The sequence below is a fragment of the Rhynchophorus ferrugineus genome, unplaced genomic scaffold (genome assembly GCF_030347505.1).
Source record: "Rhynchophorus ferrugineus isolate W39M unplaced genomic scaffold, kcgeb_rfMv2 rfM2, whole genome shotgun sequence".
Classification (NCBI taxonomy): domain Eukaryota; kingdom Metazoa; phylum Arthropoda; class Insecta; order Coleoptera; family Curculionidae; genus Rhynchophorus; species Rhynchophorus ferrugineus.
This window is the reverse complement of record NW_027472581.1, coordinates 25,748,233-26,901,665: the sequence shown is the minus strand read 5'-3', so window position 1 is coordinate 26,901,665 and position 1,153,433 is coordinate 25,748,233. Positions and strand designations below refer to the sequence as shown.

The 1,153,433-nt window shown below is 31.6% G+C and overlaps 4 protein-coding genes and 3 long non-coding RNA genes across 13 annotated transcripts; 4 read left to right on the top strand and 3 right to left on the bottom strand.

Annotated features, from left to right (window-relative positions):
- The first annotated feature begins 204,745 nt into the window (after positions 1-204,745).
- Positions 204,746-416,370, top strand: LOC143191711 (UNC93-like protein). Of its 3 annotated transcripts, none has more exons than XM_076397069.1 (7): positions 204,746-204,908; positions 371,785-372,054; positions 376,327-376,613; positions 381,825-382,104; positions 396,039-396,198; positions 406,220-406,487; positions 415,385-416,370. In XM_076397069.1, exons 1-7 carry the CDS (start codon positions 204,865-204,867, stop codon positions 415,666-415,668), a joined length of 1,593 nt encoding a protein of 530 aa, XP_076253184.1. In that variant the 5' UTR covers positions 204,746-204,864; the 3' UTR covers positions 415,669-416,370. The 3 variants fall into 3 exon arrangements, with proteins under 3 accessions (XP_076253184.1, XP_076253185.1, XP_076253186.1); XM_076397070.1 differs by lacking the exon at positions 204,746-204,908 and adding an exon at positions 330,711-330,973; XM_076397071.1 differs by lacking the exon at positions 204,746-204,908 and adding an exon at positions 330,747-330,954.
- A 12,317-nt stretch (positions 416,371-428,687) lies between these two features.
- Positions 428,688-444,859, bottom strand: LOC143191703 (juvenile hormone esterase). The gene is made up of 11 exons (XM_076397064.1): positions 444,705-444,859; positions 444,511-444,639; positions 435,221-435,364; positions 435,021-435,171; positions 434,704-434,963; positions 432,837-432,959; positions 429,710-429,881; positions 429,483-429,658; positions 429,286-429,433; positions 429,091-429,226; positions 428,688-429,037 (listed from the first exon to the last, which is right to left on the bottom strand). Exons 1-11 carry the CDS (start codon positions 444,762-444,764, stop codon positions 428,851-428,853), a joined length of 1,686 nt encoding a protein of 561 aa, XP_076253179.1. The 5' UTR covers positions 444,765-444,859; the 3' UTR covers positions 428,688-428,850.
- An 11,587-nt stretch (positions 444,860-456,446) lies between these two features.
- LOC143190275 (uncharacterized) lies at positions 456,447-1,079,524 on the bottom strand. 2 transcript variants are annotated; one of them, XR_013004201.1, is made up of 13 exons: positions 1,079,192-1,079,520; positions 820,867-820,894; positions 729,479-729,608; positions 611,342-611,483; positions 590,493-590,560; positions 553,993-554,244; positions 531,855-532,097; positions 516,630-516,852; positions 490,962-491,107; positions 469,895-470,212; positions 458,956-459,162; positions 458,275-458,877; positions 456,456-458,195 (listed from the first exon to the last, which is right to left on the bottom strand). XR_013004201.1 is itself a non-coding variant. In XM_076394480.1 (12 exons), exons 3-12 carry the CDS (start codon positions 729,555-729,557, stop codon positions 458,777-458,779), a joined length of 1,779 nt encoding a protein of 592 aa, XP_076250595.1. In that variant the 5' UTR covers positions 729,558-729,608; positions 820,867-820,894; positions 1,079,192-1,079,524; the 3' UTR covers positions 456,447-458,776. The 2 variants fall into 2 exon arrangements, 1 of the variants encoding a protein (XP_076250595.1); XM_076394480.1 differs by having other exon boundaries at positions 456,447-458,877; positions 1,079,192-1,079,524.
- Positions 605,634-606,348, top strand: LOC143191735 (uncharacterized). Of its 2 annotated transcripts, none has more exons than XR_013004606.1 (3): positions 605,634-605,859; positions 605,952-606,133; positions 606,185-606,348. It is a non-coding gene; the product is annotated as an uncharacterized LOC143191735 (long non-coding RNA). The 2 variants fall into 2 exon arrangements; XR_013004607.1 differs by having other exon boundaries at positions 606,174-606,348.
- LOC143191702 (uncharacterized) lies at positions 649,813-650,720 on the bottom strand. 2 transcript variants are annotated; one of them, XR_013004597.1, is made up of 4 exons: positions 650,579-650,720; positions 650,285-650,427; positions 650,045-650,222; positions 649,813-649,989 (listed from the first exon to the last, which is right to left on the bottom strand). It is a non-coding gene; the product is annotated as an uncharacterized LOC143191702 (long non-coding RNA). The 2 variants fall into 2 exon arrangements; XR_013004596.1 differs by having other exon boundaries at positions 650,285-650,454; positions 650,579-650,686.
- LOC143191981 (uncharacterized) lies at positions 896,485-898,393 on the top strand. The gene is made up of 3 exons (XR_013004684.1): positions 896,485-896,532; positions 897,736-897,822; positions 898,123-898,393. It is a non-coding gene; the product is annotated as an uncharacterized LOC143191981 (long non-coding RNA).
- A 45,300-nt stretch (positions 1,079,525-1,124,824) lies between the features above and the next one.
- Positions 1,124,825-1,146,991, top strand: LOC143190274 (acyl-CoA synthetase short-chain family member 3, mitochondrial). Of its 2 annotated transcripts, none has more exons than XM_076394479.1 (12): positions 1,124,825-1,124,977; positions 1,129,422-1,129,584; positions 1,129,644-1,129,788; positions 1,129,847-1,129,991; positions 1,134,147-1,134,243; positions 1,134,297-1,134,508; positions 1,137,372-1,137,600; positions 1,137,652-1,137,962; positions 1,138,023-1,138,168; positions 1,138,226-1,138,448; positions 1,145,609-1,145,784; positions 1,146,833-1,146,991. In XM_076394479.1, the coding sequence occupies exons 1-12, from the start codon at positions 1,124,947-1,124,949 to the stop codon at positions 1,146,908-1,146,910; spliced, it is 1,956 nt and encodes a 651-aa protein (XP_076250594.1). In that variant the 5' UTR covers positions 1,124,825-1,124,946; the 3' UTR covers positions 1,146,911-1,146,991. The 2 variants fall into 2 exon arrangements, with proteins under 2 accessions (XP_076250594.1, XP_076250593.1); XM_076394478.1 differs by lacking the exon at positions 1,124,825-1,124,977 and adding an exon at positions 1,129,254-1,129,366.
- The last annotated feature ends 6,442 nt before the right edge of the window (positions 1,146,992-1,153,433 follow it).

Sequence of the window (1,153,433 nt, the reverse complement as noted above, 5' to 3'; positions counted from 1 at the left end):
AGTAAATTTCAAATCGCCGCGGTTTTTATTGAAAACATTTTTTGAGCGTTGCAGCTGCCCTGGATATTAGTACGGACACGGTCACTAAAATATCTCAAAAAATTAAAAACAATATAACCTTAAATTCGCCAAAAATAAACCGTCTTTATGCGAAACAGGTGACGAATTCAGATAGATGATTCAGATTCAGATGTTAGCTGTGTCAGAGATCAAATATACGAAATTTATAAAAACAGTAAGTAGTTAAGTAGTTAAATCGAAGCATAATAAAATCATTTCAGAGAAAATTGTTAGTCCGGAAAGTCTTCATAAAAACCAAAAGATATACAGCTATTTTAGGAATGTAGAACACCCCTTCATAGACTGTTGGATAATATGCGATTTAAGTCGTGTAAAGAGAACCTATCAAGGAGTTTAATGAAACTTTCAGGATTGCCTTAAAAGAATACAATTTTTAAAAACATAACAATATCAAAAAGGTAAAAGTTGGAATAACCATGGATTAGGTTTTGTTAGTCACAACATTTATTAATAATTCATTGCGGACATATAGTTCTTCATGCTGGATATAGGAATGGTTTTTCTCCTGGTGCAGAATTTGTGTTCTCCTTTAAGTCCAAGGGTAACTGCCATGGAGAAATGAGCCATAAATTGTTTTCGCAGTAGTTTGAAAATTAGCTTTTAAAGAACTTTTTGGAACTATCAGTTACTGTTATGTACAATGCATTGTACTACACTATACTCGCAGTGTATGAAAATAACACCCTCGGTTTGTGTGAGCTCAATCAGACACAATGAAGAAGAAATTGATTTGTAGAATGAAAGAAAATTTGTAGAAAGTGGTAGAATCTTGAGCAAGTTTTTTGATAGATTGTAAATAAACAGCTTAGTTATTAACTTGATTAGTGTTTCTGAAAGCGACAGTGATTAAATAAAACTTTATGAATGTTGTTTTATGATTCAAAGCTGACAATTACCAAGAGAGGGTGATGAAAGAGGAAACAACTAAACGTCAGTATAGAATTAATATACTTAATTAATTATTAAAAATTTAATAATAATAATGATTATTAATTAATATAGTTATTGGAAATTGTATTATAGAGTGTGAAAGCTTTATTAGCATGTATGTTATTGTTCAGTATATACATGAACATTTGGTTAAAATATGTGAGGAGAGGAATAACACTAACCGTTTTGCAGATATGGCAAATGCATTGAGGAGAATACAGAGATTGAATGTAGTTTTATTAAGAAAGATGTATACAGGTAGGTTGGTTGCTAACAGGACTAACTAAGGCGAAATATAGTAAAATCCTAATGTCTTTGCAAGGAAACATTGCATCGAAAGAAATAAGAACTAAGCATAAATGGTTATTATGCTCTCTAATGAAATAAAATGCATTGGTAAGATATACGATTGTTAATTAGGTGGATTAGGCATTTGGAAAATACCACTACATAAAAAAGCGCATCTAGAACTTTACATATACTATTGTGAAAAAAAGTTCAATGTGTATATAATAAAACAACACTGAGCTATAAATTGTGACTGTTGTTTGCTTATTGTGACTATAATTAATTGTAGTTTTAAATTGTTCGCTAATATATGTATTAGATGTATTATAATGTTACAATAAATTATAATACATAAAATTTTTGTTTCATTATTTTATTTAGATTAGAATTTTGTTATATATTAGAGCCAAAATGTACTAAAACCTAGAGTAGCTGCGGCAATATTGCGACGTTTTGACAGATCACGTGTGTCACTACAGTTTTGAATGGACTACACATCAGTTTTTCAATTAACACTTTTCTCAAATTAATGTTGACTACAAAATCCATTTTTGGCGCTTGTATACATTTTTTATAAATTCTACTGAAAATTAAGCAGGGACAATAAATCAGGGCTGGAACAATCGAAATGTAATTGAGACTAAGGGTAAAAAATATATGAACAAATACAAATAAATTGACTAATTTATATGAGTAGTTGAACTAACATCCAAAACGAAAAAGTACATAAAAGCTCTCAGAACTAGGATGGAAGTTCGGATAATTTAGTAAGTCATTGATCTCTTCTAAAGAGGGGTTTTAGTTTATTCTAAGCTGCGCAGAGGTAGGGAGCGCATATACTTTATTTTGTAACTATTGTTTAATATTTTATATGTTCATATGATTTCGGTAAATTAAAATTTCGGAGAAATTTAGCCCTATGGAATTGATAAGAGATAATCAAACAAGTTACAATAGTAAAGAAAGTGCTGGGAACTCACTTATATACTAGTAAAGATATTAATATAAAAATTATCACTATTATAAAATAATTTAAACTAAATGCTAATTAAAATGTACATTTTAATAATTGAGCGATATAATTTTGTTTAACCACTACATGAAAATTGGGAATCATTTGAAAATTAAGTCATTTTCTATTAGAAAATATTATTGCAAATCTTTAAAAAAAAACAGAGTGGAATACACCATATTTATATAGAGTTTTTATTGATATGATATTATATATATGATTAATATGTTTACAACAAGTCCATGCACCATATTTACATAAACACATCACGTTGAAATATTTTTAGAAAAAGTGCATAAACCATCATAACAGAAAGACTTGATATTATCTAATATTATTTACAAAAAGTCTAGAAACAATAGTTCTGCATGTAATTGATCAAAATCAAAACAAAATCTTTATCTCGCACACCATACATCATTATTTTTACATAACAGTAATGTATATACCTATACTATTTTATAAGAATATATTCTTTTTCCCTTTTTTATTTCATTCCTCCACCTTCAGAGTAGTAGTCATTAGATTGTTAGGGTGTCATTGATGATTAAAATTATATGTTTCACTTGGTCGGTTCAGGTCCACTTTACTGGAAAATTTGAACTTTTCAAAGTATCGTTTTCCACTATACTTGCATCGTGCAAAATCTTATCTATTTTTTTCTATTATTCTAAGTTAACTCTCATCAGCTTTGCCTCAACAACTACTAGTAACTTCACCTATGAAAGAAAAATTAAATCATTACTAAAATATATCATGATAGAGGAAAATATCCCATTTTTATTAGTTACCGTAAAATTTTGCTACTATTTTCACGGACATACCCCAGTAATTAATCGACTATTGAACTGATTATTTTTTAATTCACGTATTGTACATTTACTAACCTACAATGAATGAATGGTTAATTACAACAAAATATGCATAAAAGTTGTAATTACTTTTAATATTATTTCTAGTACAATTGTAAAGTTCTAGTTCTCGTTCTTTCATACCATTTGAAATGTATTTATTTGAGAAAAGAGAATAATTTTCTTGTTTGCGTCTTGTTATCGTCTTGAAATATGCAGCTATCGGGGTGAAATGTTGGCAAATGTTGACTTCTACTGGATATCCAAAATGTTTGGTTATAAATTTGGCGGATAATATTCTCACTATAAAAAAAGTTGATACTACTTGGATATTTTAACATTATTTTTATTAATTTAACCTAACATTCCGTAATTACCTTTGTTCCTCCATGTTGTATAATCAATGTGTGTTACAATACTAATAATAAATTGCCGATTATACACTATGGGTGGGGAAAGAGAGATCGCAATATAGCCGGTTGTGCACATGGACCAATTCCCTGTAGTTTACCGTATTTTGCACCGACAAAGCTGATTTCAAAGTCTTCAAATAGAGGCACAAGAAGCAACGTAGTCCAGCTTCACGTTTATTCAGCACAACAACATGAAAATGGAGGCAAAAAATGATGAAAGATGAGAAATAGCCTTGATACTATAAAGCTTATTCGAGCTGCCTTTAGTTTAACGACTTAAACAAAATTTAATGACTCTCCACAGAGTTCTCGTTCAGATAACGAAGGCTTTTATGGTGAGGAAGAGGTCATTGTAGACGCAGATGATACCGATGGAAAGTAGCAATGAATAATAATGTGCGAGAAGTTGATTCCACCGAGTACATGTTAGTCTTATCCAAAAATTGTCCAGAAAAAAAAACAACGACAAAAATCCGGAAACTAAGAGATAATGGGAACTAATTATAAATTAATAAATAAGTTAATCTCATGAACTCCATGGAGTTTTGAAAATATCTTTAATAGGACGACTATAAATTAGCTGGAACTATAAAATGGAACCGAATGTGCAATGTACTCCAAATAATGGGCAGATCTTGTTTGGGCGATTTACCCGCGATTTCGGTTCATTAAATAATAAACTGTATTTTGAACTGTTTATGCACTTTATTCACATATTTTAATTTCTACACGCTGCATATGTTATCTTAGATGCCTACATTCTTGTTCTATCTCTTAGTGCTTACTTTTTTGCCGCTTGTATACTAACTTAACCTAACTTTTTGCAACTGTCAAACACTACAGCTAATTATATCGAGGACATTGGAACTATCTTACCCATCGAAGAAAAAACTATTGCCCATCGACGTGTAAATCATATATAATTAAATGCTTCTTTACATATGAAGACGCAACAAATTTAATGAACAGTATTAATTACTTTTCACAATTTAAAAAATCATCAAGCAAATTCAGAAGATGTATTTAAGCTTAACCCTTAAATACAATTTAATAATTTAATATAGCGTAGCTATATGAAATATGGGTAAGGGTATTGGAAAAATATGATCGAGTGTGTTCCTGGATTTGCAGATTAAATAAAAAGAAGAAAGTTAGGAATACAAACCACGGCCTTCATAGATTAAAAAAGATCGGTTTAATGTTGGCAGTAGTTCGAGAAAGACTCTTGCCATCTGCAATATCAAATAAAATATTTAAATCAATATTTGATTACTTTAGTTTGTAATTCAAACAAATTTAGTAAATAGCTGCGTTGGTTTATTGGTTTTTTTTATTTGTATACTGTATTACTTTGATCATAGTGAGTCGTAAAAATCGTACATTTTTATTATGCCTTACACCAGTGCTAACTATCAATAAAGGAATTTACTTGTTCAATTAAAAAATTGACAAATTAAATCAAAGCTTAACCCTTAGGATGATTTTTTAATTTCATTTATTATCAGATAAATACCATTTTACTAACGCGGCGATCTAAACTACCTTGTAATGTTACTCGAAATTAGTGGGTATTCCTGTCCAAAAAAAAAACGATTGCTTTTATGTCATATTTTCAAAACTCATCTTTAAAAATATGCCTTTAGGACAATTTTTCAAAATTTGATTTGTTATCGATAGACGTTTTAACGAAGTGGCATATAGAACTGAAACTTTAAAGGCATTTTTGCCGAAACTACTTTTTTCGAGATGGTTGACATGCTATTTCTTGCTTCATTGCTTTGATACCGTAGAAAAATATATAGAAAATATCTACACCAACTTTTGAATAAATCAGTTTTGTGGAATTTAAGATATCTTGTCACCAATCTCCTCGAAAGAAGAGGGGGTACTACAATATCCCTTAAAACGTCAGCTAACTTTTCAGGCTTGCGAATTATAATATATGAATGTTACAAATACTAATTTAGATTGAGCAAAAATTTAAAATATACACAAAAAGGCAGCAAGAAATATATGTTTTTTGGAAAAGCTAGGAAAGCCAAATTTAGAAAATATTCAGGAGAAAGGAGAAGATCGAATTATTTTTTGGGAAAATTTATGGAACATATTTAATAATTTATGCTATTAGCGACATCTTTTGTGAATCATTTGATACATGTTGCCTCATTCCAAATAATTATTACATAACCTAAAATAACTATTAAGTTCGAGGGCTTTTTCATTTCTCTACATAAAATTAGGGATGCAGAAAAAATATCGATATATCGACGTTTTCTGAAGAAGATATCGTTAGTTTGGCTGATATTTTTTTGTCTGATATATCGGTATATCGATATTTTTTAGCCGATATTTTTCTATATGTTTTCAGAATAAATTAATTACAATTTTTAATAAACCTTTAAAATTCGTATTTAATTTCAAATGTTTATTCCTTATGATATTTAGGAAAAATATATATTTTTTAGGCTAATATTTCACTATTTCTAATTTTTCTTAAAAATATCGAAATATGTTATTGTAAAATATCGATATTTTTTATGATTATAAAATATTGATTTATTTTTCTTCCGATGTATCGATAGTTTATTAAAAATTTCCAAAACGATATATCGACTTTTTTTTAAATATCAATCTATCGAAATATCGATATTTTTTGGGTTACCAACACCCCTTAATAAAATAACATTTTTTTATTTATAATTGAACATTTAGATATCATTTCATTGAGTTATTCAGTATATACATACGTTAATACTGGAATGTTCGAACCTGCAATTCTGACATTCCTTATTTTAGTTTCTTGATTTGAATAAATCTGCTGTTGAAGTCTACTAAATACGTTTAGAGACTTATGATGAAGCTGCTCTTCATATTTCACGTGTCAGTTTTAGTTTCAACGATTTAGAGTGGAGATTTTAACGTCAATGAAAAGGAACGCCTTGAAGGAAAATAGTTGGAAGACAATGAATTGCAAGACTTGCTGGGCGGAAATCCTAGTAGAACTCCTAACAATCTTTCAGAAAGATATTTGTATTTTAAAATCTCCTTTTTACCAACAAGGTTTTATCTGAACTGGTCTTACAGTTTAACGGGAGCTCCGAACCATGGTCCTCGGCATTAAGCCTACCAACTAGCCAGGGACCATCTTGAAAACCATCCCAGAAGACATCCGGTCTTACCCAGCCTAGTTACTGGCGTTACTGGTATGGTAATTTCTTGTCAGATTTTCCACTGTTTCCTATAAAGACATTTACAATTACAATCACAAATATAAAGTATATCCATGCCCCATCAGGATTCGAAGTCGATTCCACGACTATTGCAACAGCAGGAGGACCGTTCCATCGCCTTGAGCACTGCGCCAACGAAGCTTGCTCAGAAATAATTATTGTTCAACTTAGTACATGACAAATTAATTGTTGACACAGTGTCAATGACAAGCAATGGTCTAGAGATAAATGTAATGCAAAGTAATCGAAGATTTATAAATTGAAAAAGCAGCTCAAATCTAAAGAACCCTATATAGCTCAGCAGTTGGTTAACAAGAAAATATTTCAATAGCGTATTGTGAGTGACGCTGCTAAAACTGAATAAACTGTTACAGTAGATAACTACCGATTTCAACTCAACTAAGTTAAAATTCAGCTCAAAGGTCTAGAACGTTTGTTAGTCCTGCAAAGTTATTTGCTTGCTATAAACTTTTTCTCTGGATACAGTGGGAACAGCAAAGCATAGAATATAACGAGTTGTTTAAGCCGAATAAAATGTTACTGCAGATATTTGGTAATAACGTATTCTCCCAAAAAAAAGCAGATGTAAAGTAATTTTTTTGCATGACAACTATATAATGTGGCACTTTGAATAGGAAATTGTGTCAGTGAAGCCCCTTACTTGAATCAGAACTCGAAAGGAATGATTTTTCATTAAATAACAGGGAATATGGCCGAGAAATCTAATATGCCAAACTCACTGTCTAAAAGGATTTGAAACAAACTTGGAATTTATTTTATTGAAGTCCGCATTTATAAGTGATCCTAAAAATATTTGGTGCCTCTCATCTACAAATATCTTCAAACTACAAAAGTAAAATAAAAGCCTCTTACTTCGATCAACATTCAAAAGGAAGAAAGCCGGAATAGAGATAATACTAATACTTGTCGACTTCTTTAATTTCATATTATTTATAGTAAGTAAAGGTCTTGTAGGTTTTATGGTTTATCTTACAATAAGGAACTATAGGGACGAGAAACCTCCTATGCCAAAGTCACTATGATTTTACTAAAGTCAGCATTTACAAGTGCGTATAAATATATTTGGTGCTTCTCATTTACAAATATCTTCAAACTAAAGAACTAAAATTACTTCGACCCCTTACTTCGACCAAAATTCGGAAGGAAGAAAACAGGAAATTAATATTCGGCGTCTTCTTTCGTTTCGCCTTATTTGTAGTCCTAACAAAAGTCTTGTTGGTGTTTTGCTTTATCAAACAACAATGAAATATATGTACTTGGAGCCCCCTATATATACAGATCAATCAGAGTTTTTTTAGACGTGATTCCTTGAAACAGGCAATGGTTAATGATCAAAAGTAACGAGTTTAAGTCAGAGGAAACAGCAAACGTTTCCCCAGGTGGGATTCGAACGGAACCGATCATTCTTATTCCGCAAACGATCGAACCGTGCAAAACACTCATCGAAACCATTTACGACCAATTTCCAGCTCGACAGGGTTAAACACAAGTTCGAAAACTTTTTACGTCTATAAATTTGTCGAGCGCGCTCGGTTAGTATGCCGTCCGGGTAGTTTCCCCGTCACGTTCGTTCGCTCGATGTGCGAAACGTCTCCTGTGTTTAGATATGCCGCCGTCGAGGTCGAACTTGTATGTAGATAAAGGATGTTGATTTTTGTTGGCCGATAGATAAAGGCATAAAAAAATTGAATGTGACGTTGAAGACAATAAATAAAAAAAATGACGGAGGGAACAAATTTCGTTATGTTAAGTAATAAATGAATGTCGTTTCTTTTGAAAGATAATAAATGGTTCAGTCTAAAATGTCGTATAATATTTCGACATACAGTCTCTCCAATGAAACAGGCAATTTGTTTTTATTACTTAAATCTTATATTAGATATGCTTAGTACATTCTTATTTAACAAATTAATATATTACTGTTTTACTTGCATTAATACACAAGCAAGGCGAGTGCGTGAAAATCATAAATAAAACTTATATACTTAAGCTAGAGTTAAGAATAATCTTATACGCTAAACCGTTTCATGTGGTTTGATTCACATCAATCTTCTGTATTCCCTGCGAGTTATTCAGTATCTATATTGCATCCACGTTGTTTTAATTTAGCAATCTTGTTTCATATTTGAAGGCGAAATCTTGGATCACTTCGTGTATCCCTTTGATTTCCAGGTTATTGAGAAGCCCTTTATTGGTAACGTAAAAATAAGCATTATTAATTAGTCGTAAAACCTTGTTTTGGGTACGTTTGGTCACTAGTTGGTTTGATATTTTAGTGCAACCCCATATTTAGACCCCATAGGTCCAAATCAGCATTATGATTGACTGATAAACCAATCTCTGTGATTTTAGGTCAAGTTGAGAGTATCTTCCGACCAATCAGTTTAGTTGCATGGCTTTCATTCTTATCTTCCCAGCATTTTGTCTAACATGATATGCCTGTTTATCCTAAGGTATTTAGCTCATTCTGAGAGAGGAACCGGTCATCTGTCAAGTGATTAAGTTTTCGTAATTTTGCTGGGATATAAAATTAACATGGCCAGATTAGGTCCCATTAACCAGTATTTACATGCTCTACTCCATTTGTAGACATGGTTGACCACTATTTGTGCTTTCTCTACAGCTCTAGGTAGAGATACATCTTTTGCCATTACAACTGTGTCGTCAGCAAACGTTCCAAGTACTTTGTTGTTGAGATATTAAAAGTATAGAGCATATATAGGAGTGGTTCAAAGACAATACCCTGTCGCATTCTAGCCGAAATAGGTTTGAAATGTTGAGAATGCCCACTCAAGAAATCAAGAATATTGGAAAGAGACATAAGCCAGACTCCATTATCATGTAGATATCGCAGTAATATAACTCTTGGAAAACACCATAATTACACCAAAGACTAACATAGGATAGATGGATATTTACCTGGATGTAAGTATACAAGGATGTAAGTTGGCAACGTCTAGTAATAATGTAAAAAATAAATTACAAAGAAAATTAGCGAAACTCATTTTAAGAGGTACTTTTCTAACCTAATTTTTGTTGGATGATCTTTAGGCCAAACGAAAAGAGCTCGTAGCAATCTATTCATGGGTCGTAAGTTGAAACAGATTTCAAGGCAGATTTGATAAGATTTTGTTAAAGGTATCACCTAATTTATATCCATAAAATATTCCTCTTTTTTCCGGCACCATAAAATAAATAAAAATAATATACACTAAAACTTTTAACTTACTTATAGAAAATATTAATTTTACTTATATTATTTCTGGAACCTTCTATTGACGATCTCTTTAGTGCATATTCCAGAACTGTAAAATAGTGTCTACAACAAATTCTCATTCTTTATTATTATTAAACGTACATGATTTCACTTCATATTATATAATAGGTACTAGGCAAATTGACACTAATATTGATATTATACAAATTTAATACAGTCCATGAAAGAATTTTATATAATACTCTTTACATTCTCTGTCGTTATGTAAACATTTAATTTAAGATATAAGTTGTTCTTTGATTTAACCACATTAACACAAATTGGTCATAGTAAATTTTTTGGAGATTGTATGCTTGATATGCTATTTCATAGATAGATTTATTATTAGTATTACGTAGTTTAATAAAACATAATAATTAGAAAATACAGTCTTTGGATGATGACTGAGAGATGAAAAGGGGAGAGAGGGAAAAAAAATTGCTTTAAAAATTTCCTTTAAGCAATTTGCAACATCCAGTAAAACCTCATAGACACTTGAAAAGAATTGACGTATTGAATTGCAAACAATACTACCAGAATTAAGTACATATATATATATATATATATATATATATATATATATATAATAACAAGTCTTAAAAATTTATATTTAAGGAAAGTTTGAGGATTATTTCAACTAAATAAAACTAAAACGATAATATAAGAAATAGAATTTTTTATTCTCCAAAATAAATTATCTGAACAATAATTATTTATAGCAAATATAAGTAGGGTCTCTTGAATATCTTCATTATTTATCATTTTTTGCGTTACTCGGGCGCCAGAAAGTACACGAGCTTATGTAGTGTGGAAAGAAAGGAGACGGTATAAAAAGATACCGATCCTTTAAAACAAATTGGAAGCGGTTTGGGCAGCGCCGAATTTTTCTATTATTTTGTCAACTGGCACGCTCATTAATCTTTCACCAAAACAGTTATCTCGCCCGTTTTTTTTGCCGAATCCGCAGCTGCCTTAGGCGTTGGCTTTCCACCGCTCACTGTGAAAAGAACAAGAGAATTACATCAGTCACAGTGACGTGTCCAAATTTGTCCAGTCGCAGATTGCTGTTGTCACTTCGCTAGCGAGATCTTCTTTCAATTATGCAAAAAACATCAGTAGTTAGAAAGTAGAAAGTAGTCTTAGAGACCCTCTTAGCTATATATATTATAAATATTTGACTTTTTCTCACTAATAATATAGCATTGTTGGAAATAATGTAATAGCAGAAATAAATATGTGGAGAATAAACTCATAAGGCTTCTCATTTGAATGTTTAAAATTATTAATTTTTCCGTCGATACATGGTAAAATATTACTGCATAACTACCATATAAATTCTTCATAGCTACCACTGTGCAACATTTTTTATGTAGTGAATGTTCTGAATATTCTATATATGTGAATGATTGAGGGAATTTATGTTTCCAAATTACAATTGACTTTTATTTATCTGGTGAATTTAAACATTTGAAATGACCAATATTCCGATAGAATTGAATTTAAGTCTTTGGGTTGAACATTATGAAATCCCTATCGATTCGACATCAACTCTTAGAATCGCAATACCTCAGAAATCGCAACTCGCGAAGAAAAAGTATAAAAACCATTTTTGTAGATAATTTTATTGTCAACAATTTTGATCTAAACTGTTTTTTGAAAAACTCACCATTGACCAGAAATATCCAATAACGGAAAATTTTGATATTAGACCGGTTTGGAATGGTGAGGACTTTGGTTTTATTCGAATGGTACATATGTTTTTCGGAGATATTCGTTCCCTCTTCCACCTGAACGGTTAATTTTGTCAAAATTTTAGACAAGCATGTCCAAACAATTATAATCTACGAGTCTGACTTTCTTCCTTATCTGTGATTGCCACAATTTCAACGAATCAGTGATATATCAATAAGAATAGCACAATAACATCAGTCATCTTGTTGATATAGCTTCTAAATCAGTTTATATATTTTTCCTTTGATTCCCTTTTCCCTGCTCCAAAATGTTCCATCAATATTTAGCTTTTGCAAGCAAAATATTTAGTTTCTGATGTAATTTTTTCGAAAAATGTTCAGGTTATTAGGACTATTAATGCGCGATTTCGGTTCACCAAATATTTAGTTATATTGTTTGTGTTAATGTGATATTTAGCTTTAGAAAATAATGATCTATGCTTTATATAAATATTTATGACTGCCTCAACTATAATTACTACGATACCATGAAATTACTTAAACGTGGTAGGTTGTATCTGATGTTTTCCCTAATTTCTTTGTATTATGTTAAAGAATTTTTTTTGTTTCCTATTTGCCAACTACAATACCAGCTAGATTATACCTACTGTTTAACATGATCTCCAAACTGCGGTCTTCAGGTTTAAGTCTACCGACTGGCAACTGAATTTAGAAACTATTGCAGAGGACATTCGGTATTACGCAGTCTGGTTGTTAGAGTGGCTGAGATTATTTTTCTTGGGGGATTTTGCACTCTTGTTTTATGGACGATGGCATTTCTATATAGACGAAATATAAATCTACAACTATGATAACATACTTTACAACAAAGCAGGATTTGAACTTGTTACATAAGTACAAGAAAGTTTGTTGTTTGTAGTTACCATAGCATCGGAGCCAAAAAAAAGAAAGAATCTTGCTTAACCAGGATTCCTAATTACTAATTGTAAATTAAATAGTAAGTCTTTCAATACTGAGTATGTACATAATTAAATTAATATACATAACATATAGTTATCTACAGAACCTTTTTGTAAACTTATCCAAAGGGAATATATGACCGCAAGTTCAATGTTGGACTCAGGGGAGTGAGAAGTTTAAAAAGCGGAAACTATAGCACGTGTTTCTCCACAAATTATATTATTTCTACTAAAATTCTTCTGAAACAGGTAAATATGTACTTTGAAATTGGGGCAGATAGAAACCACACTTTTTAATACCAAAAAAGCCAAGAACTATAGGCATATATGGTAATATTACAAGAAAAAATTGTTGAATATTCTTTTATAATTCTGCTGTTATTTTGCTATGAAACAGTTCCAGAAATATATTTTATTTTATTAATGAATATGTTGATATCTATATCTTACTTTGTGTACACCTAATATAAATTAATTGTTATCTAACTCATTTAGTTTGCCCACGGCTGTACTTTAGGTTTGAGATTGTTGATTTTGTATCTGATTTTCCATAGATCACACTGTAATAAACGACATGCGTCAACATCTCCTCAAAATTATCAGACCTGGGAAGGATTCTCAGGTATCTTTATGGGATATTTTTAAGTACAGCCAATTAGTAGGTTTAATATTGATGACAGATGATATACAGTTACCAAACTCCAGATAGTTTAGGTGGTAAAAAAGAAAAAACATAATAAAACAGAGTTGAAATTGTTTCATAGTATTTTATTTGTTAAATGGAATGAATAAAATTATTATTATAGTATTAGAGATATTAAACCACATATTTTTATATATAGAATATAAATCTAAACGAGGGCGTGATAATGGCCATAAGTAACAAAATAAATACTTTCTAGGTCACAATAGCAGTCGATAATCCCATCGGTATAGATCAAATTAATGGTCCTGAAAGATTATAGATGATCCTAATCCACGTACATCTACCGTAATATATTAAAACTGCTACATTTTAAAGTGTTCACATGGTTCCGGAAGCCGATATGTATATCTCTTTATATTCCGGATCGATTTATTATTTTTACGGTTGATCATAATTTGATCGAAAGGGGATTACACGGTATTATAGCCATCACGGTTGCGGGAGACTAAAAATCGAAATTAACATGCAAATGGAACAATCAGGGGAAGATTGATGGTGGCCAATGAAAATGCACAACTGAATTAACAGACGTTTTTTTTAAATTTATATTTCCTTTGGTTTGAACGATATGTATGAAGGTGAGTTTATTATAATTTATATGCATATTTTTTGACGTATTAACGGTCGACCGAAATAAAGAAGCAATTAAAAAAAATTATTTTGACAAAATTTACTTATTATATTCAAGATTTTAAGTTATTGTTAAACCTCAGTTTCTTTGCTATGAAATAAAAGCAATTCTAGGGTAAATTGTAAATTTTGTTTTAAACATTGTATTTCGTTTAATTTTTACAGATATTCCTAAGAATATAATAACTAATTCCATTTTTAGTATATTTGATAGATAGTGTATGAAGCCTGAATATTAATTTTTGAATTATACAAATGGATTTTTTCACATTAAGACTCTCTAATTAAAACAAAAATTAGATTTTCCTAAAAGAAGCTTAACTCTTAAACTGTTTCACAAACAATTAATAAATATATGCTTCATTTTCTCGTACATGTATACGTACATGTCAATAATCTTTTACCTTTTATGTTTATATGGAGAATTGCATAGTGATTAATTAAAATATGTATTACAGATGAAATAACTACTATATTTCATACGGTGTTCTCGTAAATATTTTAAATAGTTTCTAATGGCATCTGGATACTATCAATATTTCTCTCAATAATACTATTGTTCGTCTTCAAAACAAATTATAATGATATTTTAAAATATACCCGTTAGATGTTCATATAAATATGGGAATTTTGAAATTCAAAAATTATGTTTTACGAAACATATTAATAATGTTCATAAACACAGTTTTTTATAAATTCCGATAGTTTTTCTTTCATAGTCATAGGAGCATCTCTATGTGATATATATTTAGTTTTGTGTAATTTTATGCTGGCCGTTTATATTAATATATATAAAAGGCATGTAGTGAATATTTGATAGTTGTTGCAGGACACAATTCCTTTTAGTTTTCTAATGCTTGAATGTAGAGTAACAGAAATACTGAGTTTGGCTTATTTATTATTTATGGTAAAACGCATAAATCTAACGTATACATTAGAGTAGAGAAACAGATAGTATGACTTAAATAAGTCAACTGTTGTTTCTATTTGGCGATTTTGTCGTTGCCTATTGTGTCTTTCCAACCTCCACAGCCATTTTAAAAATAAGTTGTTTAGTTTAATATACATATAATTCTGTGTAGTGTAATAATTATTTTTATTTGATAATATTTCGACTATCCTTGTTCAATTTTTTTAAATATTGGATCATACTAAAGTATGACGCATCCGCTATCAAGACGATTTCATTAAAATGAGTAAATATTTTTTTAAATATATATATATATATATATATATATATATATATATATATATATATATATATATATATATATATGGGTAACATAAATATATCTTTATGCTTCTATACATCATTCAAACTAATCACATATATTTTCTTCTTGAATCATAAAAGTAATTTAAAATGAAATAATTTGAAAATAATAATTCATTTACAAGAAAAATCAATAAAATTAACATTTATTTGTTTTTAATGGCCAAACTTAGCACACTGTTAGGTAATCTTATGATATTTGTTAAACATAAATTGATTATATGTTGAACATAAATGTTATTCCTTTTATAAATTTCTTTAACAGAGAACATATTCTGAACACAATTTAAGACCTACAAATTAACAAACTTAAAACGAAAATATTTATAATTTTTTTTTAATTTGAAAATTAAATAACTTGTTATAGAAGAAAATATCAGATTGTGAAAGCATTTCAATATCCATGATCATATAAACGTTTACATATATTTATACCATACCTTCAATTTTTTATTTAGCCGGCTCGGTTGGCGCCGTGGTATAGGCGTCAGGATGTTGCAATACTCGCGGGTTCGAATGTTGCTGGAGCATGGTCGTGAATGTATGTTTGTGATGTTTAATATTTGTGATTGTCCCAACGAGATGATCATGATGATAAGAGTGCAAAATGCGACAATGAAAATGACTCCAGTTACGCCAGTAACCTGGCTGGGTAAGAGCGGATGACTTCTGGGGTAATTTCTAAGTTGGTCACTCTCTAATAGGTAGGATTAATTCCGAGGACCGTGGTTCGGAGACCACGTTAAACTGTAGGTCCAGTCCAGATAAACCCTGGTTAGTAAAATGGCACTTTATTTTATATTAATATTTTATATATAATAATTATAAAAATAAGGAACAGACATAAGGATTTAATAAGAATAATAATCAAGAGTTTCACTAGGTAGTGTGTGTGGTGAAATATCGAAGCTACTTAAGTAGCAGATCAAAATCTATTGGCTCTCGAATCTATGCAATTGAATATATTTGGTCATATAATATACTTTACAAGAATTTTTACTTAGTTCTCAATCCGCTAAATGTGCAAGATAACAGCGAAGGGTGTAGGGTAAAAAGTAAAATGGAATTTTTTAGCCGAAATGTATGGGCAAAAAAAATTTAAATGAAATATTTTCAAAATTTTGAACGTAATTAATTTTACTTCAGTATAATACACTGGTGGTCCTTGTACTAAAAAAAATAATTAGATTTATCATTCAGTTAATTTTATTCAAGAGTATATATATATATATATATATATATATATATATATATATATATATATATATATATATATATATATATATATATACCGAAAAGTTGTAACTAATATTTCTGTTTTTATTTACGATGTGCTCCAACATTGCTATAGCTAATATAATTCCACTGACAAAGAAATTTCGACATGAATGAATATTTTTTTATTCGTAATAATTAATTTAGAAAAAAAACTCAAAATATTTCTGGCGAATGTTCCAAATAGCAAATTTAATTATACTACGCCAACATTCCTTCATATATTTAAGCAATTTTTTATACGTGAAATATAGTCCTGCAAGGAAAAAAGCTGACCGTCTAAATCCTTTTAATTAATGTGGGACCCAAGGCCCGACCTCCGACGATCACAGTAGCTAATTGCCGTCAAACATCTACGTTAACCATTAATCTTTTCCCAAACTAATCTGGTCAGATACTGAGAGTGAACCCTTGAATAAATCGGGTAGCTATCGACAGGTCAAACATCATATTCGGTCAGTGAACTTGAAAAAGGAGAAAATCGTTTAATGAAATAAACTTGCCTGCATGATGGGAGTAAAAAGTTTGTCGACAATGTTTTCTTGAATATTTTAAGGGTTTAAGTTTATTAGGTAAGCTTGTTCGATATATCCACAACCCTTTCCAGCCACAGCAGTGGATCTATCCTTAAGGTTTGTAACAGGTCAATTGAAAAGTAGCTCAGCCTACAATAGCAAAATAAATTTTTTTGTCAAAATAATTTTTTTATTCAAAATATTTCCTTCTAAGTGTGATACAGTACCTCGAGTGATCCTCCAACTTTTCGATACCATTTTTGTAGTACGATTTGTTCTTCGTTTCAAAATAGGCCTCAGATTCGGCGATCGCCTCTTCATTAGACGAAAATTTGTTCCCAGTCAGCATTCTTTTGAGCTGGACTTCAGAGTGAAATGATGGGGCCATGTTTCATCCATTGTCACATATCGATGCAAAAACTCAGGTTTACTAAGCTTGATCATCTTCAGACACTGCTCCGAATCATCAACTAGTCGTTGTTCTTGGTCAAAAAAAGGAAATACATATTAGAAGGTATTGGAAGGTAGGTAACACTTTTAGAGAAAACATAATTTTTCTTTTCAAAAGCTTTTCTCGATATTGCATTCCTTTTATTGAATAAGCTTAGTATAATTTTAAATATGAACAAAGCAGTTTTGTTGTCGCAGCGGTAACGGTCCTTCTGCTCTTACGATAGTCGCGATTTCTAATGCGGCTGGGACGTGGTCGTAAATTTATGTTTGTTGTTGTTTAACATTTATGATTGTCCTTAGGCAAGAGTGTAAAATCCGACCATGAAAATCCCATTCGCATCAGTAACCAGGCTGGGTGACACCGGATGTCTTCTGGGATGATTTCTAACTTAGTCACTCGTCAGTCGGTAGGCTTAACGCCGAGGACCGTGGTTCGAAGCCTACGTTAAACTGTTGGTGCAGTCCTGATAAACCCTCGTTGGTAAAAGGAGACTTTAAAATATATATGTAAAGAAATGTAAATAAATTTGTTGGGAGATAAATCCGCCATTACGTATTTCCACAAATAAAAATTTAGTTCATTCTAAAATTAGTTCAATGGCTTATCTGTATCCATCTGATCTCGAGTTGTCGTACAGTTTTACGTTGGTTACAAAGCGGTAAGCAAGCGAGAAGTAATTCATCAAACAACTTTGTTTTGATACAGTTAGATTACCAATCGGTTTGATGACTTAATGCAACAACATACTTGTATCCCGTAAGCCTAAATAGACTTTCTTACGGATTGATTAACCAGTTGCATATTTTGCTATTTGTTTAGCAAGATGTATTATTAAACTAACATCGAGATGGATACCAAGGTGTTTCGCTGATTTTGCTTAAGGAATTGAACATCATGCGAATCATTAATTAATTTTCTGTCTTTTCGTCGTAACGCAAAATTAACACGGGCAGATTTGGAGCTATCCAGCTGTATTTTCTACATTCTAGTCAATTTGTAGATCTTGTTGAAAGCCTTTTTTAGTTTTTATATTGTACTTGGCGGAACTATATAATTTTCGATAAAGGAATATTCGATATATAGAATATAGATATAGAAGCGGTCCTATGAAATGGTCTTCGATACTGTTAAAGAGAATAACTGTCCCCTGACTAGTCCAGAAATATTGTGGGCCATTATGTATTTTCTTTAAATTACTTTTCAATAATCAGTTAGCTTCTCAGACTATTTGGACATATTTTGCTCCAGCGAGAGAGGCCTGTATGTAAAACCTGGCTTTTTTGTCGATTTGTCAGGTTTGAAATTTCAAGTTAAGTGAAGAATTGTTGGTGAATTAACAAGCATTAGATTTTGGACTCCTCTCAGTCGATATACTTTATAAATTGTCAATGTAAAAGGCCAGTAGGCTGTTTACCAGTGATTGTCGGTACCATTGGCGGTCCACGGTAAGTAGATAGAGGAACGAAACGAAATAAAAGCATCTATTTGTATTTATTTTTTGCTTAAAATAATATGCGAAAAAAACATCAAAATAATGTGATTATTTAAACTTAAGGCGCAGTTGATAAACTAACAAGTTTTTATCTATATTATGGCGCTTATTAGAATTTTACAACTCTATCTTTAATATTAGCAGAAAATTCATTAAAGTGAGTTATAGCGATGTTTTAATACCTTAATCTACCAAATAATCTTAATCTAAATGTATTCAAATGTGTTGGACATAGTGCAAATAATATGTTTGAGGGTCACTTGATCACAAGATATTGCTTTAAGAACTTGGGTAATTTTGTACCGACTAAATGTTGTCCAATTAAATGGAGATCAAGTTAAAAATTTGCATACATATTAGAAGTTGTAGTTACAACAGAAAATACGAAACAATACAAAAAGTGTAAGCTTTCATCGCGCATTGTTCCTCGACAAGTTTGCTATGTATTTTCATCGGATTGAGAAATTAAATTTTACGGGAAAACTTTGTTAGTTCTTAGTTGGAGGAAAGTTTTCCTGTTAGCTAGTATTACTTTACTGTGTTCCTTATTTTGCTGAATGTTAGTTAACGTAAATATTTGTAAATATTTTAAAAGGTATTACAATAAGCGATGGATACATATTTATATTTCTACATCCCTTATTTATTTGTACGTGTTTATATATTTTAATTATATTGACTTAATAATATATTGAAAGACTCTTTAAAGGTTTAGGTTCTATATATATTATATGTATATATATTATATATATACTATATGTATTCTAATATATTCTTTAATTTACAATTACAATTATTGAAAAAATTACTACAATATATAATGTGTCCCATCATTCTACACAACATTGTTCCATCTTAATAATGATACTAGTTTAGTTAATTCCATTATTGATCCATTTTCCCACTTCTTTAATATTTTAACCCCGTGCCAAGCCATGCTGCATCGATATGACCCAATAACAATCAGAATCTGCCACGTTCGGTGAGTTCGGCAGAATATCCATCACAACAGTGAAAACGTGTAACCGAGCGTTCTCAAGTAGAAGCATACATCTTGCAGATTCTACCATATGCAGTGAAACGCCTTATAACCACGAATATTTCACTTCGGTGAAAATCGAAGAGGAACCTCTTTTTCTTGTCTGGTAAAAAATTAAACCGTGACGTTGAAAAGGTTGACATTGCATGTAAATATCTCCAAATAGTTGATTTATCAACTGCTAAAATATACAAACATTCCTTGAGAGTTTGAGGTTAGTATTCGATCAATAGTCTTCTCATTCAATCATTGTCCGTTAAAATGTGCGCTTTGCAATATTGTTATTGGCTTTTGGCCGACTTTTGTATCTAAAGCAATCAAAAGGTAAGTAGTGCTCCGTATAACATTACCTTTGGTAAGTTTTTCTCTGAATTTATATTTTATTAATGATTCGATGCGATTACGTTAAACATTAAACTATTCAATATTGGTGAGGCTTTGAACACGGCTCCAAGAATATGTAGAGAGATGCTAACGTTTTTATTGCATTCCACATATTCCCAGAGAGAGATAACAGCTATTGCTACAGATTCAAAGCCTGCCGTCAGTCGAATTAAAATTAAAATTGATAATAAAAAAGTTTCTTGTGGCAAATTATATTGTAAAAAATCATCACACCTCGTACAGCTGTCACTAAAATCGTAAAAAGAGGGTTTCTCATTTGACTACGATAATAAATATAAATAAAAAAAATAAAAATGAGAACTTCCTTGAACAACACAATTAGTCAACAACGATTTTGTAATATTTATTCTATTAATTTACATGTGTGCTTTTCCGATGAATCAACCTTCCAAATTTTAATTAATAAAAGTTCGAGTTTTGTAGGACGACGCCCTGGTACACAGTTCTACGCCGATTGCCTTGTAGAAGGGGTTAAACTCTTGGTTAGAGTCATGGTGTGGTTTATTTTATGAGTCAAGAGCATGGAACACTTATACATTGTAGAGTAGTAGAGCAGAAGACTTAGGTAGTAGCCACTTCAAAATGCATCCTTATCTCACATCCACCTTCATTTAGGTAACATTAGTCTTCTGAAGGCATCTAAAATCCATTGAATTCTGGCTAGCTTCAAGAACTTGATTTAATTCATTGCTAACATTGCTATCAGCACCCTTCAAGGGGCAGAATTTTATGAAGGAATAAATTCCATCTTAAACTGAGATGGAATGACAGAACATGAATTTATTGATGAAATAAAAATTGTAAAAATATTTTCTTTATCGATTTTCATCCAGACATGATTATTATAGTTCAATAAAAGTTCTTTTTTTGTGTGTGTTTTTTAAGCTAAGTTAGTTAGATTTTATTCTACTGATGCCATTAAACACGTGATGGATTTTAATGGCCGACACTTCGTCATTTTTATTAGGAACCAAAAGGTCGGCTGGCGGGAAAAAATAGATGTTTTCTGTTTTATCTCGTCGCCGCAGCCACTAACACCGAATCGATAGAATGATATAAGAGCGCCATTTCGTTGACAGTTTTCCAATCGTATAGTCTTTATTTGTCAGCGTATCGAGAAAATGAAAATCAGCTTCCCTTTTTTCTACTCTATTGATATATACAAATACGTTTAGTCTCGGATGGAAAATTTCCACGCAAACAGAACACGATAAAATACGACCGATATTATTTTAGTGTATTGGAGCATGGCGCGAGATTTCTTCGCTGAATTGTGTCACTTTGTTAGTAAACAAATCACAATAGTTTCAGAATAAATCATACAAACATTGTGAACTAATACGTAATTTCAAGATATTATATACTAGAAGCTGCAACTCTCTCCTGCTTCCTCATAAGAACCACAATTAATGAAATCTGGACTTACATGTGATTAATAACAACGAATAACAACGAACTTTCAGAAGAGCAAATTGTTGAAATTATGGAAAGCAGCACAAATAATGAAGATGATACTTGAAGAAGATTTTGTCAACTGCCCATCCATTATACGATTTGGTTTTGGACGTGAATCCTTCACTGGAAAGGAAGGAAGTTTGATAATTGTCTAGAGGGTTTACTGCAACCATATAAAGAAGCGCAAGAAAATAATGAAGAAGCTAACAGTCTTTTTATTTTTTTAAAATAAACCTTTTTTAATCACTTTTTGATTTTCTACGTATAAGTAAACGTAACTATGTGAATTGCGCACTATAGGTGTATTTTTGCTATTTCATGTTTTAATCAACAACTAAGTAAAAATATTTTTTATATTTACGTACATATGTACATAGATTGTTCTTCATTAATGAATACCGGCCAAACAGTCAAATGTGCGCGATGATAGTGAAGTGCGTAGGCTCAAACGCAAACTACCATACGAACTTATTAAAAAACACTTAGAGTGAAATTTAATAATTTCGAGAATAACTTAGACTTTCAAATACGTTAGAATAGTATCTAGAATAAGATTTAGATTATAAGTTATATAGCAGATCACTTACTGAAGTAATCTTCTACATGTTAGGATGGTTATATTGTATAACGGAAATCAAACAATAATACTTATTGCCCATGGGCAGATTGTTGACGTTCTAAGAGATTAATAATAACAAAATTACATGCTTTTTCCGTTTCAATTCGTACATATCCTGGACCCCTCTCCAGCCGTGGTTTGACCAACCGCTGCCATCTTATCAGAACCTAACTCCCGCGGATAATGTACGATGAAAACATACTGAAACATGTCAAACATATCTACATGTAAAAATAACAAGCAATTAACCAAACCAAACACTCCTGTACCTACATTATTTTCTCATATTTCATATCTAAAATAAATAGTACAGCTCATTAAATACAGCAATTTTTATAATGTGGTCCCTTATTTACCTAGTTTATACTTTAGTCATTGGATACAACACCAAAGTTTTACTAGAATAAAAGTTTTGTAACATATACTTACTTAATTATTTCACCAAAACTGACGATTTCTTGCTAAATGTTGGCGCATATTTTCGTCCGTCACGCTACGTTAGCTAAACCCTAAATAACTGTTAGAAAATCCAAGCAATTGTTCTATGAAGATTAGTGAGAGTACACTCCAATATTCTCAGAATTATTTGTGCCATTAATTTGTCAATAGTACACAAATGTCTAAATGTTTCGGAAATAATAAACTGGAAGCTGAAGCTGCGTTATGAATAGAATCCTAGAGATATCGAGAGATACGTTTTAGTTATATTATGACCTGCTAAATCAAAAAAAAAATATAAAAAAAAGGATTCATTTTCGCACTCCAGCGTTTCAAGACCATATAAGAAGAATACACCTAGCTGGTTCTACCAAAAAGACAGCAACACCTTGAAAATGCTATTTTGATTCATTTTGTATCGTAGCCAATGTCTCTCTTTTTAGACGTTTCCCATCTCAAGTAAACGTTTCGAAATAATTGACTTATAAACTGCTAAGGTATGCAAACATTCCTTGAGAGTTTGATAGATAATTCTTATTTGTATTGTGACTTGATACTTAAATAAAAAGATGAAGAAAGGAATTTTCTGCCGAATTATAATTGACGAGAAGACATTCATCTGTTTCAGCTACATAAAGTCTTCCAGACTGGAAAAAATCCAGTCTGTCACCAATATCAGTTTTATAGCGAAATATTCATGGCTCTAAACAGGATGTGAACTTGGTGGTCAAAAACTGATGGGACATATTTGGAGAGAATAAGATGGGAAATAATATCATATTCACTCCTCTGATGTCGCTCGTTATTCTGCCACATTGTGCATAGCCTTTCGGAGTAGAAGATCACCAGCAGTCCTGTGAGGAACCCACAAAATAAACTGATGTATTGAGGCTTTCCGATAAAGCATTCGTTTCGTTCCGTATAGGTAGAAGAAAGTAGCATGAACAATATATTTAATGACGCTTTTTCCGATTTTTATTTAAACTGTTAACGATACATGTTATATGTTATACTTTATTTTTTAATTAAAATATCTGTAGCGAACTAACATGGATGGTATTAATTTGTTTTAAATTAAGTTCAGTTGAAATGTTTTATACAATAAATAATTAAGCTCCTAATATAGCGTTCGAAATTTATTCCATTTGTTCGGTATATAAAATAAAGCACTAATTAACCGGAAATAATCAATGTAGATTTCGTTACATTTCAGTCCCCGTATTTCAATTTATTTTATGAAACACTTTGAGATAGTAGGCGGTATAAATTGCCGCTGTTAGAATAGTACTTTCTATAGAAACACTGGCAATAAACTCTGGATTAGTAAGAATTCGTGATCATAAAATTTTAGTTATATTTCAGGTAGCTATTCTGGCTGAAAATTGCATTCTTTTATATGACGGGAATAGAGTTTTAGGGTTATGCACGGGGAATTATAACAGTATTGCGTGGTTGTTTTGCTGCTCTTTATTTTTTGCAACGTCTCTATTAAATGTTTATGCATGAAGCATTTTAGCATTTATATATCTAGGTTTTAATATTTTCACTGGTCATTTTAGTTGATTTTCAAAAGTTTATGGTTTAATAAAGGCAACGCTTTAATTACTGGTAAAGCTGTAAAATTATAGAAACGCATTAAGTATAACTTTAGAATGTGAATTATAGATTACCACTAGCTATATTTATTATCAACAAAGCCTAGTTAGCGCTTATCCTAAATGCATCCTTAATATTGTAGGGATATATGAGAATCAATAGAAGTTCTCGATATTTGATCATAAATATCAAAAGCTAATGCGTCATACGTAATGGGTCAGTCAATATTAATCTTTTTTGACCTAATCTTCAAACAGGGTTTTCAGTGAGTTAACTTAATTTATGGTAAAAACTATGTTATTTGGGATATCCGAAGCAGTCTTATCATTTTCAGTAAATACATAATTATGAAATTGCCACATAATTATTCCCATTTTATCATCTTATAAACATATTTTCCTCATTATTTTACTACACGCGAGACAACAAGCGAGAAATTAAAAGATTGAAGTAAATCAAACCACACGAACAAGTTTAGTGTATACGTTTATTTTTAAGTTTAGCACAAGTAGAATAGTTTTATTCGAATTTGGGAAATACATACTGATATATTAATCCCGTACACGCCATTCTTGTATATTATGCAAGTACATCAGAACAGTATTAATAAATTAATATGTGATAGAAGATTGTACTAAGCATATCGAATGTAACTATTTTTAAAAAAATACTAGAATATTTTCCTAAAAAAAGACAATATTGATTAGGCGTTAGTGATAGATGATAAATATCTTTTACATAAAAAATTCTTCATTAGTTGATATTCTGAAACTCAAATGATTCTCGAAATATATATCTTACTTAAAAATGAAGAAAAAGGAATGTTTAATGAATAAAGATTAAATAGACTAGAACGCACACAAAACACCAAAATCTGGACGATAGTCTTGGTTGACCTCTTTGAACCACGCTTTGAAACTGCATCCTTATAAAATTCTGTTTATGTAAAAATTAAGACCTTAGGATGCAAAGATGAAGTTCGCCTTCGTAAACCTGATAATTAAATGTTTTCCAATATTTATCAACGTCTTGTTGTTAGATGCACACATAAATAAGCTGAACAAACGCTATTACAATACAGCGAATCCAAAATGCAAAACTATCGAAAATATATTATCGATTATTAGTTTAAATTATATAGTTTATATTTGGGCAATATTGCATTTGTGAAATAAATTCCCAAAACGTATATTCTTGTAACTAAAAACATATTTTGCATACAAAGTTTTTTCATGTTAATCAATCCAGTAAATATAACTTTGATACTCAAAGAAGAATAAAAAAGAAGACAGAAAAGAAGTTTTAAAAGAAGTTTTAGTTTTGTTGTTGGTTTGTTATATCACTTTAACACATGAAGTACTTGTAGTCTGTTCTAGCTTCGTTAAAAACTCTATTCCTATTTTGCTATATGCTGTATGTAATTTACGCCAAGGTAAGTAACTTTTATTAATAAATTTTCCATTAAGAAACAAACATAGATTGTCTACAAAACTATGAGGTTGTGTATTTATAAATGATAAAGTTAGCTATCGCAGAATCAACAACAGCGCATGAGATTATACAAGCTACTGACGTTTAAATTTCAGGCAGAATATTATAACTTATTTGGACAATATAAAACTTTTAAAGTTATATACTATTATTTTCGGTGTTTGTTAAAATAAGTACTATACATGCATATAATTCATTTTCAAAGTAAAGCTTAGAGATGTTATTGTTAACGAACATGGGTATATTAGAGTAGCATAGAGATAAGGTTTAACACTCTATAATAATTTCTTAGATACAAATCAAAAATACATAACGATAGGTCATAACATGCTTTTCAGCAAAGTGCAGATTTTAGCCATATCAACTATATTATATTAGAAGTAAATATCTAGAAGGTGTTAAGGTATATTAATATCAAAATAATCACAACATACAAAAGGATTATAAAAATATTCGTAGCAGGTGAAACATCCTTTCAGTTTTTTAACTATTCAATGGAAATTGAAGAATCAGGTGAAGTACTCAGTCTTGACAGAGAGTTTCTTAAGAGCCACCTGATCTAGAGATGTTAAAAAACAATCTGAAGATCCAAACTATAACAATTATAGAGTCGGCTAAATAATAAACCTGACCCCAATCATGAAACCAACAATTTGGATATAAATGACAATTTGAATATATATTAGGTTCTTACATGCATTCTGCTGCTTTTCTGCTTATCATCGCTAGTCACGTCTTTTTTTGCCTAGAACTCACGAAACCATTTCAGTCATTTTCCATCATGCGTAAACTTGTGATGTGCTAAGATGTCTGAAAATCCCTTGAGGATTTCGTCCAATAAGTCTTGCCTTTTATTGTCAATTCATCGGTATTCCGTTGCTAGCCCATCTTTCTCATTAACATTATAAATGAGCAATTTTAAATCATTCATAAAAACTATCAATTGGAATACGATGGATCAGTATCACCTTTCCACAGATTTTACTTTTGTCGATGGTCTTTGGCAGCATATTTCATCAAATCAAATAACAAAAGTAATGAGTTCCATGATTAGCGTATATACATACACACTAAATAATTCAATTATATTAATTAAAAAGCTGTTATTATATACAGGTAAATGAAAAAAAAATATAATAAGTTAGCAGTTATTTGATATTTATATAGGTTATAAAATATGAAAAGTTTTGAAACTCAAAAAATATGAATTTGCTTTATCTGTAATACCTGCGTCCTAATGAGACCGCCACAAAGATGTACGTGGCCGTTTTGCGGTCTGGACAGCTTTTAGGTTAATAAAATCGTCCTTGAGTATTGATTGAATTGCCCGCCACTTTGTGTTTGAAGATCTCCAAAATGGCACTTTTTCTACTCAAATTTACTGCCAATAGTCACGGTTAAATAATTGTACTATTACAATTCGCATTTGGTGGCTGTTCACTTTAAACTGCAAGCTTCTGACAAAATTCCACTAGAGTGTACTAAATAAGAGCAACCTCAGTTCGCTTTCGGCGACCTTACACCTTGAAAGATAATGGATGTGCCGGGAATCCACAGACTGGGAGTGTTTTTTAAAGCTTGAAAGTTTCTTGGTAAGAATAGTTTATACCTAGCGCTTTAGAGTACCTTTAATCCACCTTTTGTAATCTTATGGATTACAGCTGCGATTATGTTACCCAAACTCCACTTAGCTACACCAAGGAATGATTTGAGTAACTGTAGAATAATGGACAATCCGACATCAACCTGTCTTCATTTATTCATAATGAATTTAATTTCGGTTTATTGAATGAATTCAAAAGAGAATTGAATGGTTTAGAACACAACAATTATTAAATTACTTTAAAAACTGTTTTATTCAGAGACATAACAGGCGAGCTGTTGAACGGTCATACGAAACGACACTAATGGATTTTGTACAAAACAGAGAAACCATCTCACTCAATCACCATTCAGGTAGTAACCGTTAGATTCTATAACATATATTGCCACCTCACATGTTCACCAATAGATATCGTTCATAGAAATGCAAGTAATCCCTAATACAACATCAAAGAACATTGCGTGTATTGAAGTGAGAGGTAATTACAATAAGAAACCAATTATATATTACTAATGAAAATGTCGTTTCTTGTCAATACCAGATGTTTTTCAATCAGCTCTCCTATGCTAATTAATTCAGCTAAACTGTTAATTACTAAGATTGATTAATACGTAAACTGGCGTAAAGTCACTAAGACTACACGTTCCAATAACAAGTTTTTCAGAATCTACATTTTATCGGCTAATTCGAGAAGGTGCCCTGGAAAATAATTTGCCAGTCGCAACATATTGATTCTATCAGAGTACGAGACGTGCCTCACGTTCAAATCTAAGACAAATAACATTTTCGATTGGCCTAGATTAAAGAAGATTCTTACTGCTTAATTGATTTTACTGGCTCTATATCCAATAAAGCCGTAATTATTTTTTGTGGCCGATTCTAGTCCGCAAACTTGGGCTTGAGTATCATTCCTACATGTTCGTTATAGAAATATATATAAAAATTGATCTTTTGTACTAGTATACAGTCTTAGTATAATTTATGTTATAAAATATGTCGTATTTTATAAAACTGAATTTGCTATTGAAATAAAACCGCCAATTCATGTCACAGATGACGTCAAATATCCTGCCAAATTCAGTTTGTAACAACGTATTCGTTTTATACCCGGAGCAGATTTTTTCCTTCTCATTTTACTGATTAGTGTACTCTAATCAAAAGGAAATATAAAGCTGCCTGATGGGTCATAAATTTTTTGATTTGTTTGATATTTTGATTTTGCTTTTGATACATCTACAATTGTTGTTTAATATTTGTGATTACACTGATTGAATATTCCAAAGCCATTAATTAATCAGAATCAGGAACTGATCGCATCTCTAATCGGTTACTTAGAACGGGAATGAGATAATGTGGGCTTGTCAGTAAAATGCTTTAAAGAAATTATATAGAGTATTGATATATATGTAATACATATATAGTCAATTCAAAATAGCAGTGACACGAGTGTCAATATGTGTATGTCTAAAGTTGTATATTCGTTTTACAGTCAGACAGTATCATCCTTGTCATTTTATTCTTTTTAAAAAGACATAGAATGCTGGTAGAGAAGTTCGAACGTGTAAAGGAATGAGCCTGCAAAAGGCTCATTCCTGAAAATTGAAATGAAAATCTTTAAAATATTTTAATTACGGATTATTAACCAGCAAACGTTGTTTTAACCCTTTCTTTTAATAAATTTGAAATTGCCACGGTTTTTATTGAAAATGTTTTTTGCGCCTTGCAGCTGCAATGTATATTAGTATGGACACGGCCACTAAAATATTTCGAAAATTAAAGAACAATATAACCTTAAATTCGCCAAAGAGAAACCGTGTTTGTGCGAAACAAGTGACGAATCAAGATCAGCTTGTTTTTTCAATCGAGACATAATTTAATAAAATTATTTAGGCGAAAATTGTTAGTCTGGAAATTATCCATAAAAATTCAAAAGATATACAGGCTATTTGAGAGATGTAGTACATCCGTTCATACATTGATGGATAATGTAGGATTTAAGTGCTGTAAAGATAACCCACGAATGGGTTTGATGGAACTTCCAGAGATTGCTTTTAAGAGAATACAATTTTTAAATCATATTACAAAATTAAGGAAGAAATATATCAATTTATATATTTAAATGAGTCATGAATATTTCAGAAAGGTACATTGGGGTGCTCATGATGATAATAAATATAGTGTAAAGGCAACAAAAGTTGATGGAATAAGGTAAATGTTGGAATAACTATCGATTAGGTTTTATTAGTCATAACATTTATTTACCACAGACATATGAAATGAACGATAACTTGATTGTACATTGGTGGTGAAAATCCCAACACGTGCACCAACAAATGCTGCAATTAATGAATTTCTTAATGTTTACAAAATAAGTCGTTTATAAAATAAGCAAATCATGTTAAAGAATGAACTATTTCAAATTGTTCCTCGGTAAATATAAATGAAATATTTAATTGCATTTTATGTAATTTACTTTTTTAGAAATAAGCCTGAAAAAAGATATATAATACATCAGATTACTAAATTATATGGCCACGGAGTATTACATCTTCCTCCTTATCACTGCTGTTTTAATCCAATTGACTTGATACGGGGTACTGCAAAGAATTATTATAATAGATATTCAGGTCAAGGAGGATATTTTAACCAGAATTTATGGAAAGAGGCATTGTTGAAAATAGCAACTTTGGTTTGTGTGAGCTCGATCAGACACATTGAAGAATAAATTGACAAATGGTAGAATCTTGAGCAAGTTTTTGATAGAGTGGAAATAAACAGCTTAGTTATACACTTGATTAGTGTTTTTGAAAGTGACAGTGATTGAATAAAATCATATGAATGTTGGTTCCACCAACTAAAGGTCAGTATACAATTAATATACTTTAGTTTTAGGGAACTGTATTATATATTGGGAAAGCTTTATGAGCATGTGTGTTATTGTTCAGAATATACATAAACGTTTGGTTAACATGTATGAGGAGTGAAATAACACGAACTATTTTGCAGATATGGCAAATGCATTAAGGAGTATGCAGTGATTAAATGTAGTTTTATCAAGAAAGATGTACACAGATAGTAACAGGACAAACTAAAGAGAAATAAAGTAATATAATAATGATTTTATTAGAATACAATGCATCGAAAGAAACAAGAACTCATCAAAAAACATAAATATGCTCTCTAATGAAAGTAAAATACATTACTTAGATATACAATTGTTAATGATGTGGATATCGGAGGATATCACTACATAAAAAGAAATTCGCTTATACTAGGGTGGAAAAAAGTTTAATGTATATATAATAAAACAACTGTAACCTATAAATTGTTGTGGCTGTATAATTAATTGGAGTTATAAGTTCTTCGGTAACATATGCATTTGATGTATTATAATTTTAAAATATATTATATTTAATAGAATATTTGTTCAATTACTTTATTTATATTAAAGTTGTGTTATATGTCAGAGTCAAAATGTACTAAAACACAGAATAGCTGCGGCAAAATTGCGACGTTTCCCATGTCATTGCTATTTTGAACTGACTACTTTTTATTGGAAATATATTTGAACGTTTTGAACACATATAGTTAGTATATATATATATATATATATATGAGCCTACAGCTGAAAGAACTAGAGAATAAGATGCCTTAAAAATCCCTCAAGCTATTACATTTTGTCAGCTAGACGGATTTTTTTAAATTTATTTATTTAATTTTTATTAATCGTTGCCAATTAACCTATATTTTGTCTTCACAATAACTTAAATCTTGGTCTATATATCTAAGAGGACCCATCGACCCTATCTTTGCATCTGGTGTAATAATAAATGTTTTTCTATTGTACTACACTTCGCAAAATCAATGGTTTAATCATTCTGAATGTGTGTCCTGTTCTAGTGTTATCCAAGAGTTGTAATGCTTCAATATTGATATGAGAATGGATTGGGATTCTCTTGATTTTCTGACGGGATCTGAAGGTCTCGATGTAAATAATCAGTCCTATAGTATCTGGTAAACCTATAATATTTCTCAGGACTTTGTTCTGGAAAATTTGTATTTATATAACTTTTCGCAGAACTTCCCCATAATTGAATTCCGTATATCCATAATCCGTCCTGTAATTTATTATGTGCTGATAATTGTAATTTTCTTCCAAAAATTCTAATAAATTTTCTTATATTGGAAATCTAGTTCTTCCATTTTCTTTTCACACACACACACACACACACACACACATATATATATATATATATATATATATATATATATATATATATATATATATATATATATATTTATCGATATCGCATATCCTTATCCGGGAAATATTTTTACAGATTTTCAATGTATCGAATAATGAAGGTACTATACTATACTTGGAAGTAAAAGGAAAGTTTAAGGAAAGGTTGAGTGGAGGAAGTTGGATTGCTATACTTTTTGAAGAAAAAAGAGATAAATACAATTCATTTCTGTGAAATAATTGTGGTTAAAATGGTGGCGTATCAAATCAAATGATACAAAATATAACCATGTGACATTCACATTTTATAGAAGAACATGTCCCTCTATACAACTGAATTATTATGAACTTCCGCAAACAAACAACATTATATATCTAGGAATGCATTTCAATGGACGTTTGACATGGAAAAAACATATAGTGACAAAACGCACACAGCTTGGGCTTAAACTAAACCAAAATGTATTAGCTGGTAGGGCGTAAATCTAAATTATCATTAGATAACAAGATTTTTCTCTATAAGTCAATATTTAGGCCCATTTGGACCTATGGTATTGAACTGTGGGGTACCGCTAGCTAATCTATCATAGATATCCTCCAGAGGTTCCAGAATAAAGTGTTGCGAGCCATTGTCGATGCCCCGAATTACGTATCCAACAAACTGATTCAGCACGATATCCCCATAGAACCCAGAACGAGTGTGATTCGAAGTGTTGGTGCGTAGTACTTTGAATGACAATGTAGTGCATAGACTCAAACGCAAACTACCGACAGCTTGTGTATCTTTAAAACTTATTTGACGATGTTCTTATAAAAAGCGAAATATTGTTAAAAAAAGTGATATCCGATTCCCCTCCAAATGAATTAATAGTTTATATATATATATATATATATATATATATATATATATATAGAATATCTCTAAATTTATATATTAACAAGTTTTTTTCAATATTTTTGTTAAATGATACATGGGGTGCCTTTCCCAAATCTTGCACATATATTTTAAATCATCTCTTATACTTAATTTTAAAATCATTCATCATCATTTTCCAAGGGTAACAGAAATACTATGATTTGTGAAAATGTATATATTATGATGAAATGACCATGCAAAAGTTATTGCTAGGCATCTACAAATTTGTATATTTAATATTATTTATAACTAATTCAAATATTGGGTCAATTATATATGGGAAAATTAAATAAATCACCTGAAAATATAACTAATTTTTGCGGAATAAAATAAAACTAAAATTCATTACAGAATAAAACTATTCTATTTTTTATATATAATGGACTTCCTTTTCATTACGTGGAATACGGTTATAATTGTATAAATTAGCTTTTGAATCGGATTCATACAAAAGAAGGGTAAAATTGCTTCAACCTGCGAAATATTGCCGAGGAAACAATGGAACGTTATTAAAACATCGACCCGACAACTTTTCATTGTGTGGAAATATAAAACGAAATGAACAGCAAAACGATTTTTTGCTCGATTCAAATTATTTTGCGTAATTGAAATATATTTTAGGCACAAGGGCATTGATTTAAAAATCAAAATCAATCGCTAAGGAAATTAATTACTTATACAGTTGTCTCTTTGATTTCTCCTTGAAATAATAATACTTACAATTTTGTTTTTACTTGAAATTGCGTTACCTGAAAAAGAAAATGTAGTTACAATTTATGGTCTAGATAAATACAACGTATCGATATTTTTATTATTTATCAAATATGTTATAATTAAAGTAATACTTATTATTTCACATTGAAACGTCCATTACCAATGATAAAATCATATCCCCTCTTTTGGACAAAATGTAACACGGAAATTAATTAACACGCAATATATATGCAACACCTTAACATTGAAAAATTACGTAAACTTGGGAAATTAATTGGGTAATTGTATTTGTTTAATAATATATCTACTAGTAAAAGGGATGGGAAAGTTTTGTCCTTGTCCAGTGTCTTTTTCCATTTCGAGAATCTCTTGTAATTGTAGAGGTTCGTGTTTTGTTTTGTTGAGATTTGCAATGACCACCTGTCGGTAATATAATCATTATTAATACTTAGCTAAAGCTTGGAGAAAAGTTGTTAGCTGAAACAATATTTAATTTTATTCTTCATTCAGATTTGATTGTAATTCCTGTATATTAAAGCATAAAATCATATTCTTTAAGGACAAATTTGCAATTTTAGTATTTGTGAATTTTTAATACAGCCGATATTGGTTTCAATCGACCAGCATATCCAAACTATTAAATTTTATTAAAACTAAAATTCTGTAAATATAATCCATCAGCCGGCTCGGTTGGCGTAGTGGTAAAGGAGACAGGACGGTCCTCCTATTGTTGCGACAGTGGCGCATGGGGTTGCTTAACATTAGTGATTGTCCTTCGGTATGAGTGCAAAATCTAACGAGGAAAATATCCCAGACACGGCAGTAACCAGGCTGGATAAAAGCGGATGTTTTCTGGAATGATTTCTAAGTTGGTCACTCGGTAGTCTGTAGGCTTAAAGCCGAGGACCGTGGTTCGCAGCCCACGTTAAACTGTATCTGGTTCAGTCCAGATAAACCTCAGTTGTTAAAAGGAGAGGATATTTTTAAAAAATTCTCAAGTTTATTAATTTTAGTATAGAGTACCTTCTCTTCGATTTATTAAACCTGGTTTTACTAGGTTTGTTGTCTTATTATTTTAGTGCGTATCTTAAGTGTGTAAGGCATATGTCGCTAAATAAAATAAAATATTATTTAGATACAAAATTAAAATCTGAAAGCTGATCAACTATTGTTTGTTATGATATCTTATTGGGTGCTCATATGTTTTAACATCATTTTTCACTGTAAAAGTTATTTATTGAAAACACTGCTGAAGTATATTTATATAGTCCAAAAAAAATTCCCATTATTCTAGCTACATGTCGATACCGTGCTGAAAGAGCTACTGGCTATATATACTAATGGCATGCCAACGAAGTAAAATTGCATTAATTTTTTCATGCAGGATGATAACTTTGCAGTTTTAATTTACTATTAACGATCTTTTCTGTAACAGAACGTGATTAAATATTCTAAATTGACAATATGTCCAGTAATATTTTCATTAGGTTTTAGCAGTCTCTAAAAAACTAAACCTTGTTGATTCCACTCTATCTACAGAAAACAATATGAGCACAAAAATACCATTTCACTGTTCATATCGACAGCTCTTCCGGATTAACTTATGATATTTTGCATTTGGAATTATCTCGGGAGACAACACGGATTTTGTAATACTCAGCTACAGAACCGCCGTTATATGCAAGCAACGGTTAAGTAGTAAAGCCGCCCAATATAGAAAATGTTCGGAATTAAATTGTCATTTAATTTGTGTGGTAGCCATGTTCCTTCCTTATGGATTTTTACTATCGCATGCAAGAGTCCTTAAAATTTTTGAGCTAGGTTTTCGCCCAATAAATCTTTTCTTCGACGTTTTTTTGCCAACCATGCCGTTCTTTGTCATTGAAGAAACAAAATTACCTCTTTTCTGTTATTCAATATAACTCTGACAATTGAGATGTGACGATGGAGCATCGCTATGCGTTTTAAGATGTGTTTGATAGCCTTAGATGACAAATTTCTTAAAATTAATCAAAAAAATCAATGAGGATATTAATTTAATTTTATTAAAGTTACCAAATTGAAAACCATTATTTTATGCAGAAAATTATTAAAACCATCGTATTTAATAGCAATGTTAAATCAGCTACCTTAACACATATTTTCTCCGTCATATAAAACTCTTCAAAATACATCTAACCAAATATTGGTTATTAAAAGTCCCGATATTTATGCATTACTATTTTAAAGAATATACCTTGTAAAGATTGTAGTATCATGAATGATCGTTATATTATCCCTGCTAGCATATTAGACAAATGAAATTAGACAAAATGAAAATGAAATTGAGAAATTGTTTGACTTCGCTGGCTGCCTTTAAAATATTAATTAAATTATTTTAATCGTCTCCAGACAATGAACTAACATAGGGAGACTACCTATGAAAGTATCAAAAGTTATTAACTTCTTAAGAGGAAAAGATTTGTTGGAATTCCTTTCCATTTCATTGTGTAATATTTAGCTTTGTCTTTATTTCATTGACAATTATTCATATCAAGGATATATTTTTTTGCAACCATTCACTTACTCTATATATAATTGAAATTGACTAGTATATAAATGACAAAATTACCAAGACAAGCGCCTTCTTTCGATTACTGATGAGGGAGTCGATAATATAATAGTCCATTATAATGCGACGGAGCGCTTAGTGTTCTTTCGTTTAATGAAGACTAACTGTTCCGAAATAGAATTTAATGACGATTCTACTTGAAATGCATAACGTATTTTTAATTACCAATACTAAAATAGGTCGTTAATATCACATAAATTAAAAATTGGAGTTTAATATATTCCTTTAATAAACTGAATAAACCAAACACATTTATATAGTGGAATTAAATATTGAATTGGCAGACATATCAATACTAATTTTAAACACCTAAAGCCTAAAACTAACTTAATGATTTTAAAATTAGGCACGTCATTTATAGGTGTAATTAAAAATAAGTAGATAGATAACAATGATAAAGTTAAAATGGATAATATTATGTTCTTGCATATATTCTAATAATTTTTTAAAAAGCTATTTATAGGGAAAAAATAACAATTTGTGGGGTAACCATTATTCTTCCTTTCATATGTTACCCATCGCACATAAATATGGTAAATAAGTTGATTCATCAATAGCTCAGTTACCGGAAAGTCCATTAAGAGTACGAGTTGGAAATTTGTTTTATTTAGTCTTGAAATTCATAGTTTTCGAGCTATTTCGGTCGTCCATGTAAAATTTTAATTAAATCGTTAAATAGAAAATAAAAGTTGCCATATAAAGATATATTAGCATAATCATAGATTTCCAAAATTGTTTGATTGGCTTTGAAAATAGATTCTTTCAAATGGATCAACGCAGGTAATGAATTTTTAAAACAAAATAATATAAAAAATAATATTAAATGGAAAAATCATCGAAATTAATAGATCAGTTAGGTTGTCTAACAGATCTCTACTATTACAGTTCTTTTATATTAATATGCATTTAATTTATAGTAGTTAAATGAATGAACCACAAGTTTAGAACATGACAAAAATATGTCCAATATATCTAATAGTATATAGTATATTAAGCCTATAATATATCCTCCAATTTATCTAAAGTTTGAACTAACAATGATAACATTTTAAAATTTTAATTAAAGCAAAAACAACATAGAATATTATATATCGAATAACGAGATCTGGAATAATAACGAGCAAATTTCAATTCTTTTTTGGATTATTCTTTTAGGAAATTTATTCTATATAAAGGTTTTATAGTAGCCTCCTATCGGCTACGTCTACATCACCCAATTTAGCATATATACAGAAATACTTCGGCTAATATGTTACAATATCCTAGGCTAAGATTGTGCTACGAGGAAACAGGTTACACGTTAAATATGGAAATTATGATGACTCAAATTAGCGGTCACGAGGATCCTAATCCAGACACTTTCAGTATTATTTCAGTGTTACTCAATTTTATATTTTGGGGTAAATAGATATGGCTCGATGAATGAAACATAGCTCTTTGGGGTAAGATATATGGCTCGGTGAATGGAGGTAAAACGAAATGAAACAGTGGTGTTTACATTATGTTACCGTTATTCATTGAAGTAATATAAAAATGTGGAAAAAATACAAAATAGATAAAATGGATGGCAGTGGTGTTACCTGTTGACGAGGCTTGGGCAGTCGATGGTGGCACGTCTAAACCAAACGATAGTTGAATACTGAATGATTGGAAATACCCTTCAATAACATCCCAGATAAACGTCTCGGGGTTGTCAGCTATTCGTTATCGGGTTCTGGTTGGTGTTGCTGGCACTCCGCCGGTGTTCAACATCTGGGATTATATTTGTGGGCATTTTTTAGACCGTTATTCCACTATGTAAAATTCGACATGCCTCAAGGTCGCTACAATGTGAATATGATACCAATTAATTAAATACATTGAATTGAAAGGTCTATTTAACATTCTATGTTCAGCAAACGCTTGTTCAGGAATTCAATGTAACTGCAAGCTTTGAAAGTAATTATTCTATTGAAAAGAACCAACATAAACCCAAAAGTTGTTACTTCGCAATAACAAAGAACAATGAAAACTAATTAAATTTAACTGTAACAATCCTGAAACTAGCAACAATTGGCAAAACCAGAAGCCATCAAACTTTTCTTATAACCTGCTACAAACAGAAAGTAACTCACGAACTGTATAGTAGGAAAATTTAACTCGTAAACTATATTTCAGCTATTCCAACGTTACACGTTTTAGATATTATCATCTTCATTTACGAACACCTTAGCTAAAATTTAACTTCTGGTTGCATTGGGGTCTTAATATTTTTAGAGGTGACGTTATTATTACGGTAGATAGTATCTTATTCTCGTAGTGTTATTACTTACTTACAATTTTATAAGTAGCATAATGCTTTCCTCTCACTGTATGATATTTAGGTCTTTATGGAATGGATTTTAAGTTCTAAATATGTCAATAGGTTAGTGTTTGGAATTGTAATTTTCAGTCCACGTGCAAAAGGCTGTTAACATTTTTTATAATTTTTAATAGTATTTACTTCTGAATAATTTCATGTGACAATAGTAAATGCATTTCTAAATAAAGTTCTTCCCGAATATTTCGGGTCGTCAAGTGTTAAAATGACTGTTGCATACAATATTAGCTGTTATGAAATGGTTTTATATAATTTTAATTAGGATACGTGGGATACATTCAACAAAGAAGAAAACAATAGATAAATGAGAGCCATAGAAGACAAACTAAAAATGAGCTGTATGCAAAGGCGAGATCTAAATAAATAAGTAAAAGCAATGTAATTTTACTTACAAATTTTGGTAAAGAAATTATTGTTTTAATCAGCCTGATGTATTTATTGCTTTTGTATATATATTTTAGGTGAGAAATATGGATAAAAGATAAGGACTATTTGCATACGCAGAAGACATGTAACGCCTTTTAAAGCGTTAATCTTAAAAAAATGTGATCTTAAATTAATTCTAATTAACGATGTTAACATATTATAATTTTTCATTATTATAGTTTCAGAATATCAAAATAATATAAATTTAAGCCTTTACTTACATTTACATTAATGAAAATTTTCTTGAATCAATTTGTTTTCCAGCATATCTGTTTGTTTTGAGGAATTCAGAAAACATAAAGTTACTTATGCTTCATGTAAAATCGAATCGTTAGACATTCAGTTTCAAAGATGTCGAATTATGGAAGCTTCTTAAGAGATTTAATTTCTTTATCTTCATTTTAAAAATTGTTGATAAGTTAAAATGTATCGAAGTTTTTTATTGAATTATTCAAGTTATTTCCCAACTGCCAGATTTACCAGATTATATCTTTTATAAGGATAATATGCTACATAAATTTTCAAAGTATTAAAATGACCATCTCCATATATGGAACAGAGAGCTTTTAGTAGTTTAGTAGATTTTGTTATTATATCGTTACATTTTCCACGTTTTTATTATTAAGCAATTGCGAAAAGTTTTGCACAGATGTCTTTTACCGCCATTTTCGGAATTATAATGACTCTTGGCCAAACATTTAAAAAAAAAAGCAAAATTACACTTCACAAGAGGTTATCATTAAATTTTCCTATAACAATAACCTCATCCCTTTATATGGGAAATAATGATTATCCTTCTATCTCTCATCGTTTTATTTAACAATTAAACTTTCGCATTTTCATAAAAATTACTAAGTATGAAATATTTTTTTCATGATTTTCATTATTCCTTTCAATGTTTCATAACTATAATAGGTTAAGGCAAGAACAAACCCATTCGTGTTCAAAGGGCCAATAATTTCTCTTCTCTTTTATATTTCCGTCATATCTGAAATTCCTTTATGGCTTGGGAGGCTCATATAACCATCTTTGTTGAGGCAGGAGGCTTTACAATGGCGAGTCCTATATATTATTTAGAGGAAATCTGGAGATTTGCCAATTGATTTCCACGTAAATTAATACTGGTAAAAGGAAGAGAACATTGATAACGGCTGTCGGAAAAGGTACATAAAAACCGTAGCTACTATAGTTGTGAAAATAAAACATCCTTTTGAACTTTTCGAGTTCTACATTTTTACGTTTTTTTTCCAGTTGGTTTAATTTCGTGAATAAATGCGAATATTTAGTCGGGCCTTGATTATTCAGTCTGGAAAATAAATGCCATTCTTTTTTATTCGTAGGATGTATTTTTAATTATTATATTATAAAAGTCATATTTTATCGAAAAAAACATATTTTTTTATTTACCAAAAAATAATTATTCAGTTAAGTAAAACAATGGCTGAAAATTTATTTTAATCTTATCAGTTATATATTTTATTGCAGTGCTTCCTATAGTTAAATAATTTATCGTACAATAACCTGTAAAAATTGTTAAAATGTTGCTTAATCAATTCGATAATCTAAGATTGGATGAAATATTCTATCATTCATACGAAAATTTATTAGTATACTCTTTTGGATCAATCGAAAGCAATAGTTCCAATTGTCCAATCCAATCTGCTTATAAAATTTTAAAAAAATGTTAAAGCATAGCTTCTTAGAAATAACGTATACTTTTCCGATAATATTCCTTGTACACAGTTTTGTTCGATGGAGGGAATTCATAATTACTAACATCAGTTAAAATATTAATAACATTGTATGTGAATAAAAACGATATCATAAATATGTTCACATTCAGAACTACTGCTATAAAGCACCAAGACATGTAATGCAGACGACGGTGCGAGCTAAATCAAAATATTAATCAAACAGATAAAATGAGAAATTCTTTAACGCAAATCAAGTATATATGAATAAGAAATGTGACCATCTGCAAATCAATTTCCGAGAGATGGATTCTCTTACTTGTTCTTACTCAACAAGCTAATACTGTACAAAAAGTAAAAATCTTGTAGGCCGTATTGATACGTGATATCCAATTATAGAGACATAATATTGAAATGAACAATTTCTAAATTTAACTAAAATTATTATACAACTATAATTAAATAAAGTTTTAGTTGTTTGTGTTAGTAGATGGGGAAAGTTAATGGAATTTTAAAGGGATCTTTTACATATAATTTCGGGCAATTAAGATAATATTATAAACATATATTAAATTTAACTAGTCAAATTTAGCTAACAATAATTTCTATCCACTAAAATGACCGCTGAATAATGCAATCTATTAGTAAATAAGAAGATGAAGAGAGTAAATGAGAGCTCAGTGTCCAAGCTTCAGAAAATGAAAGCTAATATTGAATAAGTAGATAATGAACCAAACAGTAATTTGTGTGTAGTTTGATGTAGAGGAAACTCTAAACTATACTTAGCCAAAAAGCAGGAAACTGAGGACCCAATGCACATAAAGAAACCAATTCTTAAATTTGACAATTAATATACTAAAAAGTATATAATAAGACTTTATGTTTCCAAGTTAATTTATTTTACTTGAATTTTTCATTCTATTTAAAGTTCTTTTAGTGTTTTAAGTTAAGGGCGATTGCTGTCCTTACAAGTAGCAACTAAAAAACTTTCCCAATGTTTTAAGATATTGATAGAATTAAGTGCAAGGTTTGAGAACAATGAGTCTACCTAACACGGACAATGCTTCAAAGCTATGAAAATCAATGTGTAACATTCTTGCTGTCAAGATTGTATTTTATGAAAGATGTACTTATTGATATAAATGTTTAAGGAATGGCGATCTGATCTTAGTGAATTTTGACGCGCTTTTGTCAACTTAGCTAGGAGCCCTATAAAAAAGAAAAATGTTAAAATCGTGAAAAGTTAGTCCTGTTTACAACCAATAAATTGAACAATCATCATCACAAATCTAGAGCCCTTAAATCTTGCACTGCACGCTACTGCTGGTCCTGCAGGACTTCAAATATTCTCCACTACATTTGCTGGTAGATCTCGCCACATTTGCCGGTAGATCACAACTATTCTGACTTCGGACAGTATTTTCTCTTATTCCGATCGATTTCTATGATCTCGACAATTCCACCAAAAAGTTTAGATTTTGTTTCAGGAGAATGTGAGGCATACGTTTACCTTTCATTAGACAGGTATTCCCAAGCCATTGTGGTCTGCCTCTTCGAAGGTATTGCTCAATTTGTCCTTAATTTGCATTGGGTATTATATTTGTAAATACCTCAAACTTATTGATAACAGACTGTAATAGTGCCCAAGTCTGGTGTCTATATAAGAGGAAGGAGTGGTTTTTCGTCTTGATTTTACAGTTTCCTCATTTTTACACGCCATCTATGAGAAGTGAAAGCTCTTGCAGCTTGTCGGTCTTATTAATTCAGTAATATATGCTACTTTCTTCTCCTGCATTACTGACTCCTGATACTGACTAGCGATCGGTTCAAATTCAAATAATGATTTAGCCCTCACTGACGTTGAAATTAACATTTCTTTGTTAATTCAGAAGCATTACTTGGCATATTAAAATTCTTGATGATGTTTCATATGCAAACTACATTATGGGGAATGCTAATAAGCCTTAAAATATGTTTTTTCATACCTCGGTCGAAAGTACGTACTTTCGCCCCTAACAACAGGAAACAAAGTGAAACATTTACTCTCTGTGACAAGTACACCCGCGCCATCTATAATGGCGGCAGGAAAGAATTTCTTATGCGTATTTATACTCGTAACTAGGGACTATGTATACTGTCGCTATAACAAATTATTTACCGCTGTCATTAACGTTGCTACCTCTAACCTGAAAAATCAACATCAATTTTGTTTGATCGCCACTTGATTCAATAATCCAGAAAAAATTAACACTACGTTATCATCAAATGAATCCATCTAATGAAATTTTGATGCAGAAGCGCGATTGATAATAAATATACTTATAATAGATAATAATAAACGTTGCCGAAGAAGTCTGTTGATGTCGGGGGCAAGCATCAAAAACATGCTCATCAAAATTAAAAATTAAAATAATAATGTACTTTCGACCGGCTATGAAAAAAAAATTGTATACACCACAGAGGCCAAAAGTTGAAATCATGACCAGCAGGGCCGAAAATCCAACTTTCGTCCCTTGTGATGTAATATACTAATTTACCTACTCTACATCAAAAAGCTATGTAGAGATTATATTCAATTGGCGAACACTGCTTTTTATCTCAAATGGATTTGCCATATCAATTTTGCTTGCACGTAGGCTATGGAATAAACATATGATGCCTAAGGAACTTTAAAACATTTTAAGGGTATATCTTCAACTTTTAAATCTGCTGAGAAAACGAGAACTAGTGTTTAGAGTCGAGTTAATTATTATTACAAACAATAGCTACTTTATTAGAAGTTATTTAAAAATAAATGTCCTACTTAATATACATATAATAGGTCGCCATAATTTTAATGTAGTAGTGAGGTTTAACGCAAAAAAGTACGAAACCGTGTAACAAATTTGTAAATGAAAGTAATCCCTTGAGTGGTTTTTGGGAAGCCAATTTATGCACAATAGAATGTGAAAAGGGACAACCGCAAAAGGCTTAGTCCGGAATTACCGTCGAATTTGGGTCGCAGACGGTAAGTGCAATCGAGTTCGAGAGGTCGTTAAGGATGATAAATCTATTTCGATGGCTTTAATTCGGCATATCTAGTTGTATATTGTTTTGTCGGATGCAGTACGAGCTACAAACATTGCACAGGAACTAATCGGAAATTCTCCATTTTGTAGCTAAGGAACATTAGTAATTAACGTTATTGTTCGTAGGGCTGTAAATTGTTGCACTGTTATATGAGTGGAAATTCAAGGAATGTTTCTAGTTCTAAATTAAATATTTCTAAAAAAAGATTTTTATTTTAGTAGCATTTTTATTTTTACTAGTGTAATATATACAGCTTTAAAGGTTTCTCCACTAACTCAACAGTACAGCCACAACCAATATTATCATCTGACAAGTGATGTTTATATCACAAATTTTGAATCTCTTCACTGTTTATATTCCCATAACGTTTAATCAAGATAGATGGGTATAACCTGAAGAGGGTGTAAGGAACTTTGCGGACTTACATTCAATTTTGCACATATATTTGGTGCATATACAATATGGTTTTATGCGGATCCCTCAGCAGTTGTTTCATATTGCAAACAAATCCTTTATATAGGTGGTACAAAGAGACCTCTGTGATTTAAAAAAAAAACAAGTATAATTTCAAATTAGTTAATTTCAAGTATCACAAAGTAAAATTGGTTACCCATCAGCAACATAATATTTGGATAGCTCCAGGCGCTTACATGAAAATTTGGAGCAATATATATTCACAAAAATATTTCCCATCGTTTTCTTTATTTTTTTTTCCAATTTTCTGGCAACATGGCGATACCGTTGTGCAATAACGTTACTGTTATTATTAATTAATTAATCTATTAATTCACTGCAAACATTTGTCGTCCTGAATAATCAGCTTCTATGTCCGCTATTTCGCTTTACTAATGATCAGATTTTGTGGAAATTTTAGCTCGGTTTTCGTCCTCTAATATATTGTCTTCGATATTTTTTAGTCGGCCTTTCTTTGTCAACGATATTAAAATCACCAATTTTAAATCGTTGTTATAAAAATGTCGAAAAGTCTAGAAATATATTCCATATTTTCCAGATTGGATAGGTTGCTTAATCGTGATTTACATTGACACTTCTCATGTTTACCAAGAGATATTGCTGATCAAAATACATATGTAAACCTAATATTACCAATTAATAGTCACTTTTTAATTGAAAATCTGATTCAATATTATTTGAAGAGAATTTGTAGTTTAATCCATTAATTTCCGTAACTCTAAGGTCACTTTATTAAATAAAAGTTTGGAGGTTTTAGTTACGTAAACATACACTGAAGTCAGAAGACATATCGAAAGGTAGAAAGTGTGAAGTTAATTATCGGGGTGCGTTAAATGATCATAGAAATTTATTATAAATTTTTATTTGTTATGTGACCAAGTGGTTTTGCAACATTACGATGTTCTATCATACTTCCGTAATTCCGCAAAAATTGACTTAACTATTTAAATGGAAAACCGCCGTACTTTTTAGATATAGGTTCGATTTTATATCGACGACATAAGGCTTGTTTGAGAAGAACTGCTCGATAAATGGTAATTGCAAAAATTGGGTGTGTTCAGATAGTGACAAGAAATGACGTGGATTTATGAAACCAAAAAAAGGAATACCTAATAAATAAACGGGCCCAATTGATTTTCTTTTCATAAATAGTAAGCACACAAAACCCAGTAAAAAACAACAGTTGTTTCTTAAAAGCAAACTAAACTTGAGAGAAGTTGGTTGAAGAAGAATGGCATTTTAAGCAAATGATTGCCTATACTAATGTAATAACAGTGTAATGGTTCTTCTAAAAAAACATGGTTAGTTCTTATTATAGTTGTTCTTAGCATAGATGCTCAAGCTATTAAGTTATCTGGGTCCCTTCAGAAAATGAGGAAAACCAGTCACAGAATATAAATGATTGCCGATCAATATAATATTAGCTCTCTAAAATTAAACAAAGGAGTACATGGATTTTTCTAGAAATTTCTTTCGAGAGGTGACCTATTACTAGTAGTAACGTTATGTTTCTGGTTTCTAGTTCTGGCAATAATTTAAAGCTTATTACTTAAAAGAATATCATTGACCCAAATAGTGTTAATAGTAAGAAAAATAAATTAATACTATTTTAAAGTATTTTAAATAATAACAGGTCAATGGAAGAGTCTCCGGCCTACCATAGTAAAACACATTTTTTGGCAAAATTAGTTTTTTTTATTCCCTTTAAGGGTGATATACTGATTATAGTGACCCTCCAAATTTTCGATACCATTTTTGAATGAAGAGGTGTATTCGGTGAAAATTTCTTCCCAGCGAGCATTCTTTTGAGATTTGAGAACTGGGGGCCAGATCTGAAGAATACGGTGGATGAGGAAGCAATTCGAAGCCCAATTAATGGATTTTTTGCTATCGCTTTCGCTGACTTGTGACACGGTGAATTGTCTTGGTGAAGCAGCACTTTCTTTTTCTTCAAATGCGGCCTTATTTCGGCGACATCGTCCTTCAAGCGGTTCAAAAACGCTATGTAATAGTCGCTGTTGATGATTCTTCCTTTTTTAAGGTAGTCAATGAAAATTATTCCATGCGCATCGCAAATTACAGACGCTATAACCTTGCCAGCCGACTCTTGCGTTTTCCCACGCTTTGAAGCGGATTCATCGTGTGCAGTCCACTCGGATAACTGTCGGTTGGACTTCGGAGTGAAATGATGGAGCCATGTTTCATCCATTATTACATATCGATGCAAAAACTCGGATTTATTACGCTTTTTCATCTTCAAACACTGCTCCGAATCAACAACTCTTGTTTTTTGGTCAAAAGTGAGCTCGCGCGGCACCCGCTTTGCTCAAAGCTTTCTTATACCAAAATATTCGGGAATGATATGATGTACACGTTCAGTTGATATCTTTGGAGTATTTCCTATTTCATCCAGTTTCAGTTTACGGTCATTCAAAATCATTTTGTGGATTTTTAATGTTTTCGTCGGTAACAACCTTTTCAAGGCGTCCACTGCATTCAACGTCTTCGATGCTCATTTTACCACGTCTAAACTTAACATACCAATCCTTGATGGTTCATTTTCCTGGGCAGTCTCCGGAACTCGACATCAAGCCTAGTTTTTGGTTCATCTGTATGTTTTCCCTTCAAACATAATATTTTGTCAACAAGCGAAATTCCTTTTTATCAATTTTTTTTTCACAATAACAAATGTTGCTATTCAAACTCACACAAAATGCTATAATTCACTAACTAACGATCCGAGAGCTCTCAGATTTATACAGGCATCTTTTGATGGTTAAGGCTAGTTACAAAATATAATTAGGATTTAATTCTAGTAGCGGCATCTATGTGTGAGGTCGGGGACGTTACAATTGACCTGTTAAAGCATAAACGTGTTGAGCCATCATTTCCTTTTAAAACAGCTATAATCTTTCGAGGAATAATTTATACCAAATCCGTTTATTATTGTAACGATGTTGACTATGGAATTCTGCTCTTCTAAGCCTATTTTAAAACTCCTCATGATCGTTCATTTATGTTGGGATCCGGCGATTTTTCTGACTAAGGAATATGTTTGGTAATATTTTCATGCTCCTCAAACGACGACTGCATTTTTTTGGCTGTGTGTATGGGCGCATTATCATCTTGGAATATGTCACTGTGTGGTAGTATTGAGGATGTCGAGATGTTCATTCTCAATAATCTGGGTACTGATGTAAATGAGGGAGCACTGAAATTTTATTGTGATCCAGTCACAATTCTTTTTTTTTTCTGTATCTCTGTTAGTTAATTTTGGGCTTGGCCCATAATATTTCACCATGTTTTCGTGAAACGTTTAACAGTTCAGCTTTTTTCGTCATTGATTCACCCACTAACCGAGCACTAACGATTTTCCCTCTTTTGGAATCTGCGAGATCACACATTTCACCAATCTCTTGTTTTAACTATCCCCAAAACAAAGAGCACCAGATTTGGCACAGCTTCATTTAGATCTCAGCTCTAGGTTTGTTTATCTTCACAGAACAGTACTTATCTTTTGATAAAATACAAATTAGAAATATGGTAGTTTTAGTGAGATATACGAGTAATTACAAATCATAATCATCAACATTGTATACTAATAAAAATAAATTAACTATCAGTAATAAAATTTAACAATAAATTTTTAAAGACATATATGGGTTTAGTAAGAAAAACTCAATATATAATTAACAATTTAGTGAAATTTTAAGTTACATTGATCTAGAACTCTACGTACTTCAATAACATGTATCATTATAATTGAATCGTTGGTATTCCGCGAACACAACGCAATATATTTCTGGCTGGTTAGTCTCATTAGGAATAATTTCGCTTTGATTAAACCACTTCCTCTTAATGGGAAACAATGTTAGGCAAAAGCGAAATGTGTTAATTTATTATGAGATCCCCTAATAGGTACATATATATAGAGAGAGTAGCAACGCGATATTAACCAATTAGTACAGGTGTTCTCTATCTAAAGCAGATTACATTCATTTCATAATAATAAACCAAAGAGCTTTCAGAGCGATATACGTTACACTGTAACAATTAAGGATACTGTTGTGTTATATGAAATGGAAAGAACAGAAAACAGACATTTGGATTTTTGGCTTACATACATGGCGACTAATACGTTACTGGATATTATAAGAAATATGGTGTAGGGGTGTGGTGTTTGGTTACGTGATATGACGAGTAAAGCGTTTATAATACAAAGCAGTTTACATGAAAATAGAACTTAATGGGTAGTATCATTCGTACCAACAATTAACCAATTTTTATGAAACAACAATTCTTCGTTCTTCATCACTCTAATTGGATTATTATAAATTAAATTTGGTGAATCTTTGAAGTATGTCAATATTTCGATGTTTCTTAATCCTAAATACCAATAACTATACATTCGATATCATGACATGTTATGTTCAAAAAATATTTATTTACTTTTTAATAGTTATTTGGATTCACTTGCTTGTAAGACAATGTTTAAAACAGCTTTGTCAACGAATTATACTGAAAAAAAATTAAATAATTTTAGATATAGTGGGGCACTAATACCTAACGGCACAAATTAACTATACATCCTCCGAAGGGTTTTCTCGCTTGTTGTTCTCTTAAAATCAATGAGAACGCGTACAATCAGAAGGAAACAAGGTAAAGGTTATAGTTACATAAGACTTTTAGGGTTTTTAGCAAAGAAGATTTGACCAGAAAAAGTTTTCTGTTTCTCGAAGAATGTGTTAGAAACGCCAATAAACAATTTAATGTCGTCCTTTGAACTTTCTTGTCATACCATAATACATTTCAGGGACTATTAGATGATTTCAAGGCAAGATTGACTCCTAATAATATCATCTGCTTCCATCATCTTCAGCTACACACTATCAGTCAAACACTGGTTGTGTAATTTACTAAATACATAATAGTATTTTTCAAGATATCAGTACAATTCAGTCAGTCCCAAAATCTGTTTCATAACATTAAAATAAATCGAATATCTCAACTGTATTACTTAGTAGTATTATACAACAATTACGAGTTGGTTCTAAATTTTAAAAGTGGAAACAAACGGCTATAGATGTCATAAATGTCGAATGTACTGCCAAGTACAGTGTGTAAAAACGTAAAATTCATTTTATGGTAAACTCTTATCGGATTATTTTTCTTCCTCATTTTACCAGTTAGCAGTACTCTAAGTAATGGTAATGATGCTTTGGAACATATAAACGATTCAGTCATTAAAATACGATTGGCGTTGGTGTTGGTCCACAAAGTTCAAAACAATAATGATAACTATTAGGGGTTATAAATATTTTGGCGCCTAGTTTCTGCATATTCCAGCTGTACTAAATGCTAATATAAAGAAACAAAGTGCCCACATACAAAGCGTACAACAAATCACCTTTATATTAGCTCCATTCGAAATCCAATTTATAAAATATATAGTGAGTTTTAAAATGAAACAGTCAATGAATAGTTTTTTTATATGATATGTTTATTTTAGAAGAAAAACTGTTACATCGGGAAGTATACGTAGAAAGCTCTTTAAAAGCATATGATTTAAAGGTAAAAGATAACCTACAAAGAGACCTAATAGAACTTTAAAACATTTAAAAGACCAGCATTTTCAAATGCATATAATAAAATTAAGGAGGCTTTGTTAATTGAACTTATGTGTCCATACGAGACGGGTATTTCAAAATGGAACATGGAGCCACTCCTGACAAAACACTAATAATGACTGTGAAGACAATAAATGTAGATAGAAAAAGGTAAAAGTCAGAATACTAGATTTTGCTAGTAATAATAATTTTTAATATTTCATTGAAAATATATGATTGTTTACGATGAAAGGCATGACTTTATTACTGGAGATTAGTTAGTGTTTTGCAAGTCGATACATTTTTATAAGTCAATTATATGTATGGGTTTTATGTAACTTACTTTTTTAGGAACAAGTTTCAAAAAGGTAAGTTCCATCAGATAGACACAAATCCACAATTGGTGGAATAATGAACAAGAACAATCAGAACAATCGATAGATTAGGAGTTAACAATTTCTGATAGTAAAAGTCTGACAGTGACTGAACTAAATTTATTTTTGTTGTGGGTTTATGGCTCACTGCTGATAACTTACTATCAAAATAGAATGTAGAAAATCTTTTATAAATTGGGAAAGGTTTTTGTGCTTAGATATGTCTGAAATTATTTAAAATTTATGAGGAGGCATATTTAATAGTGTTTTACATATATGGCAAATGTATAAAGGAGAAAACAGTGATTAAATCTTATTTTATTAAGAAAACTTTACACAGATAGAAATAGAGAAAACTAAGGAGAAATATAGTGATGTCATAGTGACTTGATAAGAACTTGAAGGTAAAAATAATGAAGGAAACAAGAAGTAAACGTAAGACCATAAATACACTCCCTAATGAAGGTAAAATACATTATATAAATATACAATCGTTAATTAGGCAAGCAGAAGACACCACTACAAAAAGAGCACTTGGGACTGTACCTCATAGGTCGTGTGGAAAATAGTTCGATATAAATATAATAAAGCATCTCTAATCTACAAATTATTGGATCTATACAATTGTAGTTTAAGTCATTCGATAATGTACGCATTAGATATAATATACTGTTAAAATAAATTATATTGTATAACGTTATTTCTGTTTCCTTATTTTGTATACATTAGTATTTTGTTATGTCAGAGTCCAAATAAACCAAAAATTTAATTTATTACGGCAACATTGGCACGTTGTAATATTATATATTTTGATGATAATATTGTTTGGCTGCTTTATTGTAAAGACTATAGTTTATCTTCGGTTCTGTTATATATTATTGTCCGGATAGATTTTCTCTATTTTAATATATTCAACTAGCTAGTGTTTCAATGATAGATTTGCACAATATTTTACGTAAAAGTCTCATAAAGGCTATACAGATGTTAGAATAAGAAGTATCCTCTTAACAAATTCAAACCTTATAACACATATTTAGTTATTTCAAATATTCACCACTTACGTTTTATTTAATCTACGCATTTTTGAGTATCCTGCTGTTAGAATATCAACAGGTTCTATAATTATACATTCAAAAAAATTGGATAAAAGTATAATCTTATAGTAGACTTCAGAAAATCGATACTATGGTCGAGAAAGTTTTCTTGCTTCGAATCTTCTATCGGATTATGCTAATTCGGCATCGTTTAATGTGGAGATTATGACGTATCACGCACAAGTTTTCATGCAAATGAATCGGGATCGGTCACGTTCCAAACCGATAAACGTTTCGCTGACGTAGGCGAGAGATATTTTTTCTTCGTCATGTTGAGTTAGGGTGAGCCTGGAGCGGTTCTCCGGTTACACACCTGAGACTATCCCGTATTACCTGCTCTTTTTTTCTTCTCGTCTGTTTTAATAACAGTTTGTTACGGCTACACGGAAAGCTTTTATTCTAAATATTAGTTTCATGGGTATTAACTATATTTTTCATTTAAACCGGACACAGGAGCTATTAACAGGAGACGCGCATACTCATTAAATTCATAATGTTAAGTTTAATATCGTAATTTATTTCATTATATTAGAATGTTGTTTTATATCGTTTTATAGGCTTTATCGAAATTTTTGTATTAAAAGCAAAACTCTAAGTGCAATGTATATAAATAATTATAATATAAGTACTATATAAATTCATATAACAGAACGACAAACCCATCTTAATTATTAAGTGCTCTGATGTATTCTGATCATTTATTAACTATAGGAAGGTCTTTATTGAAAAACGGGTGCAGTAGTTACTGTTCAAATCAAATTTTCCATAACGTTCTCCCTTCATTCTGTCAATAAGGCAATCAGAGGGTGCTACATCTGGTGAGTATATAGTGCGTGGAAATACTCCCAACATGAGCTGAAACAGTGTTTATATTACGCGTCGTACAACATGTGTCAAAATGATGACTCTGCATCTGTTTCTCTTGGACAATTAACTTCGATATATATCCGCAGCAACAGTATCGTTCGATTTATACAACTTGTAATATACCAGACCGCTTCGGTGTTGATGTGGGTGGCTCCCGTAGACTCTTACTTCTTGCACTTCAAATTCTCTTAGTATATCCACTTTTCATCGCCAGTCACAATACGCCATGTAAAATGTCTGAAACCCGTTCATTTATCAATCGGTGAGCTGTCTTGAACACACTAGGTGTTCGTTCAATCAATTTTTCTATTCATTATTTTCGAACATTTTTGGTCATTCAGTCGTCTTGATGTTATCGAGATCAAAATCACCATTTTATAAATCTTTGAAATGGAAACCAAAAATTCGGATATAACACAACAGCAGCATCATCATAAATTGCTAAAAGTATTTAATGTGCTTCGGCATCACATTTCTTCAAATCAAATCACAAAAGTAATGATTACCATCCGTATATATTGAGTAACCTAATAATATTACATAGAAAACGGTTATTTTGTATAGAAAACTACCAAACCTGGTATGCGTTAAATTATATTATGGTAAACTATTCAATACAGTGAAATTATTATTTACGAATAAAGACGAAAACGTTCTAGTCGGTTTTAAATTCTACGGGATTGAGATTTGAACTTGAGGCAAAAATTTTAAAACGATTAATAAAAATATGTACATAGAACGTACACATTGTCATCATCGGTCGTACACCATCATATGAACAGTGTAGATTCGAAATTCGAAATCGTATTGACAGTGTTGTCCTGTCGTCTCGCAACTTTTATAGCACTATTGTCAACTGGATCACCAATCATAATAAAAGCAATCTAATCAAGAGTTGGTGTATTTAATCTGTCAGCATGTTCTCCTAATGGTACTTTTCCTGCTTTGATGATGCTTTTATAGTTATCATTTTGCAATTGTAGAGAGAAATAACCTAATCCACATGGTATTATTAACAAGAATTCAACAATTGACCAGGTCCACAGAATAACATTTGTTATTAAAAAAGCCTACGAAAGTAAAAAAATATGCTCAGCTATATTCTTAGATGTAACACAAGCCTTCGATAAGGTTTGGCATGAAGGCCTTGTTCATCAGCTATAGAAAATCTTTCCAGCCAGAAAGTTTAGAGTTAAACAAGAAGAAGTTTACTCTACAAGAAAAGAAGCTAAAGCAGGTGTACCACATGGAAGTGTACTGGGACCAATGCTTTATCTACTATATATTTGTGATATCCACAAATGGAGAATACTACAATGGCTACATTTGCTGATGATATCGTGATTATAGCTGTCGCAGACAAAAGTGATGAAGCCACGTGAATATTCCAACAGGCAAATGACAATATAAATAAATGGACACAAGCTTGGAAAATAAGATTTAACGAAAGTATATCTGTGCATGTGCAGCACCAATAATATTAAATAATATTATCATTCCATATAGCAACTACGCTAAATATCTCGGAATGATTCTTGATGCAAAACTTCTCTGGAAGGAACATATAAAGAAGAAAAGAAAAAAATGGAATGAAGTATAGGAAAATATATTGGCTAGTTGGATGAAAATCAAAATAATCAGTACATAATAAGTGGCTATTATTTAAGCAAATAGTGAAACCTATATTGACATACAGAGTTAAATTGTGGGTATGTTCTGCAAAGAGTAACATAAATAAAATACAATTTTTTCAGAATAAAGTCCTGAGAAGTATTGTGGGCTCAACTCAATACTACAGGACTGACTACCTTCATCGAGACGTTCAGATGCCCACATTCACTCAAGAAATCAAAAGAATTGCAAGGGGGCATAAGGAGAGACCCCAGTCTTAAGAGAATATTGAAATATTGCAACTTTTGGATACCACCAGAGCAGGATACAGATCAGAAACCGTCTGATCTTGTGTAGTGTTGTGTAATGAGGTGCATGTAATAAAAAATACAGCAGAGACATGTGTAAATATTATTTAATCAGAGAATGAGATAGAGCCGATGGGTCTTCCTAGTTATATATCTAGTTTCTAGTTTCATTGGGAAATGTTAAAGCCTGACATATTTGATCCATTGCGCCGATAACAATTTTTGAATGCGCAACAAATAATGCACTTGTTAATGAGCATCTAGTGCACTCTCTCAATCGTTCTTGTACTCGTTCTGTAGATATATGTTGTTCACGCGATCGTCGCGATATTCTTGTGCCGGTCTCTCTTCTGTCCTGATTCTTTCAACACGTTTGCGTTATGCCTCTCTGTTCCGCGCATTGCTGATGTTAGATAAAAAAATGATAACTAACTCTACACCGTCATCTATTAGAATCTTGTATAGCTCCTATATAATTATAACTCTTTGTCATAGTCAGTAGCTATCATTTTTGTAATAAGGCGAACTTGTATAGAAATATCGAAATAGCATCAAGCAGACGCTTTTGGCATGCCTTTGTGTTTCGAATCTCGAGTGTAAAAATATGTAAATTTCTTTTAATCAATTTAATTTCTTCGATTTGTAGTAGCTTACAATAGCCTCCTTCGTCATTAAAACAACTGCCTAATATGTAACCAGCTGCTATAAATAATTATTTCGCACCCAAGTTGATCTGCGGATCTTAGAATTTTGCTCACGTATAATTACAGTTACAAACATAAATGTGCATCCAGATCTGGGCTCAATTATAATATTAAGGCTACTATGCTATTTGAATAATATAAATATTATTGACAAAAACTCTAATTACAATATTTTTGCGGCGCCTCAAGGAAAATCATAGCTTACTAATGTTAACAGCTATATCTATCTGAGAGAATAAGTTTTCATAAGTTAGAATATATCTAGAAAATATAACCGAAGATATCGGCCTTAGAAAATAACCAATTGGAAAGCGGACATGATCAATGCATCCTAGCAAGGTCAATTTGAAATATTTATTCGTCTAAAATGCGGCTATCTGGTCAAAGTAATTTATCACCATCAGATAAACGACGCGATGTAATAAATCAAGATTACATCCCATGTAAGACATCAATTTCATTGCGATTGCATAGCTCGAGACCAGACCTCTAATCATTTGAAACAGGAAAAGTACGAAGCTAGATGTTTCGTTATTTGGTTTTAGTTTTATCATGTTTAGTTTTGTCAATTTCTTTGGCAAATATATCACGTCTTTAGGATGTCTTAAAGTTGAAATTTCCAAGGGCACAATTAAGGGAAATTAACAAAGGTACAATAGAAAAGTATTGATATGTTAAAATCTTATGAAATATACTTCATATATTGTTATGCACGGCTTTCACCGAAAGCGTGAGAATGTGATATTGTATATATAGTTTAAATAAGTATTTTAATATAGGAAAACGGCGGAAAGAAACACTGATTTAAGAGCAAAGTAACAAGTGTAATATAAAAGAAAACCAGAAAAGTTGCTTAAATAAAAACAAGCACCTAATATGTTGCATATACCATATTGATAAAACATATTTAGAAAATAACAATCTACCGTAAAAAAATTATAACAATATTGGAGAAGAAATGAACTATATATCTAGTCAGTTCAAAACAGCAGTGATACAAGTGTCAATATCTATCTGTCTAAAGTTGTAACTTCGTTATACAGTCAGACAATATTATCCTTGTCATTTTATTATAATTAAAAAAGAGATGCTGTAAATTAATATACATTAATTGTAGGGAATTGTATTAGAGAGTGTGAAAGCTTTATGAGCATGCGTGTTATTGTTCGGAATAGACATGAACATTTGGTTAACTTGTATGAGGAGACAAATAATACTAACTCTTTTGCAGATATGGCAAATACATTAACGAGAATGCAGTGGTTAAATGTACTTTTTATACAAAAACGCGCCTAGAGCCCAAAAATCATAGACAAAAGTTCATTGTATATATAATAAAACAACTGTAACATATAAATTATTGTGGCTCTAAAATTAGTTGTGGATTTAAGTTCTTCGATAATATATGCATTAGATGTACTATAATGTTAAAATAAACTCCCAGTTGCATCGGCGACATTGCGACGTTTTGACAGGTCTCCCGTGTCACTGCTATTTTGATATATATAATTATAATTTTCATATATATATATATATATATATATATATATATATATATATATATACTGAAATAACTGAAAAATATTTTTAATTGACTACACTTTTGGTTTTTTTATGGCAATAAACTTTTAAATCAATATAGGGTCATATTTTTTGTTAGATAACCAGTAATTACATCTACGTAAATCCTCATTCCAATATTTATTACTTCTTTATTACGTCAATTATTCTGTGTCCCCTCTAAACCCGTGTAATCCGTAAATATATGGTTTGCGTTATACATTTTATTGATCTATTCTTGTTTTGTAGGATGTTTCATGTTTTATTCATTTTTAAAGTTATTTATAGATTTTTATCTTTAGGGTACAGTGTGGCCATTATATAAAATATTTTTATTTATAACCTTTTCTGAAAAATCCACCGGGACGTTATTCGACATTGTACTAATTGGTGAATTGTCTAATGAGTAAGCAGTCTTATTCTACTTGGTTGATAGTATAACTAGTATAAATATAAATAAGAAGAAATGAAAATTAAAACACGGTTACTTAAAGGGCTTGCAACGTCGTGCCTACTGGGCTATCCACCGAGCTTAAAATAATTGAATTAATTAGCAAATCGTACAGATTGTATCGTTTCACATATATCAAATCACAATATGCTTTATAGAATTATTATAAAATACAAAATAGATAGCCTAATTGCATTCTCTAAAACTAAAACTAAAAAATAACCATATTAATTTGAAGTTTAATTACGCTCTTAGAAACAACGTTAAAACAGAAATTGATAAGCTTTTGCACAGCTTGTCATACATTTTATTTGAACACCAAAAGCTGATAACAGAAAATCATGTTCTTTCTATACTTACACAGAGCGTGTTGTACTTGCTTTGGTTTCACTATACATTTTGTACGGGTACAAATATAATTTATATTTTATTGTAGTAATTTTGCATTTTAATTGTTAAATGATTCAAACAAGTTGTGTATTTTCGAACCAAAGCAGAAAATTGTTAGAGCAATGGAATTAAATATTGCAAGGTGGGAACCAGCCGGTGTAATTAAAATATCAGTAGCTTATTCTCAGCAATAAAACCATTTTTTATATTATTTAGTGTAATTAGTGCACTGTTGGGGTTAATAGCTCTGTTGACAGAATCAGAATTTAGGCCTCATTTATTTGGGTTTTTATGTATATGAGTCCCTAACAATTTTCTTCTTTTTTTCAATTAGCATAACATATAAAAAAATATTTTTAATATAATATGATGGAGTAGTGGTGCAAGAGTACGTGAAGTCAGTATAAATTTCTGCAAGATTCGATTGTTAACCAAACAAACGAGGATAGGTTTATAACTGATTATTTATTGCTGTCTACTGCTGAACGACAATATTTACTCAAAATACTCAAAACTATATATTAATTAGATTCAAGCTTTCATAAAGTGTCGAACTGCTCATCTTGTTTCTTGTACATTAAATAGCTCAATGGACTATGCTTTATCAGGTAACATACATATTTGATTGATTGTGATTATATTAAAGTTTTTATAGCTTCGGTTGTCTGTTTTATACCTAACAGAAATTTAAAACATTTCGAACCATACCTCCTATGTCAAGTAAGCATAACTAACCAAACAGATTTCTGGTCTAAGAATACATAGAAGAACTTAATATGTTGAAGCATGACTAAATACAGATTTTGTAAAGTACTTGACGAACTATTACCGTTGAACGTACTTCCTAATGTTTACTAACTACTAAATTCTACTTATGAACTATGTCTTTAAGGCTACTATTAAAATAAATTTCAGGATGACAATATATGCATTTCAATTACTCCAATATTACATGATATTTTGATCCAAAACCAAGTACACATTTTATTCTACAGAGCTGCTAAAAGTTTAAGGCAATCGAACCTCCGTCATCGAATTTATATGGTTTTAACCTTCTTTTGTGTTGTAATTAGTGCCAATTATGAAAAATAAAATTTTTTATAGCCCTGCCAAATACATTTGCGTCTGTATCTTCAAATTATCATCATAAAATTTTTCAGTAGGTTTACCATCGATACAGTTTTGAATTCTTTTGAATTCTTATAGTAAACGCAGCATAGCATAGCAATATATAGCACTTGGTTACAATAATACTACCCTCACAGTCCTCAACCCGCAATTGTGCTGTCATTCGGTACTCTTTAGAGTTATTACTTGCATTTATTAATTCTGTTGCCATGTGTTATCCTGATAGTTTTTTACTTGTTCTTCAATATTCTACCACATTCATTTGTTAATGGGTCTGAAATACTAACCTACTTCAATTCAATAAAAATTCTAATTTTTTATTTAAAATTATTGTTTTTAATAATCTCTATATTTTCTGATATACACAGAAGAAGAATCGGATTATCTTAGGGAACTATCGTAATGAAGAGTTGGAAATGTAACTTTTTGTAAATCCAATAAATGGGAATATTTTCAACGAAATTTATTAATAGCTTTATTTCTGATAGCGAGTTTTGATTATGTAAACCTATCGCTAGCTAGCCTTAGAGTTTGTTACTGAGAGGCGTAGAAAAAAGAGAGCACCATCCCCAAAATAGGATTTTGAATGTTTCCATAAAAGGGATATTAGCTATATAGATGTAAAGGAACAAAGGGATGAGTGAATATTCCTATATAACTCCAAGCTGAAAATGACTGGCAGAGCTAAAAAAGGGTCAGCGACTTTCACTTGATATGACTGGTTCTCCACGTATTGTTTTATCAGATTTACAATATTATCGAGTATTTTAAACTTTAGTGCCTTGAAAATTGTACTTTGATGCCACACATTAACAAAAACTCTGGTGAGGTCCCAGAAAAATGATCTCATGAAGTCCGTGTTATGGCAAGTGTTTCTTTATTTGTCCTGACAATCTCGCAGCTTGAAGGATTGATAACTATTTGGCTCAAAATCTAATTGTCATTGTTGTCGAAAAAGAAATTAATAACAAAACTCAATAGATTTATTCTTCCTGACTCACCATGAGCATAATAATGTTACTCGATATCAATTGACATTTTCCATATCCATTTTCATATCGACAAACACCGGAATAAATCGCACCAAACAAAACAAGTAGAAAGGAACAACAAACGCCATTTTACTTTCGCGCCGCAAAACAAACATAGTTATCCGCTTCGGCGGAATTATTTTCTGAATCCAAAACGTCAATTCGAATGCAAATTGATCAATTTGCTGTATACCCTTTAATGTTTCCATTATTTGTTTTTTTTTGAGGTGCTTGTATTTTTACACATGGTCGATTTTATATTTGGAAACGTTATGTCATTCCTAACGAAAAGTGGCTATTGTCTTATTTCTGAAGCTATTTACATAATTCATTCAAGTATAAGTACGTAAGTATTTTAATTGATACATGACTTTTGAATATTATGTTTTCTGTGCTATGTTATAACTTTGTTGAGTTACGAGTTATTTCATTATGTTAGTCATTATATACACTTGGTTACTTGGACACTTGGTGTCATTTTCAGTAATTGTTTTACATATTAGAGTAATATTACAAATACACTTTCTACTTTTTAATAAACTATGAAGATGTGAAAGAAGTTGTTCCTATCAAAGTTTTTAAAATGTTTTATCTTCGAGCATTAATGTTAGGCTCTGCAAATTTTTACCACTTAGATAGTTACTTTCTAGATAAAACTATTTATTCCGAGTATGAAGCGGAAAAGATATAGTGGGTGACGAGAAATCGAGTAAGGCATAATTACATTACTACAATATTTCAACCTCACAAGATTATGCAGCACAACTATCACCTTTGCTGAAGATACCGCAATATTAGGATTTATCGAGACTGCGGATAACTCAACAGTTAAACTCTAATATGCTCTCAATAAATTTGCTATCTGAACTAAAAATGTCGAATGAAATTTAAGGAATCAAAATAAACTCGCATAGATTTCACAAACAAGAGGAACGTATCTTTATTGAGAGCGTTATATACCAACAAAGGAAGATACCTTGACATGATCCTGGATATAAAAAAAGAAAATACATGTTATAAACTCATCATCAAGTTCAGGAAAGTGTAGTGGGTTGGTTAGGCACTAGCCTGTAACTTCTCAAATTCAAAAATCCTAAAGTGTAAAGTAAACTATGAACGTTCCTTGGTATGTATGCATTTGCTAGATCCATTAACATCTTGAAATTGACACTATGAGAAGATCACAGACCCACAAACTCCAAAGCCTCATCAACACAGAAACGCCTAGATTTCTAAATGAGCATAATGTCATTAGGCATTTCAAAGGAGAAGAAAACATATATTCTTACGAATCATAGAATTAGACATCTAGTTAAACATACATTGTACGGTTAAAGCTGGTTATGTTCCACACCAGTAACCTTTTGTTGGTAAAGTTGGTAGACCTATATTTGAGCTTCTCTTGGATCCAGTTTATTACTTTATCACCACCAAATTTCTTTATAGTCTGTTTTTTATAGCTTCTCTCTGGCATACCTGCAGGTACTTACAGCAAATCAGCCATATTACTCCATATATACTCTTTTTTGCCTCTAAAGAATCTGTTGTAGTTATATGGTGCTAATATTTCTATACGTTGCTTTGAATACAATATGTTTGTTTATATATCAAATCTCCGCACATATTTTCTCGAAAGTTTGATGGAGCGGCAGGGCATAATTATTTGTATATCTTGCGCCGATTATTCAGTATTATGTATGAATTAAATCTAATAGTCGGTGATTTGGTTATTTTTTTACATTATTAGCCTCATTCTTTTGAGCAATATTTTCTTTAAAACATTCGACATAACAAACGGAAATATTACCATCTTATCGAATATATTATTTAATAAAGAAATAGGTATGTAAGATTTTACATCATCCAGTTGCTTATTAGGTTTTGGTATTATAATCACTTGTGCCTCTTTCTAATATGCACAGTTTAGATAGTTTTGGATTTTCTGTTGTCTTTGATTAAGGTAATATACTTTAATTAAGACGTTCATGAAAGAGCTTCGATTTTTGTTGGTTATCTCTGATTCATGGTCCATATACGACTTGCTTCGTATATGGAATTTAAAAGTTATAAGTAACGAATCGACTGAAAATGATTATCCACTATTAAAGCCATTAAACAATTACTGTGAATGATAAATAGTAAAATATTTTTGACTGTTTTTATGGCAATAATATGCAAAATTTCGGTTAGTCTCTCGATTTTTCTTAAAAAATATTTCCTTCCAATAATAAATAAAGCATCTATATTATTGAGAAAAGCTCTAAGCTATTACTGTGCAATCATTTAAAATTATGTCATGGATTTTTTTTCCACGATTAGGTTTATGTTTTATATTTATTTTTATTTATTTTTATTTATTTTTATTTATTTTTATTTATTTTTATTTATTTTTATTTATTTTTATTTATTTTTATTTATTTTTATTTATTTTTATTTATTTTTATTTATTTTTATTTATTATTTATGGTTATTATGCATCTTTAGTATTTAAGTTTTTTTAAGTTTAATTTATTGTCCATATTTATTATAGAATATTATATAAAAATAGCCATTAACATATTAAAATACGATAAAACATTTGCGGGGAATTATTACACCATCATAGAAAAATTCAATTCCTTTTTACAGAACCACGAAACATTCAAATGTAAAAGTAATTTTACTTCATTTAAAATGAAATTATAAATTTCATGTTAATAATATTCAGTAATTATTTATTTCCTTTTCTTTTTTAAAGTTAGTACGTGAAGAAATTTGTACATATCTGTCGCGCTCATACTACCGTTGCAAAAAATAAGCACATATAAAATTAACTGCTCCAAGCAATTATCTCCGTCCTTTCCTTTTTCACAATTTATACAGGGAAGAGTCCGTACATCTTCGTCTGACATCACGAATTAATTAAAACATTCGAACCGTGCATAACATTTATTATTTTTATTGGCTAGTTTTTGACTATCGACGGTTTCGACCGTTTTGCTACTATCGACTGTTTCGACTATTTTCAACCGATAGTTCCCAGTTCTAGTTACAAGCGTCTTAAAAATCATATTAGATTGTAGAGAAAGATAGATTGTAGTAAGAAAGCGTTATAACGGAGGTTGTTTAATTTATTCCTCTGGTTCCACAAGAATATTATTTGAGTATTTTACGTTAATTATGTAAAGCTGTTCGACAATATCTTGTTTTCTCGAGTATTTTTCAAACAATTATATAATCTGTATGATTTAGATCCGTCGGACATTTAACTCTTTAATAAATTTAAAAAAACTTCTTTGACGACATAACTTTGCGTCGATTATGGCGTTACATATGACAAAATTATTTAAAAATAGTATTCAGTTATTGAAAATTGGAATATTAAAAATGAAGTATATACATGGAAACAATAGTGTTTACGCTATGTGCTTTCTAAAACAGGGCTTATTTATTCGAATTTTGTTCATGGCGCCAATATAATATTGTCAATATCGGCACAGAGAAAGGGCAAAATATAGAGTGAGAGGGAGGAACTTCACTTTAACGAAACTGTTTTTCTTCTTCTAAATTTATTCTCAATCAAGTTTCGAAGCATATAATAAAGTATATCTCAATGTACCGAGCGTATATAAACGAAAAGTTTCAGTGCACAGTCCCAATTCCGTCAATATATTTAGTTTCATGGCAAATCGCGAACCAGATAAATAACAGTTGTCACAAAACAAACGATAGTCTACCGAAAGAAAAAAAGCAAAGCGATTCAGGAAAATGGTATAAGACAAGTCTCCTAGCGATGATTTTACATCGGAATTGTCCGCTGATATTTGAAACCGTATTTCCGACTAAGACCCAAACAATGGTCTGCGTTTTATTGTTTTACTAACAGTTTGGACATTTAATGGCTCCAGTTTTTCTAGTTTATGTGCTTTAAAACAAAGTTTTTACGAATGTGGAACGATAATAAAATAGACAACACATTTTCGGTTCGGCAAGAACTTTAAGAATGATGGATGAATCCCGGGGAACGTTAATGTCGTTTTTCGACTGGAAAAAGGAAAATCTAAGAAAAGATGAGATGCTTGTCAAATGTACGATTGCAGACGCGAAAAAAACTAGGTATTTTCTTCTGGATAGCAGAATCGAAAGTTTGTATAGTTTATAAATCAGTTATAGTTCAAACATTATTATTAATGGGATTTATAGCTTAGCTGGGGCACATCTGCAGGTATTTACAGAAAATCAGCATATTACTCCATACATAATCTTGTTTGCCATTAAAGAATCTTTTGTAGTTATATGGTGCTAATATTTCTATATGTCACTTTAAAGACAATTTGTTTATATATGTTGTCAAATCTGTGTCAAAATTGTGTCTGGATTAAATCTAGTAGTCGGTGATTTGGTTATTCTTTTTTATTATTGGCGTTGATCAATATTTTCTTTAAAACATTCGATATAACAACCGGAAATATTACCTTCGGATCGAATACATTATTTAATAAAGAAATAGGGTTGTAGGATTTTACATCATTCAGTTGCTTATTAGATTTCAGTAATATAATCACTTCCGCCACTTCCTAATATGCGGGTACTTTGCAAAGTTTCGATAATTTTGAATTTTTTGTTGTTTTCGACTGAGGTAATATGCTTTAATAAGATGTTCATGAATGAGCTTAGATTTTTGTTGGTTATCTCTGATTCATCGTCCATATATAGCTTCCTTGTTTCATGTAAGTTAAATATTATAAGCATCTTAATAAGCATTTTAAAGAGATTGTAGTAAGATAGAGTTATAAGGGAGATTGAATTAAACACATAGATTGATAATTATATTAAAAGATAATTATATTAAACACATGTTATTAAAATACATCTGTGACCAGAACATACAGACCAGACCGGACAGTAGGATATGAATTTTCAGGTTAATTAATTTATTCCTCCGGTTCTACAAGAATATTATTTGAGTGTTTTACGTTGATTATGTAAAGCTGTTGGCCTCAAGAGATAATTATATTAATTATATCTTATTAAAATACATCTGTGACCAGAAAATAGTAGGACATGAATTTTCATAAATAGGTTAATTAGTTTATTCCTCTAGTTCCATAAGAATATTATTGGAATATTTTACGTTGATTATGTAAAGCTGTTGGCCTCAAGAGACCAGAATTATAGATCGATAGTTCTCGTTTTTTACACACTAATAATACTACTTCTAATGTAATATTAGTCCTTCGATTTTTTTAAAGCAATTATACCATCTGTATGATTTAGACTCGTGAGACATTTGATTATTCAAGAAATTAAAAAAGTTTCTTCAAGGATATAATTTTGCGTCGATTATGGTGTTACCTAATCATCTACAAATAGTATTCAGCAACTGGGAACTGGAATATTAATAATGATAAAGTATATACATGGAAATAATAATCTTTACGCTGCGGACATTTTAAAAGAGACCGTACTTCGTATTCGAATTTTGTCCATGGCGCCAATGTAATATCACCAATATCGACACAGAGAAAAGGAGAAATAGAGAATGAGAGAGAGGAACTTCACTTTATCAAAAAACGCAATTTATATTATCCGGAACGAAACTGTTTTTCTTCTTCTAAATTTCTTCTCAATCAAGTTTCGAAGTATATAATAAAGTTTATCTGAACGTACCGAGCGTATATAAACGAAAAGTTTCAGTGTACTGTACCAATTCCGTCAATATATTTAGTTTCAGGGCAAATCGCGAACCAGATAAATAACAGTTGTCACAAAACAAACGATGGTCTACCGAAAGGAAGAAAAAAGCAAAGCGATTCAGGAAAATGGTATAAGACAAGTCTCCTAGCGATTATTTTACATCGGAATTGTCCGCTGATATTTGAAACAGTATTTCCGGTTAAGACCCTAACAATAGTCTGTGTTTTATTGTTTTACTAACAGTTTGGACATTTAATGGCTCCAGTTTTTCTAGTTTATGTGCTTTAAAACAAAGTTTTTACGAATGTGGAACGATAATAAAATAGACAACACATTTTCGGTTCGGCAAGAACTTTAAGAATGATGGATGAATCCCGGGGAACATTAATGTCGTTTTTCGACTGGAAAAAGGAAAATCTAAGAAAAGATGAGATGCTTGTCAAACGTACGATTGCAGACGCGAAAAAACTAGGTATTTTCTTCGAATCGAATGTCTCAATAGCTTACAGATCAATTATAGTTCAAATGCTATTATTAATGGGATTTATTTCTGGAGTTGAAGTGAAAATTATTATAAATTAGTTTATTAGTTATGAAATAGTTTTATTAATTTTATTAATTTTTTATTGTTTAACGCGTCACGCAAATATTTATTACGGTAAATATTATACACATGACGTGTAGAAGGTCACTTTACTGTATTCATATGTTATTGTAAATCTTGCTCTAAAGTCTATAAATGTGCGTTATTCAGATTGTGTGGTTCTAAATGTTATAGCTCACGCATCTCAATGTTATTACGGATATTTAACTGATCATCAAGCGTATTGGGAAGCATTGGTACTTTATCGAAGCTCACTAACACAGTATCTTACACTATTTACACGTTATGAATTTGGAATTATATCACTGCATTAGAGACGTAGTATGGAGCATTGACTATACACAACATTTTATTTTGGGGGCAGTTGATATTTGGCTATACTTTCTTTGCTAAAAGCACCCCGTAATCGGTTCTAGTTGCACACTCAGATATTTAGCTTACGCTACCAGAGAACAATGGGTATGGCACCAAAATCGTCTTAGTAGTATGGGTAGGTACATAAAAGGTCCTTAGTCTGGAAAATATAACGTCATACTGAAAACCGCTGTTTCTTTAAATTTTCGATATTGGTGAAAAATATATACACTTTTATCCATTTGATAATTATCAGGCCTAACATGAATTTTAAAGCATTTACATCAGATGGCGTTACTGTGTATACATTTTCTTGAAGTATGAGCAAAATTTGAGAATGTATTGGAATTGGTTAGGAGTAAATCGCATTTGCGGTAAGTTTTACTCCCTTACATCAATTTGAACAAAAAGGCGGCCGAAGGTCATCAATCACTGTGTGATGTTTATGTCAAATATGGTGCATCAAATTTAATATATGAATACTGGTTTAGAGGCTTTGAAAGTGGTAGTTTTTACCTTTACTGTATGAAGAATATGCAAAGTTTTTAGGATTAACACAAGGAAATATTGCCAATTGCTTGAAGAATGTAGAAATTATTTAAAAACTTTGATATTTGGTGCTTTGTACACTAAAGCCGAAATACATTAAAAGGCGTTTCCTCATGTGTGAAATGCTGCTTCAACGGCAAAATTGGAAAGGTTTTTTGCACTGTATTGTTACTGGAAATTGAAATTGTATCTACTACGACAGTCTAGAGAGAAAATAATCCATCTGATCACAAACATTCTCGCAGCTAACGCATCGTATTTAGTAGTATCAGTTTGTTGTGGTATATTATGAGCTGCTAAAACGTAATGAAACTATCAACGAGGTTTGCTATCGACTAGAGTTAATGCGTTTCAGCCGAAGACTGGCCGAAACATGACCGGATTGCGAAAAACCAGCAACATTGTTATTCTTAAGTCTTACAGCGCTCAACCACATGTTGCATAACCGGTGAAAACCCACTTGAAAACATTAAAACGGGAAGTGTTACCCACCCGCTGTATTGAAGATGACTATTTGTTCCCACATATACGTTGTGACTTATCTGTGCAACTTAGAAAGATACCAAAATATGAGTCGATTCTTGGATAACTTCAAAAGATACATTGTTCTTTCGAGATGGAATCCATAAATTACCTGTCACATGGAAAAAAGTAGAGGCTATCGATGGACTATATTTAGAAAAAAGTTCATTTTACCGAATTTTCAACAAAGTTTCAAATTAAAAATATCCTTGAAACTAATATATGGGCCTAATATATCTACTTTTTTTTAACAAGCCTAAAACTTACAGCTCATTTTGTTTTGTGCAAACTTCGACAATCAATGGTTTTTATAGTATTATCATTATATGTGCGTTATAGGATCAGTCATGACTATACCTTATAAAGCAAACTCTTTAGAAATCATAATGATCACGCAATGTTCTCACTCCCAATATTCATTGTTTAATTACTATAAACTGACGTCCTATATTAGTGACGAGCCTCTTGACTCAAATTTTAATCTTGAAATGTATATAAATAAATCTGATTTTTTTAAAAACCTAATTTCCTGAGAAACAGTAAAAAAAACACCTTTTAATAAAAAAAACATCATTAGTTCTCTCACCATGATCATGACTCTTGGGATTTAACTTTATATAAGCTGATGTGTTCTGTTCATCTTTATAATCGCTGTTGGACATTGATTATTACAGGTATATTTCTTGAATAACTGGTATAAAATTAAAATTTTTCTGACCTTACTAAATTATAAGCAATTTAAAAGTATATCATTGAAATGGACTGTTGGTTGCCTGAACGGTTCAGGGACCAAATATTTAAGATTACAATATATTAATATTTAAGAGCCAGATTTGATATGTGTTTAGAACTTCTAATCAAAAAAGATTATAAAGAAGAGTTAATTGATGCTCTCAAATAGCGACGAAATATAGTAGCAAATATTTTTTTAAATTAATATTTATAAACTAGTGGAAGTTAATTTGTAATTACAAATTGCCTCAAAATTATAGATGTTTCGTAAACGTTTAATAAAGCAAACATCATAAATATATACAGGAAATTATATAGAAATATATATTTAGCAAAGCAATGCTTACAAGTGTATAATTAATTTAAACATAGTTTTAAGAACCTAGATTTTAAATACGAAACTTATTTTATAAAAATGAAGAATAGTCATAAAAGTCTTGCTGATTTAATGTACATTGGTTTTAATATATGGAAGAACAAGGGTACGTGTAGATTGTAAGGTTAAATTTTTAAAAGTTATTAAATCCAACAGCATCAATTTTATGTATAGTGGGAAAATTAGCTACCTAATTTATAACACATCATTTTCAACGACATCGAATAGGTGTAAAAGTATGCCAAAATTTAATGATAACAAGAATAGAGAAGAAGATGATTCTTGTTGTGTTGGAAGTAGTCAATTCATTAATGAGGTTTGTCATTAAAAAATACTGATAATAATTAGACATTTATTTTAAACATGATATATTTTATCAATAATATAATTTATATTTTCTATAGCTTTATAGTGATAGCTGGAATTTGTTGAGAGTGATAGTCGAAGAATGTGAAATTCAGGGAATCACAGAGGAAGAAATTAGACAGGAATTTGCTAGGATACAAGAACTCTGGTAGAAGAAATTGAACACGTGGGGAGATATACCATGAAATAATTAAATTTGCTAGCAAATGTAGACCTGTAAGAAATAAAAAAATATAATACTATCACTGGCACCTTAATAATCTAATGACAAACAATGAAAAGAGAACCCATATTTATATAAGAGTACAAGTAAAAATAATGATGTATTGGCTGGAGATTTTTTTAAGCTTAAAAGTACGATCACTCATTCGTCTTAGGCTAGTAAATGTATAATATGTTAACCGAAAGCTCGAGGTAGTCAATTCATTAATGGGTTTTGTGGATCAAGGATAGTAACAACAATTGCAGTAGGGATAGTAGTTGATCATATTTGGACATTTTTAAGACAATTTCAATGCTCTAATATATTTTGGTGGCTTTTTCGTTTGGTTTTATCTATATTGGACGGATTTATTCTAAACGATTTCGGTCTTGTATATGGTTCTCGGAGTTTATGTTAATTGTTCAAATATATAAATTAATTTAAATACGGTGTTTATATAAATATAAAAATAATGGACATAGGGTAATTATATTCTTATTATTATATTTTATTCAATAATTTTTTAAATAAAATATATTTAATTCAAAAATTTTCCAATATTTATATCCTCCCTTATATACAGTTTCAAGACCAAATCAAATATTTATTAAATTTGTGTATATTTATTTCAGAAAAATAATTTATATATAAAAAATGGGTAAGTAAATGAAGCGGTATATACGCATTTTCAAAAATAAATGGAGCCCAATATGCGCCGAATCGCCGAATACTTGTTACCTAATGTATCCTAATGAAGAGCCCTAATACACTTCTTTGTGATAGGCCGAGATAAAAATTTTCTCTTTAGATAGTATTTTTCTACACTCATTAATTTTTTGCCATGTGTAATACTGATAGTATTTTGTACTTCATTCTAATATTTCCTCTTATTATGATTACCCTAAGGTTTATGTTAATTCTTACAGCCATTAAATTATGACCAGTAGACCAGTAGTAGAGTGACTAATATATAACTTAATGAAGAATACGTATTTCTATAAAATATTGAATCATACTTTGTGTCTTATTTTATAAATATAGGCTATAGTCGTAGACATCGTCGATATATTCCTAATCAATTCTTTAGTTTTTTTATATTATTGGCAACAAAATCTGATTTTGTAACTATGAAATATAAAAACACTACAAGCTTCTGTTTGGTGCTTTATGGGGGGATTTTAAAATTGCTGATTTGCTATCCTTGCTATCCTGGAAGACATTAGAAGACAATTATTTCATAATTGTTTCTGTGTATTAAACTCATTTTATTATACATTCACAGGTAATATAATATTAAGAATTATTCTTGAAAATAATATAAAAATGGATTTGCTTCACACGTTTCCCTTATACTTTTTTAAAACTGCTTTTTTTGATTTATATATTTCGGTTTTCAATATAAAATGTATCAACTTTGTTAATGGGAATGATTTAATTATCCTGATGAACGTGTTTAATTCATTCGGATACTTGAGGTCGCAGTGCATATGCATTTACGAAATTTAAATAAAAACAAAATAAAATGAGTTCATTTGAATGTCCACTTATTCCATACGATTCAACTCTAATTCACAAACAACAAATAGAAACCAAAAAATACAGTTTCTCGTATGTTTTCATATTAGCGTTACCATTTTTATGTATCCTTTATTTCGAAAACTGAATCAATAACAGTATAATAGTTTAATACTCGTTTGTTTTTTTTATTTATGTGTTGTAAGACAAAGACTTTATTAATGACAGACTACAATAAAAATACGAAATTTTCTCTTGAAAATAATATAGAAAATGATTGATGAATCTTCCGTAACGATTATATAGTTTTTTTCGTGAAAGAAATTAAATATCTGAGAAGTGAGCTGAAGTTGATGGCACTAAGTTCAGAGGTAAAAACGGGTATTGGAAGCCGACACTTCCTATAGATTTAATCGGAAATTAGAAATGAATCAGATATAAATCAAGTATAACAAAAACAATATTTGTAAAAAAAACAAGATTAAGATATTTTATATATAATAAAGTTTCGAAAATGTGATAATGGCGAATTAAAAGCAAATGTGTTATATATAGGGCCCTGCATAAATAATTATAAGTATAAATTACTTTTATAAGAAGATACTAAGGCATGCTTGGAATGAAATAATCGTTGAATGGAAATCAATACGGTGACTATTATTATCAGATATTAAGCCTCCTTGAGTTACTGATATTAATTCTCAAATTCTTTTTCTGGCTATCCATTTGCCGCAGTAACGTTAATGTCACATGATTAGGTATACATCGTTTTAGTTGTTATTAAAAAATAAAAGAAGTAGTGAATATATAAAACTATTTATACAGATTTTGATTTAGACCATCAAAGACAGATCCATACCATCAAAACTTTCGTATTTTCTATAGCTTGTTAATTTCATGTTGTTATATTTCTTCATCATGGAGGGATATACAATGAAAAGTAGACTCAAATTTTTTGAACATCAGTTCAAGATGGAAACGTGTGCGCTTGCGCAGAGCTTGTCAGAAGACTGCTTCCTCTCTCAGAGTTTACTAACACAAGCAAATATGAATGCGCATGCGCTAGAATGCGTCGGATTAAGAACTCATAGACTCATAGAACTCATAACTTTATCAATCAAATATGATACATGCCACATGGTTTTTGAATTGCTGACTATTTCCATCTCGAATACTAATGAAAACAAAAATGTACAGATTTTTGGCTAGAAACCTTAGCGGAAAGTTTTAACACAATCGAATCAAAACTTATGGTACACATTGACGACAAACAAGCGAGGATTGATTTTTATAAATTAGATAAAATGGCAAAAATAGTTTCGTCAAGCAGACCCTTACAAGCTTAAAAGTTGTAAGAATCAACTGATTTAAAACCTTATATTTTCATTAATGACAATATGAACATTTATAACCGATTTTATAATGGTTTAGGAAATATATAGTAATGCGTCCTAAAATGTATAATAACAGTTCGAGTTAATTAGCCCGAAATGTATCTGACAATACATAAATAAAATGGAGAGCACTACCGCCAAATTGGTAAAATATTAATTGTTATTCTCTTCAAAGACGAATTAGCTAAATTCAGATATTTCATGCCTGTGATTATGGAAATCATTAAGCTAATGGACGGGATATTATTGGGGACAGTTAATAATTATCTGGTCAGTAACTTCAGTGATTAACAATATTTCCAGTTAATAGCTACCAAATATTACTGATTTATTATAGTATAATTTCCGCAAATAAGGCATCATTTAATCGGTCCAAATAAGAAAATAATTTTTTATTCTACATTAAGTACATCAACTACTGTGCTTTAAGAGTTTTTTTATTTTTGCAGGATTTTCTATCCACCGGAAACTATTGACTATTCCGAGTGTTTTCCAACAATTCGACATTATTTGTATGTATCACAGTCATTAAATCCAACATATTTTTTCTACAGCACTTATTACAACATATTGATGTCATATTTCAGTATCATACTATATCAACAATTAATGTTCAATCAACATACTAAAATCTATTCTGTGTTATATCTTCGAATTTACTGTTACAAATCAACAGTATTTTAATTATATTGATATTTTTATTTATTTTCCTTAAAATTTTAACTCTTTCTATAATATGTATCTTATTGTTGTACATTTATACAGTTCAGTGCTATAATTTATATGGTACACTGTTTGGAAGCAATGACTCGATTTAGCGCATGCGCACAGTGGGCTATAATGGGTTCTTTTACTAAAAAAAATTAAATTTACATATTCAATGGACATTAAATGAACATCAAATGTTAATTGAACTTTTTATCAATCCAGTGAAAACAACAAAAATTCTAGAATATTTATATTTTGTGTCGGAAGCGCATATAGGTTTAATAAGGTTAAATTTTCAAAAGTTATAAAATCCACAGAGTACCAATTTTGTTTATAGTGAGAATGATAGCAGCCAAATTTGTAACAAACACAAAACATTACAGGCGACTTCAAATAGGAATCAACTGAAGCAAAAATTTCATCTCAAAATAGCTGCAAATTTCAAAAATTTTAACAAAAAAAAAGAGAAGAAAATTATTCTTGTGTTCAAATTTTAAAAATTCCAAAGGGTACGAGAGAAAAGACTACTATAAATTATACTTATACTTAAATACTATAAATTATTATATAAATTGTACTAGAAGTAATACTAAAGATAATTATTGATTTTATAGACATTTTGTTGCAACTAAGCACCCCGGCACCAATTTGTCCATCAAGAGTAGTTACAAGAATTGCAGTAACGGGAGAAAATAAGACATTTACTTTAATGATGATATATTTTAGTAGTGACTTATTTTTTCTTTTATAGATGTGTAGGTGTAAAATAAGAGAATGAGAAATTAGACAAAATTTTAAAGCATGCAAGAATTGTTGCGAACAATACTTCGGAAATATTATATCTACTAACAAAATTCGACATGAATCGAATCGAAAAACAAATAGCAATAACCATCAATGACATGATCTTTAATGATCTAATGGCTACTTCTCTGAAAGTGGAAGAGTGGAACAAACAAGGAAAAAATTTTTTATATAAGAGAATATGTAAATAATGTATTGCTTAGTAAAAATAGTAATGTATTGTCTAGAGACTTATTTCAACTGAAAAGTAAGATGTTCTACGAGTTGAAGATTTTGCTTAGGATTACATGAATGCCATATGAAAATAATATTAAATAGTATCAAGTCTTTATGTCAAGATGATGCATGGACATTTTGTAAAAATCTTTCAATATAATCTCTTTATGTTAATATAGTTCATTGACTTGATCCAAATAAATTTCAATGTTTTTTCTATATAGGTGATTTTATATATATAAAATACTTTGTAAGCCTCAGTTTTTATTTAAGATTTTTGCAATAAAATTTTCTAATAATATATTTTTTTAAATGCCATATTTTTCCAAGTTTCCTTGCACTTGCAGTTATTAAAATGTGTATATAATTCCACGGTTAAATATTTAATTTTAGTTTTATATATTACACTTTTGACGCATGGTATTTAATTTAAAATATTTTACAAAAAAAAAATGATATTACTAAAATATTACCACTTTTTTCACTATCATAATATATATTTTACTATAACTTAACCATAACTAATTTCATGTTTTTATATTTCTCCATCACGGAGCGATATGCAAAGAAAAGTCTCAAATTTTTTAAACATCGGTTTCAAATTAAAATTGAGAATGAAGTTTGAGTTGTCCGAAAGACTGCTTCATCTCTCAGAGTTTACTAGTACAAATAAATAAGAATGCGCATGCACTAGAATCAATCATTCTTTCTAAGCTGTCTATGTTCTAGTGTATTAGTCCATTTAGATAAAATTTAAAACGACTTACTATTAGTTGTGAAAATAAGTTGTAAAATGAGAGCGGAAAGAACATACCTACTTTCGCTTTTATTAAGAACTCATTCGAGATTATGTTAATGCAGACTTCAAAAATTCCACGATGTACATTTTAATCCGATGGAAGGTGCTGGTTGTGATAATAGCCAGAGAAATTTCGAGAACTGTGTTGATTTTGAAAAGCCCTGAACGACGAAGAAGTGTAGAGCATACTATTTGTCTGGTAGCTTCCCATCAGTAAAAAAAAAGCTGAGAGCCATAGATTTTCGCTTGGTATCATATCTAAACACATCGTCATAAAAATTCGTACTTTGAACCACACTTATTCCTAATATTTAACATTTATTAAACTAATAATTGAAATATCATGAAATTTAGGCAGACATTACATAAATATTTATACAACGGCATCACACCGTTTACTTTGTTTGATATTAAGCTGTTAACTATCAAAATATACCATCCAACTATCCTACAACAATAAATATGTTATAAAACCGCTGGTATTCTGGATCAATTCACGTAATAAATTTAACAGTAAAGCACGAGGCCTACATAAATAACAATTCCCAGCAAAACAAACGAGACGTCTTTGAGGACGACGTAGAAAATGGAAAAGGCAAAAAGAAATAGGGAAAGCACTAAAAGACAGATAACCCTGAGCAGACATTGGCACTATATTTTCAAAAATAATGTCTGCCATCCATCGAACTATTTCAACTATTTTACAAGCAAGAAAAAACGTCATATATTTCCTTGAACGTTCCCGATTTCAATACCGGGATATAATTCAATTTTAAACAGACAAATCCAACGAACAAGGTTCTTGCACAATAATCAGTAATAACTTTATAGCTTAAAAAGTTATATTTCTTATGAAATTGAAGTCATAAGATTCAAATTACTCTCAATTAACATTATAGCTTGATTTGGTTGTTAGTGTGATAAAGAGAACGGGACAGTCTTCCTAATATTGCGATAGTCGCGAGTTCGAATCCCGTCTTTAATGTTTTAATGTCCTTATTCAGTGATTGAAACTGTGCACATATGCAAGTTCGCAAAATGGCTGTCATGTTGGTAACCAGGCAGGGTAGAACTGATGCTAAGGACGTAATTCGGAACCCATGTTTAGACTAAGTCTAACTTGCATAATTCTAAATTGGTCAAAAGAAAACTGAATTACAACTTAAAAAACTGCAACACATGGACAATACATCCTCAATCGTTTTTCTAATCCATATTTATCAGTGTATTTATTATATATTGCATAGTTTTGGAAATCAGACATAAAATATTTAAACGAATTTTATCAACTAATTAATTGCAATTCAATCTCTTCCGATAATTCAAATCATATATATTAGTGGGTGTTTGCATGTATTTTGATCAGCGATATATACCAGGTGTAAAATGGAAAAAAAAATTATTCGATATATTTGATAACATGCACTTTGCCTGTCTGCCAAACAATTTATGGATGCCATCTAAAAAAACTGTTTGTCCTCTGAACAAAACCATTCATTGAACCATATTCTAACTTCTTCGAAATTGGCGAAGTGCTGCTCTGCAAGCGCGTATTCTATTGATGCGAAAAGATAATAGTCGGACGAGGCAAGGTCTGGAGTGTACGGCGGATGCGATAATATGCTCCATCTAAGTACTTTTAGCGCCTCTTTGACTGGTTTTGTTTATGAGACAATTCTGGGCGATTTAGCAACAACGCATGGTTCAAATTGATCTTCTTTGGCAGTAGCGACCACTATTAACTGTTTCATCAAATTTCAACAGTTTTGTAATACACCACGCCACTCAGGTCTCGCTAAACACAGCGTATTGCCTTGCGACCAAAACAGTTTGACCTTGGAGTCAATGGACCGGCTTCAAGGACTGATAACCATTTTTTAAGCTTAGGGATTTTCCATTTGCCTGTTTCAATATAAATCCACCGTTTTTTTGGCTTTTTCCCACCATATTATTCAGAAATGACTTCCGGTCACAGAGATGACTTTAAGGTATATGAGATGACTTTGAGGTTAAGGGTATTCTGTTTTTAGGGTCATTGTAATTTAAGTCAGTAGAGCGTACGGTATACGCCTGTCATTTTTCAATGGTGTGAAACTTATTATCATTCAGTCATTTTTCGTTAAAATGCAAGCATTGAAATAATGTTGTCGTATTGCCCAGATATTGAAATTTCATTACTTTTAACCGACAACAATCAAAATGTAACTAATGTTCCGTATAATAATACTTTCGCTTTGTTTTCTCTGTGAACATTTTATTAATGGCTCGACGTAATTGCCTCACATTTTTAGGTTTTTAGGATGGGTAAGGATTTGGGCATGTTTATAAGAAAATGTAGCGAGATACAGACATTGCTACTGCACTGCACACATTCCCATAAATTAATTTACAGGTGTGCTTTTCCGACAAAGTTATTTTGTAAGACGATGCCCTGGTGAGGAACTCCACGTTGATTGCCTGTAGAGAGGATTAAACACCTGGTTAGTGTTACGGTTTGATCAGTTATCACAGCCAATCGGCATAGCGTGTCTATACATTGTAGAAGGGTCAGGGAAACAATACCAAGCGAGTACTAGACACCCAGTTACAACCGCATATCAACGAATGGTTCCCTGACGATGACAACTACATATTTGTGCATTATTCGACATCGTGTCAGAAGTATTACTGTATATTGAGAACTTTTCGGTGACAACAAAAAAAAAGCTATTTTACCTTGTCCAGGGAATTCACCAGCCATTAATCTCATAGAAAACATATGAGAACTCATGTGATTGCAAAGGAAGTTGTTAAGACAAGCAGCAGTTAATTGAAACTCTCATTAGTAATTGGCATCAAAATTCCAGGCATATGCCAATACGTATATTGAGAGCATGCCCCGATGTGAAGAAGCCTTTACGGCAGCAAAGTTTATCAATGATATTAAAATTACTAAAACGAAGATTATAAAACTCTTTTTTATATTTTTGGTAGTTTTTATGATCATAGTATATAACTAATACAAATAAGAACATACAAGAGACCCCTAACTAATCAATTGTTATAGAAATCCAATTAAAGCAGAAAATTAATTAATATCAATATTGTTCTTAATAATTTGACCACTCACGATATATTCTAGCTTTTAGTACAAATTGTATGTTATATAAATGGGAAAAAATGCTAAGTTAAATTTGAATCCTTTTTTGAAAATTCAAGGATATTTTGGTAACGAAGAAAGATTTCGATGGGGTCGCGCAATTTGTACATCACTAGAGATCAGATATTTTAGAGACATATCTGTCCCTAGATCATCATCATTAACTCTTAGTTGATGTCTCAACTCATTACAATAAAATATATTTTTGAAATTTGGTTCTAGAATTAATTTATGTTATAATAAAGTGTGAGTGAGTGGCACTGATCTAGCAGAAATTATCAATGTGGCCACGAGTGTCTTTTATTATATAAACTTTGACTCAAAGATAAAATATATTTCCACTTCAATACATGTCAAAACTTAACCATCTGCAATATATACAATAATTATACCATCCTAAAGTGTTAACTTACCAAGCCCCCAGAGGCTACTAAACCAGATCTGTTGTAATATTCGCTGTTATCTCGTCATTTCAATTGAACCGCAATTCCTTTTACAATTGTTTTAATGGGAGAAACTTGGATCATTTCCATCGTAAAATTAACAAAACTTTATGTATTTCTTTAGAGTTCAACTTTAATGTTTATAATTCAACGAATTGTACATGTTACTTATATTATTTAATGGTCTGAAGATAATTAGTTAAACCACATTATTGCATGCGAAATAGATAATATTATATTAACAATTACAATCGCGGCGAAAATATTTTACAGGAGCAGCTTTCATATTTTGGAATTGTGATACTGAGGTATTTATGAACAGTTAATATAATAATTAATTATAGGTTTAATATTGCCTGAGCTGTATTTTTGAAGACTACATAATATTCTGATAATGACATACTTTTATGGTAGTTTCTTGCATAAGTGTGTGTCTGTGCTTCATTAGATGTAGTATTGTATATTTCTTCAATTCATAAATAGTTATGCCCAGCCAAATACATGAATTTTTACCTTAAATATTCTCACAATATGGACAACTGCCAAAAAAAAGAGATCTTCATAGCTCCATAGGTTCTATTGAAGCCACAGCAATATAAGCCACTTTAAGAAGAAATATTTCACTTATTATGTGTCGGTTTCGCATATTTGTATTCGAAGAAATAAGGAAGAATTAATCCAGCTAAAATAGACACCAAAGTAACTGTTGAATAATATGTATCTTTAAATATCCTTCAAAAATGAAAATTAGATGTTACCCTCATATAGTGATATTTTTTAGAAGTGCCAATATTTACCGCACAGTTGGCGCGAAAATTAAATTTTTCATAAATTTTGGGACATCCTTTATAAAGCAGCCCTTGTGCTCAAATTGTTTTATGTGCGTAACAAAGGAGACTTAAATGTAAAATATTTGGCTGGTTGCTTCGTACTTTTCAAAGCATTCCGCGCAGCAATAATGTTGTACTTTAGTTTTTTCTGCTAACAAATGGCTTTGTGCCATTATTTTATTTTTAGGTTACTCTGCAGGTATTTCTTTGCGAATAAATATATTCGGTTCAAAATTAAAAAAGCCCTATTTCAAGTTGTTTCAAGTTGTGTCGGTGTATTTGAAATTACATAAACAGTATAATATATAATACTTCTATTTTTAGTAGATGTAACAATACAGGTTACACCAGACTTTGAAAAAGAATTTCTGATTTCCCTTTTAAATTTGAATGATTCTTAGAAATATGTCAGATACTTTTTTGTTTCATGTGACAATCAGAAATTTCAAAGAAATATACCTAAAATGTATAAAGACGTCCATTCTAACCTATGCATGCTCCTTTTACCACTTTTTTAACATCTTTATCACAATAATATTTCTTTTAACAGTTGTTTTTTTAAGTTTTACAATATTAAATATTGAAAGAAACCACTGAGGGGTATTTCAATTTACTGGAAGTGCGACTTTCTCTATGAAATTAAATTGGATCCTTTTTTAACAAATTTCATTATCATATATAAATTTATCAGAAAATGTATTGTTGCACATCATAAAGTTAGTATCAAATAATGGACTATGACAGAAATTGACGTGTCAACGGGCAAAATTACTTTTAGATTCTAAGAAAAATGATGGTAACAACCTATTGGTTGGCTCCTGAATTGAAATTAACCTTTAATTTCAAGAACACTACCAAGTTTACAAAACTTTTTCACTTCAAAACAGTGTCCCAGCCAAGCCAGTTTATATCTATTTATATCTTTGTCTAGTTCAATTCGAGCTGCGATAGTGTAGTTCTATGCCATTGATATTGGAAGCGCCCTTTCTGAATCCTTGAAGTCAAACAGGTGGTTGATATATGAACAAGTAGTTCCCCAATATCTCTCTAAAAATATTCTATACGCTTCGGTAGTAGATTTTTTTAAGCCACACAATAAAACCAATTAATGTCGTATATTACATTTTGAGCCTTGTATTACTAGCGTCTGTATACGCTAAATAAATCAAAATTACTAAATCAAAAACTTTCATTTTGTAAGAAATTAATCGAAGAAAATAATTGAATTTAATATTTAGGCCAGGTTACTTTATAGTTATGTATAATCTGTCTAAAATAGCAGTAAACTCACAGCATGAAGATGTATAATGTATTGCCTATCCCAATTTGTAAGTTAGTTTTAATATAATACTTTCTCATTTTATTTTATTTAAAAACAGATACAATGCTGGCTGATGCACTAGAACGTATAACAGAATGTAACCGTATCTATAAAATTCGTCTACCTGTAAAATATCTGTGAAATTCTTCCCACCATTAGTCATATAAGCAAAATAAGAACTTACAAACCGGCAAACGTTATTTTGGCACTTTGCTTGTTCTGATAAATTTCAAATCGCCGCTTAATATTTGTGATTATTCTGATTGAAAATTCCGAAGCCAATAAATAGTCAGTCAGTCAAAATTAAGGTAGAATTTTTATTTCAATTTGCGCCTAGATATTTAAAAATGAAAAGTGGAGAATAAAAAAAGCAAAAAGACAAGAAAATTTGGATTGAAAAGGGTACAAGTTAGAGTACCATTCTATATTATATATATCATTTATACATAACATTTTGATTAGGTCTTGTTAATCATAATATCTTTAATGGTCGATTGCAAGCATATTGTTTTTTTGTACTAGAAACAAGAATAATTTTGTTCCATGAGTAGTGTTAGTGTAGAGTGTTAGGAAGAAACTAATCCAAAAAGCGACTACAATCAACCATATATTTTTGCTTTGGTTTGAACATCAGCTAATAAAGAACTAGGAGCAACTGTCAGTTATTGTTATTTCCAATGCGCTATGTCATAGTACACTGGTGGGAAATAGCCAAGATCAAGGGGATTAGCAAAGCCTATAATTAATGAATGTATTGCATAATATAAATGAAATTTTGAAGATATTAACGAGAAATAGGCTTAAAAGATTATGCAATTATCACTGAGCAGCATGACTGCAGAGCGTTACGTGATTCTGAAAATAAATATTATCTGCAGCAACACCCTTCTCTTTGGATGAACCCTATCAGGCACACAGAAGAAGAAATTTCTAAATGGTTGTATTGTGACAAATATGCGAATGACATAAAAGATGACAGGGAACGAATGAAGAATTCTTTATGTGGGATTATAATTAAACTAGCAGTTACCAGGACAGGACGATGAAAGGGGAAACAACCAAATAGTAGCATATAATTAATATAGAATACCTATAAAACATCACACTATAGAAAATCTCTTACGAGCATAGATATGTGTGTAAATGTTCAGAATTTACCTGAGAACTTGGTTGAAATGTATGTGGAGAGAATGACTACTCTTTTGCAGATATGGCAAATACATTAGGGATAATGCAGGAATTACATTTGATTTTATCAAGAAATATGTATAGAGCTAGTAACAGAAGAAGCTAAGGAGAAATACAGAGATGTCAGAATGACTTAACCACTAATTAGGTGGACTAGGCCTCATGGAGATGCTATTGGTGGTTTAGCAAAGAGTTCAATGGAAATAAACAACTTACAAACTATTGTGACCGTTTAATTAAGTGTAGTTTAAGCCCTTCGGGAATATATGCATTAGATATATTATAATGCTATCACATACTTCCATTTGTACATAACTGTATATGACAGAGAAATATATTAAATGACAGCTATCACCAAAATATTTATTATATATGGAAATGGGAAATATTTCATTGAAATGATTTCACTAAATAAAAATTAAAATGAATCTCTGTAATAGTTTTGAAAGCATAAACTACAGTAATAATATAAATTATATAATAGAATCAAAATTAAATATGCTAGAGCATACCAGACACATGGAATGCTAAGAAATATTAATGGCATGAAACTGAATGTCTCTATAACAGAACTGAATAATTTATTCAAACTATAAATGCGAATAACCTACAACAAAGTTCTATTAAAGCAAAAACGTGCCAAGGGGAAACGTCACGAAATTAGTACTATTCGCCGGATTGTCTTAATGGACTGTAACTATATTATTCATTTATCTAACTCAGTTAAAATAACGTACTTCAAGTTGCTAAATAGCAATTTGGGATATATACGACTCCAATTCCAGATCGCATTAGATCGTTTCAAATGGCTTTTTCCTCCTTAGGACTTTCTGTCCAGCGTTTTCAAAGACGGATCGTTGTTTTCTGAGAATTGTTATTTATGTGGGTTCCGTGCTCTCTAGATAAATTTATTATCCTTATTGATCTCCATCCTACCCCTAGTTATAACGTCTTTATTGCCCGATATCAAATTATTAGATATCCAAATAGAATATCGGAGAATATTGATAAATAAAACTTAGCATTTATTTTCATTGTTGGATTTTTTGATAGATGGTTGTATTGTAGGCACAATTATTATAATAATGTTATATTTTTTTACCACCAAAACTTGATCTAATATTTTTTTGCTGGTAAAAAATTATTTTTGATATCTATGTGAACTATTTTTTCTTAAATTATTCTCAGCGCATTTTTCTTTAACAATCGACAAATTTTACACTTGATTTTTTTTTTTCAGAATATTGATTTCGTAAAGACGCTCTGGACAATAGTGAATACGGTATGTGTATAGGTTTTCCGCTATCTTTTCGTCATTTTATTACATTACCAATCTATTAGCAATGAAAAGCAGGTAAATATTGTTAGCATATTCATCTGTCTTATCTTCTAAATTACTTGATATTTTCCTTGGATGCCTGAATTTATTCTGATCATTATATCACCTCCAATGAGATTTTTTTAGAATAATTAGTACCCTACATATCAATCAAAATATATAATAATTCGTCTTATATTTTTAGTAACATTACGATATTGTGTCGGAAATGACAAGGTAGATTGAAAAACTATGTTATTGATGTTTGATGCAAACTGCATTAATCTGAATAAGTAAAAATTCGAAGGCGCTGTATCTGAACAGAACTTCCTTTTGGAGTTGCCACAGTTTATCCTTTGTAATGTTTGTGATCTGTAGTTATTCAAGGGGATGGCATTGCATCTGTTAATCGGTATTGCTGCAAATGGTCTCTTTTTCAACAATAGTTAATTCAGTTTGTTCAATTGACGTCGTTAAATCTGTAATAACAGTTTCAAGTGCACACCACAACTTTTTGTCCAAGAATATCCCGCTTCAGTGTAGATGTGGATGTCTCTCCTGGTCTGATACATTACTTTTCGGCATTTAGAATCGCTATTGTAGATCCATTTTTCATCCCCATACAATACCTCAAAGAAAACTCTTCGCTTTTTGTTTGGCAATTAATACATTTAGGAAATTATATGAAATAGTTCGAAGATGCATTTTCAGTTAATTCGTATATTAGCTGTAAATAAATAATTCATCCGCTAATATGAACTTTAAATATTCTTTGAGCATTTTGGCTGGGTTTCCATTCAATAAATCTTCCAACTTACTTACATCAAACTTTCTTCATTCTTCGAGGCTTTCTTGGTCCCAGACAACAAAATCCGCTTTTAAACTGTCGGTAGCTAATCCGATACTTGGGATATAATACAACATAACGATAAGTTATCATAACAGAAAGTAAAATATTTGATTGTCAGCAAGTTTATTCAATTCAAAAGCACCTAATATTTATTGCGTTGTTTATTCTTCGCTTAGTTGTTGTCAGTATGCCAACTTTGTCTCAGTATCTTTTGAATATCCCTGGATATGTTTAGAGATTTTTCATTCGATTGAGCGAGTAAATTTGAATTGCAATGTTGGCAATGAAAATAAGAATAAAACTAACTTCTGTTTTACGAATTACTTAATTTAACTCTGTTAAACTAATAGACAAGTTACTATATACTGATTCTACATGGTTATGGTTAGATTTAGTGAATTCCAGTGGGTAATGAGAAATAGTTTAGTATAAGCAGAAGTAGCTATATTAACAATTGACATAACTACTCTTTAAATTCTAGTGCCTTCGAAACAACTGATTTTAGTATTCGCTTTTGATTAGAATAAGTAAATAAACTTGAACCCGGCACCTAATAACATAATTAAATATTTCTAACGCTTCGATACACCATTAAGGTCTATAGATTTTTTTGATGTATTAATTAATGGATCTTGCTGTATACCTATCTACATTTCAATAAACGTCATAAGATAATGGACAAAGTGTTACGTTCTTCAGTTTTTCTTAAGCCCTATTGTTCGCATTCATAGGGATTTATTTTGTGTTACTAACATAAAGTAACACTTCCTTACTTATCTAAAACAGAAGAACTAACTAGTTAACCGAAATATGCCTCGATATAATGTAGTGAAATTTAACCAAAGGAAATATAGAAAATTATTGAAAAAATTTTGATTAATATATATTATAGCAATTTTTCTCAGCAAATAACTGGCGTGGCACTTCTTTTTGGTAAAATAAAATATTTCTGAAGTAAATTGAAATAAGTTTTATATATAACTTATTATACTTAATACTTATATGAAATTTAATCACACCAATACATATATACATTTAAAAATTGCGACTAATTTTACATAATCATGTTAGAATGACAGTAATAATATATTAGCGATTGTAATTAATTTACGAATAATAGCATTTAAATTTAACAGATTATCTATGATGGGAAACAGATAGTTTAACGACAACTTAATCGCTGTTTATGATAAATTGTGCGAGGTTTAAATCAAAACTAAACATATTAAAGCCTTCCGAGCATATGGCTCCATTTTACGCGAAATAAATCATTAAATTTCACTTATACCGAGCAGGCATTCAATTTCGTTCTCATCGTCTTTACAATTTACTTCAATATATCACATACGAAATTGGTTACCTTGAGAACGAGACCGGAAATAATCTGCGGCAGTAATTTTGTTGGTAATATTTGTCGATTGCCTTTGTAAACTAATTAAAATTTTATAGTTCACTTGTCACATCAGTGAGGTCTCCTTAGTTACGATGTTTTAACATTTTTTACTTGGTAGTTGTTGTAGTTATTTTTACAAATGGCTTACTCAACCATATATAAAACATATAGAGATAACAGGCCAATTGAAAACTCCGCTGCCCATAGTAAAACACATTTTTTGGCAAAATTATTTTTTTTTATTCAACATAATTCTCTTCAAGGTTGATACACTGATTATAGCGACTCTCTAACTTTTCGATACCATTTTTGTAGCACGATTTGTCCTTTGCTTCAAAATAGGCCTCAGTTTCGCCGATCAACTCTCATCGAAAACAATTTATTCCAGCGAGCATTCGTTTGAGATCTAAGAACAGGAAATAGTTGCTGGGGGCCAGATCTGGAGAATACAATGGATGAGGAAGCATTTCGAATCCCGATTTTGCCATAGTTTTCACTGACTTGTAAAACGGTGCATTGTCTTGGTGAAGAAGCACTTCCATTTTCTTCAAATGCGGCCGTTTTTCAGCGATTTCGTCCTTCAAACGGTCCAATAATGCTATGTAATAGTCACTGTTAATGGTCCTTCCCATTTCAAGGTTGTCAATGAAAATTATTCCATGCGCATCCCTACAGCAATACAGATTCTATAAGCTTGCCAGCCGACTATTGCGTTTCCCACGCTTTGGAGTGAAATGGTGGAGCCATGTTTCATCCATTAGCACATATCGATGTGAAAACTCGGGATTATTATGATTGATCATCTCCAAATACTGCTCCGAATCATCAACTCGTCGTTGTTTTTGGTCAGAGGTGAGCTCGCGCCTTCTTTGCACGGAACTTTCTCATACCCAAATATTCGTAAATGATATGATGTACACGTTCAGTTGATATCTTCAAAGTGTCTGCTATTTCACTTAATTTCAGTTTACGGTCATTCAAAATCAATAGTGATTTTTTTATATTTTCGTCGTTAACAACCTCTTTTGGGCGTCCACTGCGTTCACCGTCTTCGGTGCTCATTTCACCACGTGTAAATTTAGCATACCAATCCTTGATGGTTGATTTTCATACGGCAGTGTACGGAAAATTGGTATCAAGCCAAGTTTTTGCGTCAACTTTATTTTTTTCCTTCAAAAAACAATGTTCTATCAACAAGCGACGTTCCTTTCTTATATTTAAATTTATACACGCACTTGCATCTATACGTCAACCGTGGACTTGTCAATTTATCTGTTAAATCCATTTAATCCATTTGAAATATGGTAATATGTAGGTAATAATACGTAAGTGAAATAATATATATATATATATATATAAATATATATATCTATAAGTATATATATATATATATATATACACAAATTTGTTCATCTCAAACATTTGTAATACTATTTATTTTCTCCATCCATCAGCAAAAGCAGTACCTAATTATTATTTTTCTTCATAACATTATCTTTTAATCAATATGTTGTGCACAATTAAATTTCTCAAAAAAGCTCCACTATTTGCTGACATAATATAACATAACATAACATATCTGATCGAGAATTTACGTTATATTAGCGATTTTACATTATTTACAAGTCCCAATAAATAATATCTAGATGATAGTACATAATAGCAGAATCATTAAAATATTTGAAACAATTCTTTCTTGCAATATTATTATATATTAATAAGTCCATTTAGTTCTTAATCTTTTTTGGAGTTATACGCTCTGGTTCTTGTCTGCATGAAGTTGAGGGCACATATACTTTTTTTCAAAAGTATCTGTTGAAAAACACGTGATATAAAAAGGAAAATTTTCACTTAAAAATTATATTAAGATAACCTGGCGCTATTCCTGGCTAAGGTCAAGTAGTTACCATACAAGATCTCTAATATACGAGTAGTTATTGACGATATATTGTGAAGTCTTCATTTTAGCTGTACTAGTGTCATGATATTGTATGCCATGTACATGCATGGTCGCAGGAAAGTCTATTTTAGTATGCTGTGGGACTTTAGTTCAATTTAAATTCAAATACGGTTTTAGTCTAGATAACATGTCTACTTTATGGCGAGCGGAAAATAAAAATTATGGTAAGAAACAGCGGAGCGGAATATAATGTAAAATTTTACATTTTCGTGTCAAAACCGGAACAAAATGTCTCTTTGATAATAATATCGTGTATTTGTGCCTCTATCCCAATCTTTACAGAGAAGAATTAATTTAAAGAAATTTATTTTAAGTGTTAACATAAACTGAATCTAAATATTGTCTGTATACTATTCTAGTATTTTGGAAAATGCAAATAATTTTATGTCCTTTGCCATGACATTATTTAATATGATTTTCTAATTCGAGAAATAAGCTTAGAACGGGCTTTGAAATTAAAGATTGAATATTTAAATATTTGGATAGATTTAGAATAGATTTAATTGGAATTTATATATATATATATATATATATATATTAAACCAATATTATACCAATTATGGGTTTATCTGGACTGGGCCTAAAGTTTAACGTGGGTTCCGAACCACGGTCCTCAGCATTAAGCCTACCGACTGGCGAGTGACTAACTTTAGATATCATCCCAGAAGACATTCGGTCTTACCCAGCCTGGTTACTGGCGTGACTGGGATCATTTTCCTTGTCAGATTTTACACTCTTGCCTAGAACATTCACAAATTTTAAGCAATCACAAACCCAAATTTACGACCATGCCCCAGCAGGATTCGAACTCGCGGCTATCGCAACAGAAGGAGGACCGTCCCAACGCCTTTACCACGGCGCCACTAAGCTGGCTTTAATTGGAATTGTATGCACATAAATATACATTACAGATGATTAAGTTTCATGAATGTACAATATTTGTAGTTATACATTATATTATTAACTATATATATTGACTGCTGCCTCGAATATCGGAACTGCTCGTAAATCCTGTTGAAATATTCCAAACATCATCCAAATTAAAGAAAAACCGAATGTGATAATTATTTCACTTTAATGAAATGCTTTATGCTTTAAAAATGCTTTAATTCACAAATATTGATGTAACATATGTTAACAAAAATATTTTCCATAACTTTCAATAATGTTTTTCTTATTTTTGTGGTATAAGAAAAAAATCCGATATATTCAGGAGTTCCGCAAGGTAGTGTACTGGGTCCAGTACTGTATCTTCTGTATATGACTGATCTACCCACCGCAAAAATAACTACTGTGGCAACATATGCAGACGATACAGCAATCTTAGCATCCCATAAAGATCCAGTCATAGAATCAATAAACCTACAAACCCACCTGGAGCAAATACAATTATGATTGAAGACATGATGCATTAAAGCCAATGAAACAAAATCCAGGCATATAACGTTTACCCTGCGTAGAAGAACATGTCCGCCAGTGAATATCAATCATCGTCAGCCCCCCAAGCAGAGCATGTTAAATGTATAGGTATGCACTTGGATCGACACCTAACATGAAAGAAGCATATACTCTCTAAACGGAAACAATTGGGACTAAAATTATACCAAATGTATTGGCTCATCGGGCGCAAATCCAAGTTATCATTAGATAACAAAGTATTGCTGTATGAGTCTATACTCAAGCCCATTTGGGCATATGGAATCCAACTATGGGGTACCGCTAGCAATTCTACTATATACATCATTCAACGGTTCCAAAATAAGGGGTTGCGTGTCATTGTTGATGCTCCATACTATATTTCAAATAAAGTGATACAACGCGATATTCTTCTAGAACCTATAACGAGTGTAATTCAACGTGTTTGTATGAAGTACTTTGAAAGAGTGTCAGTGCATCCCAATGTACTCGCTAATCAGCTAAATATGCGACGTGATAGTGAAGTGCGTAGACTAAAGCGTTTAACACCACCTGATCTGATTACTGGATATATGTAGACTTTAGAATAAGCTTTAGAATAAGACTAATTAATTAAGATAATATTTTATACAGAAGATTGCTTAATGAAGTGATTTTCTGCATGCCATGTGTATATAATATAGACATAAGAAATACTTATTGCCAATAGGGCAGATTGTGGACTCACGAAGAGTAATAAAAAAAAATTGTGGTATCAGTGTTTGGCAACGCTCTAATAATCAATGAATTTTCACACATCTTCAGAATTTCAAAACCGTATACATATCAATCCATGCTTCCTCGATATGAACAAAGGATAATAAGAAGGCGCCATGTCTAGTTTGACTTTTTATGCCTTTGAACGTGGAGATATCAATGAATTTGATTCGTGTAGATATCTCCTGCTCTAACCCATGACTTTGTGTGTCTGGAATTGTCGTAGTAGATCCAAATTTCAGTTACATGGGCAACTTCCTTTTATCGCCTTGTCAGCAATGAAACTGTTATATTTGATACGTTTCGATAGCTAATTTTATTTTAAGGCCTCTGGAATAACAAAACAGCATTAAATGGAAAATTGTTATCTTTTGTACAGAAATGTGCACTGAATTTAATAATTGAGTTAAGTTGTTTAAGATTTGGTTAGATTAATATTTTTTTACAATTTTGCAACTATATATCTCTGATATCTTAATATACAGATAAATCTTGATTTGTTCGTAAAAAAAGTTACGATGCTCAAGAGTAATAGGTCAGTGTGTGGCAGCCTCTCATATCACATAAGCTTCAAGTTAAATCTGATGTTGAATTTTCAACGTTTATATTCGTTTATTGTATTGTATTGGGCCCCAAATTCACCATTTAAAGAAAATGTTAAATGTAAAGCATCGTATTTAAAGAGACCTCACTTATGTGATAAGTGAACTATAAAATTTTAATTACTTTACAAAGGCAATCGACAAATATTAATGACAAAATTACTGCCGCAGATTGTTTCTGGTCTCGTTCTCCAGGTAACCAATTTCGTATGTGATATATTGAAGTAAATTGTAAAGACGATGAGAGCGAAATTGATTGCCGGCTCGGTATAAGTGAAATTTAATGATTTATTTCGCTTAAAATGGAGCCATATGCTTGGAAGGCTTTAATATGTTTAGTTTTGATTTAAACCTCGCACAATTTATCATAAACAACGTTTAAGTTGTCGTTAAAATATCTGTTTCCCATCGTAGATTATCTAATAATTTTAAGTGTTATTATTCGTAAATTCATTACAATCGCTGATATATTATTACTGTTATTCTAACATGATTTAATAAAATTAGTCGGTAATTTTAAATTAATACATGTATTGGAATGAGTAAATTTAATATAAGTATTATGTACAATAAGTTTTGAAACCTATAGTGTTTAAAAGAAAACTTACTACAATTTACTTCAGTTATTACAGTTAGAATTATTTGCTGAGGAAAATTTATATATACAATAACACTTAAGAAAAAACAACAATTTGACAATTTTTAAATATTACACAAGTTTTTTATTATATTTTATAATATTTTTTATATATTTTTATATTTCATATATTTTTTAGTATTATTTTATAATATTTGAGGCAATAACAAAATAGAATTTGAACATAGATTATTAGTTGTCAGATTAGATATTGCTTTTTAAAATAATTTAAAAATGTAGCATTTACATAACATATTTTATCAAAATATAATTAATTCGTTTCCCCTATTATATAAATATTATTTTTAATTTTAATTTATAATTTCGCCCTATAGTAAATAATCTAGATTTGCGCGCCCCCGAGTGGTTGGGATGAACAAAATTTGGCTAAAAGTTTCTAGTCTATTTATTCTGTGTATGAAAGTACCTAGTGTAGATAGCAAATTGATATAACATGCTGGTGAACATTTCACCTGAGGATTTAATCATTTGCAGTCATAAAACGAACGAAGAATGTTGTATAGCAAGAAATATTTTATTTTATTACTAACTAATTTTATAGCCTACACATCACAGAAATCGGGTATAATAACACAGTCATTACATTTAGTCACAGTCATCAGTGTATGATCATTAATGTTTTGAAGAATTTATCTGATATTTGATAGCAGTGTCGACCAGTACCAACACAAATAGAATTTTACAAACTGATTCGATTACATGTTCCGAGTATAAAGCGAATATTACATTTTTACAAACTGCATGTGGTAGTATATTCGACGTAACCTATGACATTTGCTATATTATTGGAATGACTCTATGTTTCGCCCAGAAAACGTATCAGCTATATTGCATACGATCAGTAGTTTCAATTTTGTTTCTTCATATTTTCCCTAAATATCCCTAGATCAAGTATATCCATTACTCATCTCTTCATTTATATTTTTCTCTTGTTTATTGTAACATATTAAAGCATTATATAACTTTATTTCTTCATTTATATTTTTCTTTTATTTCTTGTAATATATTAGAGCACTACATAACTTAATACCACACTTAGCAATACAATTTTATATACTCTCTAAACTCTAAATAATGCAATACTCTAAATAGTTTTATAATAATTTGTCTTTGTGTTTACCTTTATAATACTTTTTAATTAACAGATTATAATATTAAAGTATACTCGACTCTATTGTTTATTTATATACTGTACCCTCCTCAAAGATTTAAATAATATCTAATTTTATATAATATCTAATTCTATATCTGTTTCCCATTGACTTACTACTTGATCTTACAATTATTAGAAAAATAATATATAATATACGGTCATTATCTATTTAACATTACAACATAAAAACTGGTCTCTAATTTGTTTTAGAATAATATGTTATTATTATTTGTTCTTTTTTAATACTTACGAAACATTATTTACAGCATTTTTTACGTACAATATTTGTACTATATTTGTTTTCATTTGGCCTTTTCCGGTAATTCCTACCAATCTTACATTATTTATTCATCTTACAATTATTAGCGTAATAAATGTATAATATCCTGGCATTATTTGTTATATACATTTTTGCACGTTAAAATATAAACGAAAATATTAACGGAACCATTACAGGACGAATTTACAGTGGAATCTTCCCTGTCATATATCTTTATTTCCAATTTAACGAGACGGCTCACGAATCTACCGAGACCAAATTATAATGAAAAGCATCCAATCTGCACATTTATAAGTCATCAAGTTGAGAAATTAATCCTGTGTCTGTTTTTATAGTTATTAAAAGTTTCCCATTTCACGCATTGCTGCCTCCGTAATAAAACCATATTTTACAGTTGTCGAATAAGCATTAAATTTTACTACACAGCTAAATACGTAGAGTCTCTTTATTATTCTGTTAACGGATTTCATGAACTTTTAGCAATTAATATCGGGTAAATTGGGCGACAACTGAAACATGCTTTATGGCAAGTTAAGGACTAGTCTAATTTGTACTTGTCGATCAAACTATCCGTATTCTTATTGTGAAGTTGAGTGTTTTTAGCCTATCACTGAAAGTTTAACGAATAATATGAACATATTAAAAAAATCGAATATTCAGTTCAGCTAGATTTCTGGCCCTTGAGCAAAAACATAAAGTTGCAGCAAAATTCATTTCAGTAATGACTGTGTTTTTGTTTCAGAGGGTTTTTTCTACTATCCTTGTATTATTAATGTAATGTGGAAAAAAAGGAAGAATCAGAACCGTCTAGGCTATGGGGCAACTTGTATTCAATCTCAAAAATTTAATATGCTGAAAACGCAGATATTGTTATTCTTCAATAAGTTTCCATATTTTTTAAAATGAACATGAAATCATAGGCAAGTTAACATACTTGCAGAAGACACACTGATTGCAAGATTTTGAGTTTTAGGGAAATAGCATAGAATTACTTATAAAATTAAAATAATTAAAAGGATTTTGTGAAATTGATGCAAAGTTTATGTTCAACTTTCGTTAATAAATGCTTTTTTATATAAAAATATTTCATATATAGTTAATTTATATACTCTTTATATAAATCAAAAACATGTTACTGAGCATTAGTGCTTGCATTAGTGATAGGATAAGGAGAATTCACAAACCATTCGTGAATTATATACATTCAATTTATTGCAGGGGTGCCTTCGCCATTTACTAAACAGTTTTAATAATATTTGGAGGCTGTTAATATTGGTTTCATTAATACGCTACGAGCTTAGTTTAACTATGTCGGTTGCAGAATTTATATTGATAGTTAAATATATAACCGCCAGATGAAATACTTTGACAACATTCCATAAATTTTATATTTCTTAACCATAACAATTACTTATACTTTTTATTATTATGTAAGAAGTTACATGCATATTCCCTTAGATATAGTTATGTAGGCTATGTAGTCTTTGGTCAAATAAATAGTTTGCATAGAAGTGACATAAAAAGTACAAACTTGCAAAACATGTATTTTGAAAAGAGATATCTTCTAATGTGGAGAGATCCCAACGAATAATTTCAAATGGGTTTAGTTTGGTGTAGTTATTTTAGACTATGGAAGAGTAATTAGTGAGAGCGAGTGTATTTTATAATTTAAAGTGTTGAATTTCAGTTTAGATATATTCCTAAATTTACTGCGACATTAAACTGTTAAACATTAATGAATCATTAATAAGTAATTAAATAATTTTTAAAAAATATTTTAAAAACCTTGTCAAAATTTCACGTCTAGGACATTAAGTTCTTTTAAGATTAGAACGCACTTTAGTGTACTCGTGTAATTTTTCTACTTATTTTGATATTAATCAATTTATTTTAGTTATGATGATGGAATTAATAGAAGAGATTTATAAAAGAAACTTAACAAACTTGAATAAATTGCAGTCACTTTTCGATTACTAGGCGACTAGAGAAAATAAATTAAGAATAAGTAATGATTAACTAACTTCACAGTAAAATAAATAAACAGAGGTGTGAGCAAATTTTCAGTTATCTTTGATTAAAATTCTTTGACTAATCTATGATCTACACTCATACCCATAGGTAAATCTACTGCTTGTCTACTCTAATGCTTGTGGCAAATTCTACATGTTTTTCTCCATAGCCGCATTAAGTGATTTATTTAAGATGCGATATTCAGTGCACGATTGAGGAAAAAATCCAGAGCCATATATTACAAAGCTTTGGACAAGTCTTGTCATGTGAAAGGTGAACTAATTCCACATACTCACGACCAAATCGACCTTTCGACTGGAAGACTTTAACAGCTGCGATAAAAACCATAGGTCAGGGTCATATAAAGCGACTTGACAGACAGGAATCTAACATTATCGGAGACCACAACTATTACAGCTGATCGCCAACGGTGGCTAGATTTAGTTAAGAACATTCGAAGTCCTACTTGTTCCAATAGTAATCGTACTGGTTAAAAAGTTGACCATCTTCCCGAACACTATGGATTGATGATGATGATTTCTACATACGATAACATTTAAATAGAGACTTATCTACTGTATAAAGTACTACATCATTTACTAAATCATGAGCAGTAATTTTTAGCAATAGCCAGAGACATTGGTTTCTAGATATGGGGTTGCTCTTTCACTGGTAGTAAAATATCTCTCTAAAAAGAGATACTAGACAAATTAAATGATCTATTCTTAATATGTCGGTCTATAAATTAATATGGTGCTTTAACTTTCTTTAACGCCAATTATCATTAGGAATATATGCCTATCTAGAAAATATCTTGTGCTTTAAATGCCATACTTACCATACGTTTACTTGCCATAATAGAGAGGGTCGTTAAGAATGGAGCATGAATTACCACTCTCACATAAAGAATTAAATATTTATATTTTTTATTTAATCATGTTTTAAATTAAGTTTTTGGTCATTATGTTCATTCACTGTAAAAATCATAATCGATCTCAGTAAACCATTAATTCAAAACAAACTAGTTCTAACAGAAAATATAACTTCAGAGACTATTATACATTATAAATAGTATATATAATACGTTTGATATAGTTTTCTAATGGTTGTTATTATAAAATAAGTTACGGTGAAAAATTTGCGTATTGTTATTTGAAAAATCATTGAGATCAATTTTATGAATAAAAAACATAGAATGCGGAAAATTATATACGCAATTTTTACATTCAGGTAAATATCTTGTAACAAGATTCGAAAGTTAACCAAACCTAAACGGAATTATTCAGCGTTTTAAACCATTTATCTAACGAAAGAAAAACACGGAACGGAAAGAGAATAAATTCGTTTTAGATTTGGCTCCATAAGCATTGTAAAAGCTTAGGTCGATTTAATAAAAACACTTTAGATGCTTTTACACAACCCCCCTGTTTGTTTACCTGGTTAGCGTGGAAAAAGCTCGGGAAATATCTAATTTGGAATAGTGAATCGCTCTTATTTTTCGTCCCCCTTTTTATATCTGTTCAAGTGTTTAGATTTCCAGCAATAACACATGCTAATGGATCGCTGATGTGACAGTTCCCAAAAAAATTAAGGAGTCTAATCTGGTTTTAAGACCTATATATATAGAATATTTTAAGATATAGATTTCTTAATTTCAGGTACGTTTCTAATATATGTTAATATTCTATAGAATTTTTGATTATTAGAGGATGTGTTGTCTTAACAAAAAAAAATTTAATATTTTCTTCGACTATTTCTAAAAAAATTATTTCTTCGAAGGTGAATTATTATATTATAGGACTTCTGTGCCTCAGAATATTTTACCTAATAATCAGGGAGCCAAAATCAAGATTAATCCAGAATAATGATGCACCAAGTCCATTTAAACACCTTTTAAAGCCCCAATCAAATGTGTTTTTCTGTATTTTTAGTACTGTATTATCAGTACGTTACTGGTTGAGCGTTACAACATTATATGACCCAAAATTTCATCAATCAAAAGGATTCGACTTAATATCTTCGAGTAGAACAACTGTGATGATTGCCATTCATTTAATAAACGGGAATTGGCAATACGCGATAATTGGTAGCATGCGGTCCGATGGTATAAAAGACCAGAACGGCTACGTCCCTATCTATCTTTCCAATTGTGGATTCCTTATTCTTAACCATATGAAATTTGTACCAAATAAATAAACTCTCACCGAAAATGGAAAAAACAAATATAAAGTTAGTTAGGTTTTAGTATGTAAAATGAATATAAAATTAAAATGCCTAATAGGTCAATTGGAAAGTCTCCGGCCTACCATAGTAAAATAAATTTCTTTAACAATTTTTTCAACATAAATCCGGTCTGTTTATATGTGAACTGCACATGTATAGATTTACTTTCATTAATTTTTATTTTCCAAGCTTGTGTCCAATTATTTATATTGTCACTTGCCTGTTGTAAATTTTGTAAAGCTTCTTCACTTTTGTCTCCGACAGCTACGATCATCAGCAAATGTAGCCATTGTAATATTTTCAATTTGTGGTATATAACAAGTGTAGAGTAGATAAATCATTGGTCCCAGTACTTCCTTGTGGTACACCTTTAGCTTTTTTTATTGTACGGTAAGTTTCTTCTTGTTTGACTCTAAACATTCTGGTTGTAATGTATGATTTTAGTAGTTCAGTGTGTTATTTTGGTAGCATTTTCTGTAATTGTTGAACAAGGGCTTCATGCCAAACCTTATCGAAGGCTTATGCTACATCTAAGAATATAGCTGAGCATACTGTTTTCTTTCGTAGGCTTTTTCAATAACATCTATTATTTTTTGGACCTGGTCAATAGTTGAGTGCTTGTTAATATACCCAAATTGGTGTGATGGTATTAGGCTTTTTCTCTCTATAATCAATATTAATAAGCAAAAAAATATTATTATTTTATGTAAAGGGATGTGAAACCCTTAAATTTAATAGTTAGGTTATTTAACAGTTGTAAATTTTGGTGCTACTTATTCTGACAAATTAATGTTGCTAATCCAAATACATGAAATCACCTAATACCCATAAAAGTGGATTATAAATTTCTTATAGCAAAACGTAAGAAAGCACACTAAATATTATTTAATTTTATAGTTTTAGCACATCACATTTATTAGTTTATAATATGTAAAATATCGGTAATAATTATCCAAACATCTTGGATATTCCAAGCATCTAACTATTCACAAGATATAAATTATGTTTAGATCCAATTTAAATTAAAACCATCTTGGCTTGTATAATATTTTCGTACAATACAGAGTCGCAAATATCAATAAAAATATGTTTGTCCTTCAGCAGTAAATTTGCACAATACGATTTGCTACTGTAAAAGCATTTTTGATACGAAATCTGACATTTCATATGTTTTATAATAGTCGAATAACGACTTTCGATTTTTCAATAAGCAATTTAATTTTTTTATACATATTGTATTATCATATAACAACAACACCTTTTACATATTTTATAGAACACAAAAATTTAAATGAATAATTCGAGTCGGACTGACTAAAATTAGAATATTTTGTTTTGAAATATTTATTAGTTAAATTTATGTATAGCATTTACATAAACGATATAATAAAAATCAAATTTCCCAAGATTGCCTAATAATTCTACACACCCTAAGCGTCAAAAATATTAAAATACCTTTTTTTTACCACATAAAAACCATATATAATGGAAAAGTGCCTTTTAATATTTTCTGTGATACGCCGCTTGATGGATATGGATTTTTACTGTAAGTGATAAAGTAAATATCACCGCAAAAGTGGCTATAAAAACATTGGCTAAAAATTTTCCATGTTGGGAATTAGCAGAATTTAAATAGACCGTGCTTTAATTTTAACATGCTTTCTTCTGAAATTAAAATAGTTATTGCCAACAATGTTATATAATGCCCTTCAAATAAAACATCCAATGAATATCATAGATGAAGTCGAATGTATTTCCACATTCAGTTTGTAAAAATGTTTTTATTTTTAACTCAGAACGCTTTTTTCCTTCTCATTTTAATGATTAATATATCTCAAGTTAAAAAGAGACAGAATGTGTCTGATGCTGCAAATCATGTAACCGAATCAATCTCTAAAATTCGATTTGTGTTGGTAATGGTTGGTTTTATTGTTATATGTCCGCAAAATTGTTTCAAACATTAATGATAATAATTAGAGTTTATAAACCGGCAAGCGTTATTTTAGCGCTTGTTTTAAAAATATTATATTTTATACTTATTATATAACATATACATTATATCAATATTATTATTTATATATTCTACAAATATTAAACTGCTCTGTAATATTTGTGATTACTTCGATTGAAAATGTAAAAGCCATTAAATAGTCAGTCAGGAACTTATCTTGTCTCAGTTATTTCGAACAAGAATGACATAATGGGACCCCATTTCTGCCAGGAAAACATAGGGATATGCAGCTTTTTAGGGCACGTAAGGGTAATCTTCGTACACTGTTAGGAACCATAGGATTTTAACGCTGCAAAAATAACCCATGATGGAACCAGGTCTAATGGAAATTTGAAACATTGCTTTTAAAATAATAATAATTTCAATGCCTAAAGTAAATTTAAAGAATATTTATTATTTTAATTTATGTATCTAGACGAGACATGAATATTTCAAAATAGAATATTTGGCCACTTTTGACAGAACACTAATAAGGAATGTAATTACAACAAAAGTGGATGGCGAAATACAAAAGTTAGAATAACGTTTTATTACGCTTTTTGGACAGTTATGGCTTAATTCCTAGAGCTGAGTTAATATTTTCTTCACTTGGAATATATATCTTTAATATGTGCTTCATGTAATTTAATTTTAGCAGCAGGCCTGAAAATAGTTACACTGTAGAAAGAAACATGGTCTGCATTAATACATTCGGTTTGGATAAACACATTTAGGCAGACAGATAAAAAATTTAATAATTGGTGGTATTGTGAACAAGTATAACGACGAGTATATAATTAATATAAGATAACTGTTGAAAATCACAAATAACAGACAAAACTAAAAGTAAATGCAGTGACATCAAAATGACTTGACAAGGAATCACAGGAACGAAATAAACATACTTTGATATACAATTGTTAATTAGGTGGATTAGGCCTCCAGGGGATACCACTACATAAAAAGGCGCCTAGGACTCTACCTCATAGGTGGCGTGGATAAGAGTTTAATGTAAAGATAATAAAAAAAATCTAGTCCACAACTAACTATTGTGGCTGTTTAGTTAACTGTACCCTATGTCCTACAACAATGCGTTAAATATACTATAAATTTAAAATAAACTTTTATTGTTTGGTCTGTCAGAATGAAGGAAATCTTAAATTTGATGAAGCAACAATGCGACATTGTTACGTCATAAAATTTAATGACGTGCATTGGCTGATTTGTTTGAAGGACTATGTTGTTTTTGTTTACTATAATATTCTACTTCTCCAAACCGACGTGATGATTCTTTTTATTCGAAAATATAGCGTAATTTGAATTTATTTAAGAGTAAATTTCGTAATTTATATATAATAAGAAAATATACTTACAAATCCGATGATATATACAAGTAACATTACAAGAGATAATCAGAAGGATAATATGGTTGACATGATGGTAGAATAGAACCCATTTAGGAGTTAATCCCATATAAATAATAATTAATAGCCCATATAAATTCGAAGCGAAATCGCTTTTTTATAACCGGTTTTTATATACTCGCACATTTTAATTAGGAACAACTGCTAAAATTGATAAAACTGTTGATATATGCCCTAAATACGGAAGAATCAAACATGAAATTTCGACAGTCGACACTTTTGTTAGATTTTGAGATATCTGCTGTCGAAGCCTATCAGATTTATACAAGAAATTATGATGATGTTGCCCGATAATAATAAAAACTCCAATAAACTGCCTCCAAACCTTTGGATGGACTGGAAAATCTACGAAAGATGGGAAAACCGTATCCGTTTTATTACTACGAATTACGGAAGATTCCAGTTCAAACAGTTTCAATAACCAGGTTTTTTATTTGCCAGGTAACAAAAAAAGCGTCGTCTTGCTGTACGTATGGTGTAGGTGTATCAAAGTTGTGAATGGTACTGAAGGACACTGTGTCGTGCCCAGCGTAATCACCAAACATAGCGTCTTCTGACTACTGCTTGTTTAGATCGATGCAGCATGGTTTGGCACACAGTTTAGAAATGCTGAAGTAGTCCGAAAATGGATGGATCATTTGATCATTGCAACAACAACATGGTTTTTTCGATATGATATCGTTACCTGCTGTCGTCACCTACCAGAAAATGGCGGAAAATATATTTATTAATATATAATTGCACCAGTTTTTGTGAATAAATGCTTTTGTGCGAACACCTTGTGTTTAATTCCCAACTGAAAACACTTTAGTTTTTGATATAGTTTAGTTAGTAAACGATTTATACTCTACCTAAATATACTTGACACTGAGTAGATTACTCACACTCTACTCAATGAAACAACTATATTAAACCATACTGCAATAAGTAGAAGTTAATCGGTTGTAACTAATTTTGAACGAACAAGATAACAAGGAAGGAAGCAACTAATATTCGTATTTTTTATTTCATCAAATTATTAATTTTCATTAATTTTGAAAATTATGAACTCCACATGCATCAGAATTTGGAACGAAGCTTCAATATTACTTCTTAGGCGAAACCAAATTAGAATTGAAGAACAGCGAAATGCTGATTTTTGTTTCATAGAGGAAGAAACTCTGGGAAAAATTGCTTTTGATGTAGAAGAACCAAAAGTCGTAAATACTGTACGCGCTGCAACCACTGTCCTCCACATTAAGCCTGTCGACTGACCAGTGACCAACTTAGAGACCATTCCAAAAGATAACCGGACATACCCAGCTTGGTTACTTTCGTAACTCATATAGTTATTTGTTGTCAGATTTTATGCTATAACATAGAGATTTTTACAGCTACATTAATAAACGTGAAGTACATTTATTACCAGCGAGATTCATTCCCACGACTCTCGCAACAGCAGAAGGACCACTCTATACCTTTTAACCCCTTAATATTTAAGGTGATTTCTTTTATAAATGGTCCGACAGTTTTTGAAACCAATTATCAAATACTTGTATATAGTATACAAATAGTATTTTTTCGAAATAGTGCCAAAAGCATAAATTGACCTTGTTGCGTATGTAACAAGGCATCACTTTGATCAACTTTTGTTCTCGATACCATGGGAAGCCACAATACATATTTATCTATGAACACTTGGTAATTGATGACAAAAATTAGTCCAATTAGCCCTAAATTAGCGACAACATTTAGACACAATCAGATCTGACAATTTCAGGTTTTATTTACTTTTTGCCGGATATGCTTCTCTTCTCTGCGAGCTGAACATAACAAGAAGTTAGAAGCAGGCGATCGACTAAAATAGATTCCCTATGTTCGGTTTTATTACTTTTTATGGTTTACGGCAAATAATCTAAGAAAGCAGCAGATAAAATCTATATAACATGATCATAAAATTGTATATTGTGTTCCATATGGAAGCTAGTACTAGTTGTAGTTATCTTTTCCAAAAATCTCTATCAATTTTTATTTATTAAATAATTAATTTCACTGACAATTACTAACTATAATTATTTTGCTATATAATAAGAGGTCGCGAAATATACTTATCGTTGTGCTTAGTTAGTCATGAAGTGCTCTGAACCAGCAGAGTTTTTGTTTTGAGATTACATCTAAACAATTCTTGAGCAAAATTTAAAATAAATTTTCCTTTTCTGAAACTTTCGTGCAAGACAAAACCGAATAAAAATATTAAAAATATTTATATTTGATCCCTTCGTTTTTTAGTTTGTAAAATACAATCATTTTCTGATTTTCTAACAAATAAATAATTGACTAATGAAAGATAATGAAACAACAGTGAGGAAGTACTTTTCTTTAAGAAAACTAATGATGCTATTAAAAATTTAATTTCAAAGGATGTTTCAAATAATATTCAGAAAGGTTTTATAGATAGTAAAAGCCTAATGTATAAAACATTAAGATATCCAAGAGATAAACATTTTTATGATTGGGTGATATTACTGAGGTTGACGACTTGTATACATAATTTTGAGGATAATAATGTACCCTTAACAATATACTCCTGTGTATACTTGAATCATAACTATCAAAAAACCCTACGATAAAAATTGCTTTCAGAACCAGTTTATACATCTTTAGAATAGTGATTATAATTAAATATAAAATATGTCTGTTAAACGCAACAGAAACTATTTGTTGTCTGTCAAATGTCAATATCAAAATATATACCTGAAGATGTATATTTTTGTGGACATATAGATAGGCTTAAAAATAATACGTTATGTGTGAAAATTGGGTTGTTGCGCCCTAAATCGAACGATTTAATTCGATTTTGAATAGAGCACTATTGAATCAGGTGTGTGCGGACGCATAAAATTGGACGAGGAACGAAGAATATTAAGCAAGGATCGTAAAAACCATATAGGCTCTTACAGTAATAGTGGCCCGTCAAAGGTTAGCAGTAGATCCTTGTAAGTTCGAAGTAATATATTCTCTCCTGGAATCACATATGTATGAGATATGTATCTCATCGTAAGTTATTCACAAGTTTAATATTCACTATTTTGTAGAAAGGCACATCACAGTAATCGTTCAAAACTTTTACCATCAATGTATCTTAAACTACATAGTATAATTCTTCATCAGTTTATGCTACTTAATATGATTTTACAAGTCTTTAATTTTATACTGTTTTGTAATTTAACTATTTGAAATTAATAAGTGAGTTCCTTTATTATTTTTTTATATATAGTCATATTAAATTTCTAAACCCGCATACTAATCCTGATACTCTGAATACTAAAGACATAGCACGTGTCAATTTATACTTACTTAACCCGCACCTGTCTCCAACTTTTTCCAATAACAAAAAGAAAACAAGAACTTGTTTTAAGTTTGTTTTGATTTCGTGGCGAAATTTTGACAAAGAAAAATGTAATAATATTAAGACTGTTATTTTTCGAGTGTTCGCTGTATCGGCTTACGACTTTTGTAATTTTGTTTTTACTTGATTTTCGTCTGATATCGAAAAAAACATTTTAAAAATAATATCATCGATTGGCTTGTTCATAGAACTTTGGGGAAATACGACACAAGTGAAAGTAAGCGAAAACATAATTTTAACAAAATGGAAAAGTGTAACATAAAATATCTTTGAACGTATTAATTGTTCTTTTAACTTCCTATTAGGAATATATTTCTTCTTCTACTTCTTAATTTAAAATATTTTAAGGATAAAATTATTTAGAATATTATTATATAGTATTAAATATATAATATATAATTAATATATCAAATATGAATATATGACTGTTGTATAACAGAACAAATGATGATAATTTGAAACAATTACTGTTGCGTTACATACTTTCAAAAATCTTAAATCGAAAATGTTATGTTCTTAAGTTAAACTTGATGAGTTATTGAGTTATAAAACTATGTAATTATAATATTTATGCACAATTATTTTACTTATTTATATAATTTTTAACTAATCATTAATTCTTTCCACTCACCCTTAAACTCTCAAAATATAGTTAGACTAACAATATTTTGATTTATCTACACCACATATAAGTTACTCACACAAATCATTACAACTTATATATGTAACGCAATAATATAGCAAGGCTTTTTGTTGTTATTGATGTTATGTTAAGGATTTTTTAAATTATATCAACTCATTAATATAGGTTGAGAACAAACTTATTGAGAGACTAATTATATCATGTAATATATTAAAGTAATATAGTAATGTAAATTAATTATACAATATACTAGGCAAATATATTACTTTTATAAAGTGAGATTCACACATACAACAATTATGAGAGTTTCAGTAAACGACCAAATGGTTAAGACTTGTAGAATTTTTACAAGAAGGGGTATTCCTCGGAACGGTAGTTGAAAATTCCAAAAAACGTAATACGATAATTGATTTTTGAAAAGCGTAATTCGTATACCAGAATTATATTTGAATTTATTAATTGTTCTTTTAAAATTTGAGTGTAAATGTGTTATACAACTTAATTAGAGACCGTTACATTAATGATAAATTATTCATTACATTGGAATTACTGGCTATTTAGTAGCAAGTGGTTAAAGGTGACACGAATGTCCTCTTAAAATAAATTCAACTTAGAATCCCATATGACGTGAATGTACTTTATGTTATTGTAATTAGAAATGGCTCTGGGCTATACTGTAATATCCGCCAAGTATAATCATCTTAGTCACGCCAGTAACTACGATGGGTAAGAAGAGATGTCGTTCGTAATGATTACTAAGTTTACTATTGACCAGCCAGTATGCTTAATGGAGTCCAGATAAACTTTAGTTTATAAAAAAAATCTAATTTTGTTACCTTATCAACGTAACTTTCTATAAATTAGGGTCGATTTGAGCTAGACCTACTACTGAGCCCGGGCTCCAACCACGACTATCAGCATTAAGCCTACCAACTAGTCAGAAAAATTACAACAGGCAAGTGACAATATAAATAATTGGACACAAGCTTGGAAAATGGAATTAATGGAAGTAAATCTGTACATGTGCAGTTCACCTATAAACAGGCCGTACAAGCACCAATAACATTAAATTATACTACCATTTCAGATAGCAATAACGCTAAATATCTCGGAATGAATCTCGATGCAAAACTTCGCTGGAACGAGCATATAAAGAAGAAAAGAAAAGAACTGAAATTGAAATATAGGAAAATGTACTGGCTAATTGGAAGAAAATCACAATTATCAGTATATAATAAATTGCTATTATATAAGCAAATATTGAAACGTATTTGGACGTACGGATATCAATTATGGGGATGTTCTGCAAACACTAATAAAATAAACATTTTTCAGAACAAAGTCCTGAGAGGTATTGTGGGTGCACCCAAATACTATAGGACTGATTACATACATCGAGACCTTCAGATACCCACAGTCAGTCAAGAAATCAGGAGAAATGCAAGGGGCATGAGGAAAGGCTCCATTCTTATACCAATATTGAAATATTGCAACTTTTGAATAACACCAGAACAGGACACAGACTTTAAAGAATCAAACCATCTGATCTTGTGTAGTGTTGTTTAGTGAGGTGCATATATTAAAAAATTAAGCAGTGACATGTATAGACATTCTTTCACCAGAGACTGAGTTAGGGCCGATGGGTCCTCCTAGTTATATACCTAGATTTAAGTTAGCATAAAGACAAATTGTAGGTTCGACGGAAACGACTTGTAACAATATATTAATTAAATAATAAAAAAAACTTCTGAATCATTTCACAAGACAACTGGTTTTACACAGTCTGATTCACGGCGTAAATAGAAGGCATATCCTTTTTCAGATTTTGTATTGTCTTCCTTATGGTACGCATTTACAAATACAGCCACAAATATAAAACACATCCATGCCCTGGTTGGCCTTAACTATAATAACTACCTAGCTGACAAACTATAATTTTAACAAAAAAGTGAACAGAAATGCTTAATAAAGAAAGGCTTGCAAAATTTTGGTTGATTAAAATTTAAATGAGTTAATGTTTTTATGAATAAAAAATAATATATTTAAGAGTTAATATTATTTTGCACAATAAAAAGTTTTCAGTTTTAGTATTAAAAAGAACATAACATAAAAACTACATTAAATCAGATAAATTAATAATATCAATAAACTAATTTTTGTATTAACTTTTGATATATAAGTAAAAATAAACTTAGTTTACTGAATATACTTCATTAATTTAATTAGGCTTACTTAGATTTAGTCATAACTGTAGATAATATTAAATTAAATTATAATTTATCAACAACAAATTAAATTTATTCCAGCATATTATTACTAAGTAATTAAATGATTGAAGGGACTTTTGTTTTCCAATATTGAACTTATATTGATAATGGAATAATAGAGCAAGGTATTTAAAAAAAAATTATTAAGTAATTCTGTAATTATATACTCTCATTAATACGGTTGGCTAAGTAAGCTTTGCTTGTATAAGAGAACAAATAATAAATTAAATGCAATAATATAGGAATATTTTTAGAAATCATTGTAATTAATTATTAATTATTCTGATAAGCTAATATTATTTATCTGCATTTTAGTAGCTTTCATTTAAAATTAAAATTACAACAACCATTAATATGGGATTACTAACATATTGAGAGAGTAATTATTTTATATTTCAATGAATTTATTTTAGTTATATTACAAGGCAAATATAAAAAATATTATAAAAATATCAATGTGCGAATCATATACCCTAAAATTATGAAAATGTTAATAAAGTAAAAAAATATTTAAGGCGTGTTGATTTTCTTAAATAATCCATCTCGAACCAAAGTGAAACAAAACTTGCCTTTTAAAAAGCGGAATTTTTCTATCGCTCAATCAAAAACCACTTCACTAAAAAAAGTTCCCCGAGTTAAAATCGCCACAAAACTCGGACGCAGAAAAAATCGAATAAGAACCACCGGGACCCGCAAAAAGTTCGCAAAAGTTTCGATATGACCGCGTGAACTCACGCAAAAAGCTCCAACAGCGACCGACCGTTAAAGGAAAGATCGAAACGCTCACTGGTCCTGCGAACGAGATTTCACAGGAGTACGCAAACTGGTCCGGCACAGAATCCTGCGCTGAAAAGTTGTACGGCAGCGGTGGCGGTTGACGTTTTTTTTTGTTTTCTTCCAACGGACTATTTCTCGGTCAGGAGTTGCGATACAAAAGGGTTTGTGATTGGTGGGGTAAACGGTTTTACCCATCGGATTCAACCTTCGTCACAAATAATAAATATTGACGGCATCAACAATTTTTTCTTTGTTTGGTTCGGCAATTTTTCGCTATAGATTAATGAAAAAGATTTCGGAAAAGACACGGGGGATTTTTCTACGTAATTGATGGGTCAAGGGAAGCTGCTCGAGAGAGTCTGATTTATATTGTTAGAGAAAATAAAATACTACACCTCGATATAAGAACAAAAATACTACTTATTACACATATGTAGCCTAATTATAACTAAAATAATTATTTGAATATAATTTCCACTGACTAGATGATATAGTCCTAATTGTTAACAATTGTTACTAGACTGAGAAAATGAAGTGGATAAAATTACAAAACTTCCTAAATAAAGCAGAACTCACGTCATAATAACGCTTAGTGCAATTTGTAAATTTATTTATAGAATTTTTTCAAAATTTCGAATCGCTGCTTAATATATGTGATTTCTTTGATTGACTTCGAAGACTCGGTCTCCAATTAGTTATTTCGAACTGGAACGAGACAAAAGGCCCCCCGTACCGGCTTGGTGGTGCAGTGGTAAAGGCGATAGGACGGTCCTCCTACTGTTGCTATAGCCGCGGGTTCGAATCCTGCTGGGGAATGGTCATGAATTTAGGTTTGTGATTGTTTAAAGTTTGTGACTGTCCTAGGCAATAGTGTAAAATCCGACAAGGAAAACGATCCCAGTCACCCCAGTAACCAGGCCGGGTAAGACCGGATGTCTTCTGGCATGATTTCTAAAGTTAGTCACTCGCCAGTCGGTAAGCTTAATGCTGAGGACCATGGTTCGGAGCCCGCGTTAAACTGTAGGTTCAGTCCAGATAAACGTCTAGTTGGTAAAAGGAAACTTTAAAATATATTTAAAAAAGGGAGCTAACTCTTGCCAGTATAATTCGTAGAGGTAAATAATGATACTCTAAAATATTAAGTTGCTGGGATTTTTGTTCAAAATATTTTCTCACGTAATATTATGTGCGCTGCAGCTGCAGTAATTAAGAACAACTTAATAATTAACTTGTACAGCGATAATGATAGTGACGGTGATTGTAGGATCTGTACGCTGGAACAAGTACTCTGGAAATACAGCAAACGAGGGAAACAAGAACAAAACATGAGAAGAAAATATATGAAAACAAAATATATCAAATTATTTATAAAATTGTGAATTAGATAGATTAAGCCTCCAGAAGATATAACTATATACAATATAAACGCGGATAAAGCTCAACTATATACGTGCTGTAAAAAAGAGTTCAATGTGAATGCAATAAAATAATGTAAATAAATACAAACTGTCGACAAAATACCTTTTTGATATACTGTAATGTTAAAATAAGTTATGTTTTATAACATTTTTTGCTTGACTTTATTTATGTTTGAATTTTGTTTTATGCCGCAGCAAAAATAAACAAAAACCCAATATCAATGTGGCACTTACTATGAAATTTTGATGCAATATATTATGATGATGTCAGTTCGCTGTTATTTTGAAAGGAATATATATTGGGTACATTTCAGTTAAGTGGCTGCCGCGATTGGCTTACCAGTAACTTATTTTTGGAACTGAATTTATAACACCCTGTTAATTACTAATTTCACAAATATATGAATGGATATGTGTGTGAAAGCTCCTTCAATCCAACTGATAACACATCTGTACTGAACGTAAAAAATTCATCATATCAGTACTGGGAGCTTTGGGATGTTGGACCTATATAATACACTAAAGTATTAACCAAAAAATTAATTAAGGTTTGTTTGTTTGTAGTGTATTCAGTTTTTGCCATGATGCTGTTAATAACAATAATTTCACCATATGGATTACTGAAACACAGACAGTTGGTAACAGATGATAGATTTTATTGTAAGTAGCCAAGTGTATGCAACCATCGAAAAAGATTTCCAGCGGTTGAAGTTAAAATGTTTGTGTGGATTTTACAATGATTTCACAACAGTTCAGCACTTGGCAAGTTATCGTAAACTTCGTGATAACCTATTTCAAATCACTTAAATGGGAAGCTCTAGCTTATTACCAATTCTCAACTGACTCTTGCTCTTTTGTCTTTAAAATTCTTTTGTGCCACGTCACAAGGTTGATCTGAACAAAATTTCTATAATCCTTCAAATGAAACAGTCAATGCAAGTCATAGATGACGGCGAATATACTGCAAAACTCATTTTATAAATATGTAACATTCGATTTAAATCCAGAACCGATGTTTCCGTCTCATTTTACCCTAGCTGAAAGGAGCTAGAATGCTGTCTGATGCGTCAGAACATGTAATCGAATCAATCTATAAAATTCGGTTTGTATTGGTGCTGGTCGACCCAAATATTAATGATAATTATTAGAGATTATAAATCGACAAACGTTAAAAAAAAGTTCAATTTGCGGCGTGTTGACGTCTTAAATTTTTATGACGTGCATTGGGTGTTATGTCTATTGAATAAACTACATTTTGGTGTATGTTTTCAATATTTGAAAAAATCCATCAATATAATTTTTTGTTATGTTTAATGAAAATAAAATTTTAATGTTGCTACTAATATAGAAATTAAACTAAATATTCCTTGCATGTAACAATATTTCATTTAGAATAATGAAATGGATTTCATTTAGAAAAAGAAATTACCTAAATTAGGTGTCTTTGAAGTAATATATTGTCTCAATTGAAATCTGATGAATATACTGGATAGTTTAGCAATTCTTAACCCATGTGTGTACCCGTGAAACACGTTTTGTGCTTCGATGAATATGGTCCTTTTTATTTGGACTGAATATCAAATCCGAATAATATTTGCAGGTGATCGTTTCAGTCTTTTCAGTATAATCAATATGAATAACATGGCGCGTATCCCACAAACCTGTAGCCATGACTTTCTTGGTAGTCAGGCACAATTTGGCCTTCCTACTTTTCTGCACATCTAGAAAACCCCACTTTTTTCATTGGTTCTAAGCCTCTGGTGTTTTGTTATTCTTCTTCACACTCTGGCTCAATATCGTCAAACACTCCTTTAAAGAGGCTTTACTGTTGAGCATACGGTTGAATGAAAGCAATCATTGCACGCAATAGCGCGAAGAGGTTTTTCATATCGACATATTTATATAAAGTATGACATTTCCGCTCAGTTAAGATTACCACCGTCTCAGTCATCTCACGTCATTCTGTTTTCATTCTCTAATTTTTCAGTATAACGGACGACCTGAATATTTCAGCGCAGAGTCACCATAATATCTATCAGGCCTTCCTTTACTTTCTGTGATTTTTGGTTTTTGCTGAAAATAATACTGGATCAACATACTAAATCACTTTTTTGGACTTTTAAAAAATTATTGAAGATTGCCTGCTATTAAACATAAACTAAATAATGCAGCCTGATTCAAATTTTAAAACTTTAATTCGCTTTAACTTACTGCAGGTAAAATATAAAAAATCAATGAATTATCAAACTGCCATCTTACTAACAGCACATTTTACAAATAATATGAAAAGTTGTTGTAACCAAAAAATTAACTGTGTTTACAAAATAATTAATTGTTATAATTCAGGCTTTGTGATCAATAGCTGTTATTGTTGCTGTTTATTTTTTGTATCGCTATATGTTTTTAGGCTTATACTTCAATAAATCAAAATTCCAAGACCGTATGATCGACTACTGCCATTATTAACTAAATCATGTCATAAACAGGACTTCATTTAATGTTCAGCACGTGTTTAATTGATTACACTCCTAAGCTATAGTTATCCCGCTAATCCTAAAAAAGTATTAATTATTTTGATCTTAATATGATGCCACATCATATTAAGATGATGTATATTCGTCAAAGTATTAAACTTGACGCTCCAAGAATCTACTGTTTTGCACATGTCTAATAAATATGTATACGCTGAAAACGACTTTCTGAGATAACATGAAGCAAGAAGCAATTATTTTAATCTCTGAATTTAGAAAAAAAAACTTCTCTTCTCATAAGGATTAAGAGAAACGATATAAAATGAACTTTATAACGAAGATGTCAATCATGTTTATTTAAAAATGCCCATTTAAAAAATCAAAATTATGTTAAAAAAAAAGCAACGTATTTTGTTCTGCTAAAAAATGACTACTTTTAACAATTATTTACCATAAATGTTTGCAACTACTCTAATAATTTGTTCACTTTAAAAAGGCCTTTTTAGCAACTTCTTGGAACCGTTTCAAAATATTCATGTTGGTTTATCGGTAATTCAATCTTCCTTCCGTTTTCATATATCTTCTTCATTTAAACACCGTGTGCCGGTAAAACTTACTTTTTTGGTTATAAGTTATTTATTAAAATAGTCTAATTTAAATGACAAGTATATTAGATTATCGTAGCCTAAGGCTATTACTAATACACTTATGTAATGATGTTAAAGACGGTAGAAAGTGTACATAACATGGACTAAAATTTGTTAATATAAAGATATTTAGATTTACTGTTGATGATATTGACTCGAGAGAGTGTATTGATGCCACTTGTACTATTGCCTTCGTAAAATTCTCAGCAACTTTTAAACTCGGCTTGTTAACGCCTCCTTGCAAGATTTATGAATGAAAACTTTTGGTTTCTGGTTTGCTTTCTATTCGATTCATAGTTTAGATTAACATTCATAGTTAACTTGATTAGTCCCACCTGGATCTTGGTTGTTTCACCACGTACTTGGTGAAACAACGTGGTAACCGAAAGGTACTATCTTCGAGAAGTACACTGGGTCGGACATAATTTCCAATACAAGCTTCAAGCTTCAGCAGTGTTCCCTCTTGCAGTATGTAGCGGAGCATTGGCAGAATAGAGGATGATAAGCGATTCAGTTTTAAAATATTCTTCTTCAGTGTGCATATGAAAATCTCTCCTGAAGACACGGTTTGTTATGCTTCAAATTCTTTAATTGACACTCACAATACGCTTCAGAGAAATTCTCTTCTTGTATTTAATGGCTGATAAATAATAACTGAAATTCCAGTTAACAGTTGCTAAAGTATAAATGATTATAAAATCGTAACACTAGTATTTTCTATGATCAAGGATATTTGTGAAGCATTTAATTGCACTAGAATTTATAAGGGGCGCAATATTTGTCGGAAACTACGATAAGAAATTATATATAGAATAATAGACAATATTTTTGCATTATATATACACTATTTATACTCTAAGCCCTCCTGTTTGTGTCATTCATTTATTTTATTTATTATTCGGTATATATACTATATGTTTCACCCCGTACTTTTTCATATATATTTTAAAGTCTCCTTTACGGACAAGGGTTTATCTGGACTGGACCTACTGTTTAACGTGGGCTCCGAAACATGGTCCTCGGTATTAAGCCTGTGGCGACCGCCACGACCCTTTAGGCCACCACCAATTCACCATCAACAACTACAAAGGTTGGCAACGCCGGTGGATTGGTACCATGCAGTTCCAGGGTATAAAAGACCATCAGAACGATGTCTCGCTCTCTTTTCTTATCACCGTCCCCCTGTAACAGTACCACTTCCACGGCGCTACCGTACTTCCTTCACCTTAACCTAATATCCTGTCAATTCTCCCATCGACCACATGTATCAATCGTATGTTAGAATAAACAACTTTGATTCAACCAGTGTTTTTAGTTCCCGTGCAAATTCCTTCCAAAAATAGTAGTGAGTGTTCTGATAAATAATCGCAGCGGCAGCCACACATTTCGACCGACCGACCGATCCGACGAACATTCCTACAAGCCTACCGATTTTCCTTGTCGGGTTTTGCACGTAGGATAATCAAAAACATTAAACAATCACGAACCTAAATTTACGGCCATGTCTCAGCAGGATTTGAACCTACGACTATCGCAACAGTAGGTGGACCGTCCTGTCGCCTTTACCACTGCGCCAACCAAGGTGGCCGGAACTGTTTTATAGTTGCGAAATCACGACAATCGTTAAAGCGAGAAAAAAAATTGACAAATTAAAGAATATAATGCTATATATATTACGTAGATTCTACTATATTTTGTCATGTTAATTATTGTCATAACAAATTAAAGTTGTATACCGGAGTAAACTAATATTTTGTTTTATAAATAAATTCCGATCAGACCGTAGATTAATATAATAAAAACAAATATAACTAATGCAGAAAATAAAAATATATTAAATACCTATACCTATGTAAAAAATATAACTATCTGATTTATGAAACTTGTTCAGTTTGAAACAAAAACGTTAAATGTAATTGTTTTATCCTTAATTATAAGCACATCACTAGTCATATATCAAACTCATTTTCCTAGGTATCAATAGACAGTTTTCAGAACAACTAGAACCTTTTCAGTTGCGTAATGAAATATACATAAATATTACTTAACTAATACGTAACTTTCCAAACATATTATTTTTATAACTATATATAAAATGTTAACACTTCAGCAAATTAATCACAAGACCCACATATCTTTTACAACCTAGGCCTTTAAACTTGAACACATTTACATCGTGAGTTCATTTCAAAATGACACTACTATAATCACGGTAACCCTAGTATGCTGAAGGTCACTATAAATTAACAAAAGCATAAGAAATAATATATAAATAGCAGAAGGTTTTAATATATTGCAGACTGTAATTTAAATAAACCATTCTATGTAATTATAGCAATTTTTCGTTTAATATATAATAGATAACTTAGCGTTGGGGATGGCAGAATTTCAGCTAAAGAAGGGGGAAAGTTTAATAAAGAAATAATTAGATAGTTTTTCCCGTTTTAGTTCATCGTTAACTATTCGACAAAACTAGTTAGGGGAGAGTTCTTATACAAGAAGTTTTATTAAGATTATTCTTTTCCGTGAGGCTTAAACTTATAAAGTAAAAGGAGATGTTTTGTACAAAGTCTAGTTTTAGATTTGCAGCTCATTTCTTTTGTTTAATAGTAACTTTAAAATTATTTCGCTCTGAAGAGATTTTAGTTGAAAGGAGGATTAAATTTAGTTTTAAAAGTCTTATTATGTGTATGAGACATAAAAGTAGATATATAAAAAATAATCGTATTAACTTTTTAAATTAATTCAGTGCTCCTCAAACGCCAAGAAACTGTACAATTGTATATAAAATATTATAAATATAATGTTTTTGTTATTTCGTGAGTGTTATTTCACCCTGATGATTTAGTTCTTACACAAAACTGCTGGATTCGGAATAAAATTATAATAAGCTGGGATACATATATATATATATATATATATATATATATATATATATATATATATATATATGTATATATATATATATATATATATATATATATATATATGTATATATATATATATATATATATATATATATATGTATATATATATATATATATATATATATATATATATATATATATATATATATGTATATATATATATATATATATATATATATATATATATATGTATATATATATATAGAATACGTTAGGATACTATCTACTAGATAAGTTTATTCAGCAGATAATGACGTACACGTTCAGTTGATATCTTTATAGTGTCTGCTATTTCATTCAATTTTAATTTACGGTTATTCAAAATCATTTTATGGATTTTTAAATATTTTCGTCGGTAACAACCTCTTTTGGGGCGTCCACTGTGTTCAACCACTTCGGTACTCATTTCACCACGTCTAAACTTAGCATACCAATCCTTGATGGTTGATTTTCCTGGGGCAGTGTCCAGAAACTCAGCACCCAGCCACGTTTTTGCTTCAACTGTATTTTTTCCATTCAAAAAACAATATTTTATCAACACGCAAAATTCGTTTTTATCAATTTTTTTAACAATAACAAAAGTTGCTTCACTCAAAATGCTATGATTGACAAACTAATGATACGACAACTGTCAAATTTATACAAACATCTTTCGAGGGTTGTAGCTAACTAAAAGCATTCATTTAATTCTAGTAGCGCCATCTATGTGTCAGGCCGTATATACTGCCAAGCAATATATATTGCCAGCAAAATCCAAGGAGGAGGTGCAAGTATTCTAAAATATCTCACTAACAATCTCCAATATATGTAAACAAAATCAAAAACTGCTGATTTTATACGCAATATAAGGAACACTTTCCCTCTCATAAAACATTTTCCTCCAATCACATATTGCCAGTTCCAAGAACATATCCATGAACAAACATCCAGGGCCTCTATGATGTGCTTATTACCTTTTACTTTAGCCAGCATTCACAAGGAACTTGATAATAAGACACTTGTCAACATGTCAGTGAAACCTTCTATCTGGTTTATATATGTGGAAGACACCTTTGGCTTTTATGATTGTGGAGGGGATAAACTCAACTTGTTCTCGATTTACCTAAATTCTTAACATCCGAACATCTTCCTTCTTCAACTTCATGATGGAAACCGAGAATTGTTCCGTAATTCCTTTCTTGAACATTCTAGTTAGTCGAAATTAGTATATCAAAGATGAATGCTCATACAGATAGATACAGTCTACGTCTTGCCATCAACCATGCCGTTTTTAAAATATTTACAGCTTGAGGGATATAAATGAAAATATCAGGAAGGTATCAAAAAACAGTGTAAAATTAAAATACGAAATTGTTTTTGTGATCCATTGTTTTGAAAATAACAAAAGTTGCACGATGTAGTATTATGTACCACAAATGTGGAACTCTACTCTAAACTTATGAGTAGAATATCATGAAATTTTAATGGATTTCTATTGATGGTTATTACTAACTGAAACAGCAGTGAATGCAATAAAACTAGGACCACCTATCTGTTCGGTCCGGGGCTTTCCAGTCTATGTGTTATGTCATAAAAGTAGACATTCTCCCCGAGGATCAACCATGGATTGATGAAAATGAAGCCTTACCACTAGCGATTAGGGCTGCTCTCAACCTCTCAAATGTATTTATATTGTTTTTTTTTATCTTTTTTAATAAATCAGCATTAATTATTTAATGTATTACTCCACCTCTCAAATGTATTTGTATTGTTTTTTTGTCTTTTTTAATATATCAGAATTAATTATTTAATGTGTTGCTCCAACTTGGGTATGGTTAACTAACACCAATTAGAAAGCTTCGTACTGGATTTTTTTTAAGTATACATTGAAATATTTAAGCAGTTCATCTCTATAAAAGAAGTGTGCGCTAAACATGTTCGGGAATCCTGAAACTCAACGGTAAGAACGGAATAACCCGAAACCGTTACGTTCATCGAAAATTTAGCAGCAATTGCGGTGAATTGCAATTCTACGTACTCTCAACAGCTTTGTTTTCGACAGCCCTAATAAATATTTCAGCGACGATCGCCTTAAAAATGAATTGATTCAGTTTAAAGATTGTTAAATTCTTCGCTATTGGGTATAGTAAGGAGAATTCAGGTGCTACATATTTTTTGTTAAATTGTGGGTTAGTTTTTCATTTAAATGAGAATATCAAGATAAAAAATTATAAAATGGAACTAATTAACATAAGCTGTGAGCAGATTTATTACTAAAGTTTTAGTAATATCTAGTTTAATGCTTTTCAATATGTGCTTCAATTAAATAATTTAATAATAACGAACAGGTAAGTTAGGTAATGTGAAGAGTTTAATATAGCAAAAACTTATTTTACTTTAGAACCTATTCTATTTCACGGAACTAAATTGATTGATTGAATTGAAATTGTTCAACGACAACACAAAATAATACTGAGTATTTAAATATATCGTAATATAACACGACGTGCAATTCATCACACTAGGACCGTATCAGTCGCACGCGATAACAGATGTACGTTAGACACTATTATTATGAATAATATTGTTCTAAGTGATAATAAGTACGAATTATTAACTACTTTATTCCTGCTTATATTGTCCACGGGATGTTTTCTGGTACTGGTTGATTTTGGTGTTTTACTTTTAAAATAAGTTAAGGCCAGCATATAGAGGCTGGCTAATATCATTTCTCAAATACTAATATAATAGATACTCTACACATATTTCAAAATGACATTCAATATTTCTTGAGAGAAGGATTTTTAAATAAGAATAATTTTAAAATAACAAATACGTATAAAAATCCTTTATAAATATGCATTTTGGTTTTATTTTGACTATCACAACATAAACAATTAAAAAATATTCATCCTATCCAACAATACGACATCACATATATAAAATTTTTTTGTTGTAACGTAGTTTGCCGCGTCCGAAACTCTACAGTGCGTGCCAAACTGGAATAGTTAACAATTATTTATTTTGCATGTTAATTGACATTTGAATGAAATATTTTTAAAACAAAAAGAAATTATATGTTTTAGCAATGTGAGAATATACTAAAATTTTAAGTTATTAAATATAATGTATGTAAATCATATACCATTAATTAAACAAAATTTTCTATTCTTACACTTAAAATGAAGATATATATAAAATGGCCCTATACTATCTAGCTTTAATTTCTTTTTATTTTCTCATCCGCCAAAACCTATGTAGATATTTTTGTTATTGCAGGGTTCTGTTAAGGAAGCTCCAGACTATATTTAAAAATACTGGCATAAATTTGTTAGTTAATATAAAATCAAGATATAACATAATTCACTAATAAATTAAGATATTGTTTTGACATTACCAAATAAGGCCCAAATTCTTCATATCAAAAGAATCTATAGATAAACACGCCAAAATTTTTTGTATACAAACCTCTCATTTTATTACCCCTAAATAAACGTTACAATTATATTTCAAATCATTTTGAGTAATCTATCGAAGGCCAAACAATTGCTGATTTCAATATCCAACTTGTAGCCTTATTTTTTTTATCTATTGGTTAAGGCAAAAGATCTGTGTATTTCCTTATGTATTTCAATTAAATTATCATTATAGATTATAGACTTGCTACTTAAATTGTATTTAAGTACATTTACATTACATTACTACTTTAACAATATACAATGAACTACGAAGATACTAGGAAAATTTAAACAATTAAAGAGCAATTTGGTAATTTTCTCATTTTAGATATTGTCAAATATATAGAAAATGTTTTTTAGACCTATATTCTATAATCACTTAACCAAACGTTCTAATTTCAGAAGCTATATTAGAAAAATAATCCATTTATTGCACATACATTTATTAATTTGATTGAAGTTAATAATTATTTTTAAGGATTGCTGTGATTTATTGTTTTTATAATTGCCAGCGATATTGAATTAATTATATGAACAAGGATATAAACCTCATTTAACTGAAATGCATTTTGGAAAAATTATGGAACGAGTAAACGTCAATTGAAACAAACTTGGAGAAGCAGCATTTCATTAAAAGAATCGTAAAGTTTGTTCCGAGGCACTGACTTCGATTGGATGCGATCCGAATGTATTGGGTAATATAAAACCGATTCTTTGTGATTTTTTCCAGTGGAAGTTCATTTATTTCAGAGAAACCTGATATAATTTTTATCAATAGTTCCAAACCGCTGTAAGTCACTGGAAATTTACTGTTCGTACAACGGTATTTACGGACAGTCAACTGATAATGTCGGTGCTCTAGTTTGAAAAGAGTTTGGCTCTTTGGAGTTCCACTTATAAACAATTTATTTGAACAGATTGTTTGTTGACGGGATAATATCGGAGAAATAAATTCTCATTAATCTTTTACGGTCAAATTACGACTTTTGGAAAATTGAGGAAAATGCCGCATTTCTTTAATCTACATTCATATGCATTGTCATGTTTACAAATATAATCTCATATATCAATATATAGAAGAGGACAACAGGAAAAGAGGGACATATGCGTCAAAGTTATTGATATCCATTATTCGAGTGATAAAAACTCGCATGTACTGCCAACATTTGGGTCCTGGTGCGTAAATATGTGGTTGCCTACCGTTGACGTAGCGGTCATACTGATATCGAATATATTACAGTATCTGCCGTAAATCTAATAAATATCAATAAATAATATGTTTAATTAATTTAAGTATTCTCTCAGTTTTTTAAGTAGAAATCTACCTGTCTATTTAGCTATTCCTAATTTTCAAGATTATAGCTGAAAATACCGTTGAATAACATGCACCCTAAAGACGTTTTGAGAGAAATAAGAACCTCCAAGGAATAAAAAATACCAGCTTATAATTTTATCCACTCAATTCCCTTGAAAAATCTTCTAAAAATCGACACAATATCTCCCAGGACAATGGAAAATCATGGTAGTCGTAATGGTGCCCATATCAGGCAAATTACCACAGGATTAGACCTCGTATACATCCATAAGCCTCAAACCAATAATTGATAAAATAATGGAAAAATATGAACGATACAACAACACAAACAACACAATTAACGGTAAGCAATTTGGATTTGGTGAGGCAAATACATCGCACTGTAGACACCATGGGTAGATGCCTGAAAAATTGACTGTACTGCTCTGCTGCCTTTTTGGACATAAGCTCTGGAGAAGAAACTAAACATTACGCCTCCACCTTCATATAACTTATATTCATAAATCTATATATATTCATCCAAAATCAATCGAAGGAATTTAAGGATTAAATATAATTATGAATATTCTTCTTTGCACGAAATACGCCAGAGTATCCCACAGGGCGGCGTACTGCGACCAATATTGTACCAGATATACACCGCGGACCTTCCAACTACTGAGGACACAATAAGTGCGACCTATGCTGCATTTTCCTCTTTACTTGAAGATTAACTTGCACATCTGGACTAAGCGGAAACAGCTTGATAGCAGGTTCCGTAGTTTGCATTGGTTAAAAGGTGTGCCTAAACTCCCATTTAGGCAATAAGAGCAAAATGATGAAACAGATTGTGATAGCGCAAAACAAAGAACGAAGAATATAGAGGAAAATCTGCCTGGTAGCGCTACACTATTACAGCATGGACCACTTATTGTTGCGGTGGGTTCGAGCTCGAAGCTATATTTAATAATTGTCAATTGTTAAATAATATAAATATTTTATAGATATCTTCCTAAAATTACGTTCGGAGACTAGTTTTGGTTATGAGAAATTACACTCATTAGCCAACTGATTAGCAGTCAAAACATATTTTGAATTAATTGAATGCAATATGTACAGTCGGATTAACCGAATATGACTTGAGGATTATGTGGCCTTATCTAACGTGGTTATTGGTGCGCTATGTTTTATGTTTTATATCACGATATGTTTTAGACTTCAATTTTTAAATAAGCAAGAACATCAATTCCCATAGGCAGATGCAAAGCTTGAATGGTTTTTAGGGAGACGAAAGCAGAATACAAGCTATCCTTTTTCGTCAGCGATATACTGTAGAACAATTAAAAAAAAATTAATTCTTGAATAGTCGACAGTAAGACAATATTATCCTTCTAATTTTATTCTACTTAAAAAGAGATAGACTGTTGTTAGAGAAGTTCGATCATGTAACCGAAAGGGCTAGCAAAAGTTTTCCGTTTGTCAAACGTATGTAAATCCTTCAAAATATTATAATTACGGGTTATAAAGAGGTAAACGTTGTTTTAACGCTGTGTTTTAATAAATTGCAAGTCGCCGGGGTTTCTATCGAAAATATATTTGCCAGTTGCAGCTATACTGACTATTAGTACGGGCACGGTTACTAAAATATCTCCAAAAATAAAAAAAAACAATATAACCTAAAATTCACTAAACGCGAAACGTGTTTATGCGAAACAGGTGACGAATCAAGATCAGCTTGTTGTACAAAACAATAAACAGTTTTTTTCAATCGAAACATCATTTAGTACAATTACTTCAGAAAAAATTTTTAGTCTAGAAAGTATCCATAGAAAGCCAAAACATATACAGCTTTTTGAGAGATGTACAATCTCTGGATGGATCTCTTCATACACTGTTGGGTAATATAGGATTTAAGTGGTGTAAAGATAACCCACCAAGGGGTTTAATGGAACTTCCAGTGACTGCTTTTAAAAAAATACAATTTTTAAAAACTAATAACAAAATCAAGGAAGAATTATTATATCAATTTACATATTTATATGAGACATAAATATTTCAGAGTGGTACATTGGTGCATAGAATCATAGCAAGATGATAATAAATATAGTGTAAAGACAGCAAAAGTTGATGGAAAAAGTTAAACGTTGGAATAACTATGGATTAGGTTTTGTTAGCCATAATATTTATGAATAATTCATTGCAGATATATAGTTCTTTATGTTAGAAACAAGAATGGTTTTATTCCTGGTGCAGAATTAGTGTCTTCCTCTATGGTTGATTACCATGGAGAAATGAGTCATAACGTGTTTTTGCAGTAGTTTGAAAATCAGCTTTTAAAGAACTTGGAGGAACCATTAGTTATTGTTATATAAAATCCCATATCTACCATATCTACCATATATATAGTATACTGGTGGGGAAAAACCCAACAAGTATATCAACAAAGAATGCTATTAAGGAATGGCTTAAGATTCCAGGAAATCATGTTAAGGAATGAACTATTTTAAATTGTTGGTAATATATATATATATATATATATATATATATATATATATATATATATATATATATATATATATATATATATATATATATATATATTATATATATATATATATATATTATATATATATATATATATATATATATATATATATATATTATATATATATATATATATTATATATATATATATATATATATATATATATATATGAAAAAAGTTCAATGTATAGATAATAAAACGACTCTAACCTATAAATTATTGTGGCTGTATAATTAATTGTAGTTTTAAGTTCTCGATAATACATGCGTTGGATATACTATAATTTTAAAATAAATTATAATATATAACTTTTTGGTTTCATTATTTTATTTATATTTAAAAAAAATTTTATGAATAATTTTTATTAATTTTGTTATATATGAGAGCCAAATTGTACTGAAGTTGCTGCGGCAGCTTTACCTCGTTTTAACAGGTCTCCCGTGTCATTACTGTTTTAAATAGACTATATATGTTCTTTTATGAAATTGTTGCTGACCGAAATAAGCCAAATTAAGACAGCCACAATTCAAATTTTTAAACTTAATAGACAGAAATAAATCGACTACAAACGAGAAACAAAGACAATTTGAAAGTAAAAGCAGCAGAGAGAGCCAAAATAAAAACAAACAAAAATAATCCTCACTAATTTAGAGCGAAATATTTACGAAACCACGAATTATTCCCATCTTAGATTTGGATCTCTTTTAATTTCCATCGCAGGAATTCTCCTCCGGAATGGAATGTCATTAGGAATCCAATTATCGTTTCCTCTATTGTATGATTCTTCAATTTCCATTCGATGGGCGATAATGTAGAAAAACACACCCTAGAAATAATACATGTATTTATTAATTCATTTTTATTGCGTCAGTATTATTTTGTTTAGAGATAATGCGCTAGTTATTTACTATGGATTTAAAATCAAAATGAGCATCACATAAATCTAATTCTTCCAGATATCCGGTTAACTTGTGTCCATAACAACTGAAAGAAAAAACAGTAGTCATGAATGCAAAATTAGAAAGTTCATGAAAATTTCCCGTTATATGCTGCAGACTGATAATACTCATTGTATGTTTTGTACAACAAATTGATTGAAAAATTCCTCTTTATTAATACATTTTAATTAAAAAATAACTTTACAATTATGAATAAAATTTCAAACTGTAGTATCCGATATATTAAGAGTGTCGAAGATAGATTATCTACTGGTTTTCATTCTATGCTAGTACCGAAATATATATATTTATAAAGACTTTAAATGATTATTTTCTTCTTTATTATAAACTTTGGATTATTTCTGCGCATTTATTTATATCCCATTTCATACACTCGATGAATATTGATGCGATAAAAAATAGTAAGATTTAAAAACCATAGTGTGATACATTTTGAATTATTGCGTTTCTGCAAAGCAGATAAAAAGCAATATTTGGTTGAAAAATTATGTGCCTATTTTTTTTGCTTTTTCATCACCATAATGCCTCTTTTCACAGAGTACTTATCCTTAGCTACATTTTTATAGGGAAAATGCCTAATTTGCTCATTTATTTACATAATTTAAATATAAAAAAATGCTTCAGAAACATCGTCCTTTATCAGTTGGTAATATTAAACTCCAACCAGAAAAGGCTATAAGGACCATCCCAGAAATTGAAGTCCAGAATTGTCTCAGACATTGGGAAAGACATTGGCATAAATTCATTATATCCATAGGGTATACTTTTAAAAGTGTTCAAGTGAATTTGAAAGTATATCTGCTATTAGGTTTACTTCAAAAACATACTATATTTTGTTTGTAGTATTTTTTTCCAATTACGTCAACTAATCATGGATGGTTAGAATAATATTAGTCCTTAAAGAGAAATCCGATCCTTTTTTAAATATGATGGTCAATGCATTACAAACCAGTTACTATTTGTCATTCAAAAATATTTCACCATCATAGGATATCCAATAAATTGCTAGCATCATATAAGTAATTAACTAGCCTCAAAATCCTTACGCTTAAAAAATATGATAAAAAATGGCCTTCAAGCTACAGATGTTTAAATCTTTTAAACACCACACTAAAACTTACAACATGTTCTAGAAAACAAAATTTACAACATAATGTCGTTAGCAGAAGAACACACAACAACAATTGCATTAATAATAAATATATATACATATATATATATATATATATATATATATATATATATATATATATATATATATATATAATTATAATATAAAATAATAAATAAATCCAAGACAATGTCAATAAAAATCTATAAGAAGCCAATCATATTCAATCTAGAATAAATGGGTTAGTATCTGAACAAATATCTGTGGCTGTTCAACATCGTTATAGATTAAGTAATATGAACCATATCATTACCGGTAACGAATCGTACCAAATCTAAAGAGATGTAATTTAACTCTACTGCATAATTACTTTATATGAGGATATGACTGATAATTAAGCGCACAAGTGAAGAGAATTTAAAGTGGTCTTTAAAGAGTTTGGTCCAGGTTGTTAACAAATGGCGTGAGTACATAAGTGCAATGGTTGATCGAGAAATAGTCACAATTGTACGAGAAAAATTATTATTAAGACTCAAGAGTGTGGAACACTTCTAGGAAACGATGGAGCGACAACTTAGCAGTGAAATAAGCAGAGAAAGTACAAAAATAAACATGCGACTAGCTTACGTCAAAGAAAGACCTTTGGTCTAATGAATGACTCTTTCAAATTAATTCTCATCACACATGTGTTCTTAAAACCTCAAACCATGCAGTTTTGTTTGCTTATGTACCTTTTAAAATGCAGATAAGACGCATATGTTGGTCAGTTTTCCGGGAAAATCCACTAAATTATATTTCAATGTGTTAATCGCTTTACAATCTTTGTGATCTCTCAGATATTGTTTCACGTTTCACCAATGCCTCGCGATAATCATATCATACACCAAACATGGTAAAAATCATCAGCCAAGAGGAATACTGCACGAAACCCAACGTTAACTGGCAGAGACCAACGAACAATACCTTTTATATCAACTAAAATTTTAACAATAAAAAAAATAATATCATTTTGTGTTGTTTGTGATTTCAAAATTAAATTACGAACATTTGTTGCTCGTACCGACTTCATATTGATCAGTGGTGGTAGTTAAAATAATATTGTAATATTGGTTTCTGTAGGAATACAGCCAAATTGTGTTATATATAGTAGAATATAAAATACGTGCAGTAGATAGGTTAAATAAGGTTTTTATTATTTAGATATTTTTATTTTATTTAGTTATTACAATGATTATCATGTATATATTGGAATCTAAAATGTTTTTTTTTAGTGAATTATATGTTTTATCAAATTCGTATTTCCATTGCTATATTAATTAGTCCACTATGTAATCAATGCTCATACCATTTTGTACATATAATACACTTTTGTTGAAATATTTTAATTTTAAAGAGTTAAATATAATATGCATACGCTAAAAACGGTTTATTAACTAATATATTTTTTTATTAAATATAAATATATATTTTTTTATTATTCTCCTGGAAGGTGAAAAATCTGCCCGTGGGCAATAAGTATTATGATATGATTTCAGTTATATAATATAATTATCCTGACATGTAGAAGATCACTTCAGTAAGTGATCTATTGTACAACTTATAACCTACATCTCATTCTAAATACTATTCTATCTTATTTTAATGTCAATCCTTAATCTATCCTAACTCTATCTATAACTTATTCTAAGAAATATTCTAGCTTATTCTAGAGATTATTAAATCTCACTCTATGTTTCACTTAATTAGTTCGTATGGTAGTTTGCGTTTGAGTCTATGCACTACACTGCCATCGCGCACATTTGACTCTTTGGCGCGTACATTGGAATGCACTAACAATCTTTCAAAGTAATTCGCAATAACAATCCGAAACACACTTGTTATGGGTTCTATGGGGATAATCCGCTAAATCGGTTTGTCGGACACGTAATATGGGGCATCGACGATGACTCGCAACACTTTATTCTGGATAATTTAGAGGAATTTATGTTATATTTGCTAGTAGTACCCCACAGTTCAATACCATAGATGCAAATAGGCCTAAGTATTGCCTTATATAGTAAAATCTTGTTGTCAAATGATAAATTTACGCCTTATCAGCCACTACATTTGGTTTAGTTTAACCCCAAGCTGTTTACGTTTTGTCACTATATGTTTTTCCATGTCAAATGTCGATCGAAATGGATTTCCAGATTTTTAACCTTATCTGCTTGCGGAAGTTCATCATTATTTAATTTTACTGAGGGACATCTTCTTCTACAAAGAGTGAATGTCATATTGGTAGATTTTGTCTCATTTGCTTTGATATGCCACGTCTGCAACCATAATTCGACTTTGTTGAGATGACGTTGGAGGTTTCTTGTGGCTGATATTGGATCATCTTGTGATGATAAAACCGCTGTGTAGGTCAGTGTATTCGCCACCCTGTTTGATAATAATCCAATAATAATACCATTTGAAAGACAATTGAATGAAGGGAATTGAAAATACATTTGAAAATTCGTGTTAAGAGTCAACGTTAAGTCAACTATGTTATTTTCTTCTGTAGCAGATGCTTCAGACGGGTACGGATTAAATACTGTTTTTAAATGTTTGAAGAAAAATTCCGCTTTATCTTTATTTATCCCAGCCCAGGTATTTTTGCCAATTTTAATGGATGGATTATGTTTTTGAGGTTTTTAAATCTTTTTTGTTAGTATCCAGAGAGAATATAGAATATGTAGTTGCATCTGTTAGCATCAGTTGGTTTTCTAAATACTTTTGAATTCCTTCATTTTGTTCCTTATTTATTAGCTCTTTCAGCTTTTTTATGGCCTTGTCGAATTTTCTCTTCTTTTCTTCTGTTCTGATTTGTTGCCAGGTTTTTCGCAGTATTCTATTTTCGGCAATTTTTTGTTTAATTGTAGATGAAATATAATTAAACTTTTAATATATCACGCTATTAGGTGTTGCGTATCATGCGGCCTCTTGTATTTCACAGTATTTCTGTGTCTCTTTCTGTTTTAAGAGGTAAATTTAGAGATATTAAACTAAATGGTCTAATTTCTCTCTAAATAATGGCCAGTTAGTTTCGATTTTATGCAAAGTCGGTGGTTTTGTTTTGTTGAGAATATTTGAGTTCATAATAACTGATGAGTGATCTGGTGATAGATCGAAGCATGATTCAGCTTTGCACGTATTGGTGTCAATATTTTTTTATCACAAAAGTCTATAATATCGGGATTTTCATTTCTTTCTGACGGACATATATAATAAAATATGATATAACCCAATATTCCTATAATAACTTTATAACTAAGCAAGATTTTATATTACTTCAAAGGACTTTACGATATTCCAAATTACATTCTTTAAAATATACTTAGACTAGCATACATCTGCGTCAGAGATATACATCACCCGAATTTTCATCTTCGATCATTTTGGGCTCATGGATTTGAGATATATCGGAAAACGTTACGTTGCGAAAATTTTCTGGCTTATTCAGATTGTCTCATACCGACGTTACAATGTCTGATATAAGGCACACAAAGTTTTTATGGCAGATTTCACCAAACTTACAAAAGTTATATGTGCTTCCGAAGTACCAAGAAAAGTAACTGTAGAGATAAAGTAAGAACAGCATGGATTATTTAGATTTATTTTAAGAAATATTGGAAATGTAACAGAAAAGATTTGTGAACTAACGTCTTTTTTTATGTAAGCAATAATTATAGAATAATATAATTTATGTAGAGACTCAGATAAAATTGTTATATTATATTTATAATAAATCTTACATAATTGTAAAATAAATCTAAAGCAACTTTTGTGAAGAGCATAATAATGATAATGATTACCGAGAATAGAGTTGAAATATGTAGGGACTGGATGGTAGAGCATACTTCATAAATATATTATAGGTTTAGTACGTTGGAATTTTCTTTTCGAATTGGAAAATATTGTAACTATTCCTTGGCCAACACTTAATAATAAAACAGTTTGTTCCAGTTAGCGTCGTTTGGCGCAACACATATTCTACAGTGCCATTTCATGACCACTTTCCATGAAAATTCCTTGACCATAAAAACATTTTGATAACATTCAAATTTGTACCAGAAATGTGTTAACAAAATGTTAAACAATTTCAGATAAAAGTACCAATTCATCACTTATTTGAAGCGCTGTAACCATTATCAGTTATAGATGATGGATTTATTACGTTTTTGATGGGTAAACTGTATGCGGAAATTGATAAGCGCTGTGCTCAGAATCCAACAGTTAGAATTACAACCTAAAAATTATTGTAGTTAGATTGTAGTAGTTGTTTAAATTATTCGATAATATATGCATTAGATATACTATAATTTTAAATTAAAGTCTACATATATTTGATAATATTTTTGATTTTTAATTTTTTTTAACTAGAATTTTATTATATGTCAAAGACAAACTGAAGAGTATCGAAGAATTCTAATGGAAATTCTAGATATTGCTTTCAAAAAAAGGAAAAAAAAAGCATATAACACAATCAAAAAACTTGTTATTTCAATTTGTGTATTTATTTGAGACATGGATATTTTGGAACGGAACCAATATACAGAACAGTCACTCATGGCACGATGAAATAAAAATAGTGTTAAGGCAATTAAAGTTGGTGGAAGAAGGTAAACGTAAGAATAACATTTATTAATAATTTATTGAAGGTATTGTGCTTCATGCTGAAAACAGGAGAGGTTTATAGCACCTTCGGTTCAGATGACCTCGATGTAACACATTGAACAAGAAATTGAGAAAAAATGGTCCCCTGACTTATTCACTTGAGTGAAACTTTCTGAATATGGGAATATGAATCAATGCTAATTATTTCCAAGAGAGGGTAATGAGAGTGGACAAAATGACTTGATAAGGAAGCACACCATCGAAGAAAACAAGAACTAAACGTAAAAAGGTACATATACCCTCTAAAGAGAGTAAAATATATTATTTGAATATACAGTTGCTAAATAGGTAGATTAGGCCTCCAGGGGGATACCACTACATAAAAAAAAACGTCTAGAACCCAACCTCAGGGGTGGTGTGGAAAAGAGTTCAGTATAAATATAATAATATAATATTATAACCTATAAATTATTGTAGATGGATTGTAGAGTTGTTTAAATTATTCGAATACATATGCATTAGATGTACTATAATTTTAAAATAAACTCTACATATATTTGATAACATTTTTGTTTCCTTAATTTTTTTAAACTAGAATTTTGTTATATGTCAAAGACAAACTGAACTAAAACTGAAATTTGGTACAGCAACATTGCGACCTCTTTACGACATAAATTTAGATGACGTACGTTCAGACCAACTTTGGATAAACTATATAGAAAAGCTCAGAATGGAGCCTTAAAATTTTTATTTTAGTCATTTATTACTTTTGTTTTTGATTTCATTACAATTTGATAATTTTAACATCGCGATTTAATTGAGTGCTATTCAATCAAATTAAGCAATAAATATTGGAACTACTGCGATAATCCGATGAGTTAGTCCAGGTGGATTATTATTACATATTAAGGCTGAAGCGGAATAGATATACTATATATAAAGAATGAAGTATGTGCACCAGGTGGTTTCAGTAAGGTATACTGCATTACGAGGTGCTAAAATCGAATAAAACGACAGATAACTACCAATGTTAATTGAACAAACACTGAACGACGTATTGTAGTAAAAAGAGCAGCAATAGTGAGTTAAATATAAAAAGTCATCCACTTGTCTCACGCTCGGCCACATATTACAAAAATTGTGAATAATGTTCCAGCTCGAATGGGCAGTTCTTCCGAACCCGGCATACTCACCATATATAGCGTCTTCTAATTACCACTTGTTTAGATTAATGCAGCGGTTTGGACAATGGATCGATGAATGAATTGCTGGGAAAAAAAACATTTTTATTTCCGAAAAGTTAAAGTAGAAGTAGGACATTATAGCTCTTATGAAATTATACATACTACAACAGCTTGATTCTATTTCGTAGTGGTAGTCTTGGCGAACATTTTCTAAAAAGTAGTTTTAAAATATAAAGCCATAACAACAAGAAGCTATTTATATTATTCCTATTGATCATCATTTTAAACCAAAACAAATAAATATTTTTTAGAAAGAAAAAAAATTACTCAATAATGTGATAAGCTTTCAGAGGAACTTTCTTATGGTTAACATCCAAACGACACACAACATTTGGAGGGACAAGATTCAATTCAAACACAAAATGAATATATTTATTAGTATTTTTAACAAAAGGTTTAAATACCTTCATAAATCTTATGAAACAAAAGGCACGTTTTTATTTAATTTTCATATTTATAATGGGAAAAAGATTGTTAATATTATATTTGAGGCAGTATTATGACGGGGCCGTAAAAATGCTAACAAGTCTTTTACTGTTTCCGCCGGTACTTTCGTTTTTATTGAGTTGACCAAGCTCTTTATTCCCCCCGCTTATAATATTTAAGCATTTATTTCAAAGCCCGTAATTAAAAAGCTGCGAGGAAGGAAAGAAAAAATCGGTGAAGAGACCGAATATAAATTCTTAATATTAAAAAAGTTTTAGAACGTGCGAAAATAATGTTACTTTTGTTGTACGGTTATGTAGGAAACAACGTAAAATTTAACACATTTTTATTATCTTCGTTATAACACCTTATTAAAATTAAATTCGCATTAAAATAATGAAATATAGCCTCATAAACTCGAAGTGTTTAACAAACTTTGAAAGTTCAGCGCACAGAATAAGGTCCTTTAATAATAATTCTAATATAAAAGAAGATTATTTAACAACATTAAGGGAATATAGCGCTTCCATAGTCTTTATCTTTCTATATTTATGTTTGGAATTGTATAAATCTCTTGAAATTTTATTATTGATCACAAATATTAATTAATTTATTAATAAGTGCATAGGCTAATATAATAAGAATATTAAAATTAAAACAAGAAAATAGTATTATTTGTGTTCTTACAGCAATATTATGTTTATAGGAGAAATCAATTTATATTTCCGTATTAAATGTTTGAGTTCTATACAGAAGGTTACTTAGAGACTGGCTTCGTACCCAAGAAAACGAATATTTTTGAGAATTTTTTTCCTAATTTTCAGCGTTTTAAAAGTGTCTTTGATATCAGCGACAATATACGATCTGGAGGATCAAATATGTCCAAACACAACAAGTGCAATGCTTATTGACCGAAAATAAAACTCCCAAAAAAAATCAGGCGACTTTTTGTGTACATAAATCAACTGTTCTCAAAACTTAATATAATATCGGAACAATCCAAAGGAAAGAAAAGCGGACTGGAAATTCCATTTGGAGTCATTTCAATATCGCAGTTTTATTTCGCAAAATACAAATTACATAATGTGACTGGCGATGAACAGCTTAGAAATATATAGGGGGATTCTCACAGTTTCTCGTATTACGAGCTACTAAAACAAGCGAATAATAGACCAAAATAAATCTTGCATGAGAACTCTAGGGCTCAAGTTGTAAAACTGTTCCAGCTGAAATCGGAAGTTCTTTCGCACCCAGGGTACTAACTAGACATATAACCTTATAATTCACGTGCATTATTCTTATTACTTATTCAACATTATTCCTTCAGCTACGGTACCGGTGTTGCCAGAAGGATGGGAAGAACATATGCGAATGAGGAGAAAATATTTTGATTCATATATAGCTCCTTAAGGCATGTCGAATTTTTCATCTTAGTATAGCGGCCTACAATACCCAGAAAATATTATCTCAGATGTTGAACATGTGCGAGGTGCCAGCTTCAACATCTACTAAACGATAGCGAAGATCTGGCAACTTTGAGATGTTTATCTGGGATTGCATTGAAGGATAATTTGGATTATTCAGTCACTGACCTCCGTTTAGTTCAGACGTCTCTTCAGGCAAATTATCCCCGATCCCTTTTATCATTTGTATTTCATCACATTTTATAATCAATAAATAACGGCCGCATAATACAACCACCATCATTTTATTGTGTCTTATCTCCCTTCAATGAGCTATATTACTAAAAATATATTTTGTATCATTCTTTCTATAAAAAGTCTTTTAAAATGAAAAATTGATCAGAATATATGCAAGCACTTGTCTAGTTATCTAGTTAAAATACCATTATTTAAAGATCTAGGAAAGCAATCCATTGAACTGATAATGTTATTAAAAGTTACTGAGCAGAATATCTGTTCATATTTACTGAAATATAAAAAAGGAATATCCAATTACTCCAGTTTCTTTTAGAACGATAACAAGACACTTATATATCTTGAAAGTACATAACGATTTATATATAGAAGGACACTCAGTAAACTCTTCATTTTAAAGAATGTCAAATGCAAGGTTGAAATATGTAAAAAAATATTGTCGAACAAAAAGTGAAATGACCAGTTAATGGTTGGTTCAACACTAAATATACAAAATCTAATTTTAAATATGATGTCGGTAACATTACAGCTTGCTTTATTTCTTGAGTTTCTTTGGATATGAAATGAGATCATTTATATAGCTTGAAATTGTTGTGACTGGTTTCAAACATACTTAGTATTCATATACCAAAAAACAGTTCAATAGACATAAAAAAACCTCGAAGATCATAAAATAAGGATTTCCAAGAAAATATGTTCTTCCAGATTAAATTTTTAATTATATTTATTTTCTTACTTTTTTGCTTATATTTAAGCAATCTTAAACTAAGTATTCTACACCATTGAATGCACTTTCCAATCAATGTAGGAATTACATATACATTATATTTTTCTCTAAATTAAACAGCACATGGATCCCACCTTACACAACTAGTTATTCAATATCTGATAACATTTGCTTAATGTTATGGTTATAGGCCAGATATAAGATTTCGAACCAAAACTTAATCAGCATATGATGGACATATTCCCACTGATACCTTCCACATGGAATTTTGTAACCTATTTAAAATGAAGTTCCTGTCTCTTCATTATCTGAGTATGCCCACTATTTTAGTGCACGGAGTTGGTTTATTACTTCGACATTTATATGTTTACGCAATCTTACTTGGTGTTTTTTTTCGCAAACCGTTCTATTTGTTTTTCTGCTGTTCCGTTATTGCGGAAGCTATATTAGCTGGAACAATACTTCTTTCTTCTGCGATTGTTTTGAGTCTTTTAATGCATAGTTTTTCAAAAGTTTAGAGATAACAGGTAAGAGGTTTATAGGACGATAAGAGAAGACCTTATCTTAGAGATTTGGGCCACTTTCCAAATGGTAGAAAAGTAATTCAGTCTTAACATGGCATTAAATATAAACGTTATTTTATGCACTTTTCTGAGAACTCTTATAGGATTCTTCCAGTATCTAAATCAAAACCAAGGGTTTATTAGCATTGATATCTTTAACCATTGTTTCGTTTAGTTTCTTAGCAGTAAATTTCTCATGTGGCAAATCTGTTTTTAATTGAGTGTTAAGAAAGTTAACTATGTTATTTTCTTCTTATTAATTATTAATTATTAATATTAAGGATTAAATACATTTATTAAAGGTTTAGAGAAAATGTCCGCTTCATCTTTATCACTCCTAGCCCAGGTATTATCAGGTTATCAATTTTAATGGCTAGATTTTGTTGTAGATTTTTTTAAATATTTTTTTGTTACTTTCCTGATGGAATATTCCGTTGCATCAGTTGGCGTTAAATTTTCAAAATGATTTTGGATTCCTTAATTTTGTTCGATATTTATTAGCTCTTTCAGCTCATTTGTTGCCTTGTTGAAACTTCTCTTGTTATTTACTGTTCTTATTTGATGCCATTTATTTCGCAGTTTTTCTTTTGAGCATTTTTTTCTTTAATTGTAGATGATATATAATTAAACTTTGGATTTGCCCAGAACACCTTTATACAGTGATACCAAGATGACTTGCCAAGTAAACACACCATCTAAGGAAACAAGAACTAAACGTAAAAAATAATTAACTACTCGAATGAAAGTAAAATACTCTACTCTACCTCATGGATGGTGTGGAAAAGAGTTTAATGAAAACAGAACAAATCTAACCTACAAACTATTATACCTGTGTTCTTAATTACAGTTTTAAATCCTTCGATAATATATGCATTAGAGATACTATAATGTAAAATAAATTATATTTGATAACATTTTTGTTCAATTATTTTATTTAGATTATCATTTTGTTGTATGTGCCAAACTGAATTAAAACTCAGAGTTGATGCGGCAACATTGTAATTGTTGGACGTCACAAATATCACGACGCATTACTAAAAAAACTTTGAATAGACTATATGTTATATTTCTGCACCATGATACAAAACGAAAGGGGAAATAGGAAATTTTCCCATAATACGATTTTTCTGATTGGAAACCTCATTTTAATATATTTCGCCTGCAGAATAATTGCAAAAAATCGACTCGTTTTATATCGTTGATTGCGAAACATCCTGATACTTCACCTCAGTATTGCGCCGCTCACTCTGGATGTATCATAACAAACGACGATGTTCTATTTTTTCTACTGTCATTGTCGTTCGCTTCATCTTCACAAACGAATATTCCGATACAGGAATACGTTTTTAAATTCAATATAATTTTATACACCTTGGGGATTTACATTGTATCAAGAGTTCAACGTGGGGGAGGGGTTAGGAGGGGGTTCGCGAAGGCAATTTCGAAATAAATGTATTTATTTATGATTTTGCCGAAGCGCTTTCTAAATATCTCGCCGACTAAATTGAATTAAAGCGGAAAAGAAAGAAAAAGAAAACGTGTAGTCTAATACAAAGTTAATGGGCTTTTTACGGATACTTTGTTTGGTTCGGCTTGTTATGATATGATGTTTTTATTAGTTCATTTCAGTGAGGCTGTGGTAATAAAAACATCACATTAAATAAGGTGACGGGTTTATATATAGTCACTAATTGTTCTGTATACTATCTATTAGGTATACAATTACATTTTTACAGATATTTCAGCTAATTTATTTCATATAAAAATGGTTGTTAAATAGTTATTTTAGACTATAATAAATTGAAATATTGTATATAATGTTCCTTAGAATTGCAGCCTTTTACAGATAACAGATTTATACTGCAGATTCGAGATTATTTCAGCTAAGCCACGTGGGCAGTAATTTTATATATATATGACGAAGCTGCATTTAATAAAATATAATAATTAGTCGCAATTACTTGTAACTAAATGATTTTATATCAGACATGCTTATCATAATATTTATTTATAACCGATTTTTATTATTTTAGCGACAGTCGCGGGTTTGAATTCTGCTGGGGCATGGTCGTAGCTCTATTTTTATGACTGTTTATATTGTAGTTATCGAAAAGACAAGAGTGCAAAATCCCACTAGGAAAGTTATCCTATTCACGCCCGCAACCAAATATCTGATGATCTCCACTCGTCAGTTGGCAGACTTAATGCCGAGGACCGTGGTTCGTAATTTGCGTTAAGCAGTAGGTCCAATCCAAATAAGTCGTGGGTGTTAAAAAAGAGAGAAAAGATAAGTTTAATTCATTAGTGTCGTTGTATGGTACTTGCATCAATGTACAAGCAAGACGAAGGTAAAATTAATACTAAACACTTAAACACTATACAAGTTTATATGGTTTGATTTGCTTCAATCTTCTGATTTCCTTCGCACTGTAGTGTAGCTTGTATTGTACTTCAACGTTGCTGCGATTCGGTAACCTTGTTTCAAATTTTAGTGCGAAATGTTGGATAACTTCATAAATCAATGTTTTCCAGGATGTCGTGCAGTTCTTCGTTGGTTACGTAGCACCAAGCCAATATTACCAATTACATTACTGCACAATTCTTCGATTTTGAGTCTGATGTGCTCCGCTTCTTGTCAAATCAATCTGCTATCGAGGTGCATGCCGCGGTATTTACCAATTGATAAAATTAGATTTATTCTTTTCGTTACAATGGAAAATGAATATGGACAGAGAGTTGTAAAGGCTTTGATCATCATAAAATAACAAATTATCAGGATTGATGTAGCCTTTTCTAGATGCGATGTACTTTCATGGTGCATTTTTTGAGGTATTTAGGGTACTTTTCAAGTTGGTATAACCCAATGTCGTTTGCAAGTCAATTAACGTTTATTTACGGTTATTACCCAAAAAACAAGCAATGATCGAGTTGCATTCAGAAGTTCCTTAAACCAAAACTAACCGGCCAAGTAAGTCAAATGTGAACGAAGGGACCATTGTCTATATTGATGTTCGTGGAATTTTATATCCGGAAGTTATTTACCCTGTAGTGATTGTCTGTGTGTACCTGTATACTTTGTGAGAAGATGTGCGTAGGATTAATCAGTTTTAGTATTCATCCTGTGATTTTTCACAATTACCAAGGAAAAAGAATACTAGATTAGGAAGCAGCTTGATGATTTAAAAGTGGTAAAAAAACGTTGTTAACCGAAAATATTATTTTGTTTAAATTTGTTATATTTGTTTAAATCAGTGAAAAAAACATTTGTAAAGTGCGATGTATATATAATAAGTAAATGTTCAACAAAATTCTGGATTACAATATTATATCTTATTAATTTAAGATTCTTTCTTAGGTTACTTGAATTTAATTTGATGAATGAATTAAATTTCGTCTTGTTGAATTGCCTCAAAAATATTTATTTATTGTATATATTTTGATCAGCGATGCCTATTGATGAAAATGTGAAACATCACTGTAAAAACTCATCAAATAACAGCTTGAAATTTAGAATTATTAAGTTTATCATTATATATATATATATATATATATATATATATATATATATATATATATATATATATATATATACGCTAGTCATGGAATGCTCAAAATTGCGATAGTATTTTCAAGAAATCTTCTGCCCAAATCCATCAAATGCTCTTAGAAACATATGGTGATGCAACACCATGATATCCCTCTTGTTGTTTTCGGTTTCGAAGATTTAGAGATGGTAATTTTGTTGTCAATTACTAACAATAATAATAACAAAGAAGGATGGAAGAACAAAAATGTTAGAATACAATGAAATGCAAGAATTGCAAGATAAACTAGGCGTTTAACAAGGCGGATAAACTATATCAACCTGGCGTTTATATGAGATGGATAAGATTCAAAAGACGAGGAAATGGCTACCAAACGAATAGACTAAAAATATTAATTCAAACAGTTTCAACGTTACTATTAAGTCATTAAGTGATATAATTCTTATATCCTTAATATCACTGGCTATGAATATCATGGGTTAATCTAGGAGAGCCATTCACATTGACACCGAAGTTGAATAGAGTCGTAGCCATAAAGACTTAATGTTCTTATGTTGGGATAATAGTAGTGTGATATATTACGACCAAACGTAACTGTTAATGTGGATGTCAGCCAACGTCAATTAAACTTAAAATTGAATTGTCGTTGCAACAAAGTTCACCAATAATGAGTAAGAGACGTAAATTAGCTTGCTTGGTAAAAAGTTGCAAAACATGTGAAGGATGAACATTTACAGCTCGAATAAGAAGTACTCAGGACACATATCGCCCTCTGGATTCCTCATACTCAGAGTGACGCAGCATGTGCGAAAACTGATCGATGATTTGATCTTTAGCAAGCCAACATCGTTCTTGCGATACTGCTGCATTGAATCGACATATGGCTAGAAAGGACATTTTCATTTATTTAAATTTATTAACTTTTATCAATGCAAAATGATCAAATGCATATCTATTAATAATCTAGTTAAGCAAAATCGTATAAATTTTGGTACAATTTAGGGTTACTGATAAGAACTATACTAATACCGGTAGCAACAATCCAGCTAAACGATAATTAGTAAACAACATCAAAATATAATTTTAATTAAATTAAAATTGAATATTTTTAATCATCAAAGAGCGCTTAAGCAATTTATTAATTATTAAAGAGCATCACTATTACAGATCGCTCAGAGTATCCTGTAGATATGTCATTTATGTAGCATCGCCACCATATATTGATGAAACCTTTATTTCCAATAATTTCATATTCTATAACATCCTAACACCACCTGAAGCTATTTTTAGTATTTTTTCGACACATCGTTATTATATGGAATGCTTCAGATTGAAAACCCATAAACGATCGTGCTTTTTTCTCTCTCCGGGGGTGAAATACATTTTTCGGGGCGAGTAATTTTTCATCGAAAAACATGATGCGGTTCGCATTTTCCAAATCATGCAGATGTCAGAGCCATTTCGCTTCCCCCATGACGATGTTTTCTTTTTCGTCCGCGTGATACCATAAATTTTTCGATTATTACAAGAATGCAAATGCTTGAATGCGCTGTAACCCGAGACAAATCGTCGCGTTTTATTGCCTACTTGATCACAATTTATGGCGACTTTTATATTTCATGGCTATATTCTAAAAAAATGGAGCACGCCATCTGTTATAGATTTAAATGGTGGCTGATTATTTTGTTTAGTAAATTAATAAAGTTACATTTCTTAACACTACAGTGCATTGTTGTTCATCTCACTATCTATATTTTATAAAGTCTACCTATATTACTTTTTTTTACATTATTTGCAATAATGCCATTATTTTTTATATATTTTATAAAATCTATTTTTTACCGAAGGTTCATCTGGACTGGACCTACAGTTTAACGTGGGCTCCGTACCACGGTCCTCGGCATTAAGCCTACCGACTAGCGAGTGACCAACTTAGAAATTCGGTCTTAGCCAGCCTGGTTACTGGCGTGACTGATCATTTTCCTTGTCGAATTCTACATTCTTGCCTAGGACATTCACAGATATTAAACACAAACACAAACATAAATTTACGACCGTGCCCTAGCAGGATTCGTGCCCGCTATATCGCAACAGTAGGTGGACCATACTGTCGCCTTTACCACTGCGCCAACCAAGCCGGCATTAATGCGAATTGATCTAAGCTGTACAGAAGTTTTTGGATGGCCTTCCGTAATTTCAATTTATTTATATGACCTCTGTTAAATATTCATCTAGTCGTATAGACCTCGATTTTATTGAAATGCCAAAGCCAACAAATAGTTAGAGTTGGAAACCGATTGGACTTTTATTCAGTTAGTTAATACAAACAGGAGCGATATAATTACTTTTCGTATTATAACATAACATTTGTAGGATTTTTAAGTTCATTAATTGTTGATTTCCCATCAGCAAATAAAAGAAGTTCTAATGTTGAAATTTCTGTGGTGATTTATCTTCAGATTTCTTTTTTTGAATTGCATTATGCCTAGAAATGGCCTACTTTTACTAAATAATGGACTTATAAAGTATGTGTAGTTTCAAATAAAAGCCGGTAGAAAAATAGAAAAAGTGTAAGACACATACTTACTTCGGATATGCAAGGATTAACCGAAAATAAATGCTGGCAATACATCTAGGAAGTTAAGGAATCGACATGCACACGGACAACATTCTGCCATATAAAAGTGAATAAACGTAAGAATAAACGAATATCTAGGCTGTGCACCAAGGCTTCAACGAACAGCTCCCCGTTCGCGGTCTTTTCTGGAGATACGGTTAGTATACCCAGACAGGATATGTTACTTGTCAGTCGTCTCCGGTTTTTGGCGCATGCGCACTATCCTGCACGCATACATTCTTTTCGAGTTGGTCGGTAAAACAACAACAAACAATCCAGGATATTTAGATTTTGGGTTTAATTAGTAATTCTAAAGTAATAGTAATTAAATTGTAATGTTATTCTTGGTGGTTTAACATACATTGGTTTTAAAATATGGAAGAATGAGGGTAAGTGCAGAATGTAAGGTTATATTTTTAAAAGTTATTAAATTATGTTATATTTAAACGTCATCATTTTTATATATAGTGAGAATGTTAAATTTATTACACATCGTCTTCAATGACATCGAATAGGTATCAACATATGCTAAAATTTAGTGAGAACAAGAAGAGAGAATACAATGATTCTTGTTGTGTTGGAAGTAGTCAAGTCATTAATGAGGTTTGTTCATGAAGAATAGTAGCAAAAATTGTAGTAACTGGTAATGATTAGACATTTATTTTAAACATAAAATATTTTTGTAATGATTTAAATTTTATTTTATAGGTAAGATGTAGCTAGAATATGTTGAGAGTGAAACTCGAAGAATATAAAATGCAGAGAAGAAGAAATTAGACAGCATTTTGCTAAGATGTAAGAAGAGAGAAAATACAGTGATACTATGAAATAATTAAATTTGCTAACAAAATAATGAAAAGGAACATATAATGCATTATTATATAACAATATAAGTAAAAAAAAACTGTTTTATAGAAATAATGATGTATTGACTGAGATTTCTTTCAGATCAAAAGTACGATAGTCCATTAATTTTAGGCTAGTAAATGTACAATACGTTAATCGAAAGCTTGAGGTAGTCATTAATGTAATTTGTGGATCAAGTATAGTACCGATCATAGTTGATCATATCTGGAGATTCTTAGAAGAATTTCATTGCTTTCATATATAGTGGTGGATTTTTCATTTGGATTTATGTATATAGGCTTGATTTGATCTAAACGGTTTTGGTCTTTTTTATGGTAATTTTTATTTATATGATTCTCGGCGATCTTGTTAATTGTTCAAATATATAAATTAATTTAAATATGGTGTTTTTATAAAAATAGAAAGGCATATATAAATTATTTTTATTATTTAAATTTTTTCAAAATTTTTTAAAATTATATGTGTTGTTTCAGAAAATGTTCAATGTTTATTTCCCTCTTTACATATAGTTTCAACATTAAATCAACTATTTATCAATTTTGTGTATATTTATTTATAAACAATAATGATATGAAATATGATGTTTTTAAAAAAACAGAATGACTAGACATATGTTAATTATTTATATTATATATTATATTATATTTAAATAAATTGTGTTATTTTCAAAATTTTACCATTTTTATTTACCTCCTGAACCTATTTACCTGCTTAAATATATTTTCGACATTAAATCTAATAGTCACCATAAAAATGTAAGTAAGCAAAGCTGTATGTAGGTATGCGCCAAACTCGGATTATTCTGTGTTTTAAAATTAAATGGAGCTCAATATGCGCATGCGCTAAATCCGGATATGACTGAGGAGTAACGTATCCTAGTACAAGCATGAACGAAGCTGCACGACCTTGAGTGAAGTGTCGCCACGGATTCAGCGAATAACTTTCTGTTCGTGGTATTTTCAGGTGATCCAAATCAACTAGTGGCGCGTTCAGTTATTCTGGAATAGCCTCGATCCCTATAAATCCATTGACGGTTTTCATCATTTGGTTCGGATGTATTTTCTTATGATAAGGAAGTAAATTCGATTGAAATTCAACTCGTTTGAAAATTATGATAAGAATATGGCAAAAAAGTTTTATGTTTATACAACCTTTGTATTCTATCTGTAAATTTCTGAAAAGATTTCATACATATACAATTCTGTAACGACTACGAAATAATCCAAAATTATCAGATGACATATTCAGTCCCAAGAGAATATAATGTATATGTGGAAATTTCACTATGAGGTAGACAATACAAAACCATAAATTAAGAATATTATCTTTATTTGGTGGCACAAAATGTACAATTGGAGTCATCGATAAGATAGAGACAAGAATTATATAGATTTGTATTTACTGTAAAGTGTATGATTATATTCTAGAAATATTATTACTATATTAATTTTATTATTAACTGGGTTTAAATTATCTCAGACAGAACGGCTAGGTAATATGAAAAAATAAAAGCTGACCAGTACAAGACAATTTCGATGGAAGAGCTACAGTCCTTATAAGAGGATATTATGCTAGTATCGTTTCAAATTATAAATTAAAAAATAAACTTTCTAACAAGCAGATTTTAGACTTAACTTGTGAAAATGAAGGAGTAATAGCTTGAAACCGAAGCGATATGATAAATGCCGTCTAAAGAATAACATAGCTAAGTGACTCTTTTCTAAAATTACTGTATTTAAAGAGTTTCACTTTATATTTTAGGTTGAAAATATGGTTTCTTTTTGAAAAGAAGCTAAAAATATATAGTTAAAAACATAAAACATATAGGTGGTTATAGTTTACATGTTTATATGTTAGTTGCATTTTAACATGTTTGTGTTGTTTTATGAATTAAATAATTATGACATTATTATATTATAGTATTTCCACAGATTATAATATACACAAACAATAATATATTGAAAAATAATGTTCCAGCAATCCTTGGCAAAATTAATTTTTTGTTATAAATAATTATTTTATAGAAGGTTTTTATTAAACATCTTTCTGTCGCCAGTTTTGAAATACTTTCCCATAATATTTGATAAGTTTTGTATTAAGCAGACCAATATATGTAAATCCCTTCAATGGAGATAAGAACAATAAGAACAAAAACCCTGATTATTATCACATTTTTTTTATTTTCATTTGGAAAATAGAAATCAAAGTGAAATATTATTTCAGATTTCATAACAAGGTTCTTGCAAGTAAAATATAAATATTATACTTTTTTATGTTTTTGATGAGGTCTTTATATATTTATATGTATTATTATTAATTATCAAGAGATATTAAACACATACTTATCATTCAAAAACATTTTTGTGGTAATAATTGAATTAGAAGGAAAAACAGGGATATTTTGTCGAAACCAAAAGCTATGCCATTCATACTCCCGCCAATTTTTCTCATTCTCACTCAAGTTTTTTGGCCCGATCCGTGGCTTCTAGACCAACGTTCGGTTCGTCGTCATGCAGCAAACACTGAAACAAAGCAATTGTCGTGCGCATTATCAATTTTCTCTGGAAATTTGCCTCGAATTCTCAGTACCCACCAATCGAAATGAATCCTTAGCCCCTCCGGTTCCTCTTTTCTGGAATGTCTGAATGTCTCTATATGTCTCTGCTACGACCATTTGGCGATTTTCATCATTTGATTCGGAGGCACTTAATATTTTGTTTATAACCATAGTTTAAATAACTGCTTAGCAAAGTGAAAAACCTTGTAAATCATTTTCTGGCCATATGTGGACAAGGTTTCTTGAGAAGCAACTTTTCTTTTATTTTTATATAATAGCTAACTTGTTAGCGTTGATAAGTAATATCAAATTATTGTAATATAAAAAACAAAGACCAGATTAGGAAGAAACTACCAATAATATTGCAGTCCAACTCCTTTGGAGAGCATGGTAAGAATATCCTATAAAATCTTTATGTTTATTCAACTTTAACATATTCTACTTGTAAATGATATTTCAAATATTTACAATACTGTAATGATTACAAAATAATTGAAAATCGTCAGAAGATATACTCAGCTTCAGGGGAAGAAAAGAGTGTATGGACATATGTGAAAATTTTATAATAAAACCATATATTAAATTTATTATCTCTGTTTGCTCTTTATAAAATTCATAGAATACTTCCAGAAAGATAAAGTGAAGTAGCAACCGACAATATTTGAATTTACAAAATTACTTAATATTCATTCATCGTCTTATACTATTCTAATATCGTATTTTTAAACAATAAAATATGGCGCGATAAAAGGCGAATTTAATAAAAAAGTTTTTAAGTAAAATTTACTTCGCCATAAACTTATTAACTTTTTGTAAAAGACCCTTATTAATTTCAGCTTCGTTAGGGCAGAAGAAAGAAATATTGTAAATAAGGGCGTGGAGATCGTGGAATTAAACGACCATCTTTAATTAGGCCCGGCGAACGTTAATTCGAATACATTCCTTCTTCCCCGGTGCGCTCTTGATGCGTTTTAATGTCCACCCATTTAAAGTTCTTGGAATTTGTTTGGAATTGTTGAAATAAAATCAATCCCCTATTCTATATCTAAAATCAATCATGAACGATATATAAACTGCATAAGTTAAGTACATGAATAATGAAAAAAGTTGTTAGAGGTGTTTTCAAAGTATTTTATACAAACGCTTTAGAATAATACTGTCCAATATTATCTGAACCAGTCAGTATCAGCTTAGAGAAATGAAAGTAATTTATTATTTATTTGTTAAAGTTGCAGTTTCATATATTTTATTATGCAGATGTTATACTCTATTCTTAATACATATATAGGTAAAAGATCATAAATACATTTATTATTATATTCGATTTTAAATATTTTTATAAATATTATTGTAATAATTATGATATTGCTGGCACCTAAATAGCTATATCCATTAGACAGCATTCAAAATTAGTTATAATGGTTGTACGAAACAAAAACTTGTTGAGTGTGGTTCATCTATTCATACTTCAACTACTTGAGGTACTAATAATTCTTACAAATATCAGATAAGGCATTATGAGATGTATTTATTAAGATATAGATAATTTAATATTCATAGGATATACGTAATCTGAAATGTTACAAGGTGTGAGGAAAAAGATAAAAATTGACTTCGGATATTTTTCTATTAGATATTTGCATATATTTTGATTAGATATATTCATTGGTGAAAATGCATAGGGTAAAAATAAACAACAACTAGTACAAACAAAAACTCAACATAAAATAACATTGTTTTATTTATTACTATTGAGCTATTCAGTCTACCTATACCATAGCTTTATTTGTTTAATTAGAAAAATTTCCTGCCAAAGCCCATAGGACATCAGTTTGACATCTTACCTTTATGATTATTCGTTGTATCACAATCGACACTCTTGTGTTCGGTGATCTTAAAGTGGTGATTATGGGAGTGAGGACCAAACATGCTCGAAGAAAATGAATTGCATGACTTATTCAACGGAAACCCGTATCAAACTCCCAAAGAACATTTAAACAGCTCATAGTTGATGAGTCAACGATTTTATAATGTGTACGTTCGATAGGAAATATGCAAAAGAGGAGAAAATAGCTACCACACAAGCTGACTGAATATTTTCAACAGCACTGTTTCATTAATTGAAATTAAATAAGAGTTTTGGTAGTATATATTGACTGACGATTGAAAGTATAGTCTATTAAAAACTGCAGTGAATCCAAGTGATCTGAATTGATGACGCAATATTGCCGCATCAACTCTGAGTTTTAGTATATTTTGACTTTGACATATAAGACAATTCTTATCTAAATTAAATAATTAAACACAAATGTTATCGAACGTAATTTATTTTAACATTATTATACATATAATGCACATATTGTCGAAGAACTTTAAACTACAATTAATTATTCAGCAACAATAATTTACATGTTAGAGTTATTTTAATATATTTACTTTTAACTTTTTCCTCTCCAGTCTCGGTAGGGTTCTGGGCGCAATTTTTGATGTGATGGTATCCCCGAAGGCCTAGTCGACCAAATGAATATTTGTATATCTGAGTAATTTTTTTACCTTCATTAGTGAGCATATTAACCTTTTATGCTTAGTTCCTGTTTCCTTCGATGCAATATTTCCTTGTAGAGTCATTTTGATATTACTGTGTTTCTCTTTAGTTTATTCTGTTATTATCTGTACACATCTTTCTTGATGTAACTAGATTTAATAACTACCTTCTCCTTAATGCATTTGCCATATGTGCAGAACAATTAGAACTATCTATTACTCTCCTCATTCACTTTAACTAAACGTTCATGTATATTCGGAACAATAACACACATGCACATAAATCTTTCACGCTCTATAAAACAATTTCTTACAGTTAAGCATATTAATAATATGGTGACTTTTAGTTATTTCCTTTTTCAACGTCTTGTTTTGGTAATTGCTAGCATTTATTCACAAATCAACATTCATGAGGTTTCATTCAATCACTGTCACTTTCATAATCATTACTGAAATAAATAACTAAGTTGTTCATTAGAAATCTATCAAAAACTTGCTTACGACTCCACCATTTGTCAATTTCTTCTTGTGTGTCTGATCGAGCTAATCCAAATCGAAGGTGTTATTGTCGACAATGTTCCATTCAATTATTCATCAATTAACAATTTCAAATAGTTCTTCTTTAACATGGTTTCCTCAAAACTTATTTGATGTACTTTAAAAAATTTCTTAATTGCAGCCTTTGTTGATGCACTTGATGGAATATTCTTCTCCAGTGACATGGTGTGTTCATAACAATAACTGATGATTCCTCAAGGTTCTTTAGAAGCTGATTTTCAAATCATTTGAAAAACAAGTTATGTTTCATTTCTCCACGGTAGTCGCCCTTGGACTTTGAATGAAACCTTTCCTGTTTCCAGCACGATATATGTCTGCAATAAATTATTAACAAATGAAAGCAAAACTAAACTAACTAGTTATTCGAACGTTCAGCAACTCCATCAACTTTTGTTGTCTTTACACTATATTTATTATCATCTTGCCATGAGTGACCGAATGTACCGTTCTGAAATATCCATGTCTCATCTAAATATACAAATTTAGTTAATAAATTTTCCTTGATTTTGTTATTTTTCTAAAAATTGTATTATTTTAAAAGCAATGTCTGCAAGTTCCATTAAAACATTTCGTGGGTTATATTTGCACCACTTAAATCCTATTTTACCCTGTGTATGAATGGAAGTTCTACATCCCTCAACTAGCTGTATACCTTCCAGCATTTTATGTATACTTTCCAGATTAATAATTTTCTCTGAAATAATTATATTAAATTATCTGTGGTTTGAAAAAAAACTACTTTCTGTTTTTATACTTTTCGTATATTTAAAATCTGATTCATAACATCAAGCTGATCTTGATTCATCACCCGTTTTGCATAAAGACGGTTTCGTTTGGTCATATTTAAATATATATTGTTTCTTATTTTTTGAGTTATTTTATTGACCGTGTTAATAATATCCACTGCAGACTCAACATGCTAAAAAATAATCATTCAATGTAATATAAACCGCGGCAATTAATATTTAAAAGTAAAAATGCGTACCTCTCTAACACATTGTACTGGCAAAAGGGGGTCGCTCCTGTTAGTATAAACTGATCACAGGCGCAATAGGGTTTTGACTCTAACTGTGTAACGGCCTCGGTATCTTATAACAAAGCGTTAAAACAACGCTTGCCAGTTTATAACCCGTAATTATATTTTCAAGAATGTTGCGTTTGTTAAAGGGACGACTTCTGCTTGGCTTACATGTTCGAACTTGCCATTCTATTTTTCTTATCTTGCCATTTAAATACAATAAAATGAGAAGCAAAATATTGTCTGGCTGTAAAACGAATTTACAACTTTCGACAGTCATATTGATGGCGTAGGTCATCACTATTTTGATTAGACTATAGATCTACTAACACATTCCCAAGTGCAGAAATGATTCATATCTCATATTATCCATATTACCTCATATATTCATATATTCATATATTCGTAGTCTAGGATAGTCATTCATATTAACATAAGCGGAATTTTTATAGGCATAGTTTTGTTGTTGTGATATGGCAAGTTTAGCACAATATGTAGTGTATTAGGAAAACATATGTAGTGCATTAAGAAAGAATGTATTGAACAAATTTAACGACATGTTGGAAATAAGGCCATCAACAGTGAGTCATGGACGCAAATTCATTCTCTTCCATAATAACGCTTCTCCACACATCGTTACAGATGTCAAAAATATAATGTTTTTGCTCGAATGGGTTCTAGCGTACACAGCATTGTCATCAGGCTTAGCGGCTTCTGTTCACATAGCATAATTTGGCTGGCACACGATTTCGTATGGAGCAAATTTGATTAATATATGCATTTTTAACGGGAAATAAAAAAACTATTATATACACAAGCGCCTAATAATGTAATAATATAATAAGTACCGATAGACTGAAAATTATTTCCTTTTATTTCATAACTACGTTTTTCTCTTGTACTTCTCGAATAATTTGTCAAAAAATCATCTCATAAAAGATTATCGCGAAATAACTGAATATTTATTTATTCAAATTGAATAGGAACATTGTCAATTTGATTCTTTGACTTTAAAGTATCGTCATCCTCTTCAGATATAGTTTGCACAGAGGGTTCTGTTTGCTTTAGATTAGAGACATCGAATGTTTTCAACCAGTCCGCCAATTTGCAGAGGCGTTGAGTTTATTCCGCGTCATGAATTTAAATGAAATTGATTGTAAATTTGATAAACTACAGCCAGGCGACACTTCAGCCTATCTTTGAATGAACATACGTAAAAGGGCTTTATAAATATTAAATTGATTTTCCTTAAGATGGGAATAATGGAACTAAGATTGCTTATGGAAATGTTGATCATTCATAAAATTAAGTTTCGAGGAAATATTTTGAAAAGCCCTTCGTCTGACATATTTGGTTTCTGTTTGTATTTTTACCTGAAACAATACTTTTAATTTACTTGAACAATTTTATTTAAGTTGTGAGCATAAGCTGTATCTATTATATAAAAGATCAATTTTTCAGTCCCGGGCCTGACACATAGATGGCGCTATTAAAATAAAATCCATATGATTATTAGTTAGCCAGCTGTCGACAGCTGTCAGATCATTAATTTGTGAATTGTAGCATTTTAAATGAAGCAAGTTTTGTTACTGTGAAAAAAATTGATAAAAAGAAATTTCGCATATTAATAAAATATTGCTTTCTGAAGGGAAAATATACAGTTGAAGCAAAAACTTGGTTTGATGCCGAGTTTCCAAACACTGCTCCAGAAAAATCAACCAGCAAGCATTGGTATGCTAAGTTTAGACGTGGTGAAATGAGCACCGAAGACGGGGAACGCAGTGGACGCCCAAAGGAGATTGTTACCGACGAAAACAATTAAAAAATCCTCAAAATGATTTTGAATTACTCTAAAGATATCAACTGAACGTGTACATCATATCATTCACGCATATTTGGGTATGAGAAAGCTCTGTGCAAAGTGGGTGCCGCGCGAGCTCACTTTTGACCAAAAACAACGACGAGTTGATGATTCGGAGCAGTGTTTGAAGATGACCAAGTGTAATAAATCCGAGTTTTTTCATCGATATGTGACAATGGATAAGAAATGGTTCCATCATTTCATTACGAAGTCAAATCGAGAGTCATCCAAGAGGACTGCACACGATGAACCCGCTTCAAAGGGTGGGAAATCGCAACAGTCGGCTGGCAAGGTTATCGCGTCTATATTTTGGGATGCACATGGAATAATTTTCACTGGCTACCTTGAAAAAAGGAAGACCATCAACAGCGACTATTATATAGTGATATTGGATCGTTTGGAGGGCGAAATCGCCGAATAGGGGCCGCATTTGGAGATAAAGTTAAGCTTCACCAAGAAAATGCACCGCGTCATAAGTTAGTGAAAACGATGGCAAAAATCCATGAATTAGGCTTCGAATTGCGTCCTCATCCACAGTATGCTCCAGATCCGGTCGCCAGAGAGAATTTCCTGTTCTCAGATCTCAAAAGAATGTTCACTGGGAAGAAATTTTGGTCGAATGAAGAGGTGATCGACGAAACTGAGGCCTATTTTGAAGCAAAGGACAAATCATACTACAAAAATTGTATTGAAACGTTGTAGGGTCACTATAATCAGTGTATCACCCTTAAAGGGAATTATGTTGAGTAAAAAAAACTAATTTTACCAAAAAAAATGTGTTTTACTATGATAGGCCGGGGACTTTTCAAGTAACCCATTATTATTCCAAATAAAAGTATCAAAACATATACATGTTTCACCACTTTGGCACGATAGAATAAGGGTGTAACATTCTTATAGAATAACATTCTTAAGAAAATTGACCATAATATTATCCCTGATCATAGCTCGCTTTGGGCATCATACGAATGTTTGCGAGTATTTTTAAAACATTCACATACTCAATAGCTTTGACCGAGCGATAACCTTTTGAACTTTTATGTTTCTATCCAAATTTCAACGGTATTCATTTGGAAGCTTTTGCTTAAATTTCGGTAAATTAGGTTAAAGATATATCTACAGCTACAGAATTTCTAAATCTGAAGTTCTCAAATTCCAATAATTCACGACTAGAGACCCTTTGAAAAAGTTCAGTCCGCATTTGGTGGCAATATATCTTGAACTGTTTCTTTCCAAGTTCAAGTGAGCTAGAGTTGGATTGTGTTTCTTACACTTCAATAAATAATATCAGGAATCCATGGACCATGGATATTTTTTATTTCATTTCAAGTTTCATTCTCTCAATATACGTATTTTTTAAAATTGACCTTATTCTCTTTTCACATATTCATTATAAATCTTTTCATAAGCTAATATCTAGACTGAGATTTTTTCCGTTGATTGTAATTTTTTTTCTATTTCGAAAACTAAGCATACTAAGGCATTTACAAGTATAATTAGGTATTGTTTGCATTTAAGTTGTCCTTTAAATTTTATTATACATATATACACCAATATAAAATGCCGAATAAATGCTTTTCATTAATTCCTAATTTTTATTAATATTTTATAATGTATTTTATATAATCGAATATGTATATATAACATATAATTCGAGAAAATTTGCTCTATATTTGAATTTCCTTTTTTGATTTCCACTTGATATACAATAGATTTGCTAACCATCATTTGATTGATTACTTGGCTTACATTTTTTGGTAACATGGTTTACAGCTTCATATTTGTAGCCTTCTTGTGTACCTAATATTTATAATATATAACAATTATTTATATAAAATTTTTTTCCGAATAAGAGAATTCTCAGATATGGTCACTAGTGTTCACTCGTAATAGAATTATTACTATATATGTAATATCATAGCAAATCGAAATATATCCTGTTCATTATGTCATATATTGGCTTTTAATTCGTAACTTTTTTTGTTTGGATAGATATTTTATTGGATAACACTTGGGATAAAAGAAATCTAAAAGTACATAACTGTCCTAATTTGTTACGATATCCCAGCTTAAAAGACTAGCAATCATGCTTAATCACTCACAAATTTTGATTATTACTTCTATAACTTCTACTACTTTTTGGGTTTAATAAATAAGTGAAAATATATTTAAAAAAATAACAAAACATATTTTTTGGCAATTGACATACATTTGGTAGTTATATATTGTTAGGTACAACATAAGATTTAAGGCAGTTAACATATATTATTTCTAAATAAAATTGGTATTTTGTAAAAGTCAAATGTACGTTGCTAATAACTGTTGAAGTGAATAGTAATGTAAGAAAGTAATAACTAGTTAAGTAGTAATAATAATAATACCAAAACCCTTACACATATCCATATTACACACGAATTGATAAAAAGAAATGTAAAATCTAATGCGGTAAGACATATTTCACGCGAAATTTTTATATTATTTTACCGGTCTATAGTCATTCAAAACTCTGTATATTTGATTTATTATTCTTAAAGGTTAAAAATAATTGCGTTGTTAAAAAAAATCATGGGAAGCACGTATGTTATTAGCGAGATGGTTATTTTTTCAGTTCTTAAACAATTAAACAGTAAAATATATTAAATTACGGTGTGAATATTGAAATAGCAAATTGCTTATTCTCGTTCATCGCTGTTGATCGATCGTTAGCTGCAGAGTGTTTTATATAAATTCCAATTAAAAAATAATATCCTGTTAGAGAAGCAGTTATTACTAGTTCAGAACTGACCGTCTTATAATTTTATTAGTTAACTGATCTATCTATAAATATATGTAAAATTTTTGGGCCTTATATAATTTAAGTCTTTTTCTTAAGTTTTAAAATTTATTTTGCCTACATTTAAACACTTCTATATTTGTTGTTTAATGCCCTTCTTTTATCTTTATTGGAAGGCTACCTGACCAAATAGTCATCGTTCTCTCAAAGGTTATTGCAAAGTAGCAGTCCCTTGTCATATAACCTTTTATATTTTTAGTCATATACTTATCTATCATCATTTTTTTATGCGATCACTTAACTAGATTTAAGTCTTAATTAATTCATCTAAACTCATGAACAAAGAAAATGAAATATTTAAATGTTTGCTTTATTCAATAATTTCTGGCTTGTAAAGAGATACAAACGTTGGTTTTATGCCATCACCTTTTCATAGAAGTAGTTTTTAGAAATTAATTGTTAGAAGAGAGAGGAAATAAAATCGATAAAATTATCTGTTTCTCTATTTCTGCAAATTCGCATTTCTCTAAAATCTACTGCATGTGCTGCTTCGGTTATTTAAAATGATTCTAAAAATACTTGAGATCGCACTTTCACCTTTCCTTGCGTTTAATTTATTAATTTGATATAATATATAAAAACTTAATATATAATTCATCAACAATATTTTCAATGTTACTACTCTTATTAATATTATATTTTTAAAATTAACAAACATTGATTTAATTGCTCTCTACACTTGTGGCGTCCAACTCGAACAAATAATTTTAACATTAAAAAATGTTAAAATATTCTTCTCCAGAATACTTTCAATAAATTATAAAGCAATCATATGAATTTGATAATGTTGGCCAACTTTATTAAATACACTTGTACTAATCTTGTTAAATCCAAATGTCATAAATTTTATAGCTGCTAATACAAATGAAAAAAAAATGTTTTCGTCCTTATAAATATATATTTTATCATATTTTTATGTTAATATATTCTAGTGTTTTAAATTTACAAAAATAATTCAAAATTAATAAATATATTCAAATATCTCTTGTTTACAAACTATAAAATAACGTAAAAGCGGCTCTAAATCTTTTTTAGGCCTTGTAATGTACAATTACAAGATTTGACAAAGGAAGTTTTCACATGTGCTAAATGTTAAAAATTAACTAGTTTTTATTGCGTTTATAGCATATCAAGTGTGTGTAAGTTATAAAGTATTGTGTCAATATATCCGGCAATCTATTCCCAACAACGCAGCTGCTGGTATTAAGCCTCCTCTTCAGTAACAATGATTTAGCCAAAAATGTAAATAATAACTATTTTCTATACTATATTCTATACTATTTCGTTTTAAAAGAAAAACTACGGCGAAGTATCTTGGTTTTTTGGTATCAAAAACAAGTAATAAATTTTTGACAGAACTTGAAGGGATTTGCATATTTTAAGAAAGCAATTTTTGCTTTTCCCAGATAACTAACTTTAATTATAAAAAAATAGAGATCGACCCTTTTCGGCCAGAATATTTCGGGCCAAAAAGTCGAAGAATTGTTGAAATTTAACAGCAATGAAAGGTTCCAAATATTTAGTATTTACAAACAAGGAAGGAGATTGAACTCTTTTGAAAATGAAATACTTTAATTTATGACGTAAACCTCTAATGACAAGAGAAAGAAGATGTTTAGGTTGTGTTAAAAATGTTAGAAGAAAGTTATTTAGTATACTCACTGGAAAACACAACCGACTTTAATTGATGTATTTAATTTGCCCACTGAAGAAAAAATAATCTAAACTTTTTCAAGAATACTATAAAATTAGTTCTTTTACTTACCCAGGCGAATTCTCGTTTGAGCGCATTGAAATAAATTAAAATCATATTTGGAATTCTAAAAAAGAAATGTATGTATTCTGCAAAACCGAACGGTATTTTCACCTTAGCAGAGTCGACGCAAGCAGAATTCATTCCTTAACCGAAGGATGAGAAAAAGTTGTAAATAGTCACATGTTTACATGTTTACTAATATTAGTTTTCAACTCAATTTAAATTAAAATAACTTTATTACATTTTAGAGCCTCTTTTTTACTCATTAGGGTAATATATATTTATATATTTTTCGATTACACCAGGATATTGTTTTTATTTACGCCAAATTAACTACTAAATTGCAACTACAAGCTCTATTTAAGAGGAACAGTTCTTTGGAATACTGGATAATTATCATTAAAAAGTAGTGCAATTTCAATTACTCCGGACACTTCAAAGAAACAAGTAATCTAACTAAGACCAATAAAGCCTTTGTACGCACGTCTCCCTTCAGAGAGAGGCCTAAGAGTCGTCTGGCTCTAGTTTATCGAATTTACAATCAATTTCATTTAAATTCCTGGCGCGGCATAAACTGAACGCCTCTACAAATTGACCGACTGGTTTCCAAACGCCCGGCGCTTCTACTAATCCGAAGCAAACAGAAACGTCTGTGTGGACGGTGTTTGAAGAGGACGCTGATAGTCGATACTCACCGAAATCAAATAATCAAATGGCTGGTGGATGGATTTATTTCAGTGTAATATTAGAACCTTAGAATTTTAAGATTTTTTGTACCACAATCTTAACTATACGCACAGCGATAAAATTAAAGTGGTAAAATTATAGTCCTTTGTACTAAACAATAACATTAGTATTAAGAGCATTTTCAAAATGATTGTTAATATAACAAGGCTCATAGATTGATGGGTTTTTTGAGTCTTGCAATTCTTATTTTATTTTATTTCAGGGTTCAATTTACCGTATCTGATCAGAACAAATGAGGGTTGAGGAGAGTAAACACTGTTGTAAATAATATACAATTTACCTTCTCTCTTCTTAGCATAAATCAATGAGAATTGAAATGGCTTACTAAATCGTATGTCTGGTTTAGCTGATGCCGATCCCGTCCTCCGACCCAACTGTTTTACAAAAAACTGACAAGACAGGTTCATTTTTATGTTAGTTTGTTCTCTGACGAAAATCACGATATGATTCCGAGTCCCTTTTTATTGTTGATTATTGGTTATTATCTTTACTTTCTTCTTCTGAAATTTGTTCCTGTTCTGACTATTCTCTGGTTAATTCTGATTCTCAATATAATAGCCGCTTTTGGAGGATAGTCTTCGGGGTTACTGGATTGGGATCGCCTCCGACAGGGAACTAATATGCGAACCATTTTATTTCTGATGTGTCAGTTTCTCGATGAATTTGGGTATTTCTGACAATGGAAACATTGTATCGAAGGAAACAAAAACTAAGCCTAAAAGGTAAATATGCTCTCTAGTGAAAGTTAAAGACATTGCACAGATATAAAATTGTCAATTGGGTGGATTAAGACTTCGGGGAATACCACTATATAAAAAAAACGTACCTAAAACTCCACCTATACTAGTGTGGGAAAAAGTTCAATGTAAACATAATAAAAAAACTATAAAACGTATAAATTATTGTGGGTGTATAATTAATTGTAGTTTAGTTCTTCGATAATATATGTATTAGATGTACTACAGTGTTAAAATGAATTATATTGGACAACATTTTTGGTTCATAAAATGTCATTTGGTTTTGACGTCATCGATCCAGATGACGTAGGTTCACTGCTGTTTTGAATGAATATATATCTGTTTCAGGGTAAATAAACCAAACACGAGAACTAATAAGGTAAACATATGAAAAAGGCGCATTTTAATTTTGATTATATTTCCTTTCATCCCTACGCATTATTTTAGAGAAGCATAATTTTTTCGGATTATCTGATTCCACTTACTATTTTCCTGGTACTCATTGTCTATGTAATTACCATTTTGGAAAAATGCATATGATGTTTGTTTTATATACTAGGGATTATTATTTTTATTTTAATTTGTGCGCTTGTTAAATAGTGAGGATTAGAACTAATTTTGTTCCCTTAGTATTCTTAGTTCTTAATTTTTAACTTTAATCTTCTTTTAGTTGATAATTTTATTGATCTATATAATAATACTAAACTGCAGAATTATTTATGACTACATAATAAAACCCAATATGACAAGAGAAATAAAACACCATTAAATCGATTTTTAATCCAATTCTCTCAAATTTCTTATCATCGAAACTTATTAACATTGACACTTAACTAGAAAACAAGTACCCTGACCTTCAAATAAAATAAGTCAAAAAGTTTATTAAATCTTTCACCGAAGAATAGGAAAGAAAATTATTAAATGACACTAAGTGGAACCAATGAGACAAATAGTTAAACCACATGAAATCATAGGAAGTTATAATTAGGAGTTCAAGTTAATTAATCTTTGATAAATGCATGTGTTTATATGCAGTTAAAAAATCCTAAATGTAGAAAATTAAACCCAAGGCTAGACTCTAACTTGGAAAAAAGCAATGTAACCCAGGAGCGTTTGAAAGAGAGAAAAAACAAAAAAAATATTCGTAATAAGATCTTTCATTAACGGACAAATATATAATATCACCATTACAAGCAAGAAAATAAATGAATTGGAGCGGACTTTTCAAAGAGAGAAGTTCTTAACTCGATACATCTTACATAATAAAGCAAATTTGTAGGGTCGAAGCATAAAAGCGAAACTTTGGAGAGGAATTCGTGGGGAGCGCAATACAAATAAAAGTTTTTATTGCTACTAGTCAACTATGTTTTAGTGCAATTTAAAGAGTTTTAGCCGCTCGATAAAATCCAGACATTCATAAACTCGCAATTATTTCGAACGGTCGACTAGATGGCTCTCTTCAACACTGACCAATTTGTGTTTAGTTGCCTGTTAAATTGGAGTAAATAACATAAAACTTAACAAACATCTTTCATAAAACTGCACTGAAAATAGTTGTTTCATAGCAAAATTAATATTATTGGAAAACACAATAAATCTTGTAGTATTTATAATTAGTTTTAGATAGTTTTTTTAATTGACACCATTTATTAGATATGTTTAGCACAATAGTAACTATAAATAATATATTGCTATATTTCATGTACAATTAGTTCGCAAGCAAGACTATATAAAACATCAATCAGTTTTCTTTTCATATTATTCTGAATAAAAGAGGATGCTGTTTGATAAGTTCGAACATGGAACTGAATAGACCTGCAAAAGTCGTCCGTTTACAAAATTCTTCAAAATATTATAATTACGTGTAATAAACATTACAGACAACGTCGATTTAGCGCTTTGTTTTAATATACTTCAAATCTCCGCGGTTTTTATTAAGAACAATTTTAGCTTGTTGCAGCTGCACTGAATTTTAATACGGACACGGTGGCTAAAATATCTCAAAAAATAAAAAACAATATAACCTTAACTTCATGAGAGAGAAACCCTCTCTATACGAAACGGGTGACGACCTATAGCTGTATCGGAGATCAAATATATATATATATATATATATATATATATATATATATATATATACGAAATGTATAAAAACCGTAAGTATGTTTTCAATCGAAACATAATTTAATAAAATTATTTCAAAAAAAATCCATAAAATTCTGAACGATATGCAGATGTTTGAGGGATGCAGAACACCCCTTCATACACTGTTGGGTAATATATACACCACTTACATCCTGGTGGTGTAAAGATGACCTAAGAAGGGGTTGGACCAATGGACTTCCAGACATTGCTTTTAAAAGAATGAAATTTTTAAGTACACATAACAAAATCCAGGCAGACATAAACGTTGGAATAACGATCGAGTAGGTTTTGCTAGTCATAACATTTATTAATAATTCATTGCAGATATATAGTTCTTCATGCTGGAAACAGAAATGGTTTTGTTCCTGCTGTACAATTAGCATTTTCCTCTAGGTCCAAGGGTGACTACCATGGAGATATGAATCACAACTTGTTTTGCAGTTCTTTCAAAATCAACTTTTAAAGAATTTGGAGGAACTATCAGTTATTGTTATGAACAATACACCGTACACTGGTGGAGAATTGGGATCTTCTCCAAGTGCATCAACAAAGAAATTATAATAGAAATAATCTTGAGAAAAGATACATAGTTATTGCCACAGAGTGTTACGTCTTCCTCCCTATCAGTGCATATTTAATCCAATTGAGTTTATATGGGGTATTGTAAAAAATTATTGCAATAGACATTCTGGTCGAGAAGGACATTTAAACTAGAACTGTCTGTGGGAAAAAGCATTATCGACAATAATACATACGGTTTGAGTGAGCTCGATCAGACACATTGAAGAAGAATTTGGCGAATGGTGAAACCGCGAGCAAGTTTTGGATAGGTTGGAAATAAACAGCTTAATTATTCACTTGAGTAGTGATTCTGAAAGTGACAGTGATTGAATAAAACTTTGTTAATGTCGGTTTATGTTTCAATGCTGACAATTACCAAGACATAGTTATGAAAGAGGAAAAAACTAAAGGTTAGTATATAATTAATATACTTCAACTGCAGTGAATTCTATTATAGAGTGTGAAAGCTTTATGTGCATGTATGTTATTGTTCAGAATATACATGAACGATTGTTTAAAGTGTATGAGAGGAGAAATAATGCTAACTGTTTTGCAGATATGGCAAATGCATTAAGGAAAATTAAGTGCATAAATATAGTGTTATCAAGAAATATATATACAGAAGGTAACAGAACAAACTTAGTAGAAATGCAGTTACATTAAAATTAATTTACATCGGGCGCAAATCCAAGTAATCACTAGATAACAAGGTATCGTTTTATGAGTCTATACTCAATCCTATCTGGTCATACGGAATCCAACTATGAGGTACCGCTAGCAAATCTAATATATCCACCAACGGCTCCAAAATAAAATGTTGCGTACCATTGTTGATTCTCCGTACTATGTTTCAAATGAAGTGATACAACGCGATATTCCTCTAGAACCCATAACGAGTGTAATTCAACGTGTTTGTATGAAGTAGTTCGAAAGAGTGTCAGTGCATCCCAATGCACTCACCCACTAATCAGCTAAATATGCGGCGTGATAGTGAAGCGCATAGACTAAAACATTTAACACCATCTGATCTGATTATTGGACAATACAGACTTTAGAATAAGCTTTAGAATAAGACTAATTAATTAAGATAGTATTTTATTCGGGAGATCACTTAATGAAGTGAGTTTCTATATGCCATGAATATATATCATATAAACATAAGTAATACTTATTGCGTATTGGGCAGATTGGGGAACCACTAAATGTAATATATAAATGAGTTTACAACATTGCATCGAATGGAACAAGAACTTAGCGTAAAATGTAAATATGCTTTTTAATGAAAATAATATATATTACTCAGATAAATAATTTAAATTAAATGGATTAGGCGAGTGAGTCCACTATATAAAAAATGCGCCTAGAATTGTATCTAGAACTCTACCTACCTATAAGTGTAATGAAACAGCTCTAACCTCTAAATGATTGTGGCTGTGTAATTTATAGTAGTTTTATTATATATTCAGATCACTTGGGTTCACTGCTGCTTTGAATAGGCTATATTTGCTGTTGTTTATTATTCCAACAATTGACAACAGTAAGCATGTTTTGTAATTTATTATCCCCTCGTAAACATGTTAACTGTGAGATGCGGCGAAATAGGCTACGCTTTTTTGTATCACTTGATGGATGCCCGATTACTCTACCAGAATTAGCTAAGTACCTCTGAACATATCTCGATGGTAGGCTAAATTGGAAACATCATATTACTCTACTGGTTAATCGAAAAATACTCTCAATTTTTTCTAAGGACCTATAGGAGGCGTATATGGTTTGCACTGAAACATCAACCCAACTACTAATCCAACGCAGCTAAAACAAAGTTCTACGATCAACTACCAATGCTTACCAATGACGATCTATACGATGACCTTTAAATCAAATAGATGTACGAAGCAATTCAAGATTTCGCCTTAAACATGAATTAAGTTTGTTAAATTACAGTAACGCTGAAGCAATATAGCTCAATTATTCTCCATTTCCTCCTTTTTAGGTACTCACTTAATTATATAATTTATTCGTTCTTCCATATCTTCTCTATCTCGTTCTTCAGCTTGTTTATTCAATTTCTAATCCAGTATTTTCCTTGATTTATTGCTTCTAATCTAGATCACCTTAGCTTCTTTGAACAGAAACCATTGAAGTCCTAATATAATTTATTGAATTTGTTTATTCCTTAATAATTTTTATTTTTAATTATTGGTTTAATTACTATCTTTTATAATCAAATTTATAAATTTCATTGTTTTGTATCTTATTGATTTCAAGGTTATCAGCAGAAGAGCCCCAGGTACTTCAAATAGCTTTGTTTTCTATTTGTTTCTTTTGTATTTTTTGTACCCTTTTTTCTTGTTTTATACTTCATTTTTGTGTTTCAACTTTGTAATTCATCTCTTGCATGTTATTTTTTGTTTACTAAGTTGAGTATCCACTTTTTAGATATAACTTTTTGTCAATATATTATATACCTGAGTTTTTATAACTGCCTGTCTTTTAGTATATTGTAACGTAGTGCCCTGGTATATTAACATTAATCCAATGGTGTAGGGTTTTTAGTTATCATCAACTTTAATTTTATCGACAATAACATAATCACCATAGTCACTCAAGTAATCAGACTGAGCAAGAGAGAAATAACGTCAACGTTGGTCACTCCCCAATGGGTAGGCTTCACGAATTGCCAAAAATTTATAGATATCGATGGAAAGTAGATAACTTATTAGCCATTAACTACTACAAAGTTATGGACGCTGATGCAATTAAAATATATAAACATATAATTATAAGTTTAATTTCTATATTCAGTAAAATTTCAGTTTTATCATAGTCATATCTCACAAACAATACTAGGTTGTCATTCTAGTGCGATTTTATATCAAAATTATTTTAAAATACAGAATATTTTTTCGTAATTATATTAAAGTTATCATTTAGTTTACATGTTATTATATATTTGCCTATCCTTGTATAATCCATTCATTTTCGTGTGCTCTAACATCGTTAATTATCATTTATCATCATTAAATGCTTCCTTGACCTGTATTATTTGATTTGTATTCGCAAGATGGATATTGGTAACCGATTTGTGTTCAATTAATCAAATACTGCTCAATCTATTCCGAGGTATAGTAGGAAATGCTATTTAGGATATCCGAAGCCTCCAAATCATTATTAGGTACTATAGCGTCATACTATTTTTCATAATTATAATGATGTATAGGCCTACAAGTATAATAGATTCTGTTTGTATTTAATGGCTTCGTGAAGTGGTAATATGTTTATCGTCAAGAAGTAGAGTGTATTTGTTCATATGTTGATTTCTTAAGTTTAGCGCTATGAACGATTTTTTTCTATCTAAAATTTAGGTAATTATAATTACTGAAATATATATTACAAATTTTGATCAGAATTAAATGATAGACCAAATGCCGAATTCGTTCAATGACTATCGCTAAGATATAATCTTATATCTTTCATTGAACAAACTCTAAGATATTTAACACCTGCCTCAAGAATTTCATTAGAGTATGATTATAAAATGAAGTAAAATGACAACTAGATTATGTTGGCCATGGGAAAAACAGACATTTAAGATCTAAACCAGACACTTATTGATGGCCAGCACATAGAGAGTTGAAACGCTCGACTGTGTATATTGTCTTGAACTCGAAGACCTGAAAGATGGTTCTGGAGAACCTGTTCCTATTTACCTTCCAGTCTCTTCTTTAGTTCTATTGACACGACGATTATAAACTCGACTTACGTTATATATATGACTCTGTAGTATTTTTAACAATAAAACAATCTAGTACTGATGACATCTGATCGTGAGACTAAACTCAGAGGGTACGGAAGATGGAGAAATTCGCAGAAGAATGAATAAAGCCTATTTTGAAATCACCCAATATAAAATTTAAAGCAATACGCCATAATAACGACCAAAACGTCTTCGAAACAATATTAAGTCCCATCTCAAGCTGTTAAAGCGAAGCATGGATCATGACAGAAATAATAAAAAACATGCTCAAAGTATTGGAAAGAATGTCATTGAGAAAGGTAACGGGGCGAATTAGGACAGTAACATTTGGAGAACTAAACCTAATCAAGAATTATATAATCTGTTTCAAGAACGCCCCCCCCCCCTCGCCGAATTATTCAGACTACAATGATTACAATGAGCAGGGCATCTAATAAGAATGGAAGACGAGAAGAAAAAGTTACCAAAAATAATTTTAGATAGCCAAATTTACGGAAAAAGGCCAGTAGGAATACCCCGGAAACGCTGGGAAGATGAAACTCAGAAAGATGCACGCGAGCTTCTGGGCATCCGAGTATGCAGGAGAGCGGCAGGAGATAGACATGCATGGAGGAAGAAAATAAAGAAGTCCAACACCCAGTTTGAGCTGTTGTCGCATGCGAATAAGAAGGCAATTGAGTGATGGATAACACAACGGTAACAGACTGAAAGTCTATAAAATAGTATTGTTAGTATATTAAAAACTAGCAGGCTAAGATTACCTTCTGCAACGATGCCGTTATATATATTCGACAAAGGAGCCTTCAACAAGTTCCTATTCGATTATTCGATGACTTAAACATTCATCCAACGAATACTGATCTTATATAAAACTAATATTGAATTACAAGCAAAATATCAAAGAAGCCGAGAACACCTATTTTGTACCGGTACTTGCTAAAAAAATTTCAGCACACATTCACATTCAACAATGTTTCATCCGGTATGTTGTTCAATATCCGTATATTCTTAATACTTTTGGTGAGAATTATCATTTTTCCAACAAAATTGGGTAAAATTAGTTTCGAATTTCCATTAAACTGTAATGAAACTGGTAAAGTTTTAAACACTAATTACCAACAAGACTTGGTTTGAATATCGGAATATATCGCAATATGAGTACGCATTCAAACTAAAATATCCCATTTCCGAGCAACCCTAAACAGAGAAACTAAATTTTGTAGTTCTAACGTATATTTTATCGATACCGGACCAAATCCATTTCAATTTATGACGGACTCGTCGATTATACGCGCCCTGTTATTGTCCAATTAAAAGGCTTGTCATTATGCGATAACTTTTAATTTTTGATTGTCTGGTCAATTAATATTGGCATAAAATGTTAATTAAATAAAATGAAATTTGGTGAACACCAGACTTATGCAATATTGGAATCAAAAGTGTATTATTTCTGGGACATTAAACTACTGCAGACAACATTTAGGGTTTATCTGAACAAGATCTACTGCTTAATGTAAGCTCCGAGACTAGTACTCGGTTTTAAGAGTGGCGAATAACTTATAGACCATCGAAGTGATCTTGTCTTAGCCAGCAAGGTTGCTGACGTGTCTGAGATGGGGTTTCTTGTCCAATTTTACCCAGACATAAATAAATTCACTATTAAATCTATTTTATCGCAGCAAGAGAGCTATCCCGTCACCTTGATCACCGCGAATTAAGCCTGAACAAATATTCGAAGCGGATCTTCAATCTGAGATTACATTTATAAAATGCATTAAAACCTTGAGTAGTTTTTTTCAATATAAACATAAAATAATTCTCAAGAATAATAATATTCAGAGGTTCAATATATATATAGACATAGATATTTCAATATGGAATACTAGGCTACCCTTGGTAAGAAGCTAGTAACAACAATGCAAAGGCAACAGAAGTTGATGGAAAAAGGTAAAAGTTTGAATAACATTAATTTTTTTAATAATGCATTGCAAACTATATTGTTAACAATCCAAGAAGGGGTTTAATGGAACTTCCAGAGATTGCTTTTAAAAGAATACCATTTTTAAAAAATTATAACAAAATCAAGAAAGAAATGTTACATCATTTGGTATATTTGGATGAGACATGAATATTTCGGAATGGTACATCGGGTCACTCATGGCAAGATAGTAATATATTTGGTGTAAAGACAATAAAAGTTAATGGAAAGAGGTAAACGTTGGACTAACTATCGATTAGGATTTATTAGTTATAACATTAATTCATAATTCATTGCAGACGTATGCTGGAATCTTCATGCTGGAAACAGGAATGCTTTTATTCCTTGAGCAGAGTTGGTGTTGATAAATGTTGACAATGATAAATACAGCTGGAACACTATGAGCACCATATTTAATGACATTCTATATTGCTGATAAGGAATCCTGGAATTTGTTGATGGAAGAAATTTTATTTTATATTCAATATGAATAGCGTTCTTTACATTTTTTACAACTAATCTAAAAATCAACCGAGACAAGATTATGTAATCATTCCTACTACTGCGTTGTATTTAATATGCTGAGAGTTTATCAATAAAATATATCCCAATTGCATGCAAACCACATAATCAAATTTAGAGACAGATTTCACTCGGTTAAATATAAACAGATTAGTACAATTTATAAATACAGCAACACAAAAGTATAGCACTCGCTAAGCCAAATATGCGCATTACCCTAAGTAGTTATATTATTTTACTTCTATCGACATACCTAACATACCTTTGTAACTTTAAATTTTTGTGTTTTCTATTTTATATACATATTTACACTTATATTTGTAATTTGTGCTCTAGCGGCCTTATTATTCGATTAGTCATGCCAAACAATTTTTTCAAGTTATATCATTCAGCAAGAGGTCTAATCAACAAAATAAGTTTGTGCGAGTGTTTAGCATATTGCATCAATTTTTAGTTTGGCAGACGCCCCTCATAGTCGTCTCTACAATATTTCTGAACAAATTCAACAGGACCAGTTTGGGAAACTGTGGGAAAATAAGGAAGACCTGATTCAACTAAAAATATCGTCGCTGTCTATGAAAGTGCACAGAACATCACAAGAAAGAAGTACAAGAAAGGTCCTTTGCAGTATACCCTTACAAAATCCCCTAGTCCTAAGTGTTCGAAATTGTAATGACCAGGACCACTTTTTCGCTGACTGAATCATATCGAAAATAATCCTAATATTGACTGAAAAATAATTTTTAACATTTAGGAGCATACATAGTTTATTGGTTGCTAGATCAACGAGATGGACAATTTGAGGGTATCAGTCATCTTCTTCACAGGTGAGGCAAGTTTTCTATTAGCATCATGCAATTTGACCGCCGAGTCTTTCTTATGCGAGGTTTTCTGAAGTCGCAAGTTAATGAGCATGAGTTTCAATCCACAGGTGCCTTCAAAGTTAACATAATTGATATGCAATCGCTGCAACTATCATCACCAGATCTATGAGGTTGGTCTATCAGAGATATATCTCTGATATTTATTTAATTATTTCCTACCATTTTATGTCCCAAGTGCTTCCTCGATAACAATTTATTAAGTGCGATTATATCCGAAAATGGCTTGATCGCTGGACCACCTTATTCTCAACTGACTTAACTAAGGATTATTAATAACTATAGCTAGTATTTTAAATAATAATTTCCGATTTTGAAGTCACTTTTAATGTAACTCGAAATGTGAATTCATTTTATTATGATATAGTCGCTTTCATCCATCTTAGGTACACGCTCTATTTCAATCAGATACCATTTCTAATCAGCTTTTCTGCTTCACTGAAATTTTACACAAAATTTAACTCTATATTATGTTGAGTGGAAATTATATATACTACACCACTATATATTTATAGATATTTATTGGGTTATGAATTTGGATATGTAGTTTTGCACGTAATATGGTGTAATAGTCCAAGTTTTAATTAAATTAACATACATCTCTGGATAAGTAAACTTATTGTCGTGATAGTAAGATGTTGAATTTGTTCATTAAACTAGACCAACTGGCAACAAGTTCATTACTTTTTTATTTACTTAATGTTCGATGTGTCATAACATTCCAAATGGATACTTTTTCTCATAAAGTAATACTAGAGGTTCCATGAAGTTTTTTATTTCAATTAAATCTAATACATGCCTTACAATGCATTAGAAATACTTAAATGAAATTTATTATTTCTACATATAACTCTACTATAAATTTGAATATACTTCGATATGTATTTTTATACCAAAAAAATTTATTTTTTAATTTTTGTTAATTTTAATTACTAAAAAGTTGCAATTATTAAATTACTAAAAATGTAATGAATACCGAAAATGCAATGTACATTTCATGATTAGTGTCAGTATTCACGGGATAAACTAGAAATAGTGAGTGGAAAACTAGCATCTCATAAAGGAAATAAAGTCTGTATAATTTAATAGTTGTTTTCAATAATACTGCGCGTTTTCGCCCATAGATATCGTTGAACAAACTACATGCAAGTACCTAATATTTATTATATTTATTACATTAAACAACGGCATTTACTAAAATATTTTCAGAACTGTATGATTAGAAAAAAGAGTGGTATGTTAATTTTGTGACCCTTTAATTATATCTATATAGTTAATGTGTAGCTTTTTTTCGCTAGTACCAACAAGATAAAATGACTAATGCTGCATGATTTATATAAATCGAAAATGTATAGTCAATCGATGAAACTCCAGGCTCCATATAAGAATTTAATTGACGAGAATAATGCAAAATATCTTAAAATATTATTTTATTAATTACATCGGATTTTTCAGTTGAGGTATTATACATTTGCGGAAGAAAAACGTTCGCGAAGTTATAAAATGTTTGTACCCACCCTTCAAACATTCAAACTGAGTGAACTCCAAACCGAGTTTCTCTTTAAAAGTTGTATCCTGGTGCATTAAAAGTTGGTTGTTTTATGATAAATATACAACCCTCTAAAGAGTTTAGCGAAACTTGGAAAGCGGAAAATAGTCCTATGTTTTTCCATTCCATCGTTCTGACAATTTAAATTCGAGTTAAATTTTTATAATAAAGTAGCAAAAATATATTTTTTTAAATTATTATTTAATTATTACATTGTTACTAGTCGTTTTCGACTAAGCTACAATTTGTCTTTGTGATAACTTAAATGTAGGTATATAACTAGGAGGACCCATCGGCTCAATCTCAGTCTCTGCTGAAATAAAATTTATAACTACATGTCACTGCTGTATTTTTATTATATGCACCTCACTACACAAGATGAAATGGTTTGATTTTGAGTCCTGCTCTGGTGGTATCCAAAAGTTGCAATACTTCAATATTCTCATGAGAATGCAGTCTCTCCTCAGGCCCCCTTGCAATTTTCTTGATTTCTTGACTGGCTGTGGGTATTTGAAGGTCTCGATGTAGGTAGGCAGTCCTGTAGTATTTACGTGCGCCCACAATACTTCTCAGGATTTTGTTCTAAAAAATTTGTATTTTGTTTATGTTAGTCTTTGCAGAATATTCCCATAATTGAACTCCGTATCTCCATAGAGGTTTCAACATTTGCTTATATAATAGCAATTTATTATGTACTGATAATTGTGATTTTCTTCCAATTAGCCAATATATTCACTACGAGATATTTGGCGTTGTTGCTATACAGAATGATGGTATTATTTAATATTATTAGTGCTTAGATGGTCCATGAAATGAAATGTAACCATCGTAATATTCTCCATTTATAATTTTCGTATGGCTTCGTCACTATTGTCTCTGATATTTTCTGTAGTTTATGAACAAGGTCTTCATGCCAAACCTTATTGAAGGCTTGTGCTACATCTAAGAATATGACTGAGCATACTTTTTTTACTTTCGTAAGCTTTTTCAATAACATCTGTTATTCTGTGTACCTGGTCAATTGTTGAATGCTTGTTAATAAACCCATGCTTGTGTGTTGGTATTAAGTTATGGTACCTATGTTAAGGTTGGTAACCTATGATCGGTTTTATTCTTTCCAACAGGACTTTTTCAAAAACTTACATATTAGAGATTCTATAGGATTTTATTTCGTTTGGTGACTTTCCAGGTTTTGGGATCATTATAATTTCCGCCTTCTTTTAAATACCTGGGACATATTTTAATCTAAATACTGTATTGATCAAGTTGGTGACTTTTATATTTCCCTTTTTTGGTAGTTGTTACAGTAATTCTTCTATTATTAAGTCATAACCTGGTGATTTCCTGAGATTAATGTCAGTTTTAATAACTTTGGTTAGTCAGCTTCTATGTTCGGCGAATTATATTCAATATTGCTTTCGTTTGGTTTAAAAGTTTATTCTAGATATCCAGCAAATACTTCTGCTTTTTGGCGATTGTCACGTGCCAAATTCCCACATAGGTCTCTTATAGGTGGACTGTGTAGACATGAGCGCTTTAGATATTTCGTAGCTCTTCAGAGCGAATAATCAGTTTCTTTATAATCTGTTCAATTTCCTAGATAGACATTTATGGATTTGTTTATTATTTAAAGTATTTCCCTTTTCAGTCTTTGGGTTATATTTTTTTAAGTTTTTTTATTTTCGGGTGTTCTGTTGTGTTGCCATTTTTTTCATAATTTTCGTTTTTCCCTTTCGTTTTGCTACCATTTCCTTCACTTCTTTTGAATAATTAATTCCTTTAGTTGTAATCTTAATTTCTGGTGTATTATTCCAAGTAGCTTGTTGAAAATTTAATTGTTGAGCAAAATTTAATTGTTCAGTTGTCTTGAGGTGTACATAGAGTTGAATTCGTTTGTTCAATTATTCAGTAAATCCTTCCCAGTCTGTTCTCTTGTTTGTTAACGTTTTGTTTCCTCCTTTCCTTATTATATTTTCGCTCAACGTCAATATCACTGTCATTTCTTACTATGGTCTTCTTGGTTTTCTTTCTAACAGGTCTGGGGTTTTCTCTTGATCAGTCGTCCAGTAAGTTAGTTTTCCAGTTGACATTATTGTCTTTAGTTCTAGTTATTCTGGATCCCCATCTTGTGTATTTTGCATTGAAATTGTCTTCAATTTTAAATTTTTCTCCCAGGTTGCTTAGGATATTCAAGTAATTGTAAAAATATAGTAACCGTTAATATTTAATATGCCCAATATAAATCATTGTTAATATTATACAAGGACATCTGAGAAGAAAATATATTAATAATTCTACTGTAATTTAATAGTCAACACTTATTATGTTGCATTGTTAATAAAATATTTCAGTTCAACCGCTTCAAAACTATTAACTCATTATCTTAATTCATCCCACCTATTCCGTGTACATATAGAGACGAAAACTATAGAGTCCGCATAGAGTTTGAATTACTGTATAAACGAAGCATTTAAATTAACCTTCCAGACAATATTGGCCATCTCTCTATAGTTACCGTGCCAAATGTGTGTTCAAGGATTAAATTGTTTATATAACAATATGCAGTTCGTGCATGTAGCGAACTTTGTCTAATACTCAACTAAACCCCGGGAAAGCTGTGCCCCGGACGCAGTTTACTGAACTAAATTTATTAATGTTGACATATAGATATGTCCGTTTTATTTTCAGTTTTACCAATCACATTTTAGGTATTTTTTAGAAACGTTATATTAATACCACTTATAATCTATATTTTTATTATAGTAATTGAGTAATTAATAATGCATTTGACATGAGTAATTGTGAATTGATATGTGATAAAGTGAATTGATAATGGATAGCAAACCGGTCCTAAATATGGATGAAGGTTCAAATCGCGATCTGAAATATAGTGAATTAGCGACCCGCTCCGGCTTCGCACGGGTGCAATGCTGATACTAAATTAAATACACTACAGAAAAAATATGAACGTTGTATATAAAAACATAGCGGCCCGCTCCGACTTTGCACGGGCATAAAATATATATGCCTATGTCACTCAATGAAAACATGATTAAAATCGATCCAGTATTTTTGGTTCATTCATTACTGCCCTTGGCCTGCACGCATTAAATTTGGAGTAAAACAATTCCTCTTCCCCTATACTTACTATGAAGATTTCCTGCTATCTTTGGAATATCTAAATTCATACAATTTTTATTACATTACACATTTTTAAACGCAAATTTTAAATTTGTAATATCTCCGAAAATATTTGTTTAATTTACATGCTGTAAGGAACCATATTGATCTATATTAATTGCACACTGTATTTAAGGTACTTAATTCGATAAGGATTAATGCCGTATTGCTTAAAATAGCTTCGTAAATAAGCCATTTTCTCACGTAAAAAGTAAACAATAAAAATGGTTAATGTGGGTTATCCCTAAAAGATAAACATATACCATCACGGACGTTTTTGTAGACCTTTTTATGGTGTACAATACTGTAGTACATTAATTTGATCTAACTCGTAGGGTTAGGCAGCGTTTTTGCTAATTGCTAAATAAGCCTAAAAAAATAGGTTAATTTACGACATCACGTTAGAAACCTCTAAAATTAGCAATGTTGCCTTAGTATATTATGCATGTATTATACATATAATCATTCCTCTTGAATCACTCTATCTACTGAAAAAAACCGCATCAAAATTCGTTGCGTAGTTTTAAAGATTTAAGCGCACATATGGATATAGGGACAGAAAAGGCGACTTTGTTTTATACTATGTAGTGATTAACATTATATGAGGTCAGAAAGATTGCAGCCGATCACCTACTAAGGAAAGATTTATTGGAAAATATTGGACGTTCTGCGGCGATATCAGCGGCTTGTTGGTTGAGAAGAAGAAAGTATCCCGAAGCACAAGCTATAAATTGAAGAAGGCGAGTCAATAATTCACCAATTAATCAATTATTAGGATTATATAAAATTTCCAATGTGTAAGGAATATCGATATTCTTGTGTAAAATCGTGTAAATGGCTATCGTGTGTCTTGTGTTCTCTTTGAAATGCTTACAAAAGTTATCATATAAAAATAAGAAAAACATGTTAGTTGCACTTTTATAATTTTTTCACTGTAATATAATTTTAGCTTTCATTCTTTACTAAGCATGTCTTCAACTTAGAGAAAAAAATATTTCAAAATAAAACTCAAAATAGGTCTACGGTATAGTCTATGAGTATAGTCAATTTTATTATATTTTGAAAAATAATAATTGACTACTAAATATTGTTGGTGCTGTAATTTCAGCATTATTTTTAAGATTTTGACCTCTGTATTAAATAAATATGTTGCCTTGATAGAAGAAGAACTTTTATATCCAAATAGTTCAAAGTTCGAATACCACACGATTCCCTAACAAAAGTCTAACCCCTTATCTTGAGATTTTTTTTTACCCATTTCTACTCCTTCCTATAAAGGGATATATATATATATATATATATATATATATATATATATATATATATATATATATATATATATATATATATATATATATATATATAATGATGATCAGCTGAAGGTAACTGTGTAATCTGCGAGTATGGCAAAACCTAGATAGAAGAGAACGATAAGTACACGGAAAAAAGAACATGGTGCTGTGTTAGTACTAATGTGTGAAATCAGCATTGCATCATGATCCCACAACCTGAAATTCGGTCACTCTCACTTTTTGTGTGTCTCATGGGGTTCATCCAGACTAAAGGTGTTATTGTAGACAATGCTTCTTTCCAGATATTCAAAAATATATTGCTTGTATATCCCTAACAAGTTAATTGAAAAGTCCCCAGCCTACCGTGGTAAAACACATTTTTTGGCAAAATTAGTTTACTTTTATTCAACCTAATTCATTTCAAGGGTGACGCAATGATTATGGCGACTCCCCAACTTTTCGATAACATTTTTGCAGTTCGATTGTTCCTTTGCTTCAAAATAGGCCTCAATTTCGCCCATGACCTCTTCATTCGAAGAAAATTTCTTCCCAGCGAGCACACTTTTGAAATCTGAGAACAGGAAATAGTCGCTGGGGGCCAGATCTGGATAATACGGTAGATGAAGAAGCAATCAGAAGCCCAACTCATGGATTTTTGATACGGTGCATTGTCTTGGTGAAGCAGCATTTTTTTTTCTTCAAATGTGGCTGTTTTTCAGCGATTTCGTCCTTGAAACGGTTTAATAACTCTATGGTCCTTCCTTTTCCAAGGTAGCCAATGATAATTATTCCATGCCTATGCCAAAATACAGACGCCATAACCTTACCACACTGGTGGAGAAAATCCCAACAAGAGCATCAACAAAAGCTACAATTAAGGAATGGCTTAATGTACATAAAATAAGTTTCGAGGAAACCAGGTTAGAGAATGGTCTATTTTAAATTCTTACTATTGCAACTTACTTTTATAATCTACTTTTTCAGAAATAAGCCTGAAAAAAGATTAATGGTAAGTCGAGATTAGTAAACGTTACGGCCCCACAGTATTACGTCTTCCTCCCTATCACTGTATATTTAATCAAATTGAGTTAATATGAGGTATTGCAAAGAATTCCTACAACAGACATTCAGGTCGAGGGAGATATTTCGAAAGAGGCATTGTCGAAAATAATACCTACGGTTTGTGTGAGCTCGATCAGACACATTGAAGAAGAAACTGGCAAATGGTGGAATCTTGACCAAATTTTTAATAGATTGGAAATAAACAGCTAAGTTTCTCACTTGATTAGTGTTTCTGAAAGTGACATTGATTGAATAAAACTTTATGAATGTTGGTTTATGATTCAATGACAAGTGACAATTACCAAGACAGAGTGATGAAAGAGGAAACATCTAAAAGGTCAGTATTCAATTAATATACTTCAACTGTACAAAATTGTATTATGGAGTGCGAAAGCTTTATGAGCATGTGTGTTATTGCTCAGAATATACACGAATATTTGGTTAAAATGTTTGAGGAGAAAAATAATACTAATATGTAGTTTTATCAAGAAAGATGTATATAGGTAGTAACGGGACAAACTAAGGAGAAATATAGTAATATCAAAATGACTTTACAAGGAAACATTACATGAAACAAGAACTAAGCGTAAAAGGTAAATATGTTCTCTAATGAAAGAAAAATACATTACTCAGATATACAATTGTTAATTAGGTGAATTAGGTCTTCGGGGGATACTAGTGCAAAGAAAAAACACACCTAGAACACTATCTATACTAGTGTGGAAAAAAGCACAATGTAAATATAACAAAAGAACTCTAACCTATAAATATTTATGGCTGTATAATTAATTCGATGTAGAATAATGTTAAAATAAATTATAATATATAACATTATTGTTTCATTATTTTATTTATATAAAAATACTGTTATATGTCAGAGCCAAAATGAAATAAAACTCAGAGTTGTTGCGGCAACATTCCCACGTTTTGACAGGTCACGTGCGTCACTATTGTTTTGAATAGACTATAGAATAAAATGAAAAGGAAGACATTGCCCGATTTTAAAATGAATTTGGAAATTGCTATAAGTAATACATTCCGCATCGTGATAAGGTGAGTTCACCGTTATTTTGAGTAGATTACAGTGTTTTTATTTTTCTATCTGTTTTCAAACATGTATGACATTTGTAGAACGAATTTTACTATGTGGGCGTAAATAAAAAATATAAATTATTATTAAAGGACATTTGTTAATTTCTTGTTACAAAAAATATATAGACAATAAAAACAAACATCATATAAAGTACTTACAAGCAACAATAAATCGATTAAACTAAAAGTAAACAGGAAAACATCGATTGAGGCGACACTTCTGAAAAGTACCTCAGCAACCAATTTTAGAGTATAAGAGTAAGATATAAAGGACGTTAAATCAGCCGTATAATTATTAAATGAATTATCGGCTAGGTTGGTTAACAACGGTGATGATACTGATAATTAAGGCCAATAGACTGGTAATTAAATTTATACGTCGGGTTGTTGAGTTTTCAATGTCGGTAGTGATAACAATGCCTAAACGTGTCATTAGAGAATAATGATGAAAAACAATAGCGATATCTGATAGCAATAAACTGTGCTTGGATGAAGTATGACATGTGCACACGGTACGAAGGGATACCACGCGACGTACCAGCTTATATCCTAACACTAACAATAATGACGTGCATTGTGATCAAGGGATAAAGCGCGAGATCTACGGTCACTAATGTTTGTAGGCCTCGCTAGGATTAAGCTGAATTTTTAAAATAAATAAACAAATTAACAAATGAACAGTACTGTTACTAGTGCACTCATTTCTCCAGCTCCAGCTATGATGGACCTACCGTGCGTACGAGGGAGAAAGCTAAAAGCCACACGCTAAATACGCTGCCATCAAGAGCCAGTAGAAACCACTTTCAGTGGCGTTTATGTATGCTTCAAATTATGCATAGATCATAACTATACACCAGAAACTTTGGCCACTTTGGCATTAGCCTTTGGTTAACTATTATCATTGATTGATAGTGATTATGAGTTGTAATAATTAAATAAATAAATAGCGGAGAATATAAAAATGAATAGATAACTGAATAGATAACTGAATAGATAACTGAATAGATAACTGAATAGATAACTGAATAGATAACTGAATAGATAACTGAATAGATAACTGAATAGATAACTGAATAGATAACTGAATAGATAACTGAATAGATAACTGAATAGATAACTGAATAGGTAAATAAATAGTTAAATGTAGAATTAAAATAAGAAGAAAATTGGAATACTCTGTGAAAAACTCAAAGTTTTGTAGAACTCGGGTTGTGCAGCATAAAACACTGTATAATCGGCAGGATTGAAAAACGTAGTTGCTCTGACGGTCGCAGCTGCATAAATGAACTTTCATAGAGCTTGAAAAGCCCCTGGGCATGATAAGTATCACATTTGGCAAATTCAGTTCAAGGGGGGCTAAACATGTTGCCAATTATGGCAATTGTTTTTGGTGCTGGATGTGTGCAAGGGTGGCAGATCCCAATCGAGCAGAGGTGACAACCCTGCTCTTTTAGTTTCTTTACCGGTATCTCAATTTTCCCAGAAACATAAAGCTCACCAATAAAATATCAAGTTACCCTTAAAATATGATCGATGTTTTATCGTTAATGTGAACTTTCTAACGGTCGATTCTAGGATTTCCAACTCCTCGAACTAAAAGTATCTCTTTTTTGTTCGTTTCTTTAGAGATTAATTTAAAAAATTATGTAAAAAATGTTTCGCTTTTACACATTGTACAAAAATGAAAGTGAATTGAAAGGAAATAGTTAAAAACTGTACAATAATGTTGTGTAAAAGGCTCCAAAATTCGATTCGACATAACAATTTTACATTTTAAACAGGTCATATTTACTGTACGTCTGAATTACATGACAGAACGATAAAATAAAACGGTGTTGTGATTATAAGACAGCAAAACAGTACATAGAATGAACTATAGCTTGCGCCTGGACGTGGCAGTTTATTATGGAATACTGGGCACAGGCTTGGATATTATTAAATCTGGATGGGGATCATAGTGTTGATTTAAACGTTCGGCCGATAAATCATCGTCGCTTCGGGCCTAGTTTTATTGTTTGTTTTATGTCAGCAATATTAATATTCTATTTTGCGGACGCTGTCGTTTCCCTTACATCTGCCGCCGAGTCGTATATTATGACTGCCAACCTTTTTGCTATCGCGTTTCGTTTTTTTTCCTTCTTCATCGTCGTTTCGTGGCGCGCTGGAAAACCCGAGGCTCCAGCTGAAAGCTGCAAGGCTTCCGTTGCTTGCTCGGTAGGTATTTCCGTTTGCTGAAAGTTTTAATACCGGAAATTGTGGCACGTTTAGACAAATACCGAGGGGAGAGGACGATTTTGATCTAAGGTTGATGACGCATCGAAAAGGGACCATCGGGGCCTCCCTTTATGTTTCGTTTTTATGTTTCAATCGTTCTCTCGGGTTTTGTTCGTGGGAAAAAGGTGAAAAACGCGAAAAATATTTTTCAAGGGAATAAAATTACGACACAAATCTGTACTATAATTTCCAAATTTTTTTAAAGAATTTTTCATTTAAATTATTTTTTCATTCAAGCCATTAATTTGTTTCAATTCTTCAACTGAAATAGTAACAGGTCAATTGAAAATTCCCCGGCCAACCATACATATTTTTTGGTATAATTAATAATTTTTACATAATTCCCTTCAAGAGCGATATACTGATTATAGCGACCGTCCATCTTTTCGATACCATTTTTGTAATACGAGTTGTCCTTTTCTTCAAAATAGGCTTCCGTTTTGGCGATCACCTCTTCATTGCACACAAATTTCTTCCCTGCGTACATTTTTTTGAGATCTGAGAAAATGAAATAGTCGCTGCGGGCCAGATCCGAGAAATACGGTGGATGAGGAAGCAATTAGAAGCCCAATTCATGGATTTTCGACACAGTTTATAGTCTTGGTTAAGCAGCACTATCTTTTTCTTCAAATACGGACGTTTTTCGTGTGCAGTTCACTCGGATGACTGTCGATTGGACTTCGGAGTGAAATGATAGAGTTATGTTTCATCCATTGTCACATATCTACTCAAAAACTCGGGTTTATTACTCTTGATCATCTTCAGACCCTGCTCCGAATCATCAACTCATCATTGTTCTTGGTCAAAAGAGCTTTCTCATACAGAAATATACGTGAATGATATGACGTACACGTTCAGTTGACATATTTAGACTGTCTGCTATGTCATTAAATTTCGACTAATGGTCATTCAAAATCATTTTGTTGATTTTTTTAATGTTTTCTTCGGCAACAACCTCTTTCGGGCGTCCATTGTGTTCACCGTCTTCGGTACTCATTTCACCATGTCTAAACTTAGCATATCAATCCTTGATGGTTGATTTTCCTAGGGCAGTGTCCGGAAACTCGGAATCAAGCCAAGTTTTTCTTTCAACTGTATTTTTTCCCTTCAAAAACAATATTTTATCAGCACGCGAAATTCCTTTCTATCTATTTTTTTTTCACAATACAAAAGTTGCTTCAATTAAAATGCTATAATTCAAAAACTAGTAATTCGACAGCTATCAAATGAATGCAAGCATCTTCTGAGGGTTAGGGCTAACTAAAAATATATGGATTTGATTCTAATAGCGCCATCTATGTGTCAGGCCGGGGACTTTTCAATTGACCTGTTATTTCTGGTTATTATATTTCATAATTTGTACCTGTATTTGCTCTATTATAATTACAAATATAATGTTAATTCAATTAAAAACATTAAATTCAATTTGAGATACTGAATAATAATATTGTTCAATCCGGATGCAGTTCAATCGTAACACGAAGAGTGGTCGGGATAATAGGATAATATTTCCTCTGATAGTGGTATCAGAATTTGGGAAAACGCTAGGTTTTGATTGGTTTTAATTAGAATTAATTATTATCTATAAAACTGGACAAAGAACCATCAACCAAATCCAATAAAACACCAAAACCTATATAATAACAATTTTTTTCAACGTTTTAAAAATAGTGATTCTGAAATCGAAGACAAAAACTTTCTGGACCAGCAATACACTTTGAAGACGAAGATTACTTAAAGAAACCATCAATAGAGATCGATGTCGATTACAATTGATGCGTTTAAGATAAGCACTGTTCCAAAAACAGCGAGGATCTGAGCAAAGACCCAACAATCTTATTCTCAAGCATGATAACGCTCGATCATATGTTGCAAAACCGGTAAATACTTGTTCTGGCATGTGAGTCGTAACCTACTTTCACGCTTCAAAAGTAGCTACTATACATGGACAATACTTTGAAAAAAAAATATAATGTTAACAAAGCTGTTAATTTCCTATGTAACATTTGTTCACGATTCCATCATTTATCAACTTCTTCTTCAATGTCTCCGAAGGTGTTATTAGCCATTTCTGTTTCCAGCATGAAGAACAATATATCTGCAATGAAGTATTAATAAATGTCATGACCAATAAAGTCTAATCAATTCCAACCAACCTATTCCAACGTTTAAATTTTTCCTTCAATTTTTGTTGGATTAACAATATTTTTCTTAACATCTTGCCATGAGTGACTGTTGGGTATATTGGTCCCATTCAGAAATACCCATGTGTCATCTAAATACATAAATAGAAATAATAAAAAAATAAAAATTTTATTATTTTAAAAGCAATGTCTGGGAGCTCCATTAGGCCTCTTCGTGGGTTATCTTTACACTATTTAAATCCTATATTACCCAACAAGTGAAGGGATGTTCTACATCCTTCAAGAGGCTGCATATGTCCTAAGCTTTCTATGGATAGAAATCTAGTTCTTTCCAGAGTAACAGTTTACTCTGAAATATTTGTATTAAATTATTTGTTATTGGCATCACTGTTTTCATACATTTCATATATTTGATCTCTGGTAGATTTAACATCAAGCTGATCTCAATTCGTCACCCGTTCCGTATGAGGACAAAATCCAAGAATATATTTTTCCTTTTTTGAGTTGTTTCAGTGCATCTATACTATTTTTCAGTGCATTTGCAACACGCTAAAAATATTTTCAATAAAACCGCATCAATTAAGTAATATTAAAAATGTAAAAATGCTTGCCTCTCTAACAAATTTTACTTACAAAAGCCCCACTTTTTATTACCTCGTTCCTGTTCGAAGTAACTTATTAGGGACGTAATGTGTTCTGTCTGGCTTCATCATTTTCAATCAGAGCTTATTATTACCCTTAAAACCTTTAAAACAACGTTTGGGGGTTAATAACCAGTAGTTATTATAACTAACATTTTGAAGATAACAACCGGATAACTTTTACAGACTGATTCGGTTACATGTTCGAACGTATCAGACGGCATTGTGTCTCTAACTTGAATAAAATGAGAAGGAAAATATTATCTGACTCTAAAACGAATTTACAAATTGCGGCAGGCAATACGTTAAACATCTTGATGAAGTGAGTTCAGTGTTATTTTAAATAGACTATACAGTGATAAAATCGTACTGGCCATAATTTTATACATATGGTTCCGTTTTCCATCATTGATCATTGAGCCTATCTCTGTTATTTAATAACGATTTTAATACTTAGTTGCAGGATGTATGTAGCTAAGCTTTGGGAGCTCATATCAACTTAGGCTTATCTAATTGAACTTGGACATATTAAGTATTCTAAAAATTAAAATATTTAATCACAGTATAAACTATGATAAAAATTTCAGATATTTTACTATGTTCGTCATTTACATTTAATGAATATATACTGTGAAAAGCATCAGGGAATAATTTCCGAAATCTTTATTTGAGAGCTTTTAAATCAAGAAATATATTTCTTTCGGTTAACTAAATGATAGTAAAGTTTTTATATACTCTATTAACAGACGAATATTGGGGGCTAGATGTTTGAACCATAATATTTGAGATAACAAAAATCATCATAACTGCATATTAACATTTAAGTTAATATAATTAATATTATCTAACAAATATCTTCTAACAGCTATGGTATAGAATTCTAGTCGAATTTCTATATGGTCTCCTCGAGAACCAATAATATTTCTCAAATTGGATATTTGTCTACTTAAATTAATCTGTAGCAATAGTATTAATATGTTCGTCTAAGTGATAAAGTTCCACAAGCTTGTTTTGTCTCTAATCCAATTTTCTTTAATTAATTACATTTTGGTGATACTCCTAGAAAAAATTAAGTGTTAACAGATTCTTTTTCACGAACCTTTGAATTGAATAAAGTAGAATATATAAACACGATCATATAATCAGTAGATTACAGGTAGTATTAATATGAGATCTCCATTTTTGCATAGATATTATTTTCCTGAATAGAATAAAGAGCATTTTATCTCATGAATTTCGCTCTTGGCTAGGAAAAAAACACTAATAAAATCACGAATCCCTTCCATAAATCTAGCAACCGTAACAAAACTGTTACCCGATTTATTTGCCTGTCCTACTAGCAAAACTCTAATTTGAATCGTAAATATCGCGCCGAATATTCATTGGATTTTGTGTTGCGGAAAAAGCAAATAAAATAAATAGTTAAATTTTAATTGGGACTTGAAGCAGTAGTTAGTAAATAAATCGATTCAAGAAAATCAAACTACAATGGTTCAATTTGTTTCATGTTTATTTTGTAGTCATTTATAATTAGTTGTAAAATAAATAGACTTAGTAAACTGACTATTTTAAAAAACAGATCTATTGTCCCTATCAATTGTTATATCTACAGTTTTATTCACTAGAAGAGACAACAATACCAAACAATGCAGCACATGTATAGTCTTAATTAAAAAAAACATTATGCCATTATTAAAATAAATAAAATTTGACGAATTTGATGCTTGTGGAATAATTTAAGTTACAATTTTTTGTTGAAAAGCCTTGTCCCCCCTATATTGTGTATCTAATATGGGTCGGACTAGATAGTCTATTCAAAGTTTTTTAGTAATGCATCGTGGATATTTGTGACGTCGAAACATTACAACGTTGCCGCATCAACTCTCAGTTTTAATTCAGTTGGCTTTGACATACAAAAAAAAATTAATCTAAATATAATAATTGAAAAAAATATTACCAAATATAATTTACTTTAACATTATACTATATCTAAAAACTACAGTTAATTATACTGCCACAAAAATTTATAGATAGGAGTTAAAACCTCTTATCACTCATGCTTTCAAGAAATTTGCTTACGTCTGACAGCTGGTCGCCGTCCGGTTGTCAGATGTACGCTAAATTATTCAAAATATTAGATATAATTATTACCGGTTAAACACCGGCAAACTTTATTTTAGCCCTTTATTTTGATAAATTTTAAGTCGCTCCGTAATATATCATATTACTTTGTTTTAAATTGCCGAAAACAATAGATATTCAGGGTCACAAATTGATTGCGGCTTTAGGTTAGGTTATTTTGAAAGGGAACAAGATAACGGAGGCCCACTTTTGCCGGTAAATTCCGTTAGAGAGGTAATTATTGATGATACTAAATAATATAAGTCTCTACAATTTTATTGAAAATGTTTTTTAGCGGGTTGTTGCCGTGATAAATATTACTGTGGGTACTGTGAATAACATAGCCTACAAAACGAAGAATAATACGTTAGATTCATACAAGAAAACCCGTCTACATACAAAGTGGGTGACGAATCTTCACCATCCACTGTAAGTACACAAACTATTTCATCTATATAAACATAATTTTAATTTAATTGATGGAAAAACACACATTACAATAGGGTTTTGTTGGTCATTATATTTATTAATAGTTAATTGCAGATATATTGCTGGTTGAGAAGGATATTCCATCAAAAACTGTTTGGATATGTGGAAGAAAACATTGTCAATTATAACACCTTCAGTTTGTATGAACTCGATAAGACATACAAAAAAAGTAATTGATAAATGGGAGGATCGTGAACATGTTTTAGACACATTAGAAATTAACAGTTTAGCGATTCAATTGGACAATGAGTCGTAAAGTAAAAGTGAATGAAGGAAACTTTCAGGATATGTGATAATGTTGTGCATTGCTGGAAATTCTTCAGACAGAGTGATAAGAGTGGTAACAACTAAAGGTTGCACATTAAAATGGTATTATAGGGCGTGAAAAATTTGTGTGCAGAGATATGATTGTAATTGTTCAACATTGAACATAAGCATTAGGTTAAAACGTATAAGGAGAGAATGAATGCTAACTGTTTTGTAGATATGGTAAATTAATTAGACAGAATTCAGTGATTAATTTTATCAAGAATGGTGTACACAGGCAATAGCAGAAGAAATAAAAATAGAGTGATATCAAAGTGACTTGCCAAGTAAACACACCATTGAAGGAAACAAGAACTAAAAGTAAAAAGGAAATATGCTCTCGAATGAAAGTAAAATACATTTCTCAGATATACAATTGCCAATTGTGAATTAGGCCTCCAGGGCGATAATATTACCTAAAAAAAAACGTGCCTAGAAACTCTACCTCATGGATAGTACGGAAAAGAGTTTAATATAAATAAAATAAATCTAACCTGCAAACTGTTATACCTGTGTTCTTAATTGTAGTTTTAAGTCCTTCGATAATATTTGTATTAGATGTACTCTGATGTTAAAATATTTGATAACATTTTTGTTTAATTATTTTATTTAGATTATAATTTTCTTGTATGTCAAAGCCAAACTGAACTAAAACTCAGAGTTGATTCGGCAACATTGTAATGTTTCGACTTCACAAGTATCCACGACGCATTACTAAAAGAACTTTGAATAGACTATATATATGATATAGTCCCATATATACATATTAGTTTATATCAGGCCAATTCACATGGAAGAACTAAGAAATCGAAGAATAAAGTGCTTAACGTATCAAGCTAAAGCACATGTACTACAAGAATATTCTCTACAAATTCGCTATCCATGATTGTGTACTATCCGATATTTGCACTATAATTTTGTCAAGACAAATATTTTATCAAAAAATCTCTATGAAGTTTTCGATGGATAACAAATGCTCTTTATACTAAGTCCTTCGACTTCAAAATTTATGTTCTCAATAAATAATAGTTAATCAGAACTACTCGTTTGTCGGAATACATTGAAATATTAAATGGACTCGTAAGTCTGAAACCATAAACTCTCTAATGGTTTCTTTCTTTTATATCGCTAAGATAATTTAAGCTTATAGCCTATTTCATTTTGTGACCAATTGATTTTTCTGTTATATCTTCTGCCCTGTAATGAAGTCATATTGATCTTTATGGTTTATAAACTTTTATTCCCTAAACTACATTCTGATATAAATATGTATATTTGGTGTAGTTATAGCCTATTTTTTATATTTGCATCAGGATGATATATTTCTAATTTTATTGTTAAAGATTTGTCTTCGTTGTTTATTGTACGTTTCCGTAATAGGGCATCTCAAATAAAATGTAATCGGTTTGATAAATAAATTTATGTACATGCTTATTCAATATAATTTAAGATTCAATATGAGCTACTAATTCTAGGAACACAAACTTTAAGAATAAAGTTCATAATAATCAAATTTTAGAATAATTTTGCATAGTTTGTAATTTTAAAAGTTACTGTATATTAAAAGGAAATGAGCAGAACTTTGCATGAGGTTTAAAAAAATGTTATCATATAACAAATCTTGAGGCCTGTGTGCAACTATAGGGTTAAACAAATAATTCTTATATCAATATGATCAAACTTATTAAAACAACGCCTTTTACAACATAGTTAACGACGGATGGTTTATTGGAAACGAGAACATTCTAAAAGACCTAAGTACCAACGGCCAGTAAAGAAATTAAACGCTATTCCGACAAACACCAAGTAATATTGCGTGCATATAATAACGCTACCTACTACGAGGATGGAGACCAGAATCCTTTGAAATAGAAAAAATCCCTTAATAGTGAAGCTAGTGTAAAAATTATACCGTGCTTTAAACTTATGTGGAGGGCAAATCTTAGACCCGAACTTAAGAACAATATTAAGTATAAATCACTAGATACTTCATAAGTAGTTATAATATGTTGTGCCTTGTGCTTTTAAATAAAAATATAGAACTATTCAAAACATATTATACTGATTAAAATAATGACACATATAACGGTTATTCCCAAGAAATGAGAAATGTGATCTCCATCTGCCGCCAGCTTGCCGAGAGGGTAATACTATAAAAACTCAACTCTTTCACAAAGAAAACAAAATCATACCTGAAGAACAATTCGGGTTTCGCGCTCACCTTTCATCCTTCCATGAGGCCACCTATCTGGCCGTACACATCCATCACGCTCTTGACTGCCTAACGTAAAAAGCTTGTAGCAGTCCTCCTGGATCTAACGAAAACTTTCTACAAGTCTATCATGATGATTTGATCGCAAAATGCGTGCGGCTAGGCCTTAAGACCTAAGCGCTCTCATTAAGTATTATCTATCGGACAGATCTTTCCAGGTCAAGATCAAGAAAACACTTTCCAGTCGAAAACAAATCGACACAGGGACGTCTCAAGGATCCTCGCTAGCCGAGAAAATAGCACATGGACTTCGCGTTTTACGCTGATGACACTGCTTTCTTCACGGCCTTCAGGCTCGAGGTTACCATTCAAAAAGGTTTACAGAAGCTGTTCGATCATGCGGTCAAGTGGTTCAAATTCTGGATGTTGCAAATCAACCCCCTGAAAACCCTGGCCATCATTTTTCGTACGTACGTACCTAGGTCTCCGCTTCGACCGACCGTTCGGTTTGCATTTTCAAATCCAGCTTTTCTGATCTTCTCTGATCTGCCCTTCTATCAGACTCCCCATCTCCATCAAATGTTAATTTTACAAGATGTTAATTGGGTCCATACTCCTCTCCGGATCCGATGTTTACTTTAAGTTTTTTTCATTCTACCAGGTGAAACGGCTTCAAGATATCCACTTTAAGCTCCTTAGGAGATACCTAAACGCTCCTTGGTTTGTCAGAAATAATCAAATACACATGGAAACTGACACTTCAGAAATCTAGTACTTCTTAACTCAATCCTTCCACAAACAACAACTGAGCTCAAGTTCTTCTGAAAACGCGCTTGTTCGCGAGCTGATGGACATGCTGGAAGCTTAGCACAACGTCGCCTCTAACGTCCCCTTTTCCAGACTCATTCGTGGCTGCAGTCATAACTTTTGCCCCCATAGGACAGCATCCAGACGTGTGTTAACTCAAGTTCGCGAATCTATATTTAGTTTCACTATCTCACACAGTGGTCAACTCTTTGAACGGTTTTGGTTTAGTGTACTGGTAAGCTCAGAGGCAGCCCCTTGAGCATAACCCGATCTAACTTGTCCGCTTGGTTTTAGACCAGAAAAATAAACAGATTAATATTTTTTCGCCAAACCAACTGACGAATATTTGGAATCAGAAATGATAAATAAACATACGACGGTCAAGGCACAATAATTGACAATAAAATGCATTAAATAGTGCATATTCATTACATTTCATACAACAGTAATTTATCTGGTTAAGTAAAAGTAAAATTTGACAATAGAATATAAACGTTTTCAGAATTATCTTCAATTCATGTATTTTAAATTATGCTAGCTGCTGCTCTGTTGTATATATAGATAAAATCGATGGCGAAGGATGTCGAGTTACTTACATCTTAGAAAAGTCCATGACGAAACCAAGGGAGACTGTGTGACTTTTTTGACAGTTTAGTTCAAATAGGTCATATGCTGGAATAAACAGTAATCAGAAGGAGCATGATCTAGAAAATGCGGTGAAATAGAGACACCCATTTTAATGTAGTACTATTTCCCATTTTATTATCTCCAAGTATATTTTCACCGATTTTCTAACATGTGATCGAGCGTTGTCATGCTGAGAAATAACACTGCTGTGTCTTTGTTCGAATTGGCTGTTTTTGGCACAGTGCTCAGATCAAACGCAATCAGTTATAGTCGACAGCGATCCCCAAATTTTTAGCGGTCCTGAGTGCTCTTTGTATTCGGTATTAAAATCACCACTTTTAAAATGACGATACCAGTATACACATGTTGAAATCGATGCAACATGGTTCCGATAAGTTTCACACATAATTTGATGACATTCAGTCGTCTTTTTCTTCAAACTGATATGAAAATGTAAAACTTGTAAACAAATACGATTTACTCGGTAGAAATTTGGACATTTTCACCATAGAGAGATTTTATTTTAGTCACACTTCGACGAAATGATACATACTGAAAAGTGAAGACTGCCGATGAGGTTTCAACCCCATTAGTTTATTAATTAGTTTATTAGTTTTAATGCACCATCTGTTATAAATTATTTTATAGGTCTAATATACCGTACCAACTGTTCTCAATAATGGCTTTTTAAAGTAAAAATATACCATAATAGATATTATCATAAATTAGAAAATAAAGAGATATTAACGATAAACGATACGCTAAATACGGATTAATGTATTATAATAAATTATAAAATATTTCTGCTTGCCAGCAAATACAGCTTCGTCCTAGTCGAAACTTATCTGCTAATGGGTTATTTCTAAGAAACTAGGTTATTTTCAAATAAAAGAAACAACGACACTTTAGAGAATACAGCAATGAATATTTAAGCTGGAGCTAAAATAACTACTTTTCCACAACAATAGGATTTGAGAAAATCAGCAAGCCAGATCTCCACCGGAACCATTAAGATAATACACCGAGTATTTCCTTTAAGCTTTTTCCATTAGGCTCTTACAAATATGAATGTAGTGCGGTATTCTCGATGCTTGTTATGTCATCTAGCGGTCTTCCTAATGTCCCTGTAATCTTTAAAAGTACATAATATTATACATTAAGAGAGGAAATGGGACAAGAAAAATATATCAATGTTACTCTCGTTTTCATACATCAATTAAAGTGCTTTTAGCTATATTGAGGCTACTACTGTAAGTACTATATACATTATACTGGTACTGTGGATTAATTTTTGGGATTTATAGTCAGTTGCGCAACTTGTACTACATGATATGCATTTAATAAAGGAGGCATATTTCCCAACTTCGATCTAAAATGTATGTTAATAAAAGATAGTTTTCAAATTATTTTACTCTCCCATTAAATATAAAGAAAATGTTATCGGAGGTTTTTAAAGAGAATACGTATTGAATTCGCTGGTTATTAATTAGTTTAAATTTTCAGTATAATTGATCTTGATATTCATGATCGTTAATTATAAGCAATTGCAAGCAATAACACTATCTGAAGGCATGTTTGTCGGCTTTAATATATTTATGCTATTGGGATAATTAACCTCGGGATAATTCGAACTTTAAATGTGTTTATATTTTATATTATTCTATTTTACTTCAATTAATACCCTAGTTGGTGTTCGCCAAGGAGTTGTCGTCTCTGAATTGCTTTTCGACATAGTAGTGAATGTAATTATATGTGTATAATGTTTGCTAATCATAGAGCGATATTCGCTGATATAGATATTAAGGAATCTAGCATTATTCATTCTAAAGGCATGTTTGTCGGCTTTAATATATTTATGCTATTGCGATTATCAACCTTGGGATAATTCTTACTTTAAATGTGTTTATATTTTATATTATTCTATTTTACTTCTATTAATATCCTAGTTGGTGTTCGCCAAGCAGTTTTCGTCTCTGAATTGATTTTCAATATAGTAGAAGATGTAATTATTCAATTCAAGTTCAAGAGGATGCGACAAAATGCTTGGTCGCTATAATTTTTGTTGATCGTAGCGCGATATTCGCTGATATAGATATTGAGTAATCTAGCATTATTCATGATTTAGCTCGTTTTGCATAGCCAACTGGCCGCAGACGGATCGTTTGCTAGTATAAATCACAACGGTACGCAGTTAAAGCAATTGCTTTAGTTCAAGTAGTTGGGATGAGCAGCTCCAGAGAAGAAAGTGGCATCTAGTGGTGAAACAATAAGCCGAATCTGTCAAGCTGCAAGAGTTTTTGTTTCTCTAATGGTGAGTACAGACTTGAATGAAGCGAACGTTCGGGGTCTGCGCGAGACCACGAGCAAGGGATCGGTATGGATTCGACGAAAATATTTCCGTTCGCGGTGATCAAAATCAATTCGTGGCGCGTTGGGTTCCTCTCGGAAAGTTTCGATCTCCATAAATAATTTGACGATTTTCATCGGTTGATTCCGAGACGTGTATTCGTTTGTTTATAACTATACTTTTCATAATGGCATGCCAAAATAAAATGTCTTGTGAATCCTTTTTCGACGGTATGTCCAGTGTTATTTTCCTGCTATTTCAAGTTTATTGCTAAAATAATATGTACCACCTAAGCGTATTTAAAAGAGTATCAAATTATTGTAGGTATGGCGGGTAACATAATAAACAAAGTTATGATAAAGACGCAAATACGAATTATATTGATATTCAACTGGTTTAAAGGTTATGGTAAGTATATGTCATAAAACTCTTATGTTTATACAACTTTAATATTATATTTATAGATTCCTGAAGAGATTTTAAATATTTAGAATTCTATAACGATAATGAAATAATTCAAAATCACCAGAAGATATATTCAGTTTCTAAAGAAAACAAACTATATGTGGAAATTTCACTATGAGATAGACATAATAAAACCTTAAATTAAGATTTTTACCTTTATTTGGTAGCACAAAATGTATAAATGAAGTTATTAGGCAATTCATCCTTCCATGATAGAGACGAGACGAAGAAGAAGAAAAACATGTATGAATTTGTATTTACTGCATGGTGTATGAATATATTCTAAATATTTTATTAGTATTTTGAGGGTGATATATTTGTTAACTAGGTTTAAATTATTTCAGACACAACGGCTAAGTAGAATGAAAGAATAAAAGCTGATAGGTGCAAGATGATTTGGATGGAAGAGCCACAGTCCTTATAAGAGGATATTATGCTAGTATCTGTTCAAATCATAAAGTAAAAAATAAACTTGCTAACAAGAACACTTGAGGCATATCTTGAAAAAACTGAAAGTGTCACACCTTGAAACTGCAGTGACATATCTTCTGCCTAAAGAATAACATAGGTTATTATAAAAAGCGATTGTTGAGTATAGTGCGATTAATAGGTGGTTATTTTTACATGTTGATAGGTTTGTCACATTTTAAAATGTTTGCATTGTTCTATAAATTAAGTAAAATTAGTACTAATATAACATTATGTTTTTTTTTCAATTGCTATTTCTAATATTTCCACAACTTATATATATGCATATAGGTAATAGAATAATATATCGGAAAATGATATTTCAACAACCCTTGCCAAACCTGGAATCCTTGACCGCGAACACGTATCAGAACAGAGTATTCTTCTGTATGTTCCAACATTTGGATACTGTTATAGTATGATAAATGTTAACTTGAAGTCTCACAAATAAATAAACAACGGTCACATCGTGAGGGCCACATATTATGATCGTATTCCCAAAGTAGTACTATAACCATATACATTAGGCTCTCATACTTACTGATTGTTTTGTTTAAAAATAAAATTCATAACATGTCTACACTCGTACATCCACTGTATATCTTGTAGGTGTTACGAGCGATTAATAGGTATTACTCTATACTTATGAAAAAATATACTCTTAAGAAGACCTTTTGCCGGCCTGGTTGGCGTAGTGGTAAATGCGACAGGATGGTCGTCCTGCTGTTGCCATAATCGTGGGTTCGAATACCGCTGGGGCATGGTTGTAAATTTGTGTTTGTGACTGTTTAGCTTTAATGATTGTCTTTAGGCAAAGTCCGACAAGAGACACGATCTCAGTCGCGACAGTAACCAGACTGGGTAAGACCTATGACTTCCGTGCCGTGATACGGAGTCCACGTTAAACTGTATGTCCAGTCTATATAAACCCTAGTTGGTAAAAATGGGACTTTAAAGTATACAAAAAATAATTAATTTTTAAGATACTGCTTTTAGATACTTTTTTAAAATTGCAAACCAATGTCAAATATGGTAAAAAAATTATGCATTTTTCAAAAAGGCCGTAATTTGGAAATGTTTTTTTTTTAATTTGCAGTATGAATAATTTTCAGACTCAGAATACCGATAAAGTTACAATCATGACAAAAAAGAGTCGCACTGTTTTTTAAGAGGCCATACTTTAATTAATAGGGGGTGTTATATTATAGACTGTGTGAGATCGTTACATATTAGATATATAAAGGTGCTAACAATACTGACAATTTGTTATGTCCACCACTTGTCACTTAAAAACAAACACATAACAGGAACATTACCATATGGGTATTATCGAATAACTAGCGACATACTACTTAACAGCTCCTTCCTCAAGAAAGTAACCAAACCTTTATTCGTGGTTACACCTTGAATTGGGCAGCTTTTTGGGCTTGGGCGGATCTTTGTCCATCAGCTTACCTTTGATGATCTTCTAAAGTGTAATCTATGCACTCGTTTTTTGAACATTGGGGTTGATTAATTCCAATAGTTTATGGCTGAGGAACTGAGCTACTTCTATCGAACTGTCGGGGGGACTTATATATATGCATATATGTAATAGAATAATATATCGGAAAATGATATTTCAACAACCTTAAACAAACTTGGAACCCTTGGCCGCGAACACGTATCAGAACAGAGTATCCTTCTGTATGTTCCAACATTTGGATACTGTTATAGTATGATATATATTAACTTAAAGTCGGACAAATGCGGCAACTAAGGCTTGAATCATTCGTTTAAGTTTAATACATCAGCGGTACGAGCTGTCACAGTGGCGAAATCAAACCTTACAATCAATCCTATGAAAGGACATAGATGAAGGTCATACAGAAAAATCTGAAAACTGAGAGACCAACATTGTTCGACACCAGAACAGTTGCGGCACATCACCTACTGTAGCGAGATATGGTGTAGAATAATCGAAATCCATCCGAGTCATCGACAGTAGTATATTGATTGAGAAGTAGCTTAGGATTGATGATATTAATGAATTTCGTTATATATTCCCTAGCAGTACTCTGTAGATCGTACTCCTAAATAAAGAGCTGCTTCATCCGCATATTGTAAGTTGTTGATATAACGCCAATTGACTCAGATACCTTCTTACATTTTCTTCTGATTGGGATCCTGGCAAAAATTGTTCATGTCTCACAGCTACTAAAGATTTTTATTGAATAACATTTTCATAATTTTAAATAATAAATCAAACTGTCGAAATTTTAATAGATGACTGCTCCATAAATGTAAATATGTATAGTGAAATAAAAAAATGTATAAATAACACACTTAAAAGCTTATTCTGGAGGGTTAAAACTACCACGTCTTTTATATGTTTCGCTCAATTTAAGCTCCATGAAACATGCCTGTTTATATTCCGGCTTTTATATCGCTGGTCCATGTTTTATGTTTCCGTTATGTATATTTTTTTCGTCGATATCCAGTTTTTTTTGTTATTGTTGTATTCGGTTAACCGAAATAGCTTGTTATTTATATGGTCTTGGCCGATATCGTAATATCCATTACGATCGTAAAATCTATATAACAACGCTGTGCTTTTGATGATGACTCATATCTTTAGATTTGGTAATAAAGCGAAAAACAATACGAAGGTTAGTTGTTTTAAATCTCTAGATGAAATTATTTTTTATCTTGATTTTGCTGTCATAATATCGAAACTTTAATAAAACGCAAACGTCATTTACGACCCTGATAGCTCTGGAAAAAGCTGTGCGTAAATGCCAAACTGAGAGATGTGATGGGTGAGGTGTCTAGACATAGAAGAGATTCATGTACGTTAAATTTGGACTGAGCTGGTAATGTCGTTGTCGGATGACCTTCTAATAAGTTACCACTTCTTTCATTTAGTGATTTAATTATATTGTCGCGATTGTTCTTACAATCGAAAATTGTTGTAAAATTATAAAGGTTACTGAAAAACTAGCGCAGCATCACCTACCGTATCACTATATTAGGATGACTTCAGTAACATAAAAATACACAGGAAAATTATATATAGAAAGACTTTGTGCTGACCGACCATTAACTTGGCATAAAACCATAAAACAAATACTATAAGATTATTGCAATAATATCCAATTAGTTGTTATTAATGAGATGTTCCTATAATGGAAATTTAATTAAAATAATAGACAAAACTGGTATCTTATCGCAGTGTCATCTACCGGGGCTTGTTGTTTTCTCGTTTAGAAGGAGTTCCTGCTAGAGCAGTAACCAGGCTGGATAAAACCGATTGCCTTTTGGAATGATCTCTAAGATGGTAATTTGCTTGTCAGTATGCTCAATGCCGCGTTTATTCGATGAATGTTGGATCGTTAACCGTTCCATATTTACTCAAAATATCAGAAAAAATATATTTAAAGGAGTTCACGAAGAAACAGAAGAACAGAAGACTATTGAAAGCTAGAGAAAATATCAAAGCTTTGTAGGAAACCATATTCCTAGAATTTCAATATTTTTAAGTTGCAGAAACATCTTCTAACCACCGTTTACAGCAGTTTGCATAACAGCACTGTAGTTCAAGCTATTCGCCAACTGAAGTTGCAGAAAAAATTATCTCTAAAAACTACTGGAATTTAGAAATGCTAAGTTGCAGAAAACCAGCAGGGATTTCAGGAGGAGGCTGTTAAGTAGAATATCGCTAGTTATTGTATAATACCCATATGGTAATGTTCCTGTTAAGTGTTTGTTTTCAAATGACAAGTGGTGGACATAACAAATTGACAGTATTGTTAGCACCTTCATATATCTAACATGTAACGATTTCACACAGTCTATAATATAACACCCTCTATTATTTGAAGTGTGGCCGCTTAAAAAGCAGTGCGATTTTTTTTGTCATGATTGTAACCTTATCGGTAATCTGAGTCTGAAAATTATTAATAATGGTATCCTACAAATTAAAAAAAAACAAAAAACATCTCCAAATTACGGCCTTTTTGAAAAATGTATAATTTTTTAACCCTATTTGGCATTGGTTTGGAATTTTAAAAAAGTAATTTAGCTCTGTATTTTGTTATAGTTTTACGTTGCATTATGAAGTAGGTGTGACCCACCGAATTCTAATTTTATCGACTCAGTAGAACTTGAAATATACCTTGAAAGTTTTGAATTTATATGCATATCACACTACAGCAATATCTTAAAAATTAATTATTTTTTATATATTTTAAATTCCCATTCTTACCAACTAGGGTTTATATAGACTGGACCTACAGTTTAACGTGGGCTCCGTACCACGGCACTTGGCAATAAACCTACCGACTGGCGAGTAATTAACTTTTAAGGCTATCCCAGAAGTCACAGGTCTTACCCAATCTGGTTACTGTCGCGACTGGGATCGTGTCTCTTGTCGGATTTTGCACCCTTGCCTAAGGAAAATCAAACAATCACAAACATACATTTACGACCACGCCCTAGCGGAATTCGAACCCACGACTATCGCAACAGCAGGATGACCATCCTGTCGCTTTTACCACTGCGCCAACCAAGCCGGCAAAAGGTCTTCTTAAGAGTATATTATTTCATAGGTATAGAATAATACCTATCAATCGCTCTTAAGCCCCAGTAGATCTTCAGTAGATATTCTAGTGATATACATGTTATGAACTTTATTTTTAAGCCAAACAATCAGTAAGTATCAGAGTCTAATGTGTATGGTTATGATACTACTTTGGGAATGCGATGATAATGTGTGACCCTCATGATGTGATCGTTGTTTATTTATTTACTTACAATATAACAGAGGAAAAGGCAAAGCACCACACCGTTACATAAAGAGAGGCTTGGGCATTCGACGGTGGCACGTCTGAACTGAAGAAATTCCAGTGAATTAAATGATCTTAAGTACCCTTCCGTAAAGTCCGAGATCAACCTTTTGGGGTTGGCAGATCTTCGTTGTTGTTCACTGGATATCGCTGCTGTCACGCCGCACGAGCTTAACATATGGGATAATATTCTGGGTATTTTGTAGGCAAATGCCTCAAAATCGTCACACTTATTATAGCACAAATAAGCTAATGTACGCAAAATAAACCTAAAGGTCTAAAATTAATATTTTACTAACTGGTGTGTTAAAAGGTCTTGCTTTTGAAATTCTTAATTAAAACACATAATTTGCGTTCATTGTAATTAAATCAGAGTGATACATGCAATCAACACAACGCAATACTATACAAGCGTGTATCCACACACATTCAAAAATGTCAATATAAAAAGAAACATAGAAAACAAAATATGTCTTACTATCACTATTATCTTATGGACACATTATTATATTTAGTATGGCTGTTTTAGTACAATATTTACTGAAATATTCCACTGTAATATTATGGAAAAGTTATTTGTTATTTAAATTCTACTACAATACAAATTCCCCCGTGTATCAATACAAACAGGTTTCCGATTTGAGATTTCCTTTAAGGAAAAGGGATTTTTCAATATTTTCATCGGTACCCCGAGCGATTGGGGCTCCGGATCGAATTTCAGCCTTTCTATAGATGCAAATAAATAAAAAGGTAATAATGTTTCATTTTTCATATGTATATATTTCTTTGGGAAAAGGATATTTTTAAAGGATAAGGGTAATGTACCATGAAAATCTTACGGGTTGACCAAGGGGATTACCAGCTAAAAGCAGACATAGAACCTGTTTCTTTTTCAAAACGATATGAACCAAAGTAATGGCATTGCTTCCATTATAAAGAAAAATATTTCTCGATACTTTTCTTGTATTATACATTTATATATTGTTTTTGTTATATATTTATAATGACGATAATTATTTAGCAATAATAGATGAAGACAAAATATTTCCAATTGCAGAGTAGAACAAATAGATCGACCTCAAATTAATATCTCACGGCGTAATAAGAAACATTAGAATTCAGGAAGTTCGAGAAGAAAGTGAAATAAATTATTGCAGCAAAATGTCGAATTGGCTAAACTGGAGGTATTAACGTAAACTAGGTATCCTTTGCATGCTACCACTACAATACTGCTATACTGCTGTCAATGCAGCAAAATAGTCTCTGCAATCATAGCTTACTACATTCCATCAGAAAATGCTAACAGGTCAATTCGTATACATTTTACACACTAAAATATTTTTGTTAGCGTTTTCCATTTTCGGTAAGAGAACAAATTTCATATGGTTAAAAATAAGGTGGGGATACCTGAGAAAGCGGGATAGGGACGTAGACATTCTGGTCTTTCATACCACCGGACTGCATGCTACCAATCATCGCGTATTGTTAATTCCCCTTTTTTGTAAATGAATGGAAATCATCACAGTTGTTCTACTTGAAGATGTTAACTCGAATCCTTTTGGTTGATGAAATTTTGTCTTATGCAATGATGTAACGCTCAACAAGTGACTTACTGGTTAAAAATACAGAAAAACACATTTCATTGGGGTTTTAAAAAGTATTTAAACGGACTTGGTGCATCATTATCCTGGATTAATCTTATTTTAGCTCCCTGATTATTAAGCGAAATATGCTGAACCTACAAAAGTCCTGTAATATAATACTTCACCTCCGAAAACATTTATTTAGAGATCTATAGAAATCGCAGATTCTATAGAAAATTCGTCGCAGAAAATTTTAACATTATTTTACAATACATACATCCTCTAATAATCAAAATTTCTTCCCAGCGAACATTCTTTTGAGATCTGAGAACAGGAAATAGTCACTGGGGACCAGATCTGGAGAATACGGTGATTGAGGAGGCAATTCGAATTGAAGGATTTTTGACACGGTGCCTTGGTGAAGCAGCACTTTCTTGTTCTTCAAATTCGGTCGTTTTTCGGCGATTTCGCCCTTCACACGGTCCAATAGCGCTATGTAATAGTCGCTGTTGATGGTCCTTCGTTTTTCAAGGTAGTTAATGAAAATTATTCTATGCGCATCCCAAAATATAGACAGTTCAGTTAAATACATATGCATATGCACATACATACAAGTTTTGGAGCGGGATCATCGTGTGCAATCCACTCGGATGACTGTCGATTGGATTTTGCTTTGGATCTTCGGTGCTCATGTCACCACGTCTAAACTTAGGATATCAATCCTTGATGGTTGCTTTTCCTGGGGCAGTATCCGCAAACTCGACATCAAGCCAAGTGTTTTCTTCCACTGTATTTTCTCTGTTCAAAAAGCAATATTTTATCAACACGCGAAATTTCTTTTTATCCATTTTTTTCAGAGTAATAAAAGTTGCTTCACTCAAAATGCTATATTTCACAAACCAATGATATGACAGCTGTCAAATTTATACATGCATCTTTTGAGGGCTAGGTCCAACTAAAAAACGTATGGATTTAATTCTAGTAACGCCATCTATGTGTGAGGTCGGGAACTTTTCAATTGACCTGTTACTAACAATTAAATCAAGGATTGTTGGCACAAAAGATACAATGATGTAACGAACAATTTATAGTTGGAAAGATCGCATTTTGACTACTGCTTTTTGAAAGGTAGTTATTTGGTATTATTCAATATCGATGCATTAATAAAAGTACACGAAAACCAATGGAAAGCTGAAGAAAAGAATACTTGAAAATCCAAAAGGTACCAAAATACCATGGACTAGTGTAAGGCGATAGTGAACTTGAAGAGGCAAGTTATGAAAACTGGGATGGTAACCAACTAGAAAAAGTCTTAATGATTTTATACATTCATTCATTAGTCATTCCAATTTGGAATAAAATGGAATAAATTCTTTAGGAGGCAAATACATATGTAGGTTTTTGCGGCCCAAGAACAAACTAACCTCATAACTGTATAGACTTATTCAATTAAATCGTTAAGTAAAATTAAATTATCTCCATGTAGAAATGTAATAGTTTTAATTATTATATAGCAGTTCTAATAGTTTAAGTTAAAAAAAATTGTATTATATTGTATTTGTATTTGAAGGTAGAACGTAGTAGTTTTGTTATAGCAAACCAATTGTATTTTTGTAATGATCTTTGTTTAAAAGGTTAATCAGGTTAAGTTGTTAGGTACATTTAAATTGAGATGGGGTATTAGATATATGACTAATGTCGATACAAGGGCCTATGAAAAAAGCTGAAGAACAACTAGTAGAGGGTGCTGCAATTTGTATCGAGGCTGTTCAAGGATGTACAAAAGTGCAGCAATGTAAATAAAGTTTCTCTTTTGTCCCAAATCCATATGTAGTGTTATTAATTCCGTCCCGTTCCGAATCATAAGTGATTAGTAACATTAACCTCCTACAACAAGGACGAGGTGAGTCAAGCTGTACTATTTAGCTGATTGAGTTTATTACATTCTCAATATTTTAATGGAATATGGTTTCAGCGACAGCAAGAGCTTCCAGGAAATGTTCAGCAGTTACTATGCCTAATTTTTTAGCGAGCTCATGATGATGTTCTTGTATTGAGCTTGTGAAAGTACTTCCCGCGTCGTTAATGTACAGTTTGTAGCCTCTCAGTGCCAATACTATCTGAGCCGAATTAAATAAATAATTAATTTTAAAACAGAAATAAACTTTTATACGTGAGGGAACAGAATTAACTGATTCTTAAACGATGAATATACGAAACAAAGTTGTTCAACCAATCAATGTTATAAAAATAACTACTAATGTATTAAATAATAAACTATCTATCCAGATGTGTTGTAATTTGATATTATATATTATGTAAATATTTTCAGAACTATATGATGTAAAACGAGTAAATCGTTAGTTTCAAGTAGGTTTAAAACATCAATTGCTTTGTTCTGACCATTCTAGAATATTTTATAATTTAAATAAAAAATTTACATCTAATGTTTTTTAAATCAAACTTTTGCAACATTGAAAAGTCATTAATATTCGCAAAAAACAAAATCCTATGTTACAATTTTGAGAAAATAAAAATAAGTTAACAATACTGGAAATATATACGACAAAATAAATGTATCTAAACATCAATTTGTATTAATTATTCCTGTAATTTTTTAAAATTCCTATGAATAATCTTATAACAAACAATAAACAAATCACAAATGATATTACGTTAATGTAATATTGTAAAATAAATAACATTAAATAATTGTTTGCATTTGTGAACGAGTCAAGGCAACGAAAGTTTAAACAAATTAAAAAAAAACATTTCTTTCAAATCGTGTGTTCGGCGAAAGTGAAAAGGTTAAATACTTTTAGATAACTTATGCATAATTTATAAACAATAAGTGATTATTATCTGCCTAACCCACATATTAATATCTTTGAGTTTTTTTTATTCGCAGAAAAATACGAGTAACGAAATAATCAAAAAAATTGAATCATATAGTTGTTTTGAATTGAATATGTTTGTTTATATTTCTACTTAACATAATGTTTCTTGTGTATATTGTAAATATATATCAAATTTTCTGATTAAATGTTTACTGCTTCATATTGCTTCTTTTTATTTACTTAGCCTAAACATTCTTGGGAAATAATTTTTTCGCCGGCTTGGTTGCCGCAGTGGTAAAGGCGTTAGACGGCCTACCTACTGTTGCGACAGTTTAATATTTGTCACTGAGGCAAGAGTGTAAAATCCGACAAGGAGAATGATCCTAGTCACGCCAGTAACCAGGCTGGGTAAGACCGGATGTCTTCTAAGTTCGTCACTCGCCAGTCGATAGGCTTAATGCCGAGGGCCGTGGTTCGGTGCCTACGTTAAACAGTAGGTCCAGTCCAGATAAACCCTCGTTGATTTTATGTTGATTAAGAATTTTCCATCTTTTTTATATTCATCTTTTGTAAAGCTTAACATTTTAAAGTAGGGTGATCCTTATTATATTTCAGAATCGCGCTCAATATGGTGATTCTATATGTTATAGTTTTTCATGTGATAATTTTTGTATTGAATTCATTTTTCAAAACAAGCTCTCTGAAATTGGTTACAACTGCTGAATTTTTAAAATTTTAAATAACAGGTCAATTGAAAAGTCTCCGGCCTATCATAGTAAAACACATTTTTTGGCAAAATTTTTTTTATTCAACATAATTCCCTTCAAGGGTATTACACTGATTATAGCGACACTCCAACTTTTCGATAACATTTTTGTAGTACGATTTGTCCTTTGCTTCAAAATATGCCTCAGTTTTGACGATCACCTCTTCATTCGCCGAAAATTTATTCCCAGCGAGCATTCTTTTGGATCTGAGAAAAGGAAATAGTCGCTGGAGGCCAGATCTGGAAAATACGAAGGATGAGGAAGCAATTCGAAGCCCAGTTCATGGATTTTTGCCATCGTTTTCACTGATTTGTGACACGGTGCATTGTCTTGGTAAAGCAGCACTTTCTTCTTCTTCAAATGGGGCCGTTTTTCGCCGATTTCGTCCTTCAAACGGTCCAATAACGCTATGTAATAGTGGCTGTTATTGGTCTTTCCTTTTTCAAGGTATTTAAAGTGAAAATTATTCCATGCGCATCTCAAAATACAGACGCTATAACATTGCCAGCCGACTGTTTATCGTGTGCAGTCCACTTGGATAACTATCGATTGGACTTGAACGGATTGGACGGAGTGAAATAATGGAGTTTGTTTGTTTGTTTCATCCATTGTCACATATCGACGCAAAAACTCGGGTTTATTACTCTTGATCAACTTCAAACACTACTCCGAATCATGAACTCGTGGTTGTTTTTGGTCAAAAGTGAGCTCGCGCGGCACACACTTTGCACAGGGTTTTCTCATAACCAAATATTCATGAATAATATGATATACACGTTCAGTTGATATCTCCAGAGTGTTTCCTATTTCATTCAATTTCAATTTAAGGTCATTCAAAATCATTTTATGGTTTTTAAAATGTTTTCGTCGATAACAACCTCTTTTGGGCGTCCATTGCATTCACCGTCTTCGGTGCTCATTTCACCAAGTCTAAACCTAGCATGCCAATCCTTGATGGTTGATTTTCCTGGGGTAGTGTCCGGAAACTTGGCACCAAGCCAAATTTTTGCTTTAACTGTATTTTTTTCCTTCAAAAAGCAATATTTTATCAACACGCGAAATATCTTTTATCCATTTTTTTTCACAATAATAAAAGTTACTTCACTCAAAATGCTATAATTCATAAACTAATGATCCGATAGCCCAAGTTCATACACGCATATTTTGAGGGTTAGGCCTAACTAAAAACATATGGATTTAATTCTAGTGGCGCAATCTATGTGTCGGGCCGGGGACTTTCAATTGACATGTTATTGATTTAAGCCTCTGCCAGATTGTTCTAATAACATAATCGTTACAATTCAGGACTTGACGACTCTCCTCACAAATAATAGACTAGTACGAAGATGGTGCTGTTACAAATAAAAAATAAAATAAGTTATAGAGAATGAGAAATTTGTAAATAGTCCAGGTTAGGTTAGATTTAGCTATTGCATTTTAATATTTACTACAATATCAGCTGTTACGCATGCGATGCAATGTAAAATAATGACAAGTATCCTAAGTGCATATAAATTCATTACTTTTTTATATTAACTAAAAAAAATGTGGGTAATTTTCCCGCATTGTGTATTGAAATCAATTGAATTGTTTTCAGAAAATGTGTTGATATTTATCTCAATAATAAAGGTAAATAACGGATACTCTTTCTTTTTCAGCTCTGAGTTGTTAAGGCGAGGTCTTCTTTTTTCTCCCCAATGTACACACATTATTTATATCTTTATGTTCCTTTTTTTTCGACCTCCCAAATGGATGAAAATTCCACAACAGGCGAAAAAACACGACAAACAAAAGCTTCCTCGTTGTTCCAGTTCGACATAAAGAAAAAATATCGTTTACGTTTAGTATTTTTTCTTCTACGTCCACTCCATTTCGGCCCACTGATAAAATAAATAAATGCGCATTGTTATATATAACGTTTGTTAAATAATTTTATATTTATCAAAGAAAATAGTTTATGACGAACGTTACTTCAAGGTAAGGTAATTTCTGTAACATTTCTTCTAGGGTTTTGAGGGCAATGGATTAAATAAATTGTATTGATGTTTAAAGGTACTAAATAATGTTCATGCAAAAATCATTATTTGAGAACTAACATGTTAAAAACTCAAACTAACCACCGACAGTAACAAATTATTAATGTGCATTGCATGAAAATTGGATTCAATTCAGTTGTTTTAAATGTTTTCAAGTGTTTTTATATTTTATTTCTTTCTTAATTCGATAAAGTCTATAAAATTGATTACAAAAATATAATCAAACGCCTTATTATAGGATATAAAACACATATCATCATAATTGGAAGGTTTGATTGAAAATATTATGCTCAAACAAGTCAAATACGAGTGTCACTATTTATAATTCGGGAATACAAAAAAAAACAAATAGTTAACATGCGAATATATTTTTATTATTTTTCAAAGTACTCGCCATGATGATCGATAAACTTTTGCATCCACTTAAACCAATTTTCAAAGCATTTATTCCATTCCGAATGAGGTATCTTCAAAATATGATTTGTGAACACTTCAATAGTTTCTTCGAGGAAGAAAATTGACCACGCAGTTTATTCTTCACGGATGGGAACAAAAAGAAGTCATTGGGTGCCAAGTCAGGGCTGTACGGCGGAGACCCATCAATTCTATGTTTTGAGTGTTCAAATAGTATCTTGTTTTGCACACGCCACCAACTTTTTACACAACCGAAATTCATTTCTTCTTTATGTAAAATAACACTATGCATACCGGGTAGAGGTAAATATTTCATTCTAATTTATCGGCGACATATCAAATATGTTTAGAAACGCATACATGACAAACTAACATTAATATTTATATATTAGACTAATTGAATTTGATTGTAAATTAACATATGTAAGCAATATTAAGCAAAACTTATTTATAATTTCGGCTATATGACCTATTTCAATAATTAGTCTTAATATAATTGCAAACTTGAAATTGAAATTATTGAAACTAATTAATAATTATAATTATTAATTAGTTTCAATAATGAAAATTTACAACGTATTTGCTTTATTATTAATTTCCAATTGATTTTTATATATCGGTTGTGAAACTTTTATGTTAGAATAGCAGCAAAATGTCACTATACACTAATCAATTTTAATTATATTCTACAGATAAAATCAAGGAAATGATATATATAAATATATTTCCAACTATTATGGTCATAATATTAATTTGTTATTAATAATACTTTAATACCTAATGCGTTCAATTTATAAAACAGTGATATTACTTGTTATATATACTGCTCGACAAAAGTATAGAACTTTATAGTTATATTTATTTATACTAAAATATTTAGTATTTTAAATTTCAAAGAAAGGTTTCAAATTTCTATTTTGCAAATGGTAATTATAAAAAAAACGTGTCGAAATTTTGAATTGATTTTCTTTTCTTTCATTGAAGGGATTTACATGTATTGATAATCTCCATAGTACAAAATTGTTGAAATAATATGGAAAAAGTTTTTCACAACAGGTGAGAGAAATTATGTTTAATAATAATCTCATATAAAATAATTATTAACAGCATGAAATTATTTTGTTTTAATTTTATGCTTATAGTTTATATGTTAACTATATTAACATGTAAAAATAACCACACATTAAACGCACTATATTAAATAATCGCTTCTTAGCTTCTTTCCAAAAAGAACTATATTGTCGACATAAAATATCAAGTAAAACTTATTAAACACAGTTGTTTCAGAGAAAAAAGTCACTCGCCTATGTTATTCTTTTTTCAACGTGTTACTCCTTCATTTTTGTCAAGATTTGTCTCATATGTACTTGTTATTAAGTTTATTTTTTACTTTATAATTTAAAAAGATACTAGCATAATATCCTCTTATAAGGACTGTGGCTCTTCCATCCAAATCATCTTGCGCTTGTCAGCTTTTAGTTTTTCATACTACTTAGCCATTGTGTCTGAAATAATTTAAACCCAATTAATAAATATTTCACCTTCAAAATAGTAATAAAATATATACAAAATACATCATGCAGTAAATACAAATCCATACCTGTTTATATAATTTCTGTCCCTATCATTGACGGATTAATTGCCTGATGACTCCATTTATACATTTTGTGCCACCATATAAAGGTAATATTCTTAATTTAAGGTTTTATTATGTCTATCTCATAGTGAAATTTATATATATACATTATTTTCTCTTGGGTCTGAATATATCTTCTGGTGATTTTGGATCACTTTGCAATGGTTACAGAATTGTAAATGATAAGCCGTATAAAAATAAGAGTTTTATCTTATGTAGGCTTACGCTGTCTATAGGCCGTAAGCAGTTGGGACGCGGCCTCCTCTGAATATTCCAAGAAATATGGAGATCCTCTCCTCACACCTAAGAATGTTGAGCCGCCGCCAAATCAGGGCAGTCTTGGCACGAGTGTGACCTGAGGAAGAAGGAAAAGCCCTAATCCAAGGGCAATTGAATAAGCTTCTGAGCTGGCTCCTCGAATAAACCATAGTAGAATCCAGTAGTTTTATTATAAAAACCACGTGGCCACCCTCCATTCTCACATGTTATATTCTTAGGTTAAACTTTAAACGAGTTGAATTTCAATATTATTCGTATTTTCTTCCTTATTATAACTTTGCTTATTATGTCACCGGTCATACTTACAATAAAGTGATAGTTTTTTAAAAACTATTAGACGGTACATATTATTTCAGCAATATGCATTGCTATTTAGGAAAGGAACACTACACGTACCGTCGAAAAATGATTTCAAACGATGAAAACCGTCAAATGATTTTTGGAGACCGAAACTTTCCGAGAGGAACCGATCGGCTTACGAATTGATTTGGATCACCGGGAACGGAGAGATTTTCTCCGAATTTTCGCGCAGGTGTTCGCGCAATCCCCGAACGTTCGCTTCGTTCAACTCTGTACTCACTGTAAGATACAGCGACGAATGTTCCGTTTTTAAAGTCATTTATGCAGGCTTACCACAATGCAGCGTCAATATCTAGGCATTAGACCCTAAAGCGAGAGAGAAAGATAAAATCCGGAGAGAATGTCCTAAAATATTCTGCAATAACAACATTTTCCTCTTCACTACCCCATATTAACACTTACTGCCCATTCCAAATTTAAAATATGAAATTTCCCAATGGACGCTTTATATTTTTGTAAATTTAGTATTTATTATTTTGTAATTTTCTTTGCGCCTCGATATGTTTTCCTTACATAAGATATTGTTAATAATAAAAATTAACGAAAGAAAATTGATTTTTTTTCGCCCGTGGTCGCCCCAAAACAGTATTTTTCTTGCATAGTTTATATAAATGTGCGATTTTCTGATGTTTCCATACTTTTTTAAATATATTTCAAAGGCACCTTTGTGGGTTTATCTGGACTGGACCGAAAGTACACGTTAAGACCTCGAACCACGGTCATCAGCATTAAGCCTACCGATTGGCAAGTGACCAACTTTTGAAGTCATCGCAGAGGACATCCGGTCTTACCCAGCCTGGTTACTGGCGTGACTGGGATCATTTTCCTTGTCGTATTATACACTCTCGCCTAGAACAATCACAAATTTTAAATAATCACAAACATAAATTTACGACCATGCCCCAGCAAGATTCGAACCCGCGGCTATCGCTAGAGTAGGAGGACCGTCCTATCGCCTTTACCACTGCGCCACCAAGCCGGCATCTCTATACATTTTGGGTATATTAGCAAAGGTAATTTAAAGTGGTAGAATATTAACGCTTACTTTTAAAAGCTGTAAATTGCAAACAGTGAATTGTCTTTTAATGATGTATCATTTTATATCAGGTTCCGGCAACGTCTCTGCTACTTCGCGGTCCCCATGGTATGCTTTTTATTAACACAAAAAATACCGGTTATTAATACATTGCCAAAAACTGTGTAGTATATCATTGCCGTTGACCCTTCTTAACCGTTTTTAAAATATCTTCGAAACTGTGGCTTGATAAGTAGAGGTAAGATGAAATTAAATGCTACATGGTGAGTTAATGTTACTGAATGTTTGCCAATAAAAATAAAATGGTAACTAATTGGACACTGTTCATAACATATGTAGCTGTGCAAGTTTTTTTTACTCATCTCTGCAGTCTTATTTATTTTCCTCATCCACCAGAACATGGGATACCTAATTATTATTACATTGTTCTTGCTCAAGGTATTGTGAATAATTAATAGTTTTAGAAAAGATCACCATTTGAATAATATAATATCTGAAATTATACGAGAATGTTCGTTAAATTTGGATTTGTACATTCTTTTGCCAAGAAATAAAAATGTCTAGAGATAGCTTTGCACAAGCGAATTAAAACAGGTTTCTCGTGACTTTACAGAACATTTGGATAATATAACATAATAGCAGTATCACAAAAATATATCCTAGCTATATGCTTGCAGTTTAAACTATTACCACATATACACTTTAACGTTTTTAAATATACGTTTTCAAAATATTTTTATTATAGTGGCTCTCATCAGTATGAAATTAAAGGCACATATTCATCTGTTCATGTTGTAATTTTCAATAAAACTCTATGTACTAGGTACCTCTAGGTATGTCCTTTGAAAATACTATTATATTTGTACTTACTTCTAGTTCTTTTAAAAAATTCTAATATGGGCTGAGCAACTGCTGATTTCAATATTTTACTTGTAGCCTTATTTTTCTTTTCGATAAGTTAAGAGGAATGATCTGTGAATATACACATATTATATATTTCAATTCAATTATTGATATAAATTTTAATGAAAGAATTAATATTAAAATTACATTTAGGAATTGCATTTTGGTGAAACAAAGATCTTCCACATTCCATATGGAGTCCATAACAACCTTGTCGGTCTGGAATGCAAAGAACAGGAAGGTTTCTGTTCGAAAGCTTGATCTCGAAGACCATAAGAGGTTTCCTGAAGTTTATAATTATTTACTTTTAAAAACCAATTCTGTGCTCAAGCAAAATCCTCTAGAAATTACTTAATTTTATTTGAACCTTAGCACTTAACTATCGCGTTTTACTAACACTCTTATTAAACAACGCTATTACTATGACGTTGCATTGAAATAAAAAATATTTACCTTAACTACTACAAAAATAATATTATAACAACATAACAATTCGCTCAAATTTATACCCAAAAATAGGAAAAAAAAACTAAAGAATATAACAAAATTAGAAAATTTAATATCAAAATAGAAAAAAGAAATATCCAGCCCTCTAGTGATTTAGAGGCGCAAAACATGGTTACAGGTGTACCCATTTAAATTCCCTTCTATATTTCTTTCTTTTGTAAGTGCACTATTTCAATTTACTTTCTCATGGTGCACAGAAGGGTAACTTATTTTTCCTATAGATCTAATAGATGATATACGAAAGGACTATGAATATATTCCATTATATAGAAAATCTATGGCATGGTTTTGGAGTATTTTACTAACATTTACATTCATTATCATTAATATCAATATGACATGAAATAAATAATCAATTTTAGTTATATTCAAATGAAAAAAACCAAGGATATGCCGTATATAATATATAATTTTCCCACTGTTATGGCCACTAAAGAAAATCGTTCCACACAAGTAGAATTATGACCGTGATATTTCCCATGCAGTTTCCGTTAAGACGAACCTTGGATACTATCGTAACATGATCATAAAAATAAATTTAAACTTATTGGAAATGGTGATACTCATTGTCTGCTTATACCACTACCACAAAGGCGAAAAGCCACCGCCAAAGAACGCATTTCTCAATCGATGAAAATCAACGGAACGGATGGAAGTGGCAAGGCCACTAAATCTTGCTTAGTTTCGATCGTCGGTAATTTTCTAATGCGAGCTCTAATGGTTCGCTAAGTAGGCGCTGGAAGCCATTCATCCTTATCGCGCGAAATAAGACAAGTGCCGAACCGATTTTGTTTTGGTTTGCCGGTGACAGTTAGTTGTACAAAAGCGTGCGCGATCGCAGTTTTCGTCACCTATCGCCAAAATGGTTTACACGATATCGGACAAAGTAGAAAAATGCGTCGAAATGTGAGTGTTACTCTTAGTTATCTGTTAATGAAATAGTTATATTTGAATAGTAATTAATAGTTATTTACACACTGATTTAAGAACTTCAAATTATTGGAATATTAAAAATATGACTATTAAATTACTAGTATTAAATCGCCTTATTATCAACTTTATATTAGGTTGTTAATAAACTAATAGCGTTTTGGTAAACAGTGTTTTAATTCTGTTGTGTTTATGAGTTTTGCCCCTGTGAAAACATCATTCGGATCACTAATGATTGGTCTGTGAAGAAGAAATGTAATCTTGAAGGATGATGTATATCGTGCGTTACAAAAAATATGCACAGAAATATGTGAAGTAAACTAATCATGTTACATATTCAGATGGTTATTTGGTTTATTCCTATCTTGGAATGAACTGAAACAGTCAGCTTCAGATGTTCTTGAAACCTCCTGCTCAATGCTCTTTCTATTGTCATATATTTACTGTAATTTATTGTAGTATATAGTATTTTTAACTGTATTAATTATTTTTAGATTTATTTAAAATTAATTTGGTGAAATTTTGTTTTATAATATTTAGTCAACTTATTAGTAGTTCAATTTTATACAGTAAATAAATTAGTAGCGGTTTAATGTAAACCGTTTTATTTCTGTTGTGTTTATGAATTGTGCTCGGTGAAGCATCATTCACAACAATAATGATTGGTGCGCAATGAAGAAGTGTAACATCAAATGCTGAAATACATCCTGAACTTTGAAAGAAGACAAAAATATATGAAAATAACTAATTACATTATTTATTCAGACGTTTGCTCAATGTTGGAGTGATCTATTTTATCCTCCCTAGGTAATTTTATTTAGTATTAATAATAAACTATCAATTATTAATGCTCTTTCAATTTTTTGAGGTTTATTATGTTTTTAGCTGAAATAATTTGTCTATGAGCTATGATTTAGCTTTATGATTATTATTAATTATGATTTTCATATTAATACAAAATATTATATTGGTCTATCTTCTTCCAGCGATCAATTTCAACCATAAGATTTTACTTGCCCTCAGAAGCGAGCCTAATATTTTCATTATTTTTTCTTAGTCGTGTAACTGGATATACGTAATGTTAAAAAGTCAGTTTCCCTATTATTTAATTAGAAAAATATAATTATTTTTTTACTGTAATTATTAAGATATTAAGAAATTATTATTTAAGTAATTCAATTGTAATAATTAATTGTGTATTTTTCTAAAGTAATTTTGTGAAACTTTGGTTACTAGTATTGAACCAACTTAACCTAAATTTACCATAAACAATTACCATAAACAAGATTTTTATGAGTAATGTTTTAATTCATTGTATTTATGAATTATAGTCTGGTTAAAACATCATTCCAAACATTAGTGATTTGTTCGTGATGTAACATTAAAAGCTTAAGTGTATCTTGCAGTTTAAGGAAAGACCGTACAAAGAGGACACGCAAAATATGCGAAGAAAACTAATCAGATTATTTATTCGGATGATTGGTTGATTTTTTGCTATTTTGGAATGAATTTAAACAGTCACCTTCATCATTATGTATGTACTATATATTTTATTGAAAATTCATCGTCATTCATTTTTATTTTCGTGTTCCTTCTTCCAGCGACCTATCTCAACCGTAAGTTTTTTCTTACCATCAGAACGAATAATTTAATTTTTTTCTTTGCCATTTAATCAAATATCTTTAATGCAATAATATGAACTACTCCTCTACAATTAATTCAAATATATATTTATTTTGATTTCAAGAAAATGTTTTAATTTTTGTCGAAGTTATTAATGGATTAAATCAAGATATTAAAATTGAATAATTATAATAATTAAAATAAGTTCAATATTGAATTATTAATTAATATTAAATTTTCTACAAGTTAGTTGTGATTTGGTGAATACCTTTTTATTTCTGTTGTGCTTATTAATTGTGTTCCATTGGAAATATCAATCGCAACATTAATGATTGATGCGTGATGAAAAAATATAATGTCGAAACCTGATGTATATCCTGTATTGTAAAAAATATACATAAATATATGGGGAAAAGCTAATCAGATTATTTATTAAGATATATGTTAGATTTATTGCTATCTTGGAATGAATTAAATTTGTCTCTTTCTGATGTTCTTCATAAGTTTTCTATACATGTTCGTTGTATCGCTAATAGCAAGTTTTATTTATTATTAATAACGTATTATCTGTTAATAAAGCTCATTTTGTCTTTGCATATCAAAATGTCTTGCTACCTAAGAATGTCAAAAAGATATCGATAATTTTGGGCCCGATATTTTTCGGTATTAAGAAAAGATAAGAAAAAAGTATCAATATGTTTAAAGAGGAGTATCAAACTTTTAGATGCAATTTAAAATTTTCGAAGGACAATGTGTAAGTTTTTTGAGACTTATCACTTTAAGATTATTGTGTGAATTACTGTCACTAAATATAGGATTGAATGAAAAGCAGCTTATTTACACGAAAATTGAAAACCTTTTTATTAAAAATATTGTCAAAAACTGGCTACTAATTTTGATAATATTTTTCGGATAAGAGACGAATCTGTCAGAAGAACTGGGTTTTTAACCGCTATCTACAAAATTAAATTTTATTTTACCTTCCCTATCAACTTAACTCCAATTAGACACTGGATAGCTATTTTCTTCCTTGCTTTACATTTTCTTTCACAAATCAACTTTCCATAGTTTACACTATTTGCGTGTTTTTAAAGGGATTAATTATTTTTCATCCGTAATCTTTTCCAGTTTGATAGAACATATAGAAGGGTCTTATTACATTGACTTTCTATTGCAATAATCGCGGGTTCAAATTGTGGTCTCTACGTCTGCAACCAGTCTGGGTAAGACCAGAAATATGTATGAGTGGTCTCTAAGTTAGTCAATTACCAATCGTAGTTCGAAGTCCACGTTATACGTTAGGGCTATTTGCTACTAGCCAAAATGTAAACTTTTTAGTTACCCCAGTTGTCCCTGGCTTTGCAAATCAAATTTGTTGTTTTAAAATCGCTAAAAGCACTTCAGATAAATTTGCTCGTCGTTCTTTTGTATTAAAATATTGAATGAAAATCCCATGTAAAATTTCATTGTTATTTATATTTAAATGTTACATGTTATTTACAAATTAAATGTAATAAAGTATAATACACAATAAGCACTGATTTAGGGGAAATATATACTTGGCGATAGCAATTGATTCCTCCACGCCTTTTTTTAGCCAACAACATTTTTAATAAGTAATAAAATTGTATTAATACTTGATAATAAAAACAAAATTTACTTGATATTATGTAATTATATAACTCGTTGGATATTTTTACAGCTTGATTGGAAAGTAAAATCTCAGGTCCCATATTGCCGAAACATATAGCACAATTAAATATCACGTAATTGTACACAACGAAATTTTCCACTTACGGCACTTATTTTTACATTATTTCCTAATAGGTTGAAATCAAAATATCAACTACCAGATTATAATTTTCGCTCGATTGCAACAACTGAATTTGACAAAATGTCGTAATAAAATTGCATCAAAACTACATATTATTTTTGTTCCAATTTACTGACGTAAACGTAAATTTCGATTTTGTTTGCCGAAAAATGACAATACCATTATTTCTATTATAACTGTTACTAGATTTTAAAATTAAATTAAACGAATTTTATTGATATATTATATAACAACTTAGAATAAATAGTTGTTCAATTATTTTTAAAATGTATACATGTTAATTCGTTAATTCTACAACTATTAATAGATGGATGTTTATTTTTTACTATTTTTAACCGACGTCGAAAACGGAGGAGGTTCTATGTTTGGCTGTATATCTTTTTTTTAACGTATGTTCGCGGATTTCTCCGCCAATTGTGGACCGAATTGGAAATATGGGTACAATGTTATTGCTGGGCTGATTGTGACGGAAAATCAGAAGTCGATCATTTCAAAAGCCATTCAGTTTGCTTTTTAAGTATTAACCATAGCGTATAGGACCTCGTAGAAATATTGTAGACAACTGCCTTCATGGTGTAATGGTTAAAGCGTTTAGCTCCTAAGCAGAGGTCGCGGATTTGATTCCCGACATTTTTGTTCTAGTTGTATTAGATCATTTGTCAAAGCACCTAAGCTAGGTTTTATTCCTATTTTCCCCATACGGACTGAAACTTTACTTGGCCTACCTGTTGTAATAATAAATGAAAAACTACGTAATTTATTGAGTAAATATCTAAAACTAGAAAGAGAAAAATACAATATTTTTAACCAAAAATTGAACCTACTTATCACTAAAAATTAAAAAATAACCACACTTAGATTTTTTACACAAAAAAATATTTTAAAATAAAATATATTCATAATACTCGTTGTAATAACTAAATAAAAATAAACAAAAACTTTATTTAGCCTATCTACTATACGTGTTTTATATTCAACTATATACACACAATTTAGCTTAATACCTACCTAAGCCTATTTATCTTTTTACAATATTATTTTAACTATTACCAACTGATCACTTTAATGTCGGTGTCCAGTCCAAACAACACAAAAATAATAATATAATTTTAATTATAAATAATATAAATAAAAATTCAATTACCAACAAAACAAATCCAAATTAATATGACTGTTTGGGTTTGGCGAACTATATATTTTCATATTGTTTTATATATTTTCTGTTTTTAATTTATTTTGTTACATAGGTTATATATAATACATAATCTCGTGCATAGTAATTATATACATTCATATATTAATAATTAATTAATTTTAAGTCTGCTTCTCACTGTCTTATCTGAACTGAAATGCGTATCTTTGGCTTTTAGCCACGATCATCGACATTAAATATATCAACTAGAGGGTAACCAAGTAAGAGGCTGTCCCAAAAAACATCTGGTCTTACCCAGCCTGGTTACTGGTGAGACGAATGTTGTACTCTCATATAGTCACTAACAAACATTTTGCTTCCTTTTTTACTGCGATAGATAGTTCTAATATCCTCAATAAATACTTCAGATATGATTATAAGATCCATTTTGGAGACCTTGACGGTTCATTTATCGTCATACCATTATCAAAGACCGACGTAAGTCTATTGTGAGGGAAGTGATGCTTGTCGATCTATGTAACGAATATGAAATGGCGATTTACAAATATATTGCACTAGAATCTATTGCTTTAGATTATTAGTATCTCAATTTTTATTTCACACATAAACCAACATTTTCCAATCTCTACAAGACCAACTGAAATATTTTCCTCCCATAGCGTTGCGTTATCCTCAATCCACAACTAATGGCATTGATGACGTGTAGATTTCACCAAATCTCGGCACTCTTGACGATGAGTTACTATGTGACTGTTTAATTTGACTTAAAAGTTCTTTTGTTTCTACATTTATTATTATATAATAGTTTTATCATAGTTTACAATATTTTATTATGATAGGTCTGTTTTCAGTAAAAAGTGCTGTCAAATTTGTCGAAAGGAATATTATTAATTGGCATATAATAACTTATTTGTAGTTTCATTATTTCATTTAAATAAAGATATCTTAATCTGATCTGCAGAGATGATTAAATAAGAATTGATTGGTTAACTTATAAAGAGAGCTCATGATGAATCAATATCGCAGGAGAAGACTATTTACCCCCAATAATGAAGTGCCCTTAAGACGAATAATTTACTCAAATAACGTAATAATAGTAAAATAATTTTCTTTTATTATAACTTATGTTAATATGCTTTATTTAACAATGTTACGATATTGTATTTTTAAGTCTCATTATTTTTTAGAAACAATAGTCCATCAAGAGTTATTCAACAAAAGTTATATAATGTAATACAGATGTCTGTCAACATCGAGGTTCTATATACTTTAGTACCTTCTGTACTAAAGCATTGTTAAATAAAGCATACTAATATAAATTATAATAAAATGAAATTATCTTATTATTATTACGTTATTTGAGTAAAATTAATCGTCTCAAGAGCCCTTCATTATTGGGAATAAAATAAAACGCTGCTATTGCTTCCAATCAATAAATAAATCAACAACAGAAAATCGCCAAAATATAACAATACATTTAAAATTTATATTAATAACTTAACATATGCAGGCGTTAGCAATTTTATGAAGGCTATAGATGGCAAACGTTCCTCTTTCACGTTAATAAGTAACTTTTATACGAATAAATTCTATACAACTATAAGTTTCTTAACCATCTGATTAGGAAAGTAATAGAAGACATAAAAATTAACTGATTGATTAAATAACTATAGTCAACATGGAGTACTACAGCTATTCATGAATAATTATTTAATGTAATATATAACGGTCGTCATGCGGCAGTTTAAAAGAAATATTTAACGGAGGTTAGTGGATAACCAAAAAGTGTTATAATAACAACATGTGCTGTTCCAGCCAGTCTGGAATAATAAAATTAGTTAATTAAATAAATAATAATTGAATAAATTAATATTATATAGTATATCTAACTAAACAGGCAATGCAACTCGCCATGTGGCCGCATAAACTTACAACATTTATACAAATGAATATCATTTATTATTTTAGTAACAACCAATATTAAATGCATAACTAAAATTAAAATATTTTTTTTTGTTGACGGGTGTCGTCATTTCCGACTATACAACAGAACTGTTATGACCTAAGGGGGACGGGGACAGACATAAAGTGTATATATAAAATAATAAATTAACAAAGCAATAAAATTAATAACACAAATAGGGGGGTTAAAAGAATAAATAGTGTATATACAATTTTAAAATAAACACAAAAAACAGGACTACAAACACAACCATAATGAAGTAGAGGCTCCATCCAGACTGCACACATCAGCACCCATACCAAAGTAGTATTAGTTATTTGACCAGTAATTCTAAACTTAGCATAGGCTAGATTCTATGGAGAAAATCAATCTCTCATAGAAATCCGAGGAGTCTGTCGTTATTTTCTCCTGTTAAGGCATTTTTAGAATTTTGCAGCCCATACTTAGTTCTAATCTGGGTGAGTCGTAGTCAGTCGTTCAATATGTGGTAGACTGAAATAGGGGCAGGTCAGTGGAAGTCATCAAGTGACCGTGCAAGAAACGAGAGTGGCCCAATCTCAGTCGATTCAAAGCTACGGCATAAGGACGAAGGGAAGGAACGCGAAGGGAGGAGAAAAAAATCAGCTTTAACCTCAAATAGCCAGTTGTGGTTTGCTATTCGTAAAGCAAGATACGAATAAAATATAATTATTAAATTACATATTACATTTGTATAATATCTAAATATAAATAATACGTTATTATCAATTAATTTAGTTTTATATTAAATAGGAATATGTTCGTAAGGAACGAAATTTTATCCAACAAAACAGGAGCCGTATCAATCGATCAATGTTTATTTAATTTCAAAACAAAAATAAAAAATAACTGCTTTAATATCGGTAATCTGTTAAATAATTTATTATTTACATTTACAACGACATCGGATATTTAATTAACAACGGTTCACGTTCTGTTACAAATTGAGAAAAACAAAACCTATGGAAAGTTTAATTAAAAGTGGCGCGTTTCTAGTGATTTAATGCTAAAAAATTGCACGTCATGTCCGTAGGGGGATCTGTCAAATTTGCTAGGCATCAATTCGGTAGCAATTCTAATTATTCCTGATTGATATTGTATCGGATGTGATCGACTGTTTTTTTAGTTATCGGAAGTTGGAGGATTGGCTTATCCGAACTGAAATAATTTTATAAATTCATATGAACATAACATAATAGAAGTCAGTTCATTCAATAGACAATTCTTCGTATTCATAACAGGTCAATCCCCGGCCTACTATAGTAAAATATATTTTTGTGCAAAATTAGTTGTTTTATTCAACATAATTCCTTTCAAGGGTGACACACTGATTATAGCGACCCTCCGACTTTTCGATACCATTTTTGTAGTACGATTTGCCCTTTGCTGCAAAATAGGCCTCAGTTTCGGCAATCGCCCCTTCATTCGACGAAAATTTCTTCCCAGCGAGCATTCTTTTGAGATCTGAGAACAGGAAGTAGTCGCTGGGGGCCAGATCTGAAGAAAGCGGTGGATGAAGAGGAAATTCGAAATCCAATTCATGGATTTTTGACACGATGCATTGACTTTGTGAAGCAGCACTTTCTTTTCTTAAAATGCGGCGGGTTTTTCGGTGATTTCGTCCTTAAAACGGTCCAATAACGTTATGTAATAGTCGCTGTTCCTTCCGTTTTCAAAACGCCATAATCTTGACAGCCGACTGTTGCGTTTCCCCACCCTTTGCATCGTGTGCATTCCACTCGGATGACTTGGAAATGATGGAGCCATATTTCATCCATTGTCACATATCGATGCAAAAACTTGGGTTTATTTAGCATGATCATCTTCAAACACTCCACCGAATCATCAACTCGTCATTGTTTTTAGTCAAAAGTGAGTTCGCGCGGCACCCACTTTGCACAGAGCTTTCTCTGTTGATGTAACGTTCAGTTGATATCTTTGGAGTGTCTGCTATTTCATTCGATTTCAATTTACGGTCATTCAAAATCATTTTGTGGATTTTTTAAATGTTTTCATCGGCAACAACCTTTTCGGCGTCCACTGCGTTCACCGTCTTCGGTGCTCATTTCACCACGTCTAAACTTAGCATACCAATCCTTGATGGTTGATTTTTATGGGGCAGTGTCCGGAAACTCGGCATCGAGCCAAGGTTTCGCTTCAACTGTATTTCTTTTCCCTTCAAAAAGCAATATTTTATCAACACGCGAAATTCCTTTTTATCCCTCTTTTTCACAATAACAAAAGTTGCTTCACTCAAAATGCTATAATCCACAAACTAATGATCCTACAGATGTCAAATTCATACACGCATCTTTTGAGGGTTAGGGCTAACTAAAAAACATATCGATTTCATTCTTGTAGAGCCTTCTATATGTCAGGCCGGGGACTTTTCAATTATTGCCAGAACTAAATATAATTCCCACAAAACTGACGATTTAATAGAACCATGGACGATTGCAATAATTTGTATATGAAGTAATTGTTTTGATAGCGCTAGACGTTTTGTATGGTTACAAGTCCTATCTATAAATTTTGTTATTAATTTTGTATTATAAGTTTATATGAGAATTGAGGATGGGCACGTGGTGAAGTGGTAGAAACTTACGTAATTATTTATGATTTATTCGAGTGATTGCCATTTACAATTGACAACACAGATACTCGTGGAAGCCCGGAGAAAGAAGAGACCCTCGGGTTTTTTTCCAGGTTCTGATGATGGTATTTGTGATGAAAAAGGTTTTGCGGGCGACAGAGACACTGGGTTACTACTTGGTTTGTTGTATTTGGTTTAGCTACCGGGATTTATGGATGGGTAGGGATTCGATCAGGTTGTTTTCGTGTTCTAAGGGCCCAAGGGAGAACCTCACACTGTGCATATTCGTGCAACTTTTCACGAATGGGATGCCTAATTCTAGATAGACTGTCGGGTATTTGTGTCAGGGTTTTTATACATCCAGCTCTATAATTGGGCCCTTGATTTAGGATGGGACTTGAGAGTTTTCTCTTTTGCTGCTGGGAATTCCATAATTCAGCGAATACGATACTGTTCGCAAAGACCAATTCAGATTGTTGGCATCGCTATTTGTTCTGATACAGGCTGGACGCTTACATATATGTTATATTCTTATAGGTATAGATGATGAGTGTAATAATACATCGATGGAAAGACCAAAACAAGTAATTTATGTACCTTTCATCGTTATTTTTTTTTAAATTCATTTTGCTTCTTGAATATATATTCCAAGAACTTAATTCTTGTTTCGGTTGTCAAATAATATGAAAAATTATATTTGATAACATGGATGGGTTTAATTTTAAATTTTACCTCAAAATATTGCTACAGTATTTGAACGCAAAGCAAATACAAGAAAATGGGTATCTAACAGTAAAACAATGATCGAACGAATGATCACATATTTCCAAGAAGACATAGAAAGCTATTAATTAGATACAAACCTTTAGAAAATCAAAGATCAGAAAAATATTATCAACTTAGGACCAGGCGTCTATATTGTCTTTTAAACTCTCCAACAACAATGATTTTATATCAAACGTAAAGAAAGGAACAAAAGGCTGGGAACTCTGTATTCCGAAACACTTATTCTTCTCAAAGGAATAGTGCTTTTAAATTTAAAAACCCAATAATTTAAAATTACACTCATAACATACATTATAGAAATAAACCGACAGTCGAACCAAAAATAGCGACTGAAAGAGTCGATAGCAAAAAGTAGTCAATTGCTAAACAGTCGATAGTTACCAACACTACTTACATTCAAATCCTTATATCGAGAGTATTTTCCGCTATTAATTTAAATTTAATATGAGAAATGCGGCATTTTATTTTTAAGCTTCTTGACCATCATTTAATGTAATAGTTATACAAGGAATAACAGTCCCATTTAAAAACAAATAATTATATGTTAATAATTATAAGATGTTTCTAATGATTCTGACCATCGTGGTGCATCAATTAAACAAGAAAATCAGAACTTTCCGCTAATAGTGTTCTGTCTGCTAATAATTTAACATGTTCGAATAAAAAAAGAGTTTAAAATAGATAAAATAATATATAATGAAAAGTAAATGATCATAATATTACTAAAGGAGTGTCGGGTAGTACAGTCGATTCCTATTTTTAAATATTTTTTAAGCCCGTAAAAATTAATTAAAAGTATAATTTATGATATTATTTATATAATAAAATATCACTAATGACATAGCGATTAATACATCAAGCTCTAACATATAAATTTAAATGGATACCGAACAAATTTAAATATACTGAATCCAATTCCTGTTTGCTCATTGGATGAACCGAAGTCGCTCGTACTGAAATTCCCATGAAAAATCCAAACGCTTCCGCAATTAAATTATCGTTTATTTTAACTGACGCTCGATAAAATAACGCGCATTGATCGAAAAATGTTAAAATAAATATTTATGGGCGTGGTATTGTATAATGAATGACAAAATGGAGAATATTCTACATGAAAAGCTGGCGGATTGATTTTCTACAACAATGACAAAACTGACGCACATACAAATAAAGCAACAAGCACCCTAACAGAATTTCCTCTTTAAAAGCTTTTCTATTATCAGTCAGGACACGTCCAATACTGATACTGTTATAGAGCTGTTGTCACTTAATTAGTGGTATGTTTAAACACGCCCTATTTTCAATTAGTGACTTAACATATTAACACTAATTTAATCTATTAAAGTAGTTGGTAAACTTAAATTATAGAATAGATAAATATTTTTAATTATAATTTTAGATGCATTGGCAGTAATGTTTTGCCATTACATATTTGATTGTTTTGGTTCTGCGAATATTTTTATACTTACATTTGTTTATAATAATTGGTTCCAGATAAATTACACAAAAATTACGTGTTGTGAGTATCGACATGAACGATAAATTAAGTAGGTTAGACTTGAAGAGCTTTTAAAAGCATTTCAAACAACAAAAATGTTATTAAATGTATCAAAGTTAAAGATGATACTTTCAAAATAAAATTATATTTTCTACGTGCAATTCTAAATATACCCAAAGCAATACGAACCTTTGATATATGCATAAAATTTCTTTCAAGCTAAAGTTTTCTGAATAGTTTTCAATATCATTTACCTATGATATCCGAATAGACTGAGCCTATAAATATCAATCAACATACGTTATTTATTCCAATTACGTTTTAGGTGGAAACCTGATCCACACTCGGTACTCCAAAGCCATGTGGTCTTTGGGTTTCTCCACTATCCCAAACCACGAAGAGAATACGAGATGCTCTAAATAATGGGACTAAAGGGGGTGTATAGGAAGGGACGAGAGCTTAAAACAATTGCTTATATTGACTTAAAATATACAGTATTCATAAAAACCTAAATTAATAACTGATATTCTATACAAAAAATCAAAATCACAGTCAAAAATCACAGTCAAAACATCTCAATGCAACTTCTAAAGAATTAAAGGTGTAGACCTATACAGGCAGACTTATCGTTTTCTTATCTAGTGTAAGCTGGTGAAATGATCTACCGTAAAAATATCCTAACGCAAAACCTTGTGGAGAAATAATGTTATCAATCCACGCATAAGGAAAGGAAAGGAATATTTCGCTTCGATGTCTATGCGGATGACTCTCCTGGACTAATCTATCACTTCTTGAGCTTGAGATTGTAGCACCATATCCGCTCCTCATGACAAGTCACATCAGTAAGGTATAGAAAAATCGCTGTGATATCTGGAAACATTCATTAGCTACTAGTCTGTCTGAAGGTTTTTTGAAAATGTTTGTCTTTTCATTGCTTTTTGGATATTTAGAGCATTCTTTGTCAATGATATTAATTAATTCAACTCTTTTAAGTTATTGAAATTAAAATTGACTATCAGGTTATGGGTGGCAGGTGACGAACCAGCGTCACCATAAATATCTAAAAGTATTTGGTGGACATCGGTACAAACATGAGCAATGACTGTCGAAAGTGTGATATTGGGTACGTTGATTAATGATTAACTCATTTACACTGAATAACTCAATAATACTGAATAGAAAACTGTCGAAGAAAACATCGAATTTAACATTTAGGATAAGTCCTTTTACAGTTGTTTACAGTTATACTTCGCATGTTCACCAATAGATATCAGTGACCAAAATAATTTAAAAAATGTCATTTGAACTTTACAAAAAAATAGCATCAACTTTTTCTGTTACCCGATATTAAATAAAATGCATTTTAAATTATTGGGTTTTAAATATATAGAGAAACGCCTTATATCGTCCAACTTGTATTTGATACACTGACTATTAATCAGTAACTCTTAATGATCTCTTAATTCAATTTAATTCTTCACGTTTCCAACCAAAAGCAATAATTTATTTCTTTAATCATGTGCTTCGAACAACTATCCGAACACATATATTTATAGACGGCCTCAAGATTAATAACCGCACATTTGAAACACGCGTCAGCAGCAGCCCGAGCCAAGATAATACCTTTCCGTTTGTTTCGAATTTCTATTTCTTCCAGGAGATTGAAATAAATCCATCCAATTTGGGAAATTGCAAATATTGATTTAGCAATTTATCTCGACGAAAGGCGTTAAGAGGTGTTACTTAATCAGCGTTAAATTTTACACAAAATTACGTTTTTGTTATTGCTGTCTAACTGAAGCAGTCGTTAAAAATATATGGGCAATAAATGTGGAGCTTTCCCGCTATTTTTGTACATACGATGATAACAATCACGTTAAAATCTAACGTGCTAAAATGTGTGTAAGTGAATTTTCTCATTCAATATATCCCGGTATACTTTATGTTCAAAAATTTTCCCAAATATACGTTTATGATATCAATTCAGTATTTCTTAGTCCAGTACATCTATCAATTTCGTATTATTTACACATTCTTCCATTCTTAACTCTGCTATGGGTAATCACAATTAGAACATTAAAAACTAGCCTTAAAAACTATCACATGAAAATAATATAAACAGTTGATAGTCGTAAAACAATCGAACTAGTTGATAGTAAAAAATGTGGTGACTGAAAATAGTAATTATATAATCATATTTCAGTCAAATGCACATTCTGTTTTTCTATTCGTAATAGTAGACAGAAGTGTACGAATTCCTTTGAGAGTGATTTTTAGGGAGACGAGTCAATTTTAGATAAATTTAAATTGGCAAGTTGCAGTGTAAAAAAGAAATTGAATAATGATTCCAAATATATTTAATAGTATTTTAATATTCGGAAAGTAACACACAGTAATATCACATAACACACACAGTAATATCACAATATAATAAACGTACTTTTTCTATTCCAACATGGCCCTATTTTTTTTGACAGTTACATGTACGACGGCCATGTACATATTTATTTTCAAAATTTCTTTCGGAAAGAAAAGGAGAAAGATAAATGACGTAATATATTACTTTCAAATTAGTTGTTTCATTTTGAATGATGTAAAATTGTATTTATATTTTACATATTTGACTTCATTGTTAAGAGGAATGGACTGTTAAGAAGTAGGATGACCACTAAATATTTGTATCGTATTTTCTTAAAAAATATTTTTCAGCTAAATCATTACACCCTTTTTAAATACAGTCATAATTTTATTTGTCGTTAATAAGGAATATTTTATTATTAGGAATATTATTGTTCGTTGAAACTTGAATGAAAGAAGTTTGAAAATTGAAAAGGCTTGAAGAAACAACGATAGACTAAGAACATTGAAAAAGTATCCATCTATCAAATTGTTGTTCTTTTTACTTTATTACATTAATAAATGATCTTGAAAATTACAGTTCCAAAATGCTGCTATATTAATTTACAACATATTGTTATTTACAACTATATTACAAACAAAATATGGAACTATATATATTACATATAAATCTATGTAAGCATAAATTCGGCATATTATTTTCAAGATCGTGGTTAGGATGACAAAGCCAAAACGTTAAAAATAAGTAAGACCGAAAATAAGGACTGAAAGTAGTTGTCTGAACCAGTATGTTAGATAGAAAAACATAATAAAACCAGTCGATCCGAAAATAGCGACTGAAATAGTCGATAGTTGTTTTCAGTCGACAATTCCCAACCCTAATTATAAGTGATTTTTACAATTATAAAATAGTTTTTGACTAAAACAAGCCAACGTTTCGCAACTGTTAGCGATTGAGTCTTCAGAATCGGAGCTCTGATTCTATCTATAAGCTCCACAATCAGATTACTCGATTAAAATAACTGAATTATCAAAAGCAAGGGGGCCTCTGGAATCTGGTTCGGATCTGACTAGGGCTCTATAAATCAAAGAATTCGTGATGTATAACTTTTGGAATGGCCGATAAGTTATTTCGTATAACAAATCCTCAAGGTATATGCATGTCTTTGTTGGTTTCCGCTCGAGAGGAATCTCGAGGTTGTACTTGGTCTCCATGGTGAATTGGATGTTTTGATGTTGAGAATTGAGGTGAGTAAGGAAATGGTTAAGTTTGTCAAGTGTTGTTCACATATCTACATTAAGTACAAGGGGTGCTTAATAGTGCTTTGTTTCTAAAATGTTCTATGGAAATGCATTTTTTGAATATCTATGAAAGGATTTAAGTATTTGGATATTTATCATGTGCTACGGCACCAGGTGCTTTTTCATAGACATTTTCTTGGAATTGGAAACAACTGGAGGGAGGATAGAGTTTTACGAAATGGAAAATGTTACTTGATATTATATATGATGTTGCTTGTTACTAGATATTTCCATGATTTTTCTCCGTTTTTTCTCTAAAATATCATTTCGTAAAAAGAGAGACTATCTCAAAACTAACAAGGATCCGCACTGTATTGGAACAGCAATGCTTTAATTTGATACGGATTGGGACCAATTAGTTTCTGCAGAATTTTAATTAAGTATATTAGCAAGATTTTAGGTCGATGGGTTCTCTGATGCCGCTGAAAAAAGGACGAAAAAGGATAGAAGGTATAAATTTTTTAATAAGTTAGGAATTTTATAATTTTTTTATTGGGCATGGTCGTAAATTTATGTTTGTGATTGTTTAAAATTTGTGAATGTTCTAGACAAGAGTGTAAAATCGGACAAGGAATCATAAGATCCCAGTCACGCCAGCCTAAGTAACCAGGCTGGGTAAGACCGGATGTCTTCTGGGATGATTTCTAAAGTTAGTCACTCGCCAGTCGGTAGGCTTAATGCTGAGGACCGTGATTCGGAGCCCACGTTAAACTTTAGGCCCAGGCCAGATAAACCCATAGTTGGTAAAAGAAGACTTTAAAATATATAAAAAATGTGAAATAAATTGTGAGAAGGATTGTAGAGGACGATGTAAATATTGGGATACAAATTTTAGGGTGGATTATATGGCTCGGTGAATGGAGGTAAGACGAAATGAAACAATTATGGTTAGATGATGTGATCGATTTATTTATTGATGTAATATAAAATGTGGAAAATACAAGTGATAAAAGGTATCGGCACGTCTGAACTGAACTATGGTTAGTGACTGAATGATCGAAAGTACCCCTCAATAATCTCCCGGATAAACGTCTCGGTGGTTGCCAGATATTCGTTTTAATGAGCTAGTTGGCGCTGCTGAACCCCTAGCTAAGTAAGTTAGAGCCCTATTAAGTTGGTCACGCGCCAGTCGATAGGTTTAATGCCGTGAACCATCGTTCGGTGTCAAATTTCAGAAGTTGGTCCAGTTCACACAAACCCTAGTTGGTAAAAAGGAGACTCTGAAATACAACAAAAAAAATTGTTAAATCTTCTATTTTATCCATCATTAATTTAGACTAAATCATTTTTTTAGATCCCAGTAAAAACATACTAACTAATTTTACTGTAACCATACTTTTTCTTTTCATTCAATGTATATATTCACTTTTTACTAAATCCAAAATGAGCTTCATCTAATAAAATAGCATAATAAATCTAAATAAAATGACATAATTTATTTCTCCGTTAATGTCTATAATCATTTTAAAAACGTATAAATGGTTTAGAATAGCCCATAAGTAATTGAGTTTGATTAAAATAAAGTTATTTTGAGAGATCTATTTATAAATTGAAAAAGTTAAACAAACAATCGCGCTCATTATGCTTAGAAACTTCTTGCAAATATTGATTCATTATGTCGAATTATATATATATATATATATATATATATATATATATATATATATATATATATACTTTAATGATGGAATTAATATCATGAACTTCGTTTTTTCAAGTACAAGCAGATTCATCTCGCTGAAACGAACAAGGAAAACAAGCAAAAAAAAACTATAAATATAATATAATTACGTACAGTTTGCTTTTAATCGAAAGTAAATCTGATATCAAATGGCAGAATGGAAAAAAAACAGAATATCTCGAATAGAGTTTTTGCGCAATAATATAATAACAATGAATAATAAATAAATTTAACTGCTTTATTTCACATAAAAATTATGATAACAATAATTGCAGTTATACTGTCAAGGCCATACGAATAATCAACTGATTATTTCGGTTGATGTATGTCGTGAAGATATTGATTTAGCTTTAGTGACAATGTGAGAAATATCCAATTTATGGAAGACCGTAAAACTTTTAAACGGTAATACTAAAATTGTTGCAAGCATAACTTTTAGGTTCTTGTATGCCCTCTCTTGTTTATTCAGTCTTTTGATCCCTACTGTGTTTATCTAGAGCTCATAAATTTTTTGTCACTTTATCCATGCATCAGTCTGACCATCAAAAGAAATATGCGTCCCAAATCTCCATTAATTTCTTAGATGCTTCCTTCATTATTTTAGTTCATATATATCAATTTTCGTAGTCATATTTTTTGTTTTATGGATCGTTATGTATTGTAAAAATAAGGTATTATCTGTATTATTTCTATAGAAAAACTACTTTAAATAATTTAATGCTTAAGAGTGTTAAAGATTTGATTCATTGCCGATTTGTCCATTGTCGTGGCTATTTAAGTACTTTAAGTACTTCATCAACTTCATTTGCACTCTCTGGATATCCTTGAACTATACAATTCTTAAGGATTCCATTTCTAAATTCTTTATTAATTCCATGGCAAGTCCGTCTACAAGTCTGGTTTACCATGTAGCGACCGCTACAACCCTTTAGGTCAACACGCATTCAAACATCAAAGTCACCAAGACGACGTTTCGCTCTCTTTTTTTTTCTCTACACCCTTGTAACAATATCACTTCCACATCGCTACCATACTTTCTTGATTAGGTTAGGTACCTAATATCCTGTCTATTCTGTCGTCGACCATATATCATTTAATATCCCAATAAATTAGTTTTTGTTCAATCAGTTTCCGTGCGAATTGCTTCCACAAAATAGTAGTGAGTGTTCAGGCAACCAATCGCATCGACAGCCACACAGTTGGACCGATCAGGCGAACGTTCCGACAAGTGGTGACTTTGACGTGATCTTTCGCAAAATTGGGTTTGGATTCGAGAATGGAGGGTACGTTCAACATGGTGTATTTTACGTAACCGTTATCTTTTAAAAAAAAATTCAATATTTTTAATGCGATTCTTTTTCGATTTTACTATTGTTCCTGCAATATTACATTCTTTCAAACATTTGTTTCTCATGAAATTTTATTTTACTGCTGGAACAATGAACATTAAATTTAATTTCATTATTTTTATTTCTTTTTTTTTAATTGTTTTTCCGAATTATATTTCTTCCATAATCTTTTGAATTCCTAGATATTTTGACATCAGCGTCTCGACTAGACATTTCTTTCGGCGCTATGTTTAAATCATAATGTTTTCCTTTGCTCGCATTCTCAATCATATTGGCAAACATTTTAATTTGAAAGGCTTTGGGTAGCTTCGGTCAGATACTATTGTTATTTGTTTTCTCTCGATTGCCATAACGTATGTGACTACGGATTAGTCACAAAGCAGCCCCAGAACTAGGTACCGATTGCAGTCACCGCAGACTCGTCATGTCTTCTCCGCGGTACCATAATTGTCAACGTCTCATAGTCGAAGAAAATAAGTTACCACGTCGTCGAACCATCGAACCTCCCACAGCGTCGATTACGGGAGCCCTGTTTGAAAAATAGTTTGTTTTCAACGTCCCCCATAGACCACGTTCAAATGCCAAAGCAACGGTATCTGTAGGACCGGAAGATATCAACAGCCATACTAGCGCACAACCACCGTACCGTATTTTTCGTCTTCTTTTCCATCCAAATGTTTTAAAAATCTTTTTATACCCCATACTTCAGTTGTGACAGGGGAGTATTGTAGCGACCTTAAGACATGTCGAATTTTACATCGTGGAATAACTGTCTACCAAAATACCCAGAAATATAATCCCAGATATGAAAACGAAAACGGGGTACTAGTAGCGCCAACTATGAAATAATAACTATTATCTGACAACCTCGAGACGTTTATCTGGGTGTTATTGAAGGGTTCTTTTGATCATTCAGTATCTAACTCTCGTTAAGTTCGGACGCGCCACCATCAACTGCCCAAGCCCCGTCCTCAGGTAACACTACTCCCAGCCCGTTGGATAAACATTTTGTAATTTCACCTTTTTCATAAAAAATTAATAAATAACGGTCACATAATATAAACACCACGGTTTCATTTCGTTTTACCTCTATTCACTGATCCATATCATTAACCCTAAAACCATATGGGTTATGGCATCGTCTCCAAGTCTACAGTTAGTTAAGGAATTGATCTTTATGCCTACAGATTGTTTTTTGTATAGCAGATTACAGTTAGTCTCTAGTTTATATCGGCATATCATAGTACTTGAAAGACTTAGAAATATTTATTAAAAATACGTTCCGCACACTTCCAGAAGTGCCTTATATGCTGATCAGTATAAGAAAATTTAACTGAATTGAACTGTTAAACTAATCAAATAAATCATTTTCTCCAAGCTCACAATAAACACATCCCAACTCTGCACTAAAAACATATTTCGTGAATAGTTGACTTAGTTTGGTTTATACTCATGCCAAAAATGAACGTCACAAATGCGTCACGCCGAAATTAAGCTGAGCTAATAATCTAAGAAAATGCAAATTCTGGTCCGGTAAAATTGATGCCAAAGCTACAGCACATTATTTAAGGATAATTATCGAAAATGAGGAAATTCTATATAAAAATATGAAACTGGTGGTAATATAAACACTATTTCTATAATACTAGAGATAAACATGTGATGTCATATTAGTGAGTTCATATACATATGAGTTCAATCAAAACAACATCATGGGCTGTGAATCGGAAAAAAATTTATCCATTTCTGCAGCGGATGGCCACTAGAGATGAAAAATTGGTCAATTACGATAACGTCAATCAAAACTTGTCATGGTGATTTAGCGCAAACGGTAGCCAAGCCAAAAATTGACTGTCAGCAAAATTTCGGATTGAAATGGCTCTATTATACTATCGAAGTACGAAAAGCTTTATTAGAAGCTTCCTCTGCACCCAACTTGTCTTCAATTCTTCAATTCATATCAAGTCTTCAATTTCATTCAAAAGCATAGATTTATTTTAAGTAGTCTATTATTATATTTAGATTCTTCGGACTCTCTAACACAAGCACTATACACTAACTGTCTTATAAGACAAGTTTACAAATTTCGGCCAACATTTGGACCCGAGGAGATGATAAAGATTCTTAACGTTATTTGAAGTTCTGAACTTAGCTCTTCAATTCGAGTGTCAGAATTGGTTCTAGTTTCCAAGTTCGCGCATGGTGACAGCAATGTAATCTTTTATAAGGACTGCCAGCTGACATTATTTGGAACATGCCTTGTGCTGGGATTGTGCTATATAATATGTGAATATGCAGAGACAATTCTGCAGGGTCAATTGTTACAGTTACACTCAAGGATATAGTGAAAATTGAAAGGCGATACAAGGATTTTGGACGAAGACTTGATGATGTTAATACATGAAACAGACCTCAAGTAATATAAAATACTCAATTAAATCTCTCTTCATTTCTAATTCATACTTTTTGTCGCGTTAGTTGTATTTTTTGTCAAAAAATGACCGCCAAAATAATGAATTTATTGAATGTTTTGTTAGAACCAATTTCAAAAAACTGGCAGCTGTTTTGGTTCAGTCAGAAATTTACTTTATAAACAGCTTTTGTACGCTTAAGTCCAAAATCGTGTATACTTGTGTAACCAAATACATTATCATACACCGCAGACACTCACGGCATCTTTTTAAACTACTAATCGTCGTTTGCCACCTATTATGTCATTCATCAAGTTAATCAACTTGCTTAGATATCTAACTCACTCATGTGAAAATACTCATAACTTAAGATAAAATAGGTATATAAGCTATTTATGTTAGTATAAATATTTCATAAAAGGATTTTCACTTAAAATTACTTAATATATTTACAATACATTAAATCTGTTAAATCTGTGAAGAAGAGAACTCTTATAATACGATGTATTATATCTTATACCACACCTGTACACTCAAGCTGTGATTTTCTAATTTCCTTGTCAATTTTCTTAGAATTAGACTAGTAACGCGAAAGCTGTAAACTTCATATTAAAACAGACTGACGTTCAATTACCTTAAAGTAAATTTATTCCATCCAACAACAAACACAGTTCAAATTACCTTTCGGCGTTAGACGGTATCAACTAGTAAACGTGTTTAATTTGCTCTTTAAAAAATTCGAAACTGAAAGACTGTCAAGCCGTAGATGTTGGAGTTTTGGTGGTGGCTTCGCGAAACCACGATCAGCCCCAGAAACGAAAGTTAACGGTTAATTAGATTGTTTAAATTGTTAATTAACCACCTAAAGGTTTGCTATAGGTACTGCTATTTAAATTCGTGTTAAACCGGTTCGCTTGATATCGCCGTGACAGTAAAATTGAAGTTATGACAAATAAATTAATGTTGTTAACAGACTCAGTCACTATTATTAAAAATTTCGTTTTATTAATTAATTGTTTTAATTTTTTAATAAAATAGGCTTTATATACATTATCATTCAAAAGTTTGGAAGCGTTTTATTTTTAGTTGACATAAAAAGAATACTGCAATCAATATCTAAATAAACATTTTGGTATTGTAGTTTATTATTTTTACAACTGTGCATATAACATAAGAAGAATCAACAAAATTTCTAATTTCTTATCAATCCGATATTTTGACGACCACAAAAGTTACTACACCGGCACTTGTTAATTGTTGCTGTTGTTTTCTTAGAATTGGCGGTTTTAGTCGTTCCTTTAATATTGAAAATGCGTTAGATATGCGTTTCCAGTTCCAAAAACTATTAGTATAGAATTTAATATGTTTCAGGAGATTCATGCAATGATTAGAATAATTACTTACAAAATGGAAAAAAGGAGACTAGTCTTTTGGATATAATATTCTTTTATATATTGAATATGTTATTGAAATATAACATTTTAAGTTATCGCTACTTAAAAAAGACACGACAAAAGCAGTTTCAGCTATAAATGTAAACAGCCAATTACTGCTAGCATGAGATGGGAACAAAAAACAACAATAACTAGTATTTGATTAGGCCGAAGTAGGCTTAAAAACATAAAAACAGAACAGGAAAATATGGAAACACGTTCTATGAACAAATTTGTCCAAATTATAAATTTTTGGATCTAATAAATGTTTTTATGCGTCGATCAAAAGACGAACTGCTAGAGAAGTCTGCACTGTGAAGATTATTAAGCATGATGATGATAACGTAATGATTTGGGAATACTGTTTTAACAACAAGTCTGGCCTTATTGACTGAATATGACTATCCAAAAATACTTCAGAAAAATCCGATTAATTCCAGAAGAAATGTAAGCGACCGAAGTTTTATTGTTCAACAACACAATAACCCTAAACATTTGTTAAAATGATGAAATGAAATGGGACCACAATCGACAAGCCTCTCTCCTATCGAATAAGAATGGAATGAACTTATTAGAAAAGTATGGAAGCTAAATGAAAGATACTGTATTATTAATTAAAATTAATTATTAAAGAAATTAAAATCAACAGCGTCATCTTGCGACTATCGCAACAATAGAGGGACAGTCCTGTCGCCTTTACCACTCTGCGAACAAAGCCGGCTCGCCACTTGTTTATTGGTATTGTTGATTTCTTTGCAATTCTAAGAGTAAAGAATATAAAAATGTTTTAATATATATTTAATTAGTTAATTAGTTTAGAGTTTATTAAATCATAACACATCCATTTTATTATCGCTTCTTTGTAATCACCTGTTTTCCAAACTTTTGTTTCGCTACAGTTCAAAGTTACCAAAATATTTATGACTTTACATTATACTACTCAGCATCAAATTTATATGTGTAATATTTATTATACAATAAGTGGTTTATGTAAGGTTTTTCAGTAAGACAGATTGTAGCGGCTGTGTTGTTTTAGTGCCCTTAATTCAACAAAAACAACTCTGCGGACAAGTAATGCTAATACCACAATTCATACTTATATTGGCAGATTTGTTTTTATAAATATTTGAATCAACATTAATCTAGTAAGGAAATAAATTAACTACCGTGAGTATTTTGTGTGCAATTTTGAGAAGTTAACAATAACTTATCCATAGATGATGATATTCTGCAAGTTTTACCACTGTTTTTAGTTCATAACTTATCTGACGTTAGAAAAGCACTTTTTTCAGAATAATAGGAATTCAAATCTAATATCCAGTTTTGAAAAAGTAATCAAATAAAGCGCATTGAAAATATTGTCCACTAGCCAATTCTTTGTGCCTTCATTTTAAATTTTCTAAATAAACTTAATGAAACTTGATTTTTAGGTGTTAGTTATTTGAATATTCTAGAGGCTTTAAATAAAGTAGAGCAGTCTCTGAAATTCAAAGTGTTGTAGTGCAGTAGTATATATAGTGCATATTAATTTCTAAGGATATAATTATATATTATTAGAAGGTTAATAACGTAGTAAATACACGAGCTTGTATATTATTTGTTATTTATAACAACATCTGACCTATATTAGCTTAATAATAAAAATCTCTTCATTGCCATCTAAAATTTAGCAGAAAATATATAATAATTTATACTCAGCACGCCCATAACTTGTTCTCATTTTTAACAGAACTATTTAGTGGTAAAAACCTGGTGCAGACCGGTATACGACATGATATATTATTTCACATGTTAAATGATTTCAATCTAAATTAAATTTATAGTAAAAGTTGGTATTATAGTAATCCAGTCAGCTTTGAGATTGTTGATAAATTAGATGTTTAATATTATAAACATCCCTTTTTACTATTATTTTAAATGATATTCCGATTCCCGGGTATTTATTTATTACAACCATGTATTTATCATCATATTCGTTATCATCCTGCTATATATTTTTTTTAAACTCGTGGTTTGATATAAGACTAATATTAATGTGCGAGAAAAAATCCTCTATTAAAATTTATTTATACTATATATCATGAATACACTTTCATAAACACTGGCTGCTTTCACAAAAAATTGAATTATCTTTCGTTTCTTTGGTTTTGAATTGATCTTTGGTACATTACTTATCGCAATTGAAAATGACAAAGTAAGTATTCGTAAGAGGTTGAATTTAGTCACTTTTCCATATTTAATTTTTATTAGTCGTAACATTTGGTTATACTATATCGTTGATTGCAAGTACTTGCTCTATATTGATATAATAGAACCCCCTTAAGATTTACAATTAGCCGAGACCCGCCTTGTCTCATAAAATATAAGGTGTATCTTTTTCGTTTTTATTCATATACTTTTTTACTCTAGTTTAATTGCTTTATTTGTCATAAACATTATGATATTAATAATAACAGTTATAATATCGAGACAATACGAATATTTAACTGATTGCTTCCATTGATGTATGTCGGGAACATATTGATTTAGCTTCAGTGACAATGTGAGAAATATCCAATTTATGGAAAACCGTAAAACTTTTAAACGGTAACGCTAAAATTGTTGCAAGCATAACTTTTACGTTCTTTTATGCCCTCTCGTGTCTATTCAATCTTCTGTTCCCTACTGTGTTTATCTAGAGCTCATAAATTTTTTGTCCCCTTATCCATGCATCAGTAAGACCATCAAAAGAAATATGCGTCCTAAATCTCCATTACTTTCTTAGATGCTTCCTTCATTGTTTTACTTCATAAATATCAATTTTCTTAGTCATATTTTTTGTTTTATGGATCGTTATATTATGTAAATGTATTTTGTATTAAATATTTTTAGTTTTTTTAATATACTGCCATCTTATAATGTTTCTTCTTTTATTGCTTTTTTACCTTTATAGAAAAACTTAAATAATTCATTTAGTTTTTCTCCAGTCTCTTCATGCTATCATTAATTTATAGACAAATTTCGGAGGAACTGATTATTACATTTGCCATTCAAAAGAACCGTTTAGAAAATTGTGATAGAAAGAATTGCACCTCGACAAATATGTTTAACACAATTCAATTTTTTACTGTACTGAAATGTATACAAGATATATATGTTTTTCTAAGTCTGTGTCTAAAGCATTTCATATATATTAAAATATTTGGAGATTGCTAATTCGTACCTAAGTCAACTGGAAATATTCACGATGATTTCTTGGAATTTTGATTATAATAATTTTGTTTATCCATATATCTCAGAGGCGTAAAAGTGTTGATTCTTTCCAATTTGTCCATTATCGTGGCTATTCAAGTCCTTTAAATGCTTCAGCAACTTCATATGCACTTTCTGGCCATAACTTTATAAATCTTACGCATTATTTTATTATTAATTCCATGGCAAGCCCGTCTTCAAGTCTGCTTTACCCTATGGAATATAGCACCATCGCGAAGCCTACAGTTAGTTAAGGAATTGATCTTTATGTCAACAGATTATTTTTTTGTATGACAAATCTCTTTAGTTAGCCTGTAGTTTGTATTGACATATTATAGTGCTCGAAAGACTTAAGAAATATTTATTAAAAATACGTTCCGCACACTTTCAGAAGTGTTTAATATGCTGGTCATTATAAAACCGGCCGAAAATAATTTAAGATAGTTCGGATGCGTTCGTCGATTAGCTGAAATAGCTCAGTGACTTTATACAAATCTTCACAAAAATATTACTTATAAATTGAACTGTTAAATAAATCAAACCGTTATATCCTCATTTGCGTGTCAGGAGGCCTATATGATTAATATTCCCCAAGTTCAAACTAAAAACATCCCGTCACACTAAAAACTATTTTGTGAATGTTCTGTGAATAGCTATATTAGGGCCCCCTTGAGATTTACAATAAGTTAAGACATGCCTTGCCCCATAAGAATGTAATAAGGTATACCATTTTCGTTTTTACTCATTTTTTTTTCTCTAGTTGGTTAAAATTAGAATTATTTTCTTATAAAAAATAATTAATTTCTTGTGCTGGTTAGTTTTGACAATATATAATTAAGATTGAATGTGAATGGAGTGAATTTTTAATTTGAATAACAAATGAAATGTATCTCAGTGGCATGTGTTCAAATAAGCAACATCATTTCAATTAAATCATATAGAAACATGTATAATAATGATAATATTTAGAAGAATTCTTCAAATCTATAAATAGTCGTTAAGATCAATATTATAAAATATAAGAATATGGTTTTGTCTTCATCGTTCTAAATCTCAAGATCAATGACAAATTATTATTATCATAATATAAAAAAGCACTTCATAAATATTTTAATATCCGTAAAGAAATCTATTGAAATAAAATTATTTTCTGATTTTTTTTATTTTCTCCTCTTCTGGCAGTTGATATACAATAAAATTTGAATAAAAATACAGTAAAAAGTTCGAATCTGTTCCAATATTATCAGATAATACTCGATAATACCACTATTTCTTATGGTGAATATTATATTCTGATGTACGGACGTCTGAGAGCAGCCCCTTTTATCCCTTTGTAGAAGCAATTCAATCTTTTTTATTTTTCCCGTTTTCTTTTGTTATGATAAAATAAATATAATACTTCGAATTTCATTTTTGTTAACTTTAAAATATTATCTTTGTTGAAATATTTATTAGCAGAATATAACGAAAACGGTTGCTAGATGTTATATATATATTAGTGTGGTCGACCATATGCACTCACAAAAGCTATGGCATTTTGAGTATATTCTTGTGTTTGATGCGAAGTATCAGTACATCGAAATATATAGATCATATCAATGTTTGATATCAATTGTTCCGTTTGTTTTCGTTACTGATGACAGCATCAGGTATATATAAACATTATTTTAATTATTTAATATATTAATGTAAATTACCACACAAATTAATGTAGCTCTCAAAATATGACATAAAAGGCTAAGTCAGCATATATCTGCGAGACCAGATAAATATATTAGTGTGATGGGAATTAAGTTCAGTTCATAGAGTAGTATATAGTGCTATCTAAATCCATATAATTGGAGAATTGTTTCATGTGGTCTTAACCATTTCATACATTCAAGGGAATACCATTTCGCTTGAGTTCATGGTTGGTTTAAATTATTATTACAGACACCTGTAAAGAAAATATTTTGTTTGGAAGGTATTTCATTGGTTGAGAATTTCATGTGGATCATGTGACTAACTCCTGACATTCTACTGATAAATTAAATCTAAGATAAAACCCAAGTGTGATTTCTTAAAAAAAACACATGTAAATAAAATTCTATATATACAAATACTATAAAATATAAGAATCCTAAAATATAAGATGTATATTGCATATATAATGTATATAATTAAAAAAATGTATTAAATATTAATATAAAAAAACCGTAACCGCATTGGGAACGTTTATTTCCTGGCAAATATAGTTAAATTTGTCTACAGCGCCTTCTCCCTTTTTTCATATTTCTTTGGTTCTATCAATTTAAATAATATATATTAATATTTCTGCATTTTTGATCCCTCATACTAAAAGCAGACCAAAACTCTCTCTATTAATATTCCATTTACTTGTTTAACACAAAAATGTATTGGGGCAAGTTATAAATATGTTTAAAATTTTAGCGGTTTATTCATTAAAACGGTTAAATTGTATGATATACGTTAAAATGGAAGAAACATACCAAAAAGTAATATTTTATAGAACCGCAACAAAAATATACAAAACTAGCGACCCGCCCCGGCTTCGCACGGGTGCAATGCTGATACTAAATTAAATACACTACAGAAAAAATATGAACGTTGTATATAAAAACATAGCGGCCCGCTCCGACTTTGCACGGGCATAAAATATATATGCCTATGTCACTCAATGAAAACATGATTAAAATCGATCCAGTATTTTTGGTTCATTCATTACTGCCCTTGGCCTGCACGCATTAAATTTGGAGTAAAACAATTCCTCTTCCCCTATACTAACTATGAAGATTTCCTGCTATCTTTGGAATATCTAAATTCATACAATTTTTATTACATTACACATTTTTAAAAGCAAATTTTAAATTTGTAATATCTCCGAAAATATTTGTTTAATTTACATGCTGTAAGGAGCCATATTGATCTATATTAATTGCACACTGTATTTAAGGTACTTAATTCGATAAGGATTAATGCCGTATTGCTTAAAATAGCTTCGTAAATAAGCCATTTTCTCACGTAAAAAGTAAACAATAAAAATGGTTAATGTGGGTTATCCCTAAAAGATAAACATATACCATGGCGGACTTTTTTGTAGACCTTTTTATGGTGTACAATACTGTAGTACATTAATTTGATCTAACTCGTAGTTATAGGCAGCGTTTTTGCTAATTGCTAAATAAGCCTTAAAAAATAGGTTAATTTACGACATCACGTTAGAAACCTCTAAAATTAGCAATGTTGCCTTAGTATATTATGCATGTATTATACATATAAGCCTTCCTCTTGAATCACTCTATCTATTGAAAAAAACCGCATCAAAATACGTTGCGTAGTTTTAAAGATTTAAGCGCACATAGGGATATAGGGACAGAAAAGGCGACTTTGTTTTATACTATGTAGTGATGTATGTAAATGTAATGTAGAATTAAATGCACAAAAAAGAGCATTAAGTTTTTTTTTAACATACTTGTTGAATAATTAATATATCTAGCTACGCTAGACCCAAAAAATATCCCACCTATCTCAGTTGTAGCTTTACACCAAAATATTGATTCAGGATCTTAAGAATTATGTCTTAAATCATTGTACATCATTTTACAACGCAATAAATTTTACACTATGTATTGAATGGCTTTGCACTAAAACTTTTCATAGTTTAGTTCTTTAGTTTCATGTTGTGGTTCTGTAAAAAAACAATATATCTACAACAGTGCTACGGCACAGAGATAGGTCCTTAATGTAGATAACTTGGGCTGTTTGGTTTGATTAATAAATCTTTAAAATAGGGCTGAAAATTTCTTCCAAGGAAAACGACGTCTCGTTATTTTATATTCGCATATTCAATAGATACACAACACATTTGAGAATGAAATACCTTCAACACCAAAGATACATTATAATCAAATTATAGTGTAACAAGTGTATATTATAGTAAAACAAAAAATAGCACATGTCCGCCAATCAAATGCCTTTGTAGGAGAATTCAAATGAACCAATCAAATGCATCCAAGAAGTGGTCTCAGTGTCTGCATTGGTGGGACCACGCAAAAAAGTTTCCCGATTTCACCTATTTAAGTTTTTTTTAAATATATTTTAAAGTCTCCTTTTACCAACTATGGGTTTATCTGGACTGGACCTAAAGTTTAACGTGGGCTCCGAACCACGGTCCTCAGCGTTAAGCCTACCGACTGGCGAGTAACCAATTTTAGAAATCATCCCAGAAGATATCCGGTCTTATCCAGCCTGGTTACTGGCGTGACTGGGATCACTTTCCTTGTCGGATTTTACACCCTTGCTTAGAACATTCAGAAATTTTAAACAATCACAAACATAAATTTACGGCCATGCCCCAGCAGGATTCGAACCCGCGGCTATCGCAGCAGTGGACCGTCCCTTCGCCTTTACCACTGCGCCACCAAGCCGGCACCTATTTAAGTTAATCCGCTATCTAAAATTCTACGGTTCAATTTAGCTCGATCCGTTGAAGACGTTTTACTTTTAATATTACAGATAGCCTATCATTATAATATAATATTTAATTTATTCTACGTATAGTAACCCCTATTATTGCAGCGGTTATTGTGAACGTACAAGTAATGTAAAAAATGATAGACGCAATTTGAAATCAAAAATAAATAAAAAAAAAACTCTCGAACCACATCGCAGCTACCAACCGGGTCTAATTGCGACTATAAACTATTCTCGATTCCTCAAAAATACATACAAAAAATTTGATTAAAATCGGCCCAACCTTTTAGGAGGATTTCAATTACATACACGCGGACAGTAGAATTATATATATAAAGATATCTACGGCTTAGTATAACTTTTTCTTTCAGAATAAAATTAATTTACAATTACAATAAAACTTTTAGCCAAGTCCGTTAGGAACTTTCTTCTTCTTTTATCGTTGATAGGCCGGCATATAAATACACCCCTAAACGTTCAGATATCCCGGAACGTGGCGTCCGATAAAATGATAATACCATATAATAATCCCGACGCCTAAGGTGAAAATCCATCCAGTTAAGTGTTTTCGGAAATGGGTAAAATTTCCCGTTGGAATATGAAATTTTAGACATTCCCGAGCATCAGGTGTAATATAATGGTTCCGCAATGGAAGACCCAAAATCCCTAAATTCCTAATTTTACATTCTGCCTATTTTGATTTTCTTATAGGCCCTATTGTACCGACTGGGTGATGTATATTTACTCAATCAGCATTTTGTAATATTGGAGTGAATTATAACAGATCATATAAAAAATTCTGGTTAAAACATGTTTTACTGGATAAGTACAATTAAGATACAATTTGCATGATGATGATGATGTAACATAATTCACTCTGATTGATGTTCCTCTAACCATGGTGGATTTTCAATAGTTATCTTATTGGATATTCAACTATACTGGCTTTACGGATGCTATTGAAAGTTACAATAATATCGAAATAGTGGATGAGTATATTTTATGGTAATGCTAGAAAATCTACTATTATAGTCAAGCATTTTCCTGGTATATTATGTTCTCAATTATATCACTAACCATCATAAGATATACTAAACTAAGTTATTCCTGGCTTTACTATTTGCTTCAAGTGCCATTTCATACAAAATTTCATCACAATTTTAACACATATCACCGTTTCTTTAAAATACCTGACTCTCTCACTAATTGTAGAGTTCGACTGCTAAACCTGAACCTAAAAAAAACTGAACAGACCTTAACGATTTTAGTACAGTATAAGCTTGAAATCAAATTGATACACGAAGTATCCAGGATAATGTTAAACATGAAAGAGAGTTTTCTAAATCACGCCTACGTTGAAGCAATACAACTACTACCACAAGTACTAGTACAGAACTTTTTTATTTTGTTTCTGTTTTATTTTTAAAGTCCATCAGCGTCTTGGGCTATTTAGGATCGGGTTACAATGTAATATTTAAATAAAGTATATAATAACATATAGTAATTACATAACATACGGTAAATAATACTAAACTAACAATATATCTATATATATATATATATATATATATATATATATATATATATATATATATATATAAACTATAAGACAAAGTAAAGACATTAGAATCGAAATAATACATAATTCAAATTGCAATAGAACATATTAACTGATTTCTCTGAAGATATCACAAGAGCTGTATCAATCCCACGGTCGTCCAAAACTTGATAAGCATGTCCAGGTGCTTGGGTTGGACCAGTCGCTTTAATGACCTTGGCATCCCGAGTTGCTGTGTTAGTATTTAAAGCTTTCTACAGTCCAGAAGCCTGTGCTTGACCCTCTATTGTATTTAACATAGATCACATAGTGAAGGGTCTCTTCTTTTAACAAAGGCTTATAGAGTAGTCAGCTATGTCCTACTCGCAACCGAGCAAGGATGCTCTGTTGGAACATGCTAAAGTTATTAATATTAAGAGATTGATGAAAGCCCCTTTTATTTCACACAATTTGTTATTTTCCATAAGGAGATCTCAATTTATTTGATCCAGTTTTTTGCGTAGAGTATCTATGTGTGTTTTAGCGTCTTCCTTGATAAATAGCACGCTTAGTTTAATTGAATCTTTCTTTCTTCGCTCGCCAAATAGTCAGCTCTTTCGTTACTGGATATTTCCCTCTAGTACAGAACTAGCAGAACAAATATATAAGTATGTAATATAAGTACAGTCTATCCAAAACAGCAATTAATTCTTACCTAGATTAATGAGGTGAAAATGTCGCAATGTTGCGGCCTTTAACTTTAACTTTTAGTTTACTTTGGTTTTGATATATAACAATATACTAATGTAAATAAAATAAAGTAACAAAAATTTTATAAAATATAATTTATGTTTAACTTTATAGTAGATATAATGCATATATTATCTACAGATTCAAACTCAAATTAATTATAAAGCCTCGATTGTTTATGGGTTATGGTTGTTTTATCATATTTAGATCAGACTATTTTTAAAACCACCTATGATATCCGCTGGAGGTGTAATCCATCTAATTAATAACTGGAGATCCAAGTAATGTACCTTACTTTCATTAGAGAGCACATTTCTTTTATGTTTAGTTCTTGATTCCCTCGTTGCTATTTCATTGTCAAGTCATTATAATATCACCGTATTTTATTATTATTTTCTTGATAAAATTATATTTAATGGCTGCGTTCATCCTAATATATTTCCCATATCTGCAAAATACAACCAATACTGCAAATAGTATTGATATATCTCTAAATAATTTTAACCAATTTCTCATATTTACAGCCTACAATACCATTTTTAGCAGTTATCTTAAATTAATTAATTACTTATTTTGTTTCTTTGTTTCTAGTTGTTTCCACTCTCATAAACCTGTCTTTACCTGTCTACTACCGTCATGGTTGAATCATAATCCAACATCCAGAAAATTTAATTCAATCACTGTTACTTTCAGAGCCACTATTCAAGTCGATGACTACAATGTTAATTTCTAATCTAAATTTAGTTAATAATTCCACCATTTGTCAATTTCAAACCAACCGAAGGGTTAGTAATAAGGTTATTAAAAACCATATTTCTTTCCACAACTCCAAACAGTTCCTGCATATATAACTGTCTCGACGCGCATGTCTATTACATTAACTCTTTGTCACATTAATCCCTACTATTCGATCTGACTGAATATACAGTGATAGGGAGGAAGATATTACACTCTGTGGCCATATTGTTAAGCCATCTGATCTTTTTATAGGCATAATTCTAAAAAAGTAATTGACGCAATTAAACATTTCATTCATATTAACCAAATAACAATTTAAAATATATCACTCCTCAACATGGCATTTTCGAAACTTAATTTATGTTATTCAAGTCATTCTTCAATTATAGCATTTGTCGGTTCTCTGATAACAGAATATTCAATATAGAATAGCCGTTATAGACACTCAAAATAATTCTACAGACCAAAAGAGTTTTGATATACGTAGGGTTAAATAGTTTGTAGTTTCTTGTTAATGAAAGAGATACTTTATATTCGAAATTTTCATGCGGCTGCAGTGTAGTGGTTGCATGATATAATATACTTTATTGTAAATAAGTTATGAGATGTTAAGAACTTCAAATTAAAGTAATTAAAATAATACTGGCTTAACGGCGATATAAAATGATGCTGAGGGTTATAGCTGTTATACGTATATTGCTAGATACACTCATTCTCTGTCACTCGTTACACCGTTCAATCTTAATACATAGCCCCATTTTCTCATTACATTCACGTGATGTAACAAATATTCCAATTCAATAATTTAATAATAGGCTAGTGTGCACACTAGGCATATCTGTCACAAGTCACTATTTATGGATCCTTTTTTATTTATAGCAACAGTATTTCAGAGATTGTTCTGTATTTTTTTCAAAAAGTAGCATATCTTCTGTTATAGGATAAAAACCGTAATGTGTACAGTTAACAAGTCTTTGGATGGTTTAGACATTCCTCCATGTTTAATACACACATGTATGTATATATATATATATATATATATATATATATATATATATATATATATAAATATTTATATATATATATACATATATAGTATATATATGCATGTATGTATATATATATATATATATGCATATAAATATATATATATATATATATATATATATATGTATATATATATATATATATATATATATATATAAATATATATATATATATATATATAAATATATATATATATATATATATATATATATATATATATATATGTATATATATATATATATATATATATATATATATATATATGTATGTATATATATATATATAACATTACATAACATTTTTAACACACCTAGTTAAATTACATTTACAATGGGTTTTGTTATGTTGTCCATGATATTAAGATACATAATATATTGGCATTATAAACGTCTTGTGAGATTAAAGGACCGGCAGCATTAATAGCGACATAACGTATGTCATATAGTAAATGAGTATTTGTTCTGTGACAGTACCCCATAATAAATTTTTATGTGCCTTTTACGAAAGCGTGTCTTATTCGCAAACGTTTTCAGACTAATTTAAACCAGGTTACCAAGTAAATTTAAGATTATTATTTTAGTAATTTGTGAGAAGGCGCTATCTAGGTCACGGTTCACTGACTCGAGCAGGATTTCAATATAGTCACTTAGAGTAAATTCGCAAAACGTTTCCATGGTTCAGCTAATTCGAGCGTGATTGTTTAATTAGATTTTATGCAGTTTTCCAGAAAAAATATGGGATTTTTAAATTAAATATTGTCAGTTAAATTATGTTACGGTGCGTTAGAAAAGTTAATCTGATAGCCAGATTTCAAACAAATAAAACGAATGAAGCGTCGTTATCAACTCTACAATTTCTAGTCTAGTAGTTTTTAATTTATATCTATTAATTTTAAATAATAGAGTCTATCTACTCTCTCATGTCAAATTGAACACCACTATGGAAAAATGCACTAGGCTCCAAGTATATTATGCTGTAGTTTGTGCTATCTGGGTCGCGGTTCACTGACTCGAGCGGGATTTGAATATAGTCACTTAGAGTAAGTTCGCAAAACGTTTCCATCGTTCAACTAATTCAGCGTGATTGTTTAATTAGATTTTATGTAGTTTTCAAGAAAAATATGGAATTTTTAAATTAAATATTGTCAATTAAATTATGTTACGGCGCGTTTTAAAAGTTAATCTGCTAGTCGGATTTTAAACAAATAAAACGAATGAAGCCTCGTTATCAACTCTACAATTTCTAGTCTAGTAGTTTTTAATTTATATCTATTAATTTTAAATAATAGGGTCTATCTATCCTCTCATGTCAAATTGTATACCACTATGGAAAAATGGACTAGGCTACCAAGTATATTATGCTGTAGTTTGTGCTATCTGGGTGACGGTTCACTGACTCTAACAGGACTTGAATATAATCACTTAGAGTACGTTCATTACTTCATTGATACATGCTGTCAGAACAAGATTCTTCGATTGATTACCAATGCCTATCGCTACATAACCAACGAAGAACTGCACGATGACCTGGAAATCAATTGGATTTGCGAAGTTATCCCAGATTTCGCCTTGAAACACGAAAGAAGATTACTAAATCATACTAACTTGGAAGCAATACAACTGCTGGACAGCGCGCAGAATGTCATGAGATTGAAGCGAACGTAACCATACGAACTTATAACGTAATATAAAGTGTATACCTCGCACACGTGTTGCTTGTGAATTAATCCAAGTACATAGGAAAAGTAGTAATAAATTAGTTGTAAATTAAGATTGTACTAAGCGTATCTGATAAAGATGTTATATAGAAAAAATATATTCCTGTAGTATTTAAATTTTATCCATATTTCTCACCAAAAATATATATTGCAAAAATAATAAATACACCAAGCTGATTAAAAGAATAATTTCTTCATAAATTTTTAAATAAAATTGCATCATTCTTTGCTTATTTATATCACTCTTTAATCCCTTGCATATAGCTCATCTTTAATTTGCCTTTATGGCTTCCGCTTATTTACTAATTTCTACTTTGTCTTATGTCCCACGTGGGAACCAACAACTCACCAGCAAACGAGGAATTAAAATTCTATGAACCATTTTTATAATAGTTAATATTCTTTGTAATAATTAATTAATGTTATTATTATTTAGTAATAATTATTATTAATATTAATGTTAATATTCATTTTAACTCTTGATGCACAAATCTAAGAAATACATTTTTTGAAGTAAACTGTAATAAATGACAAATCAATACCACCAAAAATATACAGAATACTTTTAATAACTTTAGATGAATTTTTAGAACAATAATATTTTGAGTACTATCAGTAATTAAGCAACAAAAATTACTCTTAGCTGATCTATTTTTACCAGACATCAAATTAAATCAAAAGCTGATTTCGAAATTCTAAAAATTATGCACAAATAAAACCGACGATTCTTGTTATTCCGAATTTTGAAAATCTATGTTGAAACTAAATTTTTGCTTATGTCGAGTTTTCCTTTCACAGCTTTATTTGTACCTTCTGATAAAACAGACACATTAATATGTTGTCTTTACAACAAATGTGGAACATAATTTTAATGTCTTAAATAATATTGGTTAAAGTGAAGTAACATCGTTTAATAACATAATGTTTTAACGCACTCGCTTTCCGTTTTAATATCGTTTTAAATGTAAAATTTGGGGCTATCGGCATTTTGTGGTACAACGTTGCCAGATTTTGATTTTATAAATTACGCTTACGGTTGATTTACGTACAACAGAAACGACGCAAAAGCTACCGTATTAAAGCTGGATTTGGCCGGGCGTGTTCAAGTGCCTAAAATGTTTGTTTATATATTTTGTGTCTCGGATCTGATAGCTATTCCTAGATTCTTGAATTGAGGGTAATTCGTTTTAATGGAGTTTATGTATTTGTTACATATATTACACAAAAATGTTAGACTTAATGTTCTTCCTCGGTAAAATTTTTAACCGTGCAAAATTCTATGCCGCCATATGCCCTTCTTTGCCTCACAAAGTGAAAATAAATTATCGCTAAGCCGATTAGTATATATAGTCTGTTCAAAGTTAATTTGTACATGCGTAATTTGTAAATTTTAACGTTATAGTACATTTAAAATCTACAGCTCATAACACAGCAACAATAGTTTATAGGTTAAAGTTATATCATCGTATCACTATTGCTTTCAAGAATTTTGTATACGTCTGACAACCGGACGACTTTGACAGGCTCATTCGTTTACGTATTCGAACTAATCAAATAGCATTATGTCTCTTTTTAACTAGAATGAAATGAGAAGGAAAATATTGTCTGATTGTAAAACGAAGTTAGAAATTGCAGCAGGCAATACCTTAAAAAACTTAATGAGGTATGCACAAAAAAATTTTCAATAGATTATTGATTTAGATCAATTTAGAACATTACGCCTTGGTGACGATTATCCATATTCATTAATTTATATTAATTGCATCAAAAAACTTGGCAAAAATGAAATAAATCATAAAATATATAGATATTTATTTATTTATACATTATAATAATTATTAGTGACCCCTAAGAGATACTTTAATTATTCCTCAATAACTTTCGTTGGTATTTCCGCATATTTTCACCAAGGTTTTGTAATATAAGTCATGTCATCCATAAAGCGCCTTTCAATTCAAATACATCATAAATAATGCCATGCTCGTCACCGAAGCTGTTAAATGTACTATGGAGATATCTGCACGCCATACTAAGCCTACTGACATTTTTATCTGAAGACGCAGAATGTTTTTCTGATAGAAATTTATTGCTCAACATATTTTTGGCTTTCCGCGACGAGAAAAATGAAAATTAGCATGCCGGAATTTCTGCCGGTATTATTTATCACTGTTCTTCGAATCGTTCCATGTATAAGATGTATTAATCACGAGGCGCCATTTTTGCTGTTACGGTTTTCAATGTGGCTTTTCAATGTTATCTCGTTTCAATTTCGTTCGGTCTGAGTGGAAAATTCGGCGTGCGATCTTCACGCCGCTGCTGAAAATGGTTTTTTTGATTGATTGGTGTCTAATAATTTTTCCACAGTTCCCATTGATTACGCCTCATTGGGAGATTAGTCTGTTCGGTCATTTTAAAGTGGTTCTTTTGACAGAGTTCGGTTTGTTGACACAAAATTAACGCTGAATATGCTACTTCCGCAAAAATAATCTTGTTAGAGAATTATAATAGATTAACGGCCACTGGGGACTTGGTCTTGGGAATTTATATTTAGCTTTATATTAATACTCTTCTTTGAGTATTTAATGAGAGAACTTTTATATCCGATGATGACGTAAGGTTTTTGGAAACTATAAAGTTCTTTCTCTTTCTCTTTGAGCGTATCGTCACATTACAATGCAACCAGCGAGCATCGTAGTTCGAGAGGTTGAATTTAAAAATCGTTTGTAACTTGAGAAATAGTGGAATTAATAAATTTGTACTGTGAGTATTTTAATTTACGTCCATGTGTTGCTGATATCATGGAAAATAAGTTGGAAATTTGAAGTTAGTGAATAGCTGGTGGTAATAAAGCATTTACACTACGAGAGCAATCGAAGAAGTTCTTCAATATCAGTAGCAGAACACAATTTTTTCACAACTGTTTACAAATCCGTTGATTTCAATACCTTTAATGCCTTAATGAACCAATTTTTTTAGGTTAAGTATGATATTTTCACTTAGGGAACATCTAAATCACCAAAAAGAAATTGTTAACTAATATATCATACTCTTCTAGCGATTTTATGAAATTCTTGAGTAAAGCGGAAGAGAGTGAGTGAAACTCTCCCACAGGTACATAGCAACAATAAAGTAACACTATGTAAGAAATAATAGGTTAAGATGTTAAAACCATAACAATGTAAAGCATTATAAAATCTGTTCACAGGTTTGTTCAAAACGTATTTATTTGGACAACATCGTGACATCGTTTTGTATCACTCTTTTTTTTGATATTCTTACTGTTTCTTTTTCGCAGAAATTATTAAGCGAGATCAAAATTAACTTATCCATTTAGACTTTCTTAAAAGGTAATAAACTGTTCTAGTCCTTGTGGTTCCTGTAGAAATGCAGAAACTGTTTATATTTTAAGTTCATATTTCAAGCTGTGCTCTATTCAATTTTTTTAATTTAGCCACATATATAAAAATATATCCAAAAGAATATCTGTCACATAAATATTAATTAACATTATTGAAAGCCCAAAAAAACGTCAATTTCGATTAAAGAATCATATCACGATAATCGTGGAAATATTAATAAGTTCAAACTACGACATAATTCAAAATTGCAAAATCCATTTTCCAGATCAGATCAGAACATTGAGGATGTGTTCAATAGATTCAACCATTTTTACCATATTTTCGATATTAAAAGAATAGTTTTTATTATGTAAAACTGGTTTTATCTAGGTATATTAAGTTAATATGATAATGTTAATGTTTGAAATAGTACGAACATTAGGATAGATTAGGCTTGTGAGTGATTATCCCTATAATTATGGAAATATTAATAAGCTAAAATACAATATCAATCAGAATTATTAAAAGTATTATGGCTATTATGTAATTAGAAAAATTAACAATTTTTAAAACTTTAAAAGGACAAAACGTGATCTTTCTACATATCTTATTTAGAATCATTAGAGGAAATATTTTCAGTTGACACAAAAAAGCTCTAAATATATCCATCTATAGAAATTATCTCAGAAGACATCCGGTCTTACCCAGCCTTGTTACTGGCGTGACTGGGATCATTTCCCTTGTCGAATTTTACACTCGTGTCTAAAACAAACTTTACACAATCACAAACATAAATTTACGACCATTCCCCAGCAGGATTCGAACCCGTGGCTATCGCAACTGTAGCAGGCCCGTTCTATCGCCTTTACCACTGCGCTACCAAGGCGTCTTTATATTCCTTATTAAATATCTCAAATCTTCTGTTCTTAGAATAAATTTTTTTTATTGTTAACAATCTTCAAGACATTCAATTTTACATAATTTTATTAAGCAAGAATATTGTTTTGTGCGAACTGTTTTTCATAAATTTTAAAATAATCAATAATCTTAAATTCAAATCGTATTCCTTAATATTTATGTTACGTATGTGTCGAGATATTTAATTTAGTTTTGAATAATTCTACTCTTGTGGATAGACATTACACGTGATTTTTATTTTTGCCTTTTTTAATTTTATATATGTTTTATTAACTTTTATAACAAGCCATCTTTTCATAGTTCTAGTAATGCTGGAATAATCGTAATAGTGATCCTGTGAAATAAAAAAAGAATATTTTTACTACCTATATTTACTGCATGCTTATTAACATCTAAAGAACACATAGAAAGAAACAAATTACAGGCTGATGAAGTGGTGGATGAGGGCGTCTCAGAAAAAAATGAATAAAAACAAGCCATTGAACTTGATTTCCAAAAATAAATTTTTAATCTAGAAAATTGCTATCATAAAAAGTAATAATTTTAAAAAAATAGTATAAAAATTGTTTTAAAATGTTCTAGTTTTACAATTTACAATAAAAGAATGCATAGAGATGGTTCGGACAAATTTCGAGTCAATCGAATAAGTTTTGGAAAAAGTTGTTTGGAAAAAAAACATGTTCACTAAAACAACTAAATCTCAGAAAATAATTAAACTTTTCAAAAATGTTATTAAGGGCATATAGGGGCTACGCTTGCAAATATGAAAGAAAACATCTATTTTTTCAATTTGTAGAGGAGCATCATCTGAAATTGATTGTAATTGCATAGCTTACATTTTTGCCTTATAAATTTAAAAGACTAATTTAAGGAATTCGATATAGGTCCAAAAGAAACAATGAATCTGCCATACAAAAGATAACGCTGCCACTAGATGTATGACCGTACATGATGAAATATCAAAGTGTATCTATTGATGACAATGTTCTCCCATTAGATTAAAACGAAACATTTATTATTTCGTTACCATTTTTTATAATATTTAAACCCTAATTTATAAATAATTAAATCACTATATGGTATTTTTTTGTGTACTATACCAATTAATTTTTAAAAAATGTTAAAGCCAGAATACCATCTCTGATAACCACGTTGAAAGATATTTCTCGTCTAGCCCGCGGCTCTAATTAAAAGAGAACTTTTTCTCTCTTCGCCAGGCGATCCATCTTTTTATCTTTTCCTTAATTTTGTCTTTTAAATTCGAGAATTTTTATGGCAAAGAAAAAATTGGCAATTTTACAAAAGTCTACGAAGAGAACCGTCTTTTCCGTTCTGTATCGCATTCGAACACAGAAAAACAAACGACAAATGTCGCAGCTTGTTAGCCAGCTCAAAACAAAAGACAAACAACGAAAAAACTTACTTTTGTTTTGCGCTTGAAAACGAAAAGTCTAGTCGGTTCGGAATCTTCTTAAGTTTCAGGAAATAGCTACTTGGCCATTAAAAGAATATTTAGAAAATAATAATATTTAGAAAAGAGTAAACAAATAAATAGGTGTTTATTAGGTTCAGTTATTAATTGTTTGACATATATTGATATGACATATATATATATATATATATATATATATATATATATATATATATATATATATATAAATTTAAATGAATTCCATTATATTTTAGATCATTTATTTAGAAAACTAAAATTAAATTATAATATAAAATTATTTATATTAATATTTGTTATTCTTATGTGAGCGTGTTAAATAAAGAATCAAATGGTAGGATAAATGACGAAGAGAAAGGCCTGTGAATTGTTCAACTTAAGGATTTAGGTGATGATGAATTTACAAGTGATGCTAAGTGAGAATCTACCACTCTGAAATAGATATTGATTGCCGAATTTCGAGAATGTATTGCAAAATTTAGATTAATTGTGTTGTTTGATTCTGCTTTGGTACAAAGTGGTACACTGCGCGCTTTTTTGTTGTGCTGACAATACACTTTCTTGTAAGCGTTAATAACGAGAATCTTCTTACTCGTTTGCTATGTACTTGCCTTCCTATCGTCGCTATGTTTAGGTTTAAAAAAATTCTCTGCCTGAATGATGGTAGGAAAAATTGCTTAATGCATACCTAACCGGAAATACCCACACGTAGGGTCGATTTGACCAGGTTATGTCGGCCTGCCTCAGGGCACACCCACTCCAAACACTCTTTTCAGCTGATCTTATAATAACTGCTGGGCCTATGATGACATCGGATTTGAAAATTTTACACCCATAGACAAATAACCTTCAGGAGGCAGAAGGACCCGACGGATCAAGATGAGACATCTAGCTGTAATACTGCGAACATGGATTAAGGAGCCGGGAAATTGGTCACCTGTTAAACAACGAGTGAAAACTGGCTACTGCTAGTTGAAGTCTAACAAATCGGTCAGGTACCGGATGAAGTTATTCTTAGAATCCTTTAACTAGGTATGAATATCTGGACCAATAGAATGTCAGCTTCCCGGTGAATTTGGGAGTTTAAGACGAGCCTGGGGACCTCATTTTGGGAGATGTGAAGTCGTTGTAAGTGATCTGTTGTAACAAACTTGATATAAACGCTAGATCCATATAAGAACGGATAGAATTAGCTTATTATACAACAACCACTTGACTGGTATGGAAAGCCTGTTGCATATGCAGAAGAACAAATTCAGAAGGATGGCTATTTATGAATCTGAATTTATGGAAACCAACCGAGCTTTCGGTAGAAAAATAGACATAGATAGGATTTCCTTGTTTGTTTAGTTCTTTAGTTTCTTATTTCGAGTGCCTGCAGGATAAGAACGAAAGCTTGCATATTTTTCGCGATACGTGTGTTTCATCTTATCCCAAATAAGCTTTTTTTTCACACCTAATAAATCGTTTAAAGATTGTCTAAATAAGTTAATAAGTTAGTCCGCCAAACTGACCGAATATACAAAGAAAGGGATAAATATTCATAACAAATTAAAAAATTAAAGGAAAGAAATAAATTTGACAATATAATTAAAATATTGTTGAGTCGTATTATTTAATATCTTCACAATTTTAGGATTTAACCAAGCTCGATTATACCGCATAATCTGAATAAATGTTAATTAGATGACATAAAGTTAGGAGAGGATGTGCGCGCTTTCATCTTCTAAATCTATTTTTCGCCTTCTAATTTTATTTTTACCCAAAAACTAAAAACTATTTAGCAGGAGAGAGTGCGCTTTAATACATTTTAAATATTTTCGTGATGTGGCTTAATTACATTTTAATTAATATCATCTCCCCAATGATAAATAAAATGTAAATAACATTGAGTTATATAGATGAAAATTTAATATGTTTATGCATGATGTATGTTACATATAAAACTGACTTTTTAACCTTTCCTTTTATAAATTCCTTATCTTACAAGTAGACAGATAAATCAACTAATTTATATTAATTTTAATTTTAATCATTAAATTAGTTCAAGGTTAACAAAATTTAACATACATAACGGCATAAACAGTTTTCAAGAATAGGTGGGGCAAAAGTCCCGCTACATTTTGCTCTAATCATTGTGTTGTGAAGAGATCCAAAGTTGATTATGGATAAATATACGCCGTAAGACCGAGCAGAAATAGTAACAATATTTATTGAAAATAATCGCTCCATTATTGCCTTTCAGCGGAAATTAAGTCAATGGTAGTGGGACTTTTGCCACACGCTATAATTACTGATGTTTTCATAGGTAATCGCTGTTTCCTATCCCCTTATGTAAATAAAAATATAATCGGCCCGTTACCGTAGTGAGTAGGTACATCATCATCACTTCATGGGTGAGACGTCAGGGGTTCATCAACATTTTTGGTGTTACGCACACGTTAATCTGTAGGTTCAGTTTGAATGAAGCAAATATGTTGTTTGAATTTAGCGGAATCATATAATTTTGTTCCAACTCTCTTTAAATTTATCTATAATGTGTTAGTGATATTCGTTATTTGATAAAAGAAACATATATTTGCACCTAGGTCTGCAACAAAATCTTCCAAAAGAAAGTTAGATATATCGTTATGTCTCACTCGTGGGGCTTTTTGCCACTTATTCAAAAAATTGTATGTAATATTATTAATTTCAAATCAACAGATGGTTTGTTTGGCACTCCTAGATAAACTTTATAAAAATTATTTTTGTGATTTTGAATACTAACATTGAATGAAAGTATAAAATGTTAGGGTCGCATATTATATTCTCATTAAGAATATTCCCATCAACCCAGAGAGTTTTCGGATGAGGAGTGGAGGTTTCAAGCCAAAAGAAAGAATAAAGGACTGATGTTGCTGTCTTTAAGTCGGAAATTGCTACAGATATGCAACTGCAACTTCCGTGGTGGCAAATCTGAGCTCTATTTAGCTGATCAAAATAAGCACAATTTGAATGCGTTAGTATTTCAGATATTATTGCTTCAAATCTTGCCAGAGTACCCGAATTGTAACGGAGTTTATACGAGAGATCCTTGTGCCCCAATTTTGAAGAATCAATATCAGTCTCATATAATATCAGTCAGCAGAAGTCATGACTTACTTGATTCGTTGAAGGATGTGTTCTTACCTGAAAACTTGCCCAAATTATTTAACATCCACAAAGAAATCGGTCTTAATGTTTCTAAAGTTTGTCTAAAGTCTGTTCCTTAAGTCTAATTTTAATCTGTCTATAGCCTAACATTACGATGACTTTTATCTATACAAAATGTTATTATTTATTTGATTGTCCCTATATCTGTTTTATCTCGATGTTTGTTGTGTATGTTTGTTATTGATCTATTTAATATTTTTTGTAATTCTAAACATTATAACTCTTAATTGGCTTATTGTTTTGGAATTTCTTGGAACGTGAAACTGTCGGAGGGTATTTAACCCCAGTTGTCGTTAATAAGTCTTAATCTGTGTTGATAGTTTTCAAAAAATGTGAAAGCGTTTTAAGACTGTAAACCAATAATAATAATCAATCATTTTTTTATTGCTTCTTTTATATCTACTGCTAAAATATTCCGTTTTATTTATTGATCAACCTGGTATGTATATAGATGAGAACAATATATCAAAAACAAAACTTTCATATAAAAGAAACTTTCTTGGTCGCACAATACGAGATGAAAAACAATGTCCTCGTTTATTTCCATTTGGGACGCATCGACTGGCGTCTACGCTGACACTGACAATGTAGGTCTAGTCATAATTCTATTACATCAAGACATATTTTTGTCATTCCGGACTATGGAAAGGGTAACGTTATGTATCAAAGATAGGGTAGGGATTCGGTAACGTTCGGGGGACAGTGAAAGGATATCAAAGAGAACGGACGACGTCTCAATGGCTGTATGGGGCTGTCTTTGTGTCATCAGGGTGGACGTTAAAGAGTAATGGGTGCGATTGAAAATATTTTGACGCAATTTGATTGCGATCGTAGATCCCTTTGCTTTACGGGTTCATTTACGAGGGGCATCAGAGGAGATCGTCTTCTTAATCGTATTAAAGATGAAACGACGTGGTGTGCGTTTAACGGGATGGAAAACATAAATGTTCTCCTTTCAAATTTGTAATTTTAAGGCATATTCTTGAGAACATCCTCCCTTAAATTACAGTTTTATCAACCTTTTAGATTTTCGGTTATTTATACCATTTTATGTTTTGTTTGGGTTCTTTAGATTTTTTTATTAGTGGCAGGAAATATAAAAATTAAATAAATAAAAACGAATTTAAATATTTATATCAAAAGTATAATTCAATTTCTATACTTTTATTGTTGAAGTTTTAATTTACATTTAAAATTTGAAGTATTTTTGCTGTCTTTTGTAGTTTTGAAAGGATCGGTTTCAAGGTACAGTTATTTAGTAAAAGAGTGAATTCACGTCATCTAAATTTATGACGTTAAAATTTCACAATGTTGCTGCATCAACTTTAAATTATAATTAATTTTGACCTTGACATATAAAAAAATTCTAACCTAAATATAATAATGAGACAAATAATATTATCAAATATTTTTTGTTTTAGCATTATATTTTATCTGATGCATATATTATCTCGTTGTTGTTCGAAGTAACTGTATAGAGACGCTATCTGTTTCTGACTTTATATAATGGCTTCGCCATTTTCAATCAGAATAATAATAAACAGCAGTTTGAAATGTATTAAAATAAAAAAATGCCGAACCGATATATGTCGGTTTATAATCTGAAATTATTATCTCTAATATTTTGAAGAATTTTGCAAAAGTTTAACAACCTGGCAAATTTTGTAGGCTGAGAATAGAATGATAAGGAAAATATTATCTGATTTTAAAACGAACTTAAAATAGACTATGACAGGTACATAATTTCTGAGCATAGAGTAGCTTATAATGATATTATATTCTATAAGAATTCAAAGGAATGCAACTTCAATCATAGCGACTTTATTTTGGATATCCCCGAATGTTTAAATGTGCAGAATTGCGAGAAGTGAACAAAGGCTTTAAGAAAATAACGTCCACATGGCAATTATTCAAATAACTATTTTCAAGAGTTTGCACTTAATGTGAAATGTTTAAAAACTTAGTAGATGATAGATGGCCGCACATGTGTTGACTGACCCCACCTAGGTCTTTGTATTTCAGTGATATCTAGCGATAATAATAACTCCTATAGAAATTGATAATAGAAAATTATGATGAATGATAAAAATATACCCAAATACAAAACCGAAAATATCGTATATAGATCCAAATCATTTTCAAGATCCACAGATCATTTTTTCACGTTAAATATACTTTTATTAAGGAAAATGAGTGAAATATATATTAAACCAAATATTTTCATTCATTTTATATCGCTTTATCTCTTATTTTTGCCAAGATGGCCATGCCGTGTCGGGATTTTTACATTTCATCAACAGTGCGCCAGCCAAATATTGTTACATCGATCTGGGCAAATCGTAATCAGAAGGCGCTACGTCTAGTGAGTAGGCTTAGGGCGGTCGATCTTTTTATTAGACTGTTTATCCTTCCCAGTTTTTCCTATTTTTTCATGTCATATGGTCGAATATTATCAAGAAAATAAACTTTGTTTCTGTTAATCATTGTTGCTAGCCTTTTTGTAACAATACGTGATTATTTTTTTTTAAGTTTAGTTTATTAAACTTACGTGGGTAGACGTATGCAATAATCTTGTTGATTCCACTGTATACACGCCAATATTTTATGGCTATGAAAATTCGACTTTGATATGTTACCCGTTAGGTTCACCAATATGTGTAAATGGCTGATCAAAGACACGCAAATACCTAATACATTACATATACAAATTTGTATAATATACATAATAAAACAATAAAAATATATTCCTTCTCACTTTTACGTTTTACAAATATTTATAAGCTATTATTTATTATCTAGTATATTTAGAATTACATGTTCAATAGTCAAAATAAAATAAATCTGCATAGATTTGTATTTATGTTTTTGCAATACTTTTGCTTAACAATATATAAAATAACCATGTTTAAAAAAGTTACTGTTATAATTTATATAAGCCACAGAAAATTATATATTTTCATCTGCTGATTGTGTGGTTATTGTCGGTTATAAAAATATTAAAACAATTAGTTAAACTGTAATTACATCAGATTAGATAATATATGCAAACATATGAAATCATAATAAATAGCTTTGTTATCTGTAAAATGTGAAGTTTTTTAAATGCTAAAGGTTTAAAGCATGTTCCAAGTTACCACAAAAATAATTATAACAATTTTAATATAAAACGGAAAATGTGGATAGATTTCCATGTTTTCTTTATTGGAACTGTATAATAAATCAACCAGGACTATCCAATCCAGAAGATTGATCGAGTTGAATGACTTGGATCAATCATCGCTTCTGGCAACTGGACACTTAAATACAGTCTGGCCTTAGTTGTTCCTCTGTTCCTCCCATCTGTCTAGCATATATTGATGGATAAGCTAGCTAAATTACGTTTATAGCTCTATGTTATATATATATATATATATATATATATATATATATATATATATATATATATATATATATATATATACATATATATATATATATGTATATATATATATACATATATATATATATATATATATATATATATATATGTATATATATATATATATATATATATAAATATATATATAAACATATAACAAAACAACTACTGTTTACTTAAAAAATCTGTTTTATTTTACGGAAAGAAGAGGACACTTGTTGAACGGCAATAGAATGCGACACTGTGGGTCTATCAGAAAAGAGACCAACCTGTCTCACTCGTTCACCATTCAGGTGATTTAAAATAGATCGCCAAGTAACCATGGCCTGTTACATACCGTTTATATATATGAAAGTATTTGATCAATTTTTTTTGTTTTATATAAGATACCCACTACCTTTTGATTTGAGGTGATTTTGCTAACAGATGTCACTAGGCTTAAGTATGCAATGTTATGATTTGACAAATATGCCATTTTCTTGTACTGACATCAAACTTCATAGCTATATATGTTATATTTTGCGTCATAGATTTATACCTCTTTGAAAATATCAAGTTTCATGCCTGAAACCGTGCATTTGTGACGCGCATTACTTTTCTAATTAAACCAAAAGTGTAAAGCTACTAAAAGTCATCGTTTGCTAGTAGAAACTTACAGTGGGCATGCTCTAACCCTAAAAACATGTCAATTTTCCAAAATCGAAAAGTGGTATTTCAGTGGTACTTGATTTCGATGTGCAAGATAAAGAACGTTGTGGTAGATCGAATAAATTTGAAGATGCTAAGCTGCAAGAGTTACTGAATAAAGACCTAACCGAAACTCAAAATAAGTAGAAGCGTTGAATACGTCCGGAAAAACTATTAGCGATGGGTTATGAGGAATGGGAAAAATCCAATAGATGGGAAGTTGTGATTCAAAAAGTCGGGTGTGAAACGCTGCTTTAAAGGTATGACCGGAAGTCATTTCTGCATTGGATAGTGACGGATGATGAAAAATGGATTTATTTTGGAAACCCTAGGCGCACACGTGTTTGATGGGACAAGAGTAGTGTAGTGTATACGAGATATTGAAATCTAGTGAATCGGTTAATAGTGATCGCTACCGCCAACAAATGATTAATTCAAATCATTCGTTGATAGGAAAACGTCGAGAATGGGTCCAAGGATACGGTAAAGTGATTTTACAGCACGATAACGCGCGGACCGGTGAAGCTTTTAAAGCACTTGGATGGGACACATTGTCGCGTCTGCCATACTCTCCAAACCTTGCCTCGTCCGACTATATTTTCTAACTGACTTTTCGCATCAATGGGACACGCGCTTCCAGAACAACACTTCGTCAATTTTGAAGAATTTAGAAAAACGACTACTTGAATTGTTTTGCTCAAAGGACAAAGCGTTTATTTTGGGGTAGCATACATAATATGTTTAAATGTATAGAATCAAATGGCCATCACTTTTAATACCTACATTTTTCCATATTCTTGAAAATTACGTCGTTTTTTTTTTTCGAGAAAACTGGTAATGAGATTTCGGTGCACATGGTATATATTGATTTAGATTGGATGCTTTAACATGATACTGATACGATAAGATATGACACAAAACTGCAAATGAAGAGACGGAGTATTAAAACATTATATATGCATGAAATATTCTAAATAGTTTTGAATATCTAATACAGAAATTTCTGTTAAGCAACCCAACCCCTAACTGTTTCTAAATTTGATGGTTTTAAAATTTTCGTTCATAAAAACGAAAACAGAATGGTTTCAAAGTGACTATTTTGATGTCAAGTATAGCCTGGAGGATCGAAATAGTTGGAAAATGTGTCACAGAAAGATTCGAAGATGTTTTAATTAATATGTATTAAACCAATATTTTCAATAAATGCCTATTTAAGTGAACAAAACATTACCGAAATATTTGCAAACACCTAATAGATATTAAGTTGTATATCGAATAAGGAGAATCTTAAAAGAAAATCTTATTTTTAAAATTAATAAATATGTAATGAAAGCAGTTTACCTTAATTAAATTACAATTACCATTAACTAACCATAACGTTGTTAACCTACAGGGATTAGACAGCCATTAACAGATTTAAATAAAGAGTACAAGGCTGAGCAACATGCAGATCTAATTATATACATATGCATGCCACATCTTCAACTAGGCAATATAAAAATGTTCCACCGCGCTTTACTTTTACTTCTTCGTTTGCTTGGATTCAGCCGACGATAATTGTTTACATTTTTCCTTAAGTGATTTAACAGCTGAAAGGCTGGAAAATTGTTCTTGCATAAGTTTCTTTTTTAATGTCGTTAGTCAGCATCAACAGTAATTCAATAATAATACATTTTACACTTTTAATTTCGAATTCTATGCCCGTTAAATTACTTTGTATTTAAAAAATGTGGTTAAGCTATGTAATGCAATTAGCGGTATGTACTAGACGATTGAAATGCTATTATATCGTGAGACTATTAATATTTTATTACTATATTGAAGCCTTACACAGCAAATAAAATAACAATATAAAAAAATTATAAACAACCTAATGCTACATTATTAGTTCTGATATAATGATCAATTGATATTAATAGACATCTTGCATTAATTAAAATAAATTTAATAGATGTGACGATGGAGATGTAACTCTTTTTTCTTATACTTTAAACTCTCATTTTTACCAACCAAGGGTTTTATCTACACATGAGATAGAAATTACGGTCCTTAGCATTAAGCTTACCGACTGGAGACTCAATATAACGTTAACCTATATGTAACGAAAACAGCTTTATTATCTATTAATTTATTTGGGTAGCATATTATTCAAGGCATTATCGGCGAAATAATGAAACAAACAATCTTGCACATTTTTTAAGTTTCATTGGCTAGCGCTAATGCCTCCAAACTATATACAAATAATATTATAGCGTATTTTATGACATAGTATATAAATAATTTATGCATAAAAAATAAATATCCATCATGTCATTCATAAAATGAAGCTGAAATTTGGTTAAAAATGCATTACTCTTAAGCAAGCAGTACTATAAACAATAGTGTCGATACACTTGAATACAACAGAAAAGAGGTCAGTTGATAATATAACTCATGCTATATAATATCAAGAAATGTAGCTTTAATCATGCCAGACTAATATATATATATATATATATATATATATATATATATATATATATATATATATATACTAGCGACCCGCCCCGGCTTCGCATGGGTGCAATGCTGATACTAAATTAAATACACTACAGAAAAAATATGAACGTTGTATATAAAAACATAGCGGCCCGCTACGACTTTGCACGGGCATAAAATATATATGCCTATGTCACTCAATGAAAACATGATTAAAATCGATCCAGTATTTTTGGTTCATTCATTACTGCCCTTGGCCTGCACGCATTAAATTTGGAGTAAAACAATTCCTCTTCCCCTATACTTACTATGAAGATTTCCTGCTATCTTTGGAATATCTAAATTCATACAATTTTTATTACATTACACATATTTAAACGCAAATTTTAAATTTGTAATATCTCCGAAAATATTTGTTTAATTTACATGCTGTAAGGAACCATATTGATCTATATTAATTGCACACTGTATTTAAGGTACTTAATTCGATAAGGATTAATGCCGTATTGCTTAAAATAGCTTCGTAAATAAGCCATTTTCTCACGTAAAAAGTAAACAATAAAAATGGTTAATGTGGGTTATCCCTAAAAGATAAACATATACCATCGCGGACTTTTTTGTAGACCTGTTTATAGTGTACAATACTGTAGTACATTAATTTGATCTAACTCGTAGGGTTAGGCAGCGTTTTTGCTAATTGCTAAATAAGCCTAAAAAAATAGGTTAATTTACGACATCACGTTAGAAACCTCTAAAATTAGCAATGTTGTCTTAGTATATTATGCATGTATTATACATATAAACCTTCCTCTTGAATCACTCTATCTATTGAAAAAACCGCATCAAAATCCGTTGTGTAGTTTTAAAGATTTAAGCGCATATAGGGATATAGGGACAGAAAAGGCGACATTGTTTTATACTATGTAGTGATATATATATATATATATATATATATATATATATATATATATATATATATATATATATATATATAGATATATAAATATATATTTACATATACCCCAGTCTTTAGAAATATATATATTTCCCAGTCGCCAGAAACTAGAAATTTGTGAACTGCATACACCGCTTGGATAGAATTGAAGAAAGATGGAAAAGGAATGCTGATATTAAGGATTATAATTAAATGAGGTTATTCGGCAATATATAACTTGTATCCATTAGTCAGACCATCATAACAAAGACAGGTCAAACATCTAACAAGAAAATGATATCATTTTTGTGGGAGTTAGCGGAAAGCATTATCACATAAAAGTAATATAAATTATCACATTTAGATGATAAAAAAAAGGATCTGGCCGTTCGTTAAATAATACACCAGTTTATTAATATCCACCCAAATTCTTTCGTTTAAACTGATTTTATTTACGAGATCAAGTCCCTGCAGTATAATCCAAAATAGTGGCATAAAAAATAGAATTGTTTTCCTTCAAGTAATTAGCGTTTCATTTATTATGCTTGATAGTTTCTGGACTAACCTTGTATCTTTATTAAACCGATTGATATTTTGACTTAATTCAATTACAGCCGCTAATGGATAATCAGATTTGTTATTGTCAGGATTTTTCGAGAATTGTTGACATTGTATTATTTCAAACAATCATTAACTAACATTACTTAATGGTTTTACTTTGTACTTATTTAATTATATGTACAATTAAAAATACAATAGATAACTAAATTAAGAATTTCAACTGTTAACAATTGTACTAAAATTTAACCGAATATTTCGGAATATTTAATTTCACGCAGATTCTTGATAGCTTTAAAGGTAATTAATTCTCAGAAGCTTTCAACATTACATTTATACTATTTTTTATATATTCTATTTTTTTAACCAGTAAAAATATCAAAACCAGCATATATAGGCTGTATCATGTGTCAAAATTTGACTAAACGTTTAATAGGCTCCAGCTTTTCTTTAAAGTTAAAGCCCCGTTACTGTTGCGTCTTTATATGTAAAAACGCTTTTATTATATATGATTTACACGTCGATAGGCAATATTTCTTTCTTCGATGGGTAAGATAGTTCCGGATGTCCTCGACGTAATTAGTTGTAATATTTGACATTTATAAAAAGTCAGGTTAAATTTAGAATCTAAGCGGAAAAACAGTAAGCATTAAAAAATAGAACAAGAATGTAAACATTTAAGGTAAGTTATGTAGTCTATGCAAATAAAAATAAGTGAAAAAAGTCCATAAATAGTTCAAAACATAGTTTATTATTTGATGAACCGAAATCGCGGGTTAAACGCCCCAACAGTTACTTTATTTAAATTTCTCTCTAAAATCGAAAATAAATCAACTTTCCTGTAGCCACAAATAATTCCACAGAAATAATTCCTTCATCATTTTCTTCATTTCAAAAATATTTTCGCATATCATAGTTGAATGAGGTTCAGTAACTTTTAGGTTACAATCCTATTATCCGATTAAAAATATATATACACTGAAAATAATGAGAATGCGAGATTACTTAAAGTTAATTGCAAAATTCCTCACACCCATACTTTTGTGGTAGGTCCTTATTCAGTGAGTTATACCTCAAAACACTATACTATACACCGAATTTCTCTAACAAAACTAACATGAACCAAGTTTCAATTGAAAATTAATCTATTGTTGAGAATACATATTAAGTGTCAATGTAAACAATTCCAAACCAAAGACTAGCCAAAGTGTTAAGATGCATAGATTTAATTCTACATTCAATAAAATTCATCAGCACGAATTAAAGAAAGATCATTATTCACATTGACACTGAAGCGAACTGTCATGGCCATGCATTTGGGTCAACAAAATGCAATATATTACGAGCTGTTCAGACCGATAGTTACTACAAATGCCTACCAACGTCAACTGAACAGATTATGCGTATAATAGAGGATACATTAAAACTCACCGTGGTCCAGTAGATTGACTATACTGCGCTGGCGTGCGTCTTCCCAGTGTTAGAAATATTAGAATATTCTCAGTATTGCTTGGAACGTCATAAGTAGGGCTATGTCTTATCTATAACCAAACTTCTGATATCGGCATAGTCTTAGAGGCGTAAGATATACTCTGTATTAGTTATTAAAATAAAGGCTAACGTTCATAAGTTTTATATTAAGCTATATATATAATATATATGTATATATAGTAAAAATGACTTAAAAAAACAGTTAGAACATGACATTAATTTACGAAACGTTTTAGAGTAGGTACAAAGAAAAATACAGCATAATAATAATTTTTTATATTATATTCATTTATATATTTTAAAATTTAATATCAATTTTAAATTATACATTAGAAGATATAAAACAATGAACCTTAACTATGCCATAAACTATTTACTAAATTACGATATGTTTGAATATACAATAATACAAACGTATTATATATAAATAAAATTTTATAACAACTTTTTTGTAGATACAGTCCTTTATACTTCTCACACTAATTACTAATTAATTACAATACAATTAAAGTTACAATAAAAAATTTTTCCAAATAAAGACAAGGTTAATATATTTCATGGAAAAAGGGCTTAACGTCTAAAAAACACCACCATAATTAATGAAATCAAGGACTCAAGTACCTAAAAACTCAATGATGTTAATATTTTGTGTTTTATTTTAGTATATATATAATTTTCAACTATTTTCTTTCATTTCTGCTTAGGTCTGCTTTTCTCTTCTTTAATATTTTGGCAGATTACTTTTCCTTATCAATTAATCATAGAGCTGTAGCAAGTACAATCATTCTCTAAATTACTACCTTTTCGGTATGCAATATTTTCTTGCACTTCTGCAAAGCCTATAAACTGGACGATTAATTGAAATTACTTAAATATATGTGAGAATAGAGAGTGGGCAGGTGGTTTTTATAATAAAACTACTGGATTCTATTACGGTTTATTCGATAAGCCAGCTCAGAAGATCATTCAATTGTCCTTTAATTAGGATTCTTCCTTCTTCGTCTGGTCATAGTCGTACCGAGACTGCCCTGATTTGGCGGTAGCTCAACATTATAAGGTGTGGGGACGGGATCTCCATATTTCTTGGAATATTCAAAGGAGGTCGCATCCCAACTGCTTACGGCCAATAAACGGCGTATGCTTCAAAATTCAATTGTCGATTATTATTCTGGGATTTATATTGGCTACTTGTATTTGCTTCAGCATTGAGTCTTATAACATTCTTAACAACAAAAACTTATATAGACAGACTCAAATAAATTTGTTGCCTGTAACCCTCCTTGACTTATCGTACCCTACCTAAAATTCTTTCGTAAGATAATAATCATATCGATAGTTTTATAGAAAATACTACCTTGATAATAACCTCTTATAGAGTGGTATATAAGCTTCTTGGCTTCTTATTTTCTAAGAAATTCTTTAAGCGCAATTTTTTTATCGCCCTGTGGCTTCCAACTTTCAAAGCCTTACAAATTCTTAAAATTAAATTAGATTATATAACATCTCTATTATGGATCCGACAAAGATGCTGCTAAAATTCAGTAAGTAAAAGTATGTATACTAAAGAATACTAAAATCATTAAATTGGAGATGCAGAGATTAAATTGCAGATTGTTATCGGTTTTAGTTGCGCAGCAAGCTCATGGTGAAATATTTCTTTCCCTTGCTATTAAGTACGTCATATTGCAAACTTGACATATTAATTTACGTTCACTGCCAAATTTAAGTCATTTAATGAATTTATCCTATTTGTAACAACTGAAACTATACCTACCTTTGACTCTATATTTGTAATCCCGTTAAAACGTTCAAATGTTAAACTAAAAGGCCTTCTTTTAAAGTCAAAAGGAACATCACAATATAACTTTAAAAATGCCATATCAAACGCTTTAATAGTTAAACAGATAAATACCCAACGTTTAATCAAATCAATACGGTATATCGCCATTTCTTTTGAGAAAAGCTTGGCTTGCAATACCATGCAGTGCCAAATGTAAGGGCAAGACTATATATTGTATTAAATACTAAAGAACGTATCTACTCTATTTTTTGTTAATTTTAATGTCAGGAAGTCTTTTTTTCTAAAATAAAATACGACCTTATAAGAAATAACCTAACAGTAAATTTGGCTACATCGACTTTTAGCATTCAGGCTTGCGGCGAGTAAATTGCGCCAACGAACATACGCATAGTTCCGAAACTACCAGAATCCACGGACCACGATGATTTTTAATGTATACTGTATAATAGTGATATATTGTTGAAAATAAGACTAGCGATATCAAGTAACAGACGCAAAATCATCCTCTTGAATAACAACGCTGAGCCGCACTTTTCAAGACTTGTAAAGAAAACACAGTTGAATCTCGAATGGAAAGTTTTGCCGCACCCATCGTACTCACCAGATATCTCTCCTCTGGTTGTTACTTGTTCAGATCAATGCAGCATGGCTTGGCTGGCACACAATTTCGAAATGCCAAGGGAGTTCGAGGATGAAGCAGTAATAGGATCGCTGTTAAACTAACACCGCTGTTTCGAAACGATATATAAGTGGGAAAAAGTTGCATTGTACCTGTTTTTCTCACTAATATTCTTATAATATCTAACAATCAATACTAAAATTATAATATCAAACTGGGAATTAAGCCGCTTTATAATTCAGGCGAAGTTGATATACAATCATATAAAAAAAGCGAATTGTACGTAATTTACATAAAACGGCGATTTTAAAAATACATAATTTTCTGGGAATCATTTATATCTGCAATCGTGATTCGCAATTTCGACGCATAAAGATCTGTAAAAGAAATTACGGCGCATACTTAGACCGAATTGTTCACGACAAGCAATAAAAATAAATTCACTATTTCGTAACCCTCAATTAGTGTCACGTCGATTGTAAATGGATCGTGTAGAAACCGAGTTAAAAAATTGTTTCGACCGCAGATCGGTTCTAGCGCAACATCATTTTTGCTTATTACGACCGTGATCGTGAGATTATACTGATATATTTACGCAATTTAAATACAAAAATATGATTTATTGTCAATTATTATTCTACGGCTACCACTAAGCTGATAATTTTGTGTTAAAATTTTATTATTGGCGGTATTTTGTACGAAAAGATTTTAAAAAACTATTCTAAATAACAAATTTAGTATGTTATGTTATAAAATTAAATAATACGTTTTTTCTTATCTCATTTATAATAAGTCAGACCTATTTAATTATTCATTATTAGTAAGTTAATAATTGCCGACGACACAGTTATCATTGCAAAATCTGTTTCTCTGGCTAAAGCTGTATAAAAGTATGCTGTAAAGTAACGCTCTACAGGATCTACAAGTGGACTAGAGACTAGAAAATACAGCTTAATAGCTCCAAATGTGTCCGTGATTATTTTGCGCTTGGGCCCACTCATCACTTGATCGATTCCTCAAGCAGTATCAGCTAAACACCTCGGAATATATCTCGATGGTAGGTTAAAATGGAAACATCATGCAGAACAAAAATCACAGTAGATTAGACTCAGAGCCAAACAACTTTACTGATTAGTCGGAAGATACTCTTAACGTGGCCTAAAATCAAATATATTGGTTTACCAGTCAATCATAAAGCCAATTTGAACATATGGGGTGCAAATATGGGGTTGCACTAAAACATCAAACCAGCTAGTATCCAACGCAACCAAAACAAAGTTTTACGATTAAGTGATCCAAGATTTCGCCTTAAAATACTGGACAACTACTGGGCAACACGCAGGATATCAGAAGACTAAAAAAGCGAACCAAACCACACTTGAACTTGTGTAGTATTGTTAAGTTTAGCTTAAGTTGATTGGTTTTATTTTAATTTTGGAAATACATACTGATGTATTAATCCCGTATGCGCCTCTCTTGTGTATTAATGCAAGGACAACAGAACAGCAGTAATGAATTAATTTATAAATTAAGCTTGTACTGAGTAATATATATATATATATATATATATATATATATATATATATATATATATATATATATATATATACTTACGAATTTGCCTGCTTTTCGATTATACAAGAATTCTATTGTTCTTGATTCTTGATTAATTCTCGATACCTCTTAGATTTTTGGTCTTCTTGATGTTTATGGTCCTCTACCAGGTCTAACTTCTGACACGTTTCGTTTGACCTCGGTACTTGAACCCCCATTATTCGAAACACACACAAAAAATTCAATTTTAAACGATTTCTTTAAATATAAATAATTAAATTGAATCGCAACATACTGTCTGCCTAGAACCATTAGGTTCAAAAAATAATAATAGCACAAATAATAGGAACATTTATAATTTTCCTAAAATTAAAACTACACAATTTTCTTAAACATATTTAAGTATGATTGCGTCGCAACATCAATTATTAGCAAATGTTACTACATCCCATAACATGAAGGTCTAACGTACCTAATATTTAATAATAAGGTGATGTCTAGGTTAAGTGAAAGAAATATCATTAGCGTTCACTGGAATAAATCAGATTCATTAACGCAATGATTACAAATTAATGGTTAATTTAAATAATGTGTTACTAACGTGTATAAATTTAATTTATTAGGGGATCAACTGTTCAGTCAGTGAAAATAAAGTAGTAGTAAATAAACTAAGGTTTTTAATAAGGATTTGCAATCAAAATAAGCAGGAGTGGCTATGGTGGTCTCTAGCTTCATATCTAGACTCTATAAAGCATAGATATGAAGTATATATAGATGAAATATTAGCTTCTTGGATGGAATCTATAAATAAAATAAAAATAAAATGTAAATCTGCTATAAACTCCATATAAATTAAATTCTGAATTCGGAAAGATATTGAAGCTATTTCAGTTAGGTTATCATATTTAAGCAAGTGCCTGTCACAATTGATCAGCCGAGAAGGCACAGGCTCATGATTCCTTGAATAATTAAAGTTTGAAAATCGTGGAAAGGATGATGACGTACGATAAAGTTAGTGTTATTGATTTCTTCGTTGATATTGTTTTGGTATTTGTATTTGTATTTGTAACTATAAGTTTTCTCTCGATGTTTGTTCATATGGAATAGTTAAAATCTGGTTTTCACCACACAAATCCACAAAATGATTTTGAATGACCGTAAATTGAAACTGAAGGAAATAGCAGACACTCAAAGATATCAATTGAACGTGTACATCCTATCATTCACGAATATTTGGATATGAGAAAGCTCTCTGCAAAGTGGGTGCCGCGCGAACTCATTTTTTACCAAAAACAACGACGAATTGATGATTCAGAGCAGTATTTGAATCGTTATAAACCCGAGTTTTTGCGTCGATATGTGACAATGGATGAAACATGGCTCCACCATTTCACTCCGAAGGCCAATCAACAGTCATCCGAGTGGACTGCACACGATGAACCCTCTCCAAAGCGTGGGAAAACGCAACAGTCAGCTGGCAAGGTTATGGCGTCAGTATTTTGGGATGCGCATGGAATAATTTTCCGTGGCTACCTTGAAAACGCAGTATCATCGACAGCGACTATTGCATAGCGTTATTGGACCGTTTGAAGGACGAAATCGCTGGAAAACGGCCGTATTTCAAAAAAAAAAGAAACTGCTACTTCACCAAGACAATGCACCTTATCACAAGTCAGTAAAGACGATGAAGAACGAATTGCTTCCTCATCTACCGTATTCTTCAGATCTGGCCCTCAGCGACTATTTCCTGCTCTCAGATCTCAAGACGATGCTCGCTGGCAAGAAATTTTCGTCGAATGAAGAGGTGATCGCCGAAACTGAGACCTATTTTGAAGCAAAGGACAAATCGTACTACAAAAATGGTATCGAAAAGTTGGAGGGTCACTATAATCAGTGTATCACCCTTGAAGGAAATTATGTTGAATAAAAAAAAACTAATTTTGCCAAAAAAAGTGTTTAACTATGGTAACTTTCCAATTAACCTGTTATTTAGTCAATAAACAAGGATCCGACCTAATTAAGTAATTCAACTCATACGGTACTGTTGCCAATGTTGATACGTTAAGTAGTTCGATCGAATAATACCAACACTCTAATAGCACTAATAATAAAACATATACAAAATTAAGAGATTATGAATTTATGTACGTAGTACATATATATTTTTTAATAATTACATCCTTTGCTATCTATCTATGTTCTTTTAGATAATTCCATGAATTATAATGTTCTTAGATTACTTTTTTCGGCCCATTCAATTTCCTCTTCTTGCTTTTTCTCTTTCTATCTCTGTTTCTTTTGAAATTTCGGGTATATTTTAAACACATTAAACTACGAAAAATAATTGAGTTTATAAAATAGAAGTAAGAACGTAAAATGAGAAATCACACAAAGAAACATGTACAATAAAATTCAAAATATAACTATTGGAACCTTTTTTATTTTAATTATATATTAAAATTGGAAACATTAAATTACACCTATAATTACATTATCTAGTTTTATTGAAAAAAAAAAGGAATAGCTTATAAACAATAACTATAGCTATCTATGAGAAATCTTGAAATAACGAACAATTAGAAATAACTCAATTAACTTTTTTAATATACATATAACGCCAGTTTCAAGTTCATTATAAATGACATTCAAATTAAAATGTAAATAAACACACTTTTAAAGTCATCATTTTTTATAAATACGATTTTAATTGCATCATATCTTCAGCAAAAAACCTTGAATCATATCTAAAATAGGAACAAATTAACGAACTAACAAATGTCTAGGTCAAGAGAAAGAATAATCTTCATAAACTCGAGCAGATTAGCAAAAATTAATGATTAAACAAACATGATGCGTTTCGAAATTTACGAGTATCTGGGCCAATGCTATCGATAATATATAGTTAATTTATATATTTTAACATTGCTCAATTATTGTTTGAAAAGGAAAATAAATCTACAGAGAAAAATGGTAATATTAAATTGCAGGATTATGTTATGAATCCATAATGAACTTTGGTTTTTATGTTATTATGTTAGGTGCTTGTGTATATTTCGATCAACGATATCTATTTGTAAGATGTAAATGCGAGGTATTAACGTAAATTAGCGCTAAACAACCGCACCTAACTGTTAAATTAGTTTTAAAATTTATTTATATAAAATATCGTGGATCCTGGATAAGGCCAAAATTACATGTTCGACATTCATTAGTTTTCTCAGTTGATTTGAAGATATCTTCTGTCTAAACTCGTTTTACACTTTTAGAAGCTTATGGTGTATGCCATATCCTAAATATCAGTTTTGGTTTTAACCATTTAAAAGTGGTCATTTGTATGTCACTGACACGGATTCGAAAAAAGTGTCAAGGCATTTAATTACAAAACAAAAAGGAGAAAGAATTGTTGTCAGACGCCAAAAATGCCATTTTAAACTATTTGAAAGCAGCGGTATCGTTGCTTGAGAGGAAAAAAGGCGAAGCGTGCTGTGAGTGGTGATAAACAGTAGATATACTATGACAAATTTGAAAGATCATCCAGGAGAGCTATCCATATCGACAAAGTAGCCGAATATACATGACCATCAATTACTGCAGCGCATTTAGTAGGACCAGCAAGGTGTTAAGAGCTGCTAAAACTGTTATTGCAGATATATACTGACGTCAAATGAATATTCTGAATAACCTACTGGTGACAAAAGAAACAGCAATAGCGAGTATTCTTACATGACACCGCTATGGGATTACATACAAGACTTAAGAGGTGTTGCATCTCGAAAGATGGAATAAAGCGATGAATGATGGAACATATTTTAACTCATGTTGTTCATAATTTATACATCTAATATATATATTTTTAAAGAAAAAATGCGTATTATTACATGACACCGCTATGGGATTACATACGTTGCAAGACTTAAGAGGTGTTGAATCTCGAATGACGGAATAAAGCGACGAATGATGGAACATATTTTAATTTATGTTGTACATAACTTATACTAATAAATGTATTTTTAAAGAAAAAATATCATAATATAATAAGAACCTAATATAGTCTATTCAAAACAGTAGTGACGCACGTCATCATTATGTGCCTGTCGAAAGTTGTAAATTCGTTTTACAGTCATACAGCATCTTCCTTCTCATTTTATTATATATAAAAAGAGATAGAGCGCTTTTAGAGAAGTTCGAACATGTAATCGAAGCAAAATTTTTCAAAATATTAAACCGGCAAAGGTTGTTTTAACGCTCTATTATTATACATATATATATATACATATATATATATATATATATATATATATATATATATATATATATATATAGATATTGAAAATTGTTTATCTGGAAAATATCCATAAAAAGCCAAAAGATATGTAGTTATTTGAAGGATGTAGAACATCCGTTCATACATTGTTGGGTAATTTATGGTTTAAGTGGTGTAAAGATAATAACAATTTTTAAAAACATATAACAAAATAAAGGAAGGTTTATTATATTAATTTGTATATTTAGGTGAGACATGAATGTTTCAGAATGGTATATTGGGTGGTGGGAAGATGATAATAAATATAGTGTAAAGACAACAAAAGTTGATGATAAAAGGTAAACTTTGGAATAACTATGGAGTAGATTTTGTTAGTCATAACATTTATTAATTATTCATTGCAGACATATAGTTCTTCATTCTGGAATTAGTACAGAATTAGTGTATTCCTCTAAGTCCAAGGGTGATTTGTTAGAAATGACTTGTTTTTGCACTAGTTTGAAAATCAGCTTTTAAAGAACTTGGAATAACCATCAACTATTGTTATGACAATACACAATATCATAGTATATTGGCGGAGAAGATCGGAAAAAGTGTATCAACAAAGGCTGCAATTAAGGAATAGTTTAAAATACAAAAAATAAGTTTGGAAGAAACCATGTTAAAGAATGATCTACTTTAAATTGTTGCTCGGTAAATATAAATGAAACATTTAATTGCATTTAATATAATTTACTTTTTAGAAATAAGCCTGGGAATATATACATGGTAGATTAGATTGCTGAACGTTATGACCACAGAGTATTGCGTCGTCCTCCCTAACATTGGATATGGGGCACTGCAAAGAATTATTACAATAGACATTCAGGTCGAGGAGGATATTCAAACCAGAACTGTCTGGATTTATGATTCAATGCTGGCAATTATCAAGACAGGGCGATGAAACAGAAAACAACTAAAGGTCAGTATACATCTAATATACTGTAACTGTAGGAAATTGTATTATAGAGTGTGAAAACTTTATGAGCATGTATGTTATTGTTCAGAATATATATGAACGTTTGATTAAAATGTATGAGGAGAGATATAATAGTAACTGTTTTGCAGATATAGCAAATGCATTAAGGATAATTCAGTAATCAAATGTAGTTTTATCAAGAAAGTTGTATACAGATAGTAACAGAACAAACTAAGGAGAAATATAGTAATATCAGGATGACTTTACAAGGAAACCTTGCATCGAAGGAAAGAAGAACTAAGCGTAAAAGGTAAATATGACATCTAATGAAAGTAAAATACCTTACTCAGATATACAAATGTTAATTAGGTGGATTAGGCCTTCGGGGGATACAACAACGTAAAAAAAACGCGCCTAGAACTCTAACACTGTGAACTCTGTTACCTATACTAGTGTGGAAAAAAGTTCTATGCAAATATATTAAAACAACTCTAACCTATAAATTATTGTGGCTGTATAATTATTTATAGTTTTAAGTTCTTCGATAATATATGCATTAGATGTAGTATAATGTTAAAATAAATTATAATACATAACAGCTTTGTTTCATTACTTTATTTAGATTAGAATTGTGTTGTATGTCAATGTCAAAATGTATTAAAATTCAGAGTTGCTGTAGCAATATTGCTACGCTTTGACAGGTCACGTGGGTATACTGCTTTGAATTGACTACATATCTATTATTCGTGGCAATATTTGTTTATACCAAGTGGAGAACGAAATAAATTTATAACAAAAAATAAACGTGTTCCAGGTAAGTTTCAACATTCCACCACCACATATTACTATAATGTAGTTCTTCACTCACGTTTACATATATTAAAATTCATATAATGCTTCGTTAATCTTTCAATTTCTAATTCCTCATATATCAAACTTTTTGTACACTTATTCCCTTTCCATGATTTGGTGTATTTTACATTTACCTCCTTTTTGTGTCGATACCTTCCTTTATCAATTCTGTAAATTCTTCATTTGGCAACAAGATATCAGATAAAATATAAAAGCGACTAAATTACAATTCTTCTTTATTTATTAACATTGAATTTGAAACGTTAATGAATGCTTTTCTACAATGAAGTGTCTTACTTAGCTTATCTATAGAGAAGTATAAGATTTGCAGTCTGTTTTCGGTCAACTAGCTTCTGCTCAACTTCAAATTTAAACAACAACAATTTTACTTTCATTTATCACACTATTCACACCATCGTTCTTACATATACAATTTCATTTATATATAACATAAGAAATAAAGAATCCAGCATCGAACCCTGTAGCATTCCTTATGTTGTGAGCTCTCTTCATGACATATTCTTACCTAATTTGACATTGATATTATATTCCCATGCAGGTATGAAGAAAACCGCCTCAGTACTTTCGTTGTATACTGTAATATTCCTTATTATTTATTATCAAGTATTGTGATTTCTATAACTGAAATACGAATTAAAGAATTTATTATCTTTATAATTTCTTCATACTTCATTGGAGCGAGTTTTTTTCCATTGCTAATGAATTCATACAACTTTCTGAAATCCAAAATATTGCTCTCACTATCTAATTATATACCCACTGTGTCTATTGTATACAATCTTGAAACTCTAATAATAATTAGACGCATTAATTTTTTAATAAGAGGAATTACCTGAACTTGAATTTAATTACGAAAATGCTTTATAAAACATATTATATGTTGTAATATCTATTCTAGATCCCGCAACCTACAAAAGAGTTTCCAGTTATTAAATATTAGACCTATAAATTAATTTTAAACACGTTTTCTTAATTTGAAGCTTAATAATGAGTATTCCTTATAATGTATTTTATTCCAAGGATTGTCCAGGGATAGCCGCTATTTTTTCTCATGTTTCTAACAATTTACGGATTCCATCTCGTGAAAAATGTATCCCTTGACAATATATACGGATAGACCCATTTTATGATACAAGCACATGTGAGACAGGACACGAGACATGCGTCAGAACAAGTAGCAACCAGAAGAAGAAAATACGGCGGGTGTGGTAACATTTCTCTTTCCCATTAATGTTCCAAATATGTTTTCAGCAGTTTTGCAACGCGTGGTCGAGTGTGGTCATGCTAAAATATAACGTTGTGTCTTTGCCCATTGTTGATCCCTATTGATACTCGAAGTATGGCTTTAAATACTCGTCTTCAATTTTGTTTTGGCTGTCCTGCAAGCTCTTTGATCTCGATGTCTAAATTGTCACTTTTAAATCGTCAAAACCATTATTCACATTATTGAAGTTAACAGGGCATGGTTACCGTAAACTTCATAGAGCATTCGACGACCTTCAGACACCATTTTCTTCAAATTGAAGTAGAAAAGTAAAACTTCCCGCAAATGCGATTTACTCGGCATAAATTCGGACATATTCTTTCAGACTGAAAACAATTTTATAGTGAAAATGAAGTCTGTTATTCAGGCTTCAACATGAAATTGGTTACAAATGTCCCGATTCTATTAGTATGCAAATCCTTTAAGATTAATTTATGGTCCTGATACTATAGATTAATGATTAAAAGAAAGTTGAAAATTAAATTGCAATAATTTTCATGGGTTACAAAATATGCCTAAAACTTTATAGTTAGTTTCTTCATGAACCTTTAAGCAAGAAGATTCTTTGATACATACATATCCATTAAAGTATTTAAATTTTGACAGAAACTCAAAACACTTAAATTTTGTATTATTTGCCCTTTAAATTCCTACTAACGTATTCTTTTAAATAAAAATTATTTAATAAACGTCCATAGGGTCAAATTAAAATTCGAAATTCTCATTTTGAAATGTGGGTGGCCTTTTCGTAAATAACTGAGATTCTTCAGTGTTTCCATTTCCACTTCCGGGGATTTTTCCAAAGCCATATAAAATCCTTAAAAGTCGTGGGCGCCATTCTTCGTCCTACCTAATACCACCTACATATGGGGCACAAGTTACCCGCCTAGATGAACTGGTGCTAAATTAGAGAGATTTTTTCCGCTCGAGTGTAAATTGTAATAAATGCCTTTTTATAGCGGCTTTGACTAAACGTAATTTCGTTCCTTTTCTGATAACGCCAAAAAAAGAACTGGATATCCATTTTTAATAAGTCAGTGGGAGGAACTGAGAGGATAAGGGAAACTTATAGCTTTAATCTTAGTGTTTATATTTTTATTATTTTGCGGTGGCCCTTGAATGACTCGAGATGATTTGTTTCCGAAATAATTGAACTAATTAGATAATTACTTTTTATAGTTTCACATATGATATACAATCATTTTGTTGTAGTACGGTTGTAAACAAAAATTCACATTAGCATAGCAGCATTTAGGAACTCTATGTTTCAATTTTATTTATTAATGTAATCGACTAAAAGGCTTTTTAAAAGAGAGAGAAAATACTTTAACTATATTTATATTACCTTGACAATTATTAGGAAATTTTTTTGAGTTTTTCGGACTTTTGTTCATGCTTCTTGAATGTTAAAACTTCTCCCAAAATGTTTCGCCGAATAATAATTTTAAAATATTCCCGGTTAACAATAAATAAAATTATTTTATTTAGAAATCAGTGGTGTAGTTAATAAATACTTGAGACGGAATCCAGAAGTTATTAATTTCCTTTTCATTTTCAACATTAGTACGAGAGGGAGTAAGAGTATACACAACTCCGTCTCACTAATGGCACGGTTGAGAAAAACAAAATACATTATAAACACACTTTCGAGTAAAATAGAAATAAAACAATTAAATTTACTATATCATGTCATTATTACTTTCCAAATAGAAAAATATTATGAAACTAATTTAAGATCATTATTTCATTCCTTTATTGTAAATTCAAAGTGATACTGATAATTGCAAAATTGATTTCACAGTACCTCTTGCCAATTTAATTTTCTTAAATTATCTTATTTCTACAGCACAGAGATCCAGACGACACTAAAATTCGACATGACCAAAATTTCATTCGTTTACATTACACATGCGTACCCTGAAAATTATTTTAAATCCGCCAGAGTCCAAACAATTGACAGAGAACCACCTGACTGAAACAGTCACATGATTGGAGTAATCCCATATCTCTTTTCTATGTGGTGTTTACGATTGAGTTATGGGTGGATAGTTTTGATTAGTAGTAGAAAAAGTAACATATATGGATAATTATGAATCTAATAATTTGATATAGTTTTTCTTTGTGAGTTATGTATGTAGGTAGATAATAATAAATTTTTGCTAAGTTTAGATTAATATTTTAAGGTTAAGTTACTCCCTACATTGTAATTTTATAGCTAGGAGATTTAAAGCTGTTAAAATAATTTACTAGCAGAAAATAAAAATCGAAACTTATTATTTAAAACGTGTTCGAAGGCCTTTCGGGAAGGGATTTTGTACAAAAACGCCTATTATAATTAAATAATTCTAATAAATAGAATCAAAATACAACTGGGTATAAAGCCATCATAATTGTAATATATAAGAAATTTTATGCTTAAGTATGTTTATTTTTCTACCCTAATTGCAGATATCGAAAATAGATTAAGATATAGCAAGTAATTATATAGCAATAGCTAATAGCTCTTCGGCATATTTAAATGAAAATCCAGTAAAGAAATGCCCGAAGAAAGGGAAACAAAAAGCGTCTTGTATAAAAAACATGTTATTGTTAGCTTTTGAAATTACCTATATTATTAATAAAAATAATAGTAAAATGAAACTATTTTAGTATTATTCTTATATTGTAAATATAAGTATTGCTTTATTAAAATTAAATATAATCAAAACTACTTATTAAAGAGTATGTTATCTCAATTTTATTTGAATATTCAGCACATAGACTAGATTTATCCTTAATTTAAATGTAGTGTAATGATTACACAAGATTTAGTGAACAAACAGATATTGTTTTAAACACTATCCTATAATACTTAATAATTGGTGTTTATGTATGTATGTTATTAATAGAAAATATAAATAAATAGACTATCAAAAACTGACTCTATAATAAAAAACTATAACACAAAATCCCTAATAGAACAGTTAACTTTTAAACAGACATTTTATAAAATATTTTTAACAAAAATATTGAACGGAGTTCAAAAAATAAATAAGGAACTCTCTAAAAATTAAAAAATAATCAAACATAGATTCTTAACACAAAAAGAAACATTTAAAAATTAAATATGTACATAATAATCGTTCTAATAACAAAATAAGAATAATTAAAAACTTTACTTAACCTATCTATTACACGTATTTTATATTTTACTATATACACACTATTTAGTTTAATACCTACCTAAAACTATGTATCTATTTTCAATATTATTTTAACTACTGCCAACTAACAACTTCCAAGTCGGTTCAGAACCCAAACAGTTATATTAATTTAGATTTGTTTTGTCGGTAATATCACAAAATTATGTTATTATTTTTTATTGTTTGAGCTGAGCCCCAACTTATTAGTTACAAACGCTTTAACCATTACACCATAGAAGCATTTGTCTACAATATTTCTGCGAGGTTTTGTATGCCATATTTAGTGCTTAAAATGTCAAACTAAATGTCTTTTGCATTGAACGACTGCAGATTTTCCATTCGGTCAGTTCATCAATAACATTATACACATGTAACCGATTATTTTAGATAAAAAATATGTGAAAATTTGTACGTGCCTTTGAAATTTGTGCGTTTCCCTCGACTTCCCCTCCTTGCCCCTCAACAGATCGTGATTTAATTCGGCAGGGCACTCTTTCGAATGAAAAAAGAATTTATAACTACGTACAGCCGAACATAGAACCTGCCCCTTTTTCGAAGTCGGTTAAAAAATTATTTTCAAGCAAAATATTTTGAGCGGCAACTTCGAAATAAGTATCGACTATCTATTCCACCATCTGACTGTCTGTCAACCGTTGGCGATAACACGAATTTAAACAAATTTCGAAAGTGCGCTTGTGCAGTATTAAGGAATGAAATTTTGACCGTGTCGAATTTTAGTATATCTCAGATATCCAAATAATTATGTCCGTCCTTTCCTCTCTCATAATTAATGTCGGAAGAAATTCGTATACCTTCGTCGCTTTATCACGAATGGAAAAAATATTCGGAGCGAGCACTTGATTGAAAGAGTAATTACTGTTTTCAATCGACTACTTTTTTGACCCTAGATGAGTTCCACTATTTTGTCACCATTTTCATAGCCTCTATTCAATATAAATAAAATTAATTTTGGGCGATATAAATATAAATGATTATTTGTGAAAAAATAGAATAGTATAGAATAATGGTATCTTGAGGGGGTGATCAATACCACAACAATACAATAAAATAGTTATTTTGAATTAATGTTTTTTTGCTACACGAATATAACCTCGATCAAGATTAGATTATATTATGTTATGGGTTCTTTAATAGAAAATATTCACTATAAATGGGTAAGATAATGCGTTTAACTCACGACAAAATAAAGGGCTTAATTGGATCCAGCTGGCTTTTATGGACTTGAGATTTTGCTGGGAATCTTGTTATAATCAATCGATATTCGATGTTAAAACGTTTCATCGGAATCGAATTAGAATTGTAATTTACTTTTAACATCCTTCGCAATATTGTGACTAAAATAAATATCACCAGCTGGTTATCGAAGGACAAAGGTTTATTTGTTTCTCAATAATGTTCTATTATTACACTATTTTAACCAATAACTACTCATTTTGAAATACTGCACGTTTTTCGAGCAACGGGAATTTTTTTATAGCAATGCAATCAATTTGTTTAATAGAGATAGGTGGACATCTGCAGATGCAAAACACGACTTTATGGCCTTAAATATTCCGCTTCTTTGTCGATGTGCATAACTCTCCTATACTAACCCATGACTTTTTGCACTTGTGATTGTCGTAGTATACCCACTTTTCATCACATTAAAAAAAACCTTCCTTAATTCCTAGCAGGCAATGAAACCGCGATGTTGAAACAATAGAAATAGCATTTTCAGTCAATTCGTGTGGTGGCAATTTTCCCTCATTTTAGATCTTTTCATAGTATATAAATATCTGGAAACAATTGACTCATTTTTTATTTCTCCAACCTGTTCTTTGTCATTGATGTCAGAATTACCAATCTTAAATTGCCGAAACCAAAATTTTTAAGAGTGAAAATAATGGTTAGCCTGTTAATCATTTTAATTGCATCAATCAGCTTACCGATCAATTTATCTCCACCATCTTAAAGTAATACTATTTTTTACATTAAATCTTCACAGATTTTGCTTAATTATTTGCTTTAATTCCTATACTTGTTCCAAGCGGACGTTGCTAAGAAGCCTACAAATATATACTAAGCGTATTCAGACCAAAAAATAGAAAGAAATTAATATAATCTGGTTATAATTCGAATAAATAACCAAATTCGCCAAGAAATTCTTAGACAATCTGATATTTACTAATTTAAAAATTGGGTGAAACAAATAGGTTCTTTGTTTGGTTACTGAACTAATTTTTATTTAATATAATACTAAAATGGTGCTTTTATTTAATTTTTAATTTTACGGCGTATTGGTAGATACAAAAAAAATTCTTGGATAGATGAAGCCTAATAACATTAATGTATTTTTGAGGAATCTAGACAACCATGTATCATTATGAGCGGTCATGATATTAGTTAATTGAACATGACCAAGCGAAGAAATATCACAACTTCCCAATTCGTTCATTAATCATTTCCATAAATAGAAACGTTAGAGAAGTATAATAAAAATAACAGTTGACAATACGCTAAAAAGAATCAACCACATTTTGGACAAGTAATACGATATATCAAATTATATAATATATAATGACTATCTATAATATAATCTTTAATATTGTTATAAATATTTTCATTTCATCATTTATTAATGTGCTAAGGTTAATCTATCTCCATCGTTTTTCTGGTTATGGATGCATTTTATTTTTTGTGATTGTAATTGTATTCTGACCTTATCAATAGTACAAAACACGACCGAAAATAACCAAAGCATCACCCTAGTAACCCGGGCTGTGTGAGACAGGAAGTTTTCAAGCTTCTTAATGCTGAGGGCCTTAGTTCGAAACACACGTTAGGTAGCAGATCCTATCCAAATAAACTCTAGTTCATGAGAAAGCAACTCTAAAATATATCTAAAAAAGTCTTCTTGTCACAAATTTTAGTTTCACAGTTGAAGCAATTTATTAATGGGAGAAAAATGTGTTCAATTATACAAGGCTTGAATTATTGGCTTTAATTTTAATCCATATAATATCTTGCATCACAAATTATTTACATTATTTATGTACTCAGCCGGAATTATTTATGACCCTTAAATGGATTTCTTTCACTATAAGGACTTAATAATAATAATTATAATTGCAATATTAATGACATTTCGTTGGGGATATGTTATAATCGAATGTTGTTCTAGTATCTTGAGGATCTCGAAGGATTTTTAATAAATGCGGTATATAAAGAATCTAGAGCATGCCTATATATACGTGCAATAACCTTACGTGCCTTAGTATCCCGTATTTTTTTTAAAACCGTAGTAGAAATACCAAGCTTTATACTTATTTTTGTTGGTTCTTTTATTCTTCCTACATATTTATTTATTTCGAATTACATTTATCTAAAAATTTAATGTAAACTTAATATATAATATGTGTAAATGTAATGTAATATTTCTCTTTATTAATACATTATCTTGCTTCACCATTTTGTCAAGCTTATTGTTGAAGGAATTATTAAAATATATATATTAATGTATAAAACTACTTATATTTTTAAATACACGTCAGTATTTTAGGTACCTATCAAATTAAGTAAAATTATAATATAGGTTATATAAAGATTTGATCAAAATAAATTTTTTATATATGGTGAATTAATTAAATGGTGAATGTCAGTTTTCACTGATTTTTTCACAAATAAGAACTTTTAAATCATTAATTATATCAAAAAGATTTTATAAATATTGATTAATTACTAGTATTTAACGTTTAATTTCATTAATTATTCTATAGCAAATTATTAATATTAGATATTAATATTTATTATTCATGTTTCGACGATAATATGGAGAAGGAACTTTAATTTAACATTAATGTATCATTATGTTTTTCATCAACACCCTCACATTTTAGCGAAAACATCTAATTATCAAGCAATTTATTCTAGTGTGATCAATCTATAACATGATCAAAATGTGTATTTCCGCATAAACAATCCCATCAATTCCTTTTACCCTAATCACCGCCGTCACAGGACGAAAACAATTCACCACTAAGCTATCAGAAAAATTCACATACCTCCTCATCCAGGATTACATATATATCACATCTGAGTGTTATAATAAACAATATTTAAGTAATAAATTAAAGTAATAAACAAAATTTAACTTCAATAACATTTCAGAAATTATTCCCGCAAATCCTATTAGATTACTTAAATTGTAGAGTTCTTTATACCGAATAATTTAAATCCTCTATAGGAGTTGCAATACATCATATATATTATAATCACTCTTTAGTATGCCTTCTGTTTCAACTATTTTTACAGCTAAAATGTTTACCGTTAAAAATATCCTAAACCTTAATAATAATCTTACTTAATAAACATGCCAAAATCTGACTTATATGCTCTGAATAGCTAAACTCACTGCAAACCTTAGTTTTCGTATTTTTACCACATCCAAAATTCATATAGTAGTGCACATTCTTGAATTATATAGTCTGATTATGCATGGACAAAACAACATCGTAGTATCCTGGATTCCCATCCACGAGGACATTCTTGGGAACGAACTATGGTAGCTGATAACCTCACCAACGCTATTAAAATCTAGTTTTAATTAGAAACACATCGTCATTTTACAATGACTTTATCTTCACACACCTTTATTTCTTTCCACAGTCTATTCCTTTCCCCGATCAATGATAGATAAGTTTGAAGAAATGGTTTTTTATAACAATCATCTCAATTAATAACAATTATTTGAGAAAAATATCTTTAGAATTATAACCTCCGGAAGGGTTTCAAAATTTCTGTCATATTTCGAGTAAAAAGTTCGATCTAAGGATGACCCTTATAAGATTCTCTTTTATCCTTTGACCAACAAGTTTATTTAAATCAAAAGTCCATTTTAATTTGCTCTTTTATTTCACATGAAAAAATATATACATTTTACGGCTCTAGAATACCCTATTGTGAAATAATAAAAATAATGAAAAATAAGCTTTACACAATTACAGAAGATTTAAAGGATTAGAATTAATATTAATTAACGTGTATTAACAGGTATTAATCAATTAATTAATTGAATATATTATAATTGCTAATAAATTGGCGAATGCGCCATGGTGAATAAATTTTTGCTTTACGTTGAAATATTTTCTGCTAATTATTCTACACACTGACTTGACATGTGTTGCACCTTTAACTGTTGTCGCTATGCCCCGAAGGCCTCTCAAACCCGCAAAACATTTTCCGCCCCCAAGAGAAAATAACACGAGCACGTCCGTTCAGGCCGATTTCTTCGCCGTCTCGCCCTTTCCCATTTTCGTCGGCGGTCGCCCCGCCGCTGTCCCGACCTGCCACCGCTGATGAAACAAAGTCGACGGTAGGGGTTAAGTAATTACGGTTCACGTCAGTGTGTGATTTCTCGCTCCAGTTCACTTATGCCTAAAAGAAAGGAAACGAAAGCTCAGCCATATTTCGATTTTCACAATCAGCTTCATTTTTTTAACGAAGTTATTTAGTGCCGTAGTTAGTTTTAAAGGTTTAATTTTTCTAAGAATAGCAGTTTTTATAAGAATATCTGTTTCCTTACATATTTTACAGTCTCCTTTTACCAACTATGGGTTTATCTGGACTGGACCTACTATTTAACGTGGGCTCCGAGTCACGGTCCTCGGCATTAAACCTACCAACTGGCGAGTGACCAACTCAGAAATAATCCCAGAAGATATCCACAGTCTTACCCAGCCTGGTTACTGTCGTGACTGGGATCTTTTTCTTTGTCGGATTTTACACTCTTGCCTAGGACAATCACAAATATTAAACAATTACAAACATGAATTTACGACCATGTCCTAGCAGGATTCGAACCCTCGGCCATCGCAACAGTAGGAGAACCGTCCTGTTGCCTTTATCACGGCGCCACCAAGCTGGCACATTTAATTTTAAGCAGCGTTTTTTAAGATTTTGTATTATTTTTGGCCATTCCCATATTGTTGGAATTTAATTAAAGAGTTATGGCAAGTTGGATTAAAAAAAAACGATTAAGAATAGCATTATTATGTAAAGTTACATATTACACCTTTTATAGAATATATAAATGTATTCTTTTTATCGGAAGGTAAAAACAGCTGTGAAAGAAAAAACCGACGTATGCGAAAATTTAATCCTAACATACAAACCGCCCACCCGCAAAACACTCACTATCACGAACCCGAAGCGACATCAGCAAAATACCATATGGTTCTAGCTGGTCACCATGGAATAAGAAAAAAAGTCTCGCTCTCTTTTCTTTTCTCTGCCCCCGTGTAACTGTACACTTCCACAGTGCTACCGTACTTCCTTTACCTTAACCTAATATCCTGTCCATTCTCCCATCGACTACATTATCATTCACTATCGAAATGAACAAGTTTTTATACAACTAGTGTTTTCAGTTGCCGTGCGAATTCCTTCCACAGAATAGTAGTGTGTCCGGACTCAATCGCATTAACAGCCACACATTCCGACCAACCAGACGAACATTCCTACACGAGAATAAAAACAGTTGTTTGTTCTCTTTATTTACACGGTATTTCGGCTGTCGCAAGCAATATTTTATAACCGCTAAGATGGTTGACAACGAACGGCCTTGAAGGCTAAGAAATTCGAAGACGATGAATTGCAGGACTTATAGGACAAAACCCAATTGAAAATCTCAAAGAACCATCAGACAACTTGGCGGCTGATAGGTCTATTGTTTTCAGATGTTTACATCTGATGGGAAAGTTCCAAAACTTTTATTACTTGTAGAAAATATAATTCTTACGCATTTTATCAATCATTTAAATATCATTAAGTGTTTTGAATTATTTTAATAATATGCATTCACCATTTTATTTTAATTCTTGTGAGTCAGCTTGTATAACACAAGCTATTAACACAGCAAACTATAACTCCTAAATAAATTTCCTAAACACTAAATATTAAATATTAAATTATCAAAGAATTCTACACATAACCAATTATATAATTACTATAATAACATTTAATTATATTATTAATAAATAATTCCTCCGCATTCACCATTTGGTCTCTAATGCCAAATGTAATATTTAATAATTTAATTCTTAAGGTTCCTTCGCTGTGGTATGTGACAACTTATTGGATTTTTTATATGCCATATTTTTTTATATAGTAGAAATGTGTGTTAAAGCTAATATGGTCTCATGAAATCTATAACCAGATTGTTTTGTGAGGTGTGAAGAGCTTCCTGCAAGATTGTTTACTTTAAACCACTATTCTTTTGACTTTCCTTCTTGTCTTTCAGTAATATAAACTTTTTGCCATAAATAGTTAAAATTTTAGATGCAGCAAAATTAGGTATACTTCTTCGGTCGTATACTAAAATAATTATATTTTAATTGGACAGTGAAACACCAGTTGGACTTAAGTATATAAGCTAATGTAAAAATTTTAAATATACCAAGCTTATACTGACTAGTACTTTAACTTAAGTTCTATAGTCTATGTGTCTTTTATTAGTACAGTATAGTCAAGGGAAACAAGTGATACTGTTAAACCCTCATATTCATACATAATCAAATTCATTATAATAAATTAATAAAAAGATATGGTACTATATTAGAACTTGGCCCTATTTTAAAATAACATATTGAACACCGCTTATGTGCCCACCCATGGTAGGACACATTTCGTTTCTTTTGAGCAACAAGTTTATTATTTATATTTATTTATTTATTTATGTTTATTTCAATCAAAATTACATTCTTGCAGGAAGCGAATAATAGTTTTCGAAATGGCTTTTACCCTTAATTTTTTACTATCACATATAATTTTTTTTTCATTGATGCATTTTCTTATGATTGTTTTATCATTGGTTTTTTATCATCATTTTTGTTTATTATCATAATGTAGATAGTGCCACTAATGTCTAATGTCTAAAGTCTTTACACCAAATTTCTCACTGCATTATGCACTTAATATTTTTAGAAAGGCATTCGAAATTTGGAATTAGTACAATTCAGCTGCTATATATCTGTAGCGACCTTGAGGCATGTCGAATTTTACATCATGGAATAACGGTGTACAAAATACCCAGAAATAATATCCCAGATGTTGAACACAGGTGGGGTGTCAGCAGCGCCAAATGGAACACGATAATGAATAGCTGGCAACCCCGAAAAGTTTATCTGGGAATTATTGAAGGCTACTTTGAATCATTCAGTTACTGACCAGTACTCCAGGTTACACCGCTGCCATTCATTTTATCTATTTTGTATATTCACCTCTTTTTATACAACTTCAATAAATAATGGCTACATAATAACGAAATCACCACTGTTTCATTTCGTTTTACCTCCATTCACTGAGCCTTAATCATTATCCTAAGTATGTAATATTAATAGTCACTACATTTGTCCCTGTAAAATATATTAAATTCCAATTTAATAAAAAACAGAAATCTATAAAATATTCATATTGCATACCGTTTGTATTGGAGATATGAAAGAAATATGGATGATTCGGAGCTTGTATGATTACGTATATTGAATATCGGCATGCTCTGAATTTTTCATACATCGCAATATTTTCAAAAACCAGAAAACAATTTTTTCATTTAATATAGTTTGTTTTAATTCGCTACTTTTTGTAATTATTTGTATTAGGCGATATACATTTAAATATTTAGTTTTTGTTAATGTTATATACCATTTGGTTTGGTACTAGTAGTAATAGTAGTTAAATTGTATGTTTTGTAATTTAACATTATATTGATAATGTTTGTGAAAATTAAATTACTTAGTTGTAGTTACAATTAAAATATTTATAGTTATCAATATTTAAACGTACATATAATTCCCATGATGCGTTGAAAATACCTATTAACGATTCATTCATTCTCACGATCTAGCATTGATCCAACATTAATATTCTAGTTCAATAGATTTCTAGCATCTACTAGTGATTATTTAGATGTTACCCAACATGAACCAACAGATGTAAAATATTCAGACATGATACAACTAACAAACAAACTTGTGCAAAAAGCCAGAAAATCTGAACAATTTGAAATTGTATTTATAATAAGACTAAAAGTGCCATAGATAATATAAAAAAATATGCTCAAAAATAGTAGGTGGCACTGAAAACAGAGAATGTAAAACAGTTGTTACTAAGCTTGCTATGTTTCCAGAAGGTTAACTAGGTAGGCTATTCACTAATCCAGGGAAAATTTAAAAAAGGCTGAATAGTTACTTTGAGGTATAAAAAGAAAAGAGGAGGTTTTAGATCTAAAACCAATAGCTAGGAAGGGTTAGGATTGGAATTTGTCGAAAGAATGGTGTTGGTTTAATTGGGGTTGGTTTAGTACCGAAGCAATCGTCGATACATTTTCTAACTTATCTTTTCAAAACCTTGTGCCAGTTAAGTTTGCTGTAACTATCTGGAGTCTAGCGAATGCGTAGGCGACAAATTTTTCCATTTGGGTTGCAACATTCTATCTTTCAAAACTTCCGTAACAACTCCATTGACACATTTGAAGTACTTATGTTAGGTCAGGTAGGGAAAAAGTTAGGTTATATTTAGCACAATTGTTTACTCCATTGATACTGGTCGCGTCGAACCTATAATTTGTTTTTACAATAACTTAAATCTAGGTATATGTCTAGAAAGACCCATCGGCCGTATTAGTCTATATTAGTCTCTCATATAATGATATTTATGTAATAACACTGCTGTTTCTTTCGTCATGTCTCTGCAATTCTGTTGATTTCCTGAGTGACAGTAATAGTACGTAATTAGATCTATACTACAGATGGTACATCTACAATACTTATCAGGACTTTATTCTGTAGTTTTTATGTAATTTTCCGGGAATATCTCCATATTTGAATTACGTTTGTCCATATAGATTTCAATACTTGCTTGTATAATAGCTATTATTGCTTTTCCTTCTGGTTTATATGTTTCTTCCAGCAAATGTTTGCATCAAGATTTATTCTGTGGTACTTGGTGTTGCTGTAATATGGAATGATAGTATATTTTATTGTTAGTGGTGTTTGTGCGGTCTTATTATATGTGAACTGCATATATAGAGATTTACTTCCGTTAGTTTTGATTTTCCTGGTTTGCATCCTATTATTTATATTTTCAGTTGTGTGTTATGTTTTTCGAAGGGTTTCTTAGCTATTATCCCCGATAGCAAGAATCGCAATATCATAAGCAAATATAGCAATCGGGATATTTTACGTTGCTGGTGTATTACATATGTAGAGTAGGTAATTAATTGATTTAAATACACTTCCTTGTGGTGCACTTGCTTTAGCTTCTTTTATTGTAGGGTAGATTTCCTCTCATTTGACTTAGCTATGTAAGATAGTGGTAATGTAAGATTTTGATAGTTCAGTGTGTTTATTCGGTAACATTTTCTGTCGCTTATGAAAAAGACCGTCATGCTGTACCTCGTCGCAGACTCGTGTTACTTCTGGGAATATAGCTGAACATACCGTTTTACCTTCATAGGATTCTTCAATAACATGTGTCATTTTAGGCACCTGGTCAATTGTTGAATGGTTGTTAATAACCCCAACTGGTATGTAAGTATTAGGATTTTTCTTTATATAATCGGTATTATCCCTTTCAACAGGTTTTTCAGATATTTTAGATATTACTGGTAACAATGAGAAAGGTCTATAAGTTTTTTTTTTATTTGGTGATTTTCCAGTTTTTGATATCTTAATAATCTCAGTCATCTTCCAAATATACGGGACATGTTTTAGTCGAAAAAATCTGTCTGGTAAGTTTTATAAATCCCTTTCCTGGTAGTTTTTGCAACTATTGTACTTATTATGTCAGAACCTGGTAATTTATTTAGATTAATATCGATTTTGATCACTTTTGTTTATCTTGGTTACTTTCCGTGTGACTTATTGAATTTTCACATTCTATTTCTGACAAACTATTTTCTAGAAGGTCAGCAAATACTTCCCCGTTTTGTTGATTGCTCTTTGCCCAATTTCCAAGTAGGTCTGTCATAGTCGGATTGTGTTTCATTGTCATCCGTTAGATTTCGCAGATAGTTGGATTTATTGGACATATTTGTTCCAGTATTTCGCATTTCTTTAGGTGATGGTGTTTAAAATATTTTTATTTCCACGTGTTCTATTTTATAGCCATTTTGTGCCGTAGCTTTCTTTTTCAGCCACTATTTCCACGATTTCTTTCGGATACTTAATTATTTTAAATGTACTATTAATATCTGAGGTATTATTCCAAGTAGCTTGTTAAATAATCACATCGAATATTTAGTTATGAGGCTTAGCACTTGTTTACCAATAAATTTCGCATTATCACCAATAGTTGACGCGAAAACTAAACGGAAATATCGGTGTACTAACAATATTCCTACTTAGAATTATTTAACCGAACAGGAACCAGAGACATTAATCCAGAGTATATACACAAACTGAGTAATTTAGAATTTTAATTCAGCTAGTAATTTTATTTTAAATTAAGGTCTAACGTCGAGCTAAGACCGCCAAGCAAACAGCGGCGGATTCGCAATCGGTAAACCCTTTAGGACTCCAGACTCATCAATATCGAGATACGATTTATTTTGCAGTGCTCGAAAGTGCTCCCTGATCCCCGAGCGGAACAAAGGGAATAGTCCGGGATAAAAAGTTTTTTTATACAGAGCGTGTCCGTCATTGTCGGATCCGTTGAAGTAATCGCGCCGTCTGACCGTGATGCCCCGAAATTCACTTCCTAAGTGAAATTACATCTGGGGCACGAAGGAAAGATAAAGGTCCGAAATGAATAACTGTCGAATCTTTTTCGCCGAAAAATATAGCCCTTTTCATCGATAAAACTTCGCTCTGGGGGGTACATGATGGGCCTTTTGTACTTGGCATCTTCTTTTTTTGATGCATTACACCTGAAATGAAAGATATTAACGATTCTAAGAACAAACCGAACAAAAGCAGATGGTTAGCAATTAAACACTCTTTAAGATAAGACACCAGAAGAAACGTATTAATTACTTTTTTATTTATATTAAATCTCTTTAGGGTAATTACTTTATTAATCCATTATTGCCATTCGTCGCCATGTAAACTACAATTTTACATTACAATAACTAGGCATATAAAAGGTCAATTGAAAAGTCCCCGGCCTACTATAGTAAAACACAGTTTTTTGCAAAATTGGTTTCTTATTCAACATAATTCCCTTCAAGGGTGATACACTGATTATAACGACCCTCCAACTTTTCGATATTACTTTTGTAGTACGATTTGTCCTTTGCTTAAAAATATGCCTCAGTTTCGGCGATCACCTTTTCATTCGACGAAAATGTCTTCCTAGCGAGCTTTCCTTTCAGATCTGAGAACAGGAAATAGTCACTGGGGGCCAGATCTGCAGAATACGGTGGATGAGGAAGCAATTCGAAGCCAAATTCATGAATTTTTGCCATCGTATTCACTGACTTGTGACACGGTGCTTTGTCTTGGTAAAGCAGCACTATCTTTTCGTAACAACCTCTTTTGGGCGTGCACTGCATTTCACCGGCCTCGGTGCTCATTTCACCATATACTTAGCATACCAATCCTTGATGGTTGATTTTCTTGGGGCAGTGTCCGGCAACTCGGCATCAAGCCAAGTTTTTACTTCAACTGTATTTTTTCCCTTCACAAAGCAATATTTTAGCAACAAGCGAAATTCATTTTTATTAATTTTTTTCACAATAACAAAAGTTGCTTCACTCAAAATGCTATTCACAAACTAATGATCCGAAAGCTGTCAAATTTATACACGCATCTTTTGAGGGCTAGGGCTAACTAAAAAACGTATGAATTTAATTCCAGTAGCGCCATCTATGTGTCAGGCCGGGGGCTTTTCAATTGACCTATTGTCTACTAAGACCCCTTTGTCCTTATGGTTACTTAATCCCTACAATAGTAATGTCGATATGTTGATATTGCGGTATTTTCTACTAAACTTCACTGCACACAAGACCAAACGGTTTTGTTCTTTTGAGTATGTGTTCTTGCAGAAATATTAACCAAGGGTGCATCTACGGTACCTCTTAGGATTTTGGTATGAAAATCTTGAATTTTACTTATATTGCTATTCGCGAAAGATCCCCATAACTCTTAAATATACAGTTCTGTATAGGTTTTAGGACTTATTAGGTAAAACAGCAACTTATTAAGTAAAAATAATTTAAATTTTCTTCCAATTAACTGCAATTTATTACTTTTCAATTATTTTTATTAAACCTACGAACGTGAATTTTCTAGATGCTTCTTCATTATTGTCTTTAACAACACATATTTCAATATCATCAGCAAATATAGCCATGGTAGTATCTTCCATTTGCGGTGTATTACATATCTAAAGTAGACAAGAAGTTGGCCTCAATACCTTTCCTACTATACCTAACATATTATAGTTTATTGGCTTATTGTAGGTAAAGCTTCCTCCTAATTTATTCTGACTGATATGTAAGAGTTTTATAGTTCAATATATTAATTTAGTTACAATTTTTGGGATTATTGGATGAGCCCCTCATGGTAAATCTTGTCGAAGGATTTCGAGACCTTTATATAGCTGAGTAGGTTTTTTATATTCGTAGGGTTTTGCAACGACGTCTATGGTTCTATGCACTAGTTCCACTGACAATTGTTGAACTGCCATTGAATGTTTATTTATAAAATCGAACCGATATCCAGATATTAGATTATTGCTTACAGTAATTGGTTTTAATCTTTTAAGTAATAGTTATTTGGTGGTTTTCCAAATATTCTGTTATAATATAGTAATTTTCTGTTAATAAATCATATTTAGTTCCTTTTTTGGTTAACGACTGTTAGGTAGTACACTAACGCTATTCCTTAAAGTAATTTAATAAATTAATTTACTAATATCTGGAGGTGATATAAATATTACTTATTTGTTCGTCCTCAGTTAATACTGATAATTGAATTTGTTTGTATATCAGTTTCTTGTTTTATGCAGGTACGCTCAAGTGTGTTTACTATATTTGAATAATTGCACAAAACCTGACCAATATGTGTATTAACTGGATTAATGAATGCATAACAATATAATTTTTATTCATTATCTGGCTATTTTGACTATGAAAATTTAATTTTATTCAATATATAATATTAGTATTTTAATGATACACTATTCCACCATTTCCTTCAACAGCATATGCCACCGAAAAAAGAAACACTGATATTAAGTGACCATTTCAAGATATTTTATTTGATTAAAGAGTAAATAAGAATACTTATGCTTTATTAGACACGTTCAATTTAGTTTATAATAATAGATAAAAACGACTTTTATAGTCGCCCAGTTCAGTAACGACAAATCACTATAAACTACTGAAATTAGAAAAAACCCTAACTGAAGACGTCTATGAACTACGATAGACGCAATTGAATCATGTATTCATCGTTTCCTTAAAAAGTCCGGAAAACATTACGTTTACAACATGATTTTGATCCATCTGTTTCATACATCAAAAAATTTGTAAAAACACACAAGCGAAAAATCTTACTCTTGCAATAACCAGTTATTCCATTCGTTTTTCCAATTCCAATGTTCTTTCAAAGATATTAACTTTTATTAAAAAATATGTATATATGTATATTTATATATATATATATATGTATATATATATATATATATATATATATATATATGTCATTAAATTTGGTTTTTAACAACTATTTGGTACTTTACAATTCATAAAGAAAGAAACGGATCTCGATGAACATTGTTAAGCCTGATTTTAAACTTACCATGTATTTTTCTGTTTTAGATAACATTATTTCAGTTTCACGACAGTGTCAAAGGCATCGCAATTATACATAAAAATTTGCCGACAATGTTGAGTTTTAATTATTATATTTGAAATAAAACAATCTTTTAAAAACCCATTTAACTTTATCGTATCAAAAACCTTTATTAAACAAAATCAGATTTATTAGTTTTGTTTTCAAGATTTATTAAATATTTTTTCATAAGAGAAATCCTTTCCCCCCCTGAATCCCCCGTTTTAAACTGTAAATCAGTGAACGATTCGAAAAAAGATATTTATGATATATGAGACCATGTTTTCGTGCTGTGAAAACGATTTTATAAATTAGGAGTTACCGTTTTGTTAAATATGATTTGTTGTATCGTTTTGAGCTTGTACTGCCGAGTACAGTGTTACTTTTTAAAGATATTATTCATTTTTAATGTTACTTAAATTGTTGCGTTTACGTCTCCGTTAATATATGTTGCTGTTTTTGTTCTTTTATTATTTGTTGTTTTGAATATTTTTTTTATGTATAGTTAATTAATTCTAAAGGATGTTTAATAAAATTAATGTTTTATTATTTTGAATTCTACATATAATTTAAGAAATTTTTCAGTGCTCTGATTAGTTTAAAAAACTCTAGTTTAACCAACTCAAAAGTTCCTTAAAATTCGCTTGAACCTAGCTCTTGAATTCTAATTACATCGAGAACACATTATTAAATATTATCAATTATTAATTAAGATAATTATTCATTATTATAAATAAATTATTTAGTAATGTAAAGTTGTAAAATATAAGCGCGCAACTTTTCCCGGCGTCTTGGGAACACGCACATAGCTGTTATTCATAAGAAAGGAGCAAAATCATCTCCATCAGACTACAAGCCCATCAGCCATTCTCAGTGCATCTCAAACGCATCAATTATAGTCGATAGCGATCCCTATTGCTAGTTTTATCGAGTAGTGCCTTCAGTTCCCAGTCTCCAAATTTTTTTGCTGCCAAAATATTTGTCTTCGATGTCAAAATCACTATTTTCAAAACGTCAAAATCAGTATTCACATGTTGAAACTAATCGAGTATAGTTGACATAAACTTCACATAAGATTCCCTGGCTTTCATCAAATTTTTATTTCAAAATTAGAACAGTAAAACTTCAGGTATACTTAAAAGTGAAGTCGGTTGAGGAGGCTTATATCGCAATATGCTATTGCCTACAAATATACCCCATGTCATTTAATGCACAATAACTCCATCTATTGTAAATCTTTTGAAATACATTTCCAGCAAATAAGAGAATACCTAGCAGATATTTCACAAAAATTAAACTGAAAGTGCTTACAGCGCATTATGCATATATTGTTACAATTAAGAAACATTCATGCTTTGAAAGAAAATCCTAATACGTGGATTCTGACATGTCTGGAGTGAGGAGTATGGTAGTTTGGGGTGTAAGGCTACCAAAGACCGCAAAAGATGTTACGAACTAACACAGGATGGAATTTGGGTACCACAGGTGTCAGGAAACAACTCACTTACTCAGGCGTAGACTGTTGGAATTCGACTGTTGAAGTCATCAAAACTTGGGAAACCATTCCGAAGTGGGCATACCACATGAAAATATTGCTTCAAAATAGTGCTATTCAAAAAATCATCAAGGTATATTGGTGGTCGAAGGTACAGGGGATAAAAATAATTTTGTCACAACTATAAGCTGCACAAACAGAAAAACAAAAATGTTATGTATGGTGATTTTAGGAGAGGGGAATTATATTACCACTGATACGGTCCCGGTTGTTCAAAATACAAGATGGTGTAAATGTGGTGTAGAGTCTTTAGACCACCATTATTACACCTACATCAAGTTTAAAGGTTGACAACACTTGTTACCATGCGGTTCCCGGCTTTAAAAGATCATCACGACGACGTCTCGCTCTCTTTCCAGTTTTCTCTTTTTGTCTACCCCTTGTAACAGTACCATTTCCATAGCGTATACCTGTACCACACCTGTGCTCCATTGAGGCATATTGAATGGACTAGCATTTTATACAGCGTCGCTTTCTGTGGGATTGGAAGTTTGCTTTTTCTGCAGAGTAGAGGAAATAGTAGGCTGTACACGCCATTTCCTTTGCAAATGGCGTGCTGAATTTGGGCTGACCAGTGAAATGCGGTCGAACTGGAGACCGTGGGTATGAAACTTTCTGGGGCCATGGGATAAGAATTTTATCAATTTGGAGGCGATAGATGCGGAACTACTTCTTGAGGTGGAACAGAATAGGATGAGTTTTGCTCAGGTTTATCTGCAGCCGCCAGAATTTGTACGATGTTATCGCTTAGTTTAGCTGTACTGGGAGTCTGTTGCGAATAGCGTTAGGACAGTAACTGGTTGTGAAGAAAGCGGTATCGTCTGCGTAAAATGCTGTGTGGGAAAGTTTGTAGAGCGGAAATCAGCCATGTAAAGGTTGAATAGTGCTGGGGATAGTGGAGGACCATGCGGGACTCCTGCGGAAATTTTTTTACAAGAGGAGATTGCGTCACCGATCTTCACCTGAAAGGACCTACCATCCAAGTATGAATCTATCAGGGATATTAGATCATTCGGTAGACCTAGCTGTTTCGCTTTAAATATTAGACCATGATGCCATACTTGAACGAAAGCTTTGGAGACATCTAAGAAGATCCGGTTTTTCGACCTCTTATCAGTGCCTGGTGGACAGTTGCTGCGACGCGGGAAGCTTCATGAAGGCATGAGTGTTTGGCACGGAAACCGAATTGTTCGTTCGGGATTATGTGATGTGCGCCTGTAAAATCGTTTAAAGCGTTTAATATCGCTTTTTCGCCAAGTTTGGAGAGTGAAATAATAAGGCTGATGGGCCTGTAGTCAGATGGAGTGGACTTGGCATTATTTTAGAAGTGACAGCGACAAGCGTATGTTTTCAGTTCCTTGGGAAATGCTTTAACGTCAGAATGCAGTTGATAGTGTTAGCAAGTTCAGATAGTTGCTTGCTAGTGAGGTTTTTTAGATGGTTTATTGTTATACCATCTGGGCCTGGAGCTTTTCTGGAGGACAGACGTTTTGTAGAGAGCTGAAGGTCTCTGATAGCTCTTCAAAAGATGAATTAACTGGGAGTATTGCCTCTATAGAGAGGGGATAGTGTCGTTTATGATGGATAATGGCTATTGAGGTGGGCCCAGAGAAGGATTGCATTTCGTATGGCTCTCGAGCATGTTTGCGAGGAGCTCAGCTTTTTCTGGATTTGTGAAGGCGATATCTGTAGAGGCCTTCAGTGGGGGCGTTCAGATTTTTCCCCATTACGCTTTTGGCGGCGCGCTAGAGATCATCTGGGGTAGCGGTGTTGTCTAGCTTTTGAAGAAATGAATCCTATTTCTTCTCATTCCGGGCTCTAACCCTGTCCCTGACCTCTCTGATTGAATGCTGCACCGTGCGTTTCTCCTTGGGATCCAGAGCGGCGTGACCTCTTCTCGCCAATCGGTTCTTGTGCCTGATCAGTTTTTTTATTTCTCTAGGGAGGTTAAATTGAAACGGTTTAGGGCTGCTTGTTTTAGTAGCTCTGTCTGCGGAATATCTAGAGTGAGTCTCGATACTGCATTTTCTAGATCGTCTGAAGAATTTATACTTGGGATAGGTCCGGTCCGTTGAAGCTCGAGTTGAAACAAACTCCAATCGGTGGTTTTCATCGGTTTAGGGACAACGGAACTCAGTGGAAAGTCGCTGATGGTGAGGAGGATTGGTCTGTGGTCGGAATCGAGATCTTATAGTACTTGCAGACCGGAAGCTTGATTCGAATTTTGGTAGATGAAAAAGTCAATTCTTGATTGTCGATTGTAGGAATAGCGAGTTGGTTCGCTTGGAGCAATTAGCCCAAGTTCCATCTCATCTATTATCCGGACGATGCCCTCATAAGCTGATAAAACATGTGCATTTCGGACTCTTAAGGTATTTCCGAAAATTCCACGATTTCGGGTCTTATTGATATTTATGGTTATGGACGCCACAAGGAGTCCTCTACAAGGTCTGCCATCTGACACGTTTCGTCTAGCCTCGGTACTTGAACTCTCGTTATCCGAAACACTCGACGACGAGCCGATGGAAATAATCTTAGTTGAACACATGTTCTTTTTACTTTGTATCTTTTTGACTGTGCAATTTCACCAGATGTTCAATATAATGTGAAATTATGTTTTGTACCAGGCTATAATTCTTTTTTAAAAGAATTCTACATTTAACGTAACTTACATCTTAGATGAATATCCTAACTATTAAAATAAAAAATTTGCGTCCCAACATATTGCCCGCCTTGAACCATTAGGTTCAAAATAATAATAATACTATTCCTAATCTTAAAACTACACAGTTTTCTTGAACTTACATAAATAATTACGTCGCAACAATCCATCAGAACATTCCACATAAAAGAGATATATCCGAACATTAACCAACAGAAACGAAACAATTCACCAAATTGCTTTCTGTTTATAATTTTATGACCGGCGTTAAGAAAAATATCTGCGGAAAAATATTCATTAAGGCACACTTCCACGCCTCTTTCTTGTTAGCACTGCCGAAAAAAGGGCACCAAAATAAATAAAGCGAGCAAATTCCACATTGCCCCCACCCGAAAGTTCGAAAATTAAAAGCGCCAGCTCGAAAATGAATTTAAATCGCCTCCTTAAAACTCAATCGACCATCTAGGCCTTAATTGTGAGACAACCGGGGCGTAGCACGGAGAAAAAAACCGAATAGATGGAGTACGAAAAGTAGGAGCAGCGGCAGCAACGGCCGAAGAAGGAGAAAAAAACGATCAAGAGATATTTATGAGCGGATTTGTTGACTTTGCTTTTCGTATATTGTTTTTTTTTGTGTGTGCGTTCGTGTTGTTTCGTTATTCGGCACGTTGGATCATCGATGCGACCGGAATTTAGATTTACGCCCGTCGTGGATATGTTCGCTTGGGTGTATGATTGCGGCAACCTATGCGGACAACTGATGGGTTCATATTACTAAACCGGAGAAACTAACGCGATAGTGGTTGGGACATTATGTTTCGCGCTGACATAGGTTCTAAAGACAATGATTTATGTTAAAGCAGTTAAAGTTTTTCACCACAGAGGAGTCTATGATCGGAACCAACGAGGTATACGGCGGACTGATCCTAAGTTTGTTTTCGAAACTTTGATTAATTTAATATTAACAATGCTACCAGTCTTTGGTAAAAATCATAGATTACTTTAATTGAACAAAAACAGTAAAAAATTATTTTGAAACGGATAACTTCAATTTTGAGGAAAAAAGTATATCTTTTATTTTGTAGGTTATTTAAACATGAAAATATAAAATTGTTTTAAGAAAAAAATTTAATCGACTTCAAAAAATAAATAGGGAACTCACTAAAGCGAAAAACGATCAAACTTAGATTTTTAATAAGAGTTATATTAAATAGATTAGCTTTGTTGGTAATTTAATTTTGTGTATATGTCACAAAGTTATATTATTATTTTTAAGAGTCTTCTTCAGGACTATTACAAGTATTCAACAATCACAATACTAAATTTACAACCTTATCCAGGCAGGATTCAAACCCACGACTACAGCAGCAGCAGGTGGACCGTCCTGTCGCCTTTACCACTGCGCCAACCAAGCCGGCATTAATGCTACTCTTTATTTATAATTTTTTATTATTTTTTGTGTTGTTTGGGCCCGGTTACTGACTTCAAACTGTTCAGTTGATAGTATTTAAAATAATATTGTAAATTGACAAATGGGTTTAAGTACGTATTAGGCTAAATTGTGTGTTTATATCACAATATAAAATACGTGTAGTATATAAGTTAATTAAGGTTTTTGTTTATTTTTATTTGGTTAATATAAATATTATTATGTACATATTTTGTTTTAAACGCTTTTATTTTGTTAAAAAATCTAAGTTTGATTATTTTTTTCTAGTTAGTTCTTTATTTATTTTTAGAAATCGCTTAAATTTTTTTGTTAAAAATATTTTATTTACCTTTTTTAGTGTTAGATATTCACTCAATAAATTACGCAGTTATTTTATTAACTATTACAATTTGTAGGCCAAGTAAGGAAAAATAGGAATAGAGAAAAAAGCGGGGTCCGCTACCGCTAGGACATAAAAATATTGGCTCCGCTGGGATTTGATGCTACAACCTCCGCATGTGAGTCGAACAATCTAATCGCTGCCCCATAGAACTACGGCTTCATATATAATATCTTTAGTAAAGTGTTAATATGTGAAAACATTCTACGTGCCTTTGAAATTTGAGGATTTCCATCGATTTTTCCGGATTCAGATCTTCATCATTCAGATCAGATCCCGACTTAGTTCCAAAACGGAATTTTGAAAATCGAAAAAAAAAACATAGAACTTCCTTCTTTTTGAAGGCGGTTAAAAACAAGATTAATTGACAAGAGTTATGTATTGGCACGTATCGTCAGAAAATTGTTGATTTATTATGACCGCTTCTGTGTTAAAAAAAATAGATGTAGGAAACAGTTTCCGTCGTACAAAGATATAATACCAGTTGAAGCAGTAGGAAGCGTATTTAAACAATCTTTTAGATTCTCACTGTTAGGAGATAGGCCATTAATTTGAGTATCACTAGAACGTGTCGTGTTGAAGTTTGATGAGATTATTTTTATTGTAATTCAATTAATTAAATCGATTTTGGATATACAAAATTTTTTGAAATAAGTCTTATGTTCAATGTAAGTCGAATCGTCTGATTTAAAACATTTAATTTTACTAGTTCAATTTGAATATATCCGGAGAAAGGGCACCGATACTCTCAGAAGCTCTAGAGTTTCCTTTCGGAAGATAATAGAATAAAATAACTTTAAAAACATACTACTGCGGCAGCATTAGCAGAGGACACGGCAATATTAGCATTGGGCACGGATTAGGTCATAAACATATTAAGCTTTATCTTTTTTTAGCATCTTAAGCATAATTTGCTTATGGTATCATGCCTTGGTGGTAGTAAAAACATGTATACTAGCTGAAAATTTGGCTTATTAAAATCAATGAAATAAATTCTACTGATATAACTCTTACCTGGAATGGAAAAACATACCCACCTATAAATATTAATAATTACTAATAATACCACCCCCTTAATGATTAGATATAATAATAATAGATATAAAAGTTTTTTCGACATTGCTGGCCCGCATTTTCAAAATCTAATAAACTTGATGCATATGCAAAAATAAAGCTAGAAAATTAACTTTAGAATACAAATCTTGCAAATACAACAGCATCGATTGATCTCAATTTCATCTAAATTTTAAACGATATGACGATAAAGGTGAATTAGACTTTTAGAAGAACGCCAAATACAAATGGCTATGGATCCCTTACTAATTGTTGTCACAAGTGTGCCTTCCAAATACCTTTCAAAGACAGAAGTTATAGTTTGTAATATTTTGTTATTTTATGGCTAATACAATATATTGGTTTTTTTAAATAGATGTATTATACAACAAATAAAAGCATAATTTTTATATTATAATACTATTTATTGGTATTTGACAGACAGAAAATTATATATAATAAATGGATGCTTGATACAAATAAAATGACTTGAATTTATCTATTTAAAACAAGAAATAGCGATATATCGGAATTCTAGATTGACGTATCGATATAGACTTAATTCGATATATACCGTTTTCAATGTACTCAGAGATCATTCAATGGCACCGGAAAAGGTGATGAGTGCTTTAATCTATGCTCTATATCTCCAATGAAGTGATACAGCGTTATAACCCTCTAGAAGCAATAATGAGTATAATGCAAGGTTTTAATGTTAAATATTTAGAAAGTGTCAATAGGCTTTCCTATCAGTTTGATGGTGAGTGATAACTGAAATTCGTAGAATAAAATGTTTACTACCATCCTATCTGATTTATTGGCGTATATAGATTTTAAGGCAAAATAAAGTAGAACAAAACATCAGCTCTAAAATATTTTTTATGGATCTACAAGATATGGTATTACTATGTATTAAAATCGCATCGGGTACATTTCTAACCAACTTTATGTTGAAGCCTCCCTGATACCCTTCACTTTTCAGTAAGCATAATTTCGTCGAAGTGTGAACAAAAAAACCATCCGTGCGTTGAAAATGTCTGAATGTGGGCCGAGTTAGTAGCATTTGCGAAAAGTTCTACTTTTTTACTTTAAGCAGCCCTTCTTATAAAGATGTACCGATTTTTCATAAGGCTTCAAAATCGTTTAAAACTAATTTATAGGTCTCCGTATTTTATAAAAAAATTTAGTTACTGATGTGATCTATATGTCATGTGTATAATAATAATCACTGTAAATGTTTAATGTTCAGTGGATACATTATTAAACCTCTAAATTATGTTAAATTAATTTTAATAATGGAGCATTTACGATTATTAATAATTTCTATTTCAACATCTGTAATTTCACACATCGAAAACCAAAACTAGAGAATAACACAAGACAGAGAGACAACGAAATTAACTCATAGCATTTTCGGTCGCGCGATGAGCGATTCTTTCTTAATGGAAAGCTATAAGCTGCTATTGATTAACGCGAACGGCATCAATTCCTGGGCGACATCTGCCTCCGCCATTACGGAAATTTACTTAATCGAATTGAAGGCGTCGTCGGTCCCCGCCACCGAACAGAGAAACATAATTTAGCGTTCGTGTTTACGAAGATGAATGAAATGTGTGCCCGTTGCCTGTCGGGATTTACCGAAATTACGTAATAACCCGTTCATAATCCTTGCATATGATCAGCATACGTTCATCTGAGCACAAAAACAAGTCACTATTTCAATATTTTGTGCGTAGTTTTCTTTGCGAGTTACACAAAGAAAAACTGGCATAGTTAAAAGATTATATTTACACTAAACTTGTTAATTTCGAAGATTATGAATGTTATTGAAAGGTTATGTGGGATGTATGTGGTCGTTGGTCCATCTGGACAGCTTATAGTTCTTTTAAAAATAGTTGCAGAGAATGAAAAAGCACTGCGTCTATTCAAATTTTAATGGTGTCCCTTTAGAATAGTTTTCCAAGTTTGGGTGATTCCAGATTCCAATATTCTACAGCTAAGAAATTAAGTTATTACAATACAGGTTCGGTGGCATCCTAAACTGCAAGTATCTGTCCAAATTCTAGTAGACTACGTTAATTCCAGCAACTTTAGTCCGCTGTTGGAGGCCTTACACTTTGAAATGTTGGATGAGGGGTGTATTTCAAAGGTTGGATGATTTATACTTCGTTTCTGGCTAGGGGCCTTTGAGCAGCTTTTATGTCTCTTTTATGATACATTAAGATATCGCGTAACTACAAAACGTTTGTCTATCCAATGTCAACCTATCTCCTTTTCTTGAAAATTAATTTGATTCTGCTTATATGAACGAATTTAAAAAAGAATAGCTACAATCTTCTTAGAATCCTATCGTCTGCACTAGCTATGAAATATGAAAAGAACTTAAACAAATAAAACTTTTAATTTATTATAAAGCTGTTACTTTTTAGGAAGAAAAGAACGATTTAAATGTATTCGAACATAAACTAAACTGCCTATGTCTAGACGCCTCACTAATGACGACCATTCCGTCACAGAAGCACCCCTTCATCTTCAGATAATCGGTTCATAATCCTTGCATACCATCAGCATACGTTAATGACAATAGCAAGTGGCAAAGGGAATTGTAAAATCAAAAACTGGCAAAGTGAAAAGATTATTTACAATAAATTTATTAATTACAAAGATAGACGGGTATATACGATTAGTGACGACAACATTCACACTGTCAAAGTTGCACCAACTGTGCGCCACTCCTTTGGCGAAGTAATTAAATTTTCTGTGTTACAAGAGACTGTGTATGTAGACCATGTGTATTCTGCGAGGACTGTAAAGGCTGTGAATTTCACACAGGTTCTTGGAGACTAAGAGGGGCAGATTAGACGGATACATTGAATTTTATTCCCCCTCGCTCCTCCCTTGAGTAACTTGTAACGAAAAATTAAGTTGGTTTAATTGTTTTCCTCGCAACCTGGCCAATAGTTATTTCTAGAAAGGGAAAGACCTATTCAATGATGATTTTCTTGTATCAGTAAAAATAAGCACACAAAAATTTTCCTGAAATTCACCTTTCCAATGGGATTTCAAGGTCAATGCGCTTCTCGGAAAATATTGGTTATTACACCAGTTTGAATGAATATATCTGGTCGACCCTATTCACTCACATAAATCATGTCGATTTATATATATTATTGCATATGACGCGAGCTACCAGTACATGATAATGTAATAATATATGCGGTAACGATGTTATTGATATCAGTTTTTCCATCTGCCTTAATGGTAATAATATTCTATATACCACTGTAAATTAGCACACAGTGTATAACACACAGTATATCCTATAAAAGGGCTAAGTTCGCAAATATCCATGACGCCGCAAGAATACATTAGTTTTATGAAACTAAATTTAGTTTATGTTGATCTGTTGAAGACGGTTAGTTTACTTTTAATTTTAAAATAATTCATATACATATTGTATAAATTTATTCTGCATACAGCAACCGCCAGTTGAAATATTAAAAAAAAAATGTAGAACTAGGTCAGCAGACGTTTATCTCAATATTAACCTCTACCTGGTCAAAGTACATCCGGGATTCTTTCATTCAGATCTGAAGATTAATACTAAACTCGACAAAACAAGTGAATGTGATTTTTCGAAAGGAACCTGGTAAAACCAAGTCGTATAGTTGAAGGCAACAATCCTTTCCTGGGTATTTCTGCGTCGTTTTTGAACAATATAATAGTTGAATATAGTTATAAATTATTGACAATTAGAACTTCCGACAAAAATACAATATAAAGCATGTGTTATTTATATTGATAATAAATTCAATGACATACGACCATTTGATCGTCCCAAGTTCTCAGAAAAATTCTATCGATCGGTCATCCGCCATATAGTCCTGGTTTGAGAACATATCACATTTCTGCCCATTTCAACAAAAATTACACGGTCAATTATTTTAGAAACCAGAAGGCCCTGGAAGGACCCTTTTAAAGTTGGTAAGTTGCTAGAAAAATAAATAGAATGCATGAAAATAAGGCATTAATTTTCACAAATCGTATTTTGAAAAATAGTAATTCAATTTTGACAGTTCAATTTGTTTATTATTATTAAACTAGAAATATATATAACAATTCTCGTAACCTTCATATTATCAGATATAAGTTATGACGTTGACCTGATATGCCCTAGTGTTGAAATCCCTTTTGTATAGTAATATTTATATGAAAGAGATAGATATATTTATGTCCTTAACCAAAACATGCAATGCTCAAAGATATAAAGTAATCATAGCATGCATTCACGTGATATCCCAGATTCCATCTATATGACTCAATAAATTCAAAGAATATATTTGTCTTTTGATCAAATCTGAGATCGCGACAATAATAATGAATCATAACGGAAGTATGTCAAATATTTCGTGGTGAAAAAAATTAGATATTCTGAAAGACATAGATATATATTTTCATATGATACGCATTTTAATCCGTCGCTGTATGACATGTTATATGTTATAAGGACAAAATTAGATACTTTAAGGATAAAAGAATTTTAATTCTGTAAACTGTTCTTAATAATTTCGTGCATGATCTAACAATACACTAAAATATATTTAGGAATTTTTACTCAATATACAGGTTATCCGGGTAATGATATGAAGCGGCCATATCGGAGTATATTAGTTCCAAATTATCCAGAAAAAAATATTATTAAAATTAATATATCTAAATCGGCCAAAACAAAAGCCCCGAAATTATTTGTAGTTGTTTTGTCTACTCTTCTCTAGAAGACGCAGCAGCTTGATGGCCACGACCTACCACAAAAGATTTTCTTGGTGTTTTGTTTTTTAAAGAAGTTCAGAAATATATGTACTTCACAAAGAGTTTACAGAAAAAGAAAATATATATTTTTCCAATTACAAGTTTTAAAACAATTGTCTTAAAAGTGTAATAGGTAAGGTTTGATGTCAAGATATTGTTTGAATATTGATAATATAATAGTCAGATATTGATCTATTGAACCCTATTATTTCTCCATATCATGTGTGAAACAAATTGTAGCTCATCAGAGTTCTGTTCGCTAATTCAGCTGCGAGTCTTCTTTTTGTTTTAATGGAGAACTTTTCATTTAAACTGAAATTAGGTTTGTCTACATTAAAAGATGGTGTTTCTCGTAAATTACTAAAAGTCGCTGCGAGAACGACATACTTTCTCATATTTAGTGGCCATTCTTAACCCAAAATCCTTGCTATATTTCATTATTTTATCTTTCAAACGGTTTGAAGGTTCTCCAACATTAAGAAGTGACAATAATTTTGCCGACTGCTTTCGATGACCTTTTGGAGTATCTAATCTAATGTCTATAAAATCAATAAAAATAAAAAATTTTATTGTAACATCTGCTAGTAAAAAAAAACTTTGTTAATCGCAATTCGCAGCAATTCAATTTTTTTTTGGAAATTCGATATATACTATGAATAATTTGTTGAAAAATCCTGGATGTGAAGCAAATTGATTTTTTTAAGTTTAAAATTCTCGAAGTTTTACACAAATTTAGATAGATAGATATGTCTAAACTGTAAAAAACCTAAGAGAACCTTCGCGGTGTTTTTAATCTATAACAACATGAAGTGTTTGTTAGCTTGATAAGAAATCAGTTCTATATTATGTAAAGAGAATACCAAATGATTTAGTCGAGATTCTTGGATTATGATGACATGTTATTTATTTAGTGACAAATGCTGTGTCCATCTATTCAAAAATAATACCAAAAATTTGAAAGCTAGATATTCAGGTTTTAGTTAATTTTGTCCTTGGATTGTGTGTTGGATTATAGTTAAAAAACTCTTGTTGTTGGATTAAAGTTAAAACTCCTCCACCATTATCAAATCGCTTTACCACAGATGTTTGCGATCAATCATTTTACAATAAAATAATATACATTTAAAATTAAGTATCAAAATTTGCTAAACCTTTAAAATATATAGTATTATAGAAGTAAGTCTTTCGTTTATTTATTCATATTTTTCCTCATACTGGCGGCACCTTTACTTGACTTACAACACATTGTAATACTTAATAAAATAACTGCATAATTTTTTGAGTAAATATCTAACACTAAAAATTTGAAACGATTTCAAAATTAAATCCATATATAAATCTAAAAAAAATAAATGGGTGGAAAAATAAATGGGTGCCGAGCCCAAACAATACAAAAATAATAATATAATTCTGTGACATATGCAATATTGTACAATAAATTGCAAATTACGAACCAAACGAATCTAATTTGCTGCTCGTACCGACTTCAAAGTGATTGGTCGGTAGTAGTTAAAATAATATTGTAAACAGATAAATAGGTTCAGGTAGGTATTAAACTAAATTGTGAGTATGTAGTAGAATATAAAATAAGTGTATGCCGGCTTAGTGGCGCAGCGGTAAAGGCGATAGGATGGTCCTCCTACTATTGCGATAGCCGCGGGTTCGAATCCTGCTGGAACATGGTCGTAAATGTATGTTTCTGATTGTTCAAAATTTGTGATTGTTCTAGGCAAGAGTGTAAAATCCGACAAGGACAATGATCCCACTCATGCCACTAATCAGGCTGGGTTAGAATGTCTTCTGGGATGATTTCTAAAGTTGGTCCTAATCGTTAAACTTTAGGTCCAATCCAGATAAACCCATAGTTGGTAAAAGGAGACTTTTTATTTTTATTATATATATATATATATATATATATATATATATATATATAAATATATACATATATATGTAACGACCTTGAGGAATGTCGAATTTTACATCGTGGAATAACGGTCTACAAAATACCCAGAAATATAATCCCAGATGTTGAACACGGACGGGGTGCCAGCAGCGCCAACTAGAACCCAATTACGAATAGCTGGCGGCAACCCCGAGACGTTTATCTGGTATGTTATTGAAGGGTATTGCGATTCATTCAGTGCTCAACCATCGTTTGGTTGATCGACTGCCCAAGCCTCGTCTCCAGGTAACACCGCTGCCATCCGTTTTATATAATTGTATTTTTCACATTTTTTTATATAGCCAATAAATAACGGTCACATAATGTAAACACTGTTTCATTTCGTTTTACCTCCATTCACCGAGCCACATCATTTACCCTAAATATATAAATACGTACGTATTTTTTTAGTTATTTCAACGATTATTATTTACGTTATTGTTACGTATGTTATTATTTAGTTAAAAATATTTTATTTTACATTATCAAGTCATAGCCCTGCATGATTTTATTTTGGATATAAAACCTTTTAAACTGGGCTGCAAGTTATTTTGTTTTTTACATTTTTTTATTCGAGCTATATGTACTCCCGGCTACAGTGGAAAATTTAAACACGTTCCGATAATGATAACGACAAATCCAGGGAAGATCGGAAACAAGTGATTTAATACTGTGCTGAACTAGCAGATATATAGAGCTTTCGATACAATAAAAATAATGTCAAAGCTATCTTCATTACTACGCTCAGATTAAAGTAAACAAAGAGATAGAGTAACGAAACAAAATAGATTGCTTTTTATTTTCTCGTTATAGAGTGGATTAATATTTAGACAAGATATTTTATATGACACGCTTCCTCGGTAATACAAGAATTGTTCTTGGTTATATATACATAAATATATATATATATATATATATATATATATATATATATATATATATATATATATATATATTTATGTATAAATAAATACGTACGTATTTTTTTAGTTATTACAACGATTATTATGTACGTTATTGTTATGTATGTTATTATTTAGTTAAAAATATTTTATTTTACATTATCTAGTCGTAGCACTGCATGATTTAATTTTGGATATAAAACCTTTTAAACTGGATTGCAAGTTATTTTGTTTTTTATATTTTTTTATTCGAGCTATATGTACTCCCGGCTACAGTGGAAAATTTAAACACTTTCCGATAATGATAACGACAAATCCACGAGGGGAGATCGGAGACAAGTGATTTAATACCGTGCGGAACTAGCAGATATATAAAGCTTTCGATACAATAAAAATAATGTCAAATGCTATCTTCACTAGTACGCTTAGATTAAAGTAAAGAAAGAGATAGAGTAACGAAACAAAATAGATTGCTTTTTATTTTCTCATTATAGAGTGGATTAATATTTAGACAAGATATTTTATTATATGCTACGCTGCCTCGGTAATACAAGAATTGTTCTTGGTTAATTATACATTATACTTGGTTATATATATATAAATATATATATATATATATATATATATATATATATATATATATATATATATATAACCAAGTATAATGTATAATTTAGTTACAAATATTTTATTTTACATTATCTAGTCGTAGCACTGCATGATTTTATTTTGGATATAAAACCTTTTAAACTGGGTTGCAAATTATTTTGTTTTTACATTTTTTTGTTCGAGCTATATGTGCTCCCGGCTACAGTGGAAAATTTAAACGATATTAAAATATCGATGTAAAAAAAAATTTAAACGCGTTCCGATAATGATAACGACAAATCCACGAGGGGAGATCGGAGACGAGTGATTTAATACTGTGCTGAACTAGCAGATATATAGAGCTTTCGATACAATAAAAATAATGCCAAATGCTATCTTCATTAGTACGCTCAGATTAAAGTAAACAAAGAGTAACGAAACATAATAGATTGCTTTTTATTTTCTCGTTATAGAGTGGATTAATATATAGACAAGATATTTTATTATGTGACACACTGCCTCGGTAATACAAGAATTGTTCTTGGTTAATTAACTCTATATCTAATTATTTAATCAACCGATTTAGTAGTAGAGTTGTTGACTCGCTCGCTTCGGTATTAAGGCGCAGCGGGTTTAAATGTCGCTGGGGCATGGATGTTTCGGTTTATCTAGGGAGAAATGTGTTAAATCCGTTAAGAAATAATAATCTTCTAATGCTGCGTACAGACCGGGACAACGAAAGCCAACGAATAGGTTCGTTGGGATATTTTTAGTTCTGTTTGGACGGTTTGACGACGGCTAACGAAGGTTTGTTGGCATTCGCTTGCAATCCGGTAGAGTGTCGGTAACATCAAAAGAAATGAACGGAATCGACGAATGCGGTGTAGACGGTAGGTACTATATATCAACAGCGAACGAAAGAATTAATGCTAGTACGTTTTTAGACGTAGTAGTGAATACATAGGTGTAAGCTAAAACTCTAAAACTAATAAAAACGCGGACCAGCACTGCATTCCGTGCCAGCGTCTCCCACTCCCCAAGTAGAGAACGGACACTAAGCCGAACAAGTTCGAACACGTTTCATACTACGGATGAACTATCACCGATCGCCGTCGTCAAACCGTCCAAACAGAACTAAAAATATCCCAACGAACTCATTCGTTGGCCCAGTCTGGGTTAGTTTAGTTGTTACAAGCTACACTGTAATCGCCACCACCGCTGAAAAATACAGATTCACGCCAAAAAACATTTGCTCCTGTTGTAACGAATGTTGAATGTATGTTCGGTATCCAACACCGAATTTCATTCGTTGGCCCCGTCTATACGCAGCATAAAATCGGATGTTGTCTGAGTCGGTCTTACCAACCTAATATAATCGCAGTTATATACTGAAAAATAAACGGTAATATTATATTTTTTTGGAAATTGAATATTATTTAATATATATTTAACATAATAACTCTAATATATACTATTAACTATAACTAAACTCTAATATATACTACAAAACGAAACGTTGATGTATATTAGAAACTACTTAATATAATATAATAGCTAATTTTTTCAATTGAAAAGTTTTCATGATGTTTTATATTTAATTTCCAACATATATTCCTGGCAAAATGACGATACTGTGTCGAAAGAACGATGCGACCACTCATTCATACATTTTTGTACTGCTTCAACATTTGGAAACATCTAAAACCTGTAATCAGTAGGCGCTATATTTAGTGAGTACTGTGGGTGAGGTAGAAATTCCCGTCCAAACTGCAGCAGTGTTTTCTTCACATCTCTTGTAACAAACTTTGCATTTTTGCAAAAATTCACAATTTCACACAATAGATTCTGTCAACAACAGTCAGGTTTGGTTGACAGATATCAATCTTGCTGATACCATCATATGCACAGAAAGAATATCCGCTGTGGTTTTCAATATGAGTATTTCTCAAACGCATACATTTTCGCGTTTGGAATTATCACAGCATATCTTGCAGCAGCTTGATTTCTTGATCACCAGTCGCATGACGCCACAAAAGCCCATTTTAGGCAAACAATGAAACAGCAATGTTAAAACGGTTTGGAATGATATATAAAAATGTAAACATCTGAACAACAGTTGAGTTATCAGCTGCTAAGCTGTCTGAAAGTTCTTTGAGGTTTTGTGTTTGGTTTCCATACAGTAAGTCTTCTCATTATCTGCTAACTTTTTTGGTCATCCAGGACGTTTTACGACAATGACATCAGCATTAATTGAAAGCGTTAAAAAATTGAAATGGGCCATTGGAGTATGGCGGAGTAGTATCACTATAAGTATCACTATAAGTTTGTAAATGTGTTTAATGAGCTTGGGCACAAGATTTCATCAAATTTAAAAAAAACAACAATATCTGCTGACTGAATGAAATATGTTATTTTATACAGATAAATGTTAAAGCCATCGAATTTAATAGTTAATTTAACAGTTGTTTACATTATATTTGGCATTTCAGCAATAGACATCCCAGATCAAAATGCATGAAAGCATCTAACAAATTAATTTGCTTAATTTTAATATCGTATTTATTGCTTTAGATACTCATTATAGATCCGATAACATTGTCCTAGATACATCTATAAATTGTACTTTTTGATGACATATAAACTAACAATAGAAATTCAATGAAAGAACATAGTTAAATTTTTGTTGACTACGATTGACCTATTTGTTGCAAAATAAGTAACAATGGAACCCAATATTATCAAAAATCCAATATTATGGCCAACCCAAACCAAAAATCATAGGATATATTACATAACAAATATCTCCGGATTTGGCGCATGCGCATATTGGGCTTCATTAATTTTTGAAACAGAGAATGATTTAAGTTTGGCGCTTGCGTATATACAGATTCCTTTACTTACTCCCTTTTATACATAAATTATTTTTTATAAATTAATATACACAAATTTGATAAATATTTGATATAATGATGAAACTATGTATAAGGAGGGAAATAAACAGTGAAAAATTTCTGAAAATACATTTTACTTAAAAAATTATTGAATAAAATGAAGTAATTAAAATATAATTAATATATAGCAAGGCTTTCTATATTTTTAAAAGCACCATAATTAAATTAATTTACATATTGCTACAATTAACATGAACTGAAAAAACCTTATACATAAACAAGACCAAAATCGTTTAGATCAAATCCAGCCAATATAGCTAAAACCAAATGAAAAAGCCACCACTATATATGAAAACAGTGAAATTTTCCTAAAGCTCTCCAATGATCCCATACTGCAATGTTTGCCACTATTCTTGATCCACAAACCCCATTAATGAATTAAGGACCTCGAGCTTTCGGTTAACATTATTGTTCATTTACTAGCCTAAACTAACTAATAGATAATTGTACTTTTAAGACATCCCCAGTGAATACATCATTATTTTTACAAAACAATAATTTATTTACCTATACTGTTATATAAAAATGCGTTCTCTTTTCCTTGTTTGTCATTAGATTATTAGGGTGTCCTTGATAGTTTTATATTTCGTTTACTTGATCCATGACTTTTTTTTAGCAACTATAGATGATTTTACTTTTAAGAAATCCCCAGTGAATACATCATTATTTTTGCAAAACAATAATTTATTTACCTATACTGTTATATAAAAATGAGTTCTCTTTTCCTTGTTTGTCATTAGATTATTAGGGTGTCCTTGATAGTTATATATTGCGTTTATTTGATCCTTGACTTTTTTTAGCAACTTTAATTATTTTATATTATCACTCTCCACTGTTCTTGCATCCTGACAAAATCCTGCCTAATTTCTTCTTATATTCTTTGACTTTCACTGTCAACAAATTTTAGCTATATTTCACCTATAAAATAAAAACTAAATCATTACTAAACTATATCAGATTTAAAATATATGTCTAGTTATTACCAGTTACTACAATTTTTGCTACTCTTCTTGATGGACAAACCTCATTAATGCATACTTCTTCTTCATACTACTTCTCTGTTCTTGTTATTATTAAATTTTGATATATGTTGATACCTGTTCGATGTCGTTGAAAATAATGTGTTATAAATTAGGCAGCTTAAATTCCCACTATATATAAAAATGATGCTGTTTGGATTTTATCATTTTAAAAATTTAACCTTACATTCTGCACTTACCCTTGTTCTTCCATATTTTAAAACCAATATATGTTAAACCACAAAAATAACACAAAAATTTAATTAATGTATAATTACTAATACTCGTTTTTAATCGAAAAATCAGTAAATTTAATAAACAACCTCTATAATTTATATTAATATTATATATTAACAAACCATTGTAAAAAATTATAATATCAGTTGTAAAAAGATGATTAACCTTGAACGCGTGCACAAATGAGTTGAACTAATTCTAGGAAACAATGTCTGCTTCTCCTTTTTAAAATGTTTATCTGCATTAAACTATAATTTTTAAACCAATTAACTGAAACAACAGTATACCGAAATAATAAAATATATTTCGTCAGTACAGGAAACAGTATTTCTGCAGAACTATATTTCATAGTTAGTCACCGTACTAGTTTGTATACTATATAAACCGAAACTACAAGGTAGTGTTACTTTCATTCATTTGGCCTAGACCTTGACGCTGTACGTAGATCGAATGCCAAGATATTTTCTCGGTTTTACTCCTTCGCTTCCGAATTATTTTTTTGTTTATAAGTGTAATTTTATATATACTATAATATTTCTTATGTTAGGCCTTTTTATCTCAGATACATAGTCCTAATCTTAATTTTTACACTGTTTATCGAGTTGCACTCTGAATTATTTTACTATATCTACAACACCGTATATATAATTATATATTTTTCGTTTTATTATTGATAATAATTTACTTGTATAACATAAAATCTGGTGCATCCCGGTTTACAATCATCGGGCATGAGGCATATGATTTTTCTGCTTACCTATTATATTATATCGTATATCTTGTTTTAAAAACTTAGCTGATATTGAAATCAGATAAATATTTATTGGGAAAAGTGACGATAAACGTTGCAAATATATTAGGTCTGAACAAAAGAGCATGCTAAAGAATATTTAATGAAATAAGATTTTAAAATTGTGAGAAAATATAGTTTGGAAATGTAATGATTTTGAAATTTGAATGATCTTCGAAATAATGAAATCTATGTATTTTAAAAAATGATAAGCTTTGTATCATCATTGGGGACAAACAGGTGGAGAGATCTAAATTTTGATTAGTCTTTTACAAATATAGGCAAAATAATTTAAATGTCTTAAATATATAACTAAAATTGTCTTCAAATATTTTTTGGGCAATACTCCATATCTTCTGAGAACATAATTTTAACACTAAAAACTGTGCATTGGTTGAAAAATAACTTATATATTAATTTTGTAATATGTATAAGTAGATATGTACAGAGGTAGAAAATACAGGTAATAAATAATATCGGTATAAAAAAATATAGACATGTATTAGTATTTACTGAATCTGATAAAATTTTAGATGTAACATTTACTAATATTTTATTATAATTGATACAATGATAAATTAATATACTAATTAACAATATATCCAGTCCATCCAGAAATTGTCCGTTGTTATCCAATTGGTATTCATCGTAACCAAATTAGTACTATAATAAATATTTAATCTAACCTAAACCCTCTAATCTATAAACTTATTCCAGTAGTACCGTTCTTAACATCTGTATAGTGCTCAAATCTCATCCTAAGAAATCAAAGGAAGCACAAATTTCTTTTAATTATTTTTAAGTGAAACGAGTAGAAATTTTTGTTACATTGTGCAAACCTAGAGCCACAATATGACACAAATTTTTGAACTAAAAAAACAACCTTAAGAGCATCATCCCTAAAAAAATATTTTTGAAGAAACCTTTTTCTGATTCACAAGGCTGACAAAATCCAAAGGTTAAAGGACAGGTCTTAAAATTTGAGCTATTACATAATGAAAAGGAAATAAATCTAAGCATAATCTCTTATTGTTCATTAATATTAATATTATTTTAAAAAAGTATATAAAGCATTTTTTATAGCTAACTTCTTGCTTAATGTAAATTTTATATAAGTATTGCGTAATATATCAGAAATGCAAGAGAGTTCATGGAGAATATAAAACAATGGATTGCTTATAAACTTTTGTTTTTATTTATAATAGTAAACTCCATATTTCGAAAACTATATGAAAAAAAACAATATTATGTAAGAAATTGTGCAGTATTGTAATAAATTAATTAAAATATAAACACCAACGAAGAACTGATTTATTTTTTATTAATAAATATTTCAAAATTATAAATTATTATAAAATTGAAATATTATGTATAGTAATGATCAATGCACTTGTTTTAGTACTGTCACGCTTAACACCTCTATAGTGCTCAAATCTCATCGACAGAAAATAAGAGAAGGACAAAATTTCTTTTAATGATTTTTAAGTAAAGGGAATATAAATTTTCGTTCCATTGTGCAGACCTAGAACCACAATATGACACGAATTTTTAAACTAAAAAAACAAACTTAATAGCAGCATCCATAAGAAAAAATATTTTTGAAGAAACCTTTTTCTGATTCACAAGGCTGACAATATCCAAAGGTTAAAGGACAGGTCTTAAAATTTCAGCTATTACATAATGAAAAGGAAATAAATCTAAAAATAATCTTCTATTGTTCGTTAATGTTAATATTATTTTAAAAGAGAATACAAGGCATATTTTATAGCTAACGTCTTGTTTAATGTAAATGTTTTATAAGTATTGCGTAATATATCAGAGAGAATCGATGGAGAATATAAAACAATGGAACTTATAATAGCAAAGGTTATATTTCGAAAATAATAGGAAATAGAACAATATTCTGTAAAAAATAGTGCAGTATTGTAACAAATTAATTTAAATATAAAATCCAACAAAGAAATAATTTATTTTACAATAATATAGATTTCAAAAATTATAAATTATTATAAAGTTGAAATGTTGTTTCTAGTAATGATACATATAAGTTTGCTTTAAATCAATTAGGATTTTTTATTAGAATCATATTTATGCAGATATGATATTAATGATGGCTATTAAGGATATTAATTTATCCATTAATTATTATCATTCAAGCACAACAAACATAAATTTACGGCTATACCCCTGCTGGATTTCAACCCGCGACTATAGAAGAGTAGTAAGCATCCTGTTGCCTTAACCACTGTGGCTATTAAGTCGCCTAGTTTCTGAATATAGTAGACTTCGATAATGTTTATCCTTATTATTTAAACGATTTCAAAGTATAAATTCAAAGATCCAAATAAGCTTTTCTATGAATAAAGTTCGCTAATATTTTCCTTCGACAGTGATGCTTTTTATTTTATAGAATCATAATAAATCTTTTAAAAATTTTACAAATTTGAAACTCAATTAATTTTTATAGCCTATTATTAATAAACGCTTATAAAGAAACTTAAATTTATCAAAATCTATCGCTCTTTTCAGTGCTCTATAATGAAAAATTCTAAGCTACCCTACAAGAAAACTGTTAAACCAAAGATGATAATTGTTATTAAAGGTGACAATAATTAAACCAAATCTGATCATGATGTTGCAGCAAAGTGAAGAGAATTTTAATGAATTACTAGTTTCCATTAATTATTTCTTGCTCCAAAAATGATGTTAGTGGAAAATTGAACTATATTACCTTGGTCAAAATAGTTTACAATTGAGCATACTGTTGAGTGTGAATACAATCATACTCTCAAAGATGATATATAAATTAACATCGAAATATCTAAAAAAAACTAATATCGAAAATAAGTTAACAAAATCCTAAGTAATTGCATATTCAAAGACATATTTCTCATGTACTACGAGCGCTTCTAGCACTTATATGATGCAGATCAATTCTTATAATTTCGTTATATGGGCAGTGCGGATGCAGAAATGTAATGATCAAAATTTTAAAAATATTATTGGATCGGATGTCATCAAATACACATAACATCATCAGGAGCTGATCATCAGAAACTTGCCGATAGCTGATCAAGTGACTCTTGTTATTGTTGGAGAAAATTTGAATAATTTGTGAATATCTGTGAAATGTGAATATTTCTGATAACTATTGTATAATACTAGACCGTCTTCATGGATTATATTGAATTTGGCTAGTAGGTAATGTTAATGCCAAACACCGTGGTAGAAACTTTGCTTTGAAACATATTTTTAAAGGATTTCCAAATTTTTATAATAGAGTGTTCATAGTTTAAAATAATAGCAGTCCTTTTCATTTAATGCCGTTAAACATCTGTCGCTATATCCCCAACATTTCATCGAATAAACGCACTTTAATATTTACTTCTTAGCTAGGACTTAAAAATATATATCAAAAATAAGTTAACAAAATTTTAAATGCTTGCAGATATAAGGACATATTTATCACCTACTAGGAGCGCTGTTACCATAACAAGATGCAGATCAGTTCTTGCAATTCAATTTTATGGACAGTTCGTGTGCAGAAATTGATAGGCGTTGTGCTCACAAGCCAATTTCACTATGTGCATATATTCTTATTATTATTTACACGGAATTTATAGAAAAAAATTGATGCAATATATATTAAATATACAATATATATCTAAAGAAGTGGTAATCCGAAGGCACTATACCTGATGAGTACAATTGTTGTGACAGAACTTGCCATTGGAGCAGCAACAAGAAGGATACAATAACTCTTTCAACTTGTGACCGAGCATTGTCATGTAAAAATATACTACAGAAATCTCTTCTCTTTTTCTTCATCGGAACAGCAATTTAGTGAATGTGTTGAAAACAATATTGGATTGGATACCATCCAACAGCCATAATGTCATCAGGAGATTTAACTTATCAACAGCCGATCAAGTGACTTGGTATTGTCGGAGAAATGTTGAAAGATTTGTAAATATCTGTGATACGTGAATATCCGTGATAACTATTGTATAATACTGGACGCCTGCCTTCATGGACACATTGAAATTGGCTAGTTGGTAATCTTAATGCCAAACACACTGGTAGAAACTCCGTTTTAAAACATATTTTTAAACGATTTCCAAATTTTTATAATAGACTGTTGATAGTTTAAAATAATAGCAGTCCTTTTCATTTAATGCCATTAAACATCCGTCGCTATATCCCCAATATTTCATCGAAAGAACGCTCTTTAATATTTATTTCTTCTTACTTTCAAACATATTTTTAAAGGATTTCCAAATTTTTAAAATAGACTGTTCATAGTTAAAAATAATAGCAGTCCTCTTCATTTAATGCCATTAAACATCCGTCGCTTTATCCCCAATATTTCATCGAAAGAACGCTCTTTAATATTTTTAAATCCTTTACTATTACGATCGACTGAGCGAGAAAACACTTTGAACGCTGCTGATAAAGTCACGACCAGCCCTTTAATAAAGCCAGTTCCCTACAAAAGATTTCGAACGTCAATCGGAACCCCGGCCGCCAGAAGATGCGCCTCGTACGACTACGGACGAATCCAATAACCGGAAACACTCCGAACGTAATCGTTATAGTCAACAAGTAATGTAAAGAGCCTTAAATCGAGATAAAGTACGATCTTACTCCGTTTAGCGACAGGCCAATATCGAGGATCGAATAAATATTTCTTTATTTATCATTCATTCGTTGTTTCGTGCAAATATTTAATTTATTATATCGCTTTGTTCGAATAACCGAATGATGCCTTGATTAAGAAAATTTATTGAATGGAAACTCCATTAGCTGTAGCGTAGAATTAAAAAGATATGATCGACAAAGAGGTTAAACTTTAACAGCAGAGAGAAGTTGAATTTTAAAGGGCAGTTCCTGGATGCTTGTACCGTACTTTTTATTAATATTCCGGGTTTGTCTTTAAAGGAGTTTCTTCATTTTCTAGTTACTGATTTGTGATTTGTGTGTTCTTACAAGTGTCAAAAAATCATGAAAATCAATGGATAACAAAAAATGAGTTATTGAAAAATATTTCCCATTATGCAAAATTCAAAAACAAGGAATCATTCCCGATTTTCTGTGAACATATATGTTTTCAAATTTGATTTTTTTTTATTAATTACATCTTACATTAGGTATGCTTAGTATAATCTTAATTTATAAATTAATTTATTATTACTGTTCTATTGTACTTACATTAATAGGCAAGCAAGGCGAGTACGGGATTAATATATCAGTATGTATTTCCCAAATTAAAATAAAATTAATATTTATACACAAAACAAGTTCGTGTAGTTTGATACGTTGCCTCCATGTTGCTGTGATTTAGCGACCTTATTTCATGTTTAAGGCGAAATCTTGGATCACTTATCCATTTGATTCTGAGGTCATCGTGTAGCTTTTCGTTGGTTACATATCGAGAAGCACTGGTAATTAATGGTAGAACGTTGGTTTGGTTGGTTATGATTGACTCTTTGATTGAATGAATCTCTTTGATTTTAGGTCAAGTTTATTTCAAGGTCAAGGGTATTTTCCGACTAACCAGTACAGTTGCTTGACTTTGAGTCTAATCCGCTCTGCTTTTTGTCTAACATGAGGTTTTCAATTTAAACCATCGAGGTATATTCCGAATTATTTAGTTGATTCTGATTGAGGAATCGGCTATCCGTCAAGTGATATAATAAGGTTTTTGTCATTTCGACACAACGTAAAATTAATTTCGACATATTTGTAACTATTAAACTGTATTTTCCAGTCTCTAGTCCATTTGTAAAGCTTGTTATACTTTGTTTTTTGCTTGTTTACTTATACATTCTCTATAGCTTTAGATAGAGATATATCTTTTGCATTATAACTGTGTCATCAGCAAATGTTCCAAGTACTGTTTCTCTTGTTGTTGGGATATTGGCAGTGTAAAACTGATACAGGAGTGTCTCTAAGATACTACCCTGTGGAAGCGCAGCCGAAATAGTGTTGAGAATGCCCCTTCGTGCGAGACTCTTTCGAAAAGATAAGATTTCAGCAGTCGACAGTAATGAGGCGGGAGCAATGTGCTCAATTTGTAGATTAATCCAATATTCCATATCCGCTGATAAGCTTGTTAGACGTCCTGGAATATTGAAGGGCAGTATCTCTTTTCTTCGAATGTCTTCTCAACAACCGCTGCTACTCTGTGCATTTGGTCGATTTTCGAATGGTGATTCCGACATTCAAAATAGGTATCTGGTAAATTTGATTAATGAAAATAAATGAAATATGGGATAGCTTGGTAGCCTCCGATCACGGATATTATTTATGTTTGTGGTTGGATGTAGGATGTTGTGTTACAAATAAATTACAAGATTTCAATATGCAAAAACCAATATGGTGATTATTTGCAATTGTCATAGGCCATGAAGCAGGAATTTAATAAGATAAAAATAACAATTTTGCCAGTAATCAGGCTGAACATGACTTAATACAAGCAGATAGGTTTATATATATATATATATATATATATATATATATATATATATATATATAATTAAATAAATTGGTCATAAATCACTGAATTTATAATATTTAAAAGACATTTTATTAAGTGCTTGCATATATTCTTATTATTATTTACAAGGAATTTATATAAAAAAATTGATGCAATATATATTAAATATACAATATATATCCAAAGAAGTGGTAATCCGAAGGCACTATACCTGATGAGTACACTTATTATGACAGAGCTTGCCATTGGAGCAGCAACAAGGTATCCTTCATAAGTTTTTCAACTTGTGACCGAGCATTGTCATGTAAAAATATGCTACAGAAATCGCTTTTCTTTTACGTGGCAAGAAATCAAACCGCAATACTTCGAAATAGTTAAATCAATTCCTGTGGAGGTTATTTTGTGCCCTTTTGGTTCATTCAAATCGCATATGATATAGGCTTTCATATACTGTAACTGATGACATGCCTATCAGTTAATTCTTAATTTTTTAACCAACTTTAATAAACAAGAAACCCATGTAATTAATTTTAAATTTATATTTATTATAATTTGAATAAATATTTACCTCACTTTTTACACAAGAAACGCTATTATTGAACAACATATTAATAATTACATTGATGATCTCATATTTTACATATTCAAGAATTAGAATTAATAGATTAACTTCTATTATTAGTTAACATTAAAAATGAAAAAGTTGTTATATAAATTCAGCCCTCGTGCCTTAAAGAGATACAAAATAAGACGAACGACTACATAACATAGAGTTAAAGCATGCAAAGGGATGACTAACTTTACAGATTTTGTTACTGTTAAAGCATGATAGCATAAAACGATGACCAACTTGTTAGATAAGAAGAAGAAGTTTGCGTTTACAGCTCTGGGGCTCTATTTTGCTGGGGCATGGTCATAAATTTATATTTGTGTTTTTTATAATTGTGATTGTCTAAAAGGCAAAAGTGAAAAATCTGGTGGAAAAATCAGGCTGGGTAAGTCCGGATGTCTTCTGGGATAATTTCTTGAAGTTAGTCTCCTGCCAGTCTATTGGCTTGATGCCGAGTATCGTGATTCGTAGCCCACGATACTACGGCTTATCGTGGGCTACGATAAACTCAGCCTAGATAAACTTTAATGACAACAGCAGGCAGAAAAATTTTATGTACAATAATTATATGGGCCAATTTTACCAAAAACCAACTAATCCCATATAGGAATTTTATATAAACTACTTCAGGTCAGGACCTTCCTTAAGCCTGAAAGAAGCGACTTAAAGATTAATGATGGATTTGCATTCCATCATATTCTCAACTTGTTCTCCAAATTACAGTTTACTTTACATTGGACTTGATATAAACGTTCTATAACTGATTACGCATTTTGTTATACTCTTTTATATCCTCTCGTTGACCCCTATCATTTTCAACTTAAACTATTGGAATTTTCACTACAATTTTTGGAGTAATAATTAATAATAATTAAGTTAAACTAAATTACCAGGATATATTATGAGCGTTAATTAAATTTAGAAGTTTTGTAACATACTTTATAATTTATTATGAAAATCGGCGTACGTTATTATTTATCGAAATATTGTGTATTGCTAATTTTTTTTTCCTATATTCTTTTTTTATATGTATTTATAGACATTTTAGATATAACTTATAAATTGGTAGCTAAATTAATATATAGTGAAATAATTGTAATTTTACGAAGTATATAGACAATATTATGTGCTCGTTAAGCTTTAATTGAATCTTTCATAAATGTTTTTTTTTAATAGACAAAATATGGCGCTGTCTAGATTTCAAATTTTGAAACTTGAAATGGTACGAGGGTAAGATAAAAAATTATTAATCTGGCACAGACAACACTTCACAGACACATGCTTCATATCCAACGAAGAATTTGAGAAGACCACAGAATATTTTCAGTACCTTCCATATTCTCATCTCTGTGAAAATATACTGATATTGGGGAAACGATTAACTAAGCATATTGAAGTCAAGGGATTAAATAGAAATATATTTTGTTGTTTTAAGTGAAAATCGCAGTCTTTCGTAAACAGGTGGAAAACTTCTCACTCAAACCTCCTACTTATTCGCTTACCTACAGTGATTTTATTTAATCTTAAACGAATGTTATCCACCTTGTTTAATGGTGTAAATGAGATTACGATGCGTTATCAGGTTTAAAACTATTTTCAAATATAAATCAAAATTAATTTATGTTTGTAGATGTTCGGTAAGAATGTTATATCTGACAGGAAACAACCATCAAAACATTCGCAAATGACGCGCAGTAGTTTAAAACATTTTACTTAAATCATATTCTTAAGAGAATTCATTAAAATTAATAAACAATTTTAATACTAACCAAATTATACTAAATTATCATATTGTTATTATAATTTAGTATATGCTAAATTTAAAAAAATCAGTTTATGTTTTACCTTCTAATGTATATACCTTTTTTTGCACTATATATTTTAAAAAAATCGTAAATATTACGTATATTGTGTTCCACCTTTGGTGTGTTCAGATAAAAAAAAATAACTGGTCAAGAATATTTCCAACAACCTATATATTGACCTTGCAAAATTAACTAGAGAGGAAAAAATGTAAATATATAAGCAACTGATACGTGCCATTGAATGCTGTTAGTATTTAATTGTTAACTTTGAGTTATTAGAAAGCTGACTTATTTTATAAGAAATCTTTTATTTCTGAAGCTACAGATAACAATCTCAATGTTAAGATCGAATATGGGTATTTGTTAATTATATACATTTTTAATATCGAATATACACCTACATACTCAAAATTAACATACCGGCATCTTCAGATGTTATTTTAATATTGTTTTTAATATTATTCACACTGAAACTTGTTTTATGTGTAAACTGTCCTATAAATTACTATTTATTGTGAGTGCTGTGTATTAGGGCAGTTCATGGAAATTATATTTATTTCAAAATTGAACTTATAATTTTAAGAGATAAAGTGTTGAAGGTGCAACTAATAAATTGGAAATGTTGAAAATATGAGATCTGACATTCGCCTACATGGTTCAAAGCTAAGTAAAAATCGCGTTTTTTATGTTTTGAATTTATCTATCGTTTTATATATTTTGAACAAGTGACATCGTATATAGATTCTTGATGTTCTTAATCTAAATCTTTTTAGGTAGTCTTTTGGACCTTCCTCTTTCCAAAAATACCTTATCCTGTCTTATCAAATATGCTGTAAGAAGCCTCACCAACTAAGTTTTCTCGTCTCTATGTATTCTTCTAAAGGTTCTATGTTGAGGTCATCTTATTTCAGTCTTTAAATTGCGTAAGATTGTCCATCCTAGTCGTTCTTCTCTTATTTCTGGCTTTACTATATTTTCAATTTGTATTCCCTGATATTTGAATGTATTTACTTGTTCTATTCTTACTTTTTCAACTTTTCTTGTAAGAGCCAAGGCTGTAAATTGTTATCAATGCATCCTCAATAAAAGGTACTTCCAACCTTTACATTTTTTATCATAATTTTATACCCTATGCAGACTTATCTTTTGGATATAACAGTTCTTAATTTTTTAAAATCGACATTCCATTATTTGTTCATACATTTTCATAGTAGTTCATAAAATATAAATTAATTAATAATGATATGAATTCTCGTATTGTCATTTTTAGTAAATTGTTCCACACATAGGTCCCTATGTCTTTCATTTCATGCAGTCCTAGATATTTGCGATATTTTTCCAATATTGTATCAAATTATCTCCATTTAATTGCCTTTAAGTGACGCAGTACACTTTTGTTGCTTTTATTAATAGAATTGTTTTAATGAAATTCTTGGAATATTTCTTATGTTTCATCCAAAGTTCGGTCAAAAAAAGTAAATTACCACGTTGTTGTCACTTTCCTCATTTAAATCATACAATTCTTCAGCTTATCATCTCGCACATGAGTTTAGGTTCCTAATGACTCTTGTCTTGAGTAATATCTTTTTTATACTTATCTCTCCCATTTATAGTCTAAGAGTTAGAAACGTTTATGGGAGAGAAGTTCAGGACTGATCTCAGTTGATAACTCTCGTCAGCACTCGGCCCGTCTAACTGGAGACAGAGGTTGCGTTTACCAGAGAACTTGCTTTTTATATATTTATATTTTATTTATATATATATATATATATATATATATATATATATATATATATATATATATATATATATATATATATATATATATATATATATATATATATATATATATATATATATATAAAAGAAAAGTATCATGAACAAGCTTGACAGTTTAAAAGTGCAGATAAAATTTTGCTTGGGTCCTTACACAAATCTAATAATTTTTGTCATATTTACCTCTATGTTTAATTATAATTTTAGCAATATTATTTTCTTCCTTTTAAACCATTTTATTCTACTACGCCTTTAAGTTTATATATATACCACCATCACAATTCGTTTGCTTAAGATAATTGAAATGTATCGAGGGAAGAAAATCTAATACCTACAGACCAATTTTTGAGTATATTATCAAGGATTCAACAATTGGTCAGGTGCATGGAATAATAGATGTAGTTGAAATAGCCTATGAAGTGTAAAAGGGTATGTTCAACTATATTATTATATGTATCAAAAATCATGCTCTATACGTGTGATATACCAGAAATGGATAATATTACGATGGCTACATTGCAATTCTTACTGTCGGAGGCGAGAGGAATAGACTATTATAACAAGCAAGTGGCAATATAAATTGGACTTTAACCTGGAAAAATAAAAATTAATGAAAAAAATCTATGGATGTGCATTTTATCAGACCGTATAAGTAGCAATAACAATAAATAATATTAACATTTCACATAGCAACAATGCTAAGAATCTCCGAATGAATCTTGATGCAAACCTTATCTGGATAGAAAATGTAAAAAATAAAAGGAGGGACCTTAAGTTCAAATCTAGGAAAATGTGTTGGCTAATTAGATGAAAATCACAATAATCAGTACATAATAAATTGAAATAAATCTGGCGAAGAAAAAGAAGAAAATGAAATATTGTTATATTGCTTAAGGATTAGTATTAATTGATATGGTTCTTGAGATATAATATATTATTGTAGCAGAGCTAATTCTAAAGATTGTTAAGATTTTTCGGTAAGTTTTATTTTTATTAACTTTTGATTAATTTCAAGTTTCATTAGTAAATGCAATTCTTAACAATGCACTAACCGAATATTGCAGGTAATAAATACGTTAGTTGGTGCGTTATTAGTTAAAATGAATGTTGCATAGAACATTAACAGTTATAAAACAGTGTCATATAACTAACTAATTTAATTCCTCATTTGTGGGGGAGTTTTAAAAAGTAACAGATAAATGAAAGCCATTGAAGATGAGCTATCTGCAAGGGCGAGATCGAAGAGTGAAATTAATAACCAAAGAACAACACTATTTTATTTAAACAATTAGGCAAAGAAATAATTCTTTCAATCAACCTGATGTATTTATTAATCTTGCAATATATATTTTAGATGAGATATATGGATAAAAGATAAGGAATATATGAATACATAAATGAAATATTGAAAATATGCAGGACTTAAAAGGACATTAACTACATTGTTTACATGTTGAAAGCAATATTAAGATTTTTAAAGATCAAAACAATTAGATATTTGACTATTATTCTTTAAAGATTCTATCAATTATTTGGATTATTTATTTTATAGACATAAGTTTTGGAATATAAATAACTAATTTTATGATTGTACAGACTGTAAATTAACATACATTTCTAAATTGTAAAAACTAAATATCCTAATTGTGTTCGTTATTGTTTTAATATACATGCTGATAACAAATATCTATTTCAAAAATATTATATGCATACATTTTTATTTTAATATACAAAAATATATCAGTTTATTTATTATTCAATACTTATGTTAATAATACAAGAGTAAAGGAATATTATGTATACTTAAATCTGATGCACTGAATGTGTTACAGATCTGATAATAATATTACTTTTTATGAAATCTTACCCTCTTATAATATTCTGTAATGTATTAATATTTTATATTACATGTACGGTGTATTAATATTATAGCTTTCATATATTTTAATATGCATTAATGTTAACATTATTAATATATTATAATAAAATAATTAAAAATTCAATAGGATTCACTAATTTATCTCTATATCCCTTCCTATTTAATTTTAATATATCCTCAATTATTGCGTCAGACATACTGAAAATTTTAATTAACTCCTCTAGTTTCTTTCACGTGATAATATAACCGATCTAAACTGGTTTTAATCTATACCGAAGCTCAAATCTGTTAAGGTCGGGTCTTTCGACTAGACTGATGAGTAGATGTAGGAAGAAAGTCTTTATTTTACAGTAGCATCAGCTCCACTTGAAAAGAATACGGCGGGCTTGAATTCTTCTGTTCTCATGAACTGTTGATTGTGATTCTTTGCAGAATAAGTTTAAATACTCAAATATAAGACCGAACAATTATCTGAATAACTTCAGTAGCTATGCTGGACAAGTTCGTTAATTTATAAGGGGACCTCTACTCACCATTTTGTAGACTTGTGTATGGTATGCAACTATATGCATGCTAGTCATAGTTAAATTCGACTGCGGTTACTATAATATTGAATGTTGCTGAAGTATTATCCATGCGATAATTTACATCACCTTCATATGCGTTCATAATTTTGTAAGTAATGTGGTAGAATATAATAAAAAATTATAATATAAAAAATATACTTATATGTTACTTTATGAAAGGATTATTTGTTTCCTGATTTTATTGTTATATCAAATCAATAATTACATATTGTTTTTAAGGTATTATATTTTTAGCTTTGCAATTTTTAAATAATGGCATCGTATAATTGGCATGCAAAGTAATTTATTGCCAACCATTCATTTATTTTAAAGCTGATCATTAACTGAATGCTGATGAACCAATATTAACTAACATTCATATTTACGACACATTAATAAATCAATTATAGGTGAGATCAGAATCTGTCGAGGAAATTCCAGTTTGTAATCGAATCTTTTTCTTGAAGAAATTTCTTAAATTGAATTTTTTTATGGGTCGACGACATTCAAGATTCAATGTCAGAGTTAATTATCGTTTTCAAAGATTTTAGTTAAAAGTTGTTTTGTAATCGTTCAATATTCTTTATTTGTACTTTATATGCTTATTTTAACTTTTTTAATTTAGCAATAATTTCTTATTGCTTTAATCTTATTGCAAGGTTATTAATATAATCGAACATTTATATGTTCCATAATTTATCCCAATAATCTTGCATCTTAACTAACAACAATTGATGTCCCACAACTGTGTCCCTTTGAGCAAGTGTTAAGTTGAAGTAGAGGTTGATATGAATTGATTCTATAGTATATCCAAAATTTTTTGTTCATGCGTCATCGAGATGTTTAATGTGTTGCCGGCAGCAACTTGCAAATTCGTTAGAGAATCAGACAATATTTTCCTGCTCATTTGTTCTAGTTAGAAAGAGATACAATGCTGTCTGATAAGTTCTGACAAGTAACCGAACTAGCCTGTCAAAGTCCAATTATCAAATGTAAGCAAAATTTTTCAAAACAATACCGATAAGTGGATATAAACCGACAAACGTTATTTTAATGCTTTGCTTGTTTTGATAAATTGTAAATCACTGAGTATTATTACTTTGATTAAAAATGCCAAAGCCAGGTAGAACAGATTGCGTCCCTAACCAGTTAATTTGAACAGGAACGAGATAGTGGAGGCCCCTCTTAGCAGTAAAATTCGTTAGAGAGGTAAGCATTTTTACTATAAAATATTAATTTACTGCGATTTTTATTGAAAATAATTTTTATCTTGATGCAAATGATGTTTAACGTCTTGCAGCTGCATTGAATATTATTATAGACACGGTCACTGAAACATATCGAAAAATAAAAAATATAATCTTGTATTTACCGAAAAAAACCACTCTCATACGAACCGGATGCAAATCAAGATCAGCTGGATGTTAGCTCTATCAGAGGTTAAACATATGGAATGTATAAAAGCACTGAGTAGTATTTCAATATACAACATTATTTAATACAATTATTTCAAAGAAAGCTATTAGGCTGAAAACTATTGAAGAGGTCTAATGGAACCTCTGAATAATGTTTTTAAAAGAGTACAAATTTTAAAAGCATATAATAAAATCAAAGAAGAATTATTATTTCAATGTGTGTATTTTGTTGAGATATGGATATTTCAGAAATGGACCAACATGGTCACTCATAGCACGATGATAATAAAAATAGTCTTATGACAACAAATGTGGATTGAAGAAGGCGAACGTTGGAATAACAATTGATTAGGTCCTATTAGACATAACATTTATTAATAATTCATTGCAGATATATTGTACTTGGACACAGGGTAACAGGAATGGAAAATAACGCTTTCGGTTTGGATGAACTCCGTCCGGCAGTTTGAAGAAGAATTTGTTAAATAATGGAGTTGTGAACAAATATTACATAGATTGGAAATTAATAGCTTGAATGAAACTTTCAGAATATTATATGAGACAATGAATTATATGAAATACTAAGGGTGAGTATATAATTAATATTGATAACTGTATTAAATGTAATTGTAGAGTATAATATATATATATATATATATATATATATATATATATATATATATATATATATATATATATATATATATTTTATAACATCTTTATTAGATACGCTTAGTATAATCTTAATTATTATCATTACAATTAATTTATTACTACTTTTCCTATGTGCTTGGATTAATTAACAAGCAAGACGAGTACGAGAAAATACATCAGTATGTATTCCTCAATTATAAAATTATAATTATTTATTAATTATTAATTTATAGCTATAGTTTACACTAATAATACACACTAAATGTTCACACAAGTTCGTATGACTTTGTTCGTTTCAGTCTCCTGACATCCTGTGCGCTGTCCAGCAGTTGTATTGCTTCCACGTTAGAATGATTTAGTAATCTTCTTTCGTGTTTCAAGGCGATATCCTGCACAAATTCGCAAATCCATTTGATTTCCAGGTCATCGTGCAGTTCTTCATTGGTTACATAGCGATAGGCATTGGTAATCAATCGAAGAATCTTGTTTTGACAATAAAATATATATGTGTGTAATTGTTCAGCATGTACATTAGTGTTTGGTTAAAATGTGCCAGAAGAGAAAGAATAGAAACTGCTTTGCACATATGGCAAATGCATTAAGGGCAATGCAGTAATTAAATCTAATTTTATCAAGGAATATGTGTGGTAGTGAACACTGTACCGAAGGATACAAGATCTAAGCGTAAAAGGTAAATATGCTCTCTAATGAAATTAGAATGTGTTACTTGGATATACGAATGTTAATTAGTTGGATTAGGCGTCCAAGGGATACAACTACAGACGCGCCTAGAACTCTAACCCATAGGTGGTCTGAGAAAGAATTTAATGTAAATATAATCAAACACAACCGTAACCTACAAACTATTATAACCATGTACTTGATTGTAGTTTTAAGTCCATCGATAATATATGTATTACATGTAACATAATGTTAAAATAAATTACATTTGATAACAGTATTTTTGTTTAATTATTTTATTCAGATTAGAATTTTGTTCTATGTCAAAACAAAACTGAACTAAAACTCACAGTTGATACAGCAACATTGCGATGTTTCGACGTCACAAATGGAGATGACGTATGCACAAAATAACTTTGGATAGACTGTATTTACAAATACTTAATTTACAATTTTTTTAAAGAAATAATTAATACATATACGTTTATGACAACTAAACAAATATTACAAAAAACATAATTATTTTTAGGTAAAAGAATAAAATTAATAAACAATCTGAAATTTTAGTCTGCCTTAACTAGCGTTTAGCATTATTTTCCAATGTGTACCCGTAAGTTACAAAGAATTAAAATGTCTCTGTTTAATTAGTCTTGTTAATATCTTCCTCCTTGTTATCATTCGCCTGTTTATCTTCGTTCCATCAATTAATATCAGCTGGGGTACAGCAATGTTGAGATTTATTATTTTCAATAAGTTAAGATCCAACCAGCCCAATAACGAGAATTCTACTACTCTTAAGGGAATATCGTAATTTTTGAGTAGTTCCTTGATTACAAGTATTCCCTGTCGTATACAAATGTATAACAACTTTACTCCTAGTGTCACCTGCTTCAAAGCCTCAGATATGATTTCAGGATTTTTGAAAAATAGAAATTTTCCGTGGTATATCTGGGTAAGCTTTATTATATTCTCGTTCAATAGTTATATATTACAACGTTACATAATATATTGATCATACATGATATTCTGGCCCACTGTTCGGCTAATTGAATTACATGCAGTGGCAGATACATGACAAAAGTTGACGAATGTTACTCTTTAGTTCGTGTTCTGGGGGTGACTATGTACATTATATAGCAGTAGCAAAGCTGTTATTCGAGGGCTTTCAATATTTGACCTACATATCAAATACATATGTATCTTTAAATTATAAAAAAACATTTGTGATTACAAAATCAAAGTATGACAATGGTGGAGGGACAAAACGTTTGTGAAACCATATCAGGAATATAATGTTTTTCATATAAGCGTTTTTTGAACGGATTTGTTGCTTTTCCTATTACTATTGGTTTTATATTATGTGAGGAATTAGCACTAGAACAAAGTAGAAATATTATTCGTTGTTCTTACGGCTCTTTACGGTCGAAGCAGATTTTTCAAATGATGCAGCATATATTTTTCCAATAAAAATCACTTTAATATGCATCGCAAATTTGTTTTATTCTTAAATCTGTGTGGTTAATTGTTTTCATAAATTTTTCTTTGAAAGGTTCTATTAATTTGGTTTGTGCTGATAATTTCTCACCAGATATAGAACAATTAGAACTGTAACCAATTATCACTAGCTACACCATTTTCTAGTCCTTCTTTGGGCTTCAAATATATTTATTCTTGGGTAACCTTTTGGAATAAAACATTAGATGGATTTGTCTTAAAAATGGAGACAACTTTATTAATGATTAACATAGTATCTGGTAGAACCCTATAGGCGCGTCGGCCACAGAGAAAAACACAACAAAAACATTTAAAATTAAAAACCAATGTAAAATATTTATAAAATTATTTAAATGTTTTTTTTATAATGTTTAACAAATATATTTAATTTTTTTGAAAGCATTTATAATACAAGCACTTCGATTCGTCAAAAAAATATCGGCCAAAAATATCGATATATCAATATATCGATATTTTTTGGGCATCCCTAGTACCCCGTAGCCAATGCGATGCAACACAAATACAAATATCAACACAAAATATACATATGCTGGAGGCTCTTGCGCAGAGTAAATTATTTATTTTTTATATTCGTGTATTTAATTCCTAACAACTGGGATTTTTTCCCACAATGTATAAACAAAAGTGAATCGGATGAAACGCTGACTCGATAACTTGATCTACTAATTTTATTTAAAATTCAGTGCACTAGTTCAACTACTCATAGTTCCCGTGCAAATTGTTAAACAACAGGTAGTCTTTGGCGGTGAACACTGACAATGTTGTATGTTGGTAACCAATTCAAATGCAAATGAAACGAATTTAAATTGCTCGACAATCAGTTCGAGTATAAATGTATCCGGCAAATATATACACGTCATTCGGAATAAATAGTACTTATTAAACTACACATTTCACATTTTTTGTTACAGAAATAATTATAAATGATGTTATAATGTTCTATAGTATTTGTCGTCCATCAAAGAAACCATGCGTCAATTACTTGATAAATATTTTATTATTTTATTTTAGTTAATTTTCTTAAACTTCAAAGCACTCTTTCAGATTATGGATTCCGTATTTAAGGAAATGTTTTACAAATGCTGTTATATATATTATGTGTGATTGTGATTGTGTATGCGTTTCCTAGTAAAAAAACAGATTTTTCTTTTGCAAATGCACCTGAAATCTAATTTTACTTCTTCTCTGATGGTAGAACTGTATTTCGTCATTATCTGTGGGTGTTACGTTTCGATAAGATAGCAACAGTTGGTGAGACCGCGGTTGACGAGGGCTCCGTATATGTACGGATTAAAAGGAGAAAATCGTGTAATTTTGTTAGAATAATAATTTAATTTATTTGTTTACTGTATATTAATGAAAAAAAATTTGTGGACATCTGTATTCTTAACGTCTTTCTGCGCTTGTTTATACGGTTGTGGTACCAATATTAAACTTCATACTTCGTACAATTGAAGGATGCAGTTCCAAAACGAAATCCTGCAGTTGATGAGATAGTAACTCTTATTTATTTTGTCTAAATTTAAGGACGTAGTTCACTTTCCAGCTAATTGTTGAGAAGTATCATCATTATTTGATTCATTATTTGTATTGCTGTCCAAAATTTCAGTGTGTTCCCAGTTCCTCTTTTGTGAGTTCATTGTCATTAGCGGCTAAATCTTCTTCAACATCTGTTGGCTGAAGATCTTTAAAACCTTTTCGATGTATTTGATGCATAACTTGTACAATTTAAGTCACTCCCTGCATCTTTAATAATGGTTATGTAATGAGCAACACGCAACGTAACAGTCAACGAAGGATCTGCTTGCATGCGTTGTAAGATACGAGTGAAAATGTAATGTTGTCATATAATGTTGTAGAAAATCTGCTATTGTACCCCGATATAATGGTTGCAGAAGTGAAGTTGTATTGAAAGGCAATACTTGTATTTTCACATTGGGGTCGATTAAATTTAAGGTTTCCGGCGCATTGTCGACAAGCAGAATTACCTTAAATGATAGTGACTTTGAAGGCAAATATTGGTACATTAATGTATTAAAATGACTGTCTCGGCATTCAATACTTTTCTTTTTTTATTTGAAGAAATCTGCTGCCAAGGCATATTAAACACTTAGAAACTTATGGCGATTTATTCCGTCATGTTCTAATTATTGGTTTTGATTTCTATGAGTTAGATGTAAATATTTTGAAATCAATGATAAATAACGACCTAGAGGAGCCAAAAAAGCTCGAAGGGAATACATTGATAGACTTATTGGGTAGGGAAACCCGGTTCAAATTCTAAGAAGGCTTTTAGATAGTTTAGCAGTTCATGAATCGACTATTTTCAATTTACCAGCGATAGAAATGGTTCAAAGGTCTAAAAATTTAGTTGTTTCTTGTACGACAATCCATATTAACACCCCAAAATAAACTATATCTATGCTTTGCAATTATCGAGTTTCTCAAAGATATTCAACATCAACATGAACAAGCATACCAAAACAAGTTCCCCGCAGTATTGTTTACGCCTCATGGTACATTATAAATGAAGATCTTTCACAAGGATCTAAGGGTACCAACGTTCAGCGAAAAACTTCAAAAGAGATTGCGGGAACATAAAATCATCGAAGTATCTTAGTTGAAAAAACAAAAATCCTCTGAACTAATATAGTTAAAACTAGGGGTGTCGACCGGTGAGAAAAATATTGATATCTCGATATTTTGACAAAATTATGGATATATCGATATATCGGAGGAAAAGAAATATCGATTTTTTGCAATAACTATGGTATTTTTTAAAAACCTTTAAAACTAAGTAACGATTATTAAAATATCGGAAATATCGGCTGAAAAAGTATTGATATAACGATATATCGGCCAAATATATTTTTTCGATATACCGATATATTGAAATTCTTTCGGCATCCCTAGTTAAAACTATGTCGAGTACACAGGTACCAATACATCCGTTAAATGCTAATTCAGTTTGGATCTGAAATAAGGCAATAAGGAAGATCTGAACTTTTTTAAAAATATGAAGGAAACACTAATAGTTGTGATTAATAACTAGTTGTAATATGTCTGCCAGCTGCTTTTCAATAATAACAAACTTATAATTTAAAAATATAATGATAATCAAATAAACATCGATTTATTATTAAATAGTTCTAAAATTTAGTATTTAAATTAAAATATAATGCTTAATCCATTAATCGATTTATGTGAATATAACTTCATACAAGGAGAAACATTTATTAATAACTAATAAAAAAGTGGGATGATTTTGGTGATTTTTGTCCTAGGGAAGATTGTCAAGATATATATATATATATATATATATATATATATATATATATATATATATATATATATTTATATATATATATATATATATAAAATATAACGACTATATGAATACATATATGAAGTAATGAAAATTTGCAGGAGTTAAATTGAAACTAACTATCTAATTTACCTGATAGAACACATAGGACAAAGAGACAACATTATAAATTTTTAACAGTACATTTGTAAACATTTTAAAGTATTGATAAATATTAAGGTGCAATGCAATAAGATATGAGACTAGATGACACATTATTCTTTGAAGATTCTATCAATTATTTGGATGATTTACTTTATAGACCTAAGTTTTGGAAATTCAAGATAATGATTATAAAGGCATTAATTTAACAAACATTTCCAACTTGCAAACAAATAAATATCCTAATTTTGTTCGTTTTACTTTAATATGCATCAATATTCAAATATCTATTTGAAAATCGCTTTATGCATATATTTTTTGTCTCAATTCATAACTTAAAAGCAAAAAGTGTTAATGTATAGTTATATTTGATACAGTGATTTTGTTACAGTTCTGAAACTAATCTCAATTGTGAAATCTTACTTTGTTATTATATTATAACATATATTGTATTAATATTTTATGTTACACGTACGGTGTATTAATATTTTAGCTCTCATATTATTTAATATCTTTTATTATGCAGATATTTATTATTATAAATAATGTTATGTATCAAATTTACTTTTAATCTTATATAGAAAATATTTTGAAAACAAGTTTTAGTAAAATGTCATTATTAAACAGAGTAAAATAAATGTCATGAGGGAAACATGGTTAACTTAATATAGAGTGGTTGTACCCCTAAGAAAAACTTAGAGTTAAGATATTGTTAAGGCAAGTTGTAGTTTATTCGGCAATGGCTACTAACAATGTAACAAATAAGTGATAAAAAAAATAGAAATATAAATAGGATCCTCTAATTCATCTTTATATCCCTTCCAATTTAATTTTAATATAACCTCAATTATTGCGTAAAAAATAAGAAAGATCTGAAATTATAGAACAATATGAATGAAACACTAATAGTTAGTTGTGATTAATAACTAGTCGTAATATGTCTACCATGTGATTTTCAATAAAAATATATATAATTAAAAAATATAGCAATGATCAAATAAACATCGATTTCTTTTTACGTAGTCCACAAATTTAGCGTTTAAATTAAAACATAATATTTAATCCAAATATAATGTAGGGAAGCAAGGACTTCAAATAAGGAGAAAAATTTATTCATAACTAATAAAAAAATGAGATGACATTGGTGATTTTTATAATTGGGCAGATTAATTAGAAACTACCACATCAATTTATTTACACCGAAATCAAGTAAATAACAGATCAACCAGTTTGGGGATTCCTGCATCGTCCAACGCCACCTTCCTTCCCAACCGACGTGATTTCTTTGTTTCGCGAATGGTGCATGTTATTCGTTCATCGGTTCGAAGTGCGCTCATAACAGAATCGTAAAAATACAATGATTTAATATAATCCGTTTCCTTCTGGTTGGGTGGAATAGAAGGGCGACAAAAGAAACCCAGTGGCCTTGTAACATGGCGCTTGTATCTCGCGAATAATATTTTTTAGTGATTGGGCTTCAGTAGCGTGGCAGCAGAGACTATTTTCCGTGTCCGACGGTGAGTGTGAATCGCTCAGGCTTTTTTCGCAAAATCGTGTGATTTTTTGTTCAGTAATAGCGAGAAATAAAGTTTATAGTTTATATGTAAGTAAATACAGCTTTCATGTTAATCCGCATTAACAATTTTAAATTTATATTTTTATGTATTATTTTATATGAATAATTTCATATAAACATTTTAAGACAGCATAATAATATATGAATCGAAAATTGGTTTTAGAAGAATCTATAACTAACTATTCAACAGTTCTTTAACGGTGTTTATCTAAAATAACGGCAACTATTTCGGGGTAATGCAATCACTTGAATTCTGTGTCTCCTTTTGAGTGGAGTTTTCAAAAAACAATACATCGCAAATCACGAAATATAAATGATAACAGTTATATATTAAGGGCTAAAATATTTTTATAATATTTAGCCTACATTATCGAAAGTATGTGGAGCTTCACTAAATATATATACAATTTTATTAATAGAAACACAATTCTCTTGTACTTTTTATAACTAAAATAGGTTCAGGTTTCATGTTCGAGTATAATTATAAAAAAACAGACAACTTTGTTTAAGTATTAGTAGAAGAATACGGCTTTCGCTTTATGAATATTAAATACAATAATTGCTCATTAATCTTCTTAAAATCTGCGCCATTATAAAATATATTTTATTCATAAATTTCTTTAAAATCTTCTGAAGTTGCAATGAAATTTAAGCCTAACACTCTAGAACTAAGTATCCCTTAACAAAATTATTAGAATATTACGTACAAATTGCAGTCTTTGATAATATGTGATTGTCACTTATTTGGACTTCATATATTGTTAATGAAACGTAAATTACCGTCAAAATAAATGCAGTAAATATAACATGTCTCGGTTTGTAAAAAAATCGTCGAAAGATGTTTTTTAATAGTTTGAGTTTTAAATAATACATAAAATATTTTTTCAAATGTTTAACCCACAAAGCATTCATAAAACAGTTTTGACAAAAATTTATAATTTTGTAAGTTTTTAATTATTTTTTTGCAAAATCCTAATATACATGTAATTGACACTGGGAGGTACAGTTTACAATTTAAGTGGTACTTTTAATACAAATCTTTCAAAAATTGAAAAATAATTTTGAACGCAAATCTTTCACTCATCTTCAGAACCTTAAACCTAAAGGTTTTTTAAAAATTATCTAATATTTTAAATATTTATAAATCAATAAAGATTTATATATAACTGAGTACATGTTTAATTAAATATTATATTTAAAGAAAGATTATGTAATCTCAATTTTAAGGTTCTTAATAATTTAAAATTTATTTTTTTAAACATAATAATCAATGTAGGCTGTACAAGCCCTTTAAGCTGTTTGTGGTTGAGTTTAGCATTTCAATAAGAAGCTCGTCATTTTAGTTCTGAGTATCCACAATGTTTATATTATAAGATATAAGATGTTTTAAAATTAAAATATAATAACCGAAAACATTTGCTTCCCTTAGACGTTATATTTTATTCAATCGTTTGGATTAGTTTTAGAACTTTTACATCAAAAACATAATAACCGTTCGAAGTTTGGGCCTAAGAGTTATTTGCGAGATATCTGTTTTGAAATATTTGTGGTGAAAATGTTTGAAGTTATAAGAAGATTAAAACAGAAAACGGGCAATACCTAAATAAAACAAGAATTAATGAAAGCGTACCCAATATCTGATGAATTAAAAATAATGAAGCAAATAGTAATTAAAAGCGAATGAGAGTTGATTAAAAATAATTAATTGAGGACTGTCAATATTCTTATAGTGGCTACCATTTTTCGGAAGAATTTGAAGATGAGTTTGTGGATCTAAATCTTAAGGTTATTTTATATAATCTATATATATATATATATATATATATATATATATATATATATATATATATATATCTATATATATATATATATATATATATATATATATATATATATATATATATATATATATATATATATCTATATATATATATATATATATATATATATATATATATATATATATATATATATATATATATATATATATATATATATCTATATCAAAATAATTATAGAACTATATCCACATTGATATTAATTCAGTAACAAGAAAAAAGAGAAAAACAAATAAGATTAGTAAAAAGAAGTTAAAATACAACAAAAAATATAGCTAGTATTTTTAGATGTCGAAACACGAAACATAAAATATAACCATATGTTCATTAACATAACGAATATTTGAGCTTAGGACATGAGCTTAAATCATTATGGACATAGAAAAGGTGTGGAGGTTAACTCAGATCCTTTTGTCATATTCTGAAAACAAATTATATTTAATAATATTGAATGTATACTATATTGTAGCAAAATATTTTATTTTAATATATTATAGTAGGAATATTAATTAGAATGCATTATTAAAAAATATATTCTGATATTTAGATTTTTATTAGAATTTAATTCGGTCTAGTTCCATCCTTTTCATATCTTGGATAAAATAAATATAATTCTTAAAAAGATAATGTTCAATGCATTAACTGTTTTATCTACAGCAGTACATAAATTACTTCAATTTAGTAGAAATATATTTAGATTTAATGCAGATGCTTCTACTACCTGAGGCTAATATTAATGTAACATTTTCGCTTTTTCAATATTCACTTATTATTCAGTGATTGACCACTTTGCATAACTAGGAGAAAAATACATGTTAAGGTATGCAAAACACCTGGATATTTAAATTTTAGCAGCTGCGGCATCAATTTATGCACTAGTTTTAAGATACTTTTTTATGTTTTGTTATATGGTCATAACTATTATTATTAAATGGGTTTAAAAACAAGGGTTTATTTGGACTGGACCTAGTGCTGCTTGACGTGTGCTCTAGCCTAGAGATCATCCCGGAAGACATCCGACCTAACTACTGGTAATCACAAACATAAAGTATTCAAAATTCTATGTTAAATATTTAATTTGTTTGCTGTGGATAAATGGTTTTAATGATTGGTTAGTTGAGGTCAGGTTTTCTTCATATACTAGGTAAATATATTAGCATTATTTAACTGGTCAAATATACCTCTCTCTATACTTCTCAATTATATTCATACACACAAAACATTGAAAAAAAGTTAACTAAATCATATATAAGATACATATAGATTATAATTAAAGTTTCGACACATTTTAAAATTATTTATTTACTATTTATTAAGAGCACTAAGTTTCAAATTGGCATAATTACAATACAGTCTGTCAACAGATTTTTTTTCCTTTAGAAACACATAAGCGATATTTTCCTGGGATTACACTAACTGAAGCTAAAAATTAACATCAATAATATGATTTACCAGAATAATGACTTAATCGGTTTATTCAAAAATCAAGACTTAACCAGTTATTAATACTGCTTTATTACAGATGTGGCACAACCTTGATATTCCCTAGAATTTTTGATTATATGCCTACGATTATTGAATATTTAAAAATGCCAGAAAACGATATATATCATATATTTCAATTATGTTAATATGTTAATCTAACTTGTACACTGTTGTTAAGGGTTCACAGAGAACCGAACACTAAATATTAACACAAAACGGGGATATTTTGACAAGATGTTTAGACGCATGAGAGGATATTTTTGGGAAGAAAATATGTCACAGAGTATGAATAATTTTCAAAATATGAATACTTTAGTGTGGAATAAACTCATTACATTAATTCCTCGAAAATGTGACGGTCTTTTTAAAAACTAATTAACATTCTTATATAACATCTGATTTTTTTCTAAACTTCATTTAATTTAACTGTTGCACGGTCCTATAAAAGTCTCTATACTTTGTGTTTCTACATTTTTAATTTTTTTTAATTATAAATTTTCTCTAATTTGTTACCATCAGAGTATTAAAATCATGAACAATTATATTCAATCCTGCATAAAACTGTTCGATTCTAGTCATAAAATATATTATTAATTATATTCAACAGCCTTACATAACAGCTGGAGGTCAAATCAAAGTCATGTTTTGATTTTAGTTCACACATTGACAAGTCACAATACCGCTACGGTCATTTTCCTTAAATTCTTTTGTTTAGCATTTTGCAATTGCAACATAAATATTACAATATTATTGTTTTCAAAGTAATTCTATTTTTCTATATATTGCTTTTCTTTTTAATTTACCAAACATAATTATATTTATTATACAATTTAAATGATTTCTCTGAATACATTATTTTAATATAAACATAATTTTTAAGCAGAAACAATACAAACCTAGTAAAACCCACGGAAGATTGTCTCATTCTTGGATGTCACTGAAAGGTTAATTGATGAATATTTGATATTTTGTGTAATATTAGAGTGATAATTTTGGAAGGTATCATAATCATGATGATGGTATCAACATTATGATTTCTTAATTTTGTAACGTACTACCTATGAATAATAATTAAAATTAATATAAATTATCCAATAATTTTTCACAACATTGTCATATTTGATATCATATTATTGAAGGAGCTCTCCTCAACCAAAATAAAATTTAAAATTTTTTTAAATTGTCTGTTGATTCTTTTGGACATGAAATCGTGCTGCCAGTATTATTACAGTCGAAATAAAATAATTATAAATATTTTTTTTCGTTTTTATTACTTGCTTAACATCAATTAATATTTCCTTTAATTAACCTTCGACTTTAAAGTTATAACTGAAACTAAAAACATTTTTAATTAACTTGATGCTTATTATTTTCGTTAGTTTATGTAAATAAATTCTTATTACATATGTTTTTGTTATTTCAAGAAATTATTTCACAAACATTGACATTTAGCGTTTTGAAATTGATTTTTGAAACTCCTCCGAAAGTATTAAATATAGTTTAAAATTACGTATATTTTTTAATTTGATAACTTCCCTCAACTGTGGGATATTATTTTATGCTTAAAATTAATTGCAATGGTTTTAAGGAACATGTTTTTGCATCACTGGAATGCAATTCTTGCATGTTTTTATTATATTGTGCACACAATATAGGTATGTAGGACGGTCCTCCTACTGTTGTGATACTCGCGGATTCGAATCCTGCAGGGGTATGATCGTAAAATTATTTGTGATTATTTTTAATACAGAAGGCAAGAGTGTGGATTTTAACAAGACAAAATGATCCCATTCACGCCAGTAATCAGGCTGTGTAAGACAGGATGTCAGTCAGTCACTCGTCAGTCGGTAGGGTAAATGCCGAGAGGTCCAGATAAACCCTAGCTGATAAAAAGGCGAATATAACAAAAAACTATGTGTAATATCTAATTTTTATTTTGCTCCATTAAACTAAAATGTCTTTATTATTAATTTCGTATTATAGATTTAACACAATATAATATGGAAAACATTTTAGGTTAGTATTTATATTTATGCCTATTTTGTAAAAGCAATCACTTCTTACATATTCACGACCATTTAACAATACAATATATCAGATGTGTTCGTCTGAATTTTGTAATGTACTAAGCACGCGATATAATTTTGCAACACTAATTACATAGTAGTGAGTAGGTAGTAAACAATTTAAATTGAAATATATATACAAGGTAATATAAAACAGTTGCATAATTTTCTAGATATTTAGGAAGTGAAATAGGCACATAAGAAGTATAACGATGGTTTTATATGATAATTTTTGGATCTTCGCCTGCCAATTTTCACTAGGTGATCTTCTGGTAAGACTCTATATGGAACGGGTTTTCCTAGTTTTGGTGACTCCCTATCCTAAAATACTACGGCTGAGAGACTGAGCTATTGATAACAATCGCTATCACTTTTGGGGGCCTTACACCCTGAACTGCCAGCTTCAGTCCAAATTGAAGTAAACTATGTTAGTTCAGAGCAACTTCAGTTCGTCTTAGCCTTGAACTGTGATACTAAGGGTATTTTTCACAAACTAAATATTTCCTAATTGGAATAGTTTATAACCTGAAGTCTTAGACCTCCTTAAATTCACCTTTTGTAACCTTTGATCTTCAGCTGTGATACTCTTGTTCAAATACCTTTTAGCTACACCAAGGAAAGCTCCTAATAAACACACAGTCCAAATAATGAGCCCCAAATAGATTTGTCGTATTTTAATAATATGTTAATTGCTATTTTTAAATAATTTATTATAAAAAATTTAGATAATACAATAAAACTTAATCAAAACCTAAAACCTAAAGATGTACAATAACCATAAATACTAAATAAAATCTAAATGTATACCTATATCATAGGAAAAAGCTAGTCCATGTCAACTACCAGACCCTTTTTTAATAAAATAAAAGTTACATTTATTATTAAATAGAAATATTTTTAAATTACAGTCCAAATATATAAACATGTTCAGCTTTTCTCAGGTGAGGCTGAGGTTTATAGGTATAGCAGAATTTTTTAAATGTAACTGATATAATTCAGGTTATATCATTTTATCAGCTTGTCAAAAATCCTATGGGTTTTCTAAACACACAATAGGTTTTTTTCTATGACTGCTTAATTTGTAGTGTTGTAATACCTGATGTATATATATAAGGAAGTATATATCAGCATTAGTAATAAATTAATTATTTCAAAAATATGTTAAAAAATTTAAAATATATTGAAGATAAATGGAAATAAAAAAAATTAAAAAACTACATAAAGAATTTTCACGAATGGATGGTCACAAATGTTAAACAATCACGAACAAAAAAACAATAGGAGGACTGTCCTGTCGCCTTTATCACTGCGAGAACTATGCCGGCTATAAAGGAATTGGGTACATCTAGTGATTATATCAAGAATGTTCTCTGTTTCATTACATTGATGAGGAATACGTTATAGCAAAATTTTTTATAGTGACCAGTGAAATACAAGGCTATATTTTTGTCTAGCAGTATATAATTATTATTAGTTATTCAAGTCAATAATTTCTTTCGAAGATACTACGCTATTCTTGAAAATATAAAAATATACCTGAAACTTGTATTGGAATTTCCTAATATTTTTTTAAGTGGAAGCGGAATCATTAATTCATTAACTAGTTTTGCAAACTGGTTTAATAATGTAATCCCACTAAAATTGCGAATATAAGAAATCTTGATTCAATATTGAATAAAAACTCTGTACTCTTTATGATTTTATAATTATCAGAAATTGTTAAAACTACAACAAACGACACAATATTTTATTTGGTGGAAAGGGTATTATTTTTATAAAAAGAATCGAAGTAAAATCACGAATGTTGTGTAAATTTTGTCAGATATTCGTTGGGACTTTATGTTAATATCTGAATACCCCGATGATTTTTACCTGCACAGGCCTAGAATATAAATGGCGTACTGGCATACAAATAGGTTTTCTAAAAATGGAATCCGTGTCACTTTATGCATCAAGACACTACAAGCAATAAAGTGTAAAGGAATATATGCCATTTGTGATAAATAAAAATGTATTAATATATTTTATTTTAATAACGAATGTTTTAAAGGGCTTGTACATATTAGATTATTATTTTTATCGTTTTAGTTTTTTTTTGAATTGAATGATTAACATAGCTCTCGAAAATTAATGGAAACCCTAGATACCTTATTTGGTAGTGTGAGAATTAGTTTGGCTATAAGTTGGTTTCAAGTTTCAGTACATGCACAATCGTTGAGTGAATGAAACAAAAATATGCTCTCTATATTAACTATTACATAAAGTGATTGACATCATCATCAATGTATAGCCGTCGCTCGTGCAGAGTGCTTACTTCTCACCCAATACTGTTGGTACCATTCGACTTCGGATATTCTTCGCTATATCTCGCTATAGTTTTCTGGCATCGTACAATGCTAGTCTCCTTTTTTTAGATCGGTTTCTATACTCTTTGTATATGTCTTTTTCGAAACAGTTCTTTGCGTCCTCTACCCAAAAGATCCATTTCACTAACCTTTCATTCAACAGACTATTGTAAACTCTGCACTAATTATTACATCTCAAACGAATAACTTCATTTCTAATACGACTTCAGAGAGAAGCAGAAATCAAGCTTACATATTTTAGTTTTAATGGTAATATTTCCTCTCTTTAACTCACAAATTTTAAACAAGCAAGAGTTTATGTATCTTGTTCTATTCGACTTATTATTTTAACAGTATATATCACATTCTTCTCCTACTCTACTGAATTGGTGTTCCTTGTAGGTTAAAATATGTACCTTCTATATTAAAAGGTGTATGTCTGTGATAATAATAGGTAAACCTTGTATAATATATATCGTAATTGTCGATATTTTACAACTTATTTTAAGAAAGTCGGCAGAACAGACGTTAGGAATACTAGAATCTTAATTATAAATAAAGGGTGATGTTGCCTAGAGAGTTTGCAGGATTCCTAGATCCTTATGTTAAAAATTAAGCACGAAGACTGCTGCTTGAGACTGACAGAAATAATGTGTTACAGGTTAGTGTACTAGGGTCGCGCTTTCACCTAATGTACACCGACGATTTTTCTGAGCTGCACCAGGAAAATTAATATTGCTAATATGTTTGTTATCTGTTATCCGTAAAGACCATCAGGAAACGACAACAAAATTGTAAGCAAATGAAAATGAAAGTAACAGTTAAACCAGACAATTTAGAATCAGACGAAATACAAATCAATATATTCCTACTGAAATAATATCCTAGTTCTATATGATGGATACTGAATATAAAGAATATATTGACTAATTGGTAGAAATGTTGTCGGTCTACCTACATTAAAATACTGCTGTACCAATAAATCCATACATACATGGCATCGAGATATGGGGTTGTGTGCCTAGAAGTTAAATCTGGATTTAATTTAGTAGTTTTAAGACAGGATGTTGATAAGTTCTGTTAGTATACGATGATTTTTATATAAACTTGAAAAAGACTATCATTAATCAGACCATTAATCATTTTAAAACGTCATGAACAAAAAATTCCGTCAACGTATCATTGTCGAGGTCACTTTCCCGACAGCCCAGATCAGACAAGATAACTCAATAGATATTATTAATAAATAAAAGGCATTATTATATACACAACGATATAACATATATTTATATATCGATATAACGACACGTGCCTTTGAAAGATATAAATTTAATTTTTTTACAATTTGTGCACAGATGAATTTTTATTCCGTATTTTACAATTTATATTAGTAATGTAGTAGTTTTGATAACCTTGCATATATTCATGTAGAACAACATTGTGGTTAGGCTATAATAATATCGGGAAAATATTTTTATAATTCTGTCGAGAATTTCTGAATGTATTTATCAAATTAAAGCAATGCTCACTAAATTATATAAAGCATAAATTTCTGATAGAAAACCAAAGAAAAATATGTTTATCAAAAAATAGAAATAGACTACAGCGAAAAAAAAAACGATGTACCAGATGAATGTTGCAAACTGAATACTACAAACTTAGCACAACAATATTATAAAATTTTTAAATACGAAAGATTCCAATTTTTTTCGTTTTCGGTTCGATTTTTTTGGTATTGATATATTATCAAGGCAGTGCTATAATTTACTTTTAGGGTTTCGATGAATGAAGGCAAAACGAAATGAAACAGTGGTGTTTACATTATGTGACCGTTATTTATTGAAGTAATATAAAAATGTGGAAAATACAAAATAGATAAAACGGATGACACGGGTGTTACCTGGTGAGGAGGCTAGGGCAGTCGATGGCTGCACATCTAAACCAAACGATGGTCGGGTACTGAATGATCGAAATACCCTTCAATAACATCCCAAATAAACGTCTCGGCGTTGCCAACTATTCGTTATCGTGTTCTAGTTGTCGCTGCTGGCACCCCGCCCGTGTTCAACATCTGAGCTTATATTTCTGGGTACTTTGTTGACCGTTATTCCACGATGTAAAATTCGACATGCCTCAATATTGCTATATAGTTTTCAAATAGTACTTTCAAAAATTGGAGATAAATTCTAAAGTAGTCACACCTTATATATGTGCCTACACATGCCAACTTCAGAATAATGTTTGTCATAATGTGATGTCAATCGCACATGAAATTATTTTGGGGTAAGTTTACAAAAACATATGAGCAACACAACATAATAGAAAACAAATGAGGGTGTTTCTTGAGATGAAACTGCGTTAAACATAATAAGCGGCCGAAAGTGGTAGTTCCGAACTCACATTAAATGTATTGTATAGGATTTACAAATAATTGAGGTGAACTTCGTGATAATCTACTACAATATTGCCAAAATTTCAATTCTCAAATACATTCTAGATAATATCTGAATTTAAATCAGAACTACACTATCCATATATAAACATAAAATGCTAAACAGTGTAAATCTACGGTTTTACGGATGATCGAAGAAATATTCTAGCTGGTCGACCTTGCTTCAGATCTAAGAAATGAAATATTTATATTGTAGGTTTTTAATATAACCAGTAAAATATTTTCCGTGAAGTACAAGTCTCTTAATAAAATTAATAATGTATGATTATTTAAAATTGACGGACACTCCTTTGTTTATTAATCACAAAATATACGATATAGTAATGGAAAAAAACTGATACACTTTTAACTATTTTATAAGTTGCTTATAAAATATGGTGAGATTTGTGCTATAAATGTATGATATAATGATAAAAAATTAATATATTCTAAAAAGGAATAACAAAAACAATTGATAGGAATATTATAATTTATTTATTTCGTATAACAAGTAAAATTCCACTAAATAAATCTTTGTTTTGCGGTTTTACGGGTGCACTCTTTACCACATTTTTATCTTTTATTTTTACTGATATTGAGAAAATTTCAGAGAAAACTTAACGTGGGTGACGGTGACCCTGAACTAGCTGAGGTCAAATGGAATTTATGGTAAACGCGTTCTATCTATTTTCAAATTCATTGCTTCTAAATATTAAGAATATTTATAAAAACAGTCTAATAATACCTATCAATCAATCCTTCAAGGTTATTACTCATACACCGTTTATTTTCATAACTCACTTTGCCAATTTACTGCAATGTTTACAGTTTAATTTTATATTTATTCCTTCTTACCTTTTAACTTTATTGTTGCTGAATCTTACATTTTCTGAAATGTTCATTGAACAGTTGTATTATTTTCACTTCGGTAATACTGCTTCCTGATCCAATGAATAATCGTTTATATTATTTTCTACAAAAGGCCGGGTTTATTTATGGAAACCCCTATAAATTGCCATTTATTGGGTTTTCCATACATTAACTATTACTGCAAATGCACTTACTGAAAATTAATATCTCGCTATCTACAATTGAGAATTCATATTGCTGCCATATATTGCCATAATTCAAGATCTGGATTAGAGTATCAAGCATTTCTGGTTAGCATAGCATAACGGGTAACTCTCTGGTTTCCACAATCACCAAATCTCAACAGAATTGAATCGTTATGGGGAGTTTTAGTTGAGATGAAGAATCCAATTTAGTTGAAGAAATTACAACATATTATTTTCCCATGAGTTGTCCGCTCACACTTTGTCATATACATATTATCCTAATACTAGAACAAATTTGATATGAGTAATGGTGACTTTGAAGTAGCTACAGCCAGACGAAATCTATATATAAGATTTCTATAAATGTACAGATTCATCGTCCCTCTAGTTAATAGCTATATCTATAGAAACCTAACAATATTTATTTAACCTTTCATGCTCTCATCCCAGTACTCAATATCAATTATTCATTAATTGATCTTTTTTAGCTTTCCTCTTTAACTTTCATTATTATTTCTCATAAACGGCAGTGTTTATTTTCATAATTTTAATTTAAAATTCATTTGTTTTTTCGATCATTTTGATTTTTGATCATTCTTATTATGGAAATATACTGTCTCTATCCTATTCAATATAACGTTTATCAAATGTATGTTAGACAATTAAATAAGATTTACTAAATTAATCATGTTTAACATACCATGAAAATTTAAATACTATGAAGTCTAAACTTTTAACATTAAATAATAATATGTATGTTTAAAAAAAATCACATCTTACCATATTCACTATTAATATTCCTGATTATTCGGTTACAGGAATGAAATCACTCACCAAAGTGTCCTGTTCTGCTATCGTTCATAACATACGATTTTTATAATATTTTTTATAGCATCAGGTATTCTAATTTTATTTAGATAAATAGTTCGTCAGCCATTAACATCGAATAGAAATCTATAACAACCATGCGTCTTAACTTTGCAGTAATAAGAAACATATAAACATATAAATATATACATATAATATATACTATATACATATATACGTATATGTATATATACATATATATATATATATATATACAGATAAAGAGAAAAGTCAAAGACTTAAATATAAACAATAGCATAACTTAGTCCATTTTTCCAAAACTTTTCTGCAAAAATGCAGAATTTCTTTTAAACCTTTAGAAGTTTTTCTCTTTTCCTTTTCATTTCTTCTTACTGAATTTTTATTACTTAACTACAGTATCTATATGGTAACTAAAATATGATAATACTATCTTTTGACATTCATTTCACAATAATAAACGAAATAAAAAGGAGCTTTTTACAACAAAACTGCCGAATCTGCTTAAGTTTTACGATCTTTATGAAAGTAAAGCACCCTGCACAGTAAAACAAAAATAGGAACTGTACCGTAAAAGTAAACTTCTGACCCAGTTTCACGCGAAGGTTTAATGTAAACCATTGATGTACATACAACAAAATCGCAGCAAGCCTTTATGAAATTTATAAACTAAAGAAATAAGAAATATATTTAACATATACAGTAAATATAAACAAAAATAATGTGCAAGATGTTTTAGACTAAAAAGTCTAATTTAAAAATATAATTATATATATACAAGATGCTATATTTGGACTCCCCCCTCAGAAAAAAATGTGGAAAAAAATACATATTTTAGTTTCATTCGGATAAGGTGGTTTCTTTCGCCAACGTATATACATGGGTTGAGTTCAATTGATTTGGTTAAATTGGTTTTAATATATCAAAATGGATCGTGAACTTGTCAATCCTACCTGGTAATAACACTGCTAATGAAGAAAGAGCATTTTTTGGAATACTATAATCGACTTTATATTATTTTAATTCAGAAATAGATATATTATATCTGAATTAGTCTAATTCTTTAGTTATTTTTAGCAGATAAAAAGAGAGACTGGCCTGCCAGTGATCCACAGTCAGGATTCAAAAAGTTTGTCATTCATCTAAACTCAAATATTATCAAATAAGAAGCAGAAAGAATTTAAAAGAAATTAAAGAAGAAATAGTGGACAAATCTCCTCTAGGTCAGAAGAAGTGCACATCAGTCTCTTCTATCGCCCAAAGAATATTATTGATGAGAGATAATTTATAATCATAAATAATGCAACAAAAAGGTAACAAACAAAAATGAGAAACGCAAAATATATTATTTAGTGTCAAAACAGAACCTTTTCTGAATTGTCAGTCTTTTAATAGTTATTGCAATTCATATTGAAATTTTTCTGGTCCAGTTACATTTGTATGTAGCAACATTCATGTTGTAAAATGAAATTAAAATGAATGAACTTATACATCATACATACAAAATAATGTTAACATTGAAAACTAAAATCCAAACTTAAAATTATATATTTTAGTCCAGTTTGTTTATGAATATAAAGAGAGGGTATATCCACATTTTTCATCAATATGTCAAAATCTGCCTTCACTTTTTATCTATTATCACTGAGCATGCTCTGGCCACTTAGGATCAAATCTTTCATCCTTGAACAATTGCACGTGTTGACTGGTCCTAACGTGCTAAAGGTACGTTCAATGCTACATGCTGTTGCAGGAATAGTTTGTACAATTTTCATTACCTTACATACCTTATATGAATAAGATGGGAGTAGCTAGAGCAATTGCGTCTGAAGAGATTCATTTAAAACCACATTACATGCTTTTTTTTTGTCGTACCATAGACACATAATAAAATTATGTAGAAGGCTTTCGCACAGGTTCTGTATATAATCTGCTATCGATAAAAATGCTGATCTGAATATCGCAATATTATCTGATATTATCTGAATAAAGCAAAATATGCAAAAAATATTTTCTGTGTCTTGAAGAAACTAGAAAATACTGAATTTATCATTTATCAAATATTCCAATAAATGCCCTGTTACTGCTAGAGAATGCACCTAATCGTTGCGAAATAATGCCACGAAATGTAAATCCTTTATTACAACCAATGGATAGAGCATAATAAGAGATACCAAACTATAGTACCGAGAGTCTCTATTTTCATCTATCTTATATATATATATATATATATATATATATATATATATATATATATATATATTAAATCTATATATATATATATATATATATATATATATATATATATATATATATATATATATATATTAAATTTTATATATTTTTTATATATTTTTTAATATTCTATATTTTTTAATTAATATATTAAATTAATTATTATCATTTGTCATCATATATATATATATATATATATATATATATATATATATATATATATACATACATATATATATATATATATATATATATATATATATATATATATTAAACATTTCTTTAAAAAGTAAATAAATTGAATCACTTAAATCACATTCTTTAATGTATAATATGAACCACACTTGGTTTGAATTAGTTCACATTTATTGGCGTCTCATATATAAGAAAACTAAACGTTCGCTCCTTTATATTTAACACGAGTCAACCTTAAAATTCAATAGGTAGAAATTGACCTGAATCTATAACCATAACGTTACATTATAAATCAAAACCCGTAGTATACTTTTACTACGCTTTTTTCTGTTCTCGTTCCCGAGGAAACAGATAACAATAACCGTGCAGTAAAAAAAGGAGGAAAGGAGTATAACTTTGAGTAGGTTTTCATTTTTAGAGCATATTCCTGCAAATTTTATAATACTAGTAAAAAAGAAACAACTATAACAGTACCATAAAATAGGAGTAGCTACAATAATCGACGAACTCCTTCGACCTGGATTTATGTAGAATTTTTATTAAATTGTAACAATTTTCTTCAGGTTGCTTATATCTATTCATAACATTTATATCAAAGCTGTAATTTTTAAATATCACAGAAATAAGTTATATGTTCTGTTATAAGATGACAATAATACGTTATTTATGTATGTAATTTTGATTCTTGATATACACTGTCATTGTTATTGTTATATATAAATATATATAAATATATTTTATATATTAATTATTAGGCGCTTGTATTTTGATCTTATAGGAATCGAACAGTCCTACAAGATCATATTCGGTCGGTCGGTCGGTCGGTCAGAATGTGTGGCTGTCGATGCGTTTGTTTGTCCGAAGACTTAATATTATTTTTGGAAGGAATTTGCACGAGAACTATAAACACTGGTTGAAGAAATATTTATTTATTTCTGTTTAAACTGATACATGTGGTCGATGGGGGAATGGACAGGATATTAGATTATGTGAAGGAAGTACGGTAGCACTGTGGAAGTGGTACTGTTACAAGGGGGTAGAGAAAAGAAAAGAGAGCAAGACGTTTTTTTTTTTCGTTTGCTAGAATGACAGAATGGGCGACAGAGACCCTGGATTACGACTGGGATGGTCGTAGTTTGCTTACTACCAGGATTTGTGGACGGGTAGGGATTTTATTAAGATGTTATGTTCTAACGTTTCTATGGAGAACCTCACACTGAGCATGTTTATGAAATTTTTCACAAACGGGATGCCTGATTCGAGATTTGTATATACGTTCCTCATAAACCATGCGACTCTGAGTTATGCACCGCACCGATTTTTTGGATTGGAACACTTGGAGTAGTTCAAGTTCTCTCTCCGAAACATACCTGCCTGTACCACACCTGTGCTCCATTGAGGCAGATTGGACGGACTAGCATTTTATACAGAGTCGCTTTATGTGGGATTGGGAGTTTGCTTTTTCTGCAGAGTAGAGGAAATAATAGGCTGTACACGCTATTTCCTTTGCAAATGACGTGCTGAATTTGGGCAGACCATTGGAAACTGCGGTCGAACTGGAGACCGGGGTATGAAAATTTCTGGAGCCATGGAATAGCGACTTTATCGATAAAGATGCGAGAGGTCGTTGTGATAGTCTGTTATAGCCGAGAACAGACGCTGCCAACTTTTGAACTTGGTGTAGGTTAATGCGGGGTGGCCTAAAGGGTCGTAGCGGTCGTTACATTTTTATAATATTCACTGATGAAAATGCGAAATATCAATACAAACACCTATTAAAATCGATGGTGTATAAAATAGTAGTTTTCAATTTAATATTATTGAGTCTTTCAAAACATAGAGAGCCGGTTTGGTGGCGCAGTGGTAAAGGTGATGGGACGGTCCTCCTACTGTTGTGATAGCCGCAGGTTTGAATCCTGCTCTGGCATGGTCGTAAATGAATGTTTGTGAATGTTTAAAATGTGCGAATATTCTAGGCAATAGTGTAAAATCCGACAAGGAAAATGACCCCAATCACGTCAGTAACCAGGCTGGGTAAGACCGGTTGTCTTCTGGAATAATTTCTACAGTTAGACTCGCCTGTCGGTAGGCTTAATGCTGAGGACCGTGGTTCGGAGTCCACGTTAAAGTTTAGGTCCAGTCCAGATAAACCCATAGTTGGTAAAAGGAAACTTACATCAAATTCTATTAAAAACTTGTGGTGCTGCTCTGTTGTTATGTTCTAATTACCGGTTTTGGTTTCAACAAAGGAAATATGGAGATTTTGATGTCAATTATGATAAAAGGAAACAAGCTGGGAGGCCAAAAATAGAGGAAATAAATTGCAAAACTTATTATACAAAAACCCAGGCAGAACTCTCAAAAAACTTTCAGACATGTGCTATAGGAAATATCAAAGTGAAGGAAAAATTATTACCACAAAACAGTTCAGTACGTTTCAGACAAAAACTGTGAAATCTACATTGTCGCAGTTTGAATGGAACGTTCTGCCGCATCCAGACGGCGCTATTTCTGATTACCGTTTGTTTAGATCTATTCAGCATGAAGTGGTTGGCAAACGATTTCGTAATTCTGAAGAGATCTAAATTGGATCGATAATAGAAACTCTATAGGTCACTAAATATAGATGTGAAGTCATACCTTACCACATCAAAATACGACCTGATACCTGGAATTCAAACGATGTCACGAAAATAACAATAATTGTAAAAACACTTGATAAAATAAATCCTATTTCTATAACAATTACATCTCTCATACAAATTTATTTTTACCACTGGTAAGAAGAGATAGGTAAGAATATTAAAATAAAACTCAATAAACCGAAAAAGGAAAAGCTTCTTTCGGTCTAATTATGAGCTGAACTTTTCTCTATCTCCTTTCAAATTTACATGATGCATGTTATTTGAGGGTAAATTGAGATATTTGCGAAATACGCTACAAAAAAGCGTTTATTATTTAATATTTACTAAAATACATAAATTTTAATTGAAACAAGAAACAAAAAGAACACTATGAAAAGAATAATCTTAGACTCTGCTGCGAAATTTTAATATTTTAAAATACCAAAGTACTTTTCACTTCTTGATGATCTCTTACATAAGAGACTCTTTGACGTGTTTCTTCTTAAGCACCTCTGAACATTCCCTGATGCGCACTATCAGTTTTCTAATTCGTATTTTTGAAAGCTTTTCGTATATATTAGCTTTTCTAATAATGAGTCTGTAATGAGTAATACGATCTTCAGGAATTAACCTGAAGTACTGGTCAAGGTACGTAACATTTTGCTGTTAGTTCCGATTCCTTATCAATTACATTTTCGTTTTTATTTTTGTCTTTAATTTGAAGAAGAACCCTTATTAACTTTTCTTTCCTGGAAACTGAGCGGTTGAAGAAGCAGATTAGAAAGCCGGATGGTTTCTTTGCTGACCAACATATGTATGTGCGTTGAATTCAATTGTTACTGGCCAATATATATACATAAATATTAATTAAATATAAAATTCTATATACATAAATAAAACAGCTAAACAAAAATAAACTCTCTGAAGACTTAATCCTCGGCCTTTTTCGTTGGTCTTAATATATCAAAATTGATAGGGAACTTGTCAATTCAACCTGGTAATAATAGGAACACTTTTGATGAAGAACACGAACATTTTTTGGAACATTATAATCGACTTTATATTATTTTATTTCAGAACTAGATATTTTATATCTGAGTTAGTGTAATTCTTTAGTTAATTTTAGCAGATAAAAAGAGAGAGTGGCCTGCCAGTGATTCACAGTCAGGATTCAAAAAGTTTGTCATTCATTTAAACTCAAATTTTAGCAAATAAAAAGCGGAAGGAAATTAAAAGAAACTAAAGAATAATTAGTGGAAAGTTCCTCCAAGCCAGAACAAGTGCACATCAGTCTCTTCTATTGTCCAAAGAATATTATTGTTGAGAGATAATTTATAGTCATAAATAATACAACAATTTGTCAATCTTTTAATAGGTATTGCAATTCAAATTGAAATTTTTCTGGTCTAGTTACATTTGTATGTAGCAACATTCACGTTATAAAATGAAATAATAAAATGAACTTATACATTATACATTCAAAATAATGTTAACATTGAAAACTAAAATCCAAACTTGATATGAAAATCCTAGCTTTAACCATGCAATACATAAAAATTGTTGTACAGATGTTTTGATTACTAAAAAGCACTAACATTGAAACTCAATTAATTCTTGGCGAAGACTGTAGATCGAATCCAAAAGAGTAATAAACTAGTCAATGTGTATATCTCTCGAAAAAATAAAATAAAGTATATTATTCTCAAATGAAGTTCGTATAAAGAAGATCCTCAAATCACTTGTATCTTTTGCAGCCACAGACCCTTAGTTCGTGCTCTACACAAGACAATATTTAAGGATGAAACGAAAATTTATTATTAATATAAATAAAAATTGATTAATCTACTTATCTTGTGCCTTTATTTAAACACAATACGATCCGAATATCAAGCAGGTTTTTATTTTGGATGTATAAGTCCCAAGGCAAAAATATCATAGCCATTACGATAACACGTTACGCGGTGAAACTTTTTGATATTTTCCCTTTGTTCTTCTTTTTCCAATGTAAAACCACTGGAAATAAATGCGTAACAATAAAAACCCTGAACTTTTTACATTTAATACTCTTATACGGAGGCTTTATGCCACTACTAACATTAAAGAAACCGCAATAAAAGGAAACCGAATGTATAAAACAAAAATATACTTTGACCTAGTTTTCAGTTATGATTCAGTCCGATTTAAAATTAATCCACTATACTCGAGACTTTCAACGACCTTTGTCCCTTCAAGATTTATGTTGTTTTTGTTAATAGAGTCTTAGATTTAAACCCACTTTGATACAAAATATGTTAAAAAATTAAGTCATATTATATTCTATAGTTTTAACATTTATCTACCCATCAAACACTTTTTAAATTTATAGTTATGCTGCTTCATCATATTCCAAATGCCAGTTTTCGTTACGGCGACATAAGCAAAATGAAATGGAAGCTCTTGCATGAAAACGCACGGCGGCTAGTTGTGAAAGATACACTGTTACAGCTGGAATAAGAAGTTTTGGTGCATATAGCGTAGTCGTCAGACCTAGGGCCATATGATCTCCACTTGTGTGAATTGATGTAGCATGGCTTGGCTGTTTCTTCATAAGTTACTTTCTAAAGCGAAAAAATTGCGAGAACACATGCAAGCACCAAATAAATTTTGAAAGACCTCAGAAAGATTTTATAACTTCCGTGTAGGACGTGAAAATCAAAATTATCACTACCACTTCTATCGAAAAAGATCTGTCTCTTTTGCAAGCAGCACTCGTTATGCTCTTGGTTTTATTCATGTTCATCGAATGAGTTTTCCACTATAAATTTTACTAAATTATAAATATTTAGCCAAAATATTGTTCATATTAAATAATAAAGAGAAAAACATAATAGTATCAGCTCTTATTATTTTTATTATATTTATATTTAGTAAAATTGACATCAAAATAAGTAATGAAATAAATCCAATTTTATTTAAAATTCCTAAAAATTTTCCGCATTCATTTAATGCTAAAAAATGTTAACAAAAACAAGTGCACATTTCTAGACAGTATAACACTTGAGAAAAATATTGTGTTATAAATTCAAAATTATTTATTTATTTAGTAAAATGAAAAAAAAAATCTCCTTTTTATCAGCGAGGGTTTATCTGGATTGGACCTACTGTTTAACGTGGGCTCCGAACCACGGTCGTAGGCATTAAACCTACCGACTGGTGAGTGACTAACTTAGAAATCCCACAAATATAAATTTACGAGGATTCGAACCTGCGAATATCGCAACAGCGGGTAGATCGTCCTGTCACTTTTACCACTGCATCGACCAAGCCGGCATTATTTATTTATTTTATTTAGTTATTTATTTATTCATACCTAGTATGGTTTAATTCTTGAAAATTTTAGAATAAGCAAGTATCTCAAAGAAGAAACTAATAAACGTATCTCGAATAAAAATTCCTACTTGTTTATTACCCTTATAGTATAAAGACAATCACAATTCAGTGTCACTTCATCTTTTCTTTTAGATAGATTCTAAATAGTTAGCGTCTGAGTTTCCTTTATTCGAAGCACAACCCCTTACATTTTTTCTATTTTTTTTTTGTGAGTAAGGCCATACTTTGAATCTCAACTTATTCTCCTATTAATTTATTACTATACTGCTATATTCTGATGGACAATAGTATTTTCGATGACTTCGGCAAATTAATACTGTCGATTCCCAAAAAAAATTAATTAATCTAATTTTGGTAAACGAAGAGCACATGAAGATCTTCCCAGAACAGTTATATGAGCAGTGTTGAAATACTACATACGAACTAACTGTATATCAAATGCAAAAAGTAAAAGTTATTTTTATATATATATTTTTAAAAGATTAGCGACCTTGGAAGTCACATGTTACACGTGACGCAAATCAAAGTTATAATAGTATGGTTCTTGCGACAGTTTGTATTTTCACATTTTAAACCATGGCTATTGTTCTATAATATCAGCGAAATATGTCAACAAAATTGTGATTGTTAAAATTATTAGGCGCTAAAACATTTTATACTGTTTTATATATATATATATATATATATATATATATATATATATATATATATAAATGTGATATATATATATATATATATATATATATAATTACGTCTAGCCATTTTAATTTTCAAAAATATTAAATTTCTATTTATAGATTCTTATTTCTTAAGCAACTAAAATAATTTCCGACTTAGTTGGCGGGGTAATCAAGACGATAGGACGGTCCTCTGACTGTCGCGATAGTCGCAGGTTCGAATACTGCTTGGACATGGTCGTAAATTTATGTTTGTGATAATCGAAAAGACAAAAGTGCAAAATCCTATAAGAAAAATGATCTCAGTCGTGCTAGTAACCACACTGAGTAACACCTCTTTTGGGGTGACTTATAAGTTGATGGTCACTCGCCAGTCGGTAGGTTTAGTGCCGAATACCAAAGTTCACAGACCACATTAAGTGGTATATACACTTCAGTTGGTAAAAAGACGACAGTAAAATATAACAAATAACTGAAATATTTGAAAAATCTATGCTGACCACATGCTACTCAAATAAAGGTATGAAAGGAGGAAAATCTTGAAAGGCGGACCTATCTGTTTTCTTTCTGTAAACACTAAGGACTGCAAGCTTTCAGTGGGAACTTGGAAGCTGTAAATTTCTGATATTGGTCTCAAATAGATTGTTGGAATCTTACGAATCGTAATCGCATTTAATTAGCTTCAGAGTGTTATTCTCACATTGTTAGCGATTCACCTAGAAATTATTAAGAATATGATAAAATATGATATTGATTAGAGCGACACAATAAGTAATAAAGAGCAATGTTCAATGTATAATCTTTATAATATAGTCTAGAAATTTGAAAAAATCGTTAAAGTAAAACAGTGAAACAATTTTTTTTAAATTAAATTTCGACTGTTTGAAAAAGTGAGGCATTTAAAATTATTTTATTAAAATATATGAGAAAAATTGATTTTACCGGCTTGTTTGGCGCAGTGGAAATGTGACAGGACGGTCCTCCTACTTTTGCGATAATCGGGGATTCGAATCCTGCTGGGGTATGGTTGTAAATGTATGTTTATGATCATTTAACAATTGTGATTGTCCTTAGGCAAGAGTGCAAAATCCAACAAGGAAAATGATCCCAGTCACACCAGTAACCAGACTTGTTAAGACCGGATGCCTTCTGGGATGATTTATAAGTTTCTAACTGGTCACGCAATATAAACCCTAGTTTGTAAAAAGGAGACTTTAAATTGTATATTAAAAAAATTGATTTTTTAAAATTTTTAGACTAGTAATTAATATTTCAAAACATATAATCGGGTGTAAGACACCTCAAATACTATAAATATACCCCATAGTTGAAATATACCGAAGTTGAATTATCATCTTCGAAATATTAGCTTCCTCATCTTTATAACTAAACCCATGCTTTGTTGTGCTATCAAGCACTTATTTTAGTCTTAATGTAAAAGATTTTATTATAATTCAATAATTTTTGAGTATTAAAATACCTAACAAAAGCAGGCTGGTCTCCATCACACTCTTTTATGTTCCATAAACATGATTTCTTGCCATATTTTTCTTTATATTGTCAAATTACATCTCTGAAATGTTCTATTTATTATTTTTCATGGAATATTTATTTTCGAAGTCAAGGATAAAAACGACAAATCGATATCGAATATCTCCGTGAGAGACAACCGAAATATGGCGTATTGAAAAACCAGTCCCCTTTTATTCAGCTTGACATATGGCAATAGCAAAAAAAATTATATATACGCACGAGATATATAATTTGAATATTTATAGTTCAAATATTTGCGAATAAATTTCCTTTAGATCAATGATATTTAAAAATCTGCAAATTTTTTATGCATGGTTAAATATTTAGTGATTACATTTTTATTAGCATATATAATATTTATTAAATATTAAAGATTATATATATATCGTATGATAAATCGCATGTTGTGATTTATATATTATTATTTAGTTGTATAATAAATTTTTAATTATTTTAGATTATTAACAGATTTTGAGGAATGAGTTCTGACTGGGTATTCGTCAAGTGAAATAATCAATCAGTTTTACCTTTTGTTGGATTTGGAACTACGAAGTTGCTTTTTCTAGTCTTTTGTCCATCTATGTATCTTAATAACTATTACTTGTTTTATTTTGATGGCTTTAGACAGAGATATATCGAAAAATAAATCGACGATCTGAATGACACCTTGTCTATTTATTTATCCTTTCTGTATCACAAAATTTAATGAGCAATCATACATATATGGACATTGTAATCTAAGATCCACTCTATAACAAGTATCGTAAATTATTTTGTTTACCGAATTCAGTTTAATTTTTATTAGATTAAATTCACAAATCAACATGTGATGAGGAACTTCTAGTTAACTTAGGTTCAAAATAAATCACGTATGAATACGCTGTAAAATAAAAAACAGATATATTTATTGCCACATTGTGTGTATGGCAACCTCTGATTTCACAATATTTTTGATATGAGTGAACGCTTCCCATACGGTATTTGACTTAGTTGTATAATTTGATACTATATTCTAGAATGGCTAAATATTTCTAAAAATCTTATTACTTTTATATAGTTACCAATTACTAATCTAGAAGATAATTGATAGATAAAAAAATCAATTTTAACAAATTTAATTACCAACATAACAATGTACTAGCAGACTTCTGTTATTATCTGTACTTATTATTTAGTACAGTAGCATACTTAGTACAGTTGATTTACCTTAATTAATATACAAGGTAGTCGATAATTTATACAGAAATAATATGAAACCTGTAGGAATATTTAAATTATATGTATACCATCTTTTTATTACTTGGTTATATAACAAAATTATTACATCAGTGTATCAAACATCTATGAAATCGCATATTTCTCGCCCCTGATCCTTCGCAATATATTTGGTGATTTTTTATTTTCTGTGCTAAACTAAAATAACATTAATGTATGCTAAAATGACTCAATTGAGGTTTATTGCAGCCAGACTGTTTTTTATATATACTAGGGGTTTATCTGGCCAGGACCTACAGTTTAATGTGGGCTCCGAACCATGGTCTTCGGCATTAAGCCTACCGACTGGCGAGTGACCAACTTTAGAAATAATCCCAGAAAACATCCGGTCTAACACAGCCTAGTTACTGGCGTGAATGTGATCATTTTCCTTGTTAGATTTTACATTCTTAAAAACACACGCACAGACACAATATTAAACAACCACAAGCATAAATTTACGCCCATACCCCAGCAGGATTCAGACCCGCGGCTATCGCAACAATAGGAGGACCGTCCTGTCCCATTTACCACTGCGCCACCAAGCCGGCCCCAGACAGTTTTTGATTTTTTCCGCTATTTTTTTAAATCAATCAATCAATCAATTGTGTTTTTACTGCAGTAATATTTTACATTTACTGGCTTTTACGCATAATACACATTACACTGTGTGACACAATTTTTCTAACATAAATAAGATTACGAATTTTCAATTCTTTACTCCATTGTTAAAAACGATATCTATCGATATTGTTATTTAATATCTCATATTTTTTAGTAATGGTATGAATACGATTTACGCTTAAATGTTGTATTACTCCACAATGACAGCTGATATTCTTCCATACCTAGCGCATATTCGGTTATTTTAAAAGAAACATAGGAAAACATGAAACTAATTTGAGACTTAAACAAATACAAACAATACAACCAGAAAGTTTGTGCCGATTAAAAAGTTGTTGCTGCATTGCTTGGACAAAAGGGAGGTTTCACGATACATTGTTGTTTTCTCTATTTGTGTGACAGTAGAGAAACCAAAAACCACTATGCAGTTAAAGATTGGCCAAAAGGAACTGACTTTGTTTGTGGCCAATCAAACGTTGAATATGAACCCCTTATTCTACAAGAAAATATGATCCTTCCACCCTTACATATGTAGAATGTAGAATGACTTTAAAAATATATTTCTTGCATTCACATTTTGATTTTTGTCCCTAATCTTGGAATGGTGAGCAACGAACAAGGTGAACGGTTTCATCAGGACATAAAACAGATAAATGAACTTTATCAAAGAAAATGGAATGCTAAAATGTTAGCCGGTTATTGCTGGTTTGTAATGAAACAGGATTGGCCTGTTCACAAGAGGAAAAGTTAATATTTCATTTCAATCAGAATTCAGAATATATGGCTCATGACTTCTATTGACCAGTTAAATCTGAGCTATTTTTATTCATTGTCTATTTGTAAATATACATACTACTTTTAAATTAATAGTATGATTAAATAAATATTATTGACATTTTTCATACTGTCTCTGTTTATTTATAGTATTTTGATTCATCATAACTTTGAGATAGTACCTGTTACAAAAAATCGGTTCAAGTTTTTGTGTTCAATGGTACACTTTGACAAAAATGGCAGACAAATTTAATATTATGTACGAGGGTCACTATTTATATTTCGGGAATTGGCAACGCTGATGTCATGTGAGTCTATCTGACGGTTGCATCGTAAAGTTTGACATTTTTGACGATATACTTACTCAGAACATTTCGTCGCATGGACGCTATTTGTTTATTTTATATTTAGTCGAAAGTTTCGTCTCAGCAAAAATGGGACTGAATCGTGAACATTTTCGTGCGATGATTTTTTTACGATTTTCGACGTGGATTATCACAAGAAGAGTGCATCAATCAACTTCATTTGACTTTTGGCGATAAAGCTCCATCAAAAACCACAGTGTGTCGCTGGTTTAGTGAATTCAACCGAGTTTCGTGAAGATCGTCCAAAATCGGCTGTTATGCCAGAAAACATCGATGCGGTGTTCGAAATGATTAAACAAGATCGTCATGTCACCTATGGTGAGATTGAGGCATCCCTAAGCATTAATTTCACCAGAATATATGCGATTTTAAATAAACACTTAGCTGTTCGAAAGTTATGTTCGCATTGAATCCCACACAATTTGACAATCGCTCAAAAAATAGGCTCGTGTCGATTGGTGCAAAGAAATGCTTAAGAAATTCAATCATGGTGCTTCGAAACATGTTTATAAAATCGTGATAGGTGATGAATCATGGATATATTCGTATGAGCCCGAAACTAAACAGCAGTTGACTGTATGGGTGTTCCAAGATGAATCAAATCCAATAAAAGTTGTTCGCGCACGAAGCACTTCAAAGGAAATGGTAACCTATTTCTTCGGGATAACTGGTCATATTACAACAGTGCCTCTAGAGGATCGTAGAACAGTAAAGTCTGATTGGTACACAACCATTTGTTTGCCAGAAGTCTTCGGTGAAATAAAGAAAGCAAACAAGAGACGCCGGATTGTTCTTCATTATTACAATGCGAGCTCTTACACATCGGCTCAAACAAGAGATTATTTGAGCACTCAGAACATCGAATTGGTGGGTCATCCGCCTTATAGCCCCGATTTAGCACCCAATGACTTCTTTTTGTTGCCATCCGTGAAGAATAAACTGCGTTGTCAATGGTTCTCATCGTCCGAAGAAGCTATTGAAGCGTTCAAAAGTTATGTTTTGAAGATATCTCATTCGGAATGGAATAAATGCTGTGAAAATTGGTTTAAGCGTATGCAAAAGTGTATCGATCATCGTGGTGAATACTTTGAAAAACAGTAAAAATATATTCGCAGCTTAACTATTTGTTTTCTTTCCTATTCCCGAAATATAAATAGTGACTCTCGTAACAACAATATTGTCGCAGTGTTAATATAGACTTTCAATATTTCAAGAATTTTTCCTCGCTTGTTAACTTTAATTTAAGGACAAAATTTAATTTAACTTATATGAATTACGTAATATAAACTAGGACATTCGGGACAAGTTTTTCTCAAAACAGGATACATTTAGGTCGTAGAAGGAACGAATTTCTTTCCGGCCTGAAACTTTTTTCCCAACTTTTTTCCAGTCGGCGACGTATCCAAAAACTATACGAACTACAGAAGCAAATTGTTTAGAAAGTTTTCCGAAAAGTATACGGTGTCCGACGTTTCAGAGACAAGACTCATAGTTCACCACCGTTCAGTAAAATGTGTCCTGCTATATGCTAAAGTTAACGTCAGCGGGATAGTGTTTTGTTATCTTGGTTAGATAACCCCCAAGGCCAACGTTTATAGAAGTTATTATGCTGGTGGTGGACTTAAGCTGGTATTTCGAAGTGAAATTTAATTAAAATATTCATGATGTATGTAATATAGAATCACAAAAATATTTAATTATAACAACATATGGTAGATATTCGAACAAGACGGATTTTTAAATATCAAGTGTCATTACTAAGATTTTTTTAGCAGAAACCAAAGAAAAATTAAAAATTCCCCATATTAAGTCAAATATCATCATAAACGTTACGAAACATTGACGTCACTGAACGTTTCCTAATCGGTAATTCCGCATTCAAAAATCCAAAATTTTAGAGCGTTTTACGTTTTATCTTAGATTACTCGGTTTTTAATGTTGTTCTATGAAACAATTTAACAAGGATTTGTCACAGTGAATAAATAAATTTGGCCGGAATCGAATCATCTATAATTTTTGTATTAAGGTGTCACTGTGACTCAGGTAATAATTTTTAAAACAAAGATATAAGAATTAGATATGCTTAGTATAACCTTGATTTACAAATTAATTTACTAGTACTGTTCTGTTGCACTTATTTGCATTAATACACAAGCAAGTAGAATAGTGGATTAATACATCAACATGTACTTCACAAATAAAAATAAAACTAAACTACTTAAGCTAAAGACGTTCATGTGGTTTGGTTCGATTCAATCCTCTTAAGTTCCTGCATGTTGTCCAGTTGCTACATTGCTTCCATGTTGCTGTAATTTAACAATCTGTAATTTCATATTTTCATGTAATCTTGCATCCTTTCATATATCCATTTGATTTCGATGTAATAGTGCTGCTTTTTGTTAGTTAGGTAGCGATGCGCATTAGTAATTAACCGTAGAACATTTTCTAGTCTCAAGTCCATTGATCTTCTTAACCCCTAATTATACTTTGTCTGGAGCCCTAGATCGATATACAACTTTTGCCATGATAACTGTGTCGTATATGTCCCAAGTTCATTTTGTTGTTCGGGTATCAGCAGTACAGACCACATACAAGAGTGGTCTCAAGACACTACCCTGTGGAACTCGAGCAAAAAAAGGTTTAAGTATTGAGAATGCCCCTTCTTGTGAGGCTCTAAAAACTAATAATAGACAATAATTCCGCAGTAGCAATTTGCTAATTTTATAGATTAATCTCAAATGCCATAAACTTCCAGGAATATTGCAGGGCGGTATTTCTTTTCTTCGAATACCTTTTCAACAACCGCTGTTACTCTATGCATTTAGTCGATTGTTGAGAGGTGGTTGCGAAATACAAACTGGTAGTCTTAAAATATAAATTTGGAGAAGAATAAGAACAAAAAATTACTACACTGGGCTAAAATAAACAAAACGTAATAAATCAGCAAAAACTAATGAAACTACCACTAATCTCGGAAACAATTAAAAAATAACTTTCAATAAAACAAATATATATGAAAATAAATACAAGCAACACTATCACATATCTAAAGAACAATGATCATACATGAAAAATAAGTATCTTTACTAGACCAAACACCTTTTTTGCGCACTATTCGATAAAATATTATTGGCATCAAATATTCCGTACTGGAAAATGTAACCTTTTAAATGGCAAAATTAAGACTAAGGAGACAGTGTTTTGTTATTTTTTTTTCATCGGTGGTGACCTTAAAACTTATATTCTTGTAACGTTGTTTTAATTAAAATTGTTTGTATTAATTTGAATTCATATTAGGTTTATTTATTGATTGTTGTCTCGTAACTAAATGGAACTAAAAGGTATAATTAACAACTCTGTTATTACAAGCTGATTGATTGCACGGTAATTAACATACCGTTTAAAATAATTCACTAGTTCGTTTCGATATCATCATCAATCCCTAGGTGGTACTCCGGAAGAGTGTCTACATCTCAACCAATATGCTGCTGTTGTTGTTGCAGACTTTCGTATATTCTTTTTAAAATTTTGTCAGTTTTGCGATAATTTTCAGCTACTTAGGTCTCGAGCAATGTTAGTATATTATTTTTTAGATAGTTCTTCATGATATTTTTGATGTAATTTTTTTTGAAGCTGACAAAAGATCGATTTCGCCAAAGAAGTTTGGGAGGAACTCATCGGCCTATTCGCTAGACATTTGCTAGACAGATCTAAACATCTAAACATCAAAACAAATCGGCCAAGAAATTTGTAGCATCATATTGAACACAACAAGATTGGTTGGATACAAGTCCTCGCATTCCAAAGAAGGACGAAAATTAATAAAAACGATAATAGTAGGTTTTGCGCATCTAATAAGTTATTCTATACACTGGCGGAGTACGAAAATCTTATCTGAACAACCGTGATTCGGTTTATATTCTTCGTGTTGTTTTCGGTTTATTTCTTTACGAACTCTGAAATATCTGTGATTTGTATAATTTTCTTACTTTTTCAAGAATTTAAATTTTTTTAATCTAACGGTACTCTCTTCCATCGCCAAATTTTCATAAGCAGAACATGAGGCTATTGATATAATATCGACCATGATCATTTCTGCTGTCTATTGGTCGGCTCCAGCAGTTTTATCGTAATTTGATGTTCTCATTGCAGTTCGATATTCCTCCACTATTGGCTCAAAATTCTATAAATTAATTTCCTAAGCCTAATGACACTAGCTGATTATTTGTAGATTATGATATCTTAATTCATTAATTATTTACTAAATATTTAAAAGAAAATATCTAAAAACGTATCAGAACTCATCAATATAGAGTTGTACATAACCAGTAAACTATTTGTTAAAGAAAAAGGGTAGATATTTTTCAGATATATCTCGTATGAATATTTACAATGTTCAATTGATGTTCGTCACTCTCCTTATACAATTTATCATTACAATTATCATACTAAATTTTGTATCCTAACCTTTATAAGTTATAGATGTGTTAATAATAGCTGGAGTGTCTCGAAGCCAATACAACATATTAATTTGTATAGATTATTATTGGGTATACGCGAATGGTTAAACATAATTATACAATCAAGTTTACCTAAGTTATAGTATTCTAAACTTTGAATAAGTTCACTAGTTCATAGCCGCGTCAGCTGTTCTCATTCTAATATTAACATTTTCGTAGTATTCCTTTAAAAGTGAAAATATCTACCAATATAAAAGATATTTATTATTAAACCGTGTAAAATTTAAAACTTATTGATTAATATAAAAAAATGAGATAATTTTTGTGGGTAGCAGAGGTATAAACAAATATGATGAGTAAAAATATTTAATCAAATTTTATATCTACCTATTGATTTTTAGATATTATAATTTAATATAATAATAGGAAACATATCGTCGAATTAAGAATCTCTTATTCATGATGACAATTTTAAATTATTCACAAATTCGCATTATGTAACCTTGTAATGTTACTTGTAATCTCCAATGCATAGCCAATATTGAGATCCGTGTAATGAACATCGCAGATATATCAGTAATTGTCTTATTAATTATTACCAGCTTACTTACTAAATATCTAATTGCAAATGATTTCTTTGAACTGTAATAGCAAATGTTGTAATACTCCAACCAAATTTAAATATTTTTGCATACAATTTTATTGCATAATATCAAACATGACAACTAAAAACTATTTTTAACTTATTATTTGAACCATATTACTAGTTATTTATTTTTTCAATTTTTATATAGTAATTTAATAACTTCTATCTTTTTTATATATATTTTAAATCTATTTTTACCAACTATGGGTTTATCTGGACTGGGCCTAAAGTCTAACGTGCCTCCGAACCATTAAGTCTACCGACTGGCGAGTGACCAACTTTAAAAATCATCCCAGAAGACATCCGGTCTTACCCAGCCTGGTTACTGATGTAATTGGGATTATTTTCCTTGTCGGATTTTACATTTTTGCCTAAAACATTCACAAATTTTAAACACACAAAAATAAATTTACGATCATGCCCCAACAGGATTCGAACCCGCGGCTATCGCAACGGTAGGAAGACCTTCCCATCGCCTTTACCACTGCGCCACTAAGCCGGCTAACTTCTATCTCTGGTATATGTTTTTCATATACAAGTTTATTCAAAATTAATACCGATAACCGAAATAAACGTATCATCAATTCAACATTTAATACATTTTTGCAACAGTTATTTATTTATCCACTATTATCCTATTTATCTATGTACAATATTATTTTAACCAATACCAACTGATCGCTCCGAAGTCGGTGACGAGCCTAAACAATACAAAAATAGTAATATAATTTTGTGACATATACATAAAATTTAATTGCGAACAAATCAAATCTCATTTAAAAGTTAAAATAATATTGTAAATAGATAAATAGGTTTAGGTAGGTATTAAGCTATATTGTGTGTATATAGTGGAATATAAAATACTAGTAGTAGATAGATTAAATAAAGTTTTTGCTTATTTTTATTTAGTTATTACAACAACTATTATGTAGATTTTTTTAAATTTTTTGTGTTAAGAATCTTGAGTTTAATTATTATTAAGTTTGATTATTATTTGCTTTTTGTTGAGCTCCTTATTTGTTTTTTTAAGTCGGTTCAATTTTCTTCTTAAAATTTGTTTTTCTCTCTATATTTATTGTCTGCTGTTAGTTGTAAAACATCTACCATTTTAATAAAATTTAACTTTCCAGCTACTATTCAATTATAAAAGTCTAGATTATATATGTACTGAATGCTCATATTTAATTTTGAAAATGTGTAAAAATTATCAATGGAAATAATTGTTAAACAACCTACACTAACTGTAATTCGATATCGTATAGTATTGTCCATTTATTCAATGGATACAAAAGATAAATATGGAGCGTTCAATATTATATTTCCGACATTCTTTACTTTTGTTGTTTGATTTAAACTTTTTGTTTGTAACCAAAAAGAACATCAAAAATTACACATAACTACAGAACTTAATAGAAACAGGTTTAGGTTATTAAGAACAGCACTTAATTAAAGTATATTTTCTACTTCATACTCTGATGGTTGCAGACTAAAAATCAGAGTATACTAGATTTTTTCAGTACTGAAATTATGCGGAAATAATTTATAATACCTATTAATTAGTATTGGTGTAGAATAAAACACAAAAAAAGGAAATCAACAATCAATTAAATAAAAGCTTCCTACTATTTAAAAATAAAATGTAAAATAACGAAATAAAAAATGTATAAATTTTATTTTGTTAAATTGACTTTAGTATTCAGAACATTTTTTTATTTAGGATAACTTTCAATCTTATTTGATTTTTATAATTATTAACTCATTCGGTCTACCCATGAAAACTTATGTTTTCTATTTATTGATGTCGATTTTTCGTTTATTATTTTTCATTTCATATAAAATAAAATGCATGCAAGTTAATATTCCTCTCGAACAATTCGAACAATTTGACCTTCAGTTAGAGTTTGATGTTAAATATTTGAAATTATTTGAAAATAAAATATTATTATCTTTACATTTAATTTCCTGTTCCTGTAAAAAAAACTAAACCAACAGTTTTATTAACATATTATATTTAAATAAATTAGAACTATAAAACATCTAAAAGCTAAATTTTATAAATAAAATTTCAGGAAATTTGAAAACCATATTATATATCAGATCAAATGCTCATATAAGGAAAGAGCAAGAATTTACTTTCTTATTATGTCTCATTTCGTGAATCTGATAAAGGTTAAACCTTTCCTACAATATTTTTCCTCCTCGTGGTATCAGCTTATATTTAGAAGGTCAAGCATGTCTTAAATTCTTTTCATAGGATTTTAGTTGGGTGCAGTTTTTATAGTTCTTATAAAATAGAAAACAATTTTTAACATAAACCTTCTTATATATTTGGATTAAAAGTGCAGCTCGTTTTTATAATATAAAAAAGAGGAAATTTATTTATCTTTCGGTAATTTAATTAAAGTACTTCTTTGGAGATATGAGGGGAAAATTAAATAACAAAATAAACATATTCTATTATTTATTTTTTCTTAAATATATTTTAAAGTCTCTTTTTTACCAACGAGGGTTTATCTGGACTGGACCTATTGTTTAATATGGGCTCCGAACCACTGTTCTCAGCATTAAGCCTACCGACTGGCGAGTGACCAACTTAGAAATCATCCCAGAAGACATCCGGTTTTACCAGCCTGGATCCAACAATCACAAACATAAATTTAGGACTATGCCTCAGTAGGATTCGTATCCGCGACCATAATAATAGTAGATGAACCGTCCTGTTGCCTTTACTACTGCGCCAACCAAGCCGGCATTTTATTATTTAGATATTAAAATATATCATAAAAGGATTTAAATACCGTAGGATGTGGATGTACTTGATGTTTGTTATTGTAATTGTTTACAAGCGTAAAATTCGACTAGGAATCCAGACGCCAGTAAATAGCGCGGATGACTATTTTTGATGCTTCCCCGGGTGTTAAATGTTTCGAGAAATCTGTCTTATCGGACGTTTCCCACGACGTTCGGTCATAGTTGGTCCGAGGTCTAAGACGTGTTCGAACTCGTTCGGCAGTATGATATTTAGTTACTGTTCTGTACTTGTGGAGTGGGAGGCCCTGGCATGGCATACGGTGTTGGACAGCGAAATAAATATCGATATTTCGTTATATCGATATTTCAAAAAAAATTCAATATATCATTTTCGATATTTAAAAATAATTTAAATATATTTTAAAATAATATCGAAAAATATCGCCTAAAAAAATATCGGCCCAAAATATCAATATTTTTTCTGCATCCCTAGTATGTATTACGGCATTACGTATATTATTATAATGGCTTAAAGCAGAGTTGAGAATTATAACGTATGTTTTCTAATTTGGATTGTTATTTAAATACATCCTGGCAATATTGGAAGTTAGATCACTCGTAAAGTGATATATGTGTAAATAAGTGAATAATCACTACATAGTATAAAACAAAGTCGCCTTTTCTGTCCCTATATCCCTATGTGCGCTTAAATCTTTAAAACTACGCAACGGATTTTGGTGCGGTTTTTTTCAATAGATAGAGTGATTCAAGAGGAAGGTTTATATGTATAATACATGCATAATATACTAAGGCAACATTGCTAATTTTAGAGGTTTCTAACGTGATGTCGTAAATTAACCTATTTTTTTAGGCTTATTTAGCAATTAGCAAAAACGCTGCCTAACCCTACGAGTTAGATCAAATTAATGTACTACAGTATTGTACACCATAAAAAGGTCTACAAAAAAGTCCGCGATGGTATATGTTTATCTTTTAGGGATAACCCACATTAACCATTTTTATTGTTTACTTTTTACGTGAGAAAATGGCTTATTTACGAAGCTATTTTAAGCAATACGGCATTAATCCTTATCGAATTAAGTACCTTAAATACAGTGTGCAATTAATACAGATCAATATGGTTCCTTACAGCATGTAAATTAAACAAATATTTTCGCAGATATTACAAATTTAAAATTTGCGTTTAAAAATGTGTAATGTAATAAAAATTGTATGAATTTAGATATTCCAAAGATAGCAGGAAATCTTCATAGTAAGTATAGGGGAAGAGGAATTGTTTTACTCCAAATTTAATGCGTGCCAAGGCCAAGGGCAGTAATGAATGAACCAAAAATACTGGATCGATTTTAATCATGTTTTCATTGAGTGACATAGGCATATATATGTTATGCCCGTGCAAAGTCGGAGCGGGCCGCTATGTTTTTATATACAACGTTCATATTTTTTCTGTATTTGTAATTTAGTATCAGCATTGCACCCGTGCGAAGCCGGGGCGGGTCACTAGTACTTATATATTTGTACTCGAAATGAAGAGCGAAGAATCATATACTCGTCCTTTACCAACACCATTGCCGACAGATCAACCTCCGAGGATAAACCTCAGTTGTTTGCTGCAGCAACAATTAAACACGCTGAAAGATGAACTAGAGCAGGTAGAACGTGGACAAAATAAGATATAACGGCTACCAACTGGACTTCTTCATCAAGGTTTACCAGGGGTACTTTGGGCACTAGGGCCTACTAAAGGAATTTAGGGTACCAAGGCTTTGCAGCTGAACTACGGGCAAATAACGGGGCTTCAGTATCTACGGGGTACCAGTTGGACTGCGAGCTACCAGATGGATTTCGGGTACTAGGTTTACTAGAATGACTTTGAGTTCTAAGGCTACTAGAAGGAGGACTTTGGGTACCGAGGCTGCCAGGAGGACTTCAGGTACCAAGGGCAAGACAAACATTACTATCAATAACCGATAACTTTTCAGAAGATCCTGGATCTTTGTACAAGTTCGAGATCGAACTCGTTCGAATCGAATCTAGAAGTTTTAGTTTTTGCTTACACCCATGTACCGATGGTTTGGTGCAGAGTTCAGAATTATGACGTTTTTTTTAATTAGGATTTTTATTTAAATACATACTGACACATGTTGAGATAGTAGTACGGGCTTCTATCCACTATTCTATTGTATTGAATAGAACCTTTAACATTTTGACGACGTTTTGCCAGAATCGCATCTGCCATCTTCAGGACTTGTTTCCTTTTGTTCTACTTTTCGTTGCACGAGCATAGTTGGTCACCTGCGTTACCGACGGTGGCTTAACTCTGCCGCTGGTTTCCAAGATATTGGTAGGCGCTGTGTATATAGAACAATATATTACATTTTCAACCGCTTAGAATGTATTTTCACCTTTATCGTAATAAATACTATAAGTTAAAGCATTTTTTTCTCCCTGCTGATGTCCACCATTGACTTGAGTTCAAACAAAACCCAGTCAACCATTCACATACCTGTTTAATAATCTTTAATAATATAAATTTTTTGCTGTTCAATGTCGGCTTTTTAATAGCATCTAGTTTAAACTGATCAGATTTACAGCGAGAAATTGTAGGTATTTATGTTGCATTTCAATTTAATTAAAAACTTACCAATTTTTGTTGGAAATAAATTGGCTTTCAAATCGGTTAATTTAAAACTTGTTTATTTGTGAATTTTACAGATGGTCGACGAGAGCATAGCCAAAATAATTAGATTAAGTGCAAAATTCTTGTAGAAATATAAAAGGGATAGGAAGAAGAGACAGTCAGTTGTACTGGACTTTGATACCCTAGGACCATGGTCCTCACGAATTGCCAGCCGTATAATCCCTAGTGCGCTTATATGTGGTGACCTAGGGAGTCGTAGTGGACTCTACAAGATAAAATTTATTGCAAACATCAGAGAAATTGCAACATTAATGATATTCATTTTGCTGGACCTAATAAAATATTTAAGTTGGGTCGCATTTGACATAATTTTTATAATATCAAGAGATGTGTTTATCATCGTATAATTAATTTAAGTAAGTTTATTAATGTAAGCAAAGAAAGCAAGCAAGTTAAAAAATTAAGCATCCGATATATCTAGTTTTACGCACCAGAAATATGGTATTTACATCCCAAATTACAAATCATTGCATATTCTGAATCTGATAGTTAAGCACATTAATAAAATATCCAATTCTGCAGCAAAAAAAACAACGATAAAAGTTGAGTGATGGAATACTGACCGAAAAATTGCCACTTGAACCCGACAAAGAATTTCGAGAGGTTTCATGACCCGCCATTTCCAGTCGTCGACCGATTGTTTGACTGAATACTATACGTTTGGAGATATTTTTATATGGTCGTATGTTATAAAATCTCATTTAATATCGTTCATTCAAAAACATAATTATTTTCCCAACATTGTTGTTTATTTCGTAGGCTCTCAAAGTACGCTGCATAAAAATATTTCTGTAGGAACATATTTTACTATGTAACAAGAAACTGTTTACTTCTTATATTCAATAGAGCATAAAATCGGCCAAGGTGATATGAGGTTGATCTCCCGCTATTAAAAAAAGTAAATAAATATGGTTTAAAATTAATCTGCAGTTTCTAAAAGAATCCTTATACTTGAGTTTACTTGATAATTGTAAATTAATGGCGAGTAAAAAAGTTAATAATTCACAAGATACAATATTACAAAAATTTCTCAAGCCGGTTTGGTGGCGCTGTGGTAAAGACGATAGGACGGTCCTCCTAGTGTTGCGATAGCCGCAGGTTCGAATACTACTGAGGCATGGCCGTAAATTTATGTTTATGATTGTTTAAAATTTGTGATTGTTCTAGGCAAGAGTGTAAAATCCGACAAGGAAAATGATCCCACTTACGCCAGAAACCAAGCTGGGGAAGACCGGATGTCTTCTGGGATGATTTCTAGAGTTGGTCACTCGCCAGTCGGTAGGCTTAATGCTGAAGACAGTGGTTCGGAACGCACGTTAAACTTTAGGCCCAGTCTAGATAAACCCATAGTTCGTAAAAGGACACTTTAAAATATATATAAACAAATTTTTCAACTTCAAAAGCAAGTCACTAAATACATTTTATCATTCTCTATAGTTGTATTCTTATTTACTACATAGAATCGCTTTGAGATAAAATTTATAGAACAAATTGTGTCATAGTATATTTTATTTACTTATTCCACAGAAACATGACCAAGATGTGACTACATTAAAATGAATGGAGAACACAGTAAAGTTCACCAATAAATACACTCACTCACAATGAACCAATAACATGTTTGGATAGGATTTTAACAAGGTTTTATAGAATATTATGCATCATTTTACAAATATAGAAAACAACTGCTACTGTAATTCTGATTCTGAATCAAACCTAACATTTTCAAGCTAATCATTGTCCCAATTACTGGAGGAAATTTAAAACATGTTGAGCAATATTGAAAAGTTAGAGGGGATGTAAATCCAGTTGCACCAAACAATTGTCCGGTTTCCCTCTTGGACGATTTTGTATTCGTTTACGTTTTGCGATTATATAGACGTTAATAAATATACAAAATCACTTATTTCTTAGAAAAGAAATCCAATTATGAAAAAAATCTTAGGCGGCATACTCATAGAGAAAAATTTCAAAACAAGAATTGGCAATAACAAGCAGCAAATTGCTCTCCAGTAAGGTAATAATAAATAATTAAGGCAGGATGTTTACGTTAGAACGCATTAACGTTAACTATAGAGGATGCTTTCTACATATTTTAATGCTCAAATCGCTTATATTTATGTGCTAAAACCACAGCAATCAGTTTGAACATCTCCCATATCGCACTTTACCATTCAGAAGAATACAAAGCCTGTAAAAACTGTTTGAATCGGACACGACTATCACCTCACGAGCCGACTCCAGAAGAACTCTTGTAAAACTGGTAGCTTTAATGATCTTTCACTCATTTTGAAATATTTATAATGACTGTAGAATGGTATCAGCTTTTAGCCTCTAAAGTAAGTTCTTGTTGAAGAAATGGCCACGAAAGTGTTTTAAAAACAATCTTTTCAGTTGCAGAAATAATTTTGATCGTGAACTGTTTATAAGGTGTTATAAAAATAAACACACATAATTATTACCTTTCGATTGAATTAGATGTATAAGTTCGTGATAAGGGCCCGGCTTAAACCGTTCCGAAACTACCGTAACGGTGCTACAGTATCAATTACCTTAATCCTAAAAAGGTACCTGCATGGGTGATATTTCACGTCCGTTATTGAAATGCTGCCACGAATAAAAATCATCATACATATCATTCATATTCAATGCCTATGTTATTTGAGAGTGAAGCACGTTCCGGAATGCTTTAAGGTTGCTCATATAATTATGCTAAAAAAACTGGAAAACTGACAAATCAAGTCGAATCTTATAGACCTATTTCCTGCAACCAGCGTTATCAAAATTATTAGAGAAACTATTCTTAAATCGTATTAACCCATTTATTGAAATACCAGATGCACAGTGCACAGAGTAATAGAGGTTGTTGAAGAAGAAAAAAGGCATTCGAAGAAAAGAAATACTTCCCTGCAATATTCCTGGATATCTCACAAGTTTTTCACCGGCTGTGGCCTTTGGGATTAATCAGCAAAATCAGCAAATTGCTACCTCGGAATTTCTGTCTTTTCTGACTGCTGCAAACATCTTTTCGAAAGAAGATTTAGTGTTTCGTATGAAGGGAAAACTTAAACCTATTTTGACTGGCGTTCCACAGTATCTTGGGACCTTTCCTATATCTTCTCTATTCTACTGATATGCCAACAGCGAGAGAAACAGTACTTTGAATATTTGCCGACAATATAGTTACCATGGCAAGAGATATATCTCTATCTAACTCTGTAAAAAAAGTACCAGTCAACAAGATCTACACATAGTCAGATACATAGGGAGATATAGAGACTAGTATATACAGCTTAGTAGCTTCAAATATGTCCATATTTATTATACCTTGAAGCGAAATGACAAAAACCTAATTATATCACTTGATGGATGCCTGATTCGTCAAGCAGAATCAGTTAAATACCTTATCATACATCCACCGAGATGTACTAATATAAACATTAATCTACCACCGGCTAGTTTAAATTGAAAACATTACGTAAGACAATAAGCAGAGCCAATTAGAGTCAAGGTCAAACAGCTGTACTGCTTAATCGGAAAATACTCTAACTTGTCCTAAAAGTAAATATTGTTTTCAGTTAATCATAAAGATAATTTTGACCCATGGGGTGCAAATATCTGGTTTGACCAAAATATCAAAGTAACCAGTAATCCAATGTAGTCTAAAGAAAATTATATGATTAATTACCAATGTTTATCGTTACATGACCAACGAAGAGGTGCATGATGATCTCGAAATCAATTGGATTTACGAGGTAATCCAAGATATGGCATTAAAACTTGAAAGAAGGTTGTTAAACCACAGCAAAGAAGAAGCAATACATCTACTGGAGAACACACATGAAGTGAGAAGATTGAAGCAAACCAAACTACACGAACTTTTTAGTTTTATTTTAATTTGGGAAATATATACTGAAGTATTAATCCAGTACTCACCTTGCTTGTCTATTAATAGAAGTACAAAAGAACAGTAGTAGTAAATTAACTCCTAATAGCTTGCTATTCGGCTATTCTCGCAGTCCAAATATATTTCATGAACAACTATTTTTATGAAATGAACAGGCAATAGCAGCTGCATAGAGTATTTAACGGCTCACTACATTGATTGTTACGGGAAATTAAAATTTCAAGGAACGTTGGATTAAGTGTCGAGGAAAATTAGCCTGAAAAATAAAATCATTTTTACAGTTTTGAATAAGTTTTAGTACTAAATAAGACTTAATTTTACATTATTGTAAGTAACTTTATTTTAGAACTTTTTGTATATTATATAATACATATAATATTTAGTTATCTTAGACATTAAACCTATTTACTCTAACCTTCTTATTCCAAAATTGAAAATAGTGTTATTCGCACTATTAAATTTAAATTGGTTGTGTTAATATTAACTTATGTATAGTTATATTTTACTCTATACATCCGAAACTAAATTGAATAAATTTTCCATCTAACAGATTATTTCCTACTTTACAGAACCAAAGCCGAAATGGACTCGAAATTTCAACCGGTTAAAACCGAGGACGACGACGAACGTCCCGTTTACGGGCCGAACGAATCCTGGAGAATATGGAAGAACGTCCTGGTAATAGGATTCGCCTTCATGATACACTTTACAGCGTTCTGGGGCGCGTCCAATCTGCAGAGCTCCATCAATTCCGAGGCGGCGCTGGGCACGTTCACGTTGGCCGCTATTTACGGGTCACTGATACTATCCAATATATTTTTGCCCGTTATCGTGATAAGGTGAGTTGCCGAACGTCGTTTGTATTCTATTTTACGCTGTGTTGCACGGGGACTCGCTATCGGGCATTTTTATTTGATTAAGACAAATGCTCTTGTTTCTCCTGGATGTATTATATTTAAATAATGAATCGAAATACATCAATAAGTAACATAGCATAAAAGTTATATAAATATTAATACGTAAGGGATGAATAGATACTAGTGATCTAAATTCTACCACAGTGTATCAAATATTAATCACATTTCTCCCATAATGGAATAAAAGGACCAAATTAACAATGATTTGTTACTGAAACTTGTTTTCCAAGTATTTTTAACATAAGATCAGAAGATTATCAATCAATATATTAATCAGAAGTCAGATTATTTTCCGAACTATAACAATTTTAGAGCATTAAATATAAATATAAATGCCCTTTTTACTTTTATATTATAAACATGAGAATGGAATAATAAATGAAGTATATTAACACAGATAATATATGAATACAAAAATATTGACATTGATATTTGACTTTCTGATGTCTGACAGTTTAATATGCTCTCTTATATAAAATGTGAGTGCTGTTATCCTATCACTTAACTTACAAGGAACTTAAAAGTAGCAGAGAAAGAACAGTTTCGGAAGAAATATATAAATTTCGAAGAAACTCAGCTGTTTTACGTTAGTGCAAATTTATTTATCTCTTAAATAAGCTTCTTAAGTATATATATTGTGTTTAATATACGAGATTTGATTGTGAGTTTAAATTTATTTTATATTCGGAAAGGACATTTTTTAAAATAAAATTGGCTAAAAAGTATAATAGTTATATATAAATATAGTAGTGTTGGGAAGTATCGACTGAAAACAGACGAAACAGTCGATAGTCGCAAAATAGTCGATAGTAAAGAATCAAATGCACGGTTCGACTGTTTTCTTCAATTCGTGATATCAGACCAAGGTGTACGAAGCCTTTTCTCTGTAAATTATGAGAGAGGAAAGGACGGAGATAATTGCTTGGAGCAGTTAATTTTTTATGTGTTTATATTTTCCAAAGTTGTATAGACGAGACGGATATGTACATATTCTATCACGTACTAACTTTAAAAAAGAAAGGGAAAAAGTAATTGCTGAATACTATTGACATGCAATTTATAACTTCATTTTAAACGAAGTAGAATTACTTTTATATTTGAATGTTCTGTGGATTTGTAAGAAGGAATGGAATTTTTCTATGGAATGGAATTTCTATGGATAATACCCCACAAATATTTTATCGTATTTTAATGTTAATTGCTCTTTTGAAATAATATACTATAAAAAATCTAGACAACACCATAGAACTTAAATAAAATCTAAAAACTTAAGATGTACAATAACCATAAAATCTAAATAAAAATTAAACATATACGTAACCATAGAAAAAAACTAATTCATGACATAATTAAAAACGATCGCACAATAAATACTAGAGCTTTTTTAAATAAAGTAAATGATTTATTTATTAGTGAACGGAAATATTTTCTAACAAAAATCGAGACAGTAATCGAAATAATATATATTATTGCCATAAAAATATTTTACTATTTATCATTCACAATTTTAATCTTTTTATCCTAGTACATTAACATTCTTGAAAAACATCATTCCAAATTGCTGGTATATACAAATATATTGTTATGTACAAGTAAACTACCAAAAAAATCATAAATCTATATATATTACATATAAATCTATATAAGACTAAGTTCGACATATTTTTTGTCAATGGAATGAAACTAGTAGAACCAAATATAGTAACTAAAAGTAGACGACTGAAACAGTCGATAGTAATTAGTAACAAAATCAGTCGGAAAATAGCGACTGAAAACAGTCGACAGAAACAGTCACTGGTAAAAAATTCTAAAATCAGTCAAACCCAAAATAGCTACTGAAACAGCCGATAGTAAAAAGTAGTCAATTAATAAACAGTCGATAGTCGATTTCGGTCGATAGTTCCCAATACTAAAATATACTATTCAAAAAAATTTAATCAAAATTAACCTATAGCATAATGGAAGATGATATTGATTGATTATTGTAGGCACACATTAATTTGTGAATATTACAAGTAGTAATAAATAACTCTAAATATTACCAGGTCATTTATTATATTATAATTGTACTTATAGGATAACATGCAATGATAGTTGATCAAGAAGTATTTATTCATGTCCAGTTTTAAGGATGCAGAAATACAGTTCAAAACTTATCAACTAGATAAGTGAACTTATAAACATAGAGTAATAGAGAGAAAGCTCAATTGGGGTCTCTGGAGAAAGGATTTGTTTTACCCAATATCTAGATGGGGTTATATCGGTCATTGAAGTAATCTGATTGGTCAATCATTCAAAGTCAATAAATCTCCATTATAGGCACCTGTAAGAGAGACATTTTACACTGAAGGCATTTGATGGGTTATTTGATAAGGTTTGCCACCTAACAGCTCTGACGTCACGTGTAATTGACCAATACAATTGAAATAAAAATAATTGAATTTATGACGCAAATTTATTAAATAAAATTCCTTTGGAATTGGTAGTAATAAACATATTTGTATTATATATATACATTTTGTTTTCTTATACTAAAAACAAGCTTTGTGTCATTCTCTGTTAAAATTCTATTTACCTGTGTTATGGTGCACCTTGTAATTTTAATACTCTATCTGTAAGATCTTTATGTGATGATTATTGTCGTGGCAATATCGCGAGATAATGTAAAACAGGCAGCTGAAAGACCTACTGACAGTATAATGTAACAATTCTCTGAGGAATGAGATATTGCCTTGCCTCATTTGTTGAGGTAATAATAATAAATGTCTTTGATAATTAATTTAGTCAGTTTGGGATTTTTAACATTATGAGCCATTTTTTAAAATCAGCCAAATACTTCTTTGAAGCAAAACGATTCTGAAATTCTTTACTATCTGGGTATCCGGGTAAAAAGCTCCTTCTAGATAAAGAATTAACTTTACTTCTTGCACTACCGAGTTATATATACTAACGAACTAATTACTTAATCTTTAAGCGTTATAAATACCGATATACTGAAAATGGAGCCCGAAATAAACAATAAACGCACTATAGAAACGAAGTGAGCCAATCAGACTCCTGGCGGCTCTTAGCATAACCATTAAAGCAAGTAATAAGTTAAAAGTTGCGAGCAAATCATCTAGATGTTGGACGTCGCGAAACATTTCCCCAAAATTTCCTATAAAGTTAAATCTCTATTACTTTGTGATGATAAATAACAATCTGAATTTTCTTTAATGATAACTTACTGGTTTTTTACTGGTTTCTGTCGGATTTCGAAATCTTGAAAAATTCCTCCGGTCCCCCTTTGTACTTTTTTCAGGTTATTTTGAAAAGCTCGCTTTTTTAGTTCCTTTAATCATATTTTGTACTCCAAAATATGCCGATTAAAAGTACTACTCGCTTTTTGAATTACCTCAAATAGTTTATGAGATATGACGCATTGTAATTTGGTAAATTTGCCTAACTGTCGGTTTCTCAGTACTCTGACTATAATGCGAAAATTGTAGGGAATAGAGACACGGGGGTGTCACCATAAGAATTACCACATATTTTTTAATAAACTGGCGAATTTTTACTGGTTTCTGTCGGATTTCGAAATCTTGAAAAATTCCTCCGGTCGCCCCTTTACACTTTTCTCAGGTAATTTTGAAAAGTTCGATTTTTTAGTTCTTTTAATCATATTTTGTATTCTAAAATGACTTTTTGTGATGGCTCCTTGATAGTGCAGACTGTGTCAGTGCCATTTTGGCATTAAGTTGATTTTTTAACATAATATAGATCATGTGTACTAGCTATCGATGTTGTTTTTATCAATATATCAAGTAAGGTAAACAAGTAATAGCCGGAACATTACTGAATACTGTAGAATCAAGTATAATAACTAATGATGCTAGATATAAACTAGATGAAGCACTAGATAACTAGATGTAAATACGTTATTTAATATAACACGTAGAGCTTCTACTATCAAATAGATTAAAGGTATTATATTTTTAGTTATTTGGAATATTTTCTGTTTTATAGGTAAAAGATTTAAAATCTTCAATTTTCTTTAAGAGTTCAAACAATTGATGTTCCTTATACTATGATTGTATTTTACACCTTTGTATATTTTATATACGGTTTGTCATTTTCTTAAAAAAAATTAATTTAATTTTATTGTCAGTTCCTTTCTAATATTTGTAATGAATTATAATGAATCTTTTTTTTTAGATGGTTGGGTGCCAAATGGGCTATTTCCCTGTCATTCGTTGCCTACATGCCATTCATCATTTCCCAGTTCTATCCCAGATTCTACACGATGATTCCAGCCGGATTAGCTGTTGGTTTTGGCGGAGGACCTTTGTGGTGTGCTAAATGTACATTCTTAACCATAGTTTCCGAAGCTTACTCAAAGGTGACTGGTATATCATCGGATATTGTAGTTACCAGATTCTTCGGTGTTTTCTTTATGTTCTACCAATTCTCACAAGTATGGGGAAACTTAATCAGTTCAGCAGGTAAGCATATATTTTATTTTCTCTCATTTTATAGAAAACTAATGACAAAAATTTCCAAACTATTTCAATAATTCCTTAGTAATTTGTGAATTCAATATAACTGTGAAATAAGTGATAAAACTTTGCACTTATCAGTGTATACTGATAGTGTTTTTAACTATAGTGGCCTAGATTTACCAAAATATATTTTACAATTTTTAAATATCTTTGTTGATAACATGTTTGTCAACATGTTTAATTTTAAGGTATTTTTGACGATAACCAATCATTTTTTCTCTTGACATATAACATTAGTTTCCTTTATTTCCTTAGTATTCATAAAATTCGCACTTTTATGAATTCAACGTGGTATAGATATTATATATATGAGTGATTTGGTACCTTTTTTTTTTGACAATCAAAAATACTCGGATTTATTTACGGAATATATATAAAGTTTACTACTTTCACAAGCATATAATTGAAAAATGAGTACAGAGTTTAAATGAGGAATGACTATTCGTTTAAGATCTTGTAGTAAAATAATTTTCAGTGATACTCTTAAGTAAAATAATAATTATTTAAGTGAAATAATACCTGTGGCAAGTTTTTTCTCATATGTACTTAAGTATTATAGAATAATTACATCATCACTTGCTAAATTACTTAAAATCAATTTATATTTGGTTTTGTTTCAACTCAAAGATATAATTGGGAGTTATAACAAGTTTTAGGGGTTTGCATGTATTCTGATTAATTATTCACTTTAAAGGGTATTTATTGCCGAAAATTGGAACAATATATATTTATCAAGATATATTCTATCATTCTCTATGATTTTTTTCGCACCAATATGAACAAGTAGTATATAGGAGCTGTAACAATTTATCATTTGCTCTTGGCACAGTTGATGTTTCTTACTCATTATCACAAATTCTTTTGCAACAATACGTCAGTCTCAATTTTATAATAGTCTTGTCTATATATACACATTAGTCAATCCCACAATAGTCAGATAAGAAAACAAGCTTGTCTATTCTTCTTTTTTAATGTTACCTCTTTAGTCTAGAGAGTTACAAATAAAACTAAACAGGCTGTTGATTGATCACCGTTAATTTACCTAGTCCTTCCTAATGAAACGAACTGAGAGATCTCTGTGTCCCAATTGTGAGCAACCAATGTCAGTCTCTCATATTTTAGTGAAATGCAGAAATTTATTAACTCTTAGGAGAATTCATGACATACTCATCCACTGAAGGATGTGTCATTGTCTCAAAATATTTCCCAATTGTTTGATTTCGCCAAAGAAATTGGTCTGTATTTTAAATTATAATTTTAACCTATACATAGCTTTATTTTTTAATGCCTATTATCTACACAAAATTTTAATATTTATTTTTGTGTCCAGATATTTGTTTATCTCGATGTTTTTTGTACAGGTTATGTTGATCTATTTAACGTTTTTTTTAATTCTAAGAACTAGAATTAAATCCATATGGTTTTAGTTAGCCCTAACCCTCAAAAGATGCGTGTATAAATTTGACAGCTATCAAAGCACTAGTTTGTTAATTATATCATTTTGAGTGAAGCAACTTTTGTTATTGTGAAAAAAATTAAAATATTTCTTTTTGAAGGTAAAAAATACAGTTGAAGCAAAAACTTGGCTTGACGCCGAATTTCTGGACACTGCACCAGGATAATCAACCATCAAGGATTGGTATGCTAAGTTTAAAGGTGGTGAAATGAGTATCGAAGACGATGAACTCAGTGGACACCCAAAAGATATTGTTACCGATGAAATTAATGCAGCGTCTCACAAGTCATTGAAAACGATGACAAAAATCCATGAATTGGGCTTTGAATTGCTTCCTCATTCACCATATTCTCCAGATCTGGCCCCCAGTGACTAGTTATTGTTATCAGATCTCAAAAGAATGCAAAGAACAAATCGTACTACAAAAATGGTATCGAAAAGTTGGGTCGCTATAATCAGTGTATTGAACGGAATTATGTTGAATAAAAAAATACTAATTTTGCCAAAAAAATGTGTTTTACTATGGTATGCTGGGGACTTTCGAATTGACCTGTTATACTGAATAGTTCAAGGGGATACTGATTATATTTAAGTGTTAAAACCACTTCGAATTTTCGATATCGCGGATTAAAGTATATGCAAGCACCTAATAATATTTTAACTCCCATATTCCGTTCTCTACGACACTACAGAAATAGTTCATGATTAAGTTGCGCAACTGTTATAACATTATTGACAATATAATTAAGCACAGAAATAATACACGTATAATTCCAAACATTTTCTTAATCGTGTCCGTGGTGACGGTTTCGCCAATATTAATTTTACCAAGAAGATTACCCACTTCAAAAGGACGTTCCCAAAGGATTCGGCCATATTACAAGATTAATTCCTGATTAATGATAAATAACTTCGTAGACATTTTTGATGGGAGTGGGCCGAAACTATGAGGGCCTAAAGGCAATCAATGGCCAAGTGCTTTGTGAGAGTTATTCGGGGTATCTGAAATAATATTTCGGAAAAGGCCCAGAATGTGGCAAGGAAAATGTTATGCTCCTTTATTCAGAATAATAAGATCAAATTTATATGGGTCAGCGTTATCTTTTTGTTTGCCTATAAATAGAGCTAACGATGATCATTTCTTTCGACTAATGTTCTTGTAATTTCGTGGAATATTTCATATAACATGTTGTTTTAAGTGTAATTAATTGATTAGCTTTGAAATCCACTAAAGGTTTTATGTTAAATTTTAAATAAACTGTATAACATTATTAAATGTATACCTGTATCAACGTTATTAAAAAGGATGGATTATTATTTCAAAGCGACTATTAGATTGATATCGGATCATAATCCTACACTCGGAAAGTTTTTTTCAGTCTCTGTCACTTTCTGAGTCATTGCTCATGTCACTTCAATAACTAAGTCATTAATTTTCACCTTTTCTCAATCCTCTTCAGTGTGTATGATGGAGTTCATCCAAACCGATGTTATTATTATAAGCAATGCTTCCAGACAATATCCAGAGAGTTGTCCTTGTATATCCTTCTTGACCTGCATGTTTATTGGAATAGTTCTTTGTCACACCCCATATCATTTCGACTAGTTTTGAATATGCAACGATAGGGAAGAGGTAATACTCTGTGGGTATATTGTTCAACCATCTAATTTACAATAAATGGTATAGTTATTGAAGCTATTTTAATCCTAATTTAATATTACACCATTAAAATGCTTTCGCAACAGTGCATAATAAGAAGTTTACATCCCCCGAAGAACTGTTCCTTTCTATTTTCTATGGATACCTTCTAAACTAACAGTTTCCTCCGAAATAATTTAATCTATTATGACTCTATTAAAAAAGCTACTCTGTTTTAATTCCAATACATCTGATAGGGGTAACATCAAGGTAATCACGCTTCGTGTAAAAACGGTCTATTTTCGGTGAATGTTTTTTTTTAATACAGAGTGCCGAAACTGCGTGTCCTGGCTTACAACCTTAATAAGTAATTATAATTATTTCATGAAGTATTACTGTAATATGTATAATTTTATAAAGTATTATTTAATAGTAATTATTATTAGTAATGTTTCGAAGAATTTTACCCACGTTTGGCATTCAGACAGATTTTGTAGGCTGATTCAGTTATATGTTCGAACCTATCAGAGACATATTTTCTGATTCTCATCAAAATTAACTTACAAATTGCTATAGGCAATACATTAAACATTGCGATGACATGAGTTTACTGTTATTTATAACAGGCTATATTTAGGTTAAAAATATTTTCCGCAAAATATAATAGTGGCGTAGTGAACTAAGTCAAAAACATCAAATCGTCTTCAATCGAATAGCACATCATCACAAATACTGGTTGAATTTAATACACTTATATAGTTTAAACCTAAGTATAGTTTCTCTTACGGGAAACTTTAGTTGTAGATAAAACAGATGGTTTTACAACTATTAGTTTCTTGCATGTATTATGATCAATTATATCTATTGGTGAAAAATATCAATGTGAATTATTCGGTGGCCTTGAAATGTCTCTACATAAAATAGCAACTTTTCACTTGCTATTGTTAAATTATTGCAGATACGCTCAATATTTCTTTTTCCTTACTTTTGTTGTTCGTCTAAAAATATGTTCTAGCGAAGTCTAGAACATATTTTTAAAAACTTCTAGAAACTTATACTAAGGCTACTCTACCATATTTCAGATATCTGTTATGGTTTTGCGATTTAAAAGTGGAAATCTTGATGTCCATAATAAAGAACGGCTTAGAGAACCAGAAATATGACGACAACGCTAACTAATTGTAAATGTTATTACACGAAACTCTAGTTCAAACACTCAAAGAACATTTCAATTTTCTGGAATCAACTGTTTCCAGATGTTTATAAATGATTGAAAAAGTCGAAAATGAGGAAATATTTCTGTCACACTATGCGACTCTGATGTGCTACGACAGTCCCAAGTGGAAAATGTAATCGGTTTGGTTAACCCAAAAGAACCCACGTCGCCAACTAAACGGAATACATATGACCATAAAGTATTACTCTGTATATGGTGAGATAGCAATGTGTAGTGCGTTACGACCTTTTAAAACCTAATGCAACTGTTGCTGCAAATATCTACCGACGTTAATTGAATTAATTTGAATAACATCTATCAATGTCGAAAAAAGTGGCTATTAAAATTATTTGCTTTATTATGCCAGACCAAACTATCAAATTGTGAGCCTTTACATCTGTAGCGACCTTGAGGCATGTCGAATTTTACATCGTGGAATAACGGTCCACAAAATACTCAGAAATATAATCCCAGATGTTGAACACGGGCGAGGTGCCAGCAGCGCCAACTAGAACCCGACAACGAATAGCTGGCGGCAACCCCGAGACGTTTATCTGGGATGTTATTGAGGGGCATTTAGACTGATTCAGTGCTCAACCCTCGTTTTGTTTAGACGTGCCACCATCGATTGCCCAAGCCTCGTCTCCAGGTAACACCGCTGCCATCCGTTTTATCTAATTGTATTTTTCACATTTTTATATAGCCAATATATAACGGTCACATAATGTAAACACCACTGTTTATTTCGTTTTACCTCCATTCACCGAGCCACATCATTTACCCTAAACATCAAAGCACATATTTAAGCTTCACTCAGCCAAAATTATTCTATATTCGTTTCAGTTCTGTCATCTGGAGATGCGTCATCAACGGTCGTTGCCCCAAACAGTACCACACTCAATAACGCTTCTGCCATTTTCGAGGATATAGTCAACATTACTACTTCTGTGAGAAACACAGGCGAAATCTGTGGAGCGAATTTCTGTCCGACTACCTCTCTAGAAGCTGTACCCAACTTTACGCCTCCATCCGCTTCAAAGATTAATACAATCTCTGGCATATACTTGGCCTGTATGATTCTAGCCAGTTTGACTGTAGCTCTGTTCGTGGATTCGGTATCGAGGTAAGTATACTCTTATACTTTTTACTACGTCCTTGTTAACTTACTGTTGCTAATAATATGTCAAATATATGACTTAGTTGTGCGGTGGTCAACGTAATGGGAGCACTGTAATATTATCGGGAATATCCAACTCAGGGCATGGATATTTTTTAATAAACTATAAAACTTCAATTAGACGAGATGTCTTCCGAATTGGACCCCTAGTTAACTGATAGCCAGGTGGTAGGCCTCTTTAAACAACAGGTCCAGTCCTCATAAATACGGCTCAGTAATCTTCGGTTTGACACCCCATACGTCCTGTATGAAATGTATTCAATTCAACTTCACTATAAAGGTAGTGAATACTATTCTATAGACGTCGAAATTTTAAGAACTGAGAACCACTCAGCATGCCAACCAATAAAAGTTTTTTCCCCAATAAAACAAAACTAAACACACTAAATTATACTTTCCCATTTTTGAAAACAAAACAAAAGTCGCTACACTAAAATAATTCTAATTTAATTTTTAATAAACAAAAAAGTCACTAAATTTTAGTCAGTCCCTTTACATGATCCGTAAATTCTAATGTGAATTGAGACTACGAAATCGACTATACGGATGCTACTGAACTAATTGCAAATCAATGGTTATATCCAGCAATGGGTTGATGACGGAATTACCTTTAGAAGTTTCACGACGAACTGATGACAAGTTATGAATGATAATAATGATACTGTATATTCATTATTCTCATAAAAATGGATTTCCTAATTAGTTTTCTATGGCTATTTTCGCCACCAATTAAATAAACACAAAAAATTTTAAAAAATAACTTGTTACACTAAAACGTATTTAACAAAGCATTATAATGGTCACTATCTTGACAATATACAAGGTGTTACAATGGTGATTACAATAACATTCGGCTATCAACTACGTCAACAACATATTTTTCGAGAGACTCTTAGGGAACGATATATTTCCAGTCAAGGCGCCGGCCTTTTTATCCAAAAAGTGTACATAGCCTTGCCATCGCCCAGTACCGATACCACGTCCGCCTAGATTAGCGAATGAGCCATCAGGTACCCTCTACGCAATTCGTTAACAATGATGTTCTATATTTTCTTACATTCGGCCATCCTGAGACGGTTCTGTTCTCAGAACTGTAAAAGCATAACATATATCAGTTTTCGATATATCAATATATTTCGTCAAAACAAATAAACAAATCCGCATAAAATAAATGCTCAAAAGTCAGCCATTGGAAACTGTCTCGAAATTTCAATCAAATTCTAGACAACTTCTAATATTATACTGCCGAAACCTTGCCCATGACTTTGCCATCTATCCGCTCATTCCTCCTAACCTATCAAACTGTCATCATATATCAATTCCAATAGTGACCTAATAAAAAAGTAGAATAGCTAATCAAAAACGTTTAACATTCATTGCATCAACAATTTCATCTGTATTGACCCGGCAACTGTCTCAATGATAGCTATGCCTGCACCTGCAAGGCATTCATTGATTCTAGGTCATTCCTGTAACCTAAGCCCATGGTGGCTCTATTTGACTATTGCACTCCCATGAGCGTCGGTACTACCTAATCCGTTTTGATTTCTTGCTCATCAATAATTACTAGCCTCGCAATGGCATGGCACCAGTCTGGTCCTCCAGGTCGCGTACTCAATTTTCGATCGAATTTTCGACTACCAATTCTTGCTTCTTAAATATCGCTAATCTCGGATTCGCTGAACAAACACAAACTTCATAATTTGGTGTCTCCATATTCACCTCTTCTTCACGAAGATCGTTCATAACTTTGATCTCTACCAGTCTTCTCATGATCCGATCATAATCACAACCATGTACTGTATGTATAAATAAACTGGCTATATGAATAAACTTCAATAGATTGCAAGTAATCAAATATCAAGTATCTCAAAATTAAATACTACACATTAAACTAACATTGTCTTGTCATTTCAAAATGATCTTATTGTTTTTTTTCAAAGTCACTTCGCATCATTGCTCATTAATTTGGTTAACGTTTCCAAACTATCCAAATAATTGTCCATTGTTCATTAATTTGGTTAACGTTTACAAACTGTCCAAATAATTGTCCATTAATTTTCAAAAATATTCACATCAAAGTTCTAGACATTTCTTTCACTGTTCGGTCTATTGACAATTCCAATTCCATCTATTTTCGTAATGCAGTTCCTATACGATCATCGTTAACATCACATGATTTATATAATCACCAACGTCAACGTAAATTAACTCACACTGCAGTTAAAGTTACAAAATTTTGGATAATATTTACTAAGTTTCTCCATCTCATGTCTTCACTAAGTCTCGCCATCTCGTCAATAGGTCACAAATGCCCTGCACCTCTTATACTTCAGATTGTTCTGTATGACCTCAATTCATCCAAAATATCACTTCACAATATTCAAGTTCTCCTTAACTCCTTATTCGACAGATGTATTCAACAAAGCATTTCAATATATTGCTGATATTCAACATCCAATTATCTTTACGAAAACTTTCAAACACTGGACGTAGTCATCGCAAATTCACATCGCAACTAAATCACATAAAGCACCGTTCTACATGAGTTTAAACAGGTGGTCTTTCTAGTCGTTGAACCACCAAACAGGATTTTACATAATGAATAATGTTGTTCTTAAAATGTCACAGTATAAGTCGTGTGGAAGTAAAGTCGTCTTCAACACATTGTAAATATTTACAAATATTTAACCAAACTTAGAAAATAAATCAATTAAAGTAAGAATATACATTTATTTTAATTTTTACTTCAAACAGATCCAAATCAGCAGCAATCCATTTGTTCTCTTCTTAAATAAGATACCATTTTTCCTTAATGGCATCATTCGAAGATATTAAATACACGATATTATCATCGTCAGCCATCAGTTTTCTATTCGGCAAATAACACGGCGATCACATATATTTTTTGTATTTTCTTGCAAATTATTGCAACAGATGTGTCTAGTGTTAAATTATAATTAAATGTAACGGTACTGATAATTAATATTACTGGTAGCTAATATTATGAGTTAATAATTGTACTCACAAGTACTTGTACTGACAATACCAACAGTGATCAACAACAATGATAGTTAATGACATAAATGGGATAATAAAATTCTAGAAAATAACGGCTCACGAAAAAGTATTAACAATATTATCATTTATGATAATAATATCGGCTACGTAATCCTGTAAATAAGAAGTAACATTAAGAAGTCGCATTATAATTGAAAGTCTTTTAAAGAGAAATGATCCAAAAATAAAAAAGGTCTAAATAATCCAATTACAAAATGAAATTATGTATAAGAAAGTCAATAGATGTCTTACTATTTGCGTTTGATGGATGCGATGCGTTTTAAGGAAAAAATATATAAAGAAAATGTGATAAAAAACCTGGTTCTTACATGTCTTTTCACTGGAATATTTTAACGTCTAAAATTAAATACTATACTTAATTCTACTGAAGTTTTCTTTCTTAGCACGTAACTCTTTTAATACCCAGCTATCGAAGAATTAACTTTAATTCGCACCTGATAATTTTCGTTTCATTAAACTTTTTGATCAAGATAAATCATTTAATAAAGGCACGGCGACAGAACACGATCGTTAGGCGATCTCCTCCTCGATCTCCTCATTTGTTTCTAATGACAAATGCATTTCCTTAGACGGAAAAAAATGATCCGATCCACTGCGAGAGATTAGAATGGAGAAATCGCTTTTTAAATTGCGCTGACTCGTTCTTATATTTCAGGCCGTTGAACATTGCGGTTCTTTTTGCCACGATTTCAACTTTAATATTGTGGCCTTTGTACGCGATACCGCTCTCTACCCTTGGTGCCCTTTTTATCAAAACCGTTGTTTCAATCTGATAATGTCGGTTTTGTGTTTGACTAATAAAATTATTTTGAAATGATTTTTCTTTAATTACGGGATTGGTTTATGTTACAACTGTTGCTCTAAACTGTACACTGAGTAATACAATTTAAGAACAAACATACTAAAAAGGATAATGTATAGTTCTATTAATAATACACTATTGGACAAAAATATTCTATATTTATTTTATATAAAATGTCTTTCAATCTTGTCGCTATAAGATGGTGCTACTAGAATTATATCCATATCCCTTTTAATTAGCCCTAACGTTCAAGAGATGCGTGTATAAATTTGACAGCTGTCGGATTAATAGTTTGTGAATTATAGCATTTTGAGTGAAGCAACTTTTGTTATTGTGAAAAGAATGGATAAAAAAGAATTTCGCGTGTTGATAAAATATTACTTTTTGAAGGGAAAAAATACAGTTGAAGCAAAAACTTAGCTCGATGCCGAGTTTCCGGACACTGCCCCAGGAAAATCAACCATCAAGGATTAGTACACTGAGTTTAGATGTGGTGAAATGAGCACCGAAGGCAATGAACGCAGTGGACGCCCAAAAGAGGTTGTTAAAACAACGACGAGTTGATGATTCGGAGCAGTGTTTGATGATGATCAAGCGTAATAAACCTGATTTTTTGCATCGATATGTGACAATGAATGAAACATGGCTCCATCATTTCACTCCGAAGTCCAATCGACAGTCATCCGAGTGAACTGCACACGATGAACCCCCTCCAAGCGTGGGAAAACGCAACAGTCGGCTGGCAAGGTTATGGCGTCCGTATTTTGGGATGCGCTTGGAATAATTTTCATTGACTACCTTTAAAAAGGAAAGACCATCAACAGCGACTATTACATAGCGTTATTGGACCATTTGAAGGACGAAATCGCCCAAAAACAAGACAATAGACCGTGTCTCAAAAGTGATTGAAAACGATTACAAAAATCCGTGAATTGGGCTTCGAATTGCTTCCTCATCCACCGTATTCTGCAGATCTGCCCCCCAGCGACTATTTCCTGTTCTCAGATCTCCAAAGAATGCTCGCTGGGAAGAAATTTTCGTCGAATGAAGAGGTGACCGTCGAAACAGAAGTCCATATTAAAGCCAAGGGCAAATCGTACTACAAAAATGGTATCGAAAAGTTGGAGGGTCTTGAAGGGAATTATGTTGAATTAAAAAACTAATTTTGCGAATATATGTGTTTTACTATGGTAGGCCGGTAGACTTTTCAAATGACCTGTTATTCAACGTTCTAATTAATTTAAAGACAGTTTTTCAACCATTTGTGATAAGTGAACATAAAAAATTATATTATTAATAATATTGTTCATCGCTAGGTTTTCGTTTTCTTCATTTTTTGAATAGGGCAAATCTCCCTACACCACGAAATACCAGAAAATGACTACTATATGAAATGAGAAATGGCCAAAGGACGGCAGTTGCAATGCTTGCCAACCAAATAAGAAAACATTTTCTAGGGCGTATTGTTGACTATGTGCGTATTGAATAGCCCATTGAACTGTTTGATGCACTAGAAACCAGACAGTGGCGGTTCGTGCATAAGCGCTGCAGTGCTGCAAAACTCACAAAAATAATAATGTAATCTCACTAAAATAACTTTAATAATGTTTTATTTGTTACCAAATCCTACTTAACATTCGCGAGCAGATGATAAAAAAAACTGCAATGGAAGTGCGAGCCACGGAATTAACATGCACCAGCAAAATATCCTACGATCGGTGGGCTACCGACTCACTGTCGCTTTTAGTTATCTGGGCAATACGATCGTGGTCTGCGAGCTCCTTCATATACCCCCGCGGCACTTCGCTTCCTCCTTTTCATTATTTACGGTCTAAAACAAGGCCGACATTTAAGTGGAAATTTCGCTGCATTTGGTCCAGCGTCATATGACCTGTATGTGATATCGGTTATCTGTATCGGAATTTTACGCAACTCATTAATAAATTAATAACTGTGACTACAGTAGTGGTCTTTAATTTAACTAATGTGATTTTTTTTTAGAAATATTTTATTACGAAGAATTACATTACCAGATATTATTATTGAGAAATTTGGTGCAAACAGAGCGAAAAGTTACACCCGTAAATTTAAAGTAAAAATAAATGTCTCTAATTTATTTATTTAAAAAATTAATGGATTTGTGGATCATCATGATTTGTGGATGTCAACAAGAAAATGCTTTGTACTGTTTTCCCTACTTACTTTTTGGTGGCCATATACCTTGAACAGATATAGGGATCACCGATCTAGAGAACTTAAATTTGAAACTGAGGACATGAAAACTCTAAAAATCCATCTTCATAATTGTATGGAATTTGCATAACAAGGGTGAATATTATGGCTCAATTAGTTCTATGAATTGGATAAATATATAAGTAAAATTAATATGTGTCAAAGAATTGGTATGTTTTATCAAAAATTATAAATTGCCTTCATCAAGCTGCCCCCGTCGCCGCAAGCATCCACCAGTCACTAAGAAAAGGTAGCAAAGCCATCTTTTTAAATGTTTCTAAAGATTTCGATCAAGTATAGCACAACGGTCTAATCTTCAAAGTAATCTACCTGATTGATTCATACTTGGACGGTAGATCCTTTTAAGTGAGGATCAATGATCCAATCTCCTCTCGAAAACAGATCTCCACAGGAATCCCTCAAGGTGCTCCACTAGCCCTCGCCCTGTTCAACCTTTTTATGGCTGATTTCCGACTCCACAAACATTCCAACAGGTTAACCGGACTAAAACTCAGGTTATTTTGTTCCACCGTAAGAAGGAGTTCCGTGCTTATCGCCTCCAAATAAAAAAATTCTTTATCCCCTGGCTCGATATACCTCGATCTCCAGTTCGACCGCAGGTTCCAATGGTCAGCCCACATCCAGCCAGCTATTTACAAAGGCAATGATATATACAGCAAACAAAAACTCAAACTTCTAATTCCCCAGAAGGCGGCTGTGTATAAGATGCCAGTCCAGCCAGTCTGCCTCTATGGAGCACAGGTGTGGTACAGGTACGTCTCCGAGAGACAACTTGCACTATTCCAAGTGTTTCAGTCCTAAACGGTCCACGCGTTACTCACTGCCTCATAGTTTATGAGTAACGTGAACATTCACCTCGAATCAGGCATCCCGTTCGGAAAACGTTTCACGAACATGCTCAATGAAAGGTTCTCCCTATACGCCCTAGAACACGATAACAATCTGACCAAATCCCTACCGATCCACAAACACCGGTAGCTAAGCCAACTACGACAGTCCTAGTTGTAGCCCAGGATCTCTGTCGCCCGCGTAATAAGAAAAGAAAATAAAAAGCTATCGAAAATTTTGAACGCAGTATTATTCATGTTCGAAATAATGTTGATAACACCATTAGTGAATCATCAGATATAACAAATCATGAGCAACTCGAAAATAAACGCAACCACCCAGGAAAGAGTAAATGTGATCACCGAATATTAGTTTTAGAGGTGTGTGCGGTTACAATAAATTGTGCAAAAGATCGATTTTATTTTAAAGAGCATCTAGCAGTTGTATCATTTTTATTTTTGGAGCCCTTTAGAAGTATTGCGGTAAATTTCTTATACTAATAACACTCACTTAGGTATGTTCATCTTATCCCACGCTTGATAAAGAACGATTACGAACTGAACTATCAGTTTTTTATTCAAGATATTATTGCAGATCATTAAATGGTGACTGTCTCTTCTAATTTTTTTATTATTAAACAATATTGAAGACACGTTGCAAGAGATTAGATAATTATTAGGAATGGTCGGAAAACCGAAATGTGATTCTCAACATTAATGTGCCTCAAAACGTTTCTCATAAATTGTATGTCCTAATATCGTTTAATTATTTTTTTTAAGAATTAATTTTTATTCTAGGATAAGTATATCACAAAGCAGTTTTTCAAAAACAGTCTATTATATGTAGTTGATTTCAAGAAAATATTCATCAACTCTAGGATGAATATTTTCCAAAACAATTATTTCATAGTCTGGTATTCTTGCATTAATATCGCATCCATATTTAGGAATATAACTGTTGATGCTCAAAAATTATTGTAATTAAATTTTAATAAAATTTTCTTATTAGACATTTTGTGTCCAAATTTTAGAGAACTAAACATTTTACATTGATCTTTGGTCGATGCGATAAGGAAAAAACCTTTTCTCCCCCCGCTCCCTTTGTTTCGCAATTTTACGCCCTTATTTCCGTTTTGATACAGGATTTCCCTTTCAATTTTCAATCTTTCATCTTTTTGTTCTGCTGAAAATTGTGGCTGTCATCGCGCGACAACTCTTTAAGTTTCCTAACAGTGAAATAATGTGTTGTTTCTTTCGCCTCAAGTTTTTGAAAACTATTTGTACGAAAGCGCGAAACGGAACACAGTTCACTAAATTTCCTTCTCTTGTCCGCATAAATCTGCCAATCACTCAGTAAAATATGTGTTTAATTTTCTTTATATAGATATTAATTTCATTTTAATATATATTTTGATTAATGAAACATTTTGTAGGCTTGTTGCTTTTATAGTCTGATTGAGTATTTTATTGTAAATCAATATGTTTAACAAAAAAGAGTCAGATTAATGTATTTTGCTAAATGTTTTATAGTATAAGTTAATAAAATAAATAAATCATTTTCTGTAAATTAAACAATTTCTAATTTTTTTCAATGATGAAATTCGATGAAATGTTGCTACAATTTAAGTGTAAATATACCAGCAGACCCGACAGATATTAACCTGTTCAATCATCGTTTACCGAGATATGAGTAATCAAGATTATAAATTATTTAAAATTTTGTTTAAATACACGTGCAGTTATTACACGTAAATATGATGTACATATTTGGTCGACCGTATGTGCGTGTGACATATTCAAAATTCATAGGGTCTTCAATATATTCTTGTATATGAAGCAGACTATAAGAATATGATGGAAGAATATATGCGCGAAAATTAAGGAAACAATTAAAGCCTGGCGATTTGAGAAATAAAACTCATTTCTAGCGGACCAAAGGCTGGATGGCCCTCCAACTTTCTGGCGATTTTCTAGAAGCCTTGCCGGGAAGGCGCAGTTATCGCCCACGAAAAGGTCGAGCTTCGTGCTAAAATTTATGAGGCCCATCTCCAAGCTTGCTGAAAGAGCCATTCTCTATGCTCTTAATGGTTTTACGAAGGCAAACAATGTCTTTCCAGATGAGTAATTCGGGTTCCGCGGCAAACACTCATCCGTTCATCAGGCCTATCGGCTGGGCGCAAAAATCAAGTGTGGTTTTAACCGACGTGAAGGCACTTAACTCCTAAGAACCTAACCAAAGCTTTTAACAAGGTTTGGCATGAAGACTTAATGGCGAAAAGCTTCGGTTAGGTCTACCCGATGACTTAACCACACTTATTAAATAAATTCTGCCAGGACGATCGTTCCAGGTGAAGATTCCCCCTTGCACCTGCTTTATTTAATCTTCTTCTTTCAGATATCTATAGACCACAAGTTGAAGCAGCTTTTTACGCAGAAGATGCTGCTTGCTTTGCTTCTTCAAGAGTAACACCGCATATCCAAAAGAGACTCCAAATTGAACTCGATGAGACGGTAGAGTGATTACAATTCTCGAGGTTGCAAGTACCACAGAAAACCCAAGTCATCTCCTTCGACAATAAGCGTTTCGCACCGAGCATTTCGCGTCTTAAAATCGGAAAGGCTCAAATTTCATGGTCAGAAGAAGCCACCTATCTCTTTCTTGTCTTCGATTAGAAGTTTAGTTTGTATGTGGAATTCCCAGATTAAAAGGTCCCTCCAGAAAGGTCAAGGTATTGTCAATCTGCAGTCCCCGCTCATCAACCGGGCTAGCAAGCTTCCTATTTTCCGTTCAAGATCCATCTATCTCAAATAAATCTCGCCTAGATAGGTGGAACCTCTTCAAGATTTTCAGAACAAAATTCTCAGTAAAATAATCAAATAAATCAATCAAACTTTATTACAGTTACCAACCGTGTCCACTACTTTCGAAACCACACAAAAAATTTCATCTAAACTGGCCCAACCATTTAGAAGGAGTTCAATTATATACACACGGACAAAATAATTGTATACATAAAGATAGTAGTTGGAATATATTCTCTATGTATACGGATGTCGCATTTTATATTTCGGGATTTGTTTTCAAAACAGTAATTATTCTGTGTTATCATATCAGTAAATCAGCCAATACCATAAATTATTGCAATTAGATTTTTTTCACGAATATTTTCAATAGATTAAAATCGAATCTAATATAACAGCAATATCGGTAGATTTTATATTAAAATATTATCATTAGTATTCCATTCATTACGGTATTTAATTTCGGACTATCTTGGTTAGTTTTTGAGAATGGTAAGAACTATATTACCCCAAATATTTGACATCGCAATCGTCGTTATTAAAATATCTTCCGCAATAAATGAACAAATTAAATAAGCGGACTTTTTCTATACAAGCTAACGGCTTCATGAAAAAATAATTCAAACACGGTATGGCCGGTAATATTTACTGGCTCTGACGTTTCAATTAAAAAACTGTCAACAACGAAATAAACCAAAAGCCTACGAAACAATATCTTTTCAGTCGTGCAAAACCGACCCATTTTAATAATTATCTTAATAGAATTGGTTTAAATTGATTTGCCTTAATCAATCAAATATTAGAATTACGTGTGAAGTTTTGGGTACTTAATCAATTTTTTTTTCTACTAATATTATTGATATTTATCATTATAAGCGTTTGGTTAACACAGTGGAGTCGGGAATGAAATCTATTTATTGTATGTATGTAACTAATTCGTTATAAAATAATATTTTCGAAATTTTATATTAATATGCATGTTTCCTTGTAAAATATATACACATAGAATGCGATCCCCCATGTATTAAGTTGTAAGCAAATTTTCCACGTCTGAGTCCTCAGAGTGTGAACATTTATGAGGAATTAAAAAAAAAATTATTTAAATATTGGTTAAAACGTGATTTTACTTAACATATTTTCAAAATTCAATGAAACATTATCTGGTCTGACAATTATTATGTTTAACAAATGTGAAAATTGTTTCTATTACCCTATAATATAAATTTAAATGCAGAATTTATGAAATTTTTATTATATATCTTTTTTATAAAATGTCCTTTGCAACTCCGTTAACTTTTCTCATCCACCAAAACAAAAACATTTCTTATTGCTATGTTGTGGGTATTCTTTGGACTATTTAAAAATACTATTTAAAAATAACAATTTAAAAATACGGGCATTTAACATGATTAAATATTGTATATAATTTAGATACTTAATAAAAAATCAATATATATATATATATAGATCATTCTTTAATAAATTAAAATAGATCCTGTCTATTGATATTATAACATTAGATAACAATTAGATAACTTAACATAATAGCAATAAAATCACATATTTGTCTGTCTCAAAATAATCTCCAAAAAAATCCATGTTTTATTTTTAAATTTTCAAATATTTCCATTTACTTTTTATTTTATTTATTACTTACTATTAATATATCTTATGATTTATTACTATTAAAAAACATATTCGTACTTCTAATTGCAGCTCTATTTTCTTTTTGACAGTTTAGGACAAAGCTGTGAATATACATATATTATGTACTTGTAAAGACTTAATTATTTAAATTACTGCTAGGTATTACATATTCCTTAATGCCCTTATAGATTTGGAAGATGCTGTCATCCGCTGACGACGTTGCATTAACATCATTTGGAATTTTTATTTTTGCTGCTATTATACTTCGTAACTTGTGAAAATACAGAGATAAAGATGCAAAGTCAACTCAAAGTGATTTTATTACGTTTGTGGATGTTATATGCTTGATAAACGTGCAAAAATCGTAACAAATGAACTCAAAGATACGTGTTTGAAGTATGAATTTACTCCAGTAAACACTGAGAAGACAAATTGTTTTGTAACGCATGCGGAACGAAGCCATACAAAATATATCCTTATAAAGTTATGGAGAAAATAGAAAAATTATTTAGATGATTACTAACACATGGGTTCAAAAGGCACGGGCCTTGTACACTGCTCATTTAGAAAACTGTTAAAATTTAATGATATTTTACCAATAAGTTTGTGGGTTATTGTGCTAAAAATTACACTACTTTATATGTGATATGTGATAATAGATGAAACATGGATCCATCAACAGCATCAACATCCAGCAACTGGTGATAGGCCTATTTTGAGGTAAAATATATATCGTTCTACAAAAGTGGTATTAAAATGTTAGAGAGGCACTGGAATGATTTTGTGGCTCTTGATGAAGATTACGTCTATGAATAAAGCCTATTTTTAAAAAATGCATTTTCTTTGTTACGCCTGGGACTCTTCAGCACATATGTTACCTTTACTCGATGAATATCGTCGGTATAAATGAAAGCAAACATAGTATAAATATCTTGATCTGACATTAATGTCGAAGCCAGTTGCACGTATGAATAGTGACATGTTGCCAATTTGTCCAAGTATAAGTGCAAAAATACCTTAAGAACTTCCTCTTTATCACCGGCCAGCAATGAAAGCGATTTCACGTATTTGAATTTATGAAGTATTGTTCAGAATTGCTTGCATCACTGTTACAGGAACATAAATACTAAGTAAGCAAAGAAGAATGCGAAAGTAAAATACGCCATATCTCTATATACAGTAATAGAAATCACATGATTTTACTATTCTTCAAAACAAAAAACGACATGTGTTTCTGCAATGATATCAAAGGTTTATTTGATGTGATGAATATTCAATATGGTTAAAATGAATGGCCTTTATCCACAAATGGATCTGAAGATAGTTCGAAAGCGCCTCTTCTTCATATTGGAAATAAAAATCCATCCATTCCAGTAGCTCGCGCAGTACAAACTAACGAATTTTAGAAATTTGTGCAATTTTAGCCAAGATCAAATACAATGAGCATCAATGGAAGATTTGTGGCAATCTTAAAGTTGAGGAATATATTCTACTTAATTTAAAAATATTAATTGAGTTACCTATTTATTACAGGTTATTGGTTAAATTTTTCTATTTTGAATATATGCCTGCAGTTGATCTTCTTTACGCGAGAGAGGTGTATCCCACGTGATATTCGGAAACTAATGGCTGACGCAAAGTTTTCAAAATATCTAACCCCTAATGAAACAGCAGTGTGGGCATCATTCAAAGTGTTAATCATAATTTTCTCGGTAATCACTAATTACCGGATTACAAGTTCGTAACCTAAAATTTATTGTAACATAACAACAAGATTCTTATCTTGATTTTTTTTCCCACAAAACGTGTACGAGCGAAAAACGAAAAGCGATACCAAGAATTTTGGGACGAAAGTATGGTGGGCGAACGCAGTTGTATCCTAATGCGTCAAATAGAACTAAGGCGATTTATATTTTTTAATTCAATAAATGGCCGTTAATGGCCAAAAATAGTAATTTTGTCCCCTCATTTATCTTGTAAAGAGCTTTTAATTGCTTAGGCCCAAAAAGGCATATACTTGTAATAATTATCTACATCTTTGTCTCAGAATTTTGCTCTTTATTAAGCAAGCATAAGTAATTAATATATTATGAGAAATCCTAATAAAGTTCCCATTAATAGAATTTTGCAAGACAGAGCCACCATAGCAATAAAAGTCATGCATATTTTATCACATAATATGATCTAAATAAAGTAATTTAATTTAATTTATTAAAGCACTGTTAACGGCAACATTTACTAAACTACACATATCAGTTACGCAAATTGAAACGAAACTTTCAGAAAGAATGTTTTTATCTGATTGATACCTGAAAACGTCGGATGTTTTGATCGAACCGAAAGAAAACGAAAACATTATCTAAAACAAAGCCCTACGTTGGTTTTCGCCACTTTCGACCATGTCACCACTATCTCATTTCGTTACTGAACTGATGCCGCTCTAAACTTTGCCAATTATCAATTTTCAGATACGACAAAGGAAGAAAAGGCAGCGGCAGCGGACTGTCCGGCATCAGACTACTGGCGGTTACTTTGAAACAACTGGCCAATCCTTATCAAATATTAATCTTGCCGATAACGATGTTTATTGGGGCCGAACAGGCCTTCATCGCCGCTGATTTCAATTCGGTAAGTATTGGTCAAGCGTAACGTTTTCCAGTTTTCACTCAGAAGTTTAATTAACGCCTTTGTTGAAGCTTATAATCATTTGTTGGTTTACATATTATTTTGTGTTATCAGTTATGTCATGTATATTCCGTGGATTCATACATTTTCGTCGTTAAAACATTAATATAATTGTTCATTTGCTTTATAACCATCCAAGTTTGTTTGTAGGTTGGCTTTTTATGTCTGGATTTGCAATCAAAACCAACTTAACGTTTTTAAAAATATATTCCAAGAAAATCAATACATTCCTAAAAATACTAAATCTATATATCCAGTTCCTGATTGAAACACCTCCAAAGTTGAAAAAAAAAGTTCGCTCCTACTATATCACCAACCTATATTCTAAAGGCACTTGGCATTGCGATACAAACCTTATCTCAAATCTTTTGGGTAGGTATTTTGTATCAGTTTTAAGAAATTATAGTACCTCCCAATCCCTGTTTGGCTTTGCCGGATACACATCCAACCTTTCAATCCACCCTAATATATAACCCATCATTCTCTCACTCTCTATCGCAGAACTATCATATTCCCTCCGTCTCCACCCTCTCTGCACTTCTGAACATGGTAACATTCCCTTAACCCAGATAAATCTTACTGCCAAATCCTTATCCTCCTACTGGATATTTATAATGAAATTTAGTCACTTTGTTCCTTTGTGTCCTCGTGGTCCAACTTTATCCTGATCCCAGTATAGAACAATGGAAACCACGGACATCTTTCTCAAGCTACCGTCGAACTTCCCTCACCGACCATTTATGTAAGGTGTTTGGTCAACTATGATCCTCAATTGTCTGTCTTAGTTCCTGGATACCCATTCATTAATATTCGATTTTCAGTGTAAATTTCGCTATGGTCAGTCAGTTAACTACTTGGTGGGCCTAGAAAATGACTCGAACAGAAAACACCTGCTGACATTATCAATGGATTTCCAAAATGCATTTGATAGAGTTACTAGGCCTTTGATCATCAACAAATTACATTGCTTAGATCATGGGTAACATCGCAGACTTTGTCAAGAACTTTTTCAGCAACAGATCATTTCGACTCATTTAGGGGGATTTTCTCTCTTTAACCTATCCGCTCCAGACTAGAATCGATCACTGTTCCAGTTATCTTTCAGTCTGGCGAAATAACACACAAAAATTCTCCAAGATATTATGAATATTAAAATTACTTTTTTTAAGCATTGGGAAATGTAATATATATTAAAAATAATTAATACCTGGAGACTATTTGGATGATATTTGATATTCCGGCGAACAGACCTATTGATCGCCAAAGGCCACTGTGTGAACCATTTCCAAGTAGATCACATTTTAGTCAAATAATATATACTGATCATTAAACACTACTGTACCATCGTCCTACTAACAATTTCGTACAATGGACGACTCTAAACTTGACACAATCTTCTCTATTTAGTAGTCTTGGGAACTATCGACTGTTTAGTAACTGGCTATTTTTTACTATTTCAGTCGCTATTTTTGGTTCGACTGATTTTACTACTTTTTACCAGTGAGTGTTTCAGTCGACTGTTTTCAGTCGCTATTTTCGGTCCGACTGATTTTGTTACTATTTACTATCGACTATTTCAGTCGTGTACTTTTAGTTACTATTTTTGGATCTACAAGTTCCATTTAACTGATTTTTCACGTTCTGGCTCTGTCATCCTAGTCTCGACCTTGATAAAAATATAACCAATTTATTCTTACATCGATTTATATGTAATATATAGTCACTTCAAAATAGCAATGACCTGGGAAACGTCGCAATATTGCCGTAGCTGCTCTGAGTTGTAGTGCATTTGGCTCTGACAAAACAAAATTTTAATATAAGTCAAATAATTGAACAAATATTCTATTAAATATAATTTATTTTAACATTATGAACAATCTAATACATATATTATCGAAGAACTTAAAACTACAATAAATTATACAGCCACAATAATTTATAGGTTAGAGTTGTTTGATTATACATTATATATACATACATGTTGATATACATACATACATTAAACTTTTTTCCGCACTGGTATAGATAGGGTTTTAGGCGCGTTTTTTTATGTAGTGGTATCCACAAGGCCACAAGGCCCAATCCACATAATTAACAATTGTATATCTGAGTAATATATTTTATTTACATTAGAGAGAATATTTATGTTTAATGCTTAGGTCTTGTTTCTTTCCATGCAATGTATCCTTGTAAAGTCATTATAATACTACTATATTTCCCTTTAGCTTGTCCTGTTAATATCTGTATATCTCTTTCTTGATAAAACTATATTTATCAATGAATTATCCTTAGTGCATTCGCCATATCTGCAAAATAGTTAGTGTTATTTCTCTCCTCATACATATTAACCAAACGTTCATATATATTCTGAATAATAACACACATGATCATAAAGCTTTCACACTCTATAATACAATTCCCTACAACTAAAGTATATTAATTGTATACTGACCTTTAGTGGTTTCCTCTTTCATCACCCTGTCTTGATCATCATTGAATCGTCAGCATTGAATCATAAACCAACATTCATGAAGTTTTATTCAAACACAGTGACTTTCAGAAGTACTAATCGAGTTACTAACTAAGCTATTTATTTCCAATCCATCAAAAACTTGTTCAAGATTCTACCATTGTCAATTTCTTCTTCAATGTGTCTGATCGAGCTCACACAAACGTAAGGTGCCCTTTTCAACAATGCCTCTTTCCATAAATCCAGACAGTTGTTTGAATATCCTCCTCGACCTGAAAATCTATTGTAATAATTCTTTGCAATACCACATATCAACTCAATTGGATTAAATATGCAGTGATAGGGTGGAAGATGGAATACTCTGTGGCCATAACATTCAGTAATCTGATGTGTTATGTTTGTTTTCTCAGGTTTATTTCTAAAAAAGTAAATAACATAAAATCTAATTAAATATTTCATTTATATTTATCGAGTAATAATTTAAAATAGTTCATTCTTTAACATGATTCCGTCGAAATTCGAATTGTATGTACTTGAAGCCATTCCTTAATTGCAGCCTTTGATTTTGAACTTGTTAGGATTTTCCAATTATCCAACAATGTATGAATGGATGTTCTACATCTCTCAAATAGCTGTATATCTTTTCGATCTTTGTGGATACTTTCCAGACCAACCGCGGGGATTTCAAATTTATTAAAACAAAGCGTTAAAACAACGTTTATCGGTTTATAATCCATAATTATAATATTTTGAAGAATTTTCTGAAGTTTGGCAAACGGGCAACTTTTGCTGGTTCATTTCATTACAGGTTCCAACTTTTCTAACAGCATTCTATGTCCTTTTAAAAAGAATAAAATGACAAGGATAGTATTGTCTGACTGTAAAACGAATATACAACTTTAAGCAGATATATATTGACACTCGTGTCACTGCTATTTTGAATTGACTATATACGGTTTTTTATTAGTTTGCTTGTAAATAACAATACATTGTATTTTAATTCAACAGCATTTTGGAACAATATTTTTGAAGATTGTTAATATAATAGTGTAAAAAGATTAAACTTGTGAATGATAAATAGTAAAATAATGTTGACTGTTTTTATGGCAATAATAGCTTTTTAGGGCTTATAGACTTGGCAGTACTGTTGTCAGAAGCCCACTTGTATTCCTGTTGGAAACTTAGAATTGCTAAACATAACCTTCTCCCTGGCATTTTGAAATGTAAGAGTCATTTGTGTTGTTTTTATTTGGGGGAAAAATTGGATTTTTGTGGCACTATATTTCATAACTTCCATAATAATCGTCCAATATCAGTTGTGTCAAAAATTCTCGATGCTGTACGTGATCTTAAAAACGTAACGTGACATACCGTTATATTGAAATATCCTTGGGTACGATAAGCATCAATAAGTTATTTCATTATTACTTGGAAGAAAAAAACTATTTTCGTGCATTGCAATCATTGTTCAATGTTGTTCAATGAATTGTTCAAAAATTGGAACGTACTAATTAAGAAGATGTTAAAAATATACTTTCAAGATACAGCAAAATCTCGGTACAACAACTACATAGATGACTAATCATAGATATTTCTATGAATCCAAGACCCAAACAAAATCAACTTTACGGGTGTACAAAGCCAAGCTGGCCAAAGCCCACAAAACTTGTTCGCTAAAGAAACCTATCGAAGCAAACAGTAGTATATTTCTGTAGTAACACCGGTCTAGTAGCGACAGTGGCTCTACATTAACGTATATAGTCAGTACTGAATGATATATGACCATTTGTTCACCAAAAAACCGGTTTATGAGTTTGAGTTCCTCAATCTGGATAGAAACAGTACTTTAAAAATAGATTCGACGCTACAGAAAAGTACAATGGTTTTTAGAGAAACTATTTTCAACGACAATAAATCCAATTTCGATCATTATTTGTTTTCTCATTATTTGACCAGAAATAAAAATAGTAACACTCATTATATATTGTTTTAGGTTATGTATAGCGATAATATGTTGTTTAATATACAAAACTGCTCTCGGCTAATCTAAAGATAGCGCTATCGAAAAACCGCTTTAGTTTTTATGAAAAACCACTTTTTGCCACCGTATGATGTATATAGTATTTGATGGTTACGATAACACTATATATAACCATAAGATAGCAAACGAATATGACTAAACACATCTGTATACAGAAATGTGTTGTATATTATAAATACTAAATTTCAGTACGTAGAGCGAGCGTAGATAAGACACTTAAAAAGAAATTTCTAGAGGGTATAAAGGACAGGTAAACAGAGTTCGTGATCAGATATCATGTTGCAGGTCAAGGGTAAATTCCGAGGCGAGAAGTCTGATAAACGGCGATGAAAGTTGTCAAAGAACGGCTTTCGTATACTCAAAATATGATGTATGAGAGTGAAGAGTTGCAACGAGCGCATTGCGGAATGCTCTTACTTCAGCAAATATGAATGAGAGCGGTAACCTTAAAGTTAAGACCGCGGTTAAATGAAAAAAATCATGTTTTATTGACCACAACCTGTTGCTATCTCCCATTAAGTCTCAGCTCATTTATTTAATTTGAATTCAATGTAAGAGTCTTATCTATGCATATCTTTGTATTGTATGATGTGTTGATAGTGAAGTTTCTAAAAGCTCTAAAAGCTAAAACAACCCCCTTTCTTATCATCTATTGGTAAGGTAGTCTAAATGAATTCCATTGTCAAATATAGCCACTGAAACCCATCTCATTCTCAGTGAAGGTAGAACGTGTCGACATCTGCCAGTGCCCATTGTATTGTATTGCCCATTGATAATAGAATGAAAATGTTTATAAACCATTTTAAATTAACTAACGCAAACCTTTTCTTACACAGAACACGTGGGAAAATGTAATATCTGGTTTTACTGGTTATTTTTATATATTAATATTTATATAATATAATTTTGCTTACTTGTTCATAAATATATTCACAGAAAAAAACAAAATAGCATACGGTTGGGGAAATTTGTATATACCTCACAATAAATTATTTTTAACACGTGTATAAAAAGCAAATAGCAATAACAATATTTACTAAGAAACAATAGTTGCACGAAATTTGTAAAATTATTATAATGTTATGAAAATACACATTTCTCAGATATACATTTCTCAGCATTCTTTGACCTATTTTAGATGACAGATTTACTAAAATTGAGACAGTGTACATAGTGCAATCGCAAACGCATTTAGCTCAACGTATGTTTTTCTTTTAAATGTGAATTTGATCTTTCTTATGACAAACGTCATAGTTTACCAGTTAAAAGCTATAGACCCAGATAATATCCAAAAGTTTTTTTTAGTTAAATTACTCAACTAAAAAGTATATTCGCACTAAAATTAACTATTAAATACGCTAATACATTAAATTCTTTAAACATTCCTAACTATTTCTATAATACATTAGCGGTATACTGTTCATAATGATACGTATTAAAATAATGAAACCATAAAAGAAAAGGAAATGTGGGTATAGTTAAGTATTGTTGCGTCGCAAGAAAGATGTAAAAATATATATATATATAATGGTATGATAAAGTATATATGCATAATTTTGAAGGTACATTTTTACATCTTTCTTGCGACGCAACAATACTTAACTATACTATTAACCCACATTTCCTTTTCTTTATATATATATATATATATATATATATATATATATATATATATATATATATATATATATATATATATATATATATATATATATATATAACTAAATATATATATATATATATATATATATATATATATATATATATATATAACTATAATATACTATATAACAATATATATATATATATATATATATATATATATATATATATAACTAAATATATATATATATATATATATATATATATATATATATATATATAATTGAAGAGTCCTTCAAGGGTGATTGTTAGATTATAGCGACCCTCCAACTTTTCGATACCATTTTTGTAGTACGATTTGTCCTTGTTTCGGTGATCACCTATTCATTCGACGATCATTTCTTCCCAGCTAGCATTCTTTTGAGATCTGAAAACAGGAAATAGTCACTGAGGGTCAGATTTGGAGAAAATGGTGGATAAGGAAGCAATTCAAATTCCAATTCATGGATTTTTGCCATAATTTTCACTGACTTGTGACACGGTGAATTGTCTTGGTGGAGCAGCACTTTCTTTTACTTCAAATGCGGTCGTTTTTCGCTGATTTCGTCCTACAAACGGCCCAATATCGCTATGTAATAATCGCTGTTGATGCTCCTTCCCTTTCAAGGTAGCCAATGAAAATTATTCTATGCGCATCCCAAAATACAGACGCCATAACCTTGCCAGCCGTTGTTTTTGGTCAAAACTCAGCTCGCGCGGCACCCACTTTGCACAGAGCTTTCTCATAACCAAATATTCGTGAATGATATGATGTACACGTTCAGTTGATATCTTTATAGTGTCTGCTATTTCATTCAATTTCAATTTAAGATCATTCAAAATCATTTTGTGGATTTTTTAAATGTTTTTGCCGATAACAACCTCTTTTGGGCGTCCACTGAGTTCACCCTCTTCGGTGCCCATTTCACCACGTCTGAACTTAGCATACCAATCCTTGATTGTTGATTTTGCTAGGGCGGTGTCTCGGAAACTCGACATCAAGTCAAGTTTTTGCTTCAACTGTATTTTTTCCCTTCAAAAACAATATTTTATCAACACGCGAAATTCCTTTTCATCCATTTTATTTCACAATTACAAAAGTTTCTTCACTCGAAATTATACTATCTCTAATTTATATAAGCATCTTTTGAGGGTTAGGGCTAACTTAACTAAAAAAACCTATGGATTTAATTCTAGTAGCGCCATCTATATGTCAGGCTGGGAACTTATCAATTGACCTGTTATAACTTAACAAAGTAATTGAAGCTATCGTTGTTATCGAACTATTTCAGTAATGATATTTTTTATATAAAGAACAGAAATTTTAAGTATATTAAGCTAAAACATAATAATCGTAATAGATACAAGAAACTTTAATATTATAATTATTTTCATTGTTAAGGTTAAGTGATTACAATCTTAAGAGTAATCGATATATTCAAAAAAAAATGATACTATTCTTGTAAGTCCGAAATATGGCTGAAACTCATCCTTTAAGTTCGTTTTTATTTTACAACGTTTTTCGTCCTGAACCCTTTAATAAAACGGCTCGTTCTATATTGCAACTTTCCAACATTTTTTGGGTCGGGAATTATGGTTTTCATAACATGTCAACCCTTAAAATTCATTGAAGCAGAAATATCATAATGCCGTTTCTTTTTCTATTTTTTATGGTTTAGAAATATTATTTCGAGTCCGGAGACGTAATTGGGTAATTCAAGAAACGTTGTGGTTTTGAGTTTTGTTAAAACCTTCCCTTTTTTGGTTCAGTTTCTAATTTTTTTTGGTCTCAATTACTATGTAGATGACTCGTTTCCCGTTATTTAAATAGTGTTCTTAAGTAATTGTGTTGTTTGATTTTGACTTAATAGTTTTCCTTATGACTTTCACTGAGCTGGACAGTTAATTTTTAATGTTTTTTTTACATTTGCAAGTACTCTTACACACAGATAAATAGTTTATTTTATAACAGAAAAAACTTGTTGGTAACGTACCAGCTCTAAAATATTTTCAGAATGTTTGATTTTAAGGCTGACTCCTTGAAAGTAACTACGAAAACTTTCATTCGACGTATATATTAAAACTATTTTAAAGTGTGTCTCTCGATTTGTTCTTGAGCAGCCGCATCTTAATTGAATAAAGTTAATTTCTGTACGATTTCGAAGGGAAATATGTAGAATCTACCTTAAGAGTCCTATTTTAAAAACTTAGAGAAAAATTGACAAATTAAGCATTCGAAAGTGTCGTATTATAGCTTTATTGTGATATTTCCTCTTCTTCATGCCTATCATCTTTTAAAAGCGGAAGCTCTTGCAGCTTTGTACTATTGTACAAACCTTTACTTTGGGTTTTATTTCAATCTTTATATAAGATAGTTGTATAAAGTCCAGAGAACCATTGAGACGGGCTAGGGCACGTAAAATGTACTATTCCCCCTTTTATATAGATCAGCACACTACCAAATTCCCATTAAACCAAAAAACTGCAGGTTTTTGAGAATCTTCGATGTTAATGATGATTCTTGGTACTCCATAATAGATTAGAAATAGCTAACGAGAAACTAATATATTATTGTGTCTGAGATCACAAACACAATCAAAGCAAAGGTCGTAAAAATAACTTTTTGGTATTAATAAATTATTTTTCTATTTATGTCTTGCTACTGTAATATCATGTCTTACATTTTACTACAGCCTCACTTCTCACTCTCATTCAGTCACTCAGCAGGACTTCCTTAATACTAACTATTTTTCTCCAAACATTAACATTTACATTAAAAAAAAACATTAATTTTTAACGCCCAAAACATCCAATAAAATTTTCATCAAGGAAAAATTATAATCTGGTAGATTTTAAGACTTAAGTGTGAAATTCATGGAATCATGTCTTTTTACTATAACGGGAGATTTCCTTCTCTTCTGCAGAATTTCTCTTATACATTCATCCCAGGTTCGCTTAGGTTTTTCTTCTTTTTTGCTTTCATATTCTCATTACCTGTCTTAAATCGTCTATGTGCTATCAATGTCCTCACCAAATGAGTTATATTCTTTCTGTATAGCCTTTAACATATTCAATATTGAATTCTATTCTTATGTATTTACTTCTCATCCTCTCCATGTTTGTTACACGCCTTACCCTTCTTAGATATTTCCTTTGTGCTGCTTGTACCTTACTTTTATACGTTCTTGATAATACCCATATCTAGCAATTGAATATTAGGGTTGGATTGTAAATTACTTTGTACACTTTCATTTAGGTTTTGCTTGATAGTTAATTTTTATTAAAGAATTAGCGAAGTATAAATTCATGCTTTTTTCAATTCTTGTGTTCATTTGCAATGCAAGTTCAATTGCAAGAAATATTTGGGTTTTTTTTGGAGGGGGGAGGTTTAATTGAAATTTCCACTCCAATTTGTTACAAATAGTAAAAGTCAAAATGGAATTTTTATATAGTTTTACTTTGATACTGTAGAAGAATATATAGAGAGGGCTCATGCGAAATTTCAAATAAATCGGTTCAATATAACTTGAGAGAGTATGCTAACCGCCTCGAAAGAAGTATCTTCGAGAAAAGTGTTTTTAAGTTTAATTTTGATACCGCGTGGTTAAAACAGCGACTATATCTCCGAAAATATTTTTTCTCTTTTTTGATTACTTCAAATTTCTACACTATAAATGTATAATAGTTTTCAGGATCAACAGATATATCTCATTGAATTTATTTCTTCAATTTTTGTTTATTTACAGTTATTTATAGATGAATTACCTTTATAATGTTAAAGCAGAATCTTATATATTTTTTCCATATTTTAGGCATTTGTTTCGTGCGGATGGGGTATTAGCAACATCGGCTTCGTCATGATTTGTTTCGGAGTGTGCAACGGTCTGGCGGCCATATTTATCGGTGGTATTATCAAGATCACTGGAAGGACTCCGGTCATTTGTCTGGCCCTATCACTGCACGTTGCCCTGATCGTCACTCTTTTAGTTTGGCGGCCGAGCGAGCAAGCCAAATTGACCTTCTTCATCATAGCCGGCCTATGGGGATTTTGCGATGCTATATGGCTAGTACAAATTAATTGTAAGTATAATTGATGTTCATCCCGATCTTTATTTCAATTATTTCAATCAAACTACTTTCTTAACTAAGTGTTTTCTTTGACGAATTTCTTTAAGGTGATTTTTCAGTATCGTTATTTTTTCTGTTATATTCTATCAGTTTTAAAATTAATGCCAAAAATACAAATTTCGTATAAACTGTGATTATAAATTATGCATTTTTACATTTTTACAAATATATTTAATGCGTTTACAAGATTTGAATCTATTTCTATCTATTTTTATCCTAAATCTATTTCTATTTTTTTTTTAATTATGAATATTACTTTCCATACTTATGCATATCACATATTAATAGTTATATAATACTATATTAATATCAATATTATGGTATTTTATATATCATAAGTCATAATTAATAATTTCAATTAATTATTTCATTTAAATAACATTTTAGTAAACTCAATAATTTTAGTAATTTTAAATTGATATTCCCTGAATTTACACGGGATAGATAAAATAATATGAACAGCAAGTAAACTAATACATTTTGTCGCATGTTAGCTGCGTTGAGGCTCATTTAGCGAAACCATTTCTGATCAACGCAACAAAACTGTTTAACCTTTTATGAGTGACAGTATCCACGGTAATGGCTGCATAACAAAATATTGTAAAACGTGGATTGTGGCCAGACAAAAATAGTACGGCGGTAGTTCCGCAAAGTTAACAGCCTTTGAAGCCAACGCCTAACTGCAAAGGAAGTGGCGCAACGATCAAAACAGCTGGATACTGGCTGATTGGAAGAATGTGGTATGGTCCAATGAATTATCTTTTACATTGTTTCACACAAACGGCCGGGTTTATGTATGGAGAACCCCAAAAGAAATCTGCGTTCCTGTACAGTCAAGCATGGGGGGTGTTCCCTAGCTAGTTCCCTCGCCAGACTTCAAGATAACCGAACTGTTAAACATTAATTGAATTAATTGAAGAGAACCTTATGTTAGTTACATATAAATGTGGTAGCCCTCAAATCTACTATAATCGATATTTAATTTGCAACACATCTATATATGAATTACTTATTAGTCACTTAACATAAATATGGAAATATAATATATCAGTATATTTTAAGAAGTTAAATTTAAAATTAGCTAATAAACCCTATAAAATTATATTTTCCAACAGGCCATACGCCCGATATGCCTTAAGTTTTTTTTGCCTGCGATAAGTTTTATTATATAGGAAAGCCAATTTTTTTTAATTCAATATTTAAAAAATTTGTAAGGGTTTACGAGCTGCTAAAAGGCAAACTTCGATAATATCTTGAAGCATTCGACATGATTTCTTATCCATAAATTTCTCCAAAACTTCATCACTTAATTTATTGTAGGTCCTTCTGGTAATTCTAGATAATTTTCACTTTACAAATCAAAATAATCACGGAACGCCCAAAAACACTCCATTGGATACAAAAACCGGTTAAGCTTAAAATGCATAAAATGGATTTACTTTTATGTTTTTTGGAATATCATTATTTAACCTTTATATAATCATACAACAGCACTCATGGATAGGCTACAACATCGTTATTGTCCAAGGCAGGAAAATATTTTGTAGTTTCTAAAACATCCCTTCCTTGATCATTCTTTGAGTTAGATTTTTAACGTTAGATACTTGTTATAACAGGTCAATTGAAAAGTATCCGGCCCACCATAGTAAAACCCAATTTTTTGGCAAAATTAGTTTTTTTTATTCAACATAATTCCCTTCAAGGGTGATACACCGATTATAGCGACCTTCCAACTTTTTAATAGCATTTTTGTAGTACGATTTGTCCTTTGCTTCAAAATAGGCCCCAGTTTCGGCGATCATCTTTTTATTCGACGACGTTCATCGTGTGCTTTCCTCTCCGATGACTGTCGATTGGACTTGGAAGTGAAATGATGGAGCCATGTTTTATCCATTCTCACATATCGACACAAAAACTCGAGTTTATTACTCTTGATCATCTTCAAACACTGCACCGAATTATCAACTCGCCGTTGTTTTTGGTCAAAACTGAGCTCGCGCGGCACCCACTTTGCCCTTTTCAGTTGATATCTTTAGAGTGTCTGCTATTTCATTCAATTTCAATTTGGATTCCATAATTTTTTGGATTTTTTCATCGGTAACAACCTCTTATAACCATTATAATGTTTTGATGAATATTCGTATTTTATTTACCAAACAATAAAGATATTCTTGCAAATCCACTACGATTCTACGCAAAATACGCTCAAGATGTGCTTACATTGAGTTGTGAAAGCAGAAGCTGTTCAAAGAAAGCGATGCTGATAGTGCTAGTTAATAGCTGACGTGAAGTATTGTGAGACGATGTGATCAAATCGTCGTTGAGTCAAATAAATAGAATTTCGAAATCGAATTATGCGGATGTGTTAATGATTAGTGAAACAAAAATGATGTTGCGATGAGAACTGGAAAATTAAATAAAATAAATATCCAAATGTCGAGTATTGAAACTGCAGAGACAAGTGAAAATTGATGCAATAGTCTAAAGAGCTCTTCAAAATAGCGGACGATAGTGATGCTCAGTGACGAACTGGAACCTAAAGACGAAAGCCACTACAGTGAAAGTGGACGTACGATCAATGAATTACCACTAAAGCCGAAGATGTTGATGTCGTGAAGTAATGGAGATGTTGGCTGGGGTCACAAGGCGTTTAGGCTAGGGAAAATATCGATATATCAATTTTGATATTTTAAAAAAATCTAGATATATCGATATATCTACCAATATATAAGTACCAACGATTTAAGTACCAAAAAAATCCTCTTAAATAAGGGCATATATTCAAAAAATATCAATATATTAATATTTTTTCGGCATCCCTAATTTAGGCTAGGAAGAATTATAACCGACACCAATACTGTCCGCTTGTTCTTTGAGCCGACATGGGTGACTTGATGATTGGTTGAGACCGATACTTTTTCGCTGAAGCACAAGTTGTTATGTGGAAAATCTTGGTATCCGTAACGCCTTCTGGAAAATCATGACCAACAGAAAATCACAAAGACGTTGGGGTGTAGAGAACAACCGTGACTGTTTATTATTTTAGTCGAGACGTAGTAATTATCGTTATTGGAGTTTAATTGAAGAATGAAAATTAGGAAATAGAACAACGTATTGTATTGAGTTCCTAAAAAAATGTTAAGATATCTGCTGATGCTAAGTCTGTATCGGCTGTGCAGTTTGATGTTTTACGAAATGCGAGAAAAGATTATCAAGATTAATAAGAACCGGTATGAGAGTACTTTAAAGTGTTTAGCGAGAACTCTGAGAAGTTTCAGTAAGAACCGTGTATAGTGAACGGTTAGTACAAGTACTCTAGCTAGAAAAAGACAATAAAGAAGTTTGGTGTTTTAATTAAAAATGAGTATCGTGGTTCAGAGGTAATTTCATATCTTGATTATGTGACCTAGCAAACGTAGTTAATAGACGAATGTTACTCTAATCATCTGTAATACCTTGCACATTGTCAAGATAGTGACTATTATAATGTTTTGTTGTGAATGTTTGGATTTTATTTATCAAGAAATAAAAGTATTTCACAATGTCAAATTTATCTAGAGTAATATTACTAAAACCGTGTTTATTTTAAACGTTCACCAGAGAATCGAAACTAAAGAACACGCATAAACTTAACAGCGATAATACGTCCCGTCATTTTTGTTAAAGCCCATCGGGATCGTAAAGTATTTTTATTCCCGAAATTTTAATAAATTCCCGCGTATTACGCTTCCCTACGTCGCTTTGTTACATTGAGTGGAATGTGTGTAGAAATGAAGATGATGATGAAACATTATGTCAGAACGTTGGCATTTTATGAGAGTTTCAGTGTTTTATTTTTATTTTGCCTGATATTACGATAAATTATTATATCGCGCTTTGTATGAGGTGAACAAAAAAGTTATAAACCGTACATTTCGCGTGATTGAAGGCATGATTTATGGTCTGAGTTTTTATTTTTAAGTTATCACATATCTCACTAAAAATGAATTATTAAATAAAATTCTTAAATTAATTTAAATTAACTCTCTTTTCTATGATATATAATTACAGGTGGACATCATTAAATAATGGACATTTTCTGTAATTTTAGTTTTATATAGTTTTATTTGAATTATTTTTAGTTAAAGTTCAGAAATTTTTCTGCAAGAAAGACTGTTCTTGACAATAGAGGCGTAACGTTTAGGTATATTTTCAAGTGGTATAAAAAGGAAATTTTATTTTTACTAGCAATTTTTATTGGATATTTATTATTCTTTATAGAATACATAAAATAAAGAAGTGAATAGTTTAAAAATCTGAAAAGTTACAGGCTGATGAAGTAGGGGGTCTCAAAAAATACTGCACCCTTATTGACACGATATATTCTCACTAATATGAAACCAAAAGAAAGAAAACTCTTAATCTAATAAAGTGGTACGATCGTACAAAGTAAAATGTCAAAAGAACTTTTTTCAACTAATTACGAATGTTTTAAATTTATCCCCCCCCCCCCATTTTTTACATTTCCGAATGTTTTCACAGAACGCCCAAAACACTCCATTGGATACAAAAAGCGGTTAAGCTTAAAATGCATAAAATGGATTTACTTTTATGTTTTTTGGAATATCATTATTTAACATTTATATAACCATACAACAGCACTCATGGCTGGATAGGCTACAACATCGTTATTGTCCAGGGCAGGAAAATATTTTGTAGTTTCTAAAACATCCCTTCCTTGATCATTCTTTGAGTTAGATTTTTAACGTTAGATACTTGTTATAACAGGTCAATTGAAAAGTATCCCGCCTACCATAGTAAAACCCAAACCAAAAGAAAGAAAACTCTTAATCTAATAAAGTGGTACAATCGTACAAAGTAAAATGTCAAAAAAACTTTTTCGACTAATTACGAATGTTTGAAATTTATTCACCATTTTTTACATTTCCGAATTTTTTAAAACTAGTAAATATCAAAATATTAGCTCTACTATATATGATAGAAGATGTATAATGAAGCCTGGCTCAAAAATAAATGTTAAATATATGAGTTCAGTAGAACTTGAGATATTATGTAAACCGCATTTAAAAAATTGTATCGAGATAAACGCGTTTTAAGTTTCGTTTTCAAATACTTCGGTTTAAATGATGCCTCATTAAAACAATTTCATCTCGGAAAATCCTCTTAAGTAAGAGCATATTTTTAAAATATTTTTTTTATTAACCTTAAGACTTAGACAATTTTCTCAATGGATAATAAGTCTTTCTTATGATAATTATTACGTATATGTAATGTAAACCACACCAGTAAATAATTTCTTATGCAGATTATTTTATGTATTCTATGAATGTGTATTTTTATGTGCCAAAAATTATCCAGTGGCATTTATAAATGTCAATCATATCAAGCTCGATTTACGAATTATTTTTACGATGAAATTTACGAATAAGTTTATATTAGTATTCCACTACTATTAGTTAATATTTAATTATTGTTGGTAATTTTCAGTCTATTTACTTTCTTAGTAACAACAGTACGGGAATAATGTTTATTTACGGCTGATTTTTTTTATTTGAATAAATAATTCATTTTTAATAAATAGTTTCGTTAATTTCTATGTTGATCAACACTCATCGTGTACTAACAGAAACTTGGTGACTCTTATTTATTGGCATATACTCTTTTAAGGCACGTGTTCCTTTATCGAATTAATGAAACTTTCTTCTGTAGACATCATAGAACTACTTGCTCAGCAATAATTAATTGATAAAAAACTACTATTAACTATTACTCTAAAAAATAGCTAACCGTTCAATAAAATGGAGACTAATGATGAAGTTTTTGTTGAAAAAAATTAAACAACAACGATGAATTCAGCAGACATAAACAGGTGTATTGATGTGGTCAATAGAACTGAAGCCTGTATTCATCAGTAAATAATCGGCTGCCTTAGCAGCTTATTTATACTGCATTCACCAAGCTTTATCCAATATTATTTTAAGTGATGAATAATATTACGAATAAATAGTTCATCAAATTTCCATAGTAAATCATTGTATATAAAAAGAATTATGTGAGTGAATTCTTTTGAAATCTAGAGGAATCAATCTGATATTATAAGAATTATTGCCGTGATGATAAATAAGAGTTATCCGTCTATACCTCTTGAAACAAGTAGCTTCATTCTAGCAATTTCTGATATGTTAATAACATATTGTTGACTTGTTGACTATTTGGTCCGAGGAAATTAATTCATAGAATAAGACATCAAATTTTACGCTCTACTATTTTTTGGTACCACTAAAGTAAAACTGAAAATAATTCGCTTTAAAAATAGCAAAAAAATGTTAAAGAAGATTACAGAAACTGTTAAAAATGTATTATTAGCTTCTAAGTAAATTATTTTACATACCTATGGCTAAAGCCGGACTTCAAAGGATTATTCTATAAATAAAACACACATTTTCGGTGCATTGAAAATATATGTAGCATTAAAATGCTAATAATATGCTTATATAGATTCAAGCTAGAAATTTTTTTAATAAACATGATCTATAAATCGACCAATTATATAAAGAAAATTCTGCAGAGGCCGATAATTAAGCCCTTGTCGACTTTCAATACTAATGAGCTCGAAAACTCGATGACATGGATTCGTTTAAAACGAAAATTGACCCATTTAATGAGCGGCAAGACAAAAAACGCCTAATGATGACTTTTTTTTCGACTTCTCTTAGCTTCAAGATCAGTTTTAGTTCATTTTCGACATTAATTGAAAACAATACCTAATATCTTTTTCATTATATTTTTAATCGTAGCGGCTATTTTATTATTAGGACGCTGATTTATTCAGGACTTCTGTGAAAGCTTTGTTAAGCCTTTGTTTTTATTAGTATGAAATTGTTTTTATGCAGTGGTAATATTTGTTAGTTTTCAACGTATGGTATATTGTCAACTATTATTTTTTTCCTATCAGCATTTCTATTCTATACCAAAATATATCCCAACGTTGACTCCCCTGTAGGTATTCTCAAAAAACTGAATATGCTGCTTGAACATACCATCTGGTCAATATGAACGAATATGTGTTGTACATTTACTTAATCGTAATCGTTGCGTTTGTTATTCGATATTGGTAGTACACAAAAGTAAGGGAGGCCGTGTACCATTTGAGTTTTTCTTCATTAGCGTATATATCGACTGAGTAACTCTGAAATTCTGAAGAGTAAACTACTACTGCAAGTAGGTAAAAGTCAACACCATCAAATTTAACAGTTAGACTAGGTACTTAACACTGATAATTTGCATTGTCACCACTAGATGTCGCTGACTATACATGAAAGTACTTTTAGGGTTCGGCGAAGGGAGGAAAAACGAAATGAAACTTTTATGGTTACATTATATGACCATTATTTCGTAATATTATAAAATATCATGAAAATAAAATAGATGAAATGTATGGCAGCATTGTTACCCAAAGGCGAGGCTTGGACAGTCAATGGTGGCACGTCTGGACTGAACGACGGTCAGTGACTGAATAATTGAATGTACATTTCAATAATGTCTCAGATAATCGTCTCAGGATCTTCCAGGCCAGATCTTCGTAATAATTTACCGGTTGCTCTGTTGGCACCCGGTACGTGTTGAACAGCTAGGATAGTATTGTTTGGGTATCTTCTAGGCCGCAATTCTAAGATGTAAAATTCCACATGCCTCAAGGTACTTACACACCTAATATATTTAAATCATTTGACACAACTGCTTCAGAAGAGTGCGGTGTGATTACGATTACGTTCAGCATCAAACTTCATTTTCGTTCTTATTATACGTTCGAAAAATTGTCAAGAATACTCGTATCCATCACAACTTATATACTAACTACGGTTCAGCCTTTTTATCGATATTTCTACACTTGCTGTGAATTGATGGAATATTTTGAATCATTAACCACCGTCTAATCTCATCTTTCAAATAGCATATGATAATTTGTTAGAAATAATACAGTAATACATCAATCAACCCAATTTTTGGTACCTTCCTATGATAAGAGATGCTGCAAAGAATATCCTGTGCTTTGCCTCGGCATAGATAGTAATCGGAAGAAAAAATATCCGGCGAATATGGAGAGTCTAGAGTCCAATTCAACTATTTTCACATAAATTATGAAACTAGGCGTTTTCATAATAGTCTCTTGCAAGTATTTTCATCAGTTCTGCTTTCGACTAGCATTGTTAGCATTTATTCGAAACCAAACCAAACAAAATAGACAAAAATCAAGGATATATGTGTTGATTTGAAATCTCCAGTTTCATAATAAATTATTTTAAATTAAGCAATTATGTTAAAATTTGTTGGTGGCACCGTCTTTTACAGAACGGCTATTTATACGCGTCATTTTATTACCTTCAATACATTTTATTAATAATATGATTGAATTCAAATTCTTAATACACAGTAAATATTACTGAAATTTGTTTGAAAACTTATTATGACAAATCTCTTGTTTTCACTACATCATAGACCTCACAAGATATAGTAAGTATATCATAAATATCACAGATATATTAAAAATATATCCTAAATCTAGTATCTAGTATGTTGCCTTAATTAATATCGTACTTGTGAGACCTTTGTTCAGACCATAATAATAATTAACATCATTTTTTGTTGGTAAATGATTACGCGAAATAATCGATTTTTTCAAATTTCTATACTAGAATACGCAATAATAATGTAAGATTTTTGTTGAATACTGATTTTTGTTATTCGGAGTCATATTTATATCAATTTATATCATCCCTTTATTAATTTTTCGTAAGTTACTGTTTTGTATAGTAACCTAACTAATGGTATAATATCACAATTTTCAGCACTGTATGGCATCTTATTCCCCGGCAAAGAAGAAGCATCCTATAGCAATTTCCGTCTGTGGGAATCGACCGGCTCAGTTATTACATACGCTTACAGTCCTTATTTATGTATCGACGTCAAACTCTACCTGCTCTTAGGACTTCTAATAATCGGCGCCATAGGTTACACCTGCGTCGAGGTAATTGAATGGAAAGGAAAACAGGAGGAGGACGATCTCGATGTAGGAAAAGGCCGGTTTACTTTGGTCAAGAGCCGGGAAAAAACAGCGGAAGTAGCTGAGTAATTATACAAAATAGAATTCTAGTTAAATGACTGATAAAAAAAATGTAAATAGGGAAAATGATTTAAAAAGTTGCATAATTTAGTTGCAGTTTTATTAATAACTAAATGAAAGCAACCAAGAATCATGATGGTATATATATATATATATATATATATATATATATATATATATATATATATATAAGTTCTTTTAATACTTTTATTGTTTATATATATTAAATGTATTTTAACGAAATAATTGTACTACATTTTACACGGATCATATTGGTCAATATTGATGATTTATTTCTACTTTCTATTGCAGAATATATAATAGTTTTATGGTAAATTTTGGAATACTATACATTTTAAAATTAAGAAGTATATCTTACAATACCCTGTTATGATATTGTGCATAATTTACTCATTAATGTTGACTAGTCTGTATAGTACCTTCATTATTTCTTGAAAGATTTATAATACTCTAACTATAAAACTATTTCTTTTATATATGTACCATTGAAATAAAAATGAATGTGTATTTTATTCAGTACCATGTATACTATATGTACAGACTTAAAAATATATATATTTATCTTCACTATATATGTCATAAATTGGTTATAAAAGGAGATATTTTCAGGTAATATTGTATTATTAGTTTTATAAAAGTGTACAATTATGTAGACTAATTAATTTGCAATAAAAAATACTTTTTACAGCATCGTTATCCTTTCATTCCGTTTCAAGAGACTGTCTACTTTTTAACCAATACCTTGATGTTTGTTTGGCAGAACCTCAAATATGTAAATATAAAGGAAAACGGAAACTAAAAGTTTAAAAATAATTTCGCGTCTTAATATTGGTTTGAGAAAGTTGTATTTGGGGTAGTTATTAGACAGTTGTTTCCACTGATCTAAATTCTAAAACTCAAATGAGATCGTCTATATATTCTTTAAAATAAAAAGTTTTTAAATAATCTAGAACACATCATTTATTTTCTCTTAAACGCTGGCCAATCGTTCTAAGAGAAATTTGAATTCAGGACTTATTTTCTTTATTTTTAATTTTGGTAACAATAAGTGAATGGATATAAAGTTCCTCTGGTTTGGATTTTTTAGTCAAAGATCATTAATATTGTAACAATTGTGTTTGTTTGCCAACAACACTTTTATTTAAATTACGTACTCCACTATTACTTTACTCCATACTTAAATGTATTTAAAATAATTTGTTTTCCTTGAATCGACAAAAACATTTTAAAAAAATTGCTAATAGGCTGCCAAAAATTCACAGCATTATATAATATAATATAATACAATGAGTTATGGCAAAAATGCTTTTTTATTTCATAACCTCTTCATTTTTGGGCTGTTTGTTTTTAATATATATAGAGCATATTTACGACAACGAAAATAATGGTTATCTATATCTATCTTATGTATTGCGTATGTTTTGGTTTACAATTATGAAAATGTTACATTAAAAGCGCATATTTTTTAGTGATATTGGATCAAATTGTAATCAAAATCAATGTCTTTTACATATTTTTGTAAACAGATTGTTTTTGTTTTAGAGGACATTCTTGCATAAGGATGTGAAATTATTGAAAAGTTGACATTTATGAAACGAATGAATCACAAAGAACACTATGTTAATGGAAGAATACAAGTAAGTGCATATTTGAAATACAAAAAGCTGAGCAGAACTGTATTTCTTAGTGGCAAGATACTCCTAACTTGATCTAAGATCATATATTGATATATCTATATTGATTTATTTCTCAATTATTACACCTATTTGGACCTACGGGATGCAATTATGGGGTTCCACTAGACCATCAACCGAACTAGTAATACAATGCTGCCAAAACAATGTTTTTAATTAATCACATAACCAATAAAGCACTGAACTTATCCTCTTGGCTCCTCTCAACACATGAAATTAATTTGAATTGAAAAATACATATCATATAAAACCGTTCATTATTTTTACATTTATATTAACTTATTTTTCGTTATATATTAGAGTATCCTTTTTACTAACTAGGCTTTAGCTGTTTAACGTCGGCTCCGAACCACGGTCGTCGGCATTAAACCTATCGATTCTCGAGTGACCAACTTTAGAAATCATCCCAGAAGACATCTGTCTTATCCAGCCTGGTTACTGATGTCGTTACTAATAATCATAAGTTTACCACCATGCCCCAGCAGGATTCGAACCAGTGACAAACACAACACTAAGAGGACCGTGCTGTCGTCTTTACCACTGCGGTAATCAAGCCGTCATATTTCTAATTTTTATTATTTGCCTTGTATTTATATAGTAAGGTTAAGTGTAATATACTGAGCTGATAGAGGGTGTGTTTTTAGTTTTAACACTGAACAATATATTAATGTTAAATATTCTAATTTTAAAAATATTGTCCTTTTTAATCTTCATTTTAATATTAAACTAAAAAAATTAGTAAGTATTAGAAATAATTGCCGCTAATTATTTTCTTTTATGCTAAATTAATGTTATACATAGTGGTTCAAAATTATTGATGAGCTTGAAATCAAATGGATTTACGAAGTTGTATAAGATATTGCTGTAAAATATGAAAAATTTACTAAATCACAACAATTGTTGTCAGACAGCTACTGGATAACGTACCGGAAATAAGAAGATTGAAGCGAACCACATCACAGGCGCTTGAATATTGGAACACAGGCACTTAAACCACAATATTAATGAGCGGGCAGTATAAAACAATTACCAATAGTAGTAATTTACTATATCTCGCGGAACATAATCAACAGTAGTGCACTAGATTTCGCCAAAGAGTCTAGAGGCACACAGAAAGTTTATTAGCGTATTCAGGTTTCATGGTTGAAGACATTCCTTGAGACCACCACCAATACCAAAGCGGTGCCTCTGTAACCTAAATAATCTACACTCTGTTAAAAAATGTTATGTCATGCTCTTCACAAATAGGGGACGGATTATCTTGTAGTGTGTCCTTGTTTCACTCGTGTGTCAGATTACGGTGGTCGATTGTCAACTGAGTGAACATGTCAATTTATGCCTGCTAACATTGGTCAGATTTAGGTCCTTATACAGTCCTCTTTCGAACTCTCACACTTTGTTTTCTCGCATGAGTTCACTTTAACTGTAGCAACTGCTTGAAGGGTCCTACAATATTAGGTTTAAACTGCAAGTTTAATGAAAACCAACTTAATATATATAGGAGATCCACTGCATTTTTGTGATGTATGATTCTAAATAAGTCAAAGGTCTTAAAGAAGACGTAAAGTATAGCGATGAACATTTCCATTATTATAGCAAGTTTGAATTGGCCATTCAGCACTAAACATATAAATATGAAACACTTCACTGTTTTGCGCGTCATTTTCGCTTAGTAGCCATGTTGACATTACCTGTATTGTTATATTTTTTTAGTATTTTAGTAAGATAAAAACTGTAAGCTCGGAGCGGATTTTAATTCGTCATTTTATCTCAGTTTAAAACAGATGAAAATCAATTTAATGCACCCGAAAATGTAATTGAATCGGTCAATAATATTTGTTTTGATTTAGGATGGTAATAGTAGTCCATATTGCCAAATCTCTGTAAAATTATTCAAAATATTAATGATAAAATCAGAGGCTATAAACCGAGAAACTTATTAGCGCTATGCTTGTTTTGATCGATCTATTTGACAACTTTGCGACAAGTTGACGTAATAAATTTTATTAACGTGAGTTGGCTGTTTATTGGACGGCGGTATGTGTACCGCTGAAGCGAACCCAATCAAAATTGATTCGATAGCCTGCAAAGGTACAGCTATTATCTACGCTGAAATTTTGTATGAATATTTACTACATTAAAACTAAATATCAAACAATCATCTAACAATAGATCGATAAATATATTAACTGTTACTTAAATATGTAATCCCAAAAAAAAAATTCAGGACGTATAAGTGCTCCATAGTCTGTCGATTTCTGCGGTACCTAAAAAAGTAGTATTAAAATTCTAAAATTATATTCAAAACAAGTTATTTCTTATTATTTTAAAATCCTGTTTACTATATTATCACAAAATATAATATAAAGTGAAGCAATTTTAAAACATTATATTACTATATTATCCCAGTTAAAGACAAAAAAAATTTAAATAGTTTCAGAAATAAGCAAGCATAATGTATGGTATAATAGTAAATAGCGTTGGTAATAAAACACACTGAAAAACTTATCTGAGGAGTAAAAAATAAAATAAAATACATATTTATTGAGATAATACGATTAGTTGACCTTAATAAAAAAGGACGCACGATATATTATGTCCACTCCAAGTCCGTTTTTTGCAGATTTAGTGATGTTTTTGTTTCTTGTTGGCTCCCCTCAGACGCAGGAAAACGACTTGAGTTGGAAAAGGGAGATCATGTAAAACTGTTCATTATTTTTATATTTTTATTTTTATTCTTTGCCTTGTATATCAGGCAAATATAGGGTGTATGATTTAATATTAACATTGACAGATATAATATTAAATATTTTAGTTTTTGTAATATTGGTTTTTTTAAATCTTTATTTTCAAATTACACTAAGAAATGAAGGAACAAAGACTTGAAACTTACTTCACTCATATATTGTATTTCTGAAAAATAGCACTAACCAATTTTTTCTCAAATTTTGACTGCTTCTTTTTAAAATAATTATAATTAATAATTATAATAATTAGCATGCAATAACTCACTATAGAAACACTTAAATATCAAAGAATGAGATTGGTCCTATCGAACGTAAAAACGTAAGAATCATTGCCCTAACTGGTGATAGCTCTGAAGTTGCAGCCACTCATGTGACCCCTGCCTCCGAAGGCCCAAAGTGTTTCATCACATAGATATCAAAAACAAGTGATAAACCTCCTACCATACAGGATACCCAACATCAAAATAAATTGCACATTGGCGACTTACAATAAACAATATTTAAATTCGTTAGTATTTTAGAGATCATTCCTTCAAATCTTATCCGAGTATCCGAATTGTGATGTCGTTTATAACAGGTCAATTTAAAAGTCCCCTGCCTACTATAGTAAAACACATTTTCTTGGAAAAATTAGTTATTTTAATTAAACATAATTCCTTTCAAGGGTGAGATACTGATTATAGCGACCCTCTAACTTTTCGATACCTTTTTGTAGTACCATTTGTCTTTTGGTTCAAAATAGGCCTCAGTTTCGACGATCTTCATTCGACGAAAATTTCTTCCCAGCGAGCATTCTTTTGAGATTTGAAAACAGAAAATAGTTGCTGGAGACCAGATCTGCAATCCATAGATTTTTGCCATCGTTTCCACTGACTTGTGACAAGGTGCATTGTCTTGGTGAAGCAGCATTTACTTATATCTTGACAAAACAACATCATATTTGTCTTGTTCCTCAGCGACGTGAATATACCGATAAATAAATTGATTAATTATAAATTCTTTATAATACAAGGATCTTTACTCATTTATAGATGGTAGGGTAGATAGCCTAGTGCAACTTAAGCGGGACTTGTTCGAAGAAGAAATCAAGCTTTGGCGCCTTTAAAAGAACTTCATTTCCCTTCCTACCCCTTTAGGGAATAGAGATTTGGAAGTAAAATCAAACTAACTACTGACTGGCTACTGTCATTTTACTCATTCCTTCTTAATGAATTGAACTGAGGGGCCTCTGTGTCCCAATTGGGAGAAACAGTCAGTCTCCCATGTCTGTTGGTGAAATGCAAAAATATATTAACTGTCGGAAGAATTAATAACTTATCTGATTCATTGAAGGATGTGTCATTGCCTCAAAATTTACCCAAATTGTTTGCCTCAAAAATATTCGTTCTGTATTTTCAATTGTAACCTTTACATAACTTTATCTTACGATGAGTTATCGATACAAAATTTTATTAGTTATTTGTTTTGTTTGTTATGTAGGTTTGGTTGTTCGTTTATTTAATCTTTTTTTATATTCTAAGCATTTTAACTGCTGATTGTCTTACTATTTTGGAACTCATTGGATTGCAGAGCTTACGGAGGGTACTTAGCATCAGTTTTATTCTTCAAGACGTAAATAACCCTTCAAAAGTTCGAATCTTTGACGAACTAGACTCTGATCATCCTCCGATCCTTCTCAAACTCGGAAACTGTGCCACCAATCAAGTCCACTCACAAAATTCAGGAAAAAGACCGGCTGGTAAAATTACCAACCTCTTCTCCTGGAATCCGATCCAATTCCGAACATTAACACACCAGAACAGCTCGAGGAAGCCGTACTCAAGCTAACTCGTGATATTCAGTCCGTTCACGAATCTGCCGCAATTAAAATTTCATCACAACGCCAACCTTGGAGAAACAACCTTCCCGCTTCTCTTAAACGTGAAATTCTCATTAAAAACGATTTATGTAGATTAGCTCGATTCACACTTCTGCACCAGACAAAATGCTGCAGACAAAATCGAGGCGAACAGAGCATGCAAGGGGGTAAGGGTGGCCGTCTCGACTTGGCGAGCAAAAGGGAACTAATTTCTCGCGGACCAGAAACCGGATAGCCCCCTTCCTTCTGGCGTGTCTCCAAATGCCTCATGGGGAAGGCGCACAATGACATCCCCCACTAAAGTCAGCGGTTATAGGAAATTTCGCAGTCAGTGGCCATGAAAAGTCGAGCTCCTTTTAGAGACCTACGAAGCTCGGATGAAATGCCTCCCACCCGCCGAAAACACTAAAGCTAAAGACAATGACACTGTCATAAACGAATTCAACTCCATCAAAAAACCAGTAACCCCAGCCATTCTTCTCAACCACTTCGTGTCTCCAATGTCTCTAGAGACTATGATCGGCACACCTCAAACCAAAAAATATCCAGGTTTCGACGGATTATCGATTACCCAGTTAAAAAAGACTACAGACCCATCAGTCTTCTCAGTGCCATTTCGAAGCTTGCCAAGAGGGCCATACTGTACGCTCTCAACTCTTTCATAATATGAAAAATTCAGCTTTCACGCTAACCACTCATCCGTCCATCAGGCTACCCGTCTGGCCGCACATATCCATCACGCTCTTGACCAACGAAAAAAACCTGACGACACTGATTTCTTCACAGGCGCCAGGTTGGAAGTTCCAATTTATGAACGTTTACAGAAGCAGCTCGATCATGCGGCCAAGTGGTTCAAATTCTGGAGGTTGCATATCAATATCCTGAAAATCCAGGCCATCATTTTCTATAAGAAGCGTTACGCATTGCGCGTCTCGCAACTTAAAATCGACACCGCAATAATTCCATGGTTATATAACGTCACGTACCTAGGTCTCCACTTCGACCGTTGGTTCGGTTGGCATTCCCAAATCCAGAAAGGTTCGGGGATAACAAACCTGCTATCTTCTCTGATATGCCCTTCTAACAGACTTCCTATCTCCATCAAATGCTTATTTTACAAGATGTTAATTCGGTCCGTACTCCTCTACGGATCTAATGTCTACTTCAAGTTTGTTACACCCAACCAGGTCAAACGGCTTCAAGTTTTCCAAAATAAGCTCCTCAGGAGAATATTAAACGCTCATGGTTTGTCAGAAATAATCAAATTCATAGGGAAACTGACACTTAAAAATCAAGCACTTCATCCGCAAACAACAAATCAGCTCAAGTTCTTCTGAAAACGCCCCCCCCCTCCTTTTTCCAGGCTGAAACGACCTTATCCGTCACTACAGTCATAACTTTTGCCCCCATACAACAGTATCCAGTTGTGTGTTAACTCAGGTTCGCAAATCAGTACAATCGCCGGGTCCTCGTACCCAATAACGGCTGCCCGATCAGCGGGTGCCATATCCCCAATTAGTATTTAGTAAATTTAGTAGCAGTAGCGATCCAGAGGGTTCAATTGTGAGGCGGTTTCGATTTAGTGTATTGGTAAGTCCAGAGGTAGTCCCACATAACCCGGTCCAACTTGCCACTCCAGGGCAAGTATCCGCGACCCGGTACGCGTCATGCATTCCACCGCCTGGTTTTAGGCCAGAACAAAAAAAATTTAGCATCAGTTTTCGTTAATAATTCTACGTTTGTGATAATCTCTAAAAGATTCTAAATCGTTGGGAGGATTCTATATAAATAATATTAATCAACCAATATTGTAATTATCTATGTATTAATATATTGCAAACTATAACCAGTGGCGCATTTCGTCTTGGGGGCCATCAGAAACAGCACCAAAATATAAAAAGTTGCGAGCACATCAAAGACCGATACTAATTTACTGATGGCTTAGAGGACTACAGGCGTAGATTGCTTAAGGCATCAATTAGTATTACTGACGACAACTTGATGTACAATGACTATTACCCTGTTACAAAACAAATATTATTAAGTTAATGGATTGTTGTCGAATTTCAACCATCCCGCGATCAATGGTAAATTATTAAAACGTTTATGTTATATAAAACTATAAGGACCAGCGTACAACAAAGGACAACAAACGATGTCCGTACATTGTGCTCCTGTCCACACAACACAAAAAGCGGTAAAAATTATCTTAAAAATTCGAAAACCTTTTTGCTCAGAGATCATCAATCATTGTTTCCACTTGTTCCAGCCGTTTGGTAATTATGCGGAATGTTTAAGTGGCCTCTCGAGTCGCATACAACGAACCTCAAAACCATATACATAAAAAACCTATTTGTCTTCTTCGGGTATCCGGTTTTTCGGTATCCGTTACCGTATATCATTTTCGAGATTGTTGAAGCGATTAAACGCAACGCCGAGCATCTCTATCGGGTGATGTGGCGTTTAAAATAGCAGGGAAGTCTTTACTTGTGATAATTTTCAATCTATACACAGCCTTGATGATTAATTATTCGCTATGAATCATTATATTCTATTAAAAATTATTATTACATACTATATGAAAATATCAAACATAGCTTGCGGTCAATCAGTTTTCGATAAAGAGCATCTTCAAGATTTCTTTAACTAATTAGAGCATCAAAAAAAGTTCAAATGCTTTAGAAAATGAAAATGCCTGAATAATAGCCAACTATAACTATAATCTATTTAAAATAGTAGTGAACCTACTTCATCTAAGTTGATGACATCAAAACGTCGTAATGTAAGCGCATTTACTTTGACTTTTAGTTTGTTTTAGCTTTGATATACCACTCTAATGTAATATATAATTGTAATATATATAAGTAACGAAAAAACATTTATAAAGTATAATTTATTTTAACATTATAGTAGGTTAGGATTATGTTTTATCATATTTACTTTTTCCAACCAACCACCTATGATATCTGTTGGAGGCCTATCCCACCTAATAAACTAAACAGTTGTATAACCAAGTCATATATTTTACTTTCCTTGAGACCTTCGAATATTTAGTTTTGTTTTTTTGTCCTTCTGCTGCCGTGTTTTCTTGTCGTCATTCTGATATCACTGTATTTCTTGTTAGGTTCTTTTGTTACTACCTGTGAACATTTTTTGAAATTAGATTTAATCACTGAATTCTCCCTAATGCATTTACCATTGGGATAGTATTCATTCTCTTCTCGTACATTTTAATCAAATACTTATAAATATTTTGAACAATTACACACATATCTATGCACATAAATCCTTAGCACTTGGCAATAGAATTTTCTACAGTTAAGGTATATTAATTATACTTCACCTCTTGTTTACACTCTCATCACCCTGTCTTCGTAGAGTCAGAATTGTATCATAATCCAAATCGGAGCACCTAGTTAAATCAATAATTAAGATCTTAATTTTCAATCTAGCACTAGTAATTCTTATGTATGTCTCACAAAGTTCATGACTTCAAACAGTGCTTGCTTGCATTTCTCGGTCTGTATGTCTATTGTAGTAATTATTTGCCACACCTCATAATAATTCGATAATATTGAATAAGCAGTCATAGGGAGGAAGCCGTTACACTCCGAGGCCATACTATTCAACCAACTGAACTATTATTTGGATTTTCTCTTTTATTACTATTTTTAGCATGTAGAACAATATATCTGCAATGAATTATATATATATATATATATATATATATATATATATATATATATATAGAGAGAGAGAGAGAGAGAGAGAGAGAGAGAGAGAGAGAGAGAGATCAAATTAATATGTCCACTTTATCGCTAGGTAGCTGTGAAAGGAAAATTCGACATATACGAAAAGTTCATCCTAAAATAGATTTAAAAAAAATCGGAATAAAAAGAACGGCAAGACATTGTTTGTTCCAAGATATATAGATTATTATATTTAGAATATGTAGAAATATTTTTATTGTGTTGCAAAGTCTCTGAAACTATATAATTTTGGATTTTGGATTGGAATAATGTGTCTACATACTTTGATGTTAGTTTTATTCAAAACTAGCGACCCGCCCCGGCTTCGCACGGGTGCAATGCCGATACTAAATTAAATACACTACAGAAAAAATATGAACGTTGTATATAAAAACATAGCGGCCCGCTCCGACTTTGCACGGGCATAAAATATATATGCCTATGTCACTCAATGAAAACATGATTAAAATCGATCCAGTACTTTTGGTTCATTCATTACTGCCCTTGGCCTGCACGCATTAAATTTGGAGTAAAACAATTCCTCTTCCCCTATACTTACTATGAAGATTTCCTGCTATCTTTGGAATATCTAAATTCATACAATTTTTATTACATTACACATTTTTAAACGCAAATTTTAAATTTGTAATATCTCCGAAAATATTTGTTTAATTTACATGCTGTAAGGAACCATATTGATCTATATTAATTGCACACTGTATTTAAGGTACTTAATTCGATAAGGATTAATGCCGTATTGCTTAAAATAGCTTCGTAAATAAGCCATTTTCTCACGTAAAATGTAAATAATAAAAATGGTTAATGTGGGTTATCCCTAAAAGATAAACATATACCATCGCGGACTTTTTTGTAGACCTTTTTATGGTGTACAATACTGTAGTACATTAATTTGATCTAACTCGTAGGGTTAGGTAGCGTTTTTGCTAATTGCTAAATAAGCCTAAAAAATAGGTTAATTTACGACATCACGTTAGAAACCTCTAAAATTAGCAATGTTGCCTTAGTATATTATGCATGTATTACACAAATAAACCTTCCTCTTGAATCACTCTATCTATTGAAAAAAACCGCATCAAAATCCGTTGCGTAGTTTTAAAGATTTAAGCGCACATAGGGATATAGGGACAGAAAAGGCGACTTTGTTTTATACTACGTAGTGATTAAATTTATGAAATGTATGAGAAAGTGAGTAGCTCTTTCATCATATACATAATTTAATACAATTCAGATGTTGTATCTTTGTATGGAAACTATTCATATAAAATTTCCAACACTTTGAGAGATATGTTTATATATATATATATATATATATATATATATATATATATATATATATATATATATATATATATATATATATATATGCCTTTCAATTTTAATTTAGCATCAGCAACAATTTATCGCACGATATATCGAGTTCACTCGAGAGCAGCATGTAATATAAATATAAATTATTCGCTATTTTATTCCTATATCCTCCCTATGACTGCTTATTCAATATTATCGAATTGTTATGAGGTGTGGCAAATAATTACTACAATAGACATACAGACCGAGAAATGCAAGCAAGCACTGTTTGAAGTCATGAACTTTGTGAGACATACATAAGAATTACTAGTGCTAGATTGAAAATTAAGATCTTAATTATTGATTTAACTAGGTGCTCCGATTTGGATTATGATACAATTCTGACTCTACGAAGACAGGGTGATGAGAGTGTAAACAAGAGGTGAAGTATAATTAATATACCTTAACTGTAGAAAATTCTATTGCCAAGTGCTAAGGATTTATGTGCATAGATATGTGTGTTATTGTTCAAAATATTTATAAGTATTTGATTAAAATGTACGAGAAGAGAATGAATACTATCCCAATGGTAAATGCATTAGGGAGAATTCAGTGATTAAATCTAATTTCAAAAAATGTTCACAGGTAGTAACAAAAGAACCTAACAAGAAATACAGTGATATCAGAATGACGACAAGAAAACACGGCAGCAGAAGGACAAAAAACCAAAACTAAATATTCGAAGGTCTCAAGGAAAGTAAAATATATGACTTGGTTATACAACTGTTTAGTTTATTAGGTGGGATAGGCCTCCAACAGATATCATAGGTGGTTGGTTGGAAAAAGTAAATATGATAAAACATAATCCTAACCTACTATAATGTTAAAATAAATTATACTTTATAAATGTTTTTTCGTTACTTATATATATTACAATTATATATTACATTAGAGTGGTATATCAAAGCTAAAACAAACTAAAAGTCAAAGTATATATATATATATATATATATATATATATATATATATATATATATATATATATATATATGTGCCTTTCAATTTTAATTTAGCATCAGCAACAATTTATCGCACGATATATCGAGTTCACTCGAGAGCAGCATGTAATATAAATATAAATTATTGTAATATAATATAAACATTTTCCTTCGCTATTTTATCTAAAACTGTAGATATTGAATGAAAATATTTATCTACTACATAAATTTTAAATACTTTAACTTTTAACTTTTAACATTTTAGTTACACATAACTAGTACAAAAAGCAGCTGGAATATTCACATAAGTAATACTAATTAAAATGTAGTTAAAGCTTTTTGCAGGTGTAAATAATTGAATGGCCCAATTTAATACATAAAAACAAAAGAAATCACATCCGCCATTTTATCAAGAAAATATAGCCAAATTTTACCTATTTTAATAGAATATGGGTTTATCTTTTTTATTACATGTGCAGCTTTTACTTCTAGCTTTGTATTTAAAATAAATTAAAATACTTGTTAAATGTACATTTAACATATTAAAATCCATTTAAATACTAATAATAATATTATATATTAATAAATTAGTAACATATATATATTACTACTATAATTATTTAAATTTTTTGTACCCTTTGTATTTATTTACATACTATTTACAATGTTTTCAAAAATACATAATATATAATTATGCATTATAATATAATATAATTTTTAAAACAATCCAAGCCAAATAAGTGCATACTAAAGATAAATGTTATTTCTAAACTATCACAGATTTTATATTTTGTTATTATATAATATTATAAAATATTAATAAATTAAATAAGGACCATTTGAATATTTTTTAAATATTTTCTCCCAAAATTCAAAATGCTGATTTCTAAAATTCTGGGATATCTGCAGACTCGAACTTATGTGCAAGTGTCTCGTTGTTTCCTTATTAAATTGAGGCCATTCTATGTTCTGAAGCAACTTATCGGGGTCTGGCGTAGGATTACTAAAATTTTCCTTTTTTTATTATTTGTTGCATCGCTCTATAAGTCGATATACCTATATTTAGCGAAGTTGGTCCAAAGTTTTGTTAGTCGTTGAGAAACTAGACGTTCTTCATCATTATTGAACTCTGGGGAACCTAACGTCATATTCCAGAGATAAAATAAATCTGTAGCATGTCCAACTCCTTTTACTGAAAATATAAACATATAAATTTAATATATGTTTAGTATTTTAACAATTTTTTATTACTTTCTGGGTTATAAATGGACTTGAATTTTAACCACCATTTTCCTAAAGATCCCTCATAATCATATACATAAAAATATACGGGAACAAAATTTGACATTAAAACAGCGGTTTTTGTTATCGGCCTCACGAACAAGTCATCTGTGAAGAACTAAAAATGATAATGATAATTAATATCCCAAAAACTTTACAGTACTTACCTCAGTAACTTCACTCATGCTTCCCAGAATAAAGGACTTGGATTTAAAATAATGTTCGATAACTCGACGACCAGCGAGACCTCTATCTTTAGGTGATTTTGCATTTACGGGATCACGTATTAGTAGACTCGGACTGATGTCGAATAAAATATAGAACAGTTTTGACGATTCGAGTTCTAAAAATATAGTGCATTCGCCAATTTGTCAAGAAAAATATTATTTAATACCTGCTGCTAAAAATTTTGCCTCCTGACTATTCACTCCCATAATAATGGGAACTTTCATAAAATCGCCAGCCATGAAAGCACGTAAGCTGTCTTTGGTGATTAATGCTCCTGGATAGTTGGGTTCGATTACTGGACCTAAAGGTCCGCCTTTGGTGACTGAATCAGGTGTATTCTAATGACACAACAAATTTACATGAATTAATGCACATCTTTTTTTTAATTTCTTGGGCAGATATGATATACCACAACCTCTATGAATTAAATCATATTTCTTCAATAAACATTCTAAAAAAACAAACGGTTTTATAATATGTACATAATTTTCTTATTATTATATTATCTATATCCATGTTAGTTCTATGCAATGGATCTTGTTCATTGTTTGGTTTCAATAACGGCGATCACTGTTTACATCCTCATAATTACTTTGTTCTCAACAGAATGAAAGCAAAATGTTGAGGGCAAGTCAAATACATCCAAGAAAAATAGTAGGTAAGCGTCAAACCCAAATTCATTACCAGAAATTATGGCTAATAGTAGTGTTGGAAACTCTCGACAGAAATTGACTATCGACTGTTTAGTAATTGACTACTTTTTACTATCGACTGTTTCAGTCGCTATTTTTGGTTCGACTGATTTTATTACTTTTTACTAGCGACTGTTTCAATAGACTGTTTTCAGTCGTAATTTTCGGTTCGACTGATTTTGTTATTATTTACTATCGACAATTACAGTAGTACTTTTAGTTATTATTTTTGGTTCTACTAGTTTCATTCGACTGATTTTTAAGGTTCTGGCTCTGTCGTCCTAGCCGAACCTTGTCAAAAATGTACCCAATTTAGGCTTACATAGATTTATATGTAATATATGTAGTTTTATATTTATTTTGGTAGTTTGCTTGTAAATAACAATATATTGTAAATTAATATAGCAGTATTTTAGAACGATATTTTTCAAGATTGTTAATGTAATAGGGTAAAAAGATTAAAATTGTGAATGATAAATAGAAAAATATTTTGAGTGTTTTTATGGTAATAATAGGTAATATTTCGATTTCACTCTGGATTTTTGTTAAAAAATATTTCCGTTCAATAATAAATAAAGCATTTATATAATTTCATTCAGATCATTTTTAATTATATCATGGATTAGTTTTTTTTGCTGTGATTAGGTATATGTTTTATTTTTATGTAGAACTTATGGTTATTGTACATCTTTAATTTTTAGGTTTTGTTTAAGTTATATTGTATTGTCTATTTTTATTATAGTACATTAACTAAAAATTGGAATTAGCACATTAAAATACAATAAAACTTTTTACAGATCCACAGAACATTCGAATATAAAAGTAATTCTACTTCGTTTAAAATTAAATTCTCGTCTCATACTAATACTAAGATACTAAGTGAACTGTATATGGCTGTACAGAATATATTCAATAGAAAAAATATTAAAAAGGATCATAAGAATAATAGATCTTTGCATGTATTTTTATTAGAGGTATCCATTAGTAAAATTGTAAAATATTAATGTGAAAGACCTTTCAACGCTGTTAATTAACTGTTAAATACAATAGTTTTGACATCTATATAAGTATCTATATAAAGAGTTCGAAGACATTGAATCGAGGAACTTACTGCACGAGAACCAGGCTCTAGCTTTTATAAAAATGTCAAACACTGTGACTGGTGATTATTACGATAATCCCAGGAGAATATTCATGACCCAGTATTGCGTTGTATATGGTGGGATCATAGAAAAAATAGAAATTTTACGGGATAGGCGACCTTGGAAAAATATTTTGCTTAGTTCAATCAACGGTAGCGCCGCGATCGCAAACTTTGATTGGCTAGTTTAAATTCCTGGAGACGCCACTAACATGAAACGTGATTGGTCGATCAAATTGTGTGAAGTCAGCATTTTATATGGGCGTCCATTTTTAAGTTTGTTGTTTGAATGTTTTGGTTTTTGTTTAGGTCAAGAAATCTTCGTTTTACGTTGTGCATATTTTCTGTTTTACATTAATTATTATGTAGTAATAATTTAAACATTGATCACGATGCATCCGTGTAGTAAAAGATGTAGTGTACCTGAGTGAAAACCTACTACCGAAATTAGACATCGTTTCCCAAATAATGATCTCGCTCTTTTCCAAAAATGTGTTGATACAAGTAAATAGTAGTAAGTTACCTGGATAACACATTACCAAGCGAAACATTGCCCCACTACTTACCATTGGAGTTGCACACCCCTGTTCATGCAGCATGTACTGTATTACGGGTCACTAAAACCGAATGGAACTGTTACTGTAGATCTCTACCTTCATCTATTCAACATTGAATGGGATTTGATCATTCACTTGTTCAAATCTATAGAAGCTGTGTTGACATGATATTGATACGATAAAGAACTGCTGAAAAGGATCGCAGCCAAATTTACATCGTTACTCGACACGGTGTCGCCTGGTTGCCAAAAGTATGAAAAGTTGTATAAAATATGTTAATGATAAATAAAATAACGAATTTAATAACTCTGATACCAGCAACTCTTTTTTGATAAGTTGTTCAATAGATCTCATCTGACTTATTTTTTGCTACGTTTTCAAATACTCATCCATAGAGGGTAATTTATTTTAATAAAATATTCAAAACAGAAATATGTCTTTAAATGAAATATGTATGATATATAAGAAAAATATATATAGCCTATCCAATTAAACAGCCAATGCACTCTATAAGTCACGTCGAATATATTGCCAGTTGCAGCTTGTAAAAATGTAAAATTAGTTTAAAATACGGAATAAATTTTCCATCTCATTTTATGCCAATTAAAAATAGATAGAGTGCTGTCTGGTGTGTTGGAACATGTAACCGAGTCAGCATATAAAATTCGATTTGAGTTGTCACTGGTGGATTATGTTGTAAAATTTTAAAAAGTTCTACATCATATTTGTTATATACACCGGCAAACTTGGTAAACCAAAAGTCAGAAATTTGATGCAACATTGCGACATGCCGAGATCATAGATTTTGATAACGTGCATTGGCTGTTTTGAATATACATTGACTAAACTTGCCAATTAAAATGACTTAGATCACACGTTTCCTTTATACATTTTAATACTTACTACTTTATATAACTTTATTAATATATTAGGATGTTTTAGGAGGTTTTTCTGCCTCAAGAAATCCATCAAAATTCTTGTACTGTTAGTCGTGATACCAAAAGCTGCACCCAAGTCAAAGGCAATCTATAACAGGAAAGATAGGAATTTCAAAATATGCATGTTACGACAGATTTCTAATAAATTCCGAATCGCTAAGTTGTTTTTAATTATTTTTTAATAATTTAGTTTCAGAGTTTAATATTAATTTAATTGCTATATTCGAAAAATATAAGCAAAATCAATTGTCGAGAGTAATTTCTACTGCATATACGAAACAGTAATAATACCGATCTTAATAAGTCTGCTCTTAGACTAAAAAATGTAGTAAAGGGGAGGCTATATTAGCTCAAATAAATGTTTATAAATTTTTGTGATTCTACCATTCATTTTCTACCAAACGTTAAGTATCACACATTTCAAAAAGTGGACCAAGAACGTAGTTTTGGTGAATAATCGAGCCAACGATTTCATAGAAGCGGTAATCAGCAATATTTTTGTATTTTATATACTTTAATTCTATTTAAAAATGGGTTAAAGTTCATATTCTCAAGATTTAGCTTTCTGTGATGGCAGGGGGTTCTTTCAATTTTAATCAAATTTATCAGTAATAGTATTATGGATTTTGTTTGACGGTATTCTACCATAGCACTTCAGGAATAGGATTCATAAATTGGAAGATCCCTGGGGGTAATCAACTGATCTGCTGTTTGATATTTCGTAAGATTTATTAATCGTTAGCTGACGAAACATATAAAGAGAATGTGAAAGTCCTACAAACATATTTCTTTTCACCAAGTTCTGATCATCATGTTGGGTTATATACTATACATTTTGAGATGACTATTATGGTAAACTAAAGATATACATACCGTCCGTAATAGTGATCACTGTAATTTTCTAATACCTGTAATTTACTTTATCATTAGCGTAACACAATAAGCGGTTTCACTTTTGTATGCGTCCTTCAATCATGAATCCACATCTTATAGGCAGAGTGAGTATTGAACTGATTACAAAAATATGCAAAAAACAATAAACTCACATATTCTTTAAAATACAGCCAAACAAATAGCATATACTGAACGATAATTCTCTGTAAAATGCATAAATCTACTGATACATGCAATTAGTTTATATTAATATTATGTTTACAAATTTTAAATATTACCAATTTATTTCTTTATGTTCTGTATTGGTACTCTTTTATTTTATTTGAATTAAGATGGCATAGAAGCGATTTATCTCAATAATATCTCAGAAGAGTAAAATGGTCCTTCAAACAGCTTCTAAACATTTAAGTAGTTTATTTTAACTATACTGGTAATAGAATAAGGATTTGAAAATAAATGCTATAAATATTCTTATAGTCTGTATTTGAGATAATTTCGTCAGCATTTTCGTTAAATTATTGCTGATCTACTATTTATATTTCCCTATTATGTATTTCCCAGGTCACATAATAATTTTTAGTTGCTAATTTTTAAATATATCAAAAATTATTTCAAATATTTATTTTATTTTTATTGCCTAATTATGATGATATCTTGGCATTGAAGAAATTCTTATAGTGGGATAAATATTAATAACATTTTAATGTGCATTTAAATCTTATAAAAATATTGAATTTAATTTAGCTTGAAATATATTAATTTGACGCTAATAATATAAATGTTAATGACGTAATTATGCAGTAAATTCCTTAACGCAAGGTCGGTGGTAAAAATATATTTTCTCTTCCTGATAGCATCAATAAAATATTGTATTTAAAACAGGAATTTTAGCTATTGATGATATTTGTCTTAAATTACTACTTTAATTAACGACGTACCTTTCTTGGGTTCCTATCCAAAGCCCAGTTGCACAATGGACTTCCGCTTTGCATTATAGCTCCACTAAATAAGCCTTCCGTCTGATTGGATATCAAAAGAAAACCAACAGCTGCTGCACCAGCGCTTTCGCCAAAAATCGTAACTTTTCCAGGATCTCCACCAAAACGTCGAATATTTCTTTTAATCCATCTCAAGGCCTCCACCTGATCTTTTAAGCCATAATTTCCTGGCGAATTCAAGTCATCGGTGGCAAGAAAACCTAGAGAGTATCGAAATCTCATCTTGGTCGTACAATTGAGTTCTATAAAAAACTTACCAAATATACTCAGCCGATAATTCAAAGTTACTACAATGACTTCGTTTTTAAGAAGGAACTCTGGACCATATAAAGTACTGTTTCCTTCTCTAAAACTTCCTCCGTAGAACCAAACCATTACCGGTAAATATTGTTCTATTTTTTGAGGATTCTAAAGTAAATATTTTATCCACAGATTAAAAAATATATTTGAAGATTACCTGTGACGTAAATACGTTTAGATATAGACAATTCTCATTTCCTATAACAGTATAAATAGATTTAGTTACTTGAACTTCAGGGCAAGATGGTTTAACTTTGGTCGCGTCTAACGTACCATTCCATTGTTTATAAGGTACAGGGTCCTGAAATATAGAAACAACAAACGGTTAAACATTAAAAGTACTTATACTAACAAACACAACTATGATTATAAAGACACTTGTTATTATGTTATATGAGGTGCTTGCATGTACTTTGATCGATAAACTTACGATGATGCTTTTCCGGCGTATGTCATTTGGATATTTTGGTCACATTGTTTTAAAAATTGTGATTTTGATGACAGTGACACTTAAATGACTGAAGGCAATGAATTGCCACACCTATAAGACGGAATCCCAGCTCAAACTCTTAAAGTACTTATTTACAGCTTTTTGGTTAATTAAGCAAATGTTTCCAGATTTTTACATGCGATGAGAAAGGCCCAAAATGTGAGAAAATGGTTGCAACACAAATTGACTGGGTTTCGGACGGTTCCACCATCGCTGTTCATTCCTTGCCAGGCAAAAAAGGAGGAGGAGTTTTCTTGGCATATTGTGACTGAATTATACAAGATTAACGGCATATTATTGTATTTTATTGGACGTTGCAAGAGTCGTTAATAATATGCTGTTGTAGTTACAAGAATAATATGTGTCTAATATTACTATGAAATGGAAAACACAGTATTCAAAGAAGTAGAGCTATTTGAAGTCCCATAATGATTCCTTCCAGCAATCACTAATCAATTGATCTACTTATTTAGTTATTTTGATAATACTAACGATAACCACATATCGAAGTTGGAGTATACGCGTTCAGGAAACGCGCAAAATTAACAGGTCAATTGGAAAGTCCTCGGCCTAACATAATAAAACACATTTTTTGACAAGAAGTAGTTTTTTTTATTCAATATAATTCCTTTCAAGGGTGATACACTGATTATCCAAATTTTCGACCCTCCAAATTTTCGATACCATTTTTGTAGTACGATTTGTCCTTTGCTTCAAAATAGGTCTCAGTTTCAACGATCGCCTCTTCATTCAACAGAAATTTCTTCGCGGCGAGCATTCTTTTGAGATCTGAGAACAGAAAATAATCGCTGGGGGCCAGATCTGGAGAATACGGCTGATGAGGAAATTCATGGATTTTTGCCATCGTTTTCACTGATTTGTGACACGGTGCATTGTCTTGGTGAAGCAGCACTTTCTTTTTCTTCAAATGCAGCCGTTTTTTGACGATTTCGTCATTCAAACTGTCTAATGACGCTATGTTATAGTCCCTGTTGATAGTCCTTCCTTTTCCAAGGTAGTCAATGAAAATTATTCCATGCGTATCCCAGCATAATCTAGCTAGCAGACTGTTGCGTTTTCTCACGTTTTGGAGCGGGTTCGTCGTGTGCAGTCCTCTCAGATGACTGTCGATTTGACTTCGGTGTGAAATATTGAAGTCATGTTTCATCCATGTCACATATCGACACAAAAACTCGGGTTTATTATGCTTGGTTATCTTCAAACACTGCTCTGAATCATCAACTTGTAGTTGTTTTTGGTCAAAAGTGAGCTCGCTTCAAAATCATTTTGTGAATGTTTTAATGTTTTTGTCAGTAAGGACCTCTTTTTGGCGTCCACTGCGTTCACCGTCTTCGGTGCTTTAAACTTAGCATACCAATCCTCGATGGTTGATTTTCCTCGGGCAGTGTCCAAAAACTCGGCATCAGGCCAAGTTTTTGCTTTAACTGTATAACCTTCAAAAAGAAATATTTTGTCAACTCGCGAAATTCCTTTTAATCCATTCTTTTCACAATCACAAAAGTTGCTTTACTCAAAATGCTGTAATTCGCAAACTAATGATCCGACAGCTGTCAAATTTATACATGCATCTTCTAAGGGTTAGTGCTAACTAAAAAACGTATGATTTTAATTCTAGTAGGACCATCTACGTGTTAGGCTGGGTTCTTTTCAATTGACCTGTTATATCAAATTACCGCAAGATCATGCTAATAGAATATTAAAGGGAGTAAATAACAGTGACCTTACGTCGTCGAGGTATTTAAGGTATTGCCTACCGTAAGTTGTAAATTCGTTCTAGAATCAGACAATGTTTTCCTTCCCATTTCATTATAGTCCAAAAGCGATAAAGTGTTGCCTGCTATGTTTAAACATGTAACCGAGTCAGCTTACAAAATTCGTCCCGTTTTCAAACGTCTGTAAAATTATTCAAAACATTAGTGCTTATAATTACAAATTATAAGCCGGCAAAATTTGTTTGGCACTTTGCCTATTTTGAAACATTTTAAATCGCTGTTTATAATTACTATGACTGAAAATGATGAAATAATTAAATAGTCAGAGTCAGAAACAAATTGTGTCTCTAATCAATTGTGTCTCCTCTTGCCAATAAAAGCATTAGAAATTTAAGTATTGACAGTGTTAAATACTAAGTTGCTGCGGTTTTTATTGAAAATATTTTTTTCGCATATAGTAGATGCACTGTAACTAAAATATCTTAAAAAATTATAAACAATATATTCTTGGATTGACCAAAAAGAAAAACAGTGACTGTTTAAAAAAATAATTATAATTTAATACAATTTATTAAAGGGAAACTGTTACTGTGGAAGGTATTCATATTCTTCTTAGACTGTTAAGAGGTCTATTGGAACTTCCAGATATTTCTATTTAAATAAGACAGTTTTCAAGAGCATATAATAAAGTCAATAAAGACTTCTTCAATTCAATTTGTGTATGCAGATGAGAGATCCATATTTCAAAATGGAACACAATATAAAAATAAAAAAGTGTAAAGACCGCAAAAATTAATAATATTTCTAATTTCAATATGCGAACCGCTTCTGAAGTGAACGTTACAGACTATGGTAGTGACATATGGCGAAGAAGTTGGTTGGTCAATGCATTGATTTGACTCTATGCTGTCAACAGGTAAAACGGTGAAGTACATCATCAGCAACAACGAGAATTGGTTATAAAATATTTTTACAAAAAAATTGAACCGACTTCAAAAAATGAATAACGAACTCACTCAAAATTAAACAATAGTGAAATTTAGATATTTAACACAAAAAAAAACGTTTTAAAATATTATATGTATATAATAAACCTTGTAATAACTCATTAAAAATCACTTTGAAGTCGGTGCCCAGCCGAAGCAGTTATATTAAGTTAGCTTTGTTTGATTGAAATTATATTATTTTTTTGTATTTGTTGAGTACTGGGCGTCGGTTTAATGTTTTTTTTTTGTAAAAATATTTCATTTTTCTCTTTTTAGCCTTAGATATTTACTCAATAAATTACGTTGTTATTTCGTTAAGTATTACAAATGCCTATTTCAAGTAATGGTGTAGCCTGTTGGAGGAAAAATAAGAATAAAGAAACAATGATAGAAAATAAAGAACGATTGGAGGTGATTTGACAAATGTTCTAACTAAACTAGAATAACAATAGAAAATTTGACGCGTGTGATCTGAAAACTCTAATCACTATAGCTTAAAGGCAGTTGCCTGCAATATTTCTACGGCTTCTCATATGATACTGCTTAAAAAGCAAACTGAACGGCTTTTTTCACTGAACGACTTTGGTAAGCAAACACTTATTAAAGACTCTTCAAAAACCCCTGAAGGGTATAGCGGTCCGCTCCCTGCTTCTCTATACTTCATTCACTAGTAACCGTTGAGTGAGTATCTGCCGTCACATCAGCTCAGAAATAACATTTTACACAAATATCTGATTATTTTAGATAGAAAATATGTGAAAACATGGTAGGTGCCTTTGAAATTTGAGGGTTTCCCTCGATTTCTCCGGATTCCACCATCAGATCCTGACTTGGTTCCAATGGGACCACCTCGAAAATGTACTCTTTCGGACAAAAAAAGATCTTGGAAAATCGGTTCACAACTGACGGAAATATCGGTGAACATAAATAAAAAAATATACAGTCGAACATTCTCCTTCTCCTTCAGAAACCTTCTCCTTTTTGAAGTCGGTTAAACACAAAAGGCATCTTCTTGTTCCATCACAATAACTCCAAACCAGTCTTCTCCAACTACCATACAAAATTTTGTTAATAATGCAAAGCTCGCTGCGAGGAAGTTTTATGTAAATCACTAGGTTCAGTGCTCATTATATGAACAAATTGTTCATTGAAACCCGAAAAAAAATATTTTTCTGTAATTTTCATTCTAATCTAACGTTAGTACTATATTGTATATAAACTACTGTGATAAAAATTAATATATAAGAATGTTAATGTTTTTATCATAACAAGTTAATCTTGAAAAAAAACACTAATTTTCCTAATTCACGGTCGATATATAAGTGGTTAAAATTTAATATGTAAATTTTATTCACAGTTAATTAATGATTTCCTGATTATGGCTTCTTCCTGTATTAGTATATTTTATTAACGGTATGATGGTTATGATTTATTTATTAGATTTATATTCTATTTTAATTTTAAATCTTGATACGGTATTTTAAATATAGGGACAAAATTAATCAAATTATTGCTAGAATATTAATTGTGCTAATGTATAACAAAACATAGCTTATTTAAATATTGAGTTAAATTGAGTTAAAAATGAGTTAAATTACGAAAACAATTATATAAAGCAATTTATATTTATGTACCAACTTTTCTTTTCGTAAAACTATACATTAAGAGACTAAAATTAATCGCAGAGGAGAGAAACATTATTCCAGACCATCAATTTGGCTTCCGTAATAAACACGGAACAACAGAACAATAGATTAGTCAACCAAATTAACAAAAATTTAAACGATAAAAAATATTGCTCCGCAGCATTTCTCGATATTTCTCAGGCCTTCGACAAGGTGTGGCACACTGGACTGCAAGTTAAATAGAAAAAGCTTTTGTCCCATACGCACTTTCAATTGCTGAAATTGTACCTCAGAGATAGACATTTTATTGTCAAACAGGGTGACGAATACATTGACCCACACCCCGTATATTCGGGTGTTCCGCAGGGCAGTTTTCTCGGCCCATTATTATATCTTATGTATACAGCTGACCTACCGACCTCAAGAAACATTACTGTTGCAACATATGCTGACGATACAGCGATTTTACCATCACACGAGGATCCAATATCAGCTACAAAGAACCTCCAACTTCATGTTAACAAAGTCGAATTGTGGTTGAAAACGTGGCGTATTAAAGCAAATGAGACAAAATCTACCCATATGACATTCATCCTTTGCAGTAGAACTTGTGCCTCAGTAATATTGAGTAACCATGAACTTCTGTAAGCAGACAACTTTAAATATCTGGAAATGCATTTTGATCAACGTCTGACTTGGAAAAAACATAGTGACAAAACGCAAACAGCGCGTAAATCTAAATTATCATTATATAACAAGGTTTTGCTGTATAACTCAATACTTAGGCCCATCTGGATCTATGGTATTGAACTATGGGGTACTGATAAAAATCTAACATAGATATCCTCCAGAGGTTCCAGAATAAAGTGTTGCGAGTCATCGTCGATGCCCCATATTACGTGTCCAAACTGATTCAACGCGATATCCCCATAGGTTATGGGTCCTGTGGAGTGTTATTCGAAGTGTTAGAGCAAAGTAGTCTGAAAGACTACTAGTGCATCCCAATGAACTCACCAAACAGTTAAATGTGTGCGATGACAGTCAAATGCTTAGGCTCAAATACAAACTACCATACGAACTGATTAATAAACACAATTGTAGATTGAAATTTTTTAGAAATAATTTCTAGAGTAAGTAAGAATAGTCATTAAAATAACTTAGGATAAACTTTAAAATATGTTAGAATAGTATCTAAAATAAGATTTAGAATATAAGTTGTACAGCAGATCACTTACTGGAGTGATCTTCTACATGTTAGGATGGATATATTATATAACGGAAAATGAAACAATAATACTTATTGTCCACGGGCAGATTGTTGACCTTGTAAGAGATCAATAAAAAAAAATTGTATCTTCATGTTTAAGGATAATAAATTATGGTAAACAATTATCTACTACTGGAGAATAGAAAATTGCGAACTTAAGAAACTACAGTAAAAGTCAATAGCCAATAGTAGATAGGGTTTGTAAATCATAGTTTGTAAAAAAACTTTTAGAAGTAGTCGGAAGCGATTAAGGTACCGATACCGTTAAGGAATGAATTTCAGAAATACATAAAACGTCAAAAATCGAAAATAATTTGGTCAACACCCTACTTGCTTCATATGCAAGATATTTGAAATCACTCAATTGGATTGATATGCAATCGACTACTGCAACAGTGGGGCACCGTCCTGCCGCCTTGAAACTGCGCCAACATAGTCGACTTATATATGTACGTTTTTTACACAGTGTATTAAAATGTATGAAGCTAATTATCAAACACTAGTATGGTTATCTTATACTATTAAATGCATCAGTTTTATTTGATTATTTAAAGATGAATGAATGAATTTTTAAATAAATTTTAAATACAATTGCTGTATTAATTGTAATTTAAATTGTATTTAAATTAAACTTGTGCTAGAAGTAATAAATAAATAAATTCATATAAAATTTCACCCCCTAATCAACGACATATTAATGTATTTATGGAGAATTGGCCTTGTATTTAATAAGTCAATCAGTATTTCGTAGATTTAGGCTAGATTTAATTACCCAGACAATGATAAAGACGGTGTTCTCAAGAAAGAATATTACCATTTCTGTTCCTTGCAAAATAGTTAATTGCTCTAAATTAATTAATTCTTAGCAAGAACAAGACAAATTTTTTACAATAATACCTATTCTAAAGAAGTTGGTAATATTTTTATTCAGGATTTATAATGATATATCACTTCTGAGACATTTTAAAATAGTAATAGTAATAGAAGGTAAAAAGTTCAACATGCATTAAGACGATGTTCCAAAGAAAGAAAATTAAAACTTCTAAGTTTATAGAAAATAGTAAAATTAATGCCGTTCCAGATAAATTAATTCCTGTCTAGTACCATATAAGAGAAATTGCGCCAAATAATAATACTTATTATAAAGGTTTTGGTAACATTTTTGATCAGGATTTAGAATTAATCGCAGCTGATACCTTCTAAAGTGCCATAAATATTTAAAAAATAATGTGTATTAAAATGATGTTCTAAAGAAAGATATTACGTTTTCTTTATTTTAAGTCTTATTTAATAAAGTAATATGTATATATATATATATATATATATATATATATATATATATATATATATATATATATATTAAAAATAAATATATATTTTAATTATTATAATGAGACAAATTGGGCGAAATAATAACACCTAAGATGAATTATAAAGACAACATTTTTATTCACAATTTATAATTAATCCAGGCTAACAGATTTTATATTATTTTATAATATTAATTAATTTTATTAGTAACTTCTGAAACGCTGGGCATACGAGAAGACTCATGTTTTTTGTGATGTCTAATTACTGAAGTAATTTTTGAAAATATAAATGGGTTGATAATAGTAATCAATAATCAAATAAAAAATATGTTTATCTAATGAAATTGAACTAACGGATTTATAAAAATTTATTTATTTTCTAATAAAAAATTTATTATTTAATAAAATATAATCAGAAAATACATAACAAAATAGTAGATTAAAAAGTATATACAAAATAGTAGATTTCCTATAATAAAAGACCAACCAGAGCGAATTACGACTATTATATATCTTCTTTTTATATTTTAGAGCCTCTTTTTCATCAACTAGGGTTAACCTGGACTGGACCTAAGCAGCTGGATATTAAGCCTATCGGACTGCCTAGTGACCAACTGGGATATTATACCAGAAGATATCCGGTCTTATTCAGCCTGATTACTGGTGCGAATAGGATAATTTTCCTTGCCGAATTTTTAACTCTCGCTTAAGAACAAATGTTACACAATCACAAACATAAATCTACGACCATGTCCCAGCCGGATTGGAACCCGCGACTATCGCATCATCAGGATGACCGTCCCGTCGTTTTTACCACCGCGCCAACCTAATCAGCATATTCACGTATCTTTTGTTAAAAAAATATATTATAAAATTACTCCGACCAACTAAAAAAGTCATTAGTCTAGAGAAGATATTGGTTTGATGAAATATTATCGTTTTTAATACTTATTCTAGATGTAAAAAAATACAATTTTTTGATCGATTTTATAGATATGTCGACATCTTTACAACAGTCAAGAATACAAAGGTCATTTTATTTTGTGTAAACCTCAACAATTTCTGGGTATACTTATAAGTTGATCATTTTGGCGCGAAGTTAAATCTTAAAAAATAAAATGCTGTTTTCCCTGCAAACTTTTTTTAGAGAGAAATTATATTTTTTAGAAACAATAAATAAATTAGAACATCATAAAAAAGTTTTTCATTATATATAGAATTAATTTCAAAATCATCAATTGAATATAAAATTCACATAAATTTTGAAATTGGTTACTAATCTATGTATCTCACATTTCAGAAAACTTACTGAAATCCAGTAATAGTATATTGAACAACAAAGTGCATGGAACTCTATAAGAAATATCCTTGTTATAGTTTTCAATAATCAACAACAACAAAAAATGGAGCAACTAAAGAATTTTGAACAACTAAAAATTTATTGAAAACTGAATATGCGCTCAATAATTTAAAATTGATGTATATGTATTCTTCTGAATTATGTATTAGTTTCCATAAATCTCGGAAATTTATTAATTAAATATTAATACAGTCTACATTAGTTTTAATTTCTCTAAATGTTTTTACCAATAGAATAATAGTTTAAATAAGAAATTTTCTTTGTTTTGGCCAACTAGATATTGGGTATTTCTCAATAATTAAGCATATAAATAAATATATATTTTAATATTAAAATTGGTTTCATAATTAACTATTTTAGCAATCTGAAAATACTTTATGGAAATAAATTAATACACAATTTAAGTGCTTTCGGCGTGGAGTAAAAAACAACTTGAGATGCTTTCCGTTCTTATTTGTTGAAATAAAGTGCTATGACATTAATACTTCAATTTTCATACTAAAATAACATATTTCGAAGATTATCTTTTCCCTTTTAACTCAAGCAATTATATATCTTAATATTAAATAACGGTATTAAACCTATATTTCATAGAGATTACTTCAAACTGATATACATTTCTCTATAATATTGAACATTAAATATAATTGATATATTTTTCCAAATTTCGACTTACCCGAAATCGCAACTCTCCAACGGGAGGTAACGCGTAAGGTATTCCTTGAAAATTGTAATACTCCTTGTTGTCTCCCAATGGCCTAATATCTCCCTTAAGAGCACCATTTTCAACATCAACAATAACCGACTAAAATCAAAATCGTTAAATAACAGAATGCGTAAGAAACAAAGCCTAAAACGCGCTGCCAATACCTGCGAAAAAGTTACATCAACGCATAACCGGACGCAAATTATAAAGGCCAATATCACCATTATATTACGTAAGGGAATGACAAGATATAGATAGTACTGATGACTCCGTCAGAGTAGCTGGTTTATTAAGCGGGTTTTAAGTATATTAGTATGCGGGTGACATTGACCATGATAGATAAATACTTAATAAGCGAATACCGATATTCCGAATTCGTTTTGTTACTAAAATTTATTAACAAAAGCATACGAATTTTTCCGTTACCTTGGTTGGAACACTTTTATTTATGAAGCGGATATTTCCGGTTTTAGCTATAGTTTAGCTAGAGTTGATTGTATATAAACAAACATATGACATACTGGTATGGAAAAAGGTCAAAATACATCATTAAATTAGTTTTAACCTCGTATGTTAAACTATCATGGAATTGAAATTATATTATTATACGAGGGTTCGATAATTAGTATCATAAATCGGAATTAATTCATAGGATTTGATTAAAGAGTAAATAATATTAACAATGTCGAATTAATCTCTTGTCCGAAAGATGAATAATAAGAGTTGTTCAAAAGATAACCGAAGCTGTGTACGTCATGCTATATAGTTTTATCTTTAGAGGTCTGACAATTAACAGTAAAAACGTGTTTCAAAAAATATTTAATTATATTTAACGGTATAACGCGCAGGAAATCAGAAGATTGAAGTGAACCAAACTACGCAAACTTGTTTAGTGTGTAAATGTATTCTTAATTAAGTAGTAAGTAAGTAACCTTAAGTAGTTTAGTCTTATTGTAATTTGAGAAATACTGATGTATTCATCCAGTATTCGCTTTGCTTGTTTATAACTGCAAGTAGAACAAGACATTAGTAAGAAACTGATTTGTAAATTAATATAAGATATTATTTATAAAATAATATAGATTTTAAAGCTATAATTCGTAAGATGACTTTGAGGATCTTAATTTATCATTTATTCACCCGTGTTCAAAATTATTATGTAAACCAAATATTTAGTCTATAACAGTGTGACGGGTTAGGTGAAAAATCGATTTGTCCGATAAAATATAATAAAATTAATTAAATAATAAAGTAATTAATTTGTTTCAAATATAAGTTTGTTCCTCGAACTCCTAAAAGATATGAATTTCTTGCACAATTATCATAATTTTTCTTATATTAATTATTAGCTTTGCAATATTCTAAGTCGGGTCAGAATAAGAATTCATCCTTCGCTATACAACAGTACTTTTGGATGACCTTGTTAGAAAAGTCCCCGGTTTAGTCAATAAAATATAATAGAAGTATTAAAAATATAAAATAATATTTTTTTAATATAGTTTCTCTCAAATAAGACTTACAGAATTCAAGGAGTCCTGAGTAAATTACCATATAGTATTTGTTCTTATAATAATATAATATTTTAAATGTGATCAAAATATGAAGGCAATTCTCGCTTCCCATCAGTACTTTGTTTTCCATCCTTTGGTTCGCAATATTTTAAGTTGGACCAAAAAGTGAAGTCAATTAATTCTTGCTTCCGATTAGAAATTTTTGATTACAGTATCATTCCAAAAGTGTTTTGTTTGGCAAGTAGTTTATCTTAAGTGAGAGTTAATGAATTGAGTGCGTCGTTATTTTTATAAATTTCTTGCACAATTATGAGTTTTGTTCTTATATTAACCATTTGATTTGCGATATATTTGGTTGAACCAAATAGTAAAGATTGGTCTGGATTCTCAATACTGCTATTTTGTAATGATATTAGACGAAAAACTCCCGGCTTTGCCACTAAAAATTAATAAATTAATAAACTAATTAATAAAAAAATATTTTTTTTTGTAAATTCGTGTAAGTTCTTTATTGAGTAAGATTTAATGGATTTAAGGCCTTTTTACATTTCTATGATTTTTTTGCAAAAGTAATAATCTTGATTCTTATTTATACAGTTCGCTTTGCATTATTTTGATATAAATAACACTGGCTTTTACACTATTTTAGGGTAATCATGAAGAAATATTACGTGCTGGTGTAAAATCTGGCAATAAATCTAACAAATGAACCAGCAATTCGGATCACCCCACTTTTATTATACCAAATTTTAGACTGCTTCTTCATTAGTGTTAGAATATCTGATCTAACCATGTCATCTAGTTTTTTTTAAGTAACTAGTAATGTTCGATACGGTCCTCAAAACGGATAACGTTTCTAAAATACAGTTTTGACTCAATACTTCATTATCCTAATCATACAAATTTACTACATATTTTTGGTAAACCGCGAGCTAGCTTATTTGGTATAAATTAGCCTTGGAAACTATCGAATAAAAACAGTCGAAACAGTCCATTGACGCAAATGGTCGAAGTAGTCTATAGTCAAAAAACTAACGACTGAAAATAGTAATAACTATTGCACGCTATTTCAAATGCACCCTTATACTGTTTTTCTATTCGTAATAACAGACGGAGATGTACAAATTCCTTCCCGTGTTAATTTCGAGAAAAGAAAATTGATATTGTATAATTCTATATTGGAAACTTGACTTAATTGTAAAAAGAAATGGAACAATGACCACTAAATATTTGTATCGTATTTTCTCAATCGATCTTTATAAACTATTTAACCATCGCACCCTTTTTAAATACAATAATAATTTTATTTATCGTTAATCAGGAGTATTTTAAGATTATTATTCGTCGAAGCTTCAATGAAAGATGTTTAACATACAGAAGACTTGAATGAACATTGAAAGACTTAGAAAATAAAAAAAGTCAATCAAAAAAAAAAATTAAATAGTTGCCAAGATAACATAAATACAGTCAAAATTATTTTACTATTTATCAATCAAAATATTGTTTTTACCCTACTACATTAATATATAATCTTGAAAAATCAAAAATGAAATGATAATCTGACAAAAAATAGTTCCAAAATGCTGCTGTTTTAATATATAATATATTGTGGTTTACAATCATACTACAAGAAGAACATAAGGCCATATATAGTACATATAAATCTATGCAATCATAAATTTGGAACATTAGTTTCAAGGTTAGGGCGGCAAAGTCAGAACTTTTCCAACCAACCGAATGAATCTAGTCGGATTGAAAATAGCAATTGAGTAATTAAACAGTTGATAGTCATTTTCCGTCAATAGTTCCCAACGCTAATATATATTTTCTCATATCTGATCCGTAGCGGCAGGGATGTCGGCTGGAAATATTGATATTTTGAAAAATATGGATATGGATATGTCGGCGAACAAAAAATGTAGAGACAAACCAAGCAAAATTCACTTGATGTTCGGGGGAGGAGTTAATCTCAAAATGACAGTCCTGTTATATATAAAGTTAATTCTCTCCTTTGTAACTATCGATAATTCTTTGAAAAAAATATCGAAAAATACCAATTCAAAAACTATCGATATATCGGTAGATCAAAACTTCTTGGGCATCTTAACTCTAGGGTTTCAAACTGCTATCTAATAGTCTAAGATAAATATTAAAAATATAAATATTTGATGACTGCATTTAACGTTTAAATAACTTAAGGAATATTATATATTATATAGATTAATTTGCAGCTTTTATGATTCTATATATTTTTGGACGCAATTGTATTTTCGAATATATTAAACCTCAATTCATCAATATTTCATGCTTAGTTTAGTTTACTTTAACTTTTTTATTTCCCTTGATCAAGGCGTGCATCAATAATTCATTGTAATTTTATTTCGTCGATAGATATTCTCCAATATTTTTGTTGCAATTTATATCTACATATGTATGTTCATGTCATGTCAAGGATGTCCCCATATATTTCTGAAATATGACGTACATATTAACCATTAACTATATTGAGAACCATGAACATATTTAATAGTCTTAACCTTGACTCAGTGAAAAATTATCATATGCGTAAAACTTTTAATTCATCCAGTAAGTAGTACGTTACTACCTCTACTTTATAGGACATGAGAAAGTTCTAAATATATACTATTGTAGATTTTATATTTAATAAGCAGTTAGTTCATTCACATTGCTGCCAAGTACGTCGTGATCATGAATCCTGACTTATACATGGATGTTTGTGTATTTATAGATAAACAAAGTTCCTTAGAATACACTCTGTGCAAATTGATACATTGAACATATTGCTTTAAAAATATTATAAATTACTATTATAAATTAATTTTAATGCTTTTACGACAGATGGTGTTACTCTATATAAAATCGTATCGGATTGGTGCGTTGAGAATCTCTGAATATGTACCGAGTAATACTACTTGAATAAAAAGGCGATTGAAAGTCATATAATGCTGTGTGAAGTTTATTGCAACGATGCGACGTTTTCAAAGTGGTGATTTTAACATCGAAGACAAACAACGTTCTGGGCAGCTCAATAAATTTGAAGACGAAGATTTAAAGATACACGACGAAACCATCATTGATGATCGTTATCAACTACGAATTGTTGTACCTCCAAAGATTATTTCGAGGTTGTACCCGTAAATTGCCTGGAAGATAGAAAACGCCGGAAGAAAATAATAGTTGCGACTATCGATGGACAATTCTTTGAATAAAATACCTTTCGTAATAAAGCTTCAAATAAAAAAATCGGTTAGAATTATTTTATAAGACCAATACAAATAGCAACAGTGAACTGATCTCGCCATTGTGTAACTTCGTCTTCGTCACACTTTTAATTTCACTTTGTTTAAAGCATTTTCATTAAAATTTGTATTCGTTGGCTTGATTGTGCAGTGGTTAAGGCGACAGGACTGTCCTACTCTTGCGATAGTTGCGAGTTCGAATCCCTCAGAGCAACAGTGGAAAATCCAACCAGGAATAACCATAACAGTCACGCCAGTAACTAAACTAGTTAAGACCGGATATCTTTTGGGATGGTCTCTAAGTTGGTCCCTGGCCAGTCGATCGACTTAATGCCGAAGACCGTGGTTCGAAGCCCACGTTAAATATTAGGTCCAGTCCAGATAAATGCTTGTTGGTAAAAAGAAGACTTTGAAATATTCAAAAAAAAACTTTATATTCTTTTAATGTATCGTCCTGTTGGACCCATAGTTGCATTAAATATTAATATATGATGTAAGTGTCAAGTGTTTCCATATCAACTGAATACAAGAAGCGACATGGCGACTGTGAAAGTTTCTTATTATCAGTACGAACTACAGTCTGCGATAGAACATCAAGTATGTACAATATATTGGGATCATGCATTGCGTAGAGACAAATGAGACAGCCACAACCACAAGACATTGTAGATGCTGATAAGAGAGATAACATTGTAATTAGGTGACCTCTGAAACAACAAGAAAATACAAACAAAAACTTCTAGAAAGACCAATTTGCCTTTCTAATATCTCAGTAAATCGCTTTGCTCGAATCTAATCAATCTGAATCTAATCTAAGTATAATAAAGCAGTCTAATATATAAAAATAAATAATTCTTATTTAGTAAATTCCTTAAATGAATATTTAAGTTGAATGAGTTTATTAATGATTGTAGGTTTCACATAATTGTTTTTAAGAAACACAGGAAAGCTTTATCTTAATTATTTATTTCAACATATATTAATTATCGATAATGTCAGCCGTAAGTAAGTAGTAAAGTTATAAAACATATATATTTAAATGTTTTCAGTTATAATTCAGGCCGCAGATAATTTATTTCTGGCTTATTGGGAAACAAAATTTATTGTTATTCCTGCAATTTCTATTTGTAAAGCAACTATTAATTGACATATATTTTTGCTGTTTGAGACACATATTCAATTACTTCAAAAATATTATTAGTACTATTTGTTATATTATATATATATTATTATATAGTATATATATATATATATATATATATATACATATATATATATATATATATATATATATATATATATATATATATATATATATATATACATATATATATATATATATATATATATATATATATATATATATATATATATATATATATATATTATATATAATATATAGATATACTGATATAGATAATGTATTAAATAACTTAAAATAACCTAGTCAATGACAAACAATATATGTTGATAATATGTGACGTTAACAGTTAATCAACCATATATAGAAAACAATATATGTATATTTAAACTAAATTGAGTTATTTAGAATACTGGCCTTACTTTCAGGACTGCAGAAAATGACAGCGTTATTAATGGTTTTATTTAAAAAGGTCAAGCTAGCTGTTTGTAGTTAGTTGTTAGAGGGAATAACTCTCAGTAGTTACATACTTTATATTGAGTCACTTACAAAGAATAATTTAATTATCTGAATGAGGATTAAATACATCCAGCTAGCTGTTTCTTGGATAATGCCGATCAACATGGCATTATGACAGTAACAAAGAATCACGCAAATAATATTTTATAATTATAATACAAGATAGATAGATTCTCAAAATAACATTTATTTTTAACTTGCAACTATGACTACTCGTTTAAACATCAAACTAAAAGAGGAGCTACGAAACTGTGACGTAACTTAGCGTTTCTTAACCAGCATTTCCAAATTGCATTATTTGAATATGTGTAACCTATTTGGTATGTTTCCATTTTATTAGGATTACTTATATAATTTTTAGTAGTTATGAAATTGGATTTGTTGCCAACAACACAAAAAAAAGGATTTTTAAATATTAATAACTTAATTTTTTACTGAGTCAAATATTTATCATTTGGTTTGGTTTATTTGGTTAAATATCAAAGTATTAAAACTTCCAATTAAGTGGCTATATTTAGTATTAGAATTTAAACATAATGTATGACATGATGAAATGTTGCTACCAGTTTTGTTTATTTCAGCTCCTCAGGATCATTATATAGTTAATGGTAGTAAATAACAATAAAAAAACTCTTTCGTTTGTGTGCTTTAAAAATAAATAGCCTTAGTTAGTTCATTAAGTATTTTTGCAAATTATGTGTTTAGATATGCTTTATATGCTTAGATATCTTATTATCTTAACACATGTTGGCTTAAATTAAATCTCTGCTTAGTTCCATTTACTTTACTTCAGTAACAACACTTGAGGTTATACACTAAGTATGTAAGTAAAATTCAAATGCTTGAAACTTCTGTCTGTCATAACAAACGCGTACCAGGTTGTTAATATTGATAAAACCACATTGTACGGCCAAACCTGTATCAGTTACCTTATTCTTGAGGATTAATTCATCTAACTATTTAACTGTAAGAAATTGGATATTTGATAGTATTAGCATTTCATAATGTAGCCATGATGAAACTTGATCGAGATATTCTGAAGGCTTCTATTTAGTTTTTTTTTGTTTAGTTTTTTCAGAACATAGGATAGTTCGGTTGTGTTGGAGCCCATCTTCTTCTATCTGGTTGGCATCAACCAGAAATTTTAAACAAATATATGATAACTCCATGAACAGTTGTAAAACTAAACCCAGTACATGATATTAAATGTATTATTTCTTATTATTTGGTAATTTTACGATGGCTTCATTTGCTGATGATACTGCGATTATAGCTCTCGGAGAAAATTGTAAAGAAGCCACACGAAAATTACAACAGGCAAGTGACAATATAAATAATTGGACACAAGCTTGGAAAATAAGAATTATTGAAGGTAAATCGTACAGTAATCGTGTAACGTGTGCAGTTCACCTATACAAGACCGTACAAAGACCCATAACATTACATAATACTATAATTCCTTATAGCAATAAATATCTCGGAATGAATCTCGATGCAAAACTTCGCTGGAAGGAAGATATAAAGAAGAAAAGGAAAGGACTGGAATTGAAATATAGGAAAATGTACTAGCTCATTGGAAAAAAATCACAATTATCAGTATATAATAAATTGCTATTACATAAGCAAATATTGAAACCTATATGGACATACGGAGTTTAATTATGGGGATGTTCTTCAAAGAGTCACATAAATAAGATACAAAGTTTTCAGAACAAAGTCCTGAGAGGTATTGTGGGTGCACACAAATACTATAGGACTGATTATCCACATCGAGACTTTCAGATGCCCACAGTCAGTCAAGAAATCAAGAGAATTGCAAGGGGGCATGAGGAAAGACTCCATTCTCATACCAATATTGAAATATTACAACTGTTGGATACCACCAGAACAGGATACAGACTCAAAAGAATCAAACCATCTGATCTTGTGTAGTCTTGTGTAGTGAGGTGCAAATATTAAAAAATTCAGCAGTGACATGTATAAATATTATTTCACCAGAGACTGAGATAGGGCCGATGGGCCCTCCTAGTTATATACCTAGATTTAAGTTATCATAAAAACAAATTGTAGGTTAGACGGAAAAGACTAGTAACAATATATTAATTAAATAATAAAAAAAAATTGGTATCTGACACAAGAGTAAATTTACTATTTGAATACACAATGAACAAAATAAGTGAAATCTAACCTGACATTTTGTTGGCAATGTTACTTACTTTGATACTATGTTTATGAAAAATACTAAATATTTTAAAATTAATAAAAACATTGACTGCCGATATACATTAGAATGCATAACTGTAACATAGGTTTATTAAAATAATATATAATTTGGTATTACAACCGTACAAAACGTTTAATGCCATTAAACTAACTTTTCTAACTAACTAACAATTTTCCAATAAACGCTTTTTCTACTACTTGTATTATTTGTAACCTTGTGATATAAGGGAAAGTTATTCTCGAGGCCAACAATAGCTAAAAGAAGACTAGTATACTTTATAAGTACAAATGAGTTGCTGCCTTGTAGCTAAACACATATTTTTTGTATCTTACGGTAATCAATTATAGCGAGATATTCAGAAACGCTAATATCAAACTCACATTTGTTGGTATATTTCACTATATCGTATCTAGTAAGTTCTTGTATTGATGGTAAGTTACCTCGCGATAATTTCCTTTTTGATAGCTTAATCAGACTTAATACATTATTTTTCGCTACTTTATACAACAATACATTTTCGATTCTTAATAATTTTACTCATCAATTCACTTAAATAAACACTTCCTTTTTAACACAAAAACAAAACTACCCTTTATTAATACCAACCAACTATATCAAATTTATTTAAATCTTCATATTATTTAAAAAGACGAATCATATTTTCAATTATCTATTGTCGATTTATGAATAAAATGACTTAAATATCATGCAATATTAAGAGGATAAGACTTTCACAATAGATGTTAAACAAGAATAACTGCTAACCTTCATTAATATATTTGTCACAAAAATTATATAACCTAAAATTCCTCTTCACTAAAAGGACAAATAAACATCTCCGATAATTAGGACCAAAACAAAGGAGAATTATTGGAAACAAATGCAATCAGCCCTGCAGGGCCCTGTAGCAGAAAATAGATAATGAAAAAACTTGAGAAACAAAGATTTTCAAAATTTAAAATGCGAATTGTGACAATAAACTAAATGAGATTTTTCAATAATAAATAAAACAATAATATGTATTATTGCTTTTTTATTTATTTTTATTAATTTACATGTTTAGTTACAACAATTGCATTTTGTCGAGTTAGACTATTTTACTTTGTGATTCTCTTTTAAATAGAACAATCAAGGCACCATTCATCTTTGGGTAAATATCTCATTCTCCCCCGAATTATTATTTGTAGGTAAGTATATGTTTATAATTAGTTGCTTTGGTCGTTATATTGTACAATAAATTAATGAATACCATCTAACATCGTTTGAATACATATATATCACAATAAAGGAAAATTGTTTAATTATTAACAAAAACTGAAGTAAGATATTTTAATAATACGAAATAATCTTGGACAAATATTTAAAGGAATTTAGAATCGAAGAGGATATGAGGTAATTTATTTCGTTGCATCAGTTTCAACCAGATGAAATGAGATATTTGACCCGTACATTTCCTGCCTTTTATTTTTTGTTGTCGATAGGTTTTCTTTATTAATCTTGTTTCGACTAGTTCTATTTTACATTGCTAAAATGCTATGTCATTGCCTAATATTTAAATTATACACAATATACAGAAATTTCATTATTTCATTTTTTAATGATTGCAAATCGCACATCTTTGTTTTTGCAATGCGACTCTGTAATCCCTCGAGCTGGAACGTGAATCTTATTCAGGCGCTTACTTTTTAATTGAGTTTAGTTAATTTGATTTGAAATTGAGTAGATATGTTAATTTTTTACTATATACCGATATATAATTGTGGTGTGAAGTTACAGAATCGCATTCGGTTAAAATGTTTGTTAAAAACCTACAAATTTATTGTAAAATACAAAAATATAACAACGGTACTTTCTCAAAGCGATAAAATGGTTCAAACTTTTTTTTGAGTATAACATAGGACCTATATAAAATCAGATCTGGTCTTAAATTTACGATATAAACTCACAGTAAGAATAGTGCATATAGCTAAATTAAAATGATTTTGATAACAGCTACATTAAAGAAATAATTGTCTATAGTATTTTCCATTCCAAGAAATTTTTCCCAATCTTTGTCTATTGCTGCTTTCAATGGCTTTCTACCATTAGATCTTAAAGATACATGAAGCATTACTTTCAGTGACTTGTTTCGCACTGTTAGTTATGTATTTCTAGTACTAGATATTGATATTGATATACATATTATAACTCCAAAACTTGAAAACCGTACGAGTAAAGAAAGTGGGGTTAACAATAATTTGGTAAGTGGAAAAGGAACTGGCAGACTAACGAGATATATTAAAATTATTTCTAAATAAGAAGACGAACGAAGCTGATTACCTCTATCAGCAAATTTCTAAGGGATTATTTCTCTTTATCTGGAGACTAAAAAACTAAAATTGTTTGCACTATTAAAGAGACAAATAAATACATTTAGTAAGCATTTAGTATAAAGTTTAAAAGCTTAGATTAAAAGCATTTAGTGTAAGATATGATTTAGTAACTCTTGATTTAGTGAACACTTGAACTCCAATTCCAAACCTGCTTCAAATGTATATATATAATAAGGTCTGTATTATATTTAAGAAATCAAGATAACCTTTAGTCACACAAATGATAGATATATCTAAATCAAATGGTTGGAAAATATATAAAGAAAAACAATTTAGAAAAACATAGATCAATTACTGTTTCAATTTATTTTTACTTTTGTTAACGGACTACTTGTTTGTATTTGTGAAAAATAATCCTATTCAGCATCCCACAAAAGCCACAGGAAATAGAGAGTAAGAATACGATGGGTGAGACAGCGACTCCAAAGATCTAAATAAGTTCAGAGGTTCATGAGTAAGTCAATAACACCAAATATTATCCTGACGTGCAAAGTGCAGCAAAAAGTTCTTTGCAAAAGTGGTTCCTTTGCTAATAAGATTGGGATACATTTTGCCAGAATTCAGTTACTATAAAGAGCAGGTATTTATATAGTTTAGGATTTAGGACCAGATCCATTATACCTATTGATTAAAAATTTCCTTTTCATCTAAAATTTTTTAAAACTTCAATACCTAACTTAATGTTAATCTAAAACAAAGCTGTAGGAATTAAAACTAATTATATTAGGCTAATATAGTTTTTGAGCTAGATGGTAATTTTTCTGTAAAAATATACAAGAAAACGAATACATTAATATAATCAAACACATTAGTCTTAACCTAAGGAAAAGGACCATTAGAAACAATGCTTCACGATTAGAAGGAAGATAGAGGAAATAGTTTTTTTTTGGTAAATGAGGTATTATTAATTGGGTACATTTTCGTTAGGATTACTTAAAGTCTACATTCCTATTATTTTATATCAATAGTAATATACAATGCTAAATCTATCATACGTTATTGCTTAGAAAGAAATAATATTCAAAAGTAAAAAAGATCAACGTCACTTATATTACTCTCATTTTTTTTCTTCATTTATTCATCTTCATTTTTCTTTTATCAAAAAACAACAAAAGTGTCCATATTGCTTCTGGTTCAAAAATATCACCCCTCGTCATCAGGATTCTCGAATATTACGTGCAAAAATATTTTATACATACTGCTTGTCTCGTATTTTATATTAAATCTTATTAGAGATTCTCTTTTTTGTTTTGTTTTAGAAACAAACGAACAAATCACAGTTTTCCTTTTATGGTTTCCAATAAATTGCTTAATAGTTAAATAAACGTATAATATTACGTGTATTGTGGCAGGTAATTTAATTAATGTGTTCTTGCTGATATGTTCAAAGCATTGCAGTATTTTACATTTTATTATTTTATAACGAACACAATATAATTTACTGTTTCTTCTTCTGGTATTGAATATAAGTATCCCATTACTGAATTGTTAATATTAAGTTAAGACATCAAAGGGACGTCACCATTATCTCTATTTTTGCCAAGCATCCCTATTTTCAACACACTAATTTACGAGAACATTCTATAACATAAATTAAATTTCTGAGATAACACAAATATCCAATAATTAATATATTTTAGTAGAAAAATAAAGTTTAATAATCACAAGGGCTGATTAGTTTTAATCATTCTAATTCAGCATTTAATTGAGTCCACTACATGACTGTCTAGAACATTTTGGAAAATAAAAATAAAACAACAACTAACAACCAACTCCCCAGGGCATTAAAAATACTTTGATGATGGCTCCTTTGTAAATATTTCATGGATTATTTTAAAGAAACACTAAACAATAAGATGCTTACACTAACAGATCAGCACCAGACGACAATTGAAGATCAAATATTAATGGAGGTTCTAATACATATAGAGAATCTAAAAAATAACATCAGAGATCTAGGTCCTCCAACGCTTAAGCTATGTCACGATCTACAACAAAAGGAGAACATAATAATCGAAGGTACCTATAACATTCAGTCAAAAGTTTTACTTAAAGTTCATCTAAAATTTAAACAATTTAAATAAATATGTAATAATGAAATTATACAGTTTATTTTATTGGTATTATTCCTTTAGCTAAATCAATTTGGAAAATAATATTGCTTGGTATAATAAAATGCACATTATACACTACCTGCCACAACAGAATTACAAATATAGCTAGTGCCTACCAAAACCGAAACAAACAAAGTAAGGAGGCTGGCTAAACTATGTTTGACGCCCGACAAATGATCCTAAATAGCCACCACAAATACATTGAGGGATACTACGCATCTAAATCTGACCCATTGTTTTCTGGTTTTTCAATTTTATAAATCACAGATTACAGTATGATAGTTGCCGCAGTTTAAAAACCTCTATAATTTTTCTTAGAAAGTTGTAGCAACCCTTAACAGCTATTTTATTCTTTTAATTTAATTATCATATAAAAATGGATTCGTATCGAATATGCACGTTTTGTTCGTTCGACTTTTGCTCACTCGTTTTTACGTTTCAAATAGTTAATCTATACTTGCCGAGATCTCTACCTCTCTCCCTCTCCCTAACTCTTCTTCATTTATATTTTTCTCTCTCTAAGTATTGGCCTGGAAATTTTAGAGTTAGCATTATGTTTAACAATTTTCTAATATTATAACAGTTTGCTGGGCTAAATAAATGAATATATTTGTTGAATTAAATGAGTAATTAACTCATTATTACAAAACAAGAGAGAACTATTTGTGTATGCATAATTGAAGATGATCACTGTTGTCTTCAGTTCTACATAAGTGAGTTGGGAGAGAAAAGTAAGTTTATTAACCATTAAGTGTAAACAAAGCATAAATCATGATCATTTAGTTGGTCAGCTATAATAAATTTTGAATAAAATAATCAAAGTAGTTGATATTGTGGTTCGTAGTTAACAATTAACTGAAAATTGGCGATACTAAAAAATACATTTATTAAAATGGTTGACTATTAATAATAGCGACTGAACAAATATTTAATTTATTCTGAAGAGTTTTAGTACAAATTAACGTGCATTTTCGAATCGAATATTATTTATATGTAACACAACCGTTTTCTTTTACAGTCTCATTCTTCTTATCCATGTTTTCTTCCATTACGTTTCAATTAATTTGTTAAAGTGTCTAAGTTTCTCTAAGTTGATCATCTAAAGATGACCTGCAGCCAGCTGAGTGTGTATGCCAAAACGATCATCTGCCAGACTGAGGTCAGTTGTGGAGAAGAGTTGACTTCTATGCATTGACCTAAAATAATTGAGTCATACACATTATCACGATCTTCATGATAATACTGTAATTAAATAGAAATAAAGATATTTTTACCTCGGTTTGTTAGATTGAACACTAAGTCACCACTAACGCCTGGTTCAATGAATCTGTTGCAGAAGCTGGCTGTGGAGAACGAAATGATGTTGGGTGATGTCTCTTTATACATGAAGCAGTATTTCTTCGAAAGATGCGTTCTACTCTGGGCTGTCGTTATCAGATAATTCGTACCGTTTTCTTCCCAACGTCCGTGACATGTATATGCTGAAAATTAAGAAAATCGATTGAATATTCGGAAATAATAAAAATATTAATTTTAGTAATATTTATAAAGAGTAATATAAATTGAAATTATATTGTTAGTGAACATAAAGTATTCACAATCATTCACAGTTTAAATACGTTCATGGAAATGAATCTGGATGGTCCCCAATGTTCAAATATCAAGGCTATTATTGCAAAAAAATTTTTATGTTATATCTTGCGGAACAAACTGATTAGTCAAAATGCAATCGATAGATGTTTTGTGTTTCAGAATCCTCCTTATGTACTGGATCCAGTACTGTATCTTCTGTCTAGGGCTGATCTGCTCACTACAAAAATAACTACTGTTGCAACATACGCAGACGACACAGCAATCTTGGCATCTCATGAAAGTCCGGTTACAGCTTCAATAAACTTACAAACCCACCCGGATCAAATACAATTATGGTTGAAGACATGGCGCATTAAAGTCAATGAAACAAAATCCACACATGTAATGTTTACCCTGCGTAGAAGAACATCTCCACCAGTGAATATCAATTATCGTCAACTCCCCCAAGCCGAGCAAGTTAAATATCTTGGTATGCATTTAAATCGACACCTAAACTGGAAGAAGTACATACTCTATAAACGAAAACAACTTCGACTGAAATTATATCAAATATATTGGCTCATCGGGTGCAAATTCAAGTTATCATTAGATAACAAGGTGTTGCTATATGAGTCTATACTCAAGCCTATTTGGTCATATGGAATCCAACTATAGGGTACCGCTAGCAAATCTAATATATCCATCATTCAACGGCTCCAAAATAAAGTGTTGCGTGCTCCGTACTATATTTCAAATAAAGTGATACAACACGGTATTCCTTTAGAACCTATAATGAGTGTAATTCAGCGTATTTGTGTGAAGTACTTCGAAAGAGTGTCAGTGCATCCCAATGTACTCGCTAATCAGCTAAATATGCGACGTCATAGTGAAGTGTGTAGACTAAAACGTTTAACACCACCTGATCTGATTACTAGACATATATAAACTTTAGAATAAACTTTAGAATAAGACTGATTAATTAAAATAATATTTTATACAGAAGATCGCTTAATGAAGTGATTTTATGCATGCCATGTAAATATAGTATAGACATAAGAAATACTTATTGCCTATAGAGTAGATTGTGGAATCACAAAGAGTAAAAAAAAAGAATTCTTCTTTAATTCAGAATTTTTATTTTCTCTCTTTCTAATTGTGTTAATTATGGTGGTATCCATAATAAGTTCAATAAGACCTAATATCAGTCAGAAATAATACTGTTTTATTGGAGTGCTTATCCTATATAGAAAAAAGCTTTTTGACTACCACAGGACATAGAAATATAAAATGTGAACTTAAATAGGCACATCCATAATCACGTTTTGCGCGTGTGAATCACTAAATGACAGAAGATGACAGGCTTCTATTCTTTGCTTCATTTTGAAATTTGATAGATTATGTTTAATATTCATACTTTTGTGTAAAATTTAAGAACGTTTGTTGTTATGGCGTTATTTTTGTAGCATTTAAGGTAAATATTTGTTTAAATGCAAAATCATAACCAGACTGTGGTTTTTCAAGATGTGCAGGTTCAATTAAAACTAGTTATTTTCCAAACGATTCTGCTCTGGACTAGATAGGGTTTTTCAAGTATACAATGATAAACTTCAGGAAACCTCTTATAATCTCCTGCATGAAGTTTTCAAACAGGAAAGTTTATTCTCTCTATTTCAGACCAGATTGTTGTGGACCCAAAGGCGAAACAACATTTCTTAACCAAGATGCGATTCCTAATTTTAATATAACATTTTTTCGTTAGAATCTACATTGAATTGTAATACCTGATATACATATATTCACAGTTTATATTATATATTCTTGTTTATATTTATTTATATTTTTCTTAATTTATCGAGAAGAAAATTATGACTACAAGTTAAATATTAAAATCAGCAATTGCTCAGCCCACACCTTATCATGCTGATAAGAACCAGACAGTATATCACCAAACAGACTAAGAACTAAGTGTTCTAAGTGTACTAAGTTGAAGCAAGAATTGTATATATGTAGATATATATATATATATATATATATATATATATTAAGATATATTACATAAATGCTATTTAACGGTACCAGGAACCTATTTTAATTCGTTTGTGCGCGAAATTATCTTTAGGTTTTCTTATTTTTTGACAAAAGAATATACTAAACTAAATTTAACGAATATTCTCATTCAGATGTTATGTCAGGAAAACGAAGATATTTTTTTAATATTTTCTGTTTTTGAGGCTCATTTGGATAATTTTTTAGTTGTTTGCAGTTTCACATCTTCGAATTTTTTCGGTATACCAGAACTTTTTTGTCATGAAGAGGGAAATCGAATTTTCGAATAGATTTATAACATTAGAGCATGCTCACCCCGTATGTTTCCACCAACAAAGGATTACTTGCAGCGGCTTATTTCTTTTGATTAAATAAGATAAATCATGCGCGCTGCAAAGGCATCCTTTTAGGCAAGAAATTTGACATTTTAAAAGAGGTATAACTCTATGACGGTGTTACTTTCGTAATATATAACATGTATAGCTTTCAGTATTGATGGTAATAGAAATAAATGACATACGTACCAAAACATAACATTGCATTCTAGCTATAATTAATACATCTATTAGAGAAACCGGTAATGACTTTCCGATACACCCGGTACATATTGTAGAACAATTTCGTACTATACTGGCATATTAAATGGAATAATATTAATAATAATTTTTGTTTCCAGTTATTGAAATATATAATTAATATTTTTTTTTACATATTGTAAGAATGATCTAAATTTAAAATTAAATAATGAATCGTCATGTATTAATAAAAATTTCATATTTTCCCGTGTCATATGCCTACACAAAAACTGTTAGTTATTTGATATATGATATATGACACTGGCAAAATATAAAAAATTAATAATTAATTTGCCCTGCTTAATTGAGGTGAGATTCCAGATAAATAAGCTGATACGACATTGACAGCTGTCGGATCATTAGTTTGTGAATTATAGGAATACAGAAAAAAATGTATAAAAAGGAATTTCACGTGTTGATGAAATATTGCTTTTTGAAGGGAAAAAATACAGTTGAAGCAAAAACTTGGCTTGATGCCGAGTTTCCGGACACTGCCCCAGGAAAATCAACCATCCAGGATTAGTACGCTAAGTTTAGACGTGGTGAAATAAGCACCGAAGACTGTGAAACGCGGTGGACGCCCAAAAGAGACCGACGAAAATATAAAAAAAAACAAAATGAATTTGTATGACCGTAAATTGAAATTTAGTAAAATAGCGGACACTTTAAAGATAACAACTTAACGTGTACATCATATTATTCACGAATATTTGGGTATGAGAAAGCTCTGTGCAAAGTGGGTGCCGCGCGAGCTCACTTTTAACCAAAAATAATGAGCAGTTGATGATACGGAGCAGTGTTTGAAGATGATCGAGCGTAGTAAATCCGAGTTCTTGCATCGATATGTGACAATAGAAGAAACATGGCTCCATCATTTCACTGCGAAGTCCAATCGACAGTCATCCGTGTGGACTGCACAGGATGAACCCACTCCAAAACATCACCCCTGTATTTTGGGACGCGCATGGAATAATTTTCATTGACTACCTTGAAAAAGGAAGAACCTTCAACAGTGATTATTACATAGCGTTATTGGTCTGTTTGAAGGACGAAATCGCCAAAAAACGGCCGCATTTCAAGAAAAAAAATGCTTCTTCACCAAGACGTTGCACCGTGTCACAAGTCAGTGAAAACGATGGCAGCAATCCATGATTTAGGCTTCGAATTGCTTCCTCGTCCACGGTATTTTCCAGATCAGGCCCCCAGCGACTATTTCCTGTCTTCAGATCTTAAAAGAATGCTCGCTGGGAAACGTTATTATATGAGAAAAGTGATAAAATCAATAAATCGTAGTCGAATTTCAACCACCGGGCGATTATTTGTAACAGGAATTGTAAAATGTTTAGAAAAATACTTAAATAAATAAAATCTAGGCCATTTGAATTCGACAGCTTATTCTCTATATTTCAACGAGTATATAGAGCGATCCTCGTATCTCTGCTCCACTGCAACGCCCATCCGAATTTTAAACATGTACGAGCCATCCGGTTGGGAAAACTCCGGCGAAAAAACTAACTGAACAACATCTCTCCATCGGAAATATTAATATTTCATCCACTCGACTCGTTCCCCGAAAAATAAAGAAAAATCGAACGTTCCCCCCGCATTCCCCCCGCGCCACCCCCTCGACCGCGGTTGTTTCGAGAGCGAGAGGGTGCGAGTATCGGGGCAAAAACCGTTATTTAAGACAGTTTTCCGGCCGCATCTTAAAGAATTCATAAAACGTCTTCCGTAACTAAAAAAGTTCCGGCACCCCGGAAACTTTCGCCGGCTTTTTACGGCACGACAGCCGCCGTTTGATAAATACAATGCCCATTTGTCCATTTAACCCTTCGGATTTTCTCCATTCTAAGTGGCTTTTTTAGCGCCTTCGATAAAACGTCCCCCGACTTTAAGCTCCGTCCTCGCCCAACTTTCTGAAGTAATGACGCACGATTTTTGTCTCCCGGAACGGGAAATCATCCGGGCGACGTTAAAATATCGCCCTTTGGATTTTGGACCGAGACTTAAACCATTACAGTTTTGTACATATATATATATATATATATATATATGTATATATATATATATATATATAAATAAATAAATATATATATATATATATATATATATATATATATATATATATATATATATATTTAAATATATATACAGTAAATATACAGGTAATAGTCGCTAGGGGCCAGATCTGGAGAACACCGTGGATGTGAATGCGTCCAATGCCATCGTTTTCGCTAACTTGTGACTCGGTGCATTGTCTTGGTGAAGCAAGACTTTCTTTTTCTTCAAATGCGCTTTGCGGGATTCCTGTAGAGATATGCTGCCGAAAGGAGACTGTATCGCCGATCTTTACTTGAAAGGGTCCAAGTATGAGTGCATTATTGAAACTAAGTCATCTGTTGGAAGCTGTTTAGAGCGTGTAATGTCGCTTTTTCGGCAAGTTTAGAAGTATGTTCGGAATTCCAATAGCGCCATTAAATAACTGTTCCAAAGATGGTAAGAGTAGGCGGTTTAGGTCTAGCGATCAGACGCTAATAATATACATAGGACAGATGCCGCACCTCACCTGTTTAAGGGTTTTAAATCCATGAATTCCAATTTCTTTGAAATATTTGAACCGTTTTGATAACTTCTTGTATAAATTATTAAATTATTATTAAATTAAATTTTAAAAAATAATATTTCTATTATACACTCTTTCATTAGCATAAATTTTCACAACAATGTTATTTAGTTCCCAAATCGCTATTGTTTATGTTATACGTTGTATTATTTTTATCATTATATAACATTTTCTTATTTTTAGGAAATGTCTCAACTTTAATTAACATCAACTAGATAACACAATCGTCTTTGGCAATAATCTGAAATACATATTATCTTAAATATAATCATAATCCCTTTCTAACTTCTTATTTCTTGTTTCTTTTATTTTTACTGGCTATATTAATATTAATTTTCAGTAGACATATTTTATTTCAGTGCGCAATTTTAAGCGTTATCAATGGTTACAATAATAACCGCATATTGTGCAGATTTCGTATAGGCATTTCTTCCATATGACGTATTGAATCTGATTTACCTTAGATTTTGTTTTCTCAAAATTTTTAAAACGTTCTAACAAAAATTCCTTTTCCCTCCTTTAGGATGAATTTAGCTCATCTGAAAGAGTTCCATCTTTTTGATTTAATTTTGAAACTTGACATATCGCTTTATGTCCTTTGTTGTTGTATATAGATGACTCAATGGTATCTATATTCACACAAACTAGTGTATCTCTCCTTTATTGTGGCTATAGACGCCTCTCAAATTGTCCAAATAAATCGTTTTAGGAAGAAAACTTGAAAAAATTGCATTTAATTAACATATAGTCAAAAAATACAAAAATATAAGTATTTGCTTTATAATATCAAAAATTCCATGAACAACAACTTGTAACACATTGGTTCCAGCGAAGTGTACCCGCAGCTTAAAATTGCTATGTTCACAGTGAACAAGAAGATTTACCAAGAGAGTGAAAACGAGATTTACCCACAAGATTCTCACAGAAGAGAAAGTGAGAACAAGAACAAAAAAGAAAAGTCAAGTGTCAACTGTCAAGAATCAAGAATAGTCATAACAATCAAGTGCCAAAAGTAGGCAGAGCAGAGCCAAGAATAAGAGTCAGAACAGAAACAAGCATCAAGAGGAACAGTAGAATTCTTATAAGTTATGTGTATAACTATCAGTTGGATCCGATGAGTGATTCGATAGTAGCCCAACAAAACAAATCATTTTGTAAGCCATTTCCGTTCTATTCTTAATTATTTTTACCATTAAGTAGCAATTTTGTATTCTTTCACTTTATATTTTTATTTGATTCATTTAAATAAATACACTCGTCTTTGTGCGAAGGCAAATAAATTGTATTTCATTTATAACATTGTTTCTCTCCTTTAGAACTCAGCATACCATGAATTTTATGTGGCCACCTATGTACACCTACAATACTGTTACTATAAAATTTAGAGATACCAATAAGAGATAACTTTTTTACTATTTTAATCCACCATATTAGCCCGATTGAGTACCCAGCGATTATTCCCCAATGTTTATGTAAATATTGTGTAATTATTATGATTGAAAAGAACATTTATGTTAAACCGTCAGTTTTAGATAAAAATTAATTTAAAAATATTTTAGCCATAAAAAATGTATCTTCTTAATTAATGGTGTTGCCCTCGTATACGATGTTAACAAAACATCAACTCGGTTTCACAATGTTATAAATATCATTCTAATTGGAATCTTTCAACGGGAAACAGAGATTTCAAGCGATTAATAATTCATAATATTCCGAGATTTGACTTTCATCCAAAACATGAAAAAAACAACGGACCCGAAAAGGGGACCGAATGCAATTTATTTCCATTTCCGCGACCGATTTTCTCCCAACTGATTCGTATACGTTTCCATTTAGGAAAACTTTGGGAAATATATATTAAACAGAGAGCCTAATTGAACTCGAAATCCATTAATAGACATCGTCGAATAAGTTGAAGGAGCATTTAATACTAATTAGCAGTAATGAAGTGATCTTCTGCTCTTCATAGAGCATTAATTAGGAGACTTAACGGGGGCATAAACTTCCGGTCCCGGTTGGTTGGAAACCAGGCCGAACGAATTGGCTAAAGTGCGACGAAGATTGCGAAAAATTGTTTTTCGGAGGGGAAATATTCCGGAACGGGTTCATTGAGAATAAATCAGAGTATACGAGGGCTGACCGAAAACTTTTTTTAACTACTCTTTATATATATAATACTTCTCTTCGTCTGTATGTAATTAAACTCCTCCTAAACGGTTGGCTCCATATTTTGGGAATAAGATTCTTTAATAAATTTAAATTAAACATTCTTGTAACTACATATATAATGATTAAGCTAAAAAGTACAATGGCTGATTAATAATTAATAATGAATTACATACAGCTACATAGACTGGACCTACTGTTTAACGCGAGCTCTGCATATTATTTAAAATGTAAAATTTATGGTAACTAATGAAGGTGGTAACGATAGAATATTTAGGTGTAAATTAATGAAAAACTGAATACGATAATAGAGAAGAAATAATTGCTTTTGCATTCAAAAATTAATTTCCTTGGAGATATTTTTATGTGTGCCACCAATATAACTACAGGAATGCTAACCTCTTGCAGCTCGAACTATAGCTCTAATAATCATTTATAGTATAGTCTATCCAAAGTTGCCGTGAAAATACGTCGTCAATATGTTTAATGCATTGCCTGCCGAAATTTGTAAACTCGTTTTAGGATCAGATAATATTTTCCTCTTCATTTTGTTCTAGTTAAAAAGAGACACAATGCTGTCTGATAAGTTCGAACATTTAATCGATCCGGCCTGTCAAAGTCCTCCGGTTGTCAAACGTATGCAAATTTCTTCAAAACAATGGTGATAAGAGATTATAAACCGGCAAACGTTCTTTTAACGATTTGCTTGCTTTTATAATAATATTTAATTTCTCGTTGCTTATTATTACCCCGATCAAAAATGCCGATACCAGACAAAATAGATTACGTCTCTAATCAGTTATCGAAATAACAGCAACGAGATAATAAAGTCTCCCTCTTGCCAAATATTCGTTGGAGAGGTAAGAATTTTTACTCTTAAATATTAAGTTGATGTGTTTTTGATTGAAAATATTTTAATGTGTTGCAGCTGCCCTGAATATTAGTACGGTCAATAAAATACCTCAGAAAATGAAAAATATCATCTGGGATTCACCGAAAAAAAAAAGGTCCTCATACCAAGCAGGTGACGAATGAAGATCAGCATGTTATTAGCTCTATCAGAGATCACATATATAGCTGTTGGAAACAAAAATAGTTAACAACACGTTCGGTTTTCATTAACTGGATCAGACATATTGAAGAAAAAATTTGACAAAAGATGAACTTGTTAACAAATGTTAGATCAATTAGAAGTTAATAGCTTAGTTATTCTCTAGAATACAAGGGCGATGAGAGTGGAAATAACTAAAGTTGAATATATGATTAATATACATTAACTGTAGTAAGTTGTATTGTAGAGTGTGAACGATTTATGAGCATAGATATATGTGTAATTGTTCAGAACTATACTTGAGCATTAACTTACAATGTATGAGGAGAGGATATACACTAACTATTTCGTAGATATGGTAAATACATTAGGAAGAATTCAGTGATTAATTTTATCAAGAATGGCGTACATAGGACTTGACGAAGAAATACACCATCGTCGGAAGCTGCTAAACAACAAAAGGTCAATATGCTCTTGAATGAAAGTAAAATACGCTCTTAAATGAAAGTAAAATATATTAGTTGGATATAAAATTGTTAATTAGGTGGATTAGGCCACCAGGGGGTACAACTACATAAAAGAACTAGCTTAGAATTATACATCATGGGTGGTGTGGAATGAATGAATATGAGCTCAATGTAAATATAATAAAACAACTCTAACCTATAAATTGTGGCTGTATAATTAAATGTACTTTAAATTATTCGATAATATATGCTGATGATGATGTAATATAATATTAAAATAAACTATCTATATATTTGATAAAATTTATGTGTCTTCAATTTATTTAAACTAGAAATTTGTTATATGTCAAAGCCAAACTAATCTAAAACTTTGATAGGGCAACCTTGGGACGCTTTGACATCATACATTTAAATGACGTATGTTCACGCCTACTTTGGACAAACTATACTATCAGTACAAAACAGTTATCTCCAGCAATTCATGTTATCGATACAGGATGTAAATTATTTTATGTTTAAAATCGTATGTCCTTGCTAGGATAAAATAATTATGTGTTCTTGCGACAGGCATGCTTTTTTTAATAATGGGATTGATTTATTGGTTATAAAACTTGTCATAAATTATCTTTAAATATTGACAAACAGTCGCGTTGTCAAATAATGTGGAAACTGCGTATTAGAGATATTTTTTGTCATTACATTTATGATAAACCTTGATATGACCCAATATAAATTGTTTATTCGGGTTTATGTTCATACATTTAATTCTCACGTCGAGAAGGCAAAAGCACATGTAGTTTGATGTTAATTTATTTTGGCTAATTTATATTTATTATTTTTAAGCATAAAATATTCTTGTTCAGGCAAATTGTATGCTATCTATCAAAATAACCAATAATCAGAAAGGACAATACACAATATTATAGACATTGAAAATATAGCAGAATTTTGAATTTAACTGTTTAAAAATATATTTTTATGATTTTTAGGAGTATTATTAAATTGCTAAATCACTTTATCTTCTTCTTCTTAAATCTTTATCTCTACTGATGGTACCTCATAATAAATTACTCGCAGTCGTCTCTAGTGTATCTTAACTTAAATACCTCAAATATTTGTACTACATGTTAGTAAAAACATTTAGTATTAACAATATCCTCAGTGTCATATTTAATAGAAAGCAGTGCTGTTTAAGTCTAGGTACATTAAGACAATACAACATATACATGAATTGAATATTTTTAATCGTCAAATTATTGATGGAAACATCACAATTTCACGGATGATTGTTATTCATACTGACAAAATATCTGATAATAAATATATATATATATATATATATATATATATATATATATATATATATATATATATATATATATCATCATGGACATATGCAAATGGAGCAAAAAAGCTATAAATCGACTATATGATTCTTCTACGGTGAACAATAGTCAAAACCAACAAAAGTTGTTCAACAGGAAGCACATCGAAGCAAATGATTGCCTAATGATTGCAAATGATACCGCTGATAAAAATACGCTATTATAAAGAAGGCGAATAGCTTGATTTGGTCTGTCGAATGAAAATTACTAATCCTTATTTGATTTAAATTTTTATACTTCTCTATGATGCCTAGTAGAGAAATTAGCAAACCGACGACTTCATAACCTAACTATTGTTACTTTTTAATTTTTATTGCCTAAATCTTACCTGTTATGATATCTGGTGTAGAACAATCCGTATTAAACTCCATGGTGTCCATTTTATTACAACCTACCACTAAACTCGTAAATGATCTACTATCACAGTTATTGTTCGAATCTACTCGTTTAACCCGACGAAATCTAGATATTTCGTCGGAAAACGGATCCACGATTTTCCTCAATTTATATCTTCTATCGTAATAAGGATCGTTATCTTCTTGCCGCACTCGTTTCGAATAGCTGCTGTCTTCCAATTGTATGATGTTGCTAATGTCAAATTTACCAACGAACGGGCATGGTTGTGTTGGTCTCTCTTGGGAATTTGCTGAAACACAAAATACAATATTTTTACATATATAAAATTACGAAACAAAAAAACACAACAAAATAAAATAATCTTCCTTTAAACATAAAACCTCAAAAATGTTGACTATAAATTTATGACACACTATATAAATTAAAATGCAGATGTTTGTTAAAACTGCCGCACTCCGCAGATTGTTCAATTCGGAAAGATTAAAATCTTTGAAGAAATGTTTTTGCTTTTAGGTATTTTAGTTGGTTTAGTCGTGACTTAAAATAGCTAGTAGTTTTTTTTCAATATAAGCCTATATAAATAAAATTAGTTCAGATGAAACTGTTAATATGGTAGGTATCAATAGAAATCAAATAAAAATTCGCGGGATGTGGAACATCAGACACTAGATTTAAATAAAGGCTTAACATAAGATTTCAACGATGTGAAGACTCACGAGGAGATCTACTGAAACTTCTAGACATTGCTCATGAGACAATAGCATTCTTAAGCATATTACTAAATCAAAGAAGTCTTGCTCTTTTAGTTTGGATATTTAGAGGAAACACTGATATTTCAAAATTAAACACAAAATAGAAATAGTGTATGGACAACAAAGGTAAATAGAAAAAGGTAAGAGTTAGAACAACATTTGATTAGGTTTTGTTAATCATAATATTTATTAATAATTTATTGCAGATATGTTGTTCTTCAAGCTGGAAACAGGAATGGTTTTATCCCCGGCACCGATATTGTGTTCTCCTCCAAGTCCAAGGGCGATTCTTCGAGAAATTAACCATAACAAGTTTTTGCTCTGGCATGAAAATCAGCTATTAACGGGCTCGGAGGAATCATCACTTATTGTTAGGAGCCCCGTATGCTGTTGAAAAAGATCCCAACAAGCATAGACAAAGGCTATAATTAAATAATGGCTTATAGCTTATACGGTAATTAAACTTTGAAGATATTATGCTCAAGACAGAAATATTTTAAATGATTATTCGGTAATGAAAAATGAATATCCCTGAAAAATGCATAGTAAATCAGATGGCTGAAATCTTTCATATCGATGACTACAGAGTATAATGTCAATCCAAACGAACTGATATAGAGTGTGGCAAATAATTATTACACATGGAGCTCAAGAAGGATATATAATCAGAAACTATCTGTATATGAGGAAAGAAACAGTGAAAGACACACTAAAATAACAATTGACAAATTATGGAATCGTGAACAAGTGTTAGATAGATTGGAAATTAATAGCCTAGTTATTGACTTGAATAATGACTGACAAAGCGACAGGACTGAAAATGAAATTTTCCGAATGTAAGATGAAAGTGAAGATGATGAAATGCTGATAAATACTGAGATAGAGTGGAAACAACTTAAAGGATGTATTTAATTAATATAATAACTGGATCACTGTGTACATTTTCGGAATAAACATGAGCATTTAGTGGGAATGTAATAGGAAAGAAGGGATACAAACTATTTTGCAGATATAGTAAGAAAGATGTATAAAAGTAGTAAACAGAAGAAATTTCTGGGATAAACAGTGATAACAAAATTACTTGATAAGCAAATACTTCAACGATACAAACAAGTGCTAAAGAAACAAATATATTACTTGGATATACAATTGTTAATTAGGTGGATAAGGCCTCAGGTGATACCAGTAATTAAAAAACATCTAGAACTCTAGCCCATAAGTGGTGTCGAAAACAGTTCACTGTAAATATGATAGAACAAAACTCTAAAACTATTGTGACTTAATAAGCTTAAGTCCTTGGATAATACATAATAAATTTTGTTTTATAACACTGTTTTTGTTGCATTACTATATTTAAATTAGAATTTTGTTATATGTTAAAGCCAAAATGAAATAAAACTCAAAGTTGATACGGCAACATTGCGACGTGAATTCACTGCTTTTTTGATTGGGCTATATTTGTTATAGGTGAAATATATTTTGCTGTGAATATCATGAATTCAGTCATGGAAGAAAAACTTAAAAAATATTCACTTGTGATTATTGCCTGATAATCATTCGCCAATATTGAGACGTGCTGGCGTCATAAATTTTGTTGACGTAACATACACTGGCTCTTTGGTTGCATAGAATATATTGATTAATTTTATTTTACAATAATTTTGACACAACTGACAAAGAGGGCCATTATAAAGAATTATAAAGATATAGATATTTATACTTAGAAAATGAAACATTAAATCTATTTAAATCATCATGGGTGACGAATTTCGTTCATATAGCCTAAGATTTTCACTTAAGCGATTAATTAATAGTGTATTTACGGTAATTACGATATCACATTACTATGATCGATGCTTATCGATCCATAGTCTGGTTATATCAACAAAGATGTACATGGTCTTAGGATAAAAACTTGTAAAACTTAGAGGTCATCTCTATTTCAGTGCTCATCCCCTTAATCGAACAGAACAACCCGTCAAGAAGTCATGAAACGGTTTTTAGTAACAGTTTTAATAAAAGAAGACAGAAGCCGGAACCAATCTCTGTCAAAATAAGTTATGTGTTAAATAAAGTTTTCAGGTTAACTATTCATAATTCAGGCAACTCCAGACAAATAGTTTCGCGCAAACTGCTCACCATCACTCGTTAAAAATAAATAATACATAATACTTCAAGGTTATAATATCTTACATTGGTATATTGATATTGGTCTTCAAACTGTTAAAATAGAAAGAACAAAAGCTGAAACATATTTAATGTGTATTAGTTTACATAAATGGTCTGTTGCCATTAATGATTTTCTGAGTTCATCAGCCTGCGGTACTGTAATAAAGGAATTTTTATAAAATGTAGACAATTAAAGCATAGGGTTTGGCGTAAAATGCATATTATAATATATTAGTTAGAACTAATTCAACTGTGTAATGTATTTATGTAAAATGTATTTATAGATATATCGAAATTCGACCACAATGTATTAAATTAATAATGTTCATCTCATTATAGAATAAAAGGACTAATTTAAAAGTGACATGTTATTAAAACTTGTTTTTCACAGAATTTGGATATAAGATCAGAACTGTATTTGATACATAACATAAATTAAAATAATAAATGTCTGTATGTTAAAACATATTAAAATAAATGGAAACAATCTCAAGAACTAACACTCACTAACATTATTTATATGGCTTATAATTAGCAATAATTTCCATTAACTTTCATTAATCAGTAAAGTATTAATAAGTGTAAATTACTATGTCACTGAAAATTATAACTATATATAATTACTACAACATTATTATCATTATCATAATTAAGATAATTTTCAGAAATGTCAAAAACTTTAGACCATCACATATAAGATCATGATCTTTTTTAGTGATTTATTGTAAACATAAGGATATAACAACAAATGAATTAATACATATTTGTATATTAAAACATGGATTGTATGAACAAAACACTTTTTAAGTAGATATTTGTCTTTAGCACGTATATTAAAAGAATAACGAGCACAATTAGGTAATTCACTTTTTATAATTTGAAAATGTATGTTAAAGGAATTTACTTACAATCATTAAATTAATAGTTTTCAAAAACTTAGGTCCATAAAGTAAATAATCGGAATAATTGATACAAGATCCAAAGAATAAATTGTTAACAATTCCTTATAATATATATAATAAATAATAAATGTCTTAATACAAATAAATGCTTTTATTGGATATTTAATTGTATCGTATATTACACAAAAATATTAGGCCTAAAAATTCTTCCTCGATATAAGCTTTAACAGTGTCCAAATTCATTCCTCCAAATGACCTCGTTCAAGAAGAGAGGCAAAATTAATGTACAGATGAATCTTTTCAAAAATACGTATTTCCTTTAGAATACATTTTATTTATGCACAACTTTCCCGAAGGAACAATCAAATATAAATATTTACAAGCAGTAACACACAATAAAACAGATATATTCATCGAATTTGAATATATATAAGAAATGTGGAGCATAGAGACAAGAATAAATAACTTAATTTTCGGTTCATAAACAACTGTCACTATGGAGTGCGACACTGCGCTAACGAGCCCGCCATTTTATAAATATTAAATTTGAACGGCTGTAACTTTTTGCTTGAATATTAATGAAGTGACGAAAATAAACGAAACTAAGTTCGTTGCATTTTAAATTTTTGCTATATCGGGATAGAGAATGGGGAAACAGTATTAATATTAATTTAAACAAAGTTTATTGTCACCGACGAAAGTTTAGAAACAATGTTTATTTTCAAAAGTTTCATATTGGTGGGAATATAACTATCTTAATATGTCGGTGTATCCTAGTTTAGAATATTCCATTTTAGATATTTTTTCAAGTAAAAAAACTTTTCTATCCATTTTTTATATGAGATCTATATAATAATTGCCTTAGCGAAAATGTGCCTCCCTTTTTGAGGAAAAGAGGAACTCCAAGAGGCTTGGTTGGCACGGTTAAAGCTTATACGGAAGATGAAATTGTAGTTCTAATTTTTTTGTAATATGTCCTATATGTATGTAATTTCCATTAAAAGAAAATACGCCTAAATCAAGCAACCAAGAATAACCGTCAGATAGGTGACACGTTTCTGTTGTAGGTAAATCGACCACGAACGTAGAATTTTACGTTGCGGCATAAATTTGGCAGCGCTGTATCACAAAAAAAATTTAATCAGAAGACAAGTCCTCACCTTTTTTATTTGTAAGTACATTAACACGGAAAGTGAATGAGTTCAGAAATAATTAAAGGATTTTGTTTTATTTTAAGCCCTTGTTGTTTAAGGTTTTGTCTTTCTTGAGGTTATTCCTGTATTGTTAGCACTATTAACGATTAAGAAAAGTATGCGAATCGCATAAAGATACATTTTACATTTTTTGTAGGTACAACAGATCAGTGGGTAGGTTTTATCGGAAAATATTCAACTGTGAAAGAAAACACGACTTTTCAGGCGAACATTTCATCCTAATATTGATTAACAAAATTCCAGAATAATAAATATCGCAGGTGCTCTGTTCACAAGCTATTTAGATTTTCAGGCAGTTTTTTCAGAATAATAATATAAACAAAAACCAATTCGTTTTAATTTTACGAATTTCAATAAATCTATTGAACTCAGAACAGCTAAGAAAAATTGTTCTTGCTTAAGAACTGGTAGTAATTGGTAAAGTTCTGGAGACCTGGTATACCATTGTATTAGAGGTAGTTGTAAAATGTATCAGGATTATTCTGTAAATTTTACTGCTATTAACTTCTAATCAATTTCAGGCTTTATCAGTAAATACATTTCGTAACAAGGGCGTAACCAAATATAAGTAATAAATATATAAATTTGTGCATCAAGAGTTAAGAAATATTTTAATTTCTCATTTGTTGGTGAGTTCTTAATACTCATGTGGGACACAGGACAAAGTAAAAAGTAGTAAATTAACAAACGATATGGAAGACGAAATAAAGATGAGCTATCTGAATTGGCCAGATTCCACAATATTACATAAAATAATACCTTTAAATAAATACATTTACTGACAGAAACATATATGACAGCTACTGTGTAAAAGTTTGGATAGTGAAATAAATTAGTAAATAACGATGCAATTTTATAGAAAAATGTAGGTAAAGAAACTATTCTTTTATGAAATAATCCTGGTTTTTTAATCAATTTACTATTTTTCAATATATTTTAAGTGAAAAATATGTATAAAAGATAAAAATTATATCAATACATAAAAGAAGTAATGAAAATATGTAGATAAAATGAAATTAACTACATACTTTGCTTAGATGGAAAATATGGAACAAATAGAATAAACTACGAGTTATTAACAATAATTTGTTAAATATTTTACACCGATGATAAATATTAAGTTGTTTAACCATTAATGCAATAAAACATGTAACTATACGAGAATTTATTCCTCCAACCTTCATTCCAGTTACTTGAATTATATATTTTATAGAGCTAAGTTTTGAGTTTATCTAAGTCAAGAGTTCAATTAATAATTGGGTTAACTCAATTCAGGTGGTAACCGCCCTTTTGGATCATTCCTATAGCTGGTACTCGAAGAAAAGCAGGTACGTGGCTTTCAGGCAAAAGAACATGATATTTCCAAGAAATTGTAGATCTAAAACGCTGTTATTTTGGAAGAACGTAACTTGATTAGTTTTGTGGTTAATGTCAGTAAAATGAAATGGCGCCTATAAGTTATGAAATGGAAACAACTGATTTACTTTAACCGCTGTTTTATTCAAAGAAAGAAGAGGCGACTTGTTAAACAGCAATTCAAAACAACACTGAGGGATTTTGTTTATTAGAAAACAGACCAAACCTATCCCACTTGTTCACAGTTCAGATGACTCTTATGACGATAGCCAGAGACGTAACGCATTATAAAACATCTTCCTTCTGAAGAAATGATCTTGAAGTTGTTGAAAATTGTTTTTTTATATATATAGATTGTACCTTCGTCTGCCAGTTTGCCTTTGAATGTTTTCGAGATGGCACTGTTTATACCCACATTTCTATGGCATCCCTGATCGGAATGGTTTTCCCAATTTAGATTACTTCAGATTCCCATAGTCTGCTACAATTCGTCTTTAGTGACCGTTCACCCTGAACTACAGCATCTATTTAAATTCCAGTCTACTGAATATTAATTGACAGCAACCTCTTGTGCTCTTAAACCTTGAACTGTGATGTGTGAACGAATTATGTTTTTTTTTAAGTTTGAATGTTTTTTACTCGGAATGGTGTATGGCTATGGTCTTTTGGGCACATTCAACCCACCTTTTGAGACCTTATAGCTTCAGCTGCAATGCTTTAGCGCGAACTCAAACTTAATTACACTAAATAGTGCTTCGAGTAACTAGGGATCAAGTGCGTCAACCTATGAATCCAACGTCAACCTATCTTCTTCTCGTGGTAATTAAGTTGATTATGGTTAAATTACGGATTGCGCCAGTCATAAAATGGAAAAGGATTTAACACAAGAATTATTATTGGCTTCTTATGGGCGAGACAACTTCTTGAATGAATGTTTTTATCTATTATCAAACAGACCAAACATGTATATACACCATTCATGTATATACAGCATATCAAATGAAGTATTGTTAAAAATTTATGTATTTGAAGTCAAAATTCACGAATTTTTCTTAAATGGAAATGGGAATCTTCAATTATGGTTTGAAGATACATGATAAAATTATTCTAAGAAAAACATTGAGTATGGAATAACGGCGGGAGATTTAAGAATCAATCGCAGCTAAGCAAAGAAAACAAAAAATTACGATATCGGTTCTTTAAAATACCACGCTTAAATTCATGAATTTTCATCAGCAATGAAATCCGATCTGGCCATATCGATGCAGGCTACAAAACAGGGCGGTAAATTAAACCGAACTTATTTATTCGAGGCAGTAATCCGACGATGTCTCCCGATACAATCCAATCTCACCGTTCTAATCTGTTTACGACACATCCTTTGATCTGCACAAGTCCATAATAATAAATAGCGAAAAAGAAATCTCGTGTATTGTTCCACGGAAGAACCCATAAAACGGGCCCACCCGCCCATCGGAACTAATGTAATGAACGGGATCGTCTTTGTCCCGTGGAACGTTTAAGCGACAAAAATGCTCGTTCCCTACGAACGGCAAATGTACGTCTTTCGTAATAAAAAAGCGCCTCGAAACTTTGTCGATGGTCCTCTTTTCATCTTAATCGTGCACTTAGGATAATTAGAGAGAAGGAATACTCGAAAAAGGGAGAACATCGAAAATTGACAACTATTCTGCGTCGCATTAACACGGAGACGAAGAAATGCGAAGAGACAAAGGAGGTGGAGGAGGAGTAGCGGAGGAGGAGAGAAGAGCCAATTTCGCGAGATGTCGGTGGCTTAAAGGGGTCATATTTTTCGTTATCAACTTCGAAGGTATCAATACAAATGAATAGGAAATAAGGGGAAAGCAAGATTCCAAAACTCGTATAATATGTCATTCTATTTATAGATCACGACTCATTCGAAGAGAATTGCATCTCTTGACACAATTATTAATCAAAAATATTATTAAGAATAGTAATACCAAAAATTCTATATATATTTCGAGAGCAAATGTTTTTAATAACAATCTGGTAAGTTAAAACTATTTGCTTTTATCCTAATTTCCTACGATTTTAAAACTACAAAGTACCTATTCTATGATAGACACTTTTGGCTTAACATCTATCTCACTGTTAATGTTCACTGAGTTTTATTTATAACTTTACGGAACTAGAACTTATCTAAGAAAACTATAAAATCTCAATATTGATGTATTTATGAAGCATCTGTTTATGACTTTAGGCATAGTATTGATCTTTGAGTTTACGGAAATGGGTTTCATTACGAACATTACAATCCCAGATTTGAACACCATAACTCTATACTAATTTTAAAGCGTATTGGTAATGTGAAAGCCCATTACATTCTGACAGGGCTGCATTATGTTCTTTTGTATTGCAGCTTGAATACTTTACATTTCTTCTTATCCTTTCCGTGACAGGGGGAGGTATATTAGGTACCCCAGATACGGTTTCTTTTTAATAGCTTTTCAAATGTTTTTTGTTTTAGTCTCACCGCATGGCCTGAAGCGTATTAAAATCCTACGTGCACAATGCATGTCTCATAATGAGACATAGAGAATATTCATGTGTTCGTTCAACTGGAATATGGTCATTTAGGATATTTATGGAAGTTATTGATATGGCTGCGCTAAATGCCTCAGTTGAAAAGTCCCCTGCCTGACACATAGATGGCGCTAATAGAATTAAATCCATATGCTGGTTAGTTAGCCCTAATCTTCAAAAGATGCCTGTATAAATTTGACAGCTGTCGGATTACTAGTTTGTGAATTATAGCATTTTGAGGGAAGCAACTTTTGTTATTGTGAAAATAAATGGATAAAAAGGAATTTCCCTCCGAAGTCGAATCGACAGGCATACGACTGGACTGCACACGATGAACCCGCTCCAAATCGTTTGTATTTTCGGATGCGCATCGAATAATTTTCATTGAATACCTTGAAAAAAAAGGACCATCAACAGCGATCATTACATAGCATTATTCGACCGTTTAAAGGACGAAATCGCCGGAAAACGGCCGCATTTGAAGAAAAAGGAAGTGCTGCTTTACCTAGACAATACACCGTGTCACAAGTCAGGGAAAAAGATGGCAAAAATCCATGAATCGAATTGCTTCATAATCTACTGTATTCTCCAGATCTGGCCCCTAGTTCCTACTATTTCCTGTTCTCAGGTCTCAAAAGAATGCTCGCTGGGAAGAAATTTTCGTTGAATGAAAAGGTGATCGAGGAACTGAGGCCTATTTTGAAGCAAAGGACAAATCGTACTACCAAAATGGTATCCCTTGAAGGGAATTATGTTGAATAAAAAAACAAATTTTGGCAAAAAAATGTGTTTTAGTTTGGGAGGCCGGGGACTTTTCAATTGACCTGTTAAGCGCATATATTGATTTAACGTCAAAATGAAAATGACTAAATATTTTCTTTAACAATAAACAAACTGTTCAAATTATTGACAGAGCTGTATTTCAATAACTATACAAAGATTCATACATAATTTACATAAGTTATTGAAGTGGTACAGTGGGTTACATATTTACCCCACACGGTCTGAAACATAATTTTTGTAGTACGGTTACAATATGGCATTAATCTAGGTTTTACATTATGACCATATTTGGCTGTATTTCCACACTGAACCATTTGATGATTTATATACACTGGTTTTTGCTGCGTTATTTTATTGGTGAAATAAGTATGCTATGATTTATCATTATATTTAGACAATAGCTGTTTATAATCTCTAACCTTAGTGTATTAGCAGATATAGCACTGGCCCGAAAACACCTCCCTGTGGCACACCTGTTTATGTTAACATTATGTTAGAATAGAGATATTTTTGTCCGATTCTAAAATTTTGATCAGGTATATATGACTCTAACATTTTTGGATGTCGATCAGGGAGCTAAAATCTTAGCTATCGTTAGTTAGCATATTGCTAATTTAACGTATTTATTGTATTGCTAAATGGATGAGTCATTTAATATACCGGATAATTAATATATATCCTGAATATGAATAAAAATGCAATTCTAACCATATAAAATTCTTATAGAGAAAGCTTTAGAAGACGCTGAATCCAGGCAACACAGACTAAATAACATAATATTCCATGGAAAAAATATGTAAAGAAGCTAAAATGCACATATTTGTTTGTAGATAACACTAGAGAAACACAATGCCTTTACATTTTCAGGGTAAGAAATGGTGACGGGTGTTTATAGAAGAAAAAACCCGCTAACTTTCCCTCACAGTAATACAAAGTGTAACTTTATCAAGTTAGGCACCTGTCTACCTCTTCAAATTATTGTAGAATCGGAATGCTTGCATTTTCCCCTTTAAGGGGAGATTTGTTGAGATTTTTTTTTGTTATATTTTAGTCTGTCTGTATTTGAGTTTCCATTTTACCAACGAAGGTTTGTCTAAAATGGACCTACTGTTTAACGTGGGCTCTGAACCACGATCCTCGACATTAAGCCTGCCAACTGGCCGGTGACCAACTTAGAGACTGGTATGGTCATTTTTGTCAGAATTTCCACTGTTGCATATAAAGACTTTTACAATTACAATCCCAAACTTAAAGTACATCCAACGGGATTCAAACCCGAGACTATCGCAACAGAAACCAACCAAACTAAACCAATGTTTCATAATTTTCTCGATTAAAAAGGATGACTATTTTGCGTGTTTTACTAGCTATTGCGGATTTTTAATGCTCACAGCAACAGTTTCATTCAGTTTTATTAGTTTGTAATACACTTCATCTTGCTGATTCGACTATACGCATTGCAAGACCCATGGCCATGGACGCCCCTAGACTAGCCCATGCATTTTTACGCTTGGGATTTTCCTTCTAGGTCTACTTCTCCTTACTAGTCACAATGCACCAATATGTTTTTTTGCCTGGTAAGCAATTAAATGTCAGTGTTGAAACGGTAGCATTTTCAATACCTCCGTATGGTACTTATTTTACCTTCGTTTATTCCTTCCCTTATATATAACTCATGGCAGGAAAATATCTGGAAACATTTGACTCAATAACTGTAAAGTTAATTGAAACTCTTTGCGAGTATGAGTTCCGTTTTAGTTCAATAAGTCTTGCAATTCATCTTCTTGAAACATTGTTGGTCTTTTGTGATTGACATTAAAATCACCACTTAACTCGTAAATTAATTCACTAACTAGTAAATACACTCACACTAGTAAATTAATAACTCGTTAAAATTAAATCTGATAATTGAAATATGGCGGAACAGTATCACCATAAGTGTTTGATGGATAATATAACATAACAGTGATCAAAATACTTGCAAAAACCTAATAGTAATTTATTGTTTAACTGATCCAATTAGCGGACAGAAGAATTTATAGATCAACATGAATACAGCTGAACCCAAACAGGGTCTTATTACATTATTTGGTAAATTATCTGTCGGGAATTGGCCTGTTTGATACTCCTACTAGAATTACCGAAACCCACTGTTTACATTCTAAATTATAACAAACAATCAACGCTATTTACCTATAATAAGCCTTAAGGTTATTTTGTGTATCCCTCATTCGGTGGCACTTCATATATTTATTATTGGTTTACGAATTTACCACGGATTAGATCAAATAGTATCCTAAACAAATAATTTGTACGATAGGCTATTAATCGATCGATTTTTGGGATTAGATCGGTGGCTTCGTATGGCACTGGATTAATTATGAAAGATGTGATGTTGTTGTTTAGGCTCATTCATATTAAAGAGGTCGTTGAGGTAAATGTTAAGTCTTTCAACAAGTTTTATCTTGATTAGTGTGTTGTTAAAATATATAAAAGTGAATATTAATACTTTCGGATATAAGCAAATATCGTTAAATTTTTAAATTTTTAACAATATAAAGGTGTTTAACAATTAATGTTATAAAATATGTGGCTATATAATATTTTATTGTTTGAACTTGTATCAATTATCTTGATTATCTATTATTTAGATCTACGTTATGAAAAATTAATAGTTAATTTCATAACTATTAATGCCATTGAAAAAGGGTTAGATAGTGTTCTTGATATAGTTATTTTAATATTTTCAAAATGTAGACTTTATATTCTATTAATTAATGTTACATATCAAGTGCATTTCTGATATTGAGAATACTGTGAAAACAAGGTTTAGTGAAACATATCATTTAAATTATCCCCTTTACTCTGTTATTTGACTTTCGACCACAGGGAGATCATTATATTTTATATATATTCTTCGATAGTCAAATTTATGTTAACAAAACGTGAAACTGTTGAAATAATGTTTCCGCCGGCCTATATTATTTCTACTGTTACTTGATCGACACCAGTTGTCTTACCATACTTTAATGATCCTTTTGATGTCTATAATACGTTTAATGTTGTCTTGAATAAATATTTCTGATATAAGAGTTATTGGCGGAGTTGTTAAATCCTATGTTGGGTCAAGATTGAAGAGCTGCATGAAAACTAAACTTCTATCGTTCGAGGTGTTGGTTTTGTGGGCTTACAAAGATTTCACAGACCTTGTTGAATGTTCATCTTGATATAATTACTATTGCTATCAATCTCTTTAGTGTTCAATGTCTATTATTCATATTGCGATGGACTTCTCAGTGAAATTGAAATCGGCAGTCACAACATTTCAGTAGACTTAATTTTTTAACTTTAACTTAATCAGGTTTTTGTCTTCTCCCTGTAACGCAAAATTGAGACTTCGAAATACAGATTTCGAGCTATTAAGTTATAATTTCTAGTTTCTAGTATATTTGTAGCTCTTGTGGCCTTCCACTTGTAGTTGCTCTATAGCATTAGGAAGAAATCCATCTGCTGCCATGATTATTGTGTCGCTAGCAAATTTTCCAAAAATGTTTATTTTATTGCCGAAATATTGGCTTCATACAGCAGATCCCAAGATACTAACGGTCAAACACATCACAGATCATATAATACCCTAAAGAACTACAGTGAATTTAAGAAATATTGAAGTTATACAGAAATCAGTTTTTTGTTATTCTTAGTCTTCCTTCGGTTTTAATCAACTGAATACTATGTTCTCAAACTGGATCTTATTCAAATTATATAGGCATTATTCACATATATCTTATTCAGCTTTATTAATTATCTTATAAATCAGGGAATAAAAAACATAGAAATATAATTGATCTAAATGGGTTAAATAAAACATTTCTAAAATGATACAAATTATTGAGTTATTTGGCAAGCGGGAGGGAAAACGGATAAAATATTTAGTTTACGAAGTTTGCATATAAAACTTACGAATATGCAGCTCTTTGAGAGATGTAAGTCATTCAGCTACACTATTAGACTATTATATATACTATTAGGAATTATAGGATTCAAATAGTGTACAGATAACCCACTAAGAGATCTAATGGAACTTTACGATATTACTGTTAAAAGAATACAATTTTCAAAAGCACATAATAAATAAACTTTACAATATTACCATTGGTTTCGATAAACTCCATCAGACAAACAGAAGAACAAATTGACAAATAGTGAAATTGTGAACAAGTGTTCGATAGAATAAAAATTAATAATTTGATAATTGACTAGAACAGTGATTCTGATTAGCGTGAGTAATTAGCTTATGGCCCAATACAGACAATTATAAACACAGAATGATAAGAGTATATAACTAAAATAGTATAACTACACAAAATCGTATTGTAGAGTTTGAAAGAATTGTATGCATAGACATATCTATAATTTTTGAGAATATACACGAGCATCTGGTTAGAATTTATGAGAAGGTAATTAATACTAATTGTTTTGCAGATATTGCAAACGCATTAGGGAGAATGCAGTAATTAAACCTAGTTTTATGAAGGATAATATATATATATATATATATATATATATATATATATATATATATATATATATATATATATATAGGTAGTAACAGAAGAAACTAAATAGTGTGTTATCAAAATGACTTGACAAGAAAACTCAGATTCGAAGGAAACAAGAACTATAAGTAGAAAGGTAAATATGCTTTCGAATGAAAGTATTTTGATATGCAAATCCTACTACATAGGTCGTCTGAGAAATCGTTCAATGAAAATATGACGAAAAAAATAACCTACAAGCTATTATGCCTATTTAATTAACTGTAAGTCCTCCAATGGCGTTTGCATTAGATGTATGATAATGTTCAAATAAATAATATTTTATAACGTTGCTTTTTTTTCATTATCTTATTTACATTCGTATTTTGTTATGTATGGGTTAAAATAAATCAAAACTTTGAACTGAAATATGATGATATATTTTGATGACGTGCATCAGCTATTTTATTGGAAAGTTTATATTTAGTGAAAATCGACAAGTTGTTTTTATTAACATAAATATTATGCGATAATACCTACATAAATGTTATATAATATAAATTTTAATAAAATACAGAAGCTGACACAGATAAAGCACAAAATCTTCATGGCCTAGACGCTTAATACATTTGACACATTATATCGCTGTTTAAATATGCTGTGAAGTATCGTCAACAGCGGCAGCGAGTTCGACGTTAAAAAAATATTTAATTACCGTCTCAGATAATCCCGAAGGAAAGTGTCCCTGCGTATTCGAGCACTCCAATTAACTAGTTGATCGTAAACAAAATATAAGTTTGCCCGACATTCGATATCGGCCTCTCGCGAAGTTTGTTTAGCGAAGTTTCGCTTTGAGACGTTTTCGATTTCGAACTATTTGCAGGTGTAAAGTGGCAATTAAAAAATTAATTAGCTAGAATGGAATCGGAGGTATAAATTACTCTAGAGCACTAATCAATTTGGAGTATTATTTATGATACGAGGTATAGTCGATATTAATAAACTTATGAGAACTATGAATTAATTTTGAGACAGTTACTACTCTAATTAAAATGTATTAAGTAAAATTATAAAATTTATTAAAATATAGCTTTTTATAAAATACATGTATAATTTTATAGAGAATGCGTCATTAAGAGAATGTTGCAAAACTTAAATTATTTTCGGAGATATAAATCTGCTGGCCTGATAAAAACCTATTATTTCAAGTTCTGCAGAACCGATCTGTTTGAAATTTTGTGAGAGCCTTCTCTATATATTCTTTTATTCTACCAAAGTAAAACGTAACATTTGACCTTTACTATGTTTAAAAAATTCGGGTATCTCCAAAGCTTCACCCGTAATTTGGCAAAAAAATGTTGTTTGACTGTTGTACGATAGCAGCTCTTTTTTATATTAAGAATTGTCTATTCTTTGACTTCATATTACCAGGTAGATATTAACAACGTTTTTGTTATACTCCCAACTGAATCAGCCCGTAACCCTTTAAATTTTTAATTTTCTCACTTAATTTCTATTATTGTTGGTATTGATAAGAAATAATATATATCTAGTGTAAAATCAAAACATTGTCTGATTTATTAAATTTTACTTGAAGAATTACTTAAAATGTATGCCTCAGGGCTAGACTTAAGATACCCCCTTAAGGAGTGAAATACATCTAAAAGGTTATTTATTTTGCTAAATTTATTTCGCTTCCCTTAAAATAATTCATCTCGAATTAAATAACGGTTATATCAACGTTTTCTCCTAATTTTTCAACGGTTCTTTATCTCGATATAAGGACTAATCTCGTCCGCCTCTCCAGAACGATGACACAATCAATTTTTTTGAGTTTTGAGAACTACCTGATTGTCAATAGCGTAAAATTACCTGATCAGTGAAAAAGTTGCGAAGATCTGTGAAATAAATGTGCAAAGCTTTTGATTATTGGACTTTTCCTTTTTTGTTATATTTTAAAGTCTCCTGTATATCAACTACTTCCTACCGACATGCGAGTGACCAACTTGTATATTATACAAGGAGACATCTGGTCTTACACAGTCTGGTAACTTGCGCGAATCACAAACATAAATTTATAACTATATCCCAGCAGGATTTGAACCCGCGACTCTCGCAATAGTAGGCAAAACACCAAAAACGGAAAAGCAGTATCAGGAAATTATGGATAAAAGGGATAGAATGCATATTATATGTGCATTTATAAAAGTGAGTAAATATTGAAATAAAATGGAACAAGATGCGTATAAAGTATTAACGAAAATCTTTTTATATCCAAAAGACCATGCCTGCCATTATGAACGGAAAATAATAATAGTTTAAATATCCACCCTGGTTTCTACGGTCGTGAATCCGAATAGTTTAATTTTAAATAATTGTTCCACATAGACAATTTTGAATTTGAGTAGAGACTTAGATTATATTGACTACAAGAGCACTGGGTAATTGATGTGGATTTACGATTTCAGCAAAAATCACAACAATATATCTGGCATGATCATATCCCACTTGTTTCATTCCACAATATGTAGTGTTATGCCACTGAAGCCACATGTTTTCCACGTTACGATAGTTCATATCAGTCGAAAGGGAAAGAAATAAAATTAATCTAGTAAAAGTAAGACCTAAAATCCGTACCAAACAGTAATTTTTGTGGATGTGTTGTCACGTGAATCTCGGACGAGTTGACTTAACCAATACTTATTTTAATAAACTTTTATCATTTGGGTTTGCTGCTCAATTGTGCAACTTGCAATTGAGGTTTGATATCAGTCACAATATAGCAACAGTATGAATATCTTACAGCTTAAACAGCATTACAGAACATGCAGGACACAACTTGCTGAAAAACTATATAAAACGATCGTTTATTGTTGTATCATGTTATAAGAAAGTTAAAGCGTGCCCTGCAGATAAGAATGTCCTCTGAAAGTAGTAGTGTAGTAGTAAACCTCAATGTGTTTGTCTTCACGAAAAAACGCTTTGCGTTTAGATGGGCAACGCCAGGCTTTTAATACCTATGTATCTATATTTCTTATTCAGGCATAGTATATATATATATATATATATATATATATATATATATATATATTGTACGATAGCAGCTCTTTTTTACATTAAGAATTGTCTATTCTTTGACTTCATATTACCAGGTAGATATTAACAACGTTTTTATTTAAATTTATTTTTTTTCGTTATACTCCCAACTGAATCAGCCCGTAACCCTTTAAATTTTTAATTTTCTCACTTAATTTCTATTATTGTTGGTATTGATAAGAAATAATATATATCTAGTGTAAAATCAAAACATTGTCTGATTTATTAAATTTTACTTGAAGAATTACTTAAAATGTATGCCTCAGGGCTAGACTTAAGATACCCCCTTAAGGAGTGAAATACATCTAAAAGGTTATTTATTTTGCTAAATTTATTTCGCTTCCCTTAAAATAATTCATCTCGAATTAAATAACGGTTATATCAACGTTTTCTCCTAATTTTTCAACGGTTCTTTATCTCGATATCAGGATTAACCTCGTCCGCCTCTCCAGAACGATGACACAACCAATTTTTTTAAGTTTTGAAAACTACCAGATTGTCAATAGCGTTAAATTACCTGAACAGTGAAAAAGTTGTGAAGATCTGTGAAATAAATGTGCAAAGCTTTTGATTATTGGACTTTTCCTTTTTTGTTATATTTTAAAGTCTCCTGTATATCAACTACTTCCTACCGACATGCGAGTGACCAACTTGTATATTATACAAGGAGACATCTGGTCTTACACTGCGTGGTAACTTGCGCGAATCACAAACGTAAATTTATAACTATATCCCAGCAGGATTTGAACCCGCGACTCTCGCAATAGTAGGCAAAACACCAAAAACGGAAAAGCAGTATCAGGAAATTATGGATAAAAGGGATAGAATGCATATTATATGTGCATTTATAAAAGTGAGTAAATATTGAAATAAAATGGAACAAGATGCGTATAAAGTATTAACGAAAATCTTTTTATATCCAAAAGACCATGCCTGCCATTATGAACGGAAAATAATAATAGTTTAAATATCCACCCTGGTTTCTACTGTCGTGAATCCGAATAGTTTAATTTTAAATAATTGTTCCACATAGACAATTTTGAATTTGACTAGAGACTTAGATTATATTGACTACAAGAGCACTGGGTAAATGTGGCTAATTGATGTGGATTTACGATTTCAGCAAAAATCACAACAATATATCTGGCATGATCATATCCCACTTGTTTCATTCCACAATATGTAGTGTTATGCCACTGAAGCCACATGTTTTCCACGTTACGATAGTTCATATCAGTCGAAAGGGAAAGAAATAAAATTAATCTAGTAAAAGTAAGACCTAAAATCCGTACCAAACAGTAATTTTTGTGGATGTGTTGTCACGTGAATCTCGGACGAGTTGACTTAACCAATACTTATTTTAATAAACTTTTATCATTTGGGTTTGCTGCTCAATTGTGCAACTTGCAATTGAGGTTTGATATCAGTCACAATATAGCAACAGTATGAATATCTTACAGCTTAAACAGCATTACAGAACATGCAGGACACAACTTGCTGAAAAACTATATAAAACGATCGTTTATTGTTGTATCATGTTATAAGAAAGTTAAAGCGTGCCCTGCAGATAAGAATGTCCTCTGAAAGTAGTAGTGTAGTAGTAAACCTCAATGTGTTTGTCTTCACGAAAAATCGCTTTGCGTTTAGATGGGCAACGCCAGGCTTTTAATACCTATGTATCTATATTTCTTATTCAGGCATAGTATATATATATATATATATATATATATATATATATATATATATATATGTATATTCGAATACAAAATCGGTAAAGAAGTATTGATGCATAATATAAATATATTTAATAAAATGAATAAATATGAACTCATCAAAAACAAGAACAGTTTTTTAGTTGTAAAAAATTATGCAATCCTCAGATCTAACAAGATCGAAGATTACTATCCATATCCATAACATAATATTAAATACACTGCGTTCCTGATAATTTCCTATGCTAAGTTAATTTTTATATGGCATAAGGAGTTAAGTGGGTCTGAACATGTAAAAAATCGATTTTATTATTAAATAATACAATTGACTGGAATATTCGCTTCTAGAGGCAACAAATTTTAAATTTATTAGTTGATTACTGCAATATTCATTGATAAAGTAGTAGTTTATTATGATATAAAACTAAGTGGACCTGACATATGGTGCACTGCAACCTGTTTCGAGTATGAAAAGTTCACAGTCCTGACGCCATTCAACTACGTGACGTTTTATCCAGCCCATTTATGAAGAACTTAGCAAAGAAGAGGGGTATGATGGTAGCCTTATATAGAATAATACTCAAAATTTGAACTAATTAATTCTAAAAATTACTTATACCTGGTGGTTCAAAAATTGAAATTGCTGCATTTGTCGCTGCTGGCGCAATTAACAAAAATATTTCGGCTTTATTGTCACGTTGCACGGTATGAATCTGAAATATGGTTGGAACAGCCACGTGTATGACCAAAAGGAATAAGAATCGCATACTTATAGCTGAACAAAGCTGACGCTTGAATCCGAAAAGCTAAATTCCAACACAAGCAAGAGCAAAAGATTCTTTGCATATTGCTGGTACAGAAAATTCGCTTTATGATGACAGAATCGATAATTTTATGTATGTTAAAAAATACGTATGCTATTTCAACCAAAAACTCTAATCGCGTTTTTCTTCAAACTATTTTTGAAGTCGATGCACATAATTTCACAAAAAATTACAAACCGGTCTTGTTCAAATTTAATTTTAACACATAAATTTTGCACAATTTTTAAAACAACATTGTCTAGTGCTTGAATGAAATATTCGTTCGGGCAAATTAGTATATGAAAGGTGATGAAAATTTAATTAAAAGAATAACTACATCGTAGAAGGATAGTGCTTTAAAATAGAATATCACGACTATTTTATTATATAAATATAGTTTATTCAAAGTAGCAGTGAACTCAAGTCATCTCAATTTAAAACGTTAAAACATTGCAATGTTGCCGCATTTAACTTTAACTTTTAGTTTATTCTACTTTTATATATTACAATATTCTAATGGCAATAAAATAATGAACCAAAGATGTTAATAAATATCATTTAATTTAACATTATAGTTCAATGTTCACTGCTACTTCGGATAGACTATATGTGACAGTGTTTGCACAAAACACACCACAAAAAATCGGAAATCTTGTCAAGTTAATGTAGGAAACAGATAATAATATGTACGAATTAGAAATAACGTAAAACGACTGAAATTAAATAAATTGTATTATATGTATTATACAATAGGATAAAGTTGATTTTTTTTTCACATTACTTTTTTTTCATATTATTTTTTGACGAAGCTCTATCCAGTTAAAAAGGACCAATAAATAAGAATGATATATCGGTGAACGTCTGGCTCCAGTTTCAGAAGCAGTAGCAGCAACACAGCAGCGCACAATTAAAACTGTTCGAAAGGAAACCGGCGATATTTCAAGTTGATTATCGCGCTAGTAAGCGTACCATCAAACCGAAATCAAATAAAAAGAAAATCAGGAAAAAACAACGTCCAGGCGGAACGAAAAGGAAAAACAAACCGGGACGAAAGAAGCGAACGAGAGAAAAAACGACATAGAGAAACAACAATAAATCTACGTGTCGGGCTGTTGGTGCCGACAAAAGCGAGCGATAATCATCATACTCACTGACTAACGTGACATACGGCAAATTGGTCCTGTTGAAAAAGGCCGGACTGCAGGCATCCTCCGGGCGCTTCGTCTGAGATCCAATTTGTATTTCAGCTACGTGGCCGTCTCGTCGATAGAACGACATGCAAGTGAAGCCGCTCTGGCTGTAATCAAACAAAAAAATCGGTCATTTTCATGTTATCCTTCATTTGCTACATTTAAAAATTATATTAAGGTATATATTGCAATTATTTTTTAAATTTAAAAACAAAATGAAACACATATTACACTATCAAGTATTTTTTCCTAAATATTGTTATTAAGCGGGTAGTCTAGTAAAGAAATTTGAAAAAATATCTATTTCTTCCTATTTTGAATTCTTAAAGGGTCAGAATATCTTCTTATGAGGATTTTTGCGAAATTTAAAATATTTCCGGAGAAAAAGCTTTTTTAGTGATGATAATTATCGTAACAAAGTAAAAAAAACAAACAATTTCTTACCCAAATTACGACTGCTCGAAAAAAAAATTATCATATTTTTTACCGATTTCTTTTAAATAGTAATAATCTAAATTTTTTTCCCGTTTTAATTTGATATCATAGAAGAATGCATAAAATTCGCATATGGTTCACACCAAAAATCAATAGAACTTGAGACGTAATGTCAACAGTCTTGAAAAAGTTTTGGAATCGTGTGATGGGTGAATAATACTTGATAATACGGTATTGTTAACTAATAATAACTTGGATTTGTGCCCGATAAGCCAATATATTTGATATAGTTTAAGTCCAAGTTATTTTCATTTAGCAAGTATGTGCTTCTTCCAGCTTAGGCATCGGTCTATATGCATTCTTATCTAATCTCTTAAAGAAGTTGACAATTATTGATATTCGCTGGTGGGCATATTCTTCTACGCAAAGTGAATGTTACATGAGGAGATTTTGTTTCTTTTGCACTAATACATCATGTCTTCAGTCACTGTTTATTTTATCAAGGTGTGTTTGGTGGTTTTCTGATACTGTTATTGGATCTTCGTGCTTAAGATTCGTGGTCGATAGATCGGCTGTGTATAGGACATTCAGTATCGAGTAAACTGCCTTGCGGAACTCCTGAACATATTCAAGTATATCAGTGAGTTCATCGTCTTGTTTTATACAGAAATATCTATCTATGAAGTAAGACTTTAATAATAAAATGTGGATGAGGGAGTAGTTTCTGTAATTTAATCTTCAAGCCTGTGTGTTATACTTAAAGGCTGAATACATAAAAGCTTGAGATATGTTCATCACTGCAGTCGAACAATATATTTTGGCATTTAAGTTGGTAATATCTTTGGCAGAGTATTTTGTTTACAAGTTTTGAAATTATTCCTATAGTCCCGTACCAATTACAACATTGATGTCCACAAAATTGTCCCTGGCCTAGCATAGTAAAACACATTTTTTGGCAATTTCATTTATTGAACATAATTCCCTTCAAGAATAATACACTGATTATAGCAACCAACTTTTTGATATCATTTTTGTAGTACGATTTGTCAGTTGCTTCAAAATAAGCGTCAGTCCACTCGAATGACTGTCGATTGGACTTCGGAGTGAAATGACGGAGACATGTTTCCTCCATTGTCACATATCGACGCAAAAACTCGGGTTTATTACGCTTGATCATCTTCAAACACTGCTCCAAATCATAAACTCGTCGTTGTTTTTGGTGAAAAGTGAGCTCACGTGGTACCCACTTTGCACCGAGCTTCCTCATACCCAAATATTCGTGAATTATATGATGTATACGTTCAGTTGATATTTTTAGAGTATCTGCTATTTCAATTCAATTTCAATTTACAGTAATTCAAAATCATTTTGTGGATTTTTAAAATGTTTTCGTCAGTAACAACCTCTTTTGGGCGTCCACTGCATTCACCTTGTTCGGTGCTCCTTTCACCACGTCTAAACTTAGCATACCTTGATGGTTGCTTTTCCTGGGGCAGTCTACGGAAACTGGGGATCAAGCCAAGTTTTTGCTTGAACCGTATTTTTTCCCTTCAAAAAGCAATATTTTATCAACACGCGACATTCCTTTTTACCAATTTTTTTCACAAATAATAATAGTTGCTTCACTCAAATTGTTATAATTCACAAAATATGATCCGACAGCTGTCAAATTTTTACACGTATCTTTTGAGGGTTTGGGCTAATAAAAAAACATATGAATTTAATTCTAGTAGCGCCATCTATGTGTTAGGCCGGGGACTTTTCAATTGACCTGTTAATTATTATATTATATTAAGCTTCTTTAGGTGTAATTTCTCAAAACCTTTCGAAATTATTGGTAATAAACTTATAGGCAGATAGGAGGCACGTGTAAAGCATTATTATGTTTGATACTTTCCATATACTAGGGAAATAATTCACTCGTAGTATTTCGTGAAATATAAATGTTAATAATTTTACACCCTTCTTTCATTAAATTCTTTCGGTTATTAAATTTTATCCGGGAGCTTATTTACAATGTATGCCCCTCATTATTGTTTGTTTAACTTCTCTAACAATAATCCTTTCATATGGCAGGTCCATTTGAAGTGCTGAATTTAGAAAGGTATAATTTTCTTTTCTTCGTCTTTGGATAGGTCAGACGGGAAAGGCTTAAATATATTTTTATTAAAAATGAATTAAATTAAAAATTTATTTAAAATATTAAATGAAACCTAATTATTTAACAAAATTACCTAAATAAAATTTTGAAAGTATTTTAATACAAAAATTGTATAACTTAAACGGTAAACTTAGAGTGTAAAATTCAGATAAGCTAAGATAATTATTAGGTTCTGATCTATTCTGATCTTTTCTTCCCACTAAAAATTAATTTATTGAGAAAAGTTGGTAAAGTTAAAAAATGGATTTCTCAACTTTTACCCAATTTTCTGACACTGTGGCGATATAATGATGTTGGCTTGTCAGTAATCCGATTCTTCATTATCTCGAAGCCGTATGCCAATCAAGTCGTGCTGCACTGATCTGAGAAAGTCGTAATTTATGTCTAGCCAGTACGCTGGATGCAACAACTTCCCATTCAAGCTGCAACAATTTATCGTTCACAACTCCTTCAAACATGTGGCCGAGCTTTGTCATGCAAAAATATGGCTTTGCGCCAGCGTCGGGTATATTGTGAAACACGTCGATTCATTTGTTCAACTAACGTCGCTAGACATCCGTTGTAACATCTTCTTTCTTTAATAGCAGCTTTTAATGCACTACACTTTTAATGCATACCACATGCATATGGTCATGAATGTTCCGTTTTAGTGTTGATGTGAATGATTGTTAGTGACTTTTCATCGCTATTTAAGAAAACCTTCTTTTCCATCCAACAAGCAATGCGATAACAAGCTGTGAAACTGTGATGTGGTACCCATTTTCAATCCTTTTGAATCTTTACTAACCCATTTAAATATTATTAAAACAGTAGATTCATCAAGTGGTAAGCTGTTTGAAAGATCACTGAAAATTCTTTTTTGATGAATTTCTGTTGTATTTTCTTCCAATAAGTCTTTCAATTTGGTGCCTTCGCACTTTTATAGTTCCCAGGTCGTTCTTTGCCATTTAGGATTCACTAAAATCACCGCCTTTAAATCGATGGAACCAAAAAACACAATATAATATGAAGAAATGCCAGAAGCATAAGTTTGTAAAAGTATTGTATTGGCTTCTATAGCAAATTTCGTCAATTCAAACAACTAAGGAAATTTGTAGTCCCGTCAAATTGACAGTGACCCCACGCCATCGAGATATTTAATGATGATATGCCTGATGATATACATGCTCATGTATACTCTGAACAAGTGTGCTTGATTAAAATGTATGGATAGAGAAAGAATACTGTTTTACAAATATGGCAAATGTATTAGAGAGAATGAAGGCAATGAGTAAATCTAGTTTTATCAAGAAATATGTATACAGGTAGAAACAGAACAAACTAAGGAGAAATACAGAGATATCTAAATGACTTTACAGGGAAACACTGTACCGAAGGCTAAAAAAACTAACCGTAAAGGGAAATATACTCTCTAATGAATATAAGAAACCTTACTTCTATATACAATTGTTAATTAGGTGGATTAGGCCCCCAGAAGATATTATTACATAAAAAAATACGCCTAGAACTTTACGTTATAGATACTGTGAAAAAGAGTTTAACGTAAATATAATAAAATACAACCCTGACCCACAAACTATTATTATTGTATAATTAATTGCAGTTTTAAGTCTTCCCATAATATATACATTAGATATAACTATAAGGTTAATATAAATTCAATTTGATACTAGTACTTCTGTTTCATAATTTCATTTAAATTAGAATTTTATTTTATGTCTAAGTTGATGAACTAAAATTAAGTTGATGCGATAACATTGCAATGTTTTGATGTCATCAATTCAGTTGACGTGAGTTCATTGTTTTATTAAACGGACTATATGTTGAAAATATTGTTTTGAGCCTTCCATATTTAGTTCTATAGTATTTAGTTAGAAAAACTCTTTAACACTAATTGGAAGACTTCTATTCTGAAGGTCACAACAATCGAATTCAACAAATTGCTTACATTGATACTTGATAATCGATAAAAATCGCTGACAAATATCTGGCAATATCTAATATATTATTAAAAATGAGTTTAATAAAAGTAGAAGCATATTCGTACAGTATAAGTTTACATACAACATTTTTCGCTTTTATTGGAAAAATAATTGTAAAATAATACTGGAACATGTATAGTTGGTTTAATTATAAATGAAATCTTTTCAAACAAATATATTTTCATTAGCGATAGGGCGCAGTACATTCCCAAATTTTATTTCAATTTTTATCAATTACACAAACGAGGCTCGCAAACGATTTATTTTTAAACATTGGACGCACTGTTATTCGACTTTATTATAACTTTTATTTCAACGGGCGTAATTGGAATGAATAGATTTTTCCCTACATGAAAAACAAATCATATAAATATGGTTTTTCATTCCTGTCGTGTTTATTTCAACTTAAAATATGTTTTTAAAAATGGCTCATTAAACGGTATTTTGTCAGCTGTTATTTTATCTGTAGTTGGTTTAATGTGTATTGAAGGTCATATAACAGCTGATCAATTAATCTTAAAACAAAAGCCTCATTCAACTTTTGTGAGCGTGGCTATTTAGTTTAGGTTAGTAGAAAGTAAATGCGTATCAAGGAAGAAAACCGCAACATTCAAAATAGCAATTAGCATATTAAAATACGACAAAAGGTTTGTGGGGTATTAATCCATTCCATAGAGAAATTTTATTCCTGTTTACAGATCCACAGAACATTCAAATATAAAAGTAATTCTACTTCGTTTAAAATGAAATAATTCAATTACATGTTAATAGACAAGGACTATCGAGTGTTTCCACTGCTTTCATTCGATAGTTCCCAACGCTACCATGTGGTATAAATATATATTTATAGTTTGTTTAAAGTAGCAGCGAACTTAGGTTTATGACGTCAAATCGTGGCAATGTTACAACGTTTAATCTTAACATTTTACGCATTTTAGTTTATTCATATTACAATCGGCTTAGCGAATATTTTTCCCCCGCTTTAGGGGAAAACACAAAATATAAAAACAAAACCCAGAAGGGGTACGGGCTAAGAGTTTAACTCGCCGACAAAAGTCCTAGGTTCGAATCTCGCTAAAGCTAAAAGTTTTTTAAAAAGTTTATAAAACATAATAAAGGATAGTGTCCTTTAACATTAAGTGAGTGTTTGACACACGACTATAAATAAATATATTTAATATAAACAAAAACAAATACTTTGGGCTCTAGACAACGCCCTGCCAGCTGCAACTCTTATACGGTAGATTATTTGACGTTTCTGTTGTGCGTAATGAAAGTTATTTCATTGTAAGCAATGTTATTTAAGGTTTTGTGTTAGTTTCAATTATTCCCGTATTGGTGGATTTATTAAAGGGTTATGACAAGTTTGGATAAAAACTATTAACATATGTAATATATATATATGACATGTATGTAATGTAAAAAATATGTTAAACATACTTAAAAATTTAATATGTAAAAATATTTCACTTTTTCAGTTTTCTTTGCTTAAAAGATATTTTGATTTTAGAAATCAGCTTTTGATTTAGTTTAATGTGTGACGGAGAAATAGAATAAAAGAGAAACTGTTCTTACTTAAGGACTTATTAATTGATCTGGTTTTGGTAACATAGAATATCAACATACTAGAGACTTCCTTCAAATGTTAGTGGTACCAACTTCAAATTTATTAACAAAGCGCTAACCAAATATTGTAGGTTATAAATACGTTAATGTGTACATCATAAGCAAAAATTAATGTTCCATAGAAAATTAACAGTTATAAAAGAGCTTCATGGAATTTTAGTTTCTCATTTGTTGGTGAGTTGTTAGTGTCCACCTGAGACATAAGAGAAATTAAAAAGCAATAGATAAATGAAAGCCATAGAAAACAGACTAAATATCAGCTATCTGCAGGAACATTTAAATTAAATCAGTTTTTTAATCAGCCTGATATATTTATATTTATGTGATTAATTCAATATTGTGGTTGAATTTTGGCCACAGGACAATCTAATACGAAATTTCTTTCTTATAACATCTTTATTAGATACGCTTAATACAATCTTAATTTACAATTAATTTATTACTACTTTTCCTATATACTTGGATTAATTCACAAGCAAGACGAGTGCGAGAAAAAACATTAATATATATTCCTCAATTATAAAATTATAATAACTTATAGCTATAGTTTACACTAAAGGTGTACACTTTAGTGTTCGTATCCTGCCATCCTGCCCGCTGTCCAGCAGTTGTACTGCTTTCACTTTAGTATGACTTAGTAATCTTCTTTCGTGTTTCAAGGCGAAATCTTGGATAACTTCGCAAATCCATTTGATTTCCAAATCACCGTGCAGTTCTTCATTGGTTACGTAGCGATGGGCATTTGTAATCGAAGAACCTTGTTTTGACAGCGTTGTATGACTAGTTGATTAGAATTTTTAGTGCAAACGCATATTTGCACCCGATAGGTCCAAATTGGCTTTATATTTCTATTACAGATCAACTTCTTTGATTTTAGATCAAGTTGAGACTATCTTCCGTATAGTTATAGTTATTTTCAGTATAGTTATTTTTTTGACTCTAATGTGTTTTACTTTTTGTCTAACGTGATGTCTCCAATTAAATGATGGATTAAGTTAAGATGGATTCCAAGGCATTTATCTGATCCTGCTTGAGGAATCGGGCATCTATTGAGTGATATAATTAAGTTTTTATTATTTCGCCGCAATGCAAAATTAACGTCGACAGATTTTCCAATATTTTGTCCATTTGTAGATTTTGTTGACTGCCACTTATACTTCTATTGCCGTAGGCAGAGATATATCTTTTGCCATAATAATTGTGTCGTCAACAAAGGTTCCAAGTAGTGTTTCTTTTCTTGTTGGAAGGTCAGCAGTGTAGACCAAATATAGGAGAGGTCCTAAGACGCTACCTTGTAGAACTCCAGTCGAAATCGTTTTATATGTCGAGAACGCCATTTCGTGCGATATTCTAAATTTTTTTCCGAAAAGATATGACTCCAGCAATTGACAATAACGTGGTAACAATTTGCTCGTCTTACAATCTAATACGAAATAACTAAACAAAGATTTTATAAAATATAATTTATTTTAACATTAATATATATCTAATGCATATATTATTGAAGGACCTAAACCACAGTTAATTAAATAGCCACAACAGTTCTTAGTTTAGAGTCGTTTTAATATATTTATATTTAAACTCCTTTATATACCATTTATTCCCCGTAAGGCTAAATTCACTTAATTAACAACTGTACATCTAAGTAATATATTTTATATTCATTAGAGAACATCTTTGCATTTTTATGGTTAGTTCCATTTTATTATTTTTTTATTTATTTATTTTTTGTTATAATATTTTAAAATATCCGTTTTACCAACAAGAATTTATCTGGACTGGATCTACGGTTTAATGTGCGTTCCGAAACGGTTCTAAACTACCAACTAGCCAGTGACCAACTTAGAGACCATACCAGAAGATATCCTGTCTTAACCAGCCTGGTAACTGGCGTGACTGGGATGGATATTCCTTGTCCCATTTTCCACTTTTGCATATTAAGACATTTATAGTTACAATCTTAAACATAAAGTACATCCATACACCAGCAGGATTCGAACCCGTGACTAATGCAACGGTAGAAGGACCGCCCTGTCGCCTTGACTACTGAAACCGGCATGTTTAGTTCTTGTTTCCTTCGCTGATGTGTTTGCTTGTCAAATCATTCTCAAACCACTGTTATATTTTTAACACAACGTATATGTATTGCCTATCCACTACTTACATTTTCATCCTACAAATACGAAATTCACGTGTTTGGACAATACTCAGGTCATACTTAATCTACACAAGTAATTCTTGTGATTTTTTATGCTATAATAACGTTCAATCTCCATTTGGTCCTCTCCGCTCAGATACAACACAGATGTTAATAGCTTTAATATGAAATTTAAAAATGTATTTAAATTTTTTTTAATTAAAGAAGTGATTGAATATAAAAATATATTCTCCTCTAACTTGCATTTTCGGTCAGTCATCGGTCGCCGGTAGAAACTTACATTGAGTATGTTCTAACTTTAAAAACATGTGAGGCTTGGTTCTGAAAAATCAAAATTATGTAGATAAAGTGAAACTAACTACATAATTTGCCTAGATAGATCTACCAATAAAATATGTAACTATATAACTATATTTATTCTTAGAATCTTTTATCAACTATTTTGGCATTTACTTTATAAATTAGATTTTGAGAAGTCAGTATTTAATTTAATAATTATTAATACATTACTTCAATATAATTTTTTTATTCTAAAAAATAAAAGGCCTAATTGTGTTTGTTATTGTTATAATTATTATACAAATATGTATTTGTTCACTTATTATTACATGTTTATGATTACAACATAAAATAAAATAGAAATCATATATACTTATATGTGATGCTCTGAAGTTGTTGTAATTCTGAAGGCAGTCTTATTCATGATTCTTTTTGTTCTTGAAATAGTTTGCATGTATTTTAATATACTAACATTTGATACTGTAATTAATATTATATATCAAATATATTGCTGATCTTATATTGGAAATATTGGCAGAACAAGTTCTGATAATATTAACTAAAACTAACATATCATTTTGTATCATATTCTCTTGAATTTATTATGAGAGAAACTTGATTAACTTTATAATCACAGGACGAACACTATCGGAGCACTAGTCACTCGAGGATCCAAAATCAGCCACAAGAATGGAGCTTTCTTGTTCACTTCATCTAGGCAAAGTCAAATTGAGGTTGAAAACTTGGCGAACAAAAGGAAATAAGACAAAATCTTACCACCCTTTATATGACCCACCTTTGTAAAAGGACTTGTTATATATCTGGGAATCCATTTTGGTCGAGGTTTGTCATGGAAAAAACATATAATGAGAAAAATAAATAGCTTGCTTTTAAACAGAGCCAAATGAATTGGCTGATAGGACATAAATCTAACTGATGTTTAGATAACAAGGTGTTGCTGTATAAGTCAATACTTAAGCCTCTTTGGAACCATGGTATTGAATTGTGGGGTAATATCAGCAAATCCAGATACTTCAGAGGTTTGAGAGTTTGAGTGTTTGAAGTATTGCGAGCTATCGCTGATGCTCCATATCTCGCTCAACTCCATCAAACACAGCACAACAACAGCGCGATTTCACCTTTGAACCCATAACGAGTGTGAGAAAAAGTATTGGTGAAAAGTACTATTAAAGACTGTCTTTGCTTCCCATGCAAAACATTTAAGTGTGCGCGATGATAGTAAAGTGTATGGGCTCAAATACATACTACTACACGAACTAATTAATAGAAACATAATGGCAGATATTACATTCCCTGGAATAATTTAGAATAAGTTAGAATAGCATCTAGAATAAGATCTAGATCATAATTTTGTACTGCAGATTACTTACTGAAGCGATGGAACGGAAATCATAAAAACATACTTATTGTACAGCTTATAGGGGTATATTGTTAAAGTTCTAAGAGGTTAATAAAAAAAATATTAATCATTAGTTAATATTTAAAATGAATCGTATCCTTAAAAAATAATGATGGAAAAAATGTTTTCCTCAGCATAATAAAATTACTCGTCAAATGTTAAAAACAACTTAAGCATAAAGAAACATATGTTGATACAAAAGGGCTTTTACGAGTAAATAAAACATCTCCAGTCAGCTTTATTTAGCGCGGAGGCATCGAAAATTATATCCCCTCGAAACAAACCATTTTCTCTGCGCTTCCAAAGCCAGAAAAACGAGAAAACGACACGAACCACGTGAAATATTATTCATTTTTCCGGCTACGGCAAAGCCCGAAAGGCGGCAACCCAATATACGCGTCTTTATTAAAAGATAACCGAAAATCTAAAAAGCGGCGTCGCTCTCTGCGCGAAATCTGCTCTTCGACATTGTGCCGCCGTTTCTTTGGAGCCGAACGACCGTCACGGAATAGGAGGGATCCGGAAAGACGGATCAAAAGAGCTTTATTCCGGTTCAATGCAACATCCACGTTATTAGAAAGTGAAGTTCATTACGGACGGGAATGATTTTGGGTAGGGGGCAGCCGCCATTGTCTGCCCGTCTTCTTGACTCATCGGCCTACATTTGTAATTATTATTTTGACGTTTTGTTTTCGCCCGCCTCGGAAGGGCGAACGTATCAAATATAAATTTGTTGAATGGACTCTAAATGTTCCGTACGGAATCCCAAATCGGACACGGAACAAAAGATATCAAAAAGGTTTCTTCTTCTTTTGTTTATTTTTAATTAATTAATTTCATTTGTTCGAAAGGGTACAAGAATAGGAGATCAAGCCTTGGAGCCTTAAAAGAACAAGTGGAAACTATCGCCTATTTAGTAATTTAGTAGACTACTTTTTACCATCGACTGTTTCGGTCGACTATTTTCAGTCACTATTTTCGATACGACTGGTTTCAATTTTCAATTTAAAGAGTCATTCGACTGGTTTTTAACGTTCTTTCGTTGCAATCCTAATACCGAAATTGTAAATAATATGCCAAATTCATGATTACATAGGTCATCAATATGTTTAATGTAACTCCTGCCGCAATTTGTAAATTAGTTTTAGAACCAGATATTAGTTTCCTTCTCATTTTAGTTTAGTTAAAAAGAGACACAATGCTGTCTAAGGGATTCGAACATGTAATTGAACCAGACTGTCAAAGTCGTCCGGGTCAAACGTTTCCAAAATTCTACAAGACAATACTATTTTAACGCTTTGCCGGTTTTGATAAATATCAAAACGCTGCTTAATATTACTCTGATTAAAAATTCCAATGAGAGACTCCAAAGGAGACAATGGAGGCACCTTCTTCCCTCAAAATTCGTTAGAGAGGTAAACATTTTTACTGTTAAATATTAGGTTGCTGCGGTTATTATACAAAATATGTTTAAAGTGTTGTAGCTGCACTGAATATTAGTCTGGGCACGGTCATTAAAATATCTCAAGAAATGAAAAATATCATCTTGGACACACAAATAAAAACATATATGTCCTCATACGAAGCGGGTGACGAATCAAGATCCGCTTGTTTTTAGCCTGATCAGAGATCAAATATATGAAATGTATAAAACCAGTGAGTAGTTTGTTTAATATTAATACAATTTAATACAATTATTTCAAAAGAAACTGTGTGGAAAGTAACCATAGACATCTTAGAGCTATGAGATATGGTCTTTGAGGCATATAGAACATCCCTTCCTACACTGTAAGGTAATATAGGATTTAAATGTTTTAAATATAACCAAAGAAGAGGTTTAATGAAACTGTAGGACTGTTTATCGGGTCGGTCGGTCGGTCGGTAAGAATATGTGGCTGTCTATGCGAAGAACTAAAAACACTGCTTGAAGAAATACTTGTTTATTTCTATTTAAATGAATTCATGTGGTCGACGGGAGAATGGACAGGATATTAAGTTAGATAGAGGAAGTACGGCAGCGCTGCGGAAGTGGCACTGCCACAAGGGGGCTGAGGAAAGAAAATAGAACGAGACGTTTTTTCTTTCACCAGATTGACCAGCTAGAACCAAATAGTTTTTATTACCGAGGTTTGTGAACGGGTAGTGATTTTACCAAGGTGTTGTCGTGTTCTAACGTTCCTATGGAGAACCTCACACTGAGCATATTTATGAAATTTTTCACAAACGGGATGCCTGATACGCACGGACTTTTTTGGATTGGAATACTTGTAGTAGTTCAAGTTGTCTCTCCGAAACATACCTGTACCACACCACACTGTGCTCCGTTGAGGCAGGCTGGATGGACAAGCATTTTATATCGCTTTCTGTGGGATTGGAAGTTTGCTTTTTCTGCAGAGTAGTGGAAATAGTATGCTCTACACGCCATTTCCTTTGCAAATGGCATGCTGTAGTGGGGCTGACCATTGGAATCTGCGGTCGAACGGGAGACCGAGGTATGAAACTTTCTGGAGTCATTAGGATTGGGACTTTATCGATTTGGAGACGATAGGCGCGGAACTCCTTCTTGCGGTGGAACAGAATAGCCTGAGTTTTGCTCGGGTTTATCTGTAGCCGCCAGAATTTATACCACGCTATCGCTTGGTTCAGCTGTACTTGGAGTATGTTACGGATAGCGTCGGGACAGTAACCGGTTGTGAAGAAAGCGGTATAATCTGCATAAAGTACTGTGTGGGAAACTTTGTAGAGCGGGAAATTAGCCATATAAAGGCTGAATAGGGCTGGGGCTAGTGGAAATCCTTACGGGACTACTGCGGAAATATGTTTATGAGAGAAGATTGCGTCACCGGTCCTCACTTGAAAGGGCCTACCGTCCAAGTATGAGTCTATCACGGATGTTAGAGCATTCGGTAGACCTAGTTGTTTCGCTTTAAATATTAGACCATGATGCCATACTTGATTGAAAGCTTTGGAAACATCTAAGAAGATGGCTCCAGTTTTTCGAACTTTTATCAGTGCCTGGTGGATTGCTGCTACAACGCGGGCAGCTCGATGGAGGCATGGGTATTTGGCGCGGAGACCGAATTGTTCAGTCGGGATTATGTGATCTGCGTCTGTGAAATCATTTAAAGCGTTTAATATCGCTTTTTTGGCAAGTTTGGAGATTGAACCAATCAGGCTAATGGGCCTGTAGTCAGATGGATTGGACTTGGCATCGTTTTAGGAATGACAGAGACAAGCGCGTGTTTCCAGTTTTTTTGGGAAATGCTTTAACTTCAGAATGGAGTTAATAATGTAATTTCTGATAGTTGCTTACTAGCAAGGTTTCTTAGATGGTTTGCTGTTATACCATCTGGGCCTGGCGCTTTTTTAGAAGACAGACATTTTACGGCGAGCTGAAGGTCTCTGGGAGAGAATATGCTCTTCAGAAGATGAACTGACTGGAAGTCTTTCCTCTTTAGAGAGGGGATAATGTCGTTTATAATGGATAATGTCTATTGAGGTGGGTCAAGAGATGAATTGCATTTTATTTGATTCTTGAACGCGTTAGCGAGGAGCTCGGCTTTTCCGAATTTGTGAAGACGATATCCGTAGAGGAATCAACCTTCATACGGGAGATTGCGTTCGAGTTTTTCCTCATTACTTTTGGCGGCGCGTCAGAGGTCATTTGGGGCAGTGGGCTTGCCTAGATTTTGAAGAAATTATTCCCATTTCTTCCCATTCCAGGCTCTAGCCCTATCCATGACTTCTCTGATTGCGCGCTGTGCCGTGAGTTTATCCTCGGGATCCAGAGAGACGCGAGCCCTTTCTCGCTAATCGGTTCTTGTACCTGATTAGTTCTTTTATTTCTATAGGGAGGGGATTAGACCAACTTTCATCTCAACTATTATCCCATCGATGCCCGCACTAGCAGTGTTTGGTCTGCTTGTGCTTCAAAGTGGATGGTGTGCCTTAAAATCACCCCGATGAATTTGAGGAGAACGAGACATCATCGAGGTGGTCTTTTATAGCCAGGAACCGTATGTTATCAATCTCCACCGGCGTTGCCAGGCGCCCTGGTAAACACAAGCCTTGTCGCCAGCCAGATAGGCCGGGTGCTGACCGAGGGAGTGAAAGAGATGAAATGTCAGAAGATCAGCTTACCCGAAATTCTCTCTCATAAACATTGCTAGCTCAAAGACTATAATATAGTTCATTCCTCAGGAATTGAATTTTGATTCAGGAGTAAAATCGCATTCATAACAATGAAATGACTCTTAAACTGACTAAAACGCCTTTTAAATATATTTAAAGCCGATTTCGAAAGTTTGTTTGTTCCATTGTTTTTCAAATATAATTCAATTTAATAATTATTCTATTATTATATTTTTATAAAAATTTTAAATTAATATGTTGTTGGTAATTAAAGTTATGTTGTATAAAATTATCTAACAACTCAGTATTTTTACATTTCGGACACTTGTATCTCCCCATACAACCCCAGACATCAAGAAAAAGCCTAAATATATATAATTAATCAAACACTCTTAAACCTCATATTATAGTAATAAACTGTATCTTGTATTTTTTGCGAAAGAGAGGAGTCCCGAAATTTTTTGCTACGATGTAATATTTCACGTTAGATTTTTCCCTTTCCGTAACAACGTCAACTCAACGAAATGTCCATAACAAACGACCATGAAAATCCCTTTTTTCGGTCCAGAACTTTATGCCCTCAACTTATTAATAAACTGGAGGCCCGTCGTAAAGGCTGTCTGTTACAGGAACACCCTTTTCCTAAATGAGAGACATATTGCGCTGAAAGCAAAAAAAACTACAAAAGCATTGTTTCTTTCGAATAAGTTCATTGGTAATATTGCCAGAAAATGTTAAGCAAAAAGATTTTCCTTGTTCATTTAACCGGATATATATATATATATATATATATATATATATATATGTATGTATATTCCCGTGGTTACTATATGTTGATTTATTATCCGTGCTTCGCTCCACTGCGTGAGTGTGAGAGTTTTACATAAAACGGGACAAATAGTAGCCGAAGGCTGTACGGTGGATGGATCAAAACTTAAACATCAAAAATCAAAACTTTGCTGTCAATCTATAACAATTTTTGGTTATTCACTAAAATGTGTGTGCTGTACCGTTGTTGCAACAATTATCGTACCGTTGGCTTGCAAATTAGTGGTCTCTTAAGCTTAATCAGGCTTCGACCAATATCTTTTTCGCATGTTATCGTTTCGGCAGCAGTTCAAAAACTATAAAATGTTTCACTGTTATTTTATGAGAAACCAAAGTATGGAATTGAAGTTTAAACGGTTCAAAGCTGTAGTGTAATTGTATACTCGATGCATTGCGATGTCATGATATATATGTTGGTGTACCTGGATGGATTTAAGCATTTCATCAATTTTTTCAACCATTGGCCGGTCAGCAAAAGTTTTATCATCGAAATTTCCGTAACGAAAATAACAAAACAGCTATAACCTTGGCTTACACCATCATCAAAAGCATCACGTAATATTCGATGAGATGAAGTAATAAATAGGAAAGAGTGAGGGGGAGAGACGCCGCCGTGCTATATGTGTATTCTTTGAACCGCAACGACACCAATCAGAAAATATTGAGAATTGAGAAGGGTGCCTTATATGGCCGTATGTAAAACAGTGTTTTAGTTTGTTCTTTTGCGGCTAAGTGGCTTAAAGTTTAAATTTAGCAGCAACGCTAAATTTAACATACTTAGCTTTCAGAAGACGGTTCTAGAAGAAATCGCGGAATATGTGTGTTTATATTTGGTGGCAACAATCAAGAAGTAACTGAATATTTTCGATAATTATGTACTTCCTATAGAAACAATTTGATTTATAAACGAAAATTTCAGTTTAATTTTCTTCGACAAAGCTTTTGTTGAAAGCGCCTCTTTCGAGTTGGATGCATTTTTCAACATTGGTGACAAAGCAAACTTAAAAAACCTATAAACTTACGTGTTCAATAATTTTATATTGTTAACGGTATTTTTATGGTTCTTTTTTAGTTAAATCTGAATATATCTCAGATATTGCATCCCAGGATATAGTACCATGTCAAAAAGAATACACAGCTTTCTTAGGGATCCTGCTCCATGTCAGAAATGGTTTTTAACTTTAAATAATGAAAACCTGCAATCTCTTGTCAGGTATTAAATAAGAACAAACGGTTTGTAGTGTACATTTTACACAGGCGGATTGCAAATCGAAATGTGGAAGAGCATTGCTAACAGGGATGTGGTTGCCAGTTGTTATTTAAATCGAAAACATTTTATAATGTTAACTATATGTAACTGATTTGAAAAATAGACACAACTTAACTTAACAAGCAGTCTGTCCAATCAATCAAGTCAATATATTATATCACCAAATGCCTGTATCTTTCAACACGATCAACTGTACTCAGCATTCTCAACAAGACGTGATTCTAATGATAATATAAAGGTGTTGTTAGTTTTGGTGGATGAGAAAAGTGAACAGAATAGCAATGGGTAAGAATGAAACATTTTTTATTGCAAGAACTAAATATAACACAGCTTATATGTATGACTTACAATCATATATTTGCAATAAATATTTTTCAAAAAAAAGGTTTAAAAAGGAGATTACAAAATAAATAGCCTTCAAACATATATATTGTGCTGTACTCTATATTGAGCTCAGTTATATTTAAGATAATAATAAATGTTCCATATTCAATATTTTATTAAACTTTGTATATTTAAAAGTATAAATTGTTTTTTGTAATTTTTATATTTTATCTTAAAATATTGTTAATATAATATATTAACATTTAATATCAATATATTTAATGTCAATATATTATATATTCTATGAATTTTCCTTAAAAATTATATTACTAATGTAAATTTTACATATACCTAAATAATATATATTTTTAAGGTTTTATGGCATTTTTATTTTTACTATTATTACTACAGCTATCATTATTACTGCTATTATTTTTATTAAAATATTTTAATTTTCCCGCTACTCCTATTGTCAGTCACGCCCTCTGGTTGCAAATGAATGCTAAACTTGTTCACAGGTGTGGGAGATACCCTTTTTATATCTCTATATTTTGTGATACCAATCCACTAGCGTTGTCAACCCCAGAATCCAGAATGGGTGTATTTGTGGCTGTCTGAAGAGTGGTGACCATCGATAGAAGTATGTAGGATTATTCGTTTGTTGTTTGTGGATTAGCTTTGTTCGTTTGTTCGAACATTCCCTACTATTTTGTGGTAATAATAAGTAATATTCACGGAAACAGGTAACACTAATTGATTTAAAATATGTTTATTTCGGTATTAAGTATTACATGTGGTCGATGGGAGGATGGACAAGGTGTTAGGATAGGTGAACTTTATAAGGAACGAAGGAAAAGTTATTTCGTGCCATATCAATGCTGTATGGAGGAAGATCCATTAATTCGACCTTTTAGTCAGTCAAGTAGGTGATTGTTTCTGTATGTTATAAATAACAATTTATAAACCACACACGAGAGAAACATCATTATTATACAATCAGCGAGCTACAAATGATATGTTGCCTACAGTCATGAACAAACCTAATGTAAAATAAACATTTTCTTAACATGTTGTTTGATTGTAGATCTCATGTTAGATACATCAACAATTTTATCTTCATATCCAGACTTGTGTTTTTTGTGATTAACTTGAACGTGTACTAAGTATCACAACGAAGTAACTCAAGTAACAGTCATTGAAAAGTCCCCGGCCCGATGCATATATGGCACTACTGGAATTAAATCCATATGTTTTTTAGTTAACCCTCAAAAGCTGAGCGTATAATTTTGTCAGCTGTTAATGTGAAAAAAAAATTGATAAAAAGGAATTTCGCGTGTTGATTAAATATTGCTTTTTGATAGGAAAAATACAGTTAAAGCATAAACTTGGTGTAAAGTGGGTGCCGCGCGAGCTCACTTTTGACCAAAAACAACGACGAGTTGATGATTCGGAACGGTGTCTTAATCAATCGTAATATATCCGAATTTTTGCGTCGACATGTGACAATGGATGAAACATGGCTCCATCATTTCACTCCGAAGTCCAATCGACAGTTATCTGAGTGGACTGCACACGGTGAATCCACTCCAAAGCGTGGAAAAACGCAACAATCGGCTGGCAAGGTTATGGCGTCCGTATTTTGTGATTCACATGGAATAATTTTTATTGACTACTTTGAAAAAGCAAGAACCATCAACAGCGACTATTACACAGCGTTATTGGATCGACGAAATCGCCAAAAAATGGCTGCAATTGAAGAAAAAGAAAGTGCTACTTCACCAAGACAATGCACCGTGTCACGAGTCAGTGAAAATGCTGCCAAAAATCCATAAATTGGACTTCAAATTGCTTCCTAATCCACCGTATGCTCCAGATCTGGCCCCCAGCGACTATTTCCTGTTCTCATATCTCAAAAGAATGGTCGCTGAAAAGAAATTTTCGTCGAATGATGAGGTGATCGAAGAACTGAGGCCTATTTGGAAGCAAAGGACAAATCGTACTACAAAAATGGCATCCCTTGAAGGGAATTATGTTGAATAAAAAACTAATTTTGCAAAAAAAGGTGTTTTACTATGGTAGGCCGGGGACTTTTCAATTGTTCTGTTATCAGCTGTTTTTATGCAAAAATGGAGTTACTCATATGGAATTTGCCTTATTTTTTACTTCATTCAGTAAAAAATCATCTTATTTTAACTATTTGATCTTCATATCGTGCTTGTAATCAGATTCAGATCAAATAGTAATCAGAGTAATATTTCTGGTTATAAAAGTTGATGTTTATTTCCTCAAATCTCTTTTATATAATATAATCTTATCGATTCAATCAGTTCCAATCAACGAGAATTGTAATATTATTTTCGGACTGAAATGGGTTTTTGTTCATGTTAAAAAAGGTATTTTTATATGGGTTATCAATTTTACGAGCATAAAAACAATTTCCCTTGGGTGGCGATAAATTCGTTATTAATTGAATTTATTAGAGATTTTGAATCAGCCGTAAAAAAAGGCGATGAAATGCTATAAATCCAAATTGGAAATATTAAACAATATATATTCTTTATCTCGATTTAATTATTAGGTACATTATGATCTAAGTGTAATAACTAATTTTAATTAGATTAATAGTACCTGGTGACCTAACAGTATTAAAAATGTGGAAGTAATTTATGCACAATATATCTATAAAAATATTTCGATCATCGTTCTACTTCAGCATTTGCTAATCTAATTTTCTATTTAATTTTATCAATAATATGTTTCTATTTAAACAATTTTTTATATAATTTTATTTAAGATTCGAAGGAAAGATATATATGAAATATATACAAGGCACTAATTACTTAAATTTCTTTATTATTTTTCAAGCAGTAGAAAGGAATGGCAACCGCACGCTAACATGTAAGATACTATAATTGATAATATAGCTGTATTTATTTCTCTTTTAATATATTTCAGTCGCAAGTCTCCTTTCTACCAACGAGGGTTTATTTGGACTGGACGTACAATTTAACGTAAGCTCCGAACCACATCCTCGGTATTAAACCTACCGACTGGCGCGTGACCAACTTAAAAATTATCCCAGAAGACATCCGGTCTTACCCAGCCTGGTTACTGGCGTGACTGGGAACATTTACCGCGTCGGATCTCTACTCCTGCCTTTGGAACAAGCACAATTTTAAAAAAACATAAATTTACGACCGTTACCCTGCAGGATTCGAATTTCCGACTATCGCAACCATAGGAGAACCTTTCTTTCGTTTAATAATAAACAAAAAATTAATTGATTTATTGTTGAAAATGTTCCATAGGTTTCCACGCGAACTGATTTTATAACTTGACAATAGCTAAGGTTTAAAATCTATAACATAGTACACTTGAACATAAATTTAACAACATTTGGAACATTTCTTAATATATATATATATATATATATATATATATATATATATATATATATATATATATATATAATTACTACTTATAATACATTAATTGGCAAGTTTAGTGTACAAAAATTGATAAACTTTTAGCATGAAGATTTCGAGGCATGGGTTATGGCGTGAGTTTAGCCTAGGCTTTCCTTTAGATGATTATGACATGTCTAAATATGACCTTTCAAATATTTCTATTCTTGACTAACCAATTTTAACTTAAGACATTATAATTTTATTATTACAAAAACTTCCCAAGATCTGATCGCAGAGATCTCTAATATATCATCTCCCTATATTTATTCGTAGAGATAAAAACCCATAATATTGACAAATGGCTTGTGGATGATGAATATAACAATATCCAGTCAGAGCAAATGCAGAAGTAATTCTTGAGAAAAGAATGGCATCTAAGTACGAATTATTTTTGGACATACCTATAAATATCTTTCCATTTTTTAACTATTTTCATTTATAAACTACGGTTTTTTGGCCATTTAGAAATTGACATGTTAACACTGTGATATTTTTCATGTAACATTTAATTTTTCATCGGAGTTAAAATTGAAAATCGCATTACTCTGCATTAAACAGCTTTACAAATTTGATTCTTTGAAATATTTGGGACGCGTATAATCCGCATGTTAAAAAATCGGTCGATGTTGGTTTTGGTGTAATCAGTGTTTTTCCTATTTATTTCGGTTATGTTTATTCAGAGAATCAGAACATATTGTTTAAAAATGTTAAAAATACTGATAATAAAATAAAATAAAAAAATATAAATATTGATAATAAAATAACGACGAATAATATAAAAATATTGATTATAAAATAACGGTATTACTGGAAGAGTCGAGAAACAGTACTCTTTCTTAGAAAACGCTTTGTATATGTATTTGTATGTATTGTCAATAAATAGCCGCCAATTTTTCCCATCTCTCAGGCAAGTTAAAGATTCCATTCTATTCCTTTGTATATTATTTTTTGGTATCCCCATAAAAAGTGACGCGCTACTCAGACATGTCACGACTCATCATCAGAAGGAGCAGAGTAACATAGTCGAATTGTGGTTGAAAACATGGCGTATCAATGCAAACTCAACAAAATCTACCCATGTGACATAGACCTTTTGTAGAAGGACTTGTCTACTAGCAAAAAATTAATAATTATGAATTCCCGCGAGCGGACAATGTTAAATATCTAGGAATGCATTTTGATCGACGCTTAACGTGAAGAAAACATATAATAACAGCTTGAGCTTAAACTAAACCAAATGTATTGACTGATAAGATGTACATCTAAGTTATCCTGAGATAACAAGGTATTACTGTATAAGTCAAAACTTAGGCTCATTTGGACTTATCGTATTGATCTGTGGGGTACTACTAACAAATCAAACATAGCTATCCATCAGAGGTTCCAGAATAAAGTATTGCGAGTAATCGTCGATACCCCATATTACGTCTCCAACAAACTATTTTAGTGCGATATCTTTTAGAACCCATAAAGAGTGTGATTCGAAGTGTTAGTGAAAAGTACTGTGAAAGACTGTTGATGCATTCCAATGCAATCGCTAAACAGTTAAATGTAAGCGATGACAGTAAACTGCGTAGGCTCAAACGTACACTGATTGATAGGCACATATATTGAGATATAATAATCTCGATAATAAGTTGTAATAGTCCCTAGAATAAGATTTAGATTATAATTTTGTACAGCAGATCTCTTACTGAAGCAATCTTCTACCTGTCAGTATACTTATATTGTATAACGGAAGTCATAAAAAATACTTACTGCCCACGAGCATAAGTTCTAAGACATTAATAAAAAAAATAGAAGAAACAAAGTATGGAGAATAAGGAGGATGGGATAGTACCTCCTATTTTAATGTTTCCAAGTAGGTTTTCAGCGGTCTGTCAGCTGGTCAGCAACATGTGATCGGGCTTTGTCATGATTAAGAATAACATTGATGTGCACATTACACCACTTACAAGACGATGCAAAAAGCAGTTGAAGCAGCATTTTACACACGACCAAACTGCTTTATTCTCTCTTGGCATCAATTTTATTCATATTTTAAATCGAACCAAACCAGTATTCACATGTTGAAATCGATGAAGCATGGTAGCTGCAAGCTCCATACAGTTTTCGGTGACCTTCGTCCGCCCTTTTCTCCAAATTAAAGTAAAAAAGTTCTCGTATGCTTATTTGGTACATATTTAAGCATTTTCAACGGAGTAGTGTAAGTAGAAATTATTTGATACCACCTTGAATTCAGGTTTTGTAGCAATGGATTGATTTGGAACTTACACAATTCAGAAAATAGAACTGAAAAAGTTAGATGACAAAAAGGAAAGTTATAAATAATAATATTCCAGAAATAATACGTTTAAAAATATTATATTATAAAAAAATATGTATGAGATTAAGATCAAAGAGGAACACGATTTTAAGACATATTCTGTAACCAACAACAACATATTAATCAACAGGCAAACATTCAACAAATAAAAGGTAAACTTAAATAAAAAAATATTAAAATTCAAAAAGTTATCAATTTTAAATGATAATGGAAATATTTTGTTCAAGAAGCATATTATTACATTGTACTCTATATGTTGCATTTATAACACCTTTTATGTTTTATGGGGGACAGGTGCTTGGATATCTCGTTAATTAGATACCGCAATTTGGCAACTTGATGACAGGTCATATTCGAAAACTTACCTTTATAGATAAATTTCTTAATCAGATTCTAAATTGACTTTACAATTTAATTAATTTAGTTCATTTTTATATTTTCTTTTATATGGCAATAATGAGGCTTTTTTCAACATCAAACAATTCAATTTTAATAATTTTTTAATTACATTATATTCAACTATGACGGTTTTGTACTGTTTCAATTTTATTTCATTATAATGAGTTTTGTATTAATTATTGTAAAATATCTAAAAAAATATTGAGTAAAACATTTTCGGTTATTTTATTTAGAACTTATAGAAAGTGGAATAAAAATGGTATGCCTCGTATTATATTTCAGCTTTCAAAATTATTCACATAGTGGATGATATGTACTATTTTTCTATCCGAAATACGCACAAGCAAATTGAAGTATTTTAATAATCAATAGATTTGCTCTAAACAATAAAACATTTAATTTTTATATTGAAAAATAGGTCTGCAATAGAATATTAGATTAAAATTGAAACCAGTCAGAGATTGCAAAGCAAACATTTCTCTTAGAATAAAATTATAACAGATATTATTATAGTATATTTAATAGGAGTATTGGAGAATATGTTGCTCCAATTTAAAAAACTATTTTATACATTTTAATAATAAAACTGTGTCACTGAAATCCCTCACTAGCCTTAAGAAAATTTAACAGATTAATAATATCTAGACATAATTAACGATCAAGAAAATAATGATGTATTTGCTGAACATCTGAATAAAATGTTCCGGACAGAGAATGTGAAAATTTGACTAATCAAAAAGACACGCCGCAATAAGTAACCAAAGAAATCACCTAGTTATGATCAATAGTAAGGCAATTGCTGCACAAACTACCAAGAAAGGGAATTATAAAACTCACTAACATGGCCGATGTAGCATTTAGAATAAAACATGTTCCAAACGTTCGGAAGATGTCTGAAATTATCAGAATCTCAAATCCTGGAAAATCACCAAATGATATAGGAGCCTATAGACCTATCTCACAGCTGCCAATAATATCTAGCTTAATGGAATACTACCTACTGAAAAGGATAAAATTGATTATAAGGAGAAAAAAACAAATACTTACACATCAGTTTGGGTTTGTTAACGAACATTTGATGATTGACCAGGTGTATAGAATAACAGATGTAAATGAATAAGCATATGAAGGTAAATAGTTATGCTCAGCTTTATTCTTAGCTATAGCACAAGCCTTTGCTAAGGCATGACATGACAGCCTTGTTCATAAGCTATAGAAAATTTTACCGAAACAATACACTGAACTATTGAATTCTTACATTGCAACCAGAATGTTTAGAATCAAACAGGAGGAAGCCCACTCTAAAATAAAAGAAGCTAACGCAGGTTCCGGAAGGAAATGAATTGTCTGATTGTCTGATTGAGTTTATTCAAGATCACAGTGAACACAAGTGATCAATTTGTTTAAGGTATTAATGTATTGCCTACTGCAAATTGTAAAATTGTTTTAGAGTAAGGCAATATTTTCTTTCTCATTTTATTCTAGTTAAAAAGAAACACAAAGCTGTCTGATAAATTCGGGTAACCGGTAAGTGCTAAGATTATTTCGAACAGGAACGAGATAATTTATAACTAATAACAGATAACACGTTCCAGTAAAATTCGTTAGAAAGATAAGCATTTTTACCGTAAAATATTAATTTGCAACGGTTTTTATTGAAAATATGTTCAGCGTGTTGGTGCAGCCCTTTATATTAGTATGTCACTGAAATATCTCATAAAAATGAAAAACATAATCTTGAATTCCGTGTAAAAATCCGTCCTTATACGAAGCAGGTACGAACCAAGATCAACTTAATGTTATCTCTATCAGCAATCAAATATATGATATGTAAAAAATACTGAGTATTCTATCAATAAAATTTAATACAATTATTTCAGAGGAAACTGTTCTGTTCAGTCTGAGAAATATCGAAGAAATCTAATGTAAGTTCCAGCTATTGCTTTTAAAAAATACAATTTTTAAAAGCATATAATAAAACGAAGGAAGTATTATTATTTCAATTTATGTTAATGATTGCCAATTTATGGTAAGATGATGATAAAATTAGTATTATGACAATAAAAGATTTTGGATAAAGTTAAACATTGGAATAACAATTGATTAAATCTTAATAGTCATAAAATTTATTAATAAATCATTGCAGATATATTGTACTTCATATTGGAAACAGGAATGGTTAATAACACTTTCGATTTGGATGAACTCGATCAAAAACATTGAAGAAAAACTTGACAAATGATGGAATTGTGAACAAATTAACAGGATGGCAAATTAACAGCTTAGTTATTCACTTCAATGAAACTGTTGCAACACTACAATGAAACTTTCTGAATATGAAATTATGGTTCAATACTACAATTCCCCCGGACAGAGAGACAAGATGATGAGAGTGGAAACAACTAATTATTATACGATAACTGTAGAAAATCTTATTGTAGAGTGTACAATATTTATATATGCACAGATATATGAGTATTTAGTCAGAATATCTATGAGCATTTGATAGAAAATGTGCCAGGAGGGAAATTAACTACAAACTATTATAACTGTGTAATTAATCGTAGTTTTAAGTCCTTCTATTAAAATAATTTATATATGATAACAATATTTTTGTTTAATTATGTTATTGATATTAGAATTTTGTTGAATGTCAAAGCCAAAATGAAAAAAAATTCAAAGTTGATGCAAAAACGTTTTTGGTCTTACTCGCGACTTTTATATAATAACATACATAACATATATACACATAAATATAGGGTACATAAACTTTATAAATTTTAGGAAATGTTTGACGTATAAGCATATATTATGAAAACTCACCAGCCCATTGTAAAATGAGTCACGAGCACGACGTGGCTGTCATCTCTGACGACGGGGTGCTTCACTTGCACGCACACGACCTTCATTTCCACGCCCGTGGAGTTGCTGATGCGGAGCGTCGAGTTGCGATGATGAAAACTGTAGCTGGCCGTATTATCCAGGGTGTGCCAGTGATTGTAGTTGGCGATCCATGAGGGAAATCGGCATTTGTTTATTGGCGGTGCTGCAACAATATATCCGACATTAATCATTTACACAGAACAATTTCTACATGCATTTAAATTATTTCATTTATATATACTCTTTATTATTATATACTATTCATTCATTCCGTAATTAAATATATATATATATATATATATATATATATATATATATATATATATATATAAGATGTCTGCGATATTTAATTTTCTGCAAAATTCCTTCGTTTCATTGTAGATCTAAAAGCCATAGGCATGAATTTGGGGTATGTTTAGTGTCATTTTATTATTGAAAAACGAAAAACGTATCCCTATCCCTATCTCAGATCTCCTGGAATTTATCTAGTAACTCTTAGAAAAACAAGCTAATAATATATATATTTAATGCCATATTTCGTCTAAATTAATTCCATAGCACAACTAAGTTGGCCCAAATCAATATTATTTTTAAATCAGGGAAAAAGTCTATTACCCGTGATATGCAAAGTTTTTGACAAACAAATACATCAAGAGAATCAGAAGAACTGTTACAATGAACACGCAAGTCGAGAAGAATATAAAAACAATAATTGTCTGGCTCTGAAGACAGAAGCATTATTTACAATAACACCTTTAGTTTGGATAACCCCATCAGACCGACTGTAGACGCAGCAGATAAATGGTGGAATCGTGAACCAGTGTTACATAGATTGGAAATTAACAACTTAGTTGTTGACTTCAATAAAATTCTTCTTTGAAAGTGACAGTGAGTTAATGAATTTTTCAGATGTGGAGTTATAATTCAATGTTGATAATTACCAAGAATTATAATTGAGTATATAATTAATATAGGATAACTGCAAAAAATCGTATTGTAGTGTAGGAAAGATTTATGTGTTAAACTATAATATTTAATTTATAAAACTTATATAACTATAATATATTAAACTATAATAATATAATTTATTTCTAACAGTTGTTTAAAATGGCCAAGTAGATATGATGATATCAAGATATGATTCAAAATTTCTTGTGCCTGAAATGAAAGAGCAAGGACTAGAGGACATGTTGTTTCAGCAAGATGAGGACACAGCACATATAGCTCGTTCAACAATTCAATTACTGAATGACGTTTTTCCACGAAGACTAATTTCTCGAAGTGTTGATTTAACATGGCCAGCCTGATCTCCGTATTTAAGAGTATAAACTTTTTCTTACAGGGTTTTTTTAAATCAAAACTTTATGTGAATAAGCCTCAAACGATTCAACATCTTAAAGACAATATTCGTCACGAAATTGAAATAATTCGGCCTCAGTTGGTGCAGGATGTCATGAAAAATGCTTTAAATAGAGTCGAAATTTGCATAGCGAATCGCGGTCACCATTTAGCCTATATAATTTTTCAATCATGACGAAAAAAACATGTAAAGACCAAATAAGGTTTTTATGAAAACTAAAATTTTCTTTGAGCAAAGTTATAAGCAATAAAAATGGTAGCGGTACTTTTCCCCACGATGTACTTGGCCACTGGGCCACTGGGCCTTGTATTTTGTAGTAAAATTTTTAAAAGAAAACTATTCACTAAAAATTAATCCCATATCATTTTTCAATTTTAAAGTTTTTCTAGAATTTTCTAAAATGTTTGGCCCAGTACGTGCAATATATCAATCGTAAAGGGAAGAGTTCGTACGATTCCATCGACCTCAATTTTATATGGCCGGTTATTACAACGAGAGCGGCTCTAAAACCGTCGACTCTAAATTCGAAATTAGACCGAATACGGCGAGGATAATTCGTCAGACGAGTGAAATTATCATATTTTTACATGTACATTCGTAAAGTTTTCGGCGCAATATAACGTTAGCATCGCGCGGCAATAAAAACTTTTAATCATTATTCGTCCGTTGTGCATCGAAATTCTAATTTGTCAACGAGCCCTGAAAATGTCTCTCTTGCGTAAAATCAAAAGACGCGATTTTTTTCTGTTTCCTACAACGCGACGGTGGCGGCGACCGGGGGCCGCGGCGGCGGGCGACGGGCCGGGCTCCGAGGTGGATTCGCTTTGATCCCCGTAGCGCAATCTGCATGAGCAAATTAAAATAAAAACCTCGGAGGCGGTTTTTCACTCGACTACGACGAAAAAAAAAACGAAAACATAGGTAGTCGTTAAAATTTAATAAGAGGGAGGGCTCATTAAAGCGTTTCTGTTTTTCGATTCTGCGGTGTTCGCGGAAGGATCTCGTTCGGCCCGGCGCCTAGCGGTTGAATTTTAAAACATCAGACTGATATGAATATCATTTGCTTACTAATTAATCTCTTTCGGTTCTCGTTTTTTTTTTCAATTCGGTTTCCGACTTTTCAGAGTTTATTTCGACCAGTTACAATCCATTTCAAATATATATCTATAGTCTATTCAAAATAACAGTATTCGTTAAACCATAAATTCTGTGAGTTCGTGTAAAATCGGAATTTGCAATCGGGAATAATCGCCGAACGATCACCATTTTTGGAAGGATGGAAGTCCAAAAGTAAGTGTCCTTTGATTTTTGATTGATTTTATTTAAATTATTTTGAATAAATTCAGCAAAATAAATATTACATTTATAGAGAGAACTTAGTTTGTTAATCCTGCAAGTTCCTAGGTATAATCCATTATTTCAACTAACGTTATGAAAATACATCTACAGTACGTCAGCCACCAGCTGGAGGTAGTCAATTCATTAATGGACTTTGTCCGTCAAGAATAATGACAAAAATTGCATTGACTGGTAACAATTATAACTATATTTTAGTCGTTATATGTTTTAGTAATAACATCTCTTTTAGGTGAAGTATCTGTTGAATATACTGAGACACATGTGGAGCATAAATATGAGATTTTTTACAAAAAATTGACAAAAGCCGAAGAGAATAAACTCAAAGATCAATTGACTGTAGGTGTAACTGTTGATACTTCAGTTAAAATACTCAAATTATCAGATTAAGTTATTACTTTTGGTATTACCTTCAAATTCACGTTTTGATTTTATATAGCATACATTTATTTATATTTAATGCTACCAATTTAGTCAGTTTCAATAAGTTATTTTAATAAAACAACTCGATGAGACGGTCCAGTGGTTACATTTTTGGAGGTTGCAGGTCAACCCGCAGAAAACCTAGGCCATGTTCTTCCACAAGAAGCGTTTTGCACCGAGCATTTCGTGTCTTTAACTCAAGAACGCCGAAATCCCATGGTTAGAAGAAGCCACCTATCTCGGTCTTGTCTTCGATCGCAAGTTTAGGTGGAATTCCCACATTAAAAGGTCTCTCCATAAAGGTCAAGGTATTATTAATTTGCTGTTCCCGTTTATCAACTGGGCCAGCAGGCTTCCCCTCTCTATAAAATCTCTTCTGTACATGATGCTGGTTCGATTCAGTCGTTCTATACGGCTCCAGTGTCTATCTAAAATACATCTCACCTAGCCAGGTGGAACGTCTTCAAGTCTTTCAAAACAAAATTCTCAGGAGAATAATCAATGCCCTCTGGTTCGTCAGGAACAATCAAATTCATAAAGAAACAGACGTCCCCCAAGTTCACGATTTTATATCCGAGGTCTACTCGAGATATTTCTCCACTCTTCGTCTCTCGGACAATAGATGTATTACCGAGCTGGCCGATAGTTTAGGCCAATAACTCATTCGGCTCTTCGTGGCCTTATTCTATCACAGTCGACACATCCCCGCCGTGCTCTAACTTCAAATTGTCTCGACCTTCTCCGGCGAGCGATTAACTCATGTACCGCAAGCAGCATGATGTGATAACGTCGCCACGTCCTTGCCTCGCCCTTGTGCCTCTTAACGGTATTACCGGTTACGAGCACCCTCCTTACTAACAGTAAGAAGTATCAGTTAAGGTCATTAGATCAGCTGATAGGGTGGGGTTTATTGGGCAGCCCAGAGGCAGTCTCAACATAACCAGTCCAACTCTCTTATTCCTGCGGGTCTTCCCAACCAGGTATCCGTTAACAGGATTCCCCTACCTGTTTCCAGGTCAAAAAAAAAAGTTATTTTAATAACTGAATTAGTTCATAACTGATATAAAGACAAGGGTAACCTCAAATATTCTAACAAAATCGTACATCAACATTCTTCAACAAAATTTTCATATATTTTAATTAAAATTCAATTAACCAAGTAGTTAATTTAAAATGCCCTTCTTTCTTTAAACATCATTAATATTTAATTACTAATCTAATACCCACTAGTAAACCCCACAGAAAACATTATGGAATAGCAGAAAATTTTTATTATAAGAAATCTAACCTCAACGATCTACTATGGCAAAAAAATTGATCGGCCATGAGTATACGATTATACCCGAAGTGCAATTACCCGAACGCACAAGGTCTGCATACTAAAGATTGCTCAAAATAACAGTGAACTCACGTCATAAAGATTTATAATGTATTGATTACTGCAGATTGTACAATAGTTTTAGACTTAGATATTATTTTCTTTCACATTTAATTCTATTTAAAATAGATAGAAGGCTGTCTGATGGGTTCGAATATATAACCGAATCATCCTGTAAAAGATGTCCGATTGTTAAACGTCTGCAAAATTCTTCAAAATGCTAATTACAATAAACATAGGTTATAAACCGGCAAACATTGTTTTAACACTTTGCTTGTTTTCATCAATTTTATATCGCTGCTTATTATTACTCAGTTTGAAAATGCCGAAGCTAGACAGAACAGATTCAGTTACTTCAACCATGCACTGCAAATGATGCAAATGAAATATCTCAAAAAATGAAAAATGTAATCTTGAATTCACCAAAGTAAGCAAGTTCTTATACGAAGAGGGTGACGAATCAAAGCCAGCTTGATGTCAGCCTATCAGAAATTTAATACAATTATATCAGAGAAAAATGTTAATCTGAAAAGTATCCATAGAAAGCTCAAAGATCTGCATAGCATATCTCCAATGCAGCTCTTTGAGGAATGTAGAGCATCCTTTCATAGACTATTAGGTAATATAGGATTTAAATTGTGTAAAGGTAACCCACGAAGAGGTCTATGTTAATGGAGCTTCCAGGCAAAATTACTTTCAGCCAGAAATAAACATATTGGGTTTAGTATATCATGTCATTGTTACTTTGAATATTAAAATAGGGTGAAATATATTTGGGATTATTATTCATCTCTTGTAAATTCTGAGTAAATTGTAAATACAAATTAATACCGAAGTATAAAGTTCATTTTACACTGCCATTTTCCAATTTAAAATTATTTAAAATGAACTGATCTTTACAATCTTTACATTTACGATCTTTACAATGGCAATCTAGAAATTAGTTTTACAAAAGTATAATTTGTTATTAATAGTTCATATCTTTGAACTTCTTAAAATATATATATATATATATATATATATATATATATATAAATATATATATATATATATATATATATATATATATATATATATATATATATATATATATATATACGCTTTCAATTAGCTATATTTATATTATCAGATATGGAACTTTGTTTAATCAAAAAGTTAGGCGGAGTGAAATATAAACATCTAGTCCATCTACCACTGCCGCCAAAAACGATGTAATTAAACTAGGATGCAAATTATAGTATGCTATTTTTAAGTGTCTCCGTATAAATATCTACGAATTATTAAAACAAACAAACAAATTTTTTAAACAATTTTGTATGTACAAAAAGACACAGGACAATAACTTTACAACACCATATAAGTCACCTCATCGATTATAGAGATTATAGAGATCAAGGTAATTGTTTCACCGTTATATCAATGCAATGTGTTTTTATAATTATTTTAGAGAACACACCCATGGCAGATAATTTATATGATTTTTATTATTATTGACAAAATATGGTATTATATATTTGAATATACTCAAAAATATCGCTTCTTAGACAAGCTTTCTAGCAAACAGGTTTCGTGGTCATGGTCTTAAATTAATGGCTAAATTAAAGGTTTCAGTGGGTGACTAAAAAACATAAACGAGAAAAGACAGATTGGCTTCAGAGCTGAGTACACATAACCAACATAAAATGCTATGATAAGCAATGATAAATTTAGTTCCTGAAGTGGGTTATCCAATGGTCTGCTGACGAATATATGAGAGGAGCAAGTCTTAAACAAAACTGTAATTCCGCACTCCAGATGTCCATTCGAACCTAAAATCTGCTGATAAATAATAATAATAATATAAGACTAGTAAATCTTGCAATACTAACATTTTATCTTTATAACCGTAAGTCTAACGGCATACAAAATTCTAACCTAGCACATATTAGTGGAGCAGTCGTCTGAATACAATTGAAGTAGTGGATAATTTAAAAAAACTAGCAAACGAAAGTGTTTCAACCTTCAAATGGCTTGAACAGCGATCGAAACAATTAAAAAATGTTAATGTTAATGTAAATGTTAATAAAAAATTCGATAAATTATTTAAATAATAATTAATAATTAAATAAGTAATAGATGCCAAGAAAATATAAATACACGAAAACATATTTTACAATAATAAATTATCTAGAAAAATCTTAAATTCCAAAACGATTCTATATTAATAATTGCTAAATAATTGATAGTCATTTTCAGTCGATAGTTCTCAACATTAGTATGTAGTATAATGGATTAATATATCTGATCAATCAAGCTTCTTTTGTTCAAATCTTAGATGCTAGGCAAGTTCTATGAAATGTGTAAATCTGAATTAAAAACCATAAAACCCTCACATTAAGCAACGAATTCATGAAATATTTATTAAAACACCCAATATATAAACCAACGTATCACAGGCCATCGGTATACCGTTCCAGACTCGCCCGTTCCGCGTGTTTTATGTTAAAACGTGGCCAGTTTTTATCCCCGATCTGTTATTTACCATTTTCCCGCAGGGCTAAACAATCTCGGAGATGGCCAGCCGTACCAGCAAGCAGAACTGTTGAAAAATATTCCGCTGAAATATTTAAAAGCCATAGCCAGCGGCCCGATACCAACTCTGCTGTTTTTTGTTGGTTTGTATCTGGAAAATCTTCATCAGCTGAAACGCTTCCTCAGCGGAAGCATTTTTTTTTAACTCTTGTAATCTCAATATTGATATAAAATTGTAAGCCGAACAAGCATCAGATTGGGCGTGATATATTTTTAGTTTTTATTATATTCTGTGGTTTTAATATTATTTTTTATGTTCTTTAATATGTTTTATTAAAACTATATTTTTCAACACAAATGGAAAATAACAGGTAGTCATATATTTCGTATAGTTATTGATAATAATATTAGTTTATTACTGTTTTTTAATTTAAAGCTTTAGTGTAAAAAATCGGTTCAATGTGTTTGAACCCAGTTATTATCCATCGAGAGACGCGAATTTTTTCCATCTTTCAGTCAATTTATGTGTTCCATTTCAACGAAACGATTTATCTTATGATTGGTGTTTTCATAATTAATGAAGTGTTGCTCAGACAGGTCACGCCTTATTTCTCAAAACAAGTTGCAATCAAAACGAGTAATGTGGTGTAGCACTTCCAATTTTATTGTTTCCAAGTACGTTTTCACAAGTTTTACAACATGTGATCGAGTGTTGTCATGCTAAAGAATAATATTTTTGTGCCTTTTCTAGTGTTGTGTCTGTTATTCGCAAAGTGCTCGGTTAAAACGCATAAATTATAGCCTATAGCGATCCCCATTGATGGTTTTTATCGAGTAGAGCCTTTAAAGTTCCGTTATCAATTTTTTTGACTATCGAGAATAGCCTTTGTCTTCGGTATCACAATCACCACCTTTAAAACGTCCAAATTAGTTTTCTAATATTGAAATCGATAGGATATGGTTGCCTTAAGCCACACACAGCATTCGATGACATTCAGCCGCGTTTTTCTACAAATTAAAATTGTAAAAAATAAAAAATTAGCTTCAATGCGATTTACTCGGTACAAATTTAGATATTTTCACTGAAACTGTTTTTTCACACTTCGATGAAATGAGATATATTAAAGAGTGAAGCTTGTCTCTGAGTCTGAACAACTGTATAGGATGCGATTTAAACCCTAACATCATTTGTTGTAAATCCTTCAAAATTAATATATTATGCCAAATAAATTAAGAGCCACTTACAACAATATCAATATGTTTATAATACACCAGCTGTAGCTACACATTAGTGCTCATCACTCTCATTAAATTAACAAATCAGAACGAGTACATTTCATCATTTCATCCCTGTTGATATCAAAATAATATTGCAGACACTAAGAGACGAGTATGATATAAGATATTCTGTGTGAGTCTCTACATAGTAAGCATTAATTGACGATATTTTAAAATATGTTTGTTCAGCGCCCACTGGTAATCTGTTATGCTGATGATGCTTCCATCTTTCTTTTCTCTCGATCGTCTGTCTCGTAGTACAATTAAATGTCTTAGTCAAAGGATTGAAATGTTAGATTCACTAAATTATCCTATAAAAAACTAAGCTGTGATTTTCTACGGTAACATTTTTTATTAAAACCAATCTACTGGATGAAAAATTTCCATTACTAGGGTTTGCAAAAAGTTACGGACTACGTACGACTTTATTTTGTACACCACCACCATCAAAATGTTTAGTTCAAATCGAGCAAGATACTTGAGACCACTGTTCCCTCTCATGGCAGATTAAGTGTTAAAATAGTGTCAATTAAAATACATGAGTATCAGGCAATGATTTTCAAAAATTTCAAAATTGCAAGTGTTTCAAACATTTATGATAATTATAAATATTACAATGTATGTCAGAGACAACCATATTCCTTGAGAAACAGAGGCGCCACTGATATGTGATTCGAAAGGAGCTTTCCGAATAAATAGTAACTTAAATCGATTCAACCTCACTCAGAGACCATAATGTTATATTGCGAAATATGCGTGCATAATTAGAAAAGCGTTCATGCCTCTCCCACTTTATCTTGTTCAGCAGGTCAGAAAAGCCCTTGACCAATCTTTTGGATTCGCTACAATAATTCCGAAATAAATCGGTGTAGCGACTTTGAAGCATGTCGAATTTTACATCGTGGAATAACGGTCTCTAAAATAGCTTATTCTCAACGTCGTCGATGGACCACATTCAAGTGACAAAGCGACGATGAAGCAACGGTATGTGTAGGACCGGAAGATATCAACAGCTGTACCAGATCGCAACCGTACCAACCACAACCGTTTCGATTTATCATATTTTTCAAAGCCCTTTTCATGCAGCACATTCTGTTTGGTATATAATTTTTTTTGTATTTGATATTTTTTCATAAATTTTTGTATTTTTGTTGCTTGGAGTAATTGTATGTAAAATTCTGGCAGGGGAGTATTGTAGCGACCTTGACGCATGTCGAATTTACATCGTGGAATAACAGTCTACAAAATACCCCGAAATATAATCCCAGATGTCGAACACGGGCGGGGTGCCAGCAGAACGCCAAATAGAACACGACAACGAATAGCTGGCGGTAACCCCGAGACGTTTATCAGGGAAGTTATTGAAGGGTATTTCCATTCATTGAGTGCTCAACCATCGTTTGGTTTAGACGTGCCACCATCGACTGCCCAAGCCTCGTCTCCAGGTAGCACCGCTGCCATCCATTTTATCATTTGTATTTTTATAGTTTCATATTATTTCAAAAAATAACGGTCACATAATGTAAACAAAACTGTTTCATTTCGTTTTACCTCCATTCACCGAGCCATATCATTTACCCTAAATCGGTTTCATCCAATTTTATACTGCAGATCCGATCAACAACCATCGCAAAAATAGATTAGATATTAAATTTGGCTTATTCAAGTTTTTCAATATACATTTGTTTCAATGTATAAACACAAATAAATCACAAGGTTAACACTATTTTAAAACCTTTTTTAATACTTAATCAGCACCTTTGCTATTAAACCTATCAATATCCTTGATGAAGGTCTCTCAAGTCATCTAAATACCTATACTACTTCAGAAAATATTAAATGACTTTTGACGAAAAGATCTTCCGACGAAAGATGGTTTCAATATAACATATCAATATCCGAGCAATCAAATTTTGCCTTCTCTTGGTACTTACAACGAAAACTGATATTTGCTGATTTGAAACCTAAGTTCAAACAAAAACTACAAAAGTATTGGATTGTTTTTTTGAAATGATTCACTTAGACGGAAAGATAGTGCCGAACATATTTTTAGATAGAATATAAAAATAAATATAGTCCTCCAAATTCAATTTCTAAAACCCTTACTAATTTAAATTTGTTATTAGTTAAAAAATTTAAAGCAGCAAACGTTATTTTGGCGTTGTCTGTTTAAGCAATTTCTAGATGCTGTTTCATATTTGTGATTACTCTGACTGAAAGTACCGAAGTCATTAACGAGTCAGAGTCAGGAACTGATTGAGTCTCTAGTGAGTTACTTCCAACAGGAACGAAATAATTGCCCCCCCCCCTCTTGCCATGCCACTATATAAAAACACGCCTAGAGGTCCAAGTCATGCAAACTCAACTCCAGCTCGTGGAAAAGAGTCCAATGTAAATATAATATAACAACCCTAACCTCAAAACGATTGTATTTGCTTAGTTAACTGTAGTTTAAGTCATTTAATAACATATGCATTAGATCTACAATAATATTAAATTAAATTATATTTTGTTAACATTATTCTTGTTTTCTTATTTAATTTATATTGTATATTGTAGTTTGTTAACATTGCGACATAATAAATTATGATGATGTGCATTTGTTGTTTTGAAATGACTATATCTCAAGTTCTACGAAGCTGACTTACTCGAAACACGGTGTGAATCATCTTTATACATTCTTCTATCATACAAATATATATATATAACAAAATATATTAATATAACAATATTTTTTTATTTTAAAATAATTCGCAAGTATCAAAAAATAGTAGAAAAAGATTCGTTTTTTCAAGTGCCCAAATTTGCCAAACAAAATTGTGTTTCTTTACTTGTACATCTTACTTCTTCGTTACTTTGTACTAAATGTACACAATGTATTTTTGGATTCTGATTATAAGAAAGCTTGCAATCGTTTCAAAGAGAACGCGGCCATTTTTTTACAGCATTTCATTTAATCATTAATAAACATCTAGTAAAAAGGTATTGCTTTTTTATTTCACTTGAAAAAATATCTAAAATTTCTTGCCTCTAGACTAGAAAACCTCCTTAATGTAACATACCTAAATGTTCTGATTATTTTTACCCATATTATAACTGAATTTTTAATAAGATTATGAAATAAGGCTGGTGAATTTTCAATCGATATTTGTAACGTTCTCCAGAGCTACACTATATTAGCAAATAAATTACAATAACGCAAATAAATGGGTAAAAGTATTTTTATTTTGTACTCCAAGTATAGCAATAACCATCCAGAAAGCATTCACTTCTACGACAGTAACAAATAAGGGTTTCTCGAGCATTTTTAAACATTGTTTAAATGCAAATGGCGTCTTCATTTATAACGTCGATTATTTTTTGAATAGATCCGACCATCTGAGATACGCCCCTCATGAATCTTGAAGCCGTAGCTCGGCGCCTGATGCGACTGTTGCACGTTTTCGCATTTTAATAAAGCGATTTTAATACCGCCATTATAGTCTATTACCTCTTTCTTCTCCCTATTGTTCATTGCACAAACGGACTAGACAAAAACGAACGAAATAAAAAGAAATCGTTAGCGTGTTTTTATTTTTATGTCTTTTACGATGGCGGGTTATTGTTTGGTACAATTAGGTAATATAAAAATACGATAATATATACTTGCAGTTGTACCTATTGGCGACAATGCGATGAATTAAAAGTTCCGGACGTAACAAAAAAACGCGTTTTTGTTCTCTCAGATGACTATTATTTTGATTCCGGAGTGAAGTGATTATTCCATATTTCATCTATAGTCACATATCGATGCAAAAATTCCGGTTTGTTACGTCTAAGCATATATAAATACTGCTAAGAATAACCAACACGTTCTTGTTTTTGGTCAACCGTGAGCAAAGCAGTGGCACCTATTTTGAACAGAGCTTTCTCATAGACAAATGCTCATTCAAACAAAACCAACACGTTGTTTTGATATCTTTACGATGTTAGCTAACTTACGCAACTTCACTTTTCTATAATTCAAAACGATTTTGTTGTTTTTTTGGTGTTTTCTGGTGTGACAGGCGCATTTAGACGTCCACTGCGTTATGTATCATTGGTGTCTTTACAACCACATTTGAAGTCAGCAAACTAATGTTTTAGTGTTGTTTCTAATGAAGCGGAGTCTCTGTAATAATTTTTAAGACATTGTTTTGCTTAAACAATATTTTTTTCCCATCAAGAAGCATCTCTGATCCATTATTTTGAAAATAACAAAAGTAGTGTCACTCTTAGCACAATAACTTACTTATGAGTAGAGTATCATAAAATTTGAACAGCTTTCTGTTGAAGGTTAGTACTAATTGAAAAGTGGTGAAAGCAACAAAGCTAGGGTCATCTATGTTCTAGGCCCGGGACTTTTCAGGCCATCTGTTAACTAATCCAACTAACCTAACCTAATAAAATATCAATTTTTTATATATTATTGAGTTACTCAGTATATACTGGCGCTAATATAGGAATTCTCGAAATTGTATCTGCACTGCTTTTCTTATTTGACATTAAAAAACCTGCTGTCCATGACCATCAAGTAGTTTTAAAAATGTATAGTAATGAGGTTGCTAATTATCAGATCTATTTTCCATGATTAAAAGGTGGTAATTTTTATTAGAAAGAATGACATGAATGACCAAAAAAGCGTGAAAACTAGACAGAAATCCAGCATTGTCATTGTCTTAAATATTTTTAGATTAATTATTATTTGGTATAACAATTTTCAAATTAGAAGTTAATGGCCTGTTTCGAGATATTTAGATATAATAGGAAATATCCGAAGAGAGGAAGAATGGCTACAATTTGATTAAAACAGATATTTCGATTGATTTCCACATCAATATTTAATTGCTTGTCAGACAAGCAAAGAAGTGTTTGCTGGGCCGCACTGCGACTGATGGTGAGAAGTGGATCCGCAACAATAATTCCATAAAATTGGCTTTACACAAAAGAACAAAAATACATTGGAATAATTGTGAAGGGTAGACTGTTACGTATCGAACAGAATGCTCCTACTGTACATCAGATATGGTTCCTTCAGATTAACATTTGTTCAGATCGAAGAAATATGGCTTGACTGTCAAACAGAAGCTGAGAGTACGAAAACGAATCGATGATTACACCTCCCCTAATACAATTAATCTTAACAGCTTAATAGCTCCAAATCTGTCCATGATAATTTTGTGTTGCAATCACATGACGCGTGACTGATTCCTCAAGCAAATTCAGACAAATACCTCGGAATATATCTCGGTGGTAGGTTAAACTGGAAAGATCACATTAGATAAGAAGTAGAGTAGATTGGACATAAAATCAAATAATTGTACTGTCTAATTGGAAAATTCTTTCAACTTGATCTAAAATCAAAGTGATTGATTTCATTAAGACGTTAAAACATCAGGCAATCTAAAGCTTCCAAAACAAAGTTCTACGATCAATTATCAATGCTTATCGTTATGTAACTAAAAAAAGGGCTGCCCAATGATCCCTAAGTTGAATGATCTTATGAACTGGCCCAAGATTTCGCCTTAAGACATGAAATAGTGTTGCTAAATCATAGCAACGTGCAGGAAATCTGAAGATTAAAGCGAACTAAACCACATGAACTTGTATAGTGTATAAATGTATTCTTAAGTTTAATATAAGTAGCTTAATTTTATTTTAATATGTCATTTTAAGTATTTTTAATTTTTATTATATTAATGCAAGTACAATACAACAGTAGTAATAAATTCTTTTGCAAATAAGATTCATGTTATAGATTTCTAGTTGTTCCAATATTTATCGGATTAGTTCGTGTCATATCGTTATTAGCAATTATTGATATATTTTATTGATTTCAACGTATTTTCCAATGTTAACTATACATTTCCCCATCACTCAAGAAGCAGAACAGTATTGTCTAAAATTAACATCTTCGGTTTGTGTGAACCCGATCAGATATACTGAAGAAGAAAGCAACAAATGATTGAAGAGTTTCAGATAGGTCGGCAATCAACAGTTTGCTTATTTAGTTAAATAGCAATTCCGAAAGTGACAGTGATTGAATGAAAGTTTCCAGATGTGAGATTATGGTCTAATGCTGACAGTTATCTAGACAGGGTGATGGCAGTGGGAACGAACAGAGGTATAATATTTATATAGGGTAGCATAGCTATGTGTGTTCAAAACATACATGAGCATTTGGTTAAAACATATGAGGAGAATATTACTAACTCTTCATTGAAGAGAATTCATTGATTATACCTAGTTTAATAAAAAAAATATACATACATGTAGTAACAGAATAAAACTTGACAAGGAGGACTTGACAAAGAAATACTGCACCGAAGGAAACATAAACTGAACATAAGTTGTAAATATGCTCTTTAATGAAAGTAAAATACATTACTTAGATATACAATTGTGGATTAGGATGTGGAAGATCAGGCCTACAGAGGATAACACTACATGAAAAATCCGCCAAGAACTGTACCTCATAACTGGAATGGCATGGAAAGGAGTTCAATGTAAATATAATTAAACACAACCCTAACCTACAAACTATTATGATTGAATAGTTAATTGTAGTTAAGCCCTACGATTACATGCATTAGATATACTATAATGTTAAAATAAATTAAATTTTATACCGTTATTTTTGCTTCATTATTTTATTTATATTTGAATTCTGTTATATGTCAAAAATATGAGCTAAAACTTAGAGTTGATGCAGCAACATTGCGACGTTTTAACGCTACCAATTTAGATGACGCGAGCTCAATCTTTTATTAAACAGGCTAAATGTATGAATCTCTGCAATACACTCGTTGTAATTAATTGCGAAAAAAACTGAACAAATTACCTCTTCTTAATGTCATGGTTCTGCTGCCTTCGGTGGCACTGAACAATCCATTACAGGTGGCGTCCCCACTCTGGGCCACCCTATAATCGACTCCGTCTGAATTCTCCGAGGAGGGGGTGGTTTTCTCGTAAACGAAACATCTGAACCGGTCCTCGTTGGACGTGACATGATGATGATGGATCTGACCGACCAAGTAGCGTACGCTGCCCTCTTTCCAAGATGCCAGGCACTGAAGTTCCTCAACTGAAAAAGACATAATCGGTGATTAATTAAAGGTATATTTTGATGACAAATTAAATCAGTCAACTGCATATATGGGGGGTGAGTAGATACAAGCTAGACATAGCAATTCTAATCGTTAGTAAAGTGTTACATTTTATAAATAAGGCTTTAAAAACTTCTGAGGGTTTGGTATTTTGTAAAAATTTTATTGAAAAATGTTACCAGTAATAATTGAATTTGGATGTCTTCACCAATGATAAGGTAGGTACTTCACCAATAATAAGGTACACAAGATAATGGTAAAAGATAGCTTCGTGGTTACTAACATTGTGTATATTTGAAGCGATACTATAATAAATATTTTAAGGCATTTTTGTATGCGTGTATTTGAGCGTATCCCAGCATGCTTTACATTCACAACAGGCTAGATGAAAAACTATTTTATGACAATTCTACGTATACTCTATCCAAAGAAGTCTTGTATTGCAATAGTCTATTGCAATTTGTAAATTCGTTTTATAATAAGACACTATTTCGCTTCTCATTTTATTCTAGTTAAAAAGAGACGCAATGCTGACTGATATGTTCGAACGTGTAACCGAACTAACCTGCCATAGTCATCTGGTTGTCAAACGTACGCAAAATTCTTCAGAACAACAGTGATAAGAGGTTATAAACCGGCAAACGTTATTTTAATGCTTTGCTTGTTTTGATAAATTTCAAATCGCTGCTTATTATTACTCTGATTGAAAATTCCGAAGCCAGACAGAACCGATTACGTCTCGAATCAGTTACTTTGAACAGGAGCCAGATATTGGAGGCCCCTTTTGTCAGTAAAATTCGTTACGGGCGTAAGCATTTTTACTGCAAATTCTTAATTTGCTGCGATTTTGGTTGAAAATATTTTTAGCGAGTTGCAGCTGCATTAACTATTAGTATGGACACTAAAATATCTCAAAGAATGAAAAATATAATCTTGAATTCAGTAAAAAAAACCGTCCAAAAAAAAGCGAGTGACGAATCAAGATCAGCTTGATGTTAGCTCTATCAGACAATAAGTATACGAAATTATTTCTGTATCTCTGTTTAGTTATTTTATTCAGATTAGAATTTCGTTGTATGTTAACGCTAAACTAAACTAACACTCAGAGTTAACATGGCAACATTCCGACATTTTGACATCACAAATTCAGATGAAGTACGTATAAAACTGCGTTACGTTACCTTGGATTGAATATATTTTGCTCTATCCAGAATTAAAGTTATTTCGGTAAAAAATGGATTTGACGACGTGACATAGTTATTTTGATAGCACTTTACGCTTTGTATGAGCACAGGTCTTATTTATAAAACATTTTAATAATTTTGCGTTATAATTAGACATTATAAGATGTATCAATAATATTAGGATACCTAATGTATTTACATATCGCTAAAAAATCCAAACAAGTTGTGTATTTTCGTTCCAAGACAGATAATTGTTAGAAAATGTGGTTAAAACCGACAAGGCTCGAACCAGTCGTTATTGTTATTGTTGTGATTTTTGTATAGCAATAAAACTATTCTAATGTATGTGTTTAATATTTTAAGTACTTTTAATTACATACAAAGTGTAATTAACATAATATCGAGGTAAATAACATTGTTGATAACATTTGAGTTTAAACATCGCTTATTTGGTTCATTGTGTAAACGAAAATGTTGCTCTTCTTTCAGTTGTTTTCATCACATAATATGGAAAAATATATTAATATAATAAGGTAAGCTTGGTTTTATAAGTGTGCATGAAATCAGTATATATTTCTAAAAGATTCAATTATCAACCAAACAGAAGAGCATGGGCTTTTAACTGAACTCACTGACCATTGCGATATCAAGATTATTTGAAATTATTTATCTGATTTGATTTCACTTTGGATTTCATAGTCACTAATCGACAATCGAGCAATTGCACACAGTAGCGGTTGTTGAAAATGCATGGGAAGAAAAGAAATTTGCATTGCAATGAAATGACAAAAACATTATTTTACATGACAGATATCCGATTCCGTAAGCAAAATCAGCTAAGTATGTCGGAATACATCTCGATAATAGGTTAAAGTGGAGATATCAGCTGCAAAGTCAAGGAACTGTACTGGTTAGTCGGAAGATACTTTCAAATTTATCTAAAATTAAAGAGACTGCATTATCAGTCAATCATAAAATCAATGGGGTTTGCACTAAAAGATTAAACGAATTAGTAATCCAACGTACCCAAAACTAATTTCTACAATTAATTACCGATGCTTATCGCTACGTATCCAACGAAGAGCTGAACGATGACCTGGAAATCAAATGGATACACGAAGTAATCCAAGATTTCGTCTTAAAATATCTACAATTAATTTATTACTACTTTTCCTATGTACTTGGATTAATTAACAAGCAAGACGAGTGCGAGAAAATACATCAGTATGTATTCCTCAATTATAAAATTATAATTATTTATTAATTATTAACTTATAGCTATAGTTTACACTAATAATACCCACTAAATGTTTACACAAGTTCGTATGGTTTTGTTCGTTTCAATCTCCTGACATCCTGCGCGCTGTCCAGCAGTATTATTTCGTGTTTCAAGGCGAAATCCTGCACAACTTCGCAAATCCATTTGATTTCCAAGTTCTTCATTGGTTACATAGCGATAGGCATTGGTAATCAATCGAAGAACCTTGTTTTGACAGCGCTGTATGACTAACTGATTTGAATTTTTAGTGCAACCCCATATTTGCACCCCATAGGACAAAATTGGCTTTATAATTGTATTGTAGATCAACCTCTTTGATTTTAGATCAAGTTGAGAGTATCTTCCGACTAACCAGTATAGTTGTTTTATTTTGGTTTTAATGTGTTTTGCTTTTTGTCTGACGTGATAATCTTAAAATATAAAATAAGATTGCTAAATCACAGAAACGTGTAAGCAATACAGCTACCGGACAACACGCCGGAAATCAGGAGACCGAAGAGAACCTAACCACACGAACTTGTTTCTCAATAGCGTATAACTATATTCTTATCTTTAGTTTAAGTACGTTAGTTTCATTTTAATTCGGGAAATACATACTGATGTATCTATCGCGTACACGCCTTGCTTGTATATTAATTCAAATACAACAGAACAGTAGTAATAAATTAATTTGTAAATTGTGATCGTACAAAGCATATCTAATGTAAGCTGTAAATGATTAAAAACCCCTAATTACAAAATTATTGAATGAGAGACATTTTTAAAGATTTGTTCGAACATCTAGTTTTTCCTCATTAACTTTTAGTAGACGATTAAAAAATGTAGATAGAAACATTGTTCATTAAAAGCTTTTTTGTTGCCATGTGAAAACCTAATGCGCCGCCAACTGTATGAATCGATAGTTAAAGTTTCGAAAAAATGTTTTCGGAAAACACATGGCAAAACTAATGGCGGTAGTTGGTGGAAAATGGAAAATCGATGGAACGCCACGCCATTGAAAATTAACCCATATTTTCGGGGAATTTATTTAGCGGCTATGGTCCGTCGTTAGCCGCGTTATCGTTCCCGCTCTAAAGCACTTTTTACCGCCCAATAAAATATTTATAACGTTCTGGAAGTTGGACCGGCCGCTTAAAACCGTATACTTACTTACGCTGAGTGGCGATCATATTGATAAGTACAACTTTAAACAAAGCCCCTGCATATTTTATAAATCAGCTTGTAAATTTAATGCTATGATAAATATGTCTCTTTTAACAGTGAATCTCGCAACACAGAAAATATTTTATGCAAGTGTAAAAGGGAGTTCTATCAAGCGCCAAGTTGTTTTGAAAACGTTCATCAATTTACTATGTGTACTTTATTAGAATTTTATAATATAATATTATTGCACAACATAAGACGATTTCAACTTTCCGTTTATGTAGTAATAATAGCAGATAATTTCAAGAAAATGTAAACATTTATTTATTCAAAATATATGTCATTGATTCAAAGTAAAAAAACAAACTGTTTGTCCTTTGAGAATAACCATTCATCAAGCCATTTCCTGGCTTGATCAAAATTGGCGAAGTACTGCTCTGCAATCGAGTATCGCATTGATGCAAGAAGTTGATAGTTGGACGATGAGAAATCTATAAAGTTTATGAAGTTAGATGGGTGTGATAATATGACCCATTCGAGAGCTTTAAACACTTTCTTCACCGGTTTTGCTTAATGATACCTCGATTTATCGTTCTGTAAAATCACTTTACTGTGCCTTTGGGATCATTTGGGCATTTTTCCATCAATGTATGCTTCAACTTCATAATTTCTTTCTAGCGTATTAAGGGAGAAGTATACACTTTCCACCAATTGTGGACTGATGATGATCATAATAATGTTAGTAAATAACTGCTATAACAGTTTGCATCTTGGAATGATTCTAATAAAATTAATACTAATGATTTTTTATTATTATTGACAACAAATATTTGGGTATTCTTGAAGAATTATTTGTGTGTTCATTGTATTCTGTTCAAATTCAATTTGAGTTCTATGGAATATTATTATTTTATCAAATTTCATTTATAAAATAGAACAAACTCATATAAAAATTCTAGTGGAAGTATTATGTATCGCATAAGGCAACAAACAAAGTAATTTTCTTGCTGAATTTTAGGTAAAATATGTGCTGAATGGGTCCTACACTCAAAAAGGTAATAATTTTGCTAAATTATTCTAAATTAATCACTAAATATAAGAAATCGGTTTGCTACAGTTATTTTGAATCGAAATATTTATTACTTATAATTGACCAAGAAATTGTTAATATCAGTTCCTTGAATACAGTAATTGTTTTCGTAAACTACCGTCATAGTGGTATAATATTAGGCTCATATTATCATTGAATAAATTGTAGGTAATGATTTGAAGGGAAAGATTCAGCTTTGTATTATGATATAATCAAAGTAATATATCCTCACTCAAAAATTCTAAAAATAATGATGAATTAATTGACACCTATGTCACATTATATGTTATTAGCCTGATTTAAGTCTCCTTCCTAGAAAAGATAATATCAGTTCCAGTAATGCGTTTGATTTTCTTCCTGATGATACAATTTTTTGGAACAAAATATGGCTTTTCTTATCATACAATAAAACAAACAGTTATTAACAATAACTTCTTTTTATTACTATTTTTAATATATAGATAAAAATAGTTAGTGTTAAATATTCATGACTGCTCGACTATTTCCATTTAATATTGTGTTATGTCGTTTTTCTTATTAGAAAATTTAGACGTGAACAGTGTCTGTTCGTTGGCACCATAAAATCGAATTATTTGCGAATATTCCTCACTTCGATAGCGATGTCTGCACAATCTTCAAGTCTAGAATTAATTAAAATGTTTACATAACCAGCGGGGTGACTGCTTTTAAAAGGGATTAAAATGTCATCGTTGTCGGGCCGTTATATATATATATATATATATATATATATATATATATATATAATTTAATTATATATATATATATATATATAATATAATTATATATATATATATATATAATATAATTATATATATATATATATATATATATATATATATAATATAATTATATATTTAAAATATAATAGCATGTTTATTTTACTGTTTTAATATTTTATATTTTTGGTATTTTTAAGCTCGTGTAAGAAGAATTAGAACAAGAGATGGCGTGGGGAGGTGAGAGAAAAACCTGAAGATGGCGGATGAGATTCCGCCGAAACGTTGTTAAAATATTAATGGTTCTAGGAGCAATGAAAGGACTTCTGAACTTATTTGTATTAAGTTTATTCATACGTATATCAAAAATTCCAGTCAATACATCATATATCACAGATATAATGTATTGTAATTTCTCAACATATTTGTATTAAGTTTATTTGTATGGACATCAAATACTACGAATAATTGATTGAGTATGGTGAAGCAATATAACAAAAAATATGTTTTTCATTATTACTCACTTATAAAATGTTAATTTATTTTTATATATAATATAAAAATACTGTAAACCAAATATTAAAAAAATTATGGGAGCTTACAATAATAACTCACTTTCATTTTCTAGTGGCGGTACGTTCTTTTTGAGTAGATTCATAGATGTCAAATTTATAACAAATTATTTTCAACCAAATCAAATAAGAATCAATATATGCCAAAATTTCTCCCCAAAATAGGAGCAGATCTCAAAAAAGAAAAGAAACAAAAGTTACTCTTGCTCTGTCGGAAGTACTTAATTCATTAATGAGGTTTGTCAATCAAGAAAAGTACCAAAAATAGCAGTAGGGAATGTTTTTATTGTTGTTGATTGATATAGATATTATTATATGAGTATTTTCATAGCTTTCATATATATATATATATATATATATATATATATATATATATATATATATATATATATATAAATATATATATAATTGATATGAAGGCGAAACATTAACGTTACAAGGCGTGAATTCCTAACTATATAAACTAATCTGTTGAAAAATGCCTCAACCATTCTGTTCATCAACTATCCGTCTGCACCCAACCTGCAGGTATCGCTGGCGCACCCCGAATAACAAGATCGCGAGGACGTTGCTGAAAAATATCCTCCCCCGGTCCGATTTAAACTTCCTGACCATAACTGATATTTATGCACGCCGCTCGGTTAGAACACCCACAGGTTCCCGCCCGTCGCCTGGGGACCGGCCATAAAATATTTCGCCCGAAGCTGAAGCTTAAGCAGAAATTTGTTTAGGTTCGTGCACTGAATTACCGACTTGCACAACTGACATAATTCAATTGTTCGCGGGTGCTATTTTATAATTAATTATTAGCTTATTAGTCATATTATTTCTTAACTAAAAAGTAGTGTTGGGAACTATAGACTGAAATCGACTGTTTAGTAATTGACTACTGTTTACTATAGACTGTTTCAGTCGTTATTTTTGGTTCGACTGATCTAATTATTTCTTGCCAGTGACTGTTTCAGTGGACTGTTTTCAGTCACTATTTTCGGTCCGATTGATTTTGTTACTATTTACTATCGACTATTTTAGTCATTAACTCATAGTTACTATTTTTAGTTCTACTGGTGAAACTCCGACTGATTTTTAATATAGTGGCTCTGTCGTCCTAGCCGCGGCCTTGACAAAAATGTACCCAATTTTTGCTCACATAGATTTATATATAATAAATATTTATATGTATATAGTATTGTTTTTTCTTTGGTAGTTTGCTTGTAACTAGAAATATATTGTATATGAGAATAGCAGATCTTTTTCAGGATTATTAATGTAATAGGATAAAAAGTTAAAAATTGTAAATGATAAATAGTAGAATACTTTTAATTGATTTTGTGACAACAGTAGGTATTATTTCGATTACTCTCTAGATTTTTGTTAAAAATATGGGATTAAAAAAAGGATTAAAAAAGCTCAAGTAGTTATTGTGTGATCATTTCTAATTATGTCATGAATTTTTTTATGATTAGGTATATATTTAATTTTTGTTTAGTATTTATGGATATTGTAGATATTTAGTTTTTAGTTTATGTTTAAGCTCTATTGCATTGTATATATTTTTAATAGTATATTATTTAAAAATAGCAATTAATATATTAAAATACAGTAAGACATTTGTGGAGTGTTATTGTATTCCACAGAAAAATTCAATTCCTTTTTAGAGGTCCACAGAATATTCAAATATAAAAATAATTGTACTTCGTTTACAATGAAATAAGTAACATCAGTCCTTTCCTCTCTCACAATTTATACAGAAAAGGGTTCGTACTTCTTGGTCTGACATCACGAATTAAAAATACAGTGGAGCAGTCATTTTAATCACTAGTTTTCATCATTTTTCATAATCATAAGTTTTTTCGCTAGTTTTATGACTATCGACTGTTTCGACTGTTTTTGGACTACCGATTGTTTCGACTGTTCTCAGTCGGTAGTTCCCAACGCTTTTGAAAGTTTTTTTGCAACATATACGATTATTGTGTTATAATCATAATTTCCATCAGGAAGTATAGTCTATGCAAAGTTGCTATGAACATATATCATTATACGTACGTTATTAAAAAGCTATCTGATGTATTCGAACGTGCAACCGAATCAGCCTATGAAAATCGCCCGCTTGTCAAATGTCTGCAAAATTCTTCAAAACATTAGTGATAATAATTCCTGGTTATAGACTGATAAATGTTGTTTTGGCGTTTTGCTTATTTTGACAAATTTCAAATTGCTGGTTTTATCATTCTGAGTGAAAATGCCGAAGAGTCAAGAACATATAACTAAATACCTCCAAATACATCTCAATATTAGGCTTAATTAGAAGGCTCATGTTAGTGAGCAGAGTGGCTTAGACTCAAAGTCAATCAACTGTACTGGTTAGTCGAAAGATACCCTCAACTTGACCTAAAATCAAAGAGATTGATTTAACAGTCAATTATAGAGGGCATTTGGAACCATGGGTTGTATTTAAATATCAAACTGATTAGTAATCCAACGGACCTGAAACAACGTTCTACGATTAATTAGCAATCGCTACGTAACCAACGAAGAGTTGCATGATGATCTCGGAAATCAAATGGATATAGGAACTGATCTAAGATTTCGTCTTAAAACATCAAGTAAGGATGCTAAATCGTAGCAACGTGCAAGTTTATTTTAGTCTAGGATATACATACTGAAATATTAATGCCGTACTCGCCCTAGTTCAGAGCAGTAGTAATAAATAAATTTGTAAATTAAGACTGTACTAAGCATATCTAATGTAATATGTAATTATTAAAAAAAAAACCATATTTAACAACCATTTCCATCCAAAATAATTCAATAATATACATTTAAAATTCCCCTATATCTTATACTCTCTTTTCTTTATATCCTACATCAAGAAAATCTACCAAACCTAATTCTTCCCGGGAATAAAATACACTTTTGAAATTCAAACCAGCGAAATTATAAAATGGCCGCCTAATTCCGAGAGCTCACGTCAGAGCGAGCAACGACGACCCGGTGCATACCACAAAAGAAAGAAAGCGGACTGTCAAATATAAAAGAAATCTAATTTTCCCTGCTCTGTCCCATTAATCATTACCAAAAAATATTCCTGCAACAACAACAACAGCGACAACGACAAAGCAAATACGATCCCGAATAAAAACCTCAAAATTCATAAAGGATCCCGACGCAGCATCTACAAATATTTAAATGGAATCCGTTTGTTTCCTAAACGAACTGAAACGAAATACAAAATCGAATTAGAAACGCGGATGATATAAAGGATCTCGATAACAAACGAAATCTTACAAAGAATTGTACCGTTAATAAGGTTGACTTGAGAGTTTTTCGTAATATTTATAGTTTTGTCAAGCAAATTAAATTATTTTAGTCTATATTGTTTGATTATAAGGAACGTATTATAAGGCTATGTATCTATTATTAGTTTTAATTTTTATATTATTATTCATTATGAAAATCTGATATATTATTGATAAAATAGATTGCTAGCCATTATGTTATTTTTTCAATATTTCAATCAGTACTTCTCATTAATGAAGAGAAATGTCTCTTAGCCACAACAATTTTCACAATTACCAATGAATATAAAAACACTAGCGTTGGAAACCAAAAGGACTATCGACTGTCTAGTAATTGACAACTGTTTACTATGAACTATTTCCTTCCTGTTTTTCTTAGTAATATAACAAAACAATGTACATTATTATATCAGTATATAAGAACTCAATTTTTGAATATTATTTATTAATGTAATGTATCTTGGCAACTATTAGATATTTCTTTAATTAACTCTGTCTCTCGATGCTTGTTCAATAGCTTTGAATGTTAATGTGTTCTTTCATTGAAGTTTTAACGAATAGTAACCTTAAATTGTTACTTATTAACGATAAATACAATCATTACTTTATATAAAGAGACACAAATATGACACAAATATTTAGGGGTAATTACTCACGTATGGCAGGATGAAAGAAAAGCAAAACATATCGGGAAACCATATTAGAATTATGCCTGCTATTAAGCCTACCCACTGGCAAGTAATCAACTTAAAGACCATCCCAGAAGATATTCGGTCTTACCCAGCTTGGTTACTAACCTGACTGGGACCGTTTTCCTTGTCGGATTTTACACTCTTGCCTAGGAAAATCACACTTATTAAACAAACACAAACTTAAATTCACGACCATGTCCCAGCAGGATTCGGACCCGCGACTATCGCAACATTAGGCTGACCGTCCTGTCGTCTTTACCACTGCGCCAACTAAAGCGGCAAGTTATTATTTTTGATAAATAATCACAGATACTAACATAAATGAAAATTGATATGTTATTTTTTGATATATTTTTTGAACCTTCGCCTTCCTCCAATACTAAAAAAAATGTTAACGATAATGGACTAGAATGATATAGAATAGTAATATAGTAATATCCTACTCAAAACTTTTTCTGTTCTTTCAAATTTTGGAGCTGTTTTACATAAAGTGTGAAGAATTTAATACAAATAGATATTTGCATATTTTTCTACCAATACATCAGTAAATATCAACGCAACTGATTATAAACTCTCTAAAAAATATTGATTCCTAACATGATAGGGTTGGTTCGTATATTTGAGTTGATTACACCAAATATTAATAAGTCTTTTAGAAATATGCTTTATAACTGACAAAGTGCTTTTTTGGGCCTATTATACCTATTATACCTCGATTCCATTTTTATTTTATAAACAACTAAATACTACTTCTGATTTTGAGACTTATTCCTAATAAGGAAAATAATTAAATGGACTCAAACGACATACAAAGAAAGAAATTAATTAAAATTTGAGGTTGTACACTTATTATATTAACAGTTTATAACAGTTAAACTAAATAGTTTATATAATAAAATATGATGATTCCGTAAACTCCTCATCATCTACATTTAATTTGCAGTTTTTTTATGATAATAAAAATAGTCAATTCGTCGATTAAATGAAACGCGTGTTCATCAGATGTTTTATTAGGTTTTATGACGAAACTATGGCTGTCAGATGACATCCGATCTAATGTTATTTTGAAAATATTGACTAAATGGTAGTTCTGATTAAATAAAATAGTTCTTGGAGAATCGTTCACTCCATTGATTCATTATTTCAACAAATATGAATACTACCTAAAAACTTTTATGATATAATATACATTAAACATAAAATTAGCCAAGTATTCATTAAACAATTAATCGAATGTTAGGCAGGAAGCGGTTAGAATCATTGCCCATCCCATAAACTAATAAGGTGATTCTGGTAGTGGGGGCAACTGCGGCAAATTTAATGTTTCATTGACAGAATATAACCAAGTAGATTCACAGCTGTATGCCTCCTATTGTAACTGATTTGTTGGCAATATAAAATATTTCCGGATAGTGGTAGAATGCTGCCCTTTTCCCAGATCACAGCAGATTACTCAGTCTGCGAAAATGTTATCTTATGGGGGGTACAGATATGAAGCGAATGATTTGAACATGGCACTCTGTTCATAGTCTTTTCTGATGATGGAAATTATTATTTAATGGTTTTCAACTTTCGGAGTGAAAGCACGTGTTTTTTTATAACCATACTTTTCAGAATGACTTAATAAAATGGCTTGTGAATCACTTTTCGACGGTATATGTACATGTGTTCTGTCTGCAATAAACGTTTCTTTCTGAAAAGAAACGTTTATTGCTGTACCGTATGGGCATTTATTAACGATCAACGATTATAACATATGTACAGGTACAAATATATATTAGTTATATGTTATTGACTAATTTAGAAACAACGGTCAAGTAGTATGAAAAAATACAAGACGACGATTAATATGGAGACTACAAGATGATTCGGGTGGAAGAGCCACAGTCTATATAAAAAACCATTATGTTAGTATCTTTTAAAACAACAAACTAAAAAATAAACTTTCTAATAAGCACATTGCGACATTCATTGGAGAAAATGGAGGAGTAGCATACTGATACCTCAGTGATGTGATAATTGCCAGCTCAAGAATAACATAAGAAAGTGACACTCTTCTAATATTTGTTTTATTTAATGGATCTTGCTCTATATTTTACCTCAAAAATATGCTAGTCTCAATGACCTTTTTGACTAAATATAAAACTAGAACAAAACTAGGAATGAAACTAGAAATATAAATAGAAATGATGGAAATGAAGGTAAGAAACGAATCGCTAAGTTAAGAAAGATATGTTGAGTGCAGTGTCGTCAATTGTTTTATGAATTAAATAAAATTAGTAGTAGTATGATATGATAGTGTTTCAACCTTTTTCTATTGCTATATGTTTTTTTTTGTTCTGACCTAAAACCAGGTGTTGGAATGCATGACGCATACCTGGTCGCGACGACTTGCCCTGGAGTGAGAAGTTGGACCGGGTTATGTGGGACTGCCTCTGGGCTTGACATTGCTATATGTGGAATTTGATAAATTTTCATATACGTTTGTAAAAAATAACATATTGAAAAATAATAATCCAACAATATTAAGAAAACTTAGTTTACATGTTTATTTTAGATTTATGAACAAAAATGTTTAATATGTTATTTCGTGTTTCAAAAACACCATTCCACCAACACTTTAATTTCAATCTTTCATGTTTTTAACAACACAACAGGTGCACCTGGAGTCCTGAAATTTGGCGTGGTTAAGGCTTACAAAGAGCTTTAATGAGCTCAAGGAGCCAGTAATAACCGTCAGATCGGTCACAAAATAAACAAACAAATATTTTAGGCTTTAGGCGAAACTCTGCCAGGTCCAATTCTTATAGGATAGGTTATTTCACACAAATCAATAATAGATGTTATAGAGTTAAAATCAAAATTTAACAATGTTGTAACGCAAAATGACGGCAGTAATTTTTAATCGGAATATAAATACGTAAATTTTTCAATCGAACAAATACTAAAGCGGAAACTGAGTGCGTTAACGTTATTATTAAACCAAGTTATTTAACTTTAAGCAGTGTCGTTTAATATTTTGTATTCCTCTAGGATATTCCCGTATTATAATAAAGATGTACTGGAATATTGCAGCCAATAAATAAATTAATTTGTACCCTAAGAATTCAAATGAATGAATTTAAAGTATCTTAACAATTATAAACTAGCTAGACTTTTAATTCCCTATCTAGTGGGCTGTTGTTAGTATTACGTATTACGGGGCCTAAGACTATGTAGAAAGCAGTAGATAAACCAAAGCCATAGAGCTATCTACAACGGTGAGATTAAATAGTGCAAAAATTAATACAAATAACAATACAATCTTATTTAAAAATATAGATAAAGAAAATATTCTTTTAATCGGCCCAGATATATTATTTTTGCAATATACATTATAGGTTATAAATATTGATAAAAGATAAGGACTATCTAAAATTATGAAAATATGCAGCAGCTATTATGTGTTATAAATAGATAGAAATATGAATTACTAACAATAAATTGGAAACATTTTAAAGCATAGATTATTCATTGAAATATTAAGGTATTTAATAATAAATATTATAAGATGTTAGACTATGCCATTTTATGGTTTGAATATTGTTTTAATTATTTGGATTATCTCCTTTATAAACCTAGTCAATAATTTAATAATTGTAAATACATTCCATTAAAATAAATTACCTAATTGTCTTCGTTATTGTTTTAATACACATGCTAAAATAAATTAACAATTTCAACATTGTTTTATTTATATGGTTCATTCTCTTGTTTAATACACAAATATGTATTACTTCATTTATTATTTCATATTTGTATTTCTAAAATAAAATTAAACAACTGATTATAGTTTCAAAATAATATTTATGATGATACTTTGTTATAATGTTCAGTGGTGTAGTAATTTAAACTTGTCAATAACAGGTCAATTGAAAAATCCCCGGCCTGACTCATAGATGACGCTAGTAGAACTAAATCTATACGTTTTTTAGTTAGCTCTAATCCTCAGAAAATGCGCGTATAAATTTGACAGCTGTCGGATTATTAGTTTGTAAATTATAGTATTTTGAGTGAAGCAACTTTTGTTATTGTGAAAAAAATGGATAAAAGGAATTTCGCGTGTGGATAAAATATTGTTTTTTCATGGGAAAAAATACAGTCGAAGAAAAAACTTTTCGAAGACACTGCCACAGAAAAATCAGCTAACAGGTATCGGTATGCTAAGTTTAGACGTGGTGAAATGAGCACCGAAAACGATGAACGCAATGGACGTCCAAAAGAGGTTGTTACCGACGAAAACATTAAAAAAAATCATAAAGTGATTTTGAGTGATCGTAAATTGAAACCGAATGAAATAGCAGACACTCTACAGATAAAAACTGAATGTGTACATGATATCGTTCACAAGTATTTGCGTATGAGAAAGCTCTGTGTAAAGTGTGTCGCGCGAGCTCACTTTTGGCTCACTCAAGCGTAAAAAAACCGAGTTTTTGCGTCGATATGTGACAATGGATTAAACACGGCTCCATTATTTCACTCCGAAGTCCAATCGACAGTCATCCGAGTGGACTGCACACGATGAACTAGCTCCAAAGCGTGGGAAAACGCAACAGTCGACTGGCAAGGTTATGGCGTCTATATTTTGGGATGCGCATGGAATAATTTTCCTTGAATACCTTGAGAAAGGAAGGACCATCAACAGCGACTATTACATAGCGTTATTGGGCCGTTTGAAGGACGAAATCGCCGTAAAACGGCCGCATTTGAAGAAAAAGAAAGTGCCGCCTCACCAGACAATGCACTGTGTCACGAGTCAGTGAAAACGATGAAAAAATCCATGAATTGAGCTTCGAATTGCTTCCTCATCCACCGTATTCTCCAGATCTGACCACCAGCGACCATTTTCTGTTCTCAGATCTCAAAAGAATGAGGAGAAGAGGTGATCGCCGAAATTGAGACCTATTTTGAAGCAAAGGACAAATCGTACTGCAAAAATGGTATAAAAAAGTTAGAGGGTCCCTATAATTAGTGACTCACCGTTGAAGGGAATTCTGTTGAATAAAACAAACTAATTTTGAAAAAAAAATTATTTTACTATGGTAGGCCGGGGACTTTTCAATTGAACTGTTACGTTTTTGAGTTAGTGAGTGTTAGTTATTGAGATAGTTGATTGTTTACATATATAATAAGATGTTTTAACATACAGATATTTATTATTTTAATTAATGTGTTATATATCAAATACATTTGTGGCTTTATATTGAAAAAACTATGAAAATAAGTTGTTATCGCTGTTGTAAAAGAAACATGATTAACTTAATGAATTGTGATTGAATTTGGGAAATAGGGAGATTGCTAGTAATATTAAAACCATGTTAAGATAATAATAATTTTATAGGTACATAGACAATATTTTAAGATTATTTTATGACAATAAACGTTCTTCAATTGACGGTCGTCCGTTGCGAAAAAAAAAATACTCAAGTTTTTCTACTACGCTTTTCCGTCGTAACAATCAGAAGAACGCAGTGTTTAACTGTGAAAAGTACCCATATAAAAAAACCATCTCGGTACTTAGAACTTTCCGCCGGAAACTTCGATGCTAATCCAACTTAAACTTTATACAGTCGAAGTTTTGCGGCCAAGTCACCGGGGTCTCCGCATAATGCCTCCAGAAAAGTGTAAGGAATAAAAACATTTTTGTTCGCGAACAACTTTAATTTTATTTTCGGGGGCTGCAGTTTCTTTTAAACAAAAGTTCCGACTAGTGCAAAGTTTCGGTCATTAACGTGTTTTCCTTGTTAAAATGGTTACACTCCGTCTAATGGATTAAAAAAATTGTCCCAGAACCCTAATACTATACAATGTAACGGAAGCTTTCTCTAAGTATCTCTTTACTGTTAACAACAATTTTAATAAAAACTATTTTTAAACTTAATTTTTCTTTTCCAATGACTCTCTTCTCAATATGCTCCTATAACTGTAATATAATTATCCGGATCTTACAGTAACAGAGCACAACCAATTATTTTTACTAGTAATAGACTAGTAGTCAAAATTCGACTACAATTTACTAAGTTTATTATGTTTCTCACATAATAGAATAAAGAGAATAATTACATGTTAGGTTACTAAAACTCGTTGTATTCTTTCAACGTATAATACTTTAATTAATATTATATAGGATATATAATATTTCAAGTAAGTTTCAATAATCAACAATGTATAAATATTATAACAAAATATCATGAATAAGATTATTTTAATAACAACATCAAAGCATAATATGTATATATGGTCCTTCTCTGCTGTTTTTATAAACATTAATATGGAATAATAAAAGAAATAACACATGATTGTATATTAAAATAGAAAATATATGAATAAGACAATTTTGAAATTGATATTTTACATTGGCACGTATATTAAGACAAAAACGAACACAATTACTTAATTAATTTTTACAATTTAAAAGTTAATATATTTAATAGAAATATATTTACATTAATTAAATCAAATATCAAATGTTAACTTCTCAAAACTTAGATGTATAAATTAAATTAGTCTTAAAGTAATTAATAATTAAACACCTTAATACTTATGAATGCTTTAAAATATTTAGAAAGTTATTGTTAATAATTCACAATTTCTTCTAGTGTTTTCCTATATATTTCATCCATGGAAATTATGTAATTAGTTTCATTTTAACTGCTGCATATGTTCATTGCTTTATTTTTGTATTCGCATAATCTTCATATTTTATCCAAACTTCTCACCTAAAATATATACTGAACATCAAACAATATGCCAGGCTGAATAAAAGCTACACTAATTTTAGCTCTTGAAGCTATTAACTGAAATATACGGCAAGTGCTTTGTTAGGAATTACATGATATAAATAAGAAATTAATACAATTAAAATTAACAGAAAAATCTGTATAACCTCTATAAGGACTTCAAATACATTACTATATCTACATAACCATATCAATTACTATCAATTCTAAAGCAAGAACAATTACCAAACTTAGCTGTTCTGTTTTCACCGACATTAAATTAAATCAAGAGCTGAAAAGTACACATCCAACAGTAAACAAACAGGAATTTCACGTGTTGTTAAAATATTGCTTTTTGAAGGGAAAAATTACAGTTGAAGCAAAACCTTGGCTTGATGCCGAGTTTTCGGATACTGCACCAAGAAAATCAACTATCAAGAATTGATATGCTAAGTTTACACGTGGTAAAATGAGCACCGAAGGCGGTAAACTCAGTGGACACACAAAAGAGGTTGTTACCGCCGAAAACATTTTAAAAATCTAAAATTTTGAATGGCCGTATATTGAATTAGAACGAAATAGTTGACACTCCAAAAATAACTGAACGTGTACATCATATCATTTACGAAAATTTGAGTATGAGAAAACTCTGTACAAAGTGGGCGCCGCGCGAGCTCACTTTTGGCCAAAAACAACGACGAGTTGATGATTCAGAGCAGTGTTTGAAGATGATCGAGCGTATTAAACTCGAGTTTTTGCGCCCATATGTGACAATGAATGAAACATGGCTTCATAATTCCATTTCAAAATCCATCACACAGACACGACTGCACACGAAAAACGCACTCCAAAGTGTGGGAGAAGGCAACAGTCGTGTAGCAAGGTTATAGTATCTGTATTTTGGGATGCGCATGGAATAATTTTCATTGACTACCTTGAAAAAGGAAGGACCATCAACAGTGACTATTACATAGCGTTATTGGACCGATTGAAAGACGAAATCGCCGGAAAACGGCCGCATTTGAAGAAAAAAGAAATGCTGCTTCACCAAAACTATGTACCGTGTCACAAGTCAGTGCAAATGATGGCAAAAATCCATGAATTTGGCTTCGAATTGCTTCCTCATCTATGATGGATTCTCCAGATTTGTCCCCAGCTATTATTTCCTGTTCTCAGATCTCAAAAGAATGCTCGCTGGGAAGAAATTTTCGTCGAATGAAGAGTTGATTGCCGAAACTGGAGCCTATTTTGAAGCAAAGGACAAATCGTACTACAAAAATGGTGTCAAAAATGTGGAGGGTTGCTATAATCAGTGTGTCACCCTTGAAGGGAGTTATGTTGAATAGAAAAAAAACTAATTTTGCCGAAAAAATATGTTTTACTATGCCGAGGCCGAGGACTTTTCAATTGACCTGTTACATTTCTATTTGCTTTACAAGACTTACAAAAACTTAAGTAAGTGTGTTAGATTAAAATTTCTATCAACCATTCTAAACGATTTTTTTATTCTTTAATTGTATTCTGTTCGAGTGTAATCACACAAGTCTGATTTAATTAATTACAAACGTTGTAAAACCTTTTTTCCAATTCGTAGCGCATAACGAAATTATATATAATGTCGTTGGAATCTCGCCCGCTATTAAATCCAAATAATATTAACATTTTAACAAAACGTCTGGCCCTAATCGAAAAATACGTCGAGTTAAAACGATTCGATAATTAATTTTCAATTTGATAACATTTTAACGTTATTTTGTCGGGTTAATTATAATTTGATTAATAACATTGATATGCGCGAGAGGTTTAGTGGGGTATTATGCGGGAACAATTGATACAATGGATTTTATATGTAGTCATTACTAAAATTACAGTACAGTGATATTTCCAAATCACCTATTCGGCAAAAATATTTAAAATAAATGTAAATTTAACATGTAAAATATTTAATTATTTTTAATAATCATACTTCATAGAGATTGAGATCTAAAAGTAACAATTTTGAGTAAGTTAATTGTTAGTATTTAGGGATGTATGGCTCAGTGAATGGGAGGTAGGACGAATTATACCAGTGATGGTTACATTATGTGACCGTTATATAAATTCAGAAAATATATTTAGAGAAATGAGGATGGCTGCGCTGTTCTACCTGAAGAAGACGGTGGGGCTCTTCTGGACTGAACAATATATCAGTGGCTGAATGATACAAAACACGCTAAATGGTCGTCGGTACTCAAGGAAAATAAGTTACGATGGTATCCGACCGAAGCAGCCTAAAGCCTTTAAAATTAAAATATCTGCCGATAAAACTGAAACTATGAGCTGAAGATTGCCAAAAGAATAAAATTTGTAAAAGAAATGGAAAAATTAGCATTCCACCATTAAAATTTTTAATGAGACTTTTAAATTTGTTTTATTGTTGGTGAGAAATACTGTGGTAACTAAACGGTGCGTCATGCGGTAACGCGTTTAGGATTCATACTTTTATTAAGAGCTGTTGAAAAGAAATAAAAATAATTTTCAGTTTGTGATAAGTGATGTGTTATTCAGTTAAGCTAAAGAGTTATTAGGAAAACTACAAATTATGCTGCTGTACAAAAATATGGCACACTTGTTAGGAGGGCTGTTTTGACTTAACAACAGTGGCATTTTTAAAACTAACCTGCGTGTTTAGTGCCTTACATGTAAGTATTATTTAACATCTATCTGAATATCTAAACATATTTACATAGCATTTCACAAAATAATTATTATTACTGTACAACTGATGCCACTAAATCTACCGCTATCCAAGAGGAAAATTTATGTTAAAACAAACATGTAAGAAGTAGGGTGTGATAATATATCTACAAGTTTAAAACAAAGTTTGAAAAAGCATGCTATATTTTTGCCAGGTATATGTTAAAATAAGTATACATGACTAATTATATGATAGTTCAGATAGTTAGGCCTACTTTTTATTTACAAATGTTACTTTTGCTAATTTTTGCCTAGTGACAGTGAGTTTCATTAATTTTTTTAAAATACACAAAGCAACTAGTTCCATCCTTAATAAAAATAGAAAATTCTTTAGGTGCATCTTTGATTTGCACTAGCTTAGAAGCTGTTAACTTATCGAGAGAATCAGTTTAAATGGAGCTTAAAACATATTTCTAGGAAAAACCATGATTGTAAACATTCAGTCACATACGGATAAATATTTTTCGCATGCTAAAGTTAGGATTAAATACAATAATTATACTTTTTTAGGTCAAAATAGATTTATACGATTATTCTGAGTATCACAGAATGAACACTACATCTAATGGCTTGTCAGTTTTGGACCCTGTACATTAACCTATTAAATTATTTATATAAAAGTCTTTAAAAGCAACTGTAACAACAGAATGTTAAACAGACACTTGTTATACTATGATGATTAACATGGAGATATTCTGAATTTAAATAAATAATATCATGGGTGCCACAGGATATTATGTTGGGGCCTTCCTTTTACCTGATATATAGCGATCATGTTCCTGGGTTGTGACATAATACATTAGCACTTTTGATAGTTATACTACTACAGTGGCTGTAGGTAAAGCCGCGAGAAACAGCAATTAAATTGCAAACGTCAGTAATATAGTTAAGGTTTAATAAATAAAAGAGAACAGACTTAATTTTTAAATTTAGATTTATACAGATAAGACTTGAATCAAGGAATGAATAATTGGTTTGAATGAGTCTAAATCTGTCTACGTCAATTTTACAGATATGAAAATTCAACAAATAATATGCAAATTATTGTAAGTGGTGTAACTTAGAGTAACATTGGATATTGGACAAATATATGGGAAGGCTCATATAAAAAAGAAGACAGGATAATTGGATATATTATGCATAAAAAACATTTGAATCAAAATTGTCTGCACTATCACTATGTCAAGGCACTTGGCAGTTTGGTCTCCGACAGAGATGATCGAATATGACGCTTAAAGTTGGCTAAACCTTTTGAATTGACATAATGTGATAAAAACAAAGCATAATAGAATGCTAAATGGTAGTCGGTACTCGAGAAAAACTAGTTATGACGGTATCCGACCAAAGCAGCCTAAAGCCTTTCAAATCAAAATATCTGCCGATAAGACTAAGACTGCGAGATAATGACATTAGTTTAGTTACCTACATGTTAAAAGCTTGTGTCAAAAATATATGTAAATGTAGATGTTTCAAAAGACTGCCAAAAAAGTAAAATTTGTAAAAGATATGGAAAAATTAAATGAAATTTATGAAACATCTTTGTTCCAGTACTAAAACTCAATTTAAAGATGAACAAAATCTTAGTCAAATCAAAACTGATTCAATGCTGACAATTTCCAAGGCTTTATGATGAGACTAGAAACAACTAAGGTGAGTAAATTAATATATGGTGGATGTAAGAAATTATAGTTTAGATTATGACAGATTTATGTGCATAGATATGTGTTTAATTGTTCAGAATATATATAATTGGTTAAAAAGTATAAGAAGAAAAATAATACTAATTCTTACAGAATGCATTATGATGCATATATGACTAAACTTTGTTTTAGCAAGGAAGATGTATTCAGGTATCAACAGAACAAACTAAGGAGATATACAGTGATATCAAGATAATTTTACAAGGAAACACTGCATCGAAGGAAACAAGAACAATACGTAATAAAAGTTAAATATGCTCTTTGATGAAACTAAATTATATTACTTGGATATACAATTATTAATTAAATGCATGAGGCCTCCAGGGAATAACAATACATAAAAAACAAGGTGTGAAAAAGAGTTTAATGTAAATATAATAAAACACAACCCTAACCTAGTGACTCTATAATTAATTTTAGTTTTAAGTCCTTCGATAATATATGTACATCTAGTGCTAAAATGTTGAAACAAATTATATTTCGTAACTGTTTAGTTTCATTGTTTTATTTAGATCGGCATTTTTTATATCAGATGCAAAATAATTGAAAACTGGAAGTTAATGCAGCAAAAATTCGATGTTTTCGATGATATCAATTCACTGTTTTATTGATCAGATTATATGTAACAATTTTGCCTAAATCGCTTAAAGACAAGAGCATATTTATATTGTTTAATATCTTACCTGTACTCTCCGAGCCGTAAATATCCGGACAAGCCTGGTAACTCAGCAGGAGTTTGCTGTCCTCGGTGCAGGTGTCAATGTTCGACACCGGCGAGCGACATTCACCGTGACCGCGATTGTACGTGAAGGTAAAGGGCCCCCGGAACGGACACTGGACGGGCGTGGCGTTCTCCCGGAACAGAGAATAAAGCAGAGCGTCGCCGGTTATCAGGCTGCAGAGGGTCGGCAGAGCGTCGCGGCTGTGACAGAAAGCTGAAACAACGATAATTATTCATATTTGTTTGTGAGAACTTATTGTTTTGTTTGTCGTCCTCTCTGGCTATTTTACGGCACCAGTTTAGAATTAATGACTATCCTATCGCGATAAAAATGGTTTCGCTCGAAGTTTCGTCAAAAAAAAACTTTTGAACGTTAATACATCAGAAACCCCTTGGTAACAGAAATAATTAAGTATGTATTTGTATGAAATATCAGTGAGATTATAGAGCTGCATATATAAAAATATGCACGAGTAATAGTGTAAATAATATTATTTTTTAAAAATACATACGGCTATGAAACCGATATATTTGAGAACTAACGATCGTAAAGCTTTAAAATATTTATCTTCCCCGAAACATTACACTTAGACATTTCATCATAATTTAAGCTATAATCATATTTATACTGATGATTTAAGTAATAACGATTCCCTCCAACTCGCCGCTGCTACTCCAACTGATCTCAAATCCCTTCGTGCTATTCAAAAATACTGCATTAAGAATGCCACTGGATCCCTTCCAATCCTCCAGTGTAATTACCTTGTGCACTCTCTCACCACACCTCTTTCATATTGTAGGGGCTTTCTCTCTTTCAATTGTTCTGCCATGTGACCTTCACTTGGAGTCATCCACCCGCCCTGGGCCATCTTATATCTCTATCATTCCATCCGAATCCCCCATATAATTGCTGATCTTCTTTCCAGGGCTGGAGTTGCCTTTTTGCAATCCCTCCGTATCCAGTAACCCAATTTTCCCCCTTGGACCTTCATACCCCCTTCATAAACATATTATAATGTTAATTTTATAGAGAAAATATTGTTCTTATCTCATTCGGTCCAAGTTCTGGGAACTTTTCGACTCTTATCCTGCCTTTGCAGTGTATTTGAAGTTGATAGTCAGGCATTCCATTCAAGCTCCCTGAAGTGTTTACGATACTCAAAGCTTTATTCTACATTACAATAAAATCATTCAAAGAATGGCTAATCCTTACCGATTCCGGAAATGACCTCGAATGTTTCCTGGTACAGAAATTCAACCATTCCCTGGTCACCGATTCACTTTAAATTCTCACATTGGCATACTGAGATAGTGAAGCTAAATAAGCAGCACCCTCCACACTTCACATCGCAAATGTTTTTACTGACCTTATTCTGTTCAATTCGGGTTTCAGCAAGAATGAGGTACAGCGTCGTTGGGCCCAGGAAGCCAACTATAACAAGCTCTTTGAAATTTAAACCGATTTTTTCTCCTCTCTTCACGTTCGTTCTCCTTGTCACCATGCCGTAGCTCTGAATCGACTGAGATTTGGCCACTGTCATTTCTCAAGTTTGAGACCGCCTGCTCACTGTGAGTTTTATCAAGTTGGTCTACCACAGACTAGACGACTGTTCAAGACTCATCCAGATTAGAACTATGAATGGGCTGCGAAACTTGTATGTACGCTACTTATACTTTTAGTCTAATTATATATCCGTCCAAATAACAAAAAAGTAATAATCACTCAATGACTCATTAGAGAATTATTTAAAAGAAACTAATTGAACATCATATAAGGGAGCTATGCGTGTAAGTAGCAATTTTAGCAACAGAACACATATTGTCATTACATTATCATTATAGATCCTGGTAAAAAATATTTCATTCGAAATTTGATAAAAAAATGGTTGAACATTATTACGTTGAAAGCCCAATAATAATCCAAACAACAAAATATATATTTGGATGAAATAACAATGAGATTATAAATCTGCATATAAGCAATTAAGTGCGTATAATAGTGTAAACAACTTAAGCAGCTATAAAAACGACATATATTCATATATTGTATATATTTAGATGTAATATAACTAAACCAAATACTAAAACAGAGACTTTAAAAATACAAAGCTGTTGGCATTATGTTATATCGATTAACATGCATATATTCGGAATTTATATAAATAAAAGCGCGAGAGATGAAACAGTAATTAAATAGCAAGTGTCAAGAATGAAGCTAAGATTAGAATCATGGAATGGAGAATCAGTTTGAATGAGTCTAAACCTATCTACATCAATTTTACGTTTTTGTTTGAATTTCGAATGAGTAAATTGCATTTGTTAAAAGTCTTACATTTTTATTTCAATTTGAAGAAAAAAACGACTAAAGGCTACCGTGCTCGCTCGATTTCAACATGTAAATACTGCTATCGAAGTTTAAAAAGAGGTGATCTTTACACGGAAGGTACAAAAGCGTTCTAAAAGATCAAAGAAATTTAAATATGAGAAATCGAAGGCATTACTCTATGATAACCTGTGTAAAACGCAAAAAGACTATGTAGAATTGTTGGGAGCAACATAACAAACCATCTTCAATCGCTTGAAGCACATGGGAATGATCCAAAACCTTGGATTTTTTGTATCATATGAAATCAAGCCAAGAGACACCGAAAGGTATTTGGTCATGAGTGAAATGCAGCTTCAACGGTAAAATCGGAACGATGCCCCAGCAGGATTCGAACCGGCAACTATCGCAACAGTTGGTGGGCCATCCTGTCGCCTTTACAACTGCGCCACCAAGTCGGCCGTTATAAATACTGATGACGTGCTTTGACTGTTATTGTTTTATTTATATTTTAAGGCCTATAGAGTTTCTACTTTATGACAAAAACAAGCGGATCACTCAAGTAGTGGTAATATAACATACGGCAGCCAAAGCTAGTTTTACAGAACTATTGACTAAATTTATGTAAGCTTTTAAATATATTTTACTGTTTCGTCTAAAGGTAAGATTTTCTTTTAAAAAACCTCTTAAGCTATAAAAACTGGCACCATCCCAGACGCATTTTCATTCATTTTCGAGTACGAACAGACAAGAAACGAAACGATACGCTCAAATTTATCATAAAAGCCAACCAGAACAAAAACTATAAAAAGAAAGGTGTCGATAAGGGAGCTGAGAAATTCCACGGCCAACGCTCTGGGATCACGCGTCATTTGTTTCTGTTTTTTTTTTCCTGCTGTTCTCATTCTGATCTCCAATAAAACGTTTTTTTTTCTTCGTAAAGAGGAGTCATCTGAAATGATTGTTTTCATTGATTTTCCATTACTTGGAATATACTGCTTATGCCTTATATCGATGGGAAATATTGGGCATTTATAACGTTTTTTTTTTTCGATTATTGATTCATACATATTTAAATGGATATTTCTATACTTCTATAATGAATATTTTGATGAATATATTTGGCATAAAACGTGTTTGCATCTAAATCAAATAATAAAAATCTGGCAACATTATAATAGTAGTCTATAGAAAAAGCAAACTATAATAAATAAAAACTAATAATTCTTTCATCATGAAAACAAAGTATGTCACAAATCCTTGTTTTCCTTAATAAATGTGCTCAGGGCAAATTTGCGATTCTAATTAGAGAAATTATATCAAAACAGCCTCGGCGAGTGAGAAAGTTAACTTGAGGACAACTCTAAGATCGACCTGAAACCTATAGATGGCTGATTTTTAATTCACAGTGACATTCTACGTATTCTGCTTTGAAAAGTATTTAGCTTGATTAATAATTATTGATTTCCCCTTTTTAAACCTCGCAGAGCTTGATGCTTGAGCTTGAGTCTAGTGCCACCACTAAAATTAACTAAAATACATTAGTTTCATCTCTGTAGAAGAAGGCGCTGTTTGTCACCGTGTGAACTTGACTCGGTGAATAGAGGTAAACCGCAATGAAACACTGTTTAGATTATGTGACCGTTATTTATTGAAGTAATATAAAAATGTGGAAAATACAAAATAAAAAAAACGGATGGCAGCGGTGTTACCTGGAGACGAGGCTTGGGCAGTCAATGGTGGCACGTCTAAACTAAACGATGGTCGGTAACTGAATGATTGGAAATAGCCTTCAATAACATCCCAGGCAAACGTCTCGGGGTTGCCAGCTATTCTTTATCGGGTTCTAGTTGGCGTTGCTGGTACCCCGCCCGTGTTCAACATCTGGAATTATATTTCTGGGTATTTTGTAGACCGTTATTCCACTATGTAAAATTCGACATGCCTCAAGGTCGCTACAGATTAAATGATTTAAATTTCAATTTTAACAATTTCAATGGACTGAAGAACATGGGAATAATTCAAAAGCTCGGACATTTTATGAGGTATGAATTGAAACCAAGTGATATTGAAATATTTTGATAAAAAATGAATCAACGTTAATATTGAATGTGCATAGCTCCAAGCTGCTTTGTATTAGGTGGCATCAGGCTTGGTGAAGTACACTAAGAGCTGTTAAAACACATGAACTTTTGAGCCAAGCACAATACTACAAACGACAGAAATACGTCCATAAATATTAATATCATTCTTCAATTCGCTTGATATCGATACATCATTATTTCTAGATATAATTCGTAAATTACCTGAAAGGTGAACATATGGGCCATCGATGGATAACACTTTAAATAAAATATATATTGGATGTAGGAATTCTTTTTCTATATAGATCCCTATAGAGTCGTCTCTATTGCTCTATGATAATATCTTGATATATTAAGATATCGAGTTTCTTTCATATTAAAACAAATAATTATGTTTAAATCAAATATTTACGAAACTAACACTAACGCTCATTAATCGAAATACATTTCATCTCTGTTTACTAATAATGAAGCAAACCGAATCCTTTCTGTGAAAGATTCTAAAGTGTATCCATTTTGCGCCGAACCGTTTATTTTAGATGGCTCGATCGACTGGATTTAGTTGGTAACAGACACGATATAAATAAAGTGTTTTTAACAAAACAATTGAATCGGCTTTAAAAAATAAATAAGAAACTCACTAAAAAGCGAAAAATAATCAAACGTTTTTACCCAAAAAAAGCGTTTTAAAATAAAACATGTACATAATAATTGTTGTATAACACGACTAAATAGAATTAAAAAAAATATATATCTATATATCTATTCACAATATTATTTTAACTACTACCAACTCATCACTTTGAAGTTGGTGTCGATTCCAAACTGTTATAATATATTTAGATTTGTTTTGTTTCTAATTTAATTTTGTATATGTCAAAAAAATTATAATATTATTTCTATATTATTCAATTATTATGTACATAGTTAGTTTTAGAACTTTTTTTGTCTTAAAAATCCAAGTTTGATTATTTTTTACTTTTTAGTGTCTTTATTTATTTTTTGAGGTCGATTCAATTTTTGGTTAAAAATATCTTCTTTTTCTCTTTTTAGTGTTAGATATTTATTCAGTGAATTAAGCAATTGTATCAAATATTGCAATGGCCGACTAAAGGAGCAGCCTGTATTAGGGAAAATAGGAATATAGAAACTATGATTTAAAATAAGAAACGCTTCAGGCCCCGGGGTTCGCTACCTAGCCTAGGTGATTTGACAAAAGTTCAAACCAAATTTAAACAACAACAACAGTCGTTCTCCCGCTGGGAATCGAAAGCATGACCTCCGCACGTAAGCCGAACGCTCTATTTACTACACCATTGAAGCAGTTGTATGCATTGTTTATCGGCTTTCCATATGATATGGTTAGTGCTTAAAATGCAAACAAAAAAAAGTTCAACTAAAACATTATAAACACATAACTGATTATTTTAGATAAATATATGCAGAAGCTTTGTAGGTGTCTTTGAAATTTGAGGATAAAAATCGACCCCCCCTCCTTTACCCCTCAGATACTGACTTAATTCCAATAGGACTACCTCGGAAGTGCACTCTTTCGAATAAAAACAATTGATGGAAAAATTGGCGAATATACATTAAAAAATATTAATCGAATTACAATACGAAGAATATACAATACAAACATAGAACCTACCCCTTTTTTGAAGTCGGTTAAAAAGGAGACCGACCTATTGTATAATTCAGCATTAATGTAATATTGCAGAACGGACTCATTGTCGACTAGTGTAAACAGTGTTGAATTTGAACTATTTTCGGTTTATACTAATTTAGGCTATTCTTGCATACTGATATATTAATAAATACGTTCAAATGGGACAAATATTTATTAATATAATTTTGTCCGTAACCGAATTATTTGATACTTTACAACAGATTTTTATAAACGTATCGTATGTTAGTTTATTTCGAACAAACTCATTAATACAAATCTAATTAATAATCTAATTGACGCCGAGTTTCCGGATACTGCCCCAGGAAAATCACCATCAAGGATTGGTGTGAAGTTCAGACATGATGAAATGAGCACCGAAGACGGTGAACGCAGTGGACGCCTAAAAGAGATTGTTACCGATGAAAACATTTAAAAAATCAACAAAATGATTATGAATGACCGTAAACTGAAATTGAATGAAACATCAGACACTCTAAAGATATCAACTGAACGTGTATATCATATCATTCACGAATATTTGGGTATGAGAAAGCTCTGTATATGCCGCGCGAGTTCACTTTGACCAAAAACAACGATGAATTGATGATTCATAGCAGTGTTTGAAGATGATCAAGCGTAATAAACCCGAGTTTTTGCATCCATATGTAATAGTCGATGAAACATGGCTCCATCATTTCACTCCGTAGTCCAATTGGCAGTTATCTGAGTGGACGGCACACGATGAACCCATTCCAAAGCGTGGGAAAACGCAACAGTCGGCTGGCAAGTTTATGGCGTCTGTAATTTTGAGTGGAATAATTTTCATTGACTACCTTGAAAAGGGAAAGACCATCAGCAGCGACTATTACATAGTGTTATTGAAAGAAAAACGGCCGCATCTGAAGAAAAAAAGTGCTTTCACAAGTCAGTGAAAAAAATAGTAATCCGTGAATTGGATTTCGAATTACTTCCTGATACATCGTATTCTTCAGATCTGACCAGGAGAATTTCTGTTCTCAGATCTCAAAAGAATGCTCGCTGGGAAGATATGTTCGTCAAATGAAGCCGAAACTAAGGCCTATTTCAAAGCAAAGGACAAATTGTACTACAAAAATGGTATCGAAAAGTTATAAGGTCGCTATAATCAGTGTATCACCCTTGAAGGGAATTATGTTGAATTAAAATAAAAAATAATTTTGCCAAAAAATGTGTTTTACTATGGTAGGCAGGGGACTTTTCAATTGACCTGATGACCTGTTGTTAATGAAGAAGATTACTGTATTGAAGGTAGCCGATGCTTCAGTATTGGGGAATCACGTTGCTAGTGAGAGATAGCCGAACACTCAGAGAAAAAACAAGCTATATTGTATTTCGTTTTTAACGGATGTACGTTAAGTTCTAGTCCATTTGCCAATACGGCTTCAAATTTTAAAAAAATCTTTTAAAACTAATTTATAGGCCTAATATTTAAATGTAGTATCTACACAAACCAGAGCTGTTTCATAATCATATTACGATCGTTTCTTTACAAAATTCAAAATCAAAGCACCCCATTTACTAATGGCAATAAATCTTAGACCTTAAAAACTAAGTTAATTTATTTGTCTTTTGTCAAGTGTCGGCGCGGCCTTTTGTGCGGACCGGCGACGCCATCAAACCACCAAAACACTTCATAATGAAATTGTTTTTCAACTTGTCAAACACAATTAACTCGATAACGCCACCCTACGTCGCTCGAGCTGCCTCCACGAGCTTTTGTTGCGTTTCTTTCCATCGATGATGCAGCCGCGAACGTGGCGAGAGGATGCCTTCGCCCGAACAACAAAAAAGATTTGTCAACGTATTGTTCGGCCATCGCCTATTTTTGGATGGCAATTTTACGAAACAACGCAATTTATCAAAATAGCTAAAGTGGATTTATTGTCGTCGGCGACATTGAAGGATGAGGCTTCACCGTCTCGTCCCGAAACCGCGTTCACGGATCCCGTTTGCTTTAAATTACGCAAACCTGCCGCGAAACGAATACTCAACCGTCTGGGGCACGTTAGTTTATTAATGTTTTAATTAAAATCCTTGTTCGCCACGTTCTAAAAATCTAATTGAATGGAGATTTAATTTCTGGAAAAGCTTAAATTGCATGAATTATTTAGTTGCCATCACACGTTGAAATTTAACGACTTCGTGATTCCGCTTCCCTACTTCCTTTCTACATGGAAATATCGTCTCTTTAAGTAATTTGGTAATTTATATGCGACGGTTAATATTGCGTGTATATAAACAGTATATTTTGGATTTCTAGATCATTAAATGAAGACGACACTAAAAAACTATACATCCATGAATATACAGGTTTCAGTTGGCTAGAACTCTACATGCGCACTTGTTCTAATCTAACCTGAGAGTTTTCACAACCACTCGTCCTTTCCTATATACGCCTTATTGTTTACCACAGTTATGGTTAGAAGTAATTTTTAGGTTAATCTTGTATTTACATTTTCTGTTGAGGTAAAATAATTATTTCATAGGCAAAATTAGGGACAGATAATGCGACTATAAGTGTATAAGGTATGAATTATTCGTAAATTATAATTTTCTAACATTAATTTTGTTAATTGCTATGCAACAAAGGATATATTTTTATGTTAAATAATATGGAAACAGAACTTATTTGCTGATTATAGTAAAGGTAAGAATGAAATATGATCATGATTGTATACCTTTTCTGTCTATTTGTTATTATACTTATATCTTTCTAATTTTACAGGTTTTTCAAAAGAAGAAAAAAGCTAAATGTTACAACGAAATGTCATGAATTTTTAGCATGGTGTATATATAAGGTGTACTTAATCGAAAGTGGCTGGAATAAATTGGTAACACAGGATTTGAAGCTTTCTGATTTATTATTTCTTTCCAAATATATAACTCCTCGGAGCATTGAAACATTTAAGAAATTTTATTGCAATAGATGAAATAAAACAAATAAGGAAAAGGTAATCTAAGCAATACATATTTAGAGATATACACACAAACCATATAAATAAAATATTTAAACAAAGATTTGAATCAATTTAACTTATCCTACATTTTCCTTTCGGATTACTTTTTTTGTTAAGATCTCTTAAACACAACCTCTGTTATTAACAATTTCTATTGGAGATTCTTAATTGACTGATTTTGAATCTGTAGTCTATTCTGTTATCGATGCCATTTTTTGTATTTTCTTCTTCTGCTTCTCATTGTGTGTTTTTTTTAGTATGATTTTTCTAATTTCTTGTCTTGCAATTTAGTCATTGTCGTCTCTCCCCGAGCACTAGCTACATTATCAGCAAAAGCATTAACGGCCATTATCTTCTCATACATGTATACCAAATTAACATGCTTGCACAAAGTATTCTTTATCGTATATTCTGGACAGCTACGGACATATCTATACACACAAATCTCACAAACTCTACAATACAAAACTTTACAACTATTCTCACAGATTTGATTGATATTTACATTGTATATTTTGTTGTAATATTTGAATTCAAATTTGCCTGAATTTTGTTGAACTGTATGTATTTTATACTTATTTTTTGTACGTTTTGCTCTCTTATGGGCCCTAGTAATTATACGGTCCTAATATATATTAGCTTCTGGTTTTTCAATGTTGAAAATCCTTTTCCAAATTATCAAATCTACCAGATCATCTAACGAATCTAATAGTTTTTCAACTGACACCCTAGCCTTCTTTCCTAGTGTATTTATCTTTAATAAATTGTTCAAAGATTCTATTACCATATTTGTATTGACTCGAAATACCGTTTGACATATCTGTAAAATCAGAACGATATAAATGTAACGAAAACATGTCCATATTTCATTCTTACCTTTACTATAATCTTAAATTCCATGTTATTTAACATAAAAATATACCCTTTGTACAATAGCAATCTACAAACTTAGTATTATAGAATGATAATATTTTACTAATTTTCTAACCTGCCCCTAATTTTGCCTATGAAATAGTTATATTACCTCAACAAATTATAAGTACAAAATTAACCTAAAAGTGACTTCTCACCACAACTGTGGTAAATAACAATACATAAATAAAACAAGGCGTATATAGAAAAGCACGCGTAGTTCTGAAAACTCTTAGTCTAGATTAGAACAAGTGCGCTTGTGCAGTTCTAGCCAATCGAAACTTGTATAGGCACGGATGTCTAGGATTTTTACTGTCGCCTATTAAGTCATGAGATACCATAACATTGCAAACAAGAAAATAAAAGTACAATCTTATAACTGTTGGTGATTCCTCTGGCTCCAGAGAGTCTCATATCTCGATCTCCAGTTCAACCGCAGATTTCAATGGTCTGCCCAAATCCAGCACGATATTTGCAAAGGAAATTGCGTGTACAGCCTATTATTTCCTCTACTCTGCAGAAAAAGCAAACTCCCAATCTCACAGAAAGCGACTCTGTATAAAATGCTAGTCCGTCCAATCTGCCTCAATGGAGCACAGGTGTGGTACAGGTATGTCTCGGAGAGAAAACTTGAACTACTCCAATTGTTCCAATCCAAAAAGTCCGTGCATTACTCAGAGCCCCATGGTTTATGAGGAACGTCAATACACACCTCGAATCATGCTCAGTGTGAGATTCTCCATAGGAACCTTAGAACACGATAACACCTTAACAAAATCCCTACCCGTCCACTGGTAGTAAGCAAACTACGACAGTCTCAGTCGTAACACAGGGTCTCTTTCGGCCGCAAAACAATCATATCCCGAACCTGAAGCGACATCAGCCGAAGACCATTTGGTTCTAGCAGGTCATTCTAGTAAACGAAAAAAAAATTTTTAAACTGTTGATAATAGCTACAAGGAAGAGAGAGAATGTTCATATTATTTTGTACTAGTTATGATATAATGATAGGTTTTAACAGCAGTTTTCTCAAGTAATTTTGATATTGCATGTAGCAGCGAAATAGGCATGTAAGATCCAATTACTTCTGCCGGTTTGTCAGGTTTTTAAGCATTATCATTCTAGCAATCTTAAGACATTCCAGAACATGGTTCAGCCTCAAACAGGTAATGAATATATAGGTCTGTATAGTTATTGATTCTTATGCCAGCTCCTTTAAAACCATGGGTAAAATATCATATATAGTTACATCGGCCTGATAAACGGGATTTATATCTGTTGTCAATTCTATATAATTCGGCTGGAATATGGTAACTAAATTTTCTCCGAAATATTCAGCTTTTCCATCTATTTTTATTAGGCGGTAGTCTAACAATAGGTCTTATAAATCTACGGGTTCCTTTCCATAGCGAGTACTATTTGTCTTCTTCCGGGCTTAATTCACTTATATATTATTCGAAGCAACTGTGTTTATAGCATTGTAATAAAATGCAGGTGTATTTTTTGTTATATATAGAGAGTTATTTCCCAGAAGGTAAAAACACGTTTTGACTCTACAAAGTTTGAGACAAAACTACATTTTTAAATGGCATTTAATTAAATCTAATTTATCTTAAATTAAATCATTATCTCTAAATAATCAACAAAATAATTAATATGTGTAAATCACTATGCCACTGAACATTATAGCAATGTGTCATAAGGAAGATTAGTTTCAGAACTATAACAACTTCAGAGGATCAAATATAAATATAGGTGAGCATCTGCTCCTTATCCCAATAAGTAGCCCGAATATAATCCTGGTTAGGTTCCTAGAAGAGTGTGGCGTAGGTCCAGTCCTTGCGTCACAGTTACAGATCGTCAGGTGGAGAGACTGGATCGATATCTGGTCAGGCCTTATCCGTTTATTTTATCGGACGTTCCCCACGGCAATCGGGCATAGTTAATCCGTAGTATGAAACGTGTTTGAACTTGTTCAGTTGAGTTTCGGTTCTGTACTTGTGGACTGGAATGCCCTGGTACGGAATGAATTGCTGGCCCGCGTTATTATAAGTTTTAGAGTTTTATGCTTACACCCATATATTGACGGCCTGGTACAGAGATTATATCGTCTGTTTTCTAATTTAGATCATTTTATTTAAGTACATCCTGACATGACTTCATGGGTTTAAAAGTATTTCATGCCTTTTCTTTATAAAATACCACGTGTCCATCCTCTATTCTCACATATACATGATCTTTCTTTACTTTTATATTAGACACATAAATATGTAGTAATAAAAGAAGAATGCATGTTTATATATTAAACCAGAGAATATATAAATAAAACTATTTTGAAATTGATATATGACTTTAGAATATATATTACCACAACACCGAATACAATCAAATAGTTTATTATTTACAATTTGGAAATGCAAATTTAATGGAATGTCACCTTCCTAATGAACAATCATTAAACTTACTATTGATTATTTTATTGTCAATAATATAAGACATTTTTATCAGATATAGTAAACAAAGTAAATTTAAAACCTTTCAATTGCACAGTACAAAAATCTCTTCCAGATAAGATATTAAAAATATTTTTAACAAAAAAATTGAAACGAATTCAAAAAATAAATAACGAACTCACTAAAAATTAAAAAATTATCATACTTAGATTTTTAAAACAAAAACATGCTTTAAAATAAAATATGTACATCATAATCGTTGTAATAGCTAAATAAAAATAAACGAAAATCCTGTTTGACCTACCTGCTACACGTTCTACTCATAAAAATATTCTACTATATAAACGCAATTTAGCTTAATATCTGTCTAAAATTATTTATCTATTTACAATATTATTTAAAGTAGTACCAACTGATTACTTTGAAGATGGTGCCTAGTAGCAAATTAGGTTTGTTTTGCTCCTAATTACATTTATGTGTATATGGCAAAATTTTATTATGCCAGCTTGGTTGGCGCAGTGATAAAGGCGACAAGACGCTCCTCCTACTGTTGCGATAGTTGCGGGTTCGAATCCTGCTGGGGCATGGTCGTAAATTTATGTTTCTGAATATTTAATATTTGTAAATGTCCTTAGGCAAGTGTGCAAAATCCGACAAGGAAAATGATCTCAGCCACTCCAGTAACCAGGCTGGGTAAGACGGGATTTCTTCTGGGATTATTTCTAAGTTGGTCACTTTTGTATCGGTAATAGTTATAGTAATATTGTAAACAGATAAATAAGTTTAGGTAGGTATTAAGCTAAATTGCGTATATATAGTCGAATATAAAATACATGTAGGTTAAATAGGTTAAATAATGCTTTTGTTCATCTTTATTTAGTTCTTACAACTGTTATTATGTACATATTTTATTTTAAGACACGTTTTTGTGTTAAAAATCTAAATTTTATTATTTTTTTTTTTTATAATTTATAGTTCCTTATTTTATAATTTCATATTTTATAGTTCCTTTATAGTTTAGAATTCCTTATATATATTTTGAAGTCGGTTAATTTTTTTTTTGTTAAAAATATTTTAATTTTCTCTTTTTAGTGTTAGATATTTACTTAATAAATATCGCAATTATTTTGTTAAGTATTACAATGGCTAGCCCTAGTAAAAGTGTAGTCCGTGTGAGGAAAAATCTGAATGAAGAAACAATGATTGTAAATAAGGAACGCTTCAGACCTTGGGGTCCGCTAATTAGTCTAGGTTATTTGACAAATTTTCGAACCCAACTAGAACAAAAAAAGACTGCTGCCTCCGTTCAGAATCGAACCCGCAACCTCCGATTATGAGCTTAATGTTCTAACGGGTGCATCATAGAAAAAGTTGCCTCCGTGGTTTCTACGACGTCGGATTTGAAATGGGTAGTGTTTAAAAAGCAAACTTAATGGCTTTTGCATTGAACGACTCCCGGTTTTTCGTCACATCAGATCAGCAGTAACACTATACCCAAATATTTGATTATTTTAGATAAAAAATATGTGGAAACTTTGTACGTGCCTTTAAAATTTGAGAGTTTCTTTCCATTTTCCCCCCTTACCACCAACAAATCATGATTTGATTTCAATGGAACATACATTAAAAAAATACATGCAGCCGAAAATAGAACCTCCTCCTTTTTCGAAGTCGGTTAAAAAATAAGAGCAAAGTGCGTAAGGAAATATAATTTTAACAGTGTAAGACTCAAAATTTGCTTTCAATATATTGTATTGTATTTACATTTTATAGAGCATCAAACATCAAAGAGCCAATCAATTCCTTTACGGCAAAATGAATTCCTTACAGGAGTTAAGGAGTTTAAGATAATGGAGATTTAAACTGATCAATCCAATTATTTGAATGGGCGATTCTAGCACCGTCTGGACATAATGAGTTTTTTTCTAGAAGCCTATTGAACTTCTTTTCTATTGCTCTATATTATCGAGTTTGTTCCCCATTTTAAAAAAATCTATTTTAGTTCAGAGATTAACGAAAGTAACATTAATGCTAATTAATCGAAATCCGTTTAAATCATCATTGTATACTAATATTGAAACGAGCCGAATCCATTCTGTTAACGATTCTAAACAGATTGGGTAAAGGTTAAACGGATCACAAAATGAAACAAAAGAATCGAACAAAAAAACACCACCCTCGGGCAACGTATCGACGAATTTCAAATATTCAAGTCAACAACTAACAATCCTTTTTATCCATTATTCTGCAAACAAACTGCAACGTAAAATTGAAAAATTCATGGAAAAACGCGGCTTTTTGCCGTGTTAGTGTATTTTTTTGCGCTAAATCGTTTATTGTAGATAGCTCGCTCGATCTGCATTAGTCGGTAGCAGACACGATCTACAAAAAAAGAGACCGACCTATTGAAAAATTCAGCTATAACGTAATGCTGTAGAACGGACTCATTGTCCACTAGTGTAAACAGTGTTGCATTTGAACTCTTTTCGGTTCATTTTAATTTAGGCAATTTGGCGGAATTTGCATCTGTGCTGTTCCCGCATACCGACCAACTTAATAAATACGTTCAGATGGGATCAATATTTATTAATATGATTTTGCAGTAACCGAGCTAATAGATACTTTCCAACGGATTTTTATAAACGTAATGTAACATAAAAGATAAGTTGAAAAGTCCCCGGCATGACATATAGATGGCGCTACTAGAATTAAACCCATATGTTTTTTAGTTAGCCCTAACCCTCAAAAGATGCGTGTATAAATTTGACAGCTATCGGATCATTGATTTGTGAATTATAGCATTTTGAGTGAAGCAACTTTTGTTATTGTGAAAAAAAATGATAAAAAGGAATTGTGTTGATAAAATATTGCTTTTTTTAAGGAAAAAATACAGTTTAAGCAAATGCTTGGCTTGATGTCGAGTTTCCGGATACTGTCTCTGGAAAATTAAACATCAAAACATTAAAAAAATCCACAAAATGATTTTGAATGACCGTAAAATGAAATTAAATGAAATAGCAAGCAGACACTCTAAAGATATCAACTGGACGTGTACATCATATCATTCATGAATGATTGAATCATGAATGATTCAATTTGAATATGAGAAAGTTCTGTGCAAAGTGGATGCCGCGAGAGATTTTGACCAAAAACAACGAGTTAATGATTCGGAGCAGTGTTTGAAGATGATCAATCGTAATAAACCCGAGTTTTTGCGTCGATATGTGACAATAGATTAAACGTGGCTCCACCATTTCAAACCGAAATCCAATCGACAGTCATCCGAGTGGACTGCAATAGTCGGCTAGCAAGGTTATGAGGTCTATATTTTGGGATGCTCATAGAATAATTTTCATTGACGACCTTGAAAAAGGAAGGACCATTACATCAACAGTGACTATAACATAGCGTTATTGAACCGTTCTAAGGAATCGCCGAAAAACGGTCGCATTTGATAAGCTAGAAAGTGCTGCTTCACCAAGACAATGCTCCGTATCGAAAATACATAAATTGGACTTCAAATTGCTTCCTCATCCACCGTATTCTCCAGATCTGGCCCCCAGCGACTATTTCCTGTACTCATATATCAAAAGAATGCTCGCTGGGAAGAATTTTTCATCGAATGAAGAGGTGACAAAGAGGTTTGAAGCAAAGGGCAAAACGTACTACAAAAATGGCATCGAAAACTTGGAAGGTCACTATAATCAGTATATCACCCTTGAAGGCAATTATGTTGGAATTATGACTATTCAATTGACCTGTTAACATAACATTTACACATAATATAACACGTTTATTTCAATCAAACTTATTAATAGAGTGAATTATTCATGTTATTATAATATTATTATTATAACTTTGGTTATTGGAAAAATTTAGTCTTCTACAACAAATACCATTAAGTTCGTCGTTATATAAAATTTATATTACAGAAATGATCACAGCTACCGTAAATGGGTAGCCAGTATTGGGGAACCAGGGTGCTGGTGAGAAATGGCCCACTGACCATAGAAACAAAATCAGCTAAAAATTATTTATAGAAATGTCTGTTGCCAAAGACTCAAAAAAAAAGAACAAGCTATATTGTTTTTATTTTCTAATGGCGGTACGATCCATAGAGTCGAGAGAGTGAAAACAAAAAATAGTATAATATTTTGATCTTGTAATGCATTAATAATTCTATTGGAATAATAATTAAGTTGCTGTATTATTCTTGATATTGTGCAAAATGTAAAGTTTATAAATTATAAAATCTAAACAGTATTAATTGTATTTTCAACGATACGAAACAGGAATCAATCTATGCTAAAATTTCTGCCCGAAATAGCAGCCTATTTTAAAACGATAAGAAGCTGAGGAAAAAGGTTCTTGTAATTCAAGTAAAAAAAAATTAAAGTTTATGACGGAAGTAATATAAAATTGTACTAAAATTAATTATTGCGTTTATATACATTTTGTTGCAATTAACTATCCATTCATTTCAGTAATTCCTAGTAACTTTTTAGTAAATCAAAAAGTCAATTAATTAATGAGGTTTACACATAGAGAAATAGATATTTAATTTCATAGGAAATTTTGGCGAAATGTTTCGCGACGTCCAATATGTAGATGTCGCTACGTTTAACATATTACTTGTTTTATTCGCTATGCTTAGAGCCGCGACGGATCTGATTGGTTCATTTCGTTCTATGGTTTGTTTATTTTGCACGCAATTTTCAATGTGCCCTATATTGATAACAGTGTGGTTAGCGTTTTATAACGTTTATAGATTAAATTATTATTTTATTTTATTACTATATACAAGTCGGTACTTAATGCATTCCCAGTCTAGGAAGTGTTGTGTGCCCGGATGCACAGTTAGTTAGGAAATGCATCATAGTTTTCCGTTAAAAAAGCGATCTTTAAGAAATGAGTAGAAATCATTAAAAATCCTAAACTGGTTGGGTAAAACGTGAAACAGATTTATGATTGTTACCATGTCAAATATTTTTGTGATACATTTCAACTTTCCTTTAACTGTTTATGAACAATTTTGTGATGGTGAGAATAATACGACGAGCCCAGAATATGTACAAATGGAAGTGAATCAAAATAAAATTATATAGAAAGAGTCAGTCACTAATTTCTGTTCATAATTGTTACTGTCCTATTATATTTATAGTGGCTATTTCCATCGATCCAGGTCCACAATCAAGGTGTTCGAAGCAAGTATCATCGACATTTGAACAAACTTCAGAAGGTAATGATAAAGTTTGTATTCATTCTGCCAGTATCCCCCTTTCTGGTCATTCTTACTGTTACTTGACTCTATAACTTCAGTCCAGATGTTCCTATAAGAGTAAACTAAATTTTACGTTGTACCGTAGTATACATCTCAGGTTATTTAGTAAAACTTTTTAAAAAAGAAATTGAGTATGATTTTTGTTTATATACAATTATGAATAAATCAGTAGACCCAGAAATTGAGACTGATTATATAGAGGCAAGGCAATATCTCGTGCTCCAAACTCTAACAAAATTGTTTTATTATACTGTCAGTAGGTCTTTGAGCTATGTCTTATTTTATTTAGCGATTTTGCCACGTCTATAATATAACACAATTTTGTAACACAAAATTTGAATTTAATTTAATAAATTTATTTCAGAAAAAAATTACTAATGAGCCAATCAAATGTCTTCACAGTAAAATATTTTTCTTAGAGGCGTCTATAATGGAGATTTAAATTGACCAATAAAATTACTTGAATGGCCCATTATGGCTCCCTCTGGATGTTGGGCAAAGCAATACTTTACGCCAGAGTCCCCTATTGAGTTGCATCTCTATTATTGTATAGGTTTACCCTTCGAGAATAGTAACAAAAACTGTAGTAACTGGTAATCATTAGACATTTATATTAATCATTATAACATGAATTCTAGTAATGATTTAATTTTTATTTTACAGCTGAGGTGTAAGTAAAATTTGTAGCGAGTGAAAATCGATGACAGTGAAATTAGAATAACAGAAAAAGAAATTAGGCATCATTTTTCCAAGATACAGTAATAGTGAAGAGTGTTACTTCAAGGAGAACTGGAGAAAAGATTATATATATCATCAACAGATGGGGTTCGAATAAACAAGACACATTACGATAAACGATACCCTAATGGTCTAATGGCTATATCCCCGAAGATGAAAGGGCGGAACAGACAAGGAAAAGAGAGTGCATTTTGATACAAGAGTATAGTTAAATAAATTATTGTTTTGTGAAAATAATAATATATTGACTGGAGACTACTATATGTCAACCAAAAGCTAGAGGTACGCAATTCAATAATTCGGTTTGCTGATCAGCAATGTACTTTATAACTACCAAAATTTTTTATATTGTTTATGTTTTGTAAGCATGGATCAAGTCATGCTTAAACCCAGAAAACACAAGGATCAGAAAGGTCTTACCAAAAGGTAGGGCAGCGTTTCGACGAAAAATAAATACAGTCGCCAAGTCTCTGATACTGGATCAATTCTAATATAAATGATTTTTATTAATTAAGATTGATTAATTAAACAGCATTAGTAGCTCTAATCAATCATTAATTATTCATTTTTATTTACAAATACCACCTGCCTGTCAATTCTCATATCAGAAATGGGATTCAAGGTAGGGATGCCGAAAAAATATTGATATATCGATATATTCCTGAAAAAATATCGATATATTTGTTCGATATGTATATATATCGATATATCTTGATATTTTTTCAAAAGAAATTAAATATAATTATTAATAAATCTTTTAAATAGGCACTTAATTAGGATACTTAATTAGGTACTAATAGGAATTACTAATTTTGGTATTTTATTTTAAATATTCGTTGAAAATATGCCTAAATTTTAAAATATTTAAAAAATACCGAGATTTCTTTGGACTATTGTTTCAATATTTTTATTTGCTATTAATACTATCGGTATATTTTTTGTCAAATATCAATATTTTTTATGGTTGTTATAAAAATTATCAAGATACAAGATACTTATTCTAGTGATAAATGTAAAAGTGTAAAAATTGTAATTGATGGAACAGAATTAAAAAATTAAGCGGAATTAATTTCTATATTTGAGTGAACTTAGGAAAAGTTGTAAATTATGATAATGCCTCTAAGAATAACTAAATAATGCCTTTTTGTTTTACACTAACCGATTCATGACATATAAAACCTTACGAAATATTCTATTTAATTATTGAATATCTTAGTTAAAATAAAAGTTTAATTTAGACTGAGTTAAGAGGCATTAATAAATATTTTAAATTGTTAAGAAGGATAATTATTTGAAATAAATATATATATTATATTAATAAATGAAGTCTAATTAACACTACGATGTTATTTTAAAGAAAAATTGAAATCCATAAGTGATTATTTGATGATGTTTATATTACGCATTTATTATAAAATGATTGTAGATTGAATAATTCGTTTGAAAACATTTTTGTCGCATTTTTCTTTAAAATATTAAGACGTTTCTATAGTTGATGTCAAAAGTAAACTTAACGCACAAATGAAATAATTAATAATCAATTAGATATTTTTATTAATCTATATTGGTTTTTTAATTAAGCAACATTAAGCAGCTTGTCGCCAACACACAATATGAATAATTTATCATTGTTAACATATAATTAATGGCGCCAATAATTATTGATTATTTCATCATTATAGGTCTCACACTCTATTTTCTCACATACTATTTTAATGTTACAACAATTATTAATGATATCCTGTTCAGTCAAGACCCATTTTAAATCATGGTTTTAGTTGTATTCAAATCATCACCTAGTAATATTTTTTTCAGAAATTCTACTATGTGCAAAGAAATACTTAATAAATTCAATCGCGGTGCTTCCAGAGACGTTTATAAAATCGTGACAGGTGACGAATCATGGATATATTCGTATGAGCTCGAAAGTAAGCAGCAGTCGACCTTATGGGTGTTCCAAGATGAACCAAATCCAACAAAAGTGGTTCGCGCACGAAGCACTTCAAAGAAAATGGTTGCCTGTTTCTTCGGGAAAACTGGTCATATTGCAACAGTGCCTCTATAGGATCGTAGAGCAGTCAATTCTGATTATTATACAACCACTTGTTTGCCTGAAGTCTTCGGTGAAATAAGGAAAATAAACAGAGACCCCGGATTGTTCTTCATAATGACAATGTGAGCTCTCACACATCGGCTCAAACAAGAGACCATTTGAGCACGCAAAACATCGAATTGATAGTTCATCCACCGTACAGCCCTGATTTGGCACCCAATGCCTTCTTTTTGCTCCCATCCGTGATGAATAAACTGCGTGGTCAACGATTTTCATCGCCCGAAGAAGCTATTAAAGCGTTCAAAAATCATGTTTTGAGGATATCTAATTCGGAATGGAATAAATGCTTTGAAAATTGGTTTAAGCGTATGCAAAAGTGTATCGATTATCGTAGCGAGTATTTTGAAAAACAATAAAAATATATTCGCAGCTTAACTATTTGTTTTTTTCCTATTCCCGAAATAATGACCCTCGTACGCATAAAAATAATAGATATTTCCTGTGCTCTTCATTTCCAAATATGTTTTAATATTAAAATAATCTTGTTTCATATTTGGTAATGTTGTAAAATTGTTATAGTAAGACTATTTAACAAAAAAAAAGTTATTTGGTTACGATACTTAAAAGCCGCTGTGGAACCTTATTCTATTTATTTAGTGTAATTTTTAAAATTTCAATCAACTTGCACAACAATCAATCTTAATCGAAATTTCAAAAATACAGAAACGCAAAAAAGCGTCTTCATGCTAGAGTCAAACGTCAATTTAAAAATTGTTTTATTTATGTATTCTCTGTTTTAACATGCAAACATGTGCTACTTTATTTATAATTCCATATTTATGTTTTTAACATAAAAGTAAAGAAAGGTCACGTATACTTGATGCTCCGAAGTTCTTAATAGTTCTGAACATAATCTTACCTAGCATAAATATGTTATATTGTTCGGTAGTGTAGTAATTTAAACTTAATAATATATTGTTAATTTTTGAAACTCAATAAAAAGAAGATTTAATTAAATATCTTATAAAATATATTAGTGAATGTTAATTTTGGAGATAGTTGACATATATTTTTTAATATATAGACATTTATTATTTTTACTAATGTTATATGTCAAGTAAATTTCTGATCGTATATTCAAAATATTGCCAAAACAAGTTTTAGCAATGTAAACATATCATTTTAAAATTATTTTCTTTATTATAAGATAAATATGATTAATTTAGAATAAATAAGGCAATCACTAGTTTTATATTATTATGTATGAAAAGCCGCTGGTATTTTATAACGATATTTGAAATATATCTAATATTCATTTTTTAAAGAAATATTTTTCGACATAGTAATGAAAATATGTTACGACATCACAATATTAATAATGAAGTTAAGTTCTAATGACAGAATAATTTTCTACATATAGAGTATATTGATATCTACTCTATCTACTTGTGTTTTTTATTATTTTACTGACCCTCCCCATATGCTATGATTCCGCCCTTATCTCATTGAAGACGTGTGAAAAATATCCAGAACCGCTGCTAACTTCCAAAACACAATCCGAAAAGTCTGATATTGGTATTTGCGTTGCGTATTTGAGCTGATCCTGTCGTGTATGTTTTTCGTCTGCTAGACGTTTATTATTTCTCGCTTCGTTTTCCTCTTACGCCATCGATGGTTCGCGCTGGCTCCACGCCTTTTGTCCTGCATGAGTTATGAGATGGTGTCGACCAGCTTAAGATAGGCTTATGGCGCGGTTTATTATTTTATGGTTAATGATTGTTTGTATTGAAGAAATTCATATTAAATCATATATGTTATAAATTGAAATGTGACATACTAAATAAATAAATGTATTCTTCACTATTATTCGGGGAACAAACTGCTGTAAAGTTAAATCTGTTGAAGTTTTATTTCTGTTACAAGTTTGCAAGTTTACATATGCGTAACAACGAAAACGCCTTTTTGGTTCAAAATTAATTCTTATTTCACCAACGTAGTCTCCATCAAGAGTCACAAAATCATTCCAGCGCCGCTCTAACATCACTTTTGTAGAACGACTTATCTCTTGCCCCAGAATAGGCCTCAGTTTCGATATCCTTATCACTCTAGCGATATTTCTTACCGCAGAGTATTCCTTGAGGTCTGCGAAGAGCCAGTAGTTGCTGAAAGCCATATCTGACGCGAATACGGTGGATGTAGGAGCAATTCAAAGTTCAATTCTTGTAGTTTTGCCATTATTATGATTCACTTGCGACACGGTACCTTGTCCTGAACCATTTTTATTTCTTAGTCAGAGTGACGAATACACTGACCTACACCCAAATATTCGGGTGTTCCGCAGGGCAATGTTCTTGGCCCATTGTTATATCTATTGTATACACCTGACCTACCGACCTCAAAAAACACTACTGTTGCAACATATGCTGACGATACATTTCATCATCACACAAGGATTCAATATCAGCCACAAGAAACCTCCAACTTCATCTTAACAAAGTCGAATTGCCCCTCAGGGACCTCAGAGATGTCCCTCGCTGATACGGTGTAAATCTGAATTATCACTAGATAACAAGGTTCTGCTATATAAGTCACACTTAGGCCCATTTGGACCTATGGTATTGAACTGTGGGGTACTACTAGCCAATCTAACATAATTATCCTCCAGAGGTTCCAGAATAAAGTATTGCAAGTCATCTTCGATGGCCCATATTACGTGTCCAACAAACTGATTCAGTACGATATCCCTTTAGAACCCATAAAAAGTGTGATTCAAAGTATTAGTGTGAAGTACCCTGAAAGACTACTAGTGCATCCCAATGCACTCGCCAAACAGTTAAATGTGCACGATGGTAGTGAATTGCGATATATACGAACTACTATATACGTGCTACTCTACGAACTGATTAATAGACATATAGAGTGAGATTTAATAATCTCTAGAATAAGTTAGAATAGTATCTATAATAAGATTTAGATAATTGTATAACATAACATCAGATCACATACTGAAGTGATCTTCTACATGTCTGCAACTACTACATCTGAAATCATATAATAATACTCATTGCCAGCGGGCAGATTTTTGAATTTCCAAGAGATTAATTTTAAAAAATTTCTTTGCCATATGCGGTCGTTTCTTTGCAATTTCTTCGGCCTTCAAATACTCTAATAACGCAATATAATATTGACTTTTTAAGATAGTCAATGAATATTGCACCATGCACATCCCAAAATACTGAAGCCATAACCTTTCTAGCTGATGTGCTTTCGGGCGCTTTGAGCGAGGCTGTTCACTCAGATGACGATCGTTTTGATTCCGGAGTGAAGTGATGTTTCATCCATTGTCACATATCGATGCAAAAATTCCGGTTTGTTACGTTTAAACATGGCCGAGCACCGTTCAGAATCCTCAACACGTTTTTGTTTTTGGTCAAAAGTGAGCAAACGCGGAACTTGAACTCACTTTGAACAGAGCTTTCTCATAGTCATCATCTCATACATGATTAAATAAAATTAGTAATAACACGAGATTATTGTATTTTTCCAACCTTTAGTTGCTATTTCCATATAATATATATATATAAAAATAGTGCTCCAACAACCCTTGGCAAACTTAATATATTTATGTTGCTAATAATTATTTTATATGAGATAATTATAAAATATCTTTTCTCTCGCCAGTTGTGAAATTCATTTCATATTATTTGACAAGTTTTAATTACCATTTGCAAAATAGAAATGTTAGATATTATTTCAGATTTCATAACAAGGTTCCTGCAAGTAAAATATAAATATTTTAGTTTTCATGTTTTTTATATGAAGTTTTTATATAATTATATATATTATTATTAATCATTAATAGATATTAACCAATATTTATCTTTCAAAAAGTCTTTATAGTAGTAATTACAATACATGAAAAACAGGGCTACTTTTCCGAAACCAAAACCTATGTCATTCATAATCCCGCAAATTTTTTCCACGATCGGTCAAATTTGTTGGCTCGATCCGCGGCTCCTGGAACAACGTCCTGTTCGTCATCAAGCGCTGAAAGTGATGTGGCGAACAGTGCAACTAAGCAAAGTGCATGCACACTACGACTTTGAACTAATTTTAAGACCTCTTATGGTGAGTACAGAGGTGAACGAAGCGAACGTTCGGAGTCTGCGCGAGAACCAGCGCGAAGATTCGGCATGGATTCGGCGAAAATCTCTCCTTTCCCGGTAATCCAAATCAATTCGTGGGGCGTTCAGTTCTTCTCGAAAACTTTCGGTCTCCAAAAATCAATTGACGATTTTCATCGTTTGGTTCGGAACCATGTATTCTTTTTTTTATAACAGTACTTTTCACAATGGCATGCCAAAATAAAAATCTTGTGAAAAATTTTTCGACGGTACGTGTAGTGTTCTTATAAAATGATCGAAAATCACTAGAAGATACATTCAATCCCAAGAGAAAGGAATGTATATGTGTAAATTTCACCTTTATATATTACCTTTATTCGGTGGCATAAAATGTATAGATGGAGTCATCAGACAATTCATCCGTCAATGTTGAGGACAGAAATTATATAAACAGGTATGAGTTTGTATTTGCTGCATGATATATTTTGTTAATATTTTGAAGGTGAAATATTTGTTATCTGGGTTTGAATTGTTTCAGATAAAATGGCTAAGTGGTATGAAAAAATAAAAGCCATTATAAGAGGATATTATGCTGGTATCTCTTCAAATTATAAAGTAAAAAACAGACTTGATAACAAGCACATTTGAGGCATATCTTGGACAAAAAATGAAGGAGTAAACCTTGAATCTAGTGATATATCTGTTGTATAAAGAATAACATAGGTAAATGACTCCTTTCTCTAAAACTACTGTGTTTAATGAGTTTTACTTTATATTTTAGGTCCAAAATATATTCTTTTTGGAAAGAAAGAAGCGATTGTTGAGTATAGTGCGTTTAATGATGATTTTTTGATGTATTTGTCACATATTGTTCAATGAATTAAATAAAATTAGTTGCTATTCTTTCACCAGTTGTGAAATACTATTAATGACACATAGAGTGAGATTTAATAATCTCTAGAATAAGTTAGAATACTCTTTAGAATAAGTTAGGATAGACTAAAATAAGTTAGAATAGTATCTATAATAAGATTTAGATAATATGTTAAACATCAGATAACTTTCTGAAGAACTCTTCAACATGTCTGCAACTACTACAACTAAAATCATATAATAATACTTATTGCCAGCGGGCAGATTTTTGAAGTTCTAAAAAATTAATTTTAAAAAATTTCTTTGTCATATGCGATCGTTTCTTCGCAATTTCGGCCTTCAAATACTCTAATAACACAATATATTATTGACTTTTTAAGATAGTCGATGAATATTGCACCATGCACATCCCAAAATACTGAAGCCATAATCTTTCTAGCTGATGTGCTTTCAGGCGAGGCTGTTCACTCAGATGACGATCGTTTTGATTCCGGAGTGAAGTGATGTTTCATCCATTGTCACATATCGATGCAAAAATTCCGGTTTGTTACGTTTAAACATGGCCGAGTACCGTTCAGAATCCTCAACACGTTTTTGTTTTTGGTCAAAAGTTAGCAAATGCGGTTAGATCGGTCAAATTTGTTGGCTGGATCCGCGGCTCCTGGAACAACGTTCTGTTCGTCATCAAGCGCTGAAAATTATGTGGTCAATAGTAGAACTAAGCAAAGTGCATGCACACTACGACTTTGAAGCAGTTTTGAGACCTCCTATGATGAATAAAAAGTTGAACGAAGCGAACGTTCGGGGTCTGCGCTAGAACCAGCGCGAAGATTCGGCGAAAATATCTCCGTTCGCGGTGATACAAATCGATTCGTAGGACGTTCGGTTCTTCTCGAAAACTTTCGGCCTCCAAAAATGATTCGACAATTTTCATCGTTTGGTTCGGAATCATATATTCTTTTGTTTATAACAGTAATTTTCAGAAATTATACAGACAAGTATGAGTTTGTATCGACTTCATGATATATTTTGTTAATATTTTGAAGGTGAAATATTTGTTATCTGGGTTTAAATTATTTCATTGCACATTGGCTAAGTGGTATGAAAAACTAAAAGTCAGTATAAGAGGATATTATGCTAGTAGATACTAGCATAATATTTGAAATTTGAATATTTAATATTGAAAAGATTCAAATTATCAAGTAAAAAATAGACTTAATAACAAGCACATTTGAGACATATCTTGGAAAAAATGAAGGAGTAAACCTTGAAACTAGTGATATATCTGTTGTGTAAAGAATAACATAGGTAAGTGACTCTTTTCTCTAAAACTACTGTGTTTAGTGAGTTTTACTTTATATTTTAGGTCCGACATATCGTTCTTTTTGGAAAGAAACTAAGAAGCGATTGTTGAGTGTAGTGCTTTTAATGGGTGGTAATTTTTACATGTTGATGTATTCGTCACATTTTGTTCTATGAATTAAATAACATTAGTTGCTATTCTTTCATCAGTTGTGAAATACTTTTTAGATATTATTTCACAAATTTTATACTATGGACAGTATCAACAAATGTAATTCCCTTCAGTGAAGGATAAGAAAAACAATTCATAATTTTGACACTTTTTTTGTAATTACCATTAGCAAAATAGAAATAAGTTAACCATTATTTCAGATTGCACAATAATATTCCTGCAAGTAAGATATAACTATTTTAATTTTTCGTATTTTTATGAGGTTTTTATATAATTATATGCATTATTAATTATTAATAGATATAAAACACATAATTATCATTCAAAGACATCTTTATAGTAACAATTAAATTATAAGGAAAAACAAAGTTATTTTCTTGATGCGAAAGCATATATAATTCATAATCCCGCCAATTCTTCAGATATTCGCTCAAATTTGTTGGCCAGATCCGCAGCTCCTGGAACTGCGTTCTGTTCGTCGCCAACCGCTGAAAGTCATTGTGGCGAACACGGGAACTAAGCAAACTGCATGCGCACTACCACTTTGCACCAATTTTGAAACCTGTTTAACACGATTGTTCGCCGCATTCAGTTCTGCTCATGCGCATTTTCAATTCTCCCACGAAATTCGCCCCGAATGCTCAGGTCTGTACCCACCATTAGGCATGAATATTCGCCGAATTCAGTTCTGCTAATGCGCATTTGCAATGTCCTCGCGAAATTCACCCCGAATGGTCAGGTCTGTACCCACAATTAGATTTCGCAGATAGTTGACATATTTGATTTTAAATTCCCCTATTTCCATTTTTAATATGACCTTGAATTTCTGTTTTAGCTTTTTTCATAAAATAATAATTGAATAAAATTTTACCTCCCAATATATAGCTGAACTTGCAAATAAATCCACAACTAATTATATTTTCCTTTTCTTATTATATCTTATTTCTGATTGCTAGAAGGTTTTAAATGATGCTCAAAATTATCGGCTAACAAATATCTCTATACTAAAATGTACATTTTAAAATATAATATTATAGAAACATTCTGAGTTGGAAATTCGGCTAATAAAACTAACGGGATAAACACGGTTTTCTACTTAATAAGACCTGTACTTCTCGATACAGTTTGCGTTTTCATATCAATGCACAGGCATTGATTTATCCTTTGTATTCGCATAAATAACACACGCGTTGTTGCTGAAAATAAAAAAGAGACCGGCCCAAAGCTCAGGGAATCTAATATTCTACAGGTTGTTGGGTACGGTGTGATTAATGGCCGAGTTGCATGTTGCGATATTATAAAACTTTTACCGAGGTAATATTTTCGGCAAACTTAATTACCGAGGCGGATTCCAAGTTTTCCAATATTTTTCTTGCAAATAGGCAAGCCATTAAGCACGATTCCGTGCAAACAACCCACTCGATGCCGCCGACGAAATATAAATAACCTGTGCAGCTCGCGGGACCGGCCAGATTTTATTTAATTGGCTCTTCGGACCCTTTGGTTTCTCTCAAATGATAAATATTTATCAAAGAGTTTCGGAAGGCCAAGGCCGTTTCTAGATCGGGAATGTTCAAGACGAGAATTTAATCAAATTAAATATTCAATCAAATACTGAGGTACCGTATACATTTCCTCGATTTTAGCCCAGTTTTTTTTTCAGCGTGCAAACTTATCCAATTTAGCACTTACTCACATTCAAACCGTCACTTAGACTCGCACATAGTCATGTTTTCATCTTTTATTTCATCATATAGGCCAGGCGCCAAAAGGGACGCAACTTGGTGAGGTTCTACTCGAGCATCGAGTTTTTCCTTAACTTAACCGATTTTTAATTCCTGAAGTCTATCAAAAATCGATATCATGGGTAAGTGGCTAGTTCTATCTAATGACAACAAACCTTGCTATAAAAAGCGATGAAAACATAAATTAATTTATTGTTTAATATTTACTTATATTAAATCTTATTTCCTGGAAACATATTTATTAAAATTGACCCTAGTATCATGTGGATCAATTTTAACGAAGTAAACAACGGATCCAATGTCCAGTGTTTATGGAAACCCATGTGGAAAGCAACTCTTTCTTTTCTTCTTTATATGTTCCTTCCAGCGAAGTATTGCATCAAGATTCATTCCGAGTTATTTAACGTTGTTGCTACATGGAATGATGTTATATATGTTTGAGGTGAACTGCACATGTACAGATTTACTTTCATTAATTCTTATTTTCCACGCTTGTGTACAATTATTTATATTTTTACTTGCCTGTTGTAATTTTCGTGATATTCGTAATACCATCGTAATATTCTCCATTGGTGGTACATCAGGTATCACAAGTGTAGAGTAGATAAAGGATTGGTCCTAGTACATTTCCTTATGGTACACCTGCTTTAGCTTCTTTTATTGTAAAGTAAGCTTTTTCTTGTTTGACCCTAAACATTCTGGTTGCAATGTATGGTTTAATAGTTCGGTGTGTTGTTTTGGTAGCATTTTCTGTAGTTTAAAAACAAGGCCTTCATGCCGAACATTATCGAAGGCTTGTGCTACATCTAAGATTCTGTAGAATTGTTACAAGTTCGTGGCGACATTTAATAAGTTAAAATTAAATAAAATTTATTTTAGAACAATTTCCAAATTTCTATTTTATATTTATAGGCTTTGCTTATGAAAAAAATATATATAAACTACACATAATACCTACCTAAATATTTTATACAAAACGTCAACAATTAAAAGACTAGCTTTCAAATAACTGTTGTAAAGTTACAGCGAATACTACGCATGTGCGTATGTACTACCATAAAAACGACATTCGACACTCTAATTCTTTCTCATGTTTATGTTTATGCTATGCTGAAATATTAAAAATTAAGAAAACCTACATTTTTCTAATATAAAAAAATCATATCGTAAAATCTACACATGATGAAAAAAATCGGCCAACGGGAATAGATTCAGAGCATTAAAATCTTCAGATATTATGGCATAATTTCGTGAAGGAGGATTTCGTTGCAAACCAGTGTAATTAATGCGTTTGCGATGGAATACGAGCACACAACAATGTTACTGTTTAGCATGACAACGCTAGGCGACATATTGCAAAACTGGTGTATTCTCCAGACCTGCATCCTTCTAATTACTATTTGTTACGATATATGAATCGTGACCTGTCTGAGTAGCCCTTTACTTTTTTGAGAAGATAGCAAAAAATAGTTCAATTCTTGGATAGCCTCTAATGATATCGTTATTTGATGGACCATGTTTTTAACAAAACACACCGTACCTATTTTCAACAATAAAACTTCAAATTAAGAAAACTAAAAACTACATACTAAAATAAACTAAAAGATAATTTGTAGGACTAATAATTATAGATTTTAGGTAGGTTAAAAAAAAGAGAAGAATTTGGAAGACTATATTGGATTAAATTTTATACTGTTCGAAAATTATTGAACAGACAAGAAATAAAGTCTACCTAAAAATAACAGTCCTAAAAAGTAAGTTTCCGTAAAAATTCGTGTTGCCATTTTGTTATATACAACTGATAAATCAAGATATATTGAAGCAGGAGAAGAACTCTTCTGATACGTCTTGATACGAATCCCTTGTGCCAGATTAAGTATTCATTAACAAGTAAATCACTTGCTGATCCAGAGACAATTTCGTATGAATCGTAACCTGCCTGAGTAGGCCTTTAATTTTTAAGAAGATAGCAAAAAATAGTTCAATTCTTGGATAGCCTCTAATGATATCGTTATTTGATAGACCATGTTTTGAACAAAATACACCGTACCTATTTTCAACAATAAAACTTCAAATTAAGAAAACTAAAAACTACATACTAAAATAAACTAAAAGATAATTTGTAGGACTAATAATTATAGATTTTAGGTAAGTTAAAAAAAAATGGAGAAGAATTTGGAAGACTATATTGGATTAAATTTATCAGACAAGGAACAAAGTCTACCTAAAAATAACAGTCCTAAAAAGTAAGTTTCCGTAAAAATTCGTATTGCCATTTTGTTATATACAACTGATAAATCAAGATATATTGAAGCAGGAGAAGAACTCTTCTGATACGTCTTGATACGAATCCCTTGTGCCAGATTAAGTCTTCATTAACAAGTAAATCACTTGCTGATCCAGAGACAATTTCGTATGAATCGTGACCTGCCTGAGTAGCCCTTTAATTTTTAAGAAGATAGCAAAAAATAGTTCAATTCTTGGATAGCCTCTAACGATATCGTTATTTGATGAAGCATGTTTTGAACAAAATACATCGTACCTATTTTCAACAATAACTTCAAATTAAGAAAACTAAAAACTACATACTAAAATAAACTAAAAGATAATTTGTAGGACTAACGATTATAGATTTTAGGTAGGTTAAAAACAAAGAGAAGAATTTGGAAGACTATATTGGATTAAATTTTATACTGTTCGAAAATTATTGAACAGAGAAGAAATAAAGTCGACCTAAAAATAACAGTCCTAAAAAGTAAGTTTCCGTAAAAATTCGTGTTGCCATTTTGTTATATACAACTGATAAATCAAGATATATTGAAGCAGGAGAAGAACTCTTCTGATACGTCTTGATACGAATCCCTTGTGCCAGATTAAGTCTTCATTAACAAGTAAATCACTTGCTGATCCAGAGACAATTTCATATGAATCGTGACCTGCCTGAGTAGCCCTTTAATTTTTAAGAAGATAGCAAAAAATAGTTCAATTCTTGGATAGCCTCTAACGATATCGTTATTTGATGAAGCATGTTTTGAACAAAATACATCGTACCTATTTTCAACAATAACTTCAAATTAAGAAAACTAAAAACTACATACTAAAATAAACTAAAAGATAATTTGTAGGACTAACAATTATAGATTTTAGGTAGGTTAAAAACAAAGAGAAGAATTTGGAAGACTATATTGGATTAAATTTTATACTGTTCGAAAATTATTGAACAGAGAAGAAATAAAGTCGACCTAAAAATAACAGTCCTAAAAAGTAAGTTTCCGTAAAAATTCGGGTTGCCATTTTGTTATATACAACTGATAAATCAAGATATATTAAAGCAGGAGAAGAACTCTTCTGATACGTCTTGATACGAATCCCTTGTGCCAGATTAAGTCTTCATTAACAAGTAAATCACTTGCTGATCCAGAGACAATTTCGTATGAATCGTGACCTGCCTGAGTAGCCCTTTAATTTTTAAGAAGATAGCAAAAAATAGTTCAATTCTTGGATAGCCTCTAATGATATCGTTATTTGATGGACCATGTTTTGAACAAAATACACCGTACCTATTTTCAACAATAAAACTTCAAATTAAGAAAACTAAAAACTACATACTAAAATAAACTAAAAGCTAATTTGTAGGACTAATAATTATAGATTTTAGGTAAGTTAAAAAAAATGGAGAAGAATTTGGAAGACTATATTGGATTAAATTTATCAGACAAGGAACAAAGTCTACCTAAAAATAACAGTCCTAAAAAGTAAGTTTCCGTAAAAATTCGTGTTGCCGTTTCGTTATATACAACTGATAAATCAAGATATATTGAAGCAGGAGAAGAACTCTTCTGATACGTCTTGATACGAATCCGTTGTGCCAGATTAAGTCTTCATTAACTAGTAAATCACTTGCTGATCCAGAGACAATTTCGTGGGTCGGTCTTAAAAAATCGAAAGTCCCTTTGGCAGGGCTCCATCTCCAAAACAAATTACGGCAATAATACCGACCGTAGACGAGCGGGTTATTTGCTCTCCAGGTTATTTACGGTCCACGGGTACGGGCAAAAAAGGTAACCCGAAGCGATATTACACGTTTTTAAACGGTTTTCTAATTGCTTCTGGGTGTGGAACGTTAACTGGGCACCGGAAAACGACGGATTGCATTAAATATGTAGACGGCAATTCCGAGGTGGAAAGCGAGCACTGAAGAAATAAACGCGCCGGAATCGGCAAAGGATTCCGCAATCCTACCGTTTTCGGATACTCGGTGGCGCAGTATCAGAAATCTGCATGTAAATTTTATATTAACGGTGACGCGGAAATATCAACGGAGAACCATTTTAGTTTTACCGGATAAACAACGAAAAGCTATTTACTGATAGATCTGGTTATATGTTAGTGAAAATTATATTTATACTTAAAGATAATGTTGACTTTCTTATCTTGTACAAGATTATCATGAATAAATAGAATTACTAAAGGCCAAGATGATCTATATTCATCCATAGTGAATAAACATGTTTATCTGGAAATCATCGATGTTCCAACATAAACATTATCGACATCAAACTCATCAGCTGGTAGTAGTTAAAATAATATTGTAAATAATAATCTGTCTGAAGTTGAGTATTCGTTTTACAGTCAGACAATATTATACTTCGCATTTTATACCATTTAAAAAGAGATAAAATGCTATTAGAGAAGTTCGATCATGTAACCAAAAGATCCTGCAAAAGTTGTCCGTTTGTCAAACGTCTGAAAAAATGTTGAAAATATCATAATTACGAGTTATAAAACGGCAAACGTTGTTTTACCGCTTTCTTTTAATAAATTGCAATTCGGGGTTTTTATTGAAAATGTTTTTTGCGCGTTGCAGCTACACTGATTATTAGTACGGACACGATCAATAAAATATATCAAAATAAAAAACAATATAACCTTAAATTCACCAAAAAGAAACCCTGTTATATATACTAAATGTAATAACCAGTAAGTAGTTTTTTCTATCTAAACATAATTTAATACAATTATTTCAGAGAAAATTGTTAGCCTGGAAAGTGTATATAAAAAGCCAAGACATATACAGCTATTTGATAGATGTACAACATCCCTTCATACACTGTTGACTAGTATAGGATTTAAGTGGTGTATAACCTTCAGAGGGGTTCAATGGAACTTCCAGAAATTGCTTTTAAAAGAATACAATTTTTAAAAACATATAACAAAATCAAGGACGAATTATTATATCAATTTATACATTTAAATGAGACATATTATATTTCAGAACGGTACGTTGGGTCGGTCATACCAAGATGATAATAAATATACTCTAAAGACAACAAAAGTTAATGAAAGAAGGTAAATGTCGGAATAACTATGGATTAGGTTTTGTTATTCATAACATTTATTAATAATTCATTGCAGGCATATACTTCTTCATTCTGGAAATAGGAATGGTTTAATTCCTGGCGCAGAATTAGTGTTTTCCTCTAAGTCCAAGGGCAACTACTATGGAGAAATGCACCATAACTTGACTTTGCAGTAGTTTGAAAATCAACTTTTAAAGAACGTGGAGGGAGCGTCAGTTATTATGTCTTCCTCCCAATCACCGCATATGTAATCAAATTGCGTTGATATGGGATATTACAAAAGACATTCAGGTAGAGAAGGATATTCAAACTGTTAATGTTAGATACTAGATGATGTTAGAACTTCATAACAGATAATTTCTAGAGACGCGATGCTTAGAATCACTACGTTTTTCTTATTCACTTTATACTACTGTCTTTTGTGCCACCCTGGTTGAGCTTCATCAAAGACAGTTTGTTCATAGAGTGTTCCAGTTTTCTCATTTTTAATTCTCATTTTTTATATATTAAATCCCCATTTATTGTGTTCATGTTATAGAGATTTATTTTTAAAATTAGGCCCAATATATATTATTGAAGGGGATTTTAATGTTAAACATACAGCCTGAGGTTCACGATTAATAACACCTGCAAAAGGAAACGAATTACTAGCAGCAATAACTATTAATTAATGTAAGTATCATTCTGGGCGTAAACCCACTTACTGGCCCACCGACAGTAAAAGAAACTATCTGACCAACTAGACTTTTATATTTCGAAAGGCATATCATCAAATCAAATACAAATCGAGAGCTTTTGCGAAAAAAGCCGAATCTTAAAAACAAATTTATTAACAGGGGCCCGTTTATACTTATAATGCAAGAACATATAACGTATTCCAACCGAGTGATAAAGAGTCTACAATAGATAAAAATCCTGTGTATCATGCCGGTGTAGCTGTAAATCAGATTCAATTCTAAAAAGGCTCAGGAGAAGCAAAAATCATGTGGAGATATACAATCAATGCCTGTTTGAGACTGAAGCATGTTTTGGAATTATTTAATGTTGCTCTAATAAATTTGCTTAAAAAAACTGATAAACTGACAGACTACCATCTTACAGGCCTGTTTCGCTGCTACCTGCGATATCAACATTATTTGAGAAACAGCAGGTAAGTCATTTATAGAAATAACAGATTTCCAATTTGCAGTTTGAAATCACCAGTCAACAATGGACCAAGCGCATAGATTGAAAGCGGTTGTTAAAAAAGCATTTGAAGAAAAGAAATAGTGCCCTGCAATATCACGTCGTCTCACAAGCTTTTGATCGGGTATGGCATTTGGGATTATATATAAAACGAGCAGATTGCTGCTGCCTAATTACTGTCGACTCCTGGAATTATATCATTTCGAAAAAAATAGAATAGAAAAAAGAATTTAGAGTCTTACATGAACGAGCAATCTCTACTTTCGGTTGGAGATCCACATATCCCTACAACAGAAGAAACTGAACATTTGCCGACGACCTAGTTTTCATGGCCAAAGATGTATATCTGTCTAAGGCTGTAGATAACGTACAAATAGCGGTCAACAAAATCTACAAATGGACTAGAGACATCTTAATTTTGCATTGCGGCAAAGTAACAAGAACATAATGATATCACTTGGCAGATGCCTGATTCCTTAAGTAGAATCAGCGAAATACCTTGGAATACATCTCGATGGTAGGTTAAAATACAAACCTAATAAATCAAGTCAGTCAATCGTAAAGCCAGTTTGCATCTATGGGGTTGCACTAAAATATCAAATCAACTAGTAACACAACGCAATCAAAACAAAGTTCTACGATTAATTGACAATGTTTATTGCCACGTAACCAACGAAAAGCTGCACGATGACCTCGAAATAAAATGTATATACGAAGTGGTCCAAGATTTCGTCTTAAAATATGAAACAAGATCGCTAAATCATAGCAACGTAGAAGCAGTACAGCTGTATTCTTAACTTTAACTTAACTAGTTTAGTTTAATTTTTATTTGGGAATACATAACTGACGTATTAATCTCGTACTTGACTTGATTGTCAAGTACAGAAAGGTAATAATAAATTAATTTGTAAATTTAAATTGTCCTAAGCATATCTGTTGTAAGCCGTAACGAATAAAAAAAAAGTTTACACATCACTGGGAATGAAAAATTATGTTAGAACAAGACAACATCCGACGACGACAACTAGATAATATGATTTCCATTATGAAATGCGATTATCCAAAACAAAAGCCCTTAGCTCGTTAATATTTAAGAACGGTATAAGTTCGAAGAATCATCAGAATTGGCCAACTGAAAACCCTCCGTTCTCTGACAGTTCTTTAATAATTTACAACTGACATGACTACTTACTTTCCTTATACTGTAGAACGTTTTCGTGTTTTTCATGGATTACTACGCAGCGATAGCAGGCGCGTTTCCTGTAACAAAAGAAAGTGGTAAAACATTGATGGATAAATATTTAATTAACAATAAAACTTTTTTTACTTTTTACTTTTTTTACGTTGGCCAAAATAATAGAAGTATGATTCAGACCGACCTAATTTATCATTTAGAGAAATGTGTTGGTGCGACGTTGTTCTTGTAGCACCTAATGTAAATATTATTTGTTTAAATGCTAAATCGTATTATTTTTCATATGATCGCATAGAGTATTATTTTTGAGGATGTGAAGGTTTATATTTTTTTTTATTAATCTCTTAGAAGGTCAAACATTTTCCCGTGGGCAATAGGCATTATTATATGATTTCCGTTATATAATATAACTATCCTGAGATGTTCTAGATCACTTCAGTAACTGATTTACTGTACAACTTGTGATCTAAATCTCATACTAGATACTATTCCAACCTATTGTAAAGTCTATCCTAACTTATTCTAAATATAATTTTGACCTATTTTAGATTTTATTAAATCTCACTCTATGTATCTATTAATCAGTTCATATGGTAGTTTGCGTATGAGCCTGAGGACTACACTGTCATCATACAAATTTAACTGTTTGGCGAGTACATTGGAATACACTAAAAGTCTTTCAGAGTACTTCGAACTAACACATCGAATCACACTCGTTATGGGTTCTAAGGGCATTCTAAGGTTCGCACTGAATAAGTTTGTTGGACACGTAATATGGGGCAATGAGAATGACTCGCAAAGCCTTATTTTGGAACCTCTGGAGGATATTTATGTTAGATTTGGTTATAGTACCCCATAATTTAATACCATAGGTCCAAGTGGGCCTAAGTATTGACTTATATAGCAAAACCTTGTTATTTATTGAAAATAAGTTAATTTAATATAAGTCAAACGTCGAAAAGTTAAAGTGCATTCCCAGATATTCAACGTTGTCTGCTTGCAGAAGTTCATGATTATTCAATTTTACTGATTGACATGTGCTTCTAAAAGGTGAATGTCACGTGGATAGATTTTGTTTGATATTTGCTTTGATACGTCACATTTTCAACCACAATTCGACTTTGTTAAAATGAAGCTGGAGGTCTCATATGAGTATTATTTTTGAGGATGTGAAGATTTATATATTTTTTTTATTAATCTCTTAGAAGATCAAAAATTTTCCCGTGGGCAATAGGCATTTTTATATGATTTCCGTTATATAATATAACAATCGTGAGATGTTCTAGATCATTTCAGTAAGTGATCTACTGTACAACTTATAATCTAAATCTCATACTAGATACTATTCCAACTTATTGTAAAGTCTATCCTAACTTATTCTAAATATTATTGTAATCTATTCTAGATTTTATTAAATCTCACTCTATGTGTCTATTAATCAGTTCATATGGTAGTTTGCGTATGAGCCTGAGGATTACACTGTCATCATACAAATTTAACTGTTTGGCGAGTATATTGGAATACACTAAAAGTCTTTCAGAGTACTTCGACTAACACTTCGAATCACACTCGTTGTGGGTTCTAAGGGCACTCTAAGGTTCGCACTGAATAAGTTTGTTGGACACGTAATATGGGGCAATGAGAATGACTCGCAAAGCCTCATTTTGGAACCTCTGGAGGATATTTATGTTAGATTTGGTTATAGTACCCCATAATTTAATACCATAGGTCCAAGTGGGCCTAAGTATTGACTTATATAGCAAAACCTTGTTATTTATTGAAAATAAGTTAATTTAATATAAGTCAAACGTCGAAAAGTTAAAGTGCATTCCCAGATATTCAACGTTGTCTGCTTGCAGAAGTTCATGATTATTCAATTTTACTGATTGACATGTGCTTCTAAAAGGTGAATGTCACGTGGATAGATTTTGTTTGATATTTGCTTTGATACGTCACATTTTCAACCACAATTCGACTTTGTTAAAATGAAGCTGGAGGTCTCATATGAGTATTATTTTTGAGGATGTGAAGATTTATATATTTTTTTTATTAATCTCTTAGAAGATCAAAAATTTTCCCGTGGGCAATAGGCATTTTTATATGATTTCCGTTATATAATATAACAATCCTGAGATGTTCTAGATCATTTCAGTAAGTGATCTACTGTACAACTTATAATCTAAATCTCATACTAGATACTATTCCAACTTATTGTAAAGTCTATCCTAACTTATTCTAAATATTATTGTAATCTATTCTAGATTTTATTAAATCTCACTCTATGTGTCTATTAATCAGTTCATATGGTAGTTTGCGTATGAGCCTGAGGATTACACTGTCATCATACAAATTTAACTGTTTGGCGAGTATATTGGAATACACTAAAAGTCTTTCAGAGTACTTCGACTAACACTTCGAATCACACTCGTTGTGGGTTCTAAGGGCACTCTAAGGTTCGCACTGAATAAGTTTGTTGGACACGTAATATGGGGCAATGAGAATGACTCGCAAAGCCTTATTTTGGAACCTCTGGAGGATATCTATGTTAGATTTGGTTATAGTATCCCACAATTCAATATCATAGGTCCAAACGAACCAAAAGTATTGACTTATACAGAAAAACCTTGTTATCTAATGATAATTTAAGTTAATTTAATATAAGTTAAACGTCGAAAAGTTAAAGTGCATTCCCAGATATTCAACGTTGTCTGCTTGCAGAAGTTCATGATTATTCAATTTTACCGATTGACATGTTCTTCTACAAAAGGTGAATGTCACATGAATAGATTTTGTTTGATATTAGCTTTGATACGCCACATTTTCAATCACAATTCAACTTTGTTAACATGAAGCTGGAGGTCTCTTGTTGCTGATATTGGATATTCGTGTGATGATAAAATTGGTGTTAGTGTTTCTTGAGGTAGGATATTGATTGTAAGTCAGCGTATTCGTCACCCTGTTTGACAATAAAACGTCTGTCTGTGAAGTATAATTTCAGCAGTTGAAGGTGCGTTTGGGACAAAAGCTTTTTCAATTTAACATACAGTCCCGTGTGCCATTACAGGAATGCATGTTTTTGTTAATTTGGTTGATTTATTTATGAATTTGTTCTGTTTTTCCGTGTTTATTACGGAAGCTAAATTAATGGTTTGAAATAATACGTCTCTCCTCTGCGATTATAATGCTAGGGTTCATATAAAATTATATTCTAAGCGATTTCGCTCAAGCTCGGGAACGGGTTTTAATAGTAAATAGTGAAACATTTCAGGATACTTCTTGCGATCTACATACAGTTTTCGAATATAATTGATTATTTTTTGAATTTCAGACCCACCAAATCTTGAAATGTGGAATACAATTGCTTAACCAATGTGCAATTCCTAATTGTAATGTTAGTAATTAAAATCTACTTTGGGGTATTTATCCGTGAATGGAGGTAAGACGAATCGAAACAGTTAGTTATGGAAGTTAGGAGCGGCGCTGGTTTACTTGAAGACGAGGCTTGGACAGTCGATCGTGGCACATCTGAAAACTGAACGATGGTCAGTCACTGAATTGTCCAAACTACCCTTCAATAATAACCGAAATTGACGTCTCGGGGTTACCAGATCTTCGTAATCGTTTACTGGTCGGCGCTGCTACACACCGTACGTGTTAAACATCTAGGATAATGTTTACTGGATGTATTCGTAGGCCAATATTCTAAGATGTAAAATTCGATATACCTCAAGGTCGATAAACTACATAAAATGTGTATATTCATAGATATTTTCCCTTAAGCTAATGAAAACAAATCATATAGACACAACTTAAGTATTAGTATCAGCAGTTAGTCAGTCCATTTTAAAATCTTCGAAAAGAATTAGAAGTAAGTACAAATGTCACACATTTGTTATTGTAAATTCAGAGGTTTAAAACTGACATTTATAACAATTTTTTCTCTGCGAATGCTTCGAAAGCAGATGGATCTCTGCCTTTACCGACATGTAAGACATGGCAACGTGATTCGATCAATGGACCAAAGAAGACTATTCTAGAACCATTCCGTGGTGCTGGCCTCGCCCATTTATGCTGACTTAGTATTTAATTGCTGCACAGGGCCGTATCTTGGATTATATACGAGAATTTAGTTGATAGAAACTAATGGAACCATTTATGATTTATTCGAGTGATGGACAATTTAAACTGTCGAGTTTTTTATTCATGGTGACCAGCTAGAATTAAAAGTATTTTGCTTCGGGTTCGGTATAGGGAGGTTTTGCGGGCGACAGTGGCCTTGAGATACGATGAAAGGAGAACCTCACACTGAGCATGTTCGTGAAGCTTGTTACAAACGGGACTCCTGATTCTAGGTGTGTGTATCCTCTGACTTTAGAAGGTATCATGCTTCTTACTCCAATTCGATTGTAGGTTCCAATGGTGATCCCAGCAGACTATATATACTATTCCCACTCCTCTGCACACAAATCAAACTCCAAATCCGCCAGAAAGCGACTCTCTATAGAATGCTAATCCGTCCAGTCTGACTTTACGGAGGACAAGTGTGGTACAGGTACGCTACTCCAAGTCCGCATATTACTCAATGTCCCATGATTTATGAGAAATAGGAACACACACACCTAGAATCAGATGTGGAAGGTTATTGCTAAACTGTTTTATTTATTGTAAAAGATTGTACATAACCAAATATAACGAAAATTATAATTCAAATATGGTCAGAAAATATCTATTTTTAAAATAATTGATTGTACACAACATCCTGAGCAAAAGCAATGCAATAAGAAAAAAAATAATAACGCGCTGCTTGTTCTGGTGGATCAAAAAAAGGTAAGAGAGCAACAATTGAAAATTTCTACATAATATGGATGGTGTCCAATAAAGTATCTATAAAATATATAAAAGAAGAAAAAGAGGTTCCAAAATTGTAACATGTATTTATTACAAATTGTTTTTTGATTTATAGTTTTTGTAGGCGGTGGCATTAGGGAAGCCAAGTATTGATTTGAAAGACTAATCTAAGGCCGAAAGGTAATCAGTAATACGCTTTGCGCACCCTCAGGTGGCTTAGAGGACTAAAATTTTGTTACAATTTTATACCGGGTCTCTCGTATTCTAAGTCTGTCTATTTTGTGGAATGAACGAAACTACGTCTGTTGGGTTTGCAAATTATTCAATAAAAGAGTATAGTATAACATAGTATTATTTGAATAAATATATCTATATAAAAATATATAGAGGATCATAATAGAGTGATAAAAAATAGACATATAATTTTTGCAATGGACATACAGTTCTACTACCGTCTAGCATCAAGTGTATCGATGAAATAGAAGGTTAGTTCTCCAACAACACAGTCTGTAGTGCCGCGGCCTCTGTTTTCCGTAGATTAAATGATCCGATCTTCAATTTTTGGCAAACTTTTTTAACCAACTGCAGCAATAAGAGACGCTTTCAATAATTTTGAACCCAGTATTATTCAAATTCGCAATAATATTGATTACATCATTAGTAAAGCATCATAAGCCACCAGAAAATAAACGCAACCGTCCAGGCAACAGTAAATTTGATCACCGACTTTCTGGTTTAAAGGTGTATCATATCACAACAAATTGTGCAAAAGATCGATTTCGTTTTAAAGGTAATGCAGTAGTTGCATCGCTTTTATTTTCAGGATACTTTAGAGAGTATTGCGGTAAATCTACTGAGTATAAACTCACCTCCTTATGTTGCTTTTATTCCACACTTGATGTAGGACGATTACGAACTGTCAGTTATTTATTCTACTATAATAATATTCTACATAATAATATATAATTCTACTATAGCTACTAATTAACAATAACAACTCCCATGACAACACCAGAGGCTAAGAGGTGTTTCTCAACACTAAGGAACATTAAATTTTTTAACATTACAGAACAACTTAAAATTTTTATCAGGAACCGCCACCGATATGTATAGACATATAGAAGATCGTAATAGAGTGATACTAAATAAATATATAACTTGTTTAATAGTATTCTGCTACCGTCTAGCACTTTGTGCTTAGGGTGTGGAAGTTTTTACGGCGTCTTTCGAGTCGTTAAATTATTGCCTCGGCCTAAAGTATTTCCGTGGAAAATGCAGTAACCCTTCACACCCTCGAGTAAATATTTAATTAACCATAAAACTTACGGCAACGACGGTGAGACTGCCGACCTGCAAAGTTTTAATAAAACATCGGCGGCGTCCAAGGAGCCGGGGTATAATGCTCGTGGAGAAAAGAGAGAAAGGGCAAAAAATCGGCCGAGGCCGAATCGCCTTTATTGAGACCAAAACGGTGTTGGCGAGAAATAAACCGCCACAGTTCTGATTTAATCCCACAGGTCGGCGGCGAAGGGACCCTCGGAGCACATTAGTGGGGAAAAGATGGTCGGAGTCGTTTTTTCGGCCGACCGATTAGATGGCGCCATGCGAAACTGTATTGCGAAAGAAACCATACCAAAGAAAATGGAGATACGTAAATAGCCGTTTTAGTATAATTTTATTCCATTTGTTTATTGCATTATACACCTAATAAGAAAGCAAACATGTACATATGCATATAGATATATAAATAATCCGTCCAAAACAGTAGTGAAATCACGCCATCACGACGTTAATCGGCCTAATATCCTGTCAATTCTCCCGTCGACCACATGTATCATTTAATATCGCAATAAGCAAATTTGTATTCAACCAGCAATTTCAATTCTCTTGTGACTTCCTGCCACAAAATAGTAGTGAGTGTTCGGACAAACAATCGCATAGACAGCCACACATTCCGACCGACAAACCAGACGTTTTCTGTCGAAGTGCCTAATAGATAAGCCAGCTCAACATAACTCGACAGGTGCTCGACACGATAGCACGAGGAACGGAACCCATCAACATCAAATAATCGACGTTATCCCAAAACGCGATAGACGAAAACCTCAGAAGCCCATCATGCATAACATCAAGACATGAACACCCTTGCATCACAAAACGAGACACGTACGGCACCACACTTATAGGTACCCTCAAACAAATCGGAACGCCCCAAGACGAACGACGTCTTGCTGCAACTTCGATTGCAGCTGATTCCGTAAAACTCGGTCAGGTTGGGATCCCCATCTCATAAGCAGTCCCTAGGCGATTCATTGCGTAACATTTAATATCGCAATAAACGAATGTTTTCAGTTCTCCTGTGAATTCCTTCCACAAAATAGTAGTGAGGATAGTCGAAAGAAAATAAAACTTCCATCGTCAAATGTATGTATCATATTTTAAAACTTTTTTTTTGTGTTATTGTTTTTAGCCACTATGTAAAATGAACATTTGCATTCGTATATTCAAATTGCCATCATAAAATTTTATAGTAGGTTTGCTATCGATACATTTTTTATTTGTATTATATATATGGCACTTGATATCAATAACATTGTTCTCACAGAGTGCAATTAGTGATTGTGCTATTATTGGGTAATCTTATAGTTGTTACCTGCACTTATTATTTTCTTATCAACTGTTATATTGATAATATATTTACCTAATATTCTTCAATATTCTAAAACATTTTATGGCTACTGTGTCTAGAATACTCACTCACTTCAATTCTGTAAAAATGTTAGTTTTTTTTGTTTAATTTATTACTTCCATTACTGTCACAAAGTACTTTAATAAGTTCCAGTCCAAATTTTTCGTTTATACTTTCTGTATGTTCTCATTTTTAAAATTTATTTTAATACAAGAATAATTAGCGGTTTAATTAATTAATATCCAAATAAAATTAAAGCGCGCCATGTTCAAAGGTTGTATTACAGAAATAATTATTGGGACATGATAAGTGCTGTCAATATTTCATATATCTGATAAAATCTTAGTAAAATTTCACTTTCCCAAAAATAAATTTGTCTCTCTATAGTACATTGTTATTATGAATCAACTAGTTTATTTATCTTGTTTTTTTATCAACTATTGGTTAACACCGCCACTCTTACTTAAGTAATAAGAGTAAAATCACTATCAAGCCAAATAGAGGGGGCTCTTTGGGCTCTTTGAGCATTGTCCTTAATAACGTTATCGACAGTTTCTACCTTCAGGTACTTACAGGTATATATTTCTATATATACGAAACTACTTTTTGATTTATATATATATATATATATATATATATATATATATATATATATTGCCTCGGGCTTGATATCAAACACAACCCTAACCTACAAACTATAATAACTTTGTACTTAATTGTAATTTTAAGTCCTTCAATAATATATGCATTCGATTTACTATAATGTGGAAACAAATTATATTTCATAACATTATTTCTGTTTAATTATTTATTTAGATTAGAATTTTGTATTTAATTATGTATCAACTCAAAGTTGATGCGTCAACATTGTGATTTCTTAAGGCCACAAATTTAGATAAGGTATCTACAAAAGTTTTTTAGATAGATTATACGCTGATTTATTTTGATTCATGTTGATACTCTAGCATTATATTTGAGAAATAACTGTTTGTAACTTTTCGGTTGATACAGTGTTGTTATCTCCAATTGCAATGATTGCAATGTCTTCTGCAAATATCATTTTCACTTAGTAGGCCTCAGTACTCACATACTTATATTTCCCTCAGACCCACATACTTATATTTCCCTCAAATCACAAAAAGCATATCCTTTTTTGGCTCTGAAGTATCGCTCAGTTATATATGACTCTAAAACGTTTATATATTGGTCAGGGAATAGCATTTTAATCTTATGTTTTAAACCCCTATGGCAAACTTTACCGAATTCTCGAGCAACATCTAAAATACTGCAGAACAAATGTTATTTTATTCTGGCCACTTTTCTATGACATAGACGATTCTGTCAGCCTAATCCCTGGCAGAACGTTGTTTCCTGAATAATCAAAAATAAGATGATTTTCCTCAACAATTTAATTTCAATCAAGTGGTCCTCAACAAAAGCTTTTATTTTAATTTTTTAATTATTTTGACATGGACCAGTGTGATACCTTCTACAGGTCTGGTACATTTCCGTACATTAGAGGATTTACTGTACAAGATAATTTTTTATTTCTTTTTTATCTTCAGTCAGTGTGACTAGTGGAATTTTCACCTTTACTTGTCCAATGACGAAGGGGGGCAGTGGGACGGCAGTAGTAATTAAGAAATTCACTTATGGTGATTTCATGTCTCTGTTGGGATATAATGGAAAGATAAAAATGATAATAAAAGGAAAAAAACATACAAACATGTACCATAATTGCACGGAGCCTAGCTCAGACTTATTAAAGACCACCGTTCGAAGTAAATAAAGTAGTTTGGAATAGATTTCGCTTCGAAACCCATAAAATTCGATCGAAAGTGAGTAATTTCACCATATTAGCTACCTTGCTCACAATACGCCAATACAGTCCTTAACCAATAGGCCCCGCGGCCATAAAACATCTCGAACTCGATCGTTAAAACCAAATTTTCAGACCCTCCCAATCCGAAATATATATACACGCACACAGGCCCAATACAGATCGACGAATTTATTTGCTTTTTGGGTCCGTCCTTGAACAATATTTCATACTCCCCACCGACTGCTGGCAAAGCTGCCAATAATTGAATTTTCCAGGGATATAAAACTGTTTTTGCGTGCCATCGCCACGGTACCTACGAGGTAAATCGAAAAGTTTACGGTTTGACACAGGGTTCAGTTGCCTCCTGGTCCTAATAGCTTCATAGCTCTCATTTGCCGTCGTATCGATCGGGATTCCCATGTCCGTTCATATAGTTTTCGACCACGTTTGTTCACGAAATAATGCGTATTATTAACAAAGTTTGACAGACCAATGGATACGGATAATTACTTCCCGAATACATTTCTGATTATGACAAGCCCCCTAAACAATAAACGATCACTTCTCCGATGTAGGATCCTGTATATAAATGAACTTGTGGATATATGGTTAAAATCTGTTTATAATTTAACTTATATTTGGATGACATAATACATACGTATGTATATCCGCAATTAAAATAAAACTAATAGATTTAAGCTAAATTTAAGAGTACACTTATACACTAAACAAGGTTTGGTTCGCTTTAATCTTCTGATATCGCGTGGGTTGTCTAGTATTCGTATTGCTTCCACGTTGCTGCGATTTAGCAACCTTTAGTTCATGTTTTAAGGCAAAATCTTGGATCAATTAGTATAATTGTTTGATTTCGAGGTCATCGCATAGCTCTTTGTTGGTTACGTGGCGTTAAGTATTGGTAATTAATCGGAGAACTTTGTTTTGGGTGCGCTAGATTACTAATGAGTTTGGTCCAAATATTTTAGTCCATAGGCACAAATCGGATTTATGCTTGATTGATAAACCAATTTATTTAAATTTAGATATAGTTGGGGGTATATTCCGACTAACAAGTACATTTACTTGACTTTGATGTACATACTTGTCTAATGTTGTGCTATTTGTCCAACATGATATTTCCAATTTAAACTACATTGTTATAGATTCAAATGTATTCAATACTATGATCATGTAAAATTACATTTATATTTTTTGCAGAGAGAAAAATGTGTATGTTCTATCACAAAGTATATTCAGTTATGAAAGAAAAGCACGGAAATTTCATACCATTATATATTAACATAATTGAAGAATATCAAGTATTTTTTGTTTCCGAGGAATTTACGTGTTCGCAAGCAGCTTGCAAGAGTTAACATTAATGTTGCAAAAAATTTAACTATTATAAAATAGCTTCTGATATGTTGGTGACTTGTTACCTGCAAGATAGTTACTGACATGACAGCTACTATTTTAAAGGTCGAAAAGAGAAATAAATAAGTAAAGAATATTGTAATTTTTATAAAAAATTTAGTTAAAGAAATTATTTGATCAAATAAGAATGAGATATTTATTGAAATGTGGAGAAATACGGACTAAAAATTATATGAACACATGAATGAAGAAATGAAAACATGCAGAAAAAATAAAACCAACTCCATAATATGTATGGATAGGATAAATAGAAGATATTATGAATTATTAACGGTAGTTAATTTTTAACTTATTCAACTATTTCAAACTGTTGATAAAATATTCGGTGATTAAAAATTAATGTAATAAAATATATAACAATATAACATTTTATTTTTTGAACCTTTTATCAATTATGTTAATTCTCGACTTTGTGTAACCAAGTTTTGAAAAGGCAGTAGTTCATTTAATGTTTGTAACTACATTCCTTTAATAATCATGTCTAAATTGAAAAAATAAAGCGGCATATTGTGTTTATTACTGTATTACAATAACAAACAATATGTAATAATTTCAAACGTGCTTTATTCATATAGTCTCTAGGAATAATCATATATACAATACTCCCACATAATTTTATTAAACATATTAACACAATGAAATATGCAACTATTTTATATATGTCAATTTACACTTTTAACTTTTTATCAATAATTCATTAATCAGTAAGTTATTAGATTAATTAATGTTTATAAATTCTTCTTTCTAAATTGTTGAATGTTGAATGTGTTTGAACATACAAAAATATATAATTATATAAGTTTAAGCATATTTAAAACGAATTTTAGCAAAATAATTCGTTTTAAATTATTCACAGTACTACATTATGCGAAAAAAGTGAATAACTTAATAAATTGAACGTAATTGGAATGAAGGAATTGCTAGTATGTGCCAATCAAATCAAATAGCATCATCATTTTCTAGCAACACATAACGTGTTGAAGTTATGATGTCGATTTTTTTTATTTGTACTTTGGTTAATTTGTTACACTTATGTATTCTCACTTTAAATGGTATGCTTATATTAGAAAATGATTAATAACATCCATCTCAAGCTGTAATTAATACTGAAATAAAAGTTCGAATACAATAAAAACAGAAGGTTGACAGGCGACAATAGGCGTTACGAAATAATTCCTCCGTTTTTCCCACTCTGTTACATTTTTTCCATGTGGCTTTTCTCTCGGATAAACGAAAATTTATTGGCAAACTGCCCAGGTTTGCTTCGCGTTATAATTAAAGCGATATGTACAAGATTTCATGCAATTCCAATTTGCATCGCAAACGATGAGGCCGTCAGAAACATAAACGGGTATAGTTCTTCCGGACAGTCCAGTTAATCTTTCAGTAATATTTAGAATAATCAGTGATTTCTTGTCTCACTCAGAATCTATCTTCTATATACCAACCTGATTAACCAAAATTTGGCGTGAAATTTGGCACGGTTAAAGCTTATACCGAAGAATTTTTAGGTCTAAAATGTTTGTGTAATATGCGATACAAATAGATAGGTTTCTATAGGAAAAGATTTGATCGGTAACACAAAATATATAACCAATATTCCGGCAACGTGGTACCGCAAAATTCTGGTTGGGAATTTTGAATCGTGGGACAAATCCTTCAATTTATTAAATTCATTTGAAACGATATAACAACGGGAATAGAGTTATGTTACTTTCGGTTATTCCTGTATTATTGTAACTATTAGAGAGTTTAGACTAGTTATTAGGCTAGTTTAGACAAATATCAATTAAGAATAATATGAACACGAAAAATATACTTTATATTTTTTGTAGAAAGAAGAAATTAATATGTCCGCTTTATCGGAATTTATATACAGCTGTGAGCTAAAAACTCGACATATACGAAAATGTTATCCCAACATAGATTAATAAATTTTGAGAATAACAGGAAATGTCTGTCCTCTTTGTTTACAAGATACTTAGAATTTCTCAATAATGCTTTTGATCTAATTTGATGACTGGCGAACAGAGAATGGCTAAGAGAAGTTGTTCTTGCTTAAGGAGTGACAGTAATTGGTATGGATCTGGATATCATCTCTATAATTTTACTATAGGTAACTCTAAAAGTTATTAAGGTTTTTCTGTATAGGTTATTGCTATTAACGTCTGATTCATTTTAGGTTCCTTTAACACTTGAGTAGTGATTCAGAAAGTGACAATGATTGAATAAAACTTTATATATGTTTGTTTGTGATTGAATGCTGACAATTACCAAGACAGGGTGATGAAAATGGAAACAACTATAGGTCAGTATATAATTAATATACTTTAACTGTAGGATTATAGAGTGTGAAAGCTTTAACATATATGGATGTGTGTTATTGTTCAGAATATACATGGATGTTCTTGGTTAAAATGTTTAAGTCGAAAAATAATACTAACTATTTTGCAGATATAGCAAATGCATTAAGGAGAATGCAGTGAATAAATCTAGTTATATAAAGAAAGATGTATATACGTAGTAACAGAACAAACTAAGGAGAAATATAATAATATCAAAATGACTTTACAAGGAAAAATTGCATCCAAGGAAACAAGAACTAAGGGTAAACGGCAAATATGCTCTCTAATGAATGTAAAATACATTACTCAGATATAGAATTGTTAAATTAATTATTAATTATTAAGGAATACGCCTTCGGAGGATACCACTACATAAAAAGACGCAACTAGAACTCGATTTACATTAGTGTGAAAAGTTCAACGTAAATATAATAAAACAACTCTAAACTATACATTATTTTGGCTGTAATAAATAATATTAGATTACAATTTTGTTTCATGTCAAAGTCAAAATACTAAAACACAGAGTTGATATGGGAACACTGTGACATCACGTGGGATCACTGTTGTTTTGAGTAGATTATATATAATTAATATAGGATAACTGTATGATAACATTTTACAGGGATATGTATATAATTGTTCAGAAAAGATGAGAATTCGGTTAAGATGAATGAGCAGAAAAAATAATATCTGTTTTGTAGAGATGACAATTTATCAGGAAATATGTATACAGATAGTAATGAAAGAAACTAAGCGGAAAAACAATGATATTAAAATGACTTGACAAGACAGCACTGCAACGAAGGAAACAAGAACTGAATGTAAAAGGTAAACATGCTCTCTAATGAAAGTAAAATGTATTCTAGATTACAAAATTGTTAATTAGGTGGATTGGGTTTTCAGGGCATATCTTACCAGAATTCTACCTCATAGGTTGTGTGGGAAATAGTTCAATGTAAACATAATAGAACACAAATCTAACTTACAAACTATACTGTTACTATATAAGCAACTGTAGTTTAAGTCCTTTGATAGTATATACATTAGACGTACAATAATATTAAAATAAATCATGATTGATTATCTTATTTAGATTAGAGTTATGTCAATTATATGTCAAAGCCAAAATGAACAAAAATTTGATGCGGCAAAGTTTTGACGTCATAAAATTAAATGACGTGAGTTCAGTGTTTTATTTAACTGGCTATAGTTCTAACTTGTACAGTAAATTACATGAGAATCCGAAAGAGATATTTTTCGTCGGTCCAGTTCAGTTTATTTTCGGCCATCGTTTGAGGTGAAGGGATGAGTGATGCAAAATGACGAATGGGAGGAGCACTAGCAGCCGAAAGGAGGAGAAAAAGATAATTGAAAGCCGCCAAAAGAAATGCGTTCGGTTCGGTTTTTCGATCTATTTTTTTATTCGTTTCTGAAGCGTCGTTCACAATGTAGGCAGAGCTAATAAAGGTTAAAAGAGATTTTCTAATTTGAGTAATTTGCGTGATGGATGGAACTTAGCGTTTCCTTTTCTTTTTTCGTCTTTTTCCTTTCATTTTCCCTTCGGATTTCGCCCTCGGGGATTAGAGGGGACCTCGCGTGCTTCCGTATTTTCGGTTCAACTTCTTTTTTCCTTCTTTTGTCTGTTCCTTTGCCAACTTTGATTTTTCTGACCGCCCTTTTAATTAACATATTTATAAGGGTTTAGTCCGTTGCATATGCAAATTAGAATTCCTTACAGTTCCGTGAGGTCTTTGTTTAAGTACCTTAATGTAAAATTAATTTTAGGAAACTAAGTGGTTAAGCTGGTATTTTTAAGGTTTGTGGAATAATCGTACTATTATATAGTATTTTATTTGCAAAACAAAACTTATATGTACTTATTTTTAGCAGTTATATTGATAAAAACTGCAACTTTAAAAAAAACATAATGTCACTTTATTTTAAAATATTATTTCAAAACGATATAGATAGTATTTGTGTCATATTACTGGGGACATGACAAAACTACAAGTTTTTTTATCATTGAGACATAGAAACAAAAATTGCATGTTAAATAAGATCTAATATTACGCAGAAATATAACCTAATTTCTTCGTTAATGCATTGAATGCACTGAAAAGGACATACTGTCAAGTGTCGATTTAGAAATACTCATATGTTGGCCAAAACTTGCATATAAAGAAATCTGTCAAGAAGTACAAGTATATCCTGATACTGCCATATTACTTGGTGAGTAAGTAATGTAGTCAAAAAGTCACAATAACAGCAAAATTTTACTTGTAATATTGAATTTCACTGCGTAATTTAATTTTGAGTTCTAGGGGTTTTGCGACTTAAAATAAAATTACACATCAAGAAGATGAATAACTGGGAATCTCTGCAAAGTTATCAACAATAGACGAATATAGTGTAGTTCATTAAAAATAAGAATATATAGAGTGAGACCAAGATGACTTAACAAGTAAACACATCATCGAAGGAAACAAGAACTAAATGTAAAAAGGTAAATATGCTCTCGAATGAAAGCAAAATATGTTTCTCAGTTGTTAATTAGGCCTCCAGGGGGACACCGCTATATAGAAAACGTGCCTAGAATCTCTACCTCATGGATGATGTGGAAAGGAGTTCAATGTAAACAAAACAAATCTAACCCACACACCATTATACCTGTGTTCTTAGTTCTGTAGTTTTAAGTTCTTCGATAACATATCTATTAGATGTACTGTAATATTAAAATAAATTATATTTGAGAACATTTTTGTTCAACTATTTTATTTAGAGTAGAATTTTCTTGTATGTCAAAGCTAAGCTGAACTAATACTCAGGGTTGATGCGGCAACATCGCAATGTTTCGACGTCACACATATCCATGACGCATCACTAAAAAAACTTTGAATAGACTAGTTATGTTTTTCGTTCCAAATTAGAAAACTATTTTTATGAAGACCCTTCTGATGTAGGTATTTACTATTTTAACTACTTTAGACGACTTTAAAAAAGTGGAGGTTCTATTTTAGGCTGTATATTTTTTTAATGTATGTTCGCTGATTTCTCCGTCAATTATGGACCTATTTTCAAAAATGTTTTATTCGAAAAAGTGCCCTTCCGAGGTGCTCTCATTTTATCCAAGTTAGGGTGAGATATATTATATATATACATATTTCTCATCAGATATTAGTGTGAAGTGTTAGTGCAGAACTGATATGACGAAAAATCGGAAGTAGTTCAGCGTAAAAGATATTTAGTTTGCTTTTTAAGCACTAACCATAACAAATTATAAGTCGTAGAAACATGGTAGACAACTGTTTCTAAGGTTTAATAGCTAGAACGCGGATCTCACATGCAGAGGTCACGGTTTCGATTCCCAACAGCAACTTTCTTTTTTCTAGTTTGGTTGGAACTTTTGTCAAATCCCTAGACTAGGTAGAGAGCCCCAGTGCCTGAAGCATTCCTTATTTTCAATCATTGTTGCTTTATTCCTATTTTGCGCCATTCGGACTTTTACTTGAGCTATCCACTGTAATACTTAATAAAATATCTGCGTAATTTAATGAGTGAATATCTAATACTAAATAGAGAAAAATAAAATATTTTTACAAAAAAACATTGAATCGGCTTCAAAAAATAAATAAGAAATTCACTAAAACGTAAATAATAATCAAACTTAGGCTATTAACAAAAAACAAACATTTTAAAATAAAATATGTACGTAATAACAAAATTAAAAAGGGACAAAACAAATCAAATTTAATTTAATTATTTGTGCACGGTAACAACTTCAAACTGATTTTTATTTAGTTATTACAAACATTTTTAGGTACATATTTTATTTTAAAATGTTTTTTTGTATGATAATAGCGTAAGTTTGATATTTTGTACATTTTATTGAGTTCCTTATTCATTTTTTGAAGTCGGTTCATTTTTTTTGTAATACTATTTTAATTATATCTAAAGAATCTCATAAATGTGACATCCAGGAGAATAACACGGTTGATAAAAATTGAGGTTAGGCCTCCTTTGTTTATTGTGTATATGAATCCTTGATAACTTTGTTCTTTTTTCAATTACCTAATAATATGAACAATATTTAATCAGGAATATGCAGTTATGCCTTATGGTAGTCAGAGGTTTCAAACAATGAATTCGAATCAAGTTCAGTAATGTATATGATAATTTAATACATTGAAGCAGGTCTACAGACACAAATTTTGTAAATTACATGTAGAAGTATTACATTTGTATGTGCTCTTACAAGTTTACAAGGATATTATTAAAATTACAGCTTGCATTGTCCATTTTAATTGTCCAAATATTACAACGTAAGATAGTTAAACATCACCGTTCTCGTGCTTGTCAACAGTACTTACGGAGTCTGTAAATATTGACCAGTGTAATCACCGAAAGGTTCACAAAGGGAACATACAGTACCAATAATATGTTAATTCACCCCATTCGACTAAACCACCTTAGTCATGTTGCACCATTGTGCAACATTACACCGATTTGTAATTAATTAATATACCTTCATACCATTCACAAATCATCGTATTCGGAAATAAAAGTCTTCCATAGTCCCAATTCCAAAGGGAAAATTGAAAATTGTAAGCCGTGACATTAAGATTTAAATAAAAATATAACGGCAAAGCCCATGTCATTTATAGATTTATGTGTTTAGATTGGTGGGAATCGGGCCACGCAATGGAATCAGCTGCTAGGATTTTACTAAAATGTCAGTAATCACAGCTAAAATTAAAATTCGCATTGGGAGCTATCGGTTGAAAATGACTATCGACTGTTTAGAAATTGGCTACTTTTTACTATCGACTGTTTAAGTCGCTATTTTCGGTCCAACTGATTTTACTACTTTTCTACTGATTCAGTTAACTACCTCAGCCGTTATTTTCCGTTTGACTGATTTATTATCGACTGTAGTCGTATACTTTTAGTTACTATTGTCAATATATTCTACTAGTTTCATTCAACTGATTTTTAATAACCTACTTCTGTTGTCCTAGCCGCGACATTAAAAACAATGTGCCGAAAGTATGTTAACATAGATTTATACGGAATATACATGGTTTTTTTTGTAGTTTGTTTGTAAATAATAATATATTGTACATTCATATAGTAGCATAAGGCAAAAAGAATAAAATTGTTAATGATAAATAGTAAAATACTTTTGACTGTTTGTATGCCAACAATAGGTAATATTACTGTTGGTTCACTTTTTTGTATCGATCTAACTCTCTCGATTTTTGTTCGAGCCTGTTGTTTGTTAAAACTTCCTTCTTGAAGTCTTGAAAACTAAATTCAGATTCGAAAGGTTCTGGAAATTGCATCGATTTACAGTTTTACAATTTTGAAAAAAGTGTCAAACATAAAGAGGCGATATACTAAGAATGTATTGACATCTGGAGATATTTTGATAAAAGTAGCTATAATGAAAGTAATAATTACACCAGGTACTACAACTTTACAAATTTGGAAGTATTTGGAAATGCCACTTATTGGGCGTTTAGAAAGCCCATTGGATATTTGGCAAGCTCATAAAATGATGAACTATATCAGTTACATTTAAAATATTCTGCTATAACCGCAATCGGATCGTGTTTTTTCAAAACCTTCCCAAAGTATTAACGATCGTCTCACGGGAGAAAAATTGAACATGATTATATTTTAGAACACTAATTTAAAAATATTTCCGTTCAATTATAAATGAAAGTTTTACTTTATTTAAAAAGGGTCTTGTAGTTATTATTGTTCGATCCTTTTTTGTTATGTTATGAATTAGTTTCTATTTAATATTTATGATTATTGTACATCTTTAGATTTTAGGTTTTATTTAAGTTCTACTGTATTCTCTATATTTATTATAATATGTTGTATAAAAATAGCAATTAAAATATTAATAAAATACAACAAAATATTTGGGGGTCATTATTCCATTCCTTTTATAGACTCATAGAACATTCAAATAGAAAAATAGTTCTACTTCATTTAAAACCAAATTATTCATTGTAACATAATAGTATTCAGCAATCATTTATTTCCCTTTTTTAAATTAGTAGACAATTCGTTTTTCATAAATTCAAATTAACACTAAAATATAAAATTAATTATCACTGCCAATTAACCATTTGAAGTGATTTAAAATAAACTGATTTGGAGCAATTCAGCAATTATCTCCGTCCTTTCCTCTCTCGCAATTTATACGGGAAGGAATTCGTATATCTTTGTCTGACATCACCAATGAAAAGAATAGCCCAACCGCGTATTTGTCTGAAAAAGTAATTACTATTAGCTACTTTTTTAACTATAGACTGTTTTGTGACTATCAACGGTTTCGACCAGATTCAGTCGAGAGTTCCCAACGCTAATTTAAATATTAATGATTATTCCAGAATGTTTCTATCCTATTTTATGAATATATTTTCGTCATTTCGTGTAACTATTTTCATGCCCTTATATGTAATAATATTTCAATAGTAAATATTTCATTTTGTCATTACCGATCATAGAGAAAAAAAAACCTAATACCACCACACCAGTTTGGGTTTATTAGCAAGTATTCAACAATTGACCAGGTCCACACAATAACAGATGTTATTAGAAAAGCCTACGAAAGTAAAAAATATGCTTCTTTATCTACTCTACACTTGTGATATACCACAAATGGAAAATATTACGATGGCTACATTTGCTGATAATACTGCGATTATAGCTATCGGAGACAATAGTGAAGAAGCCTCAGGAAAATTACAACTGGCAAGTGACAATATAAATAATTGGACACAAGCTTAGAAAATAAGAATTAATGAAAGTAAATCTATACATGTGCAGTTCACCTATAAACAGAACGCGCAAATATGAATAACATTAAATAATACTATTATTCCATATAGCAGCAACGCTAAATATCTCTGAATGAGTCTCGACGCAAAACTTCGCTGGAAGGAACATATAAAGAAGAAAAGAAAAGAACTGGAATTGAAATATAAGAAAATGTACTGGCTAATTGGAAGGAAATCACAATTATCAGTACATAATAAATTGCTATTATATAATCAAATACTGAAACCTATGTGGACATACGGAGTTCAATGATGGGATTGTTCTGCAAATACTAACAAAAATAAAATGCAAATTTTTCAGAACAAAGTCCTGAGAGGTATTGTGGGTGCACCTATAGGACTACAGGACAAATTACCTCCATAAAGACTTTCAGATACCCACAGTCAGTCAAGAAATCAAGAGAATTGCAAAGGGGCATGAGGAAAAACTCCATTTTTATGAGAATATTAAAATATTACAGCTTTTACATGCATGATACCACCAAAACAGGACACAGATTCAAAAGAATCAAACCATGTGATCTTGTGTAGTGTTGTGTACTGAGGTGCATCTAATAAAAAATACAGCAGTGACATGTATAAACATTATTTCACCAGAGACTGAAATAGGACCGATGGTTCCTCCTAATTATATACCTAGATTTATATTATCATACAAATAAATTGTAAGTTAGACGAAAACGACTAGTAACAATGTAAAAATTAAATAATAAAAAAAATTGTCATTAGTCATTACAATCAGAGACGATCCCGTAATAATAGAACGAAGACAGGCGAGACATTTCGACCGGAGCCCAATAAATCCCGACAAATCTCCTTAATAAAGCGACAATTCCACTTAAACTACGTTTAATACTTACTCGTCGACCATCAAAAATTTATCTCCATCGGATCCCAGACACCGACCCTTTGTGCTGAGCCGTGGTCCTTCGATGATAACAGGCACCCGCACTCCCGACTGAAACCAGGCACCTTCCCATTTCTCCGGGAAGTAACAGGTTCCTGGAATAAGGAAAGAAAATGAAAATAACAGTGATTAATGATGTCGTATTCATGGCGGATTTATAGAGCTTTTAACTTGTAAACGTCTAACGTTAGTACGTAAAAAACTCGTACTTTTATTATCGGAAAATAAATCGTTCGTAATTCAATTTTCTTTTTTGTGTTTAAAACAGCATTTTCGTATGCCGCAATCAAGCTATTACTAATAAATATCAGGCCTATAATTCAATTGAAAGATTTAAATCACAATATTATCGTTGCCATTTTATTCTATTTAAAAACAGATAGAATGCTGTTACAAAAGTTCGAACATGTAACGAAATGAGCCTGCAAAAGTTGTCCGTTTGCCAAACTTCTGAAAATTCTTCAACATATTATAATTACCGGTTATAAACCGGCAAACGTTATTTCAACGCTTTGTTTTAATAAATTTGAAATCGCCGCGGTTTTTATTGAAGATATTTTTTGCGCTTGCAGCTGCACTGTGTATTAGCACCGACACGGTCACTAAAATATCTCAAAAAATAAAAAACAATATAACCTTAAATTCGCCAAAAAGAAACCGTGTTTATGGGAGACAGATGATGAATCAAGATCAATCTTGTTGTTTCAGAGATCAAATATACGAAATGTATAAAACACTAAGTAGTTTTATCAATTGAAACATAATTTAATACAATTATTTCAGAGAAAATCGTTAGTCTGGAAAATATCCACAAAGATCCAAAAGATATACAGCTATTTGAGAGATGTAGAACATCCGTTCATACATTGTTGGATAATATAGGATTTAAGTGGTGTAAAGATAACTCACGAAGGGGTTTAATGGAACTTCCAGAGATTTCTTTTGAAAGAATACAATTATTAAAAACATATAACAAAACCAAGAAAGAATTATGTCAATTTATAAATTTAAAAGAGCCATGAATATTTCAGAATGATACATTGCGTTGCCATGGCAAGATGATAATAAATATAGTATAAAGACAACAAAGGTTCATGGAAAAAGGTAAATGTTGGAATAACTATCGATTAGGTTTTCTTAGTCATAACATTTATTAATAATTCATTGCAGACCTATAGTTCTTTATGCTGGAAACAGGAATGATTTTATTCCTGGTGCAGAATTAGTGTTTCTCTAAGTCCAAGGGTGACTACCATGAAGAAATGAACATAACTTGTCTTTGCGCTACTTTGAAAATCAGCTTTTAAAGAACTTCGATGAACCATCAGTTATTGTTATGTACAATACACCATATCTACCATGTATATTTATATGGCGGAGAAAATCTTAACAAGTTCATCAACAAAAGCTGCAATTAAGGAATGGGTTAAAGTAAAAGTAAAATAAAATAAGTTTCGAGGAAATCATGTTAAAGAATGAACTATTTCAAATTATTACTCGGTAAATATAAATGAAATATTTAATTCCATTTTATGTAATTTACTTTTTTAGAATTAAGCCTGAGAAAAGATACATAGTAGATCAGATTACTGAATGTTAAGGCCACAGAATATTATTTTTCCCACCCTATCACTGCATTTTAAATCCAAATGAGTTAATATGGGGTATTGCAAAGAACTATTACAATAGATATTCAGGTCAAGGAGGATATTCAAACCAGAACTGTCTGGATCTATGGAAAGAGGCCTTGTCGAAAATAACACCTTCGGTTTGTATGAGCTCGATCAGACATATTGAAGAAGAAATTGACAAATTGTAGAATCTTGAGCAAGTTTTTAATAGATTGGAAATAAATAGTTTGGTTATTAACTTGATTAGTATTTCTGAAAGTGACTGTGATTGAATAAAACTTTATGAATGTTGGTTTATGATTCAATGCTGACGATTATCATAATAGAGTGATGAAAAAGGAAACCACTAAATGTCAGTATACAATTAATATGCTTTAATTGTAGGGAATTGTATTATAGAGTGGGAAAGCTTTATGAGCATGTGCGTTATTGTTCAAAATATACATGAACGTTTGGTTAAAATGTATGAGTAGAGCAGCAATAACACTGTTTTTTTTTGTTGCAGATTTGACAAATGTATTAAGGAGAATGCACTGATTAAATATAGTTTTATCAAGAAAGATGTATACAGTTAGTAAGAGGACAAACAATACATTACTTAGATACATAAACAATACATTAGTAAAATACATTACTCAGATATACAATTGTTTATTAATTGGATTGGGCTTTCGGGGGATACCAGTACATACAAAAACGCACGTACCGATACTAGTGTAAAAAAAATCTCAATATATATATAATAAAACAACTCTAACCTAAAAATTATTGTGGCTTTAAAATTAATTGTAGTTTTAAGTTCTTCCGTAATAAATGCTTTGATGTACTATAATGTTAAAATAAATTATATTTAAAAAAATGTTTGTTCAATTATTTTATTTATATTAAAATTTTGTTATATGTTAGAGCCCAAGTGTACTAAAACCCAGAGTGGCTGTGGCAGCAGTGGGACGTTTCCCGTGTTACTGTTATTTTGAATTGACTATATATTTGTATAGATAATATACAAATCCGAATATTGTTACTGAAATCAAGCAAAGTAAAAGAAACAAAGCAGATATCTAGTTTAAGAATTCATAGGAGAATTTAATAAGTTAAAGCATGTCTGAACGCAAGTTGTTTAGTACCTGATGAAGTATTGCAGCTGCAAAAATCTTGTAAGTTTGTGAAACTATTAATAAATAATCTTCTAACTTAAAATGTGTCCATTTTCTTTGCGCTAATACGGGATACACTGTTTAGTTTTATACAGCTGCCAACAGTTCAATAAAACAAAAAAAATCCATAGTATATATAATTTAAACTTTTTTGTGTAGTGGTTATTACTTACTCAGAAAAATTAAATTTAAAGTAGCCCTGTAAAATGTATTTGCATCTGTAAATTATAATAAAATCATAATAAAATATTTATTTGTCTTCCAAATAAAAAAGCATACCAAGAGGTTGAAGCGTCGAAGCGCGGGTATGATGGATATGAAATGTCAAGTGCCGTCAATGTTTCTTAAACTTTCTGGTAGGTATTAGAGTGATATGGCCAATTTTTATTTTTTTTTAATTCGTTTTATTATAATCTTAGTAATAACAGTTATAATATAAAAATAAATATTTTTTAGGATATATTTATAATATGTTATTATTATAAATCAATATTTTTATAATTATTTGATAAAGCCCTCATTCATTTTATTCCTCTGATTCCTCTAGTTACTGGGCTAGATTAAAAACTTAATTTGCCAAAAACCTATATGGGCATACGGAGCGAGTTCATTCATATGATTTATGAGAAGAGACTACATTCTCATATCAATATCCAAGTAATACAAGTCTTTGATAAAACTAGAACAGGATGTGTCCTGTTCATTGACTGAAAAGTGTCAAACCATTTGATCTTGTGAGGTGTAGTGTAGTGAGGTGCATTTAATATAAACAAAACTGTTAATATATAAATATTATGTTAACTATATGACTCCTCTCGATACAAGGGCTAATTCCTATTATATAAAAAAGAAGGACAATAAGTAGTGGGCGTTGTAATTTGGCTCGAGGCTGTTTAAAATTTGCAAAAAAGACCAGCGATGCAAATAAATTTCGTCTCTTGTCCCAAAGCCATAAATGTTGTTTTTAATTCCATTCCATCAAGGTTATGGATACAGATTTTTTGGTAAAAATGAGAAGAAGCTGGGTGCTTTGAATGGAGATTGGAGGGGTATGGAGATGACGTAAAGTTCGAGTTCGGTAAGTAGTAAGATGACTGTATGCAAAAGATGGCAGAATTAAGTTATGGAGAACTAGAGAGTACTCAATGAGGGCCCTACCCTTTTTTACCCTAAAAAATACATTAGAACCATTGGAGAAGAGTTTAATAGTGCAGCTGTATGTAATATGCAAGGATCAGTGAAGCACTAGAGAACTAGAAACATACAGAATGGGACACTAAATAAAGATATCTACATAAGGAAATCAGAGGATTTAACTACTGAAATAAGGTACCAACAATTAAATTAAAATTAAGTCATTGCTTGCTAAGTTATATGTAAGATTATTGCTTGTTCACAAAAAAAAACCTATTGGGTTAATATTCAATGCTAATTAATTAACAGGAGTAATTAGCAGGCTTAATGGAAAGTATAAAATAAAGTAGATGTAGAATGCCTTCTTGAAATTAAATAGAAGGTATAGAAAAGATATTACACATTCATCAAAAATACATAATTAAACGACTACTCAAGAACACTGATTAATTTTAACATCAGCAGAAGTGAAGAAATAATTTAAGACGTACCCTATAGAAGACTAAAATGTAGCCTTATCTACTTTTCGTTAGTATAAGTTTAGACGTGGTGAAATGAGCACCGAAGACGGTGAACGCAGTGGACGACCAAAAGAGGTTGTTACCGACGAAAATATTAAAAAATCATTATTACATCATATATTTGGGTACGAGAAAGCTCTGTGCAAAGTGGGTGCCGCGCGAGCTCAGTTTTGACCAAAAACAACGACGAGTTGATGATTCGGAGCAGTATGAAGATGATCAAGCGTAATAGCCTCAAGTTTTTGCGTCGATATGTGACAATGGATGGGACATGGCTCCATCATTTCACTCCGAAGTCCACTCGATAGTCATCTGATTGGACTGCACACGATGAACCCGCTCCAAAGCGTGGGAAAACGCAACAGTCGGCTGGCCAGGTTATGACGTCTGTATTTTGGGATGCGCATGAAATAATTTTCATTGGCTATCTTGAAAAAGGAAGGACCATCAAAAGCGACTATTACATAGCGTTATTTATACCGTTTGAAGGACAAAACCGCTGAACAACGGCCGCATTTGAATAAAAAGAAAGTGCTGCTTCACCAAGACAATGCACCGTGTTACAAGTCAGTGAAAACGATTCGAGGTCCACTATATTCTCCAGATCTGTTCGGAAGAAATTTTCATCGAATGAAGAGGTGTATCCTTCGGTGAGAGATGGCATCACCCTTGAAGGGAATTATAAAAAAAAACGAATTTTTCCAAAACATATGTTTTAATATAGTAGGCCGGGGAATTTTCAATTGACCTGTATCAAGAACGTAATATATATGATTCATATCGATACTAGAACCAATTCATAGCATGTAGAAAAGATGAAGAATAATAAGCACAGGGTGTTGTAATTTATCTCGAGGCTGTTGAAAATACCGGCGATGAAATTAAAGTTTATCTCTTGTTCCAAAATCACATGTGGTATTAATTTCGTACCGTGCTGACTCATAAGTGATTCATAACACATTATTAGAGACTAAGATAGGGCCGATGGGTGTTCTTCGATATATTCGGATCTAAGCTACTGTAAAGATCAATTATAGGTTAGACGGCAACGACTAGTAACAATCTAATAAATACATAAAGAAATAACCATATGTATAAATTTATTTCGTACAACCGATTTCTACTAACTGATTTAATCTGTATATAATTTTTTGTTTCTAACGTGGGTCTGGCAATCAGTTACGTCACAAGTTATTCGAAGATGTAAATTTATACATATACGGAACAATTATTTCCCATAACGTCCCTGCTTCCATATAATAACGTGAAATTTATGGCAAAAATATGGCCGCGGTCCTACCCAAGCCGAATGATAAAAGATAATCGCCGCCATTTAAACCATACGTCGCAATTCCCCGAAGGCCGATCAGTTTCCCGACTAAATGCGTAACGATTTAAAGATATATTCATAAATAGGCCATAATAAACCATATTTAGCACGTATCTTCGCCCGTACGACGTCAGGAACCGCAGCAGAAAAGCCCTCCCGCAGGAAATGAGCTACCTACCAGCCATAGCCGTTATTACACTAGTTTCCTGCAAAGTTTGCAGTGTTGTCGGAATGCCGGCCTTTTGTTGCTTAAATTGAATGTCATCACACTAAATCGAATGCATTTAGATGTCGGTGGTGAAGGGACGACGACGGGAGGGGAGGGGGTGGCGATGTTGAGGCAGCATTCGGTTGTATTATTAAAGCCATTTAGTGTACGTATTATGGCGGTTTGATGGAAATAATTGGATATTCGAATGGTACGGCGGACTCAATGGAGTCTGACGAGGTGCGGACGAGGGAGAGAGGGAAAAAACGGCGAAAGGAAGTGCCACATAACGGGACTTGATTGTTTGCTTGTAACGGGGGAAATGGAAACCGATAATTGTTCCATGGATGGATTGAGACCGACGATTTTTGTCTCTTTATCCGGGTGATTTCGTTTTAGACTAGCTGAAATTAGAGCTTCTTTTATTTCGATGTCTTTGATTTAGCCTGATTGTATCGGCTTATATTAAATCAAATTCAATTTTAACGAGATATTAAATAAATTAATCTTCTAGAATTAGATGAATTTTCTAATACATCAGGTGCGCGGCTTATCAGATAGCCTTCTATAGATGTATTAAAATATATTCTTCTAATATTATAGTCCATTCAAAACAGCAGTGAACTCACGTCATCAATATGTACTTACCATAAATTTTAAATTCGTTGCGGAATCAAACAATATCTTCCTTCCCGTTTTATTCTATTTAAAGAGAGATAGAGTGCTGTCTGACAAGTTAGGACATTTAACCAAACCAGCCTGCCAAAGTTGTCTGTCTGTCAAACGTCTTCAAAATTCACAATATTAATTATAATAACTATAGTTTATAAACCACAAAATAAAGAAATATTCCTTTTTAAGTTACATAATCAATATTAGTCATTCTATGATATAAACTGGTAAACGTTATCTGAATGCTTTACATGTTTTGGTAAATTTTAAATGGCTGAGTATTATTACTCCGATTCAAAGTGCCAAAGCCAGCCATTTAAAGAGGTAAGGTAAAAGAGGTTTTTACAATTAATTATCAGAATGCTGTGGTATTTATTGAAAATATTTTTAACGTGTTACAGTTCTACTGAATATTAGTATCGACAAGGTCATTGAAATATCCCAAAACAATGAACAATATAATCTTAGATCCATCGAGAAGTGATCATCCTTATACGAACGGTGTGACGAATTAAGGTCATTGGTGGAAGCTTATCAGAAATCAAATATATGAAATCTGTGAAGAGAGTGAGTAGTGTTTTTAATATAAACATAACTAAATAAAATTATTTCATAACACTGTTAATCTGAAAAATATCCATAGAGAGCTTAGAGAAATGCAACTCTTTGAGGTATGTAGAGCATCCTTTCGTAAACTGTTAGGTAATATAGGATTTAAATGATGTAAAGATAACCTACGAAGAGGTTGAATTGAACTTCCAGACATTCAAGGAAGACTTATTATTTCACTATGTGTATTTTGATTAGTCACTCATGGCACGAGGATAATAAAGAAGATAATAAGATATAAATAATAAAAGGATAATAAGAAATTATTACAATAGAATGATTATGTTCTTAGTTATCCTCCGATAAGGACACGTTAGGAAATCTTTTTGGCAGCATTAGGAGTTACGGCATGAGAGAAAATTCTCTAGCGACACACCACTTTACAATTTACTGTTTAGATGGCGCGCATGTTCGTTTTGAAGGTTGTGGCTTGAGTATGTGATAGCTGTGTCCTTTACAAACAGTGTGGCATAGTTTTCGCCGGGAGCGCATGTTTCATTGCCATTCGTTTTTCAGTATGGGAGGCGATAAAAAGTTGCGCAGTTTGGTAGTGAGTGCATGAGTAAGGCTGCCGCGTTTAAATGGACCAAAGCATTAAAGGATGATCGCGAAAACGTCGAGAATGAGCCTCATGATCTTTGACCGCGAACCAGCATCACACCAGACAACATTCGGAGTGTAGAACAACTCTTTTTGGAAGACCGTAGCATGAATTCTCGAGACATTTTGGCTGAGCTCGGCATCAGTATTGGTACTGTACAATCTGTCATCCACGAACACCTTCAATATCGCAAAATAACGGCGCAATGGGTTCCTAAACTCTTGAACTTCGAGCAAAAATTTACGCGGTCGAAAGTTTGTCGTCGCTTGCTGACAGGATACGATGCGAAGGGGGAGGGTTTTTTAACGCGAATCTTCACGGGTACACTATTGAAGGCACTACTAATACGTACACTATTAATTGATCAAAACGGAAAGAGTGGAGGAAGAATGAGAAAGGGGCGCCAGTCAAACTGAAGACAACCAGGTCCGCGGATAAGGTTCTGTGTACGGTATTCTAGTACCGACGGGACGTGCCGTACGTTGATTTTCTGCACACCCAAAGTACCATTAGTGCTGCATACTACTCCAACATTGTGAAAATACATGTGAAACCCGCTTATCGCTCGAAACCGAGAATAGGATGGAAGGTATTGGAATACCCCCTACGGCCCAAATTTATCACCTTGCGGACACCACATGTTTGGACCACTGAAAGAAGATCTCGGAGGTCAAAGATTCAATACCGACGACGAGTTAGAGGAGTTCGTACGCACATGGCTGTCCGAGTTGGCGAAGAAGTTCTTCGATACCGGCATCAAAAAATTTCCGGAAAGAAGCACAAAATACGTAACTAGTGAGAGGAAATAACTAGAAAAACTGTACATTTTTTTATTTGTCTCAATCATATTTGAACCACTCTCGTACATAGTGAAGGACATCTGGATGACTTGAGGGGATTTTCTGCGAAAGAATATCTCGACATCCTCGCTGATAAAGTCCTAACTAGGATCGCTATATTGCTGTTAAACACTGACATGTTCCAAGGGGATAGTGTGTACCTTACACATAGCCAAAAGATACAGTCTTGTCTTGAGAAACATCAGAAAAACACTAAATATCTTCATTTGCCACACAGACCTCAACGTAATTGAATTGGTATGAGGGATTTTGATACTTTACGAACGTATTTCGCAAAGAATTTCAATTGTTTAAAAAGAAAAAAATCTTGAAACGTAATGTCGCTTGTTCATTATTTTAGTAATAGACCAACAATCTTAAAACATATAGTGTTAACAATTAAGTTATACCAACCTTGGGGCATGTTGAATTTTACATCGTAGAATAACGGTCTACAAAATACTCAGAAATATAATCCTAGATATTCCACACGCTCGGGGTGCCAGCACCGCCAACTGGAACACAATAACGAATAGCTGGCAACCCCGAGACGTTTATCTGGGATATTATTGAAGGGTATTTTGGATCATTCAGTAACTGATCATCGTTTGGTTTAGATGTGCCACCATCGACTGCCCAAGCTTCGTGATCTGCTAACACCGCTGCCAGCCGTTTTTTTAAATTGTATTTTCACATTTTTATATACTTCAATAAATAACGGTCACATAATGTAAACACTGTTTCATTTCGTGTTACCTCCATTCACCGAAACTCTAAAAAGTTAATTTTAAAACATCACAAGAAAGTGTTTTTAAACCTATTTGATAAGAATTATATTTTTTATGGTTAAGCTAATTAAATTTATTAAACGTTCTCAGATGGTTGAAATTCTAATTTAATTGTTCAATTAAAGACCTTTTACTTTTTTTCCTTTTCGCTATTAATTTAGAAAATTTCCAATTATTTTTGATTAAACATTAGCAATATTTGAAATACGTCAGCATTCTAGCATAAAAAGCAATCAATTGCAATTTTATAAATATATATGTGAGTGTAACTGTGATTAAATGTCTTGTTTAAGTTATAAAAATTCTCTGATTTTAAAAATCCTAGTGTTTAACTGTTTTAATATTCGATATTTTTGAAGCTTTTCTATTGTATTTGATTATATTGTTGGAACCATGAAAAAGGAAAATAAGCTTGAAACAAAAATTGTTATAAATAGTAAGAGGCCATGAAAAGTTAAAATATTTTACATTTTTGATAGTGGCAATAAATTATTGTCCCCGCATAATAAATTAACGTTAATGTCTAGCTAAAGATATGATGTGGATATTTCGTCGTAGGATAGCTCAATAAACTAATAAGATTATACACGTGCTCTCTCGTCTTTTCACAAAAGAACTATCTTCATCAAAATTCGTTTGTATTCCCTCAAACACCTTTTTCAAATTTATAACATACATGTTAAAGATTCTACCTTGGATTTTAAGAAAATTGATGAATTTGATTATTGAACAGCATATTGGTACAGATATAAGGGTATGCATGCTGAAGAAATAATACTAAACGAAATGGTTTTAGTAACATCATTTACATATGCCGTCATAGTAGAACCAGTTAAAAATTTTATTTAACATCATATAATCTTTCATTTCTCATTTAATTCTACAAAAAAAACCAATTCGTTGTTTTGCATAACAGAAGTATAACGGAACTTACAAACATTGCTTTTAAAACAATATCATTTTTAGAAGTATATAATAAAATTTAGGAATATTTTTCGACTGCTTTCATGATCGATATTACAGGAAATTAAGACAAATCGCAAAAGCTAAATACAACAATACATTGGTATAGACGTCGATATACGAGATTTAATTCAATCAAAAAAATACCGGTAGTGAAATCATTATAATTCTTTTTTTAAAATACACATTACTAACTTAATTTATTTTCGACCACTACGCGATCACTAGCCTTTTTATTAATGAATATCAATTAGTTGTAACTTCTAATGACAGCGAACTACACAAATAATTTAATAACCAATAAAAGACAAATCATCTAAACTATGAACGTTAACGACAGATCGTAGCAGGAAAAATCCACGAGGATTTAAATTTTACCTGGTAATAAAATTACTTATCAAAAACCTATTGCACAAAACGAGCCGCCATTTATATGCAAATTTATTTTTTAACTTTAAATGGTTTATGGAGTGAGTTTTATGGCTCCATAAAATGACTCTCGTGATGTAGCCGCGGATAAGCTACCCCAGGGGAACTATATAAAGATAGAATGTTCTATCTAATTAGTTATGTAAGTGGGATAGTGCCGTGTTACCTTAATGTGTAACGGTCGTACGTGTTATACGTTTAGACAAAAATAATCATGATTACGCAATATCTGTTTTTCTCCTTATATAACACAGCGCCTGGAATATTCCTGAGGTTATTAATACAAAAGGGCTTCTCATGTGTTAATATTAATTACATTTTTATATTTTATATAGCTTTTACATCGAAAATATGTCTGCAGAAAAGAACCTCGGCAGAAACCTGAAGAGAGCTGATGAATATATCCCCCCATCACATTGGTGGAGTCCTTGCAATTTGATTGAACTAAAATGCCACAGCCTGAATTGTTATAACCAAAAATCCTCGCAACTATTTCTCAAAACTTCACTCTTTATTAATATTTATACACGAGTTCAAAAGTCATAGTCAGAAGCAGCTTACTAATAATTTGCATAAATTCTATCTTCGGATTATATTGGTATTATTCCAAAAAAGGGTAAGCAACCAGCGACTTCCAACTACTTCCCAATCGGTCTTTTGACCTCGTCATTAGAAAAGATTAAGGAGTAAATCTGTTCGTTGTCACTAAAATTCCGAAAACGTAAAATTTTACTTCAGTTTGGAATTTAAGTAGCGCTGGAAACTATAGACTGAAACAACAATTAACGTTTTAGTAATTATCTATTTTTAACAGTATACGTTAAAAATCATTGTGGTCCGGAGATTCGCCTACTTTCGGAACTATTCGTATATTCGTCGGCGCAATCTACTCGTCGCAAGCCGAAATGCTAAAAGTCGCTGTTGCCAAATTTATAGCTAGGCAATTTGCTTTTGCTGTGAGGTATTTTATATTAGAAAAATAATACTTACTAAATTCAGAATTTCAGACATTCATTTTTATATTTTGTTTAGAGAAAAAATAAAGTAGGTAGATACGTTTTTTTAGTACTTAGTACAATATATAAACTTGCTCTTCGATTTGGCAACACTGCATGGTATTATAAGCCAAGTGTCTCTCAAAAGAAAGGGCAATGTATTAAAACGTTCGGTATGGCATTTTTAAAGTTATATTGTGATGTTCCTTTTTACTTAAAAAGAAGGCCTTTTAGTTTAACATTTCAGCATTTTAACAGGATTACAAATATGGAGAGTCAAAGGTAGGTTTAGTTCCTGTTGTTACAAATAGGTTAAATTCATTGAATGACTTTGATTTAGCAGTGAAAGTAAATTAATATGTTAAGTTTGTAATATGACATACTGAGTAGCAAGAGAAAGAAAGATTTCACCATGAGCTTGCTACACCACTAAAGCTGATAACAAGAAGGATAATCTGCCTTCAATGTGTCTCCAATTTAATGATTTTAGTATCCATACATACTTAATTTCGGCAGCATCTTTGTCGGATCCATAATATAGACGTTAAACAATCTAATCTATATTTTAAGAATTTGTAAGGCTTTGAAAGTTGGAAGCCACAGGACGATAATGAAAAAAAGATTGCTTAAAGAATTTCTAAGAAAACAAGAAGTCAAGAAGCGTATATACCACTGTATAAGGAGTTATCATCAAGGTAGTATTTTCCATCAACTATCGATATGATTATTATCTTACGAATGAATTTTAGATAGTGTAGAATAAGTCAAGAAGGGTTGCAGGCAAAACATTTAGTCATCATTTGAGTCTGTCTATATAAGTTTTTTTGTTAAGAATATTATAAGACTCAATATTGAAGCAAATATAAGTGGCCAATATGAATCCCAGGATAAAATTCGACAATTGAATTTTAACAAGGTAATAGGGAATTATATATTTAAGTAATTTCAATTAATTGTCCAGTTTATAGGCTTTGCAGAAGTGAAGTACCATTATTCCTGAATGTATACCATTATTCCTGAAAATATATATATGAATTTTTTTTTTTAATTTTGCAAGTTAATTACAATACAAGTTGCTTTATTGCAGCTTGTATTGTAATTAATTAGTAATTAGTGTGAGAAGTATAAAGGACTGTATCGACAAAAAAGTTATTATAAACTGTTATTTATATATAATACATTTGTAGTATTGCACATTTATTGTATATTCAAATATGTGGTAATTTAGTAAATAGTTTATGGCATAGTTAAGGTTCATTGTTTTATATCCTATAATTTATAATTTAAAATCAAAATTAAATTTTAAAATATATAAATGAATATAAAATAAAAATTTAATATTATGCTGTATTTTTCTTTTTACCCCTCTAAAATGTTTCTTAAATTAAATGTCATGTTCTTACTTTTTTTTATTCACTTTTACTGTATATACATATTTATGGTGTATATAGCTTAATATAATACTTATAAACATTGCCCTTTATTTCAATAACTAATATAGAGTATATTTTACGCCTGAAACACTTCTTATACTCGCCAATCGGTAAGCTTAATGCTGAGGACTGTGGTTCGGAGCCCACGTTAAACTATAGGTCCAGTCCAGATAAATCCATAGTTGGTAAAAGGAGACTTTAAAATGTATGTCAAATACTGCCCTGTCAAATATATTTGCATCTGTATTTTCGAATTGACATCATAATATTTGTTAGAGTCATCTAACCGAAAATACCGATAATACGCTTTCAGAACTATTTTGAACAAAGTATTTATAATATCTTAATACGCAAAAAACAAATATTTCTAATAATTCATTAAGGTTTTATTGCACCAATTCCAGCACCGATGTTCTGGCTTTTCCTCGTATAAATATGACGGCATTACTTCTTATTTAATTAAATTAGTAATTGTTTTGTTAAAGATTGGTTGAATATTTTCGTTAAGTTTTATGGAAAGGAAAAGTATCTTAAAGTAGTGACGGTCAAAGGAAAGATGCTCTTTGAAGTCAGAAACCTTTAACTACAAAGTGTTGCCCTTTCATACTTGCACATCTGAAAGGACTCTGGCACATAACTGTAGCTAATTGATTTGTAAGTAATTTGACGTAGTCTGCTCGCCAACATCGTTTTTAAAGGTCAATGAAATTTCTCATAGATATTAAATATCGAATGAACGATAATTAATTATAACTATAAATAATATAAGAGCTCATATAATGACAATAATTAGCGTGATAATAATGAGATTGAATTATATAATATATTAATAATAAATTTATTTTATGCATTTTTTATCTGATTCTTGTAAAGATTTTGCCGCTCTTTTCTTATATTATTATATTTTTTAAATATATTAGAAACATTAACAGGAATTATAACTGACTGAATATTCACAATTGACTGACTGATAGTGGCTAATTTTGGATGATCCCGGTTAGCATTGGGTAGGCTTCAGCTTCAATCTAATTTTGTTACGTTCCCGTACTTTACGTATTTACAAGGGATTAAACAAGCGAACAGAAAATCCTTCGAACTGTGACAGCCACTATTATTTTGAGCTGGAACTGGCGCTGATATGAGCCCTAATATCATTTAATTGTTTATATTTGGTATCCGGTATTTTTATATAGTAATTATTAATGTTATATTTATTATCATATATTTATTATCGTATTATATTTACATATTTTTACACAAAACCAAAAATTTTTCATGCAATATAATAACATTTACCTGCAATGTAATATTATTATCTCCCCGTTTGGTCACATCTTGGGTTAAAACATTATACCAAAAACTGATTGAAGTACATCTGAACTTCTGATCACATTCAACTGAACATTATAAAAAAAGGCGAAACTTCACTGCCAGGCACACAAAAACAGCGTCATAAACAAACAGTGGCTTATTGAAATAAATCAATCAAACTGCACTTGTGAGGACAAACGAACCAATCGACTGCAAAACGCCTCAAAAAAGTGGCCTGAGTGCCGACATTGGTCAGACCATACAAAACGATTCCCCAGCTTTGCTTATTTAAGTTAATCCGCCAGAAAATACCCTATAGTTTACTATTTTCAACGTAGCATTTGAATTGCTGAAAATATAAATCCTCCTTTAACCGTTGAATTCGTTTTGTAAAAGAATATTTATATTTAATTTTGAAAATAAAGAAAGTACCTTTTCATTTTCTTATCTATTTTATTTTTGTGCTATTAATTTGAATACATTAATTATAAACATGCAAGTTCATAATAGATAAAAATTATCGTTAAATTTTCAACGAGAACCTACTGTATCAATTTTGTAAAAAAACATATTCTTTGGTATCAACCAAAACTACCCAAATGCGTAGTCTTTACCCTAATTATCTGCCACTTGCGTTCAGAGAGTTTTATTGAATAAATTAAGTTGCGTTAACATCTTCTTAATTGTCGTAATATAAATATTAAGTCTATTTTTTTAATGTTGAATAATTTGGGTATTGGCGAATATATGACTTCAGAGAGTAAATTTATTCTTGATGTGGAAATAGAAAAATTGCGAAAGATAGGTAATAATAAAAAGGTAAATTATTAAGAGTAAAATAATATTATTATCTTTATGTATGTTTTGTTGTCATTAACCATTACTTAAACTAAAGTTATGAAAGTATATTCACAGTACTCCACCAGCTAGAGGAAATCAGTTCATTAATGAGGTTTACCCATCAAGAACAGTAGCAACCTGCAGTTATTGTTAACAATTAGAAATATATCTTAGTCCTTATACGTTTTAATAACAATTTATGTATAATGGGTGAGAAGTTAGTTAAATATATTGAGAGACATATGGGGCATGCATATGCAATACGTTACAAAATGTTGATAGAAGCCGAAGAGAATAAAGTCAAAGATCAACTAACTACAGCTCTAATAGTTGGTAAAATTTTACAGGCTGCTAGATTAGTATGAAATAATACTCTTGAAGAGATAACTGCAATAACAAGAGGAGGTTCTATATTCGACCGTATATATTTCTTTATTGTATGTATTTATTGTACTTTCGAGGTAGTCCCATTGAAACCAAGTGAGTATCTGATGGGGAAAACGGGGAAAAATCGAGGGAGGCCCTCAAATTTTAAAGGCACGTGAATAGTTTTCACGTATTTTTTTATCTAAAATAATCAGATATTTGTGTATAATGTTATTGCTGAACTGATGTAACGGATGACCGGAAGTTGCTTTTGCAAAAGCCATACAGATTGCTTTTTAAACACGTACCATATGAGAGGCCGCAGAAATATTGCAAGTAGTTGCTTCTATGACGTAACGGTTAGAGCGTTCAACTCACATGCGAAGGCCGCCGGTTTGATTTCCGACGAATAAAATAACTGCGTAATTTATTGAGTAAATATCTAACACTAAAAATAGAATAATAAAACATTTTTAACATGATAATTGAACCGACTCTATACACTCAAATCTGTAAGTATTTTATTCTCTATTATGAATCACATTTGTCAATAAATAAACTAATATTGGACCACATCTCTTTCTAAGAACAATTAATTCATATAACTCGACGTATTATTAATTAATCACGGATAATGCCAGTGTAGTACATAGCACGCCATTTAAAAAGCGATCGTGTCGCCAGGAGGCGCCAGTTTCTCCCCTAAACCATCGTCGGCACCGTCTCTTGTACAGGTAAATAAATACGAGTCAGGCCGATGTTTCGGATCGACGCAGACAAATGGCGAAAGATAATGTGCGTGAGATTGCAGGTGGTAGAGACAGAGGGTGAACGGCAGATCTGAAAAGGGTTGGAATTTAATGCGAAACGGTGGGGTTGACATTCGGCAAGGGGAGGTGAAAAAACGCGAGATTTATTATTTTATGTTCATTAAAGTAGATGAAATGGTAAAACAACGGTGATTGAAAGTGATATCTCGTATGTTATATAGCCGTATTTAGTAAAACAGCCCGCGAAAAAAGTTTTAAGAGCTCCTTAGATTTTGCGACCACTAATTTGTAATCTTTATGTTTTTTATTAAGAGAGCCAGGATAATTGTAGGGAAGAGAAATATTATTCCAGACCATCAATTTGGCTTCCGTAATAAACACGGAACAATAGAACAAATATATAGATTATGCAACCAAATTTAAAAAAACTTAAACGATAAAAAATATTGCTCCACTGCATTCCTCGATATTTTTCTGGCATTCGACAAGGTGTGACACATTGGACTGCATGTTAAATTGAAAAAGTTTTTGCCCCATACGTACTTTCAACTGCTGAAATCGTACCTCACAAATAGACATTTTATTGTTAAACAGAGTGACGAATACACTGATCTACACCCAATATATTCGGTAGTTTCGCAGGGCAGTGTTCTTGGCCCATTGTTATATCTATTGTATACAGCTGACCTACCGACTTCAAGACACACTACTATTGCAACATATGCTGACGATACAGCGGTTTTATCATCACACAAGCATCCAATTTCAGCGACAAGAAACCTCCAACTGCATCTTAACAAAGTCGAATTGTGGTTGAAAACGTGGCGTATGAAAGCAAATGAGACAAAATCTATCTATGTGACATTCACGCTTTGTAGAAGAACATGTCCCTCAGTAAAATTGAATGAATTGAATGCTATTGAACTGTGGAGTACTTCTAGCAAATCTAACATAGATATACTCCAAAGGTTCCAGAATAAAGTGTTGCGAGTCATCGTTGATGCCCCATATTACGTGTCCAACAAACTGATACAGCGCGATATCCCCATAGAACCCATAACGAGTGTGTTTAGTATCAGTGTCGGAGTATTAGTGCGATGTACTCTGAAAGAATATTAATGCATCCCAGTGCACTCACCAAACAGCTAAATGTGCGTGATGACAGTGAAGTACGTAGGCTTAAACGCAAACTACTATATTAGCTGATTAATAGACACATAAAGTGAGATTTAATAATCTCTAGAATAAGCTATAATACTATCTAGAATAATATTTAGATTAGGTTGTACAGTAGATCTTCTACATGTCAGGATAGTTATATTATATAACTGAAATCATATAATTATACTTATTACTCAAGGTCAGATTGTTGACCTTCTAGGACATTAATTTTTAAAAAATGTCTTTTGGATGTTCCGAATACAGACCACACCAGAATTCGACCATACGAGATTCTCCTTGGTTTATATTCAGTATCGGCACTTACGAAACACTTTTAAATTTTATGGAGCGGGAATAATAGACAGAACATTCACATGATATCCTCCTTTTCGTTTAGTTAATAGGGCCTCTAAATAATTTGTTGAATACAAACTACCTACAAAGAAATTGTCCGATAAAATTAAGAAATTATTGGATATACTGGAGGGACTTGTGGATAATGAATTATAGATTTAAGATAGAAATCCAAAATGCGAGTAATTACCAAGACACTGTGATTATTGAAAATAGCAAAGAAGGTCCAAGAACATTATATAGTAACTGAGAGTTCAGAAAATTCAGAAACTTTGTGACTATTCAACATCAATGATCCCTTAGGGATCTTTAGGAATCATTTCCCTGGTCATATTTCGTAATGTCTATAAAGGAGGTTGTTTATCTTTAAATTTACATTTTTTTCAAATTTCATTTATGAATATTTTGTTTTACTCTTAGTAGTTCCACAATCTGTCCAGATGGCAATACGTATTTGTTATGTTTATATTGTATATACATGGCATGTAGAAAATCACTTTTTTAAGTGATCTCATAATAGTCAGATCGGATGGTGATAGATGTTTTACTCTACGCACTTCACTGTCACTTAGCATATTTAGCTGATTAGCGATTACACTGGAATGCACTGACACTCTTTCGTAGCATTTCACAAAAACACGTTCAATTAAAATCGTTTTTGGTTCTAAAGGAATATCGCGTTATATCACATCATTTGAAACATATATTAGTATGGAGCATCGACAATGGCACGTAACACTTTATTTTGGAACCGTTGTTCCCCATTGTTACATTTCATATGACCAAATCGACTTGAGTATAGATTTGTACAATAATATCTTGTAATCTAATGATAACTTGGATTTGCGCCCGTTAAGCCAATACATTTGGTAGAGTTAAGTCCAAGTTGTTTTCGTTCCATTTGGCGAGTATGTTATTTATACTCTTTGTTAATAGTCATATACAATTACGAGATTGATTATTGAATCTTAAATGGTAGACTTTTACATACGAAGACTGGTACATTAAGTTTATAGAATATATCTCATTACACCTACATTAAGAATAAATCGAGTCTATCTACATTCGTTTGTGGAAATGACTACCAAACAAAAGTACGATATAAATAATTTAGTAATACATAAAATACACCTATGTTAAAATGATATTGAAGTAAACTATATAACATAAGATTTGTTTAATTTCTATTAGTAAAACTGTTTGAAATTCGACACAGATTTGTTCAAATGTATTGAATGCCTCAGGTTTTATATGTTCAACGATGATCATATATTTATTTTAAATGAAATTCATATTGCGTTCTTATTAAGCCTTATAATTAGTTCTAATGACAAATATTTTGTAAAACACAAAGGCATAACTAAATGAAATATTTAAGAATTATTTAAAAATTAATAATATAGATTTAGTATATTAATAATATAGTTGATATTAAAAATTAAGAATGGTTTATTATTTATATGCAAGATAAATTTTTCTGTTTCCTTTTTTTATGTTCCTTTACGGAATTTTCATATAAACCCATCGAACAAATATTGTTGTTTTTTAAAGTTACGATTTGTTGAGCTATTTACGAGAGCTGCAATTAAAGAAATTTATTAAACAATTCAGTTCAGCATCAATTTGTATTTAACAAACTTTAGTATAAGAATGTTGAAATATTACCAGTGTAGATAATTGAAATTGAAAATATTTTTTATTTGAAGACATTAAAAGTGCTTGTATTTAACTTTTTATCAAATAATTAAAATGAATAATGTGCATGCTTATAATTCTTTCTATCTATGTTCATGGATATTTTACCAGATAGACCGAGAAACGGTATGCGTCTAATATAACTAAATTCGTAAAAGTATTAGCCAATTTCGAAGTGAAGATTAAATATCAGTATTTGGTTTCTTCTTCTACTTAGTTCTTTTTTAATTTAATCTTTCTATTTAAAATATTAAAGTAAATATGTACTATTTTAAACTTGTTTTTTTTTAGTTCTTAGAACATAAGAAAAATGTATTGTGATTATGTACATACCGAATACGTCGCCATGACATAACCAGGAAATGAAAATTTGCAAAAAGCTAAATTGGAACAGTCCTTGTAACCAACCCCAATTTCAGATGTAATCAGTAACTTTCCCTCGTTAATAGTGGTAATCAAAAAACTACCCCCGATAAGTGAGTTACCGAAGACTACATATATTAATATAAGATAGTCATTGGACGTCTTAGTTTATAGAAGATATTTTATTTAAAATAAAAATTCTGCATATTATAGTGTTATTCAGCATATACTAGATTTAAAAAAAAAACAAATAATGAGAAAGTAGTTAAATAAATTTAAACATGATATTAGAATTATGAGTTGGTATATTATCAGAATGAGACTAATATTATGACAGTGGTTGATAAGATCAAAATATTGTGGTAAGCCATTGAAAAATGAATGGGGAAGTGGTTCTTTTCCTTACTAGGGTAATCAGCTTATGAAGAATTAGTTATGCAGTAATTAATTATTATATAACCCTCATACACTGATAGCTCTTTGCATTTATTTATTTGTTATTATCAATAATTTTTCAATCACAAAACTGCATTCTAGGTTTTAATTGATATAGTGACGGTTTCTTACATGTTTGTGCGAGGATATGTAATATATTATTATATGGAATATGTATATATATATATATATATATATATATATATATATATATATATATATATATATATATATATATATATTATTTTTAAATTAATTTTAAAAGAAAGAGGAAGATTAGTTTAAATATTAAAATTACATCGTAATTCCATTAATTATATTTTTCTAAAAGCGGAAATCGTTTTACTACTAGCTTTATGCTAAGGCTTTATTAAGGCATTCATTGACAACATACAAATAGTGCGTAAAAAACTACTAAAGAATTTACTACCTATTTTAGAGACCATAAAATAAAAATGTGATATATTTATAGGCCACTAAATATTATACTTCTATGTGCCAACTCTCGCAAAATATAAAATACTGCATTATTTTTTATTCATATTTTTGTACTTTAGTATAAATAAATTTAAGGGACATCAACCATTCAACAGTTTATGCTATATATATATGACTTAACATAAAGTCGATCAAATAAAACACTAAATAATATTTGAATTATGTATGTTCTTAAGCTATTTTGATCCTCATTTATATGCATATCATTTATTGTACTCAAACTATTTAAGTTATATCTACGTACGCTATATAGTACGTGCCAGTTGTCAATGTCAATTATCAACTCGTAGTTATAACTCAAATCGCTCTAATAGTTTCTAGAATCGTAAAAATCCTCAAATCGTTTTTTAAATGATTAAAGTGTTAGTCTCTCCTAATTAGTTTATCCCAATTAAGACACCATGAGAACGGTACGATTATTTTGGTGATTATAAATCTCAAAATACCCTTGTGGAGTGGTTAAAACTTAAAATCTATTGAACTGAATGTTGTAGTCGGTATCCATCGAGTCGGCTCAGCCAAATCAGACTGAATGGTGTGTCCAAATATCACCCTTGGTTGATGGTGGTTTTTTTATCATCGTCTTCTCTAATTCAAGTGATTCGAAACTGCACGGTGGTCCAACTTTATCTAATAAATAGGAATATCCATAAAATAATCTTTTCATCTCGCGTCCAACATAAAAACAAAGCTGAAGTAAATCAACAAAAATTCAGTATAACTATCCGGTAATACTGTAGCGACCGTTACAACACAAGTTCAAAGTTGTGCAACGTTGGTGGATTGGTACCATGTGGTTCCTGGCTATAAAAGACCACCACGACGATGTCTTACTCTCCCCAGTGTCTCTGTCGCCGGCACTCACTATCTCGAACCCGAAGCGATATCAGCGAAAGACCATTTGGTTCTAGCTGGTCATCATGGAATAAGGAAAAAAACGTCTCGCTCTCTTCTATCTTTACTCTACTCCCTTGTAACAGTACCATTTTCGTCGCGCTTCCGTACTTTATTTATCTAACCTAATATCCTGTCCATCATCTCGTCTACCACTTGTATCATTTAACATTGAAATAAACAAATGTTTGTTCAACAAGTGTTTTCAGTTTCCGTGCAAATTCCTTCCGCAAAGATAGTAATGACTGTTCGGACAAACAATCGCATCGACAGTCACACATTCCAATCGATTAGACGAACATTCCTACAATTTATTTGTCTAATTTTGTTTAACACAAAACCTTTTTGTAAATATTTTACTAAAACCGAAGAACACTTTTTGCATAATACAACAACACAATTTAAAAGATTTTTAAAATCTATTACTTTGTCTATTGCTAAAATCGATCAACAAAGGTTATTAACAAAAACTCAATATGTAATTTGTTAAAATAATAAGGCACAATTTCTTCAGGCACTTATATTTAGAGCGGTCTTTGCCCTAATAGGAGCAATATATAAAAACTAGTGGAAAATTTACTGCCTATTTTGGAGGTCATAAAATAAAAATGTGATATATTTATAGCCTAATAAATAATTTACATCTATATGGTAGCTTGTTTGATATATAAATTATTGGCGATATTTTTTCACCAAGGTATACTACTGAAAAAAAAACTCTACAGCAAAGGATCACGCTTTTCGAGATACGGTTGGATTTATTTGCAAAAATTAATTTATCACTTAGTTTTCTGCATCTGACGCACAGATATTTTAAAATAGAATCCTGTTTTTGTTGATTTTTATCAATTCGATTTTCTATGGCCAGCCACAGTACTTTGCAGACACACACAATTTCTGTAGTATGTGTAGTCTAGTTACGTTCAGTCTAGAAGTGTATTTTAGTTACATAAATAAAGAGTAAAGATATAATTAATTTTAAACATTTATTTATGAAAAAAAATTGTATTAAATTATATTTTAAACCAACTCAAATAAATTATCCTAAACAAAAATTGTGACAATTAGATTGACAAAGTTTCAACTTACGAAGATGATGAGCTTCAAATTGAATCAAGTCAAAATATAGCGCCATGATCAGATTTATTGAATTGTTCAATTTTTATTTGAACGAAGGTTACGTTTGTTATAAATGGTACCCTATATTATTCTTTGTAAACATTGATAACAATAATCCTATTACGTACTTGCTATGTGGGGTATTTAATAGACGGCTTTGTTTGTTGATTGGAAGATCGCGTTCTTGATTGTATTCTTGGTTGAGTATGTACGATTAGAACAAACACCGCTAGATATACTTTATCTTTTATGTTCTTCTTTTAACTTCTTCGTGGCGTATAGAATATATTTAAGTGTTCGAGAGTTTATTTATGTCAGGTTTATTTATGGCAACACAAATACTCGATACACATATGCACGTGAGCATCTGTCCTGTATCAGAACAAATAACGATAACAAAAAGCTGACTTGATCTTTGCTGTTAGTATGCTATTCCCCAGGAAACAAAAGGCTTTACAGAATGAAGTTCCTAACACTAAAAGAGAAAACTGCGAGTCCCGCCCTCAATCAAGGACCAAAGGATGGAGCTTGACTTATAAAAAGCCCAACACAGATACTCGACGGTGTTTTCGTTCTCCGGGCTTCCTCAAGTAGCTGTGTTGTCAACTGTAAATTGTCAATCACTCGAATAAATCATAAATAATTCTGTTGGTTTCCATCAGATTCAACACGTGCCCACCCTCAATTATCAAATGCATTAGTTCGGAACATTTAGATGTACTAATTTCTAAGATATCGGTTCTCTAACCGTAGAGTGTACACGACAAGTGCCAGAAGGAATACATTAACATTTCAAACGCTTGAAAGACCTCAGATGGTGTAAATAAACAGATTTATATTTACAATCTTGGAAACCAGTGAAGGTGAATCTCAGGGTACTTATGCGACTATAGTTTTATCGAGGCAAGGAAATCACCATTGAATAAGTTTTTCCCTCCCAGAAATAATTACTCAGAATCAGGTGGACAGAGAAATAGTTAAGCCGGTCTACTCTATCTGTACTAGGTACTCAAAGCGGGAGCTATGGGGCAATTTCCGTATAACTAATCACGAGTCTTCAGAAGAGTCTTCACGGGCCTTCAAGGAAATTCAGATATCTATTCAAGAGGGTGCACAGTTTGTTCCGCTTCATAGTTTTATTATTAATCTCTTGGAACGTCAACAATCTGCCCGTGGGCAATAAGTATTATGGTTTGATTTCTGTTATATAATATAAACATCCTAACATGTGGAAGATTACTTCAGTAAGTGATCTGCTGTACAATTTATAATCTAAATCTTATTCTAGATACTATTCTAATTTATTTAAAAGTCTATCCTAACTTATTACAATGACTATACTAACTTATTCTAGAAATTATTAAACTTCACTCTATGTGTTATTAACCAGGTATGGTAGTTTGCGTTTGAGCCTATGCACTTCAGTATCATCACCTTTGACTGTATGATTATCGTTAATTTTTCTCTTACAATCGGGAGGACAAAGACACACAAAACACCTGTTTCAGTAGCCCCACTTGATGAATGGTCATTAAATCTCTTGTTTCGATAAAATACGTACGCCTCAACATTCCCAGAGATTTGCGTTTACAGGATTTTCAAAACCAACGTAGTTCTTGATGTTTGTCTTAGTATTGTTACAATCGAGGACCTTCTTTTGATTTAAAATCACTAGGTGTTTCGTCTATATACTTTGTCTGAATGCCTATTTTCTCCTTTCTTTTGCCTCATCTTGTTTCATATTTTATAAGTCGTTTTAAATATTTTCTAATAGAGTTAGTAAATTATACCTATAAACTGTCTACCTTTACAAAAGAAAGGCATAATCTGAAACATCATAAAACAAAATTTACAATTTTGTATAGTAACAACAATATCTTGCAAAATGGAAACTGAAATTATGTAAAAATTATAGTTGCGATATATACCAAAAATTTATTTTTTGATAATCAAGAATAACCTGGAGAAACTACTAAGATATTTTGGGCGGAACAATAAAATAACAATGAAAATGTCAACTCGTAACAGAGCATTTAAGCACGATTATACAAAGACAAACGTTTGCTGTAACACTCAGCCGGAGTCCAAATAAATTTACCACGCTGCTCTTAATTACCTCAAATTTTTCGTCCTCGCTACGAACAATATCGCCCCGACAAAACTGCATCCGTTGTGTCGTTGCGTCCAATTGAAAAACGCGCTTTATGCTTAGACTGACTATACGATATTTAAAAAATGTTTTATATTCTGTAGCCGGCGTTTATTTATTAAAGCAGTGGTGTTATGTGCCTTCTGGATTTGGGAAATAGGACATTTACGCGAGAATAATGGGTCTCAGAACATGAATAAGTTTTAGTTAAAATAAATTCAACAGATACAATAAGTGAAATACGAGGTAGTGCTCATATAGGTTCAGTTTTTCAGTTGCCACATATACTGTGTTCAGTGTAAATGTTCATAATGTTATAAATTAGACAAAAGAAATTATTAAATATTATTTATAGTCCTTCGTATAAAATAGTCCTTCAGGTCACAGATGACGTCGAATGTACTGCCAATTCAGTTTGTGAAATCGCAAAATTCCTAAAACTACTACAACGACTAAAATTTATTAAATTTTATGAAATGTGTAAAAACAGTGTGTAGTTTTTCGATATAAACTTAGGGATATGCAGCATCCTATTATATCATCTCATTTTCATTTTATATCGTTTTATATCATATCACCAGTCATCCCTTTATATATTTTTACGAAACATACAATGTAAATGGTACTAAAATAACCCACGAGGAGGTCTAATGGAACTTTAAGACATTGTTTTTAAAATACTAATATAATAATAAGGATGATGTATTATTTCAAATTGTATTTATACAATATATATTTATCCAGACATGGATACAGATGATGATATGGATATTTCAAAAACTACTTTTGGGCCACTCTTGGCAAAACACTAATAAAGATTATAAAAACCACGAAAATTTGCTGAATAAAAATAATAGTTAGAATAACGTTTTATTAGGTTTTGTTAGTCGTAATATTTTTTAACAATTCCTTGTAAATATGTTTAATGTTTGTGGTGAAAATGGATATGGCTTTGTTCATCGAACTGAATAAGTGTTTTGTCGCGCAGTAAATACAAATTAAACATTAGTGTTTTATGTAATTTACTTTTAAAAAAAGCCTGAAAAAATTTATATTGAAAAAAGCGTTATCTACAATAATAAGACTTGAACAGTGATTCTGTTAGTGAAAGTGACAGTGAACAAAATTATGTTGTTATGGGCTCATTGTTGACAATTACAAACAGAATGTGATAAGAGCGAAAAAAACTATAGGGAGAATGCGTTTATTAAATAAAATGTATACAAGTAGTAACGGAACGAGCTAAGGAGAAATACAGTGATTTCAAAATGACTTGACAAGTAATCACAGGAACGAAGGAAAACGAACTAAACGTGTAAAGCCAAGTATGTTTTCTAATGAAAGTAAAATGCATTACATGGATGTTCAGTTGACAGTTATATGGGCTGGGCTTCCATGGACTAGCACGACATAAAAAACCTGCCTAGACCTTTACTTAAGGAGAAGGGTTTAATATAAATATTATAAAACAACTCTAAGTTACGAACTATTGTGCCTATATAATAAACTGTAGTTTAAGTCATTCAATAAAATATGCATTAGAGGTACTGTAATGTTAATATATTCAACTGATATCGTCCAACTATTAATGTATATGAGTCGAAATAAAGCAGAACTTAAATTTGATAACAGTGCGACGTTGTGACGTCATATATTTTGATGGCGAGCAAAGGCTGTTCGAATTAATATATCGAAATATAGACGCAAGCGTATATTTTGATTAGCGCTTTCTATATTGGTGACATTGCGAAGTATGAAACGCTTCTGGAATAACCTAGGTTCTAAATTTCATAGTTCTGACATTTCTCTTCATAATATTAAAATTAATCATGGAACATTCAAAATGGCATTTTTGCCGTTAACTTCTGTTATTTTATTTGCTGAAATCTACTGCGAGAGGCAATTAAACAGTTTTAAAAATTTATGGTGATGCTCCTGAGTCATATCGCAATTATCAGGTTCCGGTTTTGGCGTTTTACAACATCACAAATCAGTTTACAGTCAACAACAAAGAATTACCTAAACTGTTTAAAGACAACAAGCTATAAAGTTTGTTCGACGAAAACCGAAATAAAAGTATCAAAAACCGTCTACACAAATTAATAATTAATAAATCAATTTGTATCGTGTTATGATTGGTAATGAAAAGCGGAATCAGAACACATAAGATCCCAGCAATTTCAGCTTATTTAATGTGTAGCATAAAATTCTTTCCAGATATTTTCCATCTATTCTTATATATTGTTTTAATCAAAAGTAAGCAATATAAAACATTTAAGTAAAAGCAACTTTTAAGTAAACAGTAGAACTCTTTTTTTTAACCATCGTTTGAGAGATTGAATTTCATGTTGTAGATTATGTTATTCCAGCAAATTTCAACGAGTGTTCTGTCGTTTTCGCGACATTGATCGCTCGAATTTCAATTTTCCAATCCTCTAGTCTTTGTAAATTCTATGATCTGATTTCGAATGATGCAAAATGTAGAAGATTACGAAACTTTTTAGTCGACGCATGCTCGTTTTGGTAAAACTCTTATAGGCACAATCTGCTATTGAAAGAACTTGACTAGACTAAACTAACTAAGTAGTTTCCTCTTCGTCTACCACTTCTTCGATAGATCTCAAAGTGAATTGGCATTGGACCCCTTTTGTTGGTTTATTGTTGATAATTCATTTTTTGTCAGGGCTACTCACAGCTGACGGTCTCAGCTAGACTTTCTTGCGAATTAATGAAACACTTTACACTAGGTAACATGTTTGCTCTAATTACAATTTAAGTGAACCAAGGCAATTTTTTATATGGATTTTTCTAGCTAGACTACCTCTACCTCACGAGTTGTTTTTGATTTTTAAGCAATTTAAAATGAAAAAGTGAAACTTTAGAACACCTCAGTTGGAATTACTTATGGTGGCATGTATGTCAGACCTACTGCCAAAGTACCCTACATTTGCAATCACTTTCTCTTATAGCAAATGGTCTCATAAAGGTTTATCTATATCCCAAATAAGCCAGAAGTCATGTAGCTATCACAAATCTTGATCAAATACTGATCAACCGTATGTCGGAGAGACCAAAATACCGCCATAAAAGTCTTTCATCATACCTGTCTTTTTGAAAATGACTTTTAGAATTTTACAAACATATTTAACAATTTAATTTAATTTAACAACGTAATAAAAAACGAACCACTATATATTCAATAATAGTAATCACTTTTCGAATCCTTTAATATAAAAATCTCAGTAAAAAAAGGTTTCTATTCCTAATTACAAATAAGAATGATGCAGGAATCTAAACTTTTATCAAAATGCACATAAAGCGAATGAGATAAAATTTACCCAAGTAACATTCACGCTTTGTAGAAGAACATGTTCCGCAGACAGAGAACGTTAAATATCTGGGAATACATTTTGATAGACGTTTGACATGGAAAAAACATATAGTGATAAAACGCAAACAGCTTGGGCTGAAACTAAATCAAATGTATTGGCTGATAGGGCGTAAATCTAAATTACCTTTAAATAACAAGATTTTGCTCTATTAGTCAATACTTAGGCTCATTTGGACCTATGGTATTGAACTTTGGGGTAACTAGCAAATCTAACATAGATATATTTCAGAGTTTTCAGGATAAACTGTTCGTTGGTGCCCCATACTACATGTCCAACAAACCGATTCAGTACACATTATTAGTACATCCCAATGCACTCGCTAAACAGTTAAATGTGCGCGATAACAATGAAGTGCGTAGGATCAAACGCAATCTACCATACGTACTGATTAATAGACACATAAAGTGAGATTTGATAATCTCTAGAATAAGTTAGAATATGGTTATATTATATAACAGAAATCATATAATAATACTTATTGTCCACGGGCAGATTATTGATGTTCTAAGAGATAAATAAAAACAATGTACATATATATTTACATATATTTTGAACGCTGATGGAAACCATATATTTACAGGTTTTTCCTACATCTAAATATATGTTTTTCTAACATTTCGATTCCTAACCAGTACCAAGTTAAGTAAAACATAAAATGGTAAGAGAACAACAAAAATGTTTCTGAGTATTGTGAACACGAAGCACAAAATACGGAAATATTACGTAATAAGATAAACCCTGATAAATAATTCACATCGATAAAGCGATTTGTTGGTGAAACGGAGCGGATAAAGTAATTGACTTTTGCGATGTTGCTACGAGAGTAATAAAATTAATATTGTCAAAAGGGGGATCATGGATACCAAACAAAATCGTCCTCATCTCTGAAATATGGCTGGTGCACGTACGGCATTGCCTTCGCTCTCTCGTAAATCAAGGTATTTACTCCTGTTTCGGTGTGTTGGCGATATTTGCTGACAGTTCCTGTTTACAAATCTTGTTTTACCTCTCTTTGATTTGTCACCGATAGCTACTGATTTATTCCAGATGTTTTACGATCGTTTGGACCGTGACATTTGATTGGCATCAAAGCAGAGCAAAAGGTAAATATCATCGAGTTTATGTATTTTCGAATATGTCTAATTTCGGACTGATTCCACGCTATTTGGATTTGTCGCCGTTTTTCCATTTCCAAACGTAAAAATAAATTATTCCGTTTTGTGAACATCACGACTGACTTTTATTGTCTCTATTAATAATCGCGTTTAGAAACGTAAAAATCATTAACTTAGATACCTAAAAAGGATAAAAAGTATATATAAATTAATTTTCAAGGAATTACAACAGACGGTATTACTGTGTATTAAAGCACATTCGTTCATTTGTTAGCAACTTCATGTTGAAGTCTCAGTAAATAAAAAATATTTCAGTGCGTTAAAAATTTTTAATTTGTGGCCAGTACCTTTACCTTTTTACTTCGATTTGGAGAAAACGGCGGCGAAAGGTAATTGAATGCTGTGTGAAGGCTATGACAACTTAATGCCAGCTTAATCAATTTCAATATATGAACATTGATTTCGAGACTACAAAAGTGGTAATTTTGATACCACCGAAGACAAAGTGCGTTCTAGATAGCCAAAAAAAATCGAAAACAAGGATTTGCAAGCATTACTTGATGATGATCAATGTAAGCCGCAACAAGAATATACATAAATATTAGGAGTAACACCAGAAATTATTTACGAACAAGTAATGGGAATGGGAGTTAGCCAAACACTTGAAGAGAGATACAGAGACTTGAACAAGAGACTTTGAAAGGCGTTTGGACGTGTACGAACTGCTACTGAAACGCCAAAATCGGAAAGGCTTTTGACTGATGTTATTACTTGTGATGAAAAGTTAATCTATCAGGATAATCCAAAGCGAGAAATTCATGGAGGATACCTGGTCATGCTTCAACATTAAGAGCAACGATAAACATCCATGGCTTCAGGGTAATGTTTTGCGTTTCCTCGGATCAGCTTACTGTGGTATACAAAAACGTTATTCTTTAGCATGACAACGCTCGATCAAATGTTGCAATTTTGATGCGAAATTGCAAGAATCTGCCATTTTACAGAAGATGATGCCATGAACGTGAATTTAATATAACAAGCTAAAATGTTTTTCCTCATCATTATATATTCCAACTGGACAACCGTGCATATATATATATATATATATATATATATATATATATATATATATATATATATATATATATATATATATATATATATATATATATGCGTGTAAGCGTAATTTTGTTTTGAGCTAGACAAGTACCATTACCAAATATTTCTTTTCACCTTTAGATGGAAGATGGAAGAACGCTGACACTGAAGCAGGTAGAATGATAATAGCGTTGCAGAAGTTCAAGTCAGGTTACTCATTATAGGTTGCTGAAAAAGCGCTTTGTCATTGACGTCATTAAAATCTCAGGAATGATTAAAAAAACCAAATATCAATTTAAGCCTATAGACGTTAGTGTTATCATATAGTTATTTGGATTTCTTATAATAACCTAAAACAGAAAAATACACAGTGTTCTGGAATGAGATCTAATGTTGGTTCATCTGTAGTTAGTAGACTTAATACCAAAGAACGTGGTTCGGAGCCCACGTTGAGCGCTATATCCAGTCCAAATAAACCCTATATAGATTAGAAGTATATAGGTAAAAGACAGACCAGAAAATTAAAAAATCAACTATCTGCATCATTATAGCCTAGAAAAAAAAACAATCTATGGAAAATAGTCTGGAAACAATTATCTAAGATTCTAGATATCTAGATTTCAATAAATTAATATAGCCTGATATTGACAGTAAAAATATTAAATGTTCAGCGTAGTATTATTAATAAAAGTAATTTATAAATATAGTAAGAATAATTAAGCACACATTTTTGGTTTAACTATATTTATGAATTCAAAATTCTACAGAACCAAATTTCTCTTGGGCAAATATTAAAGGAAAACATTTATACATTTTATCTTTTTATTTTAAAATCGATGCATTTCATAGAACAAATTCAGGCAAATAATGAATACAGATGACTTTTATATTAGATGTCGAGCACTCCATCAGCATTGAATCAAGTGTAAAACGTAAATAATCTCGTAGTGTCAGCAAACCCGACACCATAAAAACGAAATTGATATCATAAAAAGACAATGTCGCTACAAAACATAAAAAAGCAATAAATAAGTTTAATAATTTTGGTCTGAAATTAAGGAGAAAGAATATTTCAATTGTTATAATCAATATCATTATTGAACCCTAGATAAAGATTCACATCACAAAATTATGTGTAATATATTTTATGCAAAAATTAATTAATATTTATAAGGTATTATGGTAGTACAAATGGCACTAAAACTTGTGAAAGCTGGCATTCTGTGATAATTCAGAGACATATTTAACTACACTTCTTTTCATAAAATAAAATAGAATTTTAAAGTAAACTAATATTTCTTGTGGTTTGAACCTTCTCATGTTTCATAACTCGCTTCAGTTAAGTAACCCCTTACCTAAATCAACTACGCAGACATTAATATTAAAATAGCAACGGTAAAGGCGATGGGACGGTCCTTCTACTGTTGCGATAGCCGCGGGTTCGAATCCTGCTTGGGCATGGTCGTAAATTTATGTTTGTGAGTATTTAAACTTTGTGATTGTACTAGGCAAGAATGTAAAATCCGACAAGGAAAATGATCCCAGTCCCGCCAGCAACCAGGCTGGGTAAGACCGGATGTCTTCTGGGATGATTTCTAAAGTTGCTCACTCGCCAGTCGGTAAGCTTAATGCTGACGACCGTGGTTCGGAGCCCACGTTAAACTTTAGGCCCAGTCCAGATAAACCCATTGTTGGAAAAAGGAGACTTTAATATTATTAAATGTATCCGCTTTATCGACTGTGTAGAAAAAAACCCCGACATGTGTGAACCAAAATAACATAATTAGATAGTATAATATAATAATTGTTAAATAATATAATAATATAAAATTCGAGTATAACAAGAATAGTATATGCTCTTTGTTTACAAAATGTTTAAAATTTCGAGATCAGCTTTATAGTTAATTTCATGTCTGATAAACGCAGAACGGCTAAAAAAATTATTCTGGCTCAAGAACTGATAGTAATACAGCTGAAGAGATAGTAAATTTTAGCGGTATTAACTTTTGGATTTCAGGTTTCTTTAGTAAAAGCGTTTCTTAAAAAAGCACTATCCGAATATTACGGGTAATAAATATATTAATTTGTGCACATAGAATTTTATCTATCTATATTTAGGAGCTATCTGGAAGGGTGAGATCTAAGAGTGGAATAAATATGCAAAGAACGATGCAATTTTATTTAAAAAAGAATGAAAAAATGTAGGTAAATTATTTATTCTTTTAATCACTCTAGTGTATTTGTTGTTTTTGCTATATTTATATATATTTTAGGTGAGAAATAAGGATAAAAGATAAAGACTATATGAATATTGTGTTCTTTATAAAATATCACATCCTAAAGGGCAAATGCTCTAGGAGCGGCATTAGAAGTCGCGTCCTGGTCGCGACGAATTTTTGTTATTGTCAGCTAGATTGTCTATGCCATTTTTTAATATTTCTTGGAGAACAAACTGCCGTAACATTGAGGTTTTATTCTGTTGAGTTTACATACATACATATGCAACAGAACGGCATTGTTGACGAACTGCGTAGAAAGCACCTACGTAGATCACTCATTCGTGGAGAGGAGGACGTGATATCGGAACCAGGCGATAGGAATGTTGAGATGTACACTTTTTTTGATACAAAGTAGAGTATGTTATTGACGTAGTTGATAGCCGATGTTATTGTAATCACCGTTGTAACATCAAGATAGTGACCATTATAATGTCTTGTTAAATATTTGCATTTTATTTATCAAGAAATAAAAGTATTTCTTACACATAAAATAATGAAAATATGCACCAGTTAAAAGGAAACTAATTTCACAATTTGCATGTAAGGAATACAACAAATAGAAGAAATTGTGGAATATTAACAGTTGAATTTGTACACAATTTAAATTTTTAAGATAAATGTTAAGGTGTTAAGGATTAAAATGATAATATATACCACTAAATGACATTTTATGCTTTGAACTTTATATCAATTATTTGAACTATTTACATTGTAGTCCTAAATTCTGAAAAAAACTATGGTTAATTAAATTATTACAAATATATTCCTCTAATATACGTCTCTAAGTTGTAAATAATTAATCATAAGTTGTAATAACAAATTCTTAGTGAGATAAAGGTCTAAAATAGTTTTTTCGTCTAACCCACATCCTGTAACGGTGACATCCGATCAGACCAAATATGTGTAACAACATCAATATTACACTATTATCTTTATCTAATTACTAGTATAAACATTTAGAGTATCGAACGTTCGTTGTTCCATAATTAAATTAATGCCATCAATTTAGAATCAATTCGCCATCGTGCAGCGGATTGGATGCATTTTCATTAGGGTGCATATTAAACAGCACACACTAGAAAGAAAATACAGCAAAAAAAGCGCCGACTCCACTCCATAAATTCCCCGCCGACACTGACATACGACCGGAAATAAATTTGTCGGCCGCCCCGTCAAAGAGCAAATGAAACCCACCGCAGAAAATCTAGAAAATGAAGTGGATTTTTAATTTAAACACTGTACATTTTGCCAATAATATAATGAATAAGCAACTGATAAAAAGTGAATCTATCAGGGTAATCCAAAGCGAAAAATTCATGGAGGCTACCTGGTCATGCATCAACATTCATGCATCAACAGCAATGATGAACATCCATAGCTTCAGGCTAATGTTTTGCATTTCCTGGGATCGGTATCAACTACAATGATACGTCCGAGAAAAAAAACCGGAATGCGAATAAAGACACAAAAACGTTATTCTTTAGCATGACAACGCTCGATCTCATGTTACAATTTTGATGCAAAATTGCAAGAATTTGCCATTTTACAGAAGATGATGCCATGAACATGAATTTAATATAACAAGCTAAAATGAAATAAAAAAACTAACTAACTTCCGTTTGTTTGTCAATATATAATTTTAATGTTAAAAATAGGCTTCATTTAGTTCGATACATTTATGTCAGTGATGCCTTCAATTTCCGAAATATATTTATTTTAATTATTTTAGTTTCTTACTTATCTATAAAGATACTTTATAGAATGATGTCATCAAGATCTCAATTATCTTAAAAAACACATCTATTGTGATTTTACTAAATTTTTAATAAAATAATGAATAACTTAAATTTAATTATAGACTTCCTTTGTTAGTCAATATTCAATTTTTATCTCGAAAACATGTATCATTTCGTCAATGCTACATTTATGTCGGTGATATTTTCAGTTTCTGAAGTATATTTATTTCATTTATTTAGGTTTTTTATTTATCTATAAAGGTAATTTAGATAAAAATATAATAAACTAGCTGACCCGACAGACTTCGTCCTGTTAAAAAGATTTGTAATGTGGCAGTTTTTGTGCCTACGTATTTTAAAAAATTCTCCTGAACAGAACCATCACCCTGGTGATAGGGCGTTGTGAATAAAAAATAATTAAATAAAACATATATAAGGATTGAAAAGTAAGTAATCGCTTTATTGTTAATCATGTGAATCATAATTATTATTATTATTATCATTGTAGTGCTTTGTGGTATACGATGTTTTTTGTTTGATTACCTGGCGCATAGATAAACAAATCTGATGGTTTTCCAACACGGGAACAGGCAACATACAATTGACCATGTGAGAAACATGGGTTTTCTAGATTAATACCACAAACACTTAATGATTGCCCCTGGGACTTGTTTATAGTCATAGCAAAAGCAAGCCGCACTGGAAACTGTAGTCGTTTAAACTCAAATGGCACATCAGTCGGAATCATTGGGATGCGCGGTATGAGAACATCTTCTCCTTTATACTTTCCTTTGAGTATAGTTGCTTCTATCACATTGTTTAGTAATTTTTTTATCGCTAACCGTGTACCGTTGCAAAGACGCGGTTGGTTGATATTTCGCAACATTATAACCACCGATCCAACCTATAATTGAAGATTGTGAGGTGGAAATCCTGACAAATCCAGCGAGTTTAAAAATTCCGGTGGATAGTTGACTACATCATCTTGATTAGTAGCCGAATCAACTGATTTATATATCCTCAATTCGCCTGTAATTTGTTCTTGAATTTTGAAATTTAATTCATTTACATCTATGTTTTTTGCAGCCAGTATAGCTCGTTCGCTCAACCAATCATGGTTTCTGTAATTTTGAGAAACTCAAAATATGACTGATATTAAAACCATACCTACCACCAACCAACAATTGCTTCAAAGAGTCGAAAAACAATTGTGTATTAAATCGCATCGGGTACATTTATAAACATCATTTTGAAACATCACATACTTCCTATATAGCATTTCGTCAAAGTATAAATAAAAAAGCTTTTCTTCGGGGAGTTTTACTGTAATTTGAAGAAAAAGGTTGATAAAGGTAACTACACTGCGTAAAGCTTATGGCAACCACGCTCCATCGATTTCATCACGTGAATACTGGTTTTAACGTTTTGAAAATAGTGAGTGTGACACACAAAGAGCGATCCGGACAAGAAATTGAACAAGTGAATTTGAAGGCATTATTCTGTGATGATCCATGTCATACTCAAGCAGAATATATACGTATATATAAATGCAAAACTTACGGAAATAACAAAAAAAGGCAATCCAATCCAACATTTTGAAGAACGTCGGTATGATCCAAAATCTTGGGTATTTAGTACTGTATAAACTGAAGCTAGGAGACATTGAAAGGTATTTGGTCATGTGTAAAATGCTGCTTCGAAGACAAAATATTAAAGGTTTTCTGGATCATATTGGTACTGGCTGAAAAATGGATCCGTTACGATAATTCGAAGCGAAAAAGATCATGGGGAACACTTGGTTATACGTCAACATTAACGCAAAGCTGAATATCCACGGCTCCTACATAAAGCTTGATATGATATACTATGAGCTTCTAAAATCTAACGAAATCAACAATGGGGATTGCTATGGACTTCAATTAATGTGCTTGAGCCGAGCACTGTGCGAAAAACATTTATAATACGAGCAAAGACAGGACAACGTCATTGTTAAGCCAGACAATGTCGCAAAACCGATGAAATCACACTGGGAATCATTAAATTGAAAAGTGCTACCACACCCACCGTATTCTTCAGACCTTGCTCCTTCCAATTACTACTTGTTCCCATATATAAGTCGTGACATGCCTGAGAAGCGGTTCTTTTTTATGTAAAAGTCAATAAATAGGTCGATTCACGGATAGCCTCAAGAGATTGGTAATAATCCGTAAATTGTCTGAAACATGACAAAAACTAGCGGCTATCGATGGACAATTGATTGCATAACACAAAATGAATTTTACGATTTTTTACACTAAAGATTTAATTAAAAAAATCATTTAGAATCAATGAATAGGCATAATAAATTATTTTTAGTTAAATAAAATAGATATACTTACTGGAAATTGAATGGATAATCTATTCAAAGTTTTTTTAGTTATGCGTCATGAATATTTGTGACGTCGTGTGAAAAAAAATTCTAATCTAAATAAAATAATTGAACACAAATGTTACCAAATATATTTTATTTTAACACTATAGTACATCTAATACATATATTATCGAAGGACTTGAAACTACAATTACGAACACATGTATAATAGTTTGTAGGTTAAATTTGTTTTGTTTACATTGAACTCTTTTCCACACTATCCATGAGGTAAAGTTTCTAGACGACTTTTCTTATATAGTGTTATCCCCCTGGAGGCCTAATCCACCTAATTAACAATTGTATACCTGAGAAACGTCTTACACTCGAGAGCATATATACATTGTACGTTTAGTTCTTGTTTCCTTTGATGGTGTGTTTACATGGCAAGTCATCTTGGTATCACTGTATTTTTATTTCTTCTGTTACTACCTGTGTACACCATTCTTGATAAAATTAATCACTAAATTCTGTCTAATGCATTTACCATATCTACAAAACAGTTAGTATTAATTATCTCCTCACACGTTCTAACCTAATGCTCATGTTTAATTTTGAACAATTCCAATCATATCTGTACACACAAATCTTTCATGCCCTACAATACCATTTACTACAGTTATATATAATTAATTATGTACCTTTAGTTGTTTCCATTTTCATCACTCTGTCTCAGGAATTTCCAGCATTGCACAGCATTATCACATATCCTGAAAGTTTCCTTCAGTCAGTTTCATTTTACGGCTCACAGTCCAATTCAATCACTAAACTGTTAATTTCCAATCTGTTTAAAACATGTTCACGATTCCACCACATCAATCATTTCCTTAGTATGTCTTATCGAGTTCATCCAAACCGAAGGTCTTATGGTTGATCTATTGATTTGATGAGTCTATACTCTTCCTTCCAGATATCCAAACAGTTTTTGATGGAATATCCTTCTCAATCAGCAATATATCTGCAATTAACTATTAATAAATATAATGATGAACAAAACCCAATTGAATGCTATAGTAACTTTTACCTTTTTCCATCAATTTTTATTGTCTTTACACTTTTTTGTTACTGCCTTGCCAAGAATGCCACAATGAACCATTTTGAAATATTCAAGTTTCTTATATTATTTTATGCCTTTAATAGAATTATTTTTAAGGTAATGTCTAGAAGTTCCATTAAACCTCTACGAGGGTTATCTTTACACCTTAAACCCTATGCTCTGTAAGAGTTCATGAAAGAATGTCTTATATCCCTCAAAAAGCTGCATGTCACTAATTCTTTTAGATATAATTTCCAGATAAAATTATTTTCTCTAAAATAATTTTATTAAATTATGTTTATATCGATGAAATAGTTTGTGTACTTACTGTTCTTATTCATTTCGTATATTTGGTCTCGATTAAAGCCAATATCAAGATGGTCAAGATTCGTCACCCACTTTGTATGTCTACGGGTTTTCTTGGGTGAATCTAAGGTATTATTCTTCATTTTGTAAGCGATGTTATTCACAGTACCCACAGTAATATTTAGCACGGCAGCAACCCGCTAAAAAACATTTTCAATAAAATTGTAGGGACTTATATTATTCAATATCATCAATAATTTACCTCTCCGTTATCTCGTTCCTTTTCGAAATAACCTATTAAAGCCGCAATCAATTTGTGATCCTGAATATCTATTGTTTTCCGCATTTTCACACAAAGTAATATGATATATTACAGAGCGACTTAAAATTTATGAAAATAAAGGGCTAAAATAATGTTTGCCGGTTTATAACCTGTAATAATTATAACTAATATTTTGAATAATTTAGCGTACGTCTGACAATCGGACAACGACCAGCTGTCAGACGTATGCAAAATTCTTGAAAGCAATACTGATAAAAAGTTTTTAACTCTTACCTATAAATTATGGTGGCTGCATAATTAACTGTAGTTTTTAGATATAGTATAATGTTAAAATAAATTTTATTTAGATTATAATTTTTTGTATGTCAAAGCCAAACTGAATTAAAACTCAGAGTTGATGCGGCAACATTGCAATGTTTCCACACCATAAATATCCACGAGGCATTACTAAAAAAACTTTTAATTAGTGTTGGGAACAATCGACTGAAATCGACTATCGACTGATCAGTTATTGACTACTTTTTACTATCGACTATTTCAGTCGCTATGTTTGGTTCGACTGTTTTTACTATTAACTGTTTTCAGTCGCTATTTTCGGTCCCACTGATTTTATTACTATTTACTGTCGACTGTTTTAGTTGATTACTTTTAGTTTTTATTTTCGGTTCTACTAGTTCATTCGACTAATTTTTAACATTCTGGCCTTCCGTCCTAGCCGCGACCTTGAAAGTAATGCGCCGAATTTATGCTTATATACATTTATATGTAATATATGTGGTTTTATGTTTTTTTTTGTAGTTTGTTTATGAACAACTATAAATTGTAAATTAATATAGCAGCATTTTGGAAAGATAGTTTTCGAGGGCAATAAAATAAAATTGTAAATAATAAATAGTAAGATACATTTGACTGGCATAATAGGTAATAGTTTGGGCTGATATAATAGGTAATACTTTTTTAACAAACTTTCACGATTTTTGTCCAAGCCTTTTGTTTGACAAAAATTGTTTCCTAAAATATTGAAAACTAAAATTAGGTACCAAAGGTTTCAGAAATTGCTTATACTACCACTGGAGAATATAAACACACTTAAAATTAACTGCTGCAAGCAATTATCTCCGACCTTTCTTATCTCACATTTTATACAGACAAGAATTCGTACATCTTCGTCTGACATCACGAATGGGACATAAGTCGAACCATGCATTTGACTGAAAATAGTAATTACTATTTTCAGGCGCTATTTTTTTGACTATCCACTGTATCGACTCTTTCGCGACTATCGACTGTTTTCAGTCGATAGTTCCCAACGCTACTTTTAATAGACTATAAGTTTTCTCTATATATTCGACTATCGTATCAGAGTTAAAAAAAACCAATAAAGATATTTTTTTGTTAAATTAGGGTTATTCGACAAAATGATATTTCTTTTCAAATAGCAAACACAAACAAAATGCAGAGTGTGTATAATAACGTATAAATAATATGTAACCTTCGAAGGGTCTGATTAAAAATGGACCTTCCAGGTTCTTGGTTTTTAACTGTCTTGATTCTCTACAAGTGTTTATTTGTACTAAAATACTGAATTGTGTATTCGACTACGTTGGATTTAAAAATAATACATTTGTTTTACAATAACTATATCGGTCAAAATAAAAGTCTCAAACATTCATATACCGCAAAACTCTTTCAAAAGCAGTCCCCATATACTACTAAAATAAGCGGGGCTTGACGTTCTCCATTTCAAATATTACCATTTCATATGGCTTATATTCCACCACAAACAGTCCTAAAATGGATCTAAAAATCATGCCATCGACATTTATTTTAGTCAACTTACGTATTAGAATATTTCGTCGTTGTATTACATATTTAAAAAATATTTTACTATGTTTCCTGGATTAGAATTGATTCAAATGAAAACAAATATTTTAAGAAGTTAGTTTACTCGAAAACTGTATAAACTTGATCTACAATCACTTGCTAACTAACTTAATAGATTAAATTAGTAAGAATGTCTAATGAATAGAATATAGAATTGCCAAAGCCAAAATAATTGTTTTTTAATTATCTTAATGGGTTCAATATGGTGACTTAAGGATTGGAATTTTATTTACCATATTTACTAAAGTTGAAAAAAATATCTGAAATATTTTTAAGAGCATATTCTTAGAGATAAGCTTTAGAAATGTGAAATTTGCTTGGAATACCCTGTTGGGGCGATTTACCCGCGATTTCGGTTCACAAATATTATACTGTATTTTGAACTGTTGTTAAGGACTTTATTCACTTATTTTAATTTCTACACACTGCACCTGTGATCTTAGATGCTAATATTCTTGTTCTATCTCTTAATGCTTACTTTCTTGCTGCTTATATACTAACTTAACCTAACTTTTTACAACTGTCAAACACTACAACTAATTACATCGAGGACATCGGAACTATCTTATCCATCGAAGAAAGAACTATTGCCCATCGACGTGTAAATTATATATAATTAAATGTTATAATTAAATTTTACATATAAAGACGCAACATACCCCTTGAAGATCCGTTTTACCTTGTAACTAAATAATTCTGTAGTTATAGTTTTGTTTTCCAACTGAAAAATAATACTTTATGGTTTATAATACAATAATTTTGAAATATATGCATTATATATTACCAGTAATGACACTGAAAATTATACAATAGGTTGAAGAAAGAACAATTTTGGTTTTAACTAATAGATACTAGTAGCACCTAATTAATGAAGTTGAAATATAACACGTTCGAAAGAAAAAAATCTGTACAGATTACAGTTATAAAGATAGTATCATTCAGTACTTAGTCGAGAGGTATAGCGACTAATGTAATTTTCAGGATGGTTCCAGTTTTGCTCATTTTGATTCCGAAAACGACTAACACATTGACTGAAGATGTTTGAATAGTTCCCCTCTAAAAAATGACCATAACATAGTGTTGAACCATTTATATAAATACTTGTCCCACAAATAATAAGCAATAAGATAATAAAATAACAGCTATTTTGCACATACAATATAACCAATACAAAGGCAAGTTAAGAACAAATGACTTATAGATGTAATAGTGAAATGTGGCTATATTTAAAATTAGAATTGAACAAGGAAGAGCTCCAAAACCAATAATTTTACTAAGACGAGTTAATATTTTATAAATTTGAAGGTAACCAATGCCTCAAGACTGTAGCTCGCATTCCAAGTTTTTTTTAATCATGAATAAATCTAAAATTTCAAAAACTTAAAGTGGTAAAACGTGCCAAAACATTATCGCCGAAAGGAAACAATGCTGCAAAAACCATCGTGCAACGATCTTAAAACCTGAACATTTGATTATTGGAATATATAGAGAGCCCAACAAAAAAGCTTATGATCTGGGTTGCCTACTTCCTACACTCAAGCATGATGGTGGTTCCGTTATAATTTGGGCGGCAATATCGTGGTGTTCAGATAGTATTCTCATTCACATCACTGGCCGGATTACTGCAAAGTAATATCTCGACATCCTCAATGAAATGCATGCCAGGAATATTATTAAACATATTCTCAGATTAGCTCAATCGCCGGCTTCAACATAATTAAGTTATTTTGTGGAGTCTTACGCTAGAGAGTAGAGAGTAGATTTTTATCTCCATCGTCCTTTGGGACAATATTCCAATAGGAAATGTTCAGACACTCTATGAGTTTACTACGCGAAGATATGTAGCTTAAAAGCGAATTGTAGCAGCTTATTTATAAATAAAAATTCTGTATATGGCAGATGTTCATATTGTTTTATCTATTGTTTAAATTGTTTGAGTTAATATTATGAATACATAATTTTTCAAAGTTATAATAGCAACAATAATATTTATCGTTGAAACGGAATCATATATTACCATATGGTTATTCGCATTTAGTTTCTTTTACTAATTAAGATTTGTACTTATTCAAAACTACAATTAATTCATACGGACTATATCTTATGCGAAATTTGAAATATATTGAATATTTGAAAGTACACATTATTTACGGAGTAATACATTTAATGGAAACCGAAATAAATTTCCTAGCAACACCGTAGAACATCGTAATTTTCCAACAAAATAAGTCATACATACGATACTATTTGAGGTTTGCCCTCCGCATGCCAAATATTACCATACCGGCCAGCCAGCGCTGCACTTCGAAAACTTTGACTATTAATCGGAGTGGCAAGTGTGCTTGAACGTAGAGGTAAACTTTTATTAAAATTCACTAAAAGCTGGCCAGAGTTGCTTACGCCAAAGAGCCACTCGACCGCTAGGATTGTGCGTTATCCTTTCCTTTTTTTTTCAGTCATCCCTCTAACGTAATGGTCCACGAATTTGTTTCAACTTGTATTTCAGTGACTTATTGTGCTGCCGTTTCTTTACGGCTTCCAAAATTACTTATTGCTTTTTGCTTAGTTGGAAGCAATCTTTGCAATCTAACGAAAATCAGAAAATTGTAGAATTTAGTGGCGCATAATTATTTGGTGCATTTTTTATGATTACCTTTTATTTTATAAAAACATGAAACAAATTGCCGTAATATAACACATGGACTGAAAAGTCCCGTGCCTTATACATAGATAGGGCTAGCTTTTTGTCATTCACCGCTTTTTCGATTAGTACTAACCTTCAAAAGAAAGCTGTTAAAATTTCATGATATTCTAGTCGTGAGTTATTGTGCTAAGAGTGGCCCTACTTTTATTACTTTCAAAACAATGGATCAAAAACAATTTCGTGTTTTAATTTTATACTGCTTCTTGATGGGAAAAATATCGCTCAAACGAATTAATGGCTTGAAAACTGTTACAACGGCTCCGCTCCATCAGACGCAATAATAAAACTTTGGTCCGCTGACTTCAAACGTGGTCGTAGAGACACCGATGATGCAGAATGCAGTGGACGTCCAGACAAATCCACAAATTCGCTTTAAATGATCGAACAATTGAGTGAATTACCTAAGTTCGTAAAGGTATTAAAAGAACGTGTTTGTTTTACATTGCATGAGTGTTTGACCATGAGAAAGTTTTGTACAAGTTGCATAATAAACCGATGAAACATGGATCCATGTGAGTGGGTAGCAACTGAGAACAGGCCTATTTTAAGGCAAAAGATAAATCGTTCTATAAAAGTAGTATTGAAATGTTAGAGCGGCGCCGGAATAATTGTGTGGCTCTTAATGGAGAATACGTTGATGAATAAAGCAAATTTTGAAGAAAAAGAATTCTGGTTTACTTTGTTACGCATAGGACTTTTCAGCTTTTGTGTTATATTAATTAGCGTTAAGCACTATTGAATGAAAATAGTAGACACAGTCGAACTAGTCGATACTAGCGACTGAAAATACTAATTACTCTTTCAGTCAAAACCACACTTCCACTGTTTTTATACACAGAGATAGCAGACGGATATGTACGAATTCGTTGCCGCACTCGCCGCAAAATATATATATACCGAAGTCGTTTAGATGGGAAAATACCGAGATAATTGTGTGATTCTCTGATAATTGTGTGATATTAATTCATTTCAAATAATTTTAAATTGGCAAGTTGCAGTATGAAAAAGAAATAATGATCCCAAATATATTTAGTCGTATTTTAATATTCGAAAAGTTACAATGACATAATATCATAAAAGTAATAAGTTTATTTCCATTTCGTTCAAACATGTGCTTAAATTTTTTTAACAGGAAAAATAGGAATAACAATGATTGAAAATAAGGAAAGTTTCAGACCCCGGGGTCCGCTATCTAGTCTAGGTGATTTGACAAATCTTCTAACTAAACTAGAACAGCAAAAAATTGTTCTCCGTGCCGGGGCTCGAACACACGACCTCCGTTTGGAAGCTAAACGGTGTAACTTGAATGTTAAACCGAGCACTGGATACTGGCAGCTAAAAGAGTTTAATAACAGCTGAATGAAGAACATAAAAAAACGATACGTGTCTTGTAACATCACTTACCTTGAGTGTAAGAAGTGTACTATTATTTCTTGGTAAATAAAATACAAATATTCAGCAAGACGTTATAATAATATATCTTGATAATATACAAGGTGTTACAACGGTGATTACAATAAGATTTGGCTAAGAACTACGTTAGCAACATACTCTTTGGGAGACTCTATGAAAACTATATGTATAGAGTATATATAGAGGTTTTACTTAAATAGGCGAAACCGAGGAAATGTTTTGCGTTGTCGGTTCAGTGCTGGCTCTGAGACCACTTTTTGATTGATTTATTTGAATTGGTCTACAAAGGCATTTGATTCGCTTATTTATATACGTGTTTTTCGTTTCAGTTTGTTTACATCGCCATTTATGTGTGTAGGTTATAAAATACAATTAGCATTTTTGTGTCTTAAATATAATCACGATTATTTGTATATAATATGTCTTCATCGTCAAAAGTGTTGTGTATCCAGTGTACATGCGGAAATAAAAACCTTTTTAGTTTTTAGGACGTAGTTTTCCTTAATGTAACAGAAGAAATCATGAAAATATTACACACAGTTTAAACACAAAATGTGTCCAAGTAAGACGATGGCAAAATGACATTGAAGGTAAATGTGATTATACTATATGAAAAGATTTTGTTACCCTTTAAAAAGTTGTTTGTAAAGTGCCACTAATTAAAAAACTAATTATTTTGCAGGGGTTCAATTACTTGACACAACTGTATATTGGTCAAGACAGTTATAATTAATATTTTAGCTTAAGGCTCCTCAACCGAGATAACCTTTTCAACAAGGATGTTAATAAAATATATTAATACAAAATTATCATGTCTGTATTATATTGTTAATAATAGATTCTAAGGCTGTATATTTGACTCCTCGATTTTACCATAAAAATCACAGCAATAATTTTGATATGTATCATACATTTTAATTTTTTGTTGCTAAGAATTGCTTTTTGGTATGTTTACTCCATTTTGACGTATATTGATTGAACCATTTTAATTATCGGTTCCATAATTTTCACAGTAGCATTGCAGTAATAATTATATCTCGTCTCAATTCATTTTTGTGTTGAACAAATAAGTAAAATATTAACAGACATACTTTCAGCTATGCTGCTCTGCTTTCAATATGAGGGAACAAAAAGAAGTTTAGAAAAGTTAGTTTAGAAAAGTTTAGAAAGTTTAGTGCATCTTATTTGAATTAATAACACTAAAGAAATAGAAAGAATTATATATTATATTTATATGGAATTTTATATTAATAAATGGTTTTGAAAAAATACATTTTGGTTTTATTTGAAATTTAATTGGTCACTAGAATGTGACGTCAAAGGCTAGTCACGCGATGCGTATGAAATGAAATGCTCTGCTGATAAATTTTTCCATTACAGGTACCTGTAATTGTAATTTAAACTAACCAATGAAATTCAGCGAAATAACATTCTCAGAGCCTTCCTGCTGAGACAACGAAAAATAATTATCAAATTAGTTGTATTAAGTTGTATATATTACTCTATGACTATATGATTTCAAGTCAAGGCGCCCGCCTTTCTATCCGTAAAGTGTACATCTTGGCATTTGCACTCTGTGCACTCTACGTATGTTAATACATTAACAATACCGTTCTGTCGTTTCTTACATGAGATCCAAAATCCAACAAAATTTATTTTTACTTGAAACTCTATAATAATCTGAACAACACTGGATCTAGAAACAGTTTTCGCATTAAATATAAAGTTCCTTAATATAACATAAAATTACTGGAAACTAACGCTGCTGATATTACTGGATAACCGACAGAGGAATCCGCCGAGTTTGGAAACTTTAACTATTAATGAAAGCGCCAAGTGTGTTCAAACACAGGAATAAGCCCTTATTAAAATTTACCAACAATTTGTTGAATATGTTTATCTACAGCGATCATATTTTAAGGATTACTTCTCAAGGCAGTTTTCGAATTACATAATCAAAAATTAATTGATATTTCGTTTTTATTTTTAATATGTTTGGCCAGGTCTTATTAGGACTAGTGTAGATAAACCAATTATTAGGTGCAGTATTCCTATTTATGTAATTTATAATTTATTATATTTGTTTGAATAAATAATGCTGTTTTTAAAGGGTTATATTATCTTAAATAGGTACTGGTATCATTATTATTTCTTATATGAAATGGCAATACAGTATACGCGCGTCATTTGTCAATCATAGGATGTTTCTTTTCATTTAGTTGTCCAGATATAATAATATCATTATATTTAGGCGACTTTGTATTTTAATTTCAATGAAATTTTCAACTTTTCAGGATGCCGTTATACTTTTAGATACGCCTGCAAAAAATGTAGAAAGATACAGATGTTTCTGCACTCTACAAATTCCCAGAAAGAGATAGAGGCTATTGCTACACTTTCGAAGTCTGTCGTCAATCTAGATAAAATTAAAGTAGACAATGAAAAGCTTCTTGAGGCAAATCGCACCGATCAAAAAATCAGAAACATCTGGCTCGAAATTCGTAAAAAGATTGTTATTCATTTGGCTATAGTAATAAACGACGATGGTGTATATATTTCGGAGAGGACAATAGCATATATTAAAAATCATCGTGGTCCGGAGTTACGGCTACTTTCGGAACCATTCGTATATTATTTTAGAAAAGTAATATATTTAACAGGATTTTCTGACATTAAATTTTATATTTTGTTTTGAAACAAAATACTAATAATAGGGTAGATACGTTTTTTTAGTATTTAGTACAATATATAGTCTTGCCCTTACATTTGGCAACACTGCATGGTATTGCAAGCCAAGCGTTTTTCAAAAGAAATGGCGATGTACCGCATTGCTTTGATTAAACGTTAGGCGTTCATTTGTTTAATTATTAACGCGTTTGATATGGAATTTTTAAAGTTATATTGTGATGTTCCTTTTTGCTTAAAAAGAAATATAAATAAAATATATTTATTAAATTATATAATTATATAATTAATTATATAATTAATTATATAATTAATTATATAATTATATAAATTAAATAATTTAAAATTTGCAGTGAAATTAAATTAATAGGTCAAGTTTGTAATATGACATACTTGGTAGCAAGAGAAAGAAAGATTTCACCATGAGCTTGCTGCACAACTAAAGCCCATAGCAAGAAGGATCATCTGCCCTCTCTGTGTCTCCAATTTAATGATTTTAGTATCCATACATACTGAATTTGTGTCGGCAGCATTTGGTCGGATCCATAATATAGATGTTAAACAATCTAATCTATATTTCAAGAATTTCTAAGGCTTTGAAAGTTGGAAGCCAGAAGACGATAAAGAAAAAAAATATTGCTTAAAGAATTTCTCAGAAAACAAGAAGTCAAAGAGCTCATATACCACTGTATAAGGAGTTACCATCTAGGTAGTATTTTCTATAAAGCTGTCGATATGATTATTATCTTGCGAATGAATTTTAGGTAGTGTACGAGAAGAAGGGTTAAAGGCAAAAAATTAGTTTGAGTCTGTCTATATAAGTTTTTTGTTAAGAATGTTATAGGACTCTATACTGAAGCAAATACAAGTAGCCAATATGAATCCCAGAATAATATTCGACAATTGAATTTTGACTAGGTGATGGGGAATTATATATTTAAGTAATTTCAATTAATCGTCCAGTTTATAGCTTTTGCAGAAGTACAGGAAAATATTGCAACCATTAATCCTGAAAAGGTAGCATAGTAGTAGCATAGATTGCACTTGCTTCAGCTATATGATTTATTGATAAGATTGAAGAAAATAGTTGTAGTTGTTTTACGTAATTTATAATTTAAAATTAATATTAAATTTTAAAATATATAAATGAATATAATATAAACATTTAGTCTTATACTGTATTTTTCTTTTTACCTCTAAATGTTTCCTAAATTAATGACATGTTCTTACTGTTTTTTATAGATGTGTACAGTATATATAGCTTAATATAAAACTTATTAACATTACCCTTTATTTTAATAACTAATACAGAGTATATTTTACGCTTCGAAGACTAACACTATGCGGATATCAGAAGTTTGGTTATTGATAACATACGGCTCTACTCATGACGTCCCAAGCAATACTGAGAATATTCAAATATTTCCCTCACTGGGGACGCGCGCGCCAGCGCAGTATAGTTAATCTACCGGACCACGATGATTTTTAATGTATCCTAAGGACATTACGAACGCTGTTGGTTGAGACGAATCTAATAGAGCCATGGCGTTTCAAAAAACACAGGTCTAACCGAGAGCATCAAAAAGAAACGACGCCAATGGACCACACAACATTTAAATAAGACTTTTGCAGGCTGGAGTTGTACAAGTAGGACTTTTTTGAGAAATGCAATCGATCAATAGCGATTTTCTAGTATTAATTGTATAATTTTCCGACGACAACCTTAACTAATTTTATTAATTTCTTCTGACCAGCAATGACAATTTCTAAATATTACATAAATAATTAAATTTGAATATCAAAGAGTCTATCAAAGAGTGGGAGGCGAATGATATTAAAATCAGATAAAAATATAATTGTAGCTAAAATAGTTGTAAAATTGTAACTGATGCTGTATTGGATGAAACACAAGCTAATTTAGGTAGTAGCAATTTGAAAAGCCTAAATTGACTATTTGATTGACTCATAGATTTATATAATATCCAACAAACAAACCAATTCAATTCCACAGGTAACATGAAAGTACGCTACTATAGCCATTAATTTTTATGTGTTTATTTATATTCTACACATAGTCTTGATACTTACCGATTTAAATTACATTAATTCGTCTTATTGAAGGTATTAAGAGGGGGTTTCCATGTTGTGTTTTGCATACAAAGAAGGTATTTTTTAGGGCTGCGTAATATATATTATTGAGTGATTTTGATGCTTGCGTCTTTATATATTGATATATAAATTATGTCTTACCTCACATGTTGTTTTTTATTCTCTTTTTCCTTTTAAAATTAAATTAAATTTATAAAGAGTAAATAACTTAGATAGGAGCTTAAAATAAGAAATAGTAACCTTAAATATGAACCTGAGTTTCAAGAGAGATTTTAGGTTAATTTATGAATTCTAGAATATATATTATACGAGGGTCACTATTTATATTTTGGGAAAAGAAAAAAACAAATGGTTAAGCTGCGAATATATTTTTGTTTTTTCTAATGAGGTATGTTCGAATGAGGTATGTTCAAAACATGATTTTTGAACGCTTCAATAACTTCTTCTGGCGATGAAAATCGTTGACCGCGCAGTTTATTCTTTACGAATGGGAATAAAAAGAATTAATAGCGACCATTGGGTGCCAAATCAGGGCTGGACAGCGGATGACCCATCAATTCGATGTTTTGAGTGCTCAAATAGTCTCTTGTTTGAGATGATGTGTGAGAGCTCGCACATGTTGTTTTTCTTATTTCACCAAAGACATCTGGCAAACAAATGGTTACGTACCAATCAGACTCATCATTTACTCTTCTACGATCCTCTAGAGGTACTGTTGCAATATGACCAGTTTTACCGAAAAAACAGGCCACAATTTTCTTTTAAGCGCTTCGTGGGCGAACAACTTTTGTTGATTTTTTTTCATCTTGGAACAACAATACAGTCGACTACTGTTTACTTTCGGGCTCATACGAATATGTCCATGATTCGTCACCTGTCATAATTTTATAAATAATAAATAATAATATAAATTCACTAAATCAGCGATACACGGTGGCTTTTGTTGGAGCTTCATCGCCAAAAGTTAAATTAAGTTGGTTAATGCACTCTTGTTGTGATAATCCACATAAAACCATAAAATCGCAAAAATCATCTCACGAAAATGTTTACGACTCAGTTCCAATTTTTGCCGAGACGAAATTTTTAACTAAATATAAAATAAACAAATAGCGTCCCTGCAATGTTCTGAGTATGTATATCGTCAAAAACGTTAGACTTTACAATGGAAATGTCAGATGGACTCACATGACAACAGTGCTGCCAATTCCCGAAATATAAATAGTGACCCTCGTACTCTTCAAGTATACGAATAGTTTAGAAGAGCTGTAACTTTAGTTTGTTATTGTATTATTTATGTATTGATAAATAATTACGTGTTGTTTTATTTCACGTTTTTCTTTGTAAAATTATTTAACAATGTAAAATATTTAAAAAAGTTTCTTCATATTAGATTTTTTATATTATAGGTCACGAAAAATATATAAAAGCATTTTAACTTGGTCTCTAACTAATTATTCTAGTCATATTACATTCTTCGTTATAATAATTTAGACCCGAACTCCAAGAAAATCTTCAAATTTTAATACCCTTATAATCTTTACCCCTGCACTGTTATATACTATTGCCGCCTCAATTAATAGTCAAACTTTCTAAACATTGTATGGTTCCGTACGTTCAGCAATCTGATGTGGCATTATTTGGAATGCAGAGAGTAAATCCAAAGTTATTTGATATGTATGACTTATTTTGGGATAGCTAGCAGTATTACAGCAAGCACAATGTTTATTTTATCCAGGCTAGTTACACAGACTATTATAATATAAATCCACTGTCTTTGAATTCAGCATTCCTTTCTTGATTTTAGATTAGTACAGAGAATGCGATTTTAAAATTAGCATATAAAATTACAAATTACAATTTACAATTATTTTTATGTAGGGAACACATATAATTATTTATTATATGCAGAAGAATTGCATTTAATGCAAGTTAAAATTACATATAATAATTTTATTTATTTTTTATTATAACAACCTAGTCAATTAATCAGTAAATAAGCTAACAGGTCAATTGAAAATTCGCCGGTCTGACACATAGATGGCGCTACTAGAATTTAATTAATTGATAAAATATTTCTCTTTAAAGGGAAAGAAATACAGTTGAAGCAAAAACTAGGCTTTATTCCGAGCTTCCGGGCGCTGAACCAGGAAAATCAACCATCAAGGATTGGTATGCTAAGTTTAGACGTGGTGAAACGAGCACCGAAGATGGTGAATGCAGTGGACGCCCTAAACAGGTTGTTACCGACGAAAATATTTAAAAAGTCCACAAAATGATTTTGAATGACAGTAAATTGAAATTGAATAAAATAACAGACACTTTAAAGATATCAACTGAAAGTGTATGTCAAGTCATTCACGAATATTTGGTTATGAGAAAGCTTTGTGCAAAGTGGGTGCCGCGCAAGCTCACTTTTGACTAAAAACAACGATGAGTTGATGATTCGGAGCAGTGTTTGAAGATGATCAAGCGTAATAAACTGGAGTTTTTGCATCGATATGTGAGAATAGATGAAACATGGCTCCATCATTTCAGTCCGAAGTCCAATCGACAGTCATCCGAGTGGACTGCACACTCCAAAGCTTGGGAAAAGGCAACTGTCGGCTAGCAAGGTTATGGCGTCTGTATTTTAGGATAGGCATGGAATCATTTTCATTGACAACCTTGAAAAAGGAAGGACCATCAACAGCGAGTATTACATAGCGTTATTGGACCGTTTGAAAGTCGAAATCGCCGAAATCGATGAAAAAGAAAGTGCTGCTTCACCAAGACAATGCACCGTGTCACAAATCAGTGAAAACGTTGGCATAAATCCAAGAATTGGGATTCGAATTTCTTCTTTATCCACTGTATTCTCCAGATCTGGCCCCCAGTGACTATTTCCTGTTCTCAGATATCAAAAGAATGCTCGTTTGGAAGAAATTTTCGTCGAATGAAGAGGTGATTGCCGAAACTGTACTACCAAAATGGTACCGTAAAGTTGGGGGAGCGCTATAAACAGTGTATCACCCTTGAAGGTGAGTATGTTGAATAAAAAAAAACTAATTTTGCCAGAAAAATGTGTTTTACTATGATAGGCCGGGGACTTTTCAATTGACGTGTAATTTCTTTATTTTAGTTTGCTACGATTTGCTTCTATAAGTACTTACCCTACGATAAAAACTTTCGACTTAATACCTATGTCACTGTTTTAAAATGCACTATTTCTACTTATAACTTGACTGAACTAGATAAAATGGTTTTACACTCTTTAATCTTCTGATTAAGCCAGCGTTACCTACAAGCTTGAGAACCACATCAGTGATATGGTTTGTGTCATTGGGCATAGTCATTGATAACCTTATTTATATGAATAGATAAGTAAGGTAATCAATATATTCTGAAATAAAACACTACATCATTTTGCATAGATGTATAATTAAAAAAATATGAATTGTTAATTTGATGAATATTTTAAACTAGTGATAAATATTAAGATGTTTAACGATTAATGGAATAAAATATGTAATTATATGACTATTTATTCAACCTAAGTTTTGAAAAATCATGAGTTTACTTGATGATTATAGATATATTACTTTAATGTAATTCTTGTATTGTAAAGAAAGTGTCTGTGTTTTCGTTATTGTTTTAATACATAGACAAGTATAACTCCATTTTCTATTCGATATTTATGTTTATAACTAAAAAGTAAATAAATAAAATATATACTATAAAATAAACATAAAATATGTTCTAATGTTATTCTACAGTTCTGAAAATGATCTTACTTGTAACTTTTATTATAATGTTCAATGGTGTAGTAGTTTAAATTAAACACTTTGAATATTAATAGAAATTAGAATAATTAAATTAAATTAAATAATTTAATTAAATCATAATTAATATTATATATCATATTCTGATATGATATTTTAGGGTAAATGATGTGGCTCGGTGAATGGAGGTAAATCGAAATGAAACAGTGGTGTTTACATGATGTGACCGTTATTTATTGACAATATAAAAAAAGATATGAAAAATACAAATAAATAAAACGGATGGCAGCGGAGTTACCTGAAGACGAGGCTTGGGCAGTCGATGGTGGCACGTCTAAACCAAACGAGGGTTGAGCACTGAATGAATGAAATACCCTTCAATAACATCCCAGATAAACGTCTCGGGGTTGCCGCCAGCTATTCGTTGTCGGGTTCCAGTTGGCACCCCGCCCGTGTTTAACATATGAGATTATATTTCTGGGTATTTTGTAGACCGTTATTCCACGATGTAAAATTCGACATGCCTCAATTCGCTACAATATTAAATATTTTGAAAACAAATTTTAGTACATTAACGTATTATTTTTAATATATAATATATTTTTATATGGAAAAAAACTCTATTATAGGAAAAACACGAATAATTTAATAAATTGTGATCGAATTTCGACCATAGACCGATCATCAATATGTATTAATCAGCCTAATATAGTAAAATTATCATCCATATTTTCGAGGATAAAATAATTGAAAGTAGAAGTGCGCATGTGCCACTTGCCAGCTACGTAGATCTTCTCATATTGGTGGCGTCTTGATCCACACATATACGTTAGTTTCGATTCCAAGCCCCGCCTGTTTTAAACGTATCGTTTGTACAACGAGACGGTGTTGCCAGCTTAAACGCTTGCACGAACAAAGAGTTATATTATATTACGGTTAAACTTTTATTATTCCCTGCATTTGTTTCCGTTAAGATTATAAGAAAATTATCTTCAAGTAAAATAAAAGGTTTGTTTTTAACCCCATTATATTATATAACTAATTTGCATGCAATATTAATTTATTTATAATTATATTGACGTCTGTAGGATAAGATTTTCTCACATAATAGGCATGATGACTAATTTTCAAAAACTACCATAGATACTTTATCCGGAATAAAAGCATATATATTTGCAAAAAGTAATATGGGTTAAAAAAAGTCGTTTGAAGTAGTCACTAAAATGCATTCTAATGTATATCGATAACAGAAGGTCCTCTAAAGTAATTATACATTAATAACAACTACAAATAAGGTGTTTATTTTGGTTCCAAAGCAAAAAAAAATTGCAAGATGCTGACCAGTCGTTATACCTTGAATTTCAGTAAGTAATTTATAATATAAGGATATTTTGATAAAGTTTGTTAAAGTTAAGACATTTAAGTATTTATTACTTTGGCTACTTTTAATTGTGCTTAAAATGCCGAAAAAATATCGAAAAATATGATTTGAAAATAATATCGATATTTTATTAGCTAATATTTTAAGGTATTTCTTAAACATTATAAAAAATCATTCACATATTTTTAATAAACCTTTAATATTGGTGCTCTTTTAAAAGAGTAGTGCTTTTATGAGTAGTGGTATTTAATGTTCATTAAAAATATTGCTATTTTTTCTTTTTAAAGTATTATATTATTTATTATTATTAAAATATTGCTTTATTTCACCATTTTAAATCTTCCAAAATAAACTCACAGTATTATTAAAAAATGAACGGATACTTTTCTATATTTACTGACTTGAAAACATTATAAAACATCGTATATAGTAATTCTGAGAAAATTATAATCAAGGACAAAATTAATACACTCGAATACCAAGAATATATAAAACAGCTCGAATAGGATCAGTTTCCGATAAATTTAAAGATTACGAAAACCACGGCTGTACGGTTCGGAAATGTTGATTAACCAACCCAGAACTGTAAGTACCCTCAAAATTAGCGGCAAACTTTTATTAAAATCCAGCGGAAATATTCAAATTTGATTGCGACCGATGTTCGGTTTGTGTATTTTTGCTTTTCTTTTTTTTCCTTCCCCTCGTCCACGTCGCCCCCTTCGCACACCCGCGCTCTTGCTGTTGCTGTCGCGATGACCGAAAAATGTATACCCGATCATATGTCAAAGTCGATCCGGCATTTACAAACTAGAGTATTTTTTGCTGTATTTTATATCGAGCAAAATAACTCTCTTGATACGCTAATATATTGGCTACGGCAAAATCCAATTCATGCGTTTTAAATTGTTTTTTATCGGAGTACTTTTCTATAGTCAATTCAATTTCGTGAAAAATAATTTTGGTAAAACTGAACGAGTTTAAAAGTCAGTTTTAACAATGACATGGCGCTCCAAGCATAGAAAATGGTTTCAGCTTCATAATTCTATTGTTACCGATCCATGATTGGTTGCGTCAGTTTGGCAAATTGTAAAGTTGGTAAATTATCAAACAAGGCTTTTAGGAAGTCCAGAACACATTCCTGGGTACCACCTCGTAGAGTTCACATCTATGCATTTTTTAGGTTCATTGTATCAGCTAATATATTGTTCACATTGACTTTGTTGTGATTATTTAAATAATAGTTCAATAGATGTGGCAAATCCGATTTATTAAGTTATAAATTATTCAGTTGTTGCCGTTTTATGAAAATAGAGTATGTTATACTGTAGTTTATATCGAGCAAAATAACTCGCTGTATACGCTAATATATTGGTTACGTCAAAATCTTATTAATTCGCTATAATAGTATCGCATCTATATACTATAGATAGTGTTGAATCGATGTACTTTTCTAAGGTCAATTCAATATTGAGAAAAATATCTTTTGTCAATCTGAACAAGTTTAAACTGCTGTTGAACGCAACGAGATGGCGCACTCAGCATAGAAAATGGTTTCAGCCTGTTAACTATGTTGTTAGCTACCCATGATTGGTTCCGTCAGTTTAGTCGAACAACCTAGCGTTCGTTTATTGGCCTAAATTATAAAACAAGGTTTTTGGGACGCCCAGAACACATTCCACGGTAGAACTCGACAGTTCACATCTATATTTTCTTAGTTTTACTTGTTTATTGCATAGCTCCTATTATTCATTGTCTTAGTTAATATATTGTTCACATTTTCTTTTTTGTAATTATTTAAATAAGAATTCAATAGATGTAGTAAATCCGCACGAGAATTTTCCTCTATTTTAAGTTTCTATCATTATAAATTTGCCGCTGCAAGATCTCAATTGTGTAAATTATATTGTTCTATTTATTGTTCATTTAAGGAAGAATTTTAGGCTTGCTTAGAATAATGGAAAAAATAAATCATTGGAATAAATCATAAAAAATTTTTCTTTGTTCAAGGTCAACAGTTGCCTACAAAATTCCTTGAAATATTAGTGAATTAGAGGTCACAAATCTCTTGTAGAAATATTCATCTGGTCGTCGGTCGGAATGTGTGGCTGTCGATGCGATTGTTTGTCCGGACACTCACTACTATTTTGTGGAAGGAATTCGCACTGGAACTGAAAAGACTGGTTAAATAAAAACTTGTTTATTTCGAAATTGAATGATACACGTGGTCGACGGGAGAGCGGACAGGATATTACGTTAGGTAGAGGAATTACGGTAGCGCTGTGGAAGTGTACAGTTACAAGGGGGTAGAGAAAAGAAAAGAGAGCAAGACGTCGTCGTGGTGTTCTTTTATAGCCGGGAACCGTTATGGTACCAATCCACCAGCGTTACCAATCTTTGACTTTGGTGTAGGTGAATGCGTTTTGGCCTAAAAGGTTGTAGCGGTCACTACACTCTTTTATAATTATTCGTATATTTTATTAAGTTATAAAAAATTCAATAAAATATTTGGTCATCTATCATAGTCGATTCGGCATGTACGAAACAGAGTATTTTGTGCTGTATTTTGCTGAAAAAAGTGAATCAGAATCAGTCATGATTCAGAACGAATCAGAAAGCGAAATTAGAATATTCTTAGTGCAGGGTCGAATGTTGTCTACAAAATTCCTCGAAACATTAGTTAATTAGTGGTCGTAAACCTCTTATATAATTATTAATATATTTTATTAAGTTATATAATATCAAGTTGTTGCTGTTTTATTGGAAATATCTTGAATGTGCTGAAATATGCATATTCGGTCATATGTCATAGTCGATGCGGTATTTACGAAATAGAGTATTTTTTGCTGTATTTTATGTCGAGCAAAATAACTCTCTTGGTACGCTGATAATTGGTTACGTTTAAAGGTAACTCATGCATTTTAAATTGTTTTTTTATCAGAATACTTTTCTAACATCAATTCTATTGTGCGAAAATTAATTTTGGTAAAGCTGAACGAGTTTAAAAGTTAGTTGAACATAATAAGATGGCGCTACAAATAAATAAAATGATTTCAGCTTCATAATTCTGTTCTTAGCGAACCCTGATTCGTTCCGTCAGTTTGGCCGGACTGTCTAGTCTTCCATAATTGTCGTGAATTATAAAACAAGGTTCTTGGTACATCCAGAACACATTCCTCAGTACCACTTCGTAGAGTTCGCATCTATATTTTCTTTATGATTACTTGTATTTTACTTCGTCTTTATTATTAATTGTTTTAGTTAATATATTGTTCACATATGCTTTGTTGAAATTCTCTAAAGAATAATTGAATATATGTGGTATAGCTACTCGAATATTATGGTGTATTTTAAATTTCTAACATTATAAAATTATAAGATCTGCAAGAGCATTATGAGATCTGCATCCTCTGCAAGTTCTCAGTTGTGTCAATCTGAATGTTATTTTTATAGCTCATATAAGCAAGAAACGTGTGTTTACTTAGAATAATGAAAACAATGAATCAGTATCGAAAGGGTGGAAATAATCAGTATGTGAAATTCAATTTTTGTTATAGGTCGACCTTGTTGCCAAATATCTACAAAATTCCTCCAAACATTAGTGAATTAGAGTTTATAAAACTATTATATAATTATATATATATTATATTAAGTTATAATATATTGAGTTGTTGTGGTTTTATTGAAATTATTTTCAATGTGTTGCAGCTGAATTTAATATTTATATATATTATGAAAAATGTATATTCGGTGATATGTTAAAGTCGATCGGTATTTAGGAAATAGAATATATTTTACTGTATTTTATATCGAACAAAATAACTCACCGGAGACGCTAATATATTGAGTACGTCAAAATGTAATTCATGCACTTTAAATATGTCTTCATGTCACGTCAATTCAATTTTGCGAAAAGTAACTTTTGTCAAACCGAACGAGTTTAAAAGTCAGTAGTACAAAACGAAATGGCGCACTCAGCATAGAAAATGGCTTCAGCGTCTTAACTCTATTGTTAGCGACTCATGATTGGTTCCGTCAGTTTGTCCGTACAGTGTAGACTTTCGTTATTGGATTAATGTATAAAACAAGGATGGGACGTCCAGAACACAATCTCGGTACCACTTCCTAGAGTTCACATTTATATTTTCTTAATGTTTAGTTGTTTATTGCGTCGCCTTTATTATTAGTTGTCTTAGTTAATATATTGTTCAGATTTTCTTGGTTGAAATTATTTAAAAAGAACTTAATATATATGATTAATCAGCTCGAGTATTTTTCTCTATTTTGAATTTCTAGTATTATAGTTTTGCTGCTGCAAAATCTTAGTTGTTTTAATCAAATAGTTCTTTATATATTATTTAGGCAAGAAACTTTTGTTGCCCTATATTAATGAAAAAGTCAATCAGTATCGAAACGGTGGAACGAATCAGTATGTGATATTCAGTTTCTGTTACTGGTCAACCCTGTTGTCAAATGTCTACAAAATTCGTCAAAACTTTAGTGAATTAAAGGTTATAAAACTCTTATATAATTATAAATATATTTTGTTAAGTTATATCAATTTATAAAATATTAAGTCGTTTGCGGTTTCATTTTTGCAGCTGCGTTAAATATTTCTATATATTATGAAAAATCTCTACCCGGTCATATGTTAAAAGTCGATCCGGCCTTTACGAAATAGAGTATTCTTTGCTATTTGCTGATGTACAATAATTCATAAAGTATACTTGTTGTAGAAAGAAATTGCTGATTTGCAAACGTTTTAACTCGGCCAATAATGGACGCGTCTTTCCGTGATAAATGGCTTCATGCTTTATGACGCCTCGGAACGACCAAAAACAAAAAGATACCATAAACTCCAGGAACAACAAGAAAATCAAATTAACAAATCCTAAAACAATTTCCCGCACAATACACGCTCCGAAAACAATCTTCTGATAAAACGCGGCCCGTAATAAAAGAGCGAGAAACCTAATCAGTCCGGATGTTGGTTTTTTTCTTCGGCTCTCCGTGTCCCTCCACGTCCCTCCCTCGCGCACGACTCTTCCCCGCCGTCGTTTCGCCGACTTGTCACATTGACCCCCCTTCCCCTTGCGGCCAGATTTACGTCGGCAGTGGGCCATCGGGAAAAAATCTAAATCGAAAACAGCGACGTTACTGTTGCGTGTCATAATATACTATACGTGTCAAAAACGTGTCAAAACGTCAATACGTGTCAAAACTATATGTGTCAAAAGTTGTAAATTCGTTTTACATTTAGACAATTTACTATTTAATATGACTATTTAAAAAGGATAGAACTCTGTTAGAGAAGTACGAACATGTAACCGAAAGAGCCAAACGTGTGCAAAATTCTTCAAAATATTACAATTGCGGGTTATAAACCGGAAAACGTTTTAACGCTTTGTTTTAATAAATTGCAAATTGCAATTGGCCCAAATATTTTATTGAAAATATTTTTTTGCACGTTGCAGCTGCACTGTATATTAGTACGGACACGGTCACTAAAATATCTCAAAAAATAAAAAACAATATAACCTTAAATACACCAAAAAGGAACCGTGTTTTTGCGAAACAGGTGACGATTCAAGATCACCTTGATGTTAGCTGTATCAGAGAACAAATATACGAAATGTATAAAAACATTAAGTACTTTTTTCCAGCGACACTTAATTTAATACAATTATTTCAGAGAAAATTGTTAGTCTGGAAACATCACTGCATCCTTCCATACACTGTTCGATAATATTAATCCTATATGTGGTGTAAAGATAACCCACGAAGTGTTTAATAGAACTTCCAGAGATTGCTTTCAAAATAATACAGTTTTTAAAAACATAACAAAATCAAGAAAACTTATTATATCAATTTATATATTTAAATGAGACATGAATATTTCAGAATGGTTCAGAATGGAATTTCAGATGGCTTGTGGCAAGATGATAATAAATATAGTGTAAAGACAACAAAAGTTGATGGGAAAAGCTAAACGTTGGAATAATTATGTATTAGGTTTTGTTAGTCATAACATTTAATAATAATTAATTGCAGACATATAGTTCTTCATGCTAAAAACAGGAATGGTTTTATTCCTGGTGCAGAATTAGTGTTTTCCTCTAAGTTCAATAATGACTACCATGGAGAAATGAACCATAACTTATCTTAGCAGAAGTTTGAAAATCAGCTTTTAATGAACTTGAAGGAATTATCAGTTAATGTTATGTACAATGCACCATACCTACGATATGTATAGTACACCTGTAGAGAAAATCCCAACAAGTGCATCAACAATGGTTGAAATTAAGGAATGGCTTAAAGTACATAAAATAAGTTTCGAGAGAAATATGAGATGCCAAATTATTAACAAAACATTTTCAACGACATTAAATAGGAATTAACATAAGTCAAAATGTTACCCCAAAATAGCTGCAGTTTTCAAAAATATAACAAAAAGCAGAGAAAAAATATTTTTCTTGTTCAAATAAAAAAAATATAAAGGATATCAGAGAAATAATATAACATGGGCTGAAAGGTCCCACACCCAACATATAGATGGCGATAGTTTCATTGCATTCACCAATTTTTCTGATTTGGTTTCAAGGGAACCATCTCGGAAAAAGAATTTTGAAAATCGGTCAACAGTTAACGGAGAAATCGGTGAGCATACATAAAAAATACAGTCAAACATTAAACCCCTAGTATTTTTGAGTGTCGGTAACATCAAAAGAAATAAATGGAATCGATGAATGCTGTGCGGACGGTAAGTATACTCGTATAACAGGTCAACTGAAAAGTCCTAACCCTGACAGAATTAATTCCATATGTGTTTTAGTTAGTCCTAACTCTCAAAAGACGCGTGTATAAATTTGTCGCATCATTAGTTTGTGAATTATAGCATTTTGAATGAAGCAACATTTGTTATTGTGAAAAAAAATGGATAAAAAATAAATTCGCGTGTTGATCAAATATTGCTTTTTGAAGGAAAAAACTACAGTTGAAGAAAATACTTGGCTTGATGCCGAGTTTCCGGAAACTGCCCCCGGAAAATCAACCATCAAGGATTGGTATGCTAAGTTTGGACGTGGTTGAATGCAGTGGACTCCCAAGAGAGGTTGTTACATTACAAACACATTACGACGAAAACATTTAAAAAACCCACAAAATAATTTTGAATAACCGTAAATTGAAACTGAATGAAATAGCAGACACTCTAAATATATCAACTGAGCGTCTATATCATATCATTCACGAATATTTGGGCATAAGAAAGCTCTGTGCAAGGTAGGCGCCGCGCGAGCTCAATTTTGACCAAAAACAACGACAAGTTGATGATTCGCAGCAGGGTTTGAAGAATATCAAGCGTAATAAACCCGAGTTTTTGCATCGATATGCGACAATGGATAAAACATGGCTGCATTATTTCACTCCGAAGTCTGCATCCGAGTGGACTGTACACGATGAACCCGCTCCAAAGAGTGGGAAAACGCAACAGTCGGCTAATAAGGTTATGGCGTTTGTATTTTGGGAGGGGCATGGAACAATTTTCCTTGACTACTTTGAAAAAGGAAGGACCATCAACAGCGACTATTACATAGCGTTATTGGACCGTTAGAAAGGACAAAAACTCTAAAAAAATGGCCGCATCTGAAGAAAAAGAAAGTGTTGCTTCACCAAGACAATGCACCGTATCAAAAATCCATGAATTGGCAATCGAATTGCTTCTTCATCCACCGTATCTGGCCCCCAACGACTATTTCCTGATCTCGGATATCAAAAGAATGCTCGCTGAGAAGAAATTTTCGTCGAATGAAGAGGTGATCGACGGAACTGAGGCCTATTTTGAAGCAAAGGACCAAACGTACTACTAAAATGGTATAGAAAAGTTGGAGGGTAGCTATAATCAGTGTATCACCCTTGAAGGAAGTTGGCAAAAAAATGTGTTTTACTATGGCAGGCCGGGGACTTTGATAGCCGGGATCAATTGATCTGTTACACCATAATCGCCTCCGTCGTTGAAAAATATTCATTTACGCCCAACGAACATTTGGTCCTAAAAAAATGCAATGTGTACGTTTCATCGAAGACCAACGAATGTTCGGCATCCAACGGCAAATCTCATTCTTTGGACCGGTCTGTACGCATCATTAGACAAACTTTTCACATTCATTCCCGCCCCCTTCGGCTAGAATTACGTGAGTAGTAGACTGTCGAGAAAAAATCTAGGTCGGAAACCGTGCCGTTATTTCTTCGCAGCTGGTACGGCAACGTATTTATCGTGTGATGCGTTTAATCTGGCCGTGATTCGATCGGTTTTAACGCGAGCGAACGGTCAATTCGAGATCCCGTGTCGGATTTACGCGGCGCAAACTGTCAGGCTGCGGCCGCTAAGTAGAGAACCGCCCGGGCTGGTAGATTTATTGCCCGATAGGGGATCAATTTGGCTCGGCGAACAATAAAAAACGGGCTCGGCAAGCTGACAAAACTCTAAGAAAGGATTTGAAGGCTTAGTTCATTATATAGAGCATGTACGATGGTAGAGCGGTATCCTTTCTACCTTGAATGTGTCTTGTAGCACATTGTAATGATTAAGTTACTGGTATGGTGTAACAGTTTGGGTGTAATTATATTTTTATATACATATGTTAATAGGTTTAGCGAAAAGGTTGTCTCCATTTTTGTTCTGTATTCACAAGGTATTTAAATTTTTGCAAGCAGAAATTTGAAAGGGAATTCATAGTATAAATTAATCAATTCATTTGAATTATAAGAAACACGATAAATTTTATAAATGATTTAAGACTGAACAGCTGTAAAAATGTATATTGACTCAAGAAATGATAGTAATTAGCAAAATGTCATAGTCACAGTCATTATACCAGAGGTATATGTAAAGATTTTTCTACTAATTTTATTTGTGTCCTTTCCCTATAAATTTCAGGTTTCATTAGTAACTGCATTTCAAAGCAATACGCTATGTTAGCGTCAAGTGGCTAATTATATAACAAATCATACTGATTAACAGACCAATTGAAAAGTCCCCGGCCTGACACATAGATTGCGCTACTAGAATTAAATCCATATGTTTTTTTAGTTAGACCTAACCCTCAAAAGATGCGTGTATAAACTTGATAGCTGTCAGATCATTAGTTTGTGAATTATAACATTTTAAGTGAAGCAACTTTTGTTATTGTGAAAAAAATGGATAAAAAGGAATTTCGCGTGTTGATAAAATATTCCTTTTTGAAGGGAAAAATACAGTTGAAGCAAAAACTTGGCTTGATGCCGAGTTTCCGGACACTGCCCCAGGAAAATCAACCATCAAGGATTGGCATGCTAAGTTTAGACGTGATGAGATGAGCACCGAAGACGGTGAATGCAGTGGACGCCCAAAAGAGGTTGTTACCGACGAAAACATTTAAAAATTTACAAAATGATTTTGAATTACCGTGAATTGAAATTGAATGAAATAGCAGACACTCTAAAGTTATCAACTGAACGTGTACATCATATCATTCACGAATATTTGGGTATGAGGAAGCTCTGTGCAAAGTGGGTACACTGCGAGCTCACTTTTGACCAAAAACAACGACGATTTGATGATTCGAAGCTGTGTTTGAAGATGATCAAGCGTAATTAACCCGAGTTCTTGCATCGATATGTGGCAATGGATGAAACATGACTACATCATTTCATTCCGAAGTCCAATTGACAGCCATCCGAGTGGACGATGGTACACGATAAATCAGCTACAAAGCGTGGGACGACGCTACAGTCGGCTGGCAAGGGCCATCAACAGCTACTATTACATGGCGTTGTTGGACCGCTGGCTCTCAAAAGAATTCTCGCTGGGAAGATATTTTCGCCGAATGAATAGGTGATCGCCGAAACTGAAGCCTATTTTGAAGCAAAGGATAAATCGTACCACAAAAATAGTATCGAAAAGTTGGAGGGTCGCTATAATCAGTCTCTCACCCTTGAAGGGAGTTATGTTAAATAAAAAAAATTAATTTTGCTAAAAAAAATTGTTTTACTATGGTAGGCCCGAGACTTTTCAATTGACTTGTTATATCATCTCGGATGACGTTATTTGATATATAAGTGACAGGATGTATATATTAACCCAAAGCCCCATTGGTGCTGAATTAGTGTTCATGTTATTGGAGATTTACGATAAGTTCAGGAAATCAAATCTGCCCCATTGATCAAAAAGACCCAAGTATTAACAAAAATCTAAGTATACGGAATCATTATCGTCTATGCCTTGTCGAGAACACTTCTCCTGTTTATAACGAAAAATATAACCTGCTACCTGAATATTGCAGGTAATACATACATTAGTTGATATATGAAGAATTAAAATCAGTCTGGCAAAGAATATTAACGATTAGATAAACACTTCATGACGTATTGATTCTTCTTTTGTATAAATATAATATAGACAATGAAGATTGCCTTAGAGGTGAATTAAAACACTTTTTATGAAATAATATCCAAAAAAAATTTGGATGTAAATCTTTACGGATTCATTTATTTATACTTACTTATGTATAATAGTTTTCTAGAAAATAAGGTTTTTATTAAAAAATAGTTTAAGTTTTAAAACTTACACAATTTACCATGATATTTCTTACAGATGTCGACAGTATGCAATGTTATGATTTGTCACATATGCCAATTTATTCTAACGACATCAAGTTTCAAAGCTATACATGTTATATTTTTCGAAAGAAACACCGTCGTAGTTTTGCACCTCTTTGAAAATGTCATGTTTTGTTCTTGCAATCGTGCGTTTGCGGTATGCGTTACTTTTATTATTCAATCAAAAAAAAAATTGTAGAAAATCATCGTTTGATGGTAGAAACTTACGATGATACGAAACATACTATATTCTTAAAGATATATGAGGCGTGGTTTCGAAAACTTTTAACTGGTAATTTCGATGTGCAAGACAAAGAATCATTATTAATTAAAATCATATTAATGTCGATGTGCGAGTAAGAAAAGAACAGTTATTTTGGGCTGGCATCCATACATTGCCTAACAGTTAAACAAGAAGTATAGAATCAAATGGTCAATACCTTAATTAAATACATTTTCTGTATTCTTGAATTATTCTTGTAGATTTTTCACTAATACAACAATAGCACTTATAAAGCAAAGTTAAGCAACATCGCCCATAAAAACAGTTAATTCTTTTCACCAACTCTGTATGATCTCACTCAACGTCTTTATGTGTTGTTCTGTGGCCTCGACTATGGCTGACGTCAGCAACTGACACGTGCAAAATTTTATTTGGCGAGTTTGGCTCGGTAATTAACCAGTCGTCTCATCGTGTGCGGATCTCCTGTTTTTGTGCCTCCGATGACCCATACAAGCCAGCTTCGACCAAATAAAAGCAAATTGTAAACAAACGCGCTAAATTCTTCGTATCGGCAAAAAGCCGCCGTGGTTCGTGACGCTTTAGGCGAGTTCAACTGACCGTAAACTAAGTGTATAACGGAATTACCAGGGGAGTCTCTGCATATAATTGTTTATTTTAAAGGGCTGAACACTATTTTGCTTTTCAGGTACTGTCTTTAATTAAATAAAATAATGACGTTCCGAATAGGCTGAATCAAGGAGTTGGTAGTAGTTGTCCTAAATCGTAAATCGCCTTAAAAAATCAGAAGCCTTGACGACAAGTATTGATATTTATTTTCGAAATTCTAAGTGAGTAAATAATACCGTTACGATGAAGCTTGAAGATTAATCTACTGTTATTTCACCGAAAACATTGCTCATCAAAATATACTCTGTGAACGCCCTGTGGTCGAAGTCATATTTTAGAGTAGAAAAATTAATTTAAATATGATATGTGTAAAACCGAGTTTCCTTTGTTTATATTTTATCGATTTTTTTTCTCATATTCTATTTATTATTTTCCATTTATTATCGCTAATTTATAATTCTCTATTAATTACTTTATACTTATTATTCTCTATTCATTATGTTGTATGTCTAAAACTAACACTCACTAACATTGTTTAAATTCGATTTAATTAAATCAAATTTTCATTAACTTTCAATAATCAACAAAGTATTAATATAAGTATTAATTATATTAGTAAAATTATTTTCAGAACTGTAACAACTTCAGAGATTTTTCTTTAATATTATGTTATACATAAACATTAGTATGGAATAATAAATGAAGTAACATAATACATATTTGTATATTAAAACGGAGAATATATGAATAAAACATTTTTGAAAATTATATTTGACTTTAACATGTATAATAAAATAATAACGAACACAATTAGGTAATTTATTTTTTACAATTTGGAATTCTATATTGAAGAATATATTTACAATTATAAAATTAACTATTAATTTTCCAAGGCTTAGGTCTATAAAGTAACTTAGGTCTATAGAGTAAATGATTAAACACCTTAAGATTTATCAATGCTTTAGAATGCTTACAAATGTTCTGATAATAATCCATAATGTCTTAATTTTCTCCCATGTATTCCATTTATGTAAATTATGTAGTTAATTTCATTTTAAATTCTGTATATTTTCATTACGTCCTTTGTATATTCATACAGTCCTTGTCTTTTATAGATATTTCCCACCTAAAATATATATTTCAAAGACAATAAAGACACCAAAGGAAGAAAAACTATGAAAATGTTTTAAAATTTATTTAATATTCTTTAATAGCGGTTTAACTTATGATGCACAAGTTAACGTATTTATTGCTTGAAATATTCGGTTAGTGCTTTGTTAAGAAATTCATTTGCTAATGAAATCTAAAATTACTTAGATATCAGTACCACTAAAATAACAAATTACATTTACAGAAAAATCTTAACAATCTTTAGTAAAATGATACACCACCAAACATCAATTTCAAATCAAAAGCTGATATCGAAAATCTAAATATCTTGTAAACATACGAAGAAAACATACGATTCTTGTTATTCTCTAGTAAGGATTTTAGCAGAATATCGTATTGTACCACTTCATTGGATACAAAATATGAACCATCGACAATGGCAGGCAACCTTTTGCTTTGATACAGTTGTATGACACTAGATAAAATTTTATCAAGTTGTGAAACAACTACATGAATATTAAACTGAGATAATTTTAATTTAATTTTAACTTCCCATTTCCATGTCATTAATTCTTATAAGTTAAAATATTAATGAAGTAATCAAAACTATATATTAATCAGCTTAGCGAAAATTTTGCTTGACACTGGACACCGTCAAATTTGGCACTGTTGAAGTAAATATCGGGGAAGAATTTTTAGATCTAACATTATTGTGTAATATGCGCTACAGATCTATAGACCTATAGACAGATATATTTCAATAAAACAAAAAACGCCCGAATCAAGCAACCAGGAATATCCGTCAGATAGTTAATTAAACAAAATACATGAACAAACTCAGCAGGTAGCTGCCTGGGATAAGAGTTTAACTTGTCGACAATAACGTACTAGGATCGAATTTCACTGGGGCTAAAGATTTTTAATAGTATTCGTTAAAGTTAAGTGAGTGCCGGTTTCAGTTCTTCCTGTTTTGTTGGAATTATTAGAGAATTATTTGGCATAGGCTACAGGTTCAAATTGGTTTTGTGATTAACTGATTAATCAATCTATTTCAATTTAGTTCAAGTTGCGAGTATCGTCGGACTAACTAGTACAGTTGCTTGACAGACTTTGAGTCTAATCTGCTCTGCTTTTTGTCTAACATGATATTTCCAATTTACCTACCATCGAGATGTATGTCGAGGTATTTGTCATTTCGCCACAGCACAAAATTAAAATTGGTAGATTCTAGTCCTTTTGAAGGTCTAGTTGACTGCTACTTATACTTTTTCTACAGCCTTAGATAGAAGCATTTCTTTTATCATAATATCTGAGTCGTCGGCAACTGTTCCAAGTACTGCTTCTTTGTTGATGCTGGGATATCAGCAGTGTTGAGCAAATACAGAGGACCTACAGATTCCCGAGCGAATATTAAAAATAAAAGTTCACCTAATTTAATTTTACTGACCGCGATTGCAGCTTTTGCATTACAAACACGTTCGGTTTTCAGAATAGAACTGTCGCGATACATATAGAGTTTAAACATATCCGATCAGCTTGTCAGCGTTAAAATCTGCTTCCCTGTCTATTCGGGAACAGACATAGCGTCATCGCTACGCACACCCACCAAACCTCCCCCCCGCCCCGACATACATACACCCTCGCGTTTATTTTCCAACAAAGATTTACCATTAGCGTAAGCGAAAATAATAATTTATGGATTCGGCTCGTTCTGCTCGATGCAAATACGACGGGTGTTTGTTGCAGCAGCACCAACACCAGCAGCAATAGCGGGATGTATCCTGCGCGTGAATTGTGCATACGATTATGACGACATGGAATATTTAGATTTCATTCCGTCTCGTTATGGTTCAGTTCAATCCTCTTAGCTGGATATAGCGAAAGATAAGGTTACATTCTGATGTGATATTTTTATTTAGAAATTTACTTTTATTTGCCAGACTCATTTATCTCCTTAACATTCTAAGAATGTTGAACTAGCTCTTTAAGTAACGTTGGGAACTATCGACTGAAAACAACTATCGACTGTTTAGTAATTAACTAGTTTCAGTTCTTTAAATTTCGTTTAAATTTAAGTTTTTACATAAATTGTAGTATTTTTTCGGTTGTATAGTCTAGGTGTCTAATTTATTAGACATTTAACTACATTTTATAATTTTTATAACATGGGAAAATAATTATGACTTAAGACGAAATATAATATCGCATGGTATCGAACGCCTGGTGACAACATGCCAACCAACAAAGTGTTATCTCATTGGCTCGCTGTCATGTGTTTCGGACAATTTTTTTCTTGTTCCATAATAACCATTTAGAACCAAATGGTCTTTTGCTTAAGTCGCTTTGCACCAGGAACGCTTCGTACGGAAACCGAATTGTTCGTTCGGTATTACGCCGTGTGCGTCTGTGAAACTATTTAAAGTGTGCAGTATATCCATAGTCAGATGGATTGGACTTGGTTTTCTGTTTCGGATAATACGGTTTTTTGCTTTGCTGGAAAAATCGTTTCCACTCCGATATTCTGAAAAATCGGGGTAGAGAAAAGGGTTTCTTGGAACAACCTTGTCCACCACCACCAAGAACTTAAGGCGGATCTTCAGCGGTAAAACACATTGATAAAAAAAGAATTGTTAACAGCATTTGAAAATAAGCATTGAACAAAAAAAGCATTGAAATATGTATTGTTAAAAGTTTCGTTAGAAGAATTGAAGAAAATATTTTTATAAGAATTGAAGAAAGTATTCTTATAAGAATTGAAGAAAGAATTCTTAACCGCATCGAAAATAAATATTGAACAAAAGAAGTATCAATAATTAGAACCAGTATAATTCTTGCCAATATTATCTAAAACCAAACTTTAGTTCTCAGTAAGTACATTCGATCTAAATCATATCCTTTTCCCATAACGTATTAATCAATCTCTTCTCTTCTCTAAATCTTTAAATTTACATAAATATTTTGTATTATTAATTTAAATAACAGAGAAAATAAAGTGTGTTTTATTTACATCCTTGTTTACTCTCCTACATCTCAACAGACTGTTTCAGTTGCTAATTCCAGTTCGATTTGACTATTTTTTACTATCGACTGTTTCAGTCGTATACTTTCAGATACCATTTTCTGGCCAACTAGTTTCTTTCGACTGATTTTTAACATTCGGACTTTGTCGTCCTAACCGCGACCTTGAAAATAATGTGTGTTTACTATGTGCTGTGTTAAATAATTTATGCCTATATAGATTTATATGTAATATATATGGTTCTATGTTTTGTTTGTAATATGATTGTAAATAATATTGTACATTAATACATATTGTATACAGAAGGCATTTGGAACTCAAATAATTTTTCAAGATTATTTATCAATGTAATAAAGTAAAAAGATTTACATTTTGATTGATAAATAGAAAAATAATTTTGATTGATTTTATATTAACTTGGAAACTATTGGGTCTTTTTTTCATTGACTCTTTCGATTTTTTACGTCTCTTGATGTATGTTTTAACACTTTGAATGTGAAAACTTTTATTAAATTTTTAACGAATAATTATATTCTTTATATTAACAACTTCATCATTGAAGATGCCGAGATATTAATAATGCGCAGTAATCAGGCTAGCGATGTGAATGAGAGGACCAGATGCATACCATGATATTACCGTTCAAACCATAACAGAACTTCCTCTATCTGCATGTAACAAGAAGTCCAGATCGTAGGCTTCTTTTGGGGATCTCTATATATATTAACGAGTGTAAACCCAACCTTCTGTAAGAAACAATATAAACAACGATTGATTGGACTACATCACATTCTTGTAATCATCAAATATCCAGGTTTTATGATTGTTACACTAATTCATTTACAGCTTACAATTGGATTCCTTTATAAAGGTTTCGAAAACGCAGTCTTTCTTTGAATATTAGCTTTTTGAAGCTCCCGCCATACTGTTTTTGTCGCGTTTGATTATACACGACTCAATACTAAAATGTTCACGTTTATTTTCTGTAAATGTCCTAATGGAAATACTTTTTTAAATACTTTAAATTGATATTTTCCAGATACTGAGTTTTAATTGCACTACAGAACATTTATTGGAAGTTCAAATCGGTTTTAGAACAAAAAATTTGTGGTTCAAAAACTAAAGTCTTTCAAAAATGTATTGTTTACTTTTAAAAGATGAATAATGAAGTTCTGTGAAAAATATTAAATTCATAATCTTCAGTTCAGAACTTTAAGAAAAAAATTGAAGCATGAAATCGAAGCACCACACAATATGTCATGTTTAAATATCAGGATAAGTATAACCAAGTTATTTAGTCAATATATTATTTATTATTTATAGTCAATAATTTATTATTTATAGTCAATAAGTTATTTATTTCCATTTTATGCATCTGCTTGATACAAGTTATTCCTGAACTTTTAAAAATTCAGGGATACAATATTTTCACGGCAATTTTTTTTTTTTTTTGATTTAAAGAAAATAAATGCCAATTTTTACTAAATACTCGCATACAATTGTGGTTATGCAGTCCTATCAGAACCTCTCAATAATTCTTTTTCAGCCGTTTAGATGTGACGATTTTATATTATATATTAATGCCCATAAACCCAGGCTAAACAAGTAAGCAACCTATAAACCAGATACTAGTAGATTAGTCAACAGTTGAAAACCATACGAGTTGATTTAATATGTCACTGCAATCGATCTGAGTTGATTAATAACAATTTCATGCAACAACAAGAATAAATGTAAATTAATCATAATTGATTAATTTTATTTTCATATAAGATTATTTATATTGTAAAAAATATTTAAAACTGAATTATATAATTTATATATTACAAACAGAATTTTAGGGGTGTTAAATTGCGAATTATTATAAGATATTTTTCTGTATTTCTTCTTATCTATGAGTGATGTTGAAAACTTATACTGAACACATTATATTAATAAAGACGAGAGGCTTTAGAAAAGCTGAAAAATAAGGAACGAACGAACTAAACCGTTTTAATAAACTCGTATCTGTTGCAATCAGTGCTCTTCAGCTTAACATTGCCTACTCTCCAAGTGGAAATAAGGTTCTCAATAACGCAAGATACACAAATACTTAAAAAATACGAAATTAAGAAAAGGATTCGTAAGTTCCTGATCTCGGTATAGATGTCTCTCCTGAATTTACCCACGACTCCTTGTGTCTGGGATTGTAGCAGTGGATACACTTATCATCATCAGTCAGAATACATAATAAAAAACTCCTCTTTTTGCCTGGCTTTTGTTATTGTGAAAAAAAAATGGATAAAAGGGAATTTCGCGTGTTGACAAAATATTGCTTTTTAAAGAGAAAAAATACAGTTGAAGCAAAAACTTGACTTGATACCGAGTTTCCGGAAACTGCCCCAGGAAAACCAACCATTAAAGATTGCTATGCTAAGTTTAGACATGGTGAAATCAGCACGGAAGACGGTGAACGCAGTAGACACCCAAAAGAGGTTGTTACCGACGAAAACATTTAAAAAATCTACAAAATGACTTTGAATGACCGTAAATTGACATTGACACTCTAAAGATATCAACCATATAACAAAAAAATAGAAATTTCACGGTATAGGCGACCTTGGGGAAATGTTTTGTTTAGTTCAATCAACTGTAGCGCTGCGATATGCGTGATTGGCTAGTTTAAATTCCTGGTGCCGCCATTAACATGAAATGTGATTGGTCGATCAAATTGTGTGAAATCAGCATTTTCTATGTTCGTCCATTTTTATGTTTGTTGTTTGTAGGTTATGGTTTTTGTTTGTATCACGAAATTTTCGTTTTACGTTGTGCATATTTTCTGTTTTACATTAATTTTTATAGAGTAATAATATAAAAATTGATGACAATGCGTCAGTGTAGTAAAAGATGTAGTGTACCGGGGTAAAATTCTACTACGGAAATTAGACATCGTTTCCCAAAGAATGATCTCGCTCCTTTCCAAAAATGGGTTGATCAAGTAAATAGTAGTAAGTTACCTGGATAAACCACAATGCAAATATATCACCGTCATGGTGTTTGTCATGGTCATTTTAGTGAAAAATTTAGAATTATCCTTCCTTCACGAACAGGTATTAGGGTAAATGCATATCCATCATTGGTTTTATCAGGTACATATAAAATTATCTATCTACTACATGTCTGTTTATATATTGTTTGTTTACAGAAAATCAAAACCTATTTATGAAGATGTTAGTGGTAATAAAATTCAATTAATCTACCAAGTTGTTCGTATGCTGTCAGTGGGATGTCTCTACATAAAGAAGTCTTACGAGAAGGTAATAATTAATATAAGTGGATAATTAGTAGTAATAAATACTACTTTTAATTGTAAAATATCCCTAAAATATTTGCAATACTTTAACTTTTTAGAACAATCAGTGTTCAATCATTTTATAGTAGAGGAATGATATATTTAAATTTGATCAACTTGTGTTTCAACTGTCCAATCCATAATGATTTTCAAGACCAAATTTTAAGTTATTATGAGGTGTGATTGTATTTTTGGTTTAATGAAGTTGGTGCAATATCAACAGGGAAGGATTTAAAGTTTACCTTCAATATATCAAGATAAGTTAGAACTCTAATAGATCCCATAAAATTGATGGCACTAAACATATATGGAAGGCGTTATAGAAGAATTATAGATATTTTAATATTGCCTAGAATAGAGTTCATAATTGTTTTTTTTTTGCTTTTTGTTTATATATATATTTATATTATTTACACTTTTGTATATTTGTATAGGACTTTATTTTAATAAATTAATTTTAAAATTTAAATTTGATTTTTATTTAAATACTATTGGCCAGTAAATGTGACGTCACAAAATAATCAGGCGAAATGGCAGACCAATCAAAGCAAAGTATTTTCCTTACAGGTTTCTACATAACTATTTGAAACTAACCAATCAAATTCGCGTTGTCAGCGCCGCCAATGATTGGACTAAGCGAAACTTTGCCCCACTACTTACCATTGCAGTTGCACACCCCTGATATCAACTGAACGTATACATCATATCATTCACGAATATTTGGATATAAGAAAGCTATGTGCAAAGTGAGCTCACTTTTGACCAAAAACAACGACAAGTTGATGATTCGGAGCAGTGTTTGAAGATGATCAAGCGTAATAAACCTGAGTTTTTGCATCGATATGTGACAATGAATGAAACATGATTCCATTATTTAACTCCGAAGTCCAATAGACAGACATCCGAGTGGAATGAACCCGGTCCAAAGCGTGGGAAAACGCAACAGTCGGCCGTTAAGGTTATGCCTCTGTATTTTGGAATGGGTATGGAATAATTTTTATTGATTACCTTGAAAATGGAAAGACCAACAACAGCGACTATTACATAGCGTTATTGGACCGTTTGAAGGGCAAAATCTTTAAAAAGCGGCCGCATTTGAAGAAAAGGAAAGTGCTGCTTCACCAAAACAATGCACTGTGTCACAAGTCAGTGAAAATGATGGCAAAAATCCATTAATTGGACTTCGAATTGCTTTCTTATCCACTGTATTCTTCAAATCTGGCCCAGCGACTATTTCCTGTTCTCAGATCTCAAAAGAATGCTCGCTGGGAATAATTTTTCGTCGAATGAAGAGGTGATCGCCGAAACTGAGGCTTGTTTTGAAGCAATGGACAAATCGTACTACAAAAATGGTATCGATAGCTTGGTGGTGCAGTGGTAAAGGCGATGGGATGGTCCTTCTACTGTTGCGATAGCCGCGGGTTCAAATCCTGTTCGGGCATGGTCGTAAATTTATGTTTGTGATTGTTTAAAATTTGTCAATGTTCTAGGCAAGAGTGTAAAATCCGACAAGGAAAATGATCCCAGTCACGCCAGTAACCAGGCTGGGTCAGACCGGATGTCTTCTGGGATGATTTCTAAAGTTGATCACTCGCCAGTCGGTAGGCTTAATGCTGAGGACCGTGGTTCCGAGTCCACGTTAAACTTTAGTCCCAGTCCATATATACCCAGAGTTGGTAAAACTTTTAAGAGACTTTAAAATACATTTAAAGAAATGGTATCGAGAAGTTAGAGTTAGAATTATGTTAAATAAAAAATAACTAATTTTGCCAAAAAATTTGTCTTATTCTGTAGGCCGGGGACTTTTCAATTGACCTGTTAATTAAATAAATAAGAATTTTTTTTATCATCTATGTTAATGTTATCACCTTCAAAGTAAGCTTCTGTATTTACAGTGCAGTTATACCACAATATTTCTGGAAGTCCTTTGGGATGAGCGCTTCTAGCGATCTTATCTATTGCCGCAAAATGACAACCTTCAGGTATTTTTTATATTCTGGAAGATAGGAAAGTCACAATTGGCCATGACTAACGAATATGGAGTGAACAACATATGATTTAGTAATTTTACTGCCATTCGAACAAATAAAATACGAAAAACTTCAAAAATGCCCATGTTTTTTGAACACACTTCGTATATATAAAAGAGAACTATAGATAAGAAAACAAAACCGCCATATTCAAACCAACGTTGTTCCTTCCCTTTAATTTAACCTTTCCCGCGTCAGCCCCGAAAAATATAACCGAAAAGTTCCGCTATATATTCCAGCGTCCGAAAAGTTTCTACTCATATCAAGAGAGCCATAAATAATTTTAAAAACAAACCGGGAATTGGAAGGTCCGGAGTCGGGAGATGAGAGACAAGAAACTGGTTGATGGCGCGAAAGTTGCGTAAATCATAGCCGATAGGAATCTGTCTTGGGTCAATAGTTTGAGGATATCCGAAAGGGGAATCGTATTGTCCGGTTTTATGGGTCCGACGTTGCCCGAAGGATTGTTTAAAGTGAATTAATTGGCTACAAAAAACCATGTTCAGGATTTGTAGGGGTTATAAATGACCACGGTTCCTTGGGACGCATTAGGGGGTCGCTCCCTGTTCTTTGCTTCTTGGACCTTTGATCCTATAAATTATGTTTTAACGGATAGTAATAAAAGACTTTCTTATTGAGCAGTTTAAAAAAAAATGTCAAAAACATAGAAGCTTTTTTTGATTACCATTATTCCGGAAATTCATATTGATGACATAATGAATTACATAAACAAAATCCATTCGAGCAATAGTTAATGTTAAGGTGTTTCGCAAATGTTAAGGAAAATATTTATAATAACATATTTTAGAGAGCATTACTTACTGAAGTGATTTTCTACATGCCCTGTATATAGTGCTGGGCCTATAGAAAAAAAAAGAAGATCGAAAGAATTTTAAAAAATATTTCTCCTATTTAAGTCCCCTTTTTACCAACGGGGGTTATCTGGAGTGGACCTACATTAAGCCTACCGACTGGTTAATGAACAACTTAGAGACCATCCCAAAAGACATCAGGATTTACCCAGCTCGATTACTGGCGTAATTGGGATGGTTATTCCTCGTCGAATTTTCGACTATTGCCTATAAAGACATTTACAATTATAATGACAAATATAAAATACATCCATGCACCAGCAGGATTTGAAACCGCGATTATCGCAATCTCTCGGATTATCATTTGTTGATGAACTTCTTTGACGATGTGTTTCTTGTGTGGTAAATCAATTTGAAATGGCGAATTTAGGAAGCTAGTAATTTTATTTTCATCATCTTTAGATAGCTCAGACGGGAAGGGTTTTAAGACATTTTAAATACTTAAATACAGAGAAGATATTGGCCATTTCTTTATTGCTTCTTGTCCGATTATTTTCGTCGGAGTGGATGTAGGAGTGTTACGCTGATGGGCCTTTTGAGATTTCGTGTTACCTTTCACAATGAATAATCTCTAGTGTTAATTGGTGTTAATTTTTTATTTTTTTCAATAAATTTTTTTGGTTTTGTTCATTTTGACTCAACTCTTTCAGCTCTTATTGCTTTATTAAATTTTCTTTTATTTTCTTCATTTCTTAGCTGTTCCCATAATTCTAAGTGGTAATTTTAAGTACTTCGAAAACATTTTTTTTATTAGTTAATTAATACATTGTTACTAGTTGTTTCCGTCTAACCTACAATTTGTTTTTATGCTGACTTAAATCTATGTATATAACTAGGAGGACCCATCGGACCTAACTCAGTCTCTGGTTAGATAAAGTTTATACATGTCACTGCTGAATTTTTTATTATATGCACCTCACTACACAATACTACATAAGAGCAGATGGTTTGATTCTTTTGAGTCTGTGCCCTTTTCTGATGGTATCCAAAAGTTGCTCTTGATTTCAATGATCTTTTGTTTCTTTGATCCAATTCTCTTGATTTCTTGACTGACGTGGGTATCTGAAGGTCTCGATGTAGGTAATCAGTCCTATAGTATTTGGGTGCACCCACAATACCTCTAAGGACAGTACATTTTCGTATATTTCAATTCCAGTTCTTTTCTTTTCTTCTTTATATGTTCCTTCCAGCGAAGTTTTACATCGAGATTCATTCCGAGATATTTAGCGTTGTTGCTATATGGAATGATAGTGTTATTTAATGTTATTGGTGCTTGTACGGTCTGTTTATAGATGAACTGTACATGTACAGATTTACTTTCATTAATTCTTAATCTCTTATTCTAAGCTTGTGTCCAATTATTTATATTGTCACTTGCCTGTTGTAATTTTCGTGAGGCTTATTCACTATTGTCTCCGACAACTATAATCGAAGTGTCATCAGCAAATGTAGCCGCCGTGATATTTTCCATTTGTGGTATATCACAAGTGTAAAGTAGATAAAGCATTGGTCCCAGTACACTTCCTTCGAAAATATTGAAAACAAAATTTAAAATGAAATATTTTACAGAGAGCATCACTTACCAAAGTACATGCCCTTTATATGGTGCTAGACATATAATTTAATTTAATTTTTTTCTTTAATTTGAGGCTCTATTGTCAAGACTCGGCACGATGCATTTTATTCAAAGTATTGTTCATCGATAGCCGCAACTTTTTCCCATATTTCAGGCAATTTAGGTATTCGACCTCGAAAGAACGATGCATCTTTTGAGGCCATTTTCTGTTATCTTCATAAAAAGTGAAGCTCAGACTGGTCATGCCTCATATATTGGAAAATGTAGTAATCTACAAAGGAACAAGGTCACACGACATACAAAGTAACACGACCTCATTTTAAATATTTTTAAATTAATTTATAAGCCTGATAATTGTCAGAAAGATTTATTAATTTACTCCAAAACGATCAAATAAATAATAACTTGAAATAAAACATTAACATAATTTCATATTATATTCATCTAGCAAATTAAATCTTCGTTAAAATAAAATTTAATTAAAAAGTTATATGTGGCATCATGGCAATACTCCACTCTGGCACAGAGTCAGATTTTAAATTTAAACGGTGATAAGTTTCTGTGAACCTTTTATGATAACTTACATCAAACTTTCGAAAAGATGATTGTAGACCCAAATGTAGAACATCATTACTTAACCAAAATGCAATTTCTAATAGTAAATTTTAATAGTAAGTCTTTTTCCGTAGATGCTTCTGAAGCAGACCAATATGTGCCTACAAATTCACGCTGAAAAAAACCAGATAGTATAGCATTAAAAATACTTAAAACTATATGTGAATTATAGCATTTTGAGTGAAGCAAGTTTCATTGTGAAAAAAATGGATAAAAAGGAATTCCGCGTATTAACAAAATATTGCTTTTTAAAGGGAAACATTACAGTTGAAGCAAAACATTACTTGATGACGAGTTTCTGAACACTGCCCCAGGAAAATCAACCATCAAGGATTGGAATGCTAATATTAGACATGGTGAAATGAGCACTGAAGACGGTGAACGCGTAAAGAGTTTGTTAACGATGAAAACATTAAAAAATTCACAAAATGATTTTGAATGACCGTAAATTGAAATTGAATGAAATCACTCTAAAGATCTAAGCAGACATTCTATAGATATAAACTGAACGTGTACATCATATAATTCAATGTGACAAAGGTTGAAATATGGCTTCATCATTTCACTCCGAAGTCCAACCGACAGTCATCCAAGTGGACTGTACACGCTCCAAAGCATGGGAAAACCTAACAGTGGGCTGGCAAGGTTATGACGTGTGTATTTTGGGATGCACATGGAATAATTTTCATTAACTACCTTAAAAAGGGAAGGACCATCAACAGCGACTATTACATAGCGTTATTCGATCCTTTGAAGGACGAAATCGCCGATAAACGGCCGCATTTGAAGAAAAAGAAAGTGCTGCTGCACCAAGACAATGCATCGTGTCAAAAATCTGTGAATTGGGCTTCGAATTGCTCCCTTATCCACCGTATGGTCCAGATCTGGACCTCAGTGACTATTTCTTGTTCTCAGATCTCAGAGGACAAATCGTACCACAAAAATAGTATCGAATAGTTGGAGGCTCGCTATAATCAATGTAATCACCCTTGAAGGGAATTATGCTGAATAAGAAAAACTAATTTTACCAAAAAAATTGTGTTTTACTATGGTAGGCCGGGGACTTTTCAATTGACCTGTTAGTATTGGAAAAATATTATTTTTAAGTACAATTTTTTAAATTTATAGCTTTTTTACTTTATAAGATTTAAAGTTACATCAATGTACAATTAGAAAGTAAATTTACAGTAGCCAGTTAAGATAATGTTTTGTATCGTGTTTTGAAAATATCTAGTCCAGATAAATTCTAGTTTATTAACAAGAGACTCCAAAAGATAGCACAAATATAAATACATAAAATATTATATTAATAACGAAGATGTCTTTTACATTACGGTTTTATTATTTTATTATTTGAATAAACAAAAATAACTGGCCGCTAACCAGTCATGTAGCATTATTAAATCACAGTCAAAATCAAATACGTAGTCCCCATCCACTTTGATACCTCACCATTATACACCCATCAATACAGGCGATAGATACTGAATAAAATCATCGGAATTGAGTGACATTATCTTGTCTCACACCTGACTGAATAAACTAAAAATATCAACAATGTTCGGTTCTCTTATTAACGATTTCCATAAAACCGAACGAACCGTCGAGGTGAAAAAGGGGACTGAAAAAGAGCGAGGCGGACAGAGACGGAGAGAGAGCGAGTGTTCGATTTACGTGACATAAGCAATTTCGGATTTTTCCATTTTTCCAATCAAAGCTGCTTTATTTTATGGGCGGTTTGCGATAATGGTAAAATGTACAACGCGGCGTTATCGGGCAGGGGGGATCTTACACCGTGTTAGGGCAGTGAACACGCAAAGCTAGCGCGTTCGCTTAAAAAAGAAATTGAGATTTAACGCAAACGAATTGTTGAGGCTTAAAAAATACACGACATAGGTCTGAACAGGGTTAGGTTAATGTACAAGGTACTAGTTCGTTGTTTTGTATATTTATACAATGTTTGCCACAAGTTTTATCTAAAATTTTCCATATCTAATAAGGGAGATGTCAACCAGTATCAACATATCAACAAAATACCTTTCTAAATAAGTTACCGTGCAAAAAAAATACACATCTATATCTGCCAATTTGGCTCCCAATTACAATTCCTTTTATGCGGTACGTTTCTACAATCAGGCAGTACTGCCTTTTTAAGACAACAGTAAAAGAACTGCACATGCGCATTAATTTCAAACCAGCTTGACAGGTTTTACAGTCACGTATTATATTTGCGATAGTTATGGTTTGGAAATAGTTTTTATTACGTAATAGGAAAAACTTGCAACCAGCAATGCAAAAATAGCGCTACTAGAACCAAATCCATATGTTTTTTAGTTAGCTCTATCCTTCAAAAGATGCGTGTATAAATTCGGCAGTGGTCGGATCATTAGTTAGTGAATTATAGCATTTTGAATGAAGCAACTTTTGTTATTGTGAAAAAAATGGATAAAAAGGAATTTCGCAAAAATTATTATTGCTTCAGAACTGATATTCTGGGCATATAATTTATCATTTTATTTGAAGTAATTATAATTATTATTAATATTTTATTGATTGTGCTGATACTAATTTCAAATGTATCTCAAATTTTCAAATTGTTTCAAAAGCTAAATAAAAAACGTTAATAGTAACTAAGGAGGATTTGATAGCGGAAAGAACTAATATAGAGAGTCAACAACTTGACAATATGACACCTATATTACCTTAAACTCTATCACATATTTCAATCATGGAATCAAGCGCATTCGCCATTTTCTAAATTATATGATATTACAATGTATGCATATTGTTCATACTTAATGAAGTCTTCATAGTTAGAGAACATGCAGAAATTATATTGATAATTTGACCTCTAAAAATCTAAATAATTTTGATATATATTGACAAGGCTTCATAACATATTGTTTTAAAAATGTGGTATGGTGTTTTATTATTTGTGTATATTTATTATGTGTGTATACTAATTTTTATATTAGGAAATCTGTTATTATTATGCATCTTTACATCAGAAAAATTCCGTTGCATGTGTTTTATACTATGTAGCCTTTGACTAAATAAAAAAGTCATATAGATTAAAAAATTAAGAGTAAGAGTGATTAAGAGACCTTATGAAATGTGAATAATTGTAAAAGGAATCTAACGAAGGATTTCAAGTGACTTTGTACTATTATTTATATATATAGTTCGTATTAACTTGAATCAAACGCTAATCAAGTGATACCATAGTATTTTCGAGAGTTTTACACTTACGAAGACACGCAATAATTTTTTTTAAATACAACTATAAATAAAGTTGAAAGAAATTTGAAATATATAGTTCTAACATGTTGTACATTTTACTGCTTTATGTGATTCCCTTCAAAACTACCTAAAATCACCTTGGATCTAACCTATTAATATCAACAATCTTTCAGACTTCAAGACACATATTGAGTAGCAATTCCAGAGTAGCTCTATCCGATTCGGTTTTAACATTCTCAATAGACTAGATGACTATTTTTGAAAACTTCGTTACGAAAATTCTTGATATTCACTTATCCCGGAATAAAGCTTATTTTTGCAAAAAAAATAATTTGAAAAAAAAATGATGTTTTTCAAAAAGTGCCAATTTAAATATGCGAACCAATGCTTGAAATTGGCGCGTAACGTAATTGCTTTGGTCGTACTGGACTGTTTGCATGGATATAGATCTTATTTATACTTTATTTGAAGATTTTTTTCTTATAATTTTACGTTATAATGCATATCGACGGTGACGGCATGCCACTAATGGAATTATACATTGCTAATAACTCCAAACTCCAAGTTGTGTATTTTCCTTCCAAATCAAAAAATTTAATTATATCTTACAAGAACGAAACCAGCCAATATAGTTCGAACATCGCTAATTTATTCACAGCAGAAAGGTCATACTAATGCAGGAGTTTACTATTTTAAGAGCCTTTAATTATTTCTAATATGTAATTAACGTAAAATGAAGGTAAGTAATACTGCTGTTAATATTTGAGGTAGATTTCAATTGTTTTGTTTATTGTGTATACGAGTCCATAATAACGTTGTTTTCTTTTAACTACCAGAAAATATAGAAGATTATATTTAATATATTGTGATTGCTTTAGTCGTGTAGTAACTCGTCGTTAAGTCGTGTTAGTAAGTGTGCATGAAGTCAATATATAATTCTACAAGATTCTCACTGAAAATTCACTGCTGTTCAGCACTGAACAACCATATATTCTCAAGATAAAAAGAAAAATATTAATTAAATCTAAGCCTTCAACAAGTATCAATGAAATTGCATTATGATTAGATTACACAACAAATTTGATTGAACATGTCACTGAAATCAAATAATGTAAAAGAGAAGATAAGAGAACCAAATATGTTAAAACATGTCTAAGTACAGACTTTGTAATGGACTTGATGAAGTATTTGAAGTTGTGCACGTGTTTATGATTTTGTAAGGCAATTATTAAAACAAACTTCAAAATTACAATTTGTGCCTTTTATTTACTCAAATATTACAAGATATTTTCAAGCAAATGTTCATTCTACAGAGCAGCTAATGGTTTACGAAACTCAAGCATTTATCATTAGTTGTTCATAATTTAAACCTTTTTTTGTTGTTGTTGGTATAAACTTGGTATAAACTATATAAAATGAATGTTTTAGTATCTCTTAGCAAATATAGGCCACTTGATTTCAATAATACTATTCTCATAGTTCCCAACTGGCGATTGTGCTATTATTGGGTTACTTTTCCCATAGTACCATATTTTAGTAGTCATTATCGAAGAATATATAGTGGGCAAATTTAGATTATTTGCCTTGATAAATCCCAGATTAAGTAATCTTAGTAATCCCACTTTTAAATTTAAATTATATTTTTCTTTAATTAATCTCTTAGAATAGTTATATAATAATAGTCTTACTTATATTATATAACTAACCTGACATATAGAAGATCGCTTCAGTGAGTGATCTGCTGCACAAAAGTATAATCTAAATTTTATTTTAGACACTATTACAACATATTCTAAAATCTACCCTATTTTATTCTAAAGAGTATTCTAACTTATTCTAGAGATTATTTGATCTCGTTCTATGTATCTATTAATCTAAATTAAAATAAAATCAATAATCTCTCTATGGTATATTATTATCATAAACCATTTTTTTGTGATTCTTTATTACAGTCATCTAGCCTTTTGAGTGAATTTAGAGTATTGACGGTTAGTTATTAAGTTAATGATGAAGTCTCAAATGTTTAAAGTCAAAAAGCAAAACTCGTATATATTATGTATATAATAATTACAAAACAATTTGCTTATTTTATTATACCAATATAAAGAAACCCCACAAGGCAAGCCAACTTTAATTCTTACGCTAAACAATATTTCTCGACATAAAAAATTCATGAGCATCATGGATTAAACTTCGTACAATACCGAGCAATTGGATAATGCAATAATGGAAATTTGGTGGGGATCGAAACAAAAAACAAGCAGGAGGGAAAAAAAGAATGAATGAAGGAGCAAATCATCAAATAAATTGATTTCATTTCGGGTAGCGCACAGGCCCGACATAAAATGTCGGTTTTCAATTTAAAAATGCGATCGCGGTGGTAAGTAAATAAAATAAAAATCCAAGATGCCGCAACACAATACGCCCAACAGCACAGGGTGGGTTCTTAACATAGCGCCATTCAATTTTTCGTTTTATTATCCGGCCTGCCATGATCGATTTAACTTTAAATTTTTCTTTTTTCTTGTTTGGGGAAAATGTGTAATACACCGCAGGTTCGTAAGCATTTTATATTTTTTGGTTTATATGGTAGTTTACTGAACTCCTCATGGTAACAGGATGGTTGCAATATTTTCCAGTTTTGGGATTTTTAGAAAATTATAACGTCGCGTATTATTTTTCGTTCATATATAAATTATATTTTGTGAAAAGTTTTTAAACCAAAAAAAAAAATTAAGAAACCATTTTGTATTATGGAAAGAAGCGGCGACTGGTTGAACGGCGATACAAGCGACACTGAGGGTATATGAGAAAACACATCAACCTGTATCATTCGTTCAAAAATTATATAGTTTTAAAACCCTATTAAATAAAGGGCCACAGGGATGTACTTGATCGTTGTTCCTTCTGGATAGGTTATATTTGTTATAAAAGTTACCCATATTTCCATGGTACCCATCTATGAAATAGTTCTCAAATTTCGGAGACTTCATGTTACAATAATCTACAGCTAAGGAAGTGAGCAACTGCAATCTTCCTTTGGTGGCCATTCATACTGATTTACAATCTTCTATTGAAATTTAAGTAGAGGATGTTAATTAACAGCAATTTTAGTCTTTAGTCACAGACTTTGGTGGACTTATACTTAGAACTGTAATACATGTGCAAGGAACCAACGGACTCGGAGTGCTTTTCAAAGTTTGAATATTTCTTACTTGGGACAGTTTATGGCTAGGGATTGTTGCATGTCTTCATTCCACCTTTTGTGATCTTAGAGCCACCCCAGTTAACTACAATAAGAAATGCTTTGAGTACAGCCTTATGATCTTCCTGGAATCCTACCGACTGGGCCAGTTATATTTTGTGAAAGTGTTTTAAATAAAAAACTATTAATTTCCTTGAAGAATTATTTTATTTTACGGAAAACAGAGGCGACTTGTTGAACTGATATACAAAGCGACACTAAATGTTCATTAAAAAACATACAAACCCGTCTCATTCGTTAAACAGTTAGGCAGTTTTAAAACAAATGACCGGATAGTCAGAGTCATATGACATAACATATATATTATAGCCTATATTACTTATACAAAATATAATACAGGCCATCAGTTACAGTCGACAGGAATTCATGATTTCAGTTTCATTAGTTTTTAAAATTTTAAAAACTAGTAAAATTCAGATCCCACCAAATACAGAAATGCAATTTAAAATTGAACAGTTCTCTTGAAAGGCAATAACATATTTCCACAAGCAAATCTTCCATTATTATTTTTTTATAAAAACATTTAATATACCAATATTGTATATATTGTATAATATGTTTTACATTATCCCATTATATTTTGCGCATTCACCAATTTCCTGAAAAATTTTAAAAATGTCTTCATAGCCTTAATATTTGTTTTATCAGTAGGTTATCAAAGTTTTATTATATTTTTGTGAGTTTATAGTATATACTATTTAAAGTTGTAAGCGTATAGTTTTGTAAGTTATTTTGATAGTTCCTAATTTAACCGCCAGATATCTCTAAAGATATAAATAACTGAGTTTTTCATTCCCAGTAGATCCTTTCAAGCAACTTGCCTACTGTACGTATGTCAATTTTCAACTGCATAAATATCTGCATGTATATTTTGCATTAAAAATATTTAATGAGAAAAATTGGTAAAAATTGTATTATTCCAAACATTTCCCAACAAGCTTTTCCTATCTTTCTGGCAGCATGGAGACACTATGTCGAAAGAAAGATATTGGATGCGATCCAATGACTGATCCAGTTCTACAATATTTCAAAACTATCTGCGAACCAAGCTATGTCGCATTGATCTGAACAAGTGATCATTCCCAACTTTCCACTGAATCTGCAACAGCCTATTCTTCACAACTCTTGCAACGTATGGACGAGTGCGGTCATGTAAGAGGATGATTTTGAGTCTTTAGTCTCTATTTCTGGACTTTTTACAATAATACACCATTTAATGTATTCAATCAACGCTGAATTATTGAATATATATTGGTATTGAAAATATTTTTTATTAAATAAATGTTAAATTCCTCTTATTTTGGATTTTTACTACCAAGAAGAGAAAACCAGCGCAAGCTCATTGATAGTCGTGTGATAATCATTGCATTCAGTGCTTAGTAACGATCAGTATCAGAAATGGTTCGCTTGTCTGTATTCTGGAAGTTTTGATATTAAAGTCTGGCCCGTCAATCGTTGAAAAAGTGGGTGAAAAGGTAGATCGACGAATTCTTCACACATATTCTTACTTCATCACTATGGAAATAAATATCAATTATGAAACAGTTTTGAACAATTTAAATTATACTTGACATCTAAATAAATTCTGTGTATGCATTCCACGTGAATTAACGCTAACATTTAGAAGATCTGGGTTTCTATTTGTGACCCGCTACTAAAACGAAACAAAATCGAGCCATTTTTGATGAAATGAATAATTACTTTCGACGAAGAAGTATCACGGTCAATATACTCATGTTATTAAATTTCAACACTTATGGGGCATATATTAAAATGTTATTAATATAAAAAGTAATATAGTTATAAGAGAAATATCGCTGTTATGATTGCCAACTTGCCTGTTGAGACATACGATGAACAGAGTTTTCGATTTTTATATAGAAAAAATTTAGTGAGTGATAAGAAATATATCTGAGTGTATTCCTGAATGAAAAACAAGAGCCTAACGCTGAAGTTGAGAGGCCCTAACTAAAATATTTAAAATATTTGAAATAATACAGTCTTAATGTAAATAATACAAATAAAAATTATATACCGATTTGTGATATCAAGCAGTATTAAATATATATTGATTAGTAAATATTTCAAGGCATTATCCAATGAACCCATGAATGGGAAACATTATCGTCTACAATTGATGCCTTTACACGATACACAAGCAAATATACAAGTATATTATTCTTCAGCATTACAGCACTAGACCATAATTTGTAAAATGGGTGGTAATATACTTGGAAATATGCTTTGAACCAATTATACCAGACTTTGTTCCTTCTGATTACTACTTGTTGATAACATTTTTTGACATGAACAATGAATTACCAGAGCAGCACTTCACTTATTATGAAGATGCCAAAAAGGACATTAATAGAATAAGCAAAGTATTTTTCTTTGGAAGATGTACAAGAGTAGTAGCTATGAATGGGAAATAGTCTGTTTAAAATACATACTCCCTATTGTTCGCAATAAAGTTTGAAATTAAAAAAATCCTTTAAAAATAATTTAGACCTATAATATGAAATGATTCATGTTATAATATATGCTATAATATTGAAATATTAGAAACAGGGAACCCTATAATTTTTCTTGTTATTCTCTATTGCGAAAACTGACAAGGAGATATGTGTTCGAGCAATCCGGAGATTTCTTTTGTTTACGCAAGTCTCAAATTTATGCGCATCCATATATCCACGTCAAAAGATATCCGATGTGTCTTTTTATTTCCACCCTTTTATAATACCACCCCACGCAACGCCAGCGAGTAATTTCCCCCTGTCCTCGTGCGATATATAATGTTCAAATTAGACCTAAGCAAACACACTTACTATCTGAAATGCGTCAGAAGCCAGCGCCAGGACAATACCCTCTGGAGACGTCGGCAGACTCGGATGGAATTCGGAGCTCGTCCCGCCGAGGATGACAATCAAATATGGCCCGCGAGGGGTCGGTCGGGCGAATTTGGGACGACGCGGGAACTATACTCCGTCGTCCTAAATCATCGTCGACATCCAGGGGTTGAAATGCTGCATTTTATAGTGAAGATTTGCGGTTGTATACGGATCTCTATGTTTACGCTTCTTTATTGCTTCGGAAGTTAGCTTAGATTTAGTTTACTTGATAGAAAATTGGGAGAATGGTTTTAAGTAATCATTATATAGTACTTTAAGATGTATAACTGTCCAGTGCTGTAGAAAGGGCACAAGTAGCGGTTAACAAAATCTACAAATAAACTGGAGACTGAAAAATACAGCGGATTGACAAAAACGTAATTATATCACTTGACGGATGTCCGATTCCTCATGCAGAATCAGCTGAATACCTCGGAGTATATCTCGATGGTAGGTTGAACTGGAAACATCATGTTAGATAAAAAGCCGAGCAGATTAGTCTCAGAGTCAAGCAAGTGTACTGGTTAGTCAGAAGGGACCCTCAACTTGACCCAAAATCAAAGAGATTGGTTTTCAGTCAATCACAAAGCCAATTTGGACCCATGTGTTGCAAATATGGGGCTGAACTAAGACACCGAACCAACTAGTAATCCAACGCACCCAAAACTCAGTTCTACGATTAATTACCAATGCTTATCGCTACGTATCCAAGGAAGAGCTGCACGATGGCCTCGAAATCAAATGGATACACGAAGTGATCCAAGATTTAACCTTGAAATATGAAATAAATTTGCTAAATCACAGCAACATGGAAGCAATACAGCTACTGGACAACACGCAGGAAATCTGTAGATTGAAGCTAACCAAACTACACGAACCTGTTTTGTATATAAGTGTATTTTTAACTTTAGCTTAAGTAGATTACTGTTATTTTAATTTAGGAGATACATACTTACGTACTAATCCCTTACTCGCCTTGCTTCTTTATTAATAAGTACAATAGTATATAGAATATAGTAGTTATAAATTCATTTGTAAATTAAGATTGTGCTAAACATATGTAATGTGAGATGTAGTTAATAAAAATAATATACAGGACTTTGTAAAGAAAAGAGTAACTAGAGATTGTTGGGCTGTTCAAATTAAATAAGAAATATTATGTAGGTGTTTTACATCGTTTATGGGAAGCTCTTCATCTCAAGAAACTGGAAAAATTTGCCAAAAACTATCGATTAGTTGACTGTCCTATAAAGCTATTATCGTTCTATTTTTGATTATCTATTCTACTCAAAATCCACTTAAAAACATGCAATTAAGTCAATTGAAGAAACTAGAACCAAACCTACGAATTCTATAACAAAGGTAATTTTGATTTCGATAATTGGTTATATGACAATGATGAAGCAAATAGCATAATTATGTTGTTCATAGTGAGAAATATGTAAAAAGAATGAAATATGTGTGGAATGTGGCCTTCCTAAATTATATACTACTATATATTTATATATTTATACTATATATTTATTTTACTATTTATTTTATTTATTTCTAATATTAATTTCTTTAGAGACATTTAGAAACCCTTTAGATTTAGGACTGATGATGTTTTTCTATTTACACATTATGAACATTTCAACTACTTTATTCATCTCATTTAGTACTCAGCGAAAGCCAACCATTCCGATTGTATTATTGGCATTCTGAAAGCAGATGGTATTCTTAATTTTATGGTCGTGAAAGGTTTTTTTCCGTCGTTACTCAGACAACCCTATTTCTTTTTGAATGACGAAAATAATTCCATGATGGTAAACGGATTTATTAGAAAATTTATTGAATCTTTCCCAAGGTCATGAGAGCATTTCCAAGCATTTATTAATTAACACATAATTTGTTTACAAAAGTGTGCATTGAGTTATTTATTTTGGGAGAAGTTGGCGTAATATATTTTAATAAAAAACATTTTTCCATCTTCCTGGTAACCTGTATGATGATTTGATGATGAATTATCAAATTTATTTTCGCACTTCTTCAGCATTAAAGAAACCGTACGTAAGCCCAGCCACGCTGAATCGATCTGCATAAGTCAGAGTTAGGAGGCGCTATATCTGGTGATCCAAGATGAGTGCAGGAAGTGGTCGTTCAGTTTGTCCAATTGATGTTGGTAGACATCTGCTGTAACAGTTTCATTTGGTGGCAATTTCAAGGCACTTTTCATCGCCAGTGACGATTCGCCACAGAAAACTTTTATTCATTTGCTTGGCTAAGCTGCCTGTATGTATTTCGACATATTTTAGTGTAAAGGCAAAGCATTGAATTGCAAGACATTTTGTTTTTTGTTCCTCCAGTCCGTTCCTTTCCTTGGACATTGGAATAACCATTTTTAAATTGTTAAAACTAAAATTGACAATTGACGTATGACGATGCGACATCACCATAGGCATATAAAATTATTTAGCGGAATCCGGTAGTATGTTTATTAATATTAAACAAGAAGTTATGAATGAGGAATATGCAATTTTTAACGTTTAATGATTAGTATCTGTAAGCACTGACTTAACAATACTAAAGGGGAAACATATTTTATGTATATAATTGTCAAAACCAGCGAGATTAGATTAACAGTTGTTATTTACATGCTACTTCGCCTTTTGTCATTATATTTTGCTGATTAAAGTATGAGCAAGCATCTAATATTTAATCTTAAAATTTGTCAATTATTATTAAGAATCAGAATTTTTTATATCTAAATATTTTTTTAGTAATTAAAACCTTCCAATCATACTATATTTCTAAACCAGAAAAAAAGAAAATTCTACCAAGAAAAGCTAAAAAATTCATAACGGTACGCTTTTAAGTAAATAAAACTGAGCCTAATTCGGAATAACTTTCGCGCTTTTTACTAGTGGCGATCGAATATAATTACATTAGGATCGCCCAATGACGCAAAAAAAAACAAAGAAAAACGAACAAAATAAGCCGTTACTGAAAATTTCTCGTTTTTCCTCCAAAAAAATTCGCTTTTCGTGTCAATTTTATTCAGTACTAATTTCAAAGTTTGTGACACGTAATCCATTCCACCCCCATTAGTCCTACGAAGGGGTGGAAAAAATGTAAACCCGGAGTAAAAAATACCTTTTCGCTGAACCCAGCTTGTTAAATCGTAACATATATTGGAATTATACTTTTAAAAGTTATATATATATATATATATATATATATATATATATATATATATATATACTCGTATTAATATATATAATATTGAAAAAAACTTAAACGTTAGTTTGACATATATAGGGAGTTCCTGAGAAAAGTCAGATTGAAAATATGGTTTGAGTCTTTGATCGAATCTATATTAATTTGCTAAAATAGATGATAAATAAATTTCGGAAAAAATATTATGCACCAAATGTAATCTACGTAACACCTGTACGTCCACCGTAACACCTATTTGGGGTATCTTCTTCCATCTTTACAAAATTCAATTCAAGCAAACTTTATCTCACCAATAACCAATAGCAGCCCCAAGAAACCTCTAAGTTCACCTTATAAAAGTCGAATTGTGGCTGAAAACGTGGTGAATCAAAGTAAATGAGACAAAATCCACCCATGTGACATTCTTATAGAAAAATATGTCCCTCAGTAAAATTGAATAATCATGAACTCCCGCAAGCAGACAACGTTAAATATCTGGGAATGAATTTTGATCGACATTTGACATGGGAAAAACATACAGTGACAAAACGCAAACAGTTTGGGGTTAAGTTAAATAAATAAACCAAACGTACTGGATAGGGCGTAAATCTAAATTATCATTAGATAACAAGGTTTTGTTATATAAGTCCATATTTAGGCCCATTTGGACCTATGGTATTGAACCGTGGGGTACTACTAGCAAATCTAATATAGCTATCCTCCAGAGGTTCCAAAATAAGGTGTTGAGAGTCAATGTCAATGCCCCATATTACGTGTCAAACAGACTGATTCAACGCGATATCTCGTTAGAAGCCACAATGAGTGTAATTCGGAGTGTTAGTGCGAAGTACTCTGAAAGACTATTAGTGCATTCAAATACACTCGCCAAACAGTTAATTGTGCGCGATGACAGTGTAGAGCATAGGCTCAAACGCCTAACTACCATACGAACTAATTAATAGACATATAGAGTGAGATTTAGTAATCTCTAGAATATGTTAAAATTGTTTTTAGAATAAGTTAGAATATACTTTAAAATAAGTTAGAATAGTATCTAGAATAAGATTTAGATAAGTTTTATAGCAGAAATCATATAATGATACTTATTGCAGATTGTTAACGTTCTAGGAGATTAATTAAAGAAAAGCAAACTTTATACAGAATATTAGTAGTTTTACGAGGAAAATTAGATTAAATAACGTTTTCTGCAGGAAAGATGCCGCCTTTAATTTTGATAGTTATTCAAGGCAGTAATACTGCAGATATTGGAGGGCAACTAACCAAAGATAGAAACATCAAACATTCACAACACATTTACACATACAAAAATTTTCAGGCCAAAGTAAACTGTTTGATATGTTTTGCTCTTTTATACATTCATTAAGAATTGTTTAAGTATTAATGATAAATATTTGAAAAGTTTCTTTGAAAATAAACAAAACCCGAAAAAACATACATTTTATTATATAAATAATTTTCTCTTGTTTAATCAAATAAATACATGTTAATGTTAATACAACTAAATAGTTATAAAATATAATGAATCGGGAGTGGATATGAGGTGTATAGTAAATATTATATGTGCCTGTAAGATAAAATATGCCAGTTAAGGCTTTCAAAAAATGTTATTTTGGAGATATTTCTAACTTATTGGACCAATTTTATGTTAAAAGTTTTGAAACAAACGTAAAAGTGAAAAATTATGCCTGAAGGAAAAAATGCAGTCATTGATTAATTAATATATTATTTTTATTTAACATCAATAATAATCAATAAATGTAACCTAAGAACAGCCCCAATAGTTGACAATATTGAGCTATGAAGAACTATAGGAGATGCTCTAATAAAGATTGTTCTAAACAAGAGGAGAGAGAAGAGATATCTATGTAATTATCTATACCTTACAATTACATTACATTACAGGCTCTTAGTTATTTTAGATATAATAATAATTTTATAGTCCAGATCTTACCCCGTCCGACAACCATTTATTCGTGTTTCTGAAAGACATTTTTGATTCTATAAAAGCTGATTTCAAAAATCCTTGTCAATATGACTTGGTTAACATTTTCGTCCAGAAATATTAGAAGTTTTACACTGACGAAATAACATTTTTACACGAAAGGTAAGTAAATGTTATCCAGCATAAGGGCATAAAATAGTACTTAAAAATATTCGTTTTGAAAACATGAAAAAAAAGAAACAAAATTATTTTTCGCCTACTCATTTTGTTTTAAATTTCACTTTATACCTGAAACTAATGAGACGATGAATGACAATATGTCTCGGGGAATTTTATATTATTTACGTATATCTTACAAAGTAACTGATAAAATTGTCCTTGTTCTGCAATTGTTCAAGAATTTGTTAACTTATTTCTGGTACAAATACAATTTTTTTAATGTTAGTGAAGAAGTTTTTAGACTCATTTCTCCATCTCAGAATGTAATGATCTTAATGTGTAGAGTGATGGGAATAAATGTGGCAGTTTTTCTCTTCCTCAGGCACAATATAACAGTAGATTCATACTTTTTTACTCCGTTACAATATAGTTAAACGATTGTTATTTACCCCATTATCACTAATTTGTTGGCAACATAATCTCTTTCTGAAAGATATTGTATATAACTATTGTATTCAACAATTATTATTTTCTGTATCTCGCTGGTCATCAGTTGGGTTAGCAGGTGAGTTAGCTCGTTAATAATAAAGTTAGAAGAAGTTCTTGAACGCTAAATTTAAACAATTGTGAAGTACATTTACAACGAATGTTTTACAATAAGCAGTCACTATATGTTTTAACTCTATTCTTGATATGTGTAAAAAAAATTACTGAGTTCAGATCAGTGTCATTGTCGATAAATATATATCCAATATTTAATATATTGTATATTCTAATCGCGAGTTGATAATAGTGGCCGGTATTTTTAATCAATATTCAATATTTTTTCACACAAATGAAATTTCGGAAAGCATCAATAAATATTTGACAACCAACAATAATGTCAATGCATTGCATAGAAAAAATAGAAATTTAACGGTATAGGCGACCTTGGGGAAATGTTTTGTTTAGTTCAATCAACTGTAGGGCTGCGATCGCAAATTGTGATTGGCTAGTTTAAATTCCTGGTGCCGTCACTAACGTGGAACGTGATTGGTCGATGAAATTGTGTGAAATCAGCATTTTCTATCGGCGTCCATTTTTAAATTTGTTGTTTGAAGGTTTTGGTTTTTGTTTAGATCAAGAAATCTTCGTTTTACGTTGTGCATATTTTCTGATATTGCGAATTGATGACAATGCGTCAGTGTAGTGAAAGATGTAGTATACCGGGGTAAAAATCTACTAAGGAAATTAGACATCGTTTCTCCCAGAATGATCTCGAAGTTACCTGGATAAACCACAATGCAAATATATCAACGTCATGGTGTCTGTCATGGACATTTTAGTGAAAAATTTAGAATTACGCTTCCTTCACGAACAGGTATTAGGGTAAATGCATAACCAACATTGTTTTTATCAGGTATATATAAAATTATCTATCTACTACATGTCTGTTTATTGTTTGTTTACAGAAAATCAAAACCTACTTATGAAGATGTTAGTAGTAATAAAATTCAATTAATCTACCAAGTTGTTTGTATGCTGTCAGTATGATGTCTCTACATAAAGAAGTCTTACAAGAAGGTAATAATTAAGTTAACTGGATAATTAGTAGTAATAAATACTGCTTTTAATTATAAAATATCCCTAAAATATTTGTAATACTTTAACTTTTTAGAACTATCAGTGTTCAATAATTTTATAGTAGAGCTATTTTATATTTAAATTTGATTGCCTTGTTAAGAAAATATTTGTTAATTGCTACTTTTAAGGGACTTATTACCTTAAAGAAATCTATTTTGTCTAAATTTACAAATAACTACATTTGTTTAACAAATCTCTACAAAGATTGCATAAAGAACTTTGTTAGATCTATTAGAGGTCATGGAGGTAAAAACATCCTTCACCTAGTATGTTCGAGAAATCTTTAAAAGGGCACATCATCACTTCAATTTTTTCACATCATTCTCCCGTAGAAAATTGTTAAAATGATGAACATGTTAGATAACTTATATTCTTTTTTAACGGGAGATCTAGTACCATTTGAAGTTGTTAAATCACCAATTGGGTCTATATTTTCAGTTCTTTCAGTTCCGGAGAACTTTGCTCTGAGAAAAACAAGAGTCTGATATTGTATTTTAGTCTTATTTCAAGCTATTTAAGAAAACTTCTGAAAAAGAGACAACATGCAATTTTTGTCTACATTTTATATTAAGTAGTTCCACAGATTAGATACTCTAAAATCTAAATATATTTTAAAGACAAATACATTTTTAGTATTTCAACTGTCCAATCCATAATGATTTTCAAGACCAAATTATAAAATTTTTAATTTTATTAAAAAATAAAATAATAATAATAATTTATAATTATAATTATAATTATAAATTATAATTATAATTATATTATAATTATAATTATAAATTATAATTATAATTATAAATTATAATTATAATTATATTATAATTATTATATATATTTATAATATTAATTTTATTTTATTTTATTTTTTTTTAATTTTTTGCATTGTTATCGTGAAAAAGACAGTGATAGTGATACTTTGTATGAGAATACAAAATAGTTTTTTACGATGTTTTATTTGGACTGGACTAACAGTATAACGTGGGCTCCGAATAACGGTCCTCGATATTAACCCTACCGACTGGCTAGTGACCAACTTAGAAATCAGCTCAAAAGACATTCGGTTATACACAGTATGATTTCTGGCGTGACTGTGATCATTTTCCTGGTGGGATTTTGCACTTTTCCCTAGGATAACTACAAATGTTAAACAATCGCAAATATGTATTTACGGCCATGCCTCAACAGGATTCGAACCCGCGACTATCGCAGCAGTTCGAGGACCGTTCTGCCGCCTTTACCAATGCGCCAACAAAACCAGCCACAAAATTATGGTTTCTAATATTTTTCTCGCAGTTATATCGTATTTTATCAATATATAAACTTTTTCTAGATATTCATAAATGCTCTAAAATCAAAATTATCTAAATTGATCCAACTGCTCTCGAGTTTTAGCGAGAGTAACGAACAGGAATTTATTTACAAAAAAAAATCCATATAGTGTTATATGTTACCCAACTTTACAGTTAGTTAATCACTTACACTCAAAATATATAAACCGTAAGTTTGAAACTGTATTTCCTTCAGATCATTCTTATCAGATCACACCAAACGGAATTTAAGCGACACGGGGAAAGAAGAGACGAGAAAAGAACAAACGACGAGGCCATAATAGTGATCGATGATCCCCCAGGGTCAGATTCAGTATTATCCCAGGTATATTTCCGTATTTTATACAGCAACCGCTTTATTTATAAATATATATATCGCATCGTAATCCCGCCAGATCGGAGTGAGCTGCGGGAAAGCAGGAAGGGGAGGCGAGAGAGCGATACTGAAAAAAAAGCAGTTAGAGATCACGAATTCATTCTACGGACATCGAAGCTCGAACGGAATTGATTCTGACGAAACAAAAATGATACATTATCGAACAATGGCCGACCCTCGATTCAAATCGTCTCCTTGTTAGAGGAAGGGATTAGACCATTATCCATCCACCCCTGGGCAATATCTGGTTGTCACGTCCGACCTTCCCCTACGCGCCGTCGTCAGTTTTTCGCTTTGTTCTTGGAATGAACAAATTTAGATTTTTGGTTTAGATTACGATTCGATATTATCTCGTTTCGGATTTGCGGTTACCGATGCGCCAACTTATTTTTTATTGTTACGGCCGATCGTTGAGTTAAACCATTCGGGAATATTATAGCGGACAGATTAGAAAATTTGTTATTATAAGACTTTATTGTTATCAACCATGAGACAAGACAATGTAGTGATGATTATTTGTTGTAAGGTAATATAATAGCCATTTAAAATCATCATCATCGGGATTGCCTTATTATTCCAGGCCAAACAATGGAAGCTTCTAGAGGATGTACTCACCATCTCTTACAAGAGAAAAGCTAAAAGGAAGCAATCTTACCAGATAATTTCTTACATACTGGTAGATGTTCTTTGAATAATTTGGAATATAAATATTACTAAAAAATATATAGTTATACTTTAAATGTCGTTAGAATATATATAATAAATATTTTCTTTACAACGAAGACAATATGAAGACATCATCATCGGGATTGCCTTATTATGCCAGGCAAAACCATGGAAGCTTCTGCAGGATATTCTCACTATATTTTACGAGCGAGAAGCTAAAAGGTAGTGTTGTTACTAATTAATTATTTGTATTCTGGTACATGTTCTTTGAATAATTTGTAAAATAGATATTATTAAAAAAAGAACAGTTACACTTTAAATGTTGTGAGCATATGTAATAAATATTTTCTTTAAAACGAAGACAATATTGCGATGATAATTTGAAATAAGGTAGAAACAAGTGTGTTGGTAATTATTTTAGTAATTTTCTCCGCCAAAGAAAATGTTTTTATTCAAAATATTTGCAATTTGATTATATACATTTTGCCTACCTCTCAGGAAATTTGTAGATGCCACACCAAAAAAAAAAAAATCTTCTTTCAGTTAAAGCTAAAACTAGGAACTCTTCATCGAGTCATTTTTCAATCAATCGAAAGGTGGTAGTCGGTTGGAGCCAGTTCGCGAGAGTACGACAGGCTTGTTAAAAATTCTCATTCAAATGATTTAAATCATTCTTTATATATATGAACTGTTAAATCACTTTATTATGTCTAAGAGTTCGTATTTGATTTTAATCTACTAAATCGTGTAATTCTTCAAGAGATTTCAACCTACAAATACGTTCTTTTTCATGATTGTTGAAAACCACCACACATTGGAATTTTTGAATATGGAGTATGCCTCCATCACACGATGACTTGCTTTTGATGAAACCATAGAAGCAATGTGTGCTGTAAATGCACATTTTAAGGTTCAGAAGTCACGATATTTTCAAAAAATTGCAGATCTATAATGTTGTAATTTTGGTAGAAAATAACTTGTGTGATTCTCAAGTCGATGCTAGTAGAATAAGTTGACATATTTATCAGTACATAGTAAACTTATATGCTAATGAAATCCATTATAATACAGTATTTATTAAAAATATAATGGTAATAAATTATATTCAAGATTAATGATTTATGTTCAATTCAAACGCCGTGCTTCGAGGGACGTTTATAAAATCGTGACAGGTGACCAATCATGGATATATTCGTATGAGTCCGAAAGTAAACAGCAGTCGACCGTATGGGTGTTCCAAGATGAATCAAATCCAACAAAATTTGTTCGCGCACGAAGCACTTCAAAGAAAATGGTGGCTTGTCTCTTCGGAAAAACTGGTCATATTGGAACAGTGCCTCTAGAGGATCTTAGAATAGTAAATTTTGATTGGTATACTACTATTTGTTTGCCAGAAGTCTTCGGTGAAATAAGGAAAACAAACCAGAGACGTGGGATTGTTCTTCATAATGACAATGCGAGCTCTCACAAATCGGCTCAAACAAGAGACTATTTCAGAACTCAAAACATTGAATTGATGGGTCATCGCCGTACAGCTCTGATTTGGCAACCAATGACTTCTTTTTGTTCCCATCCGTGAAGAATAAACTGCGTGGTCAACGATTTTCATCGCCCGAAGATCATGTTACGAAAAATCATGTTTTGAAGATACCTCATTCGGAATGGAATAAATGTTTTGAAAATTGGTTTAAACATATGCAAAAGTGTATCGATCATCGTGGTGAGTACCTTGAGAAACAATAAAAATATATATGCGCAGCTTAACTATTTGTTTTTTTTCCTCTTCCCGAAATATAAATAGTGAACCTGATATGTAACAGCAACTCAAAACCACCGTAACTGGCATTGCCTTATCGTCTAATGCAAAACAATAAAATCTTCTACAGTGTTATCTCAGGATCTTTTACAAGAGAAAAAAATAATATGCAGTGATCTTATGGGCTACTAATTAATTCATTGTAGGACAAACCATCTGGTGGAAATTGGACCGTAAATATTATCAAAAAAAAAGAACAATCACAAGTGTTGCTAGCATATATAATAAATATTTAACACTTTCTTTAAAATGAATGGGACAAGACAATATAAAGATGATAAGTAGTATATAAGGAATTTAAAATAATCATCACCCAGATTATGTTTAGGCAAAAATAAAATTGATGCTGCGAGGCATATTGCCCAATAATCTAAAGTTTGAAGAATATAAATAATGTTACATGCAAAAAAAACATATATAAATATTAAATTTAAACAATTATGATCTTGAAGACTATAATAAAAACAAGCAATCAATTTTGAAGTACCACGTTAGAAATCAGAATTTCGATAAATGATGTATTATTAAAAGCAATATGGTATTATTTATCCTAACAATGGATAAGACCATACTAAAATATAATTTAGTCACATTTAGTCAATGTTTTTTTTTAATTATTTAGAATGGGATGTACCTACTTAAATTTGTTTGTAAGACCTGCCTAATGTTTGTAAGATACACAACATTAATTTGTTCGAATTAGTTCACAGATATGATTCTTAAAACTACATTTGATAACGTAGTGGCACCAAATTTGATTTTAAAACACCGAAACTTATTTTAATGTTAGTAGTCATTTGCAATGCCCAACAATAAACATGTTTTGGTCTCAAAATGTTGATTATAAATGGTAATATTATTGCAGTAACAATGGATTACGAAACGAGACACGTAAGGCACCACACTTATAGGTACCCTCAAACAAATCGCAACGCCCCAAGACGAACGACGTCAAGTAAAACTCCTCGCTCAGGTTGGGATCCCCATCTCATAAGTAATCAATAAATTTTATTCAACCAATGTTTTCAGTTCTCGTGCAAATTGCTTCTTAAAATAGTAGTGAGTGTTCACACATTCCAACCGACCGACGGACCACACGAACATTCCTACATACAAATTTAACAGTAATAATTTTAGATAATATAGCTGAAAAATTAAACTATAAATTATTCTAAATTCTAAATAATTTATTATACTTTTTATGACAGTTCAAAACTCCCTGAGCCCTAGCTCTCAGTGATTTTAGCCTCAAAAAACTTGAAAGTTTTCGAAGACTAGGAGAACATATAATCAAGCAACCAAATGCCGTGAAATTTCGTATGAAACATTCAGTCAATCCGAAGCTAACTATACGTAAAAAGCGAAAAGCTATCAGAGAAAATCCAACTGGAAAATCTGCAATAAATATTAAAAATAGAAAAAATAAACACCCAGTTACTACTTATTCTAAATTTAATTTTAAATAATGAACCAAAAGTAGAAATATATTTTAATTATAGAATAATAATAGTATATTTTTCAAAATAAAATACCATATAAAATAGTATTATTCATGAAGATATCGACAGGAATAATATTTCGAAGAGAGAAAGGAGGAGACTTTGGACATTGGAGATATCAAAACTTGAATAACCATCCCGTAAAAAATAATTGAAATGCAGCCATAAACTATTTTGATGGAACAGTACGTTCCTTTACCTATAAACATGGATTTATCTAGACTGGATCAACTGCTTAACATGAGTGTCGTATCACAATATTTAAGATAGATTTCACACTCTTGTGGCTGATAAAAATTATAATCAATCAGCCGGATTGACTGGGATTCGAACCCGAGTCTATATCATCAGAATTAAAGCTATGTTACCAAGCCGTAAAATTAATATATTAGTTGCCTGCTTATAATTAATTAATTGACATTTATATAAAGTTCACTTATTTAAGTAACACATTTAAGTACCCTTACGAGAACGAGTAACGACTTCCACTATTTTATAGGAGCATACAAAATAGTTTCACCGAAATTTATTACCCGAACATACAGATAGCGAAAAGCTAAAATAAATTGCTTCAACTTTTATTGGCAATTGAATATGTTCAACGTCAATGAAATCCAATATCGACATGTGGATTTAATTTAGAACTATACTCTTGGTGAGTTTCGGTTTATAGGAAATAAAAAAAAGATTACAAAATTGGCTATTCCAGTCTACTGTAGTTAACACAAAAGGTATTTGTTCTTTGTTCATTTTAAATGTGGAAAATTATGTTATAACAACTTAATTAGAGGTCACGATATGTAGATTTTGAAAATTTGCTACCGAATTGAGGAAAAAACTATGAATTATTCCAAGGACTCTTTCTTTTATTCTTTCCTTTATAAATTTCATTGTTTCGTATTTGGGATAAAAATAAAGTTTTGTATTTATTATTAATTTATGGTATAATATAGTTGTATACGCATTAATTATTAACCTAAATTAAATTTCCACTTTTGTGGAATATTTTCAATATTATAGATAAAGTTAAAAATTATTGTTAGGAACAAAATATTGCTAATCAACACTTAGCCTAGTACATAGCCCTCATTTCTTTTATCAATAGGGATTAAAATAAGTTATTCAATAAGATGCTGCGTATCTTTTTCAATACTCCGTACGTTTTGTTGACAGTATAGTAGACAAAAACGTTTACATTTTTTATCCTTTAACGCAACTATCCAACTCACTCAAAAAATTTCCGTTTATTTTCTATAGAAAGCAACTAGCCCTTGAATTAGTAGCCCAAGCATTGTTAAAATTTATGATGAAAATATATGTTAATTCCATTGTTATTCTGCTGATTTCGAAATTTTAGTGTGATAGTTTTGAAGAAATGATTTCTAAGTAGAACATAAGAATAGCTTTAAGAGAATTAAAAACCAGATCTAGCCAACAAACCAAGCTAACTATCAAACAATATGCAATGTGGGAACTACGTTTTTGTATATTGTTATGTAATTTACTAATACAGAACTAAAGTGATTATTATAAACAACAATTAATCACGTTAATCTAAGCATAAGAAACACGCGGAATACGTATTACCAAAAATAATTCTATGCTGTCTAGCCCATATGAATAAAAAATTTTTAATATATTATAATTATAAATCAATACCAAGGAGAATACTAAAAGATGATTTCGGATCAAAAGTTTTATGGGCTATAGTTTTTTTACCAAACTATACTCTATTAAATCGGTTAGAAATTGTTAAGACCAATGGATTTCCAGGGTTTTGCTTGTTCTAACTGATCCAATATTAGAACTATATCGAATTTCATTATGCTCGATGATTACTAAGGTGTAATTATAATAACTGAGCGCAAAATAGACTTTAATAAGGAATATTATGAATAATATATAAAAGAATATACCATCCAGTTTCTTTCAAACTTAATTGGACATTTTTACATTCGAGAGTAAGACATTTGGTTAAATTTCTTGTCAAACTTACTGATTACAGATCAGCTTAATGGCGTTTATGATGCTGATATAAATATTCACAAACAAGTGGCCACAATTATATTTAAAAAGTCAAAACAACAAACATCTGCTTTGACCTATCCATATACTAGTAAAATAAATATATGTTATGAAATCTATAGACTTTAAAACAATTATTTTCATTTTACTTGAAAACTGTTTAATTATAAAAACTTTTTATTAACTATTTTTATAGTTTCTTGTTAGAATGACTGTACAATTAATGATAAACACTGTCGCTATTGCATCTCATAGATATGTGTAAGTATTCAACAACTATAAACATACTTACATTATGTACAGCTCTGTAGGACAACAAAAAATCACTTTCTGTAAATGTAAATAAAAGAGAGACTAGAGAGAGATTGATACTGACCTTATCCCACTACCCTATCTCCTCAGGGCGACATTTAGTTAGAGTCCTTTTTAAATTTTTCGACGCTGTTCGGAGTTTAGCAGAGCGGACATTGCTCTAGGGCAACCCCAAAAACTTTTTCCTGGTTATATTACTTTTTCCATCAGGATCCTTACTTATATTCCATGTACAATGTCCCACAATTTTCAGAAAAAAATTTAATATTATTATATTTTAGTCACTAGCAAAAGCCCGTATTTTAATATTCCCAGTTAAATTTTCTTAAATTAGTAAGCTCGCCATTAATTTTACAATGTTATTTTAATAACAATATTATTCTCAGCTTTTGAGATAATGTATTTTTAAATAAAAATCGTAAAAAAGTTTCCGGTTTACTAAATTAATTTATCCCCATATAACTCCAACCTGATACCACCATTATATAAAAGAGAATAGAATTATTATTAAAGATATTATCTCTTTTACATACAAATTATTTTTGATGTAACAAAATAGAAGTAATGGTCTCTCTCCACTGTACTTCTACTGTAATCAAAAGGAACTTAACATGACATGTACACAATTGTCACAAAACGAAGCGTTATCTGATATCATCTGACGTTTTGCAATTGTTGATTATAAACTGTTTCAGACCATTTTGCAATTTGACACGATTTACATCATTTACGGTAGAAAAGGTGTATCGGACAAAATATGAAATTAACTCGGGATCATTTTTCCCTTGAATTATCACTATGCATTATTGGTGCTTTTAATTCCTTATGTGGTGATAAGGCCCTAAGCTGTAGTACTGTAAAAACTAGTATAAGAAATGTAATCGTGGTGGATATATGGTGAATATGACAAAACTCAATAAGATATTGCATGATCATTTGGCCGTAAAGAATATTTCGCATGCAATCTCACATAATGCCATAAATGCTCAAAAAATTTCTCATACCTAATGGAGAGCTTTCTATAACATATATCAAAGTCCGCAAGACAAGCCAAAAGTTATGGGTACTACGAGTCACATATCAACAGGAGCATTAGGCAACACTATTTCTTTTCCAGAAGAGGCGAATTATCATTCTCTATCCATAACGATTATATCGCTCACATTTTAGCTGTAATTTTTGACGGGCCAAAAACATCGTATTGATGGGTTATCATCCACTGATACAGTTCTGATTCCGCACCCAGTAACATTTTTTATTCTTGCACATTAAAAACAAATTACATGGTCAAAGATTTTCGATATCTAGTTCAATGGGTTCAAAACCGATGTTTTACAGTTATGTCAGTTATTGTAGAAAAAATATTAGGAAAATTAATTTTTATGAATGACAAAGTGCATTAATTTTCATAGGCAATATTTCGAAAAAGACCACATGTTATTCTATTACTTTTATGAATATTTGTCATATAATAACTTTATAACAATAATAAATAGAAAAGTAATTCCCATACAATAAAAGAAACTACCGATTTTTCCAGGCTGTGATATAGTTGTTGAATATGGAATATGATATATTGAATGGATCTTCGCCTTTGATTTCACTATAAATATTTTTTTACGGCATATCCAAAAATCTGAGTTATGTCAAACGAACAAGGCGAAAATGTTATAATTTCAATAAAAATATAGCGGCGAACTATGTGGGTAATATATAGGGAGACGCATTATTGTCCTAAAACATCTGTTGTTTCCTTCCTCTTGGTAAGTGTACATGCAGGCAAACAACGCTTGATATTTAAATTATATTAGCCTTATAGTAGCTTTGTCATATCGGAAGGAATGTATAATACATACATCTTGCTATTTTCTAAACTCTAGATAGTACTGTATTATACAGTCTGTATTGTAGTTTTCTAAACATGATGCATGTTTTTATTTTAAGCTGATCAACTAATCAAATTAATTATACAATACAAGAGTTCTTAATAATATAATACAATTTATGTTGTGTTACTTTACTATTTGTATTATTTTTTATAATTAATCACTGATTGAATCCAAATTCCTCTACATACTTTAGTTTCAATTATATCATACGCATGTCAAAAATGACTTTCTACAGGCAAATGATATGAAACAAACTTTTGGATGCATATTGGAAAGTATGTTGGAATGGAGGGATGTGAAATGCGTTCCCACAAGAATAACATTCTTGCTGTTCAAGAAACAAATCTTAAAAGGTGCATCAAAATCCCTCTCAATTATATTTGCACTAAATGAGGTCATTTAGAATACACTTTTGTAACATTCAATATTCTGCAAGAAATACTTTAACATATTAATTGTTTTCCCATAATTAAGTGATTCAGTGATCGTTGTGATTTGCGGTAACTTTTCCCTCAGCAAAACATGATGTTGGTTGATCGAGTCAAAGTCTCAAAGCACTGCAATATTGATGAATGATGGTTATTCTTCTAAAATTGACTGAATTGTCACCGGCATAATCTATTGTTAAACGCAGGTAATTACTATACTTAACAGCCTGTTTTGCCGCCTCTCGCTGAGTTAAGTTAGGTCTCGTATGAGAAAATCACATTCTGTATACATCCAAACTTTGCGTACGTTCTTCTCTATTTTCATTATCTCAAAAGTTATGACGTCAAGGATATTTGGACGCCTCGTTAATGTCATTTTTTAATTAAATAAAATAGCACGATTATAAACTTCGAAACACTTCAGAGCTATCAGAAAAGAACAACCAGCACTAAACGTACCTTTTCTTATTGCGGGTATACGTTGTTAGTATACGTTTAACGAAATTTTATCACTTTCCTTTCATTCAGAAATTCAGAAATCCACATTCTGTATACCTCCAAACTTTGCGTACGTTCTTCTCTATTTTCATTATTTCAAAAGTTATGAAGTCAAGGATTTTTGGCCGCCTCATTAATGTCATTTTTTAATTAAATAAGATAGCACGATTATAAACTTCGAAACACTTCAGAGCTATTAGAAAAGAACAACCAGCACTAAACGTTACCTTTTCTTATTATATATATATATATATATATATATATATATATATATATATATATATATATATATATATATATATATATATATACGTTGTTAGTATACGTTTAACGGAATTATATCACTTTCCTTTAATCATACACATTGTCAATCAGTTTATATTAAAAACCATCTTTTATATATTAGTTTATTTGTTTATTTAATAGTGACGCTTCCTATATTGAATCCCTATATACCCAGAAGCCTATTAAAAAAAATTTAATCTGTGAGTGTCTCATCAACTGTCTTCTGTGTCACTCTCTTCAGATTACGAGATTTAGACGTAAAAAACTCCTTGGTACAGCTTATTAATATACAAACCTTGTCTTGACAATAATGAACACGATAAAAACTTTTCCAAATTGATACATTGGTTCTAAACTTATGCGCATGCATACATTTCCGCGAATCATATTTATTTATATAGATTTATACACATTCTTCTGGTTTATACCAATCTCCATTAAATCTATTTAAAATAAAACTAAAACCTTCAAAACACATTGTCGTTATTTTAAAAGTCCATTTGCTATCTACATAGTGAGAATTATTGCGGGAAAAAAGCAATAAAACAGCAAAAAAAGTTTTTCGTCCAACCTCGCAGCAAACTCGATTTGTTAAACTCGGAACAGCGTCGAAAAATTTAAAAAGGGCAGAGCTCTAATGTGGCCCAAAGGAGACGGGTTAATGGCATAAGGCCAGTTCCAATCCCTTTTGTCTGTCTCCTATTTACAGTTCTCGACAATACTGCGGTTTCCAGTTAACACTAACTTTTTCGGCTACAGTTATTTGTTTTATAACTCAATTAGTCCGAACTACATATAAAAAGGAACGTGAATATATCGACTGAAATGAGAAACAGTTACAACTGATCATTATGCTGGGAATTTTTAGAGGATACGGTAATACCAAATTAGAAGAATATAAAATTAGAGTAACGAAAGATACTTAATTATAAATCATTTCTAATAATAACAGAAGTAAAAAAGTTTCGGCATTTTAGAATTTTACTAATTATAATTATTAAATTTTTTAGATTTCGCCTTAAACAGTGAAATAAGGTTGCTAAGTCACAGCAATGTGGAAGCAATACAGCTAGTGGATAACACGAAGAAAATTAAAGGATAGAAGCGAACCAAACCACTTGAACTTGTTTAGTGTATAAGTGTATTCCTAACCTTTGCTTAATTAGATTAGTTTATTTTAATTAGGGAAATACATACTAATGTATTAATCCCGTACACCCCTTGTTTGTGTATTAATGCAAGTGCCACCGTAGTAATAGATTAATTTATAAATTAAGATTGTACTAAGGATTTCTAATGTAGGATACAAAGTAATATAGGCGACCGGACATTTTTTTTTTGACTGAATATCCGCGAAAAAATTCAGTTCAATTAAATTGAAATGTTTGTCACTCAGGACAATATATATAACTATAAACCCCAAGCAAGGGCTATAAGACCAACAGCATTGCCAGCTTGTGAGGAATTTCCCAATTTGCGGGAATATCATAGTGATTGGCGATTGGAATTCTGTAGCGATTTTGATATCTTATTACAAATATTTCAAGCGCTAACATTAAATTAGATTAAGATATGAAGAAAAAATATCGATGCCACTGTCAGGAATATAACCCAGGACCTCCGCTTGTGAGCTGAAAGCTTTACCCACTACACCATAGGGGCAGTTGCCTGCAATATTTCTACGGCTTTTCATATGATATGGTTAGAGCTTAAAGAGAAAACTGATCGGCATTTGCACTGAACAACATTCGATTTTTCGTCACATCAGTGTTTAATAATATTATACCCAAATATCTGACTATTTTAGATAAAAAAAATATGTGAAAATTTATATCTACCTCTGAAATTTCGCCATCAGAACCTGACTTGTTTCCAATAGAACTACCTCGGAAGTACACTTTTTCGAATAAACGAATAAATGACGGATTAATTGGCGAGCATTCTTAATATATATATATATATATATATATATATATATATATATATATATATATATATATATATATATATATATATAAAACTAAGCTAAAAAATCTGGTATATTGTTTTCATATACTTATTTAATAAAGGGTAAGTCTCATTGGCCATGTGTCCATTTTACTAATGTTTCTTTTGTAAGAAAATGTAGAACGGCATTGTTGAGGAATTATGTAAAGGGCACCTTATGATTCATAGACCAATCGAGGCGGACGTGGTATCAGGACTGGGCGATGGGAATGCTGATATATATATATATATATATATATATATATATATATATATATATATATATATATATATATATATATATATAAAACTAAGCTAAAAAATCTGGTATATTGTTTTCATATACTTATTTAATAAAGGGTAAGTCTCATTGGCCATGTGTCCATTTTACTAATGTTTCTTTTGTAAGAAAATGTAGAACGGCATTGTTGAGGAATTATGTAAAGGGCACCTTATGATTCATAGACCAATCGAGGCGGACGTGGTATCAGGACTGGGCGACGGGAATGCTGAGATGTATACTTTTGGATATAAATGCCGACGCCTTGACTGGAGATTATAGAGAGATTTAAGAGTTTCTCGAAGAGTATGTTGTTGACGTAAATGATAACCGAATGTTATTGTAATCACCGTTGTAATACTTTGAATAATATATTATCAAAATAGTGACCAATATAATTTTTTGCTGAATATTCGTATTTAATTTACCAAGAAATAAAAAGATTTCCTAGACTTTTTTCATTATCTCATAGTAATATACGTGGTGACTGGTGACTGAATAAATTCATAAACAATCTAAAACTATTTGGAAAATGACCAAATGAAATATTTTAATGCCCATTGTCTAACTAAGAAAAACCCTTCAATATACGGTGGTTCAATCCAATAAAACTCTTCATTTGAATATATTGTTCTTTTTAAATCGTATACAATCAATTATTGACAGACACAAATCTGAAATCGAAAGTGATTTTCGATTCTCCGCACAAAAGAGCGGGACCGAGAAAAAACAACAACGAACCGAACCCGAAAAAAAGCAGCCTTTGTGATTAATTACTCAATAAAACAGAGCTGTCGATAAACTGTGTCCCGGCACAAAACTACGTACGAAAAAAAATTGGGACCAAAGTTACGACAATCGTTCTATCTCCATATTTTTTCCCACATCGGCAATTACGGTGTCAATGCGGGATTGTCTCGTCTAGTTCTTTATCGAACTGAATATTTCAACACGTCGACTGAAAACTTTTAAGTCCGCACTTTGTTTTTGAGGACTACGTTTCATTCAATATAGCAATTCGGCCAAAAAGTCTTATAATTTTTTGGTAATCATACAGTGAATTACATTACTTTAATACTAAAATACAATCAAATAAATAATAGTGTTATTTTAAAAAAAAGTTTGAACGATAATCTAAAGCTACTATGCGAAATTGCCGCTTCTTTTAAATTGTATGATTTGTCACCATTGCGTAACTTCATTTATTATGTTCTAATTATTATCTAATATTTATTGCTATTAATTTCTCATACTCTATTATTTCTATTTATTATTCTTTATTCTTTATGCTCTACGTATTTATCCCTCTATCGCTATATATTTTATTCTATTCTATTTTATTATTTCTTCGACTTCGTCGTATATTCTTCATAATTCTTAAATCATGGCAAATGAAAGATAATAGTTTTATGGTTGCAAATATAAATCATAACTATTTTGTAATCTAAAAACTAACGTCAAAGTGGCTAAAATTATTGATGCATAGCTATGATTTCCAGAAACAAAACTAAAATCAGCCTATTTGATCCAGCAGACTAACGAACAGCATTTCGTTTTTATGTATTTATAGAATATATTAATTGATGAAGACCGTGAAGAGTTGAAACAACCTAAGTTAACTCTTAAGTATGATGGCTTTGACCTTAATCTACATAAAATAACAGTCCTCCATACAGTATCATTTAGATACTCAGTGAATGCAGACACTAACCGAATACCATCAAATACTTTTCGAAATCCATGGCGATGATGCTCCATTATATACCAGTTGTCGGGTTTGGTTTCAATGTTTCAACGAAGGTAGTAAGAATAAAAGATGAAAATCCATCTTAAAGTCCCAAAGAACTTTCAGCTGAAAGCTAATGAATGAACTGTTTTAAGGCATTCACATGCGATGGCCAAAATTACCAAACGGATTGATTGAAATTTATATTTTAAACCCTTTCAACATCGGGGTTTCAGTGGCTTTCAGACAAGAAAAATATTTTTCTGTATACAGTATAGTATACTTGTATTTGGTGTTTGTATGTGTGAAGTTTATTTATGTCAGATTTATTTACTACATTAAAAAATACTCGAAAGACATATGCATTAGTTCGGAATACTTAGATAAGCTATTTTCTAAGATATCAATCTTTTAAAAGTGTGAAACCTTATCTAGAAAACTAGGTGTATTTGGAAATGCGCAACATTTTCAAATAGGTCTTTCCCTCTCTATAAAGAAATACTAATCAGGTGGCGAGAAGAAGAGAGAAGCCATTCTACTTTCTCGGTAAAAGGTACCCAAGGGAGGAGCAATGAGGGATAAAATACGATGTATCCGTCAAATTAGAGACACTCTCCACAGCTTTTACATTGTCTTCATATAGTCTTTGTACAATACACACAATCTCCATTAACACAGAAAAATTAGACACTTGGAACAAGGAGACCACAATTGGTGCCACTTTGACAGTGTGATGTTGTGCGAGTTGTCGCCAGTAATAGTTCATACCCGTCGATCTCTATAATTAATAAGTTTTAGTGTAATTAAACTTTTTAACTTTACCAGTTTTTCTATTTATAATCGGGAAGAAATACACGGTACCACCATATTGTCAGAAAGACCGCAACAAATTGTATAAAATGATGAAAAATGTTTTAATTAATATATATTCTACTAATTATTCTTATATCTTTTAGAGTAAAGACATGCAAGCTGCTAATAAATAACATCATAGAAATATTATGGATAAAACTAAAAATTATCAAATATGTTGTATTTCTAGCCTGTTAATATACAAACAATCTTAATTGAAACAGTTCATCATCTGGATGCTGATCTTATAAACCCAAGACATAAAACTTTCCCTGAAACTATTTATATTATTCGAAGCGACAGGGACGGAATTTCAAATTAAACGGTCCCTTATCAGCGGGTAGCACCTGTTCGAGGTAGACGATAAAATTAAAACCCAAAAATCTCCATTTCTCCACCGACCGATCCGCAATCGAACAGGTCACGAGATGTAAACGGATTTAGGTCGCGCGGGTCCAAACTCCAACTCGTCCGAGATGATCATGGCATGAGTGAGGGGTGGCCATGACGGTCGGACGAATAACGGAACGGAGGAAAAAATCAGCCCTTAAACAACCGTCGATTTATTATGTAAAAAAGCAATCCGGAGACATGGTACTCGCTGAAACGGGATCGCATTTTAAATTATTTGGTTTGTGCGCCCGGGGGATTAGAGGGAGCGGAATCATTTCCATGACTTGAATTTGTTATTATCGTTATCAAATATTTTCTGGGTTTGATTTCTTTGTCTGTATACGGTAGGTTTTCTTTGTGCTTTTTGACAACAAAAAAGAGTAGTTGATATTGACCTACACACCAAACCAGATATACTAAAGTAAAATTCTAAGCTACAGACAACATTATTCATATATTATGAAAAAACGTTTTAATTAATTTTTCGGAATGCTTATATCAAATGCTATAGTTTACTATATGATCAACTGTGATTATTATGCTAGCATGTATGTTGATTTACCGTCTATTAATAAAATATTTTTAACAAGAAAAAATTAGCTGACTTCAGAAATTAAATAAGGTACCCACTTAAAATTAAAAAAAATACTCAAAACTGAATTTTAGCACAATAAAACCATATTAAAATAAAATATGTACATAATAATAGTTGTAATAACAAAATTAAAATAAACAAAGACCTTATTTAACTTATTTACTGCACGAATATTATATTCTACTATATACATAAAATTTAGCTTAATACCAACCTAAACCTAGTTATCTATTTACAATATTATTTTACCTACTACCAAGTGATCACTATGAAATCAGTGCCGAACATAAATAATTATATTTAATATAGATTTGATTTGTTATAAAATTAATTTTTTGTATATATCACAAAATTATATTATTTTTTTGTATTTTTTGGGCTCGGCATCGACTTCAAAGTAATCACTAGCTAGTAGTTAAAATAATTTTGTAAATTGATAAGTAGGTTTAGGTGGCCATTATGCTAAATTGTGTGTATATAGTAGAATATAAATTACATGTAGTAGATAGGTTAAATAAGGTTTTTGATTATTTTATTTAGTTATTACGGCGACTATTATGTACATATTTTATTTTAAAAGGTTTTTTTTTGTTAAAAATCTGAGTTTGATTATTTTCAAATTTTAAGTGAGTACCTCATTTATTTTTTGAAGTCGGGTCAATTCCTTTGTAAAAATATTTAATTTTTCTCTTTTTAGTGTTAGATATTCAATCAGTAAGTTGCACAATTATTTTATTTAATATTACAATGGGTATGCAAAGTAAAGGTGTAGCCCGTATGAGAAAAAGTAGAAATAAATAAACAATGATTGAAAATAAGGAGCGCTTCAGTCTCCGGGGTCCACTACCTAGCCTAGATAATATGACAAATGTTCAATTAAACAACAAACTAAACAACAACAAAAAACATTTGTCCTTGCTGTTCGGAATCGAACCCGCAACCTCCGTTTTGGAGCTAAATGCTTTAAAAATTACACCATAGAATCAGTTGTTTACACTATTTCTACTAGGGCTTATATGCTATAGTTAGTGCTTAAAAAGCAAAATGAATGATTTTTGCACTGAACGACTTCCGATTTTCCATCACATCAGCTCTGCATAACATTATACCAAAATATCTGATTATTTTAGATAAAAATTATGCGAAAACTTTGTACGTGCCCTTGAAATTTGAGCATTTCCCTCGGTTTCTCCCCCACTTCCCTCAACAGATCCTAATTTGGTGTCAATGAGACCACCTCGGACGTGTACTCTTTTGAATTTACCCCTTTTCTCTACTCCTTTGTAACAGTACCACTTCCACAGCGCTACCGTACTTCCTTTACCTAACCTAATATCCTGTCCATTCTCTCGTCGCCCACATGTATCAGTTTAAATCGAAATAAACAAGAATTTCTTCAACCGGTGTTTTTAGTTCCCGTGTGAATTACTTCCACAAAATGGTAGTGAGTGTTCGGAGAAAAAATCGCATCAACAGCCAAACATTCCGATCGATCGACTAGAAGAACATTACCTACAGTTAGTAACCCCGACGTGACTGAAGTGCCTAACAGGTAAACCAGCTCAACATAAGCCACTCGACAGGTGCTCGATACGTGCATGGAAGGATCCAACGAGGAACAGAACCCATCAACATCACATGGTCGACATTATACCAGGAGACTAACGCAATGGACGAAAACCATATAAGTCCATCATGCATAAAATCAACACATGAATACCCTTGCATTACGAAACGAGACACGTAAGGCACCACACTTATAGGTACCCTTTGCCTAATGACTCGAAGGATTTTAAAAAATCTCAACTAGTGGAACACATGGAACTGGTGAGGATTACTGTATGCTATAACAGGTCAATTGAGAAGTCCCCAGCTTATCATAGTAAAACACATGTTTTTGGCAAATTATTTTTTTTATTTAACATAATTCCCTTCAAGGGTGATACACTGATTATAGCGACCCTCCAACTTTTCGATACCATTTTTGTAGTACGATTTGTCCTTTGCTTCAAAATAGGCCTCAGTTTCGGCGATCACCTCTTTATCCGACGAAAATTTCTTCTCAGCGAGCATTTTTTGAGATATGAGAACAGGAAATAGCCGCTGGGAGCCAGATAGAGTACAGTGGATGAGGAAGCAATTCGAAGCCCATTTCATGAATGTTTGCAATCGTTTTCACTGACTTGTGATACGGTGAATTTTCTTGATAAAGTAGCATTTTCGGCGATTCAGACGTCCCAATAACACTATGGAATAGTCGCTGTTGAACTGTATTTTTTCCCTACAAAAAGCAATATTTTATCAACACGTGAAATTCCTTTTTATTTTTTCACAATAATAAAAGTTGCTTCACTCAAAATGCTAAAATTCACAAACTAATGATCCGACAGCTGTCAAATTTATACACGCATCTTTTGAGGGTTAGGGCTAACTAAAAACATATGGATTTAATTCCAGTAGTGCCATCTATGTGTCATGCCGGGGACTTTCCAACAGACCTGCTATATTTGATACATCCGAATTCGAAAGAACCCCAAGCACACAGAAAAGAAATTAAACGCGGCATAATGATAAAAAAACGGCATGACAAGCGAACAAAAACACTTTCAGACTACGGACATCAAACGGCGGGCCAGAAATTAATCTGCGGCCCGGCCGATAATAGAGCGCAAATTAAAACGAATAATCGGCCCCGTCTAATTGTCCGCTACGCGGAAACAAAACGTTTTCGAGTTTCTATTTAGCGGGACAATCCATTCCCGTCGTATTAAAATAGTCGAAATCCACCTCTGGCAGCCAATGACAAAGCCACACACATTTCGGCCGCAGGACCGCAAGTGCCATAAAGATTAGTGGTTTTGATGAATTCGCACTGGCCTAGCCCGGGCCCGGTATCATTTCGTCCGGGCCGTACATTTATTTTCATTGTGTTGTGCGCGTATAATGACGTCGAAGGGAGGTGCGCGGCGTCGAAGGGCGGTTGCGGGAGGCGGTGGTGGTTGAGGGGCGGCTCGACCGGCCCGCCCCGCTTCAGGATTATTAAATGACAGTGATTAATCGACGATTTTTTACTTCGCGACGGGATTATTTTCGCTTAATCACTCGACGGCTTAACTTTTTCCTCGATATAAATTAAAGACTCTATTGGTAGTCCGTCGTTTACTCTCTTCTTTTTCCTCTGGGCTTTTTTTTTGGCCTGGCAGAATATCCGTTTTCTGATTGGAGATTACGTCAGGAAAAAATTGCCTCAAACTGACTGGTTTGGCTGTGTTGATTTTTTTTTCATTAATAAAGACTTCATTGACGATATCGTTCAGAAACGTAGTGAAAATTTAATATCTCGAAAATGAGACTTGTTTAGATATTTATTTTACTTTTAAAGTTCCATTTTTTGAATAAATTAACAATTTATCAGTGATTATAAGTTCGCAGGTTCACTATTATTTGTGCATAGATCTGATATTTTTTTCTAATTGTGTAATCCAAATACTATTATGATTATTTCTGTTTTCTAGCCATAAAACTGCGTCAATGTACTTTTTTTTAGTTACCACTTGGACAGTCGTTCCGTAATTTAGCCAACATACAGAAAAAAATAACGCCTGAAAAACGCCTTGAAAAAAGTAGGGGTTTCGAAAAGACCACCGAAAAAAGGTACCAAGGAATAAAAAATATTATGAAATGTATCAAAAGAGGAAAAAAAGGAAAAAGATTGTGAACCAAATAACCCTCCGGGAAAAGCGAACAATAAGAAACGCACTTTAACTATTATATCGAGAGCGGCAATCTATACGCCAGATATTGTCGACCCAAAAACAAAAAAAAAACACAGACAATAACAAAGTATTAAAAACAGACTCAATTCGATATAGTGAACTAATATAAGGCTATGAGGGCAAAAAAGTAATCTTTACTGAGAAATATGCAATATTTTACACACATTGAATTGAAAAAGTGAATTCATTTTAAGGATTGAGATACAACAAAGATGTTGGATAAATTGAAGATTTTATTGTTAGTCCCTCGTTTACCTAAAACTGACTGGTGTGGCTGTTATTTCTTCTCTTTAATAAAGATTTTATTGGCGATGGTGTTTTGAAACGGAGTGGAAATTTAATATGTCGAAAATGAAGGTTGAATGAAAATATTTTACTGAATAGTCCAACAATTTATTATTATCATTATAAGTTCAGAGATAATTTGAACGTTTTCACGATAAAAAGAATTTTGATGATACGCATTGGCTGTTTATTGACTGTTATTCATGTTTTTCCATTATAGTTTTATAAAGACTATATTTGTTATTTATTGTACCAGGTATACCGGAAAGTGGTAACTGGATTTTCTAACAGATGTCGCTAAGCTTAAGTATTCAATATTATTATTTAACACATTTCTCATGTTTTCTACTGCCATCAAGCTTCAAAGCTATATATGTTCTATTTTGCGAAAGTAACACCGTCGTGGTTTTATACCTGTTTGAAAATGTCAAGTTTCGTGCCTGAATATGTGTCGTTTTTCTTATTTAATTAAAAGAAAAAAACCGCTGAATGTCGTCTTTCTCACAATACATGTCTCATCGTGAGAGATCGAGAATAGCCATGTGTTCGTTCAACTAAAAGCTTGCCATTTAGAATTTGTATGGAAATTATTTATGTGGCTGCACTCAATGCCCATATCATATATATTTTTTACAAATCCTTATTGGATATGTAATGACCCAAGTAGATGAGGAATTTTTGTTACAAAACTTGGCATAAGAATTTGCACTCCAAACCTTCCAAACAGCATAAATAGCAATAATTTTTACAAAACTGTAACAACAGCAAAATATTTATTACCTGCGAACAGCAATGTCACGATTCAAGAAAATCCTGCTAGAGACATTCAACATTATATAAATCAAAGATACAGCTTTTGTACCAGATCACGGGATAGAAACACTAAAATTTTGTGCAGTACATGTAAAAAACCCACTCAAAATGTTCACCAAAACAAACCTAAAACATTTTTATATCATGACTGTAGAAGTAATGATTAAATAATAATTTAATGTCATAATTAATATGTTTTTTAACAATAAACAAACTGTTTAAATTATTAGTTTTATTTTAATATTAATGCATAATAATACATAATGCATAATTTACATAAGTTATCGAAGTTTGACAGTGGGGTATCACATTTACCCTACACGGTCTCAGTGGGGTATCATATTTACTCCACACGGTCTGAAACGTAATTTTTGTAGCACGGTTCCGGAAACGTTAAAAGCGATAATGACTTTCCGGTACATCTAGTACTACTTAACTAAAATAAATTAAAATTTAAATTTGATGTCGCAACGTAGCGCTATAAGTTTTGATGATGTGCATTGGCTGTTATTCATATTCGCTTTTTAGAGTTTAAGGAATATATGTAAAATATATGATTTATGTCGATACAAGAGCCAATGTAGAAAAGAAGAAGAACAACTAGTAGAGGGCGCTGTAATTTCTATCGAGTCTGTTCAAAAATGTATAAAAGACCGGCGATGTAAATAAAATTTCTCTTTTGTTCCAAAGCAATTAATCCAAGTAATTCCGTTAAGCCCCGAATCATAAGTGATTCTTAAATTATAAACTACGGACTATATGTTTAACTATTCATTGTAAATAACAAGTTTACCTTAGCAAAATAAATCAGAAAGGAATTATCGATACACCACGTAAAAGAAAATCATAACACAAACTAAAATCTACAAATTTATATTTTAGTTTCAGCTTTTTAGTCAATGTTTTATACCGTCGTTTTACAATAAAATTATCATAGTATTGTCTCTATAAGGATTTAATTTAACTAATGTTTTAACGATTCTCATGACAATAAAACCGCCTCAGTACCACAAAAAAAATTCTAACCTAAAAATAATTACCTTGTTTAAACGTCGACGTAAATCTCACGGCGGATAGAAGAAAGAGGCAACGAAAGATGTCGGACCATCGAACATCCATAGCGACCGACTTTATTGCTGCTGGTTACATTTCGCCCCAGTCGCGCTGTTCCTGAAACAGAAAGAAAAAAGGAAACGGTGAGAATTAGAGCAAGAGCGAAGAGGGTAAAAGCGAGACGGAGACACGTCTGCTTAATAATTCAGAGTGAAAGACGGACCTGAGCGACGGTCGCCCAAGGCGGGCCAAGTTACATGCAACGAGAATGTTTGAATAGATGTTGGGATGAAAACAAAACAAAAAAAAATTATATGCGGGGATAAAAATAGAAAATGTGCTCCAGTTTTATAAAGACATGTAAGTTGAATACGCTGATGTTTTGTTTTATGGTAGAGGATTGCAGGAATTAAAAAAAAGGTTTAATGTAGGGAAAATTTTATTATTCTTATTTTTTATTTTTGATATGAAACTAATTCCTGACATGAAACTTTAAAAAACTAGCTTTAATATGCAATAACCTTGATTTATATATTTTTAATTCATATCATCCACTACAACCTTACAACAACGCAACCTTGACTTCTATATGTGTGATCAGTTTTCTTTTGTTGGCTACCTGAATGATGACCGAGTGAAACGGAGGGACATGTTTTCTAATAAATAAGAACCCCCAGTGTAGCTTTGTATCGCTGTTCAACCAGTCGCCTCTTCTATTCTTAAATAAATCTGTTTTTAAAGTGAATTAATAGTCTTTGTTATCTAAATTCTTTCACGTTTTATAACTGGCGCAATCGGTAGAACTACGAGGAGGTCATAACAACGCGGTTATCTTTTGAAATCATTTAATTAACCGGAATTAAATTAATTATCTAGAAAAGAGGACAGGTTAACATTGGTTAGGTAATGATTCCGCACTTATTCGAAGCGCTTCTTGGTATAGTTAAATAATATTCGAGCAAAAGTATAGCAACTGAAGCTGTAAAGACACAAAAGGTTGATTGAAGGTGCTCAACGATTCATAACTAAAATGTATTTCAAATAAGGAATATTCGAGTATTCCTTAGTTTCAAGTTCAAGATTACGGTTACCAAAGGCAGACTGACGTTCTTATGAATTATTAATCTACTGGAACTAGGACAGCAGCTTGCAGTTCAGGATGAACGGACATCAAAAGCGGATTGAAGTAAAACTTTTTCAGCCGTAAACTGTTGGAATCTGGAGTCATCAATATTTGTAATACCATTCCATACAGGGGTACCATGGAAATTTGTGTAGAAACAGTGCCATTTCGAATACCTTCCAAGGCCGCCAGTTCAGACGAAGATACAGTTAATACCGTTTCTATACCTGTAGCAGTTCCTTCAGTAAGGGTCTGTTTTCTAACAGATAAAAACCCTCCGTGTCCTTGAATCACCGTTCAACCAGTCGCCTCTTCTTCGCTTGAATTGTATGTTTTAATAAAAATGTCAATACTGTTTTTACATTATTAAAATATGTATGTTTATAATAAGTCTCTTGAGAAGTCCCTTCTCTTCTATGTATTCCTTATCTGTGCGTGGTTAAATATTGTGTCTATTTACTTTGAGGTATGATAGTGATTTAACATATAATATGATAACGGTGTTTTAGCGCTTATTGAAAGTCAGGATTTTCAATCATGGATGCCATCAAATGATGAGTATGAATTTATATTCTATTCAAAGTTTATGTGTATATGCGACATCAAGATGTTTTATGTATTGCCTGTCGCAATCTGTAAATTCGTTTTAGAATCAGACAATGTTTTCCTTTTCATTTTATTCTAGTTAAAAAGAGACCTGATGCTGTTTGATTAGTTCGAAAATGTAAACGAATGAGCCTGTCAATGTCGTCCAGTTGTATAGAGAGGTTATAACTCTAACCTATAAACTATTGTTTTTGTATAATTAACTGTATTGTTACATGTACTATAATGTTAAAAGTACAGTATAATTGATAACATTTTTGTTCAACTATTTTGTTTAGATTAGAATTTTGTTGTATGTCAAAGCCAAACTGTACTAAAACTCAGAGTTGATGCGGCAACATTGCGGAGTTTTGACGTCACAAATTTCGATGACGCATATACAACTAAACTTTGAATACATTATATATTGTTGTTTAAGTATAATTTAATAAAAATAGGATATTCTCAAATAACTTCAAATAATTTCAAGTTAAAAATCAATCAAACAATTCCTGAGTTTTTTGATATTTTGGAATATCGCTTTTCACTAACTAGGCTTTATCTGGACTGGGCCTACTGTTTAACGTAGGCTAGGAACCACTGTCTTCGGCATTGAGCCTATTGAATAAAGAATAATCAGCTTAGAAATCATGCCAGAAGACACCCGGTCTTACTTGTCATGATTAATGGCATAACGCGGATTATTTTTCTTGTCTGATTTTGCACTCTTGTCTTTTGGAAAAGCCAAGCCGGCTCATGACGCTCAAAAAGAACGAAAGCTATATATTAATTATATATTTTAATTTTTCATACAACACATTTTCATTCAATATTATTTTGAAAAAATGATTTATTATTGTACAACTTGACCCTATACTTTTGGCAATATGGCGACACCCGCTCAAAAAGATGAAGTTTGTTTCCTGTTTGATAGCGGTGCGGCGCGGACTTCTAAATTACTAGCCTGTTAACTGTTTGATAACTTGCTGGAAACTCATATTTACACCTCTGTGCCTGAAAATATAATAACAATGAAACATTATACATTTTACTAATAGAAGAAGAGATTAAATAATAATTATATATACATGGATAATAGTTACTTCAACATTCCAAAATTCTCAAAACCTTCGAATTCCACTCAGTCTCCAATTGGTCTCGATTAATATAATAGGTGTCAATTAAAGAAGCTGATTCTTAACTAAGAAACTAAAGCTGATAGAAAATAATTAAATTAAAAATAGGAAAGTAGTCTGATTATAGAAAAAAAAAATAATGATGTCATGTGCCATTGAACCATTGATTTGGAAGTCAAGTGGTCAGTCATGACGACACAGCTAGAAAAAGTTTGTTGGTTCTGTTCAAAAGTTTCTGTTAGATAAAATGACTTATTATTAATTTATTGATTTTATTTTATTCTAGTCATGTGTAATAAGTATTAAAATATGTCCACTTGATATATAAGAGTCTAAAATTTCATGATGCATATACATATTAATAATTATCAAGCAATACCTAACTATATCTAGCTTTCGAGCCGTATTTTTATTTCTTTTCGCAATATGTGTACTTCTATATGACGACTTGTATTTCAAGAAATTAATAAGTAATTTTACTAGTATGTAGACTCAAAAGAACCACATCCTATGATCTTGTGTAGTTGTATAGTGAAGTATACTAAATGATAAAAACACTGAAAAGTGATTTTTGTTTTATTTCAATTGTTTAGGGTCTGTATAACGCCTAGAAGGATTTATTAGTAACTATAAGATAAATATATAAACTATAAGATAGTCAGCAACGCCTGGTAATAATAAACTATTACATTTTTAAAAAAATTATATTTTAAAGTCTCCTTTTTACCAACTGGGGTTTATCTGGACTGGACCTACAGTTTAACGTGGGCTCCGAACCACGGTCTTCAGCATTAAGCTTACCGACTTTAAAAATAATCCCAGAAGATATCCGGTCTTACCCAGCCTAGTTACTGGCGTCACTGCGATCATTTTCCTTGTCGGATTTTACATTCTTGCCTAGGACAATCACAACCATAAATTTACGACCATGCCCCAGCAGAATTCGAACCCGCGGCTATCGCAATAGTAGGAGGATCGTCCTATCCTATCGCCTTTACCATTGCGCCACCAAGCGGGCATTTCTTTTTAATACAATATAGAATAATTATTTGTAAATAATCTCAAGAAAAATTTATTATGACTTGTATCAGATACCGTCGAATCGACCGGGTCCTCGGGTTTTATTATATGTCTTATTCAAATACCGAGGAAAATTCCGATAACAATTAGCGATCAAATTCTCTGCATGCTCAACATAGTCATGACGAATCAAACAACGCGGAAACCAATATAAACGAGCGTCACTCAAGTCAAGCAACACAACACGTTAATAAAAATATCCTGAAGGCAATAATACTTTTTTTATTAGCCCACTGCTCGGCTGCGAAGCCGAATGACGTTCCCCATCGAATCGACCTCTTGATGTAGACGTACTCAGACGTTACTTCCTTCGGCCGCCTCAAATCTCGAAGAGTGTGCCGTAATTTTTCCAGCTGTCCGACGCCCGCCGAAAAATCGATGGCGCACAAAGGGTGATCGTTAAAATTTTACCGGCTTCGACCCTTTTCAAGGCTGCCGGAACGACATTCCGCAAAACGCCGCTCTCTGACAACAGATCCGAACGAATTATTGCTCCGCTAATACGATCATTAAAATAATGAACTCTAACATGGCGGCGCTCTGTCATTGTCTAGGTTCCTTTTTTACCGAACTCACGGCCCCCGTCGAGGGTCATTCTCGATTTGTTAACTCAACCAAAATGATAAATTGATTTTCTTTTTTTTTTGTTAATGTATATATCTCTTCAATTAAGAATTAATCCGTTTAAACTGATGGATGACTTCTCTAAGGATAAAAAAAACCTTAGAGAGAATATTCATTGACGCTGCTAGAATTCAAGTTACATGTGGTCTTAAAGAGATTGGTTTATCAATCAGCCATAAAACTTATTTGAACCTATAGTCTATTCAAAACAGTAGTGACGCACATCATCAATATGTAATTATCGAGAGTTGTAAATTAGTTTTACAGTCAGACAATATCTTCCTCCTCATACTCCTATCTTCTTCAACTGGGAAGCGTTGTTTTAACGGTTTGTTTTAATACACTTCAAATCGCCGCTTGCTATTATTCTGGTTTAAGATACCTAAGCCATTACGAGTCAGTGTCAAAAACTTATTTAACGTTATTTCGAACCGGAATGAGGTAATGAAGTCCCAATCTTGCCAGTACGATGTTTTATAGAGGTAACCGTTTTTACTGTTAAATGTTAATTGCCACGGTTTGTATTGAAAACACTTTTAGCGTGTTGCAGCTATACTGAACATTAGTACGGATACGGTCACTAAAATATTTCAAAAAAAAAGAAACAATATAACCTTAAATTCACAAAGAAGAAGCCGTCTTTATTCGAAACGGCTGACGAATCAAGATCAGCTTGATGTTAGCTGTATCAGAGTTCAAATATACGAACTGTATAAAAATATTAAGTAGTTCTCGCAAATGAAACATAATTTAATACAATTATTTCAGAGAATTGTTAGTCTTGAATGTATCCATAAAAAGCTGAAAGATAAGCTTCATACACTGTTGAGTGATTTAAGATGGATTTAAATGGTGTAAAGACAACACACGAAGCGGTTTAATCGAACCTTCAGACGTTGCTTTTAAAATTATGTATCAATCTGTATCTATCAACTTATATGTTTAGATGAGACATGGATATTTCAGAATGGTACATTGGATGACTCATGGCAAAATGATAATAAATAAAGCGTAAAAACAAAAAAGTAAATTGATTAACATTTATTAATGATTCATTGCAGATATATAGTCCTTCATGCTGGAAATAGTTTTATGTATGTAACAGGTTTTATGGTGCATCAACAAAGACTAATTAAGGAACGGTTTAAAGCAAATAAAATAAGTTTTGAAGAAACCCTGTTAATGAATGAAATATTTCAAATTGTTACTTGGTAAATATAAATGAAAGAATTAATTGCATTTTATCTAATTTATGTTTTTAAAAATAAGCATGAGAAAAGATATATGGTAGATGCGATTACTAAAATGTTATGGCCCCAGAGTATTTACCCTTCCTCTCTATCAATGCATATCTAATTCAATTGAGTTGATATACGGTATTGCAAATAATTATTACAATAGACATTTAGGTCGAGAAGGACATTCCAACCAGGACTGTCTGGATTTATGGAAAAAAGCATAATCGCCAATAACATCTTAGGTTTGGAGAAGCTGGATCAGATACATTGAAAAAGAAATTGACAAATGGTGAAAGCATGAGCAAGTTTTCGATAGATTGTAAAAAAACAACTTAGTTATTTACCTGAGTAGTGATTCTCAAACTGATAGTTATTGAATAAAATTTTATGATTGTTTTTTATGATTCAATGTAGTCAATTATCAGGACAGGGTGATGAAAGAGGAAACAACTATAGGCCAACATATAATTAATAAATGTAGGAAATTGTATTATAGATTGTGAAAGCTTTATGTGCATGTGTGTTATTGTTCAGAATATACATGAATGTTTGGTTAAAATGGATAAGCAGAGAAATAATACTAACTGTTTTGCAGAGACGGCAAATATATTAACGAAAAAAACGCCGCTAAAACTTCACCTATACTAGTTTGGAAAAAAGATTAATATAAATATAATAAAACAACTGTAACCTATAAATTACTGTGGCTGTATAACTAATTACAGTTTTAAGCTATTTGATAATATGTGCACTAGATGTACTATAATGTTAAAATACATTATATTTTATACCATTATTTTTGTTTAATTATTTTAATTAGATTAAGATTTTGTTATTAGATTTAGATTATGTCAAAGTCAAAATGTAGTCAGAGTTGATGCGGCAGTACGTCACCAATTAAGAGCGCGTGAGTTCAGTGCGGTTTTGAATAGACTATATAGAGTGCAAATATGGGGTTGCACTAAAACATCACACCTACTAGTAATCCAATGTTGTAGAAGAAAGATTTACGATTAATAAGCCATGTTGCACGATGAATTCGAAAACATATTTACGAACTGATTCAAGGTTTCGACTTAAAACATGATATAAGGTGATTACTATCTATGAATATAGATTGGGTATTTTAATACTTATATTCTCAAAATAATCACAAAGAAGTTTATGTGTTATTGCTTATTAGTTTATTGGTTATGAGTTAAGCCTATTAGCAAGTTTTGTGTGTGGGAGAAAAGTGAAGTATCTTGTTTTTTAACATTTAAATTCGAACTTTTTAAACATTTAACATTTAATTTTACATTAAATATGACTCGAGTGAAGATTTTGAAATGTGGAAAAATAATACTGGAAGGAGAAGATACGTTAACGATGGTTTTATGAAAGGTGGGAAGTGTGTAAAGCTGTAAACTAAATATTTAAATATATTATCTTAGCTCTTGATTACCTATATATACATATACATTATTGCAAGTACAAACGAACAGTAATAACAAGTTAATTTGTAAATTAAAAATGTACTAAGCATATTTAGGATAAGATGCAATTAATTTAAAAATTGATATAATTTAATAATAACATAAAAAATCGAACTTCAGTGCGAATGCCAGGCGTCCTTATTTGTATCTTAAGTCTTTTGTGTGAATATAAGCATGAAACTATGGCGACCCAATGATAATAGTTCATAGCTAAGGAATTTTAATTACCATCAGTCCTTTAGGCCTCGAAAACTGTTTCAGTAAGCCAATGCAACAAAAAAAACAATAAAAAATAGCATAGCAGTTTTGTGTAAATGAATCCGTCGAATGAGGCAAGTAGCGATAATATTTTACGAAGCAAGACACGGTCAAATATGGCGAAAATCCACATTCCGAAGTCAAACAAAACGACGTTCGTCGACATAATCGAGAGCGTCATAAAATCGCGTCGAAATCCGTCATGATCGTCGCTCATTAAGTTGTTCCAACAAAACAAAAACGATGCCGTGCCCGTAAAATCTTGTATTTATCCAACGCCGACGATAAAGTCGCCGCGCACCGAAAAGTTGGATATTAAATGGGCAAACTTAATTTCGCCATAGAAATTCCGGCCGGGCACAAAATCTGTTTATTTTAAGATAATGGCCGTGTGTGCCGCGCCGTTTTTATGATGATTTAAACCTCATATTTCCGGTTCGTAATTAGAACCTGGAGGGGTAGCGAACGGTCGAAATTATGTGTCGGCTAAATTACGGCCTTTCCAGCCGGTTTTCCGAAAATTTGTCCCCGAGGAGAATAATGGGGTCGATGCGGCATATTGAAAATGGATTTTACCACAATCACTATTTTAGTTTCGCTTTATTATTCAGTTCCCACGTCTACGTAATAATATGTATATGCCGTACGTAGTTGCCAGTAATTCTGCGGTAACTATTATAACTGATAAACTATTTTATTGCTAGACAACTCATTTAAAACATTTATCAAGAAGGAAACATTATATCTGTTTGCCTTAAAATAAATATTCAGCGAATAATAACGCAAGAAGTTACTTAAAACTAGCGCTGGGACTATCGACTGAAAACGACTACCGACTGTTTAGTAATTAACTACATGTTACTATCGAATGTTTCAGTCGCTATTTCCGGTCCGACTGATTTTGCTACTTTTTACTAGTGACTGTTTCAGTCGATATTTTCGGTCCGGCTGATTTTACTACTTTTTATTAGTGACTGTTTCACTCGAATACTTTCAGTCGCTATTTTCGATTTTACTAGTTTCATTCGAGTGATTTTTAACATTCTGGCTCTGTCATCCTAACCGCGACCCTGAAAAAAATATGCCAAATTTATGCTTATGTAGATTTGTACGTCATATATATGATTTTAGTTTGCTTGTGAATAACAATATAGTGTACATTAAAATAGCAGCATTTTGGAACACTAGTTTCAAGATTATTGAATTTCATATTCAATGTAATAGGACAAAAAGAATAAAATTGTGAATGGCAAATACTATAATAATTAATTATATTTTTTTATTCACTTTTCGTTTCGATTTAACTCTGTCGGTTTTATGCAAGACTTTTGATTCTTGAAACTTCTTTCCTAAAATCTTGAAAACAAAATTTGGATTCGAAACGTTCCATAAATTGCATCGATTCCAAATGATTTGAAGAAGTTTTCACAGTAACAGTTGTTAAATTTCGTAAAATAGTCAATATATATATATATATATATATATATATATATATATATATATATATATATATCAATACTATATTCATTTTTATATTCAACAATTTATTTTCGTGATTATTAAAAACACAAGAAAATAATGATGTTCGAACCTAGGTGTATTGTTTAACATTATTTTCAGTACAATGATGAATTCAGAGAATCGTTCTATGGTTAGGGTATATTTTGGAAGAGAATACTCAACTTCTGCTATCTGTAAAACGATGTAATCAATAAAAGACATTCTATATATTTAGATCCTAGATTTAAAAAAACAGGTTTTGCTATTATAAATAATGCTGAGGCGACGCGTGCGTGCGTTCATTTTTAGTTATGCCATGGATTAGTTTTTTTTTCTATGATTAGTTATATCCTTAGTTTTTATATAGTATTTATGGTTATTATATAATTTTAATTTTAGGTTTTGTTTAAGTTCTGTTTTATTATCTATATTTATTATAGTATATAATTTAAAAATACCAATTATAATATTATGAAGCCGGCTTGGTTGGTAGAGTGGTAAAGGCGACAAGATGGTCCGACCTACAGTTGCGAAAGTCGCGGGTTTGAATACTGCTGGGCCATGGACATAAATATATATTTGTGATTGTTTACTTTTTGTGATTGTCCTAGGCAGGAGTGCAAAATCCGACAAGGAAAACAATCCCAGTACCGCCACTAACCAAGCTGGGTAAGACCGGATCTTCTGGGATGATATCTAAGCTGGTCACTGACCAGTCGGTAGGTTGGTGGTTCGGAGTCCACGTTAAACTGTAGGTCCATGTCAGATAAACCCATAGTTGATAAAAGGAGACTTTAAAATATGTATAAAAAATGTGACAAAATATTTGGTGATCATTATTCCATTCCTTTTATATATCCACAGAACATTAAAATGTAAAAATAATAGTACTTCATTGCAGCATGATATTTTCAGCAATTATTTATTTCATTTTCTGTTTCAAAATTACTACGAGAAGGAATATCACTCTCCCTACACATCTCCGTCTCACTTATACTTCACTCCTTTTTCATAATATCAACGTAACACTAAAATATAACATTAATTAACAGTGCTAATTGCCCATTTAAACTGATTTAAAATGAACGGATCACAAGGTCTGTGCTGTAAGGGGGGAGCTCGAGAGTTTCCCGGTGCGTTTCTTCCAATTTATTCCTTGCCGAAATGTTGTCATGAAAGATGATGACGTCTCGAAAGGGCATACGCCGTCGTTTGCTTTAATATGCGATTTTTGTCGAATGCAACAACTACAATGAGTAAAATAGCGAGCACTAATTTTTCTAAAAGTTTATTAGTGATAATGGATTTAAATCTAACGCAACTGATACACAATTGGAACTGATACTGATACAACAAGCAACTGATACAACAAGATGGAAGCCCGGCAACGAGGGATAAAACTAAATGTAAAAGAGTAATATATATATATATATATATATATATATATATATATATATATATATATATATATATATATACATATATATATATATATATATATATATATATATATATATACGCATATATATATATATATATATATATATATATATATATAGAAATCTACACCACATATGAGTGGTATTGAAAAAGACTTCAATGTAAGTATAATAAAACTATCCTGCACTAGAAACTATTGCAGCAGTGTAAATAACTGTAGTTTAATTAATACATGTTAAAAGAGGAAGATATAAAGAATGTCAAATATGATGCGACAACATTGCGAGATGTTGATATCATACATTTTGTTGACGTTCATTTCGATTTTTATTGATATATTTCTATATAGCCTTAGGCAATCCCATATTTACAGCACAGCCACTTCTGAATATGTATTATCTCGTTTAAATTGGTTTCAGAAATTGCATATCTTTTTTCCAATTAGCAATATAAACGAACCAACCAAGCCAAACAAACGAAATTATATATTTGAAAAAATAAAACACGATAATCTGTTCGTTTTCGTAACAAAATCGATTAAATCATCTCTCCCGTTTGACCAGTTATTACCTCAAATCCTTCTCATTATTCCGCTAATCCGGCAACAAATTGCGCTCCCCACCCCACACCCGCTAATGAAAAACGCGAAGCCGTTATCTTCACGATCGATCCGAGTTTTGTTCGTTTAACAGCCTGCCGAACTTGAGCCCGATCGAATCTACCTATGGTCCCGACTTAATTGGCCATGGCGAAAGTGTAAAACCCTAACGTCAATATTTTGTCGGTTGGCAGCAGTGTAGGAGCGCTGGTAATCCTCCCTCACTTAAGCTTTATATCAAACATAAAGACAACAAATACGTCTCGAGGACGGAAAGCGGACCCCTCTGACGACGGCGGCGTCTTTATCGAAGAGGGAGAAAATAATTAAAAATGGAGGGTATTAAGCGATTATTCGAGCGATAATTTAATATCGCTCGGATGGAAAAAAAGTTAATTGGCGAAATGGAATGGTAAGCGGTAATAGAAATATAATCGAATAAAAACGTAGAACCGTAGATTAACAGCCATATTTTATAAGATATACGTCGCATATACGAGGGTCGCGCACTAAATCCTTGAAAAATCCAAGAGATGCAGTTTATAGCATCGAAAATGGTCTGTTATCAGTAGATATATCCAGCGGCTGAATTAAATCGGCTATTTTTAATTGGCAAAATTGGAAAAAATATCTTTTAATAGTAATTAAACACTACATTTGACTACAGGCGCATCAGCCTTCTCAGTGTCATATCGAAACTTGCCGACAGGGCAATATTCTACGCTCTCGACTCTTTCACAAAGGAAAACAATATCAATCCTGATGAACAATTCGGCTTTTGCTCTCACCACTCATCCGTCCATCAGGCTACCAGTCTGACCGCACATATCCATCACGCTTTTCATCAACGCAAAAAGCTTGGAGCAGTCCTTCTGGACCTAACCAAATCCTTCCACAAAGTTTGGCACGACGGTTTGATCGCAAAGTGCGGCGGTTAGGACACCCAGAATACCTAATCGCTGTCATCAAGTCCTACAGTCAAAAACAAATCGACGCTGGCGTACTTCAAGGTTCTCTGCTGGTTCCAGCCTTATTTAACCTCTTTATTTCAGATCTGCCGAGAAAGGAGCACATTGACGTCGCGTTTTAGGCTGGCCACATTGCTTTTTTCACGGTCTCCAGGCTCGAGGTTACCATTCAAGAACATTTACAGAAGCAGCTCGATCATACGGTCAAGTGATTCAAATTCTGGAGGGTCCAAATCAACCCCCTAAAAACCCAGGGCATCAATTTCCTTAAGAAGCGTTACACACTGCGCGTCTTGCAACTTAAGATCGACACAGTAACAATTCCATGGATGGATAACGTCACATGCCTAGGTCTTCACTTCGACCGACGGTTCGGTTGGCATTCCCAAATCCAGAAAGGCCGAGGGATAGCAAACCTGCTATCTTCTCTAATCTACCCTTCTAGCAGACTTCCTATCTCCATCAAATGCTTATTTTACAAGATGTTAATTGGGTCCGTACTCCTCTACGGATCTAATGTCTACTTCAAGTTTGTTAAACCCAACCAGATGAAACGGCTTCAAGTTTTCCAAAATAAGCTCCTCGGGAGAATCTTAACGCTCCATGATTTGTCAGAAATAATAAAAATCGAGCATTTCATATCTCAATTATTCCTCAAAAAATAACTCAGCTCAAGTTTATCTGAAAACTCGCTTGTTCGCGAGCTGGTCGACATGCTGGGAACTTAGCACCGCGTCACCGCTAGCCTCCCCCTTTTCCAGCCTGAAACGACCTCATTCGTCGCTGCAGTCATAACTTTTGCACCCATAGGATAGTTTCCAGTCATGTTTTAAGTCAAGTTCGCGAATCAATAGAATCGCCGAGTCCTCGTACCCAATAACGGCTGTCCGATCAGCGGATGCCATATCCCCAAATTTAATGCAGTAGCAGTAGCGATCCACAGGGGTCAACTGTGAGGCGGTTTCGGTTTAGTGTATTGGTAAGCCCAGAGGCAGTCCCACATAACCCGGTCACTCTTTGTAAGTCTCAAGGTATGCGTCATGTATTTCACCACCCGGTTTTAGGCCAGAACAAAAAAAAAGTAATTAAACACTTAACAGGTTTATTCACTGTATGGATCTGAGGGTCGGACTGAGGGATTAGTTGCACTGTATGGATTACGTGTTTTGAATTTCTTATTCCATTGTTAAGAACACTGTCTATTCATATGGTTGTCAAACGTGTCATGTTAACGCTCCATGATTTGTCAGAAATAATAAAAATCGCATGAAAAAGCATGAAAACATGAAACTAAATTTAGACTTAAACAAATGCAAAGAATACAATTAGAAAGTTTCTGCTGATTTAAAAGCCGTTGCTATATCCTTTGGACTAAAGGAACATTTCACGAAATATTGATCTCCTGTCTATTTGCGGGACAGCGGAGACGCAAAAAACTACTATAAATTTAAATATTGGCCAAAAGGAACTGACTTTGCGGTAAATCAAACGTTCAATATGAATATCTTATTCCACAATAAAATGTGATTCTTCACCCTTAAATATACAATTTGCTTTAATGAAAATTTTCGTCAAAGCCGTGGAAAAAAATGGTAGAAGATTTTTGTATTTGAGAACTGCTTTCTCTAAATAAAGTAATGCTAAATTAAAAGAAGGCATTTTTGTTGGCTCACAAATAAGAAAACTTATAAAAGCAATGAATTCGATGAATATTTTACCGCTAAAAGTTAGCGGCTTGGTTATCTCTAATGAAAGTAATTCATGGATTTTGAGGCAATCTTAAAACTGAAAATTATTTTAGTGAATGACTTGTTACAAAAGTCTAAAATAATAGGGTGGAGAATGTCTTCAAAATACATTTCTTGCATTCCCAGTTCGGATTTGTCCCTCTTAACCTTGGGCTGGTCAGTGAAGAGCAAGCTGAAATCTTTTACCAGGATATAGAACATGTAGAAGAGCATTATCAAGAGAGATACTAAAATATACTAAAATGTTAGCACATTACTGCTGCTTTGAAATTAAAGAGGATTCTACTGGCCACAAGAGGAAACGATAATGTTTCGTTATCATCTTTTGAAATACATGGCTCATTTTTTCCGTTGACCACTTAAACCTGAGCTGGTTTAATTCATTATCTATTTTTAAGCATATATTATTATTTTTTATAAAATTAATGATATAAATAAATAAATATGAAAATCTTCATACTGTACTATTTATTTAGGGTATTTTAGTTTATTAAACTTTAACATAGTACCTGTTACTCCGTTTAATTCTTCGTGTTCAGCAGGTACAGTTTGATAAAAAAAAGCCGTTTTATTTAATGTTATAGACCAAAAAAGAAATTGCCACACAGTGTTGCTATTAAAATGCAACATAAAAGTTGAATAATATTCGAGTTCAGTTCTAGTGATTATGCCCCTGAAATCCTGAAATTTTTTCTACTTTTTCCAAAATTATTAAAACAGGTAAAAAAGACAGGTAATCCTAGACTGACACAATATCTAAGTCTTGAATGAAACGTTCTGACCAAGGATTTTGAATAAAATGTTCATTGAAATGAAAACAAACTCAGAAGCAGCTTAAAAAAATAACCTGTTCATGTTGCTCTTCACAGCTTTTATAGAACTTGATGGAGCTTTATCGATAAATATATAAATATTCGATAATCGATAAATATTTCCACCATAGGATTTAAATAACATGTGTTCTATACAACTCTAAAATATAAACCTTTACAGATGTTTAATATAAATAGTTGTAGAAGTTTTCAATGAATTATAAGTTACAACTACTGATTACAATACGACGCTCATTTTACCTTTCCTCTAATGTATAGATTTTCACTCAAGACGCACATATAGATAAAATACAGGAAAAAATGTGTCTGCGTTAAAATACTTTTTTCTCTTTTTTTTTTGATGCCATTTTTAAAAGAGGATTTTTTTATGTCTTTTTGTGCCATATCCTTTAAGAAATTGAATCAAAAAGGGAATGTTTCGAGCCATCCAATATTGAAGAAGTTCGGAAATGATTACATGTTATTTACAAAAAGGCGATAAAGCCTATGGTGGAGATAAAATTATTATATATTCTTATTAGTTTCCTTTCTAATATATATATATATATATATATATATATATATATATATAATAAAAAATAAAGTGATTGAATAAGGGTAAATTCCTAAATTTCGCATTTATATAAATATTTCAAAGATCTAACGAAAAGTAGTGCCGTTAGATAAGCGTGTATAAATTCGTTTGACATAATTAAAAGAAAAATTACGATATAATAAGCCCGGAGACTGGGGACATGGTCGTCAGGCTTTCGGTTTCATTTTCCCCACTTCAAGTCAAGCTCGGAGACGATGTTTGGAGGGTGAAAAATCGACTTAAAGGGTCGACCATCCTCTGGTTTCGGGATGGCCAAATGTCGCTGACAGTATCCTTATAACTTTGTTATAAATGATAACCGTGAAGATGTTTCGAATTCTGAATAGCGACCAACTGAAATTGATAGATTCCTAACTGTCTCCTATAATTTTTAACATATTTGAGTTTAATGTATTATAAATAACAAGAAAGATAAATGTTTTAATTCATATTTATATAAATATATTTTATATTATTTAAACAGTTAATAAGGTTATTTAAAAAGCTAAAAATAATAAAATAATAAAAGCTTGGACCTTGGGTGGAAATGTTTTTCCTTTCCCATTCACCTTATATATTCTCATATATATTCTAATATTACCTTACATATACCCTTATATATTCTTATATAATTCGCAAATTCTAATATTCTTATATTCAAAATGATAACTAACGAACTCAGCTCTCAGCTCTTATTATGAATTGACGAAATATTAATGCGCTCAAATATTATGGAACATCCTAGTGAAAAACTGAAGGTATCTGCTTTGTACATAGCTTTATTGTGTTCATATTTTTTGCCATTACATGTGCGTAGCTGCTTCTCCAAAAAGTGTACATATTTCTGGCAAAAGAAATCTACATTTTAATGGAAAACACAATGACTGTCTCAAAAACATTATAGATCATAGAAAACAGTCTTAAAGGTGAATAACATAAATGTAATATATATAGTCTATTCAAAATTGTAATCATATATAATTTACTTTAATATTATATTACATCTAAAAACTACACTTAATTATACAGCCGTTTTACAATAGTTTACAGTTTAGAATTATAAGCTCTTAATACTTGCTTGCAAGAAGTTCGAAGAATGACGCTCTTATCGCAGTTTTGTCACTGTTTACGATTTTGACAATGATTATCAAGCACTTTAGTCCCCTTCAATTAATTTCGATCGATTGGTAATATCTGTAATGATACTAATTTAAACTGTCTAGCAAAGAACATATTTCGAGCTAATAATAGCTTGTTTTTATGTATATTCATCAACATCAACATTATAGTTAAATAATAAACGCGATATCTCCTTTTTATTTAACATTGCCAGTTTATAAGTGAAGAAATAAACTTAATATTTAACAAGGGATTAATATTTAATATAAAACATTATACACGTTATAAAGAATAATTAATACAAAACGTTAAAAATCAGATAATCTAGATGTTTGGTGATATAAATTGATGATATAATGATACTTGACCGCAAAATTCTTAGAAATTTTCTTATAATTGATGCACAATGTCTTCTTGTAGAGTGTTTTAAAGTACAGTCTATCCTGTGGAAACATACAAGTTCACTCTAGAAAATATTATATGTTTGAAGTTTGGTAATGACTTTCAATCAAAATTCCTCGATCGCCATGTATACTTCTCTACAAATTCGCCAGTCAGGTGTACATGGGTATGTACCAAATACAGAAGGTTAATGAATAATACTAGAATAATAACAGAAGTCAGCATCAAATTAATAAAGAATTTAATTTCATAATAATTTAATGTTTTAAGGTTAGATTATTTTTTACTGTTTCATATATGGCCCAACATGATTCAAGAATTATTTTATGATCGTTATAGTTCTTTTTGATATAGTTTAATACATAACTCTTATAATTTATATAACATGAATTGATCTATGATTAGAAATAATTCTATAACAAACTTATAAACTCTATAAACGATCTAAGCGACTTACAGCATTTGTGACATGCTGCATGGCACGCAACTCCTAACAGAGCAACATAACAAAATGTAATTATACATCATCCACAATGAAACGAACATTTGTTAAAAAGAATAACGAAAGACCTGGAAACAAGTTAGAACAGAATGAAATAAGAGAAAATTCAACAAGACAACAAAAGAGATAAAAGAGCTAATAACTAATGAACAAAATCAAGGAATACAAAAAGATACAGAAAATTTAACGCCAACTAATGCAACAGAATACTCTCTCTTGAAATTAACGAAAAATATTAAAATACTCCAACATATAATCCACATCTGAAAATTGATAATAATACCTGGGCTAGAAAACTTCTCTAACCCCTTAAAAAATATTTAATCCGTCCGAAATATCTGCAACAGGAGCAAATTACATAGTTGACTTTCTTAATACTCCGTTTCAAATTCATCTGCCACGTGAGAAATTTACTGTTAAGGAAGTAAATTAACGAGTTAATAAGTCACTAAATTAACTTAAATTGGTAAAAAATATTGCTTCGTTGCATTTCCGAATATATCTCAAGCTCTCGACAATGTGCGGTACACATGTGTGTGAAACAGCTCTTGCCCCATATGCACGTTCAACCACTGAAATCATACCCCACAGACAGGTATATTATTATGACGAAAACGCTGATTTACATCCTATATATTCAAGTGTTCTACAGGGCAGTATCCTTGATCCATTGTTATATCTATTGTATACAGTTAATCCATCGACGTCAAGAAACACTATTGCTGCAATATATGCTGAGGATATAGCGGTTTCATCACCACACGAGTACCCAATATCGGCCACAAAAAACCTCTATATTCATCTAAACAAAGTCGATTTGTGATAGAAAACATGAAGCATCAAAAGTATGGCAAAATATCTACTCATGTGACATTCACCTTTTGTAGAAGAACTTGTCCCCAAATAAAATTAAATAATTATAAACTCCCGCAAGCAGATAATTTTAAATATCTAGAAATGCATTTTGATCCAATTTTAACATGAAAAAGCATATAGATAAAACCTAAACAGCTTGGGCTTAAACTAAATCAAATGTATTGACTGGTTGGAGTAAATCTAAATTATCCTTAGATAACAAGGTTTTATTAAGTCCCTTTGTACCTATGGTATTGAACTATGGGGTAGTAGATCTAACATAGCGTTCCTTCAAAAGTTTCAGAACAAAGTGTTGCGAGCCATCGTCGATGTCACATATTACGTCTCCAACAAACTGAGTCATTGCGATATCGCCTTCGAACCCATAACGAGTGTAATTCAAAGTGTTAGTTCAAAGTACCCTGAAAGTTGACCCCCATACGACCTGATTAATAGGCGCATAAAGTTAGACAAAGTAATCTGTAGAATAAGTTAGAATAGCCTCTAGAATAATATATAGATTATAACTTTGTAGATCACTTAAGCAATCTTCTACACATCAGTATAGTTATACTGTATATCAACCCCCTGAAAACCCAGGCCATTATTTTCCATAAGAAGCGTTACGCACTGCGCGTCTCGTAACTTAAGATCGACACCGCGATAATTCCATGGCTGGATAACGTCACGTACCTAGGTCTTCACTTCGTCCGGCGGTTCGGTTGGCATTCCCAAATCCAGAAAGCAATCCAAAAAGGTTCTTGGATAGCTAACCTGCTATCTTCTCTGATCTGCCCTTCTAGCAGACTTCCCATCTCCATCAAATGCTTATTTTACAAGATGTTAATTCGGTCCGTACTCCTCTACGGATCTAATGTCTACTTCAAGTTTGTTACACCCAACCAGGTCAAACGGCTTCAAGTTTTCCAAAATAAGCTCCTCAGGAGAATATTAAACGCTCCATGGTTTGTCAGAAATAATCAAATTCATAGGGAAACTGACACTCCAGAAATCAAGCACTTCATACCTCAATCATTCCACAAACAACAACTCAGCTCAAGTTCTTCTGAAAACGCGCTTGTTCGCGAGCTGGTCGACATGCTGGGAGCTTAGCACCGCGTCACCGCCAAGCTCCCCCCCTTTTCCAGGCTGAAACGACCTCATCCGTCGCTACAGTCATAACTTTTGCCCCTATACAAGAGTACCCAGTTGTGTGTTAACTCAGGTTTGCGAATCAATAGAGCCGCCGGGCCCTCGTGCCCAATAACGGCTGCCCGATCAGCGGGTGCCATATCCCCAAATTTAATGCAGTAGCAGTAGTGATCCACAGGGGTCCACAAGTTATACTGTATAACGGAAATCATAAAAAATGTTTATTAACCCCGGGCAGATTGCCGAAGTTCAAAATAAATTACAGAACATATACATACATATTTGACAACCAGTAACAATAGTCATATACAAGATATCAATTGTCTATTGAGTATGCTGCACAATAGAAACGAAAATAAAGCTTAAATAGCCTCAAAAATATTCAGAGTGCGCTCTTTGCGCTCGACTGGTTTCCAAAGCGTATTACGTCCATTTTATTTCTGAACACCGTCCCATCTCGGCACCATATCAATAACGGCGTGCTGCAATCTGTGTAAATCACCGCAGAAATTGATCGTAAACAGAAAATTTAAAAACCCGAAAATGGGATTCTTTATGTGGAAATTTTTTCTGATACTTTCACCGGAACGACCGAGGACCCGACGTTAAAGGATCCGCCCAACAAAGAAGATTATTAAATCATCTCTCGAACAGGCCCACGGCGACGACACCCCCCAGAGGGTCGCCATTCTCCCGAAAAACGGCCCCGAAAGAAAATACCGCTCTAATTTAACATAATATATGCAAAGGGCCGAGAACGGCCCGAAAGGACCAAAACAGTTTCCTGTCGATTCCGCATGCGGACGAAGGTCTTTCCGTACCTTTTATTCGAAAATTGGGGCCGAAGGCAGAGGCGTAGGGTCGCGGATTTCCGGCGACATAAAATAATAAAGTTATAGTTCAAATATACCGAAAGGGAAATATAATTATGACATTAAATTCCGACTTCCCGGTTATTATGACGTGGTTATTTTGTCGTTTCCTTAAAGTGCGTAACACAAACCAAATGTTTTTATTATGAAAAATTAAGTACCAAGCACTGTCGGAAAAAGACAAGGGTATTTGTGAACTGTTTTTTACTAGAAAGAAATCTACCAACAGCCATGTTCGATCATTATGTGGGAAAGATGTGACCCAATCGTACCACTTGTGAAGTCACCGGAATTTTATATACTGCCACCTTTTCACCTTAAACTTGGCCTTAGCCAGCTTCGTTGGCGCAGTGGTCATGGCGACAAGAGGGTCCTCCTACTGTTGTGATAGTCGAGAGTTCGAATTCTGCTGGGGCATGGATGTTCTTTATGTCTGTGACTGTAATTGTAAATGACTTTATAGGCATCAGTGGAAAATCCGACAAGGAATAACCATCCCAGTCACGCCAGTAACCAGACTGGGTAAGAGCGGATGTTTTCTGGGTTGGTCTCTGAGTTGGTCATTGACCAGTCGGTAGGCTTAATACTTATCGCGGCTCGCAGCCCAAGTTAAACTCTAGGTCCAGTCCAGATACCAACCTTCATACGTAAAAAGGAGACTTTAAGATATTTAAAAAACCTGTCCTTGTTAAGAGATTTGTCAAAGCGCGAGGGATTGGCTTTCTAGTACTTAAGCAAGTTGTCTCCAAAATAAACATATAGTTAAATTACAGTGAACTCACGTCATCAATTACTTTGAACAAGAACATGGTAGAGAAGTAACCATTGATACTGTTTAATACTAAGTTGCTAGAGATTTAATTGAAAATATTTTAGCGTGTTGCAGCTGCTCTGAACTGTTAGTCTGGAAAGTATCCACAGAAAACTTAAAGATATATACCTTTTTTAGGTATGTAGAATATCTCTTCGTACACAGTGGGGTAATATAGGATTTAAACGTCTAATGGAATATCCCAAGATTGCTTTTAAAAGAATAAAGTTTTTAAAAGTATATAATAAAGTCAAGGAATAGTTGTTATTTCCATTTGTGTATTTAGATGACACATAGATATTCCAGAATGGAATACTGGATTACTCATGACCAGATAATAAAATAAACAGTGTAAAGAAAACAAAAGTGGATGGGAAAAATAAAAGTTGGAGTAAGAATTAATTAGGTTTTATTAGTTGTAATAGTTATTCATAATTCATTGTAGATAAATTGTTGTTTATGCCAGAAATAGTAAAGGTTTTATTCCTGACACATAGTTATTCTAAGTCGAATGCTGAATACCATGGATAAAAGAACCATAACATGTATTGCTATAGTTTAAAAGTCAGTTTTTAACGATCTTGGAGGAGCCAACAATTAGTATTATGGACATACCCGCGGTACCGCATTGGTGGAAAAGATCTCAACAAGTGCATCGACAAAGGCTGCAATTATAATGGCTTGCAAACATATAAACCATTGTAATCCATTGGGACTATATAATTGATAGTAGTTTAAATTGTTTGAATATTAAATAATGTTGAAATAAATTATATTTGAAAACAGTATTTTTGTTTAAATATTTTATTTAAATTAAAGCCAAATAGACAAAAAATCAGAGTTGATGCGGCAACATCGCGACGTGAGTTGACTGTTTTATTGAACGTGCTATACATACATTAGCCCTACACATAAAGCGGACCTGATATCCGAAAACTAATGGCTGGCGCAAAGTTTACAAAATGTTTAAAGCTTGATGAAGCACCATAGGCATCGTTTCATAATGTTCACAAATTTCTCAATAACCACAAACCATCGGATTACAAACACATACGTAATTGACAATTTGTTGCAAAATTATCAGAAGATTGAAGTCAAAATCAGTAAAATAATTAATATATTGAATATTTCTAGACTTTGGTTGCACCTGTCCAAAACCGTTTATATTTGTAAAATCCTCGAGGCCTCGAAATGATAGTTTTATGTATTTAGAAGCCAAAATTTGCAAATATGATTTCTCTCCTTTTTTGTGATAAAAACACAATAATTATAATTCAATGTATAATTAATTATATTAATTAATTTTGAATATTAATTATATTCAAAATATAATTTTGATACTGAATTGATACGGCAACATTGCAAAATTGTGACGTCACAAATTTAGATGACGTATGTACAAAATAACTTCGGATAGAGCGTATATAACAGGTTAATTGAAAAGTCCCCGGCCTACCATAGTAAAACACATTTTTTTGGCAAAATTAGTTTTTTATCCAACATAACTACCTTCAAGGGTGATACACTGATTATAGCGACTCCAACTTCTCGATGCCAATTTTGTAGTATGATTTATCCCTTGCTTCAAAATAGGGCTCACTTTGGGTGATCAGCTCTCCATTGGACGAAATTTTCCCAGCGAGCAGTCATTTGAGACCTGAGAACAGGAAATAGTCGATGGAGGCCAGATCTGGAAAATACGGTAGATGAGGAAGCAACTCGAAACCTAATTCATTGATTTTTAACATAGTGCATTGTCTTGGTGAAGCAGCACTTTCTTTTTCTTCAAAAGCGGCAGTTTTTCAGCGATTTCGTCATTGAAACGGCCCAAAAACGTTAGTTACCGTTGATAGTCCTTCCTTTTTCAAGGTACTCAATGAACATTATTACAGGCGCATCCAAAAATACAGACTCCATTAACTTGCATTTTCCCACGCATTGGAGCGGGTTCATAGAGTGTAGTCCACTCGGATGTCTCTCGATTAGACTTCGGAGTGAAATGATTTAGCCACGTCTCATCCATTGTCACATATCGATGCAAAAACTCAGGTTTATTATGCTTGATCATCTTCAAACGCTGCTCCGAATCATCAACTCGTCGATGATTTTGGTCAAAAATTAGCTTATTTCGGCTTCATTTTGGCGTCCAGTGCGTTCACCGTCTTCGGTCCTCATTTAACCACGTCTAAAATTGGCATACCAATCCTTGATGTTTGATTTTTCTGGGCAAGTGTCCGGAAACTCGGCATCAAGCCAAGTTTTTGCTTCAACTGTATTTTTTCCCTTCAAAAAACAATATTTTTTCAAGGCGCGAAATTCCTTTTTATTATTATTTTTTTTTCACAATAACAAAAGTTGCTTCACTGAAAATACTATAACTCATAAACTAATGATTCGACAGCTCTCAAATTTATACACAAACGCATCTTTTGAGATTTAGGGCTAACTAAAGAAACATATTGATTTAATCCTAGTAGCGCCATCTATGTAGCAGGCCGGGGACTTTTCAATTGACCTTTTATCTATAATAAAAATGAGAAGGACGCCACTGTTATAAACCTTGGCCCTCTCCATTATATCTCGCGTAATACGTCCGAAGAAACGTGCACATGCCGTTTCGCGATGGAATTTTACGGATTTCTGGCGTACACGAAATTCTACTCGAGTTCTCGCCAGCTTTCGCAGCGCTTATGTATATTAATTAATGTTTTCTGTTGTGCTGCAGCAGCGTAGAAGTTTCATTTCAATTAAGTTTATGGCTAGGTGTTTCGGCGAACGCCGACTAAATAGAAAACAATTTTAATACATCTTCTCGCGGCCCGAAAACTTCGGATCGACTCATTGTTTATGGCGATGCGACTGCTTACGTTGCTGCCATCTAAGTCGCTAATAGAACCTACCAAGACGAGGACGATGGAACAAAACCGAAGAGGGAAAATAATACCGACGACCTAAGTAACTTTCGCAGTTCTGTCGCTGAGTTTTCTAAAAAAAAACATCATGGAAATTTCAAATTACCAATCTTTCCTGGTTCATTTACCAGAACTAATACTGCTGTGATCTAAAAATATTAAGAGTTTTATCTTAGAGATTTGATTATTGATTTTGCCAGACACCTTTCTCAGTGCTTTTAAGGGGAATATTGGCTTAAACCAGATTTTAGGAATTTGGTGTTGGGCCGATTGGAATTTGGGGACTATACGGACATGTACATTGTTATATAATAACTATAGCTTATTAAACAGTATAGATATTATCGACATCATATATATCATATAATATATGTTTGCCATTGGGATAATATTAGATCTGTTGCTCTTGATTACTATTTGCGTTGGGGAACTATTGACTGAAAACCGTCGAAACAGTCGATAGTCGCAAAACAGTCGATAGTCAAAAAACTAGCGAATGAAAATAGTAATTACTATTTTCAGTCAAATTCACGGTTCGACTATTTTGTTCAATTCGTGATGTCAGACGAAGATATAATAAGCCAGACGGGAATGCACATATTCCTTCACGTACTAACATTAAAAAGAAAAGGAAAAAAATACTGAATACTATTAACATGCAATTAATAATTTCGTTATAAACGAAGTAAAATTACTTTTATATTTGAATGCTCTGTGGATCTGTAAAAAGAATTGGCATTTTTCTCTGGAATGGAATAATACCCCAGAAATGTTTTGTCGTATTTTAATATGTTAATTGCCATTTTCAAACAATATACTATAATAAATATAGGCAATACTATATAGTTTAAATAAAACCTAAATACTAAAGATATACAATAACCATAAATACTAAATAAAAATTAAACATAGAAAAAAATTCATCAACATAATTAAAAATGATCGCACAATAACAACTATAGTTTTTTTAAATAAAGTAAATGCTTTATTTATTATTGAACGGAAATATTTTTCAACAAAAATCAAGAGAGTAATCGAAATATTATCTATTATTGCCATAAAAATAGTCAAAAGTGTTTTACTATTTATCATTCACAATCTTAGTCTTTTTCCTTATTACATTAACAATCTTGAAAAATATCGTTCCAACATGCTGCTATATTAATATAAAATATTTTGTTACTTACAAGCAAACTACCAAAAAAATCATAAAACTATATATATTACAGTAAGCAAAAATTGGGTACATTTTTGTCAAGGTCGCGGCTAGGACGACAGAGCCAGAACGTTAAAAATCAGTCGAATGAAAATAGTACAACCAAACATAGTAAATAAAAGTACATATAAAAGTGCAACTCTGCAAAATTCTTTTAAACATTAATGATAAGAAGTCAAAAATCGGCAAATGTTGGTTTGGCGCTTTGATTGTTTTGATAAATTTTAAATCTCTCCTTAATTTTTCTGATTATTCTGATTGAAAATGTCGAGGCTACATACATAGTCAGTCAGAAACAGATTAGTTGCATAATCAATAACTTCGTACAGGGACGATGTAAAGTGTGCTCGTTCTTACCGGTAAGATGCGTTAAAGTGTGTAAGTATTGATAATAATAAATATTAAACTGATGGGGTTTTTATAGGAAATATTTTTATATATAAAAACGGTGAATAGTTTTTAAATATAAACAAAATTTAATACAATTATTTCAGAGATAACTGGAAGGTATCCATAGAAAACGTAGCTCTAGTAGTAGTATCTAATTATATTATATTATATTAAATAGTAGAAACGAAAAGGTCCAATGCAACTGCTAGGCATTGCTTGTAAAGGTATACAAGAATACAATTTTTTAAAACCATATAATAAAATTAAGGGAAAAGTTGATGGAATAAGGAGTTAGAATAGCATTTGATTAGGTTTTGTAAAACATAACATTTTTTAATACTTCATTGCAAAATATATTGTTCTTCATTCTATAAATATCAATCCAATAACAGGATACCAAAACGTGGTCGTCACAGGCTATATTTAAGGAATGGCTTGCAAAACATAAAGTAAGCTTTGAAGACGCCATTTAAAGTGTGAAGTATTTCAAATCGTGAAATATAAATGAAATATTTAATTGTGTTTTATTTAATTTACTTTTTTAGTCGCAATCCTGAAAAAAGATTCACACTAGCGTTAGATCGGAAAATTGCAGCTTAGTTATTGATTTGAATAGTGGCTCAGAATGTGAGGGTTAATGAATTACAATTTTTGGATATGTGATTATGATTGAGACAGAGTGATGAGAGTGGAAACAACTAAAGGTGACTATATAATAAATATAGGATAAGTGTAGAGAATAGTATTGTAGAGTGTGAACTATATATGAGCATAGACATATGTGTAATTGTATATATGAGCATTAGTTTAAATGTTCGAGGAGAAAATTAATGCTAACTGTTTTGTAGATATGACAAAATCAATAGGGATAATGAATAAGAAATTAAGGAAAAATACAATGATATCAGAATGATTTGAAAAGATGACACAACAGTGATGGAAAAAGTACCAAACATAAACAAGCAAATGTGTTCTCTAATGAAAATAAAAGATGTTATCAGGTGTACAATTATTAATTAATTAATAATTAGATTGGGTTAAGCCTCCAAGGTATAAAATAGTTGGTTTAGAAAAGAGTAGCATGTAAATACTATAAAATAACTCTAATCTACAAACTATTGTAATTGTATTTTAAGTCCTTCGACAATATATGCATTAGACGTACTGTAATGTTAAAATAAATTATATTTTATAAAATTTTTGTTTCAAAGCCAAAATAAACTAAATGTCAAAGTTAAATGCGGCGACATTGCAACGCTTTGACTTCATAAATTGAGATGACGTGAGTTCATTGCTACTTTGGATAGACTATAGTTTCAAAAATGGATTCTATTTTATATTTAATATATGCAACTTTAGTTGATGGCTAATGTCCCATATTATCAGTAAATTCTTGATTTTATCAATCGCATCGACGTTATGATGTATTGTATTCGTTTACAGTTACCTAACCCTGATGCATTTTATAGAGGTTAAAGCTTTACTCGAACTGTACTGAGAAAATGTAAATTACCGAAACTAAATTATAATCCAATGTCTTTAAAGAAATAAATGAATTCTATTCAGTGTTATATAGCGTTTTTTTTTCTCAAATTTCGATCAAACAGTTGTTGGAAAGTTAAATTTTGGAAAGGATCCTACTCAGCCGATTCAAAAGAATATTACTGATATTACATATATATGTTAAGGTTGCGGAATAATACGACTAGATGATTGTGTATGAAAAGATCATGAAGATCCTGTGCTATAGGATGCGGCGCATTAAGAAATAATAAATAACGAATAATCCTAAATTAATATTTCTTGCTGATTTAAAATCTCTCTTTTACCAACTATGGGTTTATCTGGACTGGACCTACAGTTTAACTTAGGCTCCGAACCACGGTCCTCGGCATTAAGCCTACCGACTGGTGAGTGACCAACTTTAGAAATCATCCCAGAAGAAATCCGATCATACCCAACCTGGTTACTGGCGTGACTGGGATTATTTTCCTTGTCGGATTTTACACTCTTGCTTAAGACAATTACAAACATACATTTACGAACATGCCCCAGCTGGATTCGAACCCGCGGCTGTCGCAACAATAGGAGGGCCGTCCTGTCGCTTTTACCACTGCGCCGTCATTGTTGATATATTGACTACTAGGTCAGGAAGGGATTTAAAATCAACAACTCTACAATTTGTAGGTCTTCTGTTTTTTATCACAGTAGGATGGATAAGAAACACATGTTATAAGAACATTATATAATAATGACGGGAACCTTGAAATCAATTCGATATTTGATTTATGAAAAATTTTAAATTGTTAATTCCAATCCGAACAAGCAATTCTTGTTTTATTCAAATATCACTTTTTATTAACATTTCAAAATGTTTTAGTAATGGAATATCCTAATCTAAAGACATGAATAGAATTTTAGGTATTTTTTAAATTAAATAAAAAAAAGCAGGCAATATTCTTACAACCAAATTTTTAGTAGATGTTTTTAGTGGGTATACTTGAGAAAAAGCGAAAAAATTAAAAATATTGAAAGTTATAGGCTAAAGAAGTCTAAACAAAATGGCGCGTTAATTGCAACATGATGCCTCGTTGACATGAATGATTACACTATTCCTAGTAATCCAAAACCAAAAAAAAGTAGAGAAGCTCTGCTATAATAATATATAAAAAATAATTTAGTTTTCGCACAATTACGGCTGTTAAAAAATTGTTTTAAATAATTTGTTTATATTTTCGAATATTTTAAAAATAGGAAAAATTACTCTCAAAATTAAACTGTCAAAAAACACGTCCCGCAAATACTGAAAATCTAATCTATTGAATTATTATGTTATATTTGTTACAGTTTTACTTGCGCAATAGAAGAATATATAAAGACGAGTCAAACCAAGTTTCAAATAAATCGAGTCGGTAGAAGTTGAGATAGCATGTAAAAATTCTCGAAAAATATTATTTGGAGAAAAACGAGTTTATAGCTATGACTATAAATAACTATGACTCCGTAAGTAATTTAAATTTTGAAAGATCCTCCCAACAGAATATTCTTAGAGGGAAGTCTTGAAAATATGCAAAAAAATTGATTTTTTCAAATCTCTGGACTAGAATATCCCCTTAATCTTAATTGGAGAGGACGCTTGTTAATTTGAAACGATCCAAACCTAAAACAGAACATAAAACTACATTTGATAAAGCATCAGCAACTAAAAGGTGATTATAATTATTGTATCTAGTAGTTTTTCGTTTTTCTTGAGTCCAATTTAAGGCCGTATGATGATGATACCATCAACATAAATATATATTTTACATATCTAACACATAACAACATATGATATAACAGAACATAACATAACGTATGAGTCTGCGGCTTAACAAATAAGTCGCACCAGTGCTAAAAGGAAACCATTGTTTCAAAAGAGTATCATCAGCTATCACTTTAGAAGCTAAAGTGTATGTAGCTAACTTTGTTATTTTCAAAACAATAGATTGGCAATTTTTTTGGTAAATACGTAAAGTTCCAAAAGATTGCTGGAAATTTAAAATACCATTTCCTATTATATTTCTAATTTTAGATGAATATTTGTTTTCACGGTAAGAAAAATAAAATGCTTGCTTACACTTAAGAAACATGGAAGAACAACAACATGTCAACGAGTCATAAAGTTGTGTAGAGCTCATCAGACATATATTTACGGACGATATGTGAGAATAAATAAATCTGAGTAAATAACTTAATTGAAAATAACGCCAGCTGACTGAACATAGGGCCTTCAAAGATATCTAAAAGAAGTCATCCTATAAAAGTCTTAAGAAATCAGACGTTCAAATGAGCATAAAATTCTTGAATAAAGTTATACTGATGTATAAAAATGCATTATCAGGTACAGCCATCCGGTACGGTCACTGTCTCCAGTGACCGTTATGAAAACACCCATGAAATCATAATATTGAAGCGAACCAATTCAATATCGCAATGCTTACTTAAACCAAGAACAACAACATGTCAGTGAGTCATAACATAGTTTAGAGCTTGTCAGACACATATCTATTCCTACCTAATGTCCACGATCTCCTAGGACATTAGGTAGGAATAGATAAATTTGAATCCATTACAACATAGCTTAACTAAAAATAACGTGAAATGACTGAACATAGGGAATCCAAAGGTATTTAAAAGAAGCCATCCTATAAAAAAGGCGTCAAAAAATCAGAGAGGCGTTGAAATGAGCATATAATTCCTGAATAAATTTATACTGATTTACAAAAATGCATTATCGGGTACGGCCATTGGACAACCCGCAAGAAATCAGAATATTGAGGCGAGCCAAATCACACCAACGTATATTGTATAAATATTACTCTTAATTTTAATTTGGGAAATACATAATAAGTTAATTGAAAAGTCTCCAGCCTGACACATAGATGGTGCTACTAGGATTAAATCCATACGTTTTTTAGTTAGCCCTAACCCCCAAAAGATGCGCGTATACATTTGACAGCTATCGAATTATTAGTTTGTGAATTATAGTCTTTTGAGTGAAGCAACTTTTGTTATTGTGAAAAAAATGGATAAAAAGGAAATTCGCGTGTTTATAAGATATTACTTTTTGAAGGCAAAAAATACAGTTGCAGCAAAAACTTGGCTTGATGCCGACTTTCCGGACACTGCCCCAGGAAAATCAACCTTCGAGGATTGGTATGCTAAGTTTAGACGTGGTGAAATGAGCACTGAAGACGGTGAACGCAGTCGACGCCTAAAAGAGGTTGTTACGGACGAAAACATTTAAAAAATCCACAAAATGATTTTAAGTGACCGTAAATTGGAACTGAATAAAATAGCAGGCACCCTATATATATCAATTGAACGTATACATCAAATAATTCACGAATATTTGGGTATAAAAAAGTTCTGTGCATAGTGGGTGCTCTAGGAAAAAGGAAAGATACTCAACAGTGACTATTACATAGCATTATTGGACCGTTTGAAGGACGAAATCACCGAAAACCGGCCACATTTGGAGAAAGAGAAAGTGTTTCGTCATCAAGACAATTCACCGTGTCAAAAATCCATGAATTGGGTTTTGAATTGCTTCCTCGCACACCGTATTCTCCAGATCTGGCCACCAGCGACAATTTCCTGTTTCGAAGATACTTTCGTCGAATGAAGAGGTAATCGACGAAAGTGAGGCCTATTTTGACGAAAAGGACAAATCATACAACAAAAATGGTATAAAAAAGTTGGAGAGTCGCTGTAATCAGTTTATCACCCTTGAAGGGAATTATGTTGAATAAAAGAAACTATTTTTTCCAAAAAAATATATGTTATTATGGTAGGCCGGGGACTTTTTCATTGACAACTGTTACGGATATATTTATACCATATTCGTCTTGCTTTTGTATCGATGTAAGTACAACAGAATAGTAGTAATACATTAATTTGTAAGCTAAGATTATACTAAGCGCCTTATTATGTGTTATTATTTTAAGTTATGACGAAAAGAGTACAAAAATATAAAAGCTTAATAATTCTATCAAATAAAGACCATAACTGTAATATTTTAATTAATACTTGATATTCAAATCAATAAATTCGCCATATAGCAACAATGTTCTAAACAAGCTATTTTATTATGTGACAGAACAAAGGAAACTCCAACAAAACATCATTCAAGTTTTACCGTTCGAAACAATCGATACAGATCCAGCCGCCACTTTGCGACAACCAGACGATTTTTTTTTCTCTAGTGGTAAAACCCATTCGACACCCTTTTACTTTCGAATCGCCGATTCCAACCCTTCCATAATACTTCCATTTACTAAAGCGCCACTTAAAGTTGCATAAATCCGTTTGCTATCGTTGGCTCGTAAAAGCAAAAACTGGTCTTTATTAGTCACGTGCCCTTGACAAGCGGCTCACGTTCGAAGCCGACTTTGATTTGTCCCTTCTAACTAGGCGCTAACCCTCGATAACCTTTCCAGACGTCTCAAATAGATTTATTGGAGCGTAGCAATTATTTGGCCAATTAAATTCTAGACAGCTTTCTACTTCTAATTGTCTCCATACATACCAATATGCCCATAAAAATATAAGTATGTGGGATACATATTAGTTCAGCTCGTATTTTATAAAATATTTCTTTTTTGTCTTCTTGGTTTTTTATATCTTCATATAAAACAAAGGGTTGCTCTAAAAGATTTTACGCCATCTATCGAAAATCAGAATGGTCAATGTTTGGTAAATACGATAGATGGGACAGGGCTTTCCATTTTAGCGTTTTGTGTGGATTTTTAATAGTTTCTGAATAATTTTACGAACGTTTTGGTACATTTCTAGGAAAATGACTTTTTCATACACATTATAAAACAATATATAATATATATAGTAAGAAACAATTTCATAAACTAACAAAAATGTTATAAATATTATCTCAAAAACGAGCAGCTTAACAAACTTAAAACATTAAACAAAGACGATATTCGTAAATGAAAATAATCCATTAAAGTTGGGAAGACGATCACAAGTATATCTTGTTTTTTTAATTGAGAATTTACGATCAAAAATATTTTAATTAATTAATTTCAAGTCCTGACAGAAAGTTGACAAGAGTTTTTTTTATTCCGTAAGGAGTGCGGATTAGTGCTGGAGATTTTTTCTGTAAAATGAAACATTTGTTGTATAATGAAATGTGTGTACTTTATTATTTTTCAACTTTTTTATCCTATTTTGGCTACGATATTTTCTTTAACGATAAAATTAAAATTATGAAACGATACGTCATTTGGGCCATCAAGGAGATAGAAGCCATGGAGTATTGTCAGAAAAATAATAGTTCAATAAATGTAAGCGGAATTTTTCAGAATTCTTTTAATATATTTTGCTGCCCCAGAATTATTTTAACGCGCATCTGCTATACACACTTTCAACGCTTGGTTCAAACATAATTTGCTTTGAAATTACCGCTTATCCATACTTGAAACCAATACCCATCTATAATAAAAACCATAATAATTAAGACCACCAAACCAGCATAATGCTATTACAATATTACATTTAAGTGTATTAATTGTAGTAAAAATAAGTTACCTTTGCAATAGATGGCTGTAATAAACAGTATCTTGTACTGCAAATGTCTAAATTAGTTTACAATAGATTACATTAGAAATCTGAAATTTCATACTGACAGTATATTTGATAGTCATATCCATACCTATTTTTCAAAATCCCTAACGCTTTCAAAAACACTAGATTTCTTCTTATTGTGCCTACTCTAGTATGATATACTATAATATTACCTATTATCGCAATTGAGGTAGAATTGCTACCAATTGATGAAGCTGTAGTTATTTTAACGATAACTCTTAGCGATAGGTTGTTTGTTATGTTATTGCTGGTAACACTGTCATCCTATTTATTCTTCCTGACTCACGTATTCCTTAAAGATATATATGAGTGCAGGATTTTTGGTTCTATATATATAATTAATCAACAGTTTGTGATTAGTGTTAGTTTGTGAATCATAAACATCATAAGCATTAACCAATAAATTGATGTTGGTGCTGCAAAACGTTCTAATATTTTTTGAATATTATTCACCAAATCTTGGTATCGCCATTCCATGAAATGGATCCATAGTTCTGTTGGAGCTGTCTGTCTCGCTGTCTGTGATGAATTTTGTCTTTTATTTACCGCCCTCATAATTACAGCTGTGGTTTTGACATACTTACATAAATAATATTTTGCTGGATCTTTACTAGGAAATGATGTTCCTAGAAGAAAAAAACCAGGGGACGGAGTTACTTTGTATTAGATTCTCCTGTAATAGATAGATTCTTGCGTGATCTTTACGCAGGTTCTTTTCGTTATTTCTCTCAATCTCATAAGTGTTTGATTCATTCATTCTGTTCGGAGACCATACCATTCCATTTCGGCAAGCTTCTCATTCCAGCTTATGATTTGAATGATAAAATAACAGAACAATGAAAGAAGGGGCACAGACAGCTAAGAATAACATTCTGGTAATACATTAAGTTATAACTAAAGTTACAGCTTAAGAAGAACTTTTAAAATCAACCTAAAGATACGTAGAAAGCAAACAACAAAATTAATTGTATTAAGGGAGCACGGCTGGGGGCGCGGACGAAGAAGAATATCGAATTAGGTTGACACACACCGTGAAGAAGGAATCAATAGTTCGGAATGTGGAAATTAGATTTCGTTACTGCCTCACTTTACGAAACGTAAGTTTCCAAAGTTATTAAGTCATTTTCCTCGTACCTTGTAATTTCATTAATTACAAGCTATGAAAATCATTATCTCGGTAATGGCAGTAATTTATTACGGCGAGAGTAGTAATTTTAATACAAAGGAAAAAGTAATTGGGACATAAAATATATTCAACGTTCGACGATAGCAATAATAAAATCTGTCACCGAAATAAGCGTGAGTAGATAAGGTTGCCTTAATGGCAAAATGAAACGCGAAGTTGGCGTTGTACGCCAGGAACGGTCATCCTCCGACTAAGTAAACGCCCATTGAGAATGTTCAGTAAATTGCCAATTTAATGCACACAATTCTTGCTAGAGTTCTTATTTTTGTTATGTAAAACCACCATAGTTATATTAATTGTTGTTACAGCAATTTTATTTACACATCTCATAACATGACGTCAATATTAACATTCAACTCTGTCTAAAAAATAGTAAAACGATTTTTTATTTTGCAGGAACTATTCATGCCAATAGGCAACATTTATTTGCTTATAATTACGCTCATTTAGCACTAAAGTAGCAGAGAAACCCTAATCGCAAACTTAGCTGAATACAACACCTAATAAATCTGAAAAAGACACCAATATATTAGCGGACATATATCAGGTCTATAAATTGTCGAAGTGGTGAACAAAACATATTTTCAGAGCATTGAAAATGTCTATATTTAAACCGATTATAACGTTGAAGCTTATGCTCCATCGATTTCCATAAGTAAATACTGTTTTCCGCATTTTAAAATTGGCGATTTTGAAAACGATAAATAGCGTTTCAATGTAGATGCTTCATTGGAATTCAATGCTTCAGCCAAACACTGTCCGAAGGACGACCGAAATAGGAGCAAAAACGCAAGAATGTTATTCTTCAGCATGACAACGCTGGACCACATGACCAAAACCGATGAAAAAATACTTGGAAACATTAAAATATGAAATGCTACCCTACTCGCCTTATTCACCAGAGTTTGATCCTTCCGATTACAACTTGTTGCGACATATGAGTCGTGACGTGTGTGTGCCGCTCTTCACTTCTTATGACGATACCAAAAAATGTATCGATTTGTGGAGCTTCAAAAGATGCATGGTTATTTTAAGATAGAATCCGTAAATTGTCGGAAATATGAGAAAAAGTAGGTGTCGATGGACAATACTTATTAAGGCATTGTTTCCTATTTTTCTCAATAAAGTTTAAAATTAAAAAATATCTCTTAACACTTATTTATAGGCCGCATACATATCCCAAATGTTATAATATATATAAGTAAAATCCAGTAAATTGTAAAAATAAAAATTACATTGAATTAAATATTTTATTAATATTAAGTTCTTGCATACATTTTGATCTCCGATATCTGTTGGTGAAAATACAAAATACCAATGTCGACACAGGTTAAATAACATAACGTCAGAGTTAAATTCGATGGTTTTGAAATTTCTCTACATAAAATAACGCACACATTTCCATTTAGTATTATTGCACGAACGTCGTATTATACGAACGTCATATTCACTGAGCACACAAAATGACATTTTCGACATTCATTACTTTTATTGTTCAATTTGAAGAAATTTACTGTCGAGGACCATCAAAGAATTATTGTATGTATTAATTAATGGTTTATAATTATAAATGGCACTTTTAAAATACCATATCAATGAATTTTATATTATTTGTATAAATTCCCTTAGATATTATTTAATTGTCCCAGTTAATTCCCATAAAGTTTATTTGTCACACAAACTGCAGCAACCTTGATATCTGCGGAATGTTATATCAGTGAAAAATTATTTAGAAATTACCCAGAAAATCATGGTAGGTTCATTTATAACTCATAATAGGCCATTCTGATAATAAACTATAATAAATTGAAAATATTCATATAAAAAAGCCTCTAACTGTTTTTTCCAGATAGCAGTTATGTTATATATGTGGTCGTAAATGTATGTTTGTACTTGTTTATAATTGGGAAATGGATAAAACAAGGAAAATGATCTTAGTCACACCAGAAAGCAGACTGGATGTCTTCAGGTATGATTTCCAAGTTGGTCACTCGCCAGTCGGTAGGCCTATTGATGAAGGGCCTGGGTAGGAGCCCACGTTAAACAGGTCCAGTTCAGATAAACTCTAGTTCATAAAAACAAGACTATATAACAAAAAAATAATATGAAGTTAAGTTTTGGTATGATTTTTCAATATGAGCCAATAAAGAATAATATAAGAAATTCTGCTAGCCGTGCAAAAGCCGTACTTGCAATAAAAAAATATAGTAATAACCTTCGTAGAGCTTAAAAGCTAGCCATGTCACTCAACCTATCGACAGATCAGTTACAAACTTAGAAGTCATCCTAAATATTGTCTCCTTGTCTTTAGAGTATCAAATGAATAAGGGAAGGCTAACATCTAATAAAACCAGGAGGATTACATGTTTGGTTTATAGAGTATTTTGGTCTTTATGAATAATTGAAGGCCTTGTCCATGATCTTTCAAAGTAACCTTACGAGACGGCCGGAAGGAACCTGCTGTTTCTTGAGTTGCATATTGTAGCCAGAGTACATTCGGCCTTCAGACAAGGGACCTGACTTGGCTGTATATCCATGTCTCATTCCATGAAGATTTTGTGCTTCCGTCACGATAGAATAAGTTCAACCATTAGTATACCACCGTGGAAGTTTAACTATTATAATAATTTGTTTAATGATATGCAAAGTAACGCGTAATTTAAATTGAACTCCGCTTTGTACTCCTCAAAAACAAAGCGCGGTACCTAAAAATTGAATAATTACAATTTTGTACATAAAAGAAGTATAAACAAAATTATCTTTATTTATTCCGCCTTTTATTTCTTTAAGAAAATTAACGTACCTCATGCCTCACTCGTTTGCATTAAGATTTAGCGAGCTCACGATTTTTTTGTATGCTTCGTCGGTTATTTTGGGGGTAAACTGTTAATAAAATGGAGGGTGTAGCTCCTATTAAATAACAGAGATCTTACTTTGAATATTAATTCGCCTTTAACAGTATTCGGTATTTCTGTAAACGAATTATAAGTGGCCTTTTGTCCATATTAAAAGATTTATTTCAATAAGGTAATTTACAATATACGAGGGTTATTTTTTTGTTGTTTACATTTTGTGGTTTCATTCTTTACCATCTAGAAGCATAATTATAGGCATTAAGCATAGTAGGGAGTGCTTAATTTAAGGATCATTTTAGGGAACACCCAGTCTTACCCAGCTTGGTTACTGGCGTTACTGAGATGGTTGTTTCTTCGAGTATTATAGATTCCTGTCTATAAACAATTCTAAATGCAATGTTCAGATTTGGAACGCCGTACTGTCGCATTGGTCACTACGACCACCAAGTTAGTTGTAAGAAATTTACCTTCTGTTATATTATAGCTAAATTAGCGTATCCGTTTCATAATTGAAGATTCTATTGTATAATTACTAATTTTTCAACAATATGAAGTGGATGTTTTCAAATTTAGTATTTTAAAGCAATCCAACCATAGCATAAATCATATAATCATATAAATTAATAAATAAACGATATCTAATAAATAAATATGTTTGATTCTAATTTTTTATGAAAAAAATGTATATACAAATGAAAAAATATAGTTCTAAAAATATGGATGGAAATTGGAAATGTAGATAGAATGTTATTTTTAAAATATGATAAATGGATAAAGTAATGTCCATCTCAGAAGGCATGTCAAATAATGTTAACTAACTGTAATTAACTGTAACATTATGTAATATTCACAAGATATAATATCCTAATATTCTATATTGTTAAATATTATCTATTATATAATATATCTATCTATATTATAATATTATATATTGTCTAATATTATCTAGCCATTTAAATGTTGCTATTGTTGTCATCATCAATCAATCTATACCAGTGTGTCTATTTTTCAAACTATACGTTACTGTTGGTTCCAAGGTCATTAAATATTCTTACCAAAATCTCAACCATTTTGGCTTTGAAGTATTTTGTTGTACCTCTATCGTTTAGTTCTTAAGTTGAATTTCATTAAATTAAATTAATTAGTTCGTTCATCCAAAAATTTGTAGTTTATTATTATTTTTGCCACAGAAATATGTAAGGAATTCATTCATTCGACAGAAATGACTAATTATCGCATGTTAATTGTATAACTTTATTTCTAAAACAGTGTTGAGCAACATTTATCTCTTCCTCGCGCACTATCTTAGAGAAGTAAAAGTAGTGAAGACTTTGAAAAAACTCCTGCAGCTTAGCCGATCGGCTTGTTACTTGCAGGCTTTAAGCGGATATTGCGGCGATTTGCAACAGTATCCACTATGTTTAAAGCCCCAGTAGAGAGGCAACATCTACTTAACGAACACCCACTAAGAATTCAAATTATTTTGACCAGTCTATAATTTCTCAAGCAGCAAATGAATTCATGGTAAAATGCCTGAACTAGTTTCAAAAAATTTAATGTTCAGTTCCCAAAGTTCCCAAAATACAACTGCTATTTGGCATAAACCCTTCTAGCTTTTCTCAGATTACTTCTTTGTGAATCCTCTAAAGTCTCATTTCTATAAATTTCACCAATATTTCTCTGACAATAAATTATCGGTCTTAATTCCTCGACAGATGTAATTTTATCAATATTGCAACAATAATTGCTTTCTCGCATGCTTCTCACCTCTTAAATGAGCATAACATGGAGCTGTTGCAAAAACATTTTCATATTGTCCTTGCTTATTTCTATTGTCACTTGGTCATCTGCAGTAGTCTTTTCTAATTTCTGTAATTTTATTGCTATTTGCAACATAACATTTTCTGCAACATCTTGTAAATTCGAATATTTTCATTATTAATAGTAAATAGTTATATTATAATTTCTGTCATATACCAATGAAATAATAAAATTATATTTCTTTAAACTTTTTCGTAACTATTTTACTGAAAAGTATGACCTATCGGGAATTACAGGACATTATCGGGAATTACATTAATGGTCGCATTGGCAATCAATACTTGAGAAAATATAGAAAATTTCAGACGCAACTTTGTTTGATATACATTCCTTGATTTTATTTGGTACCTTCTTTTATTAGTAACTAGCGACCCGCCCCGGCTTCGCACGGGTGCAATGCTGATACTAAATTAAATACACTACAGAAAAAATATGAACGTTGTATATAAAAACATAGCGGCCCGCTCCGACTTTGCACGGGCATAAAATATATATGCCTATGTCACTCAATGAAAACATGATTAAAATCGATCGAGTATTTTTGGTTCATTTATTACTGCCCTTGGCCTGCACGCATTAAATTTGGAGTAAAACAATTCCTCTTCCCCTATACTTACTATGAAGATTTCCTGCTATCTTTGGAATATCTAAATTCATACAATTTTTATTACATTACACATTTTTAAACGCAAATTTTAAATTTGTAATATCTCCGAAAATATTTGTTTAATTTACATGCTGTAAGGAACCATATTGATCTATATTAATTGCACACTGTATTTAAGGTACTTAATTCGATAAGGATTAATGCCGTATTGCTTAAAATAGCTTCGTAAATAAGCCATTTTCTCACGTAAAAAGTAAACAATAAAAATGGTTAATGTGGGTTATCCCTAAAAGATAAACATATACCATCGCGGACTTTTTTGTAGACCTTTTTATGGTGTACAATACTGTAGTACATTAATTTGATCTAACTCGTAGGATTAGGCAGCGTTTTTGCTAATTGCTAAATAAGCCTAAAAAAATAGGTTAATTTACGACATCACGTTAGAAACCTCTAAAATTAGCAATGTTGCCTTAGTATATTATGCATGTATTATACGTATAAACCTTCGTCTTGAATAACTCTATCTATTGAAAAAAACCGCATCAAAATCCGTTGCGTAGTTTTAAAGATTTAAGCGCACATAGGGATATAGGGACAGAAAAGGCGACTTTGTTTTATACTATGTATTGATCATGCTTCTTTATCAGCGAGGATATTACGTGTGAATATTGAGTGCTCATATATTGATTAAAATAACTGGGAAAATGATTTATAGATTTAAAAGAATAACCATTGTCAAGATATGATAAAATAAATAGACGATTGAGAAATTACTTTTTTCAGATACGCTTCAAATCAACATCAAGAAAAAGAGCGGTAATGGCCGAATTAACTACATTTCAATAGATAATTTGCATCCTACATTTCTGTTTTCGCTTAATTGAACCGGAGAATATTTCGTGCAATGAGGAATTGAAAAATAAAAAGTTTTTCGAAATAAATTACTTTGTTACAACAGAAACGTATCAAAGAAGTTCCCGAAGAACTTTATGCTCGTACAGGACGGTGTGAGGAAGAGAGTCCACAGGGAAAGATATACATCTTTCATATTTTCGATAGTAAAGTTCGAACGAGTTCATTTTTAAACGCATTTAAGGAAGTTTTACGTTTGCGTTCGAAAATATCGATGACGAGGTGAAATTTACAACGCCTCCGACTTCGTAAACTATTCTTCGTTGGTCAAATGAAAAAAGTTTTTATGCATTTTAGCGGGAAAACTGCATCACACGTGTAAAACCTCAAATTCTAACGAAAGGCATAGTTTGTCGCTTATAATTATGAAATATGAATAAACTGCTTTTCTAATAGTACGGGAAGAACAGCCGAAAAGAGACTGTTGATACATTCCGGTTTGATTCAAAGGGAGATGATAACGGTTGCCTATTACCGGTAGTTGGATATTATTTTGAACCGAGTTCGAAAAAGCAGTAGGTTCTATGTTCGGCTGAATATTTTTTTACTGCATGTTCGCCGATTTCTCCCTCAATTTGAGGCCGATTTTCAAAATTCTTTTGTTATTCGTAAGAATGGTCTGTCGAGGTGGCCCCATTGGAACAAACATATGATATATTGGGGGGAACAGGGGAAATCGTGGGAAGCGCTCAAATTTCAAAGGAACTTACAAAGTTTTCATATATTTTTTATCTACAAAAATCTGATATTTGGATATAATATTATTGCTCAGCTGATGTAACGGAAAATCGGAAGTCGTTTAGAGCAAAACCCAATCAGTTTGTTTTTTAAGTACTAACTACAGTATATAAAACATCGTAGAAATATTGTTAACAGCTGCTTCAATGGTGTAATAGTTAAAGGGTTTAACACACGGAGGTCGCAAGTTCGATTCCCGGCGGGGAATATAACTTTTTATTGTTGTTTGGTTAGAAAATTTGTTAAATCACCAAGGCTAGATGGCGGACCTTATTTTCAATCATTATTCTTTTATTCCTATTTTTCCTCATACGTACCTTTACTTGGTCCACCCATTATAATATTAAATAAAATAACTGCGTAATTTATTGAATAAATATCTAACACTAAAGAAATAAAAATATTTTTAACAAAAAAATTGAACCAGTTCAGAAATAAATAAGGTACTCACTAAAAATTAAAAAACAATAAAAATGTATACCATTAACACAAAAAAACTTTTTAAAATAAAATATGTACATAATAATCGTTGTAATAACTAAATAAAAATAGACAAAAACCTTATTTAACCTATCTACTACACGTATTTTATATTCTAATGTGTTATTTTATATTTATCTATTAATAATATTACTCTAACTACAACCAACTGACCACTTTGAGACGGTCCAAACAATACAAAATTAATAACATAATTTTGCCGACTTGGTGGCGCAGTGGTAAAGGTGATGGGACTGTCCTCCTACTGTTGCGATAGCCGCGGGTTCGAATCCTCCTGGGGCATGGTCGTAAATTTATGTTTGTGATAGTTTAATATTTATGAATGTTCTAGGCAAGAGTGTAAAATCCGATAAGGAAAATGATCCCAGTCACGCCAGTAACCAGGCTGGGTAAGACCGGATGTCTTCTGGGATGATTTCTAAAGTTGGTCACTCGCCAGTCGGTATTCTGAGGACCGTGGTTAGGTAGTTTATATATATATATATATATATATATATATATATATATATATATATATATATATATATATATATATATATATATAAACGAAAAAAAAACATAATTTTGTGACATATACAAAAATTAAATTACCGACAGATTAAAGTAGTGAGTTGGTAGTAGTTAAAATAATATTGTAAATAGATAAATAGGTATAGGGAGGTATTAAGCTAAATTGTGCGTATAGAGTAGAATATAAAATAAGTGTAGTAAATATTTTAAATAAGGATTTAGTTTATTTTTATTTAGTTACTACAACGATTATTATGTACATATTTTATTTTGAAACGATTTTTTTTTGAGTTAAAAATCTAAGTTTGATAATTTTTTACTTAAGTAAAAACCATCTTGTATCAACACATTGAATCCATCCATTCTCTTTTCATAATGAAATATCGGATGTTGATGTTCAAAATTGAATTCACTTGTTTCCATATATTCTGCCTCAAAAACATTTAACTCAATTAAGGAGTAATTCCAAACACGCATTTTGAACGTTTACTAACGTGTGAACGTGAATTTATTTTCAGTATGTGGGACTAAAAACTACACTAGTTGCCAAATCAGGACTGTACGGCGGATACTGAAGAGCGGCAGCGGAATCGAATTATAACGAAGAATTACGAGATATAATCGCACGAAAATGTTTGTGTGTTAATTCAATTACTTTCCTGAAATCATTTTTCAACTTAATCTAAACAGAGTAACTGGTACTGAAACTACAAGATGTTCCAACGAAATGCCAATTGGCGCTTGACAACGCCCAGTATTCTTTCGACACTAGAAATATAAATCGCAACCCTCGTATAGTTGGTTTTATAATGTTTGTTAAAAAACATCCACATAGTATGCTAATAAATAGCATATTATGCAGCAACCACTAAACAGCGGTTTTTAGTTAATGCAATATTAAATAATTAATAATAATTTTATCGATCTAGCGCTAAATGCGAACACTATCTATTATTCACGGCGCAAGTACAAAGTTTCGTATAATAAAATTATAACAACCTGGTGTGAGAGAAAACTTTATGTTACAAGTTCGTGTAGCTGCGCGAAACTACTTATTCCTTATAAACAATATGTACTTTGGAGAAAGTTTTTCAGCGTCTAAAAGCTTCATGTCGTACATCTATCTGCTATTAGTTTTTTATGTATGTTCTTATACTGAGATATATTAATAGATGGTCATTATTCTTTCTCTTTACAGTTATATTCAACTTTGTATTGGTAGCCTATAATCATATTAAGTCAAGACACGTTCTATTTCTATTCGTATTTATTTGGACTATTCTAGAAACATTTTCTAGATAATATTATGCCTAACCAATAAAAGCAATTCGATTTTTAATAATGCATCTTATTATTATTTTATTACTATCTTATAAATATCTTATTTTTTTAATATTATAAAATACCAACGAGAGTTTATCACAAACATAGAGTACATCCATGCCCCAGCAGAACTAGCTACTTCTTATATCTTATTATATTCATTAAATAAAATAATTTAGAAATATAATATAATATTACTAAATTAGGAAAATTAGGAAAGTGCCCTGTCATGAAAATAGCGATAAGCGATATAACAGATCAATTGAAAAGTCCCTGGCCTACCAGAGTAAAACACATTTTTTTTGGCAAAATTAGTTCCTATTATTCAACATAACTCCCGTAAAAAGTGATACACTGATTATAGAGACCCTCCAACTTTTCGATACAATTTTTGTAGTACGATTTGTCCTTTGCTTCAAAATAGACCACACTTTCGGCCATCACCTCATCATTTGATGAACATTTCTTTCCAGCGAGCAGTCTTTTGACATTTGGGAACAGGAAATAGTCGCTAGGAGCCAGATCTGGAGAATACGGTGAATGAGGAAGCAATTCGAAGCCCAATTCATGGATTTTTGGCACCGTTTTCACTGACTTGTGACATGATGCATTATCTTGGTCCAACAAATGGTCCAATAACGATGTGTAATAGTCGCTATTCATTATCCTTCCTTTTTCAAGGTAGTCAATGAAAATTATTCCATGCGCATCCCAAAACACAGACGCCCTAACATTGCCAGCCTACTGTTCGATTTCCCATGCTTTGGAGCGAGTTCATCGTGTGCGGTCCACCCGGATGACTGTCTATTGGACTTCGAAGTGAAACGATGGAGCCATGTTTCATGCATTGTCACATATTGACGCAAAAACTCGGGTTCATTACGCTTGATTATCTTCAAACACTGCTCCGAATGATCAACTCGTCGTTGTTTTTGGTCAAAAGTGAACTCGCGCGGCATCCACTTTACACAGAGCTTTCTCATACCCAAATATCCGGAAATGATATGATGTACACGTTCATTTCATATCTTCATAAGCCAAGTTTTTGCTTCAACTGTATTTTTCGCTTCAAAAAGCAATATTTTAGTAATACTAGCGTTATCTATGTGTCAGGCCGGGGACTTTTCAATTGACCTCTTATAATGGTGAAAATTTGAAGCATTAATGTAAAAAAAAAATATTTATAACCTAAACTAACTGTTGGTTGCTTTGACATTTCTCTACATAAAATGACAGTAGGATTTATATTTAGTATAAGTGAGTTACTTAGTACATACAGACGCTAATCATAGAACACTCAACATTGGTTTTTTAATATTCATTAATTATTTAATTATATTGGAAGATAATTGCTGTCGAAACTCATTAAATATTTTTCAGAATATTATATTCGTCTTATCCCAATTTCCCGTTTTTTTTTGCAACGATTACAATAGAATGGATTACAAGCAACGTGTAGGCAACCCAGCTCAAGGAAATTTAAGAAAAGTTTGCATATGGTAAAATCAACAAGATATATGTTAGTGTATTACGAGCTGTTAAAGGTGACTGAAACTGTTACTGCGGTCGTTTGAGTAAATTGAACGAAGTAGTGTGCAAAAGTACCGGAAAACAAAAATTAAATTGGTTTTACTGTAAAAAAAATCAAGAAATTTTGATTAAAGCTGATTATTACTTCTGATGAGGCATTAAGGTCATCGGATGTTGAAGGAATGGTATTAGAGTTAAGAAAAGGTGTAGAGAAAAAAAAGTAGAGAAGCTAAAAGTGCTAAAAATTATTTTCAGAATCTTTTACAAACATATAAACCTTTATTACTTCAGTTATTATATTACTACATACATAAAAGTAAAGAAAAATCATGTATACTTATATTTGATGCTCTGAAGTTGTTACAGTTCTGAAAATAATCGTACTTATAATATTTTGTTACAATGTTCAGTTACAGAAATTTAGACTTATTAATACTTAAGAATTAGATTTAGAAATTAGATTTAATTATATGCAATTTAAAAAAGTTAGTGAGTGTTAGTTCTTGACATTGTTTGGATATATTCTAACACATTTTAATATAAATACATGTATTATTTCTGATCTTATATTGAAGATACTGTTAAAACAATTTTAGCTTTTTGGTTTAGTTCGGTTTAATTTAGTCATAAACAAAAAACAGAAAGGCTGCAAGTATTTTAAAATGTTGAAGAAGATCATGTTAGATATATGTTAGTGTATTACGAGCTGTTAAAGGTGAATGAAACTGTTACTGCAGTCGTTTGAGTAAATTGAACGAAGTAGTGTGCAAAAATTACCGGAAAACAAAAATTAAATTGGTTTTACTGTAAAAAAAATCAAGAAATTTTGATTAAAGCTGATTATTACTTCTGATGAGGCATTAAGGTCATCGGATGTTGAAGGAATGGTGTTTAATGTATTAGAGTTAAGAAAAGGTGGACCGTTATCTGAGATAATCATAGTTCAACATCTAGAGAAGCTAAAAGTGCTAAAAATTATTTTCAGAATCTTTTACAAACATATAAACCTTTATTACTTCAGTTATTATATTACTACATACATAAAAGTAAAGAAAAATCATGTATACTTATATTTGATGCTCTGAAGTTGTTACAGTTCTGAAAATAATCGTACTTATAATATTTTGTTACAATGTTCAGTTACAGAAATTTAGACTTATTAATACTTAAGAATTAGATTTAGAAATTAGATTTAATTATATGCAATTTAAAAAAGTTAGTGAGTGTTAGTTCTTGACATTGTTTGGATATATTCTAACATGTTTTAATATACATACATGTATTATTTCTGATCTTATATTGAAGATACTGTTAAAACAATTTTAGCTTTTTGATTTAGTTCGGTTTAATTCAGTCATAAACAAAAAACAGAAAGGCTGCAGGTATTTTAAAATGTTGAAGACGATCAACAATCGCTCCAATCGCGTTGCGTACCGACAAAGTAATATAACTTCCGCCAAAACTTAAAAATAAAAACCGTCGAAAAGCAAGCCCAAAACAATAATATTTCTTGTAAACGTGTTCCCGAACATTTTCTACAAACTCATGAACTAGACGCGAAATTGATTCTCAGTCAATTCGGCACTCTCCTAGTTGAGACTGCAGAGCACGAACCACGATAAGCATCCGGGGATTTGCAGGAGCTGTTGGAGCTTTTAGATCGGCGCCCATTCCGGCAATTTAAAATGTGCCATCCCTTCAATATATCTGCTAAACAAACTATATCCGATAGATATATAGAGCGGGGTTTAAGGCTGATTTAAGGTTTATGTCCGCGGAATATTTATGGCAGGTAAATAAAATATACTAAGAGCTTGTGAAAAAGCGACTGGCATATTTTATTGGGTCGGGAGGTCCGTATTGATTTTTGGATTTCGCTAAGATTCGCCAGTCCATATACTTAAACCCACCTTAATGTCATGCTGCAAGATGCGAAATTAACTTATATCATATCCAGTAAGGGAATATTAAAAATTAATGAGCAATCTGTATTAATAGTTCGCAATAAATTGCTTTTATACAAGCAACTATTGAATCCTATATGGACATACGGAATTCAATTATGGGGATGTTCCGCGAAAAGTAACATAAATATTACATGGCTTTTGCAGAAAGTCCTGAGAAGTATTTAGGTGCACCCAAACAGTACAGAACCTATTATTTACAACAAGATCTTCAGGTGCCGGTCATATATTCAGTCCATATACTTAAACCCACCTTAATGTCATGCGGTAAAATGCGAAATTAACTTATATCATATCCAGTAAGGGAATATTAAACAGAAATGAGCAATCTGAGTTAATACTTCGCAATAAATTGCTATTATACAAGCAAATCTAAAAAACAATGTGGATCTAAGCTGGGTAATTATGAGGCTGCACAAAATAAATCTTACTATTGCTGCAAGTCGTTGCTGACTAACCTACAGTTTCTCTTAACAATGACTTAAATATAGGAACATATATAGGACATACAGTCATACACATCAGTCCTATCTTAGTCTCTGGTGTAATAATTTTTATGTATTAACACTGCTATTTTTCTATTAAATGCTCTTCACTACGCCACACTGCACAAAATCAAAGGGATTGATTATTTTGATTCTGTGGTGGAGTTGTGCCTAAGAGTTCCATTACTTCGATATTGACATGTGAATGGACACCAATATACTCAACACCACAGCCCTCTGTATATATTTCAAATCTATAATTTTTAAAATTATTATTCAAGTTGAACATATTTATATTTTCTTATTATTAATCTTTATTCAATGAAGTGTTAACAGATGTGAAGGAATTGTTGGATACTTGGGAAAAATTTGAACTGGAGTTCTATACAATCAAAATGATTCAAAATGTTTACTCAAACGTAAGGAGAATTTGTAATGGTAACAGTTCGTATACTCAAACCCACGTTAATGTTATGCTGTCTTTATATTCTCAGTACCAACGTGTCTTGCGATTAAATTAGCTCAAAGATTATGGGATCTGGGAGGAGCTTATACAAGCAAATCTTGAATCCACTATGATTTAAGATTTGCAATTATGAGGTTGCACAAGGAAATGCAATATTTATATATCTTTTAAAATTTATTACATTTTTGATAATCGCTGCCGACTAATCTATAATTTGTCTTTGCAATGGTGAACTCTATCTTAGTCTCAAATGTATATGTATGTTAGTATACATATATATATATATATATATATATATATATATATATATAATTATATATATAATATTATATATAATTTAGATTAAGAATAAATAACTAAAATGACTTTGGTAAAAAATATATTCATTTTTAGTGTATCAAAGATAACAAAAGTTACCGATTTCAGTAGAAAATTATATTCTTACTAGAATTATACCATTTCCCTTTATATTCATATTCATACTTTTATCAAAACTAGCAATACACATTTTACATTTAGAGTAGTAGTGCAGATTTACATAACAATCACTTGACGGATGCCCGATTCCTCAAGCAGAAGGTGTAATTATTGTCAAACATCATGTTTGACAAAAAGCAGGGCAGATTGGATTCAAGGTCAAGCAACTGTGCTGATTACTACGAGATTAAATCGACTAGTAATCTAACGTATCCAAAACAAAGTCCTACGATTAATTACGAATGCTTGTCGCTACGTAACCAACGAAGAGCTGCACCATGACCTCGAAATTGAAACACGAAGCAAAACATAAAATAATGTTGTTAAATCACAGCAACGTGGAAACAGTATAGCTAGTGGACAATGCGCAGCAAATCAGGTTACGAACCAAAACCACACGAAATTGTTTAGTGTATAAGTGTATTCTTAACTTTAGCTTATTAGCTGGATTAGTTTTATTTTAAGTTGGGATATAAATACTGAAGTATTAATCCCGTAGTCGTCTTCTTTGTATATTAAGGCAAATACAACAGAACAATTTATTAATTTGTAAATTAAGATTGTACCAACCATAAAAAGAAAACAAAACATAACAATATGTAAAAACAGTAAAAATTATAGCGTAAACCTATTCCTTTTTATAAAATATAAACTTTAAAAAATTATAAAACTATATTTCTGCCAAAGTATTATAATATTAAATAAAAGTTATACACGGTGGTGTAGTTGATAGAATCATTTCAGGTTCACACACCATATTTTGAAGTGCTACTTTGGGATGAATATTGTTTGTAGTCCATGTAATCTGGTACCGAAAAAAAATCTAAAGTTTGATAAAAGAAAAACTGAAAATATTGTTATAGTTCTGCCAGATATACACAATTATATTATTACCCCTTTCGTTTTTCATCCTTTATCCAATGAATGAAATGTTTTTGAAATCACCCAAAATAAATCGCATTATCGTTTTATTCAATAAAATCTTAATCAATAATATAAAAAAAAACTGTGCATAAATTAAGATCGAGAATAATTTGCTGTCGTTTCATCTTCCTACCAAATGATTAGATACAAAAAATATCGTCGCAAAGATTTCTCGTTAATACCACTTCCATTTTTGGTTCATTAGCCCGTCCCAAAACTCCTTTATCTTAAAGAATCAAACAGTATTCGTTTGGTTTTGGTTTTAAATACATGTTAATGAACGTCTCTTATCGGCCACCCGGAGTGGTTTTTGTTTTAGTACGGCAGGTGATGAAAAAACGGTACATTTGTATTCACCCTAAAAAATTTGAAGCATCAATATAAAAAAACTGTTTATAACGTAAACTAACTGTTGGTGGCTTTGACATTTCTCTACATAAAATGACAGTAGGATTTATATTTAATATAAGTGAGTTACTTAGTACATACAGACGCTAATCATAGAACACTGAACATTGCTTTTTTAATATTCATTAATTATTTAATTATATTGGAATATTACTGCTGTCGAAACTCATTAAATATTTTTCAGAAAATTATATTCGTCATATCCCAATTGCCCGTTTTTTGTTTCAACAATTACAGTAGAATGGATTACAAGCAACGTGTAGGTAACCCAACTCAAGGAATTTTAAGAAAAGTTTGCATATGGTAAAATCAACAAGATATATGTTAGTGTATTACGAGCTGTTAAAGATGATGTAATGTCCCCACGTAATCTGGGACCGAAAAAAATCTAAAGTTTGATAAAAGAAAAACTGAAAATATTGTTATAGTTCTGCCAGATATACATAAAAGGTACAATTATATTATTACCCCTTTCGTTTTTCATCCTTTATCCAATGAATGAAATGTTTTTGAAATCACCCAAAAATAAAATCGTATTATTGTTTTATTCAATAAAAACTTAATCAATAATATAACCAAAACTGTGCATAAATTAACATCTAGAACAATTTGCTGTCGTTTCATATTCCTACCAAATGATTAGATACAAAAAATATCGTCACAAAAGATTTCTCGTTAATACCACTTCCATTTTTGGTTCATTAGCCCGTCCCAAAACTCCTTTATCTTAATGAATCAAACAGTATTCGTTTGGTTTTGGTTTTAAATACATGTTAATGAACGTCTCTTATCGGCCACCCGGAAAGGTTTTTGTTTTAGTACGGCAGGTGATGAAAAAACGGTACATTTGTATTCACCCTAAAACATTATTTCTCAGACCTCAGAATTAGATAGGAAATTGAATTAAGACGGTTTGAGTCTAAAACCATCAACGGCTCCTAAAATTTTAATATTTAATTTTCCCTGTCGATCGACGAATAAAGTAAATTTCATTTATGCAGAAATTAATTTTTAATTACGAGGAACAAATTGAATCAATTAAAGCTTGCCGTAGGCTATGAACTGAACTTCGTGATTTTTTGAGTTTTCACATGGAACTATTCATACCAGATACCCAATATATCCCCAATTTTATATATCTATGCTATGGATGATACTTAATCTAGGCAAGGTAATAGAAAATGTATGGTAGATCTGAAGAGTTACACCTTATTCAATAAGGTTTTATACATATAACAGGTTAATTGAAATGTCCCGGGCCTGACACATAGATGGCCCTACTAGAACTAAATCTATATGTTTTTTAGTTAGCCCTAAGCGTCAACAGAAACGTGTATAAATTTGACAGCTGTCGGACCATTAGTTTGTGAATTATAGCATTTTGTTGGCATTGGCAAAAATGGATAAAAGGGAATTTCGCGTGCTGATAAAATATTGTTTTTGAAGGGAAAAATAGAGTTGAAGCAAAAACTTGGCTTAATACCGAGTTTCCGGATACAGTAAAATCAATCATCAAGGATTGGTATGGTAAGTTTAGACGTGGTGAAATGAGCACCGAAGACGGTGAACGCCCAAAAGAGATTGTTACCGACGAAAACATTAAAAATGTCCACAAAATGATTTTGAATGACCGTAAATTGAAATTGAATGAAATAACAGACACTCCGAAGATATTAACTGATCGAGTACATCATATCATTCACGAATAGTTGGGTATGAGAAAGCTCTGTGCAAAGTGGGTGTCGTGCGAGCTCACTTTTGACCAAAAACAACGACGAATTGATGATTCGGAGTAGTGTTTGAAGATAATCAAAAGTATTAAACCCGAGTTTTTGCGTCGATAGGTGACAATGGATAAAACATTGCTCCATCATTTTACTTCGAAGTCCAATCGACAATCATCCGAGTGGACTGCATACGATGAACCCGCTCCAAAGTGTGGGAAAACACAACAGTCATCTGGTAAGGTTATGGCGTCTGTATTTTGGGACGCGCATGGAATAATTTTCACTGACTACCTTGAAAAAGGAAGGACCATCAACAGCGACTATTATATACCGCTATTGGACCGTTTGAGGGACGAAATCGCCGAAAAACGGCCGCATTTGAAGAAAAAGAAAGTGCTGCTTCACTAAGACAAGACACCGTGTCACAAGTCAGTGAAAACGATGCCAAAAATCCATGAATTGTGGTTCGAATTGCTTCCTTATCCACCGTATACTTTAGATCTGGCAACCAGCGGCTATTTCCTGTTCTCAGATCTCAAAAGAGTGCTCGCTGGGAAGAGATTTTCGTCAAATAAAGAGTCACCTCGCCGAAACTGAGGCATATTTTGAAGCGAAGACCAAATTGTACTACAAAAATGGTATCGAAACGTTGGAGGGTCGCTATAATTGGTGTATCACCCTTAAGGGAATTATGTTGATTAAGAAAAAAATTTTCCAAAAAAACGTGTTTTACTCTGGTAGGCCTGGGACTTTTCAATTAACCTGTTATTACTGGTTCTAATAATGTGGCGACGCTATGATAATATATATCAACGTACATTCAGTATCGAGGAAATAGTGATAATGTAAGTAAATTAAGCCCGGAAGCAGACAAATATTACTCGACATGGAAAGAAACTAGGAAATATAAAAGACCAATTATTAGAGTACCGCCTATTAAAAATATGATTAAAATGAAGGAGCAACGATGAAAAAAAATTTGCAGAACATTTAGCTAACGTATTTCAACCGAATGATATTGAATTTACAATAGATATAAATCCTGTTTATCAGCCCGATGTAGCTGTAAATCTGATTTCTCCAATAGAAGTTGTTACAGAAATTGGTAAAAACCGCAATCCTAAAAAAGCTCCTGGTATTCATGATATTTCAGATGGCTTATTAAAAGAGCTACCACAAAAAGTAATAATCATGTTGTCATATATATTCAATTCTTGTTTGAGACTGAACCATGTTCCGGAATGTCTTAAGGTTGCTCGAATAATTATGCTTAAAAAACCTGCCAAATCAGCAGAACAAGTTGGATCTTACAGGCCTATTTTGCTGCTATCTGCGATATCAAAATTATTTGAGAAACTGCTGTTAAAACGCATTAAACCATTTATAGAAATACCAGATTTCCAGTTTGGAATTCGGAATCACCATTCGACAATCGACTTGATGTATAAAAATGGATAAAATTGAGTATCGCATGTTGACTAAGCATCATTCCTTGAAAGAAACAAATACTTATATAGCGAAATAATGGCTTAAAGAGCCTTACAGAAATTTAAGTCTCCCAAAATCAACAGTTGTTTCCCAAACCATAAGAAAGCTGTCTAGTTCTAAAAGACAATTCAGTGAAGTTAATGATATAATATGAAGATAATTAGCACGACCAAAAACAACAAGGAAACTGTTATTGAGAATTCTGCGAGTTTCAACAAAAATATCAGGATTTCCTTCATTGCTATAGAACAATGGAGGAAATATGGAGACATCAAGAGAAACATCAAATCAAAAAATCGTTAGCCAAGACAGCTAGAGAAACTAATAACAAGTCGTTATAGAAACACAAGATATTAATAAATTAGAAGAGTATTTGATAAATATGATAAAAATTGTTTGAAAAAATCATTTACCTAAAATGATTTCATTTTGCTACATTACGTTATTTTTGCATAATGCCCGGATACTTATTGAGAAATGTTACTATTTTGATAATATTTGACCTGTGATATAGCTACAAATGTTTCAGTTACCCTTCCTTTCATTTGTATACTACAAAAATCACACCAGGTTCCACAATGTTATAAATAATTAAAATGTACTATTTATATATAATTCTAATTTGTGTTCATTAATCATTCTTGACGTAGACAGTCTCAATTTCTGTATTGCGGTTCATATCAATATTACAAGGTTTTATTGCATAACAGTGATAATGTTAATAAAATTTAAATTTATGTGATTTAATAAATATTTCTTTTAATATATAAAAGGTGAGACTTTAAGATGTAGTAAGTAAACCAGCGTATCTACCAACTACACAACAACTTTGCTTTGGAAAAAAATGCTTCTTATGAATTAGTTTTTTTTTATAATGTATTTTATAATAAAAGGAAAAAGATCACTCCACGTTATATTGTAGATTTTTTGCATATTTTCATGTAAATATATACAATATTGAAAACCCACGTTTTGATAAAAAATGAGTATAAAAACAGGTGGAAGTGGTATATATTCTAGCAAAAAATATTTACTTTTTTGTCTTGACATTTCAAGAAGAGGTAACTTAATTTTACTAATTTATTTTTCATGCATGGAAAATATTTTTATTATAAAAATATCTTTTACCAAAATGTTATTAAATATTAAATTATATTCAAAGCAAAATATTTGGTATATCTATTCGTTTATTCAAACGAGAACTTGTATAAATTACAGATATTAATAGAATTGCTTAGAAACACTCAGAAAACTGTTTACTACACAATTTGAAGTAAATAGAAAGCTGAGTGTAATATACAAAAGGATTATATTATATGTTATTTTATATATGTTGCAAAATACGACTCGTAAGACGATATAAAATTGTCATGTTCAGAATTTATAAATAACTTAATGCACCGGTTCCTACGATTAAAGAACCAGTTACATTCGACGTCAGAGATTCACGAGTCTGACACCTTATAGTAGGATATCTGTTATCCTTATCGCTGTCTTGATTCCTAATCACCAACTTGACCACAAATAACTAACTAATTATAATACATATTTACAGTTTCTGATCTAATATAACCATCGAAGCGAACCAAGACAACTTGCAGACGATTATATATATATATATATATATATATATATATATATATATATATATTAATATTCGTTCCAAAGTTCCCATATATATGATTTCCATGGAAATATAAGGAACAAACTTTTACTTGAAGCATACTTATAAGTTTTCGTAATGAAGAAATAATTCTATACATCAAAAAACAAATAAATAATATATGATATATCGAAAATGGTAGTCGATGGTGCTTAGCTAGACATATTATGTTAAATATCCAAAATAAAATGAATGAAACTGATAATATAACCGAGGAATGCAGTAACAAAGTCGGCAATTAAGTTTTAAGTGATGAGTAGTAGCACATCGTGATGACATCAAAATAGAAAATGTCACTGAAAGAGTGTTGAAAGTAGGATAAAAGTGGATTTTAGTATAATTGAAAGCACCATGCCTGTTAGCGGTTTTTTGGAATCATGCGAGGAACTAGATGAGACTATTAAGGAGAAAAAAACACTAGATGAAAGACGTAGATGATCTAAAAGTTTAACAGTTTGCTGGCATTGACTAAGATTACTTTTTCTTTGTTATATTTTAGATTACCGATTTTACCAATGAGGGTTTATCTGGACTGGACCTACTGCTTAACGTGGGTTCTGCACCCTCGGCATTAAGCCGACCGACTTGCGAGTGACCTACTTAGAGATCATCTCAGAAGACATCCAGTCCTACACAGCCTGGTTACTGGCGTGTCTGGGATGGTTATACTTTGTCGAATTTTCCACTGTAGCCTATAAAGACATTTGCAAATGCAACTACAAACATAACATTCCAGTACTTCCATGCCCCAGCAGGATTCAAACACGCAACTATCGCAACAGTAGGAGAACTGTCCCATCGTTTTGACCATTGCGCCACCAAGACCAAGTTTATTTTATTATTTCTTAAAATGTTACCATTATTTATATTTTTATGTATAACCCAAGCATTCTTCATCACCTTAACTCTAGAAAACAACAGAAAATCTTAACAATCAATATATAAGATGTGAGGGAGAACGAGAGGCAGAGAGGGAAAGATTAAGAAAGTCCAAGAACTCGAACAACTTATTGCATTAATTTCTTTGAGATTACATGATACTGTTAAAATACGCCCATAAAAATAGTTAGTGTAAAAATAACATACTGAATGGAAGTTTAAAATTATTTCATAGATTGAAAAGCTATATTTCAAATTTTTAAAAGATAGTGTGCGCCTGGCTTATTGGTTGCAGTGCTTTCTACTACTGAAATAGTTGCAGGTTCGAATCCTCTCCAACTGTGGATAGGAATTTATGTTTGTCCTAGTTTGTTGCAAAAATCCAGTTATTTTAGTTAAGTCAGTAACCATACCGGGAATCTCAACCTGGTCAACCTTAATGCTGATGACCTTGGGTTGTAGCCCACTTGTAGAAATAGGTCCAATCAAGACAAACCCTAATTGGTAAAACTGGAGACTAAAATGTCATTTTGCAATTATTATTAAACAAGAACTTTCATCAGTATCAATACAATCAATATACAAATTCTGTACATTACTCAAACAAAAAAATCTAAGCATAAAAAAGTCCTTACTCAATTTCCAAAATTGGATAGCAGAAACAGAGAAAACTATTAAAATATTCTGTCTGGAGAATATGAAGCTATTAAGGTAGATTTATGGGCGGTACGTATTTTTATACATAAACGGAAAAAGGAACAGGTTACTAACATAGAATATGTATTTAATGGTTTAGGGGATGGTAATAAATAATAACAATGGTTGCTGAAGACGTATCAAATTTATTTTCCGTAGCACGAGGCCTTTAGCTCGGCATTAGCCATTTTTTATTGTTTGTTGAGCATTTGCAGGATAGTCATTCATTATTTTTTAAATTAAAACGTAAAATTTATATCCACTTCTTGTGAATTCTCGTTACATTTTCTTCTTTACTGCTAAAATATATCTTTAAATTATTTACGTTTCAATTAGATTCTAACACATATTGTGATCTGGCATTTGTAAATAGTTTCTCTATTAGCTAATATCGAAATTTTCGTTACTATTACAGAATACTGCCTTGCTAATAAATGGAAGGTGGTTTATCATAGAATATAATAGATTATTTAGGTTCTTGTGGATTATTATTATGTGGATCGACAGAGGGGAATGACAGAAATTTTAGAAGAAGAATTTATCTTCTAATACATCGACAACTTCTTAGGCAGCCTCCCATTCTACAGGATAGAACCAGCGCTTGGCAGTGGCTTTGTACCATGCGGTTCGAGAATAATTAAACACCCTCTCTCCTTTTTACTAATTTTAAAACATTCTCCTTACGTAAATATCCAGTCAATTCTTCAGTCAGCCGTGTTTTACCACCCGCATAATTACAGCGACTTTGACAATGGCGTTATCTTTTGCAAATACATCAATGGTCGTATATCGATAAATAGTGTGCCTTGATAAAAAGTACTTCTTTAAGTAATTGGATTATGATGAAACATTTTCAATCAACCATGAATATAATATTAACTAAATCGATCTTCAAAGTCATTTGGTAAATATGTTATATGGATAGGTAATTGACAAGGAATTCGATGTTGACTGCATTTTATTTTCGAATAAATTCAATTGTATTTCTGTCTCCTTTATATATTTTCAAGTTATTTATTTATTATAACTTCTTTATCGACTTCAAGTCATACTTCTTTAGTCTTAGACGATACATTAGATACTACAATATACGAGTGTAAAAAGGAAGTATGATGAACCACGGATGTATTAAAGCATATTGGAAGTTCTATTTTTTAATATAACTAGTTTTTTCATGATATTGTAGTTGGCGTAGTTGATATAGTTCTGTTTTACTAGAAAACGTATTATTTCAATATGTATATAGTATATATGCAAAAACAGTAATTATAATTTTCTAAGTCTACGTATAAGGTGTACATTTACTTCATTGCATTTGAACAGAAATATTGGGACACTACAACGATTGTCTGATAATCGAGAGTTTTAAAAGGGTAAATTGTTTAATTAAAGCGTGGATTAGTTTGAAATTTCATATACTTACTGTGTTGTTCCGAACTTTCCAGACAAGAGTATTTGAAATTACTAAAAGTAAATAGTTAGTTTTGATTATTACTATTTCTGTGATTTAATTCTCTTTTGCCTGTTTTAATTCACCATCGTTTATAACAAAGAATTCTGTCTATAATCTATATACTATTTTATAATCGATAATAAAAGAACAACCAATAATATATCATTCATTGCCTATAGATAAGTTTATCATGATATTAACAGCCCATCAAAGAACGGCTATTGTACAGCTGCTGTTAGTGTAAAGCCATATCTTAAATATTACTATCATTTGCTCATTTTATGGTTGAAGACATTCCATTATTGAAGCAGATGTATTTTCATATTATTTAGCTGAATTGCATTGTATTGACACCATAAGTAGAATTGAAGGTAAATAATTAATACTATAGATATAATTCTTAGTATAAAATATTTTAAATATTCAAACATGTATATGAAGATAGGATGTAGTTGCACAAAAAATAAATTTAATTGTTATTACCTGTAATAAAGCTAGAAGCATCGAATGGTCTGAGAAAATCTGTCTTTCCGGTACCACTTTATAAGACTAGATATAAATTACAAAGGGGTGAAAATAACACGTTTAAATAAAAATATATTATTGGTCTAACATAAGTCTACAAAGAAAAGATACAAAATCTTCTTTGGTCTTGTTGTTTAATCTTCATGCCCTTGGGAGCTGTATCCGAAAATGGCTTCCTTTTCACCTATATCTGGGAAGAATCTGAAAGGTATTTCTGAAGCAGTCTGATATCAATGACACGCTCCATTTCCCTTGTTACTTTCGCTTCATCTCCTTTATGTCCAGATAAAGCCTCGCTAGTGAAAACTCATATCTCCCAAAGTTTCCGGAAACTATTAGTTAGGCTGGGAATGAAGAAATTAAAGGATTGAAAAATTGAAGAAGAATCTTTGAAACACATTCGGTAACCTAAAGTTTGAAATTCTTCTAGAGTTATTTGATGATTTCTCTTTTTAAGAATCCATGATAATCATGAAAAATTGTGGGTCACTCATAACCCCTCTAATGCCTGGCCTGACAAAAAACCTTTCTTCACCTTTACTTCTGAGATCTCTTTTTGATCCAGTAATTTGCTCGCTGTCTGCTATTCCATAAGTACAATAAAGTAAAGAAACTTGCTAAACCGTTTTGTTGTCTAAGCAATATGCTTAATATTTAAAATAGCCGAACACCTGTATATCATTATATATATATTTTAATTTTCGCTGAATGAATTTCAGGTTTTTGTAAGTTTCTTTAAGACATACGGAAAAACCCAAAGAAGTGGCAGCATTCAAATTGCCGTTATAAAGCACACCTAGCCTGAGACTTTTTTTCGATGAATCTATGAAAAGACGCTATTGTGTTGTATCATAATAGCACACACAAAGCCTTATTTTTGTCCAGCATGCCAAAATATTATTAGTTATAAATAACGTTGGGAACTACCGACTGAAAACAGTCGAAACAGTCGATAGTCGCAAAACAATCGAAACAGTCGATAGTCAAAAAAAATACCGACTGAAAATAGCAATTACTATTTTCAGTCAAATGCACGGTTCGACTTTTTTTCCATTCGTGATGTCAGACGAAGATGTACGAATTCTTGTCTGTATAAAATATGGAAACGACGGAGATAAAAGCTTGGAGCAATTTTAAATGTCTTTATATTCTCCAATGGTAATATAAGCGAGACAGAGATGTATATATATGCATTCACGTGATAAATTTAAAAAAGAACAGACAAAAAATTACTAATTTCTATTTTCTATCATGTAATAAATAATATAAGTTTAAAGAAAGTAGGATTACTTTTATACTGAATGTTCTGTGGATGTGTAAAAAAATGGAAAATAACACCACAAATGTTTTATAGTGTTTTAATATATTAATTGCTTTTTTAAATAACTGAGCATAATAAATATAAATAGTATAATATAACTTCCAAATACTACTAAATCTGTAATGTTGCTGCAGTACTTGGAGTAATTACTTCTTTCGTTCTAGCCATTTTTTTATCAAAATATCTCCAGATGTCAATGCATCTTTAGTCATATAATATTTTCAAATGTTCAGCATCACTATATTATTCAACGCTATTAGGAATGGAAAGCTACATATTAAATTGAGTTCCTTTTAATAAAAAATATTGTCATAAGACATAGTTAATTTAGAATTTCGAAAGAAATAATATAACAATTGAAATCTGATTTTCAATTTTTATTAGCAGCTATGCTCTCGTATGTTTTTTGTCCACATCGTCAATAAAGACATATTTTCTTTGAAGTTTAAAAATATATTACCTTTACGCTCACAGGAGTCATATAACCAGGAATTTATTTTGCCAAAACAATACCAATATCAACGACTTTTTAATAACAACGTTTTCTTGTCTTCTTCCCACTATGCCTTTATTAAATTTTAAAAAGCACGTGGGTTATATTCAGTTATTTTTGCTTTAAATACGTCCAAAATATTTTATATATTAAATCATTAATTTTTACATTTGGAAAATACCGATTCATTAGTCGAATATAATTTAATTAGGATAATTATATGACGTTAAATTATTTTTTTTATCCTCAGATTATCCGCTTTTCATTTAATTGGCTATAAAGTCGCGGTGCTTACCAAGTTAATGGTTTTATTAAATGATACTTTGTAATAATATAATTTTTACTTTATGTAATAATGGCTTTATGAAAACTGTCGTTTTATCTATAAAATTATGTAATATGATAAAAATTCCAATATTATGGGCATTATTGTGCTTTAATATGACATTTTTAAGGGTATGGCGTTCAGTCGCGTCTCGTTATATATTTGTCATATATTTATAAACTATACTTGAAAGTAATCCATTATAAAATTATTAATTAGAGCTTAGTAAATTCTGTGATTTTAAGTTTGCTAATTTTAAATTAAAGATTAAAGATTATTAAGTGTTGATTAAAGTTGATGTTAAGATAATTTTGCCGATTTCTCGTCATTTCAGTAACCTGCAACAGCATTCTTAACTACGAACTGTACTTGCTAATAGCTGATAGTGAAATGTTGTTGGGAAATCAATATTGGGTTGTTAATAGACCGCTTTAAAATGGCGTATTTCTAGTAAAACTTACTCGAGTCTTCTTAAGTCATTCACTGAACAATAGATCGACCATAAAACAGTTTTGAATCAAAAAACCAACAGTTTGTTACATAAGAATAGATACCAAAGGAAACTCGATACTTGGGCCCCGCATGAGCTAACAATCAAAATTGAATCTATTCAAGTTACGATTTGTAAAATGAAACGAGAATTCGGGCCATTTTCGAAAAAATAAAAGCAAAATTAAACAATTAAAAACACATAATAGCCTACGTTGGCACCAAAGAAGGTGGTACTGAATATGAGGTGTCCTTATAAAAAAAAGGTTAATCAATAACTGCTAATATAATGAAACCATCGACACCCTCGTACAATTGCTGCAGGCAAATAAACATATAGAATTGATTAATAGAAAAGGCTTGTAACTTCTATACATACTAGTACAATGCTCGGCCATGCATATCAGTGACTCGGAAAAAAATGCCAGATATTGGCTGGGATATTTTGATACATCGATCATATAGTCTAGACCTTGCTCCATCGGACTACGATATTACAGGTATATCTGAAAATACCCTTAAAGATGTAAAGCTGTTTTCCAAAGAACCTTACGAAAATCACAGAAATCTCAAGTTCTACAGAGAAATGGCACATATATATGACCGGTTAGTGCTTAAAATTTATATGAATAAATTCATAAAAAAACATTAAAAAATTAAATTACTTTTCCTAAACATACGTTTTGTAGAAAGCATCCATGGTATGTTTAGTGGATTGACAAAATGATAGGGACACTTGACATATAACACTAACCTTCAAAAGATGCGTGTATAATTGGCAGGATCATTAGTTTATGAAATTGCATTTTGAGTTAAGCAACTTTTGTTATTGTGAATTAAAATGATAAAAAGAATTTCGCGTGTTCATAAAATATTGCCGTTTGAAGGTAAAAATACAATTGAAGCAAAAACTTGGCTTGATGTCAAGTTTCCGGACACTACCCCAGAAAAATCAACCATCAAGGATTGGAATTGGAAGACGGTGAAAGCAGTGGATGCCCAAAAAAGGTTGTTACCGACAAAAACATTAAAAAATCCACAAAATAATTTTAAATGAACATAAATTTGAATTAAATAATATAGCAGACGCTCTAAAGATATCAACTGAATGTGTACATAATATTATTCATGAATATTTGGGTATGAGAAAGCTCTGTGCAAAGTGGGTGACGCGCGAGCTCACTTTTGACCAAAAACAACGACGAGTTAATGATTCGGAGCAGTGTTCGAAGATGATCAAGCGTAATAAACCCGAGTTTTTGCGTCAATATGTGACAATGGATGAAACATGGCTCCATCATTTCACTCCGAAGTCCAATCGACAGTCGTCCGAGTGGACTGCACACGATGAACCCGCTCCAAAGCGTGGGAATACGCAACAGTCGGCTGGCAAGGTTACGGGGTCTGTATTTTGAGATGTGTATGGCATAATTTTCATTGACTACCTTGCAAAAGGAAGGACCATCAACACCGACTATTACATAGCGTTATTGGACCATTTGAAAAACGAATTCGTCGAAAGCGGCCGCATTTGAAGAAAAAGAAAGTGCTGCGTTACCACGACAATGCACCGTGTCACAAGTCAGTGGAAGCGATGGCAAAAATCCATTAATTGGGCTTCGAATGGTTTCCCCTTCCACCTCATTCTCCATATCTGGCCCTCAGCGGCTATTTCCTGTTCTCAGATCTCAAAAGAATGCTCTCTGGGAAGAAATGTTCGTCAAATGAAGAGGTGATCGACAAAATTGAGGCCTATTTTGAAGCAAAGGAAAAATCGTACTACCCAAATGGTAGCGAAAAGTTAGGGGGTCGCTATAATCAGTGTATCACCCTTGAAGGGAACCACGTTGATAAAAAAAAATTTTTCCAAAATAATGTGTTTCATTATGGTAGGCTGGGGACTTTTCAATATAACTGTTACACAATATTTATTTATTAATAAGATGATGTTGAACTACCATTCACTTGCATATCATCATGGAATAGATTCGTAGAATGTCTGAATAATTTCTAACGGTATTTTGTCCTATTATTGAAACAAAATATCCGCCAATTATTTCAGTAATGATTGAGACGAAAATTTTACTCCTGATTCTCTGCTGTAAAGCTATCCATATATGTTTAGTTATGTAAGATCTCGAGATTGTGATGTCCAGGGTAGATGCTTGATGTTATTCTAACGATCCTCAGCTCAAGACTAGACGAAACCAATATAAGATATAATACATTACATGCTATTCACTACATATAATATTATTATTGTTATATAATGTACCTAACTGTGATTGTAACAAAATTTGCGAAAATAAGCCTGAACAAAACAAATAGGACAAACGGTATGCTTACTAAAGAAGCGACAGTTTCACTTTGTAAGATAATATTAATTACATACTGCACGGGAGTGGAGGAAGATAGACAATAGATTCTAAATAATACAATAATTAGAAGATGTTTTAATACAAGAATTGGAAGAAGTTTTTCATTCGGTCTCTGATTCAGGAAAGAGAACAGTATAATGACATGATTGATGAATAAGAGAAACAGTAATAATAATGTGAAGGCAATGTATAATTCCTATTTTTTTAAGCCCTGTATAATGCTAAGTACACAAAATGTCGGGAATCTTATCGTAATTTATACCATCACATGCGAAATATATCTCGGAGGGCGGCTTGGTCTGGGCGTCTACCTATTGGTGATACTCACCCGAAGGGAAAGTAGTCCCATAGAAAGAGGTTCTTTGAAAGTATCCTTAGTGGGTGCCTTTCCTTTTATTTTTGGTAATTGGACTAAAAATATTGTTTATCCATAGGATTTCACGATCGATTTTTTTTATAATAACACCTTTTAACCAATATATATCGCACAATATACGTAGTTTTTTATCTGAAATAATTATAAATGAAGAATAATTACTATATTTAACCTAAGGTATATTTAAAACAATCCTACTTTATTCCGTGTTATTCAAGCTTGACAACTAACGAAATGGGCCGTGTTGGATTGAGAAAAATCGAGTCCCATATTATGTCTATAATTAGGGCCCCCATTAAATAAATAGCAATATCAGATTAAAAAATGGCTCTGTCAGAGGTTTAAGAGGCCCTACTTATACTACATTGTGTCGAAAAAATGCGTGAGAAATTAAATAACAGCTTTTACTGGGGAATGATATTGATTTTTTGGCGCAGTTGGGGCATATACACGAATCATGTAAATTATTGCGGTTTTTTGTGGGCTAATGTGTTAGACCTTAATTAAGTTAAAAATTACTGTGGCAACATTAATTGTAGATTTTGTTTATGGATATGGTGTTTAGGGTTTATTTGTACAGAAAAAGGTCATAAAATGTAGTGACATTGAGTAAATTGACCAGGAAAGAACGCATTTGATATTAGTAGCGATATATTTTTGTGTTACATCTTGTGATTTATTTGCATACAAATATTGTGAATCAGTGTTTAAAAATATTAATATTGTATATATTTATAGTTCAGTTTAATATTTATGTAACAGCCACAAATGAATTTTAGGTAACAGGATAATAATCCCAAAATAACTTTTTTTAATCAATCTGTCCCTTATTCTCTTCTTCAAACTTCTTCTCAAAACAGTGAAGCTTTTGTAATAAAATACAAATCTGTCACACACTTTTCCATATTTATTTTGATATTTTGTCGTCTGAGAGTATTTCCGAATACTGAGCTCTTCTCTGACATTAGTGAATAGAGTTGAAGGAAGGAAATCTGACAATATAACCTAGCTTAATCATGTAAACATATAATTTACCATGTAAGGCTATGTCTTCAGCTTCAGCTGCAATTTCAAAGTAATTTCAAACATCAGTTGTATGAAAACCTGAAAATCAATGAAAAACTTGAAATAAGATAAAGAACTCATGAAGAAAAAAATAAACCTAGTAACGGTTAGAAATCGAGTATATCCGGCTTTAGCAAGTACACGAATAAAAATATATAAACACTGGGAACAGAAAACAGAGGTGATAAAAATGTGTCTATCCTTTAAAAATCACTAATGCTATATTCTATTCAAAATAACAGTACTCACGTCATCACGAATGTTTTGCCTATCGCAATTTGTAAATTCGTTTTAAAATCAGACAATATTTTCGTTCTTATTTTATTCTAGTTAAAAAGAAACATAATACTGTTTGATACATCCGAACATGTAATCGAAACAGCCTACAAATTCGTCTGGTTGTTAAATTTCTGCAAGATTCTCCAAAACATTACTGATAATAATTACAACTTATAAACCGGCCAGCGTTGTTTTAGCCTTTCCTTTTGAATGAGAAAGTATATGCATTAGACGTACCATAATGTTAAAATAAATTATATTTTATAATATAATTTTTGTTTCATAATTTTTTTTACATTAAAATTTTCTTATATATTAAAGTCAAAATGAACTAAAACCTAAAGTTGATGCGGCAACACCTTACATCTTGCTTTAGATTATTATTTTATATTACTGTCCTGATTTACTTGCATCAATACCATAGCAAGGCGATTATAGGATTATAACATCAGTATGTATTTCCCAAAATAAAAAGTTAATAGTAATACTTATAAATAATAGTATACACTATAGAAGTTCGTGTGGTTTGGTTCTTTTCAATCTTTCGATTTTCTGCGTGTTATCCAGTAGCTGTAAGGGTCATGTCAAGTTTTAAGGCTAAATCTTGGATAAATTCATAAATCTATTTGATTTCGAGTCCTCCTGCCGTTCTTTGTTGTTCTTTGCCGTTCATTGGTCAAATAATCGCAGTATTGGTAGTATTAGATTACTAGTTGGTTTGATGTGTTAGCAAACCCATCATTGCAAACCCCATATTTGCATCTCCTATAACTATTTGAGAAATATTTAGGAACAGATTATAGGATTCTATATGCGTCAGCGAGGAAGTTATTGAGGCAATCTATGATAAGCAACAAAGAAATAAAAAGGTACGAATAAAAAGTATTTCGTGTGTATGAATGAAGAAAAACCGAGAAAGAAACGATCAATACTGATAATTAGAAATCCAAGAAGGTGATTTTTTCTCGGGAAGACCTTTTACCATAATCAGATTAAAACTCATTTGGTAGGCAACCCGTGTGAGCACCTCAGAGCGTTAGTCGTTTCCAGTTTCCGATTTCGAGCCTGTTTCTGGGTCTACCGTCATCACTCGTCGGCGTCGCATCTTCGCCCCGCGCCCCGCCACACCTACCAACCGTCCCGATAAATAACGAATGACTTTTGGCGGGGTGGGATCGGGTCGGCCGCTACAAGGGTGCCAACCCCCATCAATAATAATGACTCCCCGTTCCCTTTAAATACACACTTCGTCTAACTCCCTGAACGAAATATTAATGCGCGCAAATTGAAAATCGATACTCTGGTCGGGGCTAGAAGGTGGTGGTCTTTCACGATTTCTCTTCCCGGCTATCGTTCCGCCAACGTGAGACGTCGGAGCGCGAGACCAAACAGGGTTTTGCAATTTCATTTTTTTTGTGGCGGTCTTCTTTATATTGGAATTAAGTTGTTTATATTTATTGGCCGGGGGCATAATTTCGCACTGTCTTCGGGAGTGAATTTAGGATTCCTATAGTACAGATTATTTAACGCAGTGATTGTTATTTAACTCGTCAAAGAAGTATCGTTCCATTGACAAGCCGTTAGTACTTAATCCGAAATATATTCATCGCAAAACCGAAAGAAACAAATTTTTATTTTTTAAATTATCTTAATATATGAGACTAATGGGTTAAGTGTAAAACAAACTTTTAGTTTCTCTAAACAGGAAAATAATAAAACATTACTATCCGCTTTTTCGAGAATATAAATATTACCGATTGATAGCCACAATGGTTAAGGCGACGATCCTGATAGGCGGGTTTGATGCAAATATATGTTTGCGATTGCTTCTGGTTATGATTGTCAATAGACAAGGGTGTGAAATCTGACAAGGAATGCCTCTTTCGCAATTTATTTCAATTAAAATTGTAGTTAAAATACAATGAAGGGTAATGTCTGGTACATATACTAGACTGCTAATTATTTTATATATAAGAGGCCAATTGAAAAGTCCCAGGCCTACCATAGTAAAACACTTTTTTTTGGTAAATTTAGTTTTTGCTAATTAGTTTTCTAAGAAGAGGAAATAGTCGCTGTGGGCCAGATCTGGAGAGTACGGTGGATGAAAAAGCAATTCGAAGCCCAATTCATGGATTTTTTCCATCGTTTTCACTGACTTGTGATACGATGCATTGTCTTGGTGAAGCAGCACTTTCTTTTTCTTCAAGTGCGATCGTTTCTCGACGATTTCGTCATTCAAACGGTCCTGTAATAGTCGCTGTTGATGGTCCTTCCTTTTTCAAGGTAGTCAATGAGAATTATTTCATGCGCATTCCAAAATGCAGATGCCATAACCTTGCCAGCCGACTGTTCTTTCACACGCCTTGGAACGGGTTCATCGTGTGTAGTCCACCCGGATAACTCTCGATTGGACTTCGGAGTGAAATGATGGAACCACGTTTGATCCATTGTTACATATCGATGCAAAAACTCGGGCTTATTACGCTTGATCATCTTTAAACCTTGCTCCGAAACAATCTCTTTTGGGCGTCCACTGCGTTCACCGTCAAAAGCATTTGCTACTAAATTCATTCTTCCTCCTGACATTACAATTTCAAAAAATATCAAGGAATGTTAATACTTAAACGGTGCCGCGATGAAGAGGTATGTTGAAAGGGAATGTGGTTTTCATGCTCACTAATTACATAATAGTCATCTCACATAACATAAGTTACAAAGGATTTTTTGAGAATAAGTTAAAATCGACATTAGAACCTTCGAAAGAACCTTAAATGTATCAAAATGTATTTATCTGTAACACAAGATTAAAAATCATTCTGAACCTTGATATAGCTCGATGAAACTGAGTATGTCGAAATTTGTGTCATGAATAATCATACAGTCACACAGGTCTCCGTGCTGCTGCTATTGTCGCGGGTACGAATGCCGAATGAAATGGATGTACTATATGGTTATGATTGTAACTATAGATGACTCTACGTAATAGTGTAAAATTCGACAATAATAATCATCCCGGTAACCAGCCTGTGGGGGTGAGACTACACAGTATGTCTTCTGGTATGGTCTTATTTTATCACTGTCCAGTCGAACGACTTAATGCCGCAGACCGTGGTTTGGAGCCTACATTAAGCAGTAGGTCTAGTTCAAATGAACTTTGGTTGGTAAAAAAGAAACTTTAAAATATTATATTGAGAAAATTAATTTTGATTTATGATCTCTTCTTGATATTTCTTTATCTTATATTATTTCTTATATTAATACAGAAAGATAATCTTTCTTCGCTTTCCCTTCTCATACATATACATATCATACCCTTCTCTAATGTTTTATCAAAAACCCCCATTATTAGTTATATGGCGCTAATAGCTAGGCCAAATTGACTTCTTTAAATTAACACAAAATCGAAAGAAAGAAAGAAAGAAAGAAAGAACAATTCCAAAGATCGAATGCAAAAACTTTTTGTTACATCTTATGCTGCATATAGATAAGGCCAACGAAATACAACGAATAGGTTTGTTGGAATATTTTTAGTTTTTTTTCGACGGTTTGACAATGGCCAAAGGTTTGGTGGCATTCGCTTGCAATTCGTAGACTGTAACAAAAAGAAATGAATGGAATCAACGAATGTGGTGTGGACGGTAGGTACTTAACAGCCAACGAATGAACGGATGTTAATGCGTTTTTAGAGTGTGTGTGTGTTTTATTGTTGATTTTGAGTAGAAAGTTTTGGAGTAGTTACACATGGCGAATGAAAAAAAAAGAGTGATCAAACAACAAGTTGTTTTTATTGATAGACTTGTACTATTCATCGAAGGCCAACGAATGTTCGGTATACAACGCCGAATCTCATTTGTTGTCCTTCATTGGCCCGGTCGATACGTAGCCTTACATGTTATATGCTTGCTAAGATGCAGCACAATTTACAAATTAATATATTACTATCATTCTGTTGTACTTGTATCAATACACAAGTAGGATGAGTGCGAAACAAATACACCAGTGTGTATTTTTCAAATTAATATTAAATTCGGCTACTTAAGCTAAAGTTAAAAGTAACAATAATAGACTACAAAAGTTCGTGTTATGTGATTCGCATAAATCTTCTGATTTCCTGTATATTGTCCAGTTGCTTTCATACTACTGTGATTTATTAACTTTATTTCATGTTTTAAGGCAAAATATTGGATAATTTCGTAAATCCACTTGACTTCGAGGTGTTCCTGCAGTTCTTCGTTGGTTACGTAGCGATAAGTATTGATAATAACTCGAAGAACTTTGTTTTCTCAATGTTGGATTACTAGTCCAAACAGGCTTAACAATTGAGTGTTAAACAAACATTTTATATTCAATAACTGTTAGACAAATGGAATAAATATATACAATTTAAGAGCGATTACTTTGAGAGTGACAAAACATATTTTAAAAAGTAAATACCCAGTTTGTGTTTTATTTCAAAACTCTTACTCTGTTTGGATCACAGTATTAGATAAAAACAATGTTCCAATTTTAAATTTAATTACAGCTTTCTGATTAAAATAATTTTATGGCAATAATTTTCTTACTTTCGTGCCGGTTCAAATAAAATAATTATAATTCAAACGAAAAAAGATCCTCCCCATCTCCGCTGATGAGAATCGTTTATGAGGTCCCATTCACGTTGACAATCGACGATCCAGACTAGCACCCTCATTAAAACAAAGGAAACCTTCAATAATTTATGTCTCGGCAAATAGCAATTATCGTTCCGTATTAGAGATTGCGGTTTTCGAAAGAAAGTGAAAAGAATAAAGAAAAAAACGGAACGCTCGATAACTCGCCCGAGCAAGGTGTCGGTTTGGTCCGTTAACTCAAGAAGGAATCGTCAGAAAACGTTTTCCGGTTGACGCTGTCTGTTCTATCGATTATCAGTTTAAATTCCTTCAAGTTTTCGTTCATAAACGATCGATTAATTAGCTGTGGTTTATTTTTCAGTTAAAACTAATGAGCTGTTGCAAATTTCATTACTAAAGTAAATAGGTTATTAACACGGGTATTCAAAGATAGCTTGTATAGAGCTCTCTAACAGACTTTTACTTAATATTGTGGTGACTTATGAATTTTAGAGATGGTTTCTGTAGCAAAATCATTTTATACAAAAAAAAAACAGAACAAAACCAACAGATGTATTGCGCGTTTCATGGTTTTTTTATACCCATGTCCAGCGGAGTGTCACAAACAAGGTCTATAGGCGAATTATGGTGAAAAAAATTCGAACAGCCCAGTAGTTGATGAATTCACCATTCCAGGTATTTACATGTGATGAGAAAACGCGAAAAAGGAAAGGAAATGGCTACCACGCGCCTGCATAGGTCACTTCCGTTTAATTGTACGTTAGATAAGAACGAAGAACTTTCTGTCATTCACAACGACATCGAAACAGAATATTCTTGGTCAAAAAGTAATGTTGTGCATATACTAGGATTAACAAGATGCAGTATATTGCAACAGACTAAAACTGAATGAAAATGCTACTGCAAATGTCTACCGACATGAATGGAACATATTTAATGACTCATTGTTGTAAAAATGACCGAAAAGCATAGCCACTGTTTGCCACGGTTTGCAAGTGTTTTGAAGGATACACGGTGACAAGTGGTAAGTTCCATGGTACACAGCGTACTCACCAAATAACGCTGTAGCGCGGCTTGACTAGTTTCGAAATGCTTAATGAAAAAAGTTGCCGATACTACAGTTTTCACTAATATATATAGTAGCAACTTTTCTCAGCATTAGCCACCTAATATTTGCAAATCAAGTCAAATGGAACCAAGTCTGATAAACTTGTGTCTTAACCAGAAAATAATATCCCGAGATTTCAGTATAAACTTATGTATTAGGATTTATCTGAGAACTATCGACTGAAAACAGTCCAAATAGTCGATAGTGGAAAAACAGTCGAACCAGTCGATAGTTAAAAATCTAATAACTGAAAATACTATTTACTATTTCAGTCAAATGCATGTTTCCATTGTTATTCTATTCGTGAGAACAGGGTGTTAATTTTGAGAGAACAAAGAACGGAGATAATTGTTTGATTCTTTGTGCAGCATGGATCAGTTAATTTTAAATAATTTTTGAACTGGCCAGTGGCAGGGTGAAGAAAACAGTGGACTAATGATCCAAAATATGTTTTATCGTATTTTCGTATTTGGAAGGTTAACAATAATAAAATAGAAGTAATGAGTTTATTTATATTTCATTATAAGGTGTGGTTACGAATGTTTTTTATTAACCATACTATGAAACGGAGATGCATGTATTATTTCTTGAACTTTCCTTGGGAAAAAAAGATAGAGGTGATTGTTAATCCAACTTTTACGTTCAAAGAACTGTTTCTGACGGAATTATGTAAAATTATTTCGATATTTTCGATATTCACTAAATATTAGCATTGCATATAATTTTATTTATTGTTAATAAGGAATATTTTAAGATAATTATTCGTCGAATCTTCAATGAAAGAAATTTTAACATTCAAAAGGCTTGAACAAACATCGAGAGTCCTAGAAAATCGAATAAGTCAATAAAAAAAAGATATACCTAATAATTTAAAAGATAACATTGATGTAAAGTCAAAATTATTTTACTATTAATCGATAAAAATGTTGTTCTTTTTGAACTATCACATTAATATATAATTTTGGAAATAGAGTTCCAAAATCGATGTACATACTCTTACTACAAGCAAAACAAAACCATATATAGTCCATCCAACAAAGCTTTAAACAAATTCCATCAATATTTTAATGTATTGCCTGTTGCAATTTGTAGATTTGTTTTAGAATCGGACAATATTATCCTATTCATTTTATTCTAGTTAAAAAGAGACATAATGCTGTCTGATAAGTTATGTAACTGTAACCGAACCAGCCTGTCAAAGTCGACCGGTTCTCAAAGGTATGCAAAATTATACAAAAAAATAGTGATAAGAGATTATAAACCATCAAACGTTGTTTTAATGCTTTGCTTGTTTGCTAGAATTTTGTTATTGGCCAAAGAGAAAATTTCACCGGTTTTATGTCATAAATTGAGATGACGTATATTCACCGATACTTTGAATAGACTATATATGACATATAGATCTATGTAAACATAAATTTGGCACATTATTTTTAACGTGGCGTATAGGATGGCAAAGCCAGAACGTTAAAAACATTATAAATAAACTAATCGGACCAAAAATAGCGACTGATTTTAGTCGACTGAAACAGTCTATAGTAAAAAGTAGTCAATTACTAAACAGTCGATAATCGTTTTCAGTTTTATATATATATATATATATATATATATATATATATATATATATATATTAACCTTCATATGTTATACAACAAATTTGCGATAACTATTACGAAAAAATTGAAATAAATAATATATAAGCCGCATGTTTGTATAAAATTTCTAATATGTCAAGGTCAACTTATTTTTCATGGAACCCTCGTACTAAGTAAATATATTATATTCAACAAATATTATATAGTCAGCGTATACCTACACATGAACATAACATTAAAAAATCACAATAGCGTAGTGTAAATTCTGAACAATACCCTCGATCCCATTTCAACTTTTCACATAATAATAACAGAAAGGACGTCCTGTGTCGTCGAAATTTTCTGTAGGGGGAGATACTTCAATAGGCAGAGTCGTTATCACCCGAACTATTTGTACGAAAGTTGGGACCGGATCTCCAATTTGTTGTTTAGCTTATCGGCACTGATACATGCCTGTTATTTGACAATCGCTGGAGCTTTTGGGACCAGTATCTTTCATTCTTCCACTCCGTTGCCCACCCATTTACTGCGCTCTTTATTCAGACCCGAGAATTGATGGTTCTCGATTCACCCACTAAAAAAATATGGAAATTCGTCAGTTTTTTTCCTCCTCTTCTTCTTTTAGGACTTCATCATCCCCTGATACCAATATCCCGTTATTTGAATAACTAGTTTTTATATTTGATGTTAACACTGAATAACAGGTCAATTGAAAAGTCCCCGGCCTACCATAAAACAAATATTTTTGGCGAAATTGCTTTTTTTTATTCAACATAATTCGCTTCAAGGGTGATGCACTGATTACAGCGACCGTCTAACTTTTCGATACCATTTTTGTAGTACGATTTTTCCTTTGCTTCAAAATAGGCCTCAGTTTCGGCGATCACCTTTTCATTCGACGAAAATTTCTTCCCAGCGCGCATTCGTTTGAGATCTGACAACAGGAAATAGTCGCTGGAAGCCAGATCTGGAGATTACAGTAGATTAGGAAGCAACTCGAAGCAAAATTCATGGATTTTTGTCATCGTTTTCACTGTCTTGTGACACGATGCATTGTCTTGGTGAAGCAGCACTTTCTTTCTCTTCGAACGCGGCCACTTTTCGGCCTTGAAACGGCCCAATAATGCTACGTAATAAGCGCTGTTGATGATCCTTCCTTTTTCAAGGTTGTCAATGAAAATTATTCCATTCGCATCCCAAAATAGAGACGCCATAAGCTTTCGAGCCGACTGTTATACTATTTTGTAGTTAAAAATATATACCTTTTTGTATATATTTTAGAGACTCCTTGTTACCAACTAGACTATATCTCGACTGGATTTACTATTTAATGTGGGGTCCGAAACACTTCGGAATTAAACCAACTGACAGCCCAGAGACTAACTTGTAGACCATCCCAGAAGAACATCCGGTCTTATCCAGCCTGGTTACTGGCGTGACTGGGACCATTTTTCTTGTAGGATTTTACACTCTTACCTAAGCAAAATCGCGAATATTAAACAATCACAAACATAAATTTATGACTATACCATAGCACGATTCGTAACAACGGGAGCCTAAAAAATATTTTAACAAATAAATGGCTTAACATCACACCATGATATTAAAAGGTAAAATAAAGTAGCATGGAGTTACTCAAAAAATAATGTATATTCAGATCTACGGTCATTGAACAGGGATATTAATAAATAAACAAAACGTATATTGCCGAAACGAAAATTATAAAAGTTTCAAGAAAATATTAAACAGAGACAACTTTGATTCTCATCCCACGTTAACATTGCAGTGTTGCTAACTTAAGACAACCGACAACATTGTCGCCTTTTGTGTTTACTAATTCCACGAACAACAATATTAGAGAATAGTTAAATATAATATAGATATAATAGAATTAGAAAATAATTCATGTAAAATTTTTTAACTGAAGAAACTGTGAGTTTTCCAAATTTTCCAAATATTATTAATTATATATTCTGTGAATTCATATACCTATATGTATATATTCATATATATTTTTTGGGGGTATAAATTCATTATAAATTACCGAGATGGCTTTCATGACTATCATACTAGAAATGAGACACCAAAGTGCTTTCCAGGAAAAATGCCAAGAAGATAAGCTAAAGAAACCAAAATATTAACAAATGACAGATGACCTTGAATATACAGGAGATCAAATATATTGTAATCAGTAATATATGAGAAGAAACTGGCTTTGAAACCTTTTAATTATTTTTCTAAGAAGCTGCGTGTGGAAAAGAGAAAGTACTATAGTCAAGACTAACATCTACATCTCAGGAACGCTTTTCTCATACAGCTCCGAGACTTGGACACTGTTACAGTATCTGTAAACTTCGGATATTCCAAATATTTTAGCATCACATTTTTAATTATTCCTGACGAGGTCGTGTCAGAAATGAAGTCTTTCGTTTAAGATGCAACTGTAAGTGTTGTTGTTACTGCTAAGATACAAATTCAGAGAGGCAGATTACACAGAAAGGCGAACAATTTTCTGACAATCTTCTGTAGCGAAAAACGACTCTTCGTAGGAAAAATTGATTATGACCCTTTGTTAACCCTTGGATTAAACTTAAGAATATAATACTTGGGGCGCTTACATTTTTATTAATACCACAACCCTTAGTACTTCTGCCAATATCGTACTGATAATTAAAAATGAATGCGTTCAGTATTTTGAAAAATCCTTTCAAACCTTGAGAAAGTCATAAATTGGAAAAGGCTAAAGCAAACCTGTTGCAACATGCAAATATGTTTGTAACAACGTATATGTTGCGTTAAGGAAATTATATACAGTGTGTGTCTGTGTGTGTGTTTTATAAACTATAGTTGTGTTAAAAGTGAAAAACTAAATACCAATTTGGGTTGAGTTAGAGAACTGAACTGCAACTGTTAACTGCACGTATAAAAACGAGTAATTTCCACGAACTTTATATTGCCGTTCTTCAGTTTTACAGTCCAGGTTCTCGATTAGAATTTTATTACCTTCGAAATTAAACGTCGGCATTTTAAGAAGTTTTCCTCCCCGGGTCGGACTTTGAATTCCTAACCAACACGGCGGTGAATTGTGCAGGATCAAGCCGGCGCTTAAATTCACTCGTAAATTGCCAGACATCGTTTCTGTCGTCTTTATTCGCTTTTTTATGGTCTCGCAGGAATGCGCCATGTAATTGGTCACGGACGGCGCCGTTATTCATCTTCCCAGCATTTTGTTTATAGGGAAACAGCTTTAATATTTTATATTCATATATACATGGAAGAAAGGTCAACAAGTATATTATCTATAAGCGTATTCTAAAATGTAACATAAATACGTAAACTAATGCTTATAGAATTCGTAATTTAAGTACATGCTATAAATACAGAATAATTTTTACATAAATAGAATTATATATCAAAGTTTGGATTATTAACACCAGTTTGGATTTATGAAAACAAACATTGAACAATTGACCAGATCCACGGAATAACAGATATTATTGAAAAAGCCTACGAAAGTAAAAAAGTATGTTCAGCCATATTCTTAGATGTAGCACAAGCCTTCGATAAGGTTTGGCATGAAGGCCTTGTTCATAAACTACAGAAAATGTTACCAAAACAACATACCAAACTACTAAAATCGTACATTACAGTCGGTATGTTTAGAGTTAAACAAGAAGCAACTTACTCTACAATAAAGGAAGCTAAAGCTGGAGTACCACAAGGAAGTGTACTGGGGCCAATTATCTACTCTACATTTATGATCGGTCAGATCGGTCGGACTAGGCTAGTGACAATATAAATAATTGGACACAAGTTTAGAAAATAAAAATGAACGAAAGTAAATCTGTGCATGTACAGTTCATCTGCAATCAGACCGTACAAGCACCAATAACATTAAATGAAACTATCATTCCATATAGCAATAACGTAAGATTTCTCGAAATGAATCTTGATGTAAAACTTTGTTGGAAGGAACATATAAAGAAGAAAAGAAAAAAACTGGCATTGAAATATTGGAAAATGTATTGGCTAATTGGAAGAAAATCAAAATTATGAAACCTATATGGATATATGCAGTTCAATTATGGGGATGTTCTGTAATGAGTAACATAAACAAAATAAAAAATTTTCAGAAAAAAGTCCTGAGAAGTATTGTGGGCGCACCCAAACACTACATGTCTGACTACCTACATCGATACCTTCGGATACCTACAGTCAGTCAAGAAATCAAGTCAATTGCAAGGGGGCGTGAGAAAAGACTCCATTCTATGAGAATATTGAAGTATTGCAACTTTTGGATACCACCAGAGCAGGACACAGACTCAAAAGTATCAAACCATCTGATCTTGTGTAGTGTCATATAGTGATGTGTATGTAATAAAAAATACAGCAGTAACATGTATAAACATTATTTCACCAGAGACTGAGATAGGGCTGATGGGTCCTCCAAGTTATATACATAGATTAAAGTTATCATAAAGACAAATTTTAGGTTAGTCGTAAACTACTAGTAACAATGCAATAATTAAATAATAAAAAAAGCAATAAAGATAAATCTGTAAAAATCTACATGGAAATCCTAAAAAGGCAAAACCTATTCCGTATTTCCCAGTCATTGTTCCTTCTAATTATAACTTATTTCAATCGATACAAATGGCAGTAGTAGATCTCTAGATACTACTATCTAGCTACTAGGAGATATTCTCCAGGCGTGTCCACAGCTGCAATTGACGGAATCTCTCAACTTACGTACGGCCTATTAGAAAAATATTTACTAATTCCTAATAATCAATACAATACAAGAAATAGAAAAAATAATATGTGCTGTCGACATAGTAAATGTTCTGCAGATATGGCAAATGCATTAAGGAGAATGCAGTGATTAAATGTAGTTTTATTAAGAAAGATGTATACAGATAGAAACAGGACAAACTATAGAGAAATATATAGTAATAGTAATATCATAATGACTTTACAATGATACATTGTATTGCAAGAAACAATAGCGTATTAATTTGCAAATCTGTTACATTCATTTTTCAATGGCCTTTGCTTACTTAAATGCCAGTTTAAGTAAAAAAGCGATAGCCTTTAAGGCCTCGTTGAATGGAAAATGTTCTGGGCCCACCATATCCATGAATATAATTGTTATTTAGCTTATCAAAGAACTGCTAATACTTTTTCTTACACTTCTAAGCAGTCAGGTTTGGAATTGGAACAGTACACTTACACAATACACAAATTACTCCTCAGAAAAGGTAATTACTTCATTAAATAAAATAATTTCTAAGGTTTTGTCTTATGACATTTTGTTATAATATGGTTACCATATTGCCACTGTAACTTTGGAAAATCCTATATAATATATCTTATAAATATTACTATTTTTATATGCTAATATTTTATATTAAAAATTATATAATTTCTGGGCTCATATCCATGTTATCATTAGATAACAAGATATTATTGTTTATATATATACATCGAAAGAATATATTCACGAAACCTTTAAAATTAAGATACCGATTTTAAAGGTAAAAAATATCGAAAAATATCGGCTAAAAATATATCGATATATCGGGCAAAAAAATATCCGCCAAAAATTTCAAAAAATTTTTTTTTTCAGAAAATATCGTTATATCGATATTTTTTCTGCATTTCTAATATATAGACTTTAGATTAAGCTTTTGAATAAGATTAATTGATTTAAATAATATTTTATATAGGATATCGCTTAATAAAGTGATTTTCTACATGCCATATATATATTACATAAACATAATAAATACTTATTGCCCTCTGGATAAGAGTAGTAAAATAAAATTATATACTAATAACTATATAATAATAAAGCGGTAAAAATCTGACCACTCCTATCTATCTTAAACCACTTAAACGTGGAATAAGATTTGTCAATCACAGATTGGATTGTATCCGTGTCAACGCTGACATCTTTTGATTGATGAATAGAGCAGGGGTAACTTACATCTGCAAACTCGTTAATATTAAGGGTTAAATCCAACAGCATTTCATAACATTTTCATGACATGTCAAAGCAATAAAAAAATGTAATGTGCTAATATACAAAGACATTTAACTTTGATATTTTGGGATTTTCACGCAAATATGTTACGAATTATACCCGAAGATATATATATATATATATATATATATATATATATATATATATATAATTATATACGACTTATAATGTAGACCCTACTCTACGACATATCAAGAATAAATTGTGGGGACAATGTTATTCGACAAGTAATGTTTTAAGCTTTTAAGCTAATTTTCATATTATTCTTAGTTATATTCAAATACAGTCCTTAAGGGCACTTGCTGCTATCATTACTTATTGTCTTGACATAAACGGCATAATTACACCTACAATTTACAGATATTCTTATAGTCGTTCCAAAATAACAGTGAACTCGCGTCATCATTACGTCAAATATATTTTATATTGCAGTTTGATAATTCGTTTTAAAAACAGGAAGTATTGTTCCTTCTTAATTTAATCTAGTTCAAAATATACGTAATGCTGTCTTCCTGGTTGTCAAACGTCAACCAAACTCTTCAAAACATTAGTAATAGTAATTAGACATTATAAACTGACAAACGCTGTTTTAGCGTTTTGCTTATTTTGACATATTCAAATAGGTGCTTAATATTGCAGATTCTTGCTACTAAAATGGGTTAAATAAGTGAGTATTGATACTGTTAAATATTATGTTGCTGTGGTTTTTCAGAAAACTTTTCAGCGTGTTGCAACTACATAAATGAATATACATGAGTGAATATTAGTAATGGACAGTGTCACTAAAATCTCCCAAGACAGTGAAAAATGATATAATGATAATGCTGGCACTACTCGGAACCAAATACATCAATTACATGAAGAAATGACGTTTTTTTGATGATATGTTCTCGATATAATTATAAGTTTCTACTTCTTTCTTTTTCTATAAAGAAGAAATGCCACATAGTAATACGACTTCTCTACTATTGCTTATTTAATTCAATCAAGTTGATGTGGGAGGGGGTTGTAAATAATTATAAAGCCAAAACATGAAGTAAAATATAAACTAAAACATGAAAAAATGTATATGCTGTGCAATCAAAATAAAATATTCTACTTGGATATAAAATTCGTAGTTAGGGGGTACAATAATACTACAAAATTATCTGCAATTTAAATTCTCCCATAATATATGCAACATATGTACCATAATATCAAAAAATATGTATTGGGACTATATTTATAATTCACTATTTTATTTACATTAGAATTTTCTTGTATGTATGACATTGACTTAATTTAATTCTTCTGATAATATATGCCATCTAATGCAATATTAATATTAACGTAAAGTAAACTAAACTTGATAGCATTATATTTGATTCACTATTTTATTAATATTACAATTTTGTTATATTTCAAATATAGTCAATATGTCTGTCTAAAGTTGTAAATTCGTTTTACAGTGAGACAATATTATCCTTCTCATTTTATCCTATTTAAAAAGAGATAGAATGCTGTTAGAGAAGTTCGAAATTGTAATCAAATTAACCTGTAAAAGTTGTCCGTTTGCCAAAGGTCTCAAAATTCTTCAAAATATAATTACGGGTTATAAACCGGCAAACGTTGTTTTAACGTTTTGTTTTAATAAATTTGAAATAGCCGCGTCTTTGATTGAAAATATTTTTTGCGCCTTGCAGCTGCACTATGTATTAATACGAACCCGGTCATTAAAATATCACAAAAAATAAAAAACAATATAACCTTAAATTCGCCCAAAGGAAACCGTGTTTATGCGAAACAGGTGACGAAGCAAGATCTATCTTGGTGTTTCGGAGATCAAATTTAGGAAATATATAAAACAGTAAGTAGTTTTTTCAATCGAAACATAATATAATACAATTATTTCAGAGATAATTGTTAATCTGGAAAGTGTCCATAATGATCCAAAAGATATACAGCTATTTGAGACATGTAGAACATCCGTTCATACACTATTGGATAATATAGGATTTAAGTGGTGTAAAGATAACTCACGAAGGGGTTTAATGGAACTTCCAGAGATTGCTTTTAAAATAATACAATTTTTAAAAACAACAAAATCAAGGAAGAATTATATCAATTTATACAGCTAAAAGAGACATGAATATTTCAGAATGGTACATTGGGTTGCTCATGGCAAGATGATAATAAATATAGTGTAAAGACAACAAAGGTTCATGGAAAAAGGTAAATGTTGGAATAACTATTGATTAGGTTTTGTTAGTCATAACATTTATTCATTGCAGACATACAGTTCTTTATGCTAGAAACAGGAATGGTTTTATTTCTGGTGCAGAATTAGTGTTTCTCTAAGTCAAAGTGTGACTACCATGAAGAAATGAACCATAACTTGACTTTGCAGTAGTTTGAAAATCAGCTTTTACAGAACTTGGAGGAACCATCAGTTATTGTTATGTAAAATACACCATATCTACCATTAACTTTCATTCTTTGTTGATCAACAAAGAATGAATGTTAAAGAATGAACTATTTCAAATTATTACTAGGTAAATATAAACGAAATATTTAATTGCATTTTATGTAATTTACTTTTTTAGAATTAAGCCTGAGAAAAGCTACAGTAGATCGGATTACTGAATGTCATGGCCACAGAGTATTACGTCTCCCTCCCTAACACTGCATTTTTAATCCAATTGTGTTGACATGGGGTATTACAAAGAATTATTACCATAAATATTCAGGTCGAAGAGGATATTCATACCAGTCAACCGTCTGGATGTATGGAAAGAGGCCTTGTCGAAAATAACACCTTCGGTTTGTATGAGCTCGATCAGACATATTGAAGAAGAAATTGACAAAAGATAGAATCTTGAGCAAGTTTTTGATAGATGAGAATAAACAGCTTAGTTATTAACTTGGACTAGTATTTCTGAATGTGACTGTAATTGAATAAGGCTTTATATTGTTGGTTTATGATTCAATGCTGACGATTACCAAGACACGGTGATGAAAGAGGAAACCACTAAAGGTCAGTATGCAATTAATATACTTTAATTGCAGGGAATTGTATTATAGAGTGTGAAAGCTTTATGAGCATGTGTGTTATTGTTCAGAATTTACATCAACGTTTGGTTAACATTTATGAGTAAAGAAATAACACTAACTGTTTTGCAGATATGGCAAATGCATTAAGAAGAATGCACTGATTAAATGTAGTTTTATCAAGAAAGATGTATACAGATAGTAACAGGACAAACTATAGAGAAATATATAGTAATAATAATATCATAATGACTTTACAAGGATACATTGTATCGAAAGAAACAAGAACTAAGCGTAAAACATAAATATGCTCTCTAATGAAAGTAAAATACATTACTCAGATTCACAATTGTTAATTAAGTGGATTAGGCCTTCGGGGGATACCAGTACATACAAAAACGCCTCTAAAACCCTACCGACACCAGTGTGGAAAAAAGCTCAATATATATAATAAAACAACTTTAACCTATAAATTATTGCGGCTCTAAAATTAATTGTAGTTTTAAGTTCTTCGATAATAAACGCATTTGATGTACTATAATGTTAAAATAAATTATATTTAACAGAATATTTGTTCAATTATTTTATTTATATTACAGTTTTGTTTTATGTCAGGGGTTAAATGTATTAAAACTCATAGTAGCTGCGGCAACATTGCGACGTTTCCCGTGTCACTGCTATTTTGAATTGACTATAGTAAAGGTTGATGTTAATATATGTTAATTCACTGTTATTTTACAAGGACGATTGCGAACAAATGTTTAAAAATATTTTATATTATCAATATAATCAATAAAATATCTTTGGAAAAGAGGACTACAATAAAAATATCCACAATGACAAATAATCAATAATAGAACCCGTCGAATGTAGTCATTGTTGTCAGTTTGTACTTTCACTGTCGATGAATTTTTTGCTCGGGTAAGAAATTACAAACAAATCGCTAAACTAATAGTACAATATGCTTGCACAAAACAGAGATATATAAAACAATATTCTTGAATTTATACAAACATTTCAATTTGCCGTATTAATATTAACTCATTGTAAACTAGACCTACGAAGTTTTTATTTAGTTGTTAATATTAAATTTAAGACAGCCCTTAGAATATTAAACATTCGTAATATTCAGCGTAGCGTACCTTTAAAATGCGAGACGTTATTTCTTATTTCGAAGGCGAAATTAATTTACGATTTCGTCAAGTAATAATCTCAGACCATTGTTGTGCTCATAATTTGTCATGTTACGACGAATGTTTCGAATCTGTAGAGGCAAAAGACCGGAGGCAATTCCGTAGTAAAAACAGACGAGGCGTAGCAGCCATTAATAACCGAACTTCGCCTATTTGACTGATATAATAAAATTGGAAAATTTGTCAAGGCGTCGGGCTATAAATTAGCTGCTAACGAGCTTACGCAATCTTCATAAATACAAACGCCTTTTAATCAGCAACATTTGGCGCTGTCTAATAAGCTGTAAATTTCATCGGATATCGAATGGAAAATACCGTTTTTTTTCTTTGTTTTTGAGTTGTTGACGTTAGTTATAACTCCAACAGTTGTTACATAATTTAATGTACCATTGTTATGTGTTTTCATCACAGAATATCATTTAACAATTCAGTCGCAACATTCATAAAAATGGATATTTCTTATATGTGCTGGATATTGGATTTAGTCTTAATAAAACATCATTTGCATGGGGTTCATGATGCTTGCCTTAATTAGAAAAAAAGCGCATCCAAATCATATCGAATGCTTTAGAAATTCAATGAAAATTGTTGCAGTGTATAAATCATGTAGAGCATGGTTTCAGTGTTTAAACAATAATGATTTTGTTGTTGAAGTCCAATATATCACTTGACAATCAAAAAAATTATTATTTGATGAAGATTCAAGTTAAATTCATTAAAAACTTGAAAAATCATTGCCCTTTATAATTATGTTGACAAATATATGACAAATATTCAATGCCTGTTGGAGACTGAGCCATGTTACGGAATGTCTTAGGGTTGCTCCAATAATTATGCTTAAAAAACCTGATAAACCGGCAGGTTGGATCTTACAGGCCTCTTTCGCTGTTACCTGCCATATCAACATTATTTGAGAAACTGCGTTAAACCATTTATAGAAATAACAGAATTCTAGTTTGGATCTTGGAATCACAATTCGAAAATCGACCAAGTGCATAGAGTAACAGCGGTTGTTGAAAAGGCATTCGAAGAAAAGAAATACTGCACTGCAATATTCCTGGATGTATCACAAATTTTGACTGAGTATGGCATTTGGGGTTAATCTACAAAAGGCAAATTGTTGAAGGGACATTCTCCAAACAGTTCGATAGTGATATTTTTTGAGACCAATTCTATATCTGCCTTGTACTGCTGTACTTGACGGATACCCGATTCCTCAAGTAGAATCAGTTAAATATCTCGAAGTATATCTCGATGGTAGGTTAAACTGGAAACATCATGGTTAGTCGGAAGATATTCTCAACTTGAACTAAAATCAAAGAGATTGGCTTAGTCAATCTTAAAGCCTATTTGGACATATGGCGTGCAAATATAGAACAACACTAAAACATCAAACCAACTAGTAATCCAACGCACCAAAAACAAAACACGAAGTAATCCAAGATTTCACCCTAAAACATGAAACAAGGTTGCGAAATCACAGCAACGTGGAAGCAATACAGCTACTGGACAATACGCAAGAAATCAGAAAATTGAATCGAACCAAACCATATGAACTAGTTTAGTTTATAAGTGTATTTTTAGGTTTAGCTTAAGTAGATTAGATTTATATTTGGCAAATACATACTAATGTACTAATCCAAAAAATACAATTAGATATACAACAAAAGCCCATACAATATATAAAAAGTTTCCGTACTATTAAAACCATGGGAAGGGACAGAGTCAGAATAGAGAAATTATAGATAAGTCGAAATGCTGATACAGCAATAAAAAGTAAATTATTTTTTATGTAGATCTGTAATTAGGAATTAGTTCCATAAATAGATATTCTGCAACAAACTGAAGCAATATATTATGCTATGCACAGTTAATCGTTATCATCCACATCAACATCACCTAGTTGTCCCTGGTTGAATATAATTAGTTGCTACAAACTACCGATTATGTGGTACAAATTTTGTTTTGTAAGTACATATATTGACTAATTATCAAGGGAGATATTCTATCGCCCTATTCATCAGATATTGCCGCTGTTAACTCAATGGATATAGCAAGATTTTACAGATTATCATTTTATGTCTCCTGCAGAAACAAAAGAATTCAGAGGCAACTTTGATCGTCCAAAAGTAAAACGAAAATAGAATTATTTTTTTAAGGAAAATTATTTTGATTCATTAAATGATTAAAAGTATTTGTGATCACTAGACAAGACAGACCGAGCCAGTATACATCCAATACAAAAACTTTTTTACTTTTAGAAAAAGAATTCTCCTAAAATATAGAATTTACTATATTTCAAATTTAGTAGTAAAAAAGAGAGTACCACAGCTGGAACAGACGTGATCAATATATATGGAGAATAGTAGGAATATCAGCACCGTGTAAGTTTTTTTGATTATCCAATAATAAGCTCACGAACGACTCACGACTCGACGTACAAATTGATAAAATAACAAGCGGAATCGTGTGTAAAAAATAAAATGATAGATGAAGCAAACATTCTATAGGTAAGCAAATATGCAAAAATTCTATAACATTGGGGTGCTACGGAATACTACAAAAAAATAAAATATTAATATTAGATAATTAAAGTTTGATGCACTAGCTTAAAACATAGTGAAAATTGATTTGTATTAAATTAAATAAAATAGAAATAATAGCGTTAGTTTAATTGATAGAATAAGAATATTGTATTATAACTAGTCAAGCAAAAAAGGGTTATGCAAAGATATACAAATATTATTTCGTAAACACAATCAATAGGAGGCACACTAAAATCAACAACTTCTCATACTGAATATATTCTAATATTGGTATAAATATACATATTCCTGAAACCAAAATTTTTATGAATACAACATACTACAGTGATTTAAAAAGTCGTCTTAAAAAGATCTTAATCGGTATAAAGTGAACATAGGCATTTCGCATTCAAGAGTTTACTCAATTAAACTTTAGACAAATTAATAACTAAATAGTTATAAAAATAGTGTAATATAGAAATATAATATTCTAACCAGACTATAAACATTTAAACCCGAGGGTAACCGAAAAGAACTTGTAGCAGATCATTGCAATTCTATAGAGACGCTTTCAAAAAGAGTAGTATTAAATATAATGACCACTTATATATTTATTAGTTAAATAAATTAAACATGAAACTGTATTATTTGTTAATGTAAGCTTATGTGTTACATAATTTATATTATAAATTTTGTGTGTTATTTATGTATTTGTGTTCAAGTGTTATTTTATATCTTTAACAATTCGTCTGCAAATAGAGCAATTGTATTACACATAAATAAGAATAATAATTTATTTCACCTATTAAATACAGTATATATAACTATAAAATACATTAATAACAGGTACTTTTGTAGAATGTTTTAATAAATCTCGTACGTCTTTAAAATAGTGAACGTACTTTTTGTAAACTAGCGGTAAGATTATTGCTAAAAGAACAACTATTAATAATTACCGCTAAAAGAACAATATAAACGAACAGTTAATCTGAACTATCAATATAGATATACAATTACATATATAGAAATTATATTAAAATGTTAAATTAAATTAACAGAAAACTCTGAAATGTTGTTGAAAAGATTCGAATTAGAACAGTAGAACGCGATCACAAAATAAATAAAAAAATATGTAGAATATAAATAAACATAATACAATAAAAATGTAGAATGGGAAATTAGATGGGCACAGCCATGTACTCACTAAGTCACAAGACGGTCGAAGGTAAAAATATTACAGATTGCATTTCTTTCTTTCTTTCGATATAAATTATCCCTCCAGAATGTTTAAGTATTGTTAATCTGCCATTCCCGTTCATCAATCGGGCCGACAGACTTTCTTTTTAAATAAAAACTATCTACAAGATGCTGACCCGATCATTCGTTCTATAAGACTTCAGTGTCTATTTCAAATACTAATCCAAATAATAATCCTGTAATGTTTCACCTAGTCAGGTGGACCGTCTTCAAGCTTTTCAGATCAACATTCTCAGGACAATAATCAATACCCCTTCGTCAGAAATAATCAAATAAATAGAGAAACAGATCCGGAGCTCTACACCAGATATTTATCCACTTTTCGTTTTTCGAATACTAGATGTATTACCGAGCTGGCCGATACTTTAGGTCAATAGCTGATTCGGATCTTCGTGGTCACATTGCATTGCAGCCTACCCCTTGTTATCTTACGTCTCGTCGTTCGTCTCGGCCTTTCCCTTCGATCGATTAACTGAGGTACCGCGAGCTACAGGGTGTGAAAATGAAGCCATGTCTATGCCTGGTTCTTGTACCTCTTAATGTAGCTGTGACGGGCATCTTCCTTACCAACAGCAAGAAGTATCAGTTAGGGTAATTAGCTGATAGGGTGAGATTTAGTAAGTACCTTAGAGGCGGCATCCACATAACTAGTCCAAATCCCTTGTTCCTGTGGGTCTCCGCGAATAGGTATCCATAAAAGGATTCCCCTTCCCGGTTTCAGGCCAAAGAACTATACACACGACTATTCTGATCATGTGACAGTTTACTACAAACGTCAATTACAAACGAATTTTAATGAAAATAAAAAAAATAATGGAAGGATTTTAATGATTAAGATTTCATTTGATCTCATCACCACCAATCACGATATATTGCTATTTGATATATCTATACAAGCTCTTTTGCTCTACCCCACGTGACTACTGAATACGAAATACATCTTTATCTAACCATTTGCAATCTTGATAAACATACTCGGATCTTAGAATATTTATTTCCAATAAGCTTTTTCTGATTTTAATATAATATAACAATGTTACAGCACTCGTGGTGGTGCAGTGGTTAAGACAGAAATGACCTCCTACTGTTGCGATAGTCGCTAGTTCGAATCCTGCTGGAGCACTCTACGCTTTGTGATTGTGATTGTAATTGTAAATGTATTTATACGCAATATTGGAAAATCCGACAATGAATAATCATCCCGGTCACGCCAGTAACCAAACTGGGTAAGACCGGATGAACTCTGGGATAATCTCTAAGTTGGTCACTGACCAGTCGGTAGGCTTAAGTCGAGGAGACCCTCCGAGTTAAGACAGAAACACTCTCGTTGAAAAAAGGACACTTTAAAATACGTATAAAAATATTTCAGCACTATTTATCATTTTGTTTCAATACTGAGGGCGTAAAACAATTAAAGATTACGACGAAAGTAATCAACAAGATCGGATTTCGGCATAAAACGCCTAAATCAACGCAAACAATTAAGAGTTACTTCTGTCCGTCATTAATTATCGGCTTTCCAGATTAAGCACCGAAAATATCAACTCCGGGGATTTTTCTGGCGAATCTGACCGCAACGGTCCCGAAAAGTTCATCTCAATTTGGTCGGGGCGAACGAAAAAAGGCAAAGAATCATTAGTCAAAAACCGGGTCCTGGAAAAATTCCCAGGCAAATTAACTATTGTGGCTTTTGGGGGGACGGCGGAGGGGGAGGTGATAAAAAAGAGAAAGAGTCCTGATAATTCCACGGCATTAGTCAATGTTAATGACCCGTCTGTCTTTCCACGAAGAAAATTGACGGAGACCGTGAAAGATTTGTTTTGTCTGGATTGTTTTATGTCCGAATTAGAAAGTTTGTTTTTATGTGGCCCACGAGACGCATCGACTTTTTATCTTTCCTTTTTTTATTGATGTTACACGATTTACACTCAAACATCGTTATAGAGTACCAAAAACCATTAATAACCATGTTTTTGATCAACTTTTTCAGTTCTCAGTTTACCACCACTTTACATGAAAAGTAATCTTATACTATTAATATATTGGAATTGGTAGGAATTGTCCATTTTCAGTTAACAAACAATGACTCCGAGAAATGCTGTTAGTTACTTATAAAGTTTCCATTCGAACAAAATAATCGCACCGAGAAGCTTTAAATTTGGCACTATTAAATCTTATACGGAGGAAGAATTTTTAGATCTAAAACTTTTTTTGTAATATGCCCTAAAAATAAGCAAATTCCATTAAAACGAAATCAACCGCCAGCCGGTGCCACAAAATTTTTTTTTATTACTTAATTATTACATCGGTACTAGTCGTTTCCGACTAACCAACAATTTGCCTTTATGATAACTTAAAGACTATAACTATAACCTATAACGTACATTATAAACTATAACTAGGAGGACCCATCGGCCCTATTTCGGTCTCTGGTGAAATAATCTTTACACATGTCACTGCTGTATTTTTTGTTATATGCACATCACTACACAAAACTACCCAAGATCAGATGGTTTGATTCTTTTTAGTCTGTGTCCCGTTTTGGTGGTATCCAAAAGCTGCAATACTTCAATATTCTCATGACAATGGAGTCTTTCCTCATGCCGCCTTGCAATTATCTGACTGTAGATATCTGAAGGTCTCGATGTAGGTAATCAGTCCTATAGTATTTGAGTGCGTCCAAAATACCTCCTTCTTCTTTACATATTCCTTCCAGCGAAGTTTTGCATCAAGATTCATTAAAAGATATTTAGCGTTGTTGCTATATGGAGTGATAATATTATTTAATGTTATTGGTGCTTGTACGGTCTGTTTATAGGTGAACTGCATATGCACATATTTACTTTCATTAATTTTTATTTTGCAAGCTTATGTCCAATTATTTATATTGTCACTTGCCTGTTGTAATTTTCGTGAGGCTTCTTCATTATTGTCTCCGACAACTATAATCGCAGCATTATCAGCAAATATAGTCATCGTAATATTCTCGATTTGTGGCATATCACAAGTGTAGAGTAGATAAAGCATTGGTCCCAGTACACTTTCTTGTCGTACACTTGCTTTAGCTTTTTTTATTGTAGAGTAAGCTTCTTGTTGTTGGACTCTAAACATTCTGGTTGTAATGTACGATTTTAATAGTTCGGTGTGTTGTTTTGGTAACATTTTCTGTAGTTTATTAACCAGGCCTTCATGCCAAACCTTATCGAAGGCTTGAGCTACATCTAAGAATATAGCTGAGAATAATTTCTTACTTTCGTAGGCTTTTTCAATCACATCAGTTATTCTGTGGACCTGGTCAATTGTTAAACGCTTATTAATAAACCCAAACTGGTGTGTTGGGTTTTTTTCTCTCTATGATTGGTTTTATTCCTTTCAACAGGAGTTTTTCAAAAACCTTAGATATAACTGGCAGCAGTGATATAGGTCTATAGGCTTTTATTTCGTTTGGTCACTTCCCAGGTTTTTGGGACATAATATGTTAACAAATAGTTTAGGCTCCATTTTCATTGGACCTGGCCGATACGCTGACCTCTGCCAGCTACAATTCTAATACGGTAAATTATACGCCGTTTCTGTTGTACCTAAATCGTAACGACGCATAATTTTACGCTCTGACGTAAATTTGACAGTGCTGTAAAGCAAAATGCGTACTGGGCAATTTTAGAATTGGAAGACCAGTCCTTACGTTTTATATGTAAATCGATATTAGCACAACAAGTTAGTAAGTTTAGATATCATTAGATGATTTTATTTAATTTTAACCAGTATTGTTTAAATTTTGCCTTACTTGTAACTATTTCCATATTGTTGGAACTGTTAAAGATTTATGGTAGTTATGATTTAGCGATTAAGAATAGTATGATCATATTATGCTACATTTTACGTTATTTGTAGGGACAATAAATTAATGTGTCCCTTATATCGAAAGGTATATTCAGCTGTGAATAACACCAGAACATATGAGAAATTTTCGTCGAAATATAGATTCAGAAATTTCAAACAGGAATCGTCTGGGCTCTATCTACAAGGTACCATTTTATTGCTATTTACTTATTTGTAGTGCTTATTACACAAACATTGTAGGCCTAAAGTTCTTCCTCAATAGTAAACCATCACTATCATCTATATAGATGTACTTCTTATGTAATATTGTCCATGAGAATTAATTAAACACTATTAGTATATACAGTTTGACCTAACGAATAGGTATATTTTCTTCTAAAAAAATTGACAGAGCCTGTGAAAGATTTGTGTTGTCTGGATTGTTTTACGTGCGAATTAGAAAGTTTGTTTTTATGTGACCCACGAGAGGTATCGGGACGGCTTTTTATCTTCTCGCTTTTATATTGATGTTCTACGATTATGCCCTTCGCTCTATAAAGGACTGTAAAAGTTGTTCAAAATATTTTCCTCCTCTTCCTTGTGCCTGGATTGGGACAGTTTCTCTATTTCAAACTCTCACCAAAACTTCTTTTATACGCGAATATGAACAATTTCATTCGATTTAACTTTATTAGGTTATAATATAAGTCTATAAAAGTATAGTATAGTCTCAAGTCTATAAAATCATGCCATTTTCATTTTCACAAAAACTATTCCATTTTTGTATCATTTAATCAGTTCTTTTATGAGATATATTCAGAAAGATCAGCAATTACTATAACAAAAAACGTAAAAGATGCAGCATGGTATGTAACTCGTAGTAGTACAGCATATCACAAAGTTATCTTCACAACATGCACAATTAAAGAGAAAACCGTAGCAAAAATAAAACTACTTTAGTGTAAACAACAAGAGCGACACTTTCTTCGAGATCAACTTGTCCATTCTTAAAATTTCATATTAAATTGTAAATACATTACCTATCTCTAAATCTATCTTAAAATTGCATTTGTTGAAAGAAGTAGGTAAACTATATATTAATCAAAATATTTCCCATCATTTTCTACATCTTTAACGATCTTCATGGCAACATGGGGATGCGGTATCCTAGGAATGATGTTTCTTTGGAAGCAATCCAATCGTCGACACATTTTCACAATTATTAATATCAAATAATACGTACAAAGACATTATGCTTAAAAGATATTTGAGGAAGCTTCTTGTATAAATGATGAGAATGGTAAGATTTAATCAGTCTACACCCATCTTTTAACTACTCAAAGAAAACTCACGGACAAAATTCAGGAGAGAGGGGCATTGAAAATGAAGGCTTGCATCGGTTTTACTGGATAACCTGATTTTCACTAATAATTATTAGGAAACTTTATTTTGGTGCTTTGATGAAGCAAATAATCGAAAACATCATCAGCAGCGCTCAGCATCAGATTAACTGTAAAATTCATACAAACTTAGTCCATGTATTAAAAAAAATTAATATTAATATGCCATAAGCGTTACATAAAATAATCATATTTTTTAATATTAATCCGAATTAAACAAGCTCTAATGGCTCGGCGCGCGTAAATAAATAAATCAAGTCTGTATAAAATTTAGTGTGATATACACGTGTGTGTAAATAATATATTACAAAAGCTTTTATCATAAATTACTATAAATTTATTATAAAAATGTAACATAGTATTTAAAAACAACTCACTTCAGAATCTGCCATCGACGCTTTTAACCTGAAACAAAAAAAAATTGTTATTAAAACACCTTTATTTTGAAATATCATTTAGGAGCATTACTGTAACTATACATTTAATTTAAAGCATTTATTTAAAAATAAATACCACCAAACAGATCATGAGGTTTTGATCTTTATTTTCTGGAAAATTTTTGTTTCCGAGTTTTGCAGGGCTTATTCCAGGAATTGATATTTTTGCACTATGTTTTCATTGTTCATTAGAAGAGATTGGTTTTTGGCCATGCAATTATTATGGTCCAATAATTCTTCAGGTCTCCTCCAGATAATTTACTCTTCTAAAGCTCTGTTGCATTAAGAACTATGACGTTTTTGTTCCTCCAAGCGTTATATTTATCGATCATTAATTGTATTTCATGCTGTCGCAAATCTTCTATTCAAATTCTAGAAGGTGAATTTGCAAATTTGCATTTGCACCGTTTAATAATTACTATTTCTTTATGGGCGTCTTTTAAACATTATAATCGGAAATCTATCAACTACAATATCCTTAAATTCGTTATATATTTAATAGGACTTTCAATAAAGTGTATGTGTTGTCCCCTATATTTTGTGATAAATACAGAATAAGTAATGTTTATATGACGTCTGTTATTTTTTAAATTGGAAGGAACAATTAGAAAAAATTAAAATGAATCTATTCAAAATTAAGGTGTTATATTGTGAATTTTGTTGTTAGTTACCTACTCACATATCTACCAAAGACGGATACAGCATCTAATTTTTATTGGACTATATCATCATATCCATACCTTTAGGTATCTTCAATTTTCAATTTCTTTGTATTTTGGTATGTTAAAAACGAACATAAGTTGAAAAAATCCAGTACGTCAGTCCATACACCTCAAAAAAATTTGCAAAGCCTTGGAAATAGTTCTTCCCTTATTAAAATATGTAGCTCATGTATGCGGCGATTTCAAAATCTTAAATTTTAAATAATTGAAAAATTCGTTTGCTTTTTGTGTCTCTAAAATAGCTGAGGCCGAGCAATTTACTGGCCGGAAGAAAAAATTTACCGGCCGCCAAGGGAGCTTAAACTTGGCGAAAAGAACATCCTCTTAGAAATATCGGTATCTCCACCTAATGTTCTTTTACCACAGCCGCGCATACAATTTGGATTGTTGAAGTAATTTGTAAACAGCCTAAATATGGAGTTTCCTTCAAATACATCGGTACAAAGTTTCTGAGCTTCTTACAAGCGAGGGTGGAGGAAGGTTTTTTGTCGGACCACAGATAAGACAGCTTATGATGGACCGAAAATGTATCACGACCATGACGGAATCTTTTAAGGAGGTCATAGAGACATCTCTAGACAATAATAAAGAACCTAACCATAAAAAAAATTGTTTAAACAACTGTAAAAGTTTTTCAAGATTTAGGTTGCTTGATGAATCTAAAAGTATATTTTCTTCCGAAAAAAATTGAATGTGGAGAAACTCCACCTGAAAAAATTGTGCTGGTGAACGTATATTGGACTAAAAATATGTATATGCGATGGTTTGTAAATTAACGTATTAACTCGTTGTATTAACTCGTTTTAAATTCAGCATACCCTAAACATAAATATTATGTTACAAAACCTAAACGACTCCTAAATTATTTTGCAGACCTGTATTACCTAAGCGAAAATATCTCTTGGATATGATATCCAAACATGTGGATTTTCACCCATATTTGCAATATGTTTTGTACTATTTGAATTTTATATTATAAAAGAGATCGAAAAGTATTGTATTTAATAATGAGTACTGTTTGCACTTCGAAGAATATGCGCTATTTTCTACAATAACGTCATTTTCGATATTAAAATATTTGTTGTCTTCCTTTCTTCAACCTAACATATTAACATATATTTATACATACAAGACGACAGACGGCAAATATGTGGCCAATGGAAATAGGAAAAAATCAAGAATGAAATGAAGATAAATTCAAAACTTAAAACGGGAAGAACAGGAAAAGTTTCACAAACTGGAAAGATGAAAGAAATGTGAAAGAAATGTGAAAGAATGTGGAACATACGAAAACTCCCAAATAACGAAAAGGAACTGGAGGAAGAATTTTAACAAATTAAGTTAAATAAAGCATTGGCTTAATTTTACTACGTAATAGTGGAGTTGGCAGCTTAAATACATAAAAAGCTAGAACAAGGAAGAAAACAGTTATTCAAAAAATATATTAACACTAAAAGTGACAAAGAAAAAAAAAAGAAACAAATACATCAGACTAAAAGTTATTTTTGATTATATTATTATTTTTGTTAATTATTACCCAGGCAAACGAAATAAAAGTCTGTAGACCTATATCATTGCTGCCAGGAATAACTACGGTTTTTGAAATACTCCTGTTGAAAAGAGTGCAACCGATCATAGAGAGAAAAAAGCTAATACCAACACATCAGTTTGGGTTTATTAACAAGCATTCAACAATTGATCAGGTCCACAGAATAACAGATGTTATTGAAAAATCCTACACCTAAGTCTAAAGTAAAAAAGTATGCTCAGCTATATTCTTATATGTAGCACAATCCTTCGATAAGGTTTGGCATGAGGGCCTTGTTTATAAACTACATAAAATTTTACCAAAACCAATACACCGAACTACTAAAATCCTACATTACAGCCAGAATGTTTAGAGTTAAACAACGAGAAGCTTACTCTACTATAAAAGAAGCTAAAGCAGGCGTACCACAAGGAAGTGTACTGGGGCCAATGCTTTATCTACTCTACACTTGTGATATAACACAAACGGAAAACATTACGATGCCTACATTTGCTGATGATACTGGGATTACAGCCGTTGGAGACAATAGTGAAAAGTCTACATGCAAATTATAACAGGCACGTGACAATATAAATAATTGGACACAAGTTTGGAAAATAAAAATTAACGAAAGTAAATCTGTGCATATGCAGTTCGTCTAAAATCAGACCATACAAGCATCAATATCGTTAAATAATACTCTCATTCTATATAGCAACAACGCTAAATATCTCGAAATGAAACTTGATGCCAAACTTTTCTGGAAGGAACATATAAAGAAGAATAGAAAAGAACTGGAATTGAAATATAGGAAAATGTATCGGCTAATTGGAAAAATATCACACTTATCAGTACATTATAAATTGCTACTATATAAGCAAATACTGAAACCTATATGGACATACGGAGTTCAATTATGGGGATGTTTTGCAAAGAGTAACATAAACAAAATACAAATTTTTCAGAACAAAGTCCTGCGAAGTATTGTGGGCGCACCCAAATACTACATGACTGACTACCTACATCGAGACTTTCAAATAGCCACGGTCCGTCAAGAAACCATGAGAATTGCAAGGGAGCATGAGGAAAGACTCCATTCTCATGAGAATATTGAAATATTCCAACTTTTGAATACCACCAGAGCAGAACACACGACTCAAAAAAATCAAATCATCTGATCTTGTGTAATATTGTGTAGTTATGTGAATATAATAAAAAATACAGCAGTCATATGTATAAACATTATTTCACCAGAGACAGAGATAAGGCCAATGGGTCCTTTTAGTTATATACCTAGATTAAAGTTATTATAAAGACAAATTGTAGGTTAGTCGGAAAAGATTACTAACAATGTAATAATTAAATAATAAAAAAACTATTATATAATCTAAAATAAGATGTGATGAAAGATTTTGCATAAACTTAATAGCAAATTGATTCAATATACATAATGCAACATTTCCGTCTATATCGTAGAAATCCCACTTTACAAACTATTTTCTGGAAACGAATTTGTATAGCGCATTTTTTGTTCGCGTTCCCGTGCCATTCCTAAACTTATTATCGAAGTAAGAAAACTATATTAAGTGTAGAGACGATGCAGCTTCGGTATTCCATTTTCCATTTTACGTTTGGGCCTGTTTCACTTCCCACGTCCCCAAAAATTTACTATAATCGAAATATCAGTTACGCTAAGATAGTAAAATATAGTTTCATGGTTTCGGAATATAAAGTGACGTTTTCGGTACGTCGATTTAAATTCATATTAGAAAATGGCGGCGTCGAAAAACGGCGACGCGTCGAGCGACCGAATAAATCTACTTTATGCATACCAATCGTAATGTTAGTATTTTCCTTTGAAGATTCGAGTTATTTTCATCTTTATTACTATTTGCTTTTATTATTTTAAATTTCGTATATTATCGTCGCTTTTGCTTTTGTCGTTTTCTTATGAATAGTTTTAGAGATAACTAGTGGCATTAATCATCATCACATCATAAGAGTTCCCGCAAAAGGCATTGGTCCTGAAAAAAATGCGGGCGATGCTCATCCAGTGCTCTTAGGTATTCATCATTAGATAATTATAGAAGAAGAAATATAGAATGTCCCACATTCGCCTTAATGGAGTTAATCCAATGTCTGTAGAGTTATTGTTAACTCATTTGTAAATTTTGATTTTACTAAACATATCTAAGCAATATTCATATCCCTACTTTGTTCCCTCTAACATTGTAACTTGTCGGTAACCTCAGATTCCAGTATTATGCGGAATTAAAAAAAGGGCCAATTCGGGAAAGAACAGGTCAATTGAAAAGTCCATTACCATAGTTAATATATTTTACCAAACACATTTTTGGCACAACTAGTTTTTTTTATTATTCTCTGACCTACTTATAAATAGGTGTCAGTTTCGGCAATAACCTCTTCAATAGACGAAAAATTCTGCACAGCGAGCATTCTTTTGAGATCGAGGAAATAGTCGCTGGGGTAGATCTGGAGAATACGGTGAATGAGAAAGCCATTCGAAGCCCAGTTCATGGATTTTTGCCATAGTTTTCACTGACATGTGACACGATGCATTGTCTTGGTAACTTGTAACTTTAGCACTATCTATGGGGAAAATACTATTTTTTGGAAAATCCTTTTACAACGGCATGTTCAAGAAAAGAACCATAACAATTTCCTCAACTACATCGTAACAAAAAAAAACAAATGAAAAACATTCAACTATTACTTGATAGAAAAACCAGCACGAAACGCTGCAGCTATAACGCGTTCAGATTCGGCAAAAACTCACCCCGAGCGACCATAACAGTCTGGCAACTGAGAGAAACCGGCGCTTTTTGACCGACGACTGGTTACAGTAGGTCTGGCTCAAAATTGCGAATGTCGCGTGTATTGTTTTTGCTTAGCAACGTATTAAACAGCCAACGACGTATTGCTCTATTGTTTAGGGCCAGGACCTGACCGGTCGGCTATTTTCCAATATCAACCACGACGGTAATTTCAAGACTGAGCATTGTGGAAATATGGGGCCACGGCTCTCTGTTGAACAGATTGTGAAATATTACTTCGAGTTTAATCTCGAAAATATCGACTCTTAATTCATTTTTTGTTTCAACAATATGAAATGGAATTGTTTGTGTTCTTTTGTAGAGGCATTGATGATAAAGTATAGTATTTATTTGTAAATACGTTATTTTTCCTCTTTTAAAAATTGATCGAATATGCTGAGCCGGCAACAATATGGTAAATTATATAGAGAAAAAGTTCCAAAGAGCTAATGTAACTAAAAATACCGATTCATGACTGTAGAACGGACTCAAAATGTTGTGCAAATATTATATTCTAAAAGGGTTACAAGCGATTCGTGTTCTAAGTTCGGTTATAGACAGAAGAGCCTTCTACCCTCCCAAAATATCACATCAAACCCACATTATGTTCGATATGCGAACAATTTTACTAAAAAAAAATTAGATCGGAAATAACACAATTTAATCCTACAAATTAAAAGTATATTATTAACTAATAGCCAGCGCTTGAGGAAAAAAACACTTCTGTTGCAGGAAATATACTTCACTAAATCTCGCTGAAGTTAGCGATTTTTTCACAACTGTTCTGACCTAAGATAATGTTAGTCTCCTATTTTATAAATCGCTTTCTATGATCTTGATTCATGTCCAGCAGCTCCAAATAGCTGCGTATTCTGTACGAAAGGTCTATTTCGTTAGAGAAGTCTGTTAATTCGTTTATTTCTCAGGCATTAATTAAGGAAGAGGAAAAGGTAATCTCTGATTTTTCTTAATTTTTGATTGCTTTGATTCATTTACACAATGAAGCCATAGTATAGCATATTTGAAGTATAACTGTTCGTAATGTCTCCTAAATAAAAATGTTATTATTCATTTACTAAATAAAACATTACTACACTTTGAATATGGGGATTTCAGAAAATCATATTCATTATATTTGAAAATTTTACTCCCAAAGAATTGTATTTCTCTTTTCCAATGCTAGCAGATCGAATATTGTATGGGCGATAAATATATAATAAAATAATAATGATAAAAAAATATCTAAATCTAAATAAAATATTAGATCGGAAATAGCACAATTTAATCCTACAAATTAAAAGTATATTATCAACTAATAGCCAGCGCTTGAGGAAAAAAACACTTCTGTTGCAGGAAATATACTTCACTAAATCTCGCTGAAGTTAGCGATTTTTTCACAACTGTTCTGACCTAAGATAATGTTAGTCTCCTATTTTATAAATCGCTTTCTATGATCTTAATTCATGTCCAGCAGCTCCAAATAGCTGCGTATTCTGTACGAAAGGTCTATTTCGTTAGAGAAGTCTGTTAATTCGTTTATTTTTCAGCCATTAATTAAGGAAGAGGAAAAGGTAATCTCTGATTTTTCTTAATTTTTGATTGATTTGATTCATTTACACAATGAAGCCATAGTATAGCATATTTGAAGTATAACTGTTCGTAATGTCTCCTAAATAAAAATGTTATTATTCATTTACTAAATAAAACATTACTACACTTTGAATATGGGGATTTCAGAAAATCATATTCATTATATTTGAAAATTTTACTCCCAAAGAATTGTATTTCTCTTTTCCAATGCTAGCAGATCGAATATTGTATGGGCGATAAATATATAATAAAATAATAATGATAAAAAAATATCTAAATCTAAATAAAATATTAGATCGGAAATAGCACAATTTAATCCTACAAATTAAAAGTATATTATCAACTAATAGCCAGCGCTTGAGGAAAAAAACACTTCTGTTGCAGGAAATATACTTCACTAAATCTCGCTGAAGTTAGCGATTTTTTCACAACTGTTCTGACCTAAGATAATGTTAGTCTCCTATTTTATAAATCGCTTTCTATGATCTTAATTCATGTCCAGCAGCTCCAAGTAGCAGTATTCCATACGAAAGGTCTATTTCGCTAGAGAAGTCTGTTAATTCGTTTATTTTTCAGGCATTAATTAAGGAAGAGGAAAAGGTAATCTCTGATTTTTCTTAATTTTTGATTGCTTTGATTCATTTACACAATGAAGACATAGTATAGCATATTTGAAGTATAACTGTTCTTAACGTATCCTAAATAAAGAAGTTATTATTCATTTACTAAATAAAACAGTACTACACTTTGAATATGGAGATTTCAGAAAATCATATTCATTATATTTGAAAATTTTACTCCCAAAGAATTGTGTTTCTCTTTTCCAATGCTAGCAGATCGAATATTGTATGGGCGATAAATATATAATAAAATAATAATGATAAGTCGGTAAGTGATTACCAGTGTAAGAATTCGTTTGTTCTTTCTCGTCTTGGAAGTTTTATTGTTAAAGTTGAATGCAAATATTAAAAAAGTTCATAAAATCCTTAAACATATATTTTTAACAATTTACTTAAAAGTGGAAACCAAAAGAAGTTCAACCCTTGTGTTCATCAGTAATTGAATTGTGAACAATATAGTACGCCAGGTACATCACAAGTTTAGTACATGGAAGTAGATAGTTTAGTCTAAAGAAGATATTGAAGATAATGAAATTGATAATAAGTGTTGATGGGACTGCATAGGAATAGTTCATCAAGAGTTACTGGAATTTGGTCTTTTATCAACTGGTGCTATTGGAGCAGGCAATCAAAAAGAGAAAAGTCAGAATTGAACAATAATGAAACCGTTGTTTTCAATCACGACAAGGCTAGACCACATATATCTTTAGGTAGTCGGTAAAAATTGCAAGATATTGGCTGAGAAACTATGCTAAATTCACCATCCTTTGTATTAAGCAAGGTTGTAACATAAAAATAGCAAGAGTCATATTTCTTTGATTAGTGTTTAAAATTTAGATGTATATAGTCTATCTCATAGTAAAGCGTGTTGACTGTAATAGGTGATAAAGTCTAGGAACATCCTTGAAGAAGTATGATAAAATGTCAAATGGACGTATTATATATATATATATATATATATATATATATATATATATATATAATATTTCGAAATATTGCCATTCTCATTTATATTCCTGTTTATTTAAACTTAGAAACTTACTTATATTTATTTGTTGTGTATGTTTTAAAACAAAAGGGGCCACGTTTTCGTAGTGGAACATTAAATATTGGTATAACCAATTGGTAGTAATATATATAACAATGTACACATAATGCAAATTTACTTCCTAACTACCGGTTAGAAACGGCAGAGAAACACTCGAAAAATAATATAAATTTAAGAGACTATGTTACAAACACACCAGTAAGTGAAAGTTTAATCTTTAAGATAAAATATTGAGAAAACTGTTAGTGTATTTGTGCACCAGGCGTCACCGGCAATATGAAAAAAACTACAAACATACATGCGTGTTCAAACAAAAACAACAAATAGTTTTGAATAGGACCTCTATGGGATCTGCTAGTTTATTTGTAAAAAAATATCCATTGCAATAGTGCTTGAACTGAATTAAAGAATATACTTCAGGTGAACAGCACGGAAGTAAAATTTATCAACATCTGAATAAAGTCAGTTTTGTAGCATGATGACTTTTAAAACCTCAATATTCAAGCCTTATGTTATTCTGGTATCGTTTGTTTCTATCAATGCCGATCTGTTTGGAGAGCGACTCCCCATATTACATTTTTAATTAAATTTGATTCCATAAAAAAAATTGCACGTAACACTGTTTAGAAAACTGTATTCTCTTTTAGTGCTATTCTTCAGTTTCTGTCGTAATCAACGAATTGCTCCATAAAAATTTAAAAACTTCCCTTGAATCAACTTCGGGTTTTATGAGGTTGGCTTATATCAATAATAAAGACATTAAATCCACCATTAGTTTTTCTAGGAAACGAAAAAATGCCATAAATCTCCAGAATCCACACCGGCCAAAAAAATAAGTCTTCAAGTCTTTACAACGGAAAAGCTTTATATCATAGTAGTAAAATTCCAAATCCTTTTTATGGGTCGATCGATGTGCCACTGGAGACTGCATCAATCCTCAACTGTAAAAAATCAGTTCGTACGCTGCACAAATTCAATTCCGGGCGAACTTTTTAACGATTGATTTACGACGTAAGCTGGATCGGAATGAAATTTACACTTAACCACGTTATGGGTTAATGAGCTTAACTAGAACGCAACACCAGCACTTATAAACCATGTCACATCTAATACAATAGGGATTTAATTTTAATTGGCAATTATATTATACAGGTGTCTAGAAATTACCGTAGTTTTGTTCAAGATTTAACAAGAATCATGGTTCAGTCTATTTAATCTTAAATTTATTTTTTAGATACAAATTTAGCAGTGTTTTGTAGAAAAGTATCTATAGCATGGTCAATTTTTTTTGAACTCCATTAAATATACAATAAATTGAAAACTTGCATCACAGATAATTTCATTTTATTTTTTCGGCTTCATATAGCGTAACACAATTTCACAATCAGTAGTTATTGGAATTCTATGAAAATATATTGATTATTTGGGGTCTCGGTGAATGGAGGTAAGACGAAATGAAACAGTGATGTTTACATTATGTGACCGTTATTTATTGAAGTAATATAAAAAATGTGGAAAATACAAAATAGATAAAACGGATGGCAGCGATGTTACCTGGCCGCGAGGCTTGGGGAGTCGATGGTGGCACATCTAAACTGAACGGTGGTGAGATACTGGATGAATCAAAATACCCTTCAATAATCTCCCAGAAAAACGTCTCGGGTTTGCCAGCTATTCGTTATCGTGTTCTAATTGGCGCTGCTGGCACCCCGCCCGTGTTCAACATCTGGAATTATATTTCTGGGTATTTTGTAGACCATTATTCCACTATATAAAATTTGCCATGCCTCAAGGTCGCTACAATTAGGTAGAAGAAAATGACAGTTGTCAGTATGTAATCAATTACTATTAAACAAGCAACTATTAAAACATATTTGGACATCCGTTTATCCCAAATTTCCCACAAAGAAAGTCCTAAGAAGTATAATAAGTCACTCAAATATTATTGGCATCATTACTTATATCGAGAATTTCAGGTATCGACTGTGATTCAGGAAGTCAAGACAATTGCAAGACCTGAGGGGAGACTCCATTCTCATATTAATATCTATCACACATATCAAACCATTTGCTCTTGTGAAAAGTTGGGTTTTTTAACAGAAAAAAACTCGTCGTGACTACTAGTGAAATTCATTATTGATAGATTCTTTTACTGTCCAAGGAACACTAATACTTTCAGATGATGTCTGTTGCTTGAATAAAGTAACTGGCATTTTCAAAACAAAACATATTTTTATTTGATTTTATTTGATTTGATTTTATTGAGACATTGGTGGGTTTTATACATTATTTTTTTAGTAGATTTATCAGCACTTGTCCGGTTATTAAATAACAGTCTAGTGCTTTCTTGGAGTTGATCCTTTTTTTATAACCTTTGTGGCTTTTTTGGAAGCTACTAAATGAATCTTCGTGTTAAATTATATTCAAATTCAATTTTTATCTGATTTGATAGTTTGTTCTAAATGATTAGTGAACGTTTTAAGTTTTTATTGACAGTTGCATGCCCAATTCCCACTTAGAACCGTTATAGGTGGACTGTGTATGAACATTTTTTGTTTTTGGTGGTTTTCGAGAGCCAATAGTGGGTTCTATACATGTAATTAAATGACAATAAAATAAAATATCGGTGAGTTTGCTCTGCGAAATCTAATGTTGAGCATATATTTCAAAATAACTATTTTTTGTCACTGTGTCGTATATACTTTAATTACAGTAGGTATTGCGCAGTTTACATCATATTTCTGTTTTACGTTATATTTCAGTGTAACAGGTCAATTGAAAAGTCCCCGGCCTGACATATACATGGCGCTACTAGAATTAAATCCATATGTTTTTCAGTTAGCTTTAATCCTCAAAAGATGCGTGTATAAATTTGATAGCTGTTGGATCATTAGTTTGTGAATGATAGTTATTGTGAAAAAAAATGGATAAAAAGGAATTTCGCGTGTTGATAAAATATTGCTCTTTGAAAGGGAAAAATATAGTTGCAAATAAGCAAAAACTTGACTTGATGCCGACTTTCCGGACGCTGGCTCCAGGAATAACCATCAAGGATTGGTATGCTAAGTGTAGACGTGGCGAAATGAGCACCGATGACGGTGAATGCAGTGGACGCCCAAAAGAGGTTACTGAAGAAAACATTTAAAAAATCCACAAAATGATTGTGAATGGCCGTAAATTGGAACTGAATGAAATAGCAGACACTCTAGAGATATGAGCTTAACGTGTATATCATATCATTCACGAATATTTGGGTATGAGAAAGCTCTGTGCAAAGTAGGAGCCGCGCGAGCTCACTTTTGACCAAAAACAACGGCGAGTTGATGATTCGGAGTAATGTTTGAAGATGATCAAGTGTAACAAACCCGAGTTTTAGCATCGATATGTAATAATGGATGAAATATGGCTTCACCATTTCACTCCGAAGTCGAATCGACAGTTATTCGAGTGGACTGCACAAGATGAACCCGCTCCAAAGCGTGGGAAAACGCAACAGTCGGCTGGCAAGGTTATGGCGTTTGTATTTTGGAATGCGCATGGAATAATTTTCATTGACTACCTTGAGAAAGGAAGGACCATCAACAGCGACTATTACATAGCGTTATTGGACCGTTGGAAGGACGAAATCGCCGAAAAATGGCCGCATTTGAAGAAAAATAAAGTGCTGCGTCACCAAGACAATGCACTGGGTCAAAAATGCATGAATTGATCTTCGGATTGCTTCCTCGTCCACCGTATTCTCCAGGTCTGGCCTCAGCGACTGTTTCCTGTTTTCAGATCTCAAAAGAATGCTCGCTGGGCTGGGGAAAGTTGGTCGAATGAAGACGTGATCGATGAAATTGAGGCCTACTTTGAAGCAAATTACAAGTCATACTACAAAAATGTATCGAAAAGTGGGAGGGTTGCTATAATCAGGAATTAGCGCCTTGAAGGGAATTATGTTCAATAAAAAAAAACTAATTGTGCCAAAAAAATATGTTTTACTATAGTAGGCCGGGGACTTTTCAATTGACCTGTTATTTAGAACAATTGTTATTCAATTAAGTAACTTCATTGCAGCTTTCTTTGGTGAAGTTTGAATGGTCACAGAATTATATAAATTTATAACGTGGAATAATACTGAGTTATTCCAAAAATAAAATATTGTCACAATTTATGAAGGTATAACTTCAAATGATCGTCAGCAATTGTGTTGATCAATTTTTCAATTATGGATCAATGCCGATCATTATTACTATCCATGGCTAACACTAATATTTAGCAAAGATTATTTAAAATTGTATTACATATAAAACTAATTTATGTATATTACAGGTACCGAATATCACATCTAACTAAATGCCTCACCACCATCATAATGTTATTTAATAAACTCCCAAATGCCCGAAAGGGAAATATTTTCTTATTAACACAAGCTGAATAGGACCTATAAGGAAAATCCTAATTATCTCCAAACGTTATTTTTTCCTCGGCCAATATCACCTGTTGCCACCCCCGCCACCCTTGTTAATATTTTTCAGCGGGGGAAAAGCCAAGCCGGCTGGTCGTCATCATCATCGTCAATATCACGAGCGGCATTAAGTTCATCCGTCCGAGAACTCCGATTTTAATTCGGGACCGTTTGGAAAAATTCGCGCAGGGGCCCAATCAACTCCCGGCAGCTTTTGCCGTCAACGTCTGGCGATTTCTCGTGCAGACTGGGTTTCCTTCCTTTAATTAACGCTAGGCAAATCAATTATAATGCTTGGGTTCGGCGGGGGGGAGGACGATGGAATCGCGACGAGGAGGCAGACGGAACGGAGCGGAGGCAGGAAAGCAGGCCGGAGCCCCGACGGAACGAGGGGGAAACTTAAGAACTTAACTGCCATAATTAATAATGATTGCCCCATTCTTTGTTTGTGAAAATGGAAAGAAATATCGCGGAGAGTGGTTTTATTAAATTCGGGCCGATGGGGAAAAAAGTGAATGGCTTCGGGGCAGAGGTGAGGGACGGGTAACAAATGTTGTTGAGTTAGAGTTAAAATACTTTTTCTTTTACGTGAGTTATGGGAGAAATTATGTTATATAAAAAAGAATGTAAACTGTTTCATTCGATCCTGCAAAAAAAACTTGTTGAATTGCTGTTATATGTTATATTAAGGTGTAATACGTAACCGTAAAGCGTAAATAATTTAGTACATATTTTGAATAGAACCAAGTTTTTTTACATTAAAAGTTTTCCTTTACATTTTAGATAACGAACACTTCATTTTTTACTAGACCTATATAGGTTTAAAGGATTTGCTTTAATTTGGAACTTTACTCTGAAAAGTCGATACAATGGTATAGCCCATCTTTCAGGCAATTTACAGATTCCATCTCGAAATAAAGACGTATCTTCTGAGGATATCCAGGAATCGGCCCATTTTCTGGTACCTTCATGAGGAATCGCTGGACGGACTGTTCATGACTCATATGTTGAAACAAGTAGTATTCAGGAGCAAAGTTTGGAGTATAAGGTGGTAAGGTAAGGTTTTTTTACATTAAAAGTTTTCCTTTACATTAATTTGGAACTTTACTCTGAAAAGTCGATACAATTACATTACATTAAAAGTTTTCCTTTACATTTTAGATAACGAACACTTCATTTTTTACTAGACCTATATAGATTTAAAGTATTTGCTCTAATTTGGAACTTTACTCTGAAAAGTCGATACAATGGTATAGCCCATCTTTCAGGCAATTTACAGATTCCATCTCGAAATAAAGACGTATCTTCTGAGGATATCCAAGAATCGGCCCATTTTCTGGTACCTTCATGAGGAATCGTTGGACAGACTGTTCGTGACTCATATATTGGAACAAGTAGTATTCAGAAGCAGCAAAGTTTGGAGTATAAGGTGGGTACGGTAGCACTTCCCATTTTAATTCTTCCAAGTGTCTTTTCACCGGTCTTGGAAAATGTGGTCGAGAGTTGTCATGATGTTGTCATTTTTCGCACCTTCTAGGCTCAAACACATTTTAATTGATAGCGATCCCCATTGATAGTTTCATCGAGTAATGCTTTCTAATGCTCGTTTTCAGTTTTTCTTGGCTGTAAAGAGAGCCCTTAGTATCAAAATAGTAGGTTTTAAATGGCACTGAATGATCTTCAGCAGCATTTTTGTCCAAACTGTATTAAAAAAGTAACACTTACCACAAATTCAACTTACTAGGTACTCTATACTAATTTATACATTTTCAGCGCACCGAAAATATGTTTTCTTCACACGTCGGCTAAATGACCATTACTGAAATATAATACAGAGCTACTGCCTGATATTATTTTAATGAAAAACAACTGAATCAAACATCAAACAGGACTTAACTTGACGGATAAAAGAAAAAGATCCTTCAAATGAGCAATACTATCTAATGCTGTTGCAATTTTATATCTTAAGCAATTTTATGCACCTATTGTAGAAAAGTATATAAAAGAAGATAGGATAAAAAAGGAATGAAGCATCTTCTTTGGCCTGTACATTCCCCAGACCTCAACATAATTGAGCTGTTATGGAGAGTCTGCTCTAACGCAGAGAGCTCAGAGAAGGAGGAGTGTATTTCAATTCCCAAAATTACTGAAACAATTGGCGGATATTTATATACAATAATCGGAAAATATTTCATTGGAAACTACTTAGATGCTCGACCTGAAGAATTGCAGCTGTTTTAAAAACAAATGATAGCTCAACGTCTCTATTAACTAATCACTATTGGGTATATGTCAGATTTTCTTATTATTTTATTATTATTATTTCCACATCTTGTAGCTCTAGAATGTGAACAATTTGACGAAAATTCTCAAAGCCTCAACAATAGTATTACCAATGAGCCGAAGATTGATTAAAAAGCTGTTTTTGCAAGTCAAATTGTATTTTTAAAATAAAGTAGTTATTAGTAATTGAAACCATCAACATTGCCAACTAAAACAATGTTTACAAATAAGATGCCATCTTTCCACTGCTAAATCTATAATACTGTAAACTGACAAATAAAGTAAAGGTTTTAATTGGGGCTTCAACATAAAGTTGGTTACAAATGTACCCGATGCGATTTAACACACAGTAACCTGCCTGATATTATTTTAATGAAAAACAACTGAATCAGACTACAAAAAACAGTTTGAGGGATAGAAGAAAGAAGACCCTCAAATAAGCAGTAAGACCCAATACTGTTGCACTTTCGTAACTTATACAATTTTATGCACCTAGTGTACAAAGGTATATAGAAGAGAAGAAGAGTGCTATAAAACATAACATCAAAGTTATATTCAGAGCACAGGAAGATGTCACTGGCACTGCCTAATCACGAATCTACAAGGGATACGCTAAAGGTAATGGATGGATATACAGCAGGGTGGGGCAGTATTTATATCACTTCTCATTAGAGTATGTAATTAAAATACAAATACATATTCAGTATTTGTAATACAATTGCTTCTTAAGTATGTTAAAAATTATATTAGTATTTCAAATACATGGCGCTAAAATATCTCGTAGTAACTATTTCAAATGAATTCAAAATACATTTGAACATAAATACATTTATCGATCTTATTAATAGGTGCGTTCTGCTGAAAATAACCTTCGATAGCTTTCGTAAAAAAATAGCACCCTCTAAATATATCAATCATTAAATTTACCAACACTGTAACTCTACTGTACGTTCAATTGTCAAATATCTTCTCGATTTTCATCTTCTTATTTAAACATTTATTTTTGCGAAGACTTTTTACAATGAATTGTCAAATTCTATACACATGTACATCTCCGAAGCCAGACAACGACGAGGGACATGTAAATCAAGCCAATGCTATGTACTCGGTAATTATAACTAGATAAAAGTGGTCACTAGGATCCTTGATGATGTTCAGGTAATCCAGAACATCAAAAGGTACAATTAGAAATTATTTTTGACAAAACTGATTTGATTGAAACTGAAAAGAGATTGACAAAACTCCGAATAAATTAACCTGAAATAAATGGAGAGATGTTGCTGTCAGTCTACCACCCTAGTTACAATATGTTTTGGTTGTCAGACAACAGATGAGATACAAAGAATTCAAAATCTTGCAAATTATGTCTGAGTGGAACACCTAAATAAACTCAACAATAACAACGATTACAAGACCAACCTATAATTCAAGCAATCGAATTTTGTTTATAGCTTAGTTAATGTTATTAAATTAAAGAACGCCAAGTTTAAAAGGCAACGAAAAACTTAAAATTAAGCAGATCCTAGATTATTTGTAAGAAAAAAGCAGGGAAAAACTGTTGTTTTAAAAATTCCAAACTTAAAAAGTATATAGAAAAAAAGGACACTGGTATCAGTGGATTACAAATATGTGAAGAGTGCTTGAATCTAAATAAAAACAACTCCAAAAACTAGAATACAATGTTTTACATAAAATTTGCAAAAGAAAAGGCACATAATCAATATCAACAAAATGCTTTTCAGAAAATTATCATGGATCATTCATCAATGAATCATTCAATAAAATATTTTAAATTATATATATATATATATATATCCTACATACCATCCATTTCATCTATACGATTTCATTTTATATTACATCTCCTCTAACATTATAAAATTCATCGTATTTACAGCACTGTTTATCGCTCGAATATAACAAACTAAAACTAATCACTGTTCTCCTTTTGATGGGTTATCATCGCTGCAGCCGCTCCTCTTTGACATTTCGCTAATTCCTTCTAATTTCCGGCGTTATTTTGGGCTTTATTAAGCATCGCTTCGATCAAAACGTCCCGGTACTTTCCACATTCATCGTTGCCAACATGAAATTAATACGACCCCTGATTTAATTAAACGACATCAGCGTCTTTGTGTACATTTCGCTTTAAAATATATTTATACAAAAAGCTCAGTAATTATTACCTGTTGTTTCAGGTAGGTATAATAAAATGAGAGATCAAAAATTATTTTTTAACACATAAAAACTCGACTGAAAAAAAGTTGTTTGAAAAATCATACGATCGTTCGTAGCACATTCCGCTTTACGATTATCATTTTAAAGTAATTTATCCACTGTAATCTGGAGCAATTACTTTCCTACACAAGTTTTAGTTTTAGTTAGTGAATGATTTTAGTTGTTTCAAAGCTTTGTTTATCCTACGATTTCCCAGTTTATTCTATTTTTCCAGATATAGAAGTTTCTTCTCTCACAACAGACCTCTTAAACATCCATTAGACCTGGGATCAATCTGTGGTTGGCTCAAATGTCTCCAATGAGAGGGTGTTTTTTCTACAAAATTCCAAAAGTCCTTTTGTTATATTTTATCTCATTTGTTTTATTACAAGTGCAATTCATATCTACAGGAGCTTGCTTATTAAATATGTATCGCGTACAAGGATTAGCGATACGACATTTGATTATTCCGACATTTGCGATTTCCGTAGGGTATAAGCCTATATCTGACTAACCTATATCACTACTTTTATATCTACTGTACATTACTGACAGTGGAACAACAATGGAAACAGTACACAGAACATTTACTAATGACACAATAATTATAGAGAAACATAAATCTCCGCCTAGAGTAACCTAAAAGTTACAGGTGATAGGCAAAAAGATTTACAAATGGACTAGACACGAGAAATTCCAGATTAACGGCATACAGTTTGATACAAATCAAATAACTCTATTGGTTAATTCAATGATACCTCTAAACATGGAACGAAATATATTGATTTAACAGGTCAACAGAAAGTCCGCGGCCTACCATAATAAAACAAATTTTTTTGGCAAGGTTAGTTTTTTCATTCAACATAATTCCCTTCAATTTCGGCGACCTCTTCATTTAACGAAAATTTTCTTCCAGCGAGCATTCTTTTGAGATCTGAGAACAGGAAATAATCGCTGGGGGCCAGATCTGGAGTATACGGTGGATGAGGGAGCAATTTGAAGCCCAATTCATGGATTTTCGCCATTGTTTTTACTGACTTGTGACACGGTGCATTGATTTGGTGAAACACTTCATTCTTCCTCAAACGCGGCCGTTTTTCAGCGATTTCGTTCTTCAAACGGTCCAATAACGCTATGTAATAGTCTTTGTTGATTGTCCTTCCATTTTCAAAGTAGTCAGTGAAAATTATTCCATGCGCAATCCCAAAATACATACGCCATGACCTTGCCAGCGGACTGTTACGTTTTCCCACGCTTTGGAGCGGGTTCATAGTGTGCAGTCCACTCGGATGACTGTCGATTGGTCTTCGAAGTAAAATAATGGAGCCATGTTTCATCTATTGTCACATATCGATGCAAAAACTCGGGTTTATTACGGTTGATATTCTTGAAACACTGTTCCGTATCATCAACTCGTCGTTGTTTTGGTTCGCGCGGCATCCACTTTGCACAGAGCTTTCTCATACCCAAAAGTCGTAAATGGTATGATGTACACGTTCAGTTGATATCTTTAGATTGTCTGCTATTCATTAAATTTCAATTAACGATCATCCGAAATCATTTTGTCGATATTTTTAATGTTTTCGTCTGTAACAACCTCTTTTGGCCGTCCACTGCGTTCATCGTGTTCGGTGCTCATTTCACCACGTCTTAACTTAGCAAACCTATCTTTGATGGTTGATTTTAATGGGGGAGTATCCGGAAACTCGGCACCAAGCCAAGTTTTTGCTTCAACTGTATTTTTCCCCTTCAAAAAGCAATATTTTACCTACACGCGAAATTCCTTTTCATCTTTTTTGTTCACAATAGCAAAAGTTGCTTCTCTCAAAATGCTATAATTCAACTAATATACAAATGCTATAACTACAAACTAATGATCCGACAGCTGTTAATTTACACATACATCTCTTGGGGATTAGGACTAAAAATATATGGATTTACACTAAATAGTTACTGTTATTCTAAATAGTCCCAGAATCTGATGGGTCTCTAATTTGTTTCACCTGCAACTAACCAAACCCACGCATCTATATTGATCATACTATATACATTGTTCTCAAAAAAATCAGATTCTTAAGAGAGTTTGATTAGATGTCATTGTATATTGCTTGGTCTTCTAAGTTGTAAACTATAGAATTTTCATACCTTGTAAGGAATAATTTGTCAGTAATATTCCTAATAGTGCCACAAGGATTTATCAAAATGCATGTCATTTTGTTGGCAATGTTAGCTTGCCATATGTCCACCTCGGATGGTCACAAAGACCTTGGTATAGTCTTAGTTGCGAAATAATCACATTTGTTAGATAAGATATTGATTTAATTGCAGCCCATATGCCAAAATGGGAGATAATTTTTCTACTTACCTATAAGAAATTATATGTTATAGAATCAATTAACTTCAAGTACCTTTTGAGGAAGTTGCGATTTTGAGTAAAATTTTATTTTCAAATAAACGGATGCTATTACTAATGGAAATATCTAGATGTATTAAGTCATCTATACTGAGTAGGTGCTTCAATTGGGTATATTATCATTAAGCACTAAGAGGTGATACTTTAAAACTAATACAATAATACAATATCATATAATTTAATCAATAAAATTAATCAATAATATCATGCATTTGTACTAAACTTGCTTGCTTATTGATTTATAGAATTTTATTAATATAACACTGATTCGATGAGAAAAATTGAAATTGTAGTACCCTTATAGACATGATATACAAAATAAACAAAAAATCAAGAAAGTTGAGCAAGCTACTTTTGACAAAAAATCAACCAGTATATTTTTCATCGTTTTCGCAACAATTATTGTTTGTAAAACATATCCGAACGACGTTATTTTAATTCACCACTTGTATTTAAAAGAGATCGAAAAGAAGAATCGAGAAGGACCAAGCAAATGGTGAAAGAAGAAGAAAGCGATAACTTATTTGGACACTAATGATATGCAATAAAATAAAGCTACTCAATTTGCACTAAAGATATTATCAGGCATTGCCGGAATAGAGCAAATATAATTGGCACAAATTCAACCGAAGATTTTTTAAAGAAATACACTCTGCCAATTAACCATCCCAAAGTGCTTATTAAGTTTTACGACCCCTTTTGGGTTGATCATATCTGATGCTATAAATTTAGCGAGATTTCCCGTTTTTATGCATATACCTTTCAGCTACGAGGAAATTCACTTCTATAGCACGCATAATTCATTAGCAATAAAAAAATAATTAAAAAATAATATCAGAGTGCTATAAAATTAAAAAAATAAGGTGAAACTGGATGGAATCGGAGCCGGAGTAAATAGAGTTAAAAATACCATTAAAGTATCTGCGTTCTTTGAAAATTAAATAGTTCAAAAATGTTTTAGGCAATACGGTGAAGTTGTTCAATATTGAATAAATTAAAGTACGAAACTTTTCAAAGGCATTCGTATTTATGCCAATAAATTAATTTCCTATCGGCTTGGTTGACGCAGTGGTAAAGGCGATAGAAGGGTCCTCCTACTGTTGCGATAGTCGTGAGTTCGAATGCTGCTGAATCATGGTCGTAAATGTATGCTTGGCGAGAATTCAAAATCCGAGAAGGAAAATAATCCCAGTAAGGCTAGTAACCAGGCTGAGTAAGACCGGATTTCTTCCGGGATAATTTCTAAATTGCTCACTCGCCAGTCGCTTAGTTTAATGCCGAGGACCCTGGTTCAGAGTCCACGTTAAACTGAAGGTCTAGTCCAGATAAACCCTCGTTGGTAAAAAGGAGTCTAAAATATACCTTTCGTTGAATTTTGATTTCAATTATGGACCTATAAATTAATTTTAAAGGATATATGTTACAGATGATATTACTGTGTATTAAATCGAAAACAAATATAACCAGACTCATGTTGAAGTCTCACTGGAAAGCTGTAAAAAATGGTCTTTTTAATGTGTTGAAAATGTTTGAATATACACCCAGTAAAACGCATTTGCGGGAAGTTTTACTTTGTTACTTCTGGTTAAAGAAAAATGCGACTAAATGTGAAACCTATGACAATCATGATGCATAGATTTCAACATGAAATTTTAGTTTCGACGTTTTTTGATGGTGATTTTGACACCGAGGACAGATAATTCTAGAGAGCGAAAATAATTTAGAGACGAGAAATTGAAGACATTACTCGATGATGATCTGTGTAGAATCCAAGTTATAGGTACTTTGCTGACATAAGATTTAATAGCTGACTATCTAATTATTTATTTAAGACTAGGTGTTATAATAATAATATACTACAGGGTAATTATTAAAAATAAATTTATGTTAAAATTTAAAGGGGAATTACTAAAATTTTACGAAAAGTATAAATTTACCATAATAAATCAAACATCAATCAGAAGCGCTACGAAACATTGACGTCATTTATCGTTTCTTGACCACCATATCCGCATTCAAACTTAAAATTTTTAGCCTGCTTCGATTAGGGTAGTTCGAAATAGGTTTTGTGGAACCAACGGATAGATATGATAAATGAAAAAATTGAACTGCTAAATATCAAGACAAGTAAGTTAAATTTGCCCACAATGGATCCGTCGATAATGCCTGTACTGTCTGATCGTAACTAAGAATATTATTTTAAAAAGAACACTAGATCTTCTACATAATTGAGAGAGTTTTCGAGAAACACTGAATACGAAATATGGTAGAGTATCTAAGAATATTAAGTAAAAATACTATTAGTGTAACACTTGGCAAGAAAGTGTGTAGATGCAGATAATAACTCTAGAGTACCCAATCATAGCACACACGCCACTTGGTAACTGTGAGAATGGTATTATTGAAATCAAGTGCCCTATATTTGCTAAGATAAATCAAAATTGTATGGATAGCAAACCTACTGAAAATTTTTATGATAATAAATTAAAGACACAGATACCAATATATTTGATAGGGCCACCAAAATATTAATTTTACATAGTTGATAGTAACTACAACAGAAAAAAAGAAAAAAGAATTAAATTATAAACATTTAATGATAAATGTTTGATTTTCTGAAACTTTTACCAGCTTTGTAGAAGGAAGGATATAACGAAAAGATAAAACTGTTAAAATAATATATAAATTAGACCGGTATTCATACAAACCGTCCAGTGCGATCAAAATAACTACGTCGCGCGCAGATTTGGAGCATTTTAGCTCGCAATTTTAAATTTCACTTTTGCAAACGCCAATTTTTCTTTTAAAACTGCTTTTTTCGTAAAAATAACTTTTATTCAGGATAAAGCAAAAACGTAGAATTGTAGGATAGATGACCACTAATTCAAGTTTTTGACTGAAATGTACGATAGTTTGTTCAGCTTAAAAAAAACCAATAACATAAAAATCATAACAGCTCCAGTTACGAAATTTTGAGAATTTCCTGAGTCAATTACATCGAGCAATCTAATATTAGAAACTAGTTCCGTATTTATTATTAACCTATACGAAATATAATTATATTTGCATATAGAGCTAAAACTATTTAAATAAATAAATAACTAAAGTTTCAAAACTGAATTAGTACTCTACATGTATATTGAATAATTCAACTTAACTGACGTTATTACCCGTTCGTTTCTCCACCCAATTTACACCAGAATAATATTTTAAACGAACAGTACGAGTTAAAAGTTGAGTTTACTATTAAAGCTCCCAGTTTCAACAGTAATAAACAATCGAAGGTTTTTTGGTAGTGCTTACATAAACATGAAACTTGTAACGATATTTCCTATGCTTCTATTAGGGCACGGGAAAGGAAATTAAAAAGAATTCTAGAAGTTCGCCACTGAAATAACAGAGAAATTCCCGCGAAGAATTAGGTTTTTAAATTAAGGGTTTTCGAGTGCTTATTAAATTTTACGTCTCCTTCTGCTCGAGTCATATTTGAGGCCATAAATTTATCGTGTTTTGGTTTTTATTGGTGCACTAGAAGTTTTCCGGAACGTCTAATAATGTATATTTCCAAAATTAATGAAGCAATTGAAACCAAACACTTGAAATTTTAAAAGTTGTTATTTAGCTTATTTTTTGGAAGGAAAACAGTTATTCTTTTCAATACTCAACATTCAATATAAACGTAATTAATCGTAATTCTTGGTTGGGTATGGTCGACCTACATTTCAGATACAATCTTCGTAGAAATATTTTCATTTTGACATTAATTTATTTGCGCTTAAATCATTATTTTTACTGCTCTTCTGCTCCATGATCTGTCACAAAAGCTGCATCTTCGATTTGCAAAATGTTGAATCACTCTAGCAGGATTTTCTTAAATCGTGACATGCTGTTCGCAAGAAATAAATCTAATGAGGTTGTTCTAGTTTTGCGAAAATTATTATTTTGTTTCGTGTTTAGAATGTTTGGGACTGCAAGTTCTTGTGCCAAGTTTTGTAAAAGAAAATTCGTCACCTACTTCGGCCATTATATTTCCAATTGAGAAAATTTAGAATATATATATATATATATATATATATATATATATATATATATATATAGGCATTGAGTGCAGCCATATCAATAATTTCCATGAAAATCTAAATGGCCATCTTCTAATTGACTGAAGACATGAATATTCTCTATGCCTCACGATGAGACATGCATTGTGCACGTAGAATTTCGATACGCTGCAGGCCGTGCGGGGAAACGAAGGTCGCCAAGTAATTAAATTAAACTTTTCGTCGCTTCCAATTAAATTTCTTTAAAATTTGGCTCAGTGTGTATGTTCTAGGATTATTTGGATGGAGAAAAAATCAAAGAAACATTTGGAAAGTTATTAAAAAAACCGGTATCTGGGGTACCCAAAATACACTGCTCGGTCACGAAAATGTTAATCTTATCCACTGGACAGCGACCAATAACTTGTGACAATCCCAGGCATGCTATCTTACCCAGCCTGGTTACTTGTCGACATTTACGCCGTTGCCTACAAAATTATCGTACATTGAAGCCCTGAGCGAATCTGTATATCTTGCCTACAATTCATTGAGAGATTATAACTAACATGGTTTATAATCATGTTAAAAAATTTATCAGTGTAACACTTGATAAAACAATTTATAGATATAGTTTATTTGTTTATCTTTTTACATATTTTAAAGTCTCCTTTTATCAACTAGAAGTTTATCTGGACTGGACCTACAGTTTAACGTGGACTCTGAACCATGTTTCTCGGTATTAAGCCTACCGACTGGCGAGTGACCAACCGATCCCGGAAAATTGGGACTGGAATCATTTTCCTTGACGGATTTTGCACTTTTGTCCAGGATAATCACAAATATTAAACACACATCACCAACATCAATTTATGTCCACGGCCCAGCAGGATTCTAAATAGATTATTATTTAAATAGAATGAATATCCCTTTAAGTTTACGTTAATATTATTCTTTAACTTATAGACAGATTTAATGGAGAAAATAGGCAGCAATCAATATGAAACTGCAAAGTTAGTTGCTAGTATTCAGTTAAATAATACACTTTTGTAAAAATTTGTTTCAAATAATATTATGGAAAATTTAATGAAACGAAGAAGTAGCGATAACAACAATCTGAATTAGTGTTTCCAGATATTATGGCATATTCCAGGAGAGTTTTGGGAGAATTTTGAGTTTTGAACGAATTATGAAATTCCCAACATTAAAAGAGAAAACACTCAAGTCCCACCATCAATCAAGAACCCAAGGATGGAGCTTGACCTATAAAAAACTCTAAATTGTTAATCACTCGAATAGACCATACATAATCCTGTTAGTTTCTATTAATAGTCACCACGTACCCACCCTCAATTCTCATACATACATTCGGCTTATAAAAATGAGTCATATATATTATATAAATAGAGGTATACTATTACTATTATCCTCTGATTTGTAGTACTGTCATCAAAAATGCAAAAAACCTCCGAATGAAATTCAATCAGATGTACCGTAATTTTATCCACCTCCATTGAAATAGTTATTTAATTCGTTTTCAAGAATGACACTTAAAAACTGTTCCAGTTAATTTTTAATTTCCTAAATTGGCCTAAAATAATATCCTCAAGTTGGATTTTAAGCAAGGATTAACGGGAAATCCTAAGAACCTGGCAAATAGGAAGTTCAGGAATAATATAACTTGATTTCTTGTTGAGAAAATCATGAAAAAACCAAAGTTTTATTAATCGTGATGAGATAATGAATAGTTGTTGGTCCTTGAATTGATTGAATTTAATTGAATTCAATTTTCTAATATTGGAACATAATTCACTATTATTAATATGATGGAAATAATCGATAATTTATATATTATTATTTTTTTATCACTATAGTATATAAATCGGCTTTAATTAAATATCTAAATAATTTTACTTTAAATAATGTGAACTATATTTTATATTAAACATACAATATTTAAAATACATTGTTTTGTAATATTCCAATAAAATATGTTATTTATATTTTATCATCTATATCAGTTTAATTTAGTTTTTTTAATATATATTTTATATATTTTTATAAACATACATGATATATGATACTAGCACCATTTGGTTGATATATTAATTTCTACTATATATTCTGTATGCATATTTTATTAAATAATGTATATTGTGTCTATTTTGACAAATTAAAATAACCGCAACTGGTTCATTTCGATACCAAATCACTAAAAAAAAATATACATTAAATTTTATTATTTTTAATTGATTAATTTAAACAATATTTTAATATTCAAAATAGTGTATGCTGACTACGTCAAAAATTAAATATGTCGCACTTGTACTGAACATAATCCTCCAATATATGTTGAGCTCTACAGGCTGATCCAGTTATCAGTCTACAAGATTTCAAAAACGAGAGTAGCGAGAGCATTATGGCCAATGGTGATTTCTATAGAGCCATAATCACTTATGATTCCGAACTGAATGATGTGTATGTGAAGAATCTGTGATTGCCCATCAATTCTGTCACCAAATTGATTCATGCGAGGATATTTTGAGTCGAAGTTTGGTTGGAGGTGTAATTTCACTAATTTTTTTACTATTGGGACCAGCCTTCATAATCATATCGACTTAACAGCACTAGACCGTTTTCTGTGCACATATGTAAAATTACTAGTATTCCGAGGATGATGAACGAATTAACAATGTCTGAAGAACAAAATTTCATAACTAAATTAAAGTTCAAATGCTCATGGAACATATATTTGAACTAGTTAACTTTCCTTTATAACGTTTTAAAAATCCAGATCGAAGATTTCAGACCTAAACTTATTTAGCATTTGTCTTTTCAACATCCAGGTAAGTCCTATTGTTAAGCAGTTGTAATACATGGTCTTAGTGTTTTTTTGCAAACTATATTATTTCTCCAATGACCGTTGGTATAATATACCATGGGGCATAAACAATGCCGTAAAGAACTTGGTTTTCGTAAGTTTGCATCATATCAGTATTAGATTTTTTTGTACAATTCTATAATTACAAACATCTGCACATATCCACACTGGTGTAACATACTAATAAGAAGTCAAATGAAAAGTCCCCGGCCTACCATAGTAAAACACATTTTTTTGGAAAAATTAGATTTTTCTATTCAACATAATTCCCTTCAAGGGTGATACACTGATTATAACTACGTAACTTTTCTATACCACTTTTGGAGAACAATTTGTCCTTTGCTTCAAAATAAGCCTCAGTTTCGGCGATCACCTCTTCATTCGACGAACATTTCTTCCCAGCGAGCATTCTTTCGCGATCTGAGAACAGGAAATAATCGCTGGGGGCCAGATCTGGGGAATAAGGTGAATGAAGAAGCAATTCGAAGTCTAATTCATGGATTTTTGCCATCGTTTTCACTGACTTGTGAAACGGTACATTGTCTTGGTGAAGCAGCACTTTCTTTTTCTTCGTCTTTCGGCGATTTTGTCCTTCAAACGGTTCAATAATGTAATAGTCGCTGTTGATGGTACTTCCTTTTTCCAAGTAGTCAATGAAAATTATTTCATGCGCATCCCAAAATACAGACGCCATAACCTAGCCAGCCGACTGTTGCGTTTTCTCACGCTTTTGAGCGGGTTCATCGTGTACAGTCCACTCGGATAACAGTCGATTGGACTTCGGAGTAAAATGATGAAGCCATGATTCATCCATTGTCATATATCGACGCAAAAGCTCGGGTTTATATACATTGCTTGATCATCTTCAAACACTGCTCCGAATCATCAACTCGTCGTTGTTTTCGGTCAAAAGTGAGCTCGCGCAACACCTACTTTGCACAGAGCTTTCTCATACCCAAATATTCGTGAATGATATGATGTGCACGTTCAGGTAGTATCTTTAGAGTGTCTGCTATTTCATTTAGTTTCTTTAGACTTTCCTGGGGCAGTGTCCGGAAACTCGGCATCAAGCCAAATGTTTGCTTCAACTGTACTTTTTTCCTTCTAAAAGCAATATTTTATCAATACGCGAAATTCCTTTATATCCATTTTTTCACAACAACAAAGGCTTCTTCACTCAAAATGCTATAATTCACAAACCAATGATCCGACAGCTGTCAAATTTATACACGTATCTTTTGAGGGTTAGGGCTAACTAGGGTTATGGATTTAGTAGCACCATCTATGTGTCAGGCCGCGGACTTTTCAGTACAAGTATTGATACTTAAGTCTGCCTTTATATTTAAATATTCATATTTTCAAAGATACACGTTTGGCCCAGGAAACCAAATGACCTGGAGACCTGACATATTTACGTGTCACTTAACCAAATGGTCCTAGGATTATTATCCTACTGCACATTGTCAAGAACAGTTCTCTAGTTTCCAGCGAAAAATCTAAGAACCTCATATGCACCAATCCTTTTATTTATAAAAAACCATAGAGTAAAAGATTGAAAAAATGAAAATATAGTAATCAAACAAAATTAAACGCAAAAATAATTAATAATAATAATGTCATCGACCTTCCCGACAATAATTCGCCTTGAACATAAACTGGAAGCTAATAAAGTTTGATGGAGCTGTTTTAAAAAAAAAAGTATCCCAGACCGAGATGAGTCCCTCCAAGGGGAACTAAAACACTTGACAATAGAGTGATTAATGACCAAGGCCGACATTCCATCGGAAACATTCAAAAAGCCAAATACGTCCATTACTATTTTTACAATAACAATTCCAGAATCCATTTCGCATCAGTCATAAGACCGCGACCGTTTATCTCTTTCACGTCCAAGACTCCAGAACGATCCGAGCGATCGACCTTTACCCGATCTAAATATAAAAACGTTAAATGGGTATTAAGGAACAAATAAAAAGGCCTGTAACTGTCTTGGGGCATATTAAATTTATGGTTGGGTCCATTAATATTATTTTAAGAGCGCTCTCACTGTCACAGATATTTTGGCTGGCGCGTATTTATGATAAACTTTTTTGTTCGTTCCGTCTTGCAGGTGAAAAGGATATGCCTTTTAATTTTTTCTCGTTTTGGGTCGTATTTTACGATTTTTATTTCCTTTATTTTGACTTTAAAAAACTGGTAGTATTGAATGTCAATCCGGTTTGTCACTATTCTTGTTAATATAAGTTTTTGTTTGATATGGAAGATTTAGCCTTTCCCAACGTAGCTTCTTTGATATTAGTCAAAGACCTAATATTTCAAAAATATTATCTGACAATAATGACTTGATTCTCTTTTGTTAACTTAACATCTTTATACTTTCTCTGAAAATCTAGTGTTGTCCTGCACACCATAATTATCTATCTTACTATTTACTTCCATCTATCGATTTTCTTTATCTATTTACTTCCCATGTTCAGTATAATATCACAGTTGAGGCCAAATTTACTGTTATGTTACTAAGCTCTTGGAGATGTTACTTAAAAAGAGATTAACTAAGAAAAATTGATGTTAAGGATGTTGGGGAGATAAATGAGTAGAATTGCTAATTATGGGTATAAAATTAGAATAGTTATTTTTCAAAACATCTTCACTTATTTTACACAGTATTTTGGGTGTCTCTGGAATATTTTCGCCTTTTTTGAGACAGAGTTTGACCAAATTTTGTTCCCGCTACCTCTGACTTATTTCAAATATGGAAAAACCTTTATAGTTGACCATTAGCTAGAAGAGGAGGTGAGGAGGTGATTGGCAAATACAGTATACGGTTAAATGGACGAACCGAGATGTTCCAATACTCTTTCGCTCTTTCACAAAATTCACAATTCGCGATAATTCGTGAGAAGTCTAGATAAAAAGACCCATATGAAAGATTAAGTTATAATTAGTGCAAATAAAGCAAATAGTGCAAAGAAGTCTAGATGTGAGCCACCAGGGCGCAAAGTGAATTAGCAACAATAAACAAATAAAAGGGCTCCAACGGCCTTTCGCGGCGAAGGCTATCGAAGTTCTCCAACGACGAAGAGAAAAGTAGTTCTTCATTAACAATTGATTCAATATCCATTTATTAATATATTTTCACACTTCCTTAGCATCTTGAAAAAGCGCGGGAGCCAGACCATGCTGCATTTATCTGAACAAGCCGTAGTAAAAAAGCGCTATGTCTGGTGAACATGCTGACCGTTGCAAGACTTATAGCTGCAACAATAATCCTTCTCAAAACTTGAAACTTTTGGTCGAGCTTTTTTGTGTAGAATAACGACTTTGCGTATGTTATTCGCTGTTGCTGCTTTTTTTGCAACAATATGTCACTCAATCATTAATTTATTCAATTTATCTCCATAAACTGCACTAACAGTTTCATTCGATTTTAATAGCACGTAATACAATACATTCTGCTGATCGCATAATATGCATACCAAAACTTGATGGACGTAAAAATGTAGCTCCAGTATCAATATGGATTGCTTTCCTGGATTAATTTATGTTATTTGCTGCTAGGATTGTTGTAGTAAATCAATATATACGCCATAGGAAACTGTAATATTTTTGGTCAGTAATGAATCCACCATGTTGAAATGGTTTTGAATATGATTTTCAGTCAACATATATAGTAATGTGTAAATAGTGTAAATATTTCGAAAATGGTCGATACATCAACTGCTGCGTTATATATCAATTCATCGCTTTCGAACAGTTTTGGGCCTCCTGGTCGTTCTTTGTTATTGACACCTGAATCACTGAAGTCCTCGAATTCACTGAATTCAAAACCGACATTGTGGGATACCATGCAGTAACATAAGTTTCCAAACGTCTTTGATTAGCTTCGGCAGCAAATTTCTGCAAAAGCAAGAAAAGTGATGAATAACTCAATAATATTGAACAGAAGATTTCTATATAGATAAAGATCACGAATTATCGAATTTAACAGATATTTTCACCCATATATATCTCTGATCATATATATGCAATTAAGCATCTAAAATTTTCATCCAGATCATCTATTGTTACAGGCTATAATTTAGAACAGGAAAGGTGAGCAAATTTTGAATAGTTTGTGCTAGTTTTTGATCAATTTTGCCTTCTACATTTGCAAAACAAAATGCTTAAATTCGTCGCCTATTTTATTTGGTTTTTCTTAAACTTTCGACAATGGCCTTTTTAATACTGTGTAGGTCAATTTGCAAAAATAGTATTTTTTATTATCATCGAATATTAACTGGTTGAAGATGCAATTGCAGTCATATTACTTCGTGCCTATTCTTAAAATCTGTGCTTGATTCAAATAGCACATTTTTAACTGTTTATAACGAATGAACGATTTTTACTTGGTAAAGATGGACTTAGTGATTTTGTGTAATTGTATACGAACTTTCAGATGGTGTTCTAGATTAAGATCATCAAGAAGATTCGAAAGGAAGGAATTTACTAGCACATTAATTGGCTGAAAATTCAATTCAGTTTCAAGAGAAGGTAATCATAATAAGAAGTGTTTTCTCTGGTATATTATGAATGTTAAAGATGTCGGAGAGACAAATGAGTAAAATTGTTAATTATGTTTGTAAATTCCTAATAGTCTTTTCCCAAAATTCCGCTTATACAATATTTGCATTTTTATAGCATTATGGCGGTATATTCGTCTCTCCAGCATATTGTCGGTCAGTATATAATTATGTTTTGTGAAAACTGCCTGGCATCAGGCTTATATGAGATATGGAAAAACCTTTAAAATTGACCATTATCTAGAAGAGAAGGTGATTGGCAAATGAAATATAGTTTGGGAGTAGGCGTGACATAGATGCCACCTTAAATAGTTCGAACCGAGGTGTTATAATCCGTTATAATCCATTCAGCTGAATCAAGTTATAAGGTGGTACAAATTCTGGCGCCTACAGATAAACCTGAGCAAAACTCAGACTATACAGTTCCATCGCAATAAGGAGTTTCGCCCCTATCCTCTGGCTCCAGAAAGGTTCATACCTCGGTCTCCAATTCGACCGCAGATGCAACGGTTAGCCCAAATACAGCATGCTATTTGGAAAGGCAATGGCGTGTACAGCCTACTGTTTCCACTCCTCTGCAGATAACGTAAACTCAGAGCACAGGTATGGTACAGGTATATCTCTAAGAGACAACTTGAACTACTCCAAGTGTTCCAATCCAAAAAATTCGTCCGCGCGTTGCTTAATACCTCATGGTTTATGAATAACGTCAACACTCACCTCGAATCAGGCATCCCGTTTGTGAAGAATTCCATGAACATGCTTAGTGTAAGATTCTCCATCTGTATCCAGTGTATATCTCCAGTGTAAGGCGCCTTAGAACACGACAACACCTTGAATAAATCCTTACCTATTCACAAACCTCTGTAGAAAACTAACTACTACAATTCCAGTCGTTACCCAGGGTCTCTGTCGCCCGCAAAACACTCACTACCGAAACGAAATCAGCAAAAGACCATTTGGTTTTAGTTGGTCATCATGGGACTAGAAAAAAAGTTATAATCCTCTTTCGCATTTTTCGCTCTTTCAATTAAGTTCATTAAAGTCACAATGTGTGATATTCGCGAGCTCAGGGTCGATAATTCTAGAAAGGAAGACCCATATGAAAGATCGCCTTGGTTCACTTAAATTGTAATTGGTGGAAATAAAATAAGTGGCTTAAAGTGTTTCATTAATTCGCAAAGAAAGTCTAGCTGAAATCGTCATCGTGACTAACCAAGGCGCAAAATGATTTAGCAACAAATAAAAAGGCTGCAAGGGCAGTTCGTTATGAGAGCTATCGAGGAAGTAGCAGATAAGAGCGAACTAGTTTAGTTAATAAGTTTTGTTCTAGTTTTTCATTAACAGTGAAGCTCGATGAAAAGTGGCTATGCAATAACCATCCATATCGACACCGAAGAGAAATATTTATGGTCAAATGTTACTGTGCGCATAGTAGAAAAAACACGGTATATTATATTACAAGATGTTGAAACCAAATGACTGTGTTACTGCAGATATTTACTGATATCAACTGAATAAATTAAATAACGCATTGTTAGAAAAAACAGCAATAGTGAGAAACAGATACGAAATTATCCCCTTCTATTATAATTCTAGATCAAATGTTACAAAAATTGGGAAGTATAGAACATTGAAACTCGAATGAGAGTTTATTCAGTACCCTAAGTATTCTTTAAACCTAGCCCTTTCCAATTACTGCTTTTTTATATCACTAACAGCTGGTTAACACGTGTTTTAGATCTGCTAAAGAGATGTGAAAATATATCGGTGATTGGATCACAACCAATAATATTATTAAAATATTTCGATTAATACACATCGTACCCATTTTTTAAATATCTTTTTCATATTTTTATACATTGCACCAATGAAAAATATAATAATATAGACAAACAACTAATATCTATTGTATCAAACTTTTCAAACTTTGATTGGAATTAATCACCATCTGCATCAGTTTCGCTTTTTATGGACAGGATTACAGTATCCATCATAATATTAACGATGGTTCTTCTATAATCCAACTAATTTACATTTTCCACATTTTTTAAACTACCTCATTAATAAAATATTAAATTTAATAAAATATAATTTTTTTATTAATCAAGATTAACTTTTTAATTTATGACCGACAATAATTTTTAATAAAAAACATACAAAATAAACTGACAAACTTTAATTTCAATCAAAACACGCTCTGCTCCTTGGAGAAATCTAACGAACTCACCCTCCACCACCACAATCCTTTCAATGCCCATCATCGATCGCCCACAATCTGTCGGCGAAATTCAGCCGCCGCAACCGACGTCTGTAATATTAATGAGCAATTTATTATGAACGTGGCGTAAAAGTGTTTTTAATATTTGTCGGCGACCCGTCACTTGTCAAATAAAACTTCCACTCCCTGGATGGAACGCTACGTGTCCGACTCGAACGACGGATTTCATGGTGAAAAATGTATTCCCGAAAAAAATTGTTTTCGCAAATCCACGCTAAAGAGCCGGAGGGATTTCGTTTTTGTTTTGCGGATTTTCCGTCCTCGTCTCCGGCCTTTTCACTCTTTCTCGCATGGTTTTTCGGCGGCTATATTGTCAGGGAGTCCTCGATATCAGAGTCTTCATAGTGGAGTTAATTTACGAGTGACACTATTTCGCAGACCATGACAAATAGTAATAAATAACAAATAATTTATTTTTAGAATATTTTCCTTTCAGTTGTTTGAACGAAATCTTTTTTCGAAATGTACTGATTTATTTTTCCTTCATTAGATTGTTCTGGTTCCAAATTTGGAGGGTATGAAGGTAGACTCCATTTGTTGTTATATAAAAGGCTGCAAGTTACATCATGATTGCCATGAAGGAGAATGGTGCCTTGGTCTGATGTCTTCTTTTGTTTGTTTTTATTTCGCATGACTCCTTTATCAAACCGATGGTTATACAACTGACAATTTTATGCTCTACTAGAGTTATTCTTGCCACCATGACTGAATTTACTTACAAAATAAAAATTAGCATTGAGACTAGTGACACAAAGCAGTCGAAACAGTCGATAGTCGCAAGAGTCGAACTAGTCGATAGTCAAAAAATTAGCCACTGAAAATAGTAATTACTATCAGGCTAATGCACACTTCGGCTGTTTTTCTACTCGTGATAACAGACGGAGATGTACGAATGCCTTACCGTATTAATTTTGAGAGAGGTAAGGACGGATATAATTGAGTGGTTTCTGTACTGTATAGATGAGATAATTTTAAATTTGCAAGTGGCAATCTGAAAAGAAACAATGGAATAATAATCCCTAATATGTCTCATCATATTTGAATATTTGGTAAGTACCAATGACATAATGTAATAATATTAATTGATTTATTTCTATTTCTTTCCAACGTGTGTTTAGGAATGTTTTTTCAACCGTGTCATAAGTGAGACGGAGATGTACGTATTTCTTCGTTGGCAAAGAAAAGGAAAGAGATAATTACTGGATTATATTACGTTAAAAAAAAAACAGATTCATTTTGAATGATGTGAAATTATTTTCATTTTATATATCCTTAAAATACCGAATACTACTTATTATGTGTATATATATGACTCGATTGTAAAGAGAAATGGAGTAATGACCACTAAATATTTATATCGTATTTTCTCAATCAACTTTTAACCATGTCACCTTTAAAAACAATATAATTTTAGTTATCGTTAATCAGGAATATTTTAAGATTATTATTCGTTGAAACTTCATTGAAAGAAGTTTTAACGTTTAAATGGCAAAGCTGAAACATTAGAAACAATTCCAATGAAACTAGTCGGACTGAAAATAGCCACTGAAAGTACTCGAATGAAACAGTCGATGGTACAAAGTAGTCAACAACTAAATAATCGATAGCCGTTCTAAGTCGCAACGCTAATAAAACTCATTTATAAGATCTGGTTCATTACAAAACACCTATTCAATGGACTGTTTTTTTTGTATGCGTAAATGCAAAACTCGTCAGGCAGAGTCAGTTTTAACAGACTTCGAAAAAGAACGAGGTTCTATGTTCGACTTCTATGTTCGTAAATATATATATATATATATATATATATATATATATATATATATATATATATATATTTATGATCGCCGATTTCACTGTCCATTGTCGACCGATATTAAATATCCTTTTTTTATTCGAAAGAGTGCACTTCCGAGGTGGTGCCATTGGAACCAAGTCAGGATCTGGTTGGGACAATGGCGGGAAATCGAGAAAACCTCAAATTTCAAAGGGACTTACAAAGTTTTCACATAATTTTTATCTAAAATAATTAGACTTGTGTATAATGTTACTGCTGAGCTGATGCAACAGAAAATCACTGACTATAGCATATAAAACCTCAAATCACCTAGGCTAGGTAGCAAACCCCGGGGCCTGAAGCGTTCATTATTTTCAAACATTGTTTCTTCATTCCTATTTTTCCTCATACGGGCTACACCTTTATGTAGCCTACTCATTGCAATATTCAATAAAATAACTGCATAATTTATTGAGTAATTATCTAACACCAAAAAAAGAAAGATAAATTATTTTGAACAAAAAATTGAACCGACTTCAGAAAATGAATAAGGAACTCATTAAAAATTAGAAAACAATCGAACTTAGATTTTTAACACAAAAAAGTTGTTAATTAAGAATGTAAATTACTGGACTTGTATATATGTTTTTGCTAGTTTGATCAACGGCAAAAGAGCGTGGAGACACTGAATAGAAAGAATATCGATATAATTTGAAATGATTACTTCTGATCTGAGCACTGGATATAAAACGGCGTTATAGAAGTACAACTGCTACCGATTGGATTTTAAATTACAAGTATCCATATAGAAATATTTAAATAGAAAGTGCCCCTCTCAATTAATTAAAAATTTCGCTTTCCAAGCCCCACTTATTTTTAATTAACAATTTAAAATATTTTTAATTTATATAATTATTTAATCTATTTAATTTTTTTATAGCTTAAAGTCTCCTTTTTACCAACAAGTATTTATCTGTACTGGACCAACTGTTTAAAGTGGGTTCCGAACCATAGTTCTCGGTATTAAACCTACCGACTAGGGAGTAACCATCCTAAAGATTATACAATATTAGCCAGCCTGATTATTGGCGTAACTGGAATGATCTCTCTTATAGGATTTTTCACTCTTCCTTATGAACGCAATTATAAACAATCATACATTTACAATCATGCTTCAGTAATAGATCAAATAAACTTATGGTTGAAGATATGGCGCATTAAAGCCAATGAAACAAAATCCACCCATGTAACGTTTACCCTGCGCAGAAGAACATGTCCACCAGTGAAAATCAATCATCGTCAACTCCCCCAAGCAGAGCATGTTACATATCTTGGTATGCACTTAGATCGACGCCTAACCTGGAAGAACTACATAGTTTCGACAACGCGATATTCTTCTTGAACCTATAACGAGTGTAATTCAACGTGATTGTATGAAGTACTTCGAAAGAGTGTCAATGCATCCCAACATACTCGCTAACCAGCTAAATATGCGACGTGATAGCAAAGTGCTTAGTCTAAAACTTTTAACACCTCCTGATCTGATTACTGGATATATAAAGACTTTAGAATAAGCTTTAGAATAAGACTAATTAAGTAAGCTAATATTTTATACAGGAGATCGCTTAATGAAGTGATTTTCTAGATGCCATGTAAATATAATATAGACATAATACTTATTGTCTACAGGGCAGATTGTGGAATCACAAAGAGGAAAAAAAATAGTGCCTGTCGCAACAGCTGGATAGCCGCTTGCCGGTTTGGCCACTGCTGCGGAACCATGTAAAATTCTAAAAAATATTGAAAATTTACATTTAAATTTAGTATCTAAAACTAAATAACTTATATTGGTGTTTTATTCAAGACAAGTAAACTAACAGAATTAAAATATAATATTTGCATTAAAATCGTGGACTTCAAACAATGAAAAAGCTGTGAATATATCTTATTTTGCCGTAGCTATCTTATCTGGTAGTCCGTTAGCATTGAATTGCCGAAATGATAGGACCTCTAGTTGTTTCATTCCAGAGTCTCTCTGAGCAGAATTCAAATTATATTACGAACTTCATTATACATAGTATCGTACGAAGTATGCAGATTCAGATATCCATATTAAATAAGCTTGGAACAAAACATAAAAAGATATAATAAGTTGGTATATATGCAGAGTGTATCCAGTGGGATTGAAAACGTATAAATAAAACAAAATAAATTATAAAAAATATTACGCCTATAGATTAGTATTAAAAGTTTTGCAACATATGGTGTGAATGTGTATTAAATAGCACCGGTTATATTTGTAATCAGCTTTAGGTTGAAGCCTCACTGACAGACTACACTTTTTAGTATGAGTCATTAGTGTAAGTGTGAACAATATTTCTTTTGGAAGTAATGACAACAGTTTGCTATGAATACATAGTTATAGAAGTGTCTTAGAAAATTATCAGGTCATCTGTTGTAAATACCTGAAAATTCTTTCATATTCCTGATGTTCCCAATTATTCAAAGTTAAAAAAGTGTGGAAAAATTATAAATAACAATTAAAACATGCCGAACTTACCATCTAAGCATCTAAATTGACTAAGTTATAATGACAAATAAGCATACCTGTAATAAAAGGAAACAATTATTAGTATTATTGTCAAAATATAATATAGGTATTAAACTATATCATTTTTGTATACTTAATGTCTAGGGTATAACAAGTTCTGTTAGAGAAATTCGAACATGTAACCGAATGAGCCTGCAAAAGTTGTCCGTTTGCCAAATTTCTGAAAATTCTTCAAAATATAATAATTATGGAAGAAGGTAAACATTGGAATAACTATCGATTAGGTTTTGTTAGTCATAAGATTTATTCATTGCAGACATATAGTCCTTCATGCTGGAAACAAGAGTGGTTTTATTCTTGGTGCAGAATTAGTCTTTCCCAAGTCCAAGGATGACTACCATGAAGAAATAAACCATAAGTATTCTTTGCAGTAGTCCTAAAATTTAGCTTTTAAGAAACTTGGAGGAACTATCAGCTATTGTTATGTACAATGCACCATATCTAGCATACATATATAGTACACTGGTGATGAAAATCCTAACAAATTCATCAAGAAAGGCTGTTCATTAAGGAATGGCTTAAAGTACATAAAATAAGTTTCGAGGAAATCATGTTAAAGAATGAACTATTTCAAATCATGACTCGGTAAATACAAATGAAATATTTAATTGCATTTTATGTAATTTGCTTTTTTAGAATTGCCACACAGTAATATGTTTCTCTTCCTATCACTGCATTTTTAATCCAATTGAGTTGATGTGGGGTACTGCACAGAATTATTACAATAGATATTCAGGTCGAGGAGGATATTCAAACCAGAACTGTCTGGATTTATGGAAAGAAACACTGTCGAAAATACCACCTTCGGTTTGTATAAGCTCGATCAGACACATTGAAGAAGAAATCGACAATGGTAGAATATTGAGCAAGTTTTTAATAGATTGGAAATAAACAGCTTGGTTATTAACTTGGCTAATATTTCTGAGAGTGACTGTGAATGAAATAAACTTCATGAATGTTGGTTTATGATTCAATGCTGGCGATTACCAAGACAAGAAAGAGGAAACCACTAAAGCTCAGTATACAATTAATATACTTTAATTGTAGGTAATTGTTTTATGGAGTGTGAAAGCTTTATGAGCATGTATGTTATTGTTCAGAATATACATGAATGTTTGGTTAAAATGTGTCACGAGAGAAAACTTAGTATCTGTTTTGCAGATATGGCAACTGCATTAAGAAGAATGCAGTGATTAAGATTTATACGGATAGTAACAGGACAAACTAAAGAGAAATAGAGGAATATCATAATGACTTTACAAGGATACATTGCATCGAAAGAAACAAGAACTAAGCGTAAAACATAAAGATGCTCTCTAATGAAAGTAAAATACATTACTCATATATACAATTGTTAATTAAGTGGATTAGGCCTTCGGGGGATACCACTACATACAAAAACGCGTCTAGAACCCTACCGGTACTGGTGGGGAAAAAAGCTCAATGTGTATATAATAAAACAACTCTAGCCTATACATTATTGTGGCTATAAAATTAATTGTAGTTTTAACTTCTTCGATAATAAATGCATTTAATGTACTATAATGTTAAAATAAATTATATTTAGTAGAATATTTGTTCAATTATTTTATTTATATACATATTACAATTGTTCTTCCATGTGTTTTCGAGGTAACAATACAGTTTTGATTTGATCGATATTTCGCAAAACTATTTGGAAAATGCTAAAAAAATATATACCCTTTGCGCGCGAATTATTCAGGTAACCTCATTGGCCCAATTTCCAGCTCTTATGGTGATAGTATGGTACATTGTGACTGGCGATAAAAAGTTGGTCAGTTGCGATATCATCAAGTAAAAACAGTCGTGGTCAAAATGCAATATGTCTGCAAAAACTTTTGCCAAACTAGGATTTTGTAGCTAGAAAATTATTACTGCGCATTTCTAGTATTGACAAGGAATCATATACTACTGTACTGAACAATTGAATCGTTTGAAGGAAAAGTTTTATCCTCTATAACTATTTTGATATATAAACAAGTCCATAGATCACCTTTTAGTCAGACCAGGTTACTACTGCCTGGTTCTGTGCTCTGTTGAAGCCTTATTGCTAGGCTTCGCTTTTCAGTGTGTATTAATACGTCGACGTGTGAACAAATGTTTTTAGTGCGTTGAAGATGTCTGAATTTTTATCGAGTAAATCGCATTTTCGAGAAGTTTTACTTTTTATTTAAATATATATATATATATATATATATATATATATATATATATATATATATATATATATATATATATATATATATATATAAAGTGGTGATTTTTATATCAGATTGCTCTTTGTTCTGAAAAATATATAGAATTGTTGGGAGTAACACAAGACACCAATTCCAATCATTTGATGAACATGGGAATTATCCAAAAGCTTGGATACGTTATGCTATTTGGCAATGTGTGAAATACTGTTTAAACGGCACCGTATGGAACGTACTACGAACGAAACGGAACGTGATATTACTTTGAATAAAATATATTGTACTGCTATTGCACAATAAAATTTCAAATTAATAAAATTCCTTTAAAACTAATTGATAGCCCAACTATGGCAATGAATGGGTTGAAACACTGACTGAGAAAACTGTCCTCAAAGTTCTAATAATCGAATAAGAAGACAAACGAGTATAACGTCCCAAGATTAGATTATCCACCTCATCCGCTTGATATAGTACCGAGTAAATTTTATTTATTTCAAAAGGAGCTGAAACTGAAAATTGAACATAGAAGGAGCTAAATAAATAACTTAAATATCCAAGAGCTAACATAAAAATCCTATTTCTTTCTGAATCACACTTTATATTGAACTCACAATAAACAAATATATTAACAAAACCTGTCATTTTAATTGTTATCAAAAATTATATTTCTAACCCAAAGAAAATAAAAAAAAAAACGGTTTTAAGTTTATTATCATTTTTAAACATTGTAAAATACGAATGAAAATATTTGGCATAGCAATTTGTCTATTAGCAGGTTTATATCCGGAAGGAAATACATATAATTTGTAAATTTAATTCCACCTGAGGCCGAATAAATAATCATTATATTATCGCTTAATTAGTTCAATACGCATTCGGGTTTATCGAATTTTACCATCGAAATAAACAAATTAATTGAATTGAATTATTGGCCAGACGAATTAACAATTGTTAGTTCAAAAGTTGATCGAATTTTATGGACAACATAAACACAAAAGGCATATGTTTTAGGCGGATTAAATCAGAAGTTTGTTTAACTTAAATTGAGTACTATAAAAGATACAAGGGCATAGAGTAAATCTACAGCAAAGTATATCAAATTATATTTTGGAGTATAATTTTGACTAAGTTTCATTTGGATTAGATAGTCTGGGCATTAAGACAATTTGTGATGGTCTCTTTTATTTTTAGATTTGATATAGTCAGATGTAGTTCAATTTGGTTGAAAGAAACTTTGGTTCTAATACGTGTTTCCATATTTAACCCTTGAAGTTGTACTCGAATTACAAGATTTTACAGTTCTGCGAACTGCTTCAGCAGTATAAATAATGACAGACGTTCTCAAGCCTGTGGCACATCAAGAGATACAACAGAACACATCTTCTTTCATGAATCTTCTTTTAACATATAAGATCCGTGACAACTTTCAAATATACATCACTATTTCTTAGAGAAGGTTAATTTATTCTATGCATTGGTTCTGCATCTATTGCTTCACTTCATCAAGCCTCCACCGCTGGCTTCGGATTTTTAGGATTTTAAATCATATAAAAATATTAGAAAGACATTAGGCAAAAGATCATGTCGCCATTTTCCCTGTTTAGATATCATTATCACTTTCACTAATTTCTATAACCCAACAACATCTTTTAATCTAAAGAGTCTTTCCAGTAAACAACTCAAACCTAGTAGTTTCCTTAGAATTAATGTTGGCATTTCTATTGTGATTTATTTTGAAGTAGTAGTTACAATAATGCCACCTTTTATGATTATAAGTAAAGAGCGTTTATGTATGTATTTAGGAAAGATATATCTTCCTGAGAAAAATCTCTGTTTGTAGAAATAAATATGATGTTTAATAAATTTTAATAAGTTTAAGATAAATTCTAATAGTTTGGTACTGAAATGGTGATTTATTTTCAAGTAGTAGGTACAATAATGCTACCTTTTATGATTATGAGTAAAGAGTGTTTATGTATGTATTTAGGAAAGATATATGTGCCTGAGGAATATCTCTATTTGTTGCAATAACTATGATGATTAATAAATTTTAATAAGTTCAAGATAAATTCTAATAATTTGGTACTGAAATGGTTCCTCTGAAACCGCTACTGCAACTGTATTTTCCCGTTTGTGAAATATGGATGCTTCATAACCTGAACGCCTATTCAACCTCGATGCCTATTGAGGTAATGATTCCTTATTTTTACACCATTAATCACCAACAAATGAACATACAACATACTTCTCCTTCTACAAAAATTTTACAATAATTTATGGAAATATATTTTGAAACAGCATCTAATAATCTTATTGTAAATTTCTATATATTCCAATCGTGGTTTCATAATAGTGGTGTTTAGCTTTAATCCGTTTAAATACTTTTGGTCACAAAATAAATTTTATAGCGTTCCCATAAAAACTTATGAAGTTGTAAAATATGAGAGGGTTTTCGAGAACCAAAGAAAATATTACTTTTAAAAAGTTCTTTTATATTCATAATTAAGAAATAATGTAATAATAATAGTGATACGAAATCCTTAATAATGTCCTTTAATACATTTTAAAATCGTTAATAATTAAGTCATAGCAGTCCCACTTTTCATATGAATTTGTTTTAGTCGCTATTTATTTAAATAAATCCTGCTAGAATGTCATACTAAAGAACTACAGATTATTAAAAATAAGTATAGAAACATAATAATACATGAAGCTCTACAATTTAATTCAAAAATTTTAGTTATGATACTAATATCATTTCAGAGCGATTATAATTTATTAACGCTGTCCTACGCCTACTCCATTTATTCCAACTGAATTGATCAACAGAACATATGCTTATTCAGCCACTGGTGAAATAGAAATTGTAAATTTCCCCCCTACTAACGCTATCGGGTGTGGTGGTGTATATGCCGTTTAAGGACCCTATCGAAAAATAATTAAAAATGTTATAATTTTGAGGTGTTTTCCTAAATTTTCTTTGCAAACTACGGATTAGGGATTTCGATGTAAATATAAGACGCAAGAATTATACCAATTTGGGTGTATTTTTCATTGAAAAGATTATATAGAAGCGGGACGGATAACAAGTAAAAAGAGAAATAGGAACTGTAAATAAGAAAATGTGAACAGCAATTTGTACAGTCACTTGGACTTGTATATCTTGTAATAAACACACTATGATAAAATAAACACTAAATAATTAAATAATTTTAGATGCTTATTGTTATGTTCCAGAAAGCGTCAAATGCCTTAAAATTGTTGAAACATTTCGTAACATTATTGTTTATTATTACGGTTACAGGCTATTTAATTTTCCTGTACAGTATTGCTAAAAAGATACGGTCACAAATATAAACACTGGTAGTTTTACCAATGTTTCGATTACTTGGAATTACGTTATTAATTACGACTAATGCAACTGAAATATATCTATTGCAATCGAAGAAGTTATGTTAAGTGGAACAGTGTAGCAGTAAAAACATTGCACTCAATTAAATAACAAAATAAAAGAGTGTTTGTTATGTTCTAAATTTCATCATCAGAAAAAAACAATTCACACAGTAAGGGTATAATATGCATCATGACAATATTAAATTAATTATAACTGTTATATATTCAACATTAATGTATATTTCCATTATCTTAGATTTTATATTAATAAAATTATATTTTTATATTAATTAAAATATTTGAATTTAGTAAAGCTTTATATGATATAATATTTATGATATATAATAATTTTTAAATTTTTTCAGAGTACACTTGGAACATAATTTGCATAGATGAAAATGTGTGTGTCTGTAAATGACCAAATAATTCACTTCATTTAACAAAAATATCTATGATATATTTCATTTTGTTATTTCCACATATTACAACATTAAAATATTTTTTAATATTTTATTTATATATTAAAATTTAATTTATATTTTAAAATACTTTAAACAAAGATTAATATAAGGTATATAGATAATACATAAAATAAAATAAATATTTATAAATTCTGACCTCATCAAAGTCCGCTAAAAGAACCAATGATAATAATTAAAACTAAAAATAATGATTAATAGTTGACTAAATATCTCTTGAGATTGGAAATACATAAAAGCAGTGCAAGAATAATTTGTAGTGATATATTTTTCACATTTTATATAAATTTCATTGCAGTTCACTCCTTGTTTCATATCGAGAAAAATAAGAAATTCGCTCAGCCATATTTCTAGACATTGCCCAAGTTTTTGGTAAAGTCTGGTTTGAGATTCTATCTCTCTCTAAATTGGCAAACGCTTAAATAATATTAAAATTTGATATCCATCTATAAGGATGTGCCGCAATGTAGTGTCCTCCTTCCACTATACTAGTAATATACCTAAATGTAAAGGCATAACAATACTAAGACAACTGTATATAGAGTACAAACAGCTATCAATAGCATTACTGAATGGACTAAGAAACGGCCAATAAAAATGAACAAAAAAAATGTGGTGATTGCTTGGACGACAATGTAAATTAACATTCGACAATAACCTGTTATATTGTGAAATGAATTAACAAATTACACAAAAAATTCATTTCGAAAGCTGAAAAGTTGCTAATATAATTGAATAGTATTTATACGTTGTGGTATGTTTGTATCTCAGTGGCCTGAGTAATGCTCCCTCCTATGGTGGTGACAGGTTCAAACCCTGTCATAGGAAGGTCATATATTTGTTAAATGTATTTGTAGGATTGTCAATTGCAGTATTAGGTCCAGGTCAAATAAACTCTACTTTAATTTTTTTACAATTATTAATATATTTCTATTTACCAAATTTCTGATAAACAACAAATAATTTAATGTTTCATTTAATAACCTCCACATTTAATTTTTTTTGTACACTGTAGCATATAATCAGTGTAATATCCTTAAGTTATTACCGACATTAATTATAAAGAAAGGCCACCAAGTATAATAAAAGAAAGAGACAAATTGCATGATTCTTATTATTTGCTAAAGGTACAGAGCGGATGTCCCCCACGAACATCCCGTTGATGTCGACAAAGCGACCCGAAAAAAGGCTGAAACGAGCGAGGAGAAAAAAAATAACGTAACACGTGAAAATTTTTCAAGCTGAATTAGAAAATATGATGCCAAGTTATTCCGGACAGAAGCGTACAAGTTTGCCTGTCGGAAATAAGATATGGATACACATCCGAATATGATATATTGCGCGTCTTGTTCTGCAGTAGGAGAAAAAAACATGTTTTTCGAAATGATATTCGAGCGTGTATCTTTGTTGTTATGTAAAGAAACATATTTCCTTATGAATATTCCCGGTTTTATAAATGTGGGTCAATTTTTCTCCTGCTTTTATACGACCGGAGATATCCAAAAGTTCTTATTAAATATAAATAATTTGCAAAGAGGTAAACAGGCGTATAACATATATATATATATATATATATATATATATATATATATATATATATATATATATATATATATATATATATATATATATATATTATTAGGGATTGTAAAACGAAGGCATTTGACGTTTCGTACAAAAAACTTTTAATCACAATTTGGTGACTGAGAACTTTTGTTTAAATTGATGACAAAAATTGATATTAAAGCAATATTAAAGTACATAATATAATATAAAATACACCAAAAGACCACGAAACTCAAATTATGAATAGTGTAGAGACTCATTTAGTTCTAGTAATTTTAATACCATATAGAATTGTTAATTAGGTGGATTAGGCCTTCAGTAGGATATCACTATAGAAAAAAACGAGCTTAGAAACTTTACCTCATGTGTGGTGTGGAAAAGAGTTAAATGTAAACAAAACAAATCTAACCTACAATTTATTATACCTGTGATCTTAATTGTAGTTTTAAGTCCTTCGATAATATATGTATTAGATGTACTATAATGTTAAAATAAATTATATTTGATAACATTTTTGTTCAATTATTTTATTTAGATTAGAATTTTTTTGTATGTCAATGCCAAACTGGACTAAAACTCACAGTTGATGCGGCAACAATGTAATGTTTCGACGTCGCAAACATCCATTACGCATTATTAAAAAACTTTGAATAACTATATACCGACTGAAGGAAGCAATTGGTCAGAAGTAGCAACTTAGGCCACTAAGGCAGGAATTGTATTTCATCAAGAGAACGTCAAGCGACACTTTCATGGGGATACGCCAGAAGCTCCAGGATCTTGGTTGCAGCAAGTGATTTGGTCGTATTTCTGTGAGGAGTACATTAAAAGTAATGATATGGACTACAGCATGAAGAAAATTTATTTTATTAGTATTTAAGCAATTATATGTAGTGTTTCAGGTGTGAAAGATGATATGTATATATATATATATATATATATATATATATATATATATATATATATATATATAATTAATATGTCATAACTGTGAGGAGAGAAAGAATACTAATGGTTTTGCAGATTTGACAAATGCATTAGGGAGAATGCAGTGCCTAATTCCAGTTTTATCAAGAAAGATGTATACAGATAGTAACAGAACAAACAAAGGAGAAATACATTAATATGAAAAAACAAACTTTACAGGGAAATAATGCACCGAAGAAAACAAGAACTAAGCGTATAAGGTAAATATGCTATCTAATGAAACTAAAACATTGCGACGTTTAGAACGTATTATTTATTATATTAAAAAAACATGTACTCTTAATAACTTGTAAATAAAACAATACTTTTTTAAGTCCATTCTCTATTATTTTAATGCAATAGTTCATTTAACATAGTTAACCAAATGGTCACGAAACGTGTCGCTCTATGACAAGAAGGAAATCATGTTGGGAGCCTGGATACCAAAATAAAATTACTTCACAAAAACCTAAATAGCTCTTAATTTTTTTTGTAGACTTATGTTATATATTGTATTAATAATGATATCATCAAATAATAAAGATTTGCATTAATTATAGATTTTTAAAAAACTAAAAACTTGAACAAGCAAAATTTATATATCGGTTAATTGAATACACCAAATCCATATTAATTAATTCAAATCGCCAATTATGCATTATTCCACATGAAGCCATAGACGCGGTTGGGTTTAGAACACATAACTAGCTGGAACAACAGGCCGAACATGACCGTGGAGCGGACAGGAAGCAGGAAAAGTCGTACGTACCGGGTGATAAATGCGGCGGTAAAACTATTGACCATCGGCCTTCAAAAAGACCCTAATTATGGATAAAATGGAGACCGGGAAAACATAATCGTATTAACTAGGACAGTAAACGATCAACCTTTTCCGAACCGCAGATGACTCCATTTGGACGTGTTATGAAGGCGGAGGGGATTTATTAATTAAAAGTTGAGAAAATTTAATTTAATTTGTCCTAACGTCTCGTAATTTAAACGCCCTGCCTTTCGGACGGGCAAGTAATATTGACTCAGGAATGGCAGGAGGTCGAAGTAAAGTTTATTGTAAACTGATCATTTCAGTTTCTGTTTATTTTTATGCCTTATATTATATATATATTTTAACAAGCTTCAGAAATGGAGGTGGTTCTATGTTCTATATATATATATATATATATATATATATATATATATATATATATATATATATATATATATATATATATATATATATATATATATATATATATATATATATACATTTTCAAAATTATTTTTTTATTCCAAAGAGCGCACTTCGGAGGTTGTCCCATTGGAACCTCTTTTTGAACCACCTATTTTTTATCTAAAATAATCAGATATTGGTATAGTATTATTGTTGAACTGATGTGACGAGAAATCCTATCTAGTTCAGTGTAAAAGTCAGCTTTTTAAGCAATGACCATATCATATGAGACGTCGCAGCAACGTTGCAGACCACTGTTTCTATGTAATGGTGTAATGGTTAGAGCGTTCAACTCACATACGGAGGTTTTTCATTCAGTTCCTAATAGGGCACAATAGGGCATATATTGTTTAAATCACCTAAACTAGGTAGAGGACTCCGGGGCCTGAAACGTTCCTTCTTTTCAATCATTGTTTCATTTTTCATATTTTTTTTAGGCTTCTATTTTGGCTTTCCATTGTAGTGTTTTAAACTTTATTTAACCTATCTACTACATGTATTTTATATTCTACAATGTACACACAATTTAGCTTAATAACTACCTAAGCCTATATCTATATTTACAATATTATTTTGACTACTTCCAACTGATCAGTTTGATGTCGGTGCGGAGTCTAAACAACACAAAAATAATAATATATTTTTGTCACTTATCATCACAATTAAATCACGAACAAAATAAATCGGTCTAATTTGTTGCTCGGCACCGACTTCAAACTGATCAGTTGGTAGTAGATAAAATAATATTGTAAATAGATCAACAGGTTTAGGTAAGTATTAAGCTAAATTGTGTATATATTGTAGAAATTTAAATACGTATAGTAGATAGGTTAAATAATGTTTTCGTTTATTTTTATTTAGTTATTACAACGATTATTATGTACATATTTTATTTTAGAACATTTGTTTGTATTATAAATGTAAGTTTAATTATTTTTTACATTTTAGTGAGTTCCTTATCTGTTCTTTAAAGGCGGTTCAATTTCTTTGTTAAAAATATTTTATAACATTAGATTATTATACGAGGGTTTCGAAATAAGATCTAGTCTTGCTTATACAAGTAAGTAATTTGAAATAAGTGTTTATTTTGCCAATATATATTATAGAGCACGGAAGTGACAGAACGGCGTATTCTAAAAACTGGCCTGTGGTCTGGTTGGATTCGTTTATGTTAGAATAAATTTTGAATACAGAATTGTCTGTATATTATCGGGGTTTCATTGTATAAATTTTCGGGAATATGAATGTGTCGTGTATGGCTCAGCATTGTTTTTACCTGATATGTGAACAATTATGTTCATAACATTATTATAACAATCATTATTATGTTCATGTTAAATATATAATGGTTTTAGAGAAAGTTAACTTATATTTCAACATTTTTATAGTGTCAAGTTGTATTGCCTTTTGCAAATAAAATAAAGTAGCATCAGCATTTTAAAAAGTTAATTTATTCAAAGAAATATATTTTAGCTTAGTATTCTAATTAATAAGTTGTTGCATAAGGCTATTTAACCAAAACCTTTCTTATATTTGCTTTGGATCTAATAGAAATAATGGAGTCAAAAATACAAATGCGTCAATAAATATTTAAAAAATGGTTATATTATTGTTTATAATAAGTTATGGTTAATTCTATAGACGAACATGAAATTAAATTTCTATGGACAAGGCAATATCTCATGTTACAGTTAGCAACTCTGTCAAGATTGTTTTATTATATTATGTGTAAGTCTTTAAGCAATCGGTTTTATTTTATTTCTAGATTTGTACCATGTCAATAACATCACATTAAGGTTACACCTATTTTTTTAAATATAAACTAGAAATATTTTCGTTGTATAATACGTAATGGTTTTTATGATAAAATTATATAATAATTATGTTAATAATATGAATAAGTGTACGTAATATTTTTGGACTAAAGTGTACGTATGTAACGGGTACGTAACGCGACCTAGAAATTGATATGGTTACGGACACTGTGAGAATATTTGCCGATTCCCCTCAAGAAAATCTCCAAATCCATATCGATACGAAATTATCCAGACTTCTAAATGTACATAGTTTCATTAGTCATCTCAAATATAATTATTATGTTAATAATATGAATAAGTATACGTAATATTTTTGGACTAAAGTGTACGTATGTAACGGGTACGTAACGCGACCTAGAAATTGATATGGTTACGGACACTGTGAGAATATTTGCCGATTCCCCTCAAGAAAATCTCCAAATCCATATCGATACGAAATTATCCAGACTTCCAAATGTACATAGTGTCATTAGTCATCTCAAATGGAACAATCGGATCTTGCAAATGATTGAACACTTATTACTGAAGTTATTATACTTAAGTTATTCGCTCGAAATAAATAGTTTAGTTGTAGCTGTTTGTTAGTTGGTTATATTAGATTAAAATTGATTGTTAGTTTATTAGTTTTAATAATTCCATAAATTCCAATTTAATAAAACAAAAATATATAACTCTTATAGATCCATTAATATATCCATCATACAATGGTTTCAAAATAAAGTGTTGAGTGCCATTGTCGATACTCCGCATGTTTCAAATGAAGTGATACAACGCGTTATTCCTCTAGCACCAATAATGAGTATAATTCAACGCGTTTGTGCGAAGTATTTCGAAAGAGTGTCAGTATAATCCCAATGTACTCGCTAATCAGCTAAATATGCGAAGTAACAGTGAAGTGCGTAGACTAAAACGTCTAACACCTTCCGATCTGATTATTTAACATATATAGACTTTAAAATAAACTTTAGAATAAGACTAATTAATTAAAATAGTATTTTATGCAGGAATATAATTCTATATGCCACGTATATATAACATAAATATAACAAATACTTATTGCCCTTTGGGCAGATTGTGTAACTACTAAGAGTACTAAAAACATGAATAAACAAATACTTTTTATTTATCAGGTGTTCACTTTATTTTGTCCATTCCCTGCGCATATTTTTCCCTTAGATATTATTTAATACTTGAGACCTACTAGTAATTAAATTGTTATTTTGTATTTTATTTCAATGCGCACTGTGATAAATGGGTTTAGGATCCTGGATCGAAATCCATTCTAATCCTCCTAGTACCCGACCGGTTTCACGTCGATGGCTGGAGAGTGTGTCCACGTGGGTCTAATTAGCAGGGGGTGTCCCCAGTCGGACCATGTCAAATTGTTTCATATCGATTAATACATTTGTCACGTTCTATCAATAATTCTTCATTTCGCATGGACATACTTCATATCGGCCCATAAGCTGATTAATGTTCTGTTTAAATTTATGAGACGAGACAAGTTTGTTTTATTGGCATATCGTGGTAAATTTGAGGGTGATCGAGGCGTTTATCACACCTGTAACGACAAGAACAAAATACTATAATAAGCTTACCGATTTCTAATTGTTAATATACAGGGGATTAAGATATTATAATCTCGAAAACATTTTCTAAAAAATCCATCAATAAAAATTTTAGGAATTTAATGAAAATTAATCGAAAAGTAACATACTAATACATTATATATTAATTGAACCAACGTCCATCAGACTGGCTTCGTCTTTTTTAAATCAACTATGAACCATAACATTAATATTCAGCGTGTATTACCGAGAAGTATAGTAATAATGGAAAAATAATTTCATCGTACCTAATGTTTCTAACTAAATACTGCCGTGTAGGAGTGTCGGCCACCAAAAAATATCGATATTTCATTATATTGAAAAAAAATATTGATATTTTTTTGTAGTGTATACAATATACCAAAATACACTAAATCTTTAAAATTAAACACCAATTTAACAAGTTTATAAAAAATAATTATATGCTTATTTATAATGCTTAAGAAATATATTTATGTATTGCACATAATGTCAATTAGTTACAAATATTTACCAAGGAAAGGCACTATCACACTTCATAGAAAATACTATTGCTGGTTTACTTACTATAGAGAAATAATCGACTTCTTGATCATCAAGTTGCAATAATTTAATTACTCGGCAAGAAATAGTAAAATATGTTAACCACTGACTTCAACGAAATTGGAATATTCAATCAAACGTCATATTGTTTCCATTGATAACCATTAACAATTTAGTAGTAGTTTTTAAGTGAATCTCAAATAGTTCAAAATTATCTGCCATAGATACTGAGGCCAAGTGAAAAATATCAGATAAAATATTTAAAAACAAGACATCATAAAAGATATTTTCAATTATTAGCATTTTCAAGGCTGAACTCAGAACTCAAAATTCCAAACTCAGCTGAATGGATCAGATGGTTTGAACCCACATGTTCACATCATAATGTTTAATCCGGACAAACTAATTTAATAATTTTTTAAAATATCGTCAGTTATTTTACCAATTGGCTCCGCTCTGACACATTCAGTTTCACATGTCAGATTAATTAGTTAATGAAGATAATATAAGTAACTAAAATTGATAGCCTAGATATGCATATATGAGAAAATTAAACAGCATTATAGGCAGATGCGGTTTTGGGGCAAATACTACAGTGTGTTTCTATATGGCCGTGAGATGAGATGAGTCAAGAGTTTAGAATTATGGACGTCGTTTATAGTATTAGAAGATAATTGGATTGCTCTTGTGTCAACAAACAAGACAGGTTTAGTTTAGAATCCTTTAATCAAGTTCGGCATGTAAGGCCACCAAAGGTAGATTGAAATCGCTGAAGAACTCCTAGTAATGTTAAACTGTTGGAATTGGGAAACTTTGCTTCTAAAAACACGTCTACTCACTGGAAACCTGTCATAAGCATCGCAGTTCAAGGTGTGAAGCCACCCAAAGAGCTTGAAACCGCTTTGAACACACCCAGATGTTAGACCAATACAGAGCAATTTTAGGGCCCTTGTTGTTCGCAGAAACATGTGTTTATATCTAGCTAAATAATGATTTATTTTATATTAGAATAACATTTTATTTGCAGTCTCATTCATACGGTGGTACCAACAAGTCACCACTTTATTATGATTCAAATTTTACTTATTAGATCTGATGCCATCTACCAAACATAATATCCCCGTCGCAACTAAGAAAATACCTGGATACATAATTGGTTACGAAACAAATAGCTACTATAGTTGTATACTGTTCTTAAAAGTCTTAAAATTTCACTATTCTCTATGGCTATTTTTATTTAATATAATCCGTTTTATTGATCCTATCTGTGATTAGAGATTACAATTCTTTGTATTCTAATTTTCTCTTTTTTTTTAAATTTAGTTATCCTGCTTAATTAATTAGCAAAACCATTGAAATTTAATCTTTAAAACCCGGATTGAAACCTTAAATATAATGAGTGTGCGGTTATAAACTACTTGTTAAATGAAAACTTATGAATAATACCGAACATCTTTTGTTTTAAAAAACCTTCTAACCATCGCAATTTCTATATTTCCTTCATTACAGAACACGTCCTCTTCATTAAAACTTAAGACACTCCATACAAACTCGACATACTAAGCGGAACTTTTTCACAATTTAATCTCTGGCATCTTATTAATTTTAAACTTTCTCTCGTTACAATTCCTGGAGCATTCTTGAAACCCGAGTTTGTAAATCTTTTGACGATGAAATTAAAGTTTTTGTATACGGTTATCCAATTAACTCCCTAATCAATTCTTCTCTAATGTATTAAGATTCGTCAACTCCTTTTGATCCCTTTAAGCCCCTTGCATGTTAAGAGAAAGGAAAATATAAACTTTGGTAAAGTATTACATTCTGTAACGTGGAATTATCGCTGATAAGGTCTTGTTAACATTATACATATACGAGAATAAATTTCTATTAGGTGCAGAGTTAATAATAATAAAGTAAAGTTAATAGTTTAACCAGTAGTTTTTATTCTTTCATTCTTTTCATCAGTTAATGCCTTCTCTATGAGAAAGCTCTGTTCAAAGTGAGTGCTACGTTTGCTCACTCTTGACCAAAAACAAGAACGTATTGATGGTTCTGAGCAGCGCATGATCATGTTTAATCGTAAGAGAATTTTCTGCGTGGATATGCGACAATGTAAGAAACGTGAATACATCATTTCACTCATCAGAACGATCGATTTTTGAGTGGACAGCAGCTGGTGACAGTCCTATTTTGAGGCAAAACATTGAGCGGCGCTAGAATGATTGTGTGGCTCTCGATGAATAAAGCCAATTGTGAACACAAAAACCCTCGTTTTCCTTGTCACGTCAGGGACTTTTCAGCCCATGAATATTGTTATTCATAATCCCGCCAATTTTTCCCATTCTCGCTAAAATTTGTTGGCCCGATCCGCGACTGGACAACATTCTGTTCATCCCCAAGTTATGCGGTTAACCATTGGGAAATGTGAACCAATGCAGCAATCTTTGCTGAATTCAGTTCAGCTCATAGACATATTTAACTTTCTCTGTAAATTTGCCACGAATGCTTAGATCTGTACCCACTATAAAGTGAAGCGAACTATTGATCAGGAAGTACAAACGTTCCTTAATAAGACCAACGATTCAGTAAAAATATCAAATTAACATTGAATATGATTCCATCCAACAGCCATAATATCGCCATAGCAACTAACAAAATACCTGGTGGTTACTAAACAAACAGCTATGGTTGTTATATAGTGCTCTTAAATGTCTAAAACTTTCACTATTAACTGTGGCTATTTTTAATTAATATAGGCCGTTTTACTAAAAATGTTTGTTGTTATGATCAATGCCTTACAAACGCACAATCCAACTAGCTTGAATAGAAAATAATTATCGATACAAAATAACTGACTCTGACGGATGGCATGTCATAAAGAGATGCATTAATCCATACCATACAATTGACGTTGTTCGGTTTGAAGGTTACAACCAATTAGAATAACTCGGCCGCAGCCTGGCCACCAGCGTGAAACAGACAGGAAACAAAGAGGCGCGAGCGAGCGGCACAGACCAGGATTAAACTATTAACCATAGCGTTCGGTCTTCAAAAACCCTCTAATTATGGTCCTAATGGACAATGGCAAAGCATAATCGTATTATATGCGATGGTGAATCATTAAAATTTTCCAAACCGAAGATGTATCAATGTGAGATATGGTTTTCCATGTTTGCCGTTGGTAATTTCGCTATAATTTGATTAAATACAGAACATATGTTATAGTATTTATTTTCATTATAGTTTAAGAATTAGTTGTTTACCAGCAGAGCGCTTAACAACAATCATTATTCAGTATATTTTATGCCATGTATTTTTCTATAGAATTTGTTGTTCTATTCCATTAATTATTTTACTAAATAAGAGTTTATTTCTACTGTCTCACTGTTTAAGTGGGCTTCAAACTTGGAACTATGGCCGGCTGACGAATTAAAAACCATTCCAGAAGATATCACATTTTACATAGTCTAGTTTCTGCCGGGACCGATATAGTTTGAGTACAATATGATTGTTTGGTACTACTGTGCCATGTGAAAATAATGTCGAAATTAAAATAGAAACAGATTATTAAAAAGAAATTACCTAAGAATAACAAAATATAGACAGCTATATTGGCTTTTTGGAACTTTAGAAAATATCTATATGGTATGCAACTGGGAAGTTGTATTGACGCAAGACTATAAGCATATAAGTTTTAATACTTAATTTTAATACATTCATACAGCTCCGATCTACATGAAGAATTGGAATTAGATGATATCGATTCAAATACGATAAAACACAATTACAAAAGATCCAATGATATTATTACGATGATTGCACAAGAACATTACTAAAATTAGCACGATTTACTATTTTTCATTATATTGTTATAACCTTATCAATTTTAGCCTTATTTTTTTCCCCCATATATCGTATTCAATAACAAACGGTTGGTATTCTTACTCACTCCAATTCGCCATTGCGTATATTATAATCAACAATATCTATTAGTGGAAAAACGAAGGATCAATGTAAACAAATATTAAGCAACATACCCTAATTGTTGAATTCGGTATGACGGTATCGATATTTCTCTATTTCTCTATATAAAATAACAGTTTACCATTCAGTATTATTGAGTATTCATCGCATACACACGCTCACATAACCTTCAAAATTACATTTTCGAAATGTATTTCTTCTGTTGTTTAGTTTAAAGATATCCACTGTTGAAGCTCACCAAATACTTTTAAAAACTTATAGTAATACTGCACCATTATATCTTAATTGTCTATTTTGATGACAAAAAACGATCAAAACGTGATTTCATTGGTATATCAATTTCCTAATAATGTATATATATATATATATATATATATATATATATATATATATATATATATATATATATATATATATATATATATATATATATATATAAATTTGCAGACTGAATGTTGATCTTTTTATATATTAGAGTCTCCTTTTTACCAACAAGGGTTTATCTGGATTTGAAGGCCTACCAACTGGCGAGTGACCGTCTTGGAGATCATCCTCTAAGACATCTGGTCTTACCCAGACTGGTTAACATTTTCCTTGTCAGGTTTTGCTTTCTTTTCTCAAAGACATTCATAAACAAAAATTTACGATCGTGACCCAGCAGTATTCAAACCCGCGACTATCGCAACAGTAGAAGGACCATCCCATCGCCTTGACCACTACGCCAACCAAGATGGCTGATTTATTTTTGAAAAACGATTAAAGGTGCTGTTTTATTATCTATTAGTTGGGTAATTAGAGATCAGGGTAATTTTAGAACATTTATACAAGAAAAGCTATGTTGAGAGTGTGTAGTTATGAAAAAAATTATTAAAGAATTGTGTATTCTAGAAATCTACATCAAATTTATAATATGATTTGCACAATCGAATTATCTACATATATCAAGAGATCAAGTCCATGAGAAACGAGAACAACATGCGAGTGTATGTGTATTAATTGTTCATAAAGGTACAGTTAACTATAACTTAAGAAACACTAATTAGTTAACATTGACATTATTTTTAGCTCACTTGATTCACAATGTGCGTATTTTAGAATAATAGGATCGCTTAAACTATAGACCCGTCAGTGTAGGTTATTGCAAAAAACAAAAGTGTAAACATGTTTGTAGGAAGTGAAACAATTTCGTGATCATCCATCACTAGAAGTAATATTCCTCGATTAAAGGTATGTGTAGTGTAAATATATGACACTCATACAGAATATTTTAAGAAGCAGCAATACAGAGACAAGATTTTGTTATGTATTGTTATTAAAATTATAGTGGCTAGAGTTCACGTGAATAACCCAAGCCCATTGTCATTTAAAATATTTTTATGGTGGTTTTGTTGGTAGTTTGGAAGCCTGGATAAGCTGGGAAAATATTGGTAAGTCATCTCTAGACTGTAAGTTGTTGGAAACTAGTCTCGAACTAGAACGACTTACGAACAACAAACATCAAAAGCTATAACTGAATTCATTATGAAATAATTATAATATGGGTGAGGAAAATCTAAATTCTGCGAAACGAAAATAAGATTTTTTGATACAATTAAATATAACAAAAATAAGCAATAAAATATATCAGTTGCACATTTACACATTTACATTACGTCTCAATTCACGAATTATTTTAAAATTCTTTAACGACAAAATTTAACACATAAATCAAAATCAAGAACAAATATAGAAGTTTTTCTCGCTACACAAATAGTCAAATAAATTTTATACGCAACATATCAAGCAGAATCATAAAAATCTGATGGAAAACTTTATGATTTATAAAAAGTAGTTATTGGTCGACACGAGACACGAAATACTCTTTTTCTCGCAAAACTTCGGTATATGGAGACCAAAAAAAAGTTAAAACAAAATTGTCGACTTAAGCGTTCCTATAAAACGAAAAATATTACTTCAAAACGGATAAAAACTGGCGATTTCGTTCCCAAAAAAAAACTGGAATAAAACCTCAAGATATTACAAAAAATTAAAGAACAAAATTATCAGTCTTAGCATTAAAATCAAATCAACGCCTATTATGAATGGAAAACCGAAAATCCGAATATATATGAACGTAATTTCGACCAAATAAAAGGATTAACATTTTTAGCACGCCGGATTTATGATAGATACCTACGCGGCGACAATGAACACCGCCGAAAAACCAGAAATGGCCTATATATAACACCCAGGATTATTTTACACCCCTTTACAGACGCCAGATGTTAATCCAATCGAAAATTTATGAGGCCTTTTACAAACTAAAATAACCAAAAGGCGATTAAGGAAATGCGACACCGTCAGAGCTTAATCTTTGGACCGTTGATGTCCTGGACAATAATCATCAGTTAGTCATGAAATATTCATCAGTAATGAAGATAGTTGCTTAGTATTTTTCTTTCTGTAATATATAAATGCCTGTTGGTGCTAAACTGCAAGGGTAAGGAGGATTATCACTGAATGAATGCCATTAATATTCATTATTCCATGAATTCGAATGGTGATATTGAGAATTAATATTTAAGTATACTCTAGAAAATTATTTGTTATAACCACTACAACTATCAGACATATAAAACATAAAGAAAATTGCACATCCTTGGTCTTATAAGTAATGTGAACTAATTATAGGTATGGCTATTAAAGATATGGCAGCAACAAACAAATCAGCTCAAAATAATAAAACCAACGTGAAAATCAAATACTCAATAATTTGCTCATACTAAATAATGTATTTTTTCTCTTAAGTTTGCTTTTAAAGTTTCCTATCTTGCGATGACTCATGATGGGGAATTTTGGTCAGTTTTATATCCAACAACATTCTTTCATAACATAGTTTCTTTCATTAAACTTAATTGCTTGCAGGTATTCTGATCAGTTTTTCATATTAAGTGCATTTATTCTCTATATCTCTTGTTGTTATGTTTATGGGGCTTTTTTTTGTAACTAGGGCTCCTTTGTAACATGATGCCCATATGGCTACATTTATATCAGATATCAGCCAGTGAGGTATTAGGTGTAAAACCTATCGAATCTTCACACAATGTCGTAACAGATGCACTTTTCATCTCCAGTAACAACATAATATAGAAAATTCGTATTTTCGTTTACTCTTAAACTGTCTGAAAGCTCTTTGCTTATTTAAGCTGTGTTTCCGTCAAATAAGTCATGCATTTCATTATCTTCAAACTTTATTAGTCCTCCAAGCCGATTTCTATCTGTCATTGCCACTTTTAAATTGCTGGCACAAAAAAAACAATTGATATATAGTTAATCAGCATCTACGCAAGTTTCTAAAAGGTTTTGGAGTGAACGAAAATGTTTTAATAAATAAGCTAGTTATTGTCATTGTCGATGTCATTGTTCATCGGTCGAGATTAACTAATTTCCTTAAAAACTTGTTAAATAACAACTTAATAAATATTAATAACATAACCTCTCATTAAACAAGTATGAAATAAGTAATAATTGATAAATTAAAGTTATGTTTTTATTCTTACACATTTTAGAGTCTCCTTATTATAGTATTTGTCTTAACTTAAAACATGGAAGGCAATATCCTTGTCATCTCTTAAACTCTTGATTATAGATAGTCATAATTGCATTCTAATCTGCATCTATCATAGTAGCAGTATGACTGTAGGGTTACTAGGACATCAGAAAAAGATTCAGATATGCTCTATCATCTTGTCTTTAAATCGTTGAAGAATATTTTATTTTAAAAAATGCAAGAACATCTGCTTTAGAACAAATATTCGAAAATGTTATATCTTCAAGTAACAAAAGATTAGCATTTTCAAAGTATTTTAAGACACAATATCAAACGTATTCAGACCATACAGGCATACGTATCATATGCAAGGATCACATGTTATGCACAGCTATGTTAAAGGGTTCTTCTGAAGGTTCACCGATTTCACAACATATGTTCGAGCACTTTCATACTTAAAAGTAATTGTAATTGTGATTTTGCTCGTATTTCCGCCATTTCTCGTACACTGCTCGAAAAAAACGAATTAATTGTAGTTGACAGTGATAACCATTAATGGTTTCATCGAGCAATGCCTTCAAATCGTCGTCTCCAAATTTGGTAGGCTGTTCAGAATGCTCTTTGTTCTTGGAGTCAAAATAATCAATTCGTGGAAACCTATATTCAAATGTTTAAATCGATAGAGTATGGTTGCCATAATCATGACAAAGCTTTTGATCTTCGACCTTCAGCCGCCTTTTTCTGAAATTTGAAGTAAAAATGTTAGACTTTCCCCAAGTGTGATTTACTCGATACAAATTCAAACATTTTTGTTTACACTTCAGCGAAATGAGACATAAAAGAAAGTGAAACCAGTTGGTGAGGCTTCAACATGAAGTAGGTTATAAACGTACATATCGCGTACAATCGATCTAATACACATCTAACACCATCTATTGTAAATACTTTAGAATGACTTTATAGGCCTGATATTTGTAAACATTAAAACATTTGAAATGGTCGAGGATTATAAGACTAGTCTAATACATTATCATTTCGTTTTTTCTTTGCAGGAAATTTTGTTTAACTTATAAAATTGGGTAGATCCAATATATATATATATATATATATATATATATATATATATATATATATATATATATATATATACATGAATAATACAAGTTGAAAAGGGCTTCCATCATAAATTGAAAATCTGTAATCTATCAATACAAACAAAATTAATACCTTAAAACCTTGCTAGAACTTATCTTGTTGATCTGTAGAATATATCACATAAATAATCTAAATAATTAAATGTTACTAAAAATACAAAATAAGACTAAAAATTGAATGGCGGGTATCGATGACGTGATCCACATCTATTTCCATCAATTCCAGTTAATTACAATGCAGAAATAAGAAGACGCGTATCCGCAAAGCCACAATCGCAGCCGTTCCGCATTCATCCGTAATTAATTAATCGACAATGATGAATGTCGAAAAGCCATTAACTGATTAGCTGGAAAATAAAATATTTTTTTCTATTTCCTCAACTGTTCGCTCGGTGCGATTCGAACCACCCTCTTCGGTTTCGGCGAGCATGTCAAACTACGGCCTGCTCGTGATTAAGTAGGTCCGTAGTGGTGGCGTGAAGCGGTATGGGTGGCCGACTGCCGCCGCCCCCCCAGTCCTTCCCCGCCCCCACTACCCTGCTCGGCGGTCGATAATGTGCCCGGTTTTGGCTAGGGTATCTCGAAAGGTTTTACTTTATAGGTTTATTTGAATCATTTGTATCGTGGTGGACTTTGTACTCGCTGGTTTGATAAGTGGCTAGAAAAGAAAACGCAAGAAAAGCGATATATCAGGCGAGGCAGAGTAGCGTAGCTTTCTTTAACTGTGCACATACCAGTAAATAGTTGTGGAAGTCCATAAAGCAAAATGGAAATTGCACGAGTCAATTTGAATCGGATAGAATAAATTTCCATTTGTATAATGCTAACATCATACCCAAATATTTATGGCATGCCTATTATTGCAATTTTTTTTAAATTATGTTTTTTTTATTATAGGATATATCTGAACTTAACCGTCTGATGAATGACTAAATTAGATACCACTCCAGAGAATATCGGGTCTTAGTCTGGTTACTTTTTTTTATCGCCTGGTTGATATATTTCCATGCTGATATGGATCTGGGGTTATGACTTCAGGACTTTTCAGGGGTAGTAATTTTGCTATTAGCGACCAAACGGCTATATTGTGCTTCCATTCTCTGAATACAATATGCATAATCGGCCATTTTAAAATTTATCGATTTGATCGAGTAAAAGCAACAAAAAATCTAGAATATAATAAGTAATAATTAAATTGTTGTATTATTTCTCTCTTGTATCATACGTTGGCTTTAAAGTATACAAGAACATAGCTAAGGACGGAATGTAAGGATACATTTTTAAAGTTTAAAATATCCAAACAGCATTGATTTTATTTATAGTGGGGAAATTAACTGCCAAATTTGTAAAAATAAGGTTTTCAAGGATATCAAATGGAAGTAAGTCAATATAACGCCACAATAGTACGGGAGCTAGCAACGTAGAGAAAACAAGAATTTCAGGTAATTTGTTTTTCTTATTCCAGATTGACCAGCTAGAACCAAATGGTCTTTTGCTGATGTCGCTTCAGGTTTGGGATAGAAAAGTGTTTTGCGAGTGACAGAGACCCTGGGTTACGACTGGGATTGTCGTAGTTGGTTATCCACCGGAGTTTGTGGATGGGTAGCGATTTTATCAAGTTGCTATCGTATTCTAAGGCGCGTAGGGAGAACCTTACACAGAGCATGTTGTGAAACTCTTCACGAACGGTATGCCTAATTCGAGGTAAGTGTTTACGTTCTTCATAAACCATGAGGCATTGAGCAACGCACGGATATTTTTGGATTGGAATACTTGAAGTAGTTCAAGTTGTCTCTCAGCGACGTACCTATATCACACCTGTGCCCCGAACAGACAGACTGGCCGGACTAGCATCTTATACAGGGTCGCTTTCTGGGCGGTTGAGAGTTTACTATTTCTGCAGAGGAGTAGGAAGAGTAGATTGTAAACGCCATTGCCTTTGCAGATAACCTGCTGGATTTGGGCTGACCAATGGAACCTGCGGTCAAACTGGAGACCTTCTGGAACCAGGGTATAGGGAATTTATCGATTTAGAGGCGATAAGCGTGGAACTCCTTCTTGGGGTGGAACCGAATAGTCTGAGCTTTGCCCAGGTTAATCTGCAGCCGCCAGAATTTGTACGACGCAATCGCCTGGTTCAGTTGAGTTTGAAGTCCGTCGCGGATGGCGTCGGGGCTGCAATTTCAGGTAAGCTAATCTTTTAAGATTTAATCTCTTTCACTCTCTCGGTCAGCATACTGTCTATCTGGCTGGCGGCAGGGTACCAGTGCGCATCATATCTGTACAGATAAAAATACTCAATTTTTAATTAATTAAGAATGGATTTTTTTATGGATGTTAAGCCTATCAAATCATTTTAAGACATATCAATGTCATTAAATTAAATATGCGTTCTTAATTAATTTAAAAAGTTGAGCATTTTACCTGCACAGGTACGATGCGAACTGGTAAACGCACTCCCTGCCGCCAGACAGATGGGCCGGGTGCCGACTGATAAAGTGAAAGAGATGATGTGTCAAAAGATCAGCTTACCTGAAATTGTCCCTCTAAAACGCTGATAACGCTTAGACTACAATATCACCTCGAAATTGTTGCAGATTTCAAAATGATAACAAGAAGAAAAAAGAGAAAAATTATTCTTTTTGTTCAAATGAAGATATTGCAAAAGGTGTAAGAGAAATAATAGACAATTTTTCTAGAAGTAATACCAAAGGTAATTATAACTTTTACACAATTTGTTGTAATTAACTGTCCACTAGTTTTAGGCTAGTAAATGTACATTACCTATAGTCCCCAAGAAAGAGGCATTAAGGATTAGAAAGGCGGATACATTCCTATCTTCATATGTACTACTTTAGTATTTTAATGTGTCTTCACTAATCTCACTGTCTAATACGTGGGTTGCTAATTATATTTTGAGCCTTGGCAATACAGAAGTGCTGTTAGGCTCCATTTGACGTTTCCAACTGGATCTTTGACCTTTATAACCATAGCTTTATTCAGAACGTTTTATTGTTTGCTCAAAACTTGTGCTGTTTACAGTGATATGTCTCAGTCGAGGAATATCGCAATTGTCTCAGTAGTTGAATTTTTATCTCAGCAAAAAAACTCGTGAACATTTTCGTTCGAAAATTTTTCAAAACTTTCGGCGTGGATTATGAAGACAGGTGGGCATCGATAAACTTATTTTGACTTTTGGCGAAGAAGCCCCATCCGAGAACACTGCGAAGAGTTTGTATAGTGAATTTAATCCTAGCCTCCTTTCACTCAGGGACGAAAGCCGTAAAAGTGATTCAAAATCAGTTATTGCGCCACAAAATATTGATGCTATACGCAAAACCATGTTGCTAGATCGTCAGGTTAGGGATACCGAAAAAATATCTATACATCGATATTAAAAAAAAAATATCGATATTTTTCCCGATATATAGATTTTTGTAAGCCGATATTTTCAAGATAATTAAAAATATTTTTAAATATTATAAAATATCATTAAATTATTTTTAATAAATCTTTTAAATTGGTATTTAATTTTAAAAGTTTAAATATTTTGGTACTTAATTGTAAGGTTTTATTATCCGATATATCGATATATCGATTTTTTTAAATGTCTAAAATATATGGTGATCGAAATCGATATTCTTGGTGGCAACTATCAACTATTTGATTGGTGGACAGCTCTGATTTGGCAGCAAATGACTTTTTTCCACATATCAGGGATAAACTGCCCGGCGAACGTTTTTCGGATCTTGAAAAAGCTGTTGATTCATTAAAAAACCGAATTTCGGAGGTACCGCAATCAGAGTGGATAAAGTGTTACGTAAATTGGTTCAAGCGCTTGCAACAGTATATTGATCATCATTTTGAGACTATTTTGTAAAACAATAAGGTTATGTTCGTTAATAGGTTACTGTTTCTTCATAGATAGGCTCAAAATATAAATAACAACCCTCTTAATATAGAAACTAAAACCTCATTTTATTCTAAACAAAAAACCGAGATATCTATAGAAATATTTCTTAAATTTTCCACGACGACCAGATCGTATTTGATATTCTATTTGCTTGTCGTGCATTAACCCTATGCAAGTAAAAGTTCCCCATTACCAAGAGAGTTTCAGGGACCACCGCAAAGGCAATATTCTCACAAGGGATCGCCTTCCTTATAACGACATAGACTGCAGCATTCGAGATAATGATCAAGCCCATAAAGGGTATTATATTGAGGTCTTTACGGTAAAACATCTATTTACCATTTTCTCTCGAGTTCTCGGCGATTTTCATTAATAGCAAACAAATGCCGCTGAAAAACCTTAACAGTAATTGAAACAACGAAAAAGTAAATTAAGAATACTAACGGTGTAGTACATTAATACATTTTACAAGTAAAATTCTCATAGTTTCAGAATTGTAAAAATAGATTGAAGTAAAAGGAATTTCGGTATTTCCTAATTCATTCCTTTATTTATTCAATTAATTCATACTATTGCGCATTTGAAAAGTAACAGTCCATAGAATAATATTGATATACATATAACTTTATTTGATTCCAGAGAAGTTGTTTCTTATGATACTTTAAGTTAGCTAAAAGTTGATTAGAATTTTAGACATACAAGAAGGCCCATTTCACAATATTTTGCCATTTTAAGCGATGAGCCCTTTAGTAAAATCTATTACCGAAATTAGCGTGCATGTTCTTGTTTCAGATATATTAATGTTAAAGTTGTAAATCAATATCATTAAGTTATTTTTAATAAATCTTTTGAATTGGTATTTAATTTTAAAAGTTTAATATATTTTGGTATTTAATTGTAAGGTTTTATTATCCAATATATCGATATATCAATTTTTTAATCTAAAATATATGTTGATCGAAATCGATATTCTTGGTGGCAGATATCCCCACGTCAGGTGACTGACCGTAAGATTGAATAATACTTGGATATAAGTATGACTATTATCAACAGTATAGGCTTAAACTATCAACTATTTGATTGGTGTACAGCCCTGATTTGACAGCAAATGACTTTTATCCACATATCAGGGATAAACTGCCCGGCGAACGTTTTTCGGATCCTGAAAAAGCTGTTGATTCATTAAAAAACCGAGTTTTGGAGGTACCGCATTCGGAGTGGATAATTATTCCGGCCAAATCATTGAAAAAAAACCTGTGAAGATCTTAAATATATCAAGGTACACCGGCAATCAAATTCAAGGTTGCAAAAAACATTTTATAATTCAGCGATGCCAAAACGAATCCAATTCTTAAATGACTTATCGCTGCATAACCAACAATGAACTTACACGATGACCTCGAAGTTAAATTAATTTATGAGGTTATCCAAGATTTCGTTTTAAAACATGACATAATATTACTAAAACACAGCTACATCGAATCAATTCTGCAACTAGACAAGACGTAGGTACCCTTGAACTTGTATAGTTAAGAAGTATTTAATATGATCTTTAGCTTAAGTAGTTTTTTTTTATTTTATTGAGATCTGAGAACAGGAAATAGTCGCTGGGGGCCAGATCTGGAGAATACGGTGGATGAGGAAGTAATTCGAAGCCCAATTCATGGATTATTGCCAGCGTTTTCACCGACTTGTGACACGGTGCATTGTCTTCGTGAAGCAGCACTTTCTTTTTCTACAAATGCGGCCGTTTTTCGGCGATTTCGTCCTTCAAACGATCCAATAAGGCTATGTAATCGTCGCTGTTGATGGTGCTTCCTTTTTCAAGGTAGTCAATGAAAATTTTTCCATGCGCATCCCAAAATACAGACGCTATAACCTTGCCAGCCGACTGTTGCGTTTTCCCACGCTTTGGAGCGGCTTCATCGTGTGAAGTCCACTCGGATGACTGTCGATTGGACTTCGGAGTGAAATGATGGAGCCATGTTTCATCCATTGTCACATATCGACGCAAAAACTCGGGTATATTACGCTTGATCATCTTCAAACACTTCTACGAATCATCAACTCGTCGTTGTTTTCGGTCAAAATTCGGCGGCATTCACTTTGCACGAAGCTTTCTCATACCCAAATATTCGTGAATGATATGATGTACACGTTCAGATTATATTTTTAGTGTGTCTGCCACTTCATTCAGTTTCATTTACAGTCATTCCAAATCATTTTGTGGATTTTTTAAATTTGTTCGTCCGTAACAACCTCTTTTGGGCGTCCGCTACGTTCACCGTCTTCGCTGCTCATTTCACCACGTCTAAACTTGGCATACCAATCCTTGAAGGTTGATTTTCCTGGGGAAGTGTCCGGAAACTCGGCATCAAGCCAAGCATTTGCTTCAACTCTATTTATTCCCTACAAAAGGCATTATTTTATCAACACGCAAAATTCCTTTTTATCCATTTTTTTCACAATAACAAAAGTATTTTCAGTCAAATTGCTATAATTGACAAACTGATCCGACAGCTGTCAAATTTATGCACGCATCTTTTAAGGGTCAGGGCTAACTAAGAAACGTATAAATTTAATTCTAATAGCGCCATCTATGTGTCAGGCCGTGGACTTTTCAATTGACCTGTTAAGAGATGGAGCTGGCAGCGCGACCGCTGGAGCCTAAAATGTTTGTTTTTATATTTTGTGTCACCGATTTGACGTCTACTCCAGGTTGAATGGTTTGGCCGTATTTTGATAAATGTGACAAACATTGCATAAATTATTTAAAGCTACTTTAATACCCACGCAGTTCTAAATAATGCTGTCAGTTGGAAAAACAAGGATACACAAATATTTATTGCAAAATAAAACTTACAAAAACCATAAAAATATAAACGCCTCATTAAAAAAAGAGTATTCTAGCAGATAATAAAATAGTTTCGAGATGAAAATAAAAATAACAAACTTATCGGCGCCGATATCCATCAGCTTCCATCGTCCCCGAACGACAATCCATCCGCGATACTCTCGATCCGACCGCCAATAGCGCCAAGCGCCAAAAACAAAAACGGCAAGAGGAAAAACACACACACCCTAATACAATTCCATTTTCGGGTGGTTCTCAGTTATCCGGCCCTTTTCATTAGCGAAAATCTAATTAGCAGTTTCTACTGAAAATGTCTTTTCACTATCTTTTGCAGTGTCTTTATTAGAAGTTAACAAGGAACATTCACTCCCGCATCCAATTGACAAAGTTTTAGTATTCATCCTGTTAATTGAATGCTGGAAAAGGTCCTTATTGGTGTTCTTTCCTCGCTACAAAGCCATTATAACGATTCTGGGCGAGACGAGACGAGCGCGGATGGGAAATCCGGAAAATTCAACGTCAGAAACTGACTTTTCCTCGGTAACGGTTTAGTCATATTTGGGTATTTATTATTTCGGGCAGGCCAAATAGAAACAGTATTATATGAAACAGGAATCTAATTTAATCGTATTGTTCGTAATGAATAAGAGATAAAAGGCTAGTATACGTATAGAGGGAAATATTATATTACTATCTATTTAAGTAACATAATATAAAACAGCATTTATGTTTAGAAATAGTGTTTTTCCCCTACCACAATTTTCTTTGATCATATCTCGTCGAATATAAATTAGTTCGCAGTCCTTGTAGAAAGATGCCATTAGTAAGATTTAATTAACTCACTGTATATTTCGAATTACATTATGTATAAGAAGTAAACAAAAAATTATTACATTTTTTAGTAAACTGATTGTGGTATGATCTTAAACTCTTTCAATCATTTTTTTAAACTAATTCTGTTGTAAAATGTAATTTTATATATTTTTATATATTGTTATACATTGCCGTCTCTTGTTTTATATTTCTTTAATAAAAGTATATGTATTATGTTTTAACATGAACGATTCACTGCAAGTTAACAGCAATAAAACAGCTCAAGTTATACTCTTTTTGTGTTCATATTTCCACTTCAAAAATTACGGAGCACTTAAATTTTAAGTAACAAAAGTGCAAGATATAAATTTAGTAAATAGTTTCGCAGACCCCCTAAAATCCAACCAATTTACAGAAATAATATTTTGTGCTGATCCTGATGTGTCAGTTTTATGTGTAGGTACTTAGTCTATTTGTCTTCATACATACTATCATTAACACTAATTGTCTAATTCAGCGAAATATTTGGCATCCATCTCGATGAAACATTAGAAATTATTAGAAACATCAGGTACGTTAGACTCAAAATCAAAGAAACATACTAATCAGTCAGAAGATATTCCACACGTTATCCAAAACAGCAAATGAACTAGTAATTCAACGAAGTTTCTATTCGCCTAATTCTACATTTCTACAGATTTCTTAAAACAAAGTTCTCCGATTAGTAAACAATGTTTACCACCCTGTAAGCAACGAAGAACTTCACAATGACCTCGAAATCAGATAATAGATCAATATTTCACCGTAAAACATAAAAGAAGCGTATTAAATCACGGCAACGCGAAGGAAATCAGATAATTGAAGCGAATCAAACCACATGAACTTAGGCAGGCTCTAAATCAAGTTTACTCTTAACTTTAGCTTAAGTACTTTATTTTAATTTTGTTTATAAAGTATTATTTATAAATATTTTATTATATTGATGTATTAATCTCGCACTTATTTTATACAATTATTAGTATTTATTTATACAAACACAACAGGATAATAATAATTATAAATAAATTTGTAAATTAAGATTGTACCACGCGTATCTAACAAGATGCAATTTTCGAAATCAATACTGAAGAATTCTCAGAGTGCTGTGTGAGAATGAAGGGTACTAATCTAATATAATGTAAGATACAATTTTTAAAATTTCTTGGAATGTTAAGAAAAGTATCACTCAAAAAATAAAACGTTATTCTCCATAAAAACAAAACGTTATTCGCATTGCAAAACAATGCCTTCTTGAATTATTTATTTATTATGCAAATAAGTTTAACATGGTCATATCCAATCCTTGTAAAATAAGGTTAGGCAGACAACAAAAAATAATACAGCCCGGTTTTTTGTGGTTAAGATATGTGCATGTTCATGGCATATTGTGCTGCTCACAAGGCTTTACTGTTTGAAAAACGTAACAAATATAATATTATCTGGACTATCATAAATTATAAATGCATATATGCAGTGAAGTGAATCGACCCAGGCATGTTTTGAAACGCGACAACATCCAGAAGTCAATGAGAGCTAAACCTGTTAAATAAAAGTGGTGTCTCAACATTTCTTTCTTTAATTTACTGAGTTTTTCAAGCTGTGTGAAAGGGTGCTTAATATGAAAACCAATAAATAATGTAATAACGCCACTTTATTAAACATACATTATAATTTCCAGATAATGACAATACATGTGATAAAATCAAAAAATAATTATTATTATGTAAATTATTATGTAACAGTCATGTATGTAATCATAATCATGATTAAATCATGGATTAAGCAATAATATACCACACTTTGACTCAGCATTGTTTTACCATGACACATAGTGTAATAAAATTATATATTTAGGGATTTTGTATGTATATAAACATATACTGCTTTCTTTAGAAAGTTAACCTATATTTCTCCTTGTTACCAAAAAGTAGACAAGAATTGCAAATATATTAGCCAGAATATAAACCCAAAATGTGTTCAAAAAGAACAGTGTCAGAAATGTGAAGGTAAATCTGACTACACTACTAGAAGACTTGTATCACAAAGTCAATTAACATTAAGTATTTAATAACGGATTTTTTTATTACACAATACCAAACAATTTAAAACAAAAAGTAATTATTATTAGATACATTTTTAGGTTTGAGATCTAAAAAGAAAAAGAAGGGGTGACAAGAGATGGAGCCAAGATAACACGTCATTTCAAATATAAATAAGACACTTAAAATAATAAATATAATCCTAATCCAATCCGCCGAATTTTAAGACGTGTTAAACGACCGTAACAATTAATATTATTGCTGTTTAGACGATGAAATTGATCATTAAGCTTACTGCGAGCTTTGGATTCAACTATTTAAGCCTTTTTGAAATGTAGGAAATTTTAGACACGGATTAAGTTGGATTATCAAGCTTGGAAATGTTCAAAAGATTAGACGAAAATAACAGAACTACATTGCACGTCCCGGGGAAGAGTTAACGTAGTTGCCTCTTATAAGCGTTGTTAACCTTAGCAGTTATTTAAAGCAATCGGGAAGGTTTGAGATAATAGGTAGGGTACTTAACAATTCCCATGTATATCACTACACAAAATACAGCTTAACGATGCTTGTATATTAGATCTTCAAGTAAAATAATTTACTGATTTTGAAATATTGTATTAACTGTTCATATTATATCTAAGAATTTAAAATAAAAGAGATCGCCCACTTATTTAGAAAATAAATTGTATTTTTTTGGAAAATTATATATTTTTCGCTGTATTGTCCATCAACTTCTTCGTCTTATGCTGGAAAATACAAAACAAATATTGTTTATAGATCCCTACTCATCACAAAAATAAACCTTGACTAGTCCTTGTTTTTAACAATATTAAATAGGTTCATGGTAAGGCATTACGAATCATACGTTTTAGACAACTTAGGCGTTTTGTAAAAACAAATTGAAACTTCAGTATTAGTTTTTGTTGTATACTGGTAGTGTCATTAAAAGATATGAAATTTTGGTTTGGTGTGTATTAGGTTTATACTTTAATTGTCCTTTTAGTTAGCCACTTAGAAATTAGAAATTAGAAATAAAATTAGAATTACGTCAAGTATTATATAAACTAGAATTTTATGATTCGATAAGGTTTCAATAAAGTCTAAGTCTTTGAACATAATACCACGGATAAAAATATAAAAATGTCAAGCAAGTTTAACACTGTATCATCAATTATTTAATTTAATAGGAGTGATTTAGAAGAATTTCTCATAAAAACAGTTCCATATATAATTATTTTAGTTACTTAGTGTATATGCTTACTATGGAACGGTCAAAATTGCATTTTCGACATACATTCCTTTTGTTTAATTTGAAGAAATCAACTGTTGAAGCCTATCAAATAATTATATAATTATATAAAATTATCAAAATGAAAAATATTTTGATATGTAATAATCAGAAATTTTACAAATCATTTATATTGCATTACATTAATTAATATTTTACAAAAAGAGTAAATTTTTTAGGACATGAAAAACTACGTATGATTTTAACAATACTAAGATCTTAATTATAACTATCAAACTTTTAATTTCAACTTTCGGACAATTTCGTTAGTTTGTGGTATCGAAATGTATAGTTCAAATATGACGAAACTGAACAAATATATTCATATTGAAGTTTTTAGGTCCATTTTCAAATGATTTTCAAAACCATTTTAAATTAACCATAAATATTAATCAAATAAACAGAAAGAGTAAATATTCCATCTAATAGTGTTATATTTATTCATAATTCGACATTCGCTAAATTAGAAAAAACATGTTGTTAACTAATTAATTTAAAATGTATATTTAATTCACTGTTGTAGTAAATAATTCATGATTTTGTTTTGATTTACTCTTTTGCGATCACATACACAGTATAAATGATTCTTATCTTCACATATTTTGTTTACGAAATGTCATAAGAAGAGACAACGTGGTATTATATTTCGGTGGTTTCCACTTTCCCGACAAAATGTTCATTCGATCCCTGATGACATTTTACAACGTACGTGCCGAAAATAAATATATAAGTGTAGTGAACCAAATTTAGATCTACTCTTTTTTATTTCACGAAGACAAATGTATTAAGGACGTGGTGGGGCCCTGTAATAATAAAAAATATGGCAAGGACGGGTCGAAAGAATAAAGGAGAAGTGTAGGAGGTGATGTAATTCCCTCAAGGTTGAAAATAATTTGTAAAGACAAAGTTACTTACTTTCTCGGTTTCTGAAATAAAATACTCGTCTTCTTAAATATTCAGTGGGTATCGAATTACACCTTTTAAATGTCTTTTATTATTTGATATTATGTTTTAATAGCTCTGTTTCTTTTTTCCGCTATTGCAATTCGAGAAATCTCAGTGAAAAAAACTTACGTTTCTGAGCCTACTAATAATCTGGGAAAAATTGATCGATCGTAACCTATTTGGTTGATAATGTTTATTTTGTAAAAGAGTAATAGTAATATTACATATTTTTTGTGGCCAATCTCTTGCTTTAGCTTAAGGATTCCTTTTAAAAAGGTAAGTAAAAAAGGAAAGGATTCCTTTAAAAAGGAATCCTTCCCTTTTTAATCCCACATTAAAAGAACTTTTATTATGAAATTAAACCAATTATATTTTTCTTTTAATAGTTAATTAAAGATAAACATTACCCCTACTGGATATGGAAAGAAAACTTTAGAAGTTTGTTCCCTACTCGAGGGGGCTGAATACCTCGGTTTGTGTCTATATTTAAATCCGATTATACACTTTATTATTCATTAACTTTAACGAATCTACAAATGAAAATGTCTTCCATATTGTTAAGGGTTCTACAATAACATTAAATCATATGTAATATTTTCAATACATACATAAATAAATTATTAAATCAATTAAATGTAAATGTACAAAAACTAGTATTGGGAACTATCGAAGTCACAGTCAAAAGTTAGTTTGTTTCAATTTGATGTTTTGAAACATTAAAACTAAAAAGTCGCCATAAATATAATACAATACATTATAGAGCACAAATGATAATATAAACGACATATTATTCAAAAGTGGCTTTTTGTACGGGAAAGGCCAAACTGAATTAACCTTTTAACATATTATATTATATAATAATATTTTCCCACAATTTATTTCTTCCATATATATTCCATATAAAATTATATATATATATATATATATATATATATATATATATATATATATATATATATATATATATCTATATATATATATATATATATATATATATATATATATATATCTATATATATATATATATATATATATATATATATATATATATATATATCCGAAAAACCTTCTATAAAATAAATATATGTGAACATAAAAGCAGAATTAAGTTCAAATAAAAAGCTATTAGTTATAATAATAAATAGTTCTTTAAGTGTGTAAGGCCATTAATATAAATTATAGTAATTTTGTTGCTTTCTTGGCGATAATATACTGCTAGTCAATCAAATAATAAATAAATGGAACATAAATAAATCTTATTTGATTATGTTAATGGTTTCCTGCTTTTTAGTTTAACTATATTATATTGAGGAAAATAGTCACTATAAAATAATTATGTATTAACAAGGCCCTTTTGGCTACTTCTTTTAGATTTTCAGTCTATGATAGAAGATATTTGAAGCAAAATATTGTAAATTTTTATAAGTTTACAATGTGCTATTTCCTACGTGCTTCAGCTTGACGCTAACATATGCGAAAATTGACAATTTAAATTTTCGTCTACTTTTAATTTGAATAAAACTTTCACTAGAAATAATAGATCTTTTGAAAACTATTATAGAAAGTATAATTCAATAGAAGAGGATCCATTTCACCAACTGATTACGTATTATATAGATTACCTGAGGCTGTTCATTTCGTATATTTTAAAATTTTAACTATCTAAAAAAAATTTTAATCTCTTGCAAATATTTTTATAATCAAATAAGCTTGTTAAAATATACTACATGGTATCATCGCTCATAGTGTTAAAAATGTTAAGCGCTTTTAATGAAACCGTACTTCAGACAATTGGCCTCCGCGGCTTTGCTGATTAGTAATTGAATCTATAGAAATGTAGCCGTATTTTGAATAGATATGAGCTGAGTTTCATTGATACAAAAACGGTCATTTTTCCTCACTACACTTGTGGGGCTTATTGATATAGTGTTTTTCCTTTCAAAAACATCGTAAAAGAAAGAATCAATAGAAATCAAGTAATATTAAATCATGCGATGACTAGGGGAGAAATTCTGATCATCAAAATAACAAAGTACAGCCAGATAATATCTCGTATAGTAGTTCAATTGGTACAGGGGCTCTACGACATGTGTCATCGTCTAGTACAACAATGTCCCCAGAATAAGATGTACACCAAAGAGTGGCCTTTTGGTGTATTTTTGTGTGATTTTTTACAGCAACCACATATTTTCTTTGAATAAAGAAGCTATTAAGGTGATAATCAGGTTTATCGCTTTTGTGCTTAAAAAGTTTTCATCATTAATAAGGTTAAACTTACGATATGTCTGAGCTCATTTTCAAAAATCGTTGAGAGAGTAATTCTTTTGAATCTCTGAAAACAAAGAATAAGTCGATGACTCTTTATCGACAAGAAAATTCATCCAGCCTGGAGGTTTATAAGGTTATTTATTCAACCTGACAATGTTTGATATCTGCATAGCTTATATTTTTTAACTTGAAAGAGTAAAAGGCACGCTTTTCAATGATATTTTGGAATTTGCAAGATAATTTCCAAATGCCCAAGAGAAAAGTTTTTTCCGTAAAAGCTACCTTACCGAAAATAATTTACTGGTTGAAAAGCTTTCAACCATTCCAAATGACTAGTCAGATATCACGTCATTTCGATCACCAATGGGAAAGGTTTTGGTCGACTGAGAGCACAAATCTATCAAAAGCCCAGTCACCCCAACATTTCTTTTCAACCATTCCGTGTCTCCAAAATCTCTCCAAACTATAATCGGAAAACCTCTCTTCTTCAAAAAATCTCCGAGTCTCGACGGAATATCGATCACCAATTTAAGAAGGTACCGCATAAGCAGCTCGCGGAACCGGCAAACATCGTTAACTCCATCATGAGGCTGCAACATTTCCCGGTGTCCTAGAAACACATATAGCGGTTATTTCCAATAATGAAGCAAAATAATCACCCTCTGATTATAGGTCCATCAGCTTTCTCAGTGCCATTTTGAAGCTTGTCAAGAGGGCAATACTCTACGGTGTCTCAACTCTTTCATAAAGGAAAGCATCATTCCTGACAAACAATTCGGTTTTCGCGCTCAAAATTCATGTGGCATCGACCTCATCCGTCACTGCAGTTATAACTTTTGCCCCCATACGACAGCATCCAGTCGTGAGTTAACTCAAATTTGCGAAACAATAGTTTGTTTCACTAAATGTTCTTTCGCCGGGTCCTCGTACCCGGTTAGCGAGTGCCATATCCCCAAATTTCATACAGTAGCAGTAGCGACCCACAGGGGTCAACTGTGAGGCGGTTTTGGTTTAGTGTATTGGTAAGCAGAGGCAGTCCCACATAACCCGGTCCAACTTGTTACTCCAGGGTGAGTCTCCGCGATCGGGTATGCCTCATGTATTCCAGCTTCTGGTTTTCGGCCAGAACAAACCAATAGTATGTCAGAAACAATAAAATACAAAGAGTTACTTAAGAATGTGTGGCGACCGCCACGACCCTTTAGGCCACCACCAATTCACCATCAATAACTACAAAGGTTGGCAACGCCGGTGGATTGGTACCATGCAGTTCTGGAGTATAAAAGGCCATCACGACGACGTCTCGCTTTTTCTTATCACCGTCCCCCTGTAAGAGTACCACTTCCACAGCGCTACCGTACTTCCTTCACCTTAACCTAATATCCTGTCAATCCTCCCATCGACCACATGTATCAATCGTAAGTTAGAATAAACAACTTTGATTCAACCAGTGTTTTTAGTTCCCGTGCAAATTCCTTCCAAAAATAGTAGTGAGTGTTCTGATAGATAACCGCAGCGGCAGCCACACGTTTCGACCGACCGACCGACCCGACGAACATTCCTACAATTGGTGACCCCGACGTGATCAAAGTGCCTAAAAGGTAAATCAACTCAACATAAGCCACTCGACAGGTGCTTGACACGTGCATGGAAGGATAGCACGAGGAACGGAACTCATCAACATCACGTGGTCGACGACATCCCACGAGACTAGCCTGATGGACGAAAACCACAGAAGCCCATCATGTATACCAGCAACACATGAGCACCCTCGCATCACGAAACGGGACACGTAACACATTTACAGGTACCCTCAAACAAAGCTGAACGCCTCAAGACGAACGACGTCCTGCTACAGCTCCGATGGCAGCTGATCCCGTAAAACTCCTCGCTCAGGTTGGGATCCCTATCTCATCAGCAGTCCCCGGGCGTTTGTTTGCGTGATTGCGGGTGCATTCCGGAACTTGCACCACATATAGGTACGTTCCACGGCTGTTCCACTAGGAGGGGAGTTATGTGGCGACCGCCACGACCCTTTAGGCCACCACCAATTCACCATCAATAACTACAAAGGTTGGCAACGCCGGTGGATTGGTACCATGCAGTTCTGGAGTATAAAAGGCCATCACGACGACGTCTCGCTTTTTCTTATCACAGTCCCCCTGTAATAGTACCACTTCCACAGCGCTACCGTACTTCCTTCACCTTAACCTAATATCCTGTCAATCCACCCATCGACCACATGTATCAATCGTAAGTTAGAATAAACAACTTTGATTCAACCAGTGTTTTTAGTTCCCGTGCAAATTCCTTCCAAAAATAGTAGTGAGTGTTCTGATAGATAACCGCAGCGGCAGCCACACGTTTCGACCGACCGACCGACCCGACGAACATTCCTACAAATGAAAATGTATTTAAATATCTGTCAGTAAGTTTTTTTATTATTACATCTATTGGAATGTTTATGTCATTTTTATTAAAAACAAATCTAAAAATATACGTTGCTGAACAAAATCATTATTCAGCCGTATCTATCATATGCGTAATGACAAAACCACCCAGACAAATAAAACGAAAAAAGAGGTCGAAGATATAAATAAATCAGTATTAAGAGGAAGACGAATGCCTCATATAAAACATTAACAAAGAACCTACCAAGACCGAACAGAAAAAAACGATTTTCGGCATAGAGATTTATTTGAATGTTGGCCAATATTTCCTCTTTTAGATAAAGCAGAGTCCGCAGTCAAGCCCCGCTCTAAGAATGTATACTCAGATGGCATTTCCCGCTAGGAGGTCCTTTCAGATTAAAATTGGACGGGAAAAAAATAATTCTTTGTATAGGAGGCCACCCAGCTGGGTAGGGTTTTGTTGACGACAGCCTTTCATCAGTTTTGTTATTTACTTTAGGTAAAAATAAAATTAATATCGATTTCACGCTGAACGAAACCCAACGTTTTGTTATTTTGGATCTGGTAAATAACCGATAACTATTGTATTCTTGTTATATAGTCAAAATCACAGTACAATAAAATGAAAATTAACAGTTATTTTTCTGTTATATAAAAGAAATGTTATTTTGGGATCCTGTATTGTTGTAATATTATTTAGTATTTTTCTAACTATCTCAAAGTTATATTATTATATGATTTTAGTTATATAATATAACTATCCTGACATGTAGAAGATCATTTCAGTAAGTGTATCTACTGTAAAGTTATATGATTGACTTAATTAAAGTTATTTATATGAAATAAGAACTTCTTTTGAGTTATTTAGACTCACTGTATAATTTTTAGAGGCCTTGTTGTTATGTTTGATATAATTCATTTGATAAGACCAACTCCGGAAAGATGTCATTCTTAATTGCCAACCGATATACTGTTGATAACTGTATAATATAACATAATGGTGTCTAAGCTTGACTTAGCTGTTTCTGCCATACAATGGGGATTCAGTATCGCCGTTAACATCTTATTTTGAAACTCTCAATCCAAACTTTCCGTAGCAAACCATATACAGAAATGGAATATACCATTGCCTGAATAATTGCAATAATAATAACAAAGTCGTAGTAGTGCGATCAGCGATCTCTAACTAGCGTGCAATCAGCCTTTTGAAGTCACTATGAAAAATCCTCGACATAGTAATTCCTGTTCAACGATTTTGTTGAAGCTGTGAAGGTGAAGAACATCATCGAAGACATGCAATGTGGATTTCGAGCCAAACACTCGTCAATCCATCAAGCTGTGAAAATAGCGGGTAAGGTAAACCTTACTGATGACAAACACCTCATGGAGGTAATTTTCTAAGATTTGACTAGTATCTCCGACAAAATGTGGCAACATGATCTTGTAGACCTGATACACTAATATATGGAAAATTGGTCATGAAAATTGGTTGGTTGGTTTCGACTAGGAGATGCATCCAATCTGCTGTTCCACAGGATTTCTCAGTCACCCCAATACTATTCAATATCTGCAAGGCAGCATGAAGTAAATCCACGTTCTATGGGAATGCTGCTGGTTTCTTTTAATGCTTTCGGTCGTCTAAACTCAAAGAGTAACAGCAGAGAGAAAGCAGAACTAAACATAACAAAAAACCTAATTAATCTACAAAAAGCTCAAAAGATAATTTTCCAGGTAAACTGAAACCAATATTCTAATTGAAAAGTTCCCATTCCGTAACTACAAAAAGTTGCAGACCTCAGATTGAAACAGTGTTTGAATTCCGTTTGTGAGATTCTAAAATATTCTTCAATCTGGTGACATTAAAAAGGAATGCAAGCAGGTTTTCTGACTTAAAGAAAGAAATAAGAACTCCACCAGAGCTATATCACGTGAACAAGGCGTTGTTGATTATTTTATGAAAAATGTGTACAACAATTATTGCGTGAAAAGGGGCATTGTTGTAACGAAAAATCAAGTAACCTACGCATAATAATCAAATAACACTCATTACCGGCATTTTGTCTTCATTTTATTCCTATCACAGTGGAATATTGTCAGGAAACTTTGTTGGATGTTATTTCTATTTTGTCTATTTTACAAGTGACACATCTACATAACCGTATTAGTATACGAACCCCAATACTGGTAAAAATATAGGAGACCCTAGACAGCGAGAAGAACATACATTATGCATGATTGACAGAATATAGACATTTTTAAATATTTTAATTTGATGTTTGATGTTAAAACAATCTTATCTTAGATTAGCAAACTAATTTGAATCAACAAAAAAGAACGAAATCAATGTCTTTTCCTTTTCTCTATTTCCCTTTGCTTTTTTCAAACTATTTAATCAATTTGCAGAAATCTCTTTATCAAGAGCATCGATTATATATAAAAGACATAGAAGATAGCAGAAACTGACGTGTTTTGCTATGCCTTGCTATTCGTGATTATTATTTATTTTATTATCGAAAGTGCACAAAATAAAATGTAGATTAAATTATGAGGAATTCACAAAATTTTAAATAAAACATAAGGACCTATTATTTTATTTAGAAAACTTTTATTTGTACTTGCAATACATTATTTAATTTTAATATATTTATGGTATACTAGAAGTTAAATTTTATTGATAGCGAGTTATATATTTAAAACGATTTATCAATTATTCTAGTCTATATAATCCATTCAATTCACAGTCGAGGCCATTTAATTCAAATAAATAAATACAAAAACGCGGAATCTTAATTTTTAAATTCTTTCCACCTACTATTTTCAAATTAACATTGGTTTGATGAAAATTCTTTAGAGTAAAGCCATCCGACCAGGATGGATTTTGTTGACAACTTTTTTTCAGATATTTGCATCAATTCTCGCTGAAAATAAAATTAAAATCGATTTTACACCAAACAAAGTCCAACATAAAAAGTTTTACACAAAAGAGAATATTAAATGAATCCCTTGGTGAGTAACAAAATGTATTAATGTATAAAACCCGACGTTTTTCTCAACTAATTATGCCATTTGGGGCGCGATAGTGACGGTTACATTGTATATACCTACAAATAATATGTAAATGGTTTATAAAAAAGATAAACAACTGCAGTAAAAGTATGAACACATTAATGACAGGGTGGTATAAAATTATGATGCTATATAATGTATATGAATAGTACAATAATTATTATAACTTGGAAAGCTAAACCACAGCTCGAAGTATTAGAGTGGAAAAACTTTATTGTAGAGAACAGTAATAAGCTGTGGCTACAAAATTTGTACACTGATAACATAATATAAGACTTTTTATTTTTCATTTCTGTGTATCTACTACCTTCTAAATATAAACCGGTTTTTTTTTTCTCTACTACCTTTGTCACTTTTTCTTTCAAAGCTTCAATAGTCTTAAAATTGAGATTATTTATAATTGTAGTTGTTCTTAATCAAAAGTGTAAAAACCGATAAGAAAAATTATCCCAGTCACTACAATTATTAAGCTCGGTGAGGCTTCACTGAATCCATGTCCACACCAGATTAACGCTAGTGAGTAAAAGCAGACTCTAAATCGGTACAATATCGGTAAAGTACAGTTGGAAAACCAATGTAAAAGTGCTAATTAATAGTTTCTGATGCCACATAATCTTTCTGAGGAACATGAGAAAAACATGTTTATACAAACATTTAAATTTAGTTATTTTTGAGAAATTTTATATTACAAGAAAAAGAAATAAAAATATTATCATATAAAACAAGCTTAATAATCCGTATGAAATATTATTTATATAAAGATATTTTTCGAAATATATTCACTTATAAATAATAATAAATAATTTTATATTTCCTTTTTCAGGAAATGCTTTTAGAGCATATGAAAATGAACATATGGTTATTTTCTTAAAAGTTAGACACAACAAGAAATTCCGACCCATGTCTAGTTTTGATGAACTCTGGCGGTAGCACCTTTTTATTTTGCCCTTATAGAACGACGACAGTTTGATAAATCAACAACTTTTTGGCAGCAGTAACTTTAAATGCATCTTTACTGCCTCGAACTAACATCTTATCCTCCATCAATCATTAAATACATCCACAGCAGCAGACAATCTCTTGAATTTAACAAAAATGGGAAAAGTTGATTTTTGTTTGCTGATGAAGCATTAATTTTGTGAAAAAAATCATTACGAAACCAAGGTAAAAAAGACATTTTTCATGAATAATTGAATATGAAATGGTTATCCACGCGATGGGTGGATTCAGCGAATGCTCATACTCGCCCATAAGGGCAACCGTGTGACATATTTAGAGGACTGCCTGGTGATGTTCTGCTGCAATACAAATGAGTTTTTGTACCGTTTCCAAACATGGATGCCATACTAAATACCTGAGACCAAGGAACAATCAATACAGCGATTTCCTCCGGTTAAACTCTTACCAGTGAAAGCCAAATCGGTCGTCCATATATTTTTAGTGCGCACAGAGTATAAACGTATGGATTATCTTGAAAACGATAACACGATCACCAGCCAATATTACTTAGCTTAAGGATTTTCATATTGCAGAGCAGAAATTATTGCATTTTACGAAGGAATACGTATTCTTCCATCAAGATAATGTACGGTGCACACGTATGCAGTCATCATGGCAAAATCCATAAAATGACCTATGAACTTCTCATCCATCCAGCATATTGTCCATATCTAACATTCTACGCATATTTCAAATTTTCACACTGGAATAAATTATTGAGTGGTAATAGATTTGGATCAAATGAAGAGTTTATCACTGAAATTAACGCATATTTTGAGGGCCTTGATGGCCTGTTTTTTTGGAAGGAATTAAAAAATTGGAAAAAAAAATTTCTTTCAAAAGGTCACTGACTTATCAGACTTTCTACGTATAAATGAATATAATATTAGTAGGGGTTGGTAAAATCATATGAAGACTACTAAGAAAAAATGTTTTCCATGTTAATAGGCCTTACTGCCAATTTACTTATTCCACTAAAAGCGACAACTAACTCATCTATGGTGACATTTGCTTCTAAACAAAAGTTGATATTGTTAAAATGCTATCACCAGTAGTCACTTCAAATCCGACAAACTTAATTGCACATAACCTAGTCAAAATGGCTGCTGAAATTGCTTACGCATAAATGAAAATATAGTCTGCCCAAAATAGCGGTAAATTCATATCGAGGTGTATAATAAATTGCCTAATGCAGTTTATAAATTTGTTATAATACTAGACAGTATTTTCCTCCTCATTTTAGTATTTCTCTTGATGTGTCCGAGCATGTATCACATTAAATCTATAAAATTCATTTAGTTGTCACAGTTGTCACATGTCTACTAAATTATTCAAAACATTTGTTGTTACTCTGATTGGAAATGCCGAAGCCAATAAATCACTCAGAAACATACTACATCTCTAATAAAAAACTTCGAAAAAGGAAAGAGGTAATGCTCCAATGCAGGTTAAAAGCTCTTTCGATTTGTGGAAAGGATTGCTTACGGTAACACCCTTCAGTTCGGATACTTCGGAACTAACTCCATCAGATACACAGAAGAAGATATTAATAAAGGGAATGGAACTAGTGGAATTGTGAACTAGTGTTAGATTGGAAATCAATAGCTTAGTTACTGATTTGAATAGTGGCTTAGAAAGAGGCAGTGATTGAAACTTTCTGGATGCTGGTTTATGATTCAGTGCTGACAATTCTACCGGACAGGGTGATGAGAGTGGAAACAACTAAATGTGGGTTATAATTAATATAGCATATATGTAGAAAATTGTACGGTAGATTGTGAAAGATCTATGTGCACAGATATGTGTGTAATTGTTCAGAATATGAACAATTAGAAGAGAATGAATACTATGAAAATAAAATACAATACTATACGTATCTACAGTTATTTGTTAAGTGGATTAGGTCTCCATAGAGGATATGGGAAAACAATTCAATAGAAACATACAAAAAATTCTAACTAACAAACTATTGGGGCTCTTTAATTGTTAAAATAACTTATATCTTATAACACTATATACTATACTTGTTTAATTGTTTCAAATATATTAGAATATTTTTATATATCAAACCCAAAATAAATTAAAAATCAATGTTAGATGCGGCAACTTTACGATGTTTTGACGTCATAAATTTAGATGACGGGATTTCGCTGTTATATAGGATAGACTATATAATGCTTGTAAAACAGTAGCAAGGTAAACAAGTAGCAACAAACAAAGACCGTTGTTTAGGGTCTTCTTATTTTGTTTAGCTAAATTATAAAATATATAGTTCAAAGAATTAAACAGAAAAACGAATAAGATAAAACGTCCTAACGATGAGCTAACACTTTAGACAGCAGCCATCAAACCTAAGGATCCAACGTAAAAATATACACCAGATGGCGTTTTCCCAGTCGGAGGTCGGTTCGAATTAAAAAAAAGACAGGGAGCGGGAGAGGTAAAGAGAGAGATGAAAGAAAAAATAATTCTTCCGATGTAACACGCCGAGTTTTGTCCTGTCGACTACGGCTTTACGTCCCTCGGCCTAACCGAGGCAATCGAGTGATTATTTGCACAGTTCATGAGTTTAATTACGCAAATCCTTGTCACAATATTGACGCTGCCACAGATTAAGATTAAAGCTTTTTCGCGGTTAGCTACATTAAAAAACAGCGGGAAGCATTTAATAACGTTGTCGGGGAATTTGACGATGAAATCGGAAACAACGGCGGATAATTTAATCAGCGGAATAATAAATAATTTTTATCCCTTTTTTGGGAACCTTGACTGCGGCGCCTAATTGCTAATAAAGAAATATGATGGGAACATTTAGGAAAATGAAAGGACGAAGAAATCCGAAAATGAAATGGTCTATTTGTTTTCCTTTCCCGGGGAGACGAATTATCTGGAAAACTTAGGGAAATATTTCTTCTGCGTGTTTTAAACCTCTGATTTTTTCTATGTTCGTTATTATTTTCAAACCTACTTAATACCAATATATATGTGTAACTAATAGTGTCGAAAATGTAAACAAACATATATGTTGTTGTAAATAAAACGTAACGTGAAATAATTTTTAACTCAGAACTCAAATTTGTAACTTTATAAATGTATGGTGAAGTTTTGAAGCTTTCAATAAAACTACTGTAACAAAGAAATGAACCTATTTTAAAAAACAGATAAAACTGGTGGCACATTTTACACATAATGATTTATCCTGAAAATTAATGGAATAGGATACTATATTAAATATTTGTTTATGTAATATTCATCACAACATCGAGAGAAAATAGGCAGGGTTTACTATCAGGCGTGCAACAATACTAAAATTAGTAGCAGGGAGTCGTAGTAGTGTAGTAGCATTATGTTATTACCTTTATTGTAATTTGTGATGATATTTTCGATTAAAAATTCTGCTTCACTTATTTGCTCAATATCTTCTACATAAAGTGAATTTAATAACAAATTCGCTCAAGCTAAACCGCAAGAAACAATGAGTGAAAAGAAACAACCGAAAAAATATAACAACGTTAATGGTGAAATGACTTATGTCCAAAGTATCAGTCAAAATAACCAAAGAGATACAAAGGAAGATGAAGCAATCACCAACGAATTGCTACTTAAACTAATAGGAAAGCTGGGCAGACAAGAAAAAATGATGAATATCCGAATAGCAATCTGGAATGCTAATGGAATCCAGCAACATCACGCTACCCTACAAGTACTCCTAGATATGCAAAAAATAGATATTTGCCTAATATCAGAAACCCGTTTAACAAAAAAATCCATTATAAAATTTAGAGGATATACATTTTATCATACCATACATCCAGCTAACACCGCAAGAGGAGGAAGTGAAATAATAATAAAAATGAACATTTCCCACCATCAAGAACCCGGGCTCAGTACAGCAGAAAATCAGGTAACAGCAGTAACTATTAAATCAAGCACATACAAGGTTACAATAGCCGGAATTTATTGTCCGCCAAAATACAATAGAATAAAAAGGAAAATTATTTGAATGTCCTAAGCAAACTGGGGGAAAAATTTATAATTGGAGGTGATTTCAATGCAAAAAATACAAGATGGGGATCCATAATGACAATAACTAAAGGCAATGAACTGCATAAAGCAGCCGCTGAACTAAGATGTAGTTACTTACCAGCTGGAAAACCAACTGATTGGCCGACTGATCAAGAGAAAACCTCAGACCTGTTAGATTTCTTCATAGTAAGAAACGAAGTCCAAGAAAATTTTGAGCTAAGTTCAGAAAGAAAGAAACCCAACGTTAACAAACAAGAGAACAGACTAGGAAGGATTTGCTGAAGAGTTGAACAAACGAATTCAAATAAAGACAACTGAACAGTTAAATCTTGAAGCAGAAAAATTCGTAGCAGTTATTCAACAAGCTGCTTTGAATAATACCCCAGAAATTAAGAGTACAACTAAAGGAATTAATTATTCAAAAGAAGTGAAGGAAATGGTAGCTGAAAAACGTAAATTACGAAAAAGATGGCAACAAAACCGAACACCTGAAAATAAAAATAGTTTGAACAATATAACCCAAAGACTGAAAAGAGAAGAACTGGAGATTAAAAACAAAACCATAAATGACTATCTGAGAAACAACAGATGATAAAGAAACTGATTACTCACTCTGGAAAGCCACAAAATATCTAAAGCGCTCATGTCTACACGGTTCACCTATAAGAGACCTATGTGGGAATTGGGCACGTAACAATCACCAAAAAGCAGACGCATTGCTGAATATCTAGAACCAAAAATCATACCAAACGAAACTAATATTGAACATAATTTGCCGGACATAGAAGCTAAAAATTCGATGAATGAATTATTCAGGCCGAAAGAGTTAAACAAAGTTATTAAAACTGACATTGACACGGTGACAGGAAATCACCAGGCTACGATTTATAACAGGAGAATTACTGCAAAAACTACCAAGAAAGGGAATTATAACACTCACCAACTTGATCAATACAATAAATACCAGAACAGGACACAGACTCATAAGAATCAAATCATCTGATCTTGTGTAGTGTTACGTAGTGAGGTGCATATATTAAAAAATTCAGCAGTGACATGTATAAACATTATTTCACCAGAAACCGATATAGGGCCGATGGGTCCTCCTACTTATATACCTAGATAGCTTAAGTTATCATAAAGACAAATTGTAGGTTAGACAGAAACGACTAGTAACAATGTATTAATTAAATAATAAAAAAATAACAATAAAAAACAAATCACAAAGCTTCAAATACGATTTATGATATATGACATTTCAATCAAAAACTTTCTGCATATGTTATTTTTTAAATATCTGCAAAATTAAAAAATTACAAATTAAGTATAGCTCTTTTAACTACTGCCATCATTACCTTTACTAACTTTTCAAACAAATTCTATTTTCATATTATATTTAATATTCCATTGAATACAAATATTCCTTTGCTCAATATCCTTTGTTTGTCCCCAGAATGATTTTCATATTGTCTGCTGCTAATTTTCTTTATTACATAATAAATAATTATATTATCTTAACAAACATATTGAAGAGTGATGAAAACAAAAAATTAACTTAAAAATGCTATGCTATTACCACAGTACTCATCTCCGAAATGGCAGCTAGGAATGCCGGAAATTGGAGCATGCGCAAGGAGTAGATTGCCGAGGTGAATATATATACAATAACTATACTAAATGGATTTAATGAAAACATTATTGGTCGTTGAAAACCTACCCGAGACTACGAAAGACTGGCTTTTTGGTGTGAGTGCAATTTGAAAAGGAAACATATTCTGCACAGCTTTGTTACTAAAGTTTTGACACAATATGAATATTTTATTCTGAAGAGCTATCACTAACAAGTATTATTAGCGCTCTAGTTTTAACTAAATATGCTTATTAATTAGTAAATTAAGGCCATATTATATTATATTATGCCATAGTAATTTTAAAGGAATCTATAAGATTTTAGATAAATCGTTTATTATTCTGTTACTGCTACTAAATTACCATGGCAAATTATACAATTGAGCAGCATCTATAAATGACTTATATAATCAATTATTTATTGAAAAATTAATATAATATTCATGTTTTATTAAAATGACAATGTGTTAAAATTTGAATTGCTTTCTCATCCAGTCAAAATGGAACAAAATCAATAGCAGATCATCATATAATGATATATTAGTCCTTCTTCAGTAGTAAAAATTCGGTCAAAACAATGACGGAGGCATAGAATTGACAAAAAAAATGTCACCAGCTGATAGTCAAGAGAGAAAACTTCACTTAACTAAAGAAAACTAAAGCATGCATGAGAGAATAGTGATTAAAGCCAGATAACTAAAGTTTGAATTCATGTACACTCTTTACATCATACGCTCTTTTGTTAAATTAAATTTAATAAGATTATTATTTGTGCATAAAATTGTTGTTTTGAATTTTCTTTACAAAATCAAATTCTCTTACATGATGAATACTGATATAATATTTCACCATAACCATTTTATCATCATTTTCTATAACTTTTGCCAATCTTTGTGACAGCAGGGCGAGTGGTAATCGGACACTATGTCTCATAAGTATACTGAACCCGACAGAACTGTATTCTTAACACACTCTTACAATATGTAGCCCAGCGTTCACTTACAAAAGATTAATTTTGTGTCTATTGATGGCTATTTGTGATTTTATTTCAAGGAGGAGCTTCGATTTGGTTTTAGCAGCTCGTACAAACAAATAAAACTCTATGGTCCTGAATATCCCGCTCCGGCATCCATGTGGATGGTTCCTCTGGACTACTTTTCAGCACCAGATACAATAGGCTCTAGAAAACCTTCCTTTTTTAAATTTTATTTATTTTAATTTTCTAATACAGAATCTACATTTAGCCAGCCATAGCCATCTCCCTGTTTTTGGGTCTATCCAATAGCCTTTAAACTTATGGAACAATTTGATTTATCATCATCATCATCATCAATAATTCATAGTCAATGCTTGGGGAAAGTATATGCTTCTCAACTAATGCTGCTGTTGGTGATACAACAATATTCTTCACCAAATCTCGCTTCAGTTGGTGGTCGACCATAGCTTAAATTCTATAATTTTGGTCCATATCTTTCTCAGATATCGTTCGCTGCATTTAGGGATCGAAAGATCGATTTCGAAACAGAAGTCTATGAAGAATTAATAAAACCATTGTAATATGTGATTCTCAATTATTCACTTATTGTTGTATCTTAAGTGAATGATTTCTGATCCAAGATAAGCATTAAAAAGTAACGGATTTTAGTCTTGATTGTAATATTTCCATTCTTCCACACACACCTTCTTAGAAAAGCAGTTCCTGCAGCTTTGCCGATTCAGCTTATTAAAGTAGCTTTAGATGCTACTTTTTCTGCTGTATATCTGATTCTGTTGCTTGAGCTCTGTACTTACTCTGATTAGATTCCTTTGATATTTACAAAAGGCGATCTATTAGTTCTCAATTCTTTGATCTTTTTTTATTGATTTTTTAGTGTAAATTATATCATGAATCAAAGTCTGTGTGTGCCTGAACCATTATCATGAAGCAAACAGCAGATCACCATAAAACCGTATCGATTCAAATGTTAAGCTGTCTGTAAGTTTTATGAGTGTTTGGGATGGATATTCATACAATAAGTCTTGAAGAATCACCCTCAGGTTTATAAGCCAATATCACCACCATTAAATTATTGAATCCAAAATCGACAATTGATATAAGATCAAGCAACTTCACTATACGTTTCTAAATAGATAGGCTTCGGCAGTCATCAAATTTATGAACAAATTTAATGAATGTCTATTTTAGTTTAATGAATTAAAATGCTTACTAAATGATGACTCAATAAGATTGCTACTTTCTTGTTAAATAATAATTATTTACGCTAATGCTTCTCATCTTTACCAATTTATATCTCTATTAAAAATTCATACAAGCACCTATTATATTTATATATTTATTTTAAGTCCAACGCCCTCCAATTATTACAACGTTTCACCTTTCTATTAACCATCCCCTTATAATTAAATACTTAATTAAAACCGAATGGTTATTAAAGGATAATTAAAGATACGAAATTTTTCCTATACCTTTCTTGAAGGTGGGTACTATGGTTACTAAGATATAATCAATATTTCAAATTTAATCGTAGTTTATTGTAGCGGAAAGATTCTTCCCATTGTCTAAACGAAAAGCATTGTTTGGACGTTATAGTTAGTATTTAGATATAAAGAAACAATTGAAAAACAATTACACGACCGATACAATGTTTTTTTCGCCGCCGTGGCGTTCTTCTTTTTCCGCTAATATCCGAAAGGGAAAAAGGAAACGAAACAATAAAGGAAATTCTTTAATTGCCCCAAAAGCGAAATTACTGTTTTTTACTGTCTTTCATCTTCACCGATACTCGGCGCGGAAACAGAGGGTTCTAATATCAAACCCGATAAAACAGAAATATTATCGTGGCCCCGACTGGTTTAATTACACGCAGACCAGCTCAATTTTTCTGGCCAATTAGGACGGGGAATATTTTATTTCATACGGACTTAAACGAATTAATTGGAATACTAATGGAACGAATTACTTATATATTTGTTCTTAATGCTGCTTTTATCTATAATTTGGTTTTAATTTATTTTTGTGCGGCCTTCTTTAAATATTTCGTATCTTTAATTATCCTTTAATAACCATTCGGTTTTAATTAAGTATTTAATTATAAGGGGATGGTTAATTGAAAGGTGAAACGTTGTAATAATTGGAGGGCGTTGGACTTAAAATAAATATATAAATATAATAGGTGCTTGTATGAATTTTTAATACAGATATAAATTGGTAAAGATGAGAAGCATTAGCGTAAATAATTATTATTTAACAAGAAAGTAGCAATCTTATTGAGTTACTCCGTTTATTCAGACGCTAATCCTAAATAACTCAAAAGTACTTTAAAATAATTAAAAAGTACATTTTTTACATTCGTTATTTTTGCGCTTTGATTTGAAGAAATCTGCCGCCAAAGCCTGTCAAATACCTTCAGAATCCTCAGGTAATACTGCTCCATCATGTCACAAGTGTCGGTTATGGTCTCAATAATGTAAAAGTGGCGATATTGATAAAGAACGGTCTAGAGAACTAAAAAAGTGCGACAAATGAAATAAGCTAATAAATTAAAAGACCTATTACACGCAAATCCAGCTAAAACTTTCAGAAACTGCTTTCGGTGGTGAATATTATGTTAATTAAGATTTGTAGGGTAACAATTCATCGACAAAGACTTGCAAAATCCATCGGTAAAAAACTTTGTTATCTAGTACCGACTTATTTTATAACTATGTACTTATAATATGTACTATAACTTAATAACTATAACTTAATCATATAATATCAGTAATGCTTCAAGTCTCGATAGCACAATCTTAACAGCGGAAAAAGTGATGTAACTCCTTACGCTATCTCAGCATTTCCAAGTCCTTGGTTGGCCCTTTCATAGAATAGAATGAACCTGGCATTTTGCTTTAACAAGGCTAAGAATTCAATTCTCAATTGTTCTATAGTCAAATCAGTTATATTATTGTGTTATGTTAGTGTGTGTACATTTCATTCTAAACTTATACTTTTCAAAACGCACACTTTGGCGCCGAACATATTTGCTTCTCAGGCTACAGTTGTTGTCATGGCGTCCCTCTATGGAAAGTTTCTACAAGTTTTGGTGACACCAGATTTAAATAGTCCATTCTAAAAATTGAGCTACTACGATCCATCTTTGGCGGCCATTCATCCTGAACTAAAACCTCCTGTCCAAATTTCAGTAGACTATGTATAAACCGTATAAATCGGTCAAAAATTATTTTACCATTTATCACCATAATGTACTTTTTGTTATTACATTAATAATTAATCTTGAAAAATAGAGTTCCAAAATACTGCTATACGCATGTACAATATATTATTATATACTTTCAAAGACTAGGAAGAACCTGGCAAAATAACTTGGTTAAGAATTAATTTCTCAATGGTTATATAGTCAAATCATTAGTTATATTATTATGTTATGACAATGTCTGTATATTTGATACTAAACACTTTTCAAAACGAACACTTTGGCGGCCGTTGGTAGAGCACTGAGGTCACTAAACTGAACAATGCTCAATGTTTAGTTTGTTCGTCAATAAACTTACTTTACAAAATACCGTTTATACTTGATTCCCCCTCGTGGTACATGCCGACATATAATGAAATAGGAAAACAGACGGGTTTTTTAAAGACGAAAATTGATAATGTTTTAGAAATACAGGTTAATATTGAACTGATGCTTACAAACAAACTTAAATTTATTTTGAATGACTCAAATCTTTTAGCAGATCTAAAAGAATAATTTGTATAAAATGTGAAAGGATTTAAAACACAAAAACTATTAATTTTTTTTTAAAACTATTTTATTCAAAGAAAGAAGGGTCGACGTGTTGAATGGCGACAGAAAGCCACAACCTAAACATATCCATAGCCTAAACCCAGATATTAAAACAGAAAGCTATCTGTTCAGGTAATATTTAGACAGACTAAACTTGCACATTGTCGGTATAGTGTCGATTCTTAACGGTTACTTTATACAACACAGCCCTCCTAACGAAACGATCACAAGAATTTCCCGTCTATACAAGAACTTGCAATTGTTGTAACATTGCTTTTGAATATCAATTGCATCTTCATTCGCCAAATGATCTTTGAAAATCTTCGAAATGAAACTGTATTACACAAATTTCCATGGCAGCCATCTATGGAATGTTTTTACATGTCTCCATGGACTAAGAATCCACGGACTAGGAGTGTTTTTCAAAGCTTTAATATTTTTTACTTGTAGCAGTTTATGAATGGAGGATTTTGAACCCCTTCAATTCACCTTTTGTGAGCTTATAGCTTCAGATGGGATACTTTTGCCCGAAATTCACATAACTACACCAAGGAGTGCTTCGAATAACTGCGGAACGATTACCAGTCTATCGTCAACCTATGTTCTTTTCTTGATAATTAATTTGATTCCGATTAATTAAATGAATTCTTGTATCGCATTTTCGCAATCAATCTTTCTCAACTATATAACCATGGCAACCCTTTTTCCATAAAATAATAATGTTATTTATCGTTATCCGGGAATATTATAAATTTATTGTTCCTTGAAACTGAAAAATAGAAGAAGTTTTAACAATAAAAAGGCTTAAACAAACATCGGGAGACTTAGAACACCGAAAAAATCAATAAAAAAACATAATGGTTGCCAAGATACATAAATACAGCGAAAATTGTTTTACTACTTATCACCAAAATATATTTTTTACTATTACATTAATAAACAATCTTGAAACTTATAATTATAGTTACTGCTATATGCTATATTCGTGTACAATATATTGCTATATACAATAAGGCTAGAAATAAAACGTCACATAAATCTATGTGACCATAAATTCGGCACATTATTTTCAAGGTAGCGGCTAGGACGGCAAAGCTAGAAAGTTAAAAACTAATCGAATGGAACTAGTCGGATCAAAAAATATACTTATCTAACTACATATACAGATACTGAAAGTAGTCACTAAGAAGTCGACATTAAAAAGTAGTCAATTACCAAACGGTCAATAGTTGCCTTCAGTCGATGGTTCCCAACGTTAAAAAATTGTAATTTACAAACTTTAATCAAGTTAAAAACGTTTAAGTTAAAAAGCAAATTATTGAATATTAACGAAAAAATATTAAAAGAATTAAGGTCATCCTTTATACTGGCATTGTTTTATTAAAAATAAGTTAGTCTGGTTTGGAAATGGAGAATTACTGTTTCGACGCTCAATGAAAGACTTTATTACATCGAATAGAGCGTGGTGGAAAGCCACGAAATTAATGGATTTGTGTAGGGTATTGTTACGAAAAAGAATAGGTTAAAAAGGTAAACATTTTTCGATCTTTAATAAGAAAATACGACCCAGTGTAAAGAGAACAAAAGGCTCGTAGAACGGCGTACTGAGTAATGGACATCGAAGTTTACGTTTATTCCGTGTAGATAATGGAAAACTGATATCTCGCGAATGTTGTTTCGAGCTAAAAACTACCGATAGTTATATTTCGTCCGTCCGAACATCAGCGATGGAATACAACTATCAATATTTAACAATCAATTTTATGTTTTCGATATTCTTTTCATCTTGTTATTCAGTATGGTTGTTATTAAAATCGATCCAATATTGTAGCCCAACAAAGTGCAAAGTAAAATATAACATAAATTTTATTCTTCTCAATATATTTTTATTAACAACTAAGAGAGGCAATTATAAAATTCACCAACTTAATTAATGTAGTGTAGGGATTAAAGCATGCCCCGAATATTTGGAAAATGACCTGAGTTATTTTGATTTCGAAACCTAGAAAACCACCGAATGAAGTAAATTATAATCGACCACTGCTGCCAATAATATCCAAAATATTTAAAAATCGCATCTTAAAAATATTAAAAACAATCAAAGACAGAAAAATATATCAACACATCACTTTCACTACATAGTATAAAACAAAGTCGCCTTTTCTGTCCCTATATCCCTATGTGCGCTTAAATCTTTAAAACTACGCAACGGATTTTGATGCGGTTTCTTTCAATAGATAGAGTGATTCAAGAGGAAGGTTTATATGCATAATACATGCATAATATACTAAGGCAACATTGCTAATTTTAGAGGTTTCTAACGTGATGTTGTAAATTAACCTATTTTTTAGGCTTATTCTGGCAAAATAATAGTAATCCCTCTTTTGTTGCTAAAATAAATGTATATTTAATAACCTCTCTATGGGATATTGCAATTATAAATCAATATTTTTGTTTTTATGTCTGTTGAAAAAATATAAATATATATTTATTAAAGCATCTTAAGATAGGAAGCGATGTAGGAAATAATTTCTAACCACATTTACAGTGTTTTACAGTGGCTTTTAAAACTTCAACATTCGCCTAAGTTTCACTAGAGCAGCAATCCGCAGAAGAAGCACTAGGTCGATCACTACATATAAATCATTGAGAGCATCATGTAACTACATATAAATCTATCTAAATATAATTTCGGAACGTTAATTTCAAGGTCGCGATTAGTATGGATGCCACCGAAATACTACACTAAAACAGTCAATAATATAAAATATTTCTTTACAAAAATTTTGAACAAACTTTTGATTTTTAACACAAAAAAAAACATTTTAAAATAAAATATGTACCTAATAATCGTTGCAACAACTAAATAAAAATAAAACCGTATTTAACCTATCTATTACAGCTATTTTATATTCTATTATATACACCCAATTTAGTTTTATACTTACCTAAACCTATTTATCTATTTACAATATTATTTTAACTTCTACCAACTGACTACTTTAACGTCGGTGCCGAACCGAAACAGCTGAATTAATTTATATTTGTTTTGTTGGTAATTAAATTTTTTTGTTTATATCAAAAAATTATTTTATTATTTTTGTATTGTTTTTTATTTAGCCTAGGTGACATGATTTGATAAATGTTCTAACTACATAACAACAATGCCCATAGAAGCAGTTGTCTATAATATTTCTATGAGGTCTTATGTGCTATGGCAAGCAAACTGAATGGCTATTGCAACTGAATAACTTCCGATTTTCCATAACATCAGCTCAGCAATAATATTATACACAAATATCTGATTATTTTAGATAAATATTCTGAGTACTTTGTACGTGCCTTTGAAATTTGAGCGTTTTCATTGATTTCCCCCTGATATGGTTCCTATGGGACTACCTCGAAGAGCACTCTTTCGAAAAAAAAAAATTGAAAATCGACCTGCAATTGACGGAGAATTCGGCGAACATATATTAGAATTATATATATACACCCGAACGTAGAACCTCCTCCATTTTCGAAGTCGGTTAAAAAAGTAGTTAATTTCTAAACAGTCCATAATCATTGCCAGTTGGCAATGTCGTCACCAGCACTAATTAATTCACTACCTACACAGTATTCATATACCCTATTGACTTTTAGATTGACTATGTTACTAGAGGCCTTTTGTCCTAAAACAAGTTAACACATCAGTACCTTCCGAAAGAGAGCGGAATTATTCCTCTGATACACAAAAAGGCGAATACTTTTTCCTTCCGGTGCCATTAAACAAACATTTGTCTTAAAATTCCCATTCCACCGTTTCCCCGATGGCTCCTATATCAAAATTAAATTGTAGACGAATTATTTGTCGGAAAGGCATAAGGGACTTTTTCCTAATGGTTGAACGATGTCGGGTTGGCGCCGCCTGTCGCTTTGCTAGAGTTGGCAGGTGGCTACATTAAGTTAACCACCGCGATATGAACTGACGTTTTAAGCTGACTGTTGTAATCTGATTATTTCCTTTTAAGATAAATTGTTTTCTTCTTCTTATTGGATTAAGTAGGAGGCGGGAGGTAGGCGGGAGAATGAGAGAACTCTCGTGCTCTCTGGCGGCAATGCGAGAAAAATGGCTTGAACACTTAATTTTTTCCGTTTCTCCGTTCGTAATGCGACTGGTTCCTGCAAAACGAACGAAAGAGAAAAGTTTTTTAGGTTTAGTTATATTAGTATTGTTCTTCACTGAAAATTACTTTATATATATTTTATTTCAGGAGAACGGTATTTGGAGCTCTTTACAGTCTAGACTTTAGAAGAAACATAGTTTTTCATATTTGGCATTATATAAGCCATAACAAACTTCACTTAATTCTAGATATTACAATCGAAAGATAAGAAACGTTTTAGGATAATAGCTCTAAGAAGTTAATCAATATAACTCTACGACGCCAGCAAAAACTCTAATCATGTTAATACAAATTTTAGTGTAGAATAGCGACGATTTTCATATAGAGCACTTTTTGATTTGGAACATATCGTGATGATATAATTACAGAAAAAATATGAATATATATTCATATCTTGCGAGTAATGGCAGTAAATGGCAGTAATTTTAATGCTAGTTATTAAAAGACCATAGGAAAGAAAAGCTTATAGACCAATTCATTGCTACCAGTAATATGTAATATTAATTATATTATTAAGAAAATATCCTGTTGAAAATAATAAAACAGATTATAGAGAGAGAAAAAACGAATACTTTCACGCCAGTTCGGGTTTATTAACAAACATTCAACAATTGACCCGCTTCATAGAATAACAGATATAACTAAAAAAGTCTATGAAGGTAAAAAGCTATTTTCTGCTATATTCTTAGATATAACAGTCTTCGATAAGTTATGGCATGACGGCCTCCTTCATAATCTACACAAAATGTTGCCTGAATAATATATTGAACTATCAAAATCTTAGTTAAATCCAGAATGTTTAGAGTTAAACAATAGGAAAGCCTACTCTACAATAAAAGGAGTTAAAGAAGCTAGAAAGTGTATTGGGGGACAATTCTTTCTCTTTTTATCTTGCTTTTTCTAGTCTTATTTATCTACTCTATATACGCCATATTCCAGAAATGGAAAAGGTTAAAATGACTAGATCTGCTGATAACAAAGTGATTCTTGCTGTCGGAGACAATAGACAAATGACGATATAAATAATTGTACCCAAACCTGGAGTTAACCAAAGTAAATCAAAGCAGCGAATACAATTCTGTGAAAATAATTTGAAAAGAAACATGACGTTCAATATAATACTCTAAAACTCTTGACTTGAGAACACCAAATGGCAAATAGTAAATGGCCAAATGGTCTTAAGGTAAATCGCAACAATCCAGTTAGGGCATAGCAGAAATACTAATAACAAAACAGATTTGCACTTCTCTAAGACGGTACATGTGGATGAGGCGTTTTGTATAGAACTATAACAAACATAACAAATAAATACCCTAACATAAAATTGAAGACAGCTTTAGTAATATAAAAGTAGTAAAATAAGCTGAATATAGACAATAAAATTGATTCAAGAACATTTTAATAAAATCTACTATAAATTAAACTCACATCACCCTGTATATCATGTTGGTAAATAACATTTTATTTTCTATCGTCTGTATCCTGATGTATTGTAATTTGTTTTATTCGAGGCAGATCTCCGGCCAAAATACTTTTCGAAAAAAAAATCTAGATAAGGGATTAAAGTAAAAGGCTTTCCAGGAAGTATGCCTATTCTAAAAGCCTGAAATGTGTCTGAAATACTAACATAGAAGCTTACAAATGTTTTTCCTTTTTTCGTTCCTCTTTACATCTCATATATATAAAAAAACAGATCCTCCCAGAATCGAATGAGAGGGATTAGTTAATGATATACCAACAAACAATATTTTATATCTTAAAATATATATGTTTTGATATTTCTTGTTATATATAGTATTTGTGTCGCCCTAGAAATAAGCATTTGTCGAAAACATAATATATAATTATGTAGATCAAAATTAATTAACTGGTAAATCCAATTAATTAACTAGTAATACTGAGTATATATTTATATATTTACAATATTATTTCCACTACATTGCCTGACTAAGACTACTTGATGTCCTGAGCAATTCATGCCTTAGGGCCCCCTAAAGATGAACTAATACAAACTTTCGTAGGCTAAAAATATTATTTTGACTCTGTTTCTGGTGATATTCGAAATGTGATGCCCTAAGCAATTTGTTAATTTGCATAGAGACTAACCAGGTACTCTTTAGTTACTGAAGTGACTAAACGATAATTTTAGTTTTGTTGGTATATTCAAATCATATTTGATAATATGTAATTATTTTAAACAAAAGCGGATGTAGTAACGTACAGTAATGATTTTAATAAATATGTGACTGAGAATAGAGAAAAGTGGGTATCGTGAAAATAAAAACGAAAAAATGATCACTAGCTAGTTACTAAGGGGATAGAGACCTCTTTCATTAGAGTGTATCTAATAGGTCAATTGAAAAGTGTACTCAGTCTAGTCAATTCTAGTCACTACTAGAATTAAATCCATATATATTTTTAGTTAGCCCTAAGCCTCAAAATCTTTCGCAAAATCGTATTATGAATTATAGCATTTTTAATGAAGAAACTTTTGTTATTGTGAAAAAAATAGATAAAAAGGAATTTCACGTGTTGATAAAATATTGTTTTTAACGAAAAAATACAGTTGAAGCAAAAACTTGGCTTGATGCCGAGTTTTCGGACACTCTCCCAAGAAAACCAACCATCACGGATTGGTATGCTAAGTTTAGACATGGTGAAATGAGCACCTAATACATACATCATATCATTTACGAATATTTGGGTGTCAGAAACTTCTGTGCAAAGTAGGTGCTGCGCGAGCTCACTTTTGACCAAAAACAACGACGAGTTGATAATTCGGAGCAGTGTTTGAAGATGATAAAGCGTAATAAACCCGAGTTTTTGCATCGATATGTGATAGTGGATGAAACGTAGCTCCATCATTTCACTCCGAAGTCCAATCGACAATAATCCGAGTGGACTGCGCACGATGAACCCGCTCCAAAGCGTGGGAAAACGCAACATTCGGCTGTCTCTATTTTGGGACGCGCATGGAATAATTTTCATTGATTACCTTGAAAAAGGAGGGGCCATCAACAGCGACTATTACATAGCGTTACTGGACCATTTGAATGACGAAATCGCCGAGAAACGGCCGCATTTGAAGAAAAAAAAGTGCTGCTTCACCAAGAAAATGCACCGTGTCACAAGTCAGTGACAACGATGGCAAAAATCCATAATGGGCTTCGAGTTGCTTCCTCATCCACCGTATTCTCCAGATCTGGCCCCCAGTGATTATTTCCTGTTACCAGATCTCAAAAGAATGCTCGCTGGGAAGAAATTTTCGTCAAATGAAGAGATGATCGCCGAAAACTGAGGCCTATTTTGAAACAAAAGACAAATCGTACTACAAAAATGGTATGGTCATAATAATTAAAATACATATCATAATCAAAAATTCGGTCATGATGAATAAAGCAAAATTCTCATAAAATGTATCCTTCATTAATTTAGTTTTAGTGGGTCATAATACAATACGCCTTGCTGATTCCATCATATGTATAGTCTCTACGGTCATGAATACGAGGATCACTATTTATATTTCAGGAATAGGCAAAAACAAATAATTAAGCTGCGAATATATTTTTATTGTTTTTCAAAGTACTCGCCACGATGATCGATACACTTTTGCATACGCGTAAACCAATTTTCAAAGCATTTATTCCATTCCGAATAAAGTATCTTCAAAACATGATTTTTGAACGCCTCAATAACTTCTTCGGGCGATGAAAATTGTTGACCACGCAGTTTATTCTTCACGGAGAGGAACAAAAAGAAGTTATTGTGTGCCAAATCAAGGCTGTACGGCGAATGACCCGTTGGATGTTTGGAGTGCTCAAATAGTCTCTTATTTGAGCCGATGTGTAAGAGCTCGCATTGTCATGATGAAGAACAATCGGGCGTCTCTTGTTTGTTTTATTTCACCGAAGACTTCTGGCAAATAAATGGTTGTGTACGAAATAGAATTTACTATTCCACGATCCTCTAGAGGCACTGTTGCAATATGACTAGTTTTCCCGAAGGAACAGGCCACCATTTTCTTTGAAGCATTTCGTGCGAGAACAACTTTTGTTGGATTTGGTCCATCTTGGAACAACCATTCAGTCGACTGCTGCTTACAATAGGTTACAATAGGTGACATGACGATCGTGCTTAATCATTTCGCACACAGCATCGATGTTTTCTGGCACAACAACTGATTTTAGACGACCTTCACGAAACTCATCGGACCTCGCACTACGACCACGATTGAATTCACTAAAGCAGCGATACACGGTGGTTTTTGAAGGAGCTTCATCGCCAAAAGTCAAGTTAAGTTGATTGACGCACTCTTGTTGTAATAATCCACGTCGAAAATCGTAAAGTATCATCGCCCGAAAATGCTCACGATTTAGTTCCATGTTTTGCCGAGACGAAACTTTCAAATAAATATAAAACAAGCAAATAGCGTCCGTGCGACAAAATATTCTGAGTACGTATATCGTCAAAAATATCAAATTTTACGATGGAACCGTCAGATGGACTCACATGACAACATGTTGCCAATTTTCTAAATATAAATAGTGACCGCCGTATTCCTCTTCGTTGATATGGGTGACTCTCCTGGACCGGCTCATGATATTTTGCTTTGAAATTATCGTAGTAGATCAAGTTGTCATGGTCAGTTATAATATGCCACCGAAAGTTCATCTTTTTTTGACGCGCAAATGCTACAGCGATCTTGAAATAGTTCGAAAAAGCATTTTCAGTTAATTCGCGTTGCAGCCATTTTTCTTCAATTTGGATCTTATTGAGTGCATGTAATCATCTTAAAATGGTTAATTTATCAACTGCTGTCTGAACATTTTTTTGAGAATTTGAGCTAGCTTTCAATGTAATAAGTCTTGCTATCAGGCCATTGTTATTAATATTAATATTACCACTTAAGTCATCAACATCAAAAAACTACAATTGAGACGTGACGGAGCAGTAAGTCCATAAGTTCCTAAATATGTTTAATAGGCTTCGGAAACAAAATTCGAATCAACCAACAAAATTAATGAATGTCTAAATTTAACTCTATATAACATGTCACTACCATGGAAGGTTTTTTAACAGTTATTTATATTGATATTTTGCATTTTCGCTAATATATTTTGATGATCAAAATACACCAAAACGTCAAATCAATCGTCTAGATAATCTACAAGCAACAAAACAAAAAAATCAAAAAGTTAGTTCTAATTCGAATCTCATCATATGAGTCTGAAAGAGATTTCTCAAGAGACCCAATTCTGATTCAATTCTTTTCAACAGAATATTTTCTTAATAATTCACAATTCAATTTTGCATCAGTAAAAGAGAAAAAGTAACGTTGTGTCTAAATAATTACTTCATCACCGTCTAGATAACCTACAAACAACAAAACATCGAAAAACAGGAGGAGTTAGTATTCGAAGCTCATCATATGAGCCTGAAAGTGCTTTTTACGAGGGGTTCTGTTAAAATGTCCATTAACTTTTAGAAAAATATGGAAGATTAAATTAAATGCTAGATTAAATGTTTTGCACTACTTTAAGTTACTTTGTAACGTTCTAGTACTATTTGAAGAACACCAAATAATTATTTTAGCTTGATCTAGATCAATAATTCCCTACTAGTGGTCCGTGGACCACCAGTGGTCCTTAGATGCCAAAATATGGTCCGCGAATGATTTTATCAGACGCTGAGCCTGGCTGCATCTGATGGAAACGTCACCAGAAGCGTTGTTTGAGATTTAAAAATTAATAGCGCAATCTAAAAAGCTAACACTGTCGGAGAATCACTCTTGAGATAAGAGAGAAAAAATACAAGGTGCACTTCCGATGACACGGTCAAAGTTAGAATTGAACTTATGTCAAATGATATAGATGAGCAAAATATTTCAAGAGCTAAAAAGGCGTCATATCTCGCTTGCTATGTGATATACCGATATTTCGAAATGTTTTCAACTGGGACAAACATGGGAAGTGGAAATTAATCAAAATGTATTGATGTCATGAACTCAATAATGGAATATTTTGAGAAAAAATCTTATGTAGGAAATCCGTTGGCCTCTGTACCGATGGTACTCCGGCTGGCTACGTTACTAATACAGAAAATCCTAAGGTAATAACAACGCGCTGTATCATCCATCTATCACCAGCTCCTAAGGCTCTTCTTGAAGGCATTAATCATATATTGCTAATGGCCATAAAACTATCAAGTGTTATCAAATATTATATGTGTTGAGAGCAGAGGTTAAGATTTTTCTGGTTGACAAAAAAAATTAACGATTTGTTGAAATAGTTTGCTAATCCGACGTATCCGATCAAAATTACTTACCTTGTGGATATTCTCACACACTTAAATAAATTAAATTTACAACCGCAACGTTCTGGAAAAAATCAATTAAAAAACATCGAAAATATATTCGTTTTTGAAGTTAATCTTCGCGCTTTTATTTGCAAACTTCAGTTGCGGTTATTATTCTGCGTTTGAGACATTAAAAGCACTTGCGGAAGTCAAAAAGTATGATGCTAGTAAAGAAAATATACAAGAAAGCATCAAGACTAATTTCCAAATTTTGATTGATTGAATTCATCGTTACTTCCCAGAGAAGTTGATCAAAAACGAATTTGTAACCCCATTTAGAGCGGACGCTAATGAAGTTATTGAAAGAATCCAGGAAGAACTAATTAAATTCCAAAATGACAGAAACTACAAGGATACTTTTGAATTGAATTGACTTGAGTCATTTTGGTATAAAAAACCAATTTTTTATACTAAGCTTAGATAAATCACCTTGCGCTATTTTATGGTTTTCTCAACAACTTATTTATGTGAACAAGGATTTTCTGATTTGCTGGTAATTAAAAAGAAGGCGAAGAGTCGTTCGAAAGTATTATCGTATCAACCTGTAGCTTTAACTAATAATGTAAGTCTTAGGATAGCCTATCTCGTGCAGAAGATGCAAGCTCAGAAAAATACAAAAGTGGACCTTGACCTAAAAAAGGTTGGGAACTCCTGATCTAGATAATCTATAAAAATAACAAAAATATCGAAAATATTAAGTAGTTAGCACTCAAATATCATAATATGAGTCTGAAATAGTTTTCCCAAGAGGACAAATGTTAAAATGCCCCTCAACCTGCAAAAATATGGAATGTTGAATCAATAGCTATCAAATCAAATTATTTTGGACTGCACAAAATTTACTTTAAAGAATATAACAAATTCTGATATATCCTTCACTTGGTCTAGATAATTTTCAAACAACATAAATCATCGACAAAATTAAGAAGTTAGTTTTCGAATCTTATATCATATATAGAGAATTATGGATGTTTGAATCAGATGCCATGTTAATTGTTTTGCACTCAACAAAGTTTACTTTGAGGAAAGGGACAAATTCTGATATACCATTTTTTTATCAACGATTGATGAAAATATAACGTTCTATCGTTAGTTGTAGTTATAATTTAACACGCCATATAAGAACTAAACCTTGTGACAAAATTAACACGTTATTTCGAGCAGTATCGTGTTCTGTTTGATATCAATTAACACCATCATCCTTTCCCGATATGTTTTTCTGTACGAGAAAACATATTAAAACACGTGACAGCTATTTCATCCAAACTTAATTAGTAGTAGGGTGACGTCCGAATAGCCAGTCCAGGTCCGAAACCCACCAGGCGACAGCCGTTACGAAAAGAGTTCATAAACGATTAATTTTATACGAACCCGAAAACCCGACGTATTTTCCAGTTTAATTTCGATTGTATTGTTTCGGGAGTATAAAACGTCGAAAACCATCGTATGGGAAAATCGACGTGGCCGTCCGTGTCTCCGTCTCTCTCGCTCATTTTTTTCCCTTTAAGCAAATACGAAAATAAGAGGGTCGTTTTATGGCTCTTTTTTTATCTTTTATTTATTTGTTTTGTTTAATGGACTATCAATCGGAATGGAGGAGGTTTAGAGCGATTTGTCGTTGACAGCTGTCTGATTCTCGTGACGGTTTTATTGGTTTGATTCTTTTATTTCCACTTAAGTAAATCGCAGGCCCGTTTCGAGGATATCGCTCTGTTTCGATGCTAGGAGGATATCTGGATAATGGTTCGATGTTGCGAAATATACAACTCTCTTTAATGCCTACATTCGCTTAATATCATGAACGGGAACAAGTGTACAAGAGGATTAATATAGGACTCACATATTGTAGTGATAATGTTGCTATGTACACAGTGTGTGGTCGATGACATTTAATCAGCTTTGTTGAAATCAATATTTTAAAATAATTTATATCAATCATTATTTATTTATGATTTTCGACTATTTCGTATACTCATTAAAATTTTGTGTCTAGATTATTAATTTTGCAAATCAAAAGTTAGTCATCAATTCTGATGATTTCACGTTAAAATAAATCCCGCTACCATTTTGATTGCCTATAACTTTGGCCATAGAAAAGCTAAGTAAATTTGGTTTTCATGAAAAGTTTCTTTCGTCTCTAGATATTTTTTCTTTGTGACCGAAAAATTATATCGGCTAAATGGTGACCGCGATTTTTTAAGGTATTTTTAATGACGTCCTACAACATCTGAGGCTGAATTTCCTTAATTTCGTGACAAATTTTGTTGAATTTTTTGTGGCTTATTCACATAAACAATTAATTTTAAGAAATCCCATAAGAAAAGTCTGCTGCTATTATATCCAGAGATCTGGCTCGACATTATTGAATTGTTGAACGAGCTGTGTATGCTGCGGCATCATCTTGCTGAAACCACATGTTCACTGTTTTGTTCATGTTTCAAATCATGTCTTGGTACCATTCAGCAGTAACAGTAACGGCAACACCTAGGTCATATTCAAAAAAATAGGGACCAATGATGTTCCCAGAATAAATACTACACCACATAGTTGTTTTTAGTGTATAGAATGATGTTTCATGAATTAATTGAGGATTATATGTTCCCCAAAACCGACTCTTCTGTTTGTTGACGAGGAAGAAAATGGGCTTCATCGCTCATAATCAATTTAGACGAAGAATCTTACCAGACAACCTTAGGATTGCATTACTGTACACAACCCGTTGATCAAGATATCTCGATAGCAATTATTGGACTAAGTGAATTTTGTACGGGGACATGTTCAAATCAGTTTTCAAAATTCGCCTTAAACTGCGAGCAGAACTATGTAACTGGGAACCACGTCTCCGAATTGATGTTTCTGGAGACTGCATTATTATCGCGCACCAGAGCCACATTTTCAGCGTTACGAGACGTCCGATTTCTTCAAGAACGAGGCCTATTTGCTATCATACTGTAGTGTCGAAAATTAGCATATCTACGAAAAATTGTGGTTTTGTGAGGCAATGAAGGATTAGGATAATTTTGGCGCAATTTCCGCTGAGTAGCAATAATGGAACGATTATTTTCAATAAATATTGTATCTAATTCTGCTCGTTTTTGTGATGTATATTTTCCATTGTAAAATATCGTCTACACAAACAAAAGGACAAAAGAACGTCTACACAACATAATGGTTAAAGGGAAACTGAACGTCACACAACCAAAATGAGGCGCATCAAAATGGTAGCGGGACTTTTGCCCCACCTGTTAGATGAGATCCATCAAGTTAGAGTACGAAGTAAGTCAGGCAGTCAAGTCACAAAGCATAAAATATTTAGGTGCGGCGACAATTAGCTGGTGAGTACAAAAAGGCATGAAATTAAGCTATTATAGGAATGTCGATCGCGGAGTATATCGATATATCGATTAATAGAAAATATCAATATATTTTTTTAAATATATCTATTTCTATTATATCAATTATTTTCAACGGGCAAGAAAAATATCAAAGAACAAAAAGAATCGGTAATTTTAAGAAATATATTTAAGAAATATATGAAATGTTATTTTCAAACTTTTAAAATTAAGCGCCAGAAAAATCAGCATGCCGCTGATCACATCAGAAAGCGCTATGTCTGGCGAGTTGGATTGGTGTGACAGAACTTCCCATTCCAATTGCAACTGTATATCCTATGCGACTCTTGTAATATGCAGCCAAGCATAGTGACTTAGTTTTAGTAGTTCCACGATGATACGCAACACCTTCTTAATTTCACCAAATACACAGCAAGATTTAAAACTATAGTCTATTCAAAGTTTTTTCAGTAATGTGCCATGGATATTTGTGACGTCGAAACATTGCAATGTTGCCGCATTAAATCTGAGTTTTAGTTCAGTTTGGCTTTGACATACAAGAAAAGTTTAATCTAAATAAAATAATTGAACCAAAATGTTATCAAATATAATTTATTTTAACATTATAGTATATTTGAAAAGTACAGTTAATTATACAGCCACAATAATTTATGGGTCAGGGTTAAAACCTCTTAACACTATTGCATTAAAGAATTTTGCATACGTCTGACAAACGGACGGCGGTGGTGACTTGGAGTTGATTATATTAAATAATATAACTCCCAATAATTTTATTGAAAATGTTTTTTAGTGGGTTGCTGCCGCGCTAAGTGTTAGTGTGGGTACTATGAATAACATCGCTTACAAAATGAAGAACAATACGTTAGATTCACCCAAGAAAATCCATCTACATACAAAGTGGGTGACGAATCTTGACCATTTTGATATTGACTCTATTTGAGACCAAATATACGAAACGTATAAGAACGGTAAGTACACAAACTACTTTATCCATATAAACAAAATATAATAAAATTATTTTAGAGAAAATTGTCTGTCTGGAAAGTATACCAAAAAAAGTTGGGGACATGCAGCTTTTTGAGGGATGTAAGACATCCTCATACACTCTTACAGGGTATAGGTTTTAAATTGTGTAAAGATAACTCTCGGAGAGGTTTAATAGAACTTCCAGATATTGCCTAAAAAGGAATTCAATTTTTAAGGCATAAAATAAGACCAAGGAAGATAAACTATTTGAATTTGTATATCTTGATGAAACTTGAATATTTCAAAATGGTTCATTGTGGCACTCTTGGCAAGACAATAACAAAAAAAGTGGCTTTGATTATTGATTCGATTAGGCTTTGTTGGTAAATATATTTATTAATAATTAATTGCAGATATATTGCTGGTCGAGAAAAATGTTCCATCAAAAACTGTTTGGATATGTGGAAGGAAGCATTGTCAACCATAACACACAGAGGAAGTAATTGATAAATGGTGGAATCGTGAACATGTTTTAGACAGATTATAAATTAACAATCTAGTGATTGAATTGGACACTGAGTTGGAAAGTGAAAGTGTCTAAAGGAAACTTTCAGGATATGTGATAATGTTGTGCAATTGTAGAAATTCCTGAGCCAGAGTGATGAGATTGAAAAAAACTAAAGGTATACTCATAACTGATTGAATATACCTCTAGAAAATGGTATTGTAGGCAGTGAAAGATTTGTCTGCACACATATAATTGTAATTGTCCAAAATTAAACATGAGCATTATGTTTGCAAGTATGAGGAGAGAATGAATACTGTTATGTGGATATGGTAAGTGCATTAGATATAACTCAGTGATTAATTTATGAAGAATGATGTACACAGATAGTAGCAGAATAAATAAAATATACACTGATACCAAGATCACTTGACCAGTAAACACACCATCGAAGGAAACAAGAACTAAACGTAAAAAGGTAAATAAGCACTCGAATGAAATTAAATTACGTTTCTCAGACAATTGTTAATTAAGTGGATTGAGGCCCCCAGGGGTGGTGTGGAAAAGAGTTCAATGTAAACAAAACAAATCTAACCTACAAACTATTATTCTTGTAACTTTAATTGTAGTTTCAAGTCCTTCGATAATACATGTATTAGATGTACTATAATGTTAAAATAAATTATATTTTATAACATTTTTGTTCAATTATTTTCTTTGCATGAATTTTCTTGTATGTCAAAGCAAAAGTGAACTAAAACTGAGAGTTGTTGCAGCAACATTGCAATGTTTCGACGTTACAAATATCCATGACGCATTACTAAAAAACTTTGAATAGACTATATATGTTATATTTTCGGTTTGTCGAAGATGTTAAAGTTTAACGGAAATCGAAACATCAAAAAGAAAACAAGGAAATGAATATCAAGTTCCAAGGATTTGTAAAATAATGGTCATGAAGAATGATGCTCTAACCGTTTCATTAAAAAGCTGCCAAAATTGATTAATAGGTAAGTTGTCATTGGAGGTAGTCTGCAGCATTTACATCTTGAGTGAATGGATAAATACTGAAGGAGAACATCTGGAATGTTAATGCAAATATTGTATAACCCAGACCTTGCTGTATCTGCCTACTAACTAACTCTCCTAAATCCTGTGAAAATCACTTGTTTCAGTTTATCGCTCTGAAATCTCAGACGTTCTCAGGAACAAAATTATGGTTTTACCAAAAAGTGGTAAAAACTTGTAGATCGAAGTGACACTATATCATTGGTTAATATTTCAAATGCGTATGAATAAATTATCTTTGAAAAATATAACATTTCCACAACCTATATAATACGTCCGGCTTTTATATAAACACACCACTTCTATAACGATTCGGTGACTGATCCTGTACTTTATTAGATAAAAATGGAAGTGATTCAGTTAACCTAAATAGCATTCAAAATTATATTTAACAAAAATAATTGACAAGATAAATGATACTGAGTGAATGAAAATGAATCTGAATGTGACTTTTTTTGGTTCGTGCTTAGAGACATTTACTTTGAAAACAACTTAATAAAAGTTACATTTAAACATTAAATTACATTTTACGCTCTATCATCTCATGTTTTCAAAGTGTCAAATATATAGCAGAACTGTAGTTTTGATTTGTAAAACTATTTTCCACTGTGCTGAAAATGTTTGAATATGTACCAAATAAACCGTAGTTGCAGGAAGTTTAGCATCATTCTATTTGAAGAAAATAGCTACTGAAGGTCATCGCATCATTATCGCACGCTTATCACAAGGGTTTAGGTGTTTTAAAAGTGGTTAATTTATTACCCACAAAAAGACAAATACATAGAACGTTCGGAACGGCCAAAATAATTTGAAGATTTAAAGTCATTACTGGATGAAACCTTCAGTGGGGATCGCTATCAACTAAAATTAATCCATTTGAGCTGATCACTAAGCGAATAATGGCCGGAACATGATAACAAATAACATGTTATAAAACCTGTAAATATATACTTAGAATCATTAAAGTGGTAAGTGCTACACCACCTGTCGTATTCTCCGGGCCTTACTCTTTTTGATTACTACCTGTTCCGATATATAAGTCAGTAAATAATGAGTCAATTTGTCAATAGCCTAGAAGACAAATCGTTTTCTCGAGATCGATTGAAAGATGGGAAAAAGTAGCAGCGGCTATCAATGTATAAAAATTATATCAATATTAATGTATATAAATTGTACCAATATTTTATAACAAAGCTTTAAACTAAAAAATCAGTTAAAACTAATTTACAGGCCTAATAGTATCCAGAAATCATGCAGATACATGAACAATAGTTAATATATATGTCTTAAGCTTATAGACTAATGTTTTATATCCCACACAAACATTATGAATTTTAAAAGATAATTAAAATGATACACCAAAAGTAAAAATAAGGCCTCGTTATAAATTTGCCGGACTGGCAACAAGAACGTATTGAATAGAAGACTATTTTAAACGTTGAAAAATTATGTTGTGCAGCATTATAAATACATTTTCTTGGACGAGCAAAGTAGAATATAAATCAGCGCGTTAATGATCCAGTCTAAAGTGAAAAATAAGTACGAAAATATATTTCTCAGTAATGTTTCCACCGAGACTTTTTCGTTCTCGCACAATGGCTTTCGAGCATTCCAAATCCAACGAGGAGTACGACCACACACATGATGAAAGATATGTTCCAAGAAACCACAAATTCGTTATTAACACCCTCGTTAGTATACTGTGTTCTGGTTATAAAAATAAAGGCAAACAATTAAAAAGTCCTAACGAGCCGTCAATCTATTAATAGTATTTCTATACTAATTTTAGTTAATTTCGAAAATTTTTCACCGACTACTATGAAGATTGTGATTACATATACATATGTTACATTCATATTAAATCGTTGAAATGTGAAATGGATCGAAGTTTGCTATTTTCAAAAACTGTCACGGTCATTTATAGAAATATTTCAAAGATGCCCTGATTTAGCTCATATTCACTCAAGTTCCTGCCCACTAAAGAGAACAACATCATGCCTTGACATAATTATAAGTTGTTATGATATACTCCAGTGAAAAATAAAAAATATCTAAAAAATGTGTAGTGTCTTAGACATGGTTTTATTTTATTCTTAATGTTTTATAATTTTATAAGATTTTTAAAAGAAGAATTATTATTTTTAAATTGAATCGATCGACTTAACAATAAAAATTAATGTAAATGCGAAATACCAATGTAAACAACTGTTACATAATATAACAACATACTAATTGATATAGAAAATAATACTGATGAAAGAGTAATATGCAAAACGATTTATTATTCTGGATTATCGTTATTATGCTTGCATATATTTTAATTAACAACATGAATTGGTGAAAAGGCGAAATATTAATATAAACAACCTAACCTAAACATTTTTTATATAAATAAGATAGTTTTGCCTATAGTTTTCGATACATCTTTTGGTGCTGTTTCTGATACCTTCATAACGTGAGGCATTTCAGCAATTGTTAATTTCCAATTGCTTATATTTGCATGTAAATGCATATAAAAAAAGTTTCTAAAGAAATTCAGATGTACTGACAAGGATTAGAATATCCTCTGAAATGCAAATTTTTATATTTATTATATAGATACAATACGTAAAACATACCTCGTTAGAATTACCATTATTTTAAAAATTTAAATAAACAGCTATATTTAATTACTTATGAGGAGCAAATGTAATAGTTAATGAGTTTATATATGAATATATGAAACAATAAACGCTTGTGTGAAATTGTCCGAATACCTGATTTTTAATGTTTTAATATTTTTTATTTAACCGACTTCGAAAAAGGAGTTATATTTTTATACATAAAAATAATTTCCCATCTTTTATACGATTTCTCCATCAAATGTGCGCCGATTTTCAAAATTCTTTTTTCATTCGAAAGAGTGCACTTCCGAAGTGATCAAATTGGAACCAAATCATAATCTGTTAGGTGGAAGGAGGTGAAATCCGAAGTAGTTCAGTGTAAAACTCAACCAAGTGTATTTTTTACTCATCAACCATATCATATGAGATATCGTAGAAACGTTGTAGGCAGCTGTTTCTATGGTGTAACAATCTTTTTGTTCTTGTTCTAGTTTAATTGGAATATCAAAACAATACGATGATAACAAAACAAATCTAATTTGTTGCTCGGCACTGACTTCAAAATGATCAGTTGGTAGTAGTTAGACAATATCGTAAATAGATAAATAGGTTTAGGTAACATAGATATTAAGCTAAATTATGTGTATGTAATAGAATACAAAATACGTATATTAAATAGCTTAAATAGGTTTAATGTTTATTTTGATTCAGTTTCGACAACGTTTATTATATGCACATTTTATTTGAAAACGTTTTTTTTTGTATTAAAAATCTAGGTTAGATAATGTTTTAATTTTTAATCAGTTCCTTATTTATTTTTTTAAGTCGGTTCAATTTTTTCATTAAAAATATTTTATTTGTTGTTGTAATTGGTATTTTCAAATCATTTTTAAATATTAGCTAAGCAAACGTGATATTCTTGCGATTAAGAATTAAAACATATATTCATTCAATATTATTTAAAGCGAAACGATCACACAATATTATCAAAAGTGCTGAGAAATACACGAAGTGTCGAAATTGATTTTTGAGCTTAATTAATATACTAGATATACCAGCTCATGCAGCAAAAAGTTTTCCAATGTAAATATCCTAATTCCTATGATACAGTCTCTTAATTTTAACTATCACTATCAACAAACAAAACCCACAGCCAGTCTTCAGAAGACATAGATTGCGTGTTATAGAATAGGCAAGATAGATCTCCATTGCTATACACATAAAATATAAGAAAAATATGATATTACCATAATCATTATATAATTAAACATATGGCAAATGTATATGGCAAACATATGTACAATGTACAATCCTTATAAATTATGTGACAACATATAATCTCTATTTTCAATTAGTATATAGTTTTAATTTTAATTTCGAAATAACTGTTTCAAAATTTAGCGGGTAGTTCCATATGTTTATTGCCCTCTCGAGACTATCTTTGGACACAGGGTTGAGAGAATTCGTGGAATAAAGGTGGTAGTAGAATTATAGATGAGAATGTATAACATTTTATGAGAAAACTTATAAAATAACGTTAATGTTGTTTGTTGTAAGCTTAGGTATGATACCTTTCTTAGGGTCTATAAATGAGTATAATTTGACAAAATTTATATATATTTTTATATATATAGATATATATATATATATATATATAAAAAAATATATATATATATATATATATATATATATATATATATATATATATATATATATATATAGTGTTTCTAATATCAAATTATACTCATTTACAGACCCTAAGAAAGGTTGCATTTTAATTGCATTTATCAAATATATAAAATATTATGGCTTAACTTATGTATTTATTACAATTTTACTAGTTGTTACCTCCCAAGTCAAGTGTAAAATTTGTATTCTATATTTTTTATAATACTTTTCGCGGAACATCCCCATAAATGAATTATATGTCTATATAAATTTTAATACTTGCTTGTATAATAGCAATTTATTATGTACTCATAATTGAGATTTTTACATATTCCTTCCAGCGAAGTTTTGCATTAACATTCATTCTGAGTTGTTGCTATATGGAATGATATTATTTATTTTTATCGGTGTTTGTACGGTATGAGTATAAGTGATTTTGTTAATTATTTTTTCCAGATTTGGTTCCAATTATTTATATAGTCATTTTATATATTTAGCATCACGTTAGACAAAAAGCAAAACACATTAGAACCAAAATAAAACAACTATACTGGTTAGTCGGAAGATACTCCCAACTTGATCTAAAATCAAAGAGGTTGATCTACAATACAATTATAAAGCCAATTTGGACCTATGGGGTGCAAATATGGGGTTGCACTAAATATTCAAATCAGTTAGTCATACAGCGCTGTCAAAACAAGATTCTTCGATTGATTACCAATGCCTATCGCTATGTAACCAATGAAGAACTGCACGATGACCTGGAAATCAAATGGATTTGCGAAGTTGTGCAGGATTTCGCCTTGAAACACGAAAGAAGATTACTAAATCATTCTAACGTGGAAGCAATACAACTGCTGGACAGCGCACAGGATGTCAGGAGACTGAAACGAACAAAACCATACGAACTTGTGTGAACATTTAGTGTGTATTATTAGTGTAAATTATAGCTATAAGTTAATAATTAATAAATAATTATAATTTTATAAATGAGGAATACATACTGATGTATTTTCTCGTACTCGTCTTGCTTGCTAATTAATCCAAGCACATAGGAAAAGTAGTAATAAATTAATTGTAATAATAATAATAATTAAGATTGTACTAAGTGTATCTAATAAAGATGTTATAAAAAAATATTTTTTATATATTTTATTTGTTTATATTTTTTTCTTCCACAGCCAGAATTACAGTACAATCAGCAAATGTTTTCAAGGTAATATTCCCAATTTGTGGTATATTTTGTATAATAATTATGTACTCTACACTTAACTTGCCCCAATATGATTATATATAATAATATTATTCGTTGTGATGTCCCTGCTTTAGCTTCTTTTATTGTAGAGTAGGCTCCTGTTGTTTTACACTAAATATTCTGGCTGTAATGTAAGATTTTAATAGTTCAGTATATACCTTATCGTATCGTTCATGTTACTTGGAAGAATATGATAAACATGCCTTTTAATCTTCATAAGCTTTTTTCGTTACATATGTTATTCTATACAATTGGTTAATTGCTGAATACTTATGAAGAAATTTAAATTAGTGTGTGGGTGTTTGATTTTAAACTTTTACAAAATTATTTCAATCACACTGGATTAAACGTTTCAGAATACGGAATGATAATATAAATAATCCGAACTCTCTATAGCGTAGTTTAGGATGACAACTGATAAACAGCATACCTCAAACCCTCAAAGAACTTCCAGATAACTTAACAGACTTAATCAACTAGTTCCGTATATTTATATAAAATGGGAAATATCCGAAAGACGGAAAATGTCTATCATACGATTGCAATAAAAACGCCCTTTCGAACAGTTTCCACATCGCAGTTTCATTATCTCGCAGGCCAAACGAGAAGAGCTTTCTAGAGTTTTTTTCTATTGCTATAGTCTAACTTCAAAATGGCATGAGTTAGTCAAACAGAAATATCCATGTTAACAATGAAGCGACATTTTTGCGGCGGAATTGAATAAACTTAACGACGTATTGGATTCACAAGCAAGGCCAGTGGAATAAATCACTGTGCATTCTCCAAATTCATATTAAATTAGACTACTTAAGTTAAAGTAATTATATAAGTTCATATGGTTTGGTTCGCATCAATCTTGTAATTGCTTACACGTTTGGTATTGGTAACTAATTGAAGATTTGGTGAAACTGATACATCGACGTCAATTGAACAAATTAAATGGCATATCATTGCAGAAAAGATCAGGTACAGCGAGTAACAGATATAAAGTCATCCTCTTACATGAGAAGGCTCGGCCATATGTTGCAAAAATGGTGAAGGATACCTTGTCACAACTCGAATTTCAAATTGTGACACACTTAGCGTATTAAATTGTCATAGCGCCTACTGATTACCACTTATTGCAATCGATGCCAATTGACTTGGATGGCATACGTATTCGAAATACTGAAAATGTTCTTTCAAGACACTATCGTTATAGTGCCTGGGAGATAGGAAAAAGTTCTAGAAAATGATGCAAAATATTGAATAACAATATAATTAAATAATTATTAAATAAAGGCAATAAAGGTATTTTTAAAATAAAACGTCATAATATATACGATAACGCCATAAACATTAGATATTATAACGTTGCCTTCAAGTTTAATGAAATAATAGCTTTGGAATCCTTTAAGCATTCCATATTTAAAATAGAATTATATGTAACATAAAATGCGACCTTAAAACTTACGCCCTTCACGTCAAATTAAAAGGTCACTCTACGTAGAATGCGGCCTAACGCAAATTTCAGACTTGCTACTCCGATAGACGCACATAAATTTCCGAAATATGCGACGACCCCCGCAACGTTGCCAACTTTACGAAAGTCCTACTCTGAGAGAGAGGACTGAAAATGTACGGCGCCTTGTTATAAATATAAATTTTCATAAAAAACCGTTGCATCTAACTTCATATAAGCATAGAACTATATATTCTCGGTTTTCATCATCGTATGATGCTTAAAAGGGCCATTGTTGTGTTTTTGTAAAATCGCATCTGCCTTCATCAGATCTTTCCCTATTATAAGAATGGAACTTAAGCCCAAGGGACGTAAATTAGGGGAATAATGTTACTTTCCGAATACAGCTTATAATACGGCTTACTATTAGGCCTAAAACGTGATTTTAAAAGACTTGTAAAACAGATGGTATTAGTGTATATTAAACTGCATCGGGTACATTTGTAACCAATTCATATCAAGTAAATCTAATTTCAAAGGTGGCTAAAAGTTATCGTAGGTTAAAAGTGACTTTTATATCGAAGGCAGAGAGCGTTCTGGACAAGAAAAAAATTTAACGACAAGGAATGGAGTTATTACTCGATGATGATCCATGTAAAACGCAGAAATAATATGCAGTATTGTTGGGAATAACATAAGAAACCATTGTCAACCGCTTGACGAACATGGGAATGTTCCAAGGATTAGGATATATTATCAATATGACATTGAAAGGCGTTGGTTATGTGTGAAATACTGCTTCAACGACAATATTGGAAAGTTTTTTTATAGTACTTATTGGTGATGAAAACTGGATCCATTACTATAACCCAAAGCACAAAATTTCCCCACAGCTGGCCATCAACGGCAAAGTCGAATATCCAAGGCTAGAAGCTAATGCTCTGTATTTGTTGGAATCGGGTTTATGTGAGATACTATGAGCTGCTGAAATCTAATTAAACCATCAATGGGAATTTCAATCTACTACAAATGATGCATTTTTGTTGAGCACTGCGCATTATACTGCGGCAATATGGGCATAATAGCTAGGTAGCACTCGAGCATATGTTACAAATCCGGTGGAAATATATAGGGAAACGTGAAAATGGGAAGTGCTGTCCCACCCGCCATATTCTCTAGACCTTGTTTCTTCTGATTACTACTTGTTCTGACATATAGTCGCCACTTATGTGAGCAGTGCTTCACTTTTTATGGTATTACTAAAAAATAGGTTGATTCGTTGATCATTTTTTCGAAATAAAATCCATAAATTGTCTGAATGACGGGACTGAACAATGAATAAAGTATATTGTACCGATTTTTCAAAACAAAGCTTCAAATTAACAGAAGTTTTAAAACTAATTTATAGGTCTAATACATAACATATTCTAGAGCTTGTCTACCATTTAAACCTTTATTATAATAGTAGTAGTACTTAATACCTAACATATATCAAATATAATCAAGTGGAAAAGTGACCGTTATAATATAAAATGAAAGGTATAATACTCGTCCAGTGCTCTATTATATTAAAATTATAAAATAAGTTCCAAAAAAGTTCTAAAGAAAATAAAAAATACTATATAACAAGGTATAAAAGATTTATTAATATATTTTAAGTATAAATTCATTATTAGAACTATATCTTACCACCTTTCGCACCAATGTCACTTATCAGGAGGTCGTACCTGAAAATAGAAATATTATTATTATATTAATACTATTGCTGGCATATGGAATCAACCTTTTATACATTTCTCTAATACAGTATCTTTTATGACATAAGTTTAGTATAACATTAATAATTACTACAGCCTGGTTACTGGCGTTGTCAGATTTCCTTGCCAGATTTAGTTTGGGGAAATCCATGGGTTAAGTATGAAAATTAATCATTATTGCCATATTGAAAGTTATTGCCAGATAGCAACACTGAAATAGAAATTACTAAAGACGTTAATATGGAATCAAAATTTCAAACATTTCTCTAATACAGTATTTTTTATGACATAAGTTTAGTATAACATTAATAATCACTACTGTTATTTTGTACTGCGGTAGTGGTTCTGTAGTTTGTTGTACTGTGAATGAATTTACAAATAATATGAGGGTGGGATAAATATATCGATGTTTTTCCCAAACCAAAATTAATCTTTTTTTACATATTTTAAAGTCCTTTTTTCCAACGAGGGTTTATCTGGACAGGACCTAGAGTTTAACGTGGGCTCCGGGCCTCAGCCATCGGCATTAAGCCTACCGACTGAAGAGTGACTAACTTAGGAATTATCCCAAAAACATCCGGTCTTACTCAGCCTGGTTACTGCTGAGTAAGATTATTGCCATATTGAAAGTTATTGCCACATAGCAACACTGAAATAGAAATTACTAAAGACGTTAATATGGAATCAACCTTCCATACATTTCTCTAATACAGTATCTTTTATTACATAAGTTTAGTATAACATTAATAGTTACTACTGTTATTTTGTACTGCGGTAGTGGTTCTGTAGTTTGTTGTACTGTGAATGAATTTACAAATAATATTAGTGTGGGATAAATATATCGATGTTTTTCCCAAACTAAAATTAAACTTTTTTTACATATTTTAAAGTCCTTTTTTCCAACGAGGGTTTATCTGGCCTGGACGTAGAGTTTAACGTGGGCTCCGGACCTCAGCCATCGGCATTAAGCCCATCGACTGACGAGTGACTAAAAATCCTGGAATAACATAGCTCTTCGTCGGTTATTTAGAAATTATAATTGTAAACTACTTAGTACGACTCCAAATTAAAACCTTATAGACTCCAATAGGCTTCATTATAATCTTTTTAATATAATTAATTAATTTTTAATTAAATTTCTATTCTCTTTAATATTAGGTCAAACTTTAGAATATCTTAAAATTAACCTGTGCATTTTTTAATATATTTTATTATGAAGTATAGTAATTTCGATATTTTGCTGCACACTCAATCTGTATTTATTAACAATAAGCTTAACAAAGCAGAAATAATTAGAAATTATCAATATCTTTAATAAATAATCGACATATAAAAATGAAATTGTTCAATCATAGCTAGTTTGACCACAGCTTGGAATATAAGTCCTTAAAATACATATACATATACATATATTTATATTTTAGAATTCATGAATCCATTATTACTGGTGCCAGAATATTGGTATTTACTGTCAATATATCCTCAATAAATCACTGATCGGTGCGCGCAAATTGCAAAATAGCAAATGCAAAAATTATTAGCTGTAGATATCATCATATTAGTCATTCGGCAATAAAGTAAATAGCTTCATTTAAAAACTGGAAATAAAATACACTTAAGTTTCCTGGATCACTGCACTTGAGATATTTTAGACTTAGTAACCTGCCTCCAATTTTTTTTAAATATGCATAGATTGTCATTAGATTTCTTTTAACCTAAAGTTATACTTCAGAACTCAATTGGTATAGGAATTAAGTCCCTCACAATACCAATAAACTGCCTTAAACTCTCCTTAATGATCTCACCGTAATAGACACATAAGTAAGCAAAATATCTATCTATCATCATCTATTATGTTCGATTACTTTACTTTAGGTGAGGTGAGCTTCATAATAATGTTTACTTTTAAACTATGTTATTTATAAATTATAAGATCCCCCATAGTGTGCACTTAAAATATTTATTAAACGGTTGTTTTCGTAAATGAACTAATTATTTTAAACACAAATCTACGTTTCTTCTGAAGCATCATAACAGCTCAATTGAAATGTTTCCAGCCTAACATAAATGACGCTACTAGAATTAAATTCACATGTTTTTTAGTTAGCCCTAACCCTCAAAAGATGCGTGTATGAATTTGACAGCTGTCGGATCATTAGTTTGTGAATTATAGCCAGGGGTGTGCAACTGCAATGGTAAGTAGTGGGGCAAAGTTTCGCTTAGTCCAATCATTGGCGGCGCTGACAACGCGAATTTGATTGGTTAGTTTAAAATAGTTATGTAGAAACCTGTAAGGAAAATACTTTGCTTTGATTGGTCTGCCATTTCCCCTGATTATTTTGTGACGTCACATTTATTGGCCAATAGTATTTAAATAAAAATCAAATTTAAATTTTAAAATTAATTTATTAAAATAAAATCCTATACAAATATACATAAGTGTAAATAATATAAATATATATAAACAAAAAGCAAAAAAAAACAATTATGAACTCTATTCTAGGCAATATTAAAATATCTATAATTCTTCTATAAGGCCTTCCCATATATGTTTAGTGCCATCAATTTTATGGGATCTATTAGAGTTCTAACTTATCTTGATATATTGAAGGTAAACTTTAAATCCTTTCCTGTTGATATTACATTAACTTCATTAAACCAAAAATACAATCAAACCTCAGAATAACTTAAAATTTTGTCTTGAAAATCATTATGGATTGGACAGTCGAAACACTAAAAATGTATGTGTTTTTTAAAAATATTTAGATTTTAGAGTATTTAATCTGTGGAACTACTTAATATAGAATATAGACAAATATTGCATGTTGTCTCTTTTTCACAAGTTTTGTTAAATAGCCTGAAATAAGACTAAAATACAATATTAGACTTTTGTTTTTCTCAGAGCAAAATTCTCTGGAACTGAAAATATAGACTCAACTGGTGATTTAACAACCTCAAGTGGTACTAGATCTCCCGTTAAAAAAGAATATAAGTTATCTAACATGTTCATCTTCTTCACAATTTTCTCCGGGAGAATGATGTGAAAAAATTGAAATGATGAGCCCTTTTAAAAATTTCTCGAACATACTAGGGGAAGGATGCTGTTTCTACCTCTATGACCTCTAATAGATCCAACAAAAATCTTTAAGCAATTTTGGTTAAGATTTGTTAAACAAATGTAGTTATTTGTAAATTTAGACAAAATAGATTTCTTTAAGTTAATAAATCCCCTAAAAGTAGCAATTCAATTTTTAATTGATGGCACCATAACAAATATTTTCTTAACAAGGCGATCAAATTTAAATATATAATTCCTCTACTATAAAATGATTGAACACTGATTGTTCTAAAAAGTTAAAGTATTGCAAATATTTTAGGGGTATTTTACAATTAAAAGTAGTATTTATTACTACTAATTATCCAGTTATATTAATTATTACCTTCTTGTAAGACTTCTTTATGTAGAGACATCACACTGACAACATACGCACAACTTGGTAGATTAATTGAATTTTATTACTACTAACATCTTCATAAGTTTTTGAATTTCTGTAAACAAACAATATATAAACAGACATGTAGTAGATAGATAATTTTATATGTACCTGATAAAACCAATGATGGATATGCATTTACCCAAATACCTGTTCGTGAAGGAAGGATAATTCTAAATTTTTCACTAATATGTCCATAACAAACACCATGACGTTGATATATTTGCATTGTGGTTTATCCAAGTAACTTACTACTATTTACTTGATCAACCCATTTTTGGAAAGGAGCGAGATCATTCTTTGGGAAACGATGTCTAATTTCCGTAGTAGAATTTCACCCAGGTACACTACATCTTTTACTACACTGACGTATTGTCATCAATTTTTATATTATTACCCCATAATAATTAATGTAAAACAGAAAATATGCACAATGTAAAACGAAAATTTCGTGATCTAAACAAAAACCATAACCTACAAACAACAAACATAAAAATGGACGCCCATAGAAAATTCTGATTTCACACAATTTAATCGACCAATCACATTTCATGTTAGTGGCGGCACCTGGAATTTAAACTGCCAATCACAATTTGCGATCGCAGCGCTATAGTTGACTGAACTAAACAAAACATTTCCCCAAGGTCGCCTATACCGTGAAATTTCTATTTTTTCTATGATTATAGCATTTTGAGTGAAGCAACTTTTGTTATTGTGAAAAAAATTGGTAAAAAGGAATTTCTCGTGTTGATAAAATATTGCTTTTTGAAGGGAAAAAATAAAGTTGAAGCAAAAACTTGGCTTCATGCCGACTTTCCGGAAAGTGCCCCAGAAATGAGTACCGAAGACGATGAACGTAATGAACGCCCAAAAAAAGTTGTTACCAACGAAAACATTAAAAAAATTCACAAAATGATTTTGAATGATCGTAAATGGAACTTGAGTGAAATAGCAGACACTCCAAATATATGAACTGAACGTGTACATCATTCACGAATATTTGGGTACGAGAAAGCTCTGTGCAAAGTGGGTGACGCGCGACCTCAGTTGGAAGCAGTGTTTGAAGATGATCAAGCGTAATAACCCCGAGTTTTTGCGTCGATATACGGCAATGGATGAATGGTATTTGTGAGTGACATGACATTTCACTCCGAAGTCTAATCGACGGTCATCCGAGTGGAATGCACTCGATGAACCCGCTCCAAAGCGTGGGAAAACGCAACAATCGGCTTACAAGATTATGGCGTCTGTATTGGAAGCGACTATTACAGAGCGTTATTGGACCGTTTAAAGGACGAAATCGTCGAAAAACGGCTGCATATGTAGAAAAAGAAAGTACTGTTTCACCAAGACAATGAATCGTGTCACAAGTCAGTAAAAACGATGGCAAAAATCCATGAATTGGGCTTCGAATTGCTTCCTCATCCACCGTATTCTCCAGATCTGGCCCCCAGTGACTATTTCCTGTTCTCAGATCTCAAAAGAATGCTCGCTGGGAAGAAATTTTTATCGAATGAAAAGGCCAAAACTGGTGCCTGTCTTGAAGAAAAGGATAAATCGTACTACAAAAATGGTATCGGAAAGTTGGAGGGTCGCTATAATCAGTGTATCACCCTTGAAAGGAATTATGTTGAATAAAAAACTAATTTTGCCAAAACAAATGTGTATAACTATGGTAGGCCGTGAATTTTTCAATTGAGCTGTTATATTATATTCATCTTAAATATATGGTATAATATTACCTATGTGCCACTTTATTTTTGTAAATCCCGCACAAGCAAGTTATTAACCTCTTTAGTATATGCATATAAAGTGTTGAATGAAGAAGTGTGCAAGAATATTAGTTATCTGTTTGAGCAATTGGATCAAATTTCCTATTGTGAATATTAAATTTGTTTTCTAGAGCATCTACTGAACTATGATCTTATTGTGATAGTTATTTTGATATGCTTAGGATAAAATTACCTTACGGACTTAACATTGATTGACAGCCTACTAAAATTTACACATCTAAATGTTTAACTGATTTCAGAACTTCATAATACTACACTTAATCTCGTCGATCTAATCACTATTGGAATTTTTTTTACATTGAAATCTATTAGAATTAGCTCATCAATAGAAATTGTAATAGGTTCTTGCATGTATGTTAATCAGCAACATTTCTCTGGAGAAAGAACAAAGTTCGAATACAATGTAAGACTTATTGGACGAAAGCTCTCAAAGAACAAAAAAAAATTAAGAGTTTTTAATGATTTTCTTAAAGATTTCCCTATGACATTACGATATCCGTTAAGTCATTCCGCATTTTGTTGCATTAAAATAGCCAGCAGACGAGTAAAAACCGAGTACGCGACATTAAATCCGTCTCTGTAGAAAATCCTCGAACTTTTTGTATAGAAACGGAATGTGGAAAAGCATCGCCGAAATCCAAGGAATCTATAAAGCGTTTAATTTCGTTTGAACCATGTGAAACATTCATCGCCTTCACATGGATTAACTTTTATTATATCGTCAGCGTATAAACTACGAGACGAAATCCTCAGGTCAGATTTACTACTGGCACTTTTACAGTTGGAGCTTAATAATCTTGGTAATGTCTCGGGCGCCACAAATAAGAACAAGCAACGCATCGGATGGGTTTCTTGTAGCCGGTATTAAACCGCTAAATATAGACCCGTTTTTGTTTGTCGGCTTATTAAGCAGAAACTTTAAACATAAATTACACAAATTATGTTGCGTACTGTAAAGTCTATTATGGTAAACGATGATTTTTTAGAGTTTTATTTAAAGTCAAAACCTTTGATACAAAAATTAAGGCGTGTTTAATATATTACATGATATGAAATCCTAAAATCAAGCTATTAGAAAATCACTAAAAATCCTAAGATAACCTAATAGAATGATGCCAGAAATCATATTGAACAAAATTTAAAAAAATCAGTTACCACTCCACAAAACTTTAAAATTTCAATAAAATTATCTTCATACAAATCAAAAAACTTTGGTGGTAAACCAGAAGATACTCCCAACTTGGCCTATAATCAAGAAGTTGGTTTATAAGTCTGTTATAAAGCCTATTTGGACTTATTGGGTGCTATGGTTGAGTAAACATATGATTGTACTAAAGCATCAAATGAACTAGTAATTCAACAATGCCAAAACAAAGTTTTTCGATCAATTACCAATGCTTACCTCTACGTAACCAACGAAGAACACTACCCTACGACCTCAAAATCAAATCGATTTACGAAGTGATCCAAGATTTCGCCTTAAAACTTGATATTACCAAATCGCAGCAATGTAGGGGCAATACAGCTACTGGACAACATATAGGAAATCAGACGATTAAGGCTACTACATTTACCAACATCTTATATTAGGATTGGACTTATTTTCAACATAGCGGACGTATACGAAAATAAACTAATACTAATAGAGGCATTAGAAACAAATGCGATGTCGGCGTGAGCAACTTTATATTAACAACATATAATTTCTGTAATTTACGTGAAGTTTTAGATGCAGAGCGGACGATATCGTCATAAATGTACCCCGTTATATGAAATCAAATGACACTATAGGGGCCATAAAGCCATTAGTGCCCTGTGTGATATATCTTAACAGTAATTATCACAGAAACCTTAAAGCATATACCGCTGTAAATGTAATCCTTAAAACATTAGAAAAGGTATTGTAACCATGTATTTTGAAGCAACTTAATTTCAGAATAATGGTGCAGATAAAATTCCTAGAGACTTCAATATTGGAAAAGTCAATCCATTTAATATAAAAATAATAAAACATGGAAAAATCGCTCCAGAGTCGATTGACCTTTCAGGAAATATTTACTAGCATTTTAGTAAGTATTGAAGTATTTCTACATATGTTCATACTATAGGTGTATAACTAAGTTTCTTCCGTCCAACTGTATAACATGCCACCACAAAAAATAGGGAATTTTTAAAAATATTAAAAAAAACATTTTAATAGCATACACAGATCATGATCACCTTAATTGCTAGCACGTGCTATATATATATATATATATATATATATATATATATATAGTCAGAAGCATATTAATATTGTAGAGCTTCAATTTTAAAATTTATTTATTTAATGATGTAATAAGGTAAAAAGAACAACATTTTGATTGACAATTAGTAAAACTTCATTCACTATAATTTCAACAAATAATAATATGAAAATATTATAATAAATCCATCTATCTATCCAAATATATCAAGATATAAAAATAATTTTACATCATCCAAAATAAAACTGTTCTTTTGCACGCAATAGAATCCAGCTATCTCCTTTCGTTTCTTTCCCAAAGAGAGTTCGAGATGGAATGCGTATATATCCGTCTCACTTATGCCACGGATGAATAGAAAACATTGGTTAGCATACTTTGGATGAAATAAGAATAAAACAATTACTTTCATAATATAATGTTATAGTTACTTTCATATTTAGAGACATTAATACTCGCCAATTTAAAATTACTTGAAATTAAATAATCTACACAGCAGAGGGAACCAAACAGTTATCATCATCCATTCCTCTATCAAAATTAAGACGTGAAGACATTCATACAAATGCGTCATAATTAATTAAATTACTAGTTTCAGTCGACTACTTTTTTTACTATCAATTAGTTCCACTGTTTTGCGATTATCGACTGTTTCGACTGCATTCAGTCGACAGTTCTCTATCGGTTTACCCATAGATTCTCTTTCTAGAATGCCAGTTAATACAACAAAATTATTAGACTAGAGACTATGTGGGGCCAATGGGTCCTCCTAGATGTATATCTAGATTTCAGATATTGTATTGATAAATTGTAGGTTAGTTTCAGACAACGAATAGTAACAAAGTAACAAAAAAAAATGCGGAGAATTTGAAAACTTCTTAAAAAAAATATTTTAATTGTTATACCATACATTGTTCCTTCCAATACTTTCCCTGAACAGTTGTTCTGGTCTATAAGTCATAAGCTGAACCGAACAGCACTGCAGTTTTTGTAGGAAGTACAAAATTGGATTTAATCTTGATCACCACAAAAGAAGTGAAAAATTCGTAGTTAATGAAAATTGTTCTATTAATTGTATTTCTTCAAATAAAGCTTGAATGCTACAAGATCCCTATAAAGTTATTTGCACAAGCTACAATAGCTTAATTTAAAACAAAACTACCCAAGTAAAATCTATTAATTTTTATGGGTATTATGTACCACAAAAAAGGATTCGCAACTTAATCCTTAAACTGTCCATTAAAATTATACTGCAGTAATATCCACCACCACCCCATCACAAAAGGACAAACTCAAGACAAACACCGCACCAGTTCAAATATCTTGAAGCCGAGATATGACAGTAAAATAAGATCAGATGGCAAGTATGATGATTGATGGCCTTTATAAACTTGATACAGCGCTCCGATCGCATCGCCGTTTAGTTGGGGTTTTTACCCACCGCATCGAAGATAATTCATTTAAAGACATAATAAAACGCGAAAGGGAAAAAATCGCAAAAACATTTAAAACTTCTGACTCGACACTAACGAAAGGAAACCATGATTGATCGTTCGTATTAACTCGCCGCGAAATTAGCTTTTTCGGGAGTTTCTTCTAGGCGCGCGCTGCGGGGCGCCGGGGGATCCATAAAATATAATTAGAATGGGGCGCCGTGGAAATATGAATAGTTAAAGTGGTTTTCGATAAAAAAAAGACCCGTATTATACCTAGCAAAATGCTATTTTCGGCCTGAAAAGCTATACAAAACGTTGATTATATATACATTAGTAAAGAATGGTATATATAAACTCAATTAATCAATATGAATTGTTATATGAGCTAAAATTAGAGTGACACAGAATTAACTACACAGTAAAAAATTGCGATAATTTTACAAAATAATATACGAGTCATACAAGAAATTCATCCCGTTAGACAAAAAGCAGAGAAGATTAGATTCAAAGTCAAGAAACTGTACTGGCTAGTAGGAAGATATAGGTAGGTAGGCCTACTAGTCAATCATAAACTTAATTTAGACCTATAGGGTGCAGTAATCTAGTAGTCCAACACACACAAAACAATGTCTTACGGCTAATTACTAATATTTTTCGCTGCGTAAGCAACGAAGAGCTGCACGATGACCTCGAAACATGAGTTAAAACATGAAATATATTTGCTAAATCACAGCAACGTGGCAGCAATACAGTTACTGGAAAATCTACGGGAAATTAGAAGACTGAAGTGAACCAAACCACACGAACTGACTTAGTATACAAGTAAATTCTTAAGTTTTGCTTAAGTAGTCTCGTTTTATTTTAATACGTAAAGCATTGCTCCATCTATATATTTCACCTAATATACATTCAGTACAATAATTCGTAATCAATACATACTTTTTGACAATAAAACTTAAGCCTTACTCCTATTTAGAGAGTTATAAACAAACGCCAAACATTCTTCCCATTCCTTTTTAATGTTTCCAACAATAACTATATCTGCGATTGTTTTTTTTTTTAATTATTTCATACTTCATATTTGATCAGCAATTTTTCAATTCCATTTAAATTACTAGGTGTATCGGAGTAATTACCTTGTTTTTCGGAAAAAATACTTAATTTTCAAGAAAATGGAAACAATTATTGAATCAAAGTATTGCGTATTTGATTCCATACAGCTTGCCTATCTTTCAGACAATTTATGAATGTCATACTAAAGAACTGATCGTTCTTTAAGCTAGACCATTCATCGAGACCTTCTCTGACTTCTTCAAAATTGGCCAACTTTCAAATAAAACGTGTATCATTGAAGCTAAAATTTGATAGTCGGGTGGAGCATAGTCTTTGGTCCCATTCTAGACGTTTTTCGATCAATGCATGGTTCAAATTGAGTATTTGTTGCCGGTAGCAATCCGTAATATACGTTGCCAATCTGGCCCCGTCAAACAAAGTACATTATCTTGCGACCAAAACGGTTTGGCCTTGTCGTCAGCCGAGAATATCGGCCGTCTTCGCCAGGCAAAAACAATGATTTTTTACCCTTAGCGTTTTCAAAATAAATCCACTTTTCACCTTCAGTTACGCGTCACTATTCTATGCAGAAATGACTTCCCATCATATCTTTGAAGCAGAATTTCTGTCATTCAATAATAAATGTGGCCCCATATTCTTATATTTTAGATTATACCCATTGTTCATAATCGGTAGCTAATCGATTCTAGGACCACATTTAACGTTTCTGCCAAATACTTTTGAATTTGAGCTGAATCCTAATCCAATAACTCTATGCATCTTCAACTTTTATTGGTCTACCAGGATGTCCTTTGTCTTACATTTAAAACTTTTCAAATATCGAAACTCGCCTCACTTGTTTTTGAGGTTAGAGTATACTCACTGTAAGTTTCTACCAGCAAACGATGACTTTCATCGGCTTTTCTTTTTCAATTATATAACAAAAATAATACTTACCACAGATACAAGTTCCCTAGCACAAAACTTGATATTTTTAAAAGTGCTATATATCTATAATTGTATTACTTCCCTAAAATATAGCATATCTAGTTTGAGGCTTGATGTCAGTCGAATAAAATGACATACATCAAATCATAATATTCCATACTTAAGCCCAGTACATGCATACCAAGTAATTGGTTATAAGATCTTCAACAAAATGCTTGTATAACAGTGACTCAATTTTCGAAATGGAAGATGTCACATCCTGCCGGTCTATAGGTTTATTACCGCTAATCTCGATAGTTTTTGAGAAAATATATATAAATAAACTAAAATTCAAAACAGAAAAAAGATAAATTACTCGAGAACATCAGTTTGGGTTTCGTAATAAGCATGGAACTGTAGTCCCTGTTGTCCCTGCAAAATAAACAGGGAACTAAAGGCCAAAAGATATTGTTCGGTTGCTTTCCTAGACATATCTCAACCTTTTGACAAAGTATGGCATACAGACTTGCAGGGTAAATTAAAGAAACTTCTCCCTCATGCGGACTATCAGTTACTAAAACCGTATCTCACTAATAAACATTTTGCTGTCTGTAAAACAAGGCGATGAACATACCAAATTACATCCAATATATTCAGGAGTTCTGTAAGGTGGTGTAATGTAGCATATGTAGACGTCATAGCAATCTTACCATCTCATGAAGATCCAGACACAGCATCAATGAACGTACAAACCCACCTGGAGCAAATACACCTGTGGTTGAAAACATGGCGAATTAAAGCCAATGAAAGAAAATCCACCCTTATAACCTCTACCCTGAGTAGAATAACATGTCCACCGGTTAATATCAATCATTGTCAACTGCCCCAAGCAGAGGATGTTAAATATCTTATGCATTTAGATCGACGCCTAACTTGGAAGAAGCACATACTCGCCAAAACGAAAACAACTTGGACTTAAATTAGATCAAATGTATTGGCTCATCTAGTGCAAATCCGAGTTATCATTAGATAACTAGGTTGCTTTATGAGTCTATACTTTTTGTTCAAATCGAATCCAACCATGCGGCACCGTTAGAGAATCTAATATATCCATTATTCAACGGTTCCAAAATAAAGTGTTGCGTGCCATTGTAGATGCTCCGTACTATGATTCAAATGAAGTTATACAACGCGATATTACTCTGGAACCCACAACGAGTGTAATTCAATGTATTTGTGTGAAGTACTTAAACGAAGGAGTGTCAGTGCATCCCAATATACTCGCTAATTAGAGAAATATGCGACGTTATAGTGAAGTGCGTAGATTATAACATTTAACACCATATTACCTGATTATTAGACCTATATCGTCTATAGAATGAGCTTTAGAATAAGACTAATTAATAAAGATAGTATTTTATACAGGAAATCACTTAATAAAGCGATTTTCTACATGTCATATAATAAGTCAATTGAAAAATCACCAGCCTACCATAGTAAAACACATTTTTTGGACAAAAGTAGTTTTTTTTTATTCAATATAAATCCCTTCAAGAGTGATGGACTGATTATAACGACCCTCCAACTTTTCGATACCATTCTTGTAGAACGATTTGTCCTTTACTTCAAAATAGGCCTCCGTTTCGGCGATTACCTCTTCATTCGACGAAAATATCTCCCCAGCGAGCATTTTTTAAGGTCTGCGACCAGGAAATAATCGCTGAGGGGCAGATCTGGAGAATATGGTGGATGAGGAAGCAATTCGAGGCATAATTCATGGATTTTTGCCGTCGTTTTCATTGACTTGTGACACGGTGCATTGTGTTGGTGAAGTAGCACTTTCTTTTTCTTCAAATGCGATTTCGTCCTTCAAACAGTCCAATAACGCTATGCAATAGTTACTATTTATGGTCCCTCCTTGCCAGCCGACTGTTGCGTTTTCCCAGGCTTTGGAGCGAGTTTATCGTATGCAGTCCAAACGGATGACTGGCGATTGGACTTTGGAGTGAAATGATGGAGCCACGTTTCACCACCCATTATCACATATCGACGCAAAAAACTTGGGTTTATTACGCTAAAACATCTTCAAACCTCATCTTCAACTCGTCGTTGTTTTTGGTAAAAAGTGAGTTCGCGCTGTACTCATTTTGCGCAGAGCTTTCTTATACCCAAATATTCGTGCATGATATGATGTAGACGTTCAGTTGATATCTTTAGAGTGTCTGCTATTTCATTCAATTTCAATTTACGGTCATTCAAAATCATTTTGTGGATTTTTTTAATGCTTTCTTCGGTAACAACCTTTTTTGAGCGTCCATATATATATATATATATATATATATATATATATATATATATATATATATATATATGGTAGATAAAATAAGAAGAAAAAAATTTGTCATAAACTTACCAATTTAATCTATTTATATTTCTCAAAAAAAATAGTTGAGGAATACATGTTGATGTATTTATCTCGTCTTGTTTGTGAACTAATCCAAGTACAAATGAAATGTAGTAATGAATTAATTTATAATTAAGATTGTACTAAGCATATACAACAAAGATGTTATCAAAAAAAAATATTTGTCGTTCATAAGCTAAACCAGGCAATTATTTATTTAACAGTATTATTGCGAAATATTACGTTTTCAAAAAAGTTTACTTACTAAAACTTATCTCACTCGTAAACCGCAACATATATTAATTAATTGTAATTTTAACTGAAAACCGTAATTATAGAACTGAACATGGATTATTACAAACATTAGTTACATCAGTTTTGCCCAATACATCAGTCATCAGTCAGTCATCTAAAACAGCATAGAAACGTATGATGAAAACTATACTGAAGAGGAAAGAGATCAAAAACCAATTCGGATTCCACCTGAAGTCCAGACGAGAGCACGAATCGGCGCGCACAATTGAAAGCCCAAACACTGGTCGGTATTTATTCCCGGGGCGAAAATCGAAAGTTTAACACATTGAAATATGGATAACAGTCGGCCGCGCACGAATTGAATCAATTTTCAAACCTCCGGCTCGCCATGCGGACCCACGGTGAATACCAATTTCGCTGGCCGTCAAGCAAAGTGACCATTCGATTCGATAACAAATGGAATTTATCCGGCACGCCGTAACACAATTTATCTAGAAGAAAAATAATCAAATTATAAGAGCCTTAAACCGTCAGATCACATCTCTATCGTATTTAATGTCGCCGACAACGCCACCTGCCTCTGACAACATCATCCTTTACTTTCGGAAATCGAAGCTGGCAAGCGATGCGGACCTGGAAAAAGCAACCGGCGACTGACGGGGAACGAGAACGGGGGGACGGGGGGTGTAGAAGAAAAAGCTTTGCGGGCGAGACGGGTGGGAGAGGAGATAGGTTAAGAATGGGTACAGTTACAGCAATAAGTCTTATCGATATATCAACATGGTATCTCTGTAACCCAATTAGGAGGGAAAGTAGGAAAAATATAGTGCGGAGTCAATTTATTTTCTGGTGCTATTTTATCAAGAGGCCGAAAACCGTTAAAGAGGACGTTCTTTCGTGGGCATCTCTGTCGTTGTAATTAAAGTTTGGGTTCTTATAAAAACACTACTTAACACTAACTAAAAAAGAGAAAAAAAGGAGCCAAAACATATCATACGAAAGTAGTAGTACTCGTTATTATAATACACAAATTCAATATTCTTCAAGCTCTTATCAATACTTAAAGGTTGTAGCAGCTATTAATTTAATTTAATATTTGATGTTAGACATACAACAATATACGCTCAAAAGCTTGTTTCTCACAACAACATAACTTATTCTGTGTTAAAGAGAAAGAAATATAGTTCCCAAAAAATGTTATTTGAAGCAAATATTATTTAATTAGTGTAAGATGCTTGCATGTAACAGGTCAATTGAAAAGCCCCCGGCCAGGTCAATTGAAAAGCCCCCGGCCTGACACATAGATGGCGCTACAAGAATTAAATACATATGTTTTTAGTTAGCCCTAACCCTCAAAAGATGCGTGTATATATTTGAAAGCTGTCCGATCATTAGTTTGTGAATTATGGCATTTTGAGAGAAGCAAATTTGTTATTGTGAAAAAAATGGTTAAAAAGGAACTTGGCTTGATTCCTAGTATGAAATAGCAGACACTGTAAAGATATCAACTGAACGTGTACATCATATCACTCACGGATATTTGGGTATGAGAAAGCTCTGTGCAAAGTGGGCGCCGCGCGAGCTCACTTTTGACTAAAAACAACGACAAGTGGATGATTCGGATCAGTGTTTGAAGATGATCAAGCGTAATAAATCCGAGCTTTTGCATCGATATGTAACAATGGATGAAACATGGCTCCATCATTTCACTCTGAAGTCCAATCGATAGTCATCCGAGTGGACTGCACACCGTGAACCCGCTCCAAAGCGTGGGAAATCGCAACAATCGGCTGGCAAGGTTATGGCGTCTGTATTTTGGGATGCGCATGGAATAATTCTCATTGACTACCTTGAAAAAGGAAGGACCATCAACAGCGACATTTACATGGTGTTATTGAACCGTTTGAAGGACAAAATCGCCGAAAAACGGCCGCATTTGAAGAAAAAGGAAATACTGATTTACCAAGGCAATTCACTGTGTCACACATCAGTGAAAACGATGGCAAAAATCCATGAGTTGGCCTTCGAATTGCTTCCTCATCCACCGTATTCTCCAGATCTGGCCCCCAGCGACTACTTTCTGTTCCCAGATCTCAAAAGAATGCTCGCTGGGAAGAAATTTTCTTCGCTATAATCAGTGTATCACCATTGAACTAATTTTGCCAAAAAAATTTGTATTACTATGGTAGGCCGGGAACTTTTCAATTGACCTGTTATACCTACCATAACAACCTATCCTAGTTCGTTACTTGATTGCTTCCACCTTTGTTTTGTATTTGTATGTAAAATCTTGTAATCGGCGAAAAACGGCTGCGTTTGAAGAAAAAGAAAGTGCTGCTTCACCAAGACAATGCACCGTGTCACAAGTCAGTGAAAACGACGGCAAAAATTCATGAATAGAGCTTCGAATTGCTTCCTCATCCCCCGTGTTCTCCAGATTTGGCCCCCAGCGACCATTTACTGTTCTCACATCTCATAAGAATGCTTGCTGGGAAGAAATTTTCGTCGAATGAAGAGATGATCGCCGAACAGAGGCCTATTTTGAAGCAAAGGACAAATCGTACTACAAAAATAGTATAGAAATATTGGAGGGTCACTATGATCAATGTATCACCCTTGAAGGAAATTATGTTGAAGTAAAAAAAAACTAATTTTGCCAAAAAAATGTGTTTTACTATTTTAGGCCGGGGCTTTTCAAGTGACCTCTTATGTACAAATTAATGAATTTATTATATGAAATAATTAGTTTGTGCTTTGTTATAAAATATATTTATCAATTAAATCTGAAATGATTTAAAAGTTACCACTAAAATTTACATATAAAGCCCTCCATTCCTTACAAATACTAATAATGATAAGCCAGTATACATTTTTCATCAGCTATTCTGTTTTTCATATACCAAATATATCGCCATTCTTAACTTTCAAAATTAATTAATTAAATTTTTAACAATATGGCTTATGTTTAAATAAAAATTTTATTAAATGTTTTATCTCGCATTCTTTAGCTTTGTCTTTGTATAAATCTGTTTCACTTTTGTTTGATACAATTAACAAATGCTGCTTGAATGACTTGACATTGTAATTGTGTCACACCACAGGTGAGAAAATGTATTTTATTCACGCTTTTTTGTTATTAAAATGTTATATTAAATATTCATTTTAATCGATAGTTTATCACATCTCTAAACAATAGTCGTGACAAAAAAGACGCCTTGTGTCAAGAAACCGTCTGCCGTTTACCAAACGTCGATTTAAAATTCTTCTTTTCCCGAGCCGCGGATGCGGGACTTGTCTTTTTCAGTTTCGCTCGCTGTTTTGTTTAAATTGAAATTAGGTCTTTTTCAGTGCTCGATTGTACGAATCGCTCCTCTTACAGCGCTTTTCGATTTCCTCAGATCCGCTTCCCACCTCATATTCACTCCTTCAGTCATTTATTTTTATACGAAGCGAACTTCGAAAAAATCGTTTCTATTCCAGTGCTGGAAAGACGTCGGTTCCGGAAGTGGGTAAACGAAAAAGTCAATTCTAAACCAGCGTTACTTAACCGGTAACTTAAAATCAATAGTTATGAAATCGAAACGGAACCACAAATTCACCTCTAAGTTTAAAAACACGATTTTATTTATATTATTATTATATTATGTTTTAAACATATTTGCTAATATTCGGTTGAAGAACTTTTATTATTTTATTACTTTAAACCTCGAAAATAATATAATCTAAATTATTATCAAGGAGGTTTGAAGAATACGAAGAGGAAGAGAGAAGAGATCATCAGAAAAAGAAAATTAAGCATAAATTTATTTTATTTATAACTTGAGATCATATTGTGCATGTATTTTATAATAGTTTATAAGAGTTTAATAAGAGTTTATAAACACATTTTCAAAAGGTTTTTAAATAAAAACGTTTGCATTTATCTAGGAAGGCGATTTGTGTACTATGGAGGCACTTGGAGGTACGGTACTTCGTATTATGGAGGTCACAATTTTTATTTTTATATAACAAATTTTAAAAAAATATATTTAAAAAAATTTATCCTTTATATTTCCAAATAGAAAAGACTAAATAATTTTTTTGGAATGTGAAAATAATTTTTTACATTTTGCATGCAATTAAAAAATAGTGAAAATGAACAAAGAAACTATATGTATTTATAATGATTGTTTAAATACTCTAACAGCTAGAATGAAAACAAATTCGAAAAACATATTTTCGAGAAAAACGTTATTGGGCATAACTGAAGCTTCTGCTACCAACGGCAATATTAGGCTCGTTCAGAATGGTCAAAATACTGGAAGTTGCTTCATTAAATAAGCACGCAGCCCAGTATACCTAGATCTCAACGAATTTTAAACGATCATATCTAGAAGCTAATCGCCAAACAGTTGAATTGAAGATTTCATTTGTATTTTGGGTATGGCCGACTAAACATCTCTTAATAAAAATTTTTTATTTTTATTTTCAATTTCTTCATTCTACATCTCTTCTCTCTTTTTTTTCTTTTTAATTTTCTACTACGATTATTTGATAGATATTCATAAGTTTTGATTTTCAAACTGGAACAGTGTCATTTTAGGATTTTTCTGGATTTTACTGTGCATTTTTCGATCTTTTAGGATGTTTTCAATCCTAGCTATTATAATGATTTTTAAATATACTTTTTTTTTCGCTTACTTCTTGTAATACTTTAAATATGTACTTTAAGAAACTTATTAGGTAAAGTATACGTCACCAGATATAAACAGCCTAAGACGACAATCAACATGACGCTGATTCTAAGAATCATCAGAACTATGCATAACTGTTTTTTGTAAAAAATCAGAGATGAATAAAACCTTCTCCGTAGAAGTCCCAGCAAATCGGGCAACGGAAAAGGGTTCTTGATCCAAATTTCGCAGAGATTACCAGAAAAACAAAGCGAAGTATGAACATCAGAGATAAAATGTATAGATGTATCGGAATATTTCTCTACTTTGAATCGTTATTCCGTAACAAATGTCTTAAGCTAGACGCACATTTGAGAATTAATTGCACAAAGAAGAGAGAAAATGTACTTATATACTTTAATGCAAACGGAGTCTATTCTCCTGCATATTCCGCCTATTACGTGTTGAAAAAAGACAGAAAAACATAATATGCGTAAGCCAAACCTGTAGTTATAAAGAAATATTGACAAAAGATTATATTTTTTCACTATTAAAATTGAAGCATATATAATATGGAAGGGAAAATCTTTTGAAGAGACTTATAACACTATACATATAAATCGAATACTTTTGAATTTTGCTCTGATTTTTGTACCTTACATCATAACGTTCTAACCCCTCGAAACAAAATACTTAAATAAAACCTTGAAGCACTTGGGAAAAACATTTTAACGAAATCCAAAACACGAAAACAACGTAAATTTCCGCGATTTCATCAGTCACATGGCCGAAAAGAAAATAATAAACAAGATAGGCAATCACAACACCAAATCTAGAAATGAAGAAGCAGTACGATTTATACTTGAGGCCCCGTTCGCTCGCCGAAATCTGGAATAATACAAATTATCCTCCCGGGCGTTTTATTAACGTACAGTCCGAACTTAATATTTTCCTTTTTCCGAAGTTTCCCTCACTTCCAAGTTTTCTAATTGTTTCTCTATTTTGGTGACATGGTTGTTAACGGTCGGCAGACTTCCAATAGAACTTCCAGCCAAACTTGGAAAGTCGTGTTTTCATTTATCATGGAAAAGTTTTCATTGCTGCTCCCACTAATAGCATTTTTAGGAACTATTCGGGACGACTTGAAACATATTAAACCTGTCGGATTTCGAGTCGGACAAAGAGATATGACAGTTTGAATCGGCGACGAAACAACTTCGGGTTTGTGGAGAATAATAACTTACATTTGGTAGTCTTTATATTTTACGTGCCTTTTTATTTTTATTACGTGAAATTTATTTAAATTTATTTTAATCTAATTTAGTAAACTTTATTAAGATACACAGAACATATACTTCAAAAACTATATATAACGATACAGTAATCTCTCGTTACACACGGTCTCAACAACCGCGGTTTCGCTTATCCGCGGATTATGTTTTCAGTGTTATGTATAAGGCAGCTAAGAACCGATTAACTCTGTTTTTTTTTGTTACAATGCCAGAGTTGATTGTATAATGAAACCAATGCTTCTTTACAAATCATTAAATCCACTGCACTAGAAATATATAAAGTGAGAACTGTCTGTCTGTATATTGCAGAGCAAATGTTAATGCTTAGGTTATGATGACGCTATTTACAGGCTAGTTTAATAATTGTTTTGTGCCTAGTGTTAAACAGCATTTAGTCTTGAAGTCACTACCATTTAAGGTACTTCTGCTTATTGACAATGCGCGCGATATCCGGAAACATTAAATCTTATTGACCTCAATGTAAAAATACAATTTGTACCTTCCAAACTTCGCTTCTGCAACCATTAGATCAGGATATAATAGCAGCATTTCAATGACATTATCTAAGGCACACTTTCAGTCACACTTTACAATTCATGGAAGCAGATCCTTCGTTGACTTATCGATATCTCATCATTGTCTGACAGAGTAGCCGAAGTCATTAAGATTTTACAAGTTATGCATCAAATACATGGAGAAAGTTTTGAAGACCTTCAGTCAACAGATGTTGAAGAAGTTTTAGCCGCTAATGACAATGAACTCACAGAAGAGGAACTCGTTGAAATTTTTCAAGGCAATACAAATAGTGCATCAAATAATGAAAATCAGAAGATCTTCTCAAGAATTAGCTGGAAAATCAACATCGTTAAGTTTAGTCAAAATATATAAGATTTTGTAATCTGCATATCAACTGCAGGATTTGGTTTTGGACCTGGATCCTTAACTGGAGCGAGGTATGAAGTTTAAAAATGGTCTAGAGGGTTTACTAACCGTATAAAACTGTATAAAAAGCACCAACAATACTTTAATTAAAAACAAAACTTTGTCAAAAATCATTGCGTTATTGGCAATTTACTTTTTTTGGAAATCAGCCCGAACAAAAATATACAATAGATTGAACAATGATTGAACAATATGGTTACTTAGTATTACGACTTCCTACCTATCACTGTATATTCAATGCAGTCGAGTTACATAATACGTGCTGGTGGAGAATGATATTACATCAAGAACTATTTGGATATGTGGAAGGAAACATTATCATCGACTATAATATCTTCAGTTTGGATGAACTTGATGAGACATACAGAGGACGAAATTGATAAATAGTGGAATCGTGAACTGAAACATGACAGATTGTAAATTAACAGTTTAGTGATTTACTTGGACAGTGACTCTGAAAAGGTTGTGAGAAATTTGTGTGCATATATATGATTATAGTTATTCTGAATTAAACATGAGCTTTAGATTAGAATGTATGGGAAGAGGATGAATACTATCTGTTTCGTAGATTTCGTAAATTCCAGACAGAATTCAGTGATTAATTTTATCAAGAATGGTGTACACAGCTAGTAGCTAAAAAAATAAAAAATACAGTGATATTAAGATGATTTAATAAGTAAACACACCGTCGAAGGAAACAAGAACAGAACGTAAAAATCATATAATTGTTAATTAGGTGCATTAGGCCTCCAGAGGGACACCACTACGCCACCAAAAAACGCGCCTAGAAATATATCTCATGAGTGTAAATATCATGAGTAAGTATTAATGTAAATATAATCAAACAACTCTAACCTACAAAATATTATACCTATTTTATTAATAGTAGTTTTAAGTCCTTCAAAAATATATGCATTAGATGTGCGATAATGTTAAAATAAAATACATATGTGTGATAACATTTTTGTTTAATTATTTTATTTAAATTAGAATATTGTTATATGTCAAAGCCAAACTGAACTAAAGCTCACGGTTGATGCGGCGATATTGCGACGCTTTGACGTCATAAATTTAGATGACGTATGTACTAAATATCTTTGAATAGACTATATATAAATATCAGGTGTTCATATTATTTTCCCCATCCCTTATATATCTATTGAAGGCATACGTATACTAAACGCGTTTAATAATATTCCATAAACTATATCCAGAACAATCTAAATTATATATCCAGATAATGAATTCTAAATAATTCAAGGTCGGCAAATACTAAATCGATTTTCTGTCTTATCAACTTTCAATATATAATGTATGAGCTTATGTTTCGCAAACGACAAGAGCCTTAGTATAGTCGCAGAATATTAATGGTGTAAAATCGATAAATGAAATATTTGATAAAACATTAAAAATACTCGATCGTTTTAACTTAAGATAATATTTAATTATGGAAATAATCGAGTCCACAAGAATACCCTATCATCAAACATAATGGCAAATATTAACGATATTTTTATAACCTGCTTTGAATGTTCATTAATCTTACTTAGTCATTGTTTCCCCAGAGTCATGATAAAAGGCCCGGTTGTGCTTTGCTCCCTTTTCTTCTGAAATGTGGCAAGTTTATCAAGTAAAAATATCAATTAATATGAAAGAGTTCATTATTATGTATTATTTTTATTTACATAAAAGTTTTTACCAAAATATTAAATTTACAAGGCAAGACGAAGATGTATTTAAATTGGTATATATAAAAAATAAATAAAAATGTAAATGTTGTAAAATATGTCCATAATGATGAATTCAAAGGAAACTGTGGTGTAGCAATGCATATTATTACAAAACTGAAAACTGGAAGTGAAAACTCAAACTATTTTTAAAAAATGCGCAAAAAATGTGCTTATTCAAAACAGCTGCTTAAACTATAGCATCTGCTACACCCAATATTATTCTTATTCTTGTAGGAATGTTCATCTGATCGGTCGGAATGTGTGGCAATCGATGCGATTGTTCGTCCGAACACTCTACTATTTTGTGGAAGGAATTCGCACGAGAACTGAAAACATTGCTTGAATAAATAGTTGTTTATTTCGATATTGAATGATACATGTAGTCGACGGGAGAATGGACAGGATATTAGGTTAAGTAAAGGTAGTACGGTAGGGCTGTGGAAGCGGTACTATTACAAAGTAGTACAGAAAAGAAAATAGAGCGAGACGTCGTGGTGATCTTTATAGCCGGGAACCGCATGGTACCAATCCCCCAGCGTTTCCAACCTTTGAGATTGGTGTAGGTGAATACGTGGTGGCTTAAAGGGTTTTAGCGGTCGCTACATTCTTGATGGAAGGAACAATAACTTGACAGATTTTTCAGAAAGGCCTTCATAGATTTAGTGCATTAAATGTTTATACTCATTCATTGGACATAGAAGAAGCTTTGCACAGTCCTGAATATCTAGAGATTGTAAGATATATACCGATGGTAAAAGAAAGGAAATCATCAAAATGGATCGATCTACCCATAGCGATTTAGAAGTTGCAGCATCGAAACGTGAATAAGAAAGAAACCTGCTTAAGAGAGAGTCCTCCAACAAGAATATTAAAGAAGTTTAATTCATAAAGCAGCAGTCATAAAGTACCACGATGTGCGTTCCAAGCGATAAAGGAGATTCTTCATGCAACTCTATAAACAAGACCTATTATAAGATTTAACAGAATTAAACTAAAACATCACTTAAGCTGTCGAGGAAAAAGTCTTCTGTCCATTATCAGAAAGTATTTACAGAAATTATGTAAATATGCAAGGCAGTTATTCAAATTTATGCTGTCACTTATTACAGAAAAATTATAAAAACAAAAATACAAAAAAAAATATTAGGAAACAAACTTTGAAAATAATAGAATAGCTGTTGTTTTAAATAATATTATCAAAAATTTAACATATTTCTTCATAATAGTTGGCGTTGATAATGTTTAAATATATTATTTAAACCAACAAATTAATTGGTAATTCAATATTTTTTTTATACACGATTTTGTTAATAAAATATTTAGAACATTATCACAAATGAATCTATAAATACGTATTTATCCATATAATCGTTTTGTATTTCCTAATTGTTTCGGAAATTATTTAACCCATTAATTTACTTAAACAACAAATAAGCACTTAATATGACAATCGAAATCAAGTAGGCGTTGTGTATCCACTTTGAATAATACAATACAAACTTAAGATTATTAATAATTAACATCAGGTATTTCAGCCTACGTAGTTTGTTGATTGTGTTTACAGTAATTCGGGTTTGAGGATATGCCGAAAATGTTTAATACTAAAATTAAAGGTACTCATAGAGACATACTAATTTTTTGGGGTAAATTATTTTAAAACGAAAATACTTTAATTTATTATAACTAATATAATTATCAGTATAACGTTAAAAAAAGTATTTTTAATATGTTTAAACACAATAATAGTTTGCCCAAATTAATTATTATGTTTATTCCAGTGACAATGATCTTTGCTTAAATTGGTTAGTTGCCAATTGAGCTCAATAATGTGCTTTCAGATCTGCACAAAACAAAAATCAATTCCATTATTCGATTTTCGATAACTTTTCGGTTATAATCCTGGCTAAAGACCGCTTAATGATCAGTAAAAGTATTCCAGTAAAAATTAATGTCATGTATGAGCCCCACAATGTCAGCATGACATATTGCAATCATATTTCAATATGCCATCTCCGAAAGGTATTATGATCAATAGAGACACGAGAGGCATATAGAACAACAGATATTTTTGTATTATAATTAGTGTTAACGGTCGGCGGACTTCCAATAGAACTTCCAGCCAAACTTGGAAAGTCGTGTTTTCATTTATCATGGAAATGTTTTCATTGCTGCTCCCACTAATAGCATTTTTAGGAACTATTCGGGACGACTTGAAACATATTAAACCTGTCGGATTTCGAGTCGGACAAAGAGATATGACAGTTTGAATCGGCGACGAAACAACTTCGGGTTGGTGGAGAATAATAGCTTACATTTGGTAGTCTTTATATTTTACGTGCCTTTTTATTTTTATTACGTGAAATTTATTTAAATTTATTTTAATCTAATTTAGTAAACTTTATTAAGATACACAGAACATATACTTCAAAAACTATATAACGATACAGTAATCCCTCGCTACACACGGTCTCAATATAGACAATAGAGACACGAGAGGCATATAGAACAACAGATATTTTTGTATTATAATTAGTGTTGGGAACTATCGACTGAAATCGACTATCGATTATTAAGTAATTGACAACCTCTTTTTATCGATTGTTTTCAGTAGCTATTTCCGGGTCCGACTGATTTTGTTACTATTTACTATCGACTGTTCCAGTCGTGTGCTTTTAGTTACTATTGTTGGTTCTACTATTTTCTCTCGACTGACTTTTAATTGTCGTACCCAACGTTAGTACCTGGCATAAGTACCTGGCATACCACTTGTTCAGGTCTATGCAGGATGACCTTTCGTTACGGCATCGGAATGTTCTCAGAAGGATCTCGGAAAATTGTACAAATTTGAAGGAAACATTTTGGTTAAAATATATTGTGTTAATGCCTTTTTAAGCAGTAAGTATTCAAATTATTATTTAGAGACGCTCACGTGCTCACGTGCAATACCAAATATACAACCTAAGGTAAAACCTTACTCTGACCGTAGATATATTTCAATGTTTCAATTGGCTACCCGCGGACGTGCTACTCATGTACTGTGACGCTTTAAACCTAGACAGGCCAACGGCATTTCACGGTATTAATCATTACCAAAAAATAAAAGTCACGGAATATCCCGTCATAGCATATTCAGAAATATTACTCAGGTTAATACTCATGAAAAGAATATTTATAGACAGTTGTAGGTGAGTATAGCAAAGACATCCAATTATATGTTTTATTATAATAAAAAAATTCATTCCAAAAATATTGCTCATAAATCATGGATGGGTAGTGACCACTGAAATCATAGATCAAAATGGAGAACGAGATGTGTAGCTTACGGGTACCAGGAGACGCAAAGGGGGATAATCCAGAGCGAAGGTGATCGTTTATAGTGATAGCAAAACCTAGTGGTTAGCGAATATTTTAAAATAAATATACACCAAAAGAACAAGCAGAAATAGTGACAATATTTATTGAAATTTCATTATTCCATTATTGCCACTTAGCGGAAATTGCGTCAAAAAGATCCAAATTGTCAAGTGCCTCCACAAAACCACAATTTATCATTTACATGTGAATTTTTGACAATACGGTACTACAGCAGATGGGCTTCATTCTGAAAGACAACGGACGTCTCGTAACGCTGAAAATGTGGCTCTGGTGCGCAAAAGTGTTGTAGAGTCTCCAGAAACAGGAATTCGTAGACGTGGTTCCCAGTTACACACTGCGAGCAGTTTAAGATGAATTTTGAAAACTCATTGACTGTTTAAAATGTTCCAGTAGAAAATTAAGTTCAGAGATCCTGATCTACCTTTTCGTCTAAACTGATAATGAGTGACGAAGCCCATTTTCTTCTCAGTGGCCACATGGCATTGACATCAATAAAGAGAACAGTCAGTTTTAGGGAACATATAATCCTCAATAAATTCAAGAAACAATATTGCATTCACTAAAAACAACTATATGGTATGGTATTCATGCTGGAAACATAATTGGTCCTTAATTTTTTGAACATGACTAAGGTGCTGCAATCTTGTGTCTGAAATACAAGAGGAAGGACTAGATGGCATTTGGTTTCAGCAAGGCCTCAGTACACACAGCTCGTTCAACAATTCAATTATCGAATAACGTTTTTCCAAGAAGACTAATTTCGCGAAGTAGTCGATTTAGCATGGCCAGTCTGAGCTTCGTATTTAACAGCACAAGACTTTTTCTTTTAAAATCAATAGTTTATGTGAATAACCCCCAAACGATTCAACATCTTAAAGACAATTTTAGTGACGAAATTTAAAAAATTCAGCCTCTAATGTTGAGGATGTCATAAAATAATGCCTTAAAAAGAGTCAAAAGTTGCAAAGAGAATCGCGATCACCGTTTAGCAGATATAATTTTTCAGTAACAACGGAAAAAAATTTATAAAAGACCACATAAACTTTTTATGATAACCAAACCTACTTATCTTTCCTTTGAGGAAAGCTATTGCCAATCAAAATGGTAGTAGGACTTTTGCCGTACTTACTAAAAGTCACTACTTAATATAAAACAATACTATACAATACAATACTAGACAATACTAATAGATACAATACAATACTAGTCATAAGAGTCCGTTAGTTTTCATTCTTTCAATAAAAAAAACATGAGGAGAAACTTGAACAGCAACTGAGCGAAAAATTGTGATCCCTTCAAAAGCATTTCAAAACACGCGAAATAACAAAATTATTTTACGTATTGTATATTTTTTCCTTTTGCTCGCTTTTTTCCGTCGTGATATATATTTGCACACTGTTCTTTAAAATAAAATGGCGCCGTCAAACGATTTGTCACCCGCCCTCCAAACTAAGTGAAAACTTTAAAGAAGACGAGCAAAGAAGTGTCCATCAAGCAAAGTTTTTCGCCCGGCAAACTTTCATATTTTCCCTTTTTTTCCTCTCTCTCCCCCGCCCCCCGTTCTTTGTGTTTCCCATTATTTTTTCCCTCCTTTCTCGAACTGCTCAGGATCTATTGTTTGCCGAGACCGCAGCGCAGATGTTTCAACAGTTTCAAATTAAAATTCCTCGCTTATTTTTTCCACTGGCACAGGAGAAGTTAGTCGGAAAAGAAGCGCGAGACCGGGCGGCCGACCGGGCGACGAGGAGCGAGGTGGAGAGAGGGGGCCGGCGGCTGAGAAAAAAAGGTGAATAAGAAAATTAATTTTCCGGCGGGGAATTTTTCCATTTTTGAATCGGGTAAATTGAAAGTTTGCCGAGGATTGATAGGTTCTGGGATTTTTTTTTATTATTGACTGCAGCGAGCCGGTCCCGAGGAGTCCCGTATAATTTTTTTGAAATTTATGCGTCCGTATTGGGTAACAGTTCGGGCGATTGGAAACCGTTTTAATTTTGCGGGGATTATGATTATTCCGCGAGATGCAAATCGAGTTAGAAGAAAATTGAAGTGATAATGGCTGTTTTTGAATTTCAATCCGTATCTAATTTGAAGTAGGCGGTTATAAATTCCGAAAGACGCTGTGAATTGAGCGGGAACCTTTTTAAATTTACCTTGTTTTAATCGGATCGGTAAATTACGTTCATTGAGGTTCATAGACTGTTTAGAATTTCGCGAATATTATTTTAAATTTATTTTCTGTTTCACAATTTCATGTTCGATGGCTTTTCGGTTAGAATAATGGCTACAGACCGCTTAACGAGCGGTAAAAATTAATGCCATTTATGAACACCACAATGTCATCATGATATATTGCAGTCATACTGCAATATGCCATCTAAATAAGGTATCACGATCAACAGAAACATGAGAGATATTCTCATATTATGATATATGAATAGTATTATAAACCTATTTCCTGAATAGCTAGTTAACATCATTTTTGTAAAATCAAGAATAAAGTTACGAAGAAAAAATAAACAAAATTTATTGTAGGAATGTATTTCAAAAATCGTAGCAGAATTTATAAGTACACATACTTTATTTTTGGTGCTACAACTTCAGTAAGCAAATATAATTAATTTAAGCACACACAAAATATATTGTGTGTTTATGTTCTATAAAGCAATTTTATAAAACATATAAAAGGCATAGAAGTAATAACATAAATGTATTTGAATATTTAAATAACATTCACATTCATATTTCAAATAACTAGTCAGTTATACGAAATACTAAATGTTATTCTTAAAACAAAGATTCGCTCTGATTTCAATTCGCCGGAAAGTTTGCGCTCCAACTATTCATCACCTACACGACGGTTTACATGTAAATAATATAATTTTGATGTATTATAAAGCGATATCGGTTGTATTGGGATCGGAGTTGGCTAACTTGTGAAGTTCACTGGGAACTTTATAGTGCCACTAAATTTGCCACAGATAATATCTGTAATATATTGATCGTGACTGTTTAATATTAATCTTACTGAAAATGTACACTATACTAAATTGTACAGTTTTGTTTGGCTAATTAGGTAATTAGCTAAGTTTTTATTAGATTTTTTTGTAAAATAATCTTTAGATATACACGTCGTTTAATCATATTAATTGTCCATTCAGGTAACAGTTGGTAATAGTTCGGGCGATTGGAACCCATTTTAATTTTGTGGGTATTATGATTATCCGCGGGATGCAAATCAAGTTAGAAGAAAATTGAAATATGCCTTGTTTTAATCGGATAGGTAAATTACGTTCATCGAGATTCACAGACTGTTTAGAATTTTGCGAATATTATTTTAAAATTATTTTCTGTTCCACAATTTCATGTTTAATGAATTTTCAGTGAGGATCTTGGCTACAGACCGCTTAATGACCAGTAAAAATTAATGTCATATAAGAACACCACAATGTCATCAAGATATATTGCAGTCATGCTACAATATGCCATCTAAATAAGGTATCGTCATCAACAGGGGCATGAGAGATACTCTCATATTATGATATATGGCTCGTAGTATAAACCTATTTCCTGAATAGTTAGTTAACATCATGTTTGTAAAATCATGAATAAATTTACGAAGAAAAAATAATAAAAATGTATTATAGAAGTTCTTTTAAAAACCACAAAATATGTTGTATGTTTATGTTTTATAAAGCAATTTTATAAAACATATATAAGGCATAGAAATAATATCATAAATGCATTTGATTATTAAAATAACATTCACATTCATATTTCAAGTAACTATTCAGTTATACAAAATACTAAATGTTATTCTTACAACAAACATTCGATCTGATTTCAATTCACCGGAAAGTTTGCGCTCTAACTATTCATCACTTACACGACGATTTACATGTAAATAATATAATTTTGATGTATTATAAAGCGATATCGGTTGTATTGGGATCGGAGTTGGCCAACTTATGAAGTACACTGAGAACTTTATAGTGCCACTAAATTTGCTACAGATAGTAACTGTTTCGTGACTGTTTAATATTAATTTTACTGAAAATTCATACTATACTGAATTGTACATTTTTGTTTGCCTAATTAGGTAATTAGTTAAGTTTTTATTAGATTTTTTTGTAAAATAATGTTTAGATATACGCCGATCGTTCAATAAGGTTACGTGTTAATTGAAGTAAGAGTTGGTGACAGTTTGGGCGATTGGAAATCGTTTTAAAAAATGCTCTAATCTATCGTATGATCAACCGCCAGTAACAGTAACAAAATCAATAATAACTCTAACTGAATACTATTTAGAAAAAATAGAATATATACACAAAATTTTCCTCTGAAAACAGAGATACATATAAAAGAAGCAGCAATAAATATGCCAAAAAATATTAATACCAAATTATAAAAACATCTCAAAAGAGAAAACATACTAATAGCCAAAAATCAGCAAAAATTATTAAAAATGATTGAAATGGAGAAAACAAGAGAAAAGTTAACAAAGCAATAAAATATCTGGAATAATTGATTTAAAACAAACAACACCAAGGAATTCAAAAATATTGTATTTGTAACTAGGCTGGGTAGGACCGGATGTCTTCTGGCATGGTCTCTAAGTTGGTCACCGGCCGGTCTATAGACTTAATGCCGAAAACCATGTTTCGGAGCCCACGTTAAACTATAGGTCGAATTCGACAATTCGACAAATTAAAAAGCGACAAATTTTGTTGTATATCTCTGTTATATTTCTTCTAAACAGGTATTTTTGGAATGTCTACAAGGCCCTTACTCTTTTTTAAACTAGACTTGATGATCCATTTGATAATTCCCTTCTCCATTTCTCCAGAGTTTTAGCAATAACATAATATCGGCCCAATTAGGCTTTAATTTGTACATTTCAATTTTAAGACAAACTTAATATTCTGAAAAAGATATTAATTTGTGATAGATATAAGAGGTCAATTGAAAAGTCCCCAGCCGGTGGTGGGACTAGAATTAAATCGATATGCCTTTTAGTTAGCCTTAACCCCCAAAAGATGCGTGTGTAAATATGACAGCTGTCGGATCATTAGTTTGTGAATTCTAGCATTTTGAGTGAAGCAACCTTTGTTATTGTGAAAAAAAATAGATAAAAAGGAATTTGGCGAGTTGATATTATATTGCTTTTTGAAGGGATAAAATTCAGCTGAAGCAAAAACTTGGCTTGATGCCGAGTCTCCGGACATTGACCCAGGAAAATCAACCATCAAGTATTGATATGCTACGTTTAGACGTGGTGAAATAAGCACCGAAGACGGTGAACGCAGTGGATGCCCAGAAGAGGTTGTTACCGACAAAAACAATAAAAAAATCCACAAAATGATTTTGAATATCAGAAAGCTCTGTGCAAAGTGGGTGCCGCGCGAGCTGACTTTTGACCAAAATCAATGACGAGTTGATGATTCGGAGCAGTGTTTGAAGTTGATCAAGCATAATAAACCCGAGTTTTGCGTAAATATGTGACAATGGATGAAACACGGCTCTATCATTTCACTCCGAAGTCCAATCGACAGCCATATGAGTGGATTGTACACGATGAACCCGCCCTAAAGCGCAAGAAAACTCACCAGTCGGCTGACAAGGTTATGGCGTCTGTATTTTGGGATGTGCATAGAATAATACTCATTGACTAACTTGAAAAGGACGGACTATCAACCGCGACTATTACATAGCGTTATTGGACTATGTGAAGGACGAAATCGCCGAAAAACGGCCGCATTTGAAAAAAAAGAGGAAGCGCTTCTTCACCAAGACAATGCACCATATCACAAATCAGTAAAAGCGATGGCAAAAATCCATGAAGTGGACTTCGAATTGCTTCCTCATCCACCGTGTTCTCCATATCTGCCCCCCAGCGACTATTTCCTGTTCGCAGATCTCAAAAGAATACTCGCTGTGAAGAAATGTTCATCGACTGAAGAGGTGATCGCCGAAAATGAGGCATATTTTGAAGCAAAGGACAAATCGTGCTAAAAAATAGTATCGAAAAGTTGGAGGGTCGCTATAATCGGTATATCTTAAAGGGAATTATGTTCCATAAAAAAACTAATTTTACCAAAAAAAAATGTGTTTTACTATGGTAGGCGGGAGACATTTCAATTGAACTGTTGTTAATTGTTTTTGTTTGTTATAATTGTTATAATTGATAGAATTATCGTACCGAGCAAAATAATATTTCCATGCTGCAACTTGTGTGCGAGCTCCCATATTGTTTATTTTTAATAAGGACAGTGATAGCGCTATTTTGTAGTATGCTCAAAAATCATACAGTAGTTTACAGCACAATAATAACGATTATTAGGAAACTCTAGCTCCAAATCAGTAATAGGAAGTCCTTGGCACAACAGAATTTAGAAATTACCGTTAAAACAGGCGTTATATATTTACGAGTGGGTTGTTTATTAATGCCCATGGTACGCTGTTGGAATCAGTATTTAATTGTTTTGGTCTCGTTTGTTTATTATTCACAAGGTTTATATCAATGAGGAATTTCACGATTAATGGTCGCCGGTTTCGAGCTTTTACCATTTAGTACGACTGCTGTTTGCACAAAAGCTTTTGTTCACGAATAAATATTATATATAGTAAAATATTTCGATTTGACCCAGTAGAGTGCCATTTTCAGAAAATACGAAATCAACGCCAACCGCGTTTTGTAGGTCACCGTTAGAATAAATATTTTATGTCCGAAAAACAACCTTTATTTTTAATGCTCCCCATATAAAGTTTTTACTATATTATATTGGTTATGGTTAGCATTAGTGTTGGGAACTATAGACTGAAATCGACTATCGACTATTTAGTAATTAACTACTATTTACTATCGACTGTTTCAATCGCTATTTTTGGTTCGACGGATTTTATTACTTTTTACCAGTGACTGTTTCAGTCGACTGTTCTCAGTCGCTATTTTCGGCCCGACTGATTTTGTTACTATTTACTATCGACTGTTTCCGTCGTATACTTTTAGTTACTATGTTGGGTTCTACTAGTTTCATTCAACTGATTTTTACGTTCTGGCTCTGTCGTCCTAGCTGCAATGTTGACAAAAATATGCCGAACTTAGGCTTATATAAATTTATAAGTAATATATATATATATATATATATTCAGTTTTTTTTTGCTAGTTTGCTTGCAAATAACATTATAGTATATTATATATATAGAGCAGCATTTTGGAACGATATTTTTCAATATTGTTAACGTAATAGGGTAAATATGGTACTTTTGACTGTTTTTATGGCAATAGTAGGTAATATTTCGATTACTCTTTGGAGTTTTGTTAAAAAATATTACCGTTCAATAATAAATAAAGCATTTACTTTATTTTAAAAAAATCTAATGTTTATTGTGCGATTATTTTTAATTATGTCATGAATTAGTTTTTTTTCTATGATAAGGTATATGTTTAATTTTTATTTAATTCTTTTTAATTATTGTACCTCTTTAGTTTTTAGGTTTTGTTTAAGTTCTATTGAATTGTCTATATTTATTATAGTATATTATTTCGAAATAGCAATTAACATATTAAAGTACGATTACACATTTGTGGGGTATTCCATTCCATAGAAAAATTCCGTTCCTTTTTACTTTCATTATTTACACAAAATATTCAAATATAAAAGTAATTGTACTTCATTTAATTATTAATTAAATGAAATTATTAATTGCATGTTAACAGTAATACTTCTTTTATATAAAGTATAACTACTTTTTTCCTTTTATTTTTTAGAGTTAGTACGTGAATAAATATTTATTTCTCAAAATTTATACAAGAAAGGATTCGTACATCTTCTAGTGACATTACGAATTGAAAAAAAACAGTCGAACCGTACATTTGATCTGCTGGTTTTTTGACTATCGACTGTTTCGACTGTTTTACGACTATCGACTGTTTCGACTGTTTTCGGTCGATAGTTCTCAACGCTAGTTAGCAGTTACTTATGGATTAGGACCATGCAGGCAAGGATTTTAAAAACTCATGTTGTCTCTCTCATGTGCCACGCCATGTCTCCTTCACTTTCCAAGAAATATTTATCGACTATTAAAGAAGAAATAAAATAAGAATAAATGAGAATTTCATGTCTCATAAGATATTAAAATTTCGTGAAAAAAAAACTCTGTGCGGAATGACCAACACTAAAGCAAAAACACATTTTAGCACGATATAAAAAACAACAAACGAATTTTTGACATTGTTTCCTCACTTGGTTCTATCGTCATAACTTGCCCAAATATCACCTCAATCAAAAGAAGTGGGTAAAGAACAATGTCTAGCTGACCCTTCAAAAGGAATTTCTTTATTATCATATTGAAAGAAATAAAACAGTAAACTCAAATTATTATAGTACCCTGTAGAGACACTTGCGCAAAAATTAATGGCTTGCAGAAGAAAAAAAATTTAGAAATTCTACTAACATCAGAAAATTAGAGTAATTGTTTCTAAATCCAATGATATGAAAAATTATAGTTAAGTAGCATAGTTCAAATCATAGTAGGTGGTTTTCTACTATGATTTGAACTATTGAGTTTGAGATTGATTTGAGATTACCACGGCATTAACGACTGAAGATGATGATGAAGTTGTTCAAAGTTCTCTAGCCGTGAACCATTGCGATTAGAACTATTACTTTAAAATCACCCTTACTCCACTCCACGGATACACAAGAATCGTAGTTGAGGGTGTTAGATGATCAAGGTGGACTGAATTTATTGTGAACTAACCCGTGGAATTTGGTTGTCTGATGATGTGTTTAAAATATGAGGGTTTTGTTTACATTGGAATATGATGTCTTAGTGCAATGCCATACTTACACCCTCTAAAGATTTAGAGCTACTAAATTGCATTGCATTGATTTAACAATAAGCAAAGCTTTATCGTGAAAAAATTGCATGTTAAATAATTATTTATATATTGACTTTTCTCTTCAATCATTTGCAAGTCACTGCAAAATTTGAATTAATTGGAATACTTATTTTCATACTTATATATGAAATAATTTTTGGAAACTGGCTGCCTAATGAATCGCTACGAGAAAAAAGAAGAGAATCTTTCTTAATGGCTTAATCTTTAATATTCATCGATTAAATATTTTAAAAGAAAATGAACTCATTTATCAGGAAGTGCGAAGCTTAATTTTCACCCTGCGATCGTTTCCTGAAAGAAGGCCCATTCAATGATGTGAGAGGGAGAAAATAGCCTGCAAAAACAAGAAAACGACTTTAAAACATACGAAATTATGATGAAAAAATAGCGCAAAACGAAATAGAAAATAACGGTACTAATTATTATATTTTTATTTTAAATAAATGATGTGGTATTATATATAAAATAATACCGTAACTTAATGTCTCGTTTTTTACATGGAGGTGAAAAAACCCAGTTCATTTAGATTGTTTGAAGCACTTATTTGGAGTAAAAAAAGTGTATTATAGTGTACAACATCAATCCAATAAATAACAATTTAAAACATATAGTATAATATAAAATATAAATAATATTATTTATTCATATGTCTTAGAAACAAATTAATATTTACAAATATATTAAGTTAATACGTATAAAAAACATGAATATTATTGGTTATCAACAAATATACATTTATATTTCTGACTCCCTCTGATAGAACTCAATCAAACATGAATTCGTTTGATTGAAATCTGACAGATTACAAATTTTGACATCCTCCAAATAAAATCATCAAATTATTCTCATCCGGCATTTTGTTATAAAGTAACTTATAATGTGTCATTTGTTTATATAGTCTCTATTTGTCTACTAACTAAGTTTTCTACACCATGTGACTACAAAGATAGAGTTCAGTAAAAAATATTAAGCATTTATAAACTGACGATTACAAATGTTTCTACTCATTATACCTGGTTAATTTATTTTGTTTATTTTATGTAATTTTATGGAAGAATTCAAAAACGATGAGATATTAGATCGACAAATCCATCATATAATCATTACTAACTTTATTATCATATCATAGAGCTCTGAAATTCATCCAAATAACACTATCTTGTATCGTATGGACATGTTTGTGACGTAAACATTTACGTATTACGTAGACAAAATAATATAAATATAATAAAATATATAATCTATTCAAAGTTTTTTGTACATACGTTATCTAGATGTTTAATGTATTGCCTGCTGCAATTTGTAAATACGTTCTAGAATCGGACAATATTTTCCTTCTCATTTTATTCTAGTTAAAGAGAGACCATATAGTCTGTTCAAAGTTGTTTTCAAAACGTCGCAATGCCGTATCAACTCTGAGTTTTAGTTCAGTTGGGCTTTAATATACAACAAAATTGTAATCTAAATAATATAGTTGAACAAAACTATTATCAAATATAATTTATTTTAACATTATACTACATCTAAAAACCACAATTAATTATACAGCCACAACAGTTTGTAGGTTAGTCTTATAGCCTTTTATCACTATTGCTTTCAAGAATTTTGCATACGTCTGACAACCGTCGACTTTGACAGACTCATTCGTGTACGTGTTCGAACTAATCAGACAGTAATGTGTCTCATTTTAACTAGAATAAAATGAGAAGAAATATTGTCTCATTCTAAAGTACTTTATGTAATATTATCAGCGTATACGCTTTGTTATTCGGCTGTTAAAACAAGCGGTGAAATGTGAGATTTGTCAGATGTTGTCTAACGTTTCAACATATTCTCAACATACGACATGCGCAAAACATTGTAAAACTTCATCGGGGAAGACGAATAGCGGACAAGACCCAAGGTTAACTGACAGGTCGATAAACATTAAAAAGTATTGTAGCACAGCATAAAACTACCGCGGCAAAAGTGATAATAGAACTCAGCATTCGAGTAATACTGTAATACTGATAAAAACAGTACGACGGGAGCTAAACCTCATGGAAGTTTTGCGAAATATTATGACTTATTAATATTATATAAGCCAACATTATATCCCAACCAGACGCTTCTTAGAGTCAAATATGGTGGAGATTTCATTATAATTTAGGCTGCAATATCGATGTATTCAGCCGGTCCGGTCTGGTCAATAAAATTCTTAATATGACGAGTGCTATATTCTGAAACACTGCTATATTCGAAGATGAAAATGCGCCCATTCGCACATCCAGAAAGGTTCAGCCTGGTTTGAGGAGCATAATTAAGCAATTTGCCCGGCCAGCACAATTGCCAGATCTAGATTATTATGCAAAGTTTTGAAGCAGTGAGTGAGTAGTAGATTTCTATTTCATCCCTTTGGTGAAAAAAAGGAGAAATCTTTCGTTTAAAACCGCTCAGGCACTCTACGAACCTATTCTGCAAAGAATTGCATATGACAGCAAGTGGATTAAATATTAATTAATAAAATTAATAAATAATAAATAATATTAATAATATTAATAAATAAAAAAAATTTTTGTACATCCCTTGCATGTCTTATGGCTCTTTTCAATAATACTTTTACATTATTTTATCCATTACAGTTCCATTTATAGATCTTATTTTTACGTTAAATAAATTACAAAGAAAGCAATCGCGCCATATATGGAGTAAGAACTCGAAGGGGCTATCGACATTATTTACTACAGTTTTTAAAATAGTATTATACGGAAGTCTACTCGTCCAAAATCTGCATATAGAAAAACGTCCAAAAGCCCTGGTGAGCTACAACAAGACTATCAAGAAACCTTCCTTCCTCTCAATTTACAACAATGTCCTTCAATCATTGGCTTCAATAGGATGCAGTCCATAAATATATCCGTCATGGTAGACACATTCTATTTAAACCATGGACTTGTTTTGCTTAAACATTGATAATGCAATGCCTAATATTTGCGTGTAGTTGTATAATTCGTTGAATAAAGAAAAATAAAATGTTAATTTTAATGTTATTATCGCTCGCTAATGTCTAATGTCTTTGTCAGTGTCAGTGTATGACAAAGACAATATAGTATTTCAATACCTCTTTGTGGAATCATTTATCTTTTGCCTCAAAATTGGTCAATTGTCATCAGCTGCTGTCCATTTAGATGACAACTCAGAATCATCAACACATTCTTATTTTTAGTTAACAGTTGAGCTTTCTCATAGTCATATTCTCATGCAATATAAAACCAACATGTTCTTTTGATATTGTTACGATGTTAGCTAACACACGCAGTTTCACTTTTTGATCATTAAAAACGATCTTGCGGATTTTTCTAATATTTTCTGGTGTTATCACCTCATTTGGACATCCACTGCGTCCTAAGTTTAATGCTGCCTGATTAGGAAAGGTAAAGGTGGGCCTCCAAAGACTGTAAGCCAAGAATGCGCAAATGTTAGTCAAAGGTTAATAATTTCTTTCAAAGAGGATCAGCTTAAACAGTGCATGACGTCAACTGAGAAGGGAAACTGTCATCAAATGGGTTTACACCCTTCTGTGCATCCGTGGGTACAAACAACTTGGCAGCGCCAAACTCCCTACAATCTAAATATGGTTGCGATCGACTTTTTTTATCTCCCTGGCAATCATAACCACTCTAAAAGAAATTTGTTTTCCAAGAAACGCTGAATAAAGTGTGAGGATGGCCAAAAGCTCCTTCAAAGTACATACGTTTGTAACAATATAGAAACATAAATAAAATTTAAAATACCATCTGATGTTCTCATAAAATAAACATAAATCTATAGAAAATTTCCCAATATTGAATTGCCAATACACAACAAAATATATATATAATAGCAAAAAAGTCAGTATATCGCCAATTAAATATTAAAAGCGACACGAGGCTAATACGAAATTACTCGGCATCGATATATTCCCTCGTAGACGTTTTTTTTTCCTCGTCCAAAGATGATTCAATAACGCGAACGGCATTATCGAGACCCCAGGGAGAACTGACGAACGAAAAAAAAAAGGAAAATAAAGCAAACAAAACATATAAATTTAAATTTAAAAAACGCTATCTAATAAAGTATTTTGTCAAGGAGGAAGAAGGAGGAGGAGGAAGGAGAGAGAAGTCGCGCTTCGGGCCCGCATAAAACACGGCAACTTTTCTTAAAAAATCTGAAGGGGAAAAATCTAAAACAAGTGGCGTAGGCATTCAAATGATCTTTATAGACTTTTCAGCCGTTCAGAGATGGTTTCTTCGGTGTGGAGAATTTAATATTTATTTGCTTTTTCCCGGCTTATCTTCGGCTCGCGCATTGTCCTGCGGGATTTCCTTCGAGAAATATTCGCTTGTTTAACATATTCAGGGGTTTGATCTCTTTATACCAGTATCAATTTTAACAAAGGTGTTTTTCTGAGGATTCTCCATATGCCCTAAAATTATGAAATAATTCAGATATTTACAATAGATGATTCAACATTTGTACAATATGTCACTTAGTCGTTTTGCATATGTATAAATGCGAAAGTAGACTGAAAAATGAAGACCCATATAGTCTATCCAAAGTTGCTGTGAACATACATCATCAATATGTTTAATGTGTTGCCTGCTGCAATTTGTAATTTCGTTTTAGAATTAGAAATTATTTTCCTTCTCGTTTTATTCTAGATAAAAAGAGATACAATGCTGCCTGATATATTCGAATACGTAAACGAAATACATAGAGAAATAGAGAATTAACCTAATAGGAAATTTTGGGGAAATGTTTCGCGACGTCGAATGTCTAGTGTCGCCACTTTTAACTTATTACTTGCTTTAAGCGCTACTCCATAAACCGTGACGGGATCTAATTGACTCAGTTTTTTCTATGGTACGTTTGTTGTTTATTTATTTTGAGCGCCATTTTTAGTATGACTGACATACAGAATAGTGCGTTTAGAGGTTAAATTATTAGCTCATTAGTATATAAAAAACGGTAGTACAAAAAGTAAAGTGAATTATCGATGTCAAATATTATTTTTTTAATATTAGAAATTAATCCCCTTCCGAAAGGAACTATGCAAGCGGCTATATACTTTTCTTCTTGGATGAATAGTTACAGCTTCAATAAAATAAGAGCTCCTGAATGCAAGTCTATTAAGAGAGGATTAACCGATATTCAATACATATTTTGGTGTAAAATTTCATTCATTTCATTTCACTTTGAAGGGTTCATCTCATTAAAGAAAAAAAGTGTAATTATTCAAATAAATATATTGGCTTAAGGCTACTTAACCATGATAGTTTATTTTTGTACTTAGCTCTTGAATTCAGGAACATACATCCTCGGCTAGTATGTTTTAGAAATCATTTGAAGCGCTCAACATAAGTTAATTTTCTTCATGTCATTGGCCTTTAAGAAATTGTGAAGAGGATGAACATGAAGGCTCTTTAAATAATTTACATTCTATACTAATGGGTGATGGCTCTATAACTTCAATTCCAGATGTTCCTATATGTGTAAATGAGTCAAGGCAATATCCTATGCATCAGAAAATTGTATTACTATAATAAGGTGTGCTATATAATTAAAACGTCAGGGCTGTCACGTACTGCACCTGCATGGAAACTTTATCAAAGAACCAATCAAATGTCTTCACAGTAAAATGTTTTCTTACATGTGCCTATAATGTAGATTTTAATTGGCTAGTCATATTTCTTGAATGGCTGATATAACCCCATCTGAATTACTCTGATTAAAAATACCAATGCCAGGCAGAACAGATTGCCCTTCTAATCAGTTACTTGGCTCTATCTTACTATAAAATTCGTTAGAGAGGTAAGCATTTTTACTGCTAAATATTACCAAAAATCCACCAAATGAATTGAATATTAGTATCGACACGGTCATTGAAATGTCTCAAAAAAAAAGGAAAGAAACGCGGAAAAGAAACCGTCCTCATACGAAGAGGGTGACGAATCAAGATCAACTTGATTTTAGCACTATCAGAGATTAAATATATGATATGTATAAAAACAGTGATTAGTTCTTTCAATATAAACATAATTTAATACAATTAGTTCAAAGGAAACTGTTAGTCTGAGAAGTATCGAAGAGGTGAAATGAAACTTCCGGCCTTTTCTTAAAATAAATTTTTTAAAAACATACTAAGAAGACTTATTAGTTCAATTTATGTATTTAGATGCGACATGGATATTTCAAAATGGGACCGATATACCCAACGGTCACTCATGGCAAGATGATAATAAAAATAGTTAAGACTACTAAAGTCGAATGAAAAAAATAAAAGTTGGAATAAAGATTGATTAGGTTTTATTATTCATAAGATTTATTTATAATTAATTGTAGATATATTGTTCTTCATGCTACAAACAGGAATGGTCAATAACACCTTCGGTTTAGATGATCTCAATCAGCCATACTCAAGAAGATGAACACATGTTAGATTGATTGGAAATTAACGGCTCAGTTATTCACTTGAATGGAACTTTGTGAATATGGGATTATTATTCACCGCTGAAAATCTCCAAAACAGGGTGATGAGAGTGGATATAACTATAACTGTGGGAATGTAATTATAGAGTGTCAAAATTTTATGTGCACAAATATGTGTGTAGTTGTTCACAATATACATGAGCATTTGGTTAAAAAGTGTGACGAGAGAAAAAATACTAACTGTTTTTCAGATATGACAAATGCATTAAGAAGAATGCAGTGATTAAATCTAGTTTTACCAAGATATATGTATACATATCAAAATGACTTTACAAGGAAACACTGTACCGAAGGAAATCAGAACTAAGCGTCAAAGGTATATGCTCTCTAATGAATGTAAAACAGATACTTGGATATATAATTGCTAAGATTGGGCCTCCAGGGGACACCACTATAAAAAGACGCGCCTGGAAAAATTTAATGTAAATATAATAAAATGTATAATTAAGTCGTTTTATAATATACTAGCGACCCGCCCCGGCTTCGCACGGGTGCAATGCTGATACTAAATTAAATACACTACAGAAAAAATATGAACGTTGTATATAAAAACATAGCGGCCCGCTCCGACTTTGCACGGGCATAAAATATATATGCCTATGTCACTCAATGAAAACATGATTAAAATCGATCCAGTATTTTTGGTTCATTCATTACTGCCCTTGGCCTGCACGCATTAAATTTGGAGTAAAACAATTCCTCTTCCCCTATACTTACTATGAAGATTTCCTGCTATCTTTGGAATATCTAAATTCATACAATTTTTATTACATTACACATTTTTAAACGCAAATTTTAAATTTGTAATATCTCCGAAAATATTTGTTTAATTTACATGCTGTAAGGAACCATATTGATCTATATTAATTGCACACTGTATTTAAGGTACTTAATTCGATAAGGATTAATGCCGTATTGCTTAAAATAGCTTCGTAAATAAGCCATTTTCTCACGTAAAAAGTAAACAATAAAAATGGTTAATGTGGGTTATCCCTAAAAGATAAACATATACCTTCGCGGACTTTTTTGTAGACCTTTTTATGGTGTACAATACTGTAGTACATTAATTTGATCTAACTCGTAGGGTTAGGCAGCGTTTTTGCTAATTGCTAAATAAGCCTAAAAAAATAGGTTAATTTACGACATCACGTTAGAAACCTCTAAAATTAGCAATGTTGCCTTAGTATATTATGCATGTATTATACATATAAACCTTCCTCTTGAATCACTCTATCTATTGAAAAAAACCGCATCAAAATCCGTTGCGTAGTTTTAAAGATTTAAGCGCACATAGGGATATAGGGACAGAAAAGGCGACTTTGTTTTATACTATGTAGTGATGCATTAGATGTACTTTAACGTTCAAATAAGTTATATTTTATAACGGTATTTTTTAATTTAATAATATAATTTTGTGTTTTTAACTGTTTAATTATTTTATTTATATTAGAATTTTGTTGTGTGTTAAAGCCAAAATGAACTAAAACTCGGAGTGCATGTAGCAACATTGCGATGTTTTGACGTCATCAATTCAGATGAACTGAGTTCACTGCTATTTTGAATAGACTATAGACCAGAAAATAATGTTTTACAAAACGTTATATCATCGTTGGTTTTTTGCTCAGATAATTTAAACTCGATGATTTTGATACTAATGGCAAAGAACGACTTGAACATTAAAATATTGAACGAAATCTTAACTCAAATTCTCAAGGAACTGTTAGACAGCTTAGCAGATGATGAATTAACAAAAGAAGTTTCTGTTGCGAAATGTGAATGGCGATGAAATATGGATCTACTGTTATAATCACTAGCTCAAAGTCATGGGTTCTGAGTGATACAGACAGTATACAGATACGGAATCCGAACATTTCTGATAATAAATCCTTGCTTTCACATGCTGGGGTGGAAAGTACCCATCTGGTCTGTTTACCTTGCCTTGTCTTCTGATTACCATTTATTCAGAACGATGTAACATATTTTGGCGGGTACATAGTTTCGAAATACTAGAGAATTAAAATTATGGATTTCGACCAAACCGATATCGTTTCCTTGACACGGTATCATTATGTAACCAGAAAGTCGGAAAGATATAGAAAATGATGGAAAATATTTTTCACACATCGTACCGATTTTTCTCAATAGGCATCAGATTATTGCACCAAAATATATAACCAAAATGTTATTTCAATATTTAATCAAGATCATAAATTTTCATATGGATATCCCTGTAGTAAATAAACCCGATTGGCGCGCCCTCAGTTGGTTTAAAGACGAACAAAACTTGGGTAGAACTTCTGAATTCTGAAATATTATATCCAATCATTACAAAGCTGTAAAAAATTCCAAGAATATTAATACCATAATGTGGTAATCATGTTATCTATTTCGCTCCAAGACAACTTTAACGAGCAAACAAAAAATATCGAACTAAAATTGAATATACGAGCAGAAATCCGACAGAACAAAAGAACACGAGAAAAATCCAACGCCAACCGAGGCACGCATTCAAATCATCTTTACGGATCGATGGCGGTTTCTTTGTCGCTGAAAATATAAAATTTATTTACTTTTTCGTCGGCTTATATTCACTTTAGTTGTTATCCCGCGAGAATTCGCGAGGAAACATCCTGTTGTTTAGCGTATTCGGCAGCCCGCTATTGTTTTTCTGCGTCGGGGTTTATTTTTTATTCCTCCGCCGCCATTGTGTTTTATTATTATTTTTTTAAAAGCGGAATTTTCACCATATCAAAAATTGAAACGTTATATATACGACTGTCTATCCGAATCTAGATTTGTTTTCGCGATATCGAACAAAAACCTGTGATTGATTTATATACGTACATGAAATATTCATATAACCATTTTTTTGTTATTGGATTAAATACACGAAAAGAGAATTTAAGGGAGCGCTACGGAAGCTTTTTACTGCATTGTGTTTTTTTTTCTTTTTTCATATTTATTGGAAAATTGTGTCGAAAATATGGGCTTTCTTATGGTGATTTATATAAATGATTTCAATTTTCATCAATGCTATTGTTACTTAAATGTGTAAACCATGATTTAGTTAAAATATTACAACATCTCTTTTGAATAAAATTCTAAAAATTTCTAATTAATAGATCTGAAATTTTTTAAGCTATGTATTTTATCGAATGCACTTAAAATATACCAAAAAAATATATTTTTGTGCAAATTGTATTGTAAAAAACATAGAAACACAAACACCTTGTAACTGCTTGGCGATAAGATATGAAAAGCTCTACGTATGAAGAATTTAATAATGAAAGCACATCTCTTGTACCATTCAGTATAGATTAGAATTTACGTTTTGAGGGGTCAGGTGTGTCACTACTGTTTTTCACTACTGTATGAATATATATATATATATATATATATATATATATATATATATATATATATATATATATATATATATATATATGATGTTGAGTGACCTCTCAAAACGTAAATTCTAATCTAAATAAAATAATGTAACAAAAAAATATATTATAATTTATTTTAACATTACAGTACATCTAAAGCAAACACTATCGAAACACTTAAAACTAAAATTAATTATACAGCCACAATAATGTATAGGTTCTATAATGTGTATATAATATATAATGTATTAATATGTATAATGTATTGTATTAATATGTATATATAATATAAACATTGATCTTTTTTTAAACAATAACAACGAAAAATGACTAGTTAGTTGTAATATATTTTTCATATTCAAAAATGTTTGATCTCAAAATGTCAAAGAATTTCTGACTCAAAACAAATTGTAACGACCTTGAGGCATGTCGAATTTTACATCGTGGAATAACGGTCTACAAAATACCCAGAAATATAATACCAGATGTTGAACACGGGCGGGGTGCCAGCAGCGTCAACTAGAACACGATAACGAATAGCTGACAACCCCGAGACATTTATCTGGGATGGTATTGAAGGGTATTTCCATTCATTCAGTACTCGACCATCGTTTGGTTTAGACGTGCCACCATCGACTGCCCAAGCCTCGTCACCAGATAACACCGCTGCCATCCGTTTTATCATTTTTTATATTACTTCAATAAATAACGGTCACATAATGTAAAGACCACTGTTTCATTTTGTCTTACCTCCATTCACAGAAACCCTAAAAAATAATATCGAACGAGTTAACTGTGTGAACGGGTGTGGAAATAACAACAACTATCCTAATTCAAAAATTGTTTAATCGTTAATTTCAAAGAATCATTTTAACATGTTCTTGGTAGCCATTTAACCAGACAATGTAATAAAATCGATAGCCACTAACCACCATACACGAACCCGCGACTAGCAATTGTATGATAGACAAATATATTCAACCTGAATCCATATTGAATCAGTGCGCCAAAAACAGAAATCACAATAAATCCATTTAAACACGCCTAATCCAAAATAACATCAATCAAAGGGACCTAAAAAATTAACTGGCATTGTAAGGCAACCCGACCACACTAGCCAGACGGGGCCTTATCAAACTATCATTAGTTTTGTTGTCTTGGCAAAATAACCTGCATGATAAAACGGTAACCTCTGAGACAGACAATAAATCATTCTCGTGACAGTCTGCGTTGCAAAAAAAACAACAAAAAAGACGAGTAATTCAAGGTGAAACGGGCCTGTTCGGAAACTTATTAAACGGTAATATGAAGTTTTATTTGTATACGAAACAGGATCACGCGAAATTGTTTTTATAAATACACGCGAGCGGTAGGGAAGTTTTATCCTTTAATTTTATTAAAAGTCCGAACGGTGGCACGGAGAGACCAAATTCCGATATTAGGAAAAAAAGAAAAATAGGTTGGATTGATATTATTCCAAAAGTAAGAACGTTATCTATATATTAATCGACTTAACGAAAATTCTGGTTAAAAAAATGTTTAAAGTTTATATCGGGGCAGAATACTTTAGCATACAATTTTTGCTACAAATAAACACATTTTACTGTGGATCCCTTCTCACTTTGATATACCGAGATATGAGCCCGCGGACAGTGCGGCTAAATCGGCAGCATCCTCTCCCCTCCCCATCGCGGATGTTTGTGTCATTACTGACCTTATCCCTTTCGTTTCTTATTTCATAAATAACGAGGTACAACGTCGTTGGGCCCAGTAGGCCGACCACAACGTGCTCTTTGAGGTTGAAGCTGATGTTTTCTCTTCCCTGTCGTAGGTTCAAAGGTTGGCAACGCCGGTAGATTGATACCATGCGGTTCTCGGCTATAAAGAACCATCACGACGACATCTCGCTCCCTTTTCTTTTCTCGACCTCCTTGGAACAGTACCACTTCCACAGCGCTATCGTACTTCCTTTACCTTAACCAATAACCTGTCCCTTCTCCCGTCGACCACATGTATCAGGTATAATCGCAACAAACAGTGTTTTTAGTTCTCGTGCAAATTCCTTCCAAAAATAGTAGTGAGTGTTCGGACAAACAGTCGCATCGACAGCCACACATTTTGACCGACGGACCGACCTGACGAACATTCCCACACTGACGCGCGCCAGCTCCATCTCTTATGGAGGATACATTAAAATTCATCGTGGCCCTGTAGATTGATTCTACTGCGCTGGAGCGCGCGTCCCAGGTGTTAGAAATATTTGAATATACTCTGTATTAGTTATTAAAATAAAGGGTAATGTTCATAAGTTTTATATTAAGCTATATATGTTATACATATATATATAGTAAAAATTAACTTTAAAAGAAAACAGTAAGAACATGACATTAATTTACGAAACATTTAGAGGAGGTAAAAAGAAAAATACAGCATAATACTAAATGTTTATATTACATTCATTTATATATTTTAAAATTTAATGTTAATTTTAAATTATAAATTAGAGGATATAAAACAATGAACCTTAACTACGCCATAAAAAAAAATAAAATTCATAATATACAAATAAAATTAACAACTTTCTTGTAGACACAGTCTTTAATCCTTCTCACACTAATTACTAATTAGTTACAATACAATAAAAGTTGCAATAGAAAATGTCCAAATAAAGGCAACGTTAATATATTTCATAGAAAAAAACGGAAGGTGTCTGACACTATTAAAAAAAATTATTTAAGATTTTGTGTCATTTTCGGCTATTTCCTATTAAGCTCAGAAGCAAAATATACAGCTCTGAAGGAAAAACCTGATATATGCGAAAGTTTCATCCATTCAACGTAGATTAACATAATTCGAGAATAAAAAGAATTATATGTACTCTTTGCTTACAAAATATTTAGAATTTCTAAATCAGCTTTCGTTTGACTTAAATTAAATTGATGTCTGCTGAACAGAGAACAGCTAAGAGAAATTGTTCTTGCTTAAGGATTAGAAATAAGTGATATGGTTCTGGAAAGTTTAATTAAGATTTTTTTATAAATTATATTACTTTTTGTAAGAGTGATATTAAGTTCTGATTTATTTCAGGTTTTTTTATTAAATATATTTCTTAACAAAACACTTGCCGAATATTTTAGGTAATAAATATTTTAATTTGTACATCAAGAATTAAAATGAATGTTGCAAAGAACATTAACAATTACAAAATAGATTCATAAAGTTTTAATTCCTCATTTATTGATGAATTGTTAATTACAGCGTGGTACATAAGACAAAGTAGAAATCAGTAGATAAAAGAAAGAAGGTAAATTAAAGATGAGCTATCTGCTAGGGTAAGATAATAATAAAGAGTCGAATAAATAAGCAAAGAGCGATTCTATTCTATTTTAAATTGCAGACAAAGAAATTATTCTTTTAATCAACCTGGTGTATTTATTGTAGTTTTTTCAAACGTTCCATAATCCCAAAGTTAAAAAGGCACCAGCGGTGTACAAAGTTCCCTATGAATGTGGGAAACTGTAAGAGGAATTGGAAGGAAAAATACACCGATAAAAGAACAACCAGTGGATTGGAACCAACCAACATTAAATTCACGTAAATAAACAAATAATTCTACTACATACGTAAACATGGATTAAATTCTATGTTTGCCTCATAAAAATAAAGAGTTGCAAACAAACTGACACTGTGGCTCATTGAACCTATTATGAGAAAAAAAATTGCTTTGATCATTTTTGGAAAGTTACTTTTGAATTAAATGGCCAAAATATAAGAGTTAAGCTTTTCGTAATAAAATAGTCTTGTAAGGTATGATTAACATATTATTGGTACACTTAGTATAGAAATGTGTAATTAAATTTGAGTTATATATATAATATTTTCGGAAAAATTTATATTTTACAAATATTTTCTAAACCTATTTTCAATTTATGGGTTAAATATAATATTTATAGCATCACAGAAAAATATTTGATCAATGCTTATTTGTAAAGTATTATTTGTAAAACGTAATGATACCAAATACGTGAAAAATCATTTTTTCCAATACAATCTATATCATATTTCCTAACTACATTCTTTTAGTAACAAACATTTTCTACTTGAAGGAAACAGTATCATATTAAGTTAATTGATAAAATTAAATAAATAAATAAAATAAAGAATAACTGCATATTACAACACATGATAATTGATATGAAAGATTAACAATTTAATTTAGTTTCCTCTGGTATTCTTAAAAATAATTTATATCTAGTAAATTTAATTCGAATCATATAAATTTGCTCTCTAATATATGTTATGAATTTGCTACTTATAGTATACAGTAAATAACAAAGACAGTGTATCTAAGTATTATATTTTGCTACATATATATATATAATTTTTTGTTCTCAACTAAACTTAATAAAAAGCGAATTTTAACACAATGCGAAAACTGACAGTAATATTTTTATAACCTCCAAAGTAAATTAAATAATTGAAACATTGAGAAATATTAAATGGAGAAACAAATAGACTGTTTTCTGGGAACTAGAAAGAAGAAGAGCTAATTTTGGATATTCAATTAAGTTAATTAAGTTAATAGGGCCATTGAGAAAGCTAAATTCGGACCAAAACTTGGACGTTCGCTGGATTTGTTAATAAAAAAAAATAGGAAATATATATAAGGTGTCATCCGTGGGATTGCATGGTACTTTTGACGCATTCTATCCATTACGGTGATTCGCTTGCCGACAGGAAATTAAAAATAACAGTCAGTCACGCTTACTTCAAGGGTTGAGACTCTCCCTCGGTTCCATAAATATACGGTGACAGTACAACATATCGAAATACGCGAAGAATGTGACAATACCCCAAAAAAATTGATTTATTATATCCTTGATAGCAGAGCCTAAAAATACTAAACTTCCACAGACTATAATTTTAATTTAGTTGGTTTTTTTGTCGAATTCATATCATTGTTAGCATAATTAATAGCTAATAAAAACTAAATTTATTGCATACAAGAGGTCTCAGTCCCACCTTAGCCATAAAAAATGTCACTAATCTGTAACAAAGCTCGTCAAGCAACTAGTAGTAATAAAAATTTCCAATATCTTGAATCTTTTCTTATTTTTTAATAATATCTTACAAAAGTGGAATGGCAATCTCAGCTCTATATCACCAGAATTAAAATTGATACATTATACATTTCAAATAAGTGTACTAAAATAAAGAATTATTATACAAACCGAGATTTATTGTCCTACCATTGCGAAGTCAAGCTACAGTTCAGCTGCAGAATTTATTGCCTTACAGAAATTAATAGTATTAATAAACTTCATTTTCTCACTAATTTGCCCATTGAAACTATCGAATTGAATTGGAACAATTAAATTAGAAGCAGAAAAACTATCAGAAAAAATTAATTATCCCAAAGATGTTAAGAAATAGTATCCGCTAAAGGAAAACTATGAAAAAAAACACAGGAAAGTAACAATTAGCTTAGCAGTAAACACGAAAGTTAATATGAGAAATATTAGTCAAAGCATAAGTCAACAACAAATCCATAAAAACTATCTGTGAGGCCTAATAGATTTTCTTAATAACACATGTAAGGACTTATTTAATGTCCTGTCAGCAGGACACTCCTGGACATACCTCTTTTATTATGTTCATGATAAGTGCATAACATATATTTAAATACACTGACTAAATATTCGATTATGTACAAGCTTATTATCCATCAGTAAAGGCAAACTTTGCATCAATTAATTTATATTTTAATTATCCAATAATTAATTTTAATTGCAACAAGATACTTGCATGTTACGGTGAAATAGATATTTGATTTAATTTTATTAGGTTTAGCATAAAATGTTGGGCAATAAAATAAAAGTTAACAAATATTCCGTTTTGTTATTAATGTATACTTACTTATCCGAAGATTCTAATGAATTATTGAAATTTGGACGTTACCTGAAACAAAAAGATAAGAATAAATAACTTTTTCTGTATATAAAAAGACATTTTTAAATATTTTCGAGTATTTTTTTAATACTCAAAAGTATAAAAATGAAAAGTTATAAGGTCAAGCTAATATTTCTACAGCAACAAACATAATAGCGGAAGTAAGCATATTGCTATCGTTTATTTTCTGAAAACTTCCTCGTCATCCCAAAACTCACAGACCAAGGCCTTCATATGAATTATTATGGTGTTTTTGATATTATTTCAATAAGTCAACACCGTCATTTGATATTATTAATATAATCTTAGAAATCTTTCTGAGAACTTAGAATAAACACTTATTTTACGGCATATTGTATTGGCTTTACATTTAATGGTTTATTACTTATTTTACTGGCGTTACTAGTAAGGGAAATTAGTATTTCATAGGATTACAAATTAAAACAGTTTATACTGAACAATTTGTTTCTTCATATAGTCTTGCAACACAATTGACAAAAACTTGTATTGTTTCAGAAATATTATTAAATGACTAGTTGGGACTCGTGTACCACAAAGTTGTTGGATACAGTACAATAATAAATATATTCTAGTTACCTTCGCTAATAAACAAATGGGCAGATCGGAATGGATTAAGTATGAATATAGAAGAAAATATATCTCGATTTTTATAACACAACTTAACAACTATATATGGAAGCAGAGTGGTGGTCATTTCACAAAGAGCAGTATAGAACATTATTCCGATACCAAAATACTAAACACTAGGGAAAACCAACCAAAATGTATTAAAAGCTTTCCTGTTAATGAAATATTTTTTGAATTTCTAATAAACGAGGGACTGCTTATAATATTTGGGAGGCGATTGAAAAATTAAATCCACCAAATTATCAAAACACGTAAAGCAAATGCAAAATGGGTAAATACATAGTCCAAACTTTCAATATAATATGGCCAAAAGGTTTTCGAATACAAGTTACACCAACAATGATTTTTTGGAAAACATGGGTAGAAATGTCTCAAACTTAAACAAAGAAAACGCATTTTTTGTTCAAAAGTGCTTTTATTCATCAACGTAATCTCCTTCAACAGCCACACAATCATCCCAGCGCCGCTTTAGCACTTCAATACCATTTTTGTAGAACGATTTAACTTTTGCTTCAAATTAGGTCTTCCACCAGTTGCTGTCCACTCAGATGACGATGACGTCCGGTTTGTTACGTTTAAACATGGCCAAGCACTGCTCAGAATCATCAACACGATCTTATTTTTGGTCAACATTGAGTAAACGCAGCACCCACTTTGAACAGAGCTTTCTCATAGACAAATGCTCATGCAATATAAAACCAACAGGCTTTTTTGATATATTTACGATGTTAGCTAACTCATGCAACTTCACTATTCATTCAAAACGATTTTGTGGATTTTTCTGGTATTACCACCACATCTGGACGTCCACTGCGTTCCGCATCATCGGCGTTTCTACGGCCACGTTTGAGGTCAGCAAAGCAACGTTTTACTGTTGTTGCTGATGGAGAGGAGTCCTTATAATACTTTTCAAGCCATTGGTTCACCTGAACGGTATTTTTTACCATCAAGAAGCAGTGTAAAATTAAAACACGAAATTGTTTTTGTCCCTTGTTTCGAAAATAAATAATATCATTCTTAGCACAATAACTCAAAAACTTATGACTAGAAGAAGTTACTGGTAGCAAAGTGATTAAAAATATCTAAAAATATTTTCATTAGAAAAACAAATCTAAAAGAATTGAATTAAAATTACTTTCGTTCGAGCATAAAAAAAATTCGAAACTACTTCTCGAACAACCGTCCGAAACTAAACTCGAATAAACGAATAAGAAAAAAAAACAGCAACAACATTAAAATGCAACAATTCCAAATGAAATTATCGAAGCAGAAGAAAATCCGTCGTAAAGTTTCGTCGGAAAAAAGTTAGCGACGTCTCCTACAACACAATACCGGGTCCCCGGAATAAAAATCATTAGAGTTGTTTGATTATCGCACTTAAAATGTGCCAGAGTCGCTGCTCCGCCAACTACAAAGAAATGCTCCAAGAGCATATCTTTCGCGATTTTATTGCCTGTAAGGGGCCGGAGGCATTTTGTTACAATTTATATGGAGAATTTTACTTAGATAAATGAAGTTCGGGTGAAGTTCATGCGATCGAAACGTTTTTACGATTATGATAGTTACGTGTAGCGACGGAGTTGAATTTTTCGTCGCGAAAATTTGCATTTAACGTTATTTAATTTCATTCGCTGGTTTAATGCTCTACCCGGCTGTTACACGTCTACGAACAAATTATAAAAATAGCTCTATAGTTTAACAGGTATAAATAGTAAAAATTCATTATTCGTGTAAAACGGCCCATATAATATTAGGGATGATCGATAATCATCGATGACAAATATCTGTTCTGTATCTAGCTGGAAAACATAAAAACATAAAAAATATCGAATCAAAAGAATCGATGTACAATAAAAATCGATATAGGGATGCAGAAAAATTATCTTGTTTAGTCGATATTTTTCGACAAATTAAATATAATTTTTAATAAACCTTAAAATTGGTACTTTGCTGGATTTTGGTTCTTAATTCTAATTCTTAATTCTTAATTCTTGGCCCATTAAAAATATAGCTTGCCGGCTTGGTGACGCAGTGGTAAAGGCGATGGCACAGTCCTACTACTGTTGCGATAGCCGCGGGTTTGAATCCTGCTGGGGCATGGTCGTAAATATATGTTTGTGATTGTTTAAAATTTGTGAATGTTCTAGGCAAGAGTGTGAAATCGGACAAGGAAAATCATCCCAGTCACGCCAGTAACCAGGCAGGATAAGACCGGACATCTTCTGGGATGATTTCTAAAGTTGGTCACTCGCCAGTCGGTAGGCTTTAATGCTGACGACCGTGGTTCGGAGCCCACGTTAAACTGTAGGTCCAGTCCAAATAAACCCATATTTGGTAAAAGGAAACTTTAAAATATATATAAAAAATATATCTTTTTAGGTTAATATTTCACTATTTTTCTTTTTTCTTAAAAATATTGATATATTTTTTGTAAAATATCGATATTTTTTTCTCCTATATATCAATCGATATCAATCAATCGATATATCCGATATATCGAAAACGATAAAAAGCAACAATTAAAACTGTATATTTGAATTTATAATATCTTTTCGTTGTTACTGAATTTACAAAAGTTAAAGAAAAAAAATTAACATTTCCAGTAGTTTTTGGCCCCATACTGTTAAAAAAAATTAATTTCGACTGGTTTTTTCATTTTAGCCTGTTCTGTTGCTGGTACAGGCGTTGGCCAGCTCGAAGAAAAGACTTTCTGAAGCTGTGATGAAACGAGGAACCAAGTTAGTTTCCACAGCAAGGATATTAACATTTTCTGTTGGTAGCAATCGTTTCTTCATTTCTTTAGTTACGTTATTTCTTAAATTATCTCCGATTATCTGTTTTGATTGGTGGCTATAAAAGCCTGTCACTTTTATAGGAAGTGATCTGTGAAGTGGTATAACTTTACTACAGGTTACCTATTTTTTACCTCAGACTTCGCGAGTAGTAATTTTTATTGGTCGTTAATTAAATGTCACAAAATTCAATTAAATTAAGAATAATTGACGTTTTGATATCTTATTCTTATAAAATCGATGTATCGATGATATCGAAGTCAACACATCGATGTCAGAGCATCAATGTTTGTTTTCCGGCTAAATGATGTTTATTTGTCATCGATGAATATTGATATTCCCTACTCTGAACATCGACTTGGGTAGCGGTTGTACAACTTATTACAAATTACAAATTATTACACATTATTATTACACAAAATAATAAAATTCTGTTGGACCGAGTGTGGTACTAGTGATATAACAGATTAAATTCCTTGGTCTGTCCATTGAATGGTGAACAAATTCCTCATAGACTTCCGTGGCGAAATGGACCTTTTGGAAAAGGTAGTGGACAACTCTAAAAAATCATCGATCAAGATTATTTAGAAAACGATCTAGAAAACGACCTGAAAAGTAGGAGATCAACATTTTCAGGGGCCAAAACAGCTGCCACCAATACAAATAACTACACATTGGTTGAGAAGTACAAATTTTTACATGTATTTTCATATCAAATATTACTGTAAAATGAATTTTTTTTTATAATTTGCAATTTAAAATTATATTATTGGTCTAAAGAATTTTTTTAAATAATTTATCAAATCATAAGTATAAAACCATTAATAAATAGTTAATAAAAATTGTTAGATTACACAATATTTCTAAAAATTTTATATTTGAATTATTTTTTATTAAAATTCTGTTTTTTTTTAAAATTTACAGCTATAATTATAATTTACCGATATAATAGATGGCAACGAGTCTTAACGTTGTTTGATACCTTGAACTCAGATTTTCAATCTGCCTTTCAAGATAGGTTTTACTTTTCGGGCATTGTGTGTTGCCACACAATTATGGGCTCTTATAACGGCGGTCAGCTGACAACGTTGTATTCAACATCATTCGGAACTTGTTCCTGAGCTGTGAAGGTACTTAAAATTTCGTTATGGAAGAAAAGCATTTAATTTATTAAAAAGTATTTGTTGGACCTGATATTCGAAAACTAATGGCTGGCGCAAGGACGGCGGTTTCAAGTGTTGTTCACAATATTCTCAATAACAATAAAACCACCAAATTACAACCACGTAATCGACGATTTGTTAGTAGCGACGAACAAGGAGAGTAGCTGCACCAAGATATAGCGGAAATAGAAAGGTGATATCAAGGATTTTGGGACAGACATAATTAGTGATTACTGTTGAACCGTAAGGCACTATACAGATCTCAAGTAATATAAAACTTTAATTATCCAAAATTGTAATATAAAGTGTAGCGACCTTAAGGCATGTCGATTTTTACATCGTGGACTAACTATCTACAAAATACCAATAAATATAATCCCAAATGTTGAACACGAGCAGGGTGCTAGCAGCACCAACTTCGAAATGATAACGATTATCGGGCAACCCCGAGACGTTTATCTGGGATGTTATTGAAGGTTACTTTGGATCATTCAGTCACTGACCAGGACTCAGTTCAGACGTGCCACCATCGACTGCCTTCGTCTACAGACAAATCCAGCGTCGATCCCTTTTATCTGTTTGTAATTTCATCTTTTTTATAACTTCAATAAATAACGGTCACATAATGTAAGCACCACTGTTTCGTTTCGTCTTAGCTCCATTCACCGAGCCATATAAACATACCCTACAAAAGAATTTCCAAAACCAATTTTTAAAAAATAGATACTCAAAAACCCAATTGAAGGACATCATTCGTCGCAAGAAGAAAGAGAATATGATGAATATGAAGAAGGTCTTAAAAGCATCAGTCATGCCAGAAATTCATTTCTACGATCCTTACAAGACTTGAATACTTGATATAAAGATAAAAAATGTTGGCATCAATACATTCGACCCTACAAGTTACCTTGACTTGGTACGATGTAAATCTGGAAAAATAAGTAAATTATTATCATTTCTTTATAACACCAGCAAAAGCAATATTACATCTAAACTATATTCAATAATAGAATGAAAAGTATTATTTAGGCTTTGAAGATAAAAATCCCCCACTGATCATTTGTTATGAGCAGAAAAATTACCCGAACCAAAGAGGATTATTTTAGCGGTATCGGCTTTCTTCTTTACGCCACAAATTGCAGAATGAATAAAGTATTGGTGACTTGAAAGTTTCGCTATTAAATAGCGAACCGACTGTACTCCGGACCAACCCAATTAAATTCAAACTTTCCGACGATTTTTATTGAAATTTATGCGCTTAAGAACATTGAGAATTGGTCGCCGTCGACGTTATTTGCCAAGGCAATGCAATTAAAAGTTATGAAATTAAGATAAAGTCCTGTTTAAAACCGAGTTTTAAATGAAGTCACCAAACAACATTTTTCGTCATCTATAGTTTTCGGTTGCTCGATCGAACTTGGTTGTTACTCACTGAAATTTGAGCTAATAAGGCTTTGTTCATCTTATTATAGAGCGCTGGTAAAAGGATAAAAGCAAATGCTTCCTCTGTCGGCGGAATTGAAATTGTTACATTCCAAAATCAGTTCTTGGTTTTTAATCATTCAATAATAATTCAATTAAAGATTTAAAATGGCATTTTTTTCTAACAAATCAATTGAAAAGTCCCCAGCCATCCATAGTAAAACAATTTTTTTTTGCAAAATCAGTTTTTTTATTCACCATAATTCCGTTCAAGGGTGATACACTTATTATAGCAACCTTTCAACTTTTCGATACCATTCTTGTAGTACGATTTGTCCTTTGCTTCAAATTTCTTCCTAGCGAGTATTCTTTTCAGATATGAGAATAGGAAATAGTCGCTGGGGGGCAGATATGGAGAATACGGTGGATGAGGAAGCAATTCGAAGCCCACTTCATGGATTTTTACTATCGTTTTCACTGACTTGTGACATGGTGCATTGTCTTGGTGAAGTAGCATTTTCTTTTTCTTCAAATGCGGCCGTTTTTCGGCGATTTCATCCTTCAAACGGTCCACAAACACTATGTGATAGTCGCTGATGATGGTCCTTCCTGTTTTAAGGTAGTCAATGAAAAATATTCCATACGCATCCCAAAATGCAGACGACATAACCTTGCCAGCCGACTGTTGCGTTTTCCCACGCTTTGGAGCGGGTTCATCGTGTGCAGTCCACTCGGATGACTGTCGATTGGACTTCGGAGTGAAACGATGGAGCCATGCTTCATCCATTGTCACATATCGACGCAAAAATTCGTGTTTATTACGCTTGTTCATCTTCAAACACTTCTCCGAATCATCAACTCGTCGTTGTTTTTGATCAAAAGTGAGCAGAGCTCTCTCATGCTCAAATATGCGTGAATGATATGATGTACACGTACAGTTGATATCTTTAGAGTGTCTGTTATTTCACTCAATTTCAATTTACAGTCATTGAAAATCATTTTGTGGTTTCTTTTAACGTTTTCGTCGGTAACAACCTCTTTTGGGCGTCCACTGCGTTCACTGTCTTCGGTGCTCATTTCACCACGTCTAAACTTAGCATACCAATCCTTGATGGTTGATTTTCCTGGGGCAGTATCCAGAAACTCGGCATCAAGCCAAGTTTTTGCTTCAACTGTATATCTTCCCTTCAAAAAGCAATATTTTGTCAACACGAAAAATTCCTTTTTATCCATTTTTTTCACAATAACAAAAGTTACTTCACTCAAAATGCTATAATTTACAAACTAATGATCCGACAGCTGTCAAATTTAGACACGCATCTTTTTAGGGTTAAGGCTAACTAAAAAATATATGAATTTAATTCTAATCACGCCATCTATGTGTCAGGTCGGATACCTTTCCATTGACCTGTTATATATTTTAATAAAAATATTTTCTACGACTTGCTCCCACCTTTCTGACTGACGACATTGGTTAGGCATTAATAGCATCATCGATTTATTTTCGTATTTCCTCAGTATTTTGATACCGTGCACAAGCAAAGTCATGCTGCAAGGATCTGAATAAATACTAATCAGAAAGTGTTGCATCTGTTGAATAGGCGGCATCAGGAAAATTATACGAGCTGAAACTATTGTAAGAGTTATGAAGGATATCACAGTTCTTACAACGTGCGGCCGAGCGCTGTCCCGCAACAGTATGACTTTGTCTGTGCTAATTGCTATTGCTGATCCTTTTTGAAATAATAATTTTTTCAATTTATTGCATTAACAATCCTGTAGTAACAGATTCATTTGATTTTGAAGAGACAAATACTATTTCAAACCATCAATATGGCTTCCGTAATAAACACGGAACGACAGAGCAAATACATAGATTAGTCAACAAAATTTAAAAAAAACCTAAACGATAAAAAATACTGCTCCTCTGTATTTATCGATATATCTCAAGCCTTCGACAAGTTGTGGTATACTGAATTGCGCGTTAAATTAAAAAGCTTTTGCCCCATACGCACTTTTAACTACTGAAATCATAACTCACACACAGAAATTTTATTGTAAAACAGGGTGACGAATACACAGACCTACATCCAATATATTCGAGTGTTCCGCAGGTCAGTGTACTTGGCCCATTGTTATATTATTGTATCCAGCTAACCCACCGACCTCAAGAAACACTACTAATATGTTGCAACATATTCTGACGACATAGCGGTTTCATCATCACACGGGGATTCAATATCAGCAACAAGAAACCTCCAACTTCATCTTAACAAAGTCGAATTGTGGTTGAAAACGTGGTGTATCAAAGCAAAATCTCCGAGACAAAATCTACAAATGTGATATTCACCCTTTGTATAAGAACTTGCCCATCAGTAAAAATGAATAATTATAAACTATCGCAAGCAGACAAAGTTAAATATCTAGGAATGCATTTCGATCGACGTTTACATGGAAAAAAATATAATGACAACTTGGGCTTAAACTAAACCAAATATATTGGCTGATAGGGCGTAAATCTAAATTGTCATTAGATAACAAGATTTTGCTGTATAAGTCAATACTTACGCCCATTTGGACCTATGGTATTGAACTGTGGGGTAGTACTAGCAAATCTAATATAGCTATCTTTCAGAGGTTTCAGAATAGTGTTGCGAGTCATCGCCGATGCTCTATATTACGTTTCCAACAAAGTTGTTCAACACGATATCCCCTTAGATCCCATAACGAGTATGATTCGAAGGTCTTAGTGAGAAGTACACTGAAAGACTATTAGTGCATCCCAATACACTCGCCAAACAGTTAAATGTGCGCGAAGCGTAGGCTCAACTGATAATAGACATATACAGTGAGATATTATTATCTCTAGAATAAGTTAGGATAGACTTTACAATACGTTGGAAAAATATCTAAAACAAAATTTATATTATAAGTTTGTGTGTATAGATTATTTTATTAAAGTTTTAAGAGATTAATAAAAAAAAACTGTGCTGTGTGTCAATGAGGATAGTTTTGCTGGACCATAGTAAGTCGATTTTCATTACAAGTCACAATAGGTCACAGAAAACTCTGAGAATAGGTTGCTTACCAGTTGTTTGTCTTCGCACATTTACCGAATTTTCATTGGATATTGCCAATTAAAATGATCTTTAGATCTATTATTCTACTCTATAACTGCAAAAAAATTGAAAACTAAGAAAATTGTTTGACCGCATTTTAATACGCAGCTAGACGCTCGCAAATAATCTTATTTCTAATATATACGAAAGGTGTTCGCAAAATCGCCATGGAATACTTTGGGCTTACTGATATCATATGTTCGTCATTTCAAAAAAAACTAACATCTGCTTACATAATTGCTACTAAGTTAAAACAATCTAAGAAAAAAACAAGGGATGGAAACTAACTTCAAAACACTATTAAAAGCAAAAAGGGAAAGAACAAAATAAAACAGTAGGGTCAAATATCTAACACTTGAAAAACTACTTTTATAGTATGCTTAGAGAACTAGATAAAATTAAACTACCAAGTGTGGTTTTAAGAACTATGTGGAAACATTCCTAAACGTAAGGATGCCGATATATGCTATCTAGAATGTTTTAAACACTGAACACTTTTAGTCTAGTACGCCAGGAAGTGGAGGTTAATAGCAGAGATTGCGATATATATTATAAAAACTTAATTATATTTTTCAAGTATTCATTTATTGATTAATAACAAAATCACTAATGAATTAAAATTTCGTGAAAACTTTTCATTTTATTTTCCGAAAACTTCATCATTGACCTCATTTTTTGATAAAAATTTTTTTCGGTCCATTTTCTTACATTAATATATCGAAATGTCGAAAAGTTGTATGAAAATATATCCTTTAAGTATTGCGTTTCTTTAAGATTGAAGGCATTTTAGACTTCTTCAGTATAATGGTATCAACTATTAAAATTTGCTAAAAATTTAGAATATGATAACGTTCAGATATAAAAACATCTTCTCTCTTATTGATTCTATGACAATAACTGGTTGATTGGTTAGCTTTCAGTGATTTGATCATAAAATCCTACAACTTTCATTGTAAAATTAAGAAGTTTTGTATGAGCTTTTTAAGTTTTGTGAGGTAATGTCTATGATTTTGGATGTACTGAAAGCAAAAATAACTTCCGTTTTGTCATATAAAAAAGCATTTTTTTTGGCAATTTGGGTAACTATATTAAACTATTAATTACATCAAAATAAAAGGGAATAAATTCGAACATTATTATTTCATTTACTAACTATTAACGAAATATATGTTATATAATAGTAATAGCAGAATTAGATAGTAGAATAGTAATAGTAATTTAAAGTCTTTTCTTCTCACGGTGAATCTCCTCTTTGTACATTTTCACATCTGGGAAGAATCTGAAAAGTCTCTCTGAACCGTCTTAATCTCTTAATGTACTGGTGAATCCGTTCTCCTTGCTTTTCACTCATATCTTCCTAATTTTTCCGAGGTTAGTCGAGGTGGGAGCGACGAAAATATACTTTTAGACTAGTTAAGTTAGCTAAACCTAGCCTAACCATATAGCTTTGAATTCGTTTACCACTCATTTGACGACTTGTTTATAATTATGGTTTATATAATAGTTCAAGTTTGTGTATGACCTACTTAAAAGCAATCTACCCTCCTTTTTGGTGATCCGTCATAGTTGTGGTGAAGCATAGGGCCATGTTGCAGGTCATAAACCATCCAATATTTCTACCGACGAAAATACCTTCCTTCACCTTTGCTTCTGAAGGGCCCCGAACTCTATATTTGAAATAATGTCCATCTTTTAGAGATGATATTATAAATTGCTTCATAAATTCCAATTATATGTGCAACGATGGTAAAATAACTTTATGTGGAGGTACCAACATTTCTTAATGGACGTTCTTCTTACCAACTCTAAGCTCCCTCAGCGGCCAACACATTTTGGACGAAGTCTGGACTGGTCCAGTCCTTAAAGGTTCTTTTGAGGTGCCCGGAATGGCCTACAGGAATAAAAGCATAAAAGCCACCGTTGTGAAGCAAAACTTTGTAGTAAAGCTTCTTTTGGCTGTATCGTATTAGATACAGACCTTAAATACAACCATCAAACCTTCAGCATCGTTACAATAAATCAATTCCTGATACCCCGAAATTTTTTCCATATTATTTTCATTTTCAGCATACCAAACTACATAGAAATCAGCTTTTTTGTTGTCGACGTGTGTTAATTAAACAAACTATATAGTATATTTAATATATCTTTATAGGGAATGAACACGAGTTAATAGACAAAAACATCTATTTAATTCTGAAGATAAACAAAGCAAAAAAAACATATTCCAGTTATTATTTTACTTGATCTTTACTCGTTCCAAGCGAAACACGCTTTAGGCTAACTCGAACCGAGTCTAATCCGACCAGGTATAAATGCTCGAGGCCTAATAAGAATTTTGAATATCGCTAATCAGTTTACGACCCCATCTAATTAATAGGGCAAAACTTTGACAACTTAACCCCTGATTTATGGCGATATCGCATGACCGCACATAGGTCGTGTGTTACGCAATATTCCGAAATTCCAAATCTTAATTACCGCTAATGACATCGGAACTTTTCGAGGTAAAAACCTGTTAAGCTGTCGTTAATGAACACGTGACAAACAGACATATAATTCTGGGTAAATATCAGTTTAATTTCAGTTTAATTCGGAAGGAAAAAAATCCGGGGGAATTATCATCAACGCGCCGGAGTAAAATATTAACATTTAACTGGATATTCTGAAGTTTGGGGTCTTTGTTTATCACCTGGCCGCATTCCTGCTTAAATAACACTCCACGCAACGTATAAATAGAACAGTGGTATAAAATGAAAAGAAATACCATAGTTGTTGGTGTTAGAAATGAATTCGTAATATTTTACAAAAATGCCGTAGATAATAGTTAGATATATGTTTTTGTTATACTTTAAAGTCTCCTTTTTACCAACTAGGGTTTATCTGGAGTGAACCTACTAAAAAACGTGGTCTCCGAACCACGGTCCTCGGCTTAATGCCTACCGAATAGCGCGTGACCAACTTGGAGATCATTAGTATAAATTAAAAATCATCGTGGTACGGACATTCGGTTACTTTCGGAACTATTCGTATATTGGTCGTCGGCGAAATATTCCCACCGCAATTCAAAATACTGAAAAGTCGATGTTGTCAAATTTACAATTAGACTTCTTGCTATATGGATGTAGTGTATTTTAGAAAAATCATTTAATTAACAAGATTTTCTAAAATTGACTTTTATATCTTATTTTGAAACGAAAAACAATAAAAGAGTAAATACGTTTTTTACTATTGTTAGGTTGAGTTTATAGGTATTGCAGAAGTGCAGGAAAAGGTTGCATACCATTAATCCCAAAAAGGTAGCTATTCAGAAAAGGATTGTACTTGCTGGAGCTGTATGATTTGTTGATAAGGAAGAGTAATCTGCCAATGTATCAAAGAAGAGAAAAGCAAACCTAAGAAGAAATAAAAGAAAATTCTTGAAAGGTATATATACTAAAACAAAACACAAAATATTAACATCATTGAATTTTTGGATAATTGAGTCCTTGATTTCATTAATTTCTTTAATTTATAATTAAACTTTTAATATTATGCTGTATTTTTCTTTCTTTTCTACCTTCTCTAAAAAGTTTTGTAAATTAAGTAGGTTGATAAAAATTATGAACATTACCTTAAAAAATTATATAAAATATATAAGACGCAGAACGACTCACGACGTCCCAAGCAATACTGAGAATATTCAAATATTTCTTACAGTTCGGATGCGCGCGCAGACACAGTATATTCAATCTACCGGACGACGATAATTTTTAATGTATCCTGAGATCAACCCAGAAGACACCCAAGACTGGTTACTGTTGTGACTGGGATCATTTTCTTTGTCAAATTTTGCACTCTTGCCTGAAGACGATCCTAAATGTTAAACAAACAAAAACATAAATTTACGACCACCCCAAGCAGGAGGACCGTTCTGTCGTCTTTACTACTGCGCCAACCAAGCTGACCAACTTTTAATTTATACCTGGTTTTAGCCTTTTAAATCTTGAAGACAACTTATTTTTATATTCAAAGAACGACGTGATTGTCGATAAAATTTAGAAATATAGAACTGAAGAATTACTCGATGAAGACTTAGGCCAAACGTTATGTTCCAACGACTCAGTTTCAAAATAAATATAAAATAATTATATGATAATAAAGGATAGTGAAGAAAAAAATGCTTCCATACTGACTGAAACCAAGGGAATTAATAGACCTTCCATTAATGAATTACCTCGTGCTTCAACCACAAGAAAGTAAGGAATATTTGCATCCAATAATATTTGATGATCAAAAATTGTTAAAAGTATATAAATTGTAAATTGATAAATTTGTAACAAATTATAATTTGAAATATAGTGTGTCTGATTTTAATACATTTCAGTGAATCTAAGGAAAAAATTCCAGTATTTAATTTTTCAAATTTTAATTCTGTAGTTTTATTTTAGTAGTAGAGTCTTTCAAATTTATAAGAACATTGGTAATTACAAAAATTTGACCACTGTTATGTTATGTCTAACTATCCTCTAAACGTATATTATTAATGAGATTATCTGTTTTCCTTCTTTTACTTTACTAGACATCAGTGATAAAACTTCAGGTTCCTACCTATTGTACACTATTTATACGTGAGTATTAATCGAAACTTCTCCTTGGCTTCACAAGTGAAATAATTCTTTGAGAAAATTCAAAATGACTTACTTAGCTTATTACCAAGAAAAGTGTAATTCAGAAAATTATATGATGTACAAGACAATACATATTTGATAATTTTAGCTTGTTTGTAACCATGCTAAAAATTGATTGAGACTTTTTGACGACACTGAAACTTTTGCATTTTAATTAATATTTATTTGTTCTTAAGAATTCGTATTCAATAGCTAGGCAGTGCTAGAAGATTTTTCTAAGTATATAGTAGTCATATATTCTAAAAATATAACCTGACTTCAAGAATACTTATAAAATTAAATTTTTGACATGATATTAATAATAATTTTCCAAATTATCAAGTAACTGAAATAAGAAAAAATGTTTGATCTACGAAACAAAACAAATGAAATCTAATCTCGAATTTGACAGGCTTATTGATCCGAATATTACGTTTTTGAGACACATGAGACTTTATTTAGGCAGTTAGAGCATAATGGCCTTCATAGAAATAAATTATCGATTATTAAAAATATAGCTGCTGTACATAAGTCTTTCTTTCTGTTATGCCTTGGAAAGAACATAAAGAATCTACTCAAAGTTTTTGCCAATCTTTACATTGAGAAAATTATTCCAGTATATCAATATCAGCCACACACAATATTGTAGTATATTTCTGTTAATTTAAACCTACAACATTTCAAACGCCATCTTACTTTCAAAACTTTCCTATTTTAAAGAAATAACATTTATTTCGGGTAAAATAAATAAAATATAACCAGGAGTATTTTTCAAAATTAATCAACATGCCCCTTGGAGATCAGAATCGGCCACAATTTCCATATATCACTTCGCCCAACTGGCAGTTATTTGGGCAAGATTTTACTTCTTATAGATGTTCACTGAATATTTGGTTCAACTTCAGCTTGAGATTCATTTAGCTGAAAATATGTTGTCGTTAACCGAATTATACAACACGATTACATACTCCTTACAAAAAATAAATATTGGGTATCAAGATTATATGGATAATCTAAAGCTAAACATAATCCTTATAATAAAATTCTTAAAATATCCACAATAATAATCTTAACATAAGACCAACAATCAAATTAGTTGTGAAGCAGAGACACGTTATAAAAAATTTACAAATTATAAGTATGCAATGAAACAAAAAAGATAATATTAACGAAGACAAGGGTGCTTGAAAATATATTTTGAACCAAATATAAATAGTAAGCATAAAATAGACGAATTATGTGAAACTCACATACTAGTATAGTATTTTGATCACCAATTAGTCAAAACAATCCTGATGGGTACCTAACTATAATAGTTAAATACCAGAAAATCTGAAAAGGAAAATATAATCTACAAACGAGATATCAATTAATTGTGTTAGTGTTCAAGCTAATCTAAAAACTTAATTCAGAAAAACACAAGAAATGAGAAAAACTAATTTATTTCCTTACAAGTGCCGTCACAAGGGTTTAAAGACTAAAACCCTCTTCAAGACATAACATATTGAAATATTTACTACAACAAGACATGTATGACAAACATTTAGTCTAAAATCTCAGCCAAGTTATGTTTCTGAGCAAAAACGGTTATAAAACCTCTTATCTTTAGACTACAAAACATTCCAAAAATAGAACACGTCAAGATATATTGATTAATACAAACCTGTCGAGAAACCGCGCCAGATTGTTTGCACCCATCGACTAAAATATGCAAACTCACAACCCTCTGAAATATTCATACGCCAGCTTTTTGTTCTTGACGATTATCGAATGTAGTTGTGAAAAAAAAGAAGAAAAAAGCTCCCGGCGTGACATAAATTGATTGACAGCTCGAGAGATACCTAATGACACAAATAGGAGTGGCTCTAACCGGCATTAATAAGGGTTGGGCATAAGGGAAATTCGAGAGGAATTCCGACCGTTTTTTTTCCTCCCTCAAAACGTCAATTTGTTAAATTTTTGACGCTAACGCAGACGCTTCCCCTTCGCCGTTATTCACGTCATAAAAAAGAGGAGGAATATCTCTGAATGGGAAACTCCTGTTAAATATCGTCGGTGGGATCTTCGCGAGCAGAATTTTATTTTACAAAACATTCTGGTGCCGATTAATCAGTTAAAAGCAGCAGACGTTCGAATAATCCGGACTGGTTTCTATTTAGAAATGTATCTTACTGTTTAAAACTTACTATGTGGATACAGCTAACAAGTTTATCACTCTGTTTTCTGTGTGAGTCTTCTAGGCTTCTTAGTAAGTTCACTTTCCAAGTCATATATGTGTATATGTTGATTACATATTTATTATAAAATGTTTCTCGGTTTTCATCCACATGTGATACTTAAGAGCGTCGATATTTTCTTGATGATATTTCGACAGACTCACATTTATCAACCTCAGTTCTTATATTTGCTTTTCATTATACAAGTAGAATTCAAAAACAAAATCAACACAGAGTAAATATACGTCAGTATGTATTTGCCAGTTTAAAATTAGATTAGAATACTTAAGAGAACGTTAAGAGAAACAGTTATATACAGTTCAAGTTAGGTAGTTTAGTTGGCGTCAATATTCTCATTTCCTGCGCCTTTTCCAGTAGCTATATTGTTTCAGAATTGTTTTATTTAGTAACTTTGCTTCTTATTTTAAGGCACAACCTTGAACAATTTCGTAGATTCATTTGATTTCGAGGTCACCGTACAGTTCGTTGTTAGTTACGTAGGGCTAAACGTTGATAATTAATCGAAAAACTTAATTTTGAAGGTTAGTTGTTAGATTTTTCTTGTATTTGTAGTTTTTTTTTTCTATAACTTTATACGGATATATATATTTTTGCATAAAGGACGTGCTAATGCCAAATACTGTTTCTTTGTTGCTGGGATATCAACAAAATAGAGCAGATGCGGGAGTGATTCCAAGACACTATCTTGCGGAACTTCAGCCGAAATAACTGCAGTTTGTTCAAAATTGTCATGTTGGTTACATGGAAATATCTTTTTAAGACGAATTAAAGTATACCAAACAATATTTTTAACCTAGTAGTTTTACCAATTGACCATCTATATCTCAATTGTTGGATTTTTAACAAGTGATCGGTGCTCAAACTATTAACTTTCTTTAAAAATTATTTTATTAAATGAAAGAAGAGACCATTTGTTAAACGGCGATACAATGTGATACTGACTTTTATCTCTTAGAAAGCAGACCAAACCTATCTACAAACCCAGATATATAGAGATGAATTCCATTGTTACTTAAAATTATTAAAGCATGTGAACGAATCCATTCAGAATGTTAATCAATCAAAATGAAAAGCATATGAAACCTACTAGTAAAAAACATAAATATGGAGATTAAGATAAGACCACTTCAAGATCACTAATGTGTTGGACTAATTTTTGTCTCATAACTATTCTGTTACTTGCTTAATGTTTAACCTCTTTGCCTTTAAGCAATCACTAATTAATTTCTAACGGCAAACTTTGGCTTTAAATAAATATTTTGAATACATTAATGCAATTCTTTATTTTCCGTTGCACAATATACTAATAATAGAAGTCCCTAGTAATAAACGTATAACATTATCTAACAATGAAATCATAAACTAACAAAATAACAACAGGCACAAAAGTCGGGGCTATAATAAAAATGTTTTATATAAAGAACGAACAGTATTTTATTTCATTGTTAATATAAAACATGACGACCTTATAAAACCAGGGAATATTTAACTCTGTTTGATTTTAATACTGTCCATATTATACGAGCCATTCGAACTGAATAAACAATTGTTACAGTGACAGTAAATATATTTTATCCAATGACGTCTTTGTTGCTACAGCTCCACAAAAGGCCGCCATGTGTGATTTAATATACTGTGTAGAAAATTGATTTTATGTCAACCATATACTTATTGACTTTTTAATAATAATCATGTAAAATGAGTTTAAAATGATAATGTTTACATGCACTTTAACTAATGAAATATGGTTCGATATTACATGTTCGCATAATGTTGCATTTAACTAGTTAAGACAAATAGAATTTGTAATTAGGGAAAATATAACATTAATAAACTGGGGCCGGATATATTTTACAACGTAATAATAATTTATATTCATATTAAATGATAATAAAGTGAAAATATTTAAAAAATACTATATTAATCGATCAGGCCCCATGTTTTGTCATGTGGTCTTCTGGTCCGTTTAGGAAACATTGAATATATTGTTGTTGAATATACGTGGATACAAGAAGGAAAATATATGTACCTCTTGTTACTATTTTTGGTTCTACTACTTATAGGGTAAAAAAAATTATAATTGTGAATAATTATAATATTAATAAAAATTTGACTGATTTATGGCTATAATAGGTAATATTTCGATTACTCTCTCGATTTTTGCCGAAAAATATTTCCGTTCAATAATAAATAAAGCATTTACTTAATTTAAAGAAGCTCTAGTAGTTATTGTGCGATCATTTTTAATTATAAATTAAGTATTTCCACTTCCTTTAAAATTATATTAATTGTATATAATTAGTATTTCATAATTATTTTTTTCCTTTTCTCTTTTAAGGAATTCGTACATCTTCGTCTGACATCACGAATTAAAAAAACAGTTGAACCATGCATTTGACTGAAAATAGTAATTATTATTTTAAATCGCTAGTTTTTTGACTATCGACTGTTTCGACTGCGTTCAGTCGATAACGCTAGTAAAATGTGTAAATTCCTTCATTTTTCAGCACATTGGTTAGGCATTGAATTTTTTATGCCTTTTAATACTTTTAATGAATCAACCAATTATTGGCCCCATTAAAAAAACATTCAGGTATTATTTTAGCCTAACCAAAGTTAATCAACAGATATAAGCGTTTGTCGAAAGGAATACGAAGAAGCTTTCCACTTGATCATTCCTACATGAATTTTCGCGGATTTTTTTTATAACGACAGTGTTATATTATATATATATATATATATATATATATATATATATATATATATATATATATATTATTAACTAACTATTATATATATATATATATATATATATATATATATATATATTACTAGCTGACCCGACAGACTTCGTCCTGTCAAAAAGATTTGTAATGTGGCAGTTTTTGTGCCTACGTATTTTAAAAAATTCCATCACCCTGGTGATAGGGCGTTGTGAATAAAAAATAATTAAATAAAACATATATAAGGATTGAAAAGTAAGTAATCGCTTTATTGTTAATCATGTGAATCATAATTATTATTATTATTATCATTGTAGTGCTTTGTGGTATACGATGTTTTTTGTTTGATTACCTGGCGCATAGATAAACAAATCTGATGGTTTTCCAACACGGGAACAGGCAACATACAATTGACCATGTGAGAAACATGGGTTTTCTAGATTAATACCACAAACACTTAATGATTGCCCCTGGGACTTGTTTATAGTCATAGCAAAAGCAAGCCGCACTGGAAACTGTAGTCGTTTAAACTCAAATGGCACATCAGTCGGAATCATTGGGATGCGCGGTATGAGAACATCTTCTCCTTTATACTTTCCTTTGAGTATACTTGCTTCTATCACATTGTTTAGTATTTTTTTATCGCTAACCGTGTACCGTTGCAAAGACGCGGTTGGTTAATATTTCGCAACATTATAACCACCGATCCAACCTTTAATTGAAGATTGTGAGGTGGCAGTCCTGGCAAATCCAGCGAGTTTAAAAATTCCGGTGGATAGTTGACTACATCATCTTGATTAGTAGCCGAATCAACTGATTTATATATCCTCAATTCGCCTGTAATTTGTTCTTGAATTTTGAAATTTAATTCATTTACATCTATGTTTTTTGCAGCCAGTGTAGCTCGTTCGCTCAACCAATCATGGTTTCTGTAATTTTGAGAAACTTCTGGAAACACCTTCTGAATAAGTTCATCTTTTGATCGAGTTAACTGACAAAAACTTTGAGGAAAGTTAATGCAGCCAGTCAACATGTCTATAGGAAATTTGCCATTACCAATGTCAATGAGTTGTTTAGAGAATATGTTTCCAGATTGGTCATTTTGCAACTCGACACGCATATTCTTGCTTAAATGAAGTACTTTGACATGTTTCCACAAATTGGGGGACTTTAAACATGCATTGAGTTCATCAGCTGGCGTTGATCGTGGAATCACTGGCAATGTTTGACGAAAATCTCCTGCTAATAAAATCATTGCACCACCAAATCGGTTATTATTGCTACGTAGATCTTTTAAGGTTCTGTCTAAAGCTTCCAAAGATTTTTTATGTGCCATCGTGCATTCATCCCAAACAATCAATTTACATTGCTGCAAAACCTTTGCCATTGCAGAGTTCTTCGAAACGTTGCAGGTTGGAGTTTCATTGCTTTGCATATTTAATGGCAATTTTAGTGCTGAATGGGCTGTTCGACCACCTTCAAGCAAAGTTGCTGCGATTCCCGACGAAGCGAGTGCAAGTGCAATTTTATTTTGTGAGCGAATTGTTGCTAATATTAATGAAATCAAAAAAGTTTTTCCTGTACCACCAGATGCATCTAAGAAGTAAATCCCTCCAGTTTCATCATTTGTTACTTTCATAAGAGTTTCAAATACATACTTCTGTTGTTCATTTAACAGTGGAAGATTTGTTTGAATTAATTCTTTCAAAGCGTTGAGATCATACAGTCTTTCTCGATGCAACTCTTGGTTAAAAGCGTCATGCATTGGACGATTGGGCGCGGTCAGGCCTAATTGAATTAATAGTTTGTTTGACATTATCAAGCACATGTCCTCAATTGAAATCAATGCTTCATTGTAAATTTCTTCACTGATTTGTATATTTGGATTTCCCATTCTATTCCGTATTTGATACAAAATATCATCACACATATAATCTTTGTACTTCATCCACAAATTAATTGGGTTTGATGGGAAGCATGTAGATATGATTATAGAAAACAATGTTCGTATTTGATGAGCGTGTGATGATATTACAGCATCATTGAGAGTTTGATCCCAATGAGCGTCATTTTCAAGCAATTGCAAACGTTGACAGGCTTCTCTGTAGGATCCACACAATTCACCATCAACAGTTCGTAACTGTTGGAATGATGTTGGGCCACGTACATTGACTAATAGCAGTCGTAAATAAAAACATTCATCATTGCTTGGATGTACTGAATAAATCCGGCCAATCGCATCGGTGGAATATACATCTGTATATCCTGGAACTGGTTTTCCTTGTTTCCGTCGTATAAATCTCCTTGAGGATTGATTCCAGGTATAATATTTTGGCATTTCAGAATATAGCAATGTTTGTGCGAAATCATCGTTTTGGCATGTCTCAAAAAAACTGGTTAATGTAATAGATGGTGGCTGAGCAGCTCTTTGTACTGCGTTCTGTGCTGTAAAATACACTATTTGTCCATTTTCTAAATGCACAGCTAAGTGAACAACAGAAGGGTGTCTCTCATGAATAGGAAAAGAAAATATTCGCCAAACTGCTTCATTACTACTGACATAGCGGCCCATTTGGTATTGGGTAACTTCATCATTAGAATTCTCTGCACCAATTCCAATCACAGCTATATCACTCCCTTTGGTTACATATTTGCAAATGTATTTAATCGATTTCACTGAATGGCAAGATTCAACGTTGATGTGTGCTTTGAATGTCTTTGATAAAATGGGTGAATATGGAACAATCCAACGATTATCTATTTCAATATCTTGTTGATTTAATTTGACAATTGTTGATTTTCCATTGTCTGCTGTCGATCTGCGACGATACAATGGATAACCGTCATTACCAGTAATTGTTTCCGATATTAATGTCCGTGGATATCGTTTTGAACATTTACCATCCATCATACACGATGAATTTTGATTAAGAGTTCCACAGGGACCATGTATCATGTTTTTGATAACTACCTCATGCAATCCAGGATCTACTTGTACATTAGGGATTTCAGCTGATATCACTGCATCAACTTCATTTGGCCTTATCTTTTCAACCAATCAAATCAAAATGTGTGCATGTGGCAATCCTCGTTTCTGCCACTCCACAGAATACATCCAGCAGCGTGTCTCACCAAACACATTATGTTTTACGATGAAATTCATTAAAGATTTCAACTTTTGTCTAAAGACTCTGGCTGTAATATCATGACGATCAATGGGTGATTGCCCAGGGAATAACTCCTGCTTAATTTCTATCCATTGCGGATTGCATGTAAATGTGATGAACAAATCTGCTGTACCATAATGACGAACATACGACATGGCATCTTGAGCATATTCGTGCATATGCCGAGGGCTTCCGATGTATGTTGCTGGAAGAATAGTCATCCGACCGACATTCTGTGCATTTCCATCAGTATTAATCGCATCTCGAAGGTGAATATACTCTTCACATCGGAGTTTGGTTTGATTCAACCTGATGAATGTTAATCTCTCCGTTTCAATTTTAACATACATGTCAACAACATATTTGTGATATAATCGCCGACATTTCAATATGTGATTATCTTCATTTCCCGAATCATTAGGCGGTATGAATAATAGTTCATTGAACTGACTTTTTTGTTGGTTTCAGAACCTGTAAACAGATTTTGTTTTAATAACATTCAAATACATAATATAGTGACTGAGATATTATCGCCATAGCTAAACTAATATTTTAGTTACCTGTAATGGGATTTATCATTTTTATTGATAAATCGTAGCCATCTTCACCTTGCCAAAATATAATGGGATATTGCAGTGCATCATATGAGCGGTGTGTTTCCTTTATACGTTGTAATTGATCATTCCGACGATGTAAAACAATATCACGGGATTCCAAATTTTCTCCAACTACAACGATAGCAACTTCATCAATAGTTGGTGCATTAAAACGTCTTGTATGTTGACCTGCAGGTGTTTTATCAGCTCTGATTACAATTTTGTGATTATCGAATGGCATCAGATCCAGGGCAGTTTTAAACAATATAATCAATTGATTGTGTTGATGAAATAAAGTTTGTAATTTTTCTACAATAGACCTCTTTACTAAATTGTTATGTGCACAACGCAGATCAATTTCTTGTGGTGAATTGCCCATAAAATAAATTTGCAGGAATTTGTTGTCGCTATCTGACACTGGTAACAGTGAACCTGTGATATATTTGCCCTTGTATCTGTAAATAAAAAAAATATTATGGTGTGGTATAAATTAATGGATTGTCAGTGATCAAACTTACATAATATTTGATCTTAAAAAGTATATATTTAGTTTTAACTAATATCTATAAAATATAAAATATAATAAAAGTGTCACTGAAACTGAATCACCATATAGTATGATGACTAAGTGATATATTTCGTAATGATTAAGAAATTGAAGATTAGTAACACATCTTAACTTTGGTGACAGAAAATTTTGTTCGCTAAAATAATTATGAGTAACTGCTATAATACATACCTTGAAAGTTGGCATAAAATTTTCCCGAACTGCATTTGTTGCCCCAAATGAAGTCATTTGAAAGCAATTGTTATATTGTTGGATATGTGTCAAAAAGTGTATAGAATCTGTTCCTATTCCTGAAACCAATGAGTACAATGGTTCTGGTGGTGGATCCAATGGTATCAATTTCACTTTACCATTTGCGCAACACAATCCATTGGCTTCGTTTTTGTATTTTAATGCCTTACAGTGTGAGCAAACCAAGTTCATAGAACCAATAACAACACATTGGTAGTTACTGTAGTCAATTGACACATCGTAACTGAAAGCAGCTCGATTCAAACTTGCGCGATTATTAGTTGAATGTCACGCTCGCGCTTCACGCGTTTGTGATATCCGAATTCTTTCACGTTCATTTCCGTCGTCACGTTCTTGTGCAGTACGATTATATCGGTAATTAGCTTGGTTTATAGCATTTCTGGTTCTTCTACCTAAGTTGCTTCGTCTTATAGGAGGCATATCAAATATAAATTATTTTTTCACTAATCAGGAACTAAACAAACACTAACTAACTAAACACTCTGCACAAAACACGATATACGAATTTGTTTCGTGTATCAGTTGACAGTTCATCTGCCATCTGTCAAAAGTCATCTGTAACAGACAACTTTTTTTTTTTAATTTGATATGACTTGAACTCAAATCCTTTTAAGCCGTACGAATTGTTTTATTTATTTAAAATTTGGATATTAAAAATAATAAAACACTGTTGGTAACGCGATTTTTGTTTGACTGATGTAAAGACGTGGAAACTGATGCATTTTATCTCGCGTGCCGAAACTAATACAAAAAAAACGCGAGTTTCGGAACGCGACATTAAACTCCTCCAACTATGTATTCTGTGCTCCAACGCACACACGCACATTGTTTTGATTGATATGATCTTTGATGTTAGGAACACATCTACATTGCTTAGACAACAGTGAGTGCTTGTAATTTAATATGAACTTTATACCATAGCAATAAAGTTCAAATTGACTACGTTTTAGTTACAAATCATTTGTATGGGAAAAAGAAAAGGGCTATTTTTAGGGGTTTTCCAGCAATAATTCTAATTTTTCTCGCCGTAAAAACCATCCTTGAACTTCAACGAACATTTTAAAAAAAGATTTGGCCAAATTGGTCCAGGCGTTGTTGAGTTATGCGCTTAGCAACACATTTTGCGATTCATTTTTATATATAAAAGGGCTATTTTTAGGGTTTTTCCAGCAATAATTCTAATTTTTCTCACCGTAAAAACTATCCTTGAACTTCAACGAACATTTTAAAAAAAGATTTGGCCAAATTGGTCCAGGCGTTGTTGAGTTATGCGCTTACCAACACATTTTGCGATTCATTTTTATATATAAAAGGGCTATTTTTAGGGTTTTTCCAACAATAATTCTAATTTTTCTCACCGTAAAAACCATCCTTGAACTTCAACGAACATTTTAAAAAAAGATTTGGCCAAATTGGTCCAGGCGTTGTTGAGTAATGCGCTTACCAACACATTTTGCGATTCATTTTTATATATAAGATTAACTAACCTAACCCTATTAATATATCTTATTAGGTGGTTGCATGCACTCTGATTATGTTCTTACTTTAAAAATATGTTTACTGAGAAACCCAAGCATCCTGCATCAATCTAATGAAATGGTAATGAGAAGACTCGATGTCAGAACCGCCTACTCTTGCAAAAAAAAGTAATGAATCTCGAAAGTGCAATTTTGGGTGTCATATGATCAGTAGTTATTAGTAGTTAGTCTTAGCGTATACTAGTTACTAGTTAGCTTGTTCAGTTAGTTACCCAGCGTTAAGGTTACTAGCGTGACTTTGATCATTTTCCATGTCGGATTTGCAGGATACGAACCCGCGGCTATCACAACAGTAAAAGGACCGTCCTGTCGCCTTTACCACTACGCAACCAAGCCGGAATATCGTTAATATAATATACTATTATCCAAAATTAATATATAATGAAGGTTATTATCCATCAAAACACATCTGCTTGTTTCCCCAACATTGTATTCCGTTCCAATTAAAAATTAATTCAGGGGTACAGATGTAAGACGTCTATTTGCTTTAGATCCGACATTATTTGACCCATAATCGCCAACACAAATATTGTCCCGAAATCAATACTATTTACCTTTTGGAGTGTTCGTATCTCGCCAGAATTTTCCGGGTCAAACAAGACGCCATATTTTCCGACGTCGCCGTCGTCGTCGTCCTTTGGCAACCGCACCAAGAATTGTTTTTGGATTCGGCATATATATCTTTCGGATGTCGCGCACAGAATGTTTTATGAACTTTCGGTCGCTTTACGACGGCTTAAATGAAAAAGGGGCCCGAAATACGCGATAATAAATAAAAAAATATGAACGGTTATCGTGAAGGATCGCCGATTCGACTAATTCCCTATTGCCGTAGGCGCCCTACGCAATTGCTCATTGTTATGTCTCTAGATGCGTCTCAGGTACAATGCGACGCCAAGATGAGAGCACTGAAGTAGGAATGCCGAAAAATATCGACATTTTTGGCCGATATTGTTTTGACCGGTATATCGATAGTTTTCGACATTTTTTCAAGAAAGGTATTTCTTAAACTTTTGAAAAACCTTTTGCTTAGTTTTTATATATTTTAGAGACTCCTTGTTACCAACTAGAGTTTATCTGGTATGGACCTACTGTTTAACACCAAACATCCGGTTTTACGCAGCCTGGTTACTAGCGTATCTGGGATCAGTTTCGTTGTCGAATTTTGCATTCTTGCCAAAGCACAATCACAAACATAAATATAGGACCATGCCCCAGCAGGATACGAACCCGCGACTATCACGACAGCATGATCACCTTTAGCACTGCACCAACCAAGCCGGCTTTAATTAATTTAAGAGTTTATTAAAAATATCGCTACTTTTTAAAATCTATGGCGATCTCCATATATCAGAATATATCCATATCAATATTTCTTATCTATTTCTCATCCTATTCATCTTTATTACACTCCTGACACTTTTAAGGTATTTAATTTCTGCTGTAATGTATCTTACTTTTATTTATTTTTGACAATATCCACGTTTCGCAACCAAAACTTGGAATAGATCTCTAAATTGCTTTCTGTAAGTTAATATTTCTTTTATGGAGGTCCTATTTATATTCAATGCTTCTATTTCTATACCCAAATACATAATTTATTTTATTTTTACACCCTCAATATAGATATTTAATACTTCTGGCTCTTCCATAAATATAACTTTGTTTTTGTTTTTATTCATTATGGTCCCGTACTCTATTCATTCCATATTCTCCTATTATTTAAATATATTCCAAAATAATTATTATTAGATTAAAAATAGAACTTTACAATATGGAGCATATTCCTGTGCGGCACAATAAATTTATTAATCTTGCTAAAGTCTTGGATTTGGATTATTATTCTATTTTCTCTTAATATCATATTCCATCCGTTTAAAACTTTATGTAGGTGTTCTGGTTCATTAGTTGTTATAACATTATCCGTATTATTTCCTATGGACATTTCTGTTTTTTTCAACTTTTTAAAGCCCATATCCTGTTTTGTCTATTTCACACATCTTTATTATTTCATCGATTAATATTATAAACAGTTGTCCATAAACTTCCGCCTTGCCTTAGTCCTGCTTGGGTTTTGAAGATTTTTGGGTTTAACGTAGTCGTCATATCCAGTGACGCCATCTTTTATATGGCTTGAATTTTTTTGTTCAGTTTTATTACTTACACCTATTTGGTCTAACTTAACCCTTCTTCTTACTACATCAAATGCATTCAAATCAATAAGAACTTAATATGTATGTGATATATGTGTTTCTTTTGCGGTTCAACCTTATCAGTGGATATTTATGAATAGTGATTTGTCTTATACTAAATATATGATCTCTTTATATTCCTTTCCGTTCAGAATCATCTCAGCTATTTTATTAGAGAGTTGTCTGCTTCCGAATTTACACGGTTTTCTCGTATATGTATACACGTCTGTATGCAACAGAGTAGCTTAACTTCCACATAGTTTGGTTAAATCATTAATTCCGTTTGTTTTAGACTTCCATAAATTTGTTAAGACAGTATATAACAGAACATGAAACATGGTCATAGAACAGAATCATTACGATAAGCAGTTGTAAACAAATTGTAGAAAGCATAAGCATTGAAAAAAGGGTAATAATTACCATAATATATGTCGAAGAAGCAACAAAAGTGAAGGTTTGCAAGAACAAACACAATATGTTGAAAGGAGAAATAGTAAATCATTCTCAAACACTAAATATATCCAATAATGATTTTACTACAATGGCCCAACATTCCGATATAATTTAACTGATGATCGACTATGCTTATTTTATTAGAAGATTCGCCAAAAGGGTGCAAAAATCTAGGGTGTTAACGAAAAGAATGTCCCATTGACAAAAATTATCGCACAAAAATTTTCATATTTGTTCAAAATAGATATTAACAAAACGGAATATTGTTATTGATCCAGTAGTTGCTAAATCATATTTAAACTTATAGACAAGCTTATAGTAGACTATCAATACCACCTAGAGATTTGTTAAATTGGCAAAACTATCAGAAATATATAAACGCTATGATATCCTTCAATATTCGAATACTTTTTATAATATTACCATTGTGTATATAACACTTTACCTTAAGATAGTAAGTCCATTCAGTTTTTTTAATTGAAAGTGTTTTGCTTTTCAAGCCTCGGTCTAAGGTTTCAAATCCAAAGTTAAATAGTGTTTGATGAATATATTTCCACTTTTGCACACCGCATAAAATGAAAACTATTTTTTTCACGTAACTTACCTATACTAACAGTTCGTATTTCTTTAGCTTCCGGATCAGTCTGCTGTTGTCGAGTAACTGTATCTCTATGGTTTTCTTATGTTCACGAAATCTCACTTGGTATTTTTTTACAAACAATTTAAGCTCTGTATTCAATTGATCTTAGATATATTTGTCCAACCCCATAATTGTACACCAAAGGTCTGCAATGGTTTCAAAATTTGTATATATACCACAATAACAATTTGTTGTGTAATGATAATTCGAATTGTCACCCAACCCACCAATATATTTTCTAGAGCTTCATACAAAATTCCACTATTTTCTTCTTAACATGTTCTTTCCACTTCTGTTTTTCATTTCCACTAAATAATGACGCAAAGTCACCCCTTCATTGATAACGATAGGTCATATATTACAAGAGTTGTAAAGAATACATTGTTGAAACTTGAATGGGAAGTTCAACCGCTCACAGCGTATTCATCAATATCTTCTAATTATCACTAATTCAGATGGATGCAACATGACTTAGCTGGCAACAATTTTGGAGCAACAAAACCAACGGAGAAAAATGTTACAAAATCTTACAACAAACCACGAAATTATTTTGATTCATTTATATATATTGTATCTATTTTTCTTAACATATGTATATTTAATGTAAAAAAATTATGATAATATTAGCAAGCATTTTTTATATATATTGTTATTTTTATTATTATATTCTATACATTTATATACTATATATATTATTTTATTTAAATTCAATGTATATATATATATATATATATATATATATATATATATATATATACAGAGCCTGCCCATGTGTCCATAAATTCGGCGGTATTCCCGTAATATGTACGGCTGGACAGGTATGAATAATTCACCATGATAAGTGCGCACGTATCTCTTAATGCAAATAACCGCATTTCGGAGAACATATTTCACCCGGTCTGTCCAGAATTTAACTGTATTCATCACGTTACCGTTCTTTTTGCTGTTCGCCAAGTTTATTAAACAAAACTCGTCCAGTCAGTAAACTGAGTAATATATTAGACTGACTAGTGCTATGGATAACCATGAGAAAACTTAATTACGCGTAACCTTGCCAGTTGTTTGTTAATCAGTATATTTTCATGAGAACCAAAAATTTAGTACATTTTTAAATATGACAAGTTTCCGCAGACGAAATCCTTTATATAGAAAGGTTAATATGTTGAAAAAACCTGAAGTTACTGTATTCTCTTATAATGCATATGAATATTTGTTCCCAACATTTATATGCCCAAATAGTCATTGATTTCAATCGATCTACAACAGCTTGCATTGTTGTAGTATTGTGAACTATCCGTCCTTGATGGCCAAATAGTTAAATTATTTGTGCAACTACCTACAAACAGAAATTCTTGATAATGTTTCATAGGCAAAACTTTTATATCTATATATTTATATTTATAACATTTTTTATATCTTTTTATGTCTATAAAATTTAGTTAATTTCATCCAATTAAGTTGTTAAATATGGAAACTAAATAAAACTATCCGATTATCTTAAAATATTTGACAGAAAATTGAATATATTAATAAGTTTCGTCTAACCAATATTAGTTCTGAAATATTGTTGTTTGCTAAATAAGTTTTGTTGTTCACTAAAAGCAACACGATGTTTACCTTACATTTTGAAATATATTTTGTTACATAACATAATCTCCCCAAATTCGATACCTAAAACACAGGTCCCAGGGACATAGAGTTCCTAAAACATAGAGTACATTCATGCCTTGTAGGGAGACTTCACAAGGATATTTTTTAAATTTAATAGGTCCATTACCTATGACGATATATTTTGCTCAATATAATTAGACTATATTATTAAGCAAATAAATAGTATTCCATTGGTTATTCCGTTATAAGTGATTAAATTTTTTTAAATATATTTTATTACGTAATATAATCTCCCTCAAAATCGATATATAAAGCATATGTTCCGGTAATTTTATATATTAAAAGATTTTTCAAAAAATTAATCCAAAAATTTTCCATCAATTTCGATAACTCTAATCTCTCCATAAAATTTTTCCCAATTTCCTGGCACCATGGCGATATGGTGTCTTATATATCGTATAAAGGGGATCGACACTAGCAGCAGACTTAGAGATTTGGAGACTACGGAATGACTGTACTTCCATTCAAAGAAGCAATCCTGCGAACTCTATGAGTCTGAAGGAGCATAATTCAGTGGTGAGCATCGTGCCTGTCCAGCGATTCTGAAAAAGCAGGTTTGTCCATTACAGACAAAGGCGCAACCAAGTTCTGTACTGAAACGTCGGTATAAATGTACCTATGCTCCGGGTAGATGTAGTTGTAGCTCAAAAATATTGCTGTCGTGAAATATGGAGGGTGCTCCCTGTTGAACTATAGACAGAGGGAAGTATCTATAAAAGAAACCGTGAAAATCCAAATTCGGGAAATGAATATGGAAGAGCTGGCAATGTCGGCAGCAATCGATCTTACCGCGAATTTAAGGGATATATGGTTTCGGCAGCGGATAAGACGGAACTCTTCTTTTTTACTTAGCAAACAATGAAATTGCATATTCAGTCAACTGATGTATTTTGGACCGTTCTCGTGGTATGTAAATGCATGAAAACAATTGTTTTCATCAAGGGTTAAACTGCTTAAGAGTTCTTTGAGAGTTTGGGCTGGGTTTTGGTCTAATAAGTTTTTCAGCATTTTCAGGCACTAGAAGTCGCACAGCTATTATAACAAATCAAAATTTTGTTAACTTCTTTTCGTTTTGTCTTGATATTTTTCTTCTATAAAATATCTTGGGTAGAGTATCTTTTAAAGTAAAAATTTTGTTTATCCAAAAATATGAAAATTGGATAACAATAAAAAGGCTACATTTCTTTTAATTGACATTAAGCTCACTTTTATGGAAGAGTTGGGGGGTTTCCTAAAATTCGGTCCCACATCTAAATCCATACTACGTTTGCTATTTTTTTTTTAGTTTCCGAATCTCGCACGTTTCCCCATCGAAAAATCTCGAACAACTTTTTAAATAAGCTTCATTATCTTAAACTTTCAATCGTAAAAGGAATTTCGGAAGCTGTTTTTCGTCGTCTCGACCATCTGACGCAAGCAGGGTTTGGCGGAATGGTGGAAGGTGAAGTACAGAAAGGCTGGCGCAAGAAGGGGCGGGCGAGGGGGTAGGAGGGACGACAAAAGAAGGCGCCGGGGACTAGGACCTACACCGCCTTAGGACACGATCGGAATTTTACCGATAAAGTATACGCCAAAGGGGACATATGCAAATAGCGACCTCTATCGAACAACTGAGGGTGTGTCTAGTAGAAATCGGCTTAAAATCAGTTGCATGCCAATGAAGCGTCGTAGCGACCTTTTGTTCACATCATAGTTTTCAATTTTAAAGTTAAAATAAAGCTTATATAGATATATACTTAAAAGAGTAATTCTTATAATATATAAAGTATATAAATATTTTTTATATTTTAAAAATCTCCTTTTTGTCAACCATAGTTTACTGGATCGGCCCACTGCTGAGTGAGTTTCATCTAGACAACATTCCTTAGGATTATGCCTACCAACTCTGCTGTGAACAATTCAGATACAAACTTAGAAAACTGGTCCTTATTCGGCCTTACCTAGGCTGGTAACTGGCGTGATTGAGATTATTGAAATAGCATGACTGTTACTATAGAGATTCATTTTTCTAATGATAAAAATTTTGATGATAACATTTTGCCTGAACTCACAAACTATTTCGAATTTCTCCAGTTACTAAATTAAAAGGTTACCAAACTATATACTGCTGGTACCAGGGGATGTAAAGCTTTAGGAGAGTAAAGAATTTTAGTTACAGACATGCTGTACTAAAGCTTGGAATCATTTAAAATTACATGAATTCACTGAACCAGGAAGGTCAAAAGAAGGTGTTAGTAGTCATTGGGAAATCCCGCTCTAAAACTGTTTCACTCTAATTATTACTTGTTTCGACAAAAATATACCTATAGGACTTTTAATCCTTAAATAAATCGAAAATGTGTCCACAATCAGATAGCTGTGATAGACGATAAATTTTTTACCACGAAATATATACGTGGCGTTATAAAGAATTCAATGATTAAATAAAATGGGCCTTATCAGTTTATGAGGATAAACTGTTGTTATTTCTAATTAAAAGCGCATTACTAATTCCATTAACACCTATTAATTACCATTAATTAAACCAAAGCACAAATAGTATGAAGTATTTATTTCCCTCAATTATTATTTTAACTTTAGTGCTATAAAATATAAACTAAAAAATCCATCACGAGTATTAAATTATAAGACATCAAAATTCAGTTAGAAATCCAATATGAAAACTATAAAAACCTTAAAATATCAGACCTATATCAGAGTATCTCGTGATCCTATAAAGTAAGTGTGATTTCCATATGGAGCAGACTGATAGTTTTTATGTAAGGGTCACTGCTTTTTGCTTGAGATGGAGAAGGGGACTGGATGATGAATGTAAAATTAACTTTTCGACCTGTTTTTTCTTACACTCAACTTTCCAGGAATAGTGGAAACAGATTCTCTCAATATCTTTAGGGTGTTTTACTAAAAACATATCAAAAGAAAAATATATCAGACTTTGATATTTTTTGGATCTAAATTGTATACTGGTATATAGGACAATATTGTATATAACGTAATAAATTTGGTTTTTATATGTATTTTGACAAATTTTTCACTTTAAACAAATCAAAATTGAAGAAAACTTAATATATATCAATCAAATTATTTTCTACTTTTCCCATCTTTCTGATAATACCATGACCAAAAAACCATGATGGTACGGTGGTGCGGCAGGAAACCAATCAAAGGTAACTGCATACGTTTCTGACGGCTTTAGCATCTCAAAATACACTGCACCTTGCCGAATCCATCATATTCAAAGCCAAACTTTATAGCTAAGAATATTTCATTTCATTGCCGATATAGATGGCTCTTCTGAACTAACCTCATTTTTCTTGTTAAGAATATCGTGACATATCCATTTTTCATCGCCAATAACAATAGGCCACACAATTTTACGTGTCAAGCAATGAAATCGTGATATTGAAACAATTCGAAATGGTATTTTCGCCAATTGGTATGGTAACGATTTTTTCCCCTTTTGAATCATTGACATAGTATGTGAATGCATGAAAACAGTTGATTTATATACTGCTAAACTATGTGATGATAAACTATCTGTACTTTAAGGGTCCTTTTCTGTATTCATTGCCTTTTTCTGTGTTCTTTTTCTTAAAGTTTATTGATCATCCCGGGCTCGGCGTGAGATTTCTTCAGATCAAATATCATAAGCCTGTGTACACTTAATAAGCCAATAATACTGAATGCAAAATTATTATTTTAAGTATAAAAATGTCACAGTCATCGAATTTAACACTTAGGTTGAGTTTTTTATCAGTTTACATTAAATACATTATATATTATAAAATATCCTAATACATCATTTTGTGACTCTTCCAATAATATTCTACTGAATAATAATGAATGAAAGAGTAATAAAATAATATTGTTGATCAGCTAAATCCTTTAAAGTATAACAAAATTTTAAAATTTTTAAATTTTTAATTAATTAATTTATAAGAAATTAGTATTATTTCTTGTAAATCTTATCAACTGATGTGCACATTTCACGAAAGGTTATCATATATTAATAAAAGATCAATTGAAATGTTCTCAGCCTAACAGAGAGATGGCGCTACTAGAATTAAATCCTTATGTTTTTTTGTTAGCTATAACCGTCAAAAGATGCGTGTATAAATTTTTCAGATGTCGGATCATCAATTTGTGAATTATAGCATTTTGAGTGAAACTTTTGTTATTGTGAAAAAAATATTGATAAAAAAGAATTTCGCGTGTTGATAAAATATTGCTTTTTGAAGGCAAAATTATAGTTGAAGCTAAAACTTGACTGGATGCCGAGTTTCCGGATATATCTCCAGGAAAATCAATCATCAAAGATTGGTATGTTAAGTTTAGATGTGGTGAAATGAGCAACGAAAACGGTGAACGCAGTGGACGCCCAAAAGAAGTTGTTTCCCACGAAAACAATTTAAAAAATCGACAAAGTGATTTTGAAATAGAAATTGAATGCAATAACAGACACTCTAAAGATATCAACTGAACGTGTACATTATATCATTCACGACTATTTGGGTATGAGAAAGCTCTGTGCAAAATGGATGCCGCACGAGCTCACTTTTAACCAAAAACAACGACGAATAAATAATTCGGAGCAGTGTTTGAAGATGATCAAGCATAATAAACCCGAGTTTTTGTGTCGATATATGACAACGGATGAAATATGGCTCAAACAAGTCCAATCGACAGTCATCCGAGTTTACTGCACACTATGAACCTGCTCCAATGCGTGGGAAAACGCAACAGGCTGGCAAGATTATGGCGTCTGTATTTTAGTATGCGCATGGAATAATTTTCATTGATTACCTTGAAATGGGAAGGACCATCAACAACGACTATTACATAGCGCTATTAAACAATTTGAAGGACGAAATCGCCGAAAAACTGGCCCATTTGAAGAAAAAAAAAGTGCTGCTTCACCAAGCCAATGCGCCGTGTCACAAGTCAAAGAAAATTATGGCAAAATTCCATGAATTGGGCTTCGAATTGCCTCCTCATCCATCGTATTCTCCAGATCTGACCCCCAGTGAATATTTCCTGTTCTCAGATCTCAAAAGAATGCTGGCTGGGAAGAAATTTTCGTTGAATGAAGAGGTGATCGCTGAACTGAGAACTATTTTGAAGCAAAAGAGAAGTCGTGCTACAAAAATGGTATGGAAAGGTCGGAGGGTCGCTATTGTATTTCCATTAATATGCAATCAAGGCGTTTAGGGGATTAATACATCAGTATGTATTTCCCAAGTGTATCAGAGTAACATTTTTATTGTAACCGCCGTCATAATGATGGTTGTTTTATGTACAATAAATTTTATATTATATTTTAATGATATATTTGTTCTAATGTAAAAGTAAAACGTGCTGTCTTCGATAAATCAAGCTAAACCGAATTTAATTCACATAATACTAATGTACTCATTTGGCCTTGTACATATTTGCTCACCTAACCCTTTCATGGGATATAGTATGTTTTACATTATAGGGTAATTTGCAATAATATATTGAATAATATAAATACAATTGCCAACGTATAATTGAAATGTAACTGATTTGAAATATTGTATATGATTAGAAATATAAAATCGGAAATGTTTTGCGCTGTTTTTAATTGATTTCAAATTTTATGATACCTTTGTAAAACGTTATATTTCTTTTTGCGTATAGTTTTAAGGAAATTTGTTGTCATGGCGTTATTTGTGTAGCATTTAATGTAAAAAGTATTTGTTTAAATGCAAAATCATAATATACGTGTAATTTTCCGAGATGAGAAGGTTCAAATAAAATTAATTATTTTTCAAAGGATTATGCTCTTCCACAGAAACGGGTTTTAAAAGTAAATAATGATAAACTACAGGAAATATTTTATGAGCTCCCACATGAAATCTACGAACAGGAAGGTACTGCATATACTCTTCCATCATCATATACAGGTAGTCCGCGCCATATGCAAGTGTGCAATCCAAGCGGGGATGAAATTAAAATTATGGTGTTGCCGCGTCAATTATTAATGTATCACCAAGATATCACCTCACGTGTGTTGAAATAAAAATTAAAATCATTGATAAGCTCTACTAAACATCACTCAGCATGACATTTGAACAAGACAGTGTTGTCTGGTCTCCTAGTTTGTATATAAAACTGACATGACCAGACTTGGTTTCATTCAATTGAATACATGATATTCTTATGAAAATATGAATTTGATTGGAACGTTCTCTTTATTTTCAAGCTCTCCAGGATTTTATTTCTTAATAGAAATATATCGTGAAAAGAAAACACTGTTAAGAAGTAAGAATTTAATGGGGGTTTAGTATATTCTTTCCTAAATTGGATAATACGATATAATTTTATAATAATCCAGATATAACTACATCCAAAGTTAAATAAGTTTAAGATTTTCGCCAGGAAGGTACTGCATATACTCTTCCATCATCATATACAGGTAGTCCGCGCCATATGCAAGTGTGCAATCCAAGCGGGGATGAAATTAAAATTGTGTTGTTGCCGGGTCAATTATTAATTTATCACCAAGATATCAGCTCACTTGTGTTGAAATAAAAATTAAAATCATTGATAAGCTCTACTAAACATCACTCAGCATGACATTTGAACAAGACAGAGTGTTGTCTGGTCTCCTAGTTTGTATATAAAACTGACATGACCAGACTTGGTTTCATTCAATTGAATACATGATATTCTTATGAAAATATGAATTTGATTGGAACGTTCTCTTTATTTTCAAGCTCTCCAGGATTTTATTTCTTAATAGAAATATATCGTGAAAAGAAAACACTGTTAAGAAGTAAGAATTTAATGGGGGTTTAGTATATTCTTTCCTAAATTGGATAATACGATATAATTTTATAATAATCCAGATATAACTACATCCAAAGTTAAATAAGTTTAAGATTTTCGCCAGGAAGGTACTGCATATACTCTTCCATCATCATATACAGGTAGTCCGCGCCATATGCAAGTGTGCAATCCAAGCGGGGATGAAATTAAAATTGTGTTGTTGCCGGGTCAATTATTAATTTATCACCAAGATATCACCTCACGTGTGTTGAAATAAAAATTAAAATCATTGATAAGCTCTACTAAACATCACTCAGCATGACATTTGAACAAGACAGAGTGTTGTCTGGTCTCCTAGTTTGTATATAAAACTGACATGACCAGACTTGGTTTCATTCAATTGAATACATGATATTCTTATGAAAATATGAATTTGATTGGAACGTTCTCTTTATTTTCAAGCTCTCCAGGATTTTATTTCTTAATAGAAATATATCGTGAAAAGAAAACACTGTTAAGAAGTAAGAATTTAATGGGGGTTTAGTATATTCTTTCCTAAATTGGATAATACGATATAATTTTATAATAATCCAGATATAACTACATCCAAAGTTAAATAAGTTTAAGATTTTCGCCAGGAAGGTACTGCATATACTCTTCCATCATCATATACAGGTAGTCCGCGCCATATGCAAGTGTGCAATCCAAGCGGGGATGAAATTAAAATTGTGTTGTTGCCGGGTCAATTATTAATTTATCACCAAGATATCACCTCACGTGTGTTGAAATAAAAATTAAAATCATTGATAAGCTCTACTAAACATCACTCAGCATGACATTTGAACAAGACAGAGTGTTGTCTGGTCTCCTAGTTTGTATATAAAACTGACATGACCAGACTTGGTTTCATTCAATTGAATACATGATATTCTTATGAAAATATGAATTTGATTGGAACGTTCTCTTTATTTTCAAGCTCTCCAGGATTTTATTTCTTAATAGAAATATATCGTGAAAAGAAAACACTGTTAAGAAGTAAGAATTTAATGGGGGTTTAGTATATTCTTTCCTAAATTGGATAATACGATATAATTTTATAATAATCCAGATATAACTACATCCAAAGTTAAATAAGTTTAAGATTTTCGCCAGGAAGGTACTGCATATACTCTTCCATCATCATATACAGGTAGTCCGCGCCATATGCAAGTGTGCAATCCAAGCGGGGATGAAATTAAAATTATGTTGTTGCCGGGTCAATTATTAATTTATCACCAAGATATCACCCAACGTGTGTTGAAATAAAAATTAAAATCATTGATAAGCTCTACTAAACATCACTCAGCATGACATTTGAACAAGACAGAGTGTTGTCTGGTCTCCTAGTTTGTATATAAAACTGACATGACCAGACTTGGTTTCATTCAATTGAATACATGATATTCTTATGAAAATATGAATTTGATTGGAACGTTCTCTTTATTTTCAAGCTCTCCAGGATTTTATTTCTTAATATAAATATATGGTGAAAAGAAAACACTGTTAAGAAGTAAGAATTTAATGGGGGTTTAGTATATTCTTTCCTAAATTGGATAATACGATATAATTTTATAATAATCCAGATATAACTACATCCAAAGTTAAATAAGTTTAAGATTTTCGCCAGGAAGGTACTGCATATACTCTTCCATCATCATATACAGGTAGTCCGCGCCATATGCAAGTGTGCAATCCAAGCGGGGATGAAATTAAAATTATGTTGTTGCCGGGTCAATTATTAATTTATCACCAAGATATCACCCCACGTGTGTTGAAATAAAAATTAAAATCATTGATAAGCTCTACTAAACATCACTCAGCATGACATTTGAACAAGACAGAGTGTTGTCTGGTCTCCTAGTTTGTATATAAAACTGACATGACCAGACTTGGTTTCATTCAATTGAATACATGATATTCTTATGAAAATATGAATTTGATTGGAACGTTCTCTTTATTTTCAAGCTCTCAAGGATTTTATTTCTTAATATAAATATATGGTGAAAAAAAAACACTGTTAAGAAATAAGAATTTAATGAGGGTTTAGTATATTCTTTCCTAAATTGGATAATACGATATAATTTTATAATAATCCAGATATAACTACATCCAAAGTTAAATAAGTTTAAGATTTTCGCCAGGAAGGTACTGCATATACTCTTCCATCATCATATACAGGTAGTCCGTGCATATGCAAGTGTGCAATCCAAGCGGGGATGAAATTAAAATTATGGTGTTGCCGGGTCAATTATTAATGAATCACCAGGATATCACCTCACGTGTGTTGAAATAAATAAAATCATTGATAAGCTCTACTAAACATCACTCAGCATGACATTTGAACAAGACAGAGTGTTGTCTGGTCTCCTAGTTTGTATATAAAACTGACATGACCAGACTTGGTTTCATTCAATTGAATACATGATATTCTTATGAAAATATGAATTTGATTGGAACGTTCTCTTTATTTTCAAGCTCTCCAGGATTTTATTTCTTAATAGAAATATATCGTGAAAAGAAAACACTGTTAAGAAGTAAGAATTTAATGGGGGTTTAGTATATTCTTTCCTAAATTGGATAATACGATATAATGTTATAATAATCCAGATATAACTACATCCAAAGTTAAATAAGTTTAAGATTTTCGCCAGGAAGGTACTGCATATACTCTTCCATCATCATATACAGGTAGTCCGCGCCATATGCAAGTGTGCAATCCAAGCGGGGATGAAATTAAAATTATGTTGTTGCCGGGTCAATTATTAATTTATCACCAAGATATCACCTCACGTGTGTTGAAATAAAAATTAAAATCATTGATAAGCTCTACTAAACATCACTCAGCATGACATTTGAACAAGACAGAGTGTTGTCTGGTCTCCTAGTTTGTATATAAAACTGACATGACCAGACTTGGTTTCATTCAATTGAATACATGATATTCTTATGAAAATATGAATTTGATTGGAACGTTCTCTTTATTTTCAAGCTCTCCAGGATTTTATTTCTTAATATAAATATATGGTGAAAAAAAAACACTGTTAAGAAATAAGAATTTAATGGGGGTTTAGTATATTCTTTCCTAAATTGGATAATACGATATAATTTTATAATAATCCAGATATAACTACATCCAAAGTTAAATAAGTTTAAGATTTTCGCCAGGAAGGTACTGCATATACTCTTCCATCATCATATACAGGTAGTCCGCGCCATATGCAAGTGTGCAATCCAAGCGGGGATGAAATTAAAATTATGGTGTTGCCGGGTCAATTATTAATGAATCACCAGGATATCACCTCACGTGTGTTGAAATAAATAATTGATAAGCTCTACTAAACATCACTCAGCATAAAAAATGACATTTGAACAAGACAGAGTGTTGTCTGGTCTGTTAGTTTGTATATAAAACTGACATGAACAGACTTAGTTTCATTCAGTTGAATACATGGTATTCTTAAGAAAATATGAATTTGATTGGAACGTTCTCTTTATTTTCAAGCTCTCCAGGATTTTATTTCTTAATATAAATATATGGTGAAAAAAAAACACTGTTAAGAAATAAGAATTTAATGAGGGTTTAGTATATTCTTTCCTAAATTGGGTAATACGATATAATTTTATAATAATCCAGATATAACTACATCCAAAGTTAAATAAGTTTAAGATTTTCGCCAGGAAGGTACTGCATATACTCTTCCATCATCATATACAGGTAGTCCGTGCATATGCAAGTGTGCAATCTAAGTGGGGATGAAATTAAAATTATGGTGTTGCCGGGTCAATTATTAATGTATCACCAGGATATCACCCCACGTGTGTTGAAATAAAAACTAAAATCATTGATAAGCTCTACTAAACATCACTCAGCATGAAAAATGACATTTGAACAAGATAGAGTGTTGTCTGGTCTGCTAGTTTTTATATAAAACTGACATGAACAGACTTAGTTTCATTCAATTTAATACATGGTATTCTTATGATAATATGAATTTGATTGGAACGTTCTCTTTATTTTCAAGCTCTCCAGGATTTTATTTCTTAATATAAATATATGGTGAAAAAAAAACACTGTTAAGAAATAAGAATTTAATGAGGGTTTAGTATATTCTTGCCTAAATTGGGTAATATGATATAATTTTATAATAATCCAGATATAACTACATCCAAAGTTAAATAAGTTTAAGATTTTCGCGCAGTGATGTTAATCGAATACAAATAAAATCTGATAGATGAAGTTTTCCTGATCGATATCGTTTTAAATTTAACTTAAAAGGTGCGCCGAGAGTGTCGACTGTTTCCCCCTCAGTGTAACAATGTGTTCCCGAAAACGAGATATAATTCTGAAAAGTTTTTGCCTCTCTTGTAAATTACCTGAGAAATAAATTCGATTTATCACGTACAGGCGTATGGGAGACATGGGAGGATCGACAACGTGGAAGGCACTGATGACTGTTGGACACAAAAAGGCGTGGGAGAAGGTGACGCGAAAACTGGATGATTTATGTGCCTGTTTGTTCGAACGCATTGGTCGTTGTACGGCTTACAAATCTTAAAAGATGTGTTTTGGTCAATAATGTATCTTTTCTTTTTGTTCGATGAGAAGAGACGGGACACGCTGTCAGTGATCGATCATAGAGAAGAATATACAAATGCGTCGATTCATTCAACTTAGGGAGATGACAAATTATCAAATTATATCTTTTAGCAGATTTACATATCCTATGATACATTGTCCATTTGTTCGTTAATCTTTATTTTGCTTTAAGCCCTGTATTATAATTACTTTATTCATATATTTAGATATACCTAGCTGATTATTTAAAACACTTAACAATTTGGTTAATACTGACCTACTTGTTGTTTCAACGCTTCCGTCCAACTTCAAGCCGTGGTCTATATGTATAAAAGTCTTAATGTAACCTTAAATAACGAGTTTTTAGATAACAGCACGGATTTTTTGTCCCTGTTCTCATCAAAGACATTCACTACAATATCTATGCCCTCATTTTATAGAAAATATTTAATATGACGAATGGGGTACGAATTATAACATGAAGAGACAGTTATTAATTTTGGTTACCACGATACGTAAAGTCGCAAAGTTGCAACAATGTTATCCAGAAATGTCACCAAATGTGCTTACAGTAATAAAATATTTAAATATGCCTTCTTTTATTTTGAATAATTAACAATTATTAAACTTTCAATTGAAACCATCTTATTACCTTGATTTTATTCTGTTAGGAACCAAAGCAGTAACCTTCTTATGCAGAAGAATTTCGGGTCAAGTTTTCAATTAAAAAGTAACAGACAACATATTTCGAAATTCTTGGTTCTTGATATAAAAACAGTAGTATTTATTTTCGACTGATTGCCTTTTGACCATACTTTTACGGTACGTAACGTACTATGATTTTTAAACCGTGGCATCCAAAATTGGTAACCATAAATGATATAACAGACTTCCTTATAACAAGAATCAGCTCGGTTTCCATATTAATTGAACTGAAGCCTACCAGAGGAAGATACTAAATAGCATAACAAGTTTCTATTTTCGACATTGGCGTTGAGGAAACGACATCTATAATTAATTACCGTCAAACAACCATCAAACAATGTACTGACTGTCAAACCTTTTTTATGTAGTTGGTCAGTTTTCCTATTAATTTCCTAGAACTTACCTAGAACAACTATATTGACATGTAGAAAATTTCTTCAGTAAGAGATCTGCTGTACAAAATTATAAACTAAATCTTATTCTAGAGACTATTATAACTTAATCTAAAGTGTATCTTAACTTATTCTAAAGACCATGATAAAATGAGATATCTCACTCTATGTATGTATTAATCAGTTCTTATGGCAGTATGCGTTTGAGCCTACGCACCTCACTGTCATTGCGCACATTTAACTGTTTGGCGAGTCGATTGAGATGCACTAATAGTCTTTCAGAGTAGTCTGGATTTACACCTTGAATCACACTCGTTATGAGTTCTAAGGGGATATTGCGCTGTGTTAGTTTGTTGGAGATGTAATATGGATCACCGACGATGGCTCGCAACACTTTATTGTTGATCTCAGTAAGAAATTATTTTCAAGCGGCAATACTTCGTTAAGTTAGATAGAATATTAGATAGAATAAACCGGTACTTAATATGTTCCAGATTTCTCAACCATATTTATTATCTTATTAAATATTGCTTATTAGTTTTTACTTACTAACTCTACCTGACATAAAAATAACTGAATATATTATCCTAATTAGGAATAAATTAGCAGTGCCTTAAAAATCCTAGTTCCTATTTAGTTCAGTACTCATTCGCTACTACCTACTAATATTTACTAACAAATATAATTCAAACTTACGTAACAAAATATTTTACTATATAATATTGAAAATATATTTAAATAGCATCATGGAAATCAGGAGGTACAAATCACTACGTACGGATACATAGGATAACCATATCTGTCTCTCAAAGAACACATTAATTCAGAAATGTTTGTGAAATTTATCGAACAATGTGAAAGACAGTGAATGTATAACAATAAATAAAAATGATAAAACCACGTTTTATATCTAATTATATGAAAATAGTTGATTCTATCAAAGGAAGAATAGGAAATGGATATAAAACGTATGAGATATGTCCTTTACAGAAGTAGAAATTAGACGAAGTTTGGGCAAAGGTCTGAGTGCTCTTAAGTAAGAATATTAATGCCATTATTACTTATTCCATTTAATTTTATTGAGCTGTGCATTGAAAAACTTCCCTAGACCATAGATTTCTAGCACATGCAATTCATTTCAGGGTATAAGGCCAGCAAAGGCGGATTTCAGTATTTCAGTTACTCAGCCGATGAGACTATTGGAATTTGGAGTTAGCAAAACTTGAGTAATCATTCCATACAGAATATTTGGGTGAAAACAGTGCTATTTCAGAAAACTATCAAAGGCAAATTGGCAGAGGAAGATGCAGGCAATATTCAAAAATAATTTTACTACAACTGTAAGATGGCCAGATGGGATGATAACTACGTACGACTGATCCGACTGAAAAACGGTGCGTTTGTGTCAGGCTGAAACATGTGATAAGTGAGGTGACTAGACAAGATTTCGTTCACATCAGAATAGGATTCAGCCAGCAGTATCGTTATCGTTATCGAAATGAATGGTTGCAAAATATTGACGTCACTTATTTCTGATTCGTCTTTGTCTTAATATGGCATTTTTCTCCAAAATTCTTCAAAACTTAGTGTTAATAGAGGTTACAAACTCGTCAGTGATTTAAATCAAAATTCTAAGCTAATGTGGCAACATTGCACCGTGCTAACATCATAAATTTCGATAACGTAGATCGGCTGCTTTATTGGATAAACTTCAGGTTAATATTTTTCTGATTCTTATTGGTGTCATTATGACCATTGCTTAAAACCGATTCTACAAGAAGATATGAAACCGAGAGACTAAATGTACAAATTTATATTATACATAATCAACGAATAAATACGTATCTGACATAATTAACAGATTCATCGTCACTCAAAAACAACGTACAGCCATTGAACCAATTACCAGCAGGAATTTATGGCTGTTCTATTTATAGATGCGAGACACCTCGTTGAGTAAACTCGTCCGAAATAACGCCCTGAATAAAAATACAATACAGAACATGATCCTGGCCTTAATTAAATAAAGCGACGGTTTAGGAACTCCCACCGGCCGCATTATTCCATTCAACGTCAAGTCTAATCGAATTAAAATGTCTTTGTCAACAGATTGATATTGATCGAAAGATATGCTAACTGGGAATGAACGCATATCATTAGAGCTTTCGGTACGGCTGAGGCGAATATTCACGATTAACCGGTTACGCCATCTTTATATAGACGTACGCGTTATGCGATTGTGAAATTACTGAATACACTGTTTGAAATTTGGAACCGATAATGTACTATTTCCATCACTGGATGAATGTACTTAAATGGATATATAACAATTGGATTTTAGCTCATTTCGCTTTATATTAAACTATAATATTTGAGATCAATTTCAACAGTATTACAAGTTACAATTATTACCATCATTATGGATCAATTATAATAAAAATAGTTCTAAAATACATTTAATATATGCTCCATTAACATTTGATAGAGTTTTAGATAGTAATGACAATTAGCTAAAAGGTTTTATGTTAGAAAATCATTTGTTTTTTTTTTACAAAATCAACACCAGAAAATTATTCGGTTTTTTCGGAAAACCACATGATTTTCAAAAAAATAGAATAATTTATTTATTCAAAATATCGGCCATCTTTCGGATAATTTATGAATAACATCTCAAAAACCCTGTTCGTCCTTTGACCAAAACCATTCATCAGCTATTTTCTAAGTTCTTCGAAGATAGCAATGTACTGCGTAGCACGCGCGTGTCTCAATGATGCAAAAATTGGTAGTCGTACGGAGCAAAGTTTGGAGAGTACAGCAGGTGAAATAATATGTCCCAACCAAGTGCTTCCAACGGCATATGAGACAGCTCTTATCGTGGTGTAAAATCACTTTACCATGTCTTAGGATCCATTAGATTAATGCATGGTTCAAATTGATCATTTGGTGTCGGCAGTGATTACTATTAAGTGCTTCACTAGGTTTCAAGTTCGTAATACATCACGCTACTTTGGTTCCACCAAACACAGAGCATTGTTTTGCGCCCAAAACGATTTGACCTTGGAGTCTATCAGCGATAACCACGATTAAATGCGCTTAAAGTTTTCGAAATAAATTCAATTTTAGTCACCCGTTACTATTCGAAACAGAAGTGACTTGCAATCACATATTTCAAGCAGCATTTTACAGACGATTTTCGATTTTCCATGTCATTGAATTGATGTGGCACCCAACTTCACATCTGTTTAATTTTCCAAATTTTAACTTTTCTACCCATTGTTTTTGAATTTGGGGTGGGTCGGTATCCAATAACCCTTGCAGTTTCGCGTCTTCAAACTTTTTCGATCAACAGAACGGTCTTTGTCTTGCACATCGATATCACAACGCTTCTTTCTCTTGATTAAATAAAAAAAGTAATGCCCATTCAGGCACAAAATTTGACATTTTCAAAGAGGCATAAATCTATAGCGGTGTTACTTTCGCAAAATTTACACATGATCATCAGGAAGATTTACAGAACAACAATTGAAAGTCAAAGTATATATCTGGGACACTTGAGGGAGGGAGAGAGAGAAGAAAAGAGAGATAGAAAGAGACAGGTAACGACAGAGGGAGAAAGAGAGTAATTCATAAACCCTTAGTACATAGTACTATCCAATGTAAACTTTTAAGCTTTTATCTCTAATTGCTAAATGTGTGGTTACCTAGAGTATCCGTACGATTACCACAAACCCATATGCTTTGTGGATAGTACTATGCTTTCTTAATAGTATGACCAAAAATATGTTAAAAGTATCAGGAGTTAATCCGATGTTTTTGTAAATATGGTATTTTCGCTATATTTCTAAATATATTTGCAAATTACAAATTGATAAAATTATACGTTCTTATAATCCCATTTCATTTTATTTCTCGCTTGAGGAGTTATCAAAAGGTTTACCTCGAATATATTTCACAAAGAATGGTCGAATTCTCTTAGAACCTTTCTTACCTGAACTATAAACATTTTCAAGTTTAATACCACTGATATATTCAACAAAACTAGAGCTCTTGGGAAATACCTAGCTCAATTCGGAGTCGATTTTCTTATTCAGTCTATTGCATATCAAGAATATTATATTTTGTTTCATCTTCAGTGTATTTCTGTATAACAAAACTGTGTATTATAAAAATATGGAATATATATCTAGTATGTACTCTAAAAGTTAAAATTATTATTTATTATGAAAATTGGTTTCTTAGACCAGCCACTAACAATTATTATTACATCCAGCGACAATCTATAGTTCCGTTTTCTCTAGTAATCGCTCTCTTTATGTGCTGGTAGTTCTTGATTATAGGTGTTTGTTGAATCTTCTTTTAGTTTTTGGATTTCTTGCCTAAGCATTTGTATTTTATTATTAAGTATTGTATTAACTAAAGGATCCTTAACACAATAGCCGAATGATCAGAGTTGAAAGAAGTTGAGTTGTATTTGTATAAAGTTGGGAGACACTGTTCTTGTTACAGAAAAATCTATCAAATGAATCTGGAAAATTATCAATGTCAGTACGATAATAGGCTTGTACCTGTTGAGTGATAATTACAGATTCTTTCTTGAATTACTTGTCTTAATTAATCTTGAGTTCCAGTCTATATGCTCAGGAGTAAGGTTACCACCAACGACAACTATTTATCCTAGGTGGTTAAATATTCTTCTTTTTTGTTCTTTCTTGATATTATGTTTATGTTGACAGTAAGCTGTTCCAAGCTATACTTTTTATTTGGTCGACTTTACTCCAACTAATGTTGACTGTACATATTCTTACTCCTTAAAGGTAACTTACTACCTTAAGGTACTCTACTATCTTTACTAAATTTTAACTACCGCCTGTAGCTTTCTTACCCGAATATATAGTATAATATGTTTTATAGCCCGTTACTTTAACGGCCTGCCATAGAAAAAAAAAATATATATAATGGTTTTTTATTCAACATAATACCCTTCAAGGGTGATAACCTTATATTACACTTATAGCGACCCTCCAATTGTTCGATACCATTTTTGTAGTACGTTTTGTCCTTTGCTTCACAATAGGCCTCAGATTCGGCGATCATCTCTTCATTGGACCAAAATGTCTTCCCAGCGAGCATTCTTTTGAGATATGAAAACAGGAAAGAGTCGCTGGGGGCCAGATCTAGAGAATACGGTGGATGAGGAAGCAACTCGAAGCCCAATTCATGGATTTTTGCCATCGTTTTCACTGACTTGTGATACGGTACATTATCTTGGTGAAGCAGCACTTTCTTTTCCTTCAAATGCGGCCGTTTTTCGGCGATTTCGTCCTTTAAAGGGTCCAGTGACGCTATGTGATGTCCGGTCCAATAACGTTATGTAGTAGTCGCTGTTGATGGTCCTTCCTTTTTGAAGGTAGTCAATGAAAATTATTCCATGCGGATCCCAAAATACAGACGCCATAACCTTGCCAGCCGTCTATTGCGTTTTTCCACGCTTTGGAGCGGGTTCATCGTGTGCAGTCCACTCGAATCACAGTCGATTGGACTTCAGAGTGAAATGATGGAGTCATGTTTCATACGTTGTCACATATCGATGCAAAAACTCGGGTTAATTACACTTGATCGTCTTCAAAATCGCTCCGAATCATCAACTCGTCATTGTTTTTGGTCAAAAGTGAGCTCACGCGGCACCCACTTGGCACAAAGCTTTCTCATACCCAAATATTCGTGAATGATATAATGTACACGTTCAGCTGATATCTCTAGAGTGTCTGCTATTTCATTCAATTTCAATTTACGGCCATTCAAAATCATTTTGTGGATTTTTTAAATGTTTTATCCATTTTTTTCACAATAACAAAAGTTGCTTCAGTCAAAATACTATAATTCACACTATAATACTTTTATACACGCATCCTTTATGGGTTAGTGCTAACTAAAAAATATGGATTTAATTCTGGTAGCGCCTTCTATGTGTCAGGCCGGAGACTTTGTAATTAACCTGTTACACTCCCCCTATATGTATCTGTTACATATCTTTGCACAATTACTAATTTAGATAAATATCACATTCTATTTAGTCGCTACATTTCAATATAAACAATTGTAATCATGGCAATTCAATTTGCCTTGACATTTCAAATTCTCGTTCGCCATTTTCTCCCCCGTTTTCCACTGATATCGTGTTTAGTAAAATAGTGTATTTCAATTTGAACTTTCCATAAATGTAAATACTACACTATTCATGGTATACAATTAATTAATTGATATATCGAAAAGAAGACCTAAATATTCATCCTGAAAACAGTTTCATTACAAAAACTGTCTAAAACAGGGCGATTTTTTCGAAAACTGTTCCCGAAGTGTTCAAACTAACTTTGTGAAACGGGATAATCCGAAAAAATTGGGGGACTTCCTGTTCTATTTCCTTTTTTCCCCTGTTTAAACGTTGTAGGGGATTACACGGAGAAGGAAGGGTGAACGGGATTATTTTCGGGAACGCTCTCCTACAAAAAACACGCAAACCTATCGCTCAGTGTCAGACGAATGATCCGGCCATTCCGCTGACAGTTAACGGGCCAGTGTTATGCTAGGTGTTCGGGTTGAAATTATAAAGTCACGAATGGGCATGGAATTTTGCGGTTGGAAATTTTATGATTAATTCGTTGTGTGTTAGGAAATAGGCCATTAGATAAATTTAGTTCAGTTTATAAAAAATTAGGCTATATAACAGACACATTATTATTAAACTAAAAGGCCAGATGACAGCAGACGGAATAAAATTCATTTGTGAAAAAAAATGTAAATATGGTACATTCGCTATATTTCTAAATATATTTGCAAATTACAAATTGATAAAATTATACGTTCTTATAATCCCATTTCATTTTATTTCTCGCTTGAGGAGTTATCAAAAGGTTTACCTCGAATATATTTCACACAGAATGGTCGAATTCTCTTAGAACCTTTCTTAGCTGAGCTATAAATATTTTCAAGTTTAATACCACTGATATATTCAACAAAACTAGAGCTCTTGGGAAATACCTAGCTCAATTCGGAGTTGATTTTCTTATTCAGTCTATTGCATATCAAGAATATTATATTTTGTTTCATCTTCAGTGTATTTTTGCGAAACAAAACTGCGTATTATAAAATTATGGAATATATAGGTATCTAATATGTATTCTAAAAGTTAAAATTATTATTTATTATTAAAACTAGTTTCCTAGACCAGCCACTAACAATTATTATTACATCCGGCGACAATCTATAGTTCCGTTTTCTCTAGTAATCGGTCTCTTTACGTTCTGGTAGTTCTTGATTATAGGTATTTGTTGAATTTTCCTTTAGTTTTTGGATTTCTTGCTTAAGCATTTGTATTTTATTATTAAGTATTGTATTAACCGAAGGATCCCTAACACAATGACCGAATGATCAGAGTTGAAAGAAGTTGAGTTGAACTTCTCCTGTATTTGTATAACTCCTATAAAAAAACACGCAAACCTATCGCTCAGAATAAAATTGATTTGTGAAAAAAAAATGGATTTTAAAGAAATTGACGTTTGAAATAGTGTAATTTACTTTTTTTATTTATTTATTGTTATTTTGACAGTGGCGTGTATGGTCACGTGCCTTATTTATACATTGTTTATTATTTTTGTGTTATTACTACATATTCTAATGTATATCGATGGTTGTGATGGTCCCTAAGTTGCACCATCGGTAGAAACTCCAAACAAGTTGTGTATTTTCGTTCCAAAGTAAAAAAACTGTTAGATAAATGAGTTTGAATCTTGCAAGTCGAGAACCATCCGGTATAATTTGAATATCTGTAATTTATTTACAACAATAAGACCACTCTATTGTAAATATTTACTATTTCAAGTACCTTTATTTAAGTGTAGTTAGCGTAATAAGGAGGTAAATAACACTGTTAATATTATTTGAGATTAGGTCTCAGTTATTTTGTTTATCGACTCCCTAATAGTTTTGTTGTACAATAGCGATATTTTTATTCGAAAGCAACATCTCTAATTATAGTTACATTACTTTTCAGGTCAGAAAAGAAGAGTTTTCAAGGGCATATTGTTAGTGGCGATAAAAATTCATTACGCTCTGATATGAACATAAAATATAGACAATATAGAATCTAAAATATCTTAAATGGGTGCATGTAAAACATTATTTTTTGTTTATTAATTTAGCGACTAGGAAGACTAGAAGTATTGGCAGGAAAGTTAAATTTGACGTATTCAACTTTCAGAAATTTATTCTAAAAATTAACAAGACTCACGACTGCTTATATTTTGTGAAAACTATAGAAAAATGTGGAAATAATCAAGAAGATACGGGATATTTTGGATTTTTTTGGTAACTATGTACATTCTATAGAAATAATTTGATTTATATACAAAGGAATTTGGCTTAATATTTTTCGACAAAGCTATTGTCGAAAGCGTTTCTCTCCAGTTAGGATGAATTTTTAACATGGCTGCCAAAGCCAACTTGAAAACTTAGAATGTTTGTTAATATTTAACTTTTTTTTAAATCGTTTTTTTACAATTCTTTACCAAATTCAAAACTAACAAAATGAAGGTTAAGTGTTACAGTTAACTCTCCTGTAAAACTGTGGGAGTTTTAATGATGAAGTACTTAACAGGTCAATTGAAAAGTCCCCAGCCTAACATAGTAAAACACATTTTTTTGGTCAAATTAGACTTTTTGTTCAATATAATTCCCTCCTGATACTAATTAATACACTGATTATAGGTATTCTCCAAATTTCTATACAATTTTTGTAGTACGATTTGTCCTTTGCTTCAAAATAGGTCTCAGTTTCGTCGATCATCTCTTCTTTCGATGAAATTTTTTTCCAGCGATTATTCTTTTGAGATCTGAGAACAGGAAATAGTCGCTGGAGAGCAGATTTGGAAAATGCGGTGGATGAGGAAGCAATTCGAAACCCAATTCATGGATTTTTAATACGGCATGTTGTCTTGGTAAAGCAGCACATTCTTTTTCTTCAAATGCGACCGTTTTTTTGGCAATTTTGTCCTTCACACGGTCCAATAACGCTACGTAATAGTCGCTGTTGATGGTCCTTCCTTTTTCTAGGTAGTCAATGAAAATTATTCTACACGCATCCCAAAATACAGACGCCATAACCTTGCCAGCCGACTGTTGCGTTTTTCCACGCTTTGGAGCGGGTTCATCGTATACAGTCCACTCGGACGACTGTCGATTGGACTTAGGAGTGAAATGATGGAGCCATGTTTCCATTGTCACATATCGACGCAAAAACTCAGATTTATTACGTTTGATCTTTTTCAAAGACTGCTCCGAATCATCAACTCGTCGTTGTTTTTGGTCAAAAGTGACCTCGCGTTGCACCGACTTTGCACAGAGCTTTTTTATACCCAAATATTCGTGAATAATATGATGTTCAGTTTCAGTTGATATCTTTTTCGGATTAATTTTCCTGGGGCAGTATCCGGAAACTCGGCATCAAGCCAAGTTTTTAGCTTGAACTGTATTTTTCCCTTCAAAAGGCAATATTTTATCAACATGCGAAAATCCTTTTTATCAATTTTTTTTGACTACAACAAAAGTGTCTTCACTCAAAATGCTATAATTCCACCTTTTAAGGATTGGTGCTAACTAAAAACATATTTAATTCTACTCGCGCCTTCTATGTGTCAAGCCGTGGACTTTCCAATTGTCGTGTTAGAATGGAGTAAGTTTCTTTTTTAAATTTTCATGTCATAATTATGTTAAATGAAACATAATTAATATCTTGCTAACTTAACCAGTACAGCTCCCTAATAATTAATTTCATTTATTTCAGAGCAGCCAGGCATCCCAGTAAACGATGACAATGTCCGCACTAGAGAATCGATACTGTTTTTGACAAATTCAATATACTCTATCAATTCAGTTAGCAAGCAAAGTCTTTACTGTTCCATTTAATCCCCATATTATGCATAACACTTAAGAAGCAATCATAGTAATACTTTATATAAGCAAATCCCTATGTTTTTTAACATAATCAGCTGATTGATTATCACTGAGGTATAGTTAGAAAGATAATAGCTAAATATTGTCTCTTTTGGTCGGTGGGACAAATCAACGAAATCGTAAAAGGCACTAATATCTTTATTGCATCACCTATATATTTACTTATAAGTATTACTGCTTTAAAAACCATTTAACAATATATTAAAATCATATAATTATTGTTAAGGAAACATTTTAATATTTCACATATATAAAAATTGTTATTAAATAAATATTATTAACTAAAAAATATTGTCTTGCATGTATTTTCCCAATATTTACTTAAAATGGTGCTTACTACTGCAATTATTATAATTATATTGTATATATCCCGCTACTGGGAATTTCATTTATTGTATATTGGCAATATCGCGCCCTCTGTTGCGAAAATAATGCTAAAATTTTTCACGGCTACTGCATGGTAGATTCCTTTCTACACTCTTTATGTTTCGTGGACAGCAAAGCAGCGTATTCATGGCCGTAAAGTTTTGCTGTGCATATGTTGGGGATGAGCAAGATGCGACTATTGCTGCAACTGTCTACTGAAGTCAACTGAACAAATTGAATGACATATGCTTACAATAAACACAAGCATATCGAACTTATAATCTCCAGATAAAACTAGTTACTTTAAACTGTACAAGAAATTAGTTTAGAGAACTTTATCCAGTTTAAGATAGCAGCCAAGCAATATGGCTTCGCAGTCTCCCATGACAGCAAGCCGAAGTTCTCCGGAGTGGTTTTCCACGGATTCACCAGCAGATGTTCTCGATTTCCGTGAAAAGTGAAACGATGGCTTTTAAACATAATTAAATGGCACTTAGTCTCTGTGGAATGGGGGCAATCACTAAGCACTACTCCGAGCCAGAACGAAAATAAACACGTTGCCGGCTGGATTATTGGATTGAATTACTTAGATTGAGCAGTTCGTGTTAATTAAACGCAAGATTTCTGAAAGGGAAACAACGGTAGCATAGAGCGCCGTTTCGGCTAATAATTAAGGTTTGTTATGTTTTGGGCGCGGGGCCGTGTCCCAGACGGTTGCCGACTTGAATTTTGCCAGCGTCGCCAGCAGGCAGCAGGTGTTGCTCCAGTATTTCGTATTCATTTTCGTGTTAGAGCCCATGTTTGGTACAAATGAAAACATTACGAATTCGGCAAATAATTTATGGGTACACCTGATATATTTCTGCGAGTGCTTATTACAGTGTGCTACATAACATTGTGACCTCCTTATATTTAGGTGAATATTAATGTTAGATTCTTCGTTAGAAAATGGAGAAGTGCTCTCGACAAAGCTCGGAACTATAATGATACCGTATCCTGATTCATCGACGAATGTTCTTAAACTTAATAAAATGATTATACCGGTATACTCAATCGTCAATCTTTCTATGTATTTTAAAGGACCATAGTGCTGTTCATTGAATTTGGTGCCTATTTAGGAAACAAGATATATAACCATCCTATTCATGTCAGAGCCCGAGTCTTCAAACAGTACCTTGATACAAGATGCTTAAGTTGTATTAAAGTTAAGTAACAATCTATGAAAGCACACACACGTGCAACAAAATAGATTTGTTTTGTTCGTGTTTGTGTAAATGTCACAAAATTATATTATTATCGGGCTCGGCACCGTCTACGGATTAGTTGGTAATAGTTAAAATAATATTGCAAATAGATAAATTTATTTACGTTGGTATTAAGCTAAATTGTGTGTATATAGTAGAATATAAAATACGTGCAGTAGATAAGTTAAATAAGGTTTTTGTTTATTTTTATTTAGTTATTATAACTATTATTAGGTACATATTTTCTTTTAAAACGTTCTTTTTAGTGTTCTAAATCTAAGTTTAATTATTTTTTACTTTTTAGTGAGTACCTTATTTACGTTTTGAAGTCGTTTAAATTTTTTTGTTAACTATATTTTATCTTTCTCTTTTTAGTGTTAAATATTTACTCAATAAATTACGCAGTTATTTCATTAAGTATTACAATAGGCAGGGCAAGTAAAGGTGAAGCCCGTATGAGGAAAAATAGGAATAAACAAACAATGGTTGAAAATAAGGAAGGCTTCAGGCTCCGGGGTCCGCAATCTAGCCTAGAATGATTTGACAAATTTTCTAACAAAACTAGAACAACAAAAAGTTGCTGTCACCATTGATAATTGAACCCGCGACCCCCTCGTGTGTGCTTAACGCTCTAACCATTACACCATAGAAGCAGTTGCGTACGATATTTCTACGACTTGTCATATCATATCGTTAGTGCTTAAAAAGCAAACTGAATACAATCTGCAAAACGCAATGCTGATCGAATTCTTTTGGTCCACAATATATACTTAAAATTATAATAACTCAACCATGAATTTCACTCAAGGGTATATTGTGCCATGGGGATGCATCAGTTATGAAAGTCATTCATCACTTTTTGAAGCGAATAAATCATAAATGTCGATATTAGTAGGCATGTGATATTATTGAAGAACATATTCTACTAGCTGACTAACGGTGTAAAAGATTTTGGAATATTTACGAACGTCATTAGTCGAGACTTAGCTACTACTAGAGTTATTCAGAAACAAAGTAATCAAATTCAGCAAGCTATATCTAGAAAATCTTTAGTAATGATATATCGCCTTCTTAACTAAAAATATTAAACGATACATTCTAGAACGTTGTACGTTTAAGAGTATATTCGTATATATGTATATATGAAACTCTTTACAAATTAGCTACCATTTCAAAATATTTTTTAAAACAAAAAACTATACTTAAATATAGCGGGTTAATACTGTGTAGTAAATAACCCTTGTTTTAATAGTTCTCTCGCACATTTCGATTGTAAACAAAAGTAAATAATACCACATAGAGAAAACTATTTGAAAATCTTTACTCAATAACATATTTACACAATATATACGTTTAGTCTAGTAACCTATACTTATAAATCGATCTGTTACAATAAATGTTGGCCTCCGAATAAGTTAAATATAGTATTTTAGTATTGAATTTAACTTTTTTTGGTAACAATACTAAGCCTAGAACTTTATTGTACAAAAATATTGTATAAAAATATTTTTTAGTATTGCAAATTAGTTGTATAACTTCTTTAAACTAATGAGATGATATTTTATTAATGTTTTTCAACATAAATATATTTAACAAAGTGCTTAATTATATTACAGAGACTAAACAAAAAAGACAAAAAAAAGGGAAATAGCTAAAGGTAAATATAATCAGAAGGATTTTGAATATATTTATATTAAAGCTTCTTCTTCTTCCCACTATCATATGTCCAACGTTAAAAATATTTATTTCTCTATTCCTAAATCCACTTGTAGTATAACCTAAAAATTTTAAGATTCGCAAGCATTTTCCAAGTTTTCGGCTATATACACTACCTATTAATATAACTATAGATATTTTGAAAAATCGGTAATAAAATAGAATCGGTTGTTTACTTTCATTAAATGTTATCTTTTATCGACGTTCATCAATCTTAGACATGTTTCATTACTTTTACTGCAGTTTTAACCTCGTCTTCTACGATTTTATTTTATTATTCTTTTATCATATTTCATATCACAGAAATTAGGTTGTTAAAAAATTCATTGAATAATGGAATATATACGATCCTTAAAATATATTCAGCATACAATAGACACCTCAGCTTACAAACTGCAAATTTCTATTATAAAATGGATAAGTGTGCCATCCTAACATTATGTTGTCTGACACTAAATAATCTTTTAGATTTATTTACCAAAATAACCAAGTATATATAGGAGAGAATTAGTTTTTAATATATGACGCATGTATATGTTTTGATCACTTTTTAAAGTAATTTAAATAACGTAAAGTTTATTTATTTATATAGAAAAATTGTTACAATATATATGAATCGCTAAAATTGTGAACATTTTAGTTTTGCTAATGTTCCTGGCAACATAATTAAACCATATCAAAATAACGATAGTTATTTATTTTATTCATTTGACAAAGATCATCGATTAATTTTCGTATTTCTTGAATATTTCCAAACCGTATGCCAGCGAAGCCGTGATGCATTCATTCGAAGAAATGCTTATCAAAAAGTACTATTTCTTATAAGTAGCGACAAAACTTAAACACATATAAATTGCAACAGTACATCCTTTACAACCATTGAAATATATGGTCGAGCGTTGTTATCCAAAACCAAAAGGAAGACATTGCATCTGCTATATGGTATTGCTGCTCTTTTTTGCAAAAATACTTCATTCAATGTGTTTAATTGAGTTTGATTGAATTTGATCGATGTGTATAACATCTCCGAACTAACACATATTTTTTATGCTCGAGATTTTCGTAGCATCTTAATAAAATACACAAATCATAGGTAGATTCAATACGCCATAACAAAAACTCATCATTTTTGTCTTACCGACATCAAAACCACAAAATTAAAACGGTTTGGAATGGCGTTTCCAGCCATTTGGTGTGATAGCTATTTTCCCCCATTTTGGAACATTTTGAAAATAGTTGTTAAATGCCTAGCTATCTGAAAGTTCTTTGACTATTTGTGCTGGGTCTTCGTCCAAAAAGTTTTAGATATTATGGTTTTCAAAAAATTGTATTCCCCAGTCACCAGACCCTTTGTTATTGGGAATCTTGATCAACGCCTTTAAATCGTTAAAACCGTAATCGACAATTGAGGCAGCAAAGATCACCGTGAAATTCTAAAAGTATCTGATGATGAACAGATTTCTTCAAATCAAACAAGAAATATATATTTTTAGTGTCTTTTTACACCGAATCCAACACCGTTATTTCCGAATTTCAAAGTTTGGTTAGGGTATTTATCAATTATTTACATCGAAACTTTGTATATTCGCCAACAGATATCGGTGATCAAAACACAACATCTAATATATTAAATATAATTCTGAATACGACTCTAGAAATTTAGTGCAGACAATAGCATAAGCCTTAAATAAATCATTCACTCCCCATTTTCTCACACATCAATAAAAAAACCCCAACAAACTTCCCCTTTCATAACTGCCACGATAAATATTCACCTAAAATATCCACATATAAATCGCTCAAATGTGATTGATATTCGGACATTTATTTCGCGACTTCGTTTCGAATATATATATCCGCAATTGACATATCTCCTTGTTTTCCGTTCACTTTCGCAAACGTTTTATTTCATCGTCGTCCACAATCCGCACCCCTAACCCCCGCCGCCTCACATGAATCCCCGTAACCCGCGCGCGATCGTTTTATTTTGCACTTTGCACTTGGAACAACTCGAAACGGTGGAAAACGAGTTTGCCTTTGTCGTCAGGCAAATGACGTTCTTTGTTCCGGGCCGCACAGGTGGAGAACCGGAGAAAAAGAAAACGGACGAAGTTAAGCGGGCGGATATGGTAATGCGGCCTGGAGGAATGGTCGAAATGCGAACGAAAAATGTTGATTTTCATATAATTGCGTCATGCCGGATATTTCGTCGTCAATTCCGTTTCCCGAGTTTTATTGTACTTGACCGGATTGGTTTGTTTTCGCATGAAGTGAACCGCTTGGCTTGCGGCTTGGTTATATTTTACAAATAAAACCTGAGAAGTAAGTTTTGTATTATATTAAGCTTAAAATTTCTGAAAACAGGAATGATAAAATCGAGGCCCCCTCCAGCCAGTAATATACGTTAGAGAGGTAATCATTTTTATTGTTCAATTTTAAATAAACACAGTAAAACTCACATATAAAAAGATTAGAGATAGGCACCTCTCTTCATACACTGTTGGGTAATATACGATTTAAATGGTGTAAATTGCATGCATTTAAAAGATTACAAATTTTTAAAAGCAAATAAAGTCCAGGAAGGCTTATTATTCAATTTGAATATTTAGATGATACAATGATATCTCAGAATGGGATATTGGGTACTCATAGCAAAATGATAAAAAAAATTAATTAAAAAAAGGTAAGATTAGATTTATTAAATAAGATTTTTTTAAAGATTTGTTAATAATTCAATGCAGATATATTACGCTTTATGCTGGAGATAGGAGTGGTTAATAAGATCTTTGGTTTTGATGAACTCGGTCAATAACATTGAAAGAGAAATTGACAAATAATTAGATCATAAACAAGTGTTAGATAGATTGGAAATTAACAGATAAGTCATTCAATTAAATTAAATTTTCTATATATGGGATTACGATTATATACAGACAATTTCTTAGACTGGATAGAGATAGTGGGAATTAATGTTGATGAGTATATAATAAATATAACATGATAACTGTAGGAAATCGTATTGTACAATGTGAAAATTTTATGCGCATAGATATGTGTGTAGTTCGGAAATAACATGAGAACTTGGTTAAAATGAATGGCCAATGTGTTGCAAAATGTGTGAGAAAATGTAGTGGTTATATCTAGTTTTATCAAAATAGATGGATACAGATAATAACAGAACAAAATGAGAAGAACTACAACGATATCAAATTAACTTTTTCAAGGAAACAATGCACCAAAGGAAATAAGAACAAAACGTAAAAAGTAACTATGCTATTTAATGAATATAAAATACGTTACTTATATATGTAATTGTAAAATAGATGATGTAGGCCTCCAAAGAATACAAAAGCATAAAGAAACTGTCCTAGCACTCTACCTCGTAGATAGTGTGGGAAAAAGTTTAATGTAAATATAACAAAACATAACTCTAGCCTACAAACTATTATGACTGTATAATTAATTGTAGTTCAAATAAATCATATTTGGTGGCATTCTTGTTTCATTATTTAATTTAGATTAGAATTTTGTTATATCAGAGTCAAACTGAACTAAAACTGCGACAACATTATGACATTTCGACGTCATCAAAATTGATAACACTGACTGATGAGTTCAGTGTTTCATTAAACGGAATACGTATTTGAATATTTATGGACTTTATTCTTAATTCTAGGTTAACTTAACCTCTTGGTATATACCTACTTATGCAACTCTCAAATTAATAATTATCAAGGATATAAAAACTACCACATAATATATTTCTGCCTACATAACGATCTTGCAACATAATTTCACACACAGCATGTTTTCTGACACTACAACTAATTTTACACAACCTTCACGATTTTGTACCCGACTGTGGCCAATGATTCATTGCTACTCCTGTCTTTCCCACCGTCCGAGCCACAAACATTTTTTGCAATGAGACAAAATGTGCAAATAATTGTAAACACTATGCTAATAGATGCAATTGTGAAAAAATCTTATTGAAAACACATTACCACAAACCCTTTGACCATGACCGATAGCTTTCTCGATGATGTTCGTAGCGCAGAGGCATATTGTTGAGAAATAATTAAGAAAATACCAAAGGATTGATACCTGACGGATTTCCTACTATAACATATATTAACGGGATCCAGTTCAAGCAACTGCAAAAGTTCGGGTGAAATAATAATCCATATTGCTGAAGTAATAATCGACCAATCTATAAGAGCATTCTCTTCTCTAAGATGGCATGTATACAAGATAATAAATATTAAATTAAATAAAGAAAATTAAGACTAAAATCCGGCTCTTTTGAGTGATAATCTTACCAATCCTATTGTATGGGTCCGAGACTTGGACATTATTACAGCCTGACTTCAATTAGACTGAAATCCATCAAATGCTATACTTAAGCATAATTTTACATGAATCTCTTCGAGATCGATTTAGAAATGCCATTCAGTTCACAATCAAGTTGACGAACATATTCAGAGACCCTTATTAAAATAGTTTGGATATGTATGTAAAATGAATAGTTAACGAATTCTTGATTCTTAGATTCGAATATGAATTAGATATGAATATTTACTGAGGCTAGAAAGGTTATGCCAAAGTCTTACGAGTCTTAAGAGGCAGAAGTATACCATAGCGCCGACTAATGATTCGTGATAGTAATGAATACATGTATCCAACACTTCTATTTATGGTTGATTTACACTTATTTTACGAATAGAAGAAGAAGAAGAATAGAAGAAATATAAAAAGGAAGAAAATAGTAGAAAAGAGTGAAATAGAGCTAAATTTAACGATGAATGGATGTTGAAATAACTTGTACTGTAATTACCTCATTTTTGACTATGATTATTGAATCTACGTCATCAAATGCATTATACAAATAGTAAATAATTGTTTCCTTCTAAACTATAGCTTTGTTTCTCAAAAAACTCATTCTGGCACCTTTTGTGTGTAATGTTGTCCTACTATATTAGAGAACCACTTCGATAGCAGTTAAATGAATAAACTGCCCATACATTTCTATTAGATTTATTTTTTCTATTTCTAATTAAACCTGAGATTAACGATTAGACCTTTCAATCTTCAATTCTAAACATCTTGACTAGCCACAATTAAACTTCAATTAGACTTCAATAAAATAACAATATTCACAACTTTAAATATATTTATTGAGTAATTATATAATAATAATTAATATTGAGTATAAATATTTATTAACTAAAATGTGCATTCTTTATACGATACTACTTTCAGATACAGCTGGTTACTCATAATCATTTGCTTGTTACACAAGATGCTCATAGGACGTACTCATTTAAAACGTAAATTTTAATTTTACTCGACGGAAACGTTCAAATTTCAAAAGCACGCACAAAGTTTTCACGTATTTTTTATCTAAAATAATCAGATATTTATTTATAATGTTACTGCTGAGCTGATGTGTCGGAAAATCGGAAGTAATTTAATGTAAAAACCATTCAGTCTACTTTTTAAGCACCAACCTTATGATATCAGACGTCGTAGAAACAAACAAAGTAACTCGCGGTGGTCGCAGTTTCGATTCTCAACGGGGGCAGCAATTTTTTTTTGTTTGGTTGGAAGGAAAATAACTTGTACTGTAATTACCTCAAGTTTGGCTGTGATTATTGAAGCTACGTGATCAAATGCGTTATACAAATATTAAATAATTGTTTTCCTCTAAACTAAAGCTTTGTTTCACAAAAAACTCATTCCGGCACCTTTTGTGTGTATTGTTATCCTACTATATTCGAGAATCACTTCGGTAGCAGTTAAATGAATAAACTGCCCATAAATTTCAATTAGATTTATTTTTTCTATTTTTAATTAAACCTGAGATTAACGATTATACCTTTCAATCTTCAATTCTAAACATCTTGACTAGTCACAATTAAACTCCAATTAGACTTCAATAAAATAACAATATTCACAACTTTAAATATATTTATTGAGTAATTATATAGTAATAATTAATATTGAGTATAAATATTTATTAACTAAAATGTGCATTCTTTATACGATACTACTTTCAGATACAGATGGTTACTCATAATCATTTGCTTGTTACACAAGAGGCTCATAGGAAGTACTCTTTTAAAACGTGAATTTTAATTTTACTCGACGGAAACGTTCAAATTTCAAAAGTACGCACAAAGTTTTCACGTATTTTTTATCTAAAAAATAATAAAATAATCAGATATTTATTTATAATGTTACTGCTGAGCTGATGTGTCGGAAAATCGGAAGTAATTTAATGTAAAAACCATTCAGTCTACTTTTTAAGCACCAACCTTATGATACGAGACGTCGTAGAAACAAACAAGGTAACACGCGGAGGTTGCAGTTTCGATTCTCAACGGGGGCAGCAACTTTTTTTGTTCTAGTTGGAACATTTGTCAGATCACCTATACTAGGTAACAGACCCCGGGCCCTGAGGTGTTTCTTATTTTTAATCATCCTTTATTGCTATTTTTCCTCATAAGGACTACACTTTTAATTGGGCTATCCATTGTAATACTTAATAAAATAACTGTGTAACTTATTGAGCAAATATCTAACACTAAAAAAGAAAAATTAAATATTTTTAACAAAAAAAGTTGAACCGACTTCAAAAAGTAAATAAGGAACTCACTACTATAGTTGAATATAAAATACGTGTAGTAGTAAGATTAAATAAGATTTTTGGTTATTTTTATTTAATTATTACAACGATTATTATGTACATATTTTATTTTAGAACGTACTTTTTGCGTTAAAAATATAAATTTTATTTTTTTTTAATTTTTAGTGAGTTTCTTTTTTATTTTTTGAAGTCGTTTCAATTTTTTTTGTGGAAAATATTTTTTCATTATTATCCATTTATGCCAAAGCTAGCTATTGAGATATGACGGAGCAGCATCACCTCAGGCTTCTAATAGTCTTTGATAGGCTTCGGCAACGGATATTTGTAAATGAAACAACAGAAGTCATGAATGTTGAAAATGCAATATTGATTATTGTTCTCTTGTTTAATACCTTATTGAATTCAGTAGGTAAACAGCGTTAAGCATACCATTTAGGCACTTTATGTCTTCACATTCAACTTTCTTAGAAGTGAGAAAATTGACAACATTACGTAAACTTCAGGGCAATAAAAAAAATCGTACAAAGTATTTCTTTTTGCTTCTTAAATTCCACCATATTCTTCCAGACAAACCGATATTTGTAGATAAAAAACTAATAAATAATTATTTGTTTTACATGATCAATCATATTTTATTAATATATATATATATATATATATATATATATATATATATATATTCTAGCATAACCGTTGTATAAAAAGAAGCAGTATTAATGATTTATCAACATACAAGTATACCAAAATACTAATTTGCATTGAATCATATATTTACTTTATAAATCAAAATTACAGCAAAAAGCGCTCTAATAAACCGACTTAAAAATGATATCAATTAACAGAACATCACACACAATTTATTAAAAATACCTCAACATATTTCCATCGAAATCAGTAATTCAATACGTACGACCCTCCAACTCCGTCACAAAATCGAATTAAACAAATCGTTAGAGAAACCCGAATCATAAACAGGAACAGAGAAAAAAAAACATTGAAAAATTACAAATCCAATTATTCGATTGCCAGTGGGTCGTGAAATGATGGAAATGTTCGTTGTTTTGGAGAGGTCGTAATGCCCGCGTCACGTGACCACGATTATTCGACACGACATTAAAAATGAACGCGGCTCAGTTTCGATGGTTATCATTCGTAATCAGAATCATTTAGATATATGACCGTTGATATGCGTTTTGTTTCGTTATTCTTTCGGGCGTGTCTGAACTGTTTTTATTTTTTTTTATTTAACGTATCGGGCTGTTAAAACGCGAATAAAAAGTATAATCATTGTAGAAACACTCAAAGGTATAATAGAGGTTAAATGTCGAACATGGGTGCCACAAACGTACTCAGTATAAATGGTTATTAGAATATTTTACAGGCATAACATTAGTTTTCGGACGACTAATTACTTTTTTATAAAAGTAGTCATTACCTACCACAAAAAAAACTTTTATTTCACTTTAATAACTATTTTATTTTACGGAACTAAGTGGCGACGTATAGAACAGCGATACAAAACGACATTGAGGGTTTAAATCTAAAAAAATTAACGAAAACCTTATCTCCAAACGGTTCACTCATCACATCATTCAGTCGTAACATAAAACGCATGGCCTTGTTTCTTCGAATGTACAGTCCGTAGCCTTGACCGTATTAGTTGAACGATACAACACCCCTTCCTAAAGAAACGACCTGTAACAGGTCGGTTGAAAAGTCCACGGCCTACCATAGTAAAACACAATTTTTTGGCAAAATTAGTTTTTTTTATTCAACATAGTTCCCTTCAAGGGTGATTATAGCGACCCTCCAACTTTTCGATACCATTTTTGTAGTACGATTTATCCCTTGCTACAAAATAGGCCTCAGTTTCGGCGATCACCTCTTCATTCGATGAAAATTTCTTCGCAGCGAGCATTCTTTTGAGATCTGAGAACAGGAAACAGGCGCTGGGGGCCAGATCTGGGGAATAAGGTGAATGAGGAAGCAACTAGAAGGCCAATTCATGGATTTTTGTCATCGCTTTCACTGACTTGCGACTCGGTGCATTGTCTTGGTGAAGCAGCACTTTCTTTCTCGTCAAATGCGGATAATTTCGTCCTTCAAACGGTCCAATAACGCTATGTAATAGTCTCTGTTGATGGTCCTTCCTTTTTCAAGGTAGTCAATGAAAATTAATCTATGCGCATCCCAAAATACAGACGTCATAACCTTGCCGGCCGACTGTTGCATTTTCCCACGCTTTGAAGCGGGTTCAACGTATGCGGTCCACTCGGATGACTGTCTATTGGACTTCCGAGTGAAATGATGGAACCATGTTTCATCCATTGTCACATCTCGACGCAAAAACTCGGGTTTATTACGCTTTATCATCTTCAAACACTGCTCCGAATCATCAACCCGTCGTTGCTTTTGGTCAGAAGAAAGCTCTCGCGGGACCCACTTTGCACAGAGCTTTCTCATACCCAATTATTCGTGAATAATATGATGTAAACGTTCAGTTGATATCTTTAGAGTGTCTGCTATTTTATTCAAATACAATTTACGGTCATTCAAAATCATTTTGTGGATTTTTTAAATGTTTTCTTAAATAACAACCTCTTTTGGGCGTCCACTGCGTTCACCGTCTTCGGTGCTCATTTCACCACGTCTAAACTTAGCAAAAAAGCAATATTTTATCAAAACACGAAATTCCTTTTTATCCATTTTTTTCACAATAACAAAAGTTGCTTCATACAAAATGCTATAATTCACAAACTAATGATCCGACAGCTGTCAAATTTATATACGCATCTTTTGAGGGTTAGAGCTAACTAAGACACATATGGATTTAATTCTAGTAGCGCCATGTATGTGTCAGGCCGGGAACTTTTCAATTGACCTTATATATGTAAAAATAGAGCTGACTCGTCCATTATTATTTAGAGGAATTTATATGAATTATATAAAAGCTTGAGCAGTTTCAAAAGAAAATTACATCACGTAATCATCAAATAGTATGATTACGCTCAATAAAAACGAGAATGCATCAACGTACTAAATATTTAATTCTCTTTTAAGCGAACTAGAGCACGTGAAACACGACTCTCCGTTATAGGCATTTTGTCGTATCAATATTGTCATCTTTTATTCCATAAACGATCATATTGTATATCTAATTATAGTTGAGCGTATTTGTTACAGTATTTAAATAACAATTGTAACAGAAACTGCTATCGATTATAACTAAACCAATGTAAGTAAGGATTTTATGTCATGATACTATTTAATATTAAATATGAATTGATTAATATAAAACGTGGTATTACAACAATTATAATCAATAAGTCATTTTCATTAGAAAATAATTAATGTTCGAAATTAGAATTAATATTAATGAAGCTAGAAGTAATACTTATAAACTTTATAAATTAGATATTCGCAAAAATTTATGTAATTATTTTTCTAATTTCCGAATAGAAACAATAGTTTTAATGAAATACATTTTGTTAATATTAAAACAATTATTAAAAAACTTTTTTCGATTAAGCATTATTTTCAATAAAAAAAAAGTATAACAAATAAAGGTAAACAGGGTCTAGAAAGGTATTATGGACAGTCTGCACAAAGGAAAGCAGCTGTTCAACAAATCAACATCAACAAAAGTCAGTGGAAGACATTTGAAGCACAAAAATTTACTAAAAAGGTTATAACATTTATATTTTGGAAGGTACATTTCGGCTTCGGCTGCCCTTAGAATTTAAAATAATCGATAGTAAATATTATATGGCATTATAAGATTAACAGTTAAGTGTAAAAATTAGAAGGACAGCTCTTATGCAAAAAAGTTGATTTGCCAAAACAACAGATCATGTTCATAAGTCGATAAAAATAATATTTAAATTATCTAAAAATAAAAATGTTTGAAATGAAGAAAATCCCAAAGATCATTGTATAAAATGTTCTTCGGGATTATAAAAAATTCTAAAATAAAACAGCATTTCTCTTTAACCATATCTTCTAACGTTAAATATATTGACTTATTGCAAATGCGACCTTCGGCATAAAAACATTGCAGTGGTACTCATCCAGATTTAGCTACTAGAACAATTTTCAAGAATCAAGCAATCAACAGAAAACATCAATCAAATATATTTATTCGATCTATATTTATCTGCTCAAGTAAAGGAATTAATTAATAATGTTCCTCATAGTTTACGTCGTTATAGATACGTCCTTAAATCGTTGATCCAATACTAATATTTGATGAATGGTTTGGCAAAAGTTTATGCCTTAAAAATGTATATAAATGAAAATTAATTTAATATTTTGATAAAACATAATATAGTATATATACATTTTATTTTCTCCTTATGCGTTCTTAAACTGTTGACAAAATTGCGATGAAGTTTTGTTATGTATATAACTTAATGATTTTTTTAGTATTTTATACTATGATAATAAAAAAATTAAAAATCAAATTAACATTTCTTACGGGACATAAATGAAAAAAATACATCTAAAGTAGAAAATAGAGAAAGTTAAATATTGAAGATCTCCGCAGAAAATATCCTTTTGTTTTGTGAGCACGGTAATAATAAAATAATATTAAGATGCAACTTAATTTCTCTAATCTCAATGCCTGTAAAAATTGTGGAATTTGATTCAATAACAATTATATATTCCAGATTTTAAACAGAATAATTGAAGACAGAATATGATTTGGAGCCTGAATAATACAAAATTATTAAACTAATTTAAATAAACGATCACCAATAAGTTAAGAGAGGAAGTTCAGACCGCAGAATTGAATAGAATTGACTTAGTGTATAATCATCGTATAGACTCAGGCAATATCAGACTCATTGGCAATAGTGTAAAATCGGACAAGGTATAACCATCCCTATCATGTCAGGCCGGGTAATACCGGATGCCATCTAGGATGGTCTCTAATTTGGTCTCTCAACAATTAAATATTAGGTCTAGTCTAGATAAATCTTAATTGGTGAATAGGATATTTTAAAATATCACACTGTGAAAGAGAAAAATACATAAAATTTCAATAGCACATTGTACTCGTTATCTTAATCAAACATCGACATAATACCAAACTCATCAAAATTACTATTTTTGTTAATAGGTTAAAATCAGTTTATTTTAACAAAATTGAATAAAATACGAAAAGACAAATGTCAGACAAAAAATAGCTAAATCTGGTAGCGTTCAATGTGAATAAATTCAATTTAAATAATTGCTTTAGAAGATATTTGTCAAGCGTTCAGAACACAGTGAAATAAATGGCTTCATAAATAATGTGAAATGTTGTCGTGATATTTCGTAGGAAAAAAACACACATATATACAGAAAAGAGAAATAATTCCGGACCTATATATTAAACCTATTCGAATAAAAAAGTTTGTGATTTGATTTAGTTTAGTATAAAGTTTATCCAGCCAATAAAGTGACCATTAGGTTTTATACTGGGCGTGTCATTTAATACTAGATAAAAAATTCATTTCGTGAAGCATGTATTTTACTGCTCAACATATTCTGTGATGTTTTCATTGTTATAAATTGTTTATATTGAGGGATTTAGATAATATAAATTTTTTCACCATATGTAAAAAAATAAATGGAGATGGTGTGGGACAGGACTAAAACATTAAGTATGAAAAACAATCACTTATACCATTTCGGTACGAAAACGGTATTTATTAAGTTAAAGGTCCAGCTGAAGTCCAGACTCAACTACATTGAAAAATAATTAATGATATGTGAATACTACGCTTCTGAATACTATCTTGAATTTTTAAACCATCTTTTTAAATGCTCTCATAATAATCTTAAAAAATTTTTTGAGATTGTAATACTATGCTGCTACGAGAACAAAACAACTTATATAAACAAATGAATCAAATGACAGCGTGAATCCTATTTTTATAGTCAAAAACAAAACGACAATCTAGTGGATAAGAAGTTCACCATTGGCTAAAGAAGCTCAAATAAGCAATTCGTACATATAGAGCACTCGCACTGCATCAGCATGACTACCTTTACATTCTTGTTCAAATCCGTGAAGATATGAGAGAACATCTTCGTTGTCACCATAGTTCTCTATACAAATATATTATATCCGGGACCATCCGTTTTATTATCCTAATCTGGAATAGTGTGAATTATCTGTTTCTGAAAATCATATGTGCATTGAAATAAACAATATATTTTAATCAGCGATAACAATTGGTGAAAATGCGAATTATCAATGTAAACTGCTGTCAAACAACCTAATTTAACTGAAATATTCTATTGTTTTTGACATGTATGTACAGTAAATAACAGTCTTCCACTTAGTATTATTAACTTATTAAGTTTATGCAGAACTTAATCATAGATGGCTCAAAATTGCACTTTCACCATTTATTACTTTTGTTCTTTGATTTGAAAACATCGACTGCCAAAGACCATCAAACCCTCTTAGAAACTTTACTGATTCCTTACTTACTTTTCCATTAGATCCTAATTGTTGATTTCGTTTTCAACAATTTAAAAGTGGTCATTTTGATGTCAATACTGGAAAGAACATACTGGTTTCGTTGCGTTTTCTATAACGTATTGTGATTAACGATAAAAGGTGGATCTACTACGACAATTTCAAGAGCAAAAAATAATGTCAATCCACGAGAACCATCCACATGGAGACCGAGCAGAATACTCATGGCTATAAAATACTGCTATCAATATGGTGTGATCAGATCATGTGGTGTGTTACTAACCGCTAGAATCGAATTAAACTGTTGTTGAATATATATTTATGTCATCTGAACAAATTGGACGACGTTTATTGTTAAAAAGGATTAGCAATAGCGAGTAACCAACGCAATGTCATCCTCTTGCATGGCAACACTCAGCTAAACGTCGTGCAAGAGTTGTGAAGGATAAACTATTGAAGTTCGAATGCAAAATTTTGCTTTGTTTTTATCGATGTGGATTTCGAACGTAAATCGTGACAAAACCAATATCAGAGAAGAACCAAAAGATGAGAAAAGATGTAGAAAATGGTTACAGTTTCGCTATCATCTTAAAGAAGAATTTAACATGGAAATCGCAAGCAGCTAAAGAAAACTCAACAAATTAAATACATGCTTACAGTGGTGAGTCAAAGGACGTGTCGATGAATCTGATTATGATAAAAATCTAACGACATTCGGAATTTTTTATCTTTTTTTTTTCTATCAATTCAAGATATTTCTGAACAAATCTAATATTCCAAACCATCAGTTTTATTCCCAAACCATCATCATCAGTTTACATAGAAAAACCTAGATTGAAAGAGGCAGTATTTCAGATAGATGAATTTAACGTATTTTAAAATTTTAACTATGCTTTAATTAAAAATTGCAATAATGCGATAAACTAAATTAAACTACAGCCACACCACTTATTTATTTGTCTCGCCTGTATTATTTTTTTTACATTTTATGTTACGTAGAAACTATTTTGTCAACATCATACCATGATATTTTCCTATTTATACCGCATTTAAGCAAATCCCGACTTAGAACGGCTATTGATTTAATAATCTAAAGCATTTCTTAATGTAAAAAACGTCCTTTTTAAATAAATTTCCGCCATTCTTCATCCATCTAATGTCGTGATATTACCAGAACCTTATAAATATCTAAAATACTTCAGGTCGTGGTAATATAAAGGAGAGCGAGGAAAAAATTACAGTTTCGTGACTCCCAGACGTTCCGTCCCGAGCCAAGGTGGCGAAACACTTAATTAAAGCAAATATCTTTGCGTTCCATTCAACGTGAGACGGCCATCGAAAAAGCAAATAAGGGAAATTGAAACTGAGTTTTTTTAAATTTAAATTGGATATTATAAACGCTGGCAAGATTACCTGTATAAAATGTGATACGAAAGCGTATTAAATTTTAAGAGATTCGAGACGGACAGCTTTTGTTTATTGATTCGAAATTACAGCCGAAATGTAGATTTTATTCACAAGATATAGATATATGTTTAATGTCTCCTTTTTACTAACAAGGGTTTATCTGGACTGGACCTACTGTCCTCGGCATTAAGCCTACCGAATGGCCAGTGACCAACTTAAAGATCATTCCAAAAGACATCCTCGGTCCGGCCTTACCCAACCTGGTCATTGGCGTGACTGGGATGATTATTTCTTGTCGGATTTTCCAATGTGGCCTACAAAAATATTTACATTTACGATCACAAACCTAAGGTACATCCATGTCCCAGAAGAATTCGATTTTGCGACAATCGCAACAGTAGGAAGACAGTCCTGTCGTCTTATCTTACCTGCACCACCAAAGCGGCTAGATAGAGAGTTTATTACATAATAAGAGGATGCACATAATGAATCATATCCAATATATTCAAGAGTTCTTCAAATCAGTGTACTGTTTGTGAGTACTACCTCATAAACACTACTACTGTGGCAACATATGCAGACGATACGGCAATCTTAACATCTCTCGAGGACCCAACAACAGGATCGACATAGAAGAAAATTTGGTGTATTAGAGCCAGTGAATCGCAAACTACCGATAAAATTTTCATATGGAATAGAAGAACATATCCACCAGTGAATACTAATAATTCCGAACTTCCCCGCTGAGTATGTCAAGTATTTTGTATTTTAATTTGAGATCAACGTCTAAGTTGAAAAATTACATACTTAACAAACGATATCAACTTGGGCTTAAACTAAACCAAATATATTGACCCATCGATCGCAAAATATAGTTATCATTAGATCATTAGACATACAGCAACGTAAGCAATTATGGCGTATTTCTTGCAAATCTGATATAACTACTGTTGGGAACAATCGACTGAAATGGACTATCGGCTGTTCAGTAAATGATTACATTTTACTATCGACAATTTTAGTCGCTATTTTTGGTTCGACTGTTTTTACTAGTAACTGTTTTTAGTCGCTATTTTCGGTTCGACTGATTTTATTACTATTTACTGTCGACTGTTTTAGTCGATTACTTTTAGTTACTATTTTCGGTTCTACTAGTTCATTCGACTGATTTTTAACGTTCTGGCCTTGTCGTCCTAGCCGCGACCTTGAAAGTAATGCGCCGAATTTATGCTTATATAGATTTATATGTAATATATGTGGTTTTACGTCTTTTTTGTAGTTTGCTTGTGAATAACTATATATTGTAAATTAATATAGCAGCATTTTGAAACGCTAGTTTTCGAGGGCAAAAAATTAAATTGCAAATGATAAATAGTAAGATGCTTTTGACTGGCATAATAGGTAATACTTTGGACTGGTATAATAGGTAATACTTTTTTGATAAACTTTCACGATTTTTGTCCAAGTGTCTTGTTTGTCGAAACTTTTTTCCTAAAATCTTGAAAACTAAAATTAGTTTCAGAAATTGCATAGATCCAAAAGATTTGAAGAATTTTTTACAGTAGCAGTTGTTAAATTTCTATTAAAAGTATTAACCGCAAAGAGGTGAATAAAATATATTAAATATATAAATGCATTTTCTCATAGGAAAACTCTACTTCAACAATTTAATTTGTTGGCTATTAAAAAGAGCACCACAGTTTGTATTTGTTAACGAATGGACTATCTTAACAGAATGTGTTCAACTTTCAAAGCCCATTGAAATAATGACCACCGAGTTATCTGGTGAAAAACATCCCAACGGCGTCTTCAATTATGCGGTTAATAAGAGGACTGCAACATTCCATCAATTCCAGGATTTTAACAAGTGAATGGGGAAAAAATGACAAAATTGTCTATTAGACGTCATCAATAAAAGACTGGTAATTTTAAAAATGAATACGTTATGCGGGAAATCCACATTTTTAGATCCTAGATTTAAAAAAGCAGGATTTGGTTTTGCACATAATGCTGAGGCAATACAAAAAGTTATCACAAAAGAGGTATCTTCCATTCTAACTTCAAAAAATACAAATATAGTTTCACAACTCGAAATTTAAGACAAAACTACTCACCAAGAATGTATTAACATCTGGAGATATTTTGATAAAAAAAATGGCTAGAATGAAAGAAGTAAATACTCGAAGTACTGCAGCAACTTTACAGATTTAGCAGTATTTGGAAATTCCATTTATTTGGCGTTTTGAAAACCCATTATATTTTTGGCAAATCCATAAGATGAAACTACCTGACCTATATCAGTTACACGTAAAATATTCCTCTATACCCGCAACATCTGTCCCCTGGGAACGAGTTTTTTCAGAATCTGTATAAATAATTAACGATCGAAGAAATGGCCTTACGGGAGAAAAGTAGAACATGATAATATTCACAATAATTTAAAAATATTTCCGTTCAAAAATAAATAAAACTTTTATTCAAAAAAGGTTTGGTAGTTATTGTACGATCATTTTTATGTTCATCATGGAATAGATTTTTCAATGATTAGGTATACATTTATATTTTATTTAGTAGTTATGGTTATTGAAAATCCAGTTTTTAAGTTTTATTTAAGTTGTATTGTATTATTTATATTTATTATGCTATGTTATTTAAAAATAGTAATTAATATATTAAAACACGATAAAACATTTGTGGTGTTATTATTCCATTCCTTTTTACACATCCACAGAGCATTCATTATAAAAGTACTCCCTTTAAAATTATATTATTTATTACATGATAATAGAAATTAGTTTTTTTCCTTTTCTTTTTAAACTTATCACGTGAATGAATATACATCTCTGTCTCGCTTATACTACCATTGGATAATATAAAGACATTTAAAATTAACTGCTCCGAGCATTTATCTCCGTCCTTGCCTATCTCACATTTTATACAGACAAGAACTCGTACACCTTCGTCTGACATCACGAATGAAAAAAGACAGTCCAGCCGTGCATTTGACTGAAAATAGTAATTACTATTTTCAGTCGCTATTTTTTTGACTATCGACTGTTTCGGGACTGTTTTCAGTCGATAGTTCCCAACGATAGATATAACCATCGCGGTTCCAGAATACAGTCTGGCGTGTATAGTCCCCATACTACGTTTACGATACGATATATCGAATAAATATATATCGGCCAAAAATATCCCCATTTTTTCAATGTATGTCGACATTCTTTGACATCCCTCCGTAATACCCCTTTAGAGCCTATAACAAGTAAAAACAATATGTAAATGTAAGTACTTCGAAATGCTATCAGTGTATTCCAATAGATCTGAAAATTAGCTAAATATGTGGTAACAATGAAATGCGTAGATTAATACATTTATTATCATCCAATATGATTAATGAACATATACTATAATTATTAGTCTTGAGAATAAGATTTCAAATAAGATATTTTACACACAAGATTAGTTATTGAAGTCATCTTCTACAAGTCATATATACTATAATTGTCATAATAAATTCCTATTGCCTACTTTTTTTCCTTGTATTCCAGGTGGGGTCTAAAAACCCACCAACAAGTAAGGAATTAAAATTCTTCATACTATTTTATAATTACTAGTATTCATTACAACGTTAATTTTAACACGTTCATCTACTAATTAAACCTTTATGAAATGGATTGGAAATTAATTAATTGTAAATATAGAGGATAGACTATTCTCATTATTCTTGAATTTTTGTAATTTTTGTTGGGATCAAATTTTTATATTTAATATTAATAAAATTAACTGATTTCAGATTTCTAAATATCTTGTAAATACAGTGGATACACGATTCTCATTATTCTCGAATTTTTGTAATCTATGTTGGGATGAAATTTTCGGTCAAATGTCGGGTTTTTCTTTCACAGCAGTATATACAACGTGGGGCTAAAGTCCCGCTATCATTGACGCAATTTCCGCTGAGGGGCAATAATGGAATATTTTCAAAAAAAATTATCATAATAAAATTTGGTCGTTTACACAATGGTGAAAGCGAAACTGAGCTAAACGTCACATAACCAAGATGACGAGCATTCAACATGGTAGCGGGACTTTTGCACAACCCTATACATTCCGATAAAGCGGGCACATTAATTTGTTATTTCCACAAGACATGTAAAATATAATTTTACGTGTTCATACCATTCCTAATTTTTTTTTAACAAAACTTGCCATAACTCTTTGGGATTAACTGAAAACAACACACAATCTTAAATAACGCTACTTAAAATAAAATTACTTCAAAGATGTAAAATTGAGAGATACAACGTTCCCAGGTTGTGGTATAAAAAACTGCTCGTCCATAGTTGATTTACGAACGACGAACAGAAACGATGAATAATCTACCATATAAGAGTTGGAACTGGCAGCGTGTCGACCAGAGCCTAACATATTTGTTTATATATTTTGAATCACCGATCTGAAGGCTGGTTGCTTGATTAGGGCGTATTTAGTTTTATTGGAATTTATTTATTTTTAGCGTAAAACTCTACGCCTAAAAACTCTTCCTCGATATGAGCTTTAACCCTGCCAATTTTCACGCCTATAGATGCCCCAATTTTTTAAGCAATGGAAGGAAAATTCTGTTTTTCTCTAAGCTAATTAACATAAAGATAAAACCTAATATACATTAAAATAAATAAATTTAGAATCGTCCAAAATGCTTTATTTACTGAACTAGAGACTTATTTCAACCAACATGTTGCTCGAACACACAAAAAATGTGCAAATAAAACCCACCACCATTCCCTACGAAGAAATATATATATATATATAGATCGTATGGAACATATTTAATTTTGATCGTGACGGAAAAATGTACGAGCGGAATATGGAAACACACAGAACGAAGAAGAAGAATAAGTGAGGAGTTTTCCAATATAGACGGTGGAAATTATGAAGTCGCAATTGAACGTTATTTGAATAATACGTATTCAGATTCCGAGAGGCATGTACGCAAAAGGTAAATTAAATTCTTATTCCTGATGGCGGGGCGGGCGTCGGCCATCTTGAGGCGGCATTATATTTTAGTTATGGCGACAGAGACAAATGAATGCGGTCCGTGAACATTTTCATTGTTTTAAAATAAATTTCGTTCCGAGATGTAGACGGAACCCATCTGAAATATTTTTAGCCGTATCGAAATAAATTTGTGGTCGGGATCGATGTCTTTTTATGTCACACATTACTAAAGACTTAATTAATCATTCCAATGTTTTTTTAGAAAATAAAACAAATAGATATGTTACACTGATTCTGTTAAATTAGGTCTTGGTACTAATTTGTAGCCTCTCAAAATGTTTAATAAAAACTTATCACAATTAGTTACAGTTACTGGCGTGACTGGGATCATTTTCCTTGTCGGATTTTACACTATTGCCTAGAACATTCACAAATTTTAAACAATCACAAACATAAATTACAAACAAAAATACAAAAATCGCCTATACCACTGCGCGACCAAGCCGGCTAATTATCTATATATTAATCTCCCTAGCAAAAATTTGGCTCCCTTTTTGAAGAAAACGGGGGCACTTGGAGTCATAAAATTAGGACGAATAAAGTTTATATGGACGAAGAAATATTAGGCCTAATATTCTTGTGTAATATGCGCTACAAATAAATATATTCCAATAAAATGAAAAACGCCCAAATCAAGCAACCTGGAATAGCCATCCCAGAAGGTAGCCGTGCGGTTTAAGAGTTTAGCTCGTCGACGATAACATAACAGGATCAAATTTCACTGAATTATCTGGGAATAAAGGTTTTTTAAGTTTATAAAATAAAATAAAAGATAGTGTTCCTTAAAATTAAGTGAGTGGTTGTTTTTTCCATTTCAAACGATATTAAAATGAAAAGTGAGTGATTGAAACATTATTAAAGGAAGTTATTTTGTTTTGTTGAAGTTATTTGTTACTTCCGGTTATTCCCGTATTGTTAGAATTAGTTAGGCTTAAGTTTGGATGAAAAACGTTTAAAAACAGTATGGTAACGAAAAGTTATATTTTACCTTTTTTGTAGTGAAAAAAAAAATGTGCCGGCTTTATCGAAAGGCATATACACATATGAAAAAAAACCACGACATAAAATTTCATCCCAACATAGATTAACAAAATTCGAAAATAACGACAATTGGATTCTTTGCTTACAAAATATATATATTTTCGAAATCAAAATATTGATTTAACTTGATATGGTTCTAGAGACATATATATAAGACTACCATGGAGAAATGAATCATAACTTGTTGCTGCAGTAATGAAAATCAGCTGTTAAAGAACTTGGAGGAACGATCAGTTATTGTTATGTCAACGCACCATATCTACTATATATATATAGTACACTGATGGCGAAAATCCCAACAAAGGCTGCTCTTAAGGAATGACTTAAACTACATAAAATAAGTTTCGAGGAAACCATGTTAAACAATGAACTATTTCAAATTGTTACTCGGTAAATATAAATGAAATATTTAATTGAATTTTATGTAATTTACTTTTTTAGAAATAAGCCTGAGAAAAGACACATGATAGATCAGATTACTGAACGTTATGGCCACAGAGTATTAAACGTCTTCCTCCCTCTCGTCTTCTCCCTATTCAGGTCGAGGTGAACATTCAAACCAGCACTGCCTGGATTTATGACAGATTAAAGAAGAAATTGACAAATGGTAGAATCTTGAGCAAGTTTTTTATAGAATGTAAATAAACAGCTTTAATAACATTAACTTGAAAGCGACAGTGGTTAAATAAAAGTTTATGAATGTTGGTTTATGATACAATGCGGACAATTACCAAAACAGGGTGAAAGTGGAAACAACTAAATTGTAATACTGTTTTGCTGATATGGCAAATGCATTAAGGAAAATGAGGTGATTAAATGTTTTCATCAAGAAAGATATATACAGTAACAGGACAAACTAAAGGGAAATATCGTAATATCATAATGACTTTAAAAGGAAACATTGCATCGAAGGCAACAAGAACTAAACGTAAAACATAAATATGCTCTCTAATGAAAGTTACTTAGATATACAATTGTTGATTAGGTAGATTAAATCTACCTATACTAGTGTGGAAAAAAGTTCAATCTATATATACTAAAACAACTCTAACCCATAAATTATTGTGTCTTCGTAATAAGTAGTAAGTTCTTCGATAATATGTACTATAATGTTAGAATAAATTATAATACATAACATTTTTGTTTGATTATTTTATTTAGATTAGAATTTCGTTGTATCAGAACTAATATGAACTAAAACTCAGAGTCGCTGCAGCAACATTGCGACGTTTTGACAGGTAACGTGTATCACTACTGTTTTGAATAGACTATAAAGCTGATTTGGTTATAGTTTGGGGTTTTAAGATTATATCAACCAATTTAGTACCAAAATTGTCAATACATCAGAATAATCATTGTGCTAGTTTCATTTTGACCAGAAAATCTCAGTTAGGTTAGTATGCAGGTTGGTTAAGATTAGATATTTCCTAAAAGAGTTTTTTCAGTCGATGGTTACTAATCCCAAAATAACAAATTACGATCTAAATAAAGCCAAACTGGTAAAAATGAAACTTAAATAAGAATACAAACAAAGCAAAGAATACTCTTGGAGCGTTATGCCCATATAAAATGCACCTTAAACTATTTAGCACATCTTATTACTAATTGTTGTTCAATAACTTACATGAAATAATAATACATTATAAATTATATAAATAAAAGTATAAATCAAAATCTTATTTATATTAAAGTTGTTTGAAGTCCACATTTTGTTTGTTTCCATACACAGTAAAAAAGGGAATTACACAAAATTAGGAAATCTTTTTCAGCATAACAAACACGATGAAATACAACGCTAACGTAAATTCTCCAATCATGGCGTATGTGTTTTGCAACGTAGAAGTTTCCAACGTATGACAAAGAGGGTGAGCGAATAACGTAGGGGAATGGAAATAGCAACGTTGATCCTTTATGGCTTCACACTGGGGGAGAATCGTCTTCCCGTTTGCCCATTAAACATTTCTTTAATATCAATTTACAAATCAAAACCTGTCTATTTGTTATTCAAGTTCGTTGATGATGTATAGTAATACATGACAATAATAATTATTAACCAGTTTGGGTTACTCCTATATAAGATATAGAAATAGATTCATATTACCAGACTGAGATGTTATTGTACATTACAATGTACCTTGGTATAATATATAATGCTATATTGATAAAATATATAATGCAAATTTTTTTTTATTTAATTATTAAATTGTTACTAGTCGTTTCCGTTTAATCTACAATTTGTCTTTATGATAACTTAAATCTAGGTATATAACTAGGAGGACCCATCAGCCCTATCTTAGTCTTTGTTGAAATAATGTTTATACATGTCACTGCTGTATTTTTTATTATTTATTATTTTATATGCACCTCACTACAGAACACTACACAAGATCAGATGGTTTGATTCTTTTGAGTCTGTGTCCTGTTCTGGTGGTACCCAAAAGCTGCAATAGTTCAACATTCTCATGAGAATGGAGTCTTTCCTCATACCACTTTGCATTTCTCTTGATTTCTTGACTGGCTATGGGTATCTGAAGATCTCAATGTATGCAATGAGTCCCATAGCATTAGGGTGTGCCCACAAAACCTCTCAGGACTTTGTTCTAAAAAATTTGCAAACATTGCAGAACATCCCCATAATTTAACTCTCAAATTATTATGAACTCATAATTGTGATTTTCTTTAAATTAGCCAGTACATTTTCCTATATTTCTATTCCAGTTCTTTTCTTTTCTTCTTTATACATTCCTTCCAGCGAAATTTTGTATCAAGATTCATTACGAGATATTTAGCTTTGGTGCTATATGAAATGATAGTATTAATTAATATTATTGGTGCTTGCCTGTTGGTCTGTTTATAGCTGAACTGCACATGTATAGATTTATTTTCCAAGCTTGTATCCAATTATTTATATTGTTAGTTGCCTGTTGTAATTTTCGTGAGGCTTGTTCACTATTGTCTCTGACAGCTATAATCGCAGACAGTATTATCAGCAAATGAAGCCATCGTAATATTCTCCATTTATGGTGTATCACAAGCGTAGAGTAGATAAAGCACTGTCCCAGTATACTTCCTTGTGGTACACCTGCTTTAGCTTCTTTTATTGTAGAGCAAGCTTCTTCTTGTTTGACTCTAAACATTCTGGTTGTCATGTATGATTTTAATTGTTTGGTGTGCTGTTTTAGTAACATTTTCTGCAGTTTATGAACAAGGCCTTCATGCCAAACCTTATCGAAGATTTGTGCTGCATCTAAGAATATAGTTGAGCCTACTTTTTTTACTTTCGTATTCTTTTTCAATAACATCTGGTATTCTGTGGACCTGGCAAATTGTTGAATGCTTGTTAATAAACCCAAACTATTGTGTTGGTATTAGGTTTTTTCTCTCATGATGGCTTTTATTATTTTCAACAGGAGTTTTTACAAACAAAAACCTTCGATATTACTGGCAGCAGTGATATAGGTCTATAGGCTTTTATTTCGTTTGGTCACTTCCCAGGTTTTGGGATCATTATAATTTCCGCCATCTTCCAAATACCTGGGACATGTTTTAATCTGCAATTTTAGTAATATTAACAATCTTCTTTTTGTTTCTTTACATTCCTATATTCTATTTCAATTATTGTACTCTATTTCTTGTATTGTTGTTTAATAATATAAGATTCTTAAAAAAAGTATATATTTAATGAAATTATTCTGAAAAATAAGCTATGTATCAGAATGATGTTAACTAATTAATTTCTTCCGAATTCGTTTAGAATTTCTTATTTTCAATCTTCAATTGTGTAAGATGCAATAACACCTCAAGCTGATATCCCAACCGATATTATCATTTTACATTCGTTATACTCCCGTACAGATTCTACTAAGTTTTCCTTATTTACGTAGTCTATTGGTTTTCGGTTTATTTCTTTGGCAAAAGAATTTAGTAAAGATGTAGCTTTAAATATTTATGAAACATGCGGTCTAATGATGTTCAGTGCATATTTAAAGAACTTATGTTTTCCATGTATCAGAAAAGAATAAAACTAAAAATACTATCCACGTTTCCTCCGATATTGAAGGTCTTTCGAATTTGCAGAATGCTTAACTCTTCAACGCTTCTTAAGTAGCGGAAAACTCGAATATTTTAAAATATTTCGACGACAGTAATCACCGATGCAATGATGAAGATGCAATCTCTAATGATTGCGAAACGTCGTCTAGTTCAATCCAAATCTTGTTCATCTAAACAATTCTTTGTCGCTTATATATGTTAATCGTAAGATTCTAATAGTACTTCATGACATTCAATAATAATATACTTAAGACTCGAAACTTTATTATTAATGTTAATTTACAATTCAGCAAAATAATACTATACAACATTTGTAGTATAATTTAAAGAATTGCTCATATTTTAATCAACCAAAAACTTAATTATATCACTCAATGGATGCTCAATTCCTCAAGCAGAATGAGCAAAATACCTTGGAATCCATCTTGATGGTAGATTAAATTGGAAGCATCACGTTAGACAAAAAGCAAAACACATTAGAACCAAAATAAACCAACTATACTGGTTAGTCGGAAGATACTCTCAACTTGATCTAAAATCAAAAAGCCAATTTGGACCTATGGGGTCCAAATATGGGGTTGCACTTAATATTCAAATCAGTTAGTCATACAGCGCTATCAAAACAAGGTTCTTCGATTGATTACCAATGCCTATCGCTATGTAACCAATGAAGAACTGCACGATGACATGAAACACGAAAGAAGATTACTAAATCATACTAACGTGGAAGCAATACAACTGCTGGACAGCGCGCTGGATGTCAGGAGATTGAAGCGAACCAAACCATACGAACTTGTGTGAACATTTAGTGTGTATTATTAGTGTAATAAATTAAATTAATAAAATTAATAAATAATTATAATTTTATAATTGAGGAATACATACTGATGTATTTTCTCGCACTCGTCTTGCTTCTTAATTAATCCAAGCACATAGGAAAAGTAGTAATAAATTAATTGTAATAATAATAATAATTAAGATCGTACTAAGCGTATCTAATAAAGATGTTATAAAAAAAATATTTAAATCATCCGTTTTATATTTTAAATTACGTAAAAACTAAAAACGGGAAAAATCGATGTCACTGCTTAAAAACCTAAAAAGCGTCCTCCTTGAACGCCGCCAATAAACCCTTTACAAGCTCTAGCGCCAATAAAATCGCCCTTGATCTAGTAATTGTCCAATTTGATTTACTCCGCCTTCAACAGAACCAATACAAAACTGAAATGATTAATGACGAGTTGGAAGTTTACGGTTGCTAACAACGTACTTAATTTTATATTTATCACAAACGGCCCATTAAAACGTAGTAAGGGATCCGGCCTAAGCAAACAAAACCTTCATAAAAATTTTATTAGGCCGCTTTAAGATCCAATATCGGTCACATATCGTTTAAAATATTATGGTGTTATTAGGGTGTGGATTTAGAAAGGAAAAAGTGAAAGAAAAAGGGCCATGGCTAAGGCGGTTTAATATTTATCTTTATGTAATTTATACTGTGGCTTAAGTTCGTTCAATATTTTCTGTATTTATTTACGAAATTACTATTACCATGGTAAAAATAATCTATCAATGTTAATTTTGCGTTGCAGCGAAATTACAAAAACCTAATTATATAATATGACAGATACTCGATTCCTCAAACAGAATCAGCTAAGTACCTCGGAAATATACCAATGATAGGTTAAATTGGAAACATCATATTAGATAAAAGACAGAGCAGATTAGACTAAGTCAAGCAACTGGACTTGTCGGAAGATACTCTTGACGGAAGATACTCTCAATATGATTTAAAATCAAAGAGGTTGGTTTGGTCAATCAGTCAATCATAACGCCATTATGGACCTATGAGCTGCAAATATGGTGTTGAACTAATACATCAGACCAACTGGTATTTCAACGTTACTTCAACCAAACTACACGAACTTGTTTTTTGCATAAATCTATTCTTAACTTTAGTTTAAGTAGTTTAGTTTTATTTTAATTTGGGAAATACATACTGATGTAATAATCCCGTACTCGCCTTGCCCGTAAGATGCGACTAATAAAAAAGAATTAGTGGTTTCTTCCACGCATATAGTAAACATAAAATCGTTTATCAAAAAATTCCATTTTAATCTACTAAACTATTTCTATTTTAAATAATATAGAAAAAATAAAGATTTCGTCGACGACATTACAAGGTAATACTAGATTGGAACATGTTAGATGTGAAGTTAGGCAAATCAATATTCAATTGTGGGGAAATTAAAAGTAAGAAATGAATGATATGAGTTTTAAAATGGAGTCATTATTTCTAAATATAAAAATAGTAACTACGATAGAATTTATGGAGTGCATTACATATAAAATGAATGCCGAATAAAATACTCCAACGTGCCACACCAGGTACGTTGGAGTATTTTATTCATTATTTTTATTCATTCATTTTACGTATTAAGATTTTTTTTTATTGAAAAGTTTTTATTAAAAGGAAACTCAAACATGTCAGGCCTATAAATAATTTTTCAGCCAATAATTTTAAAAGAAAAGCTTAAAGACAATTTGAGGACGACTAAAGCGTCGCTAAAGCTCGATTAAACTATCAATGGAGATCTCTATCAAATACAAGTGATACGTTTGGTAACCAAAAAACGGACGAAAATCAGCGAAGTTGCACCAGTGTTATTCTTCAGCATAACAATGATCATCTACATATTGCAAAACTGGTGAAAACATACGTGGAAACATTAAAATTGAAAGTGCCAACCCGCCATATTCTCCAGCTAGGCATTGCTTCTTCTGATTACCACATGTTTTAACATATGAGTATATATCCTATATAGGAAACGATTAACTTCTTACGAGGATACTAAAAAATGGATCGATTCGTAGATAGCTTCAAGAGATACATCGTTATTTCGATATGAAATCCGCAAATTACCTGAAAGATTGGAAAGAAGTAGCGGCTGTCGATGGATAATACTTTGAATATAATATATCGTACTGATTTTTCACAATAAAGCTTAAAACTGAAAAATATAACCCAAATAGATGGAAATGATTCGTAAAGTTATTTGTGTGTTAAGATGCAATTTGTTTTTGTGCGATAATGGTGCTTCGGAACGTGTAAAAATACACATACAATGTTGCAAAGCGAATTGAAAAAGTTTTATTACATTTGTGGATGTCATATGGTCAGTAAGGGTCGAGAATCATGGTAACTACATTGAAATATACATGGAACCTGAAATTAACTCATACCGCGTGCAGAACAAAGCTGTACAAGTCGTCACTTGGTGAAAATGTATACTTTCCATATTCTGTGCCATTATTATGTGCCACGTTATGGAAAGAACAGAAAAATCATGTAGATGAATGCTACTTTTTCTCTAAGAATGTATCGGTATAGATACAGAAACATATCACTGTATAAATATCCTGACATATCATCAGTACAAGTGCAAAAAATGACTTAAGAAATTCATCTTCATCACCGGCGAGCAATGAAAGCCATTTTGTTAAACAATCAGAGAAGGAGTATTTTTTAGCCTGATTGCGAAAACTAGTCGCTGACGTATTACAAAATGTTTAACGCCTGATGAAGCAGCATCATGGGCCTTGTTTCAAAGTATTGTTCACAATTTTCTCAGTAACCACAAATCACTGGAATACAAGCACGTAATCGACAATTTGTTTCTAAACTACCACAGTGTTGGAGCTCGAATGTCTCTCAAAATACATTTTCTTCCTTCGCATATTTATTCCTACCGAATTTGGGCCAAACGAGCGACGAGCAAGGAGCTCAGCTACACCAGCATATAACAAAAATCTAAAGCCTAATGCATGGAACAGATCCCAAGCAGTATAAAAGACTCAGTTCAACCTCTGTTGATTTTTAATTTATACTTTTCAATTCAATAAATGGTCGTTGATAGATAAAGATAGTAAAATAATGAATTTCTTGAATTTTTCGAAAACTAAAACCATGGCTTCTTGTTTATGTTAATACCTCCAATGTACCTTATAAATACCTTTGGTCGCTCAGGTTAAAAACCAGGTATACTTGTATTCTATCTGTAAGAACTGGACTATTGTAGATATAAACCTAGTTTATAAGCTATTGCTAGCTTGTTACAAACTTAGCATAAAATGTAATATATCTTAACACACAAAACGTAATTTGAGCTTCAATCAACTAATATGTTCCCGAATACTACACGTTTGGCTAATTGTAGCCTCTATGTAAATAACAGAAAACCAACCCTAAAATAACAAAAACAGCCTAGTAGTTTTCGATAAAATAGGACAAAACAAGCCAAAGCCAACACAATTTAAGACAGTTATGTGAGCTATGAAGTTATAGTCACCAACATTCTGAGCAAATCGACATTAACACTAAAGTTATTAATGGAAATATGTATCACAAAGAACAATTACTAACAAATATGGGATTAAGATACAGATACAAAAATATATCTACATAATATATATAAAATATTTTATTTAGAAAAGAAATTTTTTAAGTTGAAATTATTAATGCTTCCAACGTAATTCGGTTTTACACAAAAGAACAAAAATCAAAAGGCGTTTAGTCACTGAAATATTGCAAAAAACTATGGGTAGCAATGAGAAATATTTTGATTAAAATACTTTACAATAATTATAAATAATAATTAATTTTTAAAATATTTAATATGAAAATACTTTATATAGTCCATAATATTACACAGATAACTGAAACCAAAAAATAACTAAAAAATTACTGTATATTAAAAACTACTTACTATATACTATATTACTGTCATTATGTTGTCAAACTGTAATAATGAAAAGATTGTGAAAAAATAGGCAATTACCTTACTAAACGAATATACAAATCCTTAATAAATCCAATAAAGACCATTAAGTGCTTTCGGCATAATATTATTAAGATTTATGATTTATATCTTCCTTATTTTGAACGACTTTCAAGATAGGGGATCTCTAATTGACATATAAAGAATATTTATTGGATTATACCACACATTAAGCGCTTACATTGACCAGTCGAGCTATATATGTTTGTCATTTTATTACTAGAGGAAATGAAGCTATCTATGGAAACAGTACATATTTATAAAAAGGAAGCAAATAGAAAATTATATCGGCCCAAAACTGAGATCATATAATTTTAACAGAATTCTTACCTCCTAAATACAGGCTTCACATTTTTTTGGAAATATTTCAACCGAATCACAGGTACAAATGCAAATTTTATATAATGTTAGAAAAAAAACAGTTAAAATGGAAATTAAATAAAACCTGTTTCATAAAAAAAAATTTAAAAAGTTGATTTAGAGACGATATAAGAAGATTCCATATTATATTTACCACCTACCTATATATTACTTTGTTAGCTCAAATGTCAAAATTGTTTAAGAAACTGCATATCAAGGAGCTTACTGAAATATACACTAACTAAGAATAGAAAGGTTATTCCCGAAAATCAATTTAAGTTCAATAATAAACACGGTGGTGTAGAACAGATACATAGCCAGATAAATCAAACAAATACAGACAGATAAAGATGCTCGGTTGCATTCTTGCATATATCTCAGGCTTTTAATCAAGCAAAAGAGGTTAAAGTAAAAATATTCCCCTTATACGACTTCCACCTACTAAAATTCTATTTTACAAATAAACAGTTTACTATAAAATTTGTATAAAATTATAGAGACTCTGAACTATAACCAGTATAAATAGGAATTCCCCCTGTATACTGCTAATCTGCCGATTACAAAAATTACTGCTATGACAACAAACCGAGATGGCATAGTAATACTAGTATCTCACAAAGACCCAATGACAGCATAAAAGATAACATGATACAGACAGCACCGATAGAATAATAAAAATTGCCAATTATCCCAGACGGCGAATTCTATATATAGTATATCCAAAGTAGCAGTGAATATACGTCATTAAGATGTTTAATGTATTGCCTATCATAATTTATAAATTAGTTTTATAATCAGTCAATATTTTCCTCCTAATTTTATTCTAGTTAAAATAGGATACAGTAATTTCTGATACGTTCAAACATATAAATGAATGAGCCTGAAAAAGTAGTTCGGTTGTCAAATGTAAATCACTACTTAATATATCATACTAGTCTGATTAAAAATGCCAAAATCAATAGACCCCCTCTTGTCAGTAAATTTCGTTAGAGTGGTAAAGATTGTTGATATTAGATGTTAGAACTTGCCTCAGTTTTATTGAAAATATATTTAGCGTGTTGCTGCTGCGCTGAATATTAGTGTGGGCACTGTAACTAAAGTCTAACCAAATTAAGAACATTATGTTAGATTCACCAAAGAAAACCCGTCCACATACGAAGTGGGTAACGAATTAAATCCTTCTTGATATTAGCTCTATTCGAGAAGAAATATATTAAATGTATACAAACACTGAGTACATAAACAATTTTTTCGGCATAAACATAATTTAATAAAACTATCTCAGAGAATTGTGAGTCTGGAAAGTATACATAAAAAATTTAAAGATATGCAGCTTTTTGAGGGGTGTAAGTCATCCCTTCATACACTGTTAGGGTACATAGGATTTAAATGGTGTAAAGAAGATAACCCTCCAGGAGGTCTAATGGAACTTTCAGACATTGCCTTGAAAATATTTCAATTTTTAAATGTGTACAATAAATTCAAGGAAGATAGGTTATATGAATTTAAGCATCTAGACGAAATTTTCAAAATAGTACTTGGGCCACTCTTGGCAAGACCCAAAAAGAGTGTAAGACAAGAAAAAGGTAAAAGTTAAAATAACACTTGATTAGCTTATGTTGGTCATAATATTTTTTAATAATTAATTGCAGATATATTGTTATTCCTGTTGGAAACAGGAATGGTAAATAATACCAGCGATTTGGATGAACTCGGAAATCCAAGAAGAAATTGACAAATGATGGCATCAAGCCCAAATGTTAGAGTGATTGAATAATAAAAGCTAGTTACTTATTCACTTGAATGAAACTTTCTGAATATGGGATTATGATTCAATGCTGACAATTTCAAAGACAGGGTGATGAGAGTGGAAACAAATAAAAGTGAGTATATAATATACGATAACTGTAGGAAATCTTATTGTAGAGTATAATTGTTCAGAATATAGCATTACCGTTGAATATAGAATCAGAATTACCATTTGGTTAAAATTGGTGAGGAGGCAAAGAATACTAACTCTTTTGCAAATATGGCAAATACATACTAGTCGCTGACGTATTACAAAATGTTTAACGCCTGATGAAGCATCATCATGGGCATTGTTTCAAAGTGTTATTCACAACTTTCCCGGTAACCACAAATCACTGGAATACAAGCACGTAATCGACAATTTGTTTCTAAACTACCACAGTATTGGAACTCGAATGTCTCTCAAAATACATTTCCTGCCTTCACATATTCCTACCAAACCATTCTATTCCTACCGAACTTGGACCAAACGAGCGATGAGCAAGGAGCGCAGCTACACCAACATATAACGAAAATCTAAAGCCTAATGCATGGAACAGATCCCAAGTAGTATAAAAGACTCAGTTCAACCTCTGTTGATTTTTAATTTATACTTTTTAATTCAATAAATGGTCGTTGATAGATAAAGATAGTAAAATAATGAATTTCTTGAATTTTTCGAAAACTAAAACCAATTTGTTAAAAAACAGGCTTCTTATTTATGTTAATACCTCCAATGTACCTTATAAATACCTTTGGTTGCTCAGGTTAAAAACCAGGTATACCTGTATTCTATCTGTAAGACGTATTACAATTAGACCTAAGATAATTGATGGCATCATTCCCAAATGTTAGATTGATTGAATAATAATAGCAGTTACTTATTCACTTGAATGAAACTTTCTGAATATGGGATTATGATTCAATGCTGACAATTTCAAAGACAGGGTGATGAGAGTGGAAACAAATAAAAGTGAGTATATAATATACGATAACTGTAGGAAATCTTATTGTAGAGTATAATTGTTCAGAATATAGCATTACCGTTGAATATAGAATCAGAATTACCATTTGGTTAAAATTGGTGAGGAGGCAAAGAATACTAACTCTTTTGCAAATATGGCAAATACATTAAGTAGAATGCAGTGATTCAATCTAGTGTTATCAAGACACATGTATACAGATATTAACAGAACAAACTAAGGAGAAATACAGTGATATCAAAATGACTTTACATGAAAACACTGAAACGAAGGAAACAGAACTAAGCATATTATGTAAATATGCTTTTTACTGAAAGTAAGATACATTACTTCGATATAATATTGTTAATTACGCGCAATAGTGATCTAGGGGATACCAATACATAAAAAACGCGCTTGGCACTCTACCTCACGGGTGGTGTTGAAAATAGTTCAATGTAAAAATAATAAAACAACTCTGATCTATAAACTATTGTGACTGTATAATTAACTGTAGTTTAAATTATTATGCATTAGATATACTATAATATAATAATTATAATAGTTATATTTGATAACGTTTTGTTTCATTATTTTATGTATATTAATATTTTGTTATATGTCAAAGAAACAATAATCTAGAACATAAATAGAGTTGATAATGAAGTAATACAGTGTGATATTCCTTTAAAAGCCACAACCAGTTTAATTCAAAGTGTTAGTGTGGAGTACTTCCAGAGAATATCAGTGTAACCCAATGTACTTGCCAATAAGCTAAATAATATGAGTGACAGTATTGAAGTGCGTGGACTAAAACGTTTACTACCATCCGATCTCATTAATGTGTAGATATACACATTACTCGTATTTACACACGAGATCTCTTACTGAAATGGTTTTCTACGTCATTTAGATAATCAGTCAGTCAAGAAATCAAGAGAATTGCAAAGGGGCATGAGGAAAAACGCCATTCTCATAAGAATATTGAAATGTTACAGCTTTTGGATACCACCAGAACAGGACACAAACTCAAAAGAATCAAACCATCTGATCTTGTGTAGTGTTGTGTAGTGAGGTGCAGTTAATAAAAAATACAGCAGTGACATGTATAAACATTATTTCACCAGAGACTGAGATAGGGCCGATGGGTCCTCCTAGTTATATACCTAGATTTAAGTTATCATAAAGACAAATTATAGGTTAGACCGAACCGACTAGTAACAATGTATTAATTAAATAATAAAAAAAAAATTAGATAATACTTATCATAAGAAATATTTCACCAGTTTTGTAAATTATTGACCTCTACAGATAATTAAAGAATTATCATACTTAGAATCAGTGAAGAGTCACATATATTGGCAACATCTGACAATATACAGTGAAAAAATAAAACATTCCTGCAATATATATGTAATAAAGTAAATAAAATATGTTTTTGGAGACATCAGCTTTGTTCCATGACCTCTTATTGTTGGGATATTTGTTGGGATGTTACACACGAGATCTCTTACTGAAATGGTTTTCTACGTCATTTAGATAATCAGTCAGTCAAGAAATCAAGAGAATTGCAAAGGGGCATGAGGAAAAACGCCATTCTCATAAGAATATTGAAATGTTACAGCTTTTGGATACCACCAGAACAGGACACAAACTCAAAAGAATCAAACCATCTGATCTTGTGTAGTGTTGTGTAGTGAGGTGCAGTTAATAAAAAATACAGCAGTGACATGTATAAACATTATTTCACCAGAGACTGAGATAGGGCCGATGGGTCCTCCTAGTTATATACCTAGATTTAAGTTATCATAAAGACAAATTATAGGTTAGACCGAACCGACTAGTAACAATGTATTAATTAAATAATAAAAAAAAATTTAGATAATACTTATCATAAGAAATATTTCACCAGTTTTGTAAATTATTGACCTCTACAGATAATTAAAGAATTATCATACTTAGAATCAGTGAAGAGTCACATATATTAGCAACATCTGATAATTGCAGTAAAAAAATAAAACATTCCTGCAATATATACGTAATAAAGTAAATAAAATATATTTTTGGAGACATCAGCTTTGTTCCATGACCTCTTATTGTTGGGATATCATGATGCATGATCATCCATTCTCAAAACTCGAACACCGTCAATACTATTTCATATTAATATAATGAATTCATAACAGATTTACATCCTAATAGCAGGTCTTTATGTAAATCAAGCGGCAACTACCTTCCGTTTAAACAAATCGATAGCGAATCCGAAGTCAAATAAAAGAAAACAAAAATGGATACCAATAGCAGTTTACTTCGAAATTCGGGCATAACAATCAAATCCATAAACAGCATACATAAATTATTCATTAATATGTTTGCATACGTATTATTAATTATATTTAGTAACGGTACACGAACCAAAACATTTTTGTTCAATTTTAGTATAATTCTACATCTATATGCTCGTATATTATTGTAGCCGATATTACAGCCTCTGAAAATAATAATATTTGTTGTGAAAAATTATCGCTTAAAATATCTAAAAATAAAATAAGACAAAATATAAAGTAAAACATTATCCAATAATGTAATTCAACATATTTTTTTAGGTTTCCTTTAATAATAACATATTAATTATCATAAATAATTCGATATAATAATCCAGAATTTAGTATCACAGTATATTAGACAATCAAATTCACATTATAAGAATATATCTCAAACTAATATGAAAAGGAATAACAAAAAACTCATATAAAGAACACACATTTGTTTGGATTTGAGTTTTAAATACCGCTAGCTAGGTACTAATTGTTTAAAAAATAAATTCAGAATACAATTTTATAACATTTTATTTTCACACAAAAAAACAATGGGAAGTTGATCCAACAATTTTTTAAGGTTAATTAGTTTTAACTTCTAACTTCTAATTAAATATACAAATATATCTCAAATATTTTGTTGAAATGTCTTATGCAAACAAATAATATATTGCAACAATTTAAATTTAATTTTATATAAAGATTTTATAATGTTTGTTTTTTACCAAAATAACTAAAATGTTTCGTAGGACAATATAATATTTTCCTATAAACAATCCGTTTCCATTTATTACTTACCGTATAAATAAAATCCGGAACCATTCACAACTTAAATTATATCAACTCGATAGCACTAAAACTCAAATCATCAAAATAAACCCACACTAACTAATTTATTTTGCGAAAAATAAAAGAACAGAGTGCACTCGTTTCTTGTTTCGATTTTGCCGTTCAAATAATTATAACACCAAGCCGACAGCAAATCGAGCGGCCTGTGGAATCCGCGTAGGTGTCCTTTTTGTTTCAGTTCTGTCGCCGATACGATTTTTCCGATGTTCGCCTCCAAACCGGAACAAAAGCGACACGAAACCCGGAGGACCGACCGTCTGAATGCTCCAAAGACGAATATTTGACAGCAAATGTGCTGGCAGTTTAGCCCGGGAACATCGGGATGCCAGCCGGTCCTATCACAGACCTACCGTCGTCGCTACGTCCGACTCGCTTTCCCAACGCGCCCCATCGTCCTAACCGAGGACGTACGTCGTACCCTATTCTTTCATCCCTTCTTCCTTCGTATTCAACCCTAAATGGTCTCTTTTCAGCCCGATGCGCAGTGGCGTACCCGGTTTGAAATCGACACAACAGCCGCCGACAAAAAAAAATGGCAAGAAACAAAACAAAAAGTTCGCGGTCGGATTTATTTTGGATATTACAATTTTAAATTGGAGCGCGACGAATAGATGGCCTTCGGAGGGGTAGGAGGATAGTGGTGACGGGAGGAGGGTTGGTATAGTTGTTGTTCGGCGGGATGTTGGGTAGTTTGTATGTTTGTACACAAGCGATTTGAGGATGATATTGATTTATGTTTTAGTGGATAATGGACATTATAATAGTACAGGGTTCTTCCTAATATTATATACTATAGCTTTGTGTAACTTGTGTCTCAATTACACTATAAATTATTTATTAAATATATGGATTATTGACGTAATAATAAAATTTATATATACTAATCGACTTAGCGACTAGTTTGCCTACCTTTTCGAGGAAAAGAGGCGCACTGGGCGATGTGAAATTTGGCACGGTTAAAGCTTACACGGAGGAAACATTTTTAGGGCTTTTCAAATCAGTAATAGCCGTAAGATCGGTCACAAATAATACATAACATAATCAAATATTTTAGGCTCTAATTTCATTGGACCTAGACGGCCCGCAGTCAGCTACAATTCTAATACAGTAGATTATTCGCCACCTGTTCGTAAATCGACTATCGATGGGTAACTTTACGTTGTGCTGTAAATTTGGCAGCAACCCTAATCAGGAGTCTGGTGCATCATGTTGCCTACTCTCTAAGACAGGTTTCAGTTCTCTTCACATCCTCCCGCTCCAAATACTGAGATTCTCCCCTTTGCTGATTACCCCCTGGACTTTCATTTCAAGAAAAAAGCCACCTCCATCCTTTTATTGGGCCATATAAAACGAATTGCTTTCTCGCTACCCAAAGCACAAAACCATATATAATGATGGTTCTACATCCGATGCTGGTCTTGGATGCGCTTTTCTGTCATAAGAGCAGACCTCCCTGTTGATGCTCTCCGAACAGGTATCAATTCTAACACCGGAGCTTTACGCCATTCTCCAAGCCCTAATATACATCTCCTCTCTGACACACAAGCAATCGTCTCCAATTCTTACAACTTCCTAGACCGCCTCAATGAGAGCAAATACAGCTTCTGTTCACTATGTCCCTGATTTCCCTGATTAAGTCCCTGATTCTCCTGCGTTCCCTCTCACTAGGGGAATATAAAATAATACTGATATGGGAAGGATTCCGGGAAGCAAACGGGTAGATACAGCAGCGAAACTCGCAGGGACATAATTCAACAACGTTGGGAGTCAGAGAGGGAGAAACAAATAAACAGTTCCACATCAAAAACTATTTTGGACTGAGACTGAAACACTGCCATTTGATACACGACTACCTAACGTCCTCAAAGAGGCCGGCTAGCTGCGAGTTCTGTAATCACTCGCCAACCTCTGTCCACTACCTACTGGGCAATTACCCCCAACTCAACCTTGTGAAAATGAGGTTCGGTCTGGCGAATTTGAGTAGGGCACTTACGGGTGACAAGAGCGAGAAGCTAATGTGACTCCTTCGGGAGATCGACTACTTTTATAGTATCCAGTGTAAACCCAAAAAGGTATGTATCCTCATACCCAGGCCTTCATTCCTACCTGCCCATACTCACCCCTAAAGTTTTCTTTATACTAACTTTTTATAGAATTTTTATTTATAATTTCTGAAATTTTATCTATACGTATGTGCATATTCATTTCAGTGTCTGTCCAATTTTAATATTTAGCTTTTTTTGAATTAACAACTTCAAGTAAATTAACAAGCACAGTTATACAGTCTCGAAATAACGTCAAAATGCCTAAAGCGTAAAAAATTAACACCGAAAATGAATGAGTTAGATATTCAGTACTGCCAGTAAATTATAAAGTCTTACTTTAGTAGTCTTGAAACCAGTGTGGACTTATGGTGTTTAACTCTGAGGTTGTACCAGCCAAAGCAACACACATATAATAGAAACAATCCAAAAGAAAGTACTGCGAGGTATTATTGACGCTACATGATACATTTATAATGATAATCAGCGCAAATCCTGAAGATACAAACCGTCGATAACTTTAAGAACAAAGGCTTCATCAGCACATCAGTGTTGAGGTTCTCCAACGCTTAGGTAATGATAGCTTAGTCAGAAGTCTTGATAAAAGAGAGTAAAACCAATTATTCTAGTTCAATAAAGTTAAAGTAAAATTCCTTGCACATTAAAGACAGTGACACAGGTGTTAAGCCAAAGGTGCATAATTTAGAATAATTACTTTGTAATTTTAAAACCGTAGTAAATTAGGATAAAAACAAATAGCTTATTAGTGTTTATTTATTAGATTGCTATAATAAATAATTTTAAAAAAATGTAATTACATCAGTAACTTTGACAGAAATTGTGTTAAACATACATCCCAAAGATGTATTCCATAGATCTAATAAACCAAATAAACTTTAATAAAATTACCCAATCATATCACATGCCAAAAAAACCCAAAAAAAGTTGTAGGGCCGTTTTATGTACGTACAAGAAAATATAAAGATAATAAAAATACAAGTCTTATAGCAGTTCATCTAGGAGAAACAATAAAATAAAATATGTAGGTCAAATTTTGTAGCGTAGGCTTTTACAACTGCCGCTGGGTTTTTGTCGTCTTTCATGATTTCCCTCCACTTCTGCTGATTGGAATTAGTTTGGAAGGTTTTTCTTTAATCTAAGGTTTCCCAACTATGTCTCGATGCTTTCAACCGACATTTTCTTTGGCGCGCTTTTAAATAAAAATGTGATTTATGTGATAGTATAGAAGACACTTCATTTTCTAGAAATTGTAGTCATTTTTATCTGAAAATTGCATATTCTCTTCTTTTAAAAATAATTTATGAATTGACCGATCCTTTTTCTTTAAATTTTATATTTAATGGATTTTTGGCATATATATTCTTCTTGTTATTGCAATTACTGTAGACCATTACCATATTAAATAAATATAGGGTAATTAAGACCTCAAACTATTTGGATATTTACATCCACAATAAAGCAGGATAATAAACTAAAAGTGATTCGTGAAAATATATCAAGTTCTTTAATAATTGACATATTTCAATAATTTTGAAATAAAACATCTTTTATTTTAAAAATCATAAATTTCTTGTATTATAAATTTATAGTATTTTGTCTCATTTTTACAATAGTCCTGTTATAACTCGTTATAACACTATAACAGGACTAAGAAGGCATTTTATTGTCTTTCGAAGACACTTATTAATCAAAATAAACTAATATATTTAATTTTTATAGAAAAGTAATTGCTATGATGAATAAAATTGCAATTACGTAAGCTCTTAAAAATGTATATTTAATTGATCAGTTACTCTGACTTTTTTTGCACAATTATATAAATGCAATTACAATTTATGAGAGTACCCTGTATAAGATACCGTCTTTCGAATCAGCCTACCTTAACTATAAATCCTTCTAATAAATCAGCCAATGCACGTAAAATGTAAATTCATTTTAAACTCCGAGCGGATTTTTCCTTCTCATTTTACAGACATTAGAAAGAGACAGAATGCTCTCTAACGCATCGTAATATATAACCGAATCAGTACTGGCAATTGGTACTGGTCGACCCTGTTATCAAATATCTACAAAATTCTTCGAAACATTAGTGATAGTAATTAGAGGTTACAAACCGGCAAACGTTGTAAACCAAAATTCTAAGTTAATGTAAGTCTAAGTTAACAAAGATACATATTTACACCAACTTGGTTCCCTGTAGTAAACAGTGACAAGCTATGGGTAACGAAATGTTTTCTAACGCGTGCAGAACAAAGCTGTACAAGTAACCTCTTGGTGAAAATGTATACTTTCTATTTTCTTTGTCAATGTTAAGAGGAGAAAAAATCATAGATAATGCTTAAAACAGCACACTATAAATATCCTGATGTATTATCAGTACCAAAGCCAGTTCCACGTATGGAAGGTGAAAGCGATATCGCTCTGGAAGGAAAGCATTTAATTTCGGAAAGTATACTGGTATATATTAACTCTCTAATTGAATTTATGGGGACAAAAAGAGTTTCTTACATGAAGGTTGCAGGAATGGAAACATATTGACCTTAAAACATATTATTCAAAAAAGAAGATGGCATGTCTATCTGCAATTATATCAAAGGTTGATATATTGAACATACAATATGATCGAAATAAATGGTGTTAGTTCTTAGATGGTTTAAAATGTGCAACGATATGGAAGGTTTATTTAAACATTATTTATAACTTGTTCCTGTTCTGTGACTTGTGAGTGTGTGTTCTGCGATGTGAAGATGCAGAGACAACGTTGCAAAGAAATTGAGAGAGAGAGAAATAAACTAATGGCACTAAATTTATAAATATTAATTGATTTACATATTCATACAGGTTATTGGTCTATTGGTCGGAATGCAATATGGATTCACAAAATTTTTCTACTTGTGTGAGAAATTTATATCCGAACCGTACCTATTATAAACCAAGACAACAAAACGTGTCTTCTGTATCACTTATGATGCTACTATGCCGCCTGTTCATATTGAACTTGGCGTTATTAGGAACTCTATCAAAGCGCTCGAGCCGACAAATATTCAAAAACGAATGACTGACGCAATGTTCACAAAATGTTTAAAGCCTAATGAAGAAGCAACATGGACAACATGCAGCAACTCGGTAACCACAAATCACCGGATTACCAGCATTTATCCGATGATTACAACACTACACAAATGTTGCAAAATAAGCACAAGGTTAGAATTTGAATGTCTTTTAAAACACATTTCCTCATTCACATCTTCAATGTTTGCCCACAAAACTTGAGCGGCACGAGCGACGAATCAAAATGTTGGTACTGATGATATTACTGTTGGGCCCTAAAGTCTGAAACAGATCCCAAGCAGTCAGTTTAACGTCCGCTCATTTCTGACATAGTCTTTTTAATTCGATAGTGGTCATTAAAGGTCTAAAATTGTGAAACAATGAGTTTATGGAATATTTCGAAAAGTAAAGAAACAGGCTGCTGATTTGGATTCAGCCCCCTAATTTACGCCACAAACAGCTTTTAAGTAAAATAACACTTTATTTTAAACATTAACTCAAAACTGAAAATTAACAAGAACTTTTTACAAAAATGTTCTTTCTTGAATTACATAAAAATATTGTTCTCTATTTATGATTTTAAAATATTTAATTTAATTTATGGACAGCATCAGTCCATTTAAGTTTCAGCAAATAAAAAAATGATCTGTTAATTCACCCGTGCGCACATCAATGTAATCAAACGTCCTTTCTTTGAAGTGTCATCTTGGGATTTATAAAGCGTTATCCCAGCGATATTTGTCTCCAATTTATCGGACCCTCCACTCATTCATCCCTCGTTACCGAGCTCCCGACCAACTCTTCTTCTTTCCTTCTCAATGCCACCCTCCCCGCATCGACACAAGGCCGAATGCAACGTGCGACCGACAGAGTCGATTGCACCCATTAACCTCCCCCTCTGCCCGCACCTCGTCGTACATCAGTCGGACCGGGGAAAATTGGAGGGTAACCGAAACAAGCTTAACGGTTCCTCAAATACCACCCTCACTCGCTCACTCTCTCTCTCAGTGCCCGTTAAGCTATAACGTCAAATTGAATAAAACATATTTCTGAACGAGAGGAGCGTCGCGGCGGAGAGGAGAGGATGGGGAAAAAATTCGCCGAGGCGTTTCATGTTGTTCAGTCGTTCGAAAGTGAGCCGGTGAAGAGCGGGACGGACGATCTCGCGATTGGTTTTGTTTCGTTCCGTGTTCTCACGTCGATCGGAGACGAGGTTGATGGAGGCCGTCGCAAAAGGAGAGCGATTTTTTTCTGTAAATAATCGGGTTAGGGGGTTAGTAGGAAACAAGGGGTCTCGTTAAGTTATTAAGAGCGAATATTTCACGGTTATTTTCAGCTAAGAAATCTCGATCCCCTTTTATTACAATACATAACAGGTCAATTGAAAAGTATCCGACCTGACACATAGATGGCGCTACCAGAATTAAGTCTATATGTTTTTTAGTTAGCCCTAACCCTCAAAAGATGCGTGTATAAATTTGACAGCTGTCGGATCATTAGTTCGTGAATTATAGAAATTTGAGTGAAGCAACTTTTGTTATTGTGAAAAAAATTGATAAAAAGGAATTTGGCGTCTTGATAAAATATTGTTTTTTGAAGGGAAAAAATACAGTTGACGTAAAAACTTGATTCGATGCCGAGTTTCCGGACACTACTCCAGGAAAATCAACCATCAAAGTATTTTGGGATGCGCATGGAATAATTTTCATTGACTACCTTGAAAAAGGAAACGTGACTATTACATAGCGTTATTGGACCGTTTGGACGAAGGACGAAATCACCGAAAATGTTGCTTCCCCAAGATAATGCACCGTGTCACAAGTCAGTGAAAACGATGGCAAAAATCCATGAAATGGGCTTTAAATTGCTTCCTCATCCACCGTATTCTCTAGATCTGGCCCACAAAGACTATTTCTTTCTCTCATATCTCAAAAGAATGCTCGCTGGGAAGAAATTTTCGATCGATCGAGGTGATTGCCGAAACTAAACCTATTTTGAAGCAAAAGACAAATCATACTTACAAAAATGGTATGGAAAAGTTGGAGGGTCACTGTAGTCAGTGTATCACCCTCGAAGGGAATTATGTTGAATAAAAAATCTAATTTTGCCAAAAAAGTATGTAGGCCGTTAAAGTAAGTATGTAAAAGTAAGTATGTAAAAGTTATTGGTTAAATCTAACGGACATTAATAGAAGACAGAGGATCTATTAGAAGCTTACACGCATTTTTATCAGCTGTAAATACATCTAAACCATTACTTAAAATTATGTTAATATAAAGCCTATCAAATTATCTTGGAAACTTATAATAATGCTACCCAATCACACCCCAATTATCGGTTTAGGCTTCAATGCTTTAAAAGTAGAGGAAAAGAACAACCAGGAGAATCCGAAAAGTTCGACGACTGCAACTGATAGATCTACTGTTTTCAGATCTTTATATGCTATCGGAATGATCCAAAGGGAGGATCAAACAGGTGTCATATTCGGCTAGCATACAAATAGGATAGACAACTGTTTTAAGGAATCACAAAAATATTGATTTATAATGTTAATATACTATAGAGAGATTATTAAAATAACTTTTATTTAAAATTAAAAATAGGTTTACTAAGATTTTACCAAAAACAAAAGCAGGAAATGTTAAAATTCCTCATGTTAAGTCAAACACCAATCTGAAGGGTCACGAAACATTTACGTCACGTGTCGTTTTATTTAAATTATTTTTCTTATATATCAGAGTTTAAAAATTGGTTTTTGCAACCAACGCAAAAAATGAACGAAAAAATTGAACTGGGCAAATAACCTAAATAACCTAAATTTGTCCACAATTTATTCGTCGATAATTGCTGTTCTGTGTGGTCGAAATTTAGTACAGCACTTGGTAACAAAATAAAATAAATGTAGGTAATAAGTCTAAATAGTACCCAATAAGAGCATAATCGCCACTTGAGAACTGTAAGAATACAATTATTGGAATCAAGTGGCCCATATTTGCTAAATCAAATCAAAACTGTGCAGATGACAAACCTGCTGAAAACTGTTAATGACGATAATTTGAAGATGTAAATGCAAATTTTTTTGACAGTGTAATATAATTGGTAGTAACTACAACACAAGAGAAGGGTTAAATTATATATATTTGAGAATAGAAACAAAAAACAGAACCAGTACTGTATTTGTAGGAATGTTCGACTGGTCGGTCGGAATGTGTGGCTGTCGATGCGGTCGTTTATCGCAACACTCACTACTATTTTGCAGATGGAATTCGCACGGGAAATGAAAACACTGATTCGATAAAAAACTTGTTTATTGCGATATTAAATGATACATGTGGTCGATGAGAGAATGGACAGGATATTTGGTTAGGTAGAGGAAGTACGGTAGTGCTGTGAAAGTGCTACTGTTACAAGGGGGTAATATTTGGATAAATAAAATGCTCTAATTGTAATTTTGAAGTTCATTTTAATAATAACATACCTTAGAAAAAAATATCTTAGAAACATGTGCATCTAGAGTACTTCATCAAGTACTTTAGAAAATCTGTGTGCACTTGCTTTAACATCTCTATGAATTTGTTATATCCTATGAATTCTTTAACTAGATCTGTACTTAGTTACATTTCTTTACTTGACTTCAGTGACAACATTTGGGTTCATACATTGTCTATACGTAAGTATTCTTTGAGATGTTTGAAACTTTTGGTTCCTATAACAAACATATCAGGCTGTAAAACTTGGTAAAATCATATTGTTCAGTCAAATATGTGTCACTTACCCTTAACCTGATGAAGTAACATTTTTCTTTGTATTGTGAGAATATATGTTCGTCCAATAGTGAACAGCAACGAATATCAGCCAGTTCAGTTAGAAGACCATTTTTTTCTGTCTAGTTGAAATTCGAATAGAAATTGTAGAAATATATACTGAATTCATGCACACTTCTACTCTAACACACATATGAATGAAAAAACGACAAAATTCTTAGAGACTCTTACATACAACGAACAAAACAAATAAGGCATAACGTCAAATATTATCAACATAGTTATTTACATCGATTTTAGGTTATTTACAGTTTTGTCGCAATTCAAGGTACTTATAATAGTAGCTGGATACTGCTTTGCAACATGTAATCACATTTTTCAGCATTAATGAAAGTACACAACCTGTTTCGAGTTTTTGCTGCCGCATAATTGTATTAGAGACCATTAAATCATCAATACACATTATAATATCTAATTATAATAAAATATTATTAAAATAATGTATAAATAAGACCGTTAGCCATACACACAGTCCAGCGAGACCAAAACAACTACATCCGCTCTGATTCGAAGCTTTTTGTAGTACATTTAAAATGCCACTGTTTCAAACGTCAATTTTCCTTTCAAATCCATTTTTTGGCAGAACGTTTGGTACGGCATATTCTGCAAACTAATAGTGCTGATATAATAGTAATAATAACTAATAAACTAACAGAACCACGCTCCATTTTAAGATTTTCAAGTTTGTTTGTTTGTGTTTTCATCGATTTAAAAATAGTCTGTGAAATGCTGCTTCAAAGGTTCATGGTTATCACCTGGCAAAGCCGACCGATCAACACCAAGCCAAAATCATTTTGATCGCTCTGTGTTTGGTGTGACTAGAGTGGCGTGGGGTATTACGAACTGTTGAAACCTAATAACACAGTTAATAGTGATTAATACCGACAACAAATAATCGATTTGAACCATGGCATTAATCGAAAAACATTCAGAATGGGCCCGAAGATGCGGTAAAGTGATTTACAGCACGATTACACATGATCTCATAAAACAAAACCGGTCAAGGAAGCGCTGAAAGAACTTGGATGGGACATCGCACCTATCGTACACTCCAGACCTTACCCCGCCTGACTGTCAACTATGCTCATCAATGGGACACACGCTTGACGAGCAGCACTTCGCCAATTTCAAAAATGGTTGGACGAAAGTTTTTGCTCAAAAGACAAACAGTTATAACGGGATGGCATCAATTGTCCGATACTTGATACAATAGCAGTTCCGCTTGAGTACTTTTGAAACCACATTTTTATTTATATTTATTAAATATATATTCTTTTAATTATAATATCTGATATTTATGTTTTATCAACAATCCTTAACAACGTCACCGATATTTTTACAATAAAACTGCACAGTCCCAAATAATTTACTTAAATATGAGAAAAAATACCAAGCGCTCTCTAAATCTCTTTGATTTAAGATATGAATATGTTTCATTAAAAAAAACAGGTATCAGAAGCGAACCATTTGTTTCACAGTCAACTAGAAAAAAACAGTTACATATTATCTGGGCGGTATATCCGACAAACTATTTCGCTACTAACTATAAAATATTTTCGGGCCGCGGTGCAATTTTTAAAACCCATGCATAATCATGCGCGGTGATATCAAATATTAAATTTCCAGTCGACTTCATAGCCAGAGGCGTAGCGAACTTTTTACGTTACACATTGCTGCAACGATTAGGTGCTTGTTTCTTTTTAATTTTGTGATATATTGCACGTAACGATAATTATTTTGTACTAAAAATACTATGCTTTAACCAATTTATTAATAATATACAATATAAGGACAGTGAATTAATTTTGTGGGATTTATTACTTACATATATTTTAAAATTAATTATTGGGATGTAGGTACGCAGCAAAAATCAAATAAAATCATCAAAACAAATAATAACAGTGCGAATAGGAATAGAGTGTTTTTAATAATTATTATTTCCTTTTATTAATTTCCATGATTTATATAAGGATTGTATAGCCAAATATTATCATATTGAATTATCATATAGTCTATCCAAAGTAGCAGTGAACAGTGAGCAATGTTCTGTAATATAAAGAACATTAAACAAAAAAAAGAGCAAGATGATGATGTATGACTAATTACTTTATGGATATCTTATTTATGCAGATATTACTTATACAATGAGTCACAATCAACACAAATATGGCAATAAAGCCCTTCAACAATCTCCTAAAAATAAATACCCTAAAAAGGAATGTCAGGGTAACAGGATATTGAACGACCAAATGTTAATAAGTATCAGAATAGAATAAATATCAGAGACCATAAGAACACTCACGAAAGATAAGTACATAATCCATACGATAAAGTCACGATTAAATATCACGACAAAAAGATAAAATATATGCTAAACTGTTCTATGTCTATGTATTTCTGTGTATTTTTATATATTTTGTTCTATTCATTGAAGTAAAATCTTTTATACGATATATTATTTCAACTTTTCTTCATTATTTATCTGCTCTGGAGAGTACATAATAAATTACAAAGTCTCAAATAGCTTCAAATCAATTTTGTTCATACCCTTATTATCTCTTATAATTACTCTATTATTAACTCTTATATTTGCAGTATTATATAAATGCATGACATTTCATTTTAATCTACTTTTTGTTAATCTTTTGAAATATATACTAAATCAGCAGTTTATAGATATCAACTATACAAATATGCAAATACAAATTCTCTTTTCACACTATTTAACATAAATATCACTGTGTTCTATAGCAGTCCACAAAATTATAACATTTTACTAATAATTCATACCTTATACAAATTTATTTCAATTTATCTGTCGCTAATTTCCTCTACTAAATAATAAATAATTTCACCTCAACTCAATTTTGTAAATACAAAATTAACCTAAAAATTACTTCGTAATCATCAGTCTCGTAAACAACAACGCGTAGCTGTGAAATATGTCAAGCTAGTTTAGAATAAATGCGCATAAGCAGTTCTGGTCAGTCAATGACGAGTAACAGAGGCTAAGTTGTCCTACTGCAGGAAGCAACGAAGTTACGAAGGATACACCGCAATAACACGAATGGGAAGTTCTGCCATACCCAGCGTACTACCAGTCATAAAATCTTCTGACTAACACTTGTTTAGATTGATACAGTATGGCTTGGCTGGCACGCGGTTTTGAAATAAAATATAGTTTTTTCAGCATGGTATGTACATGTTGTCAGAAAGATGAGAAAAATAATGTTCAAATCTTTTTAAAAAATACACAGTTTCTGTCAAATGTTAGAAATTGCTACTTCTATAGTTTTGGTAAAAGTAAAATTTTATAATAAATTTCGATGTCAAAAATAGATTCATGGAAAAGAGTAAAATATATCGCAAAGGGCACTTCATAATTCAATTATTTTAACTGAGAAAAACATACACATAACAAAATAAGACCTAATATTGTGAACTAAAAAATGGAAAGCTTTTACATATTGAGAGATATATTTTAATTGGCAAGACTTTAAAAATATCAAATTATTTCTTATATATTCAACATTAAAAGCGTTTTTCGATATTTAGGATGAAGGAAAACAACATGAACTTATAAAATTTAATTTAATAATGTTTTCTCAACTCTTGTTAAACATTCGATGTCATAAAAAAAGCTTCACAGAGCAAATGTTTTTAATTGGTATATATTGTTTAAAAAAGGTACAAAATATGAGATCTTATTTATTGTCTTAGTCATTCTTCAATATCTAATCAAGAAATTGGTGCTTATAAATTATCATTTCGAAGTACAAAACATGTTATCACCTTCAATCTATTAAAATAGAACAGAAGAAAGTTCAGAAATTGAATTCGGCAACAGATTCGAAAACTGGTAGAATTATTATCATAAATATGTAGTAGACAGAAAGAATTTTTCTAAAAGAAACTAAATAAATTTGAAAGAGTACATAAGCCCCTTAACTTTTATTTTATCACAATAGTAAAACTGAAACTAGTGTCATTGTAAATCTATCAAACATAATTTACGATCTAATGCACAAAAAAAGTTAAAATTTAAAGTATTTTTTTATGAAGCAATTAATTCGAATTTCCTCTATAGAAATAAGACAAACTATTGTCTTATTTATTTTTATTAAAACTTAAAAGTAAAAGTCTGTGAAATACTGCTTCAAAGGTATGATCCGAAGTTTATTTATTTCATGGTTATCACCTGACGAAACCGGCCAATCGACAATAAGGTCAAATCGTTTTGGACGCAAGACAATGCTCTATGTTTGTTGGGACCAGAGTGGCGTGGTGTATTATGAAATGTTTAAACCTAATAAAAAAGCTAATAGTGATCGCTACGTACAACAAATGATCAATTTGAACCGTTGCATTGATCGAATAACGTCCAGAATGGGCCCGAAGACACGGTAAAGTGATTTTACAGCACGATAACATACAGCGTCTCTTAAAGTAAAACCGGTCAAGAAAGCGTTGAAAGCACCTGGATGGGACATCGCAGCTGTCGTACACTCCAGACCTTAGCCCTTCCGACTGTCAACTTGCCGAGTACCAATTTTAAAAATAGTTCAACGAAACGTTTCGCTCAAAAGAAAAACGGTTATAATTGGATGGCCAATACTTTGAATAAATAAATATTTCCATTTTCTTTAAAATTACGTAGGTTTTTTCATTAATTAATATGGGTATAATAGCGGTACTGCTTGAGTACTTTTGAAACTACCTACTATTATTTATTGTTATTAAATATATATTGTTTAAAAAGTGTATAAAATATGAGAACAATGAAATATTTCTTCGAAATAACTAGAAAATTGGCACTCATAAATCATCAAATTGTAATACAAAACACTAAAAATAGAACTGAAGAAAGCTCAGAACTTGAATTCTACATCTATTTCGAAAACGGTAAAATTATTATTATAAATATCTGATAGACAGAAAGAATTATTTTAAAGGAAACCAAATCAATTTGAAAGAGTACATAAGCCCCTTACCTTTTATTTTATAACAATAGTAAAACTGAAACTAGTGTCATTGTAAATCGACCAAAATTAATTTACGATCAAATCTACAAAAAAATTTGAAGTATTTTTCTTTATAAAGCAATTAATTCGAATTTCCCCAATAACTGTTCGCTACAGTGTACTTGATAAGCTTATGCCCGATGATATTTCTGATTCAATCAATCGAAAGGGAGTGGACCAATGAACCAAAATAATTCCGAAACCAATCTCCGCACATTCTCACATATAAACGTGGCAATTTGTTTTCACGCCACGCTGAAAATTAGATCAGAATCATCAACATTAATTAACCGTTAAGCGTCAAAACCGGAGAGCTTTATTGTCTTTTGACTTGCACCCCCGGGCCATGTGTCATTCCTTTCGGATCGGATCGGAATTGGAAAATTGGCGTCGATCTAATTTTCAGGAAACATTGTTGTAAAGTCGGATAATGTCTGTATTCGCTTGTATCTAAACATTATTTCTATATTTTAAACGTATAAACAATATGAATATTCTAAAATAGTAGTAGTAGTAATTTTAAAACTTCAGTAACAGTAATGAAAAATATTATTTAAATTATCCAATATTTCCGAATAAAGTTCTGATAGGTATTGTGGATGCACCCAGGTACTAGAGCAATAATTACTGACATCAAGACCTTCTGATTCCAATAGTCAACAAGATATAATAACCGACTTCAAAAAATAAATAAAGAACTCACCAAAATGTAAAAAAATTATCAAACTTCAGGCACCGATCTCAAACTGATTTTTATTTAATTATTACAATGATTATTACGTACATATTTTATTTTAAAAGGTTTTTTATGCTTTTTTCTTTTCATTTTTTCTTTGTTAAAATATTTTATTTTTATCTTTTTAATGTTAGATATTTATTCAAAAAATTACGCAGTTATTTTATTAAGTGTTACAATGGATAGCCCGAGTAAGAGTACAGCCCGTATGAAGAAAAATAGGAATAAAGAAACAACGACTGAAAATATGGAATGTTTTAGGCACTGGGGCAGGCTGCATAGTCTAGGTGATTTGAAAACGTTCCAACCAAACTAGAAAAAAGAAAGTTGCTATTCTTTTGGGAATTCCGCGTATGAGCTTCGTTCGAATGTTAATCGAACTATTAAACAATAGAAACAATAGCCTACTATGTTTCTACGACTTCTGATATGATATGGTTAGTGCTTGAAAAGCAAACTGAATGGCTTTTACAATGATGTACTTCAGTTCAGCGTTCAGCGTTCAACGTCACATCAGTTCAGCAATGACATTATACCCAAATATCTAATTATTTTAGATAAAAAGTATGTGATAACATTGTACGCGCCTTTGAGATTTAAGGTTTTCCCTCGATTTAAAACCAACCCCCCCTCCCCCGCGCATCTGATCCTGATTTGGTTCCAATGGGACCACCACAGGCTTAGGCATAGCTTTATAGATAGCCATTTTACTGGTATCTGACAACTGTGACTTGTTTCCGATGTACCAGTACATGATCTGGAGCTTATAGTCTAATTATTTCCTTTTGATTCATATGTGTTTACACCAAGTGAGGCATCGGTCAAGATGTATACTTAAGTACTTAGTGTTATATAGTAAATATTTGTATTACAACGTTTCGCAGGTGGGAAAATTGTAAGGGAAACCACACCAACCTGAATCTGTAATGAATTTAATACTTCACTGCTCGAGACACGCTTGGATCAGAGTTGTGGGGTAGTTGGAATCTTTCGAATTGCAGTCTCATCTGAATAAGCCGCTTATGTGGTATAAACATGGGTAGATATATCTGCTATGAATAGAGAACTGGACCCTCTAGGCTTGTACCTTGTACCCTTTATTACTCTTGACTTAATTTATTGCATTTGAGATGTGTCGAAATTATATTTCACTGCGTAGCATATTTTCGAGATAAGATTTTAATAATAGGAAAAGTATGGTAACGTTTTTTTTTTCAATTTTGTAGAATAGTATATTATGCCACACCTTGCCGAATGCTTAGCAAAAGTCAGGCAAAAGGCTGCAGTTCTAAGCCACTGCAGAGACAAATTACATGTCAGTCGACAACGACTAGCAATAACATTTAATGAACAATTAAAAATATATAAAAATTCTGAGAAAATATCAATAGTGCTATATCTTTTAGAACCCCCATTAGCATCGCTTCATATTTGACTAGTATGCTTGTTATCATAGCCAATCATTCAAAAGTGCCTCTCGTCGCTAAAATAATTTTTTCAACCAAAATAACAAACACTTGTTATTTTGATAATAAAGATTTAGCCTTTAGACTTAGCTGTTCAACAATGTATTTTACTAGGATCATTTAGTACCAGACCACTTTGAACTTCGTATAGGATATTATTACTCGCGCGATATATTCATCAGGTTCGATCCCATTCGATAACATTTTTTTCCAATCAATACAACATGTATTTGCAAGTACGCATTTTAAAATGTTATCGCTTCGAAACCTGCAAATTTCTTTTGATATGGTAATCACATGTATGTCGCAATCACACCTTGTAAACTGGGCACAGACGATTCTTGTTATTCTAGAATTTTGTTAATCTATATCAGGATGACATTTTTATATAACAGGTCAATTGAAAAATCCTCGGCCTGACACACAGATGGCGCTACCAGAATTAAGTCCATATGTTTTTTAGTTAGCCCTAACCCTCAAAAGATGCGAGTATAAATTTGACAATTATCGGATCATTAGTTTGTGAATTATAGCATATTGAGTGAAGCAATTTTTGTTATTGTGAAAAAAATGGATAAAGAGGAATTTCGCTTGTTGATAAATATTGTTTTTGAAGGGAAAAAATACAGTTGAAGCAAAAACTTGGCTTGATGCCGCGTTTCCGGACACTGCCCCAGGAAAATCAACCATCAATGATTGGTATGCTAAGCTTAGAGGTGGTGAAATCAGCACCGAACACGGTGAACGCAGTGGACGTCCAAAAGAGGTTATTACTGATATATGCATTTAAAAAATCCACAAAATGATATTGAATAAATGTAAATTGGAAGTGAATGAAATAGCAGACACTCTAAAGATATCAACTGAACGTGTACATCATATCATTCACGAATATTTGGGTATGAGAAAGTTCTGTACAAAGTAGGTGCTGCGCGAGCTCACTTTTGACCAAAAGCAACGATGAGTTGATGATTCGGAGCAGTGTTTGAAGATGATCAAACACAATAAACCCGAGATGAAACATAGCTCCATCATTTCATTCCGAGGTCCAATCGACAATAATTCGAGTGGACTATATACGATGAACCCGCTCCTAAGCGTGGGAGAACGCAACAGTCGGCTAGCAATGTTATGGCGTCTATATTTTTATATGCGCATGGAATAATTTTCATTGACTACCTTGGAAAAGGTAGGGCCATCAACAGCAACTAATACATAGCGTTATTGGACCGTTTGAAGGACGAAATCGCGGTAAAACGGCCGCATTTGAAGAAAAAGTAAACGTTGCTTCACCAAGACAATGCATCGTGTCACCAGTCAGTGAAAAGAAAGAAAAAACCGTATTCACCAGATCTGACCCCCAGCGACTATTTCCTGTTCTCAGATCTCAAAAGAATGCTCGCTGGGAAGAAATGTTCGTCGAATAAAGAGATGATCGCCGAACTGAGGCCTATTTTGAAGCAAAGGACAAATAGTACTACAAAAATGTTATCGAAAAGTTGTATAGTTGCAATAATTATTGAAGGACATTTTGCGGTACAGTGATGCCAAATTTACGTCGCAACGTATAATTACATGTCCGTAGTTGATTTAAGTGCAACAGAAATGACGAATAATCTACCGTATTAGAATTGGAGCTGGCACTTAAAATATAACCCAAGGCCATAAAACAATGGTCAATATTTCATATAAAATTATGTTCGTTGACACCTGTTTTGTATATCAAATACATTTACTAAGAAATTTGTAACATATAATTAAAATATATTTCAATAGCATTACCTTACATTTAAGAAGGTCAAAGACACTTCAACTAGTTAAACGAAAAACACTTGGTAATTATATTAACAATAATTTAATAATAAATTTATTTGTTGCTCGGCACTGACTTCAAAGTAATCGGTTGGTATTAGTTAAAATAAAATTGTAAATAGATAAATAGGTTTAGGTATGTAATAAGCTAAATTGTGTGTATATAGTAGAATATAATATATTCGTAGCAAAGAATTTTTATTTAGTTATTATAATGATTAGTATGTACATATTTTATTTTAAAACGTTTTTATTAAAAGCCTTTTACAAAAGTTTTTTACTATTATTTTTTTTAGTGAGTTCCTTATTTATTTTTTGAAGTCCGTTAAATTATTTTTGATAAACATATTTTATTTAAATAACGAGATACCGATTGTTTCACTTCTTAAATATGTCATTGAAATGACTTATTTCGGTCTGATATATTATAAAGTAAATTATCAATATCAACGTAAATATGAATATAAATACATCTTCTATAAATACTTTAATGCAATTTCAGTAGGTAAATAAAATATTAATGTGATTGTTGATTAATATCATCATCATCAATATTAAATAGCAGAATATGAAAATTACCGATAAGAAAGATATAAACAAATATAGCAAAAACTTCTAAGCTTTTATTCCATATTATCCTTATTAGGATGATTCAATTTAGACCCCAGAAGACCATATCTTGAAATCACACTAACGTAATTTAACAAAATATATTTCCCCATTGTTAAAATAACATTTTCGGTCGGTCTCTTGCTCCCGGCCTGTGACAGAGGCGGAAAAACTTTCCGACAGTTGTTTTTCGAACCACCCAGATAAAATTAGCTTAATTTTTTTCGGGTGCAACCCCACACTAACACATACACACAACCACTCACACACGTACACGCCATTCGTTAGTAAAAAGTTCAGAATAAATTACCGGACTCTCATTTATTTGTTTCATTTTTTTTCGTCGTTTGTTTTTTTTTCGCCATTGTGGCTTGAAAGGAGGCGCACTTAGTTTCAGCGCTTTTCTAGCGACATGGTGCTGGTTAAATTGGTCTACTTATAGTCCAGTCTCTTATACTAACTTATTGATTATATTTAATGAACATTGGGCAGTATTTGCCCAAGAAAATTAGTTTTCTATACTCTTTAGACGTATTACCTCAAGTATATTTAGTCACGTTCAATCTTCCAGTCTTGATTATAGTGTGGTAGAATATTAGGATAGCGAAGCTGATGACTCGTTATTGTTGTTATAGTCCATTTGATATACAAATTTTTGTTTCTTATTATTTTTTTTACTAGTTTATTATAGTTTGTTGAATAATAGAGATGTCCAACTGGTTTATAAAACTATATTTGTCTAAACACACTACTATATTAGTTTACTATTAGTTACTCATTAGTTTAAACTCTACTATATTTATCCTAAATTTTAACCTATTATAATTTGGAATATAATTTGGTACAAATATTATTTAAGCTTATACCGATAAGATTTTTTAGATCTAAAAAGTTTATATCGCAAATTATTTAAAAAATAACATTATCAAACAGTAATATTCAAACCTAATAATTCAATTAAACCATGACAGATATGTGTTTTCTGTAGTAATAACGTTAGGAGATCAATAAGAGATCAAATTAGGGAATCGAAAAAAAAATAACAAAGAATAGAAATATTGGAAACAACAATATTCGTGGATATACGGAGTTCTGATCAATATCAGTACAAATATTTTATTAGGATGCGTGTAACAAAGTGCATCTTTCTTTTCTGATCCATGAACGTAAGGTGGAGAGAAATTATATATCTAATCAAAGATATAAATTGAGTAATGCTTTTGTGACTTTTGATGAATTAGATCTTAATCTTTTTTCATCCACGAATTTTGTTGTTGAGAACACTTGTGCAAGGATCCGATGTTATGAATATAGACTAAAATTTAATTAATGAATTTCTCGGCGGTCCCATATAGTATCAAAAAAAAAATCGCCAATAATTTGTGGAAAAAAACCTTGATGAACGGGGTAATCCGGCTTGGATATCCAGACGGAAGTTGTAAAATTTTGATGGTGTATTATATATGTGTTAATCCATCAAAACTTAGTGAAATTGTATATTAAACTTTTAATATAAGGCCGATGAACAAAAAACTCACGTAACACACTCAAAACTGGCTAAATCTTTACATCGAATAGGCTGTGCACTAAGAAATAAATTTTTTGGTCGATAAATGCCGATTATTACAGCTGGTTAGCGCCAGTTGTCAAACTGTCACTGCCAAACTCTTAAATGTGCAAAATACTGGTTTATTTTCATTAAATTTTCCAATTTCATTCGCAAAAAATAAGGAAACTTTTTGTTTCCGTAAAAGAGTACTAATAATTTAATATAATATAATAAAAGGGTATTACAAAACTAAAAAATATACGAATGAAATCTGTAAAGCCCTCTCAAGTTATGGCGCGAAAATGGTGAGAATTATGGATTTATTTAAATGTATAGTCTATTCAAAGTTTTTTTAGTAATGCGTCGTAGATATTTTTGAAGTTGAAACATTACAATGTTGCCGCATCAATTCTGAGTTTTCATTCAGTTTGGCTTTGGCGTAGAAAAAATTCTAATCTAAATAAAATAATTGAACAAAAATATTATGAAATATAATTTATTTTAACATTATAGTAAATCTAATACATGTATTATCGAAGGACTTAAAACTACAATTAAGACACAGCTATAATAGCTTGTAGGTTAGATTTGTTTTATTTACATTTAACTTTTTTCAACACCACCCATGAAGTAGAGTTTCTAGGCTCGTTTTTTATGTAGTGGTATCTCCTGGAGACCTAATCCACCTAATTAACAATTGTATATCTGAGAAACGTATTTTATTTTCATTCGAGGGCATATTTACTTTTTCCGTTTAGTTCTTGTTTCCTTCAATGATGTGTTTACTTGTCAAGTCATCTTGGTATCACTGTATATTTTATTTCTTCTTCTACTATCTGTGTACACCATTCTTCATAAAATTAATCACTGAATTCTGTTTAATGCATTTACTATATCTGCAAAAGAGTTAGTATTCATTCTCTCCTCATACGTTTTAACCTAATACTCATGTTTAATTTTGAACAATTACAATCATATCTGTGCACACAAATCTTTCACGCCCTACAATATCATTTTCTACAGTTATATTCAATTAATTATATCCACACCTTTAGTTGTTTCCACTTTCATCACTCTGTCTCAGGAATTTCTAGCATTGCACAGCATTATTCGTGCAATTTTGTAAGCGATGTTATTCACACTCCCTATACTAATATTTAGCCAGGCAGCAACCCGCTAAAAACATTTTCAATTTCAATTGTAGGGATGTATATTATTTAATATCATCAATAATTACCTTTCTAACGGAATTCACCAGCAAAAGGGGGCCTCCATTATCTCGTTCCTTTTTGAAATAACCTATTAAAGCCGCACTCAATTTGTGACACTGTTGTTTTCGGCATTTTCAAAGAAATTAATATGATATATTACGGAACGACTTAAAATTTATCAAAATAATCAAGGGGCTAAAATAATGTTTGCCGGTTTATAACCTGTACTAATTATAACTAATATTTTGAATAATTTAGAGTACATCTGACAACCTGACGGTGACCGGCTGTCAGATGTATGAAAATTTCTTGAAATCAATAGTGATAAGAGATTTTAACTCTTACCTATAAATTATTGTGCCTGTATAATTAACTTTAGTTTTTAGATTTACTATAATGTTAAAATAAATTAAATTTCATAATATTTTTTTCAATTGTTTTATTTAGATTACAATATTTTTGTATGTCAAAGCTAAACTGAACTAAAACTCAAAGTTAATTCGGCAACTTTGCAATATTTCGACGTCACAAATATCCATGATGCATTACTAAAAAAACTTTGAATAGACTATACTAGTGGTCGTTCGGTGGTCATTTTATTAATCATGTTTCTATCATAAAGAGAATAATTTAAAAATTACATGTTACTAAAAGTCATTTTCACAATATTTTCAATATCAGATGAAAAATAGATTTGATATACATTAATTAAAATAATAAATGTCTCTGTATTAAAACATATAAAAAAATATGCAAACTATCTTAAGAAATAATACTTACCAACATTTTTTAAATGGTATTTAATTAAATCTAATTTCCATTAAGTTTCAATAATCAACAAATATTCATAAGTTTAAATTACTACACCACTGAACATTATAACAAAGTATTATAAGTCAAATTATTTTCAGAGCTGAAACAACTTCAGAGCATTAAATTTAAGTATTCATACAAAAATCATACGATTCTTAGTCGTTTTTTAAAAAAACAACATAAAACTGATATAGTTCTAACTATATGGAAATAACCGAAAATTACACTGCTTAAATTTTAAAATTTAAAAACACACTTTCTGTTTCAATATTATTTCAACTACAAAATCCGATGCTGTGCCAGATTTTGATTTTAAAAATTACGCGGCCTTGGTTGATTTACATGCAACAGAAACTATAATATATAACTATAAAATAATTGGAATGTATTTATTTGTAGCGCATAGTACATAAATATTTTAGCCGTAAAAATTCTTCCTGCGTATAGACTTTAACCGTACCATATTTCACGCCTCCAAATGCCCCCATTTTCTTCAAAAAAGATAGCAAAATTTTCGCTAAGCCAATAAATATATCGAAATATATGTTGTAATTTTCTTTTTAGTTATACTACACGATTTGCCATAAATATTTTATAGCGCGAACACGAAAAACTAAATAACTGGCAAGGATGTAAAGAATTTAAAATGAACACACGTATTGATTGTATCGGCAAACAGAAAAAAAACCCATGTAAATTCACGAAATTATTTCGAACGCACCCGGAACAACGGATTCATCAATAGCTCGAACGGGCGGAAATAAAATTAGCTTAATTTCTCTCCTGGATGCGTCCGTTCCCCCTCTTACAAAAACGCGGGCACACGCTCGTCCACATCCACCGGATTCGTTAGCAAGAAGAGCGGAATAAATTGCCGGACGTCCATTTATTTTATTTAGTTTATTTTTCCGCGTTTGTTGTGCCACTCGACCGAAAAGAACGAGCCACTTTTCGGCCTCGCGAGGTCGACAGGGAGAGGGGGAGCGGTCGCCACACTATGATTAAACGTTACGGCATAGCCATGAATGCCACCCTCTCGCCCTCACCGTTGTTGTTTCACTAATGCAATTAAATTAATTTCGGTAAAACTGTTGCCTTTTTCGTTTGCCGAGCTGCAGTTGATTTGAATGAAAATGGCGCCGAAACCAATTGGCTTTCAGTTGACGTTAATTCGGCAAACTGTTTACATATTAGATTGACAATGGAGACAACGAGAGTGTAACGTTTATTTTGCCGAATGTATCCATTGCGATAACAAACCAACAAAAGCGTTTAAATGATCTAACACAAAAATATTCGTGTTAATCGAATTTACGTTGGCAATAAATATAATGTTGTTATGCTCTTACGTATAGTGTTAAAATGTTTCTAGACACATTTTTTATTAAGAATTCTAAATGAAGTATAAAAAGTATTTTTTATTACATTTTAAACCCCCTTTTCACCAACTAGGGTTTATCTGGACTTGGCCTACTGACAACATTAAACCCACCGACTTGTTATTAACCAACTTGGAGGCCACCCCAGAAGTCATATAGTTTTATTCCGCTTGGTGGCTAGCATGACAGAGACAGTTATTTCTCATTGGATTTTACAACGCTCCTTATAGAAACAATTACAATTAACGTCAACAAACGTAAAGTACCTATTATTATCCCAGCAGTAGGAGGACCGTTCTGTCGCCTTAACCACTGAAGCTACCAAGCCGGCTAAATGTTCGAATTCTGCTGGGGCATGGTCGTACATTTATGATCCCAGTTGCGCCAGTAATCAGGCTGGGAAGATGGCATGTATTCTGGGATGATCTCCAAAGTTGTGGACCTTAGTTCCACATTAACCTTAGTTCGTAAAAAAGAGAATCTAAAATAATAAATTTTATTTCAATCTGGATATCGTATTTAGCATATGACATTGATTATGCAAATCAATTGTCCTACTGTTTCTTCATCAGACTGGGTGTATTTTATGCAGTTATACAGCTATTTTTTTATAAGAAGAGTGAAATAAATTGGCGAACCTCGATTTATTTTATTTAGTTTATTTTTCCGCATTTGTTGTGCCAGCCGACCAAAAAGAACGAGCCACTTTTCGGCGTCGTGAGGAGGGCGGGGGAAGGATCGATGTATTATTATTAAACGTTACGGCATAGCAATGAATGCCACCCCCTTGACCTCCCCATTGTTGTTTCATTAATGCAATTAAATTAATTTGCCTTTTTCGTTACTCGGGTTGCTGTTCACTGGAATAAATATGCCGACGAAACCAATTGGCTTTTAGTCGATATTATTTCGACAGATTGTTTATATGTTCGATTGACAGTGGTCAAGACGAGGATATAACGTTTATTTTGCCGAATACATCCATTACGATTACAGGCCCACAAAATAGTTAAATGATTTAACAGAAAATTATTCGCGTTAACGAATTTACGTTGGCAGTAAAACGGTCGAAACAGTTGATAGTCAAAAAAACTGGCGAAATTTAAAAAAATATAAACAAAACTTCAGTCAAATACACGATTCGACTGTTTTTTTTTCGATTCCTGATGTCAGTCGAAGATGTACGAATTCTTTCCTGTATATATTGTGACAGGAAAGGACGGAGATAATTGCTTGGAGCAGTTAATTAGTATAAGCGAGACGGAAATGTATATATTCCTTCGCGTACTAACTCTAAAAAAGGAAAGGAAAAGATAATATCTGAATACTACTAACATGCAATGAATAATTTTATTTTAAAGGATGCTTTTATATATGAGGGTTCTGTGGATCTGTAACAAGGAATGGAATAATAACCCCACAAATGTCTTATCTTATTTTTAAATAACATAGCATAATAAATATAGATAACAGAATGGAATTTAAAAAAAAAACTAAAGATGTACAATAACCATGAATACTAAAAATTAAACATATACCTAATCATAGAAAAAAACTAATCCATGACATAATTAAAAATGATCGCACAATAACTACTAGAGATTTTTTTAATAAAATAAATGCTTTATTTATTATTGAACGGAAATATTTTTAATCACTATTCAAATATATAACATACATGTTCATCTTTTCTCCCATGATGAGATTTCTTCGATTGTTAATAATTTGGCCCGATTTTGAAAAAACTTATTCCGAGGGGATTGATGTTGCTGGTATAGAATATTTTAAATGTAACTTAAGTTGTAGCACCTGGTGTAATTATTTCATTCATTCTAGCTAATTTCTTATCCAAATATGTTCAGATCAAATACATTCTTTGTTAGTATTTGTGTCTTGAATTGCAAGTTGTGATAATTTCTTGTATCACCTCAGCATTATTTGTAATAACATATACTGATTCTTCAAATTGGTGATTGCAAAATAGCAGAAGTTGAGGAATCTGTTTCAAAATATTCTCCAAATTAATTATAGAATGTTTGGCTGAATGCAACATTCTACCGCAAAGTTATATAATAGTATAAATAGATTGTAAAAAAGATTTATTTGCCTTATCTGCTGATAAAATAAATTTTAACTAAAAATGTCACGATCATCATTATTTTCTTGTATTTTTTAAAATAAATTGTTGAATATTAAACAAGAATTATTTAGTATAAATTTTGAATATAGTTTATCACCCCTTTACGGTTAATATTTTGCACGAAATTAAACTGCTACTGTAAAAACGTCTTCAAATCTTTTCGAATCGATTCAATTGCTGGAACATTTCGAATCTAAATATTATTTTCAACATTTAGGAAAGAAGTTTTGATAATCAAAAGACTTGAGCAAAAATCGAGAAAGTTAGATCAAAACCAAAAAGTCAATCAAAAAAATATTACCTTTTATTGTCATAAAAACAGTCAAAAGTATTTTACTATTTATCATTCACAATATTAATCTTTTTGCCCTGTTACATTAACAATCTTGAGAAATATCGTTCAAAAATGCTGCTATACTAATATACAATATATAAATAACAATAGCAAGCAACTATCAAAAAAATCATAAAAATCTATATAAGTCTAAATTTGCCATATTTTTGTCAAGGTGGCGGCTAGGACGACAGCCAGAATGCTAAAAATCAGTCGAGTGAACTAGTAGAACCGAAAATAGTAACTAAAAGTACACGTTAAACTGTGGGTCCAGTTCACATAAACCCATAGTTGGTAAAAGGAGGCTTTCAAATATATATAAAAAAAACAAGATTAAAGAAATATATACTTTACGAAATCAATTCCCGGGAATAAATCGAAATAAAACCTCGCCGATGTTTTAAAAAATTAAATTGACTGCTTGGTTTATCCGTTGTGAACCGAACGGAATCAATAGTAAAAAAAACGAGCCGTTACCATACGGCTTATTGGTATAACAAATTAGTGAGGACGTTGATTATAACGAATTCGATATAATTCGGAAAACGGAATTAATACCGCCATGTTTATTAAAATAAAACCCGTAATTCTGACTGTTCGGTGTGGGATTGTGTGGTTGTTATTTTACGGCGTTGGGTCGTCAGAAAAAAAAAGGGCACGTAAAACGCGATTTCGAACCGAATTACGTAATTATCCACGTATTTTTAAGCTTCGCATTTTCGAATGATGAAATCGCTCTCGTTATACGATCAAATTAAATTAATTAAAACATATTACGCATAAATTAATATCTGATTTCGAAAGAAGCAATGAAATAATGACGGTTTTAAATCATATTAATTAATATCCGGATCGATCGAAAGTGTTTGTAATCGTAAAATATCGGATTTATGCTGTTATTAAATTTCAAATGTAATAAAAAAGTAAGGCGTGTAGATAAAAACAATAATGCTCCATGAAAGCTAGAGGAAGTCAGATGCTTTTGAGCAGATATCTGGAAAATATAACATGTATAGTAAAGGTATCCAATTCGACTGTTTGGTAATATTTTAAATGGTTTGACGACATGTGGACGACCATTATTAAAAAAATTATTTTATCATATAATTTAGGATCATTAATTTTAATGCTTTATATAATGTATTTGGTATTTATTAACAATATTTTATTTCTGCCAAAAAATAAGTATTCAGGATTTTTTTTCTCTTTTATGATCTAAATTCGTACCAAGCAGCTTGCCATTGTAGTAATCAAATCGGACCGCACAATCATCAATAATAATAAATAATAATACCATAGTAACTACACTAACTATCTTGGAATGAATCTTGAAGCAAAACTTCGGTTCCATGTTCCGTGAGAAGTAATATAAACACCCCGGAGGACATTTAGTCTCACCAAGCGTGACAGATGGTTATTCCTTGTTGGATTTTGCAGACAATTACAATCACACAGTTAAATATTTCCTTCTGTCGCAGCACTAGGGGAACCCTCCTGTCACCTTAACCACTGACCTACCAAGCCGGCTAAAGAAAATTATTTCTTAATACAAAAAACTAAATCCTAATTCAATCGAGATATCACGCTTACCATTATCATACATAATCAAGATTTGAATTCGGCCATTTAAAAAATGTAACAGCTCGGAGGAGATAAAATGGTTTTCAATAGATAGCATGGAAAGAGTTGTTACACGATCTTCTGTCATTAAATTTGTGAAATGTTTTGATGCGCTTTAGTGTTGAGAAACATCTTTCGGCCTGTGATGAGAGTTGTCACCACGATTTCTAATAATTATCTAGTCTCCTTCAACCTGTCTCCGAAATTGTTTGCTATAAGAAATTTTGAGTGCCCCATTTGATATTCTGCAATCATTTCTTCAATAAGTCATTGACAGTTCGTAATCGTTCTCTATCAAGTGTGGGATAAAAGGAACATACGGAAATGAATGTATCCTATTTATCCTATAAAAACCCGTAATTCTGACTGTTTGGTGTGGGATTGTGTGGCTGTTATCTTACGGCGTCAGATCGTCAGAAAATAAGGGCACGTAAAAGGCGATTTCGAACCGAATTGCGTATATTTTTAAGCTTCGCGTTTTCGAAATCGTCCTCGTTACGCAATAAAATTAAAGGATTTAAAACATATTACGCATAAATTAGTGTCTGATTTCGAAGGAAACAATAAAATAATAACGGTTTTAATCAGATTTTAATTAATATCTGAATCGATCGAAAATGTTCATAATCGTAAAATATCAGCTTTATGCTGTTATTTAATTTTAAATGTAATTAAAAAGTAAAGGTCACGGATAAAAAAATAAAGCTCTATAAGATATATATATATATATATATATATATATATATATATATATATAATCTCTCTAAAGCAGGTCGTGTGATATTGCGCACACTGACTAATATATGGAAAATATGGCAGATTTAGTACAAACCTCGAATTTGATTGTTTTCAAATATCTTACTAAAAATTGTTATGTCATGTCTGAGTATTCAATGAATAATATATTCACTAATTATTTAAAATAAATTCTTTATAGCAACTTTGATAGATTCGTTTATGATCTGATGAAGTTTTAGGTCTTCCACTAAAACTTGTTTACTAATTTGCACAAAATGTATATTGTACTACTAATTACATTTACTCGGCTCATAACACAGACAAAATTTTAATCCATCAATAATTGATGACAGTTCAATTAATCAATTGAATTCTTAATTGTTATCCATTACAGTTAAGTAGCATCTTATTTTTAACCGATCTCGAAATAGGAGGAGGACCTATATTCGGCTGTATATATATTTTTACTATATTTTCGCCGATTTTCAAAATTCTTTTTATTCGAAAGAGTACACTTACGAGGTGGTTCCATTGGCACCGAATGCGTATCTGTTGGAGGGAAGAGGTCAAAATCGAAGGAAACGCTCAAATTTCACGTTCAAGACACGTACAAATTGTTTAAAATATGTGATATTATCTAATATAATGAGTTATTTGGGTATAATGTTATTACTGAGCTGAAAATCGGAAGTTTTTCAACACAAAAACCATTAAATTTGCTTTTTAAGTATTAACTATTGCATATAAGACCTCGTAGAAATATTATAGACAACTGCTTCTGTGGTGTAATGGTTAAAGCGTTTAGTTCACAAACGAAGGTCGCGGATTCGATTCCCGTTCGATTCCCATTTTTTGTTGTTTAGTTAGAATATTTGTCAAATCATCTAGGCTAGGTAGTGAGCCCTAGGGCCTGAAGCGCTCCTTAGTTTCCATCATTGTTTCTTTATTCCGGTCCACATACGGGCAGCACCTTTACTTGGCCTACCCATTGTAATATTAAATAATTTAACACTAAAAAGAGAAAAATAAAATCTTAGATTTTTAACACAAAAAAATACATTTTAAAATAATATATGTACCTAATAATCGTTGTAATAAATGTAATAAATAAAAATAATCAAAAACCTAAATAAGTAACCTATCTACTACACGTATTTTATATTATACTATATATATATATATATATATATATATATATATATATATATATATATATATATATATATATATACAATTTAACTTAATACATACCTAAACCTATTTATCTATTTACAATATTCTTTTTACTGATCACTTTTTACTGAAGTCGGCGATGAGCAACAAATAACACAAATATAATATAATTTTGTGACATATACAAAAAAATTAAATTACCAACTATACAAATCTAAATTAATATGTGTTTAGGTTCGACACCGACTCCAAATTAGTCAGTTGCTACTAGTTAAAACAATATTTTAAATAATCCGGCTTGGTGGCGCAGTGGTAAAAGCGATGGGACGGCCCTCCTACTGTTGCGATTGTCGCGGGTTCGAATCCTGCTGGGGCATAATCGTAAATTTATGTCTGTGATTGTTTAAATGACGCCCCAGTCACTCCAGTAACCAGACAATTCTATCTATTCTATCTATATATATCAATACAGTTATTAAACAAAGAAGTCAACCATCAAAATACTTTATTTTACATATTAATAATGATTTCTGACATGTATAGGTAGTGTGTGGCATTGTTCAGACTCAGGTAAAATTATCATACGATCAAAAAATCCAAAATAAGCCAAAGTTCACACATTACATCCTCAGATTGTTTAAAAAAAGTCGATAAAAAATAAATAAATATAAATATTCAATTTTTTTAATAAAGCGATATATATTTTATAGACCAAATACTTTTTTTTCATCGTCTAGGTACTCACTTTCGATGTCCTTATAATATCCTCCACTCCATACTGACATATTTTTCTGATTCGTATCATAGCAGTATGCAGCTGTATTTCTTGGTTATATTTTATCAAATACATTATCACTCTCAAGATGAATTAGTGCTTGTATACGTTATATTTTTTTTATATGTAGAAAATGGCATAATCGTCAAATTTAACAATAGGACTGAGTGGTTTAATTGTTGTTGACATGAATATTTCGCGTATTCACGAATAGATATCGCTGATCAAAATATATGCAGATACCTAATATATACACCCATTTTGGTTACGTTAACAACATAGGTTCCCTATCGACTGCACCCACTGCTAAAGATGGATCCAATCCACTGTTCTTGGGTCAGATGGTAGCGATCAACTTAGGAACAACCACCCCGTATATTACATGCGTTCTTACCTAGACTGATTACTAGCGTTACGGCATAACATAATCCGGACCGAACCAGCGATGATCGCAGCAATCCTTGACGGCAATATGACTTCATTATTGCCTTAAATCATTTGTTTTTAATAACCATACTTGCATTATTATATACTAATTCATAATGCAATATAAAGTTAATTAATGGTTTTTCACCTGTCTGGAATAATTAAAACGAAAGAAAAATAAAACGCCTTAATTTTCAAACTAGGCAGTAAATTCTAAAATAATATTTCAATGGAAATAAGTCTGTGCTCAGGTCTCCCGTTATTTATAATGCTCCACACTTCGGTATTGGAAACACGTAGCGATCCCGGCAATCCGTTACCCCTCGTCCTACCAATAACCTTTAGTTCTCCCACCTACTTATTAAAGCAAATGATTTAGTTTCGGCAAACTACCCCAAGCGGCGCTCCAAGTTTTTTGCGCCTGGCGAGTAGCTACGAAACACTGCAAGTCTCTCTAGTTAGTATAAATATCATATTTATCTATTTTATTTTATTTTATCAAGCTATTATATATATATATATATATATATATAGCTTGAAATATCATAAATTATATTAATTTTTAAACAATGTTAAAATCACGTCAAAATGGTGAAGGAATTTTTTAATTTTTTTTACTATACATTGAAATGTTTACTCAGTTTCTCAACAGATAGCGTCAGCTAATTGCGTATAGATTATGACAGTATTATATAGAATAGAAACATATTGTTTTAATTTTTAAAATGATGTTCAAGCTATACCGCTATTTGCTGGCTCTTCATACGTCACCAGCTTCTTCTTCCGCTTTCTCGCGTTATTCACAATGCCTTTATCACAATTGCTCTTGGTGCCTTTCGCATGTCCTATAGGAAAATACATTGTGAGGCTGGAAATAATTCAACATAACCAGCAAAATGAGCATTGTTTTGGATTATACTATGGCTTTTTTATTTTATCTTGATAAGCGACAGCGAAACATTTTCGTCATCGTAACAGATTCAAGATATCATTAATTAAACGAATTAAACCTATGCATTTTTTGGATCCTCTGGGAATATTCGTAAGTAAAAAAACCTTAAAGGACATAAAAGATTTATGTGGTTACCTTCCCACCCAAAATAGCTCCTCAAATCGATTGGGTCACCTCATACCTTTTGGAGCATGAGAATTCATTTTGGAAGTTTTTATAAAGCGTTTTTACGAATAAAAAACAAATATATTTAGTACCAAGAATAAAAGTGTCGTTACTCGATTGAGACTGTGATATTGCAAGTTAACTTACGAGCATCATATACATTTTATTATCTTTATTATTATTATTATTATTATTACCTCAACCTGCTTCCACAAGATGTGGTAACAGGTTTATAGGTCCACTTAATGTGAATATGGCTGACTAAATCCAGTGTATAACGTCAAATTAGTTACCAAATAAATATCTTATATTGTATATCAGCCCTATTGCGCTTTTGAACATGAGCACATTTATAGTCTCATTTTGTTTTTGTCTCTAGTCTCTATCATTTTCTTAAGTATTTATTTATTTATCCGCAAATTGATTTATTTATCAAAGAAAAACTTGATAATTATTGTAGGCAATATGTATGCTTAGTTACTCGACCTAAAAAATGAGCATCATAAATTGTTTTAACACAAGAATTCCAAAAATTCTTTTCGGTCCACTATTTTAGTTATATATCTGCAATTAGCTGACTTGCTAATGGTTATTAATATCTGGCAATCAAATTTTGTAGCAGACTGTCTATTATATTTACCTACTGTTAGATATATAAATAATTGGGTGGATGCGCCTACGTTTAACGTTCCCATGTATACATGGTTGCATAAGTCGGTATTAAAGTAGTTTCCTGTAAATATAATGAACGCTACGGCGCATGCTCGTGTTGAAACCATCCGGACAGGATGAAGATCCTGCCACCTTGATGCATTCTGTGTTGGGGCTTTAACCGAGATGATTGACGAAATAAATAGAGAGCGACTCAGTTGAATCCAGTGTTTCAATTGTCAAAACACCTTCACCAAATCGATTCTACAAAATCGGTTCTAATACTATATTTTGCGAACGCCTTGACTGACACTTATGGTTCAAAGTTATTTGTAGTAACAGTTGATAAAAATTTACATATTTAATGATCCATAAATGTTTAATCTAAAAATTTGGCTTCAGTAATCTAATTTAATTTTAAATTGGGCATTACATACTAAGACATTTATTCCACACTCGTCTTGCTTGTCTATTATTTGAAGGACAACAGACCCAAAGTAATAAATTAATTTCATATATTAAAATTTTACTAATAGCCTATATAATGTAATTAATACAAGAATTAGTTATGAGTATGAACTGAAGAAATAATTTTTGCCTTGTAAATGTCTCTGGCAATATTGTCTGCTCTTCAAACCTTCTCGTACTAGGTAATTAATCAAGAAGCATAAACAAAATAGAGCAAAAATTCGAATGCAAAAACACAATAATCCTTTAGCTGCCTAACAATATTTTATATTATATATATATATATATATATATATATATATATATATATATATATATATATATATATAATAGTATATTTTATTATCAAATATAATTTTAAAAAATATTACAAATATATATACAACTATAAATAACAAATATAATATAAATAAAATATATATATATATATATATATATATATATATATATATATATATAATAGTATATTTTATTATCAAATATAATTTTAAAAAATATTACAAATATATATACAACTATAAATAACGCTTCTACAAAATATTAGTTATTATATCGGAATAAAACGAGAAAACAAAAATGACCACTGCGAATAAACAATGGTTCGATGGATGTTTATCCTTGGATTTAAAGTCCGGAAACCGACGGCCAATTTATGGTGTTTTAGCGGCGGTCTATGATGGGGGGATTAAGGCAATGGAAGTTTGTTGGTCTCGAAGCCGCATCAAAACTTAATTAGCCGCTGTGTTTGAAATCTGAATTGCTCAGCATTACGACGATAATGCAACGAGGCTGGCGGGGATTACGAACGGGACGTCGGTGCAGAAAATACGACGATGGAGCACTCGCGATGGATTTTATTGTACTGAAATATGGGTTTTAAAACAATTTTATTGTATATTAAACTTTATTGACAACCTAAGATGACCCTTTAGTTTTTTTTTAATTCTTTAATTTTTTTCTAATTTACCTGCATGTTTTCCGAATTCTGGGTGTAACCATATTCCGACTGTGCGTCTTAACCACTAGAAGGCCGAAAGTGCAAAAACAAGAATAACTCCAGATTCTCCTTTTCTTTCGATGTGAAATTTTATAGGACGTCTTAGATTTTTTTTTTGCTTAAATTTAAAAACGGAGCAAAAGTGTTGTTTTCCACAGTGTGATACTTCCAGTCAAATTTATACCTTTCCAAAGGATGCATCTCCAACGCGGAACAGCTTTTGAACGTAAAGAATGATAAAGTTAAGGGAGTTCCTATATCAAGCTTCGGGACAGGATGGTTTGTTCTTTGCTTTCCAAACCAAATTATTATGGGCTCAAATGTGGAGGAGCATTGCTTAATCAAGATGCAATTCAAAATTCTAATTTTTATTCTAAGTCTGTCATCAAATAATATGTGTATATTCATAGATCCTTTCCCTTAATATATTATTAAAGAAAAGTATGGCTACAAGTTAAATATTAAAATAAACTGAAAAATAAATAAATTGAGAAGTCCAAAAATTCAAGTTTAAAACACGTGTTTCTCTGCAGAGTTCTTTTTCTTTGTTAAGTTTAATGGAAATTCTCAATCAGATATCATAGCAGCAAACGGTCTTATTTTAAACTATTGATTTTGTTCAACATTTTTAGCAAGGTAATCTAATACAAAAATAATAATTAGTTGTTGCTTGTTGTAATGAATAAAAAGCACGATTGTAAAGGGCAAAAGTGAAAAATTTGAATTGCTCTATATAATATATTAAAAAGAAAAGAAAAATTTGGCAATCAAAATTCCAATACGTAATGCTAATATTCATATATTAAATTTAATATTAGCTGTATTTTTAAATATATTTTAAAGAAATTATTAATTTCTCGTTTTCCAGTTTATAACACTTAAGACAATAACAATGCACATTAGAAAATAAGTTGTAAGATTATATAGTGGTTTTTACTGTATTTTGAAAAGATTTTACAAAAATATTAACCATTCAAATAAAATATTTAATTAAAATCCAAATTTTTAATTTGCCCCGGTAATTGAAATTTTATTTTTTAGTATTTACCTGTAATAAACATTCACAATTAACATTCATGTGTTTAGGTTGGAAAAAATCCCATTGATACGTGGAAGTGTCTTTATTTTATGGACAGGACAAGACGTACGAAAGCTAAATAAATAACAAATCAGTTGAAAAGTCCCAGGCCTGACACATACATGGCGCTACTAGAATTAAAACCATATATTTTTAGTTAGCCCTAACCCTCAAAAGATGCGTGTATTTGTATTTGATAGCTGTCGGATCATTAGTTTGTGAATTATACCATTTTGAGTGAAGCAATTTTTGTTATTGTCAATTGTTAAAAAAATTAATAAAAAGGAATTTAACAAAATATTGCTTTTTGAAGGGAAAAAATACAGCTGAAGCAAAAACTAGGCTTGTTGTCGAGTTTCCGGATACTGTCCTATGAAAATCAACCATCAATGATTGGTATGCTAAGGTTAGACGTGGTGAAATGAGCAACGAAGATGGTGGACGCAGTGGACGCCCAAAAGAGGTTGTCACCGACGAAAACACTTTAAACATCCACAAAATGATTTTGTATGACCGTAAATTAAAGTTGAATGAAATAGCAGACACTAAAGATATCAACTGAACGTGATCATACCAAAATCAACGACGAATTAATGATTCGGAGCAATGAAGATGATCAAGCGTAATGAACCCGAGTTTTTACCTCGATACGTGACAATGGATGAGACATGGTTCCATCATTTCACTCCGAAGTCCAATCGACAGTCATCCGAGTGGACTGAACACGACGAATCCGCTCCAAAGCCTGGGAAAACGCAACGGTCGACCTGCAAAATTTTGGCGTCTGTATTTTGGGATGCGCATGGAATAATTTTCATTGACAACCTTGAAAAAGGAAGGACCATCAACAGCGACTATTACATAGCGTTATTGGACTGTTTGAAGCAAATCTGCTCCATGCAAGTGCTGCTTCACGAAGACAATGCACCGTGTCACAAGTCAGTGAAAACAATGGCAAAAATCCATAAATTAGGCTTCGAATTGCTTCCTCATCCATCGTATTATCCAGATCTGCCCCCCAGCCACTATTTCCTGTCCTCAGATCTCAAAAGAATGCTCGCTGGGAAGAAATTTTCGTCGAATGAAGATGTGATCGCCGAAACTGAGACCTTTTTGAAGCAAGGAAAAAAACATACTACAAAAATGGTATCGAAAAGTTAGAGGATCGCTATAATCAGTGTATGATCCATGAAGCGAATTATGTTGATTAAAAAAAATAATGTTGACACAAAAATGTGTTTTACTATGGTAGGCCGGGGACTTTTCAATTAACCTGTTAATAAGCATATGGTGACTCTATAGTGGAGGTGCAGAATTAGCATCCAAAATGGTGAATGTTTTGTCTGGTTGCTAAAGATACGTGGAATTATTATAGTAAAATAATATATTTTCGGTTTACTAGTGATGCGTGTTGCAGCAGTATTTTGAACATTCGGTAGTTTATGTTACGGTTACGGAACTCTATGAAATCTCCATTTAAATCTCCCTCTGTTATGCATAATATATATGAACTGGCGCTTCAATATAAGAAATTAACAAGTCGTATGTAGATTATATTCAAAGACGTTTTTTGTTAATTTGAAGCTTTATTGTGAAAAATCGATACATGTGTTTTATTAAATAAGAGATATATTAGATACTTTATGGATTCCATCTCGAAAAAATGGTGTATCGAAACCACCCATTTATTAGTATCTTTATAAGATAGAGCTGCTTAGACTCAAACATATCAATTGTATTCGATAGCGATTCCCATTGATGGTTTTTGATGGTTAGATGGACTAATGCCTACAAAGTCTACGAATACGATCCTCGTCTACGAATTTTTTTCCAGTTCAGAGCCCTCTTTTTTAAAACATCGAAACCAGTATTCACCTGTTGAAATCACTGAAGAATGGTTGCCATAAGCCTCACGCAGCGTTCAATGAACTCCAGCCGCTTTTATTTCAAGTTGACGTAAACAATAAAGCTTTTCTCGAATGCGATTTACTCAGTACCAATTCAGACATTTTCGAAGCTCTGAATTTTTTTTTGTCCACACTTCGACGAAATGGTACATTCTGAAAAGTGAAGCCGGTCAGAGAGGCTTCAGAGTGAAGATGGTTACAAATTTACCTTATAACATACAATAAATCACATGATGACATTATGGTGGAGGTGCCAAGAATTAATATTCAATACGGTGAATTGTTTTCTAGCTGCTAAAGATTCAAGAAATTAATAATTGATAGTTTAATTAATATATCGTAACATAATACCCTTCAGTTTACTAATTATGCTGCAGTATTTTGGATATTCGATACTTTCGATTATAGTTATATCTCGGATTGAGTCTCGCTCTGTATATATATTACATATAATATTATATGTAATATATATAATATTATCAAATTAAAAAGGCATTGATTGAAATTTATACTCAATAGCGTTTCAAAATAAAATATTTAAAATACTCATTTGACAACATTAATCTTGAATGGTATAAAAAAGGCTATTATGAAAGAATATAAGAATATGTTTAGCAGTTGAAATTTTCTTACACATTATCTAAATTAGCTTTTTAATCAGTGTCGTTACAAAATGCCTCTCTTCTTTCAATATCAAAGAATGTAAGTTACGAAACTTGTAAGGTTTGAAATAATTGTAAAAGTTAAATATAATTGAAAACTTACATATGGGAAAGCAGAGAAAAATTATCCCCAATTTATTTCTATTTTCATATAAATGCAACCCTTAATTCTAAACATTTTACACATTGCATCTCATGACTATTTTTTGGAACATCCAGGGCCGAATTGGCCGTCATATGCAATACCTTCCTTCTTTTGGTCGATCTAGACAGCTTACAGACTTTCTAGACAACTAGACAAGAGCATTATTTCTATGAACTATACTTTAGTCAGCTAGTTTACTAAAAAGTTAACTAGTGTTCTTTTCCCGATAAGTAAGTTGATACCGGTTAATTGAAATAATTCAAGAGGGATTCTTGGATGAGGGCCTTATTGGAAATTATCTCTTATGATCTACTTGAATTATGATTTACTTGAATCGACATACAGACGACACTGCCAATCCAATCCTATGTTAATATAAAGGAAACACTTTACGTATCACATCTCACAGCAACCGTATATCTCATAATTCCATATTAATTATCACGTTTTAATTATATTTGTAAGAGCTAATATATTGCTAATGTTTCCTTATTAAACTTATATATTACAGTATTTTTAAATTACACAATAATGCAGGGAATAGCTAGATATTCAATTATATTTTATTAACAGCACTTCTTATATGACAATTGTGAAAATACTCCTTTAAATATAAAATATGAACTAAAAAATATGATTATTTCTTTACCGTAAAATAGTTGGCTCAGTGAATGAAGGTAAAACGAAATGAAACTGTAGTGTTTACATTATGTGACCGTTATTTATTGACGATTAAAATAAAATGTGGAAAATACAAAATAGATAAAACGGATGGCAGCGGTGTTACCTGGAGACGAGGCTTGGGCAGTCGATGGTGGCACGTCTAAACCAAATGATGGTCGGTTACCGAATGAATGGAAATACCCTTCAATAACATCCCAGATAAACGTCTCGGGTTGCCATCTATTCGTTATCGTGTTCTAGTTGGCGCTGCTGGCACCCCGCCCGTGTTCAACATCAGGGATTATATTTCTGGGTATTTTGTAGAACGCTATTCCACTATGTAAAATTCGACATGCCTCAAGGTTGCTACATTTCTATTTTTAAGTTAAGAGCTTTTGCGAAGTTACCTAGAACAACTCACCAATTCATCGCAATCGAATCAATTAGCAGTTAAGAGTAAAAACAAATAAATATTCCTTCTACATATTAGATATGGAAAAAAAACACTGAACGTCATAATATTTTATTTAATAAATTGGCAAAAATACAGGATGTTATTTGGGAACGTTCGTTTAGCTTAGTGGTCCTAATGCAAGGCATTGTTCAAATCCGTTTTGTAAATGCATCTTCTAGCTTATTTCTTTGAATAAAACAATTTTTAAAGTAAATTAATAAAGAAAACGTTTTCTCAACTTTGTCACATTTTATAAAATAAGTTCATAAGTTCGGGCTAAAGTATCGCAGCTAAAGCAATAAGGTAGCAAAAGGTGGACATTCAAACATTGAAAAACACTCCTAGTTTGTTGCTATGTATATTATATCTAATTAGATATAATTAGTCCAAGATTATATAAAATATCCAAGATAATAAAATACATCAAAGATCACTATACACATAATTAGCACTAGACGCAAAACAAGTCCGAGGATGTAAGAGCATTTTAAGATATAATAAATTATATATGTACCTTCTATTAATTCTTTCATATAAGTTCTCTACAATTACATTTCTATTATTTATAAAACTTTCAAGTTTGAACTGAATGATATATTATAATATAATTACTATAAGTCACAATAACAAAGCCTCAGTACCAATCTCGACTTCCGACCACTTCTTACCGATAACATAGTTGAAATAGTAATCCTATTACTCCAATTAATATGTAAGTATAATTAAGAGGTTTGAGCGAGAAACCTATAGAGTATCTCAAAAATTAATCCACCCCTACCCAGCTTAATTAGTAGTATCACCAAAATGATATTTTTATATCAGATTCTACAGTCTAATCTATAAGCAATTTATGTTTGGGCTAAGGATTCGTGCCCACCGGATTATTTGTAGCCAGGTATCACCCGATAATAAAATCCTAATATTAATTTTATTCCAATAAAAATCCAATAGAATTCAGAAAGTATTTCTATGAAATTAACTATTTTTATTTAGAAGTTATAATGTTTAATGATTAAATAATATAATGTAATATAGAACATTTAATTTATTTTTAATTCCTTTTGAAGAATTAATATTTAATGAAAAATTAATTGGTGTTTTCTGCAATAAATATTTAAACTTTATCAGTATTTTAGATCGATGAACCATATTACAAAAATTAATTAATCATTAGATTATTAAATGATATCAAAAATTGTAATCAGTACGTCTATTTGCTGATCAACTTTGGAGTGGTCTGTTAAGTTAAGTCTACGACTCGCCAGTGATTGAACTGGTCCAATTCTCAATGACGCATATAATCTTAATGTTTAATCTTAATGACTTTAATAATCGATTTTGAAATAATATAGACCTGCTACTCATGAAGTTCTAAAGTTAAAAGAGGAGTCAAATCGAACAATCTCGATGGTCAATTGACGCCACCCCCGCAATGGGTAAACATACTGTCAAATTAGTCATGCAGAATATACATCTGGCATCTGCTTTGTGATATGTAATACCGCCTTATTGAAACTATATGTAGCCCACATTAATATAATTCAATTGTTGCCAAAAGAAAATGGTTATCATCGTTTATTTACACTCTAACGTCAATATATAATTGATAGTCGTCAAAATAAAAAAAAGTGGTTCCACATTGTACCTTAGTGTTTGAACTACATGCTTAGACCAAAGTACATAATATAGGTTGAACAAATTATGTTTGCTTTCGTTATCTTTTATTTTTCATGTTATTTAACTACATTTACAAATATTGCAGGAAAAATTTAGCGAAGCAATAAATTTACTACTACTAGAAATATTTAGTAGAAATTAAAAAAGTAGAATTTAGAAAAAGTTGCGATACTACAATTATATTCACAGTGAATACATTTTTGCATTTTACTAAAATATGGGAGTCTAACTTTGGTTCCTCCCAATTGAGATATAGATGTCTCTCAGTTCCATTCCATTAGGAAGGAATAGGTAAATTGGTAGTGACCAACCAGTAGCCCACACAAATTTCTATTTTATAAAGCAAAAGATATCAATTAGTAGGCGAAATGAGGTCCTTTTTAACGTTTTTAATGTAACCCAAGTTGCACCAGGCTTTCTACCTTATGGTCTATAAATGGGTAAAGATCCCTATAACACAATGTATTTAAACTGAACGTGTACATCATATCATTCACGAATATTTGGGTATGAGTAAGCCCTGTGTAAAGTGGATGCCGCGCGAGCTCACTTTTGACCAAAAACAACGATGAGTTGATGATTCGGAGCAATGTTTGAAGGTGATCAAGCGTAATAAACGCAACAGTCGGCTGGCAAGGTTATGGCTTATTTATTTTGGGATTCGCATGGAATAATTTTCATTGACTACCTTAAAAAAGGAAGGACCATCAACAACGACTATTACATAACGTTATTAAACCGTTTGGAGGACGAAATCGCCGAAAAACGGTCGCATTTGAAGAAATAGAAAGTGCTGCTTCACCGAGACAGTGTACCATGTTACAAGTCAATGAAAACGATCGCAAAAGTCTGTCTATCCACCGTATTGTCCAGATCTGGCCCCCCGTGACTTTTCCTGTTCTCAGATCTCAAAATAATGCTCGCTGGGAGTAAATTTTCGTCGAATGAAGGTCGCTCTAATGAGTGTGTCTCCCTTGAAGGGAATGTTGTATGTTGAATAAAAAAAATAATTTTGTCAAAAAAATGTGTTTTATTATGGTAGACCGGGGACTTTTCAATTGACCTGTTATTAAGTGACAATATACGTTTTGGGGTTGCTTTTATTGCAAACATTTTAGCTGTAAGTGTAATTGAAATAGAGAGTAGAATAAATAGTTTATTTTGAGACCTATGGCGTACTGCAATACATATTCGTCTAAGCGATGTAAATCCACCAGTATAAACGACCTCACAGTTTGGGTACTCTGACAAGATGTGAAGAAATAATTTCCGAAATATTAGCGAACTTAAATTTTGTTTAAGCCGTTTATAAGGCCAGCGACTCAAATGTGAAACGGACTTGCTGCCATATTATAGAAATATAATTTTTTTAAATAGTCTTTTGAAGAAATATTTTTATCTTTGGAGTCAGGGACCTTAAAGTGTGATTTCGGACCTATCGCCAGTCCAGGCAATGATATTTTCTTTCAGAGCTAGTGTTACTCTTCGAAATTTAAGTAATTCTCTAGAAGTAAGGCATTAAAACATGCCAGTTATCGAAATTTGAAGGCTTCCAGTGCCATTCTCACGGCATATTCTCTAGCTGTTTTTGATTTAATGTCTTGGGTGTGCTGTCTCCAAGAGAAATAGTAGTCCATCCTGAGTTCCAATATTTTAACAAATGTTTCTATTAATTTGACAATATTACCCAAAGTGATAAAATGATGTTTTGGGCAGTTTCTAATTCTACAGAAATGGACGAAAGATGATTTTGACGTTGAAATATTAAAACCTGAAAAGGCAAACCATTGAATTACGATATCGAGAAAGCAAAACTTTTTGATAAAGCGTTCAAACCTGGCAAAGAACGAAATATAATTATATCATCAGCAACAAGAAGAATATTGACATCCGGACTTTATGGCAAAATTTAAGAACATTGGACTGAGAACAGATCTCCGAAGAACACGATTATCCTGAGTATACTTGGTAAATAAGCAGATATCCAGGAAATACAAGCAGATAAGACCTTCAAAATGAGATATATTTTATATCAGACATTTAAAAACGATTTTTGTGAAAATTAGATAATCCAAAATTCGTACACGTAATCTTTAAACAGTAGTTAAAAATCCGAGTAGAAATATTAAGGTTTTTGATTAGTTTTAAGATACTTCTAATAGAAATTAAACGTTGATTAAATAACTATAGCTTATTAGAATTGTTGCTCAAGGTGCTGTCTAATACGATACCAAAAAGACTATATATTAGGGTAATGTTTTTAATAATATTGTTATTTATGTTACCGTTCATTGTTGGTTAAATTATATCATATATCATTAGTATAAATGAAAAATTAATAGAGCAAAAGCAATGACACCGGTTTATAATACACTCTATAATTATCTCATTTTTCAGAGCTCTCTCACAGATTAGATTCATGCACTATAGCTGAATAAGGAAATATATAACCAAAGTGATAACTTGTTCTTTTTTTTTCGGTTAAATATTATAATAATAACAACCTTTTTTAGGTACAAATAGATGCCACATATAGAATACTCAAAGCACACTCAAAAGAAAAGTCCAGAAATGGAGATTTGACTGAAATGAATAAGTGATGAGAAGTGATTTGTGAAATAGTTTAATTGACTGAATGGGAGTACTTAACTGACTGTATTACTCCCAAAGGAATACACCTTTTGTATATTAAAACTATAAACAACAATAAACATAAATTTACGACCATGCCCCAGCACGATTCCAACCTGTGGTTAAGGCAACTGTAGGATGATCGTCCTGTCACCTTGACCACTGAAAATTTCTTAAAAGTTATTATTTTATTCGTCAAACAATAAATTCCCAATAAATAGAAAATAAAAATCAGAAATATTTGTTAGAATTTAAATTGTTTAAGTAGATATTATTTTGAAAACAATGGAAAAGTTTTAACAATACTCATTAATATACTAGACATTAAACTATTAAACTACCAGAAATGCATATTAATTTTTTTTCTACCAAAAAAAATATAAACCAGAAACACTATATTTAAATAACTTGTTTATATATTTGAATACAATCACTACTTAATAAATTAAATATAAAAACCAAAATTAGAAATTTATTTTTCGACTAGAAAATGAACGTAAAAAAGCTGTATATAAAATAATTAGCATGTACTTGGGTCAAATACAATGACTTAAAATGAATAAGATATTAAACGATTTCTATGTTAGATGTGAAAAATATATAAAAATATTAATATATTTTTACACAAGTAAATAATTAAAAATTAAGGTATCTCATATTATAATGAAATAAATTAATCACTAAAATGTGAGCTATCTGCTTAAATTATCTGATTCAAGCTAGCATTGTTTAATCCATAAAAAGCAGCTTCATTATTTCCAGATCTTTTCAGAATGAGGATGAACTGCTTAAAATTTGCTAGGTCAAATTACATTATATTATCACAATAAATTAGTTGCTTCAATCTGTTCTGATATTTTTTAGGCTTTGAAAGAAATTTTTTTGAAGAAAAAAATGGTATGTATATAAAATGGTAACGTGTTGCAGCTGCACTGAATATTGGTATGGACATAGGCATTGAAATATATAAAAAAATTAAAAATATAATCTTGGATTCACTGAAAAGAAACCGTTCTTATACGAAGCGTATGTAGAACATCCCTTCGTACACTGTTGGGTAATATAGGATTTAAATGTTGTAGAGATAACCCACGAACAGGTCTAATTGAACTTCCAGATATAGCTTTTATAAGAATACAATTTTGAAAAGTCTATAATGAATTCAACAAAAACTTATTAAATCAATTTTTGCATTTAGATGAGACATGGATATTTCATAATGGTAGCAATACACCCAATGGGTCACTCATGGCAAGATAATAATAAAAATAGTGTTAAGATAACAAAAGTTGATCAAAAAGGATAAACGTTGGAAAAACAATTGATGAGGTTTTATTGGCCCTAACATTTATTATTAATTCATTTCAAATATGTTATTCTTCATTCTAGAAACAGGAATGGTTAATAACACCTTCAGTTTGGATGAACGCGATCAGACACATTGAAGGAAATATGTTAGATAGATTGGATATTAACAGATTAGTTTTTTTTTAATATGGGATTATACTTCAATCCTGACAATTTACAAGATAAGAGTGATGAGGAAACAACTAAAGATGAGTATATAACTATTATACGATAACTGTTAGAAACCTTTCTGTAGAGTATTAAAAGAGTTATGTACTGTAATGTGTATGTCTGCAATTGTGCAGAATATATATGAGAATTTGGTTAAAATGTGTGAGGAGAGAAATAACACTAACTGTTTTGCAGATATAGTAAACGCATTAAGAAGAATGCAGTGATTGAATCTACTTTTATCAAAAAAAATGCATCTCGGTAGTAACGGAACAAACTAAGGAGAATACAGTGATATCAGGTTGATTAGGATAATGATTAGGATATACAATTGTTAATTAGGTAGATTACATAAAAAAAAATTCTTTAAGTAAAAATTTTCGAGTAACGTATATTTTACTGCACAAAAATGACAGGCTGAATTTTAATGGAATAATAATAAAAAACATAAACTTTATAGAAAGTCTTCGAAATTTAAAATGTTTATCAAGACAAAAAGCATCTTACGATGGAAGACCTCAAAATTACTTTGTGTATTCTACTTTTGTTTTTCTAAATGCGGACTAAAAGTCATCTGATAACAAAGTATAGACACTATTAGTTCAAAACAATATATTCTAGTCGAAGAATAGAACATTATGCAAAGGTCACCAAGTAACAAAAACGTATTATTATACAAATCAAGAAAGCGATTGCACAACGCCAAAAATAAGCGATGCTCACTGACACGGCGATCTTTGAAACGAAAAAATCGGCACTCCCTTCACCCCTGGACTGTGTCCCATCTCCATCAACGGCACGGCATCAATTCTCGAAAAAAAATGTAAATACGAAAAAGCCAATAACGCGGTAACCCCCTTTGTATTTAAATGCTACTTTTTATGGTAATGCGGCCATTACCAGCTTGAATTTTTACTGTTTATGTATCAACAACCGTAGTCAGTTTTCTACCACCCAGCAAATAGTTTCTAGACATTTTTCTTGAACATGAGTTAGATGAGGAAGAAATCGGATATGAAGAAAAAAGGTACGTATTATCATAAAAATATGTATTCTTTTTGCTGATTTTTCTTTTTCCAATATTGACGCTCTTATGTGTAGAAAAATGAAATTTACCTTACAGTATTGACAATATTGACAAAAAAATTGAATATTGACAAACGAGTGTAATTTCCCTGATTGTAACTAATTTGCCACCATAATGGCTAGTTGCTAGATGGCAGTTGAATGCTGATCATTCCTGGGTCATAAGGACTGTCATGGTCATGGGTTCTGGGAACATTGCATTTGAGGAATCGCTGAATTTGATTATGTTTTGCTTGCTGTTATGTTTGATGTGCACGACCTCCTATTAGTATAAGCCTATCAACTTCAATTCTAGTCACTCTCGAACGCAATTGCGGCATACCAACATGACTATTCTTGTTTTCTGTCTCTCACTAGTAGCAATAATTATTATACATTTCTTTCACTGAACCAAACAGGAAGATTATTTTCTTAAAAAGTGAAGTTTTGGGCTGGCAACTATTAGTTTTCTCCTCGCAGTAATGTGCTTTCCAATAAGAGTTTTTCATATTTTATTAAAAAATTCCACTCACCTAACTTCGCAATCAACTTCTTCAACATCTTTATTTACATGGAACTATCACAACTTCTATCAAACATCAATTTTAGAAGATTAAACATGGTTTAAAAGGTTAATATGGAATATTTTTTGAAGACTTAATAATAAATATTGATGCGAGTGTGGATTCTGCATGCTCTTTTATCAGTGTAGATCAGGCTGGATCTAACATCGTGATTCTGAATCAAAACAAGCAGTAGTGAATCCGGATATTTTAAAGAGTAAAATAAATTTTGTTTGTAGATTATAAAACAACCGGATGCTTCAGTGAAATTCCTATTATCTACATCTATGTTGAAATTAATCCAATATTAACAATAACCAGAAGGGTCAGATCCTATGACGATATATTATGTTATTCTGATGAAGAAACGTCTAGGACTACAACTAGACAACCGCTTCGGTTTCTTAGACGATAATCCGTGTGACTGTTGAATTGTGAGCACAACGCTTATCGTTTTCTGTATCCGAATTGATTTTAATTTGTAAAAATTGATGATTCGCATCTGGTAATGGTAAAAGCGCTCCTAGTAAGTGATATATTTGTTCTTGTATTTGCAATTGTTTAAGATTTTTTCAACTTATTTTCGATACAAATTTGAATGTTGCTAAAGAGTTTTTATGGTTTTATGGTTTTTATGTTTTATGGTACCTTGGAAATAACTATTATATTTTTGAATGTTGGCCAAGCAATAGGAGGAATCACTTCCCATGCCAAAAAATAATAAACGTGATAGATCTGGTAATGGGACCAATTGTAGCTATTTTAGTGGCACAGCATTACACAGTAGATTCACCGCTGTATTTTTAAGTCTCACTATATTGACAGATGATTGTCATTTTCCCGCTTGTAATTGATTTGTAGGCGTCATAATCTATTTTCGAATCTGTTTACGTAGTGGAATGCCGCTGGTTCCTGGATCACAGTATCGTGATGGGTGTTGATATGCACCAACTCGTTGCATTCTAAGCCCATCCACTTCATTTCAAGACGAATGTAATTGTGACACATGTTACCAATTCGTCGTATAGTTAATTGACTTCGGCGACTTAAGTAAGATCCGTCTTCTCCTGGCATCGTTTATAATAAAAGTAAAGAAAGTTATCGAAAATTTGGGACTAAATAATAACAAATGTGAAATACTTTTAAGACGTATTTTTTACCATAAATAGTCACTAGATATTTCAATTTTATCGTTGGCAAATGTTTACAAAACCACAATTAGAATACAATTCGAAATTGCTGTTAGCATACAGTTTTATCATAATTCACATATATGTAATTTTTTCACGTTATGGAATCGATGTAGCTATCAAAACATATCCACATATGTTTGAAATATGAATCATAGTAAGGTGTTAAACGGTGAATGCCTAGAAATTATCTTGAGTGTTTAATACATACACACATTTTATGTTCTAATCACAGCTTGGTAGTGTATTAGTGGCCGGTAGTTTTAATCATTATTTAAAATTTTTAATCACAAAATAAATTTCCGAACGCACCCATAAATATTTGACAATCAATAGAAATGTCGGTTCTTTGTAACATTAATGGTACACTATTGATGGCAGTAACAGGAAATCTTGTGTTGAAACCAAAAATTGTCGTTTTGACTATTGTCCTCGCAATTATTTCTGGTTTTTTCATCGTATAAACCTTCTTTGGACTTTCATAAATTTTCAAAACCAACATACTGAACAGCATAGATTATTAAGGTAACCTATTAGATAAGTTGAATGGAAATATCCGCAAAAAGGAATTTCCGTCAAGATAACAGCTCAAAGCATTAACGTTAAAATAAATAAATATTAAATGTTTGAACATCTAGTGGAACTAGATTTATGTCGGTGTGAGTTTCAGCAGCAATGCAAAAATTAAAACATTGATAGCTCCAGTAGATTATTTTGAAAGCAACTTCTCTTCGTTCTCAGTTCTTCAGTTCAGTTCACTTTAGCGCAGTTCTTGTTCTTCTTTATAATCATAAATTTCTTTTATATTATTTGTTTCATTTCTATGAAGTTATTAAATAACTTCACTTATGGAAAATCGTGGCTATTAAAGGAGATCTTAATTGTCGCTGTAAAAAATGATCCATATTTTATGTCCAAATGATTATTGCCTTCTTCATAAAATTTGTATGTAAGAGAATGACAATGACAATTAAAATTAGATAAATATTTCTTTTAAAAAATAAAATTATAATTTCAATATTCATTAATTTTGTGGTTTGGAATCAACTACAGAAGCACATCGGACACTTAGAAACGTGTGGTGATGCTCTTTCAGTCTCATCAGTTGTGGGTTTTGTTTTTAACGATACAAAAGTGGCCATTTTAGCGTCAGGAATAAAGTTCAGCTTAGTAATCAGAAGGTTTTATATCTACTAAGCAGTCTATAAACCCAATGAAATTCCCATTCGAGCTATCATAGTTTATACTTAACAAATCTTACAAAATATGACCGAGCGTTGCCAAGCAAGAGGACGACTTTGCGCTTGTTAATTGGTATTGCTGGTCTTTCTCCAACAATATCTCATTCAATTTTTTAAATTAATGCCGGTAGACAACTGTCGGTCTTCGGTTTTAGTACGTCGTAATACATTACACCTTGCTGATGTCTCCTTATGCAAAGGAAGCTTTATAGCTATTAATATTAAGTATCAATGTGGGTAAATCTTATGACCATTTGCATTGGGATTGTCGATGTAAATTAATTTTTCATTTTCTTTTTTCACGAAGCTTTTCTTGTTTATCTTGCAAGCAATAAAACAGCTATGTTGAAATGATTCGAAATGGTATTTTCAATCAATTCGTGTGACAGACATTTTCTATCTTATGTCCAACGGCAATTACACGCCTTGTAATAGTTAATTCATCAACTTTCACACTTAATGAAAATCATTTGGAAGCTTGGGCCGGATTTTCGTCCAATAAGTCTTTCAATTAATTATCTTCAAACGTTTTTAGTAAATTGACATTAAAATCATCAATTTAAATCATTAAAATCAAAGAAAAAATATCCAAAGGAATTGGTATATAATGAAACAGCATCACTATAAGCTTTCAAAAGTATTTTATGAGTTTCGGTAGCAGATTCCTCAAATCAAACAACAGAATAACGAATATCAAAAATGTAATTTTGGCTGTTTAATGAATAGTATATCTATACATCGAATAACTTAGTAATACTGAATGGAAATTTGTTTACCTAGAAAAATGTCAAAACTATTGAATTTTTAGTTATTTAATACATTGATACTTCACCCTGGTGAAAACCAACAGATATAGGTGGCCTTATGCAAGCACCTAATTTTTTGACGGACTATAATCACTGTCAAGTCGCCAATTTTCCAACAGCAGGAACTTACAATACATACATCCCATACTATCTATATAACCAACCAAGGACCATTTAAACTATATAAAATCTTGTTTTGATTTAAATTTTGTTTAATAATTTCGAAAAATTTTACTAGCAATATATCCAAATAAATCCAAACAAAAATGGTTAATTAATTGCAATAGTTTGTTCTATTTTTATACCATAATTAGTTGTGTCACTCAACTTTAGTGATAATATACAGAACGAAATGTTAAACGATTATTTAAAAAAATGCTAATACGCTTCCAAATTAAAAACGAAAATGACTCCTTTGATGCCGTAATTGATTTTAAATAACACAAAACGTATATATAATATTCGATTACGGACATACCTTTCTGAGACTTAGTTCTAGTCAGTACTGATTCACAACATGGCGCTTTCACACCACAAGCAAATAGTTAGAGGTGTGGTGCTTAAATTCACTAAATAATCAGTGTAAAATGGGATTTTTCTTTATAGATAAACAAACATCCGCTGCCTTGTTCAGTACAAATTACGAAAAAATATTTAAAGAATCTATTGAGAATCCCGAATCATTTTGGAGCAAAGTTGGAAGTCTTCTGTCGTGGTCCAAACCTTGGAGGAAAGTTCTGGATAATAGCAACGAGCCTTTTACAAAATGGTTGTGAAAATTTTCTTCAATCACCATCGGAAGCTGATTTATATTTTTAATTCCCACAGGTATGTTGGTGGAGAGATTAACGCATGCTACAATGCAGTGGATCGTCATGTGGAAGCCGGCAATGGTTCTAAGATTGCTCTAATTTACGACAGTCCCTTAACTGGTGTCGTTAAGAACATCACATATTCAGAACTGTTGGAAAAGGTAAAATCACATGTATAGAATATGTTATAGTTTGCTTGAGGTCTAAGGGCATTTAAAGGTGTCCAAATTGGCGGGACTTTTGGCCAGATATGGGGTGGAAAGGGGAGACAGGGTGTTGATTTATATGCCTCTGATTCCTGAAACTGTGATTGCTATGTTGGCTGTGGTTCGTCTGGGTGCTGTACACTCTGTAGTATTTGGTGGTAAGTACTATTAAAATAGATGTATCTGTTATGTTCTATAAATTATTTATTATTTTTTAAATATAATATAATAAACTATATACTAAAATATAACTAAGTACTATAATTCCAATAGTATTATTCCAATTTTATACAATTTGTACCAAAACATTTTAAACTATATTTTTATTTAGTCTATCTATTTTTTGTTTGTCTATATATAGACATAGTCTATGTATAGACTGTATATGTTTCTTTCTATTTTCCCTTTTTCTTAGAAAATGAGTAATATTCGTGTAATTATGTAAATTTCAATTTATAATATATTTTATAAGAGTTCATAAAGCAAATCAACTTAGTAGCGCTGTGGTAAAGTCCTATTTGTCCTATCTAACAGTCCTATCTAACAGTCCTATCTAACAGCCATCCTCTAGTGATAGTTGCTCATTAGAAATGTTGCAACTGTCTATAGGCAAGTGCGTACAATCTGACAGGAAACAATCGCCGGTCTAGGATGTCTTCTAGAATGATCTCTTAAGTTGACTACTTTTCAATCGGTAGATTTAATGCTTACGTAGTTTGGAGTCAACGTTAACCAATAAACACACATGAGCTAATCCTTTATTACTAAAAATAAAATGAAATTTGTAGGGTTTAAAACCTAAAACCCTAAACTATATTTTAACGGAAAGAAATGACTTTTTAAAATGAATACACAAACGATTCTTGTAACAAAAGAAAAACCATTATAATGTAAACATTCATTTTACCTCTTCATCGAGTTCTCACCTTTAAGAACGGATGTTTTCTCATTTTAATAGTTACAGGTTACAGGGTTACAGGACTTTGAATCCACCTTTGGTAATCTAACAGCTTCAAATGCGATACTCAAACTGCACTTAACTATATCAACAAGCGCTTCGAGTAACTGCGGAATGATGGCTACTCTAATGACACTATCTTTTTTCTTGATAAACTGAGTCTTTTCTTAATAAATAAATTGATTCCAGTTGATTGAGTGAACTTAAAAGAGAGCACCATTATGGTTTAGTAATCCTCCCAGCTGCCCTTTTTATGAAACGTGCAATAAATGAAAATATTATATTTTAATTGAAAAAAGTGCCGACTTATTGAGCCGACAGTACAAATGATCACACAATTTCGATCTGCTCCTATTTTAACATAAACAAAACTTTTAGAATGTAAACACTTTTCTTACACCATTTTTTTCAAATAACCAGGGCCATATCAATTACTCTATATAACATATAAATGTTAGGTAACCATTTTTCTAATATATTGAGTTATTTTAAGATGGTACATGATGATATTGGGATACATGAGATGATTTTGGGATTTAAAATGGAAACGAATTTCTCATCAGTGTGGTTTCTTGTTGTTTTGTTTATTTATAAAAATATTTCTTTAACATAAAATGGATTTCTTGGCTTATGCTTACGATTACTTCAAATCAAATAGTTTAATAGCCATGTCATAGCTCTTATTACCATTAATGTTTCTTATACTTCACAAATAAACAGTATTTTAATATCAATTATATCTACTTATATATAATTAATCTGTTTTTTTAACGTTCTAATAAGCACTTATTTTATTGCAATATGAAAATGTTACGTTTTTGAATGTTGTACTGTATATTATGCTCATACGGGTTATGAAATATATTTAAATGAATATGTGTTATAAAAGTTTTAAAAATATTTTACTTTTCATTGTAATCATCTTGCTTTTCTATTTTTTTTTATTTTATAAATTTCCTTTGAAAATAGAATTCTTAATTTTTCCGCAAAGTTTTATAATAAATATTTCGAGATAGGAGTATCATTAATTTACAAGTAGTGAATACTCTTTGAGTGCTAATTTGGCCACTATAATAGTTGCTGAAGCGTTTAATATAAAATTATGTCCAGGAGTGAGTAACAATTGAGGCTTTTATTTTCGTAAACCTAAGCATTTTTCTTATATAACATAGTTGAAAACATGCAATAATTAGCTTAATTATTAACATAATTAACTCTCTATTAGACGAAACATTTGGAAATGGAAAAAATTGAAATGATGGCTGCGAATAACACTATTTTCCTATTTAAGTCGATACTTGGACTATTTTTTAGCCTATGTGTTAAATTTAACTCAAATTCATTGGAAGCGTCCAACAAACACGCGAAGCTCTTTTGGAGATTTGAACAAACTTCATCGGGTAGAGCTTTCCACAGAAATGTTTAAATGCATTTTTCGGGCACTTACATCCTTTTGTGTTTAATAATAAAAGTGTAAAATTCCCATAACTTTGCTGAATTAATGAATGTTATTATCATCCTTCACTTTATTTTCAAATAAGAAGAATTTTAACTGTGCTAGTAATCCTTATTTAGCATTATTCCGGTATTTATAATAAATTGTTGTCAATATGGTTCCTAACATTTTCAAACTATAGTAACGAACGAATTCGCAGTTCGATAACATTGTTATGGAGAGACAAAAAATATAAAATTTTAAAAGTTAATGAAAGAGTATTTAGTCATACATTTTAAAGAAATATTTTAAAATAACAGCTTCAATACAACTTAAAGAATCATTGGAACAGAACAGAAAAAACTGCATGGAATCTTTTAAGTGATAATTTTATTAAATGAGATAAATTTGGTTATTGGTAACGATTGGTCCCATTCCCAACGAAGCGATTGCTTGAGCGTCTATAACTTTTGTAGCGTGTAGCACAGGTCCCGGCCTTTAAAATGAATTACATGCTGTAGTGGATGGGTTGAGATGAAGACTGAGGACGTGATGAAGTCCGAAAAGTGGGCTCGGCACCAGTCTTGCGTCGATTTTGCCTTATGCATCAGAGCAGTGTCCTATTGGAAGATCCAATTCGCATCACCGAAGTTCTACTGAGCCTATAGAAGTACGAGAGCATTGATAATGTTGGGACGATACACTTTTTATTTAATTTCAACCCCTTTTTCCACAAAAACGAGGGTGTTCTTGCTGCTGGCATAAATTCCGTCCCAAACCATGACGGACTGTGGATTTTGGCGCTGTTCGACGATGGCCGATGTGACAGGAGCCTCAGCGGACCATCTCTTGTCATTTTAGTGTTTGTGTTCTTACCCAACGATGAACAGCTTGTCGTCCGTGAAGAGAATGCCCTCTCATCGCTGAGCAGCGACCCGACGCTTGAGCTTGCGACATCTTTCAAGCCGCGCCCGCTTGTTGTCATCTGTGAGGAGCTGAACTTTTGGAATTGTTTGATTTGAGGTTGAACTTCTTTTTGGCTAGTCGATGAACCGAGGACTTGCTTATACTAGTGTCGAATTTTGCTGCACTCGCTTATTGATGATTCTGCGATTAACAAAAATGTTGGAGGTACATTTTCTTCCACTTCGTGGGCGTCGACTATCATGGTTATGGTCAACTGCGTAACAGCTTCAAAATGGCACTAGGTTTGTTTAACATCCCAAAAAGACAACAAAATGACGTAGCATAGAGTCGAAACTTAACGCAATGTAAAAAATAAACACATGGACAATATGATGAAACAAAAATTAGTTTATTATGGTACAATACTTGCATACATGCATTTTTTTGGACACCCTATATCTATATATATATATATATATATATATATATATATATATATATATATATATATTTATATATATATATATATATATATATATATATTTATATATATATATATATATATATATATATATATATATAATATATATATATATATAATATATATATATATATATATATATATATATATATATATATATATATATATATTTATATATATATATATATATATATATATATATATATATATATATATATATATTTATATATATATATATATATATATATATATATATATATATAATATATATATATATATATATATATAATATATATATATATATAATATATATATATATATATATATATATATAATATATATATATATAATATATATATATATATATATATATATATATATATATATATATATATATATTCTTTGGTGATAAAAACTTTCTACTTAGACACAAATACAAGCATCCCTATGGAATAAACGGAAAATGTGTAGTCCCTAACGCCTCCGCACCCATCGACTAACAAAGATATATTGAGATGTATCGTCACTTTTAGGGTTTGCTGCTGCCGAGCTGTGTACAAGGATCGATCACGCTGAACCAAAGATAATTATAGCGGCCAGTTGCGGCATCGAACCGAACAAATTCGTGAGGTAAATTTCCTGAAAGTTTAATTAACCGATTATTATTGTTATAACTATTTCAGTTATATGGGCGAGTTAAATCACGCCGTTGATATGTGCGTCCATGAACCGCAGAAATGTATCATATATCAGAGGAAAGGGATTTTTTGCGCCGATTTGGATCCGGAGCGAGACATCGACTGGGAGGAGGCCGTCAAAAACGTGGAAAGTGTCCCTTGTGTCCCAGTGGAAAGTAATGACCCTCTTTATATCCTTTATACGTCAGGAACAACAGGTAAAGTTACTACCATATTTTAATTTTAGTATAAACCCATTGCAGATTCAGCAGTAAGTTAACACGATACATCATGGCATTTTTTTAATGAAGCGTAATTTACATTAATCCATTTTATCATTATTTTAGTTCATCAATGTAAAACAATAGCATTGTTTAAAATTCCAATTGGAAAATTGCATAGTTCATTTTTTATTCATAATTGAAAATACTAAAGATCGAGTTTCTTAAAACAGTATAACTATGATTTTTGGTCGAAATAAGTATAGTACAAAGTTTTTCAGTAAGGACGGGTCGGTATTGAAATGGACTAAAACTGATATAACTGATTATGTTAGGTCTTAGCGAAATTATTTTTATTTGGATATTTCATGTTTGCCGCTATATTTACTACATAGATCGGACTAAATTTGAGTAATAAACTGGTTTATGTTAACATTAAAGGCATTGAATACTTAAGAAAATTTCACCCAAAAAACATATAACAATATCAAACCACATGATATATACTTCGCACCACCTCTCCGAGAGCTAGTCATGCTTTCAAATAGTTCGTGCAGAATATCCATCGTACGTGAGCTGTTGTGAAGTGGTCCTGTTGAATATAAACGTCCATAGTGATGGTCACTGACGTCCTTATAGAAAATGCAGCATAAAAATGGCACTAAACTCACGACCCGGTTAGACTGACTCAATCTAGATGTTATGAATCTGTTACTGAACGAAAATTCTTAATTTTGTAACATCATGAAAGGATGCATCACCATGTTCTCAGACCATTTGAGATATAGAATTCTAAAAGTTATTAAGAATACTAATATCACTTAATCCACAATGAGAGTTGGGTATATTACTTAACTATTTCACAAAAAGCAACGTACGCACAGAATGGGTGCAAAAAGGTTTTCTAACAGATCAATTGAAAAGTCCCCGGCCTTCCACAGAAAAACACATTCTTTTTGGCAAAATTAGATTTTTTTATTCAACATTCAATTCTCTTCAAATGTAAGACACTGATGATAGCGACCCTCCAACCTTTCGTTACCATTTTTGTAGTACGATTTGTCTGCTTCAAAATAGGCCTCAGTTTCGTCGATCACCTCTTTATCCGACAAAAATTTCTTCACAGCGAGCATTGTTTTGAGATGTGAGAACAGGAAATTGTTACTGGGTACCAAACCTGGAGAATACGATGGATAAGGAAGCAATTCCAAGCCCAATTCATGGATTTGTGAAACGGTGAATTGTCTTGTATTGTTTTTCAGCGATTTCGCCCTTCAAACGGTCCAATAACGCTATGTAATAGTCGCTGTTGATGGTCCTTGCTTTTTCAATGTAGTCAATGAAAATTATTCCATACGCATCCCAAAATATAGACGCCAAAATCTTGCCAGCCGACTGTTGCGTTTTCCCACGCTTTAGAGCGGGTTCATCGTATGCTGTCCACTTAGATGACTGTCTATTGGACCTCGGAGTGAAATGATGGTACCATGTTTCATCCGTTGTCACATATCGATGCAAAAATCGGGTTTATTACGCTTGACCATCTCCAAACACTGCTACGAATCATCAACTCGTCGTTGTTTTTTGTCAAAAGTGAGCTCGCGCGGCACCCACTTTGCACAAAGTTTTCTCACACCCAAATATTCGTGAATGATAGGATGTACACGTTCACTTGATATGTTTAGAGTCTTTGCTATTTCAGTCAGTTTCAATTTACCGTCATTCAAAATCATTTTACATTTCCTTACAAAATGTTTGTTATTATGCTTAGTTCAGATTAATTCAGATATCTGAGGATATCTTTATAAGATTCAGCTAACAAATTTGATTACGTATTTACTGGATCGCTAAACAATTGTAATTAATATTTTATACTTTAAATATCATTCGTAAATTTATTGATTGTGATTTTACCTTGAGGTGTAATCATAATTTCCTCATAAAAAATTTAAATTGCAATAAAGACAATGCATTTTAAAGGTTGAATATTGACGTACTTTGTCCATGCATGCATCCAATTAAAATTTAAAATACTATTTGATTAATTGATTAATAGATTCATTGTGGCTTATTGGAAAAGCATATTTATTCATGACCGACTCATTAAGCAAGGTTATCAACACTGTTTTTTTAATTCAATTTTCTACCCTGGTATCCCGTTGACCTTTACTGTTATCTATATTGTATTCTTTACCTTGATCTTAATCCATGTCTTTTTCCAGCTGTCCTTTCATTCAAATGATCGATTTATTCCTTTATCCTTTCATCTTTTATTCAACAAACATTTTTAAAATGCTATATCTACGTCATTGGACATTGCGGGCATTAATGAGATTGAAAAAATTCAATTTTAATTTTAATCTGTAGCCGAAGTCCATTAAACAAACAACAATCGTATATTAAATACGTATATTTGATGAATTGAAAAAAAATTCAAGTTGTATACTAATAGCGTTACTGTTTAAACTATTATAATAGTGTTTACAAGAGGCACATTAGCTTTAAACCGACTCTAAAAAAGCGATAGTAAGTCAAGAAGATAAATATATTTCGATGATCATTTCTGATAGAGAAGATATTAATATTCGGGTTAATGCATCATAATACATATGACATTCAAATTCATATAATGGATGAAATGGTTCATCATTTTTCCCGATTAGATACGATAATTACTAATTCCAGCAACTGTTTCACCTTGTCCAGTTTTTGTTCTTTTTGCATTGCCATAAATAAAGGTTTTCAGTAGAGAAGACTTTGCATTGACACTGGCATCTATTAGAAATCCTTTAAAATTAAGAATCAAACCTACTATTAAAGTATATTTTCCTGCTCCCACATATCACAAAATGATTTTCAGGTGAACCAAAAGGAGTTCAACGGCCTACTGGCGGACATATCGCTACTTTAATGTTCACTATGAAAGTGCTATATGGGCTAGGACCAAATGACGTTTGGTGGGCTACTAGTGATTTTGGCTGGGTGGTTGGTCACTCTTATATGTGCTACGGTCCTTTGCTGTACGGAATCACCAGCATTATATACGAGGGCAAACCAACCACCACTCCAAACCCCAGCTCTTACTACAGGTAACCAAAATTAACAAATTATGTCATCTGGATTATAAACGAAGTTTGCAGAATAATCAGTGAATATAAAGTCAACAGCGTGTTTACTGTACCAACGGTATTGAGAATACTAAAAGAAGCAGATCCTGAAGCCAGCTACGGCGCAGAATATGATACATCAAGCCTGAAGAAGATCTGGATTGCTGGCGAACACATGGATATGTCCTCGAAACTATGGGCGGAGAAAATCTTCAATGTCCCTGTACTTAACCATTGGTGGCAAACTGAAACTGGATCCGCCATATCTGGAGTATGCGCAAATCTAACGAATCCTTGCACCAACAAAGGACTCAGTGCTGGCTTGCCCTTTATGGGATACAATGGTTGTTAATAATATCACTGTGTTTATTCGGTAAAAATATTTTTAAAAAAATCTGTTTTAGTTCAGGTATTGTTAAAAGATGGAAGTCTAGCTGACGCTAACGAGCTTGGTAGAATTGTGGTAAAACTTCCTTTACCACCAGGTGCTATGTCAACATTGTACAAAGCAAACGATAGATTCTACAAGACTTATTTCACCAAATACTCGGTAAATATTCTAAAGACTTTACAAATAATCATTCAAAACCTTTTAAATATATTTTAGGGCTTTTATGATACAATGGACGCTGGCTATATAAACGAGAATGGCCTCATCTACATCACCGCACGAGCAGATGATATAATCAACGTTGCAGGTCATAGATTGTCCACGTTGGCCATTGAAGATATCGTGTTATCCCATCCAGATGTAAGCAGTGCCTGTGTTGTGTCAGTTCCCGATAAAATAAAAAGTGAAATACCCTTATGTCTTTTCGTCATGAGAGAAGGTAAATTAATCACATAAATTAAAAAGATTTAATCAGTTTTTAGTAATTTTAAGTTCTAGTTCAAATCTGCCCAATAAAAAGTAAGCAACAACAACCAGTATCAATATAATTTGCTTTATTATTGATACAATTAATTATTTTTTGATCAATACTTACAGTGTATCATATTTTTGTCCACAAAAATGTTCATTTTAGTTTTTTGTTTCGCAAAAGGATTTTTTTTCATCGATTACCTATAAGCCCGTTAAAGTCGAGATAAATTACGTAAAAGCAATCATTAACAGTAATTATTTTACATATTAAGCATAATAAATATTATCGATATTAAAAATTATTACAAGAATTCACCATATTAGACTATTACTTCTCCATTTTAACTAAAGTTTTTTAACGGAAGAAGATGTGAATCGAGATATTTTTTATGTTTACCAATAAAAAAATCAGTGGAGACCAAATTCAATGAATATGGCGGTTTGGCTTGGTAATTGTAGTAACTGCAGCTTTAACTTCATGTGTATTCATTCGTATATTAATTTAAAAGAAGAGGATATTTTTCCTTTTTAATTAACAGATTTTAATGATCATATTTATTCTCTCAATAATTACAATAACAATTAATAGGTTTCTCTGAGAGAATGTTAAAATAACATCAGATTTTAGCAAGCCATTGTTGAGATTCATTTTTATTTCTCATGCAAATTCGACTTGTGATACGGGTCGATGTCTCAAATCTATATCGCCGATTTGAGCAATAATTTTGGGAACAGCTACTCCCACTGCACTAAATTACCTTACAATAATAATAATTAATTACCCTTAATAGTCAGCTTTACTATTTTTTTATTAAAAATAACGTGTTAAAGTAAAAGAAAATAAAAATATGTGATGGATATAACACAGGCTTATAAAAACGGGTCAACTTTTGGACCCGAGCAGATGAGAAGAAACGTTCTTTGATGTCCTGAACTCAGATCTTTAATCCATGTGTTAAAATTGGTTCTGTTTTTCGAGTTCACGTATGGTGACAGCATCGCGCTCATATAACGGCTGTCAACTGACGACGTAAACATTATTTGGAACTTGTTTTGCTGTTTCGGTGCACGTGACAATTCAGAGACATTGCAAAGTGGATTCACACTGTTTGGATGTTATATGTATGTTACAATAATGGTGGGAAAATAATGACAAATGCACCCAGAGATATGTATTAGCGGTACTTTGGTCTAACTGACAAGCCATGAATACCGAAATTGTTTTGTAACTCGTGCAGAACACAGCTGTACAAGTGGCCATTTAGTGAAACTGTATAGTTTTCATTTTCTGTGCTAATGATATGGAAGGAAGAAAAAAATTATCTAGATGCTTGTTAGTTTTGCTCACGGACTGTAGTCGGTATATATATACAAGTACAATATAGGTATATATAGGTACAATAAGGTATATATATACAAGTATAATACAAGTACCCTGACGTATTAGTATCATAGCCAATTCCACGTGCGGACAGTGATACATTGCCAATTTGTCCAGGTGTAAGTTAAAAAAATGTATTAAGGACTTCGTCTTCAACACCGACGTGCAATAAAAGTGATTTCGTTAAAAAATCAAATAAGGAATATTTGTCGGACTTGATATTCGAAAACTAATGGCTGACACAAAGTTTCCAAAATGTTTAACGCCTGATTAAGAAGCAGCATGGGCATCGTTCCAAAGTATATTTACTTTCTTTCTCAGTAACCACAAATTACCGGATTACAAGCAGTCTCTCAAAATACATTTATTACACAAAATTTGGGCGGTACGAATGACGAGTAAGGAGCAGTTTGACTAAGATATAGCGAAAATCGTTAACTAGGATTTAACAAAGACTGAGTTCAACCTCTGTTCATTTCCAATGTATACTTTTTAATTGAATAAATGAAGGCCGTTAATGGTCAAAAATAGTAAAATAATTAATTTATTGGATATTTCGAAAACTAGAACCAATTTTAAAAAACAGACTACTGATTTGGATTCTGCTCCATAAGTTTTTTGATTGGTCAGATCCAAAACTACGTATACTTGTGTAATTGATATGCCAGTGAGTCGTGATGCTTACTAATAGGATTATCGAACGACCTTTTATAGGAACAATGATTTTATAATTTAAACAAAAATATATATTCTTACATGTTATAATTAACTTACATTTTCAATAACGGTTGTAAATTAAAATTTATTTTTATTAAAAAAATGGATTAGATGAACTTTGGACTGACCATACATGACATATAATAGAAAATTATCAAAATTGGAGGAACATTTATTAATTCGTTACTAATTCTTTATTTATGATTGTAAATTATACATAATTGCTATTATTAAATTTATTTTACCTTATCAACCGCGCATGCATATTATGTCTAATTAATATTTGATACTCATAGTGAACCTTACATATATTTTTAAGTTTTTTATTTATGTTTGAGTGCAATTTAAATGTTAATATAAAGTTCATATTAAGTCAATACATAATAATAGTCAGAATTTGATTCGCAAAATAATAGTGATCTAATGTTTTGTCTTCAATGGGTTAAATGGGTTTGAAAGGCTTAAAAAGGATATTTTTATTATTTCTAATATATGAAATGAAATATTTCAAACAATGTAATAAGTCAAAGGTACCTATTTAAACAATACTTTTAAAAATTCAGCCATTGGAAACTCATCTCCCTTGACCATCCAAAAAAAATATTTAGACCTGGTCAGGATAACTCGCGACCAATTCACCTGAAGTTAAAAAAAATATTCAATTCAATTTATTCAACAATTTTCTACTAGTAGATTTTTAAATCTCCTACTTGGACGAAGGAGAAAAATGTAATTTAGGATTTCTAGTAGATTTGTAAACAAAAAAACCCAGTTTTATTCTCGTATAATAAATTACTATTTGAGAAATCATATCCACCTACTTCAAAAATAGTATTTTGAAAAAAATGGATCTGAAGTTTTAAACGGAAATAACATGAAGAATTTTTGAAAACTTACATAAGACCAACGATTTTGGCACCATAAATTAGAGAACCTGCTGCAATACGAATATCTACGTTACTTGCGGTCTTAATAAGTCTAATCTGTAGAAAACTCTTACTTCTCGGGTTCCAACATCAGCTTTTCATCATTCTTTCAACCTCTTTTGGGTATACTCGTGGTTGTTTCAGCCAATATTTAAATTCATACTGTGTATAGAAAGCCGAGATCCCTTCATTCAAGGTACCAACAGCGACAAATACAACATCAAAAATTTCGATCATTTTCCACTTTAATTGGATAAAACTTTAATTATTATTCTACGTAAGTCACCAACCCACCTCCCCAAAATCTCTTCTTTGCAAAATTTTTTCTAAAAGAGCTCATGAAACGTCACGTGTTAATGGAACGTAACCATTTTTGAATGACAAAAAAGTGTTCATAGCCGATGCCCTTTGGGCATTTATAGTGGTGTTGATTGATCATTGTTTCCTTTTTTCGTTTATATTTTCTCTGAACATCCACTGTTCATAGTAGAAATTTAAATTATTTTGCAAATAAATGAATAAAAACCTCGATAAAAACACACTTGAAACTAAAACATAACTTCAAGGAAACCCCGTGGCTTGAGAAGAAATAATAACGAGTTCGGAGCAGTATTTGAAGATGATCAAGCGTAATAAACCCAAGTATTTTGGGATGCGCATAGAAAAATTTTGATTGTACTACCTTAAAAAAGGAATGACCATCAACAGCGACTGTTACATAGCGATATTGGACCGTTTGAAGGACTATATCGCCGAAAAACGGCCATTTCAAGAAAAATAAAATGCTGCTTCACCAAAACAATACACCGTGTCACAAGTCAGTGAAAACGATGGCAAAAATCCATGCATTGGGCTTCGAATTCCTTCTTCATCCACCGTATTCTCCAGATCTGGCCCCCAGCGACCATTTTCCTGTTCTCAGATCTCAAAAAAATTCTCACTGGGAAGAAATTTTCGTCGAATGGGGTGATCGCCGAAACTGAGGCTTATTTTGAAGCAAAGGGTAAATCGTACTACAAAAATGATATCAAATGATATATTGCAGGATCGCTATAATCAGTGTATGACCCTTAAACCAAATAATATTGAATAAAAAAAACTACTTAAAAAAAATGTGCTTTACTATGGTATGCCAGCGACTTTTCAATTGACCTGTTATTTACAACAAAGTGAATTAGTCTTTCTAATACTTAAATGTGAATGTTTCATGCATACAACACCCTCTCAGAAAATATTATATTTTTCAAGAAACTTGCCCCTTCAACGTGTTTACAAATGCTCTTAGTAAATACGCATAAACTCTTAGAAGTATTTTATGTATTATTTTCTATTCAACATCTGAGCTTATGTGCATTTTATAACAAAACGCGCGAACTTTTTATTATTATTTAATTTTTTATTGATTTATTAATTTAATAAAACCAATGAAAGTTCATCCCACTGGTAAATTTGTTAAAAGCCAAATAAATAATACTCTAAAAACAAAATTACCGTAGGTTTGTTGACATAGTAAAATATGTATTTATTATTTAATTATTACATTGTTACTGGTCGTTTCCGTCTAACCTACAATTTGTCTTTATGGTAACTTAAATCTAGGTATATAACTAAGAGGACCCATCGGCCCTATCTCAGTCTCTGGTGAAATAATGTTCATACATGTCACTGCTGTATATTTTATTATATGCACCGCACTACACAACACTACTCAAGATCAGCTGGTTTGATCCTTTTGAGTCTGTGTCCTATTCTGGTGGTATCCAAAAACTGCAATATTTCTATATTATCATGAGAATGGAGTCTTTTCTCATACTCCCTTGCAATTCTCTTGATTTCTTGACTGGCTGTGGGTATCTGAAGGTCTCGGTATAGGTAATCAGTCCTATAGTATTTGGGTGCGCCCACAATACCTCTCAGGACTTTGTTCTGAAAAATTTTTATTTTATTTACATTACTCTTTGCAGAAGGTCCCTATAATTGAACTCCGTATGTTCATATAAGTTTCAGTATTTGCTTATATAATACCATTTTTTTATATATTGATAATTCTGATTTTTTTTTAATTAGCCAGTATATTTTTCCATATTTCAATTCCAGTTCTTTTCTTTTTTTCTTTATATGTTTCTTCCAGCGAAGTTTTGCATCTAGATTCATTCCAAGATATTTAGCGTTGTTGCTATATAGAATGACAGTATTTTTAATGGTATTTGTGCTTGTACGGTCTGTTTATAGGTGAACTGCACGTGTACATATTTACTTTCATTAATTCTTATTTTCCAAGCTTGTGTCAAATTATTTATATTGTCACTTGCCTGTTGTAATTTTCGTGAGGCTTCTTCACTATTATCTCCGACAGCTATAATTGCAGTATCATCAGCAAATGTAGCCATCGTAATATTCACCATTTGTGGTATATCACAATTGTAGAGTAGATAAAGCATTGATCCCAGTACACTTCCTTGTGGTACACCTGGTGGTGCTTTAGCTTCTTTTATTGTAGAGTAAGCTTCTTCTTGTTTAACTCTAAACATTCTGGTTGTAATGTATGATGGTAATAGTTCGGTGTGTTGTTTTGTTAACATTTTCTGTAGTTTATGAACAAGGCCTTCATGTCAAATCTTATCAAAGGCTTGTGCAATATCTAAGAATTGATAGATCATACTTTTTTACTTAGGTTTACGTAGGCTTTTTCAATAACATCTGTTATTCTGTGGACCTGGTCATTTGTTAGGTGCTTGTTAGTAAACCTAAACTGGTGTGTTGTATAGTATTAGGTTTTTTCTCTCTATGATCGGTCAGCAATGATATAGGTCTATAGTTTCGTTTGGTTTGAAAATTTTTTCCAGATATTTAGCAAATGACATAGGTCTCTTATAGGTGGACTGTGTAGCATGGGGTATAGTAAAATATTGATTAACGTTATTGATATAATAAAAATTGACAAGTTGATGAATAAAAGGGCTCGCTTCTACATTTCAATTTTCTCCTAAACCAGTGTTGATATCTAGCCAGTGATATTTATATTGTCGATTTCATATATTACCTGTAAGCATATCGATAATAAAGAAAGTATTATAATTATGTACTTTATCAACCGCTTACTGATAATCTAAATAACTACAAAGTTTACAGAAATATAGGGTTTCTGGACTTAGTATATGTCGGTTCGGTTCCATATGTCTAGGAATAAGAATGATATTTGCCAAGGAAACTCAAACTTATCATCTGTTTCTATGAAAATAACAACAGAGAACTGATCAATTTATAGGGTGCACTCATATGATTTTATGTATTGAATATAACATGATTCAAATGTCTGCTAAAACTTCTCAGGATATCTAATTTTCAATGATTCTGCAACATGGATTATGAATATATGCTGAATTTTAACGTTGACCGATTATGTTGACTTGCAATGCATCAGCCAATGGAGGTTATTAGCATAGACCTGCAACTCCAGAAAACCATACAAGAATAAGTCTAACTAAAGCAATAAAATTATATTTGTGGCCAGTTCATGTCACCTCTACTAGATATAACCACCCTTTCAAATCATGCCCTGCTGCATAAAAATAAGTATAATAAAGCAAGAACTAAATACATAGCCCAGTGATGAATACAATTTTGCCTTAAAATGTTCCCCAAATTGTAGGAGGATAAGTCAACAACGTCAATTATTAGCCAATGTTGATAACATTCCAATAGAAGGCCTAGTGCCGGGAGCCTTAAGTCCAAACCCAGTCCAAATAAACCCCAGTTTCTAAAAAGAACAGTTTAACAGAAATAAATTGTATAGGATTATCAAATAACGAATATAAAAAGCAATAGTACTTTCCTTATATTTTATTCAGCATAAACTAATTCAACTAAAACTAATATTTGACATAAACAATAATTTCGTAACATATTATGCGATCGTAAATTTTTACTATATTACATGACTAGTAAAAGGAATCCCAAGGATCTTTTTCCAGCTGAATCACTGATTCTGAGAAAATAAATAATATCAGATCTGCGTTACGTTAATTTAAGTCTTTGTTTATTGACTTTAATAAATTTCCATTTATAAATTAAATGCAATTTTACTATCTGATAATCTTTTAGATGCATCTTTGAACGAATACGTGATAGCCAAAGAAGTTATAACCATGGTTAGAGACCATATGGGACCGGTAGCTTCATTCAGATTAGCGGCGGCTGTCAGGGGTCTTCCCACTACACGTTCTGGAAAAATATGCAGAAGGTCCATATCAGATTTGGCACGAAGTAAACTAAAAAAGGTATTAAAATAAATTTTAGCATTGCACATCACTTAATGGCCTTGATCTAGCACCTTCACCGTAATATCATCATTTATTATAGTATTTAAAAACAATGTTAACTGATCTGTTGATGTTAATCAAACAATTAATGACAATGTTACTATCTCAAAAAGTAAATATGATCAGTAAATCATAATAAACTATGTTATTTTATACAATTCTTAAATTTTTCTTAGGTGAAATAGGTCCACTTCCACGAGAGCAGTACTTTTCTAATTCTTGGTCTAGAATACCCCCTTAAATTGCTAAGCTCCCTTAAGCCACCTTAAGTTCCAGTTTCAGAATTCTCATCGAATAATTAATAACCGAAACTAGAACCAAATATTAATACTGCAAGATAATATGTTGGGATGAGAAAAGATCCTCTCTTTTGAGCCACTGAAATCCAATAAAATTATAACAGTAGACTATTATATAAAATATTTAATTGCACCACAATGAAGATTGATTCATTAGAGCTCTAAATATGCCAAAAGATATATAGTTTATCAGAGGTAGCAGTAAACATTGATGATATTATATTTTTTAACATGTCTGTTTCAGTATTTTATTTGCATTGGAATGTTGTAATATATAAATGCTAAAACGAAGTAAAAGTCAAAGATAATGCGGCAACATTGCGACGTCTTGACGTCTTAAATTGAGATGACTTGAGTTCACTGCCACTTTACATAGACTAACTACAGTAATATCTGTTGTGTATGTCGGATTAGCCTATAAGCAAATCAAGCAAGTACTTGGAGCATCATGTGTTGAATAGTACCAGAAACAGTATGAAAAAACGTGTATTTTCCATAATTTCTTATATTTCTTTCATCCTTTCATATTTTCTTTTCTGTTCCAATTATTTTCATCATTATACATATGCTAAGGTACATAATTACGTATGACACTATCTTTTTTATTTCCAGTTAATATCATTTAAGATTAAGCACCGTAACTATTAATATTTATTAAGCCAATAATGTTAGCATCGTCATTCTTTATGTTTATCTTCAAATTTTAGATTCCAGGAACAGTTTTGGATCCCACTGTTTACAAGGAAATCGAGGAAGTGTTAAGGAAATTGGGATTTTGCACATAACAGCTGTAACATGAGGAAACAACCGTTATGACAAAAATAACTTAATTATGTATTTGATGATTAAATGTATCATAGAAATTACCAGTGTTGTTAGATTTCATAAAGTACAATATGACCCAAATAAAATTATTTTAAACAAACATTTAGTTAATATAGACGTATTTGATATAACGCAACTATCAGTAGGTTTAATTTAAAACAACGCATAGATGATAGTTTTAGTGGATATTTAAATAAACAATAACGTTAACATTTTAAAACTTCTTTTATTTAAGTGTATTAAGAAATAGTAAGTCCAGCAAAATTTTAAATATTCTTGCGATATATATTATTTATAATGATATATCATTGTAAATTGTAATTGAAGAAAATTTGAATGGTAGTTATATAAACAGTAACATTAACATTTTAAAACTTCTTTTATTTAAACAGATTAGAAAAATATTCTGTAGTTTATAAGTCGAGCGATATATATATATATATATATATATATATATATATATATATATATATATATATATATATTAATCAAAATGCGAAGGTCATTGTAAACAACAATTGTGAATTCGATGGTTCTGTGGAACTCTCAAAATTTTACTTTCGACACTGATCACCTTTGTCGTTTATGACTGGTGTTGAAAAGAGGATCCATTGTTATAGTGAAAAAGTGAGAAAAGTCATCGGTTAGTCCAGGCAAGTCACCCAATCAACACCGAAGCGGAACATTCATAAAAATGTATCGAATAGTAACACAACTTTGACATGTGATCTACGATTATTAGCTGTATCTAAAAATAATGCGAAGATTGCTTACACATTTTCATAACTTGAAAAACTCCTCAAGTTATTCGTATACAAACCAGACGCAAACATAAAAAACAATGTGTCCTAAAGCATTTCAATCTAATCAAACAGTACATCTTATTTTTACAACCAAACACTTGAAGTGTATCCAAAATAACAATGAATTCTCGTCATTACAATGTCAAATTGAAATGGGCCTATCGCAATTTATAATGCCAAATAAGACAGTATTTTTCCTTCTCATATTATTTTAGCTAAAAAGAGATTTCTGTACTTTTAAAATATTAATGATGATAATTAGAGGTTATAAAGCGGTAAACGTTGTTTTGGCACTTTTCTTATTTGTGATTGATTTTATTTGATTATGTTTATTGAAAATTCCGAAGTTAATAAATAAAGTCAGTCAAACACGTCTCTAATCAGTAACTTCGAACAGGAATGAGATAATGGTAGCCTTTACCCTTCTTACCCTCTTTACAAGTATCTATAGAAATCTTATTGAACTATTTAACTTTATATATGAAGGGATATATGTATGTAGTCATGCTTTCAAGCAGATCAAATGGCTAAACAATATAACCACAGATTATTATGTCTTCCTCTCTATCACTTCATATTCAATCCAATCGAATTGATAAGGGGTGTGGCAAAGAATTGCTAAAATGGTACAATGGAGAAGAATATACAAACAAGAACTATTTGGATATCTAGAAAGAAGCACTATCTGCAAGAACACCTTTAGTTTGGTTGAACGGCATCAGAGACACAGAGCAAATTGACAAATAGTGACTGAAGTGTTAGATAGTTTGAAAATTGACTTGAACAATGACTCAGAGAGTGACAAAATGAAACTTTCGGTATGTTGTATTATAATCTAATGCTCACAATTATCAAGATAGGTAGATAGGAATTAAAAATGAACTAAAGGTGGGTATAAAATTAATATAAAATAACTGTTGAAAGCCGTAGTACAGAGTGTGAAAGTTTGTGTGTATAGAGCATTTAGTAAGAATGAACGAAGAGAGACTGAACACTAACTGTTTTGCAGATATGGCAACTGCATTAGAGAGAATGCAAAAATACACACGCTACTAGCAGGAGAAACTGAGGAGAAATATAATGATATCAAAATGACTTGACAACGAAACCTCATAGACGGTGTGGAAAACAGTTCAAACTAAATATAATAAAATAGCTCTGTTGCTGTTTAATTAACATAACTGTAATAAATATAATATAACTATATTTTAAGGCTTTCGATAATATATGCATTAGATATACTATGATATTAAAGATAATTATATCTGATAACATTATTTTTAATTCATTAATTTATTCATCTTAAAATGTTGTAAAGTCGAAGCAAAAATAAATAAAGGTAACAACACAATGTTTTGACATCTGATAAATCTGACGTTAATAAATCGTCTGACGTTTTTGATAAATTTTGATGACTTAAGGTTACTGTTATTGGACGTACTATATTTTGTTCAAAAAGTTTGCGGAAATTTCTTCTAAAATATAAAACCTTATAAAAGTATTTATATTATTCTTATCAGTATTAGGTGTGATGAGTAAAATGTTTAGAATTAAAGTTTCATTTATATTAAAGTCGTGTTGAAGTGCCAGTGCAAGTTTATGCAATCGATTCAACAAATCGTCACTTCTTTCCGTTAAAATAAAAAGATTTTGTTTGCTTTTTGATGCCATTCAGTTAACTGTAACCGCAATTGTCAATCGTCGCGCAGTTACTCGAAATATTCCTTGACATAGCTTACTGGGATTTGGACAACGTATCGCAGTTTAACCTGTAAAGTAACCAAAGGTGAATTCAATATGTCTAAAGTGTCCTAACCATGTTCTCTAGTTGATGGCCATGAATAGCGGAAACATTTTCACATTCTATACAAGTACATGGATATTTGGCTAAAGGCTATGGAATACAAATCATCAAAGGCAAACTGATGGCCAAAGTTACCACGATACTCACAAATAACTTTACTACAACTGAACATTGAAAGTAGTATCAATAACCTTACTTTTCAATAGAATTTGGCCAATAAAAATTGTTGTAAAAATTATTTTTTAGGCGTGAAGAAAGCCACAAGTTATAGGAAGCTAAGTCTGGCAAATATGCTGTTGTCAAAACAAGTCGTAAGTTAATTAACTGATGTTAACGTTAATTTTGAGCTCTTACTCGATTATACTTATATACGATATACTTACTTATTCGATCGCCGTTGTTGAAAAGGCACATCAATTTTAAATAATTTATAAACAAAGAGTAAAATAATAGATGGAATGGAATCTTGGCTGATTATTTTTTAATGAACAATGAAATGGCGTCCAATTATTAGCTTTTTATCGACGAATAGATATGCTTAATTAACTTCGTCAAAAGTCTGTCGAAACATTTAAGTCGAGGTTAAACCACATTTTCAAATACCACAATAAATATGCATTAATTAATAAGTTAAACTTCCCTGCAATATCGTATCACTTAACTCAAACTGCAAGTTGTATTAATGGTAAACCATATCCGTTAATCAATAACACAAAACAAAAAAGCACCACATAAATCAGCCGGCGCCAGGTCAGGACTATAATGTGTTCGCAAAGAATGCGTGAAACATTAATCAAATGTGGAGTTAACATTTTATTAAATTATTCATAATTAATACGAAACCATATTATAATATCCTTTTTTAATATTTGCTTATACTAAAACCTATTTCTCAATTCCATTGTTAACTCATTTTAAAATCAAATCCCAAATATTAACTACTATAAACTGAAAAATTTAGATAAATCCATTTAATGTCTATGAGAAATCTAAATATATATATATTATACTTTATTTATATAGTTAGGCTTTATAGATATTTAAAACATTTTTACAAAAGGAATTGAAAATATATAGTCGATTTCAAGGAAAAATAAAGTTTCTGGGCATTCTAAAGTCCTACTTACATAAATTTAAAAATGCAAGACAACTTTTGAACCAGAACAGATGAGAACGATTCTTAACGTTATTTGATAATATCAATGCGTGTGTCTAGATTGGTTTCAGTCTCCGAGTTCGCGCACGGTGGCAGCACTGCTACTATAACGGCTGTCAGCTGAATGTCGTCAGCATTAAACATCGAAAAATGTGAAAATGCAGATGTAACATTTTAAAATCGAATAAATGTGTCTTTATTACGTTTGTATATTTTATATGCTCGGTAAACTTGGAAATATGACAAATCAATCAAATCCATCAAACAAAATCATGTAGATGATTGCTACTTTTGAATGTTGTCATGATACAAAACTAAAAAACAGCACAGCTTGACATGTACGTACGGGTAGTGATCCATTGCCAATTTAACCAATTAGAAATAAAACTGTCATTCACAAAAACAAAGAAGGAATATTTATTGGCTCTAATATAAGAAAACAAGTCAACAACACCGGATTACAAGCACGTAATCGACAATTTATTGGTTGCAAAAGTCACCACAAGATTTGGAGCTCGAATGTCTCTCAAAATACATTTTCTGCATTCACATATTGATTTTTACCAAACTTTTACGACACAAGCGACGAGCAAGAACGGCAACTACACAAAAATATAATGAAAATCGAAAAGCTATATTAAGCATTTTGAATAATAATGCGTGAAAGCGATCCTAAGCAGTGTGAAAGATTCAGTTCAACCTTTGTTCATTTCTGATTTATACTTTATAATTTTTACCTTTTAATTCAATATATGGCCGTTAATGATCAAAAGTAATAAAATAATAAATTTATTAAGTATTTTGAAATCTAGAACCAATTTTAAAAAACGGGCTGCTGACTTGATTTCAGCACCCAGTTTACCTTATAATCAGCTTTTGGTTGATCAGATCCAAAACTGTGTATAGTTGTGAATATTTCGTGTAATGCTTCATCAAATAATTAAAATAATCTAACTGAAATAAATATAAATAAAATTGGTAATTTTAGTTTATTTAACGATGGCAACAGATCCGAAAAAGATGATTCAAACCATGACCTATATAATTACGTTTCCACATTCACAGAGAATTAATAAACAAAAAGGTTCTTCTAAGTGACTCATAAATATCGCAAACGGTAATATTGTCCCCATACTATTCCGATACAAACCTGTTAGATCAAAGGAAGCAAGTGAATCACTACCAATGATTCAATTAACTCGTTATTCCGAAATTATTGAGAATATATTATTTTGGTTAAAGGGATGACTCAGATGTCTATCAAAAGTTAATAATTTTCCAGGATTCTGTTATTATCAGGTGTCTGCATGTATTTTGATCAGTGATATCTATGGGAATTAATTAAGAATTAATGTAAACAACCTCACCTGGCTTTTAAATTAGATGGTCTTGGCATTTCTCTATATTAAATAACAGTATTATTGAATTATTCAGTGTATATTGATGCTCATGGAACACTCAAAATTAAATTTTCGACAGTGATCATTTTAATTTTTTGATTTGATAGTATTAAAAATAATACTAAAAACTTATGATAATACTAGGCCGTTGATTCCAATTATAGATTTTAATTTCAATGATTTAAAAGTAGTGCTATTGATGTCAGTGACAAAGAACGGCTTGGAAGATCTGAAAGTTCGAAGATAATGAATTGGAAGGCTTGTTGGCCAAAACTCCAACTAAAATTTTCACAGAGCTTTCATATAACTTTTTTCAGATATCTACATACGGTAGGAAAAGGATATTATTGGTTGGCAGAAGAAGCGCGAAAATTTAAAAAAAAACTTTATAAAAATACTAAATAATAAAACAGGACCCATTTAAACCATGAATTTTCGGAATACACATAAATAACGATTTTTTTTATTTATTAGAACTACTATACAACTAACAATCAACTACAACTAAGATTTTTTACGCTGAATCACTTAGTGTTCAAACATTTGCAAGATCAGAAGGATTCTTCCGTTTGGGACGTCTAATGATATTATGCACGTTTAGAAGCCTAAACGCTTCCGTATTGACATGATTCTGGTAACTTCTTTGATGAGATTGGTACATACCAAGACACATTCACAATACACTTCAGTACCTTAATTTGAAACCTCTGAATAACTTGGACATCGGAGTCATTGGCGCAAACTCGCAGCTCGCGTTTATATTATATGCTCCTTCCATCAGAGCTAGACATCCAGGGCCATGCCAAGAGATTTTGCTGTATTGGGACTTCCTGGCGTGCTCAGGGGGGATTTGGGAATTCAATATATATAGATTTTGTTTCAATTAATTTGATTTAATGCAGATAGCAACTTTATCAAGAGAAGATGGGAGTTTCTGAGTTGAGCTCTCAACAGTCCCTGTTACTGCTAACATTGATGTATCACCAGCAAACGTAGAAGTTTTGCAATACAACGTTGTGGGAAGATCATTGATAAAATGGAGATAAAGCACTGACCTCAACGCACTTTCTTGGTGCACGCCAGCCCTTGAAATCAAAGTAGTGTGTTCCCAAAATATTTAACACGAAAGTATCGATTAATCAACTAAGGTTTTAATAGTAGATAGAAATACTTAGGGATAAGTGACTTTAATTTATATAGAAGGCTTTCTATATAAATTAAAGCATACTCTGTCAAAAGACTGTGCAACCTCGAGAAAGATAGCAGAGCACACACCTTCATTTTCTAGAGATTTTTTAATTACATCTATAATTCGATATA

Excerpts from the sequence above, each read along its gene's own strand:
- LOC143191711 (XM_076397069.1), top strand. The coding sequence starts at position 204,865 with ATGGTTTACACGATATCGGACAAAGTAGAAAAATGCGTCGAAAT. Across the intron at positions 204,909-371,784 it reads GTAGAAAAATGCGTCGAAAT|AACCAAAGCCGAAATGGACT; the intron begins GTGAGTGTTACT and ends CCTACTTTACAG. Across the intron at positions 396,199-406,219 it reads TCGCCGCTGATTTCAATTCG|GCATTTGTTTCGTGCGGATG; the intron begins GTAAGTATTGGT and ends TCCATATTTTAG.
- LOC143190275 (XM_076394480.1), bottom strand. The coding sequence starts at position 729,557 with ATGGATGTTCGATGGTCCGACATCTTTCGTTGCCTCTTTCTTCTATCC. Across the intron at positions 470,213-490,961 it reads GCCGTATGTCACGTTAGTCA|CAAATTCCCAAGAGAGACCA; the intron begins GTGAGTATGATG and ends TTTGTGTTTCAG. Across the intron at positions 458,878-458,955 it reads GTTCAATCTAACAAACCGAG|GTCAATGCATAGAAGTCAAC; the intron begins GTAAAAATATCT and ends CAATTATTTTAG.
- LOC143190274 (XM_076394478.1), top strand. The coding sequence starts at position 1,129,333 with ATGGCGCTTTCACACCACAAGCAAATAGTTAGAG. Across the intron at positions 1,129,992-1,134,146 it reads ACACTCTGTAGTATTTGGTG|GGTTTGCTGCTGCCGAGCTG; the intron begins GTAAGTACTATT and ends CGTCACTTTTAG. Across the intron at positions 1,137,963-1,138,022 it reads GCCCTTTATGGGATACAATG|TTCAGGTATTGTTAAAAGAT; the intron begins GTTGTTAATAAT and ends AATCTGTTTTAG.
- LOC143191703 (XM_076397064.1), bottom strand. The coding sequence starts at position 444,764 with ATGGTGATATTGGCCTTTATAATTTGCGTCCGGTTATGCGTTGATGTA. Across the intron at positions 435,172-435,220 it reads TAAACGTATTTACGTCACAG|AATCCTCAAAAAATAGAACA; the intron begins GTAATCTTCAAA and ends TATTTACTTTAG. Across the intron at positions 429,434-429,482 it reads GCATGAGTGAAGTTACTGAG|TTCTTCACAGATGACTTGTT; the intron begins GTAAGTACTGTA and ends TATCATTTTTAG.